The sequence below is a fragment of the Mustela putorius genome, unplaced genomic scaffold (genome assembly GCF_011764305.1).
Source record: "Mustela putorius furo isolate JIRA1106 unplaced genomic scaffold, ASM1176430v1.1 tig00000174_pilon_pilon_pilon, whole genome shotgun sequence".
In the NCBI taxonomy this organism is placed as follows: Eukaryota; Metazoa; Chordata; class Mammalia; order Carnivora; family Mustelidae; genus Mustela; species Mustela putorius.
The window spans coordinates 14444191-15597623 of record NW_025421304.1 but is presented as its reverse complement, the minus strand read 5'-3'; the positions used below and the strand labels follow the sequence as shown (position 1 = coordinate 15597623).

At 43.0% G+C, this 1153433-nt stretch overlaps 6 protein-coding genes, 1 long non-coding RNA gene, 1 other non-coding gene and 3 pseudogenes across 38 annotated transcripts; 6 read left to right on the top strand and 5 right to left on the bottom strand.

Annotated features, from left to right (window-relative positions):
* Window positions 1–93794: 93794 nt before the first annotated feature.
* IRX3 (iroquois homeobox 3) lies at window positions 93795–97477 on the top strand. The gene is made up of 4 exons (XM_004744194.2): window positions 93795–94997; window positions 95175–96294; window positions 96478–96544; window positions 97040–97477. The coding sequence occupies exons 1-4, from the start codon at window positions 94731–94733 to the stop codon at window positions 97092–97094; spliced, it is 1509 nt and encodes a 502-aa protein (XP_004744251.1). The 5' UTR covers window positions 93795–94730; the 3' UTR covers window positions 97095–97477.
* Window positions 97478–176753: 79276 nt separating this feature from the next.
* Window positions 176754–176842, top strand: LOC123391055 (annotated as a pseudogene).
* A 52848-nt stretch (window positions 176843–229690) lies between these two features.
* FTO (FTO alpha-ketoglutarate dependent dioxygenase) lies at window positions 229691–603631 on the bottom strand. Of its 3 annotated transcripts, XM_045076079.1 has the most exons (10): window positions 603278–603341; window positions 541786–541858; window positions 496024–496101; window positions 481466–482093; window positions 467016–467159; window positions 443493–443572; window positions 437749–437892; window positions 431464–431583; window positions 388782–388906; window positions 229691–231959 (listed from the first exon to the last, which is right to left on the bottom strand). In XM_045076079.1, the coding sequence occupies exons 2-10, from the start codon at window positions 541852–541854 to the stop codon at window positions 231806–231808; spliced, it is 1542 nt and encodes a 513-aa protein (XP_044932014.1). In that variant the 5' UTR covers window positions 541855–541858; window positions 603278–603341; the 3' UTR covers window positions 229691–231805. The 3 variants fall into 3 exon arrangements, with proteins under 3 accessions (XP_044932014.1, XP_004744247.1, XP_044932013.1); XM_004744190.3 differs by lacking the exon at window positions 541786–541858 and having other exon boundaries at window positions 603278–603631; XM_045076078.1 differs by lacking the exons at window positions 229691–231959; window positions 541786–541858 and adding an exon at window positions 316794–317140 and having other exon boundaries at window positions 603278–603631.
* On the top strand, window positions 603597–739413 carry RPGRIP1L (RPGRIP1 like). Of its 7 annotated transcripts, XR_001178150.2 has the most exons (32): window positions 603597–603685; window positions 605514–605623; window positions 606703–606794; window positions 608392–608536; window positions 612016–612314; window positions 615637–615739; window positions 617242–617385; window positions 627505–627610; window positions 630289–630435; window positions 632078–632151; window positions 637859–637998; window positions 643160–643266; window positions 643565–643615; window positions 644298–644477; window positions 645015–645132; window positions 649482–649934; window positions 653119–653270; window positions 656189–656567; window positions 659750–659940; window positions 660071–660154; window positions 664679–664780; window positions 665425–665578; window positions 666584–666657; window positions 681751–681934; window positions 689049–689133; window positions 694820–694953; window positions 697133–700904; window positions 701478–701522; window positions 706329–706439; window positions 725925–725989; window positions 728632–728782; window positions 729540–739413. XR_001178150.2 is itself a non-coding variant. In XM_004744191.3 (27 exons), exons 1-27 carry the CDS (start codon window positions 603599–603601, stop codon window positions 697276–697278), a joined length of 4041 nt encoding a protein of 1346 aa, XP_004744248.1. In that variant the 5' UTR covers window positions 603597–603598; the 3' UTR covers window positions 697279–701592. The 7 variants fall into 7 exon arrangements, 2 of the variants coding, with proteins under 2 accessions (XP_004744248.1, XP_004744250.1); XR_001178148.2 differs by having other exon boundaries at window positions 697133–701522; window positions 733837–739413; XR_001178147.2 differs by having other exon boundaries at window positions 697133–701522.
* A 34603-nt stretch (window positions 739414–774016) lies between these two features.
* LOC101694266 (AKT interacting protein) lies at window positions 774017–784918 on the top strand. 6 transcript variants are annotated; one of them, XM_004744183.3, is made up of 10 exons: window positions 774017–774228; window positions 777891–778002; window positions 779521–779726; window positions 781662–781726; window positions 781811–781911; window positions 782375–782463; window positions 782540–782638; window positions 782731–782838; window positions 783894–783954; window positions 784114–784918. In XM_004744183.3, the coding sequence occupies exons 2-10, from the start codon at window positions 777961–777963 to the stop codon at window positions 784222–784224; spliced, it is 882 nt and encodes a 293-aa protein (XP_004744240.1). In that variant the 5' UTR covers window positions 774017–774228; window positions 777891–777960; the 3' UTR covers window positions 784225–784918. The 6 variants fall into 6 exon arrangements, with proteins under 6 accessions (XP_004744240.1, XP_044932012.1, XP_004744238.1 ...); XM_045076077.1 differs by having other exon boundaries at window positions 774017–774246; XM_004744181.3 differs by lacking the exon at window positions 774017–774228 and adding an exon at window positions 775159–775259.
* Window positions 784919–784978: 60 nt separating this feature from the next.
* On the bottom strand, window positions 784979–839768 carry RBL2 (RB transcriptional corepressor like 2). Of its 5 annotated transcripts, none has more exons than XM_004744185.3 (22): window positions 839402–839768; window positions 836302–836432; window positions 833821–834021; window positions 829761–829825; window positions 825223–825351; window positions 821276–821436; window positions 821120–821184; window positions 820323–820509; window positions 815755–815921; window positions 811482–811588; window positions 810457–810560; window positions 807912–808049; window positions 806612–806776; window positions 805762–805873; window positions 802522–802791; window positions 802057–802337; window positions 801789–801965; window positions 797575–797646; window positions 796806–796911; window positions 796031–796236; window positions 795252–795416; window positions 784979–786453 (listed from the first exon to the last, which is right to left on the bottom strand). In XM_004744185.3, exons 1-22 carry the CDS (start codon window positions 839639–839641, stop codon window positions 786283–786285), a joined length of 3420 nt encoding a protein of 1139 aa, XP_004744242.1. In that variant the 5' UTR covers window positions 839642–839768; the 3' UTR covers window positions 784979–786282. The 5 variants fall into 5 exon arrangements, with proteins under 5 accessions (XP_004744242.1, XP_004744245.1, XP_044932011.1 ...); XM_004744188.3 differs by lacking the exon at window positions 839402–839768 and adding an exon at window positions 838449–838572; XM_045076075.1 differs by lacking the exon at window positions 784979–786453 and adding an exon at window positions 793215–793642.
* On the bottom strand, window positions 811861–813495 carry LOC106005000 (annotated as a pseudogene).
* Window positions 822819–823579, top strand: LOC123390967 (annotated as a pseudogene).
* A 25320-nt stretch (window positions 839769–865088) lies between the features above and the next one.
* On the bottom strand, window positions 865089–1091123 carry CHD9 (chromodomain helicase DNA binding protein 9). 14 transcript variants are annotated; one of them, XM_045076063.1, is made up of 40 exons: window positions 1036142–1036197; window positions 1021032–1021098; window positions 1012277–1013899; window positions 966462–966793; window positions 954002–954113; window positions 949807–949953; window positions 948843–948911; window positions 948704–948759; window positions 947954–948071; window positions 944764–944850; window positions 944418–944555; window positions 941150–941271; window positions 937588–937831; window positions 933574–933750; window positions 932181–932324; window positions 931806–932061; window positions 930285–930495; window positions 928054–928249; window positions 925421–925588; window positions 924538–924717; window positions 917636–917746; window positions 913126–913322; window positions 912350–912549; window positions 908263–908422; window positions 907734–907823; window positions 901905–902008; window positions 901292–901409; window positions 900438–900495; window positions 897328–897370; window positions 895908–896127; window positions 892691–892893; window positions 889008–889916; window positions 887837–888000; window positions 886856–887128; window positions 885944–886112; window positions 879227–879366; window positions 878702–878923; window positions 875009–875137; window positions 872237–872341; window positions 865089–868586 (listed from the first exon to the last, which is right to left on the bottom strand). In XM_045076063.1, the coding sequence occupies exons 3-40, from the start codon at window positions 1013732–1013734 to the stop codon at window positions 867723–867725; spliced, it is 8694 nt and encodes a 2897-aa protein (XP_044931998.1). In that variant the 5' UTR covers window positions 1013735–1013899; window positions 1021032–1021098; window positions 1036142–1036197; the 3' UTR covers window positions 865089–867722. The 14 variants fall into 14 exon arrangements, with proteins under 14 accessions (XP_044931998.1, XP_044931997.1, XP_044932000.1 ...); XM_045076062.1 differs by lacking the exons at window positions 1021032–1021098; window positions 1036142–1036197 and adding an exon at window positions 1091028–1091123; XM_045076065.1 differs by lacking the exons at window positions 1021032–1021098; window positions 1036142–1036197 and adding an exon at window positions 1036800–1036891.
* Window positions 951620–951756, bottom strand: LOC123391064. Its single transcript, XR_006605697.1, has one exon. It is a non-coding gene; the product is annotated as a U4 spliceosomal RNA (small nuclear RNA).
* Window positions 1048400–1057221, top strand: LOC106004998. Its single transcript, XR_001178144.2, has 3 exons — window positions 1048400–1050279; window positions 1051174–1051305; window positions 1055119–1057221. It is a non-coding gene; the product is annotated as an uncharacterized LOC106004998 (long non-coding RNA).
* Window positions 1091124–1153433: the final 62310 nt, after the last annotated feature.

Sequence of the window (1153433 nt, the reverse complement as noted above, 5' to 3'; positions counted from 1 at the left end):
AACCTGCCTCTGCCACCTCCTGTCTGCACAAGCCATGCTACTGCCTTCCTGAGGCTCAGTCTTCTCATCTGTAGAATGGGGACAGCAAAGATGCCGTGAGAAGTAGAAAAGCCAGGGTCTGGTGCAGAGCGAGTGCTCAGTAAACACTAGCTTCTCTTTCTCCATTCCTACTTTTCCTTTCCTTCCTGGGCTACCCAACACGGAGGAGCCTAGCTAAGCAGTTGCTTCTCAGCATGCTTTTGCTCAATCATAACAACCATAATAACTATAATAAACATTTAATGAATACCACCAGCCAGAAAGTGTATTAAGTGGTTTAGAGCTGTTAACTTTTTTAATTCCAGGGATGATCTTATGAGACACATACAACTATTGGGCCCATTGTACAGAAGAAAGAACTGAGGCTCAGAAAGGCTAATTTACCCACCTAGTAAGTGCTGCTATAAATTAAAAGTCAGCCCTTTGATTCAAACGCCCTTCAGTCCCATACCGGGACCTCCATAGAAGTCAGAAGACTTGAACTCCTCTTCCCTCCCTGGGAGACAGATGAGAGGAGCCAAGGCCCTGGGCCGACTATGGATATCAGACCAGAGGCAGACGCTCTGTTCTCTTCCTATGTACAGGTTGGGGTGGAGAAAGGTGGCGCCGGGGCCCAGCTCAGATATCATTTGACCCTAGCCTACAGGGGAGGTCCTCGCTTCTCCATGATGCCTGTTCAGAAGAGGAAAGGGGGAACGGTGGAAAATACCCAACCAGTATTCCTTAGGATGGGAGCTAGGAAGGAAATGTGGCAAGAGGCAGTGCCACAGAAGAAGATGGTGGTCAGGGAGCCTCCCTCAGGGAAGGTCTCTCTGAGGAGGTAATACTGCAGGTGACTCCTCTAGGCAGAATGAGAATTAACTCGGGGAAATGAGGGGCCTGGGATTCCAAAAGAGGGAATGGCACATGCAAAGCCACCAGCTCCCAAGAACTCCATGTTTGTGCCTCCACTGGGCTTCCCCAACCCCATCAGCCTCTCCGTACAGATTTCCAGTCTCAAACATATTTTTCTTTTTTTTTTCCTTGACCGTCTCCCTTCTAGAGCCCTTTGAATGTAAGCCAGGCCCGGCACTCTCCAGACCTGGGCAAAGCTCTGTTCTTGTGGCTTCTCATTTGCCTCTCCCTCTGGTTTCCTGGATTCCTTATCTTCTTCTCATGTGGTTTACACCCTTGTTATAGACTGAACTTGGTGTCCCCACCAAACTCATAACTGGAAGCCCTAAAACCCAATGTGACTAGATGGGGGAGAGGGTCCGTGAGAAACTGACAGAGGATAAATGAGGTCGTAAGGGTGGAATGCTAATCTGATAGGGCAGGTGCCCTCATAAGAAGAGAAAGAGACAGCAAACCTCTCCCTCTTTCTCTCTCCACCCCCCCCCACCCCCGGCCCCTGCCTTTTCTCTGTGTGGTGCGAGGACACAGTGAGACAGTGGCCATCTGCACACCAGGAAGAGGAATCTTACCTGAATCCCTGGATCTGGGACTTCCAGCTTCCGGAACTGTGAGGGGGGAAAAATGTCTATGGTCTTAAGCCACCCAGTCTATGGTATTTTGTATAGCAACCCCAAAACCCTCCTTTTGATAAATTAAATCTTTCAGTAGCTGTAAAAGCTGGGAGTTTCAAGGTGGGGGTGTTGTTTCATTTTGTTTTGTTTTTGCTTTTCATCTCTGAAAACGTTTTGGACAAAGAATTTGCTGGATATAGAATTTTAGGAAGAGAAGACTCCTTTCCCGGGATTCAAGGGTAATCCTTCCTTGTCTTCTAACTTCCACTGCTGCTGTGGAAAAGTCTTGGGATCTTCTTACCCCCAAGTTCATGAAGTGTGATTTTTTTTTTCCCCTCCCTGAAACCTTTTAAGATCTCCTCTTTATCTTTGTTCTTCTGAATGGCCCCCATAACAGAACTTAGCGTCAATCATTTCTCATTCATGGCCCTGGAAAGCCAATGGGTCGCTGAATCGGAACACTTCTAGGCAGTTTCCTTGCATTTGTTTTTCCTTTGAAAATCTCTTTGTCTCTACTCACTGTGTAAATCCTTCCTGGGCTTCCTGACCATAGAATAGAGATACATGAATTTGGCCTTTTTTTAATAAATCTTTTCTCCTAATAGCTATCTTTTCGGGTTTGGTTTTGTTTTGTTTTCCCTAATTTGATCTTCTGAAAGATTTTCTCAAGATTATCTTCCATCTATTCTATTACACGTTTGTATTTTTGCCATGATAATTTTCAGTTTCCAAGAACTTCTTGTTCTACATCTCTTGATTTTCATAGATATAATATATTCTCTTATCACTCTGGAGAGGTTGGAGTTGTTTGTTTTTTTAATATTCTTCTTGTTCCTGCATTGTCTTTCTTTTTTCTTTTTTTGAGTGGGATCTGGGTTTTTTCACACTGAGGACTCTTCCCAAAGGTCTAAAAACCCTTAGTTGTCTGCTTATATTTAATAGGAAGGCTCTAGAAAGCAAGTGGGAATCTGTGAGTGTTTTGATGACTGGTCAAAGGCCATATTTTGCTTTTGGAAACCCCCAAATATCAATATTTATAGTGCTTTTTCCTTGGGGGCCATTCATAATCTCCAGAAGAGGATCACTTATTCTCCTGGGGGATTGCAGTAAGGGAAAGGGAGGGAGAGTCAGAAGGCAAGAAACTGGAATTCAAGGAGCAGAAGACAGGATAAACCACTCAACATTCCAAATGGGGTGTGTTACTGGGATTCTCGGCAAAGAGACTGGGAACAAGAAGGGGGAAATGGCTTAGGTGAGGAGATCTATGTTATTGGCATCTTGGTTAAAACTCAATCTTGTCTGAAAACTCTGACACTTTAACTTGAGCATCCTGTGTGATGACTTCTATCTCAGATGGCATCTACAAGACTGTTTGATTTCTGTCCTATTTTCCCCTTGAAACTTATTAATAAGTAATATATACTCTAATATATTAACATGATAATTAATGTAATTAATATTATAAATAATACTATATAATTAATATAATACATTATACATGATATACAATAAATAAATATAATATATAATAAATAAATATAACTCAGTGTCAGTTTTTCCTTTATATGTCCCTCTTTATAAAGGGACAGGTTTGGTATTTAAACTTCATAGTTTATTGCTTTCTGTTTTAGTGTTAAAGCCTTTCTGTCACACAAATCGGAGGCATTTGTTGTAGATTATCTAGACCAGGAATCAGCAAACTCTTTCTGTAAAGAGCCAGCTAGCAAGTATTCTAGGTTTTCTGGGCTGGGTTTTGTTATTCCTACTCAACCCTGATATTGTATCACAAAAGTGACCACAGACAATACATAAATGAATAGACCTGGCTATGTTCCCATAAAGCTTCCTTCTAAAAACAGACGGTAATCCTGACTTGGCTTGCAAGCCATGGTTAGCTGACCTCCCTCCACACCTGCAGACTACAGACTAACAAAGTCAAGAGAACAAAATTACCAGGATTCTTACCATTAAAAGATAACTGATGTGAGAATTTTGATGTGTATCTTTCCAATTATATATAGATATATATTTCATTTTCAAAACAGGACTAACCTGTTTTGTTCTAACCTGTTTTTCTCATATAATATTTCAAGAATATTTATGCCACAGAAGAGTCTTCAATAACATTACTTTTAATAGCTGGGAAGTGGATGCCTGGGTGGCTCAGTCGGTTAAGCGTCTGCCTTTGGCCCAGGTCATGATCTCAGGGTCCTGGGATGGAGCCCTGCACCAGGCTCCTTGCTCAGTGGGAAGCCTGCTTCTCCCTCTCACTCTGTCTGCTTGTTCTCCCTCTCTCTCTGACAAATAAATAAAATCTTAAAGGAAAAAAAAATAGCTGAGAAGTAGTCCATTACAGAGACCTATCAGAATTTATGTAACTATTTCCCCATTGCAAGATTTTGTTTTCTTTTGCATCTTTCCTACAAAGTGTCAGGGCTACTATTTAGGAGCTGGGCGTTAGTCCAGGGACACAAACGCTGTGTAGGAGCCATCGGATCTGATGAGTTTGTGTCCTTGCCATGCCAGTCATTAAATATTTTCTTAATATCTAGCCTATAGACAATATGGGGGTAAAGAACATCAGAACGAAGTTTTTTTTAAAGATTTTATTTAGTCATTTGAGAGTGTGTGTGTTTGAGAGAGAGAATGAGCAGGGAGAGTGGCAGAGGGAGAAAAAGAAACAGACTCCCATTGAGCAGGGAGCTCAATGCAGGGGGCTCCATCCCAGGACCCTGAGATCATGACCTGAGCCGAAGGCAGACGCTTGACTGGCTGAGCCGCCCAGGTACCTCCAGAACTGTGTCTTAGCACAATTTAATAATTACATTAGGATAAATTCCTAGAGAAGGGCTAGTTGCTTACTGAGTACTCACATTTTTGACATTTTTTACCAACATTGTGAAATCAACTGCCAAAAAGGTTATGCCAATTTTTAATTCTACCAGCAGAATAGTAGAGTGTCTTTTTTTTTCTACAAAGGATCTTTTTAGTAAGTAAATTTCATGTGTTATCATAAAGTCTTAAACTCATATGTAATGTCCAGGACGAAAATAATCCATTCTCCCTCTTGAAAACACTGCCTAAACTCTCTTAACACAATCCAGGCATATAACTTTTAACTTCGTCTTTCCCCGACAGATGCTCCCCGGACACCCATTGCAAGAGGTATGCTTAGAAAAGGGGATCCTGTGCTCACAGAAATTCAGGAGATGCTAAGGACTGTCATTCTGTTCTTTGAGAGTCACAGAGCTCACTAGCCCATTCAAAGCACTGAGCAGAACTGTATTCCCTTTAGAACCATCCTCAACCTAGAGTTTCCCAAACAAAACGCTCTCCTCAAGTAATAGTGATACGGACTCAGATGACTAGTTCTTCAGAACAAGTTTAGGGAATCCAGTCTCGTGTGTGGGCAAAAAACAGAATCTTATGATTGTATAATATTATGATGTTCCCACCCAAAAATCCTGCCGCTAGAGAGGGTGGTCAACACCACACAGCACAGTAAGGAATGAAGATTATTGGAAAGTTCTAGAAAAATGTTTATGTGAGCACGACATAAAATAATAATAATAATAATAATAATAAAAGACTACTAATATTGGAAAGAGGGATGATGAGAGGGACATAAATGAGCTGGGAGGGTGCTTGCTATTTCCTTAAATATGAAGTAGGCAGCCCATAGAGCATGAGGGACATGATTGTACCTTCACAAGGGATAACAAAGTTGAGGAAGTCATTACCCCATCAAGTTCAAAGAACATTTAGGCAAATGAGTGGATGTCAGATTCATGATGGATTATTTGAGGAAAGCTAAGGATTCAGGGAAAGACAGTATCTCTGACCTTTTGGAAGCTGACATCTTAGAAGGAAATTAACTGTGCTCTTTCTTGGAGTCTGCCAGTCATCACTGAGTCCTTTTCTCAAAGGTCCCTAAAGAGAGAGTTCCTTGCATCCCTGAATACTGCATCAACACTATTCCATCATTAATTGTCAGGACCCATCAATAAGCTCCATCTCCTTTCCGGCCAGGAGCTGAAAAAGAGCATTTTGGAAATCTTTACTTCTTTTATTCATCAATATAAAGGGAGGAAAGAAGAGTCAAAATGCAGGGAGGGCCCTGCAAACTCACTCTTCCTATTGATTGTCAGTACTCTTTCCAGGGTAAATTTGGATTTGGGAATTTCTAGCAAACTGGGTTTAGCATGCACATATAAAAAAGGAATAGCTCCCCTCTCCATGATTCCTGAGTCCTGTAAGTTCTAGAAAGATATGTTCATTCAAGCTTATATGTCCTCTCTCCAGGGGCCTCTTTCATAACAGGACAACTCTCAAGATCACTAGCACCCAAAGCCCGAAGTTTCCAGGCACTGCGGCCACACAATAGATAATTCAGAAGACTCCCCTGTAGGTCAGTATTTCAAGGTCCTCTAGTGAACTTGTTAACTTTCTCAACCTTGGCAAAGAAGACAGAACATCAAGGACGGGCCATCATTCTATTAGGCCGAAGACATCATCTTACATCCTATCTAATCCATTTCGTTTTGTATATGCAGTACCTATGCAAATGAACCCCTGATAAGAAGGAATTTGCCCAAAGCTATGATTATTGAGAAGTATGGCTTGGGTTTTATATAACCCTGGTCTCCTTCTTTTGCAGAGAGCTCTATCCATTTCCTTCGGTTCTTCTTTACACGGAACACTTTTTTGCCGACCCTATAGGGAGCAGTTGATGCGTCAGAAGGGCCTAGAAAGATTCCTTTATAAAGATAAAACTCCTGAATTTCTAGGCCTTAGAAACAATAGAAATCCCATTTTGGGTTTTGAAGCCTTTGTCTTGTGTATGTTAAGAGTTAAACCTTTGGCTGGATGTGAAGTGTTCCAGAACACTCTTCCCAACTGGCTAGCCAGACCCTTCCAAATGCCCTCCTTAATTATGCAGAAAGCATCTTCCTTACTAGGTTGCCAAATTATATTGCAGGAATTAGAGCAAAGCTGGGACTTGTTTTCCTCTCTCCTCTTGACTGTACATCCTTAGTTTGGTTTTAAATTTCTCCATTCTCCATGGCTATTGGCAACACAGGATTAGTAATGCTAAAAAATTTATCTTTACAACCTATTGTCTTAGGTAAGATTGTATCAACAGCTCCAGATGGACCAATCTCTAAGAATAATTTCACTTCCCCTTATCATTGACAGGAATCACATTTACATATTCTACTGGTGGGCGAGATAATGCAGAGATGATTAATGTCCCCCGATGTACAGATACCTGTAGACTGTTTGATCAATGTCTCCCCAAGAAAGTGTCTTTCATTCTGGATGCTCAAAGTCCAAAAACGTGCTGTGATTAATGTAACTAAATGTTTGGGGTCGGCAGAAGCTGCAGGCTCTGTTCCCTGCGTCCCCATCACACTAAAGAGAGGTCACAGGAGACTGGATTAGTCATGTGGAGAAAAAGTCTGTGGGGCGCATGTGTGCATGGGATTTCAAATATCCCCTGAAAGAAAGAAGCAGCATCTTCCCTAGAATCGCTCCTCCAGGGACTCCGAGGTCTGGTTCTGTGTGTTGTATTAAAGTTAGGATACGTTCTGATTTATTTCACACATTTGTTAACCAGAAATATCTGGCTTCTCCAAGTGATCCCTCAGAGAGGCATTAGAACCAGCTAGAATCATGGAACAAAAGGCATGGAGAGGAGGTAGATATTATGCATTGCTTTCTTAATCCTTTAGATTTATTTAATCATTTCCTCAGAGATGCCTTTAAAGATTCGTCCAAGTCCACCCTGACCTGAGTCAGGGTGGCAGAGAGTTGAAGCAGGGAGTCTGGGGGCAGCCTCAATTGCATTAGATCCCAGCTCTTCCTAAAGGTGGGGCACTTTGGGGCATGCTCCAAAATGCTCTCTTGCCTCAGTTTACTCATCTGTAACCTGGGGATAATAACTGTTAAGTGCCCTTAAGATCATTGGCAAGCTTCAATTAGAAAACATTTTGAAGTGCTTGGTTCAATGCTTGGCACTTAGCAAGAATTCAGTAACATCTAGCTATCGTTGTTGTCATTATTAATTCTAAAAAAAGCTGTTGAAATGTCTCATACTCATGTATGTCTCATGCACACTTCTTGCAAACAATGAGGCTTTCTTCAGGTACTGCCTGGCTAGGCTCCCCTTGCAAGGAGATCTATTTTCCATTGGAAAATATTTTTAAGAAAATTATATTCAATTCAAGGACATTTACATAATAATATGCATATCTAAAACCTGAGTAAGCCAGGCTGCCCCTAGCTGTGGGAGCTGAAGAGGCCATATTTAGGAATACAAATTACTCCTGGAAAAGGTTTCTGTGCCCTGGACTGCTCCCAAGGAACACACGTGGGTCATGATTAAATGGCAAAACTGGAAGATGTTAGAGGAATTAGGAAAGAAAATCCAGAACCACATAAGGTGGTGAAATCCAGAAAATGGGGAGTATGGGGAAGTTGAGCTACAGGGGAGAGTGGTGGGAATTTCTCAAGGTGAGTGTAGGTGCTGGGAAATACATGAGGACGTTTCATTCATTCACACATTCATTAATTCAACAAACATCTATTAAATGCCAGGTACAGTTCTGGGGTTTGGGATGATGTAGTCAACTGCTCAAACCAAGCTCCTGTCCTTGCCAGGTTGGCTGCCCAGCAGAGAGAACAGACAGGACAAGCGGACAAGAAATAAGGTCATGTCAGCCAAACATTGGGCTGTAAGGAAAATGGAGCCCATTTTGTTTCTCCCTCTCAACACAACAAAGATGTGCTACACAGAGAAGCAGCACCTGTGAAACTTGGGGGAAAACCTTGCCCTCCCTGGAGCCTTCTTCTCTTGGGAATGGGAGACCCATAAATCCAAGTCCCCGATGTGAATCCTTGGAAAGATAGCTGCCAGTGGTGACACAATCTAGCCCAGGTTGAGTACCACCCAGTGTGTCCACTGCTGAGTCCCATCCCGAGCCACGCCCACAATCCACCATGACTCATCCTTAGACACAGTCTCCCTTGGTCAGAGTGGACGCTATTGGGCCTCTACACAAGATGAGACGATGAAAGTCTAAGAAGATGCCATCTTTCCTTGCTCACAGACACAACCAGAAGACCCATTTACCAAACTACACAAGAAAGAGGGAGACCACTGAACGATGATGTGCGTCCTATCCAAGCTTGTCCCTACTGGAGCCACTTTTGAACCCTTCCATGGACACCTTTACCCACCGAGCTCCCTGGAGCCCTCGGGGACCCACAAGGCCAGACACCATGGCCTGTCCCCTTCCTCAATGTCACGCAAACACCGTTCCACGATCATCCACCTCCAAGGCAGCCCTGGATAGGCTCAGGAGTTAGACCAACAACGCTGAAATCCTGACTCCACCCCACGCCAGCTAAGTGACCTTAATCTTGCTAAACCTTAGTGTCATTACATGGAAAATGGGGGAAATTCAACTAACAGGGTGAGCGTTTAGTGAGTTAAAACTTTCACAGCCTTGCAGATTGTTAGCTCTCAATATTTTTTGTTTATCCGTTAACAGGAAGGAGGGGAGGGGAGGGGAGGGGAGGGGGGAGGGGTGTAAGGGAGAAAGGGAGAAGGAAGGAAGAAAGGAAGAAAAAGCAAGCTAGCTAAAGAGTGTTTCACTGGGACGAAAATGCTTATTGCCTGTTAAATAATGCAGAGTGTTTGCCCTTTCTCACTGTGAAGGTTTAGAAGAAGGTTTATGTGATTTTGCATTTTTCTCCAACTGGGAGAGAGAGAGCCAGGAGAGAGGACAGCAGCAGGGGGATGGGTGTCTAGCTAAATAAATAAATAAATAAATAAATAGAAATACACATTCAATAAATGGGAAAATTATTTAAATAAGCAATCCTGAGGAAAAAAATATGGAAGCCAATTTTATTCATAAAACAACTGATGTGCAGCATTCTAGCTGAGAGCAGCTTTTAACGCAAGCCTCTGAGATCCGATTTATTATTCAGCTAAATATTCAAGATTAATAAAGGTATCTTTAATACTAATATAGCAGCAAGAGCTAATATATGTAAAATAATTATTATGAAAAGTATTATCAATATTTGGGGGAATAATGTACATGCATAATGAATGAATTTTGCCCCTGGGTTTAGGCTTACATCTTGGCCTGATTTTGCATGGAGAAATTCTGCATTATAATGAAAGGCAAAATGATCACACATTATAACTGTGAGTTTTTTATCACTGCTTAGAAGCATCCTAAAACTGTCACCTAAACAGGAAAATATATATATATATATTCCATATAAGCATGCAGATGGTGAGATTTATCATTCTTTGAGTGGTGGAAAACACCCAAAACCCAATTGCTTTCAAAATGACTACTATCAGCCCTGAAGAAGTCAATAAGAATTTTTTCAACAGCCAAATATCACAAAAATCTACCAAATTTTAGGCAAGGGAAGTGTTTGCTTGAGTTTATTATTTTATTTTTAGAAACCCTCAAGTATCACTCGAATGGCATTTACAAACTAAATCAGATAAAGAATTATTTTTATTCTCATGAGCCACTGAGGACCTTATAAAATTTAACAGAAGCTATTTCCCCACCTCTACCCTCGCACTACACTTCTGGAATAAAAAAACGAATTCTCTTCAACACCTGGTCGTGCCTCCTTACACCAAACCCTGTTGGGGTGTGGGGGGTGGCCAAGGGGAAAGAAATAAAGAAAAATCAGGAAGCATCCCTTTCCTTCTAGAGTGTAGACTCATAAAATAGAATCAAACAGACATCTCCACCCTGAGCTCTCTAGTCTCATCCCTTATTTCGCAGTCAAGGAAACTGAGGCCCAGCAAGCGTGAACACACGCAAAGTTACATTTCCTTACTTCCAAAGCAGAAGCAGAGAAGCTTGAACCACCCCTCCCCCACCCCATCCACCAAGTTCACCAGCTCCCCCCAACCCCAGGAAGCTTCAGTGTCTGCTGATTTCAGACCGAAGTTACCCTTCACCACACTCAGCGGGGACCCCAAGTTTAACAAGAAAGCAACTCACCATCACTCAGTACCTATTGTACATGAAGAATGATGTTGGCTCCACTCAGAGCTGCTATTTTCTCTACTGAAATTCCTGCGGTGAAGGCTTCTTACCTTAAAGGATCCCTCACATGGGGCAGGCACGTTCAGCATCACCTAAAGAAAACAAAAGTTTCCAAGCCTTTGCTAGCTCTGGAATTTATGTGTAAGAACTCATGTTTGAGAGGTTTTATTTTTTTTTTAATGTTAAATGACTACACTATAAATCTCACGAAGAGCATAAATCAGACCTGACTCCAGCCCCATGAGGGAGACTGGGACCGATTTATGGCAAGGCGCGAGAGAGGAACAGTGTGTTTTATTTGTTTTACCACCTGGCATGGACACGGAGAGGGGCCTTGGGGGAGCTGGCCTGTGAGGCCCAGGGAACAATCCACAAGGCTACGATAAATCCACCTACGTTTAGCAACCCACCTTGGGTTGAGAACTTGGAGTAACAGCAAAGATAGGCTATCTTGTGGAAGATTCTTAGTCCCGAGCAGGGATGGTGTTGGGTTGGAAGTCCAGTGTGACAACGGTCATGTCTTGCCGGGCTTCAAACACTGCCACTTATTATTATTAACAGAGAGAGTCCTTTATGGACTTTGTTAATGGGAAATTCAAGATCAATGCTTCAATAACGAAACATTTTAAAGGACATGTTACGAATCCTGAAAATATGGTAATTTGCCTCAAAGAGTCCTGAATCATTAAAGTCCTCTCAGTGAATCCCATTTCTGGTATAATGTCATTTATTAAACAAATATTTAATGAATATGTACTATGTGGTGGGTACATCCTCTAGTGGAGTGTACTTTCTCATGGGGGAGATGGAAAATATGAGAGTGGTTGGTCAAATGAGAATAATTGTGGTAGAAAAAAATAAAGTCAGTGATGGAGTGACTTATTAGACAGGATGATCTGGGAATGTCTCCTCAATAAATGGCCATTTAATTAGAGGCCTAAAGGAAGACAGGGAAAGAGCCACACAGATAGTAGAGGCAAGGATAGAAGCCCAGAGACCGGTTAGCATACTATTGCACCAGTCTAACCAGAGGTCATTGCGGTCTGCGACAAATTCCCTTTAGCCATTAAATGCATCTTAAGAAAGACAAAATCACAGTTAATCTTAGAGTCTGAGAGCTCTGGATAATTCAAGTTGGGGGGGAGAACAGTTTCTGAAAACCAAGTTTTAAGTCCAGAGGACCTAAGCAAGGAGACACAGCAAGGAGACTGTCAGACCCCACTAGGATCAAGATGCATCCAAGGATGGTAGCATCCCTTCTGATGATTTCCCTAAAACCAATTTCTTGTGCAGTTGTTTCAGCTTCTCCAGAAAGTCCGCTCTACACCTGTTTACCAGCACGTCTAGGAAACTGTACTAGAGACCTCATCGGACTTAATGAAAGCTCAACTTGACTTCATAGAAAGGAGGGAGAGAAAGCACACCAAGAAGAGAGAGGCTGGGGGCCCCTCGGCCATATCCTCTCCCAGCAAATTGGTTTCCAGTCATGTGAGTGGATTGAGAAGAACACTTACGAGTGATTACTAACACAGGAAGGTTGTGGGGGGTGCACTGAAAAGACAGTGAAGAATGGGGCCAAATGGGAGGGAATGGACAAATTAATGATTAAGGAAGATTTTTTTTCTTCTAGGAGTCATGTCCAGCCTGGCCTCCCAGATTTGAGCAATCTTTCACTGTCAAGAGAGGCTGGGAGATTGATTCAATTAAGATTAGCAGAGTCGGAAAAATGGCACCTGGGTTCGTTTTGGTCAGTGATGTCTTCTCTCTCTCCTCTCTTGGTGGTGGTGGCCTGCACACATGCAGAGCTGAGCTCTGTCGGGTGCCAGGGAAGGCGAGGCAGGCTTCAGGAAGTGGGGTTCGTGGACTAGATGCCAGGCTGCAGATCTGGCATTTTCCAGTTCTTTCCTTCTGAGGTCCCCTCCACGTGTCCTCCTCGGGGTGGATTTTCTTATAATTAGCCACTTGTTCTAAAGGAACACGAAGGAGGCGGGGGAAACTTGGCAACATGTGGGGGGAGGGGGGTCATGGCCGGGTACAGTTCTGCGAAGCAAATGAATGTAATTGGAGGTCTCATTAATTCTGAGACGGTGCCCGGGTGCCCTTGCTGGTGCTTCCAAAGGGCGGGAGAACTTTCCCGGAGACGAGAGCGTGTTTGCAACAAAGAGGGGCTGGCAGCGCCCACATCTGCTCGTGAGGCACCTCACAGGGCTTGAGGTCCAGGGTGAGGAGATGGGGGGGGGCGGGGAGGACATCACTCTCGCCGCCTCCCACGGCCACCCCGGGAAACCCCACCGCACGGGCACTCTTGATTTCTGCTGCGTGGATCTGTGTATGCAAGTGCAGTCAGCAAATGCTTCAGACGACTGTGCCTTGCCATTTCCTGCCACTGCCTCGAAATTCGTATTCAGACCCTGTTGCTGGATAAGTTTAATGAAAGTGGTACTTTCCACGAGGTCCCTGGTGGCATTAGTTCACATTACAAAATCATTATACATAATTCGACACTATTGTGCACCGTTAGCTTAGAAAAAGAGCTTGTTTTACAGCTCTGGGGACAGAGGTCCCTCCAGATAAGGTTGGGCTTAAGAGAGAAGAGAGAAGTGCCTCCCTCTGGTTAGTAATGAGGACTTTGATGTCCGATGCAGTACTCCCTTTATGCCTATCAAGACGGGTATTTAGTCCACGGGAAAAATAAATAAACAAATAACCGAGTTGCTCTCTTAAAAGGCAGCTGTGGGCCAGGCGCTGAGCTCCACAGCTCTTAAAAGCAAATATTTGATCGTCATTTTGAAAGCCTCTCCCGATGCCACAGATCCTTACTTGATTTTTGTTGTTGTCATCGTTGTCATTGTTCTGAAAGGTCCTCTTGCTGGTGACTTGGCACAACTTGTCACACACTACCGTGTTCCACGAGCCACTCGAGGCTGGTTGTCCTTCTGGGCTGTGCAGGTGTACCCCATCAGTCATTAGAGACAAAAGTCCTTCCAGCCCAGCAGGTAAATGGTCCTCTGTCTGGATACCCTAACCCTTCCCCTAGGCCCCCCAGATGTCCTCATGACCAGCAGCTAAAGGGTTTCTGTCTGTCACCCCAGGGGCACATGTAGGCTGAAAGGGGTTGATTTATGTCCCTCCCCAAACTCCTATGTTAATGTCCTCATTTCTAATGCCACTACATTTGGGATGGGGCCATGCAGGGAGGTCATTAAGGTTAGATGAGATCCTAAGGGTGGGGCTCTAATCCCATAGGGCTGGTGTCCTTATAAGAAGAGGAAGAGGGGCGCCTGGTTGGGTCAGTCAGTTAAGCACCTGCCTTTGGCTCAGGTCATGATCTCAGGGTCTTGGGATCAAGCCTGCATGTTCAGTGGGGAACTGAACTGCTTCTCCCTCTCCCTCTGCCCTTCCCCTCTGCAGTCTCTCAAATAAATAAATAAAATCTTGAAGAAGAAGAAGAAGGGGAAGAGGAGGAGGGAGGAGGAGGAAGTAGAGATACGTGAGAATGCTCTCATGGACACACACAGAGGAATGGCCAAGTGGAGGACACAGTGAGAAGCAAGGAAAGAGGTCTCACCAGAAATCAGTCCTGCCAGCACCTTGATCTTGGACTCCCAGGCTCCAGAACAGGGTGAGAAGACACGATTCTATGGAAACCACTGCACCTGTGGTATGTCGTCATGATAGCCCAAGCTGACTGATACACAGAGTGTCCTCATGCATTGGTTCCCATGCCTCATACCCTTTGATAAATCATTTTATTTTTACCCACTAGCCTCCTTTCCCATCAAAAGAAATCACCCGCCTCCCTCTAGCTAATTTCCAAAGGCACCTGGTTCAGAATCAGAATTCACTCACACCCATCCACCACTGTGGACTTGTGGTGTGAGTGGCCATCTTGAGCCCACTCTCTTCCTTGAACGGTTGGCCAACTGGTCGGTCCCCCAGGGCCCCTGGAGCCTGCCCACTCGGGATATCTAGACACCTGATAGAATCTGACAATGCAGGCAGGCCCCGAAGCGGGGAGTTTCAGCCTTCCACCCGGTGCGTGTGCTCTTCCTTCTGCCTAAAACCGTTCTGCCAAGCCCTTCCCCCAGGGCCAGCTCATATACGGCTTCCCAGGGAGGGCCCTGCTGCACAATCCTGCTGGGCTGTCCTTCTGGTGGTCTTGAACCTGTCTGATGACGGATCCCCAATCGTCCCCCCTCACAAGCTCTCCCCACTGACCTCCTTCCTCCTCCCACCTCTTCCTTGTCCCCCACAACCTTTCCAGCCTTAGCTCCGTGTTAGTGAAAATGACGTTCCCCATTATTCGTGGCTGAATTTCCAGTGCCCACAATGCCTGCCATGTAGTACCTGCCAAGGAAACACGTGTTGGATGCATGAAGGAATATTTGAAATGAGCGCTAGGGCTAGGGGAGGCCTTAGTCCTCCCTTCGCAGGTGAACAAGCCAGGGCTCATCCAAGGGAAGGGTATGGCCTGAGGTCACAGGGTGAGAGGGTGGCCAAGCCTGGCTAGAATCTGTAGGTCGCAAGGGCCAGGAACACACAGCCAACCTCAGTCCATTTGCAGATGATCTGAGTAGAGAGTCCCTGGTCCCTTTTCCCAAAGACATCATTGGGATCACGCACCGGTAAGCAAACTCCCGTACCTCATCCCACTACCGTCTATTCTTGAGAAGATGACTTGAGATTGATGAGATTTTAAATGGTGTCGCTTTCTGGGCATTCACAACTTGGACTGGAGTGCAGGAAATCCTGTTTGTCCCCCGGAGGGAGACAAATGTGCTCTGGAAAATTCCCGGAGGGAAGGAGGGCATCATGGGGAATCTCCAGCGCACTGGCAAGTCTGGCCTAACTCAGACCAGAGAAAGGGGGTGCAGGGTGATCCTTTCACATTCTAGAAGTTTCCCCTGACACGTCATTGTGGGGGAATGGGCATTTCAGTTGGAGATAAGAGAGGAAGAAGCAGCCAGAATGGTAGTAGGGACTTCAGGTCATCAGAGAATGACTTCATCCCTAAATGTCTCTCCCCTCCTCTCCTGGGAGAACTCACGCCTCCAACAAGGGAGAAGAAAGGCTGCTTTCAGGAGCTCCAAGTAAATCTTCCACTCCCCAACCAAGAGCAAGGGAGGGAAGGAGAGTCTCGGAGATTCTGAGGGGGGAAGCTACATTCCAAGAGCGATAGACAAAGAGAATCTAAATAACTCAAAGCAAAGGGACAGACAGTGAGACAGCCTCTCAGTAGCTTCAAACATGCAAATAAAGAAGGAAAAATTTATTCCCCAAGAGAACCATGAAAAGGGAAAGACCTAAAAATACACATTATTTCTGTTTCTCTCTCTCTCTCCCCCTCTTTCACTTTCCCTTTCTTCTCTTGTCTCTTTCTTCTTTCTGAGGTCAGCCGGCAGAGTTCATAGGGACCCCAGGTAAGTGATTCACCTGCTTGCAGGAATGGTCTTAGTCACACAGTAATGATAATACTAATGACGCCTGGTCTTTACGGACAGTTTACAACACACACTCCCGTTCCGGGTGCCTTGCATTGATTATTTCCTCCTTGAATCCTCCCCACCCTGGGCCCTGGGTGCTGGGGTGAGCAGCATCTGTCTAGAGTCTCTAACCAGTCCTATATGGGGCTGGGATCTACCAGGATGTCCTTCCTCCTGTGCCCATGGCTCCTCTTCCTAGCCCTGACTGGATCTTCGGACTACAGCCTTGGGAATCCCTAGTCATCTCAATGTGGGTTCACCCTCCACCCTGTTCACACCAACTTTTGAGCTTAAGGGACAGTCCTCCATCCTCAAACTTGGTTGCTTCCTCATCATGAGGCTTGAGAGCCCCATTTTGCCACCTATTGCCAACTGGGTTACCTCAAAAGAGCTTCAAGCTGTCCACATGCTTGGTGATCCAGGGGATCCCACACTTGTCTTCTAAGCTCCCCTAGAGGCAGAGGAGAGGAAGCCGGCAGCCCCAACAGAAGTTGGGGGGTAGAAGTGGGAAGAGTGGACACAGTCCAAACGCCTGGGTACAAGCTCCAAACTTCTATAAAACCTCCTTTTTAACCTAAAAAGTCCATGGCAGGGGTAGAGGGGTGCCTTCTACTGCAGAATACATCTATTTCTGGGGGGGGGGGGACTCATGTTTTTAATTACTTGCCTTGGAATAAAACAGATGATCTCAAAAGATGGCCCACATGTATCTCCCAGCTTTATCCCCAGGTGGAGAAGAGCTGAGTTTGAGAAGCTCAGAGCTAGTCCGGGTCTCACCTCACTCCAGCCATGTTTCAGCGGAGGCCCAGAGAGGTGACACGATTTGCCCAAGGCTGCATAGCAGGGCAGAGTCCATAGACCCCACATCCGTAGTGGCCTAACCCAGAGTTTCCGCACCCTCTCTGACACAGCGGTTGAGGGCAGAGGCAGAGGGAGCTGGCAAGGCCAGGGGAGAGTCCTCTTGGGGCTTTGGAGCTGCACACCAATGGGGTAGCCATCCAGCCGGAAGTGATAACCCCATCCACGGCACCCTTCTTTGCACTTCCGTTTCCCGATCATTAATTCTTATAAAACGGGAATGGTCATAGTATCAACTCCACGGTTCTGCCAGTGAGATGCCACCCACACCTGGCCCATTATAGGGGCCTCAAAAAATGTTACTCTGAAGGCTGCCATCATCTTGAGAAGAAGGACTCTCCTTCTTTTTTCCTGGTTCCTTTCCAAGACCCCCCCCCCCATGCTGGGGAACCTTCCCAAGGAAGCCTTCATAGCTTTCATGGTGTTAACCTGCCTCTAGAGGTTGGTGTGGGGTTTACCTAAGTGAACACATGTAGATGCCTAGCACAGACCCTGGTATAAGAGACTGGTAAGTACTGGGGTCTTTTGGGACCCCCGGGTGGCTCAGTTGGTTAAGCGTCTGCCTTTGGCTCAGGTCATGATCCCACGGTCCTGGGATTGAGTCCCACGTCCAATAAATAAATAAAATCTTAAAAAGAAGAAGAAGAAGAAGAAGAAGAGAGCTGCCTGTTTCATTATAGAGAGCCTTTGCCTATGCATCAATGTATACTGACTATTTTCTACGGTATAGGCTTCCGAGGCACAGCTTTTAATTGGACGTGCTCGCCCATTACAGCATAAACGCACGTGTCTAGCCACCACCTGTGAGCATACAGGCATCCCTCTTTACCCGATGATCCTTTAATTCGATGAAAATTTAGATGTTTATGAGTAACTTCTACCACCTTCTAGAAAATCCCTCCGGGCTTCTTTGCACAAAGTGTTATTTGGGTCACGGCTCCAGAGGCATCTCCTGTGAGAACGAAGGAATGGGCATTCTGGGAAGGTGACGTCAGGAGATCAGTGTTTTCTGGTGTCACAGGGGAGAAACTTCTTAATCCATCCAGCAATGACTCTTCCCCTCCCAGATCAGCTCGAACCCCTTGTCCTTGGAGGCACTCCACTGGCAGGCTCCCAGAGCCCTCTGGCTCCATTCAAAATCCCCTTTTCAGAGCTTTGGCAGGTTTATGGCCTTTAATGACCCCCTATTGTACCCTGATTGCCAATCAGGACACACGTAATGACTGAGCGGCATCACTTAGCCCTTATTCCGATGACAATGGCCAGAGTGGCCAGCTCGCTGTTTAGACATGAGCGGGGTCACAGGGAAAGTTTTCGGGCCGGTGATTTAAGGAGGCGGGACCAGCCAGCACCCTCAACTCCTCCGTTGCTGGGACTTGGACAAAAGAATGAACTCTGAACTTTTCCTTTGACGGATGGAGGTCATTAAAACCGTGGTGGGGGCCCCTTCAAAGGCAGGTGTAGACCAGGCTGTCCCTCAAAGCGCCTAATAAAGAGAGAACAGGCAATTGTGTGGGACTCGGAGAAGGGGAACTTCTGAGAGATTCACTCAAGTGCTTCAAAGAAATCAATGAGCCACTCTGGCCGATTGACAGGGGCCAGAAGCAACGCGACATTCCCTCTACCACCCATTGAATGGGTGGCTGCCTCAATTGTTCCCAAACAGGGACCACGACAATAAATGCTCCGGGTCCTTTCATGGGTACCCCGGGCTCCTGGGTCTTACACTAGCAAGAGAATCCACAGAAAGGGACACCACTGACACCCACTTTAAATTCCATCCATTTTAATAACATGCCTAGAGATCTCCAAGCAGCTTAAAATATTAAAGGTTTCTTTTAAACATCTGGAAGATAACATCTAATTACTTGAGAGCGCTCCAGGTTATTCATATGTAATCGGAGCTAATCCCACCAACCCAAACAAACAGCAAACAAAAGCACTTCCCCTCCAAGTATCATCTCCAGCACAGAGAGCCCCTCCAACGCAGCTTCCAGACAACACCAGCCCCCCTAACCCCCTTACCCACCCCCCAAGCCTTGTTCCCAGCACGGCACAACCAGCTGGGACCACATGCTGCCCCCTGGAAGGGCAAATCCAGAAATGCTGACCTCCTGGCAGTCGGCAGGACAAGTCAGCTAAATAGATTGACTGCAAATAACTTGAGTCATCCAAGTTCAAGCATGAAGGGAAATGAAAGCTCAGGAAATTTCACCTCCCTCCTCAGGGTGCTTTTTTTTTTTTTCTTTTTTTTTTAAAAAAAAAAAAAAAGGTGTTTTTGCTTTTCACATCAGGGTCAGGAATTTTGATCCCAAAGGTCTGAGCGGAAATACAAATGGGTTTGAGCAAACTGGAAGCTGGGGTCTTGGGGGAGTGCTGTGCCAAATGTATCCTTGGGATCATTTCCCCAGCACATTACACACACACACACACACACACACACACATGCTCTCAGGATACCAAATTCGGCACCCCTCTCCTGGCCGGGCGATGCTTATTAAGGGTAACGCGATCGGATGAGAAGGGGACACACGGGGCAGCTGCAAAGCCCAGAGGAAGCAGCTGTGGAGACAAATAATGAAGGTTCCGCCTCCCTAAAATGCACCCACAAGGCAGAGCCACATCCTTTCTGCATTGTCCAAGGACAAATCATCGTGGGTTCTCGAGCTGTTGGCGGTGTCAGCAAGACTGGAGGGAAAAGCCCTGACTCGTGGGTCCCTGGCAGGGGCCCCAGAAGCACCTAGCTGATGGAGGTCCTCTCCGAACCCTCCTCCCCTCCCTCCCCAACAATGAAATGGACACAAAGGAGCAGGGTTAGCCTCACTGAGTCATAGAAAGAAAAAGACAAAAGAGGTCATGAGGAATCATAAGGACTTTTCCTCTCTCTGGATCCCCAAGAGACAGGGTCTGACGCATGCCAGCGGGTCAAGCAATGCACCGCTTTTCCGCACCCACAGGCAACATCCTGAGTGTTGGTTGGGGTTGAGGGTGAACAGCACGGACGCAGAACCCGTCTTCATTGCAAGATGGAAATTAAGCAGATAATTTCTCAAATAATGAACTTATGGGACAGATGAGAGATGCTGTGAAGGAGAAACACCCACGAGTAGGGGCCCTTCAGGTGATAGGGGCTAGTGGACATGCATTGCTTTACGGCAGAGCCAAGTTAAGGAAGAAGGAAGGTAGGGGCGGAGGATGGGGGGGAGGAGGGAGAAGGCGGGGAGGAGGAACAGTAGGAGGGGGTGAGGAGGGGGAAGAGAAGGCCTAGAGAAGCAAATAGGGTTGTTTGGCTGGTTCGTTCCTCACAGAGGTTGGGGTGGAAATTTCTGGAACTCTCTGGAAGGTGGAGATCTATCTAATTCCTGGGCCTGTTAAATCTGCCCTGAGGCAAAAGACCCGCCACAGGCTTCTGGCTCGAGTTCATTCCATCCGGCCCTCTGTGGACTGCGGAGCCCAAAGGACGGCCATCACCCTACTCAGCTCAGGGGTAACCTCTCATTCTTTCTTCTAACCCTCTGCTGTTAAACAAACGTATCTGCTCAAAGGTGAACAGAAAGTGTACTAACTTGACTGCTGACCGTCCCCATGTTCTCACCCTTTACTACGGGGCAAACACAGGGCCACAGACTGCAACCTGATTCCACCCTGGAGAAACACAACCTGGAGTCCTATTAGCATGCCTATTTTACAGATGGGCAAACTGAGGCTCAAAGAAGCCCCGTGCCTGCAGTCACACAGCATATAAAAACGCATCTGGAACTTATGCCCCTGTAGCCGGCCTCCAGAATCCATCCCCTTACCCTTCCTCCCAGCAGCTGTCCTGCCCAAGATGCAGAAACACGGCTTACCGGGAGACACTGCAAACTCGGGGCCTGCCTCTGAGCCCCACGGGGCCGGCAGCTTCCAGGTCAGAGGACAGAGGCCCACCCTGGGCACCCCCCCCCACACCCTGCTGCTCGGGGTAGTGCTGCCTCTTTTTTTTTTTTTTTTTTTTTTACAGGAAACATCTCAGTTAAATATGCAAGCGTGTTTAATTGCAGGGGCTCAGGCAACTTGTTTATCTTCCTTAAACACTGCCAGGGTGGCTCTCGTTTGTTATCTGGAGTGTGAAATGGAGGCTGACAACAATTAATACGTCCTCCAAGGCAGCTCGGCGGCTCTCTGACGGGAAGCTGTGTACTTCCGAGCAGGCCTGCGAGGAGGTGGCGGGCCCAGCCGTCACTCAGGATCCGGGGGTTGGGGGGTGGGGGGGGGGGAGTGACAGCGGCAGCTGACGGCCCCTCCCGCCGCCTCCTGAGAGGCCCCCGTGATAAAGCGGCCCGCTTTGTGGTGTAATCAACTTGCTATACATGCATTACCTCCTAATGAGCGCCGTGTTTAAACAAGTGTATAGAACACATCTGTCCGGGCCTTGAGACTCGAGGCTGTGTGACCAATTTCAGCATCTGAAAGTTAAATTAATGGTAAAGGGTTTAATTGTGAGTAAACAATACCACATTAAGGAGCAGTAAACACAGCAGTGGGGACCCACCGGCCGACTCTGGCATCACAGATGCGGCCGCCTCCGTGTGACTGCTAATAGTCTCCCCCACCCGAACTCTCTGACAGTGTCCTGAAGCCCATTTGTCATCTAAATGGTCCGTCCCCTTCTCGAACATCATTCTGGCCCACGGTCCGTTCCCGGGGCCTGTGGGGTCTGTGTTCGCTGGAAGGTGGGCAGACGAACCCCGAGGCTGGTGGGGAGGGCCTGGAGAAGTTCCAGCTTCTCCACCGAAGCACAGCCCGGAGGGGACAGACACCCCCCCGACTCCCGATACCCAGGCGACCCAGCGTCTGTCCGGAGCAGCGGGTCCGCCTTGGACTCTGGGCTTCAATGACAATGCTTCCAAACCTGTTTTTTTAAAACACCCTAGGGTGTCTCCCACGAACAAAGGATGCCTCAAAAGCAAATTAAGTTCCCTTTAATTAAAGATCATAACATACGCCACAGAACATTCCGTCACGGTAGGGGGAAGGAAGAGACTGTCACACGAAATGAATAGGGCTCCACAACTCTACAAAATTAAGAATTACACCGCGAGGACTCCACACCTTCCCCATGCGTTCTCAGCGATTGGCAACACCACCTTGGAAACTGAACTTGGCCATCAAAGTACAAGACGGAAGAAGAGCGCGGCGGGCGTCTCCCCCACCTGAATGTGCACAGAGTGAAGCCCTTGGCCTTGGGAAGGAGAAGAATACAGGTCAGGCGCTCTCTGCCTTTCTCTTGCTCACCTCTGTCAGGCTGGAGACGGTTCAGGAGCCAGGTCCTGGGAAGGTTCTGAGGCTCATGCTCATAAGAGGGCAGGGCGGTGCTCTCCAGGGGTGGGGGGGGCTCATGGTGTCTCTCTCTGCACCTTAACCCTCCCCACCTGGGAAGGCTTGCAGCTGGTAACTGAGGCTCCGAGAACTTTCCTCTCCTTTGCCTTCCCTGTATCCTGAGCAGAGGAGTGTGCCCTGCAGCTCAGTCCCCATTGGCAGAACGCTGAATTGGGGGGCTGCTGGGGGGGGGACCTCAGCTCTGAATAGAGGAGCCCTGCCCCTGCTCTCAAGGTATGTGTGTTCCTCAAGGACTTCACAGAAAAGGGGGCTGGTGGCGGCCAAGATTGAACATTGAAGGCTCCAGGTTTCTGTTTCTCTCCCTTCAAATGGACAGGTGTGTGCTTTCCAAGACAATAGTCTCCCAGCGTCACATCCAGACTCCCAAGTCAGGAACAAATCCAGGCTCTGCCACTTACACCTCTTTGAGTCTCAAAGTCCCTCATCTGTGAAATGGGTTAATAACTGGGCTGTTGAGGGGATTGGCTCCAAGGGTCTTCAAGTCCATTAGTAAGGTGCTGTGAACAGCATGTGGCCCAGAGAAAGTGCTCAGGAAATACTGGGCGCTATTCTGACGGGTGTGATGGTGGCCCCTTTGCACACTAATCAAGCTGACAGGTAGGAAGAGTTCAAGGAGACCCAGGGCCACTATCATGTCTGGCCCACCTGGATCACCAGGCTGCTGGGCTCGCCAGCCCATGAGTGTGCACTGAGCCTTCTTCTCTGCCTGCTGGGTCTACTTGTCTCCCCAGCCAAGTGCACACACTCCACACCCGCTGGGCGCCAGCTGTGTGACATGAAGATCAACACAGCTCTGTCCCCACCTTGGCCAGGCACACCTTCCGCACTATTCCGAAAGGCCAGGGCACGGTCCCCACAAGTAGTGTAAGTAAATCCTTGCCTCGTAAAACCAGCTCCTGGTCAAAAGTAGCCCTCGAGCTGCCAGTCAAGTTTGCTGAGCTGCACTTCTTAGAAAGTCTTCCCAACACATTGGCTCATTTTGTTTGTTCTAAATACAGATAACCTCACATCTCTACTTCTGAAACCTCTCGCCTGTGATTTTTTTTTTTTTTAACACTAAATGGTTTTCTATGTTTGTGTTGGGCAAATCTGTGTGCCCCTCAGAGACCCCAGGATTTCTAACTAGGCACTGGAAGGGGCCTTTAGGGAACTTGCCTGAAATGGCTTCAGGACCAACACTTGGCTGGGGGTGAGGTAGAGAGGCTGGGCCCCTCCCTCCTTCCTCCACAGGCTACCCTTTCGGTGCCAACCTACAAAAGTCTGGCTCCTTCAAAGGATGCCCAGGCAATTATTACCTCACTTTGCCACGGAGATTGGGTAATGAAGTTTCATGCCCACTAAGGCGGTGTTGCCTTGTCTCTGCTGTTGTCCCTTGGTTTAAAATTATTCCTGGTCTGGCAAGTGTCTCCTCCTATTCCATGTTTGACCACCAAACCCATGACACAGAGATGAAGAGTGACCTGGTTGAGATATCTCATTTGTGACAAAGGAGTCCTTCCGTGTTTCCAGGAATAGCCAGAACCAGAGCCCATCGCCCACCTAGGCCGTCCACCAATGCCACTACTTGCTGGTCCTACCCTGGTCTCCAGAAGAAGGTGGACTGAGTCCAAGCTGGATTCTCAGCGATAACTTGTAGGCACACAACAGATTCTTCTAGTCTCTCAGAAATGGAAAGAAATTCAGAAACCCTCTCCTTCACTAATTTTTGCCAAACTTTTGCCTCTGCTCTGAAATTCTAACTTCCCATGAAATCTTTTGCAGAGCCGCTATCAAGACAAAAGGATCAGAGCTCTAAATGTCCTGACCTCAATGTCCCCCCTAATACCCCCTCACTCACAACCCAGCTCACATCAGCTGTGGTCTCTCATCAGAGAACAGGCTTAAAAAATCATTGCACCTTATCTAATTTGTTTTCTGGCTGGTAAGACATGGCCCAGAGAAGTACATTGACTGGTAGAAAGTAACACAGCAATTAGCAGACAGACATCTTAAAACAAACCTGCAGTTGCCCTGGGATAAAATACAGACACATCCCAACACCATCGTCCCCACGTACTTTGTGATCCCATCAAATAATGGGTCCCCCACCGCCAAGGTCTTGTCCAATGGACACTCTGTATATTTAATTTTTTTTTTTTTTTTGAAAGAGAGAATCAGAGCCCTGGTAGGGGCAGTGTGGGGGACTAGGCAGAAGGAGAGGGAGAGAGAGAACCTCAAGCAGACTGCACTGAGCACAGAGCCTGATGCGGGACTGGATCTCTGGACCCTGAGAGCATGACCTGAGCCGAAAGCAAGAGTCAGATGCTTAACCGACTGAGCCACCCAGATACCCACTGACATCCTGTATATTTTAAAGGGGAATGAACCGATTTTCTGCCCCCATCTCCTTTAAAAAAACAAACAAACAAACAAAACGAAATCAAAAACCATAGGCTGGAAATCCAGCTACCCACATAGGAAGGGAAAAGGTAACCCACTGAGGCAACAGATTCTCTTTTCCTCCCTCCTCTGTGACTTTAGTTTGCCTTGAAAGCCCATTTTCACCACTTATTGATTTTAGTTTTCTCCTGGTTTATGAATGACAGCTTGAATTAAGACAACGCAGGGTGAGAAGCCACCAGGCAGTGCTCGTGATATCCTGTGCTTCCTGACGGAATGCGTCACAGCCGTGGGGCCTCCTGCCCACCCCCTTCTCTGGAGGAGCGGCAGGCAGACAGACACCCCTCTACCCCACCCCGGCCTGGCCATCTGGCATGGGGTCCCGTGGAGTGAGAACGCAGTTCTGAGATGAGGCGAGAGCCGAGAATCACTTCCCAGCTGCCCGTCCCGAACCTCTTTCTGGACAGAGATGTCCTGTTCACGGAAGGGGCTGTATGTCTGTCCATCAGCAGTTCCAGAAGAGACAAAAGATTCAGCCCTGCCTCTCCCTGCACCGGGTAGCAAACCTGAGCCTGATCGTGCCTGGTGCTTCCAGACTCGCACTTGCAGAGAGCAAACCCACCAAGGCAGCTTTAATTTGCTGAGTTTTCCTCCCCTCGAGGTTTCTCACCTTGGACAACCTTTTGACAGAAACGCCAGTTAGCGCCCCCTCAGAAATCACATTGGTGATGTAGCCTATGCCTTAATCTGTACTGTTAACTCAAACAAAACAGTGTAACACAAACCGTTTAGCCCAGGAATTCTGCTTTTCTCAATCCATGAAGAACATCACTGGGTAAGTAGATCGGTTTATATAAGGACCTCTAGTGCAGCCCTGTTTATAAACTGACCAAAGTGGAAACACGGGAAATATCTAATAAGAGCAGATTGGGTAATATCCTTTGAAAAATCGATTCGATTAAATCCTAGGCAGTCGTTTAAAATAAGGAGGATGGACAGTATTTACATGGAAAGATGATTATAATATAATTGTTAAAATAAATAAGAAAATTAACAAATTAACCACTTAAATATATATAGTCCCATTCTTGGAGGAAAACAACAACAACAACAACACAACTTCCTGGAGATGTTCCTATTGTTCTTTGCATGGCAGGGAAGGAGAAATGAGGCCAGCCAAAATGTTAAGATTTGAGGCGGTTTCAATTCCCTCCTGAGCGATTTCAGGATGGATTCATTTATAATCAGGGAAAAAGTGATAAAGCTATTTTCGTGGGGAGTAGGTAGGGCGGTGTGGGCCAAAGAGATGGCCAGGAATAGTGCTCCAAGCTGTCTAATGTCACTCGAAGAGAGTTCCTGTCATGTCATATTTGGAGCAACACAACCAATGCAGGGTGTGTCTTATTCTCTGGTATCTTCCAGTAGCCAGTGGGAGGCCCTGCACAAGTTAGACTAATTTAGAAAGCCCATTCCCATAGTCACTTTGGACAGCAGGAGGTGGATGAGAGTTTTTCCTTTGGACCAAATAGGCAGAGAAGACAGAGGCCCAGAGAGAGTCTGACCCAACACCATGGTATATCAAGAGCGGTGTCCATCTCTATGGCCTCACCATCTTCCTAAAGCCAGAGATCCAATCCTGAGTGACAGCTGGACTGAGAGAAGACCTCCCCAACTAGGAAGCTCCCAAGAAGATATTTTTAACCCATTTTGGGGTCAGGGATAAATTTGGTAATCTCATGGAAACTATAAACCTCTCTAAGAAAATACACGTAAACACAATTGTGCTCACAGTGCAGAGAGCTTATGGGTCATCATGGACCTTCTGTGAGTGACTCCAGGCCAGGGAGTCCGGGGAAGGCTCTGCTCAGGCGGGACCGGTCTCCATTTTAGGTCTCCATTTTAGTCTCCAATTCTGACAATAAGTGCTTGCCTGCACCCTTCCCACATCTTCACGTCCAGCACCAAGTTCCAGACTCCCACAGGACAGGATCTGTCCTGTCTCTGGGCCTCCCTGGAGCAGGCCATGTAAGGACCAACAGGGAGAGGGAGATGATGGAGAGGCAGTGAGCAGCAGTGGAGGTGACCAACACCCTCCCCCGCAACACCTTCTGTTCTAATAGGAAGGCCGCCATCTTGTCACTCCACAGCTGCCTGACGGGACTTCCTCAGGAGCAAGAGCATCTTACAGGGTTTTGCAAGGATGTTAAAGAGGGCAATTAAAAGGAAGCACAAGTCAGACCCCACACAGGATCCTTCCAGATTGAAGGCCCTGCCTTTCTGATCCTCTCAGCTGGTACAGAATTGAGGCCAGCAACAAAAGGTGTTAATAGCCTGATGAGGAACCCATGCTGATAGATGACCCATTATGGTGATCGCTCTTGTGCGAATGGCAAATAGGTTTGATCAATTAGATTTTAATGTAAAGTGGGGCCTGGGGGAGAAAAACAGCAACCAGGAGAGGGAAGACCCTTTGTTACTAATGTGTCTGGAAAAAGCACTTAATTGAGGTCATAATAATATTAGCAGTTCTCATCATCAATAATTCAGCCTTATTTATTACTACCCGATAAAGTCCTGTCAGGTGGGGAATGTAGGGGGCTTTTGTTAGAGACGGGATGCATGGGGGTAGTGCCTTTCTCTCTCTCTCTCTCTCTCTCCCTCTCTCTCACCCGCTGCAGCTGCTGGGACTCAGAACATCCAGGCTTCTCTCGTTCTCAAAATACTTTTTAGCCACACTCTCCCTATAGGTCGAAATGGGAGACAGAAGACAAATTCACCACCGGCACAATGTACCCATCTGCGTCCTCCCTGATTCAAAACAAAACAAAAAAAAAATTTTTTTTTTTAATTTTTCTTCAAAAAGGCAACTAATTCTGCTTCAGAAACCTGTCAGGAGAAAAACAATTTCTAGTCCCGCATGATTTAGTACCCTAAAGAATAACATAAATTCTGCCTTTTCACATACTTTCAGTCACCTGTGGTTTATCTTTTAAAGCAAAAGAGAGAGAGCGCGCGTGCGTGTGCTAAACGCATGTATAATTGTACAATTAAAGATGCTAGCTCCAGTGTTAAAATTTAAAATGTATTAGTCTCATAAAACCGCCTCATTAGTCTCCGTGTCTTAAAGGACATACTTGTCCATAATGAGGCGAACGCAGGAAATGGTGCAGGGGTGAGGACAAGGGGAAGGAGGAGACATTTGAGCCGGCTGCCATTTCATTTTTCAGAAAGGGGGAGGAAAAACACTTAATAAAGATAATTGGGCTGGTAGTGCCTGTTCCCATCTGGAATCTTAACACAGACAGACCCCAGGGCAGACGATCGGTCATTAACCAGGAAAATAACCTATTTGGAAGGGATCCGTTTGTTTTATAAATGATGCCCCACTTTAGAACAGCTTAACCGCGCTCATAATAAAAGTTCCTCGAAACCCCAGCCAGGGGATGTTGCACACGTATTGATCCGGCTTCTGCTGGTAATGGCTGGATGTGGCTTCCGCTCCGCTCGCGGGAGAGAGCTTTTGAAGTTTGGCTTCTTCTTTTTTTCTATTTTTTTTTTTTAAGTCTAAATAGAATTTAAACTGCCCTTCGGTGATCAGTGGCTATTAGCGGCGTGAGTTAGGAAACAGGGAGTCGTGGGGTCAGGAGAGTTGGCCCAGGTGGAGGATGGAGTCGGGGAGACGAGACCCCCCCCCCCCAGCGCCAGGGAGAAGAGAGGTCAGCTCGGAGCTCAGCTGCCTTACAGGGTGGAGGGGAAACGGATTGCCGCAGCGGGGCAGAGAGAGTCAAGGCCTTAGAAGAATTCACCCCCACCCCCAGCCTGGTCCCTGTGCTCCCCAGATACACAGATACACATGCACACCCATGCATGTGTGCGCGTGCACACACACACACACACACACACACAGCCATGCACACGTGCACAAACCACACACACACACACACACACAGGGCAGAAGCAGTCGAAAAAGTCATTCATCAAAGCTGAACTAGGATTGTACAGATCAAGGCAGTGAGGAGAAACCCCAGCGTCTGCTCCGACTGCCCCAATGGTAAAGACAATGGGGAACAATTATTATAATTAGAAATAAGGTTTCAGTGGCAAAGCTCCTCTGATGCACCATTTCCAGGGAAGGTTGCGTAGCTGCTTAGGAGGGCGTGTGAAAGCGGGTTCTTCCGAGACAAAGGGAAAAGGGGAGGAGGGGACCGAACCTACGTGCAACCTGCCTTTTAAGGGAAAGGAGGAATCCAAGCTCTGAAGGGGCCAAGTCTCCACAGGGTTCCCCACTGGGGGCAATTCTGCGCGCTCCCACCCCCCTGCCCCCCGCCAAGGGACATTTGGCTTCCCCTTCAGTTTCACTGGAGAACGTGTTCCAGAAAAACCTCTTCCTTCAAAGTTGCTCAAGAACCATTTCCAAGCATCACTTCCTTAAGGCATTGGTCTCTGCCTGGCAGCTGAAGGGAAAGAGGATGAAGGACACGGGTGTCCCTGAGGGCTCCCCTGGGCCACATCTCCATGGCACCTCCTACAAAGGGGTCGGATAGGTGTTCTGCCTCCTAGGGTAATCAGGAGGAAACGGGGGAAAGATTTAGTTCAGGACCAGGCATGGATTAGGCGCTCAGAAAGGAATCTGAGGAGATAGAAATAGAAAAAGAGGTGAGGAGACCAAACACAGAGACGGAGATGGAGACAGAAGTGGTTGGGCCGGTGGGAGATGGATTCCAGCAGGGGCGGGCACCACGCTAGCAAAGATGGCTGCCACCCCCAACGCCCATGGGTGTCCATCACCCATCAAGGGATGGCTGCCATTTTCTAAGCATGAAGAATAAAGCTCATGCACAGAGCTCTTTAGAATTATCATCCCCATCACCTACAAAGCTAAACTGTGTGTCTGAGCAAAGCCCCCCTTCCACCTTTCCCCTCCCTTCTCTACCTTGATTCTGGAGAGAAGAGGGAGGGTGGAGCACGGCCTTACCGAATTTCTCCCTGCATGCTCCACTGTTTCCTCCTGACAGCGTTTGACTATGCTTTATTATTTCCAGCAAAGCCCTTATCATTTTCAATGTGAATTTCAAATCACACTGATCCAGCCCTTCTTAGCTAAAGTCAGCTTTATCAACCACAAGAGATGTGGGATTTGAGAGAGATCTAAGTAAATTCACATTGTTTGGATAAACTCATTCAGGGAGCTCAACAAATCAAAGCCGAAATGGATATGTATTCCAAAGAGACTCAGACAGCCGGGGGGAAAAATAAAGGAAAAAAAGTTACCATTAACATTTTTATTTCTTAAAAAGAAAAAACAACACACATCGCAGCCCCTTTTTAATGAGTGTGTTCACAACCTCTTTTTGAACCATTACCAGGGCTCCTTAGGACAGCAGGTAAAGCGACAGGAGCCGTGTGGTTGATGACAGCAGAAGCGAGATGCTGGAGAAAACCACATTGTCCACCCCCCCACTGCCACCTCCCAACTTTGGTCAGCGAGACCGCTATCAAATATGGTAATGGGTGAATTTATGCATTATCCCATAATTTAAGGAACTGTGTGTATCATGTATATTTAAAACTATTTCTCTATAGTTTTAATTATCTCAGTCTGCAGGGGCAGAAAGAAAAAAAAAAGCAGGCAGCTCCCTTGCCTGAGACCGAAATGAAAGCATTTGCCTGCTGACAGCTAAGATGTCTGTCCTAGCTGGTTGAGATTTCCTATGAAATTTGCATTGGAAAGGCAGCTTTAAGTATACTTAAAATAAAAAGGGGGCATTTGCATCTAATTTGCTACACTTGCAGTATTAGAGTTTTATCTGAATAAAGACACGTCAACTGGATTTATATAGTTAAGCAGATAGCTGGGAAAGTCAACACCGAAAACATCAGCTAAATTCAACCAAGTTGGAGAGCAGCTAATAGTATTTACAAGTTTGGGGTTTGTGTTGCTGTTTGGTTGTTGATTTTTTCCCCCATTCTACGGATGACTTTAAACCTGTAGCAAATTATCTTCTTTTTACACACATCGGGTAATGATAAGGTTTTAATGAAAGGCATCATTAGAGATAGACTCCTGCTCTCTCCCCCAACACCACCGCAATGTGTACTTATACAATGGAGTGCTTATAAAATGTGATGTCATGGTGAATCCTGGCGGTTGGGGACTCAGGCAGTTTTGAATCCTGACTTGGACACTTACTGGCCACGTGACCTTGGGCAAACACCTGCTTAGTCTTAGTTTCTTCATCTGTAAAATGGGGATCCTGAGAGTTGTCATTCATTCCGGGTCACCAGGGCTATGCAGTCTTGGGAACTACATTAAGATGCCCCAGCAAGGGCACCTTCTGCTGGAAATCCAGCCCCTATCTGCTTGGTGAGCCGGGGATGTCTGTACCCACCCAGGAGGGAGCAGCCTTTTCTAATCCACACACCGGTACTACATGGCCAGCAGCTCCACCGACCTTGCAGGGAGGTGATGAGCTTTAAAATGAAATGAAAGAGGGCACCTGGTTGGCCCTGTCCATGGGACCTCCAACTCCTGGTTTCGGCTCAGGTCGTGATATTGGGATCCTGGGATCGAGCCCCACGCTGGCCTCTGTGCTCAGTAGGGAGTCAGCTTCTCTGCCTCTCTCCCTCTCCCTCTGGCCCTCCTTCTGTTTACTTGCATGCTCTCTTTCTCTCTCTCTCTCTCTCTCAAATAAATAAATAAATCTTTTTAAAAGATTAAATGGCATATAGGCTAAGCACTTGAGTAGCATCAAGCACATAGGAAATGTCCAAAGAATGCCAGCTTGATGACAATGGTGATAGTGAGGCTCAACAATGAAATGGAAATGGGAGCTGATACACTGGAGGGAGAGTTTTGGCATAGTCTTCACTCACCTTGAAGATGCCGCTATGCAGACCTGTCCCATGGAGATCGGGCTCTGGTGTGATCTGTCCCAGGTGATTCTCTCCGGCTCTGCAGACCAACCTCATGATGCCGGCAGGGGTGGCCCTGATGCTTTTTTGATTTGGAATGCATTTCCCCTCAACACCCTTTCCGCAGCTGGCTGGGGTGGGTGGCGGGGGAGGGCAGTAAATCCCAGGCTTTTGGCACAGCCTCAGGCAGCTGGGACCAGATTCCTGCATGCTGGTAGGCCCCCTCGGTGGCCACCTTTCCTTCTCTCCCAGCATCGAAGGAAACACTCTCTTAGGGAGGGAGCACCATACCCCCTGCATTGGCCTTCCCGCCTCACCATTCCCTGAGAAGCCCACCCAGCCTCGAAAACTCCCCAGCGATATCTCCAAGGAACTGGACCCCTAGGGCTTTCCACCAGGAAGCAAGGTGCTTAGGCCAGTCTCGTGGGATCTCCACCCCTGAGGCTCCCTCCTCCACCCCTTCCCTTGCCTCAGAGCAATCCTGGCTTCCAACCAAGGCTTTCTACTCACTCCCTGGGGGTACTGGGACAAGTCTCATTCCCACTCTGAACCTCGGTTTCTTCATCTGTAACAGGGGAGTAGAAAGGCTACCTGCACCCAGTAGCTGGGGGCAAATCACAGAGAAGGGGACGAGGCCATCATATGCCGACCCCCACTGGGTAGAACAGGGTCCCGCTGCCCAGCCACAGACCAATGGCCAAAAGTCCTGATGCAGCCTACCGAGCCGGGAGCCCCTCTATCCATTTCAGGGACAGGTCATAGAGCCACTGGCCAATGCAGATGTCTGAATGGATGGGAAGAAGGGGAGCACCCACCTACGTATGACTGCCAAAGCCTGCATCTGGGCGCCCTGGCACACGGGCTGCAGGTTTTAACATTTTAGCAGGAAAAACAATATTAAAAGTGTTTCCAGTGTCAATGAGCAAGCTCCCCGGGGCCAAGGAGGCAGTGTCCCCCAGCTGGTGGCTTCCTCATGGCCTTCACTTCCACAGTCTTACACTCAGGAGAGTGTCATCCCCAAGCAACCGAATGACATTTCCGAACAGAACACGGAGCGTCTCCGAGGTGGTGTGTGAGGGGGAGTGAACCCCCCAGGGCAAGGATAAGCGTACCTGTTTATCTGGAAAGGGAGCTCAGGAAGCACTGTGAGGGGGTGGGGAGGTGAGACGAGAAGGGAGGAAAGTCTGTCCAGAGCGGCTTCGGGAGCAGGACCCCAGTGGGTAACTGGGGGCTCGAGCGTGCTGGGCAGCTTCTGAGAGGTTGCAGGAAGACACCACAAAATGGGGGTACTTACCCAGCAACTCCCATGCCTCACGAGTTGAGGGCATTCCCTGGGGCTTGACTTCTCAGGACTGTTCCCCCTGGGGCCATGAGGACACTCAGGCAGAGACACTCAGCCATTGGCGAGCATGAGAAGTGACCGTGAACGACCTCTCAGATGTCTGCCACACGCACTCCACCTGGCATTCTGCGGAAACAACCAGGATTACCCCATTTTGCAGATGGAGAACCTGCATCAGGTTCAGGCTCAGGCTCACAGGCATGCATGCAGAGAAGTGAGAGAGCTAGAACTCGAGCCCCATCATGGCCAACTCCAGAGCCTCCGCCCTGCCTGACCTCCCCCACCCCCACCCAGGGGGTACAGGTCCAGCCCCTGTGAGCTGGAGACAGTGCAATGAAAAATAATGTAAGATACAAGGGAACATTAATGGGAGTCAAAAAGCAGAAAAAAAAAATCAAAATCAAAATAACTTCTGCTCATTCCTGCAAAACAAGCACTTGGCACAGAACGAATGCCCAACAGGGGTTAGTGTCTATGTTTCTAACTTTGCTGACAAATATACAAATAATCTCCCTTTGGAGAAACAAAGGCAGGAGCTCAGAGGACTTGGAGACTGGCACGCTCCTTCCCAGCAACCAGAACAGCTACAGAAGAGATGAAGAGATGCCCAGATACTGGTACAACCCCATCCACCCAGCACTGGACCCCACAAGGGAGTACCGAGCCAAGGCCAGGAGAAGCTGGAGGGGGCTGCTCCCTGGGGCCCACAGGCTAGATTGGGCAGTTGGGTGGGGAGAGATAAGAAAAGGGACAGAGGACACTCGGAGGAGGAGGGGACACTCCATGGGAATATTCCCTGGGTGACTCTAGAAGCCTACTTATGAGCTACCCTCAAAAAGCCTCCCTTTGTAATAGCTTAATGGCCTGGAATGTTCCATCAGCCAAGTTTTCTTCCCCTGGCATGTTTTCCCAAGTCTGAACTGGCCCATTTATAATATCTGAAGATGCCTGATTCAGCAAATGGCACTTTTCTGGGTGGCCATCGCCACCTCGCAGAGAAGCCAACGAGCCTGTCTGATTCTGTGTCCAGCCTGGATGCTGAGCCAAAGCGCTAGAGTCTCCGGAGTGCTGTAAACATCACCCTCGGCAACCGAGACGTTCCTCTTGTGTGCTTGCTCCAGAGGCCCAAGGACCCAGCATGAACCCGAAGACATCCGGGGTGCTGACTTCAGCAAGTCCACCCCATTACGGACATGGACACTAGAGCCCCACACACCTGGGCTTGAATCCTGCCTCTGCCATGTGCTGGCTGGGCAGCACCAGCTGTGTTGCCGACCCTCTCTGTGTCTCTAATTCCTCATCTGTAAATTGAGGGTATTTGGTTACAAGGGAGTGTTTCTAGGACTAAATGAGAGGCTGCATATTAAGAGCTCATTTGCCTGGTCCAGTATAATGACAGAATAAATGTTTTACGAAAAAATTTCCTGCTACATAACACACATTCACACACACACACACACACAAAAGATGCTGCATAAAATATTTTGTAAGAAGGCACTTTGGGGTCTAATGCATAAATGAGATGGCAAGAAAAGCAAATGAAATCCTTGGAAACCAGAAACAACCAGAATGTTCCAAAGCAGACAGAAAGTAAGCATGGACTAGTGTTGGCCCAAGGAACAGCTGCTAACACCTGGTAGATGTAAGCTTTCACTGGAAAGGGGTTCTGGTGTGTGGAGCAGCAAAGACAAGGCTTGGGACCCGAGCAAGGTAGCTGTTTAGACTGGTGACCCCTGAAAGGTGGCCTACTCAGTAAGCGAATTAGGACAAAAAATATCACCCCATATCAAAATAAAGCTGTTACCGAAAACAACTCGCCATCCCACAGAGGAGAGACTGTGGAGGTTTTCTTACCAGTCTCCTCCAAGAACTTAGTCATGAGCCTAACTTGGGTGTCAAGTAGGAATCCATTCACCAAAGTTATATATATGGTGCAAAAAGCGCTCTGCCAACTTTTTTTTTTTTTAAGTGGTCCCATGTTGGTCATTAATCAGGAAGACTGGCAGAGGCAAATGCAAGTTTTCCCTAGAGTACTGCCCCACATACTCAGCCTCAAACCATTCCTATAGACAAAGAGCCAAGACAACATGACTTTTAAGAAAAACTCACAAAATCACAAGGAAACAAACCACCATGAGGAGAAGGCCTGCAATCTGTACATACATGAACAAAGAGAAACAGAACATAAAACCAACCATGTCTAGGACATTTTTAGAACTAAATAAGATTTTAGAAGTAAATTATACACACAACACCATTGATGGATCTTAAAAACATATGACTGAGTAAAAGAAGTCAGATGCAAATGGGTTCATATTGAGTTGTTCCATTTAGGGAAAGTTGAAAACAACCCAACCCATCTATGGTGGGAGAGGTCAAAAAGTGGTTTCTGTGGAGAAGAAGGTGGGTGAGATAGGCAGGGAGTTAGGAGCTTCGCAGGTGCTGGTCAGCCTCTGATTACTCACATGGGATGGTTGTGTATTATAGTCACTCCGTGAAAATTCATCACTCCATAAATCTATGATTTCTGCACTTCTCTCTTTATAATTTTTATTTCTATTTAAGCAAGGAAATGGGTAACTTAAATAAATTAGACACAACATAAGGGGAAATTAGTGAACTGGACAACAGGTCTGAAGAAATTACTCAGACTATATACAGCACAGTGAGAACAGAGGTGGAAAAATTAGAAGAGAAGAGTTAAAAACCTGGGAGAGAAGAGAGAAGGGTCTAGTATACATCTAATCTGAGTTTCAGGAAGAGGGGATAAGATACCACAGGGGACATAATATTCAGTTAGGAACAGTTGAGAATTTTCTGTATTTAATAGAAGTCACCCATCTTCTCATCTTGGTCTTTTGGGGCTGTTGTAACAAAACATCATAGACTGAGTGCCTTATAAACCAACATGCATGGCTCACAGTTCTGGAGGCTGGAAGTCCAAGGTCAAATTGCTGGCAGATTCTGTGTCTGGTAAGAGCTCACTTCCTGGTTCATAAACCATTGCCTTCTCACTGAGGCCTCACATGGTGGAAGTACTGAGGTGGGGCCTCTTTTGGATAAGTACTAATTCTGTCTGTGAGGGCTCCACTCTCTTGATCTGATTACCTTCTAAAAACCCCACCTCTTATACCATCCCATTGGGCATTAGGTTTCAACATGCAAGTTCTGTGGAAATGAAAACAGTTATTCACCTGTTTAACACCTCATATTCAGGAATCCCAAGCCAAAAAAGTAAATAAGCATCCATGTCTAAACATATCTTAGGGAAAGAACATCAAAGAAGTTCAAGAGTATCTTGAAATAAAAGGAATGTTACCTACAAAGGACCAGCAACTAAAATAATAACTGACTTACCAGTAACAAGATAGTTACAGCACAGAGCAAGCATTTAATAAATGGAAGCTATCATTGTTAGTGCTGGTAAAAACGACAATAGTGGAAAAGTATTCAAATCTCAGCTCTGCCATGGTCTTACTTGTGTAATCTGGAGGAAGTCATCTAACTTTTTAAGAACCTTGGTTTCCTTGTCTTAAAAATAGGGTTTTGGGATGGGGTGGCTCAGTTGGTTGAGCAGGTGACTCTTGATCTCAGCTCAGGTCTTGACCTCAGGGTCATGAGTTCAAGTCCCACATTGGGCTCCATACTGGGTATGGAATTTACCTAACTCAACAATAACAACAACAATAGGGCTTTGGCAAAGCTGAAATGAGGTAATACAAGTCAAATATTTGGCACATAGTCAATGTGAAAATTATGTTGGTTACAAGATCAACACCCTGTTGTCCAAAGTAGGAGAGTCAAGTTCATCTCAAATTATTCCCAGAGGCTACTACCCCAGGATTCTCACTTGAAAAGTCCATTTCTTCTCTAACAATAGAAAATTTACCTGAAAAATGGCAGCTAAGGGAAGACCTATGCAGAATCTTCAAGAAAGAAAAGGTAATGGAGACCCATTCCTCACACCAGTCCCAGCCTACTTCCATTTCTGGAGACAACCCTCCCTACACACCCACACCCTCAATTTGTCCATCAGATGAAGGAACATGAACCTAATAATTGCCTTACAAGTGTATTCTGCTTGTCACTCCAAAGTGACAACATGTAATCACAGTGAGATGTCACAGAGACTTTGCAAAGTTAGCAGAGCAGGATGAGAATCAGAGGCTCAGAAGGATGAATGGTTTGCCCTGGCAAATAGCACACATACATGGCGGGCAAAGCTTGAATCCAGCTTGACTCTGGCTCACCCCACTGTCTCCCATCTGGAGCCTGGCCACGGACTTCAAAGCTCTCCCCCACACCTTGAAATAAATGGCTCTCTCTCATCATTCATGTCTCAGCTCCCAAGTCCCCTTCTCAAAGGGATCTTCCCAATTCGTTCTCTACTGCTGCCCCCTTCACACTTCCAAGATGGGACTCTCCATCATTCCTAGTTACCTACTATATTGGTTGTCCACTTTGGTGACTGCCTTTATTCACCAGAGCATTGCCCAGTGCCTACCAGAGGACATGGCATGTGGGAGCCAGCCCATAAACGTTTGTGAAGTGAATAAATTTAAGTCAACTCTTAAAATTGAGTGAGCTCATTTATGCTGTTACCTCTAATTGGGTAAACAACTATGCCATCACTGAACAGGGGTAAAAATACTTATATACATACATACCTACATATTTTTCCTTATAACCCTTGGCCACCCACGCAGAGAAGCACTCACAGGACAGAAAGCCCCGGATGAATAAAAAAGAGAACAGTTCTTGAACATGACCATGTGTCTCTCCTACGTGTTGCCCTTTCTCACTCTAAGCCATTCCTGGAAAAGAAGAACCTAGACCATGAGGAATTAGAATTAATCCATCCCTAGGAGTCATATCTCACCTCCACGACCTCATTCAATTACATTAAGACAATGAACAGGGGTGCGTTCCCACCTGGTGATCGCCTTTTAGAAAGCTTCCTCCTGCTTATCTACCTTTGTTTCCTGGCTGCAGGACTTTGCTGAGTCCCATCGTCTCTGGATGGTACACAGGAGGGTAGAGAAGGGAGGCAACTGAGGAAGGAGGTGGAAATACATTGAAACAAAAAAAAAAAAAGAGAGAGAGAGAGAGAGAGCGGGAAAGAATGAAACAGTGTAAGGTTGGTCACACATTTGTCATTAAGGCAAAGCCGAATCCCAGTGTTTGTGTGAGGTAGAATTATCTCATTCTTTTAGCCTGTGAGTCTCTGTGATCCACCAGTCAAGTATGTGATTGGATTTCGGCTCAACAAAACCTTAAATTACACACCTATTGTGCTTGAGCTAAACCTAGTTTCACAGTGGTGGAGAAGGCTTCTCCCAGCTTCCTTGGCAGTGTTCGATCCTGCGCCTGCTCTAGGTGGCTGGCTGATGAATGAGTAATAGGATTAGAGTCTCATCTCCAGCCACATGGTAATTGTCGTGTTGGGTGCAGGGACACAGGCAGCGTGATGGATAGGGCCCGCAGAGTGCAGGTGGGCCTGTTCCCCCATATGGGCCCACTGACATCATATGGACAGGCCGAGGACTTCAGGGAAGACCGGGCCATGTCCTGGGAAGAGGCCGGCTAGCTTTAACCAAAGGTGTCCTAGGGTCGGTAACCGTGTTGGGCACCTTTAGTAAAAGCCAGCCGGCCTGAACATATCTATGTTACTGAATGTGCAGAACTGCTTCCTGAGGTGTGGGAGGGGCCATCTTTGTGGTTTTTTCCTGCCTAACATCTATTTCCCACTTCTGGATATAGGACCCTCGTTTTCATGGGAAACCAAGTCATCCCCACTTTCAGAGGAAGCTTCTGAGGGAACTAACTCTACCTCCAGCTCCTGGGGAGGTCATGAGAACCAAGCTCATCAGAGACCCTGGCATCCATTGTAGAACTGTGGTCAGGACTCCCCGGCAACAGGCATGTTTGTTCCATGGGGGCAGCAAAAAGGAAGAACCTGAATCTGAGGGGGGCAGAGGGAAAAGCAGCCACCAGGGGACATAAAGGAAGGCAGTGGAATTTGGGAAGATGGGGCCATGGTTTCTCTTTCTACCAACACCTCTACCTCTAAGACTAGGGTCAAGTCCACCCATTGAATTTCTCAGCAAATAAAAGCTAGTGAACACCCCCTTGGGCTCAAGAAAACTTGACCTGGATTCTCCATCCAAGTGAAGTCTCTCATACATTTTACAAATGAGGAATCAAAGGTCACAGCCGTCGGGCCAGCAACTCAAAGGTCACACAGCTCCTAAGTGGCAGAGCTGGGATCTGACACCCAGCCCTTTTGTGCCAAGCCCTGCTGGCTTTCCCACATACTGCCCATCTCTGCCAGAGAGCTGTGGAGGGCCCAAAGACTCTGATGCCATGAGGGAAGCCAAAACTAGGAGCCTGGGAGACCCAGGGCACATTATGAGGTGAAGAAGACCAGGACCCGGTTTCCCTTCCTGTCTGGCCATGGCCCACATTCTTTCTCCCTCTGGGCTAGAGTCCACAGAGGTTTCCAGTGATGAAATTAACAAAAGCTTTGGAGACAGACAGACCTAAGTTCAAATTCTGACTCACCAGTTTCTTCCAGTTAAGTGACTTTGCACAAGTCTCTTCTCCTCTCCAACATAATTCATCAGGCCTTTCTGGAACTGCTGACCCCGGGGTTGTTTTAAGCCACAATCCGCAGCCTGCTGCTTCTGCAACACAAGCTTTGGCCCCTCCCACCCACTCCTCACCAGCCTCTTTGCTCTGTTTACAGGAAAGAGCACAGCTGATCCTGCTGTCCCCATCTATGACATAGAAATAAGAATACCTCCCCCTTATGGTGACTCTGAGGATTAATCAGGTAAAATGTAAGTGTCTGTTATGCTTTCTGGCTGCAAAGAACAGAAAAACCCATTTACTGTGATTTAAATAAAAGGAGGTATAATTTTCTTGCATCACAAGACATCAGGAGTAGATAGTTACCTGATTAGCTCAGTAGCTCTATAATCCACTAGGCTTTCTTTTGCCTTATGGTCACAAGGTGGCTGCAGCAGCCCAATGGCAGAACTCTCAGGACAGAAGTCTTCCATTCCCACATCTTTTTACAGCGAACACCCAGCACACTTCCCCTTAGGCCTCATTGGCCAGCACTGGATCACATGATCTTTTGTTGCCTGGCCCACTTTCCTTTACACCTCATTGGCCTGCATTGGATCACATGATCCTTTGTTGCCCGGCCCACTTCCCCTTACACTTCCCTGGTCAGACTGGGTACCCCTAGCTGCAAGGGATGCTGGGAAGACAAACCTGTGGGAAAAGAGAATGAGGTGCTTCTTGAGTGGCTTTGCCAATCTTTCTTTATCCTAGGGTCCTCTAGTAACAGGAACAAGGAGGAAAGTGACCTCCAAGGAGACAGTCCCTAGGAGTCACCAGATTATATAAAGTGCTCTGGGCAGAATCTGGCATATATAAAATATTCCGTAACTAGAAGTATTATTATTATTGTTATTATCGTCACACTCAATGTTCTGCTGATCTCCCAGAAAAGGGCCTCCTCGCCACCCTCACCTGTCCTCAGTGCCAAGCTTCAAGAAGCACAGCGCCTCTGGGCTTCCAGCTCTGCCTGCCCTCCCGCACCTGTCAGGCCACCAGGAACAGACAGCTAGCTCATGCTGGAAGGAGGCTCATCTGTTTCGTAGCTGCTCTGTTCCTCGCCACAGAAAGCAACAGTCACAGCAACCTCTGCAGAGAGAGACCCGAAGCTGACTGATCCCGTGGAAAGCAGATTTGGGAAGTCAGCCTTCACAGGAGAAGGGCTCAGGGGGTGCGACAGCCTTTCTGGGAAGGCTGTCCTCAGGGTTGTTCACAGCTGGCTGCTTCTCAGTGTGAGCCCCGGTCCCTCCCACCCATTCCTCACCAGCTTCTTTGTCTTGTTTACCAGAAAGGCTACAGCTCATCATCGCCCATCTATGAAAAGCCTGAGGGTATGACACCAAGTCAGTTTCTTCCTGGAACATAAAGAATAGTGGCTCAGCTCCCAGTCCCTCCACGCTCCCTGGGTCTGTCTGCAGGGATCGGCACTTTCAGTCATCAGTTCTGTAATTCACTCAATTTCATTCATTCAGGCAATCCTATATTCAACAGAAAGTTCGCAGTGCCTTCTGTGTCTCAGTGCTGGGGTTACAAGCCACTAAGTAAACCGTCACATGCTGCTTTCAATCAGCTTGCCTAACCCCTGCCTGGGGAACGGCCCCCAGACCTCCTAAGGATGTACCAGGGACACTCCCAACACACCCATTCTTCCTCCCGAAGCTCAGGCTCCTGCAGGGCTCCCTAATCACAAGCCATCGCCTTGTCCATATCCTCAGACTTCCACTTCACCTCCACTAGGATAACTGTACTAAAAAAGACAGACAATAACAAGTGCTGGCAAAAGCAGGGGGACGTTGGAACCCCCATGCGTTGCTGGTGGGAATGGAAGATGATGCAGTCACTTTGGAAGTCATCTAGAAATTACTCAAAGATTAAACACAGAGTCATCCTGTGACCCAGAAATTTCACTCCTAGGTATATACTCAGGAGAACTGAAAACATGTCTCGCAAATACGTTTACACAAATGTTATTGGCAACATTATTCATAAGGGCCGGAAAGTGGAAACCCTCCAGCTGTCCGTCAGCTGAATAATATCATTCAACCATAGAAAGGCTTAGAGCACTGATTGATTCATGCTTAAACACAAACCTTGAAAACACTGTGCTAGGTGAAGGAAGCCAGACATAAAAGGTCACATATTGTAGGATTCTAGTTATGGGAAAGATTCCGAGTAGATAAATCCACTGAGACAGAAAGTAGATTAGTGGCAGACGTGGGCTGAGACGGGGAGGAACTAGAAAGCGACAGCTAAGGGGCTGGGGGGGTTCTTTGCGGGATGATGAAAATTCTTTGGGGGATTATGGAATTCGCGGTGATATTTGAACCACCTTCTAAAAATGTGCAAAAGAGTAAATGTTATGACGATATGTGAGTTTTACCTAAGCAAACAAACAAACACACCTCCCTCCCTGACCGGCCTAAGAAAATGATGATTGAGCTGGAGCAGCGGTGGCTGACCCATTGGCTTCCTGTCTTCACTGGCATCGGCCCAGACTAGAAGTTTCCTTCAGAGGACGGGCCCTGCATGCTAAAGCTCTCCCAGCCTTCTACAGATCCTGCTGCCAAGGGCTTGCTGCCAGCAAACAGTGCCCCTCCTTCTGCTCTACTCTACCCTGAGTTCACTACCTGACAAGGCCACTGTGGTGAACACTGGGCACGTCCTTGGGAAGGACATCGGAGCGAAGCCCTCAGCAGTGTCCTGTCACCCACCAGCCTTGCCTGACTGTGTGATTCCAGGAAGAAGAAGAGCGCAAAGCAGCCACCAATGCCACGGGAGGTGACTTTTGTCACAACCCTTGCCCCCATCAGAGCCAGCACACCTGCTTGGAAGAGTCACCTAGGGGGTTTGGGATCCGTTCCTTTTCTTTTTGCAATTATTCTAGCAAATCATGCTGTAGTTAAAGAAGCAACCAGGGGGAATGTTCTTTCAAACACAAAAACTGGGACAGAAATGACAGAAAGCCCTCAGCCTGGTCAACTCTTTGGGAAGCCAGTTAAGATACCCGTCCTCCTTGGAAGACCCTAATGTCTTCCTGTTAGGTGCATCAGCTTTACCTTTTATTCCCCAGCTGTCGTGAGAGCTGGGTGGGGCCGGGAGCCCAATTCCCAATTCCCAAGGTTAAGGGATCTGCGTTTCCCAGCCAACCCAGCCCATTCTCCTCTCAAACACTCCACAGCCCCTCACCGCTCAGCTTGCAGGGTTATGTGAGTTCTCCTATCCTCTGAAGGCTACAAAGATCTGGTATTGTAGGGAGGGCTGGGATCAAGAGGACAATTCTAATAACTACCCACTCTCCTTGAGTACAAGAGAACTGTAGAGTCTAATGAGGCTGAGGCCCAACATGGGTGGGTGCTATCTTGGCATGGGTTGTTTCTGAACCTAGAAAACAACAGTGACCAAGATGGACCAACAGGGATCCATGGAGGCCACAAGCCCAAAGCTGTTGTTCCCCAATGGGGGGGTCAGCCAAATGGGAGAATGCAGGCATGTGAGCAAAAGAGCCCCAGCCCCAAGAAAGGAAGGGCTACTTCCCTTGACCAGACCGTTCTTTCCAGGCCACCACTGAGCATCCATAAGAGAAATGGTTACTCTGGCCAGCACCTACTGACATCTCCAGCACCCAGGCACAGGGTCTGGCCAGAGGAGGGGTATCCCTGAGCCCTCATGGAGTCTGTTAGTTTCTGCAATATGCCAGCCTTGGAAATGAGTCTCTAGCCATCACCAAGCCTCAGTTCTAAGGCAGGCACTTTTTTTTACACCTGATTTACCCATCTTCCAGGGCAGGTGTGAGGATGGAGAAAGATCACAAATGAGAAACGGGTTAATATTCCCTGATGCCATGAAAATCTAAAGGAGACATGTCAAGTGAGAAAAACACGTTTGTCAAAAAATGCTTTTCAAAGATGGAAGAAAACCCTTCGCGTTAATTCAGTCCCTTCTGGGAGGTTATGTGCCCCTTCAATGTACAGTATTTTCTGGGTGTTCCAGAACAAGATAGAGTCTACAGAAATGCAGACATTCAGCTGCATTATTACAATTTGAAGACTTATTCTTCCCTTGAACATGTATCCACGGTCTGCTGCATATTGGGCTCGGAAGTAGGTGCTGGGTTACAGACATGAGGCACACACAATCCCTCACCCCCTTCAGCAGGACAGATGGACATTTAAAAAAAAAAAAAAAAACGTTACACAGTGGTGGAGGCTTGGGAATGACGTTCAGGGTTTATCGAGGGCACAGCTCTGAGCTCAGAGACACGAGTGTGGAAAAGCTTCAGACAGAAGCACGAGCCTATTGTCAAGAGACTGAATTCGGGGGCCACACAAACCTAGGTTTTAGTAACATCTTATATGACTGGGTGATCTGGGGCCAATGACTTAAACTTCCCCAGCCTGGGTTTCCCCATCTGTAATCTAGAAAAGACGACAGAGACTACTTCTCAGAGCTACTGGAAGAATTCAATAAGTAATGCATGGAAACAGTTTATGATGGTGCCTGATCCACAGTCAGTGCTCAGTGAGTGGGGCCTGGGGCGTGATGCTGCGCTGATTTTTTGAAAAAAGGATTAAATATTCACCATGGAGCTTGCAGGGTTGGGGAACGGGTGTGTAAGGGAAGGGTATGTGCTCAAGAAAGACCCAGAAGCCTAGTGTCGTTAGAGAATTGTGAATTGGGGACGGGGCTGTCCCTTCTGCAGCCTACCTCATCACCCTTGACCAACCCTGTCCCTTTGTTCAGCCCGTACCCACAGAAACTGACAAGATGTCGCCCGCCATACTGACCTCCACCTAAGGAAGGTTCTCCCAGGCCATGGGTGTTGGTGGCCCGGCTTGATGGTAAGCCCCTCATGAGCAGGGACTCTCCCCTTGACTCCATTGGCCTTGCTTGCTCAGAAAACTGGGCCACACATCTCCTCAAACAACTGCATTGAAGTCCAAACCGGTTCTGCCCCAGCTAATTGGCTGTGTGTCCCAATCAAGTCTCCACCCCACAGCCTCTCCGGGCTGCTTGGAGAGCAGGTAGCCTGGAAAATATGTCATGTTGTCGAGCAAGTGATGTCCGAAGAATGTGACCAGATCGGTAAGGGGAGCCTTCAGGGACGGCAGGAGGCAGGGCTCCCGACACGCCGAGAAAATGCTCCTTCCTCGCAACATTCATGGAATGAGAGACTGTTTCATTGGTGAATAACTTCCCTGAAGAAATTCTTCTGGGGCATTTCACCATCCCCAGCTGGTGTTTCTTGGCAGCTGAAGCAAGATAATAACCATGTTGAAATGGCACCCACGGCCTTGTAGGAACAGGGCACAACTTGCTACGTCCACAGGCCCACACAGCCTCTGTTGCCGCCTCACCCGTGTCTTCCCCGGGCAGCCCCGGGGCAACTCTGGGGTCAGCTCCTCAGGCTTAACATCAGAGAAAGGGGTGGTGGAGGGGACTCTGGGCCAGTGCCAAGACAAACACCATCGGCTGCCCCCCAGCTTCCCCAGACAGCACCCCCCACCCCCTCTTCCAGAAACCCCTCCCACTTTCACTTCCACCCAGGTGTACTTGGATGCATTTGAAAAATCTGCTTAATAAATTACCACCTCTACATGACCTGACAATAGCCACAGATAATCCGGGGCTATTAGAAGGCTTGTTTACAACTCCTATAATTCTAGGTTGTGCAAAGCCCAGCAGGTTGGGAAAGGTGTCAACCTTCCCTGGGTTAATAGCACAACCTGTGTTCACAAATTATATGTAATTGATCCAAAGATGTTACAGACATTTGAAAAACAAAAGCCATGTCTCCTCCCAACTTCCCTTCTGGGAATTTACCCTCAAGGAAATGACTGTGAGTGTGGGCAAAATAATAATTAATTAATTAATTAATTAATGTGCACAAAACTGTCGTTTAGAAAGAACGTACAGTGCACAACAATGGAGGATTAAACAAACCTTGGAACATCACACAATGAGACTCTAAGTAGCCATTTAAAATAACATTGCAGAAGACAGCATCTCAACATGGGGAAATTGTTAATTACCTATTGTTAAATGAGGGAGCAAAAGCAGGTTACAAAGCAGGAGCTGCGGCTAATTCCATGAAAATATCTTACGTAAATATATTTCTTTGAGTAGTGTTTGGGAGGTGGGTGTGCTCCCCAGGCAGCCAGACAGGTTTGGAGGTGGGAAGCTTCCAAGCTATGTGACCTTGGGCGAATTATGCATTACCTCTCTCTCTATGCTTCGGCCTCTCCATCTGTAAAATGCAGAAAATACCTTCTTCATTGTGCTGTTGGGAAGGGCAATAAAATTATCCACGTAAAGTGTTTAGCACCATGTCTGATACAAGATAAATGTTTAATAAAGGGTGATTCTTGCTGTCATGTTTGTAATGTGAAAATGGTTAACGTCAGGAGGTAGAATCACAGGTATTTGGGGTTGTTTGTTCTTTGTCCATTTCCTAGAAGGTACTACTATTACGATGACAAAAAGAATTTTAAGCTACTAAAGGTGGGGTAGAAGTTGTTGCTTTTTGTTGTTGTTGTTGTTGTTAAGATTTTATTTATTTATTTGACAGGCAGAGATCACAAGTAGGTAGAGAGGCAGGCAGAGAGAGGAGGAAGAGAGAGGAGGAAGCAGGCTCCCTGGCGAGCAGAGACCCTGATGCAGGGCTCGATCCCAGGACCCTGGGATCATGACCTGAGCCAAAAACAGGCACCCAATGGGGGTCAGGCACTGAGCCACCCAGGCACCCCAGGAGTTGTTGCTTTTTTTTTTTTTTTAAAGATTTTTATTTATTTGTCAGAGATGGAGAGAGAGTGAGCGAGGACAGGCAGACAGAGAGGCAGACAGAGGCAGAGGGAGAAGCAGGCTCCTGCCAAGCAAGGAGCCCGATGTGGGACTCGATCCCAGGACCCTGGGATCATGACCTGAGCCGAAGGCAGCTGCTTAACCAACTGAGCCACCCAGGCGTCCCAGGAGTTGCTGCTTTTAAAGAGGGAAACTGGCACTAATGAGAAGTGACCTGTGTCCGTGACCTCAGCAAGTGGGATTGAGGATCTCCCTGGAACAGAGCAGGGAGCAGCAAGCTCCTGTGGACCCTCATCTGAAGCAGGGGTCTAGAGGAAGCAAGGGACAGAGGGTCCCAAACACTTGCAAGCAAGGGACACTGTGCCTGGTGCCTGTTCCCCTTCCCATCTCACCTCCCCCAGGGATTTAGGTGACTGAGGGGCTTGAGCCTGGGTGGAGGGAAGAGAGGCAGGGGAAGGGATGGAGAGAGTTATGGATAAAATAGGAGGAGGGGTGCTGAAATGGACCCCCCATGGTCACACCGAGGCAGGTCCTGATAAAAGGGGTGTGTGGGTGGCTCAGAGCTCATGTAGGTCAGTGTGTTTCGAAAAGTCCAGATTTGCCTCATCTTGGGGACCCAGAAGGTAAAAACAGTCTCAAGCCTGTGGAGGTCTGGGCGGCTTACTGAGAGTACACAAACCCTCGTGCATAGGCCACCGTCTCCCAACTCACCTCGCCCAGAGGCCAGGCAGGTGGACAGGTCATAGCCCAGGTCTTCCAGGTCATGGAAGGTGTTGCAGCAAGGGCTCGAGATGGGGGAGGGCTGGTGGCCACAAAATCCAAAGTCAGTCTCCCCCCAGAGCAGAGCGGAGCCCAGTGATAGCACCAGAGGTTGCTCCTTTACACAATAGAGAAGCAGCCCACAGACCAAAAGCCAGGATCAGACCAAGCCCCAGGTCGATGGTGGTGGGGCTGGGCTTGGTTCTCAGGCAGAGAAACCCAGGACACAGGAAAAGCCCTGAGTAGGGTGCAGCCACCTCCCCGGTGCTCTGGAGAAGGCCTAGACACAGAGGTCCCCAATGGCCTCAGATTTCCCAGTTCTGCTAGGATGAAGGAAGAGTGGAGTTGGGAAGACACACCCCTGCCTTCTATAATCTTTGTAGGGAGAACTTGTAGACCCACCCTACACAAGGACAGGCAGCACTGTGGCTGAGCAGCAGGAATGTGGACCACTCAGACCCCCAAACCATCTTCCTTTATGCCACTTGGGAAAAAAAGAATCCAAAGATAGAACTCCGTACCCACCAGAATGGCTATAATCCAGAAGTGGGAAATAACACAGGTGGGGTGAGAAGTTAGAAGGCTCAGAGACTGCTGGTGGGAACACGAAATGGTACTACCCCGAAACATTTCAGTCGCCCTCCCGACAAGTTACCGTATGACCCAGAAGTTCCGCTCTCAGGTGGATATCCCAAAGAATTGAAAACAGGACCTCAAAAAAGTGCACGCACACACATGTTCACAACAGCATTATTCACAACAGCCCAATGGCTAAAACAACCCAAGTGTCCACCAGCGGACCAATAGATTTTCTGGAATGCGGCATATTCCATAAAATGGAGTGCTGCTCCGCCGTGAAAAGGAATGACATATTGATATATACCACAGCACTGATGAATCTCAAAAAAGGATGCTAAGTGGAAGAAGCCAGATAGAAAAGGTCACGCCGGGTGTGAGTCTACTTACGTGAAACATCCAGAAGCAGCCAATCCGCAGAGACAGAAAGGGAATCAGTAGTTTCCAGGGACTGGAGTAGGGTGGGAGCCAAGGGCTGATTGCTTAATGGATATGGGGTTTCCTTCTGGGGTGATGCAAATGTTTGTGTTTGGAGCTACCTAGAGGATAAGGCACTGGATTTTGCAGAATTTTAAGTATAAACCGGCTCATTTTGTTATGTAAATGTCACCTCCATAAAAATCAGTGAAATGTAGCCATGAAGTTTCTTCCTGCTGGGCCATGTGTTCCACCCCCCCGTGATCTCATTTCATCCTCAGAACAGGCCCACGCAGAGATTTATTATCCCATTTGACTGATAAGAAAACTGAGGCCAAGAAAGGTGATATAATTTGCCCAAGGCCTCCTAGCTCATGCTCTGTCCAGCTGTCTCAGATGGTATTTCAAAACTGTCCAGAAATTCCCCAGAGTTGAGCAAGGTAGCTCAGCAGGGTATGGGGAACAGGCATCCTGGCCTGGGTGTCGAGGGGACAGACCACCTTGATGGTGGTCTTGTGCAGCTCCTCGGTGCCAGGATTCTGAGAACAACAGCAGGAAACTGCAGAGGAGAGGGAGGCCTAAGGTTGAGCCTGAGCCTATGGGAGAGCTGTGTGGGTGTGGGGCTAGGGCAGAGGCTGGGGTGGAGGCTGGGGAGGCCGAGGCCCTGCCCACAAGAATCCAAACATCTGGGGTGACCAGATGTCCTTGATCCTTCAAACCAACACTGACCACCCTCTCCAGTCATGGTCACGGAAACCTGACTCAGAACAGAGGCCCCCTAAGGAAGGAAAAGGAGTCCTGGCTTTCAGGTCAGAGCCACGGAGTTCTCTGAGTCTAGGAGAGGTGTATCTTCTCCTTCCTTGCCTCCTCCTCATATTTTCATTTCATAGCAAAGATTCATTGAGCACTTACTGTGTATCACGCCCAAACACTTGAATATGGGTCTCTCCAACAACACTTTGATATAGGATAGGAGTTGTAGTGGTTGGCTTGACACCATCAAAACCCACCTCCCACCCCTCTGAGCATCTTCTCCCCCAACCCTCCACCTCTACTCCGCCCCTACCAATCTCCCTGTTCCCCTGCCCTGGTTGTGTTGAATCTAAAGCAGTCTTGGCCATCCCAACTCCCTCGCTCTCTACTGCGTCATGAATAAGCACAAGACCTGATTTCAGCCGATGAGACATGGAGGGTCTTCCAAGATACCTTTCCTTGCTCCAGGAAGAGATGATCCGGCCCCCCTCCCCTGGACATTGTCCCATCTGGGTGGGTTGCTGGAAGCTGCTTCCACCATGCCCCCTCTGGCTTCAGAATGAAATTACCATGAGCTGGGAACGCAGAGACAGAAGGACATCACCGAGCCACCCACGGTGCCAGGCTGAGCCCTGTCGCCATGTGAGAGAGTAAATCTCCGGATAGTGTAGCCGAGGTTTGCTTTTACTTGCAGCCTAAAGGATCCTAACTGACAGACGGATAATGCCCATGAGAAATCTTGGGCATAAAAGAGTTAAGTAATGGGTCTAAGATCCCGCAGCTGATGGGACTGGAATCTGAGCCCAGAGCTTCTGGCCCCAGACTCTACGCTTCCCCATTGTAAGACGCTGCCTCCCCCCTTTGGACCTTTGCCGCTGCAAAGAAAGCGGCTGGCACAGGTGGGGATAAAAATATCTACTGCAGGGGGAGGGATAAAAATACAGGGGTAAAAATACCCCGCAGGAGACACAAAGGGCCCAGCACAGGGCCTAGAGCAGAGGGCGGGCTCCGTGGACATGAAATCCACACTCTGAGCGTTTTTCAGCCCTGAGTTGGTGTCCGCTTATTCCCCATGGCTCAAAGGTCAGACTGCCTCGCTTCTGCCAACTTCTGTCCCTCCAAGAAGAGCACAGGTTTCCAAAGTCCAGCCCCTGCCGTCCTATTCCAGGCAGCCTCCCAGGAAGTACCCTGAGTAGCCCCAACTCACCCTCCTCACACATCAGCCAGCTCATCTTCTCTCCCACACACGCTTCAGCAATTTTGAAATAATCTATTGCTGCTATCGACACAGCAGCCAGAGGGATCTTACAAAAATCAGATCAAGATCACATCCTCTGGGGCTCCTGGGTGGCTCAGTGGGTTAAAGCCTCTGTCTTCAGCTCAGGTCATGACCTCAGGGTCCTGGGATCGAGCCCCACATGGGGCTCTCTGCTCAGCAGGGAACCTGCTTCCTCCTCTCTCTCTCTGCCTGCCTCTCTTCCTACTTGTGATCTCTTTCTGTCAAATAAATAAATAAATAAATTCTTAAAAAAAAAAAAATCACATCCTCTGTTTGCCTAAAACCCTCACTTGTTTCCACTGCACTTGGGATAAAACCCAAACTCACAACTGTGACCCAGCGGGCTCCACAGGGCTGGATCCTGCCTTATTTTCCAGTTTCCCCTTGTACTCTGCTCCCACTCCCCTACCCCAGGGGAGCCTCCCTGGCCTGTTAGTTCCTCCAACCTGGAAAGCTCCTTCCTAGCCCAGGGCCTTTGTCCTCACAGTTCCTTGAGCAAGAACAGCACTCTTACCCCCAAGGTCTTGGCATAGTCAGTTTATCTCAACACTCGGCACTCTGGAGAGGCCCTCCTGCTCTCCATCCTGGGCCCATTCTGTCTCTGTCTCTATGGGCTCACACAATCTTATTTCTCAAACGTTCACACATGTTTCTCTGACATAGTGTCTTGTTTGTATAACTTTGTTTCATTATTTTTCCATCATCCCCCTAGAACATACACTCTGAAAAATGGACACAGGTCCATTTGATTCATTCCCAAATCCCCAGCACCCAGAACAGTGCCTGGGACACAGCAGGTGCTCAATCGAACACCCACAGAGGGAACACAACTCTGTCTCCCCCAGAAGCATTGCTGTCTTCACTGCTTCTATGAGAAACGACGCTCTTTGCATAGAGTGGTTATTACACGTGCTCTTATCTTGACTTTCCAAGAACCTTCTAGCGATTAGAATGTGCTTTCCTCAGACTCACTGTGAAAAGCACAGACTTTCGGTTCTCTCCTCAGCCCTGCCAGTTTGTCACGATGTGACCACGAGCAAGTCATTTAACTTCTCTCCATGTGCCTCAGTTGCCCTAACTGTTGCGAAAGGTCAAGCTCGCTTTCAGGCTGTTCTTGTGAAGCAATGCACTGTCATTCAGCAATGGTCGGTGTCTGGTACGCAGAGAGCACTGGGCATAAAGGGGCCACCTTTGTTCATGACTTAGGTGAGGGTGTAAGAGAAAGAAAGGATAGAAGGGGAAGGAAGGAGGGAGGAGTGGGGAGGAACGGGAGAGGTAGAAGGAAGGGGCAGGTGGGGGATAGGAAATGCTGCACGTGAATTTTATTGACAGGTTCTGTGCCAGCCTGTATATGGGTCCCTTGGAGCAGCATCTCAAGATGGTCCCGCCCTGGGGAAGGAGGATACGGGAGGTCTGGGTAGACACCGTGCAAGGAACCTTTCTCAACTCCAGGGGGTTCCCTGGTAGGATCACACAGTGCCATTGCCCAGAATGCAGCCCTTCCCCCATACTCAGACTGGGGGAGTGAGCTTTGGGGCACCAAGGGGCCAGGGAGGAAATTCACCCCAAGTCCTCAGAGTTCTTAGCTGTGGCAGCTGCTGCTAGAGAAAAGCTTCATGCCAGGATGAGTTGGGTCTTAATAGCTGCTAATTGGTCATAAGGCAAATGGGGGAAGATATTAATGAGCAATCCATTTGGCTCCAAGTGAATGGACTATAACCCAGAAGGATTTTATTGGTCTGGCTCTGCTTTTTAAGAATTGTCATTTCAGGAGTGGCTTGGTCCTAAAATGGTGCACTGTGACCAAGGCTGTGTGACCAGGAGGGAGAGAGCGGAGGATGACAGGATTCTGGCATCGGCACGACACGCCTCCGCCATCTTCCTGTTCTCCCGGTGAGCTGGGGGTCACTCTAAGACCTCAGAGGACCCCACCCACCCATAGCATCTCACTCCCTTCTTCTTCCCGACCACACTGACCCTTCTGAAAGGAATCAGTCCTGCTCTAATGGAGGAATCCACCTGCATTTCTAGGCAGGGCCTACCCAGAATGGTGAAAGAATGGGTTCTCTAACTGAGGATGATCACACCTACCATGCCTGGATTACGAATTCTCTTTCCTTCTTCTTCTTTTTAATGGTTCTGAGGACACTATGTGCTAATTGAAAATTCAACAGAAATATATAGAGTAGAAAATGAAATATACTCTCTTCCACGATCTTGTTTCTCAGAAGTAACCACCATTAACACTTTGATCTAGAGCCTTCCAGATAGATGAATGAATAAATCTTACCTTTGATATTAAGAGTTTCAGAGATTAATGTAATGAGTATCCAAGAGTTCACCATCCATCTTAAGAAATAAAACATTACAGAGAAAATTGAAAGTCCCTGTCTCTTCTCCTTGTCTCATTTCCTCTTTCTCCAAAGGTAACCTTTGTCCAGAAATGATCTTTTCTATGCCCCTCTTCTACTTCTATCCTGTGTGCTGAGGTCCATAAATAATATGTGATGTCATTTTATTTCACGTTACTCTTAATAGAAATAGAATCATGGTACATGTAGCCTTCTGCAGCTGGCAGCTTCCCCTCTAAATTGTTTTCAGATTCTCCATATAGTTACATTGTCACATTATTCCATTCATTTTAACCTTGTATCCTATATCATTGTGTCATGATAACCCAATTTATTTACCCATTCTTCTGTTGAAAAATATTGGGTTGCTTCCAATTTTTCCCTTTATAAACGCTGCAGTCCACATTTTTATACCCATTGCCTTGTGTACATGTGAATATGTTTCTCCAGCGTATAGAGCTAAAGATGGGATATCTGTGGCATGGTATACAAGTATCTTTCCCTTTGTTGAATGTTACCAAATTGCTCACCAAAATGTGCAAATTATGGTACTAATTTGTATTCCCACCATGAAATATAACTTAGTGGAACCACTTTGGAGAGTGATTTGGCAATATCCATCAGTGAACAAAAGTCCTTATTGCCCCATATCCTCACCAACAAGGCATCATTAACATTCCAATTTTTACCCATCTCTGGGGTGTCAACTGATATCTCATGGATGTTTCAATTGCATCTCTATGATTGGTAATGAGATTGATTATCTTTCATATGTTTACTGACCTTCCAGTAGTCTCTTCAGTGAATTGACTGTTCATACTCTTTTCCCAGTTTCAGTAGATAGAAAGATGCTGACATTAGGTAGGTAGATAGATAGATAGATATAGATGGAGGGTGTTAAAACAATTTTCCAAATTAGCACACCACAAAACACTTCCTAATATATAAGAAACATTTATAGTCCCTATTCTATATAATATTCTACAATATTAGAAGTATAACTTGTACACCTTACCAGGCTAGTACTTTTTTGTGTATTCTACCCTTGCATAATGTGGATATAGCACAATTTATTAATCATTCCTCTATAGAGGGACATTTAGAATATTTTCTTTTCTCCATTATAAACAGTGACTATTTTTGGAGCAACATATTTGGGTATAATCACAGCTGTTCCTACAGAAGATGGTCAATTCTCATGAATTATAAGTAGTAATCTATAACAGAGAGGAAATTAGACTTCAGTAAAAAGTACAATGCAATAAATTCAGCATTAAATCTCTTCCAGACTTAATTCCTCCACTTTAAGAAAATTTTTAAACCAAAAAGTAATCTGCAAATAACCACTTTGGAATTCTGTTTGGCAAGATCTGGTAACCCTAAACATGCACCTGCCTATGACTCAGCAGTTCTACTCCTGGATACATCGCCAACAAAAATAAGGGTGTATATATCCATGAAATAACATGTACCAGAAGTTCACAGTAGCTTTATTCATAAGTAACTTAAAATTGGGCACGAATCTGAGTGTACACCAGTGGATCTGTACAGTAACATGGACAGATCTGAGAATGTGGTATTGAACTGAAGATATCAGACATTAAAGAAGATACCCTCTATCATCCCATTTATATGAAGCTCCAGATCGGGCAAAACTAATCTATGATATTAGAAGTCAAGATAATAGTTGCCTCTAAGGGGGGAACATATGGATGGCGAAGGGGCTCAACGAAGCCTTTAGACTGTTGAAAATGTTCTCTGTCCTCATTTGGGTCGTGGGTTTGTTTGTAAAAATTCACTGAGCTTTACCTTTAAGGGATGTATACTTTGTATTAATTATACTACAGTAACATTTTTTTTTAAAGAAACAACCTTGTTATTTTAACTTCTTTTTTGTAGCCTGCCTAAGTGAAAGGAAGGAAACCAATTTTATTAAGAACGTAAGTGCTAAGTGGTACACTAAGTCTTTTTATAAATATTTAGGTCTCAGTTTTAGTTTTTAATTATGATTTTTGATTAAAAGCTTGATAAGTGTCCCAAGATACAAGCATGACTATCCCTTTGTTTACAGATGAGGAAACTGAATGAAAAATCAATGTAATGTGTCCAAGGTCACGCATGGAGCCATTGGAGCTCTATTAATGACCATGTGAATTATAACTGTAATAGTTGGTATTTGGTCAGCACGCCATGTGCATGGCCTCATTCTACGTGCTTTGCATGTGCTATCTCACAGGTATTATCTCGTGTTACCCACATTAGGACCTTATGTACCAGGCATCATCATTAAGCCCCATTGTGGCATAGTCACATCACATCCCCACTGGGACACAGCCAATACGTGGAGGCTCCAGGATCTTCTCCTTTCTGTAGGACACCAATCCCAGGTCTGAGTTCTCCATCTCCAAGGCCTCATACTAGATACCCCTGGGGATGATCGCCCTGCTGCGATGCTGGAAGCTGTTTGCTTGGCTCCTGCGTCTGCTGGTGTAAGCCCGTGTTTATTTGTTGACTTGTTTCTCACACCCGCTCCTCTGTTTAGAAAGTCGGAAAACAGATCCATTAAGCATGGAAGCCCAAACATTCCAAGATAAATTAGCAGGCATGTCTCCCCAAGGGGAGGGAGGGGGAAAGGGAGACGGAAGATTCGCCCCTTCAGACCCCAGGGACCCCAGTGCAGATAATAAACTAGCAACAAAAGGCTTGTGGCTACGTGTTTTTTGTAGAATTGGATCTCACCTCAGGACCACAATTTAATGGGAAATACAGGTTGAAGGAGGTCAGTGTCGAGGGTTTATGAAGAAATGGTGATCTAACTCAACAGGCCCTACTGGTCACCCCAAGATCAGGAAGGGTAGGAAAGGAGGGAGGGCGCCTGGCCCACCCCCAGTCTAGTGTCCAGCGGAGACCTAGGCAGTGCCGACAAGCGAGCCCATTACACAGGCACTCTCCTGGGTGTCCCTATTCCTCTAGCCACAGGGCTTTCATTTTGGACCACAGTCAGCCTGCTGTGAGCTGATAAATCATTTCCACAGAGGGAGGAAGAAATCCCCATCAACGTACATCCCCAGCCTTCAGCCCGCCCATCATGCTGCGTCCCTTTCCCCATCTCAGTGGAGTAGATAGCTTCCCGTAGGGCCCTTGCCTAGAAGCCATCAGGCTGGGAGAAGGACACAGGGCCCCAGGGCAGCCTCAGGGGCCCCAGACTCACAGACAATATCAATATTGATAAGCTCTGCCACCACCTACTGAGAGCCCACTGTGTACCAGAACCTTTCGCCTCTAATCCCTTGATGATTCTACAAGGGTTATATATTAGCCCATTTTGTGGAGAGGAAAACCAAGGCTTAAAGGAGAGTAAGCCGCCATTTGCCCCAGATGCTGGCCCGGCTCCAGATTCCCTTACCACCTCTGCAGAGGAAGAAGGAAGAAAAGAAAGAGCAGGTAAAGGAAGCAAGGACATTGGCATAATGCTTCGTATGTAGTAAGCGCTCATTGAGTTCTGGCTTTTTCCCACCAGGAGAGTTAACATGGTGATATAGGCCAGTTAGAATTCACACTGCTCCTGATCCCTTCCTATGAAGCAGGGCCTGTGGTGGTCTGGGTCTCTCCTAGCTGCACCAGGGATGTGTCCAGAAGAAACAGTTGCTCCCCAGGGACACAGGCTTGCTCTGCCTTCCCTGAGAACGGCACAGTGAGGGAGAAGTCAGACCCCATAGAGGTCACTGCTAAAATGCTGTGGGGCTGGAATGCTTGGGTTTGGGTCCAGGTTGAGGCTAAGAATGCTGGAACATGGAGGAAGTGAGGTCTGTAGAGGGGTGAGCTCCATGTGAGAAGGGGAGAAGTTTCCCATTACTGGGGAGGGATTAACACTCCTGGAAGGCTGCTGGGTGTCAGGGGTGGGCCCTGGGGACCCAGGTGCTGCTGATTTAAGAAAAAGCAGACTCACTGTTGGCCCCCATTTAGGCCCACCCATTCAAGGCGCCTTCTGTAGTACACATGGAGGGGGTGGGGCTATTTGGTGATTGTTCTCGAAGAGTCCAGCACACCTTCAGCAGTCTCTCCTGAACAAGAACAGGCCTCAAATGGTGGCAGCAGGCGTCCTAGAAAAAAGGCTTTGCTCCAGTCCCCAGAGGCCAGTACCTGGAGAAAATAATACCAGATTGTTCCCTGGAGGTGAAAACAGTCTGTTCAATTCCTACAGTGTGAAGAAGGAAGGCCCTTGGGGGACATTATCAACCTGGAAAGTACTTTTAGAATGCAAAAAGAAAGCCAGGCTTCCGTGAACAGAGCTGTTAGGGAAGCTGAATTCTGAATGCAGAATTGTTCCTATCCACCTTTCCAAGTGATTCCAGCCAGCAAAGTCATTTACAGACACACTATCACACCTGCCCTGTCACCAGGGTTAACTCTCAGTTCTGGGTAGCTGGAGTCTGGACCCTGATTGAACGAGCAGTGCCACCTTGAATAACCTCTGGTCTCCCTACTCCCCGGCTTCCTCATCTTCTCCCACAACCTACCCTCTCTGCTTCACCCGCTCAGTGACTCAGCTGCCTGAGCCGACATTCCGGAAGTTATGAAAATTTCACTGCCCGTCCTTGACGGATGACCCTAACTGCACTGATTTCTCACTTTCCCTGTAACCATGCCCTTGGTCCATCCCTTAAACCTGCAGCCCTGGGACTTGCTTTGGCCGACAAGATATGGCAAAGTGATGGTGTTCCGTTCTTTTCGTGTTCCTACTTGCTCCTGTGCCCCTCAGTGCATGCACGGGCTAGCCTGGAGACTGCACTCAGGGAACAGCGCTGAGTTCTCCCAACACCTCAGACTTGCAGGAGACGCCAACCCATCACAGTCACCTGCTGGTTCGCAGCTAACCACTGGGCCATGGGTGAGCCATGCTGACGAGCTCAGAGCAGCAGAAGCAGCCAACCCAAAGGCTCATGAGCACGAATGAAGGTTCTTGGCATGTGTCGCTGGGGTGCTGGTTATTGTTATGCAGCATCGTCGTGATCATAGCTAACTGATACACTCCCATGTCCCCTGTTGCTCAGCAAATAAAAGCACAATTGTTAAGAAGATGACCTTGGAACCAGTCCTTCCGGTTTTGTATCCCACTTCCACCCCCTCTCTAGGTATGTGAGGTTGGGCAAGTTATTTAACCTCTTGGTCCCTCCGTTTGCTCATCTAAAACCACACTGGACCATAGAAGAACCCCCCCTTCTGGAGCTGTAATGATGAAACGCTTCAAGAGTGTTCCAGGACTAGAACAGCACTTGGCACATAGAGAATTCCGGGTTAGTATCTGCTATGAATATTGTCCGGTCCACTAAGTGTATTATCAATCCCCTGTCTCTATCCTCTACTGCTGTCACCCTAATCCAGGACATTTTCTAGATGGTTTTCCAGCTCCATCTTCCACTATTAATCCACTCTCTATAATGAAGCCAAAGGAATCTTTCCAAAAAGTGCAGAACTGATAGTGTCACACTTTGATTAAAACTTTTCAGCGGTGCCCCTTTGTCCTTGGGACAGCTTAAACTCCTCAAATGATTCCATGAACCCTCCTCTGTTTAATTCTCTGGCCTCATCTCCCCACACTTGTCATCAGTAATAGTAAGAGTGATCAGACTTGTATGGAGACCGTACTCAGTGCTGAGCCCCGTGCAGACCACATCGCTGACATTCTGTCCTCGAATCCTAGGACAGGTTGTATAACCACCTTGCAGGAGAGACACAGTAACCCCTATTTTACAGATTAGGAAACCGAGGTTTCATTCGCCCAGTGTTACCCAGCTAGCGGTACAGGAAGGATGTCAAGCCCATTCTGCTTGCCTGCGCCTATGTACCAGGCTGCTGGGCAGGGTTGGGGGGCACCCCCAAGAGTGTGAGAAACTCTTGAGGCAAACCTTTAGCCCCAGGCCCAGGCCCTACTTGGGCCTCACTCCAGAAGGCATGTGAGGGTAAGCAAACATCCCGCTCATGGTCATGGGTTTTCATTCCAGAAAGTACAAGGACGTTGGCAGATAGTAGGGAATCCCAGAGAGAAATGGCAGCGTTGCCGGAATGGCAATGTGCTCCTGACCCCAATCCCCCAGCCAAGTGCTAAGCCGGCCCGTGCCGTATTTTCCCAGGCGCCTCGGTCCGTAAATGGCCTTCAACACCACAGGGAACGTAATTAACTGACACAATGCTTATAGAGAGCTCATTGCATGCCAAGAGACTATCTTAAGCATATGACACAGAGTGACAATGTCATACTGATGGTGAGCCTGGGACAGGTGTCCTGTCACTGTCCCTACTCTCCAGACCAGAAACTGACCATCAGCTAGAGTAGAACATTTGTGCTGGCCAGATTCAAGCCCACGAAGCCTGCTTCTAGATCTGTGCTCTTAGCCACCTTACCACCGAAGAGAATTCCAGACAAGTTTCTCAGAGAGGGCTCCTTGGAAAGACATCTGGAGGGGATTCCAAGTAGCAAAAAAGGACCTGGACTTGGAGACAAGCCCCACAGAAAGGACGGGAAGGCAGGGAGTCTTCAGTGGAACAGCAGACTCTACTGCTGCCCCTGGGATCTGGTTCTCTTCTGCTTCTGGACACAGGAAGGATGGTGAGTCCTTGTCTCTGGGACTGGTCGTCACGGCCAGTGAGACGTGAGTGGGTTCAACTCTTCCCCAAATCTTCCCCTTTGTGCGGAGAGGCCAGTGGCCAAGAGGGTCACCCTCCCCGGGCCTGAGTCCCCGAAAGACAAATCACAGGGAGTAGGGCTTCCGCTCCTCCCTGGCCCGGGCTTCCGCACCCCACCATGCTGGATTGGAAGTGTGAGTGTGTCATCAGCTTTTGCCTGACGTGACATTGGGGCTATTCATTTCTGCACTAGATCCTTACTTCCCCTGACTGGTGTAAGGGGGCCAGTCACGTAAGGCAGGAGGTGATCTCAGGTCTCTAACAGTCTGGCAATCTTTAGAGGTTACCCGTGGCAGGGAGTGTGGAAAAGGGAGAGAGTTCTCAGAAATGGCAGAGTCCCGTTACTTAGATTTCAGTGGGAATAGCATGTACTTTCTGCAGACGAGCAGACAGACCTTCCCCCATCTGACTGGAACACAATCCAAATGTTAAAATTAGAGACAAAAGTGAGCTGCAGAGGAAAACATCAAAACAGGATCCTTCGTTAGACCAGGTTGAAGTAGAAATGCCCCCACCACTGCTGTGGTAACTCATGGGGGGGGGGTGTACCAGTGGTGGGAGGTTCTAGTCAGACTAGTGCAGACCTCTACCTCCTGCTCCAAACCCCGCCCCCCTCATCCCCACTCTATGGCAGGCAAAACCACCATCTGACCACAATCTGGTCCCCTTTGCCTGCCAAATCTGCCCACAGATACACTTCAAGTGATGTCTTTCAACACTTAACAAATACTCAGAGATCTAATATCAGACAGTTTGGAGATAACTTTTTTATTTTTTATTTTTATTTTTTTTTAAGATTTTATTTATTTATTTGACAGACAGAGATCACAAGCAGGCAGAGAGGCAGGCAGAGGGAGAGGAGGAAGCAGGCTCCCTCCTGAGCAGAGAGCCCGATGCGGGGCTCGATCCCAGGACCCTGAGATCACGACCTGAGCCAAAGGCAGCGGCTTAACCCACTGAGCCACCCAGGCGCCCCAAGGAGATAACTTTTTTAAAAAATAGATTTTATTTCTTTATTTGAGAGAAAGAGAGAGAGCACAAGGAGGGGCAGAGGGAGAGGGAGAAAGTAGCAAGGATTCTGATGTGGGGCTCGATCCCAGGACTCCGGGATCATAACCTGAACCAAAGGCAGATGCTTAATGGATTGAGCCATCCAGGCAGCCCTGGAAATAAATTTTCTGATGCTTCTTTCAAACTTCTTAGTAGGAACGGCAGTCATAAATCTTTGCTCCTCACAACCTGAAGTCTCAAGGTTCCCTGTTCATTCTACCGTCAGCCAGGTTAGACACCCCCCACCCCACGCATGGTTTTCCACCACAGTCAGGGGCCCTGACAGCTCACACCAAACAGAGAGGCCACATGGCAGAGCCTCTCATACATGACAAGTAAGACCTGGAGGACTGTGGAAGGTAAGGGGGGACGGGTGGCTGCATTCTGGTTGGATTAAGTTTGATATGAAATACTGACCAGTGCTGGACCCCTTGTTAATTTGGTCCCAACCGGCTGAATATCCTGCTTCTGAAGACTGCAAATGGACCTGCTTCTGAAGACTGCAAATCCCAGAGCAGGACTGAGGCAGAGATCCTGTAAAGAGTGTCATCTGTGGAATGCCAATGCCCAGACAGAGACATAGGATGTCTCACCATTTGCTCCCTTCTCTATTCCACACCCTTCTCTGGTTCTGGGGTCGGGAACTGGAATCTGGGTCCTTCTCCTCCTTCGCTTTTTGACCAGATAAGTAGCTCAGCTCTACCTGGGATGGAAAGAAACGAGGCTTGTGTCATCTGAAGACAACAGTGCCACTGCCCGCCCCCCCAAGGGCATTGGGCTCCCATACCACAGGCACCGAGCTGCCTGCTTTTCCTTTTGGTGCCAAAGAAAGTCTAAGCATCAAGAAACCACAGGCAGTGTGATTGGCACGTGGGTTCCCAACAGTGTTCGTCAACACAGTAGACTCAGAACATTCAAGAATCCATATATATCACTGGTCACAGTGCAGCTCTGTGCCTGTCCCTTGGATGGTGTGGAGGGAGCAGCCCCAGGCATCCCTTTGGCCCTCATATGGGAATCTTTGATTAACATCAGGCTCCCCCACTTGCCTTGATTTAACCACTATTACCTTAGCTTGCAAGCTCGGCCTGGACAAGAAAATGGAGGCTCTGTGCATTCCATCCTGAGCGCAAAATGACCCTGGAAGAGAGGCTGCAGGGAGAGGCAGGACGGGAACCAAAAGTAACTGATGGTAGAGACCCAGGCTCTTTGTGGGATGGCGGGGGGGTGGGGTGGGGGGGGATGTCCTGCCCCCAGCTGCCCTGCTTTTCAGAGGCAAAGCTGTGTACAAGGATAACACCATTCCTAAATCTTCATTTAGTCGATATTTATTGAGCACTTGCTATATTCCCAGTGCTGTGTTGAGTCCCCACCTTGGCCCGTTGGGGTGGCTGGAATTGATCTAAGAACCACACTGGGAGATACGTACATCATTAAACACTAAAGGGAGTACCATGAAAAAGCAAAGAATGTGCTGTAATTAAACATGAAAAATGAGACAGGGCTTCAGGTTGGGGAGGCGAGGGTATCAAGGGAGGGTGACAAGTGTTACCATCCAGGTAACTCAGCCTGGAAGATATTGGAGGCCTTCTTGGAGGAGACAACATGTCAGCTGAGTCTTAAAACGCATTTTGGAATCTGTCGAGAGGAAGAAGGAGCCATTCCAGACAGAGTACAAAGCATTTAGAAGCAACAACATTTTCGTTCTAATCTGTCGTTCCCAACCTGTCACACATTAGAATTGCCTGGGAAGCTTTAAAACACTGGGATATCCCAGCTTCACCCCATTAGGGATCCTGATTCTGGCCTGGAGGTGAGCCCCGGATGACTCTAAAATGCAGCCAGGTTTGAAAACTCCTCCTCCAGTTAGTCCTTAGTCACAATCAGAACCTTGGAGGACATTGCCCATTTGTCACCCAAGAAGCCGGTCATTTTGCTCCCAGGATGCTTGGGATCTGCCCCCAGGGCCCGGAGCAGCTATGGGGTAACCTCAGGACAAAGTAACTGTCCCAAAGGTCTTGGGCTGGGCAAGACAGAAGTCTACTCCAACATCTCTCAGTCCCGGCGAAGAATTCCCAGCCCACGCAGTGGACAGGAAAGCTATCCAGGCAAGGAATCAGGGGAAGCAGGAGGGAGGCAGGAGGGGGTACAGTGGAGCCCTCGTTATACTGTGTCCCTGGGCCCCAGGGCTGACCTCCAGGCTTCAGACACCTGAGTCCAGTTCCAGCTTCATGCTCTTGCCCTACCCATGAACTTCCCTTACCTATGGCTTCTCCTGGCTTAGTAAACAAAATCTGTGTATTTCAAAAGGAAGCTTTATACCAAGGGGAATATTTGGAAATGGGACGCTGGTGTTCCTGGTCCTCAATAAAAACCAACCTTAAGAGTCAAACTGGCTTTTTAAAATAACACTATCAGAGTCTGTTTAGATCCAGCTTGCCTCCCAAAACCTCTGTGCCCGAAGCCTGCTCGGTTGGTGGTTTTCTTTTGGCTTTGCCTTTTACTGTGACAAAATATGTAAGATATGACGACTTTGACCATTTTTTTTTAGGTGCACAGCTCAGTGGCATTATGAACCCTCATTTTGTACAACTAGGACCATCAGGCATCTCTAGACCTTCTTTCGTTTTCCCAGACTGAAACCCCATACCCACTGAACAACTTCCCTTTCCTCCCCTTCCCCCAGCCCCTGGCAGGTTCTGTTCTGTCTCTGTGACCCTTCTTCATTTTAAAGGGAAATTAACAAGTGCCCGAAGGATGTTAAGGACATATTGGCACCAACCTAGATTCTCTTCTTGACTTAGGTGCCATTGAAAGAGGGTTGAAAAGGCAACACTGTTCATTCTACCCAACTGCACATCACAACGGTAGCCAGCACACCACCATCGCCACATGTGGTCTCCACCCTTGGTGTTCATCCCCCAACCCCTGCCCGCACTGCCGAAGCCATCTCTCGGTTTCTCTTCTAGATCCATGGTTTTCCGGCAAGCTCACAATAAAACCTGAATCGGACACTCGAAAAGAGAGCAGAGCAGAGGGGACTGTCACCTGGATTGTCTTTAATAATCCAACGAGATTGGGGGCGCCTGGGTGGCTCAATGGGTTAAAGCCTCTGCCTTCAGCTCAGGTCATGATCCCAGGGTCCTGGGATCGAGTCCCGCATTGGGCTCTCTGCTCAGCAGGGAGCCTGCTTCCTCCTCTCTCTCTCTCTGCCTGCCTCTCTGCCTACTTGTGATCTCTCTGTCAAATAAATAAATAAAATGTTTAAACAACAACAAAAATAATAATAATAATAATCCAAAGAGATTAAGAAAAAGAATCCCTATTTCCTCAAAGAGGAAACTATAGCACATCGAGACGGTACCTCACCCAAAGCGACACAATTAGCCCACATCAGGGTCTTTGGATCCAACTCTATGCCTCTGCCCTTCTCATCCCCCATCCCGATCTCCACGGGCAAGCTGTAGGCATAGCCAAGCCAGAGAATGTGAAGGACAGGGACCATCAGCGTCGAGGCTCCTTCCCCTGAGCTCTGAGCTCCTGTGAGCACGGTCCACACTCAGTCAGCGGACTCCTAACAAGTTAATCAAAATCAATCAGAACAGCGCATGCCTGGGTGACACTCTTCCTGGTGCTTACGGAGGGCTGTCACTCTCTGGCTGTGGGGCCACCAAGCTGGGCCTCTAATGAATGCAGGTCTGCACATCCCAGGGGAGCCCACCCTGCTCCTCCCCCGGCTTTGCTGGGCAAATGGCTGTGCATACTCCCTCTGCATTTGGGCATTCCTGCCCCTGCAGGATTCTGATGCAAATGAATTTGACACAGCGACAGAGCGACTCCCTCCCAGCTGAGCTCCCCTGTTTGCGGATGGTTTTCCAGCCTCCTCCCTGGACTCCTTAGCTCCATCTTTTGTGTTTGTTTAAATAACAGCCAGGTAGAGACCTGGGTTAAATATCTTCCAAGATGCCAAGATTGGAAACATCTCCCCACACTCCTCCCCACCCTCGACAGCAGTGTGTGTGTTCGCAGATCTTTGGCTGGTCTCCGCTTATTTGCGAAGCTGGGATGGATCTATATGAATAAACCTTGCCCATTAGTAGGAGTCTCGTGCATTTCCAGGCAGAGCGATGCAGCGAGGTACCGGCCTGACCCGTCAGCTCCCTTCATTCGCTTTATTACGGACACCCTCCTCGCATGAGATGGGTTATAGACACTGGCCTCGGGTACATCACGAACACAAACCCCTCAAAGAGCTTGAGAACTTTCTTTAAAATATATATATATATATATATATATATATATATATATATACACTTATATAATTGTATATATTATTATTATAACTTATTTAAAATAATTTATAATTATTAATGAAAATTATAAATTTATTTTAATATAAACTATAAATTTATTCATATAAATCATTTAATTATTATATAATAATATAGTATTATATATATTATAGGCATCCTAAAAAAATATATATATATATATTTTTTTTTTATCCATCCTTTTTTGGGGAGGAGGGAGAATTTTCTTACTATCATGAAACTGAGTTTTTAAAAATAAGTCTAAGATCTATGTTTCCCCCAAATGAGCCCACCACCGGCTATCGTTGAGAGAGAACTGTTCTCTTTCAAGTGCTCAGGAAATGATGGAGAGGATGGATGGATGTGGCCTTCAGGGGGAAGAACCAGAAGTCAGGCTCGAGTCTGAAAGACCTAAGGTGTCTGGCACAGAGGCGACAGGAGGCTATCTGTCTCCCACCCCCAAGCCAGCTAAGGATTGAGGAGAACCTCCTTCACCCCCTAGGGGCATCAGTGCCCACAGAACTATAGCCTGGAGGGCACCTGGGTGGCTCCGTTGTTAAGTGACTGCCTTCTGCTCAGGTCATGACCCCAGGATCCTGAGATGGAGTCCGGGGTTGGGCTCCTTGCTCAGCAGGGAGCCTGCTTCCTTCTCTCTCTCTGTCTGCCACTCTGTCTACTTGTGATCTCTGTCTGTCAAATAAAATCTTAAAAAAAAAAAATCTTTAAAAAAAAGAAAACAGCAACAAAACAAGGTCATCGCCAGCCTGGACAGTGACAAGAATCATAGGGTCATATGGTGAGTGGAGATGAGCAGGGGTTCTTGTGGGAAGCTGGCCTCCTGCCCACCACCAGCGGCCCCGGCTGCCACTGGCCCGATGACCTCGGGCAAGCCACTTACCCCTCCATCCACATCTGCCCTTCTTTCATTAGCTGTAAACACGGGGATCATGATACGTATTTTACAAAGTTGTTGACAAGGCCCTTCCTCAGAGAGGCCCCTTGGAAAACTAGCCCGCCAGTACTCGGCTGGCCCCCCTGGGTTCACGAGGCCTCCTCCATCTAACATCTGCCAACTTCCTGGGCTTCATCCCTGGACACTCGCCCACACCCCTCCGAAACCCAGCGACACTGGATTTCCTTCCAGGGCTGGGACATGGCACGCGCTCTCTCTCCTCTGTGTCTTCGATGGTCTCCTGGTGCCTGGAACACATACATGTTCCCTGCCCCCGCCTGGCTGCTCCCTGCTCCCCTTTGTGCTCAGCTTAAAAGTCGCTCCCTCTTGGAAGCTTTCCTTGACTCTGCTCGTGTATACACACACACACACACACACACACACACACACGTGTGCACACACACAACCTTTTCAAGGTGCTCTGCTCTGTGGCCCCATTTCCTTTTCCACAGCCGCCTTCCCCACCGGCTGGCGAGTTCAGAGCCAAGATCAGCTCCTTCAGGCTCACCTTTGTACCTCCGGCTTCCAGCACAGGCTGGACGCACAGTCGACACTTCATGAATACGGACTGATTAAGGACACACATGCTCACGTGAAGCAGCAAGTGTGGACCTGAGCACAGCCAGGCACGCAATAAATTCACACCCGCAAGGAGACGGCTAGCGCAGCGCCAGACGCCCCTCCTGTGCCATCATCCCCCCGGGCACCAGCATCCCAGCTGTGCCACTGTTGAACTGTGTGACCTGGGCATGTCCCTTAACCTCTCTGAGGCTTCCCCGAGCATACATGCCGCCGAGCCTTGTTGTGCGAGCTCGCTAAGTTGATAAAAAGAAAGGACCAGCCCGTGGATAAGTGTTCACTGGGAATATGTTGACCGTCATCAAAACCATTATTCTGCCAGAGCCATCAGGTGGGGGGCGGGAGCAGACCAGCACCCTTCCAACACACACACCCCAGGGACCCTGGCGCAGGTGTTCTCCGTCCCCCTGACTCGGCTGCCCACCCCCCCTTTCCCCGACAGAAATGCCACCCACCGGAGGCTTGCCCTCCGCCCACCCTCCAGCCTTCCTGCCCGTCCAGCAGCGGTCACAGACACACACGTCTGATTGATAAAGTCCCTCTCTGGTCATTTACGATCTGGCCGCTGAAGAGGCAGCTCCTGCCAGCTCGAAAAGCAATTAATCTGCAAACAAGCTGGGCAACAGCAGGCCTGGGCCTCGCAGTCTCGGCCGAGGCCGCTCCGGAGAGCCGATAAGGCTGCAGTCGGCTATTTATTGTACATTTTAATTAAGTGCTTGTTAACGACAAGTTATTTTAACAGTCATAAAATTACTGTTGTAATGCATTTTGTTGGAGGGAGAATGGAGAGGCCGCAGGACTTTATGAAAGCAACCACAGATTGCCTTCACTTTAAATCAAAGAATAAATTCTGAAGAGGAGGGACGGTCCTGCGGTCCAGGCCGAGACGCTAATGGTTATTTAATGCGCTCATCAGTGTTTGTAAGTCCCGAGCATACGGCGCGGACGCAACAGCCTCCAAACCCTCTTTAACACTTATTTGAGATGACAGGAAAAATGAAACCGTTTGTGCTTTCAATGGAAAAGCAATCATTGGTACATTATATTTGCTTTGCCCTATCATGCTAATGCATGGTAAAAATGTCACCAAATGTATTTAAGGGCCTGATGGACTGTTACCGTTGGATCCCTAGTACTGGACTGATTAATAAAAATCTTCAATTTGTATGTAAATGCAGCGAGGCCTCATATCATCCGCATACCTGCACCCCGAGAAAATAATAAAGTGAAGTTTAATGCGGGAATTATCAGCATTTATGGCGCTCTTGGAGCAGCAGCGGCCCTTGGAAGCGGGTGTGGGGGCAGGCGCTGGCGACAGATGAAGAGGCCCGAGGGCTGGCCACACCCCGGTACCTGGCTTTCATCTGAGCGGGAAGCCGCATGGCAGGGCTCTGGAGTGCCCAGGGATGAAGCCCAGGAAGCCGGCAGATGCTAAATGGAGGAGGGCCTCGTGTTGAGGGCAGCTGTCAAGGTCCCGTTCCCTAGAGGGGTCTCCTCTAAGGCTGACACCCCCATCCTGAGACACGCGCCTGTGTCTCTCCCGGCTCTGATCTAGGGGAACCCCACCGAGGGGCCAGACCACCTGCTAGACCAGGCCACGTGTCGGGACAGGGAGGGGCACTGCCTGCTTGTAGGGACTGGACACCTTGGTACAAAGGGCTGCGGTGACAAGCACAGCCACCAGCGGCATCGCTGTGAGCCTGGGCTCAGAGCGACATACTTGGCGGGGTCTCTTAATCCTTCTAATGTCTGTGCCGGGGACTGGCTCCCTGTTCACCAGACCCACTTGCTTTTCCTCCTGGACATGCAGCTGAACTACATTTCCCAGGCTCCCCTGCAATTATGGGTAGTCACATGCTTTCATTCGGATTGGCTGAGAAGTGAACACTGAAGATGGGATTAGACATGGAAGGGTTTTATGGGTGGGAAAGGGAGGAGCCGAAAAGGCTAGGAGACCCCTCGAGCCACATGAGGGTAGGGCCTCTGTGGGAATGAAGTGGGGAGTTGAAAAAGTCTCAGACTGTGGCATCCTTCCCAGGAGGTTGCTACCAGGCCAATGGAACGTCTTTGTGCTAGAGTTGCCCATTGAAAGAGGCCTGGTCTTGTCAGAGAGGGCCTGGCTGAGGACTTCCACCAGGCTTGTCATCAGCTGAGAGCCGCCCAGGAGAAGCACCACCTGTCTCCACATGAAGGTGATGGCAAACCCAGGACAGCGTTTGGGACTCCCAGTCACTTCTGCTCCCCATAGTGGGATGCCCGAGGATGGGAACCCAGGAGCTGTGTGCCAAAGAACCACAGACGGAAGAAACTTGATCCCTGCTCAAAGAAGAGCCCCTCACCCCTCAGAAACACCCATTTAGGACATCACTTGAGCAGGAAATAAACTCCTATTGTATTAAGGCTTGAGATTGAGAAATTTCAGCAGTTACTGGTTAAGTATTAACCTTGCTAAGATCACAGCTGTGGAGAGCAAGTATCCTGGCCCTTGTTTTTCAGGTTGAAAACAAAACAAAACAAAACAAAAAAACGGTCCAGAAAGGTGACTCCCAAAGTTATACACTCCAGGTGTGGCACACCTGGGATTCACGTCTGACTGTCTCCCTCCTGGTTGGCCAGAGACACACAGACCAGGATCCCAGAAGTATTTCTAGCACCCCTGCGCCTGGCAGACATACAAGCCTCCATTCCTCACTCTCTGGGGTCCCCCTGAAAAAGAAAAGAGGGTGAGCTTCTAATGGAGCTTTGGAAGGGTTGGAGTCTGGGCGGGTTATAGTAAGGGAGAGGGTGGCAAGTGGATATTTGGGGTGACCAACCCCGTCTCCTCAGTTTGCGCCTCTGCCTGGCTCCAGGAAGCCCTAACAGCACAGCAGCCTTCCTGCCAGTGATGGCAAACCTCATGAGCGCAAGTTGGTACAAGGATCTTGGAGCATAATTTGGCAATACCTATTGGTATTTTAAATGTCAGTTCTCCTGCAGCTCGCAATTCCATTTCTTTTCTTTTCTTTTTTTTTTTTTTTAAAGATTTTTATTTATTTATTTGAGAGAGAGAGAGAGAAAGCACATGCAGGGGGAGTGGTAGAAGAAGAAGCAGTCTTTCTGCCAAGCAGGGACTCCCCACCCACACAAAGGATTCGATCCCAGGACCCCGAGATCATGGCCTGAGCCGAAGGCAGATGCTTAACTGACTGAGCCACCCAGGCGCCCCTACCAATTCCATTATTAAGAACTTATCCCATAAGAATGCTAACATCAGGGTGCAAAGACTGTTTGTAAACAGACTAACTGCCCATTGTTTATGTAGCAAAATACTAGTTACACTAGTTATAACCGAGTAGTTCAACCAGTAAGGTCTCAGTTCTATAAAGTATCATACATTCTTCTACTGATACATGCATGGAACTGCTCCTAAAAGGAATGGGGTAGATCTAGAGGGACTACTCTGGGAATATATACACTTAATGGGAGAACGTTATAGAACATTATTAAGATAGGATTCCGTTTCTTTATATAATAAAAATTACCTTTGTCAACAAAAGGAAAAGGGGTATGCAGACATGTTCACCACAGTGGTAAGAGTAATGACAACGAGGCAGAGGTCTGATTTCCAAAAGAATCATCTTTTCCTAGGCTGTGCACTTACGTGGTGTCGGACCTGTTGGCCGTGAGCAGGAATTACCTCTCTAATCAGAATGGAATTTACGAACTACGCTTGAAGTACCCTGAATAGATGCTAGGACCCCAGGACGCCCAGTGGAGTGAGAATTAAGACAGTGAGGAAAGCTCAAGAAAGATGGACAATGGCTGGATGGTTGCAGTGAACATCTGGGGCTCCGTCGCCCCCAGAACCTTCTGAGGGAGTATGCACAGCACATCCCAGAGCCGTCCCCCCCAGGGGGTGAGGAAGCTGGGCTCTTTCTCCCCACCTCTCACCTCTCCCTGGTTGCTGCGTCTCCTGATGCTGTTAACAGCCTCCCAGCCTGCCCACCCCCCGCCCCCCAAGCTTAAGCACGTTCCTTCTGTCTGACAGAAAGAGGCAGGCGTTCGAGGTAGGAAGCCACTGTCCACAGAACCGTCCTCGGAGGCTGCAGGTGACCTCTGGGGTAGACAGCGGAGACATAGGTGGATACCAGCAGCCCCCATTCCACTGCTCCCCACAAGAGCTGAGCCCACGCAAGGGACCCAAGAAACACGCAGGGAGTCCAATTAAATATATTTATTAAATATCTAATAATAAGATTATTCATATGTAGACATTTCAATTAGCCTGGGAATGCCTCACCTCCCAAATAAGAAAGGTTTGCAGGTTTCTTGTTGTTGTTGTTTTTACTCTTTTCCTCAATTCTCAGTAATATCCAGGGCTCCAACATAAGGACAATAATAAGATAAGGGGGAAAAAATCAAAGATCATGTTTGAGTAACAATGATTCTGTGCCAGGCAACTTACAGTCGTGGTCTAATCGGATCCTCAGAGCCCACCTGTGAGGGGCATGCCATCATCAGCGGCCGTGGGCTTGGCTGGGGTCTGGCCCATTGGGCGTACCCAACGGGGAGATGGAGCTTGTGTCTAGGGCACGGGCAGAGTGGGAGCATCCACAACTAGACAGCAGGACTGAGGCATTCAACAGCGGCGGCTGCAGAAATCATAGGAACTTAGAAAGGAACCCTTGTTGAATTCCCGTATGCTCCTAGTACCAGCCGCACGTTGAATGACATTCTTGTGAGTTCCTCTGTGCTTTGGGTGTCTAGAGGTCTGTATGGGACCTGCCTTGGCCTCCCTCTTCCTCTAGCCACGTCTGTGGACATCGGTGCCGCATGGCCGTGGGTCATCTCCTTGCAGTTCTAAGCCCCTTGCAAGGTCGAGACTCTGCCATATTCTTCTTGCTTCCTGTCCTGAAGCTCCTCTGACACTGGGGGGGCTTCTCAGACCCGGGGAGACCCACTCAGCATTCATCAGGCAGGTGCACCCCGACAACACTAGAGGCCATCCTGGACCAACAGGGGTGGAAAACGATGGGAATAAGCTTCTCCTTTTGTTGCCGGGGTGGATAACCCCGATAACTCCTTTCATGGTGCATCCCAGCACTGTGTTTCCCACGCTCCTCGTTTGACCTTCACCCCGCCACCGGCACCCCCACTCCCTCCTGGGCTCCTGCTCCCTGGGATTCTCCCATAGAAACTACCTGAGCATCAGCCTTTGCCTTAGGGTCTGCTCCTGGGGGAGTCGAGGCTAAGACAAGGTTTTAATCAGAAATAATCAGAGTTCCCAAAGGACCAGAGGTTGAAACGGGGTTTTTAAGTAGAAGACAGAAAATTGCTTGGCAGAGAGAAATGAGACAGAGGACACTGGAAAGACAGGGAGAAAAATTAAGCCAAAGGAGAAAGAGAGGGAGGGAAGAAAATAAAACCTCGATTTGCTGGTTAGTCCACAGCTTACCTCTCTTTCTAAGTTCCAAATTGCCTTCATTTTTTCAAAATTCCAATCAAGGCGATTCCAGAGGAAGCAATTTCTACCAGTGCGTGCTCCCCTCACCTCCTGACCCAGGAGAAGATCTCGAAACTTTAGCTCAAAGAATCCCAGCAGACATTAGCCAATCAACTGGAAAAAGAAAAAAAAAAGAGAAAATCTATCCACAAGCCACTGCCAAGTGTGTTCCAACTGACACCAAGGGTCCGCTCACCATCGGGACCCTAATAAGAATGTGGCAGGACCCGGGAGCGGGGGGCTTGTGACAAAGGAGTAGATAGATAGTCAGGTCTCACCAGAATCCACGTTCATTCACACGGACCATCGGGGCAGCCACACAAACACACAAGATTTCTCCTCCCAAAGACCCCCAGACAATAATAAAATAAGACTTTCCCCCCAGATCTTGAAATTAACCCATTCTAAAGACCCCCTGACAGAGCGGACCTCTGGCCGGCTGCCTCCCATGGCTGGCCCCCCTCCCCGTAGAAAGTCCAAGGCTCACCGCTGTCCTTCATCAGCCATGTCACCACAACACGAGGTCAGGGCATAATCAAGAAATGGAGTCACTGGTAGGGTACGCACGGTCCCCAGGTGTGCCACAAAGGGACCCAAAGCAAACAGAGTCCTGTCACCTCTTTTCTAGGGTGGGGCGTGGGGAGGAGCAACATTTTTTTTCTTTTTTTTTTTTTTATTGTGGTAAAATACACACACCGTAAACATTACCGTCATAACCATTTAACCGTACAGCTCAGCAGCTTTCGGCCTTTCACAACTGTCACCACCATCCATCACTAGAACTCTTTTCATCTTGGAAAAATGAAACTGTCCCCCCCCCTTTTTTTTTCTTTTTTGAGGCAGAGTGTGGGAGAGTCAGCACAAGCAGGAGAGAGAATATTAAGCAGGCTTCATGCCCAGCGTAGAGTCCAAGTCAGGGCTTGAACTCATGACCCTGAGATCATGACCTGAGCCCAAATCAGGAGCTGGAAGCTCAGCCTAACCGATAAAGCCACCCAGGCTTCCCAAAACTCTGTCCCCATGAAACACTAAGTCCCTACTCCTCCTGCTCCCATTCCAGCAACCTCTATTCTACTTTCTGTCCCTAGGAATTTGACCTCCTCTAAGTGGAGTCATACACTAGTTGTCTCTTTGGGATGGGCTCATTTCACTCAGCACAATGTCCTGAAGGTTCGCTCATGTTGCGCAGCTGTCCATCTTCCTAAGGTTGAATAAGATGCCATTGTAGGCATATCCCACATCTAGCTTCTCCACTGATTTGTCTATGGACAGGGGCATTCCTCTCACCTTGAGCTATCGTGAATAATGTGTTTTGGATATGAGAGCACGAATATCTCTTCGAGACTCTGCTTCCAGTATCTTGGGGCATAGAGGGAGGGAACATTCTTTTAACCACAACTGGCCCCAAGGCAGGCCTGAAGGAAGGAGGCAGGACAGTTGTCATGAACCTGGCGTTTGCTGTCAGAATGGACTCCGAATCCGGATTCGACATTTACCCTCTACCCATGACAAAGTAACATTTGTCAAGAAAATAGTCCTCTGAGCTCTTCTGTATATAGGATTAGCTATAATTCTCATAGCAATTCTGTAAGGTAGGTTTCATTATTAAACTTTGTTCATAGAGCAAGAAGGTGCAGAGAAGTTAAACAGTTTCTCTGGTTTCAAATAAGTGGTAGAACCAAGATCGCAACCAGATAGTCTGGTTCCTGAGCCCAATAATGATAATGATAACGAAAAGAAGGAGGAGAAAAGGAGGGGAAGGAGGAAGTTTTTAAGGGAAACTGAGTCCTCTCTCCTGGAGCGGAAGAGGGACAACACTTTTTTGGGTGTTGATGGAAAAAAAAATCTCAAGATGGAGATGGCGACGATTTAGCCAACATTCTTCTGTGCGAACTCCGTGTTGGGCACAGAGATAGCATCGTAATGAACTAACTCATTTGATCCTAAACGCTTTCTGGGGTGAGGATATTATTCCCTTGTTTTGCTCATCAAGAAAGTGAACGTCGGAATGGTTTCATAATGTGTACAAAGTCACACGGTGAACCAGAAGAGGAGCGAGGATCCAAGCCCAGATCCTTGTGCTCACCAAGTCTTCCCTTGTCTGTTCATTCACTCACTGATGTCTGCATGAATCCCCCTATGAAGACTGAGGAAGAACTTGGAACCAAGAGCTCATGTGTTCTCCTACCCTTCCGGCATGTTCTCTGGCCCGAGCAGAAATTCCAGGGACATCTGGCAAGAGGCAATAAAGTGTGACATGTGGATTGGGGGAAGAGGAAATGCCGTGTAGGCTGGAGATGTGGAACAGATTTGGGGGAAGCTTTTGGAGAATGAGCACCTTCGAGGCAGCTGCAGGATCCGTGAGGTCGAGAGCAGAGAAAAGGGAATTTTAGGAAGCATTGCGCTGGGTGACAAAGTGAATCCGCACGGAAGAATTTTAAGAGTCACAAGTACAGGTAAATACAGATGAAGACCTTTTTAAAATTAGGTGTTATGGTTTGTTTGGTTGTTTTCAGACTCTGTTCCTCTAAAATATAGCAGGGAAGACTGGGCCATCTAGGGCCTCGGCTTATATTTGGGTTAAATCAGGTGAATAACAATATTTTTTGGACACTCGGTCAGTGCCAGGCACTGGGTTTAGGGCAAAACTGAGACAGAGGTGTCCCTCCACTCAGAGCTCTCTCTTTACAGACCAAGCCCATCAGAGGCAATGGCTTACATCAGGGAATAGGGCTGGTGAGAGATTCCTGGGGGCCGAGATTAATACAGCTTCTGTTTCTCCTTTAACGATGAAGGGAATATCCAAGGGAGTCCAAGCCCTCCTTTGGTGTGGGTGTCTGACCTGGCCTCTCCTCCATTCCGGTGGCTGGGTCCTCTCGGACTCCTTACAATCCCACTCTCCATGTTCCCACGCTGCTTCTGCTGTCCTGCTCCAATCCTAGCAGCAAATGTAGCATCAGCCCCTTCTCCCTCATTCAGGTGCTCCAGATGGAACTTCCTAACACCAACCCTGGCACCATGGCTCACGCAAGACCTTGGAGCTCCCGAGTTGCTCCCAAAGAAGACTGGTGTTTCTCCCCAACCCTTGCCCAGCACCCCCAGAATGACTCCTGGTAGCCTCTAAATTCCAATCCCTCTATTCCTCTCTTTCCTCTACCCAGCATCCTTCAATCTTTCAGAAACAACCTTTTCATTTTCTAAGCACGTATTGGCTTTCTCTCCATTCAAAAGGTTTACATATTCATTGTAAAAAAAAAAAAAAGAAAAATTGGAAAATGAGAAAAGGTCAAAGAAAATTGACATCATTCAATCCCTCTGCCTAGGGATTATACCCATCATTAGCTACCATGGTAGGGGGAGGGGGTAGGAAAGGCAACTGTCCTATTTTACAGACGAGGAAACTGAGGCACAGGGAGGCTAAGTGACTTCTCGCATGTCGCCCAGGTAGGAAGGGACAGAGCAAGGATCTAGGTCTGTCCAGCCCCAAAACCCTTGCTCTGAATCTCTCCACTCCCCCCATCCTCCGGCCACTGGGGGCCGCGTGCCTTCTCTGGCCCGGATGGATCAGGTGCCGCTAGTCTGGGAGGGCTGTTTAACCGGACAACAATTAGACATATGCCCTCTGCCCGAGGTAACTTGCCCACTTGGGGGGGCCAGTCATCAGAGAGCTATGAGATGGCCTCCCTCATCCTTATGCCAAGAAAGAAACTCCAATGCCCGACAGTCCAGCACATTCAGCTTCTACCTGCTTGAGCCCCCTTGGGAGGCAGAAAGCAACCATAGGGAGGAAACACTGGAAATACGGAGGCAGGTTACTGTCTGAGCCGCTCACTGCAGTGGTGTTCTTAACCTTTCACATCATGAGCAAATGGCTTTGAAGGCGTCAGGAGCACATCCTTCCGCAGAAGCACTCCGATGACTGGTGGGCTCTGAATATTGCCAGAGAACCCCCCAACATGCCTTTCATGCTTCTCCCAGGAGCAGCCCCCCTCCTGGAGTGATCCTCACCTTCCTCCAGCAATTTACATCCACAAACTCATCCACAAGGAACTTGAGGGGACAGAACATATGTGTGCACGCGAACACACACACGCACACGCACACACACACAACCCACATCTATACCTCTATGTTACTACTGTGATGACTTGCTTAACTTCTGTTTTCTCCACTCAACTGTGAGCTCCAAGGGGGTCCAAAGGGTACCTGAACTACCCATTGCCTAGCCTCAGCCTCTAGCACTGATGACCCAGAATAATGTGGGAGTGAACACGCAATCAACATGCCTTCTCTCCATGTGCTTTCTTCCTTTCTTCCAACTCTCCCATCCTTTGGTCCTGGCTCACTAGATCCAACCTCCCACATAACCACCGGACAACATGGTCTCAAAACCTACAGAGCCGGGGCGCCTGGATGGCTCAGTGGGTTAAGCCTCTGCCTTTGGCTCAGGTCATGATCTCAAGGTCCTGGGATGGAGCCCCGCATCAGGCTTTCTGCCCAGCAGGGAGTCTGCTTCCCCCCTCCCCTCTCTGCCTGCCTCTCTGCCTAGTTGTGATCTCTGTCTGTTAAATAAATAAATAAAATCTTAAAAAAAAGAAAAACACCTATGGACCACAGACCATCTAGCCTGATTCCTGCCTTTGGGAAACTTACTATCTGCTTGGAAAGGTAGAACTAAAAAAGATATCTAATATTGTTAACCATCTAACACTTAGTAGATATATTTTTGGGGGCCTCTTGGTTACAACAAACAAAAACCCAACTCAAACTGACTTAAGCAAATAAGGCGACTGTATGGATTTCAAGCCTGGCTGGATCTAGGACTTCCAGCAAAATATAGTAAATGTCATCAGGCTCGTTCTGTCCCTCTCCTTCCCCAGTCTCTCCTGCACGACTCAGTTCTGCCTTTCTCCGTGTTCCTTTCATCATCTAACTGAATCTTCCCTTTGGAGTGGCAAGGCGACCATCCTCATCCCTCTATCCATATCCTACAAGTTCGGCTTCCCCTAAAAGAAACAGTCTCTTTTTCTCAAAAGTCCCAGGGTAGAGTGAAAACAGTGCAGGGTGAAAAGCAACAGCAACAGAATGGAGTATCACAGACCTAACTTGAGTCTTCCGCTCCATCTTGAATGCATCACTGTGTCTCGTGGCAATAAATATACTTATTGCAAAGTCTAGAGTCACACACTTATCCCTGAAGCCAGTAAGATCTGAGCCAGACCCCCAAAAAGACTTGAGATTGAGAGAGACGTTATTTCTCAAGAAAGTGGGGGTGAGAAGTAGAGAGGGGTCTCGAGGCTGTGTATATCCCCTAGAGCAGGGATCAGCCACCCCACCTTTATACACAGCCCTCATCTTGATTCCTCTAGGTGTTATGAACTTTGGCATTTACAACCATATTGAAAAAGTGAGGGAGAAAAAAGTGGAGACGTGGGTGTTATTATCGTAATGTTATTTCACTTCCTGGGTGAAAATCTAGACCCCCGACAGGGAGCGATTGGCCCAAGGTTGCAGGACAAGTTGCTTTCAACTTGAGAAGGATGGGTCTGGGCCTGGTGCTGTAGATCCAAGCTCCTAAAGGCAGTATCTTAATTTGAGTTCCCAAAAGCAGATGCTGAGCAAAGGCTTTGGGTACAGGGACTCTATTAGAGGGGTGATCCCAGGAAGCTCTCGGAGGCAGGGAAGGAAGAACTAGGGAATGAGTCAAAAGACGGGTTCCCCTGGGACTCCGTCCTGTGAGGCCCTCAGAGGAACTGAGTGGAACCGGCCTCAGAATCACCCCGTGAAGGGATGAGAAACCCGGATGATTTGTTCTCACACTCTTGTCTCTCATCGGTTAGCTAATTATAATCCTAAATATAAATATGAACGGGAATATAAAAATCCCGGCTAACAGAATTACATTGCCGGAGATTCCGTGTGTGTGTGAAACGCATTCATTCGTTGGTGGCCAATGTTGAAAAGAACCACAGTCTTTTGGAAGCTTATTTTGATGTTTCTTAACTCTGAAATGATTGAGGAGCTCGTAATAACAGAAGTGGGGTTCCTCCCAGACGCCGAGGGGCCCTGTCCACCATTGTCCTGGGCCCTACTGGTGTGACCAGGACAGTGGATTTTCTGGGATGCTGGGAACATTCTGGTGAACTAGCCCAGTTGGGATTTTGCCTGAGTCTCAAAGGCTTTAACAGTGGCTCACTGGGCCGCAGCCGGACTCAGTGCCGTGGCTGGATCATCGAAACAAAACACAAATGACCGAGGGTCATACCCCGACTACCTGACCCAGGTCACCAGCCCATTCAACTTCCCAAAGCTACCCCAGCAGGCCCTCTGCCCATGGGTTAAACTTCCCTCCCAGGGACCTTGAAGTCCAAGGGCCCAGCGCTTGCTTGGACACCCTTTCTTTCCAAAGGGCTCTTCCTTTCTTCCTACCTCCTTGCATAATGGGGAAAGCCCCGTGATCATTAATCACCAGCACCTCCAGGGAACTGCAGGATCGCTAAGCCATGAAAAGCCCATATGAAAAGCAAATGCTCCATTTGGATCCTGATTGCTCTACCGAAGCTTCGGGGCCAGGTTCCAAGCTTCTCAGATGTGGAGCAGGAAGGGTGAAGGGGAAGAAGCGAGCAGAAACGGAGGACATCCTCGAGGTTTAGCAGTGCAGGGTGTTTTACACAACAGGGACCTTAACAACCACACAGGACCAATCACGTGATTCACAGAGCCCAGAGCACAATGAAAATGTGGGCCCCATGTTAGAAAATTATTAAAACTTTATTGAGAGAAAGAGAGAGATTGTGAGTGCTCTCAAGCAGGGGGAGGGGCAGAGCAAGAAGGAGAAACAGATGCCCCACTGAGCAGGGAGCCTGAGGCGGGACTCGATCTCAGGACCCTGAGATCATGACCTGAGCTAAAGGCAGATGCTTAATGACTGAGCCACCCAGGCATCCTCTGTCCTGTTTTATTCTCTTCATTTTTTTTTTTTAATCAGGCTCTGAAATGACTTGTTTAAAGTTGTTTACATGAGTCCATGTTTCTGTCTTAATCCTCCAGGAGAACATAAGCTCAACAGGGCAGAAATCCAGCCACCTTTGTACGCCACCGCGATCCTGGTACCCAGCACGTGGCGGGTCACACGGGGGCACACAATCAGTGCGTGGTGAAGAGTGGGTGAGCCTGCCGGATCGCATGTGGTGCATTCAAAAGGCCAAAGGGGCTCAGTGCCAAGCTCATGCCCTCCCTGGATATAGCCTCGGCGTCTGTCCCACAGCCATTCACCGACTTCTTTGCCTTTCCCCTCCCAGTGACATCGTGAAACTTACATGGTTTGCCCTTTCGGCCCACTTTACAGGAAGAGGATATCCTGCAGAAATTAAAGAAAGGTGGGATGTTTAACAAAACCCCATAAATAAGCCCCTGGCAGGCCTTGGTGACTCCTCCTGCCACTAGGTCCAAATGTCATGTTTTATTTCCAGTCGATGGTCAGAAAGGGAAATCGCTTACGGAATGCCCAACCCCCAGCTGCATTCCCCAATGCCACTGCACAGTGTCCTGAAAACGATTCGGCCAACCAGCAATATCTACCAAAGCCAAACATATGCACATCCCATGTCCCACCCATAGGGATGCACCCAGCAAAAATGAAGCTATATGTCCATCAAAAGGCATGTACCAGAATGTTCCTAGCAGTGCTGTTCATGAAAATGACCCAAATTCCCATCAGCAGTAAAGCAGATAAACTGTAAGTGAAACACCATTCCATAATGAGAACAAACCTTCTTTAACCCCAAGACACAATGTAACATTGAGCCAAAGATTCCAGAAACAGGGTACACCCTGCATGATTCTGTTTGCATCAAACATAAAACTAGGCGAAACTAATCTCTGCAGTTGGGAGTCTGGCTAGGGGGCACCCTTGGAGGTGTTGGGGTGACTAGGAGACCCAGGGGTTCATGAGGGGCGGTCACCTTCTGTTTCTGGGTCTGGGTGCTGGTTACCTGGGTGTTTTCACTTTGTGAAAGTCAATGCACTCCACACTTAGGTTACTTGCATTTCATGGATGTAGATTACTCTTAGATAAGAAAAGTTTTTATTGAAACAGGGGGAAACTCTGGGGTGCCCCTAGGGGACTCATTTGGTTGAGCATCCGACTCTCATTTCCACTCGGGTCATGAGCTCAGGGTCGCGAGATCAAGCCCCGGAGCTGGGTTCCATGCTCAGCGGGAGTGTGCTTGACTCTGACTGTCCCCCACTCACATGCATGTGCACTCTCTCTTGCAAATAAATAAATCTTTAAAAAAAAAAAAAAGGAAAGAAAGAAAGAGAAAGAGAAATCCCTAAATGGCCAACAAAGCAGGAGTTTTATATATTAGCTGTTCACAGTGGTTAAGAGTTGGGGCTCACTCTGGGGCTGGAGGCTTGAGTGTGAATCATGATTGTGTGTTTACCACCTGTGCTATCTCAGGCAAGTTATTTGACCTCTCTATGCCTCACTTCTCTTCCTCTGTAAAATGGGAGAAACAGCGGTCCCGAGCTCATCATATTGTTTTGAGGTTTAAATGGGGTCGGATTTGTAAAGGCCATAGGCAGTGTTCCATGTGCATTACCGTTTACGGTTGGGAGTATGATGGCAGGGGTCATAGAGTATCCACACATCATAATACAGGGGAAAGATAGCTTTAAAAATATGTTGCATGCATAATTATGCACTTAAGTGCTTCCTTATGCTTTCTGAGCACTTTGCATGGATGAAGTCGTTCATTTGTCCTCAGAGCATTTTACAGATGGGTAAACTGAGGCACAGAGTGGCCCAAGTCCCTTTCCCAAGATTCCCTAGAGAGGAAGAGGTAGAGCTACGATGTGAGCCCATACTTTGTCCCAGCAAGCCAGGGGACCCCGGAACCTGGATTATACTCCACGCTTCTGTCTCGACCACACGTGGAAGACCCATTTAAGGTGGAAACAATGGGTTGCCACTGGTGCCCAAGGAGCCAATAAACAATCCTCCCAGCCAGCTTACTGAGGACAAGGACGCAGAAACTCTCAGAATTGTGTGTGGGTCAGAGGCAGGTGAGTCCGTGGATCTGGGAAGAAGAAAGGAATAGTTACCCAATTAAGAGTTCACGTTCAGGAGTAAACCCCCAAATGCAGATGGCACAGGATGGTAGGAACGCCTCACGAGCCTGGGTTGATTTTTTTTTTTCTCCTTCCTTCTTCCTCAAAGCTGTGAGGAGCTGGAGAGAAGGAGGGAGCTGAGAGCCCACACATTTCCCAGCATGCCAGCCTGTGCCCTGCCGAGCAACCTGACTTGTCTCCTGCTTCAAAACAGCTGGAAAAATGTCAAACTGTCATCAGTGATTAAAGTGGGATTTTCCAAAGGTTTCAAAAATATTTCAGAATTCCAGACCTTCTTCCTCTCGCCGAAGATAAATCCAAGCAGCATTCCCTTAACAGATGCATCATGGAACCTGTTTTCCCAGCTGGTTCTCTTCTCCGGGTTCCCATGGTGGCAGAGGGAAGGCTTAGCCTTTTCTGTACAGTTTCAAGTAGGTCTTCTTGGCTGCTTCAATCAACCATGATGCGCGAGAGCACATGCACGGGCTCCAAGCTCCCCCAGAATACATGCAACTCTGAAATGTAATGATGGTGGACCCATCCACCTCTCTTGCACACCTTCAAGGCACCTGAGGAACGGACCTGTGCCTTGTCCTCCTCTGTGTGCAAGAGAGATTATACCATGTTCAGGGCTCAGTGCCTGTTCGAAAGTTACTTAAGAACGTCAAGACTGCAGGGGTGTCCACGGTGGCTCAGTCGATTAGGCATCCAACTCTTGGTTTGGGTTCAGGTTGTGATCTCAAGGTCATGAGATCGAGCCCCAAGTCAGGCACCATGCTGAGCATGGAGTCTGGTTGTTCCTCTCACCCTGATCCAACTTGCTCTCTCTCTCCCTCATTCTTTCTCTCACGTAAATAAACAAAATCTTTTTTAAAAATTTCAAGATTTCAACAGCAGAGCTTAGAGTACCTCTAAGCACAGGGCACCACACAGAGGTCACGTGCCTGTGAGACCAGTGCTATCCACACAGGAGCCCAGTCTGTGTGCAAAAAACAGTTACTGGATGTCCATCCGTCTTGCCATTGTCATGATGCCCTCTGAGCTTATTCCTTTGGCCCTGGGGATTTAATCATTTCTTTTTTAAACATTTGCTGAGTGCTCACTAGGTACGAGGCATCGTTCTCAGCACTTCCCACGTGTTAGCTTATCCCCATGAAAATGCCATGAGGTCGGAAGTCTTCCCATGGAGGAAGAAGAGAGGCACAGAGAACCGAGTCACTAGCCCCAAGTCAGACGTGGGGCCAGAATTCCACCCAGAGGTTCCTGCTTTAGGCCCTCCTGCCAAGTTAGAATTTGATTGTTAGAATTTGATTGTCCTCTGAAAGCAAAGACCCACGTCTTATTCCCCTTGGCCTCCCCTCCCTGGTCCATCCTGGAAAGGGGCAGACATTCAATGTATGCCTGCAGATTTCATCATGGACAGCACTGCTGGTCATCTCTTCCAGCCCAGGCCTGAGGTCTGGCCCTGGAGAGGAGCAATAATTTGCTTTCCTCTTCCATGCTCCAAGACCAAGGTGGAGGAAAGGCTGGTAGGAATAGGTCCGGGGTTTGTCCTAGAGTAACATGGGAACTGACCAATCAGAGTGGCCCCCAGGAGCTGGGGTGGTCCTTGCTGTGCCATGCCTTAAGCTCTTCCATCACTGGGTCATTGGACCAGGGAGAAGACTGGAGAGCTGGGGCAGCAGGAGAGTTCTAGGAACTTAAGAGTAAGGCAATAGAAATGTTGCCATATTTTGACCACCAACAAACCATGCATATACCGACCAGCTGGATACCTGCCTGCTTTCTGCTCACTTCCCCCATGACAACAGCCTTCCATGGTGGTCCAGAGAGTGCACTGCTAAGTCTAATCTCTAAAAGCCAATTTAAATCCACAAACATTTGGCACAACTACAGGGTGCCAGAGACAGAGGGAGTGTCTGAAGGGACAGTAGACAAAGGACTGAAAATAGCATGGAGTATGATTGACACTGGGCCTGGCACACAGTAGATGCTCAGTTAATACCTCATAAAATGAGCTACACTGAAATCAGAAGCCCTACCCCCAAGACATCCAAACCTGTTTAGAACCCACTGCTCTCGATCTGCAAGGCTTTGTAGTAGTTACCTATGTCTCCTATGTCTAAGTAACAATCATCCTAAAACACAGCAGTTTAAAACAGGGATCAGCAAACTTTTCCTTAAAGAGCCAGAGAGTAGATACCTTAGACTCGTGGGCCATATGACCTCCATTGCCACTAGTGAACAGCTCCTGCTGACGGAGCAGGAAAGTAGCCAGAGACAATATGTACACTAATGGTCATTTCTCTGTTCCAATAAAACTTTATTTACAAAAACAGATGGCTGGCCCACAGGCTCTGGTCTGCCCACTCCCAGCTTCAAACAACAAACATTTATTATTTCAGTTGTTGTGAGTCAGGAATCCAGGTGCAGCTTAGCTCATGCTGGTGGCCCAGCGGTTCTCGTGAGGTTGCAGATGAGTGATCAGCCAGGACCAGAAAATCTGCTTCCATGTTCACCCACAAGGCTGCTGTTAGACCTCAGTTCCTTGCCATATGGGCCTCCCACAACGTGGGAGCTATTTCTGTGTGAGAGAGAGTCACAAAGTGCCCGAGACAGAAGCCACAGTCCTTTTATAACCTGCTGTAATCTCAGAAGTGGCATCTCATCATTTATGCTGTATTTTATTTGGTAAAAGTAAACCAGTAAGTGTAGCCCACACTCAGAGGAAGGTGTCTCCATGGGGACAGGAGCTGGGGATCGCTGGGGGTCAAGTTGGAGGCTGGAGGCTACAATCATTCAAGTTGTCATTCATACAGTAAATGTGCTTTGCCTGTCTACACCTGCTGTACACTGTGCTCGGGGCAAGCACTGGGAATACAGTGGAGACAAGACACACACAGGCCCCCACTCTTCCCAGCACTGCCAGTGTATATTTTTCTTAGAACTGACCCTGTTATAATAAAAGAGAAAGAGAAACGTAACAAGAAAAGAAAAAGCAAAAATAACAACAACGACAATAATAATAATTGAGAAAGATCACTGTATAATAAAAAAGATTTCCAAGAACTCATAAATCTAACTCAACTAACAGTCCCTATAATAGAGCTCAAAAACCCAAATGGCTGCTGGAGCCAGACAGACCTCATGAAAACATGAAGACTCCCCCATTTGGAGAGCAAATGTGCCCAACAGAGAACCTGGGTCCCATCTCAAGGGACCTACTACCCCATTCAAGCCCAACCTATTAGGATCTGCTGGAAATTGGGCCCTGTGCTGTCACAGGTGATTTTTTGAGAAAGTCGTGGCATTGGGATTTTATGGTGCATCTACTAGCTTGTTAAATATGAGCAATGGTGAGAGACGGTGTCTCCCTTTGTCTATTCTCCATCTCAGCTAGGTTTCTCCCGGTGTCAGGTCCTAAGGCAAAACCATCCATGCAGTGAGTTTATAGGGCAAGTGAGTCCAGAAAGCAAGAACAGGGAGTGAAGGAGGAAGAAGGAAAGCCACCCAAAGACGTCCTCTGGGGTTGACCGTTGCTACCAGAGCTAGATGCTTCTAGAACCTTCTGAGGCACCTACGCTGTGCCTCTTAGAGCTGCCTCCTCCAGAACGGAAGGGGAAACATTTAGCAGCCCACTCCCTCCCCCTTGGTCAAGAGAGGCCCCATAGGTATTCATTCCTCTGTGCTCCTGGGGGCACATGTGTGGGTGCCCGCCAGTTGCTGCTAGCATCCCAGGCCAATACATCAGAGAAGCAAGAGGTGCGTTGTGGAGGCTGCCATGTGAACCTGCTCATGCTTGTCCAAGCAGTGGCCACTATAGGGTATGGCTGAACATGTCTGAAGTGGGCATAAGACCCTGTACCATAAAGTGTTCTGCCCTACAGTGGGTGTGTGCAGCCTCTTGGGGTTGAAGTCAAGCTTGGCCACGTGATTGCTCCGGCCAATGAAATGTGAGCAGAAGTAGCACCGCTCTGTTCCAAGCATTTGCTTCCAGAACCAGTATGTGATTCCCTGCACTCTCTTATCTCCAATATGGCGTGAGGCAACACCCCAGATGGGAACTGCTCTGTCACCCTGGTCCTGGAGTTAAGACTGAAGACATCACAGTCAGGGCCATAGCCAAGAGCAAGGAGCCTGGATGGTTATCCACCAGTAAAGTTTGGGGATTGTTTGTTGGCTACTGCAGCAGAGCCCTGCCTAACCTGACTGATGCAACAACCAAGGCTAAAAGGAATTTGAAAAAAATGCAAGAGGATCAAAGCATGTAGGCTTTCTGCCCAGGTCATCATTGTGCAACTTCTGTCTTAGGAGAAAAAAATTCGAGCTTCGTAAGTGAACTGATGGGTTCCTCGAAGTCCACTTTGCAAGCTGTGGGTTCAGGGAATGGAGGTCCCTGCTGTATACCAGGACACCACCAGCTGATAAGAAGGCTTATGGAGCTGGCCTTGCTCCAAGTTCTTCATGCTAACAAGCACACAGAGATGATGAGCTGGACATGCCAAGCAGAAATGATGGGAAGACTTTGGGCCTAAGGGAGTACATGGGGTTGGAAAGTAGAAAGGAGGCATCAAGCTGAAGGGCTGAATTTTATGGTCTCTCCCTCCACTGAGGAGAGAAAGGGGCAGAGACTCCCATATTCACTTGCTGTAAGTTTGGCAGGGCTTCCCAGATCAGAGTCTTGGGTTCTGCAACATTATCAAATAAATGTCAGCCTGCAGACTGAGTATGAAACAACTGAACACAGACAGGGAGCTCTTTCCTTGCCACAGGGCCTTTGCACATGCTGTTCCTTCTATTGAGAACACCATGCAATGGAAATATAATATGAGCCACACAGGCAATCTTAAATTTTCTAGTTCCCACTTTTAGAAAAGATAAGCAGGTGAAACTAATTCTAATCCCATCTTTACTTAACAATATATCAAAAATCTCACTTCAACATGCCATCAATGCTGAAAACTGAAGGAGACATTTTACATCCTTTCTTTTCATACTAAATCTTTGAAACCTGGTGGACATCTTACACTTTCTGTATATCTGAGATTGGACCAGCTGCATTTCAAATGTTCTTTAGTCACATGTGGCTAGTGGCTACTGTATTGGACAAAGCATCTTGAAAATACACTCCCCCCACCTCGATTTTTCTCAAATATTTTCATCTCAGCTAAAACACTACCTCCTCAAAGATCTGCGATTGTGCTGTCTATAGGATAAGCTCTCCTATCCCTATCACATCACTGTCTATGTTCATTTCCCTGTTTAACAGGCGAGATGGCTTTAAACAACAGAAATTTCTTCCCCCGTGGTTCTGAAGCCTGGATGTCTGAAATGTGACTGGGCTATGCATACTCTCACTGAAGGCTCTCAAGGATAATTCTTTCTTGCCTCTTTCTAGCATTCGGTGACTATCTGCAATCTTCGGCATCCCCTGGCCTATAGATGCGTGGCTCCAATCTTTAACTTGGTCTTCACGTGGCTTCTCTCTCTGTCTCTTTCTCTGTGTCTTTTCTCCTCTTCTTATAAGATCACTAGTCTTACTGGACTAAGAACCCACTCCACTCCACTCCTCTAGGAGATAAAAATCCAGCATACAGTTGCACTTTAACGAATTATATTTGCAATGGTCTTATTTCCAAATAAAGTCACATTCTGAGGTTCTGGGAACAACATGAATTTGGAGAAGACACTAGACGACCGGGTACAGCTTGTATTATTGTGTTGCTTTATAATACTTGATGCTCTCCTGATTCTCCCTGCTTGCTTTCCTGTGTAGCCGTCAATGCCCACTAAAATATAAGCTTCATGCGAACAGCTAGCTCATCAATCTGTTGCGTGCACTTAGCATTGTTTCTAGACCACAGGAAACAATAAATATTTGCTGCAAAGAGAAATGGAGACGGAAAAAAGGAGAGAAGAAACAGACTTTCTGGTTTGATTTTTTGTGAGAGGGGAGGGGCACAGGGAGAGGGAGAGAATCTTCAAGGAGACTCTGTGCCCAGCATGGAGCCCCATGCAGGACTGGATCTCACCATCCCTGAGATCAGGACCTGAGCTAAAATCAAGGCCAGGTGCTTAATTGCCCGAGCCACCCAGGTGCCCCTGATTTGATATTTTTAAGACAGTGCATGGGAATCTAGAAAGGACTGTTGCAAAGGAGGTCTCCTGCAAATGGTTGTTTGGGGACAAGCCTTTCTGTTCTCTTCCCAGAAGACTTAGAACAGACCCGGCTCCTGCTCTTAGACAACCTCTCAGAGCTATTCATTGCCATATCTCCTAGAAACCTGCCCTCAACCTCCCCGCACTGTGGAAAATCAGCTGCCCCCGCTAACCAGGAGAGTGGGAGAGAGCAAAGGGGAAAAGGAACCCTTGAGACTCCTGCCCAGGTCAGGTCTCATGTCGCTTTTTTTCTCTTTGGAGAAGTGTCTGCCTGCCAAAGAGTGTCCAGTTCTCACAACTGAGGATGAAGACCATCCCAGCAACCCACAGCCTAGAGGTCATTGCCAGGAGTGGGCTAGGTGGGGATGGGAGCACACCGGAGCGTGTCCAAGTAGACGGATGGGCAGCAGTCATGAACTCTTAGTGACTGTGCTCACAAAGGAGAAGCTTGTGTTTCTCAGTCCTCCAGTTTTTCAAACAGAGATCTAGATATTTTTAATAAAATCCCCTAATTAGCAAGTGTTGGCAAGCAATTCAAGTTTTGAAAAACTCAGTGGAGGCCAACCTCACCGCTCCCTCCCCTCCCCCCAAAAAAATGCTTTTGGCCAGAGGTCACCCTTGATTCTCAATTTCCAAACAATGTGGACCTGAGCAAGATGGAACTCTGGTCTATAGACTCATACACAGAAAACTTGACCAAAAGAGGGAAGGAACAGGTTCAAATACCTAGGCAAACCAGAACACCTTCTCCCCTTTGCCAAGCAGAGATAATGCATCCTTGATCCAGGTCCCCTCCAAATATTTGCATGAAGTATAAGGATTAAGGTCAAGGGAAAGCCCAATAGCCTGGCTGCCCTTTTTCTTCCCTGCCCTTTTCCAGGGACTACTCTTTGAATATCTCCCATCCAAACTCCCAGCACCACCCCCTTAAGTCCCCAGAAGAACCTGATTTTCCTCCCAGAGGGATCATAGTCAAAAAATATCAGATGCGTGTCCAGTCTGGTCTTGCCAAGCTCTCTGAGCCTCAGTTTCCCCAACACTAAGATAAGGGCTATGTCATACCGCAGCTTTGTGCAAATTGGAGAAAGGCACTTTTCTTCTAGTGCTGCCCTAAACCAAGGCACCAACTTGTTGAGTGCAAGACTGGACTTCAGGACCCTCTTAGCCCCTCAGCTGGGTGTTTTGGTTCAGTGAACAGCCTGCACAACCATACATGGCCACCATGGATAGTCTCTCCTTTATAGATCTTATATGTGATACTGTTTAACACACATTATTTGTGATAATGCTTTACACAATTATTTGGTAACTAATAATAACTCGACTTTTTTATCCTAATTTTTTTTTAATATACTTTTCAACAAAGAGTATGTGTCTACGTTAGTAAACCCTAAACCAGTGAAGCTTTTAGGGTCCTCATTATGATCTCAGGTATCTTGGAGACAGAGAGTTAACATTGTTGAATAATAAGAAGCATTGCCCTTTCAAATCTCTCATTTCTTCTGGAAAAGATGCAGTGTTTAATACTTCCAACCCCTGCTAATGATTACACACACGCAGGTCCTGGAGAAGCCATTCCCAAGCTAGCAACATGGTTCAAATGTTTTAGATTGCTTGGTTTTAGTTGTTTTTTATCTTTTCCCATTTCCCTTTATGGTGAGTTAGAGCTATTCTCAATGTACAGTAGCAGTATCAGGTTTTCTTTCCAAAAACATGTACGTAAGTATTTAAAATGAGTCAACCTAAGGAAAAATGTTAAACAAATAATAGAGGTGGTAGTGGAGGGTTTGAAGTTTGGGAAACCCGACACCACCCAATTCCAGACAAGACCAGATCTTGATGTTTTCTCAGCTTTCCCGGGTTTGAAGTTGGGAGGAGAATGGGGGATTAGTGCAAATGTCTAACACCCAGAGGTTCCCAACTCCCGCTGCGCCTGGAGCTGGGGATCTCTGCCCTTCTGGGTTTCCAGCAGTGGCTTCCCTCCGAGCTCAATTCTTCAAGAGTTTGACCCCTGGAAGCTGCAGGCTTTCATAACCTTTCCCTTCTCTGAGTGGCATGCCTGGGTCTTGTCTCTTGAGCTCCCGGGACCTTCTCAGGGAGTGACATGCCCCTCTAGAATGACTGGGTCCTCCAGGTTGGCCCCAGGGAGGCTGCGCCCAGGCTGAGTCTCCTGCGGACAACCCAGGGGCCTGAGCGCAACCTGTCCCCGCCCTAAGCGAGGGCCGCTGCGCCCTCCCAGATGAAGGAGTGAGCGGAGTCTTACACAATGCGGCTGTGTTTGATCCCGCGACGTGTCACTCAGAATTCGCAAACAATTTATGGCCATTAGACGTCGTTGTCAGGCACTAATTTCCTGGTGGCGCTCCATCACAGGCTTCGAAATATCAGGGGAGGGGTCTCAGAGGCCCATGGGCTGGGGGCGCCAGGGAACCGTAGTGAGCCAGGCGGGGGTTCCCATAACGAGGCTTTAATGAGGGGAGCGCGGCCGGCCTTTGTGGAGAAGCCCAAGGAGGCGGCGGCCTAGCCGCGCGCTCCGAGAGGTCACTTCCTCCCCGGGGCCCGAGCACCCGCCATCCCGTTGAGGTCCAGCTGCGGCCACAAGGCCCGATGCCCATTGCGGGCTCTCTGGGGCCCTCGCCACCCTTGCCGGCTCGGAATTGAGGCCGGAAACGCAGCCTTTTCCATGCAACAATGCAAACGTGCTCATTACCATCTCCTCAATATGCATGAAGAAATTGCGCGAGGCTGTCCGAGCCCCATCACCCGGCTCTGGCCTCAGCGTCCAATAAGGCGACATATTCATCTCCCAAGATGGATGAGGAGGGGGCACCGCGGGGAAGGCAGATCCACGGGGTGGGGGTGGGGGTAGGGATGGGGGTAGGGATGGGGGTAGGGGTGTGGGGGGTGGGGGGCGAGGGGACACGTCCTGGAGAGAAAGAGAAGAGAAAAAATACACGCAGAGGAGAACCTGAGAGACAGACCAAGAAACCGGAGAAGCACATAGACTGAGATGAAAGAGAGAAGGAAAGACAGGAGAATTGGGGGGTGAAGGAGAGGGTCCGTCGCCGAGGTAGAGAGATAAAAAGAGGCAAAACCAGGGCAGAGGGAAGGAGCCACTGCAGAATGGTCCAGAGGAACAAATAAAACAACGAACGAGGGGAGCGGAGGAAAGAGAAGGAAAATGAATGACTTAGAAATCGAATACCTAGAAAGTGGGAGAGACAGACAGACGGGGGTGAAAAACAAAGGAGAGGGAGGCAGTGAAACTGCTCAAGTCAGGTGGAAAAAGGATGATCTTGGAGAGGTAAAGAAAAATCAGATCACTTGCGCTGAGGGCCAGGTTTTCGATCCCCGCCATCCTGGGCGCGGCGAGTCCTGGGCCCCTCGGAGCCCCGGGGGCGCGGGCCAGGCGGACTGGGGACGCGCGAGGGCGCAGCGGGGAGCCAGGGGCAGTGGCCCGGCCTCGCGCCCCTCCTGGGGCCGCCGGGCCGGCTCCAGGGCGCCCGGGACTGACTCCCGGCCCACTGCACGCGTCGCGGCCCGCAGCTGCGGCAGCCGGCCGGGCGGCCTCTCCCCCGCCGAGAGCAAAGTTGGCAAAGTTTCTCCCAAAGTTTCCCCGACGCTTCTCGGGACCCAGGGTCCGATCTCAAGGCCCTGGCGACCGGTGGGGAGCCGCAACCCCTTTCCCGGGCGGCTCTGCAGGCCGCCGGCCCGTGCCTCCTGGGATCCCCGGGGTCCGAATTCTGGCCTGATGCAAATCCCTCCCCGTGCGGACGCCAGGCCACGCACTCCGGCGTCCGCAGGGCTGCTAATAGCGGAGAGAGAGAATGCGGAAGAGGGAGAGAGAGAGAAGAAAAAAATATTCTCAGCTCAATTTAAGTCTCATGGAAAGGGCTTACAACTGTAATTAAATCATTAAATTCTTGTCTACGCTTCACAGAGCGGAGAGAAATTAACTTCCCACCAACCTCATTTTCTATTTGAACATGAAATAATGATTTTCTGCCCGTCTAATTACAAAGCCAACATCTGATCAAGCCAGCATCCAGAGGGGATTATCGCATGCACGAGTATTAGACCTCATTACCAGCTTGAGTGCAAAATTATTACATCTTGTAATTGGATGGTGAGATTTATATACAGATCGGCCCGGTTTCTGTAAGATTGTAATTACAAGCTTCGTTGGTTAGCTACTTATCAGAACTTTGCAGGAAAACAAAACAAATGACTGAGGAAAACGAGCATTTCATTAACCTGTAACCCGAGCGCGGGGGGGAGGGAGCGGTGGGAGCGAGCGCCGCGGCGTCTGCAGGAAGCGGAGGGATCGGCGGCCGCACTGCAGCCCGGGGACTTCGGTTCTGGGAGGGAAGGACAGAAGACCGGCCTCGGCGGGGAGACCTAGGGCTGCAGCGGCGCCCCCCGACGGGGACGCTAGCGCACCGTGAGCCTGGGCGAGGAGAGGGCAGAAAGGGGGCCGGGTGGCTAGCGGCTCGCGTGCAGTGCTTGGCGCTGCCCCTGAACCTGGCGGGCCGCCGGCTCTGGGCAGACGTCGGGCCGAGCGGCACCAGGTGCGAGTCCAGCGAGCTCTGCTGTGTGCACCAAACGTGTGCTATGGTCACCCTCTCCGTACACTGCCACACTCGGGGCCGCGTAGAGAGAGCGTCTACAGCAAGCCTCCGAAGCGTTGTGTGTGCGCTGGGGACGTTGGAAGAAGGAGAAAAGACGGAGAAGCTTTTGTGTGCGGCGCGTTTTTGCGCGCATGACTTATACAAATCAACTTCCCGTGCACCTGCTTCTCCTCCCTGTGTGAGTGTCAAACTTTGACGTCCTCCCTTGGATTAGAAATCTCTGGAAATGGTTCGGCTGTCCTCGAACTCGAGAGTGCAGTCCGGGGCCGGGTTCTACTGGCCTGGTCGAGTTGCGGAGCTAGTGCCACGTCGGGGCTCGGCCGCCTAGGACGCTGAGTCCCGAAGTAAAGCGCGGACCTCCCGGGCCAGGGCTGATCTCTGCGGGACGCTAGGGTAGCGGAAAGGCCGCTTCTGCTCGGGACCTGGGACGCCGGGAGGGACCTGATTAATCGAGGTTCTTGGGTACGCGAATGGGTTTGGGGGTTCTCCTTTTGGGTCATGGGAGCCCTCGGACCTGCGTGGTTGGTTCACAGAGAACCACCTCGCCCCTTCCTTGGCCTCTCTCCCACCTCCCGCAGCTCGACGCAGCCAGGTCGATAGCTGGTTAATGCGGAGGAAGCATCTCCCCGGCTCATGGTTTTGTCTTTTCCTTCAGGAAGAGCTGAGTCTTAAAAAGTGAGCGTTTCATCCGGGCATTTACAGCGCACCCCACAGTCTCCCCACCTCGGGATCTGGCTCTTGGCTCTCTCCGTTCCGGTGCCACCATTTGGTGCAAACCTTGGGGTTCAGGGCCGTCGAGGCTCGAGGTCGGACACCTAGGAAGCACTCTGGGAAATAATGGTACCCTCAATTTTGTAACCCCTGGATTTTCCGTGAGAAGGGGACCCCATGATTCCCGAAGCCACTTGGCTGAGAGGTTTAACTGGAAACGAAATCAGGCGCCGTGGAAACATTTCAAAGCCACAGCTTCCCCTGATATCATCTCCTCTGGGGAGACTCCAGCTATGGCCAACGCCAGGTATCAAGCAGAGCAGGTGGGGAAGGGATATACGGGTAAGACCTCGCCCGAATGTGAAAAGGCCGCACGTCAGTTTCCCCAAACACCAAACTGATGGCCCCCAAACTTTCTCTTGTCTCCACCCCGCACACACACACACACCCCGCAATTTTCCTCTGGAGCCGCTGCCCTGTGCGAAGACCGGTGAATGGAGACGGGGAGTGAGGGGTGGGGTCAAAACTGGCAGTTCATTCCTGAACTGGACCTGCCCAGAGCTGCTTAGACTGGAGAGACACGCGGGCCGAGGCTCTCCGATCCCTCCGCTCTGGTGGAATTCGGATTCAATTCCTCTATCAATCAGCGCGCGGCGGCCAGTTTCCGCCTCACAGCCGGGGCTGGCCACTCCATGACCGAGTTACCGCCCCCGTGCTGTCCCTGGGGCGCTACCGCTGCAGGCCTGGCCTGTGTGTCGGTCGCCGCCGCGGCCTAAAGCTTTTAGCCCGGAGTCGCTGCGACTCCGGGAATTTCAATCCCGCGGTCGGCTGCACGCCCTCATCCGTGAGGGTGGGCGTTGGGATCCTGGGATTTCAGGTTTGATTGAGGAAATATCCCACAGATAACCAAAAGTCTTGCCTGCCATCCCCACCCGAGACGGTGATAGGATCTCTACAGAAAGAAAACAGTTTGGCACGGTGACCAGGGAGCAGAGGAAGGGGTAGGGAAACGAAGGGTGTCTCCGGACTAAAAATTCCAATATACAAACTTCTCGAAGCGCTCTCGCAAAGTTCCTGGAGCTTCCTCCACCTGGCTCTCTACTCCTCCCCCCACGCCTACCCGCTTAGGACGCCGCTAGGCTCCACATCCCAGCGTAGGGTCTCCAGGGGGTCCACACTGCAGCCCCTGCCGAGGCAGAGCCCGCCATTTCTAATAAGAGGTTCGCACCCGGACACAGGCGCCGTTAAAGTAGCTGATTTCAGGGTTTGGTGCTCTGGGTAGGGGGCTGCTCTCTCCCCTGGGGAATGAGATGGCCTTTGAAGGCTCCACTAGAACGCACCCCCTCGTACCACTCCTCTAGCTTCTTCCCTACTCCGCTGAGAGTGGCCTGGCATCTAGAGGTGCAAGCCGAAAAGGGGGCCCGGGCCGAGGAAAGCCCCAGCGCCTACGCTGGACCGAGATCCGGTCCCGACCCAGGCCCGGCCCTGGGGCGGGGAGAGAGGTACCGAGGGCCAGCGCCTCCCGCTGCCCCTCCCGGCGCAGGCCGGAGGGGGCGGGCAGGGACTCCGAGCGCCTGGGCTCGCGTCCCCGCCCCGCCCCGCCCAGCGCGCAGTATCCTCCGGGGTGGGCGGCCTCGGCTAGAAGGCGCCCCGGCGATTGGCGACTCGGGAAGGAGACGCGAGGAAAAGTCGAATAAGAGGGCGAGACGTCAGACCCGAGATTTGGGGAAGGGCAGGGGAGGAGGTGAGGGCGGGGACGGACACACAGACACAGCCTCAGACACCGATCCACGGATCCACACCCCCCGCACGGCACCTTAAGTGTCCCCAACTTTAGGCCGCCTGAGCCCGGGGCGCCGCCGAGGCCAGGGGTAGGGGTGGGGGTGGTGGGGGAGTTATGGGACTAGGCAGAGAGATAAAAAGAGGGGAGAAGAAAGAGTGAACGGAGCAGAAAGGGGAGAAGAGAGAAGGAATAGAGAGAACGGAAAAGCAGGAGAGGGAAGAGAGTTTCCGAGAGTCCAGGAGAGTGAAAGAGCCCGAAGGAGCGGAAGCGATCCTAGGGGCAAGAGGAGCGCAGAGAGGGAGGGAAGAGGAAGGGCGAGGAGGGGGAGTGAAAACTAGAGGGCGAAGGAAGCGAGGCGCGACACTGCTCGGGGAGAGGAGGGCAGTGAGGAGCGAGGCGCGGGCAGAGGCTGCTCGGGCTGGCAAGAGGAGGGAGCGCGGCGCAGAGAGGAGGGGCTTGCGGGCCCGTAGAAATGTCAATCAGAGCCCGGAGCCCCGGGAATCTCCGCCAATCTGTTCGGACCTGACCTGGCTGCTCGCCGCCGCCACCGCCGCCGCCGCCGCCGCCGCCGCCGCGGAGCAGATCAATAGGCGAACGCGGAGCGCAGCTCAGCGCGGGAGGCAGCGCGGCCCCAGCCCGGCCCAGCCCCCGATGCGCGCCGGAGCCCGCGGGCGGCGCTGAGCAGGGCGGCCCCGGGGGCCGGGCCCCCTCTCCGTCCGTGCCCCGCGGGCCATCATGTCCTTCCCCCAGCTCGGATACCAGTATATCCGCCCGCTCTACCCACCCGAGCGCCCGGGGGCCGCCAGCGGCGGCGGCAACGCTGGGGCCCGGGGCGGCCCAGGAGCCGGAGCCTCGGAGCTGGCCGCCTCGGGGTCCCTGTCCAACGTGCTCTCCTCTGTGTACGGGGCGCCCTATGCCGCGGCGGCAGCGGCTGCCGCAGCCGCCCAAGGCTACGGTGCCTTTCTGCCCTACGCCGCCGAGCTGCCCATCTTCCCGCAGCTGGTAAGCACCCAGGGAGCCGGGGTGGGGTGGGGGAGGGCTGGAGAGCTGGGGCGCGGGAAGAGGTGAGCGCGCGGGAGTAGATGAGCGCGGCCCAGGCCGGGAGGGTGGAGGCGGCGACGGCTAGGGCTCACCCGCGCTCCCTCCGCGCGTGTCCCTTCCCTCTCCATGTGCGTACAGGGCGCGCAGTACGAGCTGAAAGACAGCCCGGGGGTGCCGCATCCGGCCGCGGCCGCCGCGTTTCCGCACCCGCACCCGGCCTTCTACCCGTATGGCCAGTACCAGTTCGGGGACCCGTCCCGTCCCAAGAACGCCACCCGGGAAAGCACTAGCACGCTCAAGGCCTGGCTCAACGAGCACCGCAAGAACCCCTACCCCACCAAGGGCGAGAAGATCATGCTGGCCATCATCACCAAGATGACCCTCACCCAGGTGTCCACCTGGTTCGCCAACGCGCGCCGGCGCCTCAAGAAAGAGAACAAGATGACTTGGGCGCCCCGCAGCCGCACCGATGAGGAGGGCAACGCCTACGGGAGCGAGCGCGAGGAGGAAGACGAGGAAGAGGACGAAGAAGACAGCAAACGCGAGCTGGAGCTGGAGGAGGAGGAGCTCGTGGGGGAGGAGGAGGACACGGGGGGCGAGGGCCTGGCGGACGACGACGAGGACGAGGAGATCGATTTGGAGAACTTAGACGGCGCGGCCACGGGGCCTGAGCTCGCCTTGGCTGGGGCAGCGCACAGGGACGGCGACCTCGGCCTGAGACCCATTTCAGACTCCAAGAATAGCGACTCGGACGACAGCTCGGAGGGCCTAGAGGAGCGTCCACTGCCGGTGTTGAGTCTGGCCTCGGCGCCACCGCCGGTGGCCGCGGTTCCGCCTTCTCCGCCTTCTCCGCCTGCGGGCCTGGACCCCTGCGCTCCGGCGCCAGCGCCCGCCTCAGCCCTGCAGAAGCCCAAGATCTGGTCCCTGGCCGAGACGGCCACAAGCCCGGACAACCCGCGCCCCTCGCCTCCGGGCTCCGGGGGTTCTCCCCCTGGAGCCGCCGTCGCGCCCCCAGCCCTGCAGCTCTCTCCAGCCGCCGCGGCCGCCGCGGCCCACAGACTCGTCTCGGCGCCTCTGAGCAAGTTCCCCGCTTGGACCAACCGGCCGTTCCCAGGCCCGCCGCCGGGGCCCCGCCCGCACCCGCTCTCCCTGCTCGGCTCGGCCCCTCCACACCTGCTGGGACTTCCCGGAGCCGCGGGCCACCCGGCCGCCGCCGCCGCCGCCTTCGCTCGACCGGCAGAGCCCGAGGGCGTAACAGGTGACTACTGAGCGCTGGGTGCGGAGGGAGGGGGTGGGTTCTGGGGGTCGCCAGGGGGCAGACGGAGATGGGCAGGACCCCGGGGACGCAGGACGCTTACCACCCCGCGCCTGCCTCGAGCGGCCCTGAGTGCTGGAATGGAGCGCTCTAAAGGCCTTCCTTTTTCTTCCCCGCTTCCCTTAGATCGCTGTAGTGCCTTGGAAGTGGAGAAAAAGTTACTCAAGACAGCTTTCCAGCCCGTGCCCAGGCGGTAAGAGACCCCGCGGTAGGGGCAATGGTGGGACAGGCAAGTGGGGGAGGAACGAACGCTGAGGCCCACTCGGCTTTCGGCCCCGGGGGAACGCCGCCGGGACGCGCTTTAACAAGTGTACGAACCCCACAGCCCTCCGTGCCCCCCCCCCCGGGCCCACAGCCGGCTTGGCCATCCCAGTCCTGGCACCCGGGCACGGCCCAGGGTATGGCGCCGTGGGCGCCGGAGCCCGGCCGGGTCAGCAGGCCCCTGGAGCGGGCGGCGGCTCTGGGACGCCCCTTCAGGGGTCTTCCAGCCGAGACCTCGGGTCTGATGCCTTCCTGCCCTTCTGATAGTTAAACCGGAAGCCCAACATCTGCCGCTGGAACGCAGCTGACACTGAGACACCTCCCAGACCTCCCTGTGGCCTCAGTCCCCGGGTTGGGTCTCCTGATCCTAGGCAGCGCCGGTGCCTCGCTAGCTACTCTTACTACTACCATTGCTTCTCTCTTCCAGGCCCCAGAACCACCTGGATGCCGCGCTGGTCCTCTCGGCTCTCTCCTCGTCTTAGTACTTATTTTTAAAAAATTTTAAATCGTTGTAATAATTGTAAAAAAAAAATTGCTCTGTATAGTTATGACTTGTAAGCATGTCCGTGTATGAATACCTTAAAAAAAAAACTAAACAAAAAAAGAAAAAGAAAAAAAAGAAATAAAGCAAGTCCCCCTGAGTCCTCCCCAAGTGGCTTCTGTACCCCACATTAGCTGAGTTTGTGAGGGTTTTTTTTTTTTTTTTTTTTGGTTTGGTTGATTTTGGGGGGTGGAGTTTCCGTGAGAATAAGCGGGTCTGACTTTTTTTGTATATACAGCAAAATGTACATATGTGTGAACCAAATTGTACAAGAAAGTATCTATTTTTGGCTAAATAAATGAGCTGTTGCCACTTTGACTATAAGCCGCCTGTCTGACCCCCCCCCCAACGATGGATCTATTTGGTTTCTGTTTTATTTTATCCACTCCCCACACCCCCCATGTTTGAAGAGTCTCTGGGATCAGCGGAAAGGGAGAATAAGACCATTTTTTCCAAAGAGAGCAGTGACGGAGGAGACAGAGAAGTGGTGGGCCTGGGCTCGCCCTTGGAGGTGAGGCAGATGCAGACGTCCGGTGGCGCCCATGGGAAAGGGCAGAGAAGACAGCGGGGAAACAGACACGATGCCCTCCAAGGAGCCTGGGTGATTGGACCCACCCAGCCGGTCCATGGTAGAGCCTATTCTGATAACAAAGCAGAAAGACTCAGAGAAGGGTCTGGAAGCTGAAGGACTAGGGTGGAAAGTTCTCATCACTCCAGCAACCCCATTCTTAGATAGGCACAACTGAGGTTTGCTCAATCCAAACTCCTTCCAACCTCATTGAGCCCCTAGACTCTTCCTTCTAGATACAAGGGTGTGGGGTGGCGGTGAGTAGGGCGAGGGTATGGAGGAGCCGGCAGCCTAGGGATGCCCATCGTCTCTTCTGGGTGACTGTGCCCAGCCCGAATGGAGAGTGGGGGACCCAGGTCCTGGTAGTATCTGTGCGTCTTGGCACCCCCAGCGGGTTTTTCCCAAGTGCCCTGGAAGGACAGCTTTCTGGGGTCCCGTGGAGGGGAACAGGGGTGTTCCTGGCTGGAGTACCTATGGATCCTGGATTGAGACTCCCCAGCCATCAGGGGGTGGGCTGGCTGGGGGAGGGAGGCAGGAAATTTGGGGCTGGAGCTCCCTCTACAGGACGAAAGCGCCACTAGGCACCTACCTCAGATGGCCTCTCCAGCCAGGGCAGGCCAGGCCCTCTGCAGGCCCCTTCCTCGCTCCCTCCTCGACCCCTTGTCTTCTCTTTCAGTCCGCCAGCCTGGCCCAACTCTGACTTGAACAAGTTGTAGGGAGCACGGGAAGAGTGCCGCGGAAGTGGAGGGACCTTGTTTATACCTCAGTCCCCAGGTTTAGTTGGTAAACTTACAGGGTGGCTGGATATCAGGTGTTTGTCCCCACCCCACCCCCTGGTGGGGGGGCCTGTGGCAGTCCCGCGGGTCCCCTGGGAGGTTTGGAAAGAACTTGCGGATCCAAAGCCATAGAACAAGGCACAGCATGTTCAATTTAGTGTACACTTCTAGGGCCGGCCAGAGCAGGGTAGGTCCTGGAAGGCCCCATCCATGACTCAGGCAGCTCCCCGCATGGCCCCCAGGGAACCCCACAGAACCTGGGTAACAGGGTGTGGTGGCCCCTAGGGGCAAGGGGGAAAGAGGGTCTGTTGGTGGCCAGTATGAGTTGGCGGCCTTTCCCAGAGCGCTGGTGAAACAGGTTGGTGTCTGAACAAAGACCTTCCAAGGGAGGCTTCGACTCCCCTCTTGCCCGCCCGCCCCCCCAAGAGGTGGGAGGTGTCTCTCAGGCTCCCTCCCCTTCCAGGTCTTTCAGTGGGGTTCAGACTCCTTCCCAGGTCCCAGAAGCGGGCTGTGGTCCAGCTCAGGCACTGGGCGGCCTGCCACATGGAAAGGGCTTCAACTCTCTGGGTCTTAAATGTCAGAGGCCAGGGTTTCAGGGCCAGGCAGAGCCTTCTGCTGTTGGCCTGAGTATCTTCAGGTGGGCAGTCAGCTAGTGCCTTCAGGCTTCATTGTGGCTCAGACCCAGCTCTCCAGTCTCCAGCCTGTGAAACTCTAGGCAGATAACTTCTTTGTGCTCTATTTCCTCATCTGTGAAATGGGAATCATGGTGCCTACCTCGCAGGAGGGGCCGATGAGACAAAGCAGGTCTGGTGCTGACATGCCCAGGGAAGGGAAATAGCCCTGGTCTTACTAATACACTAATCCAGACTCCCAGACCCCTCTCTTCGCCTCTGGGCACAATTCTGCCCACCCACTCCCCTAGACCATGACAATGAGGTGTGTGGCTTCCAAGCACCTCAGGACCCAGGTCAAACCAGGGAGAAAGGTAAGTCCCCAGACCAGGGCGATCGGGGGAGGGGGCACAGCAGCAGGCAGACAGCCTTTCCACGTGGAAGGACCACCAACCACCAAGGGAGGACGACGGAAGGCATCTGTTCACAGGGAGGTGGGTGTGGAGAGGCCAAGCCAAGCTCTGGGAAAGGTCTGACCCGTCCCCTGTCCTTGGTGACTCTCTAGTGTAAACCCTGCAGCCGGCTCACCTCTTCAGACCAGCTCATTCCAGGGATAATGGTGCCCGGATGAGACCAGTTTTGCCCCTACTGGAAGGGTGGGGTGTGGGGTTGCCAGAGGAAAGCTGGGGGACCTGGGAGTGGCTTCTGTGTCCCACAGAACACATGGGCCCTTCACATGGCCCTATAATGACCCCCATAAGAGAATGCGATCAAAACGAAAAAGATCCCATGGGCTTTCTAGCCTAAATAGGGCCGAGGAAGCAGCTTTCCTCTCCATTTCACCAGGAACAAGTTCTCTGTCCTCCTCCTGGAGCCATGCCCTCCCTCCTTTCAGGGATCCCAGGAAGGGCCCCTGACCACACTTTATTGTGCGGATCTAAAATTTTAAAAAGAAAAAGGAAGCTGGAGGGGTAGGGTTCACACACAGAGAGAGAGAGAGAGAGAGAATGAGAGAGACTGAAGGAAGCCAGAGAAGAACAAGGAGTAAGAGAGAGAGAATATCTGGGAATCCTATCCTGGGTCCTGATTAAGCTTCAATTAGAAATAAAATATGTCAATCACTCCGCCTGGAAGGGGTTCCTGCTGTCGGGGCTGGTTATGCAAAGCACGCCAAGGTGTGTGGGGATAATCAATTAGGTCAGAGGAAGGAGTGTATGTCACTGCTTCCCTCATTAGCTGCATGGAGCTGGAGGGTGGGGGGGGGCATCACCGGGCCAGAGAGCCGGAGGAGAATAAAATTATCTCCCTAAGTGATGGCCCACCTCTGGGACTGGGAGAGTCACCATTTCCAATTGAATTTATTTTCATGGGAATACAGGGAGGAGGAAGCAGCGGCAGAGGCTTCCCCCGGAGAGGAGAAGAAAGGGTGCGCCGGCCACCTACCTGTCCCAGGTGAGGAGAGAGGACACCTGCTGAGCAGGTGGTCTCCAGGCCCCCTGGAGGGACTACCCACTGTCTCAGGCCTGAGCTTTGGAAGGTAAGCAATAGGGATTGAATGCTTGGGTAAGAATTGGATGTCACACATCTTCACCGATTTGTTGGGACTTTCCATCAGGAAGTCTGGCTGTAGGCCTTATTATTCATGTCTTTCTAGAACGTTCTCTGTATCCTGTAACTCCTGGCTGCTTGTACCCTCTGCCTCTACCAAATGAAAAAGGGCAATCGAGGGTATAGACAGATTACATCTGTGGCTAGAGCTACCTCCAACTTGAGTAGAAGCAAGTGTCATCCCGACTCGAGGCTCTGCGTTCACCAGCTGCGTGATGGTGGGGACTGGATTAGATGAATTTGTTCCAAGCCAAGGTTGTCTCATATTGGGCATTAGTGGAGGGGGGCCCATAACCTCTCCGGATGTTGCCTCCTGATCCTGATCAGCCTTGTCATTGGATCCAGCCAACCAACATGACCCCATTGAAAATGTCTCCCGGTGATTGTATCAGGGTCAACCTGGCTTACGTGGACCTCCTGCTTCCCTCCCAACAGAGGCTCCAGCCCCTCTAAAGATCATCCCGATTGTTTGCGTGGAAAACCCCACAAGGCGTCTTTTCCCGAGGGTGGGAGGGGTGAGTAACCAGGGCAAGCTTTGGAAGAGGTCCTGAGGTAGAGCGGTGGGTCCCTGCTGGGGGAGCCCCCACTCCCAGGACACACGACAATATCTGAGGACACTTTCCACTGCCATGATTGGGATGCTGCGGCATGTCATGGTTGGAAACCAGAGATGTGGCTGACACCAGGGATGCTGTCCCACAGACACAGGCCAGCCCTGATGGCAGAGAATCATGGGGTCCAAATTGTACATCATACCTCCGTCAAGAAATCAAGAAGGGGAGGTGGCTGGGGCGATTAGAGCAGCATGTTTTATCCCAGAAACACACAACTTGCGGTGGGGAACCTTAAAGAAGGATGCTAAGGGTGGGGGGTGGGGGACTTTTGCTCTTTAAGACTTATGACCCTGGAAGGGGGCCAAAGGGGTGAGAGGACATGAGCAGGAAACTTGGCCAGCCTGGAAACCGGTATAATAGGTTTCGGCTCCCTGAACCGCTGGACGTGGGATCATCTCAGGAGGGAGAGACAGAGTCATCTCCAAAGAGGATGTGTGTCTGGAAATTTGGGGCCTTTCTCCCTGGATATTTATATCAGGAGCAGGTTACGGGAATGTTCTCACAGATGAAAGCCTGACTCCTGTGGTTTGGCTCCTAATTGCCCCCTCTGAACCGCTGCCAGCCCTTCCTGCGCATAAATGTGCCCATTCATTTACCTGCTTATTTTACCCCAGAGCAGGTGTGTGTGTGTGAGCGAGTGTGCACACGCATGGGTGTGTGTGAGTGTGCGCGGTTGTGTGGGTGCTGTGGTGTGTGTGTGAGAGTGTCCGTGGGTGCGTGTGGGTGTGTGAGTGTGCACAGGGGCGTGGGGGAGCATGTAGGTGTGCGGTGTGAATGTGTGTGGGCATGTGCATGGGTGTGTGTGAGAGAGCATGCACGTGTGCATGTGGGTGAGTGTGTGGATGTATGTGGGAGTGCGTGTGTACGTGCGGATGTGTAAGCGTGGGGGGGTGCGGGTATGCATGTGGGTGTGTGTGTGTGTGAGTGTGTGTGCGGGCGTGGGTGTGGATGTGTGGGTGCACGTGGGTGCGCGTGGGGGTGCGTGGGTCTGTGTGTCCCGTGTCAGGAAGCAGGAAGGAGACAAAGGCCGGGTAAGGTCTTACTCGGCCCGGCCGTCTAGGGCGAGCAGGCTGTGATTTCATGGTTTTTGTGCCAGCGGCGAGCCTCACATTCTCCCACTGCTCTAGGCCGCTAACAAGTGGGCCCGCAGCCCTCCGGGGCCTTTGGAGTGCACTCATCTGAGAGATTGTGCTTTTCTCAGCCGCTCAGATTTATTTTGCTAAAGTTACAGGGCAATTATGGAAATGCGCCCTTTGAAGCTGGGCTGATTTCTCTTTATTTTCTTCTCCCTGACAAAGCAGAGCTTCCCTGCCTCTTGTGGGCCTTTTTTTTTTTTTTTTTTTTTTAAACCCTGCTCTCTTTCTCTCTTTCCTCTCTCTTCTTTTTCCTGGTAATTATTAGATAGCGGGAGTTTCCAGGGGTAATTTGAAAAAAATCTTTGGAACACTGATAAAAATGTGTGTAGATTAAAATGACGTTACTATTATTTTAACATTATGGGTTTTGGTTTGTGTGTGTGTTTTTTTTTTTTTTTTTCAAATGGGATTTTGATGGCCAGGAGGGGAGAAATGAATTAATGATAGCAAGAGTCAGGCACCTCATGCCCAGATTGTGGGCCTAGAACATTCTTGCCAGCCTAGGGCCCAGCGTTGGGAGGCCCAAGTCTGCCTGGCAGGCCACCTGGCCTCCTGGGGCTCCCTCTGGGCTCCCAGAATGCTTAGCTCCACAAACTCAACAGGATGAATGCCCTGCTCCCCTTTCCTCACATGTCGGGACCAAGAGGCCCAGACTCAACAGAGCTGTGTTTTCTGGGCTTTGTACATTATCTCTCACTGTTGCACGGAATCTGGAAGCTCTGTGTGAACCAACCCAACTTATTTCCCTCTTTCCAGCCTGTTTTGCTTGACTTGACACTGGGGTGTTGAGGAAAAGTGTCTGTAGCCAGATGGTGTCAACCTCAGTGCTGGTGAGGCCTTCGATGGGGAAAGTGGCCTGCTTAGTGGGGGGGAGGGGGGTTCCCTCAGTTTCTGTTTTTGAAGTTTTCTTTGTCCATATTTTTCTTTGCTTCTTCTTTCCTCCTTTCTTGTCTTCGGAGGGGAATGGCTCATTATCTATACACAAACACTAACAGAAAGTCTCCTTGCCCTCAAGAGCTGGGTGTTGGCCTCAGTGGCTGGAGTGGAGGCCATGTCATGTCCTAGTTCCTTTACTCTATTCCCTAAAATAAAATAAAGTGGAGTTAAGTGCATATTATTTAATAAGTCTAACTGTTAACCATGCTAACCCCTTCCCATGAATTTTAGTTCCCTCTCACAACCTCCATCTTGGGGAGGGGAGGGACCCGATGAAGAAATTAAGGCTTAAAGACAACGTCAGTTTAAGAGACTCTTCGGGTACCAGGCAGAACATTCCATAGGCTATGCTGCTGTCTGGATTAAAAGGGTAATATGCATTTGTTTGTACAAAGAGCTGGTGTAATTGCCTCAGGGAAAGGAGCCAAGCAGCTGGGGGGGTCAAGGACAGGAGGGATATTTTCTCAGTCTCTCTCCATTTGCTCCTTTTGAACCACTGGAATGTGTTAGCCCTTCAAAAAGGTTTTTTTTGTTTGTAAATAACTAAAATGCAAGAGAGGGAAAGAGGGAGAGGCCAGACAGATGGACAGGCAGAAAGCAACTTCTCTGGATCTCACAGCATTCATTGATTCACTGACACCCACAGATATCCTCCCTCACCTGTAGGGGCGGGGCCGTGGGCCTTGGCTTCAAATGTCTTGGTTCGAATCCCAGCTCCAATGCTCCCTGTGTGACCTTGAGCTCTGTGACTGACTGCGCCTCTCTGGGCTTTGCTCCCTCATAAAACAGAAAGAACCATTATCACTTTCCCTTCCTCATACACCATCGAGAGGATGAAAGGAATTCATTCACACTTAGAACAGTGCGCCAAGACTAAGGATTTGCCTCATACATAATGATTAGCTGATAAATCACAAATATTATTTGTATTAATGATGACAACAAGCACCCTAGACGATGGGTATGATTGCCCCATTTTATAGGTAGGTAAACCCAAACTCAGCCACTTGCTCAATGAGACCAATAGGCATGGAGTCAGCATTCAGACCCAGTCTGCCACTTGCTCAAGCAACAGGATTTGGGGTGGAGTGCTCATCGGCTGTGACACGGCTTTGCTCTTGCTCCACCTGCTTCCCCGATCCAATCGGGCCTGACCTTGTCTTGGGAGGGACCAAGAGCCTACACAGCCCCAGTCCACCACCTCCTCCCGGAGCCCTGCCATTTCCACCACAAAGTCAGCCAAGTTCAACGGCATGTAAGTGGCTGTGTCACAGGCACCAACTTGAACTGTTGCCTTTAAATTAAATTTTCAAAGTAAGTCCAGGACAGGTTGAAGATCTCTGTCCACTCGTTCGGTTCCTTCTCACTTTCCGTCCTGGTGGAAAGGGGCTCTCGGTACAGTTACACACCGGTGTCTTGCTGGAAGCGGCCATCCGTATTAGTGAAATAAAGGCAAGTCCTTCTTCCAGAGCTCGTTTTCACCATGTGCTCCTTGCAGCAGCAGCAATCTGGAAGCTTGTTAGAAATGCAGATGCTCAGGCCCCTCCCAGCTCCACTGACTCAGAATCTGCATCTTCCTAGCATTCTCCGGGGGAATATGTGCATATTCAAGTGTGAGAAGCGCTGGTCCTTATGTTCTCCAGTAAGAACTCTGGCCCTTCCAGAATGGAAACAGCAACAGTCTCTGGGACTTGGACCTCCATGGGATAAGCAGGATGGAGGATGCCGGGGGTGGGGGGTGAGGGTGGAGCAAAGGGGAGGAAAGGAAGGTATGAGAGAGGTCAAGGGAGAAGGTGTCAGGCATCAGCCTGAGGCTGAATTTAGTAGGACGTAAGACCTATTGTGCTCCTTCATCCGCCCTGAAGCATGTTCAAGGTTGGCTGTAACACTGGGCTCATTGTGGCCACAGCCTCTGCCCACAAGCCCTTCCAGATATTTCATGGAATGGGGATGTATGTAATTTAAAAATGTGGGACTTTATTAACAGTAGCTGATTTCTCACAGCATGACTCATAGCCGATCCCCACTAAACTCGGGGGCATCTCACGGAGAGAGGGGCGAATCAACATGACAGCTCTGTATTCGTTGTCTATTGTTACATAACAAATTGTCCCAAAACATAGAGGTGTGAGACAACAAGCAGTTGTGCTCTCACACGTTCCAAGCTTCAGGATTTCAAGAGCAGCTTAGCTGGGTAGTTCTGGCTTGAGGTTTCTCATGGGGTTACCGTCAAGATGTCAGGGCTGGCTGGAGTTGTCTGGAAGCTTGGCTGGGTCTGAGCATCCAATTCCAAGAAGGTTTACTCACACGGCTGCGGCCGGCAGTGCTCAGGTTCTTGCCACGAGACTCTATCCACAAAGCTGCTTGAGTGTCCACAACATGGCAGCTGTCTGCCCCCAGAGCAAGCGACCCCAGAGGGAGCGAGACAGACGGCACAGTCCTTTTTGACCTAGCTTGAGAAGTCACACTGCATCATTTTCTGCAATATCCTGTGGAAGTTACATCAGCCAGTCCTCTTCAGCATGAGAGGGAGCTACTAAAAGGCATGAATACCCAGATGCAGATATCATGGGCGCCATCTTAGAGCCTGGCTACTACAGTCACCGATGTATCTGTGTGACTTAATTTAGCACCTGCTTTCCTTTCTGAGAAAAGATGTTTCTGAGATCCTGTGTGCCTGAGTACCTGGGTGCCAAAGGCAAAAACCCAGTGCAATAGTCTTCTAAAAACGTTTCTATTGGTTCTTGTAACTGGGAAAGCCAAGATCAGAAGAAATAATAATAGCTAGTACTTACTGATCAGATGCCATGAGCTAAGAACCTGCCATAACTCACTTAGTCTTCACAAAGACCAAGCTTGATGGAAAGCATCAAGTTCTCTCTCTCTCTCTTTCTTTCTTTCTTTCTCTTTCTTTCTTTCTTCCTCTTTTTTTAATTTTGGGGCTTCAGTGCTGACCTTCTCAGACTTCCCCAGGTGGCAGGTACACAGTGACTCTGCCCATGGCCTTAAGGCTGGTGATCCAAAGGGAAAGAAATGGTTTCTGTTGGTTAGTTTCAATTACAAAATCCCAAGGAAGAACTCTGATTGGCCGAACTTGGTCATGTGGTGGCTTCTGGGCCAATCACAATGGCCAAGGGTGTGGCAGGAAGAGGAAGTTACTTGAAGAAAGTAAGGGTGTTACCATCATAGAAAGGGCAGGTGGGAAGGGTGCTGGAGGGGAGAAGGAAGATCTGCGAAGAGGTTTGGGATACAGGTGAGAAGGGGGAACAGTTAGCCAGTTCACCAAAGGCCAGGCTTGCAGGCTGGCGACTGCACAAACACCAAAATCAAAGACAGACCATGTCAGTCCTTCCCAGCCCAGCAGCTTCCATCTGCCCACGTCCTGGGGCTCCTCCACCTGAGTATCATCCCTAGGAGAAGAGCTGAGTGACAGTACACCCAAAGAACCCGAGGTCGGACCCAAAGTGGAGCGCCAGAATGCGCCTTCTCTTGGGATCATTTTCAAAATCTTATTTAGGAGCTTGTATCTTACTCCATGAGAGTCTGCTGTTTGTCTGACTATAAAAGTAGTTTTTCTTCAAAAGACCCCCCATGGGTCCTATGGCTTTGATACCTCCTGGGACATCTCTGGGTACCCTGGAGGTCTGATGATGTGACCCAAGAAACTTGGGGACATGGGATCAACAAGAGCTGGATCCCCAAGTCTTGGGTGTGTGACAAAAGACAGAAGAATAGGGGGTTGGGCTGGGGGAGCTCCTGGGGATCCGTGATTGGCTTCAGGTCAGTAGAACTTTAAGGCTTGGCATCCCCCCTTCCCTTTTTGTCCCTTTCCTTCGCTTCCCCTCTTACCCTTGAACCTGAGATGAAGGGTGCATCTTGAGCCTAGGGATTCTCTTGGGGCTGGGTGCATCCCAGGGCCTCCTATTACCACTTACTCTGTAAATAGTCCCTGAGTGCCTTGCTGCTTTGGAATTCGGTGATTAAATTAGGCTTTTCCTAGCTTCCTTTTGGATCATTAGGCAAGTATAAAATTTGCAAGTAGTTTATGAAATAAAAATGATTAAAAACTCCACCATAAATATTATTTTATAAAAATATTTTTAATAATTATCAGATATAGGTTTAAATACAATTATAAAGTATAATCCTTATATTGGAATATATGTGCTATGGAAGCAAGCAGTAAGCATCATCATTATAAAAGCGTTACTGGGGCACTAAAGTTACCCTTCGTTCGGCTTTGCCCTGTGACAGGGACTTGGCCTCGTGCTTTTCTAAGCAAAGTCAGCCGCAGAATATGGTTTGAAGGCAAGAGTCATTTCCATTTATAGTTGTCCTATGTCTTATTCCCACCATTCCTAAGCGCCCCCAAATAGACACCAGCCCGTCCCGAGCATCCAAATATTAAGCTGCCATTGGGACTGTTTCTGAGATCAGTCAGTAAGGTCGGGGCTGGGGGGAAGTCCCTGTCACCTGCTGACACTGGTTTTCCAAGATGCTTCTTTATTGTCCACATAATAGGCCAGGAGGTCTCCACACCAGGGTCTGTCCTCCCGACAAGGCTCCTGACCTTTTGGGTCCTGGAATACAGCAAAAGAACAGGATGGCACAGCCCTGCTGGAAACAGGACTTGGGAAAGGGCCATAGGCTCGGTTGCTTGCTCCACAGCACACAGAAGGGCCATTGCCAAAAAATATAATTATCCAGAAATGTGGGACAGAGACGCTGCAGGAGAGAGGGGCTGAGCAGAAGGGCAGTAGGAGACTGGGAATGGAGGGCGGGCAGAGGCAATGCTGAACCCATGGGTGGGCAGCGTCCTTCTCCATCAGCAGCGAGCTGGGACCGGGGAGTAGGAGACACCTGCTATTAGGGTAGACTCATCTGTCAACTAGGAGCTTCTAAGGAAGCTGTCTCAACTCTTCGAACCTTTCAAGAAAGAAGCCCCTTCCATCCTACAAAATCATGGATGGTCAAAATCACTCTGCGAAAGGAGAATCAGGCAGTCCCTCCCAAAGGAACCTAACCAGGGGAATCTCCCTCGTCCTCAGATGGGACACTGGTGATGGGAGCCAAAGATGGGCTACCAGGCTGCCCATGGAGAAACCACAGTAGAATATGTTTATCTTCTGCCTCTGGGATCTGTGGCTCATTGACTTCCAAGCAGTCGCTGAGACTATTCCGAATGTTCTGGTGTGACAGTTCCAGAACGCTGGTGTTCCTCTTTGCTCCAGCATCACCCCTTTGAGGTACAATACAGGAGTATTAAGGGTAGATTATAGGTCATCTCTGAACAGATACGAGGATCTCCAACCCTGAGAACGTGTTCTAACACACACAAGCACATAGGTGTGACATTCAAAATATTTAACAGCTAGGATGTCCCTGGCATCAGAGCTGGCAAGGTCCTGATGCCTCCTGCTCTATGCCAGGCCAACTGACCTCTGGACAGGTCAGTTTATGAGTCATGGGAATGTCTGGGAGGTCCCTGGGGAGAGCTAGAATGAAAGAGGGGACACTTGGGGGATCTCAGGGCAGCCCTCTTTACCAACTGCCATGGAATAATTTCTATATTTTCAAAACAGAAATAACTGGGTATTTACTTATAAAAGAATACTGTTGGATCCCTTTCTTATTTCATACACAAAAATTAACTCAAAATGTACCAGGGACTTAATTATAAAGCTAAAACTATACAATTCTTAGAAGATAATATAAACATAAATCTTCATGACTTGGGGTATGGTGAAGTCTTCTTAAATATGACTCCAAAAACACAAGCAACATACAAAAATAATTTTTTTTTTAAAATTTGAGTCCCTCTAAAGGTAAAGCTTTGTGACTATAAGGACACCATCAAGAGAGTAAATAGAGAACCCATAGCATAGGGGGATAATATTTGCAAATTATATATCTGATAAGGGAATTGTATCTAGAATATATATATTTTTAGAAACTATTACAACTCAATAATGAAAGAAAAAGAATCCAATTTAAAAATGGGCAAAGGATCTGAAGAGACATTTCTCCAACGGTGATACTCAAGTGGCTGATGAGCCCGTGAAAAGACGCTCGACACAACTGGTCGTCCGAGAGCTGCAAACCAAGTCCATGACAAGATATCACTTCACACCTGTGAGGACAGCTGTCATCAAAGAGTCAAAGAACAGCAAGTGTTGGGGTAACAGGATGTGCAGATACCGTAGCCTTCATACAGTGTTGGTGGGAAGGGTGCAACCCCTTTGAAAAACAGACAGTTGTTCAAAAAGTTAAACATTGCTTTTATCTGACCTAGAATTCCATTACTAGATAGATACTCGAGAGGAAAGCACACATCCACCCAGCAGCTCTTACATGAATCTTCACAAGCAGCATTATCAGCCTAAAAGGGGAAACGATCCAAATGTCCATCACCTGACGCCATACGTCGGAATACTACTTAGCCACGAAAAGGACGGAAGTATTGCTACGTGCTGTGTTGCGGATGCACCTTGAAAATGTGCTAAGGGATAGAAGGCCGGCGTAAGAAGAGTACACACTGTAGGATCCCCCTTATACGAAATATTCAGAATAGGTAAACTGATAGAAAGAAATTGGTTTCCTAGGATTGTTTCTGTTGGGAAGAGATACAGGGTGACTGCTAAAGGGGACAGGGTTCCTTTTTTGGAGCAATGAGAGTGTTCTAAAATTGACTGGGGTGTTGATTGCACAGCTCTGTGTCCACTGAACACTGTAAATTTTGTTTTATTTTTTAAGTTTGTTTGTTTGTTTATTTATTTATTTAATTTATTTATATGTCAGAGAAACAGAAAGGAGGAGTGGCAGAGGGAATGGGAGAAGCAGGCTCCCAGCTGGGCAGGGAGCCCGATGTGGGGCCTGATTCCAGGACCCTGGGATCATGACCTGAGCCAAAGGCAGATGCTTAACTGACTGAGCCACCCAGGGCAACCAACACTGTACATTTTAAATAAATGAATGACAATTCATGTGAAGTATAGCTCAAGAAAGTCATTGGGTACGCCGCACTGGCCAATGCATAAACATGCTACTTAAGGACACTTCCCAAAATGTTCAGACACCACATGTACACACACACACACATACACACACACACAGCAAACACAAGAGAAGAGATAATACTAGTTTGACACAATAGCTGTGAATATTTTCCTCTAAGGCAGAGAGTGAATTTTTGTTGCAAAGTTTTGGCGTAAGTGATCCCGCTGAAAGTACATAAAATTTTACCCACCCCCTAAAAGAATGAAAAATTTTTGTCACCTCAAATAATTATGTTCTGGAACTTTCTTACATGGCAAGCCCCCCTGAGCTGTCCCCATAGCCTTAGCAGAGTAACAGAATTCCATAGGACAGTATTTGCAGGGAGACCTGCATGGGGCTTGTAAAAGCTTCGTGCAGTTTCCCCCTCAAAAAGCAGATGACTTGCACTCCACACTAGCAAACTGCTGCCCCCTCACACTAACCAAAGAGAGCTGATGAGCGAAGACGCTTCCCAGAACATTACAGTGCAACAACACAACTCTGCATGCAGGGAAGATGGAGGCTTCAGGGACTCACAGTGGGGCCGGGACAGGGAGACCCCAGTCACACGCCACGTGGGAGAGTTAGGGAAGGCTGGTTGCCAGGTGGATGAAACCTATGTCTTCAGCAGGAGGGTCCCCGAAGCCATCAGATACGCTCACAGGGTTAACTACCATTCCAGGCAAGATGGGTCCGGGTTGGGGAAGACAATGTGGCCTTCTCAATGACTCATCCTTTGTACTGATGCCCGAAATGACGCCCATACGCTCTGCTGTGATGACAGCTAGTATCTAACATTTCTTGAGCCCTCCAATAAGCATCTCCGTGCTTATCTTGTTCTATCCTCAAAGCCACTCGCTAAGGTCAAAGCTATCCTCGTGCCCTCTCGGCAGGCGGAGAACCGAGGTATAACGGGGTCAGAGTGAAGTTCGGAACCCACTTCTCTGCCTAACACCGTTGCCAAAGTCCTCATCACTTACGCTTCAAAGGCAAGTGCACTGACACATACTTACAAACGAGTAATTAGGGAAGGATGGTAGAGGAGGGAAGAAGCTCGTTCTTTTCTTTCCCTGGCCTTTGTGAATTGCTGTTGAATTCAGCGGGCATGATTGAATATGCTGTTGAAACTCCCGAGAAGCAACATTGTGGAGTGCAAGAAGGGTGCGAGGAGAAATCGTCCCCTCCAAGATACAGGGAGAGAATAAATGGGTTGAGGGATATACTACACTGACGAAGTCTTCTTGCACGGGTCTGAGGAACACTGGGTTAAGTGAGGAAGATGGGAGAACAAAGATGCCCTGTCCTTGACCACTTCTTGACCTTGACCTTGACCTTCTCATCTAGGCTCCAGCAGGTATCTTTTTTCCTTCCCTTTTCCTTCTCCCAGCAACCCCATCAGAGACCCATCCCGCAGATGAATGCAAAAGGTTTAGGAAACCTATTTGCCCAGCATTGACGTTAACCCGAGTTCCTCCATTGATCCACACTAAATGGTAAGAAGGCTACAGGGCAAGAACACCAGCTGGGGCCAGACGGACTGGGTTCCAGACTCACAATCAACCCTAACAAGCCGTCCACTTTGGTTTCTTTCTTTTAATTTTTTTATTTTGACATACTTCTAAATTTACAAAAAAATTGCAAGGACTGTACCAAGAATTCCCATAAACCCTTCACCCAGATGCCGCAAATGTAAACACTTTACCACAGTTCTCTCCTTCTCATCAACAGATGGATAGATCTAGACATGCAATATTTAAGTATTTATCTTATCCTTATATAGATATGAGTATATCCACATTTTATCTCTATTTATGCAAGTAATATCTATGTAAATATAAATATCTACATATAAAAATATTTGTGTATACAGTATATATATACACAAGCATCTATCTACCAAATACACATGTATATATAAATATGTTCTGGTATATATGTAATTTACATTGTGTGTATATATAAATTGATACTCCCAATTCCAACCCAGCAGGGCAGAGCTCATCAGATCCTTCCACTCCCCATACATGTGACTCCCTTCTCTGCCAGCAAGAAACCTGGCGCGCACAATGTACGCACAATGTATTTCCTTATTTGCTCAATCTCAGGATACACAATATTTCCAGAATTGCTAATCTGTACAAGGGCAAAAAGGGAGGCAATTCTCAATGGCTGAAGACTCACACTGAGCTCTTTTGTCTTTCATCCGCGCGCCGTGTTCCAAAATCACTGGACTCTGCTCTCCCCAACCTTCCTTTCCAATGCCGTTGACTGTTTCATTTGAGATATAGTTCAGTTCATTTGTTTTACTCGTATCTCATATTAAGATTTTTCCGCCAACCTTGATGATTTCCCTCCTTTTTTTTTTTTTTTTTTTGAGTGCATAAAATGATTGTTATGGTTCTCAAAGTCAGAACGGAACCAAAAATGTATCAGAGAGGCTTTCCTTCCTCCCATTCTTTCTTTTTTCAACTTCATTCCCACCTACTTCCTGGAATTAACCAGTCTCATTAGTTTCTGTTTTATTCTTCTCACAGTTGTTTTGGGGGCTTTGTACAAATATTTTCTTTTTCCCCTCCTCTGCTACACAAAAGGTAGCATCCTGCTTCAGCTGCAAGTCCTGGAAATCAGCCCCACGTAAGTCTCTAGATCTCCCCCTCATTCTTTTTTATGGCTGCATAGAACTCCACTGGGAGCCCAGGACAATTATTCAGCCAATCTCATAGCATTTTGATTGGTTCCAATACTTTGCAATTATAAACCATGCAGCAACGAATAACTTTCTGGGTACCTATTTTCACATTACTGGAATGCCATCCACTTTTAAGTGTTAGGTATTAGTAAGGATTGGCTACAACTGCATGTAATAGAAAACCCCAGTAACAGAAATATACACTGGGTTATTCCTATATGCATGACATAAATCCAGAGAGAAGCAGTCCAAGGTTGGCACAGTAGCTCCGTGGTCATCAGGGACCCAGGCTCCCTCCATCATCATATTCTGGCGTGTTGTCACCTCATCCCCATGGTCACCTCATGACCTAAAAGGGATTTGATGCTCCTGCCATCACATCTGTGTCCTAAGAAGAAGGAAGTAAGGGTAAAAAAAAACCAAAATGATCCTCAGGGATCATTTTTTAAAGACGACATTCTGGAAGAATCCCTCCACAACTTCTACTTGCATCTCACTGGCCAGCATTCAGTCACGTATATACAAGGGACATTGAGGAAAATAGTCCTATAGCTGGTCACAGTCCTGGCCTCAGGGATGAGGGCTCTTTTGGTGAGGAAGCAGGAGAGAATGGGTATTGGCCAGGCAACTAGCAATCTCTAGCCCATGTTACTACAATTAACTTTCCAGCCCTTCCATTCTGCTCTACAACCTGCACAACTTTTGTTAACAAAAGTGAACAGAAAAAGTCACCTCTCTCCCTACAGTACTTTGAGACAATTTTAGGAGCCTTTTGATAGCACTGAGCCAGTGCAAGGCCCTTCCCCTTTGGGGACCAGAAGTACCCTGGGGAAAGCAAGCCATTGGGGACCACCTGTTATCTAAGCCACTGGGAGGGTCAGATGTTTTCACGAGAAGAGGAAATACAATGATCCTTCAGCAAGCCTCGGAGATAAGTCCAGAAGCCCAGATGCTACTGTCTTTCACCAGAGGGGAAAGGAACAATGTCCTCAGTGTTACCCAGAGAACCAAATGTATCAAGAGACATTCAGAAAGTCCCCCGGTTTATCCCAAGGGGGTGGGAACTGTCACAGGAAGCAGCATGAGGTGTAAAAGCTGAATAATGTCAGAGGTGCCAGAAGAGACAGTGTTTCTGGGTGGGTTTGGGAGCAGGGGCGAGAAGGGAGGAGCTTCGGCTGGGAGGAGCCGGGGACACAGATCTGTCAGACTCAGAGGCAGAGACCAGGAAAGGCCGGACTTTCACGGTGGCAGTGCAAAAAGCACCAGGGTTGGGAGCTGAGTTCGGACCCCATCTTGATGTGTGACAACTGTAAAGACACTTCTCCACTCTGGGACCTCAGCTGGGTCACCCACAAACTGCTCTCTAGTTTGGAGCGCATGGGAAGAATTCAGTGATGGGTTAAAGACCCAGCAAGGGGCTCGTTGTCCTTAAGAGCTACTAGCCTACCATGTAGCATGTAGGCTGTCCATCGGTCCTCCCCCCAGGTGTCCATATGTGGTCACCAGACCCTAATCCCCCAGATTTCGGGGCAGGAGTGCACACCTCTTCCCAAGGGAGGTCAGAGCCCCTCGTCTCCCTGAGACACAGTGAAAGGACTCCCTACTTTTCTCACAGTTGAGTCTCTTGACCACCCGCTATATAAGGCCAGAGCAAGATGGCCTCAGGGGCCAACAGAGGCCAGTCCACCTCAAGATGTGGGATATTTTAGGTTTCCCGTTTCCTGCTTCAACATGCTGGTTCTAAAGGAATTTTGTCCCCAAGGCACTGTTCATTAAGAAATCACTTTCCTCATACTCAGGACTCCAGGGATGTCAACCTGTAATTTAGTATTGTACCAGGGTCTGCTGGACACACTGCCCTGGACATGTCCCAGCCTCTGGAAAGGCCCCTCCCTACCCCCTGAGGGCATCCTGAGAACCCAACAAGAGCCCTGCTCTCAAGGGTTAAGTTTCAGAAAGCACTCATGCCCTTAAAAGAAACGTGTGTGGAAAAAAAGAAACCACATTTATTCTTACTCATTAGACTCCTGAATAAGCAAAAAGTGAAAACTACCATGTATCGAGCACCCATAGGCCCCAGATCTGGTAAATGGCAGAGCTGGGATCCAAACCTAGGGCTCCATCAGCCCAACCTTGACTGAAAAAGCAAGGCCTTTTGGCAAAGGGCCTTTCGGAGGCTCCAAAGCGGGTCTTAGAAGCGAGGGTACAGGACAAGTATCCTGGCAGTGATGTGGGTGTCCCCAGGAGACATCATTCTCCCCAGCAGGGGCGACCACTGCTTGAAACCCAGACTCCTCCTCCCTTGGCTCCTCGGCCACAGTCAAACCCAAGTTTATTTTCGTTCCCTCCGTCCACATGTTAAAGGGAAGCAGAGCACGGGCTCCACATTCCATTCTAAATAAGGGATCGGAGGGCTGTTCAATCTAATTAAGATGATTTGACTGTTTTGAAAGCAGTAGTTCACAAACACACACATCTGCACGTGCACACACACACCCTCTAGGCAGACCCAGCAGATCATCCCCCAGCGACGTGCTCTGACGCCAACCTGGGGTCATAGTGGCTTTTGTTCACCCGCTGCCCCTCTGCGGGGTCGGGGGACAGTCACCTGGGCACTTCTCCTTCCTATTGACTGCCTTTTTGGACTTTCACTGTTTCCCTAGCCCCTTCCATGTTCCAGACAGGAAGGCAGTTGTAACTTGTGAGAAACCAGGGTTCAATCTGTAGAGATGGGATCATTCGGGGGTCAGGGTGGTAGAGGAGACCCCTAATAATGGCAGTGATAAGCTGTAACTCCCCACTCCGGTCGGAATCCTTACGGTGTCCTCCATGGCCTTTGGCCAATCGAGGAAGGAGGTCCACCCAACGCATGGTCTGTGGACCAACATTGTTGGAATTACCCGGGAGCTTGCTAGACATGCAAACTAACACATGCAGCAAAGATGGTAAAACTCTGTTCTAAGAGGATAACCTGGAGGCCTCTGCCGCCCACCAACTCAGGTCTAGATACCTTAGCATTCAGGGCCAAGCACCTGACCAGATAAATAAACAGCTGTGCAGGAAGGTAAATTTGAGACATATTATATTTCACATTCCTCTCCAGAGTACACAAAACCTATCAACACAGAAGAGGCACTGATAAGTCCCGCATAAAGAAACATTTATTTATTTTTGTTTGTTTGTTTAACTGAATGCCTCCTAAATTTAACCACAAAATATTCTTTCCATAGAACAGGCAAAGGTGAAATATATTTGAGGAAATAGAATCCTTACTTGTAAGGGCAAGCACAATTCCTTGTATTATCTCTAGGAAAAAGCAGCTATGGTATCCTTGTGACCGTGTATCTTAACCACCAGTTGTAAGACCTCTGGATGTCCAAATCAGGAACCTATTTCAGAGGTGACAGGAATGCTTACATCACTTACTTTTAACTAGGGCCACACCCAAATCTCTCCAGAATTCCACCTGGATTTCCAGGCTTCCTCAAACTCAACATGTCCAACCCAGCTGCATTCCAGAACACTTCTCTGTCCCAACTGTAATCTTCTCCCAGGCTCCAGAACCCTCCCCCACCTCCTTGTTATCCCTCACTCCTCCTCCAGCCCCATTGCCGTGGCCCTTGTGTCTAACCAAAGGCCAAGTTCACTTTATTTTCTGTTGTGTTTGTCATCTCTTCCCATCCTGCTCCTTTTCCTTATGACGAAGCAGGCCTCTTGTCCCTTAAGCACCTCGCTGTCCCGATTCCTCCATAATTTATCCTGCCCACTGTGATGAGGGGCATTTCTCAATGCACAGATGTGTTTCTGTCCTTCACCCGCTCAAACAATGTCATCACCGACACCCCGGTTGCGGATGACATCTCTGAAGCGTTTGCTTTGTCCTGACCCTCTGCCCATTTTGAGGATAGGGGTGTTGAGGCACAGAGAAAATAAGTCACTTGCCTAAAGCCTCCCAAGCAGTAAGTGACCGTGAGAGGATATGAGGCGTGGGTGCTTTGACACCAAAAGTTTAGTGTCTCCCCCTTGCGTGGGTGCCACATCCTTTCCCAGTCCCTGGTGTGACGGGCACCTTGGCCTTCCACCAGCCCTGTTTGTACCTCCTGTCCCATCCAGGCCAACCCCCACCCCCCAACTGTGGTGGAGTATTGGCACCACTATTTATCACTACCCATCACTATCCCCAGGAAACCTTTGCTCAATCACATTTCCTCTGCTCCCAGCCAACGAAGGACATTTTCTAACACACATCAAAAGGAAGTAAGATTTCATCTCAGCAAGTTATTTGCTGAGCACCTCCAACCTCTGGACCCCGATGAGAAAAACTTAGAGCCTGGAAAGACAGGCTGTTCTCTTTGTTAAAATCCATAATATCCTGGGAAGTAGTTAAACCATGATCATTCGCTTTTTCCGGTAAGGCTGACTCAGAGAGGCAGAGACACTTTGCCAAAGTCACACAGCAAGTAAATGATGGAGGACAAAGTCCATCCTGAATCAAATTTTTCGCTGGATTTTTTCAATGTGTTTTTTTTTTTTTTAAAAAAAAGTATTTATTTATTTGAAAGAGAGAGAGTGAGTAAGAGAGAAAGCACAAAAGGGGGGTGAGCAGAGGAAAAGGAGGAAAAGACCAACTGAGCAGGGAGTGCGGCTCTGGCTTGATCCCAGGTCCCTGGGGTCATGACCCGAGCTGAAGGCAGACACCTAACCAACGGAGACACCCAGAGGTCCCTAATGTGTTATTTTTAATCACAAGAGGAATATAAATGTATAAAAAACTCAAACAATACCAAGCGGCCCACTTGTGCATGGGGGCAGGGCGGCTTCTCTTGGGGCTGCAGTGGACACCAAGCCACTGTTGTGCAGGCAGCTGCCCACATCTGGGACTGGAGCAGCCCATGGCCTTCCCTCACTGGAGAAACAGCAGGAGAAGCCGGCGAGGCCCTTCAGGCAGCTCACATCTCTAATTATATTTTGGCGCAAAAACACTCAGCTCTAAAGCATGACCCAGAAGTTTCTCATGAGTCCTGGGGCCATGGGCTGAGTCCCAGGGGGGCCCCTGCGACTAGGGACAGGGGCTGGATTCTGGGTTCTGAGGGAGGGCAGGGTGAGAAGGCAGGGGTGAGGACAGGGCGTGTGACGATAGGGAACGGCCCCTCTCCCCCCTTACCCTCCACGGGAAAACACCCTCATTTCTGCTGTCCTCAAGAGAGTGAGGACTTCGGAGGAGGGAGACTGGAATGCCCAGGTTTGAGGAAAGCGGGCTCTTTCTCAATTATTTGTGTCCGGACTGCCCTTTCTGTCGATCATCTGTGGAAAATTGTTAATTCCTTAATGGGCTCCAGAGCCACCCAGCCTGCTCTGCTGCTAACCCCCATTGGGCACTCCGGGCGGCCTCCCGGAGCGCCTGTCTGGCCTCTCCTTCGAGATGGGGAGACTCAGCTGGGAGAAGCACGTCAGGGCCACGGTCGAAGCAGCTGGATTCACAGCTCAGCCTCACTCGAATCTCTTCACCCCCCCTCCCCCAGGCCTCCCCTCTGACCGCTCGAGTCCCTCACAGCCCTCCCCAGGCTGGCCTCCAGCAAGAGGCTCCAGAGGAGGCCTGCCTCGCCCACCACCATGACCTCACTGCCCTGCAGCTAGGAGATGCTGGATCACTAGAAGTCACTAGAAGAAATGAGTTTTACCAATGGGGACTCTGCCAAGTCCCCCCGGCCAGCACTTCGCACCTCGGTCACCTGTGACCTCAGGCCTCTTACGGGCATGTGCGGCCAACTGAGCTTTTCCAGTAACTGCCCAACAACCGTTTCTTCTTTATTGTAGAAAACACATAGAACATAAAACTGACCTTTTTCCCCAGTCTAAAGTACACAATTCGGTGACTGGAATATTCACAGTGTTAATACAGTTATCGCCACAACCTAGGTTCTGGGACATTTTCATCACTGTCCCCACATCCCCTCCCCCAAAAATCCTTACAGTCGTGAAGCCGTCTCCCCCTAATCCCAGGCAACCACGAATCCACTTTCTGTCCGTATGGAGTTGACTAGGCTGGACATTTCCTATAAAGGGAATCCTACATGATGTGGCTTTTAGCATCGGGCTTCTCCTTTCAAGGGTCGCCTTTGTCATACTGTGTGTCAGCCCTTTCCTCCTTTTTATGGCCAAATAATATTCCACGGCATGGATATACCACAAGGCGCTCATCTCATCCGTCCACTGGGGGACGCTCTAGTTGTTTCTACCTTGTAGCTATGGTGAATGCTGCCGTGAGCTTTCGCATACAAGTTTTTGTTTGAATATTTATTTCCAGCTCTTTCGCGTAGATACCCGGGAGTGGAATTGCAGGGCCATATGGAAATTCTGTGCATAATTTACTGGGGGAACTGCCAAACTCGATTGCCACTTTCTCCCAAAATGCGTGCATGTTTATCATAAGACATTCAGAAAACGTCTGCAAAATAAAAGTTAAAATCACCCAGAGTCCTCGCAGTTGTCAACTTCTCTGAATGTTTCCCACCAGGATTCTTTAGACTGGTTTAGATATGGGGCCCCTGGGTGGCTCATTCGGTTAAGTGCCTGCCTTCGGCTCAGGTCATGATCCCAGGGTCCTTGGATCGAGCCCGGTGTTGGGCCCCCTGCTCCGAGGGAAGCCTGCTTCTCCCTCTCCCCCTGCACCTCCCTCTCCCCCTACACCCTTCCCATGCACACGTGCCTTCCCTCACTCTCTCAAATAAATAAATAAAATCTTTAAAAATATACATATTAGTACATCGTCCATTGACAAGTTTTCACAAAGGTCGATACGCCACCTAATGCCACTTTCTTGGTGACAAGCCTTTTTAAAAGTGCAACGTGACCCTCCCCTCCTCTTTCCTTCCTTGGTTCTGCTCCCTAGCTCCTGTGCTCCTTTTCCTTATCTCAGCAGTGCTTACCGTAAGCCCTGTGAATGTTGTGGTTGCCGACTGTTTTGCTCATTGTCCTGAACACAGTAGGGATGCAGTACATATCTGTCAGAGAAACTCATAGTCGTGAATAAAGGAAAGCGCGGTGGCCAGTTTAAGAGTGAAGCGGTAATTTAAATGCATTGGCCAAAGCGTGCCAGACATGGTCATGTGTCGCTCCCTGTTGGTGACCAGTCACCCTGGAAACCTCTCTTCCTGCTATAGTTCCATCCTCCTTCTTAGGAAGAATAAGGACAACAGGCCTTCCCCCTCCCTGGGGACAGGATGCCGTCCCTGGGTCCCAAGGACCAAGTCCTGGCTCACCCTTGAACATTCTGAGCTCCCTTTTGCCAGGAGGCCCTGCTCCTTTCCACCCCACACTCCTGGAGAGGCCTGGAAAAGAGGGTCCTGAAAAACCCCCTCACAGCCCAGAGCCCATTTGGTCCTAATTTCAGGACGGGTTTCTTCCGAACTCCAACCAAAGTCAAGGGTCCCCCAGGGACATCATGTCTCTGCCTCCACCTTCCTGTCCAGGTCAGAGCTGTTCTGCTGGCCACCTTGTCACAAGTCCACTGTGCTGCTGCTATTAGTTACAGATGATGGCAATTAGAGGCCGAATCTCCCTGGCTCCTGGTAGAATATTGAGACAGGGCTACGGCTATTTTAAGATTTTAAGCAGATTTATACTTAGTGCTTCAAAGACGGCCAGCCAGCAAGGAAAATATGGTAACTGTTGCTTTAAATTATAGCTATCATTACTTCAAAAGGAGATTCAATCAGAAACCACTGAAGACTAAAACTATTTACATCTCTGACACTTAAAAGCAAGCGAGCCATTTTAGCCTGTCAGCCTTGGACATGTTGGCTACAAAGAGAGAGGTACCTCACTGGCCCGTAAAGGAAAACATTTTCAAGGGAGCAGGAACTGAGAAGGGATCCTGGGGGTTCCCCCCACTTGCCTCCATCTCTCTCCCACGCTCTGGGAGGAATTCAGGGTCTGGGGCATGCAGCTCTGTAGCCAGCAGTCTCCAAACCTCTGGAAAACCTGGCTTTCCCCGAGGCAGGGGGACTGCCCTTTTCTGTCTGGCCTCTGGCCTTCGGTCCCTGCCCTGGGGAAATCCTGTCTCATCCCATTAATACAAGTCCCAGGACAGGACGGTCCCCAGCTTCTTCCGGGCTGAGCTGTGAGGACAGGACGGGAGGGCTGGGTTTTGTATCAGTCAGAATCAGAGCTGCAGACAGAGCTCAGAAGCACGGGCATTGGAGAGAAACTTCTCTGGGGTGAGACTCTGGGTTATTTCCATTTACTTGGACAAGCCACTTAACCTCTCTGAGACTCAGCTCCCTCCTCTGGAAAACTGGGGTGCTCCACAGGATTTCCGAGACGCTCAAAGGAGAAGGGGTACATGGAGCATCTTCTTAGTGAGGGTAGTGCTGGATTGATAGCAAAGAACCCCTATCCTTCCGGCGTCGCGACACAGCGAGATTTCTCTCTCACTCGTACGGCGACTCCAGGCAGGTGCTTCTAGTCTAGAGGCAGTTTTTCTCCCTGCGATGACCTGGGGATTCAGGATCCCTCCACCCTGTGGCTCGACCCTCTCCTAGGAGTTCAGAGCCGTCCGCTTCTGGTCTTAGGAAGGGAGAAGAAGCACTGTGCCCGATGCAGAGAACGGGTCTTAGAAGACAGGCTGAAGATAGCTGTTGCCTTGCCTTTTTGTGTCATTCCCTCTGAGAAGCCCCCTTTTCCCTCCCAGTCCCAACCAGAGGTCCTCCTACACGCTTCCCTAACACTTGCCTTTCTCCGGATCAGCCACATCCATTGAAAGGTAATTTCACAGGCAGAGTCTCTGTGCTCACCATCAGATTCTGGAGGCCCTCAGCATCTGGTACCCAAGAGGGGTACAAGAATTGGCTGGAAGAATTTATGAGTAAAATCCCGAATCTTGCCGCATTCCTGCACATGGCAGATGCAGATTAGCGAATGGCACTTAGCAGGTGATTAATAAATGTTCCTAGCTGGGAAGTTTAGACAACGACTATATGGGCATTCCCTCTACTAGAGGCATTCCCTACACTCTGGCCCATGGGCCAGATCAACCCACCTGTTTTTTGAAAATAAAATTTTATTGGAACATGGATTCTCCCCCACTCAAACCCCTAGACATGAGGCTTGAAAATTTAGTCCCTGGGTGGGCTGCTGTCTCCCAGGGGGGCTTCCATGCAGGAAGCGCTCAAGTGTTGGGCGGACCAGGGGCTGTCACCTGCCACAAACACTTAGGATACTGTTTTTCATTAACATTAATAGTATTTTACTTACTGGTGTTTAATGCAAACTTCCAGTTGCACAAATGAGATCCAGGGAGACGTGGGACTTGCACAAGGTTACAGCTGGAAAGAGGCAGAACGGGGATTAGAACAAAAGTCTCCTGGCCTCTGCCCCACTCTGGGAGCTAGGAGAAAGAATAAGAAGTTTCTACTGTGGGGTTTTTTGCTTTAAACAGGCAGGGACCCTGGAAGTTTCACTCCCTAGATGGCCTTTGGCCATTTTACAGGATGGAGGAAGGTTAGCTTTACTTTTTCCCTGGGCTCTGGAACCTCCAGGCCAGCAGCACCTGCCCCCCACCACCTCCATGCTCCAGATCCTTCTTTGAGCAAGAGAGAGCCATGGCAGGTAGCATGGCTAGGCTGAGGCAGGTGTTCTCCAGGTGAGACAGAGTGCCCATCCCTGATGAGAAGGTGTTAGAAAAAGGCACATTCTCCCTGCCCTGACCCAGTGCTCACTCTGCCTCCATCCTGTTCTGGCGTCAACCTAGCCCCTCCCTTGCCGGCCCGGCCTCCGGTGGCCTAGGTGGGCACACGCAGGCTGCCCGACCTGAAGGACAGTGAGGGCGGGGCCCATGGAAGCACAGGAGTGAGTGAGATGCCCTGTTACCTGGGCAACTCGCCTCCCTCTCTGGGCTGCTGCTTCCCTTTGTCAATCATGGCGACAGTGTCACCCATTCTAGTCCCTTTGTGAGGGTGCGGGGGGGCTCACAGGGTAGATGGGAAGGACGATGTCTTGTCTAGTGGATTTTTATCGATTTTCCAACCTCCCAGAATCCCTTCCATCTTCTGTTAATAACACAATGGGTTTTCCTTTGTGTGCATTACGTGCCCCTCCCCGCCATGGCACGTAGTGCTGGTGGGACGGTCTATCGGGAGGCCCCGCCCTCCCCTGCCCAGCCGTTGTCCCTATGGCCCCAGCTCACCCAACCAGACTCTGCCCTGAGACCGTGGATCTTGACTGGGCGTCCCAGCTGGGAGGAAAAAGGGGACAGCTGGAGCAGTGGGGGCAGCCTGCCCCACCGCCTCCACACCCGAATCCTACAGCACCTGCAACTCCTCCTTGCCTAACCTCCTCACCTAGACTTTCAGCTCCTCCAGAGCAAAAGTAATATCTTAGGCTTCTGGATGTTTCTCTCTTCCAGCAGCTTTCGGGGCAAGAAGACGTGTTGCCTTGAGCAAGGGCCTCCAGCTCCCCCGGCTTCTCTCTTCATCTCTAACTGATCCATGGAGCTGTTTTGAGGATCAAATGGGAAAACATAAATAAATGATAATAATGCATTAAAAGGGTCGAACGCTATTTTCAGAATTATTATTGACACGAAAGCCTGAAGGCGAACACACGAACATCCATTTTAGTTTAAAATGGATTCTGTGTTTTTTCAAAGGATGGTTGTATCCAGGAAGGTTTTAGTAAGAACCCAAAACTCAGAGAACCATGGCCCCTGACAAATTCTCAGCACCTTCCTCATGCCGGGGACCTTCCTGGGGGCTTCCAAATAAGCTTTCTGGAAGCCAGAAGATTCAAGCAACAAATGAGTCCCTTTCAGTTCCAGATTTTTTCAAGAAAGAGGAGTGTGGCAGAGAGACCCCACTTTCTAAATGGGTGGGTGGGTCACCTAGTTTTCTGATGGGACTCCTTCGTTCTCATGGGGACACACCCTCAGGCTATGAGGTGGGCCTTTAAACTCAAGGAAGCCTCACCTTCTGGCTGTTTTCTGACGGAGGAGCATCACTGTGGCATCCTCGGATGTCCCTGATAAGCAACCGTTGATCCCCAGAAGGAGTCAAGCCAAGGATGAGACCCAGGTTGACCAATGTATTGATTCTTACCCACACAGCTCAGAGCCCTCAGGGACAAAGGTGGACATCGCACCATGGCCGGCAGGGAAGATGGTTTCCCAAACAACGGGGCTGTGGGCAGAACCTGACAGTGCTGGGCATCGAGTGCCCTGTTTCCTCAAAGCTGCACCCCACTCTCCTTTCCCTGTTCTGTGGCCCAGAAGGTTGATTTAAATAGTCAGGATCAAAGAGGTCCCATATTCTCCCTGCTCATTTCTCCCTCGAACCCCCAGCTTACAGGAGACTTGGGGCAACAGGGAGCCCAGCAAGGGACTAGAGGGAGGGAGGCACAGAAGAAAGGAGAAGGAGTTGCGGCATTTATTCTCCAGCTCTACTCCCTGCGGGGCACCTGAGACAGGCTGGGGGCCTCAGCAGGTGGCTCTAGAAGGCCCTTTCCATACAATTCTCTCATCTGGATTCTGATAACGGCTCCCTCTCCTTGTCCCTCTGGGGGGAGAGGTGCCACAGCTCTGCTGTCATGCCTTGCATTTCTTTGTATCCTGCCCCCACCTCTTTGCACAAAGTGCCTTTTGAAGGCCTCCTCGAAGGATCCTGACTGTGGGTTGCTGCAGGACTGACCTGGTAGCCAATACGGCCAGCCCTCGCCAGACCCCATTTTTCATGGGCCTCCACGACTGGCACAGCCCTCCCAACCTCATCAGAGAGATGGCTGTGACATGGCCCCCCTCGTGAAGAGCTCAGGGAGACCCGAGGAATCTCTCCTTTGCCAGACAGGCAGGAACCCCAGGCATTGAAGGAAAACCCAGTCTACAAGTGGCTGACCAAGGATCTTTCTAGGCAACATGCTGGGAGTCGTTCTGCCACAGTGAATCCTGGAGTGGGGCGGGCTGAGAAGGGCTGAAGGAGACAGCGAGCCCATACCTCATCTTCTTACTACCCCAGGGAATTCCGTTTCCAAGCGATCATAAAACACCCTCCTAATTTAGAAGGAAATGGCGACAAAAGGTGTTGCGCCACCGTGAGCACTTTGCACGAGACAGTCCTCGTGATAAGTCGTGGAGGATTTTAAAAGGTTGCTGACATTTTCCGTTATGTATCTTTTCATTAGAGGTAACTATCACTTTAAGCAAATTGTTTCAGGGCCCGGAATGTAGCAATAAGTGATCTAATTAGTGTAGGTTGTAATTTAGGAAGGTTCATTATGTCACAGACATTATGACTCCTGGGTATTACTAAAAGACTCATTTGTAGCCCTTGAAATGATTTTCTCATGAACACACATAATGTCACCCATTGAACTAGCTTGGAGCCTTCAGATGACTGACCGGACGGATCTGAAAGTCCAGCCTTTGGAGGAACTAGGTTCCAAAAGAACGGACTAAACAAGGGAAGAGATAGTAAAAGGAAAACCCAGTTTTGACAAGAGCGGCATGGAACCCTTCAACGCTGCCAGCCAATGTCAAATACATCCCTTCGGACAAATGAGACCTTCGCTGAGAACAAAGAAGCCTCTTCCATCTAAATATTTTAGCTCTCATGGAGCCAGAAAGTCTGACAAATGGTTGGCTTTGAGTTTTTGTCATTTTCATTTGTATTCTCAGTCTCCCCCTCCAAAAAAAAAAAAAAAAAAAAGAAAGCACACTTGCGCTATCCACATTCACAAAAATAAAACATGTTGTCCACTGAGCCACCAACCTAGAATTGTGTTCCTGGGGCGAGGTGGAGTCTAGCCGGCCGCTGTCTTTCTACCTTTTCCAGCTTTCCTCCTGGACACCCAGGTAGACTACATTTCCCAGTCTCCCTTGCAGTTAGGGCGGCCATGTGAGTGAGTTCTGGCCAATGGGAAGTGGGCAGAATTGATGCCCAGGTGAGGGCATCAAACCTTAGCACTTTGCTTCACACTTTCTCTTGCCTCTGCTTTCTGCCAGAATGTAAATAACAGGAGAGAAGGATTCAGCAGGTGCAGTGGATGAGAGAACCACCAGAAGGAAAGAACCTGGACTCTGAATGACTTGGGGGAGAGAGTGCCCTCCTACCCACAGTCAGCAGGACAAGTCATAGATGAAACTCATGTATGCTCATTAAATCCGTATTCCTTTGGCCCCTCCAGCTAAGATCTTGAGCAGGTCTTCATGTTATAAAAGCAAAGACATTCTTTTCTCGGTTTCTAAATATGTTTTAAAGAGTTCCAGAAATGTAACAACTTCCAAAGCTTTCAACTTATCAACATTCGCAGGAACAAAGCCGGGGGAGCAGAGTAAAACACAGCCAGACCTGCTTCGCGGAAACAATAGTTCTTTACGTGGCACCAGGAAGTTGAGTTGCTTGGCTTCTCATTGGATGGGAACCAATGGCTGCAGCTAGAGAGACTCACTCTTCTAATGGTCCAGGCCTGGGTCCCATGACAGGTAAAAACTAGAACGATCAATTACACACACATCCAGATGAGAAAACCAGGGAGAAACTTCCAGGGGCTTCACCAAGATCCATCAGTAGGAAGGACAATAGAAGGAACCCTGCTCTCCTATTTCTGCTTTCTCCCCATCAACCATGTGGCAGCACAGGACAGGGTGTCCACAGGGCGGCTATTTTTGGTGGGATGACCCTCAAACGGTCAGCAACTGTGGCTAATTATAACCACAGAGAAACCACGTTCCCTAATGCATGGACCATAAACCCATCAGTTGTCTGGAGGCCACAGAGGGATTTATAAAAGGCCATTCATCTCATTAATAATTGGTCTGCTGCCAACTTAAGTGGTTTGGTGCTGTTAACTGTAAGTATATGTTTAATGTAAGGAACCTACTCCCATTAGCTGTCTTCCCTTTTGAAAATATGGCCCAGTGAGAGGTTGAGTTCCACACTCTGGATCACCTGGCCTTCCCTGGCCTCTTAAGAGTTTACCTCTTCGGCCAAGTTTATTTCCAACACTGGGCTCCAAAGAACCAAGCCCATCTTCCATGGAGTAGAAGTTGAGGGAAAAAGTCCTGTCAACAGTGGGCTTGTCCTTTAGTACTTTTTTGGGTTCCAGGCCTGTCTGTGTCAATGTTCCCCAGCCCACAGCATGTGGAGCTGTGTGTAGAACACAACAGTGTGACCTACACAGATGATGAGGCTGTTTTCTGCCTTTGTGCTTCTTAAGGTGCAAACATTTCTAACTGACATCATTGGGGGAGGCATGTGTTTCTTGGTTTGTTCAATGGTTGTTGTTGTTTTTTTTTTTAATATTTTACTTATTTATTTAACAGAGAGAGCAAGAGAGGGAATTCAAGCAGGGGGAGTGGGAGAGGGAGAAGTAGGCTTCTCACTGAGCAGGGAGCCTGATGCGGGACTCGATCCCAGAAGCCCAGGATCATGATCTGAGCTGAAGGCAGATGCTTAACAACTGAGCCACCCAGGTGCCCTGGTTTGTTCAATGTTTTAAGGGTCTCCAAGGCAGCATGGTACTATGGAACAAGTCCCACCACCCCCACTCCCCCAACTCCTATGTTGAAGTCCCAACTCTCAATGTGATAATATTTGGAGAAGGGGTCTTGGGGGAGGTCATCAGGTCACCCAGGGTGGAATTCTCATGATGGGATTGGTGGCCCTATGAGAGAGACACAGAGAGAAAGAGCTATCCTTCTCTGCTCTACAAGAAGACCATCTCGAGCCAGGAATGGAATCAGCTGGCCTCTCACTGAGGAACTTGCCAGCCTCTAAGAAGCCGTAGAAACTTCTCTTGCTCAAGTGCCCCAGTCTATGGCATTTTGTCACTGCAGCCCGAGCTGACCGAGACCCTGGGTTAGGCCCCTTTCTTTCTGCAAGTTGCCTCCTGAGTGCCCTGCAGTTTGGACCAAAAAAAATCCTTCTTTCCTTAAGGAACAATGGCAGTAATTGGCTCTTGGTTGATACTTCCAAAATAGACTCAAGAATGTTCTCCTGAGCCAGCTACAAATCAAAATTCCTCCAGCTGATCATGATTTAACAAATATGAGTTATTGAAATGTTTCATTGGGTCCAAAACTTGCATCAGCTGCTTCATCTGATAGATTTGAAACCAAATAGAATTTTGCTTTTTAGAATCCTCTTAGGACTTTCCCAGACTTTCTCTGCTTTTGCCAGGCTGTGATCTAATCCTAGAAACCTCTTCAGGACTGTTTGGGCCTAGTTAGAGTTATTTAAGGCAGGTCAGTTACATACTTTGCGAGGGGCACTCAGCGCCCATCCCTAATCAGATGCCTGGGCCCTAGGTGCTTTTATTTAAACATGGCCACCTTCAGTGACCTCTCGCTTGTTTAAATCCGCCCCATAAACATTTGGAAGTTTTGGGAAAGCCTTTGCGGAGGCAGAAGAGAGCGGGTTTGCAGGAGAACCGACTAGAACAAATCCCCTCTCTGAATGTGAACCAGCTTTATGAAGACGTTAAGCACATTGGACATTTTCCCTCCAACATCCAGCTGTTTCTTCTAACTGCTTCCAGAAAACCCAGACAGAACCAGAAATGCTCCAAGGGGGAAAGAGCCCAGTATCACAGAAGAAAAACAAAAATCACCCCCTCCTCCAGTCCCCACTGGAGGGGCCTCTTGGCTTCTAGAGACTTCTCAGCACCATGAGCCGCCCCATCACACCTGCATGGGTGCGCTGTCAGCGGGGGGCTCCCAGCTTCCTCCCGCAGCTGCTGGCCCGCCACCCCATTCCGTCCGCTCCTGCCTGTCTGCCGTCAGCCCCAGATGTAAAACAGATTACTGGTTCCGTGTTGTGTAAGACAGAAAACAAAAACAAACATGGGCCTCCGCAGCATTCCCTGCAGCGAAGCCACACCCATTAAAGAGAACCCATGGGAGAGTGTCACCCGAAGTCTCGCTGCCTGGCAGCTTGCTTTTGACGACGACGGCTCTGCGGGGCTGGAAACATCTGGAGTGTGGAGGACAGGCTCATCTCTCCTTGAGCTGGGAAAACATGCACAGCCAGAGCCAGTGGCCAGGGACTGAGGGGAAGGCCCTAGACTTCCCAGCTCACTCGAGCCTCTCAAGGTTAACATTCCAAAGGCAAGGACCATGTGTAAACAGCGTGTTCTATCATGAGACTTCACTTTGCTGAATAAGTCACTTGAGATGCTTTTTAAGCAAATTTGAGCCTGCAAACAGAGGGTAGTACCCTCAAAGCAATGATCCTGTTCATCGGTGCCATTATGCACTTGGACAAGTGCCTTCAAGCCCGTTCTCATCCATGATCCTTTTGATGATGCTGCCCATGGAGACAGGACAGTGACTGGCATTCCCATTTTATGGATGAGAAAACTGACGTATATATTTAAGTGGCCATGGGAAAGACCTTCAGGAAATCTCCTGCCTTGGGCCTAAGGTTCCAGCAATATCTCAATGCTCTTGGGGTCAAGCCAAGCCACCAAAATCATTCTTGTCTGCTCTGCCATTGAATAGCTCTAGGATCCTAGGTAAATGCCTTCTTGGCACAGAATTACATGACAGAGATAATTAATCATACTTGGATAGATAAAATATAGGTAAAATATAGAATTATACAAAACTCTTGGAATAGTACTTGGCACGTCGTAAGTATGTAATGAAGGTTAGCAACAATGGGGATGGTGATGACGATTTCGAAATATATGCTTAGAGTGCAGTTTCTAGAAAAACTCAGGATAAACTTGTCATTAGAATTCCAGATAGGGGCACCTGGGTGGCTCAGTGGGTTAAAGCCTCTGCCTTTGGCTCAGGTCATGATCTCAGGGTCTTGGGATACAGCCCATATCGGGCTCTCTGCTCTGCAGGGAAACTGCTTCCCTTCCTCTCTCTGCCTGCCTCTCTGCCTACTTGTGATCTCTGTCAAATAAATAAATAAAATCTTAAAAAAAGAAAAAAAAAACAGTTCCAGATAAAAGAGTTTATAATTGGATGATCCTATGGGATTTTCATTTTTCCCAATATCAAATATTTGAAGAGGTCAGACCCAGACCTTCTCACCTTCATTTTGGCACAGGGTTCTGGTGTGGCCACAGGACGGAGTTCTTGCAGCTAGAATATGAGCAGAAGTGAGTGCACCACTCCCAGGCCTCACGTAGGTAAAGTTAATTTTTCTCTTTCCTCAGGTACCAGCCCAATGAAAAGGGCTCCATACACTACAGGAGGGTTGAGTTTCAAGATGGAAGGAACATGGGTCCCTGAGTCACTACACGGAGGACAGCCGTCCATCAAGAAGAACATCTATTTTGGATCATGAATAAGAACCTAGCTCATGTTGGTATGCCTGTGTGGCACAGTTGGTTGGGTGTCCAATTCATGGTTTTGACTCAGGTTGTGATCTCAGTGTTGTGGGATCAAGACCTGCGTTGGGCTCCATGACCAGCACAGAGTTTGAGATTCTCTCTCTCCTTCTACCTCTCCCACTCATTCTCTCTCTCATTCTTTCTCTCTCTCTCTCTCACAAATAAATAAATAAGCAACTTATATTACCCACTGAAATTTGGAAGTCAGTCTGCCCCTAACTAGTGTAGCTCCCAATTGTGGCAAAGTCTAAAACAGTGACTTAGCCAAGTTCACACAGCTAGTTAGGGATTTAAGCTTCAACTTGAAGTCCAAGGCTATCACTATTAAAAGCCCATTAAAATATGTCATCCGTTAGTGCCTGACACATAACAGGGTCTCCAAAGTTGATAGATGAGTGGATGGACAGATGGGGGGTACAGATTAGTGGATGGGTGGGTGGATGGATGGGGGGGTAGGTGGATGGATGGATGGATGAACAGAGAGACAGTTGATTGGCTGGACATGTTGGTAGGCAATAACCCTATAGGCATGTATCCGTTAAATTATCTTCAGCTCACAGGGGAAGGACCAGAACATGTCTGTTTTATTTCGGGGTGGATTGGAGCTTCATGATCAGCTCAGAGCTCTCAGAGACATGGGCAGTCCTATTCGGGATTATAAGGGCTGACCAAGGGCAGGCAGATGCACATTGGAACCAGTGTGGAAATTAACCATTCAGACCCCCAGGGGTCCCAATTCAGCCTTCCGCACAGTGGACCACACTGCCGTGCCAGACGATACTGAGCAGACACAAGTCCCGCGGACTGAGGCAGGACTTCTGTCCTTCTGCAGTGAGCTAGAGGAGGGCTGGCCAAACGTGAATACGGTGTTTATCAAGAAATAGAGGGCATATCGGCCAGCTGAGCCAGCCCCACCTCACTTGCCACCTGCTTATCTCTGCCCCCCCCCGCCACCCCCCGAGTACCAGTGCTCTGTGTTGAGGTGCAGAATGCTTGGACCTCTGCTCTGCCCAGGACCCTCTCTCCCTGCAGGGTTGCGGGGGCTGAGCTCCCTGTACTCAGCTCTCTGCGGGGACGGCTGTGCTCCCCTCCTCCCGGGGACGTACCAGCCTCTCTGCCTCTGGCAAGCAGGCCCTTTCAGCCTCTCTTTATGTCCTTATCAGTGCTCCGCGGCAGGCCCAGATGCCAGGCCTCATTCACTCAATTACCGTCTTCACGGGACACAATGCTCGCTGCTGAAAGCCTACACTGGGAGCAGAGAGAGACACTTTCATGGCAAGGATTCAGAGCTAAATCCTCTTTTGATACTGTCAGAAACTCCCTGCCAAGCTGACACTGTACGTTAGAGGCAAAAGAGCTCACCAGCGCAGAAAGCCAAAATTAAATTAAACAGGATATTAATACCTAGTAGTTAAGGAAATGATATTTCCTTTTTTTGATTCCTCTCTCTCTCTCAACGCAGAAGCCAAAAATGCATCCCAGCTTGGCCGAGCCAGCCAGGCCTCCGGGTTTTCGAAAGCACAAGAAAAGCACCAACCACGAATGACTCGTCTCAAAGCCAGTCTTCCCTGGGGTCTCTTGCTCACCTGCCCCACCCCCAGCTGGCCCCCCCAAATCCTCCCAGGCCCCCTCCATTCGAATGAACGGCATCCATTGCCTCTCTCTGAAGCAGAAGGAAATGGAAACTCGGTGAAAAGGGGTGGGGTTACGGGTGGGAAATTTTTCTCCATCGTATCCTACATTTAAAAAAAAATAACAGCCACATTATTTTTTAGAATAAAAGCTGTGTCTCTATTTTAAAAAGAGAACTTGCTTTGCCCTCTCTTCGAGTTCATGGTCCTGTGCTATTTCTCTCTCCCGTGCTTGGCGACAGATCATCACCGATAATAACAGCTCAATTGTCATTGAATCTGTATTGAACGGTGTCCATTTGGCACCTTGTGCGTCCCAGGCCCTGTGCCGAGCACCCGTGTGAATTGGTTCATTGAATGCGCATGACATTGGCGTTAGGTAAGTAACAGTTACCATCCCTACTTTAAAGGTAATGTGCACACCCATGTTCACAGCAGTGTTATTTACAGCTGCCAAAAGATGGAAACAACCCAAATGTCCATCAAGGGACGAATGGATCAACCAACTATAGTAAAGACACACATTGGGAAAGGAGCCATCCTTAAAAAAGGAAGGAAATCCTGACACTTGCTACAGCATGGAGGCACCTTGAGGACATGATGCTGAGTGAAAGAAGCCAGACACAAAAAGATAAATACTGTCTGATTTCACTTATGTGAGTAGTCAAGTTCACAGTGATGGAAGATATAGAATGGTGCTTGCCAGGGGCTGAGGGAGGAGGAGTAGGAAGGTTGTGTTTCATGGGTGCAGAGTTTTAATTTGGGATGATGGAAAGTTCTAGAAGGAGACGGTGGCAATGGCCACACAAGTGGGATATACTTGATGCCATTAAACTGTACACTTAGTAATGGTTCACGGGAGGGGTACCTGGGTGGCTCAGTCATTTAGTTAAGCGTCTGCCTTCAGCTCAGGTCATGGTCCCGGAGTCCTGGGATCGAACCCTGCATTGGGCTCCCTGCTTAGTGGGAGGTCTGCTTCTCCCTCTCCCTCTGTTGCTCCCCCTGCTTGTGCTCTCTCTCTATCTCAAATAAATAAATACATTTTTTTTAATGGTTCTACTGAGGGTATGTGCTATGGTGAGTGCTGTGAAGTGTGTAAACCTGGCGATTCACAGACCTGTACCCCTGGGGATAAAAATATATTATATGTTTATAAAAAATAAAAAATTTTTAAAAATTAATAAAAAAATAACATGCATGCAAAAAAAGTGGTTCTAATGCTAAACTTAGTGTTAATGTGTATCTTTTTTTAAATTTTATTTTATTTTTTCAATGTTCCAAGATTCATTGTATGTACCACACCCAGTGCTCCAGGCAACACGTGCCCTCCTTAATACCCACCGCCAAGCTCCCCTCTAAAACCCTCAGGGGAGATGCAAAAGAATTTCAATGTTTAAAAGCAATGAGGGGAACATGATGTGACCAACTGATAGATCGGAACTCACAAAATATGTAGGCTCTCACTAGATCTCATAAATACATCTAAACACAATATAAGGATTAAGTGGAAAACAGCCATATCTTACCACAATGGAAAGATTAATTAGGAAACAAATAAGAAAATGAACACTCAGAAAGGTGAAATGACTTGTCTAAGGGCAACCCTATAAGTGGCAGAAGCTGACTCAGGCCACAGCCATGGGCTCACCCTCCTGGGAATCACACTCCCCTGGGATAAAGCACAGGGACTGTCATGATGTGTCCCTCTTAGGCTCCAGACCTCCCCACAGACCCCTGTCACAGCTTCCAATGCAATCTAAGCTAGAATACTATTCAGCCACCAACAGGAATGAACTACAGACACAAGCTACAACATAGACAGATCCTGAAAACATGCTCAGTGAAAGAAGCCAGACAGAAGGGACCACCTCTTACATGGTCCCACGTATGTGGAATCATCCAGAAAAAGGCAAAGCTAGAAAGACAGATGACCTGGGGGAAGGGCAAATGGTTAAGGAGCAGAAATGATTAATGTGCATAAGGGAACCACACTGGGTGATGAGAATGCTCGAAAATGGATTTAGTGATGATTGTACAACTTAGCAAATGTAATTTAAAAAGCGTTGAGTTGCATACTCAAAAAGTGTGAACTATGGGATACCCAAAATATGTCTCAATAAAGTTTTTTTTAACATAATCCATGTTGTTGTGTAGCCTACAAGACCCCTACACATGCTTCTCTGGTAATTTTCTTTTACTTCTCTCCTACTTGCTCACTCAAGTCCCACTGGCCTCTCCCTGTTCCTTGAACCACAAGTGCACTTGTGCCTCAGGACCTTTGTACTTACTGTTGCTGTCCCTGGACTAACACTGCCTCAGACATGGACGTGGCTTTCTCACTCCATCCAGATCTCTGCTTACATGTCACCAAATCAGAAGGACCTTCCCTGATCTCCTGGGCTCTTTCCCACCTGGAAAACTCTAGGCTGCCCCTTGACTTACTACCTGTACAGGAGACTGAGGACCCAGCAAAGCAGTTTCTTGCCCCTGGGTCAGTCTCATGGATCACACCCAGGTGGAGACAGACTTTAGAGAAGACCTGAGTCCAGCACTTTTCAGAATCGCTTATCCACAATATCTTGCTCTGAGGGTGGACAGGCTCTGAGGGTGGACAGATCCCAGAAATGCTGAATACATAAGGGCTCTGAGAAGTCCTATGCTGTGCTGGGTTTGACAGCTTATAACTTTTCCTAAGTGAATTTGACCTCAGAACCTTTCCTCCCTCTTCTTTGACTTTGCTGAGCTAAAAAAACATGCAAGACTCTTAGGGTCCCAGAGCAAACTTCCAGAAATGCTGTTTCCAGGCAAACCTTCATTTCACAGGTGAGAAATCCATGTCTCAGAATGGGAAAAGGACCCGCCCAGGGTTGGGGACGACAAACCAGGCTTCCCCAGCCTCCAATCCCATCCTTTCCTTATACCCTTTGTCTTTTGAGCTTCACAGATATGAGACATTGGCTGGATGCAGAAGAGAAGAAACGTGCCCTGTTTCCCAGAGTTCACCTTAGAGGATGGTAGAAATAGGGAAAGAGAAACATATGATTCTCCCTGGAACACTGTGACCTTCCTGGTTCCACCAGCATTTATTGAGCACTTACTGTATGCGAGGCACTGTGTCCACAACTTCACGGCTTCACACATAACAACTCTCCTACACTGACCCAGTGAGGAAGTCACTTTTACAGATGAGGAAACGGAGACTTGGCGAGGTTCACTGACCTGTCCAGGACCACACAGCTAGAAAGTCTGAGAGCCTGGATTCACACTCCAGCGGTCTGACCTCAGAGCCCACTTTCTCAGCCTCTTCTAGTAGCCTCCTGGGACCAGCTGCCTCTCCCCGGTCCCCACTGGAGCCTCCCTGCGTCTGCCAAGGTTAAGAGCTTTGCAAATCACCCCGAAGGTAAATTCTTCCAGGGTCTGCTAAGGAACAGAGCAGGGAAAGGACAACTCCTCCACGTGGCATCCTTTTCTGTGTTCCAGACAAGAGGGGGTATAGGGACGAGTCCAGTGACCTGGGCAAGAAAGAGTCCAGGCTTGTCCTGGGCATCTCCTCTGCTCGCGTGTGGCGGGTGTCACAGTTAAACCGTAGAGGGTAGAGGGAGTGGGGGAAAGAACACTGTTCCCGGGCCTCCACATCTGCGAGTGCCCTTCTCCCTGCTTGTTTTCTCTCTTCTAGGAAAATGAGCTTCTCTGACAACCCTCTGGCACGGAACCCTGCGGAACGGAGACCGGCAGAAAGATTGATCCCCCATAAATCAGTACAGTTCAGTCTAACAAGCAATTATGTGATTGCAACAAGCGCCGTCAGAGGGGGCAGACCGCGGCCCAACGTGGGGCCGCGGCGTCACGTGATCTGCCCTCGCTGGTGCTGGACTTTTTCTTTTCTCTATTCCAAACAAAGAGAAATTCTCCAAATTCAGGAAAAATAAAATAAAAGAAAGCCCCAACTGGAAGTAACCGTTGGAAAAGGAGGCGCAGCGATGACTTGTGGCTCAAGAGGAAATGAGGGGAGGCTGCCCTCCCCGGCCCCCGACCCCACAGCCTCTCCACTGCCGCTTCCCCACTGCACCCCTGTCTGACTCACCGCCTTCCTCTCCAACCCCTGCTCTGTTGGGTCCCCTCTTTTCTAAAGCTTTGCTATTTTGTTCATCATGGATTTTTTGCATTAATTTTGATTTTTTTTAATTTCCTTAAAATATGATTTATCTTGATCAGTAGGTTTTTTGGCTCCGATGTAAATTGTGCCTCAGCTACTCCACATTTGACTCGGCCCTGACCAAATGAACACATTGGGCGGGAGATGACCAGTGTGCTGGGCGGCTGTGCCAAGGGCTCTGAGTAAGTGGACGTGACTGGGACAGGAGGAAACAGGAGGAGACAGGAGGAGAGGCGGATCTGGTCAGCTTCAGCTGGATCTTCTTTCCTCCCTAAACCCCATGAGTCTAGACAACCCCCAGGAAAATAAGCCCCTGTAAGGACTAATTCTCCCTTGGGCAGCAGAGCGGCAGGTGAGACTAAATACTAGAACAACTAACACTTAGGAGGCTCTTACCATGTGCTTTGCATGTTTCTAGGTTCTATACATGTTCCTGTTCGTTCATTTCACCACCACTGGTGGGTCTGTACTATTAAGAGGAACCATATGCAGTTGCCACTGATTGACTGTTTCTGAACCCCCTTCTTGGCAATTTCATGTGTGGTGTCACCTCATGGCATTATCCCCGTGCCACTGATGAGCAAACTGAGGCACAGAGGGGGAAGCTAACTTGCTCATAGTCCCAAAGTGGTGGAGCCAGGATTCCCACCTGGGCAGTCTGGTATGAGGCCCAGCTCGGGACCACTCTCCTCTCCTGCTCCCCGTGCAGACCCTTGGACTGTCCTACTAGAAGCCGCCCCTGGTCAGGACTGGTGGCTTCATTTTGTAAGGGAGGGGTGGTACATGGTCTGATGGATCAAAGAAGAGCCGCCCAGGAGCGGGGGAAGAAAAGGGGTGCCCTGATGTCTCCTCCAGACAGCCCAAAGGATTTCTGGCCTCGGCTGGCTTCTTGGCTGCGGGAATGTGTACGGAGAAGCTTCAGGCCCCCAGAGCTGGGAGGTGAAGGAGAAAATGGACACACTGTCATCTCATTATTTGTGGGGGCTGGCTCAGGGCAGGGGCCCACAGGGAGTACACCACCTTTGCTCCTAGAGAACAGTGGTCCTCTGCAAAGGCACTCCTAGCCTTTATGGATCAAGTATTCCAAAACGGCATTCCTGACTTGAAACTTCCACGGAGTCCAAATTCACCAGCCACTTTCCTACCATCCCAGAGGTTTCTAGATGGCGGGCAACTCCGGGCCAAGCCAAGGCCTGGCACCCAAACCACAGCTTTGGGGCCCCTGGGACCCACGAAGCCAGATCCAAAGAGGCACTGGGACAAGTCCACGGGTTACTTTCAAATGCTAACCCAAGCATGGAGTGGTGGCCCCAGAGGCCCAGGGCCAGAGTTCAAGCCTTGGTGCAAAGGCCTGAGGGCTGGGCGTGTTTTTTGGTTCTTATTACTTCCAACCCTACCAGCCTCATAGTGACCATCAGTAATCAGTCCTGAACTCATCCCCCGAGGGGACGAGAGACCTCAGCAGCTGCCTTCCCATCTGGGAGCAAGCTGGTGAGCGCGCACTGTTCAAACATTCCTTCCCTCCTCCCCAAGAGACATCTGGGCCCTAGGATTCCTATCCGATGCCCATGCCCCGTAGACTCCCATGTACGCTCACCGTAGCTACCATTTCTGATTTCGTAGTTCACACCAGACCTCTGCACGCAGCCCCAGCGGCCGAGTCCAAGTGCAGCAAAACGGCAGATCTGCGATTGCTTGTCTCTCTTCATTGTCTCCCCAATTTTGGCAGCCAGACGATAGAAGCAGGATGCAGGGAGTTCATATCTCAAGCTCTTTTCCCTAGTAGCACCAGCTCCCCGCGTCTCTGTCTTTTGTGTGAGTTTAATAAAATAAATTTTGAATATCAATAAAGTACGTCCTATTTTTCTTGGCGTGTCCCGGCCCTGCTCTATCCTTCTATTGCAAAAGTCATGCTACAGACAGATCACTTTTCCACAGATCATTGATGTGGTGCCGAGAGGGCTGCAGATGATTTGCTAAAATGCTCCAAAGGTATTCAAATTTCTTTAAAGAAGAAATTCAATTTATGTGCATTTATATTACAATGTCTGTCAGGAAGAAAGGTTATAATCACCAGCATATTTTAGATTTACATTTTCTTCTGTACATGAGGTAATGGTATTAGAGGGAAACTTTGAAGCTTGGGGTTGAATTGAACGCATGGTCCTATTTTCATTGCTGCTAAAAGCAGGTTTTTGAAGTTCTTGAGGAAAGCATATGTTAGCATATGTTAGGGAAATATCAAGAACAGGAGGCTGGGTGGCTGAGAGTTTAAAACATTTGTCTTTCCTTCTGGCCCCTCCATGTGGGGCACAGATAGGCTATTTCTCTACACCTCAACCCCTCCGGGAGCCATTTAGGGTGTCAGCGCCTGACACAGCCTGACACAAAGTCCGGGCTAAATGAATATGTCCCAAGGCCACTGCCCTTCCACGCCCTGGGAAGGCCCAGAGCTCCAACTCAAGGCCCCAGCGAGGGCAGGAAGGGGTGAACCCCTGACTCACCCAGGAAGTAATCCTTCGTCCTGGATATTTTTAAATTACTTCCAGGGCTTTCTTCTGGGAAAACACATCAATCATAGGTGCCTAGGAAACGTCTGTCTTCAATTCTTTCACTGACGGATGGACCAGCACAAGCAAGATGGCGGCTGATCCTACATCCCGGAAACCAAAGGCTGGTATCTGGGGTTCCTGTCCAAGGTCCAGAGCTGGTAACAGGCACAACCAGGATTCCAATCCAGGAACTTGGTTCTGTGGGACACCATGTTAATCCAGCAGCCTGGGGCCATTCAGATGGAGACCACGTTTAGATTTCTCAAGATATACTCCCCATGCAAGGATCTGTGGGAAGCCAAGTGGACAGATGTCCCTCAGTGATCCTGACCATGTCCTCAACATCGCCCGCTTCTGCTCCAAAGCAGAGTCTTGGACGCTTAGCTTTGCTTCTTCCAAATTGTGTATTTAAAAAATGGGGCCAGGGAAGAATGATGTTCTCTCAACTTCTCGTCCATGGTTAAAACTACCTATTTTGTTGAATGGGTATTTCTAACTGAATGTCACTGCCTCTTTTATTGTGTTTCCTCCTAATGTGAGAACAATAACCATTATTATTTCATTCTATACTCAATTATGGAATTATGGAGGGGGAAAGAAAATTAAAATCAGTCTTAACTCTATCTCCCAGAAGCAACCATTGTAAACATTTTGGTGAATATCCTCCCATATATTTTATGCACACACATATATTACAGGTAGTTCATGTCTTATATAAACACATTTTCCATAAAAGTGAGATCCTACTAAATTGTTCTATTGAGATACTGGCTCACAACAGATTATGAGCATCTTTTTATACCACTGACTAGTCTTCTATGATGTACTACCAGTATTCTACTCTGCAGAATTTTAACAGTTGCATAGGATTCCCCTGTATGTTGTACCTTAAAGTGCTTAACCAATCCCTTTTAGTTGGACATCTAGGTTATTTCCAGTTTTTCATTAATATAATTGATACCATGAGGACTTCCATGCAGCTAAGTCTCAGCTCAGAGTCATAATTATTTACCTAGGGCAAATCCATAAAAGTGAAATGTGGTGGTGATTGGGGGTCACAGGATATGTATATTTTTAGTTGCTTTGGTCAAGATTGTCACATTGTCTCTGGAAAGGTCATTCCACTTACCTTCTCCATCAGCAGTGTGTGAGTCCATGTGTCATTGACCTCGACTCAAACTTAATTGGTTAAGAAACTTAATTGCTAAATTATTGTTCAGCCTGGAGAAAGGTAAATGGTGGATATCCTGGGAGTTTGGCCTTCTCTGGGCACCTCCAGGTGCCCCCAAAGAGTAAAAATTGCCTTTAGTTAATGAAGAATTTGGGGAGGGTTCACCAGGAAGAGAGGCCACAGTTTGTAGATAGGTGTTCACACGACACCCAAGAGCCTTTAGGGTGATGGGAGACCTAAGGTTCTTATTTTACTTTCTGACTCTCCAGCAATCACTAAAACTTGGTACGATGGAAATTTCTGGCTACGATGTTGACAATGAAATGGAAGGCCATGTTTTATGTTTGTTTTTTGGTTTTTTTTAAAGATTTTATTTATTTGTTTGACAGAGAGAGATCACAAGTAGACAGAGAGGCAGGCAGAGAGAGGGAGGAAGCAAGCTCCCCGCTGAGCAGAGAACCCGATTTGGGACTCGATCCTAGGACCCTGAGATCATGACCTGAGCCGAAGGCAGCGGCTTAACCCACTGAGCCACCCAAGTGCCCCTGTTCTATGTTTTAAAAGAAAAAAAAAAAAAAAGTCAGATGGGAGCTGGATGGAGTAATACAGTATGTGTCCTCTCCAAAGCTAAGAACAGAGAAATGGAGAAGAGATTTTTGGAACTAAAAGAAAAGACGCATGGACTGGCTTAAAGGGACAACGTTCTTTCTCCTGGTTCTGTGGGTTGGCCGGGCAGGTCTTCCTCAGGTTCGGCCTGGACTCAGTCACGCAACACCAGTCAGCTAGAAGGTCCCTGGGGCTGAAAGGTCCCAGCTGACCTCAGTCGCCCTGGCTGCCGGCTGGGCCCCTCAGGCCTCTCCAACGGCCCCTCACCCTCTGGAAGGCTGGACCGTCTTCCTTGCTTGGTGGTCTTGGGGTGGTGTTTCAAGAGAGCCAAGGTGAAAACTGTAAGGCGCCTTGAGGCCTAAGGCTCCAAACCCACCCAGCCTCACTTTCTCAAAAATTTATTTTTATTGTGACAAAATTCATGCAATGCAAAGGTTATCACTTTAATCATTTTTAAGTCTGTAATTCAGCGACATCAAATACATTCGTGTTGTTGTGCCAACATCACCACATCCATCTCCAGAACTTTCCATCTTCCCAAACAGAAAGTACACCCCAGAAACATGAACTCCCCATTCCCTGTTTCCCCCCTAGCTCCCACAGCCACCACACTAACCACCACCAAGAATTGGACTACTCTTGGGATCTCATAGAAGTGGAATCAGACAGTGGCTGTCCTTTGAGGACTGGCTTATTTCATTTCGTATAGGGCCTTGAAGATTCATCCATGTTGTGGCAAGGGTGGGAATTTCTTTCCTTTTCAAGGCCGAATAATATCCCATTGTATGGATACAACACATTTTGTTCATCCATGCAGCTGTCCAAGGACGCTTGGGTTGTTTCCACCTTTGTGCTAAGCAAGCCCAAAACCAGCCCAGAAGTAGACCCCCAGCAACTGCCGGGAGGGGCAGCAACATCACCGAGAGGCCCGTGGGGGCAGGGAGATCTGGTTCATCTGGGCCATTCCTCAATCCCCATCTCCTACAGAAGACAACCATGGCATCGCCATCTGGAAAGATCTTGCCAGAAGCACAGCAGAATGTAACAGGTCATGAGCACCAATTACAGAATGCTGGTGCAAAGAAGAGCTTGCACACACAGGAAGGGGAAAGCAGGTGTGTTCAGGGCACATAGCTTTTGAGCAAGAGAACTACCAGTACTTTGCAGAGCAGAGACGTCCTGAGCTTAGGGCTCACTCACGAGTTTAATCTGTGCAACGAGTGTAAACTCACGAGTTTAATCGCATGTGCAGCGGCTGAGATGGATTTCGTAGGGAAAGAGGCAGGGATGGGGGGCAGAGGCTGTGGGTCCTAGCCTCCCAGACCCCCAACCAAGACGCCACTGTGCTACCTACCAGAAGTTGAGTCCATACCTTCTCCGTGCTTACACGCTCTCAATGGTAGCATAAAAATCACCACTTCTATCTATCTAAGTCATTTAAAAAAGAAAAAGAAATGAAAAAAAGACAAAGGCTACTACAGGCTGCTTCCTCCTCTTTCCCTGGGTGATGTCTTCCAAGTAGCCTCGTGCTCTTCCCAGGCGCCCAACTCTGCGTTCCTTCCCCTCTGGGGTCTGACAGTGGCCTTGTCTGAGCTTCAGCCACATTCCCTCTGAAGTACAGCTAGGTGCCCCCCAAAGACTAAAGAGCTAAGTTCACTGGGATGCTTCACAGGCCGTGGCGATTTCAAAGCAGGCTGCACATTCTAAATTCCTGTTAAACAGTAACAGCAGCCTCAGCCTAGCCGCCTGGTGGCCGCTGCTTCTTTGCTGCTCACTCTCTCTTCTTGTTCCCCTGCGAGGGCCGGAGGCCCACAGAGGACAGTCCGTGAAGGCTGCTGCCTTGTCACCACCCCTCAGTGATAAGGCAGGAGGATACATAGTCTCTCGGAGCCTCAGTCTCTTCATCTGCCAAATGGGGCGATGCGGAGCCAGGCTTAGGGTGAGGCCAATTCACACTTAAAATCTTGATCGTTTGGTCACCACGGATTTTGTTTTTTTGCACTCACTTTTTCGAAATCGCATTAAAATCGTTTCTGGATTCCTAAGTTCTTTGGCACCCACGTCAATCCTTATCTGCAGCGAGGGTCTCCCTCGCCTCACCCTGGTCTCAGCTCAGATACCAGTGCTGGCCTCACAGGCACGTTGAGGTGAGGGGACACATAGGAATTCGGGACGGGCTCCTAGGCAGCCCCTGACACGGTGAGCTGTGGTTATAATCATGGTGTTTCTTTCCTCCTGCCCCACGCCCAGACCAGGAGACTATGGCGGTCACACAGCCTACCCAGGACCACGCAGCGGTTAAACACAGGTCTTTGTGACTGCAGAGAAATCCTTTCCATGGGCTCTCCCCTGTGTCACGGAGGACATGGAGTCATGACGAGAGGACGTGGACTGAGAGGGCGGGAAAGAACGCATCCTTTTTCCAGCCTAGAGAGTGTATTTCATTTCAGGTTGCTGTTCCCAGAAATGGGTTCTGTCTGGAAAGAAACTGGGGTGTCCCTCCCTCTGGTCCCCTGAACCCAGGTCTGGCATGACCATCCACCGTGCCCTCCCATCGTGCCAGGTTCAGGTCACAGCAGATGTCACCCTCTGTCTCCTGCACCAGGCTGGGATCGGGGAGCTCCTCCCATGGAGGTACCAGATCCATCTTGCTCATTGCTCTGTCCCTGCAGCTCAGCGCAGAGCCTGGCACACGGCAGACCCTGCGAGAGCGCTAGCAGGAGGGGGACACTCGAGCGCAGGCACGAGACAACAAAGACAGCCTGCACGCAAGCCCAGCAGTCTGTCTCAGTACCAGGTGTCTCTCCTGCAAACCAGGGGCAGTCACCACGCCCGCATCATGGTCTCTGTAGGGATGAAACAAGTAAGGTGCCCAACCCAACATCTGGCACATAGAAAACGCACAATGCCTAGTAACTTGAATTTTTTTTTTTTCCTCTTCCATCCTAGAACCACGGAGAAACAGCTGAGGGCTTCTCAAAAAGCAGTACTCTTGACATTTTGGCCCAGACTGTCCTTTGTCATGGGGGTGCATTATGGGGTATTCAGGGTCCCTGGCCTCTATCCACTGGATGCCAAGAGCAGGTCCCCAAGTGTGACAACCAAAACCAAATAAAAACAAAAAACAAAAAACAAAAAATCCTCTCCAGACCTTATCATGTGCCCCATGAGGGGTAGAACTGCCCCCGGGTTGAGATTACTGATGTGGCCCCTTGACACAGATTTTTATTTTTTTAAGATTTCATTTGTTTATTTTGAGAGACAGAGAGAGAGAGCTCCTGCATGTGCAGAGGGAAGGAAAGAGGGAGAAAGAGAATCCTAAGCGGACTCCATGCTGAGCGGAACCTGACGTGGGGCTTGATCTCACAACCCCAAGATCATGACCTGAACCCAAATCAAGAGTCAGACACTTAACTGACTGAGCCACCCAGGCACCCTGACACAGGTTTTATAAAATAGAAACATGGATGGTTCTTGTGATGTTTTTATTTTCTTAGTACTCTGCAACATAAATGAGTTCAAGTTAGGTGGATAAATATTAAAATAAAAGGAAAAATGAGAGTGACAATTGTGATCGCAGATGGTAACTGAGGGCCTGCGGGGGTTCTGGAGTGTGTGGCTGTTTCCCAGGCATCACCTCTAGTCCCATCGGCAGCCCTGCAGGGCGGCTGTTATCAGTACACATTCCAGAAGAGGAAACTGGGGTTGCAAAAGCACCAGATGACTTGCCCAGGGCCTCACATCCATGAGTGGCAGGTCTGGAAATGCCAAGCAGGTGGGCTCAGCTCCAAAAACTATGTCTTCCCACAACTCTGTTTTTGTGTCTTTCCAGAATCTTTCCAGCTGCATTCCAATTTCTACTCGAATAATCTCCGTCAGGCTGTGTATCTCTCCACCTCTCAGCAGCCCTCCTTCCCCCACCAAATGTCCAGGAATGAAAATATCTGAGAAAATAAGCTGAATTTCTAAAAACTTACGTCCAAATGTCTGGAAGGCTCTTGCATGGGTGATCAAATTAAGAGAAAGTATGCTTAAACACAAAGTGCCCCTGCCAAATTGAATTCTTGTTCGCCGCGTTGTTTTTGGACGAAGAACAGGACCCTCTGAGTATGGTTAGAGCCAAGATGACTCTGCCCCCAACTGCCCAAGAGCAACACACAGGCTCTCTGGGGACCCAGGCCACAGGACCCTTCTTCTGCCTTGCCTTGCTGAAGCACCCTTGGGAAAATATCTCCACTAGTGCCAGCCAGAGCCATCTGGCCCTTCCTTCTGCAGGTTTCAGAACCCAGCAGCCGAGACGAAGAGAGGCTGAGGGGCACCAAGAGTCTTATCCCTGCTACTTAGAGTATGGTCTCTGGAACAGCAGCAGCAGCAACTGGGAGCTTGCTAGAAATGCAGATTCCCAGGCCACGCCCCAGTCCTGCTGACTCAGAAACTTGACAGGTGGGGCCCAGAAATCTGTGTGGTCACCAGTCCTCCAGGAGGCTCTGATGCCACCGGCCTTCAGCCCTTTCCTTCGATGGGCTTCCCTGGAAGGAAAGAGCACCTCTCTGATTTGGACCAGCATAAAGAATGTGGGATCTGAGAAGGGAAAGGAGCTCTCTGGAGATCTCCCCAGAGCTGCTGGGGAGATCTAAGTCACAACTCAATGACGTCACTTCCGTCTGAGGCTTCTGGTTGATCTCAAGCTAAGGTATGAAATTCCCTGATGCATGCGCTCTAACCTGGGCCTGCTATGTCCCAGCCCTGGCCTGGACCCTCGCCGGGCACTGAGAGCGCCAACAATATCAACCATGGTCACTTCCCACGCTCGGCCCTTGCAGCTCTTGGTCCCCTGACCCAGCCTGCCTTTCCTTCCATCTGGGCTTCTTCGTCTACAGGTGTGTCTCGTAGATAATTGCACCTGAGAAGTCAACCCCAGAAGTCCGTGGCAGTGGGGACCCCAACACCCACCCAACTCAGGCACAAAACACGTCCATCTGCCTTCAACTCTTCCTGACCTCAATGTCAAAGATACACGTTTTGACACCAAGCTGTTCAGTGATGGCCACCAGGAACTCTTCAGAAAACAGCTGGCACCGTGTGATGCACTCAGCTGAGTGAAGTTTGGGGGTCTGATGCCTTGTACTGGAAGAAAAATTATTATCCTGCATCTCACCATTCCAAACCCTTCTGGCCCATCACTGGGGCAAACCTCTTTTTACATTCCAGACTCCTTTGTTATTTCTGGGCTGACTTCCCTGATTGCCACTTACGTTGTGCCTCAGAGTAGCACTGACCTGGATGTTAAGAAGCCACAACGCATTTTCTAGAAGGAAAAACCAGGGTTTTTCCTTCAGCCCTTCCTCCTGAACAAAAATATTTGGTAATCATCACCTCACTCACTATACTATTTAGCCAGCATCTGGATCACGGAGCACTCCTTTCTCACGGACCATTCTTTACAGTGGTTCTCCACAATCGAACACGTCTTGGAGATCTTTTTCCAACTTTCCAAAACACAGTGGACACGTGGTTTTCAAGGTCTACTCGCAGTAGCCCAGAGTAGCAAGCGTTGAGATCCTGGGGAACACCCAAGGTTAGAAGTGCCTATCACGCACAGCAGACACTCAGCAATGGGGAAGCTCCTCGAGAAATGCCTTATGGTGCGGAAGAAGGAGGGGCGGTCACAGGGAGGACAATATCAAGAGAAGGCCAAGAGCAGAGCCAAAACAGTTAAGTGGTAAGGGGGAAGCTGGGTTCTGTGCCAGCTTATGGAGAAGTGACACATGTTTCTGCTTTAAGTGATCAGTTTTTACTTTTAACATCGAAGATTAAAATTAAGTGCATTACCATAGATCAGTTTACAGGGATTTGGTACATCTGTTTTGGAAATGTAAAACAAAACTGAGTAACATCATTATGTGTATTACCAGAATTGGAGAAATGTATCTGTGACAGCACAGGCTGCCTCCCCCTTGCTCCCCATTTTCGCATTTCTCACATTTGGTGGGGAAGAAGACATCGGTCCTGGGGTGGAAGAAGAGCCCATGTTCCAAAAGGCAATGAGGCAAGGAGACTCTGTCGGGATCCTCTGGGGTGCTGGGTATCACAGACCAGCCAGCACCCTCCTGGGAAGAAACCCCCTCCCCCCCGCCCCACGCCTAGCCTGACCCCCTTCGGCAGCCTGTTGGCCCAGAGCCTCACACCGGGCTCTGGGGTCCAGCCAGAAGGAAGAAGACTGGAGAGTTCGACTCTCGCTGCAGTGACGAGCGCATGGTTTCTGGTTTGCTATTTACACTGCTCTCTGGGAGAGAAAACAAGTCTTCCAACCGAACTACTCCAATTTCTACTATTTATCCAAGATTACACATATAATCCCATAATAAAACACCGTTCCTGCCCAGAAAGCAGAGTGATTGCCTACAGATGTGCCCAAACCAAAACATCTGCACATCCAAAATGGCCACCGGCGGGATATTCTATCTCCTCTGGATGGATGACCCAAAGGCCTAACTGGCTTCTGGAGCTTTCCAAGTGGAACTCCCACCACGGGAAGGAAAGAGTGAGCCGGTACTGGGCGTGGAGACCCCCCAGCCCCCAGATGGGCCGTCTGAGGCGCGCGTGACTCCGAGGAACACCTTGTGGGCGGAGGAAGTTTGGCCCCAACGGCGCGCCGTCGCCGACCCCGGAAAACAGAATGCTTTCCTAATGGCGCCTGGCGCAGCGTCAGGAAAATACCTCATCTGAATTTTTATTCAACTGACAAATGATGTGCGTCCCTGCCTTGATCTGGCTGCTTATATTAAATATCCGCGTGTAGCAAAGATTTCTTAATTTGCTTGTTTCTCTTGGTACCATGGTGGGGGGCTCAGACTGAAAACGGATCAGGAGGCAGGAGGGAGGTCTACCTGCTTCTAGAAACCCCTGGAGATGGCCGGGCCCTCTTGGATCGTTATCACCTAATCATCTCAGCTCCACCTTGATTTGTCTCTCAGTATACTGTTTAAAAATGTAGCCCAATCACCGAGCTCAACAAGCAGTCTGTTTATTATTACTTTTGATAGAAAGGTTCATAACGTCCCATAATGCGCGCACATTTTTTATTCCGTTTGGCTACCAGACACTAAAACCATTTGGGACATTTATTAAAATGCACTCAGCCGCTCTTTAGGATGAGGTTAATGTGGGATTTATGCCTCTGTGGTGCACGGTGCGCAAAGCAGTAATAATGCTTGTTTAGTACTTGGTTCACGTACAAAATGATCGGCTGTAAAAATTGAAGGAATACAAAGATAGCTTTAAAGAAAAAAAAAGCACAGAATGAACAGTGATTTCTTCAAGTAGGGGGTTTAGATAAGACATCAGACAAGGAGGAGAAATTTATTTTAATGGAAAATCTTATTCTATGGTTGCATGAGACAGGCTGGGGGGCGGGGGCAGGGGGCTCCCAGAAGTCTGGTCTGATAGACCCAGGCTGTCACTTGGCGGGAGACTTCTGGGCCACCTCGTGTGGATGGGAGACACTTCCTGCATAGCCACACTTCCTCCTCATGTTTCCCAGATTCCTTTTAACCCCAAAGGCCTGTGGCCTTCAGATAGACCCGAGCCTGTGAGAGGGCCGGTCAGACGTCAGGGCTCAGGCCCCTCTGGTGTCCAAACCAGATGGACCCAGCAAGATGGGATATGAGTTCCAAGCAACTTCCTAACAGTTGGCCGGGTGTCCAAGCAGCAGGCAGAGCACGCATGTTTCCTACACATGTTGGTGAGATGCTTTGCTTCCAAGGGCAGAAGTGATCCAGAAAACCCTGGAAACAGCCCAGCACCAGCCCCAGGAAAAACCTGTCCCTTCAGGGAGCTGCTTTCCAGACAGGGCAGCTGACGGCCAGTGTCCTCTATCCCTTTGGGAAATGGAGGGGAGGGGGGCCTTCAGGAACCTATGAAGGGGGGGGTGTCTTCTCTCTAGCTGTATCTCAGCTCACCAACCTGAGGCAGGGGGACACACAGCGGGGAGGACCAACCCCATTCTCCAGCCTGTGCAGCTGGGTTCTGGGGGGATTAGACTGGAGGCTTTGCCCTCTGCTTCCATCCTGAGGGAGGGCATGCAGGTTAAAAGCAAAGTCAACAGGGCCAACTGAGCGGCCAGCACCCACCCTCTAAAATAGCAGAAGCTCCCTCTCTGTTTCCCCCTTCTGCTTTCACCCTTGCATTCCATTGTTCCCCAGAGATCATCTGAAAATAAAAATCAGACCATGTCACCCTGTCACCTGTTGTAGTCCCCCCCCCCCACCCCGGCTTTCCCACCACACTCAGGAGAACATCAAAATCCTCCCTGGGGTCCTTGAGGCGAAGTGGTTCCTGCCTCTTTCTGCCATTTCTCTCCCTCCACTCTCTGCCTAGTCCCTTCTGTGGCAGCCACCCCACCCTCCTTTCTGTGCCTCTCCCTCTCCACACTCCAAACTTCGGGCCATTGCACATGCTGCCTCCCCTGCCCAGAATGCTGTTGCGCCAGAAATAGGCATGGCTGCCTCTTCATCATACAGATTTCAGTTTAAACCATCCCCATAAGGACCTTATCTTGCCCCCCTCCCAGTGGAAAAGGGACCCCTATCTTGTTCACAACATCCTTTTTTTTTTTTTTAAAGATTTTATTTATTTCAGAGAGAGTGGGTGCTCAAGCATGAGTTGGGGGAGGGATGGGTTAGGGGGACAAGCAAACTCCCTGCTGAGCAGGGAGCCTGTTGCAAGGCTCCATTCCATTCCCTGAGATCAGGACCTGAGCCGAAGGCAGACACTTAACCAACTGAGCCACCCAGATGTCTTAGTCAGCACCCTATTTTAATTATCAGCAAAGCATTTAATGCCACTTTGCTCCCATTGTTTACTTATTGCTGTTTATGCAGCCTCTCTCCGCTAGGATATAAGTTATTTGAGATCAGGGACATCACCTGCCTTATTCACCCCTGGGTGGCTGCTCCTTGAGTGGGACCAGGCACAAAGTCAGGCTTCATAAATGAAGAGTGGTTGGATGGATGAAGGGCAGCGGGTCCCACGCAGCAGGCAGTGTAAGTACTCCCCAAACTCGAAGAGCTCATGTTCAGTCCTATAGCAACCCTGTGCTCAGGCTAATAATATATCCATTTTACAGATGAAAAAGCAAACTCAGCGAGGTGAAGCACTCACCCAAGGTCACACAGCCTAGCAAAAGGTGACGGGGAGGACTCATGCCTGGGGCTGTTTCTGATCCCTAAGCTGGCATTCTTGACCACCAAGCTACACATCCCCCATCTCCAGATGACCCACAAGGAGGATACCGTGTCTCCCCAGATAACCTGAATAAAAGCCATGTCAGGCTGTTTTATAAGCGCTTCTGGGCCACTGGAACCACTTCCTTGCTTTCCCCACCCTGAGACTAGTCTGGATTCCCGGCCTTAGCAGGGCCATGTATAAATTTAGCTTATGTTCAGTCCAACAAGGCTAATGCAAGAAATCACGTTCCCTTCCCTGCCCCTCCTCTCTGTGTACTCCAAACCAGCTTTCTAGACCTACCCAGGGCTCCCTCTCTGTGTCTTCCACCCTCATGCACACACCCTGAGACTCTTGCCCCAACTTCTTGGGGGTCCCACCGTCCCCTCCCTGAAGTCAATGACTCTTTAAAAAAAAAAAAAATTCACACAGCACAAACCACAGCAGGTCATGAGAAAGCACTAGAAAGACAACAAGCTTGACTGTCCATCAAAAAATTTTTAATGGGTCCTCTGGCTTCCGACAGCTTTCACTACGTGCCTGGGGCTCGTTTGAGGAATTATTCTCGGGTCCCATTTGCTCTCCTGGCACCGCCTCTCCAGCACGTGTATTAGACACGTCCCAGGGCGGGGTGTTTTGCTTAGTTACACTGGATGACGAATGTTTCCACAGCTGCAAACAAGACGCTTTTGCTAAGAAGTTGGGGCTGTCAGAGAGGCATGAGGACCTTATTATCGGTGTTTGAGTGAATAAAGAGAAGGAAGGCAGCAGGGAGCCCCCTAGAAAGGAAGGCACCAGGGCAAATGACAAATCTAAGGAAAGACAAATCGGGTCAGCCTCTGCGGTGTCCTAACGGGCAAGGTGTTTACTGGGAAACATACCGAGTCATCAAATGAAAATTGGCAGAGACGCACCATGTACCCCAGTCTGCATGCCAGCCTGAGAACCAGCATGTACTGAGGGCTTTGCTACGTGCCAAGCACGGAGAGTACTTCTGCTTCTCGCGACAACGCAGTTAAAGATGAAGACACTGAGTCACAGGAAGACAAAGTAATTTGCCAGGGCCAGGAATGGAAAACAGAGAGCCAAGTGACGCCCGTCAGCCTCTTAGCTGCCCTGCTAAATGAGTCTACCCTCCCCTCTTCACATTTAGGTTAAGAAAAGTGTTTCTCAACTCAACTGTGCAGAATCACTTGGGGCGCTCTTCTCAAAAAAACATCAAGGCCCAGACCCCAGCTTGGACCCATTAATTAGAACCAATGGCGGTGCCTCCCCCTGCCCACACACACATTAGTATTTTTTTTTAAGATTCTATTTATTTATTTGACAGAGAGAGAGAGAGAGAGAGAGAGGGAGATCACAAGTAGGCAGAGAGGCAGGCGGGGTGGGGGGGTACACACGAGTACTTTTGGAAAGCTTTCAAAAAGGTGGTTTTGAATGTGCAACAGGACTTGACATTCACGGTGCTCAACTAGAGCAGTGTTTCTCAAAGTGGGGTTCCCTGGACCAGTAGCAGCAGCACTGGAGCACTCATTAGGAATGCAAACCCCAGAGCCCTACCCGAGACCCACTGAATCAGAAACTCTGGCAGGGGTCAGAGGCCAGAAACTGATATTTTAATGAGTACTCCAGGTAATTCTGAAACATGCTAAAGCTCAGGACATGGTGTGCCAATATCTCTTTGAGATTCTGATTTCCATTTTTTTTTTTTATCTCTTCCCAGATGTGGGATTACTGGATCCTATGGTAATTCTGCTTTTGAAGGGGAACCACTATCCTGTTTTCCACAGTGGCTGCACCATTTTGCAGTCCTACCAACAGTGCTCACATGTTTCAATTTCTCTAAGTCCTCACCAATGCTGGTCTTTTGTTTTTTGTTTTTTTGGTTTTTGGTTTTTGGTTTTTGGCAAAGCCATCCTGATCTTTTGTGTATCCCATTTCCTTGATAATGCATGACAACATTTTTTTATATACCCGTTGGCCACTTGTATACTCCCATGTTCACTGAAGCACTGTTCACAACAGGTAAGATGTAGAAATAACTTAAAAGCCTGTAGACAGATGAATGGATAAAGAAAATGTGGCATAAACACATAAAGGAATACTATACAGCCTTAGAAAAGAAGGACGATCTGTGAGGTACAGCAACATGGATAGACATTTGAGGACATCAGGTCAAAACAGAAAGATGAGTGCTACATGATCCCACTTAAATGAAGTATTTAAAATAGACCAAATCAGGGGCACCTGGTGGCTCAGTTGGCTAAGTGTCTGACCCTTGATTTTAGTTCCGGTCATGATCTCAGGGTCATGAGATCGAGACCCTCATCAGACTCCCTGCTCCAAAGAGTGTCTGCTTAAGATTTTTCTCTCTCTCTATCACACGCATGCACGTGTGTGTGTGCTCTGCCCCTTCCCCCACTAAAAAATATATAAATAAAATAAAATTGCCAAAATCATAAAATCAAAGACTAGAATGATGGTGACCAGGCACTAGAGGGAGGAAGAAATGAGGAATTATTAATCAACATGACTGAAGTTTCAGTTAAGTAAAATGAACACACTGTAGTGAACAGCATTGTACCGGTAGCCAGCAATGACAGATTGCACATTTAAACACTGTTGAGAAAATAGGGCTCATGTTATGTTCTCATCACAATAATATTTTTTTAAAGATTTATTTATTTTAGAGAGAGAGAGAGCATGAGTGCGGGGAAGGGCAGGAGGAGAGGGAGAGAGAGAATCTCAAGCAGACTCCATGTTCAGCATGGAGCCCAATGTGGGGCTCGATCTCACGACCCTGAGATCATGACCTGAGCCAAAATCATGACTCAGATGCTTAACGGACTGAGCCACCTGGGTGTCCCCATAATTATAACATATTTTTTAAACCCACTATTCTTTTTAGAATATAAACCCTAAAAGACAAGTTTTGTTCACCCCTATATTTCCCGCACTTAGTGCCAAAATACTTACAGCATGAACCGATGGTTGGACTCACAGATGGCTTATAATATGTGGATGCTGTTTCCCTCACATTAAGAAAATCTGCACTGGTAAGGACTTAGATCCTACTCTGCAAAGCTAGTTAAGGATTCATTTAACTGGATTCATTTAACTATCTATATTGGTGAGATGAAAATCTTCATGGCCCAAAAGAGTTTAGCTAGTGTGGGTTTTTTTTTTGCAAGAGACGCTACAGAGAGAATGAAATTAACACCAACCACGGTTGGTAATTGCTGGCCTGGCCCTGCTGTGATTAGTCCTGGTTAAGCAGGCAGGTAGCTAATCTGCAAGGCCGCTTTATTTTCTGCCATCACACCCTGGGCCCCCCAAGAGCTGCTCATTATCGACAGAGATGGGCAAATTTTCCTAGCAGTTGAAAGAGTCAATCCTGCATTCTTCTGCCCAGCCCAACGCTCAGAAAGAGCTGTGGCTTCATCAGAGAGAATTAACCAGCCTTCCTGCTCTCTTCATTAAAGGATGGAAATGCTTTGTGTCTTGCTGCAGCAGCCTGCTTCCTCCAGAATTCCCTTCCCACTGCCCGACCGCAGTTTTACGGTGTGTGAAAAATGGCTGGGAATCACAACAGTACTGCAAGGGAGCAATGATTAAATTTGTCCCCACAATTAATGTGTCTGTGATTGGCAGAGGGGAGGGGAGGGAGGGCTGGAGAAGGGGCTGTTATAGAGCAATCAACAATCAATGGCGGGAAGGTGACCTGACACCACAATCCTCTGCAATTGTAATCAATATCACTCTGGCTCCGGGAGCCTCTCTCAATCTACCCTGCTTCATCTCGATAGAGTTTATTTTTGTATAAATACCTTAAATAAATAGCACGAGGACAACACCCAGGGACACTTGAAATTACATCCATATCGTGCAAAGGCAAAAGCGGGTTCCACTGGGGAGGATCTGTCTCACACAACCAAACAAGCTTCTCCTTTAAAAAACCTCGTAATTGGTTATTTACACACACCACAACTTCGAATAGAGGCTGCAGCTCCATTATCATAAGCATTTCCAACAGACAGAACCCAACCACAGTGAATACACAAGCTCTCCTAATTTCTGACACGACTAACTGGTGGGAGCTGGTGAGAAGCAGTGATTTATCTATTTGGGATTTGAATGGGATACTGCCTGTCTCCAAGCCAGGGTTGTTTTTCTGGGAACATGTGTTGTCTTGAAACCCTGGCTGACACTCTTTAGGAATCCTAAGGATTCTAGGGGCCAAGATTTTTGTTTTCCTTACTGGTTGCTCCCCCCACCCACCCATCATCACCACCCCCATCCCTTCCTCTGGTAAGGGGAAGCGAGGAGATTTTGCTGAGATTTTGTGGTGGAAAAAATGCGGCCCCATGCATACGGGTCAGCTCTGCAGGTTGGCAAGAAGCAACGTCAATTACATGCAGATCAATTTAATCACAAACACCAGAGCAGATTGAAAACAAAGGCACTCCTGGAGCCTGCGCTGGGCCGGCGAGGATGCTAGGGAGGCAGTTACCCCTGAGACCCTCTTAGAAATTCTCCTATTGATGAGAGCCTCCTAGTGGGGAAAGATCTTGGAAATCCCAGTGGCTAAAACCGCTCAAGTACATCCTGATTATGCCCACTTCTCTCCTTGCCCACCGCTGTCCCCAAGCCTCCTCGCCTCAAGCCGGGGCTGCTGAGAGTCCTCCGAGAGCCCCCAGTCTCCACTCTGCCACCCTGAGCCATGCGCCACAGGACAACCTAAGCCGCCCTAGAAAAATGATACATCAAGTCCTGATACACCTGTGTTTCCCACCTGCCCGCGTCTTCCCCTTGTATTTGAAATGACAAGGCTCTGGGGTAGTGGCCCCAGCGTCCCTCTCCAAATCCTCACAGATGTCTCTCCTGCTCAATCACTCTGCTCCAGAGTCTGTGCCCTTCTTTCTCTTCCTTGAACATGCCAAGTTTATTCCTACCCCAGGGCCTTTGCTATGGCTGTGGCCTCCACCTGGAATGCTCTTTTGTGCCTCCCCTGTATCTTCACATGGCAGAACACAATATAATATGTAATATATGATATGATATAATACACAGGGTATGTATTTATATACATAAAGATCTTAGGTCTCCTCAGCTCAAATGTCTTCCCTGACTTCCCACCTAATGTCACCTCCCAGGGGCCTTTGTCCAAACTCACGATAGCCATTCTCTAGCATATCCCACAGTATATTTTCTTCATGGCAAGATCTCATTTGTGTAGCCCCCATGTCCTTTTCTCACCAGAATGTTGTCTCCGCGGAAGCAGAGGCTCGTTTCTTCTGCTCAATGTTCTATCCACAGCCTCGCAAGCAATGCTTGGCACACAGTAGGTGCTCAGGAAATATTTGGAGGGAAAGAATGAGTGAATGAGCTCTAAAAAGGAAGCTCAGTGACTAGAGACCCCTCTGCCCTAAGTGCCGGTTCCACTGGATTGCCAGTTTCTCCTGCAAAATTATGCAAAATTATGAGCTCCTCCCCCAAGAAACTCCCTGACCAGAGATGCTGGCCATGTTGAGGACCAGACTGCCAGCCCTTTCCTTCTGCTGTTTCTGGGCCCTGTTTCTTCTAGCTCTTTCTGCTGGCTCAACCCCTATGCTCTTTGGAGGCTCCACTGTAGACCCAGAAGGCCTCCCTAGCACTTCGACCACCAAGGCATCCTGTCCATTTAGGAAGGCTCAGCCCCCAAGCTTCCAAAGCCCTATACAGAGTAATCCACGGGCCCGTACACTGACCTCACCCCATTCTGGCTCCTTCTGTCCCCTCTGATCCATTTGCACCAGCCTGGGAGCCCCCGAGCATCCCTCAGGGTCTCTGGAGGGAACTATCCGACAGAGTCAGCATCTCTGGTCCTCAGTTACACAACCACCAAAAACGGCCACCAGGGAGAAGAGGCATTTCCCCAGCTTTATTTATTCCAGATTTGATGTCTAGATTGCACAACAGCCCAGAGCACAGACTCCAGGGCCAGAGAGCAAGCAGAATTCCAGTCATGGTCCCACCACTTACTAGCTGTGTGACCTGGGGCAAACAGCGTAAGCCTCCCCAAAGCGGAGATGATCATACTTAAATGATGTTAACGTCGATGATGCATTAAAATGCCTGACCTAGTATATTGCCAGTAAGAAGGAAAACACGCATGCATGTGTGTGCACAAACACACACACATACACACACTAGAAATCCGTGACTCTCTTCTGGAAGCACTGGTTTCTCATTTCTGGTGTCCCATCTAAATGAACTTGTTCCCCATTTCTCTACACCTATGCATTCATAATTTTTTTTTTTTTAGCATTATAGTTTTTTTTTTGGAAATCAACTTTTTTTAAAAAAAGGTCTTTTTTTAGAGCAGATTTGGGTTCACAGCAACTTGGAAAGACAGGAGATTTCCCACATGCCCCCTGCACCCACGTAGGCACAGCCTCCCCTACGGTCATCATCCTCCCCCAGAGTGGGACATGTGTCACTACTGATGAACCCACGATGACACAGCATTATCACCAGAGCCCATAGCTGACATTAGAGCTCACTCATGGTGTTGGTTATTTTATGGGTTTGGATAAGTGCATGAGACATGTATCCATCATTCTAGACCCTTCCCACAGTTTGAAAAATCCTCTGTGTTCTGCCAACTCATCCTTCCGCCCTAGCCCCTGGGAACCACTGATCTTTTTACGGTCTCCATAGTTTTGTCCTTCAGAATGCCATGCAGCTGGAATTACACAGTATGGAGTCTTTTCAGATTGGCTCCTTTCATGGAGCAATATGTGTTTTTGATTTCTCTGTGTCTTTTAAGGTTTGCTCATTTCATTTTGGGGCTGAATAGTATTCCATTGTGTGGACGGACCACAGTTTACTTATCCGTTTGCCTCCTGAAGGATATCTTGGCTGCCCTGAAGCTGTGAGCTTTCCTTGTCAACCAACAACCTTGTGATCCAACGGTACAGTACTTTGTGTCTTTGGGGTTTTAAAAGTTTTTTATTATGCCTTCTATCAAAGCTACCTCTGCATGAGAGGAAATTGAGACTTCATATTGTTTTTAGGCATTGTAATATTTCTTCAAATAAATGTCTCCTGTAAACCACAAAGATAAGTTATTTATAAAGGTGCTATAAACATCCATGTGCAGATTTTTTGGGTGAATATAGATTTTCAACTCATTTGGGAAAAACACCAAGGAAAGTGATTGTTGGATCTGATGTTAGCAAAACAGCAATTTTTAAAAAGATTTTATTTATTTTAGAAAGGGAAGGAGCAGAGGGAGAGGGAGAGCGAGAATCTCAAGTTGAGAGCAGAGCCTGATGTGGGGCTCGATCCCAGGACCCTGAGATGGTGACCTGAGCCAAAACCAAGAGTCGGTTGCTTAACCAACTGAGCCACCTGGTGCCCCAGCATAATAGCATTTTAATCTTTGAATTGGTCTTTGTGGTCTCAACCACTCAACCATTTATTCAATAATGAACTCCGGAGGGTCTGTCTCTCTGGGGGCTTCGTGCTAGCTGCTACTGGGGATAGGAATGGGTATGCAACAGATTTGCCTTCTGCCCTTGGGGAGCATATAGGCCAGTGGAGGAAACCAATAGAAGACAAGGAAACGGGTCAACATGTTACTGATGATGGGATGTGCGTCATGAAGGGATTGTGTGGGGTACAGTGAGGATAGAGATTTGGAGCAGGGAGGGATGTACTGAGCCAGAGCTATCAGGAAGGTCCCTGTGAGGGGGTGACATCCAAGTCAGGACAAGAAGGGAATGAAGGAAGGAATCTCAGCCATGAGAAGGGCCCAGGGACAGTGATCCTGATGGAGGGAATTGGTGTGAGAAGACCCCGAGGGCCAAAGAGCGGGGGCACCCGAGGAACCAAGAGGAGCTCCCCCTGGGGTGGGGAACGGGACTCAGGGTCATAAGAGCACCTCTGGAGAGCCCCCACGACCCAGCGGGCTGGAAGGAGAAGGAAGCAATTACTTATTCCCCAGCCCCACCTTCCCGAGCACCACCTTGGAAATCCTGGCGTGCACAGCCCTCCTCACTGTACAGGGCTGACACTTCCCGGCCCAGGAGATGACGTGTGGCTGATCGCACCAATCACAGAGGGAGCACAAGTAGCCTCAGCGAGCTCAGGAAAGAGGGGCCAACTCCGTGGCCACTGCATACTGAAGAGGAGGCCTCAAAAATAAAAACAAAGGACTCAAAGCCAGAGCAGGGGCCCGTCCATGCAAGAGGTATGCCCCACAGCCCGCGTGCATCGCGTGATGCCCGGCCTCCAGTGGGGCCGTGCAACCTCAAAGGCGCCCCCTGTGCCAGTGCTCTGAGCCCCTGGCTTGTCCACAGCTGGAACGTCACCCAGGATCTCTGGGCTGGGCCATTTCCCTTCTCTGCCACCCACAGATTCTGGACCACCACCCCCGGTGCCCAGAGTGAACACCCAACTCTGGCTGGTTTCTTCTCTTCTCCGGGCGGTCCATCCCCCACCTCTCCTGGGAGGCTACCCTGGCCGAATCTGAGGACACTATCTGTCCCTGTACCTAGGAACTCTCCCTACTAAAGAAAAGGGAAGTACAAGTTTAATCCCTAGCAGGGCACTCCCTCTAAAGACCCTGAAGGCAGTGCAAGACTATGGTAATGAGGGCTTGCCTTCTGAGTTGCAGAGGAATTTGCACCTCTCAAGTAAGCACACCATCATCATTGTGCCCCAAAGACCACTTCCGCTTTCCCTATATTTCACCATTAGGGATGCATTCCTTTGTGTTGACCAGAGGCAGTATTAAGATACAGATTAGTGGGGAGAACGGGGAGGTCCATAAGTCATGCATTCACCCATGTAAAGGGGAGGAGGCCATGGATCAGTAGTTTTCGACCCTGGTATATATTAGAATTATCTGGGCCACACTCCTGAATAATTGAAACTAAGTCTCCAGAGACAGGGCCAAGGCATCTGTAGTTAGCAAGAGCTGCCCAGGTCCTTCTGATGCTGTGTGAGTACCGGGAACTCCTTCCCTAGGCAACTCGTCGCGAAATGTACTGGAGGATGCCCCACTGATGGCCTGTGCTTTGCAGATTACCCAAAGGAGAAGCCAGACACTGGTCAGACTGGGGGCCACCCTGGTTCCTCCTGGCTGAGCTCTCTTTCTAGTGGCAGCGGCCATTGGCCAGGTGTGAGATGGATCTCCAAGCCTACTGGGACCTTCTCAATATTCTGGGCATACAGAGCTGAAGCAAAGGACTCTGGGTTACATGGGGGAAAGGGAAGAACTACCTGGTAAGTGAGCATGGACGTGCAGCCAGAACCCTGAGCGGCAAGCCCCTTGGGTGGGGCTGGGAGGGGGTGCGGTGGAGAGCAGGACATTCTAACCCAGGGATCAGGAGCAAGCACCCGGTGCGTTTCTGTGTAACACACACTGTGGTCCCACTGCCTCCGCAGGCCCGCCTTGAGGGATCCAAGGGAAATGAAAATTAATGGGGTGGGGAAGGTAATCAGCGGTGAGTCCCACTTTTGTTAATAACCACCCTCCATCACGGGTAGAATGAGACAGAGCGTCCAGTTGAGGCCGGGGTCACCTTGGGAAAGAAGGATAGGAGTCTGGGAGGGGTCCCTCTCTCTCTCTGGCCTGGGGCCTCCCCGGGAGGGGTCCCGCTCTCTCTCCGGCCTGGGGCCTCCCCAGGTCAGGGCAGAGGGTCTCAGAAATGGGCTGTCCCTTTGGAGCCGCTGGGCCATGAGTGCTTTGAATATTGGCTCTGTGGACTCTGCTTTTGTCCCCGATGTCACTAACCCCACCACTTCTATCCCCTGCTGCCTCATCGCCACCAACAGAATCACCCTAAAAATGGAGACACTTTGGGGTCAAAGCTCCCACAAGCAGATAGGGCTGACAGCAGCCTCTGACCCCCCTAAAACTACCCAATAATAACTTCCCCCCTGCCAGCTACCCTGCCCCGCCAGATACCCAAAAATCACAGGTCCCTCTTTTTTTCCAAAGCCATTTTCATTTCCAATTTGCTTACTCAGCCTCCCCACCCCGTACCGTGTTGCTTGGCAATGGGTGAAAACGGGAGCTTCCCCCAGCTGGGCTTTGATGTGTGCTACTGGGAGCTGGGGCGGCCACAGGGCCGCCTGCTGCCCCAGTGGCCAAGCCTGCCATGGGAGCCCTCCAATGTGGCTGAGCTCGTTCACTGTGGGCATGGGCCCCGATGGCCAACCCCACCCAGGAGGTCACAGGTCAGCAGGGGAACGGAGGGATTTCAGTCTTTTCCCATATGCCGGATGCTGGGCACCAGAACAAGCCACATTCTGCCCACCAAGCCTGTCAAGTCGGTACAGCAGAGCGCTTAAAGCTTGGCTGTCTGGTTTCAGATCCCTGCCCCACCAATTAACTGGCTGTGTGACCTTGGGCAAGTGACTGATCTCTCTAGGCCTTGAATGCTTGCAACGGATCTGTAAAACACCAATAGTGGTTGCATCATAGAGATGTCCCGAAGTTCCAATAAGGTCCTATACATAAAGAGTATTTGGAACAAGGGCAAGGGCAGCTGGAGAGCCTGGGGTGGGGGTGTCCCTGGGTGACCAGCATTAAGGAGGGCGCCTGATGGAATGAGCACTGGGTGTTACACGCAACTGATGAATCACTGAACTCTACCGCAGAAACTAATTAACCGAATTTAAATAAAATTAATTAGTTTGTTAATTGAATTTAATTAATTGAATTTAAATAAATAAAAATTTTAAAAGAAAAAAAGACAGAGGTTCTAAGGCTAAATAAATAAACATTAAAAAAAAATAAAACAGAGTATTAGTCTAGTCCGACTCCCACGATAATTCAAACACAGACCCCTTGTAGCCGGGAGGCTAGAAGTCCAAAATCAAGGTGCTGGCTGATTTGGTTCCCGGGGAAGCCTTTCTTCATGGCTTGCAGACAACCACCTCTCCGTGTGTACTTCCCCGCTGTGCTCATAGGCAAAAAAAGCTTCAGCATCTCTTCCACTTCTTCTAAGAGACCAGCACCATTGAATTTGGGGCCCTGCCTTGTGACCTCATCAAATTTGTGTCACCTTGTCACAGGCCCTATCTGGAAACATGGTCATACTAGGGGTTAGAGTTTCAGCTTCTACGTTGGGGGTAGGGGCGCACAGTTCAGTCCATAGCAACAGACATGTAACATGGTCTTTAAGTGTTGCCTGTTGTTCCTATGACCACCACACTCATTTCACAGGGGAATACTGAGGCTCAGAGAAGGTATAACACTTGCCCGCGGAAGTGGCAGAGCGAGGTCTGAACCCTGGACTGATCTGAAATCAAAGCCTGTGGCTGTAACCAGATGCTAAATGCTTGACTCTTCCCACCAGATCTCAGGGGCTCTCGATCCCCCCACGAAACACCCCCAGAGTGCTCTTTGACCAGTGGTCACTGCCATGGACTCTAGGGAAAGTGTCACACCTCTTGGCCAGGGAGCCGAGATTATCATGATGTGCCACCAGTTGAATGCCTAGTCCTGGGGAACCCTTGCTCGGGGAGCTGGAGAAGGTCTCCCCCTTTTTTGTCCCCCCCCCCACCAATCCTACATCTCCATCCCGGTTCCTTTTCAGGCCCTGTATTAACTGCTTGCAAAGTTTGGTCAGGTGGGAAAGGGAAAAAAACAGCCACAGCCACTGGTCCCAGTCACTGGGACCAGTCACTCTTTCTAGCCCCTCCAGAGCCAGATGAGGTTGATTGAATGAGGTTCTTGCTCTAATTGTATCTGAAAGAACCAGGAGCCTCCTTTGCCCCATAGCTGGGCTTTGGGGATGAGGCATGGAGCAAACAGCTGCCTGCTCAGCACCCATCCCATTCTTCTGGAAAAAGCATCTGGTCTTGCTTTCAGGAGCCCTTTGTCACAGATTCTGTCCATGGGGCTAACTCTAATCAGTCATGTGACTCCAGGCTGACCAGTCTGAGCATCCCATCTTTCTAGACACTATATAGTTGGTTCAGGGATGGACACATGTCCCAATGTAGGCAAACCAGAGGGAAAGGAGTCAATTCCAGGATTATCCTTAGCATAATCAGGGAAGAGACATTCTTTTCACTGAACTTATTTCTGAGGGTACAGAGGTCAGCCACCATCCTGTTGCCATGAGAATGAAGTCAAAGAAAGGGGAGCAGAGCTGAGAGAGAATGAGAGAGACAGAGTCCTGACATTGTTTAATCTCCTGGATACAGCTGTGCCTGAAGCTAGATTTCAAGATATAATGGTTACCTAAGTCAAAATATTTCCTTCCTTGCTAGATTGACTTGGGTTTCATGACTTGTTTAAAAAAACAAACAACAAAAAAAAGTCCTTTAAAACAGTGGGAAGGGGGATGCCTGGGTGGCTCAGTCAGTTAAGTGTCTGACTCCTGAGTTCAGCTCAGGTCATGATCTCAGGGATGTGAGACTGAGCCCCATGTTGGGGTCCACACTAGACATGAGGCCTGCTGAAGATACTCTCTTTCCCTCTCCCTCTGCTCCTTGCACCACTTTCTTGCTCTCAAAAATAAACAAACAAACAAATAAAGCAAGCAAGTAAGCAGGCACGCAGAGGGAAGAAACAGAAATTAGAAATTCTAAAGAGGTTAAAGGTGTTGAAGAGCCAGCTTGTCCCACATGCTGGAGACGAGAGTCATACCTTCTCCTTCTCTGTCATGGGGAGCCTTAGCATTAGCCAGAGCTGTATTCCAGAAATGGCAGAGTGCTCCCGAAAGACATGGGGAGAAATACCACTGGCTGGGCCTGGCCAGAAGAGACAACGGGATTTTCAGCATCTCGGTGTGGAGGCACTGGGCACTTCGTGGCGCAGAAATCCATGCACTTGAGAAGAACATGGCATTGACTGGGGGCGAGGCAGGTCTGCCTGATCTCATGGCTGTGCATCCACCAAAGCCTGCTGGTCAGGAACGTTTGTGTTCCAGCGGCTAACGAGTCAGGGGTCAGCAGGCAATCAGAATGGAGACAGGCCCCTCTCAGCCCCTAAGCTTCACTCTGGGCCAGGGGCAAGACTAGAGCAGATGACCCGGGGCAGTCCTGGGCCCTGCGAGGATCTGGAGCCTTCACCCACCCAAGGGAAGAGGGTTTAAGGCTGAGCCCCTGTGGAGACTAGGAGGGGGAAGGGGTCCCCCCAACCCAAACACACTCATCACATCCCCCCAAGGGTTTGTCGGGGAGGAGAATCAGATGAGTCCCCGTGGCCATGACAGCCCCTGTCCCCCTGCCCCAAATCAGGGATAGCTCCTGCAAGGAGGGCCTGGTGGCTAAATTCGTCGCATCTTGAGAAATCCCTACTGGGACAGAAGAGAGGGCAGGAGTGCAAGCAAAAGCAGGAGGACAGCTGAGACGGATTTGAGCACCAGAGTTTGAATAATGGATTGGGCCTCAGAGAATGAGGAGATTCATTAAGAGGGCAAAGCCAAGGACCCCTCTTAGAAGAGCCTCCCCAGGGTCAGGGAAGTCAGGCTGACATTGCTCATACAGTGTTTCCTGACCCCTGTGCATGCTGGATCGGCCGGGCTCTGCAGGGTGGAGGAGACCGGGGTTGGGGGCCTGGCCTCCCTCCTTCATCACGGATAACTGGAAGATGTTTGCCTTTGGCTCCTCTTGGCTCCTTTAATACCCGACAGAGACAGCCTGGACCCATCAAGGTTCTTGGGTGACAAGCAACACAGACCAACCCTGGCTGGTGTCAGCATAGAGAACTGTCTGGAAGGGTATGGGGTAGCTCTCAGAATCAAAAAAGACAAAGTACTAGGCTCAAAAGGGCAAGGGACAGGGACCTTGGTGGGGCAGGAGCTGGTACAAATTCTCCTCAGATCGGAATCCAGCTCCAGCCATTTTTCATCAAGAGAGAGCCAATGTGAATGGCTAAGCTCTGGCCACGTGCCCACCCATTGGCCAGGAGGGAGGGTGGGAGGGGCCGTGTCAAACAACAGGAGAATCTCATTGGCTGCACTTGAGTCACTGCCGCACCCATTGGTCAAGCACCTTGATGGACAGTTCTGCCGAGAGCACGCTCAAGCAGTGGGGGAGAGGTCAGTCCCCGGAAGTAAAACTAGAGGTCTAACCGGAAATGGAGAGAGGCGGGAGGAGGAATAGATGTGAGAGACAACAAAGAAAACACCAAATAGCCATTGCAAAGGTCAGCAATGCTCAAGTTCGGGAAGGGTTGTTTCCCTGAGACTTCCAATTTCCTCTGAATCTACTGAAGTTTTATTAGGAGGTTAGAGAGCGTCCCTCCAGTTGCCGAGCCAGTAAGGAAGAGGGTCAGTAGGAACAGCCATTGCTGGAGCTACACTCATGGTGTCCTCTACCTTGGACCAAGCAGCGGGCTAAGTGTTTTCCATCCGTGATTGCTTCTCCCTCATCACGGGCATGCAAGGCGATGGGCTTCGTAGATGAGGAAACTGAGGCTCACCCAAGCCACTTGCCCACACACATGGCTCCCAGAGCCAGACTCAGCAGAGAGCTGTCAGCACCCAAGCCCATGCGAGTGACCACGATGCCCAACAGAATCCCAGGGGCAGAGTGGTGGTGGTGGTGGGGGGGATCGGGGGAAAAAATGATAAGGAGGAAGAAGAAAGGCAAGAGGAGATGGTGTGTGGGACAACGCAAGGAACCACCGGGCTGAAGAAGGAAACAGGATCTTGGCACCCCCACGGCAGGCTGGTCTCACATTTAGGGAGGGAACCTCAAACACTCAGCATCATTGGGGGCCATCACGTCACCGGTGGCGGTCTCTGATGAGCTCGAGAAAGAAGAGGGTGGCCAATTCACAGCTGTGGATGTCCCAGATAGCATCATGGAATTTTCTGACTGCCTTGACTCTTCTACCCTCCACCAAGTACCTTAAATCACAAGAGCCCAAAGCAGGGAACACAGAATGGATTTCCCGCATACTGAGCACCTACAAAAGGCCAGGTGCTTTTCCTGTATCATCCCTAAGTCTCAGGATAATCTTGCAAGAAGGACATCCATTTTACAGATAAGAAGGCTGAGGCTTTGGAAAAATGAGCTGTGATTCTGGCTGGGAGGCACATGGGTAGAGAAGCAAAGGCAGCTCCCAGGCAACCCCCTTTTCCCTCCTGCACCGGCCCCCCGGGAACCAGTGGCACTGGGTAGCCCTGCTTTGTCTGTCGGGCACAGGATCCATGCCATCTGGAAACCTGCCCTCGCGAAGTTGTGGCCTCACTTAACCGAAGTTTGTCAAAGGGCACCCTGAGAGAAGAAACAGACTTATCTCACCAGAGCCCTGCTAAAATCCCAATAAGCCCGTTGCGCGCTCGAGATTGAAGTGCGATTTTGGCATCTCTCCTCTGGTGTGGAAAGAGCTTACACTGAGTCATATTTCAAAAAGGCGCAACTGACACAGTATAATCTCTGGTCTTAACTGCCCCTGACCTTGAGAGAGCAGCAATAACGCGCAGGGGCTGGGAGGCTGGGAGGCAGGCCAGCTGCCAGGAGAATCTCATCAGGGGCCCAGGGCCATGTCCCTGCTGTGGAGGTGTGGGGGGCGGTTTCTCCTGCAGTGCCCAGACCATGACAAAGCTCCCAGCCACCAGGGGCAGCCGCACCTTCCTGGGGGCCCCAGCGCCGCCCCTGCCCCAGCATCTCACTGATCCAAGCCCCCCTCTCCCCCACCATCTCCTCTCAGCTTCCTCCGTGTCGGCCCCCTCCCCACCCCTTTCCCTTCTCCAGTGACAATAATGAAGCTGAAAATGTCGCCAGAAAAGGCATCGATCTGTTTATCTATCACTCGCTAATCAAAAGTTTCCTGCCTCCTGTTAAAATACCAATGATTTCCTTTGCGGAATCAAACAGGTCTGTTCTCAGAGACGGAGCGCGTCAGTGGAGACAGTTTAATTACCGCCTGTGATGCCTCTTCCCTGAATACCAATCTTGCCTGAGTTACATGACGAACACACATTAGGGGAAGAATTAAATCAAAAAGCAGGAGCGGACTAATTGTGGGGCATCACACGTGGAATCGGGCTTCCCGATTAGGCACCCCTAGCCTTGCCCCAGGGGCCCGGGCCATCTAAAGCACCTAACCCTAGGGAATTCTAGCATTGTGCAGGGGACCTGCTGTTTACACCCCGAGTCCCCTGGACACATAACAAGCACGAGACTTGGGACTGGGGGCTTGAGAGCCAAAGGCTGGTGCTACGTTCCAGGCCCAGTTCTGGTCACTTACTTTCTAGGAGCCTCAGTTTTCCTGAATGGAAAATGGGAACAGTAAATAGCCACATCAAAGGCTGCTGTGAAGATTAAATCAAACCCAACGAGCCACGCCTTGATCCTAGGTCAATTAATGAGGGTGGTTATTAGCCGTTAATTATACCATTAATTAAAACATAACATGTAACAGTAAGCAGATGTTTTTAATATTTGGATAAAATGTTATCACATTTGGATAAAATATACGACTACAATTTTCTATTAAGTAGGAGCATGTTTCACATTTTTGGTCAGCTCCCTGTTTTTCTGCACTCCTACTTTTCTATTGTCATATGCTACTTTCACAATTAAAAAATTATTTTAAAAACAGCTACACACTTGCATGTTTTTATTATGTTAGAATGTTATTATAAAATGTAATACGAAGTCGGTCTCCTCTAACTCCATTAGAGTTCTTCTTTTTTTTTTTTAAAGATTTTATTTATTTATTTGACAGAGATCACAAGTAGGCAGAGAGGCAGGCAGAGAGAGAGAGGGGGAAGCAGGCTCCCCGCCGAGCAGAGAGCCCAATGCGGGGCTTGATCCCAGGACCCTGAGACCACGACCCGATCCGAAGGCAGCGGCTCAACCCACTGAGCCACGCAGGCGTTATCCTTCTTGAGTTATTACGGGCACAGGGAATGGCTCACAGTAGCACACATGAACTCTGTTCCTTTCCTGTCTTCTGATGAGAAGAAGAAACACGCTCACTTTCACAGTGCTCAAACCTCCCTCACCCCTCTCTCTGTCACCTGGGCGAGCCTCACGGGGCCTTTTGCACCCATGTGGTCCTGCCACAAGGTGAGCATGTGCACGCCACCAAAGGGCCCGCTTCCTGGGCATGCCCAGAGTGCTGGCAAGAACCCCTCGCTCCTGCCCCTAAATTCCTTTCAACAGGAACAAATGACCACAGCGGGACACCATTTATGGAAAAGATTATGCATAAAAATAGCTTTTGGATTTTACATTCTCAAAGAAAAAAATGATAACATTATTTATAAAAATAAAAATAACTCCCCTCTTCTGTCTGGAAAAATGCCATTTCTCTCTCAAACACGGAGGCATGTGCACACACGTGCACCTACAAGAACACACACACACACACACACACACACACACACACGGCTCTCTTCCTGTGCTGATAATCTCCCACCTTCTCGTGTGGATGGAAACTGGGTTTCCCCTGCCGTTCATCACACCCCCACTGGTGCTGCACTGGACTCCCTGGTCAGGGGACAAGCGGCAAGCTAGGTCCCCAGATCGCTGACTCTAACCTTTCCTTTTCAGTGCCCTCAGGAAGCATCCTAGTGTTTGGAAACAAAGCCCTCCAAGCCCAGGGGCGTTGCGGGAGGGACAGGTCCAGCCCAAGGTGGTGGGGGGTGCTTTCTGTGCTGACTCCACCAAGAGTCTTATCCCTGGGCAGCTTTCTGTCCTTCCATCCTGTCCAGTGTTAGGATTGATGCTAGGAGGAAAAACGGTAGGGGAATCTTCTGGCTCTCCCAGCTCTCCCTGGCACTTGCTGCCAGCACCCTGAGACACAGGGGTTTTCTTCTGGATAGGCTCTTCCCATCAGAATTCAACTAGTGGGAAACTGAGGCTCAGCTGGCTCATCCCCTCCCTCCACTGAGACCCCAAGAGATCCCAAAGTCCCCACGTGCAAGAGTACGGAAGACCTTTTTCTGGGGTCTCTACTAGAAGAGACTAAATTGTGCCACACAATTCAGCAGATATGCCCCGGGGGGCTGGCCCACATTGGTGCATACAGACGAGACTCTGTCCACACGGGCATTGGTGACCAGGGCAGCTGTCCTCCCCCAGGGAGCACACAGCCCCCGTGGGGGCAACGCAGCAGGCAATCACACGAAGTCCCAGCGGAGCAGGCCGGGGGGGTGTCTGGACAGAGAGGGTGTTTTTTAGGAATCATGTGAGGCTTGTGGGGAGAGGTGGGCCTTGCCAGGAGAAAGGTAGGCAGGTCACGTGGCCCTGGGCCTGAGGGGGCCATGAGGAAGAGCTACTCCCACAGTCAACAGTGGGGAGCCCTCCGGCAGCTTGGAACCCAGAAGTGATGTGATCACAGTCGCACTTCACTGTGGCCATACGTGGTATTTAAGAAATGCCTCCAGGCAGATGGTCGTGGGAGTGGGAGAGGCTGGCATTCCCGCCCTCGACCAGCAGTGCAATCACCACGCTGCGTTGCTGGAGGCTGTGTGCGGGCTTACTCTGGGCCTCCCCCTCTGGCCTCCATCCCCGCCTTCCTCTCTGTGCCCTTTCCCCTCCGTGCATGCTCCCTCCCTCCGTCCCCCGCATTTTCTGCTCTCCTGCCCCCCTCAACACTCTCCACTTCTGCCCCTCCTCTTTTCTCAGCCCCTCTGGACCCCTCCCCCTGCCACCTTCTGAGCAACCCCCTCCAACCACCACCAACACAGAAAGCGAGATGTCATTTATTTTTGTGAGGGTTTTTTTTTTTTTTTCACTGTTGGCACACACACAATTCCCACCCAGCTCATAATGTAAATATGACCTTTCTGATATTCATTATCAATTAAAGGAACAAATCCCCTTCTCTGAGCCGCACAGGAGACCTTTCCAGGCGAAAAGCACAAAAGGGCCTCTTGGGCGAGCTGCCAGCTCGTCCATCTCCCGTGGCTGGGGGCTGCGGGGTGGGTGGGTGGGTTGGGTTCGGGTGGGGTGGGTGGGGAGGGGCCCGCAGGACAGACAAACAGAAACAACCCTGGGCTAGGAGCCCCTGGAAGTCATTGCTGCAGATGCCTAGGGCCCCACAATAGTTCCAGAAACCCCAAGGCAAGGGGGCTCCCCCCAGCTTTCTTCTCCTTTTTCCCCTGGTGGGTCCCTCTGGACACAAGCCAGGCTTCCCACCAACCCCTGAGCTGTGGCCACAGGGCTCCAGCTTCTCAGAATCTCTTCCCTCCACCACGCGGGCCTAAGGAGCCACTTTCAGCCAAAGATGGATCTGAGCCCACGGGAAGAGCAGCTTCGGGGCCCAAACCTTGGCACCTTGCAAAAAAAAAAAACGAAAAATTCACACGAATTTCATATATATATTACATATATATATATATATATACACATATACATATATATTTCATATATATATTACATATATATTATATATATTACATTCCATATATATATTACAGAAGGTCTTCTTGCATGGGAATCTACTTCTGTCACCTGGCGCACATTGCCTGAGCTCCCCACCCGCCCCCCCCCGCTCTTCCCTTTTGTTATCCATCCCTTCTCCTCCTCTCCTCTTCTCCCCCCACCTTGTCACTCTGTTCTGGAAACACCCTCACAGCTCCCCACGCCCAACACCGATTGCCTCAGGAGCCCAATGAAAGCCTCAGAAGGAGCTCAGAGGCAGTGCAGAGGCGAGGGATAGGCCCTTTTCCCCTCCTATGTCCCAGAGAGGACTCCCTGCTCCCTGCTCTGGGGTCCGTGCCCATCTCACCTGCAGGTCTGCAGGAGGGAGTGGGTCCCTTGGGCAGATGCAAGAGACCCGAGCCAGGAGCAGGATGGCCTGCCTAGGGTGGTTTCAGGAAGGTGGCCTCAGAGAAACAGCCGTTCCGCATGCCCCAGCCCTTTCCCATGGCTGCACGCCCAGCGCCTCATGCCAGATTCCCCGTGAGCCCCAGGCCCACACACCGCCCAGAAAGAAAACCCCAACCCACCCGCGACCCACCGGTCCCATGTTGCCTGTCACAGCCCGGGCTTAATTGCTGGTTAAGGAGGAGCTGCAATCCCCTGACGTGCCCGTGTGGCTGGCTGGGCTAACCACACCCGTCTGAGGCGCCTGGGGACCATGCTGTGTGCATTAGAGGCTCCCGGTTGTGCAAACGGCATTGGGCACGGTGGTTGCCCAAGTCTGGTTCCCATTCCTAGAGCAACGTGCCCACCAGCAGCCCGAATCAGACAGGGAGGGGGAGAGCAGTCTGCGGGGGGTTGAAGCCACATTTGAAAGCCACAGTGACACAGATGGATGGGAGGAGGGAGAGGAAAAGAGAAAATGCAGCACCCCCAAAAGTTAGGCAGTGGCCCCAGTGTCGGAAATGTTGTGACCTGCAGCCCGTTTTGTCTCCCACATTGACTCCTGACCAGTGGATTCTCCAAGTTCCATCCAACGGAGAAGAGCCAACAGCCCATGACCTTGAGCCCGAATTTCTTCCTGTACCTTCTGAGTTCACAGGGTGCTCATCCCACATCCCTTCTGGGGTGATAGGAAAGCCGGGCCACCCAGGCCTGCGCTAACTGCCCATCAGTTGCCCACCTCCAGCCCCCTGAAGGCCAACTTGCCTGACCCTTCCTCAGCATCCTCTGCCGGCCTTCCAGCCAGTGAGGGGGAGGTGCCCTCTGGTGACACCACCAGGCAGTTAGGGGTACTGCAGAGAGAAAGCCAGGAACCAGAGGAGGTGTGCTCAAAACACACATAGCACCTAAAGGACACATACCTGTGTGCATATGTGTATACACAGGCGTGCCCATGTGCACACACAACACACACACACACACCCAACAGCAATAGCGTGTGACCAACACACTCGCCAAAGTAGCATGGATCCCTCTGGCCACATCCCCCGTTAAGCCTTTGTTTACTTAAAATGTGACCCAGTCTGGGGAGCTGGCAATAGGAAAGGGACTCCAGAAATCTGCTCCTATATCATTCTGCCTCAGGCCATGATTGTTCTTCTCTAACTAAGGTATCTACCTGCTCACCCTCCCTTTACAATTCCTGGGTCTCCTGCCATAGGGATATGTTCCAGACTTAGAAAACCAAGAACTGGAGCATCCAATGCACCTACCCGCTATCAGGAAGTTAACCCAGGGGCACAGCAGGCATTTTACAGGTTATCTCCATTGCACCATTACTTACAGCAGCAAAATAACTGGGAACAACCTTATCGCCCATCACCAGGGTGTGACTGAGTGCAAGGTAATGTATCCAAGACATGACAACCCAGCATAGACTAAGGCAATAGGACAGAGACTTGGCCCTTACCACCACCTCCCTCCACGGAGCTCCTAGGCCACTGCTGACACCTTCATGTGGTCCCTGGTGTTTCCCCTCACCTAGAGGGCACGCCACTCCATGGGGGTATGGGGAAGCAAGCAGCCGAGTAGGAGCAACTGTGGGAAGGTCTCCTGGGTAAAGAAGAATACAGTATTGGCATCAGCATGTAAGAATTATTCTGCCAGCTTCCTCTCTGCCTTGCTGGAATGAAACATTCCTTAAGCTAGAAGTTCAGCTACCATTACATGCTTCCCTGCTGAAGGGAACATTATTGCCTAGACAGGGGCCAGAGAAGAAGTCACTTTGGCAATTACATTTGCTATCTACTGTATATATATGATTAACCTTGAGCCAATTTTTAAACCCCTAATGTCGTGGCTTAAATACACAAGAAACATGTATTATCTCGTGCTGTTTCTCTAGGTCAGGGATCTGAGAGCAAGGATTGAGAGCGGACTGGTGCAGGGGTTCCTCATCTGCTTGCAGTCAGGATGCCAGCAGGGGAATTGTGGTCATCAGAAGGCTTGACTGGGCTTAGAAGGTCCATTTCCGAGTTGGCGCATGGATGGCACTGCAGATGGGAGGCCAGTTCCTTCCCCACCAAGCTGCTTGAGCTTCCTCACAAGATGGCAGCCACTATCTCCACAGCAGGTGACCCCAGTGAAAGTCACAGTGTTTTGAATGCTCTGACCTTGGAGGTGGCACACTATCATTTCCATGGTATCCTGTTGGTGATGTGACTCGTTTCTATTCTGTATGCAAGGGAACCACTCAAGGGCGTTATTACCAGAAGGCAGAGGTCACTGGAGGCCATCTTGGAGGTTGGCTAGCATGATAATTAATATTCATATTCGACGACCCTGAGCACCACCATCCCTGACCTGCCCCACCCCACCACTGGCCTCTGGTCCCCTCATCCTCCCCATGAAGATTCCCATTTGCTACCATCTCTCAAATTCCTTTAAAAAAAGAGAGATAGATTGTAAATTGATTTGTTCAATTATTGAAACAGTGCCCATACTATAGTTCTGTATTGAAGGTCCTGATACCCTCTCCTAGCTCACGTCTACCACTTCCCTTTCACCACCCTACATTCCTGCTAACTCCTAGGACCTAAAGATCCCAAAATGTGGATGGTCACACCCGCTCCCTGAAGGCTGGGTGACCTCTGACAGGTTTCTTAACCTCTCTAGGCTTCTCTTTTCTCATCTGTTAAGTGGGGTTACTAAAAGTATCTGCCTCTCTGAGGATAAAATGAAATAACACAGGTTAAGTACTTAGAACAGGACCCGACATGCAGAAAGTGCTATTGATATTCTCATTACTGTTACCCTGTTAACCCTATATCTTCCTCCAGGAATCCCCTCTCCAATTCCCCTTATCAGCCTCCCACTGCTCCTTTCCATAAAGCTCCCCCAGAGCTCTTCATCATCCCATCCAGAAATGAGTCCCCACCTCCCTGCATCTCTGGAGCCCATTCCCACCTTCCACAGCCTGATGACACTCAGCTTTGTGACACACTGGTGGTACCCAAGTCTTCACCACTCCCTAGTCCTGCCCCACTCCCCATGACCACATACGGCTAAAATTCCAGCTCCCTGAGACTCTCCCAAGCCTCCAGCACAAAGTGGGGGTGAGGGTGATTTACCCCCCGCCAGATGATCGGTAAGTGGGTGTTGAAGAAGTCAATACAGAAGAGAATGAGCAGAGACAAGGGGGGTACACCTGCATCTTTGCAAGGTGAAACTTTTAGCCTGCTTCCCTTTTTCCAAAGCCTGCTCCCCAGGTACAAAAAACAAATAAATATTTTTTTAATTCATGGTAAAATAGGCATAACCTAAAATTTACCATTTTAACCTCTTTTGAGTGCACAATTCAATAGCACCAAGTGTATTCACATCATACAACCATCACCACACTCCTTCTCCATAAACCTTTCATCTTGCCAAACAGAAACTCTGTCCCTGTCAGACAGTAAATCCCCACTCCCTGCCCTCCCTCCCAGTGACACCCATTCTACTTTTTCTTATGAAGTTGACTCAGAATTCTGAGTGCCTCATATAAGTGGAATGGTATAATATCTGTCCTTGGTATCTAGTTTATTTTACTTGGCATACTGCTTTCAAGGTTGTAGCACATATCCGAACTCCCTGCCTTTTTCAGGGCTGAATACTATTCCTCTGCATGTATGTATCACATTGCATTGGTCCACTCAGTCATTGATGGATATTTGAGTTGCTTCTGTCTTTTGGCTCTTGTGAATAATGCTGTTAGAACATGGAATATATGAAGATCTGTTCTAGTCCCTGCTTTCAATTATTTGGGAGGTATACAACCAGGATGGAATTACTGGATCATATGGTAACTCTATGTTTAATTTTTTTGAGGCATGCCACACTGTTTTCCACAGCAGCTGCATCATTTTCTATTCCCACCAGCAATGCACAAGAGCTCCACTCTCTCCACATCCTTGCCGGCACTGGGGGTTTTCTGTTTCATCTCTTGCCATTATTGGTCAAGGAAATACTTACTGGTGCCTGGAACATTGTAGTCACTCCACAAATGCTGGTAACTTCCATTATGTAAAGCTCTTGCTCACATGACAGCCACTGGAAGGGAAGCACACTGAAGGCCGGTCATAGGCACAAGAGGCAAAGACGCTACTTTGTGCCCAAAGGCAGATTCCAAAGTGCTAACCAGCACCAGCTCCATCATCTGTCCCTTCACCTCTTTGCTAGGTAACTCACATACCACACACCTGTCTCTATTTGTGCCCTTGGTCTCTTCTCTCCTCCGTAGATCCCTTGAGGAGAAGTAAGGGACCACACCAAATGTAGAGATGGGAGTGATCTCGGGATCAAGGGTTCCCTGACTAGAGCTCTCCACGAAAAGTTGCCGCATCAGCTTGGGGATCAACTTTCCACAAGGATGCAAACGGTCTCTCCCAAGACCAGTTTATGAAGCACAGTTTCAGTGATGGGCAAGACCAGGTCATGGTCGCTCTGCTTGCCTTGGTGTGCTCAACTGTGTCAGAGAGCCACAAAAGCTCTCTCTCTTTGCATTCTTCTGTCCAGTTGAGCTGACCCTACAGAGCACACTCACTGTCTCCTGGAGGCTTCCAAACAAGGGGCCACGCGGTGCCGTGGTGATGTAAGCCTAGGTTCTCAACTCAGTTCCGTCCCTTGCAAGCTGTGCCAACGGATGAACCCCTTCACCTTCTCTGAGTCTATGTGAAGGGGGGAAGGGCGAGGACATTCCATGTCCCACCCGCCCGTCCCACCTTTGGCCACCACAAGGATAAACATCTGGCCTGAAGTGTTATCACAGCTATAGCTTCATTTGGAGAAAAAATTCTCATGGACACATTGGGATTTTCTTCATAGAATTTTTCCCTGCCAAGATCCCCAGACCTGTTTACAGAAGGTGCTACACAAGGCAGAGTCCTCCTTTTATTATTACTTATTTATTTATTAGAGAGAGAGAATGAATGTAAGAGAGCAAGGGAGTACAAGCTGGGGGTGTGGGCAGAGGTAGAAACAGAGTCTCGGCTGACCAGGACCCTGGGATCATGACCGGGGCTGAAGGCAGGCGCTTAAGCGACTGAGCCACTCAGGCACCCCAGGGTCCTCCTTTTTTATGGATGGCATGAAACCACTTTCTTCATCTGGTGCACCTGAAAGCATTGTTTTCCAGCCAAATTCAGCTCCAACCAGCAGTGATGTTCCCTACCACAGCCTCTGTGGGGTGTCTTCAGATGTACCAAAATGATTGGGACTCAGATGTTTCTAGTCATTGTCAACAGTGGGATCAACATACTCAGCAGAGTTGGGACCCCCAGGACGTAAGTCAGGCAGAGGAGGACCTGCTCCACTTGAGAGGGGAATTTGAGGGGTCACCGTAGGAGAGGGTGGTGATGGGGCAAGGGGAGCAATGTGTAGCTAGAAATGGCAATCTGGTTTTGGTTCCACTTCTTTTTTAAAGTAATCTCTACACCCAACATAAGGCTTGAACTCACAACTTCGAGATCAAGAGTCATACACTCCACCAACAGAGTCAGCCAAGCGCCCCTTTAAAGCACTTCTTTAATGGGTATTTCTTATGTATGGCAAATGATACTGCTTTTCCATTTGTGGAATTCGTAGAGTTTCTTTTGAAATAATCTATTTAAATAAAAGAGTGATCCTTTGGATGGAAAGTACTAAGTAAATAATTATTTAGTATAATATATAATTATATATATTTTATATATAATAATACAAAATAATAGGGGCGCCTGGGTGGCTCAGTGGGTTGGGTCATTGCCTTCGGCTTGGGTCGTGATCCCAGGGTCCTGGGATAGAGCCCCACGTCGGGTTCTCTGCTCAGCGGGGAGCCTGCTTCCCCCTCTCCCTGCCTCCTTCTCTGCCTGCTTGTGATCTCTGTCAAATAAATAAATAAAATCTTTAAAAAAAATAAAAAATAATAATAATATAGTATTCAAAAGTGTCGAGGTGGCCATCAAGACAGGGATATTTGCAGAAGGATCAAACAGGTCAGGTAGGATTACAAAAACCATCTTTACTACAACACGTTTGTTTCCATCAAGTAAATGGTACCAGCAACTTTGTAGAGTGGTTCAAGACACATTGGGGCTATGCTGTTGCTGTGGGCTGCCAATCTCCTTCCTAGGATTCCTGTGCAGCTGGGACTACATTTCCCAGAACTTCCTTCCCAGTTCAGGGGTTAGAACCTGTGAGAAGCCCGGATGTGGGATCTGCAAAGTAGAAGAGAAGTCATCTTTTTCTAGAGGCCATTTGTAGCCAAGAGCCTAAGATGATGCAAGGTTTACAGCAGCTTTCCAGAGAACTTCAAGAATGACTCAACTTTGGCACTGCAGCCCAAAGGGGTGAAGAGGAGATTCCTAGACTTGCTTAAGAATTGTGGGACCTTCCCAGCAAACTCTTGAATAATCACTCCTGTATATGCTAAAATGATGTAATAGGAGTTCTGGAAATCAGTCAAAGATCTACAGCAACCAAGCAAAGGCCCAACCAAGAAAAAGTCATACTCCACTGGTAGGAAATACGGTTTGGTTTTACCCCCCCCCCCCCATGGCACAGTTTGGGGGAAGAAGGACTGCAAGTCCCAGTTCTCTTCCTGAAATCAGAGAGAGCAGGATGGACCTAATTCGTGATGTTCTAACCTGGGGGGGGGGGGAGGCTGCCTGAGGGACCAGCCTCTGTGGCATCTGATCTGGAGCTCAAACAGGAAGCAGTGGGTGTGATTCAAGAACATTCAAGGGAACTACACCCCTGCAGAATCCTGAGGCAAATGATTACTGATTGGGGAGCATAAGAAAGCAGGGAAGGCCCAAGAAGAAACAGAGGTTAGACTCGGGAAAATGAAGACATTTAAAAATGGTCACAGGTAGGGCACAATATATAGGCCCAGGAAAGACTTATGTCCAGAAAAGACCTGAGAAGACCTCAAACTTTCATGAGAGGCTGATCCCAAGGCTCAGAACTTGCCTTGCTAATTGGTGAAGGTCTTGCCCACCAGTCTGCAAAGACAGGGAGAGGTGGCTGATTTTTTTAAATACCCAATTTTAAACAACAGATCACAAGGCATACAAAGAAAAAACAAAATAAATCTCCAGACACAGTCCCTGAAAACACACAGGCATCATACTTACTTGGCAAAATCTTTAAAAGAACTGTCTTAACATCCTTTTGTAGTTCATAAGCATGATGACTGAGTATGAGCGCCTTGTCTGCCTTGAACCTTATGACCTTGGCACATTACCCATCTGATATAAAAAAAAACAACAACAAACAAACAACCAAAAAAAAAAAAAAACTATCTTAAATAGACTCTAACAGCTAAAAGAAAACACAAAGAACTAAAAGAAATCAGGAAAACAACATGTGAACAAAATAAGCACTTGAACAAAGAGATTGAAACTATTTTAAAAGAACCAAGAGTGGGGATGCCAGGTGGTTCAGTTGGGTAAGCATCTGCCTTCAGCTAAGATTATGATCCCAGGGTCCTGGGATCGAGCCCCAAATCTGGTCTCTTGTTCAGCCGGGAGCCTGCTTCTCCCACTGCCTGCCACTCCCACTCTTGTGTACGTGCTCTCTCTCGCTCTCTGATAAATAAATAAATAAATAGATAGATAAATAAATAAAATCTTTAAAAAAAAAAAGAAAGAAAAGAAAAACCTAAAGGAAACTCTGAAGGTGAAAAATATAATAACTGACTCAGAACATTCACAAGAGTAGTTCAGAGCAGATACGAATAAGCAGAGCAAACAATAGCAAACTTGAAGAGGAGTCATTTGATATTATGAGTCTGGGGAGCAAAAAGAATGAAGAAATCAAGATTCAAAGGGACTTATGAGGTACCATTAAACAGGTTAATATATGCATCAAGGTGGTCTCAGAAGAAGAGGGTAAGAAAGGAGCAGAGAGATTTGAAGAAATAATGGCCCAAAAGTCCTAAATTTTAGAAAACATATGGATCTACCTATCCACAAATCTCAATAAATTTCAAGTTTATTCAAGGAAAAACATGCATGTCCTTTTGTCCAAAAATCTGACTTTAGAAGAGTTTTTCTGTAAGGAAATACAGTCATCTTGAACCTGGGTGGACAGTTAGCTACAAGTGTTTGTCACAGCCATTTTGTAGTTGTGAATAGTTGGACCAACCTATACATTCAATAATAGAAGTTTGGGTAAATAAAGCATATCTGTAAGATGAGACATTGTGCTGCCATTACAAAATGCTGACAATGTCCAGAACTGAACATAAAGAGAAAAGAAGGACTTATAAGATGCCATGTGTTATCTTATTTTTGTTACTCAAGTGTGTATATCTATTTGTGAGAGAGAATTTGGAAAGATGGCCATGAAAGAATGAAGGGTAGGTTTTGTCTGAATGCATGAGATTAAGGATGTGCTTTTGTTTTCTTCTTTCTGCTTCTATTAAAAAAAAAAAAATTTAGGGACCCCTGGGTGGCTCAGTTGGTTAAGCAGCTGCCTTCAGCTCAGGTCATGATCCCAGCATCCTGGGATCGAGTCCCACATCAGGCTCCTTGCTCAGCAGGGAGCCTGCTTCTCCCTCTGCCTCTGCCTACCATTCTGTCTGCCTGTGCTTGCTCTCTCCCCCTCTCTCTCTCTGATAAATAAATAAAATCTTTAAAAAAAAAATTTAAAAACTGAGAATAGCTAGTACCAAAAAGACAAGAAATAACAAGCATTGGCAGGAATGTGGAGGAAAGGGAACCCTTGTCCACCATTGGTGGGAATGTAAATTGGTGCAGCCATAGTGGAAAACAGTATGGAGATTGCTCTACAAATTAAAAACAGAACTACCATATGATGCAGTAATTCCACTGCTACATATTAACCCAAAGGAAAACACTAATTCAAAAAGACATGTGCATGCCTGTGTTATTGTAGCATTATTTACAATAGCCAAGGCATGGAAGCCACCGAAGTGTCCACCAATAGACGAATGGATAAAGAAGGTGTGGTTTACGTGTACAAAGGAATATTACTCAGCCATCAAAAAGAATGAGATCTTGTTGTTTGTGATAACATGAATGGACCTAGAGGGTGTTATGCTAAGTGAAATAAGTCAGACAGAGAAAGACTAATACCACACGATTTCCCTTGTATGTACAATCTGAAAACTGAAACAAATGAACAAACAGAAAAACGCAAATAGGCTTGTCAATACAGAGAACAAACTGATGGCTTCTGGAGGGGAGGTAGAAGGAAGGAGGTGAAACAAGGGGATTCAGAGGTACCAGCTCCCAGTTATAAAATAAATAAGTCAGGGATGCCTGGATGTCTCCGTTGGTTAAGCATCTGCCTTCAGCTCGGGTCATGATTCTGGGGTCCGGGGATTGAGCCCCACATTCGGCTCAGTGGGGAGCCTGCCTCTTCCTCTCCTTCTGCCTGACACTCCCTCTGATTGTGCTCTCTCTCTCTGACAAATAAATAAATAAATCTTTAAAAAATAACTAAAATAGTCATGGAGTTGAAAAGTACAACATAGAGAATCTAGCCAATAATACTGTAATACGGTGACAGACAGTGACTACGCTTATCACAGTGAACTTTAAAAAATATATATATTGGATTTATAATAAGAGAGAAAATGGCTTGTTGAGGTTTTTTTTGTTTGTTTGTTTTTGTTTTTGTTTTTGTTTTTTTTAAGATTCTATTGATTTGACAAAGATCCAAGTGGGCAGTGAGGCAGGCAGAGAGAGAGGAGGAAGTAGGCTCCCCGTTGAGCAGAGAGCCCGATGTGGGGCTCGATCCCAGGACCCTAGGATCATGACCTGAGCCTGAGCCGAAGGCAGAGGCTTTAACCCACTGAGCCACCCAGGCGCCCCTTGTTGTTTTTTTTTTTAATATTTTATTTTTATGACAGACAGAGATCACAAGTGCCTGTTTTAAAATTAGTCACATACCTAGGAAGTGCCAGAAGTGGGATTTGAACTGTTACTTCCCGGTAGGCCACGCCGCCTTTTATCCCAGCACCAAATGCCCTGGCTATTAAGATTCCCTTCACTTGGAACGGCCTCTTTCCCAGGGGATGCCCCCACCCCCACGATGCCCCACTGAGGGCTCCCTTCATAATTGCATGTACTCTAACAGGCATAGAGAGGATTTATTGGCTATGAAGGCCTGAAGTTTCATCATTCAGTGGGCTTTCTAGTCTCAGCTGCTAAGAGAAAACTTAGCTTTTTTTTTTTTTTTTTTTTTTTTTTTTTTGCTTCTGGATGCTAAACCTCCAAACACCATTTCACCTGCAAACAAGAAAGCCACTCACCTGGAAAGCCACATGGGCTCCATGCCCTCTTCAGACCTTCTTCACTAATCATGAGTGCAAGAGCCAAGAATCGGGATGACCAAGCAGTGAAAGCTAGATGTTCTCATTTTTTAGTTTATCAAGGTGTCTTTGCAAATTTCCTCTTTAATTTGCATCATTTTCCCCTAGCATCACCTTCCCTCCCCCGGGGGGCTTTGGATATCAAACATAAACAGGAAATACGAGTCGGTCCCCTCACCTTTGCCAAAGCCTAAATGAAATCAAATAAAAAAAAGTAATAAAATAAAATGAATGATGGTCATTACCTTGCCACGGCCATTTCAGAGTAACAAGGTCTGACAAGTATTAATTCACCATGCAGCCATATACATGCCCAGATTCTATGATGCTACACTCACTCCCCAGGACTGCGGACTGAGATGTTTTCATCCAAAAGAATCTTTAGAATTCAAGTACATGAACTCTGAACTGTACGGTGTCTGCAGGAATAAAATTCCACCAGGAAAGGGATTCAGACAGAAGTCAAATGATGGATGGCTCCACTCGGAAATCTGTAGCTTTTAAAAATAAAATCAATCTCATCACAAATTCAGGAGTACTTTGCCAACAAGAGTATCAGGCAGAACCACTGGAAACTCATGCCCTCATAAAAGATGCTAAAGCCCTGAAATCATTGACTCAGGGGGTTAGCAAAGAAGTCTATTTTACAGGTGGGGACAGATGTTTTTCTAGCATGAGCTTTCAAGGTTCAAGAGAGCCCTGATGCCTACGGCAGTAGTGTTCTAGGTTAGAAAACTCAGCTTGGGTTCAACAGGCCAATAAGGGTGATCTTCCCTGGACCTGGGGTTTCCTAGGAAAGAGCTCATCTTCGGCTACTAAGGCAAAAACCACAGAGGTGTACAGTCAAGTTCCCGAAAAGAAGAAAGAATCAAGAAATGAAGGGAGCCCGGGTTTCCAGGAAGAGATTGAGGAATATAGCTGACTCTCTCTAGGACTAGTTAGGAGGTACAGGATGGAAGGAGCCAGAGTCAAAACCCCAAGAGTGTAAGTTCCACCGACAAGAATGACTTTTTTATTCCTAGCAAACTAAGACCTCACGCTGAAACTTCTAAAAGGGAAAATGTAGACGTCAAAGCCATATCAAAGGAAAGCAAGAAAAAAAAAAAAGAAAAAGAAACGGCAGGAAGGTTCATCAGACACCTAGGAGCCACCAGCCTTTCCTTTTCAGAGGTTATTAAAATGTTTGAGATACATATATATTATATTATTAGATATATAATATAATATAATAATATATTATTAGATACATAATATAATATATATATTCATATTTCAAAATATGAGAAGAAAACCATAAAATTAAAATTAATAGAAGTTTCATTAAAATGCCTGCAAAACTTAATATTATAGCAACTTCATTAATGGCTAAGTTTAGTAGTCATAAAAATTCCGTTATATTGCAAAGCAGTTTGAAGGGTAGATATTTCTCCCCTTGCAGGAATTCCTAGGTGTACACGATGGCCAAGAATGCTCGACCATCATCAACAAAACGAGGTACTCAGAGCCAAGTCATTCCAAGGGCAAAACGACGTTTAAAGGTCTTTCTCACGGTCCTAGTGAATAGCGGAGGTGTAATGGGTGTGGTGGGAGGCAGGACGGGGGTCTCAGCAGGTAAGGGGGCCTCCCCCCATGTCAAAGCAGCCCCTGCACATGGGCCACCGCAGATCCAGGGAGCCAGCAGCCAGGGGGAACGGGGTGGGGGGTGGGGCTCGGCATCATCCCCCTCAGCGCCCCCCACCCGCCAGTCCCCACCCCAGCCTGATGGCCCAAGTCCTACCCAGCTCCCTGGCTAAGCTCCCACCTCACTCTTAAGCTTCTATCCTAACAACAGCCCCAGGGCCAGACCCCTAATTGTCAGCTTCTTCTAAGTGCTAGGGAAAAAAAAAAAGAAAAAACCCTCTCCAGTCCTCCTTCCCCTCCCCAACACAAGCCCAGGGGGTCAGTCAGGTTCAAAAGGTGAAATAAATGAATCTTTACACATTATAAGGACCCAAGCAACATTCTCTGTGGCATTAGTGCCTGAAATGGCAGCTAGTAAAAGCAGGTGTGCCGGGCGCCCTGTCAGCTAATGACACTGATAAGCTTTGCCATGCCCGGTTCTGCTTCATTTCAAACAGACTGTTGGAAAAAAAAAAAAAAAAAAAGAGGGGAAAGCCAGAGCAGAAATAATTACGGGAGCTTCCAGTGAGAGCTCAGAGAGCCTGCAGGCAGAGACCAACGGGCCTGATTTCATCCTCTTCCTTTTATTTCTAGAACCTTAAACGTTCTGCTATTATAAAAGTCATCATGTCAGCCTTCTCCCCAGCCTCTCCGCTGCCCATTTTCAAATTGTATCAATTGGTAAAGCTTTGGGGCCGAAGGATTTTCATCTTGATTTATGGTGTCTGTGCTTTAAAGACGAAGCCAGCCCCACCGACCTGATTCCAGCACGGAGCCGCCCGTCCTGGGAACGTGTTTATCATCGGATCCTCCCTGGAAGCGCGGGGAAACGGGGAAGGCTTGGCGGGTCTCTTCTTTTCCTCCAGTCTTCCTTCTCCCTCCCTCCACCTCTCTCTCTTCTTCCCTTCCTTCCTCCCGCCTTCCATACTATTCTTACTAAAGCAAACGGCAGGAGAACAGCTCCGTCATCCATCTCCAGCTCGAGTGGGTGAAGGGGAGTCTTGGATCCTGAACAGGGATTTGGGGCTGGGGCAGCCGGCTTCCGGCTTTCGGTTCTTGGGGAGACTGGTGACCTGGCTGGAACTGGTCACCAGTTCCAGTGACGCTGGCTTTGGAACTGGGGACCTGAGAAGAAAGGCAGAGCGGGGACCCCACAGAGGGGCTCTTTTAAACTACCGCTTTCTAAACAAAGAAGCAACAGGGTTGGAGAACAAGGGCTGTGCTGGCCGTTTTAACCAGAGGATTGCATAAACAGTTTAAAAAACAAAAAGTAAATAAAGAAGTGCATGCCTAAATGCCCGTTTCTGCAGGTCCTCGTGCATGGGGGGAGCACTCCCAGATCGTTTTTCTAAATTGGCGAGGTGGGAGCCCCAGAGAGTGGGTTATTTAAATGTTCAGCTGGATCGTGGGAGGGCTGCCCAAGCAACATCCACGCTCCTCTCCTACATGCACCAGCCACCGGGGACTCTGGAATAAATGACCTGCTGGCTTTGTCATGCAAGAAGAGGGGCCCAGTCCCCCCTGTCACCTGCCACCCCCATGGGGGTAGCCAGCAGGAAACCAGAAGGGAGACAGGAGGCAGAGAAGGGGTCCCATGGGCACAGAGGTGGAGATGGAGCCCCCTCGGACTGCCCCCCCCCAGGCTCTGCGGAGTGGCTTTGCAGCTGGGTGGGCTCAGGGCAGCGTGGGAAAGGCCTGAGGAAGACCCTGGTAGGAATCCCAGGGTCCGGTTCAGGGGCGGGATGGCACAGACGCAGCCTAACACGTAGATAAATGAATCAAGACACCTGTGCTGAATTTATCACCGGGGCTCCCAGGATGAACATGGCAAAGACGTATGAGGCCCTATCTCCAAATTTCCCCAGGAACGATGATGAAGGTTCCCCATGGTCTTTTTCCCTGATTCTCTCCAATTAATCTAAGTGTGCAGCTTATAGGCCTGATGACTTCCAGCTTTGCTTTTCAGGGTCTCATCAAAAATATAGATAGATAGATAGAGATGATATCGATCTATCTATCTATCTATCTATCTCACATCTTCCTGAGCGAGCCCCTTGCAAAGGCACCAACAGGACAGGTAAAACCACGTCCCCGGTCAAAATGGCGAGAAATAAATCTGTGTTGAGAGAGAGAAGGAGAAACAGAGAGAGAGAGAGAGAGACCGAGAGAGAGGAAAAAATGCTAATTGTACCACAGACGCTGACAGACTTGACAGAAAGTGTCTTCATTGAGAAATTGCGATCTGAAGTTCTCCCTTGTTCCTTCAGAAACAGGAGGAGAGAGGCATGGGGGAACCTGACAGGAAGTGAGGATTCGAGACTTCAAATACAAACATTATGAAAAACAAGCAACATCTGCAAACAGTAAGTACTTATTTATATTTTATGGAGTGTGTGCTTGGGATTCTGACAGGTTTTTAAACAGAGACCATATTAGGCCCATTCAGAGCGGAGAATGTCCCTTTTAAAAATGCATGACCCCCGCCGCTCGGGCAGGTCGGGCCGGGCTCGGCTGGCCTCAGGTGAGCCTTGACCCTTCCCGACCTGGTCTAACCAAACACACGTGCGGGTTGGCCATGGGACCGTTTAGGGCTCCCCTCTCAAGGTCAGCGCAGGCGGGCGCTGGAGGGTTAGTATTCAGCAGGCTTCTCCCTCAGCTGACGGAGCCGCTTTGAACTTTTCCCTTTTGAACAAATAGGACGGGAAAGAATTGCAAAGAAACAGGCGCTGAGAATCATAGAAGGGCGCTCGCCGCAAATAAATAAATAAATGGCCAGCCGTGTCCCCGGAAAATGAAAGGCACCACTCCCGGATTGCCAGTGTCTCCACGCATTTGGGGCAGATGAGAAACTTTAAAATAAAAACAATAGAATAAACCGGCGCTCTTTTTCTTCCCCCGCTCCGAAGGATGAACCCTTTATTTTTGACAACAAATAAGAGGCAGTTGGCAGGTATGGTGTGCTGTGCGCCATGAAATATTTAGCAAGGCAGTAAGGACTCCCCGGACAGCTTAAGAAAACCACGATTATATTCAGAGCGAAAGCCATGAACAAACAGAGGGGGGGAAGACAAAGAAAGATAAAGGAAGGCCTTTCATCAGGACTTCCTGTCCAATAATGCAGCCAGGCTTGATCCATATGTTTTGAGAAAAATCAAAGTGTCACAACAATCCAAAATGTCAATAGCTCCGGTAAGGAATATTGTCTAACATTTTCTATTACACTGTTCAAGAATTTGCCTCCCAGCACAATTTGGAAGAAAACACTCTTTTATTTCGAAAACGCTCAAAGAAAAGAAAGGCGAGGGGTGGGGGAGAAGGAAGCAGAGCAAGGCGCATTTCCCCGCCGTGTGTAATACAATAACGCTCTGGGCTCCCGAACCGGCCTGAAAGCCGATCCTCTGATGAAAGTGAGTTCTGCACACCTCTCCTGTGTTCCGCCCTTTCTTTGCGCCCACTCTTGCAAAGGCACTTCCTGGACGGTTGGATGTCACCGAGCCGTCTCCACGCCGCGGGAAACTGGAGAAGGTGGGCTTTCGGCTGCCTTCATATTCGGATAATCCTGCATAACAATTTCAAGGCTGCGTCTGGAAAGTTCCACGGGCCCCTCTCTGCGCTCCGCACCTGGCCCCGCTGGGGGACCCGTCTCAGGGAGGGGAGAGAGGTAAACAAACAAACAAACAAACAAAACCCACCAGACCCTGGTGTGTAAACAAATAATTTATGGCTGCCTCTTCAAAATGGAGACAAAATGCACGCACCTTGCCCTCGGCGGGGGCAGCCCTGCTGGATCCAGTTTGACAGAACTTGGGGCCGGCACCTCCTGGAGTTGCCTCCTCAACATCCTGGACGTTTTAGAAGGAAAAAAAATCAAGCACAAGTGGCCGCTGTTGGTGCCTCGTGGCGTCTTAACTAGAATGAGACAGGCCTCCGACAATCAATATTAGTGACAAATTAATCTCTGCGTATGAAGTGTTGTTAGCTTGGAGGCTGTCCCGGTGCCCGACATAATTGTCTCAATGAAATTGAGGCCTTCATGCCCATTTGTGGGTAGTTTTCCTGGGCAGCTGCCTGTGGTTTAGCACTCTGGTTGGCCAGAGGGCTTCGGTCACATCGGAGGAAATCATAGGGTGTCCCTGTCCTTGTTCCTTTCATTCCCTCTCTGCTAGGCCTTTGTCTTTGCTTCCAAACAAACCCTTGCCAAGAGTTGAGAAGCCACCCTTCACTTGTCTCAAGGGAGGGAGAAGTCCAGGCGGGGCGGGGGGGGGTGGGGGGTGGAGAGGGCAGGCGGTGGTTGTCAACGTTTCTGCCCAAACTCAGAATTTACTAGAAACTCTTTGTAAGCACGAGGCGAGCCAGACACTCCATGTCAGGGGTTCCAAATTCTCCTTTATTTATTTATTTTTTCTTTACAAAATGGAGAGGGCACATGATGCCTCTGTGACCCCAAGATTTCTAAACGTGTCTGTGCTGGTGGTGGTGTGGGGGGTGGGGCGGGGAGGGCAGGATGTTCATATCCAGAGCTAAAATTCACCCAGTCTGCATTGGTGTTAAATATTGGGATATTTTATACCAGTTGCTGAACAGCCATTCCCTGCCAGTCCCCCTGGTGCTTGTTGTCCTGGCTTTTGCCCAGAACTCTCCTCACTTCCTTTAATTCGGCACCTAAAGGGTTAATATCTGGTACCACAAGAGGACCCACAGGACATCCCTGCCTGGTACCCATGGGCAAGGGCCACTGCCCACCACCATGGGGTATTTTGCTATAACCCTACCTTAGTTCCACCACATTCATTGCCAAGCCTGAGGTCATGCAGCCTTGCCCTTGGTCGAGTTCTTGGAGAACGCCTTCGGGAGAGCAAGGCTTTCCTGAGCGCTCCCCTCCTTGGGACCCAGTTTCCGACTGACTTCAGTCTCCCACCTGAGACATGGAGGGACCCTAGGGAACAGCACAGCAAACAGGCGAGACTCAAACGCCTCTTGCCCCAGTCACAAACAGTAAACAGCAGCAGAAATCAACACTCACCAGGGTATAATTGTCATTAGTATGTAAATTTTAAAAGCTCAGTCAAAAATATCAATACCTCCCACTTAATTTATTACTATATAAAGATGGATGGTCGTGGAGCGTAGCATCGATTTTTAGAGCCCTTAAAAAAAAAGTAAAGGCGGGGAAGAAAATCGTCAAAGACAACTTAACACAAAATGCTGTGTCTCAAAATTAATCACCGTGTCTTTTTAAACACGCACACACACTTACAAAAACACTGTACCAACAGCCCGTGCGGGTCCATCTTCTTTGATTGGCTTTTGTGAAAATGAAGAAATGAAAGAGGCCATTTCTGCAAAGAGCCCTCTCAGAATGGATTAGATGTAAAGACGGGTTAGCATTTTTACTGTATCGACAGCCGACCATTAGGCGAGCGCACTCCAGCCCCGCCACTGAGAGGAAATCGAACAGAGCAGTCCCCTGGCCGGGCTGGGCAGGACAGCCTATCAGCTCCCGGGCCCTGGCCCACGGGGCTGTCACTGCCCTTCCGCGCTCTCTCCCCGCCTGCTGTCATAATGCCATCACCTCCCTATTTCCTAAAGTGTTCCTAGGAATGGTCATGACCACTAAATAAATAAGTAAATTCATCATCAGGTTTAAAACTGTGTCGGAGAGCCTGTAACCCTGGGAATTGTGTTTGTGTCTGCAATGACGCAGAGATCAGCGCGTGATTGTCCCCTGGGCCGTGAAAGGATGGGACACTTGCCTGCTTCTGACGTTTTGAGATGCTTGCCTGTGTGCAGAGGGAGAAGAGGGGTGGAGACAAATGATGGAGAGGGACGGGGGGTGTGGAAAAAGGGAAGGAAAACCATGAAGATGTCGAGGCGGGGGTATTTTGAAAGTGTGTCGCACGCCGCTCATTTTGTTCTGTTTTTCAGGCACTGCGGCTCTGGATCGTGGAACATTTCCCTGATGACAGCATCTAAAGCTTTCTTGTAGCACGGAGAGGGGTTGTGTCTCTACATCTCCCGGTGAGCCAAGATTTCCAAAAGAACAGGCATGCCCACATTTTAGTGAGATAATAAGATAAAGATATTATTCGTCTCTGTTGCACGAATTCTAGGACTCTGTCTCTCATGTTCCTCAGCAAACCCCATGAACTACAGATTATTATCTTGGGCTTTATTACGGCAGCTGGGAAAACTTATTTATTTTTTATAGAGTTGTTCTACTCATAATCAGGCTACGAGCCAAGAACAGTACCCTCACAATCCTCAGACTCGAAATGCCCATCTTTTTCGAGAAGCATTTTGTCGAGCGAACCCCAGTCCCCAATATGGGCTGTTTATCAGGGTCCGGGCTACCCGGCTGGTAGTTCTAATTTACCGGATGCTTCAAAGGTATTCAGCAGGAATACGGGTCTCCTCCGCACTTTGCTTATGAAGTGGAACTGTGGTTTGAAAGGAACATCAAGTTGCTAGCTGTCTTCTTGCTGTAATTGGATTTAATTCATTATCTTTCATTTCAATAAAATCACAGGAAAACACAGGGATGTAAATGTGTAGGCTAATTGCTTATGGAAATTCCAGTGCTGTCCTTGGTATAAATTTACCTCTCGCATGAGGAAGATACAGTTGTGTCATTATCATGGAATTTTACAACAATATGTAATTATAGAGAGAAGCAGGTGTAATTAGCAAGTCTTTGCACAAAGCAGGTAGCACTCTTGGTTAAATATTTACAGCTGCGCCGACAGCCAGTAATAAGGAAAGTTTTCTCAGCCCCACGTTACAGAGCATCTAACAAATATTATGAAAAGTGGTCATTATCAGGGCGGCAGGCACTGCTTTGCCTTCTCGCTTGCCAGAAATGCTTCTGGATGGTTTGCTGGATGGGGATCCGGGCTAGGTCGGCTGCGCAGTTTCAACGGTGATGAAGACGAGTCACTAACATCTCCTCCCTGGTTGCTCTAGAGAGGAGCAATTAAAGCTGCATATCTAGAGATGCCATCAGCCAGGAGTCCCGCACAGAGAGAGAACACCTTGCTCTCCTTCTCTCCTTTCTTTCCTCCTTCCCTTTTCCGTCCAAAGCAAACCCACGGCAGACGGCAACGATGCCGGGAGTCTGCAGACGTGCACGCACCAGACGGCTGGCCAGGGGTCCGCCTGACCTGCCGCGATGGCACAAGATAAAACCAACACCACCCACCCTACGAGAACACCCTCTGTGGCTGTTTATTACCAAGTGATATGAACTTTGACCCGACCCAAACAAAACTTAATATTTTCTCCCAAATATTTAAAAAAAATTCATTCTGGGGCTCGAGAGGAGTCAGGGTGTCTGCGAGCCATAATTTGACATCTGAATTATTCTGAGGCTAATACAGAAAGCTATTCACAAGCTTATTTGGAGACATGTCAATCAAGATACCGCTTGTGCAGAGAAGATGGGCCCGGGCTTAGGACCGCAGATAGCTTTCAGGGAACCACAAAATAAAAGGCAGCCAAGCTCTGATGACTAGGTTACGTCTTCATTCTTGACGATGACATGGTTGTGTGTGTGTGTGTGTGTGTGTGTGTGTGTGTTCTTGGTAGAGAGTACAAATGGAGGAGAGCGGTGTCCCTGGGATGTGACTTTTTCCACACCTGTAAAAACATTTAAACGTTTATTAAAATTGATAGCCATAAACAACAAACATGGTGTTGAAACTCGCCTCTGTTAATTTCAGCACGCTGATTAAGATTTTAAGCAACGCTTCTAAATTAGACTGTCAGGCTGCTGTCTTCGACGCAGGGTTGAGGTTCTGATCTCATGCAGACTTGTTTGAGCAAGCAGTGGACTGTGTGGACTGTGAGCCGGGCTAGCCACCTTCAGTGTTCTTTCATTCATTTTCCTAGAGATGGGGGTGATTCAATTAGCCCTGATTGTCCATGAGATGTGGCCCAAAATAAAACGGCTGGGCTCTGATATCCTCCTCCCGAGCTATTTCCCAGCTGACAAGTAACAATGTTAATTACCCATTGTTAGGATCTGAAAGACACCAGAATTTTAATTATGTAAATTTGAAGCCATTTGGTTCATAAGAGCAAAAAAAAAAAAAAAAGCAAAGGGTGTTTTTCTTAGTGGGACCTGTAATCCCTGTTTGGAATCACTGCAAACTTAGCGACAGTGTGTATGACGTGTCACAGAAGAGTCAACGCCATCCATGCCTGAGCAACCCGGGGATGGCTTCTTTCTCAAGAGAGGAAGAACAGGACATTGTCTTTGACATTCTGTTTCTCCTGGCATCATTCTTGGGAGGCTCTGACAGCCAGTTTGCGTGGCCATGTCTTCTGACATAGAACCTGTCTCCAATGGCTTTGCAAAGCACAAAAAGTGCTTCCCATCTCAATTACCTATGAGGCCTAGACCATAGCCCAAAGGATGATACCAAACCCCTTCAATAAGTCCCTCCAGGTAAGATAGAAACATTTTTTGCTAACCACCGAGACTCCAGATAGAAAAATTCTACAAGCTGGAATAAAAGAACCCTAGTCTCTTTGGAGCCACGGAGAATTCAGGAACCTTCCCATTTCTCAGGAGAGCACTCTATTCCAGAATTATGCACCCATGGCTGTTGTCTTCATCCGCTCATCATACCCTGCATCATTGGGAATCTATCAAATGTCCAGGAGATAAATTGTACCCAAGGAGAGCGTGTTGGGTGTTTATGGTAGTGGATGGAGTTGGACCTATCCCAGGCTGAGACATTCCAGTCCTCCGGGATTATACGATGGTATATCTCAGAACCTTGGGACAACTAATGGGGTAGAGAGAGATCATGTAACTCATCTAGAAAAGAATATAAAATTTTATTATTGTATTAAAATGAACAGTGATAAATTATGGCCTAGAATTTTTAATTTATTGATTTCCAAAGATGAAACAGGAGATATTTGAACACGTGAAAGAAAATGTTTCCCTGGAGTCGATTGCCTGACTCATGTCCCCATCACACCTTGAACCCCGAGAGGCCGAGCGAAGGGTGGTCCAAATCTCTCCTCCTTTTCTGGGTAATATCAAGGAGAGAGTTTGAAAGGTCTGGTTAGCCTTGGTCCTCAAAGAGATTCTAATCTGGTGCCTTTTTTCCGGCTTCCTGGTCTGATTAAAAAATGAGCCTAGGAGTGTCCCAGGACTCTCTGCCCACGAAAAAATCTTTCATAGAAAGGACCAGAATGAGTTGGGAAAGCAGGGAAAGGAAGGGATAGTAGGAGGAAATGTGCTTCACAAAAAAAGTGATTTTTCACAGCAAGAGCCTGGACTTCAACTCTCTGGACTTCATCTGCAAGGAAAGGAAGCAGCCCGAGAACTCTCCCCCAAACCCATCCCGCTTTCCGTAGGGCTTGGGCACTGCCTAAAAATCCCAAGAACAGCTCATCAGCAAACCGGCCACAAGATGATAAATGAGAGGAAGTAAAGTAACCTCCCCTAATCGAGCACTCACCATGTGCCAATTTATTGTCTCCTCCGCCGATTGCTGTCACACACCCATTTTCCAGAGGAAGAAACCAAGGCTGGGGGGTGGGGGTCACAGAGCCTCTGGCCTAAATGGACACACCCAGCAAGTAGTGGAGCCTGCAATCTCCTTCAGCCACACCACCTGCCTGGGGTGCATCTGTATTCCGGGTGCTGGAAATGTGGGGTGCCCAGAGATCGGGCTTGGAGAAGAAGAATCAAAACGGAAATCATCTCAACTAGAAAGATACAATGGCACCTGTTCCCAGTGGCTCGCTTCACAGCCTCCTCACTGGGCCCCCTGTTTCCTGCCTGCTGTCTTTTCCTTTCTCGTCTGCTTTTCTCCCGCCTCGCAGATTCCTCCTTCAAGCCCCTTCCCAGGGCCCACAAGGTCCTTCCAGACCTGGATCCTGATGGGTACTAGCCTGAAGTCTTTGCACATGCTGTTCCTTCTGCCCGGGTCTACCCTTCCATGCCCTCTCTGTCCAGCTCTCTCTGACTTCTCTTTAAGTTCTTCTCCGGAAAGTCATCCTGAATCCTATGGGATGATATAGCGAGCCCCACTGTAATTAGAAGTCATTCGTGCCTTCATCCTTAATGCTTACTGCGTTAGCTCCTGGGGAAATCAGAGACGCCGTGTATCCTCAAGGAGCCTTCAGACCTGCTCTCCCCTCAGAGTCCGGCTTCCTGACAAGGACCACATCTCTCATCTCTGAAGCCCCGTCCCCAGCACAGGGCGCGGTGGACCATGCATGCCCTCTACGGGCTGCTCTAGCTAACAGAGTACTGCATACCCCACTGTCACGGGTCTCACACTCAAGCCTTCACCATCAGGAGTGCTCTCGTTCGAACCTCAGACTGGGGGAGTGGGCCTCACCTTCTCCCTGCCTGACTCTCTCCCGGGGGGATGGGCTGGCTCAGCCACGGAGTTACCAGTTAGGCCGGGCATTTGCTCAGGAATTACTGGGCCCCTTCCAGAAGAGGATTACCTTGTGTCCAAACTCATCGGGCGTGGGAACAGCCTTCCAAATATTTGCTGAGAGTTTCTGACCTTTACCTTCTGTCCCCCAGCCCCCCAGGGCTGGGAGGTGAGCGGTTGCCACTGCAGGGTGACTGACGGCTCGGAGCTCCTCCCCTCTCCCTTCTCCCCACCAGTTTCCCCGGGGAGCCCCCAGCATTCAGCCCCGGCCTGGCTGGAAGGGCAGTCCCTGTGCTTAGTCACTCTTCATATTACACAGGGAATGCACGATGCTCCCCATGTTGACTCTGCTAAGACCATTAATGCCCTTGGTGGCATCACTTTAATTTGTGCTCTTGAAGGCACACTGCCGTCCTTGGAGCCTGGGAGGATATTGCTCATATTAAAGATGAAGACGGAGGGGAGCGGAGGTGGGGGGGGGCAGCTCTGATCTACAGGAGAGGATGAGAGGATGTTGAACTGCGCTTCTGGAAACTCAAATCCCGCCACCCCTGCCCCCAGATGAGCCACTGTGCTTGTCCAAAAGACACGGCGGGAGGTTCTCGGCCATGTTGGGGGTTCCCCCTGCAGGCGAAGCCCAGGGGACCAGGCAACAAGGTCACCGCTGACCGAGAGGCAGGAACAGAAGAAGAACAGGCTGGCTGAGTCTCAAGCAGCTGCAAATGAAGGGACAGCAGGAGGAGGAGAGAGGCTGCCCTGGTGAGGAGGGACTTTCAGAAAGACGGAGCCACGGTGTGCTGGGAATGGTGTGACCACAAACGAGAGGATGCCCCGTTAAATTTGCATTTCAGAGAAATAACCTTGTTTCTTTAACAACTTTATCGCAACATCTTTGATATAGAAAAATTGTATATATTTAAGATGCACAACTTGATGTTTTCCTATACGTATGTACTGAGAAAAGATCATCAAAACCAAGCCTTTAGGGGCACCTGGGTGGCTCAGTGGGTTGAGCCTTGGCCTTTGGCTCAGGTCATGATCTCAGGGTCCTGGGATCCAGCCCCGCATCGGGCTCTCTGCTCGGTGGGGAGTCTGCTTCCCCGCCCCCTGCCTGCCTTTCTGCCTGCTTGTGATCTCTCTCTCTGTCAAATAAATAAATAAAGTCTTAAAAAAAAAAAAAGGGAAAATGTTACCATTTGTGTGCCTGTGTGTGTGTGTGTGTGTGTTGAGATTTAAATCAAAATCCACCCTTTTAGTAAATTGCAAGTATGCAAAATAGTATCTGACTCTCGCTCCCATGCTGGACATCAGACCCTTAGAACTCATTCTTGTGTATTTGGAACCCTGTGCCCTTTGGCCAAAAGAAAATGTGGTATATAATTATAATGGAGTATTACTTGGCCTTTAAAAAGGAAAAAAATCCTGCCCTTTGCACCAACACGGATGAACATGGAAGACGTTAGGCTAGAGGGAAATAAGACCAATGCAGAAAGACAAATATTGCACCATCTCACATATATGTGGAATTTAAAATAGCAAGACTCATAGAGTTGTGGTTGCCAGGAATGGGGGGGAGGGAATGCGAAGGGAAAATGAGGAGGTATTAATCCAAGGACACATACCTTTTTTTTTTTATTATGGTAACATACAGGAAACAAAAAATTTACGCTTTTATCCGTGTTTGAGTACATAGATGATCCAGGGGTATTACCTTGTAGTTTCAGAACTTTATCCTTTTGCCAAATGGTAACCCATGAAAACACTCACTCCCGGTGGCCCCAGCCTCTGATTCAGCCATTCTGGGCCTTCTGTATAAAGGGAATCATACAGGAGCGCCTTGGTGGCTTAGTAGGTTAAGCCCCTGCCTTTGGCTCAGGTCACGGTCTCAGGGTTCTGGGATCGAGACCCACATGGGGCTCTCTGCTCAGCGGGGAGCCTGCTCCCCCCTCTCTCTCTGCCTGCCTCTCTGCCTACTTGTGATCTCTCTCTGTCAAAATAAATAAATAAAATCTTAAAAAAAAAAATAAAGGGAATCATACAGCATGCGGTCTTTTGAGTCTGGCTTCTTATTAACCGGCATGATATTTTCGAGTCTCCTCCAGGCTGTAGCAGGAGCCAGACCTTCATTCATTGTACGGATCGACCACGTTCTCCTTATCCATCATTCACCGATGGACGCGTGAATTGTTTCCACCTTGCGGCTCCCGTGAATGGAGCTGCAAGGAGCGTCTGCGGCAAGTTTTTGATCGAGCACCTGCTTCTGACAGTTCGGCGTATGTGCCTCAGAATGGAATTGCTGCATCTGACAGGAACGGCATGTGTAGCGTGTTGGGGAACTGCCAGGAGTTACTACAGGGAGCATGTTGCTCAACATCCCCACCAGTCACGTATCAGGGCACCAACGCCACTGTGGGGTACAGCTGGGGGAACAGGGGGCTAAGGGGACAAATACAGGGGCACCTGGGTGGCTCCGTCGGTTAAGCGTCTGCCTTCAACTTAGGCGGAAGGCTGTCAACCATGACTTTAGTTTGGGACACGTTCATCTTTTCAGAGTGCTCTCTCTGTTCCAAACACTGCTTCCCAAGGCTTGCCTCCATGATTGTATTCAATCCTCGCCTAACCTGCCAATGGAAGCTCAGAGAGGGTTTGTAACTCGCCAAGGTCACACACAGTTGGAGAAGTGGAGTGGCCAGGATTTGAGGAAGGGTGTCTTGGACACGAGGGCTGTGAGGTCACACTGCTCTCTGAGCAACCTTGCTGTGCAGGAAACTCTGATTTGTCTCCACCCCAGATGAGTGTTCTGGGCGATTCTTACTGTCTATCCTAAGATAATATTTTTGTTTTTCTTGTTGATACACTCCTGCATTATCTCAAGATTTATCAAAACACAAAAGTGTTTTATTTTTATAATTAAAAAAAAAAGGATGAACCATTAAAAAAAAAAAAAAAAAAAGTCCCGCTGAAAAGGTGAAGAAGAAGGAAAAGCCCAGAGGCCAAGAGGCTTCTGTCAAAGGGAAGACCCCAAAGTAGGTGTCATTGGAACAGAGGATGTAACATCCAAAACCACGTGGCTGGGGTAAATCCCAAGAACCCCAGCTTCCCAGGACTATAGGAGAGGCTCCCCCTGAGGCAGGGAAGAGGCTATGTGGGGGCAAATATAAGCAGGCATTACCCACATAAGAGCGTGCTGGGCAGTTTTGCCACATTCCTCCCCAAAACCGTGTGTCTCTGCTACACGGTAAAAGGGGAGACTGTAAATGGAGCCATGGCTCTGAGAACTCCAGAAAGGCACCTGAAGTACAAGATGCCTTCCCCACTCAGCAGGCAGGTGGGGCCTCTGCTGACGGATGGGGCCCAGACTCTGGCAGTGGCCCCAGAGCACTGTGAGGAAGTGAGGAAGGCTTTCACAGACCCCTCCCCCCCATCTCAGAAGCACCCCCCATTCGCTGGCTTGTGCAGCTGACATTTCCTCAGGCTGGCCTCAAGTGCTGGCTGACTCAGCTTCGCCTCCCCTCCCCTCAATCTCGCCCCCAAGCTGGCTTCCCTGAGCCCTCCTATGGAGAGACAGACGCCGCCTCACCCAGAAAAGAGCATGCCGAGGGCAAAGCAACAGGTCTCACGCAGGAGAGCACACCAAACTCAGTTCTCTGAGGAGAGCCGTGGTGCATGAGGAAAGATTAGTCCAAAGGAGGATACTTCACAGATTTCCTCTGTAAAGTCAGGCTCAGAGGAGCCACCTCGCCCTTGACAAACACTCAGGGTTATTGGCGATCACGTGGCATTGGGTCCTGAGAGTAGGGGATCCTTTACTTCAAACAAGTTCAAGGAACAAGGATGTCATCGTACCCCCAAGCCTAGCATTTGAAACAGCAAACATTGGTTATCCCAGGCCGGGAATCCTGGCTCGGCCTAGCTGGGTCCTCTGGTTGGGCGTCGCTCACGTGGATGAGGCCGCACTCAGGTGTTGGCTGAGACTGTGGTCCCATCTCAGGGCTCAAGGGGAGGGGCCACCTCCAGGATCTTGGGTCCTCATGAGCTGTGGGTCCTGGCCACATAGTTCTTTACAAAGGCAGCTCACAACAAGGAAGCTGGTTTCCCTCAGAGTGAGGCAAGCTTTCTTAGACATTTTTGTGGTGATGTCTGGTGGGCTATTGGACATATGGGTCTGGAGTCTAGGAGACAGGTTTGGGCAGAAGATACCCGTTGGTGAGTCACCAGCATGTCGATGGTATTGAAAGCCATGGGAAAGAGTTGGTTCACGCGGGGAGAAAAGGCGGCTAGAGACTTTTGTGCGTTGTCATGGCCTCTGCGATGGGATTCTCCCTGAGCCCTGGCAGGGCAGGTGGCAGATGGCCCTGAGCTGTTAACCCTCCTGAGGAATGGCTTCTGTTGAAGACAGGTGCCTTGCCCAAGGCCCCACAGCCTCACCAGAATGGCTAGTATCTGAGGGGATATAAGAGCCCAGCACCGTCATACTGAAGCAGAACTAGTCTGAGAGGCCATCCCAGCCTCATGGCTCTGGGGCAGAGGAACGGGGGGCAGGCGGTGGATGAGGCCTTCATTGACCCTGTGCCACAGCCCAGCCTCTCCCGCTGCCCAGTGCTGCCCTGCCCTGGCCTGCCTTCCTTTCTCCCCTTACCCTGCCCTGTCCTCCCATCCCCTCCTTCCCCCGCCCTGCCCTTCCACAGATAGTAAACCCGGGTGCCCCGCCTGTCTCAGGCCTGCTGTCAGAGAATGCCACCTCCTCCTGAGGGCAGGCCTCTCTCCCTCCACACCTCCCACCACATGTGACCTCCCTGTTCCCTCTCAGCTCAACCATTGCTTCCTCAGGAAGGTCCCGTGGAACTGTCTCTCCCTGTCACCAGCAGTCAGGGTCTTGCCATGCTTGGCTTCCATAGGACCCTGGTGTCCCTTCTACTGGACATACCTGCGTTTATGATTACACATGGGTGACTATGTTTATTTAGCTCTTGTCCAAGTCATCTATTAGCCCACAGGCCCCACAGAGTCAGGAACAGTGTTTCTTGGTCACCCGCACATGCTCAGTGTCACCATGGGCCTAGCACCTGGGAGGTCATTGGGATACACGTGTTTAATGAACCAGGTCCCTGGTAGTGACAAGGGTCAGGGCTCCAATCTGGGTGACATGTCTGGCCTGAGGAAGGCCCAACCTACCCTACTCCACTGAAGCCAAATTCCTTCTCCTGTGATGACCTTCCTTCAAGGGTGGGATTTTTTTGTTCTTACTGAAGAATAGTGGGCTCTTGTACCAATCCACCTCCCCAGCCCCCCACAAAGGAGGGAAGGAATCACCCTTTTCCTCAGGCCAGGAAGCGTGTCTCTCCCCAGGTGCATCAACCCTGGTCACCACATCCCTACAAGGCCTTGCCCGGGCTTGGCCGCAATGCAGAGCCTTGTTTTTCTTCCTTTGTACACAGGTTGTGGGGAGCGCTGGCAAGCTGGAGGCCCCACCAGGGCTGAGGGTTCAGCTCCTCTCATAATGGGAGGTCAAACGAAATGAAAACCCACCTCCCTTGCCCCATCATCTGAATCCCTACATTGGCTATGACATGGCTAAGGGGAAAATATTGGATTTATTTTTATGAGTTAGTCATCACCCTAAGGCCCTTAAGAGGAACAGGGCGAAGTGAATCCATTCAGAAGGTCGGGAGGTCATAGCTAACTTGTAAAAATAAATCCAATATTTTTTACTCTGTCTTATTAGATTTATATGATGCAGACATCCAAGGGAGGTTTGTTTAAAAAAAAAAAAATGGCCATTTCCCAGCGCTGTGTCGAGTATTTCTTCTTCGCTTCTACCAAACACCCATTCCATCTCTAGGCTCTCTGCTGATCATCTGGCTGGGTGGCAATTACTTGATTTTTTTTTTTTTTTTTCTGAAATAGAGATGGTTTTGAAAGGAAGACTCGAGAGTCTCGGTCTCCCCTCCATCATTTCATCCCTACAGAAACCAGCACCAGTATTTCTGAGCCTGAAGTAGCCAAGCACGAAAGTTGGAAAGAACCGAATCTATCTGCTGGGTTGGCCACGGGCAGGTCCAAATATTCACTGTCTGAAAACATGAGGTGGTAAATAATGCGGGATCAAGTGGACCCTTTGCCGTCGCTCAGGAAACAGACGGCGTCACCCACATGCTTCTCTCTCGCCTCACGGCCTGGTTCTCCCTCAGCGGGTGTCTCTCAAGTGACCATAGGGAGCATGGCCGCTCAGAGGTCTGTGGGGACAGATATGAGCGTCCATCCCCACTCCTGGATATTTGCTCAAGCGCCTTCCCCATCTTCTCTCTCCTTCCTCACTCTCTGGACATTGACATTCTCTGCAACAGTTTGACAAGTTCAAGATCAAGGCGTGGGCCAGCCTGGTTTCTTCAGAGGCCTCTCCCCTTGGCTTCCAGATGGCTGCCTTCTTGCTTGCTGGGTCCTCACCTGGTCTTTTTCCACGCGTGTGCACCTGTCTGGTCTCTGAATGCTTGTCCTCTTCAGAAGAATGCCAGTCAGATCGGGTTCAATCTAAAGACCTCATTTTAATTCAATTTCCCTTTCAAAGATCCTACCTCCAAAGGCAGTAATGTTCTGAGGTACAGTGAAGAGTTAGGGCTCCAACATATGAATTTGGGGAGATAAAAATTCAGCCCCTCATGTCCTCCCAGGCTAGACACCGAGCTCTCTACTGATGAGGAGGGTCTGTCTTCAAACAGCATTGGAACTCGGGGCAGAAGGGACCCTGCAGAAACTAGAGGCGTCTTTCCTCTACAGGAAGGGGAACAATGATGTGGGAATGATCTTTTCGTGATGAGACTGTCCGGTGACCCTCCTTCCTGTTCTCTCAGGGCCGTATTTCCTGTTGTATTTGTGTGCACAGGCCCGTGGACACAAGCTTCTCCTAGACTACCCCCCTCTAACTCCAGATCCACTTTGCACAGAAGAAGTCACGGGATTAAGTGTCCAATCTGCCAATTCTGAACGGCGGGAACACGGAGAGAGCCCTAGGTGTGTTGAATCTCTGCCTCTTTCTCGAAGCTGAAGTTTCAAATTATCCTGTGTTTTTGGGAGAAAAGCCATCAGTTTCTGCTCCGGATTTCCAAGGCCACTTTTCAGCTTGTGATGAACACCCAAAACGAGCCAGATTGATCCTGCTGGGCTCCTCTGGAGAGAACGTGACCAGTAATGTCACTGCACGACTGTCTGGCCCGCCTGCCCTAGCTCTGGTCCCCCCAGCCCCCCAACCCTTGTGAAGGATTCAACGGAGAGACCTGGGTGCACTGGTGAGGCCAAGAGGCCCGCAGGAAGGTGAGGCCTGGCCTTCCACACTCCCCATCAGCCAGGAACTGAAACTCTGAGCCCCGTTCACTCGCAGGGATGTTCTCTACGCAAGCCAACTAATGTGCTCTCTGAATGCTACGATTTTAAGGGCAGTGAAAGAGCCTCCTGCGCCTTGAAATGCCACCATGAAAGCCAGTCCTTTGCTGTAAGGAAATATTTTTCAAGGTGCGTACCATGAAACGCCGAGTTCACAAAAATCAGTATCTGGGAGAGGGTAGGAAGAGTTCTTTAGGGAAAGTTCAGGACACCCCAGATCCTGGCCCAAGGTCTGCCCCATAGCAAATACAATAAATCTACGTAGGATGATTGTTAAATGGTCAAATAAGCGTGGGAGAAGCACCAGGCAAAAGCCCAGATGAATGGAGTCTTCTGCCTTCGGGCCTTTTTGAAGCTTTGGTCAAGCTTAGGAGATGCCAAGAGGGAACTTCTCGGCCAACATTTTTTTGTGTTTAATAATTCCCAAGTGCAGGGGCACATGAGTGGCTTAGTCGGCTGAGCACCCGACTCTTGATTTCGGCTCAGGTCATGGTCCTGAGGGTGTGAGATTGGGTCCCACGTCAGGCTCCACACTCAGCTGGAAGTCTGCTTGAGATCCTCTCCCTCCTTCTGCCCCCCCCCATGTGTGGGTGCTCTACATTAATTAATTAACTAAAATAAAAATTTCTCTAAAAGATTAATAATAACATCTAAGAACAGTTAACCATCTGAGTGAGCTACTCTTGTCCTATGGCAAAGGAGCTTCCCGGGCTAAGGACACCAATGGGAGTGTGAAACAGATAAAAATGGCCTTTGGGGTGACTGGTGAAGCCGTTGTGTAGACAGGAAACCTGAAGGTCCTCAAAGCCCATTCGAGGGAAAGCCCCATCGAAGGCGCTGTCTCCAGAAGGGACCCCATTCAAGGTTAACATCAGGGCTGGGCGAGAATAGTAGAGTGTTTTGGAGGAAACCAGTTTGCTCAGGTTTGCCAGTGGCTCCCCAGCAAGGAGCACATGTCTAGAGCAGGTAGGCCTGCATGGGGACGGGGGAGTGAGCAGGGAAAGCAGAAGGATGAGGAAGGAGAAGAGCCAGGAGAGCTGAGGACTGGGGCCTGGCAGAGCCATCGAAAGAGGTGGGGGTACGGAGCTGGGACCCCAAAGAACGCCAAAGATGAACGTCATCCAGCTCAGTTACACCCCAGCTCAGTTACACCCCAGCCTGACCATGCTCCCTGATGCCACCGAGCAAAACACCACCTCCTCATCTAGAAGCTAAGGTCGTTCTTCTCATTCTAGAAAAGACACAGAGACATAGAGATCCAGAGACAGAGAGACCAAACAGTTCCCAACTCTCAGACCTTCAATTTAGCGCTCTGTCCTCCCCCCGCCCCCCCCGCCACCTTTGATGAGTTGCTGTTATGATGTGCACAAAAAAGAATGCAATTTAAAACTCAGGAAGCTCGGTTTTCAATAATTCCCTGCTAGGCTTCCATCTGCGAAAAGTAAATAACACCACCACTACAAACCCTGGGAGCAAAACCGCCAATAACAGCGCCATGCTTATAAACTTTCCCAATTTTCTGCAAATCTCCACCGCTTCTCTCCTGACTTGGGTCTGTATCAGATTTTTTTTTCTTTATTGAACATCTGCCTTGGGAGCCACTGTCACAAAAAGTAATAAACACATCAATCCAAAAGAAAACTAGAGGATGGTGCAGTCCGAACTAGTTAGCCAATCAAATTGGCTGCTGGCGGCAGGCACGGGCGGGGTGGGAGCTAAGAGACCCTCTTCCTGGAGGATTTTCCTGGGGATGCTACCCACCCTCGAGGCCAGAGGCGCGCTCGACCTGTGCACACCTTCCCGATATGTTAATTGCAGTTTCTGCCGCTAATTGCAGATTTCAACCTTTGTTGAGATTTCAAGCCCAGGGATTAATTTGTGAGTCTCCTGTTCAGCCAAAATTTGACAACTCTTGCTTCGCCTGTGCCTCTGCCCAAATATTAAGGGAACAAGGGAACGATGTGGCTTGGAATAAAGAATTCCTTAAGAAAATAACTCCAAATAACAAGTGATGCCTCTCCCATCACTACCGGTAGATTCTGCAAGCATGTCCTGGAGACAATTGTGGTGTTTGCGGTCCCCAGAGCCCCCCTCCCTGATCCCCACCCCCGCCCAAAGAACAACAACAAAAAATTATGCCTGAAAGGGAAACAAAAGCAATTTATGTTTTCCAGTTACCGTCCCAGAAATAGCCAATGATTACTTGCATACCGAACAGGCAAAATCAAATCTTTCGCCGCTGCTTAAAAAAAAAAAAAAAAAATCCTATTACAAATTACATTTAACTCAGGTGTGTATAGTTTGCCAGTTCTTATCCAATTGTAAATTAGACCAGGGTTGCCTGTTGGGAGCGAAAAGTGGCTTTTGAAACATGTCTTATTGACTGGGTATAAATTACCTGCAGCAGATTTGTGAAGCAAATTTGAAGCAGGAGATGCCTCCAGGCAACACTGTATTGATTGTAGATTGATATTCAGCTGATTTTAAGGTGAAAAATAAATATTGTTTTAGCAGCAATTTAATTAACAAATCATTGCACAAAAGGTAAGAATATTGCGTTGTCTAATACAGGGATTTGGGCTTTTTTTTTTTTTTTTCAATTATGTGATAAATGCTTCGTTTCCCATGTAGATAAATTGTGTAGTTATCACTCTCTGTCTCTGTGAATCCACATAAAGCAAAATCATGATCCTGGACACCTTGCTCATTTTTCTCTAGACTCTAGAAGTGAGGGTTTGTTTTTTGTTTTTTTTTTCTCTTGCTCCTAAACGAAATGAACACTCCTCTCTTCAGCACTGGGAAAAACTTAGTGGTGCTGTTTTTAGCAGAGCCCTTTGGGGACAGCCAGGAACCTGGGTGGGGCGGGGTGGGGGTTTAGGAAAGCCGCCCCATTCTCCCAGGCTGCCAAGCCAGCTCTGTCCTCAAGCTGTCATGCGATGTTGGGCACTTCCCTCTGCTTCTCCCAGCCCCATTTCCTTGGTGGGTTAGATCTTCCCTAAAGTAATGGTGATAAACAGCTATCTCTTGGAGGCAGAAAGCCTGTCTTGTAGACTGCCCATTCCCGTGGTGTAATTTCTTCCCCTCCAGCTGATTGGAAGCAACTAGGAAGTGCATGCATGGTGGGAAGAGATGCTGCTCCCCTCCCCCACTCAGCTCCAGGATTATAATGATGAATAGCAACATGATTTCTCATGAAAACCATGTCCAGACTATCCAGAACTTTTCCCTTCATTCTTTAGGGGGGAAAAAGCAAGAGAATGACAAAATCATCGAATGCAAAGATAAGGTCTCTAAGCATTCCCAGAAATCCTCCAGTGAACCAATTTTTAAAAAAAAAAATCTTTTCTCCTTTGGTACAAAAAAGGACTCCGTGTGCATCGGAAAGAATGCAGGGAGGCGCCTGGGTGGCTTAGTTGGTTAAGCGTCTGCATTTCGCTCGGGTCACGGTCCCAGGGTCCTGGGATCAAGTCTTGCATTGGACTCCTTGCTCAGCCAGGATTCTGTATCTCCCTCTACCCTTCCCCCTGCCCCCTGCTCGGGATCTCTCTCTCTCTCTCTCTCTCAAATAAATAAATAAAATCTTTTTAAAAAGAAGAAAAAAAAAAGAAAAGAAAAGAATGCAGGGAAATTCAGGAAAGCCAAAGGAATAAAAATGTGTAGATGTCTGTAATTATGTCACCCAGGAATTAATATATTGGGGGTATTACTGGTTCAGTAATTCCTCTCTGCTCTCTCTCTCTTTCTCCCTTACACACACACACACACACACACACACACACACACACTACTTTTACAAACATAAGATCAAACAAGCTTGTGTGAATCTTTGCTTGTTAACCAGTGAAAATGTTACCAAGTCATTAAATATTCCTGTATTATTTTAAGGCCTGCATCTCCAAGCTTTAATCAATCAGTCCTTTATTTCTGACTTCTAGGCTGTTTCCAGTTGTCTGTTGATGTGGGACAACCATCATGGACTGCATCTTTGTCCACAGCCATAATTACGGCTAATGAGTCAATTGCAAGATCAGGAGCTCTGCTGTATCTACTAATATTTTTGTTTTTGTTTTTGTTTTTAAAGATCAGACGTCACTGAGTCATTACCATCTCTGGATACGATCAGAGAAACCCACAGTCTAGGGACAGGTCCAACGTTCACTGAGTGATGTTATATGGTTTCTTTTGTTTGTATTTTTTATTTTGTTGCTTCTGTTTTATTTTTGTAATGAAGAGCCGGTTACGGGTTGGCTGGTGTTATCTTGTCCGTGAAATACCACTGTTCTTCATAAGGGTAAACCCCGAACCCAGAAGAAGGGGCCCAGGAGGCCTGTTCCCCATCCCTCTGCCCATTTTAGAGCAGCCCAGCTGTGACGGAAGGGGAGGAAGCCCTCGAGTGGAGGGGAGATGGCGGGAAGTATGGGCAGGGACGGCTTCACGCGTAGGAATAGACTGCTTTAGGACATTTCTGATTTGCCTTTTCAACAATATTCAAGAGGACATTGAAGCCAGAAATGAGAGCAAACAGGATGGGAGAGAAACAATCTGAGATAAGGGGAGAGTGAATGGAGAGAAAACACAATTGATTAATTAAAAACCATCATCTGAACAGCAGGTTGGATGCTGCAGAAAATCAATTTAATGAGGTAAGAGACAAATTCAAGACATCTTCCATTATACACAGGGGGGCGTTTGATAGATACCGATTTACGGCGACAGAGAAAAATGACCAAAGACGCTTTTGAAAAACTTAAAGGTTGCCACTAACAGAACAAAAAGGGAGTATGTCCTTCTAGATTATTTGTTTAATAAGAGGAAGAAAGTAAATGTAATCTGTAATAAAAAAAAAAAAGAAGAAGAAGAAGAAGAAGAAGAGATGGAGGGGAAATCAAGCCAAAAAAATAATAATAATAAAACCAACATGACTATCATGCTTTATAATCAGATGATCTATTATATATAAAACCATATAAATGAGTTAACACTATAAATTTAGAGATTTTCAGATAGAGTAAAAAAAAAAAGTTGTTATTTTGTGAGATTATCCTAAAAGAGAAGGACTCAAAAGTATTAGATAAGGATATAAAAAATTTGAATAATAAGGCTGATTTAAGAGATACATATCAATTATGTTCCCTACCAAGGAGACCAAATTCTTTTCAGTTTTCCAGAGATTCTTTGCAAAATTATCTTTACCTTCCAAGGATGGCCCTAATGAATTCAAAAAGAATGGTATTGCCCCTGACAGGAGAATCAAGCCCAACCATTCTCTTCCCTTCATTTCCCAAATCCCATAGAAATGTTTGAAGAAATCTAACACCACAAAACAAACTGTAGCTATCCCAGAAAACTGACAGGAATGCAACTAAGGGACCCAAAGTTTCTAGTACTTCTAAAAGCTGCAGAAAGAGGAGTGAAAAATCATCCAATAAGTGACAGAGAGCCTGCATTTTGTGGCAGTCCTGAGGGAACCCTGAGAGCCCCTGAGAAGAATCTGGACACTCCAGGAGCCCAAGAGAGTCCCTCCTATCAGAAGGGCTGGTCTCCAGGGGTGCCTGGGTGGCTCAGTCGTTTAAGCGTTTGCCTTCAGTTCACGTCATGATCCCAAGGTCCTGGGATCGAGCCCCCAACGGGCTCCCTGCTCAGTGGGGAGTCTGCTTCTCTCCCTCTACCCTTCCCCCTGCTCATGCTCTCTTTGTCTCTCTCAGATAAATAAATAAAATCTAGAAGAAGAAGAAGAGGGAGAGGAAGAAGAAGAAGAAGAAGAGGAAGAAGGAGGAGGAGGAGGAGGAGGAGAAGGAGAAGGAGGAGAAGGAGGAGAAGAAGAAGAAGAAGAAAGGCAGGACTCAGGTTGAGGATGGTCCAGGGACAGTCAACCGGGTGCTCAAGCAGAGTCCGTAGGTGTTCTGAGGCCAATGCCACCATGACCAATGACAGGAACCGTTACCTGGAAGCTGACAGATGTGCCCTTCCCAGTCTGTGGGGCTCCCTATGGCCCCTGGGCTCTGGCCCCTTGCCCTCAAAGCAAATTAAAGTATGGGGTGGTAAAGACCCACAGAAAGGTCGTCATCATGAGATACTACTCTCTTCCAAAGCACAAATTTGTCATAATGTCCCTATGAAAAATAAAGCATCTCCATTCTCTGATTCTAAAATGCTGAGCTGAATGAGAAAAAAAAATGTTTGAGGTGGAGGATGGGAACGGGAGCTGAGCCATAGCTACACATGGAAGGCGAGGCCCATCTACTTTTCTCATTCCCCACAGCCTTTTGTTTGTTTTTTCCAGGGAAAATAAAATATCTAGGCATACTTTTTGAGTTGTGCTCCAAATTCAAATTGAAGAAAAATAATCCGTTCTGATGTTTTTCCATGTGCTTTGAGACCTACATCATTTCTTCAGCTCCTCAGATGAACCCTTGTAATTAGGTAGACCCGGTGTCATCATGCCCATTTGACAGATGATGGATGAGAACACTGAGGCCCAGAGATCACAGGTTTGCCCAGAGTCACAGAGGGGTGGAGCTGACTCCCGTCTTGGGAGCTTCTGACTCTAAGCCCCACGGTCTTGTTCCTTTACCAACAACCATAAAACCTTGACCTGACTGACAAATAAATGAGAGCCTTGGCCACACTCATGGGAGCCGAGATGGTCCTAAGAGAGCAAACAGAAGGAATGGGAGCAGCTATTACACAGGGACTTTCCTGCCCAGAGCTCACCCCGCTCTTTAACTCATCCTTCTCGCTCATGAGATGGGAAAGTAGTCAGAGCTTCCCCAGGCCCTGTCTTGTCACTTCGCAGTGAGCCCACCTGCTTCTCCGCTGATGGGCAACGAGGCAGGCACAGCAGGGCAGCGGGTCCCTCGGGCAGGGGCAACCCGAGTGGCATCCCAGTAGAGGCACCAGGAGCCAGGCAAGCAGGGGCCCCGGGGAGGCGCTGATGCAGATGAGGTCCCTGTGCCTCTCCCGGGTGGCTTGCCTGTGGCTGAGGACAAGGCTCCCTGAACTATGGAACTGGTTGGCTTTTTAGCTGGAGGCTTGGCACAAAGATTTATGTGCCTAGTGTGACCACACTCACCATCCATCACGATTAGTTACAATAAAATCTCTCTTCGTGTTTTTAAAAGCCCTTCGAGTTACATTCCATTATGCAGTTAACATGTCGCAGATGGTCGGGCCATAGCTCAACCAGAGAACCATTTTTTGATCTCTGAAAAGGAGGGCAGGGAACCAGTGCTTGACCTCCCCCAGAGCCTCCCCACCCCCCCGCCCTGGGGACCCTGAGCCGGGGGTAGAGGAGAGAGAACAAAGAAGGGGGGGCCTAGCTCAGGCCCGAGAACTCGGTGGCCAGACGGAAGCAAGTGGCCGAACAGAGCCAAAGGGCTTGGGTTCCTGCCTTTCTCTCGAGGGAAGTTTAACCCAGATACCCACCCACACTGGTCCCTAGAACATCCCCTCTGCGACCCTCTCGAGGCTGGCCTGCGTCCCCTTCCTTCATGTCACGTTGGCTCAAAGCCTCTGTTGGAAATGCAGATATTGAGAGGTGAAGGGGACGATGATTGATGGTGTCCCCCCAAAACTTGCTGCCCTCACCTAGGTCTTGCAGCAAATAGAGCGTGCTCTCAGATTGTCACACACACCCCCATCCTGCACCACAGGAGGATTCTGCTGTCCTGCTCAACTGCCTGAACCCTGCCATGGGTCCCGGGGTGGGGGTGGGGGGCTCCAGGAGCCCCGCCCTTGACATTAGGCTGGGTCATGTGGCTTGCCTTAGCCAGTGGCATGGGAGAGGGTGTGAAGCAGGCAGAAGCTTGAAGAACCATCATGTTCCTGCCAGCTCCCTTCCTCGTTTGCAATCCATCTGGAAGAGAGTCTGCTCCTTCGGGACGGAAGCTTCCGTAAGCGGATTCCACCAGCAACCCAGAGGGACCTGCAGCCGACAGAGGACCTCACTCTCTCCTAGCAGCTGCTGAGATTCTGGGGCTGTGAGGGTACCTCGGCATAGCTCAGGACAATCGGGAGGGCTTCGGCCCCACACTCAGGGGCTACCTCTGAGCTCCTTCTTGCCCTCAGCGTTCACCCAGAGGGCCAGCTCTGCCCTCACACCGTTTCAAATCCACCCTTTTCTCTCCATGTCGGCGGCCCCCGCTCCATCCACCTGCTCCTGATCCCCGCCCCACCCCCCACCCCCCCCCCGTGGCATGGCTGCTCTTCCCATCGCACAGTGGAAATCAGTGAGGCCACCCCCACGTTTAAACCACCTTCCCAGACTTCTTGTAGGTTTTTACACCAGAAGCTGAACTCCTTGTCTGCCTGATGCTTGCTTGACACTCAGTGTGACCAAGCTCCTCCCAGCTTTCCACACAGCGGCTCACCCCTCCCTCGGCCTTGCCTGCGCACATCTCCTGGGTGTCTCTTCTCTTCCTCTCTCTGCCTGGGCCATTCCCCCCACACCCGGCCACCTCTCCAGGACTCAGTGCCCATGGAGCCTCCTCAAAGAGGTCTTCCCCATCCCACGCGCCCCTTCCCAGCTCAGTTCCAGTGCATTTATCATTGCTTTGTTTGTTGGCTTATCTGCTTTCTGTCTGCACCTACACCTCACAGCAGAATATAATCTCCATGAGAGAAGGGACCATCTTCTCCTCCTCTGATGCATCCCCAAGGCCTGGCACAAGGGTGCTGGAGAGAATTTGTTGATGAAATAACTACTAACACGCACTGAATGCTTGCAGGGACTAAGCATTTGGAAACCTCGCATGTATCCACTCTCAGAAACCTGTGAGACAGGGGCGCTTACCGTCTTCGTTTTATCAGTAGAGACTGACTCCGAAGCACAGGGCTGTTGTCTCACTTGGCCAAGATCACACAGCTAGCGAGTGGCAGGCCTGGGATGTGAGCCCAGGTAACCAACCTCTAGACCCTGGGCTCTCAACTATGTTCTCTCAACTAGGTCCATGGCTTCGTGGGACTTTGCCAAGTAACACCCAACCAGAAATGACACCGTCAGTTGGCATATGGACACTCTGTCCAAAGGCAACCACACTTCTTCCTTCCTGTCTCAGGGCTCTCATGATATTATGGGAGGAACGTCAACTTTGAAGGCAGGCAGGCCTGGGGTCACCCCTCAGTGGTCATTCACCATGGATTAACCAGTGCCAGTCCCAGGGTCATCGGACAGGTATGGACACTGAGGCTTAGGAGGGGTGAATATATTACCTGTGCTCGCAAGTTAAGAGAATATTCCAGCTCAGACAGTGTGACCGTAGGACTGTGGTCAGGATACTTAATCCCCCTGCATCTTGGTTGAGTCAAATCCACCGTGATACAAACGGGTAACACAAACTCAGAAACCCCCTAGCACCCAGCGGCACCTAGTAGGCGGTCAGACAGCAGCGACAAATGGCGAGGAGACACCCCCACCGTTGGGCACCATTGCTCATTAGAAGTAACTGCCTGGGCTCAACTATCAAGCAGTCGGGGATTTCAGAGACTCCCGAGAAAAGTATTGATCCACTAACGACCCGCCTAAATCACTAGAAAGCCATCTGCAAACAAAACGCCCTTGAGAAATCATCAGCTGTCACCAGCTCCTTAACCTTCATGGCCAGTGGGGTCAGACGGTGAACTTCATTCCCTAATGCTCTGGTGCCGCCCACCCCCCCGCAACCCCCTCGCCTTTCCTGAGCCTCCGAGTTGGCTGGCTAACAGCTTCGGGGACAAAACACTAACCTTTCCAGATCCTCCCGCTTCCCAACAAAAAAGGAATCCAGCCCAGTGCCGCCCCCGGAGAGCTCCAAATCAGATTCGTTTTCTCTACATCCTAATAAATGAGAAGAAGGCAGGGGCTTCCATCTTCTGCTTATCAACTGCGTGATCCATCGTGGGGATGTGGCCATGAGGCTGGGAGCATGACAGATCCCTCTCCTTAGGGGGCAGATTCATCACACCTTCCATTTCCATTCTAAGTGCCTTCTCGGCCAACCCCGCCCGGCCTCCCCATTCCGACGATCTACTTGGCGGCGCTAGGGCTGGCCCAGCCACAAGGCAAGGCACCTAAAGGTTTCATTTGAAACACACCAGGGGTCTTAGTTCATTTATTTCTACTACAGGTCCGGAACTCTGACTGTGCCCAAGCTGCTGGCTGAAAACTGACAGGGAACTGACATGGGGCAAGTGGGAGAGAATGAAGGTGGAGAGGAAGGAAAGCAAGGGTCTGACTTCAGACGCCACACATCAGGCTCAGGGATCTTTGTCAAATGAGGAGAGCGAACTGACCTCCCCTTCCACACCCACCCCGAGTAGACCATAGGCATCTCCCCAGTTCCACACTGCCGTGACTGTCCAGGCTCCCGCTGGTCTCTCCTGCTCTGGGACAGAGTAGGTTCCCAAGTAGCTCTATGAGCGAATTCCATCAGAGCCCAGACTCAGAGCTTTGTCAGAATCTAAAACCCTTCAGAGGGCAAAAACCATAACTGGTCATTCAAAGAGGTGTGATTAGGGTTCAGACCATCTGCCTTGCAGAGAGCAGGACATGGAGGTGCCTCCAAGCCATCCACAGCAGCATAGTCAGGGCACCCACCTGGCTCAGTGGGTAGAGCACATGACTCTTGATCTTGGGGTTGTGAGTTCAAACCCCACAATGGGGATAGTGTTTACTTTAAAAAAAAAAAAAAAAAAAAAAGCAAAAAGCCAAATGAGTAGTGGAGTGTACCATAGAACAAGAGGGCTCTCTGCCATGCAAAGTCTGCTTCATCGTGGGGAATATGGTCACTTGGTCAAACCTTAAGTCAAGAGGCCAGTGGAGGATTTGAAATATTGCAGAGGAGAGCTTAATCTCTGTCTCTGTCTTTTAAGGAGTTTTAAGGCAAATGTGAACTACTTGCTCCTCTCAAATGAGGTACAAGAGATTTATAATTGGATATCACCCTGGCCCATAATTTAGTCCTCAAGCATCTTCCCACCCTACCCCTAGGAAACAATTTCCTAGCTGCACCCACAGTGTTACCCCTCCCCTTCTCCGTCAAGAAGACTTTGAGTACCCCTGGGAATAAGAATACATTATATGTTTATTTAAAAAAATTTTTTTTTAATTAAAAAAAAAGAAGAAGAAGAAGAAGACTTTGAGAGCCCTGGTCAGCTCAAATGGGAAAGACCACTTTTTAACAGGTACAGTTACCATGTGAATATTGCTCAGTGGACAAGAAATTAAAAAGGGCTCTTAAAACCTTTGGACAGACAAGACACCAAAACTACAGGCAACGACTTTTGTGCGTCAAAATACACCATCAAGAATGTGAAAGGGCAACTCGCAGAATGGGAAACTGTTTGAGAGTCAATATCTGATGATGGACTAGTATCCAGAATATATAAAAAGCTCTTACAACTCAACAGTAAAGAAGAGAAATAATTCCAGTAAAAGATGAGCAAAGGATTTCAACAGATATTTTTCAAAGACAGTCTACAAATGGTGAATAGATACAGGAAATCATGCTCAACCTCATCAGTCATTAGGGAGAAGCAAATCCAAACCACCAGAAGATATGCTTCACATCCATTAGGACGGCTGTCATCAAAAAGATGGAAAGTGTAAGTGTTGGAGGAAGACACTGCTTGTTAGCTGCTGATGGGAATGCAAGATGGTGCAGTTGCTTTGGGAAACAGTTTGGCAGGTCCTCACAAAGTGAAACATACAGTGACCATATGACATAGCAATTCCACCTCTAGGTGGAGAGAACCCAGGAGAACGTGAAGCATATCCGCATAAAAACTTGCACACAGATGTTCGTGGCATCGTTATTCCTAAGAGCCAAACAGTGGCAACAACCAAAATACCCATGAATTAATGAATAGACGAAATGTCGTCTAGCCATTCAATGGAATAGGATTCAGCCTTTAGCAGGAACAGAGAGCGTGTTACACACTGTGACATGGATGGACCTTGGAAGCAGTTTGCTAAGTGAAAGACACCAGGCGCAGATGTCACAGATTGTAGGGTTTGTCCCCAGTAGGTGAATCCATAGAGACAGAAAATAGACTAGTGGTGGCCAGGGGCTGGGGAGAGGGAAGATTGGGAGCAGCTTCTAATGGGTATGGGGTTTCTTTCTGGAGTGATGAAAACGTTTTACAGCTAGAGAGTGGTTGTGGTTGCATAACTGAGAATATACTAAAAATCACTGACTCTATGTTTTAAAAGGGTGAATTTTGTGGTATGTAAATTATATCTCAATTTAGAGAAATGAACTCTTTTGGCAGTGATTACAGGGATCAAAGGAAGACTTAACCTTGAGAAGGGTGCACTCACTAACTTCAGCAAATCAGAGAAGGCAAAGGGAGTCACCATCAGTCTGAGCAGGCATGGCGCTGACCCAGCCGGTGAGGAAGAGGCTGGTGAATTCAGCTGGAGGGAAGGCAGCCCGCCTCTGGATCAAGTTTCAGCCGTAAGTGAGTCAGGCCTGTGTCTTGAAAGGTGAAGAAATCTGCTCCACTTCCAACTCACATGAGCTCCAGTGAGCTCAAGGAAGATGTACTAATGCTTCAGTGTCCTTTAAAGGCTCGGGCACTGAGGGTTCCCTGAGAGCATCAGTTTGCTCCATGACTCACGCTAAGTTCTGGAAGTCAGGAATCCTGGGTGATGGCCCCAATTTTGACTTGACTCGCTGTCATATAACTCAAGTCCTATAACTGCTTTGGATCTCAGCTCCGTTCCTCAAAAGTAAAGAAATTAGAACAACTGGTTTCCAAGATCCATCTAGCACCAGAGTCTCCAGTATTCTCTAACAAAATGCCCAGAGCAAGTGACAATTTTCCTGTTGGAATCAGGCTTTGATCATGAATCATATCATGTTATTTCCATCATATTCTTCTTTCCTCCTCCAACTGGGCTGGAGGTTTGTCTAGCCAGATTCTTGACTCCCCACAGGACCTATAAGGTGGTAGGTGTTTAATGAATCTTTATGGGATGATGGCTTGTAAAATGTTCTTTGAGATCCAAGTTAATGATCTGGTCTATGTCTCTGTGTGGTTATGGACAGACAGGCCACATGGTAGGTTGAGAACTAGGAAGTATTTTTGGTCTGAGACCGGGCCCCAATATTTTTGAATCCTTGGTAGCCTCAGAGGTGGGCACCAGAGTTGTTCTTTGGGAACGTTTATCACACAGAGATTAGGTAAGACCCTCCTTGCTGTGCTGGGGGAATGGGGTCACCTGGCAATACCTGCTTTAGACAAAGTGTTAAGATGTCAGCATCTTCATGTCAAAGGCCAGCATTGTGGAGCACACAATGGAGCCTCCGCAGGAAATTATGAGATTAACTGATTTTCAAAACCTACTTCTTTTAAAAGGGGTGAGGCAGAAGGCCTTGGGACCAGATGTGGGGAAAGAAGGAAACTTAGGATGGAGCTTCTTGCCTGCTAAGGAGCCCAGTGGCCACTCTGGTTATCACTCTGGAGAACTTCCAGAACCTAAAGGATGTCACATTTGAAGATGGAGTCCGAAGGCCTGGCTGCCCAGACACCCCCCAGCCTGGGTCTCCATGATGGAGCCTTACCATGCCCATGTATGTTCCAGAGATTCCACCCAGACCCATCTCTTGGCAGAGCCTTAAGAACATCCCAGAATGTGAGGGCTCCATTTCAGTCCTATGAAAGGTTTAGTTTCAACAAGGAAGCTGAGTTTTCTAAGTTACACTGTGTTCTTGGGGAAACTTCTGGATAAAGTCATATAATCATGCTGTCACCTAAAGACCACGTCCAAGAGAAGCTAATTCCAAACACAGTAAACAAAAGAGAAGTATGGTGACTGGATGTGGCCATGATTCAGGATGTGGCTTGTGGGCCTGGGGCATCCTTTCTGGGAGGCACCCTCGTCCTGTGTGATTTGCTTTCAGGGGTGTCCCACCCCCAAAACATTCTCCTCCCCCAAATTTTGAACTGGTGCCATCAGCAACCTATTTCTCTGGGTGAAACCCTCTCTTTGTTTAAACAGGAAATGCTCCTGGGAGGTCTCACTCTCTTGCTAGCGGAAATGCATGTGTTGGTGCAGGCGGAGGAAGGGTAGAAGAGCTGTAAGTAGGGGCATTTACAAAGGGGCCTGAGATACAGGAAGAATCTGTAGAAAAGACTGAATTCATCCATGTCATACTTTTGCTAAGGGCTGCTTTCCTACCTAGAACCAAATGGAATGCATTTCTCTGATCTATAGGGACAATGCCAACCATGGTTTCACTCCCACTAGGCAAAGAATGGGTCAAGAAGAAATTTGGACCACAAGGAGACACTACTTCATGCCCATTCAAATCAGATGCAGACTCATCATGCAGACTCAGATTCTGTCTCACGAGGGGAAAGGGCACCCCTTGCGCATCGTTGGTGAGAACGTAAAATGGCGCAGCTGCTTCAGAAAACAGTATGGCGGTTCCACAAAAAAAGTTAAAAATAAAAATGTCATATGACATACCCAGCTATTCCACTTTGGGGGGGTATGCCCAAAGGAATTGGAGGTAGGTGCTTGAACAGAAACGTGTATACCCATGTTCCCCACAGCAGGAGTCATATGGCTCAAAAAGCAAAAATAACACAAATGTCTGCTGATGCACAAAGGGGTAAACAAAATGTGGTGTACACATATGATGGGATATTATTCAGCTTAAAAAGAAGGAAATCCTGACCCCTACTACAACATGGATGGACCTTTAAAGAGATGATGCTAAGTGAGATAAGCCAGACATAAAAGGACAACTACTGGATGATTCTACTCACATGAGATGCTGGAAGAGTTGAATGCATAGAGAGTGAAAGAACAGGGGTTATAAGGAAGGGGTGGGGGATAGGAACTTATAGCTTGATGGATAGAAAATTTCAGTAGGAGAAGACAGAAAGTTCTGGAACTGGATGGCGGTGCTGGTTGGCCAACAAATTGAATGTTTTGGATGTCACTGAACTGCACACTTAAAATGGTTAAAATGGTAAAACTGACATTATTTATGTTTTATTATACACCACATATACACACACACATCTTTTAAAGGAAAGAAGAAGTTCAGTAGCTGAAAAATAGACCTCCCTTCTCTTTCATCTAGAAATACAGTTATAACCGGGGTTTGGATCAGAGCGGAAGGTATGTCAGTTAGGATAGGATAGGTTATTGCTAGGTAACAAGCATGCCCCCAAATTTCTCACCCAAACTATGCAGTCATCCTGGGTTGTTAGGGAGTCCTGCCCCTTCTGCTTATCCTGGCACAGCAGCACATGCCAGAAGGGAAAGGATGTCCAAAGGGTCTTGCACAACTAAGTGAAGGTTTTGGCTTGAACATTATACATGACATTTCCACTCAAAGGTATTGCGCCAGAACTCATCGTACAATTCTATCTAAGGCTGGGAAGTCCTATGACCATGTTCTTTGCACATGGAGAGTCTGAAGTCTTAAGCAAATGCTACTAATGATTTCTTTAAAAGTATGTACACTACGGGTGCCTGGATGGCTCAGTTGGTTAAGCATCTGCCTTCAGCTTGGGTCATGATCTCATGATCCTGGGATCCAGTCCCACGTCAGGCTCCCTGCTCAGTGAGGAGCCTGCTTCTCCCTTTCCCTCTCCTCTTCCCCCTGACTTGTTCTCTCTCTAATAAATAAATAAGTAAAATCTTTATTAAAAAATTAAAAATAAATAAATATAAGTATATAGATGAGTCCAGGAGAAATAATCCCCCCCACCATTGCCCTTGAAATTGAGAACGTCCTTCTGATATGCAAGTGTTCACCCAGCCACATCATTTGTCTGGTCTCTTGTCCACTCCACAAACCTCTTCTGAGAGTCTGCTCTATGGGCAGGACCTTCTTCCTGGGCCTGGTCATTTCTTGCCATCACAGGTGGTTTCTGATTCCACCAAGGAAAGGCTCAATCTCCAAGTCATCAAGGCCTAATTCTTCTGGGCCTTTGGTGATCGATCCTTTCCCCTCGGCCACCTGGGCAAGATCATCTTTAGGGCTCTAGTCACTTCTTGCCACCTAAGATACTCTCCAGCTACTCCCTACGATGACTGAGGCAGCCAGGTTCTGAGGGTCCCCTGGTTACCCAGGGAGGATGGAAGCTCTCCCAGCCAGCCCTGGAGTGCTTGCCTCACTGGGCAAAGTATGAGAATCTCCTCTAGCATCCTTCTGTTTGGACTCTTGGGCAAACACTGAGCTGGGCCAACACATTTCTAGTTCCCCAGGACAGTGGCAGCATCTGGGATCATGTCTTGCATCTGCCTGGTACACTGAGGCTAGCAGGTCCCAGCATCCCGTTCATCCTCATCTTCCCATCTCTTCTCTCACCTCTTGCTTTTCCTTCTCTCAGCTCATTCTCCTGTATCTTCCGGGGGGGGGGGGTCTTCTTTCCACTGCCAATGAACCCCCCCCAACCTTCATTCATTTATCCCATAAGTGCTTACTGACCCTCTCCTTTGTGCCAGGCACTGTGTTAAGTGCCAGAGACAAAGTAGTGAACACAACAGACAGATGTCGTCGCCTCTGAGGAACGACTGCCGTGATCCACAAAGGAAGATGGCGGCCTGCCATGAGGAGGAGTACCCAGATCACGGACATATTCGATAAACTCCACCATTCTTCTGGGCGCTGCTCCACCTTCCCTTAATCAAAACCTTCTCCCTCAGGAATCACTGCCTGCTAACGTCCCACTCTATTACTGCGGCTCTCAGCAAATGGCTGCCTACTCCTTCACAGAGAAAATGGAGGCCTTCAGAGGCAAACACTCCCAGCTCCTGCTGGGTCACCTTCCCGCCACTCATGTGGATCCTCCAGTCTCCACTCGATGAACCTCTGCTGTGGACCCAAGTTCCCTCCCTTTCAGAAACAAGACTTCTTCTGGTATCTCTGAGTTTTCCTGAATTCTTCAGTCTCATCTTTTACGCCGTAGTCTCCCTCTATCTCTTTAAACAGGCTAGGGATGACTCCTTTAAAAATTAGACTTTAGGGGTGCCTGGGTGGCTCAGTGGGTTAAGCCGCTGCCTTCAACTCAGGTCATGATCTCAGGGTCCTGGGATCCAGCCCTGCATCGGGCTCTCTGCTCAGCAGGGAGCCTGCTTCCTCCTCTCTCTCTCTGCCTGCCTCTCTGCCTACTTGTGATCTCTCTCTGTCAAATAAATAAATAAAATCTTAAAAAAAAAATTAGACTTTACGGCGCCTGGGCAGGGGACTCAGTTGGTTAGGTGACTGCCTTCAGCTCAGGTCGTGATCCCGGAGCCCTGGGATCGAGCCTCACATCGGGCTCCCTACTCAGCAGGGAGCCTGCTTCTCCCTCTCTCTGCTCCTGCCCTCTCGTCTCTGTCTCTTTCTCTCTCCAATGAATAAATAAAACCTTTAAAAATAAATAAATAAAAATTGGAATTTAGAATATTAAAAAGAGGAGCTTCCAAATCAGTTTGGGAAGCACGGTCTGTCGATCGCCTGGTGACAAGGCAGGTGGACACACCTTGGGGGGAGGAGGGAGAGTCCGACACTTCTCTGGCCGTCTGCGACAATAAAGGAAAGTCAAGATGCCTGAAAGGGCCATTTGGGAAGCTAGGTGACCAAAAAAATAAATCCAAATTAGCTATCTGATGCCTTATAAAACAAGTGTTTAACTATTTTACAGGATCCCGCTTCCCCCAGACAGGAGCTCGATATGCCGGGAGTCTTCCGCGTGTTCCCACCCTCCACCCCCCCAGCAGGAAGCGGTTGATCCGTCATCTGTCTTTCCCACAGCCTGAATCCACCTCCTTGTGGATTTCATTTCAGATGATAGAGGGGCTGGCACCCTCCCATCTCCTCTTCACGGCATGGACTTCTCCCTCCACCCCCTTAGCAGCGGGGAGCCCTCCTAAAAGAACAACAGATTTATAATAGGAGCAAAACAACGGAGTCAGGACTGAACGGTTCCTGGAAATAAGTAGGTCAATGCACGATCAATTTCCCAAATTTCACATTATGTCTGAAAAATGCACCTTTAATCCAGGAATCTGCTTCGGCCCTGTGGCATAAGGCATGGAAAGTTTAAGTCCCTGCCAGGCTGCTTTGTCAGGTAGCCTGAAGTTTACCCTGGAGGTGAAGCAATAAAATGGAAACAAAAAATAATGTAATGGTTTTGCAGTTAAGTTTAACCTCGCACCCGTTCCTTCCCTGGCTTTCACCTTCCTAGAGCTTGCTGAGCTCATAAAGCTACAAGATGCATTTCAAAGCTATGAATTTGCTAAATAGAACTTCATTTCCTCTTCTTATTAGAGGTAATTAAATTTATTAGACGCCAGTAAAAGCCTTGTAAACAGAAAATATGAATGCTTATAAAAGTCTGCCCTCTCTTTTCAGCCTTGATAATTAAGATGTAACCAGAAAGCAGCTAATAACAGCTCATAATTTATGAGGTGCCGTTCAACCCCAAATCCGAGACATATTGCGGAGGTATTAAACACCAAGATGAAAATAATACCCCACTGAAACACATTATTTATTAAATACATAACCACTCAGAGAAATAAACACATCACACACAGAACTTGATCTTTCTGATGGAAACAGGATATATATACCGTCCCCTGCCTTGGATATATTACCCATCAAGCCAAATTCTTAAATCAAAGTCACAACTTGCTTAAATGCAAACTGCCCATGGCAGCCCCAAATTTCCTCTAGACATTCACCTTGATGTCAGTTTTCAAAGCCCGAGTCACCGGGAGGGTTTCGCATTATTGTTATTTTTAACATTCGTGCGGGGCGGGGGTGGGGGAGAAACCCTCACCCCCACCCCCCAGCAAGCATGAGAGAAAGAGAAACCAAGTGAAGACAAGGAAAAGATTCTAAAGAGAATAGCAGGAATCATAAATAAATGAAAACATTTCCCTCCCTCTGGCACAGATGCACTTAGAACCAACAGCAGACGTGATGCCCCCAACCCAACATCAACTGACCCCAAATGGAATCCTTTTATCGCAGGTTAAGAACGTACATTATTATCTTTATCAATAGTCTACCTGAAACCTGTACTTGAGAATAAATGACAGGTGGGAATTTTAAACACCATATTTTGTCAGTTCAAAGATACCTTTGATGATAAGGTGCAATATTATTTTATGTATCATTAAGAAAAATGAAAACCCTGCAGATTCACCAACTATGACATGTCATCACTTCATCCTGATGTCAGAGACATTAAATAGAAGGTGACAGGTGAGGAAAAAACCTAAGAAGGTGAGGGAGCTATGTGGATATTTGGGGGAAGAGAGTGCTGCCAAAGCAAAAAGCCAGTGCAAAGGCCCTGCGGTGGATGAGGTCTTGGTGCAGGGAAGCCAGAGTGAATGGTGCAGAGAGACATGGCAGGGGTGGAGAGTGGGGGTCGACAGGGTCATAGGAGATCAGATCAGAGCGGCGAGAATAAATACAAAAGTTTCCTCCAGTTTTCCATGAAATCGAACACAAATTTTAAAATATTCTTTAAAATATTTGGGGGGGGTGTTATCTATCAGTTTTATTCCAAAACCCTACCAGGGTAGCTTCTAGTATAGCTTAAGAATCAATGTGCCTTAGCATCCCTGCCATCTCCTCCAAGATCCCCTTCCTGTGTAGATGTCATCCTCGAAAGCTGTTCACTCGACCAGTTCATTCAGAGCAGACATGTTCATGGGACTGCCTCCAAGCTAAGAAGGACACAGACTGCTTTCAAATTGGGGGGATTCATGAGATAGCACCTTAGTTTTTCATCAGAGTTCGGAAATTGCTCTTTAACGCAATAGTGGTGATGAAGAAATGGCCCCCGCACCCAAATTACCACCCGGCACCAAAGAGCAAAGTTTCTTATTGGAAAAGCTAGGTTTCTCTTTTTTGAGCAATTGAAGGGACTCTTGCCCTATGCTCAAAACTTGTGTCCTTTTTCTCTTGTCTCTTTTTTAATCCTCAAACAATGCTATGTTGTAGGTGCTCTTAGGAGCCCCAATTAGAAGAAGGGAAATGAGGGCAGAGAGAGGTTAAGCAACTTACACATGGTTATGCTGGTGTGTGCGTGTGTGTGTATGTGTGTGTGTGCGCGCGCAGAGGGGACGTCAGCTGGGACTGGAATCTGGGTCACATTTCCCCCCAAGCTCAGGTCTCTAACCACTCTGCTAGAGTGAGCGCACTGCTCTCAGATAGCGGTGGCTGGGAGGAACTCTGCCTCCTGTCTTTACTAGACCTGGTGTCTTTCATGTCTGGGTGGAACCAAGAACCTGGGAGGAACTGAAAATGGTGCTACGTTCAGGCTGGGAGAGACAGAGGGTACATGCTCCCCAGCTCTGGAGCTGGACTGCCTGGGTTCGAATCCCATCCCTGGCGTCTCCTAGCTGGGTCACCTTGGGCTAGTTATTTGCCTGTCTCTGTCTAAGTGTCGTCACCTGGAAAATGGAGTGTACCACGTGGGGTTGGCGTGCAAACGTCATGAGTCAGTGTAGCTGGACGCAACATTGTGCCCGGTATGGATGGTTACCCATTCCAGCCACAGGATTTCCAGGACACTTAGGAGCACAGCCTTGGCCCGTGTATCCCACAGCCCATTTCAGACGACCAAAGGTCAAAGTCTCCTGATAATGAATGGGTGAGATGGGTCTTCTTCTGGCAGGATTCATGAGGATATGGCAGCAATGCCCAGAGGAAGTTGATTCCCGCCATCCTGAGCTACAAGCATGAGCAAGCTTGGTGCTTCAGGTGTGCAGTCCCGTCTAACAAAGGATCCGCACATGAAATCAGGTACAATTACCCCTAAGAGTCCCCTATGGGGGCGCCATGTTGGAAACTGGCACATTATCTTTTTATTTTTTTGGTCTTTTATGTAATTATTATTATTAATAATAATATTCAATAATAATATTTTTAATTTATCAATTTAATAATAAATATTTTAATATTTAATATATTTAAAATTTAATATTTAATAATATATTTATTATTTTATTATTTTATTTTTATTATTATTATTATTATTATTTTAAGTACGCTCTAGGCCCATGGTGGGGAATCAAACTCACAACCCCGAGGTCCAAAGTTGCATCCTCTACCAGTGGAGCAAGTCAGGTGCCCCTGTTTAACTTTGTTTACCTTTTTTATTTTGAAATAATTATAGACTCATGGGGGAGTTGCAAACAAACAAACAAACAAACAAACAAAAACCATGGAGTCCCAGCCAGTTTCCCCAGATTGTAACATCCTATATAGCTGATACACGACATGATACACGACATCAAAACCAAGAAAAGCACAGAGCTGTAATCCGGACAGGTGATTCTAATTTCACAGTGTGTGTATGTGCTGATGTCGTCTGTGGAGCTCCCTGTGACCGCCACGAGCTGTTCCAGCACCACGAGCCTCCCTGTGCTGCTCCCGAGAAGCCCTTTCTTCTCACCCCTCACCTCTAGCGACCACCAACCCATTCTCCAGCTCTATACTTTTGTTAGCTTACGAATGTTATGTAATAAATGGAGTCATTTATTTATACACATTTCCAGCACAGAACAGATTGGATTATTTATTTATTTACTTACTTACTTAGTTTTTGCTGTAGCCTACATCCCCTGAGCTCCATCCAAGTTGTCTGTACTGATAGTCGGTTGCTTTTTTATTGCTTAGTAGTATTCCACGGCATGGATGCACTGCCATTCATTCACTTCCTGAAGGTTGTTTACATTTGGGGTCTGTTTTCTGAATGATGGCACCTATGATCATGTGCATATAGGTTTTGTGTGAATATACATTTCCCTTCTGGGGGACAAATGGTCAAGAGTGCCATCACCAGGTCACATGCTAATGGCATACTTAGTTTTATAAGAAACTGCCTGGCTATTTTTCAGAGCAGCTGTCGCTTTTCTTACGTTCCCACCAGCAATGAAAAAGTGATCCAGGTTCTCCACACTTCTGCCAGCAGGAGGTGTTACCACCTCTTTTAAAATGGCAGCCATAGGGGAGTCTGGGTGACTCATTTGGTTAAACATCTGACTCTTGATTTCAGCTCAGGTCATGATCTCAGGGTTGTGAGATCGAGACCCACATCGGGCTCAGCGCTCAGCAGGGAGTCTGCTTGAGATTCTGTTTGCCTTCTGTCCCTCTCCCTGCTCATGCCTGCAGCCTCTCCCTCTCTCTCAAATAGATAATAAATAAATAAATAAAATCTTAAGAAGAAAATAAAATGGCAGCCATTGTCATAGAGGTGTAGGGGTACCTCTTGTGGTCTTATTTGCATTTCGCTAATGGCAAATGCTATTGGCCAACTTGTCACGGGCTTCTTCTCCACCAGCATGTCCTCTCTTTGTGGTTTTACAGTGAGGCAGCAGGTGTAGCAGCTGGCTTGTGATTTCAGCCACGTGGTAACTTCCAGAATGAGGGAACAGAGACTGGTCTCTTCTCCTTCCACCGCAGGCTGTGTACCCACGGAGGGTAATTTGGGGATGGAATCATCAAGCCATTTTGCTCTTACGTTTGTGTGTGTTTGCCAAGCACACATCCTTGGGTTAAATGTCTATGATTTATCTGAAGCGACTTGCTAGCCTCACGACCCCAGGCCAGTAGGATCTGAAATTGTCAGCTAGAGCCCATGGCTCCAAGTCCATGTCCACTGAGGTCTTCCAGCCTTCCTTCAACCTCCAAGGGCCAAGGCGTTTTGAGGTTTATGATTTTACTCTCTAACGCTGTGCTGGGCCTGGATCCCTGCAGAGGGCCCTCTGCTTGGAGGAGGCCTTGCCTTCCTCCTTCCTTGGGCTCCTGTGGACCCCTGCTGCCGTGTCCAACCATCAGCTCCCATGCCTTGGCCATTCTCCCAGTGCCTCCTTGATCAAATGCCTCTTTGGGATATGAACGTTGCTGGCCAAATTCTCCCTGGTCCTACCCATGCTCAGTTTTGTTCTCTGGCCTGCCGATGAGGTCCCCTGGGCTCATGGGCAGCCTACCTAAGACATGGCACCAGAGCCACGGAGAGATTCAGGACGTTGCACCACATCAGGTGTGGCGGGAACAAAGGTGAGAGGCAAGTTTGGGGAGGTGAGGCTGGAGGGAGAGGTGAGGGGTAGGTTGCAAGCTGTGGCCAGAAGGTTCTAGTAGTGATGCTACCCCAGGGTGAGTGATGGCCAGATTCATTTCACTCTAACAGCCGGCCGATGAGTGTTCACGGAGTCCTTCCTACATGTCAGATAAAAAGATCGCTGTTGTCATTGGTAGCCAATAAATGTGAACTGATCCAGGGGTAGGAGTGTTATTCTGAGTTTGATGGAATGCACTAAAACGGAAGATTTGATGCTGCGAGCTCTGCCCTCTCGTATTTGATCGTCCACTACAGAAGCTAAATCGGCCAAATAAAAATCATAGTCCTAAACTCTCTGGTGATGGAACAAGCAAAAATGACCCACATGGAGTGACTTACAAGTGAGTCAAGGATCCAGGAGGCAAGAGAAGGAAGGACCCAGGGCACTCTCGACAACTCTGGACAGCAGAGGCTCTGCACGGAGGCTTTCCGGAGGCAGAAGGACCGGAACATCCAGGGATGGAGAATACATCAATGGCCATTCAGCAACTCGGTCTCAACTCTCACATTGGAACGTAAATGAGCAATTTGGAATTCCTTCACGGAAACACTAAGAGCCAGAGGCTCCTGGGTAGGAAGTCAACCGCAGGAGAAGAACAGCCGGATTCTCCTGACCCTTTAGAGTGACACATTAGTCAGCCCCGTACGTTGGAGAGCAGAGAGCAGCCCCCTCCTGCCCCCCAGCCTGGAAGTAGAAAAAGATCATAGACCAGATCACCACATCTCCTAATGAGGCATAAGAATAATTCCCAGCCCCTTGTAGGAGCAGAGGGCTTGGGAGCACTCAGACAAGATCCTTTGCCTGTCTGGTCAGCAGTTCTACTTGGCTGATCAGGCCGTGGTCATTCCCCGGCAGGCCTGTCCTCTGTGGAGACGAGATGCCCGAACCTGAAAGCCGAGGGGCCACTGTCCACGCCCTCGGGATGGCCTCCCCCTGCCTGCATCACACAGGTGTCTTTAATTCAGGAAGAGCCTTGATTTTGGCCCCTGATTCTGTTTTGCCCCTTGAGAGAGCTGTCCTCGAATGCTTCTTTTCCCACACAACTTCACTTTATAAAAAAAACAAGGGATGGGCCAGATTTGCCCGTAAGGCTGCAGTTTGCTGACTTCTGCTCTAGATTTTACTATTGTGACTTTGGCTTGACCTGTGTGTTTGGGGTGACCCCTCTTGGCCTCTTTGATTTTAATATCCTGCACCATGAATTCCAAGGGTCTGTTTGGGGAGTTCAAAATCACCAAACTTTTGTGAACCTTTGGGGCCTCAGGGAAAAAGGATGAATGGCAAACACACTATTTTCTAGACTTACAACGTTTCTTCCTTTCTGGGCTAGAATTGGAGGGGTAGGCTGCTCTTGTTTCTGTGAGCCTTCTGGAACTTTCTTCTTCTTCAGTGTATTTGGGTTTAATTGGGAGGTGGGTCCAAGAATGTTCATTTTTTTTCCCCCCAAATCTTGGTACACACCAGGAACTTGAAATCCAGTTTCTAGAACTCACCTTAAATAATTTAATTTCTCCCATCCGGGCTTCAAGTGGTCCATCTGTAAAATGGGTGCGATGTGTAAACACTTCTCTTTTGGGAGACAGGCCTTTGCGATTGGGGTAAGTATGGCTTCTTTATTGGCCAAACTCCTTAGTCTCAGGCTCTGTATTAAAATGAGCAAGGAGCTGAGATAGGAAATGCGGGTTAAGAACAGGGCAAGGACCTTGTGCCCCGACCTAGCACAGAGTCTGGTATTTGGGAAGGGGTCAGGTGTTCGAAAGATCCGGTTTGGCTAAGGCAGACAAAACAGGTCAACACAAGTGTTGGCAATATGGCAGCCGGAGGCAGGCCTGGGGCCTCGGCGCTCGCTTTCCCACCTGCCCCTTCCACCTTGAGCTCGACAAGCTGTGTCCCTGGGAGGAGGCCCCTGACACGGCCACACTTCTGCTGCTCGGCGTGGGCAGAGTTCTGCTGGGCCCAAGGCTGTCAAATGCACTTCAGTGTTGGCCTCAGCTGGGGCTTCATGCTTTCAGAAAAATTTCCCCCACTGCCTTTCACTCGAGGCCCTTGGCAGGGATTGCCTCTCCCATTCTGCACGCACAACTCACTTAACGGGCACAAAGAAATGGGAGAAAGCTCGGGGAAAAAAATAAAAAATAAAAAATAAAAATAACAACCGGCCCCAGTCTAAACCTTGGGAAATCTAACAGCGTCTGCATCTCTTTAAAAACTATACACAGACATTTCTGGTCGAAGTGAAACCATGCTTCTCACAGAGGGCTGGAGACAGCCAACGAAGCCTTAGTCATACACAGTTAGTTTCAAACTTATGTTCCTGCTCACAGGGAGAAATCAATGTACAGTATATTAAAAACAATCACTGTGGCCCTTCAATGATCCAATAGTTTAGCTTTGAATGCATTCAAGCTAATGGGGGCTCTAATGGCTTCTGACAGATCATTCCATTGATCAAGAGGCATGTATGAAATACGCTGCCTACTAAACTCTGTTTTGATTTCGCGAAAAGAAAACCAAACGTCCATGGTAAACAGCGCTTGATTGTTTAAATGTTCACGGAGGGGCCGCTTTGCCTGACCCTGGTCGGGAGCCGCGGAGGGGAGGACAATGGGAATCTTATACACCTGGCCTGCTTTTTCCGCTGGCTCTAATCAAGGCGTAATCAACTGGAAATCTCTGTCTGAAGTGTTGGGGGGCAGGGGGCAGGAGGGTGACCAGAGGTCCACTTTTCCATGTTGGATGAGGTCCGAGGGATAGCTTGAGCTGCTCTGAGAAACTGAGTCAGCCCTTTGGGGGCTCTGGGGTGGCGAGGTTAACTGTGCGTGCTCTGAAGTGAAGAACGGGATCCCCTACTGGGAAGGATGAGCGGGGTTTTCAATGGGGGAATGGCCGTTTAACAAAGAAGCTAAAGAAAGCATGCTCCCTCCGTCTCGGTGTGCCAGGGCTGAACGTACCTATCTGCAAGGATGGGCATTTTTGCAGGGTGCATGGGGTCGGAAAACAGATTTTTCTTTTCTTTTTTTTTTTTTTTAAGATTATTTATTTATTTGACAGAGAGAAATCACAAGAATCACAAGTAGACAGAGAGCCAGGCAGAGAGAGAGAGAGGGAAGCAGGCTCCCTGCTGAGCAGAGAGCCCGATGTGGGACTCGATCCCAGGACCCTGAGATCATGACCTGAGCTGAAGGCAGCGGCTTAACCCACTGAGCCACCCAGGTGCCCCCAGATTTTTCTTTTTTAAGTAGACTCCATGCTGGGCGTGGAGCCCAACTCAGGGCTTGAACTCACAACCCTGAGATCAAGACCTGAGCTGAGATCAAGAGCCAGATGCTTAACTGCTGAACTGATGGAGCCACCCAGGCACCCTGGGGTCTGAAACAATTTCAAAAGGGGCCTTGACACTGTTCTTCAAGACTATTGTCGTGTGGAAGCCGTTCACATTTCCTCGCGTCCTTGTGGGGGGTCTCCACTATGACCCGTGGGCCGCTGCTGCATTACGCTGGCCTGGCCAGAGGAGAGCTGATGAAAATGCACGCCCATCCTTCCGTTGCCCACCCAAAGCCAACCGATCTCACAAACTAATCATCATCTTGCTTCCTTGCACATGCACCGGGCTTCAGCATTCCCAAGTCCCTCCAAGGCCGTCTCCATGGGGGTGAGCCACGCAGTGCGGAGAAGCTTCTCCCGTGGGGTTTGATTCTCCTTGATGACCCTCTCCTTGTCCCAGAGGCTGGGAAGGGCAAGCAGGATGCCCTTGAAAACGGGCACCTCTAAAGGGCATGCTGATGCCTGGTGTGTCCTTCCTCTTTAACACCGAGCAAGGCTGCGGAGGGGCTGAGTGAGATTGGTCATTAACTAAGCGGGTCAGAATGGCTCTAAGTGCACGTGGTCTAGAACCATCACCGGACTTCTCCTAAACTTCCTGCAGCGCGGCCTTGACCTTCCTGTCCCCACGTGTGTGGAGCAGGGTTGGCTTCAGCCAGTGCTCCCCATCGATCGGCAGGAAGCTACTGCACTTACCAGATTAAAAGCAACAGGAACCCCCGGTGCTGGAAGCCGCTTCATTTGTATTTGGTGCCATGTTTAGTCAGTGGCTTTTGTAAAATTGATGAATTTTGTCTAAAGGCAAGTGCAGACAGGCAAACAGATCTGTATCTGCTGTTATCCATTTAGCCTGACACACATGTGTGGAGGAACTATTTTACCTCGATTCTTTCAGGACTGATGAAAAGTAAATGCAAGCAGAGTCATGAACTGCATCATTGGAAAAGAATCACTGAGTCTCAGGCTGGAAGTTAATTAATGCTTCCCTCCCCTTGAAATAGACTGACCCTGGTGCTCAGACATTCAGAGTCAATAAACAATTGTTGTACACAGATCATCCATTAGAAGGTGATGGCAAGAATTTTTTAAGCAAATATCAAATTGCAGCGGGTGACCTAATCCCGCTGGAGTAATGGCAGGACTGGAAAATCATTTTTCATAGGATCTCATTTATAAAAAGTTCCATGCCATCTGCCTAGGAAAAAACAGAAGTCAGAGAGGCAAATGGAGAAAATACAGGCGGTCACATGTCATTCTGGCAGGAAGGACGAGACACGATGTGAATCACATAACGTGCGTGATCTTGGTGACAGCGTGATCCCGTGAGCTAGGTGTCACTATCATGCCTGTTACATACACGGAGACCAGGGCACAGAGAGGCCAAGGGATTTGCCCAAGTCCCAAAGGTACCATGGTTATCAGAGGAACCTGGGATAATAAACATTATAGCTCATGCCTCACTGCAGACCTATTACTCCAGGCACTTAATATGCATAGTATTTTTTTTTTTTTAAGATTTTATTCATTGATCTGGGATAGAGGGAGATGGAGAAACAGACTCCCCACTGAGCAGAGAGCCCGATGTGGGGCTCGATCCCAGGACCCTGGGATCGTGACCTGAGCCAAAGGCAGATGCTTCACCAACTGAGCCACCCAGGCGCCCGTATGCACAGTATCAAGTCTGCACAACCACCTCAGGTGGTACATACATTATTAGGATCCCCATTTTGAAGACAAGAAAACAAAGGTTTGAAAGGATGGTAGCCTTAGGGTCACACACAGACCAAGATTCAAAGTGGGGAAGCCGGCAGCCAGGAGCATCGATTGCCCTCCAGGAATCAGAAGGAAAGCTGATCGATGCTAACAGGATAAACAGAATAAGGGTGCAGAGGACACAAGTTTTCAACCTGTGCGAACGGGCCAGGGGCAGAGGATGAAGGGCTGTGGGCATCTTTGCTGGGGAGACAAGGCAGGGTGCAGGGGACAGGCTCTCTCCTTCCTGGTAAGAGACAGCCAGGGAATCAGACCCTGCACAAACTTTCCCAGAGGCCCCAGCTGGCCCAGGAGTGTATCGGGGTCTCTCCAGTGAGCACCTGGGATCCTGGTGTATCCTTCTCCTGACAGCCGGGAAGCGGGCCTCCGGGTCCCAACAGCCGCAGGTGTCCCTGTCCTGCAGGAAGTCGTTACCTGCGCCTCTCCAGCCCCTCCCCTTCACCACCCCAGCCTCGACATGGCAGAGGCTTGCCTTCTGCGCAGCCGCTCCCGACAGCACTCCTGGGCCTTTCCTCCCCCTTTATGGTTGTCAAATTGATTTCACCACCGTGGTACCTATGGCTCTCAATGAGACTTAATTAAAAATACCATTTAATCACAAAGTAACAAAGGCAAGCTGGATAAATGGCATTCCCACATCAGCACCTCCTGGCCCGCTCTCTCCTCTCCTGCTCAATCTGTTTGGAGGAGAATTGCCTTTTCAAATAAGAATCCCCCTGTCTTCCACACACTTGCCTCTGACAGAGCTCCAGAATAAACAGTATTTAGCATGGCATGGATCCAAATGTATGCAATTTGCCCAGTGGTAAAATCAGCCTTAACTAGAACAGGGGGAAAAAAAAAACCCACAAAAAACAAAAACCAGTTGCATTCGAAAATACCCTTCCCCTGAAACACGCAAAAACCCTTCTCCTGAAGGTTGGGTGTCCATTAAACAGGGCCTATGGACTCTCATTCCCAGCCTCCCTCAATTCAGCTGGTGATGGATTTAGAAGCTTATTACTAAAATTGTGTCACAAGCGATGCCATGACCCTGCTCTTTTCTGTCTAGGCAGCTCCCCGGGCAGGGAGGCTGCGGCCACAGGAGCTGCTTGGGTGAGGCAGTAGGGCAGGGTGTCCCCTCACGCACCCGGAGGGGCCCCCAGCACATCCTCCCCATCCCAAGATCTTGGCCAGGGCGTGAAAGTCCCAGTGAGAACACTGTGCCTTTGGATGGACCATCTGCTCTTTGAACAACTCCTGAGAGTCCAGAGAAGACGGCACCACCACCCCACGCAGAACCCATGGATGTTTCTCAGGGGTCTGGAACCAGACCTACGCTCTGCCCCCCCTGCCCCGCCCTGCCCCCCCGGATGTATCCCTCGCACTCCCAATTTCCCGCTTCCACCAGGGAATTGAGGGGGCTCCTGCCTGCTGCACTTTCCTGTCTCAGGACCTTCCTGCCCACTGTTCCCTATCCTGGAAAGCTCTTCCCCATCACCTCTGCTTTCCCTGACCTGATCTGAGTCAGTCCCCAGCGACATTCACCCAGTGGGCTCCCTTCAGGCACTTACAACTGTCTGAAACCATCTTGTTATTGAGTTGCTGGTCTGCTGTCTGTCCCAAGCCCACTGAGTGGGGCCAGGTGGTCAAGCAAGGTTTGTGCGAGGGCAGAAGGGAGAGGGAGTCAGGAGCATCTTGGTGCACAGGGAGCTCCCCAGATCACTGGGACCAGGGGGCCGGGAAGCCGGGCAGGAAGCGGGGGCGGGGTCTACTGACTCAGGGTGGTCCCCGGACCAGGCTGCCCACTCCCTCAACCCCACACATGGCCCGTGTTCCCAGGGAAGTCCTCCCCTAGCTCTCAGGGGCAATAGGCCTTCCGGTGGCTCTTCAGAAACTGAGTTGACGGCCACTGGCCCCCTGCAACCCCCTTCACGATGGTTTCCCGCAGAGCACACATCATCCCCACACGCGCCGAGCCCATGCTTGCTGAAAGCTGTCATTTCTTCAGCGGAAATGAGATCTCACCTTTTGGATTCACTAGGTAGTGGTTTCTCCCACCGTGGTGGTGCACCACCTGGGCCCATCTGGAGGTCTTCGAGAACCATTTCCACCGAGCCCCCGCTGAGCCAAGGGAGCAGGCCCACCCACCAGCGTGCGAGCAGAGACAAGCAGGACCCTCTTTCAATTTCTAGTCTTAGCCTTTTAATAATTTTTATTGTGTATGAATGTTTTATGATGTACAAGACACATTACTACAAGTAGGCCACAAACAGAGCTCAAGAGTAACACACACACATCAGGGAAAGCACTAAACATGATTATCTATTCTAACATAGGGGTGCAAGCAAGCAGGTGTGGGGTGCTGTCCGCTGGGGGTTGGGTGCTGATAAATGACAAGAGGGAGCACCAGGGGCCATGGAGGGCTCCCGACCCGCCCGAGCGCGAGGAGACGCTACCTAGCTCGTCACCATGCCAGGACTGAGGCCGAGGGCTGCCAGATGTTCTGAATTCTAGGGAGAACACACACGTTTTTATTTTATAGGAAACCTCCCAATTCTGAAATATCGACACCTCAGGAAACGGAACATGGAACACGCACCGGCACCAAATACAACAGCGGAGGCAATGCCGCCACACACTCCTTAGGTCCCGGAGCTCATGTCATCTCTACAACAGCCCAGTGGGCCGCACTTCCTCTCTTTCTTCCCGATGAGGCCTAAGGACATCGGGGAATTTATCTGTGGTCTGAGAGAACCGAGTCTCCAGACCATGAAACCCTGGCTGCTCTGCGTAAGGTGGCGCTTCGGCGGTTAGCTCCATGGACGTGAACGCCACCTTGAACCCGGAGAGTCTCAGGGCAGGAGAGAGTCTCTCAGGAAGCACAAGAGCTCTTCAGCTCCCAAACTATGGTAAACCACTACAAGAGAAGGTCCCAGATTGGGGCGAGGGGCGAACTACTCCCATGATTTCTGGGGTCACCACAGGGCAGGAGCTAAGCTAGAAAGGGAGGGATGAGATCATGGCATCACGAGACAAAATCGTCATGAGGACGGAGGAAGGAGGGGACAGCGTCTACACCAGGTCAGCTTACAGATACAGAAAAATACTAATATTTACTTGGTATCTAACTACTTGTCAGGAGTTGTTCTACACCTGTAGCTAGGTTAGTCCCTTTACTCTTCACCTTGTGAGTTGGTGCGTTTAGTATCCCCATCATATGGAACAGGAGACTGAGGCAAAGTGACACGCCAAAAGTCACAGAGCCAGTACGCTCTAAAGCCAGAGCCCAGGTTTTAACCTCTATAATACATCGCCTCTCTAATGCACAGATGTCATCAGGATGGGGCACTGGGGCTCCTCGGGCCTCGAGCCCACCTGTCATTACATACGGATGAGAGAATTCCAGAAAAATGCACATGCGGGCTAAATCCATGAAGCAATGCCAACAGGGCTATGTCTCTTTCATTAGCTCAGGGATCCTTCCCAATGACAGATGTCAAGTGTATTTTAATTTCCAACACCTCCTCATTCCCGGGGGGCAAAGTACAGAACTCATAACTCAGGCTTTTACAGAAGAGACAGTGGCTTCTCTTCAGTGACACGCTTCTTTTCATTCCTTTCGCGTATGGGGATGGTGGCTACAGACAAGTGGAGAAGAGAATTTCCTGCTCTCAAACTTTTTATAGAAGTGTTATCCAACAGGACTTTCCACGATGAGGAAAATGTTCTGCATCTGTTTTGCCCAATATACTAGTCACCAGACACGTGTGGCTATTAAGCAGCTGAGGAACGGAATTTTTATTATGATGGAAAATGGATTTAAGAAGCCACACCCAGCTAGGGGCTACCATATTGGACAGCACAGCCTCTAGAGGGCGTGGTAAGAAATGGGGGTGGCAGTATCTAGGTTCTGTCTTCCTTCGAATGACTTTGCAGCCTTCTACTCTGGAGTTTCTGAAAAGGCTGGGGAAGGTGGAAAGTGGGTTGGGTTCGGCCAAAGACTGGGCTCACCCCTGCCGCCTGGGCCCTTGGGAGCTGAAATGGCTCCCGTGAAAAATCCAAGTGGGGAATAGTATTCGGGGGGTAGGTTCTTGTTTCGTACCAAATCAGATTATATCACTGTGCCATTTTTAAACATTTTAACATTCATGGGCTTCATTCCCTACTCCCTCTAAAGGGACCCAGGTTCTAAAATCTAAAATCAACACTACCCATACTGCCCTTGCCCAAGCCCATGGCAAGGCTGGAGGAAGGAAGCCAAAAATATCTTTTCCTCCTCCACCTAAGATTTGTGCTCCTTCTAGGGTTTTCCTTCCAGAAGCAGACCTCTGAGTTCTGAAACGATGTCTGTGAGATCGAATGGCAGAGGCATCGAAGGGTCATCCTTTTCCCAGTACGGCCGACATTCTGGCTTCTGATCCACAGGTAAGGTTCGGGCAATCTGGGACTGGCACCTGGAAGAGTAGGAAGAGGCAATTAACCCATGCGAAGAAATTCCGGAAAGACCCCAATTCACGGGCATTTTGGAACGACACCGCCAAGCACTGCAAAGACAGTGCTTCGCGGCGGTGGTAAGGATGAAATGAAAGAAGGTGCTCACCAGGCACAAAGCAGGTGTTTAGAAGACAGAAGAGCTGTTCCTCATAGCGTTGGAACTTCTTTTTCTTTTTTCGATTCCCAGCTTTGTATTATCTCTAGTGGCTTCACAGAAGCCAATCACCAGGGAAATTCAGTTACTCTGCCTTGAAAACGGTGAATTATTTTTTCATTATCTCAACTGTTATTTAAAGTGTGTGATTAAGCCATTATCAGATTTAAATGTTTGTGGGATTTCGATGTATTACTAGATTACTGGGAAAGATTAAATTGAATTTACTGCATTAAAACGTCCAAGAATAGATTAAACAATATTACGGGCCTGGATTGACTTTGGAGATTCTAGAGATTTACAAGTGTCCCAGCTTGCTGTGCTCAGAAAAAGGCACTCCAAGGAGAGACGGATTTATAAGGATATATGCAAATAGAGGTTAATAATCATTTCCACTGATGAATAGGTGGGGAAAACTTCCACAAAATTAAATTAAAAGGCTAGCAAGAGTTACTCCCTAAGGAAAACACTTAAATCACAGTTTTTATTAAATGGATTATTCATCAATAGTAGAGAAATTAATTATCATATGCAACTAAATTATAGCCTTGTAGGAAAAAAGTTGGGGACAGCATCATCCCCAGCTTGGCTGGCATCGACCTCTCAAAGAGACCAGCTTATTTAAAATTGGTCAGGGAAAGCTCAGTGGCTTTAGCTTTATTTGTCTGAAAAAATGAGGATCAGAGAGAATGAAACACAAATGGCGATAAGAAATGAAGAGTTTCCCTACTCCCTTGGAGGGCGCGGCGGTGGAAGCCTGTGTACCCGGAAGAAATAGAAGGAGTACACCAGAAAGAGATGCACGGGTACTTCCCCACGCCCAGCTTCTCCGCATTGTTCTCGAAATCAATTAAAAAGTGGCCATCGCCACGATCCATCTCCTGTGGAGGACGAACGCCGAAGACATCAAAGGACAGACTATCCCGGTCCTATGTTGGAGCCTGATGGTAGGGGAAGGTTCCTAACGAAAAGACATCTTCTTCTCTGGGGAATTATTAATGGTGAGGGGATCCCCACGGGAAAACATACTTCAACTTTATACCTATTTTCTCGTGTGGTTAATTGCTCTACCGGCATCCTCTGCACTCAATCCGTCGTACATTACACATAACATTCCAATATATCTTCAGCTCTCCGCGTCAGACCCTGATAATAGCGTCTGTTAACATGCACTAAGTACTATTATGTACCACATCACTTCATAAATAATAAGATTAGCTGACCTCAGGGCCCCAAGAAGAGTAATGTGTTTAAATGTTCTCATTATTTATTTAAAACAAGAATTAAAGCAACAGAAGCTGCTTTTGACAATCCTCTTAGCATAAATATTAAACTGTTTGCACTGATAAGCCCCACACAGAGCTGAAGAACGGAGGGTGTGTTCTGTAGACGACCTGGTGATAGGTGTTGGGGACGGTGCCTCTTGCTGCCCTGGTGTTGAGGCTGCGTCTCTGTGGTTCTAGAGACAGTCTCTAAATCACAGGAAGGGGAGGGAGGGAAATTAACATTCAGGGGGAGCTGCGACTAATTACAAAGGAACTCGGCAAAGCTTTTCAAATTGTGCTCTCTCTCTGCTTCGAAATCACAGGGTAATGCTCAATTTACTAGGTAGGGAAAGTTATTCCAAATTGAGCAGCTCAACCTCTCAGCGGATAAATTATCTGCGCACACATTATCCCGGCTGGCAGATTAAAGGCCTATGATAAGTGTCGATCCACCTAGAATATCATCAGGTTTGTAAAAAGTCAATAGAGATGCTTTCTCACCTGTCAGATGGGTTTGCCCCATCGCTTTGAGAAAGTATTAAAAATAGGAAAGCCTGCCAGAGAGGTTTGCTTATGCCCTGTTGTATACACCTTCCCCCCCAATCCCGAGCTTTTCCTCTGGGTCCAGCTGCTCTGTGATTTCCTGCCCCCCAAAGAAAGGCCAGGCTGGTGTGGGAATGACTTCTTTCCATGCAGGACCCGAGAGGCTAAGGGCTGGCTACCGTCACTGGCTTCCCTCTGGGCTGGAGGGAGAACCCTTTGTGGGGGTCTCTTCCTGCTCTGAATTCACAGCTTTCAAGGTCACTTTCAAACGTCTTTTAATGCCCCATGCTCCTTGCCGATTTCCGAAAGGTAGTGATGGGGCCCCAGCAGAGGACTCATTATTTCAGGTGATGCCTTACCTACGGGGGAGGATGGCCACCCCCTGCTTCAAATCCTAGTGTCTGGTTCCATATCACGCCAGATTGCAGAACCGAAAGAGAAGGGATTGAGGATGGCTTGAAGGCGTAGCCCCTTTTCAGTTTCTTTCTTTCCTTTTTTTTTTTTTTTAAAGATTTTATTTATTTATTTGAGAGAAACAGCCAGAGAAAGCACAAGCATGGGAGGGGCGGAGGGAGAGGCAGAAACAGGCTACCCGCTGAGTGGGGAGGGAGCCTGACATGGGTATCGATCCTGGGACCCTGAGATCATTACCTAAGTCAAAGGCAGAGCCTTAACCTACTGAGACACCCAGGTGTCCCGCCCCTTTTCAGTTTCAATTCCTCTTGCTCAAATCACTCTTTCTGCCTCCTTTTGGCTCATCTCCTAGGATGGGGCAGGAGGGAGGTTGAAGCGTCGTGGAGAACTTGGCACCTGCTGCTGTGTGGGGGAAAGGACATCCCAGGCTGGTTTCTCACCCTTGCTGAGCGGAGCCTCAACTCCCTGTCCGGTGGGAGTGAGGATGATGATGAGGAGGAGGATGTTGGGTATTCACGGGGTGTTGGGAAGGATAAATGAATACATACATGCAGGGTGCTTAGAACAGCGCCTGGCACAGAGTAAGCACTCAACAGATATTAAATATTATCATCGCCACCGTTATTTCTACCATGAGGACTAGTGACGGACAGGTGATAATGCCAAGACCAGAGCTGCCTGTCGTCCCTGTAGAGATAAGGAAGCCGCTCTTTCTGGCTCGAATCACACTGAGCCTGAGTCTGAGTCCCACACCACATGATAGGCCTGGACGCTGAGGCTTAGGTAGTCAAGCTCCTACAGCCTCCCAGAGACAGGCTCAAATGCTCTGACCCAGAAAGTCTCAACCGTTGCTCCCGAAGACCTAGAATTAGTAAAAGGTGCTGTCATCAGACTTTCAAACAGGTGGCTCTTCCAGATTGATGTGGCATTTACAGGGAAGAAAGTAGGACTGATTCTTAGCACATAGACTCTACAGTTCCTTGCAAAATAAAGGGGCCCTAAGTTCTCTTAGGTCATGTTTTAGGAACGCTGACTGCGGCACACATTTGCGGGCTGTGTCTATCCCTACTGTCCCCACCAAGAGGGCTGTAATTTTCCCATAGGGAAATCCATCCCCTCTCCGTGCCTGGCCACGTGGTTTGGGTGGGATTGGCTCTCCTGCTATAGCCAGCTTAGCCTAATGAGTACATCCACTCTCCCAGCCACAGGAAGAGGTTTTGGGGGAGGCATATGACCCGATCTGGGGCAAGAGGTAGGGTGAAACCAGAGGACTGATGTGGGAGCTGTGGGAAAAGCCTTTCTTATCTCCTGTGAGTTATCAGGATGCACTGTCTGGGAGAGCCACAGTCATTTTTGCTTGGTGCAGCAAGGGGCTGGGTCCTAGGCAATATTGTTTGTAGCTGGATCAATCCTCACCTGAAGTCAGGCATGCTTAGAATTTTTTAGTTCCTTGGGGCACCTGGGTGGTTCAGTGGGTTAAAGCCTCTGCCTTCCGCTCAGATCATGATCTCAGGGTCCTGGGATCGAGCCCCGCATCGGGCTCTCTGCTCAGCAGGGAGCCTGCTTCCCCCTCTCTCTCTGCCTGCCTGTGATCTCTGACTGTTAAATAAATATATATATTTTTAAAAATCTGTAAAAAAAAAAAAAAAAAGAATTTTTTAGTTCCATAGCCATGATTGAGTTAGGTTTTCCTGTCACTTGCAACCAAAGAGGCCTGGCTGACATGCTGGCCATGCTCCCCACCTGTCAGTTACTTCCCCCCTTTTTACTACAACATCCGTTGCCACCGGCTTGCCTGCCAAGGATATGTGGATCGTCCTGCCTCCAAATTGAGATGCCGCTGCTGACACAGCAGAATGTGTGCAGGGATCATCTGGGTATGAAAGCAGGAAAATACTGGCTTTTGGTTTTGGTTCCAACTGTGTTTCTATTTGGGACAAATTCTTACCCAGAAAACAAGGGTGTGCTGGTGTTTTCCAAATAGGTCTCTGCATGCAAACAAGCCAGTTTCAATGACCACAGCTGGATGACTTTTCCCAAGAAAGTTACAAAAAAAAAAATTCTCCTAAACTCAGTGTTCCCTAGGACAGCAGATCATTCCGGACCCACCTAACAGTAAGAAAGTTCTCTTTTTACCTTTCAATCTTGTCCTCTGTATTCCCATCCTAAAGCAAATCCTATTTTCCATGCTTCTTTGGCTAGCAAATAAACTTGGATCTACCCAGAAAGCACTGCCCCTTTCATGAAGCATTACAGAGGGAGAAAAGGAAAATAATATGCACGTCATCTCTCTCCCTCCCAAATTCACATTATTCCAAGATTCCAAGGACTGTATGAACGAAACTCTGTATCCCCAAAACTCTGGCTACGTAGGAATGGTTCTCCCTAAATGACCTGGTGTCCTAATGGGAAGCAACTGACAGGTGTCCCACTGGCTGGCCCCGTAGCGGGCTGCCCACAGGTCCCTCTTCTCTCCCCACAGGTGTGACTCACATGGTGCCTCTGCGCCCCGGATTTCCCTAAGGGCCACACGTGCATCTGGGCGATCAGGATGGCGGCCACATTAGTGAACACTGGTCGCCATGCTAAAATTAACCACTTTAGCTAAAGTGTGTGTTAATTATGGGTATGCAAGCAGTCAATAAAAGGTTAATGCAAAAGTCAAAGGATAAATTTCTTCCCTTATTGCACCACTTCACAGACTAAATGACTAACATTATACTTCGTGTTTTTAATCAATAGGTTTTACAGTAATGTGCTGGCCATTGATTTTAAGAAAACATATACGGTCTTCCTCCTTGTCCTTAAATTTTGCAACAAATGAAGGAGGACAGGTAACATTTCCATAACTCTTGGTGACGTGATAAAGATTTCAAGAGAGAGGATGCCTACTAAGAGAATCATCAAGATAAGTAAGCTTAAAAAACAAACAAAAAAAACAACAAAATACCGAGAACTTCATGGGGACCATATTACCAGGCACACCCTGTTGAGGAGACAAGAAAAAAACTCCTGAGAGGGAGTTCTTTAATGGGAAACAGGAGAGCAAAGAGTAACTCCTGCTTAAAACAATTATATTTTGTAGCTGTTTAAACAAAAGATGCTGAATATACAGCACTGCCTTAACTTGATTTTTTACAATCTGAGAGAGACGGGCAAGGTGGGTATTTGATCCCCATTTCGAGTGAGGGCTGCCTTACCCATGGTTGATCAGGGCGGGTGTAGGGGAGCAAGGGCTGGGCCCGGCCTGGGCATCCAGCTGGCTTCCCTTTCTAGCACATTCCATCAATCTCATGTGCTTCTTTTTGGACTAAAACGGGCCCCATTCCCCGACTATTTAGCTGTTCTTGACACATTTAGATATCCAGGAGACTCCAAACCATTTTAGGGAGAAGGAAGAGCAAAACTTTTTTTTTTTCCTTCAAGTTCTAGAAGAACTGTTATCACAGCAAACGACTGACAAAGCTTCCTTTGCGCTCTGACGATTTGGTGTTTCTTATGGCATAAGCATCTACGGTCTGGAGAAATGAAAGACACATGTTCATCTTTTAGGGGCATAAACTGTCTCTAATTATATTCCCGGGGTGACCTTGAGAAAAATTGCTCAACCTCTTCCTTTCCTCCGCTGTTACATGAAGCCAATGGTTCTCTGCTTCACCGGGTTATGCGGAGATAAAACCAAATATGTCCATAAAAGCCCTTTAAAATAGGTAAAATACTGCACAAATGTATAATTATGTCTCAATATCCCTTTCCCCTCTGTACAGACACAGGTCCTGTTTTTAAAACCCCACTGATTATGCAATGCTGGCCACAGGCTCTCGTAACACTTAGAAGTAAAAATGAAAGAGCTCGCGCTTCTAAAGACTGGAGTGATTTAAACTCACAACTTCACCAGAAAATACCCAGTGAACTATAAAAAGTGCACTTCTCTTCAAGTCAGAGTCTTCTCCAGAATTGTAATTTGCAATGAGGAGCTGACGGTCACTCCGGCTGGTGAGCAGGAGTCTGTCTTAGGCTACCAGCCCCAGCAGAACGCATTCCCTCTAACCATACAAGCCAGAATGGAAGGCCTCGGAGGCCTCGCTCACGCAGCCCACACTGGTATGGCCTCACGTTAAATCTACATTTAGCTGCAAAACCCAGTTGGCGGGATCAGCATGGAAACAGCGAGAAATAATGAGATAATGGGGGCAACCAGTGCCGCTATGGGTTTTTAGGCCTTGGAGGGAGCAGGAGACCAACAGAGGGGATGGAGTTTCTCTGTTCTTCCCATTCTCTCTGGGACCATGAGAGTCACAGCATCTTTTCCCACAGGGGGATTCTCATGTTCAAACCCACATATTTTTCATATACCATCCTATCTAAATCCCTGATGGGTACTTTATGTACAAATTTGGGGGTTTGCACACGTCATTCAGACTCTCCTTGAGGTCTACCTTGAACGTGACATTTTAGATGGGACCTTGAGTGAGTGGCCACTCCTCACTGGGCTGTTTCTCATGGTCTCACTACGCTTTGCTCCAAATAATCTGTCTTCGTCGGTGGTAAGAAGAGTACGTGGTCCAGTTTCTAATAACCTCCACTTGACATGCCAAGTCCTTTCAAGAGAAGTGAGCTAACCCATTTATAATTCGTCTTCTCCGACCTTCCATTGTGGCCATCACAGCACCGTGGGCCCCTCTGAAAACAAACAGCAGCCCTGTTGTATCTACTATAACACTCAACCTTGACAAAGCTGGCTTTAGAAAATTGGTTTCTTAAACTGCTAGAACTCAGTTTACCCACTGCAGAACTACTAAGCAAACCCAATGGCTAAATGAGTTTCAACAAAGGACGTGTTCACTTTCTCTCTGAAAGGCTTTTAACCTCTTGCCTCTGTACCACATGTTAATGTTTCCAGATCAGTAAAGTCAACACACATCAGAGTGAGGAAAAGCCAAACTTTGGCCCATGGGTCAGCTTTTTTTTTTCTTTCCTTTTTTTTTTTCCAGGTCAATGTACGTTTTTAGTCGGTAGTATTTTTCTTTTCTTTTTTTTTTTTTTAAAGATTTATTTATTTGACAGAGAGATCACAAGTAGGCAGAGAGAGAGGAAAAAGCAGGCTCCCTGCTGAGCAGAGAGCCTGATGCGGGGCTTGATCCCAGGACCCTGAGATCATGACCTGAGCTGAAGGCAGAGGCTTAACCCACTGAGCCACCCAGGCGCCCCATCGGTAGTATTTTTCAACCATGACCACTTGACAGAGAAGGCTTGGCTTAACTTCTAGTTGTGTAAGAATCTATCTGGAGTTTACACTTCAGGAAAGATGTGAAGAGCCTAAGAGCATAGTCTGCTGAGGTGTGTTAAGAATCAAGTATCTCCAACAGGCTTGTGAATGCCAGGCCATCAAGCCACATGGCCATCTAGCCATTTTTCCAGAAATCATTGTGCCATTCAGCATGGATAAGCCTGCTGTCCAAGTCTTAGTCGGTCAGTCGGCATATTCATGGAACACCGAGCGGGGGTCCATACCATCTACACACTGGGAAGAGAAGGAAACAGCACAGGACACAGCCCAGCTCCTGGAAATGACTTGTGTTCTCCACCTTCATTTGGAACTCAAAAGGCATTTTCCATATAAACCGTGGTTTTTGTGATTCCCAATTCTTCTACTACCTCTGATTTCTCTGTAAGAGCACAGTAATATACTATATAGCCCAATAACCACGATTATCAGGGGTTGGGGTTTTATTCTGTTGATTCGGTTATATTTGAAAAACAAACCACACAAAACATTTAGAGTTCTAACTTGGGACTCCATGGAGAAATTTCCTTTGATAAGGGTTTCCCATCCTTTTGGCTCATCGAACCAAAGCTTCTTTCCACTCTAATCACTGCTAAGAGCTCCTCTGGCCAATGGCAAAGCCTCACCAAAGAGGAGAAGACTCAGGGGTAAGGATAAAGGTGCCCAGTTAGTATCTGCAGGAGGTTAGGAGATGAAGAGACATGGGACACAAGAGCCTCTTGCTGGTATAAAAATCAGAGATACATTCTGGTGATGGAACGGCTCAAGGCCATTGTCACGCTTTCTTTCAGGCCCGGGAGTGCCGTGTCCTTTCCCCTTCTCGTGCGAGTATCTGCTGTCTCCTCCAATCCATGCGGCGACGCTGTGTAAGCCTCACACCTCCTTACCCTCTCCGAAACTGCTTGTCTAAAAACTTCAGATCGTGTTTGCTGTTGTTGGAGAGAACGATAGAAGAAATTCTATCTTGTGCCAACGCTCCTCCAGTGTCATTTCTTCTCAGATCGGAGGGACAGTAGCAATGCTAACAAAAACATTACAAAGAGCCAGTAACAAATACCAAGTACCGTGTACTTTATACAGCTATTTAAATTAACACTGGTCCTCCAAATGGAAACTGAGGCCCCGAAGATTAACTAATTCATCCAAGATTTCATAGCCAAACAAAGGACAGAGTCAGGATTTGGCAAAATTGCCTGACTGCACACTTTAAGATCTTTGTACTTTTCCAAAATACCAACATCAAAAAGGATCACTCTGGGCCCTTGTTAAAAATACACTTTTCCAAAGCTGCCTAGACCCAGGTCAGACCCTTCAGAGAGGAGGGTCTGTCGGGTCAGTATGAATTTTCACGAGTGACTCTTCGGATCAGGCCAGTTTGCGAGAACACTGCACCACATTAATATGCCACAAAAGACCACAAAGATGCTGAAGTGGGGCACGGAGGGGCGACACGTGGGCCCATAAAGAACTCACGTTATATCCATATCCATTTCAGAGGACGCCAGACTCAGAGCTGGCTCTTGCAGACATGAGATCTGGCCCCCTAAGCAAGCAACAGGTGACTTCCTGGAGTCGGGCACATAGGACAGGTCTCTTGGAGTCCTTCCCTTCCTCCAGGGACTCTGCCAGGCCTGGGGGAACCACTTAATATGTGAGACTGCCTGGCCCACTGCTGGGGTATAAACCCAGGGGGTGGAGGGTTGAGAACAATTTCATCCCCAGGTCCATTTGTCGGCTTGTCAGTGCCGTAATGACAGTGATGAATGGGCTACCTTGACAGCTCAACATTTAGGAGCTGCTGACCTGTGACCTCTGGTCACATGATAGGGTCACCTGAAACCTGCATGACTTCTACCTGGTCAAGGGTAACAATATAAGGGTCAACTATGCTGGACGATTATATGTATCCAGTCTGAGGCCGCTTGGTCAGGAGCTTTAAGAGAGGCCGGGTTGGGTTCCCCGGCTCACAAAGCTATGGAACCATCGCAGAAATACGCCTGACAAAAGATATACAATTTCAAAGCAGTCTAGAGTAACTTTCCTTGCGAGGGAATAGAATGAACTCATTATTTTTAAAGGGCAACAATGAAAACAAACACTTTGGAGAAAAATATATTCTGCCAGTGACTCCGCCATTGGGAGGGAAGCTTGGAGGCACAGGCCCTAATGAGTGGTATTAATGCTCTCCCTGCAGCTGGGCAGAAGGTTCAATTCGATGCCGGTACTGGAACGAAATCGCCATCGGCCAGTCTTGAGCCCTCCTTTTGGCCCGAGAATATGGCTTCTCTGCCTGTCCGGTCAGCACAGGACCCCACAAAAGGACCATGATGGACGAAACAGAACCCTTCCCAATTTCAGGACATCCCCATTGCTTGAAACTTGTTTGCATGGGGCAGTCTCCAACTTCACGAAGATTCCAGAATGACTTATGAGCAGAAATGCGAGGCCACTGTCATTCTTAGAGGCACTGTCACATGAACAAAAATGATATATTTCTTCTTACAGATGTGAAGCTTTTGCTTTTTGGCTCTCTGGTTAAATTCCATTTATTCCCGATCAGATAGTAACAGTCGCGTAGGTCAAGAATACAGTGTCGTAAACGGAAGCCAAAGGGTCAATGTCATTGATTTGCAGGATCTAGAAGCTTCATAACCCATGCAAGAAGCAGGCCCTGCAGAAAAATCTGATTTACATCAGAAGCCTGGTTCCTACAAAGGATTTCCCACCCCCGCCCCCCCCACAAAGTCAAAGACCGACAGACAGACAGCCCCTGGAGCATAATCCACTCGTACTCCTGAGAGATGAGCAAAAGCAAAGGACAATGGCTTACAGAATAAAAGGCCAGCTGTTCTGACTTTGGAATGCTCATTTGAGTTGTAAGCTGTGAAATAAATTTGAGTTGATGGTTCCCCCATCTGCTCACCTGTCAGTCTAGCTCCACTGTACTGCTGTTTTTAGAAATACTTCCGTGTAACCCGCTTAATTGGTTCTGGGATGCCGAGAAACATCTCCCAAGTTTATTTTAACCTTATTCCGAACATGAGGCTACTGGGCCTTTGTTTCTCCTCTCTTCTTTAAAGAGCATTCACTAACGGGTCAAGAGCACGCACAGTAGAAAACTCAGTGTAGCCCAACACCGGCGGCATGGGACGGTGGAATTCAGACCTAGAAAACCGGGGGCTGAAATGAAATGCCAATCTGTCAAGGACATACCAGCCTGCTGATGAGCTTGTGCTCCCCACTGGTTTAAAAGCTGAGGCAGAGTCAAAATTCTTGCAATGGCGCGCAAGGCCCTTTGTGATCTATACCCTTTCTGCACCGGGTTCCCTGACCTTCCCTGCTTCTGCTTGTTCCCTTGTTCCCTTTGCACCGCTCTGTACCGGCTCATCTGCTCTTCCCTGAAGAGGCAAAGAACATTCTCAGGGCATTAGTATCTGCTGTTTCTTCTACCTTGAAAATTCTTCCCCCTAAGGGCTCCATGCGGCTTGCTCCCCCACTGCTCAAACAGAATGCAATCAGTGCGGCCTATCTTGAGTGACCTTCCCAAGACAGCAACATCCCCCTTTTTCCTCCAACCCCTAGCCCAGCACTCCCCATCTTCTTTCCCTGCACTGTTTTTCTACACAACACCTGATACCATTTGGGGTATGTCTGTGTGCACGTGTGCACGCACGTGTGTGTAAAATGAGCTCCCCGGAGACGGGGATTTCTGCCTGGTTTCCTCACTGCGGTCTCCTACAAGCCTCGAGCAGAGCTGGGCACATCCCAGCCACATTTAATACAGCGGAGTGCACAGAGATGATTGAGAACTTACATCTTAATCCATACTTCTTAAAAATAGAACTGATTTCCCTGCTACACAACCAATGGTTTAGTAATGATAGTAAAAGTACGAGACACCATCAAAGAAGGAATAGGAATACCACAACTAGCCACTGACAAGGAGGATTAGGGATGGCAGAAAGAATGTTGGGGGGGGGGGTCAAGGGTCAAGCTCCAGCCCTGCCACTCCCTTACCCTGTGATGTGGGGCAATGCTGTGGCTTTCTGGTCACCAGGGCTCAGGTCTGTAAAATGAAGGGTTGAATCAGACCATCCTTTAAGGTTTCTCCCATCTCTAGAAAACTGGGATTTTACCAATATGCAGTTAACTTCCATATACCTTATCTCTTGTGACCATCACTAGGGTTGGGAGGAGGGGTGTTACCTGGTTTGGGACAAGGAAGCAGAGGCCATTGCTAGGCCAGCATTTTTCTGTTTAACTGCATTTCCTCCAGTGGTGGAACTGAAAAGTACTCCCAGTCCTGTTACTCTGATTCATAAACTACTTTTGCAAGCAAGTCCTAAGCCCCTCAGAGGTAACCTCAGTTACCTCAGAGGTAACACCCACGTATATCACAGGTTCCACGGGGAAGAACCCAAGGATTCTCCAAGCCGCCACCTCATTCCAAGGTTGGAGGTAAGAAGCTGCTCCACTTGTCCACGGACATTCCATGGCAGAAACAGAAGTCTGTAGAAGGGCAAGATGTCTGCACAACTGTGGCAACAAGAGCGCTATGCTAACAAAGCCCTTGGATTCCAAAGCTGTCGGAGATATCCCGGTCTTAAATCCCAAGCAGATTCCCCTTTTATACCTCTAGGAACTGCAGGACCCTCTTCCTGCAGCTAGATAGAGGCCCGCCGCCTCTATCTCACTGATGAGAACTCAGTCTCTGGGCTGCCAGAGAGGCTGGTGATTGTAGGTTTTTAAGGAGATGGGCTAACAATCTTTTCTCTGTCGGAACCAAGATTCTACACTAAGGAAGGGGGAGAGAATGGGGGCAGGATGACAGCTAGTCTCCGCCACAGAATGGAAGCAAATAGATACGAAGATGGTTTCTGCTGGAGAGCAATGCTTTGGAGAGATGGGGGAAGGGTGCTGGCCACAGGGGCTGTGGGAGCCATCTGTCTGGGGTAAGAGTACTTTGGGGGACCCATTAGGCAAGTTCTAAGGGACAGCGAGGAGGCCACTGTGGCTGAAGGAGGGTGACGAAGGGAAGGAAGAGATGGGATCCGAGGAGTCCAGGGAGGCCACGGTAAAGACTGATCTTACTCTAAGTAAGATGGGAAAGTAGTTTGGCAGGGCACTGATAGCATCTGTGGCCCAGTACTCGGCAGAGAGCTTCTAGACTCCTTTAGAATTGGGTCATCTCATGAGAGTAAGCTTCTCTGCTTGACCCATCCACAGTGTTGGGTTGATTGCAAAATATCCTCCTTAAGACTCCTTCCTGGCTAATAGGCCACTCCCCACAGCGGGGGCTGAGAGGGAGGAGGGCTCTGAACCTGATCAGGCCCAAGGCCTTTGATGCTTTGTTCCTGCTTTGCCATGGAATAGAAAAGAAGAAATAACCCTAACCCTCCCTGGATTCCTGAGGTCACCTGATGTGTATCTTCAGAAATCAACTCACATCCAATTTATGTTGCTCTTTTTCTTCTTGGAGCTGTGGATTTGGGCCGAGGAACCAGGGTAATCCTATATGCTGAGAGCCACGGAAGACCAAACAGGCCTCTGAGTCAGCGCTAGATTGGCTTCTAAAGTGACTTGGTTTGAAAAAAGTTTTTAAAAAATTGCACTCAGTAGGAGGCAGGCCACACCCTGAAGTTCCCCAACCAGAGCTTGCTGGGGGTGAGCCGGCCAGTGGACGGAGGCCCTCAGAGCCTCTGGAAGGAAGGCCGAGTTGCCGAGAGACTGCTTCCGGGTGACAGAGCGGCCTCCGAACCCAGTGGTGAAGGGGGTGGGCTTATTCATTAGTCATCACAACCACAACTCTCCCCCCTGGGCATCTCTGAGGACGGAGCAAGCTGAGGGATGAGTCGCTCTCTATCCATTACTGATGGTCTCAGTATCCCACCACCTGAAGGGGCCATGGCCCAGGCTCACACTCTCCAGGGCTCTGAGAGCTGGGGCTGCAGCTCCTTCCTCCACTGTCTGGGGTGAGCTCATTCTCCCAGCCCCGGTGTCTGCTTGTGGGCTGACCTTGGGAAGGGCGCTCAGGCAGCATTTTCTCATCTGTCAAGCTGAGATAGCCCCAGAACCCCAGAATCCCGTCTGGGAAATATTCAAGCAGGGACCAGGACTGGCCATCTCATCTCACTGCCCCCTGGCTCTGGGAAGAAGGCTTTTACCAGGGGCGGGGTGGGGGGTGGGGAGAGATGAGCAAGGTCACGTCCTCGCCACCTGCCAGCTAGGAATGGGGGTGAGGCGGAAGACGAGAGCTCGGCTCAGCTCTGTGCAGGAAATGACACCCTTAGGCCCTCACTGCGGATCCCGGGCGCTTTCTTATTTGCCAAAATTCAGAAGGTCATCAGGAATCAAAGGACGACATCTGCTTGTGCGGAATGTCATTATAGAGGAGTGTGGGAACAAGAGGCCTGTTACAAGTCACCTCTCCAGCTCCTGCAAACAGGCCGATTAATGGAGAAGTACAGCTCCTCACTGAGCGTTACAGGAGTGGGGTCAGCTGGGACCGGGCCAGGGCTCGGCGGTGAGTGGGGACAGCACAGCGAGGACTTGATGAGCTGCCGTAACCTCCTGCCCCGTGCCCGGCCTGCCAGGGAGCCCAGCTTCTCAGCAGACTGCTAAGTTAGAATTTCCACTTTTTTGGAAGAACAGTTCTATAGCCACGACCCCCTGGGAGGGAGCCCGGAATACCTTTCCAGGGGCCCATTATGCTTTCTCTACGGCGCCTGTGGATAGGTCAACTCAAGTGAGTCCACGGGCCCTGGGAAGCCTGCTGTTCCAGATTTAAATTGCAATTTCTAGTTGGAGATTGACTCATGAAGGTTCCAGTGCCCAAAGGTGGCCACCAGTAAGTTAAGAGGCCCGGGCTGTGTGTAAGAGAGAGCGTGGGCGGGTGGCCAGCCCAGGGGGTGTGAACGGAACAGCACTGGGACACTCTGGCTCCCAACCGATGCCAGAAGTGCCCCAGGAATCTGTTTCTCGCAAGCGTGTGGGGACAAAGGAGGGGAAGGCATGTCGCGGCGCAACTTATTTCTAAGGAGGAGAATATTTTAAGTCATAGCTCAAATCACGCTGCTTCGTGGTGCGACAGAGAAGCACATGAGCTCTGCGTTCTTTGAGAGGAGAGGGAGAGGTGGGGGTCTCCAAAGCCCATTTTTACCTTTTGACTGTTTCACCCAGGCTTGACCACGTGACCAGCCCACTGGGAGAGATCCGTGCGGGAGGCCAGCAAATGCAGACGAGAAGCAATTTAATTGGTTCCAAGTTAATGTCCTTTTCCAGTTGGTCTTGTGTAAGCACCTGGGAGTTACGGCCAACTAACTTAAAATGATTTATAAAGTTCTTTCCCAGGAGAAAGGTCTCTGGACAGGCAACGAGTGAGTTCCTGAGTTATTTCTCCATGGTGGGTACAGCCAGAAGATGAGGGAACAGGTTCAACAGTAAAGAACCTGAAGCTCACTCCAAAAAGGGATGGAGGCTCTTCCTTTCCCAGCAAGGTCATTTTTGACCACCATGGCTAGCTCTCATGGACGTCAAGTTTGACAGACTTCTGCCTTTAGGAACTCATCATTAACTCATACCTTCTCAGTTTCAAGGCGAGGTGAACAGACTCGCTCAAGACACCGGTGACAGAGTCCTAAAACTACAATCCAGGTCCCGGGAGCCTTCGTTCACCGAAGGCTTACTGGCTTTTGCTTTTTTAATGTTCTAACAGTTAAGAGCAAACCTTTTTTGAAGCATCTCCTTTGTGCCAGATCGAGTTCTCAGTGTCTTTCCATGTAACGCTGATAACCCTACGAGGTTGGTACGATTATTATCCCCACCTTACAGATGGGAACACGGAGGCACCGGGTGGTTTTGTAACTTGCCCAAGGTCAGAGACTGTGAGTGATGTGGCCGAGATATGAACCCAGGCACTCTGGCCCCAGAGCCATGTTCTCAAGTCACTACCCTATGATGTTAATGAAACATACATTCCCAGTCTGACATCTAATGATACGAGGCCAAGGGATGCATTTTATAATGTAAAAGCAAGACTCTCCCATCTAGGGGCCTGGCTGGCTCAGGAAGAAGAACATGCAACTCTTGATCTCGGGGTCATAAGTTCAAGCCCATGCTGGGTGTAGAGATTACTTAAAAAAAAAAAAGAAGAGTCTCCTACCCTTGGACCTGTTTCTAATGGTGGCTCCCTTCTATATCTCTAATTAAGATGCACACACTGCTATTTCTTGACTTATCAACTCTAGATATTATCTATTGGCTTCCTGTAACGGTACATGGAGACCTGCCTTGCCCTCATTCTGTGCATGTGTTTGTGGGGTTGGTGGGAACTTGTCTCCAGTCATGGCCCCAGTGGACCGGGCCTTCAGTAGTCACTCCCACGCTGGGTCAGCTGGCCTGTCACCTGCTTTACACACACTGCAGCACAGGGGATGTTCCAACACTTCTTCAGAAAAGTCCGAGAGCTTCCACCTTTGTGCTTTTGGGCGTCACAAAAGTCTAGCTTCGACACGAGAAGGCTGAATCTTGGCTGCAAAGACCCCATTGGAGAGAGAGATTGAGGCCCTGCTACCCAGACTCCCGGTGAGGCCAGAAGAAGAACCTTCCACCGCTGAGCCCCAGGCAACACACAGAAAGCCAGTCATCTGTGATGAGAAATAATGATGATGGCTGTTTAGTTCTGGGGTGATTTGTTATGCAACGAATAACCAAAAATAGTGTTTTCTATATTTTTAGGTCCTTAATTGGATACCTCTGTAACTATAGATACTATGCTTACATTCTATATCTGGTTCCGTTAACTTTCCTTATTGTGCTAAAATATATATAAATATATTTACTGTAAAACGGCCATCTCAACTGTTTTTTTTTTTTAAAGATTTTATTTATTTATTTGACAGAGAGAAATCACAAGCAGATGGAGAGGCAGGCAGAGAGAGAGAGAGAGGGAAGCAGGCTCCCCACTGAGCAGGGAGCCCGATGTGGGACTCGATCTCAGGACTCTGAGATCATGACCTGAGCCGAAGGCAGCGGCTTAACCCACTGAGCCACCCAGGCACCCTCAACTGTTTTTAAGTATACAATTCAGTGGTATTAATCGCACTGTGTAAACATTACCACGGTCTATTTCTGAACTTTTCCATTGCCTCAGACAGAGGATCCATACTCACTGAGCAATTATTTCACACTCCCCACTTCTCTGGCAGCTAGTGACCTCTTGTCTACTTTCTGTCTCCATGAATGTGCCTCTTCTAGATAGTTCTATAAGTGGGATCATCACCCAACATGTGTCCTTTTGTTTCTGGTCTAGTTCACCTGGTGTACTATTTTCAAGGTTCATCCATGTTGTAGTGTGTATTAGAATTTGATTTCTTTTTATGGCTGAATAATTCACTGTACACATAGAGTACTATCTACCTATCTATCATCTATCTATCCATCTATCTATCTGTCTGTTGATGGACCCCTGTGTTGTTTCCACCTTTTGGGTATTGTGAATAATGCTACAAAGGGCACTGGTATACAAGTATCTGTTTTGAGCTCCTGCTTTCTTTTAGGTGTATATACCTAGGAGTGGAATTACTGGGCCATATGGTAATTCTACATTTTATTTTTTCAGGAACTGCCAGAGTGTTTTCCAACGGTACTATGTGATTTTATATTTCCACCAGCAGTATAGGAGGGTACCAACTTCTCCATATCCCTCTCAACACTATTTTTTTAAAAGTACAGCCCTCCTAGTAGGTGTGAAGTAGTCTTTCAATGTGGTGGATTTATTTTCCCTGACAACTAATGATGCTAAGCATCTTCTCATGTACCTATCTGCCAGTTGTATATCTTCTTTGGAGAAATATCTAATCAAGTCCTTTGCCTGTATTTAAATTAGTCTGCCTATTTGTTGTTGAGTTTTAGGAGCTCTTTATATATCCTGGACATTAAACCTTTATCAGATACATGATTTGCAATATTTTGTTCTTATTCAGCAGGTTGTCTTTACTTTCTTGATAATGTTCTTTGATGTACAAATGTTTCTAATTTTGGAGAATCCAACTTATTTGTTTTCTTAGTTTTTTATTAATTTTTGGCAGAATTACTCAACTTCCCCTTTTATAACATAAGGGTAAGAGTGTCTAACATAGGATGAAAGACTGAGCCACTTAACAGCATGAAATAAAGTTGAAGGAATATGAGATACCCCATGTTTCATGTACTCTGGAGGGATAATTTCCATATATGTGGCATTCTCAAGTCAGTTGCTGGTTTTCACCAAAGCCAACCTCTCCTTGACAACACTGTTAACCCAACTTTGAGTTATTCCCTAACTCCAACAGTGCCTAGTGGGAACTACTTAAAACTGGTCCAGAATCCTTAATTTACACTTACTCAGAGTGAAAGTTCTCATTCTGTACTTCTACAAATGCATCTGACTGTATAGATGCCTTATGTCTTCCACCAACCTGGAGGGAACTGGTGGGCATCTTACCAACTACCAGTTTCAGTACAGAGGAATGGCAGTATCTGAGATCCCTAGTAAAACTTTTCATGACACCCCTCAGACCTTCTGGCAAATGATCTGATCTGTTAAAAGAATTTCCTGATACCTTCTGTGGCATTTGTAAAGGAATGGTTATTAAGACGACACATGCAGGGGCGCTTGGGTGGCTCAGTAGATTAAGTGTCTACCTTTAGCTTTTTCATGATCTCAGGGTCCTGGGATCGCACCCCACGTCAGGCTCCCTGCTCAGAGGGGAGCCTGCTTCTCTCTTTCCGTCTGCACACCTCCCACCCATGTTCTCTCTCTCTCTCTCTCTCTCAAATGGATAAAATCTTAAAAAAAAAAAAAAAAGACCATGTATGTATGCATATCCTACTCAGCAAACCACCCTTTACATAATCAGTGACACCTCTTTATGACATGATAATTTGCCAATAAAGCAGATGAAGAACACAATACCAGGCAGGAGAATCCTATCATATAGTAAGAGCTTTCCTTCCATATGCAGGGCAGCTCAGGGGACACAGTCTGACCTCCTGTACCTCTGAAACTGGGTAACAGAAACCCTACCATAATGATGCTTTCCTTGTACAACAAGTTTCACTTGGGCCCTTCTGACAGCCGATTATCACTTTTCTCCCCCATCAAAAACATTTAATTCACCGCCGTTTGGAATGTCTATTTATTTGTGGGGTACTTAGGACGCCTAATACCTCATAACTGTTTTGGTCCTTACCATCAGAAAGGAAATGTGGCTTGGTAGAGAAAATTAAAAAGTGTTTTGAGCTCTCAGGTCAATATCAGCCTTCTCAAAACTGTATTTGCAAAAGCCAGCATGCTGTTGAAATAACTGCGCGAACTATATCGGTTCCAAACAGATAATGATGTTTTGCAGAATCGCTTATAAAATTAAAACTGAAAACAACCTAAATGTCCACCATTGAGGGAATGATACTAAACCATGGTATATCCATACTATGGACCTCTCTGCAACAATTAAGTAGAACAGAACTGATTTATATTATATGTTCTCAGATGGGAAGGCCTCCAAACACAAGATGTACTGAGTAACACAACCAAGTTAGGTATTGACTTGTACCAGTATAATAGCCATTTATGGAAATGAAAAAAGAAAACAGGCATTGGTCCCCAGCACATCTATCTATCTGTAAGTGCACAGGAAATTACCTAGAAGCGCAAGAAGGTCAAAGATTGGGACTAGGGGGTCCAAGAGCACTTTATGAAGTTTTCATTTTTGAATGGGGTGACTGTGTTTGTGTAGCACCTGTGTCATTCAACACGGATAAAGATGCTAACGCATGGCGAAGAACACAAAATACTTCAGAGCTGGGGATGGGGATGTGAACCTGTCGTTAAAGCATACAGTATGCGCCTTCCATTCTAATTTCCTTTCTACCAGTCAGAATTCTGGGAACCCAGCGAGAAGGAAATTCTTGGCTTGGTCAATATGGGGCTCTAAAGTCAAACAGGTAAAACAGTTGCTTTGCATCTTTCCTTTTTTTGAGCGAGAGAGAGCGTGAGCCCATGAACGGGGAGGTGGGTGGGGGTGGGTGGGGAGGCAGTGAGGGATGGGTAGAGGGAGAGAGAGCATCTAAAGTAGGGGACACGGGGCTCCACCTCACAACCCTGAGATCAAAACCTGAGCGGAAATCAAGAGTCAGATGCTTGACCAATGGAGCCTCCCGGCTGGCCCAGTTCCTTTGCGTCTTAAGGGAGAATTTGCCTACAACCCTCTGAGCTGCTTTAGTAAAGGCAGGGGCATCTGAGGACTGGCGCCAACAAAGGGAGTCCTTCTGGCTGTCTCTCTTCCCTTCCCCAAACTTCTGCCCTCCCACTGAAACGGAAGCCTAGCGAGGGGGAGAGTAAAAAGAAAGGGTCCATGACTATGCTCACTTTAAACACCTAAGCTTTATGAAACTTCTTTCAACTACATGCCTCTTAAGGAAAAACTGTCAAAGCAACAAAGATGGAAAGTGGAAACAGATGTTTTTCCTACCAAAAGGGCTCAGAGGAATGGCTTCAGAGAGTCATGTTTGTTTTCTGAGTAACTGTACCAACTGACTTTCTTGTCCGCCATGACAGCCCCTGGCCTGTTTCTTGGACCCCTGCGGGTTCACTTGCTCAGAGTCCAGGCATGGCAGCGGAGGTCGACAGCAAGCCCTGAAGACAGAGGAAGGCCTGGGGCTCTCAGTCTCAGCTCAGCTTAGAGCCATTGGCCCCTTCCTGCCCCCCACCCAACACCCCCCAAAACAGGCCTGAGAGCCACTCTTAGGAAGGCAAGAGAGGGCAAGGGCATTTTATTCTCTGACTGAGTTCATTTTTCCCTTCTGGGGAAGGGCAGCGCGTTCGAACACCTCTGAGATGGGAAGGGTCTTGGGAACACAAGCCCCCCCTCCCCCTTTCAGTTCATGACCCCCTCCCCTAAGGCTTTGCTTTTAGGCACCTTCGTTGCTAAAGGCATTTAACTTTAATTCCATTTGACTTCAATTGTGTCCAAATTACTGTAAAAAGGAAGAAGACAACAAGCTGTAAATATGAAGAGAGACAGAAAATCATTGAGAATCCTGCCTTTATGAATATTTGATGAAGAAAGGTTAGATCCATAGCTGGTAAATTATAAGAAATTATGTCCATCATGTGACTCTGTCAGCAAAGGTTAATACAAATGGGTTGGGACTTAGTTGGGATGACAACGCAGATTAAAAAAGATTTGTCCTGTCCTCACTGCAATTAGTTTTTCTCCTATTATTAGTGTAATAGAGTTGATCATTAGGATTATGGCAACAGAACAAATGTTCAGCGAAATCATTTTGTGTTACAGACTCGCATTGCATTTTTACAATAAATATTTCATCTCTGCTAATCTTGCCCTTAATTGTGTGGTTGCTGTGGGCAGGATCCAATTATTAACTCTTTTGATCCTACGATGCCCTTGCCATCAAGCATGCTGATTACATGCAGACCGAACGAAGGATCCTCTGTTTTTCTGCAGCTGGATACACGGATCTTGTGGTTCGTTTAGTGCATGCAGAAAAATGGTTAGCTTTGCTCAAATAACAGCTCCAGTCACGCGTGAAATTGTTTATAATTGTGTTATAGGATTTTGCCCAGGTTAAAGGGCTTCTTGGGGCTTCCATTATGAACCTCATTTCTCAGGTATTTATGATTCATTTTCCACTCTTAAAAACTCTGAATTAGGCTTAACATTCTCTGCTTAGAGGCCATACTGTTGTTGCTGTTATTATTATTATTTTGCAAAGGGGATTAAGGGAGTCATCCCACATTCTCTGTACCAAGGCGGGGAGTGTAATTGATGTCAAGCCCAGTAAGTCCGGATGTAGAACAAATGGCTAGAGGCATGATTTCTCCAAGTGGCAGTCTGGATTTCCCAGGGTACCTTCGTGCCCCTTTGACAAAGCTGAAGAGCTTGAAGACGGAAGCCAGACGGAGGGTAGGATGAATGACTGGCCACTAAAGGGAGACATACCAGATGGCATTTAAGTCTCTAGCCATCCCAGACCAGGCTCTAAATAATTAGAAACAAACTTGGACAATGTGGTGCCAGCTTTCTTGGCTTCACTAGGCTCCTTCTAGAAAACTCCACCGCCTTCACCCGAGGTCAACCTTTCTTTGGATGCTTTGAATTTCCTATCTTTCATGGAGCTGCTATGTGTTTTTCAAATGAGGGACAGGGCTGACGGAATGTGTGAAGATCTGCAGAGGACAGAGAGAAAGGCAGCTAGAACTTGGGTGGTGGAGGGCATGCCATGGAGGGCATGCCGTGGAGGGGAAGACGCAGAGGACGGAGCATGCCCACAACAGAAAAAGGAAATGATGAAATAAACATCTAAACGCATCAATGCGGTATCTGCTAATAAATCAAGAGACCCTAGAGGCCCCGTGCAGGAGATAAAAATTTTCTTCTCCCCACCCCCCCAAATCTAAAGTAAGGCTAGACAATATGGAGAACGAGGGAAAAACTGTCTTGGGAAGGGTTAAACGTGACAGCCAAAAGAATAATTGGAATTGTCATGCCTGGAGCAATTTCAGCGTGGAAGGAGTGTCTAAGGAAGGTCCGCTGAGAGCCCCCTGAACTGAAGCAAACACGCTCCCCACACTTACAGCCATCCCGAAGTAGGAAATTTAACACATCAGGGAGCCTGCTGGATTATCAGATCAACTAATCAATAGCATTGACAATATTTCTGCCTAAAAGCATGGGGGTGCAGTAAAGCAAGGCACCAGAGAGGACCAGATCTCTGCCAATACATTACTTGGGACCTTTGACTCTTGCCATGGGCCCAGGAGGGATGTGACTTTCTTCCCAAGACCTGGGATTTTCTGCCTAAGTAACTTTGACCTGCTTGGGTTGAGTCAATTGCATCCTTCATTAGGAACTGGTACAGGTGACGTATGCAAATGGCACAGGCCCAGTCTCCTAGGCATCTGAAGCAGCATGTCGGGTCACTCCATTCCCCACTTCCGGCGGCCCTCCCCGTCAGACTGCGTAAATCTCAGCCGTGTGTGCAACGGCGCCAGACTCAGTGGGATACAAATAGCTTCTCCATGTATCTGGATGGCTCTGGAGACTGGAGCTACCTGAAGGGGTTGTGTCCCCTCTGTGTGACCCGTACCTGGTGACTCTGAAAAGACATTTGGGCCCCTCTCAATTCACTGAATTTAATGCTCCAGAAAGCAGCGAGATGTCATCAGTGAAGGTGACGCTAATTCAGAGAGACAAAGAGAACGCACTCTTCGTGTCCCCAAGTCTATGAAAGAGCATTTGGGGGCAATGCAGAACCCGCCGATCGAACCCACGCCACACATGCCCTGCGCAGCCTGGCCATCTCCCCAAATGGCTCCTTTTGGTGTAGCATTCTGGAGGCCAGGCTCCAAACACCAGAATTAAGCCTCAATCTGGAAACATCTGTAGCTGGCAGAGACAAGAACAAGGCTGTCAAGGGAAGGGGGCTCACCTTAGCTCGGTACCTGGTATGGACCAGGTAATTTATTCAATTTTCTTACCTCTACATAATATCCCAAGTTTACTGATAAGAAAACTGGGGGTTTAGAAAGAGAGGTTATATAACTTGCCCAGAGAAAGACTGGGATTCAAATTCAGGTCTGCCAGGCTCCAGACCACTATCCCAAACTTCGTAGCACCCATGTTGCCTTGTTCCCAGCAGAGGAACGAAAGACAGCTTACCCAATGTAGTAAAGGCAAACAGTCAAAATGTCAACACCACCAAACCTCCGAAATGCCAGAGAAGAAGATGGCTGGACGGTAGCGTGCTTTGGAAGAAACACTAGCGTTGGTATTAGATCTCTTCTCAGATAGGATATATAATGGGGAGTGCAAACAGGAGAGTTTAAAGAGGTAAAATGCAGAACTTACGTGGACACGGATGCCTCACAGTCCACATCTGTACCAGGCACTGGGCTCTCCAACCATGACAAAGCCAAGGTTTTCTAGAACTGGCATATTATTGTAGTCCGTCTGGCTGTGCTATAACTATTTCAAGGACTATTAAATTAAACCCTGGAGACAGTTTCCCTTAAGATAAAGGGCATGCTTTTTATTGTGCCATCAAAGGAGACCAGAAAACCTGAATCTTTCAGCTTTAAAGACAACATAATGAGATCAGAGATTTTGCTTGCAAAGAAATTAACTTTCGGTTAATTAATGAAAGTAACCTTAAACAGCGGGCGTGTTGCCAACAACCAGGACACTATAATAAAAAGGGGGGGGGTGGAGATAATGGGCTGCTTTCAAGGGGCCAGGCTCAGCAGCCCAGAAAAGAAATTTGATGAGGATGCTGCTTGTAAATTTGATCTCAAATTCTTAAGATGGACAAATAATAGTCTTATCTGTAATAAAGTCTCCTACAAATGCTTTCTTTTCGCCCATAATTTTCTGTTCAATTTAGATAGAAGATTTAATTAGATGTTGGTGAAACACCAGTTATTTAATAAAGCCTTTAATAAAAATCTAATCTATGGTACATAGAAACCACTGTAATATAATCACAATTAAAAAAAATACATTCAGAGTATTTATTTCTTACAATTAAGAAAAAAATATATATATGTGACGTGTTCTGTTTTTCACTCAAGGGCTAAGAAGGCAGACCCAATAAAAAATGAACCAACCAACCCCCAAATGCAACTCTTTCTCCTTTCTCATAAAGTTTGTATTTACAGGTTTTCTTTTTGTCCATTGTAACCAAAAGCACTCCTCAAACCTGAATGAGGGCAAGAAGAATGATCCTTCTCACCTCATAAAGATTAAGTACAATTTGCTTATCATGAGAAACTGACTTCTAAGGATTCCTAAAATTGTATGAGAATCAAGATGGTCCCCTACCTCTATTAAATCCAATCATACTTTTTCTGTTCCAGAATCTCAGCAAACTCTGGAGGGATGATAAGGCTCTCTCTCCTGCCTAAGTCCAAGAGTATAATAAATTAAGAGAGTGTGAGGGACCCGTAGCCCATCTGAAGGTGATTTAAAGACATTCTGAGCATATATTCTGAATCTCTAATGCCTTGACTAAAAGCAGAATTCTAGACTGGATGTCCTCAGCTCCAGGTTTCACTCAATATGGCAAATCTTAGAGGTCACGTTTCCTACGCACAGAACTTGGGGATTGGTGGGAATGCTGGTTTCCCAACAGGCAGAATTGCTGCTAAGTTCCCAGTGAGGCACAAGAATCAAGAACCGAGCTGTGGAGAGAACTGAGATGTGAGAGAATTTGGAACAGAGACCCAAACTGCATGATGCATCGGGCTGTCTGCTTTTTTTACAGGTTTACTGAAAGGAGGTGAACAGCATGGAGGAGGAACACCACCCTTGGCTCAGTGGTTCAGACCCTAGTACCTATTGGCCATGTCCCTTTCCTCAATAATCCAGAGTTCTAATGCTCTTCCATGACTCCTGAGGTAGAAGATTCTGACTGAAGTAATTTCTGAGATAAACAAAGGGATGGGGTGGGGTTTAGCAGAGGCAGAAGAGCTAACATCCCTGGTCTGCAGGGGCATATGGAAGCTGGTGGAAATCAGTCTGTTTTTCTGTGGTGCCTCTACCCACCCAGCACCAAAACTGAAATGCCTACTGAATGAACTCTGTCCTTGGCCAGGGCCATGTGGCATCTCTGCTCACATCTGACTTGAGAAGGTCACTGTTTAATGCATCTGGGTGTTGTGATCATCCAAATTTAATCATCAGGATGGGGTTCCAGTGGCTTCCACTGTATATAAATTTAAATAATGGCCCCTCCTCTCAGAAGGAAGGAAATCCACAGAGTTTGCCCATCTGTTCCGAGAGGCTGTTGCTCTGATTAGATGCCTTCTACTATCCTATGCATGCCACAATCTCCAAACAATGCCATGGTGTTTGGGGGACATTTAAGGATTGATATCGCTTGTTATTTTCAGTTCCAATTGAATTCCTCATGGCCATGGATGCAAGGGCTTGGCATGGACTGAAAATGCTTGCTGAGATCTACTGTCCCGGTAACCAGTGGGAGACAATCGGCCACTCGAGAATGTGTCCCAATTGGGTGTCAGATTGGATTTCATTTCTGTATCTGCCACGCCAACACCTGCATGGCCGGCTTCGCCACTCACACAAGTCCAACCCCAGATTGGGCTGGAGGATAAGAGAAACTGGGGACCTGCCACAGCGTTCTTGGAAAATGGAACGAGGACATAGTAAGAAAACTATCTGAAACAGCATCTAATTCGCCCCCTGCTTCGAGTAGTTGGGGGGCAGTGGGGGTGGGGTCACACACAAGCCCTCGTTGTGTCTCTTCCCAATGTATACTAACTTGTCGGCACCTCCTCCCCTCCCCTCTACAAGCTGGCTTCACCTGCTCAGGAGCCTCGCCATTCCAAGGGACAAGAGACACATTCTTCTGTTATACACACACACACACACACACACACACTGATGTGCTTCTAGGTCCAAAAAACCAAAAGCGGAAAAAGAAAATCCCAATCCCTTTTTTGGTAGAAAGCACAGAGGCAGTCTCGGAAGCTCTTTAAAATATTAACCTTATAATGAGGAGACATGAGGTTTTTGCTCCACTTGCAGGTTTCACACAACATCCTGCCTCAACAGGATCTTCTGGAGCCCGGGGCGCCTCCGAGCACGAGCTGTTCTTCCAGCGGGATGTTGACTTTTGTGGTCTATTAAGCAAGCAACGCATGAGGCAAAGTATACTCTTCCAGGAGAACGCAGGCACAAGTGCTTTAGGCCAAACTGCATAAGTCAGTCCCTCTCCCCCTGGGTTTGCTCAAGAGAATGCTCCCGAACAGGACCAGGATGATGGCAAACGTCAGTGTTCAAACAGCAATGAGCCAGCGTATCCCCTAAACCACCTAAGCAGTCTATTTGCTGGTCTGTGTCGCTGGAGCAGTCACCAAGGCTCTTAGGCCACGGTTAGGCCCTGCAGACTGAGAGTCAAGGCAAGCCAGCTCTGGCTTCTTGGTGTGGCTAACAAGCCCTCGCCGCCGGCAGCTGAGCCTCAGAAGCTGAGATCCTGAGCTTTGAAACCTCACAGAGGCTTGGGGCTGGCATCCTGACTGTGTGATTGACCTTGGGAAATGTACAAAACCATGCTAAGTTTCTTTATCTCTACGTGGGGCTACACATATCTATTTCAGAGATGCCAGGAGGGCCCTGTGGGATCCCAGATGTACGGGGCGTGGCACAAACCCCGGCACACAGAAACTAGCTCTATCAATGGCAGCCTCTCTTATGAGCGTAATATCTTCCCCGGCACTTGGCAACTACAAGCTGTGACTGTTTTGTGCCAGTCATTCCATCACTGTCTTCAACAGTCAGGGACGCTTCCACTACGCTTATGAGCATGATGATGAGCTCTCGATAGTGCCTCAAAGCACAAACACCATGCAACGGCTGGGAGTGACAACCAGCTCCAACAGCGTAAGGTGCTGGCCCAGAAGACTCAGAATGGCGGCTGAGGCCACCCTTGGCTCACATTTATTTTGGCCCAAATGGTACGGCTCCTGCAACCTTTTTAAAATGTGAATTTAAAATTTTAAAATTTTAAAGTTATTTAATGGAAAAGAAAGACAAGGCAAGGAAGGCAAGGCCAAGATGATTTTGGTCAAAAATGCACAGTTCTGTCTTGGCTTGAAAAATGGGAAGATCTGCCTATCTGGCCCAATATTGCCCCACAAGGATCACTGGCCAGAAGGGAGTAATGACTGCACTCTTCAGACAGGATGCCCATGCCCCAGTCTGAAATGCATTGCACCTCCCCGTGCTTGGTCTGCTCCGTCCTCTGTATTACCAGGTCCTGCTCTAGTCCAAGGAGCTATAGGAGAGACTTCCGCCATGGTCAGCCGTCTGCTGGTGGGCCATCTGGCTCCTTCTACAATTCTGCCATTTTGCTTTCTGAAGTTTTAGTTCGGAAGGGCCTTGAAGTTGCTTTTGTACTGTCTCATGAGTCACCCCCCTCCACAGCAGTTACTTGGGGGACATCTACGTGCTCCCCCTAGGCAGTCCATCAACAACTAGTCTGTCCGTCATTTGTTGGCGCTCCTGACTCTCAGCACACTCACTTACATATTTCCTTCTGTGGGGTCAGTCCTGGCTTCACTTTGAGGCCAGTGCAGACCCAGAGAACATGGGGAGATGTCAGATCATAGACCTTGGAATCAAGTTTCATTCTTGGTTTGGCCCATTTTGTGCCTAGATCTCCTTCTAATAGTGGGTTGTGTTAGCAACACTGAATTCACTGGTGCACAATCCCCCGTCTCCAGGGACATCCTCAGCATACCTGACAGCAGAAGAACATCATTTATTACGCCCCTCTCCTCTATATAACAAAGTTATTCTTAGTAATGATCATATACAATACTCAGTAATAATTATGGTCTTGATTTATTCTTTAGTTTCAAAGGAATGATTAACAATGAAATAATAAATTTTAACTGAAAAATATTACTCAAATTCAAAGAGTCTGTGCAGAGAATTAAATTTTCATTGACCAAGGCAACATGGTTACCAGAGTCGTCTGTGAACTGGTTCACTGTTTTAAAGAAAAACAAACGTCAGTGGTCACGTGGTATGACAGCGTTAAAGGATCTCCAACTGTGGTTTCTTTGTCTTCATCACTGCCTAAGATCGTTCATTTTCAATCTACTGTTGGGATGCAGAAATATGTGGCATCATAGTGACTGAAGAGAAACTACACATAAGGCGAGTGCAAACAATTCCAAATGGCTATGAACTTAGTCTGAAATGGACAGGCATAGCCAAGTCTTGCCCATCAGTGGCTGACGCTCTAAATAAGAGTCCTCTGAGTTAATGTCTTTATAGAATACTGTGTTTACTAAAGTGTATGTTACTACAATGTGCTAATTTGGGGCACTTGGGGGGCTCAGTTGGTTGAGCACCTGACTCTTAGGTTTTGCGATGGGCTCCGGGCTCAATGGGAAGTCTGCTTGAGATTCTTTCTCTCCCTCTCCCCCACCCCCCTACTCACACACTCTCTCTAAAATAAATAAATCACTTTTTTAAAATGTGCTAATTTAAAGCCTACATATATATATATATATATATAGGCTACATATATATGTAGCCAACATACACACGTGCGCGCGCATACACACACACAGTATATATTAGAAAACTTCATGAGTAATTCAGAAATTGTGTAGAAATGAGATCAACGAAAGAGTTTTGTAGAGAGAAAACCTCCATCACCGGTGTTGTTTAGAACTGACAGAAAATGGTGATAATGAAAAGCAGACTGGCTTTTGTCAGTTTTATTATTGTTTTTAGATCTTCTACAGACAATGCAGCCTTGATTGCTTGCATGGAGGGGGGAGACGCAGTGCTGGGTGGGCCAATCCCACTGCCCACCCTTGGTATATCACTGCCCATCTCTTAATTTGATTTCTGCTTTTTATTGTTAAGACATTTTGGTCTGGTTTCCTGACCCCTCTTGGCCCAGAACTTTGGTCTGAGTCTTTGATCTCCTCCTCCCAAATCCAAGAGTCTGGACTCTCGATCCAACCGACTGCCTTTCTGGCTTCCAGACCTTGCTTGCCTCTTCCTGTGGACTTCGCTCGCCACACCACACCCCTGACCTACCTGTGCCCTTGCTATCTGCTTGTTTTAGATACCATCCTCTCTGCCTTTGATGATTTCTCTGAACGTGAACACTGGCCTGCCTGACTGAAGGGGACTCCGTAAGCTTTTTTCCTGGCTAGCTGGCCTCCTGGCACAAAGTCCACATTGTCCTATGGTTGCCTAAATTTCAAAGTGGCAATCCTAGGACAAGCATCATCTTGATGTTAGCGGCTTGGTGGGCAAGGTGGGTAGGGATGCATTCTTGGTTGTACGTGGTGCTAGAGGAAAACTGCTCAAGAGAACGGACCATTTACCAATGGCAGTCAAGCTGACCAACATCAAGACTAAAACAGGTGACAGCCCTGTAGGTGTTGGGCTTGGTCCGGGGTTTGATGCTTTATCTGACTCCATGCTGTGTCTACTGGGCCACCAACTGCAGCTTCAGCTTGTGTGATGTCCATTTCTTAGGACAGTATGTTACCTGACAGCAGAACTTATGGCCCTTAGTTCTGAGATGATCAATGAAATCACCAGCCACGCGAGGGCCTTCCCCACTACAGTCCAATACAGAATGCTTATCTTATTCAGGCACAACATCAGCTTTTAATATCCTACTGAATCTGCAAATCAATCCCTGATTTTTAAGATTTCTTTGAGATCAGTCTTAGGCAGCCTGGAGTCCCTTTATAATAACAATGATGATGCTCTTAACTTTATCAGTTAATCACATATGCCAATAACCACAGACGCCAATAACCACACGGGCCGATTACCTGAAATTGTTTTCCTCTGCTTTGGCTTAAAATTTTGACTGACTGTTATAAGAAACAAGGACTTTTCAAGAAGGGTAGTGGTTGTGACTCATCGTTCTGGAAAATCAAGACAGAGTTTCAATATTTAATTCTAAATCCTAAGCATCCATTACTAATACAGATGCCTTTGCTTATTTGCAGCAAGGAATAATAACTGTAGCCTTTCATCCTGTTTCAAATGAAATAATACCAAGGAGGCAATTTAAGGTATAGCTCTGATAGGCTAAATAATGATTATACCCTATTTATTTAGCCCTTAAAAATCTGACAAGGTATCAGCATCCAACCAGGCAGTCTCTCCATATGATAATTTATATGTACATAATCTATACACTGCCTATATGATATATGTATACACATGTGTGTATACATGGACAAACAAACAGATATGTATCTATAAAATACACAGGACATGGACAATTTCAAGGTTTGTGTCATAGGCTATCAACAGTTACATCAGTGTGTTTGAAAAGGGTATTCAAATGATGTTCTAATAGTCTAATATTCTTTTCCATACATGCTTGCTTTGTGCAAATGTTCCTCATTGCTGTGACTGTATGTTTCTAGGATGCTGCTTTGAAAAATCTGGGCCACTTTCAAAGATTTTATAAAGTGACTGCTTTCTTCTCAGGAAGAGGAGGAAGGCGGGTTAATCATCTATTGACTCCACAGCCTTATTACTGGCATAAAGCCCTGGCTTTGCTAAATTTCCGCTTTTTAGTTACCTAACAAACATGCAGCAGCAGGAGGTGCAGATAGAGATCCAAAGATTAAGCTTTGTCACTCAAATGATAATTAAAAAGAGTATTTTAAACACACTGTAAATATACACAAGCCATCATAAAATCATCAAAACCCTGCCAGAGCTCACCACCTCCAGAGTATATAGATTACTAGGGAGAGGGATATTGATGTTAAGTCCTGCTTGTCTTGGAAGATTGTCATTAACTGTCCCAAGCCTGCACTCAGCCAGCCACCTGAGCTGGGAGAAGACGGGGGAACCTGGCTTCACACATTCTCGTGGCAGATTAGTGGGATTTGGAATGAGCAGTTTAATATGCATTTAATTTGTGATCCCTTTCTATTCAACTCCAAGATTCTTTAAAATATATTACTCCAAGCACTTCAATAAAAACAACAGAAATCGAGATTCTGTTGTCCTGCTTTAAAAAAAAAATTCGTTTCACAGACAGGAAAGATTTAGTAAAGCAGATTAATTTCTCCTAAAAATTTCATTTATAACGTGTCATAAAAAGACACATGAGCCCATGTACAGTAGAAGCATGCAGCAACATCACCTTTCATAAAAAGAAAAGCTTGTCATCACAATCTTATTAGGATGTCATGCATTGTTAAACTGGTAAAATATTTCTGTATATTCCAATTAGTGCAACCGTTTACTGGCACAGACATTATAGAGAAAACTAAAAAAGTCCTTTCCACTGGGAACTAATCCTTTGTTTGACAATTCAGAGAATGTTATTTACAGATTTTAATTGCTCAGTTGATCTGTGGCTGGATCTCAATAATCAACACAATAAAATTGTTGGTTTCTTTTCTTTCCTTTCCTTTTTTTTTTTTTTTTTGACAACTGTAATAAAATGCTGGTAATGTCCTGGGATAGTTAACTCAAGCTGGATTGACGCTGTCAGATTCTTTTTCATATGTCTTTTTTATCAGTGCAAAACTAGCTATTTCTTAAAAAGTAAAAAGTGCATTAATGACATTGCCATTAGCAACAGATATTCCAAATATTGCTTAACGTCCACTTGAAAAATCCAACCTGACTACAACAACCTAATCTGATTATCTATGCAAAGGGCCTAAATCACTCAGAAGAAGCCAAACATTCCAATAAAAATGGGCAAGGTCACGGATAAATATTTCACAAGAGAAGAAACAGAAACAGCTATTTAAATATGAGAAAAAGCCTCTACCTCATTAGTAATCAAAACGATGTAAATGAAGTCAAGGAGACACTAGGAAAACTCCTAATCCATGAAACTGACGCAGTTCGCGCGCGTGTGTGCACACGTACATGCACACGGTTTCCAGTGCCGGGAAAGGTGCAGGAAAACATGCATGCTCACAGGCTGCTGGGGGAGACTATATAATTGGTTCAACCTTTTGGAAGAACATTTTGGTAATAGGTGTTAGGAGCCTTAAAAAAATGTGTGCATCCTTTGACCCAGCAATCCAATTTCTAGGAATTTCTCTTAAGGTGATAAATATTCACACAAAATGTTCAGACAAGCATATTCATCCCAGCATCTCATATGATAAGGGAGAAAGAGGAAAACACCCAAACGTCCAACGGTAGGAGAAAAATTATATAAAGACGGCATATTTATACAAGTTTCTATTAACAATCATGTTCCCAGGGAATGTTTAAGGAGATGAAAAACTGCCTGTGATGGAGTAAGTGAAAAGAGACTGGTTATAAAATACTATGGCCCGAATTTTGCTTTAAAAAAATATATAAAAATACATATGTACACACAAATGCACTGAAAAAAGGTTGGAATACAGCACACTAAAACATTCTTAGTGGTTATCTCAAGCCAGTGGGACCATAGGAGGCTTTTCTTTTCTGTCTTATACTTGCCTGGATTTTCAAAAAATTATTTTAATTAGCACAGGTAAAATATCTTAATTTAAGACATGCTCATCAAAAAAGCAAACTCAGAAGTAGAGCCTTTAAAAATTCTGAGATCCGGGCACCTGGGTGGCTCAGTTGGTTAAGCAACTGCCTTCGGCTCAGGTAATGATCCTTGGGTCCCAGGATCTAGTCCAACATCGGGCTCCCTGCTCAGCAGGGAGTCTGCTTCTCCTTCTGACCTCTCCCCTCTCATGCTCTCTCCTCTATCTCTCAAATAAATAGATAAAATCTAAAAAAAAAAAAAAAAAAAAAGAAAGAAAAAATGCTGATGTTACTTTCTAAAGAATTTAGCTTATGAAAAGCCCATATACATCTAAGTAACTTTCTTCTTTTTTTTGGAGAAGAGTCTGGAGTATCTACACAATAACAAATTTTTACAGAAATGTGAAAATGGGGCATTAGAAAAGTTTACCAGGGTAGAACTGGCAGTTGGGACGGTCAAGTCCCCGGCTTGAGCAAAGAGTTCACTCATTATACAAAGTTAACCCACTGGACAGAATGTAGGACACCCAAAACATGACACTGGGTGCCAAGTGAAACTGAGCGTTCGGTTTGGCACAAAAAACTGCTATTGGGGTGCCTGGGTGGCTCAGTGGGTTAAAGCCTCTGCCTTAGGCTCAGGTCATAATCCCAGGGTCCTGGGATGGAGCCCCACATCTGCTCAGCAGGGAGCCTGCTTCCCTTCCTCTCTCTGCCTGCCTCTCTGTCTACTTGTGATCTCTGTCTGTCAAATAAAAAAATAAAATCTTAAAAGCAAAAACAAAAACAAAAACAACTGCTATTAATAACAGCCAATAGGAGAAACACCAATCGGCCACGAATTTGCACTCAAATTTTATTTTAAAAATTCTATAAAGGTGGAAATTCTTCTTTGAAGTACTAAAAAAAAAAAAAAAAAAAAGAGTTCTCCTGGCAGCCACCTGCTTTCTCATTCCCACCTTCTCAACCCCCCACAATACCCCGGGGGCGGGGCACTTTCTGCTTCCTTTCTCAGGGACAAAGAAGACCCTGGCATGAGCTCAGGGACCACAAGCATTACTGAAAAGCCAGGCCAAGCTGGACCATGAAGATGAAGACCATTGTGACCTTGCTGAAGTGAGATGCTTCAAAGTCTTAGGACCTCTCCCTCTGAGAGTAAAAACTAATTCACCCGCTTTACTAAGGAGAGCAGAGCCAAGAGCCGCCCTTTACTCTCTTAACTTAATCTGTCTCCTGTCCAGCAGGTCTGTTTCTACATTGTTTCTTCTCCACTGGATTCCATGTGGGTAAAGAGGCATCCTGACTCTTGAGAAAGCCATTTGTTCTGGTCTGTTTCCAGGATGGAGGCATGGCAGATGCAGCAGGACATGTATGAGAGGGAGAAAAAGGAACTGCTGGCAGCTCAGCAATCACTGATGTACTGAGTAAGCCCTACTATGTGCTGAGTGCTTTCTGTTCTTTTTTGGGGGTGTGTGATCTCATGTGATTTTACATGTCCCACAATACCAAAGTCCACCTGTCCTCAAACCTCAGCCAGGATCATTCTTTGTAACTGTCAATATTAAGGAATATTTCAAAACACAAAGTTTAAAAGAACATAGTTCAGCCACAGGTTCCTTAATTTTTAAGACCAGGGGATGATTTAGATCCAAGGCCAACGGCAGAAGGTACAAAAGCGGCCAGCTCTTCCTTCTGAACCAGGCAGAGGGGAGCTCCTCTAAAACAGGAAGCCCGTTGTGGCACCTGTAGCCAGTCTGAGGAGCCGGCTGATTAACTTAAGGGCAGAAGCAAAGAGAGAGCCCGGGCCAAGGAAGATGAACCGCCTGTCTCGGAACCAAGCCTGGCATCTCGATTTCTGAGTTTGCTTTTGTTTCAAAGATCGAGATTGCCAAATTCAGATGCAGAGCAGAATCCTCTGTCCCCATCCCCCACGCAAGCCTGCCAGGGCCCCCCACCCCATCCCCGCACACGGCTCGCTAAGCGGCAGCAGTATAAATAACTGGAAGGAATGCTTTATGCTTCGCCACCCCTCCAGCAGGAGACAACCGGCTTTCTCGGTGGTGTTCAGCGAGCCCCACCGAGCCACCGCCGCCGCCTCATTAGAACGCAAGGCACTCCTGCCAGCCCTGGGCGCTGGACGCTAGCTGCCTGTGGTCTGCATCTATAGTCATGACAGACGGCCGAGACTGTTGCCTTCCGCTGAAGACCAAGTACATGATCCACTGCAGTTAATCAATAGGATAATGGAACGAATCAATAGGAAAGATTTTTAGAAGGTCTTAATTAAAGAAACACTTGCAGATACAAATGATGTCTTCAATGTATTGATGGTGCCAAGGTGAAGGGTTAAACACAAACAAAACCATCAACTTTATTTTGCCAGCATGCCTTCCACAAGAGAACAACCTAGCAGCCTCCTGGCCCCAGGGTCGGCCCATTAATCAGTCCCTTGTCAATTCCATGGCCACACTGTATGGGAAAATTAGGCTATGATCAAAAATTTTTAATTACTAAACAGCAGCTCGAACAACAATGAAAAATAGATGTGCGCCCCCTGTCTGGCCTTCCTTGGCCCCTAAAGTGGGAGCAGCATTCCCCATAAAAACCAGTTCCTTCAGACAAACTCCCTGCCTGACGCGGTGCGCAGAAATTAGAATAATTAAAGAAAGCCTAAATTGATGGATCCCATTTAGGCAGGGGAATTCTCCAGTGAGCCTTCTGCTCAAACATGTTACATCAATATTTTTGATTCCCTCGATGGTCCTGCGCTAGGTACTGGTTTAAAGAGACATCAATCTGTGATGTCAGCATTTATCTAATGAACCTTCAAAAATCAATGTCCAGGATGGCCTGTTACATGCAGGCACCCAATTTGTCCACTCTCCCAGCCTTACTGGCTAAACCCGGAGCCCTAACAACAGCGGACGGGGGCAGGAGTGGTAGGTGGCATGGTCAGATCAGAAGGGGCTATTAGAGAGTCAGTTTCAATCTGGCGGGGTGGGGGGGAACTCACGCCACGCGCTAACAGAGGGAGGAAGTCAAGATCCCCTTCAGAACTTTCCCGAGCCTCCAGGCTCCAGATGTGCCCTTCCTAAAACGATCTGAGTCTTCCCATCACCCCCTCACCCCCACCCCGACGTACCTTTGCCTCCCGTAGTTCCCACTGCCTTCACTGTTGCTTGACAGGATTCTGGTCCCCTTCCTGACAGCTTGGGTAATTTCCTGCTTTTTGGGTTACTCGACCGGGATTCCCATTCCGCTGCACTCAACGGGAGGCCCGTGCCTCTTTCTCTCCTCATTCGTGTTTATGCTCAACTCACCCTCACCCTTCTGGTGAGAGGACTCCTTGACACTGATATCTTGACACCCTAACAGGCAGAGGAGAGGGCCCAAGTTTGTTTCCCTCCTTTTGGCCTCTTTAAAATAAATTGGCCTGGACCGGCTGCCACGAGGCTGAGTTATTTCCAGTGCATAACGCCAGGACTAGGTCTGCCTTCTCATCTCGGCTTTTATGCACAGCCGTTCTCTCTCTCTTGACCGCCAGAGTCGGGCCTGAGCGCGGTGTGGAGCTTGGACAGTTGTAAGATGTGTTGTGTGGGCTGAATTAGTTGTTGTACAATTCCTGTCTATCTCAGTGAATACAGCTTTCAGCGGCCCCTCGCGCCAAGTTTGAGTCCAATTAAACTACAATGAAAGGTACCATGATTTCATTTGCTTGGATTGTCACATTTCAGAAGTTCAGTAGCCTGCAAAATGTTCGCTGTCTCTCATTAAGCCAGTCCCAGCAGCTGTGTAAAGGCTCTAATTTAGCTGCTTTTCATGCTCTGCCTTCAGCCCTGAAGATGGCTGCCTGCAGGGAAGGATCCGAGGCCACCCGAGGTATCGGGAAGGGTTTCCGACCACACAAATGGAAAACACTCGAGAGGAGCACAACTGGCCCTGCAACAAAAATAAGGTAATATTTCCAAAGGCTCCTGTTACATTTTCTAGTGTTGCTCTGGAAGAATCCTTGCTGGAGAAATGGGGGGCGGGGGGAGGGGGCATCTATGCACGTCTGTGCACATGCCTGTGTTTGGGGAGGGGGGGTATATGTTCTACACCAAAGAACTATCCACACGGTGATCTTACTGTTCAGACCCTTAATTAAAGACCCGCAACTCCTTTTCCTGACTGTTTACATTTATTTCTCTAAAAATCCTCCCAAAAATATTCAGCCAAAATTTTGTTTAGATAACACTTATAAATGAATTGCCTCTAATCGAAGAGTGCTATACGAAATCAGGTTTGTCCTGGAAATCTGACATGTATTAGACAGTGGATAGATCTTAATTGAGTCCCAGTTGGACTTATAGAGGGGGGAAAAAAAAATCACCATTCTGTGGACTGCGACTATTCTAATTCCCATTATGGCTCTGCTTTGATGAGGGAATTGCCATACAGATGCCAGCAATGCAAATTACCATTGACTGACTGCTTACTAGACTCTAGGCAGTACGTCATGAGCTTATATATACTGTGGCATTGAAGCCTCTCGATAACCCATTTTCCAGATGAGCAGAGTGAGGTACAGAGAACGTTAAGCCACTTACTCGACATCATGGCTGGTGAAAGAAAAGGACCAAGAACCAAACCCAGGCCTATCTGTCTGACTCCAAAGCCCTCCTTCCTCACTGGTTTGAGCTTCTGCCACAGTGACGAAGCCTAGCACAAGATTAGCACGGCGGTGAGGCCATCTCCACCTCGGCTAATGCATTCACTCTGGTGGTTGGGGAGCTTCTGGAGAGTTCCGATCCTTCTACTGACTCCTCCATTTTCAAAAATAACACTTCTGAGTGGGTTGGGTTTTTTTTTTTTCTAACTACAAAAGAAAATTTAGAAAATGTAGAAATGTCCTTAGAAGACAAAATCAATAACCTGCAGACTCATCACCCAGATATAATCACTCTTGGTGCAGATTCTCTATTGCCTTTTTGGGGTTGTTTTTTGTTTTTTTTTTTTTTGCCTATAAAACTTAGGATTCCAGTATTATTTGCTCTGTGCTCGGTGTTTTTCTCAATGAGATGCAAATCTTACCCAGACTACGTGTCATGTCCTTCCTATGGATAAACGTGATTATAATCACCAGATTAGGCTAGCTGCTCCCTGAACATTAAACCTCGGGTTCTTTTTAAATGTGCTGCCATCTCAACGGACTCCATGGAGGCAAAGCACGGAACTTTTTTTTTTTTTTTTTAAGGCCCAGGTGGTGAGAACGGCCCCAGCTGGCTGAGAACTGCAGGTCAAAAAGGCCTAGGGTCTGGCTGAATGTGCCAAACTCTGAATCCCAGAAGCTTAAAATGTAATCAGAGTTCCTCCTACCAGCTCAGGGAACCACGGATCTCCTAGTATTCCTTAAGGGAAAAAAAAAAAAAAGGAAAGAATAAGCCCAACATAAAACTGAAGAGATCGGTTTAATGATGTATGCGTAAAAAATAATCAAGATCAAAACACGCTTTCATTTTCCTGGGTAATTTTTTTTTTTTTTTTGAAACCTAGATGGTTGATATTCTTGCTTGGAAGATGGAAATGATACTTCAGCCTGCAGCAGTGAAGGGTTTACGGAACTGGGGCTGATGCTCTTCGCCTGGCCCCGGGAAGGGTGTGATGAACACAATCTGAAATCAATATCAGGGAACAGTTACTGCATCTCAATATTATTTGCCGAGATGGGCCACTGGAAGAGGAGTGGGGGAAGAGAGATGTATGTCAATAGCTTTCATGAAGCACTCCACAGCCATGCACAAAGGGAGGTCAAATAACTATCAGCCGACCAATCCCCATTGTAAGTAGTAAAAATGATAAAATCAATATTATTAAATAAAAAGTTAGCACTGCTATTGAACTCTCTCATGATCTTGGCAGCGCCAGGCTGAAAATGAAGGAGGCTATTTTCCAATCTCTTTAGGGGCAAATGTTTAGGATCATAAACATTTGCAAAATGTAGGGGTAGATAGATCTTTCTCACACATAAACGGAACCATGGGGGCCTGGGAACAATAGGGACAGGTAACTGTCACCTTCGCTAGGGAACAATGATCCTTCCCGCCCAGGTGAACAGATATTCTGAGGGCTGCTAAAGGCTACATCATTTAGAGCCGGACTTGGCTCCTCTGTTCTTCAGGGTGACAGAGGTCGGGCTGGCTCGGGGCTTTCCAGGAAAAGAGAAAGGTCCTCTTTGCTGTCCTTTCAAATCTTGAGATTTGGAAATGCACCAGGAAAAAAAAAAAAAAAATCATGGGAGAGAAAAGGGGAAAAAAAAAAAAAAAAGAAGGAAGAAAACAAGGGCATTTCAATAGCAGAGAATTGACCTATTCTTGTCAGCCCAGAGGGCTGTGAGGAAGCTTCTCCAAGCCAAGAATGTGTTCTTTGCTGCTGGCGTTGGGTGGTTAATTGTGCAAGCCGAAGGTAGCATATAGCAGGTATTGAAAAAGATAAATTTAGACTAACGATAGTCCAGCCAAAAATTCCTATGAAAGCAGCAAGCTCCAGTTATATCTGGAGGAGGAAGGGGGGAGGGAAAGAAAGAAGGATGTGTGAGGCTGAGTGACAGCCCACGGGCAAGGCTGCGTCTGCTGCTCTGACCTGCATTTAAACACGGAGCTGCTTAGCCTTTTGAACACCTAAAGTTGGCTCCCTTGTTTGCATTTCATAGAAACTACTATAGAAAGTAAACAGGAACCTTTGGTGAATTATTTAGCATACAAATAAACCAGCAAAGAAGGCTAAGTAGGCCTATATGAACTGACTGGATAGAAATATTCATCTGTAAATAACCCTCCAATCTGGTGCTTTCACGTACAAATACTACATGGAACATTAGACACAACTAGCTTCTAGGGATATTTAGGCTCACTAGAGAGCAATTTTTATGTCTACTGGCATCTGTGGGTAGTGATATGGACTGACTGTTAATATAACCAACATAAAATTTATGTGAACACTCACTAAAATCGCAACCCACTGTCAGACAGCTGGTGGCTGATGCGGAGCACATGCGGATTTTATATGCGCTGCGTAAACTAACCTTTGCAATAAAGATTTAGCAGGTTTATTAGTTTAGGAAATCGCTATAATTAAGGATAATTCATAATGGCCGCTTATCCACTCTCCTGCAATAGCTGGCTTAATTTGGGCTCCATTTCTTGGAGCCATAAATAAGTGAGCTGCTATCTTCTGCACAGATGTGGCATTCAACCTGTTCATGTTGGCTGGTTTTTGCTTGTGTTTTAATCAAAAGCATTAGTAGATAAGACTATAAAAAGCACAGGGTTTGAAATAAATTAGCAAGAAATGCAGAGGCAAAGTTGTTTCTTTCTTTTTTTTTTAACTACTCAAAAAAAAAAAAAAGAAGAAGAAGAAGGAAGAAAGTAACCTCATCCTCTAAAGGTAAAACAATTAAAAATAAATAATCCTTTCAAATGTATTAAAGGAACTTTCATTTACAAACCCAAGGAGAGAGAAAGTGACAGAGCAATAACATTAATGAAGGCCGAAGAAATATGAGTGTGACCTCTCTACAGTATCTCCATTTAACTGTGCATGTAATTAAAGACTGACCTTTGCAAATGCGGCCCGGTCTGATGGGTGGCAGCTTCCCCTGCCATCCAAGCACACACTTCAGGGATGGGAGATTTCCACGGCGCAGGCTCCTGCCTTCAGCATCTGCTCTCTGTCCCTACTGACAGGGACACCTTGCCTGTTGGTCCCTAGCAACGCCTGACACTCTTGTGCCATACATCTGCTCCATCCTTGGGTCACAGCCCGTGCACTCTGCAATCACTCTGGGCATGAGTCAGCAGAAAGGCGAGCAGTGCCCAGATGTGGGTCTAGACCGTCAGCAACTCCCCGGGGCCAGCTGGGTGGGTGAGCGCGCCCTAGTCGTGGGGCCCTTGGCTACGTCCTCCCTGGCCCAGTCCTGAAGAGCCAGGTGAGGGAGACCTTCCCTTCTGGAGCTTTCCCCGGGGGCACCAGCTTGGCTGTCGTAGAAATTTGGAATCCTCTAAAGGGTGAGGCCCTACGGAGACTTAAAAGCAGCTTTGTTCTTGAGATTTTTCTGGACTGCGGAGTTAATCCTGGTGTAATGGAAGCAGTGTGGGTCTAAGAGGCGAAGGGTCTGCGGTTCGTTTCCCGACTGTGTCACTCATTATCTGCTGTGTCCCCAAGAGGACCGGTCAGCCTCCCTAAATGTCAGCCTCCCCACTTACAAAGTAGGACATCATCGCCTGTCCCACCTAGTTAGCACACAGGGACTGCTATGAGGACTCCAGGAAACAATACCCAGTGTTCCCCGGGACCCCAACAGTGCCATGCGAGTGGCAGCGCAGCCACTTGGCAGTGAGGTCTCTCTGCCTCTGAGGTGCCCCACTGTGAAACCAGGCCGCTGCTGTCTGCCATATTCTCTTTGCCACATTAAGAGGGTCAAGAGAAAGACATGTGCAAAAGTGGTTGATCAGCAATAAAGGGCATGGCTGGGTAAGTCCTTTGAGCCGGGACTCCTCCTGATCATTTCTGAAGGCACTTACTGCTGGCCCACGGGTTCCCAACACACGAAAGGTCCTCAGGACCTCTCGGACCAGGGGCAGATGGTGGGCAGGACTTCAAGGAGGCGGACATGATGCCACGTGATGATGGGCCAGATGTGAAATGGGCTGGACACATCCATCTTTTAAAACTGTATCTTATTTCCAAAACAAGTTTTCCCCTCCTGGGAAACTATGAAAGAAAAGAAAGTATGAAAGAGAAGTGGCTCAGTTTTCTTTGAAGAGTTCAACCCAGGGAGCAAAGGGAGAGCCAATAACCAGGTAAGTCAAACCCTACAGGAGAAATTTCTCTCCCCAAACGCTCTCATGGAGACAGTGGGTTTGGAGCTAGAACTGAGGGAGGGTATTATTAGCCTCATGGGACACTTTTTTTTTATTGACAAATGCTAGTATTCAGGGTCTTGACCAGAGTTGGCCTACACACTGAGGAGCAGCAAAAGCAGCCAAGGACAAGAGAAGCGAGTAACTGTGACAAGTGTTAGCACAAAGCTCTTGCTGGATGGGGTGCCCTCCCCACCCCCACCTCATGGCCATCCCATGAGACAGGTGGACAGGAGCTGGACAGCTTTGGGATAGTCTGTGCAAATACAAGTGAGGAGATGTGCTGCCGGGACAATTGCATTTCATCGCAAAGGCCCTGGGAAGGCAGGTGACCTTAGCTCCCAAGTTACTAACAACAGCCATAGAGTTCCTGTCAGCCTACCCAGTGCCGGCTCTCTGGCATGGTTACCGGCCCTCCCGTGATGGCGAGTGGCTCACTCTGTTTCTTATTCATGTGCAAGCCTATGTAATCAGGTGTGTGCTTGGGAGATTTATATCCCAGGATGAAAGTGATCTTGGCAAAATAAAAATCTAATGCCCGGGGTTGTAAAATCATGCTGGATCCCGGAATGAGGCAGCAAGTGGGGTCAGGCAATGGGTTGGCCCTTCCCTGTTCCAGCATTCAGGCTGAAAGTATTAGCCCAAAATGAGGAACATATTTATCAGGAAAATCTTTTATTCTTTCGAAATAGAGTTTCCTTTAGGAGTCAAAGTTCATAGGAACATTTACCATTCTGGTGCACAAATTGACATATTTAATAAGGCTTCTGGAAATTCAGAATTTAAATCAAGCTTAGAATGATAGGGTCAAAACATGTCACACTAAGAACCTAGGGTCAAAACAAAAAATGTCTTCATTACAGTTGAGTTGCCCTAAAACAGTCCTAGCCTCCAAAAAAATATAAGCTAAAACAAAGTATCTTAAAGCCAACAGGCAGGCCCCAAGATTTTCTAAAGAAATACAAAGTAGCAAGGGCCCACCTAGACAGGAGAGTAAACACTTAAGTACACAGCTCTCAAACAGAAGTAGTAATAGTAATGGTAGTTGTAACAGTTGGAGCTACACAAAACCATTCTGGAGGAAACAGAGCTTTGGAGACACAGTACCCTACTGTTAAGTTCCCAGAAGTCAAGTTAGCAGGCTAAGTACATTGAGCTAGATCAAGTACATTTCCACCATGACCAAGGCAGGTGGCCAAAGATGACAGCACAGGAATAGGGCAAGAGAACTCATGGGGGGCGGGGGGAGATGAAGCTGGGTACTGTAAGTCCTTTTTTTTTTTTTAAATTATTACACTAAAAACAGAAAGAACAAGGACTTGATAGATGATTCTCCGTACCTCTCATGCAGCCAGCTTACGAATGCTAACAATCCTGGTCACTGTTATAGAAAACAGATGCTTGGATACTGGTTTGGTTCCATTCCTACCTCCTGCTAAAATGCACGTAGGACACAGGACCCATCCTGTCTGAAACCTTTGGGTCCTCAACACAGGTATGCTCATCCCTGGGGCCAAAATATTCTTGGTTAAAGAAAGAAAAGAGTCTCTTCTTAATGGCTGTGGTACATCTCAGGGTTTCTGTCCCAACCCCTGACAGTGACCTGGGGAGCTTTCACTCTTACCATTTATGCTTATTTTCACCTCAAATCTATTCCATTAATTTCCCAGGAATCTCACAGGGCACAGCCAGGCATTCAGGACTTCGAGAATAATGAAAACAAAGCGTTTTCTGCTTTGTATCAACAGTGGGATTCGCAACTGTGGGACGCAGCGCCGTCTGGATCGCAAGCCCAAGTGGGAGACAGCAGATCCAGCACGCGGCTCGTTTTTTTCCAACTATGTCCCTCAGAGTTTCTTTCATTGAAGAAAAGCAGATTCCCAACCAGAAATAACAAACCTTTCCAACATAAAAGATAAATACGCGGCCCCCTGCTTCCGCTTGCCCTTTGCCTGGTGCCTCTGACACCAGCAGCTTAACAGTAATATTTTGCTAACTATCAAAACTTGGATTCATTTCATTTGCAGATGGGGACCCCTATTGGTATGAAAAAAATCCCAGGGAAAATGGAAACGAAGTACAGCCTTCTTAACCAAATATGCCTGAACCTACCAATAAAAAGAGGCAACACCCACAATTGCAGTTCACCAAGAAAAACAGAGTTGAAATCCTTTCCTCCCACCTGAACCAGCACCATCCCCCCCCACCCCCCACCCCCCACCCCGGTAAAGCCTGATCACAACCCACCCCCAAGCCAGGCCCTGAAGTTCACCCCCTCGCACTCCCTGCAGGGGCACGCACGTGCACACGCACGCTCTCCTCCAGCTGCCTGTGTCGCCGGGGCTGCAGTCCATCTCTTTGCTGACAGATCTCCGTGTTGGGCAGGATTTCCAATCCTTCATGACTATCTATTTGTCACTGCAGGTGAGTGGTGGCACTCAGCCTGATCCCCAGCCACTTTCACAGTTACTTATCTGTCTTTATGGATTCATCCTGTGTGTCAAGCCAGCGCATAACAGCATTACTGTCAGGGTGACAAAACTGTCCCCAGAGTGCCACAAATGATTCTCTCTCCTTCTGGCTGCTAGCAGGGGAAACAGCGACACGGCCTCGCCTCCCTCGTCCTTCTCCGGCTCCAGCCTGGTTCAGCACCTCCTTCTGCATGGAGGGCTTGGCTCATGGGGGGTTTGGGGAAGAGGAGCCTGCAGCGGCTCGAAAAATGATAAAGGACAAAGCAGGCAGGGTGAGCATGAACCGTAATGTTTCCCGCAAGGTGCCCAAGCTCTTGTCGCCTCCTGCTCCTAGGTGAGGCACCCGAGTGTTTAACACCTACCATCGAGGAAGCCAGAGAGTGGGTCCTCCCTCCTCTTCAACTCCTAAGGGCTGTCACCGCACACCCCCCCCCCCGCCACCAACCAAAGCACACATCGGGTCCCCAGGGAAGGGACCCAGAGGCTGCTAAGTGCCAGGCCTGGAAATTCAACGTGCAATGGGGGAGCTTTTCACACTGTCATTTTTCAAGCAGAAATATTAACTGGAACTAATAATCAATGACGATCACAAGGGTACACTGGGTGCGCCAAATGATTTGTAATCATGGTCACGAGCTGACGGCTTCAAAAACCAACAGCTCATTTATTTCTCTTCTGTTTTTAAACGGAGCCCCCGGTTCCATTTTCCTCCAAAGGCTTCCTTCCAAATGTAATTCTGACAGCAACGTGGTGCCCGTGGCCATGTCGCTGGGGAGGAGGGTTTCTGCGTTTCCTTGACCAGAATCCCACAGGAGCAGGGCCGAAGTAACGCATCAGAAGAAACAGTGTGTTTTTTCTGGCCACCTGAAACTCACTCGAGGATCCCACACGACGACATGCTAGTCCTCAACCAGGTCCACAATCATTTCACAGGCCTGCCCGGAGCGACCTTCTAATGCCACTCCACGGTTTCACAGATCCCTCCAAAGTCAAGGTCGGCAGCGCACAGCCCTGCTCACGAGGGCGGCCGCCCTGACTTCGGGGGCTTCAGTAAGTGTTAGAAAAACAGATCGTCAACAAGACAGTCTACTCACCGGGGTGGGGTCGGGGATGAAGTCTGGTTGGAAGGCTTTGCTTTCCCTTTGAAAGGTCAACCGAAATACAAGTGCATGTGCATGGGTGTGCGCGCACATACACACACGTGCACACACACACACAGGCCCGCGCTCACGTGCACACAAACACTTCAGTTCAGGCGTGCCTCCGACTTCGCTTTGTTCTTACCCTGATGAACGCTTGCCGTCTGAGTTTTTTTAAATAGGTTCAATCTGATTTCTGACACTGGAAAAACAAACCTAAAAGCAATTTAGAAAACACCTGCCCGTGAAGTCAGATGGCAAAATATCTAAAGCTTCTCTCGAAATCTGTGACCTCAGAGGCTGACATGGTTTGATGGGAAATTTAATGTAATAGGCTGCGAAAGCCAAGAGGCCTGTTGTCAGCAATGAAGTCTGAAAGTTAGCAGAATTAATAACACTGTACAATGGAAGAGCCCTCAAGGGACAAGGCTGCAGAACCAGGGCAGTGGGGAAAAATGACTTTTGAAGTCATTTCACTATGACATTCTGTCATCACTGCTAAACGGAAATAAAAAATCATCCGAATCGCCACATGTTTCTTTGTGTGTCCTTCCCTTATCTAATATAAAGTAATAACACCCCACCCAGGCTGGGAACGGACCCTCGAGGGATTCCGAGAGCTCCATTTTGAATCGCTAAATACAATAAGAATAAATGCAAGTGGGAGTCTCTTTAGCAGAGAGTGATGCCTGGTCTGTTGCCCATCGAAAGCCAATAAATCTCAATGCTTCAACAAGAGATGAAAATGGTTATCTCATCATTGCAGTGCCAGGGCGAAATTTTCTTGGAGCCAGAGTATTTTTATGGATGATTTATGTCCGCGAAGGATAGTTATTTAGCAAAATGGCAGATAATGATGAATAGAAAGTACATATGAATAGCAGCAAGGGAGTGGTGGTTTGCTGCCACAACAGACCAAACAAAATCCCTCCATAAAGTACATGCCACAGATAATTGCCACGACACTGAGGCTAGCATCCCCTCCACTGGCTGGGAGGGAAATACAAATGAGCCCATCTGATTTAGTAAGTGATTGCTCTTTGTTGTTCTAGAATACACGCCCCAGGGGTCTGCTAATTTTTCCTGAAAGCATTCCCGGTGTCTACAGACTCATAGTTCCCAGCACGGGCTCTGAGATGCCTGGGTGGGTTCGAATCCCAACCCAGCTGCTTAGTTGTTAGGCCTTGGGTAAGTTCCTTCCCCGTCCTAAGCCTCAGTTTCCCCATCTGTACCATGAAGATGGCAGTATGGGCCTCTCAGGTGAGGACTGAGCGAGGGGCGCTGGTAGAAAGATCGAGCACGTTTCTCTGCTAGGGGTGAACTCTACCTACATAAGTACTCGCTGCTCGTACTCGCCGTCACTGTTAGTCAGGGACCGCCACCCAGGGAACTACTCATTATGCTCTGAATATTCTCCATGCTTCTTCATTCACGGACTCTTTCGGGAGAGCCCAGCATTAAGATTTGAAAAAGAGAGAGCCGTCTAAGTGGAGACTTTGCAGCCTGCTTGCGTGGAGGTCAGCATTCACCCAGCGCATTTTTTTCATTATTCCCGCCATCACTACCTTAATTCTCAAGGCACACGGAACGGTCACATTATCAAGCTGGAAGAGAAGTGAGGAACAAAAGAAATTATTCATGGAGTTACCATGCAAAGAGGTCTATTTTAAAAATAAACAGAACTGAATTTTTGGAGCCTCTGAATAAAAGATAAGTTGACTGCACACAGAATGTCAAAACCGAGTGGAAGGAAAGTATTTCCACTCCCCCCACACCCCCCTCCCCCGCCACCGAACACTTTTTTCTGTACTGAAGCTCTACACAAAGAAAAAAAAACTAATTATAGTTTTAAATGTCCAAAACGCCATGTCCACCAAAAGCCCGATGCTCATTAGTACTAGTAATTAACTTTACAACTGTCAACACAAACAGCACACAGGCTGACAGATAGAGAGTAGCTCCGAGGGTGCTAATAAATCCGGAAATAACAACTTGACACACAGATGCACAAAAGGATGCAGGTGATAAAGAAATGTTGACATCAAATCTAATTATCTTCGAAACGGCCAACTACAGCACGAGCCGCAGTCACGCACGGTTATTGCCGGTGACGAGCCCCACCGGAACAGCGCTTACCCGCCGCCTCCAACCCCGCGTTTACAGCCCTTGTCAGGGCTGCTGAGGACAATAACAAACAGGAAATTATAAGTGCCATGACCCCTCCAAGTCAAAAATCCGGTGATGAATATGGGCTCAGCAAGGCATGGCAGATTACCCCCTCACGACTTCTAAAGCTGGGATGATGTATGACATTTTTATCAGGCACTTTCTCAGGAATGTCACCAAGAGGGAAAATAAAGGCCCAGCGTCGAGGCGCCTAGGTGAATTATGCGACTGTAATTGCCGATCATAACCTGATATGAGTTGAAATTGCTCTGTTTTCATATTGAGATAGCATAAAATTGTCGGGAAATGCAATGGCTCCTTAATGTGGGCTAGATGAGTCTAATATTCTGATCATTTTTCACTCGGCTGCAAGGTAAATCGAGCTTCCTTAACACAGCCACTGTGGCCCAGGGCAATCGAGGGGCCCAATTTTACACTTGAATTGAGCAAATATGTGTAAACTACGATTTTTCATATTTTCTGCATGCATAAGAAGATGAAACATCTTTATCATCTGTATTGTCTGGCTGAGCTTATACAAAATATTAGTTTATCTGTCCTACTTTGGTTCATTCCATAAGCGAGACACATAGATCTGAAGGACAGGCAATATCCCCCATATATAAGACAAGGCCATCTTTTATGCAGTCTCATTTCACAAGTTCTCCTATTTAAAACCACCACCACAAAAATCGACGCAGTGGCAGCATACAAAGGGAGAATTTTTTTTTTCCCCCAATGGGAGGACGAGGGAAAGGAAGGCACTAAACGCGACCGACTGTTCCGTCCTTCTCCCGTTGGTGCACCAGAGGTGGGGAGAAGCCGAAGGATTTCCAGTGTGTCTGCTGGATTGTCTCCCTTTTCCCACTTAAATCAGTTACACCGGCAAGCGGATGGGATCAGCATTTTATTGCTTTCCCACTGCGGCCTGCGGCTGACAAAAAAAAATATCTGTCGGTTTTCTTCCTCCTCGGAGTTGGCTCTAAACCTGGGAGCATCTTGACAGTAATGATTGAGGCTCTCCGGTGCCTGGTCCTGTTCCTTCTTGGTCCTGAGCCCCATTCCCCTAAAGGGCAGAGGACCCAGGTCCCCGGGGAGCTGCTTCTTTGTTACAGAGTGAATTTCCCCTTCTGTGACTTCTGCTTCTCCTCTCCCAGGCCCAGGCAGCCACAAGAGGCCATCCGTGTACACGGCAAGCTCCGCGTAGCCTACAGGATGAGGTCCTGGGAATGGGTCTCTTAATGAATCAGCCATTACACAAGGGCCATTAGAGCAGGGTCCCCCGAAGATGTGTCCCTCCCGCTGTGATTTGTCACTGACCATCAGTGTATTAGCGCTTTATTGGCTCCTGTCTTTATCTTCTCAGCATCCCTGGAAGGATTCCATTGCTAGGCCTAAGCCGTGACTCTTCCTCTTGCCGCATTCAGCCTCAAGCCACGGTGAAATGTGCATTAACGTGGCCAGCAAATGCACAGGGCATTAACACAATCTCGTGGGGCTTCTCTTCTTTTAGAGATCAGCAAACAGTTTGTTTTTAATCAACAGACCCCTCATTAACAGGGTGGTGAGAGACAGAGAGGCCAGGGAGAAATAAGGTGCAGTGACGGACTAGGACCAGCCGTTCCAACAGGGCCAAATTCAGCGTAGGATGCCCCGAGTCCTGGGGTGGAGAACTTAGGATAACCTGCCTTCTTTTTCTCGAATGGCACACCAGTTCCATCAGGAACCAATGCTATATGAAGCAGTGCCCAAGTTTGCTGGAACTGTTGCGTTTCAACGTCAACGAAGGTAAGGTATAGCCAGGAAGAAGTGTTTGTTGTAGGGGTGTGTGTGCTGGGATGCCGGCGGGCTACACAGGAGACGACGCTGTCCACTTTATGGTTCTGCCTGTTCCGACTCCCTCCGCTGTGCGCCCACCGTGCTGGTGCCTCAGGACGGGAAGTTCCTCCGAGGCCTTCTTTGCCTTGGCATCCCCCGCATCTAGCACGATCCCTGGCACGGCTGGCATTCAGCAAACACCTCCAGTAACCAGCCATCGTCTCCATGACTTACTGCTGTGTAATAAATTACCCCCTGAATTAAGGACTTACAATAACGAGCATTATTATCTCGCAGTTTCTGGGGGTCAGGAATTTAGGAGTTGGGTGGCTTGGGGCTCTCATGAGGACACAATGAACCTATCAGCCGGCACTGTGGTCATCGGGGGCTTGATTTGGGCTGGAAGATACACTTCCAAGGTCACGGGCGTGGCTGTTGGCTGGAGACTTTGGTGGCTGACATGGCAGTGGGCTTCCCCCAGAGCGAGTGGTCCAGAAAGAAAGAGATTGCAAGTAGCCAAATTGCCTTTTATGAACTAATTGTCGCCCTTATTCTCTCCATCAGAAGCAAGTCACCAAGTCTAGCCCCTACTGAAAAGGGAGGGGATTCGGAAAGGCCCTGACTATCGGGATGAGGGGCCATCCCGGTGGCTGGTGACCGCTACTAGAGGCTAAGCTAACAAATTCAACCAACACTGGCTGAGTTCCCTCTGGGTAGCTGACCCCGCCCTGGGTGCCAGGGATACGAGGGTCAGTGCAAAGCAAGGTACAAGGTCCCTGTACTCCCAGACTTTACAATCCCGCATGGAAGCTGGACTCAACAACCAGTGCATGAGAATGGGGGACAGTGGCGGGGTGGTGTGGGGACGACCCAGAAGCACAAAGTTTTTGGAGCTTAAGGTACTTAAATGGGAATCACAGGCCGTTAGACAGAATGCGTTAGGCATGCGTGAGCCATCATTTTTGCCTTTTCCCCAAATAAGTATACATTGTCCTGAAAATACAGTGCTCGACTGTTGACGGTGAGCCCTTTAGAGGTACTAGGCACGAATTAGAGGTGGTCACCAGCTTCCTTTCCCCAATGAGGAACTTGAGGCCAGGAGGGCAAAGACCTTCTTGCTTGCCACCACTGATCTTCAGAGAGAAAACGACTCAGGGGGAGACAGAAAATCTGCTTTCTGAGTCCTGGAGATACCCTTCCAGTCACACTTCCAGATAACAGGAGACTGAATTCTGCCCACAGGTGACCTAAACCAAACGAAACCAAAACACAACCTTCCTGTGTAGTTTACTGGCTATTCTGTATTCTCTGAATTTTTTTGTTTTTAAAGCAATACAAGATAGGAGTATAAGCTTTTGCTGTTTCTGTTTTTCTCGTTTTGTTCTTTTTTTTTTTTTTTTTTAATCCCGAGAATCGACCCCTTTCTTCCTAGGGGATCTTTATCGAATTGCAACACACTCGATATTATTAAGAATTCTGATCAGAGGTAAACATGCAAAACACTCAGCCAAGGGGATCAGGACTCTTTGTTGGTGCTTACGTTATCTGTTTTTAATTCCTATATATCCTTTCTTTATCTCAGTGTTTCAACACTAATTGCAAAACAGCCCTCACTAACAGTAATGAGTCCCTGGACCTTTGCAGACCTCCAGACAGAGCTCGGCATGTAGATAAGGCCTCCCCTTAACAAGGCTCAGTATCTGGATCAAGGTCTTTTACTGCTTTTCCACTTTCTTTTGCTCATCTGGCCTTCCAGAGGCTAACCCAGCTCACTAAATCACGGAGTTCAGGGTGATAACTTAGTCAGCTGAGAGTCTAAACTTGGCTTAATCTACTGAAATGGATACGCTTGCTCCTTCAAGATACTTCCTTACTTCAAATGGAGCAAGACGGAGTGTCTGTAGACAAGAGCGCCAAGTCCGCAGGCTCCGCAAGCAGGGCTTCATCCAAATCGGGCCCCGCCTCCCCCACCCCCCACCCCAGTGAATCCTAGTTCGCTGGTGCGAACCGATGAACTCTAAGTTAAGCTCGTTCTATATCATTTCAAGAATCTGAACGTTCATGCTGCATCTGGGGTAGCATTCTCTGAGTTCTGCATGGGACTCTCCGTCCAGGGTCAAAGAAAGAGAATGAGCTCTTCCATCAACGGGGCTCGTGCAATGGCCACTTCTCCCGATTTTACTTAGCAAGAGAGAAGCTACATTCTGTCTTCTCTTTCCTTTATCCTCCACTTCCCATCCAGCCACATCTGTGATCACAAATACCTTTGACGGTTTTTGCGCTGCCGACTCACCTCCCCATTGAAATGGTACCTAATTCCTCTTTCTGTCTTGTCTCTTCCTGTAGCCCCTTTCCAGAGACTTAATTCAGAGACTGTTGCTAAGCAACGATACATCAGAGCAGCCACTCACCAACCACTAATTGTCCTCAGCACTTTAGCCTTACAAATCTGGACAGCCTGCAACAATGGCAAGGAGTTGCTGTGGCCAAAAACCCACCCAGGGGTTTCTTAGCTTGGCGAGGACAGAGGCCTTGATGAGCAAGGTGCTACCATCACGGCAGTACAAAGACCTTCTGGCTCCACGCCTGCAGAATCGCACCATTATAAGCTCATTGGCTTGGCTCGCGGCTCTCTGGTCCCGCCCGGGAAATAAACCAGAGGGACGGCTGCAAATTTTTGAACACGCGCACTGATGAAAATGTACACACCGGCCTTTCGCATGCATTTACCTTCCTCCCCACCGGCCACACCGTTTCCTTAGTTTCTAGTGGAATTGAGGATCTATTAGTAATCAAATTTCGGCCTCGATTTTACGGTGAGTGTAATGGAGTTAATTTCTCTAATGCTAGCAGTTCATGGAAAAGGTCTCTGGTGGCAGCGCGGGCCTGGGATCCGCAGCAGCTGTCAGAGATGCCGCTAAGGAATTCCTTATTAGCTAAGATGCAACCAGGCAGAAAACTCATTACACAGTGCTAAATATACTTAATCACATCTATTAGAGAAAAATGAACTTGATAATTACAACAAATAACTAAACTGCAGAAAGTGTTCAAGGGGAAAAAAAAAAAAAAAGCCCAACCCACACCAGGATCTAAGTACACAGGGAATGTGAGCTGCACCAGAGTCAAGGCGAACCAGGACTGTGTGGAGCTTTGTGGGGGAGGACAGCCCAGTCTCAAGGTAGGTGGAGCTGATTTAAGTTGCCTCAGAAAAATGACAGATTTACATTTCAAAAATGTCCTTGTTTATTTAGTATATGTAAAATTTTAATTAGGCAGGAATCCTCCAGAGTAAATGCTTTGTTTGTAGATTGGTTTTCTGGTGCGGTGTGGGGGGGGGGGTGCTGGGGGGCACTGTAAGGGAGCCCACAGTGAACACTCAGTTTGACAAACAGAGATCTAGAATAGCTCCGTTAACACACACAGCTTCCCTGGAGCCTGACGAATGCTGAGAGTCAAATTTGTCTTTTTCTCTATCCCAGAACTGAAGTCCCTGAGTTGGTGAGGGGCTTACCATCACTGTCTCAGGGATGTACACGAGAAGCCCCACAGTGAATGTCGCCTATCCAGTCATCCGGTGGCTGACCTCGCTCAGGAGAAGTCACCACTGACAGAGTCGGTTTGGGGCAGTTCCGTTTCTGGCAGTGAGGCCGCAGCACCAAGTTAACTCTGAGCTGAGACCCAGCAGGAGGTGATCTTGGGAAATCAGAAGGGGCAACCTGATCATAGTTAGCTGTGACGAGAGCTATCAGGCTTCTGGGAGAGAGAAATAGAGGGTGGAGAGAGATAAGAAGCGTCAGAAGGAAGGCTGAAAGACAGGAGATGCCATCATGTCGTAGAGTGAAGGGGAGCCCCAAGAAGGTGTGACAAGCAAGGGCCAAAGCAGACCAAGCCTGGAGGGGTCCTGAGTTGCTGGCAACTTGCTCTCGGCAGAGAAGAAAGATGGGCATCGTTTTTAAGCACAAAAGCATCAGGATGGTTTCATCTCCCTCAAGACTGCTGCAGAAAAATATGCTGCCGTTACCTGTGACCATTGATGATGGCAGCAAGAGGTACCCACCCCCGGCTCCAAACACTGGCCAAAGCCAAAGTCCAGGCTGTACATCCACACAAATGATTGAGAAACCCTTTCCTTCTATTTTTCATATTTTAAAGGGGATGAAAACAGAAGTAGTAAATGTGACTCAAGTTTCCTGGTCAAAGAGGTCTACTTTCCTGTGTGTCTTGGTGGAATGGTCTTTGGCACAGGTGATGGACGTTCTTGTTTTGTCACCAGCTCAAGCTGTAACCTTGTCCTAGTTTCCCAGGTAGGAAACCTTCCCAGACTAAGCCCAGAAGCTTCTAGTGCAGTCCCCTCTAGCCCTGGCAGTACCGTACTCCCCAAACTACCATCGAACAAAGGAGCCCCTTTGCTGGGAATACTGGGACAGGGCCCTTGCTTCTCCCCATGGGATGTGAACCCAGAAGCAACTTGAGAGTTGCTGACAGCCATCCTGTGACCCAGAGAGGAGAGTCTGATGTGGGGACCGACACGAAGGAGGCAGAAGCAAGATACAGAGCAAAAGGGATACAGGTCACAGTCACCTCATTTGAACCCAAGACCGAACTGTACTAACGCCAGATATTCTCATCCTTTTCAAACACATGAGCCAATAAATCATCTTCCCCACTACTTTCCCCCACCTTCCAGCCAGGCTCTTTCCCCCACCCTCGCTGAAAGAATCCTAATAATGGAGCATCAAGCATCCCCTATCGACCACACTGTTAAGCCAAGGGACTGCTAGTGGTGTTTAGCGCTGGCACCCTTCAGTCTGGACGTCCTGGGAATGGGCATTTCAGAACCCAGGTCACGGCACGGCGGCTCACGGGGCACTGGCTCCGAGAGCTGCTGGGTCCAGAGATCAGAGGACGCGGGCATATCAGCCCAAACCAGCCATCCAGCTGCACTGTGTTTCATCACATATCAATTTTTACTGAAAAGAAAACCATACAAATTTAATCAGCTCTTCATATGGAAATATTTAACTTTTTTCCCCCGGAGTTGTTTGATATTATTGTTTTAAGACTCGGGATTAAAAAAAAAAAAAAAGCCAAGATGTGTGATAGTGGTGGACACAGAAAAGCATCCATTTCTGGCAAGAATGCAAGTCTCATTTCCAGTAGACTCAAGTCTTAAATGCACTGGCGTCTCCGTCAATTGCCTGGCTCAATGAAGAACATATTACATGCCCATAACCATGAAGCAGAAGACAAGAATGATTCATCCCGCACGGCCCTCGCCCGCCGTCAAGGCAGAACGCTATTATCGGTGAGAATAATATGATCTCAGAAAAGCTCCTGTGGTCCACAGGTTTCGGGAGTGTTCTGTTTTGGCATCCAAATCTCAGGCTTCCATTTTGCTCCTCTGTCCTTCAAAGATGTTATCAAACAGCCGTGTTCCAGAGCTTTTAATCTCTGCAAACCTGTAACATGCAACTCTCTTACATATATACCTATTAAAGAACTATGTTCTCTCTCAGTAGTCATAAAGTATAAAACACCTCTTAAAAGAGACTTCCTTTGTTTCTCAGCCAAGGGCACATGAGACGAAAGAGGCTGCCTTTTAAATATAATTTTAAAACACTGTGTTAAATAAAATGAAGTATTGATATACAAAGTGATTTAAAAATGAGGGCTGCTTTTGAGATCATGGGCGTTTTTAAGTGCAAAAGTGATGTAAGCTGTCGGCCCAAGCCAAGAATTTTCTGTCTCAGAAATGGGTCATCAGAAACTTGGAGTGGGGAGGGGGCATGAGGTGGTGAGGAAAACATAGTGCCCTGTCACCAAAATGCACTGGGAAGGCACGTGAAGCATGAAGACTACTCATGGCTGGTGCCATTCGTGAGGAGGGCAGGTCCACGGCAAAGCCTGGCCCAACCCCCTCCAGGACAAGTGTCTCAACTGTCCAACCGCAGTCTCAAATTCTTACAGACTTCCAACCTGAGTTACTAGTAAAGCAATCGTGTGTGTTGGCTGTGCCGCCATTAGACACAGTCCGTAACCAGATGAATGTTCTTGGTGCTTAGCTTTATGGTGGGGCAACGTGTCTATTTACTCAATGCCGCGGGATCTGCCAGGTGGCTGGGGTTGATCGGGCAGGCTCCCGAAGACCTCTCCCGGCCTTCGCCATGTTAGCAACGCTTCCCTTTCCCCTTGAAGGGGGAGACATGCTGGAAACTGTGAGCGATTCAGAAAATGTTCAGCCTGTTCCCGAGAGGAGGGCTTTCTGGAACCCAAAGCACAGACAACTTTATGTTGACGTTATGGATAATGCTTTTTTGGAGAGGAAAAAGAAATCCCATTTCTATTATGCAATCAGGAAATTGAAGATGTCTATCTCCAGATAACCAACGGGTTGCGGTACGATTTCAGTTGGAAACTTGCACAGAGAATGTTTTCCTACTGTCGGTGCTGGTGTTTCTGTCACTTCACATTGACTTTTTTTTTGCTCTCTGGAGCAAATAAATCAGAAAGTTAATAGTTCTGTTGATTTGTTGGAGCTTTTTTTTTTTCCTTCCCCCTTCTAAAAAAAATAAAGAAAAGAAAAGAATAGCTTTAAAGGGGGGAAAAACTGATCCCAGCGTGTTAACAACTCCATCGCGGTTTCAGGCTGTGGTCATGCCAACTGTCTAGTAAAAAGAGAAATTCCACTGTAGCAGAAGTAATAAAATCTTCCTTTAAAGCACAAATACCATGCGGGGAGGAAACGTAAACCCTTGCTTTGGGACCAGGAAGGTGGGGGTGGTGCGAAGTAAAATATGGACTGGAACACAGGGGATTTGCAGTGACCACACAGCTCTGGATAAGCTTTCACCAAAGGCAGCTGTTTCCATGACCCAGGACCTTCTCTTTCTCTTCATCCATCACATAGAGAATTTTGGAAAGACGTAAGCTATTATCTGAGGCTCTCTTCATTGTTATTCATAAGGCAAACGATTTATCGCCCACTGTTTTTCTCTAAGATGGACCCTCTGAAGACTGCCATCAGCAAAGCAACATGCTCCTGGAGTGTGGAGTGGGGTGTGGCTACCCCGGGGAGGAAGGCAGGTAGACGTGGAGAGCAAACTTCTGTTGGTCTTCATCTTCACCAATACACTGTGATCCGTCCCCAACCGGAGAGCTGGGCTTCTAACATCGGAGTCCTCTATCTGAATTTCTAGGTCTCATAATTGACAAATAATTGACTTTCCTTAAAATCAGGGTCAGAGCTCCCCAAATTAACCACCCTTGGTGATGAACACACTGGGCCAACTGTTCCCCAGGCAGCCGGGAGGAATCCTGTCTGCCCCACCGGCCCCCACTCGGTGGCTCCAACAAAAGGCAGCAGTTGAATGTGGAGAAAAAGTCAAGTGAAAAGAGCGAGGATCCTGTGACATGGGGCATTCACCAGCCAGATTGTTTTCACACAATCACTCAATATCTCTGATGATGGCCAGACTTGGAAGGGGGATCCGTTTGCCAGGTATCGCTTCGATGCGGAGAGCCAGCAAGCTGGAGGCAGAAGGCAAAGCCAAATTCCTGTTTCCTATTTCAGGCTGTCCGTTAAAACACCCACATCCTTGATGCACAGCAGAACCCTGGGAAAAAGCGCGGGCAGACCCGGGGGGCGGGGGGGGGGCAGGATTCTGCCTGAGGGGAAGGAGGGGTGGCTCCTGGGGAGGTAAAATGCAGTAGCAGCAGCCACCCCCTCCCCCTTAACACTTTAATGAATTAAACGAAAAGACACAAAGAATTGTATTTCACTCCGTCTGGCTTTACCTCCTGTCCTCCTACCACCACAGGGGCTGTACAGAAACACTACAATCCACACCCCCCCCACACACACACTTTGGATTTAATTGTATTCCTAATTGAAAATGAAAATTAATTTGCTTTTGATCAATTCCAGGTGGTAGATCCGCTTGAAATGGGAGCAGCGCCTTTTTTATTTCCTTTTCCTTTCTCTCTTGAGTGACCGCACGCACGTGCCCATAAACACCAGCGGGCGTGACGGGTGTAAACAGGCCCCAGCGCCCCTCTTCCCCTTGCTGATTGGCACCGTTCAATTTTTTTTAATACAAGATTGACCGAAGTGACGATGCCGGTGGAAACAGGCCGCTGACAGACTGGCGGGGATCTGCGCATCCTGAAGGTTCTGGGGCTACAGATGTCGAACAATGGGGGCTCACATCGCGAAGGACGCGGGGATCGCCAATTTCCCGGCATCTGGTTTCTTTATCTAAGTACCTTTCTTACGGTTTGGATCTTAATTTTTTACAGTTGACAGCAGTGTTATTTGAGCCAGTCAGTGGCATCTGGCTGCTGGAGGGGGAAAAAAAAAAAAGAAAGAAAAAAAAGAAAAGAAAGAAAGAAAGAAAGAGGGGGGAAATCTCCGTGCACTTTAATTAATTGTGGAGAAATTACATGGTTCTCCAACCGTGTAGTTTGTCATCAGTGCACATTACAGATTTATATTAGATGTTTCTCCACAGTGTCAGGAATAATTAAAAGGGGGTAGGAAATGATGCCAACCAGCAATGCTTTACATCAGTGCTGAAAGTTTTATATTTATTACAGCCAAACAATTTTAGAAGAAGATGTCAACTCCGAGGCTTGACTGTGCACAGAATACATATCAGTCCGGGGGGCAAAGCCAGGGCTGCCGGAGTAATGAGAGAGGGCTGATGTTTAATCTACCAGGCCGGCTGGAATTGGGGTGGCGTGCCAGTTATCCACGACGCAGCATACCCTTTTCTCAGAAACACAGTCACCCAAAACAATAAGTAACATATGCCTTTTTCTTTTTCCTGAAATGATCTTCCTCCAGGGTGTTCTTTCTGAGCCTAATAAGAACACAGGTGCCAAGTGTATGCAAGCTACTGGCTTTGCCCCCATTAATTTGTGTCCCACTTCTATGGCTTGGGCAACTTGGGTGGAATCATTTAGTCAAGAAGTTTCCAAAGGACTTCTGCTTTCAGTGAGCCCACGAGGACCGCAGCCCTGCCAGGCCCCCTTCATGGAGACTGCCGGGCCCCGATGGCAGCCATCCTGTGCCCACATCAGCTGAGAAACTCCACTCTTAGTCATCCCTGGTACCACTGAGCGAACCTGGAACTTACTCCTTTATCTCTGCCGAGGTCAGAGCCAAGAACTACATTTAGAAACCAAAGGTCACCAAGAACGCAGATAAACGTCAAAGGGAACGGTCATCCAGGGGACATCCATCTTCTGATGCCCTTTCTTGCAAGAAACCAGACTTCCCTTTGTATCTCCAGCACGCCGGGCAGCACATTTCAGGGGGATTATGAGACGCCCTCCACCTTCATCGTGCGTCCTGCAGGAGAGTCAGTGCAAGCAATAATCCCCTAATATGCCATGCCTGTCACTTTCCATTTATTGGTTTCAGGCCCTGGATATTTTCATAATTTCCGTTTAGCTGGTGTGGCCCCAGAAGTGGAGACATCCTGGGAGTCACAGTCTCAGGACAGCCTTACTTTGACCCCGTGGACTCACAGGGGAGACCAGGGCGCCAAAAAGTGAATTCTCTCCTGAGGGTCTTTGGTCTACACAGCAGGAATCCTTCACCCTTCGGCCTTCACAAGAGACAGAAAAAGGTAATGGAAGCTTTTCATAGCAACACAGGTCTCGGGGAATTGCTGGGCAGGGTGTGGTTCCCAATAAGGGGAGAATTCACTTCAAGTTTAGCAGGATTTTTCTACAATAAAGTAATAAGACCTTCGATTATGTTAAAAACACCTTAATGAGGAAAATATCCTTAAATTATGGTGCTTTACATTTTTTAAAATGCTTTTGTAAATAGTGCTTCATTTTACTAATATTTGTGTAACTCAATGTAGAGGTATATTAAGGGGAGTAATCACAGCACTTTCTTTCTTTGGAACTAAATAAAACACCCACCTCAGGCACATTCTCCCTTTGTGGATGGCTCAGAACACTGTTCAGCTTTCTAAAGTATTCTCCGTTGTTCAAATACAATCTAGACATCTTCCTAGGGCCTTCCTTCTGCCTGTTCCTAGTCCTCTACTCCCCCCTGGAATGCTGCTCCCACGTACTTCCTATTCCTCTATGGGGTCAAGCCCATTCCCACCTCAGGGACTTTGCACTTGCTGTTCCCACTGTCAGAGCACTGACTCTGTGTCTTCACAGGACTGTCTCCCTCTTGAATTTCAGATCTCAGCTTCAGTGTCACTTCTCGGAGATACCTTCTTTCAAATCTCTAACCACTACTCAGGCTTCTACCTCATCATTCACTTCCTGAAACGATCTTCTTTTGACTTCATTTAGCAGGGGTCCCCCGCACTGGAACGTTAAGCTCCAAGAGAACTTGGAAATACTACAAATTCAGGGTAGATTTCTCTGTGTTCCTAAAAACATCTACAATTGGTTTCAAATAATCGATGTGTCACATTTTTCTTTAATTCAGTAGAAAATCTTTAATCTGGTTAGCGTAACTGAGATTTTTACCACACAAATGACTTTTCTTGGTCCCGTTCGAATTTCAAAGCCATTGACGGGACCTCTCCTTTGGAGCGAGTCTAAGGAAATTAACCACATTTGACTGGTGTTGACTCACAGCTGTTATTATTGGAAAGAAAAGAATATTAATAAAAGGTCAAGCCACCGCATCTCATGTCCCTCACGGGATTATTTTAAAGTCAATTATTTCACTGTTAGTATTAAAGCAGTTCACTCGCTAGGTGTGAACTCTGCGTTGAACTGAGGTTTCCCCAAGTTCCACCAAATCCCCGTTTTATGCAGCTGCAGAGAGGACAGTCATTGTACAACCGTGGCCAAGGTAGGCATCGTGGGCTCCCATCACTCCGGCACTGACCAGCCAGCGCCCATGGCAATCCTGCACACCGAGGACCAGCCTGGGGCCAGAAGAAAGGAAGTTTAAATGAGAGCAGGCAGACTGGAATTCAGTACCGCAAACAAAGTCCTCCAGGCAGTGAGAGGCCTACTAGGTGACTAAAGACATGACAGGAATGTCTGCAGAGCTTACAACTGGGATAAACCGTGGCTAATCCTGTAGAGGGCAAAAAAAAAACAAAAAACGCTACCTGCCTACCCATCTTCATCCCCGGGTTTCTGGCCCCATCTCAGCCTAGTTTTCTTGCCTCTCCCATATCCCTGTCGACTGAGAAGCAGAGTCCTGCGTTTGGGGAAGCAAAGGCACCTCAGAGATTGCTCCTGACAACTTGTCCTCTTTTCAACAAACTCACTAACCGTTGTCTTCTTGAAGCCCCAGCAGAAGAAGCAGTGCGACCAGAAGGGCCCCCTTCTTCCGGTAGGCTCCCCGGCTTTCACAGCCCTGCTGGCTAACTCCTGTCCCTGAGTGCTGAGAGGGCAGATTAGAAACCCAACAGCATTGAAGAGACTGCATTTTCTCTTCTGGTTCTGCGGTCTGAGGTAGATAGTGAAATTTGGGGCTGGAGAAGTGGGGGGCTGGTTCCTCGGAGAGACACAGTCCAGGTTGAGTGCCATCTTGGTGCTTCTGGTATGGCCGTGGAGAGAACTTTGCTGAGAGTCGTCTACTTTGTTTTAGCCAAGCCAACTGTTCTAGGTTTCCGCCACCCGTTCTGAAGCCCATGGGCGTCAAGTTACATGATGTGACTTTCTTCCCAACTCCTAGATTCTGCTTCTGTTTGTGCTTGAGGACATCTTGTCTTCTGACTGTCTCTGTGGGTCATTTCTCTGAGGCCAAGCCTCTGCTCAGCCCCTACTGGAATGCGGCTGTAGCCATAGCTACAAGGATTTCGTTCTCAGTGTGTTCACTGTTGGAATAAAAGTTCCAGGTGTGTCCCAAATATATGTGCCTTACCTTGGCGAGAGTTCACTTCCATGAGCAAGAACATGGGGGCATACATGTTCAAGTAGCTCTAAGATGAGAAGTAGAGCCAGATGTAGTCTTATCAAATGTGCTCCCTAAAACTCTAAAACTAATTTGATGGCAGTATTAAGGAAAATTTAAAGTTATACGTAACCCCACCGGTCTAACAAACCCAGTTAACATCCACATGCCGACCTAATTTTTACCTATTTTTGTATCTCAGGGCTACCTAACCACAATTTTGCTGTTCTCATGTGATGGTACGTCAGAAGCACTTCCCCACATATTTCTAGGTTGTCTTCATAAACATCACCTGCATTTTTCTAGAGCAGAGGAATCTATACAACCGAAAACCAGCTATTTAAGTGAGGGATTATAAACATACATTCCTTGTTATTCCAAAAACTTTTACACAATTGCAGAAAAAAATAACATCGGAAAGCTCGGATACGGCAAAAGCAAGGTGACGGAGCAATGCATTAGAAGCTCTGACCTAAAAGCACGAGCACGGGACACGGTTAACTCGCTTTCGAACCTCTGGAAAATTCATCACTTTCCCTTTGCATGAGCTTCCTTAATGGGACACAGAGGGTAGGGCTGGGCGAATTTTAAAATCCTTTCCTGCTCTAAAATTTTATGTTCATTCCGTAAAGCAGCTTTATTGTGAGGAATACGAAGAATCACAGGTACTTTGCCTTACTCCCTGAAGGAGTAGTACGGTAGAAAAATCCAGGCTTGTATCCCTGGCTCCCCCTTTCTGGGAACTGGCCTCTCCAACACGCATGGCTTCATTGGCAACTTCCTGGCAGCCATGTTTGTTCGTCGGGGCCCCACCCCCTAGCCAGAGGTGATGGCCCCAGAAGCCGGAGCCATTTTTCAGCCGTGCGGACCAAAGATACAGCAGTTGGTGTGCTGCAAGAGGAAAGCAAGCAGACGTGCGGGGGGATGCAGAAATCAAAGACAGGTGACCTCCCAATCTATTCCTCAGATCAAGGTTAAGATATCCTGTATCCATAACAGAGTCCTACCAAAACAATCATGTCCCTTATTTCACTGACAGAATATCTCACGTAACAAAGAGGCCCCATAGTTAACAGCCTTCATCAAGTGTCCTCTGCATTACTACACATCTAGATCTCTTGGTAATTTTAAAAGAAAGAAACAAAGCAGGAGTATTAGCTCTATGTATAGAACAGGAACTGGGGCAATGAGCTCGTAAAAACCCAAACCAAAGAGAAATCCCCACACTCTGGCGCAAAGACACTGTTAACTATTTCTGATCCTACAGCTGCACTTTGCTGTAGAGTGTGGGAAACCATGAGAAGGAGCTAGAGATCCCCAAACTTCAGTGTTTTCAGAAATGAGCTCAATTCTGAATGAATTTGGATTTCTGGGCCAAAAAAAAGGAGGGGGCTCAAGGTTTTGAATTTTGAGCCCCTGATCTTCTCAATTAATTGCGTTCTCAATGCTATGGCCTTGTAGTCCCAAGCTGCAAGAAATGTGGACTGGTCTTTCGGTGTTTTTCTCTCAATCCAGACCTAATGAATGCCCTCTTATGCATGCAGATGTTAACAGAGATAGGCAACACAGAGGCTAGGAACTGAGTCCAGCCAAAATGTTTAAAACATTAAAGAACTACATATTAGATTAGGACTAATCTGGTAAATTCAGAGTACTGAGGGGCAATAGGAACTTTAAAATAGGAGAGATGACTGAAAACATGAGCCTTTCCTTGTGCTTGCCTTAATCCACTCACCTATCTGAAGGTCTAATCTACCAGGTTTTTAACTATATACCAGAGATATTTCCTTCACTCCTTGGGGGGAAAGAGTCAAGAAGGAATTGGTTCCATATGAAACAATGCGATTTCGCTTATATTTCTAAATTAAGGCTTTTGCAGTCCCTGGATGTGATAATTGTGTTTGTTCATTACACCATCTTTACCACGACTGCCAAGAAAAACCCAACCTCAAAATCAAAAAATTAGAAAGGGAAAGAAATGTATTCAACATAGAGTTAGCACCCAGGAATCCACGTGCAACTTGCAGGAAGGAAGTGGCGGGAACATTTAAAAATTCCTGTTAGCTCCAGTCACTTCAACTGAAAAAGCAAAAACCTAAAGAATGTCCTTGGGTTTGCGTGCCTCAAAACTTTCCCAAGGCTTCCCATCAGTGGTAGTGAGCTGCTTTGTCAAAGAGCTCAAAGAGGTCTTGCCAAAAAAAAAAAAAAAGGCCTTGCAACACACTGGGATACTACAATTAAGTGTCCTCCAGTGGGCCTCAGCAGGACAGGCCATAATGGCTCCAACAGAAGCCCTTAAAACCTACCATGTCAATGAGCTCCCCCAAGCACGGGAATTTAGAGCTATGGATTAGACCTCTTAACCCTTCTCCTCCCCTCAAAATATCTTAAAGACCTTTTTCTCCCAGGGGAAGAGTCATTCTAGCCAGTGTCCAGTTAAGAGGTCTTTGTGAAGTCGCATTTAGACATAGTTACAGGACGTCTCATGAAGATTCTGCATTCAGCTGAGACCTCCCCTCATGTTGCCGTAAGCCTGACCGAAGGGCCAGAGCCACAGTGACCCCGCCGAAATGAGGCAGCAGCCTTGGCGGGGTCTCATTTCATCTCTGGACATGAATGGCTACGTGGTCTTGGAAAGGACATGTGGTTTTTTTTATGCTTTAATTTTTATAATAGTGTGGCTCCTTACCTTCCAAGTTTGTCTAAGGAATACCTTGGAATAAAAGTTGAGGCTTTCACCAAAGAGTGTGTCTTGTTTTAGAGCAAAAAAAAAAAAAAAAAAGAAAGAAAGAAATTGACAAAATCAGATCCTGTTCCGTTAATAAGGCACTTCCCGCTGAAGAGCGGTCACTTTGAGACGTGTGTACGCTCTTATAAACTACGAGGAAGGAACGCGCGGTCAGCTCTGCGTCTTCTCAACTCAGTGGTCACAGTAATAGAAAAAAGGATACTGAAGTCAATGATTCCAAGCTCGATACACTCAGCATGGTGACCATATACTACAAGCTTGGAAGGGATTTACTTCTCTGATTTTGTGTTTCTGGTGCCTCGAGGTGTTTCATTCCCAAATCACACTCTGCTGATGGGGGCTGAGACCCTAACACACACAGCATAGATACTGGCTGATTATTAAAAATTCGTTCAAGCTCATTCAGGAGCAAACGGGAACCGGGACTATGAGATGATAAAGGATAGCACCAGAAGAATTAAAGAAACTTTCCTGGCTTGGAGGCCTTTCCAAGGTCCCACAACTACTAGAACAACTCTTTTTGCCTGCTCTTATGTTCACACCACCCTTACTGGTTTCAAAAGCTCAGTACATCTCCCACCTGGGGTGGAGGTTCCAGGGCACAAAGCGGTCCACAACCTTGGGGAGAAGTTTTTGGATAAGGGCTGTTACAGAACTGGAAAGGATTATTTCCTAATAAAAGCTTCCTCCTTCCACTGTATTCAGACAAACAGGGTATGCTGAGATGGCAACGTAAAGTACCTTTTTTTTGGCAAAAAATTTCTATCACTTTTTTTTTTTTAATAGTAAGGGAATTCTTTTCATTCTAGAATCATAAAAAACTCTTAAACTTGGGTTTTAAGATGGAAAAGCAACTAGATCTTTTTTTTAGGAAAGTACTGTTGAGAGCAGCTTTATTTCCTTGTTAGGCAAACATCTGCTTTCCCAGAGAGAGGGAAGTCCATGTTTATCGTAAAACCTATTTAAAAAGGTGAATGCAAGCTTTCACATACAGTCCATTTAGTAATAGGGGAAATGATTAGTGTCTTTAATTTTTTATTTTCAGATTCATAATTGGTTTAGAAATTTGGCAAGCACAGCTATGCCCTCACAAAGGGGCGATGGGTCCTGGCTGCACCCCTTTAATCCCTTCCTGGCTCAAAAGTGATGCCGAGGTAGCGATGATGTGTGCGAGGCGATACCATATTGCACAAATCCCAAGTCACACGTTCCAAGAGCTGTGAGGACTTAAAAGGAGATTCACCTGGGGGTGCTTGGGTGGTACAGTCGGCTGAGCATCCCACTTTTGGTTTTGGCTCAGGACACGGTCTCAGGCTTTTGAGATCGAGCCCCACTATGGGCTCCACGCTCAGTGTACAGTCTGCCTGGGTTTCTCTCTACCTTTGCACCACCCCCGCTCCAAATAAAAAATAAATCTTTAAAGGCAATTCGTCTATTAAAAAGTCACATCGCTTGGGGCTCACAGGACTTAGTCATGTCCGACCACACGGGACTTTCCCAATTCTCTGGAATGGAATGAAAGTGCGTAGTTTATAAAGACAGTTTTATGGCTAGGACAGCTGCATGCGCTCAGCTCAACCTCTGCCCATATCTAGATTTCGAGATCTGGGCAATGGGCTTGGCTTCAGTTTCCCTCATGCTTCAGACTTGAAGGTGTTTGCCCTGAGATTTCCCAGCTCCAAGGCCTCGACTTCATTTCTCCGTGAGACATAATGTGGCCAATTCTTCAAAGATTACCTAAGCTTAGTCACATCACTGAAGAAAAGCACGAGTTCTCCAAAGACAATAGCATCTCTGTGAGCAGGTGGAAAAAAGTCAGTCCACCCATGACAGGCCACTGGCACTTTGTCAGTTTCTGAAAACCAAGGTGATTTAAAAAATCTTTTAACCGAAACAGAATGAAGGGGGAATCTGGCTGTCAACTACTGAGGGCACAAACAAGCCCTTAACTACAAGCCCCGTAAGAAGAAAGTCAAGGTGATTACTAACCCACAATACAAGAGCAGAATCCCTAAAATATTTGGAAATCTTTTCACTTTCAATAGCTGGCTTTGTGCTTCAGCTGTGATTATACCGGAGGCCACTGAGTTGACACAAAGAGCTAATAATCTTTCCCAAGGTAACTCAGTAATTTTCACAACTAGGAGGATGTCAAGGCTGTGTTTCTTTCCTTGCAGTTCAGGTCTTGCCCATTGCAACTTACGGGGCTATATCCTTAACACTCTGCCCTATGCTCCCGGAAGTGGGGGAGAACACAATCCCCTCTCAGCAAATGTCCATTTACTTTGAGATCATGTACCACCCTTGACTCCTTCCTCTTCCTCATCCCCATGACCCACTGGTTATGAAGTTCTCACATTAGAGGTCCTTCGAAATTCCTATTTGTCTTCTGTTATCACTGCTCTGCCAGAACGCAGGCCCATATACCTCCCTTTAGGAACCAGGCTTGTCTCTAAATAGGACCCTTTAAATAAGAACCACCCAAATCTATGCCCATCCTTGCCTGCAACTAATCTTCCCTAAAATATCTCTGGCATGATGTCACTTCTCAGTTTTGGAAACCATTGAAGGCATCCCAGAACTCGGGCATCTCTTAGTACTCTTCCCGCACATTTGGTCTAATATTCTTGAAGATTCTGTCTCCGCCAGACACACAGGGAATCTGGTTTTATACTCTCTCATTCTGCCCCTCATAATAAAGTCTATCTAATTGAAAGGTTCTTTTTCCATACAACGGTCTATACCCTGCCCTACCTGAAATGTATCTTTTCCCTGAAATCTTATCTGTGTAGGTTGAAATGAATCTACCATTTGAATCCGGAACTGACTCATGAAATGACCACCTACCCTAGGTCTCTGATGAGCTCTGGCATTTTCTCAGAAGTCTTTGCGATTCATGGGAACTTTTCAATTTTATGCCTTTATTTCAATTCTAATCTAACATAATTTCTTTACCAATTACCTAGACCAGGTATTTTCTTTGGCGCTGACATTTCAAAATTGAAAAGCATTTTTACGGAATAATACTTCAGTTCAGAATTCACAACTGGGGTCTATGAGACCCTACTGTCAGAAGGGTCAAAGAATGTTTTTCTTCTCCAAGAAATCTGTAAATGCATCTGACAATCGTGTATAGTCATGTGACCTACCTTCCCTAGCAATGTCTCAAACTATTATTTCCAGTTTTACTTTTCAGGTTTTTTTATGTTTTATCTTCCCAGACAGACAGTAAGTTCTCTGGGGACAGGAATCCTGCCTGAGACTACTATGGGTTCCTGAGGCACCAGACATAATCTTGCAAAGAGCAAGGGATTGGTCAAAATTGGTCGCCCTGGCTTTGACTATACGGGCTTGATCTGATCCACACCGGATGGCGAGATGGGGTGGGGAGCGAAGACAGAGTTTCACTAGATATCAAACTGAAAATCACACGAAGGCAGCCCCGAAATTGTTCCAATGTCCCTTATCCTCACTGGGGTGGCACCACTCAAAGGCCTTTCCCACATGGTCATGGAGCTCCGAAACAACGCTTTTCATACAGCAAAGGCTTTTATTATTCTTTTTTTTCCAATTAGACAATAAAAACTGAGCCTGTTTATTACTGCCAGTACTAAAATTGAAATACTTCTTTCTCATAACTGGTAAAGAGGTACTAGAGTAAAAAGGGGTTTGAATCCGATCTATTCTTAATGTTTCTGGCAATTCCTTGATTTGTGTTAATATCATGCTAATGTAGGTAGAATTTTAGAAGAATTCTAGAACATTCCTCTCCTGTATGAACGGAATAGTCCTGTGTGTCGTCCTAGACTTCATTAGTAGCAGAATGAAGGCAGAGGGAGATGTCAAGGAGACAGGCTTAGAAGGAGCAGAGAACCTCAGAATGGGATTTCCCCACTTGAGGAGAACAGGGAGAGGACCAGAAAATCATTTGGCCTCTATCCACACCCAGCGCTTATTTGATGACCTCAAGTCTCTCCTCGTGTAAGCATGCAGAGTTGATTTATATGAATTTGCAAAGTTTACTTTAATGCACTCGTTAAGAACTCAGGCAGCAGTTGACAGCAGAAGCCAGCACAAAGAAAGCCGTGGATTAATTTGCTAGAAGAAAGAAACTTCTTTAACTGGTGCCCTTCCCCTTGCTGTTCTTTAAGAGACAGGAATGGATGGGAGCAACCGAGGAGGGCTATGGCCCAAGCCTGTGCCGGATGGGACCTCATCCTGTATGGTTCAGTGAACGTCGTTCCTCTCTTCATCCAAAGAGAGATCTTTGGAGCTTCGTGGAAAGCCAAAAAGTCATGGCTGGGAAATCCTGTGGATTTTACAAGCTGGGGACAGATAAATACGTAAGCAAATACAGACACATTTTGCTATGTAAAAGTTCATCCCAGAGAATGTGCTGGAATTATGGAGGAGAGTCCGAGGGGAGTTACAGGGGCAGATGATGAAGACTCTGCAAAATACCTTGCCCTTATGCCTCGTGTGTCAACACCAACAGAAAAAGAGAAGGGACAGGGAAGGAAGATCTAGAAGGACAAGACTAAAGCTACGGCAAAGGCAAAAGCTTCTCCTCAGCCGTCAACCATTCTTTGTTCAGGTGCTACTGCATGTTCAGCATGAAAGTTAATTAACACACAGCCCACTGCTGCCTGGACCGCCTTACATAATTATACCTAGAGTCTAATTAGGTGACTCTCCGATGTCCCCTGTCTGAATCACCCAAGCTACAAATCTCTCGAAGTGTGGCTAGCATTTAGTAAGGACTGTGACATGCCTGTCAAATGGGGAAAGTTGTCACTTCCAACACGGCAGACACATTAACAGCCTAAGCGAGTTTCCCCATACGCTTTGCTCACAGAGGCTAAAATTTGAGAGAAGTAGCATTTTCCTGGATTCTTCTGGATTTTCTTGTGGCGTGGTCCACAGAGTCCACAACAGCATGCTGGGGAGAGTTCTATTTTGTGGATGATAGTGTCAGACACTTGCCCACTGAGGTCTTTGTGGTGTCACATACTTAGTTTTAATAGGGTGAAATATTCTTAATATTGACTTGCTGTGAGTTGATGGAATTATAGGAAATCTAGATATTTTTCCCCCTTGGAATTTTCCAAGCTTCCTATAATGAGAACCTATCTTTGTGTTAATATAAACCTAGGGGAGGAGAAGGAACAGATGGGTTAAAGCGTCCTCCATAAAATAATCCCATTCTTCAGTTTCTCACAGTAACTCATGAGCGAAGACCATGCCATCTACGCAGTGTAACTTGGTATTTCAGAATTTTATCCCAGAACTTGAAACATTATGTACAATAAGATATTAATCTACAACTAGAGCTTCCATTTATATAATCAAATTGAATAAATGAGCAAACTATGCTGCAAATTGCCCCCAGGAACATGCAACTCTGTCAAATAGAGTTTAGAGGTGGGCAACACAGAGCTGTAATCAATAACGTTGAATAATCTGCTAAGTTTCTTTTTTCTCTCTGACCACTATTTGCAAGGGATGCAATGAATCACCCTTGAGGTTCATCACTTGGCTTGGCACATCTTTGTTTACAGGTGAAAATGACAAAGGGAACACCGAGTCCCCAGTCTGTTGATCACCTGGGCAGGAGGGTCACAAGAGAACTCCACCCAGTGTCTTCTGAAAACCGGTGGGAGAGAGGACTGGCAGGGGGTGGGGTGGGGGGGTGAGGGGGGGGAAGAGTGAGAAACAGGTCTTAATTGGTTGCGAGGCCTGGGTCCACAGCTACCATCAGCGATGCTACCCAACCAGTGGGCCCAGCCAAAGGGATAAGAAACAGGTCTACCATTGCCAAGTTCACACTCTGCCTGCAGCGACTGTCAAATAATGACAGATTAGACAAATCTGATTGCTCTATCAAAACATTCATCTCAAATCTTGATTAGTAAGCCTATTGAATTATGATTAATTCACAAGGGTGCTGCTGACAGATAAGATACTATATCTGACAATGTGTACTAGTTGCTTTGCCTGAAGCCAAAAAAAAAAGGAGGGCGGAAAACAAAGCAAAACACCAACTCCTGAAGTTACTAGTAAAATAAACAGTATCAAGTACAACACACTGAGAAGGATAATGAGACGGCATGCACTTTCTAATTTGATAAAGGGCTCATTTGTGCAAACCCAGCCTTGATACAAAAGACAAGAGGGATTTAGGGAAATACACTGGGGACAATATACTGCGAACAAGTGAACCCTGGGGCACTCTGTCGCGTTTTCCACGAAGAGTGTGGAAGAGAAGGCAGCTCAGGACTGCTTCCGGAGGCGTCACCCTTAGTTTGGGCGACATCCCAGCCTCGGGAGCCAGAGGCAGAGCAGAACACGCCTGTCTTTCTCCACGTTACCATCCGATCCGTCTCCTTGTCTCTGGGATGAAGACGTCCGGGCATAGGAAGGGTCAGTGGCAGACCTAAACTCTCGGGGATTGGCAGAAGGTGGATTGTTCTGGTCATCCGTTAGGGGCTGAAGTGAGGAGGAGGAGAGAAGGGAGTGGTATGTTTGTGTTTTGTTTCCTTACAAAACAGAGTAAAAAAGGAGAGTTTTTAAAGTTTTTTTTTTAAATTTTTTTTTTTTAAATTTATTTGACAGAGATCACAAGTAGGCAGAGAGAAGAGAGAGAGGAGGAGAAAGCAAGCTCCCTGCTGAGCAGAGAGCCCGATGTGGGGCTCGATCCCAGGACCCTGGGATGATGACCCGAGCTGAAGGCAGAGGCTTTAACCCACTGAGCCACCCAGGCGCCCCTAAAGTACTTTTCTTGAAAAAAATTTCAAGACCCAATAAATATATTAAATATATATATATATTTTTTCTTTTTCTTTTACCTTTGAAGCCAAGAAACGTTCAATCTGAGACACATTACAGTTTAGTACTTCATGACTACATGACTCAGGACAAACTAAAACAGCATCACTCATTCCCTTATCAGGCCGGCTTATGGGCCCTGAACGCAAACATATCAATCAGTCCCCGTGCATTCTCAGCTTGGTCGATCCCCCAAATTCAGCTGTGGTTGTTGCTGGGGCATGGGGGTGCACAGTGAGAGGATGCTAAGTACTCAAAATCTCATGCAATTTCAGATAGTATCATCATCTTTTGCCGACCTTATGATTTTACCGAAAGCCTAATGTCCTATAATCATGTTTCTCTTTAGCTAGTATTAACCTTTCGGTGACTTCTCTCTTCCCCCTCTCTGTCTCTCTCTCTCTCTCTCATAACTATCCTCTGTTAATCAATTGTGCACTGCAGATGGGGTCAAGGAAACCTACTTCCTTCTTTGATAGCCTCCAATGTTTCTACTCTTGGGGATAAAAGTGCTTTAAATGGAGTTATATTCTAGGAAAATCAATATATGATTACTGCAAAGATTTGTATTGATTGTCCTGTTGCATTGCAAAAAGGCTAAAGAAAAATGGCACGGCACATTTCCCTTCAATTCCTGTTTCGCAGAGTTTGTGGTGAATGTTTTGGGCAAGAAGAAAATGTTGGAACTTTATTTAATGACCTAAAGTTTCCATCATTCAATCCGCTCACTTCTCTCCCTACCCTAGGAAATGCTTCATTTTCGCTCTCCTGGCTGCTTATTGGTCATGCGGGGACCGGCAGGACAGTTCATGGACCTGAAGGCCGTCCACTTCAGCAAAGGGGGCTACGCTGGAAACTCCTGGCTTCCTTCCTGATATCCGCTCTCCTCTTCTCCCTCCCTTATGGAACCCTGATTTTGCTGGGAATAGCAAGGTACCCGACTGAAAAATATTCCTGTTGCCTCTATCAATGGGGGTGACCAAGTGATTGTATTGTAGCTAATGGAATCTAGGCAGAGACTGTTGGGTAGGGCTTCTGGGGAAGTTCCTTACCAGGGGGACAGAGGTGACTCAAGGACCAGGCACATCTGCCTCCCTCCCTTTCCTCCTTCTTACCAGTCACGTACATGACCTGTTAGGAGCTGCCATGGTTCCCTTGTGATCATGAAGGATGTCTGAAGAGAGAAGCCATGCCAAGAGGAGGACAGAGCAGAAAGACTCAGGGAGCCGTGAACATTGGTGATGGGAGGATCTGTAATGGCCCTACTCTTTGTGGATTTCTTTCCAATGGAAGAAAAAGAAATCCCTCTGAGGTCAAAGCCACTGCTTTTCAGGTCTATGATATCTGCAGCCAACTGTGAGACATTCCTCTTACAAAATGCCTTCTTATGTGGGCCCTCTGTGTCATCCTGAGTAATTAAAAAGTAGTTACTGCCAAGGCTAATGTCCTAGGCAATGGTCCCTGAGTGGTCCAAATACTGCCTGGTGTCTGTGAGCCATTTGGTTGTTTTTCTAATCATTACTGCAGAGGAATTACTATAGCAATCCAGTCTTTTAAGAAATTCACTGTACCTTTGTTAACTTCAGCGCCCCCGCGTCCTTTTCCCCTTCTTCCAGGACGAGGATTCCAATCTTGTTTGGGGCAATGTCTTCCACCAGGACTGTGCAGTCTTAGTGGGACTGTCATCAAGGTGCTATGGTGACTCCTGGATGAGAAGCGGGGCCCTCTTCAGTGGAGTAGGGCTCACTCCTTCCCATTCCAGCACGCTGTGAGTGTCTTGTGTTTTCCCCCTGCTTGGATCCTTGGAGCTGCACTGCTCCCTCTCCTGCACTCCTCCCTCTCCTCTTCTCTGTGGCTATTGTGAACAACACTGTATCCCTCCCAGAGGAGAACCTCCTGCTCTCCTGCCTTTCCCCAACACCCCTAAGCATTGTTTTCTGTTGCTCGCAACCGAAGAGTTCTAACACAGAGCTTATCATCAGAAGGGAACATAAGGGATCCACATTCCTTTTGTTTAAAAGAAGGTTTCAAGGAAGTAATCTCTAGCCTCTACCTTGGGTAGTTACTGCCCAGCTGGGGGCAGTCTGACCAGGGGCTCCGTGGTCACCCAGGGCACGCCGCTCCAACTCCCTGCTTTGGACGGTGCCGTTCTCAACTCTGCCTGATGGACCAGATGCATCTCATCAAAACCATCTCATGGAATAATACCATTAGTTACAGTGTTTCTTTGAAAATGTATAAACTTGAAGTCAATTTTCCAGAATGAAGGAATCCAGGAAACGAGTTCTTTGTCTTCCTTAAAGACCAACAAATAGTTGCCATTATTTCTTGCAGAGGCCAGTTCCTGTAAGGGGGGGGGGGGACTTGGATTCTCACGGAGCACAAGAATCACAGGATCAGTACCCCAGAAGCCTAAGGCTTCAAGGCTATTTAGATTGTTCTGGGATTAGAGACATTAATAATTCTTTTTTAATTTTTATTTATTTATTAGAGAGAGATTGAGGGAGAGGAGGAGGGAGGAGCACAGGGGGAGAGGAAGGGTGGGGAAAAGCATATGAAGCCATCTCGGTACAGAGTCCAACCTGGGGCTTGATCCATGACTATGAGATCATGACCTGAGCCGAAACCAAGCCAGACACGTAACTGCCTGAGCCAGCCTCTACTCTACAGCTAGAATGCTCATTTTTGCCAAGTTCTTCCTAATGGCTCATTGTGCCCAAGCAATGTGAAGTTCTCACTTAGTGAGGGTAGAAGTTGCTTGTGGAGCCTACAGACTGCTCAGCTTCTGTGGACGACTACCACATTTCCTTTAAAGACTGCATCTTAAGGGACGCCTGGGTGGCTCAGTGGGTTAAAGCCTCTGCCTTCGGCTCAGGTCATGAGGGACCCTGCTTCCCTTCCTCTCTCTCTCTCTCTCTGCCTGCCCCTCTGCCTACTTGTGATCTCTCTCTGTCAAATAAATAAATAAAATCTTTAAAAAAAAAAAAAAAGACTGCATCTTAAGTAGAAAGCGATATTAAATTTGGAGAAAAATGAACCTGGGGTAAGAATAATAATAGCTAATCTTTACAGAGTGCTTCCTATGTGATAGGCAGTCTTCCCCAGATTATACATATATGAAGAAATATAATACTCATAACGATCCATGAGCTAACCCCCATTACTAGCCCCTTTCTTCAGCTGGGGAGTAACGAGGTTCCGGTGAGGCAGAGGGGTTAAGGAACTTGCTCAATATCGTTTAGTTTAGAAATGGAAGAGCCAGGATAAATCTCAATGTTACCATGATAAAATTATATATTCCTCCAACCCTGCTGTGGGCAATTATCAACTACTATAAACTAGTCCAGGAACCCGTTTTAGTAATGTGGGGCAAGAGCCATGCAATGTTTACATGTCTTGCTTAACAGTTATGCTTCTAATAATGTTTTCCAAAGAAACGCTCTAAACGAAAAAGAAAAAAAACCTAAAGAAATTTTTATTGCAGTAATATTTGTAATGGTGAAATTGAGTGGAAGTAACTCAACTTTTTAATAATGGGGATGATTAGAAAAAAAGGCATACAAACTTAATGAATTATTGTCATTAAAATGCATAGTTATTAAATTATGAAGCAACATGGGAAACACTTTGGTATTAAATTTAAAAGCAGGATATAAAATTATACGTACACGCCCTCAACAATTAAACCTAAATCCAGCAACGGATTCCTATAGCCCGTGGCTGGAAATTGACTTTCAAAATGAAAATAATCTGCGTTAGGTGAATGGGGCTCCAGCGAGGAAGAGGAATGGCCTGAAGTTTTCACTGTCCCTGGATGCTTCTGGATCTTGACGGGGAAAGCCTATCATCTTCCCTTCACTGTAGATTAACCAGAAAGCTACGAAGGAGGGGAAGCTTAGCAACGCAAGGCTCTTTATCCAGTCAAGGTAAATGAAGTTCGGCTGGTCAGGAGGGTAAATAAGATTAGTTATGGGCTCCAGGTCACCCACTCATGGAGGTCAGCGAGTGTGAGATTATTATCCTTGGTAGAAGAGCAGCAAAATAGCATTAAGGAATAAATTAATGAAAAAGGTAAAAGATTATTTGAACTAAAGCCCTAATCAGTTTAGAGATTTCACTCAACTGCTCTGCTGGCCATCAGTCAGGCTCACAAAACAAATATGCTTGTTCTCTTAAGTAATTCCAGGAGATCTCCCTTTCTTGCTTCAAAGACATCCAATCTAAGGAAAGTCATGAATAAAGTTACTCCAGTTTGCTGTTACACCGCGTACAAAACCTACTGAAGCATTAAGGGGCATGCTACCAAAATAGTAAAGCAGACTGCTTATACCAGATGCGTAATTGCTAGTCCTGTCTGGCCTCTGATTCCGAATGGAAGATCATTCCATATCCATTCAGAAACACTGACTTCACCAACAGGCAAACTGCATATTTTATTAAATAAACACAAAGTAGGAGATAATGACATACATTTGTTTTCATTACAAGGAGTAATGCAATATTTCTCCAAGGCTTACTGCATTAGCATTTCTTGCCACGTTTCAAATGCCTTTGAACTTTCTGAAAAGCTACATCTGTTAGCTCCCGTGTATACAGCAGAAAGTTACCAAGTGAATTAAGTTTTAATATAAATTGCTTTGTTCGCTATTAAGATTGATGTCGGACACACTGTACTGTAAGTTGCAAACTGCAATTACAATTCGTTGCAATTATCTTCGGTTGTTAATAGCACAAGATAGCATGTCACTTTCTACTAAGTGTATAATTTATCATTTGTGGGTTGTTGTTTTTTTTTCCGTGAACTCTTGTGGTATTCCAAACGTATAATCTTGTTGTATTTATTTCCCAGCGGCCCAACAAAATGCACAGCAAGTGCTGACTAGAACAAACTAAAAAGCACTATTATTGACAAGCCGTCACTTGAGCGGTAATGAACATTCTGCCTCCACTTTCACCTCAACAAACCGGCAGCTTTAATTTATGATAAAGCAAAGGAGAGGCAACCTCCAGGTTTATTATACCCTCAGTGCTGTTTCAAATAAAGTAATTAGAAGGTCAAGAGACAGGTCTGCAAAGCCAAATATAAATGCAACCCTTCTGTACCGACATAAAAAAAAAAAAAAAAAAAAAAAAAAAAAAAAAAAGGCTCGTGTGTTCAAAGAGCATTTTATCCATCTTTCTTCTCCAAAGCGGGGCAAGTCAATTTTTTTTTTTAAATACTACCGTAACCAATCATAAACAGTGGCAGCTCCGCTCCTTCTCTCTCTAATTTGCTCCATATGGGTGATGAACAGCACACCTCAGCGATGCTGTCCTTAGAACATGACTAGCTAGTCCAAAAAAACAAAAGACAACAAAAACACCAAAACTGCTCTGAACTGTAAACTCAGGACAGGTGATTAGGAATTTTATTATTATTGTTATTTTTTAAAATCGAGAACGAGTGAACATGTGAAGCGGTGAAAAGGTTTTGGAGAAGTCCTTAGCAATGTTACGGTAGTCCACAAATAAGTTTTAAAATTCTTACATTTTACTTAAAAAAAAAAAAAAAGTCCTCAAAAAAGACACCTGAGGGAAAGGAGCTGACTTGCAGAAAAATTACCCTTTCAATATACTTTGTTTTCAGTGATGAAAAACAGTTATTCTAAGGAACTGTCTGTAGCATCATGTACTTCATGTTCAAGGTTTCTAGTTTTGCTTACACTGTAGTCTGTGTTTATGTTCCTCTCTCTACTCTGTGTCTCACAGAACAACGACACCATGCTACAACCCCTCCTAAAGGCCGTAAAACCCCATGGACCTTGACTTTCTACATAGTCCGCCCTCTGAGGAGTGAGTTAGACAATTTTAAGGATAACATGAACTCTTCTAAGCCAGTGCTTTCAAACATTTGGATCCAAGGATTACTTGAGTGGGAATTATGTCCTAGGAATCCAGTCCGTTTGGTCCCATTAGCCTACTGTTTCAAGCCCTTCTCCAGGCCCCTACATAAAAGGCAGGGGTAGGGAGGTTGGAAGGTAAGAAAGGGAGGGAAGAAGAGCCAGAGAAGGAGGGAGAGAAGGTGAGGGGAAGGAGACAAACTCAGAACTCAACTACCTTCTGCACAGGCAACGAAGGTACACATCATGGGTGCTATGTTTGAAAACCAGTTTTAAAGATTTTTTTTTAATTATTTATTTGACAGAGATCACAAGTAGGCAGAGAGGCAGGCAGAAGGAGTAAAGCAGGCTTCCCACCGAGCAGAGAGCCCGACGCCAGGCTCGATCCCAGGACCCTAGTATTATGACCTGAGCCGAAGGCAAAGGTCGCAACCCACTGATCCACCCAGGTGCCCCCTCCCCTTTTTAAAAGATTTTATTTACTCATCAGAGAGAGAGAAAGAGCAAAAGCAGGCACAGTGGCGGGCAGAGGCAGAGAGAGAAGCAGGCTCCCTGCCCAGCAAGGAGCCTGATATGGGACTCGATCCCAGGATCCTAGGATCACAACCTGAGCCGAAGGCAGTGGCCTAAATCACTGAGCAACCCAGGTGTCCCTGGGTGCCCCCTTTTTTTTTAAGATTAAAAAAAAATTTTTTTTTAATTATTTGAAAAACAGTTTTAAAAAAGACGAACCTCCCAGAATGACAGGAGTGATTCTTGCTGTCATAACCAATATAAAAGTAAGCTACTGGAGGCTACTGTGCTCACCTTCATCCACCTCTTCTGGGACCTGTGACATACAGGGTCCAAAAGCCTTTCTGAAATGGCATTCTGATGTCTAATTTTTGCTTCGAGTAATCCTTTATCACTGTCTTTTCAAGTAGTCGGTATAATTACACTTGATTACATAAGTGGTAGAAATGTATGTAATCTCATAATTAGAACATGTAATTGTCTTGTAAAAAACCTCACAAACCGTAAAACAAAAAGTATACAGGTACAGTAGGTGGGGTGTTTTGTTGCATTTTGTGTCTTCACCCAGAATTACGACTGAAGCGATGATTTCATCATCAGAAATGGGGGTCTTTTGGACTTTCATCTACTTGGCTAAAGGAATGGGCAGGTTTGATCCAAGATCACCTTGATGTCTTGGGTGCCAAAAAAATATTTGCAAGTCAGGCATTAATAAAAAGACAGGATCTGTACCTTATGATTCAACTATGTACATGAAATGCAAAAGAGTGCTGAATTTCTCAAGTATGCAGTAGCTTGGCTGGTTTCTTCAACCCGGGGCGTGTTTTCTACATCGCTGCTCTTTTTTTTTTTTTTTTTTTTGAACTAAAATGTAATGCTGATAATTTGTACAATTAGGGGGAGAATGAGTGGAGAAATAAAGTAGATTATTTAAAAAAAAAAGATTTTTATTTATTTATTTTATAGACAGATCACAAGTAGGCAGAGAGGCAGGCAGAGAGAGAGAGAGAGAAAGAGGAGGAAGCAGGCTCCTCACTGAGCAGAGAGCCCGATTCCAGGCTTGATCACAGGACCCTGGGATCATGACCTGAGCCGAAGACAGAGGTTTTAACCCACTGAGCCAACCAGGTGCCCCGTAGACTATTTTCAAAGCACTCTTTGAGGCAGTAATTCTAGCCCCTTCTCCAATGAGATAAAACAAGAAGTATTTGACTGATATGAATTCCTCAATCCTCACCCGTCCTTTCCCTGGTCTTTCATTGGAGGTGCTCATGAGCAGTGAAATGTTCAAAATGCTGGGCTGTGCCGTGGAATAACATGCATGGAGCCTAGTAATTCAGTGAGAATTTTCTGTAAGCCTTCGGTCTCAGCAGAAACCCTGCAACGGCTGGCTAGTTGGCCAGTCCTGACCAAACAGGAATTCTCTAGCAGAAAGCCAGCTCTACTTCTTTCCCATATGAGACCTATATACCAAAGGTTTCTAAAAATGGAAGAGATCCTGGTTTTTATCTTTGGGGCATAGCACCGAGGCAGGTTTTTAGGAAAATGTAAGGGATGTAAGCACAGTCACAGTACATGAGGGCCTTAGGCAGAGGCCAAAGCCAAGGACTTGCATGTATCTTGCAAACATCCATGAAATGCATATGCTATTACTACAGAATTCTAAATGGTTCTAAGAGTGAACCAGAGACTAAAGAAAAAACTCAGGGTGTCTTGGTAGACACTACAGGTTACTTCCCCAACAACCACTCATGTCTTCAACTCAGAGAAAATAGATGCCTCTGCCAGCTCATGAGTAAATCTTGGGTAATAAAGCCAAAAATGGTGATTCCATTTCCCTTGGTAGATTTTGGTCTAGCACTGCACTTCTGACCCAGATATGGGCAATGAGACTGACTGGAAAGAAGGTGAACGGGGAATTTCTAGGGAGGATTTCCTCACTCTTGAGAGGGAGGCAATGGAAGAATTGATCTCTTTCCATCTTTGTTGTTTCAACATCTGGATGTGATGCCTGGAGCAGCTGCAGCCATTTGAAACACGAAGGAAGCCAGCATGAGGGTAAAGGTTATGATGGTGAGCTTAAAAGAGAGGAATCCAGGTCTTGAGTGACATCACTGGGCTTATGATCATATCACACCTACAGCTGTCCTACCTCTGACCTTTCTGTAACATGAGAGAATAATTGCCCGGTTTAAGCCAGTCTGAGTCAGAGCACAATTTGATACTGTACCCATTTGTCCATTATGGAGGGGTAAGATTAATATTTTTAGCTAAATTATGGAAGGGTACCATTTATATTTTTAGCTCAGATCCAAGAATGCCCACACATCTGAATTTAAATCTCATTCACTAAAATTAAGCTGGTATCCATATATTAATGGTGGGTTTTTTTTTTTAAATTGGTCTAATTCTTTGGGGACACAGTATGTCAATTTCTATTGAGAGTTATAAAGAAACTAATCAATTTTGATCTAGTATTTCACTTTTTACCTCAGGGCAATAATCTAAAACATGGAGAATAGATACCTTATATTTAATGGAATACTAGTCACATGTGAAAAATGATTACTGAAATTGTGGGTAAAGTGTAAAAATTTTGACAAGTTAAAAAAAAAAAAAAAAAGAAAGAATACCATAGAGTTGACTCTTTGGGGGGAAAGGGAGGGAGAAAGAATCTTAAGTGGGCTCCACGCCCAGCCCAGAGTCTGATCCCACAACCCAGAGATCCTCACCTGAGCCCAAATCCAGATGTTAAACCGACTGAACCACCCAGGCACCCCATTATAAAGCTGACTCTGGAACAACATGGGCTTGAACTGTGAAGGTCCATGTCTGTGTGGTTTATTTTTTGGTAAATGCAACACTGTTCTCTAAATCTATTCCTTATGATTTCTTAGTGTTTTGTTTTTGTTTTTTTTCCTAGAGCTTACTTTATGGTTAGAATACAGTATATAATAAATGTAACATACAGAATATGTGTTCATTGACTGTTTATGGTATTGGTAATACTGGCAGACTCCATTCAACGGGAGTCTACATTAAGTTTTTGGGGAGTCCAACATTCTACAGGGATTTGTGACTGTGCCGAGGATCAGTACTCCTGACCCCTGCATTGCTCAAGGATCGTATGTAATAATAACACAAAAACAACAATGACGGCAACCACAAAACTCAACATATGTGTATGTTTAAGAGTTTGGAATAAAATATACCAAAAAACAGTTACAGAGATTGGCATCATGGTTGAGGGGTGAGGGGTGAGTTCTTTCCTTCCTAGTCTGACTCTTCCAAACTTTCTAAATCGAAAAAATATAGATATATTCGCAATTTCCACACTACATTATTCAGCTGCTTAGTACAATTTATGGGCAATGCCGGTTGAAAATGTCTAGAGACGGAGAGTGGGATAGCCTGGGGAAAAGACGTGAGGCAGATGTGGAAAGCTCATTAGTACCAGGATTTCTTCACAACGAGTTGGATTTTCTTTTAACTTCTGACTCTCTTCTTTCTTTAGTTTGGTCTCTCTTTCTTCTCCAGCTCTCTTTCTCTGTCTCTCTCTCTCTTCCTCCCCACTCCTCTTTTTTTCTTCTTTCTTTCTCTCTTTTCAAGCAGATGAATTATTCCATGATTTGGGTAAGGTGAATGAGAACAGTTAACAAGTATGGGATGGTAGATAACGCACCATTCCTGAAAGCAGCCCACTGGGGAAAATTCCTATTTCCAAATAAAAAAAAAAAAGGAAGAAGAAGAAGAAGCCAACTGCTTTGATTTGAGTGCTCTGCTTCAGAATAAATTTGCCTGGAAGCACAGAAGGGTACATGGTGGGGGCTGGGAGGTAATAGTGCATTCTTTTACATAAAAGCAGGGACACGATGCTCCTTCTGATCTAAGCCAACAATGGCACTATTGACAGAGTCCCAAAGACGTTCACGGTGTTCCACGTAATTAAGAGGGATTGTTGGCATCAGAGGAACCAGAAATATTCCATAGATGAACTGCTTCCTTCATTGCTAATGACTGCCCAATTTCTTTAGACTAATTGGTGCAATCTACATTTTTGCAGCAAAGATGAAGTATCAACTTGATTTGGTGTCGATAAAAAAATTGATGGATGCTTCTGACTGCTACTTCCCAACAATACACGGATTATTACTACTATAATTATCATAAATGACAAAACATGGGCAAGTGGTGATTACAAGTCTAATTCTATCCCGGGGTTTTAATGGCATAAACCACTCAGGCTTTACACTCGTGATTTACTGCATCATCAAAATCCCTGGAAGGATTACCCTTGGGTGAATGCCATCATTATCTTACCAATAATACACTGGTTTGGCCCAACACGGAACAAATCATCAAGACTGAGTTCTTAGAAATGCCCCGTTCAATATGTAAGTCTCTGGTTTGTGAAGGATGCAGGCACCTGCCAGCTCCTTCTCTTCATTTCTGGGTGTTAGAGTCATATTCCGCTCTGACTCAGATGGAGGCTGGGAGGTCCCTGGGTCACACGACAGTCTACCAAACTATACACCAGCTTGGTTATGGCCAACCAAATATCACCAGAATGCTACCAAGCAGGTGGAGAGAGGAGAGGGTATAAATATCAAAGGATCCCCAACACGTGGTTGGGCGGAAACGCTAGAGCCTCACGGTCCCCTTCTCTGGGGGAAGGGGACAGAGCGAGAGTCTGCTGTTATTCTGGGGGGATGCTATTAGCAACCGAACAGCATATACAATGAAACACACTCAACAGGCCCCTGTGGAGGCAGCTCCAGTCCCATGAAGACCCCAGACCCCAACTGCAAACTAACAGGCCCCCCAAAGTCCAAGTGAGTCACCAGAAGTAAAGCAGTGAAAGGGACAGGTGGCGGCGGGAGACACCATTCTCATCAAGAGCGCTACCCACGGCTGCCAAGCGACTCTTGCCTGGTGGAAGGGAATCGGTACCGCCCAATCTCCTGTCTCATCTGGTTTTCCCAGAGAAGTCGGACATCTTTGCGTGTAGTGTGAAATAACTCGGTTTTCCAATGTTGGCAGATGACTGCCGTTCATAGCGTGATGGTTAAGAGTGGCTTCTGGGACCAGACTGCCTGGAGTTGGATGGCAGTCCCGCTACCTTCTGGGACGCACAACTTCATCGGAATGTCAGTATTCCTCATCCGTAAAACGGGGACGCCAACCACCACTGACGCCGTGGAGTTGTTTTGAGGATGAAATGACAGAATAAGTGTGCATACAATAATTCTGACACGTAAGAAGGGCTCAGCAGTGGCTACTGTTATCTGAGGCAGGATCTGGCCTGCTGGCTTTCGGTCTGTGACCTCTGCTGTAGGAAGAGATGATGTATGAGGCCAGAAAAATGGCCAAGAGCAACTGCTCAAAGGCTGACCGTGTGAGTTAGAATTCTGTTTCCCCTACTTGCTGGAGGCCGGATGACCTGGTAAGCCATTTTGGGAAGCCTCAGCTTTCTCGTCTAACAGATAGGGATAATAAAACACCTGCTGCATTGAGAGTTGTGAGGGTGAAATTTAAAAACCGACACATGGCACGAGGCACAGCGTTTGGCAGAAGGTAAACCTTCAACAAACACTAATAGTCCTTATTCACGTTATTTTTTAAGCTGAATTTCCCCAAAGTCTTAGAATTTTTAAATCTTTTTTTCTTTTTTTTTTTTTTTAAGCTAGTCCAGATTTCCTGCTCCTGTCCTGTCCCTCTCCCTATCAGCATTTTTGCCATGGGCAGAGCTTTATTATTCTATTATGAGTTATGAACCATGAGGAATTTTCCCTTTTGGAAATTCATCTATGTGGCTTTTTAAGGTGGTGCTTCAACTATTACAGTTGTTACCGAGGGCAAAGAACTCTTGCAGCAGACAACTCTGTGTGTAAACAGTATAGGCAACATATGTTCTTAGGAGTGAAAGCTGCTACTGTACTTTGCACGAAACACAATTGCTTTTATAATATGTAAGTATCTGCTAAGATTTGGCTTAAGGGAATCTGCAGCTGAAGTGTCCAGTACATTTAAAAGTGCCTAAAGGGTCTGGGTGGTTCCATTGTCAAGCATCTGCCTTCAGCTCAGGCCACGATCCCAGGGTCCTGGGATTTAGTCCCACACCGGGCTCCCTGCTTCTCGGGGAGCCTGATTCTCCCTCTTCCTCTGCCCGCCGCTCCCCCTTCCTGTGCTCTCTCTGTGTCAAACAAATGCATAAAATCTTAAAAAAAAAAAAAAAAAGTACCTGAGAAGTCACATATGTTTCAATGCACAGCCTTTAGGCAAGCTAGGTTTGTGAGAATGGCTGAGAAGGGCATTTGCAACAAAGCTGAGCCCCAACGCAGACTGCCTGGTACAGTCCACCCAAATTCTCTCACACACCAGACTAAAGGAGGTTCACGGTTTGCATCCTGGTGCAGCTCGCTTTGGAAAGCTCTTGGCAATTTCCTCTCAAAAACAGACGGGCACCGTTTCAACAGAATCACTGCAGCCTCCCGAAAACGGAAATGTGTATGTATCACGAGCAAAGAGAAATGCATTTCCCTTAAAAAAAAAAACTTGTAAGATAGGTCCAGATTACCCCAGGGGTGCCAACAGGCACACTCTGCTGAAGGTGGACACGTTCAAGTCACCAGAGCTCCTCTGCCACTTCCTTGTGACTTTCAAACACCCTTTTTAGTGCATGGAGAATCTTGTATGTCACAGCTATTTGGGCAAATAAATTAACGGATATGATCTGGTATCCTGAGAACCAGCAGACTGCCAGGTATAGGCTCCCGCTTCCAAGCATTAAGTTTTACTCTCTGACTCACCAGGTAAATCTCTGAGCCTCTCCAAAGCCCGGATCACTGAAAAGTAAATCGATGACTATGGAAAGGCTACGCTTTGTAAATCAAAGTCTTCGGGAAGTTTCCAAAAGGAACTTCTCTTCTAGGGAAGAATCTCTGTAGCTTCTTGTTGTTTTATTCTCTAGTCATGGTGGGCGTTTCAACCACTGGATATAAACTGACTTCATTTTCTGGGAGATCACTTAAATATTAAAGAGTTCTGCTCCTAAGGCCATCCTCCCTGACTTCAGCGTCCTCTCCTTGCGAACGTGGACGCCATCGGATGTGCAAGAGGCGGAGTGGGTGAGATTAAAGCATGGCTCCCTCTTCTAATGTAGTCCCCCCTTCCTCTACTCTGCTCCTCACCTCCAAAAGACTCACGGTTGAAAAATGCCCCAATCCAATAAGAGATATCGCTTACTGTCGGGGATGCACATACCAGAGGAAGTGCTGGGGATAAAGGAAATCTGCGAATCAGAGAAAGATGTTGGTATGCAAGACTGAAGGTACACCAGCTGGCCCACTGCTTCAGCTGGCTTCCAGGGGCCAGGAAGAAATTAGTCTCACAGTTCAGTTGAAAGAACACCTGGCCATTCACCCAGAGGCACAAATTCACTGCTGAACAGGGTTATCTTTGTTTGCATGCCAAACACACCTAGGAGTTAAGTTATGTCAAATCCTGTCACTCTCACTGTCCTACAGTGCTCACCTTCATAAAAATCAGGAGGTGGGTGTGGGGGCCCAGGGACAGGTCGTAAAAATACTCGTGTCCACGGGAGCGATCTTAAAGGCTAGGATGGTCTTCCTCTCGCTATTGTAACTGGGTTGAAGCGTGTCCTATTGATTTCCCACATACATTTTTCTGAAGATTTACAAATATCAAGAGCTGTGAGGAAAGGAATTGTATTAAAGCCAAAGCATTAGCGCTCTGCCCACAACCAAGAAGACACAAGAGAGCTCCCGAGGATTACAAGGATGGTTCATCTGCCCCATGCTCCCCGCTTGTTCGGGGAGCTGCCTGCACCAGCAGCCTACAATCAGCGCAGCCTTCTCCTGGTTATGCAGGTCTGTGAGTGTGGGAAGCGTCATTTTACCGCCGAACCCTCAAATCTGAGGCTAATTCCTCTTCCTCTAAAGAAGAGTCAGGCTGAGTCTTGCCGTGAGGTGCTGAGCAGTGTGGCTGGGTGTGGCGAGTCCTGGAGGAAGTGACATGATGGCAGCTGAGATGACCGACCTGGATGCGAAGCAGAAAGGCCAGATGTGCCACCCACATGGGAGGCAGGGGGCGGCAGGGGAGCTGGGGCGGGGGAGGCTGATCATAGAGGAGTCAACAGTTTGGGGGCTTGGGGGCGGCAAAAGTACTGGCAAATTCCATGGCCACAGGACTCAGTGGGAGACCCGGGCAGACCCAATCTGGAATGCAGCCTGGGAACGGGGCCCCTGGATGACACCGTCTTAGCCCCAGGATCAGACACTGATCTTTGCAATAACCCAAACCTGCTGATTCTATTGCACACCTGTTCGTCTTCATTCCCTTTTCTTGACCTGCTCAGGGGCATCCTCCAATTTTTTTTCTTGCTCTTATCTCTCGGGCTTGCCAAGCCTTACGATACTTTTTTTTTTTTTTTTAAGGGAGGTATAATTGACACCTTTTAGGAATACAGTCTCATAGATGAAAAAGAATTTTAGATTTGGAACTCATTTTAAACTAGCAGAGAACTTACAGGAATAGTACCGAAAAAACCACCCATCTATTCTTTATCCGAATTCATCGACTGTTAACATCTCCTGGAGTATTTTTGCTGCGGGCAGTCACTGGTCAGTTCATGTACATGTGCCCCACGCCCACAGCAGAGTGACCCTGTGCTTGGGGCCACACAGACAACACAAGCAACAGTCTCTTCCCTCGAAGATTTCTCATTCAGTTGTTAGGCACCAACAAGACGACCACCGCCGTAATCCATTTGCTAGATTCCTTGAACATAAAGACAGAGCTCCTGGAGATACCTTTACCCATACATACTGAGGCAGAGAAGAAATTGAAAGAAACTATTGTTCCTAATAGGAACTGTAATTTGGCAATCCAGCATTTCTGTGAATGGGCCAAACAATGATCAGTAACTTGGCATATTAAGGTGCAGGAAGTGAGGGAAAGGAGGGGATGGTATGCCTTGGTTCCATACATTTGGGAAACATTTATTCAGACAAGGTTTATCAAGTAGCTTTGTAAATGGCCGTTTTTCCTAGGAGCCTTTAATGGGCTTCGCTGACGGGCTTTGCGAATCTCCATGAAAGGGAGGGGATGTATAATATTCCCTATTTCCCAAATGACACTGAATTAGCTCATAGGATTCATGTGCCATTGAATGCCCTTGGAAGTGTGAAGGAAGTTCACTCTCTCAAAGACAAACTGAGAAAAAAGGTGTGAAGCAACAGGCAAACAATGGAAAAATATCAGAGCCCAAGTCCGTAAGTAATGTAGTGATAGTGAATGAAAGAGGATGATTAATCAGAGAAAAAGCAGGAAACTAAGAGGAACAGAACCCCAGTAGAGTATTTCTGCAATATTGTGGGCAGATTTATTAGTGTTACCCTGCATCGCACTATTATTCAAAAACCTAAGTCCACTTTCAAGCACTCATTGGATCGGATCTAGACTTAACGGAGGTAACGAAAGGATCTGGAAACCAACAGGGAATCTCGATTAGGGGCTAGCTGTTGCTTTCTCTTCAAAATTCTTATAAAGTGTGTGAGTTCCTTGGACGTCTTGTCTTGGTCTCTCCTGTATCTTTGGCACCAGCGCAGGGTCTGACATGTAGTAAGAACTCCATGAATATTTCCGGAATCAAAACAAATCTCTGACTTACAGTAAGATAAGAAATTCATCAGAGGGGCTTCCTTAAGTTACATTCATATGTTTCATTCTTAGACTGCAGATGTCATGAGTTGGTGGCCCACAGCCTGCAAACAGGGTTTTATTTGGCTTGCAGAGGACTTTAAGATAAATCAACAAGATTTAACAGTTGGGAGATTTTCAGCAAAATCCAGATTTCCAGTGTTTTCTAAAATATACCAGAAGCCATGGCAGCAGCCGTGGACCAGTGTTCTCGTAAGGCCACAGCCAGGGCGGAGTGGTGGGCACAGCTGGGGAGCAGAGCCACTGTCCTGACCACTCACATCTCCACACCAATGGTCTCTGCTGCCAGTGATCAGTGACTGGTGCTCCTTGGTCCTGGAGGCATCTGAGCTTCTGACTTCTGAGCTATGGTAACGATCACCAACTTCTGTAACACCTACGACAGGCCAGGTACCATGCTGAACATTATAGCCATTAACTCATAACAACCCTATGTTATGTGTTCTTTCTCTTTTTCTTCTATCTCCAGAAAACCAGAACAATCTCCTTCGCCATCCTCCTGAGCCCTTCTTTGGTAGATGGAACGATAAGACATTGGCAGTTTTTTATAGTGTCAAAGATACTCGAGTATTGGTTCAACTTAATGAAGACATTTCTACCCCGGGCTTCAAAACACAGAGTAGTGACCTTCTCATAGCCCTTGTGACCTACTTCTCTTGGTCACAGATCTTACATATGGCTCAAATGACATCTGCGTGATCGTGAGGTGGGTGTTCTTGTACTTCCACTTAACGGACAAAGATCCAAGCACAGGAGGGCTACAAAACTTGTCCCACAATCATACCTAGTAAGTGGCAGAGTGGGTTTTGAACTTGGACCAGCTGGCTCCACAGTCATGCCCTTCACCTCAGGGCTCTGCTGCTTCTGTCACCTGGACATACTTTGTTGTTCCCAACTGTTTTCTCATTTGTCATATGTGTTTATCTTGTGTATCTCCCCCCAGAGGACACTGGCCTCAACAACGCAAAAGGCATCCTATTTTCTTTGTGTTTTACTCCAGCAGATTTTTTTTTCCCTCTCAAATGCCTTTTGATGTCACCTAATCAGGACAATGTGTACAAGGAAAGAAAGTAAAGACATTTCACAGCTCCCCTGACCTCCATCAGGAAACTTGCCGAAGTCTGGCCCCCGCAAGAGCAAACCCATTATTGACTAAAGCTGCCGCAAACTGGCAGCCAGTGCTGCTGAGAAAGGAGGTCTGCCTTCACACGTCTCACAGGGACAAACACCACAAGCTGGCGTTCCACACACTCTAGGCTGATGACTGGAAGGCACACATATTAAGTTTCTTCCGTCTCCCATTTGGTTCAATGTGGGTTTACCCCAACAGCTGGCCTAGAGCCTATCCTTTTACTTAAATTAGTTCTAGTGCTCCACAGTTTTGATTTCCTGACAAAGCACTCTCTTTATCTACTAGCAGCATAAGAGTTTTGTCTGGGCAGAAACTGCGGTTGGTACAACTGGGCCAGGGAGGGCACTTAGCATTTCCATGTGGGGCACTGACTAGAGAAAGGTATTTTAATTCCCAATTAGTCCATATCAGCAAAGGAAATGTATTTTCCATTATTTCTTTACTCTGGATTCTGATTCACAAAATATCTTAAGGAAAACACATTCTACGTTACTGAGTCTTTGATTTCCCAGGGAAACTAATAAATAATCAACAAAAATATGATTAAAGGCTGCTTGAACTACCATCCAAAAAGGGACTCTAGCCAGCAAGGAATCTTTCTGATCCAAATCTTTTTATTCCTAGAAACAGAATTCTTACTTAGCCTTTCAAAAGCCCGATGAAGGCTTCAGCTAAGTTTTGACATAAGATTTTCATATTCAAAATATCTGTTGAAATAAGGGGAGAAGGGATATGGATCTTGAAACTGCATTAGTCTGAAATCGAGCTTAGTAAGCTAGAAAGGGAAATGACTTCTCTATAATTGGAATTCTCTCCTAAAAAATCCCTTTGAAATCACGTTCAGCTACTTCCCCATTATGTGTCCCAGAGAAGCTAACTTTAACCCTTTCTGGAATTACCCACCATAAAAATTATTTGATATTTATAAATTGCTCTGGGAAGAGATTTCTATGCAGTGGTCGGTGTCATCAAAGAACTTAATAATGAACGAGGAGCTCCCAAGAGTCATAGACATAGTTGAGAAAATGTTTTCTAGGCTATCTCCTCCCACTTGTACACTGATGCTTGTTTTTATATGTCACATTTATCTTGGCCCCACAGTCCTAAGGCAGATGCCAGCAAACTCCCCAATTTGAGTTCCTTTGCCTTTGAAACAACAACTAAGTTCTACTCCAACACAGTCCTTTAAGCTCTCTGAAGGCAACGATTGGGTTTGATCCTCCTTTGCACCTTCAATCCTAATAACAGATAGTACTTGCTTGATAAACGCGTCATGAATCATGAGTGAATGAATGTGAGTTAGGTAAGCAGGGCACATGACTTGACTTCTTCTTGTTTTTTTTTTTTTTTAAAGATTTTATTTACTTATTTGACAGACAGAGATCACAAGTAGGCAGAGAGGCAGGCAGAGAGAGAGGAGGAGGCAGGCTCCCCGCTGAGCAGAGAGCCCGATGCGGGGCTTGATCCCAGGACCCTGGGATCATGACCTGAGCTGAAGGCAGAGGCTTTAACCCACTGAGCCACCCAGGTGCCCCATGACTTGACTTCTGTTCTCTTCTGGTCTTCTCCTCTATAAACTGGTCATATGAGCTTCCTCAAAGAACTCTCATAAGGATTACATAATATAAGTAATACAACCTGGACTCCATTAGCACAGTGCTTCGGACACACCTATATTGTACAGCTAATACTGTAACTGTTACGATAACGATATACACAGTTTACATATAAATAAGAGACGAAGCCAAGTCCTATGAAGGCTATAGAAAAATGGGATGGAAGAAGGTTCTCCTCCTGTTTACATCTACCTTGATATGATGATAAGAAACCTGCTATTGCCTGGAAAGATCCCACAAAGCTGTGGTATCCCACTGAATTTCCATGTCCTCACATACATAGATAGCTTCATCATATTAGAGTCTGTGCCTGGTATCAAAAGCAAAAGAGGGGTCATCTGCCCCATTCTCATGTGTATGTGTGACATAGGCTGTTTTGTATCTGTCTTCTTTTCCCAAGGATGTAAACTCATTCAGTAGTATGCAGTGCCTAACACGGGTGTTCCGTAACCTGGATAGCCAGACCCTCCTTCCCTAGGTACCTTAGCTCATAGTCATAACGTGCGACAGCAGCTCAGTTTGACTTGGAAGATAGTTGAATCCACTGAGTTACCCAACATGGGAAATTCTGCTGCTTTACTTGTGAAATTTTTAAGAGTATTTTCCCTAAAGATATAACATGCTAAGTAAAGCTAATAAAACGTTTTTGAGCCCCTTTCTTATCATTTTTATTTTTTATTTTCTTATCTTCTCAATTATTATCGTTATTTTTTTTAAAAGATTTTATTTATTTATTTGACAGATGGAGATCACAAGTAGGCAGAGAAACAGGCAGAGAGAGAGGAGGAAGCAGGCTCCCCACTGAGCAGAGAGACCGATGTGGAGCTCGATCCCAGGACCCTGGGATCATGACCTGAGCCGAAGGCAGAGGCTTTAACCCACTGAGCCACCCAGGTGCCCCTATCACCTTTATTCTTTAAATCTCATTTTATTTTTTCAATGTCCCAAGATTCATTGTTTATGCGCCACACCCCGTGCTCCATGCTTAATTATCATTTCTAAACGTTAGGACACGATAACGATTATCTATAACTTTGAAATCAGAAGTAACATCAGTTTTGGTACGTGTTTTGTGTTTCAATAAAAAATATGAAGTGTTATGCAAATAGAAGGTAGTCGGTAAGTCATGTAGATGGACCTTATTTTATCCTATCAAGAATTAAAGTACAGAGGCTACTGTTCTCTGTTTCAGAGTAATATAGCTTAATGTTCTCAGAGAAATTATATTCTTTCTTAGGAAGCAATAACATTAACCACGGCACCCAGTAAAGAGATGTCAGAATATAAAATGACTTCAGATAATTTTTTTACAGCAAGTCTATCAAACACAGGACAGAGATGTATGTGTGTGCATGCGCATGTGTAGAGAGAGAGAGAGAAGACGCAGAGACCTCTTTTTAAAAATTTAAACTATTTCTATCATATTTATCAGGATCGTAACTCCATAGAGAATTCTGCACGGACATGTAAGGCCAGGGAAGGAAATGTTACATGGAGACGCAACACCAAGAAAATCAACATAAAGCTCATTTCTCTACTGTACACTTAAGGGTAATTGAATATAAGTGGGCGAAAATAGATGGCAAGTGATATCAATGAATTAACTTATTTTTGTTGATGCCCAGTAACAGATGTTGGCTAGACCCCATCTTCCCATACATCCATGTCTAGGATAGTACGATCCTATTTGGAGCCCCAGCCAACAACTCTTGAAGGGGGCATCAGTGGTTGGCCAGAAGCCCTTCAGGTTGGCCAGTCCTAAGCCAGTCTCAGAGCCTCCCTCCAGACCTGATAAAAGGCAGGAAAGGGCGCTGTTGTCTCTTTCGTTCTCCATAGCATTCCGTAAGGAGTTGCCACTGGAAAGCCTGGACCAATATATACCATAGTATTTCTTGTTTTCCCCAGGACCCAGCACCAGGCTGCATGTAAATGGCAGGACAGCTGGCTTGCCACATTGGGAGCTACCCAAGGGAGAGCGCACCAAAGTGAGCCCACCTGCTTCCCATGGAAAGTCAATCCAAGCCTGTGTTTCTTTACTCTGCCAGCAAACCAGGTGCTGTGTGGGTAACCTTCAAACACTCCAAACATCTTAAAGAATAACTTAAAGGGGAATGACTCTATAACGTAAAATAAGCATGGGAAAAAAGTGTCCGGTTCCCAGAATGAAACTCTCTAAAATTTAATCTGACATCCTGATGTCGGAGTTATCTGAATTTACAAATGACAGTCAAGATACACTGTGTGCCTAAGAGACACATGACGTATGTGTATTGAGAACACGGAGTAAGGAATAATCACATTTCCTGTCTTCGAAGAGCTTCCAATATGATGTTATAGACCAAAAAAGAAAAAAAATTAAGTCGACATGAATACAATGTAAAATTACAGAAGTGTTAAGAAGAGGAAGAGTATTTCGGAGACTGAATGGATGGAAGTGAGTAGACTGAATTATGAACAGTATTTTGCAAACCCTCAATTAGATCACAATTTCAAGGTCCATTAGTTTTTTTCCCATGCCTCTGGGTCCCCTCTGGCATTTTAGCCTTCCCTCTATCAGGATGTAACAGAGAAAGGCAGTAAAGTGCCCAGGTAACCGGCTTTGATCGATTCATACGGCAAGGGGCCACGGTAACTAAAGGGGGCTATCCACTCTCAGCTGACAGCAAGGCGCGCTCTAAGGTTCATTCATTCATCCCTCATGTATTCATTGAGTGCACATATGTCAGGCACTGAGCTAGGCCCCGGAGATCTATCTGTCCCTGCTCTCAGGAGAGAGGGTTTCATTTAGTGTGAGATACACCGGCTAAATCATCAAACAAATCAGAATTTCTCAGATACAGTTGGGTGCTTTGAAGAGAACAGGACAGGATGATGCAACCACCTGTGCGGGGGATGGAGAGGTAATTTTACCGCAGAAGGGGTCAGGGAGACCTCTCCAAGGTGACATCTGAATGACAAAAATTCGGAGATCAGAAGGGCAGAGCACATCAGGCCAAGGGAGGAGCAAATGCAAAGGCCTGGAGACAAAAATACGGTTTATGAGTGGGAACAGAACAGAGCAGAACAGTACAGAGGCCACTGTGGTAAGACTCGGTGCGGGGGCGGGGGGGGGCCAGTGAACAGAGGGGCAGGCAGGAACCAGGTGCTGGTAAGGAGACTGAGTTTGTTCTAGATGTGACAGAGAAGCAAGGAAATGACATGAGCTCCTGTAAGCTATTGTTTTTTAATTTAAAAAACTTTTGGCAACAGCTTTATTGAAATATAATTTGAATGTCATAGGATTTACCCATGTAAAGAGTACACTGGCATGACTTCTACTATGTTCCTTTCCGCCCACTCTGGCCTGATGACCATGAAGGCACTTTCCATCTTGATTGATCTGCTTGTTCGGAACATTCTGCATAAAGGGAATTGTAATATGTGGTGCTTTGTGACTGGCTTCTTTACTTACCATGTTCTCAAGATCCACCCATACTGTAGCACATATCAATACCTCAGTTTTTTTTTTAATTGCCCAATTATATTCTATTGTATAGATATACCACATTTTGATCATTCATTCAACTTGATGGATATCTGGGTTGGCTCCATTTTCGGCTTTTAGGAATAATGCTGCTGTGAACGTGTGTGTGTCAGTGTTACACAGATACATGCTCTCATTTCTCCCGGAGAACTAGGAGTGGCACTGCTGAATCGTGGAGTAATTCTATGTTTAACCTTCTAGACTGTTTTCCAAAGAGCCTACAGCATTTTCTATCCCTGCCAACAATGTATGAAGGCTCTAATTTTTCCCTATCAACAGCAGCACTTGGTATATTTGTCTTTATGACTGATATGTTTTTGAAAGATCCAAAAAACATTTAAGGATCACTGCTTTTAAAAATAATTGTAAAAGTCACCGCTTATTAAGAGGTTTGAAGATCCGCAACGCTTCTGGAATTCTATAGGGTAATGTGATATGCAGGAGGGGCAGAGGTCTCCTTCCATGAAACTGCCACCAACTGGAAAATAAGGACAGAGAGGCTAAATGTGGAACATAGACGCTTGCTTAGAATTTGTTCAAAATGCATCTAGCTTCCTAACCAGATGAAGGGACTACTGCACTCCTGTCAGTACCTTCTAGTTTCATCCCACCTGTTTGTTTGTAGGTGGCAAAAGGCAAGCATTCAAGTAGAAATTTGTTGACTCCTCCCACCCCCACACTCACCCCCCAGGAAGTGTCTGGAACACAATGTTACCAATCACGTGGCCCAAAGGAAGCCCTTTCTGAGGCCAAAGCCTCCTGGGGTTGGAGTGCGGAGCGTGAGCTGGTGGCTTCCATGCTTCTTGAGAGCACAGCCCCGTGATCATACGGTGAAAGGCTCGTTCCCAGGGGTGCTGGGAAGGACTGAGTCCTGGGCAAGTTGAGTAGTGGTCTTAAAAGCCAGAAAGCACCCAAGGTGGATTGACATGCTCTCCAAATTCACCATCAATATTGCACAGGCCCAGCAGAAGCAGAGAATGAGCAGGAGATCTAATGGACTGCCTACCTGAGTCCTGGCTTATGCTTAGGGAGCAAGGGGAGAAAATCCTGAAGTATCAGAGTAAGCAAAAACTATAAAGAGTCAAAAATTACACTCAAAAATCCCTTGAGTTGAACACAAATATTTACCTGCCACTTGCAGTTCAATAGACCACTTTTCAGTAAGCACAACAAGCTAGGTCCTCCTCCATCGCTGGGACAGAAATACTTCTGAAGTGAAGCACCAAATGATCAGTTAGGCAGCACATAATTGCCTTCTGTTTAGGGGCTGTTTGGTGAAAACAAAGAACAAAACCACAAAACACCATACCTTCGAGGTATAGACTCATACTCAGAAGAGGAAGGAATTCACCCTCAGAGCGGTGGGCACGGATTCCTGCCTCTGTCCCACATTTACTCCAGGGCAAATACTTAAGGAATGGAAGCACACGGAGAGAACTATCTACATTGGGTTGCTATTTCTCTGTCATTAAACATAAGCTAGTTAAAGATATGTATGATGTAATTCACTGAAATCAGTTTCAGAAATCCAAAGTTCGGACAAAAGTCATCTTTGTCATAGATCATAAAGGCAGAGACTCAGTTGCCAAAGGGATGTGAGATCACAAGTTTCAGTAATGAAATTCCAGAGACTAGAAAACACCTTGCCGTGAGGGGTCAACCCGAAAAGTGGAAGGCTATGTAGGTCTTATCTAGCCTACACCCCTTGTTTGAGCTCCAAAGCTACTCCAGGACTTATCTAAGGTCACAAGACAGAAGTGGTAGAGCCTGGGCCCGGGGGTACAGACTGCCTGACCTCTATTTTACAAATTCTGATGAATCAAAGAAATAGTTCAAAGGTAAAAGTATACCTAGTGGTTCCAACCTCACTATTCATCACACATTACACCAATTAAAATGCAATATAGGGGTGATTATTGCTGGGCTTTAATCATATTGTGTTGTCTACAACATGCTGATGGACATGTGTTTTTGGAAAATCAAATAAAACCACAGAGCTGGTTGTTACTGGCTCTGGGTTGTTTTTTTTTTGTTGTTGTTGTTGGTTTTTTTTTTTTAAATTTACATAGTCTCAGCTTGCCTTTAGGAAGTTTGTAGACGAAAGCAAACCTGTCCCCTGGAGACACTGTGGAAAGAGTTCTTAAAGCAGAGTTATTCTCTTTGTTGTTGTAGTCACTTATAATCAGAGAAATCAGAATGTTAGCATGATTCCATGGAATTACACAGCAACTACCGTAGGACCAGAATCCCCCTTAGCAGTCCTAGGAATCACCAGTAGCTGAGAATAATACCCACAGTTCAAGATCTGACTTGGGCCCAAAAAGCTAGGAGGATTCCCCCCCTTATAAATATATTTGTTCTCCATCCTCTACCCCAAGCCTCCTCCTTTTCTTTGAAATTTGAGTAGGACTCCTCTGCTCGGTGACCTGTTGGAATATACTTGCTTGTTTGCTTTCTCCTGTGTTTTTCTTAATGCAATAACTTGAAATGTCAACATGAGGTGACAAGTAAATCCTCAGTCAAAATAAGTTTGCAACCAGACTGGAGGAAGAAAAGGATAAGCATGCAGAGAGCTGGCCATGGAAGCTGCTGAATGGCCACCAAATCCACGGCCAAAGCACTAATAGAGGCCAGCATTTATTATCACCACACAGGATCACGCCCGTCCTCTTACTCGGCAGGCTGTATTCTCGATCTTTTCCTCTGGGGCTCTCCATTGGCTCTGGCTCTGTAGCTACTGCAACAAGCAGGTACAGAAAGATCGAGGCGCACGGTCTGGATACAGACTCTGGCTGCGTTACTCAAAGCTGGAGGTACTTACAGGAAGAAAATGTGCCAATACAGATGGCGGGTGGGGAATGCGTGTTGTTTTTTAAATTTCCCACTGAGGCAGAAACTTAGCGAGTTAATGATACTGTCTGTGATGCAGACGGGAGAGAATCCAGAGATTCCCATCCTATCCCGTAACAGAGTTTGGGAGAATCCATTTTTGGCCTAGTCTACATGAAAGGGAAGATGAAGGTCAGTGTAGCTGTAAATCAGAGAGAGGGGACAATATCGACCGACCAGCCAACAACTGGCTGCTTGCATGGGGTCTCTGGCACCAGCTCGAGGACCCTCACAGCAAAAATGCGCCACATGGTGAACGTGCTACCATTTTAAGCAGTTTCTTTAATTCCATCATAGATTCTCCCCCTCTCTTGCTGGCTTCGGGTGTGTTGGCCCTGTGGCAGCTTGCCTCCACAGGACCTAAGCTGAGAGGGATGAGTTACAAACCCAAATCCCAGTGTTTGCTAAGGGGATTTATGCATTAGGTTCTCTGAAACTTTACCCAGAAAGTCTTCCTCATTCCTCTGCTGGGTTTCCGGAAGAGAGAAATCCCCTCTGCTGATCTCCCTTTGACTCAGTGCTGGATACGGGCACATATAAATCCTGCTAATGACTTCTGCCTATGGCTGACAGGTTCTGGTCTTCGGTGAAAGCTGAGTTCTCAGAAACTGCTTCTTGTTTATTTCTGAAGAAAATTTATGGCAGGACTTCTTCAGTAAGCATCGGCATTCCCCGTGACGGCTGGCTGTCAGCACCCTTCATTTACCGGGCTGTTCCAAATGTGGGGATCTAATTCATGCTGTCAGATCTGGGACCCTAAACATTCTAACATTCAGAATTTTGAAATCGTCTTGCATGAAACCTAAGGGCCCTGTGTTGGGAGTTTCCTTTTTTGGAGGTGGAAGACATCACCTTCTTAACACATTTCATTCTTGAGATACAGAATTCTTGGTTTTCCTTTGGGAAATTCCACCGCTTGGAGGTGGGGGCGGGGGTGGCGGGTGAGGATGCTTGGGGACTGACCGATTTCAGATAATCAGAATATGCCTTATCTCCCTATGGTTATGGGGCTTGCTTCGGGAATGGACACATAATTCATTCAGACTAAGAAGGCATGGTAAGAATCTGGGGCTTCTGAGAAAGAGAAGTATTTCTTCTTTGATGCGATTCGTGATGTGACAGTAGCTATGAGGTCTGGACCTGCAACCGTCCTGAATCCAGAAGAGGGTAAAGCTGCCAACCCTCCCCCCAAAGCCTCAGTTCTGCAGAAGGTTATATTAAAAAAAGACTATACCATCAAGGATATTTTGGGAAATGCTCTAGGCAGTGGCCTCCTTTTGGACAGAAACAATTAATATGAGAGTGTTAAAGGCTCTGGGAGTTCTTACAGAGATGAAAACTATTCAATTTTACTTAACCCGGTGTTTCCAAACTTACCTGACCATGGAAAGCACCCCCTCTTTAATTCTGCTTATAGTCACTTAATATCTCAAGGATCTCGACTTCTGCAGAACATGCGTTGGGAAATGATAGTTCTATGAAATGTCTCCAACTCTTGCGTCTCATTTATTCACTACAGAGAATTATAAAACTTTTTAAATACCAAAAGTATACAGCATAACATAACACACTTGTAGCTATCACCAGCTCTGCCAAATCTTCATGAAAAAGAAAAACATCTAAATTGAATCTGCCGAAAGATTTGATTTCCAAGTGTTCTATTTCTCTCATGCCTCTTTGTCTTGAATATCCCATTCCCCCTTTCTGCACCGTTCTTTGCCTGGCTATATCCTCCTCCTATTCAAGACTCAGCTCAGCCATTACCTCCTCAATAAAACCTTTCCCGTTGCCTCCTGTTCCCCAGCCCATCAGGCTTCTGTGGTCCTCCTCTGAATTCCCAGAGTTCCCTGAATGTACCTCTATCCAAAGATAGCAATTATCACATTCTTAGTTAATTGCTTATTCGGTGGTCTCCTTTAGTAGATGAAAAGTTCCTTAAGGACAAGAAAGTCTTTTCTTTCTGTGTCCTCAATATCCTGGGCAGTGCAGGGACTATCAGAGAGATACTAGTTCAATGTTTCGTGACTGATGAACACTGCAGGGTTTTCCCGGGCGGAGGGGGGTGGGGCGGAACGGTCTTCCCCTCCAGGGGACATCAGTGTACAAGTCAGCCACCAGATTTCTTGACTGCTGGGTTGTCCTGACTTCTGTACATTTGACCTGGTCACTATCTTCCTCTTAGGATGCTGTCTCCGCTTTGATTTTTCCATCTCAAAGCAAGTGAATCAGCTAGAATGTCCTCCGCTTCGAGTAGCAGGACACTAACTCTCAAAAGCTTAAGCCATCAGGATACTTATCTAAAAAGTCTGGGGGTGAAAGGCTTTGAGGTCAGTCATCGTGGATCCAAGCTTTCCTTCCATTTGTTCTATGAGCGTCAGTGTACTAGTTTCTCCGTCTTCCAACGTGTCACCTCGTTGGCTGCAGGCCAGCTGCCACGGCTCCGGAATCCTGTCTGCCCACTGTGTGCCGAGGCCAGAAGCTTGCACAAGGCTCTGCCTTTTTACCAGGGAGAAAATCTCTCTTCAGAGCCCTTGGCCCACTTTTCCATGTAGCTCCCAGGTCAGAACTTGTGCCATGTGGCCCCCCAGCTTGCTGGGCAGGCGGGGAAAGTTGAGCATCTGGTCCAGAGGAACAGAAACACCATGACTGGCTTCCAGTCAGGTGAAGTCAGGTTGGCAGAGGGGCCAACCTCCCTGAGATCAAGGGGCCTCTATCCACCAGCTGAACAAAACTAGGCTTCTCTTAGTGGGGGTGAAATAGGCAGGGGACAGCTGAGGGACGAGCTGCCGGGTGAGTGACGCAGTGTGCCTGCCACAGTAACCCCAGTACGGTTGTCAGGGTACCGGGCTGTGCAACCAGAAGCTTTGCATTTCGAGGCTACCACTTCTCCCTCACCAGCCACAGGCCAGCGGCCAGCTCCCCATGACCTCTGCGTGCGGTGTTCATTCGCTCTAACGGGCGGTGTTCTTGTTGTATCATGTGAGCTGACTAATGACGTTTAAAACAGGAGAGAGGCTTCCATTCATCCAACTTCTTAAGTGAGGCATCTCGTGACATTTCTTAAGGCAGGAAAACATGTGTTCAGGCATTCACCCGACAGTTCCTCTGCATCTGCCCTGGGGCAGTTTTGGGTCACAGAGATAGTCAAGACAACCTCTGCCCTCAAGAGGCTCACTGTCTGGTGAACAAGACAAACATTTACACGAAGAGCTAAGCGGAACATGACAAGGGCCATAATTAAGATCTGTAGACAGTGCCACAGACCAGAGAGGAGGTCAGTGTGCCGGGGGTCGGGGGGAGGGATGTGAACGGGGCCTCTGCAGACAGCCGCGGGAGCTGCGTTCTGCCCATCTTGCAGAGGAGGACGGGGGAGACCTGGCCACTGACGCCCAAAGCCCTCTCGAGGGAGGAAACATTCACTGGGAGGCAAAGGAAGGCGGCCAGGAGGACGAGGTAAAGAAGGAGTCCGTGGCGAGGGGGAAGAAAAGAAGAAAAAGGGCAGTCGATGGAAAGTTCGGGATACGGTGAATGCTCTGGAGCAGACCTGCCATTGAGGGAAAGGGGTTGGGGTGGGGGAGCGTCCCAGAGAGGAGGCCAAGAGGCAAGTGAGGCATTTTACAAACCTGCACCTTATCCTTGAGTCGGCAGTAGAAAGTCAAGGAAAGTTTCAAAACATTAAAAATAACTCATTCCTTCAAAGGTTAGGGAGGCCAATCCCATTTGCAAATTAAATAACTCCTAAACTGTAGGAGTCCTAGAGCACTCCTGACTCTGTTTAATAAACAAAGAAGTGATTATAATGTTCGAGAAAGAGCTGTCAAGTGCGCTTCTAAGTTTTTCAGGGGCTCGCATGAAATGAATACCTGTGTTTTGTCCTTCCATAAAACCGAACAGGTTAGGGATACATCCCATAAATCCTACAATTATTTCAAGCACAAAGCGTAACTTTACTACATTATCGCTTTTAAATAACACATCACCAGGTTCTGGTTCCCAAAACCACTTTGGGGAAAAATGCTTTCCGAAGTGACATCACCCCCCTCTCCATATAAAATGAGAAAATAAAGGATCATATTCAGAAATAGCAGACTCCAGGAGGACTGGTGCACCTTAAGAGCCCACTATGGAGCCCCCTACCGCCCTGAGAGAAACAAAGAAATAAATTAAAAATATAAAAACCCCCAAATACACAGAGTTGAGCTTAAAAGACGTGGGCTGGTTTTCCCCAAATCCATTAATAAAATAAATCACCGTATTTCATATTCACAGTCATCTCTGAAAGTTCTCCTCTTAATTGCTCTGTGGCATCATGTTTTATTTTAGTAAAGTTCAGATTTTATTGCCGGGGACTAATGGGCATGGAGCCCCTGAAGAACTTGTTTTAAAACACTGACCAGTCAACCATAAAAGGGATATTAAAACAGCTACACGGGCTAAATAAGAATTAAAAAGTATAGCCACTTATTTTTAAATTAGAATCCTCTTTCGCATTTAGGAATATAATAAAATGTGTCATAAACTTTCTACTTTCATTCCAAAGTACTGCTGTAAGGATCAGCCGTAATGCAGATACAAACCTTCTACGGTTAAGCAGGACTCATTAAAATCAAGAGCTGTTTTTAAGCATTATTAGAGGCGTTTTAAAATTATAAGTTATTACGATGCTGTAAAAACCTTCCAAGGAGAGACACAGAAAAGGAGAAACGGGGGAGGATCTAATGAAGACGACTGTTAACAAACTCGTGCCATTGGGAGGTCAAAATTCACAAGGCAAGGAGGGTCAAGTCCTAGGACACAGCTGGGGAGAACTCGCAGCTGTAAGATGTGTTCAGATGAGATCTTCCTGCATCACTGTTGCATCATGCCGTGTCATCCCATCCAGTCTTGGAAGCTTTTCCAGAACCATGTAGCCATCTCTTGTTTTACTGATACACCAGCTTCTTTACCAAGGTTCGGTATCAATGATTAGGGAGTAGCCCGTTTCGTTAAGTGGGAACCTGGCCAGAAGAAAATCAATCTCCCATCCCTGCCTCGAATTCAACCTGACTGGGGCACTCAATCAGAGATCCGCAATATTCTGATAACGGTTACAGTCCTTTCCTTCTTCTGGTGGCCCAGAAGGGGGCAGGGATCGTTGACCCAGGAGGGGACGTCCACTCCGATGAGCCGCACGGGGCCCGGTCACACGCGGAACGTGGAAATGGCTTTTCAGGCTTCCTTCTGAAATAGGGCACGAGGCGTGGGGAGAAAGTGGATGGCTTTTCCCAGCAGAAGCCCTCTCTGGCCAAATAGGACAGACACAGGATGTCCAACCGAAAGGAACAATCTTTTAGTAAACATGATCTCTGAAAGGACTGGAAAATAGAGACCTCAGCAGAGATCCCGTTGGTGCCAGAAAGGGGGCAGGGGACCAGGCAGGCGGAGCAGCAGGATGGCAAAGGGGCCCAGGAGCGACTTCATTTCTAATTCGGCGGCACCTTCCTTTCCTCTCAACAGTTTTAAATAAAGGCATCTTGAACTGGTTTAGATTAGCCCCCACCAGGCACATTTGTAAAGATAAAAAGAACATGGTTGTTTTCCTTCCTCCGAGAGAGGGGGCTGGGAAGAGAGCAGGAATGTTCAGCCAGGCCTTCGTGGAGGAGAGAAAACAAGAGTCAAGTATGTTCTTATGCCCGCGCCGCTTTGAAACTTCGAACTCTCAAACGTCTTGTCTTCCTGGGTCACAGAGACAGAGAGGAGAGGAGCCAGGCCAGGGTAGTGTGTGTGTGTTTGTGGGGGGGGGTGCTGGTTTAGGGGGGAAAGGGGCAGAGAGAAGTGTGTTTTTCTTCCTCACCCTGCAGTTCGTGGCAGCAACTAGCTTGTGTAAACATTCGGTAGCCCATCTGAACCCTATTTTAGAACAAAACAATTTCAGTTTTAAAGTGTTTGAATTACTTTAGCTAAATCTGAGGATTTGCCTATTGAATCTGGAGCTGTTCCCTTTCAACTCTGAATGAAGGAAGAATTATGAGGCTGGAATTATTCAATGAGAGCTATCTGTCCTGGCACTCAATCAAAGGGATTAGGATTTGGAGAGAAAAGCCTACAGGTGATCCTCCAGGAAGCATACCAAGCAGTTATCAAAAACATACAAGTTCAAAGCAGCTCAATTTTCATATGTTAAATGTACTTGGATGCAGCCCCAGGCTCCTTTCTAGGTAAAAAATTGTGTTAAAGCTGTTTGTACTTGCATACTTAGCAGACAAGGGAATAAAAAAAGCCCGTGGAACAGCGATGCCGGGTCCACCTCACCAGCATGTAACACGATAAATCAATCTTGTTCTCTCGGTGAAACACGATCTGATAGGGGTCCGGGCTTCCCGGACCCATCCCTGACTCCTAACATCACGGCAGATACTAGTTTACCTCCTCAATGCAAAAGAGCTGTCACAACACAAACGTTGTGAGGTCAGGCACCTGGCAGCTTCACAATGAACAGTGTGTTATTCACGAGGCTTGGGTGCTGTTTTCTCAAAACACCATGATCTGGGCTTAATGGTGTATTACCTACTTAATAGCTTAACTTGGGCGCACTGAGGAGGAGGATAAAGGGACTCACACTGAGACGTGGGTTCGTTTGAGGAGGCCTTCCTGTTACTAGTGGGTCATCGAGACAGACACTTTACGTGGCCGTGGAAATTCTGCAGGGCGCACACAGAAGGTTACAAATCTCTCTGGTGTGCCCAAAAGGGCTCTGAGAAAATGAATGTGTAATATATAGAAATAAAGTAAAGGGAGAATGCGGAAATCTATATTCGGTCTTCAGAAATGTATGTAAAACGTGTCATAGCCTCCCGGACACATAGTCCACGCTCAGCAGGTGGCCATAAAGGTAGGGGCAGAAACAGTGTCTGCTTCGGTTTCGTCCACCTTCTGCGGAAGAAGGAAGGTCAACGTCACACCGCTCCAAGACTCGGCCTGTGGCTCCCTGGCAGGGAGGGAGGAAAAGGGCCTAGAACTTTGCAGGACAGAGCACGGCACCAAGAGGTAAGCATGGGGATCTCCGGCTCCAGAAATTCTGAAGGGGAGCCGACCTACCCAAATGGCAGTAGCCTCATCCATAAAATGAGTATAAAAGCCTACTCACCAGAAGAGGCTGCTGCTATTTACTCACTGTATGCCAGGAGGCACTGTGCTAAGCATTCTACAGACATTAACTTTCCTCCAATTGCATTATGGAATCAATATTAACAGTTTCCATCTTAGAGATAAAGAAACAGAATGAACTCAGCACCTTGCTCAGTCACCGTACCAGTAAGTGGCAGAGCACAGATTCAGACCCAGGACTTGGAACATAGGGTCCATGTTCTTTACCTTCGACCCGATTCTGCCTCCCTATAACCCGAGTCTCTTGCATTTGAGCTGCCTTCTATAATTAACATTATTACCAGCCTATTGGGCTGGGGCACCCGGGACCCTCCTCAAATCCTCCCTCTCCCTCCCTACTGCTAATCAATTGCCAAGTCCCACTGTCTTATCTCCGCAATATCATTCTCCCTCCTGCGTGCTGCTCTTTCTGCCGGGGCCCAGGTGAGGTCCTGCCACCTTTGGGCTTAAACACTTGCACAGGCCAGCCTGCCTTTTCTTTTCTCCAAGTCTTTGCCCACTCTCTTCCTGAAGCTTGAAATACTGCCTGCCTCATTTGCTTATTAGCACAGTCCTACATGTTCTTCTATGCCCAGGCCAGAAGCTTCCGTCGACCTTGGTTACTCTCTCGCCAGTGCTCCCAGACCACATGGGCTGAGTCCTCCGTATGCACTTTATCCTCCTCGGCATTTCCTTTAGCTGGACTCCCTGACCCACATCCCTCTATAAGAACCACGCTACGTAAGTACCGCATGTACTGTGTCGTATTTGTTTTTGTGGCACCTAGGTCTTCCAGATAGGTTTTTCCAAACCGGGGAAAACAGAGGGTGTGGAGGAAGACTATCTGAAGATTCATTCCAGGTCACAGATGCTTGATTCATATGATGCAAGCAATAAAAACAAAGATATAACAACAGCAAGGAGAAAAACCCTAGTATTACATGAGGCATAAGAAAGCATTGTGGATTAAAAAAAAAAAAAAAAAAAAAAATCTAGGCATGTGTGCCAGACTGCCAAGGTTAAAACCCTCCTTCTACTGCATGCTAGCTATATAACCTTGGGAAAGATTCTTAACTTCTCAGGCTCCAATTTCTTTCCCTCCAAAATGAGGGATAACAACATGGGTTTGCTGTAGAGGACTAAAGAATGCACGGAGCCTTTAGACTAGCACTAGGCACATGGTAAGTGGTCAGTAAATGGTAGATAGGACAGGACATGGGAGACAGTATTTCCTCTCCTTGCCATCTAAAACACTAACCTCTTAAAACAGGTACGAAAGGGAAGTAAGCATTACAGTCTGTGCTTTCTCTTTCAGAATCAGAAATGAAAAAACTCTAAGAAGCTGGATATTGCACAGTCTGCTAGACTTTTTTTTTCCCTTCCCTATAACTCAGCTTAAGGCCCCAACATAAAAGAGCAACACCATGAACCTGGCTCCTCCTGGCTTCTTATTGTCTTGGCACTGAACGATCAATTTGAAAGTACATTAAGTTATTTAACAGGTCACCAAGTAGCAGAAAGCTAAAAGTTGAACCGTATTTACAAGGAAGAATTATATGAAAATATTTTTATTGATACCATAAAAACCACCATTAAAAATGACTGCACTGAAACGCTGAACGTGTATGGAACAAATGGCCAACTCTTAAAATACTACCTGGTTCCAGACAGTCCAAATTTTGTGTCTCGTTAGCAAATAAGATAAGTGACTTTGTCTGAAATGATGTTTTATAAATCCTATTAATGGGCTGTAAGGGAGGCAGCAGTTCCCCAAACAGGAGAACTCATTTTTGAGTTCAATCCCCATCGTACACACAAAAATGCAGGGGGAACGGAGGGAAGGAGCTGTTTTTAGACCCACGGACTGCTAAAAGTCTCTAACAATTCCATTTTATACTTTTCAAAATACCTGTACACTCATTCTCTTTTCTGCTCCTCGCGACAAGCCCGAGAGGCAGGCTGGGCAAATATGAACACCCCTGGGGGTTTTTAATAGTACCAAGAAATGTAAATTGGTTTCATCGGAGTCAGTTTAAAGCAGGGCTAAGTCAGGCTCCCGTTGGCTCCATGGCCTCTTCCATGGCGCGTGAAAGAGCCGGTGTGCGTGGCGTAGAGATGGATATGTCTGCGCACACCCACAGAGTACTGTTCTGTTAAACTCTGTATCCAGACACATGATAAGGCACTTGTTTGTTGTTCTGCTTTTCAAAAAACAGAAGTGATATACTTTCACCACCGCAAAAATAATAGCACAGCGCTTTGTATATACTAGTTTTTTTTTTTTTTTAAAAGAGTAGGACGTCCTCCAGTGATTGGTACAATCTTGTTTTTGCCTTTTCTTGCCAAAAAGAAAATATGGCTTTAATAGAAGTTTACATCTGCGTGGCATTACATGCATGTAAAACAGATGTAACCTAATTACATTTTCATTTAAATTGCTAAATAGCTACCTAAGTAAAAAGCTAAAATAACATACAAACAACAGTTACTGTAATAACAAGTGTACTTAGAATTGAATGAAAAGGATCAAAGCTGCAGCATATAGAATTTGAGTTGGTCTTTCGAAAAGAGAGCGACGTCACAACGCTTCCCCCCACCCCCCCAACCCCGGCCATGCCCCAGTCATTCAGAAGTCTCTCCCACGCGGCCTAGAGATGCGGCTCGGCTCAGTCTAGACACATGGAAGGAAATCCATAGCGTTTACATAAAGACTTTGGGTTTCGTGAAGATTAGACACACTCTACTAGAGATTATATAGCAAAACCCTAAATTGGAAATGAGAATTCTGGGGCAATACAATCAGCTTGATTACAGTTTTAAGCAGACCTGTCTCGGCTAAAATCAGGAATCAGCCCCCAACCCTGAGATCAGAGCACCCTTTTTTGGGATTGTCGCAGAAGGCAACATCACCCGTCAGTCATGGCATACTCGTGACCCGCCCCTTCCTGCCAGGAGAAGGCTCACTGGAAGGATCCAGAGCATCTGGGATGATGGGGAACTTTGCAGAAGGGAACACTGGTTGGTCTTCACAAAGAAGCAGAGGCAACACCACACCAGGTGGTAAGTGACAGTGATTGCTATCTTGAGTAGGCTGAGAAGCAAACTATACGTTTAGAGTGTTCGAGCAGCGTAAAATTATTTCAAAATTAGAACAGTCCATCGCTAAAAGCAAAGGATCTAGCCTTGGAATGCCTGCTGAAAATCCTCTCCCATTCGCTTTCTTTTCTAAACTAGACTGGCCAGTTTTTCTGCATTTTGCAAAGGAGTGCAGAAAAATAAAAGCCTTGGATCCAGGGCACCTGGGTAGCTCAGTGGGTTGAGCCTCTGCCTTCGGCTCAGGTTATGATCTCAGGGTCCTAGGATCAAGCCCCGCATCGGGCTCTCTGTTAAGTGGGGAGTCTGCTTCTCCCTCTCCCTACCTCTCTACTTACTTGTGGTCTCTCTCTCTCTAATAATTTAAAAAAATGTTAATTATTCAAAAAAATAAAGAATAAAAACTTGGATCCAGCCAGCCCTCTTTGATCACAGGTCTGAAATGTTTCAGAGGAATTAAACAACAACAAAATGAAATAGAACATCTCTCCTAAAACTAAGGGTTTCAAGCCAAGAACATCCTTATCAGAGACATGGACAAACTCGAAAAATGAGCTTTAAATGATACCCCAACACACCTACTCTGAGAGTTAGCTTTGGGCTCCCCTTTTCATTCAACTGAGCAAATGTCCTCTCTCTAGAGGTCAGAAAGAATGGAAAGACAAAGGATTGGAGGTGAGGCACTAAAAGATGTGAAAACAGAAAAATCACCCAGGGGCCAGCACAAGGTGTCAAAGTTGGCACTTCCTCCTCAATGCTGTCTCAACACGATGTCTTAATAGTATTTTAATGGGCACCCCCTGCCTCTCACTTACTACCCTATAAACAGCCTATACTTGAATCTCAAACAAAGACCAAAAAGGGCTCCCACGCATAGGGTGGGAAAAACTTGCTTTTTTGTATCTAGGCATCCTACACCAAAACTCTGGTGATTCCCTGCCCGGATCTGGTAACAAGGAGGTTTTGGGAAGAGAACGGGAAGCCTAACTTGGAGAATCTTTTCATCCCATAGCTGTTCCCCAAGCCGGACACTTTGGCTTCCTCTCTTCAGAAGGTTTGCTGTCTGCTTTCTGTAAAGGGTGTTTGTAAAGTTTCACAATGTGTTGAGAACAAGTTTGCGAAAGACAAGTGAAGGCTTGTCGTGATTTTGTAAGCAATTATTTCATTTGTGTTTAATAAATCGGTCATAAATGTCATAGACTAATGGCTGCCCTTTCTCCTCCCACCCCATACACCCCCTGAAACAAAGAGGCAACCCTGTACCTCTCTTGCCAGGGGCCAAGAATTAATGGCAGGTCTTACTCTAAACTTCACCTATTTGGAAGGACACCAATGGCAGCTGAGGACACACTGTGATTTCTCTACTCAACACCACACCTCTCTGCCCCAAAAACAAACAGATTTCCATCATCCCACTCTCTACCCAAGAAAGTCAGATGCCAGGAGAAAAGGTAACAGATGGCCCAAAAGAAACAAAATTAAAATAATCATATGACAGTATCACTGACTTATTCACGGTCTTTTCTTATCTGATCATTGCTAAACCAGTAGTTACTCAAAAGCACACATTAAGTGATGATTTATCTGTTTGACTGTGGTACAAACATTGTCTTCTGCTGATGCTTAGTAGCTCTGGGAAAGGAAATGTGAATAAAGCTCTAACTCGGAATGAACTTTAAAAAATAACCGCATTCCAAAGGCTGAGGCCAGAGGCAGGGGAGGAGGAGAGAAGTAATTACTTTGAGAATGGGTTAAAAGTCAGCCAGAAAGGAAAGCTAAGGGTGGCTCTGTCCTATAAACTTTTCTGGAACTCTACTCCCTTAAGTCAGCCTTGACAAAGGATTTATGTCACTAAGAAGAAAAAAAGAAAAAAAAAAAACAGAAAAAGAGGTAAATGTGACAAGCTGCACTCATTTTCAGAGTAAGTGCCTTCTTCACAATGGTGTTTGAAGCCGCAAAACAGTAACTACCCAGCTATAAACACCTCCCCTGGAGAAAGAGAAGGGGCTACCCCAAACCACCTAGAGCCTCCTTTCAATCTGTGGAAAATGAAATCACATACATGGCTTGTAGGCCAAATGCAGTGCTCACCTATATTTTTCAACTTTAGGAATATTAGTTGTCCAAGTTTTTATGTAAGTATGTTTCTTTAAAAAAAAAAACAGCAAATAAACAAGCAGCAAAAACAAAAAACAAAAACAAAACAGGACTCCTGGCTTCTTTTGGAGGAAAAAAGACATCTGGTGAGTCCACCACAATGGTTCTACTGGCTAGAATGGAGGACTGGCTGTGTCATCTTTAGGCTAAGGGGTGCTTTCTGGTTCTACATTGTCCCCTCAAGTCCCCGTCACGTCATACCTAGTCCGCGTCACTCACTGACATTACCTGAGGGCCCCTATATGGATTTGAGCTGATCATTTCTGGTGTTTGGTGTAACTACTAATTAAATGCCCAGCAAATAATCCTTTTCCCTATTTGAAGGCAGAGAAAAAAGGATCTCAGAAGCCCCCCAGTCCTGCTGAACTATTCCAACGGTGACCAAAATTTCGCTGCACTGAGTTGGTGTTGGAATTTCAGAATGATGTATGCCACACATCCTTGGGCTTGCCCAAAGTCATCCTGGTCCCAGTCCACTCAGACTGGCTGGCCACGAGGTCAGCCGCTCCTCCAGGTACCTGAATCCCTAGGGGGTCTGTCACATGTTCTGTGGTCAACCCAGGAAAATGAACCACACTGTTGTCCTCGAAAGGAAAAAAATATATATATATTCTATTTTTATTTACTCTTCTTATTACTCCCAAATTAAGTCTGTTCAAAGTTGACCTATCAGACACACATTTTCAGCCTGACTTTTTTACAGTTACGATACAGAAAAACCATCCTTCTTCATGATATATTTTGTTATAATGAGGACCACACCAAAAAAAAAAAAAAAAAAAAAATGCAGAGAGCAATCTGTGGATCTTTGGAAATAGAAATGAATGTACATATTTTGCGCTAGCTAGCAGTAATTACTTTACCATGTGAGGCTCAGGGTAGGTAGTAATGTGCAATACCTTTAAACTTGGAGCCATCCCAAAAAACAAACAGCAAAAAACCTGACCTCTGACCCTGTTTTGAAGCATCACCACCCGCTCGGGTAGTGTTTGCATGCTGAAATATTTATTTCCTTCATAAAAAAATCTATCTGAATATCCAATCTCTCGGCAGAAAAGAGTCTTATTTCCATGTTAGCAGAAGCCCTTAAGTAATTTGGGGCTATGATCTGAACACTACAAGCTTTACCCACTTAAAACTTTGCCGGCTTCAAGATGCATATTTTTCTCACCAGCTCCTCATTTGCAAAACATATTAGAGATTCAGGTGAAAGGTGACGAAGTTTCCAGAGCTGGAAAGCCCAGTTAGAAAACTCTATGTTTCTTGGGCATAACTTCCAACAGGGCTGTATTTCTGGGCATTCTGTCACTTGAAGACAGGGTTTGTGCCGGTGGGGAGGGACAAGTTCAAACAGGCAGCTATCGTAATGGTAACTTTCTGGATGCGGTGTAGGAGAGACTGAAGTTGCTCAGGCAAGCTATTTCATCGAAACACCTCTGACTGTGGCATTACAGCACAAGGATATCACCCCGAGAAGTTTTCCTTCATCTGCTCACTGATTATGGTATTTAAATAAAAGGCCTAATGAAAGTCACTTAGACTTTAATTTCTGCCATGAAAAGGACACTCTAAATCTCACCTAAGACGCTTGACTGTGTCATATTTGCAAGTTTGGGCAGATGAGAGGAAAGAGGTACAGCTGCGTTGTCCGTGCCCCTCCGCCCCGGGCGCACCCCTCAACCTTCACCAACAGCAAGAGTGAGAGGAACCCTCGTTCCTCCTCCATGATGCTTTCTCATGAGACAGGGTGCTGGGCTGAGCCTTTGGTTATTTCTTCTCTGAAGCCCAGGATCAAGACACTAAAATTAAACTCAGAACGGCTCTTAAAAGCAGAAGGCCTTGGGGTTTTCCGTCGTGTCTACCTACATTACTTAGCAGGGACACAGCTGGGCTTTTCTGGTGCAATGATTTGGGGAACACAAAGGAGTATGGGCCTTTACTTCCAGATACCACTAGAACTTTACCTCCAAATAAAAAAAAAAAAAAAGTGTTTTTTTTTTTTTTAAATGAAGTACAGCGGACACAATTCTACCTCCAAATTTAGTAACAGCTTGTGAGGCCTGAAATGCTGTTTAGAACCCATGTTATCTGTGAGGAAAACTGGCCACACTCTGTTTAGACTTGTGTCCAACGCCAATCTGTGGGAATTTAGAATTCTGTAATTCTGCAGCGTATCAGAAAGTGGTTTCTGCATCTAATCCTGGGCCAGTTATGGTTACTTTAGGGGGGCAAAAACCCCAACTGTGTTGCAACAAGAAAGAAAATGGTTGTATACTGAGATATTTAAGTATAGTCATTTCTCTACTGAAGAACTTTCCATTTAAACTTCTGATAAAAACAGAGTACAAGAGCAAAAGTGCGTCCCCCCTCAACAGACTACGCTGTTGGTAGGTGCTCAGTGCAACTTTGGGTTTGCCAACAAGAGATTTAACATGCAGCTTTGAGGTTCCTAACCTGCTTGGAAGGAGAGGCGCTTTTTAGGTCAGCAAGTTGCTGATCAGGGCCTCCGCAAGCCTTTCCAGCATCTTTGGGCAAATGGGAAAAAGGCGCCCCCTGTAGGCAAGCAAAGTCTCCCAGCTTGGAGAAGGGAGTGTGGGCTGGGCTTCAGCCCCTCTCCTTCATGCCAGCCCCCTCAGGCAGGAGCCCGGATGCAGGGCGTAACCCGTGTGAGGAGTACAGAATGTGACCAATGCATAAGCAGACCTCTCTGTTCAGCCACTCTGGTTTCCAGGTAGCAGAAGTCTTGTTAAGTAACCTCACCAGCACACAGAGGTCAGGGACTAATTTCACAACTTTTTGATAAAATGACCTCGATAACAACAGGTTAGAAGGATGAGAAATAAATCAAGGGATTCTAGTCAGAAATAATTAGGAATCACAACAGAAAAGGGCAGAGTCGTGGGGTTTCACTTCATGATTAACCAGTTCTTCTAGACGTAAGGGTGGGCCTGGTTCATTGTCTTCATATTCTGACCCGAGAAGGGCGCGCACAGAGCTGAGGACAGCAGGTCTGGTTCTTTCACAGGCAGGAAGAACCATGAGTGGCCTTCTGTTAGTGAGCGTCAGAAGCCTGGAAGCCAGGTTTTCAAGTATGGAGACACGTCCTGAGCCAGCACACTTTCTTATCAGGTTCGCTGTGGGAACAAATGGCTCCAAGGAGAGTGCAAACTGAAGGTCAATGGGAAGGAGGCAAGCACCAAAAAATGCTCCAGAAATTACCAAAAGAGCTGGCTAGGAGGCTAGTACTTCTCAACTTACGATGGAACCTAGGAAAGCAGAGTTAGTGACGGCAAAGTCACTAACAGACTTCTTAACCTCCATATTGGGATTTTTGTCCCCAACATTAGTTATAATTGTAAATTAGGCACCAACACCTTGAGGATGGGTTAAGAGCTTTATATCTCTTAACAACATGGATGCCTCCAAAGAAGGCAGGGAAATAGGCAGAAGACACAGGAAATTCACACATGTACACACAGCCAGGAAAGATGAAAAATGTCCAGCCATAGTAGTGACAAAGAAATGAGATGTAAATTTTTAACCCCTAATTTGACAAAGATTCATTCCTTTTTTTTTTTAATTTGAAAGACCGAGTACAAGCAGGGGGAGCAGCAAGCAGAGGGAGAGGAAGAAGCAGGCTCCCCGCCGGGGAGCTGGAAGCCCAATGTGGGGCTCAATCCCAGGATCCTGGAACCATGACACAAGCTGAAGGCAGATGCTTAACTGAATGAGCCACCCAGGCACCCCAAGAGTTTTTTTCTGATGGTAATGTTCCACACTCCCAAACATGAGAAGGGAGAGACATTCTCAAAAGCTGTTGATGAAAATGTAAATTGGAACATCTTTCTGAAAATCAGATTAATAATGTTTTATACAAATATTCACTGCACACACATTTATTGAGTACTATGATTTGTTACAAATTTTAAAATGTATGCTTTCTTTCACCTCGTAATTCCATAGAAATGTATTCAATAAAGGCTCAAAGATTAGGTATCTATTATAACATATAAAAGTGAAAAAAGAGGGGTGCCTGATATCAGTCAGTTAAGCATCTGACCCTTGATTCCAGCTCAGATGATGATCTCGGGGTCGTGAGATCAAGTCCCAAGTGGGGCTCCATGCCGGGCCTGGAGCCCACTTAAGAGTCTCCCTCGCCTGCTGCCCCTTCCTTACTATAAAAAAAAAGTGAAAAAAGAGATCTGGTTAAATATATTATTGTATATTTTGAGGTAATTTTTTTTTAAAGGTTTTATTTATTTATTTGACAGAGAAAGATCACAGCAGGCAGAGAGAGAACAGGACCCTGGGATCACAACCTGAGCCAAAGGCAGAGGCTTAACCCACTGAGCCACCCAGACGCCCCGAGGTAAATTATTCTTGAATGAAATGCAATTAATGAGAAAATGATCACAAAATAATAATCTGTGAAAAAAATAGAGTACAAAAACCTTTAAACCTGAAATCTTTGTAATCATGCACCAGATGTTAACAACTCGGGGTGGTGGGGTTGCAGGTAATTTTTATCTTTTTCTTGTACAATTATATCATTTTTTAATTTTCTACCATGAGCATTTATTAATTTTAAAACCAGGAGTAAGTATTAAACAACAAAAACAGAATTAGCTGAAGAGCAGATGGGTTTAGAATCTCAAAAGCGCATAACTGAACAAGGAAACAGAAAAATGGTGGCATCACAATTCCAAAAGTGCCTTTCGGCAGAGATTTACAAATCCTGAAAATATATAAATTTGGAGTCCTGAAACAGTGTGGAAGGAGCATGTGTAAAATGAATCAGAAAAGGTTCAAAGCGGAAGATCCACAGAGATCACCCAGCTTAGTCGTTTTACTGAATAGTTCTGGAAATGAGGATGAAGTATTGCAATGACCCAGGACTCCTCCTGGCTTTGGCGCTATGCCTTTCCCGTGACACCAGGGACAGCAAGGGGTTTCATCTACATTCCAAGCATCCATCGACTGGTTGTAGGTGTTCAACAGGCTGGGCTAAAAAGACTCTACGGGAGTTGAGGAGGAAAAAAGATGCATTAAGATTAGTGACATCTGCCAGAAGCAGGAGAAGGGGGAGTACTGGCAGGCGTGCCACGCACTTTACATACTTAAAAAAAAAAAAAAAGACATAATATTGTTTTCTCCAGGCCAGGTGTTTGTCACTATAAAATACTGAGTGTCTATTTCTAGGGCAACATTTGGCATAAATTAGGACTAAAGAAACCTACAGCTTCAATGGGCAAAAAATGAAGCGGGGAATTTATACTTGTCAAATGAAAAGGGGGCAATTACAGATTTCAGAAAGGTACGGCATCATGCTTCACTGAAATAGTCAAACTGTCTCCCCACGAAGAAGCTTGGGAGCAAGAGCACAAAAGTTGAAAGAGCAAACTCATTGCCTTTTCTCTGGAAAGACCGAAACAGAAATAAAGTTCAGTGCTGTGAGGGACACCACATACAAGTCTTGATGCTGAAATAGCCAAAAGCCAATCAAGCCTTGGAGAAACTTCAAAAGGGTCAACTTCACAGAAAAGGGAAGCATGGGACGAAATCTCCTGAGACCTGCTAACCGTGGTCTCTACAGGGAAGAGACCTCTGTCAGGAACTCTCACCTGTGACAACAGATGTAAAAGCAGCAAATAAAATACCAGTGGATCAAGTCTGTCTGCGTATTACATCACAGTCAAGTAAGGGCTGCTCCAGAACTGTAAGGATGGTTCAACAGAATGGAATCTTATTATACAATATACCACATTGACAAGTTAGAGGGGAAAGGAGCCAAACTGTCCCCTTAGTAGGCAACCTCCCCGTTTAAAAATGAGGATCTGATGGAATGCAATACACATTAATGAGAATAAAAATTTCTTCCCTAGATGAAAAGTATTTACCAAAATCTCAGCAAATCTCAAACTGACTTGTGAAACATCAGAACTGTCTTCAGTAACAACTGAAAAAATGTGAAGATGCCTACTAACCCTACTACTATTCAACGCTGTGTTGAAAATCTCAGTTAAGACCAGAAGGAAGATTTAAAAAAAGGAAGATAAATACAAAACTGTCTGTATTGGAATGAAAAGGGCAACATTGTCATTGTTTTATGTTCTATCATTCCTTCCCTAGAAATTCCAAGGAAATCAACTGAAAAACTACTAGAACTATGAAAAGAGTTTAATAAGGTCGTGAAATAAATATAAAAACTCAGCCACTTGGGGCGCCTGTGTGGCTCAGTCCTTAAGCTCCTGCCTTTGGCTCAGATCATGATCCCAGGGTCCTGGGATCAAGCCCCACATCTCAGGAAGCTGTGCGTCTCCCTCTAACACTCCTCCTGCTTGTGTTCCCTCTCTAATCTTAAAAAAAAAAAAAAAAAAACCTCAGCAGCTTTCCTACATATATATAATTCCATTACAATAGCAACAAACCCTCTAAAATCCCTAGAAATAAATGTAAAAGGATGTGAAGAAGATTTTTTAAAACTCTGCCTAAAGACACAAAAGATGACATAAGCAAATAAAGAGATACATCACTTCAATGGATGAGAAAACAAGTTTCTTAAAGTTCTCTAACATAAAAATCTATAAATTCAATTCACTTATCATAAACATGCCAACAGGATTTCTTAAATGGTATCTGACCACCTGATTCTAAAATTCATTTGGAAGAAAAAGGCATGAGAACAGCAACAAAATTATAGAAAAAGAACGAAGGAGAGCAAGCCCTATATTTCAAAATATAAAATTTTGCTAATTAGTGAAAACATAAATCAAAGAGCAGAATTCGTATACAAACATATAAAGACCTGCAAATCAAAAAGAGAAAGATAAACAACAGTAAAAGGTACAAAGGCTGTGAACAGACAATACAAGAAGAAAAAGTAAAATGTTCAATAATAATGTGAAAAGATGCTCACCAGTAATCAGGACAATATAAATTAGAACCATGAGACAAATTTTTTTCTTTCATAGTGGCAAAAATAAAATAATCAAGAGTGATAAATTGATATCCCACAGTCGATGGGACTGTAAATTGGCGTAGCTCTTCTGGAGAGCTACTTACAGTCACTAAAATCCTAAATGTGCCCACATTTAACCTATTCATACCATTTCTGGGGATCTAGGCTAAGGAAATAGTTTATACGTACACCAAGAGGCATGAAAAAGGACATTCACTACAATACGGTTTGGGATAGCCAAAAAGAAAACAAAACAAAAAACAACCAACCACCTCATCAAGAGGTAGGTACTTAAATGAAGTGGGAGAATATGACATTTGCATTATGAAACACTGTAGGACAGTCAGAAGGAATTAATCAGATTCCTACATACAAACATGAGTAGCTTTCTACGTCAGTTTATGGTAAATAAACACGAGTTGAACTGGAGGGATCAGACCATTTTATAAAAAACGAAAAGAGAAAGAAAGAGGGAAAGACGTCATGGATGAGAAAGGCAGGAAAGGAAAATAAGACACTGCATAAGAAAGAAAAAGAGAAAGAAAAGAACAAAATAATACCATATATTTTTATGGGTAATAGATAAATGTGTGGAAATGCGTAAGAGACAGATCTAGCAGGATACACGCCAAGCTGCTGACGATATTTTTTCGCAAGCAGAGCCACGCATTTGTTGGGACACTCGAAGGAGGTCTGCTTTTCTGGAAAGGCAATATGCAGTAATGGTTACGTGCAGACGCTGGACGGAGGCTGCTGGTTCTAACTGTTATTTAAATCAATCTGCGCCTCAGTTTTTTCATCTGTGAGGTGGGGTAATAATAGTGCCTATTCATAGGATTCCTGTTATCCATGAATAAATTAATATCCATCAAGCCCATGTCTGGCTTACAGTAAACTACAGCACAACAGAAGTATTTGCTGTTAGGAAGAGCCGTACAAACTTGCTGATAGGTGACTGTTCTGATCTCCAAAAATAGTCATTTCATATGGCTTAACTTGATGTTATATATACTGTTTCGATTTTTTAAAATATACATTACATGCCTTTTTTTTTTTTTTTAAAGGACTGTGGGGAAGAAACGGTGGGGGTAAGATTAGTAGAGAGAGGCTGAAAGCAGTCACTGTGCACAGAGATATTAAATAATCTCAGTATCTGCATCCAGAGAGAGCTTATCTTTTGCAAGGAAAGCCCAGTATTTAGAATAACGTTGCCAAGTAAAACTTGAGACATGCTTTCAATATCTATTTTGTGCATATTTCCATATGAACCCACTGGACCAAAGCTTTATACAAATGACTATATTCTGTGTAACAGTAATAATGTTATTAAACCTGGAATTTCTAAGAAATACTAAACACGCAGTAACATATACTTTAGCATGAAATAATCAATAAAACTTCTTTTGCCAAAGTATTACCTACTGCTTTACCCTAAATCAACAGCATGTTTTAAATGTGTTACAATTACTAACACCCATATAATGTTTAGGGCACAGGTGTAACACACGCACCCACCTCCACACACACACAGTTACAATATTTAAAACCAAATGAAGCACATCTCTGTATTTAAAAAGGGTTAGACTGGCCTTAGTTTTAGTTTTTGAATGCTAATATCCATCTTTAAAGGTCCTTTCTATTAAAAAAAAAAAAGGAGGGAAACATCTTCAGCTGAAGTGGATTTAGAAACAGACAAATTTGTACAAATACAAAAACAAACCTCTAGTATTAAAGACACAAACAACTCCAGGAGCGTCGGGATTCCTAGGCAACGGAGCTATAAATAGTCTGACATTATTACACCATCTTCTCTGCATATCTTGTAATAGAGACTGCTACGGGTGATTGAAGAAAATAAACGACTCTGACATTTCTGGATGTAACATGAGGAGATTATTTCATCATAAAGGATTGGTACAGAATATACTAACCAACAACTCAATATCAAAACTCTCCTTTGCAACTCTAAAACAGTGCAGAATGACATTTAAGATAATCCATTTATCACCACCCAATACAGGCTGCTTGTTCACAAAATGTCAGTGACAAGGCTGGAGCATTCCATCCCCAGGCAGTGAGTGCGTGTGACAAGGAATCTTTAATATAGCATCAGCTTCATTTCCTTATATGCTACTGCCATACCTTGGACTTCGGCTCCCGGAGTTTTTTGCAATTTATATGAGCGGCTGTACAAATGAACCGCCTTCTCTTTTTGTCACACACCACGGAGAGACAGCCCCCTCCGAGGATAACGACAAGTCTGCAGGTTCATTTTCAGGCCCGCGATTTACTCCTGGTGAATTGTTGATGTTTTTATCAGCCATCCTTGAAAAGCTTAGTAATTCTAAAAATGTAAATAGTTCTGTAAAATAATAATAATGAAGGTAATAGGGACGTGTGTTTATATACCATTTATTTATATTTTATATTTCCGAGTGGTTTTGTACATGGTACGTCATGCGCTTCACCAAACCCCTGTAAGGTTAGTCATGAACGATCGACTTTTTACAGGTGAAGAAAAGGGAGAGGTAAGGCCTGTTGTTGTCGTTCAAGGCCTCATCGCAAGCCGGAATGGTATCATGCTGGCGCTGAAATGATCCTCAGGGGAGAACTGAGAAGCCCCCAGTAGAGAGATTACAATCTGGTGTTCTGTTTGACCAAAGAGGGCCCACAAATTTACATATCTTGAAATTCTACCAAAAAAAAAATTTTCCGAATTTCTGGCTTTTCTCGAAACTGTAACCACACTGGGCCCACATCCTGCAGAGAATTGTCTAGACTCATCAATTAAATAAAGTAAGTGCTCCCCCATTCACTACCCAGTGCATTTTACTCCTCATACACATGTTTTGCATACGGTGAAACTCACAGAGCTTCAGTGTAAGTTCAATGAATTCTGAAAAACGTATATATGCCTACACCCAATCTAGAGACACATCCCCACCGCCGTCCTCAAAGTTCTCTCATGCTCCTTTCCAATTCCTACCCCTCTTCCCTTCTCTTTCCTTCTTACTCATCTTTGAGGCCTGCTTTTGAATTTGAAATGCCTCTTCAGGTTATAGACAGGGAAGCTGAACCCTAGGGAGAGGCAGAGCCAGAAGTATAAAGCAAGGGTTCCAAACTTCTGGTCTCTAAGACCCGCCTTAAAACTGAGTCTTTGCAGACCTGTTACCCAAGGGCTAACCTAAAAGAAAATGCCAGAACGGCATCATCCTCATCATCACAGGCATTCAAGAGACACCAGGAAGGGTGAACAGTTAAGTCTGTTCTTTCCGTCTAAGGGAATCAGATCTGGAAGTAGCAATGGAGTAGCAAACTGGAAGAAGTTTAGACAGAGACTTTGCTGGGAGTGTGACTGTGACCTAGATTTGATCAAATTTACTCCCCGCAGTGGAGGTGGGACTGCTCCACCCCAACCAGAGGGAGAGCATCTGGGGTCAGCCTCCTGCTGCGCCGCCTTGCCACTATTAAACTCCGAAATGGCAGGAGCCCAGCGGCAAAAAATAACCTCTGCTCTCTGTGCCAGGCCACCTGCTTCTCGTCTAGGGCTGATGATCTTTGTTTAGGAGGCTAAGTGCCATATGGGATCCTGGATCCTTATTTGAAAAAAAAAGATATGTATGAAATTAAGCCGGAATGCATTTCTGTGTGGAACTGCCTCCATGCCTTACTTTTTCTATTAACCACCTTGGTTAATTAAGTTCCCACCCAACAGTAAGGTATGAGGAGAAAATGAAATAAGGTCTACTCCCGCATTTATATTTATGAGATCACAAGATCCTCGGAGCCAAAGCAAGCAGGTTCCTGTGGCCTTAAAGTGGCCGGTGCACACTGGTATCTCAGCTACCCCGCGACGGGAATCACCCTGCACGTTCTGTGCACACCAAGGAGTAAAACTCCTACTTTCTGAGAGTTTGCACCTCCTTCCCAGGGGAAAAACAAAAACAAAACAAAACACCACAAAAAACAAAACAAAACAAAAAAACAGTACAGCTCAGAGGGTCAGAGGCACCCAGAAGGCAGAGCTGATTTCCCAAGCAGGAGGCACACTCCAACCACCGCCCCACCCCCCGCCCCAACCCAGGGACCATGGGCTTTTTTTCCCCACCAAGATCGGAGTCTGTGGCCCATGAGGAAATGTGAGAGCTGGAAGTAACCAATGAAAATACTCTAGTGCAGCACCTACGTTTTTATGAGCAGAGAAGCAGAGGGCCAGACAGGCCAGCGCTCGTTAATAACTACAATTTATGACATGTCCTGGATTCTGATACTCAGTGCAACTCAAGGTGCCTATGACACCGTTTTTAGTTCCGTGCCAGCCCCTGGAAGAAAAGCGAAGAAGCTCTGTTTTGCCACTGCGGAGGCAGAGAGCAATGAAAAACTCGCTTTAGTTCAGAAGACTAAAGTATTCTGCATCTTACTTGAGTTGCGGCTTCCTCCGCACTCTGGGTTTCACTGTCTGTCTGGGAAAAGCATTCCGAAGATTCAATAATGTATCAAGAACGCTAAGAAGTGTTCCAGCCCTCATTAAGTTCTTGTTGCATTATCATTCAACAAAGGGCAGGGCCAGTAACAGAACCCCTGTGTCTGTATTAGTGGCTCATGCCCTTTCCATTAGACCATGCTACAAGGAACACCGATTATAGATCATCTGCACTGCGGTGAGAACATGCACCAGGCAGAGAAGAAGGAGCCACCGGGCAAGGAAGGGGGGCTGGAGGCAGCAGACAAAAACCACCTAAGACATGGAGATTAGCTGTTATAAAGAAATGGCATCAGGTAATCATCATCCAAATTGGTGACTGCATTTCACAGAACAGTGCGGATGGGGTTTTATTAGCAGGCTCTGCCAAAAACATATTGGCAGATACAGCCCTGAGCTTGTGGTTCACCAGACACACAAGAGCCCTTCTTCAGGAAGGGGATCCTGCGTGGGCCCTGGCCCGGCTCCAAGTTAATGCACAGTTAAAAGTAGCAGCTGCAGCAATGCTGAGACAGGGGGTCCCCTGGAGGAGGGCCTTGCCAAGGAGGCTCTTCCCGAATTACTTATCAATTGTTAACAGAGGGAACTTGAAAAAAAAAAAAATAGTCACATTAAAAAGCAAACAAAACCTTGACAAAATTTGGCCTCAGTGAATACAGATGTTCTATGAATACATACAATTAGTCAACAGATTTATGGGAAAATCTCAAATATATGTGAATTCAAAAAAGGTGATTGAAGTCCCATTTTCACCCACCATTTGGCGGCAGGGGGGAGGGGGTTCTGCATGAGACAATAATGCTGGCAAGGTTATGCTGAAAGCTTGTATACTCATATTTTGCTGATTGTAGCGTAAACTGGTACAACACTCTTGGAAAGCTATCTGGCAATATATACTGAAAGCCATAAAAACACACTTAGCTTCTGACTTAGCCATCCTTCAGATTCCGAGGAAATAATCCAAAATAAGGAAAAAGTGGCATGAGTGAATTACTTACCAAGTTGTCAAGTCAAAAGCCACTTAAATGTCCAACAATTAGGGGAATGATTCTGCGTAATTGTGATATATTTCCTTGGTGGACTATGTTGGGGCCATTATAAATTCTATAAGGAAACTGCCTACAATGGGAAGTAAAAAACACAGGCTCCTAGGGTTACAACTGTTTTTAAAGCACGCATATAAAATGCAGTAGACAAAGACTCAAAAGACAAGTACCCCAAATATTAACCATTGTTTGAGGCTGTCTCCTTCTATTTTTTTCACAAAAATCTCCATATCGGCAGCTCATTATTCAGGATATCCCCCGCTTTGATACTGTCCCTGTACTGTGTGTGTTCATGTGTGCCAACGAGCAGCCCACAAAGCACATCTTTACTAGCGATGAGCTTTCCCTGGCCTGTGCTGCTTGAAAACAGCTAAGTACCTGCCAGCACCGAAAATGCCAGAAGTTTCACATCCCCAGCTTCTACCGGAGAATCCCAGGACCTCTCCCAGCCCTGCAAAGCAGTGACTGGCTGCAGGTGAAAAGCGACGTCCCTTGCAGACAGTTGGAGGTGCTGGCCTGGGTCGCAGCCGCCACCACGGCCGCAGGCTTTCCACCCGAGTCCACTCTGCTCTCTCCTGCCGCCTGCTCGGGGCCTCGTCTGCATGGTTACGACGGGGGTAAAAATGGATGATGGAGAGTTACACCTAATGTGATTCCTCTTTGAAAGGTGAATCGCTGCATATTAAACTTGACCTTTGGTCTGGACTCTTCTATCATCAGCATATCACGGGCCAATTCACTACTCTCCTCACTCTGGCACAGCTGGTTCCGGGCCTTTTCCCCCAACAAAAGGACAGTTCAGTTCCCCTCGCCTCCTCTGCCCGGGAAGCGGCCCTCCGTCAACAGTCTCTGCTGGTGCGATCTTTCCTCGAAGCAAGGTCCTGACAAGGCCCTGGCCGCCCTCCTAATTCAGAGCCACGTTACCCTGGCCGCTTTTCCACATCACACATCTAAGCCATTTTCTGGGCTTCTTGAGACAGAGATCCAGGAGGTTAAGGGTAGTGGTTTCTCTCCCCTGTATGTCTTCTCTGATCTGACAGAACTCTGGCTCGGTTTGCAGTGGGCAGATGTTTGCGTTATTATTTTCCCTGAGGCCGAGGGCACAAGAAGAGAGACTCTGTAGCTGCAAAGTGGAGAGGTGGCACTGGAGGACGGGAGGGCCATCGTGTCTGCCCCAGAAAGACCCAGTGGATGAGACTGGGAACTTGCTATCTGTAAATCTGCACCAAAAAGTCACAAGTTGCTGTCAACACCATACGTTCCGTTCACTCCCATACACCTCTAAAAGGCGACCATCTTGGGAGATGGGTGAACTAGAAAGCCAGCAAAACACCGAACCACTTTCCTACTCCACTCGTCTGATCTCTAGTGAAGGGTGAATGAATGACACTGGACTGCAGACCCTCAGCGAACACCAGAACTCCAGGCTGAGTGTCCTTAACTGTTTCCGAAAGCCGGCAAAACTGTTCTTCAGGCGAGAGAGAAGATTTATTTCACATAAAGGACAAATGCTGTCCTTTAATTAACAACATCTATCTCTGGGACAAGCACATCAGGTATACAATACAGAAGATTCTTTTAATATAAAGGACAGATGGCAACTCCACTCCTGGGACTCTCAAGGCTGCCCCAGAAAAACACACAATTTTAAAAGGCTTTGAGAATCCTCTAAGGAGAGCCCGTCAAGAGACAAGAATGCTTCGCTGCCCCATTTACAAAGTAAACCAGAAAGTGTCTCCGAACCATTGAGAAACACTTGAAGAAGAGCCGGGGGAAGCCGAGGGAGGGAAGTCATAATGCGTGCCTGGCAGTCACGTTGCGTCACGGAAGTTTCCTTTCCCCGCAGCCCAAATGGCACTGGATGAAAAGGAGTTTTAATGTGAAGTCTTGACTAACACATGGGGCTCCTCGATCACATAACAACGGGCAAAACAAAACTCTCAAACATCCTCTTTATGCTAATACCGGAAAAAAATGCCCAACCAGGATATTTCCACCCAGCTGGGCACCAGGTTTGCTTGGGAAGATGGGACACAGGCCCCAGCTTGAGCTGGATGTCGCTCCTTTTATGGTTCTCATTAATCTGATGCAACACACACGTGTGTTGGTACAAGATTCCTACAGCATGTGTTATACCAGCCTAACTGGGTGCTAACATTATAAACCACACATCAACACTTCTTGCCCGAGTGTTAATGTCTATTAATGTCCTGCTGGGGGAAAAGGCTCCTAGAGCCAACGCAGAGCCACAGTCAAGACTGCCTGCCTCAAGTTCTAGTCTTGGTGTGCTGCTTCTAAGTAGCCTATTTAATTAAGAGAATTTCTAAGTGGGGGGAGTGGGGGTGGTGGGGGGGGTTGGGAGGGTATCGCGGTGTCATACTTGGTTTCTCGATCTCACATTGCAGAGATGATCTTCACACAAGAAGCTCAAACAGCCACATAAACCTGGAGGAATTTAGGGCTGAGGACTCAGCCATGTGGAATTTGGCTACTGATACCCCAGATACCAAATTAGGCAGTTCCCACTGGTGCGCTGTGAGGTTTTGTAACACAGTGATAGGCGGATGGAAAGGGCTTGCCAGTGTCATAGTGAGTTCGCTTGTCTGCGCGTTTTCTAGATGGCCTATGAAGTGGGGATCATTTTCCTGCAACGGTAGGCATTAAGTCACCAAGAGCACATATAATGTGCCGGGGTACGCGATATACAGGTCACTAACACAACCTAATAAAGTACCTGCTGTGGGTTTCTTTTGCACAAAACAAGAAGAATGCTTACTACCATGTGAATGGACACACATACACAAGCATGCCTTGTAAAACAACCAGAGGACCGTTTTATAAATTTTGTGGCGTTCCCTCCAGCTTTGTTAGGCATCACGGAGAGTGTGTATCTAAGCCACACAACTCCATCCCTGCAAATAAAAAAAAAATTAAAAAAAAGAAGACGAAGAAGAAACAGAAGTCGTACACACACAAGCACAACCGTCAAAACTGGATTTGCCCTTCTCTAAATTAATCCAATTATTCAAATGTCAGTTATATCTGTCACAGCCTGGCTCCTTGGGCCAAACCAAACTGTTAAAAATTAAAACTGTTTTACTTCGTTTAGTCTTTCTGCCTTTTTAGTGTAAAATCCACAGTCTCGACAAAAAGTTGTGGGATTTGACACCCAGCGCAACACAACCCTATTGCTGTCGTCCATGCATAATTCACTTTGGAAATAGGCGCTTGCTTTAAAATATCACTAAAATATACATGTAACATATGCTAATTTCACTGCGTTGGCTTGTAAGCTCTAGCCACTAGGTTGTATGTAAACTTCGCCAAGTGCATACACTGTACATAAAGGGATTATAAATGAAAGGAAATATCTCTGTCCCTAGTTCTCTGTCTCCAGCCTTGGCCAAACTGACAGCCCCAAACCCCAGCACCATCTAACATGCCCTTCCCGTGGAGAAGACAGCCTGTTCTCAGAGTCTTAATTACATCCCAGCTGACCGCCCAGCATTGCCAAAATCAGGCAACAAACGCTGGCCCTTCACTCACAATATGGTCTGCTAAACAGACTCCTGGTCACACAGAAAGAAACTTTCACAACGTGGAGAAATAAAGGGACAAGCAGGAGATCAAGGGAGAGCATAAACAGCAACCTAGGGGATGGAAGAGAGAGAAACAATTCATCCCCACCACGCAAAAAAAGAAAAAACAAAGTGGGGGGAGGGTGTGGGGGAGAAAAACCTTCTCTTCCCAGAATCCTCAGGCACCACGGAGCAGCAGAATTTTAACAAAGCTATCCTTATTACAATAAAATCAAAGCCCCACTCATCCAGCCGAGTACTGCTGCTCAAGATGGACTGCTGATACTAAGATTCAGTAGATTAATGACTACTAAGCCAGACTCACCCCACCCCACACGGATCAGGCCATTATAATTACAGAAGAACAGCGTGCAACATTCTACCATTGCAAATGGTATCATATGTTTTCCTGCCTGGCTTTTTGGGAAGGATTTCACTCATTTGACATGGGTAGAAGGTATCAGAGCCCTACATCCATACCCACCTGTCCCTCATAGCTGCATACATAAAATTAAGCTTCTTTCTGTTTGTGACCACATCACATGTAAATATCAGCAAGCAAAGACGGTTACCAAACTTAGAGGCTACTCTTGGCTCGTACCCATTCTAAATACAGGCTTACGGCATATCGACATTTACTTTAGGGAGCTTCTGGAAGGCGACCGTTCTCCAGAGCAACGGAAACCCAGATCAACAAAAGATCTTGAAGGAGTGCTGCCAGAGAAAGATCTGCCCTATGTACGAAAATGTAAACTGGGAAAACAAACAGTAGCTTCAAATATGAGCCCCATATCAAAGGTGGCAAAGGCTGGGGCTGGGACTCTAACGCGTTGATTTCAGTCCTGACATTGTGTTTCTAGGGGTAACATTTATTCACCACAATGGGAACGGCGCCCACTGGCATTCTGTCATCTCGCAACCCCAGCTGATTTGCAATTAAGCTGCCGCTCACATGGGCAGCTCCACGCGTTATGCTCTGAAATGAACAGGGCTATGGATTTGGTGATTTTGATGATGGCCAGATAGCTAGTTAAACAGTAAAAATAACTCAGACGCGATCCACATAATTTACAAAGCACTTACACATATATCACCGTTAAGTTTTACAATTACTCTCTAATGTAAGGTTGGTATCATTCTGATTTTACGCAAGAGGAAACCGAAAGGTCAGAGACGCTTGGTGGCTCACTGAAGAGAGCAGGGCTTTGGACTAGAGGAGTCCAACTTTTCCCACGGCCCTTGCCGTTGCTCTAGAAAACACAGAGGTGAGACATAAGGAAGGTAGCTCGAGATTTCACATGGAGAGTGCTGATCGGAGAACACAAGTATACCTTACTTTACAGTAAGACAAGGGGTCAGCCGGCGCACCATCAAGCACATGGCAAACAAAGCTGACGTGTTACGGGTGCCATTCTGATGGCACGACTCCTCCTCTCCAACATGGCTGCCCGCGGGTGAGGTCGGTGAGTTTTAAGGAGAAAAATTAGGGCGCCGTTAAATACGACAACTGTTATCACTAGTACCGCTCCTTCTCTTTAAGAGAAGCTGAGGCCCTAATCCCTAGAATCCCGTGGCACAGGATGGGATGACTGATCAAAGGGGGGTCATTACACAGAAGTGGCCTAACAACAAGGAAACTACGACAGTTGCCGCCATCGATAATTCTGAGACTCAAACTGCTCTTTGGCTTTTCATTTGTTGGTTGATAGTTTTAACCTGTTAGGAAATCCTCAGTGAAGAAAAAAAAAAGTTCCATTATCATATAACCTGAGTTCAGCATGACTTAGCTAGAAATCATAATCTAATACCTCATATGGAGCCCTAAAATTAAGTCTTTATACTCCTTTATTCTCTGTACTGATATGAAGCTGTAAGACAAGATAACAAAGGACGCAGGATACCTGAGCAGTGCTGAGTAGTAGCTGTTTCAGTGATTCATTATTTTCTGTGGAACTTAAATAATGAAGATTTGGAATCCTTTTTCCATTATAGAAAGAGACTACATTCAAATTGCATCTAGAGAATTGATACCAAACATCCTTTGGGGATAAATTCACTGCAATTTGAAGTCTGGGAAGGCAACCAAGACATATAATGGAAAGAACATGGACACATTTAACATGTGCTTAAAGAAGAGATTTAAAAAAAAAAACCCAACTTTAAAATCTAAGCCAATGAAAAGGGTTTCAAATTATGCTGAGAAGACATCTTTCTTACCAGCAATCTGCATAAACAACTAATAAATAAAAAGAAAACATTTGTTGTGTTCTGGTTCCCTTCAACATAATTCTTCCTCAAGGTGTGGACCGGGGGTTGCCAAACTTTGGCGCATGAGCCAAATCCTGCCACCTGCTTTAGTAAATAAAGTTTTAATGGAACATGGCCACACTTAATCATTTACATATCGTCTATGGTGGCTTTCTCGCTGTAAGAGCAGAGCAGCTGTGACAGAGACTGTGGCTCACAGGGCCTAAAATATTGTCTGGCCCTTTTCAGAAAGAGCTTGCCAGCCCCTGGTCTTGATGAAGACCTACAATGTCCCATGTACCAGGGAACTCAACCAATTCCAAGTATTTCACCCTTATGAAAACTGGTTTAAAGTTTAAATTGTTAAGAAATATACTCTGTTTTATAACCTGGCAGGGTTTAGTTTCAACAGCAGTGATCAAAAGCCTAGCAGTGAGTTGGCAGGATTATCAGGAACAACCGAGGAATTTTAGCAATCCGCTTGAAGTTCCTTGCTAAAAGTTCTACTTCCAAGTTAAGAGCCAGTGATCTCACAGAGACGCAAATCCAAAACGGGTAGCGTGGCTTTGGAAGCAACAGTCCCAGGTTCAAGTCCCACCTCTAAAATGACTTACCAAAATAGTCAGTGGCAGCCATGACTTTAACTGCGGGAGGCCCAGTCTCTTCCCTGGGAAGATGAGGATATACCCCACCTCCATGAATTACGGAGGGGGAGATGGAAGGTTACAGTGGACACAGGGCACATAATACGAGGTCTGAGGCTCCAAATGGGAGCATACAAAAGGCATTATTTCTGGATTTGCAGGCTAAACTTTTAAGAGCTCTTCCATTTTATGCATTACCTTCACCTCGTCCAAATATCTGTCATCCTAAGAAACTTTTTACTATACTGACCTGGCTCTCAGTGTATGAATTCCGAGTGCCACCGAGAAGGGTCTTTGTTTTCCTCTGATATTGCCTTTTGAGAACCCAAATCTCAGTCATCCTCTCTGCTGCCCCCATCCCAGGGACCTTCCAAATTTAGACTCTTCTTTTATATCTCCTCTTATCATAACCGGCTGCCAAACGAGCTATCACACAGGCTCACTTGCTGAGGTCACCACCATGTTCACCATGCGATACACAGAGAATGAGGCAACCTATCTAAGACCCAATAGCAACTCAAAATATATAAAACATTAAGTCCAGGAAAGGTCTGGAGAGAAGCACTTACTGCCCATGCTGGAGAGATACAGAGGCAGAAACAGAGAGCATGAGTTCTAGATCTGAAATGCACACGTGCAGTGATTATGTAACAAGTTCTACCTGTGGCCCTGTGGTATCATTAGGACCTTCAAATACCCATGACAAGAATGAATGTGCATTTGAAGTGCCTTTGGGAGCAAGTCAGTGTAGACCTGTGAATATATACTGCTTAAAGATACCTAAAACTGTCATGCATTGTGTTATTTTAAAAAATGCAACACAGGGGCGCCTGGGTGGCTAAGTCGGTTAAGCATCAACCTTCAGCTCAGTTCATGACCTCAGGGTCCTGGGACTGAGTTCCGAGTAGTGCTCCCTGCTCAACGGAGAGTCTGCTTGTCCCTTTCCTTCTGACCCTCCTCCTGGGTCATGCTCTCTCTCTTGCTCCAATAAATAAATAAAATCTTTTCTTAAAAAATGCAACGCAGATTAGTCTTGGTTTAGTTCTGAAGGAAAGGCCAGTTTTTTCTACTGGATTTGGGTATAAGAAAATAAATCTCTCAGGACTTAAAACATATTCTATACTTGATACTCTATACATATTCTGTGCATTTCATATATAAATTAAAGACTACTACTTCTTTCATTTTCTCAGTGGGTAGAGAAAACACATACTTCTCATTTTGAACTTTGGCATAAATTAAAGTAATTCAATTTCAGTTTTCAAATTCAATTTTCAAAGTAGCTTAAACAAAGCTTAAGAATATTGAAAATAATGTGGACCACCATACGTGCAGAATGTTTGAGATCTCACAAACTCCATAGGCTTCACCTTGCAATGTAAATCGTCTACCATAGTCTGATACTAGTTCTTGGCATTCAAAGGACAGATGTCCACGTTGGCAAAGAAAATACCTGAGTTGGACTTTCAGATGATTCTTTATAGGATTCCAGGTATCCTCATATCAGGGGACCGTGAAACTGGTCTGTAGACTCTCCAGGTATGGGTGTCAGTCGAATGATGAAGCAAGCACAGCACTCAGTCCTACCTCCATCTTCCTTTACTTGGAGGATTGAGCTTCTCACCTTTGCCTCTAATCAAAACAAGGAGTAGCACCTGTCAACTGCTTCCTAATGGGGACAGGGACGAAGCCTCTGGATCCTAAAGATGTGAGTATACCCCTGAAACTGAAAGAGCTCTGCTATGTCTGCCAGCTGTGGTCTTCAGACAGAAGTGAAAGTAACAAGATCATGGGGCAACTTCCCCATAGAGCATGAACTTGAAGTCAAGCATAGTGCTTCCACCACTAGTAAGATCTGACTTTTCATTCTGGATCTCGCCGAGAGTACTCGCCATCAGCACTGACCGTGAGCTAAATAAACAAGAGAATGCCATAAAAGACATGGTTTCCTGTGCTCTATCTCCTGCAAGAAAGAAGTCCCTGAGAGCGTGCCCAACCAATAGCCCATGGTTCATGTGCTATCATGGAATGTCTACAGGTCTCTCCCTAAACTCTGGGATGAGACCAGGTCAAAGTTAACAGAAATGCGGACTCAGCGAACAGTAACAGGCAGCGAGAACCAGTAATAGCACTGAGAGGCTCCAAACCTATGACTCCCTTCTTCAGTGGGCTCTCACAGAAACGGGACAACTTGAGGTGTTTGAGAACTATCACATCGAGCAGTGGATTCCCAAGGGGCTCTGTGCAAAGTCCTCTTTCATACAGCCCGTTTCCCTATGCCTATACAATGTAAGAGACTCAATGATTCTACCAACAGATCAACCAGACTGATCACTGTCAGCACTGGTCATCATCATGGAATTCCCCAGGGCCAGTCCCAACATATATGCTGCCTGAATTAGCACCAAAAGTAGATTTCAAAGCAGATTTCAGGTAAAGCTGATAAATGCCTGACCAGACCTAAAACTGGAATGTCTCTGATAATAATGAAATACAAGCCTGTGCATCTGGCTAGCAAAATCCGTCTTCCCGGCCTCGAACAGAAGTCGGAATCTGCCTTGGAAGAAGGCACAATAGAACTCCCGTGAATTAGCTCCAAGAATTTAATACCTGTTGTAATTTTCTCCAATTTAGTCTATGAAATAATAACACAGACAGCAATTACCATAAAGAAAAACTTTCAGGTGCAACAGCCTTAGTTCAACAGCTGGGATCAAGTGTCAGCCCAGAATAACAAATTTCATTCATTTTATCTCCAGCTCTGGAGACATGCTGCTACTAGCTTTTAATAGTCAGGAATGTCTGTTGGCTAAATGACTCTGCAGAGCTAGTCAAGTGAGGGCGGCCCGCGACAGTTTAATTGGGCTGCTTGCTAGAACTCTATCTGGGGGCTATAAGCAGTGGACTATAAACAAGCAGAGAGCCGCACTGAGCAGAGCAGCCTGCAGGAGGAAAGAAAAAAAGGAGAGCTTTGGATGGCAGGATCTCTCCCTGACACTGGCGTCAGGTTGACTACAGGTGAACGGGGAGCCTTGTGGCTCCTGCTTGCAAAAGAAAGGCGGGGGCGGGGACGGGGGTGGGGGCAAGAGAGCAATCAATGATCTTGTATTGATTTCTGGACACTGTGTCCTAGATCCACTCTAAGATAGAATGACGGGTTTTGGTTTTGTGCTTGCAAGAGACAAAAATGACTAGCACCAGCCTGACTGGTTTCTGATCACATTTCCTTTAGAAACAGGCCACCCATAGATTCCAACCCCCCCCCCCGCCCAACCCCCGCCCCCGGACAGGGAAATCCAAACAAGTTTATCACTGCAGAAGGAGGGTTAGGGGCTGGTTAATCAGCCATTTGTCTTCGCTGTTCTGGATCTGGGAGTCAAGGGGTCGAAAGCGAGCACAATTGGGCCCTTTGGTTTTATCTCAGGTAACCCCCCGTCTCTGGTAATTGAACCCATTCCTCGCGGTCAGAGTTCCTGTCACTCATATTCAATGTCTGTCATTACCGAGAAATGCTTCATGTCATATTACACTGACAGAACCACTACAGCAAGGCTAGCAAGACTCCCCCAGCACCAGAGGTAAGACAATGGGAGCCTCTTTCAGACCAGTGATGTTTAACATTTTATGTGCTGACACTGTGTCTGTAAGCACAATATAATGAAAGTCTGGTAAATGGGAGATAAAAATTCATACTCTCCCTCCTTCGGGGGCTGCCAGGCAATATCAGAAATAAAACAAGTTGGCAGCTCTGACGATACCATTGCCCTGGTGCCACGGAAGGCATTTTCTGAGGCCGGGATGTGGATTTACACACGGACAAGCTCACCCACGAGCACGCATGTCCCTCATTTGTTTCTGACGTGGCCTGTGGACAAAACTCACTTGTCCCTTGGAAGGGCATGAGTCACGGTCACAGGGTCGCTAGCCTCAGAAATCAAACTCTCCTCTGAATGGACTCTGACGCTCTCAAACTAGGAAATGAGAGACAAGAAGGCCTGGTAGCACCTTTAACGAAGAACGACGCCATCTTGAAGAGTCTGGAAGTCTCACGGTGAGTTCTGGGCAAGAGGATGCCCCTGACAGGTGCTCAAAGGCACAAAGCCCACAATGGGCACCATGGAGTCCTCACTCCCAAGGCCTTCGACCTACTTTTCCGGCTGCGCCACCCCTCATTTCTTCCCACACAGCTTACCCGGACGACTCCATGCTCTTCACCCAGTCACCCTTGGCCTTTCATGCCCCCGGCCCTCGCATGTTTCCCTTCCCTTCGGCAGCTTTCCCTCAGCTCCCTCCTCCTTCAGAGCCAGCCCCTACGCTGCCAGCTCTGTGGACATGGCTCCAAAGCCCCCGAGCGGTCTGCCGCTCTCCTGGCTGTTGAGAGTGTGGGCTCTGAAATGACGCTGGGGGTAGACCAAATCCTCACTCTGGCCAGTTTGTGAACTGCGCCTCCGTTTCCTCAGCCTTAAAATGGGGTGAACAGTAGTGTCTACCTCACAGGGCTGTTGTAAAGATGAAATGGGATAACCCGTGGTTCAGTTACAACAGTTCCCTGGTTATAAAACAGGAGTAAGCACTTCATAAATGTCTGCTATAACGACAATAATAAAATAATGACTATTACGGCCATTGGTATTCTCCTAGCAGTCTGTTTCTATTAATAATACGACATCTCATTTTTTGCTTTCGGGTGACTGTTTCCCACTGCTCGCTTCTGCTGGTCAGGGTGGAATCAGAAGCCCCCAGAGCGAGCATCTGTCAGGACTGTCCGGCCCCGCTCGAGAAAGACCTGCAATCTGGGTTTCACACACCCACAAGGGATCCTAACCTGGGTCTCGAGGATAGGGTGCGGGGTGGAAGGCTCGGCCTTGGGGACCTGACTTCCTAGAGTCCCAGCTCCTCTGCCTCCTGGCCCCTCTGTCCTTGCGAAAGTTCCTTAACATCTTTTTGCTTTGGTTTTCTGTTGCAATTAGGGGTAATTAACAAAAAAACCCTGTAATAGTCGAGTTAGTTTACATTAAGCATCGAAAAAGTACGTGGCGCGGAGCAGCTCTCACTAAGGACTAGCTAGTTCTGTAATCATTCAGGATTAACTGAGTACATAATACATGAAAAGCACCTCAGTGCTTATTAAAAGTTCAATTAGGAGTTATTATTCGCAGTAGGACTCATCTGATTTTAAGCCTCCTGAGAGCAGAGGCCCTGCCTTACTGATCTCCGTCATCCTTTAGAGTCTGCTGGAGGGCTGCGCAGGAAGCAGCCCTCTGAAGAAAGGCCTGCCACCTGGACCTCCGCGGTGACTCCAGAGGCCTCCGAGACAGGCTGGGCATTTATTTGGGGTTAGTGCTTTGTCGGCCGGAAGGTTTCCTGAGGCCACCAGCCTGTGGGCCACCTGTCTTTTGCTCGGATCCCTCCTCCCCAGTTCCAAGGCTATATGCGCTAAAGGTCACACCCCTGAAGCCTGGTAACTTCAGATTTAAAAATCATCTTGACTTGATATTTTAGAGGGAACATGGCAGCCTTAGTGAGTCTAATCTCTCTCTCTCTTTTAACACACTGGGGGTGGGACACCTTTTAACCTATCTGACAAAGCTTTAAACAAACCTCTGCCTCCACACAGATCTCGGCCTGAAGCAGAAGCAGAATGGGAAGAGCTCGGCCCGGAGCTTTCCACGCTGGGGGGGACCAACCCCACAAAGACTCAGAACCTCCGGGTGCTCCTTTGGCATCAGCCACCCGGGATTCACAAACTCAGCTCCTTCTCTGCCCTTCCCTGGAGAAAACCAAAATGAGCTGAGGGAAAAGAAACAGCCATCCTGCCAGTAGCTGGCCTTCTATCACTGGCCTGCTTCGCTGAAATCTTCTAGCGGCTGTGGATACACTAGACCAAGAATATTCAGAAGGTGGTTCTGCAAAGGAATGAATCTGCTTGGGAGAAGCTCCCATTTCAGATGAGTGCCAGGACAATGCTCACAAGTCGACGTTAGCTATATGAGGAAAAAGCGGGCTACCACAGTGGTACAGCTCGCCCCACAGTCAAACTCTCAATGTTATGCCTAGGAAGATCTACTATCATCCAACAGAAGACCGGAGTCCCTCAAACACAGAATCATAAGCTAGCCACCACTGGCAGTGAGCAGGACATAGTCTCTAAGTGTCAAAACAGGCATTCCTAACGATCCTGACAGCAAAGAGAACATAGTGTGTGTGTGTTTTTAACTGCATTTAAAGCTAACGAACAAATGAACAAATACCATGACCTTGATGACTGCTTCTCCTGCGGTTCCTTGTAACAAGAGGTTACCAGTGATCTGATTTGTCTTCCCCTACTTCTAATTGTAGGAATTTGGGGGGCCAAGAGAATGGATGGAGTAAGCCATTTTTTGATCGGTCCATGGCAGCAACCGTAGGCAAACCCAGGTGATAGGGAGAGAAGCTGAAATTACAGTGGCATAAAAATAATTTAGGTTTCTCTCCAGGGCATTATCACTATCAAATTGGACATAACAATATGTCAGATACAATCCCTGTACTTGGGCACAAACCCATTCCCATTCCTGCTCCAGAGCAGACCAAGGAAAGGGTCTGAGACACCAACTAGATCCCCCACACTCTCTACTGGTAACCGTTTTCTGGAGCCCTACAATGAACCAGGAGTTGAGACAGGATAGTTTCAGATCTCAAAGCACCACATTCTCAAGAATAAAAGTGAATTATCTTCACCAAACCAAGGGGGGAAAGTGTGCTGCAAAGAAATTTCTAATGCCGAAATACTGCATTGCCAAATGTTCCTGTCAAGTTGTGGTTTAATTACCTTGGCCCCCATGCCTCTTATAATCACCTGTCATTAGCAACAACGCATGCATCTGTTTACACGTCTGTCAGAAATGCCAGGCCGGCTGAAGCCAGGGGAGAAGAAAACTTTTAGTGGGAGATGGCCTCAGTTGAAAAAAAGGCGCCAGAAAGTTGACCTGTCTCCCCCCAGGGCCGTGCCCCAAAAGATACCCTAAGGAGAGGACCCCTGAGGCAAGTGTCTGAATGGCACAGAAGCAACTTTTCAATAGGGTCGGTTAGAGATCCCATGACCGAAGAGGACAATGCTGGATGTTTCATGGCTCTGGTCTGCCTCCTTTAGTGGCATTTCCGCTTACCTCCTGGAAGTAACACCAGTGATGGTGTGTTCTACCTCCACTATCTTTGGGTCTTTCTGCCCTGGCGTCCTCCTCAACCCTGCAAGGTCATACCCGGCCCCTACTTCCTCTGTTAATTCTCCTCTTCTTCCCTAGGGACTAGGTCTGCTTTCCTTGCCACTTAGGTGCCACTGCCTCCTCTCACTGAGCCGATTTTTTCCCAAAGACCAGCTTCGCAACAGACCACAGGCTCCCTAGAGCCCTCTTGTTGCTCCAGATCTCTAAAAACAAACACAGATCCTATTGTTTCGACATTTCGTTACATCCACGGGCCGGGGTGGGGGCGGGGACCTATATCATAGTGCTATTTATCCAATAGAAGATGGGATTTGTTTCTGTTAGTGGCTCATGCCTGCTAGGGTTTGTTCCTCTTCTAACATGCTAAGCTGGTTCGAGTTAAAGTTTTCTCGATAGCTGTCTTCATTTAGTTTTCTCTGCCTTCAGTTTCATCATCCACAGAATGGACAGAATAGCATCTCACCTTTGGAGGATTACTGTTAGGAACAAAGGTGAAAAAAATACACAGAAAGCATCGACACACCGTAGGTGCTCAATCTCAGTACCCCCTGACTCCATTTTGAGTCCCTCTTTCCCCAAAAACCTTCCCAACTGCTAACGGAGCTCACGCTTTGCTGAGGGCTGACACCACGTACTTTGTGGCACAAGAGCGTCTTTTTTTCTGACATAATTACAATTGGAAGGCCTACCACAGCACTGGCACACGAGGAAACCTTTAACATTTTGTAAATGGAATCTGGGTTCCTTTTTATTCTGAGTCAGCAGACCCCATCACGGAATGAAATGTGTCCCCCCCACCCTGGGGTCTCACCCCTCTGGCCTCTCCAACCCCTCTCACCTCCTTCTCCCTCAGACACCGTGTTCTGGGCTGGCTGGCTGCTTCCATCTCCCCAGCTCTGCCCTGTGAGGCTCCCTCGGAGGTTCCTAAGAAGCTCTGTGCCCCTGCCCAACTGCTCCCCTGTTTCCTTTTCTCCACAGTCCTCCTCGTCTGACATCGTCTTCTTTGTTTGCTCACCTGTGTTCAGTCTCTCTTCCACTCGACCCTATGTTCCACCAGCGCAGGAGGCCGGCAGTGTCTTTTGTTCCTCCTTGTGGCTCCCGTGCCAGGTACATAGTAAGTGCTCACTAAATATCTTCTGAGTGAATGAACGGCACATTGCCTTCTTCTTAACCCCTCACCCATCTGCATGCCACTGGGGAGTAAGACACAAATTAAGGATCCTCAAGACTAATGCCTCAGGACTCGTCTCACTAAGGCTCCAAGAGGTGCTGTGCCGTAGCCAAGTGCCAACAGAAAACGCAAGAAACGTTCTTACTAACCCTGCCAGAGAAGGTGATGACCAGGGGAAATCAGGCTTGTGCCCCCAAACGAGGCCCACCAAGGACTCGGGAATGAATCGGGTCTTTACAAAATACCTCTTTTCTATCCTTCCTTGTGCTTCTCACCCTCACTCCTGCCCAATCAGGTTCCCTCAACACCTTGAATGCGAGCCTCCATCTTGCTCTTGGCCCATGATCACTGCGAGCCTTTCATTAACCAACGGCCCCACTGGGCTGCTTCTAGCTCGGCTCCACTGTGAAGGCTCTGGGGAGGCCAAGTTGCACCTGCTACCCCAGCTGGAAGGGTGGTGCTTCTTTCCTCTACTTTCTGAAACTTAGAGAACTGCAGCCTTTCCTCTAACTGGGAGCCACACTAGAGCCCGTCCTGAATGCTGCCCCCTCGGGAGTTCCACACTTCCTTTTTGGAGCACAGCCTACCTCCCTCTGACCGCCTCTTCTTTTCCACTGACTGGTATATTCAATGATAGTCACCTCATAGAGCACATTTCGGGGCTGGCCAAGGGGCATCATCTCACCTTCAATGACAAGGGAACGTCATTGTGTTCCAGGAAAAGCTTCAAAACCTCATCTGCGCTCTGGGGTAGGTTTTGGGGTGGCGGGGGGAGGACCACGCTTCTTTCGAATCAAAGACCCATGTGCAGGTCACCAGGTTGGTGATACATACTTTAAAAGAAGATGACTTCTTTAGCCCCACAGAAAAATCAGAGAACACAGCACTGCTCCTGGGGGTGATTCCAATGACTGTAGTTGCTAACTCCTCTTTCTTAAGATGTGGTCAAGCAAGCCTATTCTCCCCCAAGAAAAATCTCGTCTCTTTTGTATTTCGAAATGGGTGCGAGAGAAAACTGCAAGCCTTCTCCATGTATGTCAGCGATCCGTGCACACGTCTCCCTGGGCAGGAATGAGAGCCAGCCCCTGGGCACCTCACTCCGTGCCGGACCCCAGCCTCCACTCTCAAGTTTAAAGCTAGGGACGAAGAAAACAAAACTGCACTTACTTTCCAGACGTGCGCTGGGGGCAGCTACTCGGGGGTATTTTCCTAGTTCAAGATGGTAAAAGAAATCAGCCATAGCGGGCACCACCACACATTGTTTCAGAAAAATGTGCTGTGGAGAACTGACACAGTACCTATAATTTTAAAAGATTTGCTCATTTAAACCAACCGGCAGTATTTTCTGCCCCATAATGGAGAAATTCACAGGATGCTGGGCCCCCTCATGGCTTCTGTGGCTATAAAAGCCCCTTCATGCTGGATTTTTTATATTTGGTAAATTAATAGTTTACTGTTCCAAGATTCCTATGTGTTTATATTATTGCTTTTCTAACATAAAAGTTTGCAGTTGTTATGGAAACATATGGTAACATTTGCTGCTAAATTTTAAATGCATTTTCTACCCCTGTTACACACCTGAAATGAAGCCAAAAACTCTCTTTGCTTTACATTAGGGTGAAATTCAAACTGGTCTGGGTGACTATAAATGGTTACTGTTTGTCTTGGCTCCTACCTGTATCAGATTTAGACTGAGGAATCTTAGGGAAGAAATTACACGGGATAAAATGGATATTTCAAAATTACAAGGCCTGCAATTCCAGTGGCTCCAAATATCAGCTTTCTGTTTCATCTCAGCCTGCCAGAGAGAAAACGGTGGGGTGAAGTCAAAGATTGACGACGTTTACTCTCTAGAGCCAAATGCTTCTTGTTTTGATTATACTGGTGGAGAAGGCTGCAGATCCTGAGCGGTTAAGTCTTGTTCGCAAATTAAATGGTTGTAGATTACGATGGGGCGAGACACGAGTTTCAGCCACGGCTTCAACTGGAAATGACAAAAGTATAAATTCCTTCCACCCATTTCGTTCTGCAATTTTCCTCCTTGAGCACCTCACAATTCACTAGTACTTGTTTGTGTGGCCCTTTGGCCCACAGGGAGGCTAGCTGGGAAACATGCACTGGGCAGGTGTCCTAAATGGCCCAGTTGTGCATTTCTCCATACCTTAACCCAAGTCAATCAAGTCTCCTTGTGCAACGTGACTCGTCAGAAACACCACTGATGAAAACGGGGCAATCTGGCTTAGGAAAACATCAGATGAGAAAAACAGATGCAAATTCTTGCCCGCTTGAGCATTTTTCTGGGACTTTCAATCCAGATAAAACAAGGGTCATGGAAGAGCTTCAGATGTGTACCTCTGGTCTTGCTCTGGGCCCTGGGAGACCTAACTCCCACCTACATCTGAGTCCTGTAGGCTATGTTCTTTTGTTCATTTCGGTGCATTCGTTCAGAGTTGAGATTAATTTTCATAGGTTAACCCCCTGGCTTTTCTTTCTGGGCATATAACCCTGCTATTTGCTGAGGAGTTTCACTTTACATTTCAGACAAGATTAGGTCATGTTTCTATATATTTGAAGCGAACAGGGAAAAGAATTAGGATGCTTTTCTAAGTACAGAAAGAGAGAAGTTGCCAAAGACTTTATGCTCCAGAGGCCCTTAGACGGTTAGAAATAAATGTGAATTCTCCCCGGGCAGTACTTATTTGGAGGGCTCTCTGGCAGAAACTGAAAGAGTAAGGTGATACTCCCCCTGCCTTTGTGCCTTTTTTCATCAATTTGAATAAAGAATTTCAAGTTCTAAGGCATCTGTTCTAGTGTACACCCAGGATGCTGTCTAAGGAAGCCAGGAACTCAGAATATAGTCGTGACACAGCCTCAGCAGCCCCTCGGGTGAGCCCTCACAACACCTGGAGGGTTACTGCATTGTTTTATTGTACAGGAGTAAATATATAATATCTACAAGTAATAGAAACACCAATACTATATTATTTATATAATATAAGTAACAGATACACAGTTATGTGCGGTGCTGTGTTTTTTTTTTTTAAGATTTTATTTATTTATTTGATAGGCAGAGATCTCAAGTAGATAGAGAGAGAGAGAGAGAGAGAGGAGGAAGCAGGCTCCCCGCTGAGCAGAGAGCCGGATGCGGGGTTCGATCCCCGGACCCTGAGATCATGACCTGAGCCGAAGGCAGAGGCTTAACCCACTGAGCCACCCAGGTGCCCTGTGTGTTTTCACATTTCTCCGCCTTTCTTCTTTAGAGGACAGACAGAAGGCAGTATTTCTCAATCCATCAAGATGCAGGAAAATGCCATGATTAAAAAGAGGACACCAGACCCCCACTGCCTGGGCTCGAGTCCTGATTTGGTCACTTACATCCTATGGTATTTTTGGCAAATTCCCTAGCCTTTCTGGGTCTAGGGTACCTTAACTGTTCAGTGGAAATAAAAGTAGCGCTTCCTTCACTGGGTTGGCCTGAGAGAAAAGGACAGATGGGTAAAAGACTCAGAAGAGTACCTGGTATAGAACAAAGAGTCACTGAAGTCAGCTATTTCATTAATTATGCTGACGGTCATCACCACCTTCTTTATCATCAACAGCATCGTTATGACCAAGAACCATGTTTCTTGACCCCTGTGGTGCGTGAGGCCAGTGTTTCCTAAGCTTTGATGATATGATTCCTTGTCATGATTTTTAGCAATATCCATGAACCACTACCCTCTGTTGTATTCCTAGTGTTTTTCTTTACATTAACTTAAAAAAATTTTTTTAGGCCCAAAACTTCAAGACTGACTTTACTCTGATCTTCACCGTTATCATTTGAGAACCATGGATCCAAACGTAAATTATGCTTGTCTAATCTAAAACAAACCATATTACTCTTAAAATTAAAAAGTGTTCATGGAGGTAGGATGAAAACACTGCGTGCGCCCCCTGGGCGTGTATCTGATACTTTAGGGGTATATGCGCTGGGCCCTGGCCTCTCAGGAGGGCCTACCTACGCAGTAACCAGGAGGCATTTTGGATTTGCCAGAAAACCGCCACCCACAACTATCAGCCTGGGCAACATGCAGCCTTGTCAAGGGACTGAGAGAGGATGACTGTCACTCGGCTGATTTCACTTAGCACTTACTCGGGTCCGAGTCCTGTCTCAGTGCTCAAGGACTGAAAATGATTCCCTTTCATCAGCCCAAGTTCCTGAGTAACGTGAGCATCGTGCTGGTAGGTGGACTGCAGACAGGGTGAGGCCCTTGTGAGAGAGAAAAAATGCCACTCTATCCAGAGGTCTCGCCCGATCTCTGCAGACCGGATTAAATATATTCTGACCCTGGCGCTAACCCGTTTTCATGTGATACATTTGGTCCAAGAAAAGATTAATTACTTATGAAAAACAAGCTTACATCTCCCCGGCAAATATATGATTGCCAGAGAGAACGGGACATAGGTTTGCGCCTGCATCATTAGCTCCGCTATAATAAATGAGACGCTCTATGTGATGTATAATATGGTAAAGAAAACACAGCTGTTTGCTTCTGTAGGCGAGAGCATAGGTACAGTGCACCTGAGTCTGCAAACACTTAATAACCCTTCAACAACAAAGCTGCATCACTCAGAACGGCGATGGCTGAAAACCATTATCCATGGGTAATTAACTATGTCAGGACACTGAGGTCCTAACATGAGGTCCTCATAATTCCCCACTAAGGGAAAGACAGTAAGACATTATTATATTACTAATATTTAATAAGAAGACTGTTCTATTTGTGTGTTATTAATGTAAGCTGTAAGTTACAGCAGCATTTGAATTATTAGTTCTTCGGAGGACTCGATCACTTGAAGGGCAAAGCTGCCGTCTGAGCTTAAGAACCGTAAAGAAATACTTCCATTTGGGATTAAATTTTTTTTTAATGTTATTTGCAATTTGTTCTGTTTATTTTCCCTCTGATCATGTGAACATGTCCACGGTGCACAAGTATCAGCGGAAAGGCTATCGCTAAAATGACCAATATTAAGGAAGCTCAAAGCCACGCACTTAAGAAACATCTCTCGTGAACTCATTTGATCTTTACAAGAAGCCCAGCATTTTGCTTTCTCCAAGTATCCCGGTCATTTTGAGACTGTCCCCTGTAACACAAGGTATTTAAATTTCTCAGGAACAAGGCTTTTTGACACTTGAAGACAAAAGCCCCTCTCCACTTATTAAGATGACTTCCAACTGTGTGGGGCTGTTCTTTACCTCATAATTAAAATTGCACCTGAACAGGACCATCTGTGAACGTGAATTAAGTTTTTACAAAATGTGAATATCCTTTCATTTCTTTTCTGCCAAATGCCTCCAAACCTCACGCATTATTTTGTGTGACATACCTACAACCACAAGAAATAGGGCACGCTTAACTAAACTTTTACTGCACACACACACACACACACACACACACACAAGCAAGAAGGAAAATGAAAGGAGGGTGGACATTTTGCTCTTCACGGCAACCTTCCGTGCCTCAATTAAATCAATAAATTAACGCGCGGCTCCGTGATTTGCTCTAAGAATGAAGGAACTGTCAGTCTTCGCTTGCTGTTCCTAGGTTTCTGTCAATTGACGGCAACTCAGAGACACGGTGTGCCACTTAATTTCCCGCTTCCTTTTTCAAATACACACGTTTTGGAAAAGACATTATTTATACAAAAGCCTGCCAAGACATTGGGTTAGGAAGGATTTGGATATACAGACTATTTCACGAGCTGGTCTTATTCAACCAAAATAAAGTCTCTTTGGGAGTTTTTTGCACAAACTGCAAATCCATAAATGCGGAGATTATAAACATTGATACAGACATTTCTTCCAGAGGGTTTTCTGACCTGATGTTAACTTTACATTAGAAATTCATGTTTCTTTAGAAATGTTGGCTTATTTTAGTGAAATGGTTCCTTTGGTGCAGTTGGGGCTGTGATGTCAACCTGGCTGCATTCTAACAGCCCTTATGAAATATTTACGATGAAATTCAGCTGCGCATGCGTAACAGCGGACTTTAGTGGCGGCCAGGGCTTAGGCTTACTTTTTGCTCTTTATTAAAGGAAAGAAATTATTTTTATATTTTTCCCTTCTCCAGAAGATCAAACCCACATGTACGGAACAACGTCCCAGACCACACCTCCATGTGGGCCCCAGTCTGGATCAGCGAGCCTAAGAGATTATTCTGACCACATGACATCTCTGAGCCGCAAAAGAACAGCTGGGTTCCCCCACGGTGGAGCTCGGGAGAAGGCACAAACTCGAGGGTGCCACAGGAGAAATGGTGATCACCAGCAGCGGAGTCCCTACGCTTTCCCCCCAAGGATCAAAGTCGGCCTCAGATTCACAATTGCCAACATCATTACAGACACCCCTTCTGTGGTGACGATGAACACCACACACACCTCATTCACTTCTAGAAACTCTCATATGTTTTCTCTGTGAAAGGAAAGACAAGAGACTGCCAAGTCAGAGGCAAAATAAATAAATAAATAAACACACATACAAATATTTCCTCCAAGCAAGAACCCATGCAGAGTACAAGCACATCACAAAACCACAGTAGGCAGTACCCAGAAGGCATTCTGGTCTCCTGGTCAGGGTCATTGTCTCTATTCTTGAGAAGTGTGAGAAAGCTTTGGGCAAAGAGTTTTCGTTCAGAGCAGACAGGACTTCCATTCTGTATCAGAATCCTATCCACACAACCCAGTCTCCGGACAGGTACTCATTAATTCTCCTGAATGTTAAGGTACAAACGAGAGAATTTCTGCTAACATGGGGACGGGCGCCTGGGTGGCTCAGTCAGCTGAGCAGCTGCCTCTTGGCTTTGGCTCACATTGTGATCTTGGGGTGGGGATATGGAGCCCCGCCATAGGCTCTGTGCTCAGCATGGTGCTTAGCGTGGAGCCTACTTGAGGTTCTCTCCCTCTTCTATCCCTCCCCTGGTTCACACACAGGCATGCACTCTCTCTCAAAAAATATATGAAATATATTTTTATATATATTAAAAATATATGAAAAATATATGAAATATATGAAAAATATCTTAAAAAATATATGAAAAAAAAGAAATTCCGCTAAATAATTAGATGACTAATTAGATGACCGTTTAAATAATTAGATGACTTCATGAGTACATAAACAGTCTCCATTTTCTACTTCTCTTGAAAACCTAGAGGACCTAGGAACACAGATCCAGCCCCATCTCACCCCCCCCAACCTTAGCTTCATTCATCTGGGGTAACTGCCAGTCCCTGGGGACCTCTGAGTTTGCAACCTCTTGCTTGACTTCACTAGAAAACTCACAATATCCAGGTATCGTGCTGCTATCAGGAAGAGCGCGGGAGGACACTTCCTTGGGAAAGCCCAGGGCCACCTGGGACACAATCTCAGCATGGCACGTGGCCTCTGAATCCCCTCCACAGGAGTCTCATTCTCTTGGTTACACAAGCCCAGGCCTGATGGTCTGGAGCCTTTGGGTGGAAAACACGCTCTGAAATACCCAGGGAGAAAGCAGCAGCTCCAGGGCAAGGCAGAGCTCTGGCGTGCCCTCCCTGAGGCTCTGCTGCTACCAGAACGGAGATGTCCGCCTGCAGCCTGACTTCTTAACACACCCTCTCCGATCTCCCTGCCACAGCCTGTTCGAGGAGCTGCTCGAAGGTTCTCAGAGGCCACTCAAAGCTCTCGCTCCAAGTGAGCCTACCACACGGAATTTCAAACGAACAACCCACAGCAGAAAGATCATTTACAGTCACTCTGCAAACAAGCTAAATGAAAGACCTGTGTTCAGTCATTAAAAATAATAATGCCAGTGCCCCGAGGGCGGCCATGGAAAGCTCAGACTTCGTGTGAGGAAAACAGGAAAAAGAGTGTGTTTATTATCCCAATAAGATAACCTGCTAATTTATTTAGTAGGCAATTTTAGACTACACGAGTTCACAGCGAAATCTCACTTTATCAGATTATGCGAACAATAACCACCACCCCTAACAGGCTCATCGAAGCCCCGGGCCCTTCCAGGAATGGGCATAGGGGTGCAGGCGGGGGGTGGGGTGGGGTGCGGGGGGGGCTGCTGGGAGGTTGTGCAGACGCCCGCCCCTCTGGCCTGCCGTCCCCGGGACCAAGGCCGGAGTTCATAGTTATAGAGTTATCTCTCTCCCACTTTGCAGATGATGCCTAACATCATGACAACAGAGAAGAGGAAAGGTCTCCAGACCTGCCTCCCTACAACAAGTTTCTGTAAAGTAATGAATACAGACAGCTTGGGGACCATCCACCTGCGCGGCCTGCCTCTTCCTGCCTGCGAAGTGAAACCACCAGGGATTGGCAGAAGGTACTCGCCTGACAGGGCCGGGACAGCCTTCCTCCTCGGTGACAGCCTGGGCCTACCCTCTTCAACTTGACCCGCCATAATTCCTTCACGAGGCGGCGGCCGGGCAGCTGACAGTAGCAGCTGCAGCGCCTAAGCGAGATGGATGGAATTTTCCTAACTAGTTCCCCAAGTTACCTTTTACCTTCACGATAATTTATGAGCTGCTCTGGAGCCTTGAAGAGACAATATGCTTGCCATAAAATTAACTGTAACAGTCTTGTAGGTTATAATTAACACTGGGAGGGTAGCAGCGACTGGATGAAACACATGGCGTAATTGATGGTGAAACTGGAAATGAAGCAAGCTAACAAAATCGTTACGGCGCTCGCGGCCTTAGCAGCACCTCGGCTTTCCGAGGGTTAACTACGATCGCCTTCCAGGGCCCTGTCTTCCAGTAGGGAAGGGGCCAGAGCTGGCCAGGGGGAGGTGGGTGGGTGGAGGTTTTGCTGGCGAGGCCACAGGGCACCTGGATGGATATGGAGGCTGTCTGCAGTCTGGAAAGAGAGACAGGCCAAACCGAGAGCCGGGCTGAGCGTCGGGCAGCGAGATTCCTGGCGTTCACAGCAAGCCCTACAAGCATGCCTCATAGACATGACTTCATTTTCTTGGTAAACAGCATCTTTTTTCCCCCTTTCTTCAGCAAAGAAAAAAAGATACGGATAAAAAGAAGAGACTCAGAACTTCCAAAATGCCCTTCAAAAGGCTGACGGTATTTATTTAGAATACAACAGAACTCGAGCATTTCAACTTGACGTGGACATGTCTTAGTGAAAAATGAAGATAAGTCCACTAAACCTAACGGTTTATTGAACTAAAAAGTACCCTGTCCAGAGGACAGTATGGAGAGAAAGCTAATCAGAAAAGTGTCAATCACTCCTACCCAGGACAGAAACGCTAAACTATTCCTTTCATGCACAGATATGGAAAGGCCTGATCGATACCCTGAAAGCAGTGCCTGTTCTAAACACACGGGAGTCACTCCAATAATTTCAATAAGTAATGTGAAGGTGATTGACCCATTTTTGGTTTTTGATTTGTTTGTTTTGTTTTCTGTCCTGAGACAAGAGGCTGGGACTCATTCTGATGTGTGATACAACAGTGTCCCCTACAGGCCGGCAGAATTGCTCCCCACCCCCTCTCCCCCATCACTGCCTCTGCTGAATGCAGAGTCCAACTTTTATCTGTAACCCAGGATATACGTTACAGCATAAATTGGTAAAATGCACTGGGGACATCGAAAGAGGGAGGAAGATGGTGACTCTCCGTGCGCAGTACGTGGCTTCCTAGACATGAACACACTGTACAGCAGGGGACAGACCCATCACAGACTAGATACAACCTCCTCGTTCACCTTCAGGGGACCCCCTCAGATCAGCCTTGACTAACCAACCAGGACTCAAAATTTCTCCACTTAAAAGATTTACAGATTCTGGGAGGCTACACTTTGACATTCTCGACGGCCCTACTCCCACTTTCTAAAAGATTGTACAACATAAAAGAGGGACATAGCTGAAAAGGTAATAACATTCCTTGAAGAGACTTCTGGCTGGGAGCTTCATAAAGCATGGGCTGGAAATTACTTCTTCAGAGAGAACGGGGCACCCACCACTTAAAAAGTGCCCATGGGTACATACATGACCTCCTCCACATGGGGTAGGATCCTGCCTGGGCTCTGAGTCCTATGTTGTAAAGCCTTGTTGCTGTTCCTGCAGTGGCTTTCCAGCCTGGGTCTGAGCTGGGCCAGGCTGGCTTCAATTCTACTCCCAACATTACCTGTGTTGCCTCAGGCAAGTTACTCTGTGTCTCTCTGCTTCTGTTTTCTCACCTCCTGAACCACTTAAACCCTGCCACCTAAAGTCCCCAGTGCATGGGAGCTGCTATTCTTACCCCAGGGAGCACAACTGCAGACCTCAAGGAGGGAAAAGGGTGAAGCCATCAGGAGGTAAAACCTACTCCCCCTCCAGCTGCTCCCTGGGCTCTGACTCAAAGATCCACGCCTTGTCCAGCGGGAAGGTACCTTCCAGGTCACCGGGATTGAGCTGCTTCTCTTTGAGATGAAGTTGCTGAGACCCTGAGTGTCTGTGACAGGCCCTGAGCTAATAGCCAGCTGGAGACAGGATTCAAGCTGGAGTTCAGGCCTCTCTGTCTGTCAATTCCATGTAACGGTGCTTAGAGCAGGGCCTAAGCGCAGGGCAAAATCTGTCATCCCCACACCAATTCAGTGAGGCGGAGCCCCTACCATGGGGCTAGGGTTTCACACGGAGGCATGCTCTCCAAGGATGAATATGGCCGGGTTTATTCTCGACCTTTCTATTTTGATCTAAAGCGGGGTGGGCAATTTTTTCTGAGCTCCTAGGTACTTGCTCTAGGGTGTTTTACATGGGATTTCTTCATCAGCCCTATGAAATACTATTTAGCCCCTGCGTAAGTTACAAATGAGAAAACTGAGCTCAAGAGGGGTTAAGTAACTTGCCTGTAATTACCTAGAGTTATAGACACGTATTATGCAATACAGAAAGATAAATGCTGTTCCAGAGTTTATGCTGCGATTCTGTGCAAAGAAAGTAGGAAGAGAGGGAAGAACCCAGGCAACTTCCGCAGAATCTATGCTCCCAACCCCCATGCCATGTTAAAGAAATCTGCTCTGGAAGAAAGCAACCCCCCCCCCCAACTATTTATCATTAAGAAAGAAAGCAACCCTTCTCCCCCCACCCCACCCGGCATTTCCCTCTGGAAAGAAACAGCCCAGATTTTATCCTGTGACCCATAATCGCATATAGATTTCTCCGCCCATTTCTCACCCCTTCCGGGGACAAATCCCTCCCGTCCCACTGGCAGCCAGCACAATTTCACAAAGGAGCAGGCTCCCCCACAATAGCCAGGCAAATAATGACAGTCACACAAGAACACTCCAGGAGAGCAGGCCACTTTCTTTCCTTTCTTCCCACTTTCTTTGCACCCGACTGAAACGCTTTCACTGAAACGCTTTCACGGCGTTAATTATACGCTATTGCATAATACATTTTCCTCAGTCAAGTGTTACTCATCTCTATAACCTCCAGGCCTGTGATAGTGTCTGCTACCAGCTAGGCACTCGATAAATATTTGCTGAGTCAATGCATGACTGACAGCTCACTCCCCGTAACCATAACCACCACTTACGAACCGCCAGCGCGCATTCACACGCGCAATTCCCCACCACCTCACAGGTAGGCCCGGCCTCTCTCGTCAGAGACATTTGTGTGGGACTCCTGGGTGGCTCAGTAGGTTAAGCGTCTGCCTTTGGCTCAGGTCACGATCCCAGCAACCTGGGATCAAGTCCCACATTGGGCTCCTTGCTCAGCAGGAAGCCTGCTTCTCTCTCTGCCTCTGCCTGGCATTCTGTCTGCCTGTGCTCGCTCTCTCTCTCTCTTACAAATAAATAAATAAAATCTTTAAAAAAGAGAGAGAGATTTGTGAGTATGACCTGGCCTGAATTTGAGCCTTCCCAAAGCGAAGACCTCCAAGGGGACACCTTTCCTGAAAAGTCGCTGGGAGCCAGAACGCAGACTATCTAGGGAGAATTGAATGCTCTGCCCCTGCCCCGCCACCCCAGCATGGCATTCCTTAGACACTGGTATTCCGCAAATAGCTCAGTCATTCCTATGACTCACCAGAACGGGCACAGCAAGTTTTACAACAATTGATCATTTTATGATGCCGATCGGGAAAGAATATGTTACATCTGGGCGCCTGGGTGGCTCAGTGGGTTAAAGCCTCTGCCTTCGGCTCAGGTCATGATCTCAGGATCCTAGAATTGAGCCCCGCATCGGGCTCTCTGCTCAGTGGGGAGCCTGCTCCCCCCCTCTCTTCTCTCTGCCTACTTGTGATTTCTCTCTCTGTGTGTCAAATAAATGAATAAATAAAATCTTTTAAAAAAAAAACAAAGAAAGAAAGAAAGCAAGAAAATGTTACATCTTTCGACTGCAGGATCCTATTTGGGTCCTACTGAGTGTTGCTGAAGAGGCAGGGCAGGGCAACGTCCGTACGCTTTTCACTTTCCAGAGTTGCGCTTAGGAGCCAAGTTCTTGGCTGTCCTCCCACTAGAACATAAGCTCCATGAGAGAAGCCCTTTCATCCATGTGGCTCCCGGCTATGTTGCCAGCACCCGGAACAGTGCTTGACAAACAGCAAGCCCTTGGGAAGTATTTGTGGAATAAATGAATGGATTCATCAATGTTTTCTCAAAAAGTTGAAGCAGCGCTGCTGGTGAGAAATAACCCGCCACCGATCACCATCAGAATCTGCCGGGAGCGGCGCTCACGCTGAAGGCTATGCGCTGATTTTACAAAAAGATGCGCAGAAGTCAATTGGCTTTTGTCTCCCATAAAACTGTTCAAATAATGACAGTAACAATGGTAATAACATTAACAACACTGGCCTCCTTAAGATAAGTTGCTGTAGCTTGGGGGAAAAAAAAAAAAAAGGTAACCCTATCTCTAGACTCATTTAATCCTCGTTCTAAATTTATACAATGTTTCAATTCCTACACATTTATGAGGAGGTTTTATGGAGTTACCGGGTTTTATGGAGTAATCTGGTTCAGATACACAAAGGACCTTCTTCTGCTAAGGGCAGCAGAAAGCGGAGACGGCAATTATTAAAGGAGATCGGACAGATGCGTTAGGAAGGGGAGGCAGGGATGGCAAGCAGGCTGGTGGCTTCCTGTCCCTCCCTGGAAGCTCCTTCACTTACCCCTCTCCCAGGCCCGCAAACAAACTCAGCGCGCTGCAGCGGACAGCTACAGCTACCTGACCCGGAGAAAGCCGCAGCTTCTGCCTCCCAACTCACTCGGCCTGAAGGAGCAGCAGCCCCTCTCTCTAATGAGTGACAGCAGTTGACATGGGCAGATGACTCCGTCACATGCTGTCTCAGAAGCCCCTAACATCAGCCTCGTCATCCCCTAGCCCGTCCTTGAGGCCAGTGGCTCCATTTCTTGTGACCACCGTTCCTGGGGGTGGCAAACAAATCCAGGCCCACGTGCCAGGTCACCAAGGCTTGATCACTGCACTGATACCATTAAAGGCACACGAGGATATTAGCAGGTAACCAGGAGAAAGCAGCAGCCTGGAGCAGGTAAAATTAAACTGGAAGCCACGTTTAAAAAATGTATTTATTTATGTATTTATTTCAGAGAGACAGCAAGAGGGCGCAGGGAGGAGCAGAGGGAGCAGGAGAGAGAAACTCAAGCAGACTCCACGCTGAGTGAAGAGCCCGATGCGCGATCTCATGACCCATGAGATCATGACCTGAGCTGAAACCGAGAGTAGGATGTTTAACCAACTGAGCCACCCAGGTGCCCCTGAAGTCATATTTACACTCGGCATTGCCCCTCCTGGGTTAAAGGCATCCTCTTATACATAGAAATGGCTCTAGGGAGGCCTTTCCCATGCCCCCCCCCCCCCAGTTCTAGTTCCTTTCCAGGAATGGCAAGGGACCAGGAATCACAGCCTCAGGGGTGAGACCCTGTCTTTTGGTCCTGGTCCTGGCTCAGTTCCGTGGTGTCCACTTCTGGGCTCTTCCTCAAGCACCCAAGTCAGCCTGTGCACACAGTGTCCCTCCTCGCTCATGCTGCAAACAGGGCTCAGGGTGCAGTCTTGAGACTGGGACACCGAGGAACTACAGACTAGAGATCTCTCCTCATATCTAATTTCAGGGTTTCCACCTCTGGCAAGAGGAGATGAATATGTATCCAAAAAAGCAAAGGCTGGCACCTCCAATGGTCATTCCTCTTCAAAATGAAAAAGGACCTCAAAGTACTTAGGAACAGAGGAATGGGCTGCGAGGAAAGCTACTCTGTTAGCTTTCAGCCAGACATTGAATTACTCTTGAGTTCCAGGCACTGTTCTAGATGCAGGGAGCTGTGGTCAACAGACACCAGGGTTCCTGCCCACCCAGGGTGCGGCTCTAACAGAGGCATGATCTGGGCTGTGAGTTTTGCAGTCGGTGAACAGGCAAATCCCCTGCATTCACCAAGTTTACATTCTGGGAGGAGCGACAAAATGTCAGCACGGAATCAAGTACATATACAATACATGTCAGGTGATTCCTGTTTGTAAGGTCCTACCAAATTGTAAGCTTCCCTGGAGCAGACTCCAGGGCTAAGTCACCTTCCAGGTTCCTGCAGAAGAAGAATGAAAATCTACAGGCTAGCCACCGTGCTCCCATTAGCCCGCCCTGATCTCCCCGGTGTTCCACGACGCGTTATTTCAAAACTGACACTATACCACGCTCATCTTAATATTTCCCAGAGCATTTAGCACACTTATTTGTATAGAACAAGCACTCCATAAACAATCGTTCATTGCTAAGCTGGACTGGATCGACTTGTTAGTTTTAGACATCATTCGGGCCTGCCAGGAGGCAAAAGGAGAGGCCACAAATCCACAGAGAAAACCTTAGTGGATCCGCTGAAGTAACTTCCACAAATGGCTTTCCTTGTTGCATCCAGACCACAGCTCTGAAGCTGACTGGCTTTAGAAAAGGTTTTAACAGCTAGATTTTGGAGCCCTGACAAAGATGGATCTGTCCTAGAGGTAAATGAGACGGCAAAGGTTATGGTGACTATGGTCAGTGATAAGACGGTCAATGAGAAGATGGCTCTCTCGTCCAGAAAAGGGCTAACTTGGCAGGTTTTTGAGCTGACAAAGCCCAACGTGGGGAAGACAGGTATACAAAGCCATCTAGATCTGGCGAGTTCGTTTTAACTGGATCAAGTAGTTCTGAAAGCTTTTCTAAGAAACGGCCATAAACGTTTTTTAAACTGTCCTCAGCACCATTTAAAGGCTCCTTGGGCCCAAAGCTGTCTGCCACGGGACCATCGAAAATCCTATTTGAGCCTAGAAGCAGAGGAGCTGTAAGTAGACAGAGTTTCCATTTAATCAGGGACATTCCTATCCAGTGGGCAATGCTGAGAGATGCTGTAACGGGGGAGACATAGAAGGGAACAAGGAATGGGGAGGGGGGTCTCCGAAAACAAATAAGAAAGGCCACCTGCAAATAAATAAAGGGCTGGGCCTACCCAGGGGAGATGGGAAATGGGCCCAGCTGTACTCTCACAACTTCATTTGGAGCTCCCTTCCCTCAAATGCGCCGCATACCCCTAACAGGCTCGTGAGCTCCTTCCCACTTAAAGGGGTAAGTGCTTATGTCAGCTATGTTTTTAAATCCCCTAATAAGAATGTAATAGCCTTGGACTGCCTGGGTGGCTCAGTTGGCTAAGCAACTGCCTTCGCCTCAGGTCATGATCCCGGAGTCCCAGGATCGAGTCCCGCATCGGGCTCCCAGCTCCATGGGGAGTCTGCTTCTCCCTCTGATCTTCTCTCCTTTCATTCTCTCTCAAATTTAAAAAAAAAAAAAAAAAGAAAAGAAAGAACCTAATGGTCTTATATAGGCACATAAAAGACGTTCAAGACATCATGTGTCATCAGGGAAATGCAAATCAAAACCACAGTAACAAGCCTAGGATATCTATAATCAAAAATACAAAGGAAAGTAAGTGTCGGTGAGGTTGTGGTGAATCTGCAAGCCTTGTGTGCGACTGCTAGAGCATAAAAGAAGGCAGCGGATGTGGAAAACAGTCCACCAAGTCCTCAAGTGACCATATGACTCAGCAATTCCACTCCCGGGTTTACACTCAGGAGACCAGAAGACTCAAAAACTTGTACACAAATGCATACAACAGTGTGATTCAGAACAGCTGAACAGGGCAAACAACCCAAATGTCCAATGGCTGGTGAATGGATAAACAGAACGTGGTCTTGTCATGCCGTGGACTATTACTTGGCAATAAAAAGGAATGGAGTACTTATATAGGCTACAACACAGGTCAACCCTGAAAGCATTGTGTTAAATGAATGAGGCTTGACACAAAAAAGTCACAGAGTGTAGGATTCCATTTACATGGAATGTTCAGGCAAAGCCATAGAGACAGAAAGTAGCTTAGTGCTTGCAAGGGACTGTGGGGAGAAGGGGGGATCGAGAGTGGCTGTTAACAGGTCTGGGGTTTCATTCTGGGGTAATGGAAATGTTCCAGAATTGGATAACGGTGATGGCTGCATCATCTTGTGAATATACTAAAAAATCATCCTCATCACCATCACTTAATTATAATACTTTAAAATTATTTATTTTATGGTACATGAATTTTTGTATTTTATGCATTATATCTTGATGGGGGGGGAAACCCTAATGGCCTGGCTTTCATCTTTTTTTTTTTTTTTTTTTGTATTTGTTTCTTACTTAGAAAAACTTTAAAAGCGCTGTTTCCAAGTTAAAAAGCCCCGTTAGTTCTACAAGTGTTCCTCCACTCCCCGTGTTAGCCCCGCCTAGCTCTCGGCTCACTCCAACTCCCCAAGGGCAGTCAAGTCAAAACCTAGGATGAAACATACACGGACTTTGGATAATGTTTAGAAGATTTTTGTTTCTATTTTAAATATAACTACCGTCTGGGTGACACCTGCATATGTAGACAGACAGTGTAGTTCAATGTAAGAGGATTTTCGGTGGTCCAACAATTCTGGTCTGCAGAGATGTCTACAGTGATCTACTTCCCCTGAGAGGCTTGGAGCCACTTGCCGCTCAGCTATGGTTAACGATGGTTCCCCGACCTTCCTTTCCACTGCCTTTCATAGCCCCTTTCTGGGAAGTGGCTGGAATCCCACCCCCAGAAGCCGGACGCATTTTCTCATGCCCAGACTCTCACGTGGTGTTCTGTGTATGGCATGTATATGAAACATACAAAAATGCTAATGAAATCAACCCACTCCTATTTCAGAGCACAGAGTCACAGGCTGGACCCGCTGTCTCGGAGAGAGAGTACAGAGAGCTTTGTGAAGCCCGACGTCACTGGTCAGAAGCCAGGATGCTGTGTTCACGGGGAGCTGGGAGAGAGCTTTAAGTAGATTACTCTTATCCATTAACAGTAAGTGAACTCGAACACGCAGCTTATGACCCGCCCACTGGCGGCAATAATTAACATCGCTATGATGGTTCTTTGAAAAAGGGATAAAGAAAGGAACAAACCTATCTACTCAATTAACATTATGTGCTTTTGTCTTCCTCATACAGACAAGAAATGGCGAAGTTGTGGTAAGAACAAAACAGCGTCTGGGAGTGACATGGATATTCAGCATCCAAACGCGCGATGTTGGGTGGCCAGGGGATGCGGTGGATCACAGTTTTTTTGTGGGGCATTTTCTCGAACACTTGATTTACCTACATTGGCTCAACCGAGCGAGCCAGCTGAAAAATAAAATATCTGATTCTCATTCTGATACGTTCAAGGCAAAGGAAGCCCATTCCTTTCCTTCGGCTGACGACGGATAATTATTCCACAACAGACATGCCCTCAAACTTCTCCGCAATCAAGGAAAAGGCACTAGGGATTTGCGGAAAATAAACCAAGGCGCCGATGTTTTGCTGTATTTTATTTAGGAAAACAACTCGGGCATGGACATGGAGCTGTACCTTTTCTTCAGTGCACTTTTCAAATGATAATTTCTTCCACTGTCACCATTAAATCTTAATCCATTCCAGCTCCTTGCATGGGTCATTGAGTCTATATGTACTGCTGTTATTTTAAAATGTTTCCCCTTGGTAGGGAGAGAGGGGGAGACAAGACGTTGAGAGCCAGATGGGCCTTCTTCACAGTTCATTTATCAGACCTAATACGCGGGGCTCCGCCCTCTTCTCTCTCCCTATTGCGGTTAAACCTCCATATAATTTGGTAATCATTTTCATTATCAGAGAGTGACCCTCGCGCCGCCTAGCCCGGGACGCCCAGTCCCAGCAGCTGCTCTTTCTCTGCCTTTTCCTACAGTAGACCCTAAGAACCTCAGGGTTTATTAGCTGCAGACTGACCTTTGGGCTGCGGAGGTCAAAAAGGGGTCAGAGCAGAGGGCTTGCCCAGTTCTTTAAAAGCTATAACAAGCTGTCCATCAGGCAGAGTGGACTGTATAAACAAAGCCAAATCTTCAGAAATTCTGTACCACTTCTGTTAACACTTACCCTGCATTCACACAGCTTCTCCTGATGTACTTTGGATCATTCAGCTCGGGGGGAAGTGAATAGACAGCCCTAATAAGCCTATTTGGAGAGGCTTGTTTATGGGATTACCGAGCTAGGGGAAGGAAACCCACAGCATTCAGATGTGCCTCTGGAATCGCGGGGTTGTGTGACACTGTGACAAACTTGGTTACCCCGAGTCATGCAGAAGTGACACTTTCCTCAAAAAGCTAAATTACAGGGAACATATGCTTTCAGTTTAAGAGAATTCAGGCAGTCCCAAACAATGGCAAGGCTCCTGGACTGAGAGAGAGAGAGACAAATATTTTAAAACCCAGTTACAAGTTCTGCTTTAAAATATTCTCCCGAACATCATTACTACAGAGGAACTGGCCGGAGCGGGGGGAGGGTGCGGGGCGGGGGGGGGAACCTTTATGACGACGGCCTTCTATGAAAGTCATTGCCAGCCGCGGAGTCTCCACTGACCTACATTACTTCAAGTTGTACTATTCATAACGCATTCTCCAACGTGCAATCGAAGGTAATTAGAGTCATCTGTATTTAACTTTCGGAGGAAAAAATTTCTATTATCTAATCTAACTGATCCCCTGATAGCTTTGATGAAAGTAAAATACTATAACCTATTGCTCGGCCTTTGGCGAGCGCTAATTATTTTCTGTCAAAGCACATTTTTCCTCGTGTAATTCCAAAGTCCACAATGGGCCGGTCGCGAAAACACAGGCGGCTCGGCGAGTGTGGCGGTGGATGTTTTATAACTTTCACCACTGCCCTCCTGATGGCCACTCGGGCCAGTGCCCGGTCCCAGACGGCCGGAGGACGCTTTGATGAGGCAACGAGAGGTGTATGGTTAACAGTCTGTTTATACAGATCATGTGGGTGAGTCTTTTAGATAGGTCACTGGGATGGGAAACATCAAATGGGGGTGAAGAAGGGGCTGGGGGGGAGGAGGATGGTTATTTAATACTCTGAAGACACTTTTCCTTCTGAGCTCTCAAGACATGACCCTCTTGAAATTTGCTTTCAGGTGTTTAGTTTTAAGGGGGTCTGCAGACTGTCAGCTGCTAAAGCTCTTTCTTTTCTCCTCCCCTGCCACAAAGGACTTGAGAATTTGTGTTTCAGATGCTAGACTCCATCAACTTCAACACTGGCTCCAGCTCCTGATTAAATTGTTAGCAGTAAAGGGCCAGAAATGCTGAAACCAGACTCCTTTTAAACAGGCCATTTTGGGCATGTTGTCTGATGATTTGGGATACTAGGGAATTATTGTTAACAAACCAAATGCACTCAACAGAAGACATCCATCCTCAACATTTGGTCTCTGAGCTGTCTTTGGAGGGATGGCGGGGGTGGGGGCTCGAAGAGAGATTACAGGGAAGTTCTTGCTTTCTTTCTCTCTTTCCTATTTAATAAGAATCACCAGGGGAAACGATATAAAAGGTTAAACACAGAGAGAAACACATCTTCGATGTCCCCACATGGATATTTCAGTATTTAATAAAATATACATACTTTAATGAATAAATATGCTGAAGTTAGAATACAAGAAAAGTTAAATTGGAGATTATTTAATTACTGTAGCTGAATCTGTCATTTACTCTGATTTGACTACACTACAAAAAAGAGGGGAAGGGGCGAGTATCGAGGTGAATTTTTAAATTATTCTTTCAATGCAAGTCTGAATTTAGAGATAAAACACATACTTGAGAAGCCACTTTCCAACACTCAGTTGGAACGCACCATTTGTACTCTTACCTGTCTCCTTTCTTGGAAATGCTCACCTTCAGCTTTGTTTGGACAAACTGATTTTCATGATAATTGTTACTAGCAAAGCCACCAATTACAAATTCTGTTGCATGGACCCACTTGAAGAAATATTAACATTCTCGACTCCCAGGCACACAGGATTTTTAAGCATCAAAAAAGACTCCAAGACAAAATTCAGCACGATCTGCCTGATTCCTCTCCCTCTTGCTGGGAGACGGATGATAATTCAACAATTTTTACCTACCGTTTGAGGGGAAGTGGTTCTGGCCTTGCACCCATCAATTGTTTTTCAAATAAGAGCAGGATAACAGAATCTAGAGTACCCAAGCCTCAATTCTGTAAAAACCGATGATTTGTGGCAACTTTCTCTCAGTAAGAGCTCTCTAACCACAGGTAAGTCCATGGGCAAAGAAACTAGGTTGAAGCCAACATAATTCCTACTTAGCCAATTCTAAAGCTGGGGTTCATCATTCGACCACTTTCAAGCAACCTGCCTCTCACTGAGTGGTGTAAGAGCACGGTGTGAATTTCCCAGACATCTGATCGAACTAGGCAGCAACGTTCGTCTTTAAAGCGTTGATTAAAAGCCTCCTTTAGCATCGGGTACTTCTATACTACATGCTCAGGATGCAAAATTGATGCAAAAGGTTACACTCGGGGATAAATCATATACACCTACCGATGACATCATGGTTCATTACAGTGAATGGAAGGGCCATGCACAGGAGAGCTAACGCTGGCTGATACCATCTGTAACTTGCTGACTTTTCATGGCCCCTCCAATGAGAGGAGTGAGACCCATCGTGAGGAAGGGCTCAGCTGAGTACAGCTCTTGTTTCTTTTGGGGATGACAAATCCCACGTCATCAGAGAACTAACCTGGCGTGCCACTCTCTCCTCAGGTTCTGACGTGTAGTGAGCGAGGCGAGGATGGCGGTCAAGATTTCATTCCTTTGTTCCACGGGGACCCCCTCTCTTCTAACTTCATGAAGCACAGCATTCGTCTAGAAGGAACGGTCCAAAAAAAGAACGGGAAAAATTAATAATAATAATAATAATAATAAAAGCCCATAAGCAAATAAGGACAGTAAATCAATGGCTTTTTTATTACAGTTCCCCTGCTAACAGATCAATACAGTAAATGGTGGTCAAAAATGGCCAGCATATATTTTGTATTTAATCAATGTACAAGGCACATAAGGTAAACTCTGAACCTCCATTGCCTTAAGTAACACATCGAGATGCTGTGTGTTCTCACTCTAATTTCCTCAGTGCACCGACGGTCTTTTTCCGGGGAACTGCCTCCCATGAGCTATTATTAGAAATGATTTTCACGTACACCTCACTGTGAGTTGTTTGTTTTGCCTTTTAAAAAAGAGCAGTCTCTGACTTTCGCTCGCTCTGTTTTCTGCCACCCAGCTGAGGATTTCTGTACTGCCTCTCCTATTGGAATCATTAATTTCTATTTCCAGCCATGCCAGCAATTTTTTTTTTTTTTTTGCTCACTCATTTTCCTTGCTTGTTGCAAATCAAGAGCTTGCAAAGAAAGAAACAATAAGAGCACAAAAATCAAATTCAGTCTCAAGGAGTCCTTCCAGCTTTAGAAATCCACGACATATTTCAAAGGATATGTACAGGGATTCTTGTGCACAGCAGACTTCCGATTTGAGAAAGAATCACTTATTCAACAGTCACGGCCATGGTCCTTATGAGAAATTAGGCTCACTGTTGAGTATAAAAACACTCCAGCTTCTACCTAGCATTGGAAAACGTCAGATGGTGCTTCTAGAAATAATGGAAGCCCTCCACAGCACACGCTGCTCACTCTAACAAGACGCGTTACATCCAAACTCAAATTTGAAAGTGTCATTTCAATTTTATCTACGACTTACTCCTGTATGCTCGTTTTACACGCGTATGTTTTAAACATGCAAATTCGTGTAACAAAAGCAAACAATTAAGAAAACAACACAGGGTATTCTATTGGCAGTTGAAATGAGAGTGAGCAAATGCCTTTTAACGATAGAACTTCTTGTCACACATATTTATCTTCATACAACTGGGACAGAAATCTTGAGAATTTAGACATGTTTCTCATTTAAAGTTGGTGTGGCTTCTTTGGAGGTGTTGTACCCAAAGCAAATGCTAAAAGGAATGAACCTGTTACTTTCTTTGTACCTGTCCTTCTCTGACTGACGCCAATGGCTTCATTCACTTAAGAGCACACTCACAATTTGGTCCTCGTGTAACTTAAAACACTACTTCCTTACTCCCCTGTGGCATTTTGCAGTGTATACTGAATGCCTTCGGGGACAGCCTTCAGGAGAGGTTAGTGAAGATCTGTTGTCTGGCTGCCTCCTACCCAGACCCCATCCCTCTTTCCTGTAACAACATCAAACCTTTTCTTCGGGAAGTCTTTTATCGTATGCCGTCTTAGATAGCCTGCCAACTAAGTAAAGTGTTCTGCTCTCTCCCATGAAGGATGAGGGCCAGGCCCACCTGATTTGCTTTTCCAAGCCTTGAGACACTTAAGAAGAATGACAAAGAAAGGGGGAAAAATTGGAGGCCACGGTAAGTTTCCTTAGTTCCTACCAACCATGGTCCTTGAAGTATTCCTGGTTTCCTGAAATTTCTGAGCAGAGCTCATTCTTCTTCTTTTGATACCCCTGAGTTATCCAACATCCTTTGAATCAAGTTCCATTTTGTTCGAATTCACCAGAATTCTGTTTCTGCGGCTTACAATCAAAAAACCCGAACTGCGACAGAAAGATAGGAAATACTACTTCCTTTGTTAAAGGATCCAAGATAATGTGACTAGCACTAGCCCAGAAGAGGACCCTGATCTCTGCCTCCTGGGTAAAGAATTACGTCGACCAGACCAGGCGATGTACCCAGCAGGACACTCTAAGCTTCGAGGGCAAGGACATTTTTAGGCCTCCAGGACAGAGAGGAATATTCATTTTTCTCTAGGTGCTTCTCCAGCACGAAGCCTGGGCTCCAAGTGGCTCAAGCAGGAGCTGCAAATGCAAGGACCCACCAGAGCCAGAAAGGTAACATGAATGAGTTTAGGCAAGATGACCCGATGAGAGCACGTGCTCTGTGAAAAAGGCAGTTACGGTTCAGCAACAGCCAACTCTGGTATCAGAGGTCTTGAGACCTCTGAAAAGAGGTCTCCATGGCACCAGATTCGTGCATTTTCAAAATAAACGAGAAATCTGTTTTGATTTTTTTTTTATGTGAGATCTCCTGACTTTTACATGGTGGAAACTCGTTTTGTTAAACTTTGAAAATACCACATGGCCAAACAAGAAACACCAGTGACTGAACAAAACTCAGACAGCTGCTCACGGGTGACCTCTAACATAAAAGATGTCTAATTTCAGAAAGGTCCTAGCATCAACGGGTATTCTGAAAACAGCATTGCTCCTCGTCTGAGATACTTGACCTCAGATACTTAAAGTTGGAAGGAACCTCAAGAAGTCTTGTCATTTATCCCTATGTCTGTAGGAACTTACTATTTTGCCAAAATAATAAGCAAAATATTTCACATAGAAGACAAAGTACACATCTACATTGACTCAAAGGACATCAAAAAAATAAACTCAATTCTCCTTCTGACTGTACTAAAATAACTTTTTAAAAAAGTAATTTCTCTCTTCTTTTGCATCATTTAAATTTTATCCAGAGGCCCTTGTTTTCCCTGGTCAGCCTCTTAGTGGGGAAGGAGAAAGGATTTACGAAAGCAAGTTTTACAATGTCGGGGATCCTGTCTGTTTACTTCATTACTGCACCCCCCGTGCTTGCCTAATGATTTTTAATAAATATTTGTCAAATCAGTAAATAATGAAGGAACTTGAAAAACAAGTACTGCAAAAACTCAGAGCAAGAGGAAACTGTCTTTTGAGACTTTACTATCAGGTAAACTTACAGACTCATCAGCTAGGCGACAGTTACCTGCTTTAGCAAGGAGTTCTCTCCACTTGACAAAAGAATCCACTTCTAGGTCTGTTTAAATAATTCCTGCAGTGTAGACTCTCCCGAACCTCAGTCATTCTAGCACAGTCTCAAAATTCTTGCCCCGTTTGTGTATGAGGTATACAATCTGATATTTTTATTTCAAATGATCCGCCTTTTAAAGTATAAAATAAATTCACTTCAATAGAAAATAGGAAAACCAGGGGTACCTGTCCTAAATTAAAAGATAACTGCAAAAAATATCATTAAAAACAAAGCTGTATGTTGATTTCATTCTAGATAGATGTTGCTTGCTGAAGGTTCTGGAACAGAAGCCTACTGAATTGTTGTAAATGAGGCCATCAACAAGTCTTGGTGAAAGTTAAAGACATGAAGACCTCCTTGACACAAAGATGTGGACTAAAAAGGAGCTTGCAAAGGGGGGGGTCCACTTTCTCACAGTGTGGTCCCCACACTCTGCAGAGTCCTGGAGTGCCACCTAGCGTTTGCCTGGCTAACACCCACGATCCACACCCTGAGCTCTGGATGCACCACCTTACTTACAATGATTTTCTGACACCTTACAGACAAATCTCTTTTTTCCCCCAAATGTATTCTTGTGGGGAACTCAAGATATAAAACAAAACAAAACTGGAGCAGTTCCCTTTAAAGAAGCTTCAATGGAGGACCTAAAAGCTCCCTTCGTCATGGGGCATCTCTTCAAAATCCCAAGGAACTGTGAAACACAAGTTGCCAACCTCAACCCAAGAGCATTTAAAAGAGTATTCAATTTCTTTGAAGTTTATACATCGCTGGTGGGAATGCAAAACACTGCCACTGTGGTAAGCACTTTGGCAGTTTCTTACAAAGTTACACATACACACTTAACATATGATCCACCAATCCCATTTCTGGGGATTTAGCTGAAGAAATGGAAGCTCATGTGCACACGGAAATCAATGCAAAAGTGTTCACAGCAGCTTTACTCAAAAGTGCCCCAAACTGGAAACAATCTCAATGCCCTACAAAGGATAAATGGATAAACTCCTTGTGGTACATCCATACAAAGGAATACTACTCAGCAGTAAAAAAGGACAGGCAAGGGACGCCTGGGTGGCTCAGTTGGTTGGGCGGCTGCCTTCGGCTCAGGTCATGATCCCGGCATCCTGGGATCAGGTCCCGCACTGGGCTCCTTGCTCGGCAGGGAGCCTGCTTCTCCCTCTGCCTCTGCCTGCCATTCTGTCTGCCTGTGCTTGCTCTCTCCCCATCTCTCTCTCTGATAAATAAAATTTTAAGAAAAAAAAGGACAGGCAACTGATAGAATGCAGCCACTTATTTGAATCTCAAAGTCATTATGCTGGATAAAAGAGCCTGGTCTCCAAAGATTAAACACTGCATGATTCCACTTACTGAACATTCTGGAAAAGGTAAATTACAGAGACAGAGAATAAATTAGTGGCTGCCAGGGGTCAAGATGGGTGAGGGTTTGTTATAAAGAGGCAACATAAAGGACTTTCTGGAATGATGAAACTGTTCTTTACCCGCACTGTGGCAGTGGTTACGTGAGTTTATACATATACATTAAAACTCTTAGGACTGTATATCCCCAAAATTCGAGTTTGATCATATAAAAATCTTACCAAATTTAATTGTTAAAACTCCTTTTCATCACATTTTTAGGACAAGAAAGAATGCAGAAAGTAAACGTCCATCTAGATACATCTAAATAAGTAGTAAAGATAGAACTATATGGAGTTTATGAAACAAAATGTTACAAAAAGAATCTTTTCAAGATATCAGAAAAGGATGGGTGAATTTAGATTGAGCATTCAGACTATACTAGTATATAGTATTTCATAAAGTATAGAGCAAAAAGAAGTCACTGCACAAAAGTTAATTTCAGAGGGTCAAAGAGCATTCTTTTGATAAGACTCGATGGTGATTTTTTCTCCTCATATTAGTGTTGGCTCCTAAAGGGTTGACTTTGTGCAGGAAATGTTAGTAGCCCATTTTCCCATCAGTAGTAACATAGAACTGTCTTCAAACAAGTACCAATTTTTTTAAAGATTATATTTATTTGACAGAGAGAGACATGGCAAGAGAGGAAATACAAGCAGTGGGAGTGGGAGAGGGAGAAGCAGGCTTCCCACCAAGCCAGGAGCCCAACTGAGGGCTCAATCCCAGGACTGGGATCATGACCTGAGCTGAAGGCAAATGCTTAACAACTGAGCCACCCAGGCGCCCCGAATGCACAAATTTTTAATAGTCTCCTGTTACCAAAAACACATTCTCCTCTCCTCCCCTCAAAATAGAGGCCAAGTAAACCAGGGCTTTGGAAATCATGCTCTGGGGGTTAGATTTCATTTCACTAGTAACTCTTTTTCAACAGAAATTGATGAAAGTGCCGGCCAATCAGGAAAAGACAAAGAATATTCCTTTTTTTTTTCTTTGAAAGATTTTATTTATGTATTTGGCAGAGAGAGAGAGAGAAAGATCACAAGTAGGCAGAGAGGCAGGTGGGGGGGGGGTGGGGAAGCAGGCTCCCTGCTTAGCAAAGAGCCTGATGCGGGGTTCGATCCCAGGACCCTGAGATCATGACATGAGCTGAAGGCAGCAGCTTAACCCTGAGCCACCCAGGCGCCCCAAGACTAAGAATATTCTTAAGGCTGCTAGCTGTTCAGAGCCCAGCTGTCACCTCCTAGCTGTGGGCCTTCATCCCAACTGCAAAATGGCGATGACACCAGAGCCTCTCCATGGGTTCTTGTGAGAAGGAGGTGCCCAGACATATGCCACAATGATCAGTATTATTTAGAACGCACGAATCAGTCTCATGCTTGATTGTACTGTTTTAATAAAAACACTCCGGCAAGCGTCTGTGACATCACATGAAACATTTGAAAAGGCAATCAGGCAACCATTGAACAATTATGAGCAGAAAAGGCCTCTTCCAGGAGCCAGAGGCATATCCTTTCGCATCCCCCTCGTGGTAGGAAATCTTTACTCCCCTGCCAGTGGGGGTTATTTTTAGAGTCCGTACTGGTCTTCCTTGATGCCTCTCTCTCTAATGCTACCACCCAACACATGTCCCGACCTTCTTCACCTCCTCTGGGGGTGGGGTTCCTTAACTGTTGTTGGCCCAGGGCAGGAGCCCTGGTTCTCAGCGGAAGGCTTCTGTTTGTTCTCTCTGGGGGTGACCCCTGCTCTAGTGGCTTTAAGGTTCCCCTATAGATTGATGACTTTAAGCACGACGGAACTCTAGCCCCATGGAGCCCAGGACTGCCGATCCCTCCTTAAATATACACTTCAAATGTGAAGCCTCGACCTCAGCCTGTCCACATCAGCACTACTGTTGCCCTCTCATTACTTCCCTCCTCGTCCGCCTGCTCCTTCTCCTGTATTTCCCTAGAAGGGCAAATGGCACCATGGTCAACTCCATTGCCCAATCCAGAGGGCAAGGGCTCATCCTATTGGCTTCCCTTTCCTTTCCCTGCACTCCCAGTATCTAAACTTTAAATCCTGTCATTCCTCCATGTTCAGTAGGACTCAAACTTATTTTTTCCTCACTGCCGCAGGCCGAGTTCAGGCCCATCTCTCATCGGCACCATGCAGCGGCGTCCAAACTCGCCTCTCTGCATCCATCTCACCACTTCACGAATGTTCCTCCCCCAAGAGGGCACTCTCAAGGTCAAAGGAAACAAGAAGCTTCAACCTTCAAAACCTCATCTAAACCAGAGCAGCTCTGTTCATCTGTTCCTATATGCCTCACTTATTGTCATTTGAGACCAAACCAAACTCAACCTAACAAAAAACCACCTTAATGTTTTAAGAAGCCAGAATTCTTCGCCTGACCAAAATAACCACAGCAAAACAACGCTCCTGGTCACTGTTCCAATTTGATCTCTTGCCATCTTCCAATCCATTTAGCCCAATGTCAGTTCCCTGAAAATACATGACTGTTCTACACGATACATTGACTGGCTGTAGAAATGGCTAGTCATGACTCATTTTTCAAGAAACACCTCAGATAACACCTCTTCTATGCAGTTCTCCGTGAACCAAATCCTTGCACCAAAATACAGAGAGCTGGTCGCCCCCTCCTTACGTGGCACTGCCGAACATCTCACGAACCATGCCACGCTCTATTGTTCTTTACTCACTGGATGCTTCCTCCTCCAGAGCGGGGGCTCTGTTAGAGCAAAGAAGCCCCCGCCCCTCTCCTCCTGGTATCCTCCAAGGTGCCTACTTGGGCACCGTGTCATGAAAACAGACCCCTGAGAGGTGCTTGTGGAATAAATGAAAGCAAATGACATGCCAGAGCATGTCTGCTGAATAAGATGAACAGTCAAGCCACAGAGTACTACTTGAGATCAAAACCAGCACGTGAGACAAGCTCCAGTTGGATGCAAACTGTACCTGATGAGAATTCTAAGAAAAACATTGTGGAAACTATTTTTCAACAGTGGGTTCAAGAAAACTAAGACTATACAATCCCTGGGTGACCACATAGAAGGGCGATACGTATCTGGAAAGGTGTATCTCAAAGTACATCTAGAAGTTTTACTCCCACTGGGATTCCCAGACCCTCTTAACAAGCCAAGAAGTCTCCTTTTCTCCATCTCAAAAAACAAAAACAGAACTACTTTGGACTCTGGCAACCCACAGCACCCTAAGGACCTCTATGAACTCCCTAGTGTTTTCAGCTTCTCCTGGCTCAAAACTTTTTATGCACAAAACCAAAGTAAAAAATTCACAACCAGAGAGGACAAGGAAGGGGAGGGGAAGGGAGGGAAAGAGCAAAGTTGATCGAGAATGAAAAGAAGAAACGCCTAAACTCCAAGGTTCTAAGAAGCCTCGAATTTGGGGCGCCTCGGTGGGTCAGTCAGTTGGGCGGCCGACTCTTGGTTGAGGCTGAGGTTGTGAACTCAGGGTCATGGATCCAGGCCTGTGTCAGGCTCTGCATTCTGTGGGAGTCTGCTTGAGATTATCTCTCTCTCAGCCCCTCCCACATATGTGCGAGCACTCTCCCTCTCTCTAAAGTAAATAAATAAATCTTAAGCAAACAAACAAACAAAAAAAGTCGTCTCAAACTTCGGGTAAAGTTTGTCATTTGAGACCAAACCAATTCTGAATTTACTCAATTAAAACTGAGCAAGTCACCTAATTCTTGGTGGATGTATTTGTAAAGTCAGCAATTGCCAGTATGTCCTATTTCTGGGGCACCCTAAGGAAAGCACGTACAGACACACCTACAATATACAGAATTTGTAGTATACAAGGTTTCTGGACAGGAATTACACTGAGCTTTAAGAAGAAAATTACAGCATTTACTGCTGACTAATAATTCAACAGAAGTCTTTCATTCTTTTGGTTCCTTTCTGACATGGGGTAACAGCTTCTGAAATTCTGGTTTAATCCATCCTTCTTACAAATCAGAGAACTCTGCCTAAGGAAATGCATGGGAACAGGAGCATTCCACAAACTCAGCTGGTAATCCCTCTGCCTTAATTCATTTAACAACAACAACAATGAATCTGCTACTGTTTTTCCAATTTCAAAAGCCACAGAAACACCAGGATGCCAGATCTGCCTGCCTTGCCCGCCTCCCCATGGCCCCATCCTCACCAGCGCCAAAAAAGCAGAACTGTCATTACAGGGAAAATGCCCCCGCCGAACACTTTTTATGCACAGAGCGGCCTCAGGTTCGGGCTGTATTTCCCCTCTGCACACACAAATTACAAAGATATGCTCGGACTGATAAAGAGGGCTAAAGGTTCAACTTGTGAAGAAACTTGGTTTAAGATGTTATCAGCTGGGAAAGCTATTTCCTCACATCAACACTGCCACGGGCTGTCAAAAACCCAACCAGGGCTCCCCTCTTCAAAAGTCCAGGAACACTTTTTTTTTCCCCCCCTCTTTCTTTCTTTCTTTCTTTTTTTTTTTTTTAAAGAAAAGAAAAAAAGAAGAAGAAGAAAGGCCCAGAACCCACTGAGATAGCCTTGGTCCCATCAAAGAAAGGTCGATCTCAGGTCTTCCCTCATTTACTGATTGTCAGTTTAAGAAGGCTCTTTTGTGAGGCCTCTGGAGCTCAGTGCTGAGTGAGGCCTTCACATTTGCTAAACCAGACTGGGTACCACCGAAGAGCTCCAGCATGCTGGGACCCACAGCCCAGCAGAACAAATAAACACGCCTCACAGCCTTTTTGCCGCCTTTATCTCCCTCTCCGGAGCAGGAGGGTTTTGGGGGTGCTAATGTTTACACTATGTTAAAACTTTCTTTCCCCTGTTTCCTGAATTTGAGAAGACACATCCTGGATGACCTCGGCTGGGAGATAACACCGAGTCACCGCGGGCTGCCCCGTCTACCGGCCTACTTCAGGCTGCTGTCTCAGGCCTGCTCCTCCCCACCTCCCCGCTTCATGGCGGGCTCAGCAAGGAGAGCCGCAGAGGGGCTGGACTGTCTTGAACGGAAGGCACAAAGGCAGAAGTCTCCAAGAGGCTGCCCGCAAAGCAGCCTTTTACTTTAGTTCCACCGACGGACCCACTTGGTTCAGTTCATCCCAAAGACCCACGTGATTTGAATGAATATTTCAGCGGAGTTTTTAACCAAAGGAGCCTCAAAAATATACTAGGAAGCCATGAACTCTGAAAGCGCTTTGCACGATGCCTGGCATGCACAAAATGCTCAATGAATGTTTGAGATCTGTCATCAGCAGCATGACGTGCAAAACAATTCGGGGAAAAAAAAAAAAAAGATCCCCTAAGATACAGATACCATTAAAATAAATACATATCCGAAAATACCACAGCCATGAATCTGAATATCTACTGGAGCTTTTTTCCCCAGAGCACTTTCCTAGAACCTCCCATTTTTCTTCTGCTACCAAGGCAGAAATCAGTCTGGATCGTGTGTTCCACAAAAGACGCTGGAACCACAGCAGCCGGGCCTGGGACTGCGTGACCGCGCGGGACGGTCGTGGTGGTGGCTGTGGGAATGGGCAGGCTGCTGGAGGGAAGGCTGGCCTGCCGCGCACGTTCAGCGTGGGGTGCTGGGACGGTGCACGGAAGCCGGGCCGTGGAGCTCCGGTCAGCGCTGTCAAGGATGCGGATGATGGCGAAAAACCATCCGTGTATGTGTCAAGGAAGGAAAAAATAGAAGAAAGGGACAGAGGGAAAGAGAGGGGAGGGAGAAAAGAGGAAGGAGAAAAGAAAGGAGAAGGAGAGAAGGAAGGAGAGAGAGAGAAAGGTGAAGAGGGGGAAAAAAGTGTTGTTTATAGAAGCCAGCTGCTCGGGCGCCGGCGCCAGCAGCTCCCCCCCCCCATCCTGCAATGTTTCCCTTGCAACCCCATTGCCCCCACTGGCACAGGTACAACTAAATGTTGACTTCAATGCTTCAGAGAGCACTCGACTGATTTGGTCCATGATTAATTGCCAAAGACATGGCTGGCCATATGGAACAGAGAAAGCATCAAGTAATTCATACTTCTGTATGTGATCGCTTGGCCCCTGTTGTTTTAATGTACAGGAAAGAGCTAGTATAGCACAGCCCTGGTGTCTTGCCCCTGACAGCCCATTAAGAAATCTCAAAGCACCTAGTCGAAGTTATGCTGTTGGCTTTTCAATAGCAGCCTAATAAAACAGAAGCAAAGCTTTCCAACTAGTCTTAAATCTTTCACATACAGTACATTAACTACTGTGGCTGAAACAACGGGCTTCTTATGATAGGAAATGGGATTTGATTTCTAGTCTCCGCATACTTACTGAAAGCCTTTTTTTTTTTTTTGACCTTTATGGAGTTTACAAAATCATTGTTCTCCACGCCCCCCACGCCCGCCCCCGCTCTGTTTTCCAAGTAGCCTAATAGATTCGTTTGCTTCTGAAAAGTCTGCTCTTAGTCACTACTGCACGCGGTCTGGATCATAAAGCTGATTCACACATGGGTGGAAGAAACGGCATAATTATCTCACCAAGAGAGCCCAGGAATCGTTCTGGCTTCGGAAGCACTAGCTTTCTTACAAAACCAGAAGACAGTGAAAGCTATACGGTGGCAGGGGCCGGTGGGGGGGGGCCTCACAAGCATACTCTTATCACCCTCCCTGCCCCCCTCCCTTTCCCATCATTCTGTGAAATGAATCCACTCGTACTGGGAAAAAAAATCCACTTATTTTCCAGATGCTCTACTGTTGGCCCTGGGTGACACTCCATGCCAGACGAAAAGGGGAAGGTGACAACCTCAGGTGCAATTCTGCCCCTACTTGCAGTCTATTAGCTCCATCCGTTACGAAAATCTTTGCAGATTATTTAATCTATGCAGAGCTGTTATTTTTAGGTCGAGGGGAATGCACAGACATTTCCGCGATGTTTTCTTTCCAGGATTTTCAAAGGACAGCACTAAAAACGGTAATATCATCACCGGTAGTTTCCTTTGTCAGGTCGGAGGTGTGTTGGCAGGGGATGACTTTGTTGGCACTTTTCATGAGAAAAGATTTATACAGTGCTTTATGTCTGAGGATTTTTAGGTGCTGAAATTATCCTACCACCAGATGACACCATATACGGGAAATTCCACCTGACTGCCTGTTTATTAGCCGGAGCATAATTGCCTCTATTGCTGAAGAGAACTAACAGCCCATTTAGAGCTCTAAGCCCATGGTAACTTCTCTGCCTCTCCGCTGCCTCTCCTTCCTCACAGCATGCTGGTACTTTCCAGGATGAGCAACCAGTTCAGCAAACAATATCATGAAACAGAGAGTATGAGCACGAGGCTCAAAAGGAAAATAAAAGAGACAAAGGCACTGAAAATGACTCAGTAATGGAGCGAGGAAGACACACCGCAAGATTCCTACAAAAACAGGAAAGCGGGGGCACCTGGGTGGCTCAGTGGGTTAAGCCCCTGCCTTCGGCTCAGGTCATGATCTCAGGGTCCTGGGATCGAGTCCCGCATCAGGCTCTCTGCTCAGCAGGGAGCCTGCTTCCCCCTCTCTCTTTGCCTGCCTCTGTGTCTACTTGTGATCTCTCTCTGTCAAATAAATAAATAAAATCTTTAAAAAAAAAAAAAACAGGAAAGCGATCTCACCCACCATTATGTGACATATTTCCTGTTTTATTTATGAGATGCTCCAAGGGGGATGAGGGTAATGTAATTCCCATTTTACAGATGGGAAAACTGAGTTTGGGGAGCTGAAATGCCCAAGAGTAATAAACTTCAGGGCCAGAGGCACCAGCGTGTGAAATCTACATGCATGTGAAATCTATGTGCCTAGCTGACTGCTCCCTGCAATGAAGGTTCTAACAGATGTCATGTAACAGTATCATATGTAATATACATATAGAGTGAAAAGAAACATATATGAAAGTACCTCCCTGAAATCTCATCCAGGGACACAAACCCCTACCTTAGCCGCCTCGCTTCAATAAAGAAATTTAAGAGCTTTAGACTGCAGGCACAGCACACAGCAATCCTCCCTGGACCCAGAAGTAAGTGTGGACATGTGCATACATCTCACATAATGAACACGAGAAGGACAGTCGGCTTCATCCCAGTTACTCCCCAATCTGACAGTGCCTGGCCTTATCTGTGTCTTTTCATCAGAAACTCTTCACTCCACAAATAAAAAAGCAACAAATCTCCCAACCCCACCACAACATACACATGGCCCCCCAACTCCCAGCCACCGCTTCTCAGATTCTCCCTGTGCTAATCTAGTTCTTGGCCTAACTGTTTGTTGGGGGTGAAGGACAGCTAGCCACGCTGAGTACTCCTAACTCATCCACTGGGCATGTTTGGCCTCAAAGTGGCTTAGTGGCTTCCCATCCTTGGGCAAAGTGAAAAGTCACCCAAGACCTCCATCAGATCAGCTCTCCCCTTCCCCCAAACAGCAGTAGCACAAAGGCTGAAGGGCTCTGTCATGCACACTGGATTATATGAAGTGTAAAACATTGGGGGAGAGGGGAAGGGGAGGGGAGGCCTTTGAAAGGGAACTGGGGAAAAAGAAATCACACTTGCAAGAGGACCCAGCTGACAGCCCAGTCCCTAACAAGTGAGACAAGTGAATATGTTTGGAAACATTGTGAATGCAAGAAGAGTGCGGGCCTTTTGTCTGCGGCCCTACAGTGTGTCTTAACCCAAATGCTGCCTGCCTCACTGAACATATGTTTTCTACACGAGAACTGAAGCAGAAAAGGCCCTTTGTTATAACTTACTCCTTTGTCTCTATCTGTCCCCCCCTCCTTCTGCCCACCCCCTCTTTCAGTAACATCCAAACCAAAGCCCTGGTGGAAACTTTAACTGCCCGCGAGAGGGAGGCCAGAATGCCCAGCCGGGACCCTTCTCCTGCCCCCAGGCCTAGAGAACTGCTCTCCTCACAGTGGCCAGAAGCAGCAAGAGGGTACATTTATTTATTTAGTGCCTACTGTGTGCTCGGCATCGCAACAAGCATTTTATCCACATCATCTCATTTAATCCAAAAGTCACCATAGGTGAGGTGCCTTTATTTTAAAGATGAGGAGACGGCGGCTCGCAGAGAGTAAGTAACCCCCCAAAGCCATGAGGGGAAGGTTCAGTTTTAGATGTGTGGTGCTGGCAATGCTTTGGGGACATTTATCAAACAGGGGTACAGAGCTGGAGAGAAATGTAGGATTTGAGGATGTGGGAAAATTTAGACACACACACACACACACACACACACTCAACCATTCTGCCCTTTAAACTAAACGTCACTGCGTCTGAGCTGGGAACGAGGCGGCAGAGAACTCAGAGGCAAGTAAAGCTGATGAGGCTTCCTAAATCCAGCCTGCGAAGAAGAGAAGGTTGTAGGTCTCTCTTGTCCTTGTGGGTTTTACCACGGGGAGGACAAACACAGGCTCCGGAGTCCCAGTCCCTCAGGGGCTTAGAGCTGGCTATGAGCAAGTGACTTACCCTCTCTCTACACCTCAGTATTCTCATCTGTAAAATAAGGGTGCTTCTAGCATCTACTTCAGAGGGCACACAGGGGTCAATTTTTTTTTTAATATTTTATTTATTTATTTGACAGTGAGAGATCACAAGTAGGCAGAGAGGCGGGCAGAGAGAGAGGAAGGGAAGCAGGCTACCTGCTGAGCAGAAAGCCCGATGTGGGGCTTGATCCCAGGACCCTGAGATCATGACCTGAACTGAAGGCAGCGGCTTAACCCACTGAGCCACCCAGGTGCCCCCACAGGGGTCAATTTTTAACTCCAGGTCCTCTGAACAGTGCCTGAGACGTGGTAAGGCCCTAGTAAGTGTTAGCAACATTAGAGTTCCACTTAAGCCACAGTAAAGGCACTAACAGTGATCGCTTGTTTTTATACTAACCTAGGTCTTTCTTTCTCCATTTCCCCACTGTTCATGTTAACCGCGCATCTATACCAGATAAGCTAGTATCTTGTAGCCCGGACCCCTTTGGCTGCTGCCGGTGGTGATGACGGGTGACGGGAGCTACCATTAACCAGCCGTTACCATATGCTAGGCGCTGCTCCCACGCACTGGATCACTGAATCCTAAAACGAAGCCTATGAGAGAAAGGGATTATCATTTCCACTTTGCAGATGAAAAGCCAGAGAGGCAGAAAGATTAAAGAACTTGCCAAGTTTTCCACCGTGAGTCAGCAACGGAGCCACCCTGACCCCAAGCATCCGACTCTGATGACCAAAGAGAACATATGGGTAAACCAATGGATGTCACAGAAAGTCCATTCGTGCATCTTATCTCATTTAATGTCATAGGAAGTCCTTTCGTGCATATTATCTCATTTAATCGTCACAAAACCTACGTGAATTAGGTAGAACAAATATTATTAACCACATTATCGCACACGAGGAACCTGAGGTTCAGCTAAACTCAAGGACTCTTTCGGTATCACAGGGTAGGAGCTGAGCCAGGACTAGCAACCCGGCATCCCCGCAGGACCAGCGCCTCTGCGCTCAACGCACAGGGTGGAATTACCACAGACAAATTCCCACTGGGTAAGACAACCAATCTGAGTCTTTGCTATCCAGCAGACATCCCTAATGTCATGGTACCTGGCCATTAGGTGCTTATAGTCGAAGCAGGAAAATAAAACACATACACAGAGTGGGGGCGAGCAAGGGGAGCTACAGGGAACAACTGTTGAATTCACCACAGCTCTGAGACTTGGTCTCGATCTACTCGACCATCCTGTTCACGATCTATCATAACCTTAACCTTCCCGTTTAACACTCATCTGGCTAAGTGGTCTTATCCTGTTCATTCGAAGGAAATGAAAACTAAAACGAGGACCTGCAAGGCCAAAGACAGAACTAATAAATTTCACCACATCCATCTGCCCGCTCTTAGAAAAAATCTCGCTGTTCTTAAGATTCCTGAGGTCAGAAATAAGTCTCACTATAATGAATGCTATTGACGATGTGACTATGAAAACTCTCAATGAAGCAACAATCTGGTAGGGAAAGATAATTCAGGGAAAATCACATGAGCAGAGTCACTGCACTTGTCCTCTGATAATATCTATTTAAGACAAATGCAGTCCCTGCCGAGGACGCTCTCTGTAAACACAATGGTCTACAAAGTCTTCAATGCTAGCATGACTTGCTACCTGGCACGTATCTACTCAGAGGAGACGAACAAACACACATACACACACACACACACAGAGAGGCACACACACAACTGTGATACAGAGTTCTCAAATAAGAATTCAGGACCTACCTAAGTGTCTATTAAATCAGCAGCGTAAGTACATATTACTAGTGCATCAATATTAACGACAAAAAAGGAAAAACACTTCCCAGTGGCTAGAAAAATATAATCAGAAAGGTATTAATAACAGTAACAATTTAGAAAAGACTACCACTTACTGAACATCTATCATGTGCCAAGCCCTGCTGCTCCCTTTCTATGTATTCCTCACTGAATCTTCATAATAATTTACCGAAACGGGCTTCACTATTATCTCAACGTATAGATAAGAAGATCAAGGCACAGAGATAGGACGAAACTTGCCTGAAATCACACAGCTGGTAAGTGGTGGAGCCAGGATTCAAACCGGGGCAGTCTGACAGAGGTCACTCTCACCCGCTGAACTCCAGAATGACAGATCACATACGGAGCACTTTCTGTGAGCCGGGGACACAGCAGCTCATTGAATCCTTCCGGCAAGCCAACAAGGCTGGCTGGTACCACCAGCAGACTTACACTGCCAGTGTTTAATGACTGGCCCAGGATCTCCCTGCCCGTGGACAGCAGAGGAAGCGTGCTCGGCAGAGCGGGAGCAAATGATGCTAAGTTCTTGACAAAGACTGCAGACCAGGGTTCAGAGACGGTCTCTACCTGTGGAGGAAACAGTGGCTTGCTCCCTCATTGTCTGGAGTCCATCCCCCGTGGACGCATGGACAGAAGAGCTGAGGTCCTAGGGAACGGCATCGTTTCTGGAATCCATGAGACAACGACCGAATGGTTGCTAATCTTCAGATCTACCAAACTGTGTTTCTACCTAGATCTGCTCCAGGCACCTCAGATTTTTCCTACCACTGGCAAGCAGTCACCATTAGACATAGAAGTGCGGCTTCAGCAGCAGGCTAGCTCTCCCTCGTCCAGAACAGAGCCAATGTTCATATGAGCTATTCGTGTAAGAACACAGTCAAAGGAACATCCCCACATTTATCAGAATCTATGTCTGGAGTGTCTGGAAACAAGATACTCAGCTCCAGACTTCCCGGGAATTCATAAAACCAAACTTTCACGCCACTGCGTTCATTTGCTTAAATTATTCCAAATGCGATTTGGATGAAAACAAGCAAGCAGGACAGCTCAACGAGAACGCAGAGGGACGTGGCACATGAATGGGCACCTGGTGCCCTGCAGCGGGAGCGGGGGAGGGAATCTGCCCAGGCTCTTTGTCCTTTAATGTGTCCTGCATAGGGTGCTCTGAGTTCTAGAGTTCTAACTATATTTCATTTGTTCTTTTTTTTTAAGGGCAAAAAAGCATGTAGTCAAGCTTCCCCCGTGCAACACCTCGGGGGTACAGACTGCACAGCGTTTAACCTCGGCTTTAAATAGTTTAGCGCGGTCACCGCAAAGTTGCTGCGGGGGCCCCAAGGGCAACAAAAGCCACATTTCTGCTTTGAGTACTACAGTTTAAGACCCGCAACAATACTAGGGCTACTGGCACGAAATCCCGATGAACTCAAACTTGCTGCAGTCAGAACTGTTTTATGCCTTGATAAGCAGATATTACTGGCTCATCTTCTAGAGATAATTGCCTCTCCTGCCTTGTTTAGACACTGAGATTAAACCGTTGTAGAAAAACTGGTGATGGGCACGGGCATTTCCTGCTGGAACCGTCTCCATGAGACCAAGCAGGGGACACTTTAACTTTGGGGTTTAGACAATAGGTATCCTGAAAGGGTTAGAAAAATGGGCAACAACTGAGCCTCCTCCTCCCTCCTGAGTTCAAGTCAACCACCTGCTGGGGTATTTTTGTTTCAGTAACAAAGAAGCCTTCATGTCGGAGGCTCATATTTAATGTTTTGCTGCACCAACCCCTTTAGTTTTCGTTAACTCTTCAGGAGCAGAGAAAGAAATATTTCTTGCCTGGCGCACAGATAAAGACACCCACATACCTTCAGGACCAGCCCCCACAAATAAGCGGACGTGGCTCTCTACGACTGTGTGCACACGGGCACTCGCGGCCCCCTCACCTCCATACCCCACCCCAGAGTCGGGAGATCCTCTATTTCTATTTAAGAAAGTATTATCGGCCGCTGGGAGCCGCATAACATTTGTGATTTCATGGTTCACTACAGTAACAGGTGCTGGGGTAAACAGGAATGTAAAGTGTTAAAAAGAAAAGCGGGGGGCGCGCTTCAGACACATTAAGCAGCTTTAAACACGGACAGCAGAAAGGGGAAAATTTTTAAGCAATTTGGTCGGGTCAGTAAAAAGTAACACAGGTCAAAGGAACAAAATGGTACCCAAAAATTCTGCCTGTTGATAAATGGGCCATACTGTCTTGTGGCCGGGCGCAGCGCAGCCAAAGAAAGGCCGGGCAACTGTTGCGTGGAAACCAAAATATGCTCTCTTTGTGGTACCCTGACAATAAGTTACTTCAGCTCGGTGAACGCGTGAGGCCCCCATTCTCCCCGTATGGGCGGCTGGGGTATACATTCGTGAAAACAAAAGGGTCCGTTTTCATTGTAACCATGCGGAAGGGTTAAGCATTTGACCTTCAAGTATGGTGCGCTTGTGCTCGGTGGAAAGGTTCTTGACAATATATACAAGAATGACTGCTGTTAGAGAAAGGGGACACAATTAAAAACAATCTCAGATGCTTGTCGTACAGCTGTTCGAGTTTCAGCTCTGCCTGACCTCTAAGGATGCTCCATGTTTAACGGAGACAATTTAAGATATTTTAGTGAGTCCCTTAACCATTCAGCATCGCCATCCTTTCCCTGGGGAAGACCTACCCTTAAACACAAAGCGCGTTTCCAGCAATGAGATTTGCCGTGGTGCGGTTTACCCTTAAAGCCATTTGCCTCCTCAATCTGCCCTCCTCTCGTTCTCTGACCACCCTGAGGAGCAGTGAAGGGCCAGATCTTGCAGGCCCTTGGCAGGAGGCAAGAATGTCTGACTTTGGAGGGCGCCGTTAGCACAATGCCTTTAAAACAGTTGTTCCTTATTTTTTTTTTTTTTTAAAAAAAGCAAAATCTTACTGCACCTTACTTTCTAAAAAAAGATGTTACTGAGAAAGAGTTTTTACTCTGCTCAACGATCATCTAATTTATTTATTTATCTGAAAAGGAATTCTCAATATTTGAACGAAAATACGGTCACTTATTTTCATTCCGCGAAGGGGAAAGCCCAGAGTCACCCCAAACAGAGGAACAGGTTAAAAAGAAGAAAGAAAGAAACAAAAGCAAACCCGAGCATGTCTCCCAAGCCAGCCAGAGAACGTGGTCTCAAAAGAAAGAGAAATTCTAAGGAAGAAGACTAACTCCTTTTCTGAGCTGAGGGAAGTCACTGCCTTCCTGTTGTGGGATCTGCTCACGGCCGGCAGAAAGCTCAGAAATTCCTCCATAAGTAAGAGGGTCCCCTGGGAAGTGACCGTGAGAAGGTGCTGCCCACTGCTGGGGCTGGAAGATGCTAGAAGGTGGAGGGGCTGCCGGCTGTCCAGGAGGAAACCATGGCAGCCTGCTCCCGATTTGAGGAGCGGAGGCTTCCCACTCGCTGGGAAGAAAGGAAGTCATACCGAGGTGAGACAAAGGAAAGAGACAGGCCAAATCTCGTAGAGTGGGGCACGGGAAAGTTTTGCTTGTCAAACACACTTTAATCTCTAAAGTCACTGGGCTTTGATGTTGCCCCCAAACAGAAAACCTACACGGTTTGCAAGATTTACAGCGTTTCTAGTGGGAACAGTTTTCATGCTCTAGGGTTTTCCCTTCAGAGATTAAGGTTTATTTTATCCCTGATTTTCAATGTGCTTTAACTGCAATAGCCTCATCAGAGACAAGGACATTTTCCTGCCCTCTGACTCATCAAATACACCGAACTTTTATTCGTCAAATCAAGTTCGTTTTTCAAGGAACAAAGCTGCTGGAGAGGATCCAAACTGTGGGGTAATCACTGTCAGTCTGACAAGACAGAAGCGTTTCTTTTGCAAAGAGTCAGCTCCTAAGAGAGATCACAGAAAAAGGCACTTAAAAAATGGCCACACTAATCTTTGTATTATAAAAAGACCACACAACTCAGTTCGTGAGTTGAAATGAGGAGAAGCAAAATAGATAGGAAAGAAAGATGAATCACCACCTTTGCCTACACATCTGAACCCACCACAAACCCTAAGACTCAACTAATTTTAAGTCGCAGAGAACAGAAGTAGTTTAAAAGGGGGCCACTGGAGGTATATACAGTTCACTGGAAGGAGCTCTTAGCATTTCACCTGTACTCCTGTTTTTAAGCTGGATGTGATTCTTCTGGATCCAAGTGAGACTTGCCCTGTAAAGCTAAAGCTTAGAAGGTACCGGGCTGAAAAAGGGGAAGCAAAGAATCAGGGAACAGACTTCAGTAATTCCAGCTCGATTTAGGAAAAGGGCAGGTAGGAACACATAATAAATCACTGGATGCTGAGATACCTGCTTTTCAGCACGGTACTTCTGCTAACTAGAACGACCCCGTCCTCTAGTCCTGGTCCTGTCTAGTTCCTGGTCCTGCACACCGCCACCTCTAGAAGGTTCTCCCCTCAACATGCTACACAGCCGTAGCAGTCTATGGAGGGTAATTCTTTTGACATGACAAGGGATCAGTCACTTCTGCCAAAATAAAAGGCGGGACACGAGAAAGGGATTCCCTCCCCCCCCCCCCACTCTTCTCTACACGCAGGCCCAATAAAAAAAGAAGTCTATTCCTACTTCTAGGAATGGAAAATGTAAACAAACCCCTTAGGTGTCTTATTCGTCACGATGCTGATGGGAGACGCTCCTTTTCCCCTGGAGGGTGCCGACACACCTCTCAGCACTACCACGCAAGACCACAGACCCCACGAGGGAGGGGAGCGACCTCACACCAGCGCATGATGGGCAGAGGCTACAGTATCCCCCAGGCTTCCTGTCTACCGACCACACAGCCCTTCTGGAGGTTACGGCTTGAGGTTGCCTGAGGACACACTTAACCGCAAGTGGGGTTTTACTCAAAACTGCAACGATTTGCTCCTTCTCCCCGTGCCCCCGGTGACCCTATAAAAAAAATGCCCAGCCATTTTCCTCGGCATTTCCCACAATAGACGCACACTTGTGTGGTTAATGAAGGGATGGCTGTCCCTTTGGGGGCCGGCCTCTTCCATGCAACTGGCAACAAAACACACCTTGAATTTGAAGAGAGCCATCCTGTCCTGACGATATTGATTTCTCATTTTGCTGCACAAATACTACCGCAACTTTAGGCCTGATATACAGCATTAACGGTTTCCCGGGCCTTAGAGGCCAAATTCATCACAAAATCAACAATCTGTTTTTATGCCACCAGGGTTCAATGTTCGTTTTCAACATAAATTGCGAAACCACAGCCAGCGCCCAGTGCAATTTGGGAGATGCATTGCTAAATTGCCTCCCGTTTGTGATTTAATACAACAATGGTTTTGCAAATTAAAATGTTTACAGCTTCAGGTCAGCCTTTCCGGAGTCAGCTACTGGGCAAGGGACTCGTCTGTCTGCGGGCCGATATCTGGAGGAAGGCACGAGAAAGCTAATGGCGACACCCCCCCCCCCCCCGCTGGCTAAAATGTGTTTCTTCTCAGGCACCCCGGGATGACCCAGACACACCTCTGGCTGGCAAAACTGCTCTGAAAACTTCCTCTCAGCTCAGACCACAGAAAGGCACAGAAGGGTTCACCTAGCTTCTCCCGCCTTGCCCTTCTGACCTTTCCACGCAACTGAGATTCTCGCCACACTGAATGCACCAGAAGGGTTGTTCTTGACTCTGCCAACTTCTCTGCAGGGCTTGACACCAGTCATCGCCCTCGATCCCACCATCAACTCCCAGTTTTCTTCCTATCTCTCCAACTGACATCTCGGGTTGCTTCCCTGGCTCTCCTGTACTTGGCTGAGGTCACGCTCTTTACTCTCGAACCTACGTTCTTTCTCACACTCGGATTGCTTCAAATACTGTCTCTCTCTGTAGGTAACGGCCACATTTAAGAGCTTCCAGCACAAATCCCTACAGGGGACAAGGCTGCCCGGCATGTGGTCAGCCCAGAAGGAATGCCTCCCGAGACCTGAATCCAACTGCCAAATCTACACTTTGGTTCTGACATCTCTACCAAGCTCCACACCACTATTTCCAGATCTTCTTGGATGCTCTCCGCGCCCCTCAAAGTCAATATGCCCTCCGCCGTCCTCCCCTTCTGTTCCTGAGCTTGGTAAATGGTATCATGACCCACCAGTAACCAAGACCAGATTCACTTGTGAAGCTGCCTGTGAACCCTCCCTCATCTCTCAGCTGGAACTTCCAAATGATGGTGAAGCTGTACGTCCTCTTTAAAAACAAAACTCGGGATGCCTGGGTGGCTCAGTTGGTTGGACGACTGCCTTCAGCTCAGGTCATGATCCTGGAGTCCCAGGATCAAGTCCCGCATAGGGCTCCCACCTCCATGGGGAGTCTGCTTCTCCCTCTGACCTTCTCCTCACTCATGCTCTCTCTCACTGTCTCTCTCTCAAATAAATAAATAAATAATTTTTAAAAAATTAAAAAATAAAAATAAAAAACAAAACTCAGGAAGTCAGCTCTCCCTTTTCTTCCCTTCATTACTGTCCTGGCTCAGCACCTCATTATTTCTCCTCAGAATATGTGTAACAGGCCTTTGTGACCCCGGCCTCTCCTCTCTACCACCTATGTGCCTCCAGCGACCATTCCGGAAATGGGGCTGGCTGCCCACACCGCCCTCTGCAAAGTCTTTGAATCCAACTACCGCCATGATCTCCAGATTATAGGCCGAATTTCTGAGCCTATCAGCCCAGACCCTTCTTTCCACTTACTCTCTGGTTCCTAGGTCCCTGTCCTCCTGCTTTCATTTCACCCCAAACAGGTACCCGAAGCACAGCAGGTTACAAGGTGTGACATCATTTCTGCCAATGTGCCCTAGTACTCTCTGGACCGTGTCCTTGTGCCTAATGTCTGCCCTGCCTAAAATGGGCTCCGTCCCTCTTCTTCACCTATGAGAACTCTGCCTTCTGAAAGTTAGTTCGCTCTTCCAGGCACCTCGACAACAACAACAACAACAACAACAACAAAAGGCACCTCCACTTCCATGAAGGCTTCTCCACTTCTTCTCAATCTGACTTACAGTCTCTGGGGCACCCTTGCAACATTTTGTTTCTACCTCTTATTCCCCATCTCACATCATGCCCTTCATATGTGTGTGCCTATCTCCTCATGGGCATGTTAAACTTCACCAGTACCTCAACTCTTGGTTTTCGTCAATCCTCGACACATGAAATCTTAAATAAAATAAAATTTCAATAACTGTTTGTTAGACTGGACTGAGCCTTGCCTGGACGTTAAGTCCCTCCACTAGATGCCGGCTGCTTCTGAAACACACTTTGTCAAAAGACTTCATGGACCCCACTACGTTAGAGGATGGAACAATCATGAAACGACAATCTGGGCACCACCCCAGGCCGGCTGGTAAGAACAAGTGGGCTTAGAGATTCTTAGAGGAGGAAGCAAAGCTATCTTAACTCCGGCCAACAGAGAAAACCAATGGATGCACTCTCGGGGCCTTGGAGGTTATCACATTTCTCCCTCATGCCCGACACATGTTTATAAACACAGAAGGCTATAATAAAACTCACATGAGAAACAAAACTCAACTTCGCCAAGTGTTTACATTCTAATCAGGACAACAAATCACTTCTCACCAGGAGACTGCAGCTCACTCAGCAGGAGGGTTCTTGTGTATGTGCCAAAGGGACCCTGGGCCAGAAATCTTCCCTGGTTCCTCCGAGCTGGACGGAGATTCTGGGCATCAACGCAAGAAGAGTGAGAGAGAATGGCATCTAAATGACTCTTCCGAAACCACTGTCCAGATTCCGCAGGGCCCCCACGTGCCAAAACATACAAGTCCTTGTGAGTTCCTGATCTGTCACAGGACTCCAGGCCTAGACAAGGACGATGGCTCCTGACCTTTCTGACTGGAAGAGGCTGGTGGCCAAGGTTCTCAGGGTTGCCTCTATCTGGCAAGGGAAAGAAAAATATGACCACCTCAGGCACCCTGGCCTTTCTTGAAGTTGAAGGTGACTGATGTTTGGAGACACTGCAATTAGGAAAGCAGCATGGAGAGGGTGTAACAGGGCTCTTCCTGAGGCAGCTAATCCTCACCAATTCACTTGCCTCCTCATAACCTGTGAAGAGCTGGGCGCTGGCTGCTTCATAAGGCTTCCATGGGGTGGTTATACATTTTAGACTTGCCTCCCACAAGGAAAATCTGATGAGGGCTGTCTCACCGCAGATAATGGTACTCAAATTAATACTGTGGGACTGGCTTGTCCAATGACTGGGAGGAATTTAGACAAAGAAACAGCACGGCTATTCGCATTCTGTTTTACAACATGATCAACCATTCCCCATTCTTTGTCAAGGGACGGTTAATGAGATTCATAAGTTAACTACCCAAAATCACTTCAGCTATTTTAATGTCTCTAGCAACACTGGCTCTCCAGGAGACAGATAAAGTGCTCCCAAGTTCTATCTGTCATAAATACTCATCACCTCCAGCCAGTGAGCTGGACGTGGCTTTCACGAGGCTAATAGGGAAATACGGCAGAAGGACCTGACGCCTAGTCAGACAGGGCAAGGGACGCTTTTCTGAGGAAGGGGCAAGTTTGGGTGAGATCTGAAAAATCTGTAGAAGTAACCTATGTATCTATATATGCATTGGTGGAAGAAGACATTCGAAGAAAAGGAACTGTGTGCAAAGTCCTTGAGGAAGAGAGCAACTGTGCTGGCTTCATCAAGAAAATGCCAGTCTGGCAAGGAATATGGACAGTGACATGACCGGAGGGGATGTGAGGCAGGAGAGGTGGCTGAAGATGAAATATTACAGTCTTTATCCTAACAGCAACTGGAACCCATGAATGGGTTTACACAGGGAGGGGGCACGATTAGATCTGTATTTGAAAACATTGGCCGGGCTGCTGTGTGAAGAACACAGAAATCCAGACAGCCAGCTACTGCAACAGCCCAGGGTTGTGAAGGTGGTGTTTGGGACTCATAGCGGTGGACATGAACAGAAGTGGACAGACTCGAGATATTTCAGGGATAAAAGTTCTCAGACTCAATTATGTGGGGGTGGGAAGAGGGGAGTTTCAAGGAGGATTCCTGGACTTCTGGCATGAAGAGCTAGGTGGGTGGTGGTACCTCTTCCTGAGATGGAGACCTCTAGAAGGAGCCTAGCTTTGGGGGACTGCCAGCCCCACTATAGGGGCTTTGAAGACAGCCTGCATATCTCTATCCTCTACACTACACATACTGCTCCCTCCGCAGGAATCTCTTCCCATCCCCATCTTCACCTGCCAAAATTTTCCCCATTCTCTAAGACTCAAACCGGAAGTCCCTGCGGATCACAGAGCCTTCCGGGATGCCATCCATCTAGATGTCTACCACTGTCTTCCAAACTTTCATAGCTCTGTTTGTGTCTTCCATCAACATCATCTTCCACCTTACATACGAATTACCAACGTGGCTATTCCCTTCTTGAGGCCTCCACTGAATTTAGGAAACATAGCAGGCACGTTTGTGCTGGTTAAAGACAGCCTTCCCACTGATTTGCTAATATGATATGTTCACATATTCATCCCCGCAATCAAGCTAATTTGGTAAGAGGTCAGATACTTGTTGAACAAGAGTCCTCAATCCCGAACACACGTCAGACTCACTTGGGAGAGGCTTTTTAAACACAGGGCAGCTTGGCAATACCTTGGAATCAACTGGAAGCCACAGCTTAGAACAATGAAATCATTATCACTGGAGGTGGAGGGCACAGGATATATTTACATATATGTAAATATATGTAAACAATATATATATATATATATTTACATTTACAAAATGAACCCTGGATGATTCAAATGTGTAGCCAAGACTGAGCTACAGCTACTGAACCCAAATCCCTGGAACCGCGTTCCTCTCTTTAAAAAGTCACATGAGGGTCTCTTACGTACATCCTGATGCTGAATGCCTCCAATGCAGACAAATTATATTCCAGAGAATGATGAAAAGATAAGGTTTCCGGAGTCGGTAATGGATAATTACTGAACATTTTTAAACAAGGCAGTTTGGAAAATGGATTAAACCAAGAAAGGACAGTAGGCCACCAACAAATAGCATGGACAGAGCAAACGTGGCGTAAAATGAGGCACCTCAGAGGAACCCAGACCCGTTTGGGTCTCCACCTGCCCAGTGAACACGTGTTGGGTTCTGACTCTGAGCACGCAGAACCAGCAGTTAGACGAGACAAAGTCCTGGTCTGCAAGGTGCTGACACTCTAGCACAGGAAACAGAGAAACGCATATGTGAGACATAAATTCAGATATTAATAAGTGCTCTGAGGGAAAACAAGAGAGAAAGAGCCACTCTGAGATGACTTTTGAATAGCGGCGTGAATGGGAAGCCCAGGTTACGAGCAAACTCTGAGACGGGGGTCTCAGAGAGCTACAGGAACGCGCTCGGTGAGAGGGTAGGGGACAGGGAATTAGTAGACAGCAGGAGGAATAAACAGAGGATAGATTCAAAGCAGTGATGCTAAAATATGCCAGGCATGGACGCCTGGGTGGCTCAGTCGGTTAAGTGACTGCCTTCGGCTCAGGTCATGAACCTGGAGTCCCAGGATCGAGTCCCACATTGGGCTCCCTGCTCCGCAGGGAGTCTGCTTCTAAAGCTGACCTTTCTCCTCTCATGCTCTCTCTCTTTCCTTCTCTCTCTCTCAAATAAATAAATAAAATCTTTAAAAAAAAATAAAATAAAATAAAAAATTAAAATATGCCAGGCAGTGTGCAAAATGCTGTGTGGATCACCTCGGGCAAATCTCACAATGATCCCCTAAGGGAGGCATTTCCATTAACCCCATTTTAGAGATGGGGGATACCTGAGATTCCCCAAGTGACCACCCAGTAGCATACACAGCGAAGTGACAGAGTGAGGACTTGAACCCTAGCCTGACTCACTTGAGAGCTCAAGCTCTTAACCCAAAAATACCCAAGCTTGTGGAGTTCAAAGGGAATGAGGGCTCAAACCGAAATGACCTGGTGACACAGACAGCGACAGAAGCTGAGTCCACAACACAGCAAGCGGTGAGTCCCAGGAGGGGCCCAGAGTGGTGGGGGGGACCCCAACCAGTTCCTGAGAATCAAAGTCTACAAACGAGCTTCATGGAGGGGGTCAGAGGAAAGTTCTCCACCCCTCCTGAGACCTCTTTTTGTCCTCGCCTTTACCTGAAAATAGAATTCCCACCACTCCCCAAATAATCTCAGTCCTCTCCAAAGACTTCTGGAAATACACTCTTACCTAGGAACTACAGGAGCTGGCTAAAGGCTTCGACCCACATTCTGGAACCAAGCAGAGAAAGGCCCTGAGTAGACAATGAGCACTGCTGACATGACCTGCTGAAGACTGACAGGTGGAGGAAGAACGAAAGTGAGCCGGAGAGGCCAATAAGGCTCAGGGTACTGCCAACACCACCACGGAAACTCACTCCTGAATAGAATCCATGAAGAACCTAACTTCACACAGTAAATCAGGCACCGTGCCATGTTTCCAGGAGTAAGGAGCCCCTCCTTCGCCTTCCACTGACAAAAACAGAGCACAGAGCTCAAGGACTCGGAAAGGTCAGGGGCCACGAACTCCCCATCCGGAACACAGTTCCGCCACATGATGACGTCACTGGATGTCAGGGCAATGGCTCGGATCACCTGGCCTGACTCAGCTGACCCAGCACACAACCCCCTGGTGAAAGAGAACCACGGGCCCACATGAACCGGCCAAGGAAATCCGAGCGCTGCTTGCTAGAGAACCTCTACTTCTACCAGGAGTCTTTGGTTGCAAGGAACAGAACGGAGTTTTCGCTTAGATTCTGGTGAAGAGGAGAGCAGATGACCTCTGCTAACTGCACACCCCAGCTCGGTCGGTCACTGCTTCTGTGACCTTGGCCGAGTCACCTCCTCTCTCTGAACCTCAGTCTCCTCGGCTGCAAAGCAGGAAGGAGAGAAATTCTAATGAAAAACTGTGAGACACCAGTCTTCACCAGTCACAGTTGCAAAAAGTCTGTTAATATACTGCACCAGTGAGGATGTGGGAAAAATAAGCTCTATGCCACATAAACCCTACATGTATATACATATACATAAACACACACACACACACACGCGTGCGCGCGCACACAAACACTGCTCCAAACTCTAAGGAAGGCAATTTGACTGTCCCTCTCCAAACTAAAAATACACATATCCTCTGCCCAGCAATTCCGCTCTCAGATACTACCGTAGATGGTATATGGGAAAATCCTACATGTTACAGTATTCATTTCAACATTATTTGTGAAAGCTGAAGACAGGAGGGGACTGGTTGAATTATGAAGCCACACAATGAAAAACCAGGCAGGCATTTGAAAGAACATACAACTATGGAAAGATCTCTGAGACAAAGCGTTATTCATTTGAGAAACAACACATAAAGGTTTGTACATACATAGAACGTTTCTGGAAAGGTACAGAAAACATAGTGAAGGGTGCTGGGCCCCAGGGAAGGGAAAAGGGCGGCAGAGGGAATGAACAGGAGAAAAAGACTGGCTTGTGCACTCTTCACAGGCTTTTTGTGCTTGCTGAATTCAGCCCCAGGTGCAGGTATCAGCAAACAGGTCTGAACCAGCTCACCATGAGCTGAGGCAGCCAGACGAAGTCGACGCCCCTCTACCTGGAGCTGCTGAAGAGAGCAGGTCCTTGATGCAGTACCCAGATGCGGTCAGAGAAGGAAGACAGATGCTGGACAGGTGAAAACAGTACACCTACCTTGATATGAAAGAGCTGAATTTTGATCTGCCGGGCCCAAACACAGGACAGAGAGAAGGGTCCGGGGCAACATTGCTGTCATCCTATTTTGCTACTTGCATCCAGCTGAAAGTTAGTAGAAATCTAGAGAAGAGAAGGCATGGCCCCTGGGAGGCTCGGGAATGGCAGCAAGCGCTCAATTGGGAGTTGGGAAATCTGGGTGCTGAGTCCGCTAGCATTTGGCTCCGTTGCCCCCAGACGGGCCTCTGTACGTTCTGAGCCCTTCCTTTTCCAAAAGGAAGAGAAAGAGATGCTCGGCTCTCAGCTCCTTTCTCATGCTGACACTGGAAGATTCCACAGCAGCTGGGCTTCCAAAGCATGTCCAAGCCTCGTGGCGTGAGCACCGCCAGTAGAGTTGGTACAGAAAGCATGAGGCCAAGGTTCCAGGCCTTGGAAGAAATGAAGCAAAGACAAATGTGAATGCATCGCTGCTGCCGGTTTCTCCTCGCATTATGAGGAAGAAAGAGACTCCAAGAGATAGCAAGGAGATAGCATTTTTTTTTAAGACTTTATTTATTTATTTGACAGAGAAAGGAAGCACCAGTAGGGGGAGCAGCAGGCAGAGTGAGAGGGGAAATAGACTCCCTGCTGAGCAGGGCGGGTGCCAGATTCGAGGCTTGATCCCAGGACCCTGGGATCACGATGTGAGCCAAAGGCAGACGCTTAAGGACTGAGCCACCCAGGCGCCCCAAGGAGATAACAGCATTCTAAAAAGCCTGAAGCCAGGGCCGCCTGGGTGGCTCAGTTGGTTAAGCAACTGCCTCAGTTCAGGTCACGATCCCACAGTCCTGGGATGGAGTCCCGCATCGGGCTCCCAGCTCCATGAAGAGTCTGCTTAACCCTCTGACCTTCTCCTCTCTCTCCCTCTCTCTCTCTCTTTTCTCTCTCTCTCAAATAAATTTTAAAAAAGTACAAAGCCCATTCGGTTCTCTAGGGAAGCCTACCACTTGGGTGCGACTCTCAGATGGCTCTCTAGTCAAATGAAACGGTAGCCCCATCATATGGCTTCTTTATCTCACCAATACGTAAGGAGAGATGGTGGCCTCTAAATTCGCTTCAGACCTTGGCTTCCTGAGCAGAATCAAAGCTAAGACAATCCTGCAGAAACACAGTGTCTGAAGAACCAAGTCACAGAGTTATCAGTCACTCAAGAATTAATGCCTCGTGCCTTAAAAAGTAGTAAAGCTAAATAAAAATAAAATAAAATAAAAACAAAAAGTCACTGGGAAATTTTAACATCCCGTAGAGGAAAAAGAAGGCGTATTGGGCAGAAATCGATCCATCAAGGTGGGAGACAGCCCAGAGTGAACTGCCACTATTTACACTGTGAACAGTGACTCAGTCTTCCAAGAGTATGACAGACAAGGCAAAATGGGACGGCAAACACGGGGCAGCATGGGGTGGCCAAGCACGAACGTGGAGCCATTCGCCAAAGAATGGGGAGGTATGTGCAGGAAAGAAACCACTGGATTTCAGCAGCGGAAATGATAGGCTACCACACCCGCTATCCCGAACCAAATCAAACAAGTCATGAATGACACTTTGGCTGTAATTTCAAAATACTTTATGCAAGTACATAAGTCCTCAGAACTGTCCCCTCTCCAAGAAGCATGGGAGACATCACTTAATTCGGACCTCAATTCCCATATCAAAAAAGAGAGAGAGAGAGAAAAAGAGAGACCTAAACAAGAAAGAGAATCTGAAATGGTTCACACATGGAAGGATCTGCCTCTGACTGAAATCCAAAATTATTAGGTTGGTATTCAGTTTGTGAGGGGGGGAAAAAAAAAAGACCTTGGTAGGAAAATATATCAAGTCATTTGCAGTTCTCCTTCTGCAAATGGACAGTGTTGTTTATTTGCCGTATTGAGGATGCAGATCTGTCTTCAAATTAGGGCGATTAACAGAATTTTGACTTGTCTCCCCTTTGCCAATGCAAGATAGTAAGAAAGATTTCATTTTCTTTTTACTTGTGCACGATTAGCGCTTGGCTTTCCATGACTCTGAGAGCCCAGCAGTCATTAAAGGGTAAAAGCACTGTACCTTACAAAGAAATGCATTAGAAAAGGGTCCTTGCTAATCTTCCTAATCTTATCTCTCACTACTGGACTCACACAAACCACACTCCATCCAGTCTAATCAAGTTTGCGAGCAGATTTTGTGTTTTTCCACTAAGATGTCTCGGCTTCTAGCATCTCTGAATATCCTCCACCCATCTCCATCTATCAAAATCCCTTGTATTCCCCAAGGCCTATGTCAGAATCCACTCTCCCCTTTGATTTTTCTTCCTCTGAATTACTTACTGCCTTGTGCCTTATCAACCTGGGAGACAGAAGTCCTGGCTTTTTGCAGAACTTCACACTTATCTGCACAAAGTAGAGCAGATGAATGAGGAAATGACTAGAATGAAGAATGTATATTTCTTTTCTGATGTCACTCTATTAAAATAGGTTGCAAATATCATTATGGTCCCAATTTTTTTTTTTAGGTATATTCCATAAAAAGATCTCAGTGTGTAATTATAAAAAAATGTGAAAGGGGTAGATGTTAATGTTTCAGATTTAGAAGACAGAAACGAAGTGTCTTAACACAATAGTCTTTTTTATGAGACTATTCTATTCAATTTCCAGGTTTTGCAGACCACTCAATAAAGAGGTCAGTTTCTTTCAGAGCTCGTATTTGGTGCCATCCCCAGCAAAATGTAATCAAGGCCATTCTAATCTAGACAGAAAACAACCCTGCCTAGCTAACTAAACTAATTAAGCCAGAATCCTTTTCCCACCAAAGGAAAACAGAAAAAAAAAAAAAAAAAACAAACAAAACATTTTAGAGACAGATCCTGAGAACCCCAGCAGGCCACCTTGTGTTCCTTATATATAAGGACACCATGTATATTTGCTCTGTCTCAAGACAAAAAAGAGAGATGGAACATTCCAGAACAACCAGTCAGAAGACCTTGGGGTCAGTAGCGAACATTACCGTTTCTCTCCTTCTTCCTTAACAAATGTAGGGGAAAGGAGTGGGGGAATCTTCAGCCCCCTGTGGTCTGTACACCAAAACCTTTGTAAGGTCTCGTTCCCCCCATTTCACTCAAGGAGGCAGGGCGCCTCATGGACTCAGCAAGAGCAGTTCTGCGGCTCATAAAATTACAACCAAACTTTTCCCTTTGTTCTAGCAAAAGACTTCCTGTGAGAAAGCAGTAATCCTTTAAAGCTTTCCAGCCCAGAGGTCTCTCCTGGTTTGTATTCCCTCAGCCCCATCCCCCAGAGGAAAAGCTCAATCACATCACAAGGCATTTCTTGGTTCCAAGCTGTACTGGGGCTCAAGGACTCCTGGTGAGGAAAGAAAACTGGTCATCTGAACATCCTTTCCTGGGATCTGTCTGAAGTGTAGACAAGCAGCAAAGATGAATATTAATATGCCTTCCATCATCAAAAGCTATTGCATACCCAAAGGATGATAAATATTTTAATCAGTTTTCAGCTTGTCTAGCGGAAGTCAGTTTACTCCTCAGAGATTTCCCCTCGTTCTGTGCCCAAAACCTGTCCAGTCTACACTGCTTTCCCTATATAACTTCCGGAAATTAGGAATAAAAAGTTCAACCAAGCTTTGTTGGGGAACTTATTAATTTTTTGACAATTTTACTCTATGAAGTTTTCCAAGAACAGGAGAATCTAAAATCTGAAGAATGCCAACAGATGAGACAGAACACCACGGTTCTAAGTTTCAGCAGCACTGCTACTAATAAGCTGCTTCCGGCTCACATTTAAAAAAATTTTTTTTTCCTATTTGCATAAGTTGCTTGCCAGTGACTGTTCCATCTTCTCAGTGTAAACGCCAGAGGCATAAAACAGGACCTTCTCAGGCATCCTCTGTGCTCTCTTGATATTATTATTTTTTAAATGTTAAAGGAGTTTGGGGAAACTGTTGGGTGGGTTATATTTGTTTAAAAAATAAAACTAACCCTATAGTACTACTGTTAAGCAGGACCTGACATTTTTGGGAAATGGAGAGTTAAAAAGAATTTATTAAAGGCCATGCTGCCCTAACAAGGGTGGGTCCAGGATGCTGACCTCACCTCAATTCGTTTCTTCAACAAGGACGCATCAAGTATCTACTACATTTCAGACACTGTTCGAGAAGCTGGGAAATGACAGGGAATGAGACAAAGTCCGGCACTCACCGGGACTATATTCAGTAGCGGCAGACAGTGAACGTGGCGGACAGCGGAGAGCAACAGGAAGCAAAGTAGAACAGGGCAAGGCACTCGCTGTCATAAGAAACTCTCTCCAAGGACTGACATGAGCAGTGGGACCTCATGAAGTGATGCAAGGAGTCATGCAAATTAACAGAGGGAAGAATATTCTAGAAGGAGGGGACGACAAATGCCAAGTCTATGATGCAGGAGGAAGCTGAAAGTGTTCTAAAGACAGTAGAAGGGTGAGTGGGGGACTGGGAGGGAGGAGAAATAATGTTCAGGGGCGGGGGGGATGGACAGACCCTGTAGTGCTCTAGGCTCGTTGCAAGGAAGTGGGATGATGACAAGTTTGGGCTGGGGCATGAAATACCAGACTTGTATTTTTTCCCCAATATCTTATTTATTTATTTGCAGAAAGAGAGAGATCACAAGTAGGCAGAGAGGCAGGCAGAGAGAGAGGGGGAAGCAGGCTTCCTGCTGAGCAGAGTGCCTGATGTGGGGCTTGATCCCAGGACCCTGAGATCCTGACCTGAGTGGAAGGCAGATGCTTAACTGACTGAGCCACCTAGGTGCCCCAGACTTGTATTTTTTTAAAAGAAGACTCTCTGGGGATGCCTGGGTGGCTCAGTCAGTTAAGCATCAGCCTTCCACTCAGGTCAGGATCCCAGGGTCCTGGGATGGAGTCCCGCATCAGGCTCCCTGCTCAACGGGGAGCCTGCTTCTCCTTCTCCCACCGCTCCCTGTGCTTGTGCCCATGCTCGCTCGCTCTCTCTCTGACAAATGAATAAAATCTTTTAAAAAATAAAGGAACACTCTCATAGGGATGGACACAGGGTGGGAGGAGGAGGGAGGCTATTTAGACAAATGATGGTGGTTCTTACCAAGGTGATAACACGGGGGTGGGGGGTGGGGGGGTGGGGGAGTGAAGGGTGGCTAGACCATGAATATTTTGAAAACAGAGTTAACAGGATTCACTGATAAATCAAGGAAAAAATCAAGAGAACTCCAAGATTATAGGCTAAGTAACTGGACAGCACAGATTACTGAACTCTGTGATCCTGGGAGAAAAACTCGGAGATGATGGGAATCAAGAGTTTGGTTTGAGATATGTTAAGTTTGAGATATTATGACTAAATAGCTAAACATGGCTTACCTTGCCCAACCACTATTCAGGTCTCCAAGACGTCAGACCCCAGTACCCAGATGATATTAATAGGTAATATTAATTTATTACAGGCATTGGAATATCCCACCACTTCCATCCGTTAAAAAATTCACTGTTAACTACATGAAAAGTTTATGACATTAAATAAAATACAAGCCCTCTTGATCCCCCAACATCTGTTAAAGATCTGATGCATTATTCTGGGTATTTCATTATTGCTCATTTAAATTAATAATATTTAAGTAAAGGGATATATATATTATATTATCAATTTACCACCTGTTCCACGTTTTCATAACCAAAGCAGATATGTCTGAAACAGTAGAAATTAATTTTGAGTACTGCCATAAAACTCCAGACTTATTTAAAGGCTAATTTTGTCAATCAATCAAAAACAAGTTGGAGGTTATCTGAGATTTTTAGACACATCAAGGAAAAATTTACAAATGAGATCGTCACAGGTGGTTCCAGATGGGCTGAGGTCATGCAGAGGAAATACAAAAAAAGTCAATCATAATTTACGTGTTAGGGGAAAAGATGGTGTTAAAAACATCATCTACAAATGATCACAGAGATACTTTCAGGAATACTGAAAAGGCAACATATCAAGTTTCCCTTAGTTTAAAAAAAGATCATTCTTCTGCAGATGTCAATGAAAAGGGAGCAGGATCATGGTTATGTTACCCTTAATGCACGGAAGAGCCGACTTAATGTGTTCCCAGCGCTCTCTGGTAAGTCAGATTTTGGCACTGGGAGCACATTTCTCCATAGAGACATTTTTGCAAAATATGGAAAGATTCCCAGCCCAGCGTCCCAAAATATTTAGCCCACAGTGGGGCAGAAACATTACCAGAGTAGCACTGGGCTCCAATTCACTGAGTCCCTCTAGCTCCAGGACTGATCCCAGTTCTGAAGGAAGGGAAATGAAAAATGGGGAGGGATGATGTCACTAAGGGGGATTCAGTCAAATGACCTCTAAGTAAGGGCTCCTAACAGAGGACTGTCTACATTCCTTTTAAAATCACTAGTGGTGGGGGCGCCTGGGTGGCTCAGTGGGTTAAGCCTCTGCCTTCGGCTCAGGTCATAATCCCAGGGTCCTGGGATCGAGTCCTGCATCGGGCTCTCTGCTCAGCAGGGAGCCTGCTTCCTCCTCTCTCTGCCTGCTGCTCTGCCTACTTGTGATCTCTGTCTGTCAAATAAATAAATAAAAATCTTAAAAAAAAAAAAATCACTAGTGGTGGGGCTCCTGGATGGCTCAGTCAGTTAAACATCTGCCTTCGGCTCAGGTCATGATCTTAGGATCCTGGGATCGAACCCCATGTTGGGCTCCATGCTCAGTGGGGAGTCTGTTTCTCCCTCTCCCTCTGCCCCTCCCCCAGCTCGTGCTCTAATAAATAAATAAGATCCTTAAAAAAAATAAAATCAGTGATGCTGATGCCTTGTGTGTGTACAGTATTTTACGTTATGTCCTTTTCATTCGATCATTGTAACAATTTTCTTCAGAAGGGAACAGTCTTAGGGACCATTCATTAACCAACTTGGGGGAAAAGGATCCTATAATCTTTTTTTTTAATTAATTTATTTTTTTCAGCGTAACAGTATTTATTGTTTTTGCACCACACCCAGTGCTCCCATGCAATCTGTGCCCTCTCTAATATCCATCACCTGGTTCCCCCAACCTCCCACCCCCCACCCCAAAAAGATCCTATAATCTTGATAACGTTCCCAACAACTGGCACATATCCTTTGGAAATCTTGATTTCCTTTCAAAACTGTAGGCTTGCCGATTTTTTTTTTTAAACATTTCATTTATTTATTTGACAGAGAGATCACAAGTAGGCAGAGAGAGAGAGGAGGAAGCAGGCTCTCCACAGAGCAGAGACCCCCATGTGGGGCTTGATCCCAGGACCCTGGGATCATGACCTGAGCTGAAGGCAGAGGCTTTAACCCACTGTGCCACCCAGGCGCCCCTGATTTTTTTTTAATATAACTTCATTCTTCTAGACGGAGACTCTTCTAGAATAACTCAAAGGTCTTTCTCATAAGATAAATGACAGACTGGAGTTGAATTTACTGCCCCACTCCCTACCTCAGCCACCCTAAGTACTAGAGGAAATAAGGTATATAATTGTTTAAGGCTGTAACTTTTCCAGGGAAAAAAAAATGGAAATTACTGACACCCCAATCTGGCACCCGAGGTTCTGATGCACATCTGAAATGCTATGATGGTCGGCTAGTCAAAGAAATCTAAAAGAAATGCCAGCAGCCGAGGCTATAAGAGCACCCCTGGGGGAGAGTAGCAGAATCTTCACACCTCTGCATCAATCTGAAATCTGGTATGGTTAAAATTATTTAAAACAACCAAATCTGTCTCTTTGAAAAGAAAAATAGAACATGTGTGAAATGCACACGTGTGCCCCTGTGTGTGTGCATGTGGTGTGTGTGTATGTATCTAACAAAGGCTAGCAAAATGTACCTAAAGCCTAAGGAATCAAGGATGAAAGAGAAATGTGGCTGTTTTTTTGAGGTTAAGAGTTAAGAGAGATGGCACTTCCCAGCTCCCATCACTCTGCCTCGCTGTTTTTGGCTTCTTTAGCCTTGTTCCTCGTGTGTACGGAGCAGAGGCACCTGAACGATCTCTCTTAACATTCCTGGGATGTAACAGGCACATTCTAGTACTTGGTACCAATAAACCTCAACTTTCCTACAGCTCACGCAAGGGTTAAAAACGGAAAGTCCTACCCACTGGTTTGCTCTGATGTTCCTGGAGATATTGTCACTGGATGTATCCTCAGTAGAATTCTATTCAACACCTCTGTCTTTAAGTACAAAGCTGTAGGCTGTAGCAGCTTTAAGAAACATAAGTATCCCTTTTTTCTGCTGCACAGTATCTGTGTGTGAAATTCTCTAAAGGGGTTTAAGTATTTACCCTGAACACTATCAGACGGTTTCTAAAATTTTCCTTATCCAGTTGCAAAAACACTTCAAAGAGAATCATAAACATAGTCCTTTGTGCTTTCGATGCACATTCTGTTTCTCAAGCTTAAGCCCGAATTCTCTTGGAATTGTAAGTTTTTTTTTCCCAAAAAGACAGGATACACAATGCTTTCTTTTTTTTTTTTTTAATTCATTACTAAGTCTGCAGCGACTAAGGGAAAAAAAACCTGGAAAACTCTGTGAGAAATCCAGAAGGCAATCAAAGAAGGAATCAAAACTTGTTAGAAATTCATTGCTAAATTACATGTATAATTTCCCCTCAGATATTTTACTCTTACTAGAACAATGCGGCTCTGGGGAACGGCGGTGGGGGGCTGAGGAGGGAGAAGAGTGGAAAGCACTAACCTTCAGTGAACACGTTTAAGATAACAAAAACGTGAGCCAAGGATTTTCAGCCACTGTAGCTGAAAAGTGACTTTTTTCCTCCACCCCCACAAATTTCCAAAGCTAAATATAGAGGTCCCCAAACTCAGCGTCTGTGTACATAATATGAATTATTGGGTGTTTGTAACTGTTTACCTGCCTCCAATCTGTGCTTAGCCTGAGCCACTCAGCACTATAGCCATCAAAAGAAGGAGAAGGGAACTTAACCACCAGACATCTCACAACAAATCCTAAATTACTATAATGTATTCTGCTCCTGTATCAGTGATGCTAATACTGAAAAATGGAAGAGGGGATTACATGTTTGCAAATACAATTCAGTATCATAGGTGAACACTAAAGGGGACGTTTATATACACACACATATTTATACACACGTATGTAAATATAAGTTGGTGACTTCACAATTAACTTAAGCAGAAAATTAATATTTATATCCTTTTCTTCCTCATACCCCCCCCAAAGCTTTAATCCTGTAAGAAAGCTTAAAATGAATTTAGCTAACTGAACTGTAAAAGAATAGCCAATGCGGAGATACTGAGTATATATTTCAGTGTATGAAAAAGCAGCCTTGTTCCTCTATTCAGTTACAAAGAATTTAATCTAAAGCATTGAGATGAGAGCTTCCTTAATCTCTCCGAAAACAAACAAACCGCCCCTCCGCCCTATCCAGGCCTCCATCCTTGCCTCGGACTGGGTCACCTGCCGGAGGAGAGGCTCCAGCAGACAGCAGTGGGCAGGCCCCTGGCATGAGCTCTCCCAGATGATTTACACAGGCCAAAATGACAAGGGAAAATGCAGGAACACATCTCGAAATTAAACTATTAGGACCAACTTGTAAAGGACAACCTTGACATTCCTAAGTACATTTCTCTCTTAAAACTTTTAACAATGAGAAACTGGTCACAGAATGAAATAAAACACCTACTCGTTTTTCCAGGTCTTTCTGCTCTCCTGTGCCAAACTGTAAAGTAAATGGATAGAATTCAATGCAACCTAGAGCTTACCTAACGTAATTATATGTTGTGTTTTAACGTTGTTTCAAAACGGATACATTAAAATGATCCAGTCTTGGCTCCTTCCCACTAAAGTCAATAAAGGTTAGGAAGGCCAAGAGCCACATAGATGCACTGTTACCCCAGCATGAAGAACTGTTAGGACAGGAAATGCAATTCAAAACATTCAAAATGATCGGGATTCTACTCTTCTCTTCTAAAAGAAACAGGCACTTAAAAAAAAAAAGCGAGGGGCATGAAGAAATTTCTCTCCAGTATATCAATCATCCGTGCTGCTGAAAATGTTTACTCTGGAAACTATTTTAGAATATTTCCACCGGATTATACTAAATTGACCTTTTGTTTTTTAAGGTCAAAGGGAAATGAATAAATGTCATCAATTTAGAGGCTATCACACGCAGTATTCTTTTCCGTATCATTGTGAATTTGATGGTGTTAAAACATTTTTATAGGTAAAATAAATGTCAGTTTTGCAAAGTGCGATACCAGACCCTGAGAGACAAATGGCCTATCCGTTGAATCTCTGGCTACAGCAAGACTTCCTCACCTCACAGGAGACTTCGGCTTTTCATACTTCTCTTTACCCAGAAAGCAAAGCTTGTACAGTGTCTTTCAAATGGTAACTCTCTCTTATCCTGAAGAGTCGCCTCATAATACACTCATCTTGGCTGTGAGGTGGTCGGTTGGTTTAAGAAACTAAAATAAAATACAAATATCTGAATAGCGTTCCAGGGTTATACCACCATCCTGAAATGAGAGGAAAAGGCAAGGCTACATTCTTGGGTTATGTGAAAGGGCTGTGCAGCTTTGGGCTTCGTGGCTCACAAATTCATGAGGTAATATTCAGGGAAAATGTGCTATTTTATCAGAATGTCATTCAAATATAAGGTTTAACATTTACATCACAAGAGCAAGCAGGGAGTAAAACTGTCCTGGGGTGGGCAGGATGGGGAGGGGAGAGAAGTGTAGAGAAAAAAACAGTGTGATAAGGACAGTGCTTGCTGGAACAGAGAATGGGAAGTAATGGCTAGAGGAGTTTTAGAAGCAGTGGACTGAACTTTCTGAAATATGTAACTGGTTATGACATGTGAAGAAGCAATTACCATTAAGGGAAGAAATGTGATTTCAAAGCTCATTTTCCATTCTTCTGTATCCAACCTGAGACTACACCTTCCAACCACAAAATGGAAAAAAAAAAAAAACCCACCGAGATGGACAGAAATCATACCACCAGTCTCTTCCCTGATACCAGGGCCAAAGGTTGCTGTACTCAAAAGCAAAAGGTGAAAAGTAATGTACATATCGCCCGAGATTTGTTTTGTTTTGTTTTGTTTTCACCAACAAGTGATCAACCATACGGTGCAAAACACAAAATACGTTAATTAGAGAAGTCTTTCCACAACTCGCACATGGTTTTACAATTTGGGGGGGGGGGGAAGCACAGAGATAAAGAAGAATCATTTGTCTAAAAGGATAATAATTTTGAGTAATATATTCACCGGAAGCAAAGCGAGTACCTTCAGAAATGCTGTTCAGATTAGTCTAATTCTATAGAATCCAAATGTGCACCAAACACTGCACTTTTTATGTAAAATTGCTGTTGAATTTGTTAACCCACAACTGATTTCCTGTGTTATGGAATCTTGGAGATTACAGCTAACTTGAAGCAACAGGGATAATTCTTGACAGTTAATGGTACATTTATATGCATTTTCCTGAAAGGCCAGCATCTTGAGGCCTCCCACTGGTGGCTCAACATTGCCCCCTACTGCTTGCAACTGCAAACATGCGAGGTGGGCTGGTACGCAGGAGGAAATCAAGGCGGCGGGTGCCAGCTCCCCCAACAACACCCTCCCCCCAGCACACAGATACCAGATGGCCGCACACTAACAGAGCCACAGAACCATAGACTTTCCCAGTGATTATTATCTTCTGTCTCTTCCAATAGCAGAAATAAATTATTATGAATTTGTTAAAAGTCATTCAGAGAGGCTTGAAGCCATGCTTAAATTTAATTTAGAAGTATCATCCCTTTTATCTTGGCCCAAACCTTCACTCCGCTGATAACGATCACCCTGAGGCTGGCTGAGGAGAGACACTGGGGCCATTGATTTCGCTCAGAACATTCAGTAATGCCACTCCAAGGGCAAGGAAACTCGCTCTGGAGTGTTCCCAAGTCTGCTCTTCTTCTTGGTATTTTTTACACAAGCGTCATGAAGGAACCAGGAAATATTCCACCTAACTAATGTGCCCTGGCCTGATTTTAAAAAAAGAAATTATAACTAAAGCTTTTAAATGAATTCATAACAAATAGAATCAGGAAGTTCACAATACCCAAGACTACGCTTTAGAAGAAGGAAAAAAAAACAAAACCTTGAGCAAAAGCGACACAAAGTTTCTTTTCACTTGTTTTTTTTTTGTTTGTTTATTTGTTTTTACAAAAATCAATGAGTTCCTTTCTTATTTATTTGCCAATTTGAATTTTCTAAACTGTGGAACTGTGAAATTACAATCCCAAAGTCAACCTGATGTCTTTCTTAGAATCCATGTCTGGCAAATAAAGAGGTCCTTCTAACTCTTATGTGAATGGACAAAACCAGAATAGCATAGTAAAAAATTCCCTGAAACTGAAGCCGCCTTCATATATACATCCCATAAAAATGAAGCATACTCCACACAGGCGAATTTTAGGAACAGAACTAACTAAAGAGATTAAGGCATGGACTTTTCATTACCTCCAACTCGGTTTTACAATGCTCAGTTCTCTACTGGGACTCCGGTCTTTGGAGAAATCCATTTTTGTGATACTGTTAGTACAAGAAAAGGAGGATGATAACATTCCTTCCTCAGACATGTATCCGTGAAAAGGCATGATTTAAAGATCTGAGGAGAGGTCTGGAAAGCAAGGACTTCGGATTCTGACCTAGACTTTCAAACGAAGACTCCTTCTGGGCTGTGACTTGATATTTTCATTATTCTAAAATAGAGGTGAGCACCAGCTACGCATTTCTGCACACCAGCTCACTGTTCCCAGCACACTTCCCAGTCTGTGCAGGGGTACCATGTCTCAAGTTTGGCAGGTTTTTATCACTTCTCTACTATGTTCCAAAGTCAATAGCTTGGAGGCAGGATGGTGACGTAGTGGAGGGCATGACCCTCGAGCCAGCCTTCCTGAGTTCAAATCCCAGTTCCCTCACTTCAAGGGCTGTATGATCTTGAGGAAATTATGTAAACCTTTTGGGGTTCAGTCTCCCAGTTTATGAAATAGAGAACCATCAGACTTACTTTATGGGGTTGTCATAAAAGTTAAATAAGTTATACATAAAACATTCGGAACAGTGCCTGGTACTTCATAAGTATCACATAAGAGTCAGCTATTATTACTATTATTTAAATTAAGACTTAATTCAAAACTTGCAAGTGGCCTCAGCCCGCCTTCCAGCTACATTTCCAACTACATCCCCTGAATCCTTGCTCTGGGTGAGCTGTCTGTCCTTCCTCACATGCAATCTTATTTAGTGTACTTCCTGGAGCCCAGTGTTCCTCTCCCAATGTCCTATCTGACCCTACTCCTTCCCATCCAAAGTCCCCAAAAAGCTACATCTGCTGTTTCACAACAGTCCAGGTCCAGTGCTCTGAATTTAATACTTCCTCCTCTGGTCTGTGATTTTTTTTTCTTTTAATCTCCATTACAGGCTTTCATTTTAGCTAATATAACACCTGGCTACATTCATGTCTCTCTCCTTGTTAAATGAATGTAGCGGTTAAGAGCACAAGCCACAGAACCAGACTGCCTGGGTCTCCATCTTACTCAGTCACTTTACTCTGTGACCTTGGGCGAGGCACTTAATACCTCAATGTCTCAGTTTTCACATCTATAAATTAAGACTCATAAGGGTTTCTACACTTTGTAGGGCTGTTATATGAATTTCAGAAGTTAGTACGGGAAAACCCTTAGAACGGTACCTGGTGAGTCTGAAAATGCAAATGAATTTTAGATCTTCTATCTGCAGTGTTGTTCCCTCCATGGCACTTCCTAGCACATGTTCCAACATGGCGCCTTGTATGTTGGAAATACCCGATAAAACACTCACTGAACTAAAATGACCTTATACGGACAAAACTGGGCCTGTTCCTTACCAAGAGTTACCTGACTCAGTAGTTTAGAATAATGAATTATGTATTTGCCTATGCAAATTAGGTAGCTAAAGAGTTACACAGTAGAACATCCCAGAAAATATGGCCCCGGACCTCATGTACTTACCACACCTTCCATCTTCTTCCACAGTTCTTCCAGTTGAGCCATAGGTTGACACCACCAATCAGTGCATTTTCTGTATCGATTTCCTTGAAACCAATACTGTCTCAGCCACTCGAACTCGACCTGGGGACCATAAGGAGAAGGCTGTTGTTATAATGCCCTCGTGAGAGACAATCAAGGACAATAATGTCATCACTCGATTCTCCTCTGGTCACTTAATTGCCACAGGGTGAGAAAAGGTGAGAAAAGCTCAGCCTAGACAGCTTCCAGTAAAACCTGGAGTCTCCAGAGCATTTCTTTTTTTTTAAAGATTTTATTTATTTATTCGACAGAGATCACAAGTAGGCATAGAGGCACAGAGGCAGGCAGAGAGAGAGAGGAGGAAGCAGGCTCCCCGCCAAGCAGAGAGCCCGATGCGGGACCCGATCCCAGGACCCTGAGATCATGACCTGAGCCGAAGACAGCGGCTCAACCCACTGAGCCACCCAGGCGCCCCCAGAGCATTTCTTCAAAGCCAAGAAAAGAGTCTCAAAACTGAGGTCTTTTTAGCAAGACAACACTGCTGGGGTTTGGGGAGGGGTTTTCCATCGCATTTATTAGTCAGACGTGAGGAAACTATGTTTGTCAACAAATCCTGAAAAAAAATTAATTAAAATGAATTTTACCAAAAAAAGCAAAACAAAACACAAATACTGAGATCCTAAAATATACAGCAGCCTGCACTGTGTATGACTGGGAAGATATAATCAAGATCGTTTTTTATTAACCATCTTTATTAAAGACTAGTATTTTAGAGCAAAACACAGACACATATTAAAAGGTATCAATTTCAAGTTTCTTAGATTTAAAATCAATAAAGAATTTACCATGGGCCAGGAGGAGCTGGTGAGAATTCCAGCTCTTATAATGAAATAATAGAGAGTTAATTGTGGGGGTGTGTATTAAAGCTACAGCCATTCAAACTGGTACTTTTCAACTCAGGGCACATGACAACAGGTAGAAAGAACAACAAAGACATTAATAATTGCTTTTCCTTCCTATGAACCTACTGTGGTTATTATTATGATTATTACTTGCTGCCTTAGCATTCCTCCTTCTATTCTAGCAAAACCCCACTCTTCATTTGGTAGCTGACCCCCTTCCCCAGTCCCAGTCCATGTGGTCTGGGGAGAGCTCTGGCCCCAATACCAAGGGTGGAGTGTGCCACCCCAATGTCAGCCAATCAGCCCACCACATTTCCCTAGTCACAGAATCAGGTCTGGGGGTAATCACCATATGTTCAATCACAATAAGTCTGAAGACTGAGAAGATTCAGGAAGAGAATTCTACAACCATTTCACCACCAAACGGGAAAATGGAGACAACAAAGTAGGAAGTAAAAAAAAAAAAAAAAAAAAAAAACAGGTACTGGTGATGTCACCTCTTGATCAAGCTGCTCCTGAACCCTTTTTCTACTTAAGCCAAGTCAGGCTGAGTTTTCTCTGTTGCAACTGAAATAATCGCTATGCATGTAGATGAGAGGCTGAGTAAAGTTCTGGAAGGGTAAGAAACTATTTTCTATCCACTTTCCATATCTTCAAAAGCTCATCTTCAACTCGAAAAAAATCAAATTTTACTGTCAAACTACAACTCTATTTATTCCCCCCAAACTCTTTTTACCTCTGCCATCTAAAGAAGTGGAGAGCTTTCACAGCTTAATGTTGGGTTGTCTGGCTTTGCTAAGGTAATCATGTTCCCTATATAGACAAACTATTATAATCTTTACCTGTTACCACAAAGAATTTTTGTGTTTATCCATATTGAACTTTCATGAGGCAAACAAAAGCAACTTGTGAAGATTTAACAATGGTGAAAATGACTCAAATAACTAACCTGAGAACACCCAGTCATATGAAAGGGTTTCAGTTTACATTAACTCAATGTTTGTTTGATATGTAGAACTGATTTCAGTTAAAGCTGTTTAAACAAAAAAAAAAAAAAAGGAATGTAGACAATATTAAGACAATAGTTGCTGAACCTTATCTGTGGTATTAAGAGACAGCTGTTAACAGAAGTAAACTTGAGTGCTTTGAAGGGAAAGCGAATACAAGTGTAGTTCAACTTCTCTGAAGATACAGGTTTGACAACATTATTAAGAGACGAGTTATTTTTAAGAGACTTTGCATGAAGTGTGTTCATGCTACAGGAACAGCCCATGAGCATGTCATCATACCCTATATCAGAGAGAGGTGAAAAGATTTTAAAAGGTCTTCCTATTTTGGGGCTGGTTATTTATTTTGTTAGGGACAAAACATGTAAGGCTAGGCTACCGTGGGGTCCCAGGAAAGAAAATCGATTATCCTACGTAACTAGTTACATTCAACCTATCAGCGTATACCCAAGTCTAGATTTTGGTAAATTAAAACTCAGAAGGCAGGAGAGGGCATACCTAGAGAATCTGCTATCAGCCAAGAAAGGAAAGAAAGACCTGTCCATTTTAATAAATCTTGATTTCATCTTCCTCCTCAGATGCCTAGCTGTTGTTTGAAGCAGAGGGTGCCATGAGGAAGAATAAGGGCTCCGTTACTAAGGGGGGGAGGGGTCATCGCCGGTAAGTAAGGATCATTACGTAGCAACCACAAAGAGTTTTGGGGTGAGGATCAGTGAGCTAATAATGAACAGCCTACTATATGCTGGCACTGGCTAGATGCTAGGAAAGCAAACTGAGTGAGGCCATGAGGCCTAGAACTTGTCCCCAAGGATCTCACAATCTGATAAGATTTTCTTAGCAGGAAAAGTTTTAACATCCATGTCAATTCTTGCCCACCCCCTCCCACCGAGGCCAGTCGGCAAAGTTCAACACTGAGGACTTGCTCCCAGCGGAGGTTTATTCATGAGATGAAGTACTGCCCAGGAGATGACAATCTTTCTGGGCAGCATATCCACTGGCATGCATTTTATTTAACTCTAGAACCTGACTTTTTTGTCTCAGTGTCGTGGGCAAAAAACACAGCAGGATTTGAAGCAAATATCACCCTCAACCACGTCCCCCACTGCCAAGAGAAGCCGTTGGCTGCTTTCGTAAAAGTAATAAGGAAGCAAAAAAGATTTCCAGCCCCTTGATTTGGAGTTTGAGTTACAAAATAATAATTAATAATAATATAATATTAACAACCAAGCCAAAGAAGTTATTTTTTTTTCCCTAAACTGTGGGGCTCAGAAAGGAAAAGATAAAGTTCTAAGCATGACAGGAGTAGGGTCTCCATCCCTTCTCCAGGGTCCGGCGCCCCCGGGAAGCTCATAACTATCAGATCAGAAATAAAAGACAGCCATCAGGAGGGCTGTGGCTGACTTGAGGCCAAGGACATGCCACAGGGGATGCAGACCCCCAAAGATGCAAACCTCAGGGAGACAACACACAGGAACCCTCTCGAGATTCTCTCGGAGTTCATGATGCTCACGAACCAAACTCCCAGATTTTGGACACGCTGTTAAAGGAAATTCACTGAGATTCAATCTTTTGGGCCAATGAAACACAAAGGTAAGCAATGCCCCCAGCTATTTACCCAAAGCCTATCAACAGTCTGGAGGCCTTGCAGGTTCCTGAAGGGCTGTCTGAATCATCAGAGAAATATGAACATAGGTCCACAGTGTCAGCTTCATAATCAACTCGGAAAACCATTTCTTAAAACCCTCGTAACTAACCTGTACCAGGAACAGTCTAAAAGATCAGTCAAGAAACATTTTTCTGGGCACCTGGGTGGCTCAGTGGGTTAAGCCTCTGCCTTCGGCTCAGGTCATGATCTCAGGGTCCTGGGATCAAGCCCCACATCAGGCTCTCTGCTCAGCAGGGAGCCTGCTTCCGTCTCTCCCTCTCTCTCTCTGCCTGCCTCTCTGCCAACTTGTGATCTGTCTCTCTGTCAAATAATTAAATAAAATATTAAAAAGAAAAGAAAAGAAACCTTTTTTTCTCCTAAAAGATGATTAAGAAGAGTCTGAAGGGGAAGAAACCTGCCTACCCAAAACCTTGGGCATTCAGCAGTAAAGTTCAGAATCATATTTCTGAGTTCCTACATCACCACATATGGTAAATTATCTCCATTCTCTTACACGGAAGCAACTGTCACCTCCTTTTCTTCTGCCACGTTAGGGTGGGCTTTTCGTGTGGCCCCAGCTCAGCTCACGCAGTTCCCTCATGAGAGGTGTGAACAGGTCCACTGGGGTTCATGTCTCACTGTCATCATAAGTTATCTCATTGAAGGTGCCTCCTCAGCGCAGTAGGCAGCGCGTCAGTCTCATAAGTTATCTCATTGAGAAAGACGCAAGACCAGGGAGAGATGCTACTGTCCAGTGTACAAAGAGCCACACTTCAAAGGCTCTTTCAAAGTGACTTTAAAAAGACGCAGGCCTGACCAGACCAAATTATTTTTAAGAAGGAAAACAGAATATTTAAAAACATGCAGGAAGATCCTGCTTCCAACTGGACAAAAAAATCTTTGCTAAGCATCTTAAATGAGGAAAAAAATAACTGAAGGTATTCAGTTCTACTCCTCCAAATTCCCAAATTGCTTGGTTAGAAACCATCTAAGGAAATACAAGCCACGTCTATACCAGATAGCCTGAAAGCCAGCAGCACATAAAACCAAGGGCTTCGTCCTGTAAATGGTGCATCGAAGGCACATGGCTTTTAAGAAAGAAGAAAGCAAACAATAAAGAACCCGAGGGAACTATTACGGACAAGTGTGCTATTGCTTTAGCCACGGGACATGGTGGAAAGTCGGCATGCCAGTGCTCCATCCCAGGCCAGGGTGTATGGCCAAAGACTAGTATCTTAACGATATGCCTTGACATATGGAATTCATTCTTGATGTCCTTGAAGAATCAAAGATCAGGGGGATTGGATAGGATGAGCACGCACGCTATTTAGATCCAAAATCTCTCTTTCCCTTCAACCCCAGACCAGTCTCAAGGGGCTAAGGTTTCTGATCTATCTCTATCCCACTTTGTTAATGTATACAATATCAAAAGTAGCCAGTCACTTTCTGAGGCTAATGGGTTCAGATGACAATATTCTGCTGGTAGATAAACAAGGTGATTGTTACAGACCGCCCCCACCGGTTGATGTTAACAAAACAGTCAGTCACAGAAGACCAGAAGCACAGGGGCCAGAAGAGCCCACGTGAGTGTTAGAGAGAACCCCCATTCTGAGAGCCTGAATCCTAACATCACCAGGTTTGTAGAGCAGGAAAAGACTTACATGTTAAGATCAGGATTTCTTTACTATAAATATGGAGAAAGATATAACTTTGCTCCCAAGTCTCATTCAGGGAGGTCACCAGGCCCATAAACGCTTATCTTTCTTGAACTTCTAGCTATCAGCAATGTCTCTAGCAAGGACAGAGAGGAGAGAAAACGGGACACTCATCAGGCACAATGAAGGGAAGAAAGTCAGTCCTGAGTGCAGCAAGTAAGGCAGAATTCCTTTGTCTTTGGTTCTGGAGATTATGCCAATGTTTCACAAAGTGTGGAGCAGTTCATAGGTTCCTAAATATCTCTTTAAAGACATTACATGATATTGTGGAAGCAGACATCGTTTCTCCTCTGTTCCAAAGTCCTCAATAGCTCCCATTTCCCTCTGAGTAAACAGGAGAGTGGCTGTCCTGATAGGGATCTCCAAGGACTGATAGGAGCTGCTGCTTTCCTGGTGGGATCCTGCCGGTCTGACAGGGCTGCAGAACTGCCCCTTATTCCATAAACAGCAAGCAAGACACCAACACTTGCTCTTAGGCTCCATCCATGATTCCCACTGGGCTTTGTGGGAAGACCTCTTCATGAGTCTTGGGTTTCGGCCTGGCTTATGAGCAAGGCACTGAATTCCCTCCAGCTCAGCCTCCCATCTCAAGAAGGCCTGGCATAGTGAACACCTTTGGAAGATATAGTTTCTCCTCCAGAACAAAGGGCAGGGATTGGAACAGCCTTGGAGGATAAAGACACTATCTTGCTTGAAGCAAAGGTCAGGCATGCTTCCTACCTATTATAAAAGATTCAGCTTCCCTTGTCTCAGGTTCCTCTCCTCTAACACAAGCCCTACAGGCACCCACGTTATGGGCCCACTTTGCATTGTCCTGCGGAGAGAGAGGCTTACAGAACTGGCACAAAAATGCAGAAGCTCAGGCTACTGCTGCCCTTATGAGTAATTACACGGCTCTTTGTCTCTCACGGAGGCATTTTCAGGCTCACACCCGTATGAAATTATGGCAGATCTACTCGTTAGCTCGCAAGCAGCTTCCTAGTTCTTGAAAGTCTCACCTCGTTGTGGATTTCTTCTCCTTGTTTCAGAACTGCAGGCTCAAAGGATTTCAAAGAAACATCACCACTGTCTGCCCCGATGCGGACATTCTGCAGAGCAAGCTGGCAGCGCTTTAAGATATAATCCAAGGTTCCGGCAGAGCACTGCGGAGACAGAACCAGCCATCAGGATCGTAAACCAAATCCAAGTTTACGGTACAACACTTCTGGGAGGTGTTCACATTCGTCCTTTCCCCATACATTCACCTGTGGCCCCCACAGCTCAGCCCAGTTAAGAACTGCTTTAGCGGCCTGCGCCCTGGGCTCTGTGTGGCCAGCTTGGCCTCACTTGGGCCATGCTCCTTGCTGATTTTCTTTTAAATGTGGGCCTCATATCACCAGACCTTAGGATCACTGAGGCTAAAGCCATATACATACGTATAGGTAAATACACACACACACACACACACGTATATACACATACCCACACACCATTTTATTACATATCTTTTCCTACAGATACAGCGGCATCTAGAACCAAGTCCTAAATGTAAAAAAACAAAACAAAACTTCATAAGTAGTTTTCGGATGAGTAACTAATGAGCCAAGAAGTCAAAGACACTGACTTTGTTATAAGTGCCCTGAACCTAACAATGGGAAAGGAAGGTGATCAGTTCAACAGCCCACAAAATGGCACAGTAACGGTGGGGGAAAAAAAAAATTGAAGTTATAAACACAGGGCAAAGGACTCATTTTCCTTTTCTGCAAAAATCCAAGCAGCTGCAGTCCTTGGTGGAACAGGTTCTTCAAATAATGGAGAATATGGGGCTCATGCCCTCAAGGCCTGTTCAAAGGCATAACTTAGTACGTTGGTATTGGCAAGGGCACAGATAACTAGTTCATCCCTCTCTTTGTCTGTGGGAGCAAAACAGAGGTCGAACAGACAACTCCTCCTTTGAATGATATATGTCAGAAAAGAAAAGGCTGCAGACGGGGTGTGCACCTGTTGGTTTTGATGACAACATGATTTCCTAGAATGATAAAAAGCAAGCTGTAAATATCCTTTCGACGCAGGGAGGAAAATGTATCCCTAAAGTACTTCTATTTCGACATATATAATTTACACAGATTCCCTTAGAAATAACCTTGAAGGCTAATGCCCTGGTACAAAAATTCTTTCTATGGTCACCGCCATTTGATGCAACGTGTCATGGCTAAGCCTGGGAAAAACAAAGTTACGGGGCCGAATCCAGAAGCCTGACTGATACGTATTTTAATACGAAGATCTCCGAGTGCCGGGAGCACAGCAGGCAGCTCCAATTTGCTATGAAGAAGAGACAAAGAGTGGAGCTGAAACACCACTCACTCTCGTCCCAGAGCCGCTCCGGCAACCTCTTTTAAAATGATGTTCCATCTGAAACCATGCTCTACTCGTACCTTTACTCGCCCAAGTACTGGATGACCTACGTAAGAGGTTACTAATCACAATGCCATTTATTACAGAAGACTGGAAACAACCTAAATTTCCTACCGATAGGGGACTCATTAAATAAACTACAGCAGAGCCATACTTGCAGCCACCTCTCCCCCGACCCCCGCCCCAAAAAAAACCAAAAAAACGGTGGGGGTGTGGAGGAGAGGGGTACTTTCTTTTCTGGGTGTTCAGAGTTCTATTTGTTGCACAGAACCTATAATAAGGCCTTTATTGAGACATAATTCACTTGTCATAAAATTCACATGATGAAAACATACACTTCATTGTTTGTAGAATAGACACAGAGTTATGCAACCATCGCTACAGTTAATTTTAGAACATTTTGGTCACCTCCCTAAAACAAACGATATCCCTTAGCAGTCCCTTGCTGCCCACTTTCTGTCAACCTTCCCAGCTTCAGACAACCACCGATCTATTTCCTGCGACCACAGGTCCGGCTATGCAGGACCTTCTTAAAAATGAAATCATATGGGGGCGCCTGGGTGGCTCAATGGGTTAAGCCGCTGCCTTCGGCTCAGGTCATGATCTCAGGGTCCTGGGATCAAGTCCCGCATCGGGCTCTCTGCTCAGCAGGGAGCCTGCTTCCCTCTCTCTCTCTCTGCCTGCCTCTCCATTTACTTGTGATCTCTCTCTGTCAAATAAATAAATAAAATTAAAAAAAAAAAATGAAATCATATGGGGCGCCTGGGTGGCTCAGTGGATTAAAGCCTCTGCCTTCGGCTCAGGTCATGATCCTGGGGTCCTGGGATCGAGCCCCACATTGGGCTCTCTGCTCGGTGGCGAGCCTGCTTCCCTTCCCCACTCTCTGCCTGCCTCTCTGCCTACTTGTGATCTCTCTCTCTCTCTCTCTCTGTCAAATAAATAAATAAATAAAATCTTAAAAAAAAAAAAAGAAATCATATAATTCTTTTGCGACTGGCTTCTTGCAGTGAGCCTGATAGTTCATGGTTCATCCATGGTGAAGCATGTATCAGTAATTCTCTCCCTTTTACTGCCAGATATTTGATTGTATGGATATACCACTTTCGCTTTTCCATTCATTATTATCCCATTTTCTGCCCTACTAGGAGTCAAGCTGCTGAGAACGTTTGTTTACGAGTTTTCATCTCTCTCAGGTACGGAATTGCTGGGTCATGAGGTAACTGTGTTTAAAATTCTGAGGAAAGGTCACAGTGTTTCCCAAAGGGGCTGAACCATTTTTATATTCCCTCTAGCAGTGCAGAAGGGTTCCAATTTCTGAAGCTTCTTCACCAATACTTGTTACTGAGATTCTCGCTAGAGCCCCTCTAGTGGGTGTGAAGTGGTAACTTCCTGTGGTTTTGCTTTGTGTTAACCTGATGACTAATGATGTTCAACATCTTTCTGTGTGTTTATTGGCCATTTGTGGATCTTCCTCGCAGATGACTATTCAGATCCTTTGCCATTTAAAACTACTGGATTATTTACCTTTTTAATTATTGGGTTGTAAGACTTATTTATGTACTCTAGACACAAGTATCTTGTGACGTAAGTGACGGGAAAATACTTTCTCACATTCTCCAAGTTCTCTTTTCACTTTCTTGATGGAACCTTTTGAAGCATAATAGATTTGTTTGTTTGCTTTTTAAGATTTATTACTTTTTTTCAAAGACTGATTTATTGTAGAGGGAAAAAGACAGAGAACAGTGGAGAGGGGCAGAGAGAGTCTTAAGCAGATTCAGTGCTGAGCTTGGAGCCCAAGGTGGAGCTTGATCTCACCACCCTGAGATCACCCTGAGCTGAAACCAAAATTCAGATGCTTAACCGAATGCCACCCGGGCGCCCTTATTTACCGTAGAGAAAGAAGGTGGAGGGAAAGGGAAAGAGAGAGACAATCTCCAGCAGACTCCATGCTGAGTGTAGAGCCTGGCTTAGGGCTCAGTCTCACGAGCCTGAGGTCATGACTTGGGCCAAAACCAAGAGCTGGACATCCAACCCAATACACCACCCAGGCGCCCCTGAAGCTAACAATTTTTCCCTCTGGTGTTTGGTGAAGTCCAGTTTACCTACTTGTCTTTAGTTGTCTGTGCTTTTGGTGTCGTATCTAAAAAAAAAAAACAAAAACAAAAACACTGCCTCCTCCAAGGTCTGAATTACATGCCAATAAGGAGTTATCAGCAAGACTTACTAAAACAAAAGTGAAGAATGGTAAGTAGAGTAGGCTACCATATCTATAAACAACGTTTTAGGGGCGCCTGGGTGGCTTACTTGGTTAAGCCTCTGCCTTCAGCTCAGGTCTTGGTCTCAGGGCCCTGGAATCAAACCCTCTCTCTCTGCTTGCCTCTCCGCCTACTTGTGATCTCTCTCTGTCAAATAAATAAATAAAATCTTTTAAAATAAAAAACCCATTTTTTAATTAAACACATATTTGCTTATATAGGTATCACATTATCTTGGAAAGGATAAGAAGAAGCTGATGATAATACTGGTTCCCTTTGGGGAGGAGGAACTCATCAGCTTTACGAGAAAGAGACTTCCAACTATTTATTCTTGGGTACTTTGTGAATTTTGAATCATTTGAGTAATTACCTGTTCAAAATATAATGGTATATAAAATTCACAAAATTTAAATTTTAAAAAGATAGTCGGAACAAAAGATTTCTTCTGTTCCAACCAGAAGGAAAAAAAAAAAATCCAATAAAAGTTGAGAGCTGTCAAATATAATCTAGTCACATGTAACCAAAAAACTAAATAGATTTCTTTTCTGATTAACTAAAATGAAATTCAGAACCTCACTTCCCTAAGACAATGTTTCTGACACATTTTGAGTGGACAGAAAATCACAAATCATTGTGTGTGGCACAGGTAAGACATACCCTGTTAGTCCTGTACGAAGGAAAGGACATTTACAAAATAAGTGAGGGCTACAACACTGCATGGTTTTTTCATCTCTTCTCTTAAAGGAAATAATAATGTAACTTTCATGTTAGAAAAAATGTGTGTGTGTATATATATATATATACACACAAATTTCTGTGTATATATATATATATATATATATTTTCCCTCTTTTATTACTGACAATAATACATGAAATAAAAAATTTTAAGATAAAATCATAATCCTGTCACCTTACCTTATTTTAATTGTTTTTAGTGCACATGATTCTTTGTCCACACAGCTATGATCAGAATGAACCCATCAGTGTCTATTCTGTTTTTCTCTGTACTTAAGTATTCAAGGTAAGTATTTTCGATGGCTGCTCACTGAGGTGACACTCAGATAATTAACTAGTCATGCCCTAAAGAGGCACTAATGTTCTGACCAGCTCTTCACTATTCTTAGTCACTCCAGATAAGCATTTTCATATGTGTGCATGCATGTTTCCTTTGAATTGTTTCCTAGGTGTTAAATATAATAGTGTTATGAGATCAAAGATATTTTTATAGTACTTTCTGCACATCCCCACATAGCTTTCCGAACAATATACCAATTAGAAGACCTTCCAGAAATACATGAATGTATCTGCATCACTTCTGTCCAACTTCCCACCCGGGTCCCCCTGTGGCACAACGGAAAGTCAATCTACAAAGCAAAGCACAGATAACAAGCTTGGATACGAGGTGAACTTGTAGGCCTTCTCGTGACTATTTTCCTGCTCTCTAGAGCCACCCTTAATCGATCATACAGTACCCCAGGGTGACTACTAAGAGTTTTTCCCACCTCCCAGGTTTCCATTCTGAACTGGTCTAATCAGCTGACTATCCAGCCATTCCAAGTGGTGGCAGAATTTAGCAATAAAGTCTGGGTTATGAACCCAACTGGAGAGCTCAGAAATTCCTGGGCACTGCTCTTAACTCTTTCCTTAATTTACATTCACATGCCCAGAAGCCTGACCCAAAAGTTAAGGGAAATGTAAATTCTCAACCATTGGAGCCTGGTCACAGCTAACCCATGCACAAGCACACAAACCCTCCCCTTTCCTTCTGGCCATCTTCTGTCCTTGACCTTGACAGACACAAACCCCTTAGAAAATCTCTAACTAGCAACACCTGCCAATAGCATTTTACCTTCTCCAAGAAACAGAACCACAAAGAAGCAAAATATACTAATCCCACGCTGTGAACACACTTTTTAAAACTGTATCCCACACAACTCCTTGCTAAAAAAGCAAGTAAATAAAGGCTAACATCAAGTTCGATGGAAGCAATTTTCCTATCAAATACTCTTCCAAAACTCCATGCAAAATTGCTCATTCAACCACTGCTGTCACATTCAATTAAGTTTGAATCACATTTTTATTTACACTTACCTCTGCCACTCGGTGGGTGGAACTAAACCGAGGTGGTAAACCAGCCAAAACACAGTGTTGGTGGGTGGCATTGAGATCATCTGTAGGAAAAATACAAAAATTTAAAAAATAAAATAAAATAAGCCACACACACATTTATTAGTCACTATACACTATTCAACAAAAATACAGACTAAACAGTAAGTCCATCAATCAAGGACAATAATAATCAGGGAATTAACACCTACATTGTACTCTTTAAACCACTCTCTATAACTAGGATAACTCTGTATGTATATAAATATAAATACATAAATGCAAATATGTTATATAAATATAAATATATACATATACATACATATATACGTGTGTGTGTGCGCGTGTGTGTGTATATATATATATATATATATATATAAAAACCATGACACTTCCAAGAGTAAAAGGTAATGTTAATTATTCCAAGACAACAGGTGTAAACCAGGACTGTCTCTAGCAAACAGGATAGATACATGGTTTCCCTACTTATGTGTGGTCTTATGATGCCCACTCACCACTAAGTTTACTGTTTATGAACTTCTCTTTCTCATGATACATCAAATTCTACCCATGCGTTTAGATAATAAGCCAAAAATTTTTTATACTATTTGGGGTGGAACAGCTTTCATCTGAAAATCTGCCTCTTTCTCTCCCCAATCAAAGTATCAATTTTGCCCTAACAACTTTTCCAGGCAAAAAACCAACCAACTCAGCAGTTGCAAAATTTTGGCTCTCAAGACAGAATTCAAGCCTGTGGATTCACAGCCCAAGAATGGAGTAGGTGGTGAATTCATCAGCTGAAGAATAAGCCTAAAACCACACGCAGTGGAAGAAAAACCGATGGCCAAGTTGTTGCGTATTCTAAGAAATGATGCCACATGTCAGGCAAAATCCCTACCACCTCTGCCTAGGACATTGCTTTCTCTGCTACAAAGAAGAGAATAGAACGGTACTATTCCCCAGCACTGGGTGATTTCCTACGTAGGCAACAGAGACTTCTTACCAAGATACCAACATTCGTAATTATTTCAACTAAAAGGCCAAACCACCACACCCCTTACAGGGCAGCAAAATGAACTTCTGAACAAAATAATGGAAATGCAAAACATCAAAGGAAGGTCTCCTGCTTCTGGACATTCCAAGTACCAGTGACAAGCTTTGCCCTTCTACCTTAAACAACTCTAAACACGGACCAAAAAATACAAAACAAATGTTTCTGACACTGGAAAAGAGAGCAAGAGAAAATCCCAAAGATGGAGAAACCAAACAGGTGAGGCTAAAATTGCCTTAGCTTACTCCCTGCAACAGTTGCAAAGCCAGAGTGGTCATGGGAGGAGGGAGAGTCAAAGAGAACCTAGAATTTTCCGTTTTCCATCTTGTTGAATTGTGAAGACAGAGACGGGAGTTTAGGAAAACCAGACAACAAGGATCTGTAAAACAGAATACTGGAATAAGAGAACCTGTACAGACAGAAAATAAGCAGACATGTGCAGAAGGGTTCCTTCCAAGACTTTGGCTGAGCACTGACATCTGCAGGTGTGAATGGAAACTTCCCAAGGGCAGGAAAAGAAGCGCCAGCAAATCACAGGCTGAACAAATCTCCGAGTGCACACAGGGCTGGGGATATTTTGTGTTCTCAGCGGTGAGAATGGCTCCTACCACATAAGCTAATGGATAGAGTCCTTGGAAAAGCATCATCTTAGCAGTAGAACTAAATTAGTTCTACATCAAAGGCTGCCCTAGATCCACTTAATAGCTTAAAAGCAAGCCTCCAAAGTATCCAAGTTATTCCAGATAATTTAACTAGTCATTAGAGCAAAGCCCAACATTATTTAAAAGAATTTAACAAAATCAGATACCCAAAAAATAAATTCACAATATCCAGCAGCCACTTGAGAAGTAAGGGAGAAGAGGGGTGCCTGGCTGGCTCAGTTGGTAGAGCTTAGGATTCCTGATCTCAGGGTTATAAGTTTGAGCTCCATGCTGGGTACAGAGATTACTTAAAAAATAAAATCTTGTGGGAGTACCTGGGTGGTTCAGTTGGTTTAGCATCCAACTCTTAGTTTTGGCTAGGTCATGATCATAGGATCAAACCCCACATCGAGCTCCATACTCAGTGGGGAGTCTGCTTCTCTCCCTCCCCTTCTGAACCTCCCCCTCTCGTGCTCTCTTTCTCTCTCCTACTCTCTGAAAGATAAATCTTTTAAAAAAAAATCTGGAGCACCTGGGTGGCTTAGTCACTTAATCAAGTGCTTCAGCTCAGGCCATGATCCTGGGATCGAGTCCCAGGTCCAACTCCCTGCTTGGTGGGGAGCCTGCTTCTCCCTCTCCTCCCTACTTGTGCTCTCTATTGCTCTCTCTCTCAAATAAAGAAATATAATCTTTTAAAAATGAAAAATGAAAAATAAATTAAAAACTAAAATCTTATTAAAAAAGAAATGGAGAAATGAAAGATATATATGACACATATGATAAATGACACATATGTATATATAAGATGTATATATATCTTTCTGTTCTTTCACATATACATATCTTCCGTACATATAAATAAATAAAATGAAGATTCTAAAGATGAAAAATGTATCTGAAATTTAAAAATCCCACTGAATGAGATTAATAGCACTTTAGACATTGCAGAAAAAAAAACCAGTGAACTAGAATACACAGAAATAGAAACTACCCAAAAATGAAGCACACAGAAAAAAAAAGACTACTAATAAATTAAACAGCACCAATGACCTGTAAGATACTACTGATTAGTGTAACATAAATATAATTTGGTTCTCAGAAGAGGAAGAATGACACATAAGAGGGAATCTAGATGACTTTGGGCATGGTGACGACTCCTTGGTTACAACACCAAGGGCACAACCCAGGAAAGAAATAACTGGTAAACCGTACTTCAGAAAAATTAAAAACTCTTCTGTAGAAGACACTGTCATGAGAATAAGAAGACAAGCTGCAAACTGGGATAAAATATTTGCAAAAGACATGTTCAATAAGGGACTGTAATTCAAAATACAAAGAACTCTTAAAAACTCAACAACAGGGGCCCCTGGTTGGCTCAGTGGGTTAAGCCTCTGCCTTCAGACTAAGGTCTCAGGGTCCTGGGATCCAGCCCCACATAGCATCAGGCTCTCTGCTCAGCAGCGAGCATGCTTCCTCCTCCCCCTCTCTGCCTGCCTCTCTGCTTACTTGTGATCTCTCATAATTAATTAATTAGCTAATTAATTAATTAAAAAAAAACTTTACGGAAGAAATGGCCAGAAGATCTGAACAGACACCTCCCCAATGTACAGACTGCAAATAAGAATATGAAAATACACTCATTATCATTTGCCATGGAACTGCGAATTAAAACAAGATACTACTACCCACCAATTAGAATGACCAAAATCCACTGATCACTGATAACACCAAAAGCTGACAACAATAATGGAACAAGAGAACATGCATTCGTTTGCTGGTGGGAATGCAAAATGATACAGCTGTTTTGGAAAGCCACTTGGTCTGGTGATTTCTCACAAAACTAAACATACCCTCAGGGTAAGAGTGAGGAATCGGCCTCTTTGATATTCACCCCAGTAAACTGAAAACTACGTCCACTCAAACACCTGTGAACAGATTTTATAGCAGCTTTATGAACAACTACCAAAACTTGAAAGGAACCAAAATGTCTGTCAGTAGGTAGATAAGTCAACTGTGGCCCACTCAGACGATAGAATAATATTCAGCAGTAAAAAGAAATGAGCTATCAAGTCATGAAGAGAAATGAGGAAACTTAAATACATATTAATAAGTGAAAGAAGCCAGTCAGAAAAGCCTATATGCTCTAAGATCTCAATCATAGGATATTCTGGAAATGACTAAACTACAGAGAAAGTAAAAAGTTGCCAGGAGTTGGGTGTGGGGGAGGGCACGAACAGGAGGATTACAGAGGATTTTTAGGGCAGTAAAACTATCCTGTAGGATACTATAATGGCAGATATAGGTCATAATACATTTTTTAAATCCATAAAACATATCCATAAAATATATAACACCAAGAGTGGACTCTAATGTAAAATATGGATTCGGGTGATAACGACGTGTCAATGCAGATTAATCAATTGTAACAAATGTACCACACTCGTGCAGGATGTCAGTAGTGGGAAAGGCTGTGTATGCACGGGGACAGAGGTACAGCGCAACTCTCTCTGCTTTCTGCTCAACTTTACTAGGAGCTGTTTTAAACTGCTCTAAAAAATAAACTCTCTCTCTCTATTTTTTAATTATCAACTGAAAAGTCTTTGGAAGATTCTTTAAGACTCCACAGCTCTTGGGACGCCTGGGTGGCTCAGTCAGTTAAGCATCCGCTTTCAGCTCAGGTCATGATCCCAGGTCCTGGGATCGAGTCCCAAATCAGGCTCCTTGCTCCACAGGGAAATCTGCTTCCCCCTCTGCCTGCCACTTCCCCTGCTTGTGCGCTCTCTCTCTTTCTCTATCTGACAAATAAATAAAAATCTTAAAAAAAAAAAAAAAAGACACCAGGGCGCCTGGGTGGCTCAGTGGGTTAAAGCCTCTGCCTGTGGCTCAGGTCATGATCCCAGGGTCCTGGGATCGAGCCCCACATCAGGCTCTCTGCTCACCAGGGAGCCTGCTTCCTCCTCTCTCTCTCTCTCTCTGCCTGCCTCTCTGCCTCCTTGTGATCTCTGTCTGTCAAATAAATAAATAAAATCTTAAAAAAAAAAAAAAAAGACTCCATAGCTCACACTCTTGAGACCAATATACAAGTACATAACTTCACAGTTCCTCTCCCAGGGGGTTCTCATAGCAGAAGAAAACACTTATTTGCATCATGTAATTTAAAATCTGGATGAGCAACTACTCCGTGTCAAGCACTATTCTGGGCACAGAGAACAAAACGAAGTCTCTGCTCTCAGGGAGGTGACATTATGATGGAGAAGATACAGAATCAGTAAATAAACAAGAAATTCAGATGTGAGTTGCTACGGAGAAAACCAAGAATAGTTTCAGAAGCGTAAGAGTTAGAGGTGGGGGGGGCAGGGGGGTAAGGGAGTAACGCGTATAGGGAACCGTCACTGGGGAGAGTTAAGCTGGCTGAGATCTAAACAATGCGGATCCTGGCAATGTCAGTGTCTGGTATGACAGGACTAGAAGCCGGAAGAAGAGTTGGGGCCGAGGCACCGGAGTGGGAATGAGCTTGTCGTACTTAAGACTGCGGCATGGTGCTCACAGTGGAGAGGGGAAGTGGAACAGATGGAGGAGGCCTCCGTTGGTCATGGTCAGAATTGGGGGCTTAAGTCTAGATACAATGGGAAACGATCAGAAAATGTTAAGCAGGGGGAAAGAAACGTGATCCAGGTGTGAGTAAGACCTCCCTGGCACTTTTCTGCCAGATCCAGAATGTTGTAGACAAAAACAATAAGACCTGCTAATGGACTGGGTAAGTGGAGCAGGGGACAGAACGAAATTAAGAGGAATTGGGGGGGGGGGGGTTCGCGGAAAAACTGGATTGAGGGTGATTACATCACAAAACATTAGGTTGTTGTATAAAGGGTATCACGAAATAAAGTGAAAGGTGAGGATGGTGACATCAGGGACAAATGTGGAATTTTTTTTTTAAGACTTTTTTTTTTTTAAGATTATTTATTATTTATTTGACAGAGATCACAAGTAGGCAGAGAGGCAGGCAGAGAGAGAGGAAGGGAAGCAGGCTCCCTGCTGAGCAGAGAACCCAATGTGGGGCTTGATCCCAGGACCCTGAGATCATGACCTGAGCCGAAGGCAGCAGCTTAACCCACTGAGCCAGCCAGGCACCCCAAACGTGGAATTTTAAATGCGAAGGAAAGGACAAGAAAGGAATGGAGCATTGAAGGTGGTCCAGTCAGTCTGGGCGGACGGGCTCAGAAGCGTGGCTTCAAGTCTGACGAAGAAGGCTGAATGACCAGTTTCCCCTTCACAGGTTGCCCCATTCTGAGGCCTCTGGTTAAGGACACACCTGAGAATTTCTGATTAACCTGGACTATTTTACCTAAAGAATCAAAAGAACAAAACAAAAAGCAGAGGTTGGAGAAGGTTCCCTTGGCCAGATTCCCATAAAGGGTCAAAATCAATTTCTAAGAAGTACATAAATGCCCTTCTCACCTACCCAAATAGAAGTCTTACTGCTCCCATGCTATTAGTACCGGGATCCAAGGACATCAGAAAGAAAAAACATTTTTTTAAAGATTTTATTAATTTGAGAGAAAGAGAGCACAAGAAGGGGGAAAGAGCAAGGGGAGAGGGAGAAGCAGACTCTGGGGGAGCAGGGAGTCCGACATGGGGCTTGATCCCAGGACCCTGGGAGCATGACCTGAGCTGAAGGCAAAAGCTTAACGGACTGAGCCACCCAGGTGCCCCAGAGAAAACCTCTTAATGAACACTGCTTAAGTGCTTTCGTTCCACTGAGGGCCAACTAGCCTCGTGCAGGCCAGGTGGCAAACTCAACATCTGAAGTGAGATACTGAGGCCTGTACCTTTACTCAAATCCCTGGCAACCTTCAAATCAAATAACTTTTTGAAATTGCTCCCAACTGTTCCTAATCCTTTATGGCTTCTAGAAAGAACCTTGTAATTTTCACCCACGAGCTTGTAATTTATCTAAAACTCTGCAGATAAATGTTGTACAAGTGGTTCCGACTTCACGGACTGTACATCGGAAGCAATAATGCTGAAGACATTCCCAGCTTCACAAAAGACGCCACCTCATCATTTTTTGGAGGAAAACGTGAAAGCATGTCTATCTGCCAGAGCTATTTCAGAATATAGCTAACTGAGTGATTCTACATTCAAGGGTAATCCGAGTTTGTAGAATTTGTTCAAGAAAACAAATACAGGGGCGCCTGGGTGGCTCAGTTAAAGCCTCTGCCTTCGGCTCAGGTCATAATCCCAGGGTCCTAGGATCAAGCCCCGCATCGGGCTCTTTGCTTAGCAGGGAGCCTGCCTCCTGCCCCCCCTCCCACCTACTTGTGATCTCTGTCTGTCAAATAGATAAATAAAATCTTTTAAAAAGAAAAAAGAAAAGATATAAAAAAGAAAACAAATACCTAAGAAGCTCTCACTCTTTGCTTGCTAAATGCCGTGTGCTCTGCTGGTGGATGAAGGGAGCTGTGGACATCCGCTGTAGCATGAAATCTCATCTCATATATAAAAGACCACAGATGCAAAGGCATAATTTCTGCTAGGGTGACGGATTCATGCCCACGATTCTCCTGCAATCCCACCTGCTGAGACCCCCTCCCGCACAGACCAACAGAGCTGGCCATCCCACATTTAACCCAGCCCCTTACTTCCTTGGTTTTGTCCAGTGTGTTACCAGACCTATTTCATCCCAAATTTCTTAAAGTAACAATCAGGAGCTTCACTAAAGGCCCACTTCTGAGCTAAATAGGCCCAATACTGAAATCCAATCTTCCTGGCTTCACGCAGTCACTGAAGCTTTTCCTTCTTACTCACCTGTCCATTCTCATCGCTCAATCTTAATATTTATGACCTTATTTTTCCTAGACATGGGGACACCCATGACTGAGAACATATTCAGAATTTAATAGCCAACGAGAAGGGGGAGGGGAAGCTTCCTGGCAAGATGTCGGTACAGACTCAGGCCTCCCGATCTGCCCCCTTCCCTAAAGACACGGTCAGGGGGCTATTCGATTAGGCCAAAGCTATTGTCAGCACTGAATATTAGAGAAAGGTGCTTAATATGTTAGAAATTGCAAGGGGTTGTTCTGGATACAGTTAGGCGCGATGAGATTAAAGAAGGGGCTAAGAGGGCTGCCTCATGTCTACTCTGAAAAAGTAGCTTTCTGGTAAACACAGTGAGCTGATCCCGGGAACAGCGCTCTCCCCTGAACTGAAAAGAAGAATGGGCCTCTTGCCTCTGCGGGGTGACCTTAAATTCAGGCAAGCTATGGTACTGGGAGACGCCAGGAGGTGTTGCTGGTACAAGCACCACTTTGAGAAGACAGCCTGGCCTTGCTGAGGTGAGAAACCGGAGCAAGCAGGTATGCTGAGGATGGTCAAAGCGGCCATGTTTTGCCCACACAGCAAGCACCTACACCACACAGGACACACCCGTTCATGAACTCCATTTAATCTGGCCATGGAAGAATAGATACATTTTTGTCCTTTCTCCTTTCGACTAAAGGTTTTGGCCAGCTATGTATGCCAAGTTTTCAAAAGAAACCATCTCAACACCAGTTTGCCTATAAATGAGTACTAGTCCTCCTTCTGTAAGGGGAAACAGAGAGGGACAAATCACCAGACTCATGGGAAAACACGGCAGTTCACAGGAAAGGAAGCACTTTGAAACTATCTCTGCTCAAAAGGTTTTACTCAAACTAACAGGACAAATTTTTTATAAAATTCTCAATAAGAGAAGTTATTGAGAATTTATTGAGAATAAAATTCTCAATATTTTAAGAAGACACTTGCTTTAGGATGGTATTGCCTCTGGAAACGGAGAAAGTAGACACGAAGATGGAACAGTCTGCAATCAGGAAAGATCGCCTGGAGTGGATTGTTTTTTTAACAGTGTCGCTTCATTTAAAATTATGGAAGATGGAGTGGACAGCAGAACACAGCCTACAAAAAACTCAAATTACTGAAATGGATGAGGGAACTCAAAACATTCACCTAGAACTTGCAGGGAAAAATGAAAATTAGTGACAGCAGAGATAAGAAATGAGGGACAGATTTTGGAAGCCGAAATTTATATACAGGCAGAATCTTAGAAAGCCAACAGAAAAAGGACAGATGAAAGAACCACAAAGAACTAACACAAGAGTATTTCCCAATGTTGTGAAAGGACTCTGGACTACAAAATGGTGGTTGAAGTACATAAACATATTCTGCTCAAATACTGAACACAAAACATGACAAATGTTCAGAGAAAGAAACAATTTACTGTGGTAGAATAAAAATGAAGATGACCTCAGACATCTCTCTAATACCAAACATCAGAACTGAAGGGGGCAATATCTAGAGTTTCCAGGTAGGAAGTCTGTCATGCAAGAATCCTATAGCTATTTAAGGAGGAAGTAGCCTGTGAAGGTATAGAAAGTCACTCTCAGATAATATAAAAACTCAGAGACTATAAGCTACCGCCATTCTCTTGCCATCAGCCTTCATGAAAAACTTGCTAGAGTCTACACTTTATTTAAATCATTAAAACCATTGGTGTAAGAAGAAAACAGAGCAGTGAGCTCCCTGACATAGGTCTTAGCAATGACTTTTTAAATACGACACCAAAAGCAAAAGCAATGACAGCAGAAATAAACAAGTGGGACTACATCAAACTTTTTAAAAAGCTCTGCACAAGGGCACCTGGGTGGCTCTTGACTTCGGCTCAGGTCATGACCTCAGAGTTGGGAGACTGAGCCCCATGTTGGGCTCCATGCTCAGTGCAGAGTCTGCTTGAGACTCACTCTCTCTCTCTCTCTCTCTCCGCCACTCCCTCTTTCAAATACATACATATATACATACATACATAGCATTGCACCACAAAGGAAACCATCATCAAAATGAAAAGGCAACCTATGGGATAGTAGAAAACATTTGCAAATCATATATCTGGTAAGAGGTTAATATCCAAAATACATTAAGAACCCATACAACTTAGAGGCAAAAAACAAGCAATCCAATTCAAGATAGGCAGAAGATTTGAATAGACATTTCTCTAAGAAAGGTACATGAAAAGATGCTCAAAATCACTAATCACCAGGGAAATGCTAATTAAAACCACAATGAGATATCACCTCATACCCATCAGAATGGCGATCATCAAAGAAATAACACTGGCAAGGTCGTGGAGAAAAACTTTTGCACTGTTCGTGGTAATGTGTAAATTAGTACAGCCACTATGGAAAACAGTGTGGAGGTTCCTCAAAAAATTAAAAATAGATTTACTCTATGATCCAGCAATTCCACTTCTTGGTACTTACCCAAAGAAAATGAAAACACTTACTCAAAAAGACATACACATCTCCATATTCCCTGCAGCATCATTTACAACAGCCAAGATATGGAAACAATCTAACTGTCCATTGATAGATGAATGGATAAAGAAATTATGGTATACAAATACGATGGAACACTATCTAGCCATTAAAAAAAAGTATGAAATGTTGCCGTTTACATCAACATGCATGGACCTTGAGGGCATTATGCTAAAGTGATATATGTTAGCAGAAAATACAAATACCATATGATCTCATTTATATGTGGAATCTAAAACAAAAACACAAACAAACAAAAAAAATAAGCTCAAAGATACAAAGAACAGACTGATGAATGCCTGAGATGGGGTATGAGGAGTGGGAGAAATGAGTAAAGGGAGTCAAGAGGTACAGTTATAAAATAACTGGTCATAAAATAAGTCACAGGGATATAATGTAATGAAAAAATACTAAGAAAGTAGATCTTAAAATTTCTTATCACAAAAAAAAAAAATACATACTTCTTGTAACTACCGTTGACCCTGAAAATAAAACAGTTTAACTGGCAAAATGGGTTTATACAACAATGGCAGGGGACACATGAACTATGCCAAACCCACAGGCAGTTTCAGAGAACAAAGAAGAGGAACACTATTTTATAGAGGAAAAGGGGGAAGTGGAAGGGGCCGCTTGAACAAAAGTTCATTGGAAGAAAGTGAGAGTTCAGGGTGGTGGTGATTTCTCATTGGCTGAGTTGTGGCGGTTTCTCATTGGCTGGGCTGTTTGTTGCTGGGCCAGGGAAAAGTCTCCCTCCCTGTTGCTGGAGCACTAAAGTAGCATCTTCCTACTGGCCTCTAACTTGATGATGAGTTGGTAGGGCATGACAGCTCCCCTTTCTGCCCCCCCCAACTCTATTATACATGAGGCTTTCTTTATTCAGTTTCACATTATATAAGGTGAAGGATGTTATCTAGACTTTCTGTGGAGATCATTTCACAATGTATACAAACATCGAATAATTATGTTGTACACCTGAAACAAATATAATGTTACATATCAACTATACCTCAATTTAAAAAATAAATCTTTAAAAGACAGAAAAACTCCACATTATATAAATTAACAGTGAGCACAAAAGTAATTAAATAATTTCAAATATGGTTATTTAATGCAAGTATAAAAAATCATCATCATTGGAACACCTGGGTGGCTCAGTTGGTTAAGCGTCTGCCTTTGGCTCAGGTCATGATCCCAGGGTCCTGGGATCAAGACCCGAGTCAGGCTCCCTGCTCAGCGGGAAGCCCACTTCTCCCTCTCCCTCTGCTCCTTCCCCTGCTTGTGCTCTCTCAATCACTCTCTCTCTAATAAATAAATAAATAAAATCTTTTTAAAAAAATCATCATCATCAAGTAATGATGCTTCAACTAAAAAAAAAATAATAACGTTAAATATCTAAGTCAAAATCCAAAAGAATATATTAAAAAATACTTGGGAAGTGGGCTGAAGGGTTTGAATAAAGTAAAAGTGAAGAAAAACAAACACACCTTAATAGAAAAATGGGCCAATAATGATCAGATGAACAGTAATAGAAAGAAGTATATAAATGGCCAAAAACATGGAAGAAGTTCTACCACATCAAAATTTAAAAATGCAATTTAAGGGGGCGCCTGGGTGGCTCAGTGGGTTAAGCCTCTGCCTTTGGCTCAGGTCATGATTCCAGGGTCCTGGGATCAAGCCCCACATCAGGCTCTCTGCTCAGCAGGGAACCTGCTTCCCTTCCTCTCTCTGCCTGCCTCTCTGCCTACTTGTGATCTTTGTCTGTCAAATAAATAAATAAAATCTTTAAAAAAAATGCAATTTAAGAGATGCCAGGTGGCTCAGTTAAGGTTAAGCTCTGTCTTCAGCTCAGGTCATGATCCCAGGGATCAAGTCTCAAACTGGGCTCCTTGCTCAGCAGAGAGCCTCCTTCTCCCTCAGCCTGCCACTCCCCCTGCTTGTGCTCTCTCTCTCTCCCTCTCTGACAAATAAATAAATAAAATCTATAAATAAATAGAGATTTAAAACAGCAGCACGTTATGTTTATTCACTGAAGTGGCAAAATACTTTGAAATTGTAATGCCAAGTATTATCTAAGGTGAAGAAACAGAGGTTAGTGATAGTAACTGATAACCTGCATTTCATATACCATGGTGGGAATGTGCACTGAAAACAACCTTACGACAGTGTGACAATATAATATGTATAGTTTTAAAATAGCTATACCCTCTATTCCACTTCTAGTAATTTTTCCTAAATAAATAATCCAGTTGTAAAGATATATATATGTATAAAGATGTTCACCAGGGCGCCTGGGTGGCTCAGTGGGTTAAGCCACTGCCTTCACCTCGGGTCATGATCTCAGGGTCCTGGGATCGAGTCCTGCATTGGGCTCTCTGCTCAGCAGGGAGCTTGCTTCCCTTCCTCTCTCTCTGCCTGCCTCTCTGTCTACTTGTGATCTCTCTCTGTCAAATAAATAAATAAAATCTTTAAAAAAAAAAAAAAAAGATGTTCACCAGAGCAGTATACCTGATCTCAAAACACCAGAAATGCATTAAAGCACCGAAAGCAGGGGAGTAACATTTACACCATTTTTAAAAACCACATCTCAAGGAATATTTAGTAAGGGAAAATGCTCAAGATATGAAAGTATTAAAAAATGGTATTAAACATTGTATCTAATATGGTATTTTCTAAAAAGAAAAAAAAATCCCCATGTATTTCCAAGCATAGAGAGACTAGATGGAATTAAACCACATGGTTATGAAGAATATTATCTCTGCAAGGTGATAATATGATTATTTGTATTTATACTTTCCTATTGTCTGTAAATTCTTTAAAGTGTACATGTACCATATTTCATCAATTCCAAGGGACATATTTCTTCTTCCTATTTAGTATCTCTGTAATTGGACTACATCTTTAGATTGATGGCATCTTTGACTGGATGGCATATATTACCACTTTTGTATGGAGCAATAAAAAAATAAAAGAGTAAGTATCATTATTTTAGATGGATCCAAAGGATAATGTTCAATGAGGAGATCCTCAGAAAAGAAGCATTCATTCCCCAAATGAAAATGATGGCACCTAAGCATCAGTGAAGGTAGTATGAGCTCTGGATGGTTCTGTAAACCTTCCCCCAATACAGGACTCCACAGGAGGGAAAACTCTCCTACAAAACCAAGTACAGAGGTGAAGATGGCCTCAGGATACACAACTTTCCCCCTCTTGTTTCTAAATTAACTTTTATGGAATGCTTAGTTTGTTGTTGGGTTGTAAAGAGACTAGATTCTTGAGGTTAATCATTCTCTTTCCTTTTCCAAATATGCAAAATGAACTTTAATCCCACTTTGGCATGGGTTGCCTTTAATCTTCCAGACTGTAACTCCTTTCAAGAAAGAGGAGGGCAGAGAAGTTTGGGGAAACAGAAAGATGAGAAGGGACAGAGCTTGCTTGAATGAGTAAACCTAAATGAGCAGTCTTCTTCCCTCTCCATCCTGGAAGACACAGGACCATCATGTCTGCCCGCTGCTTCAGTGGGGACCAGAAGTGCCCTAGTAAAGCAAATGAACAAAACACAAGCAGCCACTTAAACCTCTTGGTTCTGGTCCTCCCTATGCCTTTTGACCTTCCCTCTTAATTTACTCCTATCTCACATCTAATTTTCCATTGGTACTTGAGGCTGATGGCTGTGGTTTCTGACTAATGCCTGAGGAGGAAAAAAGGATGTTCCTTCCAAATACATGCTAAGCTCCTGTTATGTACAAGGCATTAAGTGCTGTGTATAGTGCAAGAACTTACAGAATACAGTAGTGGCTCTCAAAAAAAATGTAATTCTAATAGATAAGACCTCTGTACCAGTCACTGCAGTCCAGAGGGAAAAAAGAACTACTGCAGCCACAATGACTGGTTGGCGACCCTGCCACTGTGGCTATTTAATTTTTTAATGTCGTCTCAAAGAAATATACCGAGATGGAAAAAAAAAATAGCTGAAAAGGTGGAAGGAACAGAGTAAACAAAAGAGAAGGAAAATGATTGGGCTGTAATTTAGGTCTTTTTAAAAATTTTTCAATGCTTATAGGGCCTAGAAGAATTATTCCACAGGAATAATTTGAGGAATCTTCCATCATGGGTTATAATGCCTGGCCTTGAAATGAGCTGCATGGACTGTGTCAAGAAGGGAGAACTCATTCCTACTCTCATCCTGAACTGACACCTGCAACAAGATCAATTAAAACAAAACAAAACAAAACAAAACAAAACAAACTTCCTTTGTGGCCATTCTTCCTATCTTTGCAGAAGTGGCAAAAAACACACACAGGTTATGCAATCAAATTAAAAGTCTGAAAAACTTCTTTTCCACAGTTCATGCTTTTAGGAGTTACATTATATAGATTACAAGCCAAAGAAGGCATATTAATTAAGACTGCCAGCCAAAGGGAGAACTCCCACCCAATCAACACAGATGCAGATTTATCCTAATACAGCATGACTATGACTAGAGAAAATATGAGAGAATAAAAGGATCTCAAAATTCATGGTAACTCATGCATTCTCAGCTTAAAAGAAACCAACACATTTTTGTTACCTTTAGTAGATTTTTTAATAAATGATTTGGAAGAGAATGAATGTACAGATTGATTTGGACACTGTATCGATTAGAAAATTCTGTGATGTCGTATGGTCATTTGGACTAGATATTAGCAAGCAAAGCATGGGTCACTGAAGGAATGGATTGCCATGGAAAATTATTAAAGCTGTCTCTGGAGATCCCCGAGTATTAAATGAATGCCCCCCTGTTTGAGGGGGGACTTCATAAACTTTTCCAGCTAGGAGCTTTCAAGGACAGAATAAATATTTCTTTTGACTATATGTTTATTTATATTTTTTTAAATATTTTATTTATTTACTTGACAGAGAGAGAAAGAGAGATCACAAGTAAGCAGAGAGGCAGGCTAAGAGAGGGAAGCAGGCTCCCCGCTGAGCAGAGAACCAGATGTGGGGCTCAATCCCAGGACCCTGAGATCATGACCTGAGCCAAAGGCAGAGAACCACTGAGCCACCCAGGTGCCCCTTCTGCATACGTTTATTGCCATGATTTGGGGTGGGGCAGTGTACCAATCTTTGGTTTAGTCATCCACTCATTAATCCAAAAATTATTATTAAAGTACCAGCCATGTTCAAAGTACTGTGTTAGGTGCTATAGAGGTTACACATCTTTAGAAACCTAAAATAGGGTAGATAGAAAACCTTTTTAGAAAATTCCAAGAAAGAGAAAGAAGGACATGACATCCAGATAAAAAACAGAATAGTCAAGGACCACCAGGGGAAGAAATCTTACTATGATAACTGTAACTAGTGGGTTTGAAGAAGTAGTAAGACAAAATATCATGAACATCATGTGACAAAGGGACAGAACTATGGCATTATTTTTTCACTAAGAATAAAGAAAGGCAATTGCACTTCCAGGGGGAGAGGGAGAGCCACACAGGAAAGTCTTGGTTCAAATACAAAGCAAGCTAAAATGGGGCATGATTCTGGGCCTCTGATTTGGTATAAAATCTTGACCTGACATTTGTAACAGTCCCTTTCAATGGGACAAGGTTAATGGTTATTGTAGATTCCTATCTTCTATTTATGGACCCAGTCACTTTATTTAGTTCCTCAATAAAGGACATATTAGGTACTGGATTTCAAATTTCAGATTCCATGTACAAAGAAAGCACGGCAGTCTTGCCAAAATTATACATCTGTGTGTTGTAGACATTATAATCCTCAATGATGTAAAAGTAATGATATGGCTGAAGGGAACTTTCATCCCCCATGTTACATCCTAAAAGTCAAGGAAGAGTCTATCTAAATATCGGTTGTAAGAAAATCAACTACAATAAAACTAAACTAAACTAAAAAAACTGAAAGTAAATGTTAACTAATAAAACTCAGCAAGAGTGAGGGGCGAGTGGGGGGGCTCAGTGGGTTAAGCATCTAAGTTCAACTCAGGTCAGGATCTCAGGGTCCTGCGATACAGCGCAGAACTGGGTTCATCACTCAGCTCGGAGTCTGTTCGTCCCCCTGCCCTTCCCCTATTCCTGCTTGCTCTACTCTCTCTTTTTCTCTCTCTCAAATAAATAACTAAAATATTAAAAAAAAAATAGTAAGAGTGAGAGAGTGTAAGAGCCATATCCCCATTTTTCACTTTTCTTCATATTTTTCTTAACGGAGGAACAGATAACGCTTCAAGCTGTTGGATGGAGAGAGCAGTATTAAGCATATGTTTATGAGTTAAGGAGGTAATCACTTAAAGAATAAAAGGCAGGGGCGCCTGGGTGGCTCGGTGGGTTGGGCCGCTGCCTTCGGCTCAGGTCATGATCTCAAGAGTCCTGGGATCGAGTCCCACATCGGGCTCTCTGCTTAGCGGGGAGCCTGCTTCCCCCTCTCTCTCTCTCTGCCAGCCCTCTGCCTCTCTACCTACCTGTGATCTCTCTCTGTCAAATAAATAAATAAAATCTTTAAAAAAAAAAAAGAATAAAAGGCAAATGCACCAAAAAGCAGTTATTTCTGAGAAATGGAACTTGGGAACAGGTAGCATGGAGTTCTTCGCTTTCTGTTTTAGATCATCCTCAATGTTTGACTTTTTATTTCCTAGTCCATGTGTTGTTTTTATAAGAACGATACCAATATGAATGAGATACTGACAGGGAATGATCTCCAGAACCTATCATCAGGGTGGAGGGGGAAGCAAGTAGTAGATTAATAGATAGAATATATATAAGGTCCCATTTGTGTGCTATTTTGTAAAGTAGCAGCAATATATATGTAAATCATATTGGCATAACCATATTTCGGCTAATGTTCACAAAAGGACAAGATAGGAAAATAAAGGAGAACTTCCAAATTGTATTCTATATAATTCCATACTATCCAAATGCTTTCCAATGAGAATATATGTGTATGATGTATTACTTGTTCAGCTATTTATTTATTTAATTTATTACTTCTTCAGCTATTTTTAATATTTTTCAGCTATTTTTTCCACACTTTGAAAGAAGAAAGGTCCCATGACTATGCAATTAGTAGAGCTGCACAATTTGACGGAAAAACGAACAGCTCTGGTCTCAGAAAAACCTGCATTCTAACTCAAGCTTCACTAGGTCCATCACCCTGAACTACTTAATTTACCTCTCTAAGCCTCCTTTTCTTTCTTTTTTTTTTTTTTTAAAGATTTTATTTATTTATTTGACAGACAGAGATCACAAGTAGGCAGAGAGGCAGGCAGAGAGACAGGAGGAAGCAGGCTCCCTGTGGAGCAGAGAGCCTGATGTGGGGCTCGAGCCCAGGACCCTGGAATCATGACCTGAGCCGAAGGCAGAGGCTTAACCCACTGAGCCACCCAGGCGCCCTTTAAGCCTCCTTTTCGTTTTGTGAAAGTTTTTTTGAGATAGAATTCACATACCAATCAATTCACTCATTGAAAACGTACAATTCCGCGTATTTGAGCACGTTCACAGGATTGTGGGACCATCACCACAAATGAATTATAGAGCATTTTTAGAACCCTGAAAAAAAAATCCACACACCCATTAGCAGGCAACCCCCATCAATTTTCTTTTCTGGCAAAAATACAGGGATCCTAGAGAGAGGACAGGTTACTTGCCTGATGGACTTACTAAAAGAAAGAACATATATCAGAGCCTCCATCACAGTGGCCCTCAGCAGGCACTCGTGCTCCTCCAGTAAAATTCAAGACATCGGTGACAGAGAAATACGCACAAAGATTGGATACACAAGGAAAGTCTAGGAGATAGGGAAACCCCTCCAAGTACGTGGGAATCCTCTCCTCAGAGCAAATTCCACGAGAAATGTCATCTCCCCAATGCTAGTGAATACTAAAGAACCAGGTGTCGAGACAACAAGCACAAGTCTGAAACCATCAGCATTTGGGGGCCTACTTTCAGAGTAAAAGGTTCAGGAGGACAGATACATCCTCAACCCTGCAAAAACACAAGAAGTGAGAAGCAAACACCGTAGTTGCTGAGAAGGTAAGAAGAGCGTCACGAGGTCGTATTGGAAGAACAGTTGAAACTATGCTGTCACGTTTCTGCTTTTCAAAGTGAAAATAAACATGACAGGTGCTCATTTGGCTGTTCGAGCACTTTCCACCGAAATGGCAATTCCTCGAGCCTACCGACTGCAGCCTGAAGTTATAATTTATTGCTGTTTCTCTATTATTCCCTTGCCTCGGCAGAAAGCAGAACCTAGCACCTACGTTTCAAGACCCATGAGAGGTAATAAAGTATAATTATTGAGAATTTATGATTAAGCCATAAATTATAGGTACTTTTTACTTCAGCTGGTCAGTCAGGACTTGGGGGAGGAAGGGAACGGGGTCAGAGGAAGAAATAACAAAAGCCTTTTCCTTCGAATAAAATGTCTGAACCGGGGCAGGATTGAGGGACACCTGGACGATTTACAAAGATACAAAGATACAAAGATACCACAGTCTCCAAGTGAAGTCCCAGAGGAGCCCCCGTTAAGAGACTTTAAACTCCTAGAAGCCTCTGTTCTCCCTGCTCACAGGGCAACAGACTCAGACCAGAGTGCTCGTGTTGATGCCAAAAGTAGAAGCAGGACGTATTTTCAGGTTCTACCACATCAAACGCTCACTGTGCTCTGGGTCTGGCTGCTCAGAGCCACAGGTATTTCAAAGAAGGTGAAACTAATCCGTAAAACGCGGCTGACCAGGCTCTGCTGGTAAACGTAGCCCTTGGCCAAGGTCAGAGCATGGTTACCCCAGAGCTCTGATTTGACGTTTCTACCCCTCAAGAAGCAGTTAGTGAGATGGCCCTTTCTTGGGGTGCATTTATGTGGACATGGAAATAGAGGTATAGCACAGTGACGTGCCAACCTGGCAGAACTGGGGGCCCGAAGCAGGATAAGAACACAATACTCGGGGTGCCTGGGTGGCTCAGTGGGTTAAAGCCTCTGCCTTCAGCTCAGGTCATGATCTCAGGGTCCTGGGATCGAGTCCCACATCGGGCTCTCTGCTCAGCAGGGAGCCCGCTTCCTCCTCTCTCTCTGCCTGCCTCTCTGCCTGCTTGTGATCTCTCTCTGTCAAATAAATAAATAAAATCTTTAAAAAAAAAAAAAAAAAGAACACAATACTCAGTGCCCTTTTGTCACCCACTCGCCTCACCTAGCTTTCCCATAGTGCCATGGACCAGCTCCCCATGTTCATGGCCGCCCCCTCCCCATGCAAAACACTTTCTTGTTTGGCCTCCCAGTAACCCTGGGAAGGGAGTATCAGGCAGAACAGCGGTTGTCCGGGGGAGGCAGAGACTGGGGAGAGAGATGAACGGCGCATGGCCAATAGACAAGGCCGTGAGTCTGGAACCTGGTCACCTGATAGGAAACGGCCTTTCAGCATTTGGCCCCAGACTGTGGGTGAAGGAAAGCAAAACCAAAAAAGCAGCAGCATGCATTTCAATTTACACTGCCTTTTTTTTTCTTTTTTCTTTTTTTTTTTTTTTGGCTATGGACATTTTACTTGGCAACTGAAGCTTTGAGATAACTATTTGAAAATGAGATTTAATTTGGATTGAGGGAAACAAAAATAGAGAGGCCATAGAGAACAGAGTCATGAAAAGTGACAAGGAAAAAGTAATAAATGAAGCGGGGGAGAGCAGATAAAAAGGAGGTTTGCGGGGCGCCTGGGTGGCTCAGTGGGTTAAGCCGCTGCCTTTGGCTCAGGTCATGATCTCGGGGTCCTGGGATCGAGTCCCACATCAGGCTCTCTGCTCAGCGGGGAGCCTGCTTCCCTCTCTCTCTCTCTGCCTGCCTCTCCGACTACTTGTGATTTCTCTCTGTCAAATAAATAAATAAAACCTTAAAAAAAAAAAAAAGGAGGTTTGCCCCAAATGTTTGCCTAGCCCTCACCTTTGTCCTGACACAGCCCATCTCCACACCCGGCTCCCGGTTAATGAACATAATTTGGTTGATGTCCCCTGAACTGTATAATCTGTTCCACAAAAAACAAACCCACAGTTTGTCTTCAAGCCACTTTTTAAGTCCCTAACTCCCTGGTTACATTCAGTCTATGGAAAACATCTGTGGCAAAGTAAATCATCCTACTCGGAGAAAGACCAGGGTGTATTTTTTTTCCCCCCTCTAAGTGTGTGTTTTGAAGTCCTGGTTGGAAAATTAGTGAAAATTGTAAATCTGTTTGCAAATCCGGTCATGTCTAACTCTGAGATTAGGGCAAAGATTCCAATTTAAAAGTAAAACCGTGACAACCCCAGTTAAGCGTGTCCTCGGGCAGTGCCAGCAGGGCCTTCACTCACGTCCACAGGCAGCGGATTTATTATAAGCACCCGACACGTTCCCCATCAGACACCCCTGGAGTATTTACTTGAGACAGCAGGGTTCAGCCTGCACTTCCTCTGCAGACCAATATATTATTATAAATTGAGCTAAACTGTTTCCTTTTCATAAGTGCTATGAAGTTCAGATTTCAGATATCAGCACACGGCCGAGGTCCCTCCACAGGGCTCCTTGTAGTATTTGGATTCCAGAAAGTAAAGAGGAAAAGGCAGCAAGACACTATGGTTGCTATTATTTTTGTCTGAGTTTGTTTAAGAGGAGATGGAAAAAAGTTCCTTTCAGAAACTGACTGTGACAACTTTAGCAAGAAAAGAGTAATTTTCTTTAATTATAATAAAGAATAAAGAAAATATATTCTAAATGGAGATATTCTAAAAGCACACTTTGGGTACACTGTGCTGTGCCTGGCCCTGATCAGGAAGGTACCAGCCATTTCCCCGATATCTGAATGCAGGAGCTGGGAAATCAGGAATGGATATTAGGTCCTGGACATCAGCTCCCAGAAAGTAACAGCACTTACTTTGGTTTAGCACCTACAGTAGCTAAAAGGACAAATGTATATTTAAAAATGCATATTCATTATAACATATGGTAAAAAGGACAAGGTAATTATTTAATATTTTCATTACTAATCTATTTCTGAGGCAAAGGAAACATAACTTTAAAAACAAAGGGCAAAGAAAAAAGCACACAGAACACTCTCGTCATGCTCTTCTCTTTCCTTCCTGAACAATCTGGTCCCGAAGTCTTTAGGTGAAGCAGAGGCATCATGGTGAGGGAGAGAGGAGGGCCCTGGAGCCCAGGGCGGGGGTTAGCACCCAAGTAGGAGGAGGAAGGGGCGGTTTGACCTGGGTGTCAGAGCCCAGATGAGATTAAAGAACAAGTTCCAATCCACGCACCCTACTAACTGTGTAACCGTGGCTGTGTCACTACATCAATTTAACCTGAACTGATTTTTGTGCAATGTAACTATCGTCTACTTCTTAGGGTTATGGAGATGATTAAAAGAATGCTTGGTTGTTGTTAGTCCCCAGTCACTGTGGTTGTTATTCACATACTACTATTATTCTGGATACATATATGCACAGAAAAAAAGACCAAAACAGGTCTGAACCTGATTTTCATATTCTTCTTTCGTTTCATACTTTTCAGCGTTTCTTTTCTGTACAATGAACATGTATTTTACTTTCATAATCAGCAAAGAACATAAAAAATATTCTTAAATAAACAGATGGCAGGTGAACTTCTACAATGTAGCTACTACTTCTGCATGCAGAAAATTAATATGGCTATTTAGAATGGCAACAAATGACTCACTTCTTTCAAAGTTACAAACTGCTAATAGAAAGTCCTGAACAAACAAGGAGAAAGTCTCCGACTGGTAACATTATACAGTTAACACCTCTCTAACAGTGACACGTGTCTCTTTTTAACAAAGACAGAACAGGACTCAGGATCTTCAGCAAACCAAAGTAGCAGGTCCTTAATACTGTTTCATAATCCAAGTGATACTGGTCTTCTGTTTAAGATAGTGTTATAAAATCTCCTTCTAAAGTAAATCCACGGGCCCCTGGGTGGCTCAGCTGGTTGAGCGACTGCCTTCGGCTCAGGTCATGATCCCGGACTTCCAGGATCGAGTCCCGCATCGGGTTCCCACCTCCTTGGGGAGTCTGCTTCTCCCTCTGACCTTCTCCTCTCTCATGCTCTCTCACTCATTCTCTATCAAATAAATAAATAAAATCTTAAAAAAAAAAAATTAAAGTAAATCCACTTCAGTGATTTTATTTAGAGCTAATTTATTTAGAGAAAAATATAAAGTGAATTTTATTCACTTTATTTTTATTTTATTATTTTATTATTTATTATTTTATTCACTTTATTTTTAATTTTATTCATTTATTCATTTTATTTATATTTATTCACAAAAATATAAAGTGAATTTATTTAGAGAAAAATAATACATAAATTAACAGCATAGGTAGCACAGGGATATGGCAAAAACCTTGAGGCTGACGTGTAAATGACTGAAATTTGGAAAATGCTTAATGCAGTAATGACCTAAAGAGCTAATCCACACTGTGATTTTCTAGAAGGCAAGGACCTAGTTTTATCCATCCTCCAGAACCTTACACAGCATGGAGGACACAGCGGGCCCTCTATATATATTCAATTAATTGAGAAATAACTCTTCTCATAAATATCCACTTTGAGCCTTGGCGCTCCCCAGTTCTAAAGCCAATAGTGATTAGATTCCTCCAGGCCAGTAAGCGTGAGATAAACACTGGATAATCAGGAGTTAAAGCCAATGACAGAATAAACCCAGAGAGGCTTTGTAAGTAAGAAAGGATACCGTCTCTGTGCTGCGCACTGGAAAACAGGCAGAAAGTGCAAAACCCAAACAAAACGCTTAGAGCGAAGCACCAATAGCAAAAGCTGCACAAACACCACGGCTTCGGTCAGCCCAAGCACAGCGGAAATCCTGCTCTCCAGAGAACTCAGCGACGAGTGGAAAGGAAGGCCCTGCAGACAGGTCAGCTGCGCCTGAGAAGAAACTCAATTCCAAACGGAAAAAACTTTCACTAAGGACTGACAGAGACGGGGAAATCATCCGAATACTTCACACTGATAAGCTCATCCGGATGACTGAGTAACTGACGAGAAGTCCTGAAAACTCTTTAGCACATGTGGGGAACTCCGTGTGGGGGAGAAAATAAAAGCAACTTTTACAAATGAATAATACGTAGAAAAATGAGGGATTTAAAACAAACAAACAAAAAAACTGGTTCCAGGCAGAAGATTTATAATCACTATAAAATACCTAAAGAGCTTGTTTCAAAAGACACATTCGAAGGGCACCTCAGTGGCTCAGTCGGTTAAGGCTCAGGTTATGATCTTCTGGGTCGTGATATCAGAGCCCCACGGTGGGCACCCCACTTGGTGGGGAGTCAGCTTAGAGAGTCTCTCTGCCTCTCCCAACTCACTTCCACACACACTCTCTCTAAAATAAATAAATAAATCTTAAAAAAAAAAAAAAGACACATTCCAAATACGTAGCCAGTAATCTAAAACTTAGACACGAGAGCACTGATGCAGCTTTGACCCTCCTAATTACCAAGCATGAAGTAGCAGTCTCCTTGGTGAAGGGGTATTGCCAAGCCAGGAGTCTCGATGTCCCACGAGATCTTAAAACCGACATGCCAAATATCCGGATCTCTGCCTTCGAGCTGAGGGTCTTCCTCACTTTCCTCTTCTGGGCCTGTCAGAAACAGAAGAGCCAGATCAGAAAGGAAATGTCTCATCTCAGGTTCTGGGTCTTAAAATCATTAGCTCAGAAAATATTAAGTTTTAATAAAAAATGGACAGGAAATAAACTATATCCTTTTCTATCATATTTTGTGAAAAAACACATTCTTTCAATTATTTTTAACACATCCTTTATTCTTTAATCAAACAAATATTTAAATGATGAGGAAATAACCACACCACAAAGATACCAAGAACAATAAAAGATGATTTATTCAATTCCACACAAATAAATAATATGGATTAAATGAACAGTTTTGTTTTTGTTTTTGTTTAATGTTTTATTATTATTTATTTGACAGAGAGAGATCACAAGTAGTCAGAGAGGCAGGCAGAGAGAGAGAAGGAAGCAGGCTCCCCACTGAGCAGAGAGCCCGACGCGGAACTCGATCCCAGGACCCTGAGATCACGACCCAAGCCGAAGGCAGCGGCTTAACCCACTGAGCCACCCAGGCGCCCCTAAATGAACAGTTTTTAAGGAACTTTTTAACTACCAAAATCATCCCCAGAAGGGAGAAAAGCTAGTGAAACCATAAAAGGTAAAGAGGAAGTTGTCAAAGAACTCTCTTAGGATAACACAGATGTCAAGAGTTTCAAAGAAGAATTCTACCAAACAATTAACGAGTGGGTTATTTCCATATACTTTAAATTGTTTAAGAGCATAGAAAAAGAAAAGTTTCCAAATTCTTTTCCTGAAGATAGAATAATATGTATCAAAATCCAAACACACACACACACACACACACACGCACACCCCTCGTATCTGAGAATCAAAGCAAAATTCTTAAATATAGGGAAAGAGAACCCAAATCTAACAGCATATTAAAAGAATAATATTCCATGACCAAGTAGAACTTATCACAGGAATACAAAGATAGTTGAATATGCAAAGGTTTATACACATATACTTACACACACACAAAAAATCACATTCTTAGATGAAAACAAAGAGTCACCAGAGATATACAACATATTCAATAAAATACATCCTTCTATAATCAAAACATCAATAAAATCAGGTGGCCAGGTTCCTTAACACAATAAAATACAGAGCTCTCTCAACCACAAAGCCAGCATCATATTTTAACAGGGAAACATTAGAAATCTTCCCAAAGTCAAGAATTAGGAAACAGGATCCTTTATGATCACAATGACTCATCATTACTCTGGAAGGAATGACCAACACAAGTGTGCTCTCTGGAGAGGCATAAGAAATGTGCCCTAATAAGGCAAAAGAAAAAGGTTTTTTTCATAAGAAAAAGTGCTTTTTTGCAAACAATATTATTATTTACTGCCAATCAACCAGGACAAATATATCCCAAGCAACAGAGTATTGTCTGTAAGAAAAAAACTTTAAAATTTATTGAAGGACACAAAATAAAATTTAAATGAATGAAAAGACAGTATTATGCTCTTGGGATGTAAAACTGAACACCATGGGAACGTCAGTTCTTCCTAAATTTGTCTATAAATTTGTCCATAGTCAGAGAAATACTTTTTAATATATAAAGAGCTACTACAGCACATCAATAAGATAAAGATCAATACTCAAACAGAATAATGGGCAAAAGTTACAAAGACAGAACACATAAAAGGAAAAAAGAAAAATATGCAAACATTTAGAAGATGTTCAAACTTAGTCATATAAGAGAAATTCAAATTAAAGCCACAATGGATATTTCTAACTTACCATATCAGAAAAGAACAAACATTTTGATAAACACAGTGTCAGTAAGAATACAGCACAACAGCATACTCACATTCTCTGTAAAGGACAATATGATGATACTTACCAAAATTATAAATGCACAAACAGTTTGAACTTAAAGGAATTCCACATTTCCACTTTTAGCAATGTATTCTTAAATTCTTATTTGCAAAGGTTGCAAAATGACTTTTGAGCAAGGCTGTTTAAGTGTACCACTGTTTATGAAAGCAAAAGATCAGAAATGACCTAAATAGGGGCACCTGGGTGGCTCAGTCAGTTAAGCATCTGACTCTTGATTCTGGGTCAGATCCTGACCTCAGGGTCATGGGATCAAGCCCCAAGCCAGCCAGTCTCTATGCTGAGCATGCAGCCTGCTTGGGATTCTCTCTCTCACTCCCTTTCCCTTTGCCCCGCTACCCCCGCTGACGTGCATGCATCCATGCCCACGCACTCTCTCTCTTAAAAGAGAGAAAGAAAGATAGGGAGGGAGAAAGAGGAAAGGAAGGGGAGGAGGAAGGGGGGAAGGAAGGAAGCAAGCAATCTAAATATCCATCAATAAGCTTCTGGTTAAATAAATTATGAAATGTCCAGGCAATAAAATACTATGTAGCCACTAAAAGTAATACGCACTGATACAGAACTACCTGAAACATTTTTAAGAGAAAGAAACTGACAGGCTATAATCTGTGTAAAACATACAAACATATACACACAGGTGTTTATATATGTACAGGTAATATTTTAGAAGGATATTCTACTCTAGAAGGATACTCGCAACTGACCTTTCTGGGAGGACAATGTGTCTGGGGTACAGGAGGGCAGAGACACATGAACAAATTGGAAAGTGTGCTCTGCCATGTAGGCAGTCCTACAGGGACTGCCCTATATAAAAACTTGTAAAAGTTCATTTACGAAATATTTATTAAGTACTTACTACATATGAGGCACTGACCTGGGCACTTGGGCTCCATCAATGAATGAATCAAAGAGCTTTGCCCCTGGGAAGCTTTCTTTCTAGTGAAGTTATAAATGTTCATCTCTGATGACTAGAAAAAGGAGAGTTTAAATTCCATTAGAAGCTAGACCCAGTCTTTAAGGGGTGGGTCCGTTTTTCCATTTCATCCCCATTTAGGGCCCTGTTCAGTGGCACACAGAAGGCATCCTGTTGTACTTAACTGCTTACTTAAAAACAAAATGCTCTGTTGACGCCCATTCACAGTCCTTTCTGAGATAGATGGCAGGAAAAGAAAACTGTTAATTGAAGGGGAATTAAAAAAAAAAAGCAACCCTGCAAATTAAATCAAATAACATAATAAAGCATGAATCTGTTCATTTAGCATAGGTTTTTACAGTAAAGAAGTTTAGGGAGCCTGGGTGGCTCAGTTGGTTAAGCGACTGCCTTCGGCTCAGGTCATGATCCTGGAGGCCCCGGATCAGGTCCCGCATCAGGCTCCCTACTCAGCAGGGAGTCTGCTTCTCCCACTGACCTCTCTCCTCTCATTCTCTCTCTTTCTCTCTCTCTCTCTCTCAAATAAATAATAAAAAAAAAATCTTAAAAAAAGAAGTAAAGAAGTTTAGAGGAGAGACATGTTTAGTGAAGTTCCAAATGGGTCGAACAGAATTCTTTGAGAAGATCAAATTTGAAAGCCAAATACGGTCTAGATTCCCAAAGCGTAGAGTAAGGAATGCTGAAGGAAGCCAAGAAGATGTAAAGCTCCCTGTAACACATGGGCAAGGAAGCATGTTTCACCCAGGGTGTATAATATTCAGGTCATCCACATAAACCAAAAGTACAAGCACCCCAGATGGTCCATCTCCATATATGGAATTCCTAAATCAGAACATGTCACTCTACAATAACTATGCATAAGGGTCAAAGGCAATAAAAGAAGCGGGGAGAGGAAGAAAGCCCCTTTATAATTATTAATTCACATTACTTTGCACAGGTATGGTGGAAAAAAGAAAAACACAACAGACCAGTGTTCTGGGAAATTCAGGGAAGGAACACTACTAAATGACCTTTAAGGACACATCCAACTTTGGATATTCTTCAGTTCCTTAAGATAGAATCTGAAATCTGATATTGCCACAGGGCGCCTGGGTGGCACAATGAGTTAAGCGTCCAACTCCCGGTTTCAGCTCAGGTCATGATCTCCAGACCTGCATCCCTGCATCGGGCTCTACACTCAGAAGGGAGTCTGCCTGAGTTTCTCTCTCCCTCTCACTTTGCCCCTACCACTCTCAACTCTGCTTTCTCTCTCTCTAAAATAATATATAACCTTTAAAATCTGATACTGCCATTTTAAAAGAATCTTACCCTTTTTTTTCCTGTTCGTTATTTCTGATCCATTTTCTCAAGCATTCTTTAGTTAGGAACAACTTTTAGCAAGTTTTCTTTAAGAATAAAGTCCTACAGTAAAAAGTCTAAAGCCACTTTTCTCCACTAATCCCAAAAACATTTAAAGGAGAACCCTCTAGAACAGGAATGATAAATACCTTACATATCAGAGGACACAACTAACTCACTGGTCACGGCTTTTGTGAGCCCTGGTACAGAATTATCCGGAATTCTCTAAGCTCAAAAGAGACAGTGGTATAATCAATTACTGATATCTGTCATTGGCTCTAGAAGGGGGAGTTAGGCACCAGCAAAACTAAATATTTGCCATTCGCATCTGATGACATTCTCTAGGCATGTCTTACTTATAATACACTTATGCCTGAAAATTCTGGAATTTGCAAAACTAGATCTTAACGACCAGAAAAGAGCGGGCAAAAGGTATACAACTTGACCTGCTCTACTTTTTCTTAACAAAACTAAGTTAGCTGTGAACCGAGAGAAGCTCTTTGCATAAAAATACAAAGGTCAAGCTACTCTTGAATTACAAGATCTGGTATCGCTGAGCCAGTGCAGAGCTAATAAACAGCTGTCCCTTGTAGATGAGGCAAGTGCTCTCTGAGAGCGTCTGTCCCCGTCAGCCATTTCCCCGCATTGGCCGAACCTCCTGGCCCCTACAGGCATTTACATCTATGAACTTTGTTCCAGCCCACAGGGAAACTGGGCCTCTTCACCTGCTTACACAAAGTACCTGGAAGACAGTCAGGCCCATCATTTACACACTGTCCAAGGCCGAGCAGCTAAGACACAGATCATAGAGCCCACAAGGTCGAAAATATTCATCATCTGGCCAGCCCCTTACTCAGAAAACCTTTGCCCAGCCCTGCTCTAGAATCCCGGTATTGTCATTTGATAGAAATGTCTACTGCACGTATCAGCAAGGAAGCCAGGCTGAATAAAATAATGATGTCAGGTGACTAATACTAGCATACAACATAATAAAGTCATTAATGCTAAGTTATTTGATAAGCAGATCAACTTAGCAAAAGAATACAGCTCTGCCAAATCGTGTGTTTATATTTGTGATACCCTAGGACTTTCGGTGGGTTCCTTCTGGAGATTCCTACTGACAATGGAGGTAGCAAGTAGCACCAGGAAGAACAGAAATTTTTTTTTTTTTAAAGATTCCATTCACCCACTTGACAGAGATCACAAGTAGGCAGAGAGAGAGGAAGGGAAGCAGGCCCCCCACCAAGCAGAGAGCCCAACGCGGGACTAAATCCCAGGACTCTGAGATCATAACCCGAGCCAAAGGCAGCAGCTAAACCCACTGAACCACCCAGGCGCCCCAAGAATAGAAATATTTTAAGACGGTTTTTCATATGTCTCTCTCTCTCTCTGGTGAAACCGACTATGAACTTTAAAAACAGTTTCTAAATGACAATGATGAGGAAGCTGTTGTGGTTTCCAGAGAGCGTGGCTGGTGGGCTGGTTGACAACTTTCCCCTCTATCTCCCACCAAACCCCTCGGCCCAATATGGCACCAGTAAAGTCTGGAACGACAGAGACGGTAATTGCAATCAGTGTTTCCTGATGCCGCCCATAAATCCAGCACCTTTGAAATGTGCTCATTAAAATAAGGTTTTCTTGAGGGTTTGTTTCCCTCTTGGGCTGGGTACGGAGAAGGGAGGGAAGCTGTTCATCTGATAAATTTTTTATTGCATAAGTAGAGTGTTGCTCACTTTCTCAATAAAATCAACTTGTAATTATCTAGAGCAACTGCAGTTGATTACTCTTGCCTCGTGTTATTCTGGAAACAAGCAGAGGCAAGAGGCCCCTACTTGCCTTTAAACCTCAGTAACACGGAAAGGACTGTGAGTGTCTCAGGTGTGCCTGATGCATTTCTAGTTCCCACTAACTAAACTGCTAAAGAAGTGAAAGATGTGACAAAATACAAAAGAATGCCCAGTTTAAAACACCAACTCCCCCACCCCGATTTCTTTATGTTAGTTTTTGAAGAACAATTAATTCCCATTTGGGAAAAGATAAATGCCATCCAGTATTTTGTTTGTATTTTTTAAGCTGTCTGCAACCACTGTCGTATAGGAAACGAAGACAGAAACCTGAGCATGAAGGAAGAGATGACAGTTCCAGTCAAATAAAATACAGTGCTTAAAATTTTGTCCCCTGTTTAATAACATATCCCATTCTGTATGTCAATAATTCCCCTGATGTGTAAATATATGTTCATCGTCACTACACATTAATAGCCCAGTTTCCTATTCCCTATTCCCTTGGCCAAATGCTAAGATTTCTAAGACTCTGGCCTCAGCAATTCTATTCTGTTTCCTGAACCCCATACCCAGAAGGGCTTCAGCAGCAGGTCCCTTCCTATCTACATCCCAGATCTTGAGGCAGGAGAAACCCAGAAGTTGCAGCTAGTCAGCTGGTATACAAAACCTCATGATGCTTTCTCTGGGTCCTGTGCTAGTCTGTGATATTCCAGGATCTGGGACAGAGAATCTGTTTTGAAAAAAGGTAAAGAGTCAGAAGGGAAAAAGGAGAAGGTGTGAGGTTGGGAAGATACCTTCGGTGGGGGGGGGGGGTGGCCTAATGGGTGTAAAAGAACATAATTAATTCTTTAGAGTTGCAAGTGTATCATGTGAATGACATACTATGTCATACATGACATACATGTCATGCAAAAGAAGAGGCTGGCGGGGTGGGGAGGCAGAAGCCAGGACACTTTGCGAACCACAGTCAGGAATTTAGACTGAGGGCAATGACAGACGTGAAAGACGTTTTCATAAGTCAGATCCTATGATCCAGTTTTTCAGAGTGATCCCTCTGGAAGGCAGACACTTCTGTGTGCAGACCTTGCATAATTTTTCTGGACAGTTTTCCAAAGTAATGGCAAATGGCGTAAGCCAGAGAACATTTAGGAAAGACTCCTGAAGGGCATGTCCCTAAGAAAAGAAGGGTTCGCCAAGGAGAAGCTGTCCTGGGAGATTTCTACAACTTCACCACGCTTTCCTTGATGGGTTGGGAAGAACAAGCAGTCAAGGCCTGCTGCAGACTTAGAGCAAATTCCCTCCCAGTCATTGAGGTATGAATGAATGGTCTCAAGAAATGAATTCAGAGACGTTTGAAGTTGGGGGGGGCTACCTAATCAGTCGCAGTTCATAGTCTATAAGAAGAAGCTGGATGCTGCTCTCAGATGTCTCAAAACAAGCAATTCAGGTCAAACATAGTCCCTTGACACAGAGAGATTATAAAATTAATCATAAATGTTCTGGCATTTCAAGAGAAATGTTGCAAACTCTTTCCCAAAAAGTCTAAAGCCTTTCAACACGATGTCTGGCTCTTTCAGCTTTCAGATTAAGCATTAGGAAAAAAAAAAAAAAAAGATATATTCACATACATAGGAGAACCTTATTATATCACGTTTCATGGACTTGGGAGGAAAAAGCAAAAGTGATAAAAGGAGAGAAAAATTGTTCTGGGGGCTCTTGGCTAAAGCTTCAAAACCATTACATTATCTGAAGTAAAATATGAAATGAAAAAAAGGAGCAAAGTTACTTGTCAAATAATACATTCTCCAAACAAGATCTTCTAACAATAGAGCTTGTAACTCTTTGGGCAGCCTCAGGAAAGGACAGGGTGGTAGAGATTTACAAGAAAACATCACATTGTAAATAATGTAAAAAGGTAGAATCAAACTAGATTAATCAAAAAAAGATAATTATTTGTTCATCTAGCTTCAGGCAAAGCTTTACCCAGAGTTCAAGGCACCTGTCCAACACCCAGCTTTTGTCCTTCTCAAAGGCCATAAAAAAGAAAAGGTGTGGCCACAACAGCTGGGAGTAGGCATTTAGGGGCCGCGAGAAATTTGCTTGCCCCAAGGGAGGAAAGCAATAGCTCAAGAAGGGCTATGAAGGGAAAGAAACTTGAAACTGACCACACTACTAACTGTTGAAATGAGGTCCACTTTCGGAAGCCAGTGAGACCTCTGGGCTTCCTATTAAATGAGCCGATTCTTTATCTTTTTAAATTAAGCCTGTTTAGCCCAGGTATCTGCTATTTGCAATCAAAAGAATCCTAATTCTAAACATTAGGTATCGTAGTTGCAGAAATCAGTTATTGGACAGTGGCAAGAACATAGATAAATAGCATAAGCCACTCAAAACTAAAAATACTGACTTTAGGCAAAAAATACTCTTCTACCACTATATGCACATACAAAGAAGGATACAAACCATACCTTCAAGGAGCTTACAATTCCAATTCATAATTTAAATATGGACAAAACTAATGTTTGTCCTCAGAAGCCAGGACAGTAGTTACTGCTGGGGGAAAAAATACACTGGAAAGAAGCATATCTGGGGTGCTAACATAAATGATGTCATTCAGCAATACAGGATTCAATTGCCCAATTAATGTCCTAGATAATAAAGCTTATTCCACTCCAGTCTGTCCTCATCTCTTACTCATCACACAAATACATCGTTAAAAATTCAGCCATTCTTGGGTAAAATATTTTCAAATCACACATCTGTTCAGAGACTGAATGCCTACAATATACAAAGAACTCCAAAAGTTCAACAACTGAAAAAACAACACAATTCAAAAATGGGCAAAAAACTTGAAGAGACAAGGGCGCCTAGGTGGTGCAGTTGGTTCAGTGTCTGACTTTTGGTTTCCGCTCAGGTTGTGTTCGTGGGATCGAGCCCCATCGGGCTCCACGCTCAGCACAGAGTCTGCTTGGGACTCTCTCTCCCTCCACCCTCCTCCCCCGAAAATGAATAAATAAATAAATACATACATCTTTAAAAACAAAGAAACAAACAAAACTTGCAGAGACATTTCTCCAAAGAAGATACATGAATGGCCAATGAGCACATGAAACAAAGCTCAACATCATTAATCATTAGCGATCAACCAAGGGGCAGGATGAAACTACAGGGGATAATTGATATACGTTCACTGTCTTGATCGTGGTCATGGTTTCACAGGTGTGTTAAAACTCAGGAAACTGGGACGCCTGGGTGGCTCAGTTGGTTAAGCAGCTGCCTTCAGCTCAGGTCATGATCCCAGCATCTTGGGATCGAGTCCCATATCAGGCTCCTTGCTCGGCGGGGAGCCTGCTTCTCCCTCTGCCTCTGCCTGCCATTCTGTCTGCCTGTGCTCGCTCTCTCCCCCTCTCTCTCTCTGATAAATAAATAAAATCTTAAAAAATAAAAAAATAATAAATAAATAAATAAAATTCAGGAAACTAAACTTTGAATATGTACCATTTGCTGTATGTAAGTTATACCACAATAAAACTACTGAGGGAGCGGGAAGGAAATCAGCCATCCCCTTGTTGGCTGGCCTTCCCTTGACAACTGGGAGATGGCACTGGAGGTCTTCTTTTCTCACCAGCACTGAACACTGCCACTCTTCAGCAGTGAAAAGATGGGTAACATCGCGCAAACATTCCTCATCACCTCTGCCTCTTCTAATCTGGCCCCCCTTCTCTGGGTGACGGCAATCGCCTCTTTCTCCTACTGCCAGCGCTGCCTCCCTCCTTCTACTCAAAACCACAATGGCTCCTATTTCATGCCATGGCACAGACAAGCCCAGTACTTGTGTTACAGTACTACTTCTGTAATAGCTTCCGCCCACTCTGCACCCTTAGTCGTTCCTCTCCGTCTTCACTGCTGTTACTCCCCCTCTTCTCACTCAAAATATCTCAACATCCCGTTCCATCTCTGGGCCTTCCATATTCCCTCTACCCAGGCTGGTCTCCTCCCACTCACTCTCTCCTTCCAGGCTTAGCTCAAACGTGACCTTCATAAGGAAGCCTACTCTCCTACTTAAAACTGTACACCCATGCCTCCCCTTCGTTTACAACCTTCTTGTTCATTTGTGTTCTCTCTCCTTGCTAAAACATAAGCTCTGTGAGGGCAGGGATTTTTGCTGGTGGCTATAAGCTCAGCATCTAGAAGAGTGCTTGCCAAACAGCAGATGCTTACTCTTCAATGCATAAATACTTCCACAGGGATTAAATGTGACTTAGACCACCAAACAAGTTTTACTGAACAATGTAAGTGACTTCACAAATAACGAACAGGGACGCCTGGGTGGCTCAGTCGGTTGGGCATCCAACTGCTGATTTCAGTTCAGATCATGATCTCGGGGTTATGAGCCCCGAGTCAGTCGGGCTCCACATTGTAGTGGAAAGTCTGGCTTGAGATTTTCTCTCTCTATCCCTCTCCCTCGGCCCCTCCCAACTTTGCTTTCTAAAATAAATAAATAAATCCTAAAAAATACAAAACAAAAAGAACAGCACATGGCATGATACAATGAAGCAAAGTCAAACGAGCTTTGAGACCTCAGACAAGGATGCCGGGAATCATGGGAAAACATTAAATATCACAGCATTTTTTAAAAAAAAATTACGAATGCTCCCAAACTCCTAGCTGCAGTTACCGTCTAACCTTCCAGGCTGTCAAAGATGAGCTAAGGAAGATGAAGCTACTCATTTCAACGTAAAGTCTGGTAACGAATTTTTTTGCCTTAAATGAAATCGACTTTTCCTGAGTCAAAGACATGAAATGGGAGTCCTAGAATCCAAGAAAATTATTACGAAGCCCCTGCTTTCAGCAGGACCAGAGAACCGCGTACTCACAACCATGGACTGGCCGCTCTCCCTTTTCCTCCTTCCACCCTCCCTGGGAAATCTGGGAAACGATACGAAGAATCTGCAATACGTGGCCCTAGTGAAAATTCTTAAGAATTGCTTTTCCTAGAAAGACAATGTTGCAGAAAGCGTTTCCTTCCAAATGTACAAAAAACAGTAACCAGTAATTATTTACCTGGTCCTTTTGAAGGTATTCAAGTCAGAGAATAAGGTGTAGGAGTACATTAAACAAGGAGTTGTTCATGTCTTCTCTGATAGAATTTGTGCACATGTGTGTGTATATGTTTGGGGTTTTTTGGTTTTTAAGATCTGAGAGTAACAAGCATTGCCAGCAAAGCCAGCACTGGAAAATCAAATACTCTGCCAATTTACACACGATTCCCTGAAGCCATTCCTGATTAAATGTTGTACCATTTCAATCTTCTTACTGGGGATATCTATTAACTAGCTTTGCTTGTGAAGCCAATGAATTTAGTATATAATTACACGTATCCTATACAAATTACTTCTCAATGACCTCTACTCACAGAAATAAACCAAAGAGGGATGACTGGCTCATTATAAATCTACAGAAAGATTTCAATGGGAAAAGGTATTGAGAGCAAAGTCCTGAAGGATCTTAAGCTTCACCTGAATTTAATTTCAGCAGGAAGTAATCTCGTCTGTTCTGAACTCCCAATGCATTTTACGTGAACTCCTGTGGCATGTCACACTTCCTTGTCCCTAGGGAACTCCGTGACCTTGGACACGTCACTGCCGTTCTCCCTACCGGAGTGTCTTCATCTATAAAATGAGATGCTTGAACAAGATGATTTCCAAAAAGTCTCTTTCCAGGTCTCACATTTCCTGATGGCTCAATTACAATCACAGGAGCACACTTTACCTGTCCTTTCAAGGCAAGAAGGGCATTCGGTTTACCTCGGGAGCCTCCCTACTGTCTAGAACAGCCAACTGAACTTCCCTCAGCAATTGCTTGGCAAACATGTTCAGAGACTCAGAAAACAGTACCGTGGTCTGAAATTCCCATTCTCTTTGCCAGCTTTAAGCCGTTCCTAAGCCCGACCATAATTTTTAACCCATATGGCTCTCTTCGAGGCTACCTTTACCATACCTCTGGCAGGATTACAAGGAGGCTAGGGAGGTAAACCTATCACTTGTCAAAAAGTTTCAAGGCACTTGCTTTGGAAATTATCTGACTCAATGTCACACACACAACTGGAGACCCAGAAAGAGGTTCCATTTCACAGAATAAGCTTATCTAATGCATTCCAACCCCGAGAGCATGTGTAGGAAGCTACAAGCAGATGTTGCAGGGGGAGAGAAGAGAGGTGGCAGGCAGAGGGCAGAGAATACTCGACCTGCTACAGCGAGAGCAAGGAGAACATTCCCCTCAACTTTCCAGAAATGGGTATTTTAAAAACCCAAATGCCAGAGGGAGCCATGCTGCAAGAATAGGAAAATCTGCTCATAAGGCAGTTAGCCTTAACTGTTAGAACTCTGAAGCCAGAATGTCTGGGTTCGAATCCCACCTCTGCTGATTACTAGCTACATACCCATGGAAAAGTTAATCATCCCTTTGTGCCTCAGTGCTCTCATCTGTAAAATGAGGAAATAGCAGTAGTGATGGACAGGGCTGTTATAAAAAGAAAGCAGGTTAATACGTGTAAATGCTTACATCAACACCCCGCACAGAATAAGTGCTCAATAAATGAGACCCCCCCCCCAGCACTGCACTTACTATTATTAGATAGAGTTCTGGGATTCTCTGGGATTTGTTCTAAGAGAACAAAGGAATCCTGCTGCTCTTATGGATTCTAATTCCTCAGTTCCTCCTCCTGATGACAGTTGCAAGGATAAACTTTTATGTGTTTATGTATTGTATACTTGTATACTTTATCAGTCCTAACTACTCCCGACCACAGAAAGCATTCATTCAAAATTTAAATTCCTTTCTGAACGATATTCTAGGTTTCAAAAAAGACTCGATCACCCACGCTCTGGGAGTACAAAAGGACTATTAAACTGTAGGGCTAAGAGGAGGTGGGAGCACAAAGACATCTTTGTCATGGTTTGAGCTATCACATACCACGGCCTCAACGGCCTTGGCTTCAGAGAGCTGCCTCCTTCAGAAGGAAACTAACAAACGGGATCCATTGTTCCTTCCCACCAGAGTTCTTGGATGTGATCGTTCTTAAATCCCTGGCAACGCCTTAGTAAAGATCAGAGGATCTCAGTTCTTTCCATTAGGACAGCATCAAATCCCCTTCAAGCAATTTTCTCAGGTCAGCATCATTATTTGAGGTGCCAGGGAAACTGGCGAAATCTCCAACTGCTAAACTAGTTCCTTGTTCCGGGCCGAAGACGTGAGGTAAAGCTAGAAGATATTTTAGCTGTCCTGAGGAAATGTCGGAGGTGGGGAAATGGGAAGAAATGTAAAGAGAATCATGAAAACTTCTTTTTAAAAACCCCTTTCATAAAGCAGTCATTTTCATAAACAAAAAGCATACAAAGCGATAATGACCTCCAATTAAAAAACCGTTTTTCGGAAGGCACAGACCCTCCAAAGCTCCAGTTCGTTCCCTGATGGGATGTCTAGAATTCTGGTTTTCCAAGCATCTTTCAATAAACAGGTAGAAGAGATAAAGAGACAACAAAGCTAATACTGGTGTCTTGTATTTCTTTGTCAAATGATCAGGCAAAGAACAAAGTCAGCAATGGTCATGCGCGCCCTGGATTGGCTCAACTGTCTCTTTATACCCCGGGGCTGAAAAACAATGGAGACCCTAAACACACAGAAATGGAACAAAAGACGGAGAAAAGTTCCAGGACGCCACAAAAAAGGTAGCCTCTGATCTCTGTTCCAAGGGGGCCAAATTTCAGAAACTTCAAGAACAAGTTAACCCACAGCACCTCTTTTAGGTCTAAAACTGCAGAGCTGATTTGGGGGGGGGGACGGAGGCTGGAGCGTTTCTTAAAAACAGGCAACTGTCTGCTTACAGAACCCACTTCGACTGTTTCTGGCAAGGAAGGACAGTAGTCAAATCTCTGTGAAGCCAAGAACAAGTCCGTATTTGACAAATCACTCCCATCAAGACAGTGATATCAACCACAATAGAGTATTTTGGCAAGGCTGGAAATGTGCACCTGTGGGAACCTGGAAAGATTTGACAGATTTTTTGTTTTCCCAGCCCTTTATCAGCAAGTTAATTATAGCAACTGTACAGTGTACGCCGAGCTGTACGGAGAGGCAGCTGTGTGAAACCAAGACGTGGCTCTCCCGGGCAATGAGAAAGATGAAGTGACAGCAGTGCTTACACTCGGAAATATTCGATGGGAGCCCAGTGTGGCAATGAGCGAGGTAAGAGCGCTAGATGAGAAAGACGTGCACTCTGCAGATACCTGGGGGTGGCAAACTGAGAAAGGACACGCGACACCCTTGCACGTGTACACACACTCTCACACACGTGCACACACACACACACACATGCCTCTGGAGCCTCCAGGGCTGCGTGTCCCCGGAGTGCACTGTACCTTCTTCGCAGCTGTAGCTGTACACGGCCACCGCCGAGCGTTCTACCAGATTCTCGTCGTGGTGCCAGCTCACGGCCATCTTCCCCATGCCGAAGTAAGGCTCCTCCTTCAGGTAGGGCATTTTCTGGGGATCCATGAAATTCAACAAAGTGACGTTGTAGGCGGCTCTGTTCTTCATGTCCAGCTCATCCTGCCCGTCAAAGGACCCCATCCCGACCCTGGGGAAGTCTGGACCTATGCACACGGGCACGGCATCGATGTTGGCTTTCTCCTTGCACGCGAGTTCTTCCAAAGCCTGGACCGTCTCTGTCTGCAGGTAGTCGTTGAGCTTAAGGAAGGTCTGACAGGCGGCCCCGATGCCCGGCTCGTCGTACTTGGGGCTTGTGCCCTTCACCGGCCAGGGCACCGTGAACAGCCTGGTGTTGAGGTACTTGTAGGTATAGCCAGGGTTGCCGATGAGGATGCGCGACACGGGCGTGAGCAGGTCTTTGCCCTGGATCCTGACCAGGTCCCGAAAGAAGCAGCCGTGCTTGTGCAGCGTGAGGAAGGCTTCCTGCACCTCCTTGTGAAGCTCCTCGGGGACGCTGCCCGCCTCGCGGAGAATCAGTTTCGGGTACTTCAGCTGCCACTGAAACAAAACCGAAGCAAGAAGAGGGGTTCAGGGGCGCCTGGGTGGCTGAGTGGGTGAAAGCCTCTGCCTTCAGCTCAGGTCATGCCTGTATCGGGCTCTATGCTTGGGGGGAGCCTGCTTCCCCCTCTCTCTCTGCCTGCCTCTCTGCCTAACTATGATCTCTGTCAGTCAAATAAATAAATAAAATCTTAAGAAAAAAAAAAAAAGAGGGGCTCATGGAGTGCTGGGAGTTTATCATTTCCAGAACTGTGATGCTCTGTCAGCATTTCGGAGGGGAGAAAAACAAACAAACAAACAAACAACCGGCAGGTAACATTTCTGAACAGGACCCGTATCTCTCCAGCCTCACATGTTAGGTCATGTGACATTGACCATGCGGTCAAGATTTTCAAGTGCCATTGACCATGCGGTCATTTTCAAGTGCCAGCTCAAGGGATTCATCTTTACTATAAACAAAATAATAATCATTTGTGCTCTGATCTGCCCGGCTCCGTCTACAGCCACTTCTCCCTGCCATCAGTCTTCCAAACGCTGGCCCTCCAGACACCCCAAGTTTACTAATTAATGGCTTACTGCCTATTTATTAAGTGATTACTAAGGGCCAGGTATTATTCTAACTGATTTAGACACATGGACTCATTTGCCACTCACAGCCTTGTGTGATGGTACTGTTACTGTCTCCGGTTGCTACAGGAGAATCTGGAAGCACGGAGACATTGTAAACACTTGCCCAAAGTCTAGTGTTGGTACCCAGTGGAACTGGGCTTTGAAGCCTCTGGGCTTGAGTCTGGTTCCAGGGCGGGAGTTCTAAACCACAAGATCGCCCTGCCTCCCAATCAACAACGAACTTCTATCTCCTCTGATACTTTCCCTGAAGGAGAAGTCACTTCTCATTGGGAATTAGTTACCAAATCCCATGAACACTAGAGCGTGGAGAATTTTGCTTACAACAATAATACGAGTGCCCAGAATGTATTCAGTAAATGTTGAATGAATGAGTGCATAAAGGGGGTGGTCCACTGCGATTGAGAAAGCTGTGATCATTCTATTGGTGTCACTGGAGGAGAATACTGTCAGATGGTCCCTCCTCTAATATGGAAACACAGATTTCTTGCCAAAGTGGCAATAAATTCTTCATTACCTGTTCAGCCACCACTTCTGTCTCCTAGGACTTATGAACGGGTGACAAGCCAGAGTTCCCTGATTCTGCACAATGAAATGGACTTTTTTTTTTTTTAACCAAAGCACAGGATTTTACCTTTTACCCTTGTAAAGTTTAATCTGATTGGTACCTCCACAGTCCTGTACAGCCCACCATTTTTTAAGACTCGTTCCTTCTATATCTTCATTCAATGATTACCGTTTATATGATAAACAAGGCAAGACTATTTATTCCTCCATACATTTATTTTCCATTCAATGTATGTCTCCAGAGTACCCACCAAACATGAGACAGAGATAAGGTTCCTGCCCTCACAGAGCCTTCTACCAGATCAGGTAATAAATAAGGAAAAGCGATCTCAAATTGCATTAAGTACTAGGACAGAAACAAACCAGCAAGAAATATGTCACAGATGAGGGAAGACTCTCTAAGGACTTGGCATTTAAGCTGGGATCTTCAGGAAAAGGAGGTGCTAGCCATGTGACAAGCTGGGGAGAAAGTTTCCTGGGAAAGGGACAAAAAAACCACAAAGGGGCTGAGGAGAGAGACCAGACTATTCTAGAAACATAAAGAAGGCCTATTTTACTAGAGCAAAAGAGCCAAAGGCAGAGTGACACGTAGTGAGGTTGAAGGGAAGGCAGAGCTGGACCACACAGAGCCTGGCAGGTCAAAGCAGGGAATCGGGAATTGACTCGAAGTGTGCTACAGGAACCAAGGGGAGAAGAGTAATTCGATTTACATTTTTTTTTTAAAGATTTTATTTGTTTATTTGACAGAGATCACAAGTAGGCAGAGAGGCAGGCAGAGAGAGAGAGAGAGGGAAGCAGGCTCCCTGCTGAGCAGAGAGCCCCATGCGGGACTCGATCCCAGGCCCCTGAGATCATGACCTGAGCCGAAGGCAGCGGCTTAACCCACTGAGCCACCCAGGCGCCCCTCGATTTACATTTTATAAAAATCACTCTTAAGTTACGATACCGGGCACAGACTGGAAAGAGCCAAATGTGAAAGCAGAAATCCTGTCAGGTGCTATTAGAATCTCTGAGAAGAAAAGCGACAATGGTCCATATCTGAGACAGAGATAAATGGAAAGGTGAAATACGTATTTTATAGGCAGAGCACAGGCAGTGCTTAACCGCTTAACTTGAGTGCTTCACTCAACGTGAAGGCAAAGAAAAGAAAGCAGTTCTGGATGACTCTCAGGTTTTTGGATTTAATAACTGAATAAACAGCTTACCATTTTTTTTTTGAGATTTATCTATCTATTGGAGAGAGAGAGAGAGAATGTGTGGATGCACGAGGAGGAGGGGCAGAGGGTGAGGGTCTCAAGCAAACTCCATGCTAAGTGCAGAGTCCGAGATCATGACCAGAGCCAAAACCAAGAGCTGGACACTTAACCAACTGCGCCACCCAAGCACTCCTTCATTTTTTTTTTTTTAAATAAGAAAGACTAGGATAAAACAGGGCTGCTAGTGGAAGAATTGGAAGGAATGAGGAGCTCCATTTTGGAGCTGTAACCATTAAAATACCTACGAAATCTTCAGGTGGAAGCACAGGGGGAGGTGGAGGAGGCACTGCACAGACACACCTGGAAATCCAGGTGGCAGGTGTCAGCACACCTGTGGGTTTGTATGTTTTTGTTTTTGAAAGATTTTATTTATTTATTTATTTGATGGAGAGAGAGATGACAAGCAGGCAGAGAGGCAGGCAGAAGGGGGAGCCCAACAAGGGGGGCAAAGAGTCTCCCTGCTGAACAGAGAGCCCGACGTGAGGCTCAATCCCAGGACCCTGAGATCGTGACCTGAGCCGGAGGCAGAGGCTTAACACACTGAGCCACCCAAGCGCCCCACACAGCTGTGGTTTTTAAAGACCTAAAAATGAATGGGCCCTCCCAGGGAAATCGTGTGAACCCAGAAGGGGGCCGACGGCATTTCCTGAGTCACAGAGGAAAGGAGCAAAGAGATCTCTGAGGGAGAAAACTAGGAGAGTACTAATGCAGGAGTCACAAGACAGGGGCACTTCAAGAAGGATGGAGTAAGCGACCACCCCTGGGAGGCCACGTGAGATGAGGACAGACACGCTCCCCGAGATGTGGCAGCGTGGACATCACTGATGACCATGACAAGAGCCATTTCAGCAGAGTGGGGGCGATGAGAGTCTCAGATGAGAGTCAGCTGCAGACGGCATGACAGAGCAGCAGAAGAGGCGCCGTGTTCTGAATGTCTGTCTCGGGCGTCACGCTCCAAAGGGGAACAGAAAAACGCAGCTGTCGATGAAGGCCGATACCGGATTGGGGGACCATCTTCAGCGCTGGAAGATGGGGGGGGGGGGGACACAACAGAGCCTGCCAGGATATTCTTGGGAAGAGGAGGATGCTGTAGGACACGGGGTCATGAACTACAGGAGCAAAATCCTTGAGCGGCCAAAGCAGGAGTCTCCCAAGGCAAGTATGTGAATAAATCATGTGGGGTTCGTGTGACCACCCACCAGAGGTGGTGGGGAGAAGATAGCAGAACTGTTTTGTTTTTGACCTAAAGAAAAAAAAAATCAAGCTTTACTAAAATATGTGTACATATATGTGTGATATATACACACACATACACACATTTAATATATACAGACACATACACATGTCAATTATAAAACAGACACAAGGAAACAGATAATCCATCTATTTTATGGAGAACTATCGGTAGAGTGCTGGAGTCACTTCATATCCCCTTGGGAAACCTGCTGTGTACATTTCTTCCCATCTACATTCAGTGATGTGAAGACGGTAGCCTGAAATTGGCCATGAAGAAGTATTTACATCACAGACATCAGGAAACACTCAAAATCGAGGCTGGTTTATTTCTTCCCAAACAGCCCATTTTTAAACACTTAGTAGGATACCACTGTATATGCTTCACATTTGTTACTGACAGGACTATATGATCAAAAACCATTTGGATCAGAAGAAAGATATTTCCTACATTGGAATAAACTGGAAGGAGAGGGGTGGTTCAGCGGGTTAAGTAAGCCTCTGCCTTCGGCTCAGGTCATGATCTCAATCCTAGGATCGAGCCCCGCATCGGGCTCTCTGCTCAGCAGGGAGCCTGCTTCCCCCTCTCTCTCTGCCAGCCTCTCGGTCTACTTGTGATATCTCTCTGTAAAATAAATAAATAAAAATCTTTTTAAAAAATAAATAAATATAAATAAATAAATTAATTAACATCTAAATTCACAGAGGACTGTAAACTTGGTAATAGGCAAACAGGTAAAAGTTTCAGGGAGTTTTTAGAGGGATAGAGAGAGGAGCACTCCAATTTTTCGCAGTGAAAATGCAAAACAAATCACTAGCTAAGAATGTGTGCTGGTCACATGAACTGCTTGCCAGACAGTTCTGGACTCCTCTGCCATCACTCAGCTTTTTGGACGCAATGTGGGGAATTACGCTTCCTAGCCCCCTCATGTTGGATGAAACATGTGACTATTTGTGTCCAGAAAAATGATGGCTATCGCTTCGTTGCCAGTACCACACCCTCTGAAACGCTCTTCTTGGCTAGTCACCAGCTGGTAGCTACATAGATCTCCAAGTTACTACTTTCATGGGTGGCGATTCTCTGCCAACCCACAAATGATATGTAGAATGAGGAAAAAATAGCGCAGGGGGAAGATTTGAGGGATGTCTGTTACTACAGCATTATCTAGCCCATTCTGCCTGCTCCAGAATGCAGGAAATAGAAAGGACGCGGGACGTCTATGCACGCGGAAGAAAAATGAAGTCATCAAGGCTGCATATGGAAAAATGATCTTACTAGGAAAGCGCAGTAGGATTGCCTTGCTTCTCAGAGTGACTATCTGAGATGTGTGATCATAAATTTAAAGTGACAGAGAGGAGAGTTATGTGGCACACCACTATGAATGGCCATTGGGACTGTCAGGGAAGCATTTAGGATTTATAGCTTCTATACTCGTTTATCCCATTTGAAAAATAAAAAGAGAAATATCCTACTTCCTGTTTATGCCGCTCATGAAGAGAGCAATGTCATCTATTTAGCAGCAATGGAATATTCTGGAGCCATGAGCAGTAACTCTAATTCTATCACTAAACTGGTTATTCTCTGAGCAAGTCCCTGAGGCCTCAGCACACCTAAAGCACGTCTAACCGACGGCAGTGGTTAAGAAGAAAATGTCTCCATACTTCCTTAACGATTCTGGGGTTCTTTAAATAATCCTCAGTATAAAATATTAATGAAAAGTAAGATAATTCCCAAGAACTTTATTTGGGAATGCACTCCCTCTGGGACTGAAAAGAGGAAGACTGGAGATAATACAGATAGACACACACACGCACACACACACACACACACACACACTCCTACACACAGCTTACAGTCATCATTCCCTATACAGAGGGGCAGGAGACTGTGGAAGATGGATTTAACACAGGGGAATAACAACTCGAAGGACCTGGGAAATTCACATAGCCGTATGAGCATCACATGTAAATACCTTGACATTAAAAAGAACATTCTAAAAATAAAACAATAATAATGACATGGGAAAGTATCCCCGCCCTCCCTGTTTTTTTTTAACTGATCTTTGAAGTGCCTTCCCCTCTGACCACAAGGGCCTCTTTTCCCACAGGCCTCAAGAGGCCAGCATTCAGCACCTCTCCTTTCAGGACAGGCTCTTCCTCCCAAATCTATACCTGCCAGGCCCTTCTCATCCTCCAGGCCGCTTTCTCAAAGAATCCTTCCCTGCACTGCCCTCCTCAAATACGTATCCCCCATTATCATGCATCACACACGTCTCATTTCTCTTTCACAGCACTTCTCAATCTGTAAGTACATATTTCTTTGAACTATTATTTGTTTAATCATCTGTCCCACAAGACTGAATCTCCCAGAAGGAGGACATGGTAGCAATTTTATTCTTCACTATATCCCCAAGCCCTTGGCTGGCCCAAATATAAATGCTCAGACTTGTTTCTAAGAGTAAGAGAATAAAAAAGTATCTAAGATTGATAGAAAACAGATTAGTGAGGGTCTGGGCTGGGAATGGGAAAGAAAGCCAACAAATGCAAAAGAGGCAGGAGGGATCTTTTGGGGGTTTGGAAATATTCTAAAACTACTGCGGTGGTGGTTCCACAACTCTACAAATTTACCAAAAACTACTGAACTGTATAATCTTAAAAGGTGAATTTTATGGTATGTAAACTGTACATAAAGACAGCTCACCACTAAACTGTTTTTAAAAGATTGATACATTTGAATGTACAAAATTTTAAACTTTTGCATAAAAAGAATTATAAAATAAGAAGGCAAACACTAACTGGAAAAAACTATTTGCAATTTAGATGGCAAAAATGGTCTTAATATTCTTAATAAAGAACCTTTCCAAATTTAAATATATATATAAATAGATAAATATATATATGTATACACACACACATACATAATACATATCAATAGAGAAATTCACATAAATTAACAGAGAAGACTCCTAAATATAGAAAAAATGTACTGTACTGAAGTCAGGAAAAAATGTAAATTAACATAATTGGTATTAAATTGCATTTAATTTAGTCTGCCTATAAAATTTGCAAAAAATAAAATTTTATCATAGTAATACACATTGCTGGTGAGGCAAAATCAAATATTCTGATAGTCTACAATTAGGAATGCAAATTATTGCAACCTGGCTTACGGCTAGTTGGACAAAATTCACCAGAACCTAAGTATGCGCATATCTTTCAATCCAGTTATCCTACTTCTAAGAATTTATCACAGGGAAATAGAGAAATGTACCAAGATTACAAGGACATTCGTCATACTTTTTTTTATAATAATTAAGAGCTAAAAACCACAGAAATGTCCAACAGGGGATTAGAGGTAAAATGGTACATTCATGGGATGGAATACTAAAGTAACAAACTTTAGAAAAATTTATGCACTGTTCTGTGAAAAATGTAAATAACGAAGTACTACTAAACAAGAAATTAGTAACCAGATATTGAGACAACAGGATCTCAGCTTGAAGTGAAAACAAATAGCAGATAAATACAGAAAAGAAAACTGGGGGGAAAAAATATGGTCATGAGTTTATAGTGGTTATCTCTGGGTGGCAAACTTGGGCATAATTTTAATTTTCTTTTTTAGCCATCTATGTATTTTTCAAATGTGCTGAAGTAAATATAAAAAGCTTTTTAAATTAGAAAATCAGGGGGAAAAAAGAAAGAAAGTCAGGGAAAAGATGTTGCATTCAAAACTTCTTAATTTCCATTACATTTCTTACATTTGCCAGGAGATTCTTTTCGATGACCCTGAATTTTCAAAATGTTTCAATATTAACTTCTGGTTCTAATTTAAATCTCATTTGTAATGCTGCTGAATGCTCTAGGAAATTATGATTTTAACACAAGAAATACAAATAATAAGAACTGGTGAATTTGGTCACTATCTCAAAAAAAAAAGAAAAGAAAAGAAAAAGAAAATCCTCCATCCTAAATGCCCACTCTAATTATTTAGCAAGTAATTAGACTAATGCCTGATCCCTAAAAGTACCATGTAGTACTTCTTTAAAGAGAACTACAAGTAACTCTGGAAAAGAGCTGAACGTTAAATAATTGAATATTAATTCATTCTGGCAAACAAGTAAGTTCCCTTTCCATTTTAGACAGGTACATTTAAAACAGCAGATATCATACAAGAAATTGGAACGGCTGCTGGCAGATTTTCTAATATGTCAGAATTTTTTTGTTGTTGAATTCCATTCAAGTTTTGCCAAGTATAGAGTCACGCAATTGTATTAATAGTTGTCTGGTCACCTAATATATCTTTTGAGATCTACAAAAGGTTTCATGATCTAAATGAAGATTTTTAATAAGCAGTTGGAAAGGTATTTTAGATACAAACCACCAACACGCCAGGCCTTTCTCGATGGCCAAAACATGTGGAATGCTAGGTTTTCTGGAGAATAAGCTTTATTTTCCACCTATGTTGAGCCATTATATAAAAATTCTACTGCTTCTGCTCTCATATCAAGGGATGGTTCTGAAAGAATTTCACCATACAGAGAGGACAGACATGTTGCTAAATGGATAAGAGACCAGTTATACAGGATTCATCTAAATGAGACCAGTGGAACTCAACTCTCAGTAGAGTGAAATTAAATTTAAAATCTTCAACTGACTTGGGAAATGTACTTCATTTAAAAAGTGTTGTGAATGCTGTGAAGCCTGATGATTCATGGACCTGTACCTCTGAGGCAAATAATATATTATATGTTAATGTAAGTAAACAATAAACAAACAAAGTATTGTGATATCAAGGGACTGTATTTCTAGTCTGGCTGTTAATAGATTTCGCTGGTAAATGTATACATTAACAGTCATAACATTTTCTATACAATTTTCATTGTAACATGCTTATGTCTTGGTAGCCATCCCAAGACAAGTGGGCTGGATACATCTGGCCTAACCAGCCAACCTTTTGCTGCCTGATGCCAAGCTGTCTCCAAAGCAGGCTCTCCAGTCTGAGGTCACTCTACCCACCCTGCTACAGCTACCACAGCTGAGTCTTGGGATAACATGTAGTTTGCTACAAAGTGACCCACAGATGTCTGCTCGTTCATTCACTCACTCAGCAGTTTTGTTTTGTTTTTTTAAAGTAGGCTTGATCCCCAGCATGGAGCCCAGTGTGGGGGGGTTGAACTCATGACCCTGAGATCTAGACCGAAGCTGAAATCAAGAGTCCGGACACTTAACTGACTGAGCTCCGCAGGTGCCTCAATCCAGTGGTTCATTTTTTTGTTTATTTAAAATGTACTGAATATCTGTTCCCTACGAGATACTGCATTAAGTGCCATAAATACAATGTTTAAAAACAAGGTAGCTCCTGTTTCAAGGCATCTCATAATTTAACAGTACAAATAAAATTTAAAACCAGTAGCTAAAGAAAGACTTATCACGAGGGAAGTATGAAAACACTATTGTGGGAGTAGGGAATAAAGGAGCAGGAAGGGAATCTGGAAAATTCTCATGTATTCAATATGTATTTATTGAGCATACACTATTTGCAAAGCATGAGGCGCTGCAAACACAGAAGAGAACGAAACTCTGATATGCTCTCCAGGAGCTCATATTCATGTATATGGTATAAAAATATATAGGATATATGGGGCTCATCAAATCCATAGTATTTTATAAATTTATTATCGACTTATTTATTTAGTAAAATAGTCTTTAGATTATGATAAGGGTTATGGAATATAAGAAATCCCAGATAGGTAGGATAAGAATGCCAGTGGTGATGTTCCCGCTTCACACGGGCTAGTAGGAGAGGGCCTTTGATAAGATGACTTCCAAGCAGAGAAATTCAAGAAATGAAGATACAAAAGCCCCGCGGATACCTTGGGCAGGGGAGAGTCCCAGGCAAAGGGAACATTCAGTGCAAAGGACCGGGGTGGGGGCGGGGGCAGCAGTGTGCTTGCCTGCTGCTCAGGGTGGCGAGAGGAGGTGCGACAAAGGCAGGGAGCGAGCTGGGAGAAGCAGTGGGGAACCAGCTCTTCCTGTGCTTTGTGGGTAAATGGAAGTCCTCGGCTTTTACTCTGAACACGATGGGAAGCCCTTTTGAGCAATAAAGAAGAATAAGCTGATGGAGGTTTCAGAAAGAGCACTGCAACAGACACTGTGGGGAAACAGACAGAAGGCTTTGCAAACATCTCAGGAAGAGACGATGGGAGCTCTGGCCACAGGGTAGATGCCAGAGGTGCAGGAAGGTGGCTGCATTTTGAATATATTCTGAAAATAAAACAGGTGGCATTTGCCAGTATCTTCACCAAAGTGGTCATATATCAGCAATGTCTTCAAGGGTGAGTAGATGCTGGCCAGACAGAAGAGGGGACGAGGGTGCTCCACGCCCAGGCAATAACATGCACAAAGGCATGGAAGGATGAAAGATAGGAGCAGACCCAGGATGTAGCAAGACACTCCGCAGGATAGTCTATGGTCGCTCTCCATGTTAGGCAATGGGTAGAGATGAGACAGAGAGGTAGTCTAGGGTCACATGGTCAGTGGCCTTAGAGGTCACGTTGAGGAGGGTGAACTCTACCTTACAGGCAAGAGGGACTGAGCAAAATTTATAAAGTAAGGAGTGACAAGTCAAACAAATTAAGAGGAACACAATATTGATGGTAATGGAGAGGGCACAAGGACCACCAGGTAGAACAGGAAAACTGTGCTGGTCTAAGATGATAAATGAGGGCCTGAATGAAAAGAAGAAACACTCTGAGGGCTTATGAAAAGGCAGACCTGCCAGGGTCCGGCACCTGAATGAGGGATGAAGCAATGGAAGGGGAAGACAGCAGGATTTCTTGTTCAGTAAACAGCACAAGGAAGGTTGCCCCTGGAGAAGAGAATGAACAGCAGGAGATCCTAGAAAATGGATCCTCACCAAAATGTGACTCAGAACTTGTCACACCTGTGCTCCAAACCGTCTCACAGCTTCTCGTGTCATTCAGAGTCACAGCCGACATACTAGGCAAAGACGGCAAGTTCCCATTATCATCGGGCCACGGCTCTCTGACCTCATCCCTTCTGTTCTCAACTCTCTCGCTTTGCTCCAGGCGTGTTGGCCTTGGGGGCTCCTCTTCAGATACCTCTGGGGCTCTGCTCTTCCCTACGTCCAGAACATTCTTCTTACAAGCATCTACAAAAGCGAGCAGTGCCAGAACAACACAGTACGTGGAAAGTACACAGTACTCGAAAGCAAGGGGGCATACTGAGGAGAGAGGCGTTTTCTCTGGATGCGAGAGGTAGCACTTATAGATCTGGAAGCCCGGGTTTGTTTTGGACTATGTAGTTCCTCATTTCTTTGTGCTCTGTGGTGAACATACAGAAGTTCTCTCTACTTTCTATTTCGGGTTTGTTGTTGTTTCATTATTTTCTCCATGGTCTTATCAGATGAAACCAAAAAATGCCTCTGAAGGTGTTCTGAATTTGAGCACGGTATTCTGGGAGGCACACAACAGAGCAGAAAGAGCAGGGGCCTTCGGAGTCCCTGCTTGGACAAGCAGAGGTGGGCTTGGGCCACCTCTGCTGCTCAGACACAGAGCTTTGTGTGGATCTAAAAGAAATTTCTAGAAAAGGAAGATCATACCTACCTCGAACACTGAAAGCCTAAAGAAGAGCAGTGACTGAATGAACATTTGTGGCATAAATGCACAAGCGAGTTGCGAGGACTGAACTCCACACTGTAAGGGTCAACACACACACCCAAAAAGGAAGCTGCGAAAAAGTCTTGCTTTCGTGCCTGGCAGCTGGATGGGCATTCCTGTGGCCAGGGCCTGTTTAAGGGACCCCGAGTCAATCCAAACTTTCTATTTATTCATGTCATTAAAAAAGTATTTTCACTTTGTCTTTCAAGAGAATAGATTTCCTTTACTAAAGGTCTCTTGAAACACTAACCCTTATTACAAGGTGCACTTAAAGGGATTAGATACTGGTATCAGACTTGTTGTGGGTCTTGGAAAGGTAAAAGAACAGCCTTGATAGTTGTTGTTGGCCTTTGAGTTTGCTTCTATCCCCCGGTGTAGGACTGGCTCTGCGCACGGTGGCTGATAACCTCTGTGTTTAATTCTTCATGTACTACCACTACTTGCACCCTACCAAAGCCAAAAGGCTCAGAAGCTGCTTCACAATGGTGTGTGCAACCACGTACCAGATGGCTTCTATCTATAAAAATAGTAATAAGGATTTAAGAACTGATCATATTTTGTGGGCTTATTTAAGGGTCCTTCAGATAACTGTTTTTGTTTTGTTTTTCTGACTACCAAGAATACATGTTCATTTAAGACAATTTGGAAAAACAGAAAAGCTCAAAAGAGAAAACCCTACCATGCTGGCATACGACATTTCTGTATATACCCTGCAAACCTTGCCCGATGCCACCTCCCTGGGGAAGAGGGATGTGTGTATAAAATCAAAATTAAAAGCATACAAAACATTATTACATAACTTGGTTTTTAAATTAACAAATGTATGCATTAATTCACGCACCCATCCAAGGAAATTAATGCAACACCCACTAGCCACCTACCTGCCAGGCGCTAAACAAAGCACAGAGCATGGGGGAGACAAACGTAAAAATAAAATCACAGAGATAATAAAGGCGCATGTAAAGTGCTACGGATGCACACAAGAGGGAGCAGAGACAAGTCTCCACACTGCGGAGGTGTCAGGGACATCCTACAAGAGGTGACACATTGCTCACGGGTAACAGTTCACCAAGGGAGGGAGGAGGCGAGGCAGCAGAGGATATAGCATGAAGGCCCAAAATAGGAGACTGCCTGGCTAGTCTGAGCTCCTGCCAAAGACCAGTGCAGGTAACAAGATGAAAGAGTTGGGGACATAAGACTAGAAAGGCAAGAGCCAGGCAAGGAGCAGCCCCTGCCGGGTTTGAAGCAGGGGGGTGACATGGTCAGATTTATGTCTTGGTTGGAAAATGGGCTATAGCTCTAAGGATTAAGAAAGAGGGACAAAAAGGAGAAACCAGAGAAATCCAGAAAAGGACTGATCCAGTGAAAGACGCGTCCTGGAACTGAGAGTAAACTGGAGGTCCAGGGACCTGAATGCTAGATGGATGAACTTCTTCGTTCCTGTCTCCCTCCCACGGTTACCGAGAATCATCATATACAAGTGCCTGCTAGGTGCTGGAGAAACAAAGATGAGGGGTGCAATTCTTATCCCCAAGAGCTTACATTCTGGTAGGAAAGAATAGATGAATGTGGACTATTAGTGCCCACCCAACATGCCTTCCCCTCCGTCCTTGGACTCCAATTTCCCTGTGGGGAACCATCCATATCCAACTCACAGTCCATGCAGTTTGAGTGGACATGGTCCTACCCGAACTTAGCTCCACAAGGGGGTGCATGAACGAGACTGGGCAAATGGGAGTCTATCTCACACTCCTGAACGCAATGACTGGTTCAGGAATAGGCACAGGATTCTAACCAAAGATCACTCCCAGGAAAATCAGATGGAACCAGAAAAAAAGAAATGGCTACCTTCTTCCAAGATCCCATGTGCTTAAGACCACATACCCCTTGGGCTGTCAGACTCCTCCTAGGTACGCTAGCAGGTCAGAGCCTAGCCAGCATGGAGTCACACAGGGGAGAGCCAAACCACAACACAGAGAAAAGCAGGGATCCAGATGATATCCTTTGAGAAGTTGGACTCAGCCCTGTACTCCTAGATATCTAAGTTAAAGGAAGTCAATAAAATTCCCCTTTTGCTACAATCAGTTTGTTGAGGTTTTTACCACTACTTCAGGGAAAGAGACTTCGAACTCCATAACTGCAATACAATGTGATAGTCATGACAGAGGTATTTACAAGGTCCAAGTAGCACAGAAGAGAGTGTGGCCGATTCTACTTTAGGTAAAGTAAGTTAAGGAAACTTTCACAAAGAAGGTAATGTGTAAGTGAAGCCTTAGCCATCTGGCAATGAGGGAAGGGGCAAAAGGATATTCTGTGCAAAAGAAACAGAACGGAGTGGGGGTAAGGAAGTAGAAGCAAGCATGGAAAGTTTGGGGACAAAGAAGGTAGTCTGCTGTGCCAAAGCCCTAAGTTTACAGCAGAAAACAGATCGGAAGAAACTGGGATGTGAAGAGTGAACTGGAAGCCCAAATCAGACCATTTCATTCTCATTTAACCTCTCCAGACCACAGCTGCTTCACAGATCAGAACAAATCAATACGAATTGATACAAATATGAAAAGATCTTACCTGCTGATAGAATTCATCATCCTTGGGGGTCAGATAAGGAAGCCACGTATCTTCAAGCTCTTCCAGGAGCCTCAGTTTCTGTTTAGAAATAATTATGAATATAGGTGACTGAATATAAAGTCATCAGAATATAAGACAACCCCTAATTTTTCCAGTAAGACAGTATCAAGACAAACTTAGCCAACCTGAAGGTAGAAACTTTTAGAGATAGAAATTAGCCAAATGCCTATTATAAAATGTATTAATTTAATTATATACATTTAAATTACACATTGTATAAAGCATTAATTCAGAAATAATGGTTTTATTCACTCTCATATTCCATGAACAATTTGATTCACCAATGTTGACATGTTTCTTTGACACCAGGGTCTTTTTCATCACTAGAATTACTCTTTGAGAAACCTTATACAGTTTTTCAGAGCAACCTTCCTGTCTGTATAGTCTTCTTGAGACACAGCAGTTTCTGAATGCTTCTATCACTCGAACACTGGAGATAGCAAATCAAACCACAGTATCCATTTACACAATGTCAGGATATTTGGAAGATTTATTCATCCTATAAATGTTTATTTGATACAGTATCCACTTACATGTTACTTTTTTAACGTGATCTTTCATTTCTAGAATAAGTGCTAAATCCGTGTTAAGCATCTTCGCTTCTTTTCTTTTCCAATTTTATGAAGAAACATTTTCAAACATCCACCGCTAGCACTGTCTGAGGCCATTTCCAAGTCTCCCAGAACAGTACCATGCTGTTCAAACAAAGTGACTAAGAGAGGACCCCATATTATGAAGTTATTTCATAAAGAATCGAATATATATAAGGTGATATCCTCCTTCAGAGGGATTTTTTTTCAAAGAATACCTAACGCGCGCGCGCGTGTGTGTGTGTGTGTGTACTCACGACAGAGAGAGAGTGAAAGAGTCCACCTAGCATATACATGGCATTATGTGTGTGTATGTGTATGAAGACACACACTCGTAGAGGAATTATCTATATACCACAGAAAATTTCTCAAAGGGGAAAAGACAGAAAAGGTGGAAACAACTGATTTTCAAATAAATAAAAAGACACATATTCAGGCTGTTATCAACACCTTTGTAAGAATTACAAAATGGTATGCCTTGGTGTGATTCATTGTAGCCCTGTTCTATGGGGCATGGCTTGAGGAACACAAACTGGAATTTAGCCCCCACATGCTCCAATGGACACTGTCTTTATATGAGTCAGCAACCTGCTCAACCAGATACAGGGAACCCATCACCTTCTCCTATCCCAATAAAGCAGCCTTCTTTCACAGACCTATCACAGAGTAATCCAGAGAAAATACCCTTTGGGCCAAACTTACATCTTTCTGTATCTTTTTGCAAATTATCTCAAGTAAATAAAGAAAAAAGGAATAGAAATATAGCAACCAGTTGATCTAAGAGAGGCAAAACACTCGAGTTTACTCATACAGAAGTCTGATCTATTTATCTAATGAAAGCTTTCTGCTTGGACTCAAGGTATTTTCTCATCTACAATAGTAAGACTGGCTTAAAAGTTAAACTACTAATAGTTTTCCTTTATGAAGAACCTAGAATACGAACAGAAACCATTAGTTTAGATAAATTCATTGGTTAAGTGGCCTATCTGTTTTCAACATCAGCTATTATTTGGGGCACAGAAAGAACTAATGATATTTTCATGCATATACTTATGTATTTATACACTTCATCATAAATTTAATCAAAACTATAACGCAATTGTCACTGCGACCTCAGGAAAGCCTGTATTTTCCTATGAATCTTTTACCAGTCCTTTTTATAGGTAGAATACTTAAATGCCCCCTCACAGAATTTAACCCATTATTAAAATCCTTGAATAATTCAAATGTACATGAAAACTCAAAACTTGAAATGGCTAAGCCTTAAAAATATCACCTTAAAATAAGTAAATAAATAAATAGATAGATACCACCTGAAGATCTCTTCAGGCAAGTCTATAAGGCTAATCTGCGTATAAAAAGGAGCACAAAGGTCAACACCTCTAAGGAATTAAAGACTCTATCTTAATGAGAATAAAGAGCAAGAGACCTGTTCCACAGATCAAAATGTATCACTGGAGGCTGAAATTCTATTTATAATTAATACTTAAGCTATATCATTACAAAAACAACCTACTTCCGAGCTCAGTTGAAGTCCAGTGTATCAGACAGGCAATGAAACATTAGAACTTGGAAGGCTGTATCAAAAGGATAAAATTTTACAGGAATGTCCCTACTATAGGACAAGGAGAATATAAATGGTCTCTTTCCACTGGAAATTTTAATTCTGATACTGTGAGCATCATTATATCTACATGGCAGGCAAGAATGCGGATCCAGATGTCACTCCACCTAAAACCACACATCTGTAATCTATTCTGTGTATCAACATTCACAGCCTACAATTTTACCAATTAACTAATGAGATCAATTATAAACAATAATACTTATGGACTTAACAAGAACTTTTGGGTCATCTCCACCTTGGTGAACTCAATCAGGAATTAAGATTAGATTAAACTGGTAGTTCATGAACTCCACATAGTTCTTAAGAATTAAAATTGCTTTATAAAAAGGCAAAGTCACTTCAAGCACAACTATGGAGAAAAAGTCCTCTCAGACTCTAGACTGCAAATTAGTTCAATACCAACGGACAGCAACCGACAATTCCTATCCAAATATAAATGTGTTTGCCCATTGGCTCAGAAATCCCACCTCTGAGGATTTTTTTCATTGGATATACTTGTACAATGTTCAGAAGAATGTATGTGCAAGTTTTACCCACTGGATCACTATTTGTAGGAATAAAGCTTGGAAACATACTTGAAACACTTACCTGTACACTTTAAAAGAATGAGTATTTTGGTATGTAAATGTAATCTCAACTCAACAAAAAGATTAGAGACAATGCAAGTGTCCATCCACAGAGAATAGCAAAATAAACCATGGTACATCCAATGTACAAACAATGAGATACACTGCAACGGTTAACAAGAATAAGAAAGCTTCCCTTAGCAAAAGGAAGAGCTCTCCAGAATATCTCAGGAAGTAGAAGACAAGAGACAGGCTATCTGCTTCCATGTGCATACAGAAACATAAAAGATATGTGACCACCATGGTTGCCTATGAGGTAGAGGTGGGAAATGACTGGAAAGGGGTATGGGTCAAACAAGGCTATTCAAAACATTCCCGGTGTACTATTTTCATTTTTATACAAGGTCAACAGATTGCCTATTCAACACATTACCTATTATTTTTTTTAAGATTTTATTTGTTAGAGAGAGAGAGACAGAGCGTAAGCACAGGCAGACAGAGTGGCAGGCTAGAGGCAGAGGGAGAAGCAGGCTCCCTGCCGAGCAAGAAGCCTGATGTGGGACTCGATCCCAGGACGCTGGGATCATGACCTGAGCCGGAGGCAGCTGCTTAACCAACTGAGCCACCCAAGCGTCCCAACACATTACCTATTATTAACAAACATATTACTTACTAATTCTTAATGTAAAATTCAGTATAAAAATGCGGACGCCATGATTCATTACTTTGTTTTAGAAAATGGGTATCTTTGGGATATGCAGTATGTATTGGGGGAAACTCTCATAGACCAGCGCACTAAAGAGTGAAGAGGGGAAAAATAAAAAAACAACCCAGCTCTGACAACTTCTTTTGTGTCAAATGCCAACTAGTCAATAAACACACAGAACATTAAAATGCTCTCTGGAGTGGAGGTAGAAGGTGCTCAGTGTTTGACTGTCAGGTCTGGCTAACTGCTGCTCCTTGGCCTGACGTACAGGTAAATCCACACAACTGGGCCCTACCACACACTGCTCAGCTCACACACTTCTTTGCTGTCGCGCTGATGTCAAATACATCAGGCAGCTCACAAATGCCCCCACAGAAGCCAGAGAGTGCAAAACCCAAGCCTTCCCACCTAGTAGGAGGAACACATAAGGACTACGCCTCTTTCCAGAGCTCTAGCAAGGAAAGAACACACACGCACAAGACCTTAAAAAAAACACACTGCCATTCAAAACCATAAAGGATTCAAGTTGGAGACTGAACGTGAACCCTAAGCCTCTGACTTGCTGTGAGAAGTTAAGCTCTATCTGAGCTTGCCCATCTTGTCAAAGAGAGACGCAGTTTGAGAATCGTACAGTTATTATATTAAGAAGATGAGCCAGATTATGACTCTTCATAAAAGGGGGAATCTCACCTACAAATAAAATATATTTTCTTCAGTTTCTTCAGATTATGCTGCTAACTCCTCTTATTCTTTATCCTTTGTTCATTTTCCACATGATTTTTAACCTATGAATCATATTTTGTTGGGTTCAATAAAAATTTAATTTTGTTCTCTGATTCTTTTCAAAATAAGTCACAAATAAAGGCTTATGAATGTTTAGTGTAAAAACAATCACCTGATCTTCTGAGGGTTTCAAATAATAAGTGGGAAAACTGACCTAGTCCCTAAGCAGGGCATTGAGTGTAAGTAAAAAACCCCTGAGAAATGCCACAAAGATGAGTAAAAACGAAGAGCTAAGCCAAAATAAGTATAAGTATAAATAAATATAATAAGTATAAATAAATATCTTATATACATGTATGCCACATTTGCTTTAAATGAAAGTGGAAAAAATAAAGTGCTTTGACCACTTCAAGAAACTCGGAATTCACTTTCCTATGCTTGCTGAAAATAATGGCACGGTGCAAATAAACAGAATTTGGAGGAAAAGAGAAGAATTTCAGTCCAGACTCATCACTTCCCACATATGTTATACAGTTTACTCATCTGTAAAACACTGTTTCAAAGAGTGCTACGAAGATTAAATAAAATCAGTTATGTATATTAGTACATTTCACAAATGATAACCTATGCAGATATTAAGGAAATGGCTTTCAACTAGGGGGTGGGGCTTGCATAACAAAGCAAGAGTTAAGAAGACAAAAGTTAGTTCTAATATCAGTTCTACCCGTCTAGATAATACAATTTGGAACTAGTCTCTCATCTCCACGTGAGGTATAAATGAACACATACAGAGATCTAAGAATAGGGCTTGGCCCATAAAAAACCCTCAATACACTCTGGCAACCACTTACTGTTATTTATTCTCTTATTCTGGATAATGAGTTTTATTTAGTATTACGAATTGTCTATAAAAGAATCTATGTGTAACCCAACAAATTACACTTTCTGCCATAAATTCATGCTACATGAGAAATTCAGATATTAATTTACCTGGGTGAGCTACAGCAAAAACATGTAAAAGCTCTCCATAAAATTTTATATATATAAAATGCCTCAATTAGCTATGCTGGTGATAAAAATAAAAATTGTCATAAAATTTTAGAACAGGTGAAGAAACAAAAGCCCATCCAGAGATATAAGGTGGCTGGCAAGAGATTATGTGGCTGGTCATAAGAAAATCACAACTCATACTCTCATTTTCCAAGTAGAAGTCATTTCCACTATACTCTAACCACACCAACTCAGAGGCAACAGAAATTTTATCTTTGAACAGCTGTTCAATTTTTAACTTAAAAAGAACATATAAATACAAAAATTTTGAATGATTTTAATTAAAAGCAATCCTACTTTTAAAATTTAAAAAAAATGCTTACAGCACTAATTTTGGACACCCAAGTATTGGCTGCTTTGATAACTCTACAATGCTTTCAGGAAATTCTTTTAAGAAATTTACTTAGCATTTCTTGTTGTTTCCAATAATGGGAGCCTACGCTATTACAGACCAAAAATTCAAGCAGACAAAATAATCTCATAATCCACAAAATATCAGAAAAAAAATCTTGGGAGGATTTTGCCTCAGTAGTAACAAAAAAGTGACGCTACAGTGCGGCTCTGCTCTTTACTAAAAATTCTTAAATCAAGACTAAAAAAATCCGGGACTCCTGGATGGCTCAGTCGGTTAACCATCTGCCTTCACTCTGGTCATGATCCCAGAGTCCTGAGATCAGGCTCCGTATCCTGCTCCCTGCTGAGCCTGCCCCTCTCCCTGCTCATGCTCTCTCTCTCTCTCTCTCAAATAAATAAATAAAATCTTAAAAAAAAAAAAAAAAAGACTAAAAGGATGAAGCTATGTCTAACCAAAACCACAAACATGGAAAGCAAGTTAAGACTATAAGGCAAAGTAATGGAAAGAAAAATCAACTGAAACTGGTTTTAAAATGGTACCAATGACAGAATTAGAAGTACATTTTAAAAACTAGGGGTGCCTGGGTGATTCAGTCAGTTAAGTATCCAATTCTTGATTTTAGCTCAGGTCATGATATCTAGCCCCAGTCAGGCTCCACACTCAGTGCAGAGTCTGCTTGAAGATTCTTTCCCTCTTCTTCTGCCCCTACCCTCAACTCAAATAAACAAAATAAAATCTTTAAAAAATAATAATGTAATCAATAAAATAAAAAAGTTATATAACTCTGGTTCATAAGCTCAAAAAGACTGAACATCCTAAGTAGAGAAACAGAAGAATAAAGAAAATTAATTCATGTTTCTAGACATGTCTGAGATGAAATACAAACAAGACAGGATTCAAAGCAGATTAGATGTCATAGAAGAAAAGAACAGTGAACATGAAAACACATCAGTGGAAATTATCCAAAACACAGCACAGGTTAAAAAAAATTTAACGGGGTACTAGTGAGCTGTGAGAGGACATTAAGCAGTAAAATACATGTAATTAGAGTCACCAAAGAATACGAAAGAGAATGGGAAAAAGAAAAAGAAATGGCCAAAATTTTTCCCAGTTTTATGAAAACTATAAATCCACAGATTCAAGATAAATATTCACAGAACCCTAGGCACAAAAAAAATAAGGAAACAACACTATACCACAATATAATCAGATTACTTAAAATCGGTGAAAAGAGAAAATCTTAAAAACAGAGAAAAAGAAAGTCTGTACAGCGAAACAAATCATTACATGGACTATCTCACTGGAACAATGTTCGCCAGAAGACAGAGAAAAAATATTTTCAAATAACTGAGAGAAAAATACTTGTCAATTAGGTTTCTATAGCAAGCCAAAATGCCTTACAAAAACAAAGGCAAAATAAACATGTTTGCATATAAAGAAAAAGAAAAATAACTTAGTATCAGCAAAACTTCACTGTAAGAGATGATAAAGAAAGAAATCCAAGAAGAAAAAAATGACACTAGATAGAAATCTGAGTTTACACAAAGGAATAACGAAAATCAAAAACAGAAACTACACTGAAAATATAAAAGACTTTATCCTCATTATTAAAATCTGTATGAAAGATTAACAATTTAAGGCAAAAATAATAGTACATAGTGGGGTTTATAATATATGAAGTAGTGAAACATGTAACAATACCTCAATGGTCAAAGAGAAACAGAAGTATATTGTTATAAGATTCTTAAAATATATTTAAACTAAAACAGTACTACTTAAAGAAATATTCTATTAAGATAAAGATGAATGCTAGAAACCCTAAAACAAGTTATGGATAATAAGAGTTACAGGTAATAAGCCAACAAGAGAGGTAAAATGGAATCATGAAAAATCAATCCAAAAAGGGAGAAACAGAGAAAAAAGGAGAACAAAGGTTAGACAGTAAAATGCTAGAATTAAACCCAACCATATAAACAATCATATTACATATAAATAGTCTAAACAACTTAACTGAAAGAGATAGCCAGATTACATTTTTAAAAAATCAATATCCAGCTCTCTGATGCCTATAACAAATCAACTTCAAAGTTAAAAGGAGAAGAATGGATATAATAATATGACCATAGTTAATGCTACAAAGCTATACACTGGAAAATGGTTAAAATAGTAAAATTTAATGTTACACATATTTTGTGACCTCCCCACCCCCAAAAAAATGACTTAAGAAAGTAAAGAATGGAAAAAATATTTACACCAGTAGTACTCATCAAAAAAAATTGAAGTAGTTATATTGATATCAGATAAAATGAGTTTCAGAGCAAAGAATATTATAAGAAGTAAAGACTGTCATTTCATAATGATAAAGGAGTTAATTCATCTTAAATTAAGATATTTAATCTTAAATATCGATGCAACTAACAACAGATCTACAAAATACATGCAGTGAAAACTAACAGAACAGCAAACAGAAATAGATGATTTCACAATTACAGGCAAAGATTTAAATATCCCCCTCTCAATAAGCAGACAGAACACTCAGTAAGAATACAGAAGATGAACAATATTATAAACCAACATAAACTGACAATTATACAATATTTAACCAAACAACAGCAAAATACACATTTGTCTCAAATACACACAGAAGGTTTGGCAAGACAGACCATATCTAGTATCAATATATTTCTAAAAGTTCAGATCATTAAAAAATACATTCTCTGGGGGAGAATGACGTCAGGAGCACAACTGAGTAAGACATTGCTCAGCTGTATGCCCCCCTCAACAAAAACAAATTGGCATGCATAGACATAAGCTGTAGGATCCAGCACCATACACTAAGGGACTGTAAAGGTGTCTCACCCACCTGAATAGCAAGTATTAGATGTACAAACCTAGATCCACTACTGACTCCAGCTCGTCTAAGCCAAGGTCCAGGAAATCCTGGAGAACACTGACTTAGACAACTATCCACAGACAAGAGGGCCCATGTGGAAGTGTCAGAATCCAGTGGATAAGTTCCAGCACACCATATAAGCAAGAAAAATCCATGACTAGACATGTTGGGAGGATAAGAGGAATGACTTGACTTTATCCATGTTACTTCTCCTATGGGGGGGGGAACATGTTAGTGTGCAGAGTACCCAGTACCCTTCTTAACCCATGTTTCTCCCATGGTTAAAAGTGAAATTTTGTGAGTAAGCCCCTGGCCTCCCAATCTGTATGGGATGCTGCCGAAGAGGACCATTTCTCTCTCATCCCACCAAGAGTACCAAGTCATAAGCTTCACAACTGGGAGGGTGGGTAGTGATTGGCAGGAGAACAACAGGCAAGGCTTAAAACATACATGTTAAAAGGACAAATATCCTATTAACCATACCATGGGCTCCATTAGAAAGCCAACCAACAAGATGCTGACATCACCCCACCCAGTGATCTGATCCCTACAACTGGCCCAAGAGTACCCACCCAGTGCTCCACAGTTCTCACCCACAAACCCCCATTCTGTAGCAAGCAGGAAGCTGACAAGAGCATGCTTTTCCAGACAACTATTGAGCATGCACAGACAGCCATTCTGAATCTGAGGAGATCAAACAGAGATTATAAACCTGAGCATTTAACACGGCCTGCAAAAGGCAAGCTGTCAGTACTCTATCTGGTGCTTTGCAAAACTGAGAGAAGACTTACAAGCTTAAGAATTCTGCCACAAAAGGGAGCAAGAAGTGTGGAACAGGGATATTCACAGGTTTGAGAAAGCCTCAGAATCCCTAGTAGGGCTGACAGAAGATATTTCTCTCTGGACGTCAGTCAGTGAAGACTGAAGGAGCCAGCAATGAAAGACTTCAAGGAATATGAAAAAATTAGGGAAATATGACACTATCAAGGAATTGCTATAATTTTCTGATAACCAACTATAAAGACATGGAGAGCTGTGATTTATCCAAAAAAGAATTCAAAATAGCTATTTTAAGGAACTTCAATAAGCTATGAGAATACACATCAAAATAATTCAATGAAATCAGGAAAACAATGCATGAACAAAATTGGAAGTTAAAGAGACAGAAATTATATAGAACCAAACAAATTATGAAGCTGAAGAACAAAATGAATGAAATAAAAAACACAATAGACAGTATGGACAGCAGAATGGATCAGGCAGAAGAAAGAATCTGTGATGGAGAAAATAGGACCTCTGAAATTACCCAGATAAAGGAGAATAAGGAAAAATAAATAAACGAGGAAGGAAAGCCTATGTGAACTGAGAGATACCATAAAGAGAAGCAGAATAGGAACTACTGGAGTCTAAGGAGGGGGACAAAAAAATAGAAGAAAAAGAAGCACACAGAAAACATATTCCAAAAAATAATGTCTGGGAATTTCCCAAATCTGGGGGAGGATCTGGCCATCCAAATTCACAATGCTTTTAGAACTCCCAAACAGATATAATTCAAAAAGTCTAACTCAAGACACATTATAATAAAACTGTCAAAAATTAAAGACAAGGAAAGAATCTTAAAAGCAGCAAGAGAAGTTTGTCACCTATAAGGGAACTCATACAAGGCTCTGAGTGAATTTCTCAGCAGAAACCTCAGAGACCAAGAAAAAGTGGGATGAAATATTCAAGGTGCTGAAAAAAAAAATGCCAACCAAAACTACCAAAAATAGTTTACCTAGCAAAGTTGTCCTCCAAAAAAATGAAGGAAAAATAAAGACCTTACCAAACTCTGAGTGAGTTCATCCATACTAGATATGCCTTGCAGAAATGCTAAGTAGAGAATTCTTCAAGCTGAAATGAAAGGATGCTATTTAATTCAAAGGATGAAAATATACAACATAGCGGTAATGTACATGGTAAAATTCGTACATGGTGTAGTGCCTGGCTGGAGTTATAATGTAATATTGTGATGTGCTAATTACTTATCTCTAGTAAAAAGGTTAAAGGACAAAAGCATTAAAACAACTATAGTTACAATAATTTGTTAATGATACACAACATAGAGATAAATTGTGACATCAGAAACTTTTAAGAATAAAAGGGGAGAATTTTAGAGCACCTGGCTAGCTCAGTTGGCGGAGCATGCAACACTTGATGTCAGGGTTTTGAGTTTGAGCCCCATAAAGGGTATAGATATTACTTAAAAATAAAAATCTTTAAAAAATAAATAAAAACAAACAGTGGAGTTTCTGTATGCAGGTAGAGTTAAGTTGTTATCAGCATAAAACAGTCTCTTACATGTAAAAAATCTTTTATGGAAACCTCACGGAAACCAAAAATCCAAACCTTATAGTAGATACACAAACACAAAGAGAAGAAAATCAAAACATACCACTATAAAATATCATCAATGCACAAAGGAAGACACCAAGAGAGGAAGAAAGGAATAAGGGAACTCCAAGATAGCCAAAACACAATTGATAAGATGGCATTAGTAAGTCGTTTCCTATTCATAATTTTTCCAAATGTTAATGGGTTAAATTCTCCAACCAAAAGATATAGAGTGGCTAAGTAGATTTTTTTTTTTTTTAAGACCCAACTACACAATGTCTACAAAAGACTCACTTAAAATCTAAAGACACACTTAGGCTCAAAGTAAAGGAATGAAGATAGTCCATGCAAGGTGGAAACCAAAAAAGGAAAGGAGTAGCTCTACATATATGAAATAGAATTTAATTCAACTTTAACAAAAGACAATAAGGTCATTATATAATGATAGAGGGCTCAACTCATTAAGGGAATATAACAATAAGCATATAAGCACCCAACACTGGAGCACCTAAATACATTAAACAAATATTAACATATCTGAAAAGAAAAACAGACAAAAGTATATTAGTAGGGGAATTCACTAACCCATCTGAATAGTGGATAAATCATCCTGAAAGAAAATCAACATGGAAACATTAAACTTGAACTATACTTTAGACCAGTTTTTCTTTTTAAAAATAAGCAAAACTGACAAACCTTTAACTCACAGACCAGGAAAAAAAAAAAAAAAAGAAGAAGACTCAACTAAATTTAAAAAAAAAAAAAAAAAGAAGAAAGAAAGAAAACAAAAAGGAGACATTATAACTGATTCCACAGAAACAGAAAGGATTAGAAGAGACTACCAGGAACATTTAGATACCAATAAATGGAATAATCTAGAAGAAATTGATAAATCCCTTGAAATGGTCACCTACTAAGACTGAATAATGAAGAAACAGAAAATCTAAACACACCAGTAACAAATAAAAAGATTCAATGAGTAATCAAAAACCTCCCAACAAAGAAAAGTCCAAAACCAGATGGTTTCACTGGTTAATCTATTAAAGATTTAAAGAAAAATTACTGCAAATCCTGTTCAAAATTTTCCAAAACATTAAAGAGAAAGGAACACTCCCAAACTCATTTTACAAGGCTAGCATTGCCCAGAGACCAGAGCCCAGTATAGGTACTACAAGAAAAAACCGAACAACAACAACAAAACTACAGGCCAATATTCCTGATGAATACAGATGTAAAAAAATTCTCAAAAAAATATTAGGAAACCAAATTCAATAGCATATTAAAAGGATCATACACCATTATCAAGTGGTATTTACACATGGTATGCAAGGATGCTGTAATAGTCCACATTGATAAAATATAACAAAAATCATATGATCATCTCAATAAATGTTTAAAAAAAAGCATCTGACAAAATACAATGACTCTGGCATGATTTTTAAAAAAAAAAAAAAACTCTTTTAAAAAACGTGTTGTAGAAAAAAAAAGTACCTCAACTTAATAAAGGTCATATAGGACAAGCCCACGGCCAACATCATACTCAATGAAAAAAGGCCCAAGCTTTCCTTCTAAAATCAAGACAAAGGTATCTATCTATTCACACAACTCCTATTCAATGTATTACAACAAGTCCTAGCCAGAACAATTAGGCAAGAAGAACAAATAAAAGATACCCAAATCAGGAAGGAAGAAGCAGGGTGCCTGGCTGGTGTAGTCAGTTAAGCATGTGACTCTTGGTTTCAGCTCAAGTTGTGATCTCAGGCTCATGAGATCAAGCTCTACATCAGGCTCTGTGCTCAGTGCAGAGTATGCTTGAGACTTTCTCTCCCTCTCCCTCTGCCCTTGCCCCCCACTCTCCTCTCTCTTTTATAAATAAATAAATCTTTTAAAAAGCGGGGGGGGGGGGGGACTTGGGTGGCTCAGTGGATTGAGGCCTCTGCCTTTGGCTCAGGTCATGACCCCAGGGTGCTGGGATCTAGCCCCGCATTGGGCTTTCTGCTCAGCACAAGGAGCCTGCTCCCCTTCCTCTCTCACTCCTTGCCTCTCTGCTTGCTTGTGAACTCTGTCAGATGAATTTAAAAAAAAATAAAACTCTTGTAATCTCTGTCTGTCAAATAAATAAATAAAATCTTTTAAAAAAATTAAATTAAAAAAATCTTAAAAAAAAAAAAAGGAAGAAGCAAAGCTGTCTCTGGCTGTAGATGGTATATATTATCTACAGAATGATCTTAAAAAGGTTCCACCAAAAAACTATTAGAAAAAACAAATTCAGCACAGTTGCAGGACATAAAAACAACACATGAAAACCTGTTGTTTCTCTACACTAACAACAAAATATCTATAAAAAAATAAACAGCTCTATTTGTAATAATCTCATAAACAAATACTTTAATCAAAGATATGGAAGATTTGTATACCTTATAAGACTTTGCTAAAATAAAATGAAGGCAGAAATTAATGGGAAGGTATCCCATGTTCATGGATTGAATAAGTACTGCTAAACTGTGCATAACTACCCACCAAAGCCATTTATACTTTCTATGCAATCTCTATCAAAATTCCAATGGCTTTTTTCACAATAATTTTAAAAATATCCTAAACTTACAGGAATCACAAAAGATCCCAAAACAGCCAAAGCAATTCTGAGATAGAACAGAACTGGGGGCTTCACATTTTCCTGATTTCAAACTAAACTACAAAGGTATAGTAATAAAAACACTATGTAAATGGCATAAAAACAGACATGGAGAGCACTGGAACAGAATCAACAGTCCATAGGGTGCCTGGGTGTCTCAGTTGGTTAAAGCCTCTGCCTTCGGCTTGGGTCATGATCCTAGGGTCCTCTGCTCAGCAGGGAACCTGCTTCCTCCTCTCTCTCTCTCTACCTGCCTCTCTGCCTACTTGTGATCTCTGTCAAATTAATAAATAAAAAATCTTAAAAAAAAAAAAAAAGAACCAACAGCCAAAAAATAAACTCTCTATATGTGGTCAATTACTATTTGACAAAATAGCCAAAAATACTCAAAGGGGAAAGAATAGTAACTTCAATTAATGGTGCTGGGAAAACTGGATAATAACATGTAGAGAATGGAATTGGACCTCTACCTTACACAAGTCACAAAAATTAACTCAACATGAATTAAAGACTTAAACGTAAGACCTGAACTCATAAAACTCCTAGAAAAAAATTTAGGAAAAAGCTCCTTGACATTGGTCTTCACAATTATTTGGGGGGGGGGGGTTGGTGATAAGAAAAGCACAAACAACAAAAGCAAAAATACATGAGTGGGACTACATCAAACTAAAAAGCTTCCGCACAGCAAAAGAAACAATGAACAAAATAAAAAGTCAACTTATGGAATGGGAGAAAATATTTGCAAACCACCTCTGAGAAGGAGTTATTATCCAAAATATATCAAGTACTCATATAACTCAACAGCAAAATTAAAAAAAAAAATCTGATTTTAAAAAGGGCAAAGAACGTGAATAAGTATTTTTCCAAGGAAGACAAGCAAATGGCCAAGAGGAACATAAAAAGGTGCTCAACATCACTAGTCATCAGGAAAATGCAAATCAAATCCACAATGAGGTACTACCTCACACCTGTTAGAATGGCTATTATCAAAAAGAGAAGGGGCACCTGGGAGGTTCAATTGTTGAGCTGCCTTCAGCTCAGGTCATGATCCCAAGGTCCTAGGGCTGAGACCCGCATCTGGCTCCCTGCTCAGAGGGAAGCCTGCTTCTCCCTTTCCCACTCCCCCTGCTTGTGTTCCCTCTCTCACTGTGTCTCTCTCTGTCAAATAAATAAATAAAATCTTTTTAAAAAAAGAGAGAGAGAAGAAGAAAATCTTGGTGATAAAAGGGAATCCAAACTCTTATGCACTGTTGGCAGGAATATACAGACTCTGTGGAATGCAATATGGAGGTTCCTCAAAAAATTAAAAATAGAACTACCATACGGTACAGCAATCCCACTTCTAGGTATATGTCCAAAAACAAAAACCAAAAAAATAAAATGAGGATTTCAAAGAGGTATCCACACTTGCCTGTTCACTGCAGTATTATTCATAATAACCAAGATATAGAAACACCCTAAGTGTCCATCTATGGATGAATGGATAAAGATGATATATCTATATAATGTTATATTTTCCAGCTGTGAGAAAGAAGGAAATCCTGCCACTTGGGAAAATATGGATAAACCTTGAGGGCATTACGCGAAGTCAGAAAGATAAAAGACAAATACTGGATGATCTCACTTCTGTGTGGAATCTAAAAAAGCCAAACTATAAAAACAGAAGGCAGAACAGTGGTTGCCAGGGGCTGGGGGCAGAGGTGGGGGGTTGGGCGGCGAGGAAAAATGAGATATTGGTCAAAGGGTACAGACTTCTAGTTATAGAATGAGGAAGTTCTAGGGATCTAATCGACAATAGCTAACAAACAATACTGGAAGTTGCTAAGGGAGCAGATCTTAAAAGATCTTACCAAGAAAAAAAAAAAGGAATTACGTGAGATGACACAGGTTTTAATTAACCCTATTGTGGTAATAATTTTGCAATATTTACATATATCAAATCATCACATTTTACAACTTAAACTACACAATGTTATATGTCAATTATACCTCAGTAAACCTCGGGGATGGGTATGGTGCTATAACAAAAAGAAATTAAGTATCAATAGCAGAAATAGATCTAGAAAAATCTCTAAATAGCTGGAAACTAAATAACCCAGTTCTAAATAACCCATGGGTCAAAAAAGCCAAACAAGAAATTAAAAACTAGGTCAAACTGAATGAAAATGAAAAAAAAAATTCAAAATTTCTAGGATGTAGCTGTAGTTACAAGCCTACATTTAAAAAAAAAAAAGAAAGAAAGAAAGAAAAACAGTTTCAAATCAATTACCTCAGCTTCCGCCTGGGCGGCGGGAGGAGAAAAAGAAAAAGAAAAAGAGGACCAAAAGAAACCTAAAGTAAGGAGAGGAAAGAAAATTATAAAAAAACAGAGTAGAAATCAATGACATAGAAAACAGAGAAGTAAAGAAAATCAAAGAAATCAGAAGTTAGTTCTTTGAGAAAAAAAAATTTTAAATCTCTAGCTATACTGATGAGGGTGAAAAAAAAACCCACTGCAGTCTCAATATGCCAAATAAAAGGTAAATAAGGAGGTATTATGAACTTAAGAGAATAAACTGCAGAACTTGGACAAAATGAAAAACATTCCCTGAAGACACATATTACTGAGTTTTACTCAAGAAGATAACCTGAATAGGGCGCCTGGGTGGCTCAGTGGGTTGAGCCTCTGCCTTAGGCTCAGGTCATGATCTAAGGGTCTTGGGATCAAGCCCCACATTGGGCTCTGTGCTTGGCAGGAGCCTGCTTCCCCCCTCCCGCTCTCTGCCTGCTACTCTGCCTGCTTGTGATATCTCTCTCTATATATATGTATCTGTCAAATAAATAAATAAATCTTTTTTTTAAAAAAAGAAGATAACCTGAATAGCCCTATATCTAATAATGACATTGAATTTGTATTTTTAAAATTTCCCACAAAGAAATCGCTAACCTGAGAAACTTCACTGTCCAATTCTATTAAACATTTCATAAATAAGTATCAATTCCATACAAACTCATTTAAAAAACTAATGAAATTCCCCAAACCAAGCAGAATTATTACAATAAAATTATAGACCACTATCCCTCGGTAATATGAATATGCAAATTATTAACAAAATAGAAAACTGAATGTGACAACACATAAAAGAATAATATGTCACCAGTATTATTCCACAAATGAGGAATTGTATAATTCCATTCTAAAACTGACATAATTCATATTATGAATCATCAGCTTTACTGATGACTAAGAAAGAAAAACCATATGGTGATATGAATTGATACAATAAAAACAAAGGATAATACCCAACATCAATCCTACTTAACACACTCAGTAAACTAGGAAACTTCTTCAACCTGAGAAAGGAATCTGTGAAAACCATATAGCTAACATCATACCTAGTGATGAAAAGACTAAATGATTTCACTGTATGATCTGGAAAAGGCAAGGATGTCTGTTGTCATTCCTCTATTCAAGATAGTACTGAAGGTTCTAGCCAGTACAATACAGCCGGAAAAAGAAATGAAAGGCATCCAGACTAGGAAGAAATAAAGAAAAGATAAAACTGTCTTTATTTGTGTATAACACAAGCACCCATACAGAAAACCATATAGGTTCGACCAAAAAAGCAACTAGAACTACTAAATTCGATAGGTTGTAGGACACAACCTACAGGACAAGGTTACAAAATCAATATACAAAAATCAGTTCTGCAATACCAGCAATCAACTAAATGTAACTAATTTTTTTAATATCACTTACAGTAACATCAAAAATTAAAAACTACTTAGGAATAAATCTGGCAAAGTGTGTTCCAAACTCACACAAGAAAAAACAAGAAGAAGAAGACAGTGTTAAGAGAAATTAAAGAATTTCTAAATAAATGCAAAGATATGCTATGTTCATGATCAGGAGACTCCATAAAATGTCAAACTGTCCCCAAAATGATGCAATCCCAATCCAAGATCCCTGCAGTTTTTTATCTGTAAAAATTAACACAATTAAAATTTATATGGAAATGCAAAGATCTAAAGTGGCAAACAACTTTGCAAAAGAAGAATGAAGTTGAAGGACATCACTCTACCTCCCAAGACTTAATATAAAACTACAGAAATCAAGGCAGTGTGGTACTGGCATAAAAGTTGACAAACAGATAAATGGAACAAAACAGAATCCCAAAGTAGACACACCTATTTGTGGTCAATGGATTCTGAGAAAGATTCAAAGTTAACTCAATGGCAGAAGAAAAAAAAAATCCTCCAATCAATAATTCTTGAAGAAGTAGGTATCTATATAAAAATAAATAAATAAGAACTTTTTTTTTAAAGATTTTATTTATTTATTTGACAGAGAGAGATCACAAGTAGGCAGAGAGGCAGGCAGAGAGAGAGAGAGGAGGAAGCAGGCTCCCTGCCGAGCAGAGAGCCTGATGCGGGACTCGATCCCAGGACCCTGAGATCATGACCTGAGCCGAAGGCAGCGGCTTAACCCACTGAGCCACCCAGGCGCCCCATAAATAAGAACTTTAATCCACATCTTGTATCATATATAAAATTATCTCTAACTGAACATATCAGTGTAAAACCCAACTATATAAATAAACATAAAACTTAAACTATAACACTAGTAGAAGAAAACATAAATTCTTTAAGTCTTTAGGTAAGGCAAGGCAGTTTTCTTAAACATGAAACCAAAAGCACAACCCATAAAAGAAAAAAAATTATAAACTTCATCGAGAACTTCTACTCTCAAAACACTCAAACTAGAACTCTAATATATTGCCCTCATGAAAATAAAATGGTACAACCAGTCTGGAAGACAATCTGCCAATTTCTGAAAAAAATTAGATATAGGCCTACAATATGGCAGCACATGTCCATACAAAAACGCGTACCTAAATGTTCAAAACAGCTTTATCTGTAATTGCCCGTAATTGGAAGTAATCAAAATGTCCATCAACAAGTGAACAAATAAGTAAACTAGAGTCTACTGAAAAAAGAAAAAGAAATTGTGGTGTATCAATACAAAAATCACTACTTGGCAATAAAAAAGAATGAATTACGGATACACACAACAGCATGGATGAATTTCAAAACCACTACGCTGAGTGAAAGAAGCCAGGCTGAAATGAGTACCATACTGAAGGAGTCCATTCATGTAAAATTCTAGAAAATGAAAATTAATCCATAGTGACAAAGAGCAGACAAGTGGTTGACTGGGGCCAGAGCAGGAGGGAAGAGGAGGGGAGCATCACTAAGAGGCACCAAGAAACTACGGGGGTAATGAGTAATATTCAACAAGTCTAGACATGTGTCAAAACTTATCAAGTCATGTAATTTAAATATGTGCCCTTTTTTTGTAGGTTGGTTATACCTCAATAAACTGGTTTTGAAAAAAGAGAGGAGGGAAAGTGAGGATTACTGAAATAGGGCATCTCTTGCCTACAAAACTGGGCCTGGCGTCATTTAGAGCATAGACTTTTGGTTACTATTCAGTTTCTTTCATCACTTTAGTCCAACTTCCTACTACTTCTTGAGGCAATTTAAGTAATGCATATTTTTCAAGATACGTGTCCATTTCATGTAAGTTAGCTCTCAAATGTATCATATTTATTTATCATTCTTAGAAATCAGGAATGCCAGTTGTGTACCCTCTTTTGAGTCCTTAATACCAGATCACACAGGATTTGCTTTTCCACATGCTCATTATGGTTCTTCAGAGTGTTCATTTTGTATTATTTTAAAACAGAAAAGTAGTATGTTAAACAAATAATTACGTGAACTTTCCATCCATTTCTACGGTGACCCTTGTTTCCTGTATTAAAAACTTTCCCTCTGGATTCACTTTGGTTCTCACTAAATTGTAACAGTTCCAGTAACAATCCATGGATGATAACTCTCCTCTTCATCCTTTTTTATGATTGAAAATATCTGTATTTTTTTCATCAGTTTTTAAAACTGAAATTAATTATAATCTTCCCTTAGCACTTTGAGGATTTTACTCTCCCATCTCCCAGCATCTGTTGCTAATGAGACTGTTTTGTAAATAATCTGCATTTGGGGAGAGGGGCAAATCTCAAAAATTTTTTTTGTATTCTACAGATTCAAAATGATGGTCCTGCCCAAAGTATTTGAAGAGTCGTATCTTTCATTATATAAGGAAAATTCTCAACTCCTAGGTCTTCACATTTTGCTTCTCCATCATGCCTTTCATTATCTTTTTCTCATATTCCTAACAAACATATGTTGGAACCTCTCAATATATCCTGCAAGTCTGCTACATGCATGTTCTCATTCTCTCGTTCTCCCTCTCTCTCATTCTCTCTTTCCTCTCTTAATCTTTTGTCTCTTCATGCTGCCTTTTGGGTGAATTCCTTAGTGCTCTCCTCCAATTCACCAATTCTTGCTTTAATTCTATCTAAAGTTCACCCCATCTATTGAGTTTATTGTTTCATGACATTACTTTTTCTAACGTTTCCTAAATTTCCAAAATTTAGATCTGGCTATTTTTCAGATACAGCTGTTCCTATTCCCTTTGTGCATATCTGGGGGGCTTTTTAAATTTTCACTTTTATTGTGATGCATCTATTTATCCCGTTGAATTTCCTAGACATCTGAGCATGCTTATTTTAGTTTGACTTTTTTTACTCTTTTTCTTCTTTCTTTTTTCTTTCTTTCTTTCTTTTTTTTTTTTTAAAGTGAGCTCTAAGCCCAGTGTGGGGCTTGAACTCATGACCCCACGATCAAAAGTCACATAGTATACTGACTGACCCAGCCAGGCACCCCAGTCTTTGACTTTTCTATAAAATTAATCTCAGGGGTGCCTGGGTGGCTCAGTGGGTTAAAGCCTCTGCCTTTGGATCACGTCATCATCTCTGGGTCCTGGGATTGAGCCCTGCATTGGGCTCTCTGCTTAGCAAGAAGTCTGCTTCCCTTCCTCTCTCTCTGCCTGCCTCTCTGCCTACTTGTGACCTCTGTCTGTCAAATAAATAAATAAATAAATAAATAAATAAATAAATCTATCTTTGAATTAATCTCACCTGGAATAATTCTTCGTTCTCATTGTTGAGTTTGTTAACTATTTCTTTTCATATTTTTATTTCAAATCTAATTAGTTAACATATGGTGTAATACTGTTTTCAGGAACAGAATTCAGTGATCCATCACTTATATTATATTTAACATTCACAACATGCATTTGTTTTCTTTAAGTTTTTTTGTTTGTTTGTTTGGTTGGTTTGGTTTGTTTTTTGTTTATTTGGTTGGGTTTTTTTGATATTTTGTTTTGAAGGCTAATTCTAAGTGGATGGCTCTTTTGTCCTTGGCTTTTGGGTTTTGTTGTTGTTGTTGTTTTGCTTTTTTGTTTTGTTTTGCTTTGTTTTTTCCCCCTTCCTCTCTCTCTCCCTCTGTGCTTACCTTTCCCTCCATAGTAATTCTATAGTTGCCTCCCTATACCACCAGTCCAAGGCCAAATCTCTTATGGGGATTTGAAGCACCACATTCTCTCCCCCCATTACTCCATGACCAATCAAACTGATTGAGTTTCTGTACTTGAAGGTTTATCTTTCTTCTCCTGCTCCTCAAAACCCATCACTCCATATATACTATTCCCCTAACTTCTTGGCCTTTTTTGAGTTCCCCTTTATGAGAAATACAACTTCACCTCCACTTCTGGCTTAATGCAGTGAACCTGGTTCTGTCCATCTCAAGGAGTAAACTTTGAGTTCCCATAATCCCATAGCACCTAAATTCACAACTGCTACTTTTTATTTCCATACCCTAAACCCTTGCAGGATCATGCCCTCAATCCAGCTTATCCTTTTACATTTAGTTCTCTTTCTGGTCCACAGCAATATCTTGCCTGTAAGCCTACCTATGACTCTTTTTTATCTTTCATTCTTTTAATGTGTTAGCAATCATTGACATGTATTTGGAGCAGAAGACATACATAAGCTATAAGCTTACTCCACCATTTGACAAGAAGGCACAGATGATTTCTTTTAAGATAAAAATTCTTAGCAGGAGACTCACTAGGTCAAAAGGTATACTCTTTTTAGACTCTTGATTCATATTGTGAAATTGCCCTCCAGGAAAACGATACCCATTCCACAGCCATTAACAGACAATACCCATTTCTTCATTTACTCACACATACATCAATTATTATCAAACTTTTCGATCTCTCGCAAGTTGATAAACGAAAAAACAAGTTCAGTCTAATTTACATGTCTTTGATTAATAATCAGGCTGAGTAACTTTTCATATGTTAAGTGCCACCTGCAGCAGCTCTTTTGTGAAATGCCTGTTCATGACTTTTGTCCATTTTTTGCTGGGCTATTTATCTTTGCCTGTTCCAGATCTAAGAATCTATACTTTGTGTCCATGTAAAGACAATAAATTTGGGCATTATATGAGTTCATTAGTTAGAATTCTCATTTCTCTTTCCTTCTTTCAGTATGAGCACCTTTCTAATAAATTATTCAGTTCCTAATAGAGTTCATCTCTTGCATCAAGCTGTAACATTACACTTTTCAGCACTTTTAAAATATCCTCCCTAAGACAACACCTTTCACTGTAATTCATACTTTCCCAAGTATTCCACAAAGTTAGCAATAGCATTCGTTGTTCTTGTAAATTACTCTGACAAGAAATATTTTTACAAGAATGTTTTTCGTAAGTGAAACCACACATAAAAAAATATATACTTCAGCTCTTCAGACAATAATTTGAGTATCAAAATCTATTTGTCTCACCAACCTGATCTTAAGTTCTAACCACCTACAATCATCAATTTTAAGAATGTAGTCCAAGTTTCAAAAGGAAAAAAAAGTTTCATGAAGAAAAAAATTCCTATGATGAAAATCAGCTAAACAAGATCTAAAAAGAAGTAAAGGTTGGGGTATGATTGTGGAAAGGACTGGAACTTTGGGAGAAAGGTACTTTACATATCTGAAGAATATATTATTACAATCAAAGCAAAAAGTATCTCTAACAAAATAAAATGCTGGATTCTTTACTCAAGGATAATGGCTTAGAAGGAACAATTCTAACTTCTTTTGACTTCATCTGAGCAAACTACCTTGTAAACTACAGTTTCCCTGAGCCATCTCCAACTATCTCCAACAGAGACAATCACTTACCCAAGATTCTTCACAATCAAAATGCTGCCCACAATTTTGCAGACAAATACAAGAACAAGGACAATACAATTCCAAACCACAAAAAGAGAGAAACAGATTAATTAAAAGCCCTTCACTGCTACTGTACCTATATTCTAGCTTCAAGGACCTAAATAATTCACCTCTTACATTTCCAAGAGGAGAACAACTCTCCTCTTGGCCACACCTGTTTAGATGAAAAAGTCACATTCCCTCAATCATATTTCAATCTCCAGGGAATTTCCACCTTGAGACTTCATACCTTACTAGTCTACTCAAAGGGTCAGAGGACAGAACTCCATGAGATTTCACCTTGTGTCTTGCCCAGTTTAGCATTAGTATGATCAAACTAAGCACTCTCTTGCTAGCCGTCCAATTGTAAATAATAACACTTGAGACCAGTAGGATTTCTGACTTCTTTGTTATTTTACAAAGCTTTAACTATTAAGCCATGATCAAACAACCTGCCATGGGAAAGCAGATATATATGATGTTGCAGTAAAGACATCAGTAAGTGACCTCAGTGACTGTCCATTAAATGATCCTTAGCTCTTTACTGTCCCTTTCTGGCTCCCTGCTCTTTACACAGCAAGTGCCGCATAATCAGACATTAAATACTTTCCCTTGTGTAGCCACAAGTGAATTATACAAGACATGATATATTACTTTAACAACAATGACAACAAAAATCTCTTAGCTGCTGACAGAGCCATATCAACTATTAGTTCTGCCTCACAGTTATAAAAAGTTAAAGAAAAATACCTGAAAGAATGAGTTATTTAATAACTATTTTAGTTGTATAATACAAAGTAGTTATTTCTTTTTGTTTTCATTTATCCATTCTCAGGATTCCAGAAAGCAACCCACACTCTTTATTACTGAAGTTTCGTGACTGAAGCACTGCATGAAACTCTCTAACTCCCTCAGCATGCATTTAATCCCATTTCGATATGTGCATTTACAAGTTTCCTTTTCCAATTATATCACTCTTGAAATATTACCATTGCTGGCTTTTCTGATAGCCAGTGAGTAACAGGAGCTCCTGGGTGGCTCAGTTGGTTGAGCCCCAGCCTCTTGATTTGGCCTCGGGTCATGATCTCAAGGTCATGAGATCCAGCCCCACAATAGGCTCTGGTTCAGCAGGAGTCTGCTGGTCCCTCTCCCTCCCCTAATATGCAAGTGCACTCTCTCTCGAAAATAAAATATTTTTTAAAAAGTGGATAATAATCCTAAACTTGTGCTTCTACAAATATGCTAAGGCTTGCAACCTAATCTAACCATCACGTGTATAATTTCATTATACTATAAAATACACAACTCCACTGAGAGATATAATAACCAGAAAACCAGGCTTTCTACTTAGTTATTCAGATTTTATCTGCAGATGAACTAGGTATTTCTTTAAGTAGCCTCTGAACACCAAGAAAAAAGGCAGGAGGGCATAGCTTAAAATAACGGTTGAGAGCTCAGGCTCTAAAATTAGACCTTACTGGTTCAAATCCTACCTCTGCCAATTACTAGCTGTGTGGGCTTAAGTTACTTAACCACCCTGTGCCTCCATATCCCCATCTACAGAAGAGACACAGAAATCATACCTACCTCACAAGGCTGTTAAGAAGATTAAATCAAATGGGTTATTATTTGTAATGAAATAAATGTGTGTGCAATTACAAAACAAACACTACCAAGGTGTTTAACACATTTTATTTAATTATACTTAATGAAAGTTTAGAAATAGACTAAAAAGATAAATAATTTTGCCTGTCCTCATGGGCCCATTCCTTCCTGCCAACCTTCGGGTTATCTGTCAGTTACCACAGTTCTATATGACATCACCAAGCAACTCCCTTTCACTTCCTGGGTCTCTCTTCTTCATCCTTTGTGCTTACTTAGTTAGCTCGAACTTAAAAAAAAAAAATCCTGCCACCTTAAAAAATTAATTCACTAATTGGTTAATTAAACTCTCCTTGGTTGGCTTTTCCCATTTACCACTACAGCTAACATGACCATTGCCTCTTTCCTTTCCCTATCAAACTTCCCGAAGAACCACGAAAGATGGATGCCCAGAAGTCCTACTGCCTCTTTTGCCCTGACCCCCTACTATGATGTGGCTTCTACCACTGCCAATTCTACCAAAACAATTCTTCTGAGGGCAATGACCAACTCTACCTACTAAAATTCAGCATCATCCTCTTGGTCATTTGGGAAGCACTGGACATAGCTACCTGCATTTCTTTCTAAAAATCCTCATCTCCCTTGGTTTCAATAACATTCCCCCTCTCCCTCATATTCCTCTAGCCTAAGCTCCCTCCTTCTCCTGTTTCTGGTCTTTCTTCCTCTACCCTTCATAGTAGACATTCTCTACCCTTCTTCCTCTTCAAAGCAGTCTTTCCTTAGGCAATCTCATCTTTAAAATAATGCTCAAATCCTCATTCCCAGCCCAAACCTGTATTTAAAACGGTCTCTGGGATATTACAACACACAAGTCCCCCCCAGTACCTGCAATTCAATAACCCCAAATCAAAGTTAAAATTCTCCTTTCCTACCTTCCTGAAGTCTGTTTCTCCTGTTTTTAGTCTTCAATCCATGGCATTGCCCACCAAACTGACAATGTTGAAAGTTCTGTTCCTATTTCTTCTCACTCATCTCATTCATGCTAATTGGCAGTAACCAAGTCTTCAGTCTACACTAACTCTGTTCATTGTTAGGAAAATCTTATGAGGATGGGGCAGATATCATGATCCCCCTATCAAAGAACTGAAACCTAAGACTTGGACAGATAAAAACCTGGTTCAAAATCCAGAAGCTAGTAGTTCTCACACCTGGGATTTGATGTTACCTGTTTTATCTACAAGGCCTAGGCTGCACAGTACACCGGAAATGCTTATTTAAACCTAAAGGTATACATTCCAAGCACTACCTATACTGAGAGGCAGTTCCCAAGGAGATAACAGTGATCATGACAGAGATCTCAAGACAGATATATTCTTGCTCTCATGGGACTCAGAGCTTGAGAGAAGCATCAGACAATTAAACAAGCAAGCTACAATCTAATGCAGAAAGTTCCATGATAGAGGAAGCAAAGAGTGGTACTATGGCAAGTAACGTGAAAGATACGATAGGGAGCTCTTGGGGAAGGCTTTCCATAAGAAGTGGCATCTGAGAATTTAAACATCAGTGGGTATGAGCCAAACAGAGAGAAACAGTGGTCAAAAGGGTCCCAGAAATACTATCTCACAACAGTTAGGGGGACTATTACCACCAACAACAACCAAAAGTATAGGCACGTATGTAGAGAACTGGAACCCTTGGGCACTCTTGGTGAGAATGTAAGATGGTGCAGTCAGTGTGAAAAACAGTCTGGACATTTCTCCAAAAATTAAGCAATTCCATTTCTGAGTACGTATCCCCAAAACTGGAAGTTAGGTCTCAAAAAGATACTTGTACACCCATGTCCATGGCAGCATTCTTCACAAAGCCCCAAAAGTGGAAGCAACCCAAGTAACCATCAATGATGAGTACATTAAAAAAAGTGGCATATTCATACAATAGACCATTATTCATCCTTTAAAAGGTAGGGAATTCTGACACGCACTATAACATGAACGAACCTTGAGGAACACTGTGCTAAGTGAACTAAGCCAGTCACATAAGGACAAATACTGCATGACTCCAATTCACAGGTTCATGGAACAATCCAATTCATAGAGACAGAGAGTAGAATGGTGGTATCTGGGGCCTGGGAAGAGAGGGAAATGGGAAGTCAGTGTTTTATGGGGACAGTGTGTCCATACTGGAATGATGAAAAAGTGGAGACCAACAGTGGTGATGGCTACATGACTATCAGAATGTACTTAATGCCACTGACTTATATACTTAAAAACAGGTGAAATGGTAAATTTTACGTTACGTGTATTTTACCATAATTTTTTTTAAAAAACTGTTCCAAACCTTTGGCACAGCACTGTGGAAGTCAGAAAGCAAAATAAGAACATGGAGAATCTGAAGAAATTAAAACGTTCAGAAAGGCTGCAGAGAAAAGACCAAAACACACATGCAGTTAAGTCCATGATCTTAAGGGTCCAAGGCCAAATACTGTTCTCCAGATAAAGTAACCATGCAGGATATTTTTGACATCATGGAATTAGACCAGAAAAAAAATGTTGACAATTGTCTCATGAGAAATGAGAGCCTTCTCTAGCTTCGAAGTTAGGAAACTTCCATTGAATTCCAAGAGCACTATAGCTTTTCAAGGCTGAGGGTGAAGGGGAGACTTACTCACATTGAGTCTAAACCACAGAGTCTTAAGGCTCCATGATAGCTCTCTGAAAAGACAAGTAGCCCTTGTGGCTTTGGGAATACAATCTAGCTAATAAGGGGGAAAAACACTGTGCCCATGTTCTATGAGGATATTGTAGATCTTGAGCTCATGTCGCAAGCCATTAGAACTCTGAGTGGTAGGGAGAGTACGCATGACTTTATGCCAATGGTTCCATTTTCAGGGCATCTCTCTCACCCACAAAATTCAATTCAGGCTAAACTCTGGCACACAAAGCCCTTGCTCAGACAGTATCTTTATATTTGCATGTATGCAAACGAGCACATACATACTCATATACTTATTTGTGTGTATACACGTGGGCATGCCACACAAAATACAGGTCGCAATAATTTTAAAGCACACATCTATGACAGACTTGAAGATGCTTTCATCACTGATACAGTACAGCTTTTACAAAGGTACTCCAGTCTTACACTTTAGTATCCCATTTTCAAAATGAAATTTGGCATGTGATTAATTTATTCAAATACCTGGTTCTTACTACTTATACAATATGTTGGGAGGGGAAAATACAAGAGCTACTTGCACACTTACTGACAGAGCACCATGTATATATAAGTAAGAGGCACATACCCAAGGCCTCCCCACTCCCCAGGAGAGGTAAGAACCCCTGTGAGACCAAGGCAGCATCTGGTACCAGGTATTCTCCCAAAAGAAAGAAAAAAATGGAAATGGAGGTTGAGTACACGTAAGGTCAATTCTGTATCATAAGCAGAAGAGCACATAGCAAGAGAGGTAAACAGAACAGGAGGTCAAGGACAATGAAAGAGGAAAGAGAAGGAATTTACAAACTTCAGTGAAGGCTTAACTCTGAAAAAGCCTCCTCAGATTATAATTTCCTAAACTCAGGAATCTATACAGTTTACCCCCAATCCGGGGCACATATTCTGTAAATCCTGACAGAACGTCATTTCCTGGGAAAGAAACATGGCCCCGTTGGCTTCTTGTTGCTCTTGCCAGCGACCTTGCCACTCTGAACAAAAGCATGACCCACAATTCATGGTTACGTGAAGGAAGGGGACTCACGTGGGACAGGAAGCAAAGGGACCAGCCCTGGAATTAGCCAGTCACACAGAATCAGGGAAACAGATCTCTGGGTGTGCTCTGTCATAAACCAGCAACAGTAAATCATTCCAGGTCTTTGACTGCTCTGATCCTTCTCCACTGCTCACTATGGAGTCTAGGCTCCTTTGCCTTCCCTCTGATAGTCTGTTTTTTGGCTTGATTTACCTATAATTTCACTTGACTCACCTAGTCTGCCAGGGACACACTCTGCAGTCTAAGATGAAAGCTGTTTATGGGATTAGTGAAATACACCAGACTTGCAGATGAGATAAAATGGGGGGGGGGCAGGGAACTCAAAAGCTCGGGAAAAAGTTTCACCTGCCAACATAGCATTAATCTCATCCATTCTCACCTATGTCATTCCCCTCTCTGCTCAACAGTAGGTCTCAAATTTAATCCGCTCCAACCATATGAGTCAGTCTAAAATGAACAAGCAGGTCTCTTCTACGAACAATTCCTCTGAAACCTAACACAAAAGAAAGTTAATTTTTTTTTTCCCCAAATTCCAGTTGCCTGACCTTCCTTGGGCCAACAGGTACCTGGTGTTTCATGTCAGGCAAACCCTTAGTTTCCTTATCTGTAAAATGTGTGGTACCAGATGGCCTCTGGCTAGGGCCGCTTCTGGGGTGAGTTTATGACTACCAAAATCAAAATAAGCCGGCAAAGATCGGGTTGTAATTTTCATGAAAAGGAACCCCTTGTCCTGCTTTGCCTCTTCCAACCTTAGAGCTGACTTTTCCCTCTGATCTGGAAGGTCGTGGTGGCGTGGACAGCAAGCTCCTCATAGAAACACAGGTTACAAAGCAAATGCCGCGTTTGGCAGCTGCAGGTCTACGCTGTGGAGGAGGAAGAAGTTTAGAAAGAACGGGGGTTCGTTCTCACTCGGCCCGTCTGCCACCTTCTGTTCCAGCGTGAGGTCGGGAACAACCGGCTTCAGGTTAATGGTTTCAGAGTCCCAGCTATTAGCCTTTGTTTGCTTTTCTGTGCTCTCCGCTTCTGTTACCTATTAAAACTTCACCGTAACAGAGACTATCCAAGTGGATCACTGCGTTCACAGTAGTCAGAAAGAATCCAGAATAATACATCAGACATTCTAAGGCATCACTGATGCCCGTGTTTATAAGGAAGCACATTATCTCATTAAACTTGAGATGATCTCTTCTGACTCCTATTTCACTCAAGAGGCAGAGCTGAATTTTCTGATTTTATTTTCACTCTGCTCCAATGTGCCAAAAGATACACACTGGGTTTTGCCGCTCGGCCCTGAGTCCACACTGGCAAAAGATGCCTGGAACCACACAACCTCACCAGGGCCGCACCTTGAGCGTCCCCACACGGCACTTTCTCCTCTCCTGGTACTCCCCATGCTTCCAGATGGGGAGGTTTCTCATTGATGGCCCATAATCTCATAACCTGATAAATACTTTCTAAAGAAGGTTCATCATGGAAAGAGATGGTGTGTGTGTGTGTCGCCTTTTCTGAGACTTCTCTGAAAAAGCTAAACAGCTTTTTCCTCTTCCAAATACATTCCTGATTCCTCCACTGCTGTCCACCCCCAATACTACCCCCCTGGGGCAAGCCACCATCATCTCTTGCCTACTAGGCTCTGAGAGCTTCCTCCTGGTCTTCCCCTAGTCCCCTGCCTAAGGTAGATTCTCCACCGCCATCAGAAGCCCCTCTTTAAAAAAGGACATCAGCTCATGCTATTCTATAGCTGAAAACATTCTACCTTCTTAATGGGCTCCCAATGCACAGAGGATAAATCCCAAACTCTTCAGTTTGACCTGGCCCCTGTCCACCTCCACCAGTTCCAGCAAGCCACCACCCCCTTGGGCCCAGTTCACCCTTCTCCAGCCATGCAGGTCTCCTTTCTGTTCCTTAAATGGTACTCCTCCCCACACCCCAGCTTTGCAAGACTGTCTCTCTCCAATCTATTTCCAAACCAACTCAATCCTGACTATCCTATCAAAACCAGCGCCCTCAGCCCAGTCACTCCCATTCATATATTGTTTATTTATCTGTACGTACTGTTTGTCTGTCTCTCCACTAGAGGATAAGTGCCAGGAAAGCAGAGCTCAAGTAGATCTTCCTTTTTTCTTTCATTCAGTAATTGCTGTGTGTCTGCTTTGTGTGAGGCATCGGTCTAGTTACTAGGATTAAGTTGTGAAATAAGGAGGCAAAAAATCCTTTTTCTCTGCCCTGATGTCCTGCCTGTTCATCAGGGAATCCCCAGTATGAAGGGGATTTGCTGAATGAATGAAACACCGCAGCAATATCATCCTCAACTTTTAACTGTTATGCTTCAGTATGCCTTTTAAAAATATTTTCAGAACCCCAACCAAGTGACTAATACATGAAATCTACTGAGACTGGTCACATCCACAAAAGTAAAACAGAGTCAAAAGTAGCCACAAGATTCTTACTTCTAACATAGGTATTTAGAGCTGAGTGTTGTGCAAAGGTTGTCTAACATACGGTACTTCTATAAGAAAAAATTCTTCTTACCAACCCAAACCTCTTTTACAGTTTCTCATACATCACAACCCCAGCCCCCTTCTCCCTGTTCTGCAGCCCCCAACCTTGACAAAAGTAACTGAACTTAATTAACTGGCAGAGTTCTGAAACAGTTTTCATATGTGCACATATCTGTACTATCTGAATTCTAACTCCAAATACAATCTACCTTCTGCTTTCATTTGGTTTGGTTTTTTAACATAAGGAACATCAATGATCTATGTCAAAGGCTTGTCATTGGCTGGTAACGAAACCTACTTGGCAATGACCTGTTCGATTTGTCACACCCAATTTAGCACTCGGAGCAATTATGATAAGTAAAGCCCCAATGTGAAATCATTTAAGCTCCCTCTCCTTTTTGCTGGTAGGCTGCCCTGAGTCCCACCCAGAGGAGCCCATCACTGCCAACACCTTGACAGCTCACCTATTTTCAGGTCTGCTAAGATCTGCCTGGCTATCTTTCTGCCAAGTCTAGGGACAGGAGTCCCGGAAAAAAACACAAATCCGACTCCCTTGTTCCACCAAAAAAAAAAAAAACAAAAAAAAAACACTCTTGAAAGTCACCAAGTAACCAACCCATACTCAATTTGTATGTTGAAAGTAGTCAAAGAACTAACACACACACACACACACACACACACAGGAAGAGCCAAACAAGGCTATTACCAATTCAGATACTATTTGTGTCATGTTTCACCCTCATTTACCTACATGATCTCGGGAGTTTTTCATGTGTATATACAAAGAGCAAACACACAGCTGGACTTTGCAGGGCCCCCGGAACGGAAGCATGGAGGGAAAAGAACATAAAAGTTTTTTGAGGAAGAGAAAGATGCCAATACAAAATATCAGGCCCAGTTTCTAAGGCCAAGGAAGGACTCAGGCTCAATACTCACCTACAAAGCAGGGGTGTCCGGCTGGACCTGACAGCCCATGACAGCGGCTTAAGGAGTTCCTGATTTTCAGTACAGCTAGCAATGCCTCACCCCAGCCCGACTGATTCAGAATCTCCAAGAGTAGGGTCTGGACGCCTGTGTGTACACGTCATTTCTAAAGCCCCTGAGGTGAAGTGATGATCAACCATCCACAGAAAGCACTGACTGACAGAACCTAAAATCCATACTCAAGCAGCACCGGAAACTAGGCACGTAAAGTGAGCAGAGCAGGTAGGTCCAAGATAAAGGAACTAATGAAGCATGCATTCAAATTAAATTAGTAAATAGACTGTAAGCCAAATTTGATTTATTTTTTCATCTGAACTGTAACTTCCTGAAGTTAGGCACCAAACTTTGTTAGTTCCTGTGTCTCGTACAGTGTCTGATATAAGCAGGTTCAATCGCTGTTTGCTAAATTGCTGAAAAAATGAGGGGAACTCCCAACTCTTTGGACTCTATTAAGGAAACTGCCAGAGAATACCCCTCACCTATTCATTCAGGCAGAATTTATTACACAACTTATAAGAATCTAAGGATACTACCCTGAGTAAGACAGACAAGATTCCTGTCCATGTGGGGTTTACATCTGGGAAGGATACAGGAAGAGATTGGGCATGAACATTTACAAACAAGCCAATTTCAGACAGTAATGTTATTCAGCACTAAAATGGCTACATTTAGTATCAAAGGTTGTTAAACCACACAACCTGGCTATCCTATCAAAACCAGTGCCCTCACCCCAGCCACTCCCATTCATATATTCTGTGTGGTCACTTAAGCATCGGACTCTGGGTTTCGGCTCAAACGGTAATCGCAGCGTGGTGAGATCGAGCCCCACATCAGGCTCCATGCTTGGCGTGGAGTCCACTTGAGATTCTCTCTCCTCTCTCTCTGCCCCTCCCGCTCATGCTCTCCCTTTCTCTGTCTCTCAAATAAACAAAATCTTCAAAAAAAAAAAAAAAAACAAAATGCCACACAGAAATCAGTGGAAGTTACTGGCTTCAGAGGCATCGAAGAACACTCATTTGATGAAGGAGAGAAGAGGGTGTGTAAGGTTGAACCTTCCATGTCCTGAGCTCTGCCACCATACTAGCTGAATGACCTTGGACAAATCACTTCATTCATCTGGCAGAAGGAGAGTAAATGGTCTCTAAGACTTTCTAGCCCTAAGACTTTCTATTCTATTCATAAAGAAGCATTAGCAAAATTTCACATGTTGTGATGGTATCCAAACACTTTGAGGTACCATCCCTCCACGGCTGGCTCTTGACATTTACACATTATTGTAAACTGGAAACATTTTCCAAGTGTTTCATGAGTCCACCTCTACAGCTGACCTAAGACTAAAACTACAGGCTCCGATATTTATTGCCACAGTGCAATGGCTACTGGCATGCCCAGACTAAGTTATGAAGCTGGCACTGGCACAAGCCCTACAGCAAAGGAAACCAAATATCAAGTTCAAGGTGATTAAGGAATTCAGAAATTAGTTAAATTCCCTCATTCAACAAACATTAATAACAGACAGCAGGAAGCCAAGCACTAGTCTAATTCCTAAGAAAAGAAAACAAGGGCTTTTCCCATAAAAAGAAAAGGTGTGGGGATTCTCTTAATTTTTTTTCAAGACTTACTTATTTCTTTGAGAGAGAGCACACGCACAAGCACGTGAGTCGGGGTCAGGGGCAGGGGGAAAAATTCTCAAGCAGACTCCCCACTGTCCCAGGAGTCAGACACAGGGCTCTTGATCCCACAACCCATGAGATCATGACCTGAGCCAAAACCAAGAGTCAGACGCCCAACCAAGTCAGTCACTCAGGTGCCCCACGGTGTGGGGATTCTTAACCTGAGTTTCAGAGGCTCTGTGAACCTCACAAAATGAAATGCCAGATTTTGGGTATATGAGCACATTTCTGGGGAAAGAATCCATATCTTTTATTAAATTCTCTAAAGGGTCAATGATCCAAATAGGAGACCCTACACAAGACACTTTAGGCAAAGTCTCTCCCTTACTTCTCATTCAAATCCCCACTGTATAAATAAGAAAACTGAGGTTTAGGAAAGTAATAGGCCAAAGACAAAGATAAAAGTGGCACAGCAAAAATCTGAACCCCAACCTGCCAATCCCCACAATCTATGCTTTCCCCTGTATCATGTATTCTCACACTGTTTTCATCTCACCCCCCCCACCAAAAATATCTGTTTAAAAGAATAAGTCAGGGAAGCCCCCAGAGACCAAGGACCATTATCTTGCATTGCCAATGACCAAGGCAGATTCAAGCCTCCTATTTCCTAGAAACTGCAAGAGCTAAGACTTCAATTTTTCAACTTCTGCCTCTATCCTACTAGAGTAAGATGACAGAAGTACAAGAACCCATACTAGAGGTTTATGACTTCAGGGATCCTTTCTATTCAGAAGTCAAAATATATGAAACTCCTTGAGCAGCCCAACCCCAAGGTCACTAACTGGAACACTCTCATGGCAGGAATTGGGGGAAATTGTATTTCACTTCCTTTATTTGGTGGGTTGGTGTACATCTCACTTTCTGAACTTCCCTCTGGATCTAACTCTTGGCTTGACCCCTCATAGTCACATGAATAGCTGTTTCCATTTCATGAGTCACATCAGGATTTATATAAAAAAGGCAGCCTGGAAATCATGTGCCAAACATGACAGAATTTGAACTAAAGAAATATCCACTTATATATGGTGGTGTAATGGAAAGGACATGGTCTTTGGAATCAGGATTCAGTCTAAATCCCAAGACTGTTACTAGCAGCCGTGTAACCTTAGGTGTGATTTTATCATCCTGAACCTTGACTCCTCAACTTCTAAAATAAGGGATAATGATGTTTCAGATTTTAATACTCAACAAATTTTTAGTGAGTGCCCAAGCACTGTTCTAGGCTCTGGAGTACTTTTGGGAATGTAACCAATAAGGCTCCTTCCGTCATAAACTTATATTTAGGTGGAAGACAAAGAGCCCAATAAATAAGAAAATGTAAAATAATTTTAACAACCCTAATCACCTTACAATAATAATATGGTTCTTGAACATATACAGTGTGTCCAAAACTATTATAAGAAATAAGTATTAACTTCTTTAATTCTCATTAGAAAGGGAGATAGTACTATTATATCCATTTTACAGAGGAAAAAACTAAAGCCCTCGAATGTTAAGTCACTCGCCCAAAGTCACACACCACAAGTTAAGTGGAAGGGCAAAGACGGAAACCCAGACAATCTGAGAGCAGAACCTCGCTCTACGCGGCACTGAGTGATCTAATGAAAATAAAACAAACGACACACAGAGAGAGGCTGCCGTAGCTTGGCCGGTCAGCGAAGCTCCACTGAGACACAAATCACAACACGCAACCAGGCCCAGAGGAAGGATCTAGGGAGAGCGATCCACGTTGGAAGAAGAGCAGGCACAAAGGCCCTGAGAAAGAATGAGGCTGGTGGCCTCCAGGGATAGAAGAAAGGCCGAAGAGGTTAGAGCCCAGGGGAAGAGCTTGAGGAGTGCGGCAGATGAGTTCTCAGACATGGGCTGAGGCCAGACCAAGCGGGGTCTTTATTGGGCAGAGTCCAAGGATTTCATTTTGTGTGTGACGCAGTGTCACTGAAGGGCCTTATGGAGTGAAGTGACAGAGTCTGAATTGTATTTTTTTTTAAGATTTTATTTATTTATTTGACAGACAGAGATCACAAGAAGGCAGAGAGGCAGGCAGAGAGAGAGAGGGGGAAGCAGGCTTCCTGCTGAGCAGGGAGCCCGATGCGGGGCTCGATCCCAGGACCCTGGGATCATGACCTGAGCCCAAGGCAGAGGCTTTAACCCACTGAGCCACCCAGGCGCCCCCTGATTTGTATTTTTAAAAATACGATCCTAACTGACATGGAGAATAGTTTACGAGGAGGAAGGGGCCGTGTAAAGTTGAAGCGGGGAGACCAAGGGGGGTGTGGAAGTCCAGTCAAGAGAAATGGTGACTTGGCCGATGGCAGCATGGCGGACAGAGCGGGAGAAAAGCATGCAGGTCCAACACGCATCCGAGTCACCTTGAGGATTAGATGAGGATGGACAAAAGCCCTAGTAGAGTGTCCGACACACAGCCGGCGCTTACAAATGTTAATTACCTTCCCTGTCTAACATTAATTAATAAGAGGCTTGGGATAAAACTATAAATCATACCCGAAAGGACTAAGCCTCTCTGACACCCCCCCGCCCCCATTCCTCCAGAGCAGCCCATAGTTTCAAGACTAAACTGGGAATGCACCAAATTCAAAACACAATAGAGAATTGATCTATTAAAGGAGCTGGACTGTTAAATTAAAACCGTTTCTGCGTGCCAAGCTGAAACACAAAGGGATCAGTCTTCTTTAACAATAAAGACCAGTTAAGAGGAGGCTTTGGTTACACAATCTCCTCCTCTTCACCGTGAGGCACTTAGATGGAATTTTTTTTTTTAATAGAAAAGACAAACTCTTGAGTAAATGTAATAATTGTTTCAATAATGTGCCCCAACCACCCAAGAAGTTACAAAAAGAAAAAAAAGAAACTGGAAAATTGGGATTCTTCAATTACATGATCAGTTAATTGCTGCCTCAAGTCCAGGCCATGCTCATGCCAGGGAAGGGATGATGCTGTTCGGGACATCTGAGAGCCTAACAGTGATTAAAGAAGCAGAAAGAAGATCTTCCCTCTAAATATTTAAAAAAAAAAAAAATGCAAACAGACTAATAAAATGATCCAAAGCTTGTCAGTAAGGCCAAGGGACTGAAATAATTTTCACGCGTGGCCCAAAGAAGGTTCTTTAGAAAGCACTGCCTCATGGACGCCCCAAACAGGTGGTCCCTATGGTGATCTCAATCACTATAACAGTACACCTCATCTTTTTTCTAACAGCAGCAACGACAACAAAACAAAAACACAACTGAATGATCTGTTAACCATTAATGATCACCAAAAGCTGGTAGAGTGTTTCCCTGTGCTCCCTCACTAAAAAACCCCAAGCCCCAGGAATAAGACCTTTGGCTGAGAACAAGCCCAAAATAGGAGAGAAACTCCCTCCTCTGGATTGCCTCAAGGAAAGCAGAGCTCTAGCAAGGAGGGGAAATTGGCCTTGAGGATACAACCTTACTCCATTCTTTGAATGTTTAACGATTCAAAGGCTCCTAATTGCTCTAGGGCCCTGGTTCAGCAAAGGGTCTGAAAGAGCAACACCATTTTCATCATAATCCTATTATTTGCTTTCTTCATTGTGTTGACATTAGCACTCCTGGTTTGAAAGAAGGGCGGGTAAAACTGGAGGTTATCTGGCACAACTGGGGCCAGTAGCACCGAAGCATACTAGGCACTGGGTTCTTCACCACCACATGTTCCAGGAGAGAGAGAGAAAAGGAAAAAAGTTAGTTTCACTTAACCATGTCCCTGATGAAGCAGTGAACATTATTAATCTTATTAAATCTCAATGTTAAGTAGCTGTCTTTTTACTACTCTGTGCAACAAAATGGGAAGTAGAAAGCACTTCTGATAAATATCCAAGTACAGTGGCTGTCTCAAAAGACAGCACTTGTGCAGTTATTTGAGTTGTAGACTGAACTAGCCACGTTTTTCATGGAACACTATATATGGCTAATCAGACTTCGGTATACGACAGACATTTTCTCAAAAATTAATGAAATGAGCCTCTTGTTTCAACTTATCATATTTGCTGCCAGTGGGGGAAAAAAATGAGTTTTCGATCAAAAACTAAACATTTGAAAAATCTGTATTTGACATCTTGCACTTGACAGTTACCTAATACTTAAAGACTCTTCTGATAAGATCAACGATGATATTAATGAATGTGATTTTTGACAACGTGTAATAAATGTCAACATTTGGAAGATCTGCATAATTCAAAGAACCCATAATTATCCAAATAACTAAAGCATGTAGCAGGAAATCTACTCAAAGTGCAAACTAGATAAATAGATAATAACAGAGTAGGAAATGATAAGTGACATAGTTTAAGATTCTACATTGCAACTAACCCTAAAGAAAGTATGACTTGTTGAATTTTGGTGTAATATCAAAGAAGAACATCCGCATTTAATAACTAAGGGAGCAATTAAAATACTCGCCTTTTCCATTAGCGTCTGTGTTAGGCTGGATTTAGTTCATATACTTAAACCAACACAGTGCAATAACTGAATGCAAAAGGAGGTATGAGAAGCCAACTTCTATTAAGCTAGGCATGAAAGAGATTTGCAAAAAAGTAAAAATAATGCTACTCTTCTGGCTAATTTTTTTGTATTGGAGAGTTATATTTCATTGAAAAAGTAAGTGTAGTGGACTTTGTTTGCTATTTTTAAATGAATTAATATTTTTTTAAATGAATTAATATTTTTTTAAATTCCTCATTTTAGTTCCTAATACGGTAAATAGTAATAGATACAGCCCATAGAAACAAAAGCTCCTTGGGGTCTGCAATGATTTTTAGCAATGTAAGTAGAAAAGAATCCCAAAGCCAAAAAGTTGAGAATTTTGGCTTAAAGCATATCTATAATAGCTGCCTTTCTCACACACACCCTGCACAAACCAAAAGCAGAAAGAAGACAAACTGAATTTCTTTGGACTCCATTGTGTAATTTACTTTAAGGCCCATGGGCCTTGCTAATTTGCATGTCTGATTTACTCAGAATCCTTTCTTCCTCCTCCTCTCTGGCAAGAAACCACAGACAAATTCCTTTGCTATTTCACAACCCGCTCTTAAGCAAACTGCAATGCCGTGGTATAGACAAGGAGCTCATCCAGCCCGGCAAACAGGGATAAGAAGCTCAACTCCAAGGTTTTCCAGCCAAGGGCCCTTTTCAAACACTAAAATCCACAAAACATAGCATTAGCTTGCTCAAAGCAAATAGTTAATTTGTCCTTTCACTAGGAATCAAAAGGACAAAATCACACAGCTAGAGTGTTGCTGAATTCAACCCCCACCCTGACCCTACAACATCCCCTTTTTCCCAAGCAAGTAAATGTCTAAACCATGAAGAATCAACAAGTCAGTCAATCCATAACAAATATTTATACTGTCTACATGAAAAAAAATGAGGATATATAATCATAAAAGGAAAACGAACAATACAAGGAATAAAAAAAAAATTCTGGGGTAAACAGTGCTGTCGGAGTGTGAAGAAAGCTGAGAAGAAGCGTGCACCAACGTGACCAAGAGCATAAAGAAATGGGAAGAAGAGAGTCGAAAATTAAACACAGGCAGTGAGGGCAGCAGAGCTGAAAAAACTGGTAAAGGACAAGACAATCCAGACATCTGCAATGAGACCTTTTGGCTAAAAATCGGTCTCCAAGGAGGGAAAAAGAAAGATAACACTAAGGTCCCAAAAGTCGAGCTAAGGAGTCTGGGTTCTATCCTGAATGTAACGAGGACCGACAAAAGGCTTTTGAGAAGGATGGGAATATAACAGGGGTACGTTATTTGTCTTTTAAACACTGATCTATTAATAATAGGGCTGCGTGAAAAGAAACCAAGACTAGAGTCCAAGGGACCACATACGGAGACTACTGGAAAGCCTGAGCAGACTTGAGCTGGTCTTGAATAACGACATGGCAATGGAAATGAAATTAATCAAGAACTACCCCAGAAGTTAGATCTGGAATTTAATACGGTACCAAAACTGCTGGAGGAGAAAAAAAAAAAAAAAAAAGTGGAACCATAAAGAGAAGTAAAGAAGTCAAGGGCATTAATGACACATCTACTTAGGGTTTACTAACCTGATCGCCGTGCCTTGGCTATAAATGAAATACGGATCTGGGGATAGATATGTGATTTTAAACAGACTGAGGGAAAGGGGTGGATAGATAGACGGGAACTCGTATCTTTCCATCTGCTATTACTGTGCCTCCTTACGTGGCAGAAGATGGAAAGTTAAAAACTACATTTCCCGGACTCCTTTGCAGTTAGGGTTCTGGGCGAGAAATAGGTTCCGACAATTAAACGGCCAGATGTGAGATTTAGAAGGCAGGAAGAAAATGGAGACCACCCTCTTGCTGTTTAAACGTTTTCTGTAGGCAACAGAGTCGTGGAAACACTGAAGATTCCGCAATGACTTCCCAAGGACCTGGCTATCAGCTCTGGGCTTATCAAATACAGGTTGTAATGGCAGGACCTTCCTATTCCCCCGATTACAGGGCCACATACTTAAAAATCAACACTTCTAGTAAAGGCTTCCTGATTCCAGCCTTGCTCGGTACGACTGTACCAGCCCACTTGGCCCTAAAGGGCTCGATCGCGGGCCCATTTCTCCCAACGATTTTATAAGAATCTGTTTCCCTATCTTACTAGTCTCCGTCTCCTACAACTAAATCCAGACATGTAAGTAGATTTAAATAAAGGCAGGCCAACCAAGTGAAACTACTTGTACACAGGTAGAAGAAAGGAACTGAAACTTGGAAACAAAGCCAGGACATGTCAGTTGGGGAGACCCTAAGACTGTGTCAATCCATTCTCTAAAAATTTCCACAACTCAGTTTGGAATTGACAACGAAAAATTCTTTTGACTTTCGTAAATAATTCTAACAACATCTGACATTTATCTGGAGCTCTGTATATGAACAAAGGTATTCTGAAGACTTTTCCCTTCATTTTACCTGGCACTGCGTACAATGGATTTTAAGAAACGAGAGAACCAAAGCCCCGAGGAGGTAAACAATTTGCCTAAGGTCACAAAGGGTAAGTCAGTGGTCCAACTAAAGTATTTCCTGCTTTAAACCTATTTTCTCCTGTTTGGTCTTCTGTCAGATCATTCTAACCATGTTCTAAAGTAAATGTTAAAATTGTTGGTGTAGAAATATAAGGAGCTTAAGAGGGCTTGTAAAACCACAAAGAATTAAATGGGGCCTAACTTACAACCATGGAAAAAATTAAAATTCCGTGTGTAATTTTCTTCTCCAATTTTAACCTAAAATGTGGTGCTTGTGGCAGGCCCATTGTTCCTAGGACACGTTTCCAACACACACAGTCCGAGGAGCAAGTGTCCTCCCATGATTTGGACAGCTATTTGTTTGTTTTTGTATCATTTTAAGAGTTGGAAAATTAACAGTGTTGTGTTTACAAACCTTCAGCCGGCCATTACATAAAAGCTCAAATATGTTTACCCTCCTCAGCTCTGCTCTGAAGAAGCTCAAAAAGCAAGTTAATATAAACCTATTCGGAACAAATGTGCAGAAAGGAGCCCTGTCGGACAGAGGTCGAGCTATGACCTTCCCAACTTTTTCCACAGAATGTACAATCCATCACGTACAAGAGCACAGTGAAGATGTGAGGGGTTGGTAAGTACCCCTGTTAGTGAGAAATTCTGCTAATTATTACACCAAATAAGCATAGTTAACAGGCCATGGCCACAAGAGGGGCATGTTTCAGGGCATTAAATAGCTGCCTAGGGTGGAGATGAATATATTACACTATGCCCTTTACCAATAAAACAATTTCCCTGACACCTAGAGATCCAGTCAGCGAGAGGAAGATTCCGGAAGCCTCCGCGGACTCCACCGTGATGCGCCAGCGCCACCTAGTGACTCACACATTTTCACACTCAGACTCAGGGCAACCAAAAGGATCTTTAAGCTAAACTCTGTCCTTATGAAAAGGAAACAGGTAAAAGACATGAGATTTTGAGGGCTCCTGCAACTAAATACTTGCTCTTTAAAGTACATATATATATGAGCATAGATAGATAGATATTAAATTTTATTTTCTTCCCAGCTCTGCATCCCTAAGGAAGAATAGGTATGTCTCAAAACAAGCTCACATCAAAGGCCAAACTAATCAGTTGCTTTCCAGAATAGTATTTTGTTGCGTAAAACTTGTTCAAAATTAAACCTTCAGAGCATCCAAGGTAGGAAAAGATAGCGGAGGGGTGGTAAATTGAGACTAGATAGAACTAGGGGTGTGTGGCTGGCTTAGTCAGAAAAGCAGGTGACTCTTAATCTTGGTGATGTGAGTTTAAAGCCCACATTGGGCAGAGAGATTGCCTGAATAAATTAAATGGTTTTTTGTTTTCCGGTTTTTTTTAAAGATTTTATTTATTTATTTATTTGACAGACAGAGATCACCAGTAGGCAGAGAGGCAGGCAGAGAGAGGGGGAAGCAGGCTCCCCACCGAGCAGAGAGCCGGATGCGGGACTCGATCCCGGGAGGCTGGGATCATGACCTTAGTGGAAGGCAGAAGCCTTAACCCACTGAGCCACCCAGGTGCCCCAAATGTTTTGTTTTTTTTTTTTTAAAGACTAAATAAAACTAAACGCTTTAAATCCACAAGGCAGATATAAAAATTAGCATGCTTTACATAATATATTAGCATAATGCAAATGGTGACAAAAATAGGAAAATTTCTCAGTCTGTAGCAAGAGTCACATGAGAGTAACTTTCAGAAGTTCCATTCCACCCTTAGAACCAGAATTACCTTTCCCATAGTGACTATTTCCGGGCTGTTGACTGCAAATGCTGCATCAGACAGATATACTGAACATCCACACGAATACAGAATATTCCCCAAACAGCACCACTGCCACAGAAATCCATCTTTCTCATGCTAATGGTTTGATGAAAAGAGATCTGGCCTACATTGCTGCAGATACAGTAATGAACAAAAGCAAAGTCCCTTCCTGGAGTTTTTATTCTAACAGAGGAAGACAGACAAAAAACAAACAAGAAAATCTATAAGATATCAGATGATGGTAAGTGACATAGAGAAAAATAACAAAGGGCAAAGGAATAGAAGACACCCACAGGCAATGAGATAGCGCTATTTTGGGGTAATCAGAGAAACCCTCCTGAGAATCCAGTGTTTCCATAGACCTAAAGGAGGTGAGGGAACCAGCCATGCTCATATCTGGGGTGCAGGGGAAGGTCCTTAGAAGGGAGAACAGCAAGTACAAAGGCTCAGAGGCAGGAAGGACTTGCCTTGTTTGAGGAACAGAACGGAGGCGAGTTTGGGTGGTGAGAAAGGAGGAACATGACAGGAGATGGAGTCAGAGAAGGCGTCAGGGGACAGATCAGATAGAAAGCCAGAAGGGTGCTGTTTTGTTTTTGTTGTGTTTTTTGTCTTTTTTTTTTTTAATAGCAGCTTCACTGAAATACAATTCATGTAACATACAATTTGCCATTTTTAAAGTACATGATTCAGAATGTGTATTCAGAGTTATACAATCGTGCCCACAACTCAATTTCAGAACATTTTCATTATGCCAAAAAGAAACCCTGTCCCCATTAGCAGTCACTCCATACCCCTCTATCCCCAGTTCTTGGCAACCACTTATCTACATTCTGTCTGAAATATGCAATTATACAATACCGAGCCTTTTATCACTAGCCTCTTCACTTAGCACAGTGATTGCAAAATTCATCCACGTTGCAGCATGGATCACTACTTCATCCTTTTTATTGCTGAGTAACAGTCCACTGAATGGGTATATCAAAATTCGACTATCCACTCAACATCAGATGAACATCTGGCTTGTTTCAACTTTGGGAATATTATGAACAATGCTGTTATAAACACTGATGTAAAAGGGGTCTGCGGGCCTATGTTTTCATTTGTCTCGGGTAAGTAGGAGCAGAATTGCTGGATTATAGGATAACGACGTTTTGAGGAGTCCTAAGAATATCTGAACGGAGGAGTGACATAATCTTAATTTTTTTTCTTAAAGACCAACTTTGGTTGCTGCCTATAGAAACAGGCAGGAAAGGAACAGAGAGACTAGTTGGGTGGAAACTGCAGTGATGCAGGACAGCGACGCTGGCAGTCTGAAGAAGAACGGTACAAGCAGGGGCTAGGAGAAGTGGTTAGAAGATAGAGGGGACAGAATTTTCTAGCAAATGAGATGTGGAATAGGAAAGGAAGAGTGAAGAATGTGTCTATAGTTTTTGGCCTGAGCAACCAGAAGGATGCAGTTGTCACGTACTGGAGCGGAGAGGACCACTCTGGGGGTTCCCTGCTCTCCACTTTGAAGGACCCCTCAATGCTAGATCAGAAGCCACTGTCCTATTTCTTATTTTGCCCATCCTTTTCAAGAAAGGCTCTACCACAGCCCCAGTCTACATTAGAGTCCCTTCAGAGCTATCATGGATATTTTGCTTTAGTAAGCAAATTCCAGTTGGCAGGACTAACCAAAAAACAGAAGAACCAAAAGCTATTATAATTAAATAACCCCCAACAAGATCCATCATAAAAAGAGGCTTTTGAAACTACATTTCCCAAATGTCCGTTCAGAAGTGCCTCACTTTAAAAGAATAAGAGAATTCAGGAAGAGGAAACCATGGTCCAAGAGGCCAGGGGTGACTCAAAAGGAAGATCAATCAAACCCTAGCCTTCCAAGATGACAGGTGAAAAGAGAGGGCATGTTTCCTCTCCCGCATCTCCAAGACCAAGAACCTGGCTTATTAAATGCAGGGTAATTTACGTTCTTAGCAGCAAATATCCATAAGAAACTAAGAGCAGAGAAGGGGGAAAGAGGATCCTGGCGCGGGATATGGGTGCTTGGACACCTGAGCTCAAAATGCAAAATGTGTTTAGTCACTCCCACCACACATCTTTTCAAAGCAACCAAAATGTGCCTGCATAGACTAAGACTCAATAACAGAACTGTTTAAAGACTTTCATAAGCCAGGATCCTCGCTACTCCTGAAGGCCCCACTCAACATCAAAATAAACATTAAATTGAACCCACATTTTACATTAAAAAGTTTCTTTGCAATAGAAAAATATGAGTGGATTTGTATAATTTTGCCCCAGAATTTATTTAGCTTTGAGAAACTCATTTATGATGGACTGTAATTTCTCAGTAATCACTGGGTATACTTGGAAATTCTTGAGAAGTTGGAAAACCTAACATACAAATTAATCTCAAATGCAAGAACAATACTAAATGTAACAACTTACAAAGCTAATATAAGACTACATTTCATAAACACTTAAAATTCACCAGTGATTTACTTCAATTCTGCAAATTTTTTTTTTGTTCAGATTTGGAGTCAAGACAGTTTTTTCAGGGCTCATACATTTGAAGAGCCCCCTGAAAACCGGTGGCCAAGACCGGCAGCTGCTGAGTTTTGGCCATTGGAATGTGAGCTGGAGTGATGAGTGCCACTTCCAGGCCTGGCCCTAGAGAACTCCTAAACACATCTCTTCCCCTTGTGGTAGGCCGGAATGGAGATAACCTGAGGTGACCTTACAGGCAATGTACTGAAGACGACCGAAACTCCTTCCATCTGCAACTCTACGTGAACGCACAGAGGAAGCCATCCCACCAACCTGCTTACATATTACTGTTGCTGTTAAGAAACAAGTGTTTACTATGTTCAAGCCATTATACAGTATTCTGATATGTTTTGGGGGGTTTTTGTTTTTGTTTTTGCAGTAACCGAGCCTACCCAATAAAAACCCACAGGGCTAGACACAATACCTAAAGTATCTCCCTGATAAATGGCCCTAAATGATGGCTTACACCTTCACCTTTTGAGTGGTGCAATGACTAACAGGTAATAAAAAACAACAGCTAACACCATATAGCAGTTACTAGTTGTTTAGTTACTAGTTAGTTGTTTACTATATCAGCTCTAAATGCTTTCCATAAATTCATTCGTCTTCCTAACTCTCAGCAGTAGTTACTATAACTGTCTTCGCTTGAGAGAAAACGAAACTGAGGCCCAGAGAAAGTAAGTAACCTGCCCCAGGTTGCACAGCCAGTCACTGGCGGAGCCAGGACTCAAGCCCAGGCAATGCAGATGCGGCCTCCGTGCTGTTTAGTCAGTAGGCTACACACACGAGCAAAGAGCTATTAACCTGAATTCCAAAAGAGCTTGATCTTCTCTCTCGTTCACAAGGAGGCGAGATAAACGGACCAAAGCAAATACCTGCCCATGTTTGTCACATTCATGTTCATTATTAACCTTAAAGAGGACTTCAGATAACTCGGGACAGTTATGATTTAATGCTCTCCCTAATCCCGACTAAAAAGGCATCCGCTGCCCATGTGGGTAGATGGGTCCAAAAGTCGGTGGAATTATAGGCTCCCTTTCATGCAAATGTCTGTGAAAGCGGCTAATAAGGATATCTGTACTTTTCCAAAGAAGTAAGGATTAACTTCATTGTGGGTTAAATTAGCTGAACATCAGAAAAGGACATCCAAAATAAACAGTCCTGTACCGGTGGTAGCCAGGGGTGATGTGGGCAAATGCGCAGCGGAGGAGGAATTCCAAATGTGGTCATGACCATTTTCCTGGTTCAAAGTAAACAGAGAAACAAGGCAAGTTTTGACATGGACAAGACATTCGAGATCATAAAAAAGCAGCAGCCTCACCAGCAGGCCGCAAGTCTAGATTAAATGCATATTTTGGATGACTCATAAACCACTCCCAAAATGACTCTGCTCATGAGCCAAACAGAGGCCATTTCTCCATTTCCAAAGCTGCCCACCCATTCCACCAAGGTTCCACGACACAGAATTGCCCCTTTGTGCAACAATCAGAGCATTTTAAAAAGAAAGCGTTAAGATTCCCTTGGTATCAAGATATTTGCTAACTTAGGGTGCCTGGGAGGCTCAGTGGGTTAAGCCTCTGCCTTCAGCTCAGGTCATGATCTCAGGATCCTGGGATAGAGTCCCGCATCGGGCTCTCTGCTCAGCCTCGAGCCTGCTTCCTCCTCCTCTCCCTCTCTGCCTACTTGTGATCTCTCTCTGTCAAATAAAAAAAAATTTTTTTAATTATTACTTAAAAAAAAAATATTTGCTAACTTAGCAAATAACCATTTCACCTTCTACCTCAAAGGGAGCCACAACCCCACTTTCCAGCACTGTCTCCCTAAAGGCAGACACGCCCGGCAGTGACAACGCTGAGTCAAACGGCATTTACCTATTCTGCACCTGATATCGTACTAGGAATATTAACATTTATTACCTCTTCTAACAGCAAAGAAATTAAAACCGGAGCTCTATCTGGAGGCTAACAAAGAAGAAAGGCAGATTCGGAAATGGTCAAAATTCATTCTGTCCCTTCTGAGCATTACCGTGTGCGGGATCAGAAGATAACACCTACTTAGACCATTTGAGAAAAGAAATAAGACTGTGATATTGCCAGTGTGGAAGTAGCTCCCAAATGCTGGAAACATCTATCAGTCGCTGAGAACATATCTAACTAAAGATGCTAGGTTCCTCAGCCTGTGCTGGGTACTGTGGCCCACAGAAAAGGAGTTCCCGTCATCAAATAGTGCAAATACTCATGAAGCTCAGCTGAGCAATCTGTATACCATACTAAGGGCCTTAACCTGCATTATCTCATTTAAACCTCAAACCTACCCAGTGAACAATCCGGTCAGAATTTCGACACGGGGGGGGGGGGGGTATTTTGAGTCTTACTACAGTAGAAAGTCAAAACTTTTTCTATGAAACGGTTATTTTTGGATATTTGGGGATTCTTTATATACTTTAGGCCAGTAAACAATTTATCCCTTGACTGTTATTAAATTGTTCAAAATATCCTCAGAACCTGATCTGTAAACGTTAGAAAGCCTAACCTATAAATGGAGTATGCTGAATGCTTCATACCACAATAACCACAAGGAAATTACTTTCTTGATGCAACATTAAAATTGAGGAGTCCCTAATAATGGCACCTTTAAAAGAGGTACCATCCCATTTAAAAAAAAAAAAAATGTATAAAGTGAGCCTTGTCCAAAGTAACAACTGAAGAAAAAAGAAAAAAAAAAAAGGAGGAAAGTCAGATTATAGCCTTTTAATTGAAGTGTCCCAGCAAAAAGATTCAACATGAAATCTACTGCTACTGATGAAGAAAATAACTCTAAAACATGTCAAAAGCAGTCTTCATTTTTCCTAAGAACAAAAGAGTTCCCATCTTTAAGGTCAGATTAAAGTAATAGGCTAGATTGAGCCATCTATCTGGTAAAATAAATGCTTCTGGACAGTGCCTAGACTAAAAAGGCCAAGAATTCCTAAGCAAAACACCACTTATAACAGAGCGGGTCAGCGCAGAGGCCTGACCCAGTGGGGGGATGCCCTGTAGCTGTAGGTCTAGAAGGCTACCCTGCAAAGTCTCGACAGACACTTAATCAATATCATGCCTTAGGACCTGAACTGCTACTATAAAATCAATATTACCTTTATTTTAAGTAGCAGGAGGAACAATGAGATTATCTTGTTCCTTACAAGTCTGTCATGGAAAATCTGGCTCATGGTGTGTGTCACCTTCTGTTTTTGCCTGGAAGGAACGCGTTTGTTGGACTTGGAGACAGTCTGGCGCGGCAATCCAGAAATAATAGGAAAGGTGAAGGAATAACACTTTGGCTCTGGAAAGCTGGGGCCTAAATATACGTTAGAATCTACAGGACAGCAAGGAATCCTCAAGAAAGCTCGGAGGTTTAAACCCACCGGCTCCAGGCTGATGACTGTGCAAAATTAGACCTCCAGCCCTGAGCTCCAGATTCTCCGGCTCCTTGGAGGCCAAACAGGCACCAGATGAGTGACTGTCCATAGGAGAACATCTGATCTCACACCAGCACCTGCTCCCCCCCGCAGCCTTCTGTTCTAAGTACGAGGTCACAATCCAGGGGATCATGCTAAAAAACCTGGAAATTATCCCTGATTCCTCTGTTCTTTCAAAACTCTCTCAAACCCTGTCAGCTTCGCCTCTAAAATACAGCTAAAATCCCTCTCCTTCTCCACCTCCATCATCACCACATGGGCCAAGCCTTGAGTGCCTCTCTCTTCCTGATGTTTCCCCCTCATTGTGCTCTGGCCCTCCAAGATTCCCCACACAGCAGCCAGCGGGAGCTCTGGAAAATGTAAACCGGATGCAGGCACTCCACAAACACAGCCTCCATCTTAAGACCCTCCCATGGGTTCCCATCATGCTTAGAATAAATACCAAATCTTGACCACAGCCTGAGGTTCTACCATGACCTGGCCTCATTCTTTCTCCCTTTGGCGTCTTTCTCTTTTAAGTTTCCGCCACTGTGCTTCTCTGTTCCTCCTGCATGCAAAGCTTATCAGCACCTCAGAGCCTTGTCCCTGTGGCTGGAATGAATAGCCTTGATAGCCTTGGGATCCCACACGGAAAGCCATCTCAGCCCCCTCCATCCACAGCAGCCCCTCCCCTCACTCATTATCATACCATACTGTTCATCGCTGTTAGATGGGGTCTTACGTATGTATCTTCCTTAGTACTGCTTACTCATTTCCTACCTTTGACAGAATGCTAACCTCCACGAGAGGAGGGACTTTGGTCTGTCATCAGAGAAGTCGCCTAGTCTAGAACAACACTGAGCACAAAATGGGCCTTGGCTAGTATCTGCTGAATGTATACCCAGGCAGCACCTGGAAATCTGTTCTGGATCCCAGCCTGGCTACAAGTATCAGCGATGTCTTCTCACTCCAAGTATTATGATCACACAGTAGTTAAGAACAGAGAATCATCTGAACTGCCCCACATGGGATCAAACATCTCTAACATTTTCCATTGGAAAACAGTGCGCTGTTCAAGACGATAGGAAGAAATGAATTCTCAGCTTTGCTCATTCTCTCTACTCCAATCCTGAGCAGCAAAGCTCAGAGGATGTCTCCAATTACAAACATCACATCCTCCTTCCTTTCCCTGTGCATCACCACACACACACACACACACACACACACACACACACACACACACTTTTCTCAACAATCTCACATGGTTGTCCATGGGCCTCTGGTTCACTGACTCCCTCACTCCATCCATCATGAACTTCTAAGTTTCACTTCCTCGATAAAGTGGCCTAAGTGAAGAGGAAGGGGGAGAGCTAATAATATTTATCAAGTATCTCCCACATGCTGAATATTGTGCTGATGGTCAAAAGCTTTTTTTTTTTTTAACTAAGTAAATTATAGTTAGCCCCATTTTTAGAGATGAGAAAATGTGGCCCGTGACTTGCCAGAAGTCAAGCAATTAAGTGGCAGAGGCAAGGTTTAAATCCACATCATTTGAACTCTAAAATTCCAACTCTTTCCAAGTCTTTGCTTTAGCAACATAAAACAAGAAACCTACCAATATTATCTTTCTTCTACGGTTTCAATTTGGGAATTAACACATCCTTTCGCAAATAGATCCGCATCACCTTTCTGATACTGGGTCCTTAGACTAGAAACTTCTTCGCAGGCAGTGGATTCCTACATTACAAACAGTAAACTCCCTTAAAAGTTCCCTTATAATCCTTATAAACAGGATTCTTATAAACAAAAATCCTTATATCCCTTATAATCCTTATAATCCCTTATAAACAGACAAAATATTACAGATGCAAAGGAGTGTCTCACCAAAGCTTCCCTTCCAGCTTGATTGTCCTGACTTTACGAGTGACACAAAATTGTCACTGTGGATCAGGGGAACAAATAACCCAGTTCAGCATAGCACATACCAAACATCCAGGGAGTTGATGACAGATACCAAAGCCCACAAAGCCAAATGATCCCCTTGAAAGGCCAACGTCTATGGTCAATCTGAGCTTCCTTATTAATACATGATTCTATTCTACTCCCACTAAAAAGCAAAAGCAAAAACAACACATTAAAATACCTCCTAAACACAATCTGTGGGGTTTTTACATAAATCATGGGTAAAATTAAATTTAATAAATCAAATTATTTCTTGTCAAACTTTATTCATCATAACAATAAATAATTTCAATAAGACTACATAAAACCAGGAAATCTAAAAAGGTTTATTTCTAAAAGAAAAATTTACATACAAAATTCTATGTAGAAGGGCAAAACAAATTGGTCTGACATGTTCATTTTAGCCCTTTCTTTCCTGGAAGATATTAGAAATTCTCTAAATGTATCCACTCACATAAATATCTTCCAGATCTTTCCTGAGGAATCCAGACACTTCTTCCATTACATTAATTTTCTCTGTGGATCATTATTAAATAAATTCTCTACAAGCCAATTTAAAATGGCACAGCATGAAAAAATAAATAAATGGCATATTGTGTTTGAAAGTAAGAACACATTAGGCTACTTGGTGCTTTTGCTATTTAAGCCTCTGTTTTTAGATAATAAAATGAGGGCTTTTAAGGCATGCTAAATCATGAGATATCGATTAAATTAAAACTCCAAACTTGCAGTGGCAAGAAACCAGGACTTTTCAGTCTCTTTTAAGGACTGATTAAAAACTTGGCTCTTAGTAAGGCTGCTGTCTACAAAAGGAGCCTTACTTTTATGAAAAGCTCCAACGCACAACAAAATAACACCAAATCAATACTCTTCTTCTTGATTTCCCTTCTCCTTTCTTCCTTCCTCTCGCTTTCTCTTTTTCTTTCTGTTTTGCTTTTAACATCACAGAATGGTGAGTGGTGTGGCATCAGGCTCAACCCAAAACGATAAAAACCCACACTCCCTGCTCCCCACCCTCGCACGCTCTACGGCTGTAAATATTTCATGGTATTACCATCCTTCACTCGGTGCTTATATTGTCTGATCAAGCCTCTATTTCTGTCTGTTAGATACTCTGGAGGATAGCGTTTTTTCATGTCTGCTGCTCAGTCACATAAAGCCCTTGCTTCTCAAAGGTTCTTCAAAGTTCAATAATTTATTAAACACTGCTGGGGTCGGTAAGCACTCACAGAAATGCCTAACTACAGAGTATGCGGAACTATTAAAGAGTTTCTTTAATAAAGAAGGTGACTTTAGAGAAAATGACAGCATTGTTGCTCAAAATAGAGAGGCATACCCTGAATGACTGAAGCTATCCTGTGTTAAGAAGCAAGAATTTAAAAATAAACTCAAGCACCTGGTTACAGGGGACAGTCATTAAGCCAGCACACTGTGAGACAGGCCCTCTACGGAAGTCCAAAATCAGAAATCAAGTCCCCAGAGCACCTCTCCCTCGGTGTGACCAGTCAGGTCTCCGTGTCTCCTCTTCCTAAATACAGCTGAGAGTTTACACGTTCAGTAAAATACTTTTGAATCTGTACACCAATGACATTTTTTACTTACCAATATTACTCCCAAAGTCTACTCATCTCCTTATTCCTTCCTACTGATCTCTGAGCACTAAACTCAGAGGACACCAAAACAGAAATACATATAACACATACAAAAGCAAAGTAATACAAAAATGTGAGTAGTATACTTGAATGAGCTAGTATTTACTGAATTCAGATTTATCAGTGGCCACAGGGGATATAAACAGACTAACACACTTCTCTACGTTCAGAGGCTACAAAATCTAGCTGGGTAACAAATTACACACTGAATACTTACAGTAAGACCCAAAACAGTATAGTATTTTTCTTAATTTTTTTTATTAACATACAATATATTATTAGCCCCAGGGGTACAGGTCTGTGAATCACCAGGTTCACACACTTCACAGCACTCATCATAGCACATACCCTCCCCAATGTCCATAACCCCACCACCCTTTCCCTACCCCCCTCCCCTCGGCAACCCTCAGTTTGTTTTGTGAGATTAGGAGTCTCTCATGGTTTAAAACGGTATAGTATAGACAGTATAAACTGAGTGAGAGGTTTTGAGGGCCACCGTACCTCAGAGAAGGTAGAAGAAGCCTATTTGAGTGACAGTAGTCAAGGAAGGTGTTAAGGAAGAAATTACTTTTGTGTATTTAATTTTGCTTTCTTATTTTGATTTCCAAATAAGTCTTAGGAAAAGAGACCCTAATGTCCAAATGAATGATTAACACAACAAACTCACTTCCATTGAAACATGGCAGGTATAAAGCACACACTGAGCTCCCTCCCGAAACCAAGAGAATGAGAGAAAAGGTATCAGCAGATGAAAAATGTCAACCGCACATTTTGGAAGATAGAAAAGAAAGGCTAAGTAGTGTAACAGAACAGGCAAAGTCGAAGCCTGCTGGCAGGGCAGGGATTGGGGGAGAAAAGGGAAGGCCAGTTAAGTTGTGAGCAGATGCATGCCACCATCTCCAGGAAGGCTCAGGAACTACAGGAACTGGGTACCTCTGATGTCAAGCACATTTCAGAAGTGGAGATGAAAACAGGAACCCTGGCCAGAAGTCTCTGGATAGAAGCTCGACCCCAAATCCTTTCTCTTATCTCCCAATAGCCCAACAACCAACACAACCCTGATCGAGCGACGGATAGTTTTCTGTCTGAAAGTAGTTGACCCAGAAAGGTCTGGACCTTAGGGTGTCTAAGAACAGAGTGAGGGCTGCATGGCTTTGAGGGCCTTCTTTTTTTCTCTGGGATTCCATAAACTCATGATGGACTTGGAGGCATCATTTTTCATCCCACTTACCAGGCACTCAAACGGACACTTCTGATTCCAAAAGTCACTCCTATCTTTTAGACCAAGGAAATTAGCTTATTTTATTTCTGTGATCATTTCTTTTCTTCTGACATCTTGGATCTCATTCTACAACTCCTAAAGTTAGATACTACCCCACTGGGACTGACCCTCTATTTTTATATCTTGCTTTTTTTTGTTCTACTTTCTGAGTTCCACTTTGTTTTCTAATCCTATTGGAGTTTTGATTTTTACTATTGTAGTTTTAAATTTCTGAGACTTCTTCCTTGCTCTCTAAATGTTCCTTTAAAAAAAATATTTTGCAATGGAAAATTTTAAACAAATAAAAGTAGAGAGAACTGTATAATAAAGCCCTCATGTACTCACTCCACAACTTCAACAACTGTCAACATTTTACTCATCTTAACTATTCTTCAACCCTACATTTTTTCCCTGAATTACTTCAAAGCAAACCTTAGACATTCTCATCTTTCAACTGTAATTCTTTGGTATGTAACCTCTACTACAGAAAAACAACTTTCCTTTAAAAATATCATGATACAGGGGCGCCTGGGTGGCTCAGTGGTTAAGCCGCTGCCTTCGGCTCAGGTCATGATCTCAGGGTCCTGGGATCGAGTCCCGCATCGGGCTCTCTGCTCAGCAGGGAGCCTGCTTCCTCCTCTCTCTCTCTCTGCCTGCCTCTCTACCTACTTGTGATTTCTCTCTGTCAAATAAATAAATAAAGTCTTTAAAAAAAAAATACTATGTTAAAAAAAAAAAAAATATCATGATACATTATCACAACTAGCAGAATTAATAATATGAATGTTCCTTTTGATTAACATCTTGTTCTTATTTCATGTAATATCTTTCCTCATCTAAGAATATTAATTAGAATTTGTTTTGAAGTTTTGTCTTTGACTGTCCATCTTGTACTACTTCTCTGTATTCCCTCCCCTCTGATTCCTTCTCTTTTTTTCCGCTTTGTATTGTCATATTTTGGTGGGGGGGATCCCTCCACACTTGATGATGCTTACCTATCAGGTATAAGTTCAAGTGAGGTCATATAAATGGAATTGGAAGCTGTGTGTACAGAAACTGAGGTTGTCAGTTGGTAGGCCTTGCTGTGGGGTGGTCTAATGGAAACCTGGCCTTTTCTTTAAGTATCACCAAATGTCAACCTATAAATTCTTCTTTGGGCTGGTCAGCTTCCTGGAAGAGGAATCCTCAAATCTCTTCTGGCTGCGTTAGTTACATACCACTCTAAATAAGAGAGATCACAAAGGACAGGCCTAGTTTGTTTCTAGCCTGAGGAAGTAAGTGTGGCTTATTTGGGCCACATAAATTCAATTCATAAAATCCAATTCACAGAGAGCACTTTACAATAAAGAGCTTTCAGGTAAAAATCCACATTTTGAGCTTCTTTCTAAAACAATCAGGATCTGCAAACATGGGGCCTACGTTCACACACTCAAGGTCAGTTACAGTTGGCCCCTCTGGATAGTGCATGTACCCCGAGTTTCAGCAGCACCGGCCCCTGCTGTCTCTCCTAAATTGAGACTGAGTTGCCGCTTTCATTAACCATCTTCCCCTGTACGGTCGCTGTAGGTGGGCAAAGTTGAAGATTCCTGCTACAGTGAGATGAATGCATAAAAGGAAAAGATACTTGTAAAATACAGCTGGATTTATTTTATTTTGAGGTATCCTGGAAAAAGGATGAATAATCCAAAGGAAGAGAAGGATAAGGCAAATATATCCCAGCACTAGGCGACCACAAGAGGAACCCTGTATATTTCACGTCTCAAAAATAAACAGTCCTCCAATACCTGAGTACCCTCACCACAACCAAAATCAGCTCTTCTCAAAGGGTCATATGCCGAAGACCCAGATCTTTAGCTGGCGGGGGCGGTAGGGGGTTGGCAGGGGTGTGTAGAAACAGAGATTTAGCCTTTGCATTCCGAAAGGGAAAGGAAATTCTCAAAAATGCTTTTCCTCCAAAAAGGGCAGGCAAATTATAATGCTTTATAGGCACGAAGACGGATCAAGTTCTGAATTCATAGACTTTTTAAAGCCCTGAAGGCTCTTTTCTTAAATAATACACTTGGCATTATAAAAGTAAATATGTATCTAGAAATACACATACACACACACACACACACACACACACACATACATATCTGTATATATACATACACACACACGAGCCAAGCTTAGCAAATACATCAGGTAAATTCCTAGAAGTTTCTAAGGAGGACACTTTAGACATATTAAAGAGACTTTTTAAAACTCAAAATGATCAGCCATTAAAATATCCAGTGACATTTCTTTTTACTGTCTGGAACCGATTTCACCAGTTTCAAACTCAAAAGTCATCCCCATGACTCTTGGCTATATACCTATTAGCTAAAAATAACAATGCTACAAAACCTGCTTTTGGATTAACAGCCCTGTCATTTATCCTTTAAATGTTTATCTCCTTTGGTCACAATTTTATTGTAGTTAAACAGCAACTAGTGTGTGACCAAAAGAATTCAAAGGCTCTGAGTACAAAAAGAGCACACTGTTCTGTTTTCCAGCTGAATGGACTTTTCCATGTGCGAACAAAAGACAAGGTCCTGCTATTCTCCAAATTAAAAGGCAAGAAACAGCAAGGAAAAACACTGCACTGAAAACCTCTCTCTTGGTTCACTTTACAAATGCTAATGAAATAGTGAACCAAAGAGCTGCTTTTCTCTTTCCAAAGTTTTCAAAGTCATGAAAAATAATTACACGTCCCAGCCTTGCTTTTAAATGGGTTGTGTTAATAATAATTTGCAACGTGCTGTATCTAGTACAGTACATTTTATCTAAGATGGATAATATGAGAGAAAGGACAGCCATATGCAAACACTGTGGCTTAAAACCAATGAGTCAGGCAAAAGAGAAACAGTGCTATCGGACAAGCGGACTGAAATCACTCAATAGATGTGACATTTGAAACCTGAAATTTTCAAAAGCTCCCCGGGGCCTTAGGAAAGCAGATGAGGCTGAATCCCCAAGGCCCTCTGCTAAGCTGAGAAAAGAAGCTGTTGCTGCTGCCTGACACTGGGGAGTCGTGAGGGCTCCCTGACCTAAGTCTTAAGGAGGGCCACTAAGACCAGTCCCAGTAATCATTTCCCTAAATGAGTTATCTCCTGGTCCAGCCCTCTGGCTAATTCCGCTCTCATGTATCTTTCATATTCTCACTTGTGTCTTTAGTTCTTAAATAAATGAATGCATTATCTTTTTTGGAGGTTGCTTTAATTTGTAGGACTGAAAGAAGGAAGGGCGAGGAAATGCTTTCGGTTTTGACATTGTTATTTAGCAAGAGAGTAGGAGTCCAGGGGCTTGGGATTTATCTTCTTTTAGGGCAATGAGTACAAACCATGGGTTATCTAGGATCAAGTCTGGTTTGCAAGTGACAGAAAATCCGAAAGGACAGTGGCTCCACCAGACTTGGTGTGGTGATTCTCCTACTGTCTGGAGAGACTCAAGTCCCCTGCCAGCTGACCCACTCTGCTACCCTGAGGGCTGGCCCTTGTTCTCAAGATCTCAAAGGTGTCCTGATCATTCTGGGCAGCAGGATAAAAGAAAGGGCCTAAAAAGAAAAAGGCATAGGGCATACACCACCTTTCTCTTAAGGAAACATCCCAGAAACTACCACAGAATACAGGCTCTTGTTAGTCACGTGGTTAGACCAAAGCCGCAGAGGACGCTGGGAAATGCAGCCTGTATTCTGGGTAGCTAACCACGCTGGAAAATCCATGATAGGAGAAGGCAACAGGGGTTTGGGAGTTTATTCAAAGTCTCTACCACATGGAGATTTCCAAGTTTTATGAAAGTGGAAATAGTTGATGATTCCAGCCCAAAAAAAAAAAAAAAAAAATCCTCTTCAGAATAGAAAATTTGCAAATGCTGCAAAGAGAAAAGCAGTGAAATCTACAGACTTGACAATGGAGCGGAGGCCTTGAACAATTTCCTATAATCCCTCAAGTATACTTCAATGATCTGAATCAGACAGCTGAATATTCTCATGTTCTTCCTCCCCTCGGGAGTGAGTGTCCTGTTCCCGTGACTCCCACAGACCTGGAGGGACTCTCCTCTGGGTCGTGTCAACTGTCCAAGTTCCTCAGCCCTGCAGCCCAGTCACCTCCCATCATTAAGAAAGAGGAGCCTCTCACATCCAAGGGGCAAATCTCACATAAATGACATTTGGCTGATGCCCAAAGGTGACAGGGATGAGAGCAGGATAAATAAAGAATAATGTAGAAGCCAGTTGGGGCAGTCTTTCATTACAGCTCTTTCAAGAGCTATTAATCTTGGTCATAGTCAGTCGGCTAAAAATAATTACTTCTCCTAACACATGTTGTACACGCCAACTAGCCATGGTAACAGGTCAGCCCCTTTGCCTAGGAAAGACGTGGCCTCTGGTTTGCCCACAGCCATCGGAACGGGTCTGCCCGGCTGTTCGAGCACAAGCTCCTGGTCAGTCTAACCGAACAATACTGTCAAGAGGAAGATCACCATCAGCAGTATAGTCAGAAGTACCTGGAAGACCGCTTAAAGACAATGAGAAATATTTTACAAGATGTTAACTTCCTTTTGATTATAATGAAGGGAGATAAAATTTCAAATACCTAAGCATTATTTTCTTCCCCCCAAAGTAGTTCGCTCTTGAGGTATTTTAATGGAGTGCCGTGTGTCCTGACTCACCAGAAATTTCTCGACACCCCCTGAAGTTCAAAGTATCTTTGAGCCCACAAGTCAGGTTAGTTTATGGAAAATGCTCTGGGCCTGAAATTCTAACTTGCAGATTCAGTGCTAAATTAAACAGCTGAGTAATCCTGAAGAAGCGAACAAATTCTCTGGGTTTCACCATGGTTCAGCTGTACTACAGGCAAGCTTGACTCAAAAAAGTGGTATGGCTCCTTACGGGCTAGACAGTACAAATGGGGGCGCCTGAGTGGCTCAGAGGGTTCAGGTCATGACCCGGGGCCCTGGGATCAAGCCCGGCATCGGGCTCCCTACCTTTTCCCCCACCTCTATCCTAACCCCCACTGCACACACACTGGCTCTCTAATAAATAAAATCTTTAAAAAAATAAATAAATAAACGCTACAAAAAGCCCAAAGTAAGTGATATATCCCTCCTTCTTCATCATCATCACCATCATCATCAACATCTATCTCAACTTCTAAAATTCCCACGTAGGACGGACCTGAGAAAGGGTTTGGAAGAGGATTCACAGCAGGGCTTCTTTACGTCATAGACATTTCCAAACCCACTTCATGAACAAGGCACAGAAGATATAAAAATTAAAGACGAAATTGCACCAAGCAAGGTGCCCTGTCACCCAAATGGTGGAAGGACAGCAGGAGCCGCCGCTGGCTGGGGGTCACGAGGTAGCAAGCAGCAGGAACAGAACAAAAAGGGAGACTCTATTAAATGACAACACAGCAGCCACATCTGCAGCAGCTGGGAAGACAGCCTGGAGGGCCCACCTTCCTGGGATAGCAGAAACCTGCAGTATAGGGAGAAGGGGAGGTGCTGCTTTTTTTTTTTTTTTTAAGGTTTTATTTATTTATTTATTTGACAGAAAGAGATCACAAGTAGGCAGAGAGGCAGGCAGAGAGAGAGGAGGAAGGGAAGTAGGCTCCCGGCTGAGCAGAGAGCCCGACGTGGGGCTTGATCCCAGGACCCTGAGATCATGACCTGAGTCGAAGGCAGAGGCTTTAACCCACTGAGCCACCCAGGCGCCCCAGGGGAGCTGCTTCTACCATCCCACACTTCCCTTCTTCGAAAACGGGGAAGACTTAGCCCAATGAGCTCTTTTTCAAAGAGACATCTAAATTACCGCAATGGGCACTGCATCAGACAGGAGCTCTCCCCTCTCAAGGTGGAGGTCTTACCCAGTAACTGTGGGCGTTGGCTGGAGGATTTACAGTAATCAGCAAAGACTCAAACCCAAGTGGCTCCAAATAATAAGAAGCAGGAGTTATAGCCAAATCACAGAACCTCCTAGGACCATGAAAAATCCCAGCAGATATTTTGCAAATTACATGAAGTTAATGTTACAAAGCATGCACACAGACACAAACCTTGGAGGAATTTTTTCAATTATACCAACAACAGAAACTGTAAGTTCCTAGAGGGGCAGCTATAAATCTAGTAATATTTTCATACAACCATAAATCCTATAACATTTTCATACTTCACATCCTTATAGGACTTCATGAGTAAGTGCCCTCATTGAAAACCTACCCCTCGATTTTTTTAAGCCCTCAATGAAGGAGTCTTTTAAAAGGGGGCGGGGGGGTGGCAACACATTTGACTATGGGAATTTTACTTGCAAACCCTTTATACCTTGAGGGAAATGGGTTTACTTTTATTATAACTATAAACTTCATTTATCATTTCACAGGAGACATTAAAATAATTGTGGGCAACGTGATGCTGTCCCTTGCAAGCCACATTCCTGCCCTGCAGAGAGACTGCTGCCACACAGCTGGGTTAGAAGATGGTGTTAAAATTACTGTGGAACCACATAATTGCTCCATCATTAGTGGTTGGGGCTGGGGGGGGCGGGACTTGAGAGGGGGATAAGTCTTCAAATTATTCCATGTGGATTAAAGAGGAGGATGCACAAACATATGCAAGATTGGTTGCTAAGCTATAGCACAGAAATCCCTTTGTTTTTAAAAAATTGTTTTTAGATTTTATTTTAGGAGGAGTAAGGGCAGAGGGACAGAATCTTCAAGCAGACTCCCTGTTGAACGTGGGGCCCAACACGGGGCTGGATCTGAGATCATGACCTGAGCCCAAACCCTGGGATCATGACCTGAGCCAAAACTGTGGCTGTCCACTGAGCCACCCAGGGGCCTCTAAAAAATTTTTTAATACTCAAATACTACCTTCTTGCGTTAAAAATTAAACTGACTTCTATTCAGATCCCCCTTGACTCAGCTGTTCTACTTCCACACGTATACAGAGAGACCATACTCTGTACCCACTCATCAGTTGATGAACATTTGCACTGTTTCCACATTTTGACTATTATGAATAACGCTGCTGTGAAAAGTATATTTAAAAAGTCTAACCCTGGGCACATGGGTGGCTCAGTGGGTTAAAGCCTCTCTGCCTTTGGCTCAGGTCATGATCCCAGGGTCCTGGGATCGAGCCCCAGATCGGGCTCTCTGCTCGGCAGGGAGCCTGCTTCCTCCTCTCTCCGACTGTCTCTCTACCAACTTGTGATCTCCGTCTGTCCAATAAATAAATAAAATCTTTTTTAAAATAAATAAATAAATAAATAAAATAAAAAGTCTAACCCTGCAAAAGCCTATGGCTGTCGTATTCCTTGACCTATCCAAACTTTGCCTCCTAAAAAGGTAGCAGCTTTGACTCTCTCCAGAGATACTCTACCTTTATGCAAGTACTGAATTTTAGAAAAATTTAGAAAAAGTACTCTGCATCTTGCTTCAAGTGTCTTGAAGACTGTTTCATATTGATACATATGGAACCATCTCTTCTTACTGAGACTAGAGCAGTTCACCAGCTACACCTTCCTTAATATTTTAACATATCCCTTGTGATGGATGTTTAAATTTTCTTATGTTTTGCCACTACAAATAATGTCACAGTGAATATTCCTGAGTATGTCTTTGTGCACATGTCCCAGCATGGAAGGTAGAATAAATTCATGTAAAATAGCTGGGTCAAAGGGGATTTGAAAATAAATCATTTTTTTGTTTCCAGAAAACTCTAATTCAGCACGGGACAATAGAAGAGATTCAGATCCTAACTGCTTCTTGAATAAGAGAGTGTATAATCAGCAGCATAACCAAAAAATGAGCAATCCACTGAGTAATTATCTTTAATATCTTTATTGAGATATAATTCACATAACATAAAATTCATCCATTTAGAGCATACACTTCAACGATTTTTAGTATAGTCATGGAGTTTGGCAACAATCACCACAATCTAAGTTTAGAACTTCACCCTAACCCTAAAAGAGAACCCCTGCCCCCACCAACAGTCACTCCCCGTTCCCCTGCCTCACCCCTTTCCCAGTCTCAGGAAATAACTAACCTGCTTTCTGTAGCTATGGATTTGCCTATTACAGACCCTTTACATAAATGGAATCACACAATATATAGGCTTTTGTATCTGGCTTTCACTTAGTATAAGGTTTTCAAGGTTTATCGATGCTGTAGCATGTATCAGTACTTCATGCCTTTTTATTACAGAATAATATATCATAGGGGATATATGACACTTTGTTTATCCATTCATCAGTTGATGGACATTTGGGGTTGTTTCTCTTTTGGGCTATAATGAATCATGCTGCTACAACTATTTGTGTAAAAGCTTTTGCATGGACATGCCTTCATTTCCCATGGGTATGGGTCTATGAGTGAGCAAATGAATCAATGAGTAAGTGAACCTATAGAAACTTACATGAAAGTTATCACAAAAAAGAGAGAGAGAGAGAGAGAGGAAGGGAGGGAGGGAGAGGGGAAAGAGAGAAAGGGGGGGGAGAGAAAGAGAGAAGGAAAGAGAAGAGGGAAGGAAGGAAAGAAGGGAAGGAGAGAGAGAATTAGGTGTTGGGGGGCAGTGTAGAGAAAGACAGAAAACCATCAACAATGAGTAGATTTACAAGACTAACAAAACTGTGACACCAGAGTATGTCAATACCTTTAAAACCTTTCAAGATAGGACATTTGTTTGAAAATGAGTATAAACTGAAATAAATGTCCATACACATTACGTTTAAAAAGAAAAATCCAAAACTGTCACAAGCCAAGAGAACAGGGAGGAAAACTTCTATTTCTTCAAACCCATAGCTTTCCGTAACCGCTTACCAGCTCACCCTCTGAAAGTCTTATCTCTTGTGTTCTGTGTGCAATTTAATCAACCAACTTGTTCTGCGATTACTCAGTGTTGCCCTACACTGTGCTAGGCAGAAAGACACACAGACTAATGAAACCCCTGCCTTCTGGTTCTTGAGGAGCTCACATTTTAGGGACTGTAATACTTTTTATTAACAGTGTGTAGAGATTTTATTTTTTTTTTTAAAGATTTTTTTTTTTTTTAATTTATTTGTCAGAGAGAGAGCGAGCGAGAGTGAGCACAGGCAGATAGAGTGGAAGGCAGAGTCAGAGGGAGAAGCAGGCTCCCCGCGGAGCAAGGAGCCCGATGCGGGACTCGATCCCAGGACGCTGGGATCATGACCTGAGCCGAAGGCAGCTGCTTAACCAACTGAGCCACCCAGGCGTCCCCAGTGTGTAGAGATTTTAAACCAGGGGTCAGCGAATGTTTCCTGTAAAAAAAAAAAACAAAAAAAAAACAAAACGTTGTGGCCCTGCTGAATATCCTCCTTCTTCTTGTGTCTATGCTCTATTAAAAATGTAAAAAATCTTTCTTAGCTTGAGGGCCACCCTCTGGTATAAATTATAAGCAAAGAGAAAAATTACAGGATTATAATCTTACTAATTAAACATGCTAGACACAATTTAAAATTCATTAATTTTGAATTACATGAATTTCAATAGCTGCAACTCTGGTTTTTCTTACTAATTATTCTCCTATTTCCATGAATCTGTTTATACCAAAGTTTTTTGCCTAAATTATGTCTACCTTTCAATTCCCAACTGAAACTACATTCCACAAAGCTGGCTAAAATCTTGCGGAATACCAGGCCCTGGATAGCACACATAAACACGTACACGTACACGTACATGTACACACATCTCTCCCTGTCCCAATCCCTCTGAATTAGTTAAAAAACAAAAAACAAGCAGTCTAGGCTATACTGTGAATAAACTCTCACTGTGAATAAAATCTCACGGGCTTGATGCAACAAAGGTTCATACTGCTCAAGTTCTATGTCCCATCTAGGCCAGTAGAGGGGAGGGGAGGCTGGGCCCTACTCCACAGGGCCATTCATGGACCCAGCCTAATGTAGACCCCACGACCTAGAACACATAGCTCCCAAGGTCATGGTGGCAGAGAAAATGAATGTCTGCAAGTGTCACACCAGCTCTTAAATGTCTTGACCAGAAAATGACACCTGCCACTTCCTCTTACCTTTCATTGGTCTGAAGGAATGGCAGGATCCCACCTAACTTATAGAAAGCCGGTAGTTATCATCTTCCGGTGTGCTCAGAAAGAGGAGGAAACCAGGAGCTGAAGAGAAAAAGCTAAAGCAGACCCAGGAAGCCAGGGACAATCTCACTAGGGCTAGCTGTGCCTCACTGATCTCACAGTTATACATTATGCAGTCTGATTGCAAAGGTACGGTCTATAGACCACTCAGGCATAAATAAATCCACATTCACCACCCTTAGACTCTCCAGGCTAGTAACACCGGGTCATACAACATTCCTGATTCCAGGGCAGCAGAAATGAGTAAGACGCACCCAGCTGTCTCTGGGATCATGCTATAGGACTTCTCCTCTAAGCAGTCCCAAGATTAATCAATTTTTAGGCTTATCCAAAGCAACCTAAGCCTCCTACGACACCATCAACAGCAAATACTCATTGACGGTAACTGATCATTTTGACAAAAAGACCCTGAGCCTCTTCCTCCGGGGCCCCAAGCCTCTCCAACAACGCCCCATGTTCTCTTTAAGGACTTATCACATAAAATCTCTCTTTACCTTGGGACATACACAACCCCATGCTGAGGAGTCTGTACCTTATAAGGTGTTCAATAAACACTTCTTTATTTGAATGCAACAATGTAGGAAGTGACTCAATGAAATTATAGTGGAGCTGAATCCTGTTAGAGCGAGCATCCCCTCTCTCGAAGCAACATTTGAGGGCTAAAAGGCTGAGACAGAAAGAGCGGCATGTTTCCCAGAAGAATCAGAGAGGGGATGTGGAGTGGCTAGCCAAGTTGGACTTTGGCTCACAATGCCCCAAGGACACTGACAAATAGCCCCATAATAACCCATCTGAGTCTCAGAAGTCACTCCTTAGAGCTGCTCTATGAAAGCCAAAGGGAATTATTCATTAGCAAGTGTGAATAACACTGGGTACCACCAGCAGATTGTGGTATTTACTGAATTATTCATTAGCATTTGTGAGAAATGTACAATCCAAAGGGTGTTAAACCAATCCAGATTGTTCAGCAATGTTTGTTTTCCTTTAAAAAGATTAAAAAGAAAAAAAAATCACCTCCAAGCTACAGTTCTTAAATTTTAGACCAGTTATAAATCTGGCTACACAAGTAGGTGAAGAGTAGAAAGTCAGGTAAGAAAGGGGGATCAGCGATCTAATTTAATATTCATCATTATAATGACAGGCAGTAGACTGAACCAATGTTTGTTTATCTGTCCACATCTTGCCGTTTTAGATGTTGTATGGTCAAAGCTGGTAGGAGCTCTACAATGAGATTCATATGTGGAGGGGGAAGAAACTCCTTTGAGTCCTGTCACAGAGCAGATGCAAATTTAATTACTGCGCGTTAAGCCTTCCATCTTGTCTAGGTGTCCTTGGAAAGCAACTGTAAACAAGAAGCACTCGGCAATCAGGTGTCAGGGGCTCATTTGATCTGCTATGAAATATGTCACAAATCCCTGGCAGAAAGCGAGTCGGGAAGGGGAACAAAGAGAGAGAAGTGACAGTGTTGGAGGCAAATCTTGGGGGTGTGCCTGTTAGCGCTGGGGACCGCTCCCACTCCCGGCTCCGACTTCCCAGAGAAAATGCTACCTGCCTGACAACGTTCTCTCATCTCACATTTGTTATACATTTTCCTGTGGTCTGCAGAAATCACCACCACAAACTGGGGAGTCAACCAGAGCGATACTAAGCACAATTAAATTATTCGAGACTAAAGAAAACCTAGCATGAGCTGATTATTTTTTTTAAGACAATTGGAGAAATCTGGAAATTAATGCAGAATCGAAATTCAGGTAAAAGAGAACACGCCAGCCAGCCAGGAGTCTCAGAAAACCCTAGGCCCGCCTGCATTTCCATCTTTTTAGTGTGCCCTAATTGAATGAGAAGAATGTTCCGTTCTATGAAGCACAGGGTCTGAACCAGAGCTGTCAAATGCCCCGCTGTGTCTATGATAATGGGTGCTGCGTTTGTAGGCAAGTGAAAGGAAGTGATCCCTGAGTGCGCACGATTTGTAATTCTGCCAAGAGCCTGTAGCCTTCCTGAAGGGAGCCCCTATTCAGGGTACACTGGTCACTTCTACAGGGCAACTTGCAGGAAAATGGAGTTGTGCGCTCACAACCAAACCATGGTTCCGAAAGTGTTTTTGGCTGAATGATTTCTTGGGAACTTTCAAATTTTATTGGCTTAAATTGGACTATCTCCACTACTAAAATACAATGAACACCTTCCAAATGGTGGGGACAAAAATCTGAAAGCAAACAAGCTCTACGAAACTTGAAGCCAAATTAATAACCCAGCTCTAAGCCTCGATTTCTTCAGCTCTAAAATCAGGGGAAGAATGGAAAAAATGGCAAAGATATAGGGCCCCTGCGAGAAATACAGAAGATAACATACGTAGGTAACAGTCAGGATTACTCTATTAAAGAACAGGGAAAATTATATTAATAATACAATCATTATTCGCCTACTAGGCACACATATTTCCATGAGAATAAATTACTCTTAAAATTGTCCCTAAAATACCCAGCAAACACGTTAATTATTTTACTACTTAGCATGTCTAGCTCTAGAGCACAGACGTTCCTTCTGCCCATTTCACAATGCTTTCAGAAACGAGCAGGAGGTATCAAAGACTCATCTAAGTTTCCAGACAATTGATCTATGACTTCAATATCAGCCCATGAGCAAGGAGGAACAGAAGCAGAGTGTAAAAGACAAAAAAGGCAGCTGAAAACATCAGTCCGGGCCCCATTCGCGTTTTAATCTTGTATTATCTAACCTTCTTTATATCCCTTTTAAAGAGTGTGACACAGAAGAAAGAACAGAACCAAAAGGAGACATCTAGTGGCCAAGTCAGTTTCCATTCAGACAACAGTGAAACAGCAAATAACTCTAACTTAAATAACTCTATAATCTTAGACCTTAATCTCTTTTTAAACCCCCTTCAAGCATCTGATACACACACACACACACACACACATACATATATATACGACATATACATATTAAAAATAAGGCAGAAAGAAATATAAGAGAGAGAGAAACAGAAGTATCAGAAGAGAATACAATACTTCATGCATTCAATGAAGCTGGATTTTTAACTCCTAATTCAGCCTAATTAAGATTCACTACTTCCATAGATAGGGAAAGATTCTTTCCAGTCATGGAAGGAAGGAAGGAAGGAAGGCTTCCGGACCTATACACACCTGGGTTCAAATTCCAGCTCTGGTCCCTCCTTGCTGAAAGAGCAATACTCTTAGGCCTGTTCCACCTCATGAAGCATGTAGAACACTGTATTTGCAAGGCACCATGGAGTAACTAGAAGAAGCTGCTGGGGCTACAGCTGACAGGGCCCGGAGGATCCAGCTGTCCCAATCCCCATCTGCTCACTCCAGGAGCTAGGAGCTGAACTGCACAGCATGACAGTCTGGAACCCAAGCACACCGGTGGGATGTGCTCCTTCAATGATCTACTCAACCTTATGAGGCCTTCATTTCCTCATCTGTAAAATGGAGCAAATAACCCTACTTCACGGGTGTATTATGAGCATAAAATCAGCGAGCCTATTAATACAATGCCTGGTACATACCAGGTACTCGATAAATGTCTATTTTCTTCTTTCGGTGCTACTTCCTTCAGTATCCATGCAAGAAAACCTGTTACAGCAACAAGGTTACTTCCAAAGCTACTTTACAGAGCTACCCAGTAATAACAGTAAGGACAGCTACTGTTTAACTGAATGCGAACTATAAACCACACAAGCATGGGTTGTTACCACACTGAACCCTTCCAACACCTTAGATGGTGGGTATAGTAGATACCCTCTTCTGCCCACCCAGAATCTATCCTGACAACTGTTCCTGTCAACAAAATCCTGATTATGACCTGGGCCACCATGGGCTCCCCCCCCCCAAATAAAATTTGTTTTCCCGGGGTTCCTTGCAGCTGGGGTAGTCATGTAGCATAATTCTACCTGACGAAATACAAATCCAAATCTACTGTTGTTTTCCTTTAAAAAAAAAAAAAACTTTCTACCTTCTCCCTTCCTGAAGGGACCTCCAACCAATGCCGGAGGGTCTATCTACCACCTCTTTTTTTCTTAAGTATTTTATTTATTTGACAGAGAAAGAGAGAGCACAAGCAGGGGGAGGGGCAGAGGGAGAAGCAGATACCCCATGGAGCAGGAACCGTCCCCCCTGCCCACCCCCCAACGCTGGGATCATGACCTGAGCCAAAGGCAGATGCTTAACCAACTGAGCTACCCAGGCGCCCCTATCCACCACCTTTAAATGAAACCTGACACTGACTCATGTAAGCAGCCCCTAAGATAGCCCCCAATAATCCCTACTTCCTGGTATTCGACCCCTGCTGTAACTCTTCCTCTTGAGCACAGGCTGGGTCTAGACACTCACTGCTAACAGAGAGAAGACTACAGAAGTTATGGAATATTACTTCTAAGGTTAGCTTACAAAAAGACTAACTTCCTTTCTGCTTTTCTCTCATGCAGAAACAATATGGCGGAAGCTGTCACTCCGGAAACTGCCCTATGGAGAGGCCCATGTGGCAGGGAACTGATGTCGCCTACAGCCAACAGCCAGGAGAATGAGCCTGAAAACACATCTCCTCCTGCTCTACTTGAGTCTTAAAATAACTGCAGCCCCAGCCAACAGCTTGAGTATAGGCTTATGAGAAACCCTGGCAGAGCCCGAGGTTCCCAGCTAATAAGCTCTATCTGGACAGATGACCCACAGAAGATGTAAGATAATAAATATTTGTTGTTTCAAGTCCTGAAGTTCTGTGGTAATTTGTCACACAGTTAATGACAGTCCATTCACCATCCTTCAGTGATGCCATCTACTGAGAATGGCAAACCAGGATGCTAGCAAGATCCTGGCTCCTCATGACCTTCCTGGGCAGCTTCACCACCTCGGAGCTCACAAGTCAGGCAGGGGGAAAAAAATCTTTAATCATTAAACAATTAAAATCAATTCTAAGTGATACAGTCAATCACTATTATTAGCACTCTTCCCAGGTAACATCTAAGGGGTTTACTTACTATAGACATCAAAGGAAAAGCTGTGGTTCTCAGATTTCTATTCAGTAGAAAAAACAAACAAAAAGAATTTTTTAAAAAGATTTTATTTTTTTTTAGATAGAGAGACAATGAGTGTGTGTGTGTGTGTGTGTGAGAGAGAGAGAGAGAGAGCGCGCGCATGAGTGGGAGGAGGGACAGAAGGAAAAGTAGACTCCCCCTGAGCAGGGACGCTGCCACCCCCCACCAACCCACCTCAACGTGGGGCTTGATCCCAGGATCCTAGGATCACGACCTGAGCCAAAGGCAGACATTTAACCGACTGAGACACCCAGTGCCCCCAAACAAGAAGAACTTAACAGAAGTTACTGCTAAACACGATACTCCATTAAAAAGGGTGGATTACTAAATGAAAGAAGATGGGATTGGGAGGGAGACAAACCATAAGTGACTCTTAATCTCACAAAACAAACTGAGGGTTGCTGGGGGGAGGGGGTTTGGGAGAAGGGGGTGGTATTATGGACATTGGGGAGGGTATGTGTTTTGGTGTGTGCTGTGAAGTGTGTAAACCTGGTGATTCACAGACCTGTACCCCTGGGGATAAAAATATATGTTTATAATAAATAAAAAATTATATTAAAAAAAAAAAGGGTGGATTACAAAAGCACATGGGACGACTCCATTGTTTAAAAACCACACATACAACATCTTCACATAAATGCACAGGGAAAAAATCTTTAAGATTATAGACCAGATATCAGCAATTTTTTTTTTTTTCCTGTAAAGGGCCAGAGAGTAACTACCTTGGGCTTTGGAGGCCATTGGTTTGGCACAGCTCCTCATCTCCTGCGTCTCATCACGAAAACGGGCATGTACAATATGGAGGTGAGTGAGTAGGGACAACCCTGTCCAATAATACTTCCTTTATGAAAACTCAAGTTCAGATTTCATATTATTTTTACACGGCACAAAACATCGCTCTCCTTTAGAGTCTGTTTCAACTATTCAAAAATGCAAATACTATTCTTAGCTCACAGGCCATATGAAAACAGGGGGCAGGCCTGATTTGGCCCACAGGCCATAATTGACTAACCCGTGTCAGAGGCCAAAATCTTTACAGTAGTTCTGTTTGTCTGCGAAGTAAGATTAAGGATGACTTTTACTTTCATCTGGAAACCTTTCAGCACTGCAAGGATGAATGTATGTTTTAATTATTTTATAATTAGAATATACAGGGCAATTTTGTTCAGGCTGACACAGGCAGGGGAAGGAGGAAAAGAATCTTGGGACACACAGGGACTCTAAAACGCACTGAAGAAGTGACAGAACTGGTAACCACCAGATTAGCAATAAAAACTGTCAGCTGAGCCACAGATAACATTTTCAGTGACCCTCAGGATGCTCCAAAGTGGACAGAAAACATGTCTCTATTTGAAAACAAGCAGTAAGAGATAGAGAATTGAAACAGAATAAGAAAAAAAGAAAAAACAAACAAACAAAAAAAACCCTGAAGTGAAATGTGCATGTTTCTTCACCAAAAAAAAACAAACAAACAAAAACCTGCACTACAATGAGTAGAAAGAAGCACAACAAAACCTGAAATAGTGTGTAAAGCACTGCTCCTACCTGTGTGTACATGAGAAGTTTCATATTTTCAGAATATATTCCATTCGCTTCACAGAAACATAACATGTGAAACAGAATTTATTGTAAAATCCTTTGCAATTTTTGTCAAAGAATATGTAAAATTCTTCAGGATTACAAAACAGATGTAACTGATGACATCCAGTCAGAACGTCCAGCTCTTAGAAAAATACACTCTCCCCCTACCCAGGTAGCTACACATGTAACATTCGCTTTTGTAGGCACAATGTCATAAAGCCATTTTAGCTGTCACCATTCCTGTAGAAAAACAATAAGACAGGAAAAACACAAGTTCTAGTGTTTCTTGTTAACATTTACCATGTGATCCTAAGGTTAGAGATGACACTGCTAAATATTCATGTCAGACTACAAGGTAGGCAGATCTTTCTAATTTTGAAAAGACTCTATCTCCAGGATGGGAGAAAGGCAACCCAATTATCTTAATTACTTCAAAACAAGTGACTTTTGGTTTGCCTTCTGGTCCTCATATTCTTGTTCATTCTGTGTATCTACAATAGCTCTCTGGAGAACCCAATCTTTATTTCCCCCTCCTTTTTTATAAACAATAAAAAAAAAATTTAAACATAGGCAAATATTTTTAAAGATTTTAAAGATGAAATATTTCTATATTTAACTATTACAAATACCCACGAGCAAGAGCTATCATCTCATAAAATAGTTAATTTCAATGCTATATGAATTAGACTTCAATTTAAAAAAAAAAATGCAAGCAAAGAAACCACAATCACACTGATTTTAACAAAAAGGTGGTGAGGGAGATACAATCCCTGACATAGCTCTAAATCTCTGGTTGAAAAACCTTTTAATTATTTCTGGGTGATCTATTGTTTTGAACTACTCATGTCTCTTCTCTCTACTCACACACATACTAGGCATCTCATCCCTCTGTCAACTTGAAGTTTTCATCCATAAAATAAGAGAATATTTTTCTTTGGCTAGTTCATAGAACAAGGAGAATTAAATGAGAGCAGTAAAAAGAGGGACAAGAACAAATGCTGGCAAGAATGTGAAAAAACTGGAACCCTTTTCACATGACTAGTGGGGATGTAATTCAGTATGGTTGCCCTGGAAAACAGTCTAGTGGTTCCTCAAAAACTTAAACATACAAGAGCGCCTGGGTGGCCTGGTCGGTTGAGCATCTGACCCTTGGTTTCGGCTCAGGTCATGATCTCAAGGTCATGAAATCAAGCCCCACATCTGACTCCATGCTCAGCAGGGAATCAGCGTGGAATGCTCTCTCTCCTTCGTCCCCCACCACACTCTCAAAAATAAATAAACAAACACACATACATGCAGTTACCACATAACTCAGCAATTCCACTCCTATGCATATGGCTAAGAGAAATGAAAACATGTCTCTATAAAGAGATTCGTTCACAAATGTTTACAGCACCATCACCCCGAGTAGCCAAAGAGTGGAACAACCACAAGTTCATCAAGGGATGAATGGATAAACTGTGGTATATCTATGCCATGGAATATTACTCAGCCATAAAAAGTATGTATACAGTCTACAACATGGATGAACCCTGAAAACATATAGACCAGGCTAAGTGAAAGAAGCCAGATACAAGGGGCCACTTATTAAATGGCTCCTTTTTTTTTTAAGATTTTATTTATTTATTTGACAGAGAGAGAGATCACAAGTAAGCAGAGGGGCAGGCAGAAAGAGAGGGGGACACAGGCTCCCTGCTAAGCAGAGAGTCCAATGTGGGGCTCGATCCCAGGACCCTGAGATCACGACCTAAGTCGAAGGCTGTGGCTTAACCCACTGAGCCACCCAGGTGCTCCTGATTCCATTTATATAAAATGTCTCTAATAGGCAAATCTATAAACAAAGAAAGTAGATTCGCAGTCGCTTAGGGCTGGCAGTGTTGGTTGGGAGAAGTGAGTAGGGAGTTATAGCTGATGAGCAGAAGGGAGTTTTTTTAGAGATGAAAATGTTCTAAAATTAGATTTCAGTGGTGATGGCCCCCCAACCTGGTGAATAACTTTTCAAAAAAAAAAAAAATGAATTGTATACTTTACAAAAGAAAGACTGGTTTTCTCGAAGTGGGGAAGCTGCGGAGGAATAAAGGTGAGAGTTGTTATTTCCCATCTTAATCCCTCTGTAAAATGTGATTTCTAGCACGTTATTAATGTGATGAAAAAATCATCAGAAAAAGTACATGCAAAACTGCACAGACATCACTGAATACACATTCTATCCTCATAACGTCAGTCTGGCAGTACCAATATGTTTCCCTAGAGGGGACCACGCAGGCAAAACAAAGGAAGGCTCCAAAGGTGGGATAACAACAAGCACCCAACATACACACACATCGGCGTAAGTGGGGGTGTGCGCGCACACGCCCGCATATGAATCTCCCACACGCAGAAAGCAGTAAGATGTGTCCATCATGAAAAATTAAAGATATGTATCACAATAGCCCTTCCAATACCGCACTGTGCTCTGCAGAAACACTCCAGGGACTCGCCACCAAAGGGACAAACCAAGTATACCAAGACGGTAAAGCATAAAGAGAACAATGTTAGAAAGGATTTGCAGAGGTGGAAACTTCAGAGCTAGATCTCAAGGAGGAGCTGGACTTGCCCCCAGATCAACTGGGGCGCACAGAGGAGGACAGAGGGTTAGAGGGACCAAGTGAAGTTGAAGATGAAGTTGAAGGGGGTTTCTCTGACAAAATCAATCGTAAACAGAGGAGCCTGGAAGGGGGAGGAAAAGTGGGGCAGAGCTGGGAGGGGAAGGGCGAGTTAGATGGTGGCCTGGGAATAAAAGGGACACCTGTGCAACTGCGGCACTTGGACTGGAGACTATGGACAATGGGAATATATTTAACCAAGACCCACAATGAATGAAGACCAGTCCAGTAATGAGAAAAACCATTTTGTTAGCTGGGCAGAAGCTGGATCGGCAAACAGAGCGGAGGCTGGGGGAGAAGGGAAGAAGAGGCGAGAAAACCAGTGGGGAGGCTACTGCAATTTTGCTGGGAGGACGTGTTTTGAGATGATCTGTGGAGGCAGTAGGAAGGAAGAGGGGTGAGATGCTAGGGCTGCTCAGGGGCTGAGACGTGGCTAACGACGGACGGGAACAGAGCGGATGATCCCAAGGTTTCCAGAAACGAATCCATATTGACTTGGGCACAGGCAGAAATTTTACATGGATGGCAGAGTGTTTCAAGGACACTAAATCTGACTGGGTTTAGCCCACGACAGTGGGGTACACAGGAGTCCAACTGACTTTTTCTCCCGTACAGCAGATTTCAGAGCCAGACGGCTTGGGTTCAAACCCAGCTTCCCCTGCTTCCAGCTGCAGACCTCCGAGTGCAGTATTTAACCTTCTTGTCCCCGCCTTCTTCACCTAAAATGGAGGTAATGCTAAGATTCGATTCCCAGGAGCAACAGGTACGGTGAGAGAGAGTGCACTTGCCACCTCCAACGCTGGCTACCTCTAACATGGTGTGGGCACGGAGAGGTATCATTTCCCTCCATTTTATGAAATCAGAGTCTGAGGCTTGGGAAAAGCCTGTTTCCTACACTGCCAGTTAGAGGCAGAAACTTCTGTCTGGCTGGCTTCGGAGACAATGCTGTTTACACTGTGCTGTGCCGTGTTCTGAGCTGTTTCTTCAATTACCCTCCAGAAGGTCCATGGAACTCCCAAACTGCAAGCTTCCCCATGCCTTGGTTTTGCCTTGATCTTTTTTCGAGAATATCTGCACAAAAAGAGGGTGGTCAGTACAGGAATGGAGTCCTGCTTCAGGACATGGGAGAAGACAGGACCTCCTCCAGGAAGCCTTCCCTGACCGCCCCCCATCAGTGTTAGCTGACGTCCACTCTCCACATAGCAAACAGTGTTACCCCCACTCTAAGCATTTATGCCACTGTTTTGCAAGCATCTCCTTCCTAATCTCTCTGTCCAACTTGTCTATAAGCCCTGTGAGATCAGGGGCTGTCCGTCTAATTCAGTGCCACGTCCCCAGCTTTGAGCAACAACCTGGAACACTGCAAGTGTTAATTAAATGTGTTGCATGAATGAGTCCAAGTTCTAATCCTGGTTTTATAAGTATTTGTGTCAAAAGGTTGAATTATATGGTTAACAAAGGCCACATTCCTTGGCCATTCTGGAACGAAAGATAAAAGCCCCCTTTTTCCAGTTGAATGTGGCAGAAACCACTGGCGGCCACTGCCCACCACCTCTTTCTTCACCGTCCCTATGAGCAGGGAGGCAATGGGCATAATTCCAAGAAATGGATCATAAGCCCTCAAAGCCAGGTAAGGCTTCTTAGCTCGGATGTCATAAAAACACACCACAGCCTGGATGGTGTCACAGAACTTATTTCTCAAAGTTGTGGAAGCGGGGAAGTCCATCAGCGCTGACCAGGTAAGTTTTATTCTGAGGCAGCCCATTTCACTGCATGCTCCCAAGACCGCCACGGGCTGGGGAGGGAGGGCAAGGATGGAGAGAGGGAATGAGAGAGAAAGACCACATGAGCATTGTGACATCTCTTAAGGGCACTAATCCCACCTTGAGAGCCCCATCCTCGGGACCCCAACTAAACCCTAATTACCTCCCCCAAACCCGACCACCAAATACCATCACACTGGGGGTTAGGACTCAACACACAAATGTGAAGGGACACAAACATTCAGCCCATGACACACAGAAATCGCATTCCCTTTTGCCAGATTCTAGATTCCTAGGCTTTCGTGAAACCAGGAATGACAGGTCAGACCTGGCCAACAGGACATAATAAGAAGTCCACTAGGAGGCCTGTGGGAAAGAGTCTCCTAATATAAAACTCTCTCTTATCTCTTATTTTGGTTCTGATACCGGTTCCAGTGGCAGGAGGGAATCCTACAGAGCACCGAGGAATTTTCTGGACGCCAACAGGGTGCCTGAGAATTCATCTCAATTCTGACACTGTCCACCTACAAAGCACTTCAGATCCCACAGGTTAAGGGTCCAATCCTCCAAGACCACCTGCCCCCCACTTCAGATGCCAATCACAAGCCCAAGCTATTATTGCTTGTGTGTGTGTCTCTGACCAACCAACTACAGACTGGAGGTTCCCATACCCACCCTGGGCTTCAGGCACCATTCACAAGCCCAGGCTGTTACCTGTGCTTCTGACCAACTGGCTATAAATCAGAGGTCCCCATGATCTCCACCTCAGGTTCAATTAATTTGCTAGCGTGGCTTAGAGAACCCAGAAACAGTTTACCTACTAGATTAGAGGCTTATTATAAAAGGATATAACTCAGGAACAGCCTGATGGGAGAGACCCAGAGGGCAAAGTAGAAGGAAAGAGCCTTGGAGCTTTCACACTCCCTCTAGGTGCGCCACTTGCCCCAAATCCTCTTGTGTTCCCCAACCCAAAGCTCTCTGAATTGGGGGGGGGAAGGGACAGGTCATGGGGGCTTCTTTACTCAGGCATTGACGATCAACAATTGGCCATTACTAACCGAACTCCATTTCTAACATGCCTCTGCGCCCCCTCCCCAGGCTAGTACTGGACAATGGGACTGAAAGTTCCAACCCTCTTAACCTTAAGCTCAGGCCCACCTTAGGTGCTTTCCAAAGGTCACCTCATTAACATTCCAAAAAAAAAAAAAACCTTGATCAGGCTCACCACTTAGGAAATCCCAAGGATGTGGGGAGCTGTGAGCAGAGAATATGGGATGAAGACCAAACATATTTCTCTTATCAATCCTGATATTGCATCTTCCCACCCTCTTCTTCCTGCCATGAACACAGCTACATGAGGACACCATGTCCGGCGCTATTACAACCACCTCGTGATCACTAGCCAATGGCCAAAAAGTCTGCATGGTAAGGATGGCAGAGTAGCAAACCAGAAAGTGCCCGTGTCCAGTGATTATAATGATTAAGCCACGGCTCCAAAAGAACTTCCTTCTTCCAGGCAGCATATCAAGTGAGCAAAGTCATGGTTAACACCCCCCCTCACCCCCCCCACCCCCGTTAAATGGGAATTGTTGGGAGCACCTGGGTGGCTTGGTCAGTTAAGAGTCTGCCTTCGGCTCAGGTCATGATCCCAGGGTCCTGGGATGGAGCCCTGCATCGGGCTCCCTCCTCAGCGGGGAGTCTGCTCCCTTTGCCTGCTGCTCCCCCTGCTTGAGCTCTCTCTGACAAATAAAATCTTTAAATAGATAAATGGGAATTGTTACATGTAGTAGGGTTTTTCAAACTCATACTGAGCAAATGCATGAAATAAGTTAATGTACATCCACTCTAATGTGATAATGGCCATCCAACTTGAACTGGAGACATTTGGGATTTGCAGTCAAGTGAACATTATGCCCTTCTATTCTGGGAGAAGAGAACTGTCATTTTGGAAATATTAAAGAGTCCCTACATTACCACAGAATGTCTATTCCTCTCGAATTTTGCACCAGGGTTCATAACATTGCAGAACAGAATGGACAGTGTTAAGAATACAGATTACCGGGGCGCCTGGGTGGCTCAGTGGGTTAAGCCACTGCCTTCGGCTCAGGTCATGATCTCAGGGTCCTGGGATCGAGTCCCACATCGGGCTCTCTGCTCAGCGGTGAGCCTGCTTCCTCCTCTCTCTCTCTGCCTGCCTCTCTGCCTACTTGTGATCTCTCTCTGTCAAATAAATAAATAAAATCTTTAAAAAAAAAAAAATAAAAAAAAATAAAAAAAAAAAAAAGAATACAGATTACCTCCTTTAAAAAAATAAGAGACTGATTCTCTTACTCATAAGAAGCCTAAATAATAGACCAGAAATCCAGAAACCGACATTACGGTCTCATCCACCCTTTTTACCACTTGCAAATTATGTTAACAAGTGCAAAACTTCACATCTTAAGGAGGAGGAGACAGAGGTCTGGCAAGGAATTTCCCTGTTAGATTTGACCTGGTAATACCACTACAAGAAGAAATGCTTCTTAAATGTCTTTTCCCATTCTGTACACTTTTTGAAAAATGGTTTGACATCAGTTGATTCAAACGACAGAGTTAAACAAATTCCAAAAAAAAATAGCTTCAGTTTGTAGAATCTGTGTGTTTTATATGATGTGGCTTAAGTATTGCTTTTGTTGTTTCATTTCCACTATTGTTAGGGGTTTTCTACCCATGTGTCCATCAGTCTTCCATTAAAATAAAACACTTTTATTCCAGCTAAAGGAAGTTACATTTTACAATTTAAAATTGTAGAGGAGGGGCACCTGGGTGGCTCAGTGGGTTAAGCTTCTGCCTTCGGTTCAGGTGGTGATCCCAGGGTCCTAGGATGGAGCCCCCCCCGCATCGGGCTCTCTACTTGGCAGGGAGCCTGCTTCCCCATCTCTCTCTGCCTGCCTCTCTGCCTACTTGTGATCTCGGTTATCAAATAAATAAATAAGACATTAAAAAATAATAATAAAAATAAAATAAAATAACATTGTAGAGGAGGGGCACCTGGGTGGCTCAGTCGGTTAAGTGGCTGCCTTCAGCACAGGTCATGATCTCAGGGTCCTGAGATGGAGCCCAGCATTGGGCTCCAAGCTCAGCAGGGAGTCTGCTGCTCCCTCTCCCTCTGCCTGCCAACCTGCTACAAGTTCCTAATCTGTCAAATAAATAAAATCTTCAAAAAAAATTTTTTTTAATTATAGAGGAAATCCTTATATAACATACTTTATAATGACTCAAAGAGTGCTGCCATGACAGACATGAGACAAACTGAAACCTTTTTCTGAGGCACCAGAAGTGTCACATATAACTTTCTTTTCATGTAATATCTATATAATTTATATTTCAAGATGACAGGTGAAACCACACAATTATTGTCTAAAAAAAGGCTTAAATTACACCAAGTATCTCAAAATAGCTATGACTTTTTCTAAGAGTTCTCAGACTCTGCCTCAAAAGCATGTAAGTAAATATATTTAACTGAGAAGAAAATCCTGCTTCACTGGGGAGTAGGTAATTATCTTTCTGATTTTTCCACACTGACATATTCTCAGAGACTATAAACTCTACAGGTAGCCCTATATTTAGTTCACCTCTAGAGAAGTCAGCCAAGCCATGTTTGAGATCTTGGCTCTAAATCAATGTAGGTTAGAATAAAACCAGACTGAAAAAGGAGCTCCCTCTAGAGTTTCAGGTCTTAAGGCTCTGCCAACAGACTGTTCCAGGGTCACGATTTAAGTCCCTCAGTGTCTGCAAATCTCTGTTAAGAAGCTAGACTCCTTTTTCTCCTTACTCATTCATTCCTTCCTCTGGACCCAGCATATTTCATGAGCCAAAAATGTCAAAGATTTCCATGGATAAAGAGCAATCCGCTGGCTTGTGTTCTTGTGTGTGTGTGTGCGCGTGCACGCACGTGTGTGTGTGTTAACCTGCTGTTATTATGAGAAGGGACAATGTGATCTGCCTCGGGCACCTCTCTCTCCATCCATGCCAGGCAGGTCATTTTCTTTTTATCAGAAAGGAGAGCAGGTCATCACATTGTAGAACATGTTGACACCAATACTAATAAAAGCAAGATAAGAAGTGGCTGCCCTTAAGGTGCCCAAACCTCTGCCTAGCCTAAAACAGATACTTCACAGTTCCTACAGTGGAGCTGGAACTGGAAAGTGATTTGACACCACACTGCCTTAACCACACAGACCCCAAGCAGGTAACGGGAGAGCTGTAAGGCACAGCAGGGATGACAGAGATGCCTAGCTCAGGAGGTCACTCCTCCCTCCTTTGGGCTAGCAGCACTGTGCCTTTAAGAAGGCAACAATGAGATGGCTCAGTGGGTTAGGCGGTTTATAGACGCGGTTTATAGACTCGGTTTGGGCACAGGTCATGATCTCAGGGTCTGCTTGTGGGTTCTCTCTTGCCCTCTCCTTTTGCCCCTCTTCTGCTGTGCTTGCACTCTCTCTCTCAAATAAATAAACATTTTTTTTTTTAAAAGGCAACAAGAAATGAGAACACTAACTTCTCAAGAAAATAGGAGAGGCAGAAACAAGGTCCATTCTGAATCACAAGCCTGAAAACAGTACTAGTGAACTAAGAGATCTGCTAATCAGTAGCTTTCAAACTTTTCAAGTTTTTGTTTGTTTGTTTTTTGTTTTTCAAAGATTTTATTTATTTGACAGCGATCACAAGTAGGTAGAGAGGCAGGCAGAGAGAGAGAGGAAGGGAAGCAGGCTCCCCGCTGAGCAAAGAGCCCGATGCGGGGCTCGATCCCAGGACCCCGAGATCATGACTTGAGCTGAAGGCAGAGGCTTTAACCCACTGAGGCACCAAGGCACCCCCAAACTTTTCAAGTTTTAAACATTAATTTGAAAGAAATCTTAGGGGCACCTGGGTGGCTCAGTGGGTTAAGTTTCTGCCTTCGGCTCAGGTCATTATCCCAGGGTCCTGGGATAGAGCCCCACATCAGGCTCTCTGCTCAGTGGGGAGCCTGCTTCCCTCCCTCTCTCTGCTTGCCTCTCTGCCTTCTTGTGATCTCTGTCTGTCAAATAAATAAATAAAATCTAAAAAAAAAGAAAGAAAGAAAGAAAGAAATCTTACCCAAAGATATAAACGTATAAATGTAAAAAAGGGTCATGCCCTTTTCAGCCCACCGCACCCTCCTGCTGCAGAGTCCAAGAAGTGCCCAGGTCCCAAGTGTACCTGCAAGCCTCCATAGCACTGCCATTTCAGGGCAACACTTGAGATTTTATTCTTCATTATCTTCCTTCGCCCCTGGTAGCCATTAGTTCCTGGAGATCACCTCTTACATTTAAAATCTTCAGTGTCAGGGTGCCAGGATGGCTCAGTCGGTTAAGCGTCTGATTTTGGCTCAGGTCATGATCGCAAGGTCATGAGATGGAGCCCAGCGTCAGGCTCTGTGCTCAACAAGGAGTCTGCTTCTCTTCCATTCCCTCTGCTTCTCCCTCTGCTTGTATGCACACTCTCCCTCTAACTCTCTATCTCTCTCTCTCAAATAAATACACCTTAAAAATAAAATTAAAAATTAATAAAATATAATCCCCAGCATCATGATCTCAGGGTGGTAAGATCAAGCCCTGTGTCGGCTTAAGATTTTCTCTCTCTCGTCTCCCTCTGCACCTCCTACCTCTAAAAAAAATAGCCATAATAAATAAAATCCCCAGTGAGATCCCAAATTCGCTTGCAGGTAATCGAAGAAACACACTATAAAACCAGATACTTTTTACAACCTATCTTGACAAAGATTTATATACCTTTTCCAAAAGGTAATAAGGCAATATGCACCATAGGGCCTTAAAAAATACTCCTATCTTTTGAACTTACTGTTCTCTTTCTAGCAATTTATTCATAAAAAAATACATTAAAAACACACTCAGGATGGCTGAACAAACTGTTACACACGGCATGATTTGTGCTAATAAAAACAAATGAAATCAGCTAAATGGTCAACAGCAGGGAACTGTTAAGTAAGTTACCACACCCAGACGATGGTGTCCCTGTGCTCTGGTGCAACAATGCTTCTAATCTAACAAAAAAGGTGTTTAAAAATTATGGTAACTCCATATAGTATTATCTAGAAAATACGAATATGAATGGATTGATAGACAAACTAAAATTTATTTACAGCACTGGAATACTAAATCCAGTATTATCCTCCTTGGCAGAAGACACATCAACCTAAGCCTATCGAAGACTAACTTGCTAGAGGACATTATATCCCGGCATTATTGTTAATTACTAGGAGGTCGATAGGCTGTTCCTATCTTCTAATGTGTTCGCATTCCACCCTGCTTTTCCTTTATCGACTATGTTGGTTACTTGAGGTGGGCCTAAGGGAAGAAGTCCCACTAAGGGGCACCTGCATAGCTCAGTCGGTTAAGCTTCCAATTCTTGATTTTGGCTCACGTCCTGAGCTCAGAGTTGTGAGATCGAGCCCCACTGTCTGGCTCCACACTTGGCACGGAGTCTGCTTAACATTCTCCCTCTCCCTCTGCCCGTTCCCTGCTTGCACTCTGTCAAATAAATAAATAAATTCTTTAAAAATATTTCTTTAAGGGGCGCCTGGGTGGCTCAGTGGGTTAAGCCGCTGCCTTCAGCTCGGGTCATGATCTCAGGGTCCTGGGATCGAGCCCCGCATGGGGCTCTCTGCTCAGCAGGGAGCCTGCTTCCTCCTCTCTCTCTGCCTGCCTCTCTGCCTGCTTGTCATCTCTCTCTGTCAAATAAATAAATAAAAACTTTAAAAAAAAATAAAAATATTTCTTTAAATCAATAAACAAAAATAATGGCATACTTTGACAGACAAGCTCTTCCAAAGGCCTATGCCTGATCTCATTACAGTTAAATTCCATGATAAATGTGTCTCTAAATATCTCTGCAGAATATTCCACAGGAGGTGACAGTTTACTGAGCGCCCCTTTTTTTTTTTTCCGGACACCAGGCCAGGTACTAAAACTACAACAGACCCATGGAAACCCAGTGCTTGTCCTCAAGGCGCTCACCAACTAGTCAACCAAACAGATAAACCGGTGTAGTGAGGTAAAAGCTAACAAGTGCATAAAACACTGAGGGCTGGGGAATCAGAGACATCTCAGAGGAGGTGGCACTGGAAGAAATGCTTGCAGTTTCTCCTTTCCTCAGTGCCAGTGAGATAGGAAAAGGGGTGGGGGAAAGAAAGGCGTCTGTAAAGGCACAAAGGCTGGCGTCTCCAGGGAGGCAGCACCGTCTCACAGCGGGATCACGTGTGAGGTGGCGGAGGTAAGAGGGCCGGGGCAGGGGTCAGCGCCACAGATCATAAATGAGACTGAAACAGGAGGAACCTTATTTGGCAAGCCCAGGGGTCTGCATTTTAACATGCAGCCAGGAGCAAATCTCTGAGAAATTCTAAACAGTGCAGTGACATGGCTGCTTCATACCTTTCAAGAAGGCAAGAAAGAACTCGATGGAACCAGCAGGCTAAGTGAGGGCCTAAGGACTGAACACAGGGCTGGCGTGAAGATGAAGAGATGAAAGCTGGAAAGACATCAGGACAGAGGCCAGGACTTAGTGACCAACTGGATGAGGAGCAGGAGAGAGAAACCGCCTTCCTTCTTCTGGAAGCCCCTCGCCACATCTTCCCAGCACTCTCTCGCTCCTTCCCTCAGTCGGTTCTGTCTGCTGGAAAGAATCCTGGGCTGAGAGCTCCTCCCTGACAACCCAAAGGACTCTTACCCTCATACTCTGCTTTATCTTTCTTCATGGCATTTGGAACCACCAAAAGTAGATATTTCTTTCCTTATTTATTTTCTGTCTCTCCCTACAGCATCTGAGCTCCATTTAGACAGGTGCTGCCGACCCCGTTCATGGCTAGATTTCACAACATGGGACAGGGCCTGGCACATAATAAGGGCTCAAAAAATACGTGTTGAGTGAGTGAATGAATGAGTGACTAGGAGAGAAGGAAGGAGGGAGGGAGGAGGCAGGCGGGCCGCTCAGATTTGTGATTTGAGTGCTTGACTAAAATGGGATATTATTGCACTAAAATCAGGATAATGGGTGGGGCAGAGGATGATGGAGTAGAAATGCAAAGAGCAACTGCTATGAGTTCCAGAATATTTTATATAAGGGTTTTTTTTTTTAAATATTTTATTTATTTGAGAGAGAGAGAGTGAGAGAGAGCATGAGCGAGGAGAAGGTCAGAGGGGGAAGCAGACTCCCTGTGGAGCTGGAAGCCCAATGCCGGACTCGAACCCGGGACTCCAGGATCATGACCTGAGCTGAAGGCAGTCGTCCAACCAACTGAGCCACCCAGGTGTCCCCAGAATATTTTATATGGTCAAGGATTTTATCTGGTCTGCCCTCTGATAAATCTCTAGTATGTCTTTCCTGCTAAGAAAGAGACAAAAAAGAGATCAAGAAGTGCCTGGAGAGGTCCTCGAGGACCTTTCAAGCAGGATCTCCTTTCCTCCTCAGCCCAATGTTAGTTAGCATTCCTAGTACTAACGTCATCTGAGGACGCGGAGACTGAGGAGTTCACGGATTTACCCAAGGTGACACGGCTGGAAAATGGCAGAAACAAAACTAAAATTCACGCCTCTAGACTCCCGCCCCCATCTACGACATGACACTAGAAGCAAACCAAATTTAGTCGCCAGAACTTTTCACATACATTAAGAATGCTGTTGGGCTTTCCCTCATCCTTCTCCACTTTGGGAGGATTTTTAATTCAGAGTATTCAGAGTTTCCAATTTATAGGAAGAGATGGCTTTCACAGCCATAATTTTCTATACCCAAGAACTATACTGCCTGAGACTGACTGTTGAAGTCTCTCAGACTTAGTCCCAGCCACTGAAACTCCCTGTGTTTGAACTTCTTTACCCGGAGAAGAAAAACAGCAAGTCTTAAGTGGGATAATCGTCACCCACCACCGATATCCCCGCCCTGGGTTCTTTATTTGAAATTTCAATTCGTGATTCACAAATCACATAAACGGACCTCTCCATCCCTCTGCAACATCACACAAAGCCCAGAGTAAACATCTCATCCTGTCAGTTAACCCCAGGTACCACTGGGCTGGTGTCTCGTCCCTTAAACCAATGGCCGAAAGCTGACAGAATGTGCTAGACAGCGCTGAGTTTAACTGGCAGAGCAGCTATCGGAAACTCAGACCACAGGAGACAACAGTTCACTTTTTCACCGTGGCAACGGATTCAACCTCTTGGCCCCGTGGAAAGCCAACTGAATATATTTAACCAAAAGGAAAACAGAAAGAGAGAGAGAGAAGGAAAGAAAGAAAAGAAAAGAAGAGGGAAAACTTCCCATCTCCTGATTGAAGAGATATTCAGCACTTGGATTTTTTTTATGCACATTTGATCGTGCTGTTGACAGCCTTGGAAGTTAAGTAATATGGACTGGTGCACAGAGGCTTGGAGCCTTGATGGAAACCAATGGCAGGCTCCTTTTGACAGCCCAATAATGACAAGCACATTGCAGGCCAATGCCCGTCATTCACCAACATCTCCAACCTGCTCCATCCGCTGCACAGCGACTAAGTGGAGGGTCAGAGGTTAAGCTCCAAGAAGCCAGCGATGAAGGGCAACTGTCATGCACCACTGCCTGTAGTGAAGCAGCGAGGAGTGGCTGTCTCCTCCAGAACATGCAAAACGTTCTCATTCTGTCCAGGCAGAGACACATCTGAAGGTCTTAAATGAGACCATTGCCAATTCATGAAGCTTCAACTGACAGCATGCCATTCAAGCTGTCTCCGAGTTGACTTTTTTTCCTATTGCAAATCACAAACGCATGCAAAGTATACAGTTAAGCATAACTCTTCAGTCGCGGCTTTAAGCATGCTATGCTTTTAGACACATACGTAGCCTCGGACACATACACATTCTCAGATCCTAAAAAAAGGAACAGGAACGCAAAATTAATGTACTCTCCTTTAGGGAGTTTCTAATAAAGTAAATAATTCAACATGGCTCAGAAGAACTCTGCTGTCGGTTTTCTAGAGAAAGTTCACAAATGTGTACAAAAAAAAATAATCTGAAAAAGGACTCATTTCATCTTAATATTAACATATCACTATGAGAGCATAAGAATATAACTATGTATGTAGAATTCTATTGAATGAATGCAATATAATTGTAAGTACTCCGTAAATTATTAATACATTTCAGAATTTTTTTACAAGAATATCATTCACAGATTATTCAGAGTTTACATCCGACACAAATATATCCTTCTATAATTCTAAATCTGAAATCTTGTTTTTTATGTAATGGAATTGCAGGATCCCACTCAGGTGTATCTATTAATATATATTAATAGAGATTTCGTCTTTACTGAGTAAAAAGAAATGTCTCGTCTTATTTAGAAGCCATGTGATTGTCACTAACAGGGCCTGGCTAGGATTAAGAATTAAGTTGGACAGGTCTTCTTATACCCTTTTCTCCAACAATAGGATTTCTATCCACAAATAGAGCCATAAGTGGCCCTCATCAGAGACAACCTTTAGTGGAATGAACTTGAAAATGAACCTTATATAAAGGTGTGGGGTCTACACCAACGACAGCACTAACGTCACTCTTTAAGCCCTGATCGCTATCGCCCACCCTGCCTTAAATAAGCCTGGGGAGAGGAGATAACCTACCAACGACAAGGAACAAAGCCAAAACACTCATCATGAAAGCCTGTACAGACTGAGGTCAACCAATTGCCCTATGCTGTAAGCAACGAGAACACAGCTAGTTTCTAACACAGAGATTCAGAAAACCAAAGACAAGTTATTTTAAGTAATGTATGAGCGCATATCAACCTCTATTCTCGAGCAAAACCAGAAATTATGGTGTATAAGCCCAGATTACTTACAGAGCTCTGACCAAGAGAGGTATTGCACACTGCAAATACTTATTTACATACTATTGGGAAAACTACTTGAGTAACACTGTTCAAAATAAAGTGAGCATTCCTGCAGCATAAGAGACTTGATGAGAATGTGAATATGAGATGACTTATCTTTCCTGAGGGATAATTTCAGGAGGAAAATTCCTTACTTCATATTCAGGCATATTTGGGGCATACAATCAAGAAAACTGAATTCAAATAGAGGAACTTCTTCCCCAAATCCATTTATGTTAGACCTGAGTTGCAAACCTCAAAGCTTAATGTGAACTGATACAGGGCAAATAAAAGAGAGCCTCCTTCAGACACCCCTAGAGTCCACCGATGGCACTCATATTCCTACAGGATAATACAGAGCAAAAATTGAAATGCCTTCGAAAACAGGTTAACTAATCAATTAGTCACAGTTGCATAAGGAGTAACAGAAGTAAACCAAGAATTTAGGAGAGGCAGATCCCAAGAAAAACTTCACATGGTTAAGTCCAATGGCCAAATTATTAAAATATCGGTATGATCTATACTGTAGGAAAAAGAGGGTGTGGGGCCTAAATCTGTTTCTTGTCAACCTCAGATTCCAAGAGCTAGGTTGAATCCCCTCCTCGAGCCTTCCTGCTCTAGGACTTTGCATGAAGGGGTCCCCACTTCATCCTTTCAAGCAGATGACAAAGAGGAGGAGAGGTTGGTTGGCTATCAGCCTATGGTCATAAAACCCATCCTTCATTTCCCCTCTTCAAAATATCTTGGGAGCTGGGGTGGTCTGGGGGTGAGGGGAGAGGTAGAGAATGGCAGTGGGTAGGAATAAGACAAGGGAGGTAGACACATTCACTCTGAGTTAGACTAAGCTGAGCAGGACCATTTTTCATTAACACTCAAAAGGAAGAGCTAGCCTCCATATCCAATCTCTCCAACCCGGGACATAGTAGATACTCAATAAATGCCTGAGGAATGCCCTGATCCATGAATTCCGCTGTACTCCTTATCAAACTTTCTCCTGGGTTGATGCACAATGGGAATGCACCAGAAAGGCGTTTCCTTGGAGAGAAATACATGTGACTCATATCCTCAAGAGATCAACTTTCTCCCATTCACTCACTATCACCCCCCCCACCTTTCCATATAACCAAAATTTCCCTACCTAAAAGATTCACCCACAAATATATTCAGCAAGAATTTTTTTAAAAATTGCTAAATTCAGTCCAAATTTTATTTCAGTCAAATCAGTCATTCTTGCTATTTCAATGGTTCTACCGCTCAGTGGAGATAAGAATTTCTACGGTAGGAGTTGGGACTGAGAATGTGGCCTCAACAGCTATATATCCTGGTAGCTGTTCCAGATAGTCCCATTAGACCGAGACAAAGGTTCTCTCTCCTAACATTAGACTTTTTTTTTAAGATTTTACTTATTTATTTATTTGAGCGTGAGAGAAACAGAGAGATAGTGACAGAGAACACAAGCAGGGCAGAGAGGGAGAAGCAGGTTCCCTGCTCCATCCCAAGACCCTGGGATCATGACCTGAGCCAAAGGCAGGCGCTTAACCAACTGAGCCACCCAGGCATCCCTACATTAGACTTTTTAATCTGACCCTCAGTGATATGACAACACAGTATCTAATTTCATCTTTCTTTTGTAAATGAAATCCAAAAGCTATATGCTTACTGTTCAAATAATTTTAGGAACATTGCTACATGCTCATGGTGGTGGAGGGTGGAGAACAGCTCCATGGAGGAACTCCTCTTCTCTACGTCTGATTCCATAAGGAGAGATGCCTCACTGAAGTGCTTAGAGATCATCAGCTTAGAAGTATGAGCTAACCCCAGGAAGTGCCCTGCTTTCCTTCTCGCGGCTGAACAAAAGCCAGACACACTCATTTTACCACATTCATTGTACACTGAGCTGCTCAGTGCAAGGAGTACCAGTTGCCTCCAGGTCATGAAATAATACTAAAAACTTTATAATCATTCATTGATTTAGTTTTCAGCATACTGTATCATTTGAATCCAATGGGAGCATAAAGAGCTATTTGTGAGGTCAACCACAGTACAGACAGATGCTGACATGCTATTGATGGCAAGGTGGAAAGAAATTGCTAAATACAGCAGATCAATACCTCGTTTCACTGTTACAGCCTTCTGCAGACATAAAATATATATCTTTACAGCTACAAAAATAATAATAATGAAAGTGGGAGATAAATGCTTCCCTCAAGGTAAACTATTTGATTAGCTAAGGGCAAAGGTGACAGCAGCAGTTACACTAAAGTAACTTTATAGTCTTAAATAAAAACAGGAGGAAGAGCAGTAGATGAAGGGACAAAATGAATCGGGACACATGGGTGATTCAGACACAACACTTTTAAAAAGCACAATGATAGGCAAAGGGCCACCAAAATCTAAGAGTTTCCATATGGTCTACAAACACAGTTTCCTGAAATCGATTTATCACAAGGTTATGCAAAATGTCTCTATACAAAATATTTTCGGTTGCTGATGGAAAACAAATAGAGTGTTGGAGGGACAAATAAATGCTCTATAAAGTGTGGGAGAAAAAAAAAAAAAACCCTTCCAATCTATACACACTTCCATTTCACAAGACATGCTGAGAGCCAACCATATCTTCAGCACCTTGCAAGATATAGAAGATAAATTTATCACACGGTTCTCAGCCAGAGGGAGCTTATCATCTTTCTAGGGAAAAGAGAATTACAGAAAATGCTAACAGATATAGCAATAATAAGATGCCATATTTAAAATGAGCAAACGTCAAGAGGTAGGGTGCCATGTACCAGTAAGTATACCATATGCACACTGACTGTTGTCACCATACATTGTGACATAGGAAATAAGGTCAGCAAGGAAAGAGATGAAAGAAATAATCCTCAAAAGCTTCATGAAAGAGGGGGAACCTGGCAATTCCTCAGGGATTGGTGGATCTAATAGGGTATCATCAAATTAGTTTTCACTTCTCTGAGGTTAAACTTGTTTTATAAATCCCTGTAGTTTGGCCTTAGAAACAATTCAACAGAATTTACCACCAATTATCTGAGATACGAAGTCTCGCAGGAATCTTTAAAAAACAGCCTAAAGGGAATCTTTGTTTTCAAAAAGTTACGCCCACTTCTTCCAGCTGCAATGAACTGCCAAAATGTGGGGGAGGAGGCCACGGGAGGGGTACCACATGCTCTACCAGACACCAAACACTGGAATGTCAGGGGTTATGTGAAGTCCTTCGATGAATGCTATTCTAAAAGAAAACGTTTCATAACCACACAAAAATCTACTATCGATCATTCTGCATTGGGATAGCATTTGGCAATTTAAAATCAACCTGTTAATCTAGGACTGACTTACCAGATGGCATTCATTTCCCCCAAAAACCTGGGCAGTCGTAAGTAAGAGACAATGACACACTATCACCCTCTGTAGCAATAAACAAAATCAGTTAAAAATAAAAATAAATCTCAGTGCAAGAGAAGCAGTGAAATTGCAATGTAAGTGTAACTGAAAGGGAAGAGATTAATCATGTATTTATTTTTCATCCAAATAAGAACTTAGAAGGAAAAAAAAACTGCTCTAAGACTTAACAAAAATAGAAAAGAATTTCTATCAACTTTATAATTTGCTATCAATTTATATAAATTACACTAGCTTTCCAGTGTTCATTTGGAGAAAAGAATACATTTCCAGCATTCCTCTGCAGAGAAAATGCAATTGAACCAAAAGGTTCACATCCTCAAGCAATGAACATCCATTTTACCATGTGGTGATGTAGCTGTCTAGGGCACCCCAAGTAAACGAGATGCTTTTTTTTAAAACATTCAATCAATAAATATTTACTGTATTATCTGTCAACAATGTCCTGTCCTAAATATTTCAGAGAATGTGTGTGTGTGTGTGTGTGTGTGTATGTGTTTAATAGTTTCTCCTCCAAAAATCTTGATACTTTATTGGGAAGTAGAGTCAGTAAAGTAGTGGATAAGATAAGAATCCTAAAAGTTTTCTATTTTAAATCATATTTATATCTACATAGCATTTTTAGGGTTGTGCTCAAGACTCTGCATGCACCAGAGTAAAAAGATAAAATATAATCTGTAGAACTAAGGAAGGGGGAGATATACTGAGTGGTAAGTGCTATAAAAACATGCACATATTGCTACAGGAACACAGAAAAAAATTATTTTTAGGATTTTGAAATGCTTCCCATATTTTAAAAAAAAGTTAATAAATTAACTAAGTATTTATCTCAAGCATTTAGTAAAATAAAAATTAGCTTAAGCAAAGCAGAAGGAAAAAATATTGAGGCAAAAATTAATAAATTAGCATAACAAATTCAAGAGACTGTTTTCAACAAAATGACCACAAATATAATCAAATTCTGAAGAGAATATATGAATACAGAAAGTTAAAATTTTAAAGGAGATACAAAAAATGAATATGGAATTTTTAAATTATAAAACTGCACAATTCTACCTTATAAGCCAGAAAATGTTATGCTCAGTGCCATTCCAGAACGTATGAAACTTCAATATCTGAGAAAACCTAATGACCAAAATTTACCCAAAAGGGGACAAAAAAAGAAAACTGTATATAAGACCAATAACTAGAAAATATATTTTAACAGTTATCCAAAAATTACCTTCCCCAACATCACATGAAAATTTTTACAAGTAATTTAATTCAAATGTCCAAGGGAAAAATAATTCTGATGCTTTCTAAAGGCTCCAGAGCACAGAAAGAGGAAAACGGTACAATTCATTTTTATGACACAGGCTTATCTATGATACCAAAACTTGCCAAAGAAAGCACAAAAAGAAAAGTTTCCCAACATTGTAACAGGGCAATATCTTCCCTCTACCATTAGCTTATCCTCATCACTCAGAAGAGCTTTATTAAATTTTATGAATTGTGACAATAACATGTATATTAAATATGCTTCACTTAAGAATCTGCTATATTCCCTGAGGGTACTACCATGCAGCATCCTTGATAATCACTGTTACAGAGCCATCTTGCTTTCCTAATTGAAATACTAAAAGGCTGAATTCAATAGTACGTTAAAAAGCCAATATAAGGTGATCAAGTAGAATCTATGCCAAGGAACCAGTACTAGAAACTATATTAATAGGCTATATTCTATCAGTAAAAGTAAACACATTTACCATCTAAATAAACATCAAAAACATATTCAACAAGAATTCAACCTCAGCCCCTAGTAAAAAAACATAAACTAAAAATCAAAGATTATTGCCAACAACTATCATTACACTTACTATAAGAATCCTAAAACATAACTAGTAAAGGTATGACTATCTTCTATTGCCTCTGTTTAGAAGTCTTAGACAATGCAATAACACAAGAAAAAAAAAGAGAGTATAACTACTTAAGGGGGAAAGACCAAATTATATTTGCAGATTGTTAAATTATCTACCTAGGATAAACCTGGAAAACCCAAGAAAATTGAACCAAAAAATATCATTCTAACTTGTAGCCTATTACAATAACAGCACACAAAATAAGCTTTCTCATACGCCACTTTAAAAATATAATTTAAAAATAACCCATTTGCAATAGTAGCCAAAAACAATAATCAAAAATGTAAAATATCTAGTAATTAACCCAAAAGGCAATAAAAAGTACTTAACTGAACAAAATTGCATAACATTTTGGGAACATAAAAGAGAGCTTAAATAAATGAAAAGACAAATAATGCTGCCGAATGAGAAAAAATTCTTACCATATTTCGGTTGTTCCCAAATTAAGTTATAAATTTAATTCAGTAACAATTAAAATACCAAAGAGTTGATGTACCCAGGAGACCTTGAATAATGATTTCTTAAGTTTAACTGGGAAAACTGTTGTTTTCCATACAAAAGAAGGGCCAAGAACTTCTGAAACAAAGAACTGTCATGGGGGTCTTGTATGCCTAAAATTGGAAGGTACCATAAAACTCTGGTACTTAAAATGGTGTATCAAGAACAAGAGTCAAAACAAAAGAAATAATAAAACAAAATAAAAACAAACAAAAAGGGGCGCCTGGATGGTTCAGCGGGTTAAGCCTCTGCCTTCAGCTCAGGTCATGATCTCAGGGTCCTGCGATCCAGCCCCTCTTTGGGCTCTCTGCTCAGTGGGGAGTCTGCTTCTTTCTCTCTCTCTCTCCCTGCCTCTCCGCCTACTTGTGATCTCTCTCTGTCAAATGAATATATAAAATCTTTAAATAAATAAATAAATAACAAAGCAGAATTGAGTACTCTGGCATTCAAACTAGTCAATTAATGCAGGGGGTAAACGGGGTAACCATATGGGAGGGAAAAGTTAGACATCCATTCCATTTCATATACCAGCTCAATTCTCAATGCATTGCAAGAATGATATGAAAATTTTAAAACACAATATAACTAGGACATACAAGTGACTAATCTGATAGGTGGGAAAAGGTTTCCCTAAAGGATGAAAAACTTGTGAATAACAAAAATTTAAAAATAAAAGGCAAGGATGTAATAAATACATATTCTTAGGCACTGCTTATTATAGTAGAAACTGGCATTCCCTCGCTGGGTGGTAATTTGACAATGCAAACCAAAACTCTTTATAAATGTTAACCTGACAATTTATCCTGTGGAAAATACTAGAGGTTCACACAAAGATTTGTGTCACTGAAAGATAATTTATAATAGCAGGGAAAAAAAGCCATAAGATTAAATACTAGATAATAAAAATCCATATGATGAAATACTGTACAGCTCTGTTTAAAATACCTTATATGAATACATATCATTAATATATTTCAGATAAAACTGGGCTCACAGAATATTTTATACACATAATAGTCACAATAATAATACAGTACTTTAACAATATACCAACATACAAATACAGTAGTTATCTCTGAAAAATTACAGGTTTCCCCCCCCTTCTTGGTATTTTTCTGTATTTTCAAATCTTTCTAATATAACAAACAATCACTTTTCAGGAAAAAAATATTTTAAATAATAAATGCTCAATTATCTTATACGCCATACATATTGTGGTCATACATTTTCAAAGCTATCTTTCATTAGCTGCATGTTAAAAATATTTTCATTACCTACAATCACATGTCTGGTACTAGTAACAGCTATTGCTTATAAAACAAATATATATGCCCAACTCTATTTTAAATACATATGTTAAATCATTTAATCCTGACAATTATTATTATTCCCATTTTACAGATGAAGTTGAAGCTGAAAGAGATGAGGTGACTTGCCCAAGACCGCTCTGCTAGTAAGTACAGAAGCTAAGGGGTAACAAGGCTGACTGGATCCAAAAATCCATACTCTTAACCACAACAGGCTACTGATAAACTATACTCTAAAGCAACAAGACTGATTTCTAATATAGATGTCGGAACATAAACAATCGAATGAGCACTATCCTCTTTTAAAGCAGTCTCCACGGGAAAGTACACACATATCCAAAAATGTGGTCACTGATCAAACCAGTTTTGGAAATCCTTCCTTTGACTGTCTCCAGGGGGCAGTAAACAAGGCTCCAGGGAGAAAAGAAGAGATTTCTTCCCTACAGCTAGGAATCATTCAGATGCAAGTCTTAAAGTGTGATGAAGCTGCAAAGTTCTGCTTTGGGTAACACCTCAAAAAAAATAAAAAATAAAATAAAATCGATGAGGCTGATTTTACTATTACACCCATAACTGGTATCCGCTCCCAGGAACTACAGTCACAAGTGAATTCCACCATTTGCTATTCATACGCCTATGGACCTACTGAGCAGAGGTCCTCAAAGACAAAAATTGTATCTTATTCATCCTTGAATCTCCAGCCTCTAACGCAATTCCTGTCACACAAGGAGTACTAATTAAGTATATTTGGAGAATGCCTTACGAATAAATGCTCTGAGCAGTGACAATATGGGAGAATATATACAACTATCGCCTAGAGGGGATCTGAGTCTGTATACAGATAGACACAGAAAGTAGGCAGCAGCTATACTGGCAAAAGATGGGAATTGTAGGGAGTAATTCCTATAATCCCAACCGTTAGGGAAGGCAGAACTCCGTTTTGAACAGGTCTTCTTCTAACAGTTCCTAGCTGCAGTCATTTCACAAAACACAAGGAGGAGGAGAAGATCTGCCTCATTGTCTAAAAAGCAATCTCCTGAACCAAGGATGCAGAAATAACCATAAACTTTCTCGGACAACGATGCAAAAACACATCTGCTACACAGAAGACACCAGGATGCATCTTGCCTATGGGTTCAATCGACAAAGCACAACGTGGGGCCTGAAATATAAATCAAAGAACCTTCCGTCCCTGGTACTTATTGACATTTGCTACCTGCAAATTTCTGATATGTGCAAGATGGGCCTATTTTTATTTACAGCACAAACCGCAGACCGAATGTAAAACAAGATGCTTAATAAATCCAGAGGAACATAAAATACCAGCATAACTCAGACAGCAAGACACACACTCACTCCTTAATTAAGTGGGTGATGTTCTGTTTAAAACAAAAAGACAACCCTGGGCTATAGCTAAGATTAAGCACTCAGTGTTGCGAGGGAAACGCCAACCATTTCCAGGGCAAGGGCTTTAAATCATGAAAAATAAACCATCTAATAGTCTGTATTCAATAGTAAGTAGACAGTCAGGACACAGACTGATTTGGATTAACACATTTTCAGTTATAACAAGTAATTTTACAGAGGATTAGTATCTTGATGGTCTGATCAATACGAGGCACTGCTGCTATTACAGATGAAGAGAAAATTGCCCCTCTGGTAATAAAGTGTGCGTGTCTTCGTTCTCCTTCATTTGCTGAGTCCATTACTGTAATGGTTCCAGCATTAACAGCTGGGGCAATTTAAGCAGCAGGGGTCTGATGAATTTAAAAGCTGGGCACACTGGCCACTCATGCTTTCCTCCCTCACCGTCTGCATATGCAACCGCCCCTGCCTGGCTGCTTCCACGGCCAGGATGAGGTTTTAGGAGAACAATGACTCCGATTTCCCAATTATTGTCTCATTAATAGTGCTAGCAGTCAATAATGTGACTAGAGCAAAAAGGGCTTGGCAGCACCTTGGCTGCTGAGTCTGCAAAAACAAACCACCAAAAGAATTTTTTTTAAATTTTTAATTAAAAAAAAAATTAATTGCACACTATTTACCTAAATAACAAAATTGACAGGACAACAGGCTAGGGAATGTTTGCATTCGTTTGTCCAGTACTATTCTCAAGAAAAAACAAAACAAAACCGGACCAGAATGTTCGTGCTGATGGTGAGGGGTCTGGTGGGGGGGGGGCGTTTCATCCACAAAATGTTCCATTTTCTGTCTTCCAAAAAAAATGGCCAACTGGAAAACACTGAGATAATGGACTGCTGTGCATAGAAACAGAAAATCCATATTTATACAGCTTTGAGACTTTAATCACGTCCAATTCAGCAGCGTGAGTTAAGGTGGCCACATCAGCCCATTTTATATGATTATTAGAGAAATGATGGCCCTTGAGGCTCAGCCTTGAATGCTCCAGTCACTAAATGAAGGTGCCAAAGGGCACTCAGGACTCGTGCAGAAATCAGAGCGCAGAATTTTCTGAACGCCAACGATTATGAAAACACCCATGCCCTGACAACACACCACCTCAGACCAGATGTAACAGAATGTGGTCCTTCAGACTGAGTTTTCTACTTGGTTCCTACCACCCGTAAAGGTCTCGACTGTCACTTAGCCATATGGCCCTTCTTTAATAGCAAGGCAAGCATGGTTACTTTGCAAGCGTGCCCTTTCCAAAACTACAGAGCAAATAAATGATGTGCGTGACAACAGGACAGATGCTCGTAGCATAAATAGAAATGCAAGCCTATAGCACCTAGTCAAGGGTCAGCTTTCAAACAAGCACTGGCTTTGCAGACAAACACGATGCCAAGGACAAAGGTTTGGAAACAAGCTCCTGCCAATGCAAGTCTTCATCTCCTGAACATTTCCTGACCCAACTCAACAGCCCCCAAGATTCCTCCAGGCTTGCACTGGAAAAATCCACTGGTGAGACAGATTTGTAAAATAATACAAGACCAGTGCATAACAGAAGGTCAAGTGAATGTGGTTAGCAGAACTTTAAATCCACCTCTGAACTGTAACTTTCTTTAAAGTTCCAAAAGTACCATCTCAACTATAAAGTTCTTGTCTCCTAGAGGTTAGAAAGTCACACTTTAAATATAACTTTATCAAGAAATCTACCCTAATATACTAACAACTTAAAAACATACTAACCCTCGAGGGTAAACTAGCATCTTAAATTTGAAAGTGAGCACTAGAAAACCATTGGGGGCAGTTGCTAAGCATGTGCTGAAAATAATCCTGTTTCTCAAAATTAATACCTGTACCTACACTTATGTCAAGTAATTTAAAATTCATAAAGTATTTAACCCTTTTCCATTATTTCTTTCAGGTTCTGTTTCAGGTCTCACTGATGAAAAGCCTAATGACCAACAACAGGTGATGCTTTGGGGAATTCATTCATTCATTCGATGAATATGTATGGAATACTTACTATGTTAAGTGCCAGGGATAGAATGGGGAAATAACAAAACTAACCAGACAGGGTCTCTAGTTTCCTGAGGCATCAGTGTAAACACCAAAAACCACACTGCCAAACTTAGCCCCAGTGAAATCCAATTGGCAGCCAGCGAGCCAAAATGATCATTGTTAAGGGTCGCACATAACCCGGATCAGACACTGGAGGCTCTCAACCATTCAATCTTTCTTTAACAGATACCTACGAATGTCTCCTGTGTGTAAGACCCTGTGGTAGGGTATACAGAAGAGACAGAAGGATGAATCACACACCAGTGCTGTCTTCAAAGAAGCTAATGGTTGTTTAAAGTGTCTAAGACTTTTCTCAAATGGCAAATTTAGTCTTCAAAACCAACGCTGATATGGTTAAGAAACAGACCTGGAAATAATACAAAGTAATATGAATTCACAGTGACTCAATGGTTTAGCTAGTTGACTTTCCAAGGAAGGTATACAAAGTGGTTCGGAAGCCATGCACAAATAAGCGAACCCTTCTATCCAAAGAAGGCAATCAAAACTACAAAACGGTGATTGAAAGTTGACCCACACACTGGAAGAGAGAGCAAGCAAAAAAATAAAGACTTTTGTAGAAAAAAAAAAATCACAGAGTAGAATCTGCCAGGAGAAGTTTTAATTTTTTAAGTCCCCCGGTCATTGGCCTCTATCAAAAATGTTCTACATTTGGTTTCTTAAGTTAGCAACTCATAGACTGGCAAAATAAACCAACGCTGAACTGGAAAATAAATAAATAAATAAATAAATAAATCTAAGTAAAAAGACCTAATAAGTACATACATAAACAACAAACTTTCTTTTATTCAGTTATTATATTTACATCTCATTAGACCATATAACTTAAGGTATATCTTATTAAATGATATTAAGACAACTGCCACCAAAAACAGACTTTTTTAATGATATTTATTTGAAACAACAAGTTTATTCTGGATATATTCCTTCACTGATACAAATGTACATTACTTAAAATTATTATGTTCCTATTAAATGCATATAATAGTCTCAGTAACAAATCTAAACTGTTCCATTTTCAGTATTTTTTTAAAAAGATGATCTTACCCAAGACAACATAAGAACCCTTGAAACTAGCTTGGATTTCAACATCTACATCTTTTCGCTCCCTGACTAAAGAATGGTTCTAACACCCTACCGAAATAACAACAGCATTTTTCACAGAACTAGAACAAAGAATCCTAAAATTTTTATGGAAACAAACAGAAAAAAAAAAAAAAAACAACCTCCAAATAGCCAAAGCAATTTTCTTCTAAGATTTATTCATTTATTTGGGGGAAAGGGAAGGGCAGAGGGAGGGAGAATCCCAAGGAGACTGTGCACTGAGCATGGAGCCCAATATGGGGCTTGATCTCAAGAGCCAGAGACCCCAACCAGAGCCAAAACCAAGAACTGGACACTCAACCAACTCTGCCACTCGGGGGCCCCTCAGGTGCCCCTCAAAGCACTCTTGAAAAAGAAAAAGCTGGGCTTATCACAATTCCAGATTTCAAGTCATACTGCAAAGCTGTACTTACCAAAAACACTATGGCACTGGCACAAAAACAGACATATAGATCAATGGAACAGAATAGAAAGCCCAGAAATAAACCCACGATTATATGGTGAATTAATCTTTGACGAAGGAGGCAAGATAATGCAATGGGAAAAAAGACAGTCTCTTCAACAAATGGTGTTGGGAAAACTGGACGGCAACATGCAAAAGAATGAACTGGACCACTTTCTTACACCAAACACAAAATTAAATTCAAAAGGGATTAAAGACCTAAATGTGAGACCTGAAACCATAATAATCCTAGAAGAGAGCATAGGCAGTAATCTCTTTGACAGGGTCATAACAACTTCCTTTTAGATGTGTCTCCTGAGGCAAGGGAAACAAAAGCAAACATAAACTATTGGGACTACATCAAGAAAAAAAGCTTCTGCACAGCAATGGAAACAATCGAAGGAACTAAACGATAGCCAGGACATCAGGGTGGCTCAGTGTGTTAAGCATATGACTCTGCTCAGGTCATGACCCCAGGGTCCTGGGATCGAGTCCTGCATTGGGCTCCTTGCTCAGCAGAGAGCCTGCTTTTCCCTCTGCCTGCTGCTCTCCCTGGTTGTCCTTTCACACTCTCTCGCTCTCTCTGGCAAATTTAATAAGTAAATAAAACCTTTGGAGAAAAAAAAACCTAAAAACTAAAAGACAACCTACTGAATGGAAGAAGATGTCTACAAATAACATAACCACTAAAGGGTTAGTACCCAATATACATAAAAAAACTTTTAAAACTCGACACCCAAAAAACAAATAATCCAATTAAAAAATGGGTGGAAGATATGACAGACGTTTCTCCAAAGAAGACATCCAGATGGCCAACAGACACATGAAAAGATGTTCGACATCACTGATCATCAGGGAAACGCAAAGCAAAACTACAATGAGATATTACCTCACACCTGCCAGAATGGCTAAAATCAACAACACAAGAAACAAGTGTTGACAAGAATGTGGGAAAAAAAAAACCCTCTTGCACTGCTGGTGGGAATACAAGCTGGTACAGCCACTATGGAAAGCAATATGGAGATTCCTCAAAAAATTAAAATTAGAACTATCCTATGAGCCAATAATCACACTACTGGACAGTTACCCAAAAAATACAAAAACACTAATTCACGATATATGCACCATGTATGTACATGTTTACACGGTATTTACAGCACCATCAATAGCCAAATTATGGAAACAGCCCAAGTGCCCACAGATAAATGGATAAAGAAGATGTGGTAGAGGAGCACTTGGCTGGCTCAGTCAGAATAGCATGAAATTCTTAATCTCCAGGTCACAAGTTCAAGCCCCACACTGGGCATGGAGGTTACTCCAAAAAAAAAAAAAAAAAAAAAAAAAAAAAGATGTGGTGTAGCTATACAATGGAATGTTATTCAGCCAGTAAAAAGAGCAAAATCTTGCCATTTGCAACAACATGGATGAGCTAGAGAGTGTAATGCTAAGCAGAACATAAGTCAGTCGGAAAAAAAAAATACTGTATGATTTCACTCATGTGTGGAATTTAACAAAACAAAAGAAAAAAGGGGAAAAAAACCAGACAAACCATAAAACAGACTCTGAAGTACCGAGAACAAACAGATGGTTACCAGAGGGGAAGTTGGGGGTGCGGGGGTAAAACAGGTAAAGGGGATTAAGAGCACATTTATCATAATATACAGAATTACTGAATTACAGGGCACCTGGGTAGCTCAGTGGGTTAAAGCCTCTGCCTTCGGCTCAGGTCATGATCCCAGAGTCCTGAAATCAAGCTCTCGGCTCAGAGGGAGCCTGCTTCCTCCTCCTCTCTCTGCCTGCTTCTCTGCCTATAAATAAATAAAATCTTTAAAAAAAAAAACAAGAATTACTGAATTACTACACTGCACACCTGAAACTAATATAACACTGTGTTAACCAAACTGGAATTAGTAAAAAGAACAGGTCTAATATTTCTGAACAACTTCTAAAGGAGTCTCAGGTCTCTCATAAGGATACATCCTGGGAAGTCTACCATGCTGAAGCTGCTCATGGGGGACCTGGCACCTGTTCGGGGCATCAGACATGCTCACAGGAATCTGAAGATTGGCTACTTCAGCCAGCACCATGTGGAGCAGCTGGACCTGAATGTCAGCACAGTGGAACTGCTGGCCCGCAGGTTTCCCGGGCGGCCTGAGGAGGAGTATCGTCACCAGCTCAGCCGGTATGGCATCTCTGGAGAACTGGCTGTGCGCCCTGTTGCCAGCTTGTCCGGAGGCCAGAAGAGCCGGGTAGCTTTGCTCAGATGACCATGCCCTGCCCCATATCTTGGGAATTCCATGACCCCAAGATGAGGTTAAACAATCTTGGAAGGAATTCCAATGACGTCCATAGGACCGTACACGCTCCTTGCTCCATGATAAAACTTACCACTCTACTGTTTCCTTTCATGGAAAGGCAGTCAGTTCCAAGGAACTAAATCTGCCATATTTTTCCGCCTGCCCCTAGTCCCCTGTATGCTACCTGGCACTTAACCAGATTTCTGATCTGAACCACAGAACACAGAAAATAGGCATTCAAACCACTGAACCACTGAATGAATAGTCATTCAAAATGGTTTGAATGACTATTTTCTCAGTTCTCCCAAGAGCAGTACATAGTTTATACCATTTGGGATGCACAGAAGTCAGTAGAACCCCGAGTTGAGAAAATCTGTCCAGTTGGACAGCTGATGTCCATGTACCAAAGGAATATCCTGAACATAGCCTAAAATATCTACAGGGATCAGATAGGTGGTAACTTTGGTGCCGATGACATGATGGTGGTAACAACTACTTTTATTTTTAATATGGGCCATGAATGTTCTAGATGCTTTCCATATATTTCACTTAATCCTCAAATGAGCCTAAATATCACAATTTTATAGGTGAAGAACATAAGGTTCGGGGCAATGAAGCCGCTTGCCCCAAACACTGACGGAGCAGGACTTGAATGCAAGGTACTAGCTCACAAGCCCCATACTCTGACCTGCTAAGGGGCAAAGCTGGAGAGTGGCAAATGGAAAGTCCATTTCCCCCTCTCAAGGGGCAGCCACTCTTCGGCTCCAGTGAGTGCAGGACAAGCCCAGTGTTGCCAGAGTCTCGTTTTACCAGAAAGCTAGACAGATTTTTATCTCCACTCTGTATCAGAAAATAATTCAGAAAACTCTCAAACATAGTTTGGGCCAAGGAAAACACATCTACAGGCAGGACGAATATGTGAGTTGTAAATGTGTGATCTCTAATCTAGCCCCGTGTTTCTGCAAAAATATACATGCCAGAAATGCATAATGTGATTCTTCTCATCAGGAAGTATCAAGACAAATAAGAATACTGGGAGAGCATACAGAACAAACAACCTATACTCATCCCAAATGTCAACAATGCCTTATTCATCCCAAATGTCAATGTCATGAAAGAAAGCATAAGGAACCAAATTAAGTAGACCAGATTAAAGGAGGTTAAAAGATACCAAACACATGACAATTACAGGTGATGTGTGGTCCTAGAATTGAACCTGGGCTAAGGGGGGGAGAAAAAAGCTATAAAAGATATCCTTAGGGCAATTAGCAAAATTTACATATGGACTTTGGAATAAGAGTATTTTATCAATGTTATTTTTTTTGAACATGACAACTGACTGTGTTTCTATACAACAAAGTGTCCTTGTTCTTAGGAAATAAATACTGAAGTATTCAGGAGTAAAAGAACATTAAGGTGTCTCCAACTTCCTCTGTAATGGTTCATTGAAAAAATAAAAGGGGCGCCTGGGTGGCTCAGTGAGTTTAGCCTCTGCCTTCAGCTCAGGTCATGACCCCAGGGTCCTGGGATCGAGCCCCCACATCGGGGGCTCTTTGCTCTGTGGGGAGCTTGTTTCTCCCTCTCCCTCTGCCACTTCCTGGTTCATGCTCACTCGCTCTCAAATAAATAAAATCTCTAAAAACAATAGTAATAATAATAATGGTTCATGTGTGGATATATAGGAAGAGAGAAAGCAAAAAAACAAATGTGGCAATGTGTTAACAAGTTGTGCACCTGCACGGTAGGCCTGTGAGGGCTCTCTGTGCTACTCTTGCTGCTCTTTTATGAATTTTAAATTATTTTCAAACAACAAACGAGGTCATCTGTGAAAAGCAAAAACATGGGGGCAACCCTGTATCAGTAGAGGGCCCTTCGGACAACAGCACAAATTCCAAGCTGTAAATACTGTGTCCCTGGTAGGGGCCAAACCTCATCACACTGGATCCTCACAGGAATGCACACTAGAAGCCTCGCTTGACGCCATTTTCTGGCTGGAGAAACTGAAGCATGGGCTGCCAACCGTCCATCCCAACGGCAAGGAAATTTTAAAGGCCATGGTTCCCACTGGGGCCACCAAATACTGATCGGGACCATGCTACTGTATGTCTTACAAGAAAAACTCATTTTAAAAATGCATGAATATGCTTTGGTGCATTCCTAGGCTTTAACACAGATTAAATAAACGTGATCTGGAAAAGCTAGATAATATTTAGTTCAGCCTTTGCATTCACCCACCGGACTTGGATGCTGTATAAAAATCTACAGCCTAAGCAATCACAAGAAAAAAAACCACAATCTAAGTTATTTCAAAGAGAAAAGAAAAACCAAAAGTAATATTTACCCATTATGGGGATGATCGAGTTTAATTTAAAAAGCAAACAAGAAATCTTTGTGACCTTGGGATAGGTAACGATTTCACAGATAGAACACAAAAAGCATTAATCATAAAAAGCAATATCAATAAATTAGACCTTTATCAAAATTAAGTACTTTTGCTCTTCAAAAAACCATTTAGCAAACTAAAAGACTGGAAAACTATGTTCACAGTACATACCATCGACAAAGAACTGACACTTAGAAAATACAAACAACTCATAACACTTACTATTAAGAAGAAAACCAGCTCAAAAGATGGGCAGAAGATTTGTACAGACACCTCACAAAAACAAATAGATACATGGTCAATAAACACAAGACAAACTCACCATCATTACACGTTAGGGAAATAAAAATCAAAGCCACAAGGAGCGCCCCCTGGGTTGGTTAAGCACCTGCCTTCTGCTCTGGTCATGATCCCAGGGTCCTAAGATGGAGCTCAGTGTCTGGCTCTCTGCTCAGCAGGCAGCCTACTTCTCCCTCTCCCTCAGCCCTCCCGCTCTCTCCCCGCTCATGCTCTCTCTCACATACTCACTTTATCCCAAATAAATAAAATCTTTAAAAAAAAAATTTTAAAGCCACTATGAGATATACTTCACACCGTCGAAGATGGCTAAAATCTAAAAGATAGTAACAGGAGATGACACGTATGTGAAGAAATTGAAACCCTGGGGCGCCTGGGTGGCTCAGTGGGTTAAGCCTCTGCCTTCGGTTCAGGTCATGATCTCAGGATCCTGGGATCCAGCCCCACATCAGGCTCTCTGCTCAGCAAGGAGCCTGCTTCCCACCACCCCACCGCTCCCTGGCCTGCCTTTCTGTCTACTTGTGATCTCTGTCTCTGTGTCAAATAAATAAATAAAATCTTAAAAAAAAAAAAAAAAGACAGAAAGAAATTGGAACCCTCAAGCATTGCTGGTGGAAACAAAATGGCGCACCCACACTGGAAAACAATGTCTTAGTCCATTCTTAACAAAATACCACAGACTATGTGGCTTATAAACAGCAGAAATGTGTTACTCATAGTTCTGAAGGCTGGAAGTCCAAGAAATTGGTACCAGCATGGTCGGGTTCTAGGGAGGATTCTCTTCCACGCTAAAGACTCCAAACTTCTGTGTCCTCGCATAAGAGATGCAGAAGAGATGAGAAGCTCTCTCAGGCCTTTTTCATAAAGGCCCTAATCCCATTCCTAATCACCTAATCACTTCCAAAAGGCCCTACCTCCCAATACCATGACCTTGGGGATTAGGGTTTCAACAGAAAAATCTGGGAAGGACTCAAACCTTCAGACCAAAGAAACAGTACAGCAGTCTCTTAAAATGTTAAATACAGGGGCACCTGGGTGGCCTAGTGGGTTAGGCCTCTGCCTTCGGCTCAGGTCATGACCTCAGGGTCCTAGGATTGAGCCCAGCATGGAGCCCCACATCGGGCTCTGCTCAGCGGGGAGCCTGCATCCCCCTCTCTCTCTGCCTGCCTCTCTGCCTACTTGTGATCTCTGTCTGTCAAATAAATAAAATCTTTAAAAAAAAAAAAAAAAAAGGTTAAATACAGATTTACCACATGACCAGCAATTCCACTCCTCGGCCTCTACCCAAGAGAAAGGAAAATACGTGTCCATACGAAAAGGAGAATATGAATGTTCACAGCAGCATTTTTAATAATAGCCAAAAAGTATAAAAAACCCATATATCCATCAATTGGTGAATGGATTAAATAAAAGATGGTATATTCATACATTGGAATATGATACTATTTAATAATAAACACAAAAGATCAACATATTGTCTGACTCCATTTACATAAAATCTCCAGAAAAGGCAACTTTGGAGAACAGAGAATGATCTGTGGCTGCCTAGGGACAAGAGGTGGAATGGAGAATAGCCTACAAAGGAATATACATCGTCTTTGGGAGATGATGGAAATGTTCCAAAATGAAATTATGGTGATTATTGCACAACTCTGTGAATATTTCAGAAATCACTGAATTGTACCCTTAAAAGAGGTGTGTTTTATAGTGCATAAGTTATACGTCCAAAGCTTTTTAAAAAAAATACTCAGCTTCATTAGTCGTCACTGAGATGCAAATTAAAGCCACGAGGAGATACCACTACATAGCCACTAGAATGGCTAAAATTTTAAAGACTGACAATACTAAATATCAGTGGGGACATGGAACAACTAGAATTCTCATACACAGCTGTGGAAGATATAAAATGGTGTACTGGGTATGAATAACATCCCCCGAGATGATATGTCCAATCTTAACCCATGGTTGTTGTAAATGTGATCTTATTTGGAAAAAGGGTCTTTGTAGATGTAATTACACTGAGCATCCTGAGATTAAGATCATCCTGGATTTAGGGTAAGCCCTAAATATAACGACCAGTGTCTTTACTAGAGAAAGGAGAGGGAAATTTGACACATACACACAAAACACTGAGAAGGTGGCCGTGGGAACACAGAAGCCAACTGGTTTGCTGCCCAAACCAAGAAGTCACCAGAAGCTAAAAGAAGCAAGGAAGGATTCTCCCCCTAGAGCCTGCAGAGAGACCATGACCTGTGAAACCCTTGCGTCCAGACTTACCTTTAGAACTAAGAGAGAATAAATGTCTGTTGTTTTAAGACACCAAGTTCATGGGAACTTGCTCAGGCAGCCCTAGGAAACTAATGCAAGTGGCAGAATCACTTTGGCAGTTTCTGACATAGAACTGAGCAATTGGATTCCTGAGTGCTTATCCGAGAGAAACAAAGACAAAGACTTATACGTGAATGGTCATAGCAGCTTTTTTACATAATCAGCCCCAAACCAGAAACAATCCAAATGTACTTCAGCAACAGGTGAATGAATTAACAATATGTGGTAAAACCATACAGTAAATCATCATTCATCAATAAAAAGGAAAGAACTACTGATACACAGAACAACATGAATGAATCTCAAAAATCTCAAAAATGCTGAGTGGAAGTAGACAGACTCAACAGTACACACAGTTTGTTTCCATTATATGAAATCCTAGAAAATACAGACTCGTCTACAGTAACAGAAAACATTATTGATGGCTGCTTCGGAGCCAAGGTGGGGGAGACACTGACCGCAAATCAAGATGAAATTTCTAGAAGGGATTGAGAGGTTCTCTATGTCAACTATGATGGTGGTGTCACAAGTGTATACACCTGTCACAACTTGTCAAACTGTACACTATAAATGTGTGCAAATTATTGTACATAAATTATTCCTCAATAAAGTCAATTAGAAAATAAGAAAGTTCATGAATAACTGACCATTTTCTGTTTAACCTTTAAAACTTAATTGCCTATACTTTGTTCTAACCAGTAACATGTTCATATGCAAATTTAAATAAGTATCAAAGGAATTCTTTAAAGTAAAGAGGAAGATAACTTGCTCTACCAATTCAATGTGTTTCACATGTTGAAAGTGGAAAAAAGCTTTAAGTCAGAAGACCTAGTTCTGAGTCCTAGTTCCACACAGCAACTAAGTGGCCTTGGGCAAGTCATGATTTCCTCAAGCCTTGGTTTCCACTCCATAAATGTGATGACATTCTATCTCACAGGCAAAGGGTAAGGTTGCAGTAGAGTAAAAGCTCCTTTGCACAGGGATTCTATCTTAGTTTAAGTCATAATTCCAGTGTCTAGCAAATAATAGATGCTCAATAAATCAACAGAATGAGTAACATAAACATAAAGCTAAAACATACACAATGCCATTGGCTGACATTCATCTCTTTCTCAGCACTGTTGTAGACTAATTCAGAAGGATCCTCTCCTCTCTGAATCCGTCTTTAATATACTGTCCATACCACAGGCAGACTCTAGCATGAAAACTTCAGGTCCCTGGTGAAACCTCGTTATAACTCGGGTCATTATAGGACAGATTTTGTATATGTATTTTTTTAAGATTTCATGTATTTATTTGAGAGAGAGTGAGAGCAAGCAAGATCACAGAAAAAGAGGGAGAAGCAGACTCACAACTGAACAGAGCCTGATGCAGGGATCGATCCCAGGACCCCAACACCATGACCCGAGCTAAAGGCAGATGCTTAACCAACTGTGCCCACCCACAGACACCCCCAGATTTTATATTTTAAATCCACAGAAGTACTGCCCGAAGACAAACTCACTTGCACGATTCTAAATTCTACAAGCGCAAGAACTGTGTCTGTTTTAGTTCCCATTGGTCCTTACTTCTAATATTTGCCTAATATAGAGTAGACAATACAGCAGCACGGGTAAAGGCTATGTAACCAGATAAGGCAGGAAAGAGGGCCTTTTAAGAAGGACAAAGTGGCTGACGGGTAGAGAGCAGGGAAAGTGTCATGTCTCATGAGGCTGTAGGAACACGCAGGGTCCAAACCATGCAAGACATTGCAGGCCATGTGAAGTCTTCTCTTTCTCGGAAGAGCAACAGAACATCATGGAAGATTTTTAAACAGGTGGTTGGCGGGGGAGGGGGGGCGGACATCATTAGATTTGCACTTTGAAAAGACCACTCTCCATAGTGTGCAAGGGACTGGTTGTGTGGAAGAAAGAGGACAAGGGAGTTGTTAGGGTGAAGAATAAGAGTGGACCAATACAGAGACTATTGCAACATCCATTAAAGAGATAATGGAAACTTGGTCCAAGGTGGTGGAGACAGAAAAAATGGACATGTCACAGACATGTGTAAACAAACCAACAGAACTTGATTTGGGAAGTGAGAGGAAAACACTCAATTCTTCTGAACCTTAAGTCTTCAGCTGTAAAACAGGACTGTTATTACCCCATCTGCATAATATCTATCTGCTATGGTAACAACATGAAATACTATAAATTTTACCAACTTAATGTAGATCCTGAGATGTAATAAATGCTTTAAAAAAAAAAAAAAAAAGGAAGTCACCGTAGATCTTATTATTGCCACCTATGCAACAGCAACTATCAGAAGCGAAACTCCAAAGGTGGAAAACGGGATTGTAGTTAGATTCATCTCCTCTGTGCTGAAGACACAGATCACAACAGGCAGCCACTGAGACAACTGTTCCCAATAAACACATCTGACCGCACAGATACTTCATCTGAACTAATCTCAGTCCTAGGAAACCCTTACTAAGAGAAAGAACATCTGTGATGATCACAGTCCGGTAAACTGAGGCATCAGGGTAGCTACTACAAAGACCAAGAAAAGCAGGGAAAGGAAATGGGTGTCGTGACTCTCACCGGTGAGCAGATCCAACACGACTAGGCCCGCATCCTGACCAGCATGAATGTGTATCCCCCAATGTCTCTGGTTCCCTTACTGACAAGGCCCTGTCATCCCCTGGCTTAAGACTGTGCGTTCGCTGGCCATGCAACCAAACCCTTCCAGCTCCCGGTCCCTAGCTACAAGTACACGAAGGATCCCAGACCGCGGAGAGGCCGACATACCTTAGCTTCGCGCTCTCGTTCCTCGGCGGTCGGGGTCCGCTTCATGCTGCCGCTACAGCCGTCTTCGCCACTGCTAGCCGCGTAGATCCCCCTCCCTGGACCCCGCCTCCTGCTTGTAGTTCTCTCGGCATCCTGCTCCCGTCCAGCGCCGTTCTCCGTCAGATCCAGGAGAACTACCATTCCCAAGATGCAAGGCGGCGAAGCTCGAGAGCGCCTCGGGGTTTGGGGCAAGAGAATTTCCCAGGGCCGAAATCTACGCAGCGAGCGGGCGGGTGAGAGCAGGAGCAAAACTACATTTCCCAGAAGGCAACGGAGACTGCCATGTTTTTCCCGTGCTCCTCTCCGCCAGGCGCCCAACACGCCGTCGGCGCTATAGCAACGGTAGCTAGCCGCGGGGAGAGAGTGGCGGTGAGTACTCCGGGGGAGTCAAGGGGCGCGGAGGTGGCCCACCCTCTACGTGCAGCACGGGTCGGGGTCCTGGGGTCTGCCCTATGTCCGAGAGAAGGCCTTAGAGTTCTGCTCGCGTGAAAAGCAGCCCGACACGAGACACCACATACCCAGGCCTGAATCACAGCCGGCCCATTATCCCCACGCCCAGCACCGGTTTGAAATTTTACATCCTACCCTGAAACCCTGGGTGATGAGAGTTGATGATCATTGCCGTGCCTATCCAAGTACCTCAAGTAGAAGGGCACATAAACCCAGTTCTTTCATTAGCCCTGGTTTAAGAGTTGGTTGGTGGACCCTTAAGCCTCCCGAATGGCCTATTGTTTGCTTAATTATTTACAATTATTTGTTTATCGTCTGGTTACCCCCATAGGCTATTAACCACATAAACACGGAGTTCCTGTTTACCGTGTTAGTCTCAATGCCAGGTATTCATTTAATCGTGAAGTAAATATTAATCTTGGTGCCTGCCTTGCCCCCAGACACTGTTTCCTACCGCTGTGAACAGGACTGATACCCGCCCCGAGATGCTTATACCTTATTAGTGGAGACGAAGTAGAAATGAGCTAGTGAACAGATAAGAAATTTTAGGTAATGATGATTGCTACGACGGAAATAAACAGTGATGAATTTGGGAGGAAGAGTACTCTGACAGCGGGTGATCAGGGAAAGCATCTCTGAGGAAGGGACATTTGAGCTGAACCCCAGAGGATGCGGAGCCAGCTGATGCGAAGGCTTTGAGCAAGGCGAGGGTTCCATGGCTTTGAGGAACCTAAAGGAGTGTTGAGTGAGCATGGTGAGCAAGGAGGGATAACATTAGTTGATGATGAAGATCTGTGACAGCATTGCACAGGGTTTGTTCATCTCAGCGCTCTTAACATTTGGAGCCACATAATTCTTTGTTGAGGTTCCTGTGCACTGCAGGACATTTAACTTCGTCTCTGGCCTCTAGATGCCAGTAACACTGCCTTCCACCTTCCCAATCAAGACAATCAAAAATATGACCAGACAACCCCTACTTAAATGTGTGACCTTGGACAAGTTACCAAAGCTGCCTCTTGGGTTTTTTTGTTTTTGTTTTTGTTTCTTTTTTTCATTTGTAAGGTAAGAATCATTTGAGTAACAACCTCATAGGGATATTGTGAGATACTTGATTAATGCACGTTAACAGAGCACTTAGAAGAGCCCCGGCACATTTTAGTAAGCATTCAGTAAATGTTAATCCCACTACCATTATCATAAAAGCTACTGTAACTCTATCATGGCCGAGTTACCATTTTCACAAGTGTCTTGTGTTTAAACTGCTTGATGATTTGGTTCCTAAAACTGATCATTCCTGTAGCAGTGTTGCCAAAAGAAGTAAAAAGTGATCCCTCAAGTATATGTCTGTTCGTTGTTTAATGCCACAGCTGAATGCAGTGATTCTCCACCTTTGACAAGTTATAATAAAGGTTAGGATCACTTTCTCTAAAGATATTGCATATACACATAGATGCATACAAGATCTTAAAAACCATCTCTTGGGTCTACACACCCTCAAGCTCCATGGATTCCATTCATTCAGCAACTATTTAGCGAATGCCTGCTATGTGCCAAGCTCTGTGTTGGCCTCTGAGAATACCATACAGAGGTGTACAAGACAAACTGGGTATTCTCTTGGACTTTACATTCTAGGCCCAACATTCTAAAGATTGAGAAGCTCTGCCTTAGGGCACCTTCACTTTGTTTGCATTTGGCTCTTGGGGTGGTTTGAAATAAAATATAAACTCTTTTTTTTTCCATATCTTAGACATGCACAGACCATTTATATCCGCGTACAAAACTGAGTTACTGTGGTGCATCTCTGAAGAATAGAAACTGTAAAGATGCCAGAATTAACTGGACAGCTTGTATGTTGAGGTAGGAAGCCCTGGGACTAGGCCTCATGGCAACAAAGAAAGGACAGAACAAAAACAAATTCAGCTGGTCAGTTTATGAAACATCTTTCACAAAACTGAGACCTACCCACTCATTTGTACACCAAGTTAAAAATTAATATTCAAGTAATACTGACATTCCAGGCAAATGTGCTAACTGCTTTTGATTTACCATCTCACTCTTAGAATAACTCTATAAGATACCTCTTCTCCATTTTTAAAGTTAAGGAAATGTGGCAACTGGCTAAGTTTTCAGTAGAGCACGTGACTTTTGATCTTGGGTCCAAGAGTTTGTGTTGGGGGTAGAGTTTACTTTAAAAAATATATATATATTGGGGAGCCTGGGTGGCTCAGTGGGTTAAGCCTCTGCCCTTCAGCTCAGGTCATGATCTTGGGGTCCTGGGATCGAGCCCCGCAACAGCTCCCTGCTCAGTGGGGAGCCTGCTTCCCCCTCTCTCTGCCTGGCTCTCTGCCTACTTGTGATCTCTGTCTGTCAAATAAATAAAATCTTTAAAAATAAAAAATAATGTGTGTGTGTGTGTGTGTGTGTGTGTGTGTGTGTGTATGAAAAGTAAAATGACTTTTTCAAAAAAAAAATTAAGGAACTGAAACTCAGCAAGATTAGGTGACTTGACTAGCTAGTAAACAATAGAACAAGCATTTGAATCAGGTTTTTCGACTAGGTTTTTTCCAAGATACCTGCTTGCTTTGGGGGATAAAAGGGAGTAGGATGGAGAAGAAGTATTTCTTAAATTTGGGTAATTGTTTTTGTTCAGATCAAAAAATTAAAAAAGAAGGAAGAATGATAATCTTACCTCATTTCTTAAGCAAACTATAGGAAACTATATACTTAAACTATAGGAAATTTATTGTTGAAAGGAACACTGATTGAATGTAGTATTACTTTTAAAAGAGAAGCTTTCCCCCTTCTTCAAGCAGCACATGTGGGCAATAGATGTCTGTTAGAATCATAATGCTTTATTCATTTTATTTGGTTCTTTCCATTGCATAGTTAACATTATATGTTGGAAGGATTTTATTTGAATTTTCTTTTCTCCACAGACAGGCCATGTCTCGTCCCACTGATGAGACGGCAGGAGACCTGCCTGTGAAAGATATAGGTCTAAACCTCTCTGGAATGGGAGGGTTACAAGGTATGGCCAGCTGTTATTTATTATCGTTATGAACTTTGATCAGTAACTTCTTTTCTTTTAATTTAAAGTATTTCTGATATCCTTACAAACGAAGCCATTTAAGTAACTATATAGCTCTTGATTGGACTAAACAGGAACATGGAGAATTTAGAACAACATATGGTATTTTACTGCATGCATCAATTATCAACAGCTCATAGAAAATGTAAAATCCCCCTCTGTTCTGATAAAGAATTGTTATAAATCATCTTTTTAAAATTCCACACATGAGTAGAAACTACACAGAGAGTATCAAGCCTCCAAACTGAATTGCCTGGTTTAAATCACATTCACCATTAAAATTTTTCTTTATGTTTAAATTTTATAGGGGAGGAAATGCCGTATTTAAAAATTTTTGCCTTTCAAGTAGAGTATCTCAAAATGGTTTGTTTATCCAAGTGATACTGACTTTGTTTTATCAAATTAATATACATTAAAGGTTTCCTTTATCCTTTTATCACTTAGCGGTTACCCTAGAGCTAAAATATCACTTTCAAATTGAGAATGAGAAGCACTGCTTTGAGGAACAATTCAGAGTGTAGAGCTGTGTTTTTGTTTGTGTATACAACGTGTCAGCTCTGCTGTCATGCTACTGCATTTGTCATTAAGACGGCTGTTTTATAAAATATATTCCACTAAGGTGTCTTACTACCACCGTTAATTAGAACAATTCAACTGGCAACCTTGAACTACTACAGAAAGGTGGTCAATGCATTGTTCATTGAAAATGATAAATTTGACTATACAGGTTTTATTTTTGAACGTAAAAAGTATGTGTTAGCTTTGCTTTAGATCTTTGGTGGAGTACCAGGTATTCACATACAAATAAATGTTAATTGTATAAAGCTGTTTATTCGAAATTGCTACCTTAAGTTAAATTCTTGCCCTCAGTAACCCATCATAGGGGCTTTAACCTTTGTCCATTTGTTGATTCTTTTGGATGATGATTGCAAATTAGTGACATGGAAAATACTAAATTTAAGCATATGTAAAAAATCATATACACAGGCTAAAAGGTATGAAAGTCATTTAAAAATATATAAGAAAGGTTATAAATGATTTGTGAAGGTTTGTTGTTTGTACTTGCAAATTTTACACTTTATTTTCTAGAACCCAGAACCCATACATAGCTCTGAAAAATATTTTATGTTCACCAAATTATTGTTAAAACTCTTACCTCTGTTAAAAAATAAAAACAACTTTTAGATAATCTGACTTTTAATTTGCTTTTTTCAACATTGAACATATAAGTTGAAAGGTCTTATTGAATCAGAGTTCCATCTTACATTCTTAAAGAATGGTTATTTAAATACCATTTTGAATAGATACTGTTATTACTCAAATCCTTAGTATTGCATGTAAACTTTTAATAGAAAAGATTATTGTTCTGTCTGATCGGTGATATAAACAAGGCTATAACATTTTCTAAAACAATCTTATTTGTGGGTCACAAAGTAGAATAGATGAGTGCATCGGAGATTATATTAATATCAACAGTTACAATTTTTAGAGACTATTTTAAGTAATCCCACTACTAATTAACTTGGCATTTTTACAGAAACTTCAACAACACGGACAATGAGGTCTCGCCAGGCAGTGTCACGTATCAGTCGTGAGGAACTGGAAGACAGATTTTTGCGTCTGCATGATGAGAACATTTTGCTTAAACAGCATGCCCGCAAGCAAGAGGATAAAATTAAAAGGTTATGATAAAAAGCTTTTAGCTTTTTCTCCTGACACTGTAAAGTTTGGAGGATATGCTTTTTTGCAAACTTAATTGAAAACTCCACCTGGAATCTTTTTTGGAACAAGGCAGGTTGTAAATAAATACAATTTTTAAAAATGGAAAATCTTACAAACTAGAATAATAAACCAAAAAGATGATGAGTGTTTATTATGTCTGAAGTTGCTATTTGAAAGAAAGATCTAATAGCGAAGAGTGCCATGAGTATAGCATGTCTATAAATAATTTCTGGTTTAATATTTATAGTGTAATAAGCAAATGGCCAAAGCATCTGTTTTTTAAATGCCTTAGTTTAAAATGAAATTTTGGTAAAGTAATTAGCTAGTCTAACTTGTTAGAATGCATGTTCCATTAAGTTTTGGAGTTTACTAATGAAAACATCACTTCAATATCTGGAACATATTTAACTTAGCTTGGATGGGTCTAGAATCTCTATTTCATAGAGTTCCTACTGTTTCTGAAGAAACATTGTCCCTTGATTTGTGTGCATAAAATTTTTGCTGGGATAACTTCTTAAGAGTAGATAGTCTTTCATTCCTTCTTGTTCAGAAACACTTTGACTATCTTCTGAATGTGCGGCATTAAAAACAAAAACGTACCTTCCCATTTGTAAGCTTCAACAAGCCTGGATTCATATTCATGTTCTAGGTTAAACGAAAAGCTGAGATAGCTATGGAAGAAAGAAGATGGGGGGTCAGGCGGGAGTGGGGGCTTAGAATGCATCCTAAAGGGGTGATTCTAGTTCAGTTTCTACTCGGTGGACTTTGTTTTAATGACCCACTGACCTGCTGTGTTTTGGGGCTTTTACTTTGAGTTCATTTTTGAGTCAGGATAGTGTCTTTTTTCAAAACCTATGACTCACTTGCCTGATTCCTTTTCTGATCAGTAACACACACGTGTCCTATCAGAATGAGGAATGTATGCTATGACCACTAAACAATTTTTTTTTCCTTTGTAAGCCTAATTGGTCAGTAAAATAATTGAATTCACAACCTTGACCTCATTAGTAATTTGTCCTAGCCAGAAAATAAAAAACAACCTAATAATGAGCCATGTAGTTTAATGAAAAAAGGACTCGGCTAGGAGTCAAGCTGTATGCATGTGTTCTATTATTTCTCTGCCACCAGCCTATGGTATTACGTTCAAGCCATTTAACCTCCTGGGATGTTATTTTACTTAGCCCTGAGAGTAATAATCTAATGACAACTGTGACCCAAGCTCTAAAATCTTGAATTTCACACTACAGACACTACCTAGAGGAACGTGTAGAACTGCTCTTTTTGTTTTTTTTTTTAATATTTTATTTTTTTATTTGACAGAGAGAGGTCACAAGTAGGCAGAGCAAGGGGGAAGCAGGCTCCCTGCTGAACAGAGAGCAGGATGTGGAGCTCAATCCCAGGATCCTGAGATCATGACCTGAGCTGAAGGCAGAGGCTTTAATTTAACCCACTGAGCCACCCAGGTGCCCCCCCCTCTTTTTTTTTTAAAGTAATCTCTGCACCCAACATGGGGCTCGAACTTACAACTCCAAGATCAAGAGTTGCATCTCTACCGACTGAGCCAGCCAGGTGCCTCAGAACTGCTTTGAAATTTAGCCTTAAGGTATAATTAGTATCACATTCGTATAAATGTAGATCTGATAAACCACCTTTTTAAATTGGTACTCAAACTTTACCAGATCACATATAATGCATTAATACTACAAAATAACCACATCAAACAATTGAAAATTATTGCTTTTACTAGACAAATAGAATCTTGTTTCTTGACAAAAAGTTTCCTGGAACATCCTTGAAGGAATTTAAAACCACTCTACTGATGTACTTTCCTTTCCTTAAAAATTTGGGTCATTTATGATTCTCCACATATTGATTGCTTTTTTATATTAAACCTGTGTCTTTTGAATGTGATCTCTATCGCCGTGAAAGTCTCTCTATAACAAAAGATTCAGATGTTTAGGTTGACATCTCATTTAGATGGCAACCATATTTCTATGGCAAAACCGTCGGGGGGTGGGGTAAGGATCCTTAACTCATTAAAGAGCTAGATAGAGTGTGTGGCTCTGCTGGGCTTATGATACCTGCCCAAATTTCCCCATGATATATCATTCTGTGGATTAGGTGGAAAAGGAACTAATCCATTGATTATTTTACTAGGGTGTTTGTGGTCCTCTTGGATCTTGGTTTTTATTATCCTATATCCCTTATAAAGCATGTTTAATGGATTTGCCTCAAGGGAAAGAGAAAACAATCTTAACTGATTATGTTATGCATATTTCTCCCTGATGCCACATGCTGTAGGCCGAGTAGCCAGAAGTGTAGATAGACGTGTATTACTACCGCTTTTACAGAGGACTCCGCTTAGGGCAAAAAAGCGTTGTTCTGTGACATCCCAAAGCCATTAAGGACTTTTTTATTTCACTTTTGTTCTCTTAAGTAAAAGCTTCTGTCCATAACCATGCTAAAATAAAGCAAACCCCGTTTAAAGAAAAATGAAGTGAGTTTTTATTTTCAATCTCCGTCTGGCTCTTTATAAAAATAGATTCACTGTAAACTAGAATCAGCTATTGAAGATGTGCGACCAATTTTGTAAAGTCTTGAACTTGTGTCTCTCATCAAAGCCACCTTTTCTTTCTTGTCCTGCCAAGATTTTTCCATTCACTGTCAGGCATGTTTTCCGTACGTGTATATTACATCACCCCCATGTGCCCTTTCTGTCTTTTGTTCTGTCTAACCAGTTTTTATCAAACTTAAAAGACTGAAAGGTATAAACTCTTAAGATATCAAAAGCACAACTTGTGTCTAAATTTAAAGGTAGCATTAAAATAATACTTCCTGCATCTGAGTGTTTTCTACCATTAAACATGAACATTTCTCAGGCACTAAGCGTCACATTTCAGTTTCTCTGAATTTTTCACTGGGCTCTTTATCTGTGTGTACCTATGCATCCTAACATTTTTGTACTTGTAATATGTCTTAATCTTAGAGAACCTGAAAACAGTTCACCTAAAACATATCATCTAAATGCTGCAGTCTTAACACACTTTTCAAAAGTTGTAGCTTACTGTGGCCCGCATCTCTAACCCAACACATCCACAATCTGTAGCTACATTTAAGTGCATACAGCATTCCTACATAAGGTCATGCGTTAAAAATTGCATTTGAGGAACATATGGAGTAAATATGTGTCCTCTCTTTACTAACCTTAAATGATAAGCCTTAGGAAACTGTTATTTGTCAGTGCTATAAAGCAGATTGTTGCCCAGTGGTTTCAATTATCATCAAAGGATTCTTCACAGGCAGTAATAGTTACATCAAAACCTGAAATTTATTATTCAGGTTCTGCACTGAAGTCCTCACAGTGATTATGTTCCTTTCAACAGAATGCATTTTATGCTGACTTCTCACATTCCTTTTCATCTTTTTATTATTTCCCTAGAATGGCCACCAAGTTAATACGGCTAGTTAATGACAAGAAAAGATATGAGCGGGTTGGTGGCGGCCCCAAGCGGCTGGGACGAGATGTGGAAATGGAAGAAATGATGGAGCAGCTGCAGGAGAAAGTTCATGAGCTTGAAAGACAGAATGAAGTCCTCAAGAACAGACTCATTTCAGCCAAACAGCAACTTCAAATCCAGGGTCACAGGCAAACGCCGTATAATTATGTGCAATCTCGTGTTAACACTGGGCGTCGAAAAGCGCATGAAAATGCAGGCTTACAGGCATGCCCCAGGAAAGGTAAAATAAGCTTATATTAAATCCTGAATGTCAGTCTTTTAGTAGGCTGTCTTACACACACGCACACACAGTATTTCTGTATTTCGCATGTTTTTAAGTACCTTTAGAAATAGAAAAATAGTTTTTTGACTTGCATTTTGATAAAATGTTAATATTAACATGAGAACTATTTGTTGAGTAAAACAGTGAATGTAATTATCTATCCTGATAGGAGAGACGTGTGTGAAACTATATAAAATAGTGTAATTTGAGTTGGTTTTCTGTATTGCAGACAGAAATTACATTGACTCAGGCAAATAGGGAAATCAGCTAATTTGCTTTTTACAATCATACTTTCTGTTTTGAATGATCACACTTAATTTCTTTGTCAAAAGACCCCTTATAAAATTTGCAGAATTGCTTAAATTTCTCATTGTGTGTAAGCAGTGTGACTGTGCAATGCACACATAACTAAGGGTTTAAAAAGTTGTGTTCTTGCTCCTCTACATACTCCCTGGTAACCTCAGACAAGTCATCTAATGATTCTGAACTTGCTTCTTCCATGCGAAATAAAAGGATTTAAGCAACTGACCCTAAAGATCTCCTCCATCTCCAAAAATGATCATAGATCACTCACTTTCCCCATTTTGAGAGTGAATCACCTAAAACCTACCCACACAAAGCAGTTCAGTTGCATAGATGAAACTTAATATAGAAAGAACATGAATCTTTCTAATAAAAATTCCCAGTTCTCCCCACCATGGACAAACTTTATTTATAATGAGGCGAAAAATCAATCAATAGTTTCAGTAACTTTTTTAAAATTTCAATTACTAGGGAAGGAAATAAAATTGTAGCTGCGATTGATGTTCATTTGGAACATGCTTCACATAAAGACCCAACATTTTGAGGGACACAAAAAGTCATGTAAAACTTTCAATTCATCAAGGAGGACAAAAAAAATGCCATATAGACCGAAAAGGAGAAAATTTTCTTGTATTTTTTTTCTCCAAGCCAAAATATTGACCCTATCTCTTCCTTAGGCAGAGTTCCCTTGAAGTCAGTAAGGCCTCCACAGAGGCAAGAGGCAGCTGCAAGATGAAAGCGCTCAGCTATGCCTAGCTTGTGAGATTGGCAATAGACTTTGATATAACCAAAGCAATCACTATGCATTATAAATTAGAAAATGCCCTGCTGCTAATTAACTTTCTCCTTGGAAGAGAGCACTTGACATCTCAGAGCCTCGTTTTTCCCATCTGTAAAATGGAGTGATAACACCAGATGAGAAAAAAAAGTCAAAAGATGGCAACTCCACGGTAGTATATTTTATCTTTCAAAAGTTGCTTACCCTCTCTCAGCCTTTGTTGGGTCATCTGTGACTAAAGCAGGGCAAGACGATTTGTATGGCTTGTAAGATCTTTTATACTAAACAAAGAAGCAATGCCCAAATGGTAGGTTAACCTGACAAACTAATATACTGCTATGAATAGCCGTTTGAATGGATGAGTCTGGTGGAAGTTTCCTCCTATAGGGAAAAAGAAAAAAAGAGCCACAGAGAAGCACAGCCTTTCAAATGTAACTACAGAGTTTAAATTTCTCCTGGTGTTTATATACTCTTAGTAATTCAGACCTTTCTCAGGGCTTGGTACAGAGTCCAAGGCGTAGAGCTTTACAGAGCACTACATAGTGATGAATACTTTGTCAGCCATTACCTTTCTGAGTAAACTTGAGGCACCATCATCGGGGTTGATGCCTTAGTAATCTTAACAGTCTCTTCAAGACCGTCACCTTTGGATCTGGAAGTTACGCCATGCTTGTCAGAAGTATCACAGCGTAGGGTGGCTAGGTGAGAACACTAGACTCGCCCTGGCTACAGGCACTCTTGCCCCTAAGCTGCTGAACACGTACTCCCATTTTCTATATGTGCCTGGTCAAGAGAAAGAATGGGAAGTACTGGTTTGAGATGTGATCGTTACAATGTGGAAACAATCCTTATAGTGAGGAACCAGTAGAACAAAGATTCTTACAACTGTGTATGGTACACAGTAAGTTTTAAGATTACTTTAAGGATAAGTAGATTCTTTTTTTAAACTTCGCTAGTGATGTTTAGTTTTTCCATAATTTATGTACGAAAAGCTTAAGAATTAGCATTACTGCCAAAATTGGCAAATTTTAACACAGTAAACTATTTTAATGGTTTTAGGCAGAGCCTTTTCTGGTCTTTAAAATGGGCTATAATAGGGACACCTGGGTGGCACAGTTGGTTAAGCAGCTGCCTTCGGCTCAGGTCATGATCCCAGCGTCCTGGGATCGAGTCCCACATCGGGCTCCTTGCTCGGCAGGGAGCCTGCTTCTCCCTCTGCCTCTGCCTGCCATTCTGTCTGCCTGTGCTTGCTCTCTCCCCCTCTCTCTCTCTGATAAATAAATAAAAAAAAAAATCTTAAAAAAAAAAAATAAATAAAAAAAAAATAAATAAATAAAATGGGCTATAATAGAGAAAATTTTGGAAACAGCAAACAATAGTTCTATTCTAATTAAAAATAAACTTTCTTAAAAGAATGTACTTTATCTGTATCTTATATCTGAGACGATGCTCCATTAGAAATCTGAATTATTTGTCATACTTTATCTACCTTAAGCTCTAGTAATTTATTTTGTAAGTGTAAACAAGTAATTAAAATTATGTCTCATTTTTAACAATGGGAGTAGACTTGTAAAAAATGCACCTATTTTTATAAGAAAAATATTTTAAGGGCAGCAGCAAAATGTTTTATTTAAAGGAATCTCATTGGTGATCCCTTTTTTAATTGCCTTTGTTTAAATAGGGATTTTCTTACTGAGATGGAAGAAACCAAAGTATAGGAAACATTTTGACTTACACTTACAGTATCTGTGATTTACGCAAATGAAGACAAGGTTCAATACGTAAGGTCAAGGAATGTGAATGACTAAAAAAAATCTTTTTAAAACTATATCAAAAATACTAAAAAAAAAAAATCAATATTTTAAAATATTTTTCTTTCATACTTTAGCTTATATTATAAAACCCTGAATTTAGTTTTTTCAGAAATAAATTTAGATGCTCTACATCTAAGTTGAACCAAATTATTTCTAGGTCATTTGGTTTCCATAGTAGAAGTTGTTTAATGGGCAATACCTGCTGCTCTGTACATTTAATGCCAGCGGTAATTCCTTTGGCAATGGATTTCTGATTCTCTGTACTATAGAACACGTATCTCTCAGTACTTAAGAAATTTTCGTCTATTGTACATTTCTTCATGATAGCAAATCAAGAGTCCTGCTTTCCCAATTCACTTTTATAATCTTACTGATTGACTTTTAGGTATTAGATTCCAAGATGTCGATGTAGCAGAAACTCTACAACCCATGCTTACAAAATATGGCAACAATTTACTTGAAGAAGCCAAAGGAGAAATAAGAAATTTGTATGTATTCTTTTTGTGGTCATTTTAGAGCTTTGTTTATTGATCATGTCTTTTTTGATCCCTCCCTTTTTCTTTATTTTAAACACGATTTGTTTATGTACAAATAATTTGATCCACTAAATATATCTAGATCTGTGGGGTAAGAACAGATATTATATAACATGTTTCCAATAAAATGAGGAAAATGAGCAACTTAACCAACTATATCAGTGGAGAGGTTCATAGAATAGTCTTCTATATTATAATTTTCTCCCCAAACAAATGGCATAAAGCCCAGTCATTTATAATAGTGTAAGCTTTAGGGGCAACATTTCCATTCTCAGAAAAATTACAGGTAAATTTTTTTTTTTTTAGATCCTGAATTAATTAGCCTTTTTGTGGTTAAAAATAAAAGAGAGAGAGAATTAGAGGGAGTGGCTTAAAAGTTTGGAGTTATCAAATACATATGGATTTCAGATTTTGTTACTGATACTACATTCTTCATCATAGTATTTTTTCAAAAGTTACTTCTGCCACATTTAGCTTACTTCCCCAGTTAATCAAAGCCTCATGGTTTGAGTGTCTGTGAATCACACAAATGAAGATAAGGTTCCATCTTACCTACAGGCCTTCACCTGGATCATCAAAAAGTAACAATTCTGAATGAGGAAAGAAAACATGAAATCACATCATGGTTTAGACAGTTGCTTAAGAATAGTAAAGACTTCAAAGACTTCTTTTGAATATTTTATTTTTATTTGTATTTTATTTAGTTACTTGACAGAGAGAAAGCACAAGCTGGCTGAGTAGCAGGCAGAGGGAGAGGGAGAAGCAAGCTCCCTGCTGAGTAAGGAGCCTGACATGGGGTTTGATCCCAGGATCCTGGGATCAGGACCTGAGACGGTGAAGGCAGTTGCTTAAGCAACTGAGCCACCGTGGAGCATCTGAATATTTTAAATACCAGTTACAGCAATAACTAGCCTGCAAAGGAATAAAACCAAAAGACTAAACCCAATCTTGTTCCCTGCTAATCAGCTGAAAAAACAGGGTTCATAGGAGTTTTCTGAGGCTCATTACACTGGGATGCTGCCAGACATGGTAGAGATAAATAAATACAAGCAAAAAAACATCTGTTACGTTTTGCAAATCCTTGCTCTCTCTAAAGTGTTAAATTGCGTAGTCTAGGCAGATGTACACAGGAAAGACCAAAAGTGTATAAATTATCTGAAGATGGGCAAATTGTGGAGTACATAGTAGGTAGCCAATAAATACTGAATTGAATTGAATTGAAGTCCAGGTTATCATCTAAGACATTATTGTATAAAAAAGGAGTATTTTGAATAATTCCATATGCACTTCTAAATCGTCCCATTTAATCTGCTATTCACTATATGCAGAGGCACTTAAGCTAAAAATGTTTAACTTCTACTTGCTCTTTATTGTGAAGAACTTTCTTTATACTGATCTGAATATTGCCGGTTTTTCCTCAACCTACAAATTCTTGTAAAGGTTCTTTATTTCAGAGAAAATGTTATTCAGTCACAGAGAGGCCAGATAGAAGAGTTAGAGCACTTGGCTGAGATCCTGAAAACTCAGTTGAGAAGAAAAGAAAATGAAATTGAGTTATCTCTTCTTCAGCTTCGAGAACAGCAGGCTACAGATCAAAGGTATGTTAAAACAGAAATATCACTTTGATAAGGTCAAAATTAGTTTAAAATACTTTATCATGTGCCATAGAAGGGTAAGTCTTGTCTATTTTAAAAAATCATGTTTTCACTTAACATTCCTCATATAAGCCTCCTCTAGACCTACTAACTGCTCTCCACAGCCCGGGGGGAAGGGCATTTTCCCCATCCTACTCTGCCTCCTCTTGTTTCCCCCACTCATCTGTCCATTTGTTTCACTTACCATAACTGTAGAAGTTCTGATGTCATTTGGTTGCACCTACCAAAGGAAATATACATAGCAAGGATCGTGCTGTTGACACATCTTGCCATATAATCCATCCAGCCTCATATAATTTTTTTTTCAAATTTAAACAAATTCCATAACATATTACCAGGTTTTTTAGTCCCAAAAAGATGTTTGTTATCTCTCCTAATATTCAAAATTTGCCTCAAATTCTGTTGACTATTGTGGGTGCCGAGGGGGCCCTTCAGCAGTCTCCTTGCTGCCTCTTCATTTTTGATGTACTGGATATTCTCTCCCATCCTCCTCGTGTCGTTTTTGCTTCCTCATACTTTTGGTTCCTAATACATCTCCCCTGTTTTATACTTCCACACTGTGTTTCCAACAAGACTTTATCTTCTTACCGTATTCTTCCTCAAATCATTCTCCTCATTCCTTCCTTTTTTTCTTTCCCTTTGTTTCCCTTCTATTTGTTTTCTTGGACCAAGGATACCCAGAAGTAGAGGGAGTGCCACATTAAATGGCCAGGTATCGGGACGCCTGGGTGGCTCAGTGGGTTAAGCTGTTGCCTTCGGCTCAGGTCATGATCTCAGGGTCCTGGGATCGAGTCCCACATCGGGCTCTCTGCTCAGCAGGGAGCCTGCTTCTCTCTCTCTCTCTGCCTGCCTCTCCATCTACTTGTGATTTCTCTCTGTCAAATAAATAAATAAAATCTTTAAAAAAAAAAAAAAATGGCCAGGTATCCGGCACTTTGCTTAAACAATCATTAACATGTTCCGAATCTTGTTTCACTTCCCTTCACCTTTATTTTCTTCAATTAATTAGCCCCAAGCAGATAAGATGTCATCTCTCCCAGGAATACTCTCGTATATATCTCTGATAGGCAATTTTTTTTAACGTAACACCATGCCATTATCGCACCTAACAAAATTAACGGTAGTTCCTTGATACCCTCTATAACCAGTCTATATTCAGAATTCCCTGAATGTGTCTTCTCCTGTTTGTTTAAAATGGAATTCAAATGAGGTCTACACATTGCATTTGACATCTCTTATGTCTCTTATTTCTCTCTTAATGTTTTTTAAACCAGACCTAGATCCTCTATTTATTTTTCCTCTCTCCAGTTTATATGATATGATGCTTATGTGGCTAAGTTCTCATGTAGAAAAACCAGTATGATTTTCTAGTTTCTCATTTCGGATTCAGAGTTTAATCCTCCTTTAACAAACTAACCTGCCGTGGTAATGTTTGAAAAAACTAGGAAAGATGCATCACATGAGACTTGTTTTAAGAACAATAAAATGAGGAGTGCCTGGGTGGCTCCGTGGTTAAGGCCTCTGCCTTCGACTCAGGTCATGATCTTGGGGTCCTGGGATCAAGCCCCGCATCGGGCTCTCTGCTCGATGGGGAGCCTGCTTCCCCCCTCTCTCCGCCTGCCTTTTTGCCTGCTTGTGATCTCTCTGTCAAATAAATATATAAAAAATCTTAAAAAATAAAAAAATTTTTAAAAAGAACAATAAAATGGGCTGAAAATACATAAGAAGCTTTATATTTCAAAGATTCAAAAGATTAGTATTATCTCTGATTATATGTAAAATTAAATTATATAATGAAATCCTGTATATTTAGTGATATTTATATATCCTTCTAAGAGCAAGGCAAAAGAAACATGAATATTTTTGAGAATTCTATTAGGCAATACAATTTGAACCAGCTTGAATACCTAAGAGTCTCTGTTCCCGTAGGAAGAAGAACTGATTAGACTTGGTCTTGGAAAACCAAGACACGATTCCTTCTGAGGAACAATGCGACAGAACCAGACCCCAAAACTCAATATGACCTTAATAAATTGCTAACAGCCATATTTAAGATATTACCTAGATATAAAAACTCTATACTTAAACCAAGCCCAAGCTTAGAGCCTACCCCATCACCTTTACTCCATGGCTGAGGACATGGTTATCAGAGATTACTTTCTCTGTTATATTTCTTGAATTCCCAAAGAGTAAGATGGACACTGTGTTGGCCATTGCCTCCTCCATAGGAATATGATCATCTAGGAACTGGAATATTCAGTGATCATTAAAAGATAGATCCAAAAGTCCTTAAATCCAGGACTAGAACAGCAGAAGAAATGGAGCGACAGATAGGTATGTGTGGTTTCTCCTATAAATACTGCCAGCAAGAGACACCAAGATATACACTTCAACAAGTTTATCTTAAAAACTAAACTAAACCCTCCTTAGGAAACTGGATTATTCACTCGATAGCAATCTCTTTTGTCAGGAATTAGAAGTAAGAGAAAGTGAGTATTATAGGTAAGGGAACTTCTGTTGCAGAGGCCAAAGAAATAAACCAATTTGTATCCTACCTCACTGATTTTATAATATTGAAAATCGCATGTTACTTGCTTAGAAAGGAAAGGTACCTTTAGTAAATAGCATATTGTTCCTTGAAATACAGTTGTAGAAAACTGAAGAAATGACTTCCAATAAAGGTCTTTAAGTCTTTTTTTTCTTGTATGTTTACACATAGCTCAAAATTTTATATGTAACAGCAAATTTTTGAGACTAATGGAAAACTGTTGAAAAAAAGCTGGGGAGAATATAAAACTTGGTATAATTTACTGTAAAGAAAAATCACAAAATGGAAAACATATTTAACTTCTCTTTCACGGATGCATTATTTCAAATTTGAAATTCTAGAAGTCTGATCAGGATGTTGGGCTCCTTGTTCTCAAACATGAACCTAACATAGTCGTAATCTTCAGAGTGCGGTGCTCGATATTTATGGCAAAGAGCCTTTTCATAGAATATTACAGAAACTCTTCAGAGTATGTGTTTAATAGACCAGTTTGGTTTGGCATCAACTTGACATAAACTTTTGGTTATCCAAAGCCCTTAATTGCTTTGAAGTAAAAGCCCAGTGCTGTTCTTTTTTATTAAAATCATGTTTTTTCCTGTTATTGTGGTCTATTTTGGAAGACTGAGTTGTGATTTTTGCATATGTTCTACATAATGCCTCATTAGCAAAAAATCTTGTATCATTTACAAGTAGCCTGAATGTCTGTGTTGTTTTGAACAAAAATCCATATTAAAATTTAAACAATATAAAAAAGCACATTTTCTGCTTATTAAAAAGGCCGTCTTAAATTAAATGCAAAGCAGCAACCAGTGAACACATGTACATGAACATTAAAATCAGAATGATTTTACCTTTTATTGGCTTTTTCAACTCCAAAAATATTTATACTCTTACCAAATGTGTAACTAGTTTGTACTAAGTGGTTTTTTTAGTAAATGTTAGGGTGTTTACCTTCTTAATTAAAAATCATGTAAGTTCCATAATATCCCAGTGGAGGAAATTTAACCTATAAATGTTCCAGACACTCTGACTTGCCCTCTTCCCTTTGGTTGACAGCAGACTGTCAAATCTTAAAACAGAGAATCCTTTTGCAGCCATGCAGTCAGTGTAAGAAACAGCTGGGCTCTGGGGGCCCCATCTTTCCCTTCTAGGCACACAACAGGGTTCCTTCCTGGCACTCTTAAGTTCTTCCCCAGTGTTTTATTTTGAAAAATTGCATACCTACAGAAAAGTTGTAGGAATAGTCACATGAACACTCACATACCTTTCACCTCTTTGCATATTTGTGAATGACACAAGCCTGTTCTGCATTCTGCATGCACGTGCATGAGCACTTTCCCTCCTTTCCATCCTTCCCCCTCCCTTCCTCCCATGCCCCCATCTGAGAGTTAGAAACATGTATCCTTTTGCTCTCTGTACACTTCTAACTATCTTCTAAGACCAGAGACATCTTCCTGCATAACCACTCTATGGCTGTCATACTCAAGACACTTAACAGTAAAGTAAGCATCATCTAACACAGAGTCCATATTCAGATGCCCCACTTGTATCCCTTATAGCAGGGGTGTTTTGTTTTGTTTTGTTTTGTTTTCCAATAGCTGGTTTTAGTTTGTTTTGCTTGGTTTTCATCTAGTATCCAATTAGGGGTCATGTATTGTGTTTAATTGTCATGTCTTTTAGGTTTCCTTTATTCCAGAGTGGTTCCCCATTTCCAGCCCATTGATAGTTGTTTGCAGAACGCCCCTCAATTTGTATTTGTCTGATTATCCAGCCCCCTAATTTAGAGGGCACATATGGTCCTTGGATGGAAGGGTAAATGGGGCCACGGGTAACCATGTACACATGATTACACAGGCAGGTGATTTGTCATTTTTTAAAAACATATCCACCAAGCTTTTGCTGCTGTTTTTAAAACTTTAGAATTTGCCCAGTGGAAAGTATCATAGTCAAAGACCATTTCTTTTCTCCCTGTGTTTTTTTATTATTATTATTATTATTATTATTATTATTGTATCATACTCAAATACATTTCTTTTCTCCCTGTGTTTATTATTATTACCATCATCATCATCTAAGATTTTTCTGGGATAGCAGCTTGTTGTATTTTCTTAGCACTTAATATGAAAACAGAAATTGTCACAATTTATAGTAACTAGTGTATTAGTGCATACTTGAGAGTGGAAAGACAGCTAGAATTAGGAATATCTCCAAGGAGGCAGACAGCCTAGAAGATCGGGAAGAAGTGATCTCTTTGGATTGGATTTGACTGGCGGTTCCCTCAACTAAGGACTCTGGTCAAATTCTTTACTTCACTAAGCCTTAGTTAGCTACCTCAGCTATAAAATAAAGAGATTGAAATGAGTAAGTGGTTCCCTACCTTTGAAACAACATACTTTCGTCCCCAGGGACCTTGTGTTTCTGAAAGATTTTTATCTACTAAGTAAGCAGTGTTTATTAATTTAATCAACCTATTGTGTTTTTTTCTTGTATTCATCAAAGACCTATATTATGCCAAACATTGCTTCTGATAATTGTGAAATCACCTGTGTCATTGAACTGACTTGGTATAATTTTATCAAAAAATAAAGACAAAACAAAACTTTCACTTTGGCAACTTAATTGCTAGTAAACCTACAGTTCCCATTGGACTTTTTGATATATTGAATGTAATTCTCAGATTCCCACTATTAGTTGGAATCCATTAAACTTGATCTTTAAAATGATCCTTTTTAGAAAATCAGCCAGGATTTCAGTTCTTCTGTCTCCAAGTAGTCCTTGGGAGTGTACCTTCCATTTTCATAAGAGAGTGATTATATGCATATAGAGTGCTTGACAAAACTGTATCTTTCTATTCCTTGTGGGTGTTGAGATTAAGAAAATATTGAGCTCTGATTCTGTTTTGACCCACCACCACAAGCAAGGTATGATCCACAGGCAAATAAACGTACAGAGATAAATTTTTTTCTTTATTCGATCTCAAGTCGGGCAGCATCATTTTCACCTATGAACTCAGGTAGCAATTTTGAGCAAAAATCATTACCTTTCAAATAAATTTGCCTCAGCTCTCTTAGTGAGACTTATTCCATTTAATTTACTAGCAACCTTTTGTAATATTCAGTAGTATTACCTTGCTAGTGACTATTATCTGTGTACCCCTGGTCAGAGCTATGAATGATCTACATTTCTTTTAACAGCACACAGAATGTCTGCCACTGTTTAAAAAAAAAAAAAAAATACTGTGGGGTTGGTTTGTTTGTTTTGACATCTTAATTCTATTGTATTTTTTCAGTGTTCCGAGATTTATTGTTTACGCGCCACACCCCGTGTTCCATGCAATTTGTGCCCTCCTTAACACCCACCACCAGGCTCACCTATCCCCCCTCAGTTTGTTTCTCAGAGCCCACAGTCTCTCATCTTTCGTCTCCCCCTCCAGTTTATCCCAATTCACTTTTTCTTTCCTTCTCCTAATGTCCTCCCTGTTACTCCTTATGCTCCACAAGTAAGTGAAACCATACAATAGTTGGTATTCTCTGCTTGACTTATTTCACTCAGCATAATCTCCTCCAGTCCCGTCCATGCTGATACAAAATTTGGGTATTTATCCTTTCTGATGGCTGCGTAATATTCCATTGTATATATGGACTACATCTTCTTTATCCATTCATCTGTTAAAGGGCATCTTGGCTCTTTCCACAGATTGGTGATTGTGGACATTACTGCTATGAACGTTGGGCTACATATGGTGCTGCTTTTCACTACATCTATATCTTTGGGGTAAATGCCCAGTAGTGCCATTGCAGGGTCATAGAGTAGCTCGATTTTTAATTTTTTGAAGAGCCTCCACACTGTTATCCAAAGTGGCTGCACCAACTTGCATTCCCACCAGCAGTGTAAGAGAGCTCCTCTTTTGTAGAAGTGTTTTAAACCTAAGGTTGTTTTCAACCTTATCCCCCAAATTTAGTCAGCCTAAAACTGTGACTCAAAGAGAGCCTCTCCATTCTGTCATAAGTATTTTACTCAACTATTTTCCAGAATCTCATAGCCTAGCCCCTGTATTCTATAGTCTTCTCTTCTAAATGGTGTTAAATAGTACATTATAACATTTTTGTCTCATAAAATCAAGAGGTTTTCTTTAGCTTTCATAATCTCTACTGAACAAAGAGTAAAATGGTGATGGGGGCTGGGAGGGATAGTGTGAGAGAGTTGTATGCCTGGGGAATGAAGTCTAAGAAACTTTTACTGGAGGAAAGATTTTTGCTTCTCAAGATTTCATATGAGACTATACATTACATAGCTCCACTGAAAGTTTTTCCTTCTCCAGTGTATCTGAGGTTTTAAGTTTCTGGATTTATTATGGCACCCAGTAGCAAAGCCGGAGTCAAGTGTTTTCAAGGCTTCCATTAGAAATTCCTTTTTCAGAGTTTATTGCTTGACTGTTTCCAATTATATGAGGGAAACTTGGCACATAGGTTGTTGAACTGGATTACTTTTTTCAACATAAAATCTAATTTATTTCAGTTTGTTTTTAATCTAGAGATGAGCCAACAACTCTTCAAATAGTTTTAGAAGATTTGATCATAATTCTAAATAATATGTCTATAAAAAAAACAAGAAAAAGAAAAGAAAACCACATTTTCCAACTTAATTGTCCAAGGTTTTTTGCAAAATCCTTGTTGAAAAATTTGAGAAATTTATTTTTACAAAGCACATAATTAGCCTTCTTGATATCTGTTTGCAGATCATTTCACCATGTGTAATGCAGCATGTACGAATTGTTGCATGACTGTCAGAGTTCATCTGAATGTTTTACCATGGATCGTTCTTTCTGTTAGAATGTCATCATTCTGAAGACTTGATGGTTCCCATCACTGTGCATGAAACAGAGCAAGAAAGCATGATGTCACTTAAAACACTCCTTATAAAATTAGGATGGTCACTTAAAACACTCCTTATAAAATTAGCCCCATCTCTATTCTTCAAAGGAGACAAACCTGAGGCCCTCCCCCTACCTTTGCACGGAGGTCTAGGACAAGCCTCTAGGCACTGACTCTAGCCCCTTTTGGCCTCCATCATCCTCACATTCCTTGTCAGCTTTTTGTGACACTGCTTTCCCTCTTTTCCCTCTCAGCCAACCCTTTTTTTTTTTTATCATATTTCATCTAGAAGAATGTTGAATCGATTGTCTGGTTTCAGACAATTTTCCATTGTACACCTTCCTGAAGGCCAGACCACATTTATCACATTGTTGATTTTGATCTTTTACGTCTTAGCACTTTCAACTGGATGGCTAACCATCCTTTCCTAACTTGGATGGAACAGTCAGTTAAGCATCCAACTCTTGGTTTCGGCTCAGGTCGTGATCTCAGGGTTGTGACATCGAGCCTTGCAGCGGGCTCCATGCTCAGCCTAGAGTCTGCTTCAGATTTTCTCTCCCTCTGTCCCCCTCCACTTGTATGCTCTTTCTCTCTCTCTCTCAGATAAATAAATCTTTTGAAAAAAATCTAATCATAATAATGACTCTTACAGATAAAGCCCCTAAAACTGACGCTTGAAAGTAATCATTGAAGACTTACGGGTGTTGCATTAGCCCAGATTAGGTGTACTCTCAAGCAAACTGACTTTTAACTTAAAGGACCACATTAGTATTGTTGTTCCCTAACTACTACTGCAGTTGTATTTGTACCTACCTGGTGGACAATATTAGCATAAAATACTAAGTCACTTTTCTTGGCAATATTTTGAAAAGTTTAATCATCAAGGAGTTTAGGAAAATATTCAAGAAAACATCCACCAAGTAAACCACACTGAAAAGTTTTTGAAAGATGCTTACCAACCTTGGCCTTACAAAAAACATTCAGAATTAAAACCTGTTATTTCTATGAACCTGTATGGCTGAGTGGATTAATGCGCCTTAATTCTTTGTTAATATCACTAAGTAATTCTTACCCAAATGTGTGTGTATCTTCTTGAAAATATTAAAATATTTAAAAACAAGAATAAAATATCAGAGATGATTGCAAATATAAGAAAAGATTTGAAATTACTTGGCTAGCCTTCTGTCCTTCCGTATCAATAACTGTCACTCACCATTGAGTGGTCAAGCCAAGTCGTTCTGGGAAAAGCAGATTAAGTTATATTTTGAACTTCTGATCATGAAAAAATAAATATCTTCTTTATTAGACTTGTGTAAAATGTATTTTCCCTTCATACTATTAAGTGTGTGTGTGTGTGTGTGTGTATATATATTTATTTATTTATTTATTTATTTGTGTGTGTGTGTGTGTGAGTAAAGAGCATGCTATGGGGAAGAATAGTGAGTGTACTACTGAATGTGCACTCAGAACTACTAGATAACGTGTTTTAGACACATAATTATTTTAACATTGTGTTAAGACTCTATCCTGGGTAAGATCCAGGTTCTTGGACTTGTTTATCTTCTGTGTGAGGACAACTAACTGTCCGATGCCAAAATACAATGAACATTCAAATATCAAAGAGGAAAATTAAGTATTCCAAGTCCTCAGCTGGTTTACAGATGTGTGAGCTTTGTAGTCCATTTTCTGGTTCCAGTAGGGCATTGTGACAATTTTTCCAATATGTGTACACTAGATAAGTTTTGGAAGTAAAATTACTTACTTTAAATCCTGAAGTAAGTTTCTGAATTTAAAATTTTTATGCTTTTTTTTTAAAGAAATGAAGTCTAAAACTGAGCTTCACAAGCATTAAAATACTTTTGAATGTAAAACGTATGAGATTAAGGAGACTACCTCTGTTGGGAAAGTAAATGTCTCTTGAAACGAGTATTCATTTAGCTCTATGATTAACCTTTAACAAGATCTTCCTGTTAAATTCTGCATTTGCTTTAATCTCAGTAGGAAAAATACAAACTAGTATTGCAGCATATAGAGTTTCTTATATACCCTGTGGACGTCAAATGATCTCTTACAGCTAAAGGCACATCTGCAACATATTTAAATGCCAGCTTTGGGCATTATTAGTATAAAATGCTAAGTCACTTTTTTGGGAAATATTTTGAAAAGTTGAAGCTCCAGGAGGAAACTCCAGTAAATGGTAATCTTATGATACCATTTGTTTTAAGGGAGTGGTAGGAAGAGGAGTGGCTGTCTTGCATATTTTTCTCTTAGGGAAAAGTAGTATGATCGTCCTTCTTAAAGTAAGTATGGGCTGGAACGATTGCTGTGCTATGGACTGATGTCCTTTTGCACCATCTTTCAGGACACCGTAAAAGGGTTTTACGTGCATATTAACAGTTGTTGTGGAGGTGACACAGGTCCTCAAATGTGAGTCTCCCCTCAAACTCTGAGAGTCTGATTTAATGAAAGTTAAAAAACAATGATTGGTTGGTTTTAAATAATAAATCTATCCTAAGTGTATAATAAACTAAAAACTTAAGTAACATTTCAATGTTATGAAAATTATGATTCCACCCCAGATTTTTTTCTATTGCCTTGCATTTTTTTACTCTGTCTCTCTTTTCTTAAACATTGTTAAAGGTCAAACATTCGGGACAACGTAGAAATGATTAAGCTTCATAAACAACTAGTGGAAAAAAGCAATGCTCTTTCAGTAATGGAAGGAAAATTTATTCAGCTTCAAGAGGTACTGTGATCATTTTTTTTTATTATGGTGATACATAGATACAAAGTTATCTATGTGTTATATAGGGTATACATAGATATACTATCAAAGATAGTGTTTAAGTTATATTTTTTAATAGAATGTTCATAACACTAAGAAGTTATTTTTAAAGATGCTCTTTTTTCTTAAATGTGTATGATTTCACTTCGTATATTATGTGTAATTTATAACCTAATGACTAAAGAAATAACTGCTTGGACTTTTTGTAAATATCTGTGTCATCTCAGAGTAGTAAATATATTTATCATAAATTATTTTGCCAAGAAAATGTTTTTTTAACTCCTTTTATCTGAATTCTTATGGACACATAGCACTGAAGGGTTAGATGTATTTGCATCTATCTTCAGTTACAAGCATTTATGAGATATCCAAGATAGATCAAGTTAAAAATACGAGTAATCAGGTTTTGTCCAGTGTTTCTTTGATGCAGTGTTTTGTTTTGTCGCTATCCACCATTCTCACAAAATATTTGAGTATCCATCATGTCAACTATCAATGTACTTATTTTAAATCTTGCCATTCAGGTTGGCAATACTTGGGACTCTTCATCCCGGCTGCCTTAGGACTTTAGCCCTACAGGAATGTGCCATCAGAAGATGCCTATTTATTGGAACTGCATAATTAACATAGGTTCTGGAATTAATGAACTCCAAAACATTCCAGATGAGCAGAATTCATATTAAGCAGCACTTTCTTTCAAGTACAAAGATAAGGAAAGCAGTAAATTGATGGAAAGCATAGTCATCTGAAGCCTAAATTTACTACTGAATTAGACAAATATTTTTAAAATGTATTCTGGTTGTTTTCCCTCCTGCAGGAACCTCCTTTAATGTGAAGTAATAACTGCCTTCCATATAAATATGAGGGTTTATGAAAGAGAGAAGACCAGTTGGAGAGTGGAGACAATAGCACTCTCTGCCCACAGATAGAAAGGGAGGTTAAGGGCGCCTGGGTGGCTCAGTGGGTTAAGCCGCTGCCTTGGGCTCAGGTCATGATCTCAGGGTCCTGGGATCGAGTCCCGCATCGGGCTCTCTGCTCAGCAGGGAGTCTGCTTCCCTCTCTCTCTCTGCCTGCTTCTCCATTTACTTGTGATTTCTCTCTGTCAAATAAATAAATAAAATCTTTTAAAAAAAAAAAAAAAGAAAGGAAAGAAAGGGAGGTTAAGCAGACACAGAGCTGAGGGCCTTTTTTTTTTTTTTAAAGTTGGGTATTCATCTTTTTTTTTTTTTTTAAAGATTTTATTTATTTACGTGAGAGAGAGCATGAACCAGGAGAAGGTCAGAGAGAAAAGCAGACTCCCCATGGAGCTGGGAGTCCGATGCGGGACTCGATCCCGGGACTCCAGGATCATGACCTGAGCCGAAGGCAGTCGTCTAACCAACTGAGCCACCCAGGCGTCCCCTGAGGGCCATTTCTAACATGGGAAATTAGGGAAGGAAATAAAAAAGTAAGCTTACATTCTTTTGTCACTTTGGCCATTTTGGCTTCCATTTAACAGTACTACCAGGTATTTGTTCAAAGACCAACAAGGACAAGTGTCTGCAAGGGCACAGGCTCCTCTTAGGGGGATTGATAGTGGGTAAAGAAAGATTTAAGAGGTTCAGACCAACAGCTTCAATGAATGAGGTAGGAAGCCCAGAAAAAGCTGGTTATGCTATGATAAGACCAAGAAAAAGTTGGACTGAAGTTACTCAAGGGCCATGTTTCCTTTAAATGATTGGAGAACTTTAGTAGAACATAAGTGATACTAATTAGCAAATGAGCTATTGGGCGTTACATGTTATGGTTGTATGGTCTCTATGAGAAAACATTAGTATGATCATCTTTTTACTTGTTAAAAAAAAAAATAAAGGCACATTTCTTAAATGCACAAAATGCCACATATTATTTTTGGTTTTGTTGCTTCCCAGTGTCTGGGTTTCTTTACATAAATAAAAAGAGCCATGGGATACTAACCATTAAAGAAAAAAAAGCATGTGACATTAAAAATATAAATTGGAATTTAAAACATATTCATAAATGCTAGTTTAAAAATTAAGAAATTGGGATGCCTGGCTGTTTTGGTCAAAGTGGTGAGTTCAGGCCCCACTTCGGGCATAGAGATTACTTAAAAATAAATAAATATAAAAACCTGTTTTAAAAAATTAAGACTTTAATAACTATTTTACTGAATTGAAAATTTCAACCTAATTATATTAAAACAACCTTCTGTTCGGCTGTTTATGTGCTGTGCTGACAAATCCTTTCAAGTCTGATTATCTATGGTCAGCATTTATTTTGACCCATGTGGCAGCATTTTTAGACAGCACGTCCAACCACTGTAACCACAGCAGAAAGAAAAAAATTGCTGAAACTAATTTACTCACTGGTCACCAATCAGTCAAAAACTAGGGGGAAATAAAATAAAGAACAAAATTTTGCATTATGTGATTCTGTGATAAGATAATCCTGTACTTTTTTCCCCTAATTATACACTTAAGTGTCTCCATGGACGGGTAGCCCATATGCATTGTTTGTGAGTTGAAGAATAAACTGTATAATGTGAGCTTTAGGAGTAAATTCTCTTATAAAATTGTAAGCACTTATTTAACGCAGAATCCAAAAATTAACTTTGAAAAAATTTTCTTTTTGTTTTTTAGAAGCAAAGAAGTCTCCGGATCAGCCATGATGCCTTGATGGCAAATGGAGATGAGCTAAATAGGCAGCTCAAGGAGCAGCGTTTAAAATGCTGCAGTCTTGAGAAACAATTACATTCCATGACATTTTCTGAAAAAAGAGTAGAAGAGGTAAGCCTCCAAAAGTTTATTAACCATTCCTTGCATTAAAACTTCTCTGTAACTGTTTTGAAAAAGTAAAATAGACACATTCTAAATAGTACCTTTATTTAAAGATCCTGAACTATGTACATGGTGCTTTGGGCACAGCAAAATATAGTCAGTTTGTTAGGTACATGCCAACTCAGTGCCTCCAAATACTTGCAAATGTGTTGATAACCCCTGTTTCCCTAAGAATCATTCCCTAAGGATCAATTCATAAGGAAAAGGAACATGTAACATTTTGCGACTTACCTGTGGAACTTAACTTTCTCAGCCTTAACATCTGATTAGCCATTTGAGATACCCAGACCTTGTTAGACAAATACACGTCTGTTTTTGAAGGGGAAGATATTCTGTTCTTTTTTTTTTTTTAATTTATTTTTTATTTATTTTCAGCATAACAGTATTCATTGTTTTTGTACCACACCCAGTGCTCCATGCAATCCGTGCTCTCTCTAATACCCAAGATATTCTGTTCTGCAACATCAGCAGTTCTGTGAAATTACTTCCTTTTTTACTAGGAAGTTGTTTGAAAACTCCTCTTTCTATTATTGTGGCTACTTATGTCTCCCAGCTAATACAGTCTCTTTCTGTCATCTTTTAAACTTGTTCTTAAAGAGAGTGGCAATGAAATAAGATGCCTACATTCTGTTCTGATCTTTAGAGAATCCTTACTGTGTCTCAGACTTAGCATCAAAAGGGAATTATGGGGGCGCCTGGGTGGCTCAGTGGGTTAAGCCGCTACCTTCGGCTCAGGTCATGATCTCAGGGTCCTGGGATCCTGTCCCGCATCGGGCTCTCTGCTCAGCAGGGAGCCTGCTTCCTCCTCTCTCTCTGCCTGCTTTTCTGCCTACTTGTGATCTCTCTCTGTCAAATAAATAAATAAAATCTTTAAAAAAAAAAGGGGGGGGGAATTATGAACATGGAAATGAATTTTAAGAGTCCTGACCCCTGGGAAAAAGGTGTAACTGCAAAATATACCAGTGAATAAAACTTAAACATGAATGCTAGGAATAAATACAGAAAACTATATTTTAGTCATAAAGCTATGGTGGTTATCCCGAGTTTATTTCTAAAATTATTCAATAAAATTATTTATTTATTCATTCATTTATTTAAAATATGTGCTACTGGCTCTTTGTAAATTCCAGATAACATAAGAAATTGTGTCTTCAGAGTGAATTGTGATTGACACAATTTGTTTGAACCATGAACCAAAAGAAAAGTTAATCCTTTCATTTTTTATGAGCCAATTGGAAATTAATACAAAATGAATAAAATGATGGAATTCATCAGAAGGGAAAATAAAAAATATTATGTTTCCCAGACTTCATAGCAAACTTTTAACACATTCTTTATTGAGTTTTGGCACATGTCACCATAAAGCAATGCATACGTTTCTACTAAATTAAAACAGAAATATTAATTTCATGTTTACTTAACAACTTGGAAAAAATCAATGCTAAATTAAATACAGACAATAAAAGTTGACTAGTTAGCAGCTGCAATTTAGAAGTCAAGACTAAAACATCTTAGCTTCCTCTCATGTAATTTTACTCCTGTGTGGCTTTATTTGATATTCACCTAATGTATCATTTTTTTTTCATTTTAGCTGCAGGATAGAATTAATGATTTAGAAAAGGAACGGGAACTTTTAAAGGAAAACTATGATAAACTTTATAACAGGTAAATCATTATTACATGTGTTCTCTCATTCTCTTGTTTGAGATCTTTTGTATTAAAGCAGTGGGTATCAGATTATCTAATATTGATTAAAGAATTAGCAATGGATGATTGCAAGAAATATATATGTGTTCTAAAAAAATAATAAGCTTTGTTTAGGCACTCATAGAAAGTCTTGAAGCTGAGCAGTAGTCTTACTAGAAAACCGTATCATTTGGTTGCCAGTAACAACTGCTATTACCATTTATTGAATATAAACTGTAAGCAAGCAGGCACTGTACTAAATATTTCTCTTTCATGTATTATTATAAATTTCTCACAACAACCTGGGAATGTTGGTTCATTTTGCAGGCAATGAAAATAAAACAGAAATAGGTAACTTACCTACACTCTAAAAGCTTGGAAGTGACAAAGCTTGTATTTGTACTTCTTTTGGTCTCTCCAAGCCCTAGTCTCTTCCACTGGGCTCTCCAACCTATTAACCAAGAGTGATTCTCTTGGTGGAAAACAAAGGCGTGCACTTACACTTGTCTCTGCTCCTTATAAAAAGAAACTCAATTATCTTTATCTCAAGATAAATTTGTTTATATATATATAAGTAATCTCTACACCCAACATGGGGCTCAAACTCATGACCCCAAGACGAAGAGTCACATGCACTTCCAACTAAGGCAGCCAGACACCCCTCAAGGTGAATTTTAAAGAGCAATTTCAGTTTTGTTTTTTAATCTACTTCATAATGATGGTATTTTAAAGAATTAATCCTTACACATAATGTTAAAAACAAAATTCCACACCACAGCCAAGCTTAGTTAAGCAGTACAGATATCTGTGTGTGTGTATGTGTATATATATGTGTATTTTCAAGTCTTTTTAGTATATAATAACTGATAAAGGATAAATAAAAGTTTATATGAAAGCAGATTTAATATATATATTAGAAGATATATGTTAGAGCTGATATTCAACAGTTGCTTCTATTATCTTGTGAAACATCAGAAAGTAGCCATCTGATGATGTACAGACACACCTCTTTTTAACTGTATGTTTTGGATGTTTTGTAAACTGAATTTACATTTTATAAATTAATCAACTCATACCTAAAGAGTGTAGGATTAGGCTTTTATTTATTTTTACTTTGAAAAGATTCATAGAGTATTGTTAGACATCATTCCAGTTCATAGATCATCTGTGTTGTTTACCGACTTGTGTTGATTATCTTTGCACAGTGGCTCGTTATATGAAGAGTTATTGATAACAGATTCAGACATCAGTTAAAATAATATCTGGGGCTCTCCAACAAGGAAGCCTGGCTAAAAATCTTTATATGGAATCTATCTTGGACCCCTTCCAGATCACTTGGCCCAATTTGCTTTGTTCTGGTGTCTTTCTCATCAGCCCCATTAATTTTACCTAAAGCATATATTATGCTTCCTGTTTTGTATTTTCATTTCTATAGAAAAATACAAGGTTTTTATTGATATTTATCTAAGTATCTAATAGTTACGTTTGAAAATTCCGAATTTCGGTATATAGATCATACAACCACTGCATTGTAGGGCAAAGAAGATAATGTTATCCTCATATTTTAGAAATGAGGGATCTGAGACTCAGTAAAAATTAAGAAACATGTACAGAGTCACACAGCATTGCTGATACAACATTATTGGACCCAAACCCAATTCTTTTGACTCTAAAACTTGAATTTTTTTCACTGTGCTTCACTGTCTCTTGGATTTTAATTGCATTGGGAAACTGATTCTGTGGAAGGAAAATGTTCATGGAATAATAGAACTACCATACATTCAGAAATTTTTATTGGTTTATATTTATCTTCAACATCTTATAATTTCAAATAATTTAACATGGTCTTAATATAAGAAAATAACTGCCATTAGCCATTACTTATACATTTTCTTCTTCCCAATTTGAGGATTTACTGAACATACCTTCTGGGAATAAAAAACATTAAACTTAGCTGGGAATAATGCATAAAAGGAATTTTGAGGGAGACATGTTTTTCTCATGTTTACTTTATCACTATGAAACTTTATCTCTCCATATTAGAAGATGATCTGAGAGTGTAAATCTGACTTTGAAGGGTTTTTTTTAATGTTTTATGCTTGAGCTACAGTTTTTTTCCTGTCACATTAAAAACAGACTTCATTATGCTGCTTATACTTGAATTTTGTGTGAGATGTATGGAAGTAAATGTATGTAGTGAGTGTCAAAACATTTTGTGTCCAAAAAAATATTAATGTCACTTAAACACAAAACCCAGCAAGCACACATGATAGCAAATAGAACTATAACATTCTCTAATACAAATTTTTAATATATAATTTGTTTTCAGAAGCAGAGTTGGAGAAACTTCTACAAAAATCATCGTTGTCCTTACGATTCTTTACAGCTTTTGTGTTTCATGGCACTGTTAGTCATCATTGCCAACAACTAGTGCTCATCAAAAACGAAATAAATTTTACTCCCTGTTTGGTTAGTCATAGTGATAGTGTGTTTTTTCAAGGAGAGCATTTGTTTGTTATTCAAAATTGGCTAGTTTTCAGGGGAAAAATATGATTTTCAGATTACATTCTCATCTTCCTTTTCCAAATGAAATTTTGAATGTGTTTATTATTTGACATATGACATATTAGAGAATCATCTGGTTAGATAAAACCCTCATGTTAGAATTTGGTATGAGCTTGTTTTAATATGCAAGAACATTTTTGATACAATGCCATGAAATAAGTATGACTTTAAGAAATATTCCATTTAGAGATTCAGAATAAATTTTTCACAGTTAAATCTGTGTGGTCAGAGAGAAACTTGATACTACAATATTGTAAAGCCATGTCCCATTTAAGTTATTATAGTTTTAGGGTGGTATAACTGATGAATCCAATAGTTCTTCCACTAGAGTATATATGAATAACCCGGAAAACAGCAAAATGTAGGTTAACCACCCCTTTGGAACCTCCCTCCCCTGCCTACAACCACATGCAATTCAGATTTAGTTGATTTGAGATAGGATCCAGAGAATCTGTTAGAGGTGATTTTAAAAGGTATTGACTTCCTGGGAGACACTAATCTAATACCTACTTTAAAAAAAATAGCCAGTCTAGTTTTTGAAGATGGTATTAACCGCTTCAAGAATTGGTTTTTACTGTGTAATTAGTAGTCCTCCATTATCCAGAATTTAATGGAACACTGCTCACCACCCATAGACTCTCTGGGCTCCATTTCTATAAAGTGAACACCCGTCCCCTGCGATCTTCTAGCAACCATGAGAGCGCATGTGATCAAGTAGGAGCACATGGTGCTTCCCAGAAATCAAATTGAGTACATTTGGAGCATCATTTTCCTTCAGTAAGTGAGATGGCACTATGTAAATACATATTTAATTTCCGTTAGGTCCTAACTAAAGTACCTATGGATCTCTTTGTGGATGACTTAGACCTTATTCTTCCCTCTGTCTCCCATTAGGGTGCCCTTAAACATTGGAATACATGGAATTTCTTCTGTAAGAAAAAAGACCTTAGGGTGGGGACAAATTCTTCAGCTCTTATTTCTGTCTGATCATGTTATTCAGTGGTGCGTGTGCTCACCCGTGACTGCCGGTGGACATGCCGGCGACCACAGGCACCAATGGGCATTCGAGTGCAGAGCAACATTTTCTCACTCCTGCAACAGAATGTAGCAATGAAATATGCACACGGACCAACTGTGATCCCCCCTCAATTGTCACTGTAGGCAATATACAAAAAAATTTTCATGAATAAAAGGTTCTCAAAGACTGTTCTCATATGCAGATTTAATCATGTACACAGCCTTTACAAAGAAAATGGAGCCAGATGTGGTTCACCATTTATAGTTACACAGATGGCTCCAAGCATAGAGGAATACAGTAAACTCAAAAGGAATTCCTCATGAAACTCCAGTGGAATGTAATCCTAAATTTAGAGGAAGATAGCAGTGGACTAAATTCAGATTGACTTATGCTGATTTACACTAGTATTTTGTGGGTTTGGAAAAACCAGGCTACTAAATTGTTCTTAATTTAAACACATACAGCTTCTGATGTTTCTGCCAGATTAACTGTTGGTGATCTTTTTGCTGGTACTAATGCTATTGGAACACTACTGTTTCTAATTTTTGGCATCTGATATAATGTATAATTGTGCCTATTTCATCATGCTAATTTTTTTTTCCGGGTAGTACATGTTTTTAATAATACAAGACACACACACACACACACACACACACACACACACACACGTTTTGGTTTACATAATTTGACCAGAACAAAAAGTATATTTGTTCTTTATTTTAAAAAGTGAAAATGTAAAGAAATATTCTTTAATATTTAAAGTATATACTTTCATGTAACTCTAGGGAATTGTACTTCTGATAAAATTGACTTGAAATATTGGTATATAGGTCCATGCATTTCTTAAGATTCCATTTGTGAAATGAGATGTCATATTTAGAGAAACTTCTAGAATTCCATTTATTTTAAGTTCATATTATTTTAAATGCAATAAAAACATTGAAAATGTAAAATCGACACACAATTCTTTTCCTTTGAAAGCTATGCCTCCTAGAAAAGTATCTCTTTTGGAATAAAACCTTGAGACTAGCTGGGAGCAACATTAAGGGCAATTTTTAATAACAAGTTTTTCTTCCTTTACTGCATCATCAGTACAAAACAAGATTTTTATAAAGTTTTTGTTTCATTTGCCGGGTTTAAAATAAGGAGAAGGGTCAAAGCTGCTGGTGATTATTCAGTCATATCAGGCCTCACAGATAATAGTTTTCTGCTGAAATATAGATCAAGATCACTTTTTCCAAAACCTGGCTATCACCTGGGGAAGCTTTGTAAAACTGAATTCCTGGGCCCCAGGACCTTCATTTTTAAATCTCCCTGATTTCAGTGCAGCTGGCCTAGCACAAGTGTTCAGTTCATCAGCATTCAGCAGCCACTAGCGTAAATGAAAGCTGGGATTTCATCATCTGTAGACTGGAACGCGAGTTTAAACGGCTCCGCTTTTACTGGGGAATGACATTTCTGTCTTCGTCCTTCTTCCCAGGGTATTCTCACTGGGTTTCCACACCAGCCGTGTTACAAGTAAAACTTTGTTCTTAGCCTGTTACTGCTGTTGGTGTTCTAGGACAAAAACGACAGTCAGTGCTTCTTCACAACAGAATTACTGTCTTGTCATTCACTGTGCTATTCATTTCATGGCCAGAATTTTGTGAATGTGTTATTAGCACACTCAGTAAAAGTTTCAGATTCTAGAGGTGGAGATCAGGTGGCGAGCCCCTTTTCCCTGTATTAAGAGGGTGTGTATGTGGGAGAGAAGAGTTTTATCCGAAGCCGCTGGCTGAGGCTTGGAATTGCGGATTCCTCTGGAGTATGTACAGTATCGGAATTCCTTTACTAGTCCCACAAAAGCTGCACACTGCCAACTTTTCTGACTGCAGAGCTCTAAATTAAGGCCAGTTCCTTTGCTCATCCCACAAACCCTTTCATGTTTCCTAACCGCAGCCTGAGAAAGGCGCCTTGGTTTCAACAGCAGCAGACCAGCATATGTTTACTTAATTCCTAAGACATGATGACAGTGGTCTCTGTGCCACTAAAAGCTTTTCTCTCTCGTATTTTCGGTCGAAGCCGATTTCCAGGCTCTCCTTGCATGTCACGTGTGTTTTGCAGTGCCTTCAGTGCTGCCCACGAAGAGCAATGGAAGTTAAAGGAACAGCAGCTGAAAGTTCAGATCGCTCAACTCGAGACTGCCTTAAAATCTGACCTAACAGACAAAACTGAAATCCTTGACAGATTCAAAACCGAAAGAGGTACCTACAAAACGACTACTGACTTATTCATTTCAGACATCTGTCTTATTCCTTGTTATTCACTGACTTAGTCAGCACTGATGAGGCGCCTACTGTTTTGCCAGGCACCTTGCTCCATATGGGGAACACAGCTCATATTAACAGCCATCTACTTGCATGAATGAGCTTACCGGTCGCTCCAGATTTTCATTTACTCGGCCTAGCATATGTGCCAAAGGACTTTTTTCTTCATCAGAGATACTTTCATTCAGATTACCTTTCATTTTGCTGTCCTCGTTGTTACTTTCCTAAATGTCAGTCAAGCCTTTCTGTATACAACAGTCAACAAGCATTTATTGAGCCTCCAGAATGTGCTAGACACTGTTCGAAGTTCTGGGGGATACATTAATGACTGAAACAAAGGCCTTGCCCTCATGCAACATAAATTCAATAGGGAGAAACTGACAATAATTAAATAAATATGCAACGTGTCAGGTGGCAACAAGCGCAGTGGAAATAAAAACAAAGCAGAGTACGATGACAGAGGAGTAGAAGTAGTTGCTGGTTTTGATAGGCTGAACAGGGAAGAGCTCTGCAATAATGAGAACGTCTAAATCTACTCTGTGACAGTGAACTTAAATACCAGGAAGACTTGTCAAGATGTGCCTGCTAAAATAATAATCATTAATAAGTTTCATATACAAGTCACAGATCTCACCCTTCTCATCTCATGGAAATAAAATAATTATAATTAAAGTAGATGTCTGATTTGCTAGATTATACACACAAGTGCACAACAGGGGAATTGAATCTTTTGTTTCAAACATTGTATCTGTTGCTTATCCACTACATAAACCAAGGGATGTTATAATATTGCTTCTCTTGAACATTTGCAATTATGTTTCACAAGAGCATTTCAAAGTTTAATGCAGACTCAGTTAAAAAATCACATATTTAGTAAGTATTCTATATATTCATTTAGATCACAATGCCCTATTTTATTAAGGATAAGAGAGATTTTTTTCCCCCCATTTTGACATCTCTGAAATTAGGAGGCATCTTACAAATGATAACATTTTAAAATTATGGTCTGGCCTTTTTTTTAAGAAGTCTAAAATCAGAACACCTTGTAATTGATGTAGTCTTAAATTCAGTGAAACACACATGTGCGGTATTTACTTACCAAGTGATTGAATTTTGGTGAAATAGTATTTATGAATTTTTCTTGGGAATATTGTGAGTAGAATGAGATAGTGACATGATTTGTAACTGGGTGGGTATCTGATGTCAAGGATATATAGTTCCTGACTTTCATGTGATACTTAACAGAGCGCTTTTGTTTACCAGCTGCTCAGTAAATCCTTGTTGACTGAAGGAAGCAGAAGCACTCTATATTCTCTCTCTTTTCCAAAGAAGTGTAAACTGCTCATTCTTAAAGAAAGAGAAATGGGAAAAAAAAAAAAGAAAACTGTCATATTTCTGTGCTTTCTCTCTTTCCCTAAATCTTAAAAGTTCTAAAACTCTTTATACATCTGAATTGGTCTCTGGAAAGAAACTCTTTTTTTTTTTTCTTAATTTTATTTATTTTTTTGACAGACAGAGATCACAAGTAGGCAGAGAGCAAGCAGAGGGAGAAGGAGAAGCAGGCTTCCCACTGAGCAGAGAGCCTGATGCGGGGTTCAATCCCAGGACCCTGGGATCACGACCTGAGCTGAAGGCAGAGTTTCCAACCCACTGAGCCACCCAGGTGCCCCTGGAAAGAAACTTAAGAGGATAGAATCTTGGTGGTCTTTTTTTTTTTTTTAACTGATCTATTATTGTTGAATTAACTCCAAAGTTTCTTTTAATGATTAAAACAACAGTTGCTAAGTTATTTTAATCCACCATTAACCCATTCCTCATCTTTTTTTTTTTTACTAGTTTTTTATGTCTTCTTGGTATTTTTTTGAATGATTAAAAATAATTCATGTATAACCATTAAAAAAGTATGGTAAAAAAAAAATCTAAAAGTCCCTCAATCACACAACCACAAGATAATCACTATTACTGTTTTTATGTGTGTCCTTCCAGAGTTGTTTCTATATGGATAGATAGTTTTATAATGTGCTTTTTAATTTACTCTATCATGAAATCATTCCTTGAGTATAAATGTAAATCCACATCATCATCATTTATAATGGCTGTCATAATGTTCCATGTGAGGATGTACCAAAGATTGTTTAACAATCTTCTGTGGATGAATTTTTAAATAGCTTCCACTTTTTAAAGTATCATAAACATCTTTCTACACAAGTCTTTACACATTTATTCATTTGTCTTCATAAGAAAAATTGCTAGAACTGAATCTTTTTAGTTATTTTGCTTGACTACCTGAAATTTATAGACCTAATGATTTAGGTGCAGAGGTTTTTTTTGAAAATGTTACAATAGATTATGAGAAAAATATTACAGGCTTGAGCCATTGTTTTCCAGGGAAATAATAAATAAAAAACAATTAGAATTATCTATATAAGGAAGTCTTTTAATATTTAGGAAGTTCCTTTTTGTATTGCAGATTTTGAAATTGTTTCATTTTACTTTGAAGTCTCTTCACACATTTACCTTTTCATGTATCAAGTGTTCTTTGCCAGAAGATGTTTCCCTGGGTTCTTAGAGTCATTCATCTAACTGGCAAATTATTTTTAGAGAATACTCACCTCTTTATTCAAGGTACAAATTAGTTTCAGATTGTGTGAATATGTGGGGGAAGGATATGTAAATGCAGTTTGCATTTGCTTAATGCTTAAATTAACTGCATGTGTTTAAAGGCCCTGCTTTTGAAAGTTCCTTTCTATCTTTAGCTGAAATGCATAATTCAGCATAATGCATATGGTTATATTGATCACAGCTGAAGATATTAGCACAAAGGAGCTCTGAAAATTGTTTAGTTGAATTGTTCTCTGCACTCTGCTTATTAATGGTGTGCTTGAAGAACATAATTTTAAAAGAGTAAAATGTTATCTCATTTGAATAAAATGCTGTTTAGCTTAACCTGCTTTTTGTCAAATCATAAGGTAAGGAGGTTATTTTTCATCTTGTACAGGATGCTTTGATTTTTCATATTATAATTCAGCAAGTCTATCTCTTCTTTGAACTACATCGTCTCCGTGCTTTTAAAAGATTCAGGAGTTCTGCCCTCAGTAAACAGTTTGAGAAAGGAAAAATATTGCAGATAATTCTACATAAAATTTAGCAGAGAGAAAGGTACTGGCATTCAGTAATGTCTTCTTCCACTAAGAAGTTATTTTCCCACTAATAACACCCTAGTTTCAAAAAGATCAGTGAAACGGGGACATGGTTGTGGAAACAGAAACCAGCAAAGGAAGAAACATTTGAATAAGTTTATTTATACCTACTAGCATATCATCCTTAGGACCCTGCTCTGAAATATTGAAAGAATAGAAAAACTAGAGCACAAAATTAGAAATCAAAATACACTCTGTCTGGATGAAGGTGGGGAAGTCATGCCCTTTACCCTTTACCTCATTCTCACGACCCGTAACACTTCTTGCAGGCCTGAGAAGGAAATTATATCATTCTCAAGACCTCTGATTTTACATTTTTCTTACTGTATTTACCTTATTTCTGGTACCTAGCCATTTCCTATCTAGATTTTTTAACCTAATCAACATAAAATAAAGCATTTCACCTTCTTATTCTACTGTGTAACCAAAAGAGTTTTTTATTTCCTCTATGAATTCATATTTATTATTAATCCTAATTTTTAATGTGAAGACAGGTATTTGACCTTACCTTCCAAAATTTCCAAATACTGTTCACATTTGGAAACTCTCTCATTTAGGTCACTGAGTATTAGCAATTCATATTCTATACCTTTTAATCTTTCATCGATAAGATAAAAAACATTTATATATTTGATAGTAACATGTCTCTGCATACCTTAGAGTCACTTTCTTTTTTTCCTTTTTAGTTTGCCAGGAAATATGTGACACTAAAAATATCCAGATTTAGTCTGTTGCTTCTTAATTGTGTAATTTACAATTTTCACTTATATGTAGCATTTATAGCTTGGGAACACAAAGTATTGTAAAAGTCAGAAATGTATTTTTGTATAAAAGGCATTCAGTGTGCAAATGTATTCATGTAAGGAATTCTTGGCAAATGCTTTGGCTTGCTTTTTTTAAGAAATGGAAACAAGAACGTACAACTTGAATTGGGAACTTTTGATAAACACAAGTCTTTGAAAATAGGATGAGATTAGTGGATACACTTTGGATGACATGGTTTAGAGTTAGGCTACAGGGAGCCAAAAAGAATACTTGACCCCCTCAATGAACTCTGTTGAAGAGTACACTTAAGAACATGAGACTAAAGAATAGATTTGTTAGCTAGTTTTTTTTTCCTTTTAAGTTAAGCATATGTTTAATGCAGGGAGGAAAAAATTAGTCTCTTTATAGATTTACTGTCTTCTGTAGCTCTACCCTATGCTCCTGCTTGTGGGTTCAGGTGAATGAGTGCCTTGGTGAACATAACCTATCTCTACTCCTTAACGAGAGCTCGGAGTCCATGTCCTACCAATTAATAGCACGAAATCAATGAATAAAGAGCACACATGAATTATTACTGATGCTACCATGCACTGGCTGAGAATCCATTTCTCCTATCTTAACAGATTTGTTCAAAGTGTGGGTGATTAAAATTATCGGTGTAGCTATTACCGGAGAAATTATGTTGTTTTAATAAAAAGACTTTATGCTAAATTTGGAAAAGAAAACTTGAAGTCAATTAAAACACTAAAAGGCAAAAAAAAATTCTTTTTGCATGCTTTTCAGGACCCTTAATAAGTAAGTAAAAATCATAGATTTAGAAACATATTTTCTTAGCTATTTAGATAGATAGAATGTTCCTTTGAAGTCTCAGAGGCCACAATTTCCTTATATTAATACTGTGAACTTAAGTCTTCAGTTTTTGATAAGCAACTGGATCATATGGTAGACACATGATAGTGTTTGCTTGTTCCTCATTCCCTCACTGCCTTTGTCTAGGTGCTAGCACAATTTCCTCTCTGACCAGAGCGATGCTAGTTCGAGCTTGGTGTGTATCAGGAATTAAATTAATTTTAAACGTGTTCTTACGCCTCGGGCTCTCTTCCCTTTCTAATTGTGTCAACTTTATTTTTAAGACCAAAATGAGAAACTCAGTCAAGAAAACAGAGAACTACAGTTACAGTATCTGGAACAAAAACAACAACTTGATGACCTTAAACACCGCCTAAAGTTTTACAACCAGGTGAACTGTTTTCTTATTTAGGAAATAAACATCAAATTTTTATCTCAATATTTTATGCTCGGAGGAAACTAGACTACAAAGCAAAAGAGTACAAGTGTATTAGATTCTTAATTCATGGTTGTTAGCTTACATTTCAGAGGGAAGATTCTGAAGAGTTGGAATGTCTCTTATACTTAGTTTCTTAGTTCGTAGTAGCAGGCAACTTGTGCTCTGTGAGGATAATCTGCATAGTTGGAATGTCTCTTGTACTTTCCATTAATATCTCATTGTGAACTTTTACTTACTTTATCTTTTGCAGGAGAGTGATATTAATGCTGAGGAACTGAGTGAAGCTCTCCTGCTTATAAAGGTAACTTTCTGAAATTCACCATGAATTTCATGTCTACATATAACTGTTTCAGCATAACGATGACCCTTGTCTGTAACCCTTATACTTGGAGAATGAATTATTCAGGAAAGTGGTCAGGTGACATTTAGTTACAGCATATACATATTTCATAATGACATCAAAATTACATTAAAATAGACCTCAAAAACTCTTATTTAAAGCACTTTCTCCAACTGTAACAAACATTTCACTTTTACACGCCTCGCTATAAAACTAATCAATAATTTTCTGTCCTAAGAGGCCTTGGTACACCCTATTTTCTTAAATAAAATATTGAATTATAAATGTTACCAGAAGATATTTTTCAGTTCTAAGATAATCTGTTATTTATAAGACAACACAAGAAAATACATTTCTTTCCCTTTAGATCAACAGTGTAGCTTTTAATCAGTTAAAGAAATGGAAATAAATGTACATGATTCTTCTTTATGTCATGAAGTAATAAACTGTTTTAAGAATTCTCTGTAATTGTTCCAGATGTCTATCTAAACACATTTTCTGTATCAGGATAGTTTTATTCCTGATGGAAAATGGAAATATATCTGTTTTCAATTAATGATTATTCCTTGCTCTATCTGTATTAATTCACATGATTACATTTTAGAAACTCTTATTTCAGTAATAAAATATGTTTTTATTTTAGGCTCAAAAATCACAAAAAAACGGAGACCTTTCCTTTTTAGAGAAAGTTGACAATAAAATTAACAAAGATCTAGAACGCTCCATGAGAGAGCTACAAGCAACTCATGCAGAAACAGTGCAAGAACTTGAAAAGACACGAAACATGCTAATTATGCAACATAAAATTAATAAAGATTATCAGGTAATGTGCTGCACAAGATGGGAGAATAGGCTTCCTATGATATTCTACTGATAATTACTTTTCAGAGCAGTATTATGTATTATCATCTGTTATCATCTCTTATCATGTATTACCACATGTCTGGAATTTGGCCTTGTAACTAGGTGCTTAGAGTAAATAGTTTAAAAACAAATTTTTTTAAAGCCCCTGGTTTTTAGAGCAGAAACAGCAGCCACGAATTCGCCTGTGCTGCTATTAGCACATTCTACAAATGTATTGTAGCTCTCCTACCACAACCACATGTTATCTTAGCTTTTAACATACAGGAAAGTCACCTCTGTGAGAAGGAATCTGGGGTCTTGTTAATTTTGTTTCTGATTTATGAACATTGCCAAGCATAATTTTCTAAACTGTAAGCTATTTGAGGTCAGAAAACCACGGTTTACATCTCCTGATAATCACCCCCAAGATTTAGGAAATGCTTGACTCAGAGTTGCTTTAAAAAATGAAAATGGAACTAATCCTAAGTATTGAAACTTGTTATCTCTTATTTTTTAGATGGAAGTTGAAGCAGTGACCCAGAAGATGGAAAATTTGCAGCAAGATTATGAACTCAAAGTGGAACAATATGTTCATCTTCTTGATAGCAGAGCTGCACGCATTCAGAAACTAGAAGGTACAATTCCTTGTCCACAGTACCTAGATGAATGGATTTTACAATAGTTGAAAATGTCATCTAAATCCACACTCACAATTTCCTTTCGCTCTGTTTTTTTCTAATTCATAGCTATAATGAGAATTTACCAGAAAGGTTGTTTTTACCTGATTCTTTTTTACTTAAGAATTTTTAGTAATTTTCTATTGCTTTCCAGATTCAGTGCTGCAGGCAAAATTTCAGAGTACTTTATGGAGTCCTGCAGAACTAACTTCACCACCCCATTCCTCATTTCTCTTCTATGCAAGCTATGTATCTCATCCAAACAAATCTGCTTGCTGGTTTGCAGATTCACCTTTCTCAGTCCTGCCTCTGTACCTTTGCTCCACCTTTATATCCAACATATGCCCTTTATACCCTGCTTGGAGTTCTAACCAAATGCAATGCACGCCTCTGCCAGGAAGCTGGCTCCAATCACTCCTAGCCCTTCCTCTACTTGAAATGTCCTTGCAGTGTGGTTTCCAGACTTGAATAAGTATGAGAATCACATGAGGAATTTGTTTCAAATGTAGCTTCCTGGGCCGCTACCCCTAGAGATCAGAGGATCCGTGGTTCTATAGATTTAGAAATAACTCCCAAGTGTTTCAGATGCAGTTGCAAGACTATACTTTGTAAAACACTATCTCAGTACTTCCCATTTTTCCTCTTATGTACTCAAAAATTATGTGTGGGGATTATATTATATAAGTGTTCTTCACTGTTCGAGTTTTGCATATTCCCTGTGACTGCGACATAAATTCTATGAGGCTCAGTACTTAGTCTCTCTTTCATGTCCTCTGGCATACAATGTTTAATTCAAATGATTGATGCCAGCAGTAATTTTACACTCTTGAAAATTGCTGAGGATCCCAAAGGCCTCTTGCTTATATGGGTTCTACTTATCATATTAAGAATTGAAAGAGAAATTTTGAAAATATTTATTTTATGTCATGCTAAAATAATAATAAACCCATTACATGTTAACATAAATTACAGTATTTATTTTTTAAAAGCTGTATTTTCCATACAGAAAAATAGTGAGAAGAGTGACATTGTTTTAAACCGTTTAACATTTTTTTAATTGTTTGACATTTTTGCAAACTTTTTGGTGTGCCCCTTAATAGAAAACAGCTGGGTTTTTAAACCTGCTTTCTGCATTCAATCTGTTATGATATCACACATTATGTAGTCTGGGGAACTCCATTAAACACTTGTGAGAGAATAAGAATGAAAAAGACAAGTGACATGTCAGGATTATTTTAAAAATAGTTTTGACCTCACAAACATTCAGAGCAGTTTCAGGGACCCTCAGGGTTCCCAAAGCACACTTTAAGAACCACTGCTCTAAGTATAAGGGTTCAGTAAATATTTTTATCTGCCTGAACAGGGCTTTCCAAAAGTCAAAGAGCAGTATATACCTTTTATTTCAAGTAGTACTCAATAAAAATTTGCTTACTAGAATTTTCCTGAATAACAAGGAGGTCACATAGTTTAGGGTTTTCTTTCCTTTTAGTCTTACTAAATCTTCACCAATAAATTTCATCTGTCCCCTAAATTTATTGATTTATTCCTTAGACATGCTCAGGCTCTTAATACATCCGAAGCAATGTGCTAGGGAGGGAGAATCCAAATAGGAAAAAAAAAAAAAAAAGCTCAGGTACCACCCTTAAGGAATTTATAAGATGGAGCACATAGGATAAGGGCACCTGGGTGGCTCAGTTAGTTAAGCGTCTGACTTTGGCTTGGGCCGTGTTCTCATTGGCTCCTGGAATCTCCCTGCTCCGATGAATCGCCCTGCATTGTTGCATCCGTCACCCTGGCCCAGGCTCCACACATAGTGAGGATTCTGCTTCTCCTCCCTCTCGTTCATGCTCTCACTGTCTCTCTCTCTCTCTCAAATAAGTAAATAAAGTATTTTTTTTTTAAACAAAGAGAGAGCACATAAATAGTCATACTTGACCATGAAGAATGTAAAGCTAGGAAAATGCAGGTGATAACAAGGAAACATGGAGGAGAGAATACCTATTTAAACCTGAAGATTCAGGGAAGACTCCGCTAAGTAAGTTTGGAATCTTAAAAGATGACAGAATTCACCACTAAGTAAAAACAATGAAAGGCATTCCAGACAGTAGAAGATTCATGTTAAATGCCCTAACTGTGAAGCACTGCCTTTCATTTGCCAAACTGCACGCAGATCCGTCTAATTGGAAGGCAGCTATGCTCACCACTATACCACCAATGATGATCTGTCTAATTGGAACTCGTAGTTAGTAAAGGGGGAAACTATCTCCAGTTAAGGCTGGGAAGAGCCAGTTCATTAAGGCCCTGTTTGCCACCTTGAAGAGTTTGAGTTTGACACTTGATAATCTAGAAGACCACTAAGCAGTTTTTAAGGTAGGCAATAATTTACCCAGAACTGCATTTTGGAGATTATGCTATCATTATTAGAAAGAATAAGATATGAAAGAAGGAAGCACTTTGGGTTCCGTGATAATCTGGGTAATAAACACTGGGAATGTAGGTAAAGTAGCATTAGTGGACAGAGAATGGACAGGGACAAACTTAGAAAGACTCAGGAGACAGTGTTGAATTGTAGTGACCCTGTGGATGTGGGAATAGTTAAGAGAAAGAGAAACTAGACCAATTCTGTGGCAACAGTTGTAAGCAACTGGATGAATGCGAACACCAGCACTTGAGATGTCAAGTACAGAAATACCTGGAAGTGAATACTCTACATTGGCTCTATGCTATTTTGGATATGTTGAGTTTGATGTGGCTAGGGGATAGCTAGATAGAGGGACCAGCAAGCCATGAGATATATGGATTTGGAGTTCAGGAAATAAATCTGAAATAAAAATAGAAAAAAGAGAGGGGCGCCTGGGTGGCTCAGTGGGTTAAAGCCTCCGCCTTCAGCTCAGGTCATGATCTCAGGGTCTTGGGATCGAGCCCTGCATCGGGCTTTCTGCTCAGCAGGGAGCCTGCTTCCTCCTCTCTCTGCCTGCCTTTCTGCCTACTTGTGATCTCTGTCATAAAAAGAAATAAATTTTTTTAAAAATTAAAATTAAATAAATAAATAAAATCTTAAAAAATAAGAAAAAGAAAAAGGAGAGTCTTTGTATATTGATAGTAGCAGAAATCATAAAAGATGGAGGTTGCCTATAAGAATATATAGACTAACAAGAGGATAAAAATAGAGCCCCTAGCAAACGATGAGAAAAAGAGAAAACCCTTAAAAAAATAGAAAAAAGAAAAAAACAAGAGAGGTAGAAGATAAAAAAGTAGGATAGCAGTTCATAAAAGGGAAAGTGACCATCAAGGAAGCATTGCATTCCGTCAAGGAAGCAAAGAAATCAATGATACAAGAACCAAAGTCTATTCCATCTAGCAATTGATTTGTTATCTATCGGTAACCTTTTCTGGAGCAGTTTCATGAGGAAAGTAAGGCAGATATTCTTTGCAGGAGGTTGGAGAATGTCTGTTGATGATGAACTGAACACACAAGCATATGTTACTTTTTCCAGAAATTTGGATGTAACATGGGGATGAAATGTGTATCTAAAAAGACATACCAGGGCACCTGGATGGCTCAGTGGGTTAAAGCCTCTGCCTTCAGCTCAGGTCATGATCCGAGGGTCCTGGGATCAAGCCCCACATTAGGCTCTCTGCTCAGTGGAGAGCCTGCTTCCCCCTGCTTTTCTGCCTACTTGTGATCTCTCTGTCAAATAAATAAAATAAAATCTTAAAAAAATAAAAATAAAAAATAAAAAAAAGACATACCTTTTTAAAACACAGATTTATGGAAGTACAATTAGCATACTGTAAACTGCACATGTTTGAGGCATACAACTTGGTGAATTTGGGCCCATGGCTACACTGTGAAACAATCACCACAATCAAGGCAATAAACATACCCATCACCCCAAAAGTAGAATAGGAGAAGCTTTAGGAATCTGAAGAGAAAGAGCCAGTGGGAAAAGAAACTGACTTTAAAGGAGTGAATATAATAAAGCAGAAACAGCAGAATAGGGAGTATCCAAATATTTACTTCAGCTCTTCGTTCAAAAACCTTTCTTTCTTTTTTCTTTTTCCTTTCTCCTGGTACAGACTGTATTATAACTTGAGTTGTAAGTTTCTTGTTAATAACCGGTGTCAAAACAAAGGATGAATTTTTGTAGACTACAATATTACCCACGGAAAAACCATATAGTCATAGAATTTAAGATTGAGACTCTTCACCAAAGCAGTTAGACTTCATACCACTTCAAAAGCCAGTTTGTATCTTCATATGTCAATATTTAAAAAATATCTAAACTGTGTGTCTTCTCTTGCAGCCCAATTAAAGGATATTGCCTATGGCACCAAGCAGTATAAATTTAAACCAGAAATCACACCAGATGACTCCATTGATGAATTTGATGAAACTCTTCACTTAGAACGAGGCGAAAACCTATTTGAAATCCATATCAACAAAGTAACCTTTTCTTCTGAAGTTTTACAGGCATCTGGAGATAAAGAGCCTGTCACTTTCTGTACCTATGCTTTCTATGATTTTGAGCTACAGACAACTCCCATTGTGCAAGGCCTTCACCCAGAGTACAACTTCACTTCTCAATATCTCGTTCATGTTAATGACTTATTTTTACAATATATTCAGAAGAATACTATCACTCTTGAGGTCCACCAAGCTTACAGCACAGATTATGAAACAATTGCGGCAGGTCAGTTGAGATTCCATGAAATCCTAGAAAAAAGTGGTCGAATATTTTGCACAGCAAGTTTGGTTGGTAAGTACAATCTTATAACCTTCAGACATTTGAATCGCTAATCTGGTTTATATATTAATATGGTGTTTGACATTACTGCCTTCTCTAGGGATTCAAGATGCCCTGAGGGTAGGACAGTGTCCTCTTATTGATCTGCCCACAGTTGGTTAGACTATCCTAAATGTCATGGGTGATGTCGGTGCAATGGCTATTAATTTTTTAGAAATTTATAAGTGCAAATATTTATTTACCATATTAATACCCTTTTTTGATTAAGCATTAACTGTAGTACGTTCATCAAAATTTTTTTTAAGATATTCTTTATTTATTTGTCAGAGGGAGAGAGCACAAGTGGGCAGGGTGGCAGGCAGAGACAGAGAGAGAAGCAGGCTCCCTGCTGGACAAGGAGCCCAATGTGGGACTCGATCCCATGATGCTGGGATCGTGACCTGAGCTGAAGGCAGCAGCTTAACCCGCTGAGCCACCCAGGTGTCCCATCAAATATTTTTTAAGAGCTGATGGTATCACTGTTAGTGGGCGTTGGAAATACAGTGCTAAGTAAGCCAGACAGAGCCCCTGCCATCATGTAGCTTACCTTCTAGAGGGGAAGACAGTCCATAAAACAAATATATATCTCATCAAATGAAGAAAAATAAATAGACTAATGAGAAATATGGAAGGTTGCTAATTCAGATAAGAACTTATTTGGTGGTTGACATTGATAAAGACCTGAGTAAAGATCCATGACGGGATCCAGGGGAAGAATGTTTCATGCAGAGGTAACAGCAAGTACCAAGTGGAGGGACAAACATGACATGTTGGAAGAACAGCAAGAAGGCCAGTGGCTAAAGCAGAAAAGTGATTAAAGCAATAGAAGAGCGACTAAGCAAAGTCAGTCAGTTAGAAAGGCACATACCATATGATTTCACTCATATGTGGAATTTAAGAAACAAAACAAACGAGCAAAGGGAGAAAAGGGGGGCGATGGCAAACCAAGAAACAGACTCTTAACTCTAGAGAACAAACTGCTGGTTCCCATAAGGGAGGTGGGTGAGGGATGGGGAAATAGGTGACAGGGATTAAGGAGGCCACGTGTCTGTCGTGATGAGCCCTGGGTGATGTATGGAAGTGTTGAATCACTAAATTGTTCCTGAAACTACTATTACACTGTATGTTAATTAACTGGAATTTAAATGAAAACTTTTAAAGAAAAGAAAGTACACTTTAAAAAACATAAACAACAACAAAACAAAACAAAACAAACAGTGGAAGGACCAGATCATGCTCTAGAGACTTGTAGGTCATGGTGAAGCAAATGGATTTTTTTTCTCTGAGTGATGAAAGTCATTGGAGTTTTGAGGAGGGAAGTGATGTGATCACACATAGGTCTTAGAAAAACCACTCTGGGTGCTGGGGGAAGAATAGTCTGTTGAGGCCAAGAGGGAAAATTAGGATCATTATCAGGCTATCACATTAATCTAGAAAGATGGTGATGGTGGCTTGGAATAAGATGGTAGTGAGAAGAGTGATAAGAAGTGGTTATTTTCAGTTTATGTTTGATTAACTTTAAGACTTGCTTATCAATTGAATGGAGAGTAATGAAGGAAATGGAGGAGACAAGAATTTCTGGCATGCACAACAAGGAGAATCGTGAACCCATTTATTGAAATAGGCCTGGGAAAGGAACAAATCTGGGGAAGAAAATCAAGAATTTTATTTGAACAAGTTAAGCCTGGCTGCCTGTTGGATAGCCAAGTGGAGATGGCACATGGTCAGTGAATACACTAGCCCTAACCCCAAGGTTAGGGATAAACACATGAAAGGGGGAGTCGTTACCATATGGAATATATTTTAAGCCTTTGGCCTAGATAATATCACATAGAGAATGAATGTACACAAAGCAGAGAAAGTGGCCAAGGACTGAGCCTTGGAAAACCGCACAACTTAGAGTTCACGATGAAGAAGAGACACCAGCAAAGGAAACTAAAGTGATTTGAAAGGCAAGCCAAGAGCATATAGTATCCTAAAGGACAAATAAAGAAACCATTTCAAGAAGAAAAGAGGGTGACTTAGCTTCTCGGGAGGGATTTTATTTTATTGATTGATTGATGACAGGGGTAACATATTTACATGACTCATAAATGAAAATGTATAAAAGTTTATACTTTAAAATCTCTCTCTCCCATTCCTCCCCCAGCTACCCTAGAACCTCTCACCAAAGGCTGCAAATTCTTCCAAAGAAATTTTAAGCATATACAAGAAAATATCTATATGTATATGTATATGTATTAATATTCTTGTTCCAGGATTTTTTTTTAAATTATATCAGATTTTAATCATGTTTGCATGTTAATGAGAATGATCCATCAGTGAGAAAGAAATTGATGAACTAGAAGAGAATGGGGAAATAGTTTTAATAATATATGTTCAGGAAAGCTTACATATAGAATATCTTCTATTCAACAAATATTGAGTACCCATTGTATACTAGTCCCTCGGGTAGGAATCTATCAATGGAAACCACAGTTCTTGCCCTCAAGAAATTCATAGTGTGGGTGGAGAAATACACTGGTGAACAGAGAGTTATGTGAAAGGAATCAGTGTCCTAATGAGAGAACATTCTCCTCCCCTCTTTGAAGGGAACAGAGAGCCCTTAAATCCCCCAAGAGCTATAGAGGAAATCTTCACAGAGGAAGAGAGATGAAGAGCTGCCCGACTTGGAAAGAAGAGTGAGGGTATATAGGGCAAACCTCATGCAAGCGTGAATTACATCCGGCATATTTGTCCCTGTACTTGTGGCCCAGTGGAGAAGTGGGAAGGTGCCAAAGACGTCTTGAAAGTTGAATCATAATGTGGAATTTCATATTTATAATTTTGAGATTTCATATTGTATCTGTCAGTCTACATTGAGTACAACTTATTAAAAACAAGCTACTATAGCATCAAAAAGAATCTGTGCGGTATTTAATACAGTGTTTAGTTTTTTTCTTTATATTTTAGGATTGCAATAGCATAAGTTGGAATATCTCAAACATAATCTGACATAGCTCTTTAATAATACTTAACATATAATGAAACTCATACTTGCAGAAGTAACTTGATTTTCTTCAGCTCTGTTCTTTGCCAATCACACATCATTTGTGCAAGTCATATATTATTTTACTCAGTATAAAACTTTAACAGTGAGTTATGCATTGGTTTGTAGGAACTAAAGGAGACATCCCAAATTTTGGCACAGTGGAATACTGGTTCAGATTAAGGATTCCCATGGATCAAGCAATTCGACTTTATCGAGAACGAGCAAAGGCTTTGGGATATATAACATCAAATTATAAGGGGCCAGAGCAAATGCAATGGGTGAGCTGGTTGGACTTTAAGACATATTTATGATACAGAAATTTTATAATATGTCTTTTTATGTTATGCTTTAAACCAAAATCATTTTCTTTCACAGCCATCAAGTGACTCTTTTTAACTTTTTATTTTGAAAGAATTATAGATTTACAGGAAGTACAAGAACTGTACAGAGAAGATCTATGTACCCTTCACCCAGCTTCTCCCAATTGTAACATCTTACATATGGAAACATACATATTTGATAATGCAATACATTATCAAAACCAGGAAACTGACGTTAGTACAATACCTTTAACTAGATTACAGACCTTATTTGTATTTTATCAGTTTTTACATACACTCGTGTGTGTGTGTGTGTGTGTCCTATGCAATTTTACCACCTGTATATATTCATGTAACTGCCACCACAAGGAAGACCCAGAGTTGTTCTATCACTACAAAGGAACTCCTTGAGCTACCCAGGGCACTTTTGAAAATTGCAGTATCCTGAGCTGCAAGTTTAAACATAATTCCTCAGAGCAGCATTGCCCAAGCTGTGTTTCATGTAGTCTTAATGGCCATACTTCCAAAAGAATTCCATGATCCAGTGAATGCAGAAAGCACTAAAGTGAGCCAAGTGAAATAGGGTCCTTGACTCGTCATGTATAACAAGAATCCCAAGAGGAAAGCTTAAAGTATGCACGTGAATTGAGTAACAAAGGGATAAAATATAGTTGAAACATATTGGAATGTCTGCTCAAGTCATAATTATCTTTTTTCGTTTGGACCCCTGTCGCTCCCAGTTCATGGGGCTGGCCCCGCCAGAGGCCAGATTTATGCCCAGTGGTCCTGTCCACTGCCACTCACTACTCAGTTATGGCTTCTGATTCGGGAGTGTCCACCTGACCCCAGTTAAGCCAATCGGATTCTTTTTTCAAGGGAAAGCAAGATTTTCCCTGCTTTGAACATGTGAAATTGGGAGCTGTAGGGCAGCCATCTTCTACCATGTTAACCCGCAAAGGAAAGAAAATGGGTCTGGAGAGAAAGAACAATGAGCAAGCATCCAGAGAAAAATGGGCACTAGATCAAGTGTAAATTCTGGCAGTTTTCCAGTCCTCTTACCTTCCTAAGGCCCACCCGCATTTCTGCTATACAATTCTATACAATTCATGGACTAACGTTAAAGTCTCTTTTTGTTGTGTTTGCTAGGTGGAATTAGTTTCCATAATTTTCAATTAAAGAATTAATATAACATTAATTCCCCAACTTACGAAAGAATGACACCTGTTTCCCCGAGATCATCTTTCTGGACTAGTATTCTTCAGAACATACATTGGGAAATGCTGTAATGGAAAAGAGAATTAAAAGTAGACCAGGTTAGGGTGCCTGGGAGACTCAGTTGGTTAAGTGACTACCTTCAGCTCAGGTTATGATCCTGGAGTCCCAGGATCAAGTCCCACATTGGGCTCCCAGCTCTGTGGGGAGTCTCCTTCTCCCTCTAACTTTCTCCCCTCTCATGCTCTTTCTCTCAAATAAATAAAATCTTTTAAAAAAAATTGGACCAGGTTATTTATTTAGTTTTGTAGTTTCATTGTTTTTAGACTCCCATTTTCTGGCTTGGGTGAGTCAATTATTCGAATTCCAGCTTTTGTGGGTAGATTTGAAGTGAGAAACAGAGGAGGTACTTCTTAAATCATTGCACTCAAAGTTCTGTAGCTGAATACAAACCATCCCTGGGATAGCAGTACTGGGATCCCCTTCTCCGGTTTCTCCTCACCACACCACCAGATGTCTCTGCTGAGGCCATGATGAGTTTGGTTCTATTTTGCCTTCTCCAGTAAACTTGCTGGAGTCAGAGGTTCCAGATTCAGAAAGGCAGTTGAAGAGGAGCCCCGCTTTGTGGAAAGTAGAGAATGGTCCAATGCTAAACTAAACAAGGCCCTCGAACACTAACATTTCTTTGTCCAGGTCATCAGCTATGGTGGGCTTCACAATTAGTACAGATGTTTGTTAAAATACTTACGCACTGGCTACCTAACAACAGTTTCATAAGGGGCCATGGAGTATCATCCAGCTCTGCCTAATCATTCCTTTCACACATCTTTCTTCTGAAATGTCCTCTCAATCCTAACTTTTTATGCCCTCTGGTGTTTATCTCTGACCATGGTCTCCTGTTCTCATAGTAGTTGAACTTCAGTATGCTGGATAATCTCGACTCAAATATCTGCTTTCCCAAACACCATTGGTTGAAGAGGAGGACCAGCCCAAATATAATGAAATAATTTCTCTGGGTGGACTCCATCAAATTCACTGGATTCTTTTTTTTTTTTTTTTAAGATTTTATTTATTTATTTGACAGAGAGAGATTACAAGTAGACAGAGAAGCAGGCAGAGAAAGAGAGAGAGAGGGAAGCAGGCTCCCCGCTGAGCAGAGAGCCCGATGTGGGACTCGATCCCAGGACCCTGAGATCATGACCTGAGCCTAAGGTAGCGGCTTAACCCATTGAGCCACCCAGGTGCCCCAAATTCACTGGATTCTTACGTAAGAGTGAGATAGGATCACAATAGCTGGAATGCTTAAGGAATCAGCTCTTAATAAAATTGTGACCTAGAGGACATTTGTCTTTGGATCCATCTGTTCACATTACTCATTAGTTATTAAATAAAATTAGACCATAACAATTCTTGGTTTTAACAACAGTCTCTACATGTAAGCTCAGTCATCTATATTTATCACTAATAGCTTAAGATCACCTGTTCACACATTTCTAGGGAATACTAGTTTTGACTAAGAATCTGGTTTTTTACTGAGAAATTCACTATGAAGTGTAAATATCCAGCTTTTTGTTCACACTAGATTATTTTGTTTGGGGTTTGGCAGCTGCTATTTATCTTTTCAATGTGTTATTACTATAATATAACTATGTATTTTTTTCCAGTCAAGTCAGCCAGCACCCAAAACTTCTCAGCCCAGTTCTACTGATTCCACAGATGGCAACTTAAATGAACTTCATATTACAGTCAGATGTTGCAGCCACTTGAAGTCCCGAGCAAACCACCTTCAGCCACACCCATATGTTGTGTACAAGTTTTTTGATTTTGCAGACCACGATACAGCCATCATTCCCAGTAGCAATGATCCACAGTTTGATGATCATATGTGTTTCCCAGTGCCGATGAATATGGATTTGGATCGGTACCTTAAGTCAGAGTCTCTGAGTTTTTATGTGTTTGATGATAGTGATACTCAAGAGAATATATATATAGGAAAAGTCAATGTGCCTCTGATTTCATTGGCACATGACAGATGTATCTCAGGTAAGCATATTTCTTGAATCTATGAAGTTGTAAAAACAAACCTAAGTTATACTTCAATTGTGGATATGCCTAACCTTTCTAATATTCTCAGATAATCTTAAACGTTGGGCCTACAGTTTTTTTCCTGGTTATTTTCTTAGTAGTTCTACAGATTACGATATGTGTCTTACCAGTCTAAAATTATTGCTAACAACTCCATCAAAATATAGAAAGTCTGCCCCAATATAATTCCATTTCCGCCCCTCTCCTTTGTGCTATTATTATCATATATCTATATAAAAAATGCCTATATATGTGATAAACCCAATAACACAGTGTAATCATTATTGCAATCTATAACTATTTATCTTTTAAAGAAGTCAGGAGAAAGGAGAATATCTGTAATTATAGGAGAATTTCACATTAACTTATGTGTTTACCATTTCGCGTTTTCCTTCCCCTCCTTTCATCCCCTCCCCCCTTCATTTCTGGTTTTCTTTATTTCCTCCTATGGATTTGAGTTACTATCTGGTGTTATTTCCATACTCCAATATAACTCCATTGCCCCTCTCTCCTTTGTGCTATTATTATCATAAATATTTTATACTTATGTAAGTTCAACAATATAATTTTACTAGTATAGTTTTATGTGGTTGTCTTTTAAATGAGTTAAGAAATTTGACTAAATTTCCTTACAACTAAATTTCCTTACAACTATTTTACTAAATTTGACTAAATTTCCTTACAACCTGAAGAACTTCCTTTAATATGTCTTATAACTCAGGTCTGCTGGTAGTGAATTCTCCCAATTATTATCTAAGAATGTCTATTTTGCTTTTATTTTTTAAAGGATAGTCTTGCTGGGTATAATATTCTTAGTCATCAGTTATTTTTTTCATTTGTACTCTGGGTGTATCAGATGACTAATTTCTGGCCGGCATTGTTTCTAATAAGAAATCAGATGTTAATATTATTATGGTTCCCCTGTACTTGGTAGTACCTTAAAGATTTTCTTTTTAGTATGTGTATGTATGTATGTATGGCTTTAAACAGACTATGATGTGTATGATGTGGATCCCACTGTGCTTATCCTACTTAGAATTTGTTGAGCTTCTTTATGCACAGGGTGCTGTTATTTGGAGCGTTTTCTGCTGTTATTTCTTAAATTTTTTTTCTGCCCTTTCTTCCCTCTTAGACTCCCAATTACTTGTACATTTGTGTTTAATGGTATCCCACAGTTATCTGAGGCGCTATTCATTTTTCTTTATTTTTTTTTCTCTGCATATTGGATAATCTCTATTGGTCAGTATTCAAGATCACTGATTTTTTTCCTGCCATCTCAAATCTCGTATTGAGAACCTCTACTGATTTTTTTCATTTTAGTAATTATAATTTCAACTCCAGAAATTTTTTTAGTTCTTTTTTATAAAATTTCTCTTTATTATATTCTTTTTTATAAATCATTGTCATCACATTTTCCTTTAATTCTTTAAATATCATTTTAATTTTTGAACATATTTATAATAGCTGTTCTGAGGTTTTTGTCTGCTAAGTGTAACATTGAGGCACCCCCACAAGGTGTCAATTGACGACCTTTTTCCTATGTATACGGCATACATTCCTGATTTTCCACAAGCACCATGATTTTTTGTTGTTTAAAACTGGACATTTAGGATACTTTATTATAGCAGCTCTAAATTTCAACTGTCCCCTACTCCTCAGGGTGGTTCTCTTACTGCTTTTGCTTGACGACTTGCCTGAACTAATTCTGTATCTTCCTCTCACTGTTCCCACTGATGTCTCTGCTAAGTTTTTATTTATTTAATTTTAAGCTTGAGTCAGCATTGTTTAGTGGTCATTGATTGGTCAAATATTGTACTTAAATACCTTGAGCTGATAGGCTTCCCCACTTTGTCTGTGGATTAGTGTATGTGTTGGGTAAAGAGTTTTCAAAGTTCAGACAGTCTACAGTTCTCCTGTTCAGCCAGGGAAGTAGCTTATTAGAGTCTGTTCTGACTCTTACTATTGTTACTGAGTTTCTGTAGATTCTTATCAATAAATGTTCTCAATTCATTGTACACCTTTGTTCAATTTCCAGAACACTTAAGTAATAGGGTTTTTTTCAATCATTTTGTCCAGTTTTATCAAGTTCTTCTTTTTGTAGAAAGGATTTACTGAGCTCTTCACTCAGCCATTCTAGAAGTCCCACCTGTGCCTGTAATAGAAGTTTATCACCTTCTATGCCATCTATATTCTTTTGTTCTAAAGTCTAGAGTTGTTATTTCTTTCCCAGCCGGCCATTAAAAAATGTATCAAACACTTGAGGACCAAGTAAAGGATACTACTCCTAAACAAGAGTTATACTTAATACAGGTTTGTTTTTTCTAGTCTGGAATTTTTCGTACTGAAAAATTCAGTGCAGGGCCACCTGGGTGGCTCAGTTGGTTAAGCATCTGCTTTCAACTCAGGTCGTGATCCCAGAGTCCTAGGATCAAGCCCTGCATCGGGCTTCCTCACCCCACTCATGCTTGCTGTCTCCTCTCTCTCTCTCTCTCTCTCTCTTTCTCAAATAAATAAATAAAATCTTTTTTAAAAATTTAGTGCAATGACTAAAATCTGTGACTCTTTATTACAGTTACAGCTAGGTGATACTTTTTATTACCGTTTTGGACAGTTTATTTTCTGGACATTTTTTTGTTGTGCTAGTGTTAATTTGGAGTAACTTAACAAATCCCAGTAAAATATATTTAAAATCTTGATAAAATTACGTGGTAATTACTTACATATATAAATTATTTGAAATTGTGAACTTTTAATATATTTTTCTAAAGAGACAAGTCTTTTCTGAGAATATTTAAGGCAAAAGGAGGTTGGTACTTAGCTCTAACCCAGATAATGTCTTAGAGGAAGGTTAAGAATTCTGAATAATCTCTGAATTTAATATCAGTGAATTAAAATATTTATAAGTTAATTTTCTCACCTTGGAATCAGCATTGTCATCACTGAGGACTTAATTTCTGAAAGCAGTCTGCTTCAGAGATGAACCTATCATAGATGATTTTGTCTTTATTCTCTAAGCCATTTGAGGTGCGAGTAAAAGCTAAAGTTATTTTTAAAGCTGTGGTAGTTCTCTTTGTTCTTTCATCCTTATGGTAATAAAACTTCACTCTAGCATTAATTAAAATTATTTTGTAACTTGACAGGAATATTTGAGTTAACAGATCATAAAAAGCATCCTGCAGGAACCATCCATGTTATATTGAAATGGAAATTTGCTTACCTTCCACCAAGTGGATCTATAACAACTAAAGACTTGGGAAATTTTATACGCAAAGAAGAGTCAGAAGTTGATCAAAGAGTACCTTCAACATCCTCTGTTAGCCCATTAGTTGTTGTGAGTAACACTGATTTTGAATTTCCTATAGAACTTAAGAAATAGTATTTAGAAAAGAAAGAAAAAATAGCTGAAGTCTTATCTAAGTATATGTTCATCATACTCAGTTTGACATATTGATTTATCTTAGGCACCAACACCTAAACCAAGACAGCGTTTAACACCTGTAGATAAGAAAGTGTCTTTTGTGGATATCACACCACAGCAGAGTTCTGTAAGTAGTAAACACTGAAAATACCGATTTTTTTCCTCTCATACCAAGTATTTTGAATAAACGATGTAGGCGTAGTATACTCTACCTGATTTCAAAGGAAACAAGTGAATAAAATACTTTTTCCTTTAAATGTTAGCTTCGCAATTTGGCACTGGGTATAAATGTTAACTCTTCTTACTCTTTGATCTAAACCCTCCTTTGACTCCATTTGTAACTCCAGCTACAGCCCTAATCCTCTGCTTCTATTTTTTTGGGGGGGTAGGTGGCCGGCAGTGCAGGGAGAAACCTCTTCAGAAAGTCTTAATTCTGTTGCCCTTTCTTCACACCGTTTCTTGAACTCAGTCTAATCAAAATTCATCCTCATTAAAACCATTCTTGCTAAGGTCGCAATGACTTTGACTTTGCCATGTCCAGTAGTCAATCCTCAGTTCCCATCTTTATCTCCCAGTAACATTCGACACAGTGGAATACTTGCTCCCTCTTCACTGGGCGTCTGGGACACCATGCCTTTCCAGTTTCTCTCCAGCTTTACCAGTGATTCTTCTCCCTGTCCTAGACCAAATCTCTCAATGTAGAGGTGCCTCAGCAGTTTCACTGCAGACCTACCCCTCATCTCACTCTATATTTCCATTCAGAGGTCTTCGCCAATCTCATAGTTTTAAACAACTAGAGGTGGTGACTCTCATATTTATAATCTTTGGTCTTGATCTCACTGTCAAATTCCAGATTTATTTTCTTCCTGCTTATTTCATATGTACTGTATGTGTAATAGGAATCTAAACTTAACATGTCAAAAACCAAATGTGACTTCTCAGCCCTCTTCCAAAATGTTTCTTCCATTGTTTCCCATTCTCCATAAATGACCAACCATTCATCCAGCTGCATAATCAGTGCATTGTAAAGGCTTCCCTTTGTCATTCTCTTTTTCACACCCTGCTTCCAGTTTATCCACAAAACCTGTCAGCTATACTTTCAAAATATATCCTGTATTCACATCATCTCCACTGTCACCACTCAAGTCACCATCATCTCTTTTGGACTTTAAAAAAAAAATAAAAACATTTTATTTGTAATTGAGGTGTAACTCCTAAATAGTTAAAGGACACAAAACTCAAGTACCCAGCTCAATGAATTTTTACCTATGTACACACCTGTGTAAACACCACCCAGATCAAAATATCTTTTCTCAGGTGCCTAGGTGGCTTAGTCCATTAAGTGTCTGTCTTCAGCTCAGGTCATGATCTCATTTCTAGGACTGAGCCCCACACGTAGGGCTCCCAGCTCAGTGGGGAAGCTGTTTCCCCTCTTGCACTGCCCCTCCACCCCACATGTGATCTCTCCCTCCCTCCCTCTATCTCTGCCATGCTCTTTCTCTCAAATAAAATCTTTAAAAAATAAGAACATTTTTTCTTCTCAGAGCTGAAGATAATACCTGGCATATACAGTGCAGTTAGTATATATGTACTAAATACATGAATTCAATAATTATTATTCAGGCCCTGTTTAATAACAAACACTTATTGTGTGCTCATTAATGTCAGACACTGAACCAGATGCTTTCTGTCCACAAACCGATTTAATCCTAAGAACAGTCTTATAATCATACTAGAATTATTCCCATTTAAAGATCAGGAAAGTAAGCGGTGTCTGCGTGGCTCACTCTTGTAAGCATCCAACTCACGATTTTTGCCTCCAGTTATGGTCTCATGGGTTGTGAGATGGAGCCCGCTGTGAGGTGTGCACTAAGGGCAGAGTCTGCTTGAGATTCTCTCCTTCTCTTTCTACCCCTCCCCTACTTGCTCTCTCTCTCTCAAATAAAAATCTTTTAAAAAAAGAAATAGATCAGGAAAGTAATACGTGCAGAGCTTAAGTAACTTGCTCAAGGGCAAAATATTAGATCTGGAATTTGAACATAAGTAACTGGATTCTTACATAAATGATCGTAAATACAGAAAAGACATACATGGAGATGTTTATTGCAATGTTAGTCATCACAGTAACTGAAAATGGTGAATTAGTTAAATGTCCAACACCAGGAAAATGGTTCATTAAATTATGATACATGCATTCATTTTAATATTAGATTGTATTAAAAATGATGTTTACCCAAAAGTTTATATCAGGAGAAAATTTTATGACATAATACTAAGGTTTTTTAAATGTAACAAGATACATTGTATTTATAATATAATTACCACTATTAACCAAAAAGTTTTTTATTTGCATTAAAAATGAATCCGAAAGGGGCACCTGGGTGGCTCAGTCGATTGAATATCTTGACTCATGATTTCAACTCAGGTTATGATCTCAAGGGATTGCACTTACTACGGAGTCTGTTTGGGATTCTCTCCCTCCCTCTCCCTCTGTCCCTCCCGTCACTCACTGTCTCTCTCTCCCTCTCAAATAAATAAATAAATTTTTAAAATCAACTTGAAAGAAAGAATTATTTTAAAAAATTAATTATAGGGGCACCTGGGTGGCTCAGTGGGCTAAAGCCTCTGCCTTCGGCTTGGGTCATGATCCCAGGGTCCTGGTATCAAGCCAGGTATCTGCTCATCAGGGAGCCTGCTTCCTCCTCTCTCTCTGCCTGCCTCTCTGCCTACTTGTGATCTCTGTCCATCAAATAAATAAATAAATCATTTTTTAAAATTAATTATAGGGGTGCCCGGGTGGCTCAGTGTTAAGCCTCTGCCTTCGTCTCAGGTTATGATCTCAGGGTCCTGGGATCAAGCCCCGCATTGGGCTCTCTGCTCTGCAGGGAATAATAAGTAAACAAAATATTTTTAAAAATAAGAAATAAATAAATAATAATTAATTATAAAGAAAAAGGTGAAAAATTTTAAAGAAATCTGTTACTAATGGATATTATCATTGGGTAATGAAAATATGGATTTGTATTAATTTCTTCTGGTTTTGGTTTGTCATTCCCATTTCTCTATTGGACATATTTACTTTTAAAGTAGCAAAAGTGGGGATGCCTGGGTGTCTCAGTTGGTTAAGCAGCTGCCTTCGGCTCAGGTCATGATCCCGGCGTCCTGGGATCGAGTCCCACATCGGGCTCCTTGCTCAGCAGGGAGCCTGCTTCTCCCTCTGCCTCTGCCTGCCATTCTGTCTGCCTGTGCTCGCTCTCTCCCCCTCTCTCTCTCTGATAAATAAATAAAATCTTTAAAAAAAAAATAAAATAAAATAAAGTAGCAAAAGTGGGGGTGCCTGGGTGACTCGGTGGGTTAAAGCCTCTGCCTTCAGCTTGGGTCATGGTCTGAGGATCCTGGGATCGAGCCCCGAGTTGGGCTCTCTGCTCAGCAGGGAGCCTGCTTCCTCCTCTCTCTCTCTTTGCCTTCCTCTCTGTCTACTTGATCTCTGTCTATGAAATAAATAAATAAATAAAAATCTTTAAAGTAGCAAAAATGGGAGCACCTGGGTGGCTCAGTTGGTTAAGCAACTGCCTTTGGCTCAGGTCATGATCCTGGAGTCCTAGGATCAAGCTGCACATTGGGCTCCCTGCTTGGTAGGCCATCTGCTTCTCCTTCTGACCTCTCCCCTCTCATGCTCTCTCTCTCATTTTCTCTCTCTCAAATAAATAAATAAATAAAATCTTCAATAATAAATAAAGTAGCAAAAATGATAAGCTAATATTTTAAAAATAAACATCAGTTTATGAATCCTGGAAAATACTTGACTCTAAATTGATATTTGATAGAGTTAAAAAATAATGTTGATCATAGAAAGTATATATCCTCGCATATGTAATTTTTTAATTACATGAGTAATATATAATCATCATAGAAATACTAGAAAATACAAATAAGCAAAAAAGAAATTAAAAATTAAATTAGGGTCCTGGGTGGCTCAGTGGGTTAAGCCTCTGCCTTCAGCTCAAGTCATGATCTCAGGGTCCTGGAATGGAGCGCCCCATCGGGCTCTCTGCTTGGCAGGGAGCCTGCTTCCTCCTCTCTCTCTCTGCCTACTTGTGATCTCTCTCTGTGAAATAAATAAATAAAATCTTTTTTAAAATATGAAATTAAATTTCCCCAAATCTATATATCAGCAATAGAATTTTAGTGAATTTCCTTCCATACTTATTCCCATGGGAGCATACATGTTGTTTGCTTGCATGTTTGTTAACAAAACAGTATACAACTATATGTAAAAAACTACATTTTTTACTCAATAGTATATTGGATATTCTCTTCAGTGTGCGGAAGTACAGATCTACGTTATCATTTTTTTCATGGTTGCAAAGAACTCAAGTATTTGGATATAACATATTTCATTTAATCCTATTCTGTTGGATATTTGCATTGTTCTCACTTTTTTTGCAATTATAAACAATGCTTCAATGAATGATGTTTGTAATTCTTTAATTACATATATAAATACCCTGATGACTATCAGCCATTTTACTGAAATACCCTAACTAAATTTAGGGTCATATGCATAACTACTGTATTTACTCCCTTATATATATGGAATTTAATAGTAAATACAAAATAACATATCTGCATGTTTTTACATCAATAAAAGGAGATAACTACTCCTCCTGAAGATGTGAAGGAAGTTTCATCAGAAGTTGAGCATACGCCAGAAATAGAAACTGACATGCCAACTCTTTCACATGGTCCTGAGGTATGTATTTGTATTAAAATTATTTTGAAAGGTTTGATTTCATTCTTAAAAGACTTTGTACTGAAATGGATCAAAGGGGCACCTGGGTGGCTCAGTGGTAGCCTCTGCCTTCGGCTCAGGTCATGATCTCAGGGTCCTGGGATCCAGCCCCACGCCAGGCTCTCTCCTCGGCAGGGAGCCTGCTTCCCCCTCTCTCTCTCTGCCTGCCTCTCTGCCTACTTGTGATCTTTGTCTGTCAAATAAATAAATAAAATCTTTTAATAAATAAATAAAATGGATCAAGAACTCATAAAATCGATCCTATTTTTATGTAGAACTTCCTGGGAACAGAAAGATCAAAACTATGATCAGTGTTGCAATTATGCTGATATTAGCAACTAATAAATAGATATGTGAATTAGGGTAATAATGTAAAATTCATTTTTATATTAATGTATTTTTCATTCTTGGCTTATAATAATATTTTCATTTATCTGCCTAATATCATTTGTCTGTGCAATGTTAGTGACGGTTTTTCTAATGAATCACTTACATATTCGTATATTTAAGTCTCGGGCTTACAGGCTTTCTGAGTCAGGTGCTTCAGCAAGTGCAACACATGTGATCAAAGCGCCAGTGTTATTGGTATGCTTGCATTTCTTCAGGTTTCTCAAGAAAGCGGTGGAGCTAAGGTAAAAGAGAAAATACAGCAAGGAAAAGATGATGATGTGTCTTTCCTGTCTGAGGGTCAGCTAGCAGATCGAAGCTGGACTTCTTCTGAAGATGAAACAGAAATAACTGAGGAATTGGAACCAGAAGGTGATTTTTTTTTCCTTTCTTATTACCATTATTTACTTAATTCTGTGTTTTCTTTAATCTGTTAGAGCATGCCTCCTAGGACATCTTCACATAGTAGGGGATCTACTTTGTGGTACCTGTTTCTTGACCGAAATGACAGGACACGGTTCTGTGTAGTCAGCTACGGGCTGGCAGAATTGTCGCACACCTTCTTATCTCAACCTGCCATGCCACAGTGGAATTCAAGTCTTGCTGCTACCAAGGTCCCAGTTGATGTTTTCAGTGGCTTTATGTTCTCTTTGGGTTTTATACTATCATCTGGATTATTCTAGAGAAATTAACTTTTAAAAAATTAAAACTAAGAACTCAGACAAGACAACTCTTGACAAGATTTAATTTATATAATATCTAAAAGAGGTGACTACAGTGACAAAGCATTTAGGTGGTACCTAGGGGAAGGTAAATGGGAACAGGAAGATAGAGAGAAAGAGCAGATTACAGGGGGCATAAGGAAACTTGTGGGGTGACAACGGATGGGTTCACAATCTTAATTGTGATGATTTCACAGAATTATACATATGTCAAAATATCAAATTTTGCTCTTTAAATATGTGCAGTTTATTCTATGGCAATTTTGCCACAATAAAACTACAAAATTTTTTAAATGTTTCTAAATAGTAAGAATAACTTGATTGCACAATATAATTTATTAGGCTGTTAGAAAATACCCATTACTCTGTCCTCCTCTTTAAAAAGACTATTTTTGAATTTCAGAGCAAGCTATATTTTTATTATCTTTGTTTCTACTAAAACTAAACTTGGAATTTTCAGTCATTTTTTATCTTTTCTAAATTATAATGTAAAAATAAATATCTTTCCTGCTGAGAAACGTCTAGACATGATTATCATATTGTCCTTTTAAGGTTATCCTTATAACAAATGCTTGTAACAAATTGCTCCATTTCTCAAGGTATAAATATAATTGGTTTAACAGACTTGAGCCACTAAAATCTTATTTCTTAACAGATGAGGAAGAGAGATCTGCATCTGACAGCGACGAGTGTATTATTCCAGGTCCTATCTCCAAGAATATCAAACAGGTCAGTAGCTTGATGCCAGCTAGAAATGTTGCAAAATAAAGCTGCTGTTCATTCATAGTGTATCAATCTTCCTGTATGAAAATCTGAAGGCAAAAATATTTCTGGGAAAATTTTATGTATCCTCACAATCCTACCCATGTAATCATCTAGTACAAAAAGAAAATTTATATGTAGTTTCATTATGTAATGGGTCGTAACTTGTATTATTTTTGCTTACATGTTAAGAATACCTATCAACAGCAGCATTAACAGTTACTTGCTAAAACCAGTTGACTTCCCTGACTCCTTTTCAGAATGATTGTACAAAGATGTGTTAAATCCAGTCTGAGGGTGCCTAGGTGGTTTAGTAGGTTAAGCATCTGACTTTTGCTCAGGTCACAGTCTTAGGGTCCTAGAAGCTAGCCCCTCGTCAGACTTCCCACTCAGCAGGGAGTCCGCTTGTCCCTCTCCCTCTGCTCCTCCCCCTGCTCATGCTCTTTCTCCCTCTCAAATAAATAAATTAAATCTTTTTAAGAAAGAATGCAATCTGAGCTTTAAGAATTCAAAATGGGATATTGCATTTAAAACATTAATACTTTCAAGTGTGAATTCATTCATATGCTAAAATATGTCCACTGATAAACTATTAAAGTTATTTCATTTCCACCAAAACAGTAAACCTTCATAGAAGGTAATTAATCTTGTATAGGTATACTTGTTTTGTAGCACGTTGTTGAAAAGCAGTATGCAAATGGAAGTTTTGAAAACAAAATTATACTTTATATGAGAAGTATACTACTTACCAGAGCTTTTTTTTTAAGGGGGGGGGTAGTTATTCTAAAGTAAATGTAAGTGAAGTAAAAAGGCCTTAGCTTTTTCTATTCATCTACATTAATTTTCCTGAAATGATTAATTGTATTCCTTTTTCAGAATTTCTGTTTTATGGGTAAAAATTGGAATAATTTTTTCAACTCTTAAAATTCTTAGCTTAACCTCTCTGCAGAACAAACCGAAATACAAACAAAAGAATGATAAGTACAAGCAAAACAGTTCATCTGTCCAAAGTTTTATTATCATTATTAATTATAATATCACCTGATCCATGGCATCCTGATATATGGATCTTTATTGTTCAAAATCAGTAAATCAAGGAAAGAATCTTGAATATGGTTGCCTGAAGACTTCTAATTATAGCATTTAGTTCAGTTTAGCTTTTTTGCTTCATCAAACCTGAAATTGTTAAATTATTTATCAAACTAATGAATAGTAATTCTCTGGTCTCTATTAGAAACTTTTGATAATGGGACTCAAAGGGAAAATGAGTCCTTTGTGTGGGATTTAGCTCCTTAGCCATTTGTATTCGGGTTTTTCAGGAAAACCGAACAAATAGGATATATACGTACAAATATGTACATATAAAAAGATTTATTATAAGGAATTGACTCACGTGGTTATAGAGACTGAGAAGTCCCAGGAACTGTATTCAGCAAGTTAGAGACCCAGGAAAGTCAATGGTGTAGTTCCAATCTGAGTCTGAAGACCTTAAAATTAGGAGTACCAATGGCATAAGTTCCAGCTAGAAAGCAGGCAGACTGGAGACCTAAGAAGAGCCAGTGTTTCAGTTCAAGTTCAGAGTCAGGAAAAGACCAGTGTTGCTTCTGAATGCCATCAGGTGGAGGATTTCTCACCACTTTTGTTCTAGTCAGTCTTCCAACTGATTGGAGGGTGACCCATCCACCTTGGGGAGGGCAGTCTGCTTCCCTCAGTCTACCACTTCAAATGTTAATCTTATCCAGGAACAGCCAGATGGACACACCTGGAGTAATGTTTGATCAACGGTCTGAAAATCTGGTGGTCCAGTCAAGTTGACAGGTAAAATTAACTATCAAGGGTTCCCTGGGTAGCTCAGTCGATTGAACATCCAACTCTTGGATTCAGCTCAGATTATGATCTCAGGGTTGTAAGATCAAATCAAGCTCCACGTTGGGCTCCATGCTCAGACGGAAGTCTGCTTCCCCTTTCCCTCTCTCTCTGCCCCTCCCCCTGCTCATACGCAGCACTCTCTCTCTCTCTCTCTCTCTCTCTCTCTGTGTGTGTGTCTTTCAGATCAGTCAATCAATCTTTAAAAAATTTAACTATCACGTTATTTTATTAAGAGCCCTCCGTTCATTACATCAAGAGTAGTAAGACTACATGTTTGAATCAGACATTTCTTTCTCACTTATCAATAGTTCTTATGAAACACTTTGCCTACTTCATCAGAATTTTTGGATACCTATATGATTTAGCCTTTTGAACATTAGAATGAGAAATGAGATACTGAATCAGGCCTGGGGTTTAAGAAGGCAGGCAGTAAGGGATGTATTTATCTAGTCAAAGTACAAACAGCACTCATGCCTCTTGTCATAACACAGTGATTCCCAGGGATTCAGTGTCTGCAGTTTGTCAACACTTCTCCTAAGGAAGTACATATAGTATTCTGGTCCTGCCCTCTGAGGACATCTACATTAATTGGGAAGATGTGTTCATGAAAAGTCAAGTAGTTATTTGGCTATTAAATTACAATATAAAACAATGTCAGGTGACAGTACCAATAATTAATGTAATAGATATTTGAAGTAAAGAATACTCAGCTGTTTTCTTGCCTGCTTTCTCATCTTTCAAATGAATAAACTGAGGTCTTGAGCGAGAAAGTGACTTACTGGTAATCTTCCCACTAAGTAAGAAAGTTCAGAGGAAGGAGAAATTTGAAGTAACTCTTTAGTAGACTTTATGGAAGGTATGCCCAGAGCTGGCCCACCTGCCCTCTTGTGGGCTTCCTGTCTATTTTTCCTAAGTTTAAGCTGACTTGCCCTGCTTTCTTTTTTTTATTACCAAAGATAACGATGCAAACATGCCCACCCCGGAGGAGAAAAATCTAATTAACCATGCCTAGCCTCTAGGTTGGATCCATCTTTATCCGTTGTATACACTTGACCTATTTGGCTATGGCCAGTCACACAGTAAGGAGTGTTCTGCTTTAACTGTGACATCTCAAAGATGTGGATATATGGCAGCAGAGAGAAAATCATGTGCAGGGATGCATATGTGTTTCAGAAGTCAAGAATACGCTAACTAGAGCAGCCTTTTTTTTTTTTAAGATTTTATTTATTTATTTGACAGAGATCACAAGTAGACAGAGAGGCAGGCAGAGAGAGAGAGGAGGAAGCAGTTTCCCTACTGAGCAGAGAGCCCATTGTGGGGCTTGATCCCAGGACCTTGGGATCATGACCTGAGCCGAAGGCAGAGGCTTTAACCCACTGAGCCATCCAGGCGCCCCAAGCAGCTTTTTTATATAAGAGGATAGAAGAGTTTAGATATAATGCTGAAAGCCAAACATTTTGGATTTTATCTAATAGATACTAGGGAGAAATTGTAATAGTTCATTTTATTTTCTAAACATTGTATTCATCATTCAAAAGTAACTTTCAAAGTGTGGGAAAATGTTACCTAAATTATAGCACCTTAGACCAAACAATTTTTAACTGGGGGGAGGGGTATTTTATCCCCCAGGGGACATTTGGCAGAATCTGAAGGCATTCTGGATTGTCACACTGGGTGGGACTGCTATTAGCATGTAATAGGTAGGGGTTAAGGTTAAGGTTGCTGCTCAACAAGCTACAATGCACAGGACTCACAGCAAAGAACTATCTGGCCCAAAATGTCAATAGTGCTGAGGCTGAGAAATCCGTCATTCAGGGGAACCGTGTGTATTGGCAGCATTGCTAGCATCTCAGCGGAATTGTTCAACGCCCTTGACTAAGACAGAATAAGGAACTTCGATTTAACAAGGAAGTTTAGTGAAAGAAAGAACTACTCCTCTACAATATCCAACTAATTCTAATGTACGCATCTATTTTTTCCTTAGAATAAACTGGCTTTTTTTCTTATTATTCCTGGGAAAGTAATTTGTGTTACTTCGCTACAGCCTGCTACAGTCTTGACTACCATTCCAAATGTGATTTATTATAATGGTTTAAGATGCTTTCTCCAATGTGTGAATACCATTTAAAGGAGGCAACTGCTGTATGCAATGCTTTATGCCTCAGTAACCCTTGTTTTTAAAAATTTTACTTTTAGTAGAAAGTACTAACCAGTATTTTATATTAATAGGTGATATTTAATTGTGTTAAATTATTTACCAAATAGAGGGGCACCTGGGTGGCTCAATGGGTTAAGCCAATGCCTTCAGCTCAGGTCATGATCTCAGAGTCCTGGGATAGAGTTCCGCATCAGGCTCTCTGCTCAGCAGGGAGCCTGCTTAACTCTCTCTCTCTCTCTGCCTGTCTCTCTGTCTACTTTTGATCTCTATCAAATAAATAAATAAAATCTTTTAAAAAAAATTTTTTTAAATTATTTACAAAATAGAATAAAATAGTTTAATCTGTAAACATAGGAACAAACCTCAAGAGGTCATCATACTCATGAAATAAAGTATTTTATAGTGATTATACTAGTTTTTCTATGTGCTACTTTAATAGTCATTCAGTATGAGTCACAGAACATTTTTCTTTAAAAATCCCAAAAGTAGTACAAGGAACTCCTAAATATACTTCACCCATATCCATCAACTGTTAACATTTTGCTACATTGTTTATCATTTCTGTTGTCTCTCCTATATTTGTATATGTGCACCTACATACGTATATATACACATTCTTGCATACATAATTATAATGAATCATTTCAGTGTTGCAGAAGTCAGGTTCGTTTACTCTTAAATACTTCAGAATAATAATATAATACCATTATTTAATCTACAGTTCCCATTAAAATTTTGCCAAATGTTCCAGTAGTATAATTTATAGCCTTTGATTAATCTGGTCCAGGATCCAATCCAGATTGCACGCTGTGTTTAACTTTCCTGTCTCATTAGCCTCTGTAATCCATAATGATGGTTGCAATCTTTCTTTATGTTGGTTCTTTCAGATTAACATTTTTTCAGAATCCAGGCCATTTATATTGTAGACTATCCTTCAGTTTGGATTAATGTGATGTTTCCTCATATTAGATTCAGCTATGTGTTTTGGTGGGAATACGACAAAGGCAGGGCTATGTCCTTTCCAGGCCATTATGTCAGGAGGAACAGGATGTCATCATTGTCTGTTGAGGATGTTAACTTTCGTCAGGGTGTTGTTAGCGTAAAACCTTTTTTAAGCTTAAAAATCCTTCTGGCTCATTAGTTTCTTTCTTTACCTCTTTCTCAAGAACTGCTTCAGGTTGAAATCTTAGGACAGTGATACATGGCTTTTATCAGAAGGAAGGTAATACTGAATGGCTCTCATGTGCTAAATTAGCACATCCTATAGAATATGTCCTTTAATTTTCACAGTCCTGCGTTCATTAGCATCTGCTATGTGTCATAAAAGAAGCAGTCCCTGGCTTCAGAGAGGTCACAGTCTACAGAGGAAACACAATGAGTGCACAGTGGTTAGCACGAGGAGAATGGAAGGCACAGGGTGCTGTGGGAACTTTCAAGCAGGTACCTAACAACGTGAGGGACCCTCATCAAGAAAGACTTCCTAAAGTCAGTGAAGTTTGAGCCAAGTGTTTAAGGTGATTAGGAATTAGTAAGAGTCATGGTGGGATCATTACAGGTCAAAGGAACAATTTAAGAATTAGGGAGAGTGTGGATCATGGCTCTTTCTGGAAATCAGTGGTTTTCAGATGGTTTCAGTGGTTTTCTACGTTATGGCACACCTGTGGAGGCTCAGGAGAAGATGCTGAAAAGATGGGCACGTCCTGACCATTAAGGCCTCTGTGTATCATCTGAGAAGGTTAAAGTCTATCCTGAAGTTCTATGGGCAGCCAATGAGGGCTTTTAAGGGAGGATGAAGATCACTCACTAATTAAACCAATACTTAGCATTTGCTGTGTTCCAAGCTTTATTCTAGACAGTGAAGAAGGGAAATAATCCTCTTGCTCTTAGGGAGTTTACACTCTTGAATCGCATTTTAAAAGAGCATGCTATCAATAATGTAAAGAATAGATTAGAGGCACAGAGACTAATTAAAAAGTAATTAGAGAACGCTACTCTGTGGTTATCCCCACTTGATAGATTTTTTTTAATTGCCTCTACCCTATAATGTCACAAAAGTGAGACTAGAAGTAGTGTCCCAGATAAGTATCATTTATGCCAGTTACACTGTGAATCTGAATTACCTGCTAACTGCGTAAGCAATTTAAGATCACACAGTTTCTTTTTTTCATGATTCAGAATCTCACAGCTCCAGTTATCTCTTAGAAACGTTGATCCTTAGAAGGAATCTAACAGATTTCCCAGGACTTAGACATATTACTTGGTTCTTCCTCTTTTCTTCATGTCTGTGATGTATAATTAATCATAGATTACTTCATTTTGTTTCATTTCATTTACAACATTTATGAGCTTCGCTTTGTCAGAGTGAAATGCTTGTCCCCTCCTTTTCTTTCCAAAGTGGCATAATTAGTGTTAGCATCTTTTTTAACAGGCTACATAAAGTTTAGTGGCTGGATTAAATCAAGTCATTAACATAATGTGCTACCCAATTTGCCCCTATCTCTCTTCGTTTCCAGGACATCAAAGTGCCACAGAGCACCAGTGTAATTGGGCCTTGCTGGCCTGTCAGATTCCGTCAGCCTGATGACTGCTGCTTTTACTGAAAAGCTTCTAGGCATGATAATTAAGGGGGGGAGGGGAGGAGCCTGAAAAATGTAAAACTTTGGACATTTTTCTATGAATATTTTATTAATTTGAATAATCAGAAGTTAACAGTATCAATTTGATGTATAATACATTGATTAAAAGCCTTGTTTTAGGTCCTTAAAATAGACATCAAAACCAAAAATTTGCATCTGCCATGGCATTAAAAAAAAGAATTAACAAACCTTCTTGCAGAGTATTTCTAGTTTTATCACTTAAACCATGGAGCCTTCCATTTTCACGATGAAATGTACAACCATCAGCTTACAGATTTCTTCAGGTGTGTGCACAGGTGAGAATGGGAGCTCACGCTGGAAGAGCAGTGGACTCTTCTGTGCATGGCATATTTACATCTCTCTGCTTCTACTAATAGCAGTTTGTAAAAATGTCATATTCAATTGGACTAAATTACAATTCCACCTAGAAAGCAGGTCCTCCTGAACTATATGAGCTGGCATTCCCAGGCGATTGCAATAATGATCTTCAGCAACATATGTATTAAAGATTTGAAGGGCAAAATGGCGTAAAGCAACTCATTACTTTTAGAAGTCACGTATTAAAAATTACTAAATCACTTCAGAATCAAATATGATATCCTATCGGTGGGTAAAGTAATTCCCTCCCAATAGTTTACATATGGAAGCTTAAGCTAATAGAATAAGTTTCAAAATATATTTTAGGTTAAAACAAGAAATGTTGAATTACTTCCTGGTAGTAATTACTTCCAAAACTCTTTTTCATGTTTTGCAACTTAATTATCTCTTCCTAATATACTAGGGACATCTTTGCAATAGCAATATACTCCATTTCTTTTAACACATCCATAATATTCCTACCCCACAGCTCTACCATATTGACTTAAACCCCTTTTGGTGGACCCTTAGTTTTCTACCAGTGTTTTCTAATACAAACATTTCTGGTTAAAGCAACAATAGATATTAATTTCTGCTTTCCCACATCACACCTTTGCCAAACTGATGGTTAAGAAATTATACCTCACTGATAATTCCATTACAAAGAAGCAAAAGAGGGAAAATATTTGTATCTATGTACATATGTACTTTTACATGAGCATACAGATACAACATTTAGGTTTATGTAAGCAAAGAAAATGTCTAAAAGTATATAATCCAAACACCATTAGCAGTATTTCTGAGACATGGCTCAGGGTGGGGGTCAGAAAACTATGGCCCATGTCAAACACATCCCTCTACCTGTTTTTGTAAATAAAGTTTTATTGGAACAGAGCCACACCCATCACATGTAAATACATATTGTCTATGTTCTGTACTCATTTTACAAGAGCTAAATATTTGTAACAGAGACCATATGGCCTGCAATGCAAAAAATATTGGCGGTCTGAGCCTTTACAGCAAAAAACTGCCAACCCCTGAGTTGGGAGGAAACAAGGAACTTTTCTACTTTACTTTTTAGGATTTATATTGTTGGATTATTTTTAATGATGAGTGTAGATCGCTTCTAGAAAGTAAATAATGTGTAGGCTAATTCTACTAAAATGTTAAATAACGATTTAAACGATACTAAAATCGTTAAAGAATGATTTAATTATTTTAGAAGTTTTTTTAAAAGATTTTATTTATTTATTTACTTGTTTGTTGATTTATTTATTTGATAGAGGGCACGCGTAGGGGGAGGAGCAGAGAGAGATGCAGACTCCCCACTGAGCAGGGAGCCAGAGGGGCTCCATCCCAGGACCCCGGGATCATGACCTGAGCCAAAGGCAGACACTTAACTAACTGAACCACCCAGGCATCCCTTTAGAAGCCTTTTAATAAATATTTTAGAAAGGGTCAACAAATGTAGGTTGAATCTTTTTTGGTTTAGTGCAGTGATTCTCAAAATTTGGTCCCCAGACCAGCATCACCTGAGAACTTGTGAGGATGCAGATTCTTGGACCCCACCCCAGACCTCATGAATCAGAAACTCAAGAGACTGGGTCCCAGCAATCTGTGTGTTTGTAATCAAACTTTTCAGGTTATTCTGGCTTGTGCTAGAGTTTGCGAACAACTTGAGGGAAAAGCAGTACTTCTCACTGTGACTGAACACTAGGATCACCTAGAGAGCATTTTTAAATGCCAGGGCCCGGCTCCATTAGGATCAGCTAAATCCAAATTTCGTTTAAAGCTCCCCCGGTGATACTAATGTTCAGCCAAAATTGAGAACCACTGTACTATAACATCTGTTTTCAATGATGGTGGAAAAGGGATGGCGTATCAAAATCACCTGAAATTGAGGGTAATTTTTAAAATTCTCTCCTTCCTTCACATGAACTGCCATAGTAAGCCACAGTTAATGATGGAAATGTGTCATATCCCTCAGGTGTATTAGGACAGGAAAAAATATTCCAACCATTGCTTTAGAACATGTGGTAACAAGCTTCTATAATTTGCTGACCCTTATAGATGCAGCAATTTACATGGTGTATGAGGGAGACCATGACAGTATTCTAAAAATAAGCTCTCTAAACCCTAGCACCATTTTTTTTCTCCACCTCTGAAGTTTTCAATATTTATAGTAATTGTTCAATTGTTCTCAGAACCAATGAGAAAAGATAGGTCACTGCCACAGATGAAAGCTGGGGTTTTTTATTTTGTTTATTAAAAACATTGTTATCTCAACAGAACAGTGTGAGTTTCTCTTTACTCTTATTTCTCCCAGAGAGCTGGTATAGATCATCACCTTCTACTTCCATTTTGTATCTGTCATTTCACTATAAAGTACCAAGTTCTACCTATGGTGGCTCCTAAGAGGTAGGCTTTGTTTCTATTTATTTACACACATACACCCCCCACACACACACACCCCACACACATTTTTATGGTGATAAATATAATACTCATGTAAATTCATGTAACCATTTGAGGAGTAATTTGAATTTCTCATATCTCTCACTTAGCAATTCTCCTAAGAGAATCACTCACATACGCAGGAAAACAAAGGGATGGACAATGCGACATTGTCTGTTCATAACAAAAAATTGTGAACAACTCAGTTGTTTATCAGTAGAGAAAAAAACTGGACTATAGATTGTGTATGCAATATGAATGGAATTCTGTATAAAGTATGATTGAATTCGATTTTAATTATAAACACAAATTTCTAAATATCGTATTGAGTAAAAAAACAGAAGTTGCAGAATGATTAATAGAGGAGGCTATCACTAATATGAAATGTAAAAACAGAAAGCAGTACTATCTGTTAATGGACATATACATATGTTGCAGGAAACATACCAGCATGATTGGGAGTGATACACATCACTTTCAGGATGCTGGTTTCCTCTGGGGGAAGGAGAAGAAGGAAATAGGTGGGGACTTTAGCTGCATCTGAAATGTTTTATTTCTTCAGTAACAACAAAAAGTTTGAGTCAGATACAGCAAAATGGTAACCTCTGTTTAAGATGTTGAGTCCCTGAGTATACCAAATTACTTTCTATACTTTATAATTTTACAGAAATGCTTATTCTGTAGAGAAATAAAACTCACGTGTAATCTCAACCGAGTTAGAGTTAAATCTGACTGACTGATACAAGTTGCAAAACCTTTCTCATAGGCCATTCTCAGTTAAGGAATACTATGTTTAAGGGCTGTCAAGTATAATTAATTTTTAGGAGGCTAATAGTTCAGCTCCAGTGTAGCTGCTCTGATGTCGGAAGAATTCAGCATGATCCTCTAAGTAAACAAAAAATTTAAACATACCAATAAAAGCTTAAGTAAATACTATAGAAAAATATGGCCTAAAAATGAATTAACATCAATCAGGAAGCAATTGTGGAGTTGAGCCAAAATCATGAGAGCTGTAACTTTTTTTTCTCTGGGAGTAATAGTAGCTGTCATCACATTTCTAGATCATTCAATCATATAATATGTAGTGTCCATCTATACAGACAACTAAAAATAAGTTGCTTGCAATTCATATTTGAGTGATTTCTATTACTTCTGTCACCACAGTCAGAATTTTTAAATGTTCTTTTTATATGCCGACATCAACATCTTTTCTAACTAGGGAAGTTAATAGGGCAGTTGGTGAAGGAGACAAAAAAAGTAACATCATACTTAGTAACAAACACTCATACATACAGAAAACAGGAGGGATGCCTGGGTGGCTCAGTCCATTAAGTGTCGGATTCTTCATTTCAGCTCAGGTCATGATCTCAGGGTCATGGAATGGAGGCCTGAGGTGGCCTCCACGCTCAGTGTGGAGTGTGAAGAGATTTTCTTTCCCCCCACGGGGGCCCCACACCCTGCATGCAAGCTCTCTCTACAAAAAAAAAAAAAAAAGGAAACAGGAAAAGCCTAAAGCCTAGACTGTATGGCAAACTTCCTATTGTGAAGGCTATTAATGTCCTGCCCAAGAGCCTCCGTCATGTTCTAGTGATTCTGAAGAGACATTACTATGCATCTATCTGCAGAGGCTTTGCTTCGTCATCCAAGTATCCTTATCCCTTCCCAGGCTCCTAAAGGAACTATTTTCATTGCTTTATTATGAAAAATTTCAAACATACAAAAAAGCTGAAATAATAGTAACCTGCCATCTCAGTTCTACAATACTGACCTGTCTTTGAAATACTCTTATTTAACTTAAATCTAGAACAGCAAGATTTCTGAATATTTTTCAATAGTTATTCATCACCAGCTTACCAAAACCGGGAAGACACAGTAAATATTTGTTCAAAGAGAAAACACTAATAATTGCCGCTTCACCTATTTCTGGCAACATACAAAAGATAATCTGAATATATAAAAGATGTTCAATCTCCCTTGACTCTGTATCTTTTACTGACTATTGAGGGCTACTATGTGCCAGATAAAATGTGGAACAGCAGAAGAGTAATAAAAATACAGCTCTGGCCTCCAGGAGCTCACAGTCTCCAGAGAGAGGCAGGTGGGTAAAAAAATCCAGGCAGTATAATATGACTGAGGGTGCCGTGAGGGTCCAGTGGGGGAACCAGCCTGCTCTGGAAGATTTGTGATGCCATCATAAAAGGACAGCATGGGGCGCCTGGGTGGCTCAGTGGGTTAAACTGCTGCCTTCGGCTCAGGTCATGATCTCAGGGTCCTGGGATGGAGTCCCGCATCGGGCTCTCTGCTCAGCGGGGAGCCTGCTTCCTCCTCTCTCTCTCTCTGCCTGCCTCTCTGCCTACTTGTAATCTCTCTCTGTCAAATAAATAAATAAAATCTTAAATAAATAAATAAATAAATAAATAAATAAATAAATAAAAGGACAGCATGTGTGGCCCAGGGCCTAAAATAAGCAGAATTTTGTCGGATAGAGAAGATTTTCGACAGGAAACCTGAGCTCTATAAACAGCACACCCCTGGTCCAGGAAAATGGCTGGAGTGAAGGTTCATCCGTTTTCAAGCAGAAAGGTGATACCTGATTTGTTTTTAGAGGGAGAATTTAGCCACAAGAAGAGTAGTTGCCGCCGCAGACAAGGGATTAGGGCAAGAGTGCCTCACCTCTTTTCCAGCCCTGAAATTAGATCCACTTTGCAGAAAGAAACCACATGCGGTTTTGTCTTTATCTCCCCAGTAGCTGATACAGTGTTGAAATATCATAAGCTTTCAATAATTTGACGAATCGTTGAGGTATTTAAGAAGTAAAATGAACAGGAATGGGTCATCTGTAGGATGTGGTAGGTATGAAAACTGGGGATGGCAGAAGTGGCCCCACAGTCTCCTGGTTGTCTGTGACCAGGTGGATAGGAAGCTGCAGAGGATGAATGGAGTTTGGGGGAAAGGAGAGAATTTGAGTTCATTTCTGTCACTAAGTTGGAGTTGTCAGTTATACGGTTGGAAGTGCTTCCTAATCTTCAAAATTTTAATATATAATCTAGTTGAACTTTCGATGCACAGAGGCGAGAACACACCAGAATTGTTCCGATGTTGAAAAATAAATTGGCTTGCCCGTTAGCCAAAATATATCAGGTTTGGAAAATTCTTTATTCAGAGCATGCTTCCCTAAATACATACAATTAGGATAATTTGGAACTTCTCCCTTTTTTGATGTATTTTAAGTTGGTTTATGCAGTGTAAAAAGAACAAAGAAATGGTAACTTCTGTTTGGAATATTAGAGAATGTAGAAGGACATAGGATAGAGGTAATGAGGTTGGGGTAGGATAGGGGTGGGGTGGAAAACAGTAACAAAAGACTGGACCAGAAGAAAGGAGGTGATGTCATGTGAGGAATTTTAAAGCTCTTTTATTTATTTGTATAATACAGTAGGTTTTCTTTTGGTTTGTTTGGTATTGAAGTTTTGGTTTGTTTCTTCGGCTGTAATCTACTTTCATTTAGAATTAGATTTTTATATATAGTCTTATTTAACAACCTAAATACAATCTTAGAAAAATGCAAGTTTTCATATAGGAATGATATACTTAATATATTATGAATAAAATAACCAGTTAAATCAATTCGATTCCTCTGCTGTTTAAAAGTTCATTCGCCCCTTCATTGAGTTCCACGATAAACAACTTTAAATTCTTCTTTTCACAATGTAGAAATAAACATGTATATGCCTCTTTTGCCTTTTTATGGCTAATTTCCTTTAATTCTTTTGGGCAGAAATGAAAAGAATGTTTTATAAGAAGTTATTGTTATAACAATTCTGAGTTTTTTCAAATTACAAGTCATGTAAAAGGCTTAATTATGCATCGTGCTGCATTTGAAGCCGAAATGTAAAATGGGTGTTCACGTGTGGTATTTTGACAACAACCATACATTTTAAGGAAAAAATAATATCACTTAAAATATTTTCTTTACCACGTTAGTCTTCGGCAAGCAGAAAAGGGCTTTTCTGAAGTGAGGTTAGACAATGGAGCCAACTTCATTTTTTATGCACGTGAACGGAGAGGGCTTGAGGTTATTAGTTGAAACCGAGTAACCTTTCCAGGCTTTCATCTCTTTCTTTTCAAATTTGAATATGAAAAGCATATTCAAGTCAAAGACCATCACTTTAATGACATTTGGCAGTCATTTGATTTATTAGGTTTTAGAAAAAATTTTCCTTTAAATATTTCATCATACTATGCTAATCCTAGTAATATTGCCAGCTGCAGCCTTGTACCTGTATTAGTGGAGACAGAATGGTGTGGAATTTTCTCTGTCATCCTAGTAAAATTTCCATGAATCTACTGAATAATAAAATAACCTTATTGAAATATTCAGATTTGGGTTTTTAGTTAAAGTGTCTTAGAATACATAATAAAAGAAAATGTCTTTTGAAAGAATGGGGTAAAATTACTTCATCAAATATTGAGGGGGTTTGACAGTAATAGAAATTGTTCTTTATGGGGATATTGTTACAATAGGATAGTTATGCTTTTCAGTTTGATTAATTACATTATATGCTTTGAAACATCTAAGTAATCACTGTGATGAATTTGCACACTGATTTATGTTTGACAGTGAGTTCCTAAAAGTTGGTCATATAGACAGGTCTCAGTTTCAGGATTTTCTAATTATTATTTGAAGTTATGTAATCTACAGTAGCATGCTTCTGAATTTAGTAAAGAGGGATTTAGTAAAAGGGAATGAAGCACAAATTTAAAATTGTAAGCAACAAACATTTAAGTGAGGGGTTATCTTGGTGTGATCTAATTTTTAAGTCATAGTCTATAGTTTGTTTTAAATCGTTACTGAAGGGAACATGTATGGCTCATTTAGTGATGTCTGTGACACCGAAAATCTATTAAGGATTGAAGTGAAAATTACACAGTAAAACGAATAAATTTTTAGCTGTTAATTCTGTAATTAGAAGGAAATACGTAGTAAATTAGATAACAATTTTGTTTCTTTTGTTTGAAAACATTTCTTACTGAATGAAATATGTTGTGGCAGAATATATAAGAGGATGAACTATAGTTTCTGCTCTCCTTAATATGGATTCATATAGCGACATTTATTAGCATAATAGCTATGAAGTATTCAACAGGCTTTGATCTCTGCATAACCGAAACTTCTCAGGTACTGTAGATTAAATAAAAGCAGTGATAAACATGTACTTCATTACATAGTTTGAAATAAGGCCAACTGATACTTGTCATTCTGAGAGCAATCGGAGATGAAGATCTCATAATCTTCCCCCCTGATAGACTACTAGTGGGGTATTTATAGCCTCAAATGTAAATCAGGAGACTATTGCCATGACACTGTTAACTTCAAACCCTGGGGCATTAGAATCTCATTCTCTCTCTCTCTGTCGTGAATAATCTATCATGTATAACTATACAGTAGTGTACAATGCGTGCCAAAAAAGAAACCCATTGGCCTTCATGTTTTATTTAAAATTGATAGTGAAAAAGAGTAAAGGGGGTTGTGCTCATTTGTTTTATGTTTCTTCGTTGGTTTTCCTGTTTTTGCTCTTTAAACAGCCATCAGAAAAAATTCAGATTGAGATCATAGCTCTAAGCCTTAATGATTCTCGAGTAACTGCAGATGACACTATCCAACGGCTGTTCGTGGAATGCAGATTCTACAGTCTTCCTGCTGAAGAGACACCTGTGTCACTTCCAAAACCCAAGAGTGAGCAGTGGGTCTACTATAATTATAGCAATGGTATGTATGGTTCCTTTATAAATCAGACTTTCGTTTTTGTCTTATCGGTGAAGGTAGCTGCAGGAACAAGGAGAAAGTGTAATTCTCTAATGTTCACATAAAGTCATGAAAGTCTCATCAGAATGGATTAATAAATAAAATAAAGTCAGACCTGTAGCATAAGGATTAAATTTCAAATTTGAATTGAAATTAACTCTTCAAATTAACTTTGAAGTAATACTAAAGAGAAAACAAAAACAGTAGAAAAACAGTGTCTGTAGACATTCCTGCTATTTTATAGTATCAATAGAAAAATGTCACCTGGGTCTACAACTGAACTGAATCAAAAAGTGTAATATTTCACAGGGGAAAAAAGTACTACTAGCTTTTTAATCATATGATTCAAACCATTCAGTGACCTAATATTTTCTACCTTTCTGGTCAATGTCATCTCATGGATGTTTTTACAGTATACACATATCTCTCTCCTAGTGTCTATATGTTCAGTATTTTAGTTGAGTGATATACATTCTTAGAATACCTTTTCATGATTTAGCCCACACATGCACTGATAGCTCCAGGTAGGTTTTCTCTTTGAGGGCTTTATCTATCAGCTAGGTGACATCTAAGTCAGACCCAACTGGTACCCTTTAAATTCTTCGATCAGCCAACTTTAAGATGTTTTAAATAATAGTATATATCAGTGTATAATCAAAGAGGAGTAAAAGTCATCATATCAAGCTGACATGACCCTATGTTAAGAGCCTTAGGGCTTACTAAATTCTAAGGCCATATATTAAAACAAACCATAAAGATGGAGTATTGCATTATCTTTAGCAAAACAGGCCATTTTATGCTAGTTGAACACTAATATTTTTTTCTCACTAGTTTTATAATTGTATTTTAATCAATATATGTAATCGTGCTATTGACTGTATATATATCATGCTACTGATTGATCATGCTTAAGATTACAAATGCTCATGGTTATTTATGCGTGTGCATGTGTGTGTGTGTGCACATGTGCACACACCTGCTATTTTTTGAAGTGTGGTCATAGCTTGAGACAATAATTATGAGTATCTCGAAATCTGTTCTAGTCTTCCCTGTATCCACAGTTCTTATTAGTTATATGAACTTGGGCAAGATGTTTAAATTTCATGGTATCCTGTTTTCTTACCTATTGAATAAGGGGCTCTCTTAGATCCCCTCCAGCTCAAATTCTATAATTCTATAATGACAGATAGGTTGAGAAATCACAGGGGAAATAAATAGTGTGGTCAGGACAAGAATCTGATTCCTCCTTCCACTGACCTGATATAACAGAAACATTTCCAAAAATATTTTTTCAAGCTTCCTAGAGATCTTTTACCTGCAAAGTTTCAGAAAAGTAAACCATGTCAAAATACTATAAGTAATGGAAGAACTGATTAGACAACTAATTGAAATGAAGATACCCAAGCAAAGAGACAACATTTTCTGGCTTTTGTATTATTCTTTTTAAAGGTCAGCAGTAGAATGCTTGGTTAGACTGACAACAAAAGAGCTTTTTAGAAATCCTACATTGAGAAATTTGGCCCGCTACACAACAGATTGTTTTTATTTGCATAAGAAGCGATGCAAATCATTCTGGGGTTACAACCTGTTAACACGTCCTCAAGTGTCCTGCATTTTTAACGTTCATTCTCAGGCTTTGGGGGGGCTTTTTATTAGTTGGTTGGCATTGACTCAGGTATATTTTTTCCTCTTACTGCAAGATACCTTCCTATCTAATTGGCATTTTAAGAGCTACTTATGTTTCTAATGAATAGTCATCTGAATGCAACAAGAAAACTAATAATTTATTAGAAGTGAATTCTGTAGAAATGTTTACTATACCTTTTCTCAGCTTCTCTTCCTACCTACTGAGATTTGACTATGAGAATTTTAAAGGCTAATTGAAAAGAATTGTAAGTATATTTAAATGCCCTCCTGGTGGGAAGGGAGAGAAATATATATTATGCTTCCAAGCAAAATAATGCTGTTTTTATCTATTATATCTGAAAAATGTAGTCTTAGGTCCTCAGCAAATTTGAGAAGTAAGATTAATCTTGTAGGAGGCTTTATTTTATTTTTCACTTAATTATAACATAGTAAAAATGTTTATTTTTAAATTATTGGATTTACATCACCTTCAGTGCAGGAGAATCTCCTTGAATCTTTGGTTAATAAGTAACTATCTCATCTAATTATTGTAATAATTTGCCATTCACTTGTGACTTGATGTAAAAGGTCAATATAATGTAGACTTACATCTTCCAAATCTTATTAAATGTTAATGAAAGTAATTTTATTTCCAAACTGACTTTTTAATTCAGATGGAAAATCTAAAGGACAATTCGTACACGCTGTCTTCTGTTTGAACACCGCACCAGTTGAGAGGTTGACGGAACCTCACAATGATTTTTACCCCGCATTATGGCTTGAATCCTTTCAAAAGGGATTTGTATCCTGAGGCCTAAATTAGGTACATAAAAAGAGAGGTTTAGTCTAGTGATTCCCACAATTATTTATAGCCTGATTCAGTCTTTATTAAGAGATGTTAATACCAGTTTCACTTACACAAAAAATATATCTTCTTAAGGCTGGAAATGGTGGGGGTGGGGGAGGTTGAATTCACTTGCAAGACATTTGTAGCATGAACAAAACGTTTGTGTTTTATCGGGCCTGAAAATTTTGCTTAGAGAATGCTGAGAAAGCAAGAAAATAGTTTGGAAAAAATAAGATTAATGGTAGGTTTGAAGAATGTTGTCTGGGCTGAATAAAGCCTTCTAGGGAATTGACAGTGGGAAGGAAAAGATTAATGAAATCGTCCAAAGTTTTTATGAGATTTATACAGTTCTGGGTCCTTAGTCTCTGAGCACTGAACAGTCTATGTTTTGGAACAAAGTTCAATTTGGAAGATGAAAACAATGCAGAATTTACCTTTTGTCACTAATAGGAAGAGAAATTTGGCAAAGATAAGGATTAGGGGAATGATGACACTCCAACACAAAAAGTTTTCTGAGATTGAAGTTCATCAACCCTTTGTAATTAAGCCGTCTCCATTTCTTCTGCCAAATGACACTGACAAAGAATGTAAGGATTTTTCCAAACTGCAGAAGTGATGGGTTTTTAATGGTACACAATTCAGCATCATCTTGTGTTTTTGGACTACTACTTTGTACCTTTTTTGAGTTATCTGTTTTCAGTAAGTTTTGTCTAAATCCAACAAGTCCTAAACAATTGTCCTTTTTAATGAGAATAAAAGATGAGTAGCTTAATTTTTAGAGAGTTTTGATACTTTTCAAATCACCAGAATTGTCTTTTAAAAGATCTATTTGAAGTTTTGAAACTGTAGGTTTTGTTTCTAACTGTCTAGTTCCAGAACATCAAATGGATGTCCTTAGGACTGTGATCTAGAGGTAGCCCCAGTGTCCCGATTCTCACATGTTCAGCACAAAAGTGTTCACTGGTTGCTGATCCTACTCAAAAATTATGCAAAGGGATGTTGAGCTACACAGTGGTTCTCAGTGTGTGACATCCTGATCAGGAGGAGCAGGAGCTGCTGTGAAGTGAAAAATGCACATTCTCAGGCCCTAACCCAGACCTGCTGAATTGGAAACTCAGGGTGAGCTCGTTAATGTGCATTCTAACCAGCCCTCCCAGGCATGCAGGCGCACATTAAGATGCCTGTATTCTAGGCATTTCTTATGCAAGCAGGAGAGCTGGACTTCACATTTGGTATATGTTTGGAGAAGTAAGCTGATGGGTAAGGAGCTTGAGTTTTTTCAGAAAGGAATTTTTAAAAAGTGTTCAGCCCAAGAGAGTTGTTGAAGGCACCTGGACCAGCTGCACCCAAGCAAGATCCCTTTGTGAAAGAGTGAAAGGAGGATCAGGTGGCTTCCCTTGATAAGGGTATAGAGCTCTCTCTCTCCCCCACCTGTGCTGACGATATGGTTGCGGCTTAAACATCAGGAAAAGTTTTGGCTTCATATAGAAGAAGGAGAAGTTCTAGCAAGGAGGTTAGGAAGGTAGGCTCTGGAGGTAGGTTTTGATGGATTCAGAGTCTGGTTCGGCCCTTTTCTCAATAGGTGAGTTTGGGCAAATTATTTACCTTCTTTGGGTCTAGTTAATCATCTGTCAAATGTGGGACAGTATGGTTCTTAACACATGTGATTGCCATAAGAAAAGTATTGAGTGTAGTACTTAGTACTACTTAGTGTACTTAGTGTAGTACTTAGCACATAAATATCGCTCACTAAACGATGGCTGTCACTGTTTGTATCATTGTTAAGAGAACAGGAAATACGGTGTGCTGGCCAGCTGCAAGAAGCAGAAGCAGAAGATGGCCCAACTAGACCATTTTGTTTTTACCAGTTTCAGTGAAAAAGATGTTTTTTTTTTTTAATTTTAAACAAAGAATTGCCATATGGTACAGCAGTTCTACTTCTGTATACTTACCCAAACGAGTTGAAAGCAAGCATTCTGACAGATGCTTGAATACCCATGTTCATAGCAGCATTATTTACATCATTTACAATAGCCAAAAGGTGTTCACAACCTAAACAACCCAAATGTCCATCAGCGGATGAATGGATAAACACAATCTGTATATCCAAGCGGAACATTATCCAGTCTTAAAAAGGAGTGAAATTCAGACACATGCCAAGGATGAGCCTGGAAAAACATTATGCTAAGTGAAATAAGCCAGTCACAAAGGGACAGATATCGTATGGTTCTGCTTAATAAGAGGTACCTAGAAGAGTCCAGTTCATAGAGACCAACAGTGGAATAGAGGTTACCAGGGCCTGGGGGATCCTGAAAAAGAGTTTAGTTTGGGGCGAAGGAAAAGCTCTGGAGCCGGATGGTAGTCATGGTTGTACAACAGTATGAATGTAATGTCACTGAACGTATGCTTAAAAGTGGTTAAAATTATAAATTTTATGGCCACATTTAAAAAATTAAATTAATATGACCAAATTTTTTAAAAATGAAAAAAAAATTTTTCAAGCTATTGAGATTTGTCAGAACTGGCCTAATTTATTTGGAAAACTATCTGCATGCTGGACTTTGAATTCAGTCTTTTTTGTTTTTAATCACTGAGATAACTCATGTCTTCAAATAATGTGGAACATTATAGTTAACAAGAGACTCTACTGTGTATTTGAGAGTTGTTAAGAGTGGATCTTTAAAAAGTTCTTACCAGAAGAAGAAAAAAATGTGTGCCTCAGGGAGATAATGGATATTAACTAAACTTATTTTGGTAATCATTTTGTAATATGCACATATTACATATCATATACATATCACATCATTATGTTATACACCTAAAATTAATACAATGTTTTAAGTCAATTTTATCGCAGTAAAACTAGGGGGGAAATTATCCAAAAAATTATCACACACACAAAAAATAATAATGTAGACCATGATGACCATTAAGCTTTAAAACTCTGAAGTCAAAAAGATATGCTCAACTGCACTTCAAATTGGTGATTAACAACAAAACCAAAAAAAAATTTCCATTTGGCTTGGTGTACTGGTGGCCAGAATGAGTCCAGTCTCCCAGCATTAGTGGAACTCATCTCTTAGAAAACCTTTTTAGCACTGATAAGCAAAGCACTATACTTACAAAATACTCTGAACCCTTTGTCTTTTCTGACTCCTATAAATCTCAGTAACCTGTATAATTAGTCACATTTACTGTTACTGCATCGTGGGAACATCAACAAGCTAAGAGCTGCTGTGTGACCTTGGTTCTCACTTCTCTTAAGCCCACGCCTAGACAGACGCCAATATGTCTCCCACCCTGCGTGCCTAACTCCGTGCCCAGCATGTCAGCTGAGCCAAATGATTAAGTGAACTGTATCATCATTTGAGATTGGACTAAAATTGTCCAGGGAAACATTCTCAGGATGAAATATGTTCATTCCCAGTGGAGTCTGGCTTTGGAATTGTCACGGTATCTTTCACCCTTCGTGTATTTTTGATCAGGGATAGTCTCTAAATTGAGGTCTGGTCACAGGGGACACTTTACCTCCAAAATGGCATCTGAAAAAGAAATGTCTTCAGAAGCTAAGGCATGCTGAATGGCTGCCGAGCTGAGAAAAAATAATCAGGTTGAAAATTGGTGTTTGCTCCCTGAGATGCCATTTTCCCAAAGGGCAGGCACTTATTTACAGTTTTGAATGTTCATCGCCTTCTTCCTGGTGGGACTTTAGATCAGCTATCTCATCTCTTATTTCGGCCTAGTAAAGTCTGGCCACATTCCTTCATGCCAACATGTACCTTTTTTTTTTTTTTTTTGAAGATTTATTTATTTAGAGAGAGAATGCATGCAAGTGTGAGCAGGGTTGGGGCAGAGGGAGAGAGAGAGAATCCCCAAGCAGACTCCCCACTGAGTGCAGAGCCTGAGGCAGGGCTCCATCCCATGACCCTGAGATCATAACCTGAGCCCAAACCAAAGGTCGGATGATTAACCAACTGAGCCACCCCAGCGCCCTCCCACCCCCAACACACACCATTAAAAAACAAAGACGAACTTCTTGCCCTGAAAACCCTCTCTCTCTTCCCTTCCTTTCCCTCCCCACCCCACCCCAACACCAGCACACGTCAGCCTATGGATTTCCTCAACCCAAGACACCAGATGCTTCTTTTATTGCATGTTGTGGCAGGAAAGAAGGATTAAATTACCGAAGCTGTCAGGAAGGACAAGCTCTCTGCCATACATTATCATTATCACGCGTATCCTGGGTGAGAGAAAATGCAGTAAATCCCTCAAATACAAAGCAATAAAGACTGCTGGCTTTTACCGTCTTGACTGCCAGTGTCATTAACAGGCAGTGACAGCAATGTGGCACTCTTAGATGTTGCTCGTATCCTTTCTGACAGCGTGCACATAAACCCGCCCGTGACATGACTTTAGATCACATGACTGCTCAGATTTGATTCTGGCTTCCAGAGCTGCTTTTCTTTTCCCAGGCATACAAGTGAGGTGGCATGGCTTGTGTCTCTAAAAACAGGTATTCATACATATACAGAATGGTACTAATGTAGCATATTCCTGAGTGACTTCTTTATGGGGATTTTTTTTTTTTTTTTTTTTTTTGTACAGTGATCTACGTGGATAAAGAGAACAACCAAGCAAAGAGAGACATCTTAAAAGCAATACTACTGAAACAAGAGCTGCCATACAGAAGGTACATTTGAGCACTCTACGTTATTGGATGGTTCCTGTGAAGTAGGTCTCCATAGTGTGGTGTGAAAGAAAGCTCAAGAAGCGGAATCAGAACCCCTGACTTCTCTGATTCACCCTGTGTCCTGGGATGAGTGTGTTTCCTCTTGGTTTCTTTCTTCCTAGAAACAGAGTAGCCCTGCATACTGTGCGGAACAACTGTAAAGATCTGACAGTGCTTTGCACACCAAAACACCGTACGGTGTGTATCTAGTATCCCATTAGAGTTCAAGTTCAAGTTTAACTGTAAAGAGCGTGACACAGTTGCAAGGAGGGTGCCCTCTGGAGCCACGTGGCTTGAGCACAGATTCTTGTTTCATCACTTATAAGCTGACTTGGGACAAGCACCCTCCGCCTCATGTTCTTCATCCGGAAAATGGAGATGATACCAGATAGGGTGGTCGAGAGGCTTCAGGGAGATGATAGAGGTGGGATGGCTAGAATAGGACATGGCACAAGAGTATGGCACAAGATGACATCCTGGTCATCGATGTAAGTAGTAGCAGCAATGTCAATATTATTACATGTACTAGCTCATCAGCCTTCCAGACTCATTTTACTTTACTATCATTGTTTAATTATCCATCATTTCATGTTATTTTTAATGGCTTTTTTTTTTTTTCCCAAATCTGAACAGAAGATTTTGGATTCTAGTTCGGTAGAGTAATAATACCCCTGTAAGAAGGAAAATCCCTGGTCTTAGTAACTTCTTGCTTTTGTGCGAGCTCCCAAGTGTACAGTTTTGAGGAGTTTTGTAAGGCGCTGCCCATCAGCCCGTTTGCTGGCTCTCCTCCATGGCCAGGGCGGGCCCTTTAGCTCTCGGTCGTCGTCTTCTCCTTGCCTTTGTGGCCCACAGATGACTCCTGGTGCCTCCGAAATAGAGCTCGCCCCTGTTCATCGTAGAAAGAGGCTCAAGTTCTCCCCTTTCTTAGTGAGCATGAAGGGAAAGTTAAAGACATTCTATTTTTCTCTTTTTTTTTTTTTTTTTAAAGTTTTTATTTTTGAGTAGCCTCTCTACCCAGCATGGGGCTCAGACTCACAACCCCGAGACCAAGAGGCACATGCTCCACTGACCGAGCCAGCCAGGTGCCCCAAGACATTCTGTTTTTCTTTTTTCTTTTTTTTTTTTTTGGACATTCTGTTTTTCAAAAGAGCTTGCAAACTAGCATTTGATCTTCCCTTTCAAGAAAGGAGACTGGGATTCTTAGCTCTTGGGATCTGAGAGTAGTTTTTTCATCAACTCCTTAAAGTACATGTATCAGTTCTTTGGACCTCCGTTCTGAAGAAAGTATGCTAAAAACCTTGTTAAGGAGGCTGAAGTTCTGTCTTGCCCAGCATGGTAGGTAATCATTCAGGTTTTACTTATTTACTTTGTATCGTTTGAGCTTCTTTCCAGGCCTCCTCATTGCCATCAGAGTTCCAGGGCTGTCCCAGGTCACCAGTGCTTACACTGCACTGACCATGTCATCTGCCTCTCTGCGGCCAACAGGCTGGCTCCTTACTGTCCAGGACTGAGCTCTGTTTCCGTGGGCAAGCGCTGGGCTGGACTCCCCAGTCTTCTCAGTCTGATTGTCTACCTGTGTGTTCACTTTGTTTCTGGAAGGTTAGAACATATTGTAAGTAGCACTCCTCATCAGGGAAGAGCAATTTTGTTTCCTCAGAAGTGGGTATTTTTAAAAGACAGATTCTGCTTTAAACATAGACCTGCCTTTCCTCAGTAGACCTACTTCCTTGTAGCAAAATTGTTTTAAAATTTCTTTAAAAGTCCACAGTAAATGTAATGACTTCCACTAACCCATCCTTGTTTCTCTAAAAATCTCTAAATGACCCCCAGAGACACAAATGTTCATGTCATTTTGAGAAAAAGCAAAAGAGGCAGCAGAGGCACAGAGTGATGACAAGGGATGGGGGCTGAGTACATGCCCAGAGCGCTGCGGTGCCTGCCACTGCCCACTGTGGCAGGAAGGGGGCCATCACAGGACAGAATGGGCACGCCTGCTTTTCTCCCTGACAGTATCATTTTCTTCAGGAGAAAGGGGGTGTTTATTTACATGTTCCCACAGCCAAAAGACAGTCGTTACTCCCATGGGTGTTCTCACCTTTTGCAAAAACTTACAGGTCCTGCTACTTCACATGGTTTAAAGTACCTGCTAGTTTATAAGAACTCATGTTCTCAGGCAGCAGCCCTCTTGAATACTGGAGACAGCTTACAAGGCACAGTTAGAGAAGTTGGCCAGCTTTCCTGACGTGCATACATTTATGTACAACGTATAACGAATTACCTACAGTACCTTTGCGCCTGGCCCTGCCTATGTTTGTGAGTATACAAGTGTCACCTTCAAAGGGACATAACTCCTTGAAGCAGGACTTAAAAATTATTTGAAGTCATCATGTTGACACTGACTTAAGGTTCTTTTTTGGTTTCCTTTCTTTAACCTGTCCTGTTGAGCAGATCCACCATAACCATCAGCATTCCAGTAGGTAGAACTCAGAGGTAACCCTTAGGGTTGTTTTCTATCCTGTCTTATATGAAAAGAAATTATTTCAGAGAATCAAAAATGTTAAACAATATAGGGAGTTTTCGTGCTTTCTGACTTCCTAAATAGCAGCAGGTGACATTTGAGGTCTGGATCTTGATGCCCAGCCCAGGGCCTGCCTCCTCCAGCAGACCTACTTCAAATGAGCCAGGCTTCAACAAGAAGCATTCGTGCAGAGGATCTTTATGATCCCCTACGTAAGCATCGGGAGCGAAATGCTTGACAAGGCGGTGTCCCTGCACTTCCAGGCGTTTCCAGCCCGCTGAGGATGACAGACAGCAACAAGTAAACAAATAAACCAATTACATTTTACAGTAAGTGCTAAGAGAAAGATTAAACAAGTTGCTCACATAGAAAGTAACAGTGACAGCGAGTCTAAGGAGAGGACAGTAAGCTGGATTGTGAGGGGACGAGAGGACCCAGTCCGACCATGAACTGCACAAAGAAGATCTTCGCTGGCAGAGGGAACCAAGGGCCTGCAGGAAGACACAGAGGTCTCTGTCTAGGACCCGGCAAGGGAGGTCAGCAAGGAGAGAGTTCTGCAGGAGGGAGAAGGGGAGGCAAGAGCATCTCCTGAGGTCCTTCCAGTCCCACCTCCCTGCGGGTGTATGCTATCTACACCGGCTGTCTGCCCCGATCCTCCAAGTAGCCTGGAAGCCTCTTCAGGACACAGAACAAGCAAGATATCCGCCTCTTTGTTTGGCAGGCGTACAGGTGAAACACAACATCTTATGTGCTGTTGAGCCGAAGCCAAATTGTAGCTTTCAGATTATTTGAGCATACATTCTTCCCTTTTTTGCTTAACTTCGTAATTTCTTAATTTCATATTTGACATCTCATTTTGCTCTCCATAGAATTTGAAGCTAGGAGTACCGAATATTGGTTTCTAACCCTTTCCTTGGCATTTAGAAGGGCTCCCCCACCCCCCGCTTTTTGTCTCAGAATTCTCATATATTCAGTGGAGGTAATGGAATGCGTTTGTAAAGTGATAGAGATGTGATCCTTAAATGTGACACGTTATAGGAGGAGAACACTTAACAATATTAGTACAATCTGCCTAGCCTCTATCTTTTCTGTAAGTCTTGTGGATGTAAAATGTGCATCAGATATCACTTGTAATTCCTACTCTTCCAAGCATATTCATTTTAGGACAATTACTTTCATCGCCATTCTTCTTGTTTAACTGACTGATACAGTCATTGTATAATTTGGCAATCACAGTTTTCAGTTGAAACAAGTCTTCCCCATGTCTTCTTTTTCTTTTCTGTTAGAAATGTAGACGCTTAAGCAGCTCTACCTAGATTAAAAATCATAGTAATAAAAGAGCAAACATTTCCTCGATGTTTCCATGTCCCAGGCACTGTTTATATGTATCATCTCATTTGATCCCCAAAAGAGCCCTTCGTGTTCTACAGATAAGAACAGAGAGGTTTAGGGGCTGAGCCTGGGTGGCTCAGTCAGTTAAGCAACTGCCTTCGGCTCAGGTCATGATCCCAGAGTCCTGAAATCGAGTCCCACATTGGGCTCCCTGCTCGGCAGGGAGCCTGCTTCTTCCTCTGGCCTCTCCCCTCTCATGCTCTCTCTTTCCCATTCTCACGTTCTCTCTCAAATAAATAAATAAAATCTTAAAAAAAAAAAAAAAGAACAGAGAAGCTTAGTAATGTGTCTAACATTATACAGCTAGTAGTGGGATAGCTAAATTTGAACTCACAATGGATTCCCTTTAACCATTCCATCTTAATCCCTTTGTTTAATGCATCATGTAATATAGTCATCCACTTACAAATCAGGATCTGTATTCTTCACGATTATTGTGTGAGTAAGTGTTGCCTGTGGTTTCAGGGGAAGGGATTTCTATTTTCTGGTTGGTTTTTTTTTTTTAAGATTTTATTTCATTTTTTTCATCAGAGAGAGAGAGCACAAGCAGGGGGAGTGGCAGACAGAAAGAGAAGCAGGCTCTCCGCTACGCAGGGAGCCCGATGCGGGGCTTGGTCCCAGAACCCTGGGATCATGACCTGAGCCAAAAGCAGACACTTAATTAACCAGCTGAGCCACCCAGGCATCCTGGGATTTCTATTTTCTAATCAAAGTTTATTGCTGGCTGAAAACAGGGTCTCAGTAAAGGAATGAAATGTCAAATGCTTACTTTCAGCAAATTAGTTAAAAATACCTTCATGTTTACCTGTAAGTATTTGGAAAGGATTTTATTTGCACGTATTTCTCAAGGTATGATTTCTCCGAGACTTAGATTTTCATCTCAAAATGTGATCTAAGAAACAAGTTTCTTGTTTGGTTTCTGATTTGGGATAGCTACATTTTGAAAATGGTTAAAATGGTAGTTTACAAGTATCCATGGTTTAAGCTCCCTTGCCAAGACATATCAAAAGAGTACTTAACTGTAAATTCCTGTCATTTGGTCAATCCAAGTGTGTTTGGCCTCAGCACAAGCCACTAATTCAGATCAGTTCCATTGGAACCCTACAATTATGTCTAAAAGTAAAATAAAATTTGGATGCTAGGATTGTAAGTTAAAAGATTGCTGAAGTAGTACAAACATTCCATGTAGCTGTTGGGCAGAGCGACAGTATTTATCTAATGTGACTCAGAATGTTACTGGGGAGCATGGTCCCTGCATTCCAGAGAATGCAGAGAGTTAATAAATTGCTTGGTAGCCACTCTGAAGTTGTACATTTCTACACTCTGAAGTAGAAAATGTTGCATTTCTTTTGAAAATGGTGCCCTGATCTCCACAGTCTTTATTCACTTGATCCTTTTAGCCTTAAAAGTCAATGTGTCACAATACAATCAGATAGTGTGTATTAGAACATCTGGTTCTTCTCTTTGCCTAGTAATTTTCTCAGATTCTAGAGTTAAATGTTAATCTGCACTCAGAAAAGTGGATTTATGTTCATTTGAAGGCTCGGCGTGCTATAATAATTCTAGTAGTTCATGCAATAACTTATCTAACCTCATGTAATTTGCTTTTTATTGGAATAATTGGAAACTTCGAGATTTCATACTTAGTGATAAAACCCCATTTGGGAGTTGTGTTTCATGATGATTTTTTCCTCACTTTGTGGGGATTTTCTGTTTTTTTTTTTCTTCCCTTCTCAGTGTCCGCTTCACCGTGGTCAGTGACCCTCCAGAGGATGAACAGGATCTGGAGTGCGAGGACATTGGCATTGCTAACATTGACCTCGCTGACATGTTTCAGGAAGGGAGAGACATCATCGAGCAAAATATCGATGGTATGAGTGAAAGTATTGCTCAATTTGTACAACAAATGCTGAAATCCAAATTCTTTATTAAAACCTTCTTTTTTGCTGGCTACAGGGACGTTGAGTCCCACATTGGTTGACTCCTTTGTAACTCCAGCTTTTCTTTTTTTTTTAAAGCCGGAAGCTTTTCACTCCCTCCCTCCCTTGCCCTCTCCCTCTGCCTTCCTTTCAATCAACAGAAATTTTAAAATAATTAATTGCACTTCACAAGGAATTGTTCATTTTGTTAGTATTGGGGATGAGTGTGTGACAAAAATGTGGCCATTGGATTTTTTTTTTTTTAATGCTGTTTATGGAAGCTTCATGCTGTCAAGCCTTATTTCAGCCAAGGCATGTTATTCCGAGTCATCATTATGGTGTCTTTTGTAAGGCTTCTCTTTAATTCAGTGCTACAATCCAGTGATACAGCCACTGCAAATGACTCCGAGTCGAAATGGTCACTTACTTCCTAGCAGGATGCAGAGAGGAGAAAAGGATTCCCGACAAAATGTACTCTCCTGGGTTGTTGCCTCAAAGGCATGAGTCCCATCACGGCTTAGTTTCTACCCTCCAGATTCTCATCAAACATACTTGGAACATGCTCAAGGAATTGTGCTTTATGAATCAGCCGTTTAACAGTCATAATGAGGGAGCACCTGGGTGGCTCAGTGGGTTAAATCCTCTGCCTTCGGCTCAGGTCATGATCCCAGGGTCCTGGGATCGAGCCCCACATCAGGCTCTCTGCTAGTGGGGAGCCTGCTTCCTCCTCTCTCTCTGCCTGCCTCTCTGCCTACTTGTGATCTCTGTCTGTTAAGTAAATAAATAAAATCTTTAAAAAAAAAAAAAAAACAGTCTTAATGAGGATAGCCAGGGCTGTACACAGTAAATGGACAAATGAGGCTGAGTCCTAGTCACATTTGCCAAGTGAGCAGAGCATCTCCCGTAGACTATACACGGCTGATTTCCTCAGCTGTTCATGCATCCAGTGAACACTTATGTGAGCATGTGAGCACCTCTTAAGTGCCAGACGCTGTTCCCCCACAGTTCAGCTGCGGTTCCCGTGTCAAGCTCTCTGTCCTGTATATGTGCCACCTACTCACAGGTCAGCATCAAGCCAGATGATTAACCAAACTGGAAACCTATCCTGGGAAATCTTTCTAAACTACCCATATCTAGCTACATGACAGTTTGTCACAACTTGGGCACAGAAAAAGATGAGAGGATTAAAATATTAACCTAAACCCTCCGAAAGACAACCAGAACCAAGAAAGCCTGAGAAAAGCAATGAAAGTGATCTAGGCTTTATGTTCTTCAGCTTTTCTCCTGTTCGTTCTGGTTAGCAGCCCATCTTCCCATTCTGAGAATCCACGTGTGGCCACACTAATCTGTCCCAGACAGCTCCTGTGGCCGTGTTTTGAAGGAGAGTCAAAAAAATTAAACACTCGGGGGTCAGGTCAGGATTTTAATGCTGTGTTCGGTGCCAGACAGAGCAGTGAAGAAGAGGTGTAAGGAAACTCGGGATCAAGCTGGGGAACCCCTGGTGCCCAATGACCTCCCTGCCTGCTCAGGTCTCCACCCAAGTCATTGTATACCCAGTTATGTTTCAAGATTTCCTTAAAAAAAAAAATTGGGGAGTTGTCGTATCTTATCCCTTCTAGACTTTATTTCTTCTAACTGAGAAATTCTAAGCCTGTGTGGGACTCGTCATCCTACAGCCTTGCCACGAGATCAGCTTTAGGAGCAAGCAGGAGTCTTAAATCCACAGGCAGTAAGTATTCGCACACGTGATAGACCTGAAATGTGTATCTTCCTACATGTAGGACAGGCTTTAATTTACAGATTTTTTTTTTAAGATTTTATTTATTTATTTGACAGAGATCACAAGTAGGCAGAGAGACAGGAAGTGAGTGGAGGGAAGCAGGCTCCCACAGAGCAGAGAGCCCAATGTGGGGCTCCATCCCAGGACCCTGAGACCATGACCTGAGCTGCAGGCAGAGGCTTTAACCCACTGAGCCACCCAGGTGCCCCTAATTTACAGATTTCTGAGGTGCCAGTGAACTTTGGACTTTTAAAGAGCCGTCTTCGTGTTTGCAATTCCCATTTCAGGTAGTCTATCTAAAGAAAAATCTGTTGAATGACAGTAACACTTTTTGGCCATTTTTCTCCCTAGTCTTCGATGCACGGGGAGGTGGTGGACCTATCGGCAAGCTCAGGGTAACCATCAAAGCACTCCATGCCCTCCGATCCGTCTACGAGCAACACAGAGACGACTTGGAGGCTGAAAGAAGCCGTTCCAGAGGCACGTCCTGCTCCTGAGTAAACGCTCACGTGAAAGCTCTGAGAGGAGGTTTCTGTAATTACTCCGGTGTATATAATCTAGAATTCATGGGACACAGGGAGGGGGAGCCCTGGGTTTGTGGTGGTCAAGTTTTGTATCCTTTTCCATCTGTTTATTTTTCTTCAGTTCTCCACCATGGGCAGTACCTCCTCAATAATTTATACCTACATGATAGCATGAGAAAGCCCATTTGCATTTTCAACACTTTCGTATGAAGAACCGACATGCTAGTCCCATTTTTATTTTTAATAAGCAAAAAGGATAAATCTTAGAAAACCTATGAAAAGAAATACTTTTATGTTATCCCTAATCGTCCCACTAAATGGAATGCCTGTGATTAGCCTCATTAAGAGTTTTATACTGTGAAGATTTTATTAGAAGCAATATATGAAAATTACTTGGATTAATGTGTTAATCTTCCTCTTTAAAATGCTAATATCCATTTTATGCACATTAAAGCTCAGTATGCATTTTCTTTGATGCATGCAGTTTCTATCAATTAAATATAAAGAATGAAACTTGGCACCAACTTATTAAATTACTGCAAGTTCTTGGTTTTCTTTCCTAAAAATCACACTTCTTCCCATTTGTATGATTTTTATGGATCTGTAATGGTGATATGGGATCCAGGGATGTGTGTGTATAAAGAGGGGGGATAGACAGGTACATGTATGTATATACATGAAATTCATGTTTTGAAAACTTAGCTTATGATACAGAAAGAAATTATTAAAAGTATGACTCAAATTCTGATATGCTTAGTTAGACCTGAAAGGAATATCTTTTTTTATCGTTTTTAAAATTTACATCAAGCTTGTACAATGGTGGGGTGTATCTGGATAACCAGATCCTCGAAAAGCAGCTCAGAAAGTTAATTTTCTAGCTTTTACCCAATCTCACTGAAGGATTTAATTGATATTTTTAATGGAGCTGTGAATCAATGCTGCAAAGGAATTGTCTCTGGAGGTCTAGGATATAATGCATTTCATTTTTTAATTTACTTTTTTATTTGTCATTTTCTTCAAAGGATTTTTATAGGCTGTGGGTTTTCACTGTTTGCAAACAGGCTATGTTCCTTCTTAAGCATATGTAAAGTATTCAGGGAGATAAGTAATTTATTAAAATCTACCTAATTTGCCGTGATATATTAAATCTCTGCTTCAGTGATCACAGACCATTTCATTTAGAGAATTAGGCATTCCCTCTTTGTGTGATTAAAGCTCTGGAAAATGAGTTCTTTGCTCCTATTTGTGAACATTCAAAGCCTGCTAATGGCAAGAAGATGGAATAGATTATGAGACAATTCATTACAGTTCAACAGAAAAAAAAAAAAGCAGCTATAATGCAAAAATGCAAGTATGAATATCTGCATATAGTTTGAACCATCTGTGCTCTAATGGCTTCAATAATGACTCTCGTCTTTAGGAGGCTTTGAAATGACATCCGTACAATATTAATTTGTTGATGTACATTGTGGGACCAGTAGAGTACGATCTGACCACAGAAATCTATAAATTCTGTCTCTACCATTGGGCCTCCCTGTCTGGGGCCCGCCATCTCCAAGAAGAATCTTGCTCTCATCAAACTCTGCAAATCTTCATAATAACTCATTCCTCTGGAACCTTCTAGAGACCACAAACATCTGCAGACTAAACCTCTCCAATCCTAGTAAACAGCCACATGTTTGTTGTCACTTCAGCTGGCTCTGAGCTCATCTTTTTGGCCTTGCTTTCTAGCTTTCTTTGGCTTCATGCAGTTACGGTGTCATTAAGGACCATAATATTCCCTGCAGTAATTTAAAACAGCCGAATTATACCCTGGGGTTAACTGAGTGGTTTTTGAGACATTTATTGTGGTATTCTCCCAGGAGGTTTGTATTATTGTTTTAAAACGTTACATCCCAAACTAAATACTCTTTCTGCAGGGAAAAGAACCGGATTGCACTGACTTCTTATGATCTTTAAGTAGAGAGGGGGAGTTTTTATTAGGGAACTTCTGAGACCTCGTCAGCTGGGTGGAATGTATACCTCAGATATGATTAGAGAACTAGCCATGTTTCTGTCACATTCATGTTTGCCGTAGAGATTATTAAAGATTTCTTTTCTCGTTTTAAAATAATGCACCTTCCAACTATGTAAATTCTTACAAAGCTCATCTTCTTAAGTAATCGGATAGCTGCTGCCATATTTTTTGAAGTGGGGTAAATGGTATTGAAAGCCATCGTATGGATGCTTCAAGTGGGTTTCATAATCTGTTCGAGAAGAGTTTTTTTTGCTGTCTTGTGTTGACCCGAGTTCATTGAAAAAAGCTCACCACCTTTTTGGATTACAGAGCAATGGTTTTCTCTCAGTGCACCAAGCCTGAACCATTAAGCATGGCAAGCAGGAGAGGGGGCACCCACGGTGGCCTTAGCACACTAATACCCCAGTTGAAGGCAAGATTTTTATGGACTTACAGCTCTTGGTGTAAATGTACACAGTACACTCAGCACTTTTGGGGTCTGTAATGCTTTTAGTTTGGAAATATAAATAGAGATGTGATGTGGTGTGTGGGAGAGTGTATTTTACATGGTTTTTTGCCTACTGTAGTAGAAATGTCAAATTCCCAGCCACTGTCACGAGAAGCAGTTGACAAAAATAAGTTTTATGGTTTACAGTGCGGTTTACATAGAGAACATTTCTCTTCACTCTCGATTTCAACATGTTTTCTAAATTATCATGGTTTATTGCCATTTAAGTTAAATTAGTTTTTTTAAGAATAAATAGAGAATATATTTAATCAAATAAAGAACAGCCACATTGAAATTCTGCTGTTCCTGCCGTTCATTTGTTACCACAAAACACAAATACTTTTTAATGTGTTATGAAGAAGTGTGGGCTCAGAGGTGGTCATGTGACTGGGGGGGGGGGGTTTCTGCGTGCACCCGTGTTCCCACAACAAAACATAAATTATTTAAGTAATCTGACATCAAGAGCTGTGACAATGAAAACCACTTCTTACACATGTTCTAACAAGAATCTGATTAACATTTTTGTGGATATGGAAAATAACTTTTTTTAGACAAGCTGCCACCATTGCTGAATTTGGAATGATTTCCTTATTCACTAGATGGCAAAATGTGAATCATGCGTGTGACCAAATATGAAAATAAAATGCCATCTTTGTGTAGTACAGAACAACCAAGGGAGAGCTCTAGGGATATCACATTATCTAGTGATTGACAATATCAGGATGATAATTTATCCCCAACTATGAGAGTACATTTCAATAAGTCACTCATGCCTGAAGGCCTCTGACTACCTTGACAAAGAAAATCTAAGCCCATGATTTATTATAGATTGGACAACATGCCTAATTAGATCCATGAATGGAAACAAACAGCTTTACGTCCCCTTTGTTCAGAACAAAAACAACCTCTAGGTCAACCAGAAAGCTAAAAAATATCAAAGATATAGAAACAAGTGTTTTAAAAACTAAAAATACAGAATTAGAAATATCTCTCATCCTAATCTCTTTTATCTTGCAAGATAGATTTTTTGTTGTTGTTGTTCCATTTCGAAGAGCCACCACTGGACTGAACCTGACAGTCTAACCTCCTGGAAAAGTGAGCCCATGTTCCTGGTATTGTTACACCTTCTGTTCTTACCCTCTCATTTTCCACCTAACAGACTTATATCTTTAAACCATGTTTCTCCTTCAGTTTTTCTGAAGTAAAAATCTGGTTCTCTCAGATTGTGGCCTCTTTTCTGTGGTGGACACCCGAAGGCTTCTCTTCTGCCTTTTGCCCCTTCTCACTCTCTGTCGAGATTGACCTCTCTCATCCCTGTAACAGCATCACCCCTGGTGAACAGTGAACACCACTGGTTTTCTTTGTAAGTCAAATTCGCCATCTTGATCTTCCTCTTTCTGTCATCTGTTCTGTTTATACCTATATTCTCCCATCTGTTTGTCCCCCTACTAATTTTTATGTCAATCAAGGCACATGTTTTTCCTTTCTCTTATCTTGGGCTACAACCACTTCTTTAGATACCAGCATTGGTGAGAGCTCCAGTGACATTCCCAAAATGTGCCTTTGTGTGAAGACTTTTCTTAATTTAACATGACAGGAGCACTTTTAGTCAGCCATTATGAAACTGAGCGAACAGCAAGCTAATTTTTGTGTCTTTGCTTTTTGTAGTGAAGCAACAGAGACTGGAACTCAGAAAGCTCTCAGGAATCACTGGTAAGGAACTGAAGCATAAGGACTTGTTTTTTTTTAAGGAAATGTGTCATTAAAAGCAAACTTTATTTGGCATTAATGTGTTTTGTCCGAATTACACGTGCTATCATTAACAGTAGGAGAAATTGGATAATTTGAAGAAGAAAACAGACTACACATAGCCCAAGATGAGGGAGCCAAGAGAGCCAAGACAACCTATAAAATGAGATAGATATCTTCTGTTGACATTGAAGCAAGGTAACAGGCAAAATAGAATGCAAGGTGGAAAACAAAGGACAAAGAAGGACAATTTATACCAGTAAAAGGAACAACAGGTCAAAGATCTAATGAACTTGAACATATGTACACTTAACAGTATAGCCTTGAAGTACGTGACGCAACAAGTTGATAGAACTATGGACAAAATATTATGGCCACATCAGTTTTACTAGATTGTAATTGTGATAAAAAAAATTAAGTCTAGAAGATGTGCTTAATATATTTACTAAACTCAAGCAAATATAGAACACACGTGGAACATTAAAAAAAAAAAAACAAAAAAACACAACCATGTATTCAGCCACAAAGGAAGTCTCAATTTCCAAAGAATTGAAATCCTTTAAACTGTTTCACTAAGCAAAATGCAATACAATTAGAAAATAACAAAAAGATAACTAAAAAAATAACACTATCTAAAAGTTAAAAATATGTGTTACTGTTCTGGGTTCTAACAGAACAAGAAATTATCCACTCCTACTATATAACTAGGAGAAGAAAATTCTACAAACTTCATTTTACACTAAATGGGGGAAGTAAACATCAGCCCAGAAGCCCACACCCAGGTAAGGGTTAGACATAAGAGAGTGTGACAGGATTCTAGTGGCACTAGAACACAGATAACATGAACTCAAGTTCCCTTAGTAGGACAAAGGCCATGTTCAGTAGGGAAATGCTGAGAACAGTTCTGAGGTCTAGTGGGTCAGAGTTATTGGCTACTCGAGAAGTGAAATGGGCTCGGAAAGTGAATAGAACCAGAATTAGTAGCCTTGGGAAGACACTTGGAAGAGAATGACACACTTTGAAAGGGGGAGGTATCCTTGGGAGATGTGGCAGTGAAAGAAAGAACCAGCTGACACTATGGGCCCCAGTGGAACAAGATAGTATCATTCGGTGGTATCATTCTCATTAAAAGGAGGCCATTTGTTAAAGAAACTTCACTGCAGCAACAGAAGAGGATACTCTTGAGCTGAGAAAACCTGTAAGCTACCCAAACCTCTTCCCCACCTATATGATTATCCTTCCCGGCCTGTCTAGGAGAATTGAAAACAAGTAAGTTTTACTCTAACTATCCCGTATCCATATTACATAAGAAAATAAGGAAACTTTTTGGCAGGATAGAGTTCTACCCTAGTAATGATGAGTTGGATAGTTTGGACCAGCATACCTGTTGAGAATAACTAGAAAATCTGACTTGATACACACACACATTATATATGAAGCATTTGAAAACTCAAAATGCCACCAGTGACCTGGTCTATAAGGAATCACAGGAGTAAGATCTGGGAACAAAAGGAAGCCCAGAGGTTAAAGCTGATTTGCTTCTAGAGGCAGCTGCCAATTTAAAAGCATGGGTGTAAAGCAGGACAGAGTTTTCAACAGACTCATTGGGATTTGAAAAACAAAATTTAGAAATTTAGAGTCCACCAAAGATGAGATTTTAAAGCCCCCAGTAAATCCTTCAGGCTCAAATTATCCCTGCATTTTTTATGCACAATGTTTGATACACATTAAAAAATAACTAGGTACATGAGAAGACAAGACCATGTGACTGAAGACTTAGACAACAGACAAGTGAAACTCCTACAAGTAATTCAGAAAATGAAGTCATCATCTTTGAACCTCTTAACAATGTTTAACATGTTCATAGAGTTAGGGGCATCTGGGTGGCTCTGTGTGTTAAGTGTCTGCCTTTGGCTCAGGTCCTGATCCCAGAGTCCTGAAATCAAGCCTCACATGGGGCTCTTTGCTCAATGGTGACTCTGATTCTCCCTCTCACTCTGTCCCTCCCCCAACTTGTGCTCACTCCCTCTCAAATAGATAAAATCTTTTTTAAAATGTTAATAGAGTTAGAGACAGTCTTGACAAATTTGACATAGAATTGGACATTAATTGAAAGATAACAACTGTAAATATTATAAATGAATGTTGACTATAATTACAATAAATGAAATCAAGAATTCACCAGGTGGATCTAACAGCAAATCAGACATAATTGAAAAGTGGCTTACTAGACTGTTAAAAAAAAAAAAAAATTTTTTTTAAAAATACCCATTCTGGGGCACCTGAGTGGCTCAGTTGACTGTCTGACTCTTGATTTCAGCTCTGATCATGATCTCTAGGTTGTCAGATCAAGTCCCCCATTGGGCTCCCCATTCAGTATGAAGTCAGCTTGAGATCTCTCTCTTCCTCTGCCTTTGTCCCTCCCCTCTAAATTCCTGTGCGCTCTCCCTTGCTCTCTCTCCCCCCCCAAAAAATAAACCTTTTACAAAATGTATCCATTCTGAGGCATGAAAAGTAACAAAAAAGGGGGGGTTGTATTAAAAGACAGGGGATTGTGTGGAAAGTTATACTACACAATTACACTTCATAACTGAAGACCCAGGAGAAAAAGAAAGGCATTAGAATCAATATTCCAAAGGATGATGATTAAGACTTTTTCAGAATACATATAAGGCACAATTACAAGAACAATCTCATTCTGTATGCCCAGGCTGGGTAAGCACAAAGAAAACCACTTAAGCCACATTCTAGAAAATCTGCTGAAAATAAAAGAAAAAAAAAGTCTTGAAAGCAGTCAGAGACAGAAGACAACACTAAGACTGAGAACTGACTTAAATGAAATAATGGAAACCTTTAGGAAATAGTGTGAACCCCTTCTTGGGCCCTACCTTACATCCTCCTTCTTCAGCTTTTATTTACAAACAAGGAAGTCAACACCCCAGGGGACTCGACCAATGGGAGACAGGAATTAATGCATAAATAGTCCCCCATCCATCCCTCCAGTGAACAGTCCAGAGGTGCATTCTGTAGGATTTCAGCAGGATCAAGCCCCATCACTCATAGAGGTGATCAGCTTGATAATACAACTTTGCACTGGCTTTTCCATTTTCTATCTCCTAGTCTATCCTCCTCCTTCAGGGATCATTTCCCAAATACAGTTCCCACGTGCAAGTCCTTGCTTCAGACCCTGCTCTTGAGGATCCTGGGATGAGAGTATGTATTAGGAGTGACCCTAGAAAGAAGAACATTTGGATAGGACTCTGAAACTTGGTCACTCACTAATCAGATGGCAAGAAGGATGACATTATTTATGGAAAGTGATGCAGTAACTCCTGGCATGTGATAGACGCTTAACAATGGTGGATTAAGGCAAGTGAAGGGGGAACGTGAGATATGAGGTTATCAGCTGCCTACATTTCTGAACTTACATTATACTTCCATCTTTTTAAAGTTGAAGAAAAACTTCAGATGAAAAGCCCCAGAAGGAATCAAAAAAACCAGCCCTGATGCAAAAGAAAATATAATACTTGATTCCAACATAAACTACTTGTAATTAAACAAGCATTTACAGATGGGGGGAGAAAACATGGATCAAGAATTTAAAAACTCAAAATAGAAACTGACAAACTGGAACTAATGGGACCTGACATTAGGAAAGAAAAGAAAAATTAACCTTGAGATGGCTAAATTATAAGGTACTTAAGAAAAAAATAAATATGAGTGAAAACCAACAATAGAACATAATGGGTAGAAATGAAAGGACCCAAGAATATGAAATGAAAGAGGCAAAAAGAACCTGTGAGAAAATTATAAATATAATAGACGAATATATGTATAGTTAGAGATCCTGAAGAGAAAACAGTGAAATAGGACAAACTTACAATACTGCAATTCATAGGAAACTCAGTAGTGGTCAAATAGTTTCACCAAGAACTCAAAGTGTCAACCAAGGAATTTTTTTTATCCAACTCAGACATTCTTTCAAATCTGAAGGCTATTGAAAAACAATTTTTACTATGGTAAAATTCACATAATGTGAAACTATTTTAAAGGGAACAGTTGAGTGGCATTTAGTACATTCACAGTACTGCTCTATCTAGTTCTAAAACACTTCATCACTCCAAAAGAAAACCCAGTATACATACAGCATTTACACCCTGTCACTCCTCTCTCCCGCCCTTGGCAACCACCCATCTTCTTTCTGTTCCAAAGGATTTGCCTATTTGGTATATGTAATATCAATGGAATCATACAGTATGTGACCTGTGTCTGCCTTCTTTCATATAGCATACTGTTTCCCCAGATTCATCCACACTGTAGCATCCAGTACTTTGTTCCCATTTATGGCTGAATAATACTCCATTGAATGGGTAACCAAATTTGTTTATCCACTCACCCACTGACGGACGTTTGGGTTGTTTTCTACCTTCAGACCACTTTGAGTAGTGCTGCTCTGAATATTTTGATATAAGGATTTGTCTGAATACCTGTTTCAACTCTTTTGGGTGTATATCTAGAAGTGGGTCATTGGATAATTCTATGTTTAACTTCTTGAGGATCTACCAAATTGTTTTCTATAAGAACCGAATGATCTTACATTCGTACTAGCGATGTCCAATGGTTCCAATTTTCTCACTTCCCAGCAACATGTGTTGTTTTCCGTGTTCCATTTTAATAGCCATTGTTGTGAGTGTGAAGCGGTATCTCATTATGGTTTTGATTTGTGTTTCCCTAATGATGTTGATCATCTTTTCATGTGCTTGTTTATAGAGGAAGAAATTAAGACAAGCAAGAATTTGGGGAGCTCTTCATGAGGAATCTACTCAAAGACCACCTTCATCCAATTAAGAAGTGAATGAAAAAACTGTTAGAAGGACTGTGGTAAGCACTGATTATATTTAACTACAGATCTTAGAACAGCCAGAGATGGAGAAAAGGTGGAAGAATAGTATGTAGGTGTTATGTGCTCTGATAACATAATTTCTTAATGATAGGAAAAGGGGAAAAATGGGAAAGTAGAATAAATTCATTGATTTCAGATAGATTATAGGTAAGGACCAAAGACACCATTTCATACAGACAAACCAAATAGTAGAAGCCTAAATAAAGAGAACATGGGCATTATATAAATATATTATTGGAAAGATAGCTACTAAAACAAAAGCACAAATCGTTTTAATCACCAACATGTTTTTTATTAAAAAGCAAAGAAAACAGACCAGAGAATGGAAAGCACATGGTAAAAATGCAGAGTAAATACAACATTAAATAATCGCACAGGATTAAGACCAAGTGTTTAAGTTGTAACAATAAACATGAATGGCTTTAACAAACTTAGGAAAAGAAAACTGCTTTCAGATTGTCTTGTGAGGCAAAGTCCAACTCCCCACTGTAAGAGATACTTCCAAAACAAAGTGCAATAAAATTAAAAGGATGGGTAAAACTTTACCAGACAAATGCATCTAAAGAAAGCAGGGATTATGAACTTGACATCTGACAAGGGAAAAGAGCTTAATGAGACAAAAGGACACTTTTATAATACTGAAGGCCATACTTCACAGTGAAGATATAAATGTATCCACAAGTGCATCAAATAACACAGCAGCAACCTTTCTAAAGCATAAATACAGGAGATAAGGAGAGAAATACATGAAAATTAATTAGAAAAGACCACAGATATACTCTCAGTTCAACACAGGGGCAAATTGGAAAAGAAAAGAAATTATGTAAATATACACACACATACGTATATATAACCTAAACAACATAATCCCAAGATAGATATTATGAATACATATTGAACCCTTCACCCTTATGAAAGAGAATACGTCTTCTTTTCAAATACATGTGGAACATTCATAAAAATTGAACAAACTTCAATAAATTCTTTCAAATAAAAATAATGTAAACCAACAACATTGTCTTATCACAATGTAATAAAATGGAAAAATAAAATCAAAAGGCACAAGTTCATTTCCATCTGGAAATAAAATGTTATTGATTCCTTAGTCAATGGAGAAATATAAATTAAAATTGAACAGTTTCTTTAAAAAAGATATGAAAACCCTATATTATCAGAATCTTTGAGATACAGGCAAAGCAAAGAAAATGCATAGATTAAATATAAGAATGAAAATAAAAGCATAACAATAAGTGAATTAAATATCTATCTTAAGAGTTAAAGAAGAAACAAAAAGCAAACCTAATAAAAGTAGAGAGAAGGAAATGATAAAAATAAAAGCCTAAGGAATTGAGTTAAAAGCCGAATAGTAGAATTAACAAATAAAATACTTCTGTGAAAGAATCCACAAAATGGACCTAATCATTGTAAAAGAAAGAAAGCACAAGTACAAATGAAATAGGACAATGGGAGATCGACTACTGAAAAAACTTATTTTAAAATATCATGTGTCTTAATTGTGTAATTCTTTGAAAATACATTGAAAACCTAAATGAAATGGATAATTTTCTGAAAAATACAGCTTATCAAAATTGACCCTGGTAAAGAAAGAAAGCTTAAAATATCAATTTCCACAGAAGAAATAAAATGTTAAAAGTGCTAATTCCAGGGGCACCTGGGTGGCCCAGTTGGTTAAGCTTCAGACTCTTGGTTTCAGCTCAGGTCGTGATCTCAGAGACGATCGAGTCCCACCTTAGGCTCCATGCTTTGTGTGCAGTCTGCATGGGATGCGCTCTCTTTCTCCCTCTGCTCCTCCCACTCGTGTTCTCTCTCCCTCTCTCTCAAATAGATAAATAAATCTTTTTTTAAAGTGCTATATCCAGGGGCGCCTGGGTGGTTCAGTGGGTTAAGCCTCTGCCTTCGGCTCAGGTCGTGATCTCGGGGTCCCGGGATCGAGCCCTGCATCAGGCTCTCTGCTCAGCGGGGAGTCTGCTTCCCTCTCTCTCTGCCTGCCTCTCTGCCTACTTGTGATCTCTGTCTGTCAAATAAATAAATAAATAAAATCTTTAAAAATTAAAAAAAATAATAATAAAGTGCAAATTCCAAAAAGCATCAGGCTCAGAAGGTTTTACAAGGGAGCTCTAATAACCTTCAAAGACTGAATAATTTTAATGGCTTCACAGTGTTCCAGAGATAAAAAAAGAAGAAAAACTTCTGAAATCTTTTAAGGAACTGGATATATTATTGATCTGTAGACCAAATAAACACTACACACACACACACACGCAAAAATCCTGAGTAAATCTTAACAAATAGACTAGAACACCAAATTACAAATATAACAAGTCATGATCAAGAGGGGCTTATTACTGGAATGCTATACGACTCACAAGTTCTAAAAAAACAGACAACACCTAGAAGAATTTGACACCTCAAAGGTGGCATACCAAGTTAGCAGAAGGAAGTAGACTACTTGACAATGGAGTCAGAATCACTAAAAATAGGGACACCTGGGTGGCTCAGTTGGTTGGGCAGCTGCCTTCAGCTCAGGTCATGGTCCCAGCGTCCTGGGATCGAGTCCCGCATCAGGCTCCTTGCTCCACAAGGAGCTTGCTTCTCCCTCTGACTCTGCCTTCCACTCTGTCTGCCTGTGCTCGCTCTCACTCTCTCTGACAAATAAATAATAAAATATTTAAAAAAAAAGAATCACTAAAAATGCACCTAAAAAATTTAATTGGATCCCTACCCATTCCTTAAAGCAAAATAAATTCTATAAATATTTACATGTAAAGAAATGAAACCATAAATGCACTAGAAATAAATATTTTTACCACTTCACAAAACCCAGAAGCTATAAAAGAATATAGTACATAAATGTGTATACTTTATATATAAATTTATAAAATATTTGTATATCTATATATTTATTTTATATTTATATAATTTAATAATAATTTTATTATTTATATATTTATATTTATATATCTATCTGTAAATATATAAATTTGACTAGATCCAAACGTAAAATTTTCTTCATAGAAAAAAAACCCCAACCGGGCACCTGGGTGGCTCAGTGGGTTAAGCCGCTGCCTTCGGCTCAAGTCATGATCTCAGGGTCCTGGGATCGAGTTCCGCATCGGGCTCTCTGCTCAGCAGGGAGCCTGCTTCCTCCTCTCTCTCTCTCTCTGCCTGCCTCTCTGCCTACTTGTGATCTCTCTCTGTCAAATAAATAAATAAAATCTTTAAAAAAAAAAAAAAAAGAAAGAAAGAAAACCCCAACCATAATATCAAAGGAGCAATGAAAAACTTGGGAAAATACTTGCTAAAAATGAGCCAAACAGTTAATTCCCTTACTAGAGCTCCTAAAGAAAACAATAAGAAAGAGACCAAAGCCGATAGAAAAGCTGGTAAAGGATATGAACAATTTACAGAAAGTTCAAATGACTTCATGAATGAATGTAACATTAACTTTATTGCATGTGTTGTTATTCGATGTGGAAAAGATGCTTAGTGTGCTCACAATAACAAAAATGTGCATTACAACCACAATGCAATTTAATTTTTCAACTACCAGATTGACAAGATCAAAAATGTAACACATGGTGCTATTGGGGCTCTGGGAAACAGACACATTCACCTATTGTTAGTGGGAGGATAACTTCCCACCAACACTGTGGAGATCAGTTTGGCAATTCCATCAAAATAAAAAGAACATCTATCCTTTAATCCAAGAATTCCACCTCTAGGATTTTATCCCATTTTATCCCAAATATGTACTCACAAATATGGGGAATGATGTACAGACAAGATTATTTATTTCATCATTGTTTGGAAAGGCAAAAATTAGAAATAAATCGAAAAATTGGAAATAAATTGGAAAATTGGAATTAAATTGGAAAAAAATTGGAGAGAAACCACCTACCCATTAACATTCATTCTCCATTCCCTACTGCCCCACACCTAGCTCCAAGTAACCACTAATCTACTCTCTGTCTCTGTGGGTTCATCTATTCTACACACCTCACATAAACATGATCATGCAATATTATATTTTTTGAAACTGGCTTCTTTTCATTTAGCATCAATGTTTCAAAGTTTATCTACATTGTAGCATGTATCAGGATTACTTTTATTTTATTTTTGCTGAGTAATATTCCAATTGTATGACTGTACCACATTTTGTTCATTCATCAGTGAAAGGCATTTAGGTTGTTGTTGGTTTTTTTTCCACTCTGGGGCTAAATAATCCTGCTGTGAATATTTACATACAGGTTGTTTGTGCGGATATGTGCTTTCATTACCCTTGGGTATATACCTAGGAGTGAAATTTCTAGCATATAGTAACTCTCTGTTTAACTTTTTGAGGAATTTCTAGTGTTTCTAGTGTTTGAAAGTGACCACATATTTTGAATTTTGAACCAGTGCTCACTTTGGCAGTGCATACACTAAAATTGAACTTTGAACCATGTACCAGTATTACCTATCCATGACAATTAATAAGATTTTTTTTGAGATTTTATTTATTTATTTGACAGAGATCACAAGTAGGCAGAGAGGCAGGCAGAGAGAGAGAGAAGAGGAAGCAGGCTCCCTGTGGAGCAGACAGCCCAATGAGGGGGCTCAATCCCAGGACCCCAGGACCATGACCCGAGCCGAAAGCAGAGGCTTCAACCCACTGAGCCACCCAGGTGCCCCTAAGATATTTTTTAAATAGTAAATTAGAACTATACCCATTGAGTTGAAGAAATTTCTGCTATGTATTATGAAGGATATAAAGCAAGAATCCATAAACTAAGAGAAGTATCTATGATTGCACTTTTATAAATTGAAGACCAAAAAATGTGGGTGTGTTTGCATATGGAACTTGTATCAGTTATAAATGCTTTTGAATGTCAGATAACAATCAACCAGATTATCAGTGGTTTAAACAAAGGAGTTTGTTTTTCTTCCATGAGATGTAGTGTGAATATAGACAGTTTCTGGCTTGTTTCAGCAGTTCCACAGGGCTCTGGAAGACCGGACCCTTCTTATATTTCTATCCCACCATCTTTTTCACTGCATGGCCAGAAGACGCCTATGGCACCTACAGGCATCATATGTGCATTCTAGGCAGGCAGAGGGCAAGGGGCAAAGACTCTTCTGAATGAATCATCCAAAGTTTTCCTGGAAGCCCCACCCATAGCTAATATCTCCTTGGCCAGAGCTGGGTCATGTGGCCACCTCTAGCTGCAGGGTAGGCTGGCAAATATGGAGAAAGGATTATCATTATTGGCTTGGACCAATCATGACATATAGCCAGGATTAAGCACACTGCATTGTAAATAAAGTCAAGATTCCACAAGCAAAAAAAAAATGGGACCCTGTAGGACACTCTGTACATACAAATGAAAGACGACTATATGAGCGAGGAGAAGAATGTAGAAGGGTGCCCATGGGAGTGCTGACAATGCTTTGGAAGGGGTTGCAGGAGAAGACAAAGCAGAGGGGTGGGAATAAAATATGATGCATTAATCCAAACAAGCAAGGACTCAGAAACTAAGCCCAGACTCCAAGACACATTCTAACCTACATTGGGTAGAACAAGGCCAATGAAAAACACTGGTTTGGAGTTATTATCAGTTTCTTAAAAAGGAGGAACTAGAGACTTGGAGACTGATGTCAGGAACCCACTGAATGTCTTTGGGTTTATACTGATATGATGATCCAGAGTAAATGGAACAGAGTTTTCAAATTTAAAAAAATTCAGTTAGGAATTAAAAGAGGACACTTTGGAACTCCAAAACCATCTTGCAGGAATACAGAGGAGAAAACTCTTAGCATATACACAGAAAGAAAAGCCTTAAAAGGAGGGAGCCACAAACAATGAAATAAATCTTGGAATGAAGTATTTTAACACAGGGAACATATAATAGCATCACATGTTTTCTCAATGGCTCGATATCCTCCAACGTCTCTTGCTCAGCATTCCCAAGTCTAATCATTGTGTTTTCTCCCCAAACTGACAGTGACAGAACCAGAGACTCTAAATCAATTTGGGATAATAGAACCAAAGCAGATGAAGTACATTTTGGAGGCCTGTGGGTCCCTTCTCCTGTCCTCTCTGCCGCATCTCAAATTCCAGCTGTGGCTTCCGTGGCCAGTTCTATGACAGCGTCAACTGTCTTCACTCTAACAGTGTCTTTCCCCAGGGACGTAATGTGTTTTTTGTCCTCTGATCTGCAACTTCTCCAGAAAGAAGGAAGAGTTTACTTAGCCTGTAGACATGCTACAGCAATTTTTTGCATAATAGTATGGTACATTTGGAATCAGGCCCAAGAGTCCTGTCCAGACAGCATTAATGCCCCAAAATAGGGGGCTCTTGGGTGGCTCAGTACATTAATTGTACTGAGAACACCATTAATGCCCCAAAATAGGGGGCTCTTGGGTGGCTCAGTACATTAAGCATTTGCCTTAGGCTTGGTCATGATCCTGGGGTCCTGAGATAGAGTCCCAAGTCGGGCTCCAGTCCCACATCCTCTCCCTGTCCTCCTAGCTTGTGCTCTTGCTCGCTATCTCTGTCTCTCTCTCTCTCTCAAATAAATAAATAAAATCTTTAAAAAAAAAAAAAGACCCCAAAATAGATGGTTTAAACGTCATCACTTGACTGGGTCACACCAGCGCCTCTTCCTAAACTCACACATATGGTCTCATGAGACAGGTCAGGTGTCCACTACAACTGGAGATCAGAGGAAGTAGAAAAGTCTCTAGATTGCTTTATGGATTATTAGGCCCAATTTGCTGATGTGAGCGGAAAACAGATTTTGCTGCCTCTCTACAATCTCACTTAGAGATGGCCAACAAGGATGGGAATGGAGGTTATGCATGGGCCCAATATGATGGACTCCCTCCCATCAAGACTGGTTCTAACTACTGCACTGTTGAATTCTCAGCTTGCCAGCAGCACAGACTAACACCGAGCCCTCAGAACAGTACCACCCCTCAAGGAGACCAGCGAGCCATTGATGGCAACTTGATACATTGGACTCTTGCTTTGGAGGAGGCAGTAATTTGTTCTTACTGCAGTTGATACCTTCTTTGGGTATGTTTGCGCTCCATGTCCACAATGCCCCTACCAATATTTCCATCAGAAAGAGAACAAAGTTTGAGCTACCAAATGACATCCCACACAACATTGCCTCCGATCAAGGGACCCCTCTTATGGAAGAGAAGATAGGACTGCTTCAACCAAATATTGCTCTGCCCAGAGGCAGCTATCCTAATAGAATAATGGAATGTCCTCTTATGGGCGCAGCTGAAGAGCCTGCTCAGAAGCAGCTGAGCAACTTGAAATGCTATCTTCCAGGATGCAATTTACATATGGAGTCTACAGCTGATAGGGCGCCTTGTGCCCAGTAGGGAAACTATGTGGATCCAGAAACCAAAAGGTAGAAGTAGGAATGCCCCTTCACCTCCACTCCTGCTAATTTGTGGAATATGTGCTTCCCATCCCTGCCATTTTAGATTCAGTGGGGTCCTGGGTCCTAAGATGGGAACCATTTCACCTAAGACAACATAGTAAGAGTCCCACAGAAGCCACAGTTAGTGCATCATCATTTTGGGCTCCTCACACCCATGGACTAATAGGCAAGGAAAAAATAGTCATTATAATAGGTGGTGGGTTAATGATGGCTCAAAACTGCCCCCATCAAGAGCTGGGATCCATTTTTTCTCCTCCTTGGATCTGGGCTATGCCTGTAACTACATTGATCAAAAGAATTATAGTGGAAGAGATTCTGCGTCAGTCCCCAATATCCTCTTTAAGAAGTCCCTTGTTGCCTTTGAGCTCTTCTTCAGTTATCTATCCATTTGAGATCATTGGCTGATAAACACCCAGTCTATCTCTTAGACCAGGAATGCCAATATCTTTCCCCCGAGCTCTCCCTGATACATATTTCACTGGAGTCCAGCTCCTTGCAGTGTGATTGTCTTGTTACTATCATTGCCATTTCTTGCCATAGTATAGCAACTCTCTTATACCATGATTAACAAATTCTGATATTTAACATGAATGTGGAGTTATAGTCATTAGCATCTGTGGTTTCTGCTACTGGAAACAGAGAAGGAAGGCATTCTTCCATGGAGCACCATTACCAGCTTCCCAGGGAATGAAAAAAAACACCTGTGTTGATAATACTTGGCTTTGAGTTCATGCAAGATGTCAGGAACAGCAGCTTGGGAAGTGGCTGCTGCCTGCTAATCTCAAATCAGGATTGACATACACAGCCTGGTCTATTTCTACTGAAGATATTTCATTTGATATAGCTACACTGATAAAGTAATTGTGAATGTGTATTTTTTCATATTACATGTGGGAATGATTTGCATGGACGAATCCTTAAATGGCAAATAAAACATCATCATCAAGCTCTAGTCAATACCATATAATTGCTTTTATGGCAATTAACATCCCACCTTGGGTTAGGCTTGTTATTGTCACTGTTTTTGCTATTAAAATCAGTGACCCCCAAATCAAAGGCATAATCCATGAAAGAAATAATTGAGAAGCTGGACTTCATTAAAATTGAAACTTCTGCTCTGCAAAAGACATGTCAAGAGAAGAAGAAGACTGGGAGAATATATTTGCAAAAGAAATGTCTGAAAAAGGACTGTTGTGCAAAATATAAAAGAACTCAAAACTCAACCATAAGGAAACAAACAACCTAATTTTAAAAATGGGCCAAGGATCTGGACACCTCATCAAAGAAATATACATATGGAAGATAAGCAAATGAAAAGATGCTTAACATATGTTATTAGAAAATTAAATATTAAAACAACAATGACATGCCACTACATACCTTCTAGAATGGCCAAAATCTGGAAAATTTGTAAGAATTGACAAGATTCACAAGAATGTAGCACAATAGTCACTCTCAAACATTCCCGGTAGAAAAGCAAAATGGTATGGCCACTTTGTTTTTGTTTTTGTTTTAAGATTTTTATTTATCTATTTGACAGAGAGAGCACATGCAGGGGGAGTGAGAGAGGGAGAAACAAGCTCTCCACTAAGCAGGGAGCCTGATGTAGGGTTTGATCCCAGGACCCGAAGATCATGACCTGAGCCGAAGGCCAATGCTTAACTGACTGAGCCACCCAGGTGCCCCAATATGGTCACTTTGCAGGACAGTTTGGCAGTTTCTTACAAAGTTAAACATATGCTTATGGAACAATCTGGCAACCATCCTCCTTGATATTCACCCTAATGAGTTGGAACTTATGTCTACACAAAAACCTGCATATAGACAATTATTGAAGCTTTATTTATAAATGCCAAAACCTGGAACCACAAAGATATCCTTCAGTATGTGGATGGGTAGATAAAGTGTGGTACATTCAGACAACAGAATATTATTATTCAGCATGAAAGCCATGAGAAGACACAAAAGAAACTTCGATGCATATTACTAGGTAACAGAAGCCTATCTGAAAAGACTATGTGCTGTGTGAGTCCAGTTATATGACATTCTACAAAGAAAAAAACTAGAGAGTATGAAAAAGCTCAGCGGTTGCCAGGGTTAGGGGGAGGGAGGGAGGAATAGGTGTAACATAAAGGATAGTTAAGACAGTGAAAGTATTCCGTATGGTGCTTATAATGGTGGATACATGTTATTATACATTTGTCTAAACCTATAGAATGTCCAACACCAAGAGTGAACCCTAATATAAACTATGGACTTTGAATGATAATAATATGTTAATGTAAGTTTACCAGTCGTAACAAACATCCCACTCCAGTACAGGATGTAGATTGTGGGGAATCGTGTGCATATAAGGGAGTGGGTGTTGGGGGAAGGCAAGAGATTTATGTACTCTCTGTACCTTCCACCCAATTTTGTTATGAACCTCAAACTGCTCTAAAAAAATTACAGTCTTTTTTTAAAAAACTGCAGAAGAGACTTACATTTTCACATTTCTGCTTTTTTTTGAAGCCCTGGAGCTGTTTAGATATTAAGTTCTTTCATATAAGATTCTTTGGTGACAGTAGAAAAATATAGCCTCAAATTATATGAAAAGAGAGACAGCTAAGTCTGCTGAACAAGGTTGATTGGTTCTGCTAGTAACCGACAGCATGTCCGTAATTAAACCAACTTCCTTGGATCTTTTACCTTAACCTGATGTGAGCATATTGAATTAGATAGTTCTAAAATCACCTGCATCTTGAAATTGTGATTCTTTTATTTCCATTTTCTATTTTTTTATTTCCACATACAGATAGTGTGGTTTCAGAACCACTGTCACGCTGGACTCAATTATTTTAGAGAGAACTTAACTTTGGAAGTCAAGCAGTTACTTGTATTGAGTAAATAAGAGGAAAGATGTTGCAGGATTAGAGACTTGCATTAAAATACACACACACACACACACACACACACACACACTGACCCAGGAGATAGGACCGAGCAAACTTGGCAGTACTCCATCCTTCACAGAGGAAAGATCCAGAGCTGATGGGACATCCATTGTGATTCACACAGAGAGGTTCTCCCCAGTATGGGAAGAATTGAATGATTCAGTATGGATATTCTGAAGGGACATGGCTGTAACAGAAGACACATGGAGAAGATACTTATGAAATGGAATGAAAAAGATCTGTGAACACTTAACAGATTTTAGTCTTTTTTTTTTTAGATTTTATAGTCTTAAAAGGTAAACAGAGGATTATACTTTGAAAAGATTTAAATACTTGATAAACTTTAACCCAGATTCATCAAGAACAAAAGAGAGATGCCTCAAATAAATAAAATTAGAAATGGAGGAGAAATAACAGTGAAAACCACAGAAATACAAAGATTATAAGAGAATACCATGAGAAATTACATGTCAAAAATTGGACAACCTGGAAGAAATGGATAAATTCCTAAAAACATATAACCTTCCAAAACTGAATCAAGAAGAAAAGAAAATTTGAACAGACTGATTACTAGAATTGAAATTGAATCATTAATTAACCCCCCCCCACAAAAACTCCCAACAAATAGAAGTCCAGGACCAGGTGGCTTCATAAGTGAGTTGTACCAAACATTTAAAGGAGTCAATACCTATTCTTCTCAAAAATACTCCCCCCCCCAAAAAAAGAAGAAGAAGAAGAGGAAAGAAAGTTTCCAAATTTGTTCTATAATTCGTTCATTCTACATCTATTACCATAATACCAAAACCAGATGAAGATACTACAAAAAGAAAGAAAGAAAGAAAAAAGAGAGAGAGAAAAGAAAGGAAAACTAAAGGCCAGCATCTCTGATGAACATAGATACCAAAATGCTCAACAAAGTATTAGCAAACTGAACCCAACAATACGTTATAAAATCATTCACTGTAATCAAATGGACTTATTTCAGGAATGCAAGAGTAGTTCAGTGGTCACAAATCAATCAATGTGATCTATCACATTAATAAGGAAAAGCATAAAAACCATATATGATCATCCCACTAAATGCAGAAAAAGTACTTGACAAAGTACAATATTCATTCATGTAAAAAACTCTCAACAAAATAGATGCAGATGGAACATACATGAACATAATACAGGCCACGTATGAAAAACCCACAGCTAACATCATACTTAGTGATGAAAAACTGAGAGCTTTTTCTCTAAGATCAGGAACAAGACAAGATGTCCACTCTAACCATTCTATTCAGCATACTGCTGGAATTCCTAGCCACAGCAACCAGACAGCTTAAAGAAATAAGCACCCAAATTGGTAAGGAAGAAATAAAACTTCCACTTTCATATTTGCAGATGACATGATGCTATATAAGGAAAACCCTAAAGACTGTACCAAAAAATTGCTAGAACTTATAAACAAATTCCGTAAAGTTGCAGGATACAAAATTAGTATATAGAAATCTATTGAATTTCTATACAGTAATAATAAATTAGCAGAAAAAGAAATTAAACAATCCCATTTACAATAGTACCAAAAATAACAAAATACTTAGGAATAAAGTTAGCCAAGGAGGTGAAAGACTTATACTCTGAAAACTATAAAACATTAATGAAAGAAATTGAAGATGACACAAACAAATGGAAAGATATTCCATGCTAATGGATTGGAAAATATTGTTAAAATGTCCATACTACTCAAAACAATCTACAGATTTATAATGCAATCTCTGTCAAAATACCAGCAACATTTTTCACAGAGCTAAAACAAATAATACTAAAATTTGTATGGAACCACAAAAGACCCCAAATAGCCAAAGCTATCTTCAGAAAGAAGGACAAAGATGGAGGTATCACAATCCCAGATTACAAGATATACTACAAAGCTGTAGTCATCAAGATGCTATGGTATTGGCACAAAAATAGATGCACAGATCAATAGAAGAGAATAGAGAGTCCAGAAACAAACCCAGGCTTATCAATTAATTTACAACAAAGGAGGGAAGAATATACAATGGGGAAAAGACTGGGGCACTTGGGTGTCTCAGTTGTGAAGTGTCTGCCTTCAGCTCAGGTCATCGTCCTGGGAGCAAGTTCTGCATCACATCGGGCTCCCTGCTCAGCAGGAAACCTGCTTCTTCCTCTCCCACTCCCCGCCGCTTGTGTTCCCTCTCTCTATGTCTCTTTGTCAAATAAATAAAATAAAAAAGAATTTCTTCAACAAATGGTGCTGGGAAAACTGGATAGTTATAAGCAAAAGAATGAAATTGGACGACTTTCTTACACCATATACAAAAATAAACTCAAAATGGATTAAAGGTCTAAATATGAGACCTGAAACCACAAAACTCCTAGAAAAAAATCATAGGCAGTAATTTCTTTGACATCGGCTACAGAAACATTTTTCTAGAAATGTCTCCTCAGGCAAAGGAAACAAAAGCAAATTAAATTATTGGGAATATTCCAAAAAGCTTTGCATAGCAATGGAAACCATCAACAAAACTAAAAGACAACCTACTAAATGGGGGAAAAATTGCAAATTTTATATATAATAAGAAGGTAAAATCCAAAATATATAAAGAACTTATACAACTCAACACCCAAAAAATCCAATTAAAAAGTGGGCAGACAACATGAATAGACATTTTTCCAAAGAAGACAGATGGATAGCCAATGGGCACATGAAAAGATGCTTAACATCACTCACCATCAGAGAAATGCAAATCAAAACCACAATGAGATGTCATCTTAGACCTGTCAGAATGGCTAGAATCAAATAGACAAGAAATAACAAGTGTTCATGAGGATGTGAAGAAAAAGAAACCCATGTGCAGTGATGGTGGGAATGCAAGTTAGTACACCCACTGTGGAAAACAGTTCCTCAAAAAATTAAAAATATACTTACCATATGATTCAGTAATTTTACTACTAGATAATTACCCAAGGAAAATGAAAACACTCATTTGAAAAAATATGTGCATCCGTATGTTTATTGCAACATTATTTACAATAGCCAAGAGATGAAAGCAACCAAGTTTCCTTCCATAGCTGAATGGGTAAAGAAGATAAGATTCATATACACAATGGAATGTCACTCAGGTATTCTAATTTTCAGCCATAAAAAGGAATGATATCTTGCCATTTGTGACAGTATGAATGGACTTACAGGGTATAATGCATAGTGAAAGAAGTCAATCAGAAAAAGACAAATACCATACGATTTCACTCATACATGTAATTTAAGAAACAAAACAGACAAAGAAAAAGAGATAAAAACAAAAATAGATTCTTTTTTTTTAAATGTATGTATTTATTTGACAGACAGAGTTAACAAGAAAAGTAACACAAGCAGGGGGAATGGGAAGGAAGAAGGAGGCTCCCCATTGAGCAAAGAGCCCCACGTGGGGCTCGATCCCAGGACCCTAGGATCATGACCTGAGCCACCCAGGTGGCCCCAAAATAGAACAAATGGGTGGTTCCTAGAGGAGAGGTGGGTGGAGAAGGGGTAAAATAGATAAAAGTGATCAAGAGTACATTTATCTTCATGAGCACTAAGAAATGTATAGAATTATTTAATCATTATATTATACATCTGAAACCAGGATAACACTCTATGTTAATTCTCTTCATTTTTTTTTAAGAGGATTGCATGTAGTAATGGCAGAATAATAACTAAAACCTCTGGATAAAATATAAAAATACAAATATCTGAATGTGCTGGAGGAAGTCCCAAAGCAGGCATAAACCAAATAAATGTTCTCTTTCTCTCATTCTTATTCTCTTTCTGTCTCTCCTTTTCTCTCTTTCTCTCTCTCTATGTCTCTCTCTCTCTCTCTCTCACAGACACACACACACACACACTCACACCTGAACTCATTTGCCTGAGGGCAGGCCTTAGTCAGCCACTACAAGTGGCCAAAACTCAGAGACCTTCAGTTTAGGAGTCATGAATATTAAGAGAAGTTTAGGATGACCACAGCAGTTGCAAAACAGTGTGGGGAGGATTGTGAAAAGAAGAGATCCACAGAGGGAGAGCCTAAACTCAGTATATAAACCCTGCTTCTATCTCTAGCTGCCCCTGACCTACACATTCATGGAGCAGATTTCGATCAGTCCAATGAAGATTACAATAACTCAACTGAGATTTCAGTTGCTGCCCACCACAGAAGAGAGAGAATTTGGAGTTTGAAGTAACTGCTAATTAAGAGGAACAAAAAAAAAAAATCAAGAATCTTCGGAGGAAAATAACCCAGGGACTTTACAAGATATCATTCATAAAATGCAAGATATTAACCAAAATTACTAGACATAGAAAGGCACAGGAAAATGTAATCCACACTCAAGACAGAAGGTAGCAAATGAAGACATTAACCCTAAGAAGACCCAGATATTGGGATGAGCAAACAGAATTTTAAAGGAGCTAGTATAACTATGTTCAATAATGTAAAGATATGCTTATAATAAATTAACAGATAGGAAATCTGAGCAGTGAAATAGGAACAGTTGAAAAGGACCAAGAGGAAATTCTAGAACCAAAAATTAAAATCTGAAGTAAAAAATGCAGAGCTGACCATACATAACAAAAGAGTTAGTGGGTTTAAAATGTATCAATAATAATAGAACATTTTTTTTTTAAAGGGTATCAATAAGGGGTGCCTGGGTGGCTCAGTGGGTTGAAGCCTCTGCCTTCACTCGGGTCATGATCCCAGGGTCCTTGGATCGAGCCCCGCACTGGGCTGTCTGCTCAGCAGGGAACCTGTTTCCCTTCCTCTCTCTGCCTGCCTCTCTGCTTACCTGTGATCTCTGTCTGTCAAATAATTAAATAAAATCTTTAAAAAAAAAAAAAAGGTATCAATAAGAACTAAGGAGCACCAAGGATAAAAGATTTTTAAAGTGAACAGAGGTCACTGGTCTGTGGGGAAATAAAGAGGAGAGAGAGGAAATGGGAAAAATATTGGATACACCAAAGCAGGATACATAGAAAGTAAAGCACACCTAAGCATATCATACTCAAACTGATGGAAACAAAAATGCAGAGAAAATATTAAGTAGTCAAAGAGAAGGCAATATTACATATAAAGGGGCAAGGCCACAGATAACTTCTGGCTCATCACTAGAAAAAGATGGAGGCCAGCAGACAGTATAACCAAACTTTAAAATGCTGAGGGGGGGAAAAAATTGTCAACCCATCATTCTATATCCAACAAAAATATCCTTCAAGAATGAGGCAAAATGGGGTGCTTAGGTGGAACAGTCATTAAGCCTCTGCCTTCGGCTCAGGTCACGATCCCAGGTCCTGGGATCGAGCCCTGCATTGGGCTCCCTGCTCCACAGGAAGCCTACTTCTCCCTCTCCCACTCCCCCTCTCTTGCTGTGTCTCTCTCTGTCAAATCAATAAAATCCTTAAAAAATAATGAGGCAAAATGTAAACCTTTTCTATAAATAAAAGATAAGAAAATGTCACCTGCAGACCTGCTCTACAAGGAATCCTATAGGAAATTATTCAGGCTGAAGGGAAAAATACTGGCTAGAAACTCTCCATTAAACCTGCCATTGGGCACCTGGGTGGCTCAGTGGGTTAAAGCCTCTGCCTTCAACCCAGCTCATGATCCCAGCATCCTGGGATCGAGTCCTGCATCGGGCTTTCTGCTCAGCAGGGAGCCTGCTTCCCCCTCTCTCTGCCTGCCTCTCTGCCTACTTGTAATCTCTATCAAATAAATTAAATAAAATTTTTTAAAAATTAAAAAAAACCTGCCATTAATAATATAGGGGAGCTATGACCAAATATTACCATGAACCCATTCCACTCCCAACAAAGGTAATAGAACATTAGGTAATCATTGCCGTTTATAAAATATTTCTTATTTTCCTCATTTTAGACATATAGATAGAATTGCCAGTCTACTTTTTGGGGTTGGATGTGGCCGTATGACCTCCTTTAGTCAATGAAATGTGGCAGAAACTTTTTCAGAGTGTAGATTTTGCCTCCTTTTCTTTTTCTGACCTTAACAATCATGCAAATACAGAGATGGCCTAGACTGTAGGCAACCTTCAATAGATGTAGAGTATGAGGGAGATTATTGGGGTTGTTTATTACCACAGCATAACCTAGCCTCTCCTGACTGTTACAGAAATTAGTACCTAGGAAATGATGACACCATCGCAAAGGAAAATACATGGCACTGGCTTAGAGGTCAAACATTCAACTGTAGAACAACTGTTTTATTGGTGCCTGGAAGGTGTGTGGTTCAGGATTGCAGTTCAGGCAAAACATGGTAAACTATGACCTGTGATAACTTCAAAGGTAGAGAATTTGTCCAATAAAAACTCTTTTCTTTCTGACACGTAATCCAGCAGACAATGTTCAAGATAGTGGATATGCTATGAGTCTATGTTCCAAAGTGAGGATGTGTGGAACAAGGTGGACATGAGAAATAAACCTTTTTTTTTTTCTTAAGACACTGAAATTTGGAGGTTGGTTTTTGTAGCAGAATTCAACCCATCCTAACTGAGAACAGAAAGTGGCACCACCCAGTCCCCTTGAATCACTGACCCAGTCATGCTCATGGAGTATGGCTGTGGTTGGTGGGCTAACTGCTGTTTTCACAGGCAGGTGGGGGACCCAGGACTGTGGGAACATTTACGGCTCTTTACAAACTGAAAATACTCCCACTTCTAGCAAAAGGCCAAAAGCAAAGCTTAGGATCCTCCTTGATAGAGAACAAAGGGCAGAGGAATACACACTTGATGGGTCCCCAGCTCTGATACCCTGAAAATTCTGTGTTTATTGAAAGGAATTCAAATGAGAGCCTAGCCCAGACAGAAGAGTCATTGCCAATATCGGCATATTCTCAAACAATGAAAGACCAGGGAATACAACAGTATATACTGTGTGACCCCATCTTTGCTATGAAGAAGAGCTACTTTGGTGTGTACATACTCATACAAAAAGTCTAGAAATGTGTATTCCCAAGTGTCAGCGGTTGGCTACCTCTAGAATTACAGGCCATCTCTCTTTCTCCTTTTTTCTTTATTTGCATTTTCTCATTCTTCTAAAATAGATACAGTATTTGTGAGATAAAAAGCTTTAAAAACAAAGTAATAAACAAACACAACCACCACAAAACGAATGTTTGGCAGAGAGCACGTCAGAAAAGTCAGATAAATCACTGGGTTGTAGAAGGAAGGCCCAGGGCCAGTATCACACCAGGTCCGCTGGTGGACATGGAAGTTCCCCCTCAGAGAGTGAACGCAGGGAGAATTCTGTCGAGTGTGCAGGTAGGGGCTGTTCCTTGTCTGGCCCGAAGTCACCAAGAGAAAAGTAGGTGTTGTTACAAGCTGGTTAGCTTCCAATGTTCAGAGTTTCACAAGGTTCGTGACAAATGTTTCTGGAGCTCTTTCAGGCCCGTGTCTACACATGGAAAGCTCTTCCGACTTTAACTCACCCTTTGGCAGCATGAAGCGTGTTAACACCCCATTTGATCACCTTTAACAAAAAAATTAGAGTTCTTCTGAAGTTCCTTCCAGCCCTCTGTATGAAGTCCAAGTGTTTGCAGACACTGTGCGACGCCAGCTTGAGAGAGGCAGTCTTGCGAGGGATAGAAAACCATGAATGCTCTGAGGTGGTTTGGTTGTAGTCGAAACCACCACCCATACCGTTCTCAGTGTCTGTCAGAGACACTACTCTCTCATGCAGTGTGTTAAGGGAAAAAAATGAGATAAAGAAACCAGGTCTAGAATCCTAGGTCTTGAGTCCCCTTGCAGAATGTTGCTTGCAAAATGATCTATTTCCACCTCCAACCCACTGTGGGATCCTTTCTCTGACGGACTCCTTTCCCGCACAGTACTATGGGGAGAGTGTAGGGGTGGCCGAGGTGCGGACTGTAATGTCCATCATTGGAGAACCTGAGTCTATTTCATGGCTTGTTGGCTGAAGAGGAGTTTCCAAAAGCTGCGATGAACGATGGACTCCCAAAACACGCTTTCATCATGAAAAAGTAGGGCCGAGCTGGCATTGACCAAGATGCAAAACAAAACCCATTTATGAAAGAAATAGGCCCCATTCAAAGACATAAATCATCCTTCCTGCTCATACATTTCCTGTAGTACTTTCCCTCTGAGCTTTGTTGTTCATTTTTCTCACCATCAATAAATAAGGATTGTTTGTTACATATGTAACAACTTAGTGTTTTTCTTCTAAACCACTGGGCTCTATGTGTTAAGGGCACATATTCTTTCCACCTGTTCTGATCGTCATTGGTGTTATTAAAGAAAAGAAAAACCCTTTCCACTTGGGTTTATTCAGAGAGAGTTAACATCTGATTTTACATGGAACTATTTAAAAGAAAAAGAACAACATGGCCTGAAGCCGTTCTAGCATAGGGTGTGGAAGTATTTGATGTCCTGGTGCTTGTTCATAAAAGAATGTTGTTTTGAAATGTGCAGTGAAGTCAGGGAAAGAGATCCAAAGAAAGTTCCCGTTGAGACAAAATCAAATCAACCCGCCTCTACCCGGCCTCCCCCACCTAACACTTCCCTCATGGATTGGGGGGGGGGTCCCTTGGCTCAGTGCCCACCATCTGTGCCCGGGGAGGCCTCAGCTTTGCTGCCTGCAGTGATGTGTGAACATGGGTTTGTCGCAGTCCGGGCACTGATAAAGGTCATTTGTGGATCGGGACCCACAGAACAGAGGCCACCCCAGTGGCCTGGCCCACGTCACAGATCTAAACCTAAGTCAGGGGCGCTTAGGGGAAATGCCTTCCTGCCAAAGAAACAGAGCATCACCAATCAGTCCTCCGACTCAACTCGGGCTAACTTACCTTCCCATGGGAAAGTGGGTCACCCTAGGCAAGGTGGGCCCACCTTGCCCTGCTTCTGCCTTGTCTCCCTGACCCCTCCATAAAGCTCCCATTGTCCCAAAGCCCCCAGGAAGAGGGCTCTACTGCACGTGAGACACTGTGCACCGCCCCCCATGAATGGACTGTCGGCTCTCGGATAAAGGACATCTGAGTCATTGCTAAATCGTTTTATTTTTGTCATTTGTCAGCACCAACAGGCTGGAGGCGAGACATGTGTCAGAGCTGACCCAGTCTCTGAAGGGATTCTGCAAGAGTGAGTATCACCCAGGTGGTGGCCCTTCCCCATGAACCCCCAGGCTCATGGGTTACCCTTGAAATAAAGCCAAATAAAATGTCTGGAGCCGCCAGGCAATGCCAGGAGACACTCGCCCGGGCACAACATTTCATGGGGTGCCAAAAGCTCAGCCATCAAAGGAAATCATATTTTAATGCAGTATTTTAAAAATCAAAATTAATGCAGAAAAAATCCAGGATGAATAAATTACCAGCATGATAAATAAAGAAGGCTCCAGAACAATGCATTGCTCAGCTATACCAGAGCCGGAGGCAAAAGGAAAAATTAGTCGTATACTGATATCCTGTCTGTATTTAAAATTGAGGGAGTCTGTTCATCATAGAACCAGTATTTGGGTTTTTTAAACATTGCATGAAAATAGGATTTCTCTTGACAGCTGGGTCTTGGAGTGCATACTCTCGAAGGTGCTGGGGCAAGTGGCTCTCACCTACCTGACCCCATCCCAAACCCGATCCTTGCGCTGGAAAGTAACAGGATCCAGCCTCTATCTTCCCGCCCACCCTTTCCAGATTCACCTTCCAGGATGGTGGAGGAAAACAGGATTTCTTAAGAATCAGGGTCAGGGGCCCTGCAGCCTGTCCCTCTGTGGTCATTCCTCTCCTGATGGTTCCCTGGCCCACCTCCGGCCTCTGCCACAGGTCACTGGCTGGGAGGGCACTACCAGTGCCTGTGCACTACTGTGGGGGACCCACTCTTACTTTGGGTCTTGGGGAGAGAGGATCAGGGGAGCAGCAGATAACTAGAACCAGTAATTACTATGCCAGCAGAAACCAACTTTAAATTGGAAGTTTCAAGGGGCATCTGGGTGGCTCAGTCAGTTAAGCATCTGCCTTTGGCTCAGGCTAAAATCTTGGGGTCCCGGGATCGAGCCCTGAGTCAGGTTCCCTGCTCAGTGGGGTGTCTGCTTCTCCCTCTCCCTTTGCCCCTCCCCCGGTTCATTCTCCCTCTCTCTCTCTCAAATAAATAAATAAAATCTTAAAATAAATAAATAAATAAATAAATAAATGGGAATTTTCTAGTCCTCCCATTGTCAAGAGCTCATTAGCCAGTGCCTGCCTCAGACCCTCACAGGGAACGGCCAACTGAAGACAGCACTGGGGGCCCTTCATTTCCCTTTCCAGGACACTAAAGTCCTTCTCAAGGTCCCACAGATAACCCCAAAGTCCTGCTCTTTTCCACGCAGCCTGGTTGGACGCTTCTCTGTCCAAACCTCTTCCTCGAGGGCATGCCCAAGGGGCAGACACCTTTCTCAGTCCGCATTGAAGAGGGATCTCCAAATACCAGAAGGGTTTTCCCTCTGTGGGCAACTCTGCCAACATGCCGGTGGGCTACAGTGGCCCCCACCTTCCCACCAGCCTTTTCGCCTCCCCACATCACCCATGGGTGCACAGGTCTGGGTCACCTGTACTAAGGGCCATGTGCTTTCACCTCTGTTCTCAACTCTGAGTGCTGGGCCTGGTGTGGAGCCAATGCTGGGGAAAGACGCTCCAAGCTGCCACATCCCTCCCTTCTGGGGTGGGCAGGGGGCAGGGAGTGGGAGTACGGTTGGAAGCAAGGACGGGCACACGGTGGTGATGCTGCTCATTCAGGGTTTCCGGTTCCAGAGCCCCAGGGGCTTCTGGGAAGCATCTGATTCTGGCCCCTCCTCCCTAAGTATTGCTGGTCCCCTCACCAAGACCCCTTCCCCAGAGGGGGCTCAGCTCCCGATGCCACAGCACGAACCCAAAGCCCCTGAGTATGTAAGGACGGGGAGAGAAGCATTTGGATCCCAGTCCCCTCTGCTCCCTGGCGACACGACCCAGCGCGTGTGTCATGGTCTCTCCAGGCCGATTTCGCCCTCTGCAGAGTGAGCATCATAAACAGCGCTCGTTCTGGGTGGCTCAGTGGGTTAGGCATCTGCCTTTGGCTCAGCCCGTGATCCCAGGATCCCAGGATTGAGTCCCCTGTGTGGCTCTGTGCTCAGCAGGGAGTCTACTTCTCCCTTTCCCTCTGCCCCTCCCTCCGCTCGTGCACTCTCTCTTAAATAAATAAATAAAATATTTTAAAATAAATAAATAGTACTACCTCCAGGAGGCATTACTGCAGGGCAAGTGAGTCTTCCACGCGGAGCACTTAGAAGAGTGCCCAGCACTCGCTAAGCCCTCCGTGGCCATCAGCCACTCTTACCACCTCCTGGCCTGTGGTGAGTTTATTTTTTTGGCGTTGAGTAGGCGGACAGGGCCCCTGGTCATCTTATTGTGCCTGAGGCACGGGGCTGAGGACGGTCTTGGACTGACTCTGAGGGGCACTGGATGCTTCCATTCTCAGGAGCACTGGAGGGATTGGAAAGTCCCCGGGAAAAGATCCCTTTGCTCCAAAGAGGGAGCAACTTTGGGTTTTTAAGTGTAAATGACGTTGAAGACCGGAACTGTGGGAGTCAAGTGGGCACACATGTCCCTTGACTCAGATCTCCTGGCTTCAGAGGAAAACCTCCAAACTTCCCCTGACCCAGACTGGACCTGGGATGGAGCATGTCTCGTGATAATAATGCAGGAAGACGGCCTTCTTCAGTGTTTGCATAAAAATTGAGCTTTAGCGCATTTTTTTGGGTTTGTTTCCAGAGAAGAAGCCTTTGTGCAGATACTGGGTCAAGAATGCCTTTTCAAAGCTTGTCTCACACCTCGTGTGGAAGAGGCCCCCAGGGAGGGCACGGTTCCTGCAGAATGCTTCGCAGTAGGAGGGAGGCAGGAGCCCTCCCCTTCTGTCCTCTAGGTCAGTAAGAATTCTTTCCTTCCAGGGAGGATGACTTGCTTGAGGCCTGGAGACCAGCTCTGGCTGTCAGACCCACCCCAAGTTCCATCCCCAGCCCCATCTGCCTGTCCCCCATCCTTTCCTGGCTCGAAAGACCCTGTCGGTGTCCAGAGCCTCCACGTGGGCCCCCAAAGGACCCGCTGGGACTCCGCCAGCCGGCACCATCACCTCCCAGGCAGCAAACAAGACCCCAAGACACAGGCTGACATAAGCTTTACAAAATTCTCCGGAGCCAGCTGGCCTCACCTACTCCAGAACCAAATGCCAGGAAACTCCAGCTGGCCCGCCAAGTCCCCCAGCCTGAGGGATGTAGGACTTGCTGACATGTGCCTTTGTCCTTCATGGTCAACTCCCCCTCCTCCCTGCCTGCACGGGACACCCCAGCCCAGCACGGAGCTCTGAGTCCGTGCAGCTCCCTGCACGAAGCAGGGAAAGCTGCTCCCCCAGCTGCTCGGTGGGGGGTTTCCTGCAGGGCCCATTTTCCACACACTGCTGGGGGGACGACTGACGGTCCCGGATCCCTGGGCCGGGGCGTGGGAGGGGGGCCGAACCGGAGGCAACCAGGCCATGAGCCACTCATGGTCCTCCAACCACAGGCCATAGCTCATTTTTTAGGGGAAACCTGTCTCCCAGGTTTCTGCACTTTGCCTTTCTTCCCTCTTCCTGAAGGGTGTAACGTCCCGACAGCTCTAACCCAAATCTATTTGCATTTGCTCAGGGCCCGCCATCCATCAACATCACAACTCTTCAGTGTCCCATGCAACAACCAAGAGCAACCTGGAAGCAAGTACCTGCTTCATCAGGGGCTCTGAGGAAGGCTCAGAGAGCGTCCAGAATATCCATAGCAAAATGTCTCCTCCCCATTGTCTCCCAGCGCCCCACCCACCCACCCACCAGAGCAGCCTTAAGCCTCGCTTTGTCTTCTGAGCACACTCTGTAGACCTCTCCCTTGCCAATGACCTGCTGCCACGGAGCCAGTCTCTCCTTCCTCCTAGAGAACCCGTCCTTTAAAAACCCCCTATCGCAGGTTGCTTTGGCTTTTACGCTCATCTGCAGATCAAAGGCTCGTAAGCCTGGTGCACAGGCACCGAGTTTTCCAGCTCCCACCCCATGACTCCCATCCTCGGTAGATGATCTTGTCTGTCTTTACTTCTGTCACCCCTTAACTTGTCGTGTGCAAGCCTGCGTTTTCAAATGATGCAAAATAGACCCAACACCTCAATTCTGGAAGCTTACTGAAGTTCAGTCAGACGTTGACTCAGCCATTGAAACTCCCTGTGTTGGAGTAATTTACATACATATCTGCGAGGAAAACAGAAGAGCCTGGTAGACAGCATTTTATGGCCTTTCTCCATTAACTCGAGTAGACAAAAAGGAAGCACCACAGCCAAACAGAACTATTCCCTCTGGTCTTTCTCCCTCTCCCAAAGAAAAAAAAGAACAGAAACACCTGTGCTACCTCCTCCCCAACCTCACTTCACAGAGTCTGGGGAGCGCCGGCCGGCGTCAGTGAGGAGGGGGGACACCCCTGGACTGAAGATCTCAATGGCCCCGATCATCAAAGTCCCTCATTTCTGTGAGTTTTGACTTGAGCTGAGGTCAGTGCAGGACAGGGGTGGGAAATGTGACTGCCTGGAAGGGCTTTTTCATTCTGGAGTGTCAGCTGTGGGTCAGACAGTCTCAGGGAATAAGCTGTAAGTGGAGGTGAGTCTTTCCATATGTCTTGCATGAAAATTGAAAATGATCATCTAATGTAGTCCAGAATCCCTCCAAAACAGTTTTATTGTTTTGAAAAAGAAAAGGAAAAATGTGATCCAGGTCGAACGTCATGGGGTCTCTAATCCAAATGAACAAAGCAGAACAGTTCACCCCTGAAATGGAGTCAAAGAGGGATCCCAGCGGGTAACAGGTGGGGCTGTGCGTCCAAGTGGACATTTCATAAAGCACAATTTGATGAGGGTGATGGCATGGGATAGTCACAGGAATTCCAGACTTCCCATTTGCTGATGAGAGGAAAGAGGCTGCTGAACTCCTGAGAGATCTTTAAAATAATTTTTCAGTACTTACTGAGGGATTTGATGTATAAGTTACAAAAAAAAACAAAAAAAAAGAAGAAGCTGGGGCAGATAATACCTATTTGCCCTACAGGACTGACAATCGACAGTAGAGTAGCTGACAATATTCTCCCATTCCTTGCCTCGAAATACAGCCTCTCTCGCAGATATGTGAAATTCCACTGTTAGAGATTCTTTCCTTTGTATTAAACATCCTTCATGATTCATTTGGTTTCATCCCAATCCCTCGAAGACTGAGTTACGTATCATTTTCAGCCTATTCTGCTCGATAGGAGTGTATGGAGGTATTTAGTTTCAGGATGAGTCAAGTAATTCTTTTTATTTCTAATTAGAAATGTGAAATGCTTATTGAACCAAATGAGGTCGTGTCTTGGATTTGCTTTAAAATAAAAATAGGTGGGGGAATAGGTAGAGATACGGAAAAAAGACTGGCTAGGCTGATTATTGTGGTAGCTGAATGATGGGTATGTAGGAGTTCATGTCTCGTACTCTGGGCTGTTATATATGTTTGCAGTTTTCCATAATAGGACGTATTTATTTCAGAGAGGAAAACAATAAGATCTTGCTTAAAAAAATGAAAATGTTTTGTTGCATAATATGTAAAAGCTATAAAAAACACTGGAGCTAGACAATTAGTCTTCTGCACTCCTCTCCCTTCCACCAGAGACTACAGCTGTAAACAACTAGTGTCTGTTCTTCCAGACTTTTTTTTTTTTTTTTAATCCTAGGATTCTAAAGCCAAAAAGAACCACAGACACTATCTAAGGGGGTCTGGTGTCTTCTCTTGTGAGGAAGAAGAGGGCCAGGGCGTTGTGGGCAGGGATGGGGGCAAGAGTGCAAGGTAGAGTCCAAACTGGGGTCCAGGTCCCACTGCCCCAGGGTCAGTCTCCAGTGAACCCCTCAGGGGACGTGCTTTTCCAAACCCACACTTGTTGGCTTCTCTAGCTTACAGTCTTTTTATGGTGACCAGTGAGAGATGTGAGAGTCAAGGCCAAAGTACTGGAGGTCTTTTTACCCACGACAAGAAGTAGATCCCACAGAGCTCGGTGACTAAGGCAGGAAACCACCTCCCACTTCCTCCATTCTGGGGGCTGGACGATGCTACTTACCCTCTGCGGGGACCAGCGTGGGACCTCCTGTCCCTACCACAACCCGGGACATAACTGAACAGCTCCACTGCACAGCTGTCGCTACCATTAGCTTATGAATCTATCGAAGCAGAGAAGTTTGAGAAGGAAAAGCAATATTCCAGTCCTAGATTCTAAGGACCTGTTGCTTGGGTGAGGAGGAGCCCAGGAGCACAAGGAAACCTGAAACTAACCCCCCAGTATATCTTCATCCCACTGGACTAAACGATGAACTGGACAGGGCACGGTCGGTCATGCTCATGGGACATTTCTCCAACCACACAACCAGACCTGCTGGCACAATGCTGGGCGGTCCCTGCCGAAAGCCACAGGGAAGTGAGCAAAGTCAGCAAAGAGTGCTCAAGCTCTGATGCGAAGTCGTCTCCAGAGGTCACCTCCTGTCCCACCTCGTCGCCGCATCCTACTAAAGCCACCTAAAGCCACGCAGGATATGAAGCCACGTCTGGGTGCTTAGGGCTTGAAGGAGCTTCCAACTTTCTTCATCAGCAAGCCATCCTGATAGGGAGCCCTCCTCTTCTGACCCCTGTGCCCTGGAGGACAGACAGAAGCCCGCAGGGCGTTTCTAGAGAGATTGCATTTCATGATATCAAAGTTGCCATAAAGAGTGGCCCTCCCTGGCCATAACAACCTACTGATCAGCTTCCTGTTGCTGTTGTAACGAATTACTTCACAATCAGTGGCTTAGAACAACCCAAATTCATGGCCTCGTAGTCCTAGTCACAATTCCAGGTGGGTTTCACTGGTGCCTCGGCTCACGGTCTCTCAAGGCCAAAACCAAGGTGTCAGCTGGCCTGGCTTCTTAATCTGCCTCCAAGCTCCTCCTCGTCGCTGGCAGAATTCAGTTCTGGGGGCTGTGGTCCCTGTGCTCCGTGCTGGCCGTTAGCTGGGGACCTCTCTCTGCAACTGAAGGCCTTTCTTGTCACATGCCAGGGGGACTGAATCGGGCTCAACGAGCCTCCCTTGTGGACGCTCCTGGTGCATGGGAGGCTACAGGCTGAGCACAGCCCATGCCCTGCCCTCCAGCAGCGAGAACAGAGAGGAAGGCCACTGAAGAGGGACACCAGTGGGGGAGGCAGCCGCAAACTCACCTTGTGATTTCCCTCCTTGGACAAATCACTAATTAAAAGCACACACACCTCCATCCGCTTTCTCCCTTGTTACCCTCAACTTTCTTGAGGGAGGGTGGGGCTTAGGAGACAGGCCCTGGGAGGAGGGCATGTCGGGTCACTGTGGCCTCATTAGAGCACGGGATCTTTGGACGTGGTCCCCAAAGCCAGCGGGCAGGTGGCAGTGAGGCAGGGCCAGAGCGGGTACCCGTGACCCAGCGGGCTACCGGAGCTCAGTCTCCCTGGAAACCACATACAGTGACTCCATGGGAGGGGAGGAGACCTGGGGTACTGATCCCCCAGCTCTGTCCGTCCTGAGGTGAGGACTGCCTGGAATCAGTTCCCCAGCACTCTGGCCTGGCCTGTGGGAGGGCGGAGCTATTGCGGAAACCCTGAGGCCAGAGACAGGCAGGTGCAAGGGCCTGTGGGGGGGGGGGGGCGGCCACAACCGCTTCTCAAGGACCCAGAGGCATCTGTGCCCCCATCTTCTTCAACTCTCCCTCTGCCTTCCCCGCCCTGGGCCTAAGGACCTGCCGCCTCACCTCAGGGAAGTGAGGATGTCCTCTAGACCCAGCACCTGCCTGAAGCTGTCATTTTTGCCAGAGACCTTCCCATCCCCAAACGGATAGGAAGTCACTCTGGCAGCTCATGGTCCCTGATATACACCCTTCCTTCTCTTGCTACAGGAAGCCTAGGAAGAGTGTCCCGAGGGAATGGGAAAGGCCCCTGTGTACCAGGAAACACAAGAAATCCTTCACATGATTCTTATATACAGACGTGCACCCAAGTGGCCGGAAGCCAGGATGAATACGGTATATGCGCCCTTGTGAAGTCCTTCCCCAGGAGAGAGAGAGGAATTCCCATTGGAGGCAAGCATGGAAGCCTGCAGGAAAGAGGGGGCATGTGAGCTGGGCCTGGAGGAGCATCAGGGCAGGCCCGGTGGGCCTCAGCTCCCTTGGCCTGCGCTAGGGTCCTCGGGCTTGGGAGGAGTGATCTGTACCCCTGCCATGCCAGACAAGGGGGGCGAGACAAGACAGAGAAGAACGAAGGGCGCACCCCGTCTGGGAGGCTTCTAAAGCCAGATCATTTCAGGATCCTCCGAGGGCCAAGTGTAGGCCTCTCCATGGGAACAGGAGGGGCGCCCTCCCCCCAGCTCGCTGAGGCCACCCGACCTGAGCTTCACTGGGGCCAGGACACCAGGTGGGTCTGGCCGGGCTCCCCTGAGAGGGAGGGCTGAACTTCTGCATGAATTCCTGCCTTTCTTGTCACTGGACAAGACCTGGGACGACAGCCCCAATGCCCTGGAGCAGAGTGTCAGAGAAGGAGGTGAGAGCCCGTGAAAATGGCTGGGACAGGGAGAGCGCAACCTACCCAGGCAGTATCTTGGCTTCTAGGAGCCCGGTCGGCTTCAGAGAAAATAAGAAACTCTGAGTTTCCTGGTTGTTCACACTCAGAAACTAAAGCCAAAGAACTTCCAAACATCTGGCTTTGACCGCACGAAACCCCCACCGTGCCTGCTGGGGCCCCATTCAGTGATGTTATGGCTCCATCTACAGCCGGAGGAAGGAGCTCGTTGCTGGAGTCTTCTGTGAGCCACCGCCAGGCCTTTTGGAGTTTCACAGGCTCCTTGCAATTAATGCTAATGAGGCCCTCTCCCTCCCTAGCTGCGCGCTTTATTCAACGCGGCTTTGGAACTACGCTGGAAGTTATTTATTTCAGGCTGTGTCTACAACAGCAGCTGTTCAGAATATACTAGAAACGCTTTTAGCCAAAATTGGTTTGGAGTTTCTATTTTAAACCACTGTTTGTAATGAACAGAATTAAACAGGGTTTTTTTTTTTTTCTCCTTCACTTTTTCTTTTTCTTTTTTAACAACAGAACAAATAAAAGCCCTTAAGATAGCAAGATCGCATTCTCTTTCATTCACTGAATAAACATGTAATTAGCCACCTTCCCTGCGCCGGCCTCTGTGATGGGCGCAGTGCCCCATCAGGCCAAATACGTCCCATAATTGACTCATCAGAGAACGTCTGCTACTTCCTCTGGTTGCCTGGAACCCCCACATGGGTCAGAAAAAAAGGCAAGGAGAAAGCCCAGGGACACCAGCGGAGATGGAGCTTAGGAGGCCTCCGAAACCTTGTGACGCGCAATCCTTTGATTGCACATGACAGAATGGAAGCTGGGCGTTGGTTCCATACGGGGGAGATTTTTGTCCTTTTCCATTTTTTTCCTCAGAGGTGTAATTAGCTTTTTCCTGTTAAAAAAAGGGGGGATCACAACAATTACTGTTTGTGTGGAAAACTTGGAAAACAAGACAAAAGGAATAGTAAATCTAAGGCGTTAATCATCCCATCCACCAAGGATGACCAGTTGGTGGTGGACCAAGCTCAACATGGCCCGGAACGAACTTTGTCTTTCTGCCAGTGGTTCTCCAGTCTCTCTACCCACAGGACCTGATCATTCTTCACGTCACTGCATATTCTTCTGCATAATTTTGAATGGCTTCAGAGAATCCTTTTATATAAATGTACCATCATTTAGCCCAGGCCAGAGTCCCCATATCTCACAACTGAAAGCTTCGTACGGATGATATTCCTTCAATCGAACCGCTGGCTGTGGGAGTGCTTGGCCAGAGGGCACTTCCCATGGAGGCCTCTGACCCAATACATCCAATCGCCATCCAGGGTTGATCTCCTAGAACTTCCGTCATATCACCACCAGCATCTAGGTGGAGAAGCGCCAAGTGTTGGCCACTTCAGAAGGCGGTAAGCGTGATGGCGATGGCTGTGTGAAGGGGACCTTGGCTGAGCCTCAAGGACCCAGAGGGAGGGAGCGAGAGCCGTTCGGAATGGGGTTTTTATTTTTTGGTACATTCTGTACCTCGTAGGTGATTCAGACTGGAATGCCTCTGGAAGACAGGCGGCCGGACATGCTTGGAACTGCTAAGGATTTAGCCAGCAGAGCATTACCACAGGCTGGGCAGATGAAGGGACAGAGAGTCATGCTAGCTCACCCATAACTCACCGCTGGCCAGGATTAAAGTCGCTGCTCGTTCATTTCTCCTTCTTCCACATCCTACCCACCATTTGTGTTCACAGGTGCTTCGCCTCGCCCTGCATGGTTTGCAAGGTTGAGCTGGGCTCCTCTGGAGGCAATTACATTCATTAGGTCTTTGAAAAAAAAAAATCCTGGCGCCTCTCAAGTGTGAGGTGTGGTCTACGGAATCAATACGTGGCTTAGGGAAGACGTGCAGATCATTTTCTGTGGATCTGAGACGTTCTTCCATATGCATCCCCCCAGTTGTTGGGTTCATACGGGGAGGAAATGACTCGAGGGATAGTGAGAAGCAGATCTTACCCGGGGACTGCGCAGCTAAAGTCATTTGGGGTGAGTTTTGGAAAGAGAAGAGGTGGAAATAACCAGCTTCAGCTGAAAAGGAGAAACTAAATTATGTGTCTTTGATTTTAGGGGGTACCTAATAGACTCTCCTCACAAAAAGAGGGAAAAGAAAGTAGCAGAGAACCCCAGAATGTTAGGGGATACAGTGACAAGGGTCACCCAACCAAGGTCACAGGCTTTGGGGTGGGGGATGGGGATGGGCCGGAGCCCTGCCATCCATGTAGCAGAACAGGTGTTTAGTCCTTAGGGAGCAAGAAGACCCCCCCCCCAAAGGGGAGATGGCAAGGGGAGTTAGGAGCAGGAGAAAGTAGACCTTGCTCTTTTCTGTCTGATTCACACTTAGGAGAACGAGAGGCATGGTTCCACCCCAGGTGCCTGGCCCGCGCGCACAGCTGCACAGAGCAGGGCCGCGTGGGCGGATGCCCGGGGCCTCTCTGTTTTTATGGAATATTCTCATCACCTTGGCATCCTGGCAGTTTCCCTTTGTTGCACATGCGTCATGCTGAGAGCATGGGTGAGGCTCAGGCTCTGGGTCACGCAGAGATGGTGTTGTCCTAGCTACCCCAGAGTGTGGGCCAGCATCTCATGGCACCCCAGGAGTACGCCAGGGGACCACCTGCCAGGCACCCTCCCTCCACCCTCACACTGAGGGCATGCCCCTGTTGGATGGAACTGCCCCCAGGCTTCAATTCGTCTGTTTGGGCTCCCACCAGGAAAGCTCGAGGCAGCAAGGATCTCCTTATTACTGATAGACCGGAGGCAGAAGTAATGGATACGCCACACAGCTCAGAGTGGGACCCTTGAGCGTGCCAGACGAAACGGCCAAGATCTAATTACACCGACAGAAATAACTTACACGGTCACCTACCTTCTGCCTGTCCATCTCCAAACCAGATAGCCTTTCGCTTCAAGCAACAATGCAAGTATTTTGAGGTTGACATTTCAATAGGTCCAAGGTCCTGAATGCAACTGAGCAACTCCCCATACTTTTTCTGGGCCACGATTTTCCCAGCACCAGAAGAGGGTCCATTGTACATTCCAATCTCTAAACGTCTCCTCAGCCTCTGGCTCTTCCTCATTCTGACAAAACAAACAAACAAAATCTCCCGCCACTGAGCCAGGCAAAGAAAGAGCTTTTAAAGATAAAATGGGAAGGTTTTAACTCTGTATTACTCAGTTGTGTAATACCGCTTATTGGTATCCAACGAGACCTTGGAGCAGTACAGAACTTTCCAAATTACCATGGAGTGATGTGCTGATAAACCCATCCCAAAGGGGCCCTGGGTGGCTCAGTCAGTTAAGCATCTGCCTTCATTCAGCTCAGGTCATGATCCCAGGGTCTTGGGATCAAGCCCTGAATCGGGCTCCCTGCACAGCGGGAAGCCTGCTTCTCCTTCTCCCACTCCCCCTGTTTATGTTCCCTCTCTTGCTGTCTCTCTCTGTGTCAAATACATAAAATCATAAAAACAAAGCAAAACAAAAAAACATTCTAAGATGAAGATGTCTGTAATACACCTCACCTACACAACGTCGTCGCTCAGCCTAGCCTACTTGGAAACGCTCAGAATACCTACCCTAGCCTACAGTTGGCCAAAATCATCTCCCACGGAGCCCATTTTATAATAACGTGTTGGAAATCTCATGTGAGTTACTGAAGGTCGCCCTGCAAGTGACAATCAGAATGGATGCTGGTGTGTTGGTCGGTTGTTGACCCTCATGATGGTGGGGCTGCCCAGCCTTGCAAGAGAGGATCCTAACCACATATCGCTAGGCCGGGGGAAAGACCCAAATTCAAAATTCCAAGTACAGTTTCTGCTGAATGCATATCACTTTTGCAAAATCTAAGAGTCCAAAAAATCATAAGTCTATCCATCATAAGCCGGGGAACGTCTTGTCTAAGCGTTGATGCCATTCACTTGCCAATGTATTTGTCAACTTCAAAATCATTCAAGTAATTGTGAACTATCCACATTTTTTTCCTCTGGCAAAGCATCCCAGGCCACTCAGCCCGGTGATGTGGACAGCATGCCTCTGTCAGGTGACGCCGGACACCAAGCTGAAAGTTCTTCCCAGACCCGGATTGATATGTACCCACCTCACGGTTGGAAAGGTTTACAAGGGTGCCAATTTGGAAATCCCACTGTCAATTATAAAACAGACCTCCTCCGCACTGAGAGGAGGGTAAAATGCAGAGATGGATATGAAAATCCGAAGGGCTGTATGGTCTAAGAATAAAATGTTTTCCAAATCAAATTAAGCGACACAGTGGAAATTGAGGAGAAAGTCCTTAAGGTGACTTTTGAATGAAAATGAAATGTCTGTTAGTAAGTTACAGAGGTGCACTGATACCAAGTGGCAGCCTTGTATCTCATTAATTTCAAACATAGATTTTTATGTGAGGCTATTTGATTATAATTTGATTATCTGACCCTGTAATTAAAGTTTATTGCCAATTTGGAAGCTTACATGTAAAATGAACTGGTTTTCTTCAAAGCAATATACAATCCTTTGGACTCATTGACTCCTGGTTTTGCATTTAAATGGAAAAGTCAGTTATAACGTGACAAACAGGTTGGGGTTTTGATCATTAATCCTGCTAAAGCAATATTCATAAATTCAATTCTGAATCAGTTGGAATACTTTTCTTTTATTAGTTTCTGTGTTATTAAATGAGATTGTTTCTGACTAATATATTTCTGGACTCAAACTGTAGCTCCGAGCTGTTATTCAAATCAAATAACATGCCCCTTACTTGTGCCTCGCACTAATAAATGCCAGCTTGTGATACATTTGCGAGAGACTGTCAGCAATATTAAAGAAGGCAATAATGCCATGGAGGTCTCGAAGTGAGCTGATTTTTCTAAGGGCTGATATCCGTCATTTTTCTTCAAAACAAAACAGAACAGATATTCAAACCTTAAAGCCAAAAGCATACTTTGATTCCTATAAACACAATTCGCAAACACCGTCAATAGCCAAGACACTGGCATTAGAAGACTCGTACTTTGGGGTCCTGACTCCGAGAAGCAGGAAGCTGACTTCAGAGCAAAATCAAAGTTCTATTGGGAAGGAAAGAGGGCTGCTTTAGCTTGGGAAATGCGTGAGTTTCTCTTTCCAGTGTGTAAGTGGGAAGGAGAGGCTACACTGTTTTTGAAATCAGGAAAACTGTTCCCAAATCATTGCTGGATTCCCAGAGCAAAAGAGGGTTCTCAGGACCCTCTTCTCTCTTCCCTCGCCCCATTTTACAGATGAGGAAATAGGCCCAGGGAAAAGTCAGCTAGCCGGCATCACACAGCGAGCTGAAGGTAAGTCCCAAACAGAATCGCTCCCTGTCATTTTTTTCTGACAGTTTTCCCACCAGCTAGCCCACAAAAGACTTGCGAATTTGTGTGGAAATTTCCCCGGGCTGGCACCAGAGGCCCAGGGCTATCATTCTGGCTGACTGACCTTCAGCCGTTCACTTAAATACCATGAGCCGCCAGCCCCCTCAGATGGAGCTCATTCTCGCCCTTTCTCCTTGTTTCCAGAAGTAAATGAGACCTGGTAAGTCATCTGTAAGGGTCCGGTGACGTATCATAGCTCAGCTTTTTAAGGTCAAACGTTTTATTCAGGTACTTAAAACATATTCGAGGTTTCTCCTAAATAATCCTAACACTGAACTTTTCATTATTTCGGATGATTTCCCCCTGGATTGCTGTATGCGGGCCTCAGAGACCATCATCCTCCGGCCTAAAACGTCGGTGGTTCTCTCTCCCTCCTGCTTTCCTGAGACCCCGCACATGCGCTTTGCCCCCGCATCAACCGGTGATGGATTCGGGTGGGTACTCCTAGGAGTCCGCCTTGTCACGTGGTCATCAAGGGCCAGAACTGGCTCACGGCCCCAGATGGAAATGGTTTCAGCTGATGCTAGCACGCCAGTGTCTCCGAGCTTTCTTCAAGGGATCTTAGAACCTGCCCTTTGCTGCCAGCTCCTCTCTTGCCACCCGCTCCACAAAGCCTTGATTCCACACCCTCCCTCCAGATGAGCCACGCTCTCGGGTCCCAGGCTGGTCCCCAGGTGAGAACTCCTTGCTGGTGCCTCGTGGAGCAGTGGCTAAGTGCGGGGACTGACCAAGCCGGCGCCGACCCGGGAGAGCGCTGCCGAGGCAGGTGTTGGCCATGATTGTTACCATGGAAGCAGGTGCCACTCTGAGCATCTGCTTGGTGCTTTTGGCCTCTCTCCTAGTGATTTGCATTATCCCGCTTCCTCTTGCCGACAGTTTAAAGGCCGGCGTCGTTAGCTCCCGGGTCAGCCGGGAAGGAATGGAGGCTGGTTGGGGTGGTGAGTGGCCAACAGTCTTTCTCCCGCCCTCTGGCCCTGCAGGAGAGAGCTTCAGGGAAAGGCAGTATGAACGTTGCAGGCGGTAAGTGTGACCCTGGGAAGGGGTGGGGGGACTGTAGATTCGGGGGTGTCCATGAACCTGAGTCTGTTTCGGCCCAAGCCCAGTTCCCCAAGGCACTTGCCTGGGTTGTGCCTCTCATAGGTGCAGATTTCTCCCTTCCCACCCAGTATGGCACTAAAGAGCCAGAGGGTGCTGGCCCCAAGGCTTTGGTGCTGGCTGCTCCAGGCAGGAGATGGTGGGTCCCCATCTCTGGCTTTGTCCTTAGAAGGACTCCTGCCCTGCATGGGGTCTGCTAGGGGAGAAGGTGTCACTGCCTCGTTGGTACTAAGTGTTCTTATCGCCTCTTTGAGGGGAGGCTCCCCACTCCCATGACCACACACCCAGCCCAACTGTGGCAGGGACTGGCAGCTCCCCACACCCCCTGCCGCCAACCCTGGGCAGCTAAAGAGGCATGATGTCGTCTGTGGTGGACTTGGACTCCAAACAGGTTGTCACAGGGGTCCGGAGATGATAGGACCGCTCATGGACCCACGCTGGGGCCCCTCATTAACCTAAAAAAGCAGGTGATTGAAGTACCCGGGGGCCCAGCCCCCGCTGGTCACTGATTCCATGGCATGGGGGCTCTTACAAGATGGCAGCTCTCAGACCTTTCTCTGCCCCGGTGGTCATGACTTTGCCACTTGGCAAGTGTGTGTACCACCCCCAACCCCGCCCACACAGCTGCGTGTCTGCGTGTGGGCAGTCACCAGCCTCTACAAACTGCCCTTTTGAGCATCTCTATATAATTTCCATATATTTTCCAGTGTGAATTTAGTGGTCCTATATGCACAAGGTTGTGCCACCACCACCACCACTAATTCTAGAACATTTTCATGACCCCCAAAACGCACCTTGCCTTTTGAGTGGAGATGGGTCAGAGTAGATCCACCTGTGGGTATGGGTAAGGATGGTGTCCCCGCCTGGCGAGCACTTGCTGTATACCAGTGGCTGTGCATTATGTTTTCCGTGTTTCATTTGGTCGGCATCCCACCCAGAGATGGGCGGACCCAGCTCCCCTCCTTTTGTTTGCAAGGGACCCGAGGTGCAGATGGCGAGAGTGAGTGGCCCATCATTGTGGGATCTTCCCCTCCATGGCTTCTGATGAGTCTGTTCCCTGTGAAGTCTGGAAAGTTCTCTCCGTGCCTGCCACTGTGGCTTGCTTTTGTTGTTCAGTTCTTAATTTTTTAAAATGTGGTAAAACATCTACAACACCAAACTGATCACTTCTGCCATCTTTACGCGTACAATTCAGCGGCAATCCTGTGCGACCATCCCACCACCCATCGGCGGGACCTTTTCATGGTCCCACACAGAAACTCGGTACTCCCTCAGGAATAACTCTCCCCTCGCTCCTTCCCCAGCCCTTGGTAACCTCGTCCACCCTGTCTCCAGGAAGTTGCTTCTAGGGATCTCCTAGACGTGGAATCCTACAGTATTTCTCCTTCCGTGTCTGCCTTTTCACTTGGCATAGTGGCCTCAGGGTTCATCCTTGTCCTAGCTGGAGTCCAAATGTTGCTGCTTTTTAAGGCTGAATGACATTCCACTGTGTGGGGACACTGCATCCTTGTCTATACATTCATCGTTGCTAGACACTGGGTTGTTGCTACCTCTTGGGAGCTGCAATGAACACCTACAGATGTACTGGCTTGAAGCCCTATTTTCAGTTCTGTTGGACATGTACTTAGCAGTGGAACTGTGGGTCCTAGAGTAGTTCTAGATTTCTCTGAGGAGCTGCCATGCTGTTTTCCAGACCAGCTGTGCCATTTTACATTTCTACCAACAGGGGACATACAAGGACACCAACTGTTCTGTATCTTCACCAACACTTATTTTTCCTTTTCGGGTCATACCCAGGCTGATGGGGGTGACCTGGGTGTGAAGTGGTATCTCGTGGTTTTGATCTGTGTTTTCCTCAGGATGTTGAGCTTGTGGCTTCTCGTGCGGCCGGCTGACCTGTGAAGGACACAAAATGGAGAGGAGGGGTGGGTTTTGCGGGATACAAAGTTATCTGGGCAAAAGGGGGCCAATCTGGTGATGAGCAAAGGCCTACGTGTGGGCCAAGTCTACCTCTTTATTTCTGAATTTTTTGAACCACCTCCTCAGACTTGACTGCCTCTGAGAATCACCTGGGGAGATGTTTAAACCTTGAAGGCCAGTCACACCCCCAAGAGCTTCTGCCCCGAGCGGTCCGGGGACGGGGGGGGGGGGGTTCTGGAGCCCCACAGGTGATTCTCATGCAGCCACTGCTCCAGGAAAACTTAGTCAGCGGTCATCCCCCATCGCCTTCCCAGCTGGCTTACAAAACTTCATGCCTCCATGCTGTGTGTGTGTGTGTGTGTGTGTGTGTGTAAGAGAGAGAGAGAGGTTTATTGCGATATCACTCCTATACCACATCTATTCTAGAACCTTCTCATCACCTCAGAAGAAAAGCCCATGCTCTTTAGACATCCCCTCCCCCATCCAATCCTCCTCCCAGCCCCTGGCTACCGCTAATCTGCTTTCTGTCTCCTCGAATCTGCTGTTGCTGTTGCGGATGTCCCATATGAATAGAATCAGAATATGCTGCCTTTTGTGTCTGGTTTTCTTCACTCAGCACAGGGTCTTCTGCATCTGTGCTTTATTGCTCTGTGTGGCTGAAGTGTTCTCTCCGGTTTGACGAGGCCACCTTTTTATCTAGCTAGTCATGAGTCGGTGGTCATTCGTGTTTCCACTTTTTGGCTACAATGAACATGGCTGTCTGAGTTTGTGGACCTCCAGCCTTTGAAGGCCTCTCTTTACTCAGTTTTGTCCCCTTACAAGGGAGCCTCAGCTCTAATTTTTCTTTAAAAAAAAAAAAAAAAAAGTGGACACCCCAAATTCCATGTCTTTAAATAAATAAAAAAAAAAAAAACTCCAAAATTTTCACTGCTTTCACATGTTCCATGTAACTACTGTTCTGCAGATTTAAAAACAATTTTTTTTAATTTATTTTAGAGAGTGAGAGTGCATGGGTAGGAGGAGTGATAAAGGGAGAGGGAGAGGAACAACCAGACTCCCCACTGAGTGCCAACCACAATGTGGGACTCGATCTCATTCATGGCTGTGAGATCATGATCTGAGCTGAAATCAAGAGTTGGATGCCAGGGCACCTGGGTGGCTCAGTGGGTTAAGCCTTTGCCTTTGGCTCAGGTCATGATCTCAGGGTCCTGGGCCCGCATCAGGATCTCTGCTCAGCAGGGGGCCTGCTTCCTCCTCTCTCTCTCTGCCTACCTCTGCCTGCTTGTGATCTTTGTCTGTCAAATAAATAAATAAAATCTTGGGGCAGGGGTGAAGCCCTGGATCAGCAAAGGACAAAGTTGTTCCATTTTCAGTGATCTTTGAAGACTTCAGATAAAACAAGGAGAATGGCTCAGTTGGGTGCTCGTAGATCTGTAATGTCTCTCTTTTTAAAAAAAAAAAAAAAAAAAAAAGGTAGATCCAAGTCTCCAACCCTAATGGTATTGAACCCAAAATTGGAAACCTTGCGTTCACTGTATTTATTTTATAGTTGGCTTCAAATGGACTAGTCTCCCTGATATCCCCCTGCCCTTGATGGAAAATTCTGGACATTTTCTTTAGGTCCACCATGGTGACATAAAGTTTACTTCTAAAATAAACATACTTAAGTTTAAGTTTATAAAAAGGGCTTTCGTTTGAAGAAAGGGAGTAAACCGTTAAGCAGGTGGCTGGCAGATGTGGCAGACATCAGGAAGCTGGCACACCGGTGGCCCTGGCAGGTAGGCAGGGATGTGCTCAAAGGGTTGAGGGAGGCCCCAGCTCTGCCTGGGAGTGAGCAGCCGCATGTCCTTAAATCACAGGACAATGGCTAATAACTTGTAGATGGAAGAGGTCTGAGAGGTCGGGTCCCAGCCCCAACTTCTGTAGGGGAGGGACACTGAGGCTGCGAAGCTTGGAGGGTCTAGGGTCACCGAGGTGTCTGTGGGGAGTCAGCATGGGACTCTGTGGCCATGGACCTGCTGCCACAGATCATATCAGGCATGTGCCAGCTCATGCATATCATGGCTAGGTCATGTCACAGGGCATTCTCTGTTCCCAGCCGACCAGATAAAATAGTACATTTTGCTTCCAGTAACATGACTAATGAGGACTACGAGTTTTATGGTTCTGTCTTCACCCCTTTGCCAGGCGCCATGGAATGAGGCTCCTTTGCGGAGAATGATAGAATGTTCTCTTGCTTTCTACAAGTAAGACAACAACATGGTCCTAACTTCTCCAATTAGCTGTTCTGCCTCTTCAATATCTCCAGTGTTCCGTGCAAACACAGCGTTAGCCTATATGTCCTCACCCTGGCTGGGTGTGGGCATAATTTGTGACCCAGACTGGATAACAGATATGAGGTCTGGCTCCCACTGTGGGATAATGCATCAGCAATGTCCCTACCTGTTGGTTCCTTTTCATTGCTGAGCAGCACAGCATTAAATGGTTGTGCCATAGTTCATGTATCCCTTAGCCGTGGAGGATTTGAATTTTTCCCTATTTGTTGACAGTTATGAATAAAGCTACCAGGTAGTATGGTCTTGTCTTCAAATGGCTCTTAGCATAAAATGGGTTTCTCCCCGGGATCCTCAAGGCCTGGTGTGGTTTGGCTCATTGGGCACTTCTCCCTCTTAGGGCTCCCAGGACTCCAGTCCTATCTGTCCGTGGCCCAGGGGCTTCCCCGACAAGCTGGCTTTGATCTGGCGCTTCCCACGGCAGGCTCTCCCTGCTGCTTCAAGGGCCTTCCTTGACCTCTCTCGCTAGCCTCACCCTCTGTCCCCAGCAGGTGTCCTCCAACACCTCCTCTGCGTCTTCATAGCCCAGACAGCAAACCTGTAACCCTCTGCGTGTTGACTTCTTCATCTCCTACTGGAACCTACATTCCAGTAGGAGGACTTGAGAGAGGGCTTGGCTGTCTTTCCAAGGTCTGAGCCCATATTCTGTTGTTTAATAGTTATTTTCTGATGGAATGATGGAATAAATGAAGAATAAAATTAGAAACATAGTATAGGTTTGGCCTCCCTAAGCCGTGAGTGCCCAGTTATGAAGTTTGCTCTCCGTGCAGGCGATGGAAAAGCAGGGTTCAAAATGGTAACTTGAGAAAATTTTCTTCATTGGAAATAGTTTGGGTTACAGTGGGCTATAAAGAAAGCAGGGATTAGTATACATACATCTTATAGACATTGAATAGCCTGCAATTGTGGTTTCCAATTCTGTTAACTGCCATTTCCCTGTGTTCTTACGTTAACATTTAAGATATATCTGACTGATTTTTATCCCTTGAAATTTCTTAGAATTTAAAGATCTATTATTCCAAAAATATATAGCCTTATTTTTCCCTCTGACCAGTATTCAAAATTAAATAGGGAATGATATTATTGTGTGTATTCTGGAACAGAAGGGCATAAAATACATTGATGGGTGTGTATCTCACATTTACTAGCGAGAAAGGTATGTGTGTAAAGACACAGCACGCAATTCTCTGATGTAGCACCATGTAAACCATACGTTTATTTTAAATGATGGGCTCTTACAATGGACTCTTCCAGAACAGCAATCAAAACTGTTTTATTCCAAGATTCATTCATCCCAGGTGTCTGCCTATTAGCAAATCCATAGGAAGAACAAACAAGAGGTGTTTTTAAATTATTATAATACAGTGATGTGATGTGTTTGGAGTACCTCATTTAACAGTGTACCCTGAAACCCATTAAGTGTGTGTGTATATATATATACATATATATATATATATGTATATATATATACACACACAAATATATAGATGATTTCTATAAATGAACATAATTTATATGAACATAAAATTTATATGAATGAACATATTTATATAAATGAATATATATAGATAAATACATATACAGAGTGAGGGGAAAAGAAGGGGAGATAAGGTGGGAAGGGGAGAGAGAGAATCTTAAGCAGACTCCATACCCAGCACAGCTTGACAACATGGGGACAATTCCATGACCCTGAGGTCATGACCTGAGTCGAAATCCAGAGCTGGATGCGTAACCAACTGAGCTACCCGTTACAAAAATATTCTAAAATATGGAAGGCCCTTCAATTTAAAGAATTATGAAGGCCCTTCAATTGGCCCATCTCCCACTAAGTCCATACTAATCCCACACAATCTTAGAGAGGGCCTACCCCATGTCCCAGAGACTCTGCTAGGACTGCGCGCATGCTATGACTAGAGCAGATGTGTTCTCCGCCCTCCTAAAGCTTACAGTTGAGTCCTCACCAGGATTGTGCCAACCTCGTCCCGGTGGAAGGGACTCCAAGTCACTTGGCTCTTTCATGATCTCATGTAGACTTGCTCATGGAAGCCAAGCAGGGCTCATGTAGGCATCAGCAACTGGGGTGCATGACGGAGGCTTCTCTGAGGCACATCGGTTTAGTTCTGTGTAACTCTTGAGGCCATGTGTGGCTCAGGCCCCGTGGCTGCCTGTGGGCGGCTGCCTAAGTGAGTAGAAGGTTCAGTGAGGGTGACGAGAGAGGCTTGGCAAGTCACCCTCTTAGACAATCAGCGTGCCACAGGAGAAGCAGCTTTAGCAATAAGAATCACCTTTTCAAAAAAAAAAAAAATCTCCTTTTCTCTTTGGCCTTTCTGAATGGAATGCTCTGGAGAAGATGGCAGGAGTCCTCAGTCTTACTTGGAGGAGAAGGAGAGGTCACAATAGTTTACAGAAAAGGTGCAAGAGAAGAAGAGTCCTGACACTCAATTGGTTTTGCATGGCAAGCCAGACTTGTGCTGCAGAGATTTTCTGGCTTATTTCCTTGCTTAGCAGATCAAGAGCCGAGCTTGGAAGCAGCCATGTCTGGGGGGCCTCCCAGGACGGAGGTCCTACCCCGGACACCCTTGACCTGTGTAGCCTGTTGCTCTGGGACAAGAGAAGAGGATGCAGGACCATGACTTTCAAATGTGTTTTCTATGATGCACAGTAAAATTTATTTCACATTTTTAACCAGAACACATACACACACACAATCAAAACACATTTCACAGAACAGTTCTTAGCCTTTTTTGATGTGGTATTTTCTCACTTTTAAAATGGTCTTTGTCCAAAAAAAAAAAAAAAAAAAAAAATTGTCTTTGTCTTTTTAATTAATGTTGGTCAGGAAGCACTGACTTTATTTCATCCCCAACCACTGGTCATAGGTCACAGTTTGAAAAACACTAAGGTGGATAAATTGAACTGGCCTTGGCAGATTGTGGAGGAGGAACGTGGGAAGGTCAGAAAGATGAAGCAGTCTGTGTGTCTCTAATTCCCTGCTCCATATTCTGGCCTCAAAAGGGAAAGAGGAGGCCAAACGGAGTGGGGGAGGTATTTCTCCACCAGCTCCCCCGAGGACCTTGAAAGCAGATCCCCCATCTCTGCATGGACCTGGATTAGGCCACAGCACAGTGAAGTGGGTGGTATGTGGTCCAGCAAAGGAGCCCAGTTTTCCACAGTAGCCTTCCATGCACTTCTGTCATGGTGTAGGTGCAACCAGGAGCCTCCCCCATCCAGGAAGGACAAGGAGACTCCATGACAGAAGACAACTGGCCTGCCTAAGCCAAAAGGTTGTGGGTGGGAGGGGCATCTACCCACCAAAGAGGAGGCTGACCAGACCAGAGGGGCCCTAAATCGTCCTAGACAGAGGGGCCCAACACCAGAATGTCACCAAGGGCAGTAGTCACCAGGGGTCAAGGGACACCATCAGACAAAGAGGCCAGCCCTCAAGACACCTGCCATCACCCATCCCGTTCACTTGGGTGCTGCCGCAGAAGAGAGGTGGGAGTCTAAGAAATCTGAGCCCCAATTCTTTTCCCAAAAAAAGAAAATGGCCTAGAGAAGTTGTTAGAATTATTGTATTAGGTGGGACTTAATTTAGCCTTCCCCCCCCCTCTTGCTTTGCACCAAACGCCCATTGTGAAGACTGTATATTTACCAGATAAACTGTGGTCCGTGTCCAAATAAGGTTATGCCGGTAAACACAGCAACAACCCAGATGCTTGTGGAAAGTAGACTCTCCCCTACCCATACCTTGCTGGGAGTCTGCTGGTGAAATGCTGCTAAAATGTCGAAAAACTGGTTGGTGGAGAAGGAGCTCTGATGTAAAGTGTTTGCCAATTTCCGCGGTGTAAATCCTCCCTGCATGGTTAATTTCATGCAAAGAGCGAGGTCTCCGATGCAGTTAGGAAGCTTGCAAGCGTGACCCGGCTTCCTCTGGCCCATCAGGCTCTTCGTCCACCTTGAGTTAGGAGACCAGACTTGCGGACCTGCCCAGAACACTGAGAAAAACCCCCTTCTCTGGACGCCGGGTCAACTTGGACAGCCCCTCCATTCCTCAGGTCTCTCAATGCCCGGTTTGCTCCTCCAAGCTTCTCTTCTAGAAGAACTTCAAAGCCTATCCGCGCGCCCACCCACCAGCCAGCCAGGAGTCTTTGGTTCCATCCAGCCCGACTGACAGAATCAGAGCAAACCACCCCCTGGAGGGAGCTCCAGAGGTCATTGAGGCCGGCCCCCTGCCTCCAGGCGGGTCTCCCCTTAAATCGTCCTAGACAGGGCCCGCCTGGCGCCGGTGCGCTTGCTCGGAGCGCCCCGAGCAGCCGCGGAAAGTTTTGTGCTGACTCGGTGGAGCGGCGTCGGGGCGCGGCGCCGCCCGTTCATAAGGGAGTCATTAGTGCAATACAGCCGCGCGGAGGGCCCGAGGCCTGTGGCAATTAATCACCTCTCCTCCCTGGCAGCACCAGCTGTCTCAGATGCAGCCATCCTCCAGGTAGCCCTGTAATTGTCCCCGGAGAAGGCAGGTGGGTGAGGGGCCACCTGAGCTAACGTTAGCCGCCAATCCTCCCAAATAAAAAAAAAAAAGAAAAAAAAAATATTTTTTTGAGTATTCAAATATTTCTTACTTACTTTCCAGAGTCTGTTATTGATATAAAGGTTGAAGCTCAGGCAGCTTAACCATTCTGTGGAATGACCTTTAGTTTTAATATTAATATATTATCGTAAAGTCTGTGCGAATCACCGATGCAATTTTGGTATTCATATAAAATGCCATACGCTGAACCCATTGCAACTTTTTTTTTTCCGCGCCCCCCCCACCTCCCGCCCCTCCAGGAGGCTGCCAACGAGGAGAATTAATATGCGTCCTCTTCCTCTCCCCTTTATTTACTTAGAGAGGGTGGCCGGGCAACTTTATCAAGAGTAACATTATCAAGAGCTTTTCTGCAAGCTTCTTTATCATATTCACATCCGCGTCTGCTCGACACTTGTCAGTGTCAATCAAATCGCAATAATACGCAGATGATTTGCTCATTTGGTTTAATAAAATCTTTCTGCTTATTTGCGCTAGCTCCATTACACTGCGTAATTGCTGTGCCGCCGAGGTTCCAGGCAGCTAGTTGCCTGGGGGATAAGAGGAGACCGTCGCTATATGAAGGATTTGTTTCTTTGCCTCTGTCTGTCCCCAGTCACTCATATTCCTAAAATTAATATTGTATTTGAATCCAGCCCTGCTATTCTTATGCAGGCTAACATTGTTATTACTTATTATTTGGATGTGAAGTCATTTATTTTTAGTTTTATGTCCAAGCTGTCAAGCTAAATTTCATTGTGAACTGCCACATACAATTTTTAACTGCCATTTAAAACGAGATTCAAACTCTAAATTATGGAGTGAGCCCGTTCAAAGGGCTGGCCTGACAGGGAAGTGCAGCCAGGAGCCCCGATTTCGCTGCAAATCAAAAGGGCTCCCGGTGATTATCTCTGTGGGAAGGGCTGCGGGTGCGGCCTTAGTCCTTGACGATCACCTGGACGGTGGCCGGACCCCCAGGTGGGTGCGTAGCCCCGTCTCGGCCTGCCCTGGAAGGTCTGCCTAAGCTTGGGGAGAAGCAGGTGGAGCCTGCGTGCCCAGCGTGAGGCTGGGGAGGAACTGCTGTTAATTTGAAAGTTGGCCATGCCTTCGCTTTGGTGTTCCCACAAAGGATGGCTTGTGTGTGTGCGCGCGCGTGTGTGTGAGCACAAACATTCGTTAGTTTTATCTCTCCAGCTCCGAGGCTTTATCTTGCTGGCTCAGCTCAAGCCTGGTCATGTGGGCAGCGACAGACCCGGGCACCACGTCCCCCACTACCCATGCTCACAGCCAGTATAAGGGGAACAAATGTGCTTTACGTGAATCTGCTCATTAAACAGCCATGAAGACACCATCTGGGGTCAGTCTCATGCCTGTCCTGCTGATGACAAATGAAGATGCTGAGCTGTAGGCCGTGACAGTGAGGGCTCTGGGAGCTCTAGCTCTGACCCAGGGGGCTAAAGGGAAGGGGCTTTGCCAGGAGAGGACCTGAGAGCAAGCCAGGGCTGGGAGAAAGAGGCAGCTGCCCCCAGCAGCCCGGGGACCGCCATCGTGTCTCCACGTGCCACCAAGGAGCTGGGCTTTCTTTGCGAGGAGCCCAGTTGCAGCCAGGGCCTGGGGACAGCTCCCATCTCTGCCCTCGTCCATAAGTATGCGGTTTGGAGCCAAGCCAGGGACTCCAGCAAACTTTCTGGGCCCTTTGTTACAAAGTGTCAGTGCTTGGTGGGGTGTCTGGGTGGCTCAGGCACCCCACCAAGCTTCTGCCTTTGGCTCAGGTCATGATCTCAGGGTCCTGGGATCAAGGTCCACATTGGGCTCTTGGCTTGGCAGGGAGCCTGCTTCCCCTCTCTCTCTGCCTACTTGTGATCTCTCTGTCTCTGTCAAATAAATAAAACTCTTTAAAAAAAAAGGGGGGGGTGGCCTTAATTCTAAGTGTGCACACTTTGTCTTGTGTGCTGGCTTGAGTTTATGAAATAAACTGTGGTCACTGTGGTCCCTGTGGAAGGCAGAGGGTGTTGTCCCGGCAGGAAAGAGTGCTGGTAATGTCCCTTTCCTCATTCCTTTCTTATTCAGGCGCCTCAAAGAGGCTGGTCTTCTCAGCCGTCCTGTTTCTTGAGCTGTTGGTGGCTACTTTGAGTTGCTTCTAGTCCTGGGCCTGCCCAGTCCAGGCCCATCGTCCATCTTCTCCTCCTGCCTGAGCGTGCGTCTGGCTCTAGGTTTTTGGTGGGTGAGTCTTGGTACCTGGAGGATCCTGAATCTTCCAAGGGTGTGGCACAAGCTTTTTCATTTTTAAATCACTTTGGTAAGATGTAATTCACATAACCCTACCATCCTCCCATTCAAAGCGTACAATCCAACAGATTTTGATCTGTTCAAAGTTGTGCAGCCATTGCCTGTTCTAGAACATCCTCATCATCTCCAAAATGAACCTCGTCCCCTTTGGCTATCAGCCCTGTAGTCACCCCACCCCCAGCCCCCACTCAGTCCTAAGCAACTGCTAATTGGTTTCTACAGATTTGCCTGTCCTGGTGATTTTAGAGAAATGGCATCCCGTAACACGTGGTCTGTCTGTGGCTGGCTTCTTTTGCTTGGCATCGTGTCTTCCAGGCTCATCCGTGTCATAGCAGGTGTCAGTCAGCACCGCGTCCCTTTCTATGGCTGAGTGATGTGCCATGTTTGTTTTATCTCTTCATTCATTCATGGGCATGGGCTGTTTCCACCTTTGGATTTTGTGAGGACCGCTGCTATGAACACTTGTGTACAAGCTCTTGCCGGAACATCTGTTTTCAATTCTTTTGTGCATCTATGCACCTATACCTATGAGTGGAATCCCTGGGTCTTTGCCCCCAACTTTGGATCGATATTTAAAACTAATTTTGGCCACAGAGACTCATGTCCATTGACTCCTTTCCTCCCGCAGACTCCTCCCTGTAGAGATGACATCCACTGGCACAAATACATTGGGTAAAGATTTTGTATTCAGACCAAGGAAGGGATCCATGAGGAATGCCCCCAAGTTCCTGGTGAATACAATTCCTCATTTGGGCTGCTCATTTGGTCGGCCCCTCCAGCCTTTCCTCCCCCTCCCTTCCCACCTCTGTCTCCCCATTTTGTTCCTTTCGGCTGCACTCACGTGGGATGTCCCCTCCTCCAGCTTGCATGCCCACATAAACTTGTGAATATCCTCTTCAAGCAAAGCAAAGGCCACTGAAGGCCATACAAGAGGAGAATAAAGCTGAAGTCAGTAAGGCAGACCCTTCCTTCAGTTGCTGGAATTCCCCCTCCTTAGGGAACAGTGGAGAGGAAACACAGTTTTTCCCAGAGCATTACAAACACACATAAAGCCCGTCCCAAGGACCTCCTCTCTTCAGCTTTCTGCAAGGTCCAGGGTCCATGCAGAGGTCTCCAACCAGTGACCCTTAGGATGGGTTTCATTAAACCTCAGTGTCTGAGCAATTTCTAGGAGGTGTCCCATTTGAAAAATGAGATTTCTGGTTTCCCCAGAAAGAGCAAAAGACCCAACTGTGGTGAGCCACATCATTACCTGGCACTGGATGGAGAGAGCCTGCCCCTTTGGCTGAGCCTGGCCCTTACCCCAACCCAGGCCTGGCCCATATCCCTCATTTCCATGTCCCATCAAGCATCTGTGGGCATTTGGATTTCTGGCGCATGCTCTGTGGTAACCCCAGTGCAGCACCAAAGAGCGAGCTTCCGGGATTAGGGATACGCATATCTTGGCCACTGAGTATGGTCAAGGTGATAGATGGTGTAGAAGGTGCCCTACAGATGAGATGCATGAGCCACAGAGGTATACTTAAGCCCATCAGAAACATTGCTGGGCAATCTGTTGCTGGGCCGAATACGTGGATGATTCATTTGTCCCACAAACACTTATTGAGCATCTACTATGGGCTAGGCATTATTGTAAGTTCTGGGGATTCCTGCCCTAGTGGCGCAGACATTCAAGAGGGAGAAACCGATAATATACAAGATGGATAAGTAAAATCCAGGGTTTCTTGGTGAGCAGGGAGATGGTAAAGCAAGGGGGGGGAGAAAAGGGGGAGAGTTAGGGGAGGTAGAAGGAGGAGGCTTGTAAATGTAGGTAGAGTGACCAAGGTAGACCTCACTCAGGAGGTGCTGTTTGAGTAAAGACCTGAAGGAAGTGGGGTGAGCCACATCATTGTCTGAAAGAAGAAACTTCCAGGCAGAAGGAATGGCGAGTGCAAAGGCCCTGTGGTTGGCATATTTGAGGAAGAGCAAAGAGGTTGGTGTAGATGGAACAGCACAAACAAGGGGGATGCTGGTAGGAGATGAAGCCAGAGTGTAGGGCAAGGACAAGGGATTACAGAGGGTCTCCGGGGACACTGCAAGGACTTTGGGTTTTATCCTGAGATGGGAAATCATTGGGAGTTTGGAGCAGAGGAGTGGTATGTTCTGAGTTGGGTTTTCACAGACTCCAGCTGACTGTGTTTTCGGGGCTGTTGGGGACGGACCAGGCGGGAGGCTTTGACAGCAGTTCAGGCCAGGGTAGAAGCCAACCAGGGGGTTACACGTGGGTGGATTGTGGCTATGGCTGGAGTTGGGGTGACCCAGGTTTGTTGATGGGTTAAATATGGGGGGAGAAAGGAGGGAGAGGAGGAAATACCTTCAGATGATGACTCAGGAGGCTGGTAGAGGGTCACATGCTTGGGCCGATGCTGTGGCATTGGAGGTGACCATGTCTGAGCACGGACCTGGGGTAAGCAGCTGACGCCACGAGTCTGAAGCTCAGGAGGGAGGTGCAGGCTGGAGACAGACTGGGAGGCTTTGGTGCATAGACTGAATGAGGTCCCTGCTTGTGCAAATGTAGGCAGAGCAGAGGGGGTCTGCGGCCCGAGGTGAGGGACACATGCACATACCAAAGAAGGCAGCAGGTCCATTATGCCCCAGAGTTAGAAGTCCCTTCCCATCTAGTTCATCTTTCCATCAAGGAAAGTTGGGTGCCATCAACAGGACCGAGATACAGAATTTTCTCTCTACTGGTCTGGTGCCAAATCTGTAGCTTACATTTATTAAGTTTTTGGCAGGAGAGATGGCATTTCTCAATTCACTGAAATTTACACCACCATAAAAATTCTTCTTACTCTTGTTTCTTGGCCTCCTTACCCAGGGTCAGCCAGATCCGCACTGCCTTGCACATCCTTCCAGAACTGATCTTAGCACAGGTGTGTTGTGCATACACCTGTCTCATTTTGCCCATTTTTATGCGAACGGCAGCATCTACCTGTGGCTCATTTAATACATCTTGAAGAACATTCCACAGCGGCACATGCAAACTTCCTCATTCTTTTTCTATGGTATTTCATTTCCTGGACATGCTGTAATTGGCTTAACTGGCCCCTCACCAAGGGGCCCCTACGTTGTTGCTAATCTTTAACACAATGACTAAACTTGTGAACTTGAAATTTTGTACCTGTGGGAACACAGATCTGTTGGATAAATTTTTAGATGTGGAATTGTTAGGTCAAAGGGCATGTGTATTTGGATTTTTAATGGTGTCAAAAGTGGTAACCGTTGAAGGTCCCAAGAGCCCCAGATGAGAGCACATGTGTATTGGTACATTTTCCAACATAGTGTTACCAAATCGTCTGACCTTTTCAATTGGAGAAGTTTTTTTTTCTTTCTTTTTTTTTTTTTTTTTAAATGGAGTCATAGTCAGCAGGCAGGATTACCCACAGGTCTCTAGCCAGCTCCTAGAATTGCCACAGGACAGACTTAGTTGAGCAAAGTCTGTACTTGGTGGCTTTTTCTTTGCCTCTTCTGCTAGCCTAGGCTCTTCTGGCCTCCTATGCCTGGAGGAAAGAGAAACTTACTCCCTTAAGGGTTTTTACCATTGGAAGTAGGATGGTCTCTGAAGTTCTTTACTTCCAGAACAGAAATGGAGAAGTAATAGCAACCAAAAAAAGGTAACTAGTCTATGGTGGTATTTGAGCCTGTCTACCGTTCACTCATTCAATAATTCATTTCTACTCATTCATTCATTCATTGAGTTCAGCAGCCTGGGTTGGTTCAGGCCCTGGGCTGGACTCTGAGGAAATGCGTGAGTTCAGGTGGCCACAACTGAATTAGGTCAGGAGGCCGGACCAGGCAAGCAGTACAAGGACTCCAGGCTGGAGGGAGTCCCGCGAAGAAAATCCAGTGGGTCATTGTGACATTGACCCAAGAGGATGAGGTATCAGAAGCCCCCGGGGAGGTGACCTCTCCGCTGAGGCCTGAAACAGGGAAAGATGGTCACACAAAGATCTAGAAAAGAAGCATTCGAGCCGAAGGAACAGGGCGTCCCAGGGAACATCCAAGGAGCCCACGACAGGCTTGGGAGACCGTGCAGAGCGGGCAGCAGGGAGAGCCGGGGATGCCGCGGGCTGGAGGGAATGAGTCCGCCGTCTGTGAGGGCTGCGCTCAGGAAGCCCACGGAAGGCTGTGGGCCGTGACGTGCTGGTACAAGTTCAACCACAAGCTGGGGAGCTGGGCCAGCACGGCAGACCGGCGCCCATTTCAATGGTGGGAACTCCCTATCTCGAGGAAGCAACTACAGTGAGGTCACTGAACTGGAAACTGGAAAGAGATGCCCACAGGTGATGCATGGTGCCAAGGGTAGCTCGTTGCTCCTCAGGACTCGTTTTATTGAAAGCCTTCTGCTTTCTACCTATTAAAGGGCATTTTCTAGGGGCGCCTGGGTGACACAGTGGGTTAGAGCCTCTGCCTTCGGCTCAGGTCATGATCCGGGGGTTCTGGGATCGAGCCCCGTATCGGGCTCTCTGCTCAGTGGGGAACCTGCTTCCCTTCCTCTCTCTCTGCCTGCCTCTCTGCCTGCTTGTGATCTCTCTCTCTCTCTCTGTGTGTCAAATAAATAAAATTTTTAAAAAATAAAAAATAAAGGACATTTTCTAGAACAACAATTGACAAGCTGGTAAGAGGCAGCTCCCATATCCCAGTGGCTCGAGCTGGAGTGGGGTCCCCCTTGGTCCCCATTAGGAAGATCCTTCTGGGTGCCACGCAGGCCTCTTTGAACCCCACAAAGTGCACGTGCCCCTGCACGGCCCGCCCTCCAGGCCACCTGGGCCACCGCCCCCCCCAGACCCGCCTGCTTTTTCCTCACGCCTCCGCCTCAGGTCTTAGCTTCAGTTGCAACAGGCACTTCCTCCCTCTTGACACTGACTCATTCCAGCACCAAAAGCTGCTGCTTTAACTTGCCCTTCTCTGGTGAGGAGCAAGTCCGGGGCGGAAAAGCTCAGCTCCTCTGACGTTCCTTGGTGTTTTGATTTTGCCGGCTGCAGATGCTGGTCGTCTGGAGCTGGGCGTGGGGTCCTGCCTGGCTCTCCTTCCCCTGCTCCCGCAGCCCCCAGCCGCCCCAGGCCCCTGCTCCCCGCTCGGGGTCAGCCGCTGGCCTCTGTGCTCAGAATATCCTGTGTGGGGATGGAGAGGCCCATTTCTTTCTCATTTCCATGCAGCCTCCACACCTAATTTAAGGAGGGGGTTAAAAAATGGAAACAATTTTACGATGTCTCGCCATCCTTAAAATTCTGAAATTACTTTGGTCTTTGTTGGTCAGCAAATAAATTAATTTTCACTTGAAGAAACATCATTTTTAATGCCTCTCATTCTGGCCTGGCCTCATCCCATGGTCCAATTACCGAGGTAACTATCACCGGCAAGACTACCGCGGGGGCCGTAGATCAGAAAATGCTTACCAGACTTGCGGGCATCGATTTATTCAAGCTCTCCGACACAGCTGATCATATTTTATTTTCCCAAATCTTCTCTCTCAAATTGATTTTTTCAGAAGGTTTTTTAATACAGGTTTATTCACCTGGCTAATCCATTTATCTTCGGTTCCACCTGTAAAGTCGAGCAAATCTCTGGGGTGATCTGGGTGAAGGAAGGCGACCTTCTCTCTGGGCCTCGCTCGCCACCTCCCGTGCTGTCTGACCCTTGCCGCGCAGACCAAGCACGCCCCACACTCGTGTGTCCCACACTCGGACCCACACGCACACTCAGGCCCACGTACACACCCACACCACACACATGCCGCTGGAGCCCTGGAAACCTCCCGACCGCTCCCCCCCACCCCCGGCTTCTGTTTCCTCTGCAACATCGGAGGATGGTACTATTTTCCCTTCCAAGTCCTTTCTGACTTGAGATCTTGAGAACGAAACGGTTGAGAGCTGGAAGGCATGAGAAACTCGAGGCCAATCTCCTTCCACGGTTTGGGAAGTGGTGGCTCTCCTGACCGGGGTTGAGGCCCGCAGCATGCTAACAGTGGGTGGTGGCAATCCTGGCAGGACAAAGATTGAGTTGGGTTTCTGGACCCCATCCCCATGCCCCCAAGGCCTCCCTGTGGCTTGGAGCTAATTCTCCCTCTTTTCAAGTACAGAAAGGCTTTTAGTGGTAGAAACCAAGACCCTCCTCCAGGGGCACCTGGGCAAGTGGCCTGTGGCAGGTGTCCTTCTGTTGCTGCTGGAGCGATTGGGGCGGGGGTGACGGTGGAGAAGCAGGTAGAAGCAGCAGGTCTGGGAAAAGGACACCAGCGGCGTGAGGATGCGGAAAGGCTGTGCGCTCACGAAGACATCATCCACGAATTTTGGGACGCGTAGCCCTGCCTGTTCCAGGCTCCCTAAAGCTCAGGGGCCCTGGGAGACAGGCACACTGCGGTGAAAATGGACATGGGGGAGCTTCCTTGTGAGATCAGCCCATGGGTTTGCCTACCTGCACGGGTCCAGGGTGAGCCCCCCTCAGGGAGGAACCCCCGGTGGCGGCAGAACTAACAACCTGTAGACGCAGCCCAGCCAAAGGAGCAAGCGGGGCTGAATTATGCAGAAATGTCCTGACAGTTCGGAGGCAGAGCCTGTTTGATCCATCCCCATCCTGTCTCAGCTGGGGCTGTCCCCTGGACACCCATCTGAGCCTGGCTCTTTTGTTCCAGGGGGACTTGTGACACGTGTCGTTTGAGAAACGAGATGGGGCAGGGGGTTGTAGGGTGAGCAGTCGGTCACCAGAGGATCTTCACGTGGTCCCCATGGCTGTCCAACCAGATGTGATGTCATGGAGGGGACTTTGTCGCCCACCTTTTGGGGCTGAACTCCATCTCTTTGATGCTTTGTGTTAGCAGAGGGAGGAGCAGTGAGCCCCCGACCAGAAACATGAGCTGTAAGAGGCCTCCCCCAGGCTTACTTGTCACCAAGGCATCACTGTTCTCCCCTTAGCTTCTTGAAAGCACTGGCCCTGTGAGCATTAATGGTTCATAGAGCTTCTCCCCCAAATCAGGTAGAGGGGGCAGGACTGCAGACAGAGCGTAAGTGCACAGAAGGCCTCGGCTGAGGCCCAGGCCCTCCTCTTCCTGTTCTTGTTCTCTCGTGTGTGTGACTTGTGGGAAAATACTGGGAGTGGTGGCCCTCCGCCCGTGAGTTTGCAGAGGGCTCAGTGGGAAGAAAACAGGACCCTTCTCTGGAATAAAGAGAGAGATCGTGGATGCTGGATCCTGGAGGGAGCCGCTCAGCCCGGCAGACAGGCCTACGGGAGGTGGTTTCTATTGTGTGTGTGATGGAAGGATGTCGCTCTCTCCTGTCCCCAGGATAGAGCCTGTCCTGTCCCTCTATCCTGTCTCATACTTGCTTAGCCGTATGAGAGGCCCAGGGCCCCTTAGTAACGTGGCCCCTGTGGCCATCTGCCTCTGAGACCTCTCATGCCTCTGCTGGAGCCCAGCGGGGGCTCATCCAAGGAAGGGACGAAGCGCTGACCCCTCTCTTGCAGGTGTCAGATAAATCTAGAAGACGAGTGAAGTAATGGCAGAGTAGCAACCTTCCCATAATTGATAAGACACTCTCTTTGACTAGATTGTTTGCTTTTTAGAGTCAAAGGCTCTATCTATGCCTTATTCATCCGTCACATAAGAGAGGACATATTTCTGGGGCAGCTGGGTGGCTCAGTTGGTTAAGCGTCTGTGTTTGACTCAGGGTATGATCTCAGCGTCCTGGGATGGAGTCCCGCATCAGGCTCCCTGCTCAGAGGGAAGCCTGCTTCTCCCTCTCCCTGCTGCTCCCCCTGCTTGTGCGCTGTCTGACAAATAAAATCTTAAAAAAAAAAAAAAAAAGTGGGGGGTAAGACATATTTCCTAGGCCTTTGTTTCCTTGGTGTCCTCTCCCACCCCCAATACATAGAGACTGATGGCCCATTGATTGCCCAGAACTCCTCCTAGAAATGTGTATCCAGCCGAAAGGGGCTCTCTTTAGCTGCTCTGCAGGGGTTGCAAACTGGCAGCCTAGGGCCATTTTTGATCAGTTGTTCTTTGGCCCGCCTTGTTTTAGAAGCAAGGACGCAAGCCTTGCATGGCTAGGCTCCCACACCCACATTATCTGTGGGGCCACAGCAGAGAGGATTCTGGGAACACATTGTTGGCAAAGACAGATCAAAGAATCAAGGGAGACAGATACTGGGGCCCAGCTGTTGGGGCCCATTTTTACCCACGGAAAGGTTGTGACCATCAAGAGATTGGACCTTCATTTTATCATTTCCTGTTTTCTTGGCATCCGTGATTGATGCTAAAGGGGGCTTGGTGTGATGTGCAGTGAATACCCACCTTAATACGGGAAGGAGAAAAACAATGAAACCAACCCCCAGCTGTGACAAAAGCAACCATTTCAGGCTCATGGAAGGCATGCATTGGGTCAGCAAATATTTACACGCTGTGTTAACTTGCTCTGGCTCCCGTAACAAAGTAACACAGTCTGGCTGCCAGCCATAGCAGAAACTTATTTTCTCACAGCTCTGGAGGCTGGAAGTCTAAGATCAAGATGCTGGTAGGGTTGGTTTCCTGTAAGGCCCCTCTCTCTGGCTGGCAGACCGCTTCCCACCTGGCGTAAAAACCTACAGAGCTGTGGAACAGAATCGAGAGCCTGGAAATCAAGGGACGCGCTCCGCGTATACAGTCAGCTGATCTTTGATCAGGGCGCCAAGAAAAGCCAGTGGGGAAGGGATAGTCCCCCTCAATAAATGCCATTAGGAAAACTGGATATCTATGAGCAAAATAAGGAAATTAGTCTTTTATCTCCCACCATACACAAAAACCAATTCAAAATAGGTTAAAGACTGAAATGTAGGTCCTGAAACCCTGAAGTTCCTAGAAGAAAATGGAGGGAACAAAGAACGCCTTGACATTGATCTGAGCAATGATTTTTTTGAATATGACACGAAAAGCACAGACACCAAAAGCAAAAAATAAACAAGTTGGGACTACATCAAACTAAAACGCTTCTGCAGGGCAAAGGAAGGGACCAGCAACCTGGAGAAGCAACCAAAGGAGCGGGAGGGAATATGTGTGAGCCACATGGATGCTCAAGGCTGGTGTCTGAAACCGAAGAACTCCTACAACTCAACAGCAAAGACACAAATAACCTGATTTTTAAAATGCACGAAGGACCTGAATAGACCTTCCTCCAAAGGAGACCTACAACAGACGGCCAACAACATGAGAAAGCGCTCCACGTCACTATTAGGAAAATCCAACTGAAAACCATCATGAGCTCGAACTTCACACCTTGAAGGTGGCAATTCGAAAAATAAGCATCAGTGGGGATGTGGAAAAAAGGGACCCCTTGCGCACTGTTGGTGGGAAGGTAAATTGGTGCAGTCACTGTGGGAGACCGGATGGAGGTTCCCCAAAGGATTAAAAATAGAACTACCCTATGATCCAGCACTCCCATTTCTGAGTATTTATCCTGAAAGACCCCTCCCCTAGAAGATAGGTAGGATAACTAACCGCTTGTTTGCTTTTCTGTGAACCGCTGGCTTTTAGGCGTAAATTAGGTTATTAATTGCTTATTAATTGCTCTTTTGCCCTTCTGTAACTGCTTGGCTTATAGAAATAACAGAAGACGCCATGATGGCATTCCTCCCTTCCCCCTTCTTGTTCCCCCTCCCTGCCTCTCTCCTCCCGCGCGCGGGCCCTCAGAACCAATCAGCTTGTTCCCCCTTCCCACCTCTCTCTTCCGCACGCGGGCGCGGGTCCCCAAAGCCAATCAGCAAACTCCACGTATGCCTTTTTCAAAAGTTCTAACTGTCAACCAATCAGTTGCGCCCCACCCAAAACTTGTTTGTACCTGTCTATAAAAACCCGGCACCACCCCAGCCGGGTGTGCTCAGCTAGCAGGAGCTGCTGACCACCCGCAGGCGCCTGCGTAACAATAAAGAACCTCTTGCTGATTGCATCCAGTGGCAGTGTTGGATTCTTGGGTAAGGGGATCCGCGGGTCTTTCAATCCAAAGGGATTAAAATCAGGATTTTTAAAAAGATTTTATTATTTTTTAAAAATATTTAATTTATTTATTTGACAGAGATCACAAGTAGGCAGAGAGGCAGGCAGAGAGAGAGGAGGAAGCAGGCTCCCCAGAGAGCAGAGAGCCCGATGTGGGGCTTGATCCCAGGACCCTGAGATCATGACCCGAGCTGAAGGCAGAGGCTTTAACCCACTGAGCCACCCAGGCGCCCCTAAGATTTTATTTTTGATGAGAGAGCATAATCGGAGGAGCAGAGAGAGAGGAACAAGCAGACTCCAGCCTGAGCAGGGAGCCCAACTCGGGGCTCGATCCCACCACCCTGAGATGATGACCTGAGCCAAAATCAAGAGCTGGATGCTTTAACCGACTGCGCCCATGTAGCCGCCCTTAAACTCCGGATCTTGAAGAGCTGTCTGCACTCCCGTACTCCTTGCAGTATTACTCACAATAGACCCAAAACGAACCTAAACACCAACTGGTAGAAAAAAGGATGAAGAAAACATAGTATTTACCTACAATGGGGTGTTATTTGGCCATAAAACAGAATCTTGCCATTTGAGACAATATGGATAAATCTAGAAGACCAGTGAAATGAGCCTGACATCAAAGAACACCTAATGCCACACCTACTGCCATACTGCATGTGTTAGAAATCTGAACTAGTCAAAATCCCGGAAGCAGAGAGTAGAGTGGTGGTTAGCAGGGGTTAGGGGAGGGCGGAAACAGAGAGGTGTGGTCAAAGGCTACAAAGAATCCGTTATGCAAGATGATTAAATCCTGGAGAGATGCTGAAGAGCAGCCTGCCCCTAACTGACAATCCATTTTATTTTATTTTTTTGACAGAGATCACAAGCAGGCAGAGAGGCAGGCAGAGAGAGGAGGGAAGCCGGCTCCCTGCTGAGCAGAGAGTCTGATGTGGGGCTCGATCCCAGGGCCCTGAGATTGTGACCTGAGCCGAAGGCAGAGGCTTAACCCACTGAGCTACCCAGGCGCCCCTCCAGTTTACTTTTAAGTATAAAATTTGTATACTTAAAACTTTGCTAAGAGGGTAGATGTCAAATTTTCTTGTTAAAAAAAAAGTGGGTGGAAACTTCTGGGGGTAAGGATTGGTTTATAGCTTAGGTCCTGGTGATGGTTTCATAGGTGAATACTTAACCTCGGACTCAAGTTGAATGCATGAAAACAGCTTTTTGTGTATCAGTCACACCTCTGTAAAGTAGGTTTTTAAAAAGGAAACTATATAATGTTAAAAAAAAAATCAGAACTACCCTTTTATATGGGTTTGTGGAACTTTTACTTGTGCTATGCAAATTTCTAGTTCCCTAATACAAGGAACTGAAAAAATCCAGTTACTCACAATTAGGTCTTAACGAGACATTTTGCCATTTTAATCTGAAATACTGTATTACAAAAATAATTGTGTTTTAGCAATTGTTTTGGTAGCTGTGGTATCTGGTATCAGCAGAGATGGGGAGATTTCAGCACAGCTCTTAATACCACTTAACAAAATAGCCAGTCATATCACTTTTCCTGAATCAACATTGACAACAGCCCACAATGTAATGAATGCCATGTTCTTGACTGGGGGGAAAAAACTGAAGTAGTAAGAGAGTAAACCGCATGGATATCTGGGGAGAGAGAAATCCAAATATAGAGAATAGTGAGTGCAAAGGCTCTGGGGCTGGCACCTGCCTGGCCTGTTCCAGGAAGAGTGGAGTCCATTGAGGCTGGAATGGAGTAAGAAGGGGATCAATTTAGGGGATGAAGTCAGAGAGGCAGCTGGGGCCAGATGAGTGGGTGGCAGGGGCTAGATTACCTGGGATCTCCTAGGCTGGGAGATGGGAAGCCAGTGGAAGGTTTGAGTAGAGTGACACAGCCTGACCTGAGGCTTAATGAACTCTCTCTACCCACCCTGTTGAGAACAGACTGAGAGGAAGCAGAGGAAGCCAGAGCCCAGTGAAGAGCCTGATATTGTCATCCTGGTGAGAGGTCAGAGGTCATGGTGGCTCGGACCAGGGTCCTAGCAGTAGAGGCATACGGATGAATTAGGGGTTGTCTGTTGTGCAGAATAGTCCCTTGCTCTCCTTCCTCTCCGTGAATGTAACCTTGCAGTTTACTGCAGAGATTTCTGGCCAGGATCCAATAGCAACACACCCTCTAATCAGCTACATTTATACAGAGCTGCACTGGGTGCAAAGGGCTGTATTAAGTGCCTGTGGCTCTTCCAGAAGGGAGGAGGAAGAGGCGGACCCCCAGGTCATGGCAGATGGGGCCCCTGCACCCTCTGCTGTGTGGTTTCAGGTAGGAAGATCGCAGTCAACAGGGATACTGAGATACTGGTTGTGCAGATACGGATGGATGGTGGGCGGGGGTTGCAGGTCTTCTCCCAAACTTCTCAGTCATTAGGATTTCCCCCTAACCCCAGAGGGCTCATCCCCTGGGGCTAATCCGCCTTCTGGAAGGAGCCTGTGGATTCCACCAGCCTGGGGCGACCAGCACAGCTTTGACTGGAGGAATGGTTAAAGTAAATATTTGTCCTGCGAAGCTGGATCCCATGACCCCCCCCCACCCCCCCCCACCCCCCCCCCACCCCCCGGTACCGGCCTGACTCTTACAGAACTTGGATCGCTAGAAGTGTGCTCGCTCCTCCCTGGGGCCACTGACCTAAACACATACCCAGTCGGTGACGCCATTCCCCCCAGGTGACCCAGCCTGGTCCTTCGTCCCATGGGTATGTTCAGGGCTGGTCTTCGACTGGGCAGTGGCTCCAGGGGAGTGGCCCTGGGGAGGGAATTGCAGTGACCCTCTTCTCACTCCCAGCCCTCAAACCTTCCTAATCCCATCTCGGTCCCCTCATTTCCCAGCCTGTCCCTGGAGGACAGATGTCATCCCTGGGCTCTGGCGGCCCATGCCGGAAGTTACTGTTAGTGATTCAATCCTTTGAGGCTTTGGGGCTTTGAGCCCTAAGCAGGGGCGGGAGGGTTGAGTCGTGGCTAGTCGTTTCTGTTTTAGGGAATGAGGATTCCACGTTCCGGTTTTGATGGCAGGAGGAACGTTCGGGGGCAGAGGGATAAAGCCAGTGACAGGGGTGCCAAAGGAGAGGCTCTGCAGGCTAGTGGCATGAATTTTCTTAAGCGGGACAGCCCTGAAGAATGGTTTCTGAGATGATACCTACAGGATATTTAAGGTATCTTAGAGGAAAGGGTCAGGAATCCATTCCTCTTCTCTGTGTGCTTGAGGCTCCAAAGGGAACGTTCCCCGGCTTGAGACTAGTAGGTACCTGGTCTAAGGGAAATAGAAAACTGTTTTAGGCAGGATTTCTTTTTTTTTAGGAATGCAAACATAGATGCAGGATTTTTTTTTTTTTTTTTTTTTTTTTTTTTTTTTTTTTTTTTTTTAAGAAATGTGTGTGTTTTTGAATGTACTAGTCATCATTCCAGAAACAGGCCAATTAATTCGGCTTTGCTGCATGCATTCTTCCCGCTGCCCACCAGAGGGCGCGCGACCATCCACTAGGAGGAGGGCAGGCCCTTCCCCACGGGTTATTTAAACTCACCCAGCGCCTTCCCAGGCTTAGAGCCAAGTTAGAGCAGAGAATGGTTTGCTTTTTAGCGTCCGTTGAAAGGGAAGGCCTGTGTAAACGGTGTCAGGAGAAACTGCCGCCTGTTACTGGGGAAAGTAAAAATGCATTGCTGGGAGCCGATGGGGGTCCTCAGTGCCCGGCTCTGCTGTCCCATCCGCGTCCCGCACACAGAGCGGTGTACCGGGCTTTCCCGTTCCTGGGCAGCCTCTGTTTTCATTCTCACGCGGTAAGGGATGAGAGAGAGCAGCGTACAGTGTACCAGGTAGCAGGGACCGGAGGCCCCAGTCAGACTCCAAGGAGGACGCAGCAAATGCTGAAGGGGGAAATCCATCATCAACATCCGTCCTCGGGTGTCCCCTGCTTGCCCTGCCTTAACCTTCGCTAGCCGGGCGCCTGGCTGGCTCGGGTCCTGATCCCAGGGTGCTGGGGTCGAGCCCCACATCTGGCTCCTGGCTCAGCAGAGCGCCTGCTTCTCCCTCTCCCACTGCCTGCTGCTCTTCCCGCTTCTACTCTCCCTGTTAAATGAATAAATAAAACCTTAAAACAGGGGTGCCTGGGTGGCTCAGTGGTTAAGCCTCTGCCTTGGGCTCAAGTCATGATCTCAGGGTCCAGGGATCGAGCCCTGCATTGGGCTCTCTGCTCCGCAGGGAGCCTGCTTCCCCCTCTCTCTCTGCCTGCCTCTCTGCCTATTTGTGATCTCTGTCTGTCAAATAATAAATAAAATCTTAAAAAAAAAAAAAAAACAACCTTAAAACAAATTCTTTAACCTTCATGAGCAGACAGCTCTCCACCTCCGTCTTCTGAACCATATTGTTGCTTCTTCACATGGATTCAAGCTTGCCAAGGACTCACCAAGTGGTCATAAGGAGAAGTCTGGTTTCCTGACTCCTCAGTATTTGTGAGAACAGAGTCCTCGGCAGTAAGTCAGCCTTCAGAGCAGTAAGTCGGAATGGCCAAAATACCCAACTGAAAACTTTGCATTGACTCCCATGGACGGGACCCGATATTCAGGTACTTTGTGTGAGCACGAAGCGTGTTTCACGCCTAATCACTAGGGTGCAGTCCTGCTAAGTCAGTAGTTACGCGGTCCTAGAAGCTTCTCGCTCTGGAAATACCCCTGCCAGAAATGGTGAGTCTGATCAAGTCTTCAGACCTTACCGTTCGCAAGAAATACAGGGAGAGAGGACCAAGTTACACAACATCACAAGAAATCCAGAAAGTGAAACATCCTGGCCTGTTCAGATGGTCCGTGTCAGGGCAGGCTTCTAGAATACAGGATTGAAGAGACCAGCTGTAATGAGTGAAACTTGATTGGATCCTGGCTTACAAAAATAAAAACCATAAGCTTTTTTTTTCTCCATGATGTGTGGCAATCAGGGCGGTTTAAGTAGGTGTGGGCCTCTACGGAGGCAAAGGATTTAGAAAATTTTCTCAAAGTTGACTGTGGTACTGTGGTTTTGTAGGGAAATGTCTGCCCTTAGGGACAGACATGCTGAAGTATTTAGGAGTGAAGGTCGGGATGACTTCTTATTTATTTAAAGATTTTATTTATTTATTTGACAGACAGAGATCACAAGTAGGCAGAGAGGCAGGCAGAGAGAGAGAGAGAGAGAAGCAGACTCCCTGCTGAGCAGAGAGCCCAATGTGGAACTCGATCCCAGGACCCTGAGATCATGACCTGAGCTGAAGGCAGCGGCTCAACCCACTGAGCCACCCAGGTGCCCCGATGACTTCTTATTTATAAATGATTTGAGAAGGAAAAAAATTAGGAAAAAGAAATACCGCACAACCATTAACCACTGCTGAATCGAGGTAGTGAATAGAAGGATAATAAACAAGAAAAATAAATTATTTTTCATAATAAAAAGTTGGAAGAGACAATGGGTGACCATGTCATTTCCTTTGCGTGACAGACACTGAGATCCCTAAGGTGTCCTTCAACAACTGTAAGAAAGGAAGGTGTCCAAAAAAAAATTAAAATTTAAAAAAATTAAAATTAAAAAAGGAAGGGGTCTTGGGCGCCTTGGGTGGCTCAGTGGGTTAAACCTGTGCCTTCGGCTCAGGTCATGATCTCAGGGTCCTGGGATCAAGCCTGCTCAGCAGGGAGCCTGCTGCCTGCCTCTGCCTACTTGTGATCTCTCTGTCAAATAAATAACATCTTTAAAAAAAAAAAAAAAAAAAGGAAGGGGTCTTATTTGGAACAGTGCCCTGCCCTCAGCAGACCCTGAATTATTGAGCAGTGGATGAATATTGCTTTCTCTCTCTCTCTCTCTCTCGGGTGGAATCTGCCACTCCAGCTGAAGTTAAGACTTTATCATCTTTCCAAATGCTTTGCAACCACAGAGTGAGGTGTTTTTGCAAAGATAACGCCAATCAAAGAGAAGAGTGTTCTTGTGGCTGGCGGTGGACTTGGCAGTGAGCGTGGAGAGGAGTGGGTGGTTGTCTACAGTGTTCTGTGTGTTCACATCGCTGCTAGATCATAAAAGGAAATCTCTTCTGCAGCCCGCTGTGAGCGCGCTGCCCTAGGTTGCTTGCCTTTCCTTAAAGCATCAATATTCACAGTGGTCCGTCAGCCAGTCTGATTTTTGATTTTAGTATTTGTAGTCTGTAAAACTCATCTCTTCGTCTACCTAGCCACCATCCCCCCATCTGTCCATGTAGCCACTCAGCAGCTAACGGGGAAGAAAGTTCTGGGGACTAGGGCAGGGGAACAAAATATGGTACAACCCCAAACCATGAATTGTGATGTGATGGCCAGAATTGTGACGATCCGTGAAGGTGCAGAAAGGACAAAAGCCACGTCATCCCTCCACAGCAGTGTTTCTCAGACTTCAGTCATTGTCAAAAATTCATGATTTCTGTCATCTCTAAGGATCATTGTTGATTATAGGATTATTGATAGCCTCCCTTGAACCCACTCACTTAAAAAAAAAAAAAAAGACTACAGCCTCGTACTAAATGTTACGATCCATAAAATCATAGTTTTGCTGTGTTAATGATTTTTTTTCTGACCTATGAAAGTTTATAGCTATGGAATCATCTCCTGTATCTTAAGATTTTTTTAAATTTGACAGGCAGAGATCACAAGTAGGCAGAGAGGCAGAGAGAGAGAGAGGAGGAAGCTGACTCGCCACTGAGCAGAGAGCCCGATGTGCTCAATCCCAGGACCCTGGGGTCATGACCTGAGCCCAAGGCAGAGGCTTTAACCCACTGAGCCACCCAGGTGCCCCACGTCTCCAGTGTCCTAAATAACAATTGCAATGACGCATCTACCACATGTAATAGGAACCCACCTTTCTGAGGAGTCAAGGGCAAGTGGGTTGAACTAATGATCTTGGGTCGTGCGTGCATGTGTATATTTCAACTAAACGTCATTTTAGGTCTTCCTTCTGTTAAGGCCCTCCTTTAGTCGTAAATCAGTGACCTAAAAGCTTTGTGCAAGTAACTTCTGAGGGACCAAAGGAAGAAGGGATTCAGTGAATATTTTGCTGATTAGAACATGAGCAGGAGACCTGAGTGCCTGTAGAGCCCACATACGCAGTAAGTTCAACAGCAGTGGGGCACCTGGGTGGCTCAGTTGGTTAAGCCTCTGCCTTTGGCTCAGGTCACGATCCCAGGGTCCTGGGATCAAGCCCCATGTCAGGCTCCCTGCAGGGAGCCAGCTTCTCCCTCTCTCTCCCTCCCCCTGCTTGTGCGTGCACTCTTTCTCAAACGAATACAATCTTTTTTAAAAAGTCTGACATCAAGGGCATCGGCGTGACTCAGTTGGTTAAGCAGCTGCCTTCAGCTCAGCTCAGGTCCCAGGATTGAGTCTGCTTCTCCCGCTGATTGCTCTCTCTCATTCTCTCTCTTTCTCAAATAAATAAAATCTAAAAATAAAAAGGTCTGACATCAAGAAGAATTTATTTTTTGATACCAATACCAGATATGTTCTAAAAATTTAGAATAATGAAGTAATTGAAAATGTTCTACAGGTAAGGTTTAGACTCAAGTGGGGTTTTTCTCAGCACTTTATATACTTTAATTTTTTTTTTTTAATATTTTGTTTCATAGAGACACAACCAGAGAGGGAACACAGGCATGGGAGTGAGAGAGGGAGAAGCAGGCTTCCTGCTGACACAGGGCTCGATTCCAGGACAATGACCTGAGCCTAAAGCAGACACTTAATGACTGAGCCGCCCAGGCGCCCCTCAGTACCTTATATATTTTAATTTTCTGTTTTGTTTTTATGTTTCCTTGGTTTACATGTAAATAAAAAGGAACTAGACCAAAGCTTTATAACACAAATAAGAAAACACATTAAGTATTATTCTAAAGTGCTAATAGATGTAGCTACTAAGATTTTCACTTTATTTTTTTTTATTATGATAAGTGCACTCTTTATTCCCCATCCCCTATTACACCCAGACCCCGCCCCCTGCCACGTGCCCTTCTCCACTCTGGTAACCATCAGTTTCCTCCCTCCAGTTAAGAGTCTGTTTGTCTCTTTATTTTCACTTTAGCTTATTTCTGAAATTCCTCCTATATGAATGAGATCATACGGTATTTGTCTTTCTCTCTTCCACTTAGCGTTACACTCTCTAGCTTCATTCTTGTTGCAAATGGCAAGATTTCATTCTTTTTGATGGCTGAGTAGTATTCCAATAAATAAATAAACAAGCAAACACACACACCCCCGCCACACACACACACATTCTTCATTCATCTGCTGATGGACACTTGGGCTGCTTCCATATCTTGGCTATTGTAAATAATGCTGCTATAAAGATAGGGGTGCTTGTATCTTTTTGAATCAGTGTTTTTCTCTTTGGGGGGAAATACCCAGTAGTGTGTTTACTGGGATCTTAGAGTAGGTCTATTTTTAATTTTTTGAGGAAATCTCTATACTGTTTTCCATGGTGGCTTTAACAGTTCACATTCCCATCGACAGCGCGAGCATGTTCTGTTTTCCCCACATCCTTGCCAACACTTGTGGCTTCTTGTGTTCTTGATGTTAGCCATTCTGACCAATGTGTGGTGGTAGCTCCTTGTGGCTGATTGGCATTTCCCTGATGACAAGTGATGGTGGGTATCTTTTCAAGTGTCTGTTGGCCGTCTGGATATCTTCTTTGAAGAAATGTCTGTTCATGTTGTCTGCCCATTTTTAAATTGGATTATCTGCTTTTGGGTGTTGAGTTTTAGAGGTTCATCATTGGCTATGTCATTTGCAGATATCTTCTCCCATTCCACATGTTGCCTTTCAGTTTTATTGACTTTTCTTGGCCGTGTGGAAGCTTTTCATTTTAATGTTATCCCAATAGCTTATTTTTGCTTTTGTTTCCTTTGCCTTGGGAGAGGTATCTGGAAAAATGTTGCTACAGCTGATGTCAGAAAAATAACTGCCTGCTCTCTCTCTAGAACTTTTATAGTTTCGGGTCTTGCATTTAGATCTTTAATCCATTTTGAGTTTATTTTTCTATATGGTGTGAGAAAGTGGTCCTGTTTCATTCTTTTGCTTGTTGCCGCCCAGTGTTCCCAACACCATGTTGAAGAGTATCTATTTCACTCTTAAGAAAATGGTGCCTTGGGGCGCCTGGGTGGCTCAGTAGGTTAAAGCCTCCGCCTTCAGCTCAGGTCATGATCTTGGGTTCCTGGGATCAAGCACCGCATCGGGCTCTCTGCTCAGCCGGGAGCCTGCTTCCTCCTTTCTCTCTGCCTGCTTCTCTGTGATCTCCGTCTGTCAAATAAATAAATACAATCTTAAGAAAGAAAGAAAAGAAAAGAAAATGGTGCCTTGAGGCTGCTTCATTTCTCTTGGAGTCCCATCATCCTTGTTTTCATAATGACCTACTCTTCTTGATGCAAAGCTGGGGGCACGCAGGTTTTAAATTTACTTTAGTTGCTTCTGCCCTTCACTTGTCAAATATTCCTGCATACCTACTACATCCAGCCATTGGATTGGCTGTCGGGGAGATCATGAAGGGAGAAGCACACGGTCCCGACCTCGTGGAGCTTCCTGTGTAGTGAGAGAGAGACAGACACTAGTAGGTCCTCTCCCCAAAATGGAAAATCTGAGGAAGTGGTGTTTCAGCTGAGATCTGTGTAGGGGAGAACAAAAGAAGGTTCCAGGCAAAAGAGACAACCAGTTCAAAGGCCCCACCTTTGCAGTGGGGTGTGGTGGGAGAATATCACACCTTAGAAATTAAAAGAATGCAAGTGACTACAGTCTAGGGCAGATGGGGCTGGACAGGTGCTGTCCCAGCCGTGCCACTAGTCTTGTCCTAAGAGCTATGGGAAACCACTGAAGGGTTGGACTCCTCAATAAGCATTGAGGACCTGTCAACAATGAAGAAGAGGGATGTGGCTATCAGGTACACAAGTAACAGTACTCATAGAAACACCCCTGACATTACCCATCGCATTTCCCACCCTCCCATAAACAGCATGGCTTACGGTCACTCATCGTGGTGAATGTTCTCACCATCCACCCGGTAGCTCAGGCCAAAAATCTAGGTGTCCTGCATGATACCCTCTGTCTTCGTATCCCTATCCCCCGTGTCTTATCTCTGGCCCAGGCTTGTCCACTCCACCTCTTTTTTTAAGATTTTTTTTTTTTAAGATTTTATTTGACAGAGATCACAAATAGGCAGAGAGAGGAAGGGAAGCAGGCCCCTTGCTGAGCAGAGATCCTGATGCGGGACTCGATCCCAGGACCCTGAGATCATGACCTGAGCTGAAGGCAGCAGCTTAACCCACTGAGCCACCCAGGCGCCCTCCACTCCACCTCTTAAATCTCTCTCCAATGCATCCCCTTCTCCTTCTCTACTATTATCTTTGTGCAGCTGTCCCTTGCTCAGCAACTGCAATGGCTTCCCAAATGGTGTCCTCCTCTGGTGGCCTTCTCAAAATGCAAATGTGATTATGTCCCCACCTTCCCTAAAGAGCAAGTAAACCTTGAGTAGCTCTGGCCCATCATGGCAGTCTCCTTCCACTTGCTCTTGACTGGTTTGGTTGTGGATGGAGACCCAGGGACTCCTCTCTGGTCACTGGAACGCGGGCATTCTTCTGGACCCCTTCCGGGTAAGGTATTCTTGCACTTTGGAAAAGGGTGGAAGAAAAGGATCCTTTTGATGAAGTTCCAGAACCTAAGTCAGGTTCGGTGGGGTGAGGTTCGGAGCTGACGACTAAAGAAAGAATTCTTAAGACATCTTTGGTGCAAAATGGTGGTTTATTAAAGCACGGGGACAGGACCCGTGGGCAGGAAGAGCTGCTGCCCCGGGTTGTGAGGAGTGGCTGGTTATATACACAGGAGTTGGGTAGGTGAGGACAAAGGGTTGTTCAGAAGGGCTATTGGGATAAAGAAGACTGTCAGGATATGGAAGGCCTGGTTACTATCAAGCCAAGGCCACTTTCCCTCTAATGAGGCACTAACATAAAGACAATTGGGAGTCTCCTGGTGGAATGTTACATTCCTGCTATCAAACGTCCTTGTTAGTGAGATTTAGGGCTTTAAAAGAAATTTAACTTTATTTACTTTTCCTTCTACCTCCATCTCCTTCGGTTTTTTTATGGAGGGGAGGGTGACGTTAGGGCTTGAGGAACTGAGTTATGTATCTTTGGAAATTGGGCTATTGATAAGGCAACTTCTTTGTTGTAAATCTCAAGGACATTTGTAAACCAAGAGAGACTCCTGCCTTGCAGGACTGTGATCTCTGCAAGATAACCATTTGCTCTTCTTTTAGGGCAGTCAGGGGTGCCTGTGAAATGTCACACATATTACCAAGGGGAGTGGGTGGAGAGGGGGTGCAAGGTGCCAGCCCCTGCTCCGTTCTCAGCCAGCCTCCTGCTCCCTCATCACTTTCACGTCGCTAGGCATTGCCACATTTGGGTATGCCTCTGTCTGAAGCCCAGGGCACCGGCCCCCAGAGCCCGCCCTACCTTGTGAGATAAATCCCCCTTGCTATAGAAGCCAGTGTGAGCTGGGTTTATCTGGCAGGGGCCACCCCAAGGATTCTAACTGATGGTTGCCTGAGGCATCTAGGGCGGTTGTGGGCAATTGGATGTGAACGATGGAAGCTCAGTGGAGAGGTCTGGGCTGCAGTAACATACATGAGTCCTGGGGGAAGGAATGAGCTGGCCAGGCAGAGTGTGGAGGGTAACATTAGTCTGGGAGAGGATAATGAGCCTGCAAACAAGGTCGGGAGGGATTGGGCCATGTAGGTGCCAGGGAGACCATCTGTGGCCAGAGGAAAGGATTTCCTGCTTGACTCCCTCTTCTTATTGACTGACTCTAATACTAAGGGCAGGACAACACTCCCAAGTGTATTCAGCCTGGACAAAAGGAAGCGGCTCAGGAGTGTTTTTCAGCTAGGGGAGGAAGTCGGGTTTCAGAACCAGCCCTGGGGATTAACAAGAGGAGAGTCTGGCTTCCTGCCATTCGAGGTCATTTTTACCAGGATCTCAAAAGCAACCCCAAACGGATCAACCTGGTCAGAGAAGACTTCTCTTCTGAGCACTGTAAGACACGGGAGTCAGGTGCGGATGGGAAGGGCGCCCCGAGAAAAGGCACCATCCTAAGAAAAGGGCTGCCGTCACGGAATGGGGCTGGCGACGGTCGTGGGAAATGAGAGGGGACCGTGGGAAGGAGGCCGACGCGGGCTGTGCCTGGGAAGGCCGGTTGAGTCTAGATCTTGTTTGCAGCCGGGAGTGGCTTCCGTGGCAAACTGTTGAGCAGTAAACGGTGAGACGGGGTGCAAGTGTTCTGGATCAGAGTGAGGGTTTGTGGGGTCAAAAGACTTAGGAGTCAGGGACCAGGAGCTCTGTTGCCATGGAAGAGGTCCCCGGACTTCGGCGCGCACCAGAGCCACCCGAGGAACTTGTGGCAGATGTAACTCCCGTCGCTCAGCGCCCCCCTGGGTTCGGGTTCTGCAGCTTCAGTCTGACGCGTACATTCTTAACAAGCTCCTCCGGCAGCACTACCGCCAAGCGCGGACAGGGCTGAGCTCCCGCCGCGCGCTCCTCCATTCTGTGACCGGTAACACTGCGTTTCTCAACGTTACATAAAACCTTCCAGTAGGTTCCCTCGACCTGTCAGCCACCCTGGTGTCCCCCTCCCACCACTCCGGGGAGATGAGAGGTCTCAGGGCTCGTAGCGCCCCCCGCCCCCAGAGTAGGGAGCTCCCACCGCCCGCCGAGCCCTCCCTCAGGTCACTCTCTCCGGGAAGCTAGCCCCGCCCTCGCCCTGCCACCGCGGGGACTCAGAAAATCCGCAGTCACTGCCTCTCTAAATGGCTGCAGCGGCCACGCACAAACCTGTGGGCGGGCCTCTATGATGACTGACGGATGTCATCGCCAATTACGCTCAGGTGCTTGTTTGTTTCCTCCCCGTCCCTCCCCCGGGGCTGAGATTTCCGTGACTGACAGTTCACTCTGGGCGCTGTTACGTAAGGGGAGGGTCAAGTGCTGCCCCACCCGAGCGGAGCTGATTTGATTGGCAGAGTGGAGTGCAGTCGCCCCAACGCCCCCGGAAGAACGTGCTTGACGGACTGGTATGGCAGCCACTTGGCGCCGGGAGGCTGGGCGGAAGCGTCCTGGCCCAGGGGCGTGGGGCAGAGGGCGGGGCCCAACACCGAGAGCAGGGCGGGGCGGGGAGCAGGCAGGGGCCGGGCTGGCGCTGCGGCCAGAGATGCTGTGGGGCCGCGACGGCGCTCAGCTGCCGGGAGCACTGCGTTGAAGACGCCGAGGTGAGGTGCACTGCTGGGAGGGACGGGAGGCCCTTGGAATCCTTAAACCTGAGCGGCTAGCGTCCTCGGCCCGGCATTTGTCCGCCCTACCCGGACTCCGTAGCGACAGCGGCCGCGCTGGGACACGGGGGCGGGGCCGGGCACCTGTCCGGGTTTGCAGGCACCTGCTGCGCCGCGGTCCGCCGGCCGGCGCTGGGGCTGTCCGGGTGCTGGGCCTGGCTGCCTGAGGAAGGGAGGCGGGCCCGACTGGCTCGCCGAGTCCCGCGGCCCGCCCTCCCCGCCTCCGTCCTGCGCCCTCGTTGTGTGTGTGGGGGGGCGTCCTCGAGCCCTAGAGGCCCTCAGCTCCCCACCGGAGGGGCTTGCGGATCCGGGCCGGCCTCGAACTAGCTGCGAAGCTGGGACACGGCCCGCGCCTTGCATCACCCCGAGACAGGTTTGTCCGGATTCCGTGTGTGTGTGGAGATGGCTTTCCGCCCTGGGCGAGGGTGCCGGTCTGGGCTGTCCGCAGCGATCCCGGCCAGGGCCAAGGTTTTTGGTCCTTTCTCGGTGCCGTACTCTTGCCTCCTCTTAACGCGGAATTTAAGGCTTTTCGGGTGATGTATTAAGTTAGTGCCTATTTAGGGATTGTGGCACGTAGGAAAGCAGCACCCTTCTGAGTTTGGGCTCAAGCCATGTTCAGATCATTCGTGCAGGTCCAAGACACTGACTTCTCAGCTGTATGACGTAAAGGAAGACCGTCCTATTTGGTTTGTATGACCAAACCAGGAGAAATTCTCCAATTGTTCCCTAGGGCTTCCTTCCATCTATTGGAAAATGCTGAACCCTGTCTGGGTAGACTGGACTTCTAATAAACCGAGTAGTTAATCTTCAGGTGATTATGGTGCTACTGGAAACACAGGCAAGCAGTAGAAACTACCTTTTGCTTAAAGGTAACAGGAGCTGGGGGGGCAGGTTTGGATTCTTAAAGGCAGAGTCATGGAATCTTTAGGTGTTAGATTTGGAAGGGACCATACAGGTGAATGAATCACTTCAGGAAATTTACATGGTGGTGAGCACTGCATCCCAAGGGGAGGGATCCTCTGTTAAGTCAGATGTATCCTAGATGACAGCAAGGTGCCGTACATTACTCTGGATCTGAAAAACCATCAATTTCATTTGGGCCAAATGGGAAGATGCCAGCACACAGTTTTGAGGTCCCAGTCATTCTCCTCTGTGCCCTAGTCACCTTTAAAGGCAGGTTTGTGGAGAGCTCTCTGCAAAAAGTTGCTCTATAGTGGGTGTAAGTCAACAGGTTAGTGGAAGAACCAGGAGCCTCATTCCTTTGATTTAATTACTGGGTGGCATTATGTCGCGGCAAGGAAAACAGCAGTAATTGGCACCGCTGAGGTATGGACTCTTGGTATCCACCTGCGGATATCACAGACTTGTCATAAAAATTTTTGCTGTCGGGGACATTTGGTACAGGTTTTTCTCATGATATGCTTCTTACGAGTTTAGCAGAATGTTGCTAAGTTTTGACCCTTTTAACCTTCAGCCTTTTCATTTGGTGCAAGTAGGAATTCAGAGAAGGAGCTGTGCTTTCCACATAACCGAGCTTGGAGAAAATCATCAGAGCGGGGAAGTTTTTCTTACAGCTTGACTTGCTGCTTTTCCTCTGCCTCTTTCTCTGTATTTTTTGCAAATGACCCACTGACTCTGTGACCTTTGAGGCATACTTTCTTGTCCAGTACTTGAAGCTTTGCTGGGAGATTTATTTGTGAAATGTCTCTGCACTCCTCTCTCGCATTTGTATGTACTGCTTGGCCATTCCATCAGCATCTCATCCTGTAGTTTCCACACATTAAGCACAGAAAAAGACCATTTCTCGGGGATAATCCTGCCAGGACCCAGTTATCCTCTCTCTCTCTTACCTGCTCTACCTTCTCTCTGTTATGTCTCTGGCTACTGGTTTTGCGGGGAATAATAATTTTGTACTTAAAACAACTGTAAGACATAAATAAACCCCTTGGCTCTTTAATTACCGTAACTCTGAACAGTGATAGACCTTTTGTGTATGTGGGTTCAGTGTTCCCTGCCCCTGCCTGTCCCTATAATCGAATGCCTATGTATGCTAGTAGCAACTGTTGTAGTCCATCCGTATCCTCTGGTTCTGGCACCGAAGCTGAACTGTGTCACTGAATATTCTGAATCCTGGCTGAGGACTCATTACAAAGATTCTCATAGGCATTTAAAGGTGGGAAAGAAACTGGATTCAGAAGAAGGAGGGGTTTGCTGAAGGAAATTTTCTGAAGACTTTTTTCCCCTAATTTTTATAACTATATATTCTAGAACGTTATGTTGAATTTTTATTTAAGAGTGTCAAATTTAGTATTTAACTGTTTTGGAAATCTTAACTGTTGCTGTTGCTATGTTTGTGTTTTCCCATCTCATTTTTAGGTAAAGTGACTTCTGAGGACAGAAGTTTGATGACACAGACCACTGAATTTCTTTGTTCGGAGTCCACGTTATGAACCCTTTCTGGAGTATGTCTGCAAGCTCTGTCCGCAAAGTAGGTATAGTTAATAAATTTAATGAGGAGGGGCACCTGGGTGGCTCAGTGGGTTAAGCCGCTGCCTTCGGCTCAGGTCATGATCTCTGGGTCCTGGGATCGAGTCCCGCATCGGGCTCTCTGCTCAGCAGGGAGCCTGCTTCCCCCTCTCTCTCTCTGCCTGCCCCTCCATCTACTTGTGATTTCTCTCTGTCAAATAAATAAATAAAATCTTAAAAAAAAAATAATAAAAAATAATAAATTTAATGAGGAAACCCATTTGAGTCAAAGTAAAGGTCAAGAATAATTCATACTAAAGTTGCCTATAATCTTAACGAAATTACCTGGCTTTGCTTATTTTGTTTTGTTTAATTTTATTTATTTATTTATTTTGTAATTTCTGTGCCCAGTATGGGGCCTGAATTAACAACCCTGAGATCAAGAGTCATATGCTTTTCCAACAGAGCCAGCCAGGCACCCCTAGGTTTTACTTTTGAGAAATAATTTATTTTGCTGATTAAAGTTAGCTTCTGAGAGTTGGATGGCATCTCAAATTGAAAATCATCCTGGTAATCACAATTCTGAGATTATTTACACAGGATGAAATTTGTGACACATTATTATAGTAGTCTTTCTACTAATTTGCAAGATTCCACAGTCCAAGAAGCTTTGAGAAAGACCAGTCCAATGTAGTCAGCTCAGACTTGAGGGTATGGGTTATTTTCTCCAAACAAAAGGTCTTCTTTTTAAATCGCAAAACCAATACATTTTAAGAAAACTTTAAAAATGCAGACAGAATGAATATAACCTGTAACTCCACCTCTAAGAGACCACCGCCAGGAATCCTCTTTTTTCCTATGTACGCGATACCCATTTTTAATGCAGCCTTTGGCTCTACTTGAGCCAAGGAAGTGCCCATGAGATGGTGGTTTCATTTCTGACTCATGTAGACCTTTGTCTTTGACTTAGGCTGACTGACTGTGCTGGGCAGAGTCCAGATGGAGATCATCTCCATCAGGGACAAGATCAGAATCAGAGCAGCGCAAGGGAGAGCATAGCTCCTTCTGCTGTTTCTAAGCTCTCGAGGTGCTCACACCAGGTGGTGTGACTACAGTTTCAGTCACCTCTACTGTTTGCTTTGAGCTGCTTCGCACCTGACCTTCTACAGCACCTAAGAGCCAAGGGACTCTTCTCTTATGGTTGTCTAGTTGCTAAGTAACCCCTTGCCCTCTTTTTGGGGTCAGCAGAAGAAACCATTTCTTTGTCTGTTTCGTATACATCCTGTAAATACTGGCGTTGTTTTTCTCAGATGTAGCTTTAAATTTTTTTTTTCCTGTTGCTTTAGTCTTCCTTCAGCTTTGCTCTCTTTCTAACCGGCTGCCTACTCAGAGGACTTCCAAGTCGTCTTGATTGTGATGCTAGAACTTCCTTGTGAAAGAGTCATTCCAGCTTTCAGGTCAAGGATAAGAGTGTATCACAGGTACTCTTGTGATTTAAGACTCATGCTAACAGATGTTCTCACCACTTCATCTCGAACAGCGATCTGACGGTGAGGAGAAGGCATTAACAGGGGACGTGATAACCAGCCCTCCACGTGCTGCTCCAAAGAAACAGCTGCCTTGTATTCCCAAAAACGCTTTGCCCATAACTAAGCCTACATCCCCCGCCCCAGCCGCACAGTCAACAAACGGCACACATGCTTCTTATGGACCCTTCTACTTGGAATACTCTCTTCTTGCAGAATTGTAAGTGCTGAAGCTGTCTGGTTAGATTCTGACTGACCTTTGAAGGTGAAAAGGGAAGGTTATTCCGGTGCACTCCGTAAACGCCTGCGTCATTCAGTCTTAAAGCTCAGGTGCATCCCCCTCCGATATCTGATAAATAAGATTGAAAGGCAAACATGGGTTTGCATTTTCACGTCTGTTTTGGAAAGCAAGGGGAAGACCCTGAGACTGAGCAGTTAAAGTAGGTCAGGAACTGAGTAACTTAATTTTGGTGTGCCTTGGCAGGAGGTGAGGAAGTCCCCTCCTGAGGAGCCGGTTGTGGAGAACGGGACAGTGGGACGCAGGAATCTGTTCTTGGGTCAGACCCAGCTGGAGCTTGGGCTCCACTGTGGTGACCACCTCGTAAGAGGCATCCTGACAGACTGAGGAGAGGCTCCCAGTAGGCAGAGGTCAGGAAGCCAGACCTTAGGAGCCAGCAATGGAAGGAACTGGAACTGTCAACTCGGTGAAGAGACCATGTAGGAAGTACTTATCAGAGCTGCCTTCGTGTATTTGAGGGCCTGTCATTTCACAGGGGACTGGACTCCTGCAGAAGCAGCAGTAGGCAGTGACAGGGAAGTCCCAAAGGTTCAGGCTCTGCAGGTGAGAATCACACTAGTCCCAGAAGCTGAAGGTTGGACTGAAGTCGCAGCATCCATAGCGGGAGGCGAGGCACGCCACCCAGAGTGCTGGTCATGCCGATCTCGGGGGGCCGGCGGGCTTGTGTTCCTGGGGCCGAAGTGTGGAGGAGGAATTCTTCAGTTGTGTCATGGTACAGCATCCTCAAGCGTTCCCTGACTATACTCGTGTCGTGCCGGTTAGAGGGTCTGAAGCCCCAGCGCTGCTGGCGGAGTGTGGTTTGGTGACAGTGGTCCCTTTGGCTTTATAATGGAGGCCTTGTGTTTGAGGCTGGGCCGTGGGCCGGACAGGCGTCTATTGTGGCCCAGATCTGCTGTCTGTATTAGAACACCAAACGGCCTCCCCGTAGTAGCTACATCTGCCAGCTGCACGTGCTGACGTGCCGAGCTTTAGGGAAAGGATCGCAAATAAATGTGATGGTAAATAGGTAATACAGACAGACAACTAAGGTTCAACACGTTGTTTCTCAATAAAATCCAGACTTGGCAGGTTAAAGGTATTTTAAGGCCCGAAGTCAGCACTGTTCCAGGTCTGATCTCAGCCTTGTGCCTTTAGGTGCACGGTGACAAGGTCCCCGAGAGCCCGTACCACCTCTGTCAGGGCCCTTGTCCTCCCCCTTGCTGTGGGGCCCACAGAGTACAGGCACCTGGGTTGGGGGGTCGCTTGAGGGGGAGAGCAGAGTGGGGAGCGCCTCACGCACATGCCTGCCTTCGCCAAGAACGCTGCGAGTCTGAACGCGGCCCTCTGCCACGTGGACTGGTGTTCACAGCTGAGAGGACACCTACGTGAGGGCAGTTGTGGAGAATTTTTATGCTTATTACCTAAAATCGTGCTTCAGGAGGCTTTTGAACTTGTGTGGGTGAAATCTATTGTCCATAGTCACAAAAGCAAAAATTGTACATCTTTTTCCTAAAATTTAACGTCCAGAATTTAAATCAGTTTGCATTGTTCAGAATTACCTACTGGTTGGTTTCCAAGGTGTGATGTTTTGGGAAAGTTGATTTCTGGGAAGAAAACTTGATTCTTTGTGTACCCCTGCTTGGCTTGACTTTCTTCATCTGGGGCCGGCTCTGGCTCCTGTTTTTTCTGTGAGCTTGATCTGGAAAGCTGGGACACGGGTACGAGCCTGAGCCGGGTGAGATGGTGAGGACTTGGCTTGTGTGGTAGCTGCTGGCTGCCCGTCAGGGGACTAGTGCTTGTCTCGAAAAGTGAATGCAGGGTGGTTTGATCTGTATGTGTCATTTCTAGCCATACCATTTTACTATTCTTCTGTTTTAGTACCTTGGTCGTGAAGCAGAAGCTGCCGGGTGTCTATGTGCAGCCGTCTTACCGCTCTGCATTAAGTAAGAAGGATTTGTTCTAAATTTATAGCATATTTGGTTCCTCTGACACAAACTTGGGTCTTAACTGTTTATTTTTCCCCACAGTGTGGTTTGGAGTAATATTCATACGGCATGGACTGTATCAAGACGGTGTGTTTAAGTTTACAGTTTACATCCCTGATAACTACCCGGATGGTGACTGCCCCGTAAGTAAGGTGTCCAGTCTGCCTTCCTTTGCTGGGTCCGAGGAGGACTTAGAGCTTGAAAGATTCCTTGGTTCTTTTCCTGAGCTCATTTTACGATTTCAGTTTCCCAAAATGTTTTGTCTATGCAGTCGTTTTTGGAGGGCATTTTTGTGCTTTGTTGCGTCTTTTGCCACGCCAACCTCTGCCCTTAGTGTCCCTGGTTTCTCTGCTCAGGGTGTGTGAGGGAGGCTGGCTGTGCACACGGCAGTGTTGTGCTACAGCAGAGCAAAGGGTGCCTGCCCTCCGGTTGCAAAACTGAGTTTTACAGGAAAATGGTGGAAGTTGTTAAGTATCCCTCTTGAGGCAGCTCTTTGACTTAAAATACCATGAGTGCATTGTCCTGAAGCTCCCCTTACACCTCTCTGTATGGGTCCAGTAAGCTCCCAGCTTCCACTAAAGGACACGTCTCTCTCTTTAAATACAGCGCTTGGTGTTCGATATTCCGGTCTTTCACCCGCTAGTCGACCCCACCTCAGGGGAACTGGATGTCAAGAGAGCATTTGCAAAATGGAGGTTAGTAAATGAGATTTACTTTGGTGACCTACGTCAGCAGGACAATACTTTAGTGATCCTACGTGTTTCTCTTTAGGCGGAACCATAATCACATTTGGCAAGTTTTAATGTACGCAAGGAGAGTTTTCTACAAGATTGATACATCAAGCCCCCTAAACCCAGAGGCTGCAGTGCTGTATGTTCCTTTGCTTTGTCCTTTTAGATACATTTGACAGTGCAGCTAAGTAGATTACGTTGGTAACTTTTTGAATTAAACTTTTAATACAGGTATGAAAAAGATGTTCAGCTTTTTAAAAGCAAAGTGGTGGACAGTGTTAAGATGTGCACGGCTCGTTTGTTTGACCAACCTAAGATAGAAGACCCCTACGCAATTAGGTAAGTGGCCCACGATCTAGATAAGCTGCACTTTGCCATCCTGTAGTTCCATGTTTCAGCTGGTCTTAGAATGGGGATTTAAAAGAGTGTATCATCTGTTAGCCTACAACCTTTATAATTTGTTGGCAGCTCACTTTCTGATACCTCTTAGGTATCCCTGAAACAGAAAGCTTTACGTCGGGGCACCTGGGTGGCTCAGTTGTTAAGCGTCTGCCTTCGGCTCAGGTCCCAGGGCCTTGGGATCAAGTCCCGTTTCGATCCCGCTTCCCTGCTGGCGGGAAGCCTGCTTCTCCCTCTCTCTCCCACACCCCCTGCGTGCATTCCCTCTCTTGCTGTCTCTCTCTGTCAAATAAATAAATAAAATCTTTAAAAAAGAAAAGAAAGAAAAAAAGAAAGAAAGCTTTACATTGACTGGCAAATTGTGCCAATAGCAAGCTATTTAGTGACTTTGATTTCCTAAGGATCCTTGTCATGTGCACGTTCAAATGTCCAAACTTTTCTTTTCAGCTGACAGTTTTAGCTGGAACCTCTCTTAAACTGCCACATCACTCACTAATGCTCAGATTTGGGGAAAAGAGGGGAAACCGAATAGGGTGAATAGCGCGTTCCTTTATCACTATGATATTTAATCTCGGAAGCGTCTGAAGGATTACTGAGACCTGAGGAATTGGTGATTTAGCTCTCTGGCAACACGTACTGCTGGAAGGCTGGTGGTCCAGTGGGTGAGAGGCCTGGCCTCTGCGGACAGACTGGCTGGACTTTGCGCTTACTGACTTGGGTGACTCAGAGCAGTGACTTACTTTGACTGCCACGCTTTCGTCATCTGTAAATAATAATACTTCAGGGATGGTTGTGAAGTTGAAATGAGCTGACGTGACACGTGTAAGTGCTTCCTAAGGGAAAGTTACCCTATGAGAAGCATCTAGAGTCACATCTAAAACTTACATGTTGACAACTGGTTATTGCTCCTTGTTAAGTTTTGTTAAGGGAATAAATGAATATTCTACAAATTTAGTAAGCCAAAGCAGTTTTTAAATATTTCTCTCTTCCTTAAGCTTTTCTCCATGGAATCCTTCTGTACATGATGAAGCCAGAGAAAAGATGCTGACTCAGAAGGTGAGTACATAACCATTTTTGAAATCGTTAACGGTTTCCTTTCTGAAATGTCTTCGTTAGAGATTACTCATTATGTACAAGTAACTTTTTGGGAAATGAGTTTGTACAGGACCGACTCCATCAGTCTTATGTTTAATGTCTGTTTTTGATTATGCCTAGAAGAAGCCTGAAGAACAGCACAATAAAAGTGTTCATGTTGCTGGCCTGTCATGGGTAAAGCCTGGTTCAGTACAACCTTTCAGTAAAGAAGAGAAAACAGTAGCAACTTAAGCGCTGGTGAATCTGGTGCACCGTGCACTTTCCTGCCGGACTCGGGCCTAGTTAGAGCTGACCGATGGCAAAGGACTGCCGGAAGAGTAAACTGTGCGAACGAGGACTGGTATCAGTGTGTCCGTGTGTGCGTGGGTTCTAACAGCAAGTTTTGGAAACCTCTCTCTAAGTAATGCATTACTTCTGTCAGAAGTGTCTTTAGGGTGGTTATCTAGTTGAGTACTCCAAATTATTGGGGACCTCGAGGCTTAAGTATTTTTCTGAATATAACGCTAAAGGTAAGTTACGTTCATTTAAACTAATAGAGTAGCAGAGTTCGGCACTCTCATGACTCTGACATGCGTGGTTTCAGTTGTATATAATGTCAGGACGAGAAAGGAGGTAGAGAGAACAGGTTCCGTAGCTGATGAGCACTTGGAAATGGAAGATCATCCGAACCTCAGTCCTCAGTCTGCTGTCTTACTACTTTACAGACTCCTGTCAATCACTGAGGTACACATTAGGTGAGTGAGAGGAAACCAGAACACTTGTTCATAGCTGAGGTTTTTTTTTCTTTTTTTTTTAAAAGGAAATTACTTACTGTATTTTTATGGCAGGAGGGAGAAAGTGTTAAAACGGTTTCTAATGAAGTCAGATATTTAAATGATGAATGACTAATGTGTTTTGTAGAAACAAAAATAAACCAATAAATGATTGTTCTTTGTCATTTATGCAGGAAACTAAATAGCCCTTTCTCAATATAACTAAACAAAGATTAACTTATAAATGCTTTATTGAAAAATACACTTATTTTCATATAAAATTACAGTAGCAGTAAGTATCTTAAAGGTTTTATAAATATTTTTGCACCACTATTCTAACTTAACAGTGTAAGTTCCATATTTCTTTCAGAGCAATATGAAGTTACCCAGTAACTTGGTTTATACTGATTCAATTTACAATTGAATTTTCTCCCTAATAAGATTATTCGTTCAACTTTAAAACTGCTGGAACAATAGTGATTAATAAAGGTATATATAGATAATTCAATAGCTGTTAAATAACATTTCTAATTTTTATAAATGGTACTAGGTACTAATAAAAACCTAAATTCTCCAATCTATTTTTTAAACTGCCAGGAACACACCCAAAGGTATCTTAAATTTGTCACCTTAATAGACACATGTCTTTCAGATAACTACCTCCTAAATAAGAGGTCATAATTTTCCATATTGCCTTAATTCAACTTGATTTAAAATCTTTACTTAGCTAGCTGATCCCTATTAACAACAAAAAACTGGAGAATTTAAAACACATGCCCAAAGGTGGCTACTGGGGCTTGAACAGTTTAAAAAAAGTACAAAAGCATCAAAGATGATATTGCATGTTTAGCCTGGAAGTTTTGTACTCCATGAAGTTCACATTGTAGAAAGTGCCATCGCAAATATACAGCAAAATCTGGGTTACAAAATCATGCTTTTTACAGCCCTAAAGTGCCACTTCTTATACAAGTTCACTCACACATTGCACACCAAACAATCCAGCACTTACCACACTGTACCACACCTAACGGGGAGAGGGAAGAATTACATAAGGGGAACGGGAGATTTGGGATAATCTAGGAGCTCCAAATCTGGGCTCTCTCCCTTGTTCTGTTTCAGGAACCAAAATCCTCCTAACTCCTACCAAACGTTTTGGGACAAACACCTCTTAAGTTTTTGTTTTTGCTTTTCATGAGGGCCAGAAGCTGACCACAAAACAGGTAGGAATGAACTGACAGCCAGTCCCTCTGCCAGAGCACGTCAACAGAGACCTCTTACACACATATTTGAGCACGCTCTGTTCCCTGTAATACTTGCAAAAGCATTGCTGAAGAGTTAAAAAAAAAAAAAAAAAATCCTGTCTGGATTCTAAGCAGCCTTGATGGCAAGCACTGAGTGATAGGAAAAAGGCAGTTGGGATGAGTAGAGATATCCTAAGGATACTGGAAGATTAGGAAACGAGCCCCATAATCTAGCATGCATTACCGGTGCTGCCCAACAGTTTGTGAAAAGACCGTTTCAGTACAACCGACTAACCTCAGTGAGAACCTCGGTCATTAGCTACATCTTGGAGACGACGTAATAAGGCAGAATGATTTTCTGGGCAAATTCTTTTTGCAGGTGATTCACTTCCATCTTCCAAAAGAATCCCTCTCTTTTTGGTTGGAGTTTCTCCTGTTCGTATCATACTGTTAATTTCTCTCAGTCTCTAGAGTGGGGGGAAAAACATACAAAACTTTAAAATGCTCATACGTCAAGTTCAGTGATATGTCAGAGAACCTCAAATGAGTTTCAAGAGTTCGAACATCTTGGGGAGCCTGGGTGGCTCAGTGGGTTAAAGACAGGTGGCTCAGTGGGTTAAAGACTTTGAACATCTTTATAAAGAAACTAACTACTGAATTATACCTTTCCGATTTTACTTCTCAGCTGGCCGACACTGATGACTCTCTGGGTTGGAGGGCAGAGTGTTTCTCTTTTTTAACAAGCTCCAGGGGTGATTCTGATGTAAACTTTTCCAAAAGTAAGAATTCACGAATTTGTGATTTTGTTGTTTTACAATAGTTATGGAGCATCACCTTGCTGTGCCATAGTCAATTCTGTATGTCTCCATTTTTCTTTTTTAAAAAATAGTGTGCTTTTACACAGTATTATGCCCCTTTCAATCTAGTGTTACTCATTTTTTAGCAGTGGTTCCAAACTGGAATTTCACAGGACAAGTAAACCTTAATTCCCTAAAGTATCCATTATAAGTAATTTATTAGTATGATCTAGAAGGTACTAGTTATTTTCTCATCCGTCGGAGAGTTGAGAAAAATTTGACAAATTTGTCTTCTGTGGTTAATGTGAGGAACCCTGATTGAGGAAAAACTGCCAGGATGCCAGCAAGATTGGACGTATATATAAAGCCTTCAGCACTAAGTTTCTCCAAAGCCCCAAAAATCAGTGGCCACGTTATTTTCTGGCAGTTTGTTGGCCACATTTTTTTTTTTTTTCACACGCTGCTTCACTCTGTCTATGTTTCCTTAGGGAAAATATACTCCCCACATTCACCTGCACTTATTACATGAACTCTCAAACAGGAAAGCAGAGAGGGGGGGGTAATGAACTCTCCCCTAGCGATCACCCCACTGGGCCAGTTTTGGTCCGTCATGCTTGATCTATACCCTCATTCATTTCCCATTCACCAGACTATCTTAAGGCTAATCCTAGGCCTATTTTATTCATATTTTATTCTTTATTTTAAAATAATTTTTCTGAGGTTTTAAATAAAATCAGTATTCTTTATTACTAGCATATGCACCCTCCCAAACCTCAACCACTCTCAGGAAGCTTTCCTTTGACTTTCTCTTCTACCCTCTTGCATTCCTAAACTCTAGTCTCGTATTCACTTGACTATTCCTTAAATTGTTAGGTGCATATAATGTATACATATCTTGTGAAATATATAGTATATAACAATATATACAGCACATTTATGCCATATATAATATATGTAATGTGTTAAATACAATTTATATACAATTCATAGTATCTTACACAATTTGCACAGGTACATATTTAAAATACAAATTCTTACTCCCCCCAAAAGCTCATACAGAATATGCTGAGACTTCTTATCCTCACCAAATTCCTGGGACACCTACTGTTATTTTTCATTCACTGGACTGATCAGGCTACTGTAGAGCCTCTGCTTTCTATCTACAAATGCACTCACTAGAAATGTAATACAGTCTATTAAGTGGGGTTTAAAAAAAATTTGAAATGGCAGGGGCACCTGGATAGCTCAGTCGGTTAAGCATCCGACTCTCGATCTCAGTTCAGGTCTTCATCTTGGGGTCATGAGTTCAAGTGCCACGTCTGGCTCCTTGCTGGATGTGGAGCCAACTTAAACTGAAATGGCGTATTTTGTGTGTTGTTTGGAACAGTTGCTCAGTCAACACTGCATCTTCGATCTTTCCGTATCAGTACAGACGCACATCTCTTTAGCTGCTGTGTGCTGTCCTCGTTTAATCCTGTTAATATATGATTTCCTCCCACTTGTTTAAGACAAGCAATGTTCTAATACTTGACAAGACTATACCAGTATGCCGAACTGCCCTGATAAATGTTACTAATGGCCCCCAATCATGTTAATTACCTTGTGTGGTATTTTAGAATTCTCTTCTTATGGTGGTGTAATTGGTTCTAGACCCGAGGTACTTCTGAGCTCAGCTATCATCTACTCAGTCATGATGACAGATGTTTCTTCAGCAGTCTCATTTTGTTATTTATTGGAGAAACTCCCAATTCTCTGCAAAAATTTTTCTGAAACCTTTCCAGGTGGTGATAGGTAAGATTGAAAGCCACTAATTTAGATGGTTAGTCTGACTTTTTTTGCCCAAAATGTCATTTTTTAAAGGTTTACTTACAGTAAAACTCACTCTTAAAAATATATAGTGGTACATATTTTGACAAACACAGCCCTGTAAGTACCACAATAAATAAGTTTCTTCGTTCCCCCCAAATTCCCACATTGCTAGTTAAGGGACACAGCTCGGGGGCCCCCTGCCAGCAAGCACTGATAATGTGTTCCTTGTCCCTATAGGTTTGCCTTTTCCAGACTCTCTCAGAAATGAAACCCTATAGTAAGTGGCCTACCGAATCCAGGGGGTTTCACTTAAGCACCAACGCATCTGAGGCTCATCCGTGTTGCCGGGTGTATCAGTAGTTAGTTCCCTTTTACGGCAAAGTAGTTGGCCATCACTCAGGCATACCACAGGTATGCTTATCCACTGGCCACCTGGAGGACATGTGGATGGTTTCCCACTTTTTGGCAATTAGGAATAGTTTTAAATGTCCATGTATGTGTTTTGTATGAACCTTGGGTGAACATCTAGAAGTGAAATTATTGGTTATATTGTAAGGGCATGTTTGTAAGAAAATGCCAAACTGTTTTCCAGGTATTAGAGTTATGCTGGATTATTTTGAATTCTCACCAGGAATACATTAAAGTTCCCAGTGCTCCGTTATCATCGCCAGAATTTGTTACTAACGTTTTCTGGTTTTAGCCATCCTAACAGGCATGTAATGGATGAAGCATGTTTGAATCTTTTGCGTAGTTTTAAATCTGGTTGGTTGGTTTTCCTTTTGCATTTTGATAATCCTTTATATGTTACAGAATTAAATCCTTCATCAGGTAAGAGGTTTGTGAACTTTTCTCCCAGTTTGCAGCTTGTTTTTTAAAGAGCAGGAATTCTTAATTTTGATGGAAGTCTGATTTATCAGTCTTTTATGGATTGTGCTTTTGATTCTGCTACCTAAGAAGTCTTTGTGTAAACCATGTTCACAAACATTTTGTTCCCCTATGGTTTCTCCTAGAAGTTTTGTAAGTTTTACACTTAGGTCCACGGTCCATTTTGATTCATTTTTTATGTGGTGCAGAGTATGGGTACAAGTTTACTATTTGTATATGGTTATCAAGTTGTTCAGCACCATCTGGTGAACAACTAAATTACTTTTGTACCTTGGCCTACGATCCGTTGACCATGGATAGGTAGTCTATTTCTGGATTTTATTCTAGTCTATCAATCTGTATGTCCTTTCACCAATAACACAGTGTCTTGATTACCACAGCTTCATAGTTAAGTCTTGAAATCCGTGTGGGTCTTCCACGTTTTTCAGAATTGTTTAATCTAGTTCCTTTGGATTTTCATATAAATTTTGGAACCAGTTTAACTTGCACAAATAATTCTGCTAGGATTTTGTCAGGAATTGGATTGAATTTATAGACCAAGTGGAAGAAAACGGACATCGTGAAAATGTCATCCAATTCATGAACATGGAATTTCTCCACTTTCAGTCGTTCCTTCACCACTGTTCTACAAATCTCAGGATGTAAGAGTCTTGTACACCTTTTGTCAAAACTTATCCCTAAGTTGTGGTCGTGTTTTTTGTTTGTCCAGTTTGGGGCTTGAACTCAAAACCCTGAGATCAAGATCTGAGCTGAGATCAAGAGCTGGGTGCTTACTGACAGAGCCAGTCAGGCACCTCCCCCCTCCCAAGTATTTAGTGTTATGGTGCTTTAGAAAATTTTTACTTCTCATTACTTGTTGCTAGTATATAGAAATAAAGTTAATTTTTATATATTAGTCATATAATTTTGCTAATTGCTAATCTTATTCCACTAGCATTTTTTAGATTTTCATCTTTCTGTATAGAAAATCATTGTGAATGGAGATAATTTTATTTCTTCCTTTTCGGTCTGTATGCCTTCTTTATCTTGCCTTATTACATATGCGAGGGCCTACAGTTCTGTTCAATAGGAGTGGTGAGAGCAGATATCCTTGCCTTGTTCCTGATCTTCACAGTGGAAGACTGGATGCCTTCTCTCTTAGTGTGATGGTAGCTGCAGATGTTTTTGGTATGCAGTCTTGATCAGATTGAGCAAGTCTCCTGAGAGGTTTATCATGAACGTTGCATTCTGTCAAATGTCTTTTTCTTCAACTAGTGAGATGATTTATCACCTTCACTTTTTAGAAGAGTTTGGATGGAACTGGCGTTACAGCTGACTGTTGAACAACATGGGTTTGACTTGAATGGGTCTACTTATACTTGATTTTTTTTGATGATTTCAGTATTTTCATTTACTTTATAGTATGTACTATATATACAAAATATGTGTTAGTTAGCGGTTTTTGTTTTCAGTAAGGTTTCTAGTCAACAGTAGGCAATTAATAGTTAAGTTTTGGGGAAGTCCGAAGTTATACACAGATGTTCGACTGCATGGGGTATGGTGTCCTAACCCCCGTGCTGTTCAAGGGTCAACTGTGTCTTCCTTAAGTATTTGGTAGAATTTACCACTGAAGCCATCGGGGCCTACAGTTTTCTTTGAGAGGATGTTTTTAAATTATAAATTCAGTTTGCTTGATACAGGGTCACTGAGACTGCTTGTTCAGTATGTTTTAGAAGTGTATGTCTTTCAAGGAATTGATCCATTTCATCTGCATTATTACTTGTATTGGCAAAAAGTTGTTTAACCTTCATTATATATTCTTAATATCTGTAGGACCTGTAGGACCTGTACTGTTAACTCTAATTTCTGATCTTGTTGATTCATTTATTAATCCTGATTAGTCTGTGCAGAGATGTATCAATTTTTTAAAACCTTCTAAAAAAAACCCTGGTTTTTCATGGCTTTAAAAATTTTCTGTATCTTAAGCTGTTTTACAGATTCCTGCTTTTTTCTAGTTGTTTAGGGTGAAATCTTAGGTCACTAATTTGGGACCTTTCTTCTGTTCTCATGTTAAGTATTTTAGTGCTATAAATTTCCCTCTCTTAACATTGCTTTTGCTGCATCCAGCAAATTTTGGTATGTCAAGTTTTCATTTAGTTCAAAATACTTTCTAATTTCCTTTCTTTTTTGAATTAATAGAAGTATGCAATTTAGTTTGCATAAATTTGGGGGTTTTCCAGGTATCTGTTACTGATATCTGATTTGATTCTGTTGTGGTAAGAACAGAAAATACATTATTTGAATCCTTTAAAATTTTTTTTTTTTTTAAAGATTTATTTATTTGTCAGAGAGCGAGCAAGAGCAAGCACAGGCAGACACAGTGGAAGGCAGAGTCAGAGGGAGAAGCAGGCTCCTTGCGGAGCAAGGAGCCCGATGTGGGACTCGATCCCAGGACGCTGGGATCATGACCTGAGCCGAAGGCAGCTGCTTAACCAACTGAACCACCCAGGCGTCCCTGAATCCTTTAAAATTTACCGAGACTTGTTTTATGGTCCTCAGTGTGGTCTGTGTTGGTAAATATTCCAACTGATGCTGTTGGAGTGTTCTATAAATGTTAGTTAGCCAATTTGATTGTTCACATCTTGAATATTTTTATTGATTTTTTCTGCTTACTTGTTCTATCAATTATGTTGAAATGTCTTGATTATAAAGGACTTTATGTCCTATGACTGGGAAATGACCTTCTTTATCAGTGGTAATATTCTTATTAATGACATGAAAGCTGGAGTAGCTACAGTAATTACTGTTAGCAGAGTATAACGTTTTCCATCCTTTTGCTTTTTTTAAAAAACTACCTTATTGGGATATAGTTTACATACCATACAATTCAACCATTTGAAGCTCACAAAACCATGGTTTTTGGTATATTCTTAAGAGTTGTGCAATCACTGCTACATTAAATTGTGCAGTTCATTACCACATGTGCCCAGTAACAGAAACCTTCCATTCCTTCCAGACCTAGGCTATCACTAATCCATTTTGTGCTTCTATAAATTGGCCCATTCTGGACATTTCATATAAATGGCATCATATAATATTTATCCTTTTTTTTTTTTAAAGATTTTATTTATTTATTTGACAGAGATCACAAGCAGGCAGAGAGGCAGGCAGAGAGAGAGAGAAGCAGGCTCCCCGCTGAGCAGAGAGCCCAATGCGGGGCTCGATCCCAGGACCCTGAGATCATGACCTGAGCCGAAGGCAGAGGCTTTAACCCACTGAGCCACCCAGGCACCCCAATATTTATCCTTTTGTGGCTACTTTAACTTAGCTTGTTTTCAAGGTCCACCCATGTTGCAGAATGTGTCTGTACTTTTTATTGAAGTAATACTCCACCGTGTGGACACTTACTGAGTTATCGTCCTTTTGGTTTAAACTGTCTGTGTCTTGATATTTAAAGTGGGTTACTTATAAGTGGTAAATAGCTGGGTCTTGCCTTTGTGTCCAGACTTCCAATTTCTGGCTTTCAATAAGTATATTTAGACCACTTACATTAATTGCTATTTGTGTACTATTTTCCCATGTGTTTTTTCCTTTTTCCTCCCTTTTTGTCCTTTTTCAAATTGAGTATTCTGGCTTATATTACTGAGTATTCATTTTTTCCACTTAACTTTTATTTAATCCAGATGGAATTTATTTGGTTATAGGGTGAATATCTAACACAGGCATACATAATGTGATTTTTTTTTTTTTTTTTTTTTTTTTTTTTTTTTTTGTGGTGGCTCCTGCATCAAACAAGTGCATCACTGACATTTTCCAGGGGGGTTTGCTTTGTGTCTTTGTATGAAATTTTAGTAATTCTCTCAAGATTTCGAAGTTTTTCATAATATCTGTAAAGGTGATCTTTGGTGATTAAGAGTCACTGAAAGCTCAAAGAAATGGTTAGCATATTTTTTTAATTAAGGTATGAACAGGTTTCTTTAGATGTAATGCACAGTAACAGACAACAGTATAGTATAAACATAACTTTTATATGCACTGGGAAATAAAAAATTTCATTTAACTGCCTTCACCGTAGTGGTCTGGACCTGCACCTGCAGTATCTCTGAGCTATGTCATCTGTTCCAGTTGCTTTTGGGGCTATTGATGATTTATGTTTCCAGCTTTCACGATCCCACTGGCAATATCACTGGAATCAGATCAAACCTATGCAGTGTCTGGAGAAAACTATGTCTTTACATATTTGGTTTTCCTATTCAGAAACATCAGTATGTCTTCATTATTCAGGTTAACTGAGGTTTCTGCAGGGGATAAGTTTACTCAAAGGTATGTAGCACCTTCATTACTACCGTAACAGAAAAATGGAAAAGATTTTCCATTTTCTGAGAGTTTTGCTGCTTTGTTTTCCCCCAACTTTTTATTTTAAAAGTTTTTTTTTTTTTTAAAGATTTCATTTATTTATTTGACAGACGGAGATCACAAGCAGGCAGAGAGGCAGGCAGAGAGAGAGGAGGAAGCAGGCTCCCTGCTGAGCAGAAAGCCCGATGCAGGGCTCGATCCCAGGACCCGAGCCCAAGGCAGTGGCCTAACCCACTGAGCCACCCAGGCATCCCTAAAAGTTTGTTCTTAAAGAAAAGAACACCCAGTTATCAGTCAGTAGCATTTTACCACATATGTTCTCTATGTAATTTTCTTTTTAGTTGAACCATTTGAAAGTCCGTTATTCACACTGGGACATTATACCTCTGAATACTTTAAACATACTCTCCTACATAATCCAGTACTATCATAAATACCAAAGGAATTAAACAAATTTAACGATAAAATTTAACCTTGAAGTCCCCATTATATTTTCCCCACTCGTCCCAAAAATGTCCTTGAAAGCTGTGCTTTTCTGTGTAGGATGCAGTGCAAGATCATGCACTGCATTTATTTGGGTGTCCTCTCTCTCTAGTTCCCTCCCCAGCTAACCTCTCCTTCATGGTACTGCTGACACTGCTTTGTTTGTTTTTGAAGAGTCTCTCTGTATTTATTTTTTCCATTTAACTCTTATTTAATCCAGAATTTAGTTGGTTGTAGGGTGAGTATCTAACACAGGCATACTCTGTTTTTCTAAGCAATCTTTATGCATACAAGCATCCCATAAGGGGCTTTAGGATCAAGTTGTGCTCCTAAATGCAGCACCTGATTCCCAGTGATCTAGCCTTACTGCCTTAAGGATATTTTCTTCTTTACTTTTCTGGTGCCTCCTGGATATCCCCCTTCCTTCCACACCTCAGCATCTTGCTAACTTTTCTTCTGTTAAGACCTGATGCAGAATTCCCTCCCCACCACAGACTGGTTTGGCAGCGTCTGCCTCACCAATCTCTCCTAAATAGGACTGTCCCACTGACCGGTACAAATTGCTGTTTCTCTCCTTAGACAAAGAATCCAAAAGGACAGAGACACTACCTGTCCCAGAAACAGACAATCCACAATCAGTTTAGAAATCCAAATTTTGTTAGGAAAATTTGCATTTTAAATGGTGTAAAAACCATAAAACTCCAGATTTACAGCAGAGTGAACTCTATATGCACAAACAGGAAAAGGAATAAAAATAAATCTAAATCCTTTACTCTATTTCCAGCCTTAAAGTTCTCCCACCGACCCCTGTATTTTGTTCCACTGGAACTTACTGGTCACTTTCCCCTGGTAGTTTCCATCATTGAGGTGGAGTACTGAGCATTTCCCATTAACCCCAATTCCAGTGTCCTAGGCATTCTGGGGTTAATAAAGGCCAAGATTTATATTGGGCTCACCTTTGAAGGACTGTTGCTGAAGTAGTAGAAAATCTTTTCTCGAGGAGAAAGCACTGTTTCATTTTTATGTGGAGAAATGTAGACCGGATGATTCTGAGACAGCTGTATCCGGCGAGGAGAACCTGTCCTTACAAATGGATAGGGAGAGAGTGGAGGAGCGTCCATCTGTTTAAAAAAAATAATAATAAAACAAATGTAAAAATCCATATGCCTAAGAAAGGTAACAAAATTTCTAGCCAGGTATTTTTTTTATGGAAATAGTTATTTTTATTGACAGAGTGGTGAGGTATAATAAACCCGTAGCTTTTTGAAGAGTAATGCATTAGCAGCCACAATTACACTTGAAGAACAAGTGACGCTTAAGTGCTTATTTTATGCCAGTCACTGGTTGAGCATTTTTAATCCATTCTGGCATTTAATCTCCACAGCTATAACCCTATAAGCTAGAGTCGACTCCTATTCCCCTTTGATATACAAAGAGACAAGAGGCAGAGAGAAAGTTAAGTAACTTGGAAGGTTACTGTAGCTGGTAAGTTTGGGACAATGTGGATGCATGCTCTCTCGCGCGTGCATTACAGTAATTTATAGGGAATCCAAAAACCATCTCTTTAAATGCTTCACGATAAAAAGAAATTCTGTTGGTTAGGCATATTATGTCTCTTAGAGATTCCCTCAGTTTTATTTAACAAAAGAACGATAGTTCTAAGACTAGCTCAACCTAAGTTACTTCCCTTCCCTCAGAGGTGAAAAGAGTATGACATAATCCCTGTCAAACTTACTACGTTTGCCTGTGAGTACTTCATGGCAAATGTTTTAATCTGCTTTATGTAGATATTGTTGTAGAACTGAATGAGGTCTCCCCTCTCCTCCTCTTCCATGTCACTGTTGGCGCCGGTGAGGCGAGTTGGGGTAGGAGGGGCGCTGCTAGGCTGTGGAACCGGCAACGTGCTGTTGGACCTCATGACGGGACTGGAGTCTCTGCTGGCTGCAGCAGGTAAACAGAGGGTGTTAAGCAGAAAGCCCGCTAGTGCAGATTGTTTTTTAAAGGAAAGTTCAGTGAGAGAAAGGTGAACAGCTACCTGCTGTGCGTGGGCACTCTCTTCTCAACCCCAGGGAGCAAAGCACAGACACTAGTAAGTATTAACTTTACCCCCTGCCATGCAAAGGCTTACTGAGTAGTTCTAATAAATTATACCACATTTTCTAGGACCTGTGCCCTGCATTAAGTGATGCAAATCAACCATTAGTGGTGGTATTTCCATAGCACGGCTTCAGTTGGCATACCAGACTTTTCTGGAAATCAGGCCAACAAATTCCTGCCTGAAACCTTCTCTAATTTCCCTGGAGAAAAATGCTATGCACAGTGTGCCTCGAAGCTATGGGAGGAAGGACAAACAACTTTGCCACCAAACTTAGGATTTTGTTTATTGTTCCGACAAATTTTTTGCCACTATTTTAATATAGTTGTAATTTCATTTAGTAATCCTTAGGCCTAAAAAGTGAGAAGCTCCTAATTTTGTTTTCTTAGTGTTCATAAAGACCCTAAACACTTACTTCTGTCTTTGTTTAGTTCTGTTGGAGAGTTCTGATGGCTTCTGCTATCACTGCTGCCAGAATTTCTTCTTTTCCTTTTTCCTTTTATCAGAACACTTCTATACACCTTTAGAGAGACCATGAGAAAGGGACAGATCTGTTGAGCACATCTTGGACTAAATGACCTTGACATGTAATTAAATTCTCACAGTGGCTCCATGTAGTAACAGTTATTGTCCTCAGGGAAGTTAATAGATGCAGCCAAGGTCATTTATCTGTTAAATAACAGAGCCAGGATTTACACTGGGGCCTGTCGGGCTTCAAATTCCAAATATGGCCTATAATACTGTAATATAAAGGGCAATACTAGCACCCAACCATAAAATCAAGCTATTCTCAAGCAAAGATCTTACATACCTACCCCTTGAGATAAATGAATAGTATTAAAGATGAAATGAGTTTTAAATTTTCCTTTAATGTTGTCTTGGTTAAATGTACAGTATTGTTTTCTAAAGGTGACACAGAAACCAAATAACTTGCTAAATTCTCCCTTATGATTATCTAAATTAAGAAAGAATCAAAAATTTCACCTCCACCTCCTCACCTTTTAGAGAAAAGAGGACTTAAACTAATCAAGATGTAAAGTTGTCAGATTAAAGAAAAGACTTCCTTAAAGTAGAATCTTAGCTTTTATCTTGGAGAAAAGGCCAAAGAATTAACTGTGGTTAATTTTTTATATTTATCAAAGATGTTAAGCTTTATTTTCAGCCCTGAGAGGAAATGTAATTACCTGGCTGCGGGCCTGTGGCTGAGTCCTATAACAACGCATAATATTCTGGAAGGACTTGTCTTCTTTTGTGACCTGGCAAAGAATAAGAGTATTCTGAGAGAGAAATGGACTTCAAAATATTTTAAAGAGCTCTGTGAACCTACTCCCCAGTGAAACTGGTGACAATTATAAAAACAGGCATTTCAAGTCTCTAGAAATGGTCCTAAGGACATATACAAAATGAACAATCTATTCAAGAAAACATACTAAAATTCAGCAACAAGAGGGAGTGGGTGGTATCTGAACACAGATTGTAATAAAGTAGTACAGTTACCAAATGACAAATTCACCAAAAGGACAAAACAGATCTAAAATGGCAAAGAAAAAATGAATTAGCCAACTTGGAATAGATTGTGAAACCTGAAGAACACAGAGAAAGAAAGGAAGAAAAATTAACAGAGCTTCAGGGGATCTGTGAACATCATTCAGCACAGAGAGAAGCAGAAAAAAAAATGATAAAGGCTGAAAACTTCCCAGGTTTATTTAAAAAACAGTAACCCACACATCCAGAATTCCAAGTCTAAAATAAATGCAGAGATCATACCCAGACATAGTAAAAGTGTTGAGAGCCAAAGAAAGGGAGAAAATCTTGACAACATCCACAGAAGCCCAGTAAAGTAAGAGGCAACTTCTCATCAGAAACGACTGAACCGAAGAGGCGGTGGAACACCATATTCAAAGTGCTCAAAGTAAAAAACTAAGAATATGGTGTCCAACAAAGTTATCTTTCAAAAAGGGAAATAAATACAAATAAAAACAATTTGCTGCTAAAAGACCAATCTTACAAGAAATACCAGAAGTTCAAATTAAAAACAAGTGACCCCAGCAATTCAAATACACATTAAAAAAAAAAGAGCCCTGGTAAAGACAATTATGTAACTGTAAAGACAGCATAAAATGTGTATTTCTCCTTCACTGATTTAAAAAGCCATTATATAAAACTATATATATATATGTTATTGGGCCTGAAACATACAGAAATGTGATATATTTGCCAAAAACGGCACAGTAAGAGGAGGAATGCTGTACTGGGCTAAGAAAATAACTCCAGATGACAACTCAAAACCACAGGAACCAATGAAGAGAATCAGAAATGATAAAATTAATAAAGGCTATACATTATATTTCTTCTCTCAGCTCCTTTGGAAGTCATAGAATTACAAATAACAATGCAGTTGTTGGATTTATAACACTTATGGATGTAATACATATCACAATACATCTCAAAGATTAAAAGGAAACAGCTACATAGGACACTTCTTTTTCCTCACTGGAATTAAGTATAAATCTGAAGCTGATTTTAATACATTAAGATGCTGGGGGTGGGAAAACTGGGGCGATGCTGGTCAAAGAGTACAAACTTCCAGTTATGAGTAAGTTCTAGGGATTGAGTATCTAGCATGGGGACTACAGTTAACAATATTACATACCGGGAAGTTGCTAAGAGAGTTGATCCTTAAATATTCTCACTACCTAATAAAAACAACTGGATAGCCTCCTGTGAAAGAATGAAGTTGGACTCCTACCTCCATGAATAAAAATTCCTCAGAATGGATCACAGACCTAAATGTTAAAACCTAAAACTATAAAACTTTTAGAAGAAAACAAATATTCATGACCTTGGATTTGGCAATGTATTCTTTTTTTTTTTTTAAGATTTTATTTATTTATTTGATAGAGATCGCAAGTGGGCAGAGAGACAGAGACAGAGGAGGAAGCATGCTCACGCTGAGCAGAGAGCCCAATGCGGGGCTTGATCCCAGGACCCTGGGATCATGACCTGAGCTGAAGGCAGAGGCTCTAACCCACTGAGCCACCCAGGCGCGCCTTGGCAATGTATTCTTAAGATACGAGAGCAAAAGTACAAACAACAAAAGAATAAACGGACTTAATCAAAATAAAAAATTACTATGCTTCAAATAACACAATAACATCCAGAAGTGCAAAAACAGAAAATATTTGCAAATACCTGGCAAGAGAGCTGCACCCAGAACATATAAAAAACTATGGCTCAATCACAAAAAAGCACAAACCATCCAAATCAGAAACGGGCAAAGAATTTAAACCAGTATTTCACCAAAGAAGATATACAAATGACTGGTATACAAATGACTGGGATGGCTAGAAGCAAAAACTCAAAAAAACAGCAAATAAGCACAATAAAAGACCCTCAACATCATTAGTCATTCGGGAAATATATGTCAAAACCACCAGAATGTATCAATACTCACTGGGATGACTATAATAAAAAAGAGAAAAGAAGCTGGCAAGGATGTAGAGGATTTAGAACTCTCATGCACTGCTGGTGGGAATGTAAAATGGTGTAGCTGCTCTGAAAAATATGGCAAATTTCTCCAGCAATTAAGCACAGAATTACCATATGACCCAGCAATTCCACTTTTGAGTATAAAAACAAAAGAATGAAACTAAAAACTTGAGAGATATTCATACACTCATGTTCACAGTACATTATTCACAATAGCTAAAAAGTGCCAGCCACCCAAGTGGACATCATTGGATGAATGGATAAGCAAAATGTGGTATTTAATCAGCCTTGCAAAGGAACAAAATTACAACTCATGCTACAACACGGATAAATCTTGAGGACATTATACTCACTGAAATAAACCAATCATAAAAAGACAAAAACTGGGCGCCTGGGTGGCTCAGTGGTTAAGCCGCTGCCTTCGGCTCAGGTCATGATCTCAGGGTCCTGGGATCGAGTCCCGCATCGGGCTCTCTGCTCAGCAGGGAGCCTGCTTCCTCCTCTCTCTCTCTGCCTGCCTCTCTGCCTACTTGTGATCTCTCTCTGTCAAATAAATAAATAAATAAAATCTTTAAAAAAAAAAAAAGACAAAAACTATATGACTCCTAGAGGCACCTGGTACAGCCAAATTCATAGAGACAGAAAGCAGAATGGTGGGTGCCAGGAGCCAGTGGGAGGAGGAAAAATAACCTACTTAAGTAGTTTTACTCTGCAGGGATGGAAATGTTTTGGAACAACATAAAGATTAGGTGTATAATAATGGGAATGTACCAAATACCACTGAATTGTTCATTTAAAAATGGCTCATTTATGTTATGTGAATTTCACCTCAGTAAGTTATTTTAAAAAACAATGTCTAATAATAAAAAGTGCTGAAAAGAGGGGCTCCTGGGTGGCTCAGTCAATTAAGTATCTGCCTTTGGTTCAGGCCATGATCCCAGGGTCCTGGGATCAAGCCCCCCACCAGGTTCCCTGCTTAGGGGGGCAGCCTGCTTCTCCCTCTCCCTGCCACTGCCCCTGCTTGTGCTGTCTGTTGAATGAATAAATAAAATATTTAAAGAAAAAGTGCTGATGAAAAGGTAGAAAAATGAAAACCTTCATATACTAATGGTTGAAATACAAAATGGTGCAGGGACTTTGCAAAAGCAGTCTGGCTGTTCCTCCAATGGTTAAACACAGTATATGACCTAGCTAGCAATCCACTCTTAGGTACGTATCAAAGAGAAATGAAAACATGTCCACACAAAAACTTGTACACAAATGTTCACGAAAGCATTATTCATAATAGCCGAAAAGTTAAAATACCCAGATGACCATCAACTGATGGATAAACAAAATATCATATACTCATACAATGGAGTATTATGTTCTAAAATTTACTGTGGAGATGGCTGCACGTTATCTGTAAATGTACTAAAATCCAAGGAGGTGTACATTTTAAGTGAGTGAGTTAAGGGGTGGTTGGGTGGCTCAGTTGGTTAAGTGTCCCAACTCTTGATCTCAGCTCAGGTTTTGGATCTCAGAGTTGTGAGTTCAAGCTCCACGCTGGGCTCCATGCTGGGTGTGGGGCCTACTTAAAAATGAGGGGAGTTAGAGAGAAGGGAGTTGAGAGCAACTGGAAGGGGAGGTGAACCATGAGAGACTATGGACTCTGAAAAACAATCTGAAGGTTTTGAAGGGGTGGGGGGTGGGAGGTTGGGGGAACCAGGTGGTGGGTATTGAAGAGGGCACAGATTGCATGGAGCGCTGGGTCTGGTGAAAAAACAATGAATACTGTTATGCTGAAAATAAATTTAAAAAATTTTTTAAAAAAGTGAATGAATGAAGTGATTGTACCTCAGTAAAACTGTTAGAAGTGTTCTGAGCTAGTATCTTTACTTTTTCCTTTTATATTCCAAATGGTGCTTACCTTTGCCATCACATAAATGGCACACATCAACAACTGGTCCAGATGTCGGTCCATCATAAGTTCAGGACACTGAATTATGGAGAATTCAAAACAGGTCCAGATTTTTTTCCTCAGTTCATCAGAAATATCCAGTTTAGCACAAAGATCCCGAAGGCGGACTCCTGCCAAGTGGTAAACCTGGTAGAGAAACAAAAACATTTCCAATTTTGTTTACCTAACACTTGTATTTCCCAAGCTTCTGCTCTGGCAAGGGTACATGAAAAATTACCTTTCTAAAGAAAAGCGATAAAGAGCTGGTCTTCCTCGGTCTAATACTGCTGCCAGTTGAAGGTGGGCCTTGTTTCTGCTGGTGTCCACCTGGGGAAATCTGTTGAATGGCCACCTGACCAGGGACTTGCAACGTTGTTCCTGTCACCTGTTGAGAGCTCAAGCTTCCAGCCAGGGCCTGAGCACTCAGGGGCTGGATGGAGCCAGTTACAGCTTGTGCCTGCCCTCCAACATTGACCTGGACCGGGAAGAACGTTATCCCTCCATTTTCATTCGCAATACCTAGTTTGTTAGGGAGAAAATGAGGATGATGAAAGGCTCTCCAGGCATGGGTGTGCAATTTCTCCCCTCCCAGCCTCCTTCCCCCGCTCCACTCTTATCTCACGTTGTCATTCCAGCCAAATCTCAGGTGACTTTCCATAAAGGCCACCAAGAAAGAACTCAATATCCAACCTGCCTTCCTTACCTTGTACGGGAATGGTCACTGTTTGTCCATTGTTGGCCGTGACAGTGGCTGTTGCCATGGTGACCAAAGTCTGTCCAGGAACTGGTGTGACAGAAACAGCATCCCCAGATACATTCTGCACAGGGACAGCATTGACTAGGGGTTGGGGGGGAATGCGCCCAGGTGTCCCTCCATCAGAGGGGCTATCGTTCTCAACAAATAGACGCCTTCTGGTAGAGCTGGCTGCTGGGGAGCTGTATCTGTCATATAATGTGGCTGGAGATGTTATGCCTATAGTTAAAAACAAAAACCCATCAAACCAACGGTTTAACTCAAGAAAACTCAGATCTAACTTCTGAATCCAAGCTCTTATGTTCAAAGCTAGTGTCTGAAATACTTCATAAACAAAAATTAAAGGGGTCATATCACAGCTATAGTCAACTAATGAAAATTCAACCAGACATCATTAAGAGCAAAATTTAAACACAGGAAAATTTCTCTATTTGTTGCACAATGCTCCCTACATTATTCCAGCTTCTGCTAAATCAACCAAACTCCACATTCTGTTCCTACAGAACCTTGATGACTTAGGGGCAATTTAAAGAATTATTCTATTTTCCTATGATATTTTTGATGATATTCACTCACGTATGATGTGATTTTACCGTAAAGCCACTACTCAAGGGGACGTGATATTACTATATCATCCGGGAGCATTTTACCCCAGTTTTATTAGTTTTCATCTTTATCTTTTTTCCACACACAGAAAATTACTAAAGCTCAGTAATGTTCTTCAGCAAGATTGGATATTATGTGTTTTGGACTCAATTAAGCTTAGTTTATTATATTTTTTAAACAACTCTAATGAGATATAATTCACATACATTTTAATCATTTAAATTGTACTATTCAATGGTTTGGGGTATATTACGTTATTAGTTTCTTTAATATAAATATATATAACATGTAATTTGCCAGTTTAACCATTATTGTGTGTATTATTCAGTGGCATTAATTCCACTCACAATTTTGTGCAATCATCACCACTATTTCCAAAACTTCATCATCCTAAATAGAAGCAAATTCTATAACCATCATGGCACGGTCTGTTGTTAAACATTCACATCAAGGACTGAATTTTCAAGCAGCATGTCCAACAGCATATCGGTAGTTTATTTAAGTTTTAAAATCTACGTAGAGAGGTCATAAGGGGATTGATAATAATAGTCCTGACAGCCTATAGCTTCATGTTTCAATTTCTCAATAGTACAAAAGTCCTGACAGCTGATAGCTTAACATTTCAATTTCTCAATGGTACAAAAGCCAATAAACTCACTAGCTTTGTATTTGGAACAAAGCTGCAGTCAGAAAGAATGCATTATGACTGATGATTACCTTGTAAGGCATTAAGAGACATTGAAATTGGAAAAGTGATGAGTACAAAGAAAATAAAGCTTAAAGTCAGGTCCCAAATCCATAGACTAGGGAAGGAAAAAACTACAGAAAAAGGACTGAGGAAGACCAACTGTCAGATCTATGGGTCTGAAGCAGGTAAAAGCAGAAAAATAGTTAAGCCAATCTACCTCTTCCAAAAAATGAGGACATTTTCATATAGTTCATCCATACTTATTGAGTATGCACGGACATAAAACGATTCCTGATTTTAAAACTGATCTTTCGTCTATAGCCAGTGCTTATTGAATATATCAAAAGGTTGATCTAGAAACAACAATATCCTTCTAATGGCATCCAAGGATTTAGAGCTCTCTGAATTTACAGAATCACTTTTTTAAAAAGCAGTTTTGTCTCAGCTGTATAAACTTAAACCTTGTACCTGGAAGACATTACAGAGAGCTAGCTACCTGAAGGGGCTCCTGGCTGACTCAGCCCATACAGCATTCGACTCTTGATCTTGGGGTTCTGAGTTCAAGCCCTATATTGGGCAGAGAAGTTACTTTTTTTAAAAAGCCGCCTAAATATAATCAGATGAATAGCGAAACTTCTCTTTTCTCTATTTCTTGGGCCAGCACTACTGTCATACTAACCAGTATAGCACAGCTCGACTGCCAAGAGTCAAAGCTGAACTCACTCTGGCCATTCACCACTTTTAACTCACTTGTCTATACCTACTTGCATCATACAGCTCTACAGCCTGGTCATGGGTATTAAGGAGGGCACAGATTGCATAGAGGAAGGGGTGTTACATGCAAATAATGAATCATGGAACACAACATCAAAAACTAATGGAAGGACTGTATGGGGACTAACGTAACCAAAAAAACGCTGTTCTGATTTTTTTTTTTTTAAGATTTTATTTATTTGACAGATCACAAGTAGGCAGAGAGAAGGCAGAAAGAGAAGAGGAAGCCGGCTCCCCGCTGAACAGAGAGCCTGATGTGGGGCTCAATCCCAGGACCCCAGGATCATGACCTGAGCCAAAGGCAGAGGCTTAACCCACTGAGCCACCCAGACACCCCTGAGTTTTTTTTTTTTTTAAGATTTATTTATTTGAGAGAGCAGGGGGAGGGGCAGAGGAGGAGAAACTCAAGCAGACTCTGTGCCAAGCATGAAGCCAAACTTGGAGCTCAATCCCACAATGCCAACATTATGACCTGAGCTGAAATCAAGAGTTGGACGTTCAACTAACTGAGCCACCCAGGTGTCCCTCTTCTTATTTTAGAAGAAATACATATTCATCTTAAAAATTTTACAGAAAGCAGGGGCCTCTGGGTGGCTGTCATTAAGCCTCTGCCTTCTGCTCAGGTCATGATCTCAGGGTCCTGGATCAAGCCCCACGTGGGGCTCTCTGCTCAGTGGCAAGCCCGCTTCTCCCTCTCCCACTCCCCCTGCCTGTGTTCCCTCTCTCGCTGTGTCTCTCTCTGCCAAATAAATAAATAAAATCTTAAAAAAAAAAAATTTACCGAAAGCACAAGGAATTCTATCGTCCAATAATAATTGTTCTTAACAGTTCGGTTTTCCCATTTCAGCTCTTCTATATGCTTATATATAAACACACACTTCAAATATAAGAATCACATTAATACACAGCATTCTCTTTTTATAGTCACCTGTTACTACATGCCTCTTCCTGTGTTCTTAAATATTCTTCAAAAGCATTACTTTTAAGTGATCCATGTAGTACTATAATGCACAAAATATTTCTTCTATATAAACTCCATTAACTTCACTTGTAGTTTTAGATAGAATTTCAATTCCCAGATATTAGGCTCCCAAATATTCCCTCTGCTACTTTAAACTTACTTCTTCCAAGTCCTCCAGTATCAGCACGAACTTCACTCACCCTTCTGGGAGTCAAAGGAGAGCCAGCAATACAAATATCATCAGCTCTTTCCAGATTCTGAGGTGGCATAACCTATAAAGAATGATATACACAGAGTGTCATTATTCGAAAAGGCAGTTTCATTAGAAATACAGTCACAATCTAAGGCAAAACAAAACATGCTCACCAGTTACTCGACCTAAATAAAATCAGCTGTCTTCTCCAGTTTCATACTGAAGTTGAAAAAAAGTCTGGCAGGCTTAAAAAATTCAAAGCTAATAGCTGAATACTAAATATGAATCAGTCTTCATTACTGATTTAGAGAATCCGAATACCAACCATTCTAAGGTACAGAAACTGTACTAAAAATTAAGAGAGAACACTGAATTCTTACTCTGGCACTGAGCTTTACAGCCATCAAGCATTATTTCTGACTCCTAGACTTAGAGGATTTTTCTCAGATACAGGGGTGACTGTACCATATTAAACCCAACTGCCACCCTCCCACTTCACATAACGAAGACACCAAGTTTTTTTTTTTTTTTTTTAAAGATTTTATTTATTTATTTGACAGAGAGAAATCACAAGTAGGCAGAGAGGCAGGCAGAGAGAGAGAGGAGGAAGCAGGCTCCCTGCTGAGCAGAGAGCCCGATGCGGGACTCGATCCCAGGACCCTGAGATCATGACCTGAGCCGAAGGCAGCAGCTTAACCACTGAGCCACCCAGGCGCCCCCGAAGACACCAAGTTTAACTGCTCTCAGTGAGCAATATAAACTGACTAGTTACTGATGCACTTTTGTTATAGAGAGATGTTAAGGTATTTTCACAAACCTCTTCACAAGTAGGAACTCTGTTTTCATTGTCTCTAATTCTGTCCCAGAGTGGAGACTCTGGTTTCCATGCCAAATGATCCAAGATCTGTTCTTCAATCTGATTAAGGTGTTTTACCACCTCTCTACAAAGACCATCTTCTGCTCTAATGAATACTTCTATCACCTGAAATTTAAAAATGCCCTGCTTTAATAATTATTTTTGTCACCAAAAACTTAGTAAGTGTGAAGCAAAATGGGTACATTTTGGTTTTTTACATATTTGTAGATAAAACAGGTAATTAATCAGAAATTACAAATCTAAATAACAATACTATTTTGAAACAGTTGGTCTTCCCTTCACTGTCTTTATAAATAATTATTTAAAATTCATGTAGGAATTATAGAAAATCTTCTAATGGCATATTTTAAACATTTTTCAAAGAATAAAGATGCCTTTTCTATTAAGCTGAAAAATATTACTCTTAAAATTTCACATTTAAAAACTCTAGGGGCACCTGGCTCCTCAGTTGGTAAAGTATCTGAATCTTACTTTTGGGACTGTTATGTTCAAGCCCCATGTTGGGTGTAGAGATTACTTAGAAAAATAATAAATACATCAATAAGTAAATAAATAAATAAAACAAAAATTCTAAACATTCAATCCATGCCACTAAAAAACATTGATTTTGACTACTATATAATAATTAAGATAAACCCATACACTAAATCCATATCAAGACAAATAATTACCAAATCAATGCCATCACTCTGCACTTCTATGTAACAAGGGAAAGAGAACTTTTTTCTTCTCAAAGACTTTCAATGTTATTTCCATAAAGTAAAAAAAGGTTGGGACACCTGAGTGGTTCAGTCAGGTCTCTTGATTTTAAGCTCAGGTCTTGATCTCAGGGTCATGATTTCAAGCCTGGAATTGGGCTCTGCACTGGGAGTGGAGCCTACTTAATTAATTAAAATAAAAAAATTTTAAAAGGTTGCTATATAGGATTAGCTACTGGTTTGCTACTTTTTTTGAAAGGTTTCCTAGACAATAAAATCAAAGTATCCTAAAGGTCAATAGCAGTTTTAAAAGGAAGAATCAAATAAAGCTTTTACCGTAAATTGGCCTTTATACTGTTTGAGAAGAATTTAAATAGTTCTTAGGACTCTTCTATTTCTTCTCCCCAGATAGAGTAAAAACTATTAAATATATAATTAAAAAGAGAAGAGATGTACTTAGGTAGCAAAATGAATTAGCCAGCTAACAATAGGAAGATGGTCACACCTACAATTTCCTCATCAGTAACAGATTTTTAAAATACCTTATAAAAATGATAAAGTGGCACATCAAATATTTCAGTAATAAATGGAAAATTCCCAGGAGGCTTGTAAGAAAAAGTAACGACCTCAAGGCAGCAGGCCAAAAGCGATCTATGGAATGCATCTTGCTCCAGAATGCCCTATAAAACAAAGGTATTAACATTTAGAAACATTAGCCTACTCTAACAAAGACATTTCCTACCCAGTCAAGTTAAATAAAAATATGAAAGGAAGTCTTATTTTCTGAGGTAGTGAGAACTATGTGCTTTCTTTTTTTTTTAATTTTTTATTTTTTATAAACATATATTTTTATCCCCAGGGGTACAGGGCTGTGAATCACCAGGTTTACACAATTCGCAACACTCACCATAGCACATACCCTCCCCGGTGTCCATAACCCCACCCCCCATGTGCTTACTTTCTTATAGAACTTTTCTTAGCTTGATAAATAAGCCCATGTTTTAGCAAAACAAGTATTAAAAAAATGTGTAAGAACTTTCAAAAACCTTACATATTATGAAATACAGCTGATAAAATATTATATCCCTAACAAAAATATACAAACACCCTGCTGCTTAGGGAAATAATAATGTGGAAAGAGGTTACAAAATGGTATTTACAGTTGGAGGCCACTGTCAGAGAAAGACAGCTGGAAAGCAGGTGACTAGCTGCATGATCACGGGCCACAAGTGCACATACTTCTCTCAGGAGGCATAATTACATTCCCCCCCTTTTTTCCTTGGTTATTAATTTTCCAAATCTGTACATAAACATTTGCTTTTTTTTTTTTTTAAAGATTTTATTTATTTATTTGACAGAGATCACAAGTAGGCAGAGAGGCAGGCAGAGAGAGAGAGGAGGAAGCAGGCTCCCTGCTGAGCAGAGAGAGCCCAATGCAGGGCTTGATCCCAGGACCCTGGGATCATGTCCTGAGCCTAAGGCAGCGGCTTAACCCACTGAGCCACCCAGGCGCCCCAACATTTGCTATTTTTGAATTAAAAAGTTACTTAGACACCAAAAACACAGGAAACAGGAGAATAAAAATAAATTGGGCTTCATCAAAATTAAAACCTTTTGTCTATCAAAGGACACTATCAATGAAATAAAGACACAACCCACAGAATGGGAGAAAATGTTTGTAAATCATATATAAGGGATTAATATCCAGAATACGTAAACAACTCCTACAACTTGACCAAAAAAAGGCAAACAATTATATATTGTTGATTATGAGTAATATTCTGAATACTGTTCAGCCTTGAAAAGGAAATTCTGACATGCTAAAACATGGATGAACCTTGAACACGTCATGCCAAGTGAAATACACGAGACACAAAAGAATACTGTATTATACCTAGAAGAGGTTAATCTGTAGAGACAGAAAGAAGAGATTACCAGAACTCAAGGGAGGTGAGATGGGGAGTCATTGCTTAATGGACACAGACTTTCAGTTGGGGATGATGAAAAAGTTCTGAAGATGGCTGGTGGTGAGGGTTGCGCATCACTGTGAATGTACTTAATGCCACTGAACTGTACACTCAATAATGCTTAAAATGCCAAATTTTATGTTATGTATATTTTACTACGATAAAAAATTGTTTTATAAGTTTTTGAGGTGGGTATAAAGGTATCTTCTTTTTATCAGCCCCTAAACTGCAGCTGTTTTATACACCCTTCTGTATGTGTCTCAAAATTTAAAAATTTGTCTTAACAGCTTTTTTTTTTTTTTTAAGATTTTATTTATTTATTTGACAGAGAGAGATTACAAGTAGGCAGAGAGGCAGGCAGAGAGAGAGAGAGGAGGAAGCAGGCTCCCCTCGGAGCAGAGAGCCCGAAGCGGGACTCGATCCCAGGACCCTGAGATCATGACCCGAGCCGAAGGCAGTGGCTTAACCCACTGAGCCACCCAGGCTCCCTCTGTCTTAACAGCTTTTTAAATTCCTACAGCCATAATTTCATGTACAAAAATAAAAGTAAATAGAAGAAATTAGAATAATTATTGGTCAGCTTTATAATTTTCTCCAAAATGTTATTTTAAAAAATAGTTTTTAAAAGTCATTTTTACTGATGTCATTAAAAGTAAATACTACTTATTTCAAAACCAATTTATATTTCTTAACTAGTAAAATCTGGAAAAAATAATTTTCTTAGTCAAAGAGCAATGGCTGAATATTTATGTTAAAGTCCTATCTAGTCAATGCTCAACTTACTCTTGCTGTGCAAGGTTTGTTTGGGGAGCGTGCCGATTAACAAGTTCATGCACCCTAAAAACTCAATTTACCTTAAGTCTGAATGATTCAGTCTTTGACTATGGAATCTTAACTGCCCACAGAAGCCATGAGTTCTACTACACAGCCTGCCACACTGAGAACAGTAAGTGGGGGACTGGAGGCAAAGACACTCAAGACACGAGTTTCCTCAGCTGCCAATCTTACTCCCTCAAAGCTATAGTTTTATCTTTGTTTAGTTTAGTCTAGGTTTTGTATGAGTAGGGCTGAAAGGAAACTACATTTTTATTATGCACCAATGCATTGGTGATTTACTCACAGATAAATCCATGTCTCCCAGTCTTTTCTGTTCCTGTTCAATAACAGATTCTAGTACTTTATAGTAAAGCATCTCCGCAAAACGAAAATGTTTGCTGGCAATTTCTGCATAAATAAAAGATAAAAGTCACATGCAAAGAACACACTGTAGAAAGTGAGAGTCTACTCCATTTGCTGCCCACAAAATAAAATTTAAAAACCAACCATTAACTTCATATATATATGCACTTTGTACAGCTGCTGTTCCAATCATTCCTATGACTTCTTAATTTTCTTCATGGTAACCACAGTAACACTAACATTTTTCTAAAACTGTAAAATGAATTTTAAAAAAAGATTTTATTTATTTATTTGACAGTGAGAGAAAGAGAGGAAGAGAGCACAAGCAAGGGGAGCAGCAGAGAGAGAGAGAGAGAGGAGAAGCAGCAGATGCTGAGTAGGGAGCCTGATGCAGGACTCAGTCCCCAGGACCCTGGGACCATGACCTGGGCCAAAGGCAGACACTTAACCAACTGAGCCACCAGGTGTCCCTGTGAAATGAAATTTCCACTTAAAAAACTGTAATAGCATTCCATTAAGAGTCATACTTTTTTTTTTTTTGGTAAGTTTGAACTAAGCAGCTCTATGCTAAAAGGTATACATAACTGGTTTACTATTCCACTCATACCTGTTTCTACTTTATGACATCAGACAACTTCTAGGGCAGGTCTGGGCATGGAACAGCTGTATCTTCTGAACTTATTCTTCACATTTTGAAGAATCACTACACTTCTGAATCTAATAATATCCAGTCTACAAATGGAACTAAAGATTTTGCCAACAAAGTACCAGATATCAGTCTACATTTTATCGTATGGAGAAGGGCCCAGAAACCACTTGGTTAACAGAAAAGTTGGACATTCATATTGTAGCCATCATTCTAAAGCCCTAAATCTATTCTTCGTATTTCTGATTCACTTATGAAGGACAGACTCCATGTAGTTAAACTTCAAAGATGAGAACAAGATGGACAGTATGAAGCCTTACCTTTAGAACTACTGAAATCCTCATCTGGCTGGCAATGCTGAGAATATATTTCATACATTTCTTTCAATCTGTTGGCAATGGCCTGTGTTGGATCTCTGGAACATGTCCTAAAAAAAAAAAAAAAAAAAAAAAAGAGTAAGAAATTATTCAACTTAAAGGTCTAGCCCAGTCACAAAGTAATAAACTATTTATAACTCTGTAATTTAACTAACCTGTAAATATAAAATACTTTGAACAAAAACTAGGGTGCTTGGGTGGCTCAGTGGGTTAAAGCCTCTGCCTTCGGCTCAGGTCATGATCTCAGGTTCCTGGGATCAAGTCCCACATCCGGCTCTCTGCTCAGCAGGGAGCCTGCTTCCCCTCTCTGTCTCAGCCTGCCTCTCTGCCTACTTGTGATCTCTGTCAAATAAATAAATATAATCTTTTAAAAGTCTTTAAAAAAACTACACACTTCCCAAATTATTCTAGGAAATTCCATACCTCCTTATCAGAAGTATTGGTATAACCATTTTGAGTGAAAAAAATATTTCTTACACGGAACTGTACCTTCACTGCAATTAAGCTTATTAGCCTTCTTGACTGGCCCTCATCTACCCTACACATCTGCAATCACTGGTAACAAACAAAACTGCCTTCTATCCTTTCCCCAGAGGGCAACACAACTCCCATTAGCAACTCCTGGAAGAAAACAGAATGAGGAGGTATATAAACTATACTACAGACTCATACAAGCCATTACTGCCACTCTACCTATTTTCCTCCAAAACGAGGTTTATTTCCTTGATTTTTTTTTTTTAAAGCTAAAAAGGCAATATATATTCAATGCAAAAGCATTATCTGCATCGTGCCCTAATCCATCATGTGGGCCTGTGGAATAACATTTTCATCTTTTTTTTTTTTAAGGGATTAACACACCCTTTTAACTTATTTTTAAGTATTTTTAAGGTTTATAATTCCTAGTACGAATTCCTGGTAGGAAAACATGATGCGAATGGATACCCACTGGCAAACCACTACAAAATGTCTGGGTTGCACATGGGGCTGAGGGGTAGGGACTCTTCCCAGCACCCCAACATTCCCTCCATGAGGTCAGAGGCACCCTGTATTACTATGACATCCATCACGTGATCTATGTTGTTTTTCCTTCAGCAAGGGTTTTATCTGAAGGGCATTATGCTTGACCTCCAAATTTGACAATTTACTGACGAGATTCATAACCTTTGGGTTGCTCTGATATTTGCCACATTTACCGGGTTCTAGGCCACATCCCAGAAGGCCACCATAACTTCTGGATCCTGAGTGGCTGCAAGGACCTTTGGGTCACTAAGAATTTCACTGAGCCCAGGCATCCCTTCCATTCCTGGCTTGCCCCACCATTTCACGCATTCCCACGGGATTGACACCTAGAAAAGAGTTAGTCTGGTCATCTGGCTTCTTCCTCCCTCTGAGGTTCCTCATATTCTTCCCAAACCTTCTTAAACCTTTCTATTCTTTCTTTGATCTTTCATGCTCACTTTCTCACTCATACCTTCTCTCTGTTTGGCAATTTTCTGGCCCTCGGCTGAACTTCTTCCAGCATATGTCAGGCACCTTCATCATAACCCAGTTCACCAGCAAGGGCAAGATCATGTGCTGCTTCTTCCCAGTGGCCCAGAAGTCTGTGTGCTTTCCCTCGCCCCTTGTAAGGCTGAGCGGAATCAGGATTTATTTCTTTATTTCTATAGCTCTGTCACAGTCTGAGATGGCAGCATTTGGGTTCTGTAATTTGATGACCACACCAGCTCTCTTGGCATACAAAATGGCCAAGCGAGGATTCAGCTTGATGACCTCAGTGAACAAGCCAATAGCTTTCTGTAGCTCACCATCATTTAGGGCATCAATGGCAGCCACTTCTTTATCACTTGCCTGATCTATCATTTCCCCAGTCACCCCTACACTGTCATCTCCCATTTCTTTCTTTCTTTTTTTTTTTTTTTTAAGATTTTATTTATTTATTTATTTGACAGACAGAGATCACAAGTAAGCAGAGAGGCAGGCAGAGAGAGGCGGGGGGAAGCAGGCTCCCTGACCAGAGAGCCCGATACAATGCTGAGCTTGATCCCAGGACTCTGGGATCATGACCTGAGCCAAAGGCAGAGACTTTAACCCACTAGCATCCCAGGTGCCCCCTAGCTCCCATTTCTTCAGGAGTGTCAGTTTTTGGTTCAGTCACACCTTCACTATCAATTTCTAGACCACTTTCCTCACTTGATGGTTGTTCTGTCTTTAAGCTTTCCTCCACCTTCTGTTTTTTCTTTCTTGGTATTTTCTTCTGATTTAGTTTTATGAGTACCAAGTAGTATTTTACCCTCCATGCTCTCCACTCACTCCTTCAGGAAGCACATTTCCTGTGTGTGCAGAATGCTTGGATCCTGCTACACATTTTCACAAAGACCTGAAGCTCACTCATTTTGTGGGGGTCCACGGTCCAGAGGTATGGTAAGAGTTGGGCACAGCAAGGATTGCAGCCCTATCCAATCCCAGGGGCCGATGCTAGCTCAGCATGACTGTGCTGAAGCAAGTATGTTTTTTTTTTTAATCATGATCATAGACATACATACTCATTGTAAAGGCTTAGCAAATTTAGAAAATTACAAAGAAAACAAAAATCAGTTATAATCCTCCAAGAGTTAGCTACTGAATATCATATACAAGGAAAGTTTTATTTATGAACACACACAGGTACCTTTCAGAAAACAGGACTCTTTGGTTTTACCTAGTATTTACTGGTAATATTTAACCCCACTAATGGTGATTAAAGAAGCTGCTATACCTGGTTAGGGATGCCAAAGTGATCAGTAAGATATAAAGACTAAGTCAATCTTCTAAAATGTATTTATAAAATGCTTCTCTATTCTAAGTATACAAGGTCTGAGAAACATGACTTAGAAAGAGGCCATACAACATGGCCTACTGGGTATTAATCACAATCAAGTTTATAAATAAAGCAGACTTCATGGTTTAGTAAGTCTAGCTATGAAAAAGAAATTACTCAAGTGTGTATACTGGACCTTCTTACACTTTACCACCAGAAACAAAATGGGCTCCTACAGGGTCTATGTCAACAAATCCTATACTTTTTAGAACTAGGAAGGGCCTTGAAGGTAGTTTTTTCAAATAAATTTGCAAAAAGTATGCACAGGTCATGAGATCAGTCTATTATGCTTTTCACCAAAGCTCAGTGATATTCCCACCAGTCTTAGGCAGATCAAGGACTAAAGGCAGTTAACGTAGTTTTCAGGGGAAGGGTATTCTATGGAGCTTACAGAAGTTACAGTGGTATGACATTAGCTATAAATATTAAGGGTTGATGTTTTCAAATCTGACCCAACACCTCAGGAATTTGTTCAGGTTCAATCCTCTGCATGGAGTCCTTTGACAACTCCCATCTTTACTGATCCCCCCCCTCTTTTTTTTTAAAGACGTTATTTATTTATTTGACAGACAGAGATCACAAGTAGGCATAGAGGCAGGCCGAGAGAGAGGAAGGGAAGCAGACTCCTGGCTGAGCAGAGAGCCTGATTCGGGGCTCGACCCCAGGACCCCGGGATCATGACCTGAGCCTAAGGCAGAAGCTTTAACCCACTGGGCCACCCAGGTGCCCCTATTGATCCCTCTTTCCCTGAAATCTTAAGATAGAACAGTTGGTAGTAGTCTGGTGCTTTAACCTACAGTGCATAGTGCTGTTAGTTACCATCTCCCAAAATACGTAAGAGAAATCTGAATGCCATGGACTGAATTTTTGTGTTCCCCCTCCAAATTCTTGAAACCTAATGTTGAAACCTAATCCCCAATGTGACAGTATTTGGCAGGGGGCCTTTGGGAGGTGATTAGGTCATGACAGTGGAGCCCACATCACTGGGACTAGTGTCCCTGTAGAAGAGGCCCTAGAGAGCTCCCCTGCCTCCTCACAGCATGTGTGGACAGCAGAAAGACAGACCAGGAAGCAGTTCTCACCAAACACTGCACCTTGGCACCTTGATACTATTGCTTTTAAGTCACCCAGTCTACGGTGTTCTGTGGTAACAGCTGGAACACATTAAGATACTGAGGAAAAATGATCACCTTCCATTCATACATCCCATATTACTAGGTCCTCCACAGACTAACAGGGTCTGAGCATGCAACTGGTATATGATTAATAATGAGTGAATTAAGGCACTAAAAGTTAAAAAACTGAAATAGAAAATGGTCAAGGATCAAATCTTAGAAGGAAAGAAGGGCTCAAACTAACCTTAGAATCTGTTCCAGTTTCTCACTTGGTGCATTCCTGAGGCCTGTTAGCATGGTGTGAAGACGGCTCAAGCTGTGTGTGGCCGTAGACACTGGGGTCACACAAGGGCTGTTATCCTTCACGTACCTCACACCGGTAAGTGGTGTGGAGATTCTAAGTGCTTTAGACTAAGTTGGGGGAGGAGAAGAACATCACTTTGGGTCAGAAGGACTTTCAATGAGATTTAAACCAATCAGACTTTATCAATACATTTTAATGAATCAAATATCACCATTCTTGGAATCTAAACATAACAATGCCACAAGGAGCTACCGCCCTCACCCTCTGTGTGAAGCTGTATGAAAGGACAATTTGTATTTTAGCCCACAAGGACATTTATCTCTTAAAAGTTAAACCTTTAAGGGATGCCTGGGTGGCTCAGTAAGTTAAACGTCTGCTTTGGCTTCAAGTCACGATCTCAGGTTCCTGGGATCAAGCTCCACCTGGGGCTTCCTGCTCAGCAGGGAGGGGGAGTCTGCTTCTCCCTCTTCCCTCCCCCCCTTCCCCCCTCACCCCCTGCTGGTGCTCGCTCTCTCTCACTCACTAATAAATAACAAAACCTTTAAAAGAAAAAAAAGTAAACCTTTAAGATAAGGCATAGTTCCCTAGTATCCCTACTTCAAACCTAAGCCAAAAGGCACAAATAAGCAATATAACTTATTTTTTAAAGATTTTATTTATTTATTTGACAGAGATCACAAGTAGGCAGAGAAGCAGGCAGGCAGAGAGGAGGAAGCAGGCTCCCTGCTGAGCAGAGAGCTGGATGAGGGGCTTGATCCCAGGACCCTGAGATCATGACCTGAGCCAAACAAAGGCAGAGAGGCTTTAAGCCACTGAGCCACCCAGGCGCACGAATAACTAATTTTTTTTCTTTTTATTTGACAAATTGAGAGAGACCGACTGGCAGGCAGAGGGAGAGGGAGAAGCTTGCTCTCTGCTGAGCAGGGAGCACAATGTGGCATTCGATCCCACAACCCTGGGATTATGACCTAAGCCGAAGGCAGCCACTTGCCCAACTGAGCCATCCAGGAGCCCCAGCAATAACCTATTAAGAATATCCCTGAGAGGGGCGCCTGGGTGGCTCTGCCTTCAGCTCAGGTCATGATCTCAGGGTCCTGGGATCGAGCCCCGCATCGGGCTCTCTACTCAGCCGGAAGCCTGCTTCCTCCTCTCTCCACCTGCCTCTCTGCCTACTTGTAATCTCTGTCTGTCAAATAAATAAATGAAATCTTAAAAAAAAAAAAAAAAAAAAAAAGAATATCCCTGAGAAACAGAACTTCACAGGTCCCATCTACTACTTTTTTCTGACTACTCAGAAAAAGAAAAAAAAAAGCTATGAATTAAACCTGGCCCAGATGAATTCCATGATTTAACAAAAGCCCATCTAAGTCATCAAATTTGCTTTGGAGAGGTGGAACAAAACAACACTCTTGGACGAGAAAACAGCCTGACCCAGAACAAGCAGCTTTCTTCAGCCTTCCTGCCCCTCCTCTACCTTTAGTTACAGGAATCTGTCTTTTTCCCTGTAAAGGAGACAGACCTTCAGGGAAATACATTTAAGTCAACATTCTTGAATATAAACATGAAAAATATATGACTTAATGTCTGAGAATTGAAGCATGAGTACATATGCCAGTGAAACATCTTTTCTATTTTTTCTAATAAATTCTGAAAGGTTAAGATAGCTTAAGAGTGTTTTTTCAATATTCAAGATAAACTATGTTTCCTATGTAGTAAGTATATTTATTCTAGAAATACTTGTAAAAACACCCAGCAAAACTTTCACCCGGCAAAACAAACTACTCAAGTTTAATGCAGTATAGATAAGCACAGAAAATCGCCATAGACATCTCTATGCTTCCTCTGTGATTTAAACAGGATAGAGCCAAGACTTCCACTTGGTTTCAAAGAAATTAATTCTGTAATTTTTTTTAGATCAATAAAATGATCTGTGTAGGTTAACTACATTCAGAAGACTACCCCTGGAGCCAGCTCCTTCCCTGTAAACAAACCAGTGCTGTGCTGGAATGGGTATACACCTTGCACCTGCACGGGAAAGCAACAGCAGCCAGCAGCATTTCACATGGCCCACAGGGAGCTGTGCCTCTGCAAAGGGAACCAGGCAGGACTCCCACATGGTCCTCAGGGTCAGCGTGCGGCTTCTCGGCAGCACCGTTCAGTTCTTGGCTTCAGGCAACCTGTGCATTCTGACCAATAGGAGTCTTTCTTTGACTCAGGTATAAATATAGGTATTTTTAAATAGTAGGACAGTCCCTCTCCAAGTCAAGACTTCTAAATTTTGGAGTGCCTCAGAACTCTAGCCTTAGACCTCTTATTCTCCATCAGCTTATACCGCCAGGTGACTTCTCTTCATTCCATGGCTTTAAAAGCCACCTATAACATGATGTCTCCTGACTGCATACACCCAGCCCTGACCTCTTTGTGAACTCCAGTCTTGTATACATAAACTGCCTACTCAGCATCTCTGCGAGGACACCTAAAAAGGCATCTCAAACTAACATACCATCGTAATACGGACTCTGGGTTTTTTCCCCCAGACTCACTCTTCCTCCTGAGTAAATGTCAGCGTAAATATTCATGGAATGCCTTCTACCCTACTACCGGCCAGGCACCAAAGACTCCTCACGCCCTCAGGAAGCTTATATTCTAATGCAGGGAGATGCATAACAAACGATTCTTTTTTTTTTCCTCTCTTTGTGTCTATCTAGTTACTGTCAAACAATTCTTTCAACCCACCCACTTATCTTAAGACAGAGGAACACTAATTGCAGAGTAAGAGGAGAAGGAAGTGCTGAAGGGAGAGGTGGTTATTTTTCTGTATAGCGGTTGGTGGGTCTATCAGAGATCTGAATGAAGTGAGGAAGTAAACCACATGAGTATCTCAAAGAAACATGCTCTAGGCGGAGGAAACAGCAAGAGCGCAGGCTTAGAGCTGGGCTATGCTTGGCACACCTGAGGAAGGAGGACAGAGGTTTATGTGGCATGAGCGCAGCGGGTGAGGAGAAGAGTGGTAGGAGATGAATTCAGAGAGGTAACAGGGCTGGATCACTGCAGACGTTAGCGGCCGTCATAAGGACTTCAGCTTTCACACCATGTATGCACCTGGAGTCCTCACTGTCGTCCTTCTCTCACACCCTGGATCCGAGCCATCAGGCAATCCTGAGGCTGCCATCTGCACAATACAGCCCAACACAGCCACTGCTCTGGCCAAACCACCATGAGCTATCACCACAACTACCGCAGCAGCCTCTTAATTCCCTACTTCCACGGGGCCCCCAAAACACCTCCTCAGGAGACCTTTACAAATGTCAGTCAGACTGATTCAGTCACTGTTTCCATAACACGTTCCTAATGGCTTTACTCCCAGTCAGAGCAAAGACAAAAAACCTCACTACAGCATCCAAAGTCCTCCTGTCCCTTGTGTCCACTTGCCCCTTACTTTTTAATCACTCCCACGCACTCATTCATTTACTTTATACCTACCATACACCATTCTCAGTTTCTCCAAAAAGCCAACCATGCTGCCACTAAAGGCTTGGCACTTGCTATTCTCCGGGCTTCCAAAACGTCCCCAAACTTCCCAGCTCCTCACAGGACTTGCTTCTACACTTACCTTACACCCCTGCTGACCTCCTCAGAGAGGTCTTTCCCCTCTGGCCTAGCTCTAGCAGCCCAAGGCCCACCCATTCTCCCTTCTCCCCAGTACGCTGTACTACTACTCTATTTTACTTTTCTTCATGTATCATTATCTGATGTCCTATATATTTACTTGTTTGGTTATCGATCTCTCCACATTAGAATATAAAACAAGGTATTCATGGCTGTTTTGTTCACTGAAGTATCCTCAGTGCCAGGACAGTATCTGGCATGTAGAATACCTTCAGAATACTTGTTGAATGATTAGCAAACCAGCTTAAGTCTGATCTTACAGGTGGGTTACCCTTAGGAGTTACCCACAACGCCTCTGCAGGCATTTGTCAGAAGCCATACATTTCCTGTGAACACCATAGAACTGAAGGAAAACTCTGAAGTCTCCATCACCCTAAGTGGATGCCAGAAATAACACCATGATCCTGAAACTCAGTTTAACAGAATTTTCCTAAAGACAACAGATTCTCAGTTTCTCTACCATCTAGATGAAGACAGCACTCAGGTCAATTGACATTTTCTATTTCTACTGTGTTCAGTAAGTAAAGACTGCATATTTCTGGTCCATTTTTTCAAAACCCACAGCTATCAGCATGATACTGTGATATCATGAATCACATGTGATACTGTGATACTGTGAATCAGTATGATTCATTTAAGTTTGTATCTAATGCTTTCTCTCAGATCTAATCAGTAAACACAGAGACAACTTTTTCATGTAAGTATGACAAACATTTTTTTTTCCATACTGGAAGAGGTATGATGCGTGTGCACACACGCACACATGACTACCCACGTAAAACAGATCATCTGGCATGTTTGCTCCTGCACTTCCGCTCTCCTGGTCCCGGCCAGCTCACCTTGTCGAAGTGCTGCTGCAAGATGTTTTTCATCTGCACCCTTTCAGCAGTCTCTGTTCCTGAACCAGAATTCAGACACCTGGAGAGAGTCCCAATTTCCTCTTCAGCATCCTCTCCAAGAAATATCCTTTCATCTAAATTCCCAACAGATAAAACATACTCTTCATAGGCCTTATTGATGGCTTTACTACAGGGGGAAAAACAAAACAAAACAGACAACATATACACTCACCGAACTGCCATTTCAGTTCATGTTTTAGGCCATTTAATTTTTACACTTTTTTTATTTACTAAGAAGTTCTACTAATTTTGTGAAAACTAAACTTCAGTTCACTGCTAATTATAAAACCCTATGATACACAAGCTTGCTACACCACGTCAGTCCTCCGTACAGCAGGTGCATTCTGTGGACAGTGTTTCAGGGTGGGTGCCCCGTGCCAGTCGGACTGGGAGGTGCAGTTTCTGGTGATATGCTGAGTTATCCTTCCTAGCTGCTGTAGGCTCTGTGAAGACCTCACTACTTTCATGTCATGGTTTTTAACCTATGTAGTTCTGAAATAATTTCTCTCAAAAATTATGATCGAAAAGCTTAACTATTAAAGCTTTAAAGAACAGCCACACAATTTTCAATAGATTTAAAACCATGTGCTTAGAGTAACAGTTGATGTAATTTGCTATGATCTCCCACAAAACATATTCTAAATTTCCAGGGTACAAACAATAAAAACAGTAAATGCTGAGGTTTTCTAAGTACGCAATTTAAAATATTAAAACAGTCTGATAACAGAAGTACTCACAAACTCTCTCCAAAATTCCCAGGTTCTAAAAACCCCGTAAGATTTTCTTCTTTTCCCTTAAGGAGCTATGATGAAAGAAAAGATCCTTAAGTCATCATATTAAAACAAATCTTCCCCAGAAATTATCTTCAAATTATTTCTTTACTACTTACAAACCTTTTTTTCATAAAGTTTCCTAATGTAGGGTTTCCAGAAGTGTTCTTTTATTCCCTTTGCTTCCAAAACTAGGCCATCATGTAAGGAACAGAGTTTCTCAATGACACAAGGTGGATCAGAGGAAGGTTTAGAATCCTTAGCATGAAAATCTTCAGACAGGCCTACAATGAATAAAATCGCAGAACAGAGAGATCAGGTAGCATTCAAAACGTCAAATCATAATAAACAAAAATACATAGTCTAATCAGCATGTGACTCAGCATGTAAGTATATAGGAAACAGGGTATAAGGGCCTAATTTGACTCTAAATATACCTCAAAAGTAGCAAACAGACAAAAGAAAACATAGGCAGTAATCTCTTCTGACACCATCCTTAGCAATGTATCTATGGATATGTCCCCTTATGTAAGGGAAACAAAAAAACAAAAATCAACGATCAAGATAACACCAAAATGAAAAGCTTCTGCACAACAAAGGAAACATCAACAAAACAAAAAGCCAACCAAGAAGAAATCTGCAAATGATTTATCCAATAAGAGGTTAATACCCAAAATATATAAAGTCCTACAACTCAACACCAAAAAACCAAATCATCCGTTTAAAAAATGGGCAGGGGACCACGATAAACATTTTTCCAAAGAGATCCAGACAGCTAACAGACACGTGAAAAGATGCTCAATACCACTCATCATCAAGGAAATGCAAACCAAAACCACTGTGAGAAATGACCTCACACCAGTCAGAATGGCTGGTATCAAAAAGGCGAGAAGAACAAGCATTGGTGAGGATATGCTGAAAAGGCATTTCTCGTGCCCTTTCTGGTGGGATTATAAATTGGTACAGACACTGGGGAAAGCAGTATGAATTTCCTCCAAAATTTTAAAATAGAAACACCTAAGATCCAGAAATTCCACTGGTATTTACCCAAAGAGAATGAAAACACTAATTCGGAAAGGTATGGACTCCCATGTTTACTGCAACATTATTTACAAGAGCCAAGTATGAAAGCTATTCAAGTGTCCATTGATAGATGAATCTCATTCTCTCTCTCTCTCTCTCTCTCTCTCACACACACACACACACAGAGGATATTACTCTGCAATCTTGCCATTTATAACAACACAACTGGACTTAGATGGTTAGTACGCTGAATGCAGTAAGTCAGACAGTGACAGACAAGATACCACGTGATTTCACTTATGTGTGCAATCTATAAAGCAAAACAAAGAAACAAAAAACAGACTCTCAAGTACAGAAAACAAACTGCAGAGGAGAGGTGGGGGGGGATGGACAAAACAGATAAAAGAGATTTAGAGGTACAAATTTCCAGAGATAAATAAGTCATCCCCCCCATGGAGTACTGCTGGGCCTGCTGGTCTGTGGTGAGCTGGAGACACCAGTCTCTGTTCTGTAGGATGGTTTATTAAAGTTGTCAAGAATAAGGCTTGCATCAAGAGATACCAAGTGAAATTTAGAAGGTGAGAGGGTAAAACAGATAACTGTGCTCAGAAATGCTTGGTAATTCAGGATAAAAATAAGTATAACACATAAATACAGAATGATGGTCCATGTAACCAACAGAGAGATCATTTATCACACTGCTCATGCTCAGACAGAAGGAAATATGATAGCTTGTGCAGCTCTCATGCTCATGAACTCCCAAAATATGGTGATGGCTGGCCTGACAAGTAAGCTGCTGCATATTGTGTGGACCCGCTGCTGGCCTGTAGGCTTCTCAACAGGTTTGGCAGAGACAAGATCTATGAAGGCCAAATGCAAGTGATTAAAGACAAATGCAACGTGGAAAGCATGGATGATCAATCTGTGCCTTCACTTGCTATCTGGATACAGGGCTGGCCAGAACTACTACTGGAAATAAAGTTTTGCAGACCCTCAAGGGAGCTGTGGATGAAAGCTTGTCTGTTGCTCACAGTACCAAACGATTCCTTGGTTATGATATGAAAAGCAAGGAATTCAACGCAGAAGTACAAGGGAAGCATGTCATGGGTCAGAACACCGCAGATTAGATGTGTTACCTAACAGAAGAAGGTGAAGATGCTTATAAGGAACAATTCTGTTAATACATAAAGAACAAAGAACCTCTAGATAATGCTGAGGAGATGTATAAGAAAGCTCTTGCTGCTACATAACAGAATCCAGTCTATGAGAAGAAGCCTAAGAAAGAAGTTAGACGGAAGAGGGGGAACCATCCCGAACAGTCTTTTGCCCAGAAGAAAGACCAGGTAGATCAGAAGAAGGCAAGCTTCCTTAGAGCTCAGGAGCAGGCTGCTGAGTGCTAATAAACCAAACCACAATTTCTATGAAAATTTTTCAGATAAAGACAATAATGAACTTATTCATCAAGCAGCTTAAATAAATATAGTCATGGAGATGAAAAGTGCAACATAAAGAATACAGTCAGTAATATTTGTAATAACACTGTATGGTGACTGATGGTGACTACACTTACCATGGTGAGTGCTGCGTCATGTACAGAATTGGCGAATCACTATGCTGTACACTTGAAACTGATGTGACATTGTATGTTGATTATACTTAAATAAGAATAAATAAATAGGAATAGAAGTAAAGTGTATCACTACTCAAAAGATTTCAGTTATTCAGTTATTTATCTAGAGATACTTAAAGAAAAAAAAAACTAAAGAAACAATTTTAGTATACTGCTGTGAGATCTAAAAAACATAAAAATAAAATATAACTTTGCAAGTAAGTCTGACATTCAAATAAAAAAATACAACTTTGGAAAACAGTACTAATCAAAGTATATATAGTTTATATGCTTTCATTCCATTACACTGGGATGTATTTAAAATACTGATTTACAACTTACTCTTGCCCTAGACTCAGTATAAGAAAAGCTAAGTAAGAAGGGGAAAAATGAAAAGCAGCCACTATGTAGAAACATAAAAGGGACTCAGGAAGGAAATAAGAGAAAAAGACATTAAATGAAAAATATTACATGTACCAAAGCAGGAGCAACTAGGTAACTAACTCCATTAACTTTAAAATCTACCTTGCAAGTCGGACAACCTAAAATTCTAATTATAACCACCCCAAAATTGAAAATCACTCAGAATCCTACCATCGTATTATTCAAAGAGCATAGCATTACATACTAGCTCTATAAATACTGTTTAATATTTATAATATTAACTGTAAGTTATTATTTGGTCTCTTACGGTAACTCATTCGTAGAAAATACGTCTTAAAACCTGTTAAATCCATTGCCAAAATAATCATTTCTATTCACCTTTCAGTTTTAGAGTTAAAAATTTATTTTACTTATTTACAACCATTACTACTTCTCTGTAGGAAAAAATTTGAAATGAAGAGTATTTCAAATTTGAAATGAAGAGCTCCTACTGTGTATCAGGCATAAAGCCTGGCAATGTAGAAAAACAACATCAGTTTTAATGTAACTTTGCTACCCTGGGTTTTTAAATTCCTTCCTCCTGTTGAGTATATTCTGCAGAAACTTCTCAGGTTGTCATGTGAGACTTTACACTTTATAATATTTGCAGTTGCTTTTTCCATAGATATTTTTACAGAGAGCTCAACTCCTAGTGACAAGTAGTTGTAAGTGCTCTGGAGAACCATGATGATGGAGTTTTTCAAAGCACTTCTTTTTTTTTTTTTTAAAGATTTTGTTTATTTATTTGACAGAGAGAGATCACGAGTAGGCAGAGAGAGAGAGAGGAGGAAGCAGGCTCCCTGCTGAGCAGAGAGCCCGATGTGGGACTCGATCCCAGGACCCTGAGATCATGACCTGAGCCGAAGGCAGCGGCTTAACCCACTGAGCCACCCAGGCGCCCTTCAAAGCACTTCTGTTCTCGGATGCTGGAAACCTGTGGTATGTGTACAACTCCCAAGAGTAAACACAACGTAAAAATGTGAGTTGTCCAATAATCTCTGATTTATAATCTTACCTTTAAAATTAGGGTTTACCAGCTCTTTACGATTGGAACACTGAAGGGCATTTCCATAGACCAAGTCCAAAGCACACAGCAGAAGATGGTAAGAATTGACCAAATCATCACTAATCATGGGGAAATTACCTACAGGAATATAAACAGTTATCGAGTATATCTGCATCAACTTTATAATATTTTAAAAGTAATTTATTCCTTTATTTATAATGACATTATACAACACTGTACCAAAGTTGACTCATGAGCTACATGAAATGTTCTGGCAAATTTACATTTTGAAATATTACTCTTAAAGTCTAATAAATTTCTAAAAGCATAATAAAAACTAAAAGTTTACTAAAAACAACATTCATTCACTCAAAATTCATTAAATAAGCATTAAATTCCTAGTAGCTGATCCAAATTTTATCATTTTCTTTCTTGAAAATTCTAAACAACTTCATAAATTATCTCAAACTGTAGGAAATTCTTTGTGTGAAAATACTCCTCTGCCCAGAAAATTAGTAGATATCGTACACCTAATTAACACTGTATGTTAACTATACTGGAAGTAAAATTTAAAACTTAACTAATTAAAAACAAAAAAGTAAAACAAAATAAAAATACATGAAGACAAACAATGGTCCAACATTTCTGGGATGCAAAAAAACAGTTCTAATAGGAAAACTCATTAAAAAAAAAAAAAGATTAATAGAAAAACTTAAGATAGGAAAAGCTGAAAAATGACTTTTTCATGTATATACTTAAAAAAGACCAGAACCTATAATCAGAGTCCTAGTAGTAATATTTTAGATACTTTCTACACAATAATACAAACTGGTACAAATTCATGCAACCAGATCACAATGGAAGTCTAGAGCTAAAATCCCAGGAGTGATATAGATACATGGTAACAAAGGAAAAAGAAACCAAAACTCAAACCTATAGAAACATGTCACTTCTGTAATGCTGGCTTAAGTCTAACACTGAAATCGGTTTTCACAGTCAGGTAAACAGTTTTATTCCTAGAAATTAAGAAATATTTCCAGACTTCTTTTATAACTTTGAGCATATCCCTTTTCTCATTCAACACTGCATACACATGCTTCCTAGTGATTATACATTCTTATAACATCACATAAATTCAAGTTTAATAGCTAACATACATCTGAGGGATTATTTCTAAACCTCAACATTTTCACATGTAATGCCTGCCCAAATACATGCAAACATGTATGTACACACACACACACACACACACACACACACACACTGCTTTGTTTCAGGCTTTTTTTTCCCTTTCCTTTCCTCCAAAGAAAATTGCCACTTACCTCTACATATCAGGATAAACTCTCTTTTTATAAAGATGAAAACATTCAACAAATCAACTTAAATGAATTAAAGAGAAATTTTTTTTTCTGTTGTCATGAAGACAAATAACAATTAATAGGTTAAGTTTTGCACTGATACAACCAAACTAACTTGCTTGGTTCCACTATAAAGATGTTTCATACTAAAGTGTACTCAGTTTCTCAAATGTAAAAGAGGAAGTGGAAACTACTGGTTTCAAGCTACAAAACCCATCACATCGACAAGCCTAAACTTGTTACTGGTTTGTACTTGCCATAAAGGGAAAAAAAACAAAAACAAAAACCCACAAACCAGCAGCCTGTAACTTCTAACACAAAAACAGAAAGGCCCCTGAAGATCAAAATCTTGAATTCCCAAGACTGTCCCACATGACGTACAAATCCTGACCTTAGAAACAGATCTCACTTGGTTAAGATAAGTTATCTTTCAAATAAAGATAACTTGTTTAAACTCCAAAGTTGGCTTTGGAGGAATGAGGAGATTGGAGAGTGTAAAACAGGAAGTGGCACCCCAAGTGGTCTTCAGGCCACAAAGCTCTTCAGGGTAACAAGCCCAGACTTGTCACTGGTGTATACTTGCCACAGGAAGTCAACAAAGGTAAGAGGCAGAAAGCTGGCTTCCATATCAGGAATGAGATCATCTGGGATTGCCCATATGCTACAGGGAAGTCAGAGGAAGGTGGCTACAGAAGAGTACAACTCTCTTCAAACAACTAAATCAAGAACTGAATAAAACAGGGACGCCTGGGTGGCTCAGTTGGTTAAGCAGCTGCCTTCGGCTCAGGTCATGATCCCAGCGTCCTGGGATCATGTAGCCCAGCGTCCTGGGCTACTTGCTCTGCAGGGAGCCTGCTTCTCCCTCTGACTCTGCCTTCCACTCTGTCTGCCTGTGCTCTCACTCTCTCTCTCTCTTACAAATAAATAAATAAAATCTTTAAAAAAAAAAAAAAAAAGAACTGAATAAAACAAATTCAACAACTCTATTAGAAAAGTTCCTGGTGAATCATAAAAGATCATAGTGTCAGACAGTGAGGAGATAAAGACTCTTCAGATTAAGTAATTACAGATGGAACAAATAATAAAACACAAACACTGAATTAACTGCAGAGACAAAAACACATGTCACCCCAGGTAATCAAGTGAGACCAAAATGTAAATAAGGACAATAAAATTGTTTGTAAATAGTTTATAAAGTACCAAATACATTCACTCCCAGGTACACATGCACCATAAAAGACATAAACAAAACAGATAAAAATCCCAGAAGTCAACATATACCTGCCCACAATCGAATGACAACATTAATACCGTATAGAATACCAGCCACGGCAAACTAAAAGTGACAGCAAGGGTGATTGCCACTATTAGAACAGTTTATATGCTCCTACGCCTTTATTTTGTACCACTTACCCTATCACCTTTATCGCTACTAAAGAAACATGCCAGTGTGAGGGAAAGCAAAATAACTAGCAGCTTATTTTTGGCAAAAGAAAGATTTTCCTTTTTTTTTTTTAATTTATTTGAGAGAGAGACAGTGAGAGAGAGCAAGAGCAATGAGAAGGTCAGAGGGAGAAACAGACTCCCCAGGGAGCTGGGAGTCCAATGTGGGACTCCGGGATCATGACCTGAGCCGAAGGCAGTCGTCCAACCAACTGAGCCACCCAGGCGTCCCGATTTTTCTTTTATTTAAATTCAATTAGCCAACATACAGTAACATCATTAGTTTCGGATGTGGTGGTCAATAATTCATCAATTGCATATAAGCCCCAGTGCTCATCACATCACTTGCCTTCCCCAGTGCCCATCACCCAGGTGCCCCATCCTCCCTACCTATCCCCCCACAACCCTCTGTTTGTTTCCCAGAGTCAAGAATCTCTCATGGTTTTTCTCCCTCTCTGACCTCCTCCCATTGTTTTCCCTCCCTTCCCTTATGATCCTCTGTACTATCTCCTAGATTCCACATATGAGTGAAACCATATGATAACTGTCTATCTGACTGACATTTCACTTAGCGTAATACCTTCAATCAACCATAAAGCTCAAGAAGGAAGGCTGAGCTCTCATTTAACTAGCTAGTTAAAACTCATTTAATCAGTTATAATCAGACACATCAAACCCAAGACCAATGGAGTGATGCATCCCTGCTTGAGAGCCTTTGCCTCTGGCAAGAAACCGAGAGCTAGATCTGGGTTCAAATCCTAGCTCTGTTCCTAGCAGCTAGTTTTTGGGCCTCAGTTACCTAACCCTAAAAGTAAATTATTTGGGCTACTTGATCTAATAATGAGAATCTCTTACATTTACAAAATTCCAGCTCTGATTCTTTGGTTACAACTTTGTATTTTATTGGGTTTTCTTAATAGCAAAGGCATTCTACATAGTCTATATAATTAATGTAACTTGTTTTCTCCTTGAGATTACTAAGAATCATTTCTACGTAGAAATATGGAGAGGACCCCCCAAAAAAACACCATCTTTCACTGAATATAGACCTTGGGTAAGTTAAGGGAGATGAGAAGGGGGAGGAAATAAATTGTATCCAAAGGCATTAGAGCAAGTGTCTTTATCTGAACAAGATGCAAAAAGTAGGGCGCCTGGGTGGCTCAGTGGGTTAAGCCGCTGCCTTCGGCTCAGGTCATGATCTCAGGGTCCTGGGATCGAGTCCCGCATCAGGCTCTCTGCTCAGCAGGAAGCCTGCTTCCCTCTCTCTCTCTCTCTCTCTCTGCCTGCCTCTCCATCTACTTGTGATTTCTCTCTGTCAAATAAATAAATAAAATCTTTAAAAAAAAAAAAAAAGATGCAAAAAGTAATCCAAACTATACATACTGAGATGAGCAGACACACTCAAAGAAATAAGACATGGCTCATGAAAAATACAGCTAAAGATACCAGTACAGACCACTAATGTGTTTTCAGTCCGTAACTCAGAAGAAGAATAGCTTTGAACGGAAAAAATGTTACATAAGAACAAAATTAAAGGATTTTCCACTTTTAATAAAAGAAGTTCTGGACATTATAAAGAAATTAAAATCTTTTATGAAAAGGCAATACTCAAAAATGAATCTGAGACTAAAACCCTTAAGAAATTTTTCAGTGCACATCTTTCCCTGATACACATTACAGGTTGACAAAAGTACTATGTGAACATTTAAATAAGCTAACATCTAGGTAAATATTGCTCTGTCTTACCTTTTGCGTATATAAAGAGCACCCAGCAAAAATGGAAAACCTCTGACACGGTACAGGGCTGTCGCCTTTGGGGGAGAAAAAAAAAGTCAGGAGATAAGAGAAGCATGCAAGAAAGACACCACAAGTGACTATAAAGTAGGTGAGACACCAAACCCACAGTTAAAGGGAGTAAGAGCAGATTTACTTCACACAGAAAACATGCAAGTTCTGCTCCAACCAAATCCTGGTAAGGACAAAGCCAAGGAGAGCTCATTGCAGAAAAAAGAAAATTCTGAAGAACTCTAAAAGGTTTTCAAGGTTAAGACAGGTAAGGCAGAAAATGAGTGACAACAGTTCTTCTAATGACATCTGCAAGGCTGATGCTGCTTTCGGACCTTTGTATGCTGATTATTTCCCCATTTTTTTTCCTTTATCACAGCTGATAAACTGTAAACCCATCCCTCCCTCCCTAAAGACATTGCAGATTACGTCAAGTCACAAAAGGACTATTTGATGTAACTTCTGGGCTTCCTATAATTTTTTATTTATCGCTAAGACGATCCATTCTATTTTGTCAATGCTGTTTGTTGAAGGGAGTTTCAGACCTGTTTTAAGCTCTTGTCTTGTCTACCAGAATCCCCTGAAATGTTTAGATAAAACATCTTTGGTCTCCACATCCCAACAAGGAGCTCTAAGAAGAACAATCAGGACACTGGGGTTTAGTTCTCCCACTGTCCTTCACAAGGCACATTTGCTGTCCATACGCCTCGTCTCTTCATCTGCTGAACGATCATTCTACTTGGGCAGAGTTCTGTACTTAAGTCACCAGTCCATGGCGACATTAAATGTCAGTGCCCTGCTTTTTAAAAGTGGCCTCTGGGGCACCTGGGTGGTTCAATTGCTTAAGCCTCTGACTCTTGATTTCCGCTCAGGTCATGACCTCAGGGTCATGAGACTGAATCCCTTGTTGGGCTCCACACTCAGCAGAGTCTGCTTGAGATTCTCTCGCTCTGCTCCTCCCCACTTTCGTGCATGTTCTAAGATAAGCAAAATCTTCTAAAAAATTAATACAAAATAAAAGCGGCCTCTGTGCCACAGGCACATGAGAACTATTCAGTTTTAATGTCTACCAAGATAAAAGCCAAACTTTTTTTTAGCTTAACATTCAAGCCACTCTAAAAACTGAATCTTTAACTTGAGAACCCTAGAGTTTAACCTACTAGACCAAACTGCCTCTTATTTTGCCACTTTGGTATATTCCTTCTTCATCCTATGCTATGAAGGCTCTATCAACATCTCCAAATTCACCCATCGAAATCCAACCCATCATTCCTTACTTCATGGATCCTTAGCTGACTGGCTCATGTACAGTGGTTTAATTTTGGCTCAGAAGTTGTACGTTTCTATTGTCTTTCACATTTCTACATGCCTCCTCTCCACAACTATACTGTAAACTCTCAAAAGACAGTGGCTGTGGGGTTTTGGTTTTTTTTTTTTTTTTTTAAAGACTTGTGTCCTGGGGTACCTGGGTGGCTTAGTTGGTTAGGAACTCAACTCTTGATTTTGGCTCAGGTCATGATCTCAGAGTCGTTGGACTGAGCCCCGTACTAGGTTCTGCGCTAAGCATGAAACCTGCTTAAGATCCTCTCTCTCTTTCTTACTCTCGCTCTCTCAAAAATAAATAAATAAATACTTGTGTCCTATATAATACCTAACAACATACTTCACACTAAGTTCTCAACAAATACCCAGTGACAAATTCTCAAAGTATGTGTGAGTACAGAGTTGTGATGAAGCACATGGGTTCTACAAGCAGACCGCTAATTTCAGTAACAGCTCCACACTTACTGTGTGACCCCGACCAAATTACTTAACCTCTCAACAGCTTATGTTTCTCCACCTATAACAACATCAACCTCATATGGCTGTCATATAGATTCACTGAATACAGATTTATTTATTTTTTTATTTTTTAGTATTTTATTTGAGAAAGAGACAGTGAGGGAGACCATGAGAGAGGAGAAGCAGACTTCCCATGGAGCTGGGAGCTCGATGTGGGACTCGATCCTGGCACTCTGGGATCATGACCTGAGCCGAAGGCAGTCGCTTAACCAACTGAGTCACCCAGGCACCCCCTGAATACAGATTTAAATCTCAGAACAGTCCCCATAACAAATGTTCAATAAATGGTGTATGTTACTACTATTAGCCAAAAGTACTAATTAATGTATACAGAGTGATCTAAATGTAAAACTTTTAGAATAAAGTTATCTTACAATTTTCTTAACTATAATTAGGTAGTACAGATACCCTACTAAATATCAAAGCAAGTACAATCTAAAATCATTTTCTACAACACTACAAAGACAGAAGATATTATCTCTCTTTCTGTAAATGATACAATCAACCTCACTCAGATTTGGAACAAAGCATCTATCCAAACTTTGGAAATAGTTCTCCAAAACTACAAGCAAACTACATCGGCTGCTTCCTTAGCAGTGGGGTCATCTAAGAAAGTAGAGATTCTTTTATTTTTAAAAGCTATTCACTTGGGGCACCTGGGTGGCTCATCAGTTAAGCATCTGCCTTCAGCTCAGGTCATGATCAGGGTCCAGGAATCGAGCCCCATGTCAGGCTCCCCGCTCAGCAAGGAATCTGCTTCTCCCTCACGCTCTGCCTCTGCCCCTGCTCCATTTCTCTCCCTCTTATTTCCTCTCTCTCTCAAGTAAATAAATAAATAAAATTTTTTAAAAAAAGCTACTCACTTACTTATGTAAACACCTTTCATAATTTGAGAAAAAAAATTTATATTGAAAGAGAAGCAAAAATAAAAAGAGAGAGAGCGAACAAAAGAGGCAAACATTATTCATTCAAGTATAACAACTCCTTTTCCCTGACTTGTCAACATTCTTCTAGTTTAGTTTAAAAACAATTTCCAGGGGCGCCTAGGAGGCTCAGTTGGTTAACGGCTGCCTTCAGCTCAGGTCATGATCCCAGGGTCCTGGGATCGAGTCCCACATCGGGCTCTCGGCTCAGGGGAGAGCCTGCTTCTCCCTCTCCCTCTGACTGCTGCTCGGCCTGCTTGTTCTCACTATTTCTCTCTCTCAAATAAATAAATAAACAACCTTAAAAAAATTTTCCGATTCTACTTTATGAAAAAGTGTTCATGATAAAGGTAGAGAATTTACTTCCCAGGATTGCCTTTATTGGGAAAGATGCAAAACACTGAGCCAGAGGAAGTTTACAGATTTTGCAGACATGATCAGAAAGCACAAATTCAAAAAAGATTTTTTAAATTTCAAAAAAAAAAAAAGAAAAGAAAAGAAAGCACAAATTCATGATCATTTTAGGTCCCCTACTCTTTCCCATCTAATTTCTCTACTCTTCATTGACTGTAAACTTCAAAATGACACATAGAAGCCAGTTCAGGAGGATTATATGTCACTAAGCTGGACATAAAAGTCAAATAATACAAACAGTCAACATAGTCAATAAGAGAAAATCGAGGAGTCAAATTCTATATCCAAGACGGCCAACTGGCAAAAATATCTAAGATCTGACTTTTGCATTTTGGGGTGCTTAAATGAAAAGGTTAAGTTTACAGAAATAATAATTCCATGCATTTCACAATATGAAGGAAGCCCAATTTTTCATAGCTAACATGAATCAAGAAGCAAGAAATTATTATTTAAAGAGAACTATTGGAAAGAAAGATTATTTATGAAATCACATTTTGTTTTTTGTTTTTTGTTTTTTGTTAAGACTAGCAAAATAGGGGCGTCTGGGTGGCTCAGTTGGTTAAGCGACCAAATCTTGATTTCTGCTTAGCTCATGGTCTCATGGCCTGTGAGCCCCATGATGGCCTCCTCCCTGGGCCTGGAGCCTGCTGAAGATCCTCTCTGCCCCTCCCCCCACACCCAGTGCAAGCATTCGGTCTCTCTCTCTCGCTCTAAAAAACACAAAAACAAAACAAACAAAAACCTAACAAAATAAACTGAGGGACACCAACTGAGGGATCAGAACTGAAGCACAGATCAAAAAAAAAAAAGTGTATTCCTGACTAACAAATATAAAAACATACCGCTGTTTTCTTCCTCTCTGTTGACGAGGCTGCTCCTCTTGAGGATATTTAAAAATGTCCTGAAAAATGGGTTCATATTTCTTAAAAATTACCGCTGAAACAGTGAAGTTTCTTTCTAATCTCTCAGTACGTTCTCTGAAATGTGGGGGTAGATTTGCCATGTCTTCCCACTTCTTCATCTTGTTAAAAAATTCAATTAAGCTGATATTAAAAATAAAAAAATGAGATATTTTCAAAATTAACACAAAGGTGGGGTACACAAATATAATTAAATCAAAAATTTAACTAATTATATTACTTTAAAATGGTGATAAAATCACACCTCATGCCTCTGACTAGCTTAATCTCTTAGATTGGTTTATTTCTCTGATTTTCCTAATCTGTTTTTCTGAAATTATCAGAAAGCTTTATTTTTAATTATGAAATAAATAAAAATAGTAAATAATTAGAGTAATGTAACCAATATTTAAGTATTCAACTGCCAAATTTAACAAACATTAACATATTGAAGAAATTTTGCCATGTTTGCATCAGATCTACCAAAACAGCCAAATTCCCGTTTGTACTCTTCCCCAAACCCATGCCCCTCACTGCCTGCTCAAAGATAACCACCATTCTAAAGTTAGCCTGAATCCTTCCCATCCCTGTGGCTATACTTACAACTTCGTATAGGTACTATATGGATCTAAATGTATCCATAAATAGTCAGTGGTATCTTTTGCATGTGTGGCTTTAAGATTTTAGATAAATAGTATCATATTGTAAGTAGAATTCTGCAACTTGCTTTTTCATTCAATGTTTCTGAGATTAACACTGTTAGATGTAGATCTCATTGATTTTCACTGTTAAAAATATTCCTTCATATGAACTACCATGACTTTCTGCATTCATTCCCCAATCAATGGAAACTGAGTTTACATTATGACCCCAAAATGCTGTAATTGACACATTCTTGTACATGTATGTAAGAGCTTCTTTTGGGACACCAGTAAGTAGAACTGCTCAGTCAGAGACTGTGCATCTTCAACTTCACTAGATTTGGTCAAATTTCCCATTCAAGGGGCCATGCCAATTTATACTCTCACCAAAGTACAACAGCAATACAGAGTTCCCATTTTCCTACATAATGACCAAAGTTGGTTTTATCAGACTTCAAATTTCCCCAATCTGATGAGAGTAATGGATACCTTGTTTTTAATTTGAATTTCCTTGGTTACTAGTGAAATTGAACATCTTTACATACATTGATTAGCTATGTGAGTTTTGATCTTTGGGAAACCACATTCTTTACCCCTCGTTTAGTGGCTGTTTGTCAAACGGGCAACCATTTGTTAGTAGATCTTTATATAAATCTGGATGCTGATCTTCTGTCAGTTATACACATTGGAAATACCCTTCCTGACATATTCTTTGTTTTAACCCATTTTAGTCCATTATGTCAGAAAAGTAAAAAATCTGAACTCAAAGGTAAAAATTTAAAGATAGAAACTGAGTTTCTGAAATGGAACTACACCTGAAGCATAGGACTGTATTACTTGCACTAAAATGTTGGATAAGTCGATTTACTACAATTTATGATGATGATTCCATAATCTGACCTTTGCTTCTAAAGTTCCAATCCTAACTGGATTGCCCTGCCTCCCCTTTTCTTCTCCGTAATGATTACACTTTTGCACCTTATTTAAGTCCACTTTATGCAGGTATACAGTTCAGGGGTTCAACTCTTTATGCACTGCCTCTTGTTCTTAGGCCGAAATATAATTTGGGATGGAGTTCAAGGTTAATAGACTACAGCTTAAATATTACATTTCTTCTTATTTTAATAGTAAGTGATTTTTTAAGCCATTAGGTACATAAATTTTGCCTGTGGCATTCTCCCCCCACAAAGTGCCAAATAATCTTTTCCCACCAATCTTTAGTAAGTCATAAAAGAAAATTCACCCAAATGGCACATATGATAAATGTAATCAATTCAATTATACAGCAGATAGAAAAAGCAATTTCTGCCTCTTCTTTAAATCATTATTTGGCCCTTTCAGTAACTGATTGTAAGAGTGTTGCTTATCCCCCAATACAGGAAACAGAGAAGTCTTTACACACTCCATATATTAAAATACAAATCCTGTACATGTAGTTTTAAGTTTAATACCATATTTAATTACCTCTACAATTTAGAGTATATCCTAAAGTTTCTCAATATCCTTATTTAGAATTCTCCCAATACCGCACAATAAGTCATAACCTTCAATAGTAAATTCTTCATATAAATGCCTAATACATTAAAATTTCAATACTTTTCACTAAAGAGTAAAAATATAATAGATACTTATATGTAGTAAAGGAAAACCATGACCTAACTTCTAAATTCAGCACTCTAAAGGTACAAACGCCTGGGAAATAATGAGAGGATTCTTAATATCACTATGATTTTTGAGCTTTCATATTTGTCACATTCTACCTTTCAAACTCTGACATAGTTACCTCTGCTCTGAACATCGCAGGATTCTAGTTAAAGATACATAGTTTCCTTCAACTGTCCCTTTGCTTACAGTTGGCACAGATTTTCTGCAAGCCACATATAAGGCACATGCTAACCAGTGAAGATCATTTCCCTGTAAAAATAAAAGAAAACTGAGTTTTAGCTAATGAGCTATATAAACATTTCAATATAATAACCTTTCTAGATTAAATGGAAGGCACTGTTTTTATGTTTGCAGGAAACTGTATTTTCAATGATAGCTCTATCTATCCCATGTGCTCCTTATACTGGGACATTAACATTTTCACGCTGGGAGATAGGAATCTGTGTTCCATTCCCTCATTTTCAACTGTCTCAACTAATAGCACAGGTGAAAATGTTGCTATGCAAGATCAGAAAGGGCAATAATGATTCTACCTGGCTCACTCTCTCAGCATACATGCCCTGGGTGTCCCACTCTGGGACAAATTAACAGTCACAGAGACTCAATTTTCTTATCCGAGGGCTGTGAGACTGAAATGAGTTACAAGTATAAAGCCCAGAATATACAAGAAATCAAAAGATAAAATTCTATAGCCAATACTCTGTATTCAATATCATATTGAGGGGAGTCTGGGTGGCTCAGTCAGTTAAGTGTCTGCTTCCACTCAGGTCATGATCTCAGGGTCCTGGGATTGAGCCCTGCATCAAGCCCTGCATCGAGCTCACTGCTCAGTGGGGAGACTGCTTCTCCCCCTCCTCCATGCTCTTTCTCTCCCTATCTCTGTTACTGTCTCTGTCTCTCTCTCTCTCTCAAATAAAATATTTTTTAAAAATATCATGAGTCTTGGGGCGCCTGGGTGGCTCAGTGGGTTAAAGCCTCTGCCTTCAGCTCTGGTCATGATCCCAGGGTCCTGGGATCGAGCCCCACATCAGGCTCTCTGCTCAGCAGGGAGCCTGCTTCCTACTCTCTCTGACTGCCTCTCTGCTTACCTGCAATCTCTGTCTGTCAAATAAATAAATAAAACCTTTAAAAAAATTAAAATTGAAATTAAAAAATAAAAATATCATGAGTCTTATTTTCCATCGTACACTTCCATGAGACTGACAACCCACGTTATCTTAGAGCATACCCGACTACAAGCTCCACAACAGTGGAGATTTTTAAGTTTTGTATGCTGCTCTGTCCCCACCATGTACAACAGTATCTGGCAAAGAAGAGGTGATAGCGGTGCCTGGGTGGCTCAGTTGGTCAAGCCTCTGCCTTCGGCTAAGGTCATCATCCCTATCCATGCATCAGGCTCCCTGCTCAACGGGAAGTCTGCTTCTCCCTCTCCCTCCGCCTGGCATTCCACCTGCTTGCATTGTATGTGTCAAATAAATAAAAATCTTAAAAAAAAAAAAAAAGAAGAAGAAGAAGGGGTGATAAATATTTGACAAATGACTATTCGTTCATTCACTGGGTAAACTGAGCTAAGAATCTGAAGTCCGAGTCTCTAAAAAATTGAGTAATCACACATGTGTTTTCAGAAATCATTTACTAACCAAAAATTGTTTGTCACTTGTTCATGTAACACGGGGCTTCATACAACTTAACCCCTCGGAGTTGAAATACCTCAGCTGTATGGTGATCATTACTTGTTCTATGCAATTTAAGAGAAGATCGTGAGGATAAAATAAGAGCTTTTTAAAAAGCACTACGCCCATCACCAAAGAACCACTGAAACCACTGACCACAGAACCACTGAGAAATAAATAGGAGTATGACCTATTCAGCCACAGCCACATCACCTAAGCAGAGGAAGGAGCTCTGTAACTCTCAAGCAGAAGCAGGGTCCATGACCACCTTTTGTGCCAGCAACTACACATGATCTTATTAAACCTTCAGAACAACTCTGATGGAGGCACAAATTATCTCAGATTTACATATCACAAAATTGAGTTTCGGAGTGGTGAAGCAAACTGTCCAAAGTGACCTAGGCCTGTCGAGTTCTGAAGCCACTATATTACTAGCCTTCCCCCCTCCCTCCCCCTGTAGATGTAAATACGGGGAAAAGGAATTGAAATAAGATTCTATTAATGCAAGAATAAACAGAAAGTAACCTTAGTGAGTCACACACAGGCCAAAAAAAAAAAAAAAAAAAATCCTATTATTATAATTAAACAATACCTTGCTTAGGCCTCCTCATTCTACTGGCCCCGCTCTTTCCCCAAATTGTAAAACAACTTCAGAAAATCTCTCGGCCTCCTGTTTAATGCCACACACAGGCAAACAGCTGGTAAACAATCCAGACTTCCGTGTCACTTCCCATTGGTCCACAAAGGGGAGGTGCCTACAGAGTTGAGCCTCACTGGCTAGAAGGGCCAGTTTTCTCATCGGCAAGCCCCGATCCGAAGAAAGGGACATGACAGGCCGACATCACAGAGGGTATAGAGTCCCGGGTAACGTCTGGGGTGACCAAAAGGTCCTCAAGGGCGTCCCAGGCCGGACTTCCTAGGGACAAATGGGGCGCGTGGATCTATGTGCAGATAGGCAGGAAGCCCGTTTCGTTTGCCCGCAGGAAGGTTCGCCTCGGTGTACCCACAAACCCAGCCCGAAACTTAACGACGCGCTTACTCCACGGATGCAACGCCGGGACAAAGGCAATTTGGTACAGCAGGAAAAGAACTGAAGGAGCAGCCTAGCAACCGAGGCGCTAAAATCGGGCTGATCTCCGTGGGAGCACAGCCAAGTCCCCTCCCCTTCTCCTTACGGCCTCCACGACTGCACCTGTTCATTCCGCCAGCAAGGTGGTTGTATTTTTGCAATCATGACCCCAGCACGACCTCGGCCTCGCGCTGCCACTTTAGGGCAAGAGGTGTTCCCCACTCGGAACTCGAAAGGGAACAGCTGCGAGACGAGGGTCAGTCGCAGGGCCGCTAAAAGCTTCCCGAAAGCCAGGCCTCCAGGACCGAGGTGCGCAGGGAGGAGTCCCACGGCTCTGCAGGCTGGGGACCGGAGACCCGGGGCCTGCCGGAGGGTCCCTGCAGGGCGCCCGACCCGGGGAGGGGAGGGGCCCCATTCCCGCGGTGGGGCGCGACGACTAGGCCCGGAAAGCCCCACCTCTCTTCCCCCGGGCGCACCTCCAGAGTGTAGCTCTCGCTCATGTTGCGGTAGCTGTCCCAGGCCTCGGCCCGCGCCGCCTCGTCCATGTTTAGGCGGCTGCACAGCTCCTCGAACCGCTGCTGGGTCTGAGGCGCCGGCGACCCGGCCGGCTGCGCGGCGTCCTCCGCCTCCCCATCGTCTTCCTCCTCCTCATCCGAGGCTGCGGCCGCCGGAGGAGGAGGCGGGGGCGGCGGCGACTGGTCGCCTCCCGACGGCATAGCGCACCCCTGGGCGGCGGGTCCTCAGGTGAGCTGAGGGCCGGAGCCCGCAGCCATTCAAACCGCGAAGCGCCCGCCCGTCCGCCGTCTGCACGGCGACTGCGCCGCCACCACAGTAGCGAAACCTTTTGTAGGCACCCGTAGTTCCGAGCGTGGCCTGCTGGGAAATGTAGTCCGAGCCGGAAGCCCACGGGGGTCAAAAAGCATATTAAAAAAAAAAAAGATAAAAAAAGAAATCAAATTTCTTGAGCTAAAATAAAAGCGGCTTTGCTAGTTTTTAAGTACGTCCCGTGGTGGACCCATTAGGCAGAGCTGTACTGAAGAGAACACAACCAAAAAAACATTTTGTGATGGTTTCGTATCCAATGTATCTCCAAAATTAATACTCATTATCTGGGTGTCCTTATCTCTAAAATAGGAACAATAGCAAACAAGGGCCTGTCTGCCTAAGTTGTAATTTCAACATCGCTCCTAATTTCTCTTTCTTTCCTATGTTTTAACTTTATGTGAGCCTTTCAATTAAACACTGGCTTTTTTTAAAAGCAGTAATTCTTTTATTTCCCAAAGGGCAAATATACCTTCACTCTAAGTGATACATTTGTACTATCCTCAGCTGTCTTAACTTTATTCCTTTATTTTTACCTTGCTTTTTCTTTCAGACTTGAATCACTTCAATAACAATGCTCTTTGATTTATAAGTGGGTATAGTATTGGGCATTTTTGCACTTGAGGAACCAGTAACGTATTGCTGATTGCCATGGGGTCACTTCCTTCTCTCTTCAGTGTCCCTTTGAGCCCAGCCATCATACTGTGAGGAAACCCAGGTTACTTGGAGCAGCATATTATCAGTAGTAGACAAAACTGAGCGTTAGTTAAAGGGGTGAAATCAGATTTTACTCAGACACTATTGACCGACCATAAGGGAGAGAGCTGAGCTCCATTCCAATCTGTGTAGAGGTGGTGGCGTGTCTTAAAGGGAGAATGAAGAACTAGGGATGGGGAGAGAGTGGGGCAGCTGGGTGGCTTAGTCGATCATGCATCTGACTCTTGATTTCGGCTCAGGTCTTGATTTCAGGGTCATGAGTTTGAGCCCCAAGTTGGGCTGTGTATGGAGCCAAGATAAAAAAAAGAAAGAAAGAAAAAGGAAAAAAAAAAGCACGTATGGCTAAGACATGTTACCTACCAACTGATTTTATAGGAGCCTCAATTTTGCATGTGTAAAATTCTTACCCTGTTGTGATATGATAGCCCAAAGGAATGTCGAAGCCCCTAAATGGCAGTTATCTAGAAGTAGACCTTATTTTTACTCAGTATATATGACCTTAAAATACATGGCTTAACTGTGAATATTCACATAAACTTTTATAAGACAAAACAAAACAAACAAAAATGCAGTGGTCTTGAAACTTTTTGGTCATGTCCCCCTAAAAGAACTACCTTCTAGCATATTTTAAATTTGACATCTAAATTTTTCATTAAAAGTTTAATCAGGTGTAATATCCAACATGCAAATATAAACCTTTGAAAACAAAACTGTTACTAACCTATATCCAGTGGATTCATGACAGTTTGATACTCACTATCATCTATTTCAAAAATCCATGAACAAAGCTTTGCTTTAGCAATTAGAAGTTTATATCCTACCTTTCTCTCCTTTACCTCATATTCCCATTCTACTCCAGCATAATTTTATCCTGGTAAGTTCTGTGTTCAAAAGTTCTTTAGGGTTTCTCTTCCCATTTTCTTTCAGCAAAAACATACATAGAAATGAATTTTTTCAAGTATCTTCTGTTTATTCTTTTACATCAGATTCGTTGAGGTATAATTTGTATGTGGTAAATTTACTCTTGTTCAGTATACAGTTCTACGAATTTTGACAACTACACAAAGCTATGTTCACCACAATCACACTAGAGAACATTTCCATCGCCTGAAAAGATTCCTAGTGCCCCTTGTTAGTAAATCCTTGGCAACCACGGACCAATTTTCTGTTCCCATAGTTTTTCCTCTTTTCCAAAATGTCACATGAAAGCCATCATACAATATATAGCCTTTGAGGGGCACCTGGGTGGCTCAGTGGGTTAAAGCCTCTGCCTTCGGCTCAGGTCATGATCCCGGGGTCCTGGGATTAAGCCCCATATCGGGCTCCCTGTTCAGCGGGAAGCCTGCTTCCCCCGCCCCTCTCTGCTTGCCTCTCTGCCTACTTGTAATCTGTCAAATAAATAATAAATAAAATCTTTTTTAAAAATATGTAGTCTTTGGGGCGCCTGGGTGGCTCAGTGGGTTAAGCCGCTGGCTTCAGCTCAGGTCATGATCTCAGGGTCCTGGGATCGAGTCCTGAATCGGGCTCTCTGCTCAGCAGGGAGCCTGCTTCCTTCTCTCTCTCTCTCTCTCTGCCTGCCTCTCCATACACTTGTGATTTCTCTCTGTCAAATAAATAAATAAAATCTTAAAAAAAAATATGTAGTCTTTGAGTCTGTTTTTTTTCAACTTAGCATAATGCCTTTCAGATTCATCCATGTGCCTGTAGTTTGTTCCATTTTATTGATAATATTCTACCATATGAATGTCCCAACATTTATTTATCCATTCAACAGTTGAAGACAGCTTGGTTGTTGCCAGTTTGGGGCGATTGTGAGTAAAGCTACCATCACATTTAGGTAAATGTTTTTGCAGAGCATACGTTTTTTATTACTCTTGGGTCAACACCTAGGAGTGTGTCATGGACTAAATGTTTGGGTCCTTCCCAAATTCATATGTGGAAGCCCTAACCCCCAATGTGATTGTATCTGCAGATAGGGCTTTTAGTAGGTATGTAAGGTTAAATGAGGTCATAAATGTGACTTTCATAAGAAAGTCACATGTACAGATGGAGGAAAGGCTTATATGGGCACACAGGGAGAAGTCTAGCAGATAAAGACAGAGCAGTATTACTCGGTTATATGGCAAATGTTAAACTTTATTTGTAACTGTCAATTTTTCTTTTTCTAAAGTGGCTCTATCATTTCCCACCCACAATGAAATTTACATTTGGGGACTAAGTGGTACAAACTTCCAATTACAAAATAAATAAGTTATAGGTATGTAATGTACCACACAGGGAACAGAGTCTATAATAATCTAATAATTTTGTACAGTGACAGGTGGTAACCAGAATTATCGTGAGGGCTATTTCGTAATGTATAAAAATAACAAGTCACAGCAATATACACCAGAAACTGATAGAGAGTCATTATTCTTAAAATTTTAAAAAACATACATTTACATTTATTTCCTATGATCATGAAGCTATAAGTGTTGTATTCCTTTCAGATGAGTGATCAGATGGCTTTTACAGCTGCTATGGCTTCAACTTGTGTTTGCGATTTGTTTACGTGTCTCCCACAATTATTCAAAGAAAAAGGTGTTGGTACCGCCAAAAGCCAGTTGAGGGCGCCATCGACTCAGGCAAAGCTGAGACCAATGTACTTTTCACCTATTATGTGAGGAGCCTCTGGCTGAGACCTGAGTTAACTAGCACTTTACCTGTGATTAATTCTAGTCAGGCACCTGTGTCCCTTGTGGGCCCATACTATAAGCCCCTCAAACCAGCTTTACCTGCTGCTAAAAATTCAATTCGCAGTATAAACTACAAAAAATAGCTAGACTGAGGAGCACCTGGGTGGCTCAGTCAGCTAAGCGGCCCACTGGATTTCAGTTTAGGTCATGATCTCCGGTCCTGGGACTGAGCCCCCACATCAGGCTCTGCGGCGGCGACCTTACTTTCGGATTCTCTCTCTCTCTCCCTTTGGCCCTCCCCCAGCTTGTGCTCCCTTTCCTTCTCTCTCTCTCAGATAAATAAATTAATCTTAAGCAACAAACAAACAAACTACCTAGATTGAATATACAGGGAAGCCTTGGCAGTCTGGAATGAATGCAACCTGTCTCTTCAGTCCTCTATAAACAATTATAAACCATTGTTATTATAAACCATCATTGTCTTCTGATGCCTCCTAGATCTATTGGAGTAGGTATTGGGTTATATACATTCAACTGCTTTGTACTGTTGAGTTTTAAGACACTCTGTCTAATTTGTGAATAACATGTTTTTTCTCTCATCTGTAACACTCCATCAGTAATTTAATTACAAGATTTTTTTTTTAAGATTTTATTTATTTATTTGACAGAGGGAGATCACAGTAGACAGAGAGGCAGGCAGAGAGAGAGAGAGAGGGAAGCAGGCTCCCCGCTGAGCAGAGAGCCCGAAGCGGGACTCTATCCCAGGACCCTGAGATCATGACCTGAGCCGAAGGCAGCGGCCCAATCCACTGAGCCACCCAGGTGCCCTAATTACAAGATTTTAAAATAAATAAATAAATAAATAAATACTTTGTCTATCTTTATCTTCCTTTCTGAATTCAGGCAATAAGATGTTTCTTTTCACTGAAGTCACCGTATGACCTGCTGATAACCCAGGAGGAGGGCTTGCTAACAGAGTAGCTCACCCAGAGGCGGCTGGGAATGTGTCTGTCAAGTAAATGACCAATAGGGCATGAGTGAGGGAGGGCCTTGCTTTGAGTGGAGAGCACAGACACTAATGACTGAGTTTAAGAAATCAATCTAGACCACAAAAGACGCCCTGGAAGCCAAAACAACCTTGACAAAGTAGAACAAATTATACCACAAAGCTATAGTAATCAAATCAGTATGGTATTGGCCACAAAAGGATAAATATTGGGATGCCTGGGTGGCTCAGTGGGTTAAGCCTCTGCCTTCGGCTCAGGTCATGATCGCAGGGTCCTGGGATCGAGCCCCGAGTCAGGCTCTCTGCTTACTCTCTCTGCCTGCCTCTCTGCCTACTTGTGATCTCCGTCTGTCAAATAGATAAATAAAATATTTTAATTTAAAAAAAAAAGAAAAGAAAACAGAAACCTCAGAGTGGGAGAAAATATTTGCAAATCATGTATCTGATAAGGGATTAATTGCCAAAACATACAAAGAACTCACACAATTCAATAGAAACACACAAAAAGTTCCAGTAAAAAAATGGAGGATCTGAATAGAATTATTCCAAAGAGGACATACAAATGGCCAACAGATGTATGAAAAGGTGCTTGACATCATTAATCATCAAGGAAATGCAAATCAAAATTGCAAGATAACACTTCACGCCTATTGGAACAGCCTTTTTTTTTTTTAAGATGTTATGTATTTATTTGACAAAGAGAGATGGAACACAAGCAGGGGGAATTGGAGAGGGAGAAGCAGACTGCCCACTGAGCAGGTGGCCTGACGCAGGGCTCAAACCCAAGACGCTGGGATCATAACCTGAACTGAAGGCAGACACTTAATAACTGAGCCACCCAGGTGCCCCTGGAATGGCTATTCTTGAAAAGAAAAAGCATGAGGATGTGGAGAAAAGGAAACCCTTGTGGACTTTGGTGGGAATACAAAATGGTGCAGCTGCTTTGGTAGACAGTATGGAAGTTCCTTTAAAAAAATTGAAAATACAATTATGAAGGGCTCCTGGGTGGCTCAGTCATTTGGGTACCTGGCTCTTGATCTCTGTTCAGGTCTTGATCTTGGGGGCCTGAGTTCAAGCCCCGCATTGGGCTCCATGCTGGCTGGGTGTGGAGCCTACATTAAAACAAAACAAAACAAAACAAAACACACAACAAAAAAACAAATGACTCAACAATCCCACTTTTAGGTATTTACCCAAAGGAATTGAAATCAGGATCTTGGGGCGCCTGGGAGGCGAGTGGGTTAAGGCCTCTGCCTTTGGCTCAGGTCATGATCCCAGCATCCTGGGATCGAGCCCCGAGTCGGGCTCTCTGCTCTGCAGGGCTCTCTGCTCTGCTTCCTCCCTCAGCCAGCCTCTCTGCCTACTTGTGATCTCTGTCTGTCAAATAAATAAATACAATCTAAAAAAAAAAAAAAAGAAGAAGAAAGAAAGAAATCAGGATCTTTTTTTTTTTTTTCAGCATAAGAGTATTCATTATTTTTGCACCACACCCAGTGCTGCATGCAATCCGTGCCCTCTCTAATACCCACCACCTGGTTCCTCCAACCTCCCACCCCCCGCCACTTCAAACCCCTCAGACTGTTTTTCAGAGTCCATAGTCTCTCATGGTTCGCCTCCCCTTCCAATTTCCCCCAACTCCCTTCTCCTCTCTAATTCCCCATGTCCTCCATGCTATATTGTTATGTTCCACAAATAAGTGAAGCCATATGATAATTGACTCTCTCTGCTTGACTTATTTCACTCAGCATCATCTCTTCCAGTCCCGCCCATGTTGCTACAAAAGTTGGATATTCATCCTTTCTGATGGAGGCATAATACTCCATAGCGTATATAGACCTTGATGAGATATCTGTACCCCCGCGTTCACTGCTGCACTAAGCACAACAGCCAAGACATGGAAACAACCTAAGCATTCATCGATGGATGAACAGGTAAAGATAATGTGTGTACACATATAAAATGGACCATTATTCAGCTATAAGAAGAAGGAATTGAATTCCTGCCCCTTGCAACAACATGGACGGACCTCAAGGGCAGTATGCTAAGTAAAATAAGTCAGACAGAGGAAGACACATACTGTATGATCTCATTTATATGTGAAATCTAAAAAATAAGCAAACTCATAAATTCAAAAAAAAAAAAAAAGGGTGGTTGCCAGAAGCAAGGGGTAGGGAGTGGGCAAAATGGGTGAAAGTGGTCGAAAGATACAAACTTCCAGTTATCAAATGGATGAGTGCTGGGGATATAATGGACAGTATTGCGACAATACTTCATGGTGCTCTATTGCATGTTTGAAAGTTGCTAAGGGAGTAAATCTTAAAAGTTCACATCACAAGAAAAAAGTGTGTGACTCTGTGGTTGTGGGTATTAACTAAAGTTACTGTAATAATCATTTTACAACATGCATAGACACCGAATAATTTTGTTATACACCTAACATAATGCAATGTTATATGTCAGTTATATCTCAATTAAAAAAAAAAAAAAAAGAGGGGCGCCTGGGTGGCTCAGATGTTAAGCTTCTGCCTTCAGCTCAGGTCATGATCCCAGGGTCTTGGAATTGAGCCCTGCATTGGGCTCCCTGCTTGGCGGGGAGCCTGCTTCCTCTTCTCCCACTGCCCCCTGCCTGTGTTCCCCTTTCTCTCTGTGTCTCCTTTTGTCAAATAAATAAAATCCTTTAAAAAAAAAAAAAAAGATTAGGGGCTCCAGGGTAGCTCAGTCAGCTAACTCTTCAACTTTTGATTTTGGTTCAGGTTGTAAGCTCAGGGTTGTAGAATTGAGCCCCACACGGGGTGGTCCATGCCAGTGGGAAGTCTGTTTAGGATTCTCTCTCTCTCCCTCTCTTCCCTCCCCTCCTCTAAAATGAATCAATAAATCTTATGGATATTAAAAAACTCACGGTGTTCATCATTTCATAACATATGCATATATCAAACCATGGCTAGCAGAAGAGAAGAAGGATTGGTTTCAGGTGGAAAAAAAAGGCTTACAGAGAGAGAGAGAAGACACATGAGCTGGTGGTGGGGACAGAGGAGAGAGGGAATCACAAGCAGATTCCCCACTCAGCGCGGAGCCCAACCCAGGGCTCAATTCCACAACCCTAAGATCACGACCTCAGCTGCAATCAAGAGTCAGATGCCAGATCCCAGGGTGGCTAAGTCGTTAAGTGTTTGCTTTAGCTCAGGTCATAATCCTCAGGGTCCTGGAATCAAGCTCTGCTTTGGGCTCCCTGCACAGTGGGAAGCCTGCTTCTCCCTCCCCCACTCCCCCTGCTTCTGTTCCCTCGATCTCTGTGTCTCTGTCAAATAAATAAAACCTTAAAAAAAAAGAGTCACATGCTTCATTGCCTGAGCCACCCAGGGGCCCCTAAATAAATAAATCTTTAAAAATAAATAAAGCTTTTAAAAAAAGAATTAAAAAGAAATCAATCTGCATCGTTCAGCGATTTTCTTGGGGTCTGATTATTCCTTCCCTCATTCATTCATTTACTCATTCACTTAGCCAGAGAACCTACCATTAACCCTTTCAAACACTCAACAAATGTTTAGTAACCATCTGCTATAGGTCAAGTTTGCCAACAACTGAGGATACAGTAGCGAACGGGACCAGTGTGGTCTCTGTCCTCACAGAGCTTGTGATCTTATGAGGAAAACAGATCCAGAATAAACAATGGTCAAATATAAATATGTTATAAAAAATAAATTTAGCAATCTATGGGAGTGCATCACAGAAGCCCTTTAACTCTGTGTGTGTGCGTGTGTGTGTGTGTGTTGTGTGCACACACATGTGCAGGAGTGGGAGTGGGGGTAACTGAGTGGTTGGAGGTGGACAAAGGCTTTGCCTTCCTCCCTTTCATTTCCTTGAAGAGAAAGCTTAAAAAAAGAGAGAGAGAGGGATGCCTGGGTGGCTCAGTGGATTAAGCCTCTGCCTTCAGCTCAGGTCATGATCCCAGGGTCCTGGGATCGAGCCCCGAATCGGGCTCTCTTCTCAGCAGGGAGCCTTCTTCCCCCTCTCTCTCTGCCTGCCTCTCTGCCTACTTGTGATCTCTGTCGGTCAAATAAATAAATAAAATCTTTAAAAAAGAGAGAGAGAGTAACTAAGTGTGGTTATGGATGTTACTAAAATTACGGTGTTAACCATTTCATAATAGATACATATATCAAATCATTGCTAGAGGACAGGAAGGAGGTTTGGTTTCGGGGGGAGAAAAAAGCTTATGCAAAGACCTTGAATCAGGAAAAGACATGGGTCATTCAGGGAATCGCAGGAACGAGAATGTGGTTTAAGAGTGAAAATGGAGAAGAAAAGGCATGAGGTGTGGATAGAGATGAAGTCAAAGACCTGGGAAAGATTTGGGACTTGATTCTAAAGCTGAAGCCGCTTAACCTTTTTAGGTTAAGGAGGGCAGTGACACACCTCTATCCCTGAAACCTAGAAGCGTGTTGAGCCCTTAGTAGGTGTTCAACAAATATTAATGAACTAAACACCTAGCTTGATTTCCTGCCCAGCGTTCCCCAAATAAAATTGATTGTGCTGATTAGATTGATTTCTTCTGTCATCATTAAGAATGGGACGCCTGGGTGGCTCAGTCGGTTAAGTGGCCGCCTTCAGCTCAGGTCATGATCTCAGGGTCCTGGGATCAGGCCCTGGATTGGTCTCCTTGCTCAGCAGGGAGTCAGCTTCTCCCTCTGCCTGCTGCTCCCCCTGCTTGTGCTCTCTTGCTCTCTCTCTGTCTCTCAAATAAATAAAACATTAAAAAAAAAAAAAAAGAACGTAAGGCACCTTGGGGTGTCTGGGTGGCTCAGTTGGCTGAATGGCCGACTCTTGGTTTTTGCTCAGGTCATGATCTCAGGGCCATGAGACTGAGTCATGTATCAGGCTCTGAGCTCAGGATGGAGTTGGCTCACCTGTCCCTCTCGCTCTGCTCCTCCCTTCACTTTTGCACTCTTTCTCTAAAAATAAATAAATACATCTGTACTTTTTCAGATTTTATTTATTCATTTGACAGAGAGAGTGAGCACAAGCAGGGGGCCATCAGAGAGAGGGAGAGGGAGAAGCAGGCTTCCCGCCCAGCAGGGAGCCCGATGGGGGCTTGATCCCAGACCCCAGGAGCATGACTGGAGCCGAAGGCAGATACCTAAGGACTGAGCCATGCAGGTGCCCCATAAATAAATAAATCTTAAAAAAAGAAGAAGAAGAAGAAAGAGAGAAAGGAAGGAAGGAAAGAAAGAAAAACAAAAGAAAAGAAAAAAGAATGTAAACCTTTCTAGTTATCTCGCTCTCTGAGTGGTTTCAGCCAGGATGAAATCTCCCTCTCCTTTACTATCACCTGTCCTTTCGATGTGCCCTCTGGAGCCCTCAGCATTTCCTTATATCCCACAGGCTTCAAGGCCTGGAGGAAGGACGGTGTCTTGTCCACTGCCCCCTGGGCCCATCAGAACCTCACTCTCCATGTCATCAAAGCTCATGCCCTTGAGGCACCTGGGTGGCTCAGTGGATTAAGCCGCTGCCCTCAGCTCAGGTCATGATCCCCGGATCCTGGGATCGAGCCCCGCATCGGGCTCTCTGCTCTGCGGGGAGCCAGCTTCCTCCTCTCTCTGCCTGCCTCTCGCTGACTTGTGATCTCTCTGTCTGTCAAATAAATAAATAAAATAAATCTTTAAAAAAAAAAAAAAAAAGCTCATGCCCTGAGCCCATCATTTCCGTTTTTTCCTATCAGAATATGATTTCGACATTGTTCCCGTGGATCCGGCCAAAAAACTTTGGCCTCATTCTTGATTCCTCTTTCTCTCACCTCCTGCATTCAATGCACCTGCTATTTCTGCCAGTTCAGTCTTCAGTTATTCAGGACCTAACCAGTTCTCATATCTTTCATTGCCAATCCTCCGGCACAAGCTTCCAGCATCTCTTACCAGCATTATAGCAATTTCCTCCCAGCTAGTCTCCCCGTCTCCTTCCTCCTACGGCAATTTCTTCTCAGTAGAGAAGCTGCGGCGGTAATTTTATGTGTCAAGCTGGCTGGGCCAGAGTGCCTAGATATTTGGTCAAACGTTATTCAGTGACCTGTGGGGATAATTATGGATGAGATTTACATTGAAGTCGGTGTACTTTGGGTAAAGCAAATGGCCTTTCATAATGTGGTGGGCCGCACCTAATCAATTGAAGGCGTGATTAGACCAAAAAGACTGACCTCCCCCAAGTAAAAGAGAATTCTGCTAGAGACAGCCTTTGAACTTTAACCCATTGGCTCTCGCTCTTCCCTAGGTCCTCAGCCTGCTGGTGCACCTGCAAATTTTGGACTTTCCAGGCTGCCTAATCGTGTGAACCAATTCCTTAAAATTGATCAATCTCTCTCTTTCTCCTTCCACACCCCCATCTCTCTCTCTCTCTCTCTGACTGTTTCTGCTTCTCTGGAGAACCCTAATAGAGCACCTAAGATAACTTCTTTTAAAAAGTGAGTCATATCCTGTCTCTCCTCTGTTCAAATTACCTCAATGCTTCCCATCTGACTCCGAGTAGAAGGCAACCTTGAGAAAACGGCCTTGTGAGGTCCTTCTGGATCTGCCTCATCTACCTACCTCCTCAAGCACACCTCCTGCTACCGTTCCTCTCTCTATTTCTGCTACGGCAGCCTACATAAATAAAGATGCAAAATGCAGAAATGTGTGATGTGTCAGGCAGAGTTGGCGTTTGCAAAGCCACGAGATTGGGGTGGGATCACCAAGAGCATGAGTGGGGAAGAGAGGAGGATGAAGGACCTCTGAGCCTCCAGTGCTCAGAGGTCTGAGAGAAGAGGAGGAAGAGAGGAGGGAAAAGGGGTGAGTGCCCCTGTCTAGCGACACCGATGGTGCAAGAAGATACACAAATGGATGCTGCGTAGGTGACAACGTGGTCCCGTGGGCCAAGAGCAGTTATGGAGACGGCGGACCCATAACTAGATCGAGGCAACGGCGGACCCATAACTAGAGTGCCTAGATATTTGGTCAAACGTTATTCAGAAACAAGGGGACACCTGGGGGGCCCAGTTCCTTAAGCTTCTGACTCTTGGTCTTCTGTTCAGGTCGTGATCTCAGGGTTGGGAGATGGAGAGAGGCACTGGGCTCTGCCCTTAGCGCAGCGTCTTCTAGGGATTCTCTCCCTCTGCCTCTCGCCCCACCTGCACGCGCTCTCGAGCTCTCTCAAATTAATTAATTAATTAAATCTTAAAAGAAAGAAAGAAAAGGAGAGCATGTTTGGTGTTGGTAGAAATGACTGGGCACCAGCACGCCCTGGTCCTCCTGATTCCTGGTTCCTGGAGAGAAGTCCCTTCTCTCCAGGAAGAACCAACTCACTGCCTGTACCCCCTGGTCGCACCCCCCCCCAACCTCCTCACCCCCGTCCAGAACCCCCTGCCCTTGATGACCCCTCCCTCACCACGCTCCCATCATAAAAACCCGCCCCCGCGGGTGTCCCAGACTCCCGGGGGGAACCCACCGTGGCCAGCCACCCAGGGGGCTAGCCACGAAGGAAATCGGTTGCTGGACCAAAGTCTCCCCTCCCTGCTTCCCCTTAACGCTGATCTGACCTCTCCCTGCCACTGTCACTTTCTTACCTCCCACGCTGGGACTTCCATTTCCAAGTTCCTCCCCTCTGTCCGCCAGCAGCGTGGGCAGGAACCACTGTCTCTCCCCCAGAAGCTCTTCCCGCACTTTCTCCCTGGCCTCTAGGAAACTCACCGTCTCGGCTTCCCTCCTACCTGTCAGATTTCTCCGTGGCTGTCCCGTTTGGGCCTTTCTCAGGCCTCCGTCCCCAGACTTCTTCTCTTGCCACTCAGCCTTCCCTTCCCAGGCAAGCTCACCCATTCCCTCGGCTTTGATCTCCAGCGCGCAGCCACTGCCAAGTGCATCTCTGGGGTGCACCTGTCTTCTGAGCGCCTCTACCTGCGGGGCTTGGGAACGCCGCGAGAACAACACGGACAGAATACACTCAGGGTCTTCCTCCGCAAACCCGCTTCACCCCCAGCCTCATTACGTCTCCTTACTGGAACCTCCACCGCTCACCCACTCGCTCCAGCCAGAAACCTGCAGCCCTCCTTCGAGTCCCTCATTGTCACCAACCCAGGTTGAGTTCACTGTCCAGATAAGCAGAGTATTGGGTTCGGCTTTCCTAACAATGGCAGGAGACATGCTGTTCTAGATAGGATGGTCAGAGCAGGCCAGTGACCTTGGCTGAAGTCAGTGACCCAGCGAGGCAGAGATCCCGAGGGAGAGCACTGCAGGACAAGAACTAGTGAAGGCAAAGGGCTTGAGGTGGGAGGGTGAGTCGAGGGTTGGAGCAATGGCAAGGATGTTAGCGTATCTGGAGCTGAATGACAAGGACAAGAGTGGTAGGAATCCATGTCAGAGGGGGATGGGGAGGTTGGTGAAGGGTTTGGCTGTCACTTTGATGTCGGTGGGTGCCAGAGGAGGGTTTTGAACAGAGAGCTGACGTGGTCTGGCTTACGATTTTATTTTATTTTATTTTACTTTAAAGATTTCATTTATTCATTTGAGAGAGAGTGCACACAAGGAGGGGGAGCAGGAGACAGAGGGAGAAGCAAGCTCCCCACTGAGCAGGGAGCCCAACACGGGACTCAATCCCAGGACCCTGAGATCATACCCTGAGCCGAAAGCAGACACTTAACCGAATGAGCCACCCAGGTGCCCCACAATTTTAAAAGCTCACGTTGTTTGCTGTACGTAAAATAGACTGAATTAATGGAGATAGTAAATAGAGGTAGTGAGTGCCCAGATTCCGGAGATACACACACACACATTTTACTATGAAAGAATTTATACACACAGGTGTGTATAAAACAAAGTATATATACACAAAGAAGTTGAAAGAATAAAAAAAAAAAAACCCATACTCAGGTGCCCACCACCCACGTTGAGAGCTATAAATACTTGAGCAGGGCCCCACAGGCCATCTACAATAGTATTCTCTATTCTTTAAGACGTAACCACTAACTTAATTGTTATGCTAATAACCCCCTTGCTTTTCTTTGCAGTTTCACTGCTTATATATATCTCTCTAAACAATAGGGTGCTGTGTTTCGAGAGACTGGAAGGCAAACACAAGCATAACAGTGTCAAGGAAAGGGGAGTCCTGCCTCTCCTTCCTTGATGCAGGCTCCCAGGAGCAGGGAAATGGCCTCAGGGACTTGGTCTTGGCTTTATTATTGTCTGGTGGCTTTCTAAGGCCTCCTGCTGGGAAGTCAGTGGTCAAGGTCAGGAGTGTTGGAGGGTCTGGTAGGGTAGGGATGGGTCAGGGGCTGATGTCCAGGAACAGTCCGAGGAAGTGGGCTTCTCTGTAGGTTCAGTTGTAAGCTTCTGACTTGTGTCCTCCACTGACTGAGGTCAGCAGGGCATAGCCTGGGGCTCATCCGCCACAGGGAGAGGAGGACATCATCAGCCCACGGTGAAGACAAGCCAAGTGCAGAGAAGAATCTGGGTAGTTTACCAGTGCATCCTGTCCCAGAATCACGAAGGGAGTATCACAGCAGCAGGGATCTTTGTGATGACAAGGCAGTTTCTTGAGTCCTGCTGCTCCAGTGGGACGGGTGGCTCTGTCCTACCTCCATGCGATCCCCATGTCTGAAAGTATTACACTCGTGTTTGGAAATTGCTTGATGATCCGTTCTGGTGTGGGTTCATTTTTATTCGTCGTGCTGGACATTCAGAAGTAACTCATGCCCTCCAATCTTGGGAAATCTTCTTGAATTATTAAGTTCACAGATATTTTCTTTTGTTCTCTGTATTGTCCCTCTTGAATATTGGACCTTCTAAATTGCTCTTTGAATTTTTTTTTTAACCTTCCGTCTCTTTGCCTGCTTCCTGAGACATTTTCTTATTATTCCTATTGAACAGTTCTGTTGAATTTTCGTTTCTGCTATCACGTTTTTACTGACTTTTTGTTCTCTTAATTCTATATAAATATATTCTATTGCTAATATATATTATACATATGCTAATATACATTTTTTTCCCTCTTTTTTTTTTTTCTCTCATGAATGCAATTCTCATCTCTTTGAAAGCTTTTGGAAAGATTTCCTCTCTGTAGTTTCTGTTCCTTGCTCTTTGTTTAGATTTCTATCTTCTGTGTTAAAAGTTTTCCTCTGGGGACACCTGGGTGGCTCAGTTGGTTAAGCAGCTGCCTTTGGCTCCGGTCATGATCCCAGCATCCTGGGATCGAGTCCCACGTCAGGCTCCAGGCTCAGCAGGGAGCCTGCTTCTCCCTCTGCCTCTGTTTGCCTGTGCTCACTCTCTCTGACAAATAAATAAATAAAATCTTTAAAAAAAAAAAAAGTTTTCCTCTGATATCTGGTAGATCTTGGCAATCAGCTCATAATTAGAAATTAGAAAATAAAAATCTTTTGGGTGCAAATGGACATGAGTTTTCTTTTTAGGGTGATATAAATGTTCTAAAATTAGATTGTGGTGCTGGGGTGCCTGGGTAACCCAGGAAACCTAGAGTCTTGGGATCGAGTCCTGAGTCAGGCTGCTTGCTGGGTTGGGCCAGGCGGGGGTGGGGGTGTGGAGCCTGCTTCTCTCTCTGCCTCTGCCTCTCCTTGCTTGTGTGCTCGCTCGCTCGCTCTCTCCCACACAAATACATAAATAAAAACTTTTAAAAAAATAAAAATAAAGTATTTTCTCAGTCTCCAGTGAATTGTCTTTTAATCTCCTGCTGGGAAATGTAAGTCTGGATGCCAGAATTCTGGGAGCCAACTAGGGGGAGATGGCTCAGGATATTAAGTTGCAGTGTCAGTCACTTAAGCCTTTGGTTTCCATGTGGTGCTGACTTCCTTGCCCGAGCCAGGGCCCCCCCAGTACAGAAACAGCTTTCCACGTAACAGACCTCCAGACCTCTGCAGAGACAGGGCTATGAGTGGGGAAGTAGTTCTAAGACTTTTACTTTTTCTGTTAATAGTCGCTCTTTTATCCTTAGTTATAGATGAATTTAGTTTGCTAATTCTTAAACTTTTTCAGGAGAAAGAAAGGTAACTTGGGGGGCACCTGGGTGGCTCAGTGGGTTAAGCCTCTGCCTTCGGCTCAGGTCATGATCCCAGGGTCCTGGAATCGAGCCCCGCATGGGGCTCTCTGCATGGCAGGGAGCCTGCTTCCTCCTCTCTCTCTGCCTATTTGTGATCTCTGTCTGTCAAATAAATAAAATCTTAAAAAAAAGAAAGGTAACTTGGATTTGTTTTCAGCTTTCCTTTCTCTTTCCTCTTTTCCCTTTTCTTCCCTTCCTTCCTTCTCTCTCTCTCTCTCTCTCTTTTTCTTTCTCTTTCTCTCTTTTCTCTTTTTCTTTCTCTTTCCTGAAGATCAGATGAGTTTTCCTAAGCAATGCATCAATCTGGCAGCATCCCATTTAGCAAAGAGAAAGGAACTCCCAGTTTTCAGCGTCTCTTACTCTCAATTCGGGATTTCGCTTTTTTGGAGACTTGTGTTCCTTTTCAGTGGTCTGCTTCAGTTTCCGAAATTCTGCAACTGTCCGCCCCTTCCCTGCCTCCATTCTCCCTGTACTACGGGTTTGTCATTTAAAAGAATTTCCTTAGAGCTCCTGGGTGACTCAGTCAGGTAAGCATCTGCCTTCGGCTCCGGTCATGATCTCAGGATCCTGGGTCAAGTGTAGGCAGGCTCCGTGCACCTCTCTCTCCGCCTCCCCTCCGTTCCCTCTGGCTCATCCTTGAGCTCTCGCTCTCTCTTACTCTCTCGTGTTCTCACTGAAATAAGTAAAATCTTTTTAAAAATTTTTTTAAAAATCGGGGTGCCTGGGTGGCTCAGTGGATTAAGCCGCTGCCTTCGGCTCACTCTCTCCCACACAAATACATAAATAAAAACTGGGATCATGTCCTGAGCCGAAGGCACAGGCTTAATCCACTGAGCCACCCAGGTGCCCTCACCTTCTGTGTTTTAAAACAACTTAATTGAGACACAATGCACATACCATACAATGCACCCCTTTAAAGGATACAATTCAGTAGGGTTTTGTTTTTTTCTTTTTAAGATTTTTTGCTTATTTGATGGAGAGAGATACAGTGAGAAAGGGAACACAAGCTGGGGGAGTGGGAGAGGGAGAAGTAGGCTTCCTGCCAAGCAGGGAGTCTGACGTGGGGCTGATCTCAGGACCCTGGCAGACGCTTAACCACGGAGCCACCCAGGTCCCCCAAGTCAGTAGTTTTTAGTATACTCATAATTAAGCAACAACCTAAAATCTGTTCTTGGAATATTTGTCACATTTTATTAAAACAAAAACAAAAACAAAAACAAGGGGTGCCTGGGTGGCTCAGTGAGTTAAGCATCTGCCTTCGGCTCAGGTCATGATCTCAGGGTCCTGGGATGGAGCCCCACATTGGGCTCTCTGCTCGGCAGGGAGGCTGCTTCCTCCTCTCTCTCTGCCTACTTGTCAAATAAATAAATAAAATCTTAAAAAAAGCAAAAAACCATACCCAGTAGCAGTCCAACACGCTCAGCCCTGGGCAACCATGAATCTACTTTTTATCTATACAGAAAATTTGCCTATTCAGGGCACTTCATATAAATAGAATCATACAATATGTAATCTTTTCTGACTGGCTTCTTTCACTTAGCATAATTTTTTAAAATTTATTTTTTTAAACTTTTTTTTTTTTAAGATTTTATTTATTTATTTGTCAGAGAGAGAGAGATCACAAGTAGGCAGAGAGTCAGGCAGAGGGGGTGGGGTGGGGAAGCAGGCGCCCCGCTGAGCAGAGAGCCCAATGCGGGGCTCAATCCCAGGACTCTGAGATCATGACCTGAGCCGAAGGCAGAGGCTTAACCCACTGCACCACCCAGGCAGGTGCCCACTTAACATAATATTTTAAAGATTATCCGTGTTGGAGCATGTATTATACTTCATGCCTTTTATTATTTAAAAAATTTTTTTTAAAAGATTTTATTTATTTGACAGAGAGAGCACAAGCAGGGGAAGACGCAGGCAGAGGGAGAGGGAGAAGCAGGCTTCCTGCTCTGCAGGAAGCCTGATGCGGGACTTAGTCCTAGTACCCTGGAGTCATGACCCGAACCAAAGGCAGATGCTTGACCAACTGAGACTCCCAGGTGTCCCTACTTCATGCCTTTTAATTGGTGAATAATATTCTACTATATGGATATATCACATTTAATTTATCCATTTATCAGCTGATGGACCTTTGGGTTCTTTATATTTTGGGGCTATTATGAATAACAGTAATGTGAATATTTGTTTGCAAGTATTTGCATGGGCATATGTTTTCATTACTTTGGATCTATAATTAAGAATAGAATTGCTAAGGGGCCCCTGGGTGGCTCAGTGTGTTAAAGCCTCTGCCTTCGGCTCAGGTCATGATCTCGGGGTCTTGGGATCGAGCCCCGCATAGGGCTCTCTGCTCAGCGGGGAGCCTGCTTCCCTCTCTCTCTCTGCCTGCCTCTCTGCCTACTTGTGATCTCTGTCTGTCAAATAAATAAATAAAATCTAAAAAGAAAAAGAAAAAGAATAGAATCGCTGAGTCATACAGCAATACCACCAGGGATTGCAAAAACGTGTTCCCAAACTGTCGCACCATATGAGGGTTCTCACTTCTCCACATCTTTGCTGATACTTACCGCCTGTCTTTTTGATTCTGCCCATCCTGAGGGGCATGAAGTTCTAGCTCTTTTTAATTCTGATGGGCATTTATCTGATAGATAATGATACTGAACATCTCAGGTGCTTATTAGCCATATGTATGTCTTCCTTAGAGAAACGTCTGTTCAAATCTTTTGCCCATTTCACAACTAGGTTTTTGTCTCCGTTGCTGGGTTGTAAGAGTTCTTCCTATTTTCTGATACAAGGTCTTTATCAGCGACGTGATTTGCAATATTTCCCCCAGTTCCGTGGGTTGTCTTTTCACTTTCTTGAAGGTACACTCCGAGGAACTACATTTTCATTTGGATAAAGTCCAGTGTATTTATTTTCTCTTCGAGTTTTGGCCTAACCTAAGATCACAAGGATTTGTCCCCGAGTTTTCTTCTAAGAGTTTTACCTTTTGCATTTAGGTCTGTATCTATTCTGAGTTACTTTTTGGGTGTGGGATTGGGAAAGGGTGCAACATGATTCTTTCGTATGCAGAGATATAGTTGTTCTGAATGTCCTGTCTCCCACTGAATTGTCTTCGCATCCTTTTGAAAGATGAGGTGACCTTAAGTGGAAGGGTTTATTTCTAAATTCTCATTTCTGTTCCATTGATTCCTTATTCCTATCCCAACTTCTATGCCACACCACCTTGAGGTTTTGAAATTAGGAAATAGGAGTCCTCCAACTTTGTACTTTAAAGAAGAATCATTTGGGGGGCTCCTAGGTGGCTCGACTGGTTAAACATCTGCTTTCCGTTCAAGTCATGATCCCAGAATCAAGCCCCGAGTTCGGCTCCCTGTTCAGTGGGCGTCCGCTTGTCCCTCTCCCTCTGCCCTTCCTGCTGCTGGTGCTCTCTCTCTGTCTCAAATAAATAAATTTTTAAAAATATGTTTTTTAAAGATTTTATTTATTTATTTGACAGGTAGAGATCACAAGTAGGCAGAGAGGCAGGCAGAGAGAGAGAGAGAGGAGGAAGCAGGCCCCCCCCACTGAGCAGAGAGCCCGATGTGGGGCTCGATCCCAGGACCCCAAGATCATGACCTGAGCCGAAGGCAGCGGCTTAACCCACTGAGCCACCCAGGCGCCCCCAATTGATTTTTCTATATTGAACTTGTATCCTGCAGCCTTGCTGAAATTGTTTATTAGTTTCTAATGACTGCTTGTTTTTTAGTGAATTTCTTAGGATTTTCTATTTACAAGACCATGTCATCCGCAAATAGAGAGTTTTCCTTCTGGCTTCCAGGCTGGATGCCTTTTTCTCCTTTTCTTGACTTATTGCCCTGATTAGAACCTCCAGAACAAGGTTCGATGAAAGTGCCAGGAGTGGACACACTGGTCTGGTCTTGACTTAGAAGATACTCAGTTGTTAGGGCGCCTGGGTGGCTCAGCAGGTTAAGCGACTGACTCTTGATTTGTGGCTCAGGTCTTGATCTCAGGGTCCTGAGATCAAGCCCTACATGGGGCTCTGCAAGTGGAACCCGCTGGAGATTTCTCTCTCTCCCTCTTTTTGTGCCCCTCCCCCTCATTTACTCTCTCTCTTAAAAAAAAAAACAAAAAAACAATTCAGGGGCGCCTGGGTGGCTCAGTGGGTTAAAGCCTCTGCCTTCGGCTCAGGTCATGATCCCAGGGTGCTGGGATCGAGCCCTGCATCAGGCTCTCTGCTCAGCAGGGAGACTGCTTCCTCCTCCTCTCTCTGTCTCTCTCTGTGTGCCTCTCTGCCTACTTGTGATCTCTGTCAAATAAATAAATAAAATCTTAAAAAAAAATTCAGTCTTTATTAAGCATGATGTTAGTTATGGGTATTTTATAGATGCCCTTTATCAGCTTAAGGAATTTCTCTCCTGTTCCTACCCTTTCTGTTTTTAAATCACGAAACAGTGTTGAATCTATGAAATGTTTTTTTTTTCTAATCAATAACTTCATTTTAGGTTTTATTTACATTCCTGTGTTAACATAGAGTGTATTAGTTCCAGAGGTTGAATTTGGTGAATCATCACTTGCATACAACACCCAGTGCCCCTTACAAGTGCCCTCCTTAAAGCCCAACCCCCATTGACCCCATGGCCCCGCCCACTTCCCTCTGAAATGGTTTCTTTCTGCTTCTATTGCGATAATTATGTGGTTCCCACCCCCCTTTCTCTGTTAATAGTATATCGGTTGCTTCTTGTCTGTTGAAGCAATTTTGCAATCCTGGGATAAACCAACTTGATCAGGGAGTATAATACTTTTCGTATGTTGCCGGATTCAGTTTGCTAGCAATTTGTTAAAAATTCTTGCATTTTATAGTCGTAAGGGCTGTCCACCGGGCAGTTTCCTTGTAGTGTCTTTGGCTTTGGTCTCAGGATAATACTGGCCTCATAAAACTAATGAGGAAAAGGTGCTCTTTTTTCTTCTCCCCTCAGTGAAGCCTCCTCATCCAGGGGTTTTATCGTGGTTTTTTTTTTTTTTTTTGCTGTTAGTAATTTAATCTCAGTACTTTATTATACTCTTTGTTATAGTCTCCATTTTTTTCTTGATTCGGTGTCACTAATTTGTGCCTCAGAATTTTCCATTTCATCTAGTTTTATCTAACTTATTGGCATATAATTATTCACAAGGTTCCAAATGATCCTTTTTATTTCTCTAAGGATGGTAGGAATGTCCCCTTTCATTTTTGAATCTAGTAATTTGAAGCTTTTTTTTTTTTTTTAAACTGATCAGTCTAGCTGAAGGGTTTTCAGTTTTGTTGGTTTTTTTGGAAGACCTACCTTTTGGTTTTATTTATTTATTTATTTATTTGTAATTTCTTCTTCTTTTTTTTTTTTTAACAAGTGGTAACTTTTTTTTTTTTAAAGATTTTATTTTATTTATTTGTCATAGAGAGAGAAGCGAGAGCAAGCACAGGCAGACAGAGTGGCAGGCAGAGGCAGAGGGAGAAGCAGGCTCCCTGCCAAGCAAGGAGCCCAATGTGGGACTCGATCCCAGGTCGCTGGGATCATGACCTGAGCCAAAGGCAGCCGCTTAACCAACTGAGCCACCCAGGTGTCCCTATCTTTTGGTTTTATAAATTGTCTCTACTTTCCATTTCATTCCTCCGGCTCAAGTCTTTATTTCCTAACTCCTTGCTTTGGGTTTAATTCTATCTTTTCCTAGTTTCTTAAGGAAGAAATTTACATCGATTTGAAAAAAAATTTTTTTTATTTTAAAGATTTTACTTATTTATATGACAGAGAGAGACACAGTGAGAGAGGGAACACAAGCAGGGGGAGTGGGAGAGGGAGAAGCAGGCTTCCCGCTGAGCAGGGATCCTGTTTGGGGGCTCCATCCCAGGACTCTGGGGTCATGACCTGAGCAGATGGCAGACCCTTAATTGACTGAGCCACCCAGGCTCCCCTCAATTTTTTTTTTCTTTTTGTAGATGTTTACACTTACACATTTCCTTTCACGCACCATCTTGGCTACGTCTCTATGTTTTGGTATGTTGTGTATTTGTTTTCATTCATCTCAAATTATTATTATTATTTTTAAAGATTTTATGTATTTGACAGAGAGAGAGAGAAATCACAAATAGGCAGAGAGGCAGGCAGAGAGAGAGAGGAGGAAGCAGGCTCCCTGCGGAGCAGAGAGCCCGACATGGGACTCGATCCCAGGACTCTGGGATCGTGACCTGAGCCGAAGGCAGAGGCTTTAACCCACTGAGCCACTCAGGTGCCCCTCAAATTATTTTTTAACTTCGAGATTGAGATTGCTAGGACTCAGGTTATTTATGAGTGTGTTGTTTCATTTCCATGTGTTTGTGAATATCCATGCTTTGTAACTGATTTCAAATTTCATTCCATTGTGGCTGGAGAATATACTTAGTATGGATAAATCTTTTAAAATTGGACACTTGTTTCATCTATTCTGGAGAAAGGTCTCGTGTGCCTTAGAATAATTTTTTTTTTTTTTTTGCTACTATTTGGTGGTGTGTTCAACAAATGCTTCTTTGGGCCAGTTGGTTTATAGTGTTGCTTGGGCTTCCGTTTTCTTGTTGGCCGTTTGCCTACTTGTTCTATCCATTATTGATAGTGAGATTTTGAAGTCTCCAAGCATTGTCATTGAGTTTCAGTTTTGTTAGTTTTTGCTGCTTGTGTTTTGTCGGTCTGTTGTAGATGTCTATGTAAGTGTTATATTTTCCTGATAGAATGATCTTTATAACCATATAAAATGTTCTCATTTAATTTCTAGCAACGTTTGTTTGTTTTTAAGGTAATCTTTTATTAGTATAGCCTCTCCGGTTTTATGTTTACTGTTTACATGATATATCATAGATACATCATGCATATTTATATGACTTAAATCATTCATATATATCTAAATAATTTACATATACCTACATGAATTATTCAATTATGATCAATGAAGGCATGTCAAATCAGTGGAGACATTATATATTAAATAATGCTGGGATACTGCACAATTATTAATAAGTTCAAATTAGGATTCTTATACCATATGTATGTTACTAAAATAAATTCTAAGTCAAAAAAGGTACTAGATATTTTAAAAAAAGCAAACATGTATAGAATTTGGGGGTAAAAGAATTTTTCTGTGGAAAAACATCAAGAACTTAAATGTGGAAAAAATGGAGTATCAAAATGACCACATAAAAATGTAAAACTTGCACATTAAAAAAAAAAAGCAAAATTCATAGGGAAAAATATTTACCTCTTATATAACAGATATTGTACAGAGAACATGAACAATTAATACACAGCATACAAATGGCCTTATGAAGAGATACGGAAGACTTTATATTACTAATAATCAAAAGAAATGTAAACTAAAACAAGAATCTATTTTTTTGTCTATCAAATTGACAAAGATTAATAAATATTCTAAAGCCCAAGGGTGCTAAAGAGACACAGGGAAAGAAGTAGTTTTATGCTCTGCTGTTGGGGTAGAAAACAGTACAATCCAATTGGTCTTAAATTCAAACTATTTCATGCCTAGGTATTTTTTTTAATGAAAAAATGTATGAAGAAACTTAAGTGAATGAAGAACTTAATTACATACATATCATTGGTTAGCCCCAAACTGAAAAATTTCTAAGTACTCAATAATTGGGCATTGTACAGATTATGTTGCACGTATATAGTGGAATGAGAAAGTCCTTAAAAATGCTGTGGAAGATTCTTTAATGACATGGGGATATTATCATGATATAATAAATGAGAAGTTACAAAATGTATGTACAGTATAACTCCATTCTTATCAAAATAATATATAATACGTATATGCAAAGAAAAATGACCCAAAGGTTAACAGTTGTCTCTAAGCATTCAACATCATGGGGGTTTTGGTTGACTTTGTGCTTCTCCAACTCCTCCTCAACCCCCAACCCCGCCGCCTCCCTGTTTCCTAGAATATGTAGGTCTTGTTTTTTAGTAAGAAAAAAGAATAATTTAAGAATTCATCAAGATGGTACTTTTTGCCTATTAATTTGGCAAAGATTACTTCAAAAGACAATACACAGTATTGGTAAGATTTTGGGGTGAGCTTACACAAAACGTATGCTGCCGGGGTAGTATAAACGGCTACACATCGCATCGTTGTAAACTTGGCGGCACAAATTAAAATCCCGAAAAACAGAGGAAGTTGTTTCACTTCTAGGGATTAAGAAAGTCCTCGGGATGGACACAAAAGATTCATATTTAAACCCAAATGTCCATTTTTAAGTACATGGTTAAATAAATTACTTATGTAGGCGACAATAGTATGTATTAAACATCACAACACAGGATGCTATTGACATGGGTCAGTATGTTAAGGTCAGAACAGTAAATATTATGTCCCATATAATACTGCTTTATTAAGGAAATGTGTTGTGTAAGTTTCCTAGGGCTACCATAATAAAGCATCACAAACAGGGTGGCTTAAAATAACAGAAATTTATTCTCCCACAATTCAGGCCGGAAGTCCAAAATCCAGGTGTCGGCTGGGTTGCTTCCTTCTACAGGCTCTGCAGGAGCATCTGTTCCACGCTGCTGTCCTAGCTTCTGGTGGTTGCTGACAATCCTTGGTGTTCCTCGGCTACATCTGTATCACTCCAATCTCTGCTTGTTGGCTCATGTCCTTTTTCCCTTGGACTGGGTGTCCTCTCTTCTTATTGGGAACCAGCCACCGGATCTAGGGCCCACCCTCACCTAGTGTAACTGCCAAGACCCTATTTCCAATTGAGGTCACATTCTGAGATTCTGGGTTGACACAGATTTTTGGATGACGCGACTCAACCCACTACTTGAATATAACATCCATATAAAAACATTGGGTATCTCTCTGAACAGTATTGATCTCAGGGTGGGTTTATGATGATTTAACTAGTTTTTCTTTGTGCTTTTCTGCATTTTAAAATAAAAAGCTTATGTACTGAGTTGTATTTACATAGAGACTAAGTTCTAAATTTGTTGTAGAGGATGAACATTACTTGTAGCCGAAAATGACTCTCCCTCCCTATAGCTCACAAAACACAGAATCCATCATTTTGTACATAGTATACGTTCTTTCAGAAACATCTAATATAGCTGAATCTTCTTCTAGCACTGGAACAGATTACTGTTCCTCTGGATGAGCACTAGACTAAGTAATTGATTTGGGTTTATATGCTACATTGTACAAAAAAGGGGAAAAAAAGGTTTTCTAAGCACAGAAGTAAAGGGAAATGGGTTCCAAGTTAAATGAGTGTATGACGAGACTCTACTGTTCTCCTTTTCTAATCAGGGGAAAACTAAATTTCTTTCATGTTTACAAAAACGCTAAAAACAAGAGTGATGAATTAGGAAAGACACTTAAGACCAAGGGGAAAAATAATTACTGATATCCAAAATGTACTCCTTTATGAGTTTTGGTACATCTCTTGAGTCTTTCTGGACATTTTTAAAGGTCAGGGGAAGAAAACTTAAGGAAATAATGATACAGTGGATATAACTATAGCTAGCTTCTGTCTTTTAAAAATTTTTCCAAGGTGGGGCGCCTGGGTGGCTCAGTGGGTTAAGCCTCTGCCTTCGACTCGGGTCATGATCCCAGAATCCTGGGATTGAGCCCCACATTGGGCTCTCTGCTTGGCGGGAAGCCTGCTTCCCTCTCTCTCTCTGCCTGCCTCTCTGCCTCCTTGTGATTTCTGTCAAATAAATAAATAAAATCTTAAAAAAAAATTTTTTTTCCCCCAAGGTATAACTTTCCTTTTGGAGATTTAGGACTAGGGTTTCTTTCACAACTGGATTAAGATAAATTATAGATAAAAGTCAATTAAAAAAAGGAGTATTGTCATGTACAGAGGCTGACATCATGGGTAGTCAAAGAATATGTTTAATAAAAAATAATTAAACTTCCATTTGCTCTATAGAACATCATAGAAAGTAATTTAATAAATTACAAATGACTTTTTTAAGACGTTTGCTCAACTACAGAAAGCAAATTCAGACTACACAAAACACAACTGGTAAATATTGCAAATGTCCAAAAGAAGAATTGGACGAAGACTTGAATCATGAAACCTGAAACAAGGGCTATAAATACAAGGCAATAACAGCTATAATTCTTTTAGTAACTACCAACACATACTTGGATATCCTTTTAACTGCAACTTTAGTATTATGTAATTCTACTGATTTTTTTTCCTTATAACCCTTATCTTTACACAACCATATTTGCATTTTTTTTTAAGCTGACAGGTGGAAAACTTTTCCCCAATCAATACTAAATAGAAGTGTCTTGAAACCCGAGAGAAACTTTAACGTTAGTATTAGCCTTAATGCTTTGAAAAACTGTAATTGCCTTATTACGTAGAAAGAGAATCACTAATATGTTAACCAAATTCGTCTGATCATAATTAGGAAAATACTTTATCTCATAAATTTGATATAAATTAGCTTTTTAGTGACAAGCTCTAGGGCTTTTTTTTTTTTCCCTTTTTTTTTTTTTTTTTTTTTAATTGGGGAAAGAAAGGAATGAAGATTATGCGGACAGAACTAGAGGGAAAGAGGGAAGTATGGATGGTGTTGAAATACCCCACCAGCAAACTAAGTTAACTGTGTTTGAAAAACTTTGGCTATCTCATAGGTGTGTTCTAGTTAAACAAAAGTGCAATACTGCAAAGGGAAGATACTAAATATGTAATATATCATTTTCATGATGAAGAATTACTACCCACTTCTCCCGGATGACTATTGCTAAGACATTGCATAAAGAACTATCAATTCAAAGTACTATTTTGGGAAAAATACAAAAATGAATACAATCTCAATGGAACTTAAATGACTTTGTAAATACATGTAACACTGTCTCTCTAGTGAGGGATTAGTTATCTTACATACAGAAACATAATTTACTGGTAAAGATCTGGGAAAATCCAATATAATTGTTGGATTTATGACGAAACAACAAAGTTCTATCAAAAAGTACTGAGTTATTTTTTTCTGTGGGAGAGAAGTGGGGTACTTTCCCCCTAAATTTAGCCCCTCGCAAACTTTATCACTGACTTATCCAAGTATCAGAAAAATGCTAACTTCTTTCTCTCCTTAGGATGTAAATGGTATTTTATGTCCAATTCAGTTCTAATTGTTTTTAATGTACATGAAGGTGATCCTGGACCTCTCTATCTTGTCGGAATTAATAGCAGCTTTAGCAGGAGAAACTGTATCACAAATCAAATATCAGACAAATTTTACATGATAAAGGGTTCTAAGAAATTGATCAGAAGCCTTGGGCTTCATTTTTGTGGTTGACAGGTATAACTTGTATAAATTTTTTTGAGATCATTCAAAGTGCATATTCAAAATGGGCCAACTCAGTATATTTAATATAAACTGATAACCCAACACTGATTCTGGGCAACATTTAGTCTGCTTATACCTAGCAACTTAAAAAAAAAAATGAATTTAGACTATTCTGCATATTACTTTATCACTAAGACCTGCTCATGTTGGAACAGTTCCATGACATAAAACACAAAGAGAAATCTACACGAATAAAGCAAACCAACAGTTTCTTTTACATGAAGTATGCTGTGTGGAACGATCTTCTCAGTGGTATTTCATGAGTTTGCCTTTTCTGAACCCTGGAAACAGACATTACTCATCAAAGACAGAATGATTTCTTTAGAGGAGGCCAAACTTTGAAAAAGTAAAACTAAGTATGTCTAGAGGGCGCCAAAGTCCCATGACACAGGACTCTTGTAGGACTTAATTTTACTGATATCAGAGTTAAGCTCAGCCGAAAGCAAGTCAGATTTCTTGCCAGATCAACATGATATAGAGGATGTGTTTAAAAAACCCCTGAAAACAAGTAGAGAATTAGAAACGAATGTAAACTTCCTAAACTAACTCAGCTGAGGTAACAGGTAGCCAGTTCAATTGGCTGATTGGGAAACTTATTTCTTCTTTAAAACACACTTGTACCTGAATTGGAAACGTCAGCAGTGCATCACGACACGAGAGCATTTTCATGGAATTAAAGCAGTGGATGGTGATGTAGACTCTACAGCTTTCATGACATTCATTAGCTGCCCAAATTATTGCTGAGTTTTGATCTGTAAATTATAGGTGTCAAGGAGGCTGTAAAACTATATTCAAATTAAATCAGTAAATATGCATCAAGTATGCTGTGTTCTCTGCAAATATATTAAATATACAACTCTCATGGAGCATAATTTTCATAAAATTAACCCCCAACAAAATTATAATGCCTTTTTGTTGTAATTTTACACCTTTATGTATTTGATAGTACATACGAGTTCAGAAACTTATACGGATCTTAAGAAATAGTACATGCAAAACGTCTCTGAAAGCAGTTTGCACTTCTAAACAAATAACTGAAATGTTCGGTCAGTAAGTTATTGATGCACTCAACACTGGGGTATTTACAATTCATAATTAAAGAAAAAAAAATCCAAAATCAGTTCATAATTTAAGTGCAGTCTGGGAGTCAGTCTTCGTTACTCGAATCTGAATCCTCGGATGATGACGACGTACTGTCGGATCCAGACGAAGCATCAGCTTTCTCTGAACCCTCATCTGTGCTGTTCTCGTTGAGAGGACTTGCTTCAGTTCCCCCTTTGTCCTCCTGGTCTCTACCTCTGGACTCTTCCTCCTTTACTTCCTGGGACTTAGACGAGCCCAAGTCACTGTTTCTGTTTTTCTGTACGTCGAAAGTATTGGTCTGGGACGAAGTTGGCATGTGGAGATTAAGGCCTGGAGTGAGCAGCATCCCTGGGTAGAGTATATTAGACAGCAGTAGTGGGTTAAGAGCTAGCGGGTTGGCGGCTGCAGCGGTAGAGGACGTGGAAGGAGAACCTGACACGGAGTTGTCTCCCCCGTTCTCTGAATTTTGACTCTCTGTCCTTTCTTTTTTTCCTTCTAGCTCCTTCGAGTCATTTCCCTTTTTCTCTTCGGTTCCAGATTCAGTAGGCTTGGTCAGGAGCCCCCCCATGCCCAGCAGATTTGGTAAGCCAGTCATTCCTGACAGCAGCATGGGGAACATGGCGGCCACGTTTTTAGCTTCTCCTCCAGAAGAAAGACCGGCAGGCATTCCCATCAGCCCCGCGGTTACTTGCAGAGACTGCAAGTTTTGTAGGTTTTGTTGTAAGGCCTGAAGGGTTGTGAGATCCACACCTGGAAGTAATCCGTTGGCTAACAAAGGATTGCCTGACACGCTGGTGGCAGTTGCTGCCGCCGCCGCTGCCGTGGCCTTGGCAATTCCACTTTTAGGCCGTCGCCCACGCCTGCTGACTTCTTCTCTCACAACAGGACCGGTGAGAATGCGCTCAAACATACTCTCTGGAAGAAATCCCTGGGGGAAAAAAAATCAGTAACAATAGCTACATTAGAATAAAATCAGTAGCGATCACATTAAAATTGGTAATTATTCATAGACCGAGTCTGTACTGAAAGAACGTAATCAATTATGAAAGAGACAGCCTCTTTCAGATAGTGAGGAGGGGTGTGAGACAGTTCCTCCGCTTCTCATTTTCTCACAGGGTAAGAAAGCAGGAAGAAGCCTCTAGCTTTCTTCCACATGGTGAGGCATACGTGTGTAGAAGAGTTCTAGGGAACTGAAGGTCCAAAGACATTTTCTCATGAGGTTACTTCTGCACCCTCACAGTTTCGCATCATCAGTTACTCTTGAAGACTACAGAAGTGCCCCTCGTCCAAGTTAGGAGAACGATAAGGAAAGAACAGAGGAAGTAAGTGAAAGGTTAAGATTACAGTGAGATGCTCCATGTGAATCTTTGTCACTTTGGGAGTAAGGGAGGGAGCTAGCACCATGCTGATAAAGATAGTTGAGTGATTCTCCCATGACTTTCTGGGCCCAGAACTCCTAAAAGTGATAGGAGTTGTAGAACTTCTAGGCTAGCAGGCTCCAGCAGAACTATAACGTAAGCCACATATGTAACTTTAAATTTTCTAGCAACTGTATTAAAAAAGGTAAAAGAGAAACAGGTGACATTAATTTTAGTAATATAGCCTAACATAATTATTATTATTTTTTAAAGATTTTATTTATTTATTTGACAGACAGAGATCAGAAGTACGCAGAGAGAGAGGGGGGTGGGAAGCAGGCTCTCCGCGGAGCGGACAGCCCGATGCAGGGCTCGATCCCAGGACCCTGGGATCATGACCTGAGCCGAAGGCAGAGGCTTTAACCCACTGAGCCACCCAGGCGCCCCATAGCCTAACATAATTAAACCAAAATCCCACCATCTCAATATGTAACCTATGAAAATAAAGATATTTTCTATTTTTTCCAAACTTAATCTTCAAAATCCCAAACCAGGGTGGGGAGATGGGCACAATGGGTGAAGGGGAATGGAAGACATAGACTCCGGTTACGGAATGAAAAAATTAGGGGATAATTTTTTTTTTTTAAAGATTTTTTATTTATTTATTTGACAGAGAACACAAGTAGGCAGAGAGGCAGGCAGAGAGAGAGAGAAGCAGGCTCTGCACTAAGCAGAGAGCCCGATGCGGGGCTCGATCCCAGGACCCTGGGATCATGACCTGGGCCGAAGGCAAAGGCTTTAACCCACTGAGCCACCCAGGCGCCCCTAGGGGATAATTTTTAAAATTAATTAATTAATTAAGGGGGGCGGAATAGAGGGAGAGGGAGAATCCTAAGCAGGCTCCACACCCAGCGCAGAGCCTGAAGCGGGGCTTGATCCTGTGACCCTGGAATCATGACCTGAGCCAAAAATCAAGACTTGGCCGCTTAACTGACAGAGCCACCCAGGCGCCCTGAGTCACAGGAATAAAAAGCACAGGGAATAAAATCAGTGAAGTTGTGACAGTGTTGTGTGGTGACAGACGGCAGCTGCACTTGTGGAGAGCACAGTATAGACCTGTCCAATCACTGCGCTGTACACCTGAAACTAATGTAACATTGTGTGTCAAAAATACTCACCCCCCCCAAATCCCAAACCAGTGTTTTATACTTCTTACACAACCTAATTCAGGCAGCTACATCTCAAATGCTCAACAGCTGCATGTGTTTAGTGACTATCATTTGTGACCCCTCTGCAGAGCAGTTTCAATACCTCTCTCTCTCTCTCTCTTTTTTTTTTTTAAAGTAGGCTCCACACCCAACATGGGCTGAACTCACGACCCTGAGGTTAAGAGTCACATCGTCTACTGACTGAGCCAGCCAGGTGCCCCTAGATGGCAGTTTCAAAGACTCTCATGGTACTATTTTAAAATTTTGTTTTGAGGGGCACCTGGGTGGCTCAGTGGGTTAAGCTGCTGCCTTCGGCTCAGGTCATGATCTCAGGGTCCTGGGATCGAGTCCCGCATCGGGCTCTCTGCTCAGCGGGGAGCCTGCTTCCCTCTCTCTCTCTCTGCCTGCCTCTCTGTCTACTTGTGATTTCTCTCTGTCAAATAAGTAAATAAAATCTTAAAAAAAAAAAAACCAATAAAATTTTGTTTTGAATTCATCAACTTAATTATTTTCTTCACAAAAGCATTAGGGTTCACTGCAGAAAACAACAACAACAACAACAACAACAAATATATAAGGGAAAAAAATCATCTGTAATTTCACCAGAGAAAACCATTGCTAATATTTTAGGGTGTGTATTTCATTTCTCCCTTGTTCATATAGACAGATTCTACAATTCTCCCCACTCCGTTTCTAAAATAAATAGAATTATAATGAACATAGTTTTATAGCCTGTCCTTTTCATTTGGACACTTGTGGAAATAGTAGCTATTCTTTTTTTTTTTTTTTTTTTTTAAAGATTTTATTTATTTATTTGACAGAGAGAAATCACAAGTAGATGGAGAGGCAGGCAGAGAGAGAGAGGGAAGCAGGCTCCCTGCTGAGCAGAGAGCCCAATGTGGGACTCGATCTCAGGACCCTGAGATCATGACCCGAGCCGAAGGCAGCGGCTTAACCCACTGAGCCACCCAGGCGCCCCTAGTAGCTATTCTTTATTCAGCATTTACCACATGGTCAGGCTTGGCTTTTCCGAGGGCTTAATTACTACTCCATTTAACACACCGTGACCTTTCCCTCCCTTGTCATTGGATGTTCTTCTAAGATATAATTTTTGCCAGTTGTATAGTTTTCCTATATATGGATGGACCATTAATATATTCCCAATTTGTTACTATTATATATAATATCCTTATATGTCTCTTTCTGCACATCTTTGCTGAATCTTTGTGGCCTTGCTCAAAGAGTTATCTTAGATGTTAAAATAAAAAAGATTAATGATCAGTATATATTGATTCTGCATTCTAACTCAACAAACATCTGAGAAATTTGTAATGTGTACTGCAAAATAAAAACTGTGAAAACACTGGCACATGTTTACACAATATTGCTAATTCTTTCTTTTCTTTTTTTTTTTTTTAGATTTATTTATTTATTTATTTGATAGAGATCACAAGTAGGCAAAGAGGCAGGCAGAGAGAGACAGGAAGGGAAGCAGGCTCCCTGCTGAGCAGAGAGCCCAATGCAGGGCTCGATCCCAGTACCCTGGGATCATGACTGGAGCTTCAGGAAGGCAGAGGCTTTAACCCACTGAGCCACCCAAGTGCCCCACACTGTTGCTAATTCTTAATTTAAAACTTCATCTCTGATATCATTAAATGGCAGGTAATTTTCTTTTTTTAGTATAGTTGACACCCAATGTTACATTAGTTTCGGGTGTACAACTTAGTGATTCGACAGGTTTACACAGGCTGCCGTGACTTATTCATCCCATAACTGGAAGCCTGTACCCTCTTTCCCCTTCATCCATTCTGCCCATCTCCCTACCCACCTCCCCTCTGGCAACCATCAGTTTATTCTCTGTATTTATAGATCAGAGTCTGCTTTTTGTTTGTTTTGTTTTCGGTTCTAGATTCCACTTATGAGTGGAATCATATGGTACCTATCTTTCTCAATCTGACTAAATGGCGTCTAATTGTTAAGATGTGTGAGTTAGTATTTATGAAATTACTCACAGACTGCTTAACAACGTCTCCCCATTCAGGAGCTACTCCGTATTCCGAATTTTCTTTTAGGAATCTACATAAGTCTTTCAAAGGGGGAGCAAATGCACCTCCAACCTGTAAATGAAAAAGACTGTTAGACACTTAAAAATTAATTTTTATTATATATATATTATATATATTAAATATGAAGACCTTTTTGCTTTTATTCTGTGCTATACAGAGTTTATTTAAGACATATGTGTTTCTTGAATTACCTTTGACGTTCTCTACTATATTTAAAAGGACTACCACATGCCAAAGGCACTGCTAATATACCGTACAGACGTGTGGTATGTAAATTTTAAATGCTTTAAGTAACTAAAATAGTAAAATGAATAACCACGGTTTCCTGTGCACTTGCTATGCTGGATAGGTCATACAGCCTCGTTAAGAGCATGTGCCCTCCAGAGTCAGACTTACCAGCTACTGGAACTGGGCAAATCAGTAAATCTCTCTGAGCCTCCATTTTCTGATCTATAAAAAGGGGATTACGACAACACTTTCCTCACAGGGTTTTATAAGGATAAAAATGAAACCAATTCAAGTGCCTTAGCACAGCATCTGGTGCAAACAAACACCAAGTTCTCCTTCTTCTTACATGCCAAGCATCATGCTAAGGACTTTCAGTATATAAATTTACTTTAGTTCTCACTATATCCTTTTTTTTTTTTAAAGATTTTATTTATTTGAGAGAGAGAGAGAGAGAGTGGGCATGAGAGGGAGAAGTTCAGAGGGAGAAGCAGACTCCTGGCAGAGCTAGGAGCCCGATGTGGGACTTGATCCCAGGACTACAGAATCATGCCCTGAGCTGAAGGCAGTTGCCCAACCAACTGAGCCACCCAGGCGCCCCTCACTATATCCTTTGAGAGAGTATTATTTCTGTTTTTCAAATGAAGGAATTAAGCCTCAGAGAAGTTAGGTAAGTCACCTAAAGCCAGCTAGTAAGCATTAGGGCCAGCTTTTAAACTCAAGTTCCGCAAAGTCATGCTCTTACCTATTACGTAACCTGAAGTATAAAATTAAACACATCTTTTGCATGTGAACAGTGATATAGCCAACTAATCACAATATGAAAAAATTTAAAAACTACATATGATAATTAGTAGGACATTAAAACAAAATATTTTGAAACTTCAATGATTTGGATCTACCAACTTAATGTTCCTTTGGTGTCTAAAGGTAATTCCTCTTTCCATACCTCTCTGAACATATACTATCTCTTGGTAGAATACAGACAGGACTTTAATGTCGCTACACCACCTAGAAGTTATAGGTATCTATAGTTATAATACTTAAGCACTCTTTTCTAATATTTTCTGTAGTTTTTACTTAGTTTCTGTTGCCTTCTCCTTTTCGTTACCCCCTTTACTAAGCTCCAGTGTAAGCGGAGGCCCTTTGGGTGGGTGGTGTATAGGGATTCGGCAGGTAGATTCTTTTCAATCCTTTAGCCTGTGTGCTACAGACTCAGAACAATAAATAATACAAATTACGGGAGATGAACAGACCCCTTGTCAGGTTATAACAATTAGATAAAATTAGGAGTGTTTAATATCTAATAAGTAAAACCACAAAATTGTTCCAGTTCCTTAAAACTGGCTAAGACTAATTTATTCCTATCCAGTAATGCTAACTTTTGTTAGAAGATAAAGTGCTAAGATTTGTAACACCATCTATATAATCACAAAATTAAGTAAAATGCTACTAAAATGTCATCTTGTCTTTTCCCTAATCCCCCTATGACATCATTTTAAAGTACAAACAAATGCTGAATAAGCTCTATAAACTTGGGGAAAATCAGTATTAATTTTAATGACCTAGTGCACATAACAATATTAAAACAATTGTTAAGGTAATCTGATTGTGACTGAAGGAACTCAATGAGAAATTTGCTGTTCTTACTCCGAGGCCATCTTTTTCTCTTTTTAATTTTATTTTGTTGCATGCTTATCTGAGTAAAAAACAGAATAAAAATATCAGAGCTATAGGCCTACAGAAGGGTGCTTTTGAGGTGAAGGAGACATCTACCAATCCATAAATGAAAACAATTTGGGGAAACAAATGTTGAGCCACATTTGGTTAAGAAACAGAATTTAGAAAAACTGGACTCTTACCATTCATCAGTCAAAAAAGCAGTAAGATAAACACAGCAGTGCCTTTTTTCTATAAGGTACCTTTGTTTAAGACATTTTACTTTCATCTGTCAGAAAATTATGTACTAGGCTCATTTAAAGGAACAAGATACTTTATGGCCATCTGATGGGAAATTTCAGTGATAAAAATGTAATCTCTGACGGCCTAATGAGAATGGTGGCTCTCTCATCAGCTTCTCACCCTCAGCAGTGTGGCCTTTCTGGGTGGGTGCTATGAGGGACTGTCTCATGTGCGGTAGGAAGTTCAGCAGCATCCTGGCCTCTACCTGCTGGATGCCAGTAGCGTCCCTTCCCTGCCTGCCACCTCCTCACCTCCCAAGCTGGGACCTCCAGACATTGCCAAATGTCCCTGCAAGACAAAACTGCCCCGTGCTGAGAACCGCTGCTTTGGATGTCAGGCCCTTGGGCAATGTCACATGGCTTACACACAGATGTGTCAAGTGACTTATTTTTATCCCAAGGCTTAGCCAAAGATGTGGGAATTGAAATTAGATTGCATAAAATTATAGTCCATGTCTTTCCCCACAAATCTGCTAGTTTTAACCCATCTCCAGGTCTGTTTATAAACAATTAACAATAAATATACACATACCTTCCTGGCATTTCTTCTGTTGATCAGCTGAACACGTTCGTCTCCAGTAAGACTATTAACATCGAGTTTATTAGGGTTTCTGCAACGATGCCTTTTTTGTTTAGGCCTCCCTTCATGGAGCTGCACTCTCTAAAACATATAAGTAAAGAAACAGCTTTAAAATCTTTACTTGTGCAAACAGTACAAAAAAGCTGATCCAACTAATTTAATTCTATAATACTGAAGATACATATAATATATATTATACACTGAAGAATATATATTTAATATATATTATACACTGAAGATAATATATATTATACACATATTTTACCTTTAGTATATAATATATATACATACATATATATTAAAGAATTTACCCATTACACTTTAAAAATACTTAAACTTTAAATATTTTTATATTTAACACAGTTGACCTTAAACAACATGGGGATCAAGGCTACTGCCCCTGCATAGTCGAAAATCCACATAGAACTCTTGATTCCCCCAAACTTAACCGATAATAGCCTACTGCAGACCAAAAGCCTTTCTGATGCTATAAACAGTTGATTAACACATATTTAGCATGTTATATTTATATTATATCCTGTATTCTTACAACAAAGTAGTAAGTTGTTGAACCTACTGGTACAAAGTAGGTTGAAGAAAAGAGAATGTTCTTAAGAAAATCGTATTGAAGAGAAAATACATTCTCAGTACCATACTGTAAAAATTCCACGTAAAAGTGGACCCACACAATTCAAGCCCAAGTGTTGTTCAAGGGTCAACTGTCTAATAAAAATATTAAATATGACTTCAAGAAATATAATATAAATCTTTTCTTCAAATTACATATTTGAAAACATATTCAAGGCCATCATATGATTGAAACACTATCATTCAGTGAGCGTTCTCGCTCCTGAAATGAGGTCTTTCCTTAAACGCTCTCACAGATCACTGTGTTCCTAGCATTGTCTGAAGGAGTTACCAGTAACACTGGAGCAGCCTCCTCAAAATCGTACAGTTCTTCACTTCTTCTCCTGATAAATTTCATCTGAAACATCAGATGTTTTTCTGTGCTGGTACAATCCATGTTTGTGCCAGCTGTGGCTTTCCTCTTCTCTTCGTCTCACTACTAGTCTTTCTTATTTCCCCTCAAGTAACCGTCACGATATTAAAAGATATTCTTATATTTTACGAATGGGAACCAAGGCTTGGAGAGGTTACCTTCCTCGAGGTCATACAACCAACAAGTGGTAGTATCTGGTAATGAAACTCTTTCCAGCAAACCATACTGCTCACTTCTATAATTTAACAAAGCAGGGCTTGGTGTGTGTTTCCGACCAATGAGAACAATGCAGGAGAGGAATGCTCAGACTCTTCAGCGTGGCAGACCCATCCCTTCACAGCCTGGACCTCAATTTACCTTTTCTATCCTGTTACTATTACCCCACAGATTTCCTCACATACCCTGCAATACCAGACTGGCCGCTCTTTTATGAATATGCCTTAGAGTCCTATCCTTTTTAACTCTTCCTACTCATTTTATAATGCTTAGAATATCCTTCTCTTGTGTTAACCTGGTCAAATGCCTACTTATTCTTTATCATCCACCAGTCACAGATGTCATCTCTATCTTCTTTCCACATTTCCCCAGATACTTTGCCTAGGAAGAATCACTCATTACTCTTTTTTATGTTTCCACAGTACTCTATACATAGCCTCGCTATTATATATCTATATGTTATAATTATTTAGCTATAGGGATACAACAGAATGTGAGAGCTAAGAAATCATTAATGTGAGATATCCTTCAGAAACCAAAACTAATCATCTTGTATTATCACAACAAATGCTGTTTTAAAATCTTAATATTCTATAATGTTACCTAAAAAATTATGATAATTTTATTAGCAGTGAAAATGATGAATGGCTTTTAAGTTTAAAAAATTAATAAAGATTCCTTTGCAGTGATGAGAGAAAGACAGAGAAACCCTACAGACTACAGTGGAAGTACCACAAGGGCAAGAACTTTATACTGTTTGTGGTTTTATCCTCCATCCCTTAAAAGAAGAACTAGCACTGAGTAGTTAATGCAAATCTACTGACTGAATAAAATGTTATTTTCTAACATGTTAAGTTACAGGGTTAAACTAATGATTCTTATTATTGTTAGAACTGCAGTATTCATTCTATGCTTACCCATCATATTTAGTGAAAACTCCTCCCCTCATAATTATAAAAACTTTGTTTTTTTAAAAAATCAAAAGTATTTAAAGTTTGAGAATTAGTGGCATCCTTAGAGAAGACCAGGGAGGGCGCCTGGGTGGCTCAGTGGGTTAAGCCGCTGCCTTCGGCTCAGGTCATGATCTTAGTCAGGGTCCTGGGATCGAGTCCCACATCGGGCTCTCTGCTCAGCAGGGAGCCTGCTTCCTCCTCTCTCTCTCTGCCTACATGTGATCTCTCTCTCTGTTGAATAAATAAATAAAATCTTTAAAAAAAAAAAAAAAGAAGACCAGGGATATGAAAGGCATCTGAACGCCAAGCCTGAGGCAGTCTGGTGTAGATGACCAGGTTATTTCCTGATGTTAATAATAGCGATGTAAAATTCTAGACAAAGTACACATTACAGACACAAAGACCACTGTAGGGACTGAAGTGTGGAGCTTTTGTGGTTCCTTAATGTAAAAAAGTAACAAGGTAATTTTTTTCTGTTAATAAAATAACAACTTTACCTTTATAGAGTAGATTTTTGTCTTCAAAGGACTTTCAGTTTTTACTCATTGGCTCAGTAAATGTTTATAGGAAGCTAGATACTATTCTATGGATCAGGAATTATGTACTAAGTCCTGGGGATACAAAGGTGAATAGGATCATGTCCTTCAGAAGCTCACAGAGTACTAGACAGCTGTGCTAGGTTCTCCATTCTAATGAAGGCAGATACAACAGGCCTCCTACCTTTGCTCTTTGGGGGATCTGATGCGAATTTGGTATATCAGCACCTGATAGTAAAGTACTGCAAAATGCAGTGACAGATTTCTGTGAGTAAGAAAGTCATATGCCTATGAGACAGGGAGCACAGAGTATCTCAGGAGACAAAAAATGCAAATGAACTAAAACAATTCTCGCCCTGATGAGAGTAAACTCAGTGTGCACCTGCAGAGACACAACAGCAGCACTGCAGCAGCTTGAAGAAGAGCTTACGAGTAGCAGTTTGGACACTGGAGTTAAGACTGTGCCCTGGACTACTTACTTCCAATTTCGGTGTTGTAATTTATCCAGAAAATAGTTACAATTATGCCATTCTGATAAAGGTGTTAGGAGTGTTAAATGAGATTATGTATGTTAGTAAAATGCCTGGAACACGGTTAAGTGTCAATAAATGTTTAATATGATCACTGGTATCACTGGTAATTTAAAGTAAACTCCCTAAGGAAAAGGACTGGAAATTTTATACCTTTACAACCTACACTGGGTCTAACATAGTACTCTGTATATTGGAGATAATTTTCATTATTAAATGCAGAATGGAAAAATGGAAATGGCACTGTGTTCTATCGGGGGGAAAAACGGTCATTATTTTTTTCTGTTTATTTTCCTTACCCTTGGGCAGAACACATATTTACATAAGTGGGTAAAAACATATGCTTCATCATTATGGATTTGATAAACCACAGAAATAAAATATACCAAGATCTGTAAGGCATCACCTACAGGAATAAAAGCTCCTAAATCTTCCACATAACCTGGGTGCTCCTTAAGCCATTTTTCCAAATCCTTTCTCTTTGGCGCATCATCGCCTGCAAGTCTTGTCCCGTCTTTGAGGTTAATGACTGGAACTGGACTTTCCGTATCAGGAATTCCTTGAGGTTGAGTGTAGGACAGTGCTGGAGTCATCCCTGTAGAAATCTGTGAGGTGGTTAAGCCCAAAGTAACCTGGAGAGAAAAAAACAAGTGAAAATTTTATTTCTATGCTTTATCATTCGATTTTTTGTCCAGTAAAGAAAATCTTTTTGAAGAGGAAAAAAGTAAGCTGTTTAAAATTCTGACAAATTTTCCAAGTTTAAGATTTTCACGAGTCTTGGTCAGTGCTAGATTCCTCTGAGATATAATCTAGAAGTACACTCTAATTTCCTAATTAATATTTTTACTCTCTAAGACATTCGCAAAATAGCAATATATATATTTACATACTTTGGACTCAAATTTTGGACTCAAAGATCAGTACTTTTTACTTACATGGTTAGGTGGTTTATTTCTGTTAAAAAAGAGGATGTCAACACCTTCTACATTCTTCCTTCTTCCCCGCCTTTTTTTGACGATAGGCTGGTTGTCTAATCTAACGCCATTGGCACCAAGGGTTGACTGAATGGAAGTACCTAATCAAATAAAAACATGTAAAATAGTGATCAAAATTTAGATCTTAAGTAAATTAAAAGTACTTACTTTCTAAATATATGAAAGTGTTATTTCTTATTTTACAGGTCCTAAGTCCAGCAATTTTTGGGCTAAAAACACCCCCATTCCTCATTTAAAATGATAAGTAACTTTTTGACTTGTCTCTTCAAATTTTTTACCCAGATATTCACACATCTTATCTTTCCCTTTTAGAGGAAGAAGCAAGTCTTTCTCATATAAAAAGACAAATCCTTCCTTTTCCTTTGAATCCATTAATTCCTACATTTTCTGAAAGCTTGTTTTTTCGGCTATCTTTACTTTCTGGTGCCAAGTTTTTTTTTTTTTTTAATTAATTAATTAATTTGACATAGACAGAGAGATCACAAGTAGGCAGAGAGGAAGGCAGAGAGAGAGAGAGAGAGAGAGAGAGAGAGAGAGAAGCAGGCTCCCTGCTGAGCTGAGAGCCCGAGGCGGGGCTCGATCCCAGGACCCTGGGATCATGACCCAAGCCAAAGGCAGAGGCTTTAACCCACTGAGCCACCCAGGTGCCCTGTGTGCCAAGATATTTTATTCTAGAGTCTTCTCCTCATATTAAAAACATGGCCTAACTCAAACAAAAAATAAACCTCTTTCAGCCTTTTTATAACTTTCAAAACTTTTGAAAGGTTGGTCTTTGTTGTGCTCCTTTTCTTCATGACCAGTGCATTCTTCAATGTCCCATAGTCCATTTCCGTGCCAGCCAACTTAAGGTATTTTAAGATCACCACTAACTTTTTAGTTGCCAAGTCAAATTGACCTTTATCATTCCTCATTTCCGTAGATTCAATGAAAATGCATCTAAGAGGTATGAATGATACTCTGATGGTACAAAGATGGGTTAAACGCAGTTCCTGTTCTCAAGAAGTACGTAATCTACAACTCTCTTATTAAAAGAAAATATTGGGGTGCCTGGCTGGCACAGCTGGTTATGCTCCGACTCTTGGTTTTGGCTTGGGCTGTGATCTCAGGGTCTTGAGATTGGGTCCCCCAAGTAAGACTGCTTAACATGGAGTCTGCTTAAGACAATCTCTCCCTCTCCCCATCTTGTGTTCCCTCTCTCGCTGTTTTTCTCTCTCTGTCAAATAAATAAATAAATAAATAAATAAAATCTTTAAAATAAATAAACAAATCTTGGGGCGCCTGGGTAGCTCAGTGGGTTAGAGCCTCTGCCTTCGACTTGGGTTATGATCCCAGGGTCCTGAGATCGGGCCCCACACTGGGCTGTCTGCTCAGCAGGGAGCCTGCTTCCTCCTCTCTCTCTGCCTGCCTCTCTGCCCACTTGTGGTCTCTGTCTGTCAAATAAATAAATAAATAAAATCTTTAGAAAAAATAAAATAAAATAAATCTTAAGAAAAAAGAAATTATTAAGGATGAAATTTTTTTTTCTTTAAAACATGTCACAGCTTATAGTGAGAAATGCATTTGGAATCATTCAAGAATTTTTATTTTTTTATTTTTTTATTTTTTAGACAAATTTGATTGTCACTCCCTTTATTTTATTAAAGATTCTATTTACTTACTTGACAGAGACAGAGACATTGAGAGCAGAAACACAAGTAGGGGAAGTAGGGGAGGGAGAAGCAGGCCTCCTGCAGAGCAGGGAGCCTGATGCGTGGCTCGAGCCCAGGACCCTGGGTTCATGAGCTGAGCCAAAGGCAGATGCTTAATGCTGAGCCAACCAGGCACCACAAAGGAGAATTTTTAGAGCAAGTCCAGTGTATCCCTGAATAAGAAGTAGCCTTTTGGCTGGTCATGTAACCTTATGGAGGCCACTTATATTCGCCACATCTCAGTTTCAAAATGGTACCTTAATTCATCTGGTAAGGAATAGCTAGTTACAATAATTAAAAACCATGTTTGCATATAAAAACACAATAGGAATGTCACATAACTTTTTAATTTTAGTAAAAAATTTTTCACTTTTTAAAAAAAATTATTAACATATAATGTATTATTTGTTTCAGGGGTACAGGTCTGTGATGCATCAGTCTTACACAATTCACAGTGCTCACCACAGCACATCCCCCTCCCTGGTGTCCATCACCCAGTCACCCTAACCTCTCAGCCCCCTCCCCTCCAGCAACCCTCAGTTTGCTTCCTGAGATTAAGAATCTCTTATGGTTTGTCTCCCTCTCTGGTTTTATCTTGTTTCATTTTTTTCCTCTCTTCCCCTATGATCCTCTGCCTAGGAATGTGACATGACTTCTTTAAAAAAAAAAAAAAAAGGAAAGTTTTCATTATCTACAAAGTGAATTTCATTATAACCAGATTTTATAAACATGATTTAAAAATACTTTCACTGTAGTACCTTTTAGCTATAATAATAAACCAACTTTCCCAAAGTATCATTTTTAAAAGTATCATTATATTTTATAAGACGTTCTCATGGTTTCTTATTCTAATATGAATGAGATGGCTTTCATCAGCCCCTTTCCTGCATGACCTCCCCACCCCTAATTCTTGTCCCAGCTCAGTTTTCATGTTGTCTATAATGTGGATTCACCTTTTCTAAGCAGGCTCTGCTTTCATACAAAAATCTCTCTCCAGTAGGAATTTACACACTAGCTAGGTCAGTCTTTTTTTTTTTTTTTTTTTAAGATTTTTTTATTTATTAATTTGACAGAGAGAAATCACAAGTAGACGGAGAGGCAGCCAGAGAGAGAGAGGGAAGCAGGTTCTCCGCTGAGCAGAGAGCCCGATGCGGGACTCGATCCCAGGACTCTGAGATCATGACCTGAGCCGAAGGCAGCGGCTTAACCCACTGAGCCACCCAGGCGCCCCTAGCTAGGTCAGTCTTATCCCAAAGCCACACTATTAAGCTTGGGTCCACGCGGTCCCCGCCCTTCTCCCCCTTCTCCCATGAACGTCACTTTCCACGATCTGACCTTCCTCTTACAGATCCTGTTCGCTTCTACCTCTTCCAGAGGACTTCGCCTAAGTTTCTACACAGCAGTGACTTCCCTCTTCTCTAGTACTTTTTTTTTTTTTTAAAGATTTATTTATTTATTTGACAGACAGAGATCACAAGTAGGCAGAGAGGCAGGCAGAGAGAGAGGAGGAAGCAAGCCCCCCGCTGAGCAGAGAGCCCAATGCAGGGACTTGATCCCAGCACTCTGGGATCGTGATCTGAGCTGAAGGCAGAGGCTTCAACCCACTGAGCCACCCAGGCGCCCCTTCTCTAGTACTTTTTAACTATAATGTGCTGTGTAGCAAAACATATTATCTTGTTTTTTTAAAATATCTTGGCTAATATTTTAACATTTAGGTCTTGGTCTACCAAGTAACTGAAAGGTAGACCATGTCTTACTTACTTTCTACTTTCCCTTTATTGCTATTCCAGTGTTATATAAAAAAGTACTTACTATAATTCTCTCTGGAAAAAACAATTATATACACACCACAGTGTACATTTATAAACGTACTCTATTTGGCCAGTTAGGTACTATTGTAATGTCTTTTATTTTCTTTCTTAAAAAAAAATCCAGCTACTGGGACACCTGGGTGGCTTAGTCTGTTAAGCATCTGACTCTTGGTTTTGACTCAGGTCATAATCCCAGGGTCCTGGGGATGGAGCCCTCTGCTGGGCTCCCTGCTCAGCGGGGAACTTCCTTCTCTCTCTCCCCACCTCTCATGCTCTTTGTCGCTCTCTCTCTCAAATAAATTCTTAAAACAACAACAACAACAACAATAACAACAACAAAACAAAAAACAAACAACCCAGCTACCTTGACTTATTTCTAAGAGTTATTTTTAGAAACATTATTCGTTTATTTTAAGCTAGAATCCAAAATGGAAAATTTAACCTATCTATTCTATAAAGCTTGTATTATACTTATCTTAGATGTAATTATAACAATACTAAAAATAGCTTCTTTTCGCTGAATGCCTACTAGGTGCCGTACACTGAGCTAGGTTTAACAAATGTTTTCTTAAATCTTCAAAAACAAAACAAAAATATAGAGTATTATTAAGCCTATTTTATAAATGAGATCAGAAACATTAAGTTTTACTAGCCCAATGTCACAGCTGGTAAATGACAGAATTCAGCCCCAGGCTGTGTGGCGGCTCTACCATCTTCTTCTGTTCACCTTTCTAGGTAGTTTTTGGAATGGGTTCTTTAGTTTTGTCCTACTGTAATTTAATGCTATTTTACTCTTCCCTTCATTACATGAAAACTTGTATCTTTACTTGAAACTTACAGATACAATTCAGAGGGTACCCACCTAAACGTAAAAAGGGTTTTGGCTTTGGGACATTAGTAACTATAATAGTAGCATTTATTCAGTATCTAATTCTAAAACTGTGAGGTTTTGGATTTTAACATCGGTTAAATTTTAACATCGGTTTAGCATCTAATTAAGTGCCAGGCTCCGTAGTAGCCACTCTACATATATTATTTAACCCACCCAACAAGGCTACCTCTTCTCCTACCCCAATGCCTCATTTCATAGACAAGAAAAGGAAGGCAAAATATTATTAACAGATTTCCTAAGAGTTGTGTTGGAAGACAAATCTAGATTTCACATTTGCAATTATTAAGATGGATGAGCTATAATGCTTAGATAATAAGCATGGTTTTAATGTTTAAGGCTTTTAAATATTTTGATTTGCTGCAGACTGTGTTACAATAACTGCTAATACTATTAACGATGATGTTATTTACCCAAGGGTTACTTGAAGGTGAAGGCTGTACAACCTTCAGCTGCAATAGCAGTAAAATATTCAGATGACAGAAGTGTCAATCCCATTTATAATGGTGGTATCAGAGTACAAGCAGTGGTATTTCTTATTTTTTTAGAATTTTATTTACATTCAACTAATTAACATACAGTATATTAGTTTCAGCAGAGTTCAGTGATTCATCAATTGCATCTAATATCCAATGCTCATTGCCTCCTTAATGCCTATCACCCATTTACCCCATCCTCCTACACTCTCCTCTCTTATTTGATTTTAAGAATTTATTTATTTGAGTGGGAGAAAGAGAGAGAGAGAGAATGTGCTCAAGCATACAAGCAGCGGGAGAGGCAAAGGGAGAAGCAGGGAGCCCGATGTGGGGCTGGACCCCAGAGATCATGACCTGAGCCAAAGGCAGATGCTTAACCGATTGAGCTACCCAGGCACTTACCACGCCCTTTTCTAAAAATATCAGAGCTCCCCTAAATACAATACCGTCAAGGAAAACCACAGTTTGGGGAAGTTACGTTTCAGTGACAGAAGCAGGGCTGGGTCATATTTGAACTGCAAGCTACGCATCTTTCAAAGTCTAGTAACTGGAGAATTACAACGAATGGTTAATGAATCTGTAAGAGACCAAAGTAATGATGATGATACTAATTTATAATTTAATTATAATTTATAATTAAAAAGTCACGGTAGCAGCAATTGGGAATAGCTATCAATTTAACACTTATAATAAAGCATTATGTTCCCCAGTCCTAGGAATTCCACACACCGTGCACATGCACAACAGGAGTTCTGAAATGTTTCCAAGTACTGCATGGCAACCGGATTTAGCAGAATACTGAAACAAACTATTTAGCTTTATGTATATAGAAGGTATAATGGAAATTCAAGTCATTAATGGACTTTAATCAACACCTTCCACTTTTTAAAGATTTAGCTGATCATGAGTAAAATTCTCAATTTTTTGATACCCCATTTTATAAAAGGGACACAGACAAATTAAAGCACATTATACCAAGATCACATTATACCAAGATCAACAAAACAAGCTTCTTATTGATTCCTTAATGCCTACAGAGCACACAACTCACGGCTCCAATTTGGTATTTAATAAAAACTGTTGATTCAAAGTGTCAAAATGTTGGAAGAGAGACAGTCCCAATTTGGAAGGAGGAGATACAATCATTGCTTTCAAAATGTGAAGACTATCATGGAGACATGGGAATAGGCTGATTCTGCAATGCGTTTATAAAGACCGAATTTCGGTCATTAAGAAAAACCAACTGCAGGCAGAATTTGCTTCCAAGTAAGAAGGAATTTTGTGATGATCCGAGCTGCCCAGTAATAAAAAGGGCTGTTTTAGGTCAGCACAATCTTCCTGCAAATATTCCACGAGAATGAAGTATTATCTTTCAGGGATTAGTTGTAACAATTCCTGTATCCTGTAGATGACTGAACTACAATATCACTAGTCTTTCTAGAACTTCTCATTCTAACTTCTACTAATCATCACTAATTTGTGATTTAAGTGTTTGCCTTTTACACTATTAGGTGTTTGCCTTTTACACTGACTATCTGCTTTCATGTTGAAATGCTGTCTGAACTTGTATCGATATAAAACGACTTGACAGTGTATTTCCAGTCAAGTATTTAGGACCTCAAAACAAAGTTGCACCCTGCTTTAAAATATTATATTAAAAGCCTCAACAGGTATTTATTAAGATCTAAAGATCTAAAATTAGATTATATACAGAAACAGAAATAAATAAAAGAGCATCTGGAAATGACAGCAGGAGTATTTCATGCCTAGACAGTTATTGTCGTCACACTCACCTGATACTGGTGTGGATTTGGGGAAGTTGGCGAGGCTGGTCTCCGACGCGCTCTGCAGTTCCCGGAGCCGAGTCAGATACTGCTGCTGTCCCAGAGCACCGTCTTCACTGTCCAGTGGTCTCTTCTGAGCAAGCCCTTGCTTCTGAAATGTCAACTTCAAACCACCTTCCTGTTAACAAACACCATTATCGAGAAAGAAACAATTAAGAAACTCATTTTAGTTATTAAGAGAATTTTTTTTACTTAGAAAAAGTGAAATAAAAACACTGAAACATTATTTAACTTCTCTCCTTATTCAGAAACCAACTTAAAAAAAAAAAAAACAACTCCTTTCTATAATGAATATTAAGTTTTCTACCTTAAAAGAAAAAAATCCAGGTACTATACACATTTGTCTGAGCAAAACAAAGCTGTTCATGTGACTACTACCTTATAACACGATCAGCTTCGGACATACATCTCTAAGAAACATTATTCAAATAATATTTCAGAGGATGTTACCCACGTATTAGACACGGAGTAATCCATTTAGCTTCAAAAATCATACTGAAAAATGAAATGTTACTGATAACAGGGCATGCTAAATGTTTAAAAGAGGAAATGCACTGACATACCATTTAAACATTATATAAAAGAACCATAACAATTAGAATTTGTCAGACTGTTTAAGAAAAGCATTCTTGATCGGCAGAAGGACTATGTTCAGAAGTATAGGTAGAGAAACATATTAAATGACGATCCTTCTAGTAGAATATTCAAGTTTAATAACCTGGATATCAAAAAGAAAACAATCCAAATACCAGAAAACAAGTATGTGAAGGAAGTAAGAGTGAGAGCAGGCAGCCACTTGCAGAAAAAGCATGCTGCACACGTAATCGCAATCGGGTCCTAGGGCAATAAAAATAAACATACGTCTTTGATTTTCACTGTAAACTCCTTTTCTCGTACATGCTTCTTCACCTTTGACATCTGTGTTGACTGATCGTGTTCTTCTTTAACACCGGCACCTGGCGGAGTGGGTACACTGGGTTCACTGTATTCTGTAGCTGCGCCAGGACTGTCCAGCAGTTTTGTGGTATAGAAAGAAGCCACTGTGTTGGCATCATAACTTCTTCTAGCTGAAGGCCACTTCCCTTTCAGCACTGTTTGACAAATACTGTCCAGCCGGTTGATCATCACGCGGTCCTGGAAGAGCATGTCACATGAGAGTGTGATTTTAACAATCAGGCCAGACCATTGGAGACAAAATGGCTCAGGGCCTTGATGGATTTAACCCTGGTACAACATATGTGCATTCGATATGTATACATATTTGCATACATTTGCATATCATAATTCTGTAAGAATTCAAGTATAAATTTCTACCGGAGTTCAAAAATGTTTATGATATAGTCTTCTGTTATTTTTATAACTATACAGTACAGGTTCCTTGTAAAAATTCAAATGACTCAGAACTAGATGAGAGTAGTTCTCCTAAAGGTAAGTACTCTTGTTCTAGCTAGTCACATACTGAAAGAATTGTATGAATCCAGCCTGAACTTCTACCACTGAAAGCCTACATACCTAAGTGAACTTTTTTCCCAAGTCACCAATGACTATGATAAATTTCTCCAAGGAGACTCAGCTCAAAGCACCTATTTCATAACTTGTACATGAACCTAAGTGTTCATTATCTCGTATTCTAAACACTCTAAGGTTAGGTTGAGAAACATACACATTCAAGTACACCTATTTACTTGATGACAGCAGTTGATACTTTTGATGCTAATACCAAAATGTGGCCCTCTGTTTTATGGCAACCTATCTTTCCATATGAGAAGAGTTATCTCCCATTAAAGCAACAAGAAAAATACTCAACAAACAACCTCTTCCAGCAGGACAGTATTCATTTACCTTCGGCCAATATGAAGCTGCTAGCATGTATCCCCCTTGTAAGATGTAAGCGGATTCTGGCGTCCCATTGTTCATCTGGAAACTATCCTGGGTCTCGTCCTGGGTAGTGCTCAGTGACGCGACACTCTCCTCATCATAGGCTTTCACGTGAGGGGTACCTTCTGCTAAGAACAATTATAACTGTTTCAAAAAGACTGCATAAAACAAGTTTATATATACTTTTCAAAACTTATGTAAATATTCAGATATATTTAAAAAGAAAAAAGAAGTCAAAACAAACAGTTGAAAAAAAAAGGAAAAAATTAACCTAAAATATAATTAAGTATTCATTGTTTAAATCACCTAAAATACAATTAAGTATTCATTGTTTAAAAAATTAGCACACAAGCAAAATAAGGGCATTAAGGAGCTTAACGGGAAAAGGTTAACAAAACATCCTTTCTGCAGGAAAATGTGACCTTCAGTAAACTCTGTAGGTCTGCTTGCTGGAGAGAGAGAAACTCCTGACTGATCAATTGCATTTGGACTGGGGACCATTTAAATACCTGATGGGTGTACTAACGTTCTCTAAGGAGGGGATTCCTACGATGGGGCACATCCTTGTGGCCACCCTGAGACTTACGTCTCTAGAGTTGTCACAAGGGACTCTGGCTCCTGCACCCCCAAGTGTCAACTCTTCCCTGCACATGAACTGTGGGCTGTGGCACGCACACTCAGGAGAGGGCCACCTGACACAACCCTGGGGGCGAGCTGTAGTTCTATGCCATACTGCTCTGAGTAGAGAGCTGCCAAACGGTGCCTAGGATACTCTTGCTGGTCTGACTGCTTAACTTAAAAATCCTGGTGGTGGTTAAAGAACATAATCCCGATTCATTCACTGATCAACTTGTTCAGAAAAAAATGTAACGCTAAATTCAAGGTAATGACAAAGAACTAAGATTAGTGTGTAAAATGCCTAATTTCTGTTTGACTAACCCATTTTGCAATGCCTTGAACACTGAAGAGGGAGTGTGTACCAGTCATGCTAGTTTCCTTCTCACTCGTGCTTCTCTAGGCAAAGCCGGACATGTAACATTGCAGTCAACAATTTTAAACAAGCTTTATCTGAACCAAATGCTTTTCATTTTCACTTGAAATGTCTTAAAATAGCAAAAGCACTTTATGCATATACCTCGCTTTTGGACTTCTTCTTCTTCACTGTCACTTTCTTCTGATGAAGATGAGGAGGAGGATGATGAGGAAGAGGATGAGGATGAGGATGAAGACGATGCTGAAGAACAAGAGGAGGATGAGGAAGAACTAGAGCCTGATCGAGAGTGGGAGCAAGAGGAGGAGGAAGACGAGGAAGAAGATGATCTGGAAGAACAGGATGATCTCTCAGAATCAGAGTCAGACTCAGAACTAGATTCGGATCCTCTTTTGTGGACTCGCTGTTTCTTAGAAGCTGGGTTTGGAGTGAGGGGTTCTGTTCTGGCTGCAACCATGCGTCTGTCTGTTTCACCTTTTCCACCAGATTTCTGGTCTCCAGTGGCCTGCGGTAAAACACCGTTCTTTGGACTTACAGGCTCAGACTTTATTAGTGTCCTGGTTTCCTCAGAAGACATAGATTCTTCTTCAGAAGACTGAGGCTCCTCTTTAAGATTTTCACTTTTAACTTTCATATCCTCTAGAATAATACCTTTAGCATCTAGGAGCCTAGGTAGAGAGGTAAGAGGAGAAGCAGAAAGTGCTACTTGATATTGCTGTAAAAGTGGGGTAGAAGTCCTTGAATGAGCCATCTTACTTTGACTGTAGTTCCTTTGAGCTGCCATAAAGGAGAGTTCAGGATCACGAAGAATGTGATAGTCTGTTCGGCTCACCCCGTGTTTAGCAGCTCCAATGAGCAAGTCCCTATCATGAGGGCCACATTCCCACCAGACTGGTAAGTCTGGATTTGGATGGCAAAGCTTCAAGCGTTCAAACAGTTGCGGGTGCCGGAGGGCCTGTTCCCGTACTTTCCTTAGAAGTTCAATACGGTACAAAGTCCTAGAAGCACGTTCTTCTGTGATTGGCTGGATAAAAATATTTGGATCCACCAATTCTATGTTAAAATGAGAACAAAAGCATTAACCTCAAAAACACTTTGCTGTGGAGTTAGAACAAATAATGCAACTTCTAAAATGTACCTCTACTCAGTATCATTGTGTAGTTTCCAGAATTTCTTTTTAATATTTTTAAATGAGGAAAAATAGAAATTTTAAAAAGAAGTGCCAAAATCCATACATATGATATGTAACACTGGATCTTCTGAAAGTAAGTAAAACATAATATTTTTTAGAAGTATGTGAATATAAGAATTTAAGAAATCCCCTAGGAGCTGTCTTTACTAATCTGTGTCTTGATCAAAGAGAAAAACACGTACCTGAACTCATTTATAAATACAAATGACAACTGTTAAATCCTACCCCACAAACAAACCGAAGTCCACGTATCCCTAGCTGCCCCAAGTAACTCAGTGCATTAGAACTCACAGGAACACCAAAGGCTTTCTTAAAATTTGAGGGAAATGCAGGAACATCGTCAAATGCTATGTGAAGTAATGGCTTGAGCTGGTTCAGTTTCAACATTAGATCTTGTGCTCTTCCTTCTGATGGGGTTATATCTTTGTGGGTGGAGATACTGGCAGTTTAGAAATATTCAAGAAAAGATAAGGGTTTGTTGAAATAATGCAGGGGTCACTGAAAGGAGCTCATACAATTTGAGCATCAAAATAATGAGAGTATTGGGTTATAACCTGTAGGACAAAATAAATATCTGAGTCCATTCTGATATGAGTAAGTAATTGAACAGCAGATGAAACGGAAGCAACAGTCCTTGCTTGCAGCAGAATTCCATAGTAAAAACTGTTATTATACACAAGGACCTACTCATGGATACTTAAGTCAATGGGTGAAAAATCTGAGGAGAAACAGGATTTGTGTGGTCTCAAAGTATCTCAAGATATCTTTTAACTGTGGGGGAAAGGTAGTAATTTTACACTGGAGAAACGGCAAAAACTATTGTAACCAAGTGATCGAGGGCAACACCATCAGTGTTGGACATTCTGACATTCTGAACCCATGGTGCTTTCTGAGAAGGACACACCACTTCTGTGTTGCAACCACATGAAAACATAAGACAAATCCACACTGGGGGATTTGTGGCAAAATAACTGATCAGTATTTCTCTAAGGTATCAGAGCCATGAAAGACAAGAAAAATTGAGGATCTCTTTTAGACTACAGGAGGCTAAGGAAGAAGACCAACCAAATAGAATGTGGGATCCTGGAACAAAAAGGACATCAGTGGACAAACTGTAAGATCTGACCAGTTTTACAGTTTAGGTAATGCCATTGTACTAATGTTAATTTCCTGGTCTGATAATGATACTATAATTAGTCACACGAGAGGCAAGGTTAGAGATACATGGAAACTTCTTAAGGTTTTTGCAACTTTTCTGAAAGTCTAAAAGTAGTTCAAAATAAAAAGTTAAAAAAAAAAAGAAGTAATGGAACAGGAAACAAGAGTGGGAGTATCCATTCTATCTCCAAGGTTTGAGAGATGTATGGTGCCTGTAGGTGTACACATCTCATTGGTAAGTAAGTGTGGTTATTTAAGAAAGTAGTATTTTTTTCTTCAATTTATATTATGTTTTCAAACAATCACTAGATTGTTGGACATAAATACTTATTAAGTTGTTTGGATCTAATTATTCATTAAACAGAACTTTTGGCCTCAGGTGTTGCAAAAAATTAGAGACAGTGAGGGCTCTGTGACCTGAGGAAGTTTGGAAAACTGATCTAAGTAAAACTTCACTCCCATTTCCAACAGGAAAATACTATGTTTTCAATCATTATTTAGTAATTAACTCTTCCTTTTTGTTTTAAAACTGGAGTCCAAAGTGGTCAATTTATTCACTGCATTTTGCAGTGTTGATGGGAATTAAAAAAATAAAAAAAGAAATGAGGGCTCTTGGCAACCATAAATAATAGAAGACACAATACTTTGCTTTATCTGTCTTTTTAAACCCATTGCTAGTCTTACGAAGACATTTCAGTAGACGAAAACCTACTCTGAATCATCTGATATTTGGGTAATCAAGTAATGGGCTATTCTATTCAGCCAACTGACAGCAGATCTGTTAGGACGTAAAACTAAAACAAGCAAACAAACTCACATGAAATTTATGTCCTTTTATTAGCCATTTATATGTTTACTATGAAACAGGGAGTAGGAAGCCACTGGGTTTAGCAGTCAGAAATCATATTCAACAAAGAATGGAGATAGTGACTTACAGCAGCATCATCAAGAGGAGTTGCTGACAGGATGAGTTATGTTTATGGGCTTCGAAGACAATGAAATTCACCCCAGAACAGGGCCTTGGTTGAGTATCAGCCCATCTGATTAGTTTTTTTTTTTTTTTTTTTTTAAGGTTCTGGGTGATTTTTTTCCTCCTCCTACTAAAACTCTTTAAAATGTTCTTTAAGCGAAGGACTCATTCCTTACAAGATTATTCATGTAAATAAGCCCTCCAACACAGTTCCTAGCAGATGGACTAAAAACTACCGTATCATAACTACCTCCCCGGATCATCAGTCTAATACTGAATAAGCACTGGCTATTCCTCAAAACTAAGGGTATAACTTTATTCTTTTTAGATCTCATTTTAATAGCATTATTTACAAATAGGGAGATCTCTGAACATAGTTTATTTACAATTTTGAAAAATTACTGATGTGCTGAATTAGTGCAGAAATAAACAAGTTGGAGATTTCTGGATTTTAGTACTTTTTGCTTCTTTGACCCAAACCAGGAAAGACAGAAATTTTATACCTACCTTCTTTGGAAGGAAGACGACAAACCCTCCGACACATAGACATGAATGCGTACAAATACTTCTCCAAGCTATCATCGGTTTTCTTATGCAGCCTAGCCATAGCTCTAAATTTTGTCCAATCAAATTGGCCTCTATCAGGGTCAAATACCACTCCAAATGTAGACACTACTCTATAAAAGTCAGCTTCTTCTCTTCTTGTCCATCTATTTTGAGTCAGATTAAAGAAAAAGTCACAATGGTTACTAAAATATTTATTAATGCTGACTATAATGACTATAATAAAATTAAAAACATTTCAAGTATCTAACACTTTAAAGGATTAAGTGCAGGATACTGTCTTGCATATACATTTAAAAATGCTAGTTGAGGGGTACCTGGGTGGCATGGTCGGTTAAGTGTGCGACTCTTAGATTAGGCTCAGGTCCTGATCCCATGGCTCATGGGATTGAGCCCCGTGTTGGGCTCTTCGCTCCGCAGAAGTCTCCTTGGGTAGTCTCTCCCTCTGCTCCTTCCCCTACTCGTGCGTTCACACTCTCTCTCTCTCTCAAATAAATAAAGTGTTAAAAAAAATGCTAGCTGACTCATCTATGCAACCCTACTTCTTTTCCTTCAGGTAATAATAGTTTTTTGCACATCTACTCTGTAAGAAAATATGCAGGGGATACAAGATTATGTAAGACACAATGACCTTACCTTTAGGGAAAAGATAAAACATTTCAAAGACATTTCTAGCATAAGGTAGTAGGTTATAGTTGTATGCGTTATAGAAACCAAGAATTTTAGGAGAGCACAGAAGACAGGAGGACCACTTCAGACTAGAGTGATGAAGAAAACATCACAGAAATAAGTGGCTTATAAGATGGAACAAGGCAAAGATCAGCTTGGGAATTCTAGGAAGAGGTCACGGTATAAGCAAAGTAGGAAGAAATCTGCATTTTGGGCGTATGATGAGCATTCCAGATTGACAAGGATATGGCTCATACTGGGGACAGAAGGAGATAAAGTTGGGGTCAGAGTATGAAACATTCCATATACTTGGCTAAAAACAGTCTCTGTTCAGCTTTAAGAGGACAATATTATCCTCACACACCAAAGATCTCCAAACCCAGTCTAATTTATGGAGACTTTTTCCTGGTTAAGTTATGGAATTGTGTGAACGAGAAAGAATGTATGACACCTTTGAAAAACACCAACAGGTCGTTTTCATCATAGTGCTACCTTAAGAAGATTAATGTAATACTGATGTAAAAAGAGCCTAGGAAACCAGTCAAATCGTAAGAAACTTGCATCTGGGGGACAAAAGTAGGAACAGAATACAAAAGATGGATTAAAAGATCACATAGGACACACAGAAATGTGACACAGTATCCACCATCAAAGAGTTTATAACTTAGAAAGACAAGACATAGAAAGGCAAAGATCAATGTCCTTAACAACATTTCCTACTAGTGTGACAATGTGTAGTTTACTTGGATAAGTGCTATCTGAGTGCAGTAAACAAGAACACTGTGAGCTGGACTGGTTGAGGAAAAAATTATTAGAAGAGATAGGAGAGATGTTGAGCTCTGAAGGAGAGGTTAGGTTTGGAGTAAGGAGTAGGAAAAAGAGTGTCCCAGGTGATAGGAACAACATCAGCTAGGTATTGAGTCAAGAATACATAGGACATTATGGCCGAGGGAACAGTACTGTATAGAATTAGAAATGCATGGTGACGCTGAAACTGAAGAGACTCTTGAACCGAAGCTTAAAAACAAACTTCATACCTGTAGTAAATAAGGAACCTGGACTATCATGACAAAGCTAGATTTTAGGAAGATTAATCCAGAACCCACCAGACAAGGGAAAATGCATGTGGGAGGTTAAAGATGGCCATGAATTCCCTGCCACTCTTCCCACGCAATCTATTTCCCTCTCCCTTTAATCTTGGTTGGCCCTGTGTCTTTTTTTGACCCACAGAATGTGGCACAAGTAACACTTTGTAACCCTGAGGCTAGGCCTTAAGAAATCCCAGTGTTTTCTGCCTTTGCCACTGGGAATGCTCCCTTATTCAAACTCCCAGTGCCAACTGCCAGCCATGTGGGTGAGGCCACTTTCTCCGTCTGGCCCTCTCAGCACTCCCACCAACACCATGGGGAGCAGAAGAACCACCTGGTCAACCCACAGAATCGTGAGAAATAAAAAACTGATGTTTAAGTCACCATATTTTGGGGTGGCGGCTATTATGCAATTATAGATAACTGAAATAGTGTATTTGTTGAGGTGGTAGTATTTGAAGATGATTATGCCTAGGACATTTAAAAATCTTAAGTTTCAGACTAACTAAATTCTGGTTACAATGAATGTGTTGCAAATAATACAAAAGAAAAATGATGTATTTTCCAGAGAATATCCAAGGACCCAGGCTTAACACATGGAGGCCAGGTTATTACAGAACGTTGTAATTTTTTTCAACATTCTCTATCCTTTTTGAGAAGTTAAAGCTTTTGGGAGGAAGAAGTGTGCCTGTCTTCTTAACAAGTTCTCTTGCAAAAAGGTCTACATTTGTTCCCCTTTGATATCTGTAGTTCCAAGGCTTCAGCCTCTGTATAAAGCATAAATGGACTTGTCTTTCATACATTCTTCTATTTCATAAATGTCATAATGTAAAAATAAGATAGAATGAACTTTATTTCATGTAATTTAAATGTATGCTTTATTAATAATTTAATTCTTGAGTTTGCTTTGCAACTTCATTAAAAAAAAAAAAAGATTTTATTTATTTATTTATTTGACAGATACAGAGAGAGCACAAGTAGACAGAGTAGCAAGTAGAGGGAGAGGGAGAAGAGGGAGAAGCAGGCTTTCTGCAGAGCTGGGAGCCTGATGTGGGGCTTGATCCCAGGACCCTGAGATCATGACCTGAGCCGAAGGCAGCCGCTTAACTGACTGAGCCACCCAGGCGCCCTGCAACTTCATTTTTTTAATAAATCCCTGTTTGTAAGCATGACAAAATAATGACTGAATATGAATCATGGCCAGGAGCTATAAAATGCAATAATCTTTGACCATATTTGTTGTGCACATGTGTGTGCATGCATAGAACACTTCGCTTTGGCCAACTTCTCTCCCTATATGTGTTTTTCACAAAATGAGATAATCACACTCTAACAGCCTTCTGAATGAGTAACTATATTTATAAAATTATACTAATATTAAAAATTTAGTGCTATTGTCTTACCTCTGCTGTCTTTCTATCTTGGCTGCCATTTTAGGATTGAGAGTGGCTTCTTCGTAAAGAGGCTGCATTACACTGGCAGGCACTGAGAAAGTAGGCTGTATCTGCTGGATTTGTCTGTTTTTATTAGTACGCTGATATGCAGTGATGAGACGCCTCAAACGAGTAGTTAAAGCTGACTGAGTCGGCCAATAAATTTTATCACCTTCCATCAGCTGACCATCTATATTTAAAGAAACTCATGTCAGTAATAATTCAAAAAAACCCAGCTGAAAACCAAAAACAACCCCGCCCCCGAAGTCTAAATAGATACTGAAATGAAACTCATAAAAACAGCAAAATTCCCTTACTCAAAATCTTTTTCTTTCCACCTGAGTATGTCGGGAAAAACCCACACAAGCCAAACCTCTCATTATAAAAAAAGTTTTCTTTTAACTACAGCTCTAAAAACATTACAACAAACTTAAAGAACAGCTCAAAGTAAGTCAGAGGGCACTAAAGAACCATATAGTATCTACTGAACATCCCTTGCACAGGAAACACAACTCCTGCATTTCCAGGTCTAATACATTTTACTGGCTGGCAAATATTCAAATGCCTTACATTTAGACGAATTAAAAGTCAAATGAAATCCCTGAGAAGTTGAAAACTGTAAACTCTTAATTAAAGCCGCTTTCTATATTAAATTTATCTCCATTTATGTGAGAATCAAAACAATTTTAAAGGTCATTAGTGAGGAACATATATTATAAAAAATTCCCTATGACAATGCTATCAGTTTTAAGCTTTTATTCACCTAATAAAGTAGAGGATCTAGCTCTCTATTTCTAGGGTATAATCTTATAATTACATATACCATAATTAAGCGGTAATCATTCATGCTAAGCAAATACTACTCCTTCCTTCCTAGTCAAACTATGAAAGGATGAGGCCCTATTCCTCTTGGGTGTTAGCCGGGAGTGGGTGAGTGTACTCTGTTGACAGCCTGTTTCTAGCTTGATAATCAGAAGGAAGTAGAAGCAAGACCCTGTAAAGAAAGGCTGTGCAAAAGAGCGGTTTAAGAAAAGTTGGTTCCTAATATGGTTCCTAATATGGCACTAATAAGCTGTTGAATGGATTACTGAATCAACATGTTAATGATGAAATCTGATACATAAGTTTAATAATCACACCATAAAATCATCAAAGCTTTGATTCTGTAAAAGCTCAGTGAGTCATGGCATAAAGATCTGCAACTAAAAGTACTGCTAAATTCCCAGTCAACTAGTATGTCCCATAAAGATTACGATGGTCTTCAGTAAAAATTTCATACATCATAAAAATTTCTAAAACATCATAGAAGCGTAACAGTTTATTGATTTAATGGTATCCTGAGAATTCGAGTTTCCTTCCACTAAGTAAAAAAGAGAGAAATGCAATTTACCTCCATCTGCTATAACAAGATCTCCTGGTGAAGACACGTCATCCTTTTAAAAGAAAACAGAAATTTGTCATAGGGTGATTGGGTCACAATACATTAAAGAAGCAAAGGGAATCAAGCTTCTTAATAGTAACAGAAAACTTTTTGCAACAGAATTTTTAATGATGTATTTAGTAAAAAAAAAAAAAATTAATATATTGTTCTCAATCTCTACTCTTTTACACTTCTCTATTGCCTTGTACACTTCAGTCCACTTATTTTCCACTAAAATTTTCCCCTTCCATGATCATGCTTAGGCCAGGTGCTTTTCCTCCATCCTTCCTCTAATTGCAAATACACCCTAGGTTTTATTGATAACAGGTTTTTTTGTTTTTGTTTTTGTTCTATATACCAACTCTCATAGCTTATTCATTCTTATATTTGATTATCAGACAACCTGCAAATCTTTTCTCTTTCAGCCTTGAACAGTTTGTTTGTACTATACATCTTGTTTTTATCTGTCAAGAGAGCATCTCCAATCAGGTATTCCAACATTACTGTAAACACAGTCACTACTTGGAATAGTAGTTTTATTCCAATGACTACTATTTTCTGTCGTTTTAGAAAAGCCTGAAGTTAGAATTCTCATCATTCCTTTGTAAGTGGGTCTTTTTTTCTGGTTGCTTTTAACATCTGCTCTTTGTTTGGAATTCTGTAATTTCACCAGGATGTTTTTTGGAGTGGATTTAATTTTGTTAACCCTGTCAAGATTCACTTTATTTCTTGAATCTCAAGATTCGGGTCTTTAAGCCTGAAAACGTCTCAGCCGTTACCTCTCAGAGCAGGTCTTCTCCCTTAATCTCTCTGGTCGCTCCCTCTGGGCTACCTATTAGACATGTGCCAGGAATTATTATGCCATCCTCTTTGTCTCTAAAGAGTTTTTCATATTGATTTACTGCCTCCCATACCTTTTACTGGCTCTAAGAAAATGGATCGGGCTCTTTAAATATTTTTTGCCAGCCAGTATGATGTTAAGCTTTCTCAGTTGTAGCAGCCAGAGAGGCACGGCAGGAAGAAAAGGGTTTTACTTCTCTGGTTTGGGTGAACTCCTCCCTGGTTTAGCTCCCACAGCAGAGAAGCCTCCCCAGTGCCCACCTCTGCAGTTTCAGCAGCTTCTTTACATGCCTGCTGGCCAGCAGCTTTCCCTAGCAGCCTTGGCCTCAGTGGAGTTCCTTCCGTGAGACATTTCCCCAGGAAAAGCTCCCTTAGCAACCCTTGGAGGGTGGATTTCCAGCAAGTTGTGCCAGCAGGGCATCCCAGTAACTGTTCTGCCATCCAACGAGGTGTAGCCATGCCCTCTCAAAACCAAACCAAACCAAACCAAACCAAACCAAAACAGCATCTCAGCCCTGCCAGGGACAGGGCTCTTCCTTGGCTGCTCTGACAGCCCTAAGTGCAATGGCTAGTCCTCACTTCAGTCCCCCTACTAGAGTCAAAAATTCTTTACACTGAACTTTCCCTATTTAATGGACTAGGTGGTTTCTCTCTCCTAACTGGGCTAAACTGAGCCGTCATGCTACCTTATAGATCCTTTCCTCAAATCTGTTTTCTAAATCATTTCTTCTCTCAAGATCTGTGTCTAATCTGCTTCCCCAGCTCAATGTTTAACCTATTTGTTGAGTTTTAATTTTCAATGACTATATTTTCCATTTCTAACGTTACACAAAATCGTTTTTTCATATATCCCTCAACTTTTAAAGTCATATATCTTTCTTTCTTTTGTTCTTGTATCTTTAATGTCCTTAACCATTTAAAAATTTACTTATTTTCTACTTTAATAGCTCGCCATCAGAGGTTCTTAGAGGTCCAATCTTGTTTTTTGTTTGCTAACATTCACTCATGGTAGATTTTCCCCTCATATTTAAATTTTTGGATTTTGACCTCATTTCATGGATGGCTTTTACCTTTAGGACTCAAGTATGGTCTACGCTGATGCTGTTTCTTCCACAATTCTTTTTCTTTTTGTTTGTTTGTTTCTTTCTTTCTTTTTTTTTTAAGATTTTATTTATTTGTCAGAGAGAGAGAGAGCGCGAGCACAGGCAGACAAGAGTGGCAGCAGAGGCAGAGGGAGAAGCAGGCTCCCTGCCGAGCAAGGAGCCTGATGTGGGACTCGATCCCAGGACGCTGGGATCATGACCTGAGCCGAAGGCAGCTGCTTAACTAACTGAGCCACCCAGGCGTCCCTTCTTTTCGTTTCTACTAGATACCTCAGGGTTATTACTAGCCTGGGACCTTTTCTATAATTATATTTTTGGTTCGAGAGTTCCTGGTCCACGCAAATGATGTAAAAGAATCAAACTGTAAGCTCAAGAGAAAGCACGCCTATAGCTATGATATCTCAGAGGAAACAATTTTTTCCCTAGCTAGTGCAGATGAAGTTCCTTGCTGTTGCCCTAGGCTGTTTGTCAAAGAGTACCGCTCTCTGAGGGTTCTCACTGTACGCAGGATCTCCATCCTCATTGCCACACACTGGCCCGAGCCCTCTCTAGTGAAGCCCTTTGGCCACCAAGACCAGCACACCCTACCTGATAGCCACGGCACCGTCGAGCCCTTTCCTATGCCTTCGTATTATAGAATCCCTCATCCCTTTTCACATCCTTGCCCCACGCCACAGAGTATTTTCACCCAACTCTGCCTCTTCCTTTTGACATTCTATAAGCAGAACACTCAGAACTATGCTTTAGCAGCTCAGAATTTCTCTAGGCTCTACCCTCTCTTTTTAACCCTTTATGTAGGTCTAGTTTTCATCTGTTTCTGGGTACTTTCAGTGCCTACTTCTCCCTCGGCTTCCGGGTTCTGTCCCCGACACTGTGTACCGAGCTCCTAGTGGTGCAGCATGGGGGCAAGCTCCATTTCATCCACATGTCCACCTGGCCTCCCGTGTGTCTAGCAGGGAGATCAGGCATACTCTGAAGGACTGTTTGTGATGACCGTCAGCCTAAGTGGATCACTGATTTAGCTAACCTTCTGAAGGACAGAATTATGTATAAGGAAAAACATATGAAGGAAAAGCACACAAAAGAAACCATGGAATCACCAGAAATGAGGACTTTAAAGCTGGATCCAAAGCATACCTCTATATCATCTTTAAAGAGAGCTGGGGCAGGTTTGTATTCTGGATCTTCCACATCCCTGTAGAAATACCAACAGATGCTACGATTATTGTGCTGGACTTAAAATTTCTCCTGAAAGGACAAATGTGGAGTCTTGTTGGAAGGACTTTTTAGCATGTTTTCAGGCTGAAATTTTTCTTCGTTAACCTAAGGACCCCGAGTCACAGCATGAAGACGTTATATGGCAAGTCAGAAGAAACCTGCTTCTAACTGACTCTTACTACCAAGCTCGATTTTAAATGTGGTAATATTAACTTCAACCCAGTCCCCTCCTTTTCCCTTTTGGTGAGAAAACAAAGATAATAAAGACCTTATAACATTTACAATGAACAAACATCCCATTTCTCTTCATTTGTAATATTCTTTGTCTTCTTCCCTCTAATGCCCTTAGAACTTAATGGCTTTCATGGCCATGACTGTTAAGAATAGAAAAATGAAGGACTCACCACAAGGATGGGTATGAGGCAGGTGGAGTCTTTTTCTTGATCACACCATTGGATAAACACTAACTTATTAGAGTTTCATTAAGTCTTAGATTGTAAATTCCAATTCCCTTACTACTACTTTTTCTTTCTTTTTAGATTTTGTTTATTCACTTGACAGAGAAAGACATGGCGAGAGAGGGAACACAAGCAGGGGGAGTGGGAGAGGAAGAAGCAGGACCCCAGGATCATGACCTGAGCCGAAGGCTGACACCGAACGACTGAGCCACCCAGGTGCCCCACTACTACATTATTTAAAGATACATATAAGCAACAGAACATACTGCTGCTGACACAGATACATGGAGAAATCAAGTCCCCGAAGTCACATACCCATCCATATAATCATTTGCCCTCTGTTCCGCAGCGACTGCTTTCTCATCAGGTTTTCCCACTCTTTCCAAGAAGCATAATGCTGGGTCTGCTCGGATGGTGTTATATTTTTCATAACCTGGAGGGATCACCAATTATGAAAGTAAAAAGGATAAGGAAAAAGATAGTTGAATATAAGAATTACTCATATTTACAGTAGGTGATGCTCCTGGACAAAAGGGACCGTATATTAAAACAGTACAGGGTAAGGCAGGTTTTCTAGAAATTATCACCAAAATATTATGTGGTCTGGCATAGGTATATTTCAAAGTTTAGACTGAATTTATAGTTAAAATGAAAAAGAGGAAAACTGATCATACATAATACACTTACATAAGAACTCTTCCTGAGGGGAAGTTAGTGAGACTTCTGTCCAGGAGGGGCAGGTCATGTAGGCCACCCCCTTCTGTGAAAAAGTGTGGGGACTGACAGACAAAATTTGGTTGTTTGTGCTTTACATGGTATGTATAATAACATCAGTGCTACTGGAATGATGCTATATGTGGAAATCGTGAAACTGAGAGAATTACATTATACACAGAAGACAACTCTACCTACCTTCCTTCTCACTTACCATGTTTAAAGACTCCAATAAGAAGTGACTTATCAGCATCAAAATCCCACCATTCAGCAGGAACTTCTGAGTGGTCTGGTTCTGGGACCCAAACATCAATGTCACTTAAAAAAAAAAAAAATCACAATACATGGCACTATGAATTATTACAAACAAGTCAAAGAGGAGGCAAACTTTACCTAACCTGTAAAAAGCATTATGGCTTTTAAGAAAAAGACATTATGATTTTATTTCATTGATTTTTTTCCTTATTTTCCACAATTACCATCAGTTAAAATTACAAAGTTGTACAAGATCAACACAGTTACTAAAAAAATGAATTAATATCCTTAACCTCAACAAAAGACATTTTTCAACAGGTTTACTTTAACTCTTAAGGAATCACACTCTTTCCACTGATTTCCTTTATACATAAAAGAAGTATTTTATGGGAGAGTACAGTCTTTTTTTTTTTTTTTTTAATTTTTTATTTTTTATAAACATATATTTTTATCCCCAGGGGTACAGGTCTGTGAATCACCAGGTTTACACACTTCACAGCACTCACCAAATCACATACCCTCCCCAATGTCCATAATCCCACCCCCTTCTCCCAAACCCCCTCCCCCCGGCAACCCTCAGTTTGTTGTGAGATTAAGAGTCACTTATGGTTTGTCTCCCTCCCAGGGAGAGTACAGTCTTATGTCAGCAAACAGCTTGACAAAAATCAGCTGGTTCAAATATTTCATTTTGTATATGAGGAGACTGGGGCCCTAGATGGGCAAACTAATTGCTTTAGGCTGCAAAACAAGTCCTATGTTTTCTAGACTGCTACTAGTAAGAAAATTCCACTGACAAATTAAGCATTGCTTACAAGCGGAGGAAAATGGCAAGTTTTGGATTCATAATTTGACTAAAACACTCAAAGTGCTATTTTTATGCTGTATATAAATATCATGCCTAAAAATGACAATATGATAAAGCACTAGAATGAACTATAATAAATCCATAATACTTTGGTAATTTGGCTGTTTTCATGAGTATTAAACAACCACTAAAGTGCACTTACAATTCTGCAAACATAACTTCCTTTGCTTATCATTTGAAATTATTATTTTCCCAGGAAGCTTTTATAATAACACATACATCACCACTAAAAATGAAAATATGCCATGCAGAGGACTGAAATGTTTACTTTTGTACATAGTGATTCACGTTATTGTCTCCCTTAGCCTACCTAGTATATATAGCTAACATCTGACAATAATTAATTAGCAAATGGGTATCATTTTTACACACAAACACACACACACACACACCCCATTCTTATATTTTATTCAACAAAGAAGGCAGAGGGGTACCTAGGTGGGTCAGTCAGTTAAGCATCTGACTCTTGATTTTGGCTCTGGTTATGATCTCAGGGCTGTGGGATCAAGTCCCAAACGGGGCTCTGTGCTCAATGGGGAGTCTATTTTTTCTCCTTTTCCCTCTGCCCCTTGCCCCCTCAAATAAATAAATACATCTTCTTAAAAATTTTTTTATCTATTTGAGAGAGACAGAAAGAACAAGCAGGGGGAGGGGCAGAAGGAGAGAGATAAAGGAGGGGCTAGTTCCCAGGACCCTGAGATCATGACCCGAGCAGATGGCAGATGCTTAACTGATCCACCTAGTTGCTCCAGTAACTAAATCTTAAAAAAAAAAAAAAAAAGCCAGGTAGAGATTGGTTGGGATAAATTATCTTGGGAAATCAAATTTTCTTTTTTTTTTTGGGAAATCAAATTTTCTAGTTGGGAATTTAGCTATATGATATATGTGAATTATCAATTTTCAAAGAATGAAGATAGAACATAAAAAAATTAAGTAGAATTTCATCTCCTAGTCTTAGCACCAAAATTTCATGTTAATAAACAGGCCTATCGTTCTGAAAAAATGGGAAGTTTCCTACTTAAAATTAAGTTGTGTAGCAAAAATTCATTTGTAAGTTCACAAATTATATTTGGGAACTCAAAATAAATTTTCATGTAGAAATAAATTGATAAATGGTCAATATGTTCCTGAGCATGCCCACAAGAACCCGATATTTAGCTACTAATACAGCAGAAATAAAAGAGAGTGGCAATGAAAACAGAAGACTTACAAGTCCTGTAAGTAAATAAAACACGAAGTACAGATAGGAAATTACTTTTTGTTTTTCATAAGTGTTTACCAGCAGAAAAAAGTTTTTAGTCCAAGGAATACGGAGAAAAGGATGGAGACATTTTTCTAGGTTCTTAAAGAAAATCTCTGCACTTAAATGAACATCTACCTTTAATTTTTCTTAAAAAACAAAAGGGTTATCATTACAGTATTTTCTAGCTTACTGTAGGAAAATAGAGAAAGAGTGATTTTCCTGGGATACAACAAAAGCTTAAAAGGTGATAATGAAAAATACAGTTAAAGAAAGTATTTATTTTTGATTGATTCCCTGACCAGAACTAAAGAAAGCATAAAAACCCAAAGATGAAGGCAAGAGGAAACAAAATGGGTCACGTAGTTGCCCTCACCGACCATCAGGTGGCACTCTAAGCCCAACACACTGGAACGATCGTCAGCGGTGGAAAGATTTCCAGCTCATAAAGAACATATACCCACCCAGGGTTCCAGTGTAAGTGCCAAGTGCATGCAAGTGTTGGTTAACTGCTAGGGAAAGGAACACAAGGTGCATGTGCTCCTGTGGTTGATTTCTGTTTTTAAAGATTCAGTTCATGTTTTGTCTCTTGCAAAAAGCCGCCTTTAACTTCCCCAGACTAGATCATTGATGCAAAATATATTTGAACAGCACTCATTATGTGCCAATAATAGAAATAATTGGGCAGACACTCCCTGCTCCTGTGAAGAGGTACCCGCAATACTGCATGGTGAGTGCTGTGACAGTCGACCTTGGATATGTGCCTGACCCGGCCTTAAGAGGCCAGGAAAGGCTGAGCTGACGCCAGATAAGCATTGGCGGGGGGATGGGGGGGGGACTATGGAGGCAAGGGGGGAAAGAAAATATTCCAGCAAGGCTGCAAACGCCTGGGGTATAGTACAGAAATAAACTGACACCGCAGAAAAGACGACAGCATCCAAAAAAAGGAGGTGACAAGAAGAGGGCACCTATGAGAAGACATTTAAGAGACAGGTTGAAGAGGAACTGCAAAGCAGCAAGCAGAAAGCTAGAAAGAACCTCTCTCTACAGGTGAATGCTATTACAGAAGCATTTTTAAGAAGAGGGAAGTGGTCAAGAAGGGTAAAGTAGGACAGGGGCACCTGGGTGGCTCAGTAGGTTGTGCGTCTGACTGTTGGTTTCGGCTTGGGTTGTGGGATCGAGCCCCATGTCAGGCTCCATGCTCAGCGGGGAGTGTGCTTGAGTGTGCTCTCTGCCCTTCACCACCACTCTCAAATAAATAAATAAATCTTAAATAAAAAGAAAAGGGGGAGTAAGAAAAACACTATAATATATCCATGGGTTCAGCTGTAAGAATATTGGTGACTCAGACGTTAAGCCTCTGCCTTCGGTTCAGGTCATGGTCTCAGGGTCCTGGGATTGAGCCCCGCATCAGGCTCTCTGCTCAGCAGGGAGTCTGCATCCCCCTTCTCTTTGCCTACTTGTGATCTCCCTCTCTCTGTCAAATAAATAAATAAAATCTTAAAAAAAGAAAAAAGAATATTGGTGAGGAACTTCTTGGAGTAGGTGGTGAAGTGAGGGGCAGAGGCTAAAGTGTGGTGGGGAGCACGTCGTAAATGGGAGAGGAGAAAAAGCAGACACAGATACAGAAGTCTGGCTGTGAAATCAAGGAGAGTAATCGTGTGGCAGTGTGAGGAGATACTGGATCCAAAAGTGGGGTGTGTGTGTGTGTGTGTGTGTGTGTGTCTATGCTGAGGGAGATGTCAACATGTGAAAATCCAAACGAGAAGCCAGAGTGGGGGAGATTAACAAAAGGGGAAAATGTAGGGTTAATTCACAGAATGTAGTTTCTAGGAAATCACAAGTGGATAGGATCCCATCAGGCCAAGGGAAAAAAGGAGTCATTTAGTCAACAAATATTTACTGGGTGTTATACGTCCCAGATTCTAGGAGCTGTGAAAACAAAGATCAGTAAGATGAAAGATAGCGTATTTAACCTTCAAGAGGCTTCAACTATAATGGGAGGAGAAAAGACACACAAATAAATATAACTTTAATAGGCACCATGAATGAGATGAAATAAGGTCAAGCAGTAGTGAGTGACTAGGGGTGGAGGCCAGGGAGGGCCTCTGGGAGGGGGTAAAACGTGAACTGAGGCCTGACCAGAGACAGGTCTGTAGAAGACGAGTGTGAGAGCATACCAGGAGGCAGAGCCCAGAATGAGCCTGACACACCGGGGAGACAGAAACACCAGCGTGGCTGCAGCATCGTGGAAGAGGGACCGAATGAAGGAGGTGGTCACAGGTTATGTAGGGCCACAGGGAGCACCGATTTTATTCTAAGAGAAATGAGAAGAATCTGGAAGGAGAGGAGTGCCATGACCTGATTTTCGCTTCAGAAAGATCACTCTGGCTGCTGTGTGAAGGTCAGCCTGTAGAGAGGAGGCAGAGAGACCCAATTAGGAGGCTGCTGCAAAAGTCTAAACGGGGCATAGTGGTGGCTGGCACCAGAGGTTTAGCAGAGGATGTGGTGAAAAGTGCTCAGATTTGGGCGTACACTGTACTTTGCAGAGCTCACAAGTCCTCTTGGGGGATTTAAGGGGAGGGGAGGCATCAAGAATGGCATCCAAGCATCTGGGTGGTCCGTTGAGCAGGATGAAGAAGGCCTGTGTGTGGGAAGGTGGGAGGAAAAGGGCTGGGGGTGGATCTGGCGAGCCAGGGAAACTGGGATGGCAATCTGACCAGCAAGTGGGAATATCAGGAGGCAGCTCTCAGATTAGAGCGCTAGGATGAACACCTAAGTTTGAGAGTCGTCTGTTTCTTGACCAGATTTGGTCTGATGAGACTGCAGGAGTTTACTGAAGGAGAGTATAGCCGAGAAGGAGAGCTGAGGGCAGAGCTCCTGGACAATCCAATGTGAGAACCAGGAGAATGAAGAGGAAAGACCAGCGAAGAAAAAGGACACCTTGTGGGTAAAGCTGCATGGATGCCTACAGAAGACAGTGTTTCAAAAAAGAAAAAAAGTTAAAAAAAAAAAAAAAAGGACACAGCATTGCAAGAAGGGAGACATAGAGTAAGGAGCTTAGAGACCAGGGCGTCGGACAGATCGTATGTGGACATAAAAGTCAGTTGCCATAAAACCTCTTCCCACTGGATTAAGAAGGCAGAGAAAAAATGAGCACAGAAAGGTTAAGTTACAGATTTGGCGGCAGGAAGCTTACTCCTACTGCTGCTGCTGCTGTTTTTGTTGTTGTTGTTATTATTATTATTATTGTTATAGCTTTTAGTGACAGAGCCTAAGACTGAGACTAATGGAGGAAAGGCTGTAAATTGGCAAAGGTGAATTCTCTACATTTGGTGGAATTTTCTTCTTGGGAACTTCACTGAATAAAAAGCCACTTAATGGGGGCGCCTGGGTGGCTCAGTGGGTTAAGCCGCTGCTTTCGGCTCAGGTCATGATCTCAGAGTCCTGGGATCGAGTCCCGCATCGGGCTCTCTGCTCAGCGGAGAGCCTGCTTCCCTCTCTCTCTCTGCCTGCCTCTCCATCTACTTGTGATTTCTCTCTGTCAAATAAATAAATAAAATCTTTAAAAAAAAAAAAAAAAAAAAAAAAAAAAAAAAAAAGCCACTTAATGTACAATTTTCTGGTCCTATAATTTTTGCCTCATCATGTTACTGAAAATGCCAGCAGGTTATTTAATTTACCTTGCATCGACTCCATCAAATACTTTCTGACACTCGTTTCCAATGACTTCTTGCTTTAGATAATACAGCATTCTTACACGAAGCAAAACCCTAAAAGTGAGGGAAAAGAAATCAAAAGACACAAAGATATTAATCATTAAAGAAAATTCATCCATGAGGTTAAAATTGGAAAAGAATTTTTATACAGAATTTTTATAATTAAATAATAATTATTTCTGATTAAATAAATCTCATTACTACCATATATAGTAAAATAGGTTTCTCCAAAATCTTCACAATCATCATAATTTAATATCCAAGTAAGATATAATGAGATCATTTGGAGGCCAGTTTTATTTCTCTCTCTGTTGATGAAAACAGTGACACAAGAGGTACCATGATTTGCTGAAGGATACCCTGTAAGATTAAGATTAGGATTGGTCCTAGACCACACTGTCTCTGTACTCAAAATCAGCATGCTTTAAGATTTTTAATAAATTCAGAAATATAAACTTTTAATGAGTTGTGTTAAAAACACCCTACTACCTACTTATTACAGTGGTGTTTTATATGTTTTTTGTATCCTTCGTCTTGAAGTAGCTGCTCAGGATTGTATTTTCGAAGCCATTCTGCTTTCTGTATATCAAATGAGCTTGTCTGAGTCTTCACTTTCTTCCCTTTTCGACCCCTGGGTACAGGGGCTGACAGGCCTGTTAAAATGAGAAGACACATGAAATCAGGGATAACTTGTATAAAGGTTTGTAATTTGAAACACAAGAAATTTTTTTTCAACACAAGAAATTTCTGGAGACTTTCCAGAGGTCTGTGCAGGCTCTACAGAGATCTTAACATATTAAGTAACAATGCTGACCCAATCGCAAGGTTAAGTCAATGTGATAACAGTAGACACATATTAATAGTTTCCCCCTGCAAGAACCCAACAATTCTGTATCTGAAATTAATCATTCTAACTTACTTTTTGTTCCAAAACACATCATTTTTTTTCCAGATGTAAAAACCAAAAAGCTCAGCCTGTCCCTCTGCTTTACTTTTAGCTTCCCTAGTTATAAAATAGTAAGTTTTGGCCTCCTGATTTTCAAAACCGGATTAGGTTTAATCATTGTGGGTTCTTGTTTAAGAGAGCTAATTCATTTTATTTCTTTGAACCCTTTGTGAAATATTTCTTTGTGTGTATGTGTGTGTGTGTAAGATTTTAAGCAATCTCTATACCCAACGTGGGCTTGAACTTAGAACCCCAAGATCAAGAGTCACATGTTCGGGCGCCTGGGTGGCTCAGTGGGTTAAGCCACTGCCTTCGGCTCAGGTCATGATCTCAGGGTCCTGGGATCGAGTCCCGCATTGGGCTCTCTGCTCAGCAGGGAGCCTGCTTCCCTCTCTCTCTGCCTACTTGTGATCTCTGTCTGTCAAATAAATAAATAAAAATCTTAAAAAAAAAAAAAAAGAGTCACATGTTCTACTGACTGAGCCAGCTGGGGACCTGTAACATTCATTTTTTTGAAGATTTATTTATTTGAGAGAGAGAGAACAAACAGAAGTGGGAAGAATAAGCACAGGGAGCGAACCCTCAAGCAGACTTCCTGCTGAGCACGGACCCCCCACCCCCCGCAAGGTGGGTCATAAGATCATGACCTGAACCGACACCAAGAGTTGGACAGTTAACCGACTCAGTCACCTACGTGCCCCTGAAATAGTTCAGAAATACAAAGTATTCTTACTCTTAATCATAACGTATTCCATATCTGGTCCGTTTTTCATTAAAGGAAGTAAGTACACAGTGAAGCCCAACTCACTCTTTCCTTCCTAACTCACTATCCTGAGTTTGTCTAGTCATTCCATGTCCGTACGTGTGAGTTGGAGGAATATTTAAGTTTTCAGACATTATATAACACAAGCAATTCGGCAACTTGTTGATTATGTTGGTATCTTTTTGATATTTATACTTGCTGACTCATGAGGCTATAATTTATCTATTTTCCTGCCATGTAAAAATGTACCGCACGACTGTCACTGCATGTATACCACTGCTTACCTATGAATCTTCAACGACACTAGAGCTATTTCACTTATAATTTTTAACAATTACTAAAAAATACACTTTTGATTCCTTTCAGTTCGTATCTCCTATATCTTTTCCTTGCTATACTCCACCAGCTAGGAGTTTCACAACGGTAAATAGAAGCTTGATGTGGACTTGTCCATTTCTTCCTAAAATTTTGGCAATTTTGTATTTATATTTTGAGACTATTTTCTTTAGTGTATGAAGTTTGTACTTGTTATTTCTTCTTCTTTTTTAGGGGGGAGGGACAGCCAGGCACCCCCTGTTATATGTTCTTTTATGGATCTCTTTTTTAACCTAATCAATGCCTTTCACCTTAAATTGTACTTTATACTCTGTTACTACAAATACTGTTCTATAGTCCAGTCCTCTTCTGCTGACGTGAGATTTAGTTCTCTCTGGTTGCCTGAGTTAGTAGCCACTCATCTATTTTCTTCCAAAATTGTGTTGCTATTTCCTCTCCCCCTCTCGCTCTTCTTTTGAGGGTTTATGCCTATTTATTTTTTAATCATGGAATTAAGCATATTCAAATACAGACAGAATAATATGACAGATCACTATGTCCCATCATCCAACTTTAATAATTACCAGCTGATGGCAAGTTTGTTTCATCCATACCCTGTTCACTCCCCAACCTTCCACATTATTTTGAAGTAAATCTAAGACATCACTCATTTTGATAATAAACATCTGAGTATCTCTTAGTGATAGTACATGGCCTCCTTTTAAAAAAACACCATGACTGGCCCTAAGAAATGCAATAATACTTCCCTAATACTTGATATTCACATTTACTATTATCTAATAAATAATAACAATAATTTAAAAACAACTCTGGGTTGTTGGTCTTAGTCAGGATCCAGATCAGGCCCCCACACTGCAACTGGCTAAGGACTCGCAAATATTTTAGGTGATAGCAGGGTTGTCAGTCTCAGTACTATTGGTATTTTGAGCTGCATCATTCTTCATCATAGGAGGGTCTTTGCCCTCTTGGCCTCTACCTACTAGATGCTAGTAACATGCTCAAAGCAGTGACAATGCTGAATGGTGGCAGGACTGGGTGCAAAATCATGTCTGGTTGAGAACCACTGGTTTATAGATAGCCTCTCTATCCAACCCTTTTGTCTGTTGAGGAAACTAGGACTTTTGCCTGTAGAATAGATCAAGCGTAATGCCTTAATTTTTTTCTCATTATTGACATGTAAGTGGAGTTTCAAGAAAGAGTGATATACTTGTGTCAATCTTCCGTCTTTATCAGAAGTCCACTCTTCACATTACTAATTTCACTGCCCCCTATTAAGAAAGCCTCCAGGGACCACCCTAATTCAAAACAGGCGCTTTCAGTTCTTCTCCATCTCAGCACTTACTTATTTCACAATGCTTAGTGCATTCTGAAATTATTTATCTACTTTCTTATTATGTCTGTCTACCTGGCTGGAATGGAAAGTTCCTGAGCTCAGGGGTCTTGCTTCTTCTTCTCTTCTCAATACCTTGCACAAGAAGCATATAGGAGGCACTGTAGCAGGTATGTATTGATTAAATAGAACAAAACTGTAACACAAATTTCAGGGCGTAGTAATCTTTTTTTATCTTTACAGAAAATTCAATTACTTTATGCTCTGAAAGAATTACTTCAAGCAGAAAAGAACATTCTATTAGAAACGATGTAGAGAAAAAATGCTTATATATGTATCTCTGACACAACTGTAAATTGGTACAGCCATATCTGGTGGTAAATTAAAGTACTGATGAAAACTTAAAATGTATATCAATGTTTCCCAAATTTAATATACATACTAATTGCGAAGAAACTTGTTAAAATGTAAGTTTTTTTTTTTTTTTTTTGAAGATTTTATTTATTTGACAGAGAGTAGACGGAGAGGCAGGCAGAGAGAGGGAGAGAGAGGGAAGCAAGCTCCCCGCTGAGCAGAGAGCCTGATGCAGGACTCCATCCCAGGACCCTGAGATTATGACCTGAGCCGAAGGCAGCGGCTTAACCCACTGAGCCACCCAGGCGCCCTAAAATGTAAGTTCTGATTCAATAAGTGTGCTGCCTAAGATTCTGTATTTTGAAGAAGCTCCCAGGAAATGCTGATACTATCAATCCCCAGACTACATTTTCGGTGTTAGGGATGTATAAATGCTGTACCTCAACAATTCCATTTCTTGGTAGGTATCTCAGTGGAAAATTTGTTCGCCATGCAGAAGGAAAACTGTCCAACAACTGGGGATGTCCTAAGTGCCCGTCATTAAAGCAGATGCTAAATAATTAGCTACAGGATGTCGGCACTACGAACTACTAAAAAGGAGTTTTAAAAATGAGATGGATCTACATGATGACAGATGGGAAGACCGTGTGATGAAGAGCTGCAGGTAAAGCTGCGTGGAAAACCCAACCAAACTGAGAAGTTGGCATTTTCTAAGTTGGAACTTGCATGGAGAGGGAAGTGTAAGGGTTCTGTAATGTTATCTATAGTGTTTCCATATTTTACAGGGTACTCTGGTAAGTGCTACCTACATAACCAAAAGTAAATTTGCAAAGAAGCAAGAATCTTCTTACCTAGGTGATTCTGTAGCTCTCGTGTCTGCCCATCTTCCGTTGGAGTAATGAGATCCCATATGAAGCCTTTAATTTTCTCATCTCCTCGGTAGTGAACAAGGCAATATGCTAAAAGGGCTCGGCAAATTATTTCTACATCGTGCTCGTTCAGCTGTCTTTTAAAACGGCCGTGAGACAGAATCTCTCTCCATCGGCCCCATCTGGTTAAAAAAGTATATTTACATTAATATTGAGTCAAGTTCTACAGAAAATTGCCCACATGTTGGCATGAAAACCCCACATATTATCATTAATAGGATTTATCTAATAAAGCCTTCCTCCCACCTCTGTGAGTAAAATGCAGAGTCATGGGAGAGTGATTTCAAGTGTATCTTATTCAGTAATGGATAACAAGATTATCCATTTAATATTACTAAATATGCAAGTCTCAGAAGAAGGAATTTGACTTCAGTGATACATTTATAATTTACAACTTAAGGATATTCCATCATTCTGCTAATAAATATATGTTAAACATAACAAATTTAGGGTACTTTAAACAGATTTTATTGATTCTAACAAGATAAAAAATACAGTAGAATATATTATATGTTTTCTGTAACTTCATATAGCATACTACTAACAAGAAACATTAAAAATAGTATTTTAATTGGGGAGGGTATGTGCTTTGGTGAGTGCTGTGAAGTGTGTAAACCTGGTGATTCACAGACCTGTACCCCTGGGGATAAAAATATATGTTTATAAAAAATAAAAAATTTTAAAAAATAGTATTTTACCCATAAACTAGAAGATTTTTCTCTACTCTAAAGCATTCAGTTCTTCCATAGCCATTGGAACGGTCACAGGGTCTCCGGAGTTTGGGCTTTTCATCTCCTTCACTTTCGGCTTCAGATAATTCAGCCAATTCATCTTTTGTGGCACTAAAGGGTCTTGTTTGCTTCCTAATTCTTGGAGTGTCAATAACCAAGCTGTTCTGTAAAATTTAATAGGTATTACTTGATGGTCATTTTACTATTTTGCTTACAATGGTGTTTTTACAGTTTCACCTTTCAAATGGTACAGAGAATAATTATAAAAAGCCAGAAAACAGAAATTACTAACAATTTCATCAAGCTACCAAATCAACTTAAAAATTTTTATATTCCTTTATAATCCTTATTATCATATGCATAAAATATTGTGACTTTACAGTCACAGGATGAAAAGAATTTGGTATCTGGCTTTATTATTAAAATGAGTTATTGGGTTATGCTTCTATAATAACTATAAAATATATTATTAAACTACATTTATGCATCTTAATTTTCCTTATTTAATTTGTGGTTTAGATTGTTTTCAATTTTTTAAAAATAAATAATGCTCAAATAAATCTTTGTTAACCTTACTTTATCCCAGAGATAAATCCCAGAAAGGGGAAATATCCAGGACTGAAATATTGGTCAAAGGGTATAAATATTTTATAGATCCAGAAACATGTTTTAGTCATTTCCAAAAGTTAAATTAATATACAAAAAGCAAGGTAATAAGTATATAAACCTCATCATGTTCATTCCATTTAATTCATTCAAAACAACTTTTAAGGTGATATGCTTTTTACCTTTAATGAAAAGTTTCTAAGTTAGAAAGATATACTTTGAGAATATATAAAAGGTCTGTTTCTCCCTCAGTCTCATCCATTAATTTTAGAATTCATCAATGGCCCGTCCGCTGCCGTTATGGCTGTGGTAGGCCAATGGTAGGATTGTTTTCTTATTCCTTCTGTATCTTATTCTGTTAACTGACCTTCTTCAGTAAGAAAGAGTTGTCCCTTTGCCCTGCCCCAGCTTCTTTAAAAATTAAAATAAAAGACCAAACAAAACAAAACCCTAACTGTATTTTTTGAGTAAAATTTCAAACATCTTTTGCCCACAATCATTTGAGATTTTTTTGGTATGTTTCCTTTTTAAAGATTTATTTATTTGAGAGAAAGTGGGCAAACGTGAAGAGGGACAGAGCGGGAGAGAGAATCTCAAGCAGACTCCCTGCTGAGTGCAGAGCCCAATGCTGGACTTGATCCCAGGGCCCTGAGATCATGACTTGAGCTGAAATCAAGAGCTAGACGCTCAACCGACTGAGCCATCCAGGTTCCCTTGATTTTGCTATGATTCTGATCACCTTATACTGGCTTTCATATAATAAAGATATTAACTTTCATGTACACTTCTGCTATAAGTAAGTCTCACTAGTCTGACTGCCTTTCTGTTGTCCATTTTATACTTCTTAGTCTTATATATGAATATGCCAATCATTTCCTTTGTGGTTTTTTTTTTTATAGATTTATTTATTTGATGGAGAGAGACACAGCAAGAGAGGGAACACAAGCAAGGAGAGTGGGAGAGGGAGAAGTAGACTTCCCGCCGAGCAGGGAGCCCAATGCAGGGCTCGATCCCAGGACCCCGGGACCTCAGCTTAACAACTGAACCACCCAGGTGCCCCATGATATTTTTTTAATTTAGAATGTTTTCTCACCAAGTATTTGATAAAACAGAAATCTAGTTTTTCTATTCAAAAATTTTTATTTTATTTGTTGTTGTTAAGATTTTATTTATTTAAGAGAGAAAAACAGAGACAGAGAGCAAGCCAGCACACAAGCAGGGGGAGCAACAGAGGGAGAAAGAGGAAGCAGGCTCTCTGCTGAGCAGGAAGCCTGATGTGGGGCTTGATCCCAAGACTCTGGGATCACGATTTGAACCGAAGGCAGATGCTTCACTGACTGAGCCACCCAGGTGCCCTACTTTCAAAAAAATTTTTAAAAAATTCATCACAAACTGGAGTTTACTTGGCACAGAGTACATCACTATAATGTCCCCCCAGTGTTAAGTCAAAGTCCTAATCATGATTATTAAATAATTCCTTTTTCTCTAATACCATTTCTTTACTAAAACATATAATTTGATCTTTTTTCTGTTCTTTGTACTTTTTCTCAATATCATGTTGTTTTAATTATGTTTCCCTTACAATATTTTAATAATGGCTTAACATGTAATAAACAACACTAGTCTGTCTTCTCTGTACTTAATTTTCAGAAAAACTTTAAATTTTTTGGTGAAATATAAATAAGAAAATGTAATTATACAAGTATTAAGTAAATACATGCATACATAAGTTTAGTTATAAAGTGCTTAAATCTTCAGAGTAATCTTCAAGGCCCTATGCTATGACCCATACCTATGGTCTCTGACCTTGCCTATCACCTCCTCACTAACTGCCTACATTCCGCCACAATGTCACTTCTATTTCTGGAATACAACGGAGCTTATTTCCACCAGCAGCTCAATGCCATCCCCTGCACCTTGAAAGATTTTCCTCGAGTCTTTACATTGTTGGCTCTTTCTGGTCATTCAATCTTAGCACAACTGTCCCCTCAGTGACCTCCCCTGACCACCTGATTTCATGCTGTCACACCTCCCAGCATTCCCAACCATCTGACTATTCTATTCTCTTCCCTCTCTGATATCATCTTATGTATGTGTCTATTTCTGTCTCACCCACCAGAATCCGTAAGCTCTATCAAAGCAGTTGTTGATCTGTCTTGTGCACATGAGCCCTACTGTGAGAATGGTCCTTGACTCACAGTATGCTCTAGCTGCACTACTGCATAAATACATAGGAATGTATGTGGGTTCCCAATATCTCCTTTTGAAAAATCATAAATAAATATGCTATAAGCATCATTCCACATCTCCCTCTCTTAAAATTTAACTGTTTTGGAGGTCTTTCTGGGCCAGTAGTACATAGGGATATACATGATTATTTTTACTTATTGCATTAAATAGTAAAAGATGTATTAATCCTCTATCATAAGAAATTTAATTAGTTTGCACATTTTTTCTAAAACAAAGAATGTGGCAATGAGCATCACTGTACTGTATCATCACTGTACATGTACGATTTTTGCTGAAAGACAGGTTCCTAAAAGTCCATTTAATATTTTTGACAATTCATTTTTCCAGGGGAAGTTTAGATATCATTTGGTTATATGAAACAACTGTTAGCTTTTAATTTGGGTTGCATTTCTATGCTTATAAATTCTAAAAATGTTTAAAATATGTAGTTTTCAATTTCCAACGGAGAAATCTTGCAATTAAATTTGATAATTCACTTTACTAAAATCATACACATCTGTCAGTAGGTATACCCCTAAATGTTTTGTAACTTTTTTTCTACAGTGAATAGATGTTTTCTTCCATTGTATTTTTCTACTTCTATTAGTACTGATATTTAAGAAGACTAAATGGCATATTTATTTTTCATCCAGTTAATTCATTAAACTCATTTATTAATTTTGATAATGGCTTTAAGATTTCCCTGCCTTTTTAGGCATATAAACATGCATACCCAATGATGTTTTATAAATATCTTTTCAAATTTACTTATTTGTTCCATATAGAATTACTTCTATTTCTGAAATATATTAAGTAATAATGATGATGTATGGTAGTGGTGTTATTTCTCACTGTAAAGTTTTACATTTTAAAAGGCTGTTAAAATAGATCCCATGCACCAATGCTTAATATAAAATTCTTTTTTATATTCTTTTTTATATTATCTTGATAATGCGTAAGCTGCAAACACTGATTCCTACACAATAATTAGATGTCTTATGAAGTAAACAGTTATGTTATTATCAGTTCTACAAACTGTTCTTTAGCTTTTTGGTCCTTTCTTAATTCTAAGGGAATCTCCTTTTATATCTGACTGATCATCATTAATGGGAGCAGACTCCAAGAAAACAAAGTTAAAGAGCAAAATCAAAGTAACTGATGATTTAAAGACATTTTAAAAATCGAAAAACATTGTACTTTTAAGAATATAAATATCTGGGGGCGCCTGGGTGGCTCAGTGGGTTAAAGCCTCTGCCTTCGCCTCAGGTCATGATCCCAGGGTCCTGGGATCAAGCCCCACATTGGGCTTTCTGCTTGGCCAGGAGCCTGCTTCCCTTCCTCTCTCTCTGTCTGTCTCTCTGCTTACTTGTGATCTCTGTCTGACAAAAAAAAAAAAAAAAAGAATATACATATCCGAACTTAAACTTCCCCTGCATTATCACCAATCACGGCAGATATCGGAGGTATTAAACTGAAGCGGTGTCTGGCTCAACAGGTGCTCATTTTAATACCGCACATCAATTTATTTATTCAGATAAATTTATTTCAGTAAGTACACAGTTGAATACCTTAAAATATTACAATAATAGTACCGAAGTATCCCAATAGGTAATTTTTTTTTTAAAGGGAAAGAAATACTTACTCTGCCACTGATGGCATCTATATCTATTTCTGCCTTTTTAGCCCATTTTTGCCAGAAGTTGGGATCATCTAAGGAAATATCTGTCCGATTCCCAGATGCCACAAAGCTTGCCTGAAACACATAATGGCAGTTTCTTAAAATGTTATGACGCTTAGAGGAAAATCTACCACAGTATATTCACAACATCATCTCTTCACTTTTACTGGGGATAGAATATGAATTCATCATACACACATACATTTAAAAGATGTGCCAAATGGGATGGCCTGAAACGCAGCACAGCAAATGCTAAGGCAAAAGCCTCACTGCCAACACAGGCTGTGGATTTAGGAAAAGATTAAGTAAGTTATTACTTTTGTTTAGCTCAAGCTTTTGGTAAGTAAAGATCAAATCCTTTTGGTGAAGAAACTACATAGGGCAGAGATATGCTTTCTAGAAACACTATATGAGTATTAAGAAATTAGGTTAGCACAAGAAATTTCAAACCTGCTTGCCCCATACAGTTCATTTTCTGGTATACTACTTTATTTCTATCATATTTTTAGATAGATATGCCTCCTAAAGAAAATGTAATACAGGATATGAGAAAAAAAAGTCACCATCTGTCTTTACATTAAAAATACTTTTCCTTACAACAAAAATACTGCATAGCCATTGTAAAAGTTTAAGAGATTACAGAGGAACAAAAGAAAAAAATAACTGATTTACTTTCTTAAATATTGTATAAATTATACAGTCTTTTAGTTGGAAGAAACTAGATATTTACAGCTCAACACTGGAACTTAAAAACTAATAACCATTATTTGCACCTTAAGTTCCTGAAAACAGATATGCTACTTCAAGGAAAGTCATTAAAGTGCTTTATAAAAGTGCTTTATAAAGAAGTAGTGAAGGGCGCCTGGGTGGCTCAGTGGGTTAAGCCGCTGCCTTCGGCTCAGGTCATGATCTCAGGGTCCTGGGATCGAGCCCCACATCGGGTTCTCTGCTCTGCAGGGAGCCTGCTTCCCCTCTCTCTCTGCCTGCCTCTCTGCCTACTTGTGATCTGTCTATTGAATAAATAAAAATCTTTAAAAAAAAAAAAAAAAAAAAAAAAAAAAAAAAAAAAAAAAAGAAGAGTACATGGTGCTTTGAAAAGAAAGAGATTACAAGAATGGTGCTTTAAAAAGGAGAATAGAGGCTTTAAAAATGACTAACTGGGATAAATCAAATGATAAAAATCTTCACAAAAAATTTTGGGGAAGAAAGAATACAGTCACATGAATTTCCTGGGAAAGGAGAATATAATTCGTTCCCTCTGGCTTTAAGATCTAATGTGATTTCTCTCTGTAATTAAATGGGATATAATCAAAAAAAAAAAAAATAAAAAAAAAAAAAAAAAAAATTAAAAAACCCATTTTGATGGAATTTTAAAATGCAGAAAATTACACATTAAAGAGATAATAAAACAGCTATAAACAAGCAAGCTATTTATGACATTCAAAAGAAGACTGGAACTCTGAAAATTTGAACACTGGAAAACCGATGATATGACGAATTACTGATCGAGATTATGACCTGAGCTGAATGAAATAAAGAGATACTCAGCTGACTGCACCACTTAGGGGCCCTGATAATTTTATCTTTATTATTTCATTGAACTTAAAAGATTTTATTTATTTATTTAAAAAGATTTTATTTATTTATTTGCCAGAGAGAGAGAGAGAGAGAGAGAGAGAACACAGGCAGGCAGAGTAGCAGCAGAGGCAGAGGGAGAAGCAGGCTCCCCCCGAACAAGGAGCCCGATGTGGGACTCGATCCCAGGACGCTGGGATCATGACCTGAGCCAAAGGCAGCCGCTTAACCACCTGAGCCACCCAGGCATCTCAAAAGATTTTATTTATTTATTTATTTATTGGAGAGAGAGACAGAGAGACCAGGAGGCTGAGGGAGAAGAAGGCTCCCCGCTGAGCAGGGAGCCTGATGCAGGACTCGATCCCAGGACCCTGGGACCATGACCTGAGCTGAAGGCAGACGTTTAACTGAGCCATGCAGGAGACCCTATTTTTAAACATAATAAGTACTGTGGCTGTGTTGAAGAAATTTTCATAGATCTTATATATATGTTTGTATATATAATGTCTGGGATTTCCTTTAAAATAATATGAAAGATGGAGAGAGTAATGACGAAGCAAGCTTGGCATGAGTTGATAATTGCTGATAAATGAAGCTAGGAGACAAGGGCATAGGTTTCATTATACCACTGTCTATATTTGTAGTCTGAATTTTAATATTGCACCTAACGAGTAGGAACAAAATTAAAATCCTAAGTGCTTCTTGCTGAACTTTAAGATTCTGTTCATGACACTGCTTACCAAGTAGTAAGTACGTTCCTTCCATCAAACATGCTTTTGAGGCTAGGTTATTAAGATGCTTGTGTACAGCAAGTGGTGAAATATTATCCTGGATCCTTGTGAATGTTTATGGCAAAAGAGGCTTGGCAGATGTGATAAAGTTAATAATTTTTGAAATGGGGAGATTAGCCTGTATTATACAGGTGAGCCCTAAATATAATCACAACTGTCCTTATAAGAGGGAAAGAGGAAAAGATTTTTGTGACAACAAAAGCAGAGATTGGAATAATATGGTCACAAGCCACAAAATGCAGGCACTTGTAAAAGGTGGAAGAGATAACAAACAGATTCCCCCCTAGAGCATCGGAAGAAACCAGCCCTATTGACACCTTGAGTTTTAGCCCTACAAGACTCATTTTGGACTTCTGACATCCACAAGTATAAGAGAATAATTTGTGTTCTGGTTATTTGGTACAGGGGCAACAGGAAATAATACAATGAGATACCTCTTAATGATAAACCACTCATTATACAAACTCATATCCAACTTAAAAAGAATACAGGCTAACTAGCCTAATGAAATGAAAAGTAGTAGCCCTTATCATCTGCATGACAATCAAAGTGTTATGATTGAATATAAGGAATAGACATTTAACTTTACTCAAGTAATTCCTAAACCATGAGGGGATGTCTACTTATTAATTCAGAAATGAATTTTTCTTAAGTGAGGACACAGGACATCCATACTTTCATTACTATAAACTCTTCAATTTCCAGAAACACTGAAAAGTTCACTGAAGTTCATAGGGTTTTATTTTATATTATAGTTTCATTGACACTTGCTTCTTGAGATTTAACAGATCTGGCAAATGAGCATCTGCTTTACATGGGCATTGAATACGAAAAGCCGTTAAAGAGAAACAATTAAATTTTTGAAATCAAGCTTATGGTTGCTAACCTTAAAATAATTTTATGTTGCAGTAGATAATTGCTTTTATTCTGCTACCACATAACTACTGATAATTAAAATAATTTACCTGGAAGAAACTATACATCACAATTCAGTAGCTTCTGTTATATTCATTATAAGAAAAATGATATATTTATTTTTCAAATAAAATTAAAAAAAAAAAACTTCTAAAGAATTCTAGACACTATTGTTAAATGACATACAACTTATTTTGAAGATGACTTCCAAAATTCTCAAGGACTGTAATGAATGCCTACAGAAATAAAATTCCTATTGTAGAAGATGTCATCGTACAGGTATACTGATTACTTCCAAATGTTAAATCTTAATATCCTAATTCCTCTAAAAATATTTTTCTTTAAATGTTTTCCCTCAATCATTAAATCCTTTTATTATTTACAAGGGAAGACTTTTTATTTTTATTATTATTTTTAATTCTGTTATGTTAGTCACCATATATCATTTTTTTCTTTTTTTTTTTTTAAGATTTTTTCTTATTTATTTGACAGAGAGAGAGAACACAAGTAGGCAGAGCAGCAGACAGAGGGAGAGGGAGAAGCAGACTCTTTGCTGAGCAGGGAGCCTGACGTGGGCTTGATCCCTGAGATCATGACCTGAGCTGAAGGCAGAGGCTTAACTCATTGAGCCACCCAGGCACCCGCATCATTAGTTTTTGATGTAGTGTTCCATGATTCATTGTTTGCGTAGGGAAGACTTTTTAAATGCAGAAATCCATCTTCCTACATCAGAAGGTAGCAGAAGGACAGTGGGCGCCACAGAAGGGCCCTTACAAATAAGCAATTCACTGAAGCTTGATACATAGACTGCTTTGTTTTTGTGAATTAAGCGATTCAAAGTCTTGTTCTCTACCAGAAAATACAGAAATCAAATGAGAAAAATTTTCTCTATTTTTTGGGTCCACCTGATTGCCCTTACAAAAGTATCTCAAAACAAGGTTTAGGTGATAGAACCACTTACAAACGAAGCTACCAATACTGAGTTTCATTTGCTGGATAGGTACTAAGTCTAAATAAAGAGTCTTATTATGTACTCTGCATATATAGAGCTTTTCATAAAAAAAAACTTTGATAATGCAAAGAAAGACTGAAATTACTTTATGTATCCAAACCACTTTAAAACAATTAAACATAGAGGAAATCTTTGGAAATTCCAGAGAAAGTATAAAATACTATCAACTTTGCACCTTCGGTACCCCTGTACAGAGGTGCCGTATTCTAATATGCCAAATGTCCACCATACAGTGGCATTCGCTCACAACAGTGGAAATGAACAAATTCCAAGACAACTACAGGCAAACTCTCTGGACTTCCTCAACCACTGAAGTGCCTCTTCAGTCAGCCTTCTTTTCAAATACAAATTACTCCATGGTCTGAGGGTTTTTCAAATAGAAATTTAAATGTTTAAGTATTTCACATTCTTACAGCACAGCTGGTTATGATTAGAGTATACCTGAATAAAATAATACTCATACAGCACTTTACTATAAAGTGGAAAAGGCCAAGCAAGATTATGACGCTCTCCTCTTTAAAGACAAGAAAGTCTCTTAAAGGTTAATTGTCCACGGTCACTCGGCTTATGAGTCAGAAATCAAACTCTAGTGTACTGGTTTTCCATAATGATTTTCATTAACACTGTACATGAGGAAACTTGGAATCACCTGTGGTCATTAAACACTTTACTCATGTCTACATTAATTAAAATAGAAAAAAAAAAAAAAACCTTTAAGGAAAGTATCTCTAGGCGCAGCGTAACCAACAAAGGTGATTTCTGTACTATCTGCACAGTATGTTGACAACTTGGGTATAGCCAAGGAATCCCAAGTAAACAAGATTTCTCATGAAAGCAGTTAGAGTCCAGTGGTGACCAGTTGTAGTTCTCAGCCTTATTCTTCTGCAGTATTCTTTTTGTTTCCACAATACTACTTTCCTCTGATTTCTTCTCTGTGAACTCTCAAATCTGTCTGTTTCCTAGGCAACTCTCCTGGACACCTCCACCTGAATCCCCTGTAAGTGCCACAGATACAAGAGCCTCCGGTATTTTGTTTTCTCCACATAAACTTCCTTCTCGTGAATTCTCTAGCTTACTTAATGATTCCATGACCCTCCATACTATTTGAGCCAGAAATCTTCAAGTCCCTTTGACTCCCCACTTCCATACATTTCTAACGGGTCATCAATTCCCGTTGATTCAAGTGGTGCTCCACTACCCTACTCACCCATCACCATATCCGATATAAGCCTCTTACCTGGTATCCTTGCTTCCAGTTCTTCTCCTTTCAAACTCATTCTCCACACTGCTGCTAGAGTTAAACTCCTCAACTGCATTCATTATGTCCATTTTCTGCTTGAAGGGATTTAAAAGCTTTTTAACTGCCTCAGGATCAAGTTCAAATTCCTCAAAATGGAATTTTTTTGAGCCCTTCACAATTTGGGTCTGACCTCCCTAATCCCTTCATTTTTATCTCCATTTAATTCACCCCGTGCACCTATAATGCCTGTACCATATTCCTTCAAATCTTACTTGTACGTTAGGAACACACGACTCATTTCTGTGACTCTCCCTGTAACACAGTGAAACTCACGCTTCCTTCAAGACTCAGCTCAGATGTGATTTTCTCTGCAAAGGCTTTCCTGAATCTCTGGCTCTTCTATTTTACGCAAAATTAATCATCTCCTTCTTTGCTTTTTTTCAGCAACTAGAATCCTTTCATTCTAGTATTCCCAGGATGTAGCAAGGTACCTGACACATGACTTCATTAGTTTGCTGATTGAATGCAAGAGAAAAGTTTTCACTAGAAGACTGGTATTACTTTGGGTGCAGTATCTACAGTACTTGCTCTAAAACAGAATTCTCCTAAAGATAAAGAGACTCTTCTGGAGTGAAAGTGGAGAGGAGGCTACAGAAAGGAAAGGAAGGGGAAAAGAGAAAACCTGTATGAACCACTGCAGGCGACAGAATTCTGTAATAAGAAACTCTTCAGATAAATACAAGATATAGGTTTACCCCATATCTCTTTATAAAAAAAAAGGGGGGGGGGTGAATATAAAGGCAGTTAGTAAACTTTTGAAATGTTTTCCCAAAATAAGGTAGACTGTTATGAACACTTCCTTTCAAGACACAAATTTCGTTTTACCCTCCTCAAATTAGATTTAAGTATTTAAGATGAAATTAGAAATCCTTTCTCTTCTTTAAATACTTTAAATTATAGTCAGTTAATTTAAGATGAGTTAACCTCCTACACTATTACCCACATTTTGCTCTGGCTTCAGCATATATGTTCTTTAATTTCTAAATCTGGTTTTAAATGTTCTATTCTGATTAATGCATAGAACGATTTTTGGTTATTATACTTATTCCATTTCACTAGGATCAGAAGAATGCATGTGAAATTTGATATCAGAGGTCAGAAAAAAAAAATGAAGGAAAAGAATATATAACCTTCTGCTTCTAAGCTAATTTACTTTATTTAAGTATTAAGTATGTTTAATATATACTCTGCAAATAATTAATAGACTAAAAGAGGGAAATTTTTTAAATTGTCAACATTACTAGTATATTTATAAAATATCACTCACTGTTACCTTGGCAAATGTTGACCCACGTCCTTCTGACTCAATTGTTATAGTTTTTGTCCGACGTAGTAAAATCTGATCGATATCCTCCTCACAGAATTTAGAGCCTTCATCTTCTTCCTCCATAATCGCACCGTAAGCACCTCTTCGAAGCAGATCTTCTATTTCCTTTTTGGAAAGCTGTTGAATCTAAAGAGAAAATAATTTTGGTAACAGTATTATTATGCAGTTCCTAAAATGAGAAACCATCCCCCAAATTTTCCAAAATGTACACGGAGTCAAGTTTAAACTGCCTCTGGGGTTTATCATATATACAAGAGAGAATTCTCTGAAAGAACACATTGAAGCTGCTGACTTCTTTCTTATTATCTTTAAAGTAGTATTTGCCATGTGCCTCTAATAGCTTCAGTTATGACAAAGCCTATGGGGCAGATAACCTCTGAAGGTTCTTTTTAGTACTAGCATTCTATAGCTGTTACAAGCACTAGATATAGGGTAACAATCTTGAGGGGAAAACATGCTCCCCAAAATCATATAAAACAAAACAAAGCCAATGCCAGTAGTCTGACACAAAAATTTGAAAAAGCTGTTTATAGAAATAATGCAGAAAAATTCACAAATTCTGTTTTGCTATGCCATGATACAAACATCCTAAAAGCAGAGCAAAGAAGTTCAGCCTTGAAAACATTCTTAGAATTCATGAGCACTGGAACAATACAGACAGGACAGAATTCATAAGCATTAACTAAATACAGGTCTATTCTGAAATGCCTCCTTACATGAAAGTATTTTGCATTCAGTATGGATCAAAATTAAATGATATACTACCTGAAGTTAAAATTAAATGCGAGTAAGAACACAAACACTACAAGTGAAAAGAAAATATACATACACCACCAACATTACTTTCTCTTCCACTCATGCTCTGTAACACAGCCTTATCTAGACCCAGTTTCAGACTGGCTCGGTCAAACATCTCTCTCTCATATGAGTTACGAGTTACTAGTCGGTAGACTTTAACTGCTTTATTCTGACCAATTCTGTGGCAACGAGCTTGGGCCTATAAAAAATGAAGTTACAGATTCAGTTTACTTTACAAAGTAGCACAAAGGGGATTACACAAAAGGCATTTAACAATAAACTATCTCAATGGAATATAAAAGTATGGAAGAATTTTTAGAAACTCTTGCTATAGAATTAGCTATAACCTTTTTCTAGAAATTAAGGTAGTGCTTACTAAAATGAGAAATGATTCCATAATCAGCAGTAAGTTAAAATTTAAGCTTGTATTTCAGAGAATATAAATAAATCCATGAAGAATTAATGTTTTTAAAGAGGGTATCATCAAAATACCTTTAGACAGGAATGTAAACTGCTATGAACAGATTATTTTTAGCTGCTGACAACTCAACCTTTAAACTTAAAACATAACTCTGAATTTCTCGAGTTTTTTCTACTACATTATCAATAAACTTTTCAATACATTTTAGTTATGCTGGGTAATTTGGAGGGGGATAAAAACTTAAGGTGAGTATCTCCAGAGACATAATTTTACTTAAACAAGAAAAGAACTAATTACTTAATATGCATATGCATTGGAAGTAGAGACCTCGGAGATTATATAAGAACTTTATTTTTTTCAGAGACGGGGGAGAAAGTGAGAGAGAGAGAAAGGGGGGCAGGGGCAGGAGAGGGAGAGAAAGTCTTATGCAGGTTCCACATCAGCTTGGAGGCTGAGGCTCGACAACCCTGAGGTTATGATCTGAGCTGAAATCAAGAGTTGGACGCTTACCCATCTGAACCACCAAGTGCCCCAAGAACTTCTTATTTTATCTTGGGGTTCCACAAAACTTAAAATTTATGTTTTAAATTTAGACTCTAAAGGTTTCAAGGAATCAGTGGCTTTCTCACAAATTGCTAATCACCTTCCCATTATCTTCAGAAGACTAAATTATAATTTGTGGCTTTAAACTTACAGGTGGCATTGATGCTATACTTTGCTGACATCTTTATTCTATCATATACTCTTTGTGCTTTTTACAACTCAGAATTGTGGGTGAAGAACCTTGCTCCAGGTGTAGGGAAAGTATAAGAGGCCAAATTTTTCATTGGTCTATGAAGGCTAGATTTACATTAGCAGTAAGTATGAAAAAACCAAGTGAGAGGAAGAAATTGGGGAGTCTGATATAGTTTTTCCCGTTTCTCCTCAGGTTCTATCATGTGATTTTATTTTAGATTAACTTTTAGAACATCAAATGTGCTGTAGACTGTGTAAGTATAAACATGCATCCAAAAGGCAAAAAATTATAATTTGGGTTTCTCTTAGAGATTGGTAAACTACACCCTGTGGACCAAAATTGGCCTGCCAACTAAGAATGGCTTCTACGCTTTTAAGGGACCATAAACACAAATGACAAAGCACGTATGGCAGACTCCTTATGTAATCCACAAAAGCCTCAAATACTTGCTACCTGGCCTTTTACAGGAAGAGTTTGTCGCTGGTCTATTAATTTTGGATCTTTGATATTTTGAACTAGATTACATATAGTTACACAAATGAGAGGTTAAAACCTTATTTTTTATTGAGCTAGGTATATTCTCAGTAAAAATTTACCGTATTTGGTATTATAACAGCTTAAAGTAATAATATTAATTATAATACAACAAAGTCTACCATGAAAAATAAAAGAATTTCTTAATCTTTGTTCTCATATCTATCCCAGATGCTTATCTTCTACAAACTTTGATGCTATTTCATCACCCTACTAATATTAATACTCCTGTTTCTATGAGGTCCAAGTACTATCTTAACTTAGACATGTATCTTAAATTTTTACAGGATTTCATAAAAAGGCATAGTCTATTAGGTCTTAATTCTATGCAGATGATACTATATTGATAATTGAGAAGATAAAAGTAAGATAAGTGCTTATTTTTCAGAAAGAAAGATTCTGAAGTTTTTATTTATTATAAAGAACTTTTTAAAAAGGACTTATTTATTTATTTGGGAGAAAGGGAGGGAGAGAGGGAGGGAAGGGGAGAGAGAGAGAACGAGTGAGCGAGAGCACACACTTGTGCATGTGGGGCAAGGGAGGGGCAGAGGGAGAGAGACACTCAAGTGGGTTCCACGTTGAGTGTAGAGCCCAAGGTAGGCCTCAATCTTTACCACCCTAAGATCAGCACCTGAGCTGAAACCAAGCAGACACTTAACCAACTGGGCCACCCAGGTGCCCCACAAAGAAGTCACTCTTAAAGCTTAGGCCTCTCTCAAATTTACATAATATACTTCAAACAAATATTGTACTCAAGTAGATAAACCTACTTAGAAGACACATAATCTAGATAAGTATATTTTCTTGTCATTAAATTAAAATTAAGATAATTTAATCTATTTGATTTGGCAGAAATATTCCTTAGGGAAACATACATGTTCGTTTGTTCAGAAAAAAACAAGAGGTTGAGGATCAAAAACAGTTCTAGGAATGAAAAAAGAAATGTAATTCTTTTGCCAAGCAATGTATTTACCTGCAGGTCATTCTGAGGATTCCAATCAGAATCAAAAATTATACACGTATCAGCAGCAGTTAGGTTGATGCCCAACCCACCAGCTCGGGTACACAGAAGGAAAACAAATCGATCTGAATCAGGTTTACTAAATCGATCTATAGCAGCTTGTCGAAGATTCCCTCTAACCCTTCCATCGATTCGCTCATATAAGTATCTATCAAATGAAATGTCATAAATTTAGTTAATGAATATAATGAAAATAAAGACACACTTTATCAAATGTAAAGTCAGTTTCCTTGCAACATTATGTTTACTATAAAATTAAGAGGCAATATCACCCCAACTAGTTTCTACGGTTTTATAATTCTCAGTGCTGGTGGTAGGGAGGAAACACAAGTAATATAAAGATACAAAATCTTTGCATTCCTCTTGTATAGGTAAAATGCCATCACAATGAATATCATTTTCAGAAGCTGGAATTAAACACGCAAAAACTACCTTACTGACCTCATTATGATATAGTATATAATGACTTTTTTTTTTTTAATAAAAAGCAAAGACTTTCATAGAAGTTCAAGAAGCCTACCAATGTTTCTCTGTCTCAATCATGTTAATCTCTCAAGATATACTTTTTTTTTTTTTTTTTAGATTTTATTTATTTGAAAGATCAAGAGAGAGCAAGAAAAAGTGCAAGCAGAGGGAGGGAGAAGCAGACTCCCGGTGAGCAGGAAGCAGGACCATGGGGCTAATCCCAGGACCCTGGGATCATGATGTGAGTTGAAGGCAGAGGTTTAACCCACTAAGCCACCCAGGCACCCATCTCAAGATATACTTGATTGTAAATTGTATCTACCAAGGGCGAACTGAAATACTAATATTTTTTTCAACTTTTTAAATAAGTACTTATTGAAAGGATTTGAAAATAGTAATAAGGCTTTTTGCCTCATTTAACAGATTTTCAAGATATTAACAATATTTGAAACATTAAGAATTTAGGTAAAAAACCCTGTTGTCTAGAACATTCTAAAACTTGCTGTAGAATGCCATTTCTTTAGAGTGAATTACTGTTAAGCAGTTAATTTTTAACTTCTTTTATCTTTCCTCATTTACATAAAATTCAGAAATGGACAGCCATTAATAAAATTAAAATATATAAAAATTTAGAAACTAGAAGAAGAATACACAGGATATTTGCCACACCTCTTCTGGTTCAAGATACTTCTTTACAAAAAGAATTTATTAGAGTCTCAGGAGGAGCTCACTGTTGTCTCCAGTACCTGTGAGATGGGGTGTGACTTCTAATAATGTGACATTAAAGATATTTGGGGTTTTCCATGAAGTTCATCTTTATTTTATGAAGTTCTTTGTATCAGGAAATCAAGAAAAAGTAAGAATAGGTATTTTTAGGAATACTGAAATTTTATCTTCCTTCTTACTTATGTGATATGAAGTTGGGAATAAAATATATTTTGGAATTAGACCAAAGAGTAAAACACTGACACTAAAAACAGAACTAGAAATAAATGAAAAATAAAAAGGAACTGCACAACTTCTGATAATCTAAATTACTACAGACCTTTACTTATATATAAGGGTCAAAACCAAAATCTAAAAAGTCACATCTTTAGATTCTCTTTCAGGGTCACATGTTGGTATCTGACTGGAGCACTAACGTTATGAGAAAATAACCCACGATGAATATCCTATTCATCTAGATGCTAGTTAGACAGTATTGAAGACTATCTTACCGTCGCGCACCAAAACAAAATCAAACCCCACATGAAACAAATGAGAAAAGACTGAAAGCATGAACAAGGGTCAAATGGTATACAGTGAGAGTCAAAGTGTAGCAAGTTCAGGTTCTCATTACAACAATGAAAGATGTGAAAAGGTACTGAACCTTTTTTAATTTTTGAAGACGGTTCATTTAAAGTGTCATTACTGTAAGATTTACATCAAGTAAGATGGACACTAATAAACCCATTCTTAAGTCAACAAATACTTGTCAATTTACAATGGTTTCTTCATCAATCTCCTTAGCCCCGCCTACTATTTGCAACATATGTAGGTTAGAGGAACACCTGACTCGTAATTGTAAACTACCTTTACTCAGATTTAAATGGGTTCTTACCTAGATAAAGAGCAATAGATGCATAAAGACAGATTACAGTACAATGATGCAAAATCCTGAATAGCATGTAATACATGTAATTCACAGTATAATTCAGTAGATGAATCCTATGCCTTACCTTTTATGAATGAGATAGTCCTCCAGGATGTCCAGGCAGCGTACCATCTGAGAGAAGATGAGCACTTTATGACCTCCGGCTTTCATTTTGGGAAGCAATTTATCAATAAGGACCAATTTACCAGCAGACTGGATCATTGCTTGAAGATGAAAATCAGAAGCAGCTGGATTATATGTATCTCTAAATTCTCCAAGTATTTTCTCCTCAGCACCTGCCAAAGAAACGTAAGAAGATAGCAACAGTGCACAGATACACACAACCCCTGGTTGCTTTCTTTTTAAAAAAATGGTTATTAGTGCTCCTCTGGGCTTCTGTAATACATTAAAACTTTCTGATGACAAGTATACTGTTTTCATTAGAATTATTTATGTTTGTGGCTAAACACCCATCAACACTAGACTATAATTCCACTGAGGATGTGGACAATGTCCTAGAGCAACTTTTGATCTCTCCAGACCTCTGGCTTAATGCCCTATATAAATTTACGTTTGCTAAAAGTTTAATGAATGCTATTAGGGAAAGAATTAATGAAAATGTGGTTCTAACCTACATGAGTGAACATGTATTTTTAAACAAACACCTCCTGTTTAAACACCAATAAAACAGTCATCCTCACGAAAGGGTGATCACAGTCAATCTGGATGTGTCTATGGGTATCCTGCTGGCCATCAAAACAAGGAAACAAGTACAATTAAAAGGGAAATCAAGTTATAGGTCTTTGTGATGCATTCTTCCTCAGACAGTCCAATCAGCACTAAAGGCTCTCTACCTTCCCTCCACCCATCTGGTCATTAAGTAATAGGACTGCAAGAGAGTGAGCTCCAGGGCTAAGAAACCACGGGTCCTGGATAAAGATGGAAATATATTCTCAGGAATGAGTGAAAAGATACATAGAGAGAACACTAGCAAAGAACCTAATAAGACCTTAAAAAGTAACATCACTATAGTCCAAAAGCTGAGACACTAACTGGAGACCTGGACTGGCTGGAAAGAGACCAGGGGGTGTGGGGGGAGGAGGAATCCAGAGGCCCAAAGGTAGACTCTGCTGTCTTTGCCCAGGAGGAGGATTCAACTGGAGAAGGAAATCCAGTCCAGGTTAGACTGAATGCGAGTCCAGTTCCAGTAGGCTGGCATGCAACTGATCATGGGGTGCCCTCATTCTGAAACACCTGTACCCCCTCAGAGCACCAGAGTGGGGAGCTAGAGCATTGCTGCCTTTCCTTGTAACAGCCATTGCAGCATAGTAAGTTTTTTTTTTTTTAATTTTTAAAGATTTTATTTATTTACCTGACAGACAGAGATCACAAGTAGGCAGAGAGGCAGGCAGAGAGAGGAGGAAGCAGGCTCCCCGCTGAGCAGAGAGCCCGATGTGGGGCTCAATCCCAGGACGCTGGGATCATGACCTGAACTGAAGGTAGAGGCTTTAACCCACTGAGCCACCCAGGTGCCTCCCGTAGTGGGTTTTTAAATTTTTTTTTAATTCATGAGTATTTGTTCAAGGAAATAATCCTTTTTAGCTACCTTTAATAAGATACGGATGATTACAACACTTCCTGAGCTCCATCATGGTATTGACCAAGTTAGGGACATTAGTCTGCCCTGCTCCTTTGGATAAAAATGAGAAGTTCTTCTCCAAAATAGCCCGGTAGTATTTCTTCTGAATGTTAGTAAGTTCCACTTCAATGATGGTTTCTTCCTTTGGTGCCAGCTTCTTTTCCACATCTTCTTTCAATCTTCTCAACATCATTGGCTTTAGAATAGCCTGAAGTTTCTGCACCTGCATAAGAAAAGGATGAAAAGATATAAACACATATCCACATGCAGTTACAAACTCACATAAACAATCACAGTGATAAGAGGGTTGATGGTCTTATTTACAAAGACCAATGAGGATACCTGCTCCTCTGTTTTCAGATCCCCAAATTCTTGCATAAATGTTGATTCAGAAGGAAACCTTAAAGGTTCCAGAAAGTGAAGAAGACTGAACAGTTCTTCTACTGTATTTTGGAGAGGTGTGCCAGTCAGAAGCACCTTGTGTTCCTACATAAATCAAGAATAATTCATGTCAAACACCACAGGACTAAAGTTATATGAAAACTGATATAGGTTATTAAATATTCAGTGTTTCAAAAGCAAATATTTTTCTAACTCAATTTTTAAGAGTCAATTCAAAATACATCTCTACTTAAGAATCTTCATTAATTTACTTTCTTAATCACCTTTTAAAAACTCTGTATCATTTTTGTAATACTTGACTTAGCATGCTATTTTTACCTATTCAAGAATGCTTTTAAGAGAAAGGTTCTAAATAATTAAGCATATTTTAGATTTTCTCAAAGAAACAGGCCTGAAAAAGAACAAAGAAGGTATTTGTTTCTTTTGTACTCAACAATTCTTGATATGGCAATTTGTATACAAAAATGGTTCTCATTCTTTATAATTTGGTTAATCATCACTTGACTTTTCACACAAGGACAATTCTCAAATCATTAAGGCTATAATGTAACACTATGAAGAGCTGATTGGAATATGCTTTTACACTAGACTTGTATTATACCTTACATATAATAGTAATAGAAATAAATATTTTTGATGATAGTATAAATTATCATTTAAAATTTAATAATATCTCTAAATATTTCTAAATATCTATATATCTAAATATTCTAAATATCTCTAAATATTTAATATAAATATCTCTAAATATTTATTCTAAATATCTCTAAATATTTAACAATATCTCTAAATATTAAAAAATAAATTAATAAAATCTCTAAATTTCTATATGTAAGTGTGTATATGCATATGTATGTATATACTGGCAAAAGTTTAGTTTAGAAAGATACACATCAGTCTGTAAATCCTGGAGTGGGCAGTGGAACTGGGGATGGGCATCAATAGAAAGGAAGTAAAAAAGGATGCTTCCATGTTCTATGGAATGTAGTTCTGCATACTGGAGTTATTTGTTCAAGTGTTCATTACTAATTCTGTCATTGTAATTAAATGAAACTATTAAAAATGCAAAAGACTAATTTGGAATAAGCAAACACACTAGTAAGAAGACTTTCAAAAACTCATTTATTAATTATAACCAACATATGCAGAGCATATGGAATTTTTTTCCTTAGTAATTAAAACAAAAGAAAATGCAACAAAACTCAAAGATAAAATTCAGATAGATATATACTCTAAAAAGGAGTGAGTTTAATATTAGCTCTCTGTCTCTATCTGACCTTTCACTATGTAGCTAAGAAACTGCACTAAGTAATAATAATGGTAAGTTACTTACCAGATTCATGAGTTTCAGACCTTCTAGAAGTTTACAATTTTTATTTTTTAACCTATGTGCTTCATCAATAATCACACATCGCCATTCAATTGCATTAAGTTCTCCACAGCCACCAAGAATCATTTCAAAAGTGGTGATGATGGCTTGGAATCTGTAAGCTCCTCGAATGATACGCCCCTAGAAATTTATTATCAAATACAATAATTTGCTAGAATGTCTTCATCACAATTTTTAATTCCTGTCAAATAGCATAAAAATACATCTAATGACATCTGCTATAAAACATTTTCCACTTGAATTTTTATATATGCACACATGCCCTTTAAATGAAGGATTTTAATGTTAAAACTGTATGAAATTGTAGTGTTTTCAAGAATGTAAAAAATTGTGCCAACACAATTATTTAATTTATAATTATATTCAAATAAGTATTCTCTGATAAAGTGTTATAAATATTAGGTGTTATAGTAACTATTTCAGATCAAGAAAGAAATGACCATTACAAAATTTGGACAATGAAATTTCAGTTTTAATGTTTATTACTTATATCCGTGAGTTTACACATACAATAGCAAATCAATAGTTACTATCAAAATTAGCCACCTGAGTAGTTTATTTAGCAAATATTTATTGAGTGTCTATGTGCCAGAACCTGTTCTAGATGCTGGAGATAATAGTAAACAAAACAGAGAAAAATAATTATCCAAGGAGAACTTATAGTCCAATGATTCAAATGTAGGACATAGTCGTTAAGAAAAAAAAGCAAACTAAAAAAAAAGTCAGAAAGTGATAGAGCTGCGGATTAAAATAAAACAGGGATGAAGAATAAGTATGGGGTCAAAGGTGATCACTGAAATTTTATGGATTGGCTGGGAAGCCATGACTGAGAGGTGACTTTGGAACAAAGTCCTGAAGATGAGAGAGATCCTGAAGATCCAGGTGATACCTAGAGATCTAAGGCAGAGAATATTCTTGGAAGAAGTATCAAGTGTGAAGGCCCTAAAGTGGAAGTATCTGTGGCAATCTTCGCATGATAAGAATGCTAGAGAGGTTGAAACCCATGGAGTGTGGAGGGATGAAGCTGTACTGGGACTTGAAAGTGTGCCAAGGATTGGCTCCTTCTCTGTGCAAGAAGCTACTGGGGCGTTGTGAGACAAGAAGTGCTATGATTTGACATGTATTTTAATAGTCCCTTGCATTGCTGTAGTAAAAATTGTCGTGAAGAGGCCAAGGACAGATCATAGAGGCCAGTTAAGGGACTGTCATAGTAATCCAAGCAAGAGATCATCATTGGAAGCCATGAGAAGTATTCAGTTCTGAATGCATTTTAAAGGCAGAGACAATAGGATTTGCTAACCGATAGGTGTAGAGTGAGATAAAAAGAGGATTCAAGCTTAACTGTAAAATTTTTTCATCTTGAACAATTAAGGTGGTGTTGCTACTTACTTACAATGAGAAAATTCAGGATTCTGGACATGTTGTGTTTGAGTCAGTTAGTGGACATCCAAGTGGAACAGCTGAATAGGCATTTGGAGAGGACTTTGGAATTCAGGAAAGAAGTCAGAGGTGGTGGTAAGACTTGGGAAGTTTCTAGCAGTATAGCTGGTACTCAAATTATGTGACTGAATGAAATCTCTGATGGAATGAGTATGGATATAAGAGAGTCTGAAGATTGAGCCCTGGGGTCACCCCAAGTTTAGATAGGGAAGATAAGAAGGAACCAGTAAAGGGAGCTTCAGAAGGAATAAGTGGTGATATAGGACAGTATGAAGTCCTAGAATCCAAGCCAAGAGAATATTTAAATGGGACTGAAAACTGTAAATTATCATGGACTACGAGAAATGAAGGGTTAAGAAAGATCATGTATTCTGATTTAGAGTTTAATTCCTACTAACTTAATTAGATTAATTCATATTGATTATATACAATGGCCATTACATTGAATGGCAGAATACTATTAAAAAAGGCATAAAGTGTATGTCTAGGCCATTTATACAGTTCTAACAACTGGGGACAGGATGCATTCAGTTAAAGTGATATCACAATGTTTAAGAACAAAGGTTTTTGATTCTAAGTAATCCCAGTTTCGCCAGGATTTTGGAGGAAACCACGTAACTTTTTACCTCAGTTTCCTCATTTGTAAATGGGGCTAATGTTATTACCTATTTACAAGGTATACATTACAAAGATTAAAGGAAATACATATCTGGCATACTGCCTGGCACATGGTAAATACTCAATAAATGTGATTATTAGTGTTGTTATCTTTACTTTTTTCAGGACAATTCAGAAAAATCTTAGCGTAATTTTACTACTGCTATGATATCAGGCTATTTAATAACTTGAAAAAGCAGAAGTTAAATATTCAATTAATTAATTTATATTAAAATTACATGAAAGAGTTAACTCCAAGTTAAATATGTATCCAAAGCACAGATCTATTTAGAGGAGACATTTTTTACCTTTTTAAATTTTAAACCTGTCAGATAGTATTCTTCTAGAGTATATAACATTTACCACAAAATATAATATTTAATATATACTATTCAGTTTTTAACCCATTAAGAATCTTTTAGCTTTTTGACTATTGTGTTTATACCAAAATCATATGAGACATATATTAAAACTATAACCCTTTTAAACACTCAAAATCCCAATATTTTAATCATACCTTCTGTAAAAAATGAGATTGAACTAAGTCGATCATAATCATTTTTATGATCACCACACAGCTCTTAAATTCTACAGATGTATGACTGAGAAGAATAAAACACTATGGAAGGATATCAAACTATAATCTGAGATGTCAGAGGCTTGAAAGGTACAAAATAAAACTGAGGAATAACTAAAGGGTTATATAGATGCTTAATTTCATAGGAATGTAGTTGTTTCAACCATAAAGTAAGAGGGACTAAATCAATTAATTCATCCATTTTCCATTCTGAATAGGTAGAAAATCAATTACAACTGGGAAGAAAAGCAGTACAAGGCTAGGCACATTAACTTACTTCAACCTGCATCATATCACATGATGCTATCACATCAGATGTTATAATGACCCTTATAAAACAAAAGAATTAGTGAAAGAAAAATAAAGTATTAAGGTGCCACTGAAGCCAAATGTTAGGCAATAAACCTATTCCAATTAAAGAGTATAACTTTGTGTGAACTGTGTTTTTATTAATCTTGTTCATTATTTCTTAATAAAATTCTTAATTTAAGAGTCCTATTTAACTACTCAAAACTGCAACTGGCACTTAATGCTTTCTAGATTTTAACTTTCTGCTAGAAAATTTTTTATTATAATGATATCCCTTAATTTTATGATGTGTGTATTTAGCTGAAAAATAAGAAATCTTCTACTAAGCTTCCTACTGAAGAGGCCAAAGTAAAATGGAAAATGTGCCTTCCGGATACAGAGGAGAAGAAAACCACCCTATCACCAGAGCACTGGAGTAATCAATCCAAAGGGGGAAAACAACAGAGAGGTATGCTTGTATCTGCATACAAAACAAACAAACCAAACTTTAAGATGTGTCTAAAATCAAAATCCTTTGAACATGAAAGAGAACCTACGGTTTCATCTCAAGAGGCATTTAAACCCATGGTGTTCACTGAAGATTTGAATTTTAAAAATGGAGGGAGAAAATTGGAGTCTGATTAAAGAGACAGGTAGTATTCTAAAAAATAAATTTAATGTGTGTTTTTTTTTAAAAGCAGTTAGTAAAACAATTATTCTAGTTGAAAAATTAGGGATACAATCAAATTAGTACATTTGTATAAATCAGCATACTAGATAGTGAACCAGAACGTGATGATCCTAATTCCTTGTCCCTGTTCTCTTGAGCTACTCAAGTTTATTGTAAAATAAAAATGATGAATAAAGAGACTGAACTAAGATATACATAGGCAAATAAAATTCATTCCAAATTTGAAAATAATGAATGCGTAATAATTGGCTTTGAATTTCAAACTTGGCCTTTCAAACAACAAACAAAATCACCAGTAACACACCTGTGAGTCCCTGAAGTACATCTCATATTGCTGTATCATCTGTCTGCTAATCAGGCTCCCATGATAAACCACAACATTAATATCAGTCCACGTACGAAATTCTCTCTCCCAGTTTGCAATAGTAGAAAGCGGAGCAATAATCAGGAAAGGTCCTCTTATACCAGTCAGAAGGATTTCGTAGAGGAATGTAATTGATTGAATGGTTTTGCCAAGACCCATTTCATCTGCTAAAATGCAGTTTCGTCTGAAATAAACAAATATATTATCCATGTATACAGTGGGTTTTTCTGTACACTATAACATTTTTAATGATAAATATTTAAAAATAATCAAAGATCAAGTTAAATACTTGCATTTATAAAAACATAAAAATTGCTGAAGTGTAGACAAGGCAAATCCTTTTGTAAATATATGAAACTGTAATCTCATTATAATCCCGCAAAGGGAAAACTATAGATTTCTGTAGCTCCAAAACAAAGATAACACCTGTTAGAGGTATGATTTTGTTAAAGAATGGCAGGAGTAAGACAAACTAAATATATTATTTATTCAGGAAGCATTGATTAAATACCTTCTCTATCTCAGGGACAGTATGAGAAGATGGGATACAAAAGAAACAGAACATGTTCTCTGCCTTCCAGGGGCTTGTATCTATTAGAGAAGCAGACATGCACATAGTGAATAAAAATCATACAGTGTCCTATCATGGAAGCACAAACAAAGCACTGGTTTTCAACTCTGGCTGTGCATTAGAAGAGCCTAAAAGCCTGAAGGAAATACAGATAACCAGGGCTCTCCCCTACACATTATGGAGTAGGACAAAGCAGCTATAATTTTTTTTTTAAAGTTCCACAAATGATTATAATATAGGCCCAGTTGAGGACCCTCAGGGTTAAGTTTATTAAAGAAGCTCAGAGGAGTTAAGTGTCCAACTCTGGCAAAAAGAGATGGTAGGAAAGGCGATCTCTTTCAGGGAAGAGGTCAGTCATAGGTAGGATTTTGCCAGAGAGCACAGCAAAGGAGCAGAGGTGTAAAGAACACGATCAACTAGGAGACCACAAACGTGGTTTTGAGACGAGGGTAAAAGGGTTTTGATACGAAGAGGTCACAATAAAGAACGCTGGACATCATTCTGTTATGCAATGGGAGTCACTTAAATTTTTAAAGAAACCCGATGCAATCGCGTTTGTACTCTGAGGTTCACTCTGGCTCTACTGTGGATATTAGAAGGTGAAGTGAGTAGAAGCTGAACACTGAGTGGGAAAGTTAACTGCAGTAACACAGGGAACAATGGTGGGCACTTGGACTAAGAGAGAGGGGACCAGGAGGAGAGAATGGATTCCAAAGTTAACTATGACTGAGAATGATTTGGTCTTAGTGACCAACCAGATATATGGGTTATTGGATGACAGCCAGATTTCAGTCTTGTTGACTAAATGAATCATGTTATTTACTTATTATTATTATTTTTTTTTTTTTTGGTAGGCTCCATGCCAATGTGGCACTTGAACTCATGACCCTAAGATCAAGAGCTGCATGCTCTACTGACCGAGTCAGTCAGGGGCCCCTTTTGTATTTGAAATACAAAATATGTTGGAAGAACAAGTTTGGTACAGAGGAAAGGGGAAACGAAAAGGTTAATTTTGAATTTTGTGTTGATAAAAGAACAGTGGGATAGACTGTAAAGTAGCAAGAGGCAAACAGAAATATGGGCTTGGAGTTCAAGTTAGAGATATCTCAAGTTAGAGATAAAGATACAGACCATTAGGATGTTATTGATAAATGAAGGCACAGGCTGTGTAGAGTATGGCTTAGGATGAACAAAACTGTACTACAAGGAAAGAGCAAAAGAGCACTGTTAGGAGGAAAATGCAACACTGAAAGGGCAAGCAGAGGAAGGGAAACCAGCAGATCTCCAAGTCACAGGGTCTGGAGAAAGTCCCGCGGTGGAAGCTGCTGGGGGTGAGAACAGGGGAAGGTTTGCAGGAGCTACCACAACCCAAAGCAGCAGGGACAAAGCAAACTAGGGGTGAAAACTACCCCTTGGATTGGGAAGTTACACGTTTCAAAGACAAATTATCACATCGAAGCAAAAGGTTTAAAGCGAGCTGGCGATGAGGAAGCTCCTGTTGGCTTTCTTCCACGAAACTACTGATGGCTCAAGGGCGCTAGAAGGAAAAACAGAACCAACAAGAGAAGGCTTATCCTTTTCTTTCTTGCATTTTTATGAAAGGTTAGACCCAGATTTGTTTGCAGAGTGAAGGGACAGCACTAGTCTTGGGAAGGCTTGAAGGTGTAAGAGTGCAGGAGGACAGCTGATGGAGTGAGGCTCTGAGAAACCTGGCTGTGCGGCACGTCAGAACAGAGGTGTGGATGAGTCTTGGCTGTGGAGGCACCTTTTAACTTCTGGCACATGAGGACAGCTAAGAAAAGCTACGAATGGAGATACGTTTGTTGGCCTGGCTGTGAGGGCAGGCAAGAACTTGAACAAGCTCACCTACGGGCCCTGGGCTTCTCTATGGACCAGTCGCGTTGGGGTGAAGAGAGTAGGGTTGTGACAGATGGCCTGAGGAAAGTGCTGGAAGTTTAAAACAAGCAATGTGGGCAATGAAGGAAGGGCAGCAACGAGGGGATTCAAGCAAAACACATTTTGCCTGGAAGGATCTCTTAGGAAAAATGATGGTTAACATTTAGAAAATATAAACATTTAGAAAATGATGGTTAACATTTAGAAAATATAAACATTTAGAAAATACGAGCTCTAGAGGAAAGAGCTCAGTGTGGAGTTAACAGGTCCCCCAACTCCACATGAGTGAGTCTCAGGACTCACAATTACTGAGTGCAACGACTCAGAAGAATCATGTGAGAAGTAAAAACAAGGAAGAATGATTCTGAATAAAAAGTGTCATCAAACTGTCCTGTTATTACTCATCACAATGCCTTTGCTTGCTCTCTTGTATATGCCATTATACTTTCCAAATCATGGGTCCATTTTTCACTTCTTTTGCAATTATCTTTTCATTGTAAAAAAGTGAGCTAATGTTCCACCCAGCATTTTGAACAACTTGGAAAATAAACAATTAATAGAAAGCATAAATTCATTACTAGGTTCTTATATTTTGATTTCTATTCCTCATCAACTGCTGATAATCTGCTTCTCTAAAGACTTAAATAATAGACCTACTTAATTCTTACTGATATAATTGCTCACACTTTACTAACTAGATTCAATTACTGGCAGACAGCAGTATAAGCTGATAAGTTGAAAAATAACCCATAACATAACAAATGTTTTATGATGGTGAGAAAGGCATTTCAAATTTTACTATTAATCATCTTATCAACTTTCTTCTATTCTGACTGGCATACATTTAAGTGAAGCAATTTAAGTCAAAATCCTAAATTATAATTTACACATCTTCCTGAGATAACCTCACTTTCAATAATAAAGACTCCATGACAGTAATAATATAGCAACACCAGTAACTATTTTACTTAACATATTTTGACACATACTAAAAAAACAACACATTAACTTTTTTTCTGTTGGTACACTACATACCTATTGTACCAATTGAACAAGAGCCAGTTGAGTCCTTCCAGTTGATATTCCCTGAGTTGATTGCCATTTTTATAGTCCCTGGATTGATCAATTTTTTTCCAAATATTAGCAGGAGGACGATCCTTTGTGGGAAAACAAAGAATGGTGTATTCCAGATTTTCTAATCTTGCACAAACCTCATACACAGTAAAAACATTGCTTTTAAAATAATTATAGAAGCATAACATTATACAGTGTTATGGTGAAATATTACAAATGTCTAAAGACCACATTAGTTCTCCACAAATTCTTCCAGAAAATTGAAGAAGATAGCATGTTCCAACTCATTCCATGAAGCCCAGGCACTAAAATAAAAGATATTACCAACACAAAACAACAAAACAAAACAAAACAAAAAACCCACTATACACCAATATCCTTGGTATCATGACCAAGTAGATTTTCCCCAGGAATGGAAGGTGGTTTTATCCACAATATGGTACTAGAACAATTGGATACCCATAAGCAAAAAATGAACTTTGATTCATATATGTACTATATACAAAAATTAACTCAAAATTCATTATAGACCTAAACGTTACCTAAAACTAAAAAAACTTCTGGCAAAGATTTCTTAGCTATAGCACCAAAAGTATGATCCATAAGGAAAAGACAGATAAACCGGACTTCATCAAAATTAGAAACTTTTGTTCTTTCACACTGTTAATATAGTGAAACTACATGTCGCAGACTTGGAGAAAACATTTGCAAATCATATATCTGATAAAGGACTTGCATCTAGAACATACAAATAATTCTTAGAGCTCAATAATAAGAAAGCAAACAAGCCAATAAAAAATAGGTAAAATATATGAACTGGCACCTTATTAAAGAAGATATACTAATGGCAAATAAGCACATGAAAAGATTCTCAACATCATTAATCAGTAGGTAATGTAAATGAAAATCACAATGTCATACCAATATCACAATGTCATACCATTATATATATACTAGCATTGCTAAGATTAAAAACACTGTTCCAGGGGCGCCTGGGTGGCTCAGTGGGTTAAAGCCTCTGCCTTCGGCTCAGGTCATGATCCCAGGGTTCTGGGATCGAGCCCCGCGTTGGGCTCTCTGCTCCGCAGGGAACCTGCTTTCTCCCCTCTCTCTCTCTGCCTGCCTCTCTGCCTACTTGTGATTTCTCTCTCTCTGTCAAATAAATAAAATCTTTAAAACAACAACAACAACAACTCTGTTCCAAGTGCTGACAAGGATGTGAAGTAATTAGCACTCTTACACAAGGCTGTTGGGAACGTAATATGGTATGACCAATTGGAAAAAGCTCGGTAGTTTCTTAAAAAATAAAACATATACCTAACATATAATCCAGCCATTTAACTCATAGCTATTTACCGAAAAGAAATGAAAGCACATGACTAGACCAAGACTTGTACACTAATGTTCATAATAACTTTGTTTATCCATTCACCTGTTGATGAATACTTATACTGGCTATCAGTAAAAGTTATTATGGGGGAGCCTGGGTGGCTCAGTTGGTTAAATGTCTGGCTTTGGCTCAGGTCATGATTCTAGGATCTTGGATCAAGTCCTGCATTGGGCTCCACGCTCAGTGGAGAGCCTGCTTCTCCTTCTCCCTTTGCTGGTTTCCCTGCTTGTGCACTCTCTGTCAAATAAATAAAATCTTTTTTTAAAAAGCCCCCTCAAAACCAAAATATGACTTACTTCATGAACAATTCTAATTCATTCCTTCTCTTCTGTTGCACCTCCACATTTTTCATGGCAGTTTTTCCTTACTCTGATGCTAATGGAAAAGTCAAGTGCTCCTGCCTTTTCATGTATAAATTCCCTCTTTAGTGAAATAAGAAATTTCTATGACCAAATTACATTTGAAAAAGGACGGGACAAAATATTCAATAAAATCATAATAGGTCTCCTCATGGTAAATTTCTTTGGTTGGCTCCCCAAAACTGAATTCATATGACAATAATCCTATGTTTTAGGATTGAAAGTAAATAATTTTAGGAATTGAAAATAAAACATTAATTATCAACAATAGCACAACTTGCCATAGCCTTTTAAAATTCCATAGTTTCTGTACTAGAAAAGTTAATAATCTACTTTTTATTTTTTTAAAAATATTTTTAAGGATTTATTTATTTATTATTTGTCAGAGAGAGTGCTCGCTTCGGCAGCACATATACTATTTGTCAGAGAGAGAGAGAGGTGGGGAAGAGAGGGCATAAACAGGGGGAGAGGTGGGCAGAGGGAGAAGTAGGCTCCCCACTGAGCAAAGAGCCTGATGTGGGACTTGATCCAAGGACCCTGGGATCATGACCTGAGCCAAAGGCAGATGCTTAACTGACCAAGCTACTCAGGTGTCGCATACTTTTTATTTTTTGACCAGGGAAAAGATATGCATGTAGTCAATAATTAAAAAAATAAAAATCAACATACTGAATTTATGTAGGCTTTCAATAATATTCCATATAAAAAGGTTCTTTTAAAATAAAGCTACTATGGGGGCGCCTGGATGGGTCAGTGGGTTAAGCCTCTGCCTTCGGCTCAGGTCATGATCTCAGGGTCCTGGGATGGTGCCCCGCATCAAGCTCTCTGCTCACAGGGGAGCCTGCTTCCCCCTCCCTCTCTGCATGCCTCTCTGCCTACTTGTGATCTCTCTTTGTCAAAAAAATTAAAATAAAATAAGAGTACTATGGAAGGAGATGAACTGTAACTAATTAGTTATGGAGAATTAACTGGTTTTTAGAAAAGTAGGAAAAGGTGGGTATAATAAGGATTTTTCCTTATTATAGAGATAAGAGAATTAATTAACTCCAACTTGAGCTGAAACTGGTATTTTTGATATTTTTAAACATGACCTGAGAGAAACAGTAGTGGGAAACTCTTAAATTCAGAGATGAGACAGAAGCATTTGGAACTTGCCGAGGGAAATTTGAAGGAAATACTCATCAAAATCATAAATGCACATATGCTCTGACTAAGTGATTACACTTCTGATTTGTCTTACAGAGGCTTGTACACATGGGTTCAATGTTCAATGCAGGATTGTTTATGAGAGCAAAAAACTGGAACACAAGCTAATGGAGGAATAGTCAAATTAACATACATAAGACACTATGCGGCAATTTTTAAAGTAAGGTATTCATTGTACAGCAAAATCACAATTAAAAATGCAAAGATTACATTAAACCTGCTGAATACAAGAAGTGCTAAGATTTTATGAAGTTGTCTAAGACATGATTCTTACCAAATGTCTTGTGTCAGGCCTTGAAGCTTGTAACTGTTCAAACTCTTCTATTTTTGCAAGATCTACGTCTTCTTTTAGTTCCCATGTACTATCTTCGTATGGTAATGAGCACCACTTTACTAAGTAGTAAATAACAGGCTGTAAAAAAAATTTATTTTTTTCGTTTTACTATTTTGAAAAAGAGTACTTAAAAACAGTTTAAATATACTTAACCTACATCAATAAAAACCAATGAAACATTTTTCAGTGTTTTTAAGGTCATTGATTTTTAAAAAGGAGTAAGTTTTAATATTTGGAAAGTTTGAGGTTCTTCCTAATTAAAAAAATTTTTCCCCTAAATATTTACCTCACCAGTATCTTTATCTTCACAAAAAGAGACTTCTAATACTCTGTCTACTTCAACGTAGTCTGGGTTAAATGGTTCCTCTTCCATCTAAAATTAAAAAGTTAACTTAAGTGATAATTGACAAAGAAGTAGAAAGATAAAAGTGAAATAAACAAATTTACTAGCTATTTTCTAGAACAAGCAGAAGTTTGATTTTGATTAGGTTTTCAATAAGTGACTCACTTCCCTTTTAATTTTCAAAAGTATCTAGGATACTTTGTCTATATGATGAATCATCACGTTATGTGTAATAAAACCAACTGAGTAACACTATGAAATAAGATACCTCAGACAAGTGACTTCCTCTCGAAGATACATTCTTTAAAATTGTCCTAGAAGAGCCTCTGCACCTTTCTTGTGCCACTTTCTTCAGGTCTATGCATTGAAGACCAATCACCCCACCTCATCTCTCAGCTGCATCATTATTTTTTTTTTAATTGTATTTATTTATTTGAGAGGGAGAGAAAGCACGAACAGGGTGAGGGGCAGAAGGAAGGGGGAAAGCAGACTCCCTGTTGAGCAGGGAGCCCAATGTGGGAGTCAATCCTGGAGTTCCAGGATCACGACCTGGCCGAAGGCAGATATTCAACCGACTGAGCCATCCAAGAGTCCCTCTATCAAACACTATCAACTGATGACTCTTGGGCTCAGGACCCAGTTACTCCAGTGGATGTCAACTCTATCTGAGCTACCTCAAACTGCACTCATTTACTCTTCAACCTTTGCTTCTTTCCTATAGTTTCCTACTAGGTTAACGGTAACACGGCACCCCTTCCACACTTTCCCAGTTACACAAGTCAGAAATGCAGAAGTCAGCTCAGAGTCCTTCTCTCTCTCTCTTTTTTAATCTTCCACATCCAGTAAGTCATCAATTCTTACATATTCTGTTTTCAACTACAACTCAAAGTGGTTCCTCCTTCCTCTTTCTCACTGCTTCATCACTTCTTACTTGGATCTCAACAACCGCCTAATTTTCAACTACCTTCCTGCCTCCCTTTAGTCCATTCTCATAATGACCCTAACGTGATGTTTCTCAAATATAAATCTTATCTATTCCGCTGCTTCAAATCCTTCACTTACCCTCCCTTGTTTGGGGATCAGGCCCACATTGGTTTTGAGGATCCTACCTTGTCCTCCAGCCTCATCTCCTATCATTGGCACTGGTACGCCCCAGATTTCATGCTTTCAAAGTACAAAAACACATGCTTTTCAAACTCCATGTTATGACACACCTCCATGTTTTTATACTCCTCCTTCTCTCTTCTGAACAGACTGCTGTTCCTTCTCTTGTCTCCCTGGCTGCTTATTATTCCTTCCTGAACGCCTCACTTTCAATAGCCAGCCTTCTTGGCTATCTCTGCTGTCTCTCCTCCTCTGCTTAACCTCTAAATACGGTAGAGCTTCACAGTTCTGTCTTTAATTCTGTTCACTGTCTCAAATCCTTCCTGAACGACAGTATCATCTCAGGATCTCTTGATAACTGCCCAACATCAGAATGGTAACCAGGTACTTTAAGACAATCTGCATAGCTCCAATTTACATTGTACCGGAGTCAAGTAAAAACTTAGTCTTTAAATTTTTGGCCTCCGAACACCCATAAACTGAGTAGGTCATCAAATTTTTTCAAGGAGATTTTATAACTACAAAGGAAGTAACCATAACTTCATGGTGAAAAAATCTGCCAGAAACCACCATAATCGAGTGAATAAAGTTACCACCACAGGTAATGGGGCAAACAGATAACACTCTCCTCCTCCTTCAGTGAGAAGGGTACAGCATCATTTCTGTGGTGGTCTTTTATTTTTAAAATACTTTAATTCCAGTGTAGTTATCATTCAGTGATATATTAGTTTTGGGTGTACAATAGAGTGATGGTCTTTTAAAAAAATGCATGACTTGAATCCTGAGGCAACATTAGACATGCCCAAATTGAGGGACATTCTACAAAATAAACCACTTTATAAAAAAATGTCCAAGTAATGAAACACAAAGAAGACTGACAAACAGAGACATGACAACTAAATTCAACATATGATGCTGGATTGGATTCTGGACCACCATAAACACAAAAACACTTTTTTTTGCTATAAAAAGTGGAACAATTAGTGAAATATGAATAAGGTTGGTCTACAGATGAGCTAATACTATCTCAGTGTTAATTATACCATTATTATGTGACAGAATTTTTTAAAAAATTAAATACTGAAGTATTTGCAATTTACATTCAAATGGTTTAGAAAAGAAATGTATGTGCATGGGACGGGGAGAGAGAGAGAGAGGAGGACAGAGGCAGAGGGAGAACAAAGCCAACATGGTAAAATATTAACATTAAGGGAATCTTATCAAAATATACGTAGGAAAATAAAACATACAGCATAGGGAATATAGTCAGTGGTATTGTAATAGTGCTGTATGGTGACAGATGGCAGTTAGACTTGTGCTGAGCATAGTATAAGACACAGACTAGGAGAATCACTAGGTTGTACACCTGAAACTAATTTAACACTGTGTGTCAAGGATAGTGAAATACGCACCCCCCACACACAAATGGGAATTCATTGTACTATTTTTGCAACTTAGATTTTTCAAAATAAAAACTCAAAAAGCTCTTCAAATTAAAACATCAAAAAATTTAGATGAATCTAAAATTGCTCTAAAACAAGCCTATTAAAAGAAAAAAGAGAAAAATTTAGAGCAGGAAAGGACATCAAAGTACTTGGTGAGGCCTTTAAAATGAATTATGCCTTTGATGATTTGTTCATACATGCACAAACCTGGCACAGAAAATATGTAATGTATCTCACGTTCTGAAAAATCTCAAGTTTCCATTCATTTGCTATATTACCATTTCCATTACTTGGGTAACTTTGCTGATACAATTCTTGAGATATTAACCCACTCATATTTAACTCTAAGTACTGAAATACATGCTAATTTAAAAATACAAGAGTTATCTACCACTCTAAATTATCACTGTGCCTGTTTCAGCTAGTTTCCAAGCTAAATTTGGGGAGTGAAGTAGATAGCATTTGTATTCAAATATCAAACTTGGAAGCCTAAGAATTAAAATGAATAATACTTAAATTTTTGATAAATACTGCATGTGTTCAAAGTTCAACACATAATAGTTTCATTTATTTCTTTTTCTTACATCAGCAAAAAAATGTGCTCTTTGTGCTTGTCTCAATTTGAATCGTTTGATTTTCTGCTGGATCCTTTTATCTTTCAAAAGCTGCTGCTCGGTGGCCCACTCACAGTGAAGATAGGAGCTAAAATTTGTATAAAAGCAATATATTAGAATGACATAGAATAACACATTTTGGTTTTTTAAAATTTATTTTTAATCACAGCACTTAATACAGAATATTCAACTTTATGAACAGGTAGCTCATCATTTCATTTAATGTTAACAGACTCCATTCAATTTATAAAGCCACAGTGATCACTGTATCTCAAGGATGTAGTATAAAGATGTACAATTTGCCACAGAGAAACAGAATGATAGACCAAATCACAAAGGTAACAAGATGTGATTTATCATTTATTTCCTCACTGTAGCAGTTTTGTAATGATCAGAAAGTTAACTTGTTTTGAAATCAGTGTTAATTCTTTTAAAAACAGTTTTTCACCTAAGTGTAGGAATAATGTGAATAAAATCTGAAAAATTCAACAATATAAATATAATAATGTCTATCATTTGTAAAAGAACATTTTATAAAGATTCCTGCGTTTTGATGTTAATAATTAATACTACCTGAAAAAAATTCACTTAAATTTTACCACAAAAGATTTTGAACTAATAAAACATTTTAAAATTCAGGTAAAATAAAAGAAATAATTTAACTTAATATGTTTAAGTGTATTTATATATAAATCTGCATTTTCTAACTCAGATACTTACTAATTCTTGTATTTTACAAAAAATTCTTCTGTATCAATCATTACTCCAGGTGATACCTAAGAAAATAAAATCAATACTTATGATTTTAGGAATAAGGCCATGGAATATAAAGGGTAAAATGTAATGTGCGATTACTTACTTCCTTTTTTACAATTCTAGAAGATAGTATTTTGTCTACAATTGCAGCATCTTCTTCACTTGGATTCTCCTATGGGAAGGAGGAAAGAAGATACAATGTCACATTCCAAAAATTCCCTTAGCTGCCACTTTGTATGTTTATGAACACACTGAAACTCAGTTTAGTTAGCACATGTGTCAGGCACTGTGTCAAATGTTAGGAATAAAAAATGGAAAATGAAATCACTGCTGTTACTGTCCTCATCATCATGTGCATCATCATCATCACGGTAAACACACTGTGCTGCTTAATTGGCTCAGCGTTATTATCAGCACTTGGCACACATTAACTAATTTAATCCTTGCAACTACACTGTGCCACTGTCATCTCTCTGCTGTACAGATTAGGAAGCTCAGGCATAGAGGACTAAGTACTCGCCCAAGGTGGCAAATCACTCAGCTGGCAGATGAGTGGTTAGTTCACAATCCAGATAAGGAAGATTAAGAGAGGAAATTGCAATATGCAAAGACAGAGAGTGCACCTATGTTCATAAGGTCAGAGGATTCAGTGCTTGTAAAGAAGTTGGACAGAAGGCCAAAAAAATCCATACAAAGGGCTTTATGTGATGTGCTAAGAAGGCATCATTATTTTTTCTAAGACTTGGGAAGCTCTAAGAGAAACTTTAAGTAGGCAGTACAATGATCAGTCCTGTAACTTAGAAATATTCTACAGAAAAGATAGAATTTGGAGGAGTTTCAGAAATACATATTTAGGGGGTGAAAAATGTGGTGATAAACCGGATGATGAGGCAAAGGAAGAAAAATGAGAGGATGAATTCCTAGGTTTCTGATCTGAATAATTACTGGTTCTATTAACTAAAACGCGAATCCAGGAGTTAGAGTAGGTTTTAGGAGGAAAGATACGGAAAGTATCTTAAACTATGTTGATTTCAAATATTTGTAGTCATAATCCAAATATGTCTTACCACAAATAACTGTAAAGGCTGTTCGCCAGGTAAAGGAGCTGAATTCTTTTTTATTTTCATAGAACCTTTAACCTCTTCTTCAGATTGCTTCCCTTCTGCATCTTCTGCATATTTTTTTCTTTTAATTTGACGATTTGATCTTCTTTTCTGCAATGAACCATAAGGAACATACTTATATGACCGATTTTCAAGGCGAGATTTTTAAAACAATTACTTTTAGTGTGGTAATTTTGTACATTAAATTTCTGAAATTGTGTTCAACCGTCATCTTTTCTCATTTTTCCTTTCAATTAAAGGAAGATTATAACTTGCCCTTTGCCACAGGATTAGAATTTGTTTTACTTCCTAAAGTTTCAAATAACAAAGATTAGTAATACCTCGATTACTTTTCTTTAGAAATTGTTAGGAATAAAAAGATTTATTTTATTTAACTATTTCATAGCTTGGACAAAACCGATTTTATTAGTAATAAGTTTATTGCCTAATTATCTCCCTTTAGAAACTATCATTATGAAGAGTAAAAACATGTTTTATTTAGCTATTTCACACTTTAGGCAACACATATTTTAAACTGTTAATAATGTCACAGTTTCTGCCCCAAACCTTAAAAGCGCATCAGATAAATACTGGCTAAATAATTAATCGGGGACATAAAACTAGAAGGGTAAATCAAATATTTGCCACAAAATCCCTGAACTGGTGTTTAAAACAAAAGAATATAAAATGTTTTCGAAGAGATACACAAAATAATCAAGTAAATCTACCAAATAATTAAATGTGTATGAAAGAGGAACCAGTGTTTTACTAACTTTACTAGCTTCTCTTAAAAATAAAGAACATCACTATCAAAACCAGAAGTAAGCCTTTTGAAAAGTATTACATGTAGTACCATAATTTTAAAATAAACTAAGTGATTTTAAATCACGTATCAAATACACATGGCTTTACTTACCTCCCTAAAGATCTAATATTTGATGTTCCTCACTACAAAATCAGAATCTCACGTTGGCCTGACAACTTCAAAAGACTTAGGTTTGCTTTTTTTCACCTCTTTAAAATTTCATGGGTGGAGGCATCTCAGCCAACTTTTCTATTGCTCAATATTTGGTAAATCTACCCCTTCTTCCTTTTTCTTTTACATTTTTTTTCTTTTTTTTTTTTCTTTTTCTTTTACATGTTTAGTAACTCCCATGACATTTCCCCACAATGTAACCTGCAAAATAACCCACGTATTTTCTTTTTGGTTTCTGCCAAATCCTCAATTTGGCAGGCTTTTCCTATTTCCACAGCCATGACAAAGATGGCTCAGTCAGTGCAGAAGGCTGGGGAGAAACTGTTATCGGCATCCAAAAAATTGACAGTGGCTTTTGACCTTACTTTGCTTCTTTCTCTTGAGTTGTGGACTATGGTGAGAAAGAAAGGCACTGATATGGTAAGTTAGCTTGGCCAAATAGAGCAGATAACTTCATGGCTCATTTAGGATGGGTCTCACCATCTCTTGGCCATGAAGACATTTACATTTTCAAAACTCAAAGTTACACTTCTGTTAATATGGGAGCCAGGGAAGGTGGCTATAAAAGTTATAATAAAAGGACTTCTAGAAACCCAAATTTTCCCACATCTTATTTTGAAAACAAAAACAAAAACAAAACAAAACACTAATTTTTATTATTACTTGAGAGAAAAAGTCTATGGATATCTAGTCTAATACAAGGCTACAGGAATATTTAGAGTTCTACAACAGTTATCATATGGCTCTGAATGTTGAAGAATAGTTTAAATTAATAAACCAACAGTGGCATTTATTGTTCTAACAATAACATGTATTACCAATGTTATGTCTCACTGGGCATAAATCTTCTAAATAATGAAGTTTAAGAATAATTCAATTAGCAATAATCGCACCTTGGATAAACCTCATTGGCTACGATACTGCCACTGCGCAAAGCTAAGAATAATTCAGTATACTTTTAGAAGATTCTGTCTCATGTTTTCAGCATTTAAGTTTCCTTTCTGGTCATTTAGGCATCTATTAGTTCTCTGAGATGCCTCACTTAGGTCTTCAGTAAATTGTAAATTAGTGGCCTGAAAGAATCCTTTGAACTCTCAAAAGTGCAAATTTAATTGATTCTTCACAAGATAAAACGAGAGCAATAAATTTGTAAACTGCACCCTCATGAAGACTTTATCAGTCTAAAAGATTAATTAAAAAGTCTGAGTTATATGATTATAGCTGGAATATTATAAGGTTATCATAGATATTATAAGATTACAGCTGGAATCATTACAATGGAATAAATTATATTCTCCTAAAGTACCCAGTTACACATCAGGCAGAGCCAAACGAGGCACCATTTTCATCAAATTACTTTCTCTGTCATGTAGTATCGCTACTACTTTAAAAATATAAAAACTAATTTGGTGTATACATTTTAGCTGATGTGCTTTTTTCTGGCTTTCTTTCTCTTAATGTTTTCAAAGTACAATTTAAAATAGTGACAAATTCTTTCTTTGAATGTCTTTTTTCCAGCTTTTTTTCTTCTGTCTTAGAGGCTTCAATGGATCAGTCCACAACACTTCATGTAAGTGGTCAGAAATACACTCGTTTTTGCCTAATACTTTGTTATGGTAACACATTGTTTCCTATAATAATCCTAATATAATGTGCTGCAGGTTTTTTTTTTTTATTTATTTTTTTTTTTTAAAGATTTTATTTATTTATTTGACAGAGAGAGATCACAAGTAGGCAGAGAGGCAGGCAGAGAGAGAGAGGAGGAAGCAGGCTCCCTGCTGAGCAGAGAGCCCCATGCGGGACTCGATCCCAGAACCCTGAGATCATGACCTGAGCCGAAGGCAGTGGCTTAACCCACTGAGCCACCCAGGCGCCCCTAGGTTTTTTTTTTTTTAAATGAAGTCTGCAAATACAGTCAAACTACTGAAGTACTGTGTATTAAGATTAAAGATAAAAAATTAATTATCACATTCAGATTTTTAGATTTCCACCAGACTCCAAGCCTGAAACTTAAATTACTTTTCAGCTTTCAAATCTTGATGGTCCCCGGTGGTTGAAAACGACACGGACCTCTCCATCATTCATATTATACATTTAAATATATCAATAATACAGATTTGCAATCATTTTCTATAAAATATTTCTTTTCTTCTCCACTTAAATTTCTGGGTTAAAGCAACATGCCTGTCAAACAACTAACACTGCAATGAAAGGTATGGAAGAAATGTGCTCATTAACCTATTCTACCATTTCTTTGTTTGGTAATTACATAATGGAAAAATGGCCAGCCTTATGCTAGTTAAAAATTAAACTGAATTTTCTCATGGTGAATAAGGTAACTGTAAGTCTGCCTGAGTGAAGGATAACATGTGACAAAAAAGCCAGGCCATATAATATTAGGAGCTCAGTTACTGCCCTTACCTCAACTCTTGCAGCAGCCCAGGAGCCTTGAGCCACTACTCTCCCATTGGATAAGAAGCTGCATAAGGAAGAAGAAAGGCCATTCAGGGGCTTTCTGGCCCCGTAATTCAACAACTGCCACCACCCATACGGCCTAGAGTTGTACTTAAATTATTAGAGAGCAGAGGGTGGCCTGAAATATTATGACCTTCCCTATAAATATATATAAATAAACATTTTTTTTTTAAACTTCACAAGGTTAGTTTGAATAACCACCTATAAAAAAAAAAGGCAAAATGCACAGTATGCTTGTCTACATTAGGGGATTTTTAATGGAACTGGTTATCTTTTCTTTGACAGAAGCAGACCAAAGGAATTATCTCTAGGAATGATTTGAGCCATTTGCTCTATCACTGTATGTGATTCTAAAACTTAGGATCTCCATCCTTAAGTTCATTCAAAAGCACTCTATAAGTACAGAATAATATCACTAGATATTTCTCCATGCTAAAAGCCATCAGGGACTTTGGACTATTACTTAACCTCTCCGGGACTTGGTTTTACTGTGTGAAAAATAAGGGTTTAGAGAGGGTACGTAAGTTTCCTCCCAGGTTGGACATTCTACAGTAATACTACTAGGAGCATATTATCATAATGCTGTCTTCGAGTTCTACCATCTAATAAAATGTAGTTTTCCTACTAAACTACAGTATAAAGCAGTTTTAGGCTGTCTAGATAATTCTATCCGTGCTTCATTTCTCAGAAAACAAATGCAGTACTCACTTGAGAGTCTTCCTCTTTGCACGTATGCTGTGGCATCTGCTCTGTATCAGACATCTCATCTGAAGACTCATTCTTTCTTTTTTGTTTCTTACCCAATGTAATAATGAGTTTGCTGTTTCAAGAGGAAAAGAGTAAACAGTATGAACTCTCTGCCTTTTTCCATTTGTTGTCATATTAAGATTGCAATGATAAACTTTTTTCCATTTCATATCACATGAATGTTCAACCACAGAGGGTAATTATCATGAAATCCATAATGGCGTTTTCAAGACAAGAACTGCATTCTAATGGAACAAACAAAAACCAATGTTACAGTTAACATACTTTTAAGCACAGAAGGGCACTCAAGTTCTATCCCTTATTTCTCAAGCTCAAAATTATTTTTCATGGGAGAAAAAAGGTCAAGTGCTACAACCGTATTTAGTAATTAAAATAATTCGCTTATTGTCTTATAGATTTGGAATGGGGTTTTCTCCCTTCTACCCCTTACGAAATTCAAATTCCACTTAATGTCCTTATATCCCACTTATTCCCTAGAAGCCTTGACTATTTTTTCCCTAATTTCTCCCTTACTTAAAACACTTTAAAAATGAATTGTCCTTTAATTATTTCATTTATGCTACGGCTTATCCTAGCTGTACTATATGTTCCTAAAGAGTTAAAAACTCTTTTTTCATTTTAAAAATTATTTCCACAGTTTGCCTGTCTCTCTCATATATATATGTATGTGTATATATATATATATGCATATGTGTGTATACATATTAATATGTATACACAGACACACGAAATACTAATGTTTAAAAAGAAAATGTGCTTTTAGTTTTTTTTCCTTATCAAGGTAGAAAGTACAGAGCTCTGACATTTCTTTATTCTGGTAAAATAGATGAGAGGGTATGATTTTGAAGCACCATACTAATCATAAACCACGCTAATTGCTAATCAGGGAAATTCTATTTTAGATATTTATATTCCAAACAGAGGAAATTTCCCCAAATATTTTCAAGTATGATGTATCAGAAACATAGAAGAATTTTCTTCAACAATTACTTATTGATGTGGGAGAACTTGAAGGTTAAGAGCACACACTTTGAAATCATAGCATCAAAGATTTTTTTTTTTTAAGATTTTACTTATGTCTTTGACAAAGATACAGTGAGAGAGGAACACAAGCAGGGGGTGCGGGAGAGGGAGAAACAAGCTTCCCGCTGAGCAGGAGCCCGATGCAGAGCTCGATCCCAGGGTCCCAGAACCCAAGGATCATGACCTGAGCTAAAGGTAGACGCTTAACAACTTAGCCACACAGGTGCACCAGCATCAAAGATTTTAAATGTGATTCTACCATTTGCTTATCTGTAAGACACCTGGCAAATCGTTAGATCTCTTTTAGCCTTAGTTTCCCTTCCAGGAACACAGGGATCCTATAATAGCTACCTCTACTGTTGTTGAGAAGTAAGTGGGATAATGCAAATGAGTTCTTAGCAAAGTCCTGACACGGTGCTTTCTGAACGAACCTCTAATTATTATATGCCAGACACTTCCAGGTTCTAGGATTTGAAGATCAAGCAGACACAGTCCCTAATGTTAAATATGAACAGGGTTAAAATATGAACAGGGTTCAAACGCAGAACTGGAAGTTAGCACTGGATGGAATGTGAACACAAAAGAAGTGCTTCTGTCTGCTGTAAAGGAGTACCTTTACAGAAAAGGTAAAGTTGGAGACAGGAAATGAATGATAAAAGGGAGTTCAACTGGTAGTGAAAAAAGACAAAGGGTGCATTCCAGGCAGGGGGGTATTAGAGAAGAATGAGAGAAATACACAGGGACCAGAGCATGTCAGAGAGCCACAAAGCACTGCAGGAGGAGGAAGCAGAGAGAGATGGTCATCTAGACAGGCAGACGATCACAGAAGATCCTGTATGACATGTAAGGAATTAACATTTTAGCTTAAGGCCAGCTTTTAAGCTCCGCAGGGCAGGAACTGAAACAGAAAGTCTTTTTTTTTTTTTTTTTTTTAAGATTTTATTTATTTATTTGACAGACCGAGATCACAAGTAGGCAGAGAAGCAGGCAGAGAGAGAGAGAGAGAGAAAGAGGGAAGCAGGCTTCCTGCGGAGCAGAGAGCCCGATGCGGGGCTCGATCCCAGGACCCTGAGATCATGACCCGCGCCAAAGGCAGCAGCCCAAACCACTGAGCCACCCAGGCGCCCCTGAAACAGAATGTCTTGTTTGCCACTGACAACAAACGGCTTGGAGATATTCTGAATACACGAAAAAAAGTAATAAAGCATTTGGAAGCTATGAGACTTTTACACAAATAGGTTCTACGGATTTAACATATAGCACGGTGATCACAGTTAACAATACTGCACTGTGTATTTGAAAGTTGCTAGGAGAATGAATCTTCAAAGTTCTCGTCATGAGAAAAATATTTGTAACTAGTGAGGTGATGGCGACAGCTCTGCGATAGGAACATATGTCAAATTACTGGACTGTACACCTTAAATGAATACACAATGTTATACGTCAATTATACCTCAATAAAATTGGTGGGGGGAAGAGTTTCAAACAAGAGAGCAATGCAACCAGAAGAAGAGAAACGCAAGGCAGGGAAACCAGCAGTCAGGAAGATGACAACTCGAGTGAGGTATAAAGAGTGCAACACAGGGCCACGCTGTGTGGATGGGAGGGGAAGAAGAAAAGCATAACTTTATTATGGAGGCACAATCAACAGACATGCTCACTGACTGGATGACTGGATACGAGGCAAGAAACCTCTGGAAAGAGTCACACCTACATGCTTCTTGTATGGCATGATTACCACCTTCAACAGGAGAAGGATGATTTTTACTGGATATCTCACTTGCACTCTTTGGACTACGTGAAGAAAGCAAGTAAGAGTACAAACGCAGCTCCTGTTGGAACTAGGAACTCAGAGGGAGTACGAAAAGATCTCCTGAAACAACATGAAGGAACCAACCATGCTTGTATTTCATTCCCTCTCACCACTTTCACTGGTCACTTCTTCCCTCTTCTGGTCTCTTTTCCTTACTCGGGTTTCCCTGCTCACATAAAACTCTCCCTTGAGGTCCTATCTACTGTTATATACCACAGGATCTTGTTCTTCCTCCTCCTCGTCTGCCTATATGGACTATTTCATTTTCAGTCCTCAACCCACGGTTATCTGACCCCTTGGAACTCCTTTACATCTTCAAAGCTTCCATTTAGCCATTGTTTATGGAGGCGGTCTCTGTTGACTTTAACATGCATTCTCTCATTTCATGTTCATACCATTCCAAGAAGTGAATACAAGCATTTTATAAGAGGAGGAAATGGAGGCTGAGGAAAGTTAAATGCCTTGCTCAAAGTCACACGGAAAGTAAGACTAGAGATAAAAATTACGTATGCCTCACTCCAGAGCTTGAACCGAAGCTCTCAAAATGTTCCCAAAGGCAACCCCTCACTTTTCCTAAACCTGTCTTCTAATATGAAAGTATTATGTAAGTTCAGAAAAGTGCACACATCAAAAGAGAACAGCTTTGTGTATTTTCTGAAATGAACATAAATGTGTAACCAGCTTCTAGATCAAGAAACAATACTGGAAGTCTCCTCCTTGATGGGTAAGCTTGATGCTCCTTGTGATTACACAATAAAGCCCAAGGCACCTGCCCAGGTGGTATTCAGTGGAAAGATCAGGGATAACTCTTAAGTAAAATTAGATAGTAGAAATATATATGGGATGCATTCTGCCATCTGCTCAAATATTTTTATAGATAAATATTACCTAAATCTCTAGAAAAGAAGTGCCGTGCCCCCCTATGAACTTCAGATACCTACCCTTTTTTGCAGAGGAGGGTAGCTCCTAGTAAAAACATTGCCCATAAGACCTTAGGATAAACCTTCATTATACTAATTACTTGAAAATGTTCTTCAAAACAAAAAAGGACCTTTTAAATTATGTTTTCCATATATTCTGTATTTTCTTCCAAGCTGTTCTACAGGCCTGGAAGAGCATCTTATTTCATAAACTCATCAACCTTTTTTTTTTTTTAAGATTTTATTTATTTATTTGACAGAGAGAAATCACAAGTATATGGAGAAGCAGGCAGAGAGAGAGAGGGAAGCAGGATCCCTACTGAGCAGAGAGCCCGATGCAGGACTCGATCCCAGGACTCTGAGATCATGACCTGAGCCGAAGGCAGCGGCTTAACCCACTGAGCCACCCAGGCGCCCTCATCAACCATTCTTAACCTATGCAAAAATCTTTTTTAAATCCTAACTTTGTGGGCGCCTGGGTGGCTCAGTGGGTTAAGCCGCTGCCTTCGGCTCAGGTCATGATCTCAGGGTCCTGGGATCGAGGCCCGCATCGGGCTCTCTGCTCAGCAAGGAGCCTGCTTCCTCCTCTCTCTCTGCCTGCCTCTCTGCCTGCTTGTGATCTCTCTCTGTCAAGTAAATAAATAAAATCTTAAAAAAAAAAAATAAAAGGGGCGCCTGGGTGGCTCAGTGCGTTAAGTCTCTGCCTTTCGGCTCAGGTCATGATCTCAGGGTCCTGGGATCGAGCCCCGTATCGGGCTCTCTTGGGGCGCCTGGGTGGCTCAGTTGGTTGGACGACTGCCTTCAGCTCAGGTCATGATCCTGGAGTCCTGGGATCGAGTCCCACATCAGGCTCCCAGCTCCATGGGAAGTCTGCTTCTCCCTCTGACCTTCTCCTTGCTCATGTTCTCTCTCACTCTCTCTCTTTCAAATAAATAAATAAAATCTTTAAAAAAAAAAAATAAAAAAAAATAAATAAATCCTAACTTTGTAAGAGATATTTCAGATATAGTAGTTTCCTATTAAGCCTTACAGAGTTCAAAATATTTACACATGTCCTTTCTGTTAAAAAATGGTACATTTCCATGGTAGGAAAAAGGCGATTCTAAAACATTAAGTCATGCTTGACTGATCTATTTCTGAGTAAAATACAGACATATTTTAAGATTTAAAAACTAGGGTTGCTAACACGGAACACTGACTCTTGAAAACAATGAAGTCATACTGGCTTATTGTACAGTTCTAAAATGGCATATAGGGGACACTACAAAGGGGAACAAAGATTAGATTGATATTGATGAGTAATTCCTAAATGTGTGAGAGCTAGGCTTCATTAGAAGGTGGTTAAAAATAAGGATTCCTAATCAGAAATTATCAGACAAACCCAAACAGAGAGGCATTCTACACACACACACACACACACACACACACACAATTTATAAAACACAGAGACTGAGGAATCATCCCAAATTGGAGGAGTGTAAGGAGGGATGACAACACTGTGAAATGTAGGATCTTGGCCAAAACAATGGAACAACTAACAAAATGTGCGTGAGGTATCAAAGTTAATAGAATTGCACAAGTGTTTTTTTCTGGGTTTTTGATAATCGTGCTTTGGTTATATAAGATGTTAACATTTGAGGAAGCTGGGTGAAGGGCCTAAAGGAACTCTGACCTATTTCTGCAATTCTGAGATTAGTTCAAAGTAAAAAGTGGGGAAAAAGAGAAAGAAAAATACAGATTTGCTGGTCCCAACCTCAGGTTTCTGATCTAGTTAAGTGGGATTCCAATCAGACTTCTAAAAAATTCCCTAAAAGATTCTGATGTTCCACCAGGGTTGGGAACCACTGGTTCAGGGTTACTATCATAGAAAACTCTAAAAACAAATATTCAGGATAATATAGTGATTTTATATTTATAGAGCACTTAAAACACACCAAAGTGCTTTTGCCTATAGTATCTTGGTTGATCCTGAGAAAAACGCTGAGATAGATAAGGTGCTAGTCCCAATATACTAATATGGAAGGTTTAGCTCCAAAAGGTGAAATAAAATGCCCAAGTCTCAAGTTTAGTAAAGGACAACAAAGGTCTCTTTATTCCTAGTCTACTATTTCCAATATCTTACTGATTTTATAATAAAATAACACTGCATTTCAACCAGTCAGCAGATACTTACAGTTAATAAATATACATAGCTTAAGGGGTACCAACAAATATGAAACTATTATTATCTCTTAGTAAACTATTAAGGTTAAAGTTTATCTGATTTTTAAACAACCAGAAACCTCTACTGCCTATATTAGGACAAATGTTTGCCATAAATATTATGTGAGAGAAATCAGATAATCCAAAAGTAGAAAAATAAAATGAAATCAGCTAAATAAAATACCCAATTACCAAAGAGCATTCCATTCTTCCAACAAGGATCACAAAGAGTCTACTATACAAATTATAAAATATCATTATAAATGAAACTAAAAGTTCACTATAGATACATTCTTCAAATAAACTGACAGTTTGCTATTCTTAGAAATATCACCTAAGTAAAGTGCCAAATACAGAATATGTGAATAATAAAGGCTTTTTGCAAGTTTTGTTTTTTTAAAGCATTAAAGGGCTCTGTTATCAATGTCAGCAAATTGCAGCAACAGATACTCCGGCAAGTAAAAGAACTAAATATCAAAACATAGCTTGTTTCAGACAGCAAAGGGCAATTTCAAACTAAGTATAAATTTGAAATGTTAATTCATTTGCACTAGAAAATCTCCGTGTTTATACTTGACATCTATATTTGATTTTCAGATGTAATTTATGCACTCATCTGAATCCTGCCCACATGTTTATTAGTAGAGGCTGGGTAACAAGCTGCATTCTACAGTGTCAATCTGTAATTGCCCCCTGTTGATTCTCTCATTGCAATAATTGGACAAACAATGAATCTTCCCCAATTAGTCCATTTGTTGTAATTAATGCATCCAATTCATCATAAGTGAAGGGAACAAGCAAAAATACTATTTCACATTATAAGTTTTTTTTGTTTGTTTTTTTTGCAAGCCAAGTGAAAGACACTGTGGCTATTTTTAAAGTTATAAAATATAAACTTTAAAAAAAAAAGAAACACTTTAAATCTGGTGAAATTTCTCCATTTTAAGGGTCAACTCAAGACTCCAGCTTAAACTCCTCTGGGAAAAGCAAGTTTTAAAAGGGTCCTTTATTTTAGTTAATCCTTCAGTTTGTGAAAGTAACATTGTCTTGTATGCTCTTGGTAACTTGGACTATAAATTACTTCCTGTTGAAGGGCAGATAGGATTTTTTAAAAAAGTTGAATTCACTGAGTTGTTTCATACAGTTACTAGGGATACAAGTATTAGCTAAGTATTAATAATCATGGTCAATATATTAACACAGTTTCTTATTCTTAAAAATTACTTCTTTTTTAAAAAGAGAAGGGTGTTTATGTTGAAAAATATGGACAGAGTAGGAGCATTAAATCGAAAACTTTACATGGTTCTAAGATACATATTTTCCCCACATATTAACATGTATGAAATCAAGATTCATTTAATACTCAAACATGAGCCATAGTTTTAACTGGCAATATTTTTTTTCTTTCTTACTGACACATAAAATAATGGCATGCCTTGGGGCGCCTGGGTGGCTTGGTGGGTTAAGCCTCTGCCTTTGGCTCGGGTCATGATCCCAGGGTCCTGGGATCGAGCCCCACATTTGGGCTCTCTGCTCCACGGGGTGCCTGCTTCTCCCCCCCCCACTCTCTGCCTACCTCTCTACTTGTGACCTCCGTCTGTCAAATAAATAAATAAAATCTTTAAAAAAAAAATAACCGCATGCATTATAATCAATGACATCTTAGATTCAACGAAATACATACAACACATTGTTTGCTAACAACAGGCCTTACTAATACATTTTATGTAAAGATATAGTTCTTAAAAATGGAACTGCAAATCTTCATTGAATTCATAACAAATATTATAGGCTGTATCAATTCTTTCTACAGATGAATGTGTTTCAGATTTTCACTGAGTTTAAGCTTAGATCTAAGGAAGGAAGTCAATAAAACATTTTACCTGCTTGACATTTAAAAATTATAGAACCTCTAAAGACTATTAATTGTATATGATTAATAATCTTAAAAAATGTAATAAATTTATACCATATATTTTTCAGGGTTTTTTTTGGTCAGATGCCAAGAAACAATTAGTTAATATATTTGTATTTTATCCAGATATTAAATTCTTATTTTGAATACATGCAATCAGGGTCTCATTTGTCACTTTATTAACAACATGGACTACGAAGTGAAAATTCCCAATTTCTGATGACCCATTATATTTTCCCTCAGAGTTTGTTAATTCATTTTCCCTTATATATTTTATTTAGATGTAAATGTATCTCTACAGACATGCATATGGACAAACTGACATGTTAGTTTTATTTTAAAAACACATATACATATATATGTATATATACAATGCAAGGTAATTAATAAATGTTATTTTCCTTCTTTCTTTTTGGGGACTCAAACAAACTACAGCAAAAAAGGGCACAATATAATTTCAGAATTATGTTTTATTGTTTTTCCTTATAATATGATGTCCTTTATTTCCTTCTTCCCTTTTTTTTTTTTAAGATTTTATTCATGTATTTACCAGAGAGAGAGAGAAAGCACGTGCACAAGCAGGGGGAACAGCAAGCAGAGGGAGAAGCAGGCTTCTGGCTGAACAAAGAGCCCAATGCAGGACTCGATTGCAGGCCCTTGGAATGATAACCTGATAGAAGGCAGAGGCCCAACCAAATGAGCCACCCATGAGTCCCAACATCCTTAATTTCTGCTTGAATTTGATAAATACTTCCTAACTCAGAGTTTTCTGCTTTCACTCAAGAGAAAAGCTACTTCTAGCCACCTGATGCCTAGCAACAGAAAGAATAATTATGAATACAAAAAAGAAAATAAGTCTAATCATGAAGGGCTGATTAAATTTATAGAGCCACAAAACACTTTAAGTATCAAAATCATTCTACCTATGCCAATCCAACAATCTGTAACACACAGAAGTAAGTTCTAATTGACAACATGGAAACATTAATTTAAATGTTAAAGTTATAAACCATAAATTTAAAAATGCTCTTATTAAATCATGTGATATACTACTATATAATCTCAAATAGAACCATAAGAAAATTCTAAAGTCTTAGAATGAATTTATTTTTTACTCTAATGCTCTACTATTACTTAAACCATTAGCTATGTCCCTGTGGTTTCAGTGAAGGATTAGCTTGCCATTTCTATTTTTGATTTAACAAATCAAATTCAGCCATTTGGTAATATTTAATATTTAATCTCTTACTCATTCATTCATTCCATAAAATTCATGCCATTCCATTCATGGAGCATCTTAATACTAAAGAAATATCTGCTACTCTAGTTGAAAGGCAGCTTGTTAGAACCTGACTGCCAAGATCATGACCAACATTAAAGTAGAAAAAGGCTGTTTCCCTACATCACTTCGTTATTTTACGCTTGCCATTTCAACTCACTCCCTTCCACATAATTGCAAATTGCAAATAAAATTTACCTCTCTTAAATGCTACCCTAGCTACCTGATAAACAGAAGCATGCTCGCATGCTTAAAAAGACATTAAAAAAGTTAAACTATTACCCCTCTTAACAATTAGCAACTGTTTTAGTTTTTCTGCTTGATTTTTTTTTGTTTAAGTAGACGTGCTACCGAAGTGAACACTGTCTGCCTAACTTTTTAACTGGTCCTATCTTGGAAAAGAGCCTTAATGGATAGAGAACTTAGGCAGACCAGTGAAACTTTAGGCTTGAAGAAAGGGGCGTGGCTCTTGGCCGCAGCCTTCTCCCTAAATAGCTGCATGCTATTTATGTTTTCAGAAAATAACGACTAACATTTATTAAATTCTGGGTACAGCTCCATATGCTTTACATGCTGTTAAATCATTTTATCCCTAAAATAACACCATGAGGCAAGTACTATCATTATCCCCTTTTTACACAGGAAGAAATTAAAGGTTGGAGAGGTTAAGTATTTGTCCAGGGTCACACTGCTTGTAGGTGACAAAACTGGGATTTGGACAAATGCTCCTGGCTCCAAAGCCAACGATCTTAATCCAATTAGCACACTGTGTGCCAATGTAACTCACAGAGGTGTAAAGATGAAAGGAGACTATACTCAAGGGCTCTAAAAAGGGCCCTTTCTCCTTGTATTTTTTTAAAAATTAATCTACAAGAGTAGCAGAAATGATAGAAAGGTTTCAAACACACTAGTAAGCAGAAGCAGTACTAGTTTTCCTCTTTCTAGACCATATCAAACTACAAGTGTGGGTGAAATGAACACCAGCTCTGACTATACATCAACCATAGCTTAGCGTTTACAAATTTAGCTACTCTCAGAATTTCTGTTTCACTGCTGGCGGTTAAGCTCCAGCATACATTCCCTTCAACTTTATCTGGTATTTGTCTTTTGATAGTGGCAATAGCCCAATTCTTCTCAAACGAACAAAAATAAAATTTTCACACACAAATATGTTTAATATATCGTAAAATGCTGTTAATTAAAATTACACAACCTAAACTTAACTATTTAAATGACTTCACAGAAATTTAAAAATTCAAAATTTAAATATACCAGCTTATTGGAAAGTACAGTAACATTTCAATTGACTAGGATAGGAACTCTAGGTTTTAATGAATTTCATTTCCAACTATGTTCCTCCAACATGATAATCTTTATCTGATAAAGATGACCAAGAAGTCACTGTTTTACTGCAACAGCTTATAAACAATATATAAGGCAAACCTCCATTCTACTTCCATTTTACTTTATGGGGCTGCAACTTATAAATTCCTTTATCAAAAGGATGCTCTTACACTCTCAATAAGTTTTTTTCTGGCAACTGTTCAGTGTCTTGCCATGTATTTATCCTTCCAATACAATTTTCACCTATTTTCTCACAAACACTCTAAACACAACTACTAAATTGACCAATGCTGTGCAATATTAAAATGTTACTAATAATCTACCTATTTCTAACAAAAATATAAAGATCACAGAATAAGTCAGACATTCTACTGCAATATATTACTACTCCCTATCATATTCACGTTTCAAAATCCAGTTTCTCTCTGTTATGACTGTTTCTAATTTCCCCTTATGTACATTGTTTTCTTGAAACACATTCACTTCTGGTATCTTTTGCCTCCACCTATTCCCTCCCAAATTTAAACTTATTGTAACTTTTGAAGTTTCCCTACCAGTTTCTCTTAGTTTGTGCACTATTTTTTTTAATGCCCGTCCAAATAGTATATACAAGCACTTTGCCTATGTCTCCATATAAGTTGAAACTAGAAAACTTAAATTATACTAGTTCTTAATACATTAAAGGATTAAATATGGGATTTCCTAATTAAAACTAGACATAATATTGGAAAAATAAGATACTTTCATGCCAAAACCTTTAAATATAACAGGAGCACAAATTTAACTTTCAAATTTCATTTTTGCTGTCTGCAAATAAAATATGAAAATCACAAACATTACTCACTGCTCTATTATGACAAGAGAGCCCATGTTATTTAATGGTTTGGACTGAAAGGCCTCAGGATATGACAATATAATTCAGTTTGGTGGCTACATTTAAAATGCTGAGAATTAATTTTTTTTACAAATTTGTATTAGTTCTAAATATCTATATAATGTATCAATTATTTCTTAAGCAAATGAAGATTTTCATAATAAAGAAATTCTTTACTATGTACTTTGTGTGGAAAAAAACCAGATTAAACACTTTATCTAAAATTTCACATAACGCCTTCAAAAATGACAAAATATTCTTGCAAAAATAATTCTAAACTGTTGACCTTGGGCTATTTTTACCCTTGCATGCAAAAATTTAAATACAACACAAATATTAACATTTATTATATTTTATTTTTTGAAAATGTATCAGATGAGTAGTCAAATAAAAACACCAAAGATTAATGTAGCCTTCTAGAGCAATTCCTTGGCCTTATAATTGTCTTGGAGCATTAATCCTCACCTGGCCTCTTTATTACATAAAGTAAATCAGAAAGACAGTGAGGGAGTAGACCAGGAAGAGCTGAGACCTACTCAGAGTTGATTTAAATGGTCTTAGTTTTCTTGTCATTCCATTTAGTCCAAAGTTGTGGGTTTATGAGAAAAGATTGGATCTCACATTTCCAAACTATAAGCTGCCCAATGAAGTACAACTAAGAGGTAAAGAAATCTTATCCAGGATTTCAATGCACTTTCTGTCAAGAAAGTGAATTTGGAATGGGCACAACAATGGGTTTTGTTTTGTTTTCCTTTTTCCATTTTATGTATGAAATATTTTCCTACTTTAAATGCCTTTTACTAAGATTAACGTACAATAAGCTACGATAGCAGAACTGTAAAATTCAGTAAATCTTGGAATATTCCCCAATTCATTCAAAAAAGGAAATAAGGTACACACAAAATCTAACAACTTAAAACTTCAAAGAGGGAGTTAATACATTACACACAAATCAAAAGTAAAAGATGGAACAGACTGCGCTTTGATAAAAAAATTCAAAGGAATTAAGTTTAATTCTCAACCAACTTACCCAATTTTTGTCTTCTCTTTTAACTTAGAACAAGTTTTTGTTTTTTTGCTCTCTTTGTCCTTTGGCTTCGATTTCATCCGTCTACCTTTCTTTTCTTCTTTTCCTTCAACTGAAGCACTAGGAAAGTTTTCAGGACTCATTACTCGAGGAATATTGCGTTCCCCACGTTCCTTTGCTTTTGCTATGGCCTCTGATATTATCCGATTAGCCTTTTCTTGCTTGCTTTCTGATTCCACTTTTTTTCTCTGCTTCTTCTCGGACATGATCCTCACCTGGGTATTCTGCAACTTAGTATATGTCCCAGAACCATCACTCTTCTTGGAAGATGGAGGCTAGAGAAATCAAAATACTTTTTATACAGTGTATCAAAGTACACCAAAACAATTAACAATTAACATAAATAAACATTTAAAATTATGCTTCAAGTAAAATATGTGAGCCAGTATGTGAGTGCTACAAACAAATTTAAAATTAAAACAGTTTGCTGATCTGGACATTAGTGTAGGTATAAAATAAAAAGCTCAACTACTGCTTTTAAAAATGAAGGTTAAAGAAAGATAATGTAGATTCACTGATATTTTCACAGCGTTCTTGATTAGTTGATTCAAATTCTGTCCTGTAAACACTCTGTGCATTTGAATTAAGTCTTTTCTTTCCTCCTCAGGACTCCAGAACTCTGAAAATTATTAATAAATTTAAAATAGCAATTTTAATTTAGAGTGACTACTCCTTGGTTTATTATAATTTTTAGAAATCTAAAGCTTCTCTGTTTCACACGAAATTAGAACTAGAACCTGAAATCACTTAAATCATTTTTTAAATGTGCAATCTATGCAGAAACATAGCTAGTTAGTAAACAGACATTCCCATACTTAAAATTAGAGAAAGTTTTAGTTTTTCCGTGAAGGAGTTAAATGTGATTTTTTTTCCCCTCTCTTTCTATATCATAATTATTTGGCTCAAGCAATTCTGGAAAAAAAACCCCAAGTTTTACAGTTTGACGTTAAAATTATTAATATTTTAGCAATATCACAGGAAGCAGATCAACAGCATTTAAAAAAAGAATCTCTTCTTCAAACACGCATTCACCCACAGAGACTTAGATCACAGTTTTGTTATGTTCTTACCCGTAAACATGCCTCTGACTATAGCAAAGGAAAAAACCACCAGGAATCTCCACACACATTTTCATGCTGGTTCCAGTGTGCTTCACTGGATATCTTTTCTATACCTGCCTCATCAAAGGTTTCATAGCAGTGCTGCAGCACTGGGAAAGGAAGGAGGGTTTAGAACGCTGACTAAAATGCCACCTTAAGGCCTACAGGCTATAACAAATAACCAAGACTCGAGAAAACAGCAACAAGCTCAAGATGGCGATGCAGTACGACTCCCGCAGCAGCAGCCAGTAATAAGGAAGGTTATTCAATCCCATTAGCCTTTTAGCCCAAAGAACCCCTCCTCCTCCCACTCATTCAGGCTTTCACTTACCCTTCCTCTTGGCCTCTTCACTGAAGACATTTTTGGCGTCAGACAAAGGCTTGCCCTCTGCTTTTTCACCACCCCAGGCAGTGCTCAAGAAAAAAGCATTGAAAGAAGATTCCTAAATGGCCTATTTAGCAAGCTGCAACCAAGAGATGCACAACCCTCCACAAACACACATTGTGATTTATCAACACATTTCTGCCTTGGCAAGTTTATATCCACTGTTCATCCTATTTAGGTATGAAAAAGGCCGTACACCCCTCCTGAAGAGCTGAGTTTCCTCAATAGCTGTAAGCAGATAGCCAGATTCCAACAAAGCACAGAAAGAAATGAATGCACAAAGCATCAAAATGCATCAGCATGAATATTAGAGATGTCGTTAAAAATACTGACTCCTTCTGCGGAAGTAGGCCAGCAGATGGTGCTACCAGTTATTATTCCATTAGACTCTGCAATTTAACCCCCGATGGACTGTTCTTCCCTCCGTGTAACACATTAACTCTTGCTCTGCCACTTCCTGCAGTCAAGTTTTTTTAAAAAACACCTAAAACCTGATTTTAAGAGCTCATCTGAAAACTAAAACTGTGGTGAAACGGCTTTATATAGCTATCAATATTAACAAACAAAATCCGGTGCAATTTTTACTGGAGAAAATTACTTTTCTCCAGGATACCATAAAATACTGGAAGTAGGAAAATAGCCGACGAGGAGTGAAGGGTTAAGGAGCAGGTCATGCAAATGAACACAGAACAAGTGACTTCTCTTTAAGAAATTAGATAAGTTCTCTTCTGATTCTTCTAACAAAAAGCTAACAGACAGACGAAGCTATTTTCATTTAAATTCTAAAGAGAAGTTTAAGATTTCGATAAAAACACTGGAGAGCTGTCAGTACGCCCACAGAGAATAAATAACAACACTTATATTTTTTCCTTATTTAAACCTGGAGAAATACATTAGTTTATTTTCCTAACATAAAAAGACTAATAAAACCTTCCTGACCTTTACCCTTCATGATCTATTTTAACTGAACAGTGGAGTTTTTCAGATAAAATTCTAGTTTCAGTTGCTGGCTAAAAATAAATAACAAGTCCTCCTGAAGTTCAGGAACTTCTCTTCCTGTAAAAAGTTGAGACTGTTTTAATAAGTAATGCCCTAACATACCTAAAACAAAATTTTCACTGCTTCAAAATTCAAGTTTACTTCTTTATTAATACCATGTTTTTCAGTTGGTCCTGGAAAGTTATATGATATTTCTATCAAAGAACATTTTTTTGTTGTTGTTTCTTTCCCTTTAAGCACCAAAGGTCTCAGAATGGAGCAACATTATATGACCAATGTCCAGGAGAGACCAATCTGGCCAGCAGGGGAATAAATTCAAATTTAGAGAACCACTAATGGCAAGGAAAGGACCTGACCATCCTGAGAGGTCGTTCACAAGAACCACTGAGTAAGGGCTTAACACTTAGTGCATACTAAGTGCCAGGTACTACTCTAAGTATTTTTCACATAATAACTCACTTAATCTGTAACAGTAACAGGGAAATGGCAATAATGGAGAGAAGAGGAGTAGCAAATGATAGATGTACTCTTACAGCAGTATTACAAAATGCTGGAACAACCTGAGCACAAGCAAAAAAAGTCATAATGACAACAACAGTAGTAAGAGCTAGCACATATTTAATCCCCTCTGCATTCTAGGCACTATTCTTCATTATGTGTGTGTGTGTGTGTGTGTGTGTGTGTGTGTGTGTGTGTGTGTATATATATATATATATATATACTCAATATTTAAAACAACCCTGTGAGGTATATATATACTTATAGCTGAGGATACTGATACATGAAGAAGTAACTCACCCCAGATCACCTGGTGAAGCAGGGATTAAAAGGCAAAGAGCCTCATGATGAGCACCAGGCTCCTAATCATATGTGGTTCAAACAGCATAATGTACACAGACTGATCTGAATACAAAAGAAGCCAAACAGCTTTCTCAAAATTGCAGAGACACTAGCAATAAAGCTAGGATGAAATGAATTTTTTTTCCTGTGCCCTTTCCAAGATGTAGAAATCAATTAGATACAGGCAGGTGAAGAGCAGGGAGCGTAAATGCTTAGTTTCTAGACCAAGTGCTGGTTTAGCAGAAGGTAAAAGAAACAGGATATCTAGCCAAGAAAGGATGCATATATGTGTGCAGTAAGTTTAAAAGCTCTAGTAACTGAAAATTTGAAGATCGGATCCTCAGGGAGGTCAGGGCTGGAATGGAAGATGTCAGTTCTCTTGTTTTCTTTCAATATCCTTAACTCACTGATACTATCCTCAGAACCGAGGATGATTTCCAAAATATCTCATTTCTCCCATTAAAGCTTTTCCATTCTATTACTTGACTCAAAGTCCCAATTATTTAACAATAAATCTTAATAGTAAACAACAATAATGAAATCCATGGTCAAATATTTCTTCTGCTATTAGAAGACAGTATTCTTTTTTAAGATTTTATTTATTTATTTGACAGAGAGAGAGAGAGATCACAAGTAGGCAGAGGCTGGCAGGGGGAAGCAGGCCTCCCGCTGAGCAGGGAGTCGGATTCGGGTCTTGATCCCAGAACCCTAAGATCATGACCTGGGCTGAAGGCAGATGCTTAACCATCTGAGCCACCCAGGTGCCCCGAGAAGACAGTATTTTAAAATTATATTCCCACAGAACATCCATACTGAGGTGTTAAGTAAAACATTTTTAATGTAGGTCATTTCCCAATCCACACATATATCACAAACATGCAAAAGGGTAGCTGATATGCTTTTTTCAGTGCCACAGTCTTTCTCTTTTCCCTTATGAGTGTTTACTCATTAAATTGTCAGCTCTACTTAATTGTATTTTGTTCTATCTTTCTCCCCATTCCACAGCTCCTGCTGTATCAACTTTCCACTTATTATGGTTACGCTGTAGTTATACAGAAAAATATCTTCCTTATCTGTAGTAAATACATATTAAAGTCTTCAGTGGTGATGTAATATCAGGTCTGCAATCTACTTTCCAATTCTTTACAAAGTGGAAGAGTTTCTTTGTACTTCACCTCTGACTTTTCTGTAAGGTTGTCATAGTTTCAAAATACTTTTTTTAAACAGAAGTTGTTTAGAAATCAAATATAAAGGCAGAGGTCATACTCCCCCCAAACCTATATGATAAATGAAAAAAAAAAAAACAAACCCAAACATAACAAAAAGGCTTATATTTTAATATCATATCTAAATTTTATAAGACAAAGAAGTCAAAGTGAAACATAATGATGATCTCATATGTGATATATTAATTATGTTGATAGCAACTGAAAGGAATATATGGAAGATCTGATATATCATATTTTCTTATGGGGTAAACTCAAGGATTTATGGTATGAGTGTTTTTAAACCACAGCCACAGATCATGACCTAATAGCAACTCATGATATAAATTTAGTGGGTCCAGACCAGCACTAAAAAACATGAAATAGAACAGAATGAAAAAGTATGATCGCCAGCCTTTATGAATGCCACATATTAGAAAATTAAAAAGCTTTCATGCCACCTGTTATATCTTTTTTCCTTTATGACAGAAAGACGCAAAGAGATTTGTTCCAGAAATTAGATGTGCTAAAATCTGAGGGTGAAGCCAGATCTCTCCTTTCTTGATGGAATGATTATCCCACATACTCACCCAACCCACACTGGGAATCTGTCCATTTCAAATATTTTAGTTGCATACAAATAATTTATTATTGGCAGGAATGGAAATTATAAATTTCCAAGAGGAAGGGGAGAATAATCACATGGCTATACTCACATGTACTATAGGTGACAGTCTCCTCTGTTGGGCGAATGTTCTAGTTCACATATTTTTATTTATTTACTTACTTACACACTTATTTATATTATTTATTAGAGAGAGAACAAGCAAGTGAGCACAAGCAGGGGAGGGGCAGAGATAAGGAGAGAACCAGACTCAACTTGGGGCTTGATCCCAGGACCCTGAGACCATGACTTGAGCTGAAAGCAGAGGCTTAACCCACTGAGCCACCCAGGAGCTCCCATTTCACATATTTTTAAAGTAACATGAAAGACTACAAGGTCTCAAATATTAAAACCGAAGCAATTTCTTAGTAAGAATAAAAGAAAAAGGAATTTTCAACAACACAGATAAAACTGTGTGATATCTAAAAATCTTCCAACCTTCCTCAGGAGAGAGGGCCGCTAAGCTTCAGGTCCAGGGGTGAGAGTGGACAGAGAGGCTCCAATGGAAGACAATTTAAACAGAACAGAGATAGCAAGCCATGAGTGAAAATGAGTGTTACTGCCTGCAGAGACAATGCGGACAAGAGAGCCAACAGGGAAACTCCAAAATACCAAGTTCAAGGAATTGCAGAAGAGGAGCTAATGAAGGAAAACAAACAGCAACCATAAGAATGGTAAGGTCAGTCTCAGCAAAAGGGTGGTGTCATGGAAGCCAAGAGGAGAGCATTAAAAATTCTGCAATCAAAAGGAAAGCAAGGGACACCTGGGTGGCTCAGTTGGTTAAGCGGCTGCCTTCGGCTCAGGTCATGATCCCAGCGTCCTGGGATCGAGTCCCACATCGGGCTCCTTGCTCCGCAGGGAGCCTGCTTCTCCCTCTGACTCTTCCTTCCACTCTGTCTGCCTGTGCTCGCTCTCATTCACTCTCTCTCTGACAAATAAATAAATAAAATCTTAAAAAAAAAAAAAAAAAAAGGAAAGCAAATATAGTAATATGATATTAAAACTTACAAAGCATTTTAGTTCTCTTAAATTGTTTGTGATAAGCTGGTGTGCTAGTTTCAAACCTTTTTAAGAAGAGTTATATTATTTACTTAAATATTCATATAAAACCAACCTTCTAAAAACAATAAATTTGTAGTTTATCTTAATAATATGTGCCAAACATTACTGTGGTGACTTCTTCTGGATTTTATTTATTGCATAGAACATGTTTTTTCCACAAACTACCAATAAAGACCTGCTTTAAATGAGAAAAGAAGGGGAAAAACTGGCCCAAGAGCAAATTATAATCTGTCAAAGACTATTTCTGAGTTTTACCCTTAGATCTATTTTCAGAGTTTTTGATGGAAGCAAAGCAATTATTTTACTTGCTTTCTTCACATCTGTGAAGTGCCATGTTCACAAACTAAAAAGGCCTACTCTCATCTCGTGACCTGTACTAGTACCCAGGTCTCCCGTTCTAGCTAACCATGACATTCCTTTCTTTTTTTAGTGTCATCAATCTTGAACTTTACATCGATAAGGTAATACTATTAAAAGTATTGCCTTTATTTTAATCATCCACACAGCAATTCAGGCAAGTAGTACATATTCACAAAAGTTGTATTTTTCTTAATACTAATTTGTTTTATGACTTACAGCAAATACGGAGAGAGAGGAAACATGTTAGAGGATATCATTCGGTGTAATCAGCAATATCCAGAATGTGGGAAACTCTACATATAAATGACTCAGTCTCTTCAGCAAAGGAAGAAAACAAAGAGATTTAAGACTAAATGATAAAAGAGAAAAAAAAGAGAGACACTTAAAATACGTATCAACCAAATGTAATGAGTAGCCCCTGTTTTGATAGGTACCTGAAAAGATCAACTGTAAAAATACATTTATTAAACTACTAGGGAATTTTAACTTAGACCAGATACTTAATTATGAAGGAATTATAATTATTTTTTAGGTATAAAACTGATTTTACAGTGGTGTTTTAAAGACAAAAAGTATTAGACTTCTAGCTATTTAAGTTGAAATATTTATAGATGAAGTAATATGACTGAGATGTGCTTCAAAATAATGGAGGGGGTGCCTGGGTGGCTCAGTGGGTAAAGCCTCTGCCTTCAGCTCAGGTCATGGTCTCAGGGTCCTGGGATTGAGCCCTGCATTGGGCTCTCTGGTCAGCAGGGAGCCTGCTTCCCCCTCTTTCTGCCTGCCTCTCTGTCTACTTGTGATCTCTCTCTGTGTCATATAAATAAAAAATAAAATCTTTAAAAAAGAAAAAAGAAATGTTATATAATAAAGAAACTTAAGAAGTTATATTCTGGGAATAACAAGTAGCTTGGCATAACAAGAAAAGGTACATTAAAAAAATGATAAGCAACAGGGACTAAAACGTAATAGAGTTTAGATTATCAAAAGTGTTATATGTTATGTTAAAATATCTGGACTTTATGCAGAAGGAATGAGGGAATAGATAAATGATTAAATATAGAGAAGGGTATCCATTTTTTAGATTTAGCATTGCTAGGCAGTTTTAGTAATAATACCTGAATACTTGATGAAAAATTTTATTCATTTACTTATTTTTGAAAACTTTCATTTATTAAAAGGCCATACATGATATGAAAACAAGTAATATTTAACCTTTTATGTTAGTGTGTCTTGCTTTTTCAATGCTGTATTGTTCAATGCTGTATTTGTTCATCTTCTGCTTCCATCAAACCATGAAACCTCACAAAGTTTACTACTTACTTGACAATATTGAATATACTGCATTAATCAGTCCATAAATTAGCTACGACACTACAAGTTATGCTTAGCATAATGTTGTTATTTAGGGAACAGGCTCTGGAGTCAGCCAGCCCCAGGTTCTAGTCCTAGTTTCATCATTTACTTGGGCCTCAGCTTCCTCATCTGTAAAATGGAGATATAACAGCACCTACCTTGTGATACTAGGGCTATAGTGAGGCCCAGCCGAAAATGTGCTTACTGTGGTGTCTGGCAAACAAACAATCAGAGATTAGTATTACTGTTGTTGCTGTGATGTAACACTGTGCCCGTCTCAGGGATCATCTATATCAGGGGGTGTATGATGTCAGTATACCTTATTATTCACTAGGGATGTTGACTTTGATTGCTTGGTTAAAGTGGTGTCTACCATGATCTCTACTATAAATCTCTCCTTTTATTAATAAGTATCTAATGAGAGTAAACAAATATCTTGTTTCTCATATGCATTTGCCCACTAATTTTAGCATGCATTGACAGTTGTTGCCTATAACAATTATTTTGGTATGCAAATTTTCTATTCCTATCATTTCCCCCACGTTTTTAATCGAAATTCTACTGTAAATAAAGCTGTCTCTTCTCTCCATTCATTCAATTATTTATATATAGCATATTATTATAAATTAATATATAATACCACATATTAATAATAATTACAACATATTAATAACATACATACTATAATTATACTATTATTATATTTATATAGCATATACTACACTATATAGACTCATGGATATTTATTTTATTCTATGGGTTACAATCTGGTACTATGATTATTTACTTGTTCAAATTGCCCCAGCTTTGGCCATGTAGAATATGCATGACCATTGCCAGATAACAATTTAAAATATCACCCCAATTAAAAAATAAAAATAGGGCGCCTGGGTGGCTCAGTGGGTTAAGCCGCTGCCTTCGGCTCAGGTCATGATCTCAGGGTCCTGGGATCGAGTCCCGCATCGGGCTCTCTGCTCAGCAGGGAGCCTGCTTCCGTCTCTCTCTCTCTGCCTGCCTCTCCGACTACTTGTGATTTCTCTCTGTCAAATAAATAAATAAAATCTTTAAAAAAAAAAATAAAAAAATAAAAAATAAAAATAAAAAATAAAAATATTACAGATAAGTATCACTTTGGTAAATCATATTAACTTCCTATAGCAACTTTCCTAAAATTCTTCTTAGGGGAAAAAAATTAAAAAAAAAAAAAAAAAAAGCTGGGGTGCCTGGGTGGCTCAGTTGGTTGAGCAACTGCCTTCGGCTCAGGTCATGGTCCTGGAGTCCCGGGATCAAGTCCCGCATCGGGCTCCCAGCTCCATGGGGAGTCTGCTTCTCCCTCTGACCTTCTCGCCTCTCATGTTCTCTCTCACTGTCTCTCTCTCAAATAAATAAATAAAATCTTAAAAAAAAAAAAAAAAAGTGAATTTAAGTAGTTTCTGTAACCAACGTGGAGCTTGAATTCAGGGCCCTGAGATCAAGAGCCACATACTCTCCCGACTGAGCCAGATGGGTGTCCTGAAAAGAAATTTTCTAAAAACTTGTTGAATATGTTAATTTACAAACCATTTTACAGCCCAAATGTTTCCACAATTTCTGGTGAATTTTCTTATCTCATTTCATGATATTCCTATGTGCTTAAAAAATAAAATCAAATCTTACTTCTAACTGCACATCAAAGAGGTCAGGCACAGATGAGATAAGTACACGTCTATCACACTGGTACAAGAGTAGAGTTCAACTCTTAAAAAAAAAACAAAGCACCATTTTGTTAAGTATTGCCTACCATTCCCACATAGGTGACAACTGATCCAAAGTTCACGAAGCATTAAAATTTATGATAATCTATTAGGAATCAGTAATCTTTCCAATTTCCAAAGCAGTTTATCAAGTCGCCGTCACTGGTTTTTTCCCCTAGCGCAAGAGGCTGGGGGTTGGTGGTGGCATTCTGACAGAACCCAAGGTGAAGGACACTCTTACAGCCTGGATGGGTCCTGGTAAAGAGGAAGGGCAAGAGCGTAAGGAAATTAACCGCGCAGTTACAGAGTTGGCTTGGTAACACTAACCACCACAATCTCATTCTTCTGGAAACGTCTCTGAATGTATTAATAAAATAAATACCGGGGCGCCTGGGTGGCTCAGTGGATTGAGCCGCTGCCTTCGGCTCAGGTCATGATCTCAGTGTCCTGGGATCGAGCCCCGCATCGGGCTCTTTGCTCAGCGGGAGCCTGCTTCTCTCTTTCTCTCTCTCTCTCTGCCTGACTCTCCGCCTACTTGTGATTTCTCTCTCTGTCAAATAAATAATAAATAAAATCTTTAAAAAAAAAAAATAAAATAAAATAAAATAAATACCAAGGAAAACAACTCTTCCACATCTTTTAAAGGGGAAATTGAGCATCAGTTATGTTGAAAGACACTTAGTTTTTGTATACACTACATTGAAAAACCAATGTTAATTTTCAGAATCCTAAGATAATTTCTAAAAAACTATTAGAATACTCAAATGATTGTTAACAAACATAAATGATATGAAGGGGAGGCTGACATAGATACGTCTGCAATAAGGACAAAATAAGGTATTTAAACCTCATCTACAGTCATAGGCAAAAGAAATAGAATTTTATTTGATGTCAAAGAGTAGCTATATACAAAGAGCCAAAAGCATTATAGAAATCACAAAGTATATGTAATTTTGCCATATTAAAATTTCACCTTGCAGAATGCAAAGTAAGTAACGTGAGGAATTGTGTCTCTAGATGCAATTCTAATCACAAGAGAAAAAATTACTCGTGGAAGCAGAAGTGATGAGAACTGAATGAGAATGATAAACAGGCCCTCCTGGGGTCTATAACCATCTAGGCATAGCAGTTGTGTGTCTCTGACTTTATAAAGGTAGAGCTTTTAAAGTTAAAGAAGAAAAAAAGGTGTCATCATATGACCTGAAACTATAAAATGATGGGCAGATCAGTAAGGTAGGAACCTCAAGTCAGGACTCAAAAACTAAGTTCCAATACTATAAGCAGAAGTGATTCTAAGGTGGGAAAAAGCGTCTAAAAATATTGATTGTAGCCATTCAGATTTCAAGGAGCATAGAACAGAAACAGAATTAGTAATAACATGAAAGGCACTGACTTGTAATACTGTTGATAAGTCCACAATGCCTTAAGGTTTGACAAATGACTAAGGGCAATTAAATGTTCCCCTCCTTGTTTTGAACCAGAACAGCTAGGATCTTGCAGGCATCGTGTGGGATGGTGGGGTGCATGGGAAAGGAAGGGTAGGGAAGGAGGGGAAAGAGGACAGAGAACATAATTCAGATAGGAAAGGGTGTCATCCTGATGTTGAATCCCAACATGGCAGAGTCATGCTACATTTCTTTTAAGTATAGGAAAAAGCAAACCTAATCTTGTCAAGTGAGTCCCTCCAAAATTTATCCAACTGATTCTACTTCCTCAGTTTGCACTAAACCCCTTCAAATGAGTACTTTCAGTTTAAATTTGTGAACTGGTGCCATCTGGTCAGTCTCCTGGGTTCCTACCCGCCTTTCATTTTAGCCTAATCTCTCCTCAGCCACCCTACCATTAGTTCTTGATTAGCCTTCCTCTTAGTGCATACCCAAAAATGCTGATTTAAAAAAAGTCTTATGAGGCTGAATCTATATACGGGCATGCTTGCACACATACACAAGACAACTACTTAAGTAAAAAAATAAATGGGTGCATGCCTTAACAGCAGCTCATGTGAAAAATACCTGGGAATTTCAGCTCACTGTAAATGAAATGAGTGTATGGTATAATGAGCTTGCCAAAAAAGCAAATTCAATCTTAGACTGCACAAACAGAAATGTGGTATAATGAACAAGATAATTACAGTATACTCTACTTTCACCAAGAGAAATGTGTTCTGTTTTGGGTTTAAGAGGAACATGAGCTAGATCACTCATACAGGACGTATTATTTGAGTACATACTACGTGCCAGACATTGTTACATGTGCTGGGAATAAAAGAGTAAAACAAGATGATGGAAGTTGCTCCTCTAATGGAGCTCAGATTTTAGAGAGGGAGTGGAGAGAATAGGAAAAACATTAGGTAAAGGATATGCAGAGAATGAAAACAGGATGATGTGATTAGAAGTGGTAGGGTGATCATTTTAGAGTGGATTCGGGGAAGGTCTAACTGAGGGAGGCCATTTTATACGGAAATCTGAATGAAAGGAAAGACTAGCCGAGCAGTCTCTGGAGGAAAGATGAAGCAGAGATCATCTTAAGCGAGTATGAGAAAGCAGCTACAAAGCAGAAAGAACAACATACTGGTTTTATGTCTTCCTAAGTTTCCCTACTGAATAATATTACTACTAGCCATACTATACTTCCCAGGCTGTTCATCCAGAGACTATCCGACGGAAATGGGTACTTTTGCACCTCAATTCCTCCTAGTAAGCTGATTCCTTCTAGTAATAGGCCATCAGTATTCTCAATGATCTCACTGTTTAAGACAATGTTGGGGTTTTTAAAAAGATATTTATTTATTTATTTATTTAACAGAGAGAGAGAGAGACAGAGACAGAGACAGAGAGAGACAGACACAACAAGAGGGGGAACACAAGCAGGGGGAGTGGGAGAGGGAGAAGCAGGCTTCCTGCTGAGCAGGCAGCCCAATGTGGGGCTTGATCCCAGGACCCTGGAATCATGGCCTGAGCCACCCAGGCACCCCAAGACGATGTTTCTGAACTGTGAGTTGAAATCTCCTTTTGAATCATTAATTCAGTGAATAGTCATTAACATTCTTTATAAGTGAAGCAGACCAGTGTTTTGTAAAATGTTGGTTATATCTTAACAGACACACATCCCTACAAATACATATTCCACAAACATTTTATAAAGACACTTCTATACTGGGTCCTAGTCAAAAAAGTTTGAAAAACATTGTTATAATAGGTTAACGAATGTTTCAATTTCATTTCATAGGAGAGTTCAACCTAGACTATTGTTTTGGTCTATGGTGTTTTGGAGGTGTTAGCTAAGAGAATCAGAGGAACAAAATCCTACAATTACACTAGGAAGCAAGCTCTACAGAGCAGGGATGATGTCTGTGTGTACCCAGAGACCAACAACCTATATATTACACAGAATAAAAAAACATTTGATGAATGAATGAATGAGTAAAGGCTGAATAAACCTTGAGAAAACTTGTTTTTCTAACAGTAAACATAGTAAAGAATTTGGCCTTGCCCAAGGAGAGATGTGGCCTCTTCCCTTAGCTTCTGGGAGGTAACACAGGTCATACTTGATAGGAATGTCTTTTTTTTTTTTTTTTTAAAGATTTTATTTATTTATTTGACAGAGAGAAATCACAAGTAGATGGAGAGGCAGGCAGAGAGAGAGAGAGGGAAGCAGGCTCTCCTGAGCAGAGAGCCCGATACGGGACTCGATCCCAGGACCCTGAGATCATGACCTGAGCTGAAGGCAGCGGCTTAACCCACTGAGCCACCCAGGCGCCCGATAGGAATGTCTTTAAGGTCAGGAGTTAGCCATTTTATATCATATGGTAGGGCTGGTCACACCAGAAAGACCAATCACATGACTTGGGGGGAGGGGTTTTGAATCATCTATTATTAGTCAACCTGGAGGCTGAGATCAACCATGTGGGCAATCAGTCATGACTATTTGAGGGACATCCAATAAAAGCTCTTGACACCGAAGTTCAGGTGAGCTGCTGTGGTAAACAATACTCTATGTCTAATATCACACATCAATGCTGGGACCTGACTCCATGGGGAAAGCTTTGTGGAAGCACAGAGCTTCCAAGACTGCTCTATGGGCTTTTTGTGTGTGTGTGGCTAATTTTAACCTGTAGCGTACCCCATAATAAGCCATAACCACAAGTATAATAGCTTTCAGTGAGTTCTGTGAGAACTGCTAACATATTATTAAGACTAAAGGTGGCTTTGGGAACCCCCTGAGTTTTTAGTTGGTATCAGAAGTGTGGACAGGTTCGGATTTGTGTTAATTTTGCAGTGTGACTAACCACTGAGTAATACTATTCACTGAAAAAAGAAAATTTGATGAGAAAGAGATCTTTTTTTTTTTTTTAAAGATTTTATTTATTTATTTATTTATTTGACAGAGAGAGAGAGAGAGAGATCACAGTAGACAGAGAGGCAGGCAGAGAGAGAGAGGGAAGCAGGCTCCCTGCTGAGCAAAGAGCCCGATGCGGAACTCGATCCCAGGACCCTGAGATCATGACCTGAGCCAAAGGCAGCGGTTTAATCCACTGAGCCACCCAGGCACCTGAGAAAGAGATCTTGATCTTAAAAGTATCTTCAAATGTTAGCTCCAATTAAAAAATTTTTCAAAAAATTTTTAAGACTCATGAAAGAATAAAAATTTTGATTGGTAATGATTCCATTTTACCAGAGGCTCATCCATTGGAAATCTGAACTGAGAAAACTACTTCCCTAAATATTCCTATGTAACAGTCTAAAAAAAAAAATCTGTACACAGCAAAACATCCATGTAACAAGAAACTGGGTGAAGGATCCACTGGATCTCTCTGTATTATTTTTTACATCTGCAAGCAGAAGTTCATTTGTCTTAAAATTATAAGTTTAATTTATAAAAAACTAGAGGGCTTAGGCCTTTCCTGAGCTCTGAGACACTCTCCTGCTGGCCTTGAAGCAACAAGCTCCCATGAGTTTTACAGCTGCAAGGAAATGACTTCTGCCACACCCTGTAAGCCTAGAAGAGGACTATGGATCTTAGGAGATCGCAGCCCCAATGCACATGTTGGGTACAGTCTTGTGAGACCCCGGGCAGAGAACCCAGATAAGCTGTACCCAGCCACCTCACCCACGAAACTATGAGATGATAAATGGGTACCATTTTAAGCCCTTAAATGTGTGGCTAATTTGTTAGCAGACAGCATAACTAATACATTCATATACCTACAACTGAACAACTTCACTCCCAGATACATACTCAACACAAATGCATATAAAGTCTAATAACCAACAAAAAGAATCTATGAGTTCTAAGTCACAATGATGATTACCCTGAGGGCGAGGGCAAGTAGTGACAAGAAGGAGGCCTGGGGAGGCTTCTACGATTGTGATAATGTTCTATTTCCTGATTTGGGTATTGGCTATGTAGAGGAAGTTCACACTCTGGAAATCTATCAAGCTGTTCACATATAATTTGTGTACTCTTCTGTAGGTATATCTCAATCAAAATTTGCATTAAAAGATTATAACTCAAAATTAAGACTATTACTAATCTAAAACCTAAGTATTGTTTATGAGCAAACAATTCGTTACATGCAGATATTTAAGGAAAAAACTATTCTAATACAGTGATATATTGAACAAAAAAACAAGTAATTTTTCTTTCTTATATCAGCATAATATTTCAAAATCTTTTTTTTTTTTTTTTTTTTTTAGAGATTTCATTTGTTTATTTGACAGGCAGAGATCACAAGTAGGCAGAGAGGCAGGCAGAGAGGGGGGGGGGGGAGGGGAGCAGGTTCCTTGCCGAGCAGAGAGCCCAATGTGGGGCTCGATCCCAGGACTCTGGGATCATGACCTGAGCCAAAGGCAGAGGCTTTAACCCACTGAGCCACCCAGGCACCCCAGCATGATATTTCAGATGGTTTTCATTCAGAAAGAAAACAGTAAAGAGAAACTTAATACTACATATTTCTTCTAATAGTAGGAGCAATCCATAAAATGAAGCAAGAGGCTTGAGAGTTACTTAGATCAACGTTATTAGTGATGAGAAGCGTGGAGCTGAAGCAAAGGAAGCTCCTTGAAACCCAGTCAAAACATGAAGGACAGAAAACAGAAAGAGAACACTGAAGCTTGTACTCAGTTATGAGGCTATGCTTCTGGATAACACGATCATCTCTCTCTCTCTAGTTACATGTCCAATTTTCAAACACTTATTTTACTTTATATAATATACTTTATATTCCAACTGAACTACTTTCAGTTAAAAACAAAAAAACAAAAAACCCCAAAAACCTCTTAAGGTTGTCTGGTGTGCCCTTTCCCCAAAAGGTAGCCTAGCAAACGTCTACTCAAAACTCAGTTCAGATATCACTTCTTTTTTCAAGAAAGTGATAAAATTATTTTGCTACTCCATTTACCAAAGTATATTGTAGTCACTTATAAGTCAAAGTCATATTCAATGTGTATTTCTAAAACCTGGCCAGTGTTTGATATAGTTGCATCATCTGTATGAGGATAATCATAGTATCTAACTTAACCACTGTGAATTTAAATGAGAGAACTCAAGGATCTTAGAAGAGTATTTGACATAAAAGAGCATTCAGTAAATATTAGTGTTAATCATTATGATCAAGATTAATGGTCCTTATATAAAGAAGTCTCCAGGGCGCTGGATGGCTCAGTGGGTTAAGCCTCTACCTTCAGCTCAGGTCATGATCTCAAGATCCTGGGATCGAGTTCCACATCGGACTCTCTGCTCAACGGGGAGCTTGCTTCCTCCTCTCTCTCTCTCTGCCTGCTTCTCTGCCTACTTGTGATCTCTCTCTGTCAAATAAATAAATAAAATCTTAAAAAAAAAAAAAGAAAAAAGAAGAGAGAAGTCTCCAAACTCCACAATATGAAAACAATTATTTCTTTAAATGGGCCAAAGTCTTAAGCACTTTAATGAAGATGACAAACAGATGGCAAGTAAACACAAGAAAAGATGCACATTATTAGACATTAGGGAAATGCAAATGCAAATCACAATGAGATACAACTACACACCTATTCCCATGGGTAGAAAATGAATTAAAAAAAAAATTCACGGGCACCTGGGTGCTCAGTGGGTTAAAGCCTCTACCTTCAGCTCAGGTCATGGTCCCAGGGTCCTGGGATCGAGCCCCACATCGGGTTCCCTGCTCAGCGGGGAGCCTGCTTCCTCCTCTCTCTCTCTTTCTGCCTGCCTCTCTGCCTATTTGTGATCTGTCAAACAAATAAATAAAATTTAAAAAGAAATTCACAGTACTAAGTGGTGTGATCTTACACACTGCTGGTAGGAATGCAAGATGGCACTGCCATTTCGGAAAACTGTTTGACCGCTTTTTATAAAGGTAAGTGTAAGATCATTTAATATATGATCCCAGCAATCCCACTCTGATATGTTTACCCAAGAGAAATGAAAACATTTAGTAACACAAAAACCTGAACACAAATGTTTATATAGACTTTTTCTTCGTAATTGCCCAAATCTGGAAACAACCCAGATGTCCTTAACTGGTGACTGCATTTACGATCTTTGGCATATTCCTATGAGGAAGTTACTCAGCCACCTGAAAGAACACACTACTGATATGTGCAACAAAGAACACATTATGCTCAGTGGAAGAAGCCAGACTAGAGAGGCAACATGTCACATGATTCCATTTGTACAACCCTCTCAAGAAAGCAAAATTACAAAGAAAGAAAATTAATTATTAGTTGCCAGGGTCTGGGTTTGGGGGAAAGACTAACTATAAAGAAGCATGAGAGAATATTTTGGGGGCTTATGAAATTCTCAACCTTGATTGTGGTGTTATTACATGATGTGCTCATTTGTCAAAACTGAGATCTGTACATTAATAAAGATGAATTTTCCTGGATGTCAACTGTATCTCAATAAACCTGCAAAAAAAGAAAAGATTTATGTTCTTTAGACCTCTATTCCCATATTAAGAAGCTAATACTGCTAGTATTTATGCAAAAGAAATGAAAACATGTACACAAAAAGGGTGAAGTTCAATGTTCACAGAAGCTTTATTCATTATAACCAAAAACTAGAAATAATCCCCATGTTTATGAATAGGTAAATGGCCAAACCGTAGTATAACCATAAATTGGAATGCTAGTCAGCCGTAAAAAGGACCAAACTACTAACTCACACAACAATGTAACTGAACCACAAATGGATTATACTGAGTAAAAGAAAGCCAGACTCAAAGGCTACATAATTTCATTTATGTGACATTCTCAAAATAGCAAAAATATAAGGGAAAACCTCAGGGGTTGTCAGCAGCTGGTGATTGGAGGAGGGTTGCTACGAAAATGGACAAAGGAATTTGGGAAGACTATGGAATTATTCTGTAGCTTGATTAGTGGTGGTAGTTACTCACCTAAACATATTTGCCAGAACTATGTGCTGAAAAGAATGACTTTTTTCGATATTTAAATTACATCTCCAAAAAACCCCAATGATACATGGAAGAACACGGATAAATCTCAAAAATATTATGCAGAGTGAAAAAAGGAAGACACAAAAGGGTACACATCAATATGATTCCATTTATATATAATCTAAAACAGGCAAAACGAATCTATAGTGACAGAAAGTAGATCAGTGATTGCCTGGAGCCAGAGATGAAAGGGTGACTACACGCGAAGGAGAAAAGAAACTTTTGGGGATTATGGAAATGTTCTATATACTGATTGTGGTCCTGACTATACAGGTGTATACACTTGTCACAATACATCAGATTACAACTTAAAATGAGTATGTTTTATTGTATGTAAATTATACCTTAATAAAATTAATTTTTTAAATGTACTTATCAAATGAACATAAGTGGAACAGGATTAATTTTACCCTCATTTATCTATTTAATAACTCTTCTTCCTTAATTAGTTTTAATTACTTCACTACAAACTAAAATTAGATTATATTATGCTAATTTCTATGTTAGTCTACTGGCTAGTGGTAGATAACCAAGTTAGAAAATAGGTGATACATACAGGCATTATGTTCAACAACAGACTCTCTGAGAGACAGAAAGAATTATGAGATTGAATGCTATCCACAAAAAAGTTCATGCTGTTACTGTATAAATTATATAGAGATCATTCTTCATATATGAGAAAAGGAAGCAAAAACAATAATCAGATGTTTGGGGGAACAGCTAAATCAATATGAATCATAGAGGAAAAGGACATTTGGGTCTGTGTTATCTAGGAATAAGTTAATTTTTATAATGAAGAGATAATGAGAAGATGGTCAAGGGAGGGAGATAAGCATGAAAAAGGCATAACAACTGAAATAAGATTTGTGTAGAACATTATTTCACAAGCTGTATTCCAAGAAATGTGAAATGTGAAAATATTCATATTCAAGGAAGATTCTACAATGCTGCCCTGTATTTTCCCCTTCTTGGAGCATTATAATAAAGTTTAATTTATTAAAAGCTTACTCTGAGAAAGCCAAAGAAAACTAATAGTAATTAACCTTGAATAAATTGATTGGGCAAAATTATGAAAATTTGTTTCTCAGTGTAAACAACAACGACCCTGTTAAATCTTTTAAAAGCTATTAAAAAAAAAAGGGTTTTATTTATTCATTTACCAGAGAGAAAGTACAAGCAGGGGGAGCAGCAGGCAGAGGGAGGAGCAAGCTCTCTGCTAAGGGAAGAGCCTGATGTAGGACTTGATCCCAGGACCGTCTGAAGATGACCGGAGCTGAAGGCAGATGCTTATCCAACTGAGCCACCCAGGCAGCCCTAAAAGCTATTTTTTTTACAGTACAAAATGTTTTTTTTTTTTTTTTTTTCCCTTAATGAATTTTTCTTTTATTATTATGCAGTGGACTTTTTTTTTTCCTTTTTTTTTTTTTTTTAATTTTTTATTTTTTATAAACATATATTTTTATCCCCAGGGGTACAGGTCTGTGAATCACCAGGTTTACACACTTCACAGCACTCACCAAATCACATACCCTCCCCAATGTCCATAATCCCACCCCCTTCTCCCAAACCCCCTCCCCCCAGCAACCCTCAGTTTGTTTTGTGAGATTAAGAGTCACTTATGGTTTGTCTCCCTCCCAATCCCATCTTGTTTCATTTATTCTTCTTCTACCCACTTAAGCCTCCATGTTGCATCACCACTTCCTCATATCAGGGAGATCATATGATAGTTGTCTTTCTCTGCTTACAGTACAAAATGTTTTTAAAAGTTGAGAAAGAAATTAGGTTTGTCCCCACTCATCTCTACCCCCCCCAATAGAAAGCCGTATTATGAACTGCTACTATCTTTAGTAGCAATAAAGGGATCAGTACTTTATCCTTCCGCATTGGAAGGAAGCCTGAAGAATGAGTTGGGGACCAATGTGTACCAGAAGTTTGTTGGTTCGATTCTAATTGTGTGTGTGTGTGTGTATGGACGGAGGGAGGAGGAAGTATAAACCACAGTTAAATAGGGCCCTTTGAGAACAGGCCAGAGTATTTTTAAATAAGAGGATGAGAGAATGAAAAAAAATTTTTTTAAAGATTTTATTTTTATTTATTTGAGAGAGAGACAGTGAGAGAGAGCATGAGCGAGGAGAAGGTCAGAGGGAGAAGCAGACTCCCCATGGAGCTGGGAGCCCGATATGGGACTCAATCCCGGGACTCTGGGATCATGACCTGAGCTGAAGGCAGTCGTTCAACCAACTGAGCCACCCAGGCATCCTGAGAGAATGAAAAATTTAATATTAAAGTATACCCCTGTAATACAAATACAAAAATAACTAGGGGCACCTGGGTGGCTCAGGTGATTAAGTGTCAGACTCTTGGTTTCGGCTCGGGTCATGATCTCAGAGTCCTGGGATAGAGCCCCATGTTGGACTCTGTCCTCAGTGCAGAGTCTGGTTGGGATTCTCTCTCCTTCCTCTGCCCCCGCTCCCATTTCCATCCTCTAAATAAATAAAATAAAATCTTTAAAAAAATAACTAAATATAGGTCACAAAATATCCCAACATTTATTTTTAATCTACTTTGTTGATTCTAAATATTTAAAGAAAAATGAATTTATCTTTATACCTCTTCTATTCATCATCCCATAAGACATGAAAAAAACTGCACCATCTACAACTGCATTATATTCTGACAAAGGCTATAAAATACATTTTGCCCTGCTTCCTCCTCTCTCTCTCTGCCTGCCTCTGCCTACTTGTGATCTCTGTCAAATAAATAAATAAAATACTAAAAAAAAAGTCGGGGGAAATGCCTGGGTGGCTCAGTGGGTTTAAGCCTCTGTCTTTGGCTCAGGTCATGATCCCAGGATCTTCGGATTGAGTTCTGCATCAGGCTCTCTGCTCAGCGGGGAGAGAGGAGTCTGCTTCCTCTTCTCTCTCTGCCTGCCTCTCTGCCTACTTGTGATCTCTGTCTGTCAAATAAATAAATAAATAAATAAATAATTTAAAAATACATTTGCTAATTATTCTGTTTAATGCAATCTTCCAGGAGTACCTATTAAAACCAAAAACAAACAAAAAATCCGAACACTGGTATAAATAATGGATTCAAACTATAGACCATTATCTCTTATTAATATAGAGACAAACACCCTTAACAAAATAATAGCAAATATATATGTATATATTTCATGAGCAAGTGGGATTCATCCAGGAATGCAAAGTACTTGAAAATCAAGTATCACAACACAATACATCAATGGCATAAAGAATAAAAACACAAAATCATCTTAAGTAGTGTAGGAGAAGGATTTGATGTTGAAGACCAACATCTCATGATAAAAATACTCAACAAACTAGGAGTAGAAGGAAACATCCGTATCTGGTAATAGACAACTACAAAAAACTCACGGCCATTATCATACCTAATGGTAAAAGACTGAATACTTTCCCTAAGATCAGGAACAAAACAAAGATGTCTGCTCTTGCCACTTGTATTCAACACCGTACTGAATACTCTAGCTGCGCAATTGGGAAAGAAAAAGAAATAAGAAGCATACAGATTGGAAAGCAAAAGGCAACCCTATATGCAGAAGACATCTTTTATATTTTAAAAAACCTAAGTAAATATTTGCTAATCATGTCTGATAAGACATATCTACATTAACATAAAGAATTCCTATAACTCAATAATAAAATGATCCATAACCCAAATAAAAATGTGAAAAAGATCTAAATAGGCATTTCTCCAAAAGAAGAAATATAAATAACCAAAAAGCCCTTGAAAAGATAGTCCTCATTAACCATCAGGGAAATGTAAATCAAAGCCAGAATGAAGTGCCACTTCACAACCACTAGGGTTGTGCTGTACCAAAAAGACAGTAAGTGTTGTTAAGTATGGAGAAATTGGACCCCTCATACACTGCTGGTGGGAAATACAAAATGGTGTAGTTGCATTGGGAAATAGTCTAAACATTATTCAGAAGGTTAAACACAGAATTATATGATCCGGTAATTCTATTCCTAGACATATACCCAAGGGAAATAGAAACCTGTATGAATGTTTGTAGCAGCATTATTTATAACAGCCAGAGTGGAAACAACCCAAATATCCATCACTAAGGAATGGTTAAACAGAATGTGGTATAGCTACACAACTGAATATTTGGCAACTACAGAAGTACCAACACATACCACAACACGGATGAACTTTAAAAAACATTATGTTAAATAAAAGAAGCCTATTAGAAAGGGCCATATGTTATATTGTCCCATTTAGTTCAAATGTCCAGAATAGGCAAATCCACAGACATAAAGTAAAATTTGTAGTTGTATAGGGCTTGGAGCAGTAAGAGAACTAGAGAATGAATGTTAACAGATATGGGCTTTTTTAGCTACAGAAAATGTTCTAAAATCAATCATGGTAATTCACAATTCTGTGAATATACTAAAAATTATTGATTCTTATACCTTAAGTGGGTAGACTGGACAATACATGAACTACATCTCAATTTTTGAAATAATTTTTTCAAAAATTATTTTTGAATTTTTAAAATTTTTTAAAATAATGAATTTTAAAATTTTTTAAAATAATGAATTTTTAATTCATTAAAAATGAATTAAAATTCATTTTTAATTTTTTTAAATTAAAAAACTAATTTTTTAAAATAATGAATTCTATAGAAGCAAAATAACTTTATTATCATTGCTTTGTTGAGGATTGCAAAGTTACACTGAATTTATGTTGTTACTCCCATAAAATATTGTTATGGTTGTTTACATAACCACGTTTGGGACACCTGGGGAGCTCAGTTGGTTAAGCGGCTAACTTTGGCTCTGGTCATGACCCTGGGATGGGAGTCTTGAATTGGGCTCCTTGCTCAGCGGGGAGCCGCTTTTCTCTCTGCCTCTGCCTGCCACTCTGCCTGCTTATGCTCCCCTCCACCGACAAATAAATAAATAAATTAATTAAATAACCATGTTCCTCTTTTTCTAATGTATTCTTTTAGTCACCTAAATCCTAACCGAGTTCACCGGCAATTAAAAGAAACTGTTCATTTACAGGCCCTTTCTACATAACCTTTATCTCAAATTAGAAGTTGCAACTTAAGTATATGGTAAAACGAAGTAAGACTGCAACTTACTCAAGTATATGGTAAAACGAAGTAAGACTGCACAAAACACCAAGATCAATTTCTTCTGCAAAAACACAGCATTATGCATTTTCTCAGTTTCCCAAAACAGTAATCAGAAGCTTGCTTGCTTACTTGCTTTTTAAATGATTATTTACTTATTTGACAGAGAGAGACAGCAAGAAAGGGAGCACAAGCAGGGGAGTGGGAGAGGGAGAAGCAGGCTTCCTGTTGAGCATGGAGCCCAATATGGGCCTCGATCCCAGGACCCTGGGATCATGACCTGAGCCGAAGGCAGACACTTAATAGCTGAGGCACCCAGGCACCCCACAAGCTTTCAATACTAACTCTGTACATTATACATCATATTCCTGGAAGTTTAGAATACATATATTAACATTTAAAATACTCTACTTTCCTCATCTTTCAACCTTCAAGAATACTCCCTTTTTCCTTTCATACTGGATACCTCGTGAGTAGTCTACAGATGACATCCTGACTTTCTTACCACTTATAAATTCCTTCTGATTTGGTTCCTGTTCCTCCATTCTTTTTCTACAAAAAGTCCTTTCTTCAAGGTCATCAATTACTCCTCATAGCCCCTCAATAATCTTTTATCTGTTTTTATCCTCTTCATAATCTTAATTTTTGACACTGTTGCTCATCACTTTTTCTATGGCTTCAGAAATACTACAAGGTCTTATATCTAATTATTCTTTCTCTAATTCTTTGTTTCTTTTTTCCTCCTGCCCCACAAGTACAGATTCCCCAAGATTCTGGCCAAAATTCTATGTCTTCTCACTTGATACTTTCTACTTCAGTGGCCTTATGATGTTGCATACCTTTAAACTATTACCTTGTAGCATATATTTGCAAGTAAGTATCTTCTGAAATCTAGTGTTACATTTTTCAATGCAATGTAGTAGACTTCTTCACCTAAAGTAGTTTTACTGCCTCTGCTCTGTTTCACTCCAACAGTAGGTTAATCTGGTATAGGTTTTTCCCTACCCAAAGTCTTCACTTAGCCTCGTATTCAAGGCCTTACTCATGGCACCCAACTAACTTCTCAAATCATCTCTCATTACTCTAAGTATCACTCATTCATTAAAATAAAGGTATTTCCCTTCCTTTAAAAATAACAATCTAGGGGCTCTTGAATGGCTCAGTAATTAAGCGTCTGCCTTTGCCTCAGATCATGATCCTGGGATTGAGTGCTACATCAGGCTGCCTGCTTCTCCCTCTCCCACTCCCTCTGCTTGTGTTCCCTCTCTCTCTGTCTCTCTCTGTCAAATAAATAAATAAAATCTTAACAAAAAATAAACGAAAATTTTTAAAAAATATCAGTCTAAGCAGAAATCACTACAGATATGCAGATGCATATCCTTTTAGTTCTACACATGTTCTAGTGATTGAAAAATATTAAGATTAAATAGAATAATTTATAGAATTCAGAAAATAGGGGGCGCCTGGGTGGCTCAGTGGGTTAAGCCACTGCCTTTGGCTCAGGTCATGATCTCGAGCCCCGCATCGGGCTCTCTGCTCAGCAGGGAGCCTGCTTCCCTCTCTCTCTCTCTGCCTGCCTTTCCATCTACTTGTGATTTCTCTTGTCAAATAAATAAATAAAATCTTAAAAAAAAAAAAGAATTCAGAAAATAGGCATACAAAAAACATTAACTAAGTATCACACTAAGCACTACATAGACTAGCTTATTTTAATACTGAAAACAACCTGACATAGTTGGTACCAATATAATCCACCTTTTACAGATGAGGATAATTAAATCTGGAAAGATAAACAAACTTGCCCAAGGTTACATGGCAAAAACAAGGTTTTTGTTGTTGTTGTTGTCGTTTGTTCTTTAAGATTTTATTTATTTACTTGACACAGAGAGAGAGAGAGAGAGAGAGAGCACAAGCAGGGGGAGCAGCAGAGCAAGAGGGAAAAACAGGCTCTCCACTGAGTGGGAAGCCCGATGAAGGGCTCAATCCCAAGACCCTGGGATCATGACCTAAGCCGAAGCCAGGTGCTTAAATTGACTGAGCCACTCAGACGCCCCAGAAACAAGTTTTAAACTCAAAGCTGACTAATTCCAAAGTCACTATTTTACTTTATTGTTAATGTTGAATTATACAATATTTCTAATGTAGAGAAAATAAGCTATTACCATGAAATTAAATAGATATTAATAAATGCCTTAGTTTAAATCTCTTTTATTTTTTTAATTTTTAAGGAATATTCCTTTTTTGTTGTTTTTAAGATTTTATTTATTCAAGACAGAGAGATACAGAGAGAGAGAGAGAGCATGAGCAGGGGAGAGACAGAGGGAGAGGAAGCAGACTCCCCACTGAGCAGGAAGCCGGACATGGGGCTTGATCCCAGGACCTGGAGATCAAGGCAGATGCTTAACCATCTGAACCACCCAGGTTCCCTAATCTCTATCTTTTAAATAAAGTCATATAACTATCCCTTTTCTGTCCATTTCCTTCCTTCCCCAGATGTTTATAGATATATACCTTTGCAATAAAGTTACAGAAACACATATTGAAAAGATACATGGTAAATTGAGAATAGTAGTTTGCTCTGGAAAGAGGAATGGGACTGGGGATCTCAGCAGTTATTCACTGTGTCTTATTCTAAAAAAAACCAAACATGTTTCAAACAAATACTGTACTTGTTAAACCTAGATGGTGGGTTTATGGGTGTCTGTATAATAGTTATATACTTTAATATTTTTGCACAGCTCAGTACCAAAATATAGGTTAATACTGATTCACGACTTAGTCTAGAAATAGATATCTTTAAATGGCACATAATTTTGATCCCAATAGCTTTAAAAAAAAAAGTACGTAGTAGGTGGGCAGTTGTTGAATATAACTGTTGAAAGGACTTGTGTTCATAAATCAAACAAAACCAAAGTTAGCTGATAAACACATTCTCAAATATATACTATATTAATTTAAAATATTTAATCTTACTGGGGACTTATAATTCCACAAATAAATTTTAATGAAAAATAGGTCTTTTAATATATTTAATGCTTTATTAACAGAATTAAGGACATGAATGTATGAAATCTCCTTTTAAATAATTATAAAAAATAAACTCATTTTTTTTCCATCTAATTAGACCAGATTTCTTCTTTGCGGCTCAAATTTCTATGTACATTTAAGTAAATATTGAAGACTGATTAATGAAGTTCTTTTCTAAACAAGAGAAATGTAAAAAACATTTGGCTCACCTAGAATATAAGGAACTTTAACTAAAATATACTATGGAAATGATAACACAAATTGCATAAACCCAAATATACGGTTCTTATTGATACTCTTCCAAAACAACAACAGTTTCTACGAAAACGTCTCCAAAATATTTATTATAATAAATCAGACTAACCAACTACAAATAAAATAAAAAATTAAAAACAAAGTAAATCCATCAAATTTTTCACAATAGAGAATACCCTGATATAATTAAAGTAACAAATTATAATGAGTGTACATGGTAAGTTAATTATGCATAGTAAAATATTTGTTTTACTATTTTTAATTAGAGATAACATTTCTCAACAACTTTTCCAGGATTATTACCATCAACTATAGGAATTAAATAGTGCTTTAGATGTTAACACATCCAATATCATGCTGCGACATTAAGCTTGTTTCACACAGAGAAAAATTTTTATTTGATTATCTTTTTAAAATATTTTTATTTCTTAGAGAGAGGGAGAGAAAGCAAGCACGTGCATGTGCAAGCATGTCCCTGAAGGGGTGGGAGGAACAGAGGCAGAGGGACAAGCAGTCTCTGTGGTGAGAGCAGAACCGAATGTGGGGCTTGAACTCAGGACCCTGAGATCATGACCTGAGCCAAAATCAAGAGTCTAATGCATAACCAACTGAGCCACCCAGGTGTCCCAGGAAAATATTTTTAAACAAGTATTTCATCTTGCTTCCTCCATTAAGCCAATTTAATACTCAGAAGTGTATCTGGGCTAATGTAAAAAAAATTAGTTTACAAAGCAAATGAGCAAAAGATATATATTCTTTTAGTTGTAATCTTTTCTAATGTTTGTATTGCTCTGCTTCTCCTATAACTGTCATATAAGCATTCCAACTTTTGCTTAAGTATATGAGTTATTACATGATAGTAATTACTGTTCTTAAAAAAATTTACATGACAAGTGTAATTTATTTATCTCTGGCTTCAGCCAAAAATTAAAATTCTAAAACAAGAAACTCAGGGCTTTCATACTCATTAAAGATGTCCATTTCACAACCATATCATTATTAATAAATATTGGGAATGATACTGTTGCGCACTTCAGAAATCCATAGTGCTGAAAACCAAATGTATCCCTTGTGTAAATTTTAACAAGTCTAGATGCTTTCTCCCCACCAAAGGTACTGTCATCTTTACTTCCCCTTGATATATCACTAAAACAGTTTTCAGATATATATCTCTCTCATTCTTCTCTACCCTCAAGGTAAAATAAATCTAGGAGATCACTGGCAACTCACTTGTCTTCCTCAAATTACGCAAATCCCTTTAATTTATCCCAGTCTTAGCCAACATTTTCTCTGAAAGAAAAAGTAAATTTAGAAAGTACATTAAACCAAAGGTAAGGAACATATTTCAAGAATGTCAGAGAGGAACTCAGTCATTTACAGACTATTGCTCCTCAAAGGACACCCTGGCAAGGAGAAAATACACAAAAATCTGAATGCCAGCATACTTAGTAATTTTTTTAAATGACAAAATAGTAAGACTGGACATATTTTTAATTCCCATGTTATGATCAAAACTAGAAGGTTAAAGCATTTCATTGGAGTATTTTAAATGAAAATGATAAAAAATTAAGAAGCTTGTCCTAATAAGTGGGGAAATGAATATGAATCAGATTTCAGAGGATATGTAAAATTATTAATTAACAGGTATGATACTGGTTGCATAGAAGAATTTCTTCATTCTCAGGAGATGGATAATGAAGTATTCAGAAGTAAAATCTCATGACTACAATTTACTTTCAAATCATAGAGCCAGAACCAACAAAACTAGGTACTCATCTATAAACAAAAATAAAAGAAACATGGCAAAATGTTAAGAATTACTGAAGTGAAAGGCATTTATTTAATCTTCTTTATTAACTTTTCTGGATACTGAATATTCTTTTTTCTTTTTGATATTGAATAATTTTCATTAAAAAAAAAAAAGAAACAGAGAAAATAGCTTTCCTGATTTACTGCCTAGGTACCAACAACTCATTGACAGGAAATACACATTTTCACAAGACAATTTCACTTTGAAGTCTGGAATCCCAAGAACACAGACAGCTTTGTTTTTAGGAAAAATTTAAAACTGTACCATCACCCATAAACTCTTAGAAGTATTTCATAAATCAACAATATTTTAACTGATACAGAGCCCAATATACAGATAATAATTTCCACAGGGAGAAAATAATTCTCCTGGTTATAGCAAACTACCCACCATCTCTCACCAATTTACTAGCTCTCACCAACTAACTTATCAAATCCATGCCATGCTCATGAAGAAAAATACTTCCCTTTAGTTCCTCCGGCAGCACGATTTGGAGGGTCTGGTTCCTTTGCCACACCCCACTTCATGGCCAAAAAGATATATTATCCCTCCTCTCCCCCAAAACATGCTCTAGGAATGCAGAAATTCTCTACCTAAAACAGTCTCACACCTCCTTGCAGAGTCTGTCTGGGTCTATTCCCTATGCTATTCTCTCAAGGAATTCCTTGTAGGGCAAGGAATATATATTGCCAGTATGTGTCTGCTTAGGACAAAGAGATGTAGAGAGGGATGTGGAGCTTGAAGATGGAGGCTGAGAAGTCTACATTTGTACATGAGGCTCCTTGACATGTAGGATGAAACCAGAGCTGGAAAGGGAAGTAGAACAGTCCACTTTTGCTATATTCTGGATGTCCAACTCCAGAGAATTCAAGAATTCTAAATTCAAACCAATGCTTCTGTTTGTCTTGTTTATTGGCTTTGTTTACAACTTTTAAATATTCTGACATGAAAAAATGAAAGCTTCCATTTGTACTCTTTCTCTGGGACCCACAAATATTAGGGACAAGGCTGCATACAAAATAAACAGCTATATAAGGGAAAAAAAAACAATAAAAAGGAAATAGGATCAGGGAATCTTTTTTAGACTATGCCACTAGAAAGCTATGTAAACTTTACATCTGGTTCTCAGTTTCTGCAAATATAAACTTTAAAAAATGATTCATATGAAAACTACTTCTAGTTCTAAAGCTAAAAAGAATCCTTAAAGCAAGGAATCATTAAACAAGCTGATTTAATAATTTATAAAAAGCATTTTCAAATTCATTTCAAGTTTATTAATCAGAAATTCCAACAATATGTATTCATATTATTACAGATGAGAAAGCGGCAGGGAGGGTAACTTGCCTAAGACTCCTGTAACAGTACGACAGTGTCGTGAACCCAGCCCTCCAGATGCTAAATGCACTGCCTTTTCTACTTTATCAAAGAAACTTACACCCAAAGACCCACCTCTAGAAGATCTGTTGTCCTATACCGGAACTAAGAAACAAGTGACGGATGCCAAGAATAAAGATAAAATCTTACTCTTCTCCTTCATAAATAGCTCATTTATCTGATGACAAAAATTCAGGGTTTCAACTTTCTAGTATTGGGCCTCAGTTCAGTAAAATACAACCACATGAATAACATTAAGAAAGTGCTAAACGCACATGATATAAAGCAACAGAGTCAACGACAGCCTTTTTACAAAATAAAACACGGCTACACTTTGGAAATCAGATTATCTGGGGAAAAAAATAGTACCAAGTCGTGTAGTACTACAGTACCTAATGATTTAACTTGAAATTGTATAAAATTATTTTGTAGTCAATAGTAATGTAAATTATTAAAATAAGTAAAATTACCAGATTATACATTATAAAATTATAACTTCTTTATCTTTTCTCAATATCTACTTTTCTTGAATCTGCATTCAAATCTTAGGTCTGTGATTTATAAACTATGGTAACCTAAGTCTGGTTGCTCATTTATAAATTAAGATGCCACTATTAACATCATGACATCATTGTGAAGATAAAATGGGATAACATATAAAAAGTGCCTACTGCAATACCTGGTACAGGACAGGGGCCTACTAAGTAATTATTGAATGAACAATTTTTTTTCAAAAACTGCTGAATTTATTTAAATCAGTTAAATATGCATTATTAGGAAATCTAAAACTGTAAGTTTTGGATAGCCAACTCTAAATCACTGAAGTCTAGATCACTAGATAATTCCTAGAATGAGGAGCAGAGAGGACACACAGAAGGAGAAGATCCTCAAACAGGGAAGCTTCATAAAGTGAGGCCCTTGTTGATTCATTCCCTAAAGGAAAATCTTCTAATTGGCCTCATTCGTTGTGGAAAGCAGAATAATGACCCCAAAGATATCGACCTCCTAATCCCCAAATCTGCGAACATGTTCAGTTATATTGCAAAAGGGAATTCAGACTGCAGATGAAATTAACATTGATCTTAACACAGAGAGAGTTATCCTAGATTGTCCAAGGATCTACTGTAATCAAAAGGGTCCTTGTAAGTGGAAGACAGAGGCAGAAGACAGTCATACAATTAGAGAATGACTTGACCAGCCAGCGCTCACTGGAAGGGGGCCACAAGCCACAGAATGTGGGTAGCCTCCATACACTGGCAAAGGCAAGAAAATGGATTCTCCTGTACAGTTTCTAGGAAGGAATGCAACCCTGCCAACACCTTGATTTCAGCCCAGTGAGATCCATTTTAGACCCGTGACTTCCAGGACTATAAGATAAGAAATTTATGTTGTCCGAAGACAGCGGATTTGTGACTATTTGTTACAGTAACAATGAAAAACTGCTATATGACTAGAGGTCACTTCCAGCTTCAATATTTCCAAACCTTAAGGCAACAGAGGATAGTGTGAGCTCCAGAGTCCTACTTGAAATCTTGCCTCGCCATATTCTACTGCATGACGCTGAGCAAACTATTTAACCATCCCATCCTTCAAGCCCCTATCTGTAGGAGTAAATGGTAAGATCTACCTCACAGTTGTTTCAATTAAATGAGAAAATATATGTAAAGCCATGAATGTCAGTATAAATGCTCAGTACTTACTGGCTATTTGTATGTTTATTATTATTCATAATTACACAAGTCTTCAAAGGAAAGTCTATATATATTTACCTTGATTTTCTAGGAATCTGTCTAATCATGGGTATATACAACAACTTATCTACAAAGATGTTTATTATACTATATAAGAATAATAAACAAGTTAAATAAATTATAGGACTTCTGCATTATAAATTATTGTAAAGTCATTAAAGTGGCAGTATAAGTCTTCCAATTAAGGCCAAGATGGAGTAATAAGAACTGGATTTACCTTCATGCTTGACACAACTGAAAAACCAGGCAAAATGTATAACACAAATTTTTAGACACTGGACAACATGTAACCCAGACAGTGATCCCTGAGAAAAGGCAAACACATGAGCTAAGACTGCCTCCTATCCCAGCTTACTTCAGGGAGAGGGTTTCCAGACTTCGGAACAGGGAAAGTAGGAAGCCACGTGCAATCCTATGGCCTCCTGGGGTTGAGGAAACAGAGCTGGAAGTTCAAGAAAGCCAAGGAAACCTGTTTGCAGGGGAAAGTTCTCAAGATGAGAGAGTTCACAGGGAAACACCACCAGAGATCTTCAGCAAGTCCCCTCTCAAAGCTTGCTTTAGGTAAGTACTGGTCGGTGCTACTAGTTTGTAGACAACCTACCCAAAGCCCAGAACAAAGTACTTGAAAGCAGCTGACATCTCACTAGGGCTAAGAATAGCTCATCTTCCCATGAGCCCAAGTGGAAAAGCTTGTATTTCATAAGGTATTGGACAGAGAACTCACAAGGCTATAGTGTCAGTAGTGGGGAAAAATTAACGCTAGACTAAAGATTACTCTAGTCCAACCTAATAAAGCCTAAAAACAGATCTTATACAGATAAACCAATTTCCAAGTAACTGTATCCCAGAACAAAACTCAAGAATACTTACAGGAATGTAAAAGTTTCCATCACTTAACAAGGTCAAATTCAAAATGTCTGGCATCCATTCAAAAATTATCAGGCATGCAAAGCAGCAGCAAACACAAACCACCATGAGGAGAAAAATCAATCATCAAACACAGACTCAGAAATGACATTAATGATGGATGCAGTAGACAAGGATAGTAGTACAACTATTATAATTATCCTCCAAATGTTCAGTAAGTTAGAGGAAAGATTGAGCATGTTAAGTGGAGACGTGTACGACATAAAATGAAAGAAAACAAGATTTAAGAAACACGCTGGATGGGGATTACACAACAGAAGAAAAGGGTGGTGAATACATTCAAATAAAAACTATCCAAAAACAGAACAAAAAAAAACCAAAATGAAAGGTAGAGTTTTGGCTCAATTAGACATAGATTTTTTTTTATTATTATAAGTCACACCTTTGTGCATACATACAAAGGAAAATGTAAGTGAAATAAATCAGTGAAGGTATTCCTAAAACTGCTTCCAAATTCTGAGTCCTAATTCTTCATCACTTTTCCACTTAGAGTCAATATCCAAGTTCTGCCACATAAAATTATCCTCTGTGCCATAAGAAGAGCTAGTGATGAAGTATTTCCTAAAATAACCTGTAATATCACAAAAAGCCTCTGCTGAGAGCCTCCTGAACGTGGTTCTGTAATTATGCAGAGCTAATTTTCTTTGATTCTGGCTCTAGAAATATTGCCAGCACTTGGAACAACAATTGGTTTCCAGCAGTTAAAGGAGTGCTCTCCGCTCCTGTCTCCAGGATTTTCTTCCATGCCGCTGACACCCTGACACTTTGAATGCATGTACAGGTGACTTCTACCACTTCACAACTTTGGCTTCCCTAAGACAGATTCTAAAATGCCATCGACTGAAAGACACATTCCAGTGTCAGAGGTCTTAAAATAGGAAAGATGTGAATCTTTCAGCAGATGAAATAAAATACTCCTAGTCCTGAAAAAACAAAAGTGTATGCCCTCACAAAGATGATACACAAATGTTCATAGCATTGCTATTCATAATAATCCCAAACTAGAAACACATCTTCCAACCAGCAAAGGGGTAAACAAATTATGGTATATCCATATAACGGAATACTATTCAGCAACAAAAGGGAATGAATGACCATAGCTGCAACAACTAGATGAATCTCAAAACAACTATGCTGAGTAAAAGAAACCAGATAAAAAAGAATATACATTACATTATTTCATGTGTATAAATTTCTAAAAAATGCAGACTGTCTATAGTGACAGAAATCAGATCAGTGGTTACCTGTGGTGGAGGTGGTAGGAAATGAAGAAAGGAGCAACAGGAAACCTTTCAGGGTGATGAGTATGATCATTATCTTTTTTCGTTTTTTTAAAGATTTTATTTACTCATTTGAGAGAGAAAGTGTGAGAGTGAGAGTGCACATGAGAGAGAGCATGAGCAGTGGGAGAGACAGACTCTCTGTTGAGTAGGGAGCCCGATGTGGGGCTCGATCCCAGGACCTGCAGATCATGACCTGAGCCTAAGGCAGACACTTAACAGACTGAGCCACTCAGGTGACCCAAGTATGTTCATTATCCTGACTGTGATGATGGTATGACTGGTGTATACACGTCAAAATTTAGCAAACTGTATAGTTGAAATATGTTCAGTTCATTATACATCAATTTTATCTAAATAAAGCTGAAAATTTGATACAGAAAACAAACAGGTAAACAGAGCATATAAGATTAAAAACATAAACTGTGTGTCAGTGTGTCAACTTCAATACACATACACAAAAAAGACTGAAAGCATAGAAGCCCCCAAATATAAAAAGGGATTATTTCTAGTTGGTGTGATGAAGCATGATTCCTCTTGCTTGTGCTCTCTAAATTTTTTCTAAATATTGTAATGAACATGTTTTACTTCTGTAGTTGTCAAATGTCTGTATCTCTTCACAAACTAGGCAGTCAGGAGATGCCAGAAATCACTTTCATTAACAGATTTGAACTATTACAAATTCCCAAAGAGGAAACACATGAAATATCTTACAAAGCTACATAAACTAATATTTTAGTATCTGCTACCATTTTAGATTATTTATTTATCGATCTAGGCATACACTGCTGATAATATATTATTTGGGAGGTTCATGCTTATTTGTTATAAGGGTCTTATCTCCCCTGTAAGTTACCAAAAAAAGCAGAATGCCTACCATACTGCCTTAAATATGTCAGGTACTAAAAATACATTTGTTGAATTCATCAACAAATGAGTATCTTATAGATAACACTGTCTTAAAATTACAACTTCCGCAGTGCTTACTTAGCATATAGCATGTTCTCAAAAATCTGTATCTATCCTTTTAAAAAACTTAAATTCCTCTGTTCAATATAAGTATATTGTACCTAAATCAAATGCCAAGAAAGGACCACTGCTAACTTCACACACAGCATAGCACCATGCAAAAATCATAGAGGTTGACAAAGTAGTTAGGAAACTGAATCAAAAATTTCCAGAATTTGTTCATATGATCACAAGTTTCCAACACAAAACACAGCTAAGAAATTACATAATAATACTCGGAGATGTCACGGCATTACATAGGATAAACAAAGCAAATAAGCTCCTTAAAGCAACAGCTGATTCCAGGTCTGGAGCAGGGAAATTAGAAACATTTTCTTGCACCAGAAAGTAGAGAAGTAATTAGAGACTGATGAGGACATGTTAAAAAGGCATGGAGTTGGGGCGCCTGGGTGGCTCAGTGGGTTGAGCCTTGCCTTCCGCTCAGGTCATGATCTCAGGGGTGATTTCAAGGTCCTGGGATGGAGCCCCACATCTGGCTCTCTACACAGTGGGGAGCCTGCTTCCCCCTCTCCCCCTGCCTGCCTCTCTGCCTACCTGTGATCTCTCTGGCAAATAAATAAATAAAATCTTAAAAAAAAAAAAAAGGCATGGAGTTGGTCTGAAAGGATTCCCAGTAGCCAAATATTCAAAAAGAATACGCACAGCAATGGCTTATAACATAGTTAATGTTCTTCCAAATCTATGGGTCCAATCCTTGATAGAAAAATTCCACTTATTAACTATAAAGGGGAAAAGGTACTTTTACTAAGTGATAAAACTTAGCATAACCAATAATGGGACAAACTAACATCGTACTTCATAATGTAAGTCAATAGAGATATACAAACATCATCTACACAACATTTTTATAAAAAAATGTTTAAGTTATGTTATGAAGAACAATTAGACAAATACAGGCAACTGGCCTGGACTTTAAAAAATGTCAATGTCAGGAAAGAATAACAAAAAGGCCCAGAAAATCTGTATGAGGTTAAACATTTAAGGGGACAGAAGAGCTAAATGCATTGCCTGACTCTTGACTGGATCCTGGATGTTAAAATAAACGTCTCTAAAGAATATTATGGAATAATTTAAAAAATTTGGATTTGGATTATTCATATTTGTATGGGATTGTATGGGATTATACAGCATTGTATTTATTATTACTATCTGTTAATTTCTTTTTTTTCTTAATATTTTTTATGTTTTCTTTTTTTTAGATTTTATTTATTTGACACACAGAGAGAGACCACAAGTAGGCAGAGAGGCAGGCAGAGAGAGAGGAGGAAGCAGGCTCCCCGCTGAGCAGAGAGCCTGATGCAGGGCTTGATCCCAGGACCCTGAGATCATGACCTAAGCCAAAGGCAGAGGCTTAACCCACTGAGCAGGTGCCCCTGCTAATTTCTTGATTATAATAAAAGGATTGCATACTTGTAGGAGAATATACCTGTTCTGAGGAGAGCCATGTTGATGTATTTGGGGGTAAAGTGTCACGATATCTAGTTACTGGTGATGCTAAGTTTTATCACTTAGTAAAAGTACCTTTTATTAGAAAAAAAAGTAACTTTTATTATAAAAATAAAACTGTAAAGCAAATATGCCAAAAATTAACAATTAGTGAGTCTGTATGAATGGAAATATGGATGTTTACTGTATTATTCTTTTACCTTTTCTGTAAGTTTAAATTACTTTTCCAAAATAAAAAGTTAGAAAAAATAAATGATACTTTCAAAATAAACAGTCTGAAGAAATTCATACCATTGACATTTCTAATATCACTGAAGCTGATTTGGACCCAATTTTTTTTTTCCTTGTAAAATAACAAAAGTACAGGACTAGCCTTAGAAGTCTCTATTTGGGGCGCCTGGGTGGCTCAGTGGGTTAAGCCGCTGCCTTCAGCTCAGGTCATGATCTCAGGGTCCTGGGATCGAGTCCCGCATCGGGCTCTCTGCTCAGCAGGGAGTCTGCTTCCTCCTCTCTCTCTCTCTCTCTGCCTGCCTCTCTGCCTACTTGTGATCTCTCTCTGTCAAATAAATAAATAAAATCTTTAAAAAAAAAAAAAGTCTCTATTTGTACTTTTAGTACTTAGCACAGCACCTGATATACAAATAGCAGGTGCTCGAGCAACATGTGCTGTTTCTGCTAAGCAGTTAGTAGTGGTCTAATTTTAGACAGGTTGTTCTCCCTCTCAACACTTCAAATACTTCATCTGCAGATTCTGGCAAATATTACTAACTTGCATATACCCCACATTATTACCAAAGACTCAATGTTAAAAGAGCCATTTTTCAAAATACTATACAAATGTTATTACTATTTCTATCTGTAACCATATTCTTTTTTTAAAATTGATGTTGGATCTTTTTTTTTTAATTAAATTTTATTTTTTTTCAGTGCTCCAAAACTCATTATAATCATACTCTTAATGTTTACCATAGTAGTTTTTAAAATATTACTTCTAAGTCTAACTTTCACCTGAGGTATTTAGGAAAAAAAAAAAAAGCCATAGGATATTTATCTAGTAATATCATCTTGTAAGTATAATATATCTCTTGGTAACTAGTTATGTCTTTTTTAAAAACAAACAAAAAAACAAAAAACAGGGCTCCAAGTTGAAAACACAACACAGTTTTGTAAGACTTCAGCAATAGTTTGTAATAAATTTAAGTAGATTAGAAGCTCAAAAGAAAAGGGCCTGCTTTCTTGGCTTTGCCATTCACAAAAGCAATTAGACTCAGACAGTTGTATATTATACGCACATATATTATTATATGTATATGAAGAATCAAATAATGATAGATTGCTAAAATGTCATGGGACAAGGAGCTAACCTAGAAACTACAGCACTTCCTTTAACCAGGATAGGTCAAAGAAATTAATTTTTTGTTTGTAAATCACTCATTCCAAGTCACTTAGCTGGAGGACTAAGGGAAAGTGCTGGAAACCACCATCCAACAAACTTGAATCAGAAATGAAAAGAGAACAGCTCTGAAATTATAATATAGATCAATGGGAAAGTATGATGCAATTTTCAATGGGAGCTCTTCAAAGGCAAAGGACATATTCATTTTCACAACCTCATGGCCTGCATAATCTCATACACCTGGGAGACGTAAAGTCTGAACAAATAAAAGCACTAAAAATGCAACATTTCCAAAATACAGATGTTACATAAAATTCAGTATATATAATTTACACCTACATCTGACAAATAATAGTAAGGGTGCATTTTTTAGACCTAACTATAAAGATATAGTTAAAAAGTTATGACACACTAAAAGCTACCTACACAAAACAAACAAAAAACCCCCTAAACCTTACCGTATTTCTCAACTTGGAGACAACTAAGCTTTATAATACAACACAGTAAATGTAAAATTAATGTCTGACCATAGCGTGGTATAACTCTCATTTCAGATCACGTTTAAACTACAAAAGGAATCTGCTAACTAATTAGCAAGCACGTTATGACTCTCTAATACTGTTATTGCCTTTCTGTGTATTTGAGAATAGAGTAAAATCTTGTCCAGCTCCCAAATCCTATGATTTCATGAAATGGTCCATGTAAACTGCACTGTTTTCAGGTACACAAACCTGAAAAGAAAACCTGTAGGAAAAACATCGCTTTAAAGATTGCTCTTCTTTTGTAATTCACAAGGTATTCTTGCATAATAAACGTGCAAGGTAGTATTTGCATAGTCAAGCACAGCGAATTACCAGATCTTACTTAACTCCAACTGCAGTCCAAACTTCCCAGCTACGCACTTAACTCTTCATATATTACCACAACACATTGTATTAAAATATTTCCTTAATTTAAAATAGTCTCAGTCCAAATACCCAAATGAAGAAACCTGATCACCCATACTGAAGTATCCTAGACAACTGTGTATTTATGTTATCATAATAGGTATAAAATTTAATGGCTCAGGAGCCCCAATGCATTGTTCTCCATTTCAGACATTAATAAGAAGTAAATGATCGAGTAGTCCTAAGATAGTTGGGAGTGCACCTCATCAATAAAATTAAATACAACAAAATTTCATTAGACCTACTTTGAAGTTTGGCTTGGATCTCATGCTCTTCACATACTGCACTAATCCACAAATTTCTCACCAACTGCTGCCTGCCTCTTCCCCACCCCTGGAATTCACTTCCCGTTCACCTCTCACCCTTAAGTATGCATGTGAGAGGTCAACAGCCTTAAAGCTACTGCTAAGAACTGGAGTTTCTGTTACTCTGATTCTTGACAGGCGGTGCAGAGCTCGCTTTTCTACAATTTATAGTATCTGGTTTAATATTTAAGATTGTATTCTAGAGCTAGCTAATATTATACAAATTTCCCCCATTCAAACAGAATATTTTAATCCTGAGGACATGACAGAAAATGTTAAAACCAAAACTAGCCCACTTTAACTGAGGGGTGGGGGGAAGCGCAACTACATGGGAAATTCCTGTTCAGAATTTCTCTTTTGTGTTTCTGGCATATACAACTAAGAACTGTGAAGCTTCTTATAGGCAATACCAGGCCAAATGCATAAAGATTTAAGTAAACTCAGATAAATTGAGGGATGTATTTTATAAGATTTTTAATTAGTTCAAGGAGACAGCCTAAGAATTCCTTAGTTTTTTTTTCTCTTTTTGTCTAGAGCACAAGTGGAGTGACAAGTTTTTTAATTGTTCATACATCAGTTGCTTTTTTGGCTTCAACAAAGTTACCACTGGGAGAAAAAAAACAACCTAGTAAAGAGCTTGAGATCCTCTGAGTTCAATGAATATGAGCAACATACAGCGAATCCCTTGCTTTAGTTTTACATAGTCTCGTTTTACATAGATTTTCCTCTCTTTATAAAGATTCCATTTATTTATTTATCTTAGGGAGAGAGAGCAAGCATGAAAATTGGGGAAGGGGCAGAGGGAGAGGGAATCTTAAGCAGACTCAGCGCTGACCCCAAGAGGGGGTTTGATCCTGTGACCCAGATATCATGACCTGCCTGAGCCAAAATCAAGAGTCTCATGCTTAACCAAACTGAGCCACCTAAGTGCCCCTTCTCTCTCTCTTTTTATTTTATTTTTATGTATTTGGGGGAGAGAGAGAGAGAGAGAGATCACAGGTAAGCAGAGAGGCAGACAGAGAGAGAGGGGGAAGCAGGCTCCCTGCTGAGCAGAGAGCCGGATGCGGGACCCTAAGACCATGACCTGAGCGAAGGCAGAGGCTTAACCCACTGAACCACCCAGGCGCCTCCCTTCTCTCTTTTTTAAAAACGACTTTACTTATACACAAAATCAGCTGTATCTACTTAAGATAATTTTCACATATCTAATGTGTTCCAATAAATTTTTAAGTAAGTGGGAATTCTTACCATTACACCATTACACACTCTTACCATTACACAAGACTTCCCTATAAAACTGTTTCTCTTCATCTTTCCCAGTCAAGCATTCTACCACCATCACCATCGCCCTCTGTGGGCCAGAGGGGGAGCTGTATAATTAAAGAATTTCACGCTTTAAAGAATACAACTGAACTATCTGGAAACTTTACTCATCTGTAATAAATCCCTGACATTGCTGGATAGCAGAGAACTTGTCATATTTCTTTACCTTTCTTCATTATTTGTAACACCACTCAGGAACTAAATAGGCAACAGGAATGATACATCCTGCAAGCAACCCAAAATTGCAACCAGTCTTAAGAGTTGTGAAGAACCTACTAATTTAATGCATCTTACACTCACTATAGGACTTCTTTCTGTAACCGATCTGGACCATTCTATTTAAGCTTTCATGGAAAGACATTTATTTCAAACTTCTTCCTTAATATCCCATGACAATCTGCTTTTCTATGACTCACTTAGTAGGCCTATTTCTGACCTGTAAGGTTCTTCAAACACTTAAACATAATGATCAGGTTTACCTTCAGGACATTTGTTGTTATCATCTTATACACAATTTTATAAAAAATATCTCAACACTTTTGGAAGCAACAGCTATTCTGCTTTACTTCTCTTTGCTTCGGGGTTGTTTTTACCTCTGTAATGGACAAATGATTGCTGATACAGCCAGAAACCATGAGATGTATGCTCTTTTCCACTTAGAGATTTTAAAGCAAGTTTTTGCCTCATCAGTAGGATACATTTTTGAAAGAAGGAGGGAGTTGGGAAAAATCATTTAGTATATTATTACTCTATATTACAATGTATTAACACACTTTGAAGGAAAGTGAAAGTGGTTACAACCACATATAATGTAATCAAACTTGGTCTGAATCTTGTCTTGGCCACCGGCTATCCCCACTTTGGCTGTGTGACTTGAAGTATACTACTTAAGTCTTCTGCACCTCAGTCTCCTCCCATGGAAATTCAAGGAAACAACTATAACCAAATAAAAGGACTGTTGTGAGGGATCAATGTGTTATTATTAAGAATTTAGAATAGTCTTGGCACAAAGTAAGTGCCCTATGTGTTAGTCATTATAATTTTTGCTATTGCTATGCACCTCCTTTAAACTAGATTATTATGGTAATACATGCAAGAAAAATAAAAAGATACTTTAATTAAACTTGATTCAGATTTTTCCAGGTCTCAAAAACAACCTTATTTTTTACATGGTACTTTAGCAACCTTACAAGGGTAAACTATTCAGGTATTCGAAATCATTTTCAGGGACGCCTGGGTGGCTCAGTTGGTTAAGCAGCTGCCTTCGGCTCAGGTCATGATCCCAGCGTCCTGGGATCGAGTCCCATATCGGGCTCCTTGCTCCGCAGGGAGCCTGCTTCTCCGTCTGACTCTGCCTTCCACTCTGTCTGCCTGTGCTTGCTCTCGCTCACTCTCTCTGACAAATAAATAAAATCTTTAAAAAAAAAAAAAAAAGAAAGAGAAATCATTTTCAGAAAAATAGGTAATGACATGAAAGATGTCTGCAACATATTAACTGGAAGGTTAAAAAAGCCATTTGCCAAAAAGCATGAACTATAATGATTCCAACTTTATTTCTTAAAAACGCAGAAATACGTCGGTGGAGGACAGGGATGAGAGAGACAACAGATCTCACTAGGAACTCCTACAGAAAATGTCAACAGTGCTAGTGCTATTACAACTTATTTTTGTTTTCTATACGGTCCAATTTTTTAATAAACACATATTAAACTTGTTTAAAGGTTTTATTTATTTATTTGACAGAGAGATCACAAGCATGCAGAGAGGCAGGCAGAGAGAGAGGAAGGGAAGCAGGCTCCCCGCTGAGCAAGAGAGCCCGATGCGGGGCTTGATCCCAGGACCCTGAGATCATGACCCGAGCCAAAGGCAGAGGCTTTAACCCACTGAGCCACCCAGGCGTCCCCACATACTAAATTTTTTATCAGACAATGATCCATTGTTTTAAAATGTGTCTTACACAGGTTGTTCAAACCTGTCTTTCTCTACTTTCTTTAAAATCTTGTAAGTAATACAAATTCCCTATGTTCAGGAAGAAAATGAAATAAAAATTCAAGATACTAAGGAAAGTGATGAATTCATCACAGTACAAAGCCAACAAGGAATTATGTGTCATTATGTCTATCCTAAAATTCTATTTTCTGTTTTGATTGCTATCTCAGCTATCCCACATATTTTTCTCTATCAAAATTTTATAGTAAGTTGAATTTATAAACATTGAGAGATCACATAATCCTCTATGTGATTTCTACTTCACAAATAAGACAAAAATGCAAGATTTTGTGTTATAAAATAGAAGAAAGTGTTTGTCACAAGGGAGCAACGAAAAGTTTATGGTATTTTTTTTCTCAAAATTCCTCTGCTCTAAAAATTACACATGAAAATAAGGCTAGTATTTTCTGTACTATGTTTAGTGAGCACTTACATTTAGGAACACTTGCTAGCTTCCTACCTTTTTTCCTTCCTCTTTTTTTTTGTTTTAAGATTTTATTTATTTATTTGACAGAGATCACAAGTAGGCAGAGAGGCAGGCCGAGAGAGAGGCCAGGGGAAGCAGGCTCACCGCTGAGCAGAGAGCCCGATGTGAGGCTCGATCTCAGGACCTTGGGATCATGACCTGGGCCAAAGGCAGAGGCTTTAACCCACTAAACCACCCAGGCACCCTCTTTTCTCTTAGTTAGTGGTAAAATTCTAGAGTTAGTTATACAAGAAATATTCTCAGCAATATTCACTGTTTTTAAGGACTGACACAGAGTACTTACTTAAAGACATCTGAAATTATAACCAAAACCACCCCATCTCAGTTGGGAAATAAGTAAAAGCAAGGCTTAGAAGTATTCTTTACATATTCAACATTCTCACTGAAGCTTTCCGGAATTCTGAATAGAGTGCCATCGTGAATTTTCACACATTGGGTTAAAGAATATCTTGTTTCGGCTGTATAAAATGTATCTCATTTTTAAATTTTGATATACCAAAAATTATGCCACTTTATTATTTTTTAATCTCTTAACATCTATACATATTTAACGATGCTAATTTAGTCTGAAATGAAATTACTGCAATTAAGACAGACAGTTAAAAAAAATCTTTTAAAAATTTTATTTTCACAGAATCTGGGGAAAGACCATAACAAAAGTCCTTATTAATATGACATTTTTGCTATGTAATAAACATAACCATCCAGAATATGCCAAAAATTACACAGGCAAAATAAACTTATAAAGCTCTGTCAAAATTTATGACACATTACACATACCAAATCATTCGAATTTCACATATGTAGGATATGTGACCTATAATTCAGTACATATAAAACCTACATACAATCCATAAAACTAAATCATAATAACCCTTTACCTTCTTTACCAAATCCATCCCTCCTTTTCATCCCCACAATCAACAACTCCCAAATATCATTCTTAACACTAAGAAATTCCAGAAACTTAAGAATAGTTTTTCAATAAGTCAAAAAATTATCCCAAACCAACTGCCCTTGATCTGTTTTTCAACATAAAGAACAAGAAGTTAGCAAAACAAAACAAACTCTGAAACAAAAAGGTAAGTACGTTTAAATAAAGCCTTATGAATTTATCAGTAGAGTAAGATGATATATGAAAGGTTGCTTAGGATGGTTCTGAAAAAAATTCCTCTCAGATTACACCATCTACATGCCAGCATTGGGAACTACTTTAGTTATTTAAAATTAATCTTTATTCACTCCAAATCTATAACTTCTTTCAAAGCCAGTAGAACATGTTTAGGAAAACATAAATTAAAGAAAAACTACAATGATGACAAGGACCTAGCAAAACAAAAGTATAAAATAAATAAATTTCAGGCTTCACACCTTCAAGTATATGCTACACAAAATGACTAGTCCCAACTAGTCAGAAAACTTCATATTAAGAGGATAGATGACTTAAGGTTCAAGAAGTAGAGGTTTTTCCCAGGGTCCTTCTAAAGAAGATGCTTGATCCTCTTCCAGTAGAGGGAGCAAAATCATAATATTCTATTCAGGCCACAAAAGAGGAGGAAAGGTTTAAGAGTGTCTTTTAACTATCTTAAAATCTACCAGACATTTCAAAAAATGTACTGAAAATAACATTGGAAGCAGAAATAAAATCAAACTAAGGGAAAAGATAAAGAGTTTATCTTCTTCAAACGTTTCAAGGCTTTGAGATGAATAAATGGTCCCTAAACGTTTAATTTCAAGTACTGTGATATATTACACTGTCCACCAGATCTCACAGGTAACCAAGGTATTGAAGCATTTTAGGAATCCTTAATTCGACAAGATTTCAGGTAAGTGATAAAATATTACATTAAATATATTTTTATTATAGAAACAACAGAGTAACATGACTATAACTATAGAAAACAAAGGAAAGTATAATTGTACTACCCTAAAACAATCTATCTCCTTTCAATATTTTTTTCCATGTGTATTTTCATACTGCTATGAAAAGAATTATAAAAACATTAAGTGCTTACTATATGCAAGGCACAGTTCTCAGTATTTTCACATATTACAACCCTTTTAATTTTTATCAAAGACCTATTAAGTAGATCCTGTTAGTACTCCGCACTTAGAAGATAAGGCAAATGAGAAAGAATAAAATTCTCTTAACTAGCTAAAAGTCACACAGCTAGTAAGTAACAGTAGCCAAGATTCTAATCCAGGTAGTTTGGTACCTGAGCTTATACTCTTAACCGCTTTACTGTGATCTTAATTTTGAATTATGGTTTTTCCCCATCACTAACATATTGTCAATGTTAGTCTTCAAACTTTTTAATGCCTGTAATAGTCCATCTAATACTCTATGATAATAAACTATGATGCTTCCACTTGTCCTGTATAGATAGTGTAACAAAAATATCCTTGGGTATATTACTTTTCCTGTGTTTGGGTTATTGTGATAAAGTATTTTTATATTCAAATTTACTATCAAACTGTTTCCCAAAATATTTGTGTCAATTAACAAAGCTATATAAGTCCCAATGTCACCATAAATGTGTCAGCATTAACCAAACATTTTTTTTCTAATACATAAAAATAAAACCAGGCTGCAAATTGAATTATTAAAGTTGCATATTATTCTGAGTGTTCTGTTTACTAATTCAACTTACCCTTTTGTGAATTCCAGCTTCTCTGCTTTATTTAGTTATCAAGTGAAGTTCTAAAAGTTTGCTTATCAACTTATATGAGCTTTTTAAACCATTGAGCCACCCAGGTGCCCCTATGAGCTTTTTATAGGAATATTAGCACTATGTTCATTACATTTGTGACAAAATGTTCCCAGTCTATTGTACCTTTTAATTATGGTTACGTTTTCATTTTTGATAATAAATCATTCTGTTGAAGGCAATTATAATTCAAAGTTACAAAAAAGGTCCTAAAACCTTATCATTTTCTAAATATAGAAGTTAATGTATTGCTTTGAACACACCAAGAAATCACTTTCAAATATAAGACTGTTAAAGCAATAGAAACTATGTCAAAATATGCCTAAGTTTGAAAAATCCTGGATATGTCTCACATAAAATTAACTTAAAAAAAAGAGGAAAAAAAAAAAAGCCCATCCTATCCCAACTCACCAAAATAAAAGAGCCACATACCTGTCGCTGTAAATATAGGCGATTTCTGTCATGTAAATGTTGATGATTGGAAAGCGAAGAGTGCCAACTCCGAGCCTGGCCATGCAGCTGTGTTTGAGTCATATCCGAAGGCCGAGTTACAAGATGTGAAGTAAACTGCCGTTCAAGGTCATGATCTAAAACATGACTTGAATGATCTTGTCCAAATGCGGCCTCATCAAACTGGGGAAGGAGACCCTCGTGGAGGAGGTCTTCTGGGTCAAGTCCTGTAAACGGCTCAGTTTGAGACTCCACTTGATGAAGTAAATTCTCTTCTAAAGATGAAAAGCCATTAGTTTCTACGTGATCATTGAAATGGCCCATTTGAGTTCCTGAGTCAACAGGATCTGGGAAGTTCATGTGCACAGGAGATAATTTTGAATTGCTATAATTACCCTGAGGATGTGATGAATGCAACATTTGGAAATTATTTGAATTCAACGATGTATTGGGATTTAGCATATGCTGAGTGGATTCTTGCTTGATTCCCCTATGAGGTGAAAAGGAGTTACTTCCGGTAAAATCGGATAAAGTCTGATTTGTGTGATTAGGTGCAAGCACTGCAGAGGTCTGCAGAAGACTGTTTGGTGAGACATGATTACTGGAAAAGGAATAATGTGAAGAAAACTGCTGTGAATTACTGACAGAACAAGAAGTCATATTTGGAGAAGGTCCATTGAAATTCCCTTCTTGATGATTGCTACACTTGAGGAAGTGAACTGAAGGATTTGACGTTTGGGAAAACTGCTGCATCGAAAGAGACTGTTGCGACGTAGATGCATTAGGGATTTGTGAAGGGTGGTTAACACTGACTCTGTGCGGACCAGAAACATTAACATCCATAAAATTTTTAGACTGGCTGAGAGAATTCTGCCCTGGGTTAAGATTATTTCTATTTTGCTGTGAGCGTAGTGAAGTGCACTGTGTTTGTTGTTCACTGGCCTGAAATAAGGCAAAGTCATGGTGTACCACAAAGCTTTTATTTTGATGCATAGAGTGAGAATGTCCTTGTTGGTGAAAAGGAGACCCATTTTGATTGGAAATGCTGGTAGCTGTCTGATGGCCCCACATTGGACTGCCATCTGCTACATCTGGAAACAAACCATTGGGCTGGTTTTGGGGGTGGATCGGAGAACAATTAAACTGAGAGTGTGGAGATAACACATGTTCAGCTGGGCTACCAAAAGGCTGATTGACTTGGTGAAATTTCATTGAATCAAACTGATTTAACTGCTCATAATCAGTTATCTTCTGATGTGTTGGAGTACCTTGAACATGGTTCAGTGAGTCTATGTGCAAAGGCTCAAATTCTGCACCTAAGTTCAATTCATCAACTAGTGAAACAGGTCCTGGTTGTACAAATGCATCATCTGACAAACCTTCTAAGGTCTCACCAAAAAGATTGGCATCATCAAAAAAGTCCATCATTGGATCTGTCATCTTGAAAAATCCAGTGACAATCCGGGCTATTCACTCCAAATGAAGTATATTCGGCTTCTGTGTAGTGGATATTACTGGATCATTGCCAAAGGTCATCAACTAATCCGAAACAGGTCAATGTTCATTATTGCTCTAGATAATGACATGTCATGAAGTGTCAGAATCCTAGGAAAATAAGAAAAACAATTCAAGTTTAATGATGAGAATTCATTAAAGTTCTACAAAGTTTATATATGGTGTAAAAAACATACAATCTTGGTATACAGTATTTTTTGGTAGAATGATTAAAAATTGCAAAAAGCTCATTGATATTACATACAAGGAAAAAAATGCGGGTGCATGGGACATGACTGTATGTATTTGAAACTAATAATGCATAGTACTTCAATTTCAAGTTCGTATATATATGTTTACACACATACATACATATGTACACATATTTTTAAAAGTAGGCTCCATAGTTAGCATGGAGCCCAATGTGGGGCTCGAACTCAACTGTGAGATCAAGACTTAAGCTGAGATCAAGAGTTGGATGCTCGGGCGCCTGGGTGGCTCAGTGGGTTAAGCCACTGCCTTCGGCTCAGGTCATGATCTCAGGGTCCTGGGATCAAGTCCCACATCGGGCTCTCTGCTCAGCAGGGAGCCTGCTTCCTCCTCTCTCTCTCTGCCTGCCTCTCTGCCTACTTGTGGTCTCTCTCTGTCAAATAAATAAATAAATAAAATCTTTAAAAAAAAAAAAAAAAAGAGTTGGATGCTCAACTGACTGAGCTACCCAGGTGCTGCTTTAGTTCATATATTTTGATGAAAGAATGTAAACCTAAGAATGGTATGTCAGACTCTCTCCTCTACCATGAAATGACAATCACTCCCCAGCAGCTATGGCATGTTTAAAATATATATGTATTAACACTTCAAAGTAACAGCTTGTTAACATAGCTGATACCAGATTTTCTCAGATTAGTGTGTTGTGATATTTTGCTCTAGACCTCTTGAGCAGATGCATCTTCTTGTTTCATACAGTATATGCAGAAATACATGAAGAACAATTGTATGGGGTGCCTGGGTGGCTCAGTTGGTTGGGTAACCGACTCTTGGTTTCAGCTCAGGTCACAATCTCGCAGTCGTTGGATTGAGCCCAGTGTGGGACTCTGCGCTCAGTGTGCAGTCTGCTTCAGATTCTCTCTCTCTCTCTCTCTCTCCCTCTTAAATAAATAAATAAACAAATAATTTTATTTATTTATTTATTTTTAAAAGAACAGCAACAATTGCATGAGATCATGTTAAACTGGGCCAAATGAGATGAGTTAAGCATCTGGTCAGTTGACAGACAATGCAGACAGGGGATGGTTGGGATGTTCCCACATACTGCTACCATGGTTCACGGCTCATGTACGTGGAAGATCAGCCTTCCTAACAGCCAATTGATTTAGATATTCATGTAGCAAAAGCAAGAATCTTTCTGTTAATGGTTATATTCATTACTCTGTCCCTAAGTCTCTCTCCTGCCCTCATTAAGTCATTTGGAATATAAATACTGCTTATTTACTAAACTGTGTAAATAAATGTGTGGTGACAATCAAGCTGAGGCAAATATAAACAGTAGCTTGAGCTAAGCAATGAATTATTTTTATGACAGTCTGAAGAGCAAAAATGACTACATTTACATGAATATATGTACATATACACACACATACATGCTATTTATGTGTGGAAAGGATCTAATAGGTTACTCATTAATATGAAATGGCCAGCTCATTTTGTTCCAGATCTGTAGCTTTCCAAATACTTTTAACAAAGGTAATTTATGGCTGTGCTCTACCGTCTTGCCGAGAGAACCACAAATGAAGGTTCCTGCTGCTCTACATATTAGTTTAATCAAATATTAGCAAAGTCCTAAGAAACTTTTCCAGAACTTCTATTTTGGGAGGTCCATATTAGAAAACAGAAATTTCTTAAAGAAAATGCTCACTATTTTAATGTACAAATACTTTTGAAAAATTCTATGTTAATTTTTTAAAAAAGACTTTGTCAGAGACAGAGAGAGCGCAAAAGCAGGCAGAGTGGCAGGCAGAGACAGAGAGAAGCAGGCTTCCCACTAAGCAAGGAATCCGATGTGGGACTTGATCCCAGGACCCTGGGATCATGACCTGAGCTGAAGGTAGCGGCTTAGCTAACTGAGCCACCCAGGGGTCCTAATTCTATGTTAACTTTTTTTTTTTTTTTAAGATTTTATTTATTTATTTGAGAGAGAGACAGTGAGAGAGAGCATGAGCGAGGAGAAGGTCAGAGAGCGAAGCAGACTCCCCATGGAGCTGGGAGCCTGATGTGGGACTCGATCCCGGGACTCTGGGATCATGACCTGAGCCGAAGGCAGTCGTCCAACCAACTGAGCCACCCAGGCGTCCCCTATGTTAACTTTAATTGGAAACTGCCTTATTATTAATCACAATGGTATGTACCTAAGTCCTTTAACAAATATATGATTTTGGAAGAAGAAAATTATGGAAAAAGTTATTTTTCCAGATTTTATAATTGTGAGACAGAGCAGATGAAAGGCTATGTGGTCTGAACTGAACAAGGCCGTTGGCAAAATAGAAGGTAGGTTACATCACTTCTCTGGAACGTATCTTACTAGTTTCTGCTTCAGACTCCAGACTGGGGAACATCTATAAGTTATTAATCAGGAAAGCAATGTCTTATGATTTTATACGGTTATATGATTATTTATGAAGAGGAACACAAAAAAAGAAATACAATGAAAGTTACCAAATCCAGTATATCATCAAGTATGAGGTACATCATTCGTTGATATAATGTTAAAAAAGAAAAGTAAAGAAAAGAAAATGCTGCCAGTTACACTACGGCACTATACCATTTCAAAGGATTTTAGACTTAGTCTTATTCAAAAGGATCTGATAATTTCTTCTGCCTTAAGATAGTCTGCTTGGTCCATAAAATACTTGATTATTGCTCTGTAAGTAAATGTGAACTGCTCTCATTCCTTCGACAACAAATATTTGCTTCTCTAATATTAAATTATGCTCTGCTATTCTGTTCCTGTGCCTCTCTGCATAATCAACATTTTGGTTAAATACGGGAAAATAGTATATTTTAAAAAGACATTTTAGGGGCACCAGGGTGGCTCAGTTGGTTTGGTGCTCTACTCTTTATCTCATGGTTGTGAGTTCAAACTCTCTGTTGGGCTCTGCACTGGGCGTGAAGCCTACTTGCAAAAAAAAAAAAAAAAAAAAAACATTTTATTTTTATTTTTTTCAAAAGATTTTATTTATTTATTTGACAGACAGAGATCACAAGCAGGCAAAGAGGCAGGCGGAGAGAGAGGAAGGGAAGCAGGCTCCCTGCTGAGCAGAGAACCCAATGCAGGGCTTGATCCCAGGACCTTGGGATCATGACCAGAGCCGAAGGCAGAGGCTTCAACCCACTGAGCCACCCAGGCACCGCCCCCCAAAAAAGACATTTTAAATAACGCACATGTAGTACTAATGTACATAGCCCAACTGGTCATGGCAATATAAACAACTATGACTAAGTGTGTGTACACACAGGTAAGTACTCCATGACCCCCACCTGGCACATGGGTACTGAGACACATCCCAATTTCAGAGATTTTCTTTTAAGATTTATTTATTTATTTGAGAAGGAAAGAGAGTGAGTGGAAGGAGAGGCGAGAGAGAGGGAGAGAATCTCAAGCAGACTCCACACTGAGTGCAGAACCCAACACGGGGCTCAATCTCATAACCCTGAGATCACAATCTGAGCTGAAACCAAGAGTCAGATGTTTACCTGACTTAGCCACTTAGGCACCACCCCAAGATTTTTTTTTTTTTTTAAAGATTTTATATATTTATTTGACAGAGAGAAATCACAAGTAGATGGAGAGGTGGGCAGAGAAGAGAGAGAGGGAAGCAGGCTCCCTGCTGAGCAGAGAGCCTGACGCGGGACTCGATCCCAGGACCCTGAGATCATGACCCGAGCCGAAGGCAGCGGCCCAACCCACTGAGCCACCCAGGCGCCCCCACCCCAAGATTTTAGAGATGTTAAAAGTGGAAAATATAAGCATCTTAGAATGATTAAAGTAATTTTTTGAATAATTAGAATGTATTACTTCAAGAGTTCAGAACCCACAACTATAAAAATCTACAGCCCAACTGAATGCTGAAAATAAATTACTGGAAGGATATCACATTATTGTATATATTTCTACCTTCTGCTATTAACAGTGAACTTAAACAAAAATATAAAACATTCTGAATTTATACAGATTTACTACATGCTTATACATTTATTTATTTTTTAAAAAGATTTTATTTATTTGACAGGGAGAGAGAGACACAGTGAGAGAGGGAACACAAGCAGGGTGAGTTGTAGAGCTAGAAGCAGGCTTCCCACAGAGCAGGGAGCCTGATGTCGGGCTTGATCCCAGGACCCTGAGATCACGATCCGAGCCAAAGGTAGATGCTTAATGACTGAGCCACCCAGGCGCCTCTTATACATTAATTCTCAAAACATATTCAACAATTCTTAGGAGTCTGCTTTGGAAATAAATAAATGATATATCAGAGCAGTAATAGTCCATATAGGAAAGAACTGGTATAGTCCTTGAATTTTTGTACATGACGGTAGACTGTGCTAAAGCAGAATGTTTTCTACATTTATGTAACCTGAGGCTTATCTAAAATAGGGGGGGAGAAGTAAAAATTTTAATTAAGAAAATAATTTTGCTATTTTATCATCCAATGAATATTAATTGATAAAGAACTTCAGGCACTTGAAAGATGAGTAATAATTGATCTCTGAAGGGGAATTTTGACATGTAAATAGAAGATTATCAATACATGTTACTTGTGCTTTGCTAAAAGTCAGTACATAAGAGGAACATCTAATGATTAAGAAAATGAATATAGATACCAACACTATATTATGAAGATACACATTCCATATGTGAAAAGATATTTGTAAATAGTTGACTTTAGTTATAAAAATAGAGATTGGGCGCCTGAGTGCCTCACTTGGTTAAGCGTCTGCCCTGGGCTCAGGTCATGGTGCCGGGATCTTGGGATGGAGTCCCATATCAGGCTGTCTACCCAGAGGAGAGTCTGCTTCTTCCTCTCACTCTGTGTTCTCTCTCCCTCTCTCTCAAATAAATAAATAAGATCTTAAAAAAAAAAAAAAAGTACAAATAGAGACTAAAGGCAAATTACAAAAAAATATTTTTTTACATTATTTTTTTAACATTCAAGAGTTTATGAGAGTTGTAAAATCTCATAAGCCATGTTTTCTATTTGAACAGTTCATTCTACAAATGACACAATGCTCATGTAAGTTCCACTTGAAGATCTATTGCTGTAATTCATTCTGTAAAGGTAGCATTTTCTTTTTTTTTTTTTTTTAAGATTTTATTTATTCATTTGAGAGAGACAGTGAGAGAAAGCATGAGCAAGGAGAAGGTCAGAGGGAGAAGCTGACTCCCCACGGAACTGGGAGCCCGATGTGGGACTCGATCCCGGGACTCGGGATCATGACCTGAGCCGAAGGCAGTTGTCCAACCAACTGAGCCACCCAGGTGTCCCAAAGGTAGCATTTTCTAACTTGATGAAAATATCATGTCAATCTAATTTTAACTTGCTATTTCATTAAGCAAATACTTATGGACTATCTATCCGTTATATCCAAAGCAACGCTGCAGAAACTGAAGTTTCTGCCCTCAGGAAGTTCAGAATCTAAACGCAGGAGGCAGGGGGTAATGCACAAGAAAAGCACATCATATATTGAATAAAATACGGTAACTGTCTAAGAGAGGTACAAGCTCATCTATAAGATAATTTATAAAGAGAAGAGAGCATACTTAGCAAGTTAAGATAATTTATAAAGAGAAGAGAGCATACTTAGCAAGTTATTCAGGAAAAGCTTCAGGAATAAAGAAACGGCCCCAAGGGGCGCCTGGGTGGCTCAGTGGTTTGGGCTGCTGCCTTCGGCTCGGGTCATGATCTCAGGGTCCTGGGATTGAGCTCCGCATCGGGCTCTCTGCTCCGCAGGAAGCCTGCTTCCCTCTTTCTCTCTCTCTCTCTCTCTGCCTGCCTCTCTGCCTACTTGTGATCTCTGTCTGTCAAATAAATCTTAAAAAAAAAAAAAAAAAGAAACGGCCCCAAGGGAGGGAGGAAGTACGTATTCAGGGAAAGGGATGAGTACTGCCATGGGCATGCAAACGGGGAAGAGTAAAAAGTAAAGGCAGAAATGTAAGCTGGAGTACTGCTGTAGGGACCTTCTCAATCCAGTACAGTAAAATAAAATATATGGAGGACAGAATTCTTTTAAGGTTGAGACAAGTATTTAGAATCAAAGTAAAACTACTTCTCGATCTTCATTTCTACATTTATTGATGCCAATGACATGAGGATTGTACATCAATGGGACAGAACTCTAGCCTTCCCAAAGTCCATAATGCAGAGGGGAAGAAAACACGTAAACAAGCAGAGATGCATGCCTTGGCAGAGATGCATACACGGCACAATGTTATATTAGGTGGCAATTAATTATTTCTGGAAAAGATGAGTAAAGGCATAGAGATGAGGCAACATTTGAACTGGGCCTTCAGAGAAAAAATAAAATCATTGACTGTGTTCCCAAACAGGATTTATATATATATATATATATTATATGTGTATATAATACACATATAAACTTACTTCAGAGGTAAATTGACTTCCTGAATGTCTAATAGTTGCTTTTTTTTTTCAAGACATCTCTATATTTTCCAAATAAATCCCTCAGTATATTTCTACTAAATGAATTAGGCTTCCCAGTAAGCTCAACACATTCAAGAGTTTCATCCCATTTAATATGAGCAGCACTGAGTCCTACCAAATTATTCAGCTTTCTATTAGTCATCCCTTCAGGATTTCTGCGCAGTATTAAATTTGTGTTACATTACTTTTTACTTTGTTTATGAATTACCCATAGCTATTTCAAATTTATACTTGGGGAAAATTCAGTTTGGGATTCACCTCCTATAGAAGGCTTCTTCTGACTCAACTGTCTGTCTTATAACCTGTCCATACTACAAATAACACTCCATTATAGTAAGAATTATATTTTTCTTTTCTCTCCACTAGGCTGTATGGCCTGGGGGAAAAAAGGAACACCGTTGTCCTCTTTATTTCCTTAGTATGTTGTCTGGCATAGCAGGCACACAATAAATTTTTGCTAAATCAGTGAATGTCTGCATAGGAATTAGAAAGAACAGGATACTTAAATAAAAACAAAACAAAACATAGACCTGAGTCCTGGCTCTTCTACCTTCTAGCTGTAGGACTTTGAGAAGATCACATATGATTTGTTTTCATCTGGGAAAAAAAAAACAACACAAACTATTAACTACAGTCCTGTCTGCCTCAAAGGGGGATTAGAAAGCACTAAATAAAGGAAGCGGTAATCCCTATTAGGATAGGAAACAAGTCTTTTATAATCCCATCACTCTCTCGAATTATCCCTAAAACTGGTAAGAGCACAGTGAGAACACTGCAAGATATGCCCAGAGGTGAGGGAGGACATAGCATTTCAGGAACTACTTAATAGACTAGTGTGGCTAGAGCATACTACTAGCCAGAGATGCCTAGGCAGGCAGAGGTCAGATATCCAAGGCTTTAAATTAGCCATGTTAAGAAATCTGGACTTTATCCTAGAGGCAAAAGGGAGCTATTTCACGGTTTAAAATTTCTTCTCTGGCTTGACTAACATTTTTATTGTGGTAAAATCTTATCACTGGTGGTTATAAACATTTAGTTATTTTAAGATGGCAAATAGAAACTCTCTCATTGACAGTGACCAAAACACCTAAGTTGTACCCAGAAACATTTTTTATGACTAAAATGATAACAATAGGAGATATATGTCATTTAAAAGAATATCTTTATTTGGCAAAATAAAAAGCTGGCAAACTTGAATTCACCATTTCTTCATTTAAAAAAAAAAAAAAAAGAAAAAAGGTATCTGAATTTCTAGAACAACTCCTGTTAAGGTATATTTAATACCTGTTAAAAAGTTTTTTTAAAAATTCACTTTTCTTCCTGCCTTCCTAGACATCTAATTCGTGACTGTTTAAATAAACTTAATTATGACAACCTTCAAATTCTTGAAGAATTAGGTCTCCGCTACAGTTTCTCTTTTCAAAACTACAAACAAAATATTTCCAGCTTAATGAAATGTGAAAAATCCTATCTAAAAAATAAAAAGAGATACTACAAAATTCCCTCAGATGAATAAAACTGAAAATACAACATAGTAAAGCTTACGAGATAAAGCAAAAACAATGCTCTAAGAGAAACTCATGCTTGTAAACAATTACATTACAAAAAAATCTAATTGCTAACCTAACTGTACACCTTAAGGAAATGAGCAAACTAGGTCCAAAGGAAGGAGAAGAAAAGAAGTAATGAAGATTAGAGTGTAGAGAAATGAAATAAAGAAAAAGACAATAGAGCAAAATCAATGAAATCTAACATTAGTTCTCTGAGAAAATCAACAAAATTCAGAAATCTTTAACTAGACTGTCTAGGAGAAGATCCAAATTACTAAAAACAGGATCAAAAGAGGATATTAATATATACTTTTACTGGGGTGCCTGGGTGACTCAGTGGGTTAAAGCCTCAGGTCATGGCCCCAGGGTCCTGGGATCGAGCCCCGCTTCCGGCTCTGCTCAGTAGGGAGCCTGCTTCCTCCTCTATCTCTGCCTGCCTCTCTGCCTACTTGTGATCTCTGTCTGTCAAATAAATAAAATTTAAAAATCTTTAAAAAAAAGATATATATATATACTTTTACTTTACAATATAGACTTTACAAGTCTATATAAGGACCTTATAAGCTCTTTTTATATAGGCATAGTAAGTCCTTTTTTTTTTTTTTTTTTAAGATTTTGTTTATTTGTTTGACAGACAGAGATCACAAGTAGGCAGAGAGGCAGGCAGAGAGAGAGAGAGAGTGAGAGAGAGAGGGAGAGAAAAGCAGGCTCCCTGCTGAGCAGAGAGCCTGATGCGGAAACTCAATCCCAGGACCCCGAGATCATGACCTGAGCCGAAGGCAGTGGTTTAACCCACTGAGCACCCAGGTACCCACAGTAAGTCCTTTTGATAGAAGAATACTATTGTAAGAACAATATGAACTGCACCAACAAATTGGATAAACCTAGATGAAACTGAAAAACTGTATGTCACATAAGCTACCAAAATTGATAAGAAAATAAGTAGAAAATATAAATAGACCTAAAGCAAGTAAGATTGAATCTGTCTTCAAAAACCACCCAACAAGGGCGCCTGGGTGGCTCAGTGGGTTGGGCCGCTGCCTTCAGCTCAGGTCATTATTTCAGGGTCCTGGGATCGAGCCTCTCTCTCTCTGCCTGCCTCTCTGCCTGCTTGTGATCTCTCTCTGTCAAATAAATAAATAAAATCTTTAAAAAAAAAAAAAAAACACCCAACAAAGAAAAGCCCAGGACCAGATAGTTTTCATGATGAAGTCTACCAAATATTTAAAGAATTGACACCAATGACTCTCAAATTCTTCCACAAAAGTGAAAGATCAGAAGTACTCTATAACTCATTTTGTGAAGCTAACATTACCCTGATAATGAAGCCAAAGACATTACAAGGGAAAAAACCCCAAACCAAAAACACAAGACACTAAAGACTAATATCTCTTATGAATACAGATGCAGAAATTGTCAAGAAAATACTAGCAGACCAAATCCAGCAGCATATTATACATATACATATATGTACACATAGAGTATATTATATGAACAAGTGGAAATTATCCTAGGCATGTAAAAGTAATTAACATACAAAAGCCAATCTATGTAACATACTATATTAATAAAGGTAAAAGCATATCATATCAGGTGATGCAAAAAAAAAAAGCACTTGACAAAATCTAATGCCCTTCCAAACCCTTTTATGATTAGAATACTGACTAAAGGGGCGCCTGGGTGACTCAGTGGGTTAAGCCTCTGCCTTCAGCTCAGGTCATTATCCCAGGGTAGAGGGATCGAGCCCTGCATCAGGCTCTCTGCTCAGCAGGGAGCCTGCTTCTTCCCTCTCTCTCTCTCTGCCTCTCTGCCTACTTGTGATCTCTGTCAAATAAATAAATAAAATCTTAAAAAAAAAAAAAGAATACTGACTAAAACAGGAAAAGAAAGGCCATGTATGAACAACTTAAAGCTAACATCAAACTCAATGGTAAGAGAATGAAAGCTTTTGTCCCAAGATCAGGAACAAGTCAAGGATTCCCACCCTCACCGCTTCTATCCAATATAGTACTGAAAAATCCAGCCAGAGAAAATAGGCAAGAAAGGAAAAATAAAGGACATCTAAGTTAGAAAGGAAGAAGTACAACTATCTTGTTCACAGATAACATGATCTTATATGCAGAATACTGTAAATAACACACACGCACATGCATGTAAACTGCTAAAGCTAATAAACAAATTCAACAAAATTCTAGGATAATTTCAGAAAAATCAGTTGCACTTCTTTAAGACAGCAAATCAACATTCCGGAAAGGAAATTTAAAAAAACAATTCCATTTACAATAGTATTAAAAAAAATAAAAATTGGGCACCTGGGTGGCTCTATTGGTTAAGCGACTGTTTTTGACTCAGCTTGTAATCCTGGAATCCCAGGATCAAGTCCCGCATCCGGCTCCCAGCTCCACAGGGAGTCTGCTTCTCCCTCTGACCTTCCCCCCTCTCATGCTCTCTCTCACTCACTCTCTCTCAAATAAATAAATCTTAAAAATAAATAATAGGAATAAATTTAATGGATCACATGTAAGATGTATACACTGAAAACTAGATCATTTTGAAGACAAAACAGTGCTGAGGGGTGCCTGGGTAGCTCAGTGGGTTAAGCCTCTGTCTTCAGCTAGGTCATGATCTCAGGGTCCTGGGATCGAGCCCTGCATCTGGCTCTCTGCTCAGCAGGGAGCCTGCTTCTCCTCCCCACCCCCTCCCCACTTGCGATCTCTCTCTGTCAAATAAATAAATAAAATCTTTTTTTTTTTTTTTAAACAGTACTGAAAGGGACTAAAGTAGATCTAAATCAATGGAAAGACATCCTGTGTACATGCATCGAAAGACTTAATATTGTTAAGACAACAATACTGCTCGAAGCAATCTACACGTTCAATGCAATTCCTATAAAAATCCCAATGATTTTTTGCATATATAGAAAAACTCATCTTTAAATATATAGAATTGAAAGGGATCATGAATAGCCAAAACAATCTCGAAAAAGAACAAAGTTGGAATACCCACACTTCCCACTTTCAAAACTTACTACAAAACTACATTAATCAAAACAAAGTGTTATTGGCCTAAGGAGACGAACAGAACAGAAAGCCCAGAAATAAACCCTCACGTAGTCAATTAATTTTTGACAAGGGCGCCAAGAACATTCAGTAGGGAAAAAAAACAGTCTGTTCTACAGCTGATGTTGGGAAAACTAGATAGCCACCTGCAAAAGAATAAAGCTGAGCTCTTACCTTATACCATTAAAAAAAAAAATCAACAGAAATATATCAAAGATCTAAATTTAAAAGCTAAAACTGTAACACTATTAGAAGAAAACTTACGGGCAAATTTTCATGATTTTGGATTGGCAGCGGTTTCTTAAATACATAAAAAACACAGGTAACAAAAGAAAAAAAACATAAATTGGGCTTCAAAAAATTAAAAACTTGTGCACAAAAGAATACTATCAAGAGAGCAAAAAGATAACCCACAGAATGGGACAAAATAATATGCAAATAATATATCTGATAAAAGTTTAATATCTAGAATTAATAAAGAACTCCCATAAACTCACTACTATAAACAACCCAACTTAATTAAAAATGGACAAAGCAGGGCGCCTGGGTGGCTCAGTGGGTTAAAGCCTCTGCCTTCAGCTCGGATGATGGTCCCAGGGTCCTGGGATCAAGCCGTGCCTCGGGCTCTCTGCTTGGCAGGGAGCCTGCTTCCTCCTCCTCTCTCTCTGCCTGCCTCTCTGCTTGCTTGTGATCTCTGTCAAATAAATAAATAAAAATCTTAAAAAAAAAATGGACAAGGACTTCACTACACATTTATCCAAAGAAGATACAGGAATGGCCAATAAACAGAGAGATACTCAATGGCAGTCATTAGGACAATGCAAATCAAAATCACAATGAGATATCACTTCTCAACTACTAAGAATATTATTTTTAAAATGAAAAATTACAAGTGTTTGAAAGGATGTGGAAAGACTGGCAATCCCATACATTGCTATTAGTAATGTAAAATGGCACAGCCTCTACTCGAGGGATCCCTGGGTGGTTTGTTAAGTGTCTGCCTTTGGCTCAGGTCATGATCCCAGTGTCCTGGGATCAAACCCTACATTGGGCTCCCTGCTCGGCGGGAAGCCTGCTTCTCCCTCTCCCACTCCCCCTGCTTGTGTTCCCTCTCTTGCTGTGTCTCTCTCTGTCAAATAAATAAGTCTTTTAAAAAAGAGAGAGAGAGAGAGAAAATCCTACTCAAAATCTAAATCTGTAAGATCTATAAAAGCTGAATATTCAGGGAGAAATCTTTTATTGGTGAGGAAATGGGTGAAGGTGAGGCCTAAAGCCCTCTCTTCCTTCCAGTGGCTAAAGATTACCCAGTGCTCCAAAGAGCCCAGATTGAAAACCATTTACACAGTGCTTTATGTGGATTATTTCACAGTAGGATTTTCAAAAAACAAAGGATTCAGGGGTGCCTGGCTGACTCAGTTGGTAGAGCACTCAAGTCTTGATCTCAGGGTTGTTAAGTATGAGCCCCACATGGGGTGTAGAGATTACTTAAAATAAAATCTTAAAAAAAAAAAAAAAGACTCCTTGCTTTAAAAGACCTGAAAACCAAATAGCACTCATTTAATGTTTATATTAACATCTCCCTTTGCAGATAGTGATTTCCTAAATTCAATTATTTACTTTGTTGGCATTCACATTTAATTTAGTCTTGCTTTGCATCTCACAGAAAGGGAAATCTTTAAAACATAATCTCATCTCTACTCTTGGTAAAAGACGACTGAGCGTAACTAATTTTGGGCTGATGCTGAAAACAGATTTTAAGTTTCCCAGTTGCTAATGAGTCAGGTCAAGCTGTCTATCTGAAGCAGTCCTGAACATCAATCATACCCCTAACCAAATGAAGTATAAATATATATTATATAACTAAATAAATTTCAATTAATGTTAAAAACAGGAAATTGATTTAAATGCACAATTTTCCAAAGTTTGAAATACATTAAAAATTGAGACCCAGGCGGATTACCACCACCTAACTTGCAGGGTTTTTGAATGGTTTAGAAATATATACAGTTTAGAAATACACTCAAAGTTCCTAAAACATAGAAAGCACTTAATAAATGCAGCTTTTCCTCTCACACCTGTCATCTCATTTCTGATTTCCCAAGAGTCATTCAAACTCTCCCATGACTATTAAGCTTCTCCAGACCTCCTCCGATTCTTTTGCTAATAATCTCTATTGCTTCAATATCCTTGTGACCATTTTCAATTCACTCAACCTACCATATTCTATTAACAATACCAATGTAATGTGACCTCCAGACCTCAGCCCAATTCAATTAACATTTCTGCATATTTATAATATTTGTTATATGGATGGCACAGTATTAAAACAAGGTGGTCCTTGTTTTTGCTTAGAAAGTGTTTAAATTCATTTCCCTATGCTTTTAGGCTATCTCCTTAAGCCTTCAATCCTAACTACCCCCATCTCACCCCAGGAAAATCCTGCCTCTTACTTACTCTTCCAAGAATTTTCCAGTTGAAACTCGCCAGTCACCTTTTCAGAAGCATGTTTCTCTCTTTGCTTCTATCCTTTTTCTTCTAGCTGTTCTCAGAAGAGGAAGCATGACTTTTTTCCAAAGATAAACCTTTCGCCTCTTAATACCATTCCATCTAGCTTTTAAGCAACTTACACCCACATACATTCCAACTCTGTCTAGGATCTTTAATCATCCCTTTGCAATTACCCGCTTCCCTTCTAACTTTAGGCAGTAGGTCTCTCCTACCTTAACAAAAACGCACACACAAAATCACCTTATGTCTATCCTTCCATACAGTGACAAATATTGAGAATAAGTGATCAACTGTCTTCATTTATCAAATACCCACTTGCTCGTTAACCTCTTGCACTTCACTTTCTGCCCTGATAAAATTACTGAAACTATACTTCCAAAGGTGACTAAAGCTCCTAGGCAAATCCAAATGTTCTCTCAACCTGCATCTGACCACTAAGAAACTTGCCATCACTAACAAAAGTGACAGAAGCTGAACTAAAAAATGCCATCTTCTATATGAAGCCTCCAATCATCCATGCATCTCCCATCTATGATACATACACCATTTAGGCACTGAATGCTTAAAGAACAAGGCCCATGACTTATTCATCTGCAGTACCAGTTACCAGTCTGCTTGGCCTATCACAAAAGCTGTAGAAATGTTTCCTGAATTCAGTTCAAGTAACCCTCTGCCTTCTGAAAATTCTCTCAGCTTCTATGACACTACACTATCTTGGGATTTTCTTTCTTATAGCTTTCCTTGCCTTTCTGATTCATTTAAAGTAGTTTAATAGACATAAGGTTTTATGCAGTGACTTCATTTCTATCAAATCCATTTACTTAGCATTTCGAATTCAGTCAAATGTTGACACATCTTCCTCAATACATCTTCTAAGATGCGATTTCACATTCAAATCCTTGAGAAACTCAATTCCACTTTTTCTGGAATACTATAAATTATTTAAAACATTTTTTCTTTCTACTAGAATATAATAAAGATATAAAACTCAATTTCTCACTACCTTAATGAGACCGTATAGCATTTCATTGCCTTCCTTGAGGTCTCTGACCAAGAATATACCAGGAAAGCAATTCGTTGGGTCCCTATATACATAATGATATATAACCCTGTTAGTAGCCCTGCGAGCTTTGGCCATTTCTGATATAACACTATTCATCTCAGGAATGATATACATCTTTATAATACTTTTCCTCCTCCTTCCCCAGGGCCTTATTTCTAAGTACCATGTACACGTCCCCAAATAGTTACCATATTCATTTTGCTGAATTTTTTTTCCTGTCTCCTTTAAGATTTCTTAAGTTAGATATGTTATTTTTTTCATTCTTTCCAAACCATATCCCCTAAAATGCTGTACTAGTCACTGTGTTGCAAAACCAAACATTTTTAAGGATAGAGAAAAGATCTCTTATTTGAAAACTTTGAAAACAAAAAACTATGCTTTGTTTGAATATGCCATAATCCAACAGGCATAACAGAGGTACTCATTTATGTTTTACTAGGTAGAAATACCTGCCCATCAATTCATATTTGGAGGTTTTTAAAAAAAGAACACAAGATTTTTCAAATACTATAGAGTGGTATTTTAATCAAACCACATAACTGAATATAACGCAACTGGCATTCTCACACACTGCTAAAACAAGTATAAATTGGAACAACAAATCTGGAAAATGATATAGCTTTACTGGTAAAATTGAATATATGCATATCCTTGACCAATTTTTCTACTTCTAGAAATATATATGCCACAGAAATGTGTGCACACCAAAAGTCATGTACAGAAATGTTAGAAATGTTCATCAGTCAGTATTACAACAGTTCCAAACTGAAAATGTTTTCATCCTACATTAGAATCAACAGCAATGAGAATGACTGAACTACTTCTACATGGAAAAAAACAAATTGGGCACCTGGGTGACTCAGTGGGTTAAGTATCTACCTTTGGCTCAGGTCATGACACCAGGGTCCTGGGATCGAGTCCTGTATTGGGCTCCCTGCTCCACAGGGAGTTTGGTTCTCCCTCTGACCCTTCTCCCATCTCCCACTTGTTCCCTCAATCTCTCTCTCACATAAATAAATAAATAAAATCTTTAAAAATTAAAAAAACAAAACAAAACCAGATTAGTCTCATAATGTTATTAATATTCGGGGCACCTGGGTGGCTCAGTGGGTTAAGCCTCTGCCTTTGGCTGAGGTCATGATCTCAGGGTCATGGGATCGAGCCCCGCATCAGGCTCTCTGCTCAGCAGGGAGCCTGCTTACCCACCCCCTACTTGTGATCTGTCTGTCAAATAAATAAATAACAAACAAATAAATAAATAAAATCTTTTAAAAATATTACTAATATTATAAAATATAATATTAAGCAAAAGAACACATACTATATAATTTCACTTATATAAAGTTCAAACACAGCCAAAACTACTCTATGATTTTCAAAGTCAGCATGGTGGTCATCTCTGGGAGGGTGAAAGGAAGTGATGATTGGAAGGGAGTAGGAGAGAAGCTTGGGGGTTGCCGATAACATTCTATTCCTTGACCTAAGTTGTGGTTACAGAGATGTTTACTTTATAATAAATCATAGAGCTATAAACTTATGACATATACTTTTCTGAAACTTATCAAAAAATTAAGAACCTAACTGAAACAAGATGAATCATAAGTAAATATTTTTAAGTCACCATTTAGAGTGCGTCATTCAAATTAATATTGGTAAGTAAATATAGGATGGTTTCTGAAATGATTTATGTAAACTTTACTACTGATCTGAACACACATTCACCAAATCAGAACTAAGTGTATTCTTGTATTTCGATATGTAGTGAATTCACTAATTTATGTAACCTGATATATTCCCTAATATATATTCCCTAAAACTAGAAAGCTGAGGCAACTCAGTTTCTCTGTAGCTCAGTTTCTTCATCTATAAAATGGACTAAATAAGTACACTAAATGTAGAATCTTGAATCCCTAGATTTATTTTAGGGAAAGCTTTCCAGTTCCTTGATTGAAGAAAAATTTTTAATGAATAAATATTTAATTGCCATTTTAAAGATAAACACTGTAAAAGATAACATAACTGGAAAAAAATATACTGAATTCCAGCTAATTCCATGAAAAAAAGAGTAACTTTGAATTTACTTAGTAATGTGTAATAAAGCACAAAATTTTAAGATGAAACAAACTTTATGTAAAATACACGAAACCTAACCATTATCCTAGTCATTTTTTCCTTTTTTTTTTTTTTAAAGATTTTATTTATTTGACGTACAGAGCTCCCAAGTAGGCAGAGAGGCAGGCAGAGAGAGAGGGGGGCAAAGCAGGCTCCCTGCTAAGCAGAGGGCCCCATGCAGGGCTCAATCCCAGGATCTTGGGATCATGACCTGAGCTGAAGGCAAAGGATTAACCCACTGAGCCACCCGGCACCCCTTTTTTCCTCTTTCTTATAAAAGAATAAGATACATTAGCAGTTATCATTCAGAAGCATAGCCATTGATTTCCAATAGTATAAAATTTAATACACTTTATACTGTAGCTGCTTAAGTCAGGTAAACCAAACTGAAATGACCACTGAATAAGAAAAATAATCTTTCTTTTTTTTCTCTTCAGATTTCAACTGTGTCCCTTTGTAGCAATAACAATATTTAAAATTACTGGTTAAAAAATGTTTTAAAAGTACAGTAAAAAAAAAAGATATTTGCTAAGTTAATGACAAATTATAACAGAAACATCAGTATCTATAGTTATTTGATAAATAGCTCTTAATGGCCTGCACTTATAATTTTTACCCATAAACACCAGATGCCTCATTAAAAATGATAAATATAATATCAGGCTGCCTACAAGCTAGTAACTTTAAAGAGTGCCAACTTTCTTGAGAAAATCAAGATTGTAAGACTTCTGAATTCTGCACCATCACCCAAATAATACCAAAACCCATCTAATACTACAGATTTTTTCTCAAAACTTATCTAATAAAAGCTGTATTAAGAAAATCTTCACAAATACTTTCAAAAACTGCATTGTTAAAAAGATCATTTCAGTTACCAATTTTTCTAACACAAATATGAAGCCTGCTCATCGCAAAACACACCTTATAAGTACGTTGTAATATGGTGCCATATACATAATTACACCTATTCCAACGAAGACCACTATCATTCAGATAAAGGTAGCCCCCCACCCCCAGCCTTCTACCTTCCCAAGGTCTTGCCTGGGAATGGTGTTCAAAACTTAATTTCTTGCCAAACCTTTTCTTTTCCCCATGTTCATCTCAGTAAATCTCACCATCATCTTTCTAGGTCCTCAAGTCGGGAACCTGGAGGTCACTTTGACATCTTCTCTTTAATATCTAATCCGTCATGAAGTTGTCAATGCCCCTGCCATTCCCATCTCCTCTCTGTCTCTATCAAATCAGATGATATTGCTACCCTAGTGCCAGCCGTCATCATCTTACCTCAACAAGTGTGGTAGTAGTCTTTGCTTTCATCCTTGCCTTTCTCTAATCCATTCTTAACCAAAGTGTCATTCTTGAAATCTAAAGCACAGTACTCCCCTACGTCAAAATCTTCAATGATTGACTGCAACATCCTTAGTAAAATCCAGGTCTTCAAAATGCCCTGTAAGGTCCTGTATGATCTGCTCTCTGCCTATTTCTCACCTTGCATGGTTTTCCTCTATTATTATACTCCTGCCGCCCTAAACTTCCTTCATTTCTTCCAACCTATTAAGCTTTCTTGCCTTCATACATTATTTTCTTTTCCAAGAAAGTCTTTCCCTATCTAGCTTATTTTTTGTCTCCACTTAAATACCACCACCTGAGACGTTCTGACCACACAATCTACGATCATCCCCATTTTTTTCCACAGCAGTCTAGTCTCTTCCTTTATTGAGTTCTCTACAAGTTGTAATTTTACATTTGTTATTTACTTGCCCTGTTTCCCTGCTAATTACTTTCCCTGTTATTTACTTATCTGTTTCCACTATTAGACTATAAATTCTACAAGGTAGGAATCACTTAATAAATTGTTAAATAATAAATTGATTAATAAAGGAATCAATAAATTAATCTGTTTAAAACAAATGGATGTGAGTGACCTGGAGTTCAGAGAATGAATTACAGCTCAAAGTGGCTTTCCCTTCTCTGAGTTTTCCCTTATCACTTAATCAGCTTTCCAACTGTTTCTAAAAGGGAAGAGCAAAAGGTGTTCCCACAAAATTAAAAGAAATACAGTGGAGATAAGATCAGGAAGTTTTACGTGATGTCAAATAAGTGAGACAAATAGTAATGCTATGGTCTCATGGGAAGGAGAAATCCCTAAGGGCTACAATGACAAGAAATGATCTTATTCGCAAGGTGGAATTTGACCTGAGTATTCACAGACTGGTAAAACTCAGGGGTAGAACGGATGTGAGGGAAGCCCAAACAAGTAAAAGGAAACAGTGTCAGAAGGCAGTTATAAAACTGGAATGTGGCAACTTATATTCACAAAGTAGGTTAAGTGTAAAAAATCTAAGTCTTCTATCATGTAAGTAATCTGAATAGTTAAGACGGGTTAATCACCCTAAGACCACAATAGCTACAAGACATTTAAAAGGTTATAACAAAATCATTCTGTCTCCTCAGTGTCCATAAATCTCTTCTGATTCCAATTTTTTGGCTTTCAAAGTTTTTCAAACATTTATGACAATAATAGTTTCATGATTAATTTTCACTCTAATCAAATGCCTTAAGTTTCCATAGTGTTACCAATGTTCTGTATTCACTATACTGATATATAATGGAATTTTCCCAGTAGATCTATTATTTCAATTTTCCTTTATCCTTTAACCTAAGATTTCATTTTTGTCTTCCATATTTCACTGACTTTTTCTTCCACTACATTTATATGAGTGATTAACACATATAACCCTTCAGGGTATCTATAATCTTCAAATGTACCAAAATTTTTATTTTACTACTGAAACTACAATGAATTTTACCTCTAAGTCTGTAATGCTTCTCCAGTTCCTACACCCTAAATTTATACAGTAAGCCCTTCCTTTAGTTCTACCTGGTTTCCATAGGTAAACTGCCAGTCTAGTTTAATGTCTTATAGAAGGTATTCAGTTACATTAGAAATGGGATTTGGAGTTAACAAGTCTCTAAAGATACTTCCAAGTTCAAAATTTTAGGATTTTATTAATCTAATCTTGTCATGAGTTTTTTTTTTTTTCTCCTTTAATACTGCTTTCTTTATTCATACCTGCCCACTTGAGCTTATTCTTTTAAAAAGGTTCTTTTAGGGTAAGGCCAACTTACCACTGTTTGTTTCAAAACCTCTGCCTTTTTTTATACCTAAAACCAGATATAACTTTTATATTTCAAAGGACCGATCTAATGGAATATTCAGATTTGGAGAACTATAAATTCAAGAAAACTTGGGTTCACAGAGGTTAAGAAATCTGACTATAGCTATACACTGAGTAAAGTGACAAAGTTCTGACTCTCTCCAATCAGAACTTCTTCCAAGAAGGTTTTACCAGTTACACCAGCACATTTTCCCTAATGCTATTTCTCATGTCCTTAGGACATCATCTTCTCCTAGTTAGTCAATCACAAGGTTTTTGTTTTTTAACTTTACAACACCCACTCTCCTGAAACTGTCCAGAATGACAAAGATGTATCAATCAAATCTGGGAGGCAACTACTCCCCCACCCAAGCATATTATGTCTATATTATGTGACCTATAGTTTACAGGAAACTCACCAAGCTGCTAAAGGTTGTAGAACACTATAGCTACTTAATGTGAAGTGTCTAAGCAATAAAGCAGACACAGTCTTGGAAGATACAGAATTCATGTTTAACTTGCTTAGAGCAAATATTTATCCAATATCTATCGTAGGGAAGGCTCCCTGCTATTAGCACAAAGTCCCACTTAATTTCAAGTTCTGTAAATCTAACAGAAATGAAGAAACACTATGTTCATCCTTTTGCACTGAAACCCCCTGCCCCCAAAACTAAAACACACACTCGTGCACACACACACACACCCTCCCTCCCTCTGCAATGTGGAATCCCCACCCCCACGGGGTAAGTACCTGCTGTACATTTAAGTGTTTGCAGACCTAGCCCTTCTTTTAAAAAAGTACCTGTACAATTATGCACAGTTTAGGTAGAGTAACATTACACGAGGTAAGCCCTTTTTTCTGTTCAAGATCCTAGTCAGTTAAGTAGAACTGGAGTTTGAAATCAGAGAAAAGGAAAAGGTGAAAAGCAGCATGCAAAACTGAGAAACTAAATTGTGATAGTGATTTTATTAATGAAAATAAACTTTATTTAGTACGGGGCAATCCTTAGGTAGTTATGAGTATTTCACATAATGGAGAAAAGTCACAGTAGTGTCAAACCCCAGACTCCCAGGAAAGTAGCTATGTAACACTGTTAATATCACAATTTAAGAAATATTTTTGTCTACTTTGTTCCGAAAAGTTTTATTTTTCTTTAAAAAAAAAAGAAAAAAGAAAAGAAAAAAAAGGGCAAAACAGAACCAAAAAAGGAACAAACAGAAAGCACTCTGAGCTGGCGACTGCGACGACAGGCCAGTAAGACACCCAGGCTTTCCGGGTCGTGCTTGGCTTGGGGATGGATGTCCGTGAAGACAGCCTTGGAACCACCCATCACGTCCCACACCCAGAGCCCAAGAAAGCGGCAGCAGCCGCAGGGTCCCGGCCCCGCTGCAGACGTGGAGAGACCCTCGGGGCTGCCCCTCTGGGCGAAGGATCACAGGGAAGGCAGTGCGGTCGTAACCCGGCAGGCAAGGCCCGGGAAAGCGCCGGGGGCGTCCCGGGCTCGGGGACACCCAGCGCTCGCGCGGGACGCCCTGTCATGAGTCACGGAGGCGAGAAAGCAGGCGGGCGGGGGAAGAGGCTGCAGGATGGAGGGAAGCCCGACCCTCGGGAGGGAAGCGGGCGGACCGGGAGGCCCGGACCTCGCGCGGGGAGGGGAAGCGGGGCCCTGCCCACCCTGCCCTCACCTCCGCCCGACGCAACAGGCGCGGCGGCCAGGTCCCGACCCCAGGGTCTGCGGGCCGGGGGGGGGCGGGGGCAGCAGCCCGCAGCCATGACAGTCGCGGGGCGGGCCGCGGGCGGGCTGGGCCGCACGTGCGGGCAGCGCCCCCTCCCCAGCCTCCCCGCCGTCCCCGGGCGCGGGCCCCTCACCTCCGCCGCCGGCGGCGGCGCGGCCCGGCCTGCCCCGACCCCCCCCGGCCGAGCAGCGGCGGCGGCGGCACGTACTCACCGCCGCTCGCTGGCTCTCGGGCTTCGCCATGACTGAGGCGCCCCCGCCGCCCCCCGCCTCGACCGAGACTGACACGCGCGGCTGGCCGGGCGGGGGCGGCCTCAGGCGACCACCCGGCTGACAGAACCCGCCCCCGCCTCTCCCCACCAGTTGAGCAGCGGCCGCTGCCCCGCGGTGCCCCCGGGCTTCCTCCCAACGCCTGGGGCGGCGGGTGGCAACGGCGGGCGGCGGCGGCACTTACCGGCGGCGCGGCCAGGCCCCCCTGTCAGCGCGGGGCCGGGAGGGAGAGGAGGGAGGAGTGAAGGGGCACCGCCTCCCCCGCGCCGCCACGCACCCGCCTGATTGGCCCAGTTCACTCCCCCAGCGCGACCCCACCAGCCCCTGCGAGCGGCACTCCGGCAGCACCGGCGCGCCATTTGCATATTTGTGCCCGCGCCGCTGATTGGCCGGGACTCAGAGGGGCGGCTGTGACTGCGGCCGCTCCCGCCGCCGCTCCTGCCGCGTCGGGCGACCCGGGAGGGAGGATCCCTCTCCCCGCTCCCCTAGCCTCGCGGCCCGGCCCGACCCGGGACGGAGGGCGGCGGGAGGCGGGGTCGTCGCCCCGCTCCAACATGGCCCCGCCGCGCCGCCGACCCAATCGCCGGTGCGGTTACTGCTGGAGCCCCGGGCGGCCTCAGGGCGGGGAAGTGTTGGGGCCGGGCGCCCTCTGGCCGGAGCGCGGGGCAGTGCAGTGGCCCGGGCTCCCCTCGCCGCCCCGCCACCCCGCCGCGGCCGCCACGTCAGGCCGCGCCCTCGCGACGGCCTCTCCCCTCCAAGCGGCCCCGCCGCCACGTCAGGCCCGGCAGGCACGCCCCGGCCGCGAGCTGACCAGTGGCGGGGTCGGCGCCGAGGTCACTCACGCGCTGGGCATCTCTCCGCCAGCCCGGAGCCAGCCGGGAACCGAGACGGTGTCCTGAGCCTCCCTTTTCAAAGGCGTGGATTCGGACCCGCGTCCTCCTTACGCTCTGACACCGCCGTGACACACGCCTGTGCTGTAAAATCCGGAGCAAGGAGAGTGGCGCCGCGATGATGCAGCGATTCAGCCCAGGTGCTAAGCACCTGCCATGGAGAAGGCGCCAGGCTTAGGAAAGACCCAGCCCCAAGTCCTGATGCAGAGAGCGAGCGAGCGCGCACCTCAAGTGGTGGAGAGCTGGGGCTGACACCTAGTCTTTCCGCTGTTCAGGCCCACGTTCTGATTTGCACAGCTATGAAGGGAAAGAAAGAACAAACGGGGGGGGGGGCGGGGAGGAGGGGGGGGGCACTGGTCTAGGAGCAGGTGGCCTACTAGAAAACCACTGTCCAACGAAGGTGTGGGGACACCTGGGTTCCCATTCGCTCTGTCTCTAATTAACTGTGTGACCTACATTAAATCATAACATGTCCCAGGGCCTCGGTTTTTCCTTCTGTAAAACGAAGAGGCTGGACAAATTTCCTAAAAGCCTTCCAGCTCTAAAATTCTACGGATGCCTTTCAGACTCTGGTCTGGCTTTAATACCTGATTAAAGCGAGAATGAGAGATAGACAAAATAATGGGATGCTAGGACTTCAGTCTGTCTACCTTATGTTTGTTGGAAACTTTACAGTTTCAAATCCATTGTGGGTGACATTTAGCATTCATCTTACAGTGGACAGAAAACTTGAATTTCAGACTCCACAAAGAAGCATAGAGCAATGTCACTGTGCTTGTTTATGCCTGACCAGAGGGTAATGGCTGCGGTACACAGAGTGCTAGTTTACCAGGTAATTTCTTTCTTTATATGCCCCCATGCAGGCCCTCCAGGGTGGATCAACACAAGTCTATTTAGCTCAGATATGGAAAGGGCTGGGAGGTAACCCTGCTGAGAAAGAAGTTACAATTACAGCTTTGATTCCTCTCAAGGATACTTAATAACAACCACATACTAGGATAAGAATGCACAGAAACAGTTCACCGAGCTCCCTACACTACTTATTTGAATACTGCTTCTGTTTGCAAATTCAACCTGTTGAATCAAATTTAAGGCCAGTAACAGCTCATTTAGAGATGTTAGAGAATAAGACATTCCGTATTTTGTCTAAAACTTTAGCTACTTTTTCAGAACTTTTCTCCCCAAGAAAATTCACCTTTTCTTGAGTCTTTGAACATTACTTATACTTGGTGCTTAAAGAGCATCATTATGGGCATTATTGTATTCTATTATGATCAAGAATGCCCTCAGAAGTATGTAGACCTGTTTATCCTAATGAAAAATGGTCTCTAGAAAGCTGTTATTATTTTAAACTTACATCCATCTTTTTCTATGTCTTATTCCTCATTACTGGATTGACATTTCTCTATTTTTCCACCTAATAGTCTCCTTCCTTCCTTCCTTTTTCTTTTCTTTCTTTCTTTCTGCTTCTATTCTACTATGAATACACACTGATAAACTTTTATTAGTTTAGAGTTGGGGTTGTCTTTTTTTTTTTTAAGATTTTATTTATTTGACAGAGAGATCACAAGTAGGCAGAGAAGCAGGCAGAGAGAGAGGAGGGGAAGTAGGTTCCCCACTGAGCAGAGACACCGATGCGGGGCTTAATCCCAGGACCCTGAGATCATGACCTGAGCTGAAGGCAGAGGCTTAACCCACTGAGCCATCCAGGCCCCTGTGACTCTCAGGTTTTGAGTAAAAATTTTCTGTAGGATTCTCTTATGGCTGAAGTGCATGACTTTTTGTGATATCTATTTTGACTGGTCAACTTATTTCTTTAAATCTCAATGGTATTCTCAGTCACTGAGGTTTCTGCATATATGGACTCTGAAGAAGTTATTGCAAAGGATGGCTCTAAATCCCAGAATTAAGAGGCTGGGTCAGCAAATACTACCCTCTGCAATTTATTTTAATTATTTTTTAAAAGTTTTATTTAAGTAATCTCTACACCCCATGTGGGGCTTGAACTGATGACCCTGATGTCAAGACCTCCATGCTCTTCTGACTGAGCCAGCCTGGGGCCCCTACCCTCTGCAGTTTAAATGAACAAAAGTCAATTATCATCAACAACAACAAAATCTAGCAACACTGACCTACCATTTCCTTCAGGCAATGGAATATCCAGAGGCAGGTGGTGGCAATGCTCTCCAGGTCCCTCTATCCCACTCTAGAGTAAAACTGGCTCCAGCAGTTCTATCCATTGCCTTTCAAACCAAAAAGGTCCTCTAGTTGCAGACACAATGATTCAAGGCACCACAAAGCCTGTGCTATGACAAAGAGTGGTTCTCCACACTCTGAAGGAAACATTCCATAAGCCCAACAGGTACCATCAGTCCTCGGTGGTGTGTTAAGAGTTTACATTTATTATTTCATTTTACTTCACAACCATTCTATAAGGAAGGGCTGATTTTTCCCACTGTACAGATGAATAGGGTCCAAAATCTTGCTCCACAGGTTACACAATCACTGAGTGGCAGAGGTAAGATTCAAACTTAGAGCTGGCTGATCCTAAAGCCTGAAACTCTTAACCATTACATTACATTCCTCCTTTAAGCAGTAGTTTTGAATTCCATATTTAGCAAGCAACCTCCTGGTTAGGAATTTGGCATCTTAGAAGGGGGAACTGCGGGCACCTGGGTGGCTCAGTTGGTTAAGCAACTGCCTTTGGCTCAGGTCATGATCCTGGAGTCCCGGGATTGAGTCCCACACTGGGCCCCCAGCTCTGTGGGGTGTCTGCTTCTCCCTCTGAACTTCTCCCCTCTCATGCTCTCTCTACTCTCTCTCAAATAAATAAATAAATAATAAAAATTTAAAAAAGGGGGAACTCCCCCACGGGCATTTTGGGTAAGGACACCAAAAAAGGAATATCCCAAAACGCATACATCGAATGACATTTTCTAGCAAGTTTGAGGAATAGGAACCAGTGCTCTGTTCACTTTTGTGGGAAACTGATATACTCAAGATCCTAAAACTCAACTCAGACCTGTTAGAATGGCTATTATCAGACAAGAAGTAAGTGTTGAGAGTAACAGAGAAAAGGGAACCCTTGTGCACTGTCGATGGAAATGTAAATTGGTGCAGCCACTATAGAAAACGGTATGGAGGTTCCTCAAAAATTCAAAATAGAACTACCAAATGAGCCAGCAATTCCTCTTCTGGGTTTTTAATCTGAAGAAAACAAAACCTTTAGCTTGAAAAGATATCTGCACCCTGCCCCCAACCACCGTTCACTTCACTGTAGCATTATTTACAATAGCCAAGACATGGACACAACCCAAGTGTAACTTTTTTTTTTTTTAACTTTATTTACTTACTTAAGAAATCTCTATACCCAGTGTGGGGCTTGAACTCATGACCTTGAGATCAAGAGTCAAATGGACACTCTTCTGACTGAGCCAGCCAGGTACCCCTACCTAAGTGTCTATTAATGGAGAAACCGATAAAGGCAATGTGGTATGTATATACAATGGGATATTATTCATCCATAAAAAGGAATGAAATCTTGCCATTGCAACAATACATGGACCTAGAGGGTATTAGGCTAAGTGAAGTCGGACAGAGAAAGACAAATACCACATGATCTCACTTATATGTGAAATCTTAAAAAAAAAAAAAAAAAAAAAAAAGCCCCGCTAAGCTCATATATACAGAAAACCGACTACCAGAGGAGGGGGAAGTGGGTGGGAAAATGGGTGAAGAGGGTCAAAAGACACAAACTTCCAGGGCGCCTGGGTAGTGCAGTGTGTTGAGCAGCCATCTCTTGGTTTCAGCTCAGATTGTGATCTCAGGGTTGTGAAATCAAGCCCTATGTCAGGCTCGGCCTTCAGCACGGAGTCTGCTTGGGGTTCTCTCTCCCTCTCTTTCTCCCCCTCCCATTAGTATTCTCTCTCTCTCTCAAATAAATAAATCTTTAAAAAAAAGGCAAAGGATACAAACTTCCAGTTACAGAATAAGCCATGGGATGTAATATACAGCATGGTGATTCTAGTTAATAATACTGCATTGCATATTTGAAAATTGCTAACAGAATAAATCTTAAAAGTTCTCATCCCAAGAGGAAAAGTGTTTGTAATTATGTATGGTGATGGATGTTAATTAGACTTTCTGTGATCATTTCCCAATATATACAAATACTGAATCATTGTGTTGTATACCTAAAACCAATATGTTAATTGCACCTCAATAATTTTTTCAAAGGCCTAGAACTGCAAAACTAAGCAGTAGACCCTATCTCAGTGAGACCTCCTAAAGTGACACTCATGGAATAGTCAAAATATCCTTGAAAAAAAAAAAGACCAAAATGAACACAACACTGTGTGTTAACTACACTGGATTTAAAAAAAAAAAAAAATCCTTTGGAGCACCTGGCTGGCTCAGTCCATAGAGCATATGACTCTTGATCTCAGGGTTGTGAGGTTGAGCCCTCCATTGGGGACAGAGGTTACTTAAAAAACAAAAAACAACAAAAACAATAATTTTTTTTAATCCTTCATAAAAACGAAAGAAAGTTGAAAGACTCATGCTTCCTGATTCAAAACTTACTACAATGCTATAGTAATCCAGACACTGTGAATTGGCATAAGGATAGACATATAGATCAATGGAATAGAACTGAGAGTCCACAAGTAAACTTTTATATTCATGGTCAATTTATTTTCTTTCTTTCTTTTTTCTTTTCTTTTTTTTTTTTTTTGGTCAAATCATTTTCAAAAGAGTGCTAAGATGTAAATCAAGGAGACTACTAGAGATACAAATGCTAGAGAATGAAGCTGGATCCCTAACTTATACCATACAGAAAAAAAAAATAAATCAAAAGGGATCATGGACCTAAATGTTAAGAGGTAAAACCATAAAGCTCTAAGAAGAAAACATAGGAGTAAATCTTCAGGACTTTGGGTTAGGCAGTGGTTCTGTGTAGAGTACATGATACTATGGCATAAAGAATGAAAAGAAATATAAATTGAGCTTTGTTAAAAATAAAGAAACCAAAGAAAATATTGATATATTGAACATCAACATAGAAAAACTTCTGTGACTCAAAGGATACTGTTAAGAAAATGCAAAGATACCGACAGAATGAGAAAATATTTGCAAATCACATATCTGATAAGGGTCCAGGATCAAGAACGTACAAAGACTTCTTACAACTCAATAATAAAAAGACAAATAACCCAATGTAAAAATAAGCAAAGTATTTTTGAATACTCCGAATGACATTTCTCCAGTGAAGATGGACAAATAGCCAATATGCACAAGATGCACAACAGCATTAGTTCTTAGAGAAACACAACTCAAAACCACCCTGAGATACCACTTCACATCCATTAGGATAGCTCTCATAAAGAAGGCAGGCAATAACAAGTGTTGGGGAGCACGTGGAGAAGTCAGAACCCTCTTAGATTGCTAGTAGACATGTGAAATGGTGTAGTCATTTCAGAAAACAGCTCTTCAAAAAATTACACAGTTATTTGATGACCCAGCAGCCCCCCCAAATGAAAACAGGTTCACATAAAAACTTGGACACAAATGTTCATGGCAACCATTATTCATCACGGCCCCCAAATGGAAACAAACCAAATGTCCGTCAACTGATGGATAACCAAAAATGGTTTCTCCACACACTGGACTATTATTCAGCCATAAAGGAAGATTAGGGGGTGCCTCGGTGGCTCAGTGGGTTAAGCCTCTGCCTTTGGCTCAGGTCATGATCTCAGGGTCCTAGGATTGAGCCCAGCATCTGGCTCTCTGCTCAGCAGGAAGCCTGCTTCCTCACCCCGCCCTGCCCAGCCTGCTGGTCTGCCTACTTGTGATTTCTCTCTCTCTCTCTCTCTCTCCAATAGATCAATAAAATCTTTATTTAAAAAAAGACCGTTAAAAAAAATGTTAAAAAAAAAAAAAAAGATTAGGTCCTGATACATGCTACAATATGGCTAAACCTTGAAAACATGCAGGGAGATCAAAGCCAAATACAAAAGACGACATGTTGTAGGATTCCATTTATGTAAGAAGTCCAGAATAAGCAAGTCTACAAAGACAGAAAGTAGATTAGTGGTTGCCAAGGTCTGGGTTGGAGGAAAGGGGATGAAGAATGGAAAGTGATTGCTAATAGTACTTTTGGGGGGTGATGAAAATGTTCTAAAATTAGTTTGTGGTGATGGCTGCACATCAGCAATGAAATGTGAATTCTACGGTAAGTGAATACTACCCCAATAAAGCTATTTTAAAAAGTGATGCCTAGCCAGCAACTTCCAACTTTTTATATAAGTATTATATACATTAAATCCATATATATATATATATATATATATGGACTGCGTGTATATATATTCACTTAACCATATGTATGAACACATGTTGAGACAAAAGGAACAGATATATATACATATATATATATATTTTTAATATTTTACTTATTTATTTGACAGAGAGAGCATGAGCAGGGGGAGCAGTAGAGGGAGAAGCAGACTCCCTGCTGAGCAGGGAGCCTGATACCGGGCTTGATCCTGGGACTCCAGGATCATAACCTGTGCCCAAGATAGACGCTTAACGGACTGAGCCCCCCAGGCATGCCAGGAACAGATACATTTTACTTACTTTTATCAAATTAGTTAAGCAGCGAATAATTTTTTAAGTCTGAAGATTGCTGATAGTGGCACTGTTATTTCTCATATTGTGCTTGCCAGTACTGTGACTTTAGTATAATTTACTTAATTTCCATGCATTTAAATACCTACACCATATATCTGTACGAGGCTGGGTGCAGGGTCAATTACGAGAGATATTTATATATCCCTATATAAGTAATAAATTATTAATAATAAATGTGTCATATAATAAATATGAAAAATATGTGTATAAAATATCTTCTCGCTCATCTTTAGCAACATTCACTTACAGGCTGAGGCACTAAAGAAAATGTTCTTTCAAAAAAAAAAAAAAAGAAAATGTTCTTTCACAGACCGATGATAAGTGCTTCTAAAGGCTATGGTATGCTTTTTTAACCTTTCACTCATTTTATGTTGATTTAAATTTTTATTTAAATATTTTATGCCCCCTGATATTATAGACTATAACATAATGTCCACCTTTCTGCAATAATGAGTAGTAGCTTGAAGGGGTCAGACACTTTTCCAGTCCAGGAAAAGAATCTTGAGAGGAACTTTAGTTGGTTCAGCAGTGAGCAAAAACTAACTTCACATTATCCTCTGAGAGTTGCGAAATCTCCTTAACTCAGTGAAGAACAGAGGTTCTTTTTAGGGCAGGAGTGAAGGACATCACTAGAAAGCTCTTTAACCTTCTTTTCAGGCTCTTGTTCAAGCAAATAGAAAAGAAGGGTAAGTAAGCTTTCAGCCGTAGCTTAAAGCACCTTAAAGCTCATTTGAAAGCGAGTTTCGCACTGTTTTCAAATCTGGAGGCTGCTGCTAATAACAATATCCAAAGGATATGTTCAGCCAGGCAGCCAATTTTCACACTCCTGCTCTTGAGGCCTATCTGTTTAATCTGGGACAGATTGTAGGGCCTGTAAGTTTGATCTAGTTTATTCCCGTGTTTAGCCAGGAATATATTTCAAAGCACGATCCTGCCTGACAGTTCAGATCTTCCACTGGTCTGCTTTCACAAACAGTTGCTTGTCCTAATCTTAAAAGGTCTTCAGGAGAAAAGAGGTTTTGCTGTTTTCCTTGCTCTTCCTTGAGCATCTCCTTCCCTTTCTTTGTGAGTCTGCTTCTCTTTGGGGAAGGTAAGCACTCCTGGAGGAGTTACTTCTAAATCAAGTCTGGAGAGATCAAATGCGTGCAATGCAGCTGCTACTTGAAAAATGAGTTCATTCAACAAATATTCCAAGAGTGTCTATAAAGTGTCAGGCCCAGGGCTGGGTGCTGGGAAGACAATGAACGAGACAGAGATGGTCCTCTGGCCTCATGGCCATCACATTCTGTGATGTAAATACCCACTAATTAATTATTTTTATTAACTTTGGTAATACTTAACCTTCATTTACAGGTATCATAATTGTTGTGCTTAAAAAAAAAAATGTGTGATCTGTACCATATAACCGAAGGATTGGTGGAAACCAGAGACTTTAAGATGTCTAATCAACTAGTTTGCTTTATAGGCATTAGGGAAATCTTATTTCAAGAAAAAACCATCCTAATGCAATTTAAATCCATCTTGTCTTGTTTAAGCTCCAAAAAAGAGAAACTTGTACCAGGTTCCCTCTGAATTTTTCTTGACTTGTTTTGCTCCATCCGTACTAGCCATGACTATGATGTCACCATCTTTCCATGATCCCACTAGCCGAGTTTCATGGTCCTACTTATGCCATGGGAAGAGCTTATAAAACTCACATTGTTAGAAATAAAAGAAATCCTTTAACAATTGCCATAATCTTTTTTTTTTCTTTAAATAACTGGGTAAGCTTTCCCTTGCCTCATAAGAATTTAAGAAGGGCTATCATTCCCATTAAGATCATCTTTTAAAGTACTTCTATTTTATCAAGGCATCATTATGATCTCTTATGCAAAAGCATTTGGAAATTATTGGAATTCTTGGACGTTTGGGTTGAGGATATATATTAATTATAGTTATTTTCTTTGCATTGAACCCCATGGTTTGTTTTATGGAGGCTGAGTAACGACATGTCAACCCTGAAAATTAATTCCAGGTTATATGATTGAAAAGACAATTTAAATTTAATAGCAGAGAGACCTCAAAAAGTTTTGCTAAAAATCAGTGTTGGGGTGCTTGGCTGGCTCAGTCTGTGAAACATGGGACTCTTGATCTCTGGGGTCACGAGTTTGGGTCCCACGGTGGGTGTAGAGATCACTAAAATAAATAAATAAATAAATAAATAAGCGAGCGAGCGAGCGAGCGAGCAAGCGAGCAAGCAGGCAAGCTTTAAAAATAAACTAGTGCAGCTCTTTTCTCTGCTTGCCATTAGGTGTTAAAAAGTTAGTTAGCTTGCACAATTTACGTAGAAGTCTTGTGTGAAAACGAGGATGGGAGCCGGTCTGTGTTTCTTTCTTTCTTTTTTTTTTTTTTTAATTTATTTGACAGAGAGAGATCACAAGTAGGTAGAGAGGCAGGCAGAGAGAGAAAGAGAGGGAAGCAGGCTCCCTGCTGAGCAGAGAGCCCGATGTGGGACTCGATCCCAGGACCCTGAGATCATGACCCGAGCTGAAGGCAGCTGCCTAACCCACTAAGCCACCCAGGTGCCCCCGGTCTGTGTTTCTTAACACAAGAAAGTCATAGGAATAGTTAGGTCTCCTATGGGCACACAATTGATGTCTCCAGCTTTCCACATATCAGACAAACATTCTGTCTTCCAGAAAGTTCGGTTAGGTAGAGGCCCCAAATATACTGTTGTCAGAGAACCGGATGTGTTCTGAAACGAGGCGAGTTCTGCCACACCGACAGGGCGCACTCAGGTGATGGTGAGCAACAAGACACAAGAGTGAAGAATGAGGCCAGATCCTCTGGATATCAAATGTACAATTGAAATTTTTTCCTTTTCATAGCTTATCTCAGCGGCATGTAGGACTGCCGAATTTTTTTCTCATACTCAGCAATTTTTGGCTAATACCGCAGAGCCCTCTCTGTCCAACACACAGTACCCTGGCTCCTGGAGGATACTTCTCTTTGTGTTTCCTTGGCAGAATGTGTCCTATTTGGCAAGAACATACTGAGTGGGGGGCACCTGGGTGGCTCAGTGGGTTAAAGCCTCTGCCTTTAACCTAAAGCTCAGGTCATGATCTCAGGGTCCTGGGATAGAGCCCCGCATCAGGCTCTCTGCTCAGCGGGGAGCCTGCTTCCCCCGCTCTCTCTGCCTGCCTCTCTGCCTACTTGTGTCTGTCTGTCAAATAAATAAATAAAATCTTAAAAAAAAATCCAAAAAACCAAAAACAGCATACTGAGTGATCTGTGTGAACTCTCTGAAATGTTGGGCTGGCTCACTGACTGCCCCTCCTCTTTCTAGATAAAAGAAAGTGACTGCAGTCTTTTCTCTTCCTCAAACACACCACCCTCCTTGTCTCGGGACCTTTTCACCTTCTATTCCCTCTGCCTTATCCCTGGTTCCCCTTAGGTCCTACAGAAATGGCTTCTCAGAGAGGCCTTCCTAGACCCCCTAGTCACAGTCTGCTTCCTTCTTAACATGTATCACCGTCCTGTTTGCGTGTTTATTTAATTTGTCTCCACCCAGTAGAAAGCAAGCATCTGTTGGCAGAGACAGCTGTCTTGCTGCTCCTGGAAGAATTCTCAGCACCTAGAACACAGGTGCTCAGTAAGTGGGTATTTTATTATGGAATGAACTGTTGACCCAACATACCTATAATGTGCTAACAGAATAAATTGCTGTCACTGGGGATTATCCCATCTGGTTTTGAACAAGACACTGGAAGCCTCTATCACAGATTCTCAAATCTTTCTGTGTATTAGAATCACCTGGGAGGAGCACCTGGGTGGCTCAGTCAGTTATGTATCTGCCTCCGGCTCAGGTCATGATCTCAAGGTCCTGGGATGGAGCCCTCAGGGAACCCGCTTCTTCCTCTTCCTCTGCTCCGCCCTGCTGCTTGTGCTCTCTTTCTCTCTCTCAAATAAATAAATACAATCTTTAAAAAAAAAAAAATCACCTGGGAAACTTAAAAATGACCTTTGCTTAGATCTTGCCCTGAATGACGGGTGATGAGTCTCAGGCATTAGCATGTTTGAAAAGCTCTTTGTATAACTACTTGTGTCACCAAGGCAGCAAAGAAGGGCTGTAAGTGACATGGAACTGAATGGTTACCTGACTACCAAGGTCTCATCCTCTAGGTGACAGGGTTACCTCTGTCTATGGCAACCCAAAGTGTTCTTCAGACGACTCTGTATCTTCTAAATACAGGGCTCATTATCACAGAGGGGCAGAATTAGGCACAAACCATTTGAAAAATGAACCTGTAAGGAAAGAGAAAAGGCATCCAAGTAATCGAGGTGCATCTCTTAGGATCTGCTCTGAAAACCTCCTAGCAAAGGGAGCAAGTTCCAGCGCACACCTTTTTTCCTTCAAAAAAGAAAGCTACACACACAAACCCCTTCACTTAGCTCTAGAAGTCGCCGGCAATCAAGCAATCAAGTATCAGAGCAAACAAAAAACAATGCTCCCAGAAGAGGGAACTATCCAAATTTCATTCTCTTCTCTGGAGGAATCAGAGGCCAGGTAGTAGTAGGTTCAGAAACAGTTGCCCATATTTTTTTTAAGGTTTTATTTATTTATTTGACAGAGAGAGAGGGATCACATGTAGGCAGAGAGGCAGATGGTGGGGGGGGCGGGGCGGGAAGAAGCAGGCTCCCCGCTGAGTAGAGAGTCCAATTCGGGGTTCCATCCCAGGAGGACCCTGAGATCATGACCTGAGCCTTAAGTGGCTTAACCCACTGGGCCACCCAGGCGCCCCAGTTGCCCATAGTTTTCGTAATGGCAAACTCTAAACTTTAAGACCTTATTTATGATTGGGACCTCCACTTTTTTTTTTAATGGAAAAACGGTTTTTTGCATCAAGCCATTCAATTAAGAAAGAGGCTTTTTTCCTTTATTTTTCAAAAATCACCATCAGAAATGTTAACATAAACGAGGTCAATGCTGAAAGTCCATCGGTTTCCCCTCCAGTGAGAAAAGCCAAATGACTCTAATAAAATGGAGAGGACACATGATTAGAAGTAGGAATATTTGAGTTATAGTCCAGGCTCTGCCACTGGCCAAGAGAATAAATGATCAGCAATTTTTTTCCTGCCCATAAGATGAGAATCAAGAATCATAACACCTCTGGTGTCTGTTTCCATTGTTGTTTTTTCATAAACATTCCCTGGAAATGTTACAGTGTGAAAAGGAAAATTACTGGTCTTCTGTCTTGCAGGTGAGCTTTTAAGAAAAAAAAAAAAATTCCAGTGGTTACAGTAATTAGAAACACTAATCTAGGTTATACTATGTGCCCAGCAAAGTGCTTAACAAAAACATAACAAAACAAAAACTGTATACAATCAATGCTTGCCTTGTGCCACACTCTTGGCACACACCGGCTACTAGGGAAACTGAATCCATTAGACCAGAACGGTAGGTAGATCAACAAACAGGGAAAGCCATTTCCTTTGCAGCAGGGGAAACTCGGCTCAGCCAAACACAGAAATAACTCTGAAAAATCCACTTATTCATCCCCAAAAGTCTATTTCCACCTCCAGATCTAAATTTTTTTCATTTCCCAATGGTGATGTTGAGACCGTGGAAGAGACTATTCAAATTCAGAGACTCTCCAGTCAGTCAAGATTAGGACAGCAAACTTGAGTAATTTTGAGTTCAACAAGCTTCCACTCAAGGTTTTCAGTAGATGAGAGGCTCTGGGAAGGTGGAAAATTGACAGCAGTTTTGCAGTTGATCCTAGGACAGCTTAAAACACCCAGAACCCCTGCCTCCTAATTTCTCAAGGCTAGAAACAACCTTCGGTAGATTATCTGGCTGAGAATTTGCTGGGACAGGTATGGGTTGAAAACCTGTGTGATCCAGGTAAATCTTGAACCTTATCTCCCCTTAGCTTCCTGATTCATCAGTAAAACAGAAACAAAAATATCTCCTTTGCAGGGTTAATAATCTGAAGCTTAGTGGTGATATCCACAAAGTTAGTACCTATTAGGTTATCAGTAAATTATGGCTCATTTTTGAAAGTCAGCTGAGTGATTTTCAAACTTGTGAAAGGTTGATGTATTTGCCAAATCGTGTGAAGCATGGAAAGTTTTTCAGTAGCAAATACGACTGTATTGTACACGATCAAGATAATATCACAAAAAGCACACATCTGTTCACCAAAACCAAGAAAGAAAATCCCCCCCAAGCAAGCTATTGAGTTGGGTAATGTGTCAGACTCTCCCCTCTAATATTTGTTGGCTACCTGTTGATTTGATTTATGCCCAAGGTTGGAGCCAGCAGCGGCAACTGTAACCAGACAAGCAGTGGTAGGCAGAGGGAGGAAAGAACTATCCTTCTGGTGAGCGGCAGCCCTCCATAGTGCAAACCTCTACTGATAACGCTTTATACTAGAGCTGATAAACTAATTCGGCGATTTTGAAGCTTTTTTGAAAGCAGGAAAACTCTTTCTTCAAAAAGTTTAATTTTTTTTTTTTTATTTTTGGCAGAATCTCAAGATGTAAAACACAGAAAAAGCAGAAGCCCCAAAGAGAAAACAGAACAAAGGCTGAACTGTCTTTCTGCAAGCCCTGGGATCCTTCCAACCTTCCCCACCCCTCACAGGCATTTCTGAAGTCTTCCTGGGCTTGGAGGGACATACTTTGAAAACCCTTAAATCCAGCCCCTCATTCTGCAGATGAAGAGATGAAACCCTGAGAGGCTGAGACCTACCAAGTTTGCACAGTGAGTTTGTGCGAGAACCAACATTTGGACCAAAGCCTGTGGCTTCTCGAAGCTTAGCATTTTCTCCCTGCACTAGGACTACTCAGATGGAATTAGTTTTTCCAGAATAACTCATTGGGTTAAATAGATGAGGGTGAACCTTGATAAAGGGGTCCACTTGGCAGAAGTCAACTCCCTAAAAAATGTACCTTCTCAAACTCTCAGGTTGATCAGATGTCCCACCTTTGCCCACCTTTCCTATCATGTTCCACAAGGCACCAAAATTATCTGTTTTGTAGTAGAGATTAAGAAATTAGCCTACATATTCCCCCTCTCCCTCTGCCTGCCTCTCTGCTTGTGATCTCTCTCTCTAATAAATAAATAAAATATTTTTAAAAAAAGGGGAGTGGGGCGGCTGGGTGGCTCAGTGGGTTAAGCCTCTGCCTTCAGCTCAGGTCATGATCTTAGGGTCCTGGGATCAAGCCCTGCAGGGAGCCTGCTTCCCCCTCTCTCTGCCTGCCTCTCTGCCTGCTTGTGATCCCTGTCAAATAAATAAATAAGATCTTAAAAAAAAAAAAAAAGAAAAAAAAATTGGCCTGCACAGTGTATCCCACTATCTTGAATTAGTTGCCAACATTTATTTTTTGTTTTTTATTTTATTTATTTATTTGGCAGACAGAGATCACAAGTAGGCGGAGAGGCAGGCAGAGAGTTGCCAACATTTAAAAATCAGAAGGTCCTATCTAAAAATCTGGATTTCCACCTTCTATTGAGACTGAGAAATTCTAGCAACACTGAGCTCTCCAACTCAGTTGATCACATACCCAGGAGCTGAAGGGAGGCATGTGCTCTCCCATTTGTTGTAGTCCCCACTGGTCCCCACTACTTGTGCCCACTGCTGTTTGTTCCCTCTAGGTGTTGGAGTTTGTGACCCACGGTCTTCTATTGCTTACTACGGCTACAGAAGCAGTTTTGAGGACTGAGCTTATGGCAACCATGGTAAACTTAGGACACAGCGATAGGGGACAATCTCATTCAAAAGATGAGGTGGGTGTCATCATAAATGATGCTGCTTTCCTGCACTGACTAAAGAGGAAACGTTCACAGTTTCCTGACTCATTTATTTTCCGCGGGCTGTTAAATTAACCATAGACTAATAGAGTTACAAGTCCCAGAGCCGCTTTCCCATGTGTCCCTAGTTACAGCACAACGCCAAATGCTCCAAGCCCCTCAGAAGCTGCACTATTAAACCCCACATCAGTCTGTTCCTGAATCCCAGGCCACCTCACTCACCACCACGGTGAGAAGGAGCAGGAGGAGGGCCCCAGGACCATTCCCGACATGGGGGGCCATGTGATTGCGGTAGGAGACAGGAAAGGGATCCAGTCCTGCTCTCCTGGCAGTGACAATCCACGTTCTCCCAGCAGGTTCTTACTTCCTCTCCACACTTCCCCAAATCTGTTACCTCCACACACACGTCCTCCGGTCCAATCACCTTGCCCTCCTCTCTCTTTAGTATTTACAAAAGTATCAGGTAAATTCACACAATGCTTTCTGAAGTTGGTAACTGTCTATTTTTACTTTAGCCTTTTAACATAAAAGTGTGTATGATCGTTAACAGAATTTTAGGGATCGTGATTAGTAAGTGAAAAGGACATCTGGAGATTTAAAAGGCCTTCCTCTCAAATTAGTGCCATAGGGCTTATTTACTTGACCCAAAGGGCCACCTCTGTATCATTCCCTCCTCCAGGACTTTGTTCAGACAGTACTTTCTCAGTGAGGCTGTCCCTAACCACCTTAAAATTGTGACCCTCCCCCCTCCATCCCACATTCCCTAGTGCCTTCCTTGCTTCATTCTTCTCCTTTATCACTTATGTCAGACGATGCACTTATCATATTCTACTAACTTTTCTCCTCTACCCTCACTAGCACATAAGCTCCATGGGGTAAGGCTTTCTGTCTGCCTTACCTCTTCAGCGCCAGGGTGGTGCCTGGTCTGTGTTAAATGCTCACTGAAGATTTGTTAAATAAAGGAACTGGTCAGGCCCAAGCCTCAGGGTGACAATTAACTTCACAATCAACAGACACAAAGTAGGGATGCCTGAGTGGCTCAGTTGGTTGAGTGTCTGCCTTCGGCTCGGGTCATGATCCCAGGGTCCTGGGACTGCAACCAGCATTGGGCTCCCTGCTCAGCAGGGAACCTGCTTCTCCATCTGCCTGCCACTCCTCCTGCTTAAGCAACCGTGCTTTCTCCTTCTCTCTCTGATAAATAAAATCTTTAATAAACACACACACACACACACACACACACACAAAGTAGCACTTCTTGATGACAAGAGTGACTGAATACTTAAAAGCTGGAAGGGACCTCAAAAGTTTGGACACTGTCTTTCCTTTATGTACACACATTTTGGAATGAACATATATACATTTACTTTCTTAAATACTCTCAGAGATGAAACATAGTCTTCTTTTTAAAAAGAAAATCTAGAATAGATGTAGGGTAGCCCATCTGGGAAGTAGGACACTAAACGAGATGACTTTTCTTCCCCCCCAAATGCGACAGTATACCCACACCATGGGTAAGGTGTGGGGTGTGATGGTGGGGAGTGTGCATGGGCGTATGTGTGTGTGTAGTGTGGCATTGTACCTTTAACTAGATCATGAACCTTTCTTCTTTTCCTCTGAGCTAACAGTGATGGAGCCCAGTTCTTCTTCTGAACTGTGTCCTAGTAAATGCACGTAGTAAAACCTAATTTGAAAATGAAGCAGTGGGTGTTCCCTGCTACTTAAGCCTGCAGCACTTCCAGCCGTCCTTGGGGAAAGAGCTATTTATTGTGGGGTGGGTTTTTTTTGCTGGTATTTATACCTTTTCACTCTGCTTCTTTGAATTCTTTGACCAGCACACTTGGGAAACTTCGTTTTATTTCCCAAATACAAACATTATGAAACCCGAACTTCTGGTTCAAGTGTTCTAACTGGGCACCAAGATCAGCGTGTAAATTGCCTGGTGGATCCCAGACCAGCTCAGATTCAGCTCAGGCCGGCCAAGTGTATGCGCTCTGGGTGCTGATCTAACAGGCCAACATGCTGAGCGGAAGTGGGGTCAACACTGAGAAACAGGCCATTTCAGCAATCGAAGCTTGGATTTTGGAAAAATTCTCTTGGTAGACTCCTGGAAGGAGGGGCAGCCCCTTGAGGACTTCTATCTAACAAGGAAGGTATTTCCTCTGTGTGGGCTTAGCAAGAGTGGACGTACCATGAACTGGTATATAATAGGAGGGACGCTTCCGTGAGAAGGGAGGAACACAGAGTAGGTTAAGAATCAACAGATTTGGGGGCGTCTGAGTGGCTCAGTCTGTTGAGCACTGCCTTCAGCTCAGGTCATGATTCTAGGGTCCTGGGATTGAGCCCCACGTCATTGGGCTCCCTGCTCTGTGGGGAGCCTGCTTCTCCCTCTCTGCTCTCTCTAATAAATTAAATCTTAAAAAAAAAAAAAAAGAGTCAACAGATTTGTGTTTCTTTTCTGACTCTACCTCAACACTTAACATAGGACCTTAATTTTTTTTTAAGATTTTATTTATTTATTAGAGAGAGAGAGCGGACACACAGAGAGGAGAGGGAGAGGGAGAAGCAAACTCCCTGCAGAGCAGGGAGCCCAGCATGGGGCTCGATCCCAGGACCCTGAGATCATGGCCTGAGTCAAAGGCAGACTGGGCCATCCAGGCACCCCCATCATATGACCTTAATTTTTGAAGTCTGAGTAGCTTCATTTATCAAATGGAATCATGATCACTGCCTTACCTACTTTTCTCGGCAGTAGGGAGGACCAAAAGACAAAAGTAGATACAAAGTATTTTTGAAACTATAAGGCACTAGAGAGCAGTGTGAGGTTAATAAACATGAGACAAAATATCTTTTGCTGCTGCTGCTGCTGCTGCTGATGTCAGAAGGGCAAATGTGTTCTTGAGGGTCAGACATATCAGAATGTTTTAGACTTAGCCCTTCATCTGCTGTGTGATGTAGGGCAAGCCCCAGGGCCTCTCTGAGCCTTAGCTTTTTCATTGCAAGATAGGATGAATGCTCCCTACTTAATGAGGCTGCTCTGAGAATTAGATGGGGCAATCTGTCTGAAATCCTGTGCACGCAGAGACCTCACAAGCATGAGCTCCATTCCCACGTACCCTAGATAATGAATCACGATCTCAATCAAGGGACTCTCCATTTGCTGTTTTACTTCATTCATCCAACTCTCTGTGCGATCTGCTCAATTCTTCTGTAAGTCTAAAACTGTTCTAAAAAGCAAAGTCTATTGATTTTGTTATTTATTGAGCATATGGGGCATAGTGATTGGGAAAGGGGGACTCTGGAGCCAGACTGCTTGATTCTGAATCACAGCTCTGCCACTTTCTAGCTGGATAATCTGGGGGAAAGGCTTCTAACAGCTCTGCACTTCAGTTCGTCCATCTGCAAGCACTATGTAAATTTGTGCTCTTAACATAAAACCATAATTACTAGACATTGTACTCAGGGGAATACAGGGGTGGACGAGGCAGTGTTTCAGCGAGTTGCTGTGCAATCACCTGCCATTATCTTCCATGGTCGGCCCAGAGAGGTTAAGTAACTCCAAGGCCACGGCAGCTGGTTAGTGAAGAAGACTCCGGAAAGAGTAGTCAGGACTACTGAGAGAATTCCAGATTGCAAGCCATTTCTCCTCTACTCCAGGCCGTGCAATCAGATTCAAGCCAGGAAACGGAAGAGTCCTGGGTCTACCAGAGGGGGATTCTGGAAGCTGGAACTGGTCCTGTAATTCTGCACATTGCTGACCTCTACCCTCTTTCTACATCCCATTCCTTACAGTGCTGTTCTTGCCCAGGAAGATACGGATCTTCCTGCAAATTGCAGGCCTGGAGTTTATGGTGGAGATGACCTGAAGATACCACAGCCCCTACACCACTTGCATTTCTTTTGCGCTTATGAATCCTGAGCATGAACAAGGATTAGGTCTCTTGGAGACCTACCGAAAAGGGGGCAGATCCAGGTTTGGAGGTAGGGGTGCGGGCGGTGGGGGGGCTCTCAATACTGGGGGCTCTCCTTAGGAAAGGAATACATGAATTCAAAATGAGAGGCCAGGACTTGGAAGGGATACATGTAAGTGAAACGTCCTGAAGTTGGAGCATAATGAGCTTCCTGGTAATTCCAGCTCGACTCCTATAGTCACTGAACTTCCTTCGTTTCTCCCTCCACTCCATCCCTCTTCGACCCTTTGTCCTTCTATCCAGCTCACGAGCCCCAACTCCGACGACTAGTCTCTGCTGTGCACCAGGCAGCAACTTCATACGTTTACATTCTGATTTAAAAACAGGACTTGGCTCCGCTCTGCAGGTTTTTATCCAAGTCATGATACATGCATAGCTTTTCTTGATCTAAAAGAAGAAAACGATGTACAAGTAATCTGTGGGTGATGGGCAAACACACTACATGGGCTGTTAGACTTGGTAGACCCCACTCGAGCTGGGGCTATGGTTTTCTATCTATGTTTGTAAACAGGGGCAGGCTCTTCTACGCCTGGGACATCCAACAAGTAAAACCATCCTCTCAGATGGGGAGTGGGGAGGGGCTTAACAACCTAGAGAATGTCACATAGCTACGCATCATTCTGTATAATTGATAGAATATTTTTACACATGGCACCTGATCTAAAGTGGTTTTATTTATACACCCAAAGACAGATTGGGGACTGAGGCTTAGAGTGACTTGCCGAGGTCACAGAGCTACTCGCTGGTAAAGTCAGGCTTTGAAGAATGACTCCAAGTTCAGTGCCCTTTCTAATTCGACAGGAACTGCAATTTTCACTTAATACCGCTTTGTACAGGCTTGATGCCCAAGGATGAGGCTTAACGTTTGATTCTGAACAGTTCCCTTTTAATGCTTTCCTACAGCTCCCCCCCACCCCCCGCTGTTACCCCCACACCCAGAGGACACAAAGACTGCCCAGGCAACCACGGCACAAAGAACCCATAGACAAAGTCAGTAGAGGCCATTTTGTGGATAATCTGGGGACAAGAACGTGTTCCCTGTTGGGAGGAACATTTTCTCAAAGGGGGTGATCTGGATGAGTCATCAAAGTTCATGCTACCATTTGCACTGTTTCCCACCTCTCCCCTTCCTTGTGGGCAGTGACGTCACTCAGCCCTGGAGGGAGACTATGTCTGTCCCCCACCTCTGGTCCCCAGCAGTCTGCTCAGTCAGGGCCTGGCCCGGAGCCATGGAGCCCAGCGCAGGAGGGGAAGAAGCGTGTCTCCCAGTGGCTGTCAGCTTTCCCAGCTAAGTCTCGCCACCCCTTCTTGCCTCTGCCCTGCACACACAGCCTCCAGCCGCCCGCCCGACTTTCCATTTTCAGGCCTGTCTGGTGCTGTTCTGGTTCTTGGAGTGGGACGACCCCGCCCGGGTGCCTTGTCTGCAGCCTGGGGCTGCCCCCAGCGACACTCGGGCTCTGTGCCCACTGGCCTGGCAGGCCCTCTCTCAGGACAATGAGAATCTGCTGTAATGGAGAGTTTGCAATATAGGTCAAGGTGCTCTCTGAAGGGCCCAGGGGAGGATCACCTGACTGGGAGGGGGGTGACTCAGCGGGAAGGGGGAGGGATGGGAACCGGAATCTCCTGGCCCCCAGGGCCTGCAGGAGGAGGTCAAGTTGTCTCTGGCTGGCTGGCTGTCAGGTCTGGCTGCCTGTCAGGGGAGGAAGGAGAAGCTGCTGGAGACAGGAGGAGGGGCAAATGACCTCCGGTGACCCACCTAGGGTGGCATCGAAATCCCTCCCGGAGTGGCCTGTTACCCTCCCTGTAGCTGACGCCACTCCCAGGTCAGTCTGCCTCTGTAGCTTGTAAAGACCTAATTAGACGCCTCTCTTGCCAAAGAGGGAAAGCAAATGAGCAGAGAACTCATCACTCCAGACTCCATCAACCCAACCCAACCCCCCCCCCCCCCCCCCCCCCCCCCCCCCCCCCCCCGGTCAAAGTAACCAAAGCCACCGGCATCTCATACAAAGGCAGCCTTCCTTCCAGTGGCGATTCGGGGTTTCCCCCACCCCCCCCAATTAATTCTGAATATGAGAATCACTAGCCCATTTTATTTGACGTCCCCACATGGCCGGGGGCCCCCTTGCACGGGGGCAGCCCTGGCCGTGCCTTTGCTGGAACAGCAGCTGCTCTGAACCTCACTTCCTCTGGCTCCAGCTGCAGGTTCTTCCAGGCCAAGCGGGGAGTTTCCTCCTTCTCGGGGCTTTCAGCTTGGCTCGCCTGGCCACCCTCACCTCCCACCCCCCAGCTGCTCACCGCCCTCTGCGGGTAGCGCTTCTGGGACTCCCTGGTTCCGTGAGTCAGAGCCAGACTGGAGACAGAAAGCAGGCTTCCTTTCCTAAATCAGCCTCCTGCCCCGCACGCCGCAGAGGGAAGCTATAATTACCCGCTTTGCTCTGCTCTGGGAACTGAGCCACAGACGCTGGACGAGGAGGGATGGCTCCTGAGCCATGCCCTTATCTGCCGCACCCCAGTCTGGAAAGAGGAGTAAGAGCCAGGGGTTCGAGCCTGTCGCACATCTGTCAGACACTCCGTGCGCCCGTAATGAGGTGCGCTGGACCTGGACGCCCATGTACACGGCTGGAAAAATCTCTACAGTCAAGCTGCCAGGAATTTCTCGTTTTGTTTTGTTTTGATGAGCCTCCTGCCTCGTTGCCAAACAGCCTCATTTGAGGCAGGCGGCTCGTGGTGGATGTTGGTGTTTTAAGAGATAAAGGAGAAGGCAATGAAACATTGTTTTGCACCTTTAGGAATGTTTTATCCTGCAGGTGTTTGGGCATGAAATCTCAGGCCTCCCAGGCTCAGAGAAAAGTTTGAAACCCGAAAACTGAAAAAATAATTGGCTCCAAAATGAAAAATAAAATGACAAAATAGCATGGGTTTGTTCACTCATTCACTCATTCACACACAAATCATTCATTCATTCACTCATTCATTCATTCACTCATTCATTCATTCGCTCACTCATTCATTCATTCGCAGAAGCACACCCTGATTCCATTCACTCAACAAACATTTGCTGAGCTGCTGCTTTGTGCCAGGCTCAACCTAAGGCACTAGGGATACATAAGTACTAAACCCATTAAAGATACAGACAGAACTAAGTGGACAAATTCTCCTGCCCTGCACATCAATAGTACGATACAATATTTAGTAAATGATAAGGTCTGTTAGAGATAATAAGTGCGACTGACAAGAAAAACAATAGAACAACGATTTTGGGGGACTTGTCGGTAAAGGAGGACATTTCATGACATTTGAGAACAGTGAGAGTTCTCTGCCTGTGTGGAATGACTGCCAAGAATTTTAGCCAATCATAAATTCAATGAGTTATATTTGACTAGAGTAAAATTATAAAAATACTTAAGCTTTGTTTATAGGCAAAGTGTGTGTACATTTTAAATATACTTGATAGGAGAGAAAACAGGCTACAGCAGCTGACCCTGCCTCTGGTTATGGAAAGGTAAAAGCACCGTTCAAGAAGAACTGATCTGACACCTCTGATAGAATAGGTAAGGGCTTGGGTGTCAGATACCAAGGTTCGGATCCTGGCTCCATCCTATACTACTTGTGTGATTCTGGGAAAGATACTTAATATCAGTCTCTTGTCTTTCATAGGGGAGTAATATAGAATCTACCTTGTAGGGTTTCTGGAACAATAAAATTGAGCTAATGAAAGTAAAGAAAGGTGTTTCTTAGCATAACACCTGGCACTTAGTAGGCACTCAGTAAATTTTTTAAAAAAGATTTTATTTATTTATTTGACAGAGATAGATCACAAGTAGGCAGAGAGAGGAGGAAGCAGGCTTCCTGCTGAGCAGAGAGCCCTATTCGGGGCTCGATCCCAAGACCCTGGGATCATGACCTGAGCAGAAGGCAGAGGCTTTAACCCACTGAGCCACCCACGAGCCCTGGTACTCGGTAAATGTTATCTCTTATTTTTGTTGTTGTTTTGATGGTGATAACAATGATAATGATGAGGTGCCAGGCCCTGTGTAGGCTACTGGGGACCCAGAGGTGACCAAGACAATGACATGATCCTAATCAGGAGAGGCTTTGCAAGCATACTGTGCTTTAAGAAATCCTCAAAGTTGGGGCGCCGGGGTGGCTCAGTGGGGATAAGCCTCTGCCTTCGGCTCAGGTCGTGATCTCAGGGTCCTGGGATCGAGCCCCAGGCTCTCTGCTCAGCAGGGAGCCTGCTTTTCCCCCACCCCCACCTGCCTCTCTGCCTACTTGTGATCTGTCAAATAAATAAATAAATAAATCTTAAAAGAAAGAAAAGAAATCCTGAAAGCTCCCTTGTGGTTTAATCCCCACCTCAGCCCTGATCATTCTAAACCATACTTGGATAGCCAGTAAAAATAAACAGACCACAGTGAGATACCACTTAATAACATTTTGGTTGGAAACAGTTACAAAGTCTGATCATGCCAAGTGTTGGAGAGGATATGGATCAATAGGATCTTCATATATTTGTTGGTGTTGGGATTGTAAATTGCTACATTCACATGGTTTTCCAGGAGACATGTGCAAGAACGTTCAAAGTAGCGGAAAGCTGGTAACAACTCACATGTCCAGTAACAGAATAAATAAATACATATGGAATGTAATAGAGATGATTATAATAGGTATTATATTATATTATATAAGACAAATGGACCATAGCTCTACGATACAGTATGGATGAATTTTAGCAATATAATGAGAAAAAAATATTATGGTCTTCTGGAAGATTACCTACAGCAGAACGTTCTCTTAAGTAAGGTAAAAATATGAAATCTAAATCTATATTTAGATTTTTATTATAGTCTTTTAGAAAACTATAATAAAGAAGATGATTTATTAGAAAAGCAAAGGAATGGTAAACTCAAGATTCAGGACGGAGGGCAGGTAGGCACCTGGGTGGCTCAGTAGTTAAGCATCTGACTCTCGGTTTTGGCTCAGGTTTTGATCTCAGGGTCCTGGGATGGAGACCTGGGATGGAGACCTGCGTCCGGCTCCACGCTCAGCACAGGATCTGCTTGGGATTCTCCCTCTCCCTGTCCCTCTGCCCCTCCCCCTGCTCTCTCTCTCAATAAATAAATCAATAAATAAATCTTTCAAAAAAAAAAGATTCAAGATAGGGTGAGGGAAGCAAAGTGATGGAAAAGTCAGGAACACAGAAAGAATTTGGTGGTGGGTACACAGGTCTTTACCTTATTATAATCAAATAAGTAAACAGATAAGTAATAAATAACCTTGTTCAAGATAAGTAATAAATAACTTAAGATGAAAGAATGTCATTTATCAAAGATCATGAATAATCCTGTGTGCTTAGATTCAATAAGAAAGAAAACAGGGGGGTCGGGGTGGCTCAGTCGGTTAAGTATCTGCCTTAGGCTCAGGTCATGCATGATCCCAACCTCTTGGGATCAAGCCTCGCCCACATCAGGCTCCCTGCTGGTGGGTGGGGCTGGGCTGCATCTCCCTCTGCCTGCCACTTTCCCTGCTTGCCTGTGCTCTCTCTCTCTGTCAAATAAATAAATAAAATCTTAAAAAAAAAAAAAAAAAAACAGGGGCGCCTGGGTGGCTCAGTGGGTTAAAGCCTCTGCCTTCGGCTCAGGTCATGATCCCAGGGTCCTGGGATCGAGCCCCGCATCAGGCTCTCTGCTCACCAGGGAGCCTGCTTCCTCCTCTCTCTGCCTGCCTCTCTGCTTACTTGTGATTTCTGTCAAATAAATAAATAAAATCTTAAAAAAAAAAAACAAATTTACTCTTGGGATAGATACAGAGATACCTTTGGAGGGTGTGGGCAGGTCAAGAGAGAGTGCAGGTAAAGGACTCTCAAGAAGTATTTCCATGAGGATTAGGCAGCGGTGGCCTTGGAGGTGGGGACCCCTTCCTTAGTCACATGTTGCTGTGCGGGTTCAGTACTAGACCCCATGATCAGAGGGTAGGCATGAGCTGTCACTGGGATGGGGTCCAGGAAAGGCCCTGGCTGAGCCCTACTGAGGTCATGGGTCTCTCCACACAACGGCTGGCCCTCGCTGCCCTCTCCCTGGGATCTTTCCCAGGCCTACCCCTACCACTTTCCCCAAGACACACTTCCCGTTCCTATACGTGATGTTCTCAGACAGCCCGACCAGGGTGGGCGTGGGGGGATGCTGGGTATGTTACAACCAGGGGTTCCAGGTGCTAACCCCAAGAAGATGCAATTTGCTCACTGAGCCCACAGTCCTGGCCATCCTCTCCTGCCTGGTGAGAACCCCATGGGGAAGTGCTCTCAGACCTCTGAGCTGCTGCTGTTATGGCCAGGCCCCACAGAATACAGCCTGGAGCAAGTGCTTTTCCTTTCCTTTTTTTTTTTTTCTTCAGATTTTATTTGTTTATTCATCCATTTAGAGAGAGAGAGAGAGTGGGGGGAGGGGCAGAAGGAGAGGGAGAGACTCTCAAGCGGGTCCCCACAGAGCCCGACGCGGGCTCAATCCCACAGCCCCGAGATCATAACCTGAGTGGAAACCAGGAGCAGGATGCTTAAGCGACTGAGTCACCCAGGCACCCCAGCAAGTGCTTCTTCACTGAACAAACCTCCTCCAGGCCTCTGAAACTGGCACCAGGCAGAGGAATATTTGGTTAGGCCCAGTTGATTCAGTTCATGGACAGAACTAACTGAGATTCTCAAAGGCACACAAAGGGTAGTCCCTCCTCTTTTCTGTGCTCCTGCTGGTAGGGTCAGGCTTCCTGAGCTCTGGGAACTGCTTACATGCTCTCCTCCTCCTGCAGCCCAGAATAACCATCAGTGCCCACTGGGAGAGAGCACAGAAACTGGAGTCAGAACCTGGAGATCAGGTCGTACGTAGCTGGCCACTTTCTACCTGTCCCATTACTCTGAACCGTGGCTTTCTATTTGCACAATAGGGACACTCATATTGCCTTTGCATGGCTTGAAGACATGAGTGAGGACCATGGGACATAATAGGAGATGAAGTCCTTACCAAACACAAGGGTACAATACATTTGTGCTAGAATATGAGCCCACTGAGGGCAGGAAGTGTGTCTGACTCATTCACTGCTTTCCTCCCCGGATCTAAAACAGTGCCTGGCACACAGAAGGTCCTCCATACAAATACTCCTTGAATGAATGGAGTATTACAGACCAGAATAAAAATCATGATGACCATGACAATTACTAACATTACTTGCATTCTCTGATCATGTGCCAGGTGAAAGGCTGATGGATGGCTTTATGGAGCTAATTCCACTGAAACTTCATAACCCCATGAGGGCAGCATGAGAGTTGATTCCCACTCTGCATGTGGGTTATTGTGATTCAGGGAAGTTTGTGGGATAGGTCATTACTCAAGTGAAATGAATTAGTGGGTTCAGAGAGCCTCACCACCCAAAAAGTAGAGCTCAGGAGGCCCTTAGTGCCCGAGAGAGGCCACCATGAAGATCACTGCATTTTGATACCATTTGCACTCTTCAGGACTCTGACAGTCAAGTGCAGATGTCTCTGGAAAGCAGTTAAACCTGAATTACTTTTTTTTTTTTAAACATTTTATTTATTTGACAGAGAGCAGGAGAGTGCAAGCAGGGGGAGCAGCAGAGGGAAAGGGAGCAGCAGGCTCCTGGTTGAGCATGGAGCCTGGTCTGGTGCTCGATCCCAGGACCCTGGGGCAAAGGTAGACGATGCTTAACTGACTGAGCCACCCAGGAGCCCCTAGACCTGAATTTCTCATCTAGGAATCATCTGGCCTGGCTTCCTTACTGCATATGGTAGGGCTCTCTTGCATGGATGGGATTTGGTGGGGTACCTGGAGGTTGCATGACAGACAAGGGACTTGCCAGGAAGGGGGCTGAGAAGGTGTCCAAGATGCACGTTGACAGCTTTGTAGAGAACTGGATTGGGACCTCAGGAGGGCAAAAGGGTGTCTGGGCTCCCCCAGATCGCCTTCAAGGGGCAGCCAAAACCCTGGAAGGCGAAGTGCTCTGGATGACCAGAAGGTCATCTGGGAGAGGGGGAGTGGTATGGGGGAGTTATTAAAGGGGCTTGCTTTTATGTTTGAATGTTTTGTGATAAAAATATACTCACGTTCCTTGGATCGTTAAGAGATATATTTAAATAAAGACTCAAGCAGCAGGAGTGGGGGAAGGTTGAGCAAAGGTCACAAGGGTTGGACTCTCCAAAGCAACACAGCTTCCAAGACTGCCAGGCTGGAGCTCTCCAGGACTTGGCTGATTTACTGGGGATGAACGGCAGCCCCCAGCCTTCCCAGGGCACGACGGGCCAATGAGCCTGACCCACAGCAGGGGGGGTGGGTGGCGTTGCTTTGCAGTTGGCAGCATCTCCCTGCCGCTTGCCTCTGAGCCTTCCTCCTCGGGAGAGACTCATTATGCAGTTTGGTCACATGCCCTATGCATTTTAATGAATGAGTCAGGGGACAGACTCAATTTGAAAGAGGAATCGCGGCTCTCGGCTGGGTGAAGGGCTCTCAAGGGATGCTCTCACAGCCTGGATATTACAAGGAAAGGAAAGAAGGAAGCTATTTCCTTCCGAGAAAAAAAGAAAGCAAGGTCTGAAGAGGAAGGTCAGCAGGAGGGAGGGGAGGCGGGGGGGGGGGGGGGGAGGCCAAAGGGGCAGAAAGAACAGCCTGGAGTTCAGAAACCAGTGCTGGAACCGAGGCCGCCTGCCAGACAATCTCTTGCCCTGTTCCTTGCACTTGTTTACTGCAAACATTTAGTGCTTTTTAAGTTCCAGGCACCACACCAGGCGTGGGAGTGACCGGACAAATGAGACATTCTGCATTAGAGCAAATCTGTTTGGTCCCCTGGGGCGTAACTGTGGGAAGGGTCTAATGTGGGAGGTGGGGTGGATCCAAGGAGATAGCCCTCTCTCCCACTCCAGGAACACCTTCCTCCCCCAGCCGGGAAGCCAGGGGACCCCCCCCCCCCCCCCCCCCCCCGCCTCAAGCCCTTCCCTCCGGCCAGACCTGGGGCGAGTGCTACACAGTTAGCATCTCGATGAATCCTGGCCCCAATCCCGTGAGATAGATCCTGTTACTATCACATTTTTTATGGATGAGGAAACTGAAGCAGAAAGCAGCTTGCCCAAGGTCACCCAGGGATTTGAACTCAGGTCTGTCTGACTCCACAGCTCCTGGCAGCTCCCGACTCTGCTGTCAGCCAGCCACGGCAGGGGGAATGCTGGGGAAGGCCTTTCCCTTCCCAGGCTTCCTTCCAAGAACACTCTGAACCCCCAGGAGGAAAAGGTTGGTGTGAATCCAGATGCAGTCAGCGCCAACCAGCCTGGGAGCGGATCTGAAACCTCATTGAGTGGGGCTGTGTGTGTGTATGTGTGTGTGTGTGTGAGAGAGAGAGAGAGAGAGAGGCAGACAGAGACCGACCGAGCCCAAGGGCAGCAGGGGGAGGAAGGAAGCCCAGCCTCCACGCGGTCAGCTGGGGCGGCGTGCCTGTTCCCAGCCTCCACACCACAAAACACAGGGCAGCAGATGCTTAGCAGATGGGTGTGTGGGAGTGAGACTTACCCTCCGATGGCGGGTGGGCAGGCAGTGTCACTGAATTACTCAACAAAGCCACCTTGGCTTTGAACTTGGAGCCAGGACCTGCTGGAACAGGGCATGGGGAGGTGGCAGCCGTGCTCACCACGGTGAAGAGGATGTCTCTGCCATCTCCCTGCCGCCCCCATCACGGCCCCCCCACCCCCAACCAAAGGGGAGAACACAGCCTGGGAAGAGGCCAGGAACCAAAAAGCCCCTGCACACCGACATCCGCATGAATTTTTACAGCGAGAGAGAGAGATACGCAGGCACAGCAGGACCCAGGGGCCCTGGGCTTCGTGCTGGAGAAAAAAAGCAGCAGGGCCACCCGCCATGAACCCGGACGGGGCTGTCCTACGTAGTTAACCCTTCGAACTCCCAGTGCCTCCTTGTGAGGCACATACTGTGATCATGCCCATTTGACCCAAGAAGAGAAGAATGCCAAGAGAGGAATAACTCGCCAAGGTCACATGTCTTCTTAGCTTCTGGTTTCCATGAGGAGGGATTTTCCCTAAAACTCATTTTTTCGTCTTTACTCTCACTACCCACAGCGATGGAACAATCTGTCTGATTGGAATACCCGGGAAGGCCATCTATGATGATCTGCTCTGGCCCAGTTCCTTCCAGGCTCCCTTAGGAAGTCAATTTTGTCCTCCCACTGAGCCACGTCCTCCATGCTAGCTTTAGTGACAAGGAAGGGGGCACTCTGGCTCTTTGCCACTCCTTTGTCTTCTTTCTTATTCAATGTGTTCAAAACCTGGATGCAGAGGAGGGGAGCTGTTTATTTGGACAGCTCTTCAGAGATCCCAAAGACACTCGGGAGGATCCTGAGAACTCTGGCTAAACCACTCCCATCTGACCAGGGGCTTCTGCTGCCCCTCTATGTCTTGGCAAAGGACACTCTTGGCTCCAGGACCAATTTCCCTTAGGAGTCAGCCCTGCGACTAGTACGGCCTCTCCCACTCCACACTTCTTTCTGGACTGGTGTTTGTGCGTGTGTGTGTGTGTGTGTGTGTGTTTTCCGGGACAAGGAAAACCAAGTCTTGTACACAGTTCCCTGGGGTAAAAGGAAGTCAGTCACGAGAGGGTTTCCCTGGGGAGGAGCGTCTCAGCCTATGTACATCTTCCCTTGCCACCTGGGAGGGCATATCAACGGGTACTTGACCCCCCAGCCTGCTACCAGTCTATCTGACTAACCTGGGGACAAACCCAGGCAGCTGATATCAATAAAGTCCATGTTTATATGATAAGGCTCATAGATCCCAGTTTCCAGTTCCAGTGGATCTGCCCGGCAATTCCAAGCCCTTTATGTCTCCGTGGGACTCCAGGGCAGGTCCATACTACATTGCTTTCTGACTGTGGGCAAAGTCTTTTTTAAAAATTTTTTTTTAAAGATTTTTATTTATTTATTTGACAGACAGAGATCACAAGTAGGCAGAGAGGCAGGCAGAGAGGAGGAAGCAGGCTCCCCGCCGAGCAGAGAGCCCGATGCGGGGCTCGATCCCAGGACACTGGGATCATGACCTGAGCCGAAGGCAGAGGCTCCAACCCACTGAGCCACCCAGGTGCCCACTTTTTTTTAATTTTTAAATTTTTAAACAGTTTATTTGAAAGAAAGAGAGCAGAGCAAGAGGGAGGACACTTGGGGGTAGGGCAGAGGGAAGGCAGGCTCCCGCTGAGCAGGGAGCCTGACTCAGGGCTAAATCTCTGGACCTCCCTCCCCCATCATGACGTGCCAACTGAGCCACCCAGCACCCCCATGGGCAAAGATTTTACCTTCTCTGTGCTTTGATTTCCTCATCTTTAATATGGGAAGATACTCCTTGCACTCCTGTCTGTCTCAGGGACTGTTATGAGATCAAATATGTACAACTTATTTGAAAAGGAATAAAAAAGTCTCCATGAGCTAGAAGGGAATTAACATTTGATGAGCTTCCATAATGTACTCAGAGACTTGCTAAGCATGAAGACTGAGCATCTTCTGTTCATCACCGGTACTGATCCAAGCCCCATTTTGGTAACCATGCCCTCCAAGGGACCACGCCTCCTGCCACCCTCTCAGTCCCAGTAGGTCTAATCACAGGGCCTGAGCAAGTGAGCCCCTCTCACTCTGCTGGACACAGGGATTGCTTTCAGGGATGGTCATGTGTCCCAATCAGGGTCCTTGAGACTTTTGTTAGGACTTTTGGAAAAGAGATTCTCAGAGCACCTGGGTGGCTCCATCTGCCTTCAGCTCAGGCCATGATCCCAGGGTGCTGGGATCGAGCCCCGATCAGGCTCCCTGCTTGGCAGGAAGCCTGCTTCTCCCTCTTCCATTCACCCTGCTTGTGTTCCCTCTCTTGCTGTCTGTCAAATAAATAAGTCTTTAAAAAAAAAAAGAAAAAGTTCTCTATGGAGACCCTCAAAGGATCCAGGGGCAAAAACCGATGCTGCTGCCGCCTTGTTATCACATTAACCCCAAATGAAAGTTGAAATAAATCTGGAGCCAAGAGGTAGAGTGAAACCCAGGCCTGATTTTAACAGTTGAACCCCAAATACCAGTCATGTCCACCTGTAATGCTGTGATTCATAATAGTAAGTAGAGATTTGGTATTTCATCACCATAGTGTCTGGATAACAACTCCTAAAAACCTGCAGAATTTCCTGAGATGGGGGGCAGGACAACGTATCTTTTGTTATGTTAATGAGATATTTTTGGAAAGCACCTAAGAAAAGGGGTTAGTTGCCAGAGGAGCTGATCAGACCATTAGAGGGTATGAACTTTCAGTCCCTACCCCCTGACCTCCAGGGACGTTGAGGGGGGTCTGGGGGTGATGGTTGACTCAATCACCAATGGACAACGATTTAATCAATTGTGCCTATGTAATGAAGCCTTCATAAAAACCCAAAAGGACTGAGTTTGGAAAGCCTCCAGAAGGGTGAACACGTGGAAATCTGGTGTGCTGGGAAACAGCATGAAAGCTCTGCACTTTCCCCTACATCTTGCTCTATGGGTCACTTCTATCTGGCTGTTCCTGAGTTACATCCTTTTATAACAAAACCTATAATCTACTAAGTAAACAGTTTCTCTGCGTTTTGAGAGCTGCTCTAACAAATTGGTCAAACCCAAGGAAGGAGTTGTGGGGACCTCCAGTTCAGAGCTCATCCATCAGAGGCACAGCTGACAACATGAACTAGGGACTGGCCTCTGGAGTTGGGGGGGGGTGCGCAGTCTTGTAAGACAGCGCTTAACTAACTGTGGGATTGGACACTACCTCCATGTAGACAGTGTCAGAACGGAGTTGCACTGGAGGATGCCTAGCCGATGCCCCGGAGACTTCCTTGGTGGTGTGGGGAAACCAGAACCCCACCCCAACATGTGTTAGAAGGTGGGTGCCGATCCCTGGTACCACCCCTGGACTTTTTGATTCAAGGTAAGCCCCCAATCCCCCCCCCCTTTTTTTTTCCTCCAAAGGCATCTTGGGTTGGATTTTCCATCCCTTGTGACCAAGAGAATCCTAGTAGATACAGCATTAGCTCATTTCGTCTTCAATTTGGTCTCTGGAGCAGGCATTCTATCCCCTCCACCAGGCTTTGAGAAGAAGTGAGTCTCCTAGCTGCATCGCAAGCTTCAGTCAGCATTAGGGCTTCTGCTGGGAGAGGAGAGCCCCCTCTCCTGCAGCCAGAGGCCGAAGGGAGGACATAATTCACCGGTGTTCTCCACCCCAGGTGCCCCTTCCCTGGAAGAAAGGCACCAATAAGACCAGGTGTTTAGCCAGTTCCTATAGGGCTTAAGCTTGATGTCAAAGGCTGGGAGGGCTCAAAATGGCCCAATACCTGCCTCTCCTTCCAGGGAACTGATGCTTCAACGTCCCCCTTCTAGAGCTCCGCTATCTCTTAAGAAAACACTGGAGTCTGGTAAAATGCAAAGACACCCCAGGCCTCCTGGGGCCTTACAACCTGAGCTGCTATCAGTCATGATTCTTGCAGGAAGAATGACATTGAGAGGAATTTGGTGCCCGGCGGGGAGGGCAGATGTGGCCCTCTGGAAGAGGGGAAAAGGTACAAAAAGGGACATCTCGGGGGAGGGTAAGTTTCAACCGGTTGGGGGAGCAAGTCGGCCATTACATGTTTGGTAATAAGATAAAATAATAAAATATCTCCCAGATACCTCCCATATTTGCTTCAGCATAACAGAGGGCTGGGGAACGTGGAGGATAGAGATGAACTAAGATCGGCCATGAACTTATCATTATGGAAGCTAGGTTACGGGTGTATGAGGCTTTATTCTGTATTCTGTCTACTTGCCCAGATGTTTGAAATTTTCCATAGTGATTTTTTTTTTAAAGTGTAATGAACAACCAAAAAAAAAAAAAAAGAAAAGAAAAAGAAAAACAACAACAACAAAAACAAAAAAAAAACAAAGAAAAACCAAAACCAAAAAACCCCATGTTTTGGGCTTTATTCTTCCCAGAGCCCTTTACATGTATCTTGCTATGCACCTCACTAATGATGGTTCATTCTCCCCTCCCATTTTATGTATTTATTTTTAAAAATATTTAATTTATTTATTTGACAGTAGGCAGAGAGAGAGAGAAAGAAAGGAGGAAGCAGGCTTCCTGCCAAGCAGAGAGCCCAATGCGGGGCTTGATCCCAGGACCCTGGGATCATGACCCGAGCTGCAGGCAGAGGCTTTAACCCACTGAGCCACCCAGGCACCCCCCCTCCCATTTTAAAGATGGTAAAACTGAGGCTGGAGAGGCTAAGTCATTTATGCAGGTGGAATTTGCCAGCCGGACCTAGGTCACTCTGGGGCACAGGTCAACGGAGGCAGGTTGGGCCAACCCTAGGCTTGATGGGGGCAGACAGGCAGGGATCCGTGCGAGGTGAACTGTGGCTGTCCACTTCCAAATCTAGAGGTAGCCCCGTCTGTATCTGCCTGGCGTGGTGCAGACCTCGCAGGGCCTCGGGGAGTCATGGGGGACACAGAGGAAAGCTCCCTGCCACCGAAGTCACGTGCTCCTTGGCAGTTAAGAAAACACTCAGTCTAGCACCATAGGCTCTGGACCCTTTCATGGGCATCCTGGGGGCCGTTGCCTGAACATCTGGGGCTGATAAAGGGAGACCCACGTGGGCTTCCCTGCCCCCTTTCCCATAACGATTTCCGCACTTCCCCTTGAAGCTCTGTGTGCGTGTGGCTGTTCTTTTCTTCTCTTTCCTCCCAACATATGGATTCCCAGCTTCTATTTCAAACTCCAATGCTTCTCTCCTATAAACTCCCCAAAGCTCTCAATTTCCTTTTTCCATTGCTCATTCTTTCCTAAAGTGTATGAAAAAGCCTCTCTTAGCTCTGTTCCAATTTCCTTGTTTATAAAAGAAGGACAAGGAGAACAGTGATTGCGGTGATCAAGGTTAAGCATGGCCTGATTCCTTCCTTAGGAGAAGCCACCTCCACAGCCTGAGAGATCAAAGCTTACCAGGTACAAGAACTAATCACAGGAAAGCCCCCATTCCCCCACCCCCACCCCAAAGTCAGCCTGCAGGAGGCCTGATACAGTGCCATCTGCTCCCTTTAGCTGGCTGAAATGTCCTTTTTGAAAGTCACTAATAGAATAGAAAAAAGGAAAAGTCACGAGCGGGCATGATTCCCAGAAGGTTGCTGCCGAAGTGGGAGTGTGTTATCTGGGAAGGGAGGAACCGGTCCTGGCCTGCTCTGTAGCCCGTGGCCTTGCACTTTCTCACAATAATGGCACCTTACCCCTTAAAGGCAGAAAAAGCTCAACCCTCAGCACTGCAACTGTATACATCAGCACCACCCCGGGGCCAGGGAGGATGGCTGGGTCTGTGCATCAGCAGGGGCCTAGGGGACAGGAGGTCCTCACCCAGGCAGAGGTCACAGACCGGCCAGTGCCTTTGGCTGCACAGCAGGTAACAATGATGGCCCGTGGGGCAAGGTGATAAAAGGCGGCTGACCCTGTTTTCTGCCCAGGGGGGACCAATGGCTGGTGGCAGTGGGGACTGAGGCCAGCAAGTCCTCTCTGGAAGGAGCTGCAGCTTCCCACCTCCGCCTGGTTACAGTTGTTCAAGAAGGTGAGCTCCGTGTTGCCAGATCTTCTGTTTTTCCAAGGAAGTGGAGACCAGGACTTGACATGAAGTCTCCTAACTTGACAACAGGTTTAAGTGACAGATATCGCAAAGGCTGATGGTAGTGGCCACATAAAACCTCTCTAAGGGTCTGAGTTCACCTTAAGACCCCGCTTGCCGCCCTGACCTAGGAAGCAGGTCCTCTACACCTGCCACATGGCAGGCCGCGCTGGGAGGAGGCCAGAGGAGGTCAGATGAAGCCACATGGCCAAGGGCCTTGGCCAGCATGCTGAGGAGGTAGGGCTGCTTGCTGTTCCCGGGGCTCACGAAACACTTTCAGACTTCTGTCATTTTATCACGCTGCATCTGCGGCCAGCTGGGTCCTTCCCAGCAACCCTCCCACCAGCTTCAGAAATTCTCCTCTCCACGGCCAGTTCCTGAACGCTCTCTTTCGGGAGGGCAGGCCACGGCTTCCACATCTGACCAAATCTGAGTCAACTTTCCAAACAACTTAAAATTCACCTGCCCACTGAAGAACCAAACAACACCGTCCTTTCCCGTGCCGGTGACAAAATCGTGACTGGGGACTCTGGGTACTTAAGGAGCTCTCCCCGCCCCACCCCCAGGAAACATATTGTGCTCGAAGGATAGCTTCTGTTCCTCGTCTCCATGGGAGAGAGAAGAGGGAAACCAAGGCACGGAGCTGAAAACTCTTTGCCTAAAGATATATTTATTTGGCAGGGCTCCAAAGAGCCGGGGGAAACAGTTTGCTGAGCTTTTTATTTTTATTTTATTTTATTTTTTTAAGTTGAGTGTCTTCTTGAATTGTATAGAAGAGAAATAAGTAGAATTGCCTTCCAGTGAGATGTAATCTGTGATGCTGAGACAGAGAGAGAGATGAGGAAAGATTATAGGCCAAGGTATGATAATCAAATCTCTTTCCCTGGCTACCTTTACTCTGCCACTTAGAGTCTGATTCGTGCATTTTCCTATGCATGGGGAGTGAAGAAGATGGGTCAGAGGGGATGGCGGAGAGACCATTCAGAGCAAGGCGGGGTGCTCTGCGCCAGTGACTGCTGGCAACGGAGTGTGTGCACACATCTCTGGGTGTGGACGGATTCACACGCTTAGTTTGCATGCAAGCCATTTTGGTAGCAGAAGTGTTTCTAGGCTTTGGGGAGTACCCTTCTAGGAGAACCTGCCTGATTCTGGTCTCGGTCTCCCCTCTCCCCCAACACACTGTGGCTATTCGTTTCATCAGTATACATGTACAGGGCACCGTCCTGGGGTCCAGCAGTGAGCTTACAACAGTGAACAAGAAAGACCCAGTCTTCGTCCTCAGGGTGCCCACCATTTCATTTAAGAGCGAGGCAGACAGGTGAATGGGTGACCGTACCTCAGTTGGCGAGCAGCTGGACAGGGGAGGTGAACCCAGAGAGGGCAGGTAGGTGGAGGCTCAGCTTGAAGGACAGAGGGGGAGGAATGGGGGAATGTATTCTGGAAGAAATGAGGTCTAAGTGGAGATCTGGAAATCAAGTAGGTATTGGACCAGTTGGGAAAGTGAAGGCGGGTGTTGCAGGCAGAGGAGCCAGCACGGGCGAAGATCTGGGGGCAGATTCCCAGCACCCCCCACCCCCCCGCCAGTTCTTCATGAAAATCACCTGTTTGAGCTCAGGCCATTCCTCGGGAGGGTCTCACGGGAGTTCTGGGACCAAGTACAGGACTGATGTGGCGATGGCCCTGTCGAGGCTGAGGATGTTAAAAGGCATTGTTGTCAGATTTAAACTGCTTTGTTTTTTTTTTTTTTTTGTTGTTTGTTTGTTTTTTTTTGTTTTAAATATTTTATTTATTTTATTTGACAGACAGAGATTACAAGTAGGCAGAGAGGCAGGCAGAGAGAGAGAGAGAGAGAGAGAGAGGAGGAAGCAGGCTCCCTGCTGAGCAGAGAGCCCAATGTGGGACTCGATCCCAGGACCCTGAGATCATGACCGGAGCCGAAGGCAGCGGCCTAACCCACTGAGCCACCCAGACGCCCCTAAACTGCTTTGTTAAAAGCACCCAAAATATCCTCCTGTCCTTAAGGTACTCAGATGATAGGATGGAGAAGTGTTTGAGGGACACTGTGGAGTACAGCCCTTCCTCCTGATAAAGGACATAACACTAAAGGTGAGCCATGGAACCAGAAACCAAACTGACTCCGAAATTCCAATTTACAGAGGATAAAAAATGCTCATCCGTCTGCTCTCTCGCTCTCTCCTTCCCCCACCCCAACAATCTCACTCTCATTCCCCCCCCCACCCCCTCTCACTCTCCCCTGGCAGGCTAGGCAGAGTAAGTGTCAGATTTTTCATATTATTTTTCAGAGAGAAGGAAACTGAAGCTCACAATGGAAAAGGATCCAAGGTTACTGGCTCATTCATTCACTCACCGACTCCACAAACAGCAACAGAGCGCCTGCTGTCGGCAGGCTTGTCCTAGGTGCTGCGGATGGAGAGGTGACTAACAGCTACTCCCTAATGAGAGAAGCCAGGGTTCAAGCCCATTGCTCTGATTCCCAGTGCCCTTTTCAACAGACTGAACTGCAGGCTGGATATATGGTCTCAGGGCAGCACTCCGGAGGGTGGGTGTTTACAGCCCCATAGTCTTTGTCAGCACCCCTCTTCCCACCCCACCCCCACCTGCAAACACACCATCAAAAAACACAGCACAGTTGCTATGCAAGTCTATCTCCTAGGCTAGGTGCAGCTCAGATTTTCTCTGCAAGTCCCTCCCATACAGAAGCCATCCCCACCAATGGTTGTCCTGGTTGTGGTTGTCTTTGAGTCACTGAAAATTTTCCTATTCTACCTCCACCCTCTGACTAGCCTCAAGAGAGGGCTTTTAAACCCTCACCTTTTGCAAGTGCTCTCTCTAAACACTGGCTCACGGAAGAAGGGACGGGATAAAGGTTCGGGGTGTCTGGGTGGCTCAGTGGGTTAAGCCTCTGCCTTCAGCTCAGATCATGATCTGAGGGTCCTGGAATCGAGCCCTACATCGGGCTCTCTGCTCAGTGGGGAGCCTGCTTCCCCCCCCCCCCGCCCCCGCCTGCCTCTCTGCCTGCTTGTGATCTCTCGGTCAAATAAATAAAATCTTAAAAAAAAAAAAAGGTTCTTTCAAAAGGAAAGGGGGGGTGTGGTGGGGGACTTGGGACAGGTAGGATAAAGCCCAGCAAGTGGAGACACCAGACCCACTGCCTCCTGGACGGTTCAGCCCTGAGCCGCATCCGGCCAAGGTCAGAAATGACCGGCAACACCCAGCCAGACAGGCGACTCTCAGAGATGCTTGGGAGAGGCTGGGGTATCTCCCCAGAGCCTGGGCAGTGTTATTTCCTGGGGCAAAGCAAGTCACAAAGGATGAAAGCGGATGACTGAATGTCTGGGGCAGGGTGGGCGGCCTTGCCAGGAGGTGGGGGTGGAGCAGGGAAAAGGGAGGAGGGGCCGAGAGCTGGCGGGTTTCACACAGACAAATCTCTTCATTTTTCCAGACTGGAAAAATCTGTTTGGGCTGTGCACATTTGCAGAGAGTCACGGTATTTACTACGCTTCCTGGTTCCACAGATTTCTTTTTGTCATTCCGTCAAACGCAGCTTGTATTTTTCATAGCCGGAGCTGAACGGCCCATGGGGGCTCTTCCCCCACGCTGTGTTCCAAAACACATCGCCAGCGACTGGAAAAGCCCAGCACACATGGGCAGCGGGAGTGGGGTGGTGGGGGGGGGCATGTTTTAGAGATAAAGACCCGTATTTAGACAAACAGCGTCTCCCCCTTGGAGGTGTTTAATGACACTCCTCATTTTCCAGGCACACACTGTTTCCTCAGCAGCCGTCAGAACAAACCGCTCTTCTGGAAACTGGTAACCGCACTTTGCCTGTGACTCTCAGTTATCCAATCCATACGGACCGTGGGGGAGGGCAGGGAGGGGGGAGTGGTCAATTAAAAAAATAAATAATTCCCTTCTTGCCGAAATGTGCCCAGAAGTGCTTGGGGCCAGATGTCAGATTAGAAAAGTTGTCTGTTGAAGCATTCTATGCTAAAACATGAATTCAATCTAAGGAACATTTACTGAGCACTTACTACCGGCAAGGTACAGCACTAGGCGTGGGAGTATCCAAGCGGACCACAACTTGACAGGCACTTGGCATTTTTAATAGGAAACAGAGTGTGAGCCCAATGGCACGTGTGGCCAGTGGTGGAATTTTAGGCATCAGAAACAGAGGCAGTCAATAAGGGAAGTCTTTCTGGGGGTAGGAGAGGGGAGAGACCCCTTCACATCATACTCGTAGGCTCCTGTACGTGTCATGCCAGCCAAGCTGACGAGGGAACAGAAGGCTAGCTGAGGACAAAGCACAAGCAGAAGAACCCACACCCCCACTCCTGGGTGGAACGTGTGTGACATTCTCCCAGGAATCCCCCCTCTTATATTAATACCTCGCTTGAGGGAAAAACAACCTTGACAACTCCCTTTTTCCTTACCTCCCCTAACCCCATAGTCTATAACCCGTCACCCCTCACAACCCCCGGGGAAGCAGCTCTTTCTGCCCATGGGTCCTGTCCCTGTGCTTTAATAAGCCACCAGTTGGCACCAAAGACGTTTCAAGAATTCTTTCTTAGTCACGGGGCTCCGGACTCCACCCCACTGAACCTCACCTATATTCTGGGAGTACGAGCATCAAATCTTGCTCAAACAACCTGGAGACAACTGCCTGAGAGTCAGTGAGTAGGAACCTCATCTTTACAGACAGACGCGACATGTTCAGGCACTCTTGGAGCCCTTCCAGCCCAGGAGGGCAGCAAACAGGCATCCGTGGTGAAGTGGGTCAGAATCACCTGATGCAGTAGAATACAGCCTCTAACCTCCCCTTCTTGGGTTGCCAAGGCACAAAGTCATCTTGCATTAATTTCCAGAGAGAAAGAGCCCACACAGACTTCTCCTTGGACCTGCTTTTGAGTCAGGAGCCCCGGGGAGTCAGAGGGGTGGAGGCTGATGGCGGGAAGTAAGGGAGGGTCTTTAGGGGACCAGAGAGTTGGAGGGGGGAGCAAGGAATTCTGAATAGTCCAAGTTGACGATGCCAGATGTAGCTCAATTTTTTTTTTTTTTTCTTTTAAAGGACTATTACGGGTTTCCTTTCCAAAGTGGAACTGCAGGGATGGAAAATGAATTTCAGTTGCTATGGAAATTGGAGTTGGCTGGAGCCTGCAGGAACAGCAGCTGGAGTAGAACAAGTGGCCAGGAGACTGGCCCTGTGACAGAGGGGCTTCCGGCTGGGGGTAAGACAACAACAGGCTTCAGGAGAGGAGAGAGGAGACAGGGACCATGTCTCCAGATCCTGAAGCCTAGGAGTTCTGCAGACATGTGGAGTGACGTGTGTGTGTGTGTGTGTGTGTGTGTGTGTGTGTTGCATGTGCATCCCCACAGGCCAAAAATGACCAAGAAGCAAAATAAATCACTGCCTGAGAAAGAACAGAGTTTCACCAGGAGACTCTGAGGTCAAGAAAGCCGGAAAACAGTTGAATGACCAAAGAGAAGAGGCCTGCTATTTCAAAGACTTCCAGGGGGTGAGGAAATGCCTGAGCAGGGACTGGCCCTCTAACTCTGTGCTCCCTCACCTTTTGTCCTCACACAACTCCTCAAACTGAAACTGATGTGGGCCAGCAAAATCCCCTTGGGGTTGGTTAAGGCTGTGGGGGTGGGCAAGCTGGCTGTTCTGTTTCATCTGCATTTCTGGGGGACTGTTTCTGTTCCAGGTAGAAAGTCCGCATGACCTCGGGGAAGCTTCGAAGGGGTCTCAGTGCTCTCAGCATCACATGCTGGACAGATGCTTTGATTTGGCTTATGTTGACTTCAGGCCTTTGTGGGATCCCTCAGCAGGGCCCACCTGGGGGACTATTATGCTATTCTCACTCTTAGCCCAGTAAGAGGACCTGCCCAGCCACTTTCCTCCCATCATGGTGGGGGTGAGTGGACGGGGGACCTCACACTGATGAAGGGACTCGAAATTAGGCCCTTGACACTATATAATTCTATCACTGTCTACGTATGTTGCCCCTGAGAAACACTGAGAGGACCATACAGTTTAAGGTGACCACCAGTCTGGTACCTTGTTTTGTATTTCTTCATTTTTCAATATATCAAGATCCTCAAAAAGTGGAAAGATGCATCAAAGAAGAATACTTGGGAATAAATACAACCAAGGAGGCAAAAGACTGATACACAGAAAATTGTAAAATGTTGCTGAAAGAAATGAAAGAAGATACAAATAAAAGGAAAGACATCCTGTGTTCATAGAGAGGGAAGCTCAACATTAAGATGTCAATATTACACAAAGCGATCTATAGAGTCAATGCAATTTCTACCAAAATGCCAAGGATGCTTTTTTCAGAAATAGAGAAATCCATACAGAAATTCATACTGAATCTCAAGAAACCCCAAATAGCCAAAAACAATCTTGAAAAAGAAGAGCAAAGCAGGAGGACACAAACTTTCTGATTTCAAAGCTTACAACAAAACAAAGTAATCAGAACATTGTACTACTGGTATACAAGCAGACATTTAGACCGACATAATAGAATAGAGAGCCTAGAAGTCAACTCTCACATGTATGGCTGAATTATTTTCAATAGGGGGCCAAAAATATTCAATGAGGAAAGGCTAGTCTTTTCAACAAATGGTGCCGGGAGAACTGGATAGCTACTTTACATTGTATACAAAAATTATCTAAGATGGATGAAAGACTTAAACATAAAATCTAAAACTATAAACAGATTGAACAAAAGCCTCATGATATTGGATTTGATTATTTCTTGGAGATGATACCAAAAGTATAGACAACAAAAGAAAAAATAGACAAACAGCTTCATCAAAATTAAAAACTTCTGTGTATCAAAGGACACTATCAACGTAGTGAAATGATGGGATGGGAGAAAATACTTACAAATCATATATCTGACAAGAGATAAATACCAGAATATATAGAGAACTTCTACAACTCAATGGCAAAAAAGCACAAAAAACAAAAACATAAAACTCAACCTGATTTAAAAATGAGCAAAGAACTTAACAGACATTTCTCCAAAGAAGTTAGACAAATGGGAGCACCTCGGTGACTCAGTGGGTTAAGTGTCTGCCTTTGGCTCAGGTCATGATCCCAGGGTCCTGTGATTAAGTTCCACGTCCAGTTCTCTGCTCAGCCGAGAGCTTGCTTTTCCCTCTCCCTCTGCCTGCCACTCTGCCTAGTTGTGCGTGCTCTCTCTCTGTCAAATAAATAAATAAAATCTTTTTAAAAAGGGTGCCTGGATGGTTCAGTCAGTTAAGCATCTGCCTTCAGCTCAGGTCATGATCCCGGGGTCCTGGGATGGAGCCCCATATGGGGCTCCCTGCTCAGTGGGGAGCCTGCTTCTCCCTCTTCCTCTGCTGCTCCCCCTGTTTGTTCTCTCTCCTGCTCTTTGTCAAATAAATAAATAAAACCTTTTTAAAAAAAAAATATTAGGGGCGCCTGGGGGCTCAACGGATTCAAGTCTCTGCCTTCGGCTCGGGTTGTGATCCTGGGGTCCTGGAATCGAGCCCCGCGTGGGGCTCTCTGCTCTGCAGGGAGCCTGCTTCCTCCTCTCCCTCTGCCTGCTTCTTTGCCTACTTGTGATCTCTGTCTGTCAAATAAATAAATAAAATCTTAAAAAAAAAAATCTTAAAAAGAAAGAAGATACACAAATGGTCAATAAGCACATGAAAACATGCTCATGATCTCAGTCATCAGGAAAACGGAAATGAAAACCACATTGAGATCCTATTAGAATGCCTATTATCAACAAAACAAAACAAAACCAGAAAGTAGCAAATTTGACAAGGATGTGGAGAAATAGAAACCTTTGTGCATTGCTGGTGGGAACGTAAAATGGTACAAACACTGTGGAAATGCTATGGCAATTTCCCCCCAAATAAAATAATTACCTTATGATCCAGCAATTTCACTCTAGATATATTCCCAAAAGAACTGAAGGCAGGAATATTTGCATCCTCATCACAGTATTATTCACCATGGCCAAAACGTGGGAGCAACCCAAGTGTCCACGGACAGAGAAATGTATAAACCAGATGCCACATAAGCATACAATAGGAGACTATTCTGTCTTTACAAAGGAGGACATTCTGGGGCGCCTGGGTGGCTCAGTGGGTTAAGCCGCTGCCTTCGGCTCAGGTCATGATCTCAGGGTGCTGGGATCGAGTCCCGCATCGGGCTCTCTGCTCAGCGGGGAGCCTGCTTCCCTCTGTCTCTCTCTGCCTGCCTCTCCATCTACTTGTGATTTCTCTCTGTCAAATAAATAAATAAATAAAATCTTTAAACAAAAACAAAAACAAAACAAAAAACAAAGGAGGACATTCTGACACCTGCTACAAACATGGATGAACCTTAGAGACATCATACCCAGCGAAGGAAGCCTGTCACAGAAGAAGAAATACCGCACAATACCGTGGGTACAGGGTACCTAGGGCGCCGTCAAAATCGTAGAGACAGGAAGGAGAGAGATGGGTGTCCGAGGCTGACGGAAGGAGGGATCAGGGAGGAAATGAAAACTAAGGCAACAGTTAAACTCATTGTTTCATGAGTTTCGGAAGACGAAAAAGCTCTAGAGATGGGTGGTGGCTATGGTTGGTTCTACAGACGTGTAAAGGTACTTGATGTCACCGAACTGTACATTTTAAAATGGTTAAAATGGGGGCACCTGCGTGGCTCAGTGGGTTAAGCCGCTGCCTTCGGCTCAGGTCATGATCTCAGGGTCCTGGGATCGAGTCCCGCATCGGGCTCTCCGCTCAGCAGGGAGCCTGCTACCTCCTCTCTCTCTGCCTGCCTCTCTGCCTACTTGTGATCTCTCTCTGTCAAATAAATAAATAAAATCTTAAAAAAAAAATGGTTAAAATGGCCAAGTTTGTGTCATGTATATTTTTGCATAATTAATATATATATTAACCCCCTTCCCTGCTGTGATATGATGAGTGTACACACACACACACACACACACACACACAAACACACACACGACCCCAGGTCAGCCTCTCGACCTCTGAGAAGTTCTGCCCTCACAGGCTGTCTGTCCAGTTAAGCCCAGTCAGCACCCAGGGTATGTCCTTCCCCCTACGCCCTTTGTCTTGTCGAAACTTACAGAGGTGCAAGTAAGACCACAAGCTGGCGTGGGGAGCCCCTCGTGGGCAGGCGGGACAGAAAGACGGACGGAGATGAGGACTGCTCAGGGAGGACCGTCCCCTTGCTCCCAGGCACGGTCTAAAGGGATAAGGGCTATGAGGCAAGACTGGGTACAGGGGCCCCTCCGTCAGCTGACAGGAAGAGAGGGGACTTCGTGCCTGGCTGTCGGGTGGTGTCACAGAGGAAGTGGTGCTTTAGGGGGCTTGAAAGGAATGAGGATGTGTGTCTGTGTGAATTGGCAGAGGGCATGTCAGATGGGTCGTCTGTCTGTCTGGTATGTGCTGTGACTGAGAGACAGAAGGTGGGAGACGATGCTGGTTCACCAGGAAGAGGAGGTAACGGGGGAGATGGGGGGCCAGGTACTGGAATCTAGGTCACACAGCGCCGTGGTCTTGAAAGGTGAGCATTGGGAAGGCATATTTAGCCTCGGTGTGTAACCTCCGGGGGCCGATCCAGAAGGAATGTGAATGCCAAGCTAACAAGAACAACAAGGTCTGCGCACAGAGGACTTACTAGGCGCCTCTTACTCAATAACCTCACGTGCTAGGTAACAGCATTAGCTCCAGTCTCTGCTGAGAGCGCGGAGGCCCCACCGGCTCAGGGCCTTGCCAAGAGCCCGCCCAGGGCCAGTCAGCGGGAGAACTGGGGCCAGGAACCCAGATCTACGTGGGACTTGAACTCTCATACATACAGGAAATGGCCGCAGGAGCTGGTTACAAAACACAAATTGCAAGAGTGCCTGGGTGGCTCAGTTGGCTAAGCATTCCTCCTCCTTAGGCTCAGGTTAAGATCTCCTGGTGTGGGGGTGGGGGAGCAGGGGTAGCATTGGGCATGGGCGTCCCTGCTCAGCAGGGAGTCTGCTTCTCCCACTTGCATGCTCCCCCCCTCAATAAATAAATAAAATCTTAAAAAAATCCAAACTCACAAATTCCATTCCCAGGGGCCAGAGATAGAATGATCTGAGCAACAAGATAAGGCAGTATTGGATTATAACCCGGAGTACAAAGTAAAACCCATGGGTCCCTGCTATTATTTAAAACAAAACAAAACAAACAAACAAAAAACAAAAAAAGAGAAATGAATAAATGGGAGAAAAGAGTCAAATTACCCGTGCAGAAAAGTTCCAAAAAAGGGCTGTAGATACACTGCCCAAAGAAGGGAGAACAGAATTCCTCAGTCCCTCAAGCGTGCGCTGGGTGTAAGGACTGCCTTCCAAGAGAACAATATGGAACAGGATGGAACGGGACACATGACAGTGAAGACCCCTGACACACACTACCTCAGTTGGATGATTGAGCTTAGGGTCAACAGCGGTAGGTTGTGGTGACATTGGGGGTGCCCGCCATGATGTGACGAAAATGGCTCTTTACCTCTTGAGGCTTTCTTCTCCAAACCCCATGAACTCCAGTCCCATTCTGAGAAAACCATCAGGCAGATTCCACCAGAGGGGTATTCTACCACATACCTGCCCAGTCCTCCTCAAAACTGGGAAGGTCATCAGAAACAAGGAAAATCCGCTCCATCGTCACAGCCAGCAAATACATAAGATGTTGTGACAAGGAAACAGGATACCAGATTCTGGCAGAGGTCTTGGCAAGGAGAAAGGACAGGAGGTAAACACCGAGAAAATCTGAATAAACTATGCACTTCAGTTACTAAGAACGTATTAATATTGGTTTGTTCACTGTAACAAACGTACCATAGCGTTCATCTATGAACCATAGTGTTCATCTCAGTAATGGGGGTACTGGGCGTGGGGTATATGGGAACTCTCTGGGATATCATCTCGGTTTTTCTGTCCATCTAAACTGGTCTGAAAAGGTCTATTAAGAAATGGGTGTGCCTGGGTGGCTTAGTCGGTTAAGCATCTGCCTTAAACTCAGGTCACGATCCCAGGGTCCTGGGATCGAGTCTCCTGTAGGGCTCCCTGCGGGAGCCTGCTTCTCCCTCTCCTCCTTGTTCCTGTGCTTTCTTTCACTATTTCTGTCTCTCTCTCAAAAAAATAAAATAAAATAAAACAAAATAAAATCCAATCCCCAGGCTGACGCTCAGAAGCCGTGGCCCTCTGATGTGGCTTTGCGCAAGTCTATCAGAGCTGTGAATGAAGCAGGCCCCCTTCCCTGCCTGTTGACCAACCCGAGAGAAGCCGCAGATAGAGTGATATCTTCAGGGTTGGCGAAATCGTTCACACCAAGGACACTGTATGCCTCTCCTCCATCGGACTCCCTGAGGCTAGGGATGGCTCTTCTCTCATCAGACTGGTAGCCTTCCTAGTATAAGAACTAGATCTCGGGGCGCCTGGGTGGCTCAGTGGGTTAAGCTGCTGCCTTCGGCTCAGGTCATGATCTCAGAGTCCTGGGATCGAGTCCCGCATCGGGCTCTCTGCTCATCGGAGAGCCTGCTTCCCTCTCTCTCTCTCTGCCTGTCTCTCCATCTACTTGTGATTTCTCTCTGTCAAATAAATAAATAAAATCTTTAAAAAAAAAAAAAAAAAAAAAAAGAACTAGATCTCCACTCTCAGACTGGGCAGGGCGGCTTCCCCTGAGGGTAGGGCCCAGTTTTCCTCTGGAGGATCTGAAGAAGGCCTCCCGCAGTGGCCCCAGGTGCCACGAATTCTCTGTATGCATTTTGTCTCCCTTTTCGGGAAGTCAAGATTCTTCAGCCAGGAGGGAGGAAAGGCCCTGGACAAAAACGTACTTTTTTTTTTTTTAAGATTTTATTTATTTGTCAGGGCGCCTGGGTGGCTCAGTGGGTTAAGCCGCTGCCTTGGGCTCAGGTCATGATCTCGGGGTCCTGGGATTGAGTCCCACATCGGGCTCTCTGCTCTGCAGGGAGCCTGCTTCCTCCTCTCTCTCTCTGTCTGCCTCTCTGCCTACTTGTGATCTCTCTCTGTCAAATAAATAAATAAAAATCTTTAAAAAATAAAAAAAAAATAAAAAAATTAAAAAAAAGATTTTATTTATTTGTCAAAGAGAGAGTGTGTGCGAGTGAGAGAGCGCACAAGCAGAGAGAGAGGGAAAAGCTGACTTGCCGCCGAGCAGGGAGCCCCATGTGGGGCTTGATCCCAGGACCCCGGGTCCATGACCCGAACTGAAGGCAGATGCCTAACAGACTGAGCCACACCAGGTGTCCCAAAATGTACATTTCTGAAAGCCGGCGAAAATAGGTCTCCCAACGCTCAGAGGAGCATAACCAAAGCTCGTAACAGCAAACTCAATGATCTCTTGGGTTTGGTGCTCTAGCTGCCTTTCCAGGACCCATCGAGCCTCAGGCATGGACAAGTGATAACAGTACCAACAGTGTAACATGATGATCCTGCCAATTCTAGAACAGAGCTCCCAGAGAGCCGCTTCTCCGCTGCAAGAGGTTATTACTGGCAGGTATACAGCAAGTCACCGCCAAATGTGGGGAGTGCGTATCAGCGGAATCCACACACAGTATCTGTAATTACTGATCTGCGAAAGTTCTTAAGACAGGACAGGATGCGCCTCTGGACAAAGCAGGAAGAGCAAGGTCTGGAAATCAAATCAAGACTTGACAATGAGAAGGAAAAAAAAAAGGCGAATTGTATTAACATAAGCCGAGGAAATATTAGGTAGACAGAGATGGTCAAGCGTGAGGAGCTCAGCAAAAATGATACAAAAGAGAAGTCTTTAGAGTCTATCTTATCTCCCATTGTCCAGAGCATCGGGATTTCTGGAAACTCTTGAGCGTTACAGACAGCTCAGAGGGCCAGAGCCGCCTGGAATCCCCTCTTGATAAGGATCATTTAAAAAAATATTTTATTTGATAAAGACGGTGAGAGGGAGAGAGATCATGGACACGGGGGAAGGGTAGAGGGAGAAGCAGGCTCTCCTCTGAGGAAGGAGCCAAATGCAAGACTCGATCCCAGGACCCTGGGATCATGACCCCAGCCGAAGGCAGACACTTAAACCGACTGAGCCACCCAGGCGCCTTCCTGATAAGGATCTTAAGGTTGGTCCCAGGAGCAGTAGGAAGGCAAAGATTTGGTCACTGATTTCAGTCACGTCCACCATGAGCACAAGGATGAGGGGACTAAGGTCAGCACGGCTGCCACCATGGACCTATCATTCAGCGGATACAAGTCCCTTGGACTGTCCTGGCTATTAAACTCATTCCTCTTGCTTACCTCGTCTTGGGCCTGTGAATACCAACCTTCTCACTAGAATTTGGCTTCCTATGCGGGCTTCCCTACCGATGAAAGAATGTGCTGACAGGCTGACATAAAGTTTCAAGGCTGCCTCGCAGTGCTTGTCCTATTGTGATTTAATATATTTGTGGTCTGGCTTCCCTACCAGGCTCCTGTGAATTTGGTTAGTGTGTCCCTTTTGGCCTGATTAGCTCCATCTCTGGCCTGCAAAGAAAGAGCCTGACCAGCCTCCCACTTCCGCCCCCCACCCCATGATGCTGGCCCTGGGGGGGCTTTCTCTGAGTGACAGTCTCCCTCTGGACAACACTATCTAGCTTCTCTCTGCCTCACCCATCACCCCAATCACAGCCATCCACTCTAAGCCCAGAATGAACTGTAGGGGCCCTTAAAAAAAACAAAAAAAGGGTAGAACAACAAAAACAACTTTGGAAGTTCTGGGACACACAAGAAAAAGGAAGAAAGGGGCCCTCTGCTTGGGGGGAGATGCCGAGAACACACGAGGGTAGAAGCAGAAGGAACTGGCAATATTTAACCCGAACAGGGAAGATCTGGGAGGGCCAGCAGGTTCTCTGTCATCAGACAGCTGAAGTCCTGCAGGGACAAAAAGGGGACAGATTTGTTCTCTGAGGCTCCAGAAGAAAGTATGACAATCAAGGGGCGGTCGACTCAGGGAGACAGATTTCAGCTGGGTGAGAAGGAGGAACCTCTTACGGGAGGCTTCCTCTCCCATCGGTAAGCCAAAATAATAATTTCACTTTATTTTTTCTTTTTTTTCCTCTGTCACATTTGTGAGAAGCAGTGTCATCCTGCCATTAAGAACACAAACTGTGGGTGGCCTGGGAAGCTCGGTTGGGATGGCTCAGGTTGGAACCCTGGGATGGAGCCCCGCATCCTTGGGGCTCCCTGCTCAGCGGGGAGCCTGCTGCTCCCTCTCCCTCTGCCCCTCCCCCCAGCTCATGCTTGAGTGTGCTCGTACCCTCTCAAATAAATAAATAAAATCTTTTAAAAAAAAAAGTGGAGCAGGACAATCGGGGTTTACTTTCCAGTTCTGTCACTTACTGGCTATGTAACTTTGGGCAAGTTACTGAACTTCCCTATGCCTGTTTTCTCAGCTAATAATAGTACCTGCGTCAAGTAAGACTGAACCCATGCAACTGTGGTGAGAAGTAATTAAATTATGCATTTCCAGGGGCTTCAAATAACGTCAAGTGCCTAGTAAGTGCTCAGTAAACTGCCACTATCATTTTTATCATATTTTTCTTTAAGTAGATGCATTATGCAAATGTATTTTATCTTTTTTTTTTAAGATTTTGTTTATTTATTTATTTGACAGACAGAGATCACAAGTAGGCAGAGAGGCAGGCAGAGAGAGAGGAGGAAGCAGGTTCCCTGCCGAGCAGAGAGCCCGATGTGGGGCTCGATCCCAGGACTCTGGGATCATGACCTGAGCTGAAGGCAGAGGCTTTAACCCACTGAGCCACCCAGGCGCCCCGTATTTTATCCATTTTTAAAAAGATTTTTATTTATTTTATTTGACAGATAGAGATCACAAGCAGGCAGAGAGGCAGGCAGAGAGAGAGGGAGGAGGAAGCAGGCTACCTGCTGAGCAGAGAGCCCGATGCGGGGCTCGATCCCCGGACCCTGGGATCATGACCCGAGCCGAAGGCAGAGGCCTTAACCCACTGAGCCACCTAGGCACCCCTATTTTATCTTTTTTTAAAGATTTTATTTATGTATTTGAGAAAGACAGCATGAGAGGGGGAGGGGCAGAGGGAGAGAGAGAAGCAGACTCTCCGCTGAGCAGGGAGCCCCAAGGATGTGGTGCTCGATCCCAGGACCCCCAGAACATGACCTGAGCCGATGGCAGATGCTTAACCGACTGAGTCACCTGGGCACCCTTGTATATGTATTTTAAAGAAAATACCTTATATTACAACTGTGAATGTGGAGCCAGAAACACTTGCCCTGTATAGGTGGAAACTGTATGAATAAACAAAACAGTGTTCTTAAATTTTAGCTGACCGCTCTTGTCTGTTCAGTGCCCAGAATTTGAGGACTTCTGTCTTTTCCATAAGAGAGACAAGCCAGTCTAGTCCTTCACTAGACCTCTTTTGTTGACGGTAGTCAGAAGAGAGTCTGGCAAGTTCCAGGAAGTACCAGGCCAGTGTGGCTGGGGCTCCTGGGCTGGGGAGAGACAGCAGCAGGGCACGAGCACAGAGACAGTTTACAAAGCGAACACTTTTCCTAGTCTGAGACTTCATGTCCTTTAGCTCCGTGACTTCATGCCATGCCAGATCATCTCAAGAGGTCCCCAGGGGTATGCGGTGCATGCTTAAAAAACCCAAATCAGAAAACACTTTGTAGGGCACCTGTGCTCATCAGTGCTCCTCTGAGGCCACCTGCAGAGAGTTTCCAGTTGCACCCTTTCCCTCTGAAGGCATTTTCTGGCGGAGAGGGGGGTGGGTGGGAGGTGCGGTGGACCGCGGACAGAGTACAGAAGTGGGGAGGCCTTGAGGAGGCAGGGAAATACCCCCAGCTCCCTAGCCTCTTCAGGGGACACACAACCTCTCCAAGGGTTTCCTGGCGAGACTGAGCCACTGTGCTGGTGCTAACTCACTTACCAACACATCCTTCATTGGTTTTCCTCCTTTCCCAGGGGCCACAGCACTCTCTCTGGGCTCTCTGGGATCACTTCCCCGGTGAAGTCCTGACACTCCAATTTTTTTTTTTTTTAGACTTTTCAAATTTATTTATTTGACAGAGAGAGAGAGAGATCACAAGTAGGCCTAGAGAATTGGGAAGCCGACTCCACGATGAGCAGAGAGCCCGATGCGGGGCTCTATCTCAGGACCCTGAGATCATGACATGAGCCCAAGGCAAAGGCCTAACCCAATGAGCCACCCAGGTGCCCCCTGACACCCAAATTCTTGTCTCATGATCTGGGTTTGGGGAAGTCCCAACTAGGTATAGTTCAAACTTCTAGCAATGGAATGAGTTACCCAGTGAGTGATTTCCATTTTATTGGGGGAACTCAAGAAACAGCTGAGAACAGCAGATGGGGATTCATGGGTCAAGTAAAGATTTAGCTAGATAGACATTTAGTATTCTTATGGCCCTCAGGTCTCATGATTCTAGATAAACAGTCAGCAAACTATAGCCCATGGACCACAGCCTGTTTTTGTGCAACTATGAGCTGAGAATCGTCTTTATATTTTTAAAATTTTTTAAAAAAGATTTTATTTATTTAAGAAAGATAGAGAGTGTACAAGCAGGGGAAGGGGCAGAGGGAGATGGAGAAGCAGACTCCTCACTGAGCAAGGAGCCCCGGGATCTTGATCTGAGTTGTAAAGCAGACCCCTAACCAGGTGCCCTACATTTTTAAACGTTTTTTAAAAAATCAAAAGAATAATATATTGTGACCCACTAAAGTCATATGAAATCCAAATTTCAGTGTCCATAAATAAAGGTTTACATAAAGTTGTATTGGAACACATTCATTTCCATGCCTTCTAAGGCTGCTGTTCTTCTACAGCCACAGAGGTGAGAAGATGCCACCTGAAACCATATGGTCCACAAAGATCGAAATATTTCCTATCTGGCCCTTTATAGGAAAAGGTTTGCTGAGCCTTGCTTAAGATCGTTGTCCTTCAGGGATAAGAGGCAGACTGAGACTGGCTGCCCCATGGATGCGGAGACCCGTGCCAGACCTAGTATTCTCGGGCTCCTTTGGGTCAGACCTTCACACTTCCTTTTTCTACACTTTTGTGCCCACCCTCACTACTTATTCTGCCCCCGCAGGCAACTGGACTCGGTCATTGAGGCATTAATGGTTTTAGATCAGGACTATTTTTATTTTTAAAGGGCATGAAGACTTTTCTTCTCTACACTCCGTGCACTGTCCCAAGTAGTTTTACCCATGCTTTATGGCTTCTGCAGCACTTATTACGACTCCTCCTCAGGCCAAACCAAATCTCTAGCCCAGGACTATGTTCTAAGGTCTCGGATCAATACTCAGATGTCTGTTCAGCATTACATTAAGAGGGAGATACTAGAGGTCAGATTTGCTGCTTACCAGCTGTGTAACTTTGGATAAGGTATTTAACCACACAGGGCATCAATTTCATCTATGAGAGGGGGAAACCATCCAGCCCAGGCTGCCAGGACTACTGTGTTAATCGGATGAAATGAGAGCTGCCCACAAAAAACACAGTGCCACCTAGCCCCAGCCTCTGTCTCCAGCATATTATTATTATTATTATTATTATTGTCGCTGCAATTCTGTTCTCTTTGCCCACTACACTCCCTGCACACTGGCTCTCCTTGAGTTTCCCCACCTTGCCAAGCCATTGGTGACCTCTAGGCCTTTGCACATGCTACTTTCGCTGCCTGAAACACTTTTTCCTCATCCACCCACTCCATCCCTGGCCGCTTCCAACCTTTCTGACACCCAATCTAAGGGAGGCCCTTTCTGTACACCTCTGCACCTTGATTTTTTCATTGCACGTGGGGTGAAGTCTAACTGCAGTCAGTTCTCACTCTTCATAGCAGCTATGTTCTATAAAGTTGCCATGGATATGAAATTAGCAAATACGGAACCATTGCTCCCAGGGAAAAACCTAAAGTTAGGTTTCTGGGAGCCTCTGGTCATATTTTCATCAACAGATCAATACCTAACCTTGTGTTATGTGTGTTTCTATTTAAAGACACCTAATTTAATATACACTGTTGATTTAATCATATTGAACTCACAGCCAAAATCATGATGACTCATGCCTGAACACAGTTTATCAAATACATGTTTTCTCAGTAAGGTATATCACAACCTTCTTAGGCTTAGGAGCACTAGTCAGCACTTGAACGCAATGCTTGGGGGCAATTTCAAACAGAGAAATCACCAAAAGAAAAGAAGCGCACAAAAATGCATAAAACATGGCACAAAATAGACCCCAAAAGGGACACTTGCTTACAGTATGAGAGCTAACACCCGAAGGCAGAGCTTTGCCTTAAGTTAACCTCAGCTCCAGTTTCTGGCCACTCGGCTCATGTCCATGCATGACCACAAAAGCGCTGTGGATATCGATTTGAGGGTTACACGCACATTCTAGTGAGCAGGAGAATTCACATCTACAGAATCTGTGAAAGGTGAGGATCTACTGTACTTTTTCTCAGTTCTCTCATTCATGGGAGTGTGAATTTGCTGAGAGCCCATTGACCTCTCTGTCTTACTCACCATTTTAGGTCTAGCATCTGGGAAGCTGCCTGGCACATAGTAGGCTCTTAATAACGAATAGATCGTGAACAAATGAGCCAATTCAGTGAAAGTGCTTTGTTGTGACAAAGGCAGTGACAGCCATGGTTAATGGAAAATGCACCACAAGCTGCCCTGTGCTAAGTGTTTTCTCTACATTCTCTCAATGAGGGAAAACAGATTACTACTGCACATGGGCCCTAGAGTCAGACTGCCCAGAATCTGCGTAATTATATAACCCTGAGCATGTTCCTTGACCTTTCTGACACCCAGCTTCTTCTACCCAAATAGGGGTAATTACAGGACTCTCCCGTGGGCCACGATGGGAAGTCAAAATTGAAAATGCACAGAAAGCACTTAACGCAGCACCTGGACAGGTATACCCTCAGGAAACGTGACCTTTCATTGTTAATAATCCCCACAACAACTCTAAGAGGTTTATACCATCACACCCATTTTGCAGATGGGAAAACTGAAGCCAGGCATGGTTCCATGAATTCCTGAGCTAGCTCCGGGGACTCCCAGCCCATGCTGGTAACCACTTTGCCTGTTATGCAAATACATTATCATTTTTATTATCTACTGGGGGGGGCCTTACTCTGACTCCTCAGCTGCATTTACTAAAATGAGGGGGGGGTAGCTGAAGAGTTTTCTCTCACATTCCATATCAGTGTATTTCTGTTCCTGGCCCACTTCTGAGTTTAACCCTTTCAGAACCAGCCCAGTTGGTTTGTTATCTTGGCTTTGACAGCTCAAAGGCAGAGGTATTTCCTGCTTCAAAAGCAGGAAGGAGGAGGAGGAGAGGCGGGGAGTGGGGTGGGGAGGTATGAGAAGAAGAAGAATCAGCATTCAGGCTCTGTAACAAACGTTCTCGGGTTTTCTCCAACCTTACATCAAGGGTCCTCAAACTTAATGGCTAATTGCAATCTCCTGGGAAGCTTTTAAATATCCAAATGCCCAGGCCCCAACCCAGACCACTTACATTTGAGTCTGGGGGAGGAGGGGGGGGGGCGCTGGTGGTGATGGAACTGGAGGCACTAGCATTTTTTTAGCGCTCCCTAAGGGATCCCAACGTGCCGCCAAGTTTGAGAAGGGTGTCTGGCTCCCATCCGCACCGGGCTGCAAAGCTGGAGTCACTCTGGGCCTCAGCAACTCTTTTTCTCCTTTTCAGACTTGCCGTTCGGGGAATTCGGGCAGGCTTTCCCGAGGCAGAGGCTAAGCGGAGGACGTCTGTGTGCCGGCGACCTGCTGTTCTGCTCTGCCCCTAGGCCCAGCTTGGAGACCGCGGGGCTCCGGGTCCCCTTTAGGCAACGACACGTGTGGCCGCTCCGACTTCTCCGGTTCTGGGCGCGGACTGCGCGCGGGGCTCGGCAGCCGCCGCGCTGCCCACCCAGACCGCAGAGGCTCGAGGGAAACGCCCGAGGCTCAGGAATCCTACCTTGGCTGCCGCCGCTGCCCTCCAGTCCCCGGAATCCTGGGGCTCGGGTTCGCTCCGCCGCCCGGCTCCGCCGTGGCTTTCGCCCGCGCCCGAGCCCGAGCCCGAGCGGCGCCCACTAGAGCGCAGGCGCCACCTAGCGGGCGCGCGGAGGCGGCGCGGGGGCCGCGGCCAGGGGAGGTGGGAGCGAGCGCGGCCCGGGCGGAAATGCAGCCGGCCTGCCCACGTGGGCGGCGGTCCGGCTCGCCTGCGAGCCTCGCGCGCGCGCGCGCGCGGTGGCCCGCCGCCCCCGACCACCTTCCCTCCCCAGAGGGCGCTGGGACCCGAACTTGCTCAACTTCCTCGGGGGAGCACCGGCGGGCCAGCCAGGCCCTGGCTCCTGGTCTGGAAGCCATCCTGGGATTTTTCCTGGCTGCACCCAGGGGGATCTTTCTGTTCAGCCGGCAGCTTTCAGATTACCCCAGTTTGGAGCAGCCTCTTTCTGAAATAATGTGGAAGCATCCGAAGATGCAAGGGACTGGGTTTCTCTCGAGCCCTGGGAGGCCTTTTCCCTCTCACCAATCTTTTCTTCTTCTTGCCACCCCGTCCGCCCACCTCTTTGCCCTCCTTCCTACCTTGTTCCCTCCAGTCTCTTTGGCTGAAGTTGATTGGACTCCCCTAGTCAGTGTCAGACCCTATGCGGAGCTGGGAGACACAATCAGGTCCCTTAGGAGCTGGCAAACCAGGTCATCTTTCTCGGCCAGCTGCCGATGGCTTTTTTTTTTTTTTTGGTTGGGGCTTTCCTGGGGCTTTCGCAGGATTTCTAACCTCCCATGACTCCCTGACACTAAATGCCAGTACCACCCCCAACCCGGGGCTGGGGGGTGGGGGGTGGGGAGACGTGGGGCCGTGGGGAGTGGGAGAGTGGAACCGCCTAAGGCTAAGAACCTGTTAGCTGATAATTAAACAATATCCAGAGCAGTCCCACTCTCAGGCTTTTTGAGAGCGGTGGGGACCCTAAGCCACCTCCTTTTCCTGAGGCTTCCCGTATTTATTATTATTTTAATCAAAACATGCCAAAACAGGGTTACAAAGATGATGGACTATTAAAAGTGTTTACATTTCATTTCTTTATTCCCTCAGCAAACGTCAACTGAGTACCTACTAGGAGTCAAAGAGTTTTCTACAATGGAGGGATACAACGAAGTGCAAAACACGCCAAAATCTCTCTCCTCATTGAATTCACATTGAACGTAACAAATGATCACTTTCAGCCCACACAAATATGCAGTGGAGCTCCTCACAGGGTAAGTACAGGATTTACCATACCAAAAAAGTCAGTGTCTGGGGTACCCACTGGCAGAGCGGCCTGGTGATGGATACAAGTGTTACAAGTTTGTATGGGAAATGCCTTCTTATCCTGGCTATTTCTCTGCACTGTAACATTTGGAGATAGCATCACCAGTGGAAAGATTAGAGATACTTTGTGAAAGAAAGGTCTGTGCCAACCCTCCCTCCCCGGACCTGTGTTAGGGGTCTACTTTATTTTTGACGTCTCTGTACTGGTAGGATGTGGTCCAAGTGACCTTCAAGGGCAGAGGAACAGAGGAGGGGTATCACCTGTCAGTACTGCCTGGAAGGGCAAGGGGCAGGGTTAGTGTGTGCGTGTGTGTGTGCGCACGTGCACACACGTGTGTGACTGATAAGGCCAGGCCCCAGCTTACACATGACAGGCTGGTGCTCTGGTGAAGGTGAATGGGTCAGAGAAGCGCTGACAGAGACATTTCCCACTCTTTCACTTTAAAGTGTCTCTGAGTCATTTCCAGATTGTTCTTGCCCCAGTCCTTGCAAGAGCTGCCTCCTCCTCACCCCACTATGCCCCAGAGCATGCCTGGGCAAAGTCCTAGATTACCACCTCTGGGATTCTGACGTCAGGTATCACCTGATGAGGTTAAAGGTTTTCCTAAGGACTTTCCCTCTGAGTCCTCCTGCTGGATTTTTTGTTTGTTTGTTTGTTTGTTTTAATTTCACTAATCACAATGTTTCAGAAACTGCAATTATCAACAGGTCCATTTTCTCCGTGGGTTCTCCGTCAGGGGTCTCCTTGAGGGACAGCACAGTGTTTGACAGTAATCAGAAGTATTATTATTACTGGTGATGGCTTAGGCATTAAGAATTTCAGACTGATTAGGGACGCCTGGGTGGCTCAGTTGGTTGAGCAGCTGCCTTTGGCTCGGGTCATGATCCCAGCATCCTGGGATCGAGTCCCACATCTGGCTCCTTGATCGGCAGGGAGTCTGCTTCTCCCTCTGCGTCTGCCTGTGTTCACTCTCTCTCCCTCTCTCTCTCTGACAAATAAATAAAATCTTTTAAAAAAAAGAATTTCAGACTGATTATTGATTTGAAACCTCACATAATCCTCACATGATTTGAAACTTACTGATTTATTGACTTGATACCTCACATTCTCATGTGAAGTAGGCACTATTAGGTTTCCCATTTTACAGATGAAGAAATTGAGATTCATGATGTAATTTGCCCTTGGTGGAAGAGAGCCCATGGTGTGGCTGGGATTTCGGTTTGGCTTGCCCCACTGCACAATATTTACCTTAGGAGTACTTTGCTACTGTTTATTAAGCACCTACTTGGACACTGTTTTAGATATGGGACAGGAGGGACAAAGGAGTCTCATTTTTAACCTCTTGTTCTGTCCATGCTTCCCTTCAAAGAGAGAATTTTGTATTTTTTTGTTTTTTTAAAATAATTTCATAGTTATAAGCTATAAGCTATTTTTATTAGGAATGGGCATATGTGCCTTCCAGAGTAATGTTCCATTAAAGAGAGTGAGAATCCAAAATGGAAGGACCCACACATTGCGGGGAGTGGAGCCATGGGCAGAGGGGCATCAAGACTCTGGCAAAGGAAGAGTAGAGAAGGAAGGAGGTAGGAATGCTAAAGAGACCAAGGCCACTTGGTCTTGGCAGCCTGGCCCCGTGGACTGAATGGCAATTTGACTTTGGGAGTGGGTCTATGGTCAGCAGGAGTAAGTCTGGTCACTTTGTGGTTATGAATTGTACCTGCAAACCCTGCCAGATGTTATGAGGTACAATGGCAGAAAAAAATATATATGTCATTTCATTGATTTCCCAAAGTCCAGGAAACTACGAGTCAGAGATGGTAAGGAACTAGCTGAAGGTCACACAGCATGTATACTGTAGAGTTAGTATTCAATCCCAGGTTCCTTTCATGCTGAAACTGGTGCTTCTAACCATGACCATTGGCTGCCTTTCCATAACTGAGTGTGAATTACTGAACTTCTCGGGAGGGATTTGCATTTCTTCATCTTGGCCGTGATGTCCTTGCCCTCTTCTGGCGGCTAATATTCTGTTCATCCTTCTAGGTCTAGCTCAAGGAAGCCCTTCCCTATTCTCTCTTTCCAGTGTAAACTTTTCCCTGTATTAAAGTGCTTACCTCATAGTTTAATTCCCTGCAAAGATATTGTCTCCCCTTACAGATTCAGGGCCCCTAGAGAGCAACGGCCATGTGGGTCATGCTAGAGTGCGTGTTTGCCTTTCCAAATCCACTTTCTGTTGTTCTCCATCCTGCTTTTAGTTCTGGGAAGCTGACCTAGATGGGCAGGACCAAATGCTTCTATGCCCACTGGCTTCAAATTGCGTTTGGCCAATGAGAGCCCTGAGAGAGACCACAGGGAGGGAGGAGAATGGGTTAGGGCCTTATGTCCCCAGCTCCCTTTCTGTAGGATGCCTTGGGCTGGCCACTCTCCTGACCTATAGTCATAGCCGTAAGGTGATACTCTGCATTCAGCCCTCTCCGCCTCCATTTCCAGGCCTCCTTAAGTGCCATTTACTAAGGTTCTAGAAGCTACACAACACCCAAAATGGAACTTCGTAGCATATATCTTGGTAAACAGCTGTTGAGCTCAATTAGGGACAGGTGTATTTATTTGTTTGCTTGAGGGAGTGAGTGAGTAAGTGAGTGAGTGAGAAGCCCCAGAAAAAGGATTTAAATGATCTTGGGAACTAGGGCCAGATGGCAAAAAAAAAGCCTCTAGGTTCCTGGCAAACAGTTTTTATTTTATTTTATTTTTTTTGTTCGAATGGTCTTTTAAAAAAATTAAAAAATAATCTTCCTTAGTATACAGTCAATTTGACTTCTCAGAAGGTTGGTCTATGAATCTATGAAGTTTAACACATGTACAGATTTGGGTAACTCCCACCACAATTAGAATACGGAACACTTCCAGGGCCCTGAGTGGCTCACTCAGCTGGGCGTCTGACTCTTGAACTCAGCTCAGGTCTTGATTTCGGTCAGGAGATCTTGGTCTTGAACTCCGGTGGTAAGTTCGAGCCCCATGATGGGTTCCATTCATGCAGAAAAGAGAGAGAATACAGAACCACTCTACCACTCTCAAAACTACCCCAAACCATCATTTTGTAGTGAGACCACTGCTGTTTTCCATCCCTACATTTTTGTCTTTTTGAGAGTATCATATAAAGGGAATCAAACAATAGGCGACCTTTTTTTTTTTTTAAGATTATTTATTTATTTATTTGACAAAGAGGGAGAGAGATCATAAGTAGGCAGAGAGGCATGGGAGAGAGAGCCGAGAGCCTGATGCGGGGCTCGATCCCAGGACCCTGAGACCATGACCTGAGCTGAAGGCAGAGGCTTAACCTGCTGAGCCACCCAGGTGCCCCAGCAGGTGACCTTTTAACACTGGCTTCTTTCCCTCCACATAATGTCTTTGAAATTCATTTAAACTATTATATGCAGAAATGGTTCATTCCTGTTTATGACCGAGTAGTATCCCATTGTACGAATGTTTGAATTTATTTATCCGTTCATATTTGGGTTGTTTCCAGTTTGTGCTTATTAACAGAACTGCTCTCAATATCCATGTGTGTAGGTTTTCGCGTGAACACTGTCCTTCTTTCCCTTGGACACTGTTATAGCCTGTGTGTCCCCCATCTCTCAATTCGTATATTGATGCCCCAATCCCCAATGTGACTGCTTTGGAGATAGTGCTTTTATGGAAGTAATAAAGGTGAAATGAGGTCGTAAGTGTGGGGCCCAAATCTTAATGAATGTGTCCTTATAAGAAGAGAAAGGGACACTAGGACATTCTCTCTTTGTGAGCGCAGAGGAAGCAGCAAGGTGTGGGGGATGGGGAGTGGGGGGATGGGCGGTGTCCTCTGAAAGCCAGGAAGAGATGTCTCACCAGAAGCCAAATTTGCCAGCATCTTGATCGTGGAACTGTGAGAAAATGTCTATTGTTTAAGCTACCCTGTTTGTGGTCTTTTATTACGGCAGCTTGAGCAGATTAATACAACTAAATATTCTAAATATGGTAAGTGTACGTTTAATTTTGTAAGATACGGCCGAACTGATTTCCCGAGTGCCTGAACCATTTTGCACCCCCACCCCTCCTGTCTCACATGAGGGTTCCAGTCGCTCTGCAATCTTGTCGACATAAGGTATTGTCGGGAGTTGTCATTTGTGTTGATACTTTTTTATGTGTTAGGTTTTATAGGTAGCAGTAGCCAAGGAAGCTGTTTGAAGCTGAAAGTATCTTGGAAGTATCTTTCCGAGGTCCTGTCCATCTTTGGGGTTATCCATACCCCATTTCTCTTTTCTTCTCTTTTTTTTGGCCTCATTCTATCCCAAGAGCAATGTCCCCTTCAGAGCCCTTAGTGATGTGGTACATTACAGTCCTCAGTAGAGGTGAACCCACATCTGAGAATGTTCCAGAAGAGGGTGGGTGTGTGCAGGGCCCTCTCAGGAGCCCTGTGCCTCATTCAAAGTTCTGTTGTCACCATCTTGAAAATTTTTTTTTTTTAAGATTCTATTTTTATTTATTTGTCAGAGAGAGAGAGAGAGAGAGAGAGACCAAGTACAGGCAGGGGGAGCAGAAGGCTCCCTGCTGAGCAGGAACCCAATGTGGGGCTCCATCCCAGGATCATGACCTGAGCGGAAGGCAGACGCTTGACCAACTGAGCCATCCACTATATTGAAATTCTTAATAATTTTTGAATACAGGTTTCACATTTTAATTTTGCACTGGACCTCCACAAATTATGTAGCCTGTCCTGGGTGTAGGAGGTCACAGGCAGGGCAAAGCCCCTTACCGGGTCTTTTAGCAAAAGGTCATCCTCTTCTCCTACTGACCACATCTTTAACCTAAGCCAAGCATGACCTGAGGGTTACACCTGGCCCCTGGGTCCTCGTGCTGAGCTGGGTTAAGCATGATTAATTCAGAGGCTTCACAAGAAGATGGTTGCCCTAGGATCCCAGTATCCCAATGAGGATACTCATTGGATTTGCCTTAATTAGGGCCTCTTAACTGGAAAGCAAATGGAAGCTCCTTCTTCCATCCTGACTTCCCCCAAAGTACTTTTGTACTTCGGGCTTTTATTTGGAGAGATAAATCAGCAACATTATAATAATGTCTTCTAATTGTCTCTCCGCCAGCCCACTTGGCAAGAAGCTCATTCAAAGGAAGGTGATTTATGGGGAGTTTTACTACATTTAAGCAGATCACTGAATGCCCAGGTCCAGGAGGATGAATGGTTTCAACCAGAGGCACTAGGGGAGCAAAGGGTGGGAAGGAGCGGGGAGTGGGGAGGTCACAGGCTTTGGACAGAACAACAAGAGGTGGCAGCCAAGCAAGAGCGTGACCTCAGGCTACTGACTTAACTGCTCTGGCCTCAAGCATTTCAACTCTGAAGTGGAATTGATAATGCTTCCCCATAGGACCCTTTGGATCATAAGGAGTCAACAAGAAGGCTTTGACCTGTCACCCGCCCGCCCGCCTTAAGTGCACTGGGATGGATGTCCCCTTTGACGGCTCTGTGCTTGCCCGGGAAAGAATGAATTTTGTGCTTCTCTGAAAGGCCTCTCCACAGACCTGCTTGATGCTCTTTCCAGCTTCCTAGGAGCTGGGTGAGAATTATCAGGCTCCTTTTATTTTACTTTAGATTTATTTATTTATTTGAGAGAGAGGAGAGCAAGTGCATGTGTGAGTGAGGAGAGGGGCAGAGGGACAGGGAGAGAAAGAAGCTCAAGCAAGTTCCCTACTGAGCATGGAGCCTGACGTGGGGCTCGATCTCTTGACTCTGAGATCAAGACCTGAGCTGAAATCAAGACTCAGATGCTTTTCTGACTGAGCCACCCAGGTGCTGCTAATCAGGCTCCTTTTAGATTTAGGAAAAGGAAAGCCTGGTGATCAGAAAATAAACCAGAAGTAATAGAAAGCCCTGGGGTGGCTAACTTCAGTTCCATACCCTGTGGGCTTCACTCAAGAAGCATTTACATCTGAAATTATTCACTCACAGCTTCAGAAACCTTTACCGGTGTGGTCCAGATTAAAAGAGCCATGACAGGAGCTCCTGGGTGGCTCAGTTGGTTAAGCATCTGCCTTCAGCTCAGGTCATGATCCTGGAGTCCCAGAATCGAGTTCCAGGACCGAGGACTGCATCAGGCTCTCTGTTCAGCAGGGAGTCTGCTTCTTCTTCTGACCCTCCACGCTCTCATCCTTGTTCTCTCTCAAATAAATACATAAAATATATTTTTTAAGGTTTATTTTTTATTTTTTATTTTATTTTTTTAAGGTTTTATTTATTTATTTGACAGAGATCAGGCTGGCAGAGAGAGAGGAGGAAGCAGGCTCCCTGCCCAGCAGAGAGCCTGATGCGGGGCTCGATCTCAAGACCCTGAGATCATGACCTGAGCCGAAGGCAGAGGCTTTAACCCACTGAGCCACCCAGGCACCCCAATACATAAAATCTTAAAAAAGAAAAAAAAAAGAGCAATGACAGGTTTACCAAACAGATGACCTCTAGGACGGTGTGTGAAGATGGCCTGATGGGGTCTTTCAAATAGATATGATTAGCACAGTGATGGAGGGACTGGAATCCAGACAAAATGGGTTCGAATCCCAGCTCTGGCTGTTAGTAACTGCCTTAAATAGATTGCTTGCTATCTCCGTGTCTCAGTGGCTCCATCCCTTAAATGATGTTTAAGTAATATAATCTGCCTCGTCAGGTTGTTGTGGGGACTCAACAAGATAATAACTGTATGCTTTGCTTGGCGCGGGGTAGCACACTAGGCTAGCTGGTTCTTTTCATGGCATGTTTGGGTAACCCCTGGAGTCCACGGTCTTCGGACTCCCTATTCTTCAACTCTGGGTGGAGTTGGCATTCTAAGGTAGGGGATGGTCTCCAAGTGGGGGGTCTGTGAGTCCTGGAACTGAGCATGACCCTGGGACAGGGAAGGAGGCCACAGCTCTGTTGCGTAGTGACAGGGCCTTCTTTGTGTGGGGAGAGACAGGCTGCTGTTTACAGGTAACCAGGTGGGGGGTTATAATCTGTAAAGAAGTTAAAGGTTAAAGGAAGGGAATTCTTCCGGGGAGATGAATGGGACCCGGTGCTCTGAACCAGCTGGGTTGTCAAGAGGTCAAGAGGGACAGCCTCCTGGGCCCTGCCCACCTCCCAGATGGGGGTCTGGGGTTTATTATGCAGATTGGACTAGGCCTCTCCCCGTGACCATAGAAACCCAACCAGTTCTCTTGCAACAAAGCTCTGAGGAAGGGTTACTTAAGTCTGGAGCGGCGGGACCGGCCGCAGAACGCACCCTCCTCAGAACAGCCCAGAGCCCTGGGCCCTCTGCTCCCCAGGGACATGGGGTGCCACACGAGCAAGAGCAGCAAGGTGGTGGGGGAGTCCCAGAAGCCCGGAGAACAGCCCGAGGGAGAAGAGCCAAATCCGGAGGCAGGCGCTGAGGCGGCAGATGGCAAAGATATCTCACTGAAGGATGGGGGCCCTGCGCCCAAGAGCTGAGCTGCTTTCCTCTGGAGTCAGTCCGGACCCTCTCTGCATTCCGGGAACCGCCTTTGGCCAAGGACGCCCGAGACAAGCCCAGTCCTGAGAACCTCCAAACAGAAGGAGGGAGAAATCTCTGCTTCCAGCACGTACCCTCCTCAGGCTTTGCTCTTTGGAGCTGTGAGGAATCCTATTTCCCTGGGCTTCCATGGAAAGGACAGAAGGAGCCTTCACCCGACGTCGTGGGACTTTCGCACAGCTTCTGGAGATGGGCGAGCCCCGTGGTGGGCTGTTCTGGCTCCGGGGAAGAACCGGGTGCTGCTGAGCTGTGACTGTCCAGGGACACCCCCCCTCCCCCAGCCGCCTGCCTCACCTTCTGACCTCCCCTAACGCCCACTGGGCCGTGCGGGTGTCGGTTTGCTCTCTTCCTCTCCTTTTTCCCAAGAGCTCACCGAAGAGCCAACATCCCTAGCAGGGACGTTTTCCTTTGGCTCGCTCCACACTGTCGGTATGAATAATTTAATATTTCACTGGGAGAAATGTTAATGAATTATGGGAACAATCAGGATCAGGCGGTGATGGGAGCAAATGGAAGGCAAATGGGCCTGGTCATCCCGGAAGGGGAGCCTTGGGCGCTAGTTGGAAGGAAGGCAGAGGGTGCCTGTTCTGGTTTTCTAGTCCCCCCCCCAAAAAAAAATGCCCCCTCTGCCGTTATCCCTGAGTCTCCTCATATCAAAAGTCTGTCAATTTGGACCCTCTGGCGTCTGAGCTCTCTGAATCCAGCCCTCAAAAATATTTCGCTGTTTACTAACATGCCTGTCAGCCTTTCTTCCTCACCCACCCTCCCCGCCACACCAACCCCGCGTGTGAATTAAAATCTTGTTTTTAATTCGAAAGCATTTAAATTTGAAATCAAATGGACATGTTTGCAAATACGTGATGACAGACACATCTGAAAGACAGGCCTGGGGATGTGCGAAGAGAAGGGCCAGCCGGAAGGGGTGGGTGTAAGTCTGTGGGGAGAAGGGGGAAGAGAAGCTCCAGAGTCTTCTTTTTGTGCCAGGCACCACACTGACTGACGAGTTTACAGGGGGTGGTTTATGGTAACCGGCGCGACCGCTCCCATTTTACAGATGAGGCCACTGAGGGACCTAGAGGTTAAGGCACTTGCTTGAACTTGGCTCTTCAGGACCGAGCAGAATCCAGAGCTGAAGCCAGGCTTCGTGGCTCCTGAATTCATGCTGTTCATCACTGCCGAGTCCTGTTTAAAGGGGAGGGTCTTTTCCTGGGAATGCACAGAAATCCAAGCCTGTGCTTAATGGGGACCCTTTCTCTTTCCTCATTCGGATGTAACCGCCTAGGAAGAGGCCGGCAACGGGTCCACTAGGCGTCCATGCCCTGCATATTCTGGGCGCCTTGAAGGATTTCTCTTTTCTTCGCTTTGGTGGTGGGGGAAGGGGTGGGTGGGGAGGATGAGGGGGCCCGAAGGGTGAGGGGGGAACCAGGGGCAGAGACAGAGCTGGAGCGTGAGCTCAGGCTCTTGGAAATGACCCTGCTTTTTGGCCACAGAAATGTCAGAAATGGAATGGGACTCTTTTGAGAAGACAGACAACCAGGCTGAGGAGAGGGAAAAGAAGGAAGGACAAGAGGTAAAGCAGTTCAGCCTGAAAATGGACTTCAGCCTGAAAAAGGTTCCTTTTGCTTCAGCAGCGGCTGTCATCTTCCAAAGACAGCGCGAGAGAAACGGGGCCTTGTCGGCTGGCCCAGGGCCCTGCTCCGTCCCTGGGGGTGGTAAACTTCGAGTGGGCCAGGAAACAGGCCCGGGCTTGCAGCTGGGGATCAGGAAGTTTGGGGCCTCTTTCTACAGCTTACTGGGGATAGGCCAAACTCGGGGAACTGCTTTCAGTTTTTTAATTTTTTTTAGACAATTCTGTTTTTCGCCCTCCTCCCTCCTAATGGAAATTCACCCTTCAAAACAGGGCTTTGTGTGGGAAGACGCTGCTCAGAGGGCATCCTCAGGACTCCTGGAAAAAGTTCTCAGCGGCTGGTGAGGCTTTGGGGCTGGGTGGTGCCCGTCTCACTGGTGACCGAGAGGCGGGACTCCAACTCTGCTTCTCACCAGATCAAACAAAGGAAGGAGGCTTCAGGTCCTTTGACCGACCGTCAGACAGTGGTTTGTTCTGATTCCTCCTGGGATGGGGCAAAATGCTTGTTTCATTAAATTCAAGATCTCTGAGGGCTTTTAAAAACAAGATGCATTATCCGCCTTCGGCTGGACGGGTTTGCTGCGTTTTGCCAGGAAGTTCATCCTTAAAGGAAAAAAAAAAAAAGGATCCAGTTTCTTTTTAAAGACATTTCAGTGATTCTATGGGGGCCCAGGACCACTCATCTGTCTCCCTCTGAGGCTCGAGTGCCTGCGGAAAGTGGTCAGAATTATGTGCTCTCAAACATAACTTGAACCTTTTCAAAGACAGGTCTGCACAGACTCTGCCCGTCACTTGAACGCCAGGGCTCTGGGCTACTTCCCAAACAGCTGGAAGGGGAGGGGTTTGTTTTCTAGCCAACTCACCTATCTACATAGGCTTCTGCCTGTCCTTTCTTTCTTCCTTCCAGCCATCCAGGCATCTATCTATTTCTTTCTATCCATCCATCCATCCATCCATCCAAACATCCATCCATCCATCTCTCCCTTGGATTTTTCATCTCTCCGAGGCAATAATTTTCCAATTCAATCCAAATTCACTTATTAAACACTTAATTGAGTTTCTACTCTACACTATCACTTCTTTCTTTCTTTTTCACTCACTCGCTCACTCCGCAGTGACGGGGAGGCTGTTCTATGACAAACTCCTCCGTGTTAATAAAAGGTTAAAGTGTGTCTTTCTGGAAGCACAGCCGGGAACAAGGGTGGTCCAGAGAAATCCTTCCAGCCCAGGGGAGGCCTGAATTGAAGCTTCAGGACTAAGTAGGGATCAGCTAGGGAAAGAGGATGGGTGTTTCAGGAGAAGGGGAAGGTGTGAGGGAGCTGCATGGGGTGTGTTGTGCAGTGTTACGGGAGCCTGACCAGTGTGGCAGTTAGGCAGTTAGGAAGGTGACGCTTGGCAAGTAAAAAGGATCAGCTCGTGGAGGGTCTTGTCTTTTATACCAAGAGGCTAAGAGTTAATCCGAATACTGCTGAGTATGCTGATTTTCACTGAAGGACTTCAGGCAGAGGAACGAAGCTAGAACATCAATTGTTGATGACTGCTTGGTATCCTGGCTTCTGGTAACAAAGCCTATCTTTTCCCCTGGCAGGACCCTTTTCTTTCCATTCTCAGTATACATGATCCCATTCTCAGGCTCCATGCCGAGCACTGCTTGTACCTGGTCAAAGTGATTTGTTCAGAGGAGGTCATCTGGCTCAAACCAGTACAGACTTTTTGTTGTGTGAGGGTCTATTTAACCAGAGCGATGCCATGTGGTTAAACAGTGATTTTGTTGTTTATGCAGGAAAACTTAAACTGTCTCTGCCCCCCCCCCCGCCTCCAGGGGACTTACTTAAAAACAAGTCCTGGAAACCAGTCCCAGGTAACAAAGCCCAAATACAAGGGTGGGTCAGGCCAGGTGGAGGCACTCAATCCGTGGGGGCGCATACTGTCTCCCTAGCTACCAAGGAGTATGGGCCTGGCCCTTTGGGTGCCTTTTGGGTGCCAATTCTGACCAAGGTGATAGGCTAGTTCAAATATCTACTATAGGGTAAATTGTAATTCAATTGGTCACTTAAGTGTGACCTAGCATGACTGTGCAGCTTTCTCTGTATTACAATCTCATTGGCCACCTGTGCGTGGCCAGGCCCAACCATATGGCCTTTGCCCTTAAAAGCTAGTCTGTAAGGCAGAGAGAGGCCACCTCTTTGCAAGAGATGACCCTGGCCGTCAGTTTGATTCTTGATGCTTGGCACGAAATAAAGCTTTGATTGACCTTCGCTTTGTACCAGTCTCGCTCCTTTGACCATGGACCCAATAGTTGAAGCCATTAGCAAAGAAGTATCCACTTTCTTTGGGGGTTAATACAATTGTAGGATTTAAGTCTGAAATCTCTTAGTGGCACTCCCCACTGGGGAAATCCTTGAGAATGAAACCATAGAAGAGATTGGGGCTGAGAGAAGTGGAGACCCTATTCCTGATGAACTTGTTTGGGCAACTGGATCCAGCCACGCTAGAAGCTAATACTATCCTTGGGTGGTTAACACAAGCCAATAGATTTTCACTTTTTTTTTTTTCCTTGCTGAGAGTGGTTTAAATTTGTTTTTTGTCATTTTCAAAGAGTTTGGAGTACATGAGATCAACTCAGATTTGTATTTTAGGGGGAGTAACTGGGTAGCTGTTTCAAAGATGGAGGTGAGAGGGATAAAACTAGAAGCAAGAATACCAATTAGAAGACATGCCCAAATTAAGAAAGCTGTATTAGGTAGCTCTGACTATTTATTGCAACACAGCCAGCCACAAAATCTCAGCAGCACACAAGCATAGATTTTCTCTCTCTCTCTCTCTCTCTTTTTTTAAAAGATTTTATTTATTTATTTGAGGATGAGAGAGAGAGAGAGAGAGAATGAACAGGGAGGAAGACAGAGGGAGAGGGAGAAGTGGGCTCCCTCCTCAGAGGGAATCCGATAAGGGACTTCATCTTAGGACCCTGAGATCATGACCTGAGCTGAAGGCAGAGACTTAACCCACTGAGCCACCCAGGTGCCCCGCCCAAGCGCCCTGACTTTCTGGTCTTGATCACATGTCTGTGGGTCACTGAGGCTCATGTGACTACCTGAGAGTGGTCACATGACAAGTAGTAGCAGCACAAGAGACTGAGTCCAAGGAAGTATCCTTTTGCATGGAGGGTAGAGGAGTGAATATTTGTTAGTGATAATCGACTAGGACACAAAATGAATAGAGTGAAAAGGACAGATTCCAGAAATATTTAGGGGGTAAAGTGAACCAGTTTTGGTGACTGATTTTTCATCAGGGTTGAGCAAGAGATGGGAATCAAAGGTTTCTGCTGGGCTGATGAGCTGATGATGGTGCCACAGTATGAGAAAGGGACTCCAGGAAGATGGTTAGGTCTGGAGGGAGGAGGAGGAGTTGAGTGTCGGTAGGGTTGAGCTGGAGATGCTCACACAACAAAAATAATAACTTGGTGACTGATTTAGCTAGACCTATCGTGGTGATCATTTCGTGATATATACACACATTGAATCATTATGTTGTACACTTGAGACTAAAGGAATGTTATATGTCAATTATATCTAAATTTAAAAAATAGCAAACATTTCTATCACTCTTACTCTGTCTGGGCATTGTTCCAAATGCTTTACATGTAGGTCTCATCCAGTCCTCACAGCCACCCTATCCTCACTGTACAGATGAAAACGGCGAAGTAAATCATTTATCCCAGGTCTTTTAGCTAGCAAGGACAACACTAAAAACAGCTTGTTGCCTAGCACTTGAGAATGGAGAATTTTTTGGTGAGTTATGGGAACACTCTTGGACACCCCAGAGTTGGTATAACAATTGTTTTAAAGTGGAAATGTTTGAGGGCTTCCAGGGTGGCTCCGTTGATTAAGTTTCCTACTCTCGATTTTGGCTCAGGTGGTGATCTCTTGGATGGTGAGATCAAGTCCAAGGGAGGGCCTGCCAGTCAGCGGGGGGTCTGCTTGAGATTCTCTCCTCTGCCCCTCCCCTGACTTAAATGAATAATTAAATCTTCATAAAAAATTTAAAAGTGAAAATGTTTGAGCACAGAGATGCAGACAGAAATCTTTTAAATTTTTAAAAATGTAATCTATACACCCAATGTGGTGCTTGAACCCCTGACCCCAAGATCAAGAGTCACATGCTTCACTGACTAATTTCCACCTGTGAAGTTCTTCTTCTTCTTTTTTAAAAAGATTTTATTTATTTATTTGACAGAAAGACACAGTGAGAGAGGGAACATAAGCAGGGGGAGTGGGAGAGGAAGAAGCAGGCTTACACTGAGCAGGGAGTCCCATACGGAGCTCCATCCCAGGGCCCTAGGATCATGACCTGAACCAAAGGCAGATGCCTAGTGACTGAGCCACCCAGACACCCCCACCTAGGAAGTTCTTATCTGAACTTCCCTTATCACTTAAAGTAGACCTCCTGAAAATACAACTGCTATTAATTTCCCTTCTAGGGAGTTTCCTGGAAATTCATTTGCCAAGAAGGTAGATTGCCCATTTCCATTGGCATCAAAGAGCCCAGCAGAGACTTCCTCACTCTCCCACTGAAGCCCTAAAAACCTCCTTTTCTTTAATTGGTATAAATACACCTTTACTTTGGGCAACTCCGTGAGTTGTTCATTACTTGGAGCTCTCTTGCATGCACATGTGAAAATAAATCTTTTCTTCTATTAATCTATATTGTTTTTGTTAAAATTTGCAGGCCTCCAACCACACTGGGCGCAAGTTGGGAGAGGTAGTTTTCCTCCCAACAGAGTCTTCAGAACACTTTCAGTTGAAGTCTGGGAGTAGATTAACTTCCTGTACATTCTCCCTCCACACATATACCCTGAGGGGGAGGAGCCGCCCAGAGCAGAAGAGCACATGACAAGGGAAGATCTCTGGAAAAAAAACAACATATAAACGGTGGTGTGCTGGAAAAGCCATAAAGAAACAAGACAGACAAAAGGTCAGACAGATGGAAGGTAACAATCAACACTGTCCTGTGTAGAGCCCTCACCAAGTGCCGGGCGTGGTGCTCAAAGACTTTACAAAAATTATTTAATTTACTCTTCATAATAGCTCCATAAGGCAGGTAAAATTCACACATTACGGGTGAGATAAACATTTATGAAGAGTGGGTGAATTGTCTAAAACCACACAGCTAATTAGTCTCAGGGCAAGGATTGGAACCCTAGAGGCGATGGTTTTAACCATGGTGGCAATGGACTGAACAATTTCCTCCCCAAATTCATGTCCACCTGAACCTTGGAATGTAATCTTATCTGGAAATAAGAGTTGAAGATATAATCAAGTTAAGATGAGGTCATACTGAATTAGAGCGGGCTCTATATCCAATGACCGCTGTCTTTAAAAGAGAAAGGAGAGAAAGATTTGGATACAGAGATATGGGGGAAGAAGACCATGTGAAGACAGAGGTAGAGGTTGGTGCCAACAAATCACAAGCCAAGGAACTGGAGGCACCAGAAACTGGAAGAAGCTAGAAGGATTTTTTTCCTAGAGCCTTCAGGGGGAATATAGCCCTGCTATCACCTTACTTTGGACTTGTAGCCTCCAGAATGAACTTCTGTGGTTTTAAGCCACCCAGTTTATGATACTTTGTTATGGCAGCCCTAGCAAAGTATGACAACCACTGTGCTATCACTGGCTTTCTTAGAGTAGAAGACTTTAAAGAGAGTGATGTCAGTGAATTCCAGGAGGAGAGATGGCATGTCAGGGTTGGGGAAGGGTAGAACCTGCCCCTTTAGAGGTGTGTGTCTGAATCACATTTAGGCTTCTCTATGGTATGAATGCCCCCTCTTGATTTGCAGAGGCTTTCTTCCTATTCCTCTCATTAAAGAAAAAATTACTCGTGATATTTGTTGAAGGTGGTAAGACAGACGTACTCAGGGGGGACTACTAAAATGGGGTTTTGTAGTAGGAGAGAGAGATGAGGTTCAATTCTGACTACACCAAGGGCAAGTGGAAATTTATTGCCAAATAACAAGGTAAGGGTTAGTGGATGGAAATAAGAGGAAACATCAAGCCTAGGGGGATTCTTGCTTGACTGAATCAATAAGATTCTTGCTGAAGGCAGACAAGGGTGATAAGAGTGGGGGTCATTTGATCAGATAGCAAGAGTGGGGGGATTTTTGCTGAACTGACCGAACAAGATTCTTTTTTTTTTTTAAGATTTTATTTATATATTTGACAGACAGAGATCACAAGTAGGCAGAGAGGCAGGCAGAGAGAGAGAGAGAGAGAGGAGGGAGCAGGCTCCCTGCAGAGCAGAGAGCCCGATGTGGGACTCTATCCCAGGACCCTGGGACCATGACCTGAGCCGAAGGCAGAGGCTTTAACCCACTGAGCCACCCAGGCGCCCCGACCCAACAAGATTCTTGCTAAAACTGGACTAAGTGGCCAGGGAAACCACCAATGCCAGAGATTGAGGGCTTGGAGGAGTCTGACTAGGTAGGTCAAGGAGAGAGTGTTTTTGTCACTCACCACACCATGGCTGTCACTAGCCCCTGATTATGAAGAGAATGTTTCATGTTTAGGCCTTCGACTTCTCTCAAGAGCGTTATTCCTTAGGGAGAGACTTAAGTCAGGTTTCTTCTGTTGTGTGGGGGTTGTGGTTGGGCTGGTGGGTGGGAGGGGTTAGAGGGTAATTAGAAAAGGTTCTTCCCGGGCACCTGGGTGGCTCAGTGGGTTAAGCCGCTGCCTTCGGCTCAGGTCATGATCTCAGAGTCCTGGGATCGAGTCCCGCATCGGGCTCTCTGCTCAGCAGGGAGCCTGCTTCCTTCTCTCTCTCTGCCTGCCTCTCAGTGTACTTGTAATTTCTCTCTGTCAAATAAATAAATAAATAAATCTTTAAAAAAAAAAAAAAAAAAAGGTTCTTCCCATAAGAGGGTAATTCCAGCAGGTCCTTTCAGAATCTATGGCCAGCTGTTTCCTCCTAGAGAAGTTGCCTGTGTTGTCCCATCCCTGGCACCTTTTGAAAGAGAAAAGAGCAACTTTGACTCTGTCCAGGGACTAGCTAACTTGCATCAAGGAGCAGCCAATAGGGGCACCTGGGTTGCTCAATCGTTAAGCATCTGCCTTTGGCTTGGGTCATGATCCCAGGATTCTGGGATGGAACCCCACTCTGGGCTCCCTGCTCCGTGGGAAGCCTGCTTCTCCCTCTCCCACTCCCCCTGCTTGTGTTCCCTCTCTCACTATCTCTCTCTGCCATATAAATAAATAAAATCCTAAAAAAAAAAAAAAAAAAAAAAAAAGGAGCAGCACATAAATAGTGCATCAAAACAGAGATGTTGAAAAAAAGATCAAAAATAATTAGTTAAAAATCTCAAACAACTTCCTAACACTTTTTTTCTCCCTCTAAATCTTTTTGGAAAGTCTGCCTGTCCCCTCCTCTTCCTAATGCCCCACAGCACCCCCCAAAACATGAGAAAACACCCTCATTATGCTAATGAAAATGCTGAAATTCTCTATTATTACATGAACTTAATTTTTTCTCAAGAAAAGCAAAATAAACTTCCACTTTCCAGTTCCACATGTAAAGAGCTTGGAAGTCGTCACTCTGTCTTAACAAGTAAAAAACTAAATAGACTGGTGGTGGGTATTATAGAGGGCACGGAGTGCATGGAGCACTGGGTGTGGTGCAAAAATAATGAATACTGTTATGCTGAAAATAAATAAACAATAAATTAAAAAAAATTCAACAACACTTTGGATCCCCAAGGGGAGGACACAGCGCAAGCTGCAGCTTCGAAGACTGAAGAGACAGGTTTATGCAGGGAGTCTCAGCTTACCTGGAAGAGAGACATGTGGGTATTAGCTGCCTTGGAAACCAGTGAAGGGGAAGGAAAACCTGAACTTGTAATTGATGAGTTGCTGGAGCCTCAATGTGGTCTGAGAGTTAAAAACTGGAGAGGAAGCCAGTTATGGGTGGGTCCTTCTGCTTTCATGAGTTTTACCTCTAAGAACTCAACTACTTAAATATCAGAGAAAAATCCTCTCACCCTTCCTGGAGGGGGCGGGGGAAAGGAATCATTGTGAAATATGCCAGAATACTGTGTTAACAAGGTCTATCCTCATAGGAAACTGATTAACCAGAGCTTAACTTGCTGGGGTATTATCAGATTCTAACTGACCTGGGGAAGAGAAATACTCAATGCCAGTTAGTTGTAGTCCTCTTGGGAGAAGAGATGATTACATTCCAGTCCAGGGGTGCCTGGGTGGCTCAGTCAGTGAGGTGTGTGCCTTCGGCTGAGGTCATGATCCTGCAGATCCTTGATCCTGGGATCAAGCCCCACATTGGGCTCCCTGCTCAGTGGGGAGCCTGCTTCTCCCTCTGCCTGTCCCCCCCCCCCAACCACTGGTGTGCTCGCTTGCTCTCTCAAAAAAATAAATAAAATCTTAAAAAAAAAAAAAATTATGCTCCAACCTACTCTAGCCATCCCGTCCCACTCAAGGGGGAAGGAAAAAAGACTGAGAAACACTTGTGAAGTTCACAGTTTGATGGCACAGGGTCACTACAAGACTGAGACTTAACGCTTACTTTGGCAGCACACATACTAAGACTGAGAGGTAATCATAGGACTATAAAATGTTTCCCCTATTCCCACACCTTACCACCACATTACTAAAAACCTATTTACAACAATTCCTTTTATCTAGTACATCATGTCTAGATACACACATACACACACACAGGTGTATATACATATATGTATACACACATATATGTGTACATACATATATGTGTATATACGTATATACACATATGTGTGTATATGTATATATATGCACACATATAAAACTATTAAAACATACTAAAAGAAAAAACCCCCACACAATTTGGAGAGATAGAGCAAACATCAGAACCAGACATGGCAGGGACATTGGAATTAGCAGACTGGGAATTTATTTTTATTTTTTTATTTTTAAAATTTTTGTTTATTTATTTATTTTTAAAAAAGATTTTATGTATTTATTTGACAGACAGAGATCACAAGTAGGCAGAGAGGCAGGCAGAGAGAGAGGGGGAAGCAGGCTCCCCACCGAGCAGAAAGCCCGATGTGGTGCTTGATCCCAGGATCCCGGGATCATGACCCGAGCTGAAGGCAGAGGCTTAATCCACTGAGCCACCCAGGTGCCCCTATTTTTATTTTTATTTTTTTAATATAGTTTTTATTTGACAGAGATCACACGTAGGCAGAAAGGCAGGCAGAGAGAGAGAGAGAAAGGGAAGCAGGCTCCCTACTGAGCAGAGAGCCTGATGTGGGGCTTGATCCCTGGACCCTGGGATCATGACCTGAGCCAAAGGCAGAGGCTTTAACCCAAAGAGCCACCCAGGCACCCCCAGATTGGGGATTTAAAACAACTATGTTCAAAATGTAAAGAGCTCTAGTGGATAAAATAGATAGGATGCAAGAACAGATGGACAGTGTAAGCAGAGGGATGGAAATCCTAAGAAAGAACCCCCCCCTCCCTTGGGCGCCTGGGTGGCTCAGTGGGTTAAGCCGCTGCCTTCGGCTCAGGTCATGATCTCAGGGTCCTGGGATCGAGTCCCACATCGGGCTCTCTGCTCAGCAGGGAGCCTGCTTCCTCCTCTCTCTCTCTCTGCCTGCCTCTCCATCTACTTGTGATTTCTCTCTGTCAAATAAATAAATAAAATCTTAAAAAAAAAAAAAAAAAGAACCCCCCCCTCCAAAATGCTAGAGATAAAAAACATCGAAACATAAATGAAAACTGCCTTTGATATTGATATTACTACATTGTAATTGATATTACTACATGAGATATGGCTGGAAGAAATCATCTCTGAGCTTGAAGATGTAGCAATAGATCTTGAAAACTAAAATGCAAAGAGGAAAAAGACTGGAAAAAAAAAAAAAAGCAAATATCCGAAGACCGTGGGCTAACTACAAAAGGTATAACATACACATAATGGGAATACCAGGAGAAAAAAAGAGAAAAAGGAACAGGAGAAATATTTGAAACAGTAATGCTGGGAATTTCCCCAAATAAACATCAGACTCTAAACCACAGATCCAGAAATCTCAGAGAACACCGAGTAGCATAAATGTCAAAGCAAACTATCATTTTCAAACTACAGAAAATCAAAGATGAAGAAAAAATCCTGAAAGAAGACAGAGGAAAAAAATAGGACCTATAGAGGAACAAAGATAAGAATTACTTCGGTGTTCTCCCCAGAAGTCACACAAACCAGAAATGGAGTGAATATTTATTTATTTATTTATTTTTATTTTTTTAAATAAAGATTTCATTTATTTATTTGACAGAGACCACAAGTAGGCGGAGAGTCAGGGAGAGAGAGAGGAGGAAGCAGGCTCTCCGCCGAGCAGAGAGCCCAACGCAGGGCTCCATCCCAGGACCCCTGGATCATGACCTGAGTCGAAGGCAGAGGCTTTAACCCACTGAACCACCCAGGCGTGCCTGGAGTGAATATTTAACGTGTTGAGAGAAAAAAGTGATCAACCAAAGATTCTGTACCCTGTGAAATTATCCTTCAAAAGTGAAGGAAAAATAAAGACTTTCAGATAATCTAAAATTGAGGTAATTTGTTGCCAGTGGAACTGGGTTGCTAGAAGAATTAAGTAAGTTCTTTTAGAGAGAAAGAAAATGATATTAATCAGATACTTGGGTCTACACAAAGAAAGGGAGAGGATTGAAAGATTAAGTAATGGTAAAATAAAAAGTTTTATTTTTCTTATTCTTAGTTGAGCTAACATATAACAATTTGTTCAAAATAATAATAATAATAATAATGTACTCAATTATGTATGCTTGTGTATGTTTCATGTTTGTAAATATATATATATGTTTAAATATGTGGTTATTTTATATAAGTGAAATAAATGATAGCAATGGTACAGAGAATGGGAGGTAAGAATTAGGATTATTTTGTTATTATAAGGTACACACTACTTATGGTATTGTGTGTGTGTGTGTTTTAAAGACTAGTCAAGTGCAGTAGTGAGAAGAGGGAAAGAGTAGAACAATGACTACAATCGGTAACTGACTGCAAACAATTGATTAAAATAACTCACTGTTTTCAGACTAGCCTGGTCTTATTTGAAAGTGGACTTCAGTTAGTTGTAAATGTATATTGCAAACTCGAGGCAACAAAGAAAAAATGATAAAAAGAAGTATAACTCGTGTACTAAGAAAGGGGAGAAAATAGAATCATATAAAATGCTCAATTAAAATCACAGAAAGGAAAAAAACACCCACATAAAGGCAGAAAAAGAGGGGAAGACAAAAATCAATACAAAGGGCAAGAGAAAACAAGTAAATACAGTAGCTATTCACCCAAGTATATTAGTATCACCTTGAATGTCAATAGTGTGAATGCACCAATTAAAAGACAGATTAGCACAGTGGATCATAAAACAAGACCTAACTATTGTCTATAAGATACACATTTTAAATATAAAGATACATATAGATTAAAAGTAAATGAAGAAATTATGCTAACACTAACTAAAGGAATGCAAGAGTAGCTATAATGATTTCAGACCGAGCAGACTTCAAAGCAGGGACAGTTAACAGGGATAAAGAAAGGCATTACATAATAATAAAGGCATCTGTTCTCCCAAAAGATATAACAATTTTTAATGTGTATGTGCCTAACAATAGAGCATCATACTACATGAGACAAAAATGGATAGAACTTTGAGGAGAAATGGGTGAAATCCACTATCCTGGTTGGAGATGCCAACACTATTCTATCAGAAATGGGTAGATCCAGCAAGCAGAAAATCACTAAGGATATTGTTGACCTCAACAGTGTCATTAATCAGCTAGATATGATGGACATCTATAGACTACTTCATCCAAGAACAGCAGAATACATACTCTTCTCCGTTGCACATGGAAAAATCACAGAGAGACTACATTCTGAGCCATAAGACATACCTTAATAGATTTAAAAGAATATAATAAAATATCTATTTTTAGACCATAATGGAATTATACTAGAAATCAATAACAGAAAGGTAACTGGAACATCCCAAAATACATGGAGAATAAATAGCACAATCCTAAATAAGAAATGGGTCAAAGAAGAATTCTGAAAAGAAATTTTAAAATATTTTGAACAAAATGAAAATGACAACACAACTTACACAATTTGTGGGCTGTAGCAAAGGCAGCACTTGGAAAATTTATAACCATGAAAACGTATTCAAAAAGAAGTCTAAAATCAGTAATCTAATTTTCTACTTTAACAAAGTAGAAAAAAGAAGAACAAGTAAAATCCATAGGAAACAGAAGAAGAGAAATAATAAAAATAAGAGCTGAAATCCATGAAATTGAAAACAGGAAATAATAGAGAAAAATATAAAACTAAAGGCTGGTGTTTAAAAAGGTCAGTAAAATCAATAAAGCCTGCAGCCAGGCTAACCAACAACAAAAAGGAGAAAGAGCACAAATGACTAATAATCAGAAATGAAAAAGCAGACATCACTACAGCTCCTGTGCATATTAAAAGGATAATAAAAGACTGCTATGAAAAACTCTCTTCCCACAAATTTGATAACCTAGGTGAAATGGACCAATTTCATGAAAGACTCAATCTGCCGAAACTCACACAGGAAGATATAGATGATCAGAATAGATGATCTACCCTTTTGCCTATTTCATTATCAGGAATGGATGATTACATAAACAGGTAATATCTATTAAAAATTGAATCAATAATTCATAGTCTTCCAAGACAGAAAACACCAGACCCAGTGGGTCCACTGGTTGATTCTATCAAACATTTAAGAAAGAAATGATACCAATTCTCTACAATCTCTTTCAGAGGATAGAAGCAGAGAGAATACTTCCTAAGTTATTCTATTGGACAGTATTACCCTAATACCAAAGCAAGAAAAAGACATAAGAAAATTGGAGAACAATATGTCCATGAACATGGACAAAAATCCTCAAAAAATATTAGCAACGCTAACAAATTATACACCATGACCAGGGGTATTTATTCCAGTTATGCAGGGATGGTTCAATATTCAAAAACCAATTAGTGTAATCCATTATATCAACAATCTAAAAAAGAAAAATCACATGATGATATCATTAGATGCAAGAAAAGGATTTGATAAAATCCAGTATCCAGTCAGTGAACTCAGAATAAAGGGGAATGTCCTCATCTTGATATAGAATATGTACAAACCCCATATTTAGCATTATACTTAATAGTGAGAATCTTGACGTTTTCCCACTAAGGTCAGGTATAAGGCAAGTATATCCCCTCTTACTATTCCTTTTTAACATTGTAATGGAAATCCTTGTTAATGAAATATGATAAAAATAGAATAAGAGAAGGAAATAAAGATATACAGACTGAAAAGGGAAAAATAAAAATTGTCTTTGTTCACAGAGATAATTATGCAGAAAAATCAGAAAAAAATCCACCTGGGTGACTCAGTTGGTTAAGCCTCAGACTCTTGATCTCAGTTCAGATCATGATCTCAGGGTCGTGGGCTCAAACCCTGAGTTGGGCTCTGCTCTGGGTATGGAGCCTACTTAAGATTCTATGTCTCTCTCTTCCCCTTCCTCCACTCTCTCTCTCTCTCAAAAAAAAAAAAAAAAAATTAACTAAAAATACTCCTGGAACTAAAAAAACAATTATAGTAAGGCTGCAAGATAAAAGATTATTAGACAGGGGCACCTGGGTGGCTCAGTGGGTTAAAACCTCCGCCTTTGGCTCAGGTCATGATCTCAAGGTCCTGGGATCAAGCCCTGCATCGGGTTCTCTGCTCAGCAGGGAGCCTGCTTCCCCCTCTCTCTGCCTGCTGCTCTGCCTACTTATGACCTCTCTCTCTGTGTCAAATAAATAAATAAAATCTTTTTAAAAAAGATTACACGAACTTCCATCATTTTCCTATATACTGGAAATAAGTAGAAGCTGCAACTGAAAATGTAATACCATTTACATTAGGCATGCTAATTACCAAAATGAAATATTTAGATGTAAATAATATGATGTAACACAATATGTACAATGTCTATGAAGAAAACTATGAAGCTCTGATGAGTGAAATCAAAGAAATAAATAAACAGGTATCTCATGTTCATGAAGAGGAAGACACTCTATCAGTTCTTCCTAACCTGACCTATGGATTCAATGAAATCCCAGTCAAAATCCTAGCAAGATATTTTGTGGATATCAACAAATGCTAACATTTATATGGGGGGGGCAAAAGACCCAGAGGGGTCAACACAAAATTGAAGGAGAAAGGACCAACACTACCCAACTTCAAGACTTATGAAGCTACAGTGATTAGGACAGTGTTGTATTGGCAGAAGAATAGATAAATAGATCAGTAAGAGAACAGAGAGCCCAGAAACAGAGCCACATAAATATCACCAACTGACCTTTGACCAAGTTGCAAATAGTACAATGGAGCAAAGAGAGTCTTTTCAACAAATGATGATGAAACAACCCTCCACATGCGAGAAAATGAATTATTTAATCAAGGTTTTATTTATTTGACACACACATACAGACACACACAGGGAGAGAGCACAACAGGGGGAGCAGCAGACAGAGGGAGATGGAGAAGCAGGCTCCCTGCTTAGCAGGGAGCCCAATGCAGGTCTCCATTCCAGGACCCTGGGATCCTGACCTAAGCCGAAGGCAGACACTCCACTGACTAAGCCACCCAGGCACCCCCGCAAAAATTTATTTATTTATTTAAGATTTTGTTTATTTATTCATGAGAAACACATAAAGAAAGAGAGGCAGAGGGAGAAGCAGGCTCCCCACTGAGCAGGGAGCCCGAAGCAGGGCTCCATCCCAGGACCCTGGGATCATGACCTCAGCTGAAGACAGATGCTTAACCGATTGAGCCATCCAGGCGCCCAACAAAATAAATTTAGATACAGATCTTACACCATCTACAAAAATTACCTCAAAATGGATCACAGACCTAAGGGTAAAATGCAAAATTATAAATCTCCTAAAACATAACAGAAAACTTAGATGGCCCTGAGTATGGTGATGGCCAGGAAGGTTTGTTCAGATTCTCCTAGGTGTTTTATTATCTAGGAGATAAAGATGCTCTTTTTCTCAAAATATTTGGAGGGCACCCTCTCACATGATGGTTTTATGATCGGCTTCAAGAGAGAAGGGGGATGGAGGATCAGAGATCTTTCTGTTTCTGCTCTTCTCTCATACTCCTTTAGCTTATAATATTCAGTATCCCAAGGTGCCATATTTTAGGGTAGTATGCCCTGGTCCTTCTCACAAGACAGGTTTTTTTTTTTAAATTTATTTTTAATTTATTTTTGGCATAACAGTATTCATTATTTTTTCACCACACCCAGTGCTCCATGCAATCCGTGCCCTCTATAATACCCACCACCTGGTACCCCGACCTCCCACCCACCCACCAATTCAAACCACTCAGATTGTTTTTCAGAGTCCATAGTCTCTCATGGTTCACCTCCCCTTCCAATTTCCCCCAACTCCCTTCTCCTCTCTAACTCCCCATGTCCTCCATGCTATTTGTTATGCTTCACAAATAAGTGAAACCATATAATAATTGACTCTCTGCTTGACTTATTTCACTCAGCATAATCTCTTCCAGTCCCGTCCATGTTGCTACAAAAGTTGGGTATTTATCCTTCCTGATGGAGGCATAATACTCCATAGTGTATATGGACCACATCTTCCTTATCCATTCGTCCGTTGAAGGGCATCTTGGTTCTTTCCACAGTTTGGCGACTGTGGCCATTGCTGCTATAAACATTGGGGTACAGATGGCCTTTCTTTTCACTACATCTGTATCTACGGGGTAAATACCCAGGAGTGCAATTGCAGGGTCATAGGGAAGTTCTATTTTTAATTTCTTCAGGAATCTCCACACTGTTCTCCAAAGAGGCTGCACCAACTTGCATTCCCACCAACAGTGTAAGAGGGTTCCCCTTTCTCCACATCCCCTCCAACACATGTTGTTTCCTGTCACAAGATAGGCTTTTGAGGAGCCTGGCTGGCTCAGTCGCTGGAGCATGTGACTCTTGACCTCCAGGTTGTGGGTTTGAGCCCCAACTTGGGTGTAGAGATTGAAAAAATAAAATTTTTTTTTAAAGATTGTATTTATTTATTTGACAGAGAGAGACATCACAAGTAGGCAGAGAGGCAGGCAGAGAGAGAGAGGGAGAAGCAGCCTCCCTGCTGAGCAGAGAGCCCGATGTGGGGCTCAATCCCAGGACCCCGAGATCATGACCCGAGCTGAAGGCAGAGGCTTAACACACGGTGCCACCCAGGCGCCCCGAAAAAATAAAATCGTAAACAAAACCCCAGGTTTTCATTCACGTGGGTATGGGAGACTTCACAGAAAGATAGGACTCAAGGACACTATTAGAATTTGAGGCTTATATAATAGGGAATAGGGAGGGGCAGAGAAGCACTTTTGGGAGAATGGGTGACTCCTTAGGGGGCTGGAAGAAGAAAGGGCACTGATGAGAACATAGATGACTTTTGAGACATCAGTGAGCTTTTAGGAGAATGAATGAGAGCTGGGACAGTTCTCTGACAGTGGGTTTGGATGTGGCGGGGAAAAGGGATTAGATTTGCCTCTGGGGAAGGGGATGGATTTATGACATTTAGGTTTTGGGGGAGGTTTGGCTTCTAAGCTATTAAATCAATTAAACAAGGAGGTCGTTGGACTGAGAGGGCTATAATGTGCAGGTGGCTGATAGAAACACACCAAAGTCTAAGCCCACAATCCCCTCAAAGTTATGAAAGAGAACCACTAAGTTTCCTTTAGTGGGAACTGTCAGAGCTTGAAGCCAATCAGCCAATCAGATTATGACCTTTCTTTACAGGTTCCACTTTAATTTATTTTTTTTTTTTACAGTGCGGCTATAGTGGGGCTCGAACTCAGTACCCTGAGATCAAGACCTGAGTGGAAATCAAGAGTGGATGCTTAACCGACTGAGCCAGGTGCTCCTCAGAAATCAAGAGTGGATGCTTAACACCTGAGCAGCCAGGTGCTCCCTTCTCACCTTTTCTGTCTGTCTTTCCTTTGGCTCCTGTCCGAGGAGTGCTCCTAACCACTTCTGGTTTGGTGCTGCCCCATCTGAATTGATTTCCGCTCAAATAATCTTAAACATTTTAATATGCCTCAGCTTATCTTTTAACAAGGCAGATAAGGGATTCTAGGAGCTTAAATACCTTCAGCTGGAAATAATTCTTTTTTTTTTAATTAAATATTTTTATTTATTTATTTGACAGACAGAAATCACAAGTAGGCAGAGAGGCAGGCAGAGAGAGAGGAGAAAGCAGGCTCCCTGCTGAGCAGAGATCCCGATTCGGGGCTTGATCCCAGGACCCTGGGATCATGACCTGAGCCGAAGGCAGAGGCTTTAATCCACTGAGCCACCCAGGCGCCCCAGTTGGAAATAATTCTTATGCCCAGCTGGGATATTTGGGGATGGTATATCCTGGTCTGCTTTGAATGCAGTTTTTGGGTTTTTCAGATGCCTTGAACTAATATGCACCTGCATATTAGTACCTGCAGTACACAGAGAACTCCGAAAGCAATCCTAAGTCCCACTGCTTCAGAGGCCCATTTTAGCTGAGTGACATTAAAAAAAAATGACAATGTTTGGGGCACCCGGGTGGCTCAGTTCATTAAGCACTGGGCTCCTGATCTCAGGATCCTGAGTTCAAGCCCAGGGTTGGGCTCCACGCTGGGCATGGAGCCTGCCACCCCCCCACCCCCCCACCCCAAACAAATCAAAACGACCATCTTTGAACTAAGATTAATTATAAAGGAACTTCAATCGTTACTGTCTCTTTTGAAGAACATTTAAAAAGATCCATTTCAAAACTCACACTGATGCTTATCCAAATCCATCATGTTACTCAAACGAGGATCTGAGTTCATCCTTGATGCATCTCCTCCTTCATCTTCCTCCCGCTGCAAATCCACCGCCAAGCCCAGCTACTCTCTAAATACCTCTGGACTCCATCTTCTTCATTCTACTTCTGCCAAAATCACCTGGACCGAGTTACCATTCTTTCGCACCTGGATTGTATTAACAGCCTTTGAACTAGTCTCTGATGAAGCTGAACCCAGCTGTAGCCCGTCCCACAGCAGTGGGATCTTTTCAAAACACACGTCTGATGACCCACACACGATCTGATGCCAACAACACAATATGAACAAGATACCTAGGCTCTTTGATGGTGCTAATCATGGTCAAAATTCTTACTGAAGGCTGTATAAAGACTGTCTCTCAATTTTCCCTCTTGCCTGTTCTCCCACCAGGCTTACAGCCCTACCCTTTACATCCAACTTACCCAGAATGGCGTTTGCTGCTCTACCTGACTCCCACTTCCTTCTGAGGTCTTGCCTCTGCTTCTCCTCCAGGCTTCTGGACATTGTAACTCTGGCTGTTCCCTCCTGTTTCATTTCCCTGACACCCCTCCTCAGGAGGTTTCCACAAAGCTGTCTTTGCAACCCCGTCAGAGCGGTCATTTCCCAGTCAGTTGTGAGATCTATTGGAGCCCTAAGTCTCCATGAAGACCAGAATGGGCTCACATCCACTTGGATGTCCTACATGTGTTTTCTATTGTCTAAAAGGGGGCCTCTCCTATGTTAGCACTCAATAAATACTTGATAGATCGATGTGCAGATAGACTTTTAGAATACTTTGCATGGAGGGCTATTATGCACATGGAGAAGCGAACATATCACTTGTGTTCAGCCGACTTTCACAAAGGGACAGACAGACTTATAAGAAGTTTCTTTCGGGGTTTTGGATTCTTAAACTTAGCAGCTGAGAATTGTTGTCCCAAGATAGATGTAAGGAAGTGAGCACTAGAGGGCAGTACAGGCAAAGGAACGGAGAGCCGAGCCGGCAGGCCGTGGTCCAGGAAAACGGCGGATGCCCAGCAGTTTCTCGGAGATGCAAAGGATTCTGGGAAGCTCCATGCCATCCAGACATCCTTCTGGAGTCCAGGGACTGGAGCAGCTTCTTGTGAGGTGTTCGGGGAACATGCCTTACTATTGCCATTCCCTAACTGTGCTGGTCGGTACTTTCAGTACAAGGGGGATAGTATGTATGTGTCATCTAAAAATACTCAGAAATGTGTGAAGGAGACAGAAATCTGAGCAGTCACACCAGCAGGGTCTCAGAGAACCGGAATGGTTTCTGGATGCAATGACAGCCATAATGACCTCACCATCTTGTCGCCCCTTAAAAATGGGCAACTGCTAGTCCTTTATCTTGTGATGTTGTTGGACTTGGGGGTTTTCAGACTGCTTCTTTTCCAATGGCTCCCCCTCAAATTTTGACTTCCAACAACTGCCTCTTCCCTTCTGCTGCCTTTTCCCAGGCCTTCGCCCTTACATACTCTACGCCTAAATCTGTTCTGAGCTGCTGATCAGTAGCGATCAGGTAGTGAACAAGGACTTATCACCATCCATCTGTTCTAAGTGGTCTTATGTCCAGCCTGCTACTATCACCAGTATGGACTGCGCGACGAGGCCATACAATATTAACCACAACTTTATGGAAGAAACACCTTGTGGCCTTTTTCTTTAGAACCTTGACAAGAACTGGATTATTCTCCAAAATACTTGAAAATGAGTTAAAGGCACCACCAAGCTATTACTATAACACAGCTAAGCAGTCTCAGGCTACTTAGTCTTTAATCATCATTCTTGCTAGTTACTGAGTATATACTATCCTCCACTCATTCTAGACTAGAGGACTTGGAAGCTAAAACCTTTGTTTGAGTCTAGATTAGGCCACTTGCAAGCTGTGTGTCCGTGGACAAGTCACTTAACCTCTCTGAGCCTCAGTTTTCATATCTGTACAATGAGGGTGATCATTACTTTCTGTAGTTAACCCTTTAGGATTAAGGTGAGAGTTCTTTGCAAGATGTAGACTCCTCAATCAGTGACCTTCAACATTAGTGGAACCACTGGGGTACTTAGGTTTTTTTAAAGATTTTTTTTTTTTTTTTTTGGTTATGTTCGGTTAACTGGCATATAGTACAACATTAGTTTTTGATGTAGTGTTCTATAACTCATCAGTTGTATATAATACCTGGTGCTTATCACAACCTGTGCCTTCCTTAATGCCCAACACCCATCCACCCAGCTGAGGATGGGTGTTGGGCATTACCCCATCCCCCCACCCTCCTCCCTTCGCTAACCCTCAGTTTGTTTCCCAGAGTCCAGGGTCCCTCATGGTTTGTCTCCTTCTCTGATTCCTTCCTCTTCAGTTTTCCCTCCCTTCCCCTATGGTCCTTCATGCTATTCCTTATGTTCCACAGATGAGTGAAACCATATGATAATTGTCTTTCCTCTGCTTGACTTATTTCAAGCAGAGAAAGACAATTACTCAGCATGATCTCTTCCAGTCCCATCCATGCTGATACAAATGGTGAGTATCCATCCTTTCTTTCTTTTTTTTTTTTTTAAAGATTTTATTTATTTATTTGGAAGACAGAGATCACAAGTAGGCAGAGAGGCAGGCAGAGAGAGAGAGAGAGGGAAGCAGGCTTCCTGCGGAGCAGGGAGCCCGATGCGGGGCTCGATCCCAGGACCCTGAGATCATGACCCGAGCCAAAGGCAGCAGCCCAAACCACTGAGCCACCCAGGCGCCCCAGTATCCATCCTTTCTGATGGCTGCATAATATTCCATTGGATATATGGACCACATCTTCTTTATGCATTTGTCTGTTGAAGGGCCTCTCAGCTCCTTCCACAGTTTGGCTATTGTGGACATTTTTGTTTATTTATTTTAGAGAGAGACAGACAGTGCGAGCTGGGGGAGGGAGAGAGAGAATCCCAAGCAGAGTCCACGCTGAGCCTGGGGGCCTGATGTGGGTCTTGATCCCAGGACCCTGAGATGATGACCTGAAGTTAACCAAGAGTCAAAGGCCTAAGAGAAGGAGCCACCCAGGTGCCCCCTACTGGGCTACTTTAAAAGCATGCAGACCTCTAGTCACCCCCCTCCAGGACTGGTTTGGGACCAAGGTGGAGGGTTCAAAATGCTCCATAGGTGATTCCATTGCATGTGTTGAGTGTACAACACCTGCACTTCACAAGAGATAGTATCTTTATTATCCAGAATGACCGAAGCATAAGGCCATGACTACTGCCCACTCAGCTCCTCTCTTGTCGCTGACTGCTCCTGGCAGAAACTAAGATGTAGGAAAGTACCCAGTTGTGTCGGGGCACCTGCGGGGGAGCATACAAAGCTAGAGTCTCTGAGGGCAATGACCCCAGTCAGGATGAATGTCATGGGTAGGATGGAAGGGGTACGCACAGTTGAGACCAGACATTTATGACCCAGGTGAGTCAAGGTCCAAGTTTAGGGCATACCTGGAGAGAGAACAATAACTCTAGGGAAAGTCAAACTGGAACAAAGGTGAGTTCTGGCCCTTCTCCTCTGGAAAAGGAGGAATTTCAACATCCCAAAGCCCTAGCAACATGTCCTTTCTAAATGGGCTGGCTCAGGAAAGCCCAATTTTTACCCATGAAAACACGGATTAAACAAGAATCAATTCCAATTTCAATGCATTTCAACCTTTTCATATTATAGTTGTAGAGCTAATTGCTCTGTATTGTCATATGCTATAGGGCAGAAAGGCATCATTAAAGTACTAAAAATTTTTTCCATGAAATGGATTTGTGCCACAGAGAGAAGGCCACTGATGAGTTCTTTTTAAGTGGGTTGTTTTGGACATGGATTTTTTTTTTTTTTAGGTATTTTTAGAAAAAAATTCTCCAAATTTGCAAGAAGGCATACTTTCACGGAGCCTGTGTAAGTTCTTAACAGTGATCACAGTGGTCAGTGTTTGGAGATTTCATTGTTCAATCCCCTTCTTCTCTCTTCCTCTATTAATTCCTTTATTTAGCTGACAGATAGCTGTGCTCACCATATATCAGACTTTGTAAAGACCCTGGGGATCCAGGTGTGAGCAAAAAGAGATAGAATTTCATTCTTCCTGTGGCTTATAGCCTTGTTGGGACACTAGGCAAGTAGTCAAATAAATAAATGTGATATTCCAACTGTGACAAATGTATTGGGACCAATAATAGGGGAGTTGGACTGCAGGGCATCAGAGAAGCTTGTTTTGAGAAAAGCTTTGTGGGTGTTGAGATCTCAATATCTCAAGGGTCATTAGGTATTAACTATGCTGAGGGGTCAGCATGTGCAAAGGCCCTATGGTGGAAGGACTTTTGTCTATTGGGGAACAATTTCAGTGTTCTTGGAGCTCAGAAACAGACAGGCATGGGTACGGAATGACACCAGAGAAAGAGAGGCCACACTATGCTAGACATTTTAGGCCACAGTTACACTGTTGTTTTTTATCTTGAGAACAATAAAGACCCTTTAATAGGGCTTTAATTAGTGCAGGGTGTGATGGAGGACGATGTGAGTACACTGGCCACAGTGAAGTAAGACCCGTTAGGAAGTTATTACCATCCACAGGCAGGAGGTGGCAACTCCAAGGGATGCTGGACCAGACAGAAACTGATTTCCTTCCCTGAGCAGGCTGGGCACATTAGCAGTTCCTCTAGCTGCTGGGGACATGTACTGAACAATGTCACCCTCTTAGCTCAGTTTTCTTCCCAGCCTCTTAGCGATGGCACAGCAAGTCTCCCACCAGCTCCTCCCTTCTCAAAGAGGAATGAGAAGAGTATGTGCTTTTAACAACTGTGTGTTTCTTTTTCTGGTTTGGGAATTTATTTAAAGTTCCCAAAGACATCGTGGTAGATGTGTGGAAAGCATTTCAGTAAGAGTCTAGAATTAACGAGATGGTCCAGATTAGGGCAGAGTTGTTCTCTCTTTCTTTTTCCAAGTATATGTGCTCTTTACTTTACTTATTAAGAATCATGTACTAAGAGACATTAGATGAAAAATGAGGAAAATGATGTGATTGGCTGTACTTTACATTAGGCTCTTTATTTACATCATTAAAAAGAAAACTTTTCTGAGCTCCAATTCACATCCTGTAAATTTCACCCTTTTGGAGTGTTGCATTCAGGGTTTTTTAGCGTAGTCATAGAGTTGGACATCAATCCATTTTTATAAAAGTGTCATTTTTCCTTTCACTTTTCCCCCATATTATTATTTTTTTCTTATGGACTTTCCATCATAGAAATTGTCAAACATACACAAATCGAAGGACTAGTAAGTAAGCTCTTGGTACTTAGCACCCTGCTTCAACAATTATGAACACAGAAGCAGATATCAGATATCATGTCACTTTGACTGCAAATACTACTGAAATATGACTCTTTTGTTTAAGAAAATAAGCAGGATATTACTATCAAGCAGAACATATAACAATAATGCCTTTATATCATCCGATAGCCACACCATCCAATACCCGGGGAGTCCTTTCTTTTTTGTTTACCTTCCTTTCTTCCTTTTCTTTTCTTTCTTTTTTTTTTTTGGAGAGGGGGTAGGGGGCAGAGGGAGAGGGACAGAGAATCCCAAGCAAGCTCCACACCCAGAGTGGAGTCTGACTCCATCTCAGAATCCTGAGATCATGACCTGAGCTGAAATCAAGAGTCAGATGCTTCACTGACTGAGCCACCTAGGCATCCCCCACCCCCAACTTTTTCCCTTCTCTTTAGATAAGTGGTTTGAGTCAGAATCTAAGAAAAACCCACATTACATTTGGTTGATAGATCTCTTTAGTCTCTTTTCAATTTACAGGTTCTTCCTCCCTCCTTTTTTCTTTTAAAAATATTTTATTTTATTTATTTATTGAGAGAGAATTTTGGGGGAGCAGCGGGGAGAGAGAGAGAAACATACTCCTTGCTGAGCAGGGAGCCTGATGCAGGGATCCATACCACAGTCCTGAGATCATGACCTGAGCTGAAATCAAGAGTCCATCACTCAATTGACTGAGCCACCCAGGCACCCCTCCTCCCCTTGCCTTGCAACCTTGGAATTCATTTGTGTATGAAATCTGAGTTATTTGCCTTATTAGAACTTCCCTAAAGTGTTTTATTTTTTAATTAATTTTTTTTAAAGAGTACTACTTTTTTTTTTTTAAGATTTTATTTATTTATTTGACAGAGAGAGATCACAAGTAGGCAGAGAGGCAGGCAGAGAGAGAGAGAGAGGAGGAAGCAGGCTCCCCGCTGAGCAGAGAGCCCGATGCCGGACTCGATCCCAGGACCCCGAGATCATGACCCGAGCCGAAGGCAGTGGCTTAACCCACTGAGCCACCCAGGCGCCCGTTTTATTTTTAATAGTAGCCTGAAGAGTGGAGTTTGGAGCATGAACATTGAAGAGTCATGAGCTTCTTCTGGGTTCAAATCCTGATGTTATCCTTTACTTGCTGTGCAGCCCTGGGGAAATAGCTCATCTCCCTTGATGGACACAGGAGGGGCACTATGTTGAAGACTGAGTCAGATAATGCACAGAAAGTGCATGGCATGCAAAAGGTGCTCAATAAAACTTTCTTCTCTTTTTTTTAATCTTCTTATAACTTATAATTTATTTTTATTTATATTATTCTATACTGTCTAATGATATTATTTTATATAGTTATATAACATATATGCATATATAACATGATTTATATATCACTATAATGCATATTTTGTAATTACAATTACATTTTTTAATGTAATTATTTATGTTTTTTTCTTATTTTTAAAAAACTTGGAAGCAGGAGTCATCAGTCCTCAGTCCTGGCTGAGTCTTGACTGTCAAGGATCTGAGAAACTGATGGACAATTCTTTGAAAGATAAAGGATGTCTAGAGACCAAGGAAGCATCTGGGATCATATGTATGTATGTATGTTTGTATGTATGTATGTATGTATGTATGTATCTATAGTGCCTGGGAGCAGAACTAGAAACAGGGTCCTCTGCAGAGCTGAGAAGATTTCTTCAGCACGGCTCAGCCCTGTGCCACTTTTCCTCATCTTTTGCCATGTTCCCTGTCTTGCTCTCATGCCCATTATTATTAGGTAGTCCAGGTTCCTGGTACATGGGAAGGCAGGTGATGACCTCATCCATGCTGCACCATCAGCCATCCAAGTCTTGTCCCTTCAAGGGGACAAGACTTTTTTTTTTTATTTTTTTAAAAAGATTATTTATTTATTTGACGGTGAACACAAGTAGGCAGAGAGGCAGGAAGACAGAGAGAGAGGTGGAAGCAGGCTCCCTGCTGAGCAGAGAGCCCGATGCGGGGGCTGATCCCAGGACCCTGGGATTACGACCTGAGCCGAAAGCAGAGGCTTTAACCCACTGAGCCACCCAGGTGCCCCAAGGAACATTTTAAAAAAAAGTTTTATATATTTAAGTCTCTACTCCCAACATGGGGTTCGAACTCATGACCCCAAGATTAAGAGTTGCAAGTTCTTTGGGCTGAGCCAGCCAGATGCCCCCGAGAACATTTTAAAAAAGAACTTAGAAGAGAGTAATATTGGACCTAAACACAAATATCTGGGACTAATGGGGTCTATTTAGGTACTGTAAGACTTGGAAAGAGGGAAGTATTTTAGGGTAGGGGGCACTCAAATTATATCACAAAGGTGATTTGTGCATGGGAGCTGCAAAGATAATCTTCTTTCCATAAATTCATCTGTCTATCCATCATCCATCCATCCTTTAATTCATTCATCAGCCAACATTTATCTCCCATGTGGATAAACAGACAAAACCCCTGGTATCTATTCTTTTTTTTTTTTAATTATTTATTTATTTATTTGACAGAGAGAGATCACAAGTAGGCAGAGAGGCAGAGAAGAAGAAGCAGACTCCCCGCTGAGCAGAGAGCCCGATGCGGGACTCGATCCCAGGACCCTGAGATCATGACCTGAGCCGAAGGCAGCGGCTCAACCCACTGAGCCACCCAGGCACCCCTAAATTAACTCTTATACCCTCATGGTCTCTTCACTCCACACCTGTTAGCAAAGAATCTCCAGCCTGAATATGAATTCAGGTGCCTCTGGTTAATGGAGAAGTGAGATGATCTTGCTTTCTCCAGCCCTGGACTCTGCAATTTTCCATCACATGTTCAGAATATAGCTTCCTCTCATGGCTGCTTAATTATTATGGCTCAGAAGACCATAATACTAAATTAAAGTGAAATATAATTGCTCTGCCAGTCTTCACATCTGCCAGAAATCCGCTGATAACAACAGGATTCTATGAGCTTCTTCAAGTCAGAATTTGCTGTCAGTGACGGGGGAAGAAATTAACAACCACCACTACCAGCACCAAAAAACCCCTCTTTCCACATTCGCCCTGAAGCCAGGCTGACATAACAGAAATGGAAAACAGTTGGCACAGGCATAAAGCTCTATGACAAAAAGAAACTTGTGAAATAGAAAAACGAATTTCTTGGGGGGAAAAACATAACTTCCACTGACAGCACTCTATTTAGGAAGAGAATTCTGTAGTCTGAGGATATTAAGGTCATTAAAAATAGCAGGGTTATTTTGGGGGGGAGGGGATAGAGGTTCTTAATAACCTACCCCCCCCAACATTCTCCTTCAAATCTATATTAAAGTTAATCATCAATTGAAAGTCAGGAATGATATTGGAAAATCATTCTTTTACAAACGGAAACTATTATAATTTAAAAGGGTGCAAATGAAACCATACATTTTCAGAAGGAGATCAATGAAAAGCACTTTATTAGAAAATATAAATCACTTTTTAATTTCAGATGCAACAAGAAAAGAACTCATTTTTTCAGTTTCATTGAAATTGATTGGTACACCTGCAGAGAAAAGCAGCTTTATCATCTCGTTATCAGCCAATTAATATGCAGGTCTAAATGTGAATACTATTCCAGTTAACTAGAAATGGATGATTTTATTGAAGTCTTAATAGACTAGGAAAAGCTGCCTTCCACCCTGCTAAATGAGGTCAGTTGAGGGAAAAAAAAAAAAATCAGAACTGCGTAACTTGGGACGGGTGGAATCTAAAACAATTTCCCTAACGCTCGGGACCACAGAGAAATGGAAGCAAAGTGACTTGTCTGAAAGCAGACAGACCGGTTATGTGAAAGAAAAATCAGAATATTGAGTTTTCTTTTAATTGAAAAAGAGGACCATTTGGGTTGGATTCTGAAGTCTGACATTCTCACTGTTCAGACCCTGACAGTTCTTAGTTCTTAGCCTCATCTCCATTTTAATCTCAGGGCAAGCAGGACTGCAAATTAGATAGAATCTCTTTACCGTGCTCCCATTTTTTTTTTCCTTTCTGTGCTCATTTTCTGCCTTCAGACATTCTCTCCTACACATCTAGTAGCATCCACAACTTCTCTCTCCCTTTCCTCTACCAAAACAGCAAAGCACCCTTGGGTTACACTACAGTATAACTAACTGACTGATAAAGTGTTACTATACCAATAATATTTTAAAAGAGAATAGTCTAAAGTGGGGTTTAGCAAACTTTCTGCAAAGGGCCAGATAGTACATGTTTTCCATCTCTGCAGGGTCCCTATTGCAAGCATTCAACCCTGCCATTATAATGTGAAACCAGACATAGACCATAAAGCAATGGCATGGCTGTGTTCCAATAAAACTTTATTCACAAAGCAGAATGCGGGCTTTGGCTGGTGGGCTGTAGTTTGCCAATCCCTTATTTAAAGCAATGGGGCTGGCTATACAAGTGGACTAGCCAGCGGGAAGGAGGAGAATTGCAGGGAGAGATTAGTTTTAGGTGCTTAGGGGAGTTTCAATGGTCAGAAGACCTCTCTGGCATTCTTCAACTACCTTTGATTTTCTCAAAACTCACGTGTTCATCCATCCATCCTTCCTTTCCTTCCTTCCTCCCTCTCTCCCTTCCTCCCTTTGTCCATTCATTTATTTTTTTTAGTTCTCAAGCCCTTGGGGAACTAAAAAATTTTTCCTTGGGGAAAAAATGCTCATCCTTTCTGTTAGGATCTTTAAGTAAGAATGACTGTACAGGGGTGCCTGGGTGGCTCAGTGGGTTAAAGCCCCTGCCTTCGGCTCAGATCATGATCCCAGTGTCCTGGGATCAAGTCCCGCATCGGGCTCTCTGCCCAGCAGGGAGCCTGCTTCCCCCCCTCTCTCTCTGCCTGCCTCTCTGCCTACTTGTGATCTCTGTCTGTCAAATAAATAAAATCTTAAAAAAAAAAAAAGAACAACTCTGTGCATTGTGTGCAGTCAGTAGCAACAACAGTTGCTGTCCTTGGCGATGCTTACGCTGAGTCCCGGCAGACACTCCTGTATCTGGCTTTGGTTGGGCACCTTCTGACAGAGGCACTTTCTATGGGATTAGGAAAGACTGGTCCCAAGTGCAGGAAATAGGTTTTGTTGCTGGAATATGACAGACACATCTCAGATCACGAGATCCATTTTCCACACTAGAATCAACATGAACTTTGTCCTCTAGTAATTACTTGGCATGTCATGCCCAAGATATTGCTAGTGTTATGCAAGTCAAAAAAAAATTGCAGAACATACAGAATGTTATTTATTGTGGGATTTTTTTGAAGATACTTTTTGAATTTATAAATGTAGATATTATATTATAATATAATAATAATTTCATATAAAGAAATGAAAATAACATCGTATATGATCTCAATTCCTATTTTTTTAAAAAGATTTTATTTATTTATTTGACAGACAGACAGCACAAATCAGCAGAGAGGCAGGCAGAAAGAGACGAGGAAGCAGGCTCCCTTTGAGTAGAGAGCCTGATGCGGGGCTCAATCCCAGGACTCTGGGATCATGACCTGAGTCGAAGGCAGAGGCTTTAACCCACTGAGCCACCCAGGCACCCCTATAATCTCAATTCCTTAATAAAATGTGGCAAGTGCCTGTTACAGTCCCTGGCACATATTAGGTGCTCAGAAAATATCTTTTGAATGAATGAATAAATGTATGTTTCTTTTGAAAATCTAACGAGTGGAAAGTCTTTATCCTTCGAGGGTAGACTCCATTTCTGGAAGTAGCCAACAGCGCTTTGAAGTCAAGTGTGTTGACGTGGTAGATGACCAATCTGCACAACACTGTTCCTGAACATAATGAGGCTTGACTAGAAAATATTGGGAACAACAGGGCTGAAAATGAGAAAGTTTGGATTCTAACTTCAGCTCTGACATTAATGTGCTTTGTAATCTTGGAATCCTTCCATGTATCCATCACGGCAAACGAGAGAGACATGGTCCCCGTTCTTCTGGAGTTTATAGTCTGGTAGGAGTTCAGACATTGGTCTTTCAATGGGGGTACTGGGGTGCAGGATTAGGGACTTGAGGAAGTGAAGGATCTCAGCTTCTTCATCTATAAAGCAAGGGAGGGGCTGGATGGTTTTCAAGATCCTGTCCAGTTCTGCCATGGAGTGACTATGGTTTTATTTTTGCTTTTGATTAGAAAGCAAGTTTTTTTTTTTTTTTAAAGATTTTATTTATTTATTTGGCAGACAGAGATCACAAGTAGGCAGAGAGGCAGGCAGAGAGAGAGGAAGGGAAGCAGGCTCCCTGCTGAGCAGAGAGCCCGATGTGGGGCTCGATCCCAGGGTCCTGGGATCATGACCTGAGCCGAAGGCAGAGGCTTAACCCACTGAGCCACCCAGGTGCCCAGAAAGCAAGTTTTGAAACAGACTAGTTTCACCTTCTATAGCAACCTGTTGTAGATTTGACTTGCAGCATTTAAGGGGAGTTAGCGTGTTAGTTATCATGCCTCTGTCTTTGGATGTCTCTCATTTGGTGCTCAAGGGGGAAGCTTCAGGATGGTTTCTGGAGGGCAATGATTATATGGAGCTAGCCTTGCTGTCTGTTGTCCACAAAAAATTCCTTACATCCTTAAGCGACTGCTGAACAGTCTAACGGCAAAGACTCTGTAAATGGCATTTAGATGTTAGCCATAGTCAGATGGCCTGTCTTCGTCATGTTAGGGCTACATGCCCCAATCCTGGCCAGTGGTCTGAGTGCTTAAAGGCTCCCATCACAATTTGGACCTTGTTAAAATGGGGCATGAAGATTTGTAGATGTTTACGGATCATCTTGACCTGGAAGGGATACCCCTCTAGACTCCTCCCTGTGCCTCATGAATTCAATTTTTGATACTTTGCTTGGATGAGAGAAGTGTTTTGGCTTTGGGTGGTCATGACCTTGGTTTACTGGTTACAGTAACTGGCAGGAGACTTGCCAGTTACTATAGCTATGTGAGTTTGGGTGAGTCAGTTTATCTTCCTGGGACTCAATTTTCCAATGTTTCTGAAAGAGTTCAGTGAGATCATCACAGAATCACTTTATGCCACTGACGTTCTTCTGTTCTAGGTGACCCCCAAACAGCTGGATCCCATTTTCCCATTTCAAAAATAACTTAGCAAATAGACCAGAAGTACAGAATGTCTCCATTTCATTAATGGATGGGATTAATTTTTTATTATTTTTTATTATTTTTAGAATCCTATGTATGTGAATTACAGCTTAATAAAGTTGTCCCTGGGGAAAAAAATAAAATTTGTTGGGGTGCTTAGGTGGCTCTGTTGGTTAAGCATCTGCCTTTGACTCAGGTTTTGATCTCAGTGTCCTGGGATCGAGCCCCATGATGGGATCTCTGCTCAGTGGGGAGTCTGCTTCTCCCTGTATCCCTCCCTCAACTCATGCCCTCTCTCTCTCAACTAAATGAATAAATTCTTCAAAAAATTAAAAAAAAACTTGTTTAAGTAAGATCTGGGCCCAGTTTGGGGCTTGAACTCATGACCTCAAGATCAAGAGTCACATGCTCTACTGAATGAGCCAGCCAGGCATCCCTGGGTTTAATGTTTTAAAGGTTATTTATTTATTTATTTGACAGAGAGAGAGAAATCACAAGTAAGCAGAAGTAGGCAGGGAGGCAGGCAGAGAGAGAGGGAGAAGCAGACTCCCTACTGAGCAGAGAGCCTGACATGGGGCTCGATCCCAGGACCCTGCTATCATGACCTGAGCCTAAGGCAGATGCTTAACCCACTGAGCCACCCAGGCACCCTTTAAAAAAAAAAGATTTTAGGGGCATCTGGGTGGCTCAGTGGGTTAAAGCCTCTGCCTTCGGCTCAGGTCATGATCCCAGGGTCCTGGGATCGAGCCCCACATCGGGCTCTCTGCTCAGTGGGGAGCCTGCTTCCCCCTCTCTCTCTGCCTGCTTCTCTGCCTACTTGTGATCTTTGTCTGTCAAATAAATAAATAAATTCTTTAAAAAAAGATTTTATTTATGTATTTGAGAGCGAGAGAGTGTGTGTGTGAAGGAGAGCATGAGCGGGGGAGGGGCAGAAAGAGAAGGAAAAGCAGACTTGATGTGGGGCTTCATCTTCATCGGAGATCATGACCTGAGCCAAAATCAAGAGTTGGACACCCAATCTACTGAGCCACGCAGGTCCCCCATAAAATATGATTTTTGTAAAAGACTGTGAGGTGTTCCACTGGATGTCTATGGACAATGACAATACTTCCAGGTCCCCCTTTCCCCTTTTATAGGGCAAAACAGCTAGGGTCCACATGATTCTCTGAACCTGCATGCCATCCCATCTCCTTTCTACTCCTCTTTCTCTTTTTCCTCTTCCCTTATTTCTCTTTTTTCCACTCTTCTTTCTTCTCTTGTCTTCTTTCCCCTTCTCTATATCTTGATAGGTCAGACAGATGGAAGGTAACAATCAACACTGCCACTTGTAGAGCCCTTACCAAGTGCCAAGTGATATTCTTTGTCTTCTTTTGATGTTATAATTGGGCTGGTCATTTGCAGAGATGTTAGGCCAGTAGACAGAGAGAGAGACAGAGAGAGAGAGAATATGTTTTTGTGTGTGTGTATATTTTGGTGGCTACACTTCTGGCCTTGAGTCTGGGGAGATACTAACAGTACATCTTAGAGACAACCTCTGAAAGTCAATCGGTCCTTAGGAAGTCATGACGTCATTGACGATATTCAAAGTGGTTATTACAAGAAAAGATTTTTTTTCTTCTTTAGATTAGAGATGTACAGGATTGAACTGGGTCATTTTGAGTAATGAGTTCCCCATTACTGGTTGCATTCAAGCAGAAGCTGATTGACCACTTATTATAGGCACTATACTGTTCTCAGATAAAAAAGAAATCAGGTCTAAGCTAAAAATTCTCATACTGCACCAGTTTTGCCCTGAAGCTTCCCCCAAACATTTCAATCTGGCTCTCTCTGTCAGTTAGATTTAATGATTTCTAACTCCTTCCAAGTAGAAGATTCTTTGAGTCCGTGGCTTTGTAACATAGGCTTTTATTGAAGTGCTAGTATTTAACTTCCTGAAATTGATGCTGGTAAAAGACTCAGATGGGAAAGAAAGTTGAATTGCAAATAAGAGATTTCAGCTTACCTGGGAATTTCAATAGTTTAGGGCTTCCCTACTCCTTATTTCTATGGGTATGTAATGGAACGTCTTAATGACAAAAACATTAAATGACAAATGTGAGACATGTAAGGAAAGTAATATGCACAGATGCATAGACGGACAGATGTTAGTTTCTACCTGCATGCTTGAACAAGCTACGAGGTCCTGTATGGAATGTCACGCTAAAGACCCCATTAAATACCTTGACTGAGCAATTTGGCCGTACCCCATTTTCTCATTTCAAAATGTTTCAGGTTCCTTTTGCTCCGTGAAATGCATGAAAGCTGCTTCTGACCACAGAGACTAATGTGCTGTCCCTTTTATCTCCAAAACGGGCTCCCAATTGGTTCCAGGGAAAGTGATTTCCCCAAACCTGGCTGCCAGCTGTAATTGGCTTATATGTGACCCATCCATTTCCACACGCTTGTTAGAGCTGGGTGCCAGGGTCTCCTCCGCCCCTCCCAGGCAGCTGGACAGGGGCAGTAAATACCAGCAGGCATGCTGATAGAACCTTGGAATTGAGTGGCTCACGCCTTGTGCTCTGTGACCTGTTGGATGGAGTGGGTCCAATATGGAGACGGCCTTTGAAACCAGACAGACACTGAAAAACATTGGAGGAAAGAAGGCCCTATCTTTCTTGTCCTCTCTTCTTATCTTCCTTTCCTCCCTCCAGAGGTGGCAGTAAAAAATTGAAAAAATTATACAACAAATTATACAATACTCAACGGTCGGTTGAATGCCCGACTCCTGGTTTCGGCTTTGGTCCTGATCTCAGGGTGATGAGATCAATCCTTGTGTAGGGTTCTGTGCTCAGCAGGGAATCTTCTTTGGATTTGCTCTCTGTCTCTGCTTTACCATCCCCCACGCTATCTGGAATAAATAAATAAATCTTTAAAAAAGAAAAAAACAACCCAACTTGAGCCAAATTGCTTGTATTTGAACCTGGCTTTGAACCTAGCTGTGTAACCTTGGGAAAGCTCCTCAGAATCTCAATGCCTCAGTCTTCTCCCCTGTAAAATGGGGGCAATGATAGTACCTTCTTCCTAGCGTTGTGAGGACTGAACCTGTTAATGTAAATAGAGCCCGTAGGACTATGCCTGGCAAGGCATGATGGCTGCATATGTATTTGCTAATATTTGATTCAGGGAACCTAAGACCTACTGTGAACTCAGCACAGGCTGGATGCTGGGCTCATGTGATCGTGACCTTGAGAGCCCTGGGGAGACCTGATAGGCTTTTTCCTTTCTTCACCATCTTCCTTTCCTATGTTCTTCCCCTCCTTCCCTCCTTTATGTATTGGTGTCCTGTTGCCACTATAGCAAATGGTCACAAATATATTGGCTTAAAACAACACAACTTTGTTACATTACAGTTCTGTAGGTCAGAAGTCTCAGTGGATTAGGGCACCTGGGAGGTTAAGCACTAGACTCTTGATTTCAACTCAGGTTCTGATATCAGGGTCTTGAGACAGAGCCCCTCATTGGGGTCCCAGCTCAGCACAGCATCTACTTAAGATTCTCTGTCTCCATCTCCCTCTGCACCCCCTGCCCAGACTTTTTGGTACTCTCTCTCTCTCAAATAAACTAAAAAACAAATGTTTGTTTCAGTTTACTAAAAAACCAAGGTGTTGAAAGGGTTGTGTTCTTCGCTGAGGCTGTAGGAGAGGATTTGTTTCCTTGTTTTTTCTAGCTTCTAGAGGTTAACTCCCATTCTTTGGCTCAAGGAGCCGTTCACATCACCCTGACTCTGCTTCCCTTGTCACATCTTCTCCGATTCTCCTGTCTTCCTCTTTACCATATAAGGACCCTTGTGATTGCATCCAGCCACTTGCATAATGCAGGATAATCAGTTCCTTCACCTCATCCTTTTTGCAAAGTCCTTCTGGTCACATAAGATGGTATATTCATAGGTTCTAGGTTGAAGACATGGACATGAGAGGGTCTGCTATTATGCCAACTGTGCTTTTTTCCTTCCCTTCCTTCTGTTTTAAAATGCTTGTCCTGGGAGTGCCTGGGTGGCTCCATCAGTTGAGTGTCTGACTCTTAATTTTGGTTCGGGTCATGATCTCAGGGTGAGATCAAGTCTGCCTTGACCTCCATGCTCAGCGGGGGGTCTCCTTGGGATTCTCTCTCTCCCTCTGCCCCTTTTCCACTCATGAGCATGCTCATACTTTCTCTTTCTCTTTCTAAAATAAATAAATAAATAAATCTCAAAAAACAAAATGCTTGTCCTGTTCATAAACGACCTTGGTCTGGCGTGGGGCATCAGAGGCGCTGGGTTCCAGGCTGGGCATTACGCTAGTTCGTCCTGTATGTGACCTTGGGAAAGAATCCACTCATGTCTATAGCCCAAGGGTTGGACTTGTGTATGTTAGTCAGGACTTTTCAGAGAAACAAAACTGATAGGAAAGAGATATAAAACAAACCACATACATTTCTTTTGAGGAATTGACTGATGAAATTATGAAGGTTGATAACAGAGGAGCCGATAATATGTATAAATTCAGTCTAAGGGGAGGAGAAGACTGACGTCCCAGCTCAAACAGGTAGGCAGAAGGGAATGGGACCCTCCCTTCCTCTGCTTTTTGTTCTGTTCAGACCCTCAATAGATTGGGGTGATAATCAGCCACAGGAGAGAGGGCAGTCTACTTGACTGAGAAGACTGACTCAAAGGTTAATCTCATCTAGAAACAGGCACAGAAATAATGTTTAATCTGGGCACCCCATGGCCCCATCAATTTGGCACATAAAATTAATCATCGCAGCTTGTTAGGCAGTGCCCAATTTCAGATGAATAAAAAACACCACTTCCTTGATTTTGTTTTAATGGACCTGATTAAATCAGCCTGATTCTCAGGCTGTGGAGCCCCCCACGTTGCTGCTTGGTGGGAAATTCACTCTGCTTGTTGGAGATCTCCTTGTGCCTTGTAGTCAAAGCCCGTGGCATCTCACAATGCACCCCCATCAGGCAGGCTGCTCCAGTGCCCACACTGCTGGTTCTCAATGCCATCCCTGGGATGCCCGTTTCCCCAGCCTGCGTGGTTCCTTTCAGGTGCCATACTCGCATTCAGAAAACTTCTGCAGCCCGCTCCCCACTCATTCTGGGTGCAACTTGAGGCTCACCCACCTGAAGAAATAGCCTCTGAGACTCAACTCACTGACTTCCATCCTGTCCCCAATCTGGGGATTCTCTCCTCCATACTTCCCTCCTACTACACTTGGTATAATCTCATCAATGCTCTTTATAAGATCTGGGAAGAGAAGTATCTTGCAGGCAGCTTGAGTGTGGACTTTCCAACATCAACTCCTGAAGCAAAAGGGCCTATTGTCATAGACTGAATGGGTCTCCCCCGACCACCACCACCACCACCACCAAAATCATATGTTGAAAACAAATCCCCAATGGGATCCCTGTTAGGAAGTGGTGCCTTTGGGATGTGATTGGGTTATGAGGTAGAGCCTTCAGGAATGGGATGAGCGCCCTTATAAAAGAGACCTGAGAGAGCTCTCTTGCCCCTTACTGTGAGGACCCAGTAAAGAGACCGCCATCAGTGAATCAGGAAGTGGGTCCTACCAGACATGGAATCTGGAGGCACCTTGACCTTAGACTTCCCAGCCTGCAGAACTATGAGAAATACATTGCTGTTGCTTCTAAACCACCCAGTAGGGTTTTCTGTGGTAGGAGCCAACTGGACCAAGACCTGCTTGGAAAAAATATGAACGGAGCAAGTACAAGTTAACGGATCGCTAGATTATCCCGTCCCAAATGGCCTTCAAAAGGTTTTCCACAGAGGCTTGTACTTCCTCAGGGCAGAGGTCACATGAGTGGAGTTCTCCACCTGCCTCCCTTTCTTCATCCAGAGTAGCTGCTCTGATGTCAGTTTTATGTATTGCAGATTTCTCCCAGGATTTTATTTAAAAGAAGAATTCTTTGGTTTAAAAATATTTGAAACCACTGGAGTAGATGATCTCTAGGGTCTCTGTCAGTTCTGAGGTGTGTAATGTTTGTACTTTCCAGCACATTCAGCAGCCTTCTGAAGGAATCACTTATTCTCTATCATCTGCCTTTGTGTTTAACCAGAATTCCCTCTTAATAGAAGTATCCATACAATATAGCCCAAGCACAATAACGTGTGCTTCATTGCAAGGCAGTACGTGACCTTGGGAAGCATAAAGCTTTGTTCGTATCTCTTTTTTCTAGGATGTGTTCTTAGGCCTAGAATTATTTCATCAAAGGGGATGAGCATTTAAGCACTAAAGAACACACACACACACACATGTAAAGTGCATGGTATGGTCACAGAGAAAATTTAGGAAACACAGAGCAATCCAAGAAGCAAACAGAGATGAGACTGCCATTAATTCCAGCTTGATTGCCGATGTGTTGAGGTATTTTCTTCCCATATTTAAAAATTATGTGCACAATGTGTTCACACAGATGAAAAAAAAATAAGGATCGTGTAATGTTTGGAGTTTGAGGTTGACTTTTTCATCTGATCTTATCCCATGAACATTTTCTTGCTTTATTATTATTTTTTTTAAAGACATAATGGTTGTGCCATAATTCCTTTACTGGTTTCCCTATTCCTGCACATTTGAAATGTTTCTAATTTGCCCTGATGATTAATGTGATTTTAAAGAGTATGTTCATAAACAAACCTTTACTCACGTTTCTAAACATTTCTGAAGATAGCTTCCAAGGTGAATTTAGTGAATCAAATGGGAATAAACTGCTTTGTTTTGTCTTTTTTCTTGTAAGGCTCTTGATAAGTATTTCCAAAGTATCTTCCACTATTTTAAACTCCTTTCAGCTATGTTGGAATCTTGGTCTCAGTAAATCTTTATTAAAATTTGCTAACTGTTGGGTGAAATGTTAATAAGAGTTTTAGTGCCATATGAATTTATTAGACTCTCCTGCTTTAAAATGTGACAACCTCCACAGCTTTCAAATTAATGGAATATTCCAACATCTCCAATAGAGAACTTTTTTTTTTTTTCTGAAAAATAAAAGACGCAGAAATAAGAACAGGGCTAAAATAAGCTGGAGTGTTGATATATAAAAATGGAAAAAGAGAAAAAATAGTCTTCTAGTCCTGATGTGACCCATCTTCCAGCTGCCTCTTTCTCTGACACATAGTGATTCTGCGGGGCTATGGACTTCTCCCAGGTTAGGAGAAACACCTGGGGAGATGGTGGGTGGGGTCTGTCCTGGTGGCACCAACGTTTAGAATCCAGCCCATGGATTTTTTTTTTTTAATTTGTTAACAAGGGATTTAGATGATAAGTGCATTGGGAAAGGGCCTGGGAAGCTCCTCCATGAGACTTAGCTCAGTTCCCGAAATTCCGAGACAGGGCAGTGAAAGATGTCATGTCAGCCCAGGAAAGAGGCCTTCAAATCTCCCTCCCTCCATGCTTTCCTCCCTTCTTTTTTTCTTTTTTTAAAAAAGATTTTATTTGAGGGGCATCTGGGTGGCTCAGTGGGTTAAAGCCTCTGCCTTCAGCTCAGGTCATGGTCCCGGGTCCTGGAATCGAGCCCCATATGGGGCTCTCTGCTCAGCAGGGAGCCTGCTTCTTCCTCTCTCTCTGCCTGCTTCTCTGCCTACTTGTGATCTCTGTCAAATAAATAAGTAAAATCTTAAAAAAAAAGATTTTATTTGAGAGCGAGAGAGACAGTGATAGCTAGAGAGAGCAGGGAGTGGGAGGGGAGGGAGAAGCAGGCTCCCCAAGGAGCAGGGAGCCCGACATGGGGCTCCATCTCAGGACCCTGAAATCATGACCTGAGCCCAAGGTAGATGTTCAACCATCTGAGCCACCCAGGCGCCCCCCTCTGTGTCTCTTTCTGAACTTTAATTAGCTCTTAGATCCCTCAGGAGGCTGCAGGGACATTTTCTTTTCTCTGCCTTTAGAACTTGGTGACCTCTGATTCTGGGTTTGGAGTTGATCTTGAGGCTGCTGTCTCTGCCTGGTTTGTGCAAAGCCAATCAACGCAGGCATTCTTCCTCCAGCATTACAATGTCTGCCAATTTCTTTTTAAAGAAAATTTTTCTACCATAGGGACGCCTGGGTGGCTCAGCTGGTGAAGCGACGACTGACTCTTGGTTTCAGCTCAAGGGCTGAGATCTGAGCCCCACCATTGGGCGCCAAGCTCTGCCTGGCATCTGCTTGAGATTCTCTCCCTCTGCCCCTCCTCCCTCTCTCTCTCAAATAAATAATATAAATTTTTTATATATAAATAAATATATTTATTTTTTTATATTTTAAATATATTTATTTAAATATATTATATTTTAAATATATTTATTTATTTTATATATAAATAAATATAAAATATTTTAAAAATATAAAATACTTTAGCATAATTATTTTTTTAAAAGATCTTATTTATTTATTTGACAGACAGAGATCACAAGTAGGCAGAGAGAGGCAGGCGGAGGCGGGGGGCGGGGGGACGCAGGCTCCCTGCTGAGCAGAGAGCCTGATTCGGAGCTCGATCCCAGGACCCTGGGATCATGACCTGAGCTGAAGGCAGAGGCTTTAGCCCACTGAGCCACCCAGACACCCTACTTTGACAGAGATCACAAGTAGGCAGAGAGAGGCAGGCGGAGGCGGGGGGCGGGGGGACGCAGGCTCCCTGCTGAGCAGAGAGCCTGATTCGGAGCTCGATCCCAGGACCCTGGGATCATGACCTGAGCTGAAGGCAGAGGCTTTAGCCCACTGAGCCACCCAGACACCCTACTTTAGCATAATTAATGAGGTGGTAGGCACATGCCAGTTAACGGACCTGGTGGTCAGGTCACCCACTCTCAGCGCACAGTCTCGGGGGATAGTTCCCATTCTGTCCCACAGAGCCAGACTCCAGAGGTGGCCACCTCATGTCCTTCCTCCATCCTTTCGAGATGGCCAGCAACAGATTTGCTAATTAGCACACTGGTATCAAAAAATGGACCTTTCTTTTCTTTTTTCCCCCTCTTCCTTCCTTCCTTGCCTTTCTTTTGTGTGTTTTTCTATAGGAAACAAATGGCTTTTTATTTAAAAAAATGGACTTTTATTGGCAAATCTAGTGAGTGTTAATTAGTTTGATGACTGTTTGAAATGAGCTCCAGACATGCAGCTGGAGCATAGTTTAGAGACATTCCCCTTCCTTGCATAAGCCCAGCAAGGCTGGCAGCTGTACCTATAAGGATAGATCTGAACTGGATCCTTAATCAGCTCTGTGTCTTGCCATTGGTTTAGGAGGATTTCTGATGACAGGACTCTAACCAGGGATTGCAGAAATCTGCTGCTAATCTTCTTTGAGTAAACTTTTCATTACAGGGAAGGCTTAGAGCACCTGGACAGTCAGAAAGCTGAGGCTTCACCACACCCTAGCACTGGTCATATGAACTGCTTAGCCCTCCCTTTGCCCATGGATGTTTATTTAATTAATGTTGGCAGGTGTGACTGTTGGCAACCCAGGTCAATGGGACGGAGCTTCAGCCTTTCTCCTGCTAAATCAGAGCTCACAGAGAAGTCAGTGCAGGGTTAGCTCGTGTTAGGCAAATGTCCGTCAGCTGTCCCTTTCCTCCCCAACATCATGGCCATCCAGCTGCCCAAGATCTGCATCTGATTTGATTTAGGGAAACTCTTTCTGAGTTCTGGGAGCAATTCTGGCTTTTTAAACTTAAAGAAAAAGAACAGAAAAGAAAAAGAAAGAAACACACAGAAGGGGGGGGCAGGAGGAGGAAAGGGAAGGAAGAGGAAGAAGATTAAAAAAAAAAGGTTGACTACTGCTTTTTAGGCTTCTGTGAGTAATTTAAATTTTGATGGATCCCTTCAGTGTTAGACATCCATAATGGATGTAATATGGTAAGACAAACAAAGAGACCCTGTTCTGGAACACAGAGGCACTTGGTCCCTGGTGTGGCTATGTCGAGTTACTGAAAAGCCATGCGGGCTGTGACACTGAGCTGCTCATTTGCATTTCTAACTGTGACCTGAGGGCTAGTCTGATGTATGAACAGGGAAGGTAGCTTTCCGAATGGTTTACCCACGACCTTTTCCTGTCACCTGCTTCTGAGAAGATGTTAGGAAAAATGTTCTGACTTGGCTGGTATGAAAGGCCAGGTTAGAGGAATAAGCTTGGAAAATTTCACAATATTTCTCCTGTTATGTCATTAAATTCAGTGTCTGACAGAGAATGAGTACCAATAAATGTTAGTTGAATGAATGGATAAAATCTGTTTTGGGGCTTAATGGAGCAAATCTGTCTTTTTATATGAATTTAGATTATTTGTTTTCCTAAGTCTGGAAAACATATTTCACAGTGTATTTCTGTACAACTACTATTACTAATGAATAACACTGGTAATAGATAACACATATTACGTGTTTACTGTGTGCTTGCTAGGCATCTGACTTTCTACACATTATGTAATTTAACCCTCGCAACAACTCAATTCCCTTACTACCCTCGATTTTAGACTAGGAACCCATGATTTCAAAATGGTAAGTGTTTTGACTGAAGTCCCGTAGCTAGGAAGTAAAAAAAAAAAGTTGTTTTACTTAAACCCAGACAGTCTGCCTCCAGACACCCATTTAATCCCCAGCCTTCCTGTCTCTCTCTTTCTTGGGAATTTTATATGCCTTCAATCTATAATGTCTTCTTAAAAGAATAATTGTTTTTTTGGAGAATCTCTCCTTTGGTAACACTACCACTCAGAATCCCTTATTATTTATAGAGTTCATCATTAGTATTCAGATTGAAAAAGTTAGTCTTTGTCTTAATCTTAGCATCACTGAAAAGTAAATCTGTGGATGTCTGATTGTTTTTTTGTTTGTTTGCTTGTTTTTTTAGAATGAGACAGAGAGTGTGAGTGGAGGGGGAGGGGGAAGAGTAGAGGGAGAGAGAGAATCTTAAGCAAGCTGCAAGCCCAGCTCAGAGGTTGATGGGGTCCTAATCTCGCCACCCTGAGATCATGACCTGAGCTAAAATCAAGAGTCAGAGGCTTAACTGAGTGAGCTACCCAGGTGCCCCAAGTGGATGCCTGATTGTGATAACGGGAATGAGAACCATGTATTGAGTGAATACTATATGGCAGACCCTTCCCTACTCATTATTGCTGATCCTATAATCATAATCAACTCCGAGTAACTATTATTTCATCATCTCTGTTTACCGATGAAGAAAGTGAGGCTCACAGAAGTCACATTAATTGTTTTGGGTCATGTAACTTGCCTCTATCAAAACCAAGATTTCAAGATAGGTCTGTGAGATGCCCAAGTTTCTCTAGTCCTAGACGGTGCCTGGCCCCACACTTGGTGATCATACGACATTGACATGCGGCTACCATGTTGGTTTCCTCTGGGAGACATCCCTTTTGCAAGACTTTCTGAAGAACACCCAGTTGAATCTGACAGTGTCCTGTATAGTTGGAAACAGATCAGACATTTGCCATAGACCAGCTTGGGCTGTTTCTCTGCACCTTGATTGGCTGTATTTGTACAGATACAGAGAATCTCGCCATTAAGGGAAGGATGACCTAGCTTAGCCTCCAAGTAGGGCTAGCCAGGCCCCAGTTATATTCCTCCTGACTTGGATTAGTACTCTTACCAGTAATAAAAAATTAATTTTAGCACTTGAGCTAATTGGGTTAAAAAAAGTGACACCCAAGCCAGAAATAAGCCTAATGAAGCCCATTAAATAATTTAATGATTACATAATTATGTTCATTTAAAATGCAGGAATTGATTACTCTCAAATTAATTTTACCATCTCTGTACTTTTTAGAGCACATTTATTTTGAACAAAATGAAGGATTAGTTTCATTTCTGATGGGCACTCTGCCATTAATAATCATGTCTCATTATAATGAGAAAATGTTGTGTTTTGAATAAGTTCATGTGACCATATATTTCCAGATAACAGACAAGCTTGTTCTGTGGAGAGATTTAAGCTATTGAAAGGGTCTTACTAATTTGAATCATAAAGTGAGTAAGTGGAGGACTGATGTGCTCAGGCAGCAGAGCAGAGATGGGGATGGGAAAATCTGGTGCAATCCATCTAATTAGGGACTGATCAGGGTGTTCTGGAAGCTTCAAACCAGTTGCCAAATCAGGCTTTATAGGGTCAGAAAGGCTAAAAACGCTTCACAGCAGACATCTTTTGAATGCTTTTCTAGCATCTTTTCCTTCCTCCTTTCCAGTAGCTTCTAATGTGTATCTGGGAATGGCTCTCATCTTGAGTGAACGGTTCCTTCTCAGGCTCCCAGAGTCCAGCCTAGGATCTAGGGAGCCAAGGGCTACCTGTCATGCTTCCGGCCACAGTGATTGGTTCAGCGGCGGCGAGCGCGTCGTCTAAGGTTGACCCATCAGGATGAATCTCAAGGCCTTTTAGGGGATCCCAAAACAAGACTCTTCCTTTTCTTTTGACTATGAAGCAAGCTAGCTGCCATTTGGGGTCTGTAGGGGCAGCCAGTTTTAAGATGTAGTTGAATTGAAGAAGGCAGGACTGAAAGGAGGAAACTGGGTCTTGGTGACATTGCTGAGCCCCAGGATATATGGCTATAGAAAGCTCAGGGCCTGTGAGGGACTGAAAGGGTCACCAGTTCCAATAGGGGTACCACACCCAATAGGGGTACCACATCCAAGAGGAATACCACACCCAATAAGGGTACCACCAATTCCAATAGGAGTACCAATCTGGGAAGTTGACTTGTGGTCTAATACGAGTGTCTAGCATTTGTAGAACGTCTCCTACTTATTTTACAGTGTGTTTTCAGAAAGCTTTGGACACTCGGGACTGAAGATCTCTAGGAGGGAGGCAGGGCAGGGTCATCGCGTCCCGACAGATGGGCAGGTTTGGTCAGTAAGGTGAGATGCTCTCTGTACGCGGAGAGTTCTGACCTCAAATCCCAGCTCTTCTACTGCGTCTTCTGAGCTGTGCCTGCACCTGTAAAGTGGGCACGATGGCAACTTTGTAAGTCCTTTTATTTTTATCGGATGTGTAAAAATTGAAATGGGGATAATTTATGATAGGGTCTGGCGGGAAGCACACAAACAGCATAATCCTGCTCCATTTGGTTTCTCTTTTTGAAAGCAGGAAGGCCTTGGTGTGCCCGTGGTACTTTCCCCACTCTCTGTCCACAGTTCTACCCTCAGAGACTCGGGGTTTTGTTCCCTGGGAAAGTGCATGTATTTCTGGTGGATCTGTTGGTTAGTTACCTGTCGGTGAAAATGTTGTCTTTCGCAATAATTTATTTGTTAGGATCCATGAGGGATGGGAATCAGGAGGTTTTGGTTAGAATAAAGAGGGTAGAGAGCATGTTCCTGAATGCCTGAGAGGATGTTTGAGGAAAGAGAAAAGATACAGAATAGAGGCAACTATCTGCTTTTGTAGGTAAGTGTTTTGGGTCCCCATCAGGGTGTTTGAAACATACCAGGAACATTGGTGTCTTTGCGGAGCCCCCAGAAAGGATGAACTTTTCTTTAAAAGTTTAGGGGATGGGGCACCTGGATGGCTTAGTGGGTTAAACCTCTGCCTTCAGCTTGGGTCATGATCTCAGGGTCCTGGGATTGAGCCCTGCATCGGGCTCTCTGCTCTGTGGGGAGCCTGCTTCCTCCTCTTTCTCTTTCTCTCTCTCTCTCTGCCTGCCTCTCCACCTACTTGAAATTGAAATAAATAATATCTTTAAAAAAAAAATAAGTTTAGGGTCCGGTCATCGTAGGTCACTCCGTGTGGGGCCTGACCGTGATCTACCTACTCTTATGTCAAACATGAAAAATACACATCATTTTATAAAGGCTGACTGACTACGTCATAGGCAGTGACAAATTTTTTTTTCCTTATGCTTGTTGATCTTTTTTTAAGCGAAAAAGGAAATAAACTTGTTCCCCTCTCTGAAAACTCCATGGACATCCTGATGCCAGACATGGCTGGATTTAGGTGCTTAATATCCTCAGGCACTGTCTCTCTCTCTCCATCCCTGGTGGCCTTGCTTTTGGCTTTATTTTCAAACAGGATGTCCCCAATTGGTGGCAAGGATGACTACCAGCAGTCCAGGGTTACCAGCGTAGCTCACTGATTTTCATATATAATCTTCCATTCCACGGCAAGCCTGCCACGTGTTATTCCATTTTACAGATGAAGAAACCAAGGTTCGGGGAAGTTGAGTGAAGGTCGCCCAGCAAGGAAGAACAAAGCCTATTGTGGGTTGAATTGTGACTCCCTACCCCCACATTCATATGGTAAAGTCCTAACTTCGAGAGTGTGAACTTAAGCGGAGATACTTTTTTTTTTTTTAAGATTTTATTTATTTATTTGAGAGAATATGAGAGGCAGAGAGCGAGAGAGAGAGCACAGGAGTGGGGGGAGGGGCAGAGGAAGAGGGAGAAGCAAACTCTCTGCTGAGCGGGGAGCCCAATGTGAGGCTCTGTCCCAGGACCCTTGGATCATAACCTGAGACAAAGGCAGATAGATGCTTAACAGGTGGAGTCACCCAGGTGCCCCATGGAGATATGGTCTTTACAGAAGTAATCAAAATAAAATGAAGCCAGTAGGATGGTCTCTAATCCAAACCTTATAAAAAGGGAACAGTTGGGTATAGACATGTACACAGAGGAAAGACAACGTAAAGGGATAAGTTGACGTTGATGATCTCTGTGCTCAGGGTGGAGACCTGGGCCAAACGGATCCTTCCCTCAAAACCCTTGGAAGGAACCAACCCTGATTATGCCGTGATTTTGGGTTTCTAGCCTCCAGAACTATGAGATGGTAAATTTCTGTTAAGCCACCCAATTTAGAGTACTTTGATAAAGTCCTAGGAAACCAATACAGGGCCTAAATTTGAATTTTGCTCTCTCTGACCCCAAAGCCACTATTCTCCCTCCTTTATTTGCTCCACATCGGATGTAGTGATGTGTGTGCTATCTGTGAGGTTTACAAGATGGATTAATTTCCTGAACTAAAAAAGTAAAGTATTTTTCTAGATAGGATTCTGCAAGTGCTTTCTGCTTTCACAGACCTCTAGGGGAAGGGGAGCATTTTTTACAGGCAGCTGTGCTTGAAAAACTCCAAACAATTCAGTCCAAGAAGCAAACACATCCTCTTTGTGCTGGGTAATTGCTGATTATAATTGAGAGAACATTTTAATTTGTTAAATTAAAGTTACACGTGTGTACCCACGATGACCGCCGTCAGTGGTCCTGACAAGGAGGGGAGTTCTTTTCTGCTCTCATGCTTTCAACCTAAAGAGGCCATTTAACAGGCTAACTCTTCTCCTTCATATTCTGACTGTCACAGGATATTCATTCATTCATGCCCTTAACAAACATGGATGAAGCCGCTCCAGTGTATGAATCCAAAACCTGGTGCACAGGGCAGCAACATTATCTGATAGAAATAATAGTGTGAGACCCAAATGCAAGCCCTATGGGCAATTTTTAAGCTTTCTAGTAGGTGAAAAAAAAAAGAAACAGATGGAATTCATTTAAATGATATAACCTATTCAATACGATCTATCAAAAATATTTTTTTTTCTTTCAACATGTAATCAGTGTAAAAGTTCTTAATGGGATATTTTGCAGTCTTCTCTTCTCACTAAGTCTTTGAAGTCTGGTGTGGTTTTCACCCTGACAGCACATCTCCATTAGATTAGCCACATGTCAGATGCTTACTGGCCACCATGTGTCCAGTGGCTACTACATTGGACAGTGCAGATCTAGGAAATAGTGCTAGAATCATGATGCTAGTAGTAATAAGAACCATAATGACTTCCATTATTTTTGTACCCTGTGCCATGAATGTTCTCCCTATACACTTTGTCTTTTTCAAATCTTACATTTTGAATACATTCATACAATTCTTATGTTTTGAATACATTCATACAATTTAAGATACAAACATATAAAATTATATGCAAAATGTCTTGACCTTTGTCACCATGTCCTCAGTTTCCACTTAAAAAAAAAAAATCACCCCCCAAACAAGAACCCATATTAACACCTAATTGCATGTTGTTATATTTTCTTTAAACAAATACTAATAAATATTCCTATTTCCCCTTCTTTCTTTTAACCCAAAGGTAGAAAGTTCTATACATGTCCTGTATTGTTTCTCACTGAGCAATTTTTATTTTTTTATTTTATTTTATTTTTTGTAAAGATTCCATCCATCTATTTGACAGAGATCTCACGTAGGCTGAGAGGCAGGTAGAGAGAGAGGGGGAAGTAGGCTCCCTGCTGAGCAGAGAGTCTGATGCGGGGGCTTGATCCCAGGACCCCAGGATCATGACCCGAGCTGAAGGCAGAGGCTTTAACCCACTGAGCCACCCAGGCACCCCTCACTGAGCAATTTAAAAAATTTTTTAATTTAAAATCAATTTAATTAACATATAGTATATTATTAGTTTCAGAGGTAGAATTTAAAGATTCATCAGTTCTAGCACTTTGAAAAATGCTGGTGGAATTTTGATTGGGATGGAATTGAAAGTATAGATTGCTCTAGGCAGTATGGACATTTTAATAATGTTTATTCTTCCATTCCATGGAATGCTTGTTTGGAACAAGAAGAGATCCCAAATTGCTAAGAAAATGTTGAAAAAGAAAAACAGAACTGGGGGCATCACATTGCCTGATTTCAAGCTTTACTACTAAGCTGTGATCACCAAGACAGTATGGTACTGGCACAAAAACAGACACATAGACCAGTGGAGCAGAGTAGAGAGCCCAGATATGGACCCGCAACTCTATGGTCAAAGAATCTTCAACAAAGCAGGAAAAAATATACAGTGGAAGAAAGACAGACTCTTCAACAAATGGTGTTGGGAAAACTGGACAGCCGTGTATAGAAGAGTGAAACTTGACCATTCTCTTACCCCAAACACAAAGATCAACTCGAAATGGATGAAAGACCTCAAGGTGAGGTAGGAATCTCAAAATCCTAGAGGAAAACATAGGCAGTAACTTCATTGACATCAGCCACAGCAACTTCTTTCAAGACATGTTTCCAAAGGCAAAGGAAACAAAAGCAAAAATGAACTTTTGGGACTTTATCAAGGTCAAAAGCTTCTGCACAGCACAGGAAACATCAACAAACAAAACAAAACAAAGAAACAACCCATGGAATGGGAGAAGATATTCGTAAATGACACGACAGACAAAGGGCTGATATCCAAGATCTATAAAGAACTCCTCAAACTCAACACTCAAAAACCAGATAATCACATAAAAAAATGGGCAGAAGACATGAACGGACACTTCTCCAAAGAAGACATGCAAATGGCTATCGGACACATGAAAAAATGTCCATCATCATTAACTATCAGGGTGATTCAAATCAAAACCACAATGAGATACCACCTTAGGCCAGTTAGAATGGCAAAAATCAAGACAGGAAACAACAAGTATTGGAGAAGATGTGGAGAAAGGGGAACCCTCTTACACTGTTGGTCAAAATGCAAGTCGGTGCAGCCACTTTGGAAAACTGTGGAGATTCCTTAAGAAATTAAAAATAGAGCTACCCTATGACCCTGCAATTGCACTACTGGGTATTTACCCCAAAGATACAGAGGTAGTAAAAGGAAGGGTCATCTGTACCTGAATGATCATAGGAACAATGGCCCTAGTTGCCAAACTGTGGACACAGCCAAGATGGCCTTCAAGAGACAAATGGATAAAGAAGATATGGTCCATATATACAATGGAGCATTATGTTTCCTTTAGAAAGGATGAATACCCAACTTTTGTATCAACATGGACGGGACAGGAGGAGATTATGCTGAGGGAAATAAGTCAAGCAGAGAGAGTCAATTATTGTATGGTTTCACTTACTTGTGGAGTATAAGGAATAACATGGAAGACATTGGGAGAAGGAGAGGAGAAGTGAGTTGGGGGAAATCGGAGGGGGAGATGAACCATGAGAGATTGTGGACTCTGAGAAACAAACTGAGGGTTTTGGAGGGGTTGGAGGTGGGGTGTTGGGTGAGCCTGGTGGTGGGTATTAAGGAAGGCATGTATTGCATGGAGCCCTGGGTGTGGTGCATAAACAATGAATCTTGAAACACTGAAAAAATAAGATAAAATAAAATAAAGATTTATCAGTCTTTTTTTTTTAAAGTTCATCCACTTTTAAAAAAAAGATTATTTATTTATTTATTTGATGGAGAGATAGAGAACACAAGCAGGTGAGTAGCAGGTAGAGGTAGAGGGAGAAGCAGGCTCCCTGCTGAGCAAGAAGCCCAATGTGGGGGCTTGATCCCAGGACCCTGAGATCACGACTTGAGCCAAAGGCAGTCGCTTAACCCACTGAGCCACCCAGGTGCCCCAAAGATTCATCAGTCTTATGTAACACCCAGTGCTCGTTGTATCAAATGCCCTCTTTAATGCCCATCCCTCATCCCTCTCCCTTCCAGCAACCCTCATTTTGTTTCTCAGGGTTTAGCATCTCTTATGGTTAGTCTCCCTCTGTTTTGGTCTTATATTTTTTTCCTCCCCTTCCTCTATGTTCACTTGTTTTGTTTCCTAAATTCCATAAATGAGTGAAATCATATGATATTATTCTTTCTCTGACTGACTTATTTTGCTTAGCATAATACCCTCTAGTTCCATTCATGCCATTGCAAATGGCGAGAGTTCATTCTTTTTGATGGCTGAGTAATATTCCACTATATATCTACACCACATCTTTTTTTTTTATGATTTTAAGTATTTATTTGACAGAGAGAGAGATCACAAGTAGGCAGAGAGGCAGGCAGAGAGAGAGGGGGAAGCAGGCTCCCCGCTGAGCAGAGAGCCTGAAGTGGGGCTCAATCCTAGGACCCTGAGGTTATGACCAGAGCATAAGGTAGAGGCCTAACTCACTGAGTGACCCAGGCACCCCCCACAATCTTTTTTATCCATTCATCTGTCAATGGACTCTGGGATCTTTCCATAGTTTGGCTATTGTGGACATTGCTGCTATAAACACTGGGGTGCAGGTACCCCTTAGAATCACTATGTCTGTATCCTTTGTTTAAATACCTAGTTGTATAGTTGCTGGGTTGTAGGGTAGTTCTATTTTCAACTTTTTGAGGAACCTCCAAGTGCAGGGATGCCTGGGTGGTTCAGACAGTTGAGCACCTGTCTCTTGATTTTGGCTCAGGTCATGATCTCAGAGTTGGGGCCTGCAGCAGGCTTCATGCTCAGGAGGGTGTCTGCTTGAGATTCTCCCTCTCCCTCTGCCCCTCGCCCTGCTCATGCTCTGTAAATAAGTAAATAAATAAAGTCTTAAAAAAAAAAAGCTGATGCACACCCCAAACATCACAAAATCTAGCAAAATTACAGAATATTTGTACTAATGAGTGGATTGAACCACCTCTGTCATATTTTCCCCTCTAAATTCTTTATCTGCATATGTTTTGATTGCCTTCTCATTTGATAAAAATACTATAATAGCATGTTTGACAGAGAGAGTAGAAAGATAATTCAGTTTTTCCTCTTGGATGACTGTTTGAAATTTGCTTCTTATAATTGATGGTGGGTGACTTTACATGGAGATAAACTTGCTATTTATTGTACTGCTTTGGATTTGTACCCTTGTCTGATAAACTCTGTTTCTCAAGATTCCATCAACAGAGGTGCATTAATCACTGGAGTTTCTGCACTCTTGAATTTACCCCTTAAGGGAGAACACTTCCACTGTGATTAGGTGTCAGGGAAGACTGAAACTTCTGCTTAGGAGTTTACACATTGTGAGAAATTTCCAAAGACTAACTTCCTGTTGTGTATATTTATTTATTTATTTATTTATTTATTTTAAATATTTATTTATTTGACAGATAGAGATCACAAGTAGGCAGAGAAGCAGGCAGAGAGAGAGGAGGAAGCAGGCTCCCTGCTGAGCAGAGAGCCCGATGCGGGGCTCGATCCCAGGACCCTGGGATCATGACCTGAGCCGAAGGCCGAGACTTTAACCCACTGAGCCACCCAGGCGCCCCATGTTGTGTATATTTAATACCTTGTTGCTTTTTGCTACTCACAGAGTTCCAGACCTGGGCATCATATGACATATCCATACGCTCCCTGGATTTCTGGCTCTGCATCTTTAGGTGAGGAGTATTTCTGGAAGCCACTCCTGCTCAGGGATAGCTAGTCATGTGACTATAACCCACATAAATATATCTCACTACCCCAACACTAGATATATCCCCTAAGATAATTTCCTTTTAGCCATCTCCCTGAAATATCTGCAGCCTTTCTAAAGACCCAGGCTGGAGGGAAATGTGATGGAAAAGTCAGAATGGAAAGAGACAGCAGTTCTAACCCATTGTGCCTAGAAGATCTTACTTTTCCGGATAATACCAAAATCTATGACTTTCTGAGCACATTGCCAGAACTTTAGTAAGTTCATAGTCATTCTGGCTCTGCTCCTGACTACCTCTCAGTTCTCACTTTCCACAGCTTTCCCTTCATTCATTTTGTTTCAGGGACACTGACCTGCTGCTTCTTCAAGTATGCCAGGCATTCTCTGCCCCAGGGCCTTTGCACTTGCTATTTTTCTGCTTCTAATACTTTCCCCAGATATTCACACAGAGCTTACTCCCTAACTTTCTTCTCAAATGCCAGCATCTTACCATCCTATATAAAACAGTACCTATCCTCTGTACTTTATTTTTCTTGATAACAGCACCTCTGACATAAAATATATTTACTCACTTGTTTACTGTATTGTTCTCCCTTTAATTAGAATGTCAAGTCATTAGATAGTAGGGACCTTGTTTTGCTCATGGCTGTGTCCCAACACCTAGAATAGTGTGGCCCAGAGTAATTGCTTGATAAATATTTGTTGAATAAATGAAGTGCAACTGGAAACCACTGAAGAATTTTAAGCAGGAGAGACATGAGGCTTTCCTGAGCCTGCCAAAAGAAATTAATCTCTCGATTTACCTTCCTTCCAAAGCCTCTTTCCACAATATTCCTTGAATTATAATCACCTATCAGACTAATATTCTCTACTGGATTGTAGAGGACAGGGAGTGTGTCTGATTCATCAACAGGCCCCTACTACTTGTACCTCAGGATTAAAGCTGGCAGAATTAAATGGAATTTGCCTGTTTCTTTGCACAAGAATTCTTGAGCTGGCTCTGTTTGGTTTTCTCAGCTAACTAGATTATAAGCTGTCTCTGAGTAGGGGAAATTTCCTTGGTCATTTATGTCCTCTCAGTATCTCTTAGCAACCAATATGTTGTGCTTCTTCAACCTCTGTGTTTTCTGTCTGTATAATTTCTGTACTTAGTGTCTCCCAGTTCTCCATTATAATGGGTTCCCAAGCAAAACTCCTGTATCTGTTAGGAGACTTTCAGTTTCTACTTATTAAAGAAGCTTAGACAACTAGGGTATTATTATCTCAAGTGGCAAAAGGGCTAGAGGGAGGGTGGCTTTAGGAGGGTTTGATTCTGTGCCTAAGTGACAGCTTTCAACTTTGCCATTCCAGTTTGTTTCCCCATGGTCACAAGATGGCTGCAGTCATTCCAGCTATCACATTCTTACACACTGACAACCAGAGGCAGGAGAGGAACTGCTTCTTC

Excerpts from the sequence above, each read along its gene's own strand:
- IRX3 (XM_004744194.2), top strand. The coding sequence starts at position 94,731 with ATGTCCTTCCCCCAGCTCGGATACCAGTATATCCGCCCGCTCTACCCA. Across the intron at positions 96,295-96,477 it reads AGAGCCCGAGGGCGTAACAG|ATCGCTGTAGTGCCTTGGAA; the intron begins GTGACTACTGAG and ends CGCTTCCCTTAG. Across the intron at positions 96,545-97,039 it reads TTCCAGCCCGTGCCCAGGCG|GCCCCAGAACCACCTGGATG; the intron begins GTAAGAGACCCC and ends TCTCTCTTCCAG.
- FTO (XM_004744190.3), bottom strand. The coding sequence starts at position 603,457 with ATGGTAGTTCTCCTGGATCTGACGGAGAACGGCGCTGGACGGGAGCAG. Across the intron at positions 496,102-603,277 it reads AACGAGAGCGCGAAGCTAAG|AAACTGAGGCTCCTGGAAGA; the intron begins GTATGTCGGCCT and ends ATTTCTAAACAG. Across the intron at positions 231,960-388,781 it reads AGGAGAGAGTGGCACGCCAG|GTGCCAGTCCCAGATTGCCC; the intron begins GTTAGTTCTCTG and ends CTACTCTTCCAG.
- RPGRIP1L (XM_004744191.3), top strand. The coding sequence starts at position 603,599 with ATGTTTTTCCCGTGCTCCTCTCCGCCAGGCGCCCAACACGCCGTCGGC. Across the intron at positions 630,436-632,077 it reads CTGAAAAAAGAGTAGAAGAG|CTGCAGGATAGAATTAATGA; the intron begins GTAAGCCTCCAA and ends TTTTCATTTTAG. Across the intron at positions 645,133-649,481 it reads ACGCATTCAGAAACTAGAAG|CCCAATTAAAGGATATTGCC; the intron begins GTACAATTCCTT and ends CTTCTCTTGCAG.
- LOC101694266 (XM_004744183.3), top strand. The coding sequence starts at position 777,961 with ATGAACCCTTTCTGGAGTATGTCTGCAAGCTCTGTCCGCAAA. Across the intron at positions 778,003-779,520 it reads CTGCAAGCTCTGTCCGCAAA|CGATCTGACGGTGAGGAGAA; the intron begins GTAGGTATAGTT and ends CATCTCGAACAG. Across the intron at positions 782,464-782,539 it reads AGAGCATTTGCAAAATGGAG|GCGGAACCATAATCACATTT; the intron begins GTTAGTAAATGA and ends GTTTCTCTTTAG.
- RBL2 (XM_004744185.3), bottom strand. The coding sequence starts at position 839,641 with ATGCCGTCGGGAGGCGACCAGTCGCCGCCGCCCCCGCCTCCTCCTCCG. Across the intron at positions 829,826-833,820 it reads CAGAGAGGAAGAAAACAGCG|GCGACAGCCCTGTACCGTGT; the intron begins GTATGTTTTTAT and ends TCTCCCCCAAAG. Across the intron at positions 821,437-825,222 it reads GGTAAACCCTAATTTTAAAG|GCCTGTCTGAAGATTTTCAT; the intron begins GTAAGATTATAA and ends TATTCATTGTAG.
- CHD9 (XM_045076062.1), bottom strand. The coding sequence starts at position 1,013,734 with ATGACAGATCCAATGATGGACTTTTTTGATGATGCCAATCTTTTTGGT. Across the intron at positions 944,556-944,763 it reads AAGATAAAGATACTGGTGAG|CCTGTTATTTACTACTTAGT; the intron begins GTAAATATTTAG and ends TTTTTTTTACAG. Across the intron at positions 902,009-907,733 it reads TTTGATGGAGTCGATGCAAG|TGACATTGATGTTTGGGTCC; the intron begins GTAAATTAAATA and ends TTTTTTTTTAAG.